The sequence below is a fragment of the Pseudophryne corroboree genome, chromosome 9 (genome assembly GCF_028390025.1).
Source record: "Pseudophryne corroboree isolate aPseCor3 chromosome 9, aPseCor3.hap2, whole genome shotgun sequence".
In the NCBI taxonomy this organism is placed as follows: Eukaryota; Metazoa; Chordata; class Amphibia; order Anura; family Myobatrachidae; genus Pseudophryne; species Pseudophryne corroboree.
In genome coordinates this window covers 427,360,909-428,406,648 of record NC_086452.1, presented here as the reverse complement: position 1 = coordinate 428,406,648, position 1,045,740 = coordinate 427,360,909, and the positions used below count along the sequence as shown (strand labels likewise).

The 1,045,740-nt window shown below is 46.9% G+C and overlaps 2 protein-coding genes and 3 pseudogenes across 7 annotated transcripts; 3 read left to right on the top strand and 2 right to left on the bottom strand.

Annotated features, from left to right (window-relative positions):
* Window positions 1–75,781: 75,781 nt before the first annotated feature.
* LOC134961965 (5S ribosomal RNA) lies at window positions 75,782–75,900 on the bottom strand (annotated as a pseudogene).
* Window positions 75,901–77,379: 1,479 nt separating this feature from the next.
* On the top strand, window positions 77,380–77,498 carry LOC134961963 (5S ribosomal RNA; annotated as a pseudogene).
* Window positions 77,499–184,692: 107,194 nt separating this feature from the next.
* Window positions 184,693–202,439, bottom strand: LOC134958841 (uncharacterized protein K02A2.6-like; annotated as a pseudogene).
* Window positions 202,440–203,190: 751 nt separating this feature from the next.
* MTMR14 (myotubularin related protein 14) lies at window positions 203,191–378,868 on the top strand. 4 transcript variants are annotated; one of them, XM_063940996.1, is made up of 19 exons: window positions 203,191–203,479; window positions 207,453–207,601; window positions 220,335–220,443; window positions 243,729–243,804; window positions 243,945–244,002; window positions 279,224–279,346; window positions 279,436–279,509; window positions 288,818–288,888; window positions 289,738–289,812; window positions 290,989–291,055; window positions 292,342–292,427; window positions 309,375–309,451; window positions 315,399–315,435; window positions 325,676–325,749; window positions 328,025–328,083; window positions 329,821–329,959; window positions 331,547–331,744; window positions 362,703–362,858; window positions 377,986–378,868. In XM_063940996.1, the coding sequence occupies exons 1-19, from the start codon at window positions 203,390–203,392 to the stop codon at window positions 378,164–378,166; spliced, it is 1,899 nt and encodes a 632-aa protein (XP_063797066.1). In that variant the 5' UTR covers window positions 203,191–203,389; the 3' UTR covers window positions 378,167–378,868. The 4 variants fall into 4 exon arrangements, with proteins under 4 accessions (XP_063797066.1, XP_063797067.1, XP_063797068.1 ...); XM_063940997.1 differs by having other exon boundaries at window positions 203,194–203,479; window positions 331,547–331,717; XM_063940998.1 differs by lacking the exon at window positions 362,703–362,858 and having other exon boundaries at window positions 203,196–203,479.
* An 80,110-nt stretch (window positions 378,869–458,978) lies between these two features.
* On the top strand, window positions 458,979–1,019,827 carry CPNE9 (copine family member 9). 3 transcript variants are annotated; one of them, XM_063940993.1, is made up of 21 exons: window positions 458,979–459,122; window positions 459,854–460,078; window positions 541,157–541,197; window positions 545,397–545,443; window positions 603,218–603,321; window positions 666,703–666,742; window positions 683,512–683,588; window positions 921,737–921,800; window positions 952,404–952,507; window positions 953,732–953,836; window positions 955,723–955,764; window positions 956,683–956,758; window positions 973,185–973,238; window positions 974,330–974,391; window positions 975,253–975,299; window positions 977,501–977,682; window positions 978,238–978,365; window positions 987,671–987,773; window positions 993,527–993,584; window positions 1,005,425–1,005,498; window positions 1,019,016–1,019,827. In XM_063940993.1, exons 2-21 carry the CDS (start codon window positions 460,002–460,004, stop codon window positions 1,019,196–1,019,198), a joined length of 1,668 nt encoding a protein of 555 aa, XP_063797063.1. In that variant the 5' UTR covers window positions 458,979–459,122; window positions 459,854–460,001; the 3' UTR covers window positions 1,019,199–1,019,827. The 3 variants fall into 3 exon arrangements, with proteins under 3 accessions (XP_063797063.1, XP_063797064.1, XP_063797065.1); XM_063940994.1 differs by lacking the exons at window positions 458,979–459,122; window positions 459,854–460,078 and adding an exon at window positions 537,681–537,704; XM_063940995.1 differs by lacking the exons at window positions 458,979–459,122; window positions 459,854–460,078; window positions 541,157–541,197; ... (2 more) ...; window positions 666,703–666,742; window positions 683,512–683,588 and adding an exon at window positions 906,659–906,725.
* Window positions 1,019,828–1,045,740: the final 25,913 nt, after the last annotated feature.

The window sequence follows — 1,045,740 nt, the reverse complement described above, 5'->3', positions numbered from 1 at the left end:
AGGCCAAATTGGTCCTGGTGAATTAATCTGAGTAAATGGTTGGCTACCTCCATACAGGGTATATCATACTACTACACATGTGCAAGTTTTCCACTTTATGTCATGGGTCCTTGTATGGCTTATCTCCCACAGTGTAACCTTTGTAGCGCGCCCAACATGGCTGCCTCACCTGGTATACTCGTGGATGGGATGAAAAATACATGGGATGAAAAAATAGGATTTTAATTACCTACCGGTAAATCCTTTTCTCGTAGTCTAGTAGAGGCGGCTGGGGTTCCATTTAGTACCATGGGGTATAGACGGGTCCCTTGGGAGCCATGGGCACTTTAAGAGTTTAATAGTGTGGGCTGGCTCCTCCCTCTATGCCGCTCCTACCAGACTCAGTCTAGAAACTGTGCCCGAGGAGACGGACATACTTCGAGAGAAGGAAATACACAGATAGTGGTGAGAATCACACCAGCTCACACCGAATTGAAAAACCATGCTGACCAGCATGCAACATGGAAAAATCATGCTAACCCACATGAAACATGGAGAAACCATGCCAACCAGCATGCAACATGAAGAAATCATGCTAAACCACATGAAACATGAAGAAACCATGCCAACCAGCATGCAACATGAAGAAACCATGTTAACCAGCATGCAACTAACCAGCAGGAACTAGAAGAAACCCTGCTAACCAGCATGAAATAGGAACAGCAACAGCTGAACCAATACTTAACCAAGCAACAATGCAGGAAAACAAAGCACTGGGCAGGCGCCCAGCATCCTCTACGGACTACGAGAAAAGGATTTACCGGTAGGTAATTAAAATCCTATTTTCTCTTATGTCCTAGAGGATGCTGGGGTTCCATTTAGTCCCATGGGGATGTACCAAAGCTCCCAGTACGGGAGGGAGAGTGTTGAGGCACCTGCAGAACAGATTAACCAAACTTTAGGTCCTCAGAGGCCAAAGTATCGAACTTCATAGGAGGCTACCAGCTTCCCCAGAAGGCGAATGCACTGACGAACTGATACCCAGGCTGGCTGCAGGACATCTTGGACCATTGATTGGATCACCAACACTTTCTGTCATCTCCAAATGTGACCTTGGAAGGTTCAAGATCCACCCAAGATCCTGGAGTAGGCGAGTTGAGAGAGCGATACTCTGTAACAGCCTCTCCCTGGAAGGTGCTTTTAGCAGCAGATCGTCCATATATGGAATTATGTTCACTCCCTGTCTGCGGAGGAGAAGCATCATCTCTGCCATGACCTAGGGGAACACCATCGGTGCTGTGGAGAGGTCAAATGGCAGTGCCTGGTACTTATAGTGACAGTACAGCAGCTCAAATCTTAGATAAGTCTGGTGAGACGGCCAGATCGGAATGTGAAGGTACGCATCCTTGATATCCAGGGATACTAGGAATTCCCCTTCCACCAGACCTGAGATCACCACTCTCAGAGACTCCATCTTGAATTTGAATTCCCTCAAGTAGGGCTCAATGTTTTTAGGTCTAATATTGACCTTACTGAACCGTCCAGTTTCGGTACCACAAACAGGTTTGAGTAATAACCCTTGTGTTGTAGGTGACGTGGAACTGGAACAATGACATTTGTTTAGCAAATGTTTGAATAGCTTCCAGCAGTAGTGTACTTTCTGTCCGAGAAGCTAGTAATAATCTGTGAGTACTAAAAACTCCAGTCTGCACCCCAGGGCAACCTAACCATTTCCAGGGGTCTAGGCAGGATATTGCCAAGATGTTTAACTGAAATCTCTTTAGTCTCGCTCCCACCTGCCTGATCCCCAGGCAGTGAGGTCCACCGACAAACCGAGGGGTTTGAGAAGGCAGAATCCGAAGTCCGTCCCAGGGAACCTGGCGGTGCAGGTTTTCTGGATTTTCCCCAATGCCCTCTAAAGGAAGTGGTGGAACCCTTGGACTCATGTTTAATCCTTGTGGTTCGAAGGGATTGCAGTATAGGTGTAGGATATAATTTCCTGGTCTGTGAAGGAAAATATGTCGACTTACCTGCAGTTGGCATGGACAATCACGTATCCAGTGCGTCCCAACAGGGCCTCACCTGTGAAGGGCAGACCCACCATACCTTTTGGATTCTGTATCTGCAGTCCATTGGTGTAGCCACCGTCCCCTGCTTGTCTAAACTGCCAGAGTAGTGGACCCTGAGTGACGCAGGCCAATCTCCTTCATGGCCTCCAGCCGTGAAGCCTGTAGAATCCTGTAAGTGACATAGAAACAAGCAAATGTCACTCTTATACATAGAATCTAAATTATCAAGTAAGGAGCCTGACCACGTAACTATAGCCCCAGAGATCTACGCAAGCGAGGGTCTCTGAGCCACACCTGTAGCAGTGCACAGTATTAGAGAGTAGTCTCAATCTGTGATCAGTTTAATCCTTTATGTAGGTTGTACCAGGGACAGGTAACACAACCTTCTTTGACAATATAGACACTCTTTAGTGATGTGGATTATATCTCTGGGTGTACTCAGGTTTTCCCAAATAAGGAGTTTAACGCTCTAAATAGTTAGTGGGAAGGCATTTATTATACACATATATATATATATATATATATATATATATATATATATATACTGCTCAAAAAAATAAAGGGAACACTAAAATAACACATCCTAGATCTGAATGAATGAAATATTCTTATTAAATACTTTGTTCTTTACATAGTTGAATGTGCTGACAACAAAATCACACAAAAATGATCAATGAAAATCTAATTTATTAACCCATGGAGGTCTGGATTTGGAGTCACACTCAAAATGAAAGTGGAAAAACACACTACAGGCTGATCCAACTTTGATGTAATGTCCTTATAACAAGTCAAAATGAGGCTCAGTAGTGTGTGTGGCCTCCACGTGCCTGTATGACCTCCCTACAATGCCTGGGCATGCTCCTGATGAGGTGGCGGATGGTCTCCTGAGGGATCTCCTCCCAGACCTGGACTAAAGCATCTGCCAACTCCTGGACAGTCTGTGGTGCAACGTGGCGTTGGTGGATGGAGCGAGACATGATGTCCCAGATGTGCTCAATTGGATTCAGGTCTGGGGAACGGGCGGGCCAGTCCATAGCATCAATGCCTTCATCTTGCAGGAACTGCTGACACACTCCAGCCACATGAGGTCTAGCATTGTCTTGCATTAGGAGGAACCCAGGGCCAACCACACCAGCATATGGTCTCACAAGGGGTCTGAGGATCTCATCTCGGTACCTAATGGCAGTCAGGCTACCTCTGGCGAGCACATGGAGGGCTGTGCGGCCCCCCAAAGAAATGCCACTCCACACCTTTACTGACCCACTGCCAAACCGGTCATGCTGGAGGATGTTGCAGGCAGCAGAACGTTCTCCTTGGCGTCTCCAGACTCTGTCACGTCTGTCACATGTGCTCAGTGAGAACCTGCTTTCATCTGTGAAGAGCACAGGGCGCCAGTGGCGAATTTGCCAATCTTGGTGTTCTCTGGCAAATGCCAAATGTCCTGCACGGTGTTGGGCTGTAAGCACAACCCCAACCTGTGGACGTCGGGCCCTCATACCACCCTCATGGAGTCTGTTTCTGATCGTTTGAGTAGACCTATGCACATTTGTGGCTTGCTGGAGGTCATTTTGCAGGGCTCTGGCAGTGCTCCTCCTGTTCCTCCTTGCACAAAGGCGAAGGTAGCGGTCCTGCTGCTGGGTTGTTGCCCTCCTACGGCCTCCTCCATTACTCTTGATGTACTGGCCTGTCTCCTGGTAACGCCTCCATGCTCTGGACACTACGCTGACAGACACAGCAAACCTTCTTGCCACAGCTCGCATTGATGTGCCATCCTGGATGAGCTGCACTACCTGAGCCACTTGTGTGGGTTGTAGACTCCGTCTCATGCTACCACTAGAGTGAAAGCACCGCCAGCTTTCAAAAGTGACCAAAACATCAGCCAGAAAGCATAGGAGCTGAGAAGTGGTCTGTGGTCACCACCTGCAGAACAACTCCTTTATTGGGGGTGTCTTGCTAATTGCCTATAATTTCCACCTGTTGTCTATTCCATTTGCACAACAGCATGTGAAATTGATTGTCAATCAGTGTTGCTTCCTAAGTGGACAGTTTGATTTCACAGAAGTGTGATTGACTTGGAGTTACATTGTGTTGTTTAAGTGTTCCCATTATTTTTTTGAGCAGTGTACATAAAATATTCCTCATCCCTATTAGCCTCAAACTATATGTTGCACCCCTCATACGTCAGTTGCATTATATGGCAAGTGTACGCTTTTCAGGGTACGTAGTTGGGGTGAGAGGCACAGCTGTGGGATTTGATTCCCCAGACATCTCTCTTCCCAGCATGGGACATATTTGAAGAAACATATGTGAAAGTATACCTTATGGAGGCCACCCCAGGGGGATCTGCCACCAAAGCCTGAGAAATTGTACAGTTTTGAGCATGGTATAGACTCCCCAGGAGAAGATATACATTCTGCATTACAGGACAAAGTCCCCCAAATATGGTACAGTGGGTTACACACACACAGGAAAATGTCAGTACAATTCAACCCCCCCCCAGAATACCTTCAGAGAGTCACAGAGTACAAGGAGCCAGCCACATCGTGCCCTTATAGGCTTTTATTATGATATAAAACCCCTCTGACTAGCTGATCCTTAACAGGGTAGCTAGTATCGAATTACACTCCCCTCGTATCTATAACACAGTGTTACTTATGTGGAGGGCAGCGCTCCCTGCCAGCATCTCTGTTGATGAACTGCAGGGAGAAAATGGTGCTGGTTGTTGGATCTGCTCTGAGGAGAAGTACCGCCCCCTGTAATGGCGCGTCTTCCCGCACTTATTGTATTATACTGGCCTGAGGTATTTTTTCGCTAACAGCAGGATTAGCTAGTTAGCATTGTTGACCAGTGTAGGGTGATTGCGCTGGCCCAGGACACCCCTCACAGCGCCGTACACAGTGTGCCGCTGAGCCTTCCGGAGCGCAGCCTGTCAGAGCTCCCACCCTTGTGCCGCCATTCCCGCCGGCGACCCGTTCTCCGGGCCTCCGGCGCTGTACTCACCACTCTTCTTTCTTCTGGCTCTGTCAGGGGGTGGCGGCCATGCTGCAGGAGTGAGCGGTCGCCTCATGGGCTTGCGATCAGTACCCTCAGGAGCCCAGTGTCCTGTCAGCGGAGATAGAGAACCATTAACTTCTAGAGTTGGTTTCTACCCCCCCCCCCCCCAAGTCCCTCAAAGCAGGTAGGCTATTGCCAGCAGTCTCGCTGTACCTAACTAAACTCAGAAAATAATAAAACTAGAATAACTCCTAAGAGCTCCCCTAGCTGTGACCGGTTCCTCCGGGCACATTTTCTAAATGGAGACTGGTAGGAGGGGCCTAGAGGGAGGAGCCAGCCCCCGCTATTAAACTCTTAAAGTGCCCATAGCTCCCAAGGGACCCATCTATACCCCATGGTACTAAATGGAACCCCAGCATCCTCTAGGACATAAGAGAAATACATGGAGCTGACGATTATGGTGGGACCCTACTCCTATTGTTAGGACACTCAGGACCAATACATTTGATGCCCTGCCCCACAGTGACAACCACCCACATGTCCCACCGTGCCCCCCTATATGACACATGATGCCCTCCCCCTCAATATGCACAATTGTGCTCCCCATTCCCCCATATATCCCACGGCCCATAACAAATAAAGGCCTCCATCATTTTACTGTTCTCATGTGTGTTCAGCTCTTACAACACTTACCCCCTTCACTGTGCACCTCTCACATCTCCCCCCCCCCCCTTAAACGTGCACCCAAAAACATCCCCTCCCCTTCAATAATCACCTCACAGCACCCTGACAAACTTACAGGCTTCACTCGGTCTGGCTCTGAGGAAGGCTCACCTGGCTTGCTCGGCCTCGGGTCCCCTACAGTGGCGCGCACACGCTCAGGTCACGATGTGTGTGTGTATGGGAGGAGCTTGGGTGAAATGCCCAGCCGGGGATCTGGGGAGCGTTTATCCTGCCTCCAGTGTGCCTCCCTCAGCCAGCCGTGTACATGCAGAGAGCGGCTGTGAGCGGCCCTGGAGCACAACATCTTTCTCTCCGCTGCTGCTCCGCCAGCCAGCTTTACCGGGGTCTGCGCTCAAGTAGCAGCTGCTGCAGACCTTGTGCAGGATGTTCACGGTAATTGCAGGGTCATACTGACCCTATGTGGGGCCCCAGGAACAACCGCCCCTGCTGCCCCTCCCTTAATCTGGCCCTGAGGACCTGCAACCAATCATTTTATGCCATCTCTTCTAGGCGCAACCTATTTCAGTCAAGGTAATCCTACCTAGTGCGCCAACCATTGCTGCTTCACGTGGTACTTTTTTGGGGGTGAAATGTATAACCCATGGAAGCTATTACCCATAATGTCTGCACCATCTCTGCATTATGCTTACTGTGTGCCCTAGGTTTTCTTTATTACGTCTATATTACTATAATCTTTTGTACCATGTGCTTTGTTTTGATGTCTGTAAAGCACCTTCAGGTCATTTGGAGAAAGAGTGGTATATAATTCAAATGATTATTATTATAATATTACATTAGGGATGCAGTATGGATGGTAATGGTTATCATTACTGTCTCACCACTGAGGTCATGGGTTGAATTCCCACTATGGCCCTGTGTGGAGTTTGTATATTCTCGAGGGTAATCCAGTTTCCTCCCACAATCCAAAATATACTGGTAGGGTAATTGGTTCCCAACAAAATTAACCCTAGCGTGAATGTGTGTGGTGTACGTGTGGTAGGGAATATAGATTGTAAGCTCCACTGGGGCAGCGGCTGATGTGAATGGCTAAATATTCTCTGTAAAGTGTTGCAGAATATGTGTGTGCTATATAAATAACTGGTAATAAATTAAAAATAAATAATTGTTTAGACCAGGGTTGGACTGGCTCACAGGGGCAGCCCATGATGAGCCCACTGCATGCCCAACCCTCCCCTCCTCCCCCACCGGGGGGGGTTCAGGTTCCAGACTGTGTACTTGAATTATATATATATATATATAATTACATTATATATTATATTACATTATACTGCACAGGACTATGGTGTATTTTCTACAGTGCATTACTGCTATTAATCTGGTACATTAGCATGCATGCACTAGCAGTATTTTACTATATATATTTCAAGGGGCCCAAACCATGCATTCTCTCATGGTTAGGTAAATCAATGTGGTGGCTGGCCACACCCCCTCTGTAGACTGGCCACACCCACAGCCGACGTTACCCGCTCAGCAAAGGGATGCAAAGCAGGTAGGCGCTGAGCTAGAGAGGCGCTCTCCCTTCTCTGCATCCCTCTGCAGTCTGCTGGTGCAGCATCCGGCAGCTACGTGAATATGGTACAGCCGCAGCGTATACTTTTTTTATTGCAGTCAAACTAAGTACAGCAGTGGTCTCCCGGAAGTTAAAGTAGCGTGGGCAACCTCATCAGCATGACTGCAGCAAGCTCCACCCCCTTACCCCCCCGTAGCGCCTCTTAATATTGCTGCTGCCGCGGCCAGACATGCCGTGTCCTTCTGCGGTCACCATGAAGCCCCCTGGGTCCTTAGAGCTGCGGTCATCAGCGCTCCTGGCTCCCAGTGAGTAAACCAGCGTTGTGGGCAGAGACAAGCAGCGTTGAGTCAGAAATCTGGCATCCCTAGCCGGTGGTCGCGACTCTGAGTGCTGCGCAGCAGTTCAGGTCATAGAACAGGGGGAGAGCACGGGGCTGCAAATGGCGCTGAGACTTCGGGATCTCGTGGTGTTGTAGAGTCAGACACCTGGAAGTCTCAATGTATCCCCCCCCCCCCCGTGCTCTACCCCACCTGTTCTGTCACTATCATTCCCCCCCAGTGTTCTGTCAAGTGTGTCTCCCCCGTTATGTTAGTGTCACCTCCCAGTGTTCTGGCACTGTGTCACCCCAAAGTGTTCTGTCATTGTGCCACCACCCCAGTGTTCTGTTATTGTGCCCCTCCCAGTGTTCTGTCACTGTGCCACCCCCCCAGTGTTCTGTTATTGTGCCCCTCCCAGTGTCCTGTCACTGTGCCACCCCCCCAGTGTTCTGTCATTGTGCCACCCCCCAGTGTTCTGTCATTGTGCCAACCCCCCGTTTGTCACTGTGCCACGCCCCAGTGTTCTGTCATTGTGCCACCCCCCCAGTGTTCTGTCACTGTGCCACCCCCCCAGTGTTCTGTCATTGTGCCACCCCCCCGTGTTTGTCACTGTGCCACCCCCCAGTGTTCTGTCATTGTGCCAACCCCCCGTGTTTGTCACTGTGCCACCCCCCAGTGTTCTGTCACTGTGCCACCCCCCCAGTGTTCTGTCACTGTGCCACCCCCCAGTGTTCTGTCATTGTGCCAACCCCCGTGTTTGTCACTGTGCCACCCCCCAGTGTTCTGTCATTGTGCCACCCCCCCAGTGTTCTGTCATTGTGCCAACCCCCCGTGTTTGTCACTGTGCCACCCCCCAGTGTTCTGTCATTGTGCCACCCCCCAGTGTTCTGTCACTGTGCCACCCCCCAGTGTTCTGTCACTGTGCCACCCCCCAGTGTTCTGTCACTGTGCCACCCCCCCAGTGTTCTGTCATTGTGCCACCCCCCCAGTGTTCTGTCACTGTGCCACCCCCCAGTGTTCTGTCATTGTGCCACCCCCCAGTGTTCTGTCATTGTGCCACCCCCCAGTGTTCTGTCATTGTGCCAACCCCCCGTGTTTGTCACTGTGCCACCCCCCCAGTGTTCTGTCATTGTGCCACCCCCCCCAGTGTTCTGTCACTGTGCCACCCCCCAGTGTTCTGTCATTGTGCCCCCCCCCAGTGTTCTGTCACTGTGCCACTCCCCCAGTGTTCTGTCATTGTGCCACCCCCCCCCAGTGTTCTGTCACTGTGCCACCCCCCAGTGTTCTGTCACTGTGCCACCCCCCAGTGTTCTGTCACTGTGCCACCCCTCCAGTGTTAAGTTAGTGTCATCCCCAGTGTTCTATCATGCCACCCCCCCCCCCCCCGTGTTCTGTCACTGTGCCGCCCCCCGTGTTATGTTAGTGTCACCCCCCAGTGTTCTCTCATTATGCCGCTCCGCAAGTGTTCCATCAATGTGCCATCCCCCTGGATTCTGTCACTGTGCCACCACCTTCAGTGTTCTGTCACTGTGCCACCCCCCAGTGTTCTGTTACTGTGCCACCCCTCCAGTGTTAAGTTAGTGTCATCCCCCTGTGTTCTATCATAATGCCACCCCCCGTGTTCTGTCACTGTGCCACCCCCCCGTGTTATGTTAGTGTCACCCCCAGTGTTCTCTCATTATGCCACTCCACCAGTGTTCTATCACTGTGCCACCCCCCTGGATTCTGTCACTGTGCCACCTCCCGTGTTCTGACACTGTGCCACCACCCAGTGTTCTGTCACTTTGTCACCTCCTTCTGTGTTCTGTCACTTTGTCACACCCACCTCTGTGTTTTCTGTGCCAGTCACTGTGTTACCCCCGCCCCCCATCCGTCCATCTGTGTTCGGTGTCTGTACAGGTGCCTCACCCCTCCCCCTCAACCTGCCTCACAGGCACCATGCAGAAGCATTGCCTGGCATGCGTGGTCTCTTCAGCATGCACTGTCCCTTTGTGAGGTATGGGAGGGAGGGCGCAAATTTATAGTTTGCAGAGGGCGCCGAAAACCCTAGCCATACCCCTAAACATATGCCTCTACCACTGCATTCCCCCAGGCGGCCCTTCACGCCCAAGTCCGATACTGCGTTAAACAACAGGTCCCAATGTAAGCTTAAAGTAATGACCCACCTAAAAGCAAGCTGCTGGATCTACAGTACCTGTTATGGTGTCCGCTATATTTGCAGTTATTTCAGTTATTTTTAATATTTAAAGAAACCCAGCCAACCTATAGTAGGATACACCTGAACAAAAGAGATAAGGAGAGGCTTAACTCATTTGGGGATAACAGGGGAGATGCATTAAACTTTTGAGAGAGATAAAGTGTAGAAGTTGCCCATATCAATGAGTCATACCTCCCAACATGACCCTCTCCAGGAGGGACAGAATGCTCTGCTGCTGGACTTCTCTCTTAATTTATGATTGCCATCATCTGTGCTGAAACGCCTTTCTTGTCCATTAATTTGTTCAACACAGGTGCTGGCAATGAAGAGAAAATGAAGAGAAAAGTCCAGAAGCAGAGCATTGTGTCCCTCCTGGAGTGGGTCATGTTGGGAGGTATGATGAGTTAGCTGCTGTCATGGATCTAGCACTGTCTATAAAATGACAATAGCTTTTTGGTTGCTATAAGCAACTTCTCCACTTTATCTATCTCGAAGGTTTAATACATCTTCCCCATTGTAGGGTAATTCTTGCTCAGTGGTTCTGGGTGTGGGTAAAAACTGGATCCTGCCTGTTCCATGCTAAATACATTGAAGAAACTTGGGGGGTCATTCTGAGTTGATTGCTCACTAGCTACTCTTTGCAGCGCTGCGATCAGATAGTCGCCGCCACAGGGGAGTGATTTTTCGCTTTGCAAGTGTGCGATCGCACGTGCAGCCGAGCTGTGCAAAAACATTTTGTGCAGTTTCCGAGTAGCTCTGAACTTACTCAGCCGCTGCGATCACTTCAGCCTGTCTGGTACCGGAATTGACGTCAGACAACCGCCCTGCAAATGCTTTTACACACCTGCGTTTTCCCAAACACTCCCAGAAAACGGTCAGTTGACACCCATTAACGCCTTCTTTCTGTCAATCTCGTTGCGATCGGCTGTGCGAGTGGATTCTTTGTTAAATCCATTGCTCAGCAACGATCCGCTTTGTACCCGTACGACGCGCCTGCACACAGCGGTGCATACGCATGCGTAGTAGTGACCTGATCGCTGCGCTGCAAAAAGCGGCAGCATGCGAACAGGTCGGAATGACCCCCTGGATCCACTGGATCTGGTTTTCACCCTCTTCCAGAGCTGCGTCATTAATGTCTCTGCCCATGTGCTTCAAGCTGTGGCCCACTGAACTGGTGTGGATCATTGGGTCGACCAGAATTAGGTTGACAGTCAATAGGCCAACCCCATATGGTCAACAGGCAACAGGTCCACAGGCTCAATAAGTCAACATGTAAAGTGTCGACGGTAACAAATGTTGACAGGGTAAAAAGGTTGAAACGGATAAGGTCGACAAAAAAAAAGTTTGACGCAAGATTTTTTTTTTGGGGGGGGGGGGGGGGTCATTTTTTATCCTGAACCACATGACCCCAATTAGTGTACCACTTCGCTCATCATTCTGCAGGCAAGGTGCCTTACTCCACTAACGCTGCACTTGGCATAGGTCACTATTCCCAGTCGTAGTCCATGTGGACGGTATATGGAGCAAGAGTTGAAAAAAATGGGAAACCCCCCGCAAACTTGTGTCAACCTTGTGTGTGTCGACCATTTCCATTTGAACTTGTCGACCTTTTGTATCTGTCAATCTTTGACCATGTTGACCTTTGTACCTATCGACCTAATGCATGTCAAACATATGGGGTCGAGTATTGACCGTTGACCTATTGACTGTTGACCTATCATCCAGATCCCCCTCTGACCACCCATGCCACTGTTCTACAGAAGGAACCACTTGTTCTACTTTCATTACATTTCAAAAATATGCAGGGATGCAAAAGAAATCAATAGATGAAAGACACCGCACAAATTCCATATGGAGGATGTATGTTTTATTAGGTAGAAAGGGAATCCCCACTGACCCACATTGATGACAGTGTAAGATACTGAGGACATGCACAGAACTGACATGGAAAGTGAAACTAGTCGGTGCTTTGCAGACTGCAGGGTAACAGAATGCTGGACATGATCTGATTAATTCTCTTCTGCTTTATGAAACCCCGGTGCTGACTACAGTTACTGTCAGCAACTTTGTCACAGGAGTTTTTACTAATAAGATTACATACTTTGCTCGTTCAGGCTACCAATGTCAAATGAATTCTTACAATAATATTTTTATTTCATGAAACACCTGAAACTGGCCTGCTTTAATGAACTGGGAGGTAAATAGATGGTTTAACTCCAATTCAATCTTGATTTCTGCACTTGGAAGATGAGAGGGGGACACACAGGAGATTCCTTTTTTCACACTTATTTTTCGAATAAATGTTAACAAATGCCTAGATCAGGCATGTCCAAACTGGGGCCCTCCAGCTGTTGTGAAACTACACATCCCAGCATGCCCTGACACAGCTTTAGCATTCTCTGACAGCAAAACGGTGTCAGGGCATGCTGGGATATGTAGTTTCACAACAGCTGGAGGGACGCAGTTTGGACATGCCTGGCCTAGGTGGTCAAACATTTAGTGTGGCATTTTAAAATGACTGTGGAGGGGAAGGGTGGTAGTGAGCGGAAAGTCAAATCAGATGTTGCAGCATCAGGCAAACGTAGTTTATATTTGGCAACTCTTCTGAGACATACTTGCCTACTTTTGAAAAAACATTTCAGGGAGACTGTGACAGTAACACCTATCAGCGCAGGAGCGTACTGCTACATCTGAGAGGCGTGTCATGAAAAGGACTTACTGTACATCCAAATGTAAATGATCCCCAAAGTTAGTAAGATCTATTTGTTGAAGAAAAGACTCATATTTTGTAGGATTTGTTTGTGAATTGTGTTTTACGAGAGGTTCCATATACTGTAAGTGGCCACGAGAAGCTTTATTTAAAATGCATGTAGCCATAGGGAACATTGGGGGTCATTCCGAGTTGATCGCTCGCTAGCAGTTTTTAGCAGCCGTGCAAACGCTATGCCGCCGCCCACTGGGGAGTGTATTTTAGCTTAGCAGAAGTGCGAACGCATGTGCAGCCGAGCTCTGCAAAACCAGTTTGTGCAGTGTCAGAGTAGCTCTGAACCTACTCAGCGCTTGCGATCACTTCAGCCTATTCGTGTCCAGATTTGACGTCATACACCCGCCCAACCACGCCTGCCTTTTTTCAGACATGCCTGCGTTTTTGCAAACACTCCCTGAAAACGGTCAGTTGACACCCAGAAACGCCCCCTTCCTGTCAATCTTCTTGCGGCTGTCAGTGCGAAGGAAAACTTCGCTAGAACCTGTGCAAAACCACAAAGAGCTTTGTACCCGTACATCGCGCGTGCGCATTGCGGGGCATGCGCATGTGCATAAATGCAGTTTTTTTCACCTGATCGCTGCGCTGCGAAAATCGGCAGCGAGCGATCAACTCGGAATGACCCCCATTGTGTCTTATAACCAATGCAGGGAAATGGCACTGATGAGCCCATTTTAGTGTGTGTATCTCTGATTTTTTTTTTTCAGGGAGATTGTGGGACCATTCAGGGAGTGAGGGAGATTGCTTCTATTTCAGGGAGTCTCCTGCAGAATGAGGGAGGGTAGGCAACTATGTCCTGAGAGTCCGCAAGACTCCTGATTTTGATAGAGTAGAAAACCCTTCTGGATCCCACCCACTACTCCTGTGAAGTGGGTGGGGCAAAGGCACAATGATGATTCTACTCGCTGTGACACACGTCACCATCTGATGCTACAAATTGCAGCATTACTCTGTGGGAGCAGAGCAGCAATTGTGCAGCACTTGTTGCCACAATCCTTCTCTAGTTCCCTTCCCTCTTGGACTCCGTGGTAACTTTTATAGGGCTGTTCACTTGCTGCATTTGTGGCTTTGACAACTGTTATTGTAATTTGTTTTTAATAATTATATATATTTTGTTGTTGTACTTATCTACTTATTTTTATAAACAAACATCTACTTGACAATTGGACAACACTTTCCACAATTGCTCTGCAGATCCTAAAGGGAAAGGGAAAGAAAATGCGATAAAAAGTAATTTATCCTTAACTGTGGTTATCACTGATACGTTGTAACATAAAAACAACATAACGAATGTGAAAATTGGGCTCATACTAAGCCTCACATAGCAAAAGATTAATGGGGAAATCCTGCCATAAAAATAATATCTGATTGTGAATGTAATAGTTTTAAATAAAATCACGTTTCCGTTAGGTCAGTCATGTAAAAGACAACAGGGGCCACAAACCAGAAATAACCAGACTTGGCCTGTCTGGTGGGGTCTGTGAGGTCATGCTGTGATGTCATAATGGTAATTGCCTATTATCAGGGCTGAGCTGTTGCTGCCTCACTCATACCTCCAGGGACCTGGCAACACACAGCTCACCGGCAGAGGGAAATAAGGGTCTATTCATAAAGCAGAGATACAGATGGAGCGGCACTCATTTGAGGTAGCTCCACCGCAAACAGGCACCCCTGGCGTGACTAGGTGATCTGTATGCTTCGGAAAACATGCTCTCTCTCCCCGAACCCACTTCCCCAGTCTCTCTCTCTCCCCCTACCCACTTCCCCAGTCTCTCTCTCTCTCTCTCCCCCTACCCACTTCCCCAGTCTCTCTCTCTCTCTCTCTCTCTCCCCCTACCCACTTCCCCAGTCTCTCTCTCTCTCCCCTTACCCAATTCCCCAGCCCCTCTCTCTCCCCTTACCCACTTCCCCATTCTCTCTCTCTCTCTCTTTTACTCTTCCTACCCACTTCCCCAGTGTCTCTCTCTCTCTCTCTTTTACTCTTCCTACCCACTTCCCTAGTGTCTCTCTCTCTCTCTCTCTCTCTCTCCCCTTACCCACTTCCCCAATCACTCTCTCTCCCTGCTCAGCAAGCTGTACGCCAATGCATGTGCAGAGGATAAGAAACGGCATTGTCTATTCTGCCCAGTGTAATCCTATGTAATTTGCCTTACATGGCGACCTCACCTGGATCGTTTGTGGATAGGATGAATAATCCTTGGAAGTGATGACCCAAAATGTATTCCGCACCTTTGTATTGTGTTCATGGTTTCTGTATTTTACGTACATCTAAACCTCTGTATTATGTTCACAGTATCTGTAAATTGCCTAGAGTCCTATTGGGGCACATGCGCAGGAAGGAAATAAACAGCATCATCCGTGATCAACTCAGAGTAGCCTGCATCATGAAAGGTCCGGATACCGGTCGCTTCGGAAAACATGCTCTCTCTCTCTTCCTGTTCAGCAAGCTGTACGCCAGTGCCTGCGTAGAGGACAAGAGAAGTCATGGATCATAGGGCACGTGCGCAGGAAGGAAATACACAGCATCAGCCTCGATCAGCGCAGAGGAGCCTGCATCGTGACAGATCCGGATACCGATTGCTTTGGAAAACATTCTCTCTCTCTCTCTTTCTCTCCTCCTACCCACTTCCCCAGTCTCTCTCTCTCCTTCTTCAGCAAGCTGTATGCCAGCACAGGAGCAGAGGAAAAGAGAAGGCATGGATCATGGGGCACATGCACAGGGAGGATTTACACAGCATCAGCCTCAATCAGCACAAAGGAGCCGGCATCATGACAGATCAAGATACCGATTGCTTCAGAAAACATGCTCTTTCTCTCTCCCCCTACCTACTTCCCCAGTCTCTCTCTCTCTCTCTCTCTCTCTCTCCCTGTTCAGCAAAGCTGTACGTCAGTGTTTGTGTAGAGGATAAGAGAAGGCATGGATCATGGGGAACATGCGCAGGAGGGAAATGAACAGCATCATCCGTGATCAGCACAGAGGAGCCTGCATCGTGAAAGATCTAGACTCTGGATCGGTTCATATACATCCTCTCTCTCTCCTCCTACCCACTTCCCCAGTCTCTCTCTCCCTGCTCAGCAAGCTGTATGCCAGCACATGTGCAGAGGGCAAGAGAAGGCATGGATCATGGAGCACATGCGCAGAAAGGAAATACACAGCACCAGCATCGGTCAGCATTGAGGAGAATGCATCGTGACAGATCAGAATACCGATCGCTTTAGAAAACATGCTCTCTCTCTCCCCCTACCCATTTCCCCAGTCTCTCTCTCTCTCTCTCTCTCTCTTTCTCTCTCTCCCTACTCAGCAAGTTGTACGCCAGTGCATGTGCAGAGGATAAGAGAAGGCATGGATCATGGGGCACATGTGCAGGAAGGAAATACACAGCATCATCCGTGATCAGCACAGAGGAAACTGCATCGTGAAAGATTCGGATACATCCTCTCTCTCTCTTCCCCCCCATCCACTTCCCTAGTCTCTCTCTTTCTCTCTCCTTCCTCAGCAAGCTGTACGCCAGCACAGGTGCAGAGGACAAGAGAAGGCATGGATCATGGGGCACATGCGCAGGGAGTATATACGCAGCATCATCCACGATCAGCACAGAGGAGCCTACATCTTGACAGATCAGGATACCGATCGCTTCGGAAAACATGCTCTCTCTCTCTCTCCCCCTATCCACTTCCCCAGTCTCTCTCTCTCTTCCTGTTCAGCAAAGCTGTACGTCAGTGTTTGTGTAGAGGATAAGAGAAGGCATGGATCATGGGGAACATGCACAGGAAGGAAATGAACAGCATCATCTGCGATCAGCACGGAGGAGCCTGCATTGTGAAAGATCCGGATACTGGATCGCTTCAGATACATCCTCTCTCTCTCCCCCCTTCCCCAGTCTCTCTTTCTCTCCTTCCTCAGCAAGCTGTACGCCAGCACAGGTGCAGAGGATAAGAGAAGGCATGGATCATGGGGCACATGCGCAGGAAGGATCTACACAGAATCAGCCTCGTTCAGCACGGAAGAGCCGGCATCGTGGAAGATCCCGATCACTTCGGATACATCCTCTCTCTCTCCCCCTACCCACCCACTTCCCCAGTCTCTCTCTCCCTGCTCAGCAAGCTGTATGCCAGCGCATGTGCAGAGGGCAAGAGAAGGCATGGATCATGGAGCACATGCACAGAAAGGAAATACACAGCATCGGTCAGCATGGAGGAGAATGCATCGTGACAGATCAGAATACCAATCGCTTTAGAAAACATGCTCTCTCTCTCTCCCCCTACCCATTTCCCCAGTCTCTCTCTCTCTCCCTACTCAGCAAGTTGTACGCCGCTGCATCTGCAGAGGATAAGAGAAGGCATGGATCATGGGGCACATGCACAGGAAGGATATACACAGAATCAGCCTCGTTCAGCACGGAAGAGCCGGCATCGTGGAAGATCCAGATAGCTTCAGATACATCCTCTCTCCCCCTACCCACCACTTCCCCAGTCTCTCTCTCTCCCTGCTCAGCAAGCTGTATGCCAGCGCATGTGCAGAGGGCAAGAGAAGGCATGGATCATGGAGCACATGCGCAGAAAGGAAATACACAGCATCGGTCAGCATGGAGAATGCATCGTGACAGATCAGAATACCGATCGCTTTAGAAAACATGCTCTCTCTCTCTCCCCCTACCCATTTCCCCAGTCTCTCTCTCTCTCTCTCTCCCTACTCAGCAAGTTGTACGCCGCTGCATCTGCAGAGGATAAGAGAAGGCATGGATCATGGGGCACATGTGCAGGAAGGAAATAAACAGCATCATCTGTGATCAGCACAGAGGAGGCTGCATCGTGAAAGATTCGGATACTGGATCGGTTCGGATACATCCTCTCTCTCTTCCCCCCCACCCACTTCCCCAGTCTTTCTCTCTCTCTCTCCCTACTCAGCAAGCTGTACGCCAGCACAGGTGCAGATGACAAGAGAAGGCATGGATCATGGGGCACATGCGCAGGGAGGATATACGCAGCATCATCCCCGATCAGCACAGAGGAGCCTGCATCTTGACAGATCAGGATACCGATCGCTTCGGAAAACATGCTCTCTCTCTCTCTCCCCCTACCCACTTCCACAGTCTCTCTCTCTCTCTCTCTCCCTGTTCAGCAAAGCTGTACGTCAGTGTTTGTGTAGAGGATAAGAGAAGGCATGGATCATGGGGAACATGCGCAGAAAGGAAATACACAGCATCAGCATCGGTCAGCATGGAGGAGAATGCATCGTGACAGATCAGAATACCGAACGCTTCAGAAAACATGCTCTCTCTCTCCCCCTACCCATTTCCCCAGTCTCTCTCTCTCTCTCTCTCCCTACTCAGCAAGTTGTACGCCGCTGCATCTGCAGAGGATAAGAGAAGGCATGGATCATGGGGCACATGCGCAGGAAGGAAATAAACAGCATCATCCGTGATCAGCACATCATGAAAGATTCAGATACTAGATCGGTTCGGTTCCATACTCTCTCTATTCCCCCCCCCCCCACCCACTTCCCCAGTCTCTCTCTCTCTCTCTCTCTCTCCTTCCTCAGCAAGCTGTATGCCAGCACAGGTGCAGATGACAAGAGAAGGCATGGATCATGTGGCACATGCGCAGGGAGTATATACGCATCATCATCCACGATCAGCACAGAGGAGCCTACATCTTGACAGATCAGGATACCGATCGCTTCGGAAAACATGCTCTCTCTCTCTCTCTCCCCCTACCCACTTCCCCAGTCTCTCTCTCTCTCTCTCTCTCTCCCTGTTCAGCAAAGCTGTACGTCAGTGTTTGTGTAGAGGATAAGAGAAGGCATGGATCATGGGGAACATGCGCAGGAAGGAAATGAACAGCATCATCTGCGATCAGCACAGAGGATCCTACATCCTCTCTCTCGACCCCCTCCACACTTCCCCAGTCTCTCTCTCTCGCTCTTTCTCCCTGCTTAGCAAGAAGGTATGGATCATGGGGAACATGCGCAGCTCGGAAATAAACAGCATCATCCACCATCAGCACGGAGGAGCCTGCATAATGAAAGATCCGGATACTGGATCGCTTCAGATACATCCTCTCTCTCTCCCCCCTTCCCCAGTCTCTCTTTCTCTCCTTCCTCAGCAAGCTGTACGCCAGCACAGGTGCAGAGGATAAGAGTCGGCATGGATCATGGGGCACATGCGCAGGAAGGATATACACAGAATCAGCCTCGTTCAGCACGGAAGAGCCGGCATCGTGGAAGATCCCGATCGCTTCGGATACATCCTCTCTCTCTCCCCCTACCCACCCACTTCCCCAGTCTCTCTCTCCCTGCTCAGCAAGCTGTATGCCAGCGCATGTGCAGAGGGCAAGAGAAGGCATGGATCATGGAGCACATGCGCAGAAAGGAAATACACAGCATCAGCATCGGTCAGCATGGAGGAGAATGCATTGTGACAGATCAGAATACCGATCGCTTCAGAAAACATGCTCTCTCTCTCCCCCTACCCATTTCCCCAGTCTCTCTCTCTCTCTCCCCCTACCCATTTCCCCAGTCTCTCTCTCTCTCTCTCTCTCTCCCTACTCAGCAAGTTGTACGCCGCTGCATCTGCAGAGGATAAGAGAAGGCATGGATCATGGGGAACATGCGCAGCTAGGAAATAAACAGCATCATCCGCCATCAGCATGGAGGAGCCTGCATAATGAAAGATCCGGATACTGGATCGCTTCAGATACATCCTCTCTCTTTCCCCCTACCCACTTCCCCAGTCTCTCTCTCCCTGCTCAGCAAGCTGTATGCCAGCGCATGTGCAGAGGCCAAGAGAAGTCATGGATAATGGAGCACATGCGCAGAAAGGAAATACACAGCATCAGCATCGGTCAGCATGGAGGAGAATGCATCGTGACAGATCAGAATACCGATCGCTTTAGAAAACATGCTCTCTCTCTCTCCCCCTACCCATTTCCCCAGTCTCTCTCTCTCTCCCTACTCAGCAAGTTGTACGCCGCTGCATCTGCAGAGGATAAGAGAAGGCATGGATCATGGGGCACATGTGCAGGAAGGAAATACACAGCATCATCCGTGATCAGCACAGAGGAGGCTGCATCGTGAAAGATCCGGACTCTGGATCGGTTTGGGTACATCCTCTCTCTCTCTCCCCCTACCCACTTCCCCAGTTTCTCTCTCTCTCTCTCCTCTCTCTCTCCTTCCTCAGCAAGCTGAACGCCAGCAAAGACGCAGAGGACAAGTCATGGATCATGGGGCACCTGCGCAGGAAGGAAATACACAGCATTAGCCTCGATCAGCACGGAGTAGCCTGCATCATGAAAGATCCGGATACCAGATCGCTTCGGATACATCCTCTCTCTCTCTCTCTCCCTGCTTAGCAAGCTGTATGCAAGCACATGCGCAGAGGACAGGAGAAGGCATGGATCATGGGGCACATGTGCAGGAAGGAAATAAACAGCATCGGCCTAGATCAGCATCGAGGAGCCTGCATCATGAAAGATACGGATACCAAAACGCTTTGGAAAACATGCGCTCTCTCTCTCTCTCTCTCTCTCAGAAATAAAAGCTTGAATTTCTTTGTTTTATATATTTTGCTTGAAGTTGCCTTTTTTGTATTAATAAATGCTCTCAAAGGTGAAGAGACAGAAGTGAGGCCTGGTGAGGTAAATGAGAGCGGAGTTGGTTATGGAGATTAATGTGTTGCGGAGACTGGGAGGATGAAGTACAGGAAAAGGTGTGAGCTCTGCAGGCTTATGGGTCGATTTATCACCATCCGCATCCAAGGATGCAGGTGGCATGTGAGAAAATCGGCCAAATCCGCACTGCGATAATTGATTACATCACACTGTCCTAAGGCGAGTTCATGGGGAACAGAAACCTCCTGTGGAGCAGAAGTGTTTTTTTATGAAAACTGCTCCAAAAGCCCTTTAATACATTTGATAAGTTTTTAGTAAAAATAATGTTAATAGGCCCCTTAGAGCCTGAAAACTGAGGAGACAATGGGGATCATTCCGAGTTGTTCGCTCGTTGCTGATTTTCGCAGTGCAGCATTTAAGTGAAAAAATGGCAAAAATGTGCATGCGCATGGTACGCAGCGCGCATGCGCTAAGTAGTTTCACACAAAACTTTGTAGATTTACACAAGGTCGAGCGACGTTTTTTCATCGCTTGAGTGATCATAGTGTGATTGACAGGAAGTGGGTGTTTCTTGGCGGAAACTCTCCGTTTTCAGGGAGTGTGCTAAAAAAACGCAGGCGTGCCAGGTAAAAACGCAGCAGTGGCTGGAGAAACGGGGGAGTGGCTGGCCGAACGCAGGGCGTGTTTGTGACGTCAAACCAGGAACTTAACGGACTGAGGTGATCGCAGTCTAGGAGTAGGTCTGGAGCTTCTCAGAAACTGCAAGGAATTATTTAGTAGCAATTCTGCTAATCTTTCGTTCGCTATTCTGCTAAGCTAAGATACACTCCCAGGGGGCGGTGGCCTAGGGTTTGCAATGCTGCTAAAATCAGCTAGCGAGCGAACAACTCAGAATGAGGGCCAATACACAGGAGAAAGGTTTATGGAGAAATTATGAGGATGGATCAAAGCCTCTGAACAATATGTGATCAAGGATTGGTAGGGAGACATTGGGGGTCATTCCCACCCGTTTGCATGCTGTGGTTCATCGCAGCGGTGCAAACGGGTCGGAACTGCGCATGCACGGTGGCCGCATTGCGCAAGCGCGTCGTTGCCCGTCGCCGGGAAACGACGCCCGTTGCCAGGCAGCGACGCCGCATACGAAGAAAGCGGTCGCAGCGGCGACTGTAAGAAGATTGACAGGAGGAAGGCGTTCTGGGGCACCAACTCACCATTTTCACGGCGTGGAGATCTGATCGCAGGCGTGTCCAGGCGTTTGGAGGGCGGATGTCTGATGTCAATTCTGGGACCTTCATCGCTGGATCCATCGCACAGGGTAAGTAACTGCAGGGCTGGTCTTGTTTTACACAAAACTTTTCAGCATAGCAGGGCTGCACAAGCGATCGCACCCCTGCTATGCTAAAATACACTCCCCCATAGGCGGCGTCTAGTTGATCGCACGAGCAGCAAAAAGTTGCTACGTGCGATCAACTCGGAATGACCCCCATTGTGTGTAAAAGAGAAATGCAAGTCAATAATATCATGATATATGGGTGGTAAACTCCTGATAAGTAATAATAATAATAATAATAATAATAATAAAAACAATGAAGAAGAATTATATTTATATAGCAATTTTCTCCAATAGGACTCTAAGCACTTTACAGATACTATGAGCATAATACAGAGGTTTAGATTTACATAAAATACAGAAACCATGAACACAATATAAAGGTACGGCAGCCATTTTGGGTCATCACTTCCAAGGATTATTCATCCTCTCCACAAACAATCCAAGTGAGGCCGCCATGTTAGGTGCACTACATAGGATTACACTGGGCAGAATAGACAATGCCTGGAAGAGATGACACATAATTGGGATCCTTGCTAAATCATCAGACTCATGTATTGTTTATACTTCACAAGAGAGTACCAGGCGAAGCAGCCATCTTGGGCTCACTACATGGGTTACAATGTGCCATAGGCAAGACATGAAGATAAGAGATAAGGGTAAAAATGAAAGTGACTAACAGGATACCTACTGACTCAATCTGAGGGGAAATATCAACAGAGATTCCAGTCACATGCAATAATTAAATATCTGACCGAAAAATAAAAAAAAGTTAATAAAAAACCTAAATTAATTGATATCTGGATAATGGGGGGGTTATTCTGAGTTGATCGCTAGCTGCCGTTGTTCGCTGCATAGCGATCAGTGAAAAAAAAGGCTAATCTGTGCATGCGTATGCACCGCAATGCGCACACGCGACGTACATGTACAAAGAGCATCGTGGTTTTGCACAGGTTATAGTGAAGCTTTCAGTCGCACAGCCGATCGCAAGGAGATTGACAGGAAGAGGGTGTTTGTGGGTGTTAACTGACCCTTTTCTGGGAGTGGTAGGGAAAACGCAGGCGTGGCTACAGGGCTGGTCTAGTTTTGCACAAAATGTGTTTGCAGCCGCTCGGCTGCACAGGCGTTCCCACTCTTGCAAAGCGAAAATACACTCCCCGGTGAGCGGCGACTATGCGTTTGCACAGCTGCTAAAAACTGCTAGCGAGCGATCAACTCGGAATGACCACCAATAGACAGTGTATATGTCAACAGTCAATAGGTCAACACCATATGGTCAACATGCATTACGTCAACAGGTAAAAAGTTCGGCAAATGAAAGGTCGACAGTGCTTAAGGTCGACAGGTACAAAAGGTTGACATGACAATGGTCGACACAATTGGTTGACACGTTTGGTTTTTTAATGTATTCCCAACGTTTGCTTGATTTATTATAAACTGGACTAGGATTGGGAATAGTAACCTTGCCCTTTTTTAAAGCGGCAATCATTTACAAGGCATGGTTTTGCTCTTCACCCCCTCTCTATGTACAGCACTGCACGACATCCTCACCCTCCATACAGTATTTATAACATACCTCCTAACTTCTTTGTCCTTTGAAGAGGGACATCTTCACGCGCCTTAATCAGGGTGTGTGGCCTCACAGCTAGGGACATGGCCTCACGGCAAGCGCAGCAATCGGTAACCACCCCCGCAGTTTCGTCACTATGGGGGCATGAAATGCGCTCAGTGAGCTGCAGGCCATGCCCTCTGTCTCTCTCTGCCGGGGAACAGAAGATGTGCGCATGCGCACAGCATCTATTCACCGCTGCTCTGCTCAGAGCAACAGGTGACTGGGGGATTTTCCAACTGCCCCCCACACCGCGGGACACTGCGACCTGCGAGTGGGACAGCGGGACAAACCATTTAAAACAGGACTGTCCCACCAAAATCTGGACTGTTGGGAGGTATGTTTATAGCATTCCACACAGACCGGAGCAAGGTTTCTGGGCACCTTATCCAACATTTTACCCATTGCCCCTGCTTACTCCAATTCATAATATGCCACGCATCAGTGTCTCCAATTTATAATAAACAACAGTGTTCTAAATTCAAAATACGCTATACAAAAATTCCCCAACTAATAGCTGGCCTAGTGAGGAAGGGACGTGGCCACACAATAGTACCCAACTTCAAATTACACCACTCAGCAGAGACGGATTAATGAGGCAGATGGAGCTCCAGCTCCAGGCCTTCACGATAAAATAGGCCCATCTTCATGAAAGCATGATGATCACCAGCCATCTGCTGGTCAAACAGTCGGCCATAAATCATAAGTATTACATTGTTTTTCTGTTTTCCCCCCCACAAAATTATGCAATTTATGTACTTTTATATAATTAGGGAGAGATTGGGGCTGATAGTATACGAGGTCTACATGTTTACATGGCACTGGCCACACCTACACAGCACTGACCACACCCACACAGTACTGGCCACACCCACACAGCACTGGTCACACCCACTCTGCTTCTCATAATAGGCCCTTGAACATTTTCAGCCCTAGGCTCATGACGCCCTTAATCCAGACCTGTCTCCAGGCACCCAATTTCCATTAGAGCAGCCAATAATGGCGTTCCCTCTATGACTATATGATTCCATATTCCTGTAGGACAGAAAAAGTGTGCTGTAATTTGTTTTAAAACAAGTAGAAGTGTAAATTATGAAGTAAAATGAGACTCAACGATGTAAATATAAAAATGTACAATACGACCCATCCCCCAGGCATAGTTCTGGAAATGAGATGTGCAGTACCAGGTATGGAGATTATTCACGGTTGTAAGGCTGAAAAAAGACACAGGTCCATTGATTTCAGCCTTCCATAAATCTAATAAATTCCCTGGATCAATAACTTCCATAATGTCCTCTACGAATTATAGCTGCAGAGACTATTACTTGTAGAACAAGGTTTCTGACCCGTTTTTATCTTATCAATTTGCCATCATCACTTCAGGTGATAAGAAATTCTACGACTTTACCACCCTTGCAGTATAGAGCCCCTTCCTGCGGTATGCTCGTGGTGAAATCCTCTATCTTCCTTCCACCATGAATGACCCTTTATCTTCTGCACACCCATGGGTATGAAGATTTCCTTACACAACTAACCAACGTTTATGTCTTAGCTTTCCTTTTCCTTTATCAATGACGTTGCCCATCTCTGACCCCTCTCATGTTCTCCTACGTCCTCCTTAAAGTGATATCCCCCAAACTGTACCCATTATTCAAGATATGTTCTAGTTAGTAACCTGACTTTAGTGATTAGTCTTTCTGTTATTTTACAGACAGTGCTAGATAAATGGCAGTTAGAAACGTATAGATTGCTGTGGGTTTCTATACTTTATCTCTCTCCAAGGCTTGATACATCTCCCCCTAAATAAAGTATCTGCGCTAACATAGCACCAGAATATCTTGTTGACTTGACTAGAGTGATTACCTAACATAGAGGAAACATGAGTCAGCCCCTTCAGTAGCTGAGGCTGCTCTGGGTATCTTATATTATACTAATAGAAAAACGACTTCATACTGTAGTAACTGAAAGCCTTTAAACAGATTCCAAACCATACGAGACATCAAAAGAAAACATCATTCTGATTTTTCAATGGAGACACTGGTACCAAGGCAGACGTGGCTGCATCACACCTGGGGACCAGCAGAAGGTAGTGGAACCAACTTAACCTACAGAGTAGGTAAGGCATGGTCGACAAGAACTCCAAATAATTAGAAGTCAGTAGACAAAGCAATAGGAGGATCACCCAATAGCTGTCTCGTTTCATGCCACAGGGTAAAGTGAAAAAAACATTTATGCAATTGTATTTAAATTAAAGGTCAGCCGACAATGAATAGAGGTGCCGGTGGCTCCTTCCTGCCTCTACCCAATCCTGCGTGGAGAGGAGGAGACAGTCAGCCCCTGTCAACTGGGTCCCGGCATCTGCGCAATGGATCTGGCAGGTGTCAGGACTGATGCATGCGCACAAATGACAGCCAGACTGCGCATTCACAAAACACTGGTTTCTATGGACTGCACAAGCTGCAGCTTATAGAAGCCGGATTGGGCTGCATGAAAGACAGGGAGTGAATACCTACTGGAATCACGCTCTCTGCTAATCGCAGCCCGGCCTGGCAGTCCCAGAGGGAGAAACACCTCCCAATGAGTCTGCCTGTAGTGTCTTCAAATAGGAATTCACTACCAGTCACAGTGAAGCCAGTGCACTCACGGACTGCATATGGCTCACTAACACTGAGCTGGGGTGGAGGATTTTACTAGGGAGGGGGGCTGCAATCCTGCAGCACATAGGTAAAATCTGCCACTGTAGCCATCACAAATTTGAAAGAACTTTTCAGTAGTCGTATCCTTGTGAAGGGTAGCCTCTAGTCTGTACATGCGGTAGACATAAAAGACGTTGGCATAAAACAGAGACATAGTATGAAGATTGGTATGGATCCATGGGGGTGCCTTGGACAGCACACCCTAATTGTAAACATAATGAGAGGTGCTACCATGCTGAGACTTGTAGTTCTAGACAGATGGGGCCCATCAACCTTGACTATGTGACCTCATCTGGTGGTTCCCTAACACTAACGTTCAAGTCCAGGGCAAGCACAAGCCAACCAACCCAAGGAAGCACACTAGAGGGAGAGAGGTTTGAGTGTTAAAAAGTGTTACTTTAGTAAGAAGCAGCAGCTATGTGTTGAGAGAGTGTTACATAGGTGAGAGGGAATAATTAGAGTGTTTACATTGTTACATTGGTAAAAAGTAATTAGGTGCTAAAAAAAAAAGTGCTTGATTAAATGTTACAATATGATTCCTCAAAGCAGCCAGGCCACACCAACCTAGGGGGCCCCGTGCCACGAACTTATCCCTAAAACTGGCAAATTTAATAAATTGTATAAAATAATTATGGATACCATGCATCAGCCTAGTTGATGGAGGCATGTGCCCCAATATTGTCCATTCCGCTGACAAAGGCAAATAGTTAAATAGATAGGTAACCGCAAAACTACAAACCTGTCTCCAAAATTGGGTTATAAGAAGATATGGAATGTTGAAACATGGCCTCGGAGCCACAACACTTAGGACAAGCCACAGACTCCGAAAGGCCCATGAGAAATCTACGATGAGGAGAGAAATACCCTCTGTGGAATATATTGGACAACAATTCTCTATAGATGTTCGAGGACATGGTGCTTATGGAGTAAGAGAAAGTTTATAAAAGCTGATCCAAAGTGACGTGAGGAAAAGTATGCAGCCATGAAGACAGGCCCCTAGTGGTCCTTGCCAGGTCCACGAGGATATGTAAAACCTATATCGATCGAGATAGCTTTTTTACCTGCAAAGGGTCGGGACAACATGCCATCTAAAGCATTAGACCAGTTTTGGGTAGACAAGTGTTTAATCACTGAACTTGGTAAAGTGCCAAAGCCTGAGAATTTGTTATAGAATATTCGTCCAGAATGGCTTATACACGAAGAGGAGATCAAGTATCAACATCCACCAGCCCCCGTAGGTTGGAGATACCCCTGGCGTGCCAAGAAGCAAACAGGATTATGGTCTGGCCATTTTGGAATTCTGAATTAACCATCAACGGCAAAAACAGGGAATCTTGACTATTGAGGCCCCTACAATATCTAGTAAAGTGCCACACTGTCAGAAGTCAGAAGGTGGCGATGTTGTCTACTTACATCTAGGAGTTGGCTTTTGTAAGTCTTATCTCTTGCAGATGGCATGGGATATGTGTAGATGATGATGATGATGACAGAAAATCTGGGGCATTGCATGCCCATTCACTTAGATGTATGTATAGTCGCATTAGCAATCTGTTTGCAATCCATCTGCATGTGACTCAGAATCAGCCCCTCTGGAAAAGGCCTATTTAGCTGCCCTACGTCCCCAACCCTGACCAATATTGGACTCCATGGCCCCATCCACCAACATGATTGCTTTGTACCTATACACTTTTTACATGCATTAGTATTATTTTTAGCATATTCGGCATGTTTTACATTATAGCTCCTCCGACAATTTTTCGCTCTCTGCTGATGTGACCTCTTCTTAGTCTTTATGGAGTTGAGTTTATGGAGTTGAGTTAAATGCTTGAATTCCAGGGTTATTGAGAATCTGTGTATCTTTTCTTTTGATTGCTGTTCTATTCATGAAGTCCTTTCGCTACTCTGCAAACAGCAAAAGTCAGCACGTTATATGTTTATCACCTTTGGCGGAATAAACTGTAAAGGTATTGCATTATCCGGATCAATAGATGAAACACCTTCTAAAAGACATACAGAAGAACATTGTAGTTCCATTTCTATCTTGGTCAGTCTAGTGGTGCCAAATGAATGGCTGGTATAACTGTTAGCTACATGGAATCTTAGGCAGATCAATCATATTAGTGAATGACCCGCAAATGTTCACCAAATACAGTACTGTAGAGATAGAATAATAGAATGAATGGGGACAATGCAGTGTGATGAGTGCGGTGGGCTGTCTGTCATGCATGGTGTGGGGGGGGGCACATGTCAGCAAACAAAACAGGCCTTGGAGATACATCAGCCCACCAGGACTTTTCCCTGTTAGCGCTATGGCCAATCTGGCCCTGTGTGGGGATGAGGTTGGGGGGTAAATTCCATAGTCAGTGAGTGGCAGGGGGCTTGTTGATGGGGATGAGACTGTTCATGTGGCATGAGGTTTTTATCCTGGTAGACCGAAACCTTTTTCCAGATGGCAATCTCTGAAAGAGGTGGTGACTGAGGTGGGAAGAGTCGGCGTTGATCTTCCCTGCCCTCTTCCTGGTCCTGGAATAGTATAAGTCCAGGAGAGATGGCAGGTGGCAGCCGATAACCTTCTCAGCTGACCGTATGATCTGCTGCAGACTTCCTTTGTCCTTGGCATTGGAAGCAGCGTACCAGACGGTTATCGATGAGCTGAGGATGGACTTATTGATGGCCGTGTAGTACTGGATCATAATTTTCTGCGGCAGGTTGAATTTCTTCAGCTGCCTCAGTATTAAATAAGTATACATTGAATATTACTGTAACATTTTAGGTTAGGGATCAAAGTTTTATCACTTGAACCCATTGAAGGCCAACTATTACTTCTGGCACTGAGTCATCATCCATTACCACTTTGTACAGGTATCCCTATTGGTCAATTTCTTTCTGATCGTAGAAACTGTACTTTAGATAAGGTTTTCATTATGGAAGCCAGCCAATGATTCAACTCAGGCTTTTAGACAATGAAGAAAATGTAATCATTGCGATGGCTTTCATAAAGCATTTTGTAAATAATGAATTACATTTATTGTTTCTCCAATGGTATCTTCAGGCTGAGTCATCAGTGCGCTAAAGATTATTTTTTTAGAAATGTTATATATTTAACCCCTAATGTCTAATGTGGCCCCCAAAGTGTGCGAGCGCAGTCAGAGAGTAGAGGATCTGCATGAGCAAGGAAATATCCAGCATCACCGAATGCACTGAGTGGGATACAACAGGGGCTTGTGGACAGTACTATAAAAAGCTGCAACCAGAGTGTACATGTAATTTGTATTATTATTATTATTAACAATTACTTTTATAGTACCAGCAACTTCCATTGCACTTTACAATTGGGACCAAACAGTAATAGAACACTAATAAAATAAGACTGGGTAATAACAGAAAGACAAAGCGGTAGAGTCTTCAGGGCCGTAACTAGGGCAGGGCCGAATGTGCACCACACACAGCGCAGGTCATCCTGGGGTGGAACCAGCCCCCGCTGCCGCAATGTCCATATGCCAGACACTCGCTGTAATGATTTTTATCAGCGGTTTGCCCGGCTCCTTGTGGGGCTGTTAGTTCTTGGAGGGTCCGCTACAGCTCCCGCCAGAGTGTGAAAGTGGCGAGAGCAGCCTTACAGACAATGGGGGTCATTCCGAGTTGTTCGCTAGCTGCTTTCGTTCGCTGCACATCGATCAGGCAAAAAAAGGCACTTCTGCGCATGTGTATGCAGCGCAATGCGCATGCGTGTCGTACTATTACAACGAACAATGTAGTTTCACACAAGGACTAGCGAAGCTTTTCAGTCGCACTGCTGGCCGCAGAGTGATTGACAGGAAGTGGGCATTTCTGGGTGTCAACTGACCGTTTTCAGGGAGTGTTCAGAAAAACGCAGGCATACCAGGAAAAACGCAGGCGTGGCTGGGCGAACGCAGGGCGTGTTTGTGACGTCAAAACAGGAACTGAACAGTCTGAGGTGATCGCAAGCGCTGAGTAGGTCTGAAGCTACTCTGAAACTGCACAAAATTATTTTGTAGCCATTCTGCAATCCTTTCGTTCGCACTTCTGCTAAGCTAAAATACACTCCCAGTGGGCGGCGGCATAGCGTTTGCACGGCTGCTAAAAACTGCTAGCGAGCGATCAACTCGGAATGACCACCTATGTGGGAGTGGCAGGAGAAGCGTGAGTGCCTTATCTCTCCCTACAGTGCTGGGGAGCATTGCAGCATCCGTGAGGCAGCATCTGACTGGCGAGTGCAGCGGCTACTTTATGTGAGTCACCGATGTCATCCTATGGGAGCAGGAGTTGCAGGGGACTGGGGAGCACGGCAGGGCTGCTAGTCGATTGAGCGACCACAGGGCTGGTAACAGAAATTATATAAAGTACAGCTGTCCAGCACTCGAGTCAATCATAGCAGCATGCTCAGATATCCTTCCTGATTATAATAGAGTCTGCAGCACAGATGGAAGTGTAACTGCTCCCCTAAATGTGTACCCCAACTCCAGAGGGCACTACTGTGTGGTGTAATGTGAAAAGGAGCAGTATGGTATGGTATGGGGTAATGGGAATAATGGATACTACTGTGTGATGTAACGTGAATAAACTTGCACTGTTGTGTGGCGTCATTTAAATTGCATAGCCACACCCCTACCCATTAGGACCACACCCCTTTTTGGGCACACTCCATCAGCGCACGATGTCCCTATTTCAAATGCAGGGGGTGGGAGCCCCAATACCCTTGATGGCACAGGGCACCAACATGTCTAGTTACGGCTCTGAGCGTCAGTGCAGCGGAGAGTGTGGTAGCACCGGTCTGTCTCTTCGGTCAGCTATCCGTACCTCACTGCAGGGGAGTGTAGTGCCGGAGGCAAGTCATCAAGAGTAGATAGGAAATTTCTGTTATACAGTTCTTACTGTGAATAGTTCATTCGTCTTCTTAAGTGTATTGACTCATCGAATAGGGATGTTCATATGGAAAAAGAACACAAACAAAATGTCCCAATGTATAGTACTGTCTTGATGGTAACAGTCAAAAGGGTAAAAGAATATAGGAAATATTCAGATCCTCCACTCAGTGGTGATAGAAGGCATAATGGGATCACCCAATAAGTGCGGTGGTCAGGGTAAATGATGCTCACTTCAAAGCTTACTTTCAAAAAGTCTGGTCCATGCATATAAAGGTATCTTTAAATGGGTCCTGGGATGGCGTCCTCTAATGGATGTTAATACACGCCCCTCCACAGGATATATATGGAAAAATAAGATTTTACTCACCGGTAAATCTATTTCTCGTAGTCCGTAGTGGATGCTGGGAACTCCGTAAGGACCATGGGGAATAGACGGGCTCCGCAGGAGACTGGGAATAGACGGGCTCCGCAGGAGACTGGGCACTCTAAAAGAAAGATTAGGTACTATCTGGTGTGCACTGGCTCCTCCCACTATGACCCTCCTCCAGACCTCAGTTAGGATACTGTGCCCGGAAGAGCTGACACAATAAGGAAGGATTTTGAATCCCGGGTAAGACTCATACCAGCCACACCAATCACACCGTATAACTCGTGATACTGCACCCAGTTAACAGTATGAAATATAACTGAGCCTCTCAACAGATGGCTCAACAATAACCCTTAGTTAGGCAATAACTACATACAAGTATTGCAGACAATCCGCACTCGGGATGGGCGCCCAGCATCCACTACGGACTACGAGAAATAGATTTACCGGTGAGTAAAATCTTATTTTCTCTGACGTCCTAGTGGATGCTGGGAACTCCGTAAGGACCATGGGGATTATACCAAAGCTCCCAAACGGGCGGGAGAGTGCGGATGACTCTGCAGCACCGAATGAGAGAACTCAAGGTCCTCCTCAGCCAGGGTATCAATTTTGTAGAATTTAGCAAACGTGTTTGCCCCTGACCAAGTTGCAGCTCGGCAAAATTGTAAAGCCGAGACCCCTCGGGCAGCCGCCCAAGATGAGCCCACTTTCCTCGTGGAATGGGCTTTTACTGATTTAGGATGCGGCAATCCAGCCGCAGAATGCTCCAGCTGAATTGTGCTACAAATTCAGCGAGCAATAGTCTGCTTAGAAGCAGGAGCACCTATTTTGTTGGGTGCCTACAGGATAAAAAGCGAGTCAGTTTTCCTGACTCCAGCCGTCCTGGAAATATAAATTTTCAAGGCCCTGACTACGTCCAGTAACTTGGAATCTTCCAAGTCCCTAGTAGCCGCAGGCACTACAATAGGTTGGTTCAAGTGAAAAGCTGATACCACCTTAGGGAGAAACTGGGGACGAGTCCTCAATTCTGCCCTATCCATATGGAAAATCAGATAAGGGCTTTTACATGACAAAGCCGCCAATTCTGACACACGCCTGGCCGAAGCCAAGGCCAATAACATGACCACTTTCCACGTGAGATATTTCAAATCCACAGTTTTAAGTGGCTCAAACCAATGTGATTTTAAGAAACTCAACACCACGTTGAGATCCCAAGGTGCCACAGGAGGCACAAAAGGGGGCTGAATATGTAGCACTCCCTTTACAAATGTCTGAACTCCAGGCAGTGAAGCCAGTTCTTTCTGGAAGAAAATCGACAGAGCCGAAATCTGGACCTTAATGGAACCCAATTTTAGGCCCATAGTCACCCCTGACTGTAGGAAGTGCAGAAAACGACCCAGCTGAAATTCCTCTGTTGGGGCCTTCCTGGCCTCACACCACGCAACATATTTTCGCCAAATACGGTGATAATGGTTTGCGGTTACTTCTTTCCTGGCTTTTATCAGCGTAGGAATGACTTCTTCCGGAATGCCCTTTTCCTTTAGGATCCGGAATTCAACCGCCATGCCGTCAAACGCAGCCACGGTAAGTCTTGGAACAGACAGGGCCCCTGCTGTAGCAGATCCTGTCTGAGCGGTAGAGGCCATAGGTCCTCTGATATCATTTCTTGAAGTTCTGGGTACCAAGAGTATCGTTCTTACTCCTCGTTTTCTTATTATTCTCAGTACCTTTGGTATGAGAGGCAGAGGAGGGAATACATAAACCGACTGGTACACCCACAGTGTCACTAGAGCGTCCACAGCTATTGCCTGAGGGTCCCTTGACCTGGCGCAATATCTAGCTTTTTGTTTAGGCGGGACGCCATCATGTCCACCTGTGGCCTTTCCCAACGGTTTACCAACAGTTGGAAGACTTCTGGATGAAGTCCCCACTCTCCCGGGTGTAGGTCGTGTCTGCTGAGGAAGTCTGCTTCCCAGTTGTCCACTCCCGGAATGAACACTGCTGACAGTGCTAAGACGTGATTTTCCGCCCATCGGAGAATCCTTGTGGCTTCTGCCATCGCCATCCTGCTTCTTGTGCCGCCCTGTCGGTTTACATGGGCGACTGCCGTGATGTTGTCTGATTGGATCAGTACCGGCTGGTTTTGAAGCAGAGGCCTTGCCAGACTTAGGGCATTGTAAATGGCCCTCAGTTCCAGAATATTTATGTGTAGGGACGACTCCTGACTTGACCAAAGTCCTTGGAAATTTCTTCCCTGTGTGACTGCCCCCCAGCCTCGAAGGCTGGCATCCGTGGTTACCAGGACCCAGTCCTGTATGCCGAATCTGCGGCCCTCTTGAAGATGAGCACTCTGCAGCCACCACAGTAGAGATACCCTGGTCCTTGGAGACAGGGTTATCAGCCGATGCATCTGAAGATGCGATCCCGACCACTTGTCCAAGAGGTCCCACTGAAAGGTTCTTGCATGGAACCTGCCGAATGGAATTTTGCTTCGTAAGAAGCTACCATTTTTCCCAGGACTCGTGTGCAGTGATGCACCGATACCTGTTTTGGTTTCAGGAGGTCTCTGACTAGAGATGACAGCTCCTTGGCTTTCTCCTGCGGGAGAAACACTTTTTTCTGTTCTGTGTCCAGAACCATCCCCAGGAACAGTAGGCGTGTGGTAGGAACCAGCTGTGACTTTGGAATGTATAGAATCCATCCGTGCTGTTGTAGCACTTCCCGAGATAGTGCTACTCCGACCAACAACTGCTCCTTGGACCTCGCCTTTATAAGGAGATCGTCCAAGTACGGGATAATTAAAACTCCCTTCTTTCGAAGGAGTATCATCATTTCTGCCATTACCTTGGTAAAGACCCTCGGTGCCGTGGACAGTCCAAACGGCAGTGTTTGGAATTGGTAATGGCAATCCTGTACCACAAATCTGAGGTACTCCTGGTGAGGATGGTAAATGGGGACATGTAGGTAAGCATCCTTGATGTCCAGGGATACCATGTAATCCCCCTCCTCCAGGCTTGCAATAACCGCCCTGAGCGATTCCATCTTGAACTTGAATTTTTTTATGTATGTGTTCAAGGATTTCAAATTTAAAATGAGTCTCACCGAACCGTCCGGTTTCGGTACCACAAACAGTGTGGAATAGTAACCCCGTCCTTGTTGAAGTAGGGGCACCTTGACTATCACCTGCTGGGAATACAGCTTGTGAATTGCCTCTAGCACAGCCTCCCTGCCTGAGGGAGTTGTCGGCAAGGCAGATTTGAGGAAACGGCGGGGGGGAGACGCCTCGAATTCCAGCTTGTACCCCTGAGATACTACTTGAAGGATCCAGGGATCCACCTGTGAGCGAGCCCACTGATCGCTGAAATTTTTGAGGCGGCCCCCCACCGTACCTGGCTACGCCTGTGGAGCCCCCGCGTCATGCGGTGTACTCAGAGGAAGCGGGGGAAGAATTTTGATTCTGGGAACTGGCTGACTGGTGCAGCTTTTTCCTTCTTCCCTCGTCTCTGTGCAGAAAGGAAGCGCCTTTGACCCGCTTGCTTTTCTGAAGCCGAAAGGACTGTACCTGATAATACAGTGCTTTCTTAGGCTGTGAGGAAACCTGAGGTAAAAAAATTTTCTTCCCAGCTGTTGCTGTGGATACGAGGTCCCAGAGACCATCCCCAAACAATTCCTCACCCTTATAAGGCTCTATGTGCCTTTTAAAGTCAGCATCACCTGTCCAGTGTCGGGTCTCTAATACCCTCCTGACAGAATGGACATTGCATTAATTCTGGATGCCAGCCGGCAAAATATCCCTCTGTGCATCCCTCATATATAAGACGACGTCTTATGTTCGCAAAATAGTATCCCTGTTTGACAGGGTTACAGACCACGCTGCAGCAGCACTATCTGCAGGTCTCAGTCTAGTACCCGAGTGTGTAAATACAGACTTCAGGATAGCCTCCTGCTTTTTATCAGCAGGTACCTTCAAAGTGGCCGTATCCTAAGACGGCAGTGCCACCTTTTTTGACAAACGTGTGAGTGCCTTATCCACCCTAGGGGATATCTCCCAGCGTAACTTATCCTCTGGCGGGAAAGGGTACGCCATCAGTAACTTTTTAGAAATTACCAGTTTCTTATCGGGGGAACCCACGCTTTTTCACACTTCATTCACTCATTTGATGGGGGAACAAAACACTGCCTGCTTTTTCTCCCCAAACATAAAACCCTTTTTTAGTGGTACTTGGGTTAATGTCAGAAATGTGTAACACATTTTTTATTGCCGGGATCATGTAACGGATGTTCCTAGTGGATTGTGTATATGTCTCAACCTCGTCGACACTGGAGTCAGACTCCGTGTCGACATCTGTGTCTGCCATCTGAGGGAGCGGGCGTTTTTGAGCCCCTGATGGCATTTGAGACGCCTGGGCAGGCGCGGGCTGAGAAGCCGGCTGTCCCATAGCTGTTACGTCATCCAGCCTTTTATGTAAGGAGTTGACACTGTCGGTTTATACCTTCCACCTATCCATCCACTCTGGTGTCAGCCCCACAGGGGGCGACATCACATTTATCGGCATCTGCTCTGCCATCACATAAGCCTCCTCATCAAACGTGTCGACACAGCCGTACCGACACACCGCACACACACACAGGGAATGCTCTGACTGAGGACAGGACCCCACACAGCCCTTTGGGGAGACAGAGAGAGAGTATGCCAGCACACACCAGAGCGCTATATAATTTTGGGATTAACACTATATTGAGTGAATTTTTCCCAATAGCTGCTTGTATATACAATATTGCGCCTAAATTTTGTGCCCCCCCTCTCTTTTTAACCCTTTGAGCCTGAAAACTACAGGGGAGAGCCTGGGGAGCTGTCTTACAGCTGCACTGTGAAGAGAAAATGGCGCCAGTGTGCTGAGGGAGAAGCCCCGCCCCTTTTCCAACTGACTTTCTCCCGCTTTTTCTGGAATACTGGCAGGGGTAATTTTACATCTATATAGCCTCTAGGACTATATATAATGTAATTTGCCAGCCAAGGTGTCATATATTGCCCTCAGGGCGCCCCCCACAGCGCCCTGCACCCTCAGTGACCGGAGTGTGAAGTGTGCATGAGGAGCAATGGCGCACAGCTGCAGTGCTGTGCGCTACCTTGGTGAAGACCGAAGTCTTCTGCCGCCGATTTTCCGGACCTCTTCTTGCTTCTGGCTCTGTAAGGGGGACGGCGGCGCGGCTCCGGGAACGAACACCAAGGCCAGTTCCATGCGGTCGATCCCTCTGGAGCTAATGGTGTCCAGTAGCCTAAGAAGCCCAAGCTAGCTGCAAGCAGGTAGGTTCGCTTCTTCTCCCCTTAGTCCCTCGATGCAGTGAGCCTGTTGCCAGCAGGTCTCACTGTAAAATAAAAAACCTAAAATAAACTTTCTTTCTAGGAGCTCAGGAGAGCCCCTAGTGTGCATCCAGCTCGGCCGGACACAGAAATCTAACTGAGGTCTGGAGGAGGGTCATAGTGGGAGGAGCCAGTGCACACCAGATAGTACCTAATCTTTCTTTTAGAGTGCCCAGTCTCCTGCGGAGCCCGTCTATTCCCAGTCTCCTGCGGAGCCCGTCTATTCCCCATGGTCCTTACGGAGTTCCCAGCATCCACCAGGACGTCAGAGAAATGGGAACAAGAGAGATGCTCCAATGTGTAATACAGTAATGAACTTTTGAAATGGAGAATACAGTAACCTTTAAACCGTGATGCTAGTAGGTAAGGGTCACCCACGAAGTGTGTCTCAATAATAAATGATGCTCACTTTAACGCTTACATAAAAGCAATGGATCCATACATATAAAGGTATCTTTCTCTGACGTCCTAGTGGATGCTGGGAACTCCGAAAGGACCATGGGGAATAGCGGCTCCGCAGGAGTCTGGGCACAAAAGTAAAAGCTTTAGGACTAGCTGGTGTGCACTGGCTCCTCCCCCTATGACCCTCCTCCAAGCCTCAGTTAGATTTTTGTGCCCGAACGAGAAGGGTGCAATCTAGGTGGCTCTCCTGAGCTGCTTAGAGTAAAAGTTTAAATTAGGTTTTTTATTTTCAGTGAGTCCTGCTGGCAACAGGCTCACTGCATCGAGGGACTAAGGGGAGAAGAAGCGAACTCACCTGCGTGCAGAGTGGATTGGGCTTCTTAGGCTACTGGACATTAGCTCCAGAGGGACGATCACAGGCCCAGCCATGGATGGGTCCCAGAGCCGCGCCGCCGTCCCCCTTACAGAGCCAGAAGAGCAGAAGAGGTCCGGAAAATCGGCGGCAGAAGACGTCCTGTCTTCAATAAGGTAGCGCACAGCACCGCAGCTGTGCGCCATTGCTCTCAGCACACTTCACACTCCGGTCACTGAGGGTGCAGGGCGCTGGGTGGGGGCGCCCTGAGACGCAATAAAAATACCTTAGATGGCAAAAAAATACATCACATATAGCTCCTGGGCTATATGGATGCATTTAACCCCTGCCAGAATACATAGAAAAACGGGAGATAAGGCCGCCGATAAGGGGGCGGAGCCTATCTCCTCAGCACACTGGCGCCATTTTCCCTCACAGCTCCGTTGGAGGGAAGCTCCCTGGCTCTCCCCTGCAGTCACTACACTACAGAAAGGGTTAAAAAAGAGAGGGGGGGCACTAATTACGCGCAGTATTAAAGATACAGCAGCTATAAGGGGAAAAACACTTATATAAGGTTATCCCTGTATATATATAGCGCTCTGGTGTGTGCTGGCAAACTCTCCCTCTGTCTCCCCAAAGGGCTAGTGGGGTCCTGTCCTCTATCAGAGCATTCCCTGTGTGTGTGCTGTATGTCGGTACGTTTGTGTCGACATGTATGAGGAGAAAAATTATGTGGAGATGGAGCAGATTGCCTGTAATAGTGATGTCACCCCCTAGGGGGTCTACACCTGAGTGGATGAACTGTTGGAAGGAATTACGTGACAGTGTCAGCTCTGTATAAAAGACAGTGGTTGACATGAGACAGCCGGCTACTCAGCTTGTGCCTGTCCAGACGTCTCATAGGCCGTCAGGGGCTCTAAAGCGCCCGTTACCTCAGATGGCAGATATAGACGCCGACACGGATACTGACTCCAGTGTCGACGGTGAAGAGACAAATGTGACTTCCAGTAGGGCCACACGTTACATGATTGAGGCAATGAAAAATGTTTTACACATTTCTGATAATACGAGTACCACCAAAAAGGGGTATTATGTTCGGTGAGGAAAAACTACCTGTAGTTTTCCTGAATCTGAGAAATTAAATGAGGTGTGTGATGATGCGTGGGTTTCCCCCGATAACAACTGATAATTTCTAAAATGTTATTGGCATTATATCCTTTCCCGCCAGAGGTTAGGGTGCGTTGGGAAACACCCCCTAGGGTGGATAAAGCGCTCACACGCTTGTAAGGGCTCTACCCTCTCCTGAGATGGCCGCCCTTAAGGATCCTGCTGATAGAAAGCAGGAGGGTATCCTAAAATGTATTTACACACATACTGGTGTTATACTGCGACCAGCAATCGCCTCAGCCTGGATGTGCAGTGCTGGGTTGGCGTGGTCGGATTCCCTGACTGAAAATATTGATACCCTAGATAGGGACAGTATATTTTTGCCTATAGAGCATTTAAAAGATGCATTTCTATATCTGCGTGATGCACAGCGGAATATTTGCCGACTGGCATCAAGTCTAAGTGCGTTGTCCATTTCTACCAGTAGAGGGTTATGGACACGACAGTGGTCGGGTGATGCGGATTTCAAACAGCTGGGAAATCCACGTTTGTACCCCAGGTCGCCTCTCAACATGAGAAGACGCCGTATTATCAGGCGCAGTCTTTTCGTGGACAAGCGGGCAAAAGGTTCCTCATTTCTGCCCCGTGACAGAGGGAGAGGAAAAAGGCTGCAGAAATCAGCCAGTTCCCAGGAACAGAAACCCTCTCCCGCCTCTGCCAAGCCCTCAGTATGACGCTGGGGCTTTACAAGCAGAATCAGGCACAGTGGGGGGCCCGTCTCAATGAATTTCAGCGCTCACTCGCAAGTAGACCCCTGGATCCTTCAGGTGATATCTCAGGGGTACAAATTGGAATTCGAGACGTCTCCCCCTCGCCGTTTCCTAAAGTCGGCTTTACCGATGTCTCCTTCTGACAGGGAGACAGTTTTGGAAGCCATTCACAAGCTGTATTCCCAGCAGGTGATAATCAAGGTACCCCTCCTGCAACAGGGAACGGGGTATTATTCCACACTGTTGTGGTACCGAAGCCGGACGGCTCGGTGAGACCGATTCTAAATCTAAAATCTTTGAACACTTACATACAGAGGTTCAAATTCAAGATTGAGTCACTCAGAGCAGTGATTGCGAACCTGGAAGAAGGGGACTACATGATGTCTCGGGACATCAAGGATGCTTACCTTCATGTCCAAATTTACCCTTCTCACCAAGGGTACCTCAGGTTTATGGTACAGAACTGTCACTATCAGTTCAGACGCTGCCGTATGGATGGTCCACGGCACCCCGGGTCTTTACCAAGGTAATGGCCGAAATGATGATATTCCTTCGAAGGAAGGGAATTTTAGTTATCCCTTACTTGGACGATTCCCTGATAAGGGTAAGATCCAGGGAACAGTTGGAGGTCGGTGTAGCACTATCTCAGGTAGTGTTGCGGCAGCACGATTGGATTCTCAATATTCCAAAATCGCAGCTGGTTCCGACGACTCGTCTTCTGTTCCTAGGGATGATCCTGGACACAGTCCAGAAAAAGGTGTTTCTCCCGGAGGAGAAAGCCAGGGAGTTATCCGAGCTAGTCAGGAACCTCCTAAAACCGAGCCAAGTCTCAGTGCATCAATGCACAAGGGTTCTGGGTAAAATGGTGGCTTCCTACGAAGCAATCCCATTCGGCAGATTCCACGCAAGAACTTTCCAGTGGGACCTGCTGGACAAATGGTCCGGGTCGCATCTTCAGATGCATCAGCGGATAACCCTGTCACCAAGAACAAGGGTGTCCCTCCTGTGGTGGTTGCAGAGTGCTCATCTTCTAGAGGGCCGCAGATTCGGCATTCAGGACTGGGTCCTGGTGACCACGGATGCCAGCCTGCGAGGCTGGGGAGCAGTCACACAGGGAAGGAATTTCCAGGGCTTATGGTCAAGCCTGGAGATATCACTTCACATAAATATCCTTAAGCTAAGGGCCATTTACAATGCTCTAAGCTTAGCAAGACCTCTGCTTCAAGGTCAGCCGGTGTTGATCCAGTCGGACAACATCACGGCAGTCACCCACGTAAACAGACAGGGTGGCACAAGAAGCAGGAGGGCAATGGCAGAAGCTGCAAGGATTCTTCGCTGGGCGGAAAATCATGTGATAGCACTGTCAGCAATTCCGGGAGTGGACAACTGGGAAGCAGACTTCCTCAGCAGACACGACCTCCACCCGGGAGAGTGGGGACTTCACCCAGAAGTCTTCCACATGATTATAAACCGTTGGGAAAAACTCGACAGGTATTGCGCCAGGTCAAGGGACCCTCAGGCAATAGCTGTGGACGCTCTGGTAACACCGTGGGTGTACCAGTCAGTGTATGTGTTCCCTCATCTGCCTCTCATATCCAAGGTACTGAGATTGATAAGATGGAGAGGAGTAAGCACTATATTTGTGGCTCCGGATTGGCCAAGAAGGACTTGGTAACCGGAACTTCAAAAGATGCTCACGGAGGATCCGTGGCCTCTACCTCTAAGAAGGGACCTGCTTTAGCAAGGACCCTGTCTGTTCCAAGACTTACCGCGACTGCGTTTGACAGCATGGCGGTTGAACGCCGGATCCTGAAGGAAAAAAGGCATTCCGGATGAGGTCATCCCTATCCTGATCAAAGCCAGGAAGGATGTAACCGCAAAATATTATCACCGCATTTGGCGAAAATATGTTGCGTGGTGCGAGGCCAGTAAGGCCCGACGGAGGAAATTCAACTGGGTCGATTCCTACATTTCCTGCAAACAGGAGTGACTGTCTATGGGCCTGAAATTGGGGTCCATTAAGGTTCAAATTTCGGCCCTGTCAATTTTCTTCCAAAAAGAACTAGCTTCAGTCCCTGAAGTTCAGACGTTGTAAAAGGGGTACTGCATATACAGCCTCCTTTTGTGCCTCCAGTGGCACCTTTGGGATCTCAATGTAGTTTTTGGGTTCCAAAAAGTCACATTGGTTTGAACCACTTAAATCTGTGGAGTTAAAATATCTCACATGGAAAGTGGTCATGCTGTTGGCCCTGGCCTGGGCCAGGCGCGTGTCAGAATTGGCGGCTTTATCCTGTAAAAGCCCTTATCTGATTTTCCATTCGGACAGGGCGGAATTGAGGACTCGTCCTCAGTTTCTCCCTAAGGTGGTTTCAGCGTTTCACCTGAACAAACCTATTGTGGTGCCTGCGGCTACTAGGGACTTGGAGGACTCCAAGTTGCTAGACGTGGTCAGGGCCCTGAAAATATATGTTTTCAGGACGGCTGGGGTCAGAAAATCTGACTCGCTGTTTATCCTGTATGCACCCAACAAGCTGGGTGCTCCTGCTTCTAAGCAGACTATTGCTCGTTGGATTTGTAGTACAATTCAGCTTGCACATTCTGTGGCAGGCCTGCCACAGCCAAAAATCTGTAAATGCCCATTCCACACGGAAAGTGGGCTCATCTTGGGCGGCTGCCCGAGGGGTCTCGGCTTTACAACTTTGCCGAGCAGCTACTTGGTCAGGGGCAAACACGTTTGCTAAATTCTACAAAATTGATACCCTGGCTGAGGAGGACCTGGAGTTCTCTCAATTGGTGCTGCAGAGTCATCCGCACTCTCCCGCCCGTTTGGGAGCTTTGGTATAATCCCCATGGTCCTTTCGGAGTTCCCAGCATCCACTAGGACGTCAGAGAAAATAAGAATTTACTTACCGATAATTCTATTTCTCATAGTCCGTAGTGGATGCTGGGCGCCCATCCCAAGTGCGGATTGTCTGCAATACTTGTACATAGTTACAAAAATCGGGTTATTATTGTTGTGAGCCATCTTTTCAGAGGCTCCTCTGTTATCATGCTGTTAACTGGGTTCAGATCACAGGTTGTACGGTGTGATTGGTGTGGCTGGTATGAGTCTTACCCGGGATTCAAAATCCTTCCTTATTGTGTACGCTCGTCCGGGCACAGTATCCTAACTGAGGCTTGGAGGAGGGTCATAGGGGGAGGAGCCAGTGCACACCAGCTAGTCCTAAAGCTTTTACTTTTGTGCCCAGACTCCTGCGGAGCCGCTATTCCCCATGGTCCTTTCGGAGTTCCCAGCATCCACTACGGACTATGAGAAATAGAATTATCGGTAAGTAAATTCTTATTTTCGATATTCGTTATCATCTAATCATCCGGCATGAAATCGTACATGTATGCTTACTTGAATTTAGCGTTGTCCACTCCTATAGCGGTTTCTTTCAGATCTCCTTCCCCATGTGTATGTTAGTAGGGGAAAAAAACCCGTTTGTGTATAAAAACGGACTTTAATAAATAAAACAAGAAATTATAAAAATATTAAAAAGTTGCTTTTACACAGACACAGTCACCTGTTTCAGGGAAGGTGTAACAATGACAGCACAAAGTGGCAGATGAATAATCCAAAGGGCCCAAATTACCACTCCCACATGAGCTGAATCCCCCAGGTAACAGATCTGAGCAACATAAACAAACCACCAACGCGTTTCGACTATTTCTGTCTTCCTCAGGGTGTGCTAAGGGATCCCAGAGCAATCTATTTAAGCTCTGTCTGATCCCGCCCCCTTGTTATAACAATATGGGGTAAATATACTACAAATGATTACATAATTCGACTGAAAGGTGGATGTGGACATACTGTTAAATTCATACATATACTGAAGAAAATAAATGCACTGAAATAAATACTAATTAATATAAATACACGTATAATGTCTCCTTAAAAATGGGTTACCATGGTAACCGCCACTTAACCTATGAACGGAGGCTCCCTTGATTGACACCAGAAAGCCCTCAATGGTATGATGTCGGCGTCACCTCCGGGTATAAGAGAGCCAATAGCAACGGGCTAAAAGTAGTGGAGGGAACAGACAGCATAATCGTGCTTCCGTTCCCTCCCCTCTGGAGCGCACAGTGCGTTCCACTTCGATCCCGGAAGTGTCGTCACGTCCTGTTGGTTAGAAGCGCAGAACATGCGTTCCACGCAGAGACCGGAAGTGAATGTGATGACCATCCGTATTGATGCGTCATACTAAATCATAAATTAGGAGGTGTGCGTTCCACAGACCTCCGCCCTTATTAGCCAAAGGGGAACAGTGTGATGTTATAAACGGGGCATATATGTATTTCATTAGTTATTAAAGACCCTTGGTATTTAGCACAAACATAATAGAGAAAACTATAATAAAAAAAATTAAATTTTATAACTGTATTGAAAGATTGCCTCTTATAATGGATCATATCTAATAAATAAATATAAGGAGGAATAAAGTGAAATGGTTTATCTTGTTTATAAAAACCATTTCAGTTCAAATTCTGCGTTAAGGCCCCCCGGTGCAATACGAACAACTGCATATATTTAATACAATGTAGTTGTAATTTACAATACATTGGACGAACATCCCGCAAACTTCGAGAGAGATGGGCTGAACACACCCGCAACATTAAAAAAGGATTTGAGAAACACAATTTAGCCAATCATTTTAAAGAAAAACACACATGTTCATTGGATTCTATAACATTGGTTATTGGTATTAAGAAAGTATTCAGGAATTGGAGGAAAAAAGATGTGAATACTCTGTTGGCACAAACAGAGATGAAGTATATCATTATCTACAATATGAAATCGCTGACACCGGGGGGCCTTAATGTACGATTTCATGCCGGATGATTAGATGATAAAGAATATCGAAAGATACCTTTATATGTATGGATCCATCGCTTTTATGTAAGCGTAAAAGTGAGCATCATTTATTATTGAGACACACTTCGTGGGTGACACTTACCTACTAGCATCACGGTTTAAAGGTTACTGTATTCTCCATTTCAAAAGTTCATTACTGTATTACACATTGGAGCATCTCTCTTGTTCCCGTTTTCCATATATATCCTGTGGAGGGGCGTGTATTAACATCCATTAGAGGACGCCATCCCAGGACCGATTTAAAGATACCTTTATATGCATGGACCAGACTTTTTGAAAGTAAGCTTTGAAGTGAGCATCATTTACCCTGACCACCGCACTTATTGGGTGATCCCATTATGCCTTCTATCACCACTGAGTGGAGGATCTGAATATTTCCTATATTCTTTTACCCTTTTGACTGTTACCATCAAGACAGTACTATACATTGGGACATTTTGTTTGTGTTCTTTTTCCATATGAACATCCCTATTCGATGAGTCAATACACTTAAGAAGACAAATGAACTATTCACAGTAAGAACTGTATAACAGAAATTTCCTATCTACCGTTAAAAATTGGCGCAAATTAATATCATCTTTTGCATTGTATACTTGTTTTTTCTGGTTTTGATAACACCAGAAGGTATTGATTGCTGCCTTTTGTTGTCCAGCGCAGAGTTGTATCCCTTTCTTTTGCCTTAAGTCATCAAGAGTGGCTGTGACAAATAAACCGCTAACTAAGGACCAGCGACACCTCCTGCTCACAAATAGGACTTGTGTCAAGTTCTTATTCATTACGCAAATAAGACAAGCCAGCTAAGGGAGGGAGGAGAGCTGATAATGCTGTTAATATCCTTCAGAGGAACAGACGCTGATGGGTCTGACGTTGGGGGTCATTCCGACCCGTTCGCATGCAGCGGTTCTTCGTTGCGGTGCAAACGAATCGGGACTCGCAATGTGCACGCACGTCGTTGCCTGGCGACGGTCGTCGCCGGGCAGCGATGCCACCGGCACTGAAAGTGATCGCAGTGGCGATCGCAAGAAGATTGACGGCAGGGAGGCGTTCCGGGTCATCTACTCACCATTTTCCGGGAGTGGAGATCTGAACGCAGGTGTGTCCAGGCATTTGGAGGGTGGTTGTCTGACGTCAATTCCGGGACCTTCATCGCTGGATCCATCGTACAGGGTAAGTAGCTGCAGGGCTGGTCTTGTTCTGCACAAATCTTTTTTAGCATAGCAGGGCTTCACAAGCGATCGCAGCCCTGCTATGCTAAAATACACTCCCCCATAGGCGGTGCCTAGTTGACCGCACGAGCAGCAAACAGTTGCTATGTGCGATCAACTCGGAATGACCCCCTAAATACTCTGTTTATCGCTTTATTGTTGGTATGTGAGTGATAGAGTTAAAGTGATGGAACCACCTCTTACACCTGGCCTGGCTGTCACACAGGAGAGTTGACACGGCTGGACTGCATATGCATATGGTGGTGAGCACATTTTTGGCAGTGGGAAGGTCTGAGTATAGCAGGGGCTCTGTGCGGTCAACGCCATATAAGTCCACAGCTACACTCATTCTTTATACAAATTATCCCTACTCCTAATTGTTATTACCAGCGTATTGCACCAAGCCACTTCATCTCTTTCCAGCATATACATAAACTAACTGTTTATGGACTACATCTAAACATATTATATGCTCCTACAGATGTGGTAATATAATATTTTATGTGGGCACAGTGATATTGCATTCTTGGAATTTTGTACCCGTGTACAATTTAAATTTTTATACTCTTTAATATATATATATGCGTTCCCTTTATATTTAATTTTATAATTGTTATTTATGGTAGTTCAGAGCACCTATTGGGAGCTGTGTTATCTAATTAAGAGTACCTAAGTATGATCGGCACAATATATACACTATCTAGGGGTGGTCTTCAGGTTGCCGGCGGCCGGGCTCCCGACGACCACCATACTGGGGCTGGAATCCCGACTGCCGGCATACCGACATCTTTTCTCCCTGAAGAATGGATAGCGTGCTTAGCGCGCCACCGTGCCTGCAGCGAGCCACCGTGCCTGCAGCGAGCCCGCAATGGGCTCATTTACGCTCGCCCAGCTGTCGGTATGCCGGCGGTCGGGATTTCGGTGCAGGTATGCTGGTCGCCGGGAGCCCGACCGCAGGCAACACATACTACACCCCTATCTAGAGCTCCTAATTTAATTATATTGGTATATAAATATAATTGTATTTAATTGCGTTAACACTCTCCCTCTTCAGCGATTAGGGCTTCATACATGCCTGCGTTATCTGAACCCACTTCACCGCGATCCAGAGGTGAACCGGGTCTATTCAGATAACGGCCAGAGCATGTATGTTAATACATCTCCCCCTTTGTTCTTTGCAGGATATTAAATATTCTCTCTTCTCTCCTTTCTGTTCTTTATTTTAAATAGTCAAGAAAGTAAGAAAAAAATAATTTCTGTGTAATACGGAATATAGCCGACTTTACTCCCCTCTACATATAATTAACGTTTGTCGTAAATTGCAAAATCAGATGTTACTCCTAAAGCTGGGTACACACCTAACAATGTGTACACAGCCAGGGCCGGCGATAGGGGGGAAGTCAAAGGGGACAACTGTACTGGGACCCAAGGCATGGCCGCAACTAGGGAGGGGCTAAGGGGTCACGTGACCCGGGCGCCAGATTTGAGGGGGCGCTGAGAACACTGCCTGGCACACTGGCAATGGGCACTGGTAGCTGCGTCCACCAGCCGCCTTGCAAGGTAACGCTCCCCCCTCACAGCCCGCGTTGTGTGGAAGGGAGAGCTTCCCTCTGCCTGCCTCCACTGGAGCCTTGCAAGGTAATGCTCCCCCCCTCACAGCCCACCTTGTGCGGAAGGGAGACAATGCAGTGGCAGCGAAACAGCTAATCTGACCATAGTGATCTGCGTGCAGGGATGGGGGGACGTGGTGTGAGCAGAGTGGGAGCTGAAGTGAAGTGGACCCTGCTTCACTCTCTCTCAGTGGCAGCGGCATCAAGCACTATCCCCGTCAGCTCCCGCTCTGCTCACACCACATCCCCCCGGTCCACTTCACTCTCTCTCAGTGGCAGCGGCATCAAGTACTGTCCCCGTCAGCTTCTGCTCTGCTCACACCACTCTCTCTCAGTGGCAGCGGCATCAAGCACTATCCCCGTCAGCTCCCGTTCTGCTCACACCACGTCCCCCTATCCCTGCACGCAGATCACCATGGTCAGACAGATCACTGGCCCAGACAGAGCCCACGGCTGGAAAGATTCTGCTAATCACTGCCAATCGGATCACAGCAGAGTCAGAGTAGATCAGTGCTACAGTAGCACTGCCACAACTTACTTGCAAAAATATGCCTCTGGCTCCGCCCTTCAGCATGTGCAGGTCGGCAGGCCTTGTTCCTCCTCCTGCTTCATCACTTTGTGGCCTGTAGGGGTGGCCTCATGTATACAGCTTAGGGATGGACATCGAAAGCAAACCATCATATGATGGCAATGTTCCACCATTGAAACTTTCGATGCAATGGTTACTAACCATCACATCAAAAGTATTCGATGGTGGAAACTATTTATATGACTAGTTCATGCGCGAAAGCCTGCATTTTTGTTTGCAATGTGGGAATTGGGATCGGGGGCAGGGCCAGACTCTGAGCAACATATTACTTTATCACTGGACATTGTGTGTATAATATACATATATAATAAACACACACAATGCCCAATGATGAAGTAACATTACCCCATCAGTGCCAAATATACAATGCCCCCACAGTGCCAGATATACAATGCCCCCACAGTGCCAGAGATACATTGCCCCCACTGTGCCAGAGATACATTGCCCCCTCAGTGCCAGATATACAATGCCCCCACAGTGCCAGAGATACATTGCCCCCACTGTGCCAGAGATACATTACCCCATCAGTGCCAAATATACAATGCCCCCACTGTGCCAGATATACAATGCCCCCACAGTGCCAGAGATACATTGCCCCCACTGTGCCAGAGATACATTACCCCATCAGTGCCAAATATACAATGCCCCCACTGTGCCAGATATACAATGCCCCCTCAGTGCCAGATATACAATGCCCCCACTGTGCCAGATATACAATGCCCCCACTGTGCCAGATATACAATGCCCCCACTGTGCCAGATATACAATGCCCCCACTGTGCCAGATATACAATGCCCCCACTGTGTCAGATATACATTGCCCCACAATGCCAGATATACAATGCCCCCACTGTGCCAGAGATACAATGCCCCACAGTGCCAGAGATACATTGCCCCCACTGTGCCAGAGATACATTGCCCCCTCAGTGCCAGATATACATTGCCCCCTCAGTGCCAGATATACAATGCCCCCACTGTGCCAGATATACAATGCCCCCACTGTGCCAGATATACAATGCCCCCACTGTGCCAGATATACAATGCCCCCACAGTGTCAGATATACAATGCCCCCACTGTGCCAGAGATACATTGCCCCACAGTGCCAGATATACATTGCCCCCACTGTGCCAGATATACAATGCCCCCACAGTGCCAGAGATACATTGCCCCCACTGTGCCAGAGATACATTGCCCCCACTGTGCCAGATAAACATTGCCCCCTCAGTGCCAGATATACAATGCCCCCACTGTGCCAGATATACAATGCCCCCACTGTGCCAGATATACAATGCCCCCACAGTGTCAGATATACATTGCCCCCACTGTGCCAGATATACATTGCCCCCTCAGTGCCAGATATACAATGCCCCCACTGTGCCAGATATACAATGCCCCCACTGTGCCAGATATACAATGCCCCCACAGTGTCAGATATACAATGCCCCCACTGTGCCAGAGATACAATGCCCCACAGTGCCAGATATACATTGCCCCCACTGTGCCAGATATACAATGCCCCCACAGTGCCAGAGATACATTGCCCCCACTGTGCCAGAGATACATTGCCCCCTCAGTGCCAGATATACAATGCCCCCACTGTGCCAGATATACAATGCCCCCACTGTGCCAGAGATACAATGCCCCCACTGTGCCAGAGATACAATGCCCCCACTGTGCCAGAGATACATTGCCCCACAGTGCCAGAGATACATTGCCCCACAGTGCCAGATATACATTGCCCCCACTGTGCCAGATATACAATGCCCCCACAGTGCCAGATATGCATTGCCCCCACTGTGCCAGATATGCATTGCCCCCACTGTGCCAGAGATACAATGCCCCCACTGTGCCAGAGATACATTGCCCCACAGTGCCAGAGATACATTGCCCCACAGTGCCAGATATACATTGCCCCCACTGTGCCAGATATACATTGCCCCCACAGTGCCAGATATACAATGCCCCCACAGTGCCAGATATACAATGCCCCCACTGTGCCAGATATACATTGCCCCCACTGTGCCAGAGATACAATGCCCCCACAGTGCCAGATATACAATGCCCCCACAGTGCCAGATATACAATGCCCCCACAGTGCCAGATATGCAATGCCCCCACAGTGCCAGATATACAATGCCCCCACAGTGCCAGATATACAATGCCCCCACAGTGCCAGATATGCAATGCCCCCACAGTGCCAGATATACAATGCCCCCACTGTGCCAGATATACAATGCCCCCACTGTGCCAGAGATACAATGCCCCCACTGTGCCAGAGATACATTGCCCCACAGTGCCAGAGATACATTGCCCCACAGTGCCAGAGATACATTGCCCCCACTGTGCCAGATATACATTGCCCCCACAGTGCCAGATATACAATGCCCCCACAGTGCCAGATATACAATGCCCCCACTGTGCCAGATATACATTGCCCCCACTGTGCCAGAGATACAATGCCCCCACAGTGCCAGATATACAATGCCCCCACAGTGCCAGATATACAATGCCCCCACAGTGCCAGATATGCAATGCCCCCACAGTGCCAGATATGCAATGCCCCCACAGTGCCAGATATACAATGCCCCCACAGTGCCAGATATACATTGCCCCCACAGTGCCAGATATGCAATGCCCCCACAGTGCCAGATATACAATGCCCCCACAGTGCCAGATATACATTGCCCCCACAGTGCCAGATATACAATGCCCCCACAGTGCCAGATATACAATGCCCCCACAGTGCCAGATATACAATGCCCCCACTGTGCCAGATATACATTGCCCCCACTGTGCCAGATATACAATGCCCCCACTGTGTCAGATATACAATGCCCCCACTGTGCCAGAGATACAATGCCCCCACAGTGCCAGATATACATTGCCCCCACTGTGCCAGAGATACATTGCCCCCACTGTGCCAGAGATACATTGCCCCACAGTGCCAGATATACATTGCCCCCACTGTGCCAGATATGCAATGCCCCCACAGTGCCAGATATACAATGCCCCCACTGTGCCAGAGATACAATGCCCCCACTGTGCCAGAGATACATTGCCCCCTCTGTGCCAGAGATACATTGCCCCCACTGTGCCAGATATACAATGCCCCCACTGTGCCAGAGATACATTGCCCCCACAGTGCCAGATATATAATGCCCCCACAGTGCCAGATATGCATTGCCCCCACTGTGCCAGATATGCAATGCCCCCACAGTGCCAGATATGCATTGCCCCCACTGTGCCAGAGATACATTGCCCCCACTGTGCCAGATATATAATGCCCCCACTGTGCCAGATATGCAATGCCCCCACAGTGCCAGATATGCATTGCCCCCACTGTGCCAGAGATACATTGCCCCCACTGTGCCAGATATACAATGCCCCCACTGTGCCAGATATACATTGCCCCCACTGTGCCAGAGATACAATGCCCCCACAGTGCCAGATATACATTGCCCCCACTGTGCCAGAGATACAATGCCCCCACTGTGCCAGATATACAATGCCCCCACAGTGCCAGAGATACATTGCCCCCACTGTGCCAGAGATACATTGCCCCCACTGTGCCAGATATACAATGCCCCCACTGTGCCAGAGATACATTGCCCCCACTGTGCCAGAGATACATTGCCCCCACTGTGCCAGAGATACAATGCCCCCACAGTGCCAGATATACAATGCCCCCACTGTGTCAGATATACATTGCCCCCACTGTGCCAGATATACATTGCCCCCACTGTGTCAGATATACAATGCCCCCACTGTGTCAGATATACAATACTCCCCTGTGTCAGATATACAATGCCCCCACTGTGCCAGATATACAATGCTCCCACAGTGCCAGATATACAATGCCCCCACTGTGTCAGATATACAATGCCCCCACTGTGTCAGATATACAATGCTCCCACAGTGCCAGATATACAATGCCCCCACTGTGTCAGATATACAATGCCCCCACAGTGCCAGATATACAATGCCCCCACTGTGTCAGATATACAATGCCCCCACTGTGTCAGATATACAATGCTCCCACAGTGCCAGATATACAATGCCCCCACTGTGTCAGATATACAATGCCCCCACTGTGTCAGATATACAATGCCCCCACTGTGTCAGATATACAATACTCCCGTGTCAGATATACATTGTCCCACTGTGCGCTCATTGCCCCCCACCCCTTGCCGCTGGCTCTGTTTCTTCTTTGTGAGGGGAGGAGAGCGTAGCATAGCGTCTCTCTTGCGCCTCAATTCTCTTTGATGCCCGGTCTCACTCTCCAACGGCGGCGGGGTCAATCTGAAATGATGCGCCGGTTCGTTAGCCAATCAGAGCTCGCGGACCGGCAGCCAATCAGGAGCCGCGGCTGCCGGTCCATGAGCTCTGATTGGCTAGTAAACAGGTGCCTTATTTAGATTGACCGCGCCGCCGCCGATGGAGAGTGAGACTGGGCATCCAAGAGAATTGAGGGGCAGGAGAGGCACTGCGCTGCGCTCTCCTCCCCTCACACAGAACGAAGCCAGCGGAATGCAGTATTGTGGACGACCCGGTGGTACGGCGTACCGGCTGGGAATTTCTTACAATAATGTGGATGGCAACTTGCTCAGTGCGCGTTTTGCTTTGCTGTCTCACATGGGACCAATTCTGATGATTATGGTGTGGAGTTTGTATGTTCTTTCCATGGTTTTTGTGTTTTCTCTTGGGTTTTTCCCACAGTCCAAAACATACTCAAGCAAGGACCATTGATTCCCCCTGATCAATGGTGGTGTATAGCTGGAGTGATATAAATATCAGTGAGGTCACTCTGTCTCCTCTGAATCCTCCTGAGCTCCGAGTGTCTGTGGCTTCTGCTGCTGCAGGGTAAGTAAGGTCTGGGATCTGATTGGCTCTCTGAGTCAGTGAGAGCCAATCAGAGCTTGCAGTGGGCCCTGTTGCCTAGCAGCAGTCTAGAGAGGGGAGGGGGTGAGGGGACTGGCTGAGCAGGCTCATGTCTGAAACAGACAACCTCCAACGGACTTAGGAAGTTTCCCTAATAGACACAGCAGCGTCACAGCAGCAAGGGGAGGCATAGCTATATGGAATTAGAAAAAAACAAGCCACCATCGGAAGACCATCGAATGACTATCATTCGATGGTGAAAAACATCGGGAGGGCACCATTAAATGCTAAAACCACTACCATCGAAACGAAAACATCGATGGTTCTGAAACATCGACCATCGATGTCCATCCCTAATACAGCTACGCTAGGAAGTAGAGCGCCAAGAGGAAGATGCTCTTCTAAGCAGTTGACACCCAGGTGTAGCAGTGAAGACTTTGGAACGTTACCTTTTGGGGAGCTGCTCAGACCAGCAGCCAACGGCGAAAACAGGCATACTACAGGAAGCCTTGGTGAGTGTATAACGGGAGATGAGTTTGCATACCGTTCTAACATGGTATACTTATACTGTAGAACACTTCTACTGTAGCTGGAGAGAACATGATGGTCCATGGGATGGGAATGAGGTGACTAGGGTTCACATAATGTGGCTAGTGGGCAGGGGGCATGATGTGGCTGCAAGTGGGTATTATGGCTGTAGAGGCATTATGTAATGTGGCTACGAAGCATCATCACTGTAATGTGTGGCATCACAATTATGGGCTCTGTCACAACGATGCTCCTTGTATTGAATTTTTTTATTCCTTTTCTTTCTTTCTTTCTTTCTTTCTTTCTTTCTTTCTGTTTATTTAATTATATTTTATTTATTTAATTATTGTTTATTTATTATATTATTATTATTTTATGTGTGTGTGTGTGTGTGCATGTGTGCGTGTGTGTGTGGGATGGGGGGTGGCCAAAATGCTTACTTGCCCCGGGTGCCGAAAATCCTAGTTTCGGCCCTGCCCAAGGATCAGAGGGGCCCCAAACATATGCCTCTTCGTGTCCAGCAGGGATGTGAGCCATCTTGTAAAAATGCAGCAGCGAGCTGTAGGTGGTGTGTGCATAGCCTCAGAGTGACAGGAGCCTCTTACACACAGTGACTGTGCGGCATCTGCAGTGTGCGCCTGCTCTTCCGGGTCCGGCTCTGTTGCAGGCAGTTACAGGACATAGCAGCAGCTGGCCAGGATTTCCATGACTTGTGCCGGCCTTTTCTGGTGGGGTGTGAGGGCCACATGGTTCCTGCTGTGTGATGTTTGGGTCTGGGTACTGGGCAGTGCAGCGCAGGTGAGTCTCTCCCGGGGGTAAGAGTGGATTGGTGAGGGGATACAGGGCTTTGGGATGGGGTGAGGGAGTTGGGAATGCAGTATGGAGTCATTGGGGAAAGACAGTCTGCGGGGTGTGTGGGAAGAAGGAGAGAGGGGGACACAGACTATGGTCTGAGTCTGTGTGTGTGTGTGTGTGTGTGTGTGTGTGTGTGTGTGTGTGTGTGTGTGTGTGTAAGGGGGGGTTGGGAGAAGGCGAGATATACATATTTTTATATTTGGATAAATGAATGTATATATATATATATATATATATATATATTAACAGTTTCTTATATAGCGCAGCAAATTCTGTTTCACTTTAATATATGTGTGTGTGTATATATATATATATATATATATATATATATATATATATATATATATATATATATATCTGAGGGGGCCCCAGAGATATAGAAAGGAAGAAAAAACGGAAAGCGCTGAGTTCCAGGAAATATATGAGACGATGAGAGCCAACAATTCAAAATTAATACAGATTTAATAATATTGTAGATCAAATAAAAATAAAATATGAAAATAAAAACTGCATATAAAACCTAAAAACGTATATTATAAATCACCTCTGTATACTCCGTATCTGGACATAAAATGAGCATAAGTTCATATCATTAGTGAATGAAGAAAATGTCCATAATTGATATAACCGATAAATGCTTTGCAAATAACCGGCAAAGAAAGATGTGAAGGCAGTCCCGGATTGTAGCTGACTCGGTATGAACACAGAACCGCTGGCAATTGTATGAGGGACTGTAATCCCAGAGTAGTGTTTGTTTCAAAACACCTGGTTCAAGGTGATTATTTTACCTCTCCTGTGGGCTGGCGATGGGCCGAGCGTCCTCGGCCTGATGTCCTGCAGTGCCCACTTGCGCTATGCGGCGTGATGGAGGTTCAGATGATATCCCGGGTGTAAAGGATAATGCCAGCGTTGTGTTGTAGAGCCGCGGTCAGCGGTGGTGGGAAGCTTGGAAGCACTCGTACCGGAGCAAGGTAAATGGTGTATCAGTGGTAATGGTAACACCGGAGTAGAGGTGAGCTGGAGGCGGAGTCCTAACGCGTTTCGTCACGCTCCACGTGACTTTGTTAAAGGTATACTCCTGCCAATGACTGGCCGATATTTAAAGCCAGTTCAGAGGTTCTAACAGCTGTCTAAAATTAAAATCAGGTGCAGTTGTATTAACATTCGTTAATACAACTGCACCTGATTTTAATTTTAGACAGCTGTTAGAACCTCTGAACTGGCTTTAAATATCGGCCAGTCATTGGCAGGAGTATACCTTTGACAAAGTCACGTGGAGCGTGACGAAACGCGTTAGGACTCCGCCTCCAGCTCACCTCTACTCCGGTGTTACCATTACCACTGATACACCATTTACCTTGCTCCGGTACGAGTGCTTCCAAGCTTCCCACCACCGCTGACCGCGGCTCTACAACACAACGCTGGCATTATCCTTTACACCCGGGATATCATCTGAACCTCCATCACGCCGCATAGCGCAAGTGGGCACTGCAGGACATCAGGCCGAGGACGCTCGGCCCATCGCCAGCCCACAGGAGAGGTAAAATAATCACCTTGAACCAGGTGTTTTGAAACAAACACTACTCTGGGATTACAGTCCCTCATACAATTGCCAGCGGTTCTGTGTTCATACCGAGTCAGCTACAATCCGGGACTGCCTTCACATCTTTCTTTGCCGGTTATTTGCAAAGCATTTATCGGTTATATCAATTATGGACATTTTCTTCATTCACTAATGATATGAACTTATGCTCATTTTATGTCCAGATACGGAGTATACAGAGGTGATTTATAATATACGTTTTTAGGTTTTATATGCAGTTTTTATTTTCATATTTTATTTTTATTTGATCTACAATATTATTAAATCTGTATTAATTTTGAATTGTTGGCTCTCATCGTCTCATATATTTCCTGGAACTCAGCGCTTTCCGTTTTTTCTTCCTTTCTTTTTCTAAATTATCACTACCACACATAGTGTTTACGGATGCGCAGCCTTCCAGGATAACTTTATATTCACGATTAATATTATCTGTGAATTCACACAAACAAAAACTGTGGGGCGCTTTTTAACAGTGAGTTGTTTCTTTTGGCCCCAGAGATATCACTGTACGGGGGCCCAAAATTTCTGTAGCTGGCCCTGTACACACTTGCTGATGCCGGGTCCGACGGAAGGAGGGGTAATGCACTGCAGGGCCAACGGAGGATGTAGCTAGCGAGCCGTGGGAGCTAGCAAATCATACTGTAGGTATACATTAGACGATGTACCCGATATGTCACTCCGATCAGCGGGATCGGGTCACATATCATCTAGTGTGTTCCCAGCTTAGGAAAGATTTTTTTTTGTAAGATCTTTTAAAGAGCCATCGACTGCTGTTCCCATGTCAACCAATCAGGTATCAGCTTATAGCCGCTTGTTGCAGTCAGTGTAGCAAAAGCTGATGGGCTCATTGATGCCCCTTTTCCACTAGCTGTTTTTACCCGTGTTTTTGCACGGGGGCGCGCATCAACACGGATTTTTAGTAGGTGGAAACGGGTCAACACGGGTTGAGTGACCCGGGAATCCAACCCGGCTATTTACCTGGGTAGAACACGGTAATGACACGGATAGCGGTGCAGTGGAAACGGTCATTACACGTGTTTTCAGACCCGAGTAACGCTCTGAGACGCTGATTGGTGCTTCTGGGGCACTGGAAGATGATGTCATCCCTGGGAGACACGCTGGGCACATGCAGGCATTGAGGCAGCAAACAAAACACTCTGAAGTCGCGCTGGGTACATACAGATCTTTTTATTGCAGCAGCTTCCAGACAATATACAGCAGCAGAAGCTCCAGCACAGCAACATGGCTAGCCATATCTGGTCAGACACAGAGATCAAGGAGCTGCTTAATATTCGGGGAGAGGAAGAAATAAGAAGGCAGGTGACTGGAACAGTTAAGGATGCTATCGTCTACAAGAACATATCCCTTATGCTGGCAGAAAGGGGCATCCAAAAAACCCAGCAACAAGTCGTTAACAAATTGAAGGCACTACGCAGACAATTCACCAAAGTACACGACCATAACCGCAAGAAAAGTGGTGCTGGGCGTATGGAATGGCCATATTATGACCTATGCTATAGTGTCTTCGGCAAAACTGCGATAACAAATCCCATAGCACTATCGTCATCCAGCTCTGCCAGTCGCCAGATGTCAGTCGACGAGGACTGTGACGAAACACAGCACAGCCTTCCCAGCTCACAATGCAGCCCATCATCCCCGCTGCTTATATCGGACAGCAGTTTTGAAGACTCGACCGTCAATGATGATTCCATCAGTGCCACTATTGAGGACGTACCACAGTCTCAGGCGGAGACGTCGCAACCCCCCAAGACCACGACTTTGCGCTCAAATAGTAAGTATTACCATTACAAATACAGTTGCAGCAGTCCCTATATGTAAAGGCATGGTAATGTTGCAGAGTATAGCTAGTGTGCAGGTGGGAGAAGGCCACAGACACGTATATGATACCACTGCTATTTTTTAATAGAATCATGGTAATGTTGCAGAGTATAGCTAGTGTGCAGGTGGGAGAAGGCCACAAACACGTATATGCTACCACTGCTATTTTTAAATTGTTGCTTACATTCTGTTTCATCTCCTTCACAGTCTACAACGTTCCACAGCGGAAAAAGAAACTGAACAAAACAGAACAAACGGTCAAAGCAATGAAGTCCATTATCTTGGATCACCTGCGTGAGGCAGATAGTGAGCTCAATGCCCAGGAAGATGCACGGCTTGAGAGATTCCTTGCGTCAGAAAAAGAAATGCATCAAACTTTTATGAGTCAGTTAATGACCATGCATGATAGGCAGATGACATTTTTTGAACGCACGTTTGCACGTACCATAGGGAATACCACACAAACACAACAGCAAGACACAGCCTACCCACAGCACCCATATGGTCCATAAAACTATGAGCCTCCCTCAAATCCCCCAACACAAATCCCGCAGTCCTCAGAATTTCGGGTATATAGACAACTGCCCTAGAGCAGCGGGTTATAAAACAATGTTTGTGTTTTAAGGTTATGTTTGCACTGTATCCTCAACCCTGATACCTACAAATGCAAACATTATTTTGATTTTACAGAGTGCCCTGTTGGCACTTTAAAGTTTTATAGTGTTACCTCAGAAAATGGGCAGTGGGATCCAGATATTTGGGCTACCTTTTTATATTGTTACCTCAGAAAATGTGCGGCAGTGCGATCCAAATATTGGGGGTGACCCGATATCTGCCAAACCAAACATTAGTTTTTTTTTTATACAGAGTGCCCTGTTTGCACTTTACTCTTTTACCTCAGGGCAGGTGTCTTCACCATGTGGCCCTCTAGCTGTTGTGGAAACACATAGCAACACATGCTGGTACATGTTGTTCCACAACAGCTGGAGGGACACATGTTGAAGACCCCTTGCGTTATGTGGAATTTTACATGTTTGCACTTAAATATTTTATAATGTTACCTCAGAAAATGTGCGGCAGTGCGATCCAAATATTGGGGGTGACCCGATATCTGCCAAACCAAACATTAGGTTTTTTTTTATACAGAGTGCCCTGTTTGCACTTTACTCTTTTACCTCAGGGCAGGTGTCTTCACCATGTGGCCCTCTAGCTGTTGTGGAAACACATAGCAACACATGCTGGTACATGTTGTTCCACAACAGCTGGAGGGACACATGTTGAAGACCCCTTGCGTTATGTGGAATTTTACATGTTTGCACTTAAATATTTTATAATGTTACCTCAGAAAATGTGCGGCAGTGCGATCCAAATATTGGGGGTGACCCGATATCTGCCAAACCAAACATTAGGTTTTTTTTTATACAGAGTGCCCTGTTTGCACTTTACTCTTTTACCTCAGGGCAGGTGTCTTCACCATGTGGCCCTCTAGCTGTTGTGGAAACACATAGCAACACATGCTGGTACATGTTGTTCCACAACAGCTGGAGGGACACATGTTGAAGACCCCTTGCGTTATGTGGAATTTTACAGTGACATGTTTGCACTTAAATATTTTATATTGTTACCTCAGAAAATGTGTGCAAACTGTTTAAAAGGAAAAATATAATAACAACTTTTGAACCAAATTTTTATAACTGAAAAAACGAAATAAACAAAAATTGTTTGCACACAAAAACTTGTCTGTTTTCTCTACTGCAACATTGTTTGAAGATTAGCTGCAATGGTGGCCCTTATGCACTCGCTGGCAGCGTCATGCCCCCCCACCAAGCCTGGTGCATCATGTACAGTGACCCCCGCCCCATGATCATGTACATTCCACTCGGGGAGAAAGTTTTCCTTTTGTATCTCACATATGTTATGGAGAATGCAGCAGGCCGCTACTATATCTGGCATTATTTTCAAGTCCACATCATTCCTCTTCATGAGGCAGCGCCAGCGTCCTTTTAAACGCCCAAACGCATTCTCCACTGCCATACGGGCCGAACTTAGGGCATGGGTATATGATGTCTGTTCGGGGGATAAGTGAACATGCTGGGTGTAGCCCTTCATTAGCCAGCGCTGTAATGGGTATGCTGCATCACCAATGAGATGGACCGGGATGTCCACACCATGTACGATCACCGATTTCTGTTAATAAAACATTAATATTATTACAGGGGTAAAACTTGACTATTGGTTTATGGGCGAACATTAGTTTAAGTAGTAAATAATCTTACCTCTCGAGGGAAAAGCCATCCACCAAGCTTGTCCTCAGCAATACTGTAAAGATCGGAGTTGGCGAGAACCCTTGCATCATGTGACCGTCCGGGCCACCCTATGAAGACATCTGTGAAACTAAAAATAAAGGTTTATGCATTATCATAAAACAGGCCAAGCCTATTTCAAACACATTAGTGAAACAGTGCTTACCAGTATTTGTGGTCCACTACAGCTTGCAGAACAATGGAATGCCAACCCTTACGATTGTAATAGTCTGCTGGGTTGTCATGGGGGGCGATGATGGGGATGTGGGTCCCATCTATGGCACCAGCACACTGTGGGTAGCCACGCTTCTTAAACCCTTTTATAGTCTCATCTAGCCGCTGTCCTTGTGGCAAGGAAATAAAGCGATGGTACATGGTATCCAGCAATGCCCGCGTGACCTGGTAGACAATCTTGCAGACCGTGCCAATCCCTACTCCAAATAAACTGGAAACTGTGCGATACTCTCCAGGGGTAGCATACCACCAGAGAGCAATCGCTAACCTCCTGGCTGGCTCAATGGGCTTACGGAACCTGGTGGTCTGCATGGTTATTGCGGGGGACAGTAGTTCCAAAACATACTCGAATGTAGCGCGAGACATCCTGAAGTTTGACATCCACTGCTCCTCCTGATATGCTAGAATAGTCTGCATGAATGCTTCCCCATGTCTGCGATCTCTCATCCACATTCTTCGGCTTGGTGTACAGTTCATTGTTATTAAAGAAATAACAACAGTGGATGATATACGCGCTCTCCTCCTTTTCAAATATTTGCGTCGATAGGTAGCCCTCTCTGCAAAGAATTGAGCTCTCCTTCTCCAGCTCTGCAGTAGGTAGCACAAGGTGAAAAGCTGCATCAAGCTGTCTGTAGCAGAAAGCAGCAGTAAACTGCAAACAGTCTGCGACTCCATGCTAGACACAGCTACTGCACCGGCGTCCATTGCTGCAATGCTGTGAGCAGGCCCCACCCCTCCCTTTTGGTCCTTTTGATGACATCATCTTGATGAGACAGTAAAAAGTCCATTTGTAATGACAGCAATAGGCTTTTACAGAGCTTACCCGGGTTAAGTGGAAACAGATCAGACACGGGAATAACCCGTGTCGAAGTGTAGTGGAAACGGGGGAGCCGACACGGGTTGTAGCCGTGTTAAACATCCCGGATCGGACACGGTACGTAGGTGGAAAAGGGGTATTAGAGTTGGGAGTAAATAAAAAAGAAGGAACTTTGCACTTTATCAAAACCATGCTGCACTGTAGCTGGGGCAGATGTAAAATGTGCAGAGATATTTAGATTGGGGTGGGATGCGTATCAAAACTCAAACAGAACAGTGTAAAAATAAAGCCGTCCAGTATTCATTACTCTGTGCTACATCATGTCACTATAATGTCTCATTATTTATGTGTTTCACTATCGTTAAGAGTATGTGATGAACACAACTACTTCTGACAAGAAATGCTCTGCTGTTATGTACAGCTCAGAACAATGATACTGTAGCAATGTAAATTTCCCATTCATGGCTGGGAATGCAATCCCCCTGCTGGCTGGATCCTGTATCATTGATCAAATATGGACAGAAAGCTTCCTTAATGCAGATCCCAGATGTGTTAAAAATCCGGATAAGCTTGTCTAGTAAAACTGCTCCGTCTCAGGCGTAGCAACAGCGCTCTGCAGGCGACAGAAAATATCACCTCTGCCCCGGCCACTGCTTGTGTGTTCTGCACGAGGGGCTGGGCTACAGGATACTGATAATGAGACTTAGAGAATGCTACTGGACCTACTGGTATCTCCTTTCCCTTCCTAATTATCCAATATAAACATTAGCGATGGATGTCTAAGCATTTTCTTCCTGCGGAAAGAACTAATAAAGTGCTACTAAATGAAGGGATTGTACCACTGCAGAAATGCTGAGCATATAGCAGATACTGTAGCAGGGAAAGGCAGTGCTGTCCCAAACTGCTGAGTACTGTATGCTTAGGGTTACCATACTATACCTTTAAACCGGGACTGTGACCGGACAGTCCCGTACGAGAGCCCTCACCGCTTTCGCGTCCCGTCCCCAGTCACAGAATGGGGTTTTAGGTCACACGGGACCTGGCCACATAGGGGATTTCCGCTTACCGTCAGTAGCCGCCTGTTACTGACTCCACCCACTGCGCAGTGGGCGGGTACTACGCTGCCACCACCAGACTCCTCGTAGCCGTGGCGTCTGAAACCACGGTTCTGCTCTGTATGCATCTACACACTGTCTTAGCACACCTGTGTGGTGTTGACGAATCCCCACTAGTCGCTTGACTAGGCCTCTACCCGGTAGCTGGCTGGAGGCGGAGCTTGGAAACGCTGGGTACACCCTGGACAATGGAGCTAGGTTTCGCCTAGCCCTGCAGGTCACAAAATGAAGCGGTCGTCTTGAGGCAGATGATGTTTATTTGCTCAAATAGTCTTAAAAAAGACTTCCCTATTGCTAGGGGCAACAGCAATACAGCAGATGTTTACAGCAGAAGAAAATGGTATAACACACTTGGAGCTCACAGGCCTCCTCTTTTTATACAGTAAAATCACACTGCATCTCAGGGGGTAGTATATGACATGTTAAAACACATCATTAAACTTATTTTTAAACAGTCCGCGCCCAGCGCCGTAAGTACATTTCAAATATGGTGCCTAGCACCAGTTGTCCTTAAAATGGCGCTGGGCACTTAAGGGCTAACCCCTTACATGCCATGGCTGCCATTAACCACAGGGACCACAGGGACACTCATGGATTACACAGGTTCTGTGGCTGATTAAAACCAGGTGAAATACAGGCATGAAATCAGCCAGCCACAGAACCTGTGTAATTCATGAATGTCTCGGATTAAAGGGACAGTATGGTAAGTCTATAGTATGCTGATACCACGAACATATAATATACAATATAACAACTGCATACCTCCCAACTGTCCCGATTTTCGCGAGACAGTCCCATTTTTTTGGGACTGTCCTGCTGTCCCACCCGCCGGTCGCAGTGTCATGCGGTGGGGATTTAGTTGGGAGTCTCTGTCACTCGCTGTTCTGCTTAGCACAGCGTTTATTCACTAGAGATGGAGGGAGAGGGGGCATGCCAGCAGCTCACAGAGCGCTGGGCATGCCCCCTCAGTGATGAAAACCGGAGGTGTGGGGGAGAGGGAAGGGGGGTGGCTCGAGATCACGGCACACCCACGAAGCCACACCCCTTCCTGAAACCACACCCTTTCCCAGCCAAAGTCCTGTTTTATCCTGCCAAAAAGTTGGGAAGTACGCAACTGTATACATGATAATGTCATATATTACACTTAGTAAAGGCAATACATGCACAGGGATGAAACAGCTGAGACAGTCAATCGACATACCGAAAATTAGTAAATTCTGATCTATAGACCAAATCTGTGCAAAATAATAAACATATATACAAACTTTTTTTAAACTTAGTAATATCACCATCAAAATATTACAGTAAACCATTGCCCCCAACCTCAGTTATATAAACGGGATGCGTATGAAATTCCAGCGGGCAGGATGCCTGCAGTCATAAGACTGACACCCCGATGCACAGAATCCCGACAGGGAGCGGGTAAGAATGCTTAACCTTATCCCTTACCCAACAAAAAGATAAATGAAGCGCTGTCCAGATCAGTATACATTTAAAACATGAAACATTTAATAGACATTAAACATATAACATTAATCACACGGCCAGTGTATTAAAAAATACCTTTAAAATTATATTTATATTTAACCCCGTGGCCACTTCTCAATTAATCAACTTAATTACTGCAGTATTAGTCAACAGAGTTCCTCACATTTATATTTGCCAAATAAAGACAGAAAAAAAAAAAAAAGGCTTAGAGATGTTAGAAGCTTCTATATAATCATAGAGCAATGATTAGCTGCCAGTTCATGACATTTGCCAGATGGAAACGGGCTCAAAGATGTTAAAAAAGCTCAATTAATGTCATATAGCAATATTCAACTGTTAGTTCATAGCATTTGCCAGATGAGGAAAATAAGCTTAGAAGATGGCAAAGATTCAAAGCATGCATGCAGATGGTTAGTGGAAAAGATGATTAATGATGGTTTCTGAGTGATCTCTTTCCAGAGAATATTTAAACTCCACAGTCCAGCGTGGCCACGCTTATAATTAGAACCAACACAACGTGTCTTCAGACCAGGAAACCAATTTGTGGAGTGACGTCTCACTCTTAATAATTACCACTCCGGTCCTCACGTACAAGTGTTGGATAACAAATCTCCGCCGTGGTTAGCACTCCTCTTATGCGTTTCTCCGCCTGTGTGCAGATCGGCGGCTTCTTCCAAAGAATATTGAATGACGGTACATTTCTACGAGACCGCTATTTATACGGAAACCGGTGATGTTACTACTTCCTGGTTCCGTAGTGCGCGCATGCGCACAACGTGCGTTCCACTCATGCGGTTCATCTCTTCAATCTTAATCGTTGTCAGGTGATTAGTCACACTTACGCAAGCGCGCTGTATGCGTTCCATTCATGCGTTCCACTTTATATCATTATAGGGATGCTTCCTGATTGTGTTACTGAAGCATATACATATCCGACTTTTAATTGTACCTTTCATCATTAATCAAAATAGTGTTCATGTATTTGTTTAAACACAATATAATTATTTAAAAACTAAACATATATTGTATACATCCCATAACTTTTTTCTATACCGCTGATATCCATTAATTTAATAACCTATTAATTTAATAATCTATTAACGATGCACATGCATATCAACCTGAATTTATGCAACCAAAATATATACACATACAATTCAGATATCTCAATAATAATTAAATATAATAATTAATACGAAACTTAGTATTTGCCTACTATCATATATTATTCAACTCAACTGTGTCATTCAGTCCCTGTGGTTTCAATGTGCATAGTCTAAAGATCCAGAAGGCTTCACGCCTACATAACCTATTAAAACGATCACCACCTCTCTGTGTACCACTAATCTGTTCGATGCCTTTAATTTTAATTTTATCACACATAACACTATTTTGATTAATGATGAAAGGTACAATTAAAAGTCGGATATGTATATGCTTCAGTAACACAATCAGGAAGCATCCCTATAATGATATAAAGTGGAACGCATGAATGGAACGCATACAGCGCGCTTGCGTAAGTGTGACTAATCACCTGACAACGATTAAGATTGAAGAGATGAACCGCATGAGTGGAACGCACGTTGTGCGCATGCGCGCACAACGGAACCAGGAAGTAGTAACATCACCGGTTTCCGTATAAATAGCGGTCTCGTAGGAATGTACCGTCATTCATTATTCTTTGGAAGAAGCCGCCGATCTGCACACAGGCGGAGAAACGCGTAAGAGGAGTGCTAACCACGGCAGAGATTTGTTATCCAACACTTGTACGTGAGGACCGGAGTGGTAATTATTAAGAGTGAGACGTCACTCCACAAATTGGTTTCCTGGTCTGAAGACACGTTGTGTTGGTTCTAATTATAAGCGTGGCCACGCTGGACTGTGGAGTTTAAATATTCTCTGGAAAGAGATCACTCAGAAACCATCATTAATCATCTTTTCCACTAACCATCTGCATGCATGCTTTGAATCTTTACCATCTTCTAAGCTTATTTTCCTCATCTGGCAAATGCTATGAACTAACAGTTGAATATTGCTATATGACATTAATTGAGCTTTTTTAACATCTTTGAGCCCGTTTCCATCTGGCAAATGTCATGAACTGGCAGCTAATCATTGCTCTATGATTATATAGGAGCTTCTAACATCTCTAAGCTTTTTTTTTTTTTTTTTCTGTCTTTATTTGGCAAATATAAATGTGAGGAACTCTGTTGACTAATACTGCAGTAATTAAGTTGATTAATTGAGAAGTGGCCACGGGGTTAAATATAAATATAATTTTAAAGGTATTTTTTAATACACTGGCCGTGTGATTAATGTTATATGTTTAATGTCTATTAAATGTTTCATGTTTTAAATGTATACTGATCTGGACAGCGCTTCATTTATCTTTTTGTTGTTCTGCATTTTTGGGAGGTAACAGTGACCTCTTAGGTGAAGCAGCAATCCTTGATCAGGTTAATTGTTTTTAATATCCCAGAACTTTTAATTATCTGCGCCCAGGTGTTTTTCTTATCCCTTACCCCTCTAACCCTCCCTTCTGCAGCCTAACCCTAGCCTTCCCCGGTGATGCCTAAATCCAATCCCCCCTCCTCCCCGCAGCCTAACCCTAACCCTCCTTCCCCCGCAGCCTAACCCCAGGGCCATAACTAGGTGTGTGCGGAGTGTGTTCCGCATATAGCGCTGGAGAGTAGGGGGTGCTGTTCGCACCATTTGGCAGTTATCAATGTCTAATTTACTTTCACTTGCATCTTCCCCCTTTTTTGAAGCCTAACATCTCTTGACCGCCCTGATTCCAACCCCCACCCCTTATGTTGCTAATACTTATGCAGCATTCATGGACTTGACTTGATAGCTCTTTGCTGTTCAGTCACACTGTCCTTTATTACATTTCTCATACGTCCTAGAGGATGCTGAGGATGCTTCAAGAACCATGGGGTATAGATGGGATCCGCAGGAGACATGGGCACACTATAAGACTTTGAATGGGTGTGAACTGACTCCTCCCTCTATGCCCCTCCTCCAGACTCCAGTTAGATTCTGTGCCCAGTGAGACTGGATGCACACTGAGGAGCTCTCCAGAGTTTCTCAGGAAAAGACTCTATTAGGTTTATTATTTTCAGGGAGACCTGCTGGCAACAGGCTCCCTGCATCGTGGGACTGAGGGGAGAGAAGCAGACCTACTTCTTAAGAGTTCAAGGGCTCTGCTTCTTAGGCTACTGGACACCATTAGCTCCAGAGGGTTCGATCACTTGGTACGCCTAGCTGCTTGTTCCGGGAGCCGCGCCGTCACCCCCCCCCCCCCCCCTCACAGAGACAGAAGATTGAAGCCAGTATAAAGATTTTTTGAACGGGACTGAAGCGCGCCATGTAGTGGGCGGGGCTTAGCCCGCACGGCTCTGACCAGCGCCATTTTTCTCTTCACAGAAGGCTGCAGAGACACTGGCCCTGACCTCCACACTGCTGTGCAAGTAACAGGGGGCAAAACGGGTGGGGGGGGGCACTAGTGATTGCTGATTTATATATGTAAAAAGCGCTAGCAGGTCTGGTCAGTCTTGTTACTGGCTTCAGTACCGGTATAGGCGCTGGGTGTGAGCTGGCAGAACTCTCTCTGTGTCTCTGGCAGGCTTTATTGTGGGTCTGTCTCCTATAGCCCCAGTGTGGCTGTGGCTGTCGGTACGTGTGTGTGTCGACATGTCTGAGGCTGAATGCTCTTCCCAGGAGGAGGCTGGAGTGGGGACAGACAGTGCTGTGAGAGTGGCAGTGTCGGCACCGCCGACGGATGATTGGGTCAATATGTTAAGTGTTTTAAACGCAAATGTGACTAAATTGGCTAAGAGATTTGATAAATCTGAGTCTATGAACCAGACATGGAGGAAATCCATGGAAGATGCTTTGTCACAGGCCCAGACCCCTTCGGGGTCACAGACACGTGCATTTACCCAGATAGCAGATACAGATACTGACACGGACTCTGATTCCAGTGTCGACTATAGTGATGCCAGATTACATCCAAAACTGGCTAAGAGCATTCAGTACATGATTGTGGCGAAAAAATACATATTACCTATCACTGAGGACCCTGCTGTTCCTGATTCTAGGGTCTGTATGTTTAAAGGAAAGAAACCTGAGGTAACGTTTCCTCCCTCTCATGAACTGAATGCACTTTTTGAAAAGGCTTGGGAAAATCCTGACAAACAGATACGTTCCCAAAAGAATTCCAATGGCATATACGTACCCCTCTGGGGACAGGGAAAGGTGGGAGTCAATCCCCACGGTAGACAAAGCTTTATTGCGTCTATCCGAAAAGGTGGCACTTCCGTCCCCTGACACGGCAGCCCTAAAGATCCTGCGGATCGTAAGCAGGAAAATACCCTGAAATCCATTTATGTAACTAAAGGGTCGCTACTCAGGCCTGCCGTTGCTTCGGCATGGGTGAGTAGCGCTATTGAAGAGTGGGCAGATAACTTGTCATCTGAGGTAGATTTCCTAGACAGGGATAGTGTACTTTTGACTTTGGGTCACATCAGGGACGCTGCAGCATATTTCAAAGAAGCTGTAAGGGATATTGGCCTTTTGGGATCAAGGAGAGCATTGTGGATTCATCAATGGAATGCTGACTCTAAGAAGGCGATGGAGTCTCTACCGCAGGGGTGGGGAACCTTTTTTCTACCGAGGGCCATTTGGATATTTATAAAATCCTTCGGGGGCCATACAAAAATTCTCAACTTAAAAAATGACCCTGCCCCCCAGCAGGTCTGCCCCATATAGGTACTGTGTGTGTGCGCGCCAGAGGCGCGCGCGCCAAAAAAATGGGTGTGGCCAGTTAAAATGGGACGTGATACACATATGCCCCCAATAGTGCAGTGCCAGATCCACAATTGCCCCCACAGTGCCAGGTATACAAATGCCCCTCACAGTGCCAGGTATACAAATGCCCCCACAGTGCCAAGTATACAAATGCCCCTCACAGTGCCAGGTGTACAAATGCCCCTCACAGTGCCAGGTGTACAGATGTCCCCCCACAGTGCCAGGTATACAGATGCCCCCACAGTGCCAGGTACACAGATGCCCCTCACAGTGCCAGGTATACAAATGCCCCTCACAGTGCCAGGTATACAGATGTCTCCACAGTGCCAGGTATACAGATGCCCCCACAGTGCCATGTATACAGATGCCCCTCACAGTGCCAGGTATACAGATGCCTCCACAGTGCCAGGTATACAAATGCCCCCACAGTGCCAGGTATACAGTTGACCCCACAGTGCCAGGTATACAGATGCCCCCACAGTGCCAGGTATACAAATGCCCCTCACAGTGCCAGGTATACAGATGCCCCCACAGTGCCAGTTATACAGATGCCCCCACAGTGCCAGGTATCCAGATGCCCCCCACAGTGCCAGGTATACAAATGCCCCCCACAGTGCCAGGTATACAGATGCCCCCACAGAGCCAGGTATACAAATGCCCCCACAGTGCCAGGTATACAGATGCCCCCGACAGTGCCAGGTATACAAATGCTCCCCACAGTGCCAGGTATACAGATGCCCCCACAGTGCCCCCCCCCTTCCGTGCTACTTACCGCTCCTTTCGGCGGAACACGGAGGAGAGCGCGGCTATGTTGGGCGGCGGCGTGTAGGACTTCAAACCAGCCGCCGGTTCGAGAGCCAATCAGGTGTCAGTTCTTCACTGCACTCGGTTGCTGGGGAAGATGGTGGCGGCCTATGAGGCCATTCCGTATGGCAGGTTCCATGCCAGGGTGTTTCAATGGAACCTGCTGGACCAGTGGTCCGGGTCTCACCTGGACATGCACCGGAAAATAATTATATCTCCCAGGACCAGAATTTCCCTTCTGTGGTGGCTGCACAGTTCTCACCTTCTGGAGGGACACAGGTTCGGGATTCAGGATTGGATCCTGGTGACCACAGATGCAAGCCTCCAAGGCTGGGGAGCAGTCACACAGGGAAGAAACTTTCAGGGAAAGTGGTCAAGCCAGGAAGCTTGTCTACACATAAACATTCTGGAATTAAGAGCCGTCTACAACGGCATACTGCAAGCAGAACATCTTCTTCGAGGTCTGCCGGTCTTGATTCAGTCAGACAACGTGACAGCAGTGGCGTACATAAACCACCAAGGCGGAACAAAGAGCAGAGCGGCGATGGCCGAGGCCACGAAGATTCTTCGCTGGGCGGAAAGACATGCCAGCGCTCTGTCAGCGGTCTTCGTTCCAGGAGTGTACAACTGGGAAGCAGAATTCCTCAGCAGACACGATCTCCATCCAGGAGAGTGGGGTCTTCATCAAGAGGTCTTTGCAGAAGTGACAAGTCGTTGGGGAGTTACTCAAGTGGACATGATGGCATCCCGCCTCAACAAGAAACTTCAGAGATATTGTTCCAGGTCGAGGGACCCTCAAGCGATAGCGGTGGACGCCCTAGTGACACCGTGGGTGTTTCAGTCGGTCTGTGTGTTCCCTTTACTTCCACTCATTCCAAAGGTGATAAAAATTATAAGAAGAACAAGGGTTCAGGCGATCCTCATTGTTCCGGATTGGCCAAAAAGGGCCTGGTATCCAGATCTTCAGGAGTTGCTCATAGAAGATCCCTGGCCTCTTCCTCTTCGGGAGGACCTGTTACAACAGTGGCCGTGCGTGTATCAGGACTTACCACGGCTGTGTTTGACGGCGTGGCGGTTGAACGCCAAATCCTAGCCCGAAAGGGTATTCCCAGTGAAGTCATTCCTACACTTCTTCAGGGTAGGAAAGAAGTAACGGCCAAGCATTACCACCGTATTTGGAGAAAATATGTGTCTTGGTGTGAATCCAAGAAGGCTCCTACGGAAGAATTTCACCTGGGGCGTTTGCTCCATTTCCTACAAGCAGGTGTGGATGCGGGCCAAAAGTTAGGCTCTATTAAAGTACAGATTTCGGCCTTGTCGATCTGTTTTCAACAAGAATTGGCCTCCCTTCCAGAAGTTCAGACCTTCGTAAAAGGCGTGCTGCACATCCAACCTCCCTTTGTGCCCCCAGTGGCACCATGGGACCTTAATGTGGTGTTGCAATTCTTGCAATCACATTGGTTTGAACCTTTGCGCAAGGTTGAGTTAAAATTCCTTACTTGGAAAGTGGTCATGCTGTTGGCCTTGGCATCTGCAAGGCGAGTGTCTGAGTTGGCGGCTTTGTCTCACAAAAGCCCAGCATCCCCAGCATCCTCTAGGACGTATGAGAAAATAGGATTTTAATACCTACCGGTAAATCCTTTTCTCTTAGTCCGTAGAGGATACTGGGCGCCCGTCCCAGTGCAGGCTGTATCTGCAGTTTGGTTATTGTTACACTCATGTTGCGTTGAGTTCAGTCAATCTGTGACTGTTGTTGGTCATGCCGTTGCATGCGTTGTTAAATGCCATGTTGTAGGGCGTGTTCGTGGTGTGAGCTGGTATGTATCTCACCTTAGTTTAAAATAAGTAAATAAATCCTTTTCCTCGAAATGTCCGTCTCCCTGGGCACAGTTCCTATAACTGGAGTCTGGAGGAGGGGCATAGAGGGAGGAGCCAGTTCACACCCATTCAAAGTCTTATAGTGTGCCCATGTCTCCTGCGGATCCCGTCTATACCCCATGGTTCTTGAAGCATCCCCAGCATCCTCTACGGACTAAGAGAAAAGGATTTACCGGTAGGTATTAAAATCCTATTTTTGGGATGCTGATGTGTCTGGGATTCGAACCCGTTGCCTATGACATTGCAGTCGGACACTCTATTCATTGAGCTTTCTGCCCTTGCATAGAAAGCTAGAGAATTCCAAGCTTTTAACTATTTGAAGCTTACCTTGCACTTTGTGGAGGGGTGATCAGCGTTGTGGCTGGCAGATCTGTGTAGTGTGTGGCTGCAAGAGATTGGATGTGTGGCTGCACACTACATGGATTTGCTTGATTATGATGCTGGTTATTTTTTTACGGGGTGCAGGTAGCCTCATATAGTTAGAAATCTTATCGTTTTTATGCTGGATCAAGTGGCTCAGTGGGTGGGGTGTTTGGCTGGGATGCAGCAAGTTGTGGGTTTGAGTACGGCGTGTGGCAGTATATTAAAATGTATTATTTTATGAGGGGTATTGTGGCTGAATGGTGGCAATCTCTCGTGTTGAGTGCATGATGTGGTATAAAGAGGATTTGTGTCCAAATATATATATATATATATATATATATATATATATATAAAGGTGCATCACAGCATGGGTTTTCTCTGGTATCAATTCTGTCATACCTCTTTCCCGCGAGGCATGCGCCTTATGTCCCTATTGGAAAATTGAGTTGGGGGGGGCGGGGAGGGGGGGCGCCAATTCTCTTTCTGGCACAGGGCACCAAAAAGTCTAGTGACGGCTCTGCCTAGCCTAACCCTTCCCTGCAGCCTAAACCTAACCTTCCCCCACTGCAACTAAAATCTTGGAGACCCCGCCATATTTACATTTGGGCTAACGGCGGTCGGGATTCTGGCATCGGTACTCCAATTGATGTCGGAGTTCCGGGGCTGGGATTTTGCCGCGTGTCAGGATTCCAGCCAGCATCCCGAGCGCTGACATCCTGGCCGCATCCCATATAAACAGCTCTGATTTGGCATACCCTGCACTCTTGCAGAGATGAACGCAGATCTGACTGCGTCTGCAGCGAGCTGCGTTCATCTCTGCATAACCCCCTATTTGTGAAAGGAACTTTTATAGAAAAAGCACAAGAATGTTTTCTGCTTCAATCATCAGCGTTTATTTACATGTTCTGTGGCGCCAAAAGATCACCATACAGGTATGACATACATGAACACAGCAAGAGTAAACAAAAGCATGAATGTCTTGAAGCTTAATAGCAAATACATGAATACAAAATAAGATTTTACTCACCGGTAAATCTATTTCTCGTAGTCCGTAGTGGATGCTGGGGACTCCGTAAGGACCATGGGGAATAGCGGCTCCGCAGGAGACTGGGCACAACTAAAGAAAGCTTGAGGACTACCTGGTGTGCACTGGCTCCTTCCACTATGAACCTCCTCCAGACCTCAGTTAGGATACTGTGCCCGGAAGAGCTGACACAATAAGGAAGGATTTGGAATCCCGGGTAAGACTCATTAGCTAGGTTCCTGCATTTCAGATCACACATTGTAAGGGCACTATTTAGAGGTAAGTCCTGTATAAATTTATATAATGTGATAGCATTAGGAATGTTAGGGACCCATGTGATGAAGTCACCTGGCCGCGGTACATGGGCCCGCATATTTGCGCAAATGTGTGCTAAGAACTTCAATTATACTCCATTTTAATTGTGAGAGTTTATTTAAATTATTTTTACTATCAGTGTTCTTAGTGCTAGGAGTGTGCATCTGCATCTCTCTTCCTCCAGCATAGTATTAGAAGCCTCAGCATGATAGCACCTCTTGAAATCTTTAGTATTAGGGTGTGCAGTCCAGGCCCCCCCCTTTTTTTAAGACTCATACCAGCCACACCAATCACACCGTACAACTCATGATATTATACCCAGTTAACAGTATGATAACAACTGAGCCTCTCAACAGATGGCTCATAACAATAACCCTTTAGTTAGGCAATAACTATATACAAGTATTGCAGACAGTCCGCACTTGGGACGGGCGCCCAGCATCCACTACGGACTACGAGAAATAGATTTACCGGTGAGTAAAATCTTATTTTCTCTGACGTCCTAGTGGATGCTGGGGACTCCGTAAGGACCATGGGGATTATACCAAAGCTCCCAAACGGGCGGGAGAGTGCGGATGACTCTGCAGCACCGCATGAGCAAACTCTAGGTCCTCCTCAGCCAGGGTATCAAATTTGTAGAATTTTGCAAACGTGTTTGACCCTGACCAAGTAGCAGCTTGGCAAAGTTGTAAAGCCGAGACCCCTCGGGCAGCCGCCCAAGAAGAGCCCACCTTCCTCGTGGAATGGGCTTTCACTGATTTAGGATGCGGCAGTCCAGCCGCAAAATGCGCAAGCTGAATTGTGCTACAAATCCAGCGAGCAATCGTCTGCTTCGAAGCAGGAGCACCCAGCTTGTTGGGTGCATACAGGATAAATAGCGAGTCAGTTTTCCTGACTCCAGCCGTCCTGGAAATGGAAACCTTAAATTTTCAAGGCCCTGACTACGTCCAGATAACTTGGAATCCTCCAAGTCCCTAGTAGCCGCAAGCACTACGATAGGTTGGTTCAAGTGAAACGCTGATACCACCTTAGGGAGAAACTGGGGACGAGTCCTCAATTCTGCCCTATCCATATGGAAAATCAGATAAGGGCTTTTACATGACAAAGCCGCCAATTCTGATACACGCCTGGCCGAAGCCAAGGCCAACAACATGACCACTTTCCACGTGAGATATTTTAAATCCACGGTTTTCAGTGGCTCAAACCAATGTGACTTTAGGAAACTCAACACCAAGGTGAGATCCCAAGGTGCCACCGGAGACACAAAAAGAGGCTGAGTATGCAGCACTCCCTTAACAAAAGTCTGAACTTCAGGCAGTGAAGCCAGTTCTTTTTGGAAGAAAAAATGTACAGAGCCGAAATCTGGACCTTAATGGAAGCCAATTTTAGGCCCATAGTCACTCCTGACTGTAGGAAGTGCAGAAATCGACCCAGATGAAATTCTTCTGTTGGGGCCTTCCTGGCCTCACACCAAGCAACATATTTTCACCATATGCGGTGATAATGTTGTGCGGTCACATCTTTCCTAGCCCCAATCAGCGTAGGAATGACTTCCTCCGGAATGCCTTTTTCCTTTAGGATCCGGTGTTCAACCGCCATGCCGCCAAACGCAGCCGCGGTAAGTCTTGGAACAGACAAGGCCCCTGCTGCAGCAGGTCCTGTCTGAACGGCAGAGACCATGGGTCCTCTGAGATCATTTCTTGAAGTTCTGGGTACCAAGCTCTTCTTGGCCAATCCGGAACCACGAGTATAGTTCTTACTCCTCTCCTTCTTATTATTCTCAGTACCTTAAGTATGAGAGGCAGAGGAGGGAACACATACACCGACTGGTACACCCACGGTGTCACCAGAGCGTCCCCAGCTATCGCCTGAGGGTCCCTTGACCTGGCGCAATATCTTTTTAGCTTTTTGTTGAGGCGGGACGCCATCATGTCCACCTGTGGCCTTTCCCAATGGTGTACAATCATTTGGAAGACTTCCGGATGAAGTCCCCACTCTCCCGGGTAGAGGTCGTGTCTGATGAGAAAATCTGCTTCCCAGTTGTCCACTCCGGGAATGAACACTGCTGACAGTGCTAACACATGATTTTCCGCCCATCGGAGAATCCTTGTGGCTTCTGCCATCGCCATCCTGCTTCTTGTGCCGCCCTGTTGGTTTACATGGGCGACCGTCGTGATGTTCTGACTGAATCAGTACCGGCTGGTTTTGAAGCAGGGGTCTTGCTTGACTTAGGGCATTGTAAATGGCCCACAGTTCCAGAATGTTTATGTGTAGGGAAATCTCCTGATTCGACCATAGTCCCTGGAAGTTTTTTTTTTCCTGTGTGACTGCCCCCCAGCCTCGAAGGCTGGCATCCGTGGTCACCAGAACCCAGTCTTGTATGCCGAATCTGCGGCCCTCTCGAAGATGAGCACCCTGCAGTCACCACGGTAGAGATACCCTGGTCCTTGGAGACAGGGTTATCAGCCGATGCATCTGAAGATGCGATCCGGACCACTTGTCCAACAGGTGCCACTGAAAAGCTCTTGCATGGAACCTGCCGAATGGCATTGCTTCGTAGGAAGCTACCATTTTTCCCAGGACTCGCGTGCAGTGATGCCCCGACACCTGTTTTGGTTTCAGGAGGCCTCTGACTAGAGATGACAGCTCCTCGGCTTTCTCCTCCGGGAGAAACCCTTTTTTCTGGTCTGTGTCCAGAACCATCCCCAGGAACAGTAGACTTGTCGTAGAAACCAGCTGTGCTGTTGTAGCACTTCCCGAGATAGTGCTATCCCGACCAATAACTGCTCCTTGTACCTCGCCTTTATCAGGAGATCATCCAAGTACGGGATAATTAAAAACTCCCTTTTTTTTGAAGGAGTATCATCATTTCGGCCATTACCTTGGTAAATGCTCTCGGTGCCGTGGATAGACCGAACGGCAACGTCTGGAATTGGTAACGACAAACCTGTACCACAAAACTGAGGTACTCCTGGTGAGGATGGTAAATGGGGACATACAGGTAAGCATCCTTGATGTCCAGAGATACCATGTGATCTCCCTCGTCCAGGCTTGCAATAACCGCCCTGAGCGATTTCATTTTTAACTTGAACCTTCGTATATAAGTGTTCAAGGATTTCAATTTTAAAATGGGTTTCACCGAACCGTCTGGTTTCGGTACCACAACATTGTGGAATAATTTAGGAAAAGAAGAAAAAGTGACCTTGGGTGGGAGCACTCATTCCCGGAGAGTTATTTGCAGATATGATGTCTGTATGAGTAGTAATGTGATAATGAGAAGATTAAAACATAACTTTTAATAGTCTATATATAAAAGGCTAGGTACACTAATGGAGTTTACTGAAAAAAAAATTTTCTTGTTTAAAAAAACACAAGATACCCAATTTAATAATGAGATGGCTGTAAACTTTCTAAGCCATACATAAAGTTAAATCTGCGAACATATTGATGGATTGTTACTGTGATAATTCAGTATCTAGCAAGCAAATGCCCATCCCTCCGTGGGTTCAGTGCAAACACCAATTCAATTCCACTGGAGACCCACAACACCTGGTATTCCTAAGTGGTCTCCCACTAAAGTACTGACCAGGCCCAACACTGTATCGCCTCCAAGATCGGACGGGATTGGGCATACCCAGTGTGGTATGGTAGTGGGTGACGTATGGAAAAGGGCAGAGAGTGCAACTGATTGCGGGATGTGTGTTATTGTGCCAGTTTTAGCCAAATACAATCCTCCTTATTAGATAAATTTGTTGACCGTCATTGCACCAATTTAGCGACCCAAACACATGGGTATGCAGAGGTTAAATCATATGGTCAACAGGAGTTGATAGCATAAGCCTCTGTTGTTATTGTTCGTGGCGTGAGGCAAAACAAAAAGAGTAGCCTATTATAATTTAAGGCATGTGTAAAGAACAAACACAAAATTCCAATGAACCAAATGTCTGTTATTGCAGATTAAATCTGTCCGTCAGGAAAGCAAAAATTGAATAGTATCAACGATGGAAGGATTAGCTAAATTAGCACACAGATACATAGGTAGATGTGCTTTAAAAGAATATATATTTGCTGCAATAGGTTTAGACAGTGCAAACCATGAACACTCGCATACCAGCAGCTGATATAACCAATACAATTGTTGCCATAAATTTGACATAAGCTGATACTTAGAAGCCAAATGTAATTTTTTAAAAAGAAAAAGCACACATCGTTGCAGCTACCACTGCCCTGCACTATGTTATAATTATATACTCAATTTACATTTTTTAAGCATACAAAACAGCCTAAACAATTTACAGGCAAAAATTAGTGGCTAAATGCCACAAGTAATAGTGCAGTTAGTCATAGATAGCACCTATGATAAATTATTGTGTGCTTGACAAAGCAAAAAACTGCTATTTTCCGTATATAAAACATGAAAAGCAGCTCAAGTGATTATCAGACAAAGAATTGGCAACTAAATATCACGGGTAGCGGTGTAACTAATAGTGCACAACACCTGCAGTTGATGATTCTAAGCATATACTTGCACCTCAAAACCAGCAAAATAAGGTTGCCCAAATAAATATTTGGCTTAATGGTGATGGTGGGGGCAGTGAGCAGGGGGGAAGGGGGAGAGAGGATACTTATGCCGTGCGCCTCCCTGTCCCGTCGAGTGCCGCCGAGCCGCCTAAGTCCGTGCGGTGTGCAGGCTGGCCGTCTCGCCCGGTCTCCTGTCCTCCGTTGCTGGTCTGAGACTGGTCACGTGAGAGCGCTCTCCGTGACCCACAATCACGTACCCAACGTACGTTTCGCAGTCGGCTTGTTCACGGGTAGCTTTCCTGACGGACAGATTTAATCTGCAATAACAGACATTTGGTTCATTGGAATTTTGTGTTTGTTCTTTACACATGCCTTAAATTATAATAGGCTACTCTTTTTGTTTTGCCTCACGCCACGAACAATACAACAGAGGCTTATGCTATCAACTCCTGTTGACCATATGATTTAACCTCTGCATACCCATGTGTTTGGGTCGCTAAATTGGTGCAATGACGGTCAACAAATTTATCTAATAAGGAGGATTGTATTTGGCTAACTGGCACAATAACACACATCCCGCAATCAGTTGCACTCTCTGCCCTTTTCCATACGTCACCCACTACCATACCACACTGGGTATGCCCAATCCCGTCCGATCTTGGAGGCGATACAGTGTTGGGCCTGGTCAGTACTTTAGTGGGAGACCACTTAGGAATACCAGGTGTTGTGGGTCTCCAGTGGAATTGAATTGGTGTTTGCACTGAACCCACGGAGGGATGGGCATTTGCTTGCTAGATACTGAATTATCACAGTAACAATCCATCAATATGTTCGCAGATTTAACTTTATGTATGGCTTAGAAAGTTTACAGCCATCTCATTATTAAATTGGGTATCTTGTGTTTTTTTAAACAAGAAAATTTTTTTTTCAGTAAACTCCATTAGTGTACCTAGCCTTTTATATATAGACTATTAAAAGTTATGTTTTAATCTTCTCATTATCACATTACTACTCATACAGACATCATATCTGCAAATAACTCTCCGGGAATGAGTGCTCCCACCCAAGGTCACTTTTTCTTCTTTTCCTAAATTCAAATACGTTCGGACCTTTGGGAGCACCGCTGACAATCACCATTTTGTCTGCCCATAGAGATTTATTCTGATGGTAGAAGGTGATTTATCTTAGACTACCGTCTAATCTGTCAGTTTTTCTCGGAGCAAATATTTCATTTACTGTTTTCATTATAATCTCTTTTTTTGATCCTGTGCGGTATTCCCAAACCCAAACCCCCCCTTTTCTAACATTGTGGAATAGTAACCCCGGCCTTGCTGAAGGAGGGGTACCTTGATTTTCACCTGCTGGAAGTACAGCTTGCTGATTTGAGGTAACGGCGAGAGAGAGTCGCCTCGAACTCCAGCTTGTATCCCTGTGATACTACATGCAGAACCCAGGGATCCACCTGTGAGCGAGCCCACTGGACGCTGAAGTTCTCGAGATGCGCCCCCCCACCGCACCTGGCTACACCTGTGGAGCCCCCGCGTCATGCGGTGGACTCAGAGGAAGCGGGGGAAGAATTTTGATCCTGGGAACTGGCTGACTGGTGCAGCTTTTTCCCTCTTCCCTTGTCTCTGTGCAGAAAGGAAGCGCCTTTGACCCGCTTGCTTTTCTGAAGCCGAAAGGACTGTACCTGATAATACAGTGCTTTCTTAGGCTGTGAGGAAAACCTGAGGTAAAAAAGTTTTTCTTCCCAGCTGTTGCTGTGGATATGAGGTCCCAGAGACCATCCCCAAACAATTCCTCACTCTTATAAGGCAGAATCTCTATGTGCCTTATAAAGTCAGCATCACCTGTCCAGTGCCGGGTCTCTAATACCTTCCTGGCAGAATGGACATTGCATTAATTTAGGATGCCAGCCGGCAAAATATCCCTCTGTGCATCCCTCATATATAAGACGACATCTTTAATATGCTCTTTATGTTAGTAAAATAGTATCCCTGTCTGACAGGGTCACAGACCACGCTGCAGCAGCACTATCCATGCTGAGGTAATTGCAGGTCTCAGTCTAGTACCTGAGTGTGTAAATACAGACTTCAGGATAGCCTCCTGCTTTTTATCAACAGGTACCTTCAAAGTGGCCGTATCCTAAGACGGCAGTGCCACCTTTTTTGACAACGTGTGAGCGCCTTATCCACCCTAGGGGATATCTCCCAGCGTAACCTATCCTCTGGCGGGAAAAGGTACGCCATCAGTAACTTTTTAGAAATTACCAGTTTCTTATCGGGGGGACCCACGCTTTTTCACACACTTCATTCACTCATCTGATGGGGGAACAAAACACTGCCTGCTTTTCCTCCCCAAACATAAAACCCTCTTTTAGTGGTACTTGGGTTAATGTCAGAAATGTGTAACACATTTTTTATTGCCAGGATCATGCAACGGATGTTCCTAGTGGATTGTGTATATGTCTCAACCTCGTCGACACTGGAGTCAGACTCCGTGTCGACATCTGTGTCTGCCATCTGAGGTAACGGGCGTTTTTTGAGCCCCTGATGGCATTTGAGACGCCTGGGCAGGCGCGGGCTGAGTAGCCGGCTGTCCCACAGCTGTTACATCATCCAGCCTTTTATGTAAGGAGTTGACACTGTCGGTTAATACCTTCCACCTATCCATCCACTCTGGTGTCGGCCCCACAGGGGCGACATCACATTTTTCGGCATCTGCTCCGCCTCCACATAAGCCTCCTCATCAAACATGTCGACACAGCCGTACCGACACACCGCACACACACAGGGAATGCTCTTACTGAGGACAGGACCCCACAAAGCCCTTTGGGGAGACAGAGAGAGAGTATGCCAGCACACACCAGAGCGCTATATAATGTAGGGATTAACACTATAACTGAGTGAATTTTCCCCAATAGCTGCTTGTATAAACAATATTGCGCCTAAATTTAGTGCCCCCTCTCTCTTCTTAACCCTTTGAGCCTGAAAACTACAGGGGAGAGCCTGGGGAGCTGTCTTCCAGCTGGACTGTGAAGAGAAAATGGCGCTAGTGTGCTGAGGGAGATAGCCCCGCCCCTTTTTCGGCTGACTTTTCTCCCGCTTTTTTATGGATTCTGGCAGGGGTATTTATCACATATATAGCCTCTGGGACTATATATTGTGATTTTTTTTGCCAGCCAAGGTCTTAATATTGCTGCTCAGGGCGCCCCCCCCCCCCCCCAGCGCCCTGCACCCATCAGTGACCGGAGTGTGAGGTGTGCATGAGGAGCAATGGCGCACAGCTGCAGTGCTGTGCGCTACCTTGGTGAAGACTGAAGTCTTCTGCCGCCGATTTTCCGGAACACTTCTTGCTTCTGGCTCTGTAAGGGGGCCGGCGGCGCAGCTCCGGGACCGAACATCAAGGCCGGTTCCTGCGGTCGATCCCTCTGGAGCTAATGGTGTCCAGTAGCCTAAGAAGCCCAAGCTACCACCAGTTAGGTAGGTTCGCTTCTTCTCCCCTTAGTCCCTCGCTGCAGTGAGTCTGTTGCCAGCAGATCTCACTGTAAAATAAAAAACCTAAATATACTTTCTTTCTAGGAGCTCAGGAGAGCCCCTAGTGTGCATCCAGCTCAGCCGGGCACAGGATTCTAACTGAGGTCTGGAGGAGGGTCATAGTGGGAGGAGCCAGTGCACACCAGGTAGTCCTAAAGCTTTCTTTAGTTGTGCCCAGTCTCCTGCGGAGCAGCTATTCCCCATGGTCCTTACGGAGTCCCCAGCATCCACTAGGACGTCAGAGAAATACAATTACAGTACGTGTGATAGCAACATAAAGGTACAAATGGAGAATGAACTCTGTGTGAACAAAAAGAGATATAGGGGTCTATTTACTAAGCCTTGGAGAGAGATAAAGTGGAGAGATAAAGTCCCGACCAACCAGCTCCTGGCATTTCAAAGACAGCCTTTAAAATGTCAGTTAGGAGCTGATTGCCTGGTACTTTATCTCTCTCCACTTTCTTGCTCACCAAGCTTAGATAAATATGGGCCTAAGTCACAGATTTCATGTGTGCTTGTATTCACACAGCATAACACTTTCCGTAAGATTCCACACAACAAGGTGGATCAATAGAGCGAAGGGTCTGTGTACAGCCTCCATGTGCCCCCCTCCTGTCCTCATACCTCCCAACTTTGACCCTACCTGAAGAGGGACACACGCGCGGCAAAGTCGCGCGCACTCCCGAAAAGGGTTGTGGCCTATGGAAAAGAGGGCGTGGCTTAGCGGGAGGACCGCAATCGCGAGCCACGCCCCGTTTTCGTCACTGAGGGGGAATGCCCAGCGCTCTGTGAGCCGCTGGCATGTCTCCTCTCCCTCTGTCTGCACTAAATAGACGCTGTGCGCATGCGCACAGCGTCTATTCACCGCTGATCTGCTAAGCAGGGCAGCGAGAGACGGAGCCTCCCAACTGCCCCCCCCCCACCGCGGGACACTGCGGCCCGCTGGTGGGACAGTCCCCAAAAAACGGGACTGTCCCGCGAAAATCGTGACAGTTGGGAGGTATGTGTCCTCTATTCTGTAGTCTACTGCACATGCGCCAATCTCTGGCAAAACAGAGCAAAATGCCATTTTCCCAATTTTTTCAGTAGTGCACATACAGTATGCATATCTCCAGAAACAGGGGGGTAAATTTACTATGATGGGAGTTCTCTTTTAGATGGGATGTTGCCCATAGCAACCAATCAGATCCTACTTCTCATTTATTTAGCATCTTCTGGAAGATAATACCTGGAATCTGATTGGTTGATATAAGCAACATCTCATCTTAAATAGAACTCCCATCTTAGCAAATGTACCCAGGGTGTCTGCATCATGCACCCAATGATTTCTTGTGCATTGCTGGAGAGGTAAGTGTTGTGAATGGGGCAGGGTGTTGCGATGTAGGCCCCCCTGGAATCAGAGGCTCATGTGCGCTGCACACCATGCACCGATTATAGATATGCCCAAGCAAAAGGGATATTCAAGACAGACAGTGGATGGATATGAAAATAAGAATTTACTTACCGATAATTCTATTTCTCGGAGTCCGTAGTGGATGCTGGGGTTCCTGAAAGGACCATGGGGAATAGCGGCTCCGCAGGAGACAGGGCACAAAAAAGTAAAGCTTTTACCAGATCAGGTGGTGTGCACTGGCTCCTCCCCCTATGACCCTCCTCCAGACTCCAGTTAGGTACTGTGCCCGGACGAGCGTACACAATAAGGGAGGCAATTTGAATCCCGGGTAAGACTCATACCAGCCACACCAATCACACCGTACAACTTGTGATCTAAACCCAGTTAACAGTATGATAACAGAAAGAGCCTCTTAAAGATGGCTCCTTAACAATATAACCCGAATTTGTTAACAATAACTATGTACAGTATTGCAGATAATCCGCACTTGGGATGGGCGCCCAGCATCCACTACGGACTCCGAGAAATAGAATTATCGGTAAGTAAATTCTTATTTTCTCTATCGTCCTAAGTGGATGCTGGGGTTCCTGAAAGGACCATGGGGATTATACCAAAGCTCCCAAACGGGCGGGAGAGTGCGGATGACTCTGCAGCACCGAATGAGAGAATTCCAAGTCCTCTTTTGCCAGGGTATCAAATTTGTAGAATTTTACAAACGTGTTTTCCCCCGACCACGTAGCTGCTCGGCAGAATTGTAATGCCGAGACCCCTCGGGCAGCCGCCCAAGATGAGCCCACCTTCCTTGTGGAATGGGCCTTAACAGATTTAGGCTGTGGCAGGCCTGCCACAGAATGAGCAAGTTGAATTGTGTTACAAATCCAACGAGCAATCGTCTGCTTAGAAGCAGGGGCACCCAACTTGTTGGGTGCATATAGTATCAACAGCGAGTCAGATTTTCTGACTTCAGCCGTCCTTGAAATGTATATTTTTAAGGCTCTGACAACGTCCAACAACTTGGAGTCCTCCAAGTCGCCAGTGGCCGCAGGCACCACAATAGGTTGGTTCAGGTGAAACGCTGATACCACCTTAGGGAGAAAATGCGGACGAGTCCTCAGTTCTGCCCTATCCGAATGGAAGATTAGATAAGGGCTTTTATAAGATAAAGCCGCCAATTCAGATACTTTCCTGGCGGAAGCCAGGGCCAGTAACATAGTCACTTTCCATGTGAGATATTTAAAATCCACCTTTTTCAATGGTTCAAACCAATGGGATTTGAGGAAATCTAAAACTACATTTAGATCCCACGGTGCCACCGGAGGCACCACAGGAGGCTGTATATGCAGTACTCCTTTAACAAAAGTCTGTACCTCAGGAACTGAGGCCAATTCTTTTTGGAAGAATATTGACAGGGCCGAAATTTGAACCTTAATAGATCTCAATTTGAGACCCATAGACAATCCTGATTGTAGGAAATGTAGGAAACGACCCAGTTGAAATTCCTCCGTCGGAACACTCCGATCCTCGCACCACGCAACATATTTTCGCCAAATGCGGTGATAATGTTTCGCGGTGACTTCCTTCCTTGCCTTAATCAAGGTAGGAATGACTTCATCTGGAATGCCTTTCCCTTTTAGGATCTGGCGTTCAACCGCCATGCCGTCAAACGCAGCCGCGGTAAGTCTTGAAAGAGACAGGGACCCTGTTGTAGCAGGTCCCTTCTCAGAAGTAGAGGGCACGGGTCGTCCGTGACCAACTCTTGAAGTTCCGGGTACCAAGTCCTTCTTGGCCAATCCGGAGCCACTAGTATTGTTCTTACTCCTCTTCACCGTATAATCTTCAATACCTTTGGTATGAGAGGCAGAGGAGGAAACACATATACTGATTTGTACACCCAAGGTGTTACCAGTGCGTCCACAGCTATTGCCTGTGGATCTCTTGACCTGGCGCAATACTTGTCCAGTTTCTTGTTGAGGCGAGACGCCATCATGTCTACCATTGGTCTTTCCCAACAGTTTATTAGCATGTGGAAGACTTCTGGATGAAGACCCCCCTCTCCCGGGTGAATATCGTGTCTGCTGAGGAAGTCTGCTTCCCAGTTGTCCACGCCCGGGAAGAACACTGCTGACAGTGCTATTACGTGATTCTCCGCCCAGCGAAGAATCTTGGCAGCTTCTGCCATTGCACTCCTGCTTCTTGTGCCGCCCTGTCTGTTTACATGGGCGACCGCCGTGATGTTGTCCGACTGAATCAACACCGGTTTTCCTTGCAGGAGTGGTTCCGCCTGGCTTAGAGCATTTTAGATTGCTCTTAGTACCAGAATGTTTATGTGAAGAGACTTTTCCAAGTTCGTCCATACCCCCTGGAAGTTTCTTCCTTGTGTGACTGCTCCCCAACCTCTCAGGCTGGCGTCCGTGGTCACCAGGATCAAATCCTGTATGCCGAATCTGCGGCCCTCCAATAGATGAGCCTTTTGCAACCACCACAGAAGATATACCCTTGTCCTTGGCGACAGGGTTATTCGCAGGTGCATCTGAGGATGCGACCCTGACCATTTGTCCAACAGATCCCTTTGGAAAATTCTTGCATGGAATCTGCCGAATGGAATTGCTTCGTAAAAAGCCACCATTTTTCCCAGGACTCTTGTGCATTGATGTACAGACACCTTTCCTGGTTTTAGGAGGTTCCTGACAGGTCGGATAACTCCTTGGCTTTTTCCTCGGGAAGAAAAACCTTTTTCTGAACCGTGTCCAGAATCATCCCTAGGAACAGCAGACGTATCGTCGGAAAACAGCTGCGATTCTTGGAATATTTAGAATCCAGTCGTGCCGTCGAAGAACTACTTTAGATAGTGCTCTTCCGACCTCCAACTGTTCTCTGGAACTTGCCCTTTTTAGGTCGTGCAAGTAAGGGATAATTTAGATGCCTTTTTTTTCTTTGAAGAAACATCTTTTCGGCCATTACCTTGGTAAAAAGGCCCGGGGTGCCGTGGATAATTCAAACGGCATCGTCTGAAACTGATATTGACAGTTCTGTACCACGAACCAGAGGTACCCTTGATGAGAAGGACAAAATTTGGACATGGAGGTAATCCTTGACGTCCAGGGACACCATATAGTCCCCTTTTTTCCGGTTCGCTATCACTGCTCTGAGTGACTTTATCTCGATTTGAACCTTTTATGTAAGTGTTCAAAACATTTTAGATTTAGACTATGTGTCACCAAGCCGTCTGGCTTCAGTACCACAATATAGTGTGGAAAAATAATACCCTTTTCCTTGTCGTAGGAGGGGTACTTTGATTATCACCTGCTGGATATACAGCTTGTGAATTGTTTCCAATGCTGCCTCCCTGTCGGAGGGAGCCGTTGGTAAAGCAGACTTCAGGAACCTGCGAGGAGAAGATGTCTCGACTCTCCAATCTTTACCCCTGGGATAATACTCGTACGATCTAGGGGTCAACTTGCGAGTGATCCCACTGCGCCCTGAGACTCTTGAGACTACCCCCCCACCTTGAGTCCGCTTGCACGGCCCCAGCGTCATGCTGAGGACTTGGCAGACGCGGTGGAGGGCTTCTTTTCCTGGGAAAGGGCTGCCTGCTGCAGTCTACTTCCCTTACCTCTATGTCTGGGCAGATATGACTGGCCTTTTGCCTGCATGCCCTCATGGGAAAGGAAAGATTGAGGCTGAAAAGACGGTGTCTTTTTTAGCTGAGATGTAACTTGGGGTAAAAAAGGTTGGATTTCCCAGCTGTTGCTGTGGTCCCCAGGTCCGATGGACCGACCCCCAAATAACTCCTTCCCTTTATACAGCAATACTTCCATCTGCCGTATGGGATCTGTATCACCTGACCACTGTCGTGTCCCTGACATCTTCTGGGAGATATGGACAACGCACTTATCTTGATGCCAGAGAGCAAATATCCCTCTGTGCATCTCACATACATATATATAGAATGCATCCTATTAAATGCTCTACATGAATAAAATATTTTCAGTCAGGGAATCCGACCAAGCCAACCCAGCACTGCATCTCCAGGCTGATGGCGATCGCTGGTCGCAGTATAACCATCGTATGTGTGTATATACTTTTTAGGATATTTTTCCAGCTTCCTATCAGCTGGCTCCTTGAGGGCGGCCGTATCTGGAGACGGTAACGCCACTTGATAAGCGTGTGAGCGCCTTATCACCCTAAGGGGTGTTTCCCAACGTACCCTAATTTCTGTAGTGCAGTGCAGGGGAGAGCCTGGGAGCCTTCTCTCCAGCTTTTCTGTGAGAGAAAATGGCGCTGTGTGCTGAGGAGATAGGCCCCGCCCCTTTTTCGGCGGGCTCGTCTCCCGCTATTTTTGAAGTTAGGCAGGGGTTAAATATCTCCATATAGCCTCTGTGGGCTATATGTGAGGTATTTTTTTGCCTCTAATAAGGTTTTTATTTGCCTCTCAGAGCGCCCCCCCCAGCGCTCTGCACCCTCAGTGACTGTTGTGTGAAGTGTGCTGAGAGGAAAATGGCGCACAGCTGCAGTGCTGTGCGCTACCTTTATGAAGACTCAGGAGTCTTCAGCCGCCGATTTTGGACCTCTTCTCTCTTCAGCGTCTGCAAGGGGGCCGGCGGCGCGGCTCCGGTGACCATCCAGGCTGTACCTGTGATCGTCCCTCTGGAGCTAGTGTCCAGTAGCCAAGCAGCAAATCCACTCTGCACGCAGGTGAGTTCACTACTTCTCCCCTAAGTCCCTCGTTGCAGTGATCCTGTTGCCAGCAGGACTCACTGTAAAGTAAAAAACCTAAGCTAAACTTTCTCTAAGCAGCTCTTTAGGAGAGCCACCTAGATTGCACCCTTCTCGTTCGGGCACAAAATCTAACTGGAGTCTGGAGGAGGGTCATAGGGGGAGGAGCCAGTGCACACCACCTGATCTGGTAAAAGCTTTACTTTTTTGTGCCCTGTCTCCTGCGGAGCCGCTATTCCCCATGGTCCTTTCAGGAACCCCAGCATCCACTTAGGACGATAGAGAAACATAGGGTAGAGAGGGTGCCCACGAGAGCATACATTCAAGGTGTAAGGGTTGCTTAGAGACAGTAGGAACAAATAGGACAGAATGAATGTGATAGACATAGGAAGTAGAGGGATTAGGCCGGGTGGGGTATAGTAGACAAGCATGAAGTGGTTGGCTTTAAGGGAGCATTTGAGGGATTGCAAGTTGGGGGAGAATCTTGCAGAGTCAGGAAAGGAGGAGAAGCACGAGATAAGTCTGGAAGTGGGGAGAGTTATGAGGGCAAAGGTCAGAGGTGGAGCAGAGTGATCGAGCAGGGGTGGCAGATCCTGGGGGATTAACCTATACCAGTGTGTCGGCTATTGCAGCACAGCGGCATATCAGCTCTCTCCGTCTGAGTGGCCACTATATAGGCGGGAGAGAAGTGTTACAGGTGGGGGTGGGGGTGGGGGTGGAGGTGGGAGTAGGTAGATAGATAACAAGATAGCATAGATAGATGGATTATGCCACATGGTACCATGCTCATGTTATGAGACATTGCAGTACCCCAGTTCACATAAAACCACACGATAACCCAAGCTCATGTTATGAGACACTGTAATGCCCCCAGTTCACATTATGCCACACGATACCCAAGCTCATATTATGAGACACTGTAATGCCCCCAGTTCACATAAAACCACACGATACCAAGCTCATGTTATGAGACACTGTAATGCCCCCAGTTCACATAAAACCACACGATACCCAAGCTCTATTATGAGACACTGTAATGCCCCCAGTTCACATTATGCCACACGATACCCAAGCTCTATTATGAGACACTGTAATGCCCCCAGTTCACATAAAACCACACGATACCAAGCTCATGTTATGAGACACTGTAATGCCCCCAGTTCACATTATGCCACACGATACCCAAGCTCATATTATGAGACACTGTAATGCCCCCAGTTTACATTATGCCACACGATACCCAAGCTCATATTATGAGACACTGTAATGCCCCCAGTTCACATTATGCCACACGATACCCAAGCTCATATTATGAGACACTGTAATGCCCCCAGTTTACATTATGCCACACGATACCCAAGCTCATATTATGAGACACTGTAATGCCCCCAGTTCACATTATGCCACACGATACCCAAGCTCATACTATGAGACACCTGTTGTGCCCCCAGTTCACATTATGCCACATGGTACCCAAGCTCATATTATGAGACACTGTTGTGCCCCCAGTTCACATTATGCCACACGATACCCAAACTCATATTAGGAAACACTGTTGTGCCCCCAGTTCACATAACACAGCACAGTGTCCCAGATCATAATACTGTATGAGATGTTGTAGTGCCCTCAGTTCACATTATGAATATGTAGTAATAGAAATGGGGTGCAGTATAGAATCTCCTCGGTCATTAGCAAGCATGTGCCCAATTTCAATCCCTTACCCCCCACCGTGCCCCCCCCCCTCCCAACGCAAAATTTAAGGGGAAAGAAAAATAAATATATTTACAAATATGATGGCGTTGGGCAGCAAGCGAGTCCCCTGGGTCCCACCAGGTGCAAGCTTTATAGTTGTTTCCATTTGGATACATCTCTCAGAGGGTTCACTGTAGGCAGCCAGGATTATATTTCCCTACTCTTCCTAACTTTCATCTTCGCAGGAAAGTTTTTCTGATACTGAGCATGCTCAACTGAGATCTCGAGTCACACTCTGAGCCAGTGACTTTGAGATAGGGGCCTGGTGCAGAGGCGGAACTACCGCCAGTGCAACCAGTGCGTTGCACTGGGGCCCGCCTCTGTCCAGGGGCCCAAAGCATGTAATGAGTCAAACTGACTCATTACATGCTGCTGTGTGCTGCGGGCAACTGCTGCCCGCAGCGCACAGCCGCCCGGAGAGGAGCAGCGGTACGGGGGAAGGAGGGAGGTGGAGGAGGGAGCCGCAGCAGCGCTTTGTTACTGGTGGAGGCGCTGCTGCTGCTGCCCCTCCGCTTCACTATAGGCTGTCTTCCGAGGCCACACCCCTTCCCCACGAAGCCACGCCACTATGTATTTTTGTGCGCGCCTACGCCGCGCACTGCCCCTGTTTTGCATGCAGGGGTGGGGCTCCGATGCCGTTTCTTGCACACAGTGCTAAAATGTCTAGTTACGGCACTGTTGCTAGGTATCCATTTCTCTGCCCCTGAGCAGGTCCCCCTCACCAGATCCTCTCCAGGGGTGAGGCGGTGGACTTGGAGGGGGGGGGCCCAAAGCATTTTGTCGCACCTGGGCCCACCGCTCGCTAGTTCCGCCACTGGCCTGGTGCACATTATAACATCACTGTGCCTTTTCCATGTGCCTATTTTTACATTGCCATGATTCCTTTCAAGATAACGCATCACCTCTGGTCCTGTAATTGAGCAAACCTGCAATTATGCAGCGGGAAACAGCTGGCCTGTTTGTCAGCCCTGGGAGTCATTGCTATCTCAGGCTTGTTCCACATGCAGTGTGTAATAAGCAACGGGAAACAACTTTTCTAAATTGAAGTTAAAACTTTTTCTGCTGTGTTGGGTGGGAATCCTTGCAAACACCGTACAAGCCTAACACATCTCTCCTACAAAGACGAGCCTTGGCAGAGGGGGAACCATGGAGAGGCAGGAGGGTGTCAGGCGCTTCAATAAAGAAAGAGAGATGCTGGTGTAGGAGCAAGATAAAGCCTGTTATAATTAATAATGCAGAGCGTTGAAGCCATACAGAGTCACAGGGAGGGAGCCGTGCACAATTACAGCTTCAGGAACCGGGTGAGGATCATAGTGACAGACATCTATGGCTAGATAGAATAGAGGCATCAGAGACATCAAGATCATAGAGAAAAAGACAGTTCAGTGACACAACCCTGTACAGTAAGGCAATCATCTCTTTCCTAGCTGCTGACAAAATAAAGCAGATACGACAACTGCAAAACCTGGTACAGTGAGATTAGTTCGTTGTAGGATGGTATAAGTAACATTGGGGGTGATTTAAAAATGGATGGAGGAGAGACATTGGGCACAAGCGTTTTCCCCCTGTGCATACATCTGGGATGCACTGTGCATGCGGACGCAGATTGGCGGACGCAGATTGGAATTGCACTGGTGCCAGGGACTACGTTGGAAGGGGTGTGGTATGCAAGGTCGACAGTAACTAGGTTGACCACTATTGGTCGACAGTAACTAAGTCGACAGGGTCTCTAGGGCGACGGGGTCTCTAGGTCGACACGGTGTAGGTCAACAGGTCGACATGAGTTTTTTATGTTTTTTTTGTGTTGTTTTCTCCGTACAGAGGGGGTCATTCCGAGTTGTTCGCTCGTTATTTTTTTCTCGCAACGGAGCGATTAGTCGCTAATGCGCATGCGCAATGTCCGCACTGCGGCTGCGTCAAGTAAATTTGCTATGCAGTTAGGGATTTTATTCACGGCATTACAAGGTTTTTTCTTCGTTCTGGTGTTCGTAATGTGATTGACAGGAAGTGGGTGTTTCTGGGCGGAAACTGGCCGTTTTATGGGAGTGTGCGAAAAAACGCTACCGTTTCTGGGAAAAACGCGGGAGTGGCTGGAGAAACGGAGGAGTGTCTGGGCGAACGCTGGGTGTGTTTGTGACGTCAAACCAGGAACGAAACTGACTGAGCTGATCGCAATGGCTGAGTAAGTCTGGAGCTACTCAGAAACTGCTAAGAAGTGTCTATTCGCAATTCTGCTAATCTTTCGTTCGCAATTTTGCTAAACTAAGATTCACTCCCAGTAGGCGGCGGCTTAGCGTGTGCAAAGCTGCTAAAAGCAGCTTGCGAGCGAACAACTCGGAATGACCCCCAGTGATCGGGAACTACAATTAGTGCACCATGTCCCCTCGTAGCTTCGGGCAAGGCTACCGCTGCGCTTGGCACAGATTACTACTATTCCCAATCATAGTCCGCATGGATCGTTAAGTATGAAAAGGTCAAAAAAAAGGAAAAATTTGTGAAAAACTCATGTCAACCTTTTGACCTAGAGACCCTGTCGAACTAGAGACCCTGTCGACCTAGTTACTGTCAACCAATAGTGGTTGACCTAGTTACTGTTGACCTAGTTACTGTCGACCTAGAGAGCGGATCCCCGTTGGACGATGCAGCTCCGCTGACCCCAGTGGTCAAATCCCATCAGACATGCTAAGCAACTATTGGTGCATCTCAAAGGGGTCACTGGATCTGGTGACACCCAGTGCGCACTTCATATTCTGCCCGAAAAGGGAGATTGGCCTATCATAAAGGGGGTGTGGCCTTGTAGGAAATCCCGATTGCATCACTCCGGGGTTGTGTTCAGCATTCACAGAGATGCTGGGCTGCCCCCCTGAAGACTAGTGCCTGCACTACTGGCTCCTCCTCTGTGACAGTACACGAGTGCAGGGCCGGCTCCGCCATTAGGCAGCTGCCTAGGGTGCTGGGATCTGGGAGGGGGGCACCACTAAGTCTGCCTATCACAAAATGAAGGATGTCTCTGAAAGAAACATCCTTATTGTACTTAATGCAAATGGTGGCTGGAAAACCTATAAGTCACACTTTAATCTGAAGGGTTGGGAAGTGGGTATTGGTGCTGGTTAGGGGCAGTAGGCCGAAGTTTTGCCTAGGGTGCAAAGAAACCTTGCACCGGCCCTGGACGAGTGCTACAGGAGAATGTCAATCTGCAGCAACTGGCTCCTGTCACTGTGGAGGAGCCAGCGTTTTAATATCACCCCCTTCGAGGGCGACACCTGGGTGCAGGCCGCACCCCTACAGTGACCCAACTGGTGCATCTGCTGTCAATAGACAGCCCATAACCTGCACCATTAGCATCATTTCACAAAAGTAGCAGCCACTACTCTCCTGGAGAGTGGTCAGCACTGTGGGACAGTGGTCAGTATTGCTGTATAAGACCATTAGCGTGGAGTGCATATATTTTTCCTCTGCTGTCGTGGGTTTTCTCCGGGTATTTCCAGGGGCGTATTATGAAGGGAGGGGGCCCATGTGCAGTCTTTAAATGCACCCTTCCCTGTGCCAGCGCATTGTAGACACTGGCCCTGTGCATGCGTATATTCCCAGGAAACATTTTCTAGTTGATTTCACTATTGCGTATGTGCAACACTGGCGGTAAGTATATATGTGGCATACTGGAATGTTAGGAGACAACAGATTTTGGAAAGTTCCAAAAGCCTTTTTGATTCTTATCAGTGAGTGGGGGAGTTTATGGCCCCAAAACCAGTTACTTGCAGACCCTGTGACATGTAAGGAGTTAGGACAGGAAGTGTAGGGGGTTTTAGTAGAAGGAACAAAGCGGAGGCTAAAATTCAGTGTGAGCTGAGGACTGAGGATGGAAGGCACAGGCTAAGTGTCCAGGAGAAACGCAGTCTGGGGACTGTGGAACAAGCATGGTACTCCACAGTCTCTGGCAATATAGAACAGCATGTAGGTGCTGCTAGGAAGAGCAAGAGATATCCAGATTTGCAGTATGAGAGCCACAGTATGCAGAGTACAGTGGAAGGAACCAGGAACAAAGGCATCTTCAGGGATACCCAAGAAGCAGGACGGGAGGTGTGAGTCTGCGGGAGAGGACGACCTGGGTGAGTGGTAGGAACTACGTTTGGCGGAAGGCCCCCAGTAACCCTAACTTTTGCAAAATGTATCCTGTTTTGAAGTCTCTCCAAGGTTTTAGGTCACAGGGAGATGAAGGATTCAGCCAAATCGCAGCCCTCCTCCAAGCAGTCATATTGCAGGAAACTCAGGTGGGACCTGTCCAACCAGGTAGAGCAGTAACAGTATTCCCCAATGAAAGAACTGGCGAGGTCACAGCTACCGGTAAGTATGAGACAGTTCATTGCACAGAAACAACACCACACAGTAAACAGATTAGGAACGGAATGGTAGGATTACATCCTGTCTTGGAAATAGTAACTCCCAATGGGGGACAGAGATGAGCTGCGATCAATCATTTCAGAATTCCCCGACCCTCGGAAGCATTTAGCCAGATGTCAGAAATTTATCAGAGATCTGGGTAATGTGCATGAACCGACAAACCAACATTGGCGGACATTTTTGAGAGCATGCCTACCCCCTAATATTGACACCCAAAAATGTACCACTGATTGTAGGCTAGAGTCGGATAGTCCTATGACTGACAGAAACAATCAGGAAAATATAGAACGAATTAATAGGCAACTAGAGTTGTGTTTCCCCACTGAGTGGAGAAGAATTTTCTCCATAAAACAGAGGGAAAATGAAATGACATCTGAATATTTCCACCGAGCACTGCAGGAAATGGATAGATACATGGGAGTATTAGATGCAGGGAATGATGAAAATTACAGAGAAGTGGCTGTGTCTGTGCTAATGGACGGACTCGATCAGACAGTGAGGGACATAGTACAAACATCTTTGCCTAATTGGAGAGGGGTCACAGTAGCTTGCCTTAGAGAGTGCGCAATTGAACACCATAGGAATATTGCTAGGCGTAGAAAACTGCAAGAGGAGAGGCTGAGGATTGAAAGTATACAGGCTCTTACACCAAAGTCTCATCAGCCCAAACCCCAAAACCCTACTAGTAACAACAGACCGAGAATATGTTTGCTGTGTAAAAGGGAAGGGCATTATGCCAGCAATTGTAACAGCACACGAAAATTCAGACCCCCTAGACAAGAAAACAAGCCACTTTATTAAACACATAGACGGGATCAAGGGACATATAGTAAGGAATCACGATACAGTATAGAAAAACACAGATTCGGTTAATGGGAAGAACAGAATAAATGCAACTTTACCCTTTTGACAGAATTTACGGAGATTAGGAGGAGGCTTCTAAACTTCTGCTTCTCTCTCTCTAGCAGAAGTGACCTCTAAGTAATTTAACAGGAATTTTGTTAGAGATGGTATACATATAGAGTGCTCCCACCCAGGAAGCACAAAATATGTTAAGATACCCATGAAGACTAATGTTACATTTCACTGTTTTAGAAGCATTCCATCACAGGTAGAGGAAATTATCTCAAAAATACCGGGTTCCCTATGAATTTAGAATGGACAAGACACTGGATTGAGGGCTGGGATAGTCCCAGTAGAGATATAACACACATAGAATTTTTTTTTTCTAAGGTAACAGACTGATTAGGTAATCATTCCCCGTAGTGCCCAATCCAGATGTCAAACTTTGTAAAAATCTTCTTTGCCTTTACAAACTTATCTATTACTAAACTCTGTGATTTGTCTTCAAAGTTTCCTCTTCATCCTCTTACGTTCACTGACAGGATTACAGTTCAAACGTCACATGCCTACTCGGTCTGTCAGAGCTCTGCCTAAATCCAGTATATCTCACCAGCATAGGGACACCAGTATCAGTGTGCCTGGTCATGCACAAAGGGTGGAGAATGGGAATACTGGTGAAGATAGACTGTGCATAGATACCGATATACATGATGGTGCGACAGCCTGATGGTGAACGCAAATCTGACAAATTCTTTTTATTATTTCCCCTCTCTTCTCACTTCCCAAAGATCACACAACTGATAATACACAACAGTTAAACAGATTTATGTTTCCTACAGAAAGGTCGCTGACCCGGAGAGAACATCGTATCACTGGAGTGTCTGTTCCAGGAAGGCTGAGAGGCAGTACTGTTGAGACGGCACCTGAGCGCGGAGAACAACAAGACCAAGAGGCGGTTGTCGCACCAGTTTTTCTTTTTTTATTATTTTCTCCATCTCCAACTACCCTCCTTCTCTCCTTCCCTTTTCCTCCCCCTTCTTGTTTCCTTTCTCTTCCCTTAACAAGATGGACTTACCCCAAGAGACTGCATTCCGGGTTTTCCTGTTAACCCTGTTGTTGACCAGAACAGTCTGTTTCGTGAGAATCCCAGAGAGGTCGAGAAAGGATCTGGAATGGGTTCTGATGGCGAAGACGGATTTGTAGAATTCCAAGAGCAACACATCACTCGAGCAAAGGCGAGTATCAGAAAACGATCTGGTAGTCAGGGAACTAGGAGGCACTGTGAAGGGTTATTGGCTGAGGAAAATTGCATTTGTAAAAATTGTGAGAACATAGTTGAGGATGGGTGCATCCAGAGATGTCAGTCCAGCCTTAATATCAACATGGACCGTCATCCATTGAGTGATTACCACTCACTAGTGGGTAAGGTCTTAAACCAGACAGAATGCTGGGTGTGCTCACAAGTACCTCAAGGTCAGAGCAAGTCAGGAGTAGTACCATATGCTTTAGCAATAGATGAGGTACTCGAATTACGGGGTGGGAGACCGGTGGACAAGAAATTTAATATTTCTAGGCCCCCTAGTTTGAAGCTCCACCAGTATCATGTAGATAGATCCTTAGTGTGTTTCAACATTTCCAATTCCCGAAAACCAGGAAATTGGGAGGTGACATGGAATAATCAAACCATGGCATTTTTGCACAGAGCTGATAGGATACCGGTAGACTCTGAACTTATACGCCAAATAGCCAACATAGCCAGTGGAAGGTATTTTCAGTATAGGTATACTCGAGGAAGCAAGACCATGTGGGTTGGAAAAGTATCACCAGGATACTGTGCGCATATCATACAGCCTGATACTTGTACTGAGCAGATGGGAGAACTAGGGATTGGGTTTTTCACTTGGAAAGTTTGTAATATGGTAATGTCATATTCTGTCCCATATGTTCTCCCCGATGATGCCTATTTCATATGTGGGAGGAAGGCGTATAAGTGGCTTGCCCCAAACTCAGAGGGATTGTGTTACATTGGAAGAGTGTTGCCAGAGGTCATGACCATAACCCATGATAAGATGAAAGACGTTCACCGCAGTGCTCAGGCTCCTTATACTCATACTCATTATGAACACATCGTTAAGAGACTGTTATGCACACCAGTGCCAGCAGGAATGTACTGGTGTCTGAACGGTGAGGGATGCAAAACAAATGAACTCACAGACAGACTGGGGAATATGACATTACATACACAGAAGGTGATAGGGTAACAAAATAAACACAAAGTGAACAGAGAAGCCCAATGGCTAAGAAACTGGGTGTCTCCCTAGTATTAGGAATGCTCAGATGGAAAGAAGCGAGATGTAGTGATTTAATACGTAGAGAACCCGAAATGCTGTTGCTAAGGGCAACAGCAAAACCCTAAAGGGTTACCAACGGGTGTGGCAGTAAACTCCTTGGTCAGAGATGGAATAATAGACACAAGGAGAGTCTCCACAATCCTAGTCCTCACTTGCAGTGCACTGGTTCAGCTTACTGCCACTAAACTGACACCTGAACACCTTGCACAGTGAGAAAGGATTTTGGCAGGCAAGTCTGAGAATACAGCAGCAAACTTGCTAGGTTCACAGAGTAGCAAAAGAACCCCAGCAGGTTAAACGACTGACTCCAGTCTTACTGCTAGGTCTGGATTGGCAGAGTGTAATACCAAATCCCAAGGCCTATTTGCAGTAAGCAACAAACAAATACAAAGTTTACACAGTACTAGCTAGCTTTCAGGAACTGACTAACCAACAAAGATTCAGCAGCATCTGCCTAACCTGAGAAGAGGGTTTATATAGCAGGTGCTGTCCACGCCCCACTCAGACCTCACAGACTGTGAGCACAAAAACCAGCACCGGATCCCCTGCCGTGCACAGAGCCTGTAACCACTGCACAGCAAAAGACCCGAACCGGAGTATCAGCTACGCTCAGGTTACTCCGCTAGCACTTGTCTCCCGGTTGCCATGACGACGTGGCAGCACAGAGCAGGAGACCCTAACAGTACCCCCCCTCTGACGAGGGGTCTAAGAACCCCTACCACCGGGTTTATCGGGGAACTGCGAGATGAAAGAGCGTAACAGTCTGGGGGCATGAAGATCACAACTGCGCACCCACGACCTCTCCTCCGGGCCATACCCCTTCCAGTGCACCAAAAATGACAGCCGACCCCGAACCATCTTGGAGTCAAGAATCCTTTCAACAACAAACTCCCTCTGGCCACGTATCAGAAGAGGGGAAGGTCTTCCACTGGATGAAGGATTACTAATCGCCCGTTTTAAAAGGGAACAATGAAATGTTTTATTGATACCCAAAGAACGGGGTAGATCTAACTGAAATGCCACCGGATTGATAACCCTAGTGATCTTATAAGGACCGATGAACCGGGGGCCTAACTTATGAGATGGCTGTCTCAACTTCAAATTCTTGGTAGACAACCAGACGAAGTCTCCTAATTTGAAGCTGCAAGGTCTTTTCCGCTTATCAAAAACCCTTTTGGTCACTAATGACACAGACACAAGGGCTTTCTTCACTTTCCTCCAAATACCTCTAAGGACCGAAACCACAGAGGAACCACCAGGCGTGGAGTCCAGGGGGTCAAAAGAATTGGCCTTAGGATGATGCCCATACACACAAAGGAAGGGAGAGATCCCTGTAGCAGAGTGAGCCGCGTTGTTATAGGCAAACTCCGCCATGGACAGATGAGCAACCCAGTCAGTCTGACACTTGGAGACATAACACCTGAGGAACTGCTCCAAGGACTGGTTCACCCTTTCAGTCTGCCCATTAGACTGCGGATGGTAGCCTGACGACAAGCTGACAGAAATCTGGAGATCGGAACAAAATGCCCTCCAGAATTTGGCCACAAACTGGGACCCGCGGTCAGAGACTACATCAAGTGGCAACCCGTGGAGGTGCACAACATGCAGCATAAATAATTCAGACAGGCGTCTGGCCGATGGCAGCCCATCCAATGGAACGAAGTGTGCCATCTTCGAAAACCTGTCAACGACAACCCAGATGGCTGTCATACCCGAGGATTTGGGCAAGTCCACCACAAAATCCATTGAAATGTGGGTCCATGGCTTAGATGGAATAGAGAGTGGATGTAATGGGCCAACAGGAACCCCTCTAGGAGTCTTATTTCGGGCACAGATGTCACATGCCCGAACCCACTGATCCACATCCCTAGCCACCGAGGGCCACCACACCGCCCTAGATAGCAACTCCCGAGTTCTGGCAATACCCGGGTGACCTGCCGACTTCTTGGCATGGAATTCCAGGAACACTCGCTGTCTTAACCTAGGAGGCACAAACAAAAGACCTACCGGAAGGTCTGGAGGAGCCTGCTCCTGTGCTCTAAGGACTAATGACAAGAGATCCTGGGTAATGCCCACTTTAATACATGATGGGGACACAATGGGCAATGGCTCCTCGGTGGTCTCCTGGATTGGAGCAAAACTCCGCGAGAGCGCATCAGCCTTGATGTTTTTTGACCCAGGGCGATATGTTATCAAAAAATTAAAGCGAGCAAAAAACAAAGCCCATCGTGCCTGCCTGGCATTGAGGCGCTTCACTGACTCTAAATATGCCAAATTCTTATGGTCGGTGAGAATTGAGACCACAAAGTTAGGCCCCTCAATCCAGTGTCTCCACTCCTCGAGTGCATCCTTAATAGCCAACAATTCCCGGTTACCCACGTCATAATTCATCTCGGCAGGCGAAAATTTACGGGAAAAGTAAGCACAGGGATGAAGGCGATTATCAGACACCCCCATCTGAGAGAGCACTGCCCCAATACCCATCTCAGAGGCATCCACCTCCACCACAAAAGGACGCTCTGGATCTGGGTGTTGCAGCACCTTGGCCGAGACAAATGCCCTTTTGAGACGGGCAAAAGCCGCTTTGGCCTCACAAGACCAGTGAGCAACATCCGCCCCTTTCTTAGTGAGTGCCACCAAGGGCGCCACTATAGACGAAAATCCATCGATAAATCGTCTATAAAAATTCGCAAAGCCCAGAAAACGCTGAAGCGCCTTCAAACTAGTGGGCTGCACCCAATCCAGGACTGCCTGTACCTTGGAACCCTCCATTTGGAAACCTTCTGGGGAGATAATATATCCTAGAAATGCGATTTGCTGAACTTCAAATTCGCACTTCTCCAGCTTCGCCCCAAGCCGGTGGTCTCTGAGTTTCTGGAGGACTAAGCGTACATGCTTCCGATGTTCCTCCAGGGAATGGGAGAAGATTAGGATGTCATCTAAGTATACAACTAAGAATCTATCCAAATATTCCCTGAGCACATCGTTCATGAAGTCCTGGAAGACTGCCGGGGCATTACAGAGCCCAAAAGGCATCACCAAATATTCATAATGCCCTGAGTGGGTATTAAAAGCAGTCTTCCATTCATCCCCCTCTCTTATTCGGATTAGATTGTACGCACCGCGTAGATCAATCTTAGAAAAAATGGTGGCAGTACGAAGCTGGTCAAACAAGACCGAAATGAGAGGCAGTGGGTATGAGTTTTTAATCGTGATACGGTTCAATTCCCTGAAGTCGATGCAGGGTCGCAACGAACCGTCCTTTTTACCCACGAAGAAGAACCCCGACCCAACTGGAGACTGTGAAGGTCTGATAAATCCCTTAGCCAAGTTCTCCTGAATGTACTCTGCCATAGCCTGAGTCTCAGGACGTGACAGGGAGTACAACCTGCTCTTGGGAAGCTTAGCATTCGGCAACAAATCAATGGCACAGTCATAGGGGCGATGGGGAGGTAGTACCTCTGCAACTCTTTTGGAGAACACGTCCGCAAAATCTGCATAACATCCTGGCAATCCTGGCAAACTTAGCTGCGAAAGCCTGACTGGAAGGCTCAAGCAACTCCTGAAACAATCAGTACCCCAACTAAGAATCTCCCCAGAGACCCAGTCAAATTGAGGATTGTGGGCCCTTAACCAGGGTAACCCCAACACCAATGGGGCAAAAGTACAGACAGTCACATAAAAGGACAATTTTTCAGAGTGTGTGGCTCCAATAAACAAAGAAATCTGGCTAGTGCAAGAGGTAATTTTACCCTGGGATAATGGTTCCCCGTTTAACCCACAAATCTCAATTTCCGATGCCAAGGGTACTAAGGGAACAGAGTGTTTCAGGGCGAATTGGCGGTCCATAAAAACCCCGTCGGCCCCACTGTCCACAAAGGCCTCAGTCTTGACAGTTTGACCGAGGATCTTCAAGGTCACCGGAATGATAAAAGTCTTCTTGGGAAATTCTGACTTCTGGCCTGACAGGATATTTCCCATCACCCTCAGGCCCTGAAGTTTTCCGGCTTTTCTGGGCATGATACTACCACATGACCTTTATTCCCACAGTACAAACATAACCCCTGCTGTCTCCTCCGCGTCTTCTCACGCGAGGAGAGGCGGGTAGCCCCAATCTGCATAGGCTCCTCGGAAAATTCCTCAGAGTCTGAGGTTCCCTTGGGAAAGAAGGAAACCTCGGTCTCCCTTTCAAGCCTGCACTCTCTCAGCCGTCTATCCACCCGAATGGATAACTGCATGAGCTGATCCAAGCTATCAGGCAAGGGATATTGTACCAGTTGGTCTTTTAACTGGTTAGAAAGACCTCTTCGGTACTGGTGTCTCAGGGCTGGGTCATTCCACTGGGTATCATGGGCCAACCTCCGAAACTCCGTACAATAAACCTCAACTGGCCTTCGCCCTTGCTTAAGGATCGAAATCTGAGCCTCGGCTGAGGCCGTCTTGTCAGGGTCATCATACAACATGCCCAGTGCCGTAAAAAAAGCATCAACACTTTTAACACTTTTAAGCGACGGACAGTCAGGCTGCAACCCATATGCCCAGACCTGTGGGTCTCCTTGTAGCAAGGAAATCACTATGCCCACCCGCTGAATCTCCGACCCAGAAGACTGAGGCCTAAGCTGGAAATATAGCTTGCAGCTCTCCTTGAAACAAAAGAACTGCGAGCGATCTCCAGAAAAACGATCCGGGAGATTTACTTTCGGCTCCTTAACCCCTGAAGACACTGCTGCTGCGGGAGCTCCGACAGCGGCCTGCGAGGTGTGCATTTTAATGGACAAATCATTAAATTGTCGAGTCAGGACCTGCACCTGATCGACCACCTGTTGCAAAGTATTTTGAGGGGTATGCTCCATATTCCCACAAAATTTCAACAGGAGTATTTGGCTGCTGAATATGTTATGCACACCAGTGCCAGCAGGAATGTACTGGTGTCTGAACGGAGAGGGATGCAAAACAAATGAACTCACAGACAGACTGGGGAATATGACATTACATACATAGAAGGTGATAGGGTAACAAAATAAACACAAAGTGAACAGAGAAGCCCAAAGGCTAAGAAACTGGGTGTCTCCCTAGTATTAGGAATGCTCAGATGGAAAGAAGCGAGATGTAGTGATTTAATACGTAGAGAACCCGAAATGCTGTTGCTAAGGGCAACAGCAAAACCCTAAAGGGTTACCAATGGGTGTGGCAGTAAACTCCTTGGTCAGAGATGGAATAATAGACACAAGGAGAGTCTCCACAATCCTAGTCCTCACTTGCAGTGCACTGGTTCAGCTTACTGCCACTAAACTGACACCTGAACACCTTGCACAGCGAGAAAGGATTTTGGCAGGCAAGTCTGAGAATACAGCCGCAAACTTGCTAGGTTCACAGAGTAGCAAAAGAACCCCAGCAGGTTAAACGACTGACTCCAGTCTTACTGCTAGGTCTGGATTGGCAGAGTGTAATACCAAATCCCAAGGCCTATTTGCAGTAAGCAACAAACAAATACAAAGTTTACACAGTACTAGCTAGCTTTCAGGAACTGACTAACCAACAAAGATTCAGCAGCATCTGCCTAACCTGAGAAGAGGGTTTATATAGCAGGTGCTGTCCACGCCCCACTCAGACCTCACAGACTGTGAGCACAAAAACCAGCACCGGATCCCCTGCCGTGCACAGAGCCTGTAACCACTGCACAGCAAAAGACCCGAACCGGAGTATCAGCTACGCTCAGGTTACTCCGCTAGCACTTGTCTCCCGGTTGCCATGACGACGTGGCAGCACAGAGCAGGAGACCCTAACACTACCGTATCGCCTAAACTGATACAATGCTATTGTGTGATTTGCATTTAGTGGGCGTACCTGTACGCACGTTGTGTAAACACGCCACGTGTGTAGGCCTTTACGTTGCGTACGCAGTCCCGAACGTTGTCCGAAACACGTGTACAAAGGCCGTACGTCCGCAGTACTACAAATCCCACACTTCTATAAATGTAAGCGATATTTAACTATAATCGCTCACTTAACGCTACACACAGTTTCTTCTGTATAAACCTTTACAACTAGGCCAGGCTGCGTGTGCGTCTTACACTTACTTCCTTAACTATTAACTCTATATTTTAACTAAATAGCAACAAATTTTCTCAGTACAGGTCAAAATGAATCTAGTAATCAATGCTTATGGCAATAATGCGAGCAGATATGCAAAGTACAAAATACAGGTGTATGCGTGTGTTGCGTGCGCATTTGGCGCCAAAACAGAAATTTGCAGATTTTAAAAATTGCTTTTGCGTTCTTACCTTACGGATCCCTCCAGCATCCCTTCAAACCATGCAAGGCAGACGCTTATCTAATCAGCACTAGTGTATCCACCAACCAAGAGAAGGCTTACAGGGGATACCTTTCCGCCCTTTGCTGATTAATAAAGTCTGCGAAAACTTGCTAGGCTGCGGGTATGAGAAGGAACCGGACGAGCTCCCAATTAATAATGTCGATATTATCTTAGACCGCAAAGCTATACCTCTAGATACACTATTACCGTGGAGCCGCTATGGCCTCTAGACTAAATGCACGTGCTACGCACTTTGTACGCTATTTGCGTACAGAGTCCTGCATGTGGTACGCACTTGGCGTACACACGCCGCGCTGAGTGTACAGAGAACACACAGCGTGCGCACACACAATTGATAACCTTTAAACCTTGTTAATGATACAATGTAATGATATGATCACACTTTAAACCCTTAGCAGCAAAGTACTGCAACGATGTTATCTCTTAAACCTTAAGTAGCACTGACGGTATAAAGTACCCGCAGTGCGTACACCTTATCAATACTTATACACCTTATACAGATAAATACACTTTAAACCCCTTGCAGGAAAGTGAAGACACCACACTGATTTGTAGTTGCAACCACAGGGTTCTAAGGCCACAGTGGGTTAATTCCAAAAGGTAAAACAATACAAATCATACACTACAGGCTAACAAGATAAGTCTAAACAGAATAATGGCTACAGAGAATGTACATACGTGAAAATGTTCGCAAGCGCAACCCGGCTCGGTCCTCCGCTGGTCATACAGATAGCGTTCAGAGTCTTCTGACCGGCCAAGCGACAATGGTCTTTTTATACACAACATGCATACACAATACAATGGTCACTGTAATCTCATTGTCCATTGGACACAGGGATGTGTCTTTACATTACAGAAGAGGTCATAGGTGGATTTGAATAGGTGGGCGATGTCTTTCCCCAACTGCTCTTGTGGGTGGTATCCTCTGGATTCCCGCCGCATACATAAAATACAGTAAATACAGTTAATGTTCATATTCTGCTTCTGCATCTAACTATATGCTGGAACATGTGATCTTTCTCTAACCAACACCGGAATGTTACCCTCAAAATACCCTACAGCTGGATACTAGACATCACCTTCCAACCTTTATCTGACCCTTCCTATCATGCAAAGGCGAATCCCTCTGTCCAGGAACTGTTTAAACTATTAATACTCGCTGACATGGTGAAAGGGAACTATGGGTACAAATGCACTATTTGGGTTAAATATGTAATGTTCTAATAACCCGCTACGCGCTCACAAACTCCGCCGTAAATACCCATATCACGCGCATGATCGCCGAAGCGATCCTACGCAAATTGCGGATATGTGCACGCACGGCGGACTGAGTGCACGAGCAGCGGGCATGTGCATGGGGTTAGTACAAGGCATATGCATTACGATATTTTTCGACTTTGACACACAGCACGTACTAACCACACACACATGCCCGCTGCGCGTGCACTTGTTCCGCCGTGCGTGCACATATCCGCAATTTGCGTATGATCGCTCCCGCGGTCCTGCGTGTGGTATGGGTATTTACGGCGGAGTTTGTGAGCGCATAGAGGGTTATCAAAACATTACATATTTAACCCAAATAGTGCACATTGTACACATAGCCCCCCTGCACCACATCAGCAAATATCAACAGTTTAAATGATTCCAGGACTGAGGGATTCGCCTTTGCATGATAGGAAGGGACAGACTAAGGTTATAAGGTGATGTCTAGTATCCAGCTGTAGCGTATTTTAAGGGTAACATTCCGGTGTTGGTTAGAGGAAGATCGCATGTTCCTGTGTATAGTTATGTGCAGAAGTAGAATATAGATATAAACTGTATTTACTGTATATTATGTATGCGGCGGGAATCCAGAGGAGACCACCCACAAGAGCAGTTGAGAAAGACATTGCCCACCTTTTCAAATCAACCTATGACCTCTCCTGTAATGTAAAGATGCATTTCTGTGTCCAATGGACAAAGGGATTACAGTGACCATTGTATTGTTTATGGAAGTAGTGTATAAAAAGCCTGTTGCTGCCTGGCCGGTCAGAAGACTCTTAACGCTATCTACCTGATGAGCGGAGGACTGGACCGGGTTGCGCAAGCGAATATTCTCACGTATGTACATTGACTGTAGCCATTTTACTCTGTTGTATTTTGTAGTGTATAAATTGTATTGTTATCCCCTTCCAGATATATACGCTGAGGTTTTGGAGCCCAGTGTTTAACTACAAATCGGTGTTGTGTCCTCTTTTCCCTGCTAGGGTTTAAAGCGTATTACATTACCTAACTGTATAAGGTTTAAGAGTGTATTGATAAGGTGTGCACGCACTGCGGGTACTTTATACCGTCAGCGCTGCTTAAAGGTTTAAGGTGTAACATCATTGCATTGCATTACGAATAAGGTTTAAAGTTTATCAAGAGTGTGTGCGCGTGCTGTGTGTACTTTGTACCCCCAGCGCGGCGTTTGTACGCTAAGTCCGTAAAATATCGTACAAAGTGCGTAGCGTGTGTATTAAGTCTAGCGGCCGCAGCGGCTCCATTATAAAAGTGTGTTTAAAGGTATAGCTTTATGGTTTAAGATAATATCGACATTATCAGAACACACACACTGGGGGCATTGCCATATTACACACACTGGGAGCAGTGCCATCCTACACATGCACACTGGGGACAGTGCCATCCTACACACACAGGGGGCAATGGGTGGGCAGAACTATGTAGTCCTGTGTGTGTGTGTGGTATTGCTGTGGATAGAAGTAGGATGAGCTTTGTAAATGACCAGATGTAAGGAGTGGGTGGGGGCAGGTGAGTACGTAGTAGGAGGGAAGGTGAGCACCCAGTGTTATGAGAGGGAGAGAGGAGCTGGGGATTACCAAGTGGCGGGAGAGGAGGTATTCACTCACTATGTCAGCGGTGGCCAACCTGTGGCTCTAGAGCCGCATGTGGCTCTTTCTTTATTCAAATGTGGCTCCCAACACTCTAAATCATGTGACCACAACAGATACAGAAACCGCTGCACTCCATCCAGATAAGCAGCAGCACTACAGGGACTGAAAACTGAAGGAGTCGGATACTAGAGGTGTAACACCCACAAGCAAACAGAGGACACATTAGGGACTGCTACAATGGCATGAGTTGATGGGGGGCTGTAGTGATACATGAGGGTGGGCTAGAGTGACACATGGCGGAGCTGGCTGGAGAGACAAAGGAGGGTCCTGGCAGGAGTGACGCGGGAGGGTGCTGGAAGTAGTGACACATGGAAGAGCTAGCTGGAGTGACATAGAAGGGTGGTAGCAGTAGTGACACATGGTGGAGCTGGAAGTAGTGACACATGGGAGAGCTGGCTGGAGTGACATAGGAGGGTGGTAGCAGTAGTGACACATGGGAGAGCTGGCTGGAGTGACAGGAGGGTGTTGGCTGGAGTGACACATGGGAGAGCTGGCTGGAGTGACATAGGAGGGTGGTAGCAGTAGTGACACATGGGAGAGCTGGCTGGAGTGACACATGGGAGACCTGGCTGGAGTGACACAGCAGGGTCTTGGCAGTAGTTACACATGGGAGAGCTGGCTGGAGTGACACGAGGGAACTGGCTGGAGTGACATAGGAGGGTGCTAGCAGGAGTGACAAATGGAAGAGCTGGCTGTAGTGACAGGAGGGTCTTGGCAGTAGTGACACATGGGAGAGCTGGCTGGAGTGACAGGAGGGTATTGGCAGTAGTGACACATGGGAGAGCTGGCTGGAGTGACAGGAGGGTATTGGCAGGAGTGACACATGGCAGAGCTGGCTGGAGAGACACAGGAGGGTCCTGGCAGGAGTGACGCGGGAGGGTGCTGGAAGTAGTGACACATGGGAGAGCTGGCTGGAGTGACACAGCAGAGTCTTGGCAGTAGTGACACATGGGAGAGCTGCCTGGAGTGACATGGGGGAGCTGGCTGGAGTGACATAGGAGGGTGCTAGCAGGAGAGACACATGGAAGAGCTGGCTGGAGTGACAGGAGGGTGTTGGCTGGAGTGACACATGGGAGAGCTGGCTAGAGTGACAGGAGGGTGTTGGCTGGAGTGACACATGGGAGAGCTGGCTGGAGTGACACAGCAGGGTCTTGGCAGTAGTGACACATGGGAGAGGTGGCTGGGGTGACACTGGGGAGCTGGCTGGAGTAACATAGGAGGGTGCTAGCAGGAGTGACACATGGGGCAGCTGGCTGGAGTGACAGGAGGGTGTTGACTGGAGTGACACATGCGGGAGCTGAAATTTGTTATGTGAATCTGGCTATTTCAATTATTTTATGTGAAAGTGTCTTTTTTAATGGATTGGCTTACATTTTTTATTTTATGTCGTTCTGGCTTTTTCAATGTATTTTATACCAGGGGTGTGGTCTAGCAGGCACAAGGCCACATTCTATTTTTGCATGTGCGCCATCGGCTTGATGTCGGCTCTTTGATGTACATAACAAGGTTTTTTGGCTCTTTGTCACTGACTGGTTGGCCACCCCTGCACTATGTGGTAGGGGGCGTCACTGCTACTCTCAGCTGTCTTTCTGGCTCCCCGACGGGCCGTTGCTGTCACAGCGCTGGGCGGCTCTATGATTACTTCAGAACAGTACCGTGGACAACATTTTGCTCCCTCTGTGCGGGACATGTGGTACTACACTGCCCAATCACTGCCCAGAAATGTCATCACTAGAGGCAGCATGTAATCAGCTGCTGTGTCTTCAGATAGGCTGCTATTTCATGTTGCTAAATGCTATGTACTGGTCTTCAAGAAAATGGTTACCTGTGCATGCATTACAGTCCGGACGCTGCAGTGAATAATCCAGGGAATTTGCGTGGTGTGTCGGGGCAGCGTGAGACTCCACTGTGATCCTGGAATCTCCCGCAGGATGCGAGAGGGTAGGCAAGTATGCACCAATGGGAATATCAATTTCCTCCCACAGTCCAACAACATGCTGGTAGGTTACCTGACCCTGGTGCACTGGCGTTTCTGTAATGGGTGCAGTGTGTGCGGTGCACACGGGCCCGAGTTCAGAGGGGGCCCCCACCGCACACACTGCACCCATTTTTAAAATACTCACCCCCCCCCCCCCCAGAAGTCCAGTGCCGGCATCCGCAGCGCTATTAGAACTCCGTGAAAATGGCTCAGCTGCCATTTTTACGGAGTTCTGCGCATGTGCAGTAGCAAATTCTCAGTGAAAATAGCCACCGTGCCATTTTCCCGGAGATCTGCGCATGCGCAATAGAGTCTGAGCCCTCTAGTGCTCAGACTCTACAGCGCTCCGGGCAGAGAGGAGGGGGCCCGAACGGAGGAGGCTGAACACGGGCCTCCTCTTCTCTTAAAACGCCCCTGCCTTGGTGTGTGTGGTAGATCATTTCTGCGGTGATAAAACATTCTTTGTAATGTAGTCTGCAATATGTTAGCAGCGCGCTATATCAATTATGGATAATGACGGATCCAATATTGCAGCAGCCACGCTACAGGGTATATTTACTAAAGTGAAGGTTTTTGAGATGATGCCCATAGAAACAAATCAGATTCTAGCTATTATCTTCTAGAAGGAGCTAGATAAATGTTAAGTAGCATCTGATTGGTTGCTATGGGCAACATCTCCACTCCTAAAAAAATCCCCTAATTTTAGTAAATTTACCCCTACAATAGTAATAGTTTTAGTGTACGGAAGTCAGGTACATTCAGCCAATCAGGAGTGGTCATTGATCATTATCAATTTTTTACAAATCAGGCCAAGCCCCCACAAGTGATCTGTCCCCTTTCATATGCGTCAGCAAGGGCGTAGCTACCATAGGTGCAGGCAGTGCAGATCCGATCTGTGGTAGGTGTCGGGGCTGCGGGGGATCCTTTTACCCCCAGGGCCTCCCCTTAATCCGGCTCTGCCCATAGGTCCCTGGGTCCAGTGGGGACAACACTATACACCCGGATAATACTCCCATAGTCTATACTTACCTCTCCACCGATAGGGACAGAAATTACCAGATGCCAGATTCTACTTGATGTATACACCAGTGAGAAAGGGGAGTGCACAGAGACTGCATACGGGACCGCTCCTCTCTTAAACCTTGCCTTACTATTTGTCTGCGCAGTCACACTCTCCTTGGCTAATGCACAACAATGGCTTTCTTTCACGAAGCTGCATAAGTGTCCTGGGGTGGATTTCTGTTGTATTGAGTCCTAAGTTTCCTCCTGGCAGCCCTGAGTATGCAGAGCCGGCCCTAGGCATAGTCAAACTAAGCAAATGCCTAGGACATTTGGTATGCCTAGGGGCACAAGCAGCTTCTGCTGATTAAAATATTCTTGTTGACATACCTATATTCTGTGTGTGACTTTGGCTGTATCTGCATATGAAATGCTACATTACAGTGTATTCCTGGAAATCACAGTAATGTAGCATTTCGTATGCAGATACAGCCACAGTCGCTCACAGAATATAGGCATGCTGCATATCATTTTAATCAGCAGCAGCTGCTTGTGTATTCTGGCCACATAGTAATGCAAATAAGACGCATTTTCAACAAAAAAGGTGCCCAATGTTAGCAGAGCTGCCAGCTAACTCACACCAGGCATCGCCTGCTGCATGGCGTATTGAGGCAAGATGTATGAGGACACATCTGTATCCAAGCAGAGGAAGAGGTCACAGTGTTAGCAGCCATGTGAGTGCTGTGTGCGGGTGGGTTGGTTGTGTATAAGAGCATTAATAAAGGCTGGCATAATGTGTAAGGCGCATTATATTTATAAGGACATTAATAATGTGTGTCATATGCGTAAAGGGCATTACTGTGTGGTATTATGTGTAGAAAGGGCACTACTGTGTGGTCTAATGTGAATAAAGAGCAATAGGGTGTGGTGTAATGTGAATAAGGAGCAATTCAGTGTGATGTAATGTGAATAAGGGGCACTACTGTGGGGAATAACGTATATAAGGTAAAGTGGTACTACTGTGTGATGTACCGTGAATAAGGAACACTTTAAAATGTAAATAAAGTTGCACTACTGTGTGGCGTAATTTGAATTGGGGGTACTATTGTGTGGCCATGCCCCTTCCCACCAAGAACACGCCCCTTTTTGAACTGTGCGCTGAATGTGTGCACTGTTCCTATTTAAAATATAGGGGATAGGAGCACCAAAATGAGGACTGATATGGGTAAGGGGTGATAGTGCTGGGAACGGGGTGCAGGGTCAGAGGCGGAACTAGCTAGGGGGCACCAGCCAAAATCTTGCCTAGGGCATCATATTGGTTAGTGCCGGCTCTGTGAGTATGCTATACCTGTAAGCGTGTGCAAGGCTCTAGGGGGGTTATTCAGAGATGAACGCAGAACGCTGCATATGCAGCCAGATCTGCATTCATCTCTGCATATGCTGGGGGCCGCCTAGCACAGGGCAAAGCCGCCCAACATGTGGGGGGCTGCCTCCTGATGCATCCACAATCTAATTGCGAACGCATCGGATCTAAAGTTGACTCTGGCAGCGCAGCCAGGTGGCTAGCGGCCATTTTTGTCTGGAGTGGCTGCGCGTGACGTCATGCAGACACCCAGAAAATGCTCCCGCCCGCCCCTGTTTTCCTGGCACCACCCCCACAATGCCAAACTCCACCCCTGCATCCCCCATTAGGGATGAGAACGCATTGTGTATGGCCGTGCAGCTGCTGTGTGGCTGCTGCGCATGTGCAGTTTGCAGCCACTGGCAAACTGCGCTGTGGGCCGCTATTGCGTCTGGATCCGAATATCCCCATATGTCCCAAAAATATCCCCCTACTGGTGGCAGAGAGAACTGTAGCATTGCACTGATTGGGCCTGATTCAGATTTGCGCACAAGTCCTTTTTTTGCAGATTGATCTTCCGTTTTTATACACTGCGCGTGCTGCTAAACCAACCTTATGTAACTGTGAGGAATAACAGGTGAGCTAGAATTGTACATGTGTCAGCCATATCTCCATGTGTGGCTGAATGCGTATAACTAGGCGGCAGCTGGGAGCTTGCACGTAGTCTAAGTCTTTGCTCTTTAGTGCACATGCGCCATCTGCCTGAATATCATTGGAAAGATGGCGCCAGTCGAAGAAGAAGGACCCGCTACCCTGATCAAGGTAAGATGCTGTTGCGCGATCCCCTCTCCCGTGCCCCCCCCCCCCTCCCCATCTCAATGGCACCCCCTGTGGAGCGCGCAAGATTTTTTAACAATATGTTGTTGTCTTTTTGAGGATGTGGACACTCCCCCTGTTTAGGCCATGCCCCCATGCAGTACCTGGTCCCGGTGCTGCTTTCTACTGCCCTGTTTGTGAATGAATGGGGGGGGGGGGAGCCACTAACATGAGGCCAACTCTGAATATAGTTGAAGATCTGTATTTATTTACGAACATGCAATGTGGCCGACATGCGTGCAACTCTGAATGAGACCCAGCGCTTAGCATATGCTTGCCTCTGTTTATTTCAGGTCGTAGTGCCTTGAAGCTATAAAGAAATTCTTGACAGATTGGTCTTGTTTATACTGGATAGAGTTGACCTAATTAACATGTACAAATAAATATATTCATAGTCAATACCAAGATTTGCCTGATAAAATGTAATATCCAGCAGCAACCAAGTCACAAGCAGAAAGTTGGCTCATTGTGCCGCATACAAGTTGGTATTCATGGTAATTGCTGTCAGTAGGAGTCATTTATGAGTGCAGAAAAAGCAAAGACGCAGCGCAAAAGCCCATTTGGTGACGTCTTGTGGCTTCTTTTGGTTGAGAGTGCCTCGGAGTGGTATACGGATGGTAGATAGATAGACAGTACATAGATAGTCAATAGGTTGACACCAGATGGCCGACAGGTAATAGATCGACAGGGCCATAAGGTAAACAGGGTCAATAGGTTGACATTTTCAAAAAGTTGGCATGTAAATCGTCGACACAGATTGAATTACAGAAGCTCTGTGTAATATGTGTGCATGATAGAAAAGAAATAATATGCAGAAGGGCTGTATTGTTAATGGCTTTCCCTGATAAGGATATACATGAGGTAATCATATGCTACAGCAGACCCCAGGAATAAAAGGGATCACCATAACTTTGCCAACAAAGGTAATTCTGTTGTCCTAAAGAGTCGCTGTTCCTGGTGGTCAGAGATTAATGGGGTCATGTTGCCCTTAGAGAGGACGGAAGACTGTGACCCCATGAAGTACATAGTGTACTACACCTCACTCTTCAGGAAATGGAGTGGATAAAACAAATAAGAGAAAATCATCTTATGGGACATCTAATATTAATTCTTTTTTTAATACAGCATCTTTCTCTAAACAGGACTCAAAGCATGCTACATCATATTCACTGAGGGTGAGGCAGCCATCTTGGACATGCACAGGAGCTATTCTAAGTAATTATCCACATCAGTCTCTGCCCCATTGGATATTTGTCAGAAGCCAGGTAACCTACCAAATAAAGGGCCTAATTCAGACCGGATCGCCGTGCTGCAAATTACACTGTCCTGCGATCAGATAGTCACTGTCCATGGGGAGTGAAAATTTGCCCCGTGCAAGTGTAGCTACCTGGGTCGGACCAGTGAAGGACCCAGGTAATGGTGCAGTGTAAACAGGTGATCCGGGTCATCGGTCCCAGGTTCCATTAAAAGCCTATGGAGAGCCAGATCTTGGCGCTGATTTATTATTATTATTATTAAATTTTATTTATAGGGCGCCACAAGTGTTTCGCAGCGCCGTACAAAGGACAGTACAGGGAGACAAAACTTAGCATAACAATAAATAACAAAAATGGAGTGCAGGTAACAAAGAGCAACACAATTCTCAAAACATAATACAGCTTAGATGTAAGTAGCGAAGGAGGAGTAATCATTGTACTACTTGGGGCTGGCGGCCATAGATAGAGATGAGCCTTTACCAGCAGGAGAGAAAGCAGGTAAAGATGGTCGCTGAGTGAAATGTGTCAAGAAGAGGGTTTAGACAAGAGGAAAGAGGGCCCTGCTCTGAAGAGCTAACAATCTAGTGGGGAGGGGCAACAGACAGATGACATGAGGTGCAAGCAGGTAAGCCTGATGGTGGTATGCGAACAAAGCAGAGTTGTCCAAGGCATGGGGCAGGGGGATGGAGGAGCAACCTAAGGACTAGGTTATGCATTGGAGGGGTACGCTTTGATGAATAGGTGGGTTTTCAATGCCCGTTTGAAGCTTTGCAAGGTCGGGGAGAGTCTAATGGAGCGGGGGAGCGCATTCCAATGAAGGGGTGCAGCACGGGCAAAATCCTGAACTCGTGCATGGGAAGCAGTGACCAAGGCAGAGGAGAGGCGATGGTCATCAGCCGACCGTAGTGGGCGGGAGGGAGTATGAAGGGAGAGGAGGTTGGAGATGTAGGGAGCAGTGGAATTAGAGATGGCCTTGTATGTGAGGGTGAGGAGTTTGAAGAGGATTCTGTAGGGGAATGGGAGCCAATGTAGATTTTGTTGAAGGGGAGTGGCAGAAGTGGTGCGGCGGGAGAGGAAGATGAGCCTAGCTGCAGAGTTGAGGACAGATTGGAGGGGAGCGATGTGGGAGCAAGTGAGGCCAGTGAGGAGCACATTGCAGTAGTCAAGTCGTGAGATGACCAGTGAGTGGATGATTAGTTTAGTTGCACTCTGGGAGAGAAATGGCCTGATGCGAGCAATGTTGCGTAGCTGGAACCGACAAGATTGCGCCAGAGCTTGGATGTAGGGTGCAAAGGAGAGGGAGGAGTCAAGAGTGACGCCCAGGCAGCGGAGTTGGGGAACGGGGGAGATGATAGTGTTGTCAACAGTGATAGAGATGTTTGTAGGGGGTGTTGCTCTGGCTGGGGGAAAGATAATAAGTTCAGTTTTATCCATGTTGAGCTTCAGAGAGCGCTCAGACATCCAGGAGGAGATGGCAGAGAGGCAGCTGGAGACCTGAGAGAGGACAGAGGGGGACAGATCAGGAGAGGAGAGGTAGAGTTGTGTGTCATCAGCATAGAGGTGGTATTGAAGGCCAAAGGAGTTAATGAGCGCACCCAGGGAAGAGGTGTAGAGGGAGAACAGAAGGGGGCCTAGGACAGAACCCTGAGGGACACCAACAGGAAGGATGGAAGGGTGTGAGGTGGTTCCGGAGGCAGACACAGAGAAGGAGCGGTTAGTGAGGTATGAGGTAAACCAGTCAAGGACGGTGCTAGAGAGGCCAACATTTTGGAGTGTGCGGAGGAGGAGAGGGTGATCCACGGTGTCAAAGGCAGCAGAGAGGTCCAGAAGGATGAGCAAAGAGAAGTGGCCCTTGGATTTGGCCGAAAGCAGGTCACTGGTGACTTTCACCAGGGCAGTCTCGGTGGAGTGGAGTGGGCGAAAGCCAGATTGTAGTGGATCAAGGATGGAGTGGTCAGAGAGGTAGCTTGTGAGACGGCTGTAGACCAGTCGTTCAAGTAGTTTGGAGGCGAAAGGGAGAAGAGAGATGGGGCGGTAGCTAGTGAGTGATGAAGGGTCGAGGTTGGATTTTTTGAGAATAGGGGACACCAGAGCATGTTTGAATGGTGAGGGAAAGATGCCAGTAGAGAGCGATAGGTTAAAGAGGTGAGCAAGGTGGGAGCATGCAGAGGGGGGGAGGGAGCAGAGAAGACGGGAGGGGAGGGGGTCCAAGTGGCAGGTTGTGGGGGGAGAGGATAAGATGAGGGAGTGGACTTCCTTGTCTGAGGTGGGACGGAAGCAGGACAGAGTGGGATAGATGGACGGGAGGGATGGTGGGAGCAGGGGGGCAGCAGAGGGGTGACGGGAGGAGATGTAATTTTGAATATCCTCAATTTTGGAGATGAAGAAGGAGGCAAAGTCAGTGGGAGTGATGGAAGAGGGGAGGGGAGGAGGAGGGGGGCGAAGGAGAGTGTTGAAAGTTTCAAAGAGTCGGCGTGGACTGGAGGACTGAGAAGAGATGAGTGTTTGGAAAAAGGATTGCTGATGTCATCTCCAAGCGCTGGCAGAGGGAAGACACGCCACTAACCCGTGTCCAGCCTGTGGTGTGAATGGGGTTTCAAGCTGCTGTGACACACCGCAATAGCTGGCTCGTAGACGGGATTTGCACACAAGTACATCCCTGCTGCGACCCGGCTGAGACCCCTTTCAGACTGGCAATATGCTGGGTGAATGACGTCGCAATGTCATGTGCAGAGGTGGCGCTTGGAAATGACATGCTCTCCAAGTGTCGCCTCTTCCTATAGCGTGAATGGGTCCCGGCTCTAATCGACCCTGCTTACCCGTTTACACCGCACCGCGACCCGGGTTGAAGCTGTGTTCAACCCTAGCCGAGTTAAAATACCAGGTTATTTCAACTGGCCCCTTTCAGACTGCACCGCAACCCCGGTTATTGCTAGCGGTCTGAAAAGGTTATAATTAAGGCAATATTCAGAATTTCCATAACTTGTTAATTCTGGTAAATGTTTGCGTCAATAATTTAAATTAAAAAAATGTCACAAAATGAAAGCTGTCAATTTTGGCAAAGATTTCTAGGTCATTTTCAGCAATTTCTAGGAAAAAAGATCTACAATATTGATAAGATTTACCACTTTATCTTCAACCTCCTCTTTAACATTGGAAATTCATTAGGTGTTGAATAACTGTATTACAATACACAGTAGTGATATAAATAAAGCGAAACATTCTCCATAAAATGATGTTTCCCCTAATACACAATATTTCATTCAGTAGTAATGATATATTCAGCTTCACACAAAAAATACAATGCCCCAAATGGTAATGATAGCAGCAATTTCATGCTTTACTTCTCCCAGTAGTGTTTTATTACTTAATAAAAGATAGAGAAATACAATTAAACAAATAAAATTAAACAATTAAACACTTCAAGCTGGGAGATTGCATGTCTTAAGCAAAAAGAATAACAGGTTAAAGCGCCATCTACTGGACGAAATACACTAAGCATAAAGAAGAAATTTGATAGGGCTGATCTGCCAAATAGATCCCATGGGGTATATTTATGATGCTCTTGCAAGCTGCCACATTCGACGAGAAGGGTCTATTTTGCAAACATAACCTCTATTATACCTAGTACCAATTTCTGTTTACTATACACTCTCAGCTTGGTGTAAATAGCACCAAATTCTAGAGATGAGCGGGTTCGGTTCCTCTGAATCCGAACCCGCCCGAACTTCAGGTTTTTTACACGGGTCCGAGCAGGCTCGGATCTTCCCGCCTTGCTCGGCTAACCCGAGCGCGCCCGAACGTCATCATCACGCTGTCGGATTCTCGCGAGGCTCGGATTCTATCGCGAGACTCGGATTCTATATAAGGAGCCGCGCGTCGCCGCCATTTTCACACGTGCATTGAGAGTCATAGGGAGAGGACGTGGCTGGCGTCCTCTCCGTTTAGAGAAGAGAGAGACACAGTATTTTGGGGAGCATTATTAGGAGGAGTACTACTATACTGTATACAGGTTGAGTATCCCTTATCCAAAATGCTTGGGACCAGAGGTATTTTGGATATGGGATTTTTCCGTATTTTGGAATAATTGCATGCCATAATGAGATATCATGGTGATGGGACCTAAATCTAAGCACAGAATGCATCTATGTTTCATATACACCTTATACACACAGCCTGAATGTCATTTTAGCCAATATTTTTTGTAACTTTGTGCATTAAACAAAGTGTGTGTACATTCACTCAATTCATTTATGTTTCATATACACCTTATACACACAGCTTGAAGGTCATTTAATACAATATTTGTAATAACTTTGTGTATTAAACAAAGTTTGTGTACATTGAGCCATCAAAAAACAAAGTTTTCACTACCTCAATCTCAGTCAAAAAAGTCCGTATTTCGGAATATTCCGTATTTCGGAATATTTGGATATGGGATACTCAACCTGTACTACTATACTACTTGCTGAAGTGATATTTATAGATTAGATAGTGTGACTGTAAGTGTATTATCTGACTTGTGGGGGAGACACTGACAGTGGGGAGCAGTTAGAGTCTGAGAGCAGGACTCAGGAGTACATATAACGTACAGTGCACACTTTTGCTGCCAGAGTCAGTGCCACACTGCCATTGTTGTGACCACACTGACCACCAGTATAATAATATATTTTGTGATTGTCTGCTTAGGCCTCGGAGTACTAGTTGCAAGTTGCAACGTGACCTGAAGTGACCACCAGTTTAATAATCAATCACCACCAGTTTAATTAATATATATATATATAATTGTATATAATATATATATATATAATATTGTATACCACCTACCCGTGGTTTTTTTTTTTTTCATTCTTCTTTATACATACTACTATAGTAGCTTACTGTAGCAGTCTGCGGTGCTGTGCTGACCTGACAGTGTCCAGCAGGTCCGTCATCAGTCATTACATAATAAATATATATAGTACCTGTCCGGCTGCAGTACTAGTGATATTATATTGATTTCATCTCATTATCAATAATTTATCATCCAGTCTAGACTCTATATTAGCAGCAGACACAGTACGTTAGTCCACGGCTGTAGCTACCTCTGTGTCGGCACTCGGCAGTCCATCCATAATTGTATACCACCTACCCGTGGTTTTTTTTTTTCTTTCTTCTTTGTACATACTACTATAGTATAGTAGCTTACTGTAGCAGTCTGCGGTGCTGCTGAGCTGACAGTGTCCAGCAGGTCCGTCATCAGTCATCATTACCTAATAAATATATTATCTACCTGTCCGGCTGCAGTACTAGTGATATTATATATACATACATATATATATTGATTTCATCTCATTATCAATCATCCAGTCTATATTAGCAGCAGACACAGTACGTTAGTCCACGGCTGTAGCTACCTCTGTGTCGGCACTCGGCAGTCTATCCATAATTGTATACCCCCTACCCGTGTTTTTTTTTTTTTCTTTCTTCTTTGTACATACTACTATAGAGTATAGTAGCTTACTGTAGCAGTCTGCGGTGCTGCTGAGCTGACAGTGTCCAGCAGGTCCATCATCAGTCATCATTACCTAATAAATATATTATCTACCTGTCCGGCTGCAGTACTAGTGATATTATATATACATACATATATATATTGATTTCATCTCATTATCAATCATCCAGTCTATATTAGCAGCAGACACAGTACGTTAGTCCACGGCTGTAGCTACCTCTGTGTCGGCACTCGGCAGTCCATCCATAATTGTATACCACCTACCCGTGGTTTTTTTTTTCTTTCTTCTTTGTACATACTACTATAGTATAGTAGCTTACTGTAGTAGTCTGCGGTGCTGCTGAGCTGACAGTGTCCAGCAGGTCCGTCATCAGTCATCATTACCTAATAAATATATTATCTACCTGTCCGGCTGCAGTACTAGTGATATTATATATACATACATATATATATTGATTTCATCTCATTATCAATCATCCAGTCTATATTAGCAGCAGACACAGTACGTTAGTCCACGGCTGTAGCTACCTCTGTGTCGGCACTCGGCAGTCCATCCATAATTGTATACCACCTACCCGTGGTTTTTTTTTTTTCTTTCTTCTTTGTACATACTACTATAGTATAGTAGCTTACTGTAGCAGTCTGCGGTGCTGCTGAGCTGACAGTGTCCAGCAGGTCCGTCATCAGTCATCATTACCTAATAAATATATTATCTACCTGTCCGGCTGCAGTACTAGTGATATTATATATACATACATATATATATATTGATTTCATCTCATTATCATCCAGTCTATATTAGCAGCAGACACAGTACGGTAGTCCACGGCTGTAGCTACCTCTGTGTCGGCACTCGGCAGTCCATCCATAAGTATACTAGTATCCATCCATCTCCATTGTTTACCTGAGGTGCCTTTTAGTTGTGCCTATTAAAATATGGAGAACAAAAATGTTGAGGTTCCAAAATTAGGGAAAGATCAAGATCCACTTCCACCTCGTGCTGAAGCTGCTGCCACTAGTCATGGCCGAGACGATGAAATGCCAGCAACGTCGTCTGCCAAGGCCGATGCCCAATGTCATAGTACAGAGCATGTCAAATCCAAAACACCAAATATCAGTAAAAAAAGGACTCCAAAACCTAAAATAAAATTGTCGGTGGAGAAGCGTAAACTTGCCAATATGCCATTTACCACACGGAGTGGCAAGGAACGGCTGAGGCCCTGGCCTATGTTCATGGCTAGTGGTTCAGCTTCACATGAGGATGGAAGCACTCAGCCTCTCGCTAGAAAACTGAAAAGACTCAAGCTGGCAAAAGCACCGCAAAGAACTGTGCGTTCTTCGAAATCCCAAATCCACAAGGAGAGTCCAATTGTGTCGGTTGCGATGCCTGACCTTCCCAACACTGGACGTGAAGAGCATGCGCCTTCCACCATTTGCACGCCCCCTGCAAGTGCTGGAAGGAGCACCCGCAGTCCAGTTCCTGATGGTCAGATTGAAGATGTCAGTGTTGAAGTACACCAGGATGAGGAGGATATGGGTGTTGCTGGCGCTGGGGAGGAAATTGACCAGGAGGATTCTGATGGTGAGGTGGTTTGTTTAAGTCAGGCACCCGGGGAGACACCTGTTGTCCGTGGGAGGAATATGGCCGTTGACATGCCTGGTGAAAATACCAAAAAAATCAGCTCTTCAGTGTGGAGGTATTTCAACAGAAAAGCGGACAACAGGTGTCAAGCCGTGTGTTGCCTTTGTCAAGCTGTAATAAGTAGGGGTAAGGACGTTAACCACCTCGGAACATCCTCCCTTATACGTCACCTGCAGCGCATTCATAATAAGTCAGTGACAAGTTCAAAAACTTTGGGTGACAGCGGAAGCAGTCCACTGACCAGTAAATCCCTTCCTCTTGTAACCAAGCTCACGCAAACCACCCCACCAACTCCCTCAGTGTCAATTTCCTCATTCCCCAGGAATGCCAATAGTCCTGCAGGCCATGTCACTGGCAATTCTGACGATTCCTCTCCTGCCTGGGATTCCTCCGATGCATCCTTGCGTGTAACGCCTACTGCTGCTGGCGCTGCTGTTGTTGCTGCTGGGAGTCGATGGTCATCCCAGAGGGGAAGTCGGAAGACCACTTGTACTACTTCCAGTAAGCAATTGACTGTCCAACAGTCCTTTGCGAGGAACATGAAATATCACAGCAGTCATCCTGCTGCAAAGCGGATAACTGAGGCCTTGACAACTATGTTGGTGTTAGACGTGCGTCCAGTATCCGCCGTTAGTTCACAGGGAACTACACAATTTCTTGAGGTAGTGTGCCCCCGTTACCAAATACCATCTAGGTTCCACTTCTCTAGGCAGGCGATACCGAAAATGTACACAGACCTCAGAAAAAGACTCACCAGTGTCCTAAAAAATGCAGCTGTACCCAATGTCCACTTAACCACGGACATGTGGACAAGTGGAGCAGGGCAGGGTCAGGACTATATGACTGTGACAGCCCACTGGGTAGATGTATGGACTCCCGCCGCAAGAACAGCAGCAGCGGCACCAGTAGCAGCATCTCACAAACGCCAACTCTTTCCTAGGCAGGCTACGCTTTGTATCACCGCTTTCCAGAATACGCACACAGCTGAAAACCTCTTACGGCAACTGAGGAAGATCATCGCGGAATGGCTTACCCCAATTGGACTCTCCTGTGGATTTGTGGCATCGGACAACGCCAGCAATATTGTGTGTGCATTAAATATGGGCAAATTCCAGCACGTCCCATGTTTTGCACATACCTTGAATTTGGTGGTGCAGAATTTTTTTAAAAACGACAGGGGCGTGCAAGAGATGCTGTCGGTGGCCAGAAGAATTGCGGGACACTTTCGGCGTACAGGCACCACGTACAGAAGACTGGAGCACCACCAAAAACTACTGAACCTGCCCTGCCATCATCTGAAGCAAGAAGTGGTAACGAGGTGGAATTCAACCCTCTATATGCTTCAGAGGTTGGAGGAGCAGCAAAAGGCCATTCAAGCCTATACAATTGAGCACGATATAGGAGGTGGAATGCACCTGTCTCAAGCGCAGTGGAGAATGATTTCAACGTTGTGCAAGGTTCTGATGCCCTTTGAACTTGCCACACGTGAAGTCAGTTCAGACACTGCCAGCCTGAGTCAGGTCATTCCCCTCATCAGGCTTTTGCAGAAGAAGCTGGAGACATTGAAGGAGGAGCTAACACGGAGCGATTCCGCTAGGCATGTGGGACTTGTGGATGGAGCCCTTAATTCGCTTAACAAGGATTCACGGGTGGTCAATCTGTTGAAATCAGAGCACTACATTTTGGCCACCGTGCTCGATCCTAGATTTAAAGCCTACCTTGGATCTCTCTTTCCGGCAGACACAAGTCTGCTGGGGTTGAAAGACCTGCTGGTGAGAAAATTGTCAAGTCAAGCGGAACGCGACCTGTCAACATCTCCTCCTTCACATTCTCCCGCAACTGGGGGTGCGAGGAAAAGGCTCAGAATTCCGAGCCCACCCGCTGGCGGTGATGCAGGGCAGTCTGGAGCGACTGCTGATGCTGACATCTGGTCCGGACTGAAGGACCTGACAACGATTACGGACATGTCGTCTACTGTCACTGCATATGATTCTCTCACCATTGAAAGAATGGTGGAGGATTATATGAGTGACCGCATCCAAGTAGGCACGTCACACAGTCCGTACTTATACTGGCAGGAAAAAGAGGCAATTTGGAGGCCCTTGCACAAACTGGCTTTATTCTACCTAAGTTGCCCTCCCACAAGTGTGTACTCCGAAAGAGTGTTTAGTGCCGCCGCTCACCTTGTCAGCAATCGGCGTACGAGGTTACATCCAGAAAATGTGGAGAAGATGATGTTCATTAAAATGAATTATAATCAATTCCTCCGTGGAGACATTGACCAGCAGCAATTGCCTCCACAAAGTACACAGGGAGCTGAGATGGTGGATTCCAGTGGGGACGAATTGATAATCTGTGAGGAGGGGGATGTACACGGTGATATATCGGAGGATGATGATGAGGTGGACATCTTGCCTCTGTAGAGCCAGTTTGTGCAAGGAGAGATTAATTGCTTCTTTTTTGGTGGGGGTCCAAACCAACCCGTCATTTCAGTCACAGTCGTGTGGCAGACCCTGTCACTAAAATGATGGGTTGGTTAAAGTGTGCATGTCCTGTTTATACAACATAAGGGTGGGTGGGAGGGCCCAAGGACAATTCCATCTTGCACCTCTTTTTTCTTTAATTTTTCTTTGCGTCATGTGCTGTTTGGGGAGGGTTTTTTGGAAGGGACATCCTGCGTGACACTGCAGTGCCACTCCTAGATGGGCCCGGTGTTTGTGTCGGCCACTAGGGTCGCTTATCTTACTCACACAGCTACCTCATTGCGCCTCTTTTTTTCTTTGCGTCATGTGCTGTTTGGGGAGGGTTTTTTGGAAGGGACATCCTGCGTGACACTGCAGTGACACTCCTAGATGGGCCCGGTGTTTGTGTCGGCCACTAGGGTCGCTTATCTTACTCACACAGCTACCTCATTGCGCCTCTTTTTTTCTTTGCGTCATGTGCTGTTTGGGGAGGGTTTTTTGGAAGGGACATCCTGCGTGACACTGCAGTGACACTCCTAGATGGGCCCGGTGTTTGTGTCGGCCACTAGGGTCGCTTATCTTACTCACACAGCTACCTCATTGCGCCTCTTTTTTTCTTTGCGTCATGTGCTGTTTGGGGAGGGTTTTTTGGAAGGGACATCCTGCGTGACACTGCAGTGACACTCCTAGATGGGCCCGGTGTTTGTGTCGGCCACTAGGGTCGCTTATCTTACTCACACAGCTACCTCATTGCGCCTCTTTTTTTCTTTGCGTCATGTGCTGTTTGGGGAGGGTTTTTTGGAAGGGACATCCTGCGTGACACTGCAGTGACACTCCTAGATGGGCCCGGTGTTTGTGTCGGCCACTAGGGTCGCTTATCTTACTCACACAGCTACCTCATTGCGCCTCTTTTTTTCTTTGCGTCATGTGCTGTTTGGGGAGGGTTTTTTGGAAGGGACATCCTGCGTGACACTGCAGTGACACTCCTAGATGGGCCCGGTGTTTGTGTCGGCCACTAGGGTCGCTTAGCTTAGTCATCCAGCGACCTAGGTGCAAATTTTAGGACTAAAAATAATATTGTGAGGTGTGAGGTATTCAGAATAGACTGAAAATGAGTGTAAATTATGGTTTTTGAGGTTAATAATACTTTGGGATCAAAATGACCCCCAAATTCTATGATTTAAGCTGTTTTTTAGTGTTTTTTGAAAAAAACACCCGAATCCAAAACACACCCGAATCCGACAAAAAAAATTCGGTGAGGTTTTGCCAAAACGCGGTCGAACCCAAAACACGGCCGCGGAACCGAACCCAAAACCAAAACACAAAACCCGAAAAATTTCCGGCGCTCATCTCTACCAAATTCTTGAAATTGCTGTCATAATCAGGAGGGGAAGGCTGGCTACAGTCAGTCAAGGTCTCTTCCCCCCCTCCACACCCCCTCCCTCCCCCCATTACTCTGCTGTGAACCATACTTGCTTACTTTCCTAGAATGTCAGGGAGACTCCCAGAGTGAAGGGCGAGTCCGGGTGGCAGAAGTCGCCGATCAAGAAAAATCGTGTCATCTTGGTCCTGCCACCAGCTTCACAAATCTGATAATTGTGGCATTGTATAGCAGAGGCAGGGCCACAATGATGTGGTTGGGGCAGAATTGGGTAACTATAGATTTGAGCTAAGTAGCACAATTTGATTTTTGTGCTATTTGGTGCATGTCTGATGTCTGCCCACTCCCAAGGCCAGATTAAGCATTGGGGCACCCAGGGCACTTAAGACAGGGAGCCCAGGGGAAGGGGGGATGGATGGACTGTATTCTATGTATACTTTCCAACATGACCCATTCCAGGAGGGACAAAATGCTTTGTTCCTTGACTTCCCTCTTAATATATGATTGTGGTCACTTGGGTTGAACTACCTAATTGATAAGAAAGGTATTTCAACACAGGCGAGGAGGATAATCTAGGATCCATGGGTCATTTACAGCTCCCTTCCCGCTCATATCTCTCCTCTGGTCGGGAAGCTCCATCGGTAGGTCATGAAAACTGATAGTCTTATGTCTCTGCCTGCACTGCATACTGTCCTTCTTGTGATGTTAGTGTTTTTCAGCCAGTGACAAAGGGGGGCCGGGGGTACAGTATCCCCCCGTGCCTTCCTCCTTAATCTGCCTATGGCCGCCCTCCTCAGAGATAACTGGAGCATCAATTCATGATTGCTCTTTGTAAACCTACAACAGATAGGGGGCGTGATTCATATTTGTACACAAAACTGATGGTTTGCATCCAAACACAATGTTTGGGGATCTGCACATGTGCGATGTCGCTCGCAACCCCTTATCAGCCCAAGCATGATTGACCTGCTGCGGTGTTTGGGGGGGCGGAACCCAGCATCATTATTCAAAATTGGGGCATGTCTCCCCCATTTAGAAGGCATGACTGGTCCAGGGTCTGTTTCGTCGGATGCAGACTTCCTGGACCACAGTGTCTGGATCCTACGGCAGCCCTGTAGTAAAGGCCCATACACACTAGTCGATTTTGAGCTCAAAGTAACTCACTTTTGGCGTTTTGAGCTACTTTGAGCGCTTACAGTGTGTATGCCCGGACGATGAGCGGTGAGTGCTGATGCGCGCTCCTGCATCATCGGCCGCCGCCGTCCGTCGGGCTGTGTGAACAGCCGAGTAAAGCACTTTCCACGACTCCTACTGTGGAAAGTGGTTCACTCCACGTGAACATTGCTGGGCCAGGTAAAAATTGCTTAGTGTGTAACTATGCACTGAGCGTTTTTTCATGCCAGCGATGTTCACATCATTGCCCAGCATACACTACACACTGGGCAAAAACAGTGTGTATGCTGACAGTGTGTATGCACCTTTAGTCTTAGCTTACACCAGTGGTGCAAGTAGAAATATTTTCTTAGTGGTACTGAGTGCCGAAAAATGGGCGTGGTCATGTGTTGTGAGGGGGCGTGGTAACATGCTGCTAGTGGGAGTGGCTACATGACACTAGCGGTGTGGCCACACGACAGCCCCCTTTTTTTTTTTAATCTGGAGGCAAGGCTAAAAATATATAGTAATGCCTCCAGTATAATAGAAATATACAGTGATACCTCCAGTATAATAGAAATATATAGTAATGTCCCAAATTTAATAACACTATAGTAATGCCTCCATTATAACAGGAAAATACAGCCACTGTCACACTCCCAGTAACCCTGACAAAGTGGGAGGAGCCATCATGCTGCCAAGCACCATGGTCTTGTTGCTTTGTGGGACATTATAATTATGGTAATTGTGGTAATGGCAAAGTGTGTGGCAGGTGATACTACGTACCCGCTGCCAAATTCTTATGGGTACTCCGTAGCCGAGCGTACCCGCATACTTGCACCGCTGCCTTACACAGGCTGGCTGGTGCACATGTGTAAAATGGGGGCACGTGCCTGCCGCAATGTGTAAAATGGGGACACTTGCATGTGCGGGGGACGGATGTGGTGGGTGGCGTGGGTGGAGGAGGGGTGCGGGGTGCTGCGGGTAAGGGTGTTAGTGCCGTGGGTGTGGGAGGGGTGGGGGGTGCCGCGGGTGTGGGTGCTACGGGTGGGGTAGGGGTTGCGAGGCGGATGTGGTGGATGCCACGGGTGGGGGGCGGATGTGGCGGATACTGTGGGTGCGGGGGTGTAGCGGGGGGAGTGGTGGGTATGGGGGTGGGGTGGGAGTGCCGCGGGTGGGGGAGGGGCAGGGGGTGCCGCGGGTTATGGGTGCAACGGGTGGGGGAGGGGTGTGTGCTGTGGGTGGGGGATGGATGTGGTCGGTGCCGCGGGTGGGGTGGAGGGTGCGGGGGTGTAGCGGGGGGGAGAGGTGGGTATGGGAGTGGGGGAGGTACGGAGGTGCTGCGGGTGGGGAAGAGGGAAGGAGTACAGGGCGCGGGGGAGGGTCGTGTGCCGCGGGTGGGGGGCGGATGTGGTGCATGCTGTGGGTGCAGCGGGTGGGGTGGAGGGTGCGGGGGAGAGGTGGGTGTGGGGGAGGTGCGGCTGCGGGGGTGTGGTGGGGTCTGGATGCGCTGCGGGCAGGGGAGGGGGTGCTGCGGGTGTGGGTGCTATGGGTGGGCAAGGGGGCGGGAGTACCGTGGGTGGGGGGAGAATGTGGTGGATGCTGTGGGTGCGGGTGGGGGAGGGGCGGGGCAGGAAGGGTGGAGGGAGCGGTGGTGTATGGGGGGAGAGGTGGGTATGGGGGTGCCACGGGTGGGGGAGGGGTGGTGTTAGCTACGGGTGGGGGAGGGGCATGTACCGTGGGTGGTGGGGGATGTGGTGGATGCTGTGGGTGCCGCGGGTGGGGGAGGGGCAGGTGGGGTGGAGGGTGCAGGGTGTAGCAGGGGGGAGGGGTGGGTATGGGGGTGGGGGAGGTGCAGGGGTGCTGCGGGTGGGGGAGGGGGTGCTATGGGTGGGGGAGGGAGTGCAGCGGGTGGGGGAGGGGCGGGGGTGCCATGGGTGGGAGAGGAGGGGGGCGGCGCGATTTGTGGGTGGTACGGGTGGGGGTGGAGGCAGGAGTGGTGTGGATGGGGGAGGGGCGTGTACCGTGGGTGGGGGACAGATGTGGTGGGTGCTGTGGGTGCCGCGGGTGAGGGAGGGGCGGGGGGTGCTGCGGATGGGGGAGGGTGCGGGAGTGCGGCGAGTGGTGCTGGAGGTGTGGGTGCTATGGGTGGGGGAGGGGGTGGGAGTGCCGTGGGTGGGGGAGGGGGTGGGAGTGCCGTGGGTGGGGGAGGGGCATGTGCCGCTGGTGGGGGAGGGGCGTCTGCTGCTGGTGGGGGAGGGGCGGGAGTGCCGCGGGTGGGGGAGGGGTGGGGGGTGCTGCAGATGTGGATGCTATGGGTGGGGGGAGGGGGTGGGAGTGCCGCGGGTGGGGGAGGGGTGGAGGGTGCTGCAGATGTGTGTGCCATGGGTGGGGGCAGTGGCGGAACAAGCAAGCGGTGGGCCCAGGTGCAACAAAATGCTTTGGGCCCCCCCCCCCCATCCCATCCAAGTCCACCCCATGGGCAGTGCGCGCCGTAGGCGCGCGCAAAAATACATAGTGGCGTGGCTTCGTGGGGAAGGGGTGTGTCCACAAAATAATACCAATTCATAAAACGGTGCACAGTAGTCTCCATTCTTCAAATTACGCCGCACAGTAGCACCACTACACCAGGTAGAGACCCTTTTACTCCTTACAGCGAACAGATTCCCCTTTTTACACATAACGGCAGACAGCGTGCACTTTTTACACATAACGGCAGACAGCGTGCCCTCGTTACACATAGCGGCAGACAGCATACACTTTTTACACAATGGCAGACAGCGTGCCCTCGTTACACATAGCGGCAGACAGCGTGCCCTCGTTACACATAGCGGCAGACAGCGTGCACTTTTTACACATTACGGCAGACAGCGTCCCCATTTTACACATTACGGCAGACAGCGTCCCCATTTTACACATTACGGCAGACACCATACACTTTTACACATAACGGCAGATAGCGTGCCCTTTTTACACATTACGGCAGGCAGATTCTACCTTTTTACACATAGCGGCAGGCAGATTCCCCATTTTTATACATAGCGGCAGGCAGATTCCCCATTTTTATACATAGCGGCAGACAGATTCCCCATTTTTACACATTGCGGCAGGCAGATTCCCCATTTTTACATTGCGGCAGGCAGATTCCCCATTTTTACACATTGCGGCAGGCAGATTCCCCATTTTTACATTGCGGCAGGCAGATTCCCCATTTTTACATTGCGGCAGGCAGATTCCCCATTTTTATACATAGCGGCAGGCAGTCCCCCCTTTTTACACATTGCGGCAGGCAGTCCCAAGAAAGAAAGAAAGAAAGAAAGAAAGAAAGAAAGAAAGAAAGAAGAATTATACTTACCCTCTCTGTTGGCTCAGGCTCCTCGGTGCAGCTTCCCGGGCAGTAGAGAGGAAGGAGGAGGGAGGTGAAGGAGGGAGCCGCAGCAGCGCTGTGTTACTGGTGGAGGTGCTGCTGCTGCTGCCCCTCTGCTTCCCTATAGGCTGTTCTCAGAGACAGCCTATAGTGAAGCAGAGGAGCAGCAGCAGCAGCGCCTCCACCAGTAACAAAGCGCTGCTGCGGCTCTCTCCTTCACTGAGACTGTGACCTGTTTGTATATGAGGGAGGGAGGGACGGACCCTCCTCCCTCCTTCGCGTGCGGGTGGCCAGCAGAATCGTTCCTTATGACGGGCGGGTCACGGGAGCGCTGGTGTGCGGCTGCGGCATGACATACAATGAGTCATTGTGACTCATTCATGTAATGCCGGCCGGCGGCTGTGGGCCCTTGAGTGCGGCGGGGCCCCAGTGCAATGCACTGCCTGCCCCGCCAGTAGTTCCGCCCCTGGGTGGGGGAGTGAGTGCCGTGGGTGGGGGGTGCTGCAGGTGTGGGTACTGCGGGTGGGAGGGTGCGGGCCATGTGCCGCGGGTGGGTGGGGAATGTTGTGAAGGGAGGCGCGGGGGGTGCTGCAGATGTGGGTGCTATGGGTGGGGGAGGGGGCGGGAGGGCCGCGGGTGGGGGAGGGGCGGGAGTGCTTCGGGTGGGGGAGGGGAGGGGGGTGCTGCAGATGTGGCTGCTATGGTTGGGGGAGGGGGCGGTAGTGCCGCGGGTGGGGGAGGGGCGGGGGGTGCTGCAGATGTGTGTGCCATGGGTGGGGGAGTGAGTGCCGCGGGTGGGGGGTGCTGCAGGTGTGGGTGCCACGGGTGGGAGGGTGCGGTGCATGTGCCTCGGGTGGGTGGGGGATGTTGTGAAGGCTGTGGGTGCCGCGGGTGGGAGGGGGCCGGGGGCGGCAGTCAGTGGTCGTCCACGGCATTCTCCTCCGGACTGTGAGGCAGCTGAGCAGTCACCGGCTGCAGTGTCACCAGGGTGCCGGGAGTGTACGGGGAGGGGGGATAGAGGGGAGTGGGCAGAGATGGGGAGGGGACTGGGTGGGGATGGGCGGACCGAGGGAGGGGACTGTTCCTGGCCTGCATCCAGCCACCCAGATCTGTGACTGTGACTCCGCCCAGCGTTACAAGGCTAATATATAGGAGAAACTCGGTAATCAGGGCCATTTCTAGCCAATTTGGCTCCCAGTGCGAGATTTAAAAATGCGCCGCCCCCCATTCACATAAGAAAAAATGCGCCCTCCCCATAGATATAAAGAGGAAAAGTATGCGCGCTCCTACGGCGCGCTCGCTCCCGGCAAGGGTGTGTGGCCTTGTTAAAATGGGCGTGGCTTTGTTAAGGTGGGCGTGGCCTCATCTGATCTCATCATCACAGCCACCACAGGATTAAAAAAAAAAAAAAGTCCTCATTTTACACATTGCGGCAGGCACGTGCCCCCATTTTACACATTGCGGCAGGCACGTGCCCCCATTTTACACATTGTGGCAGGAAAGTGTCCCCATTTTACACATTGTGGCAGGAAAGTGTCCCCATTTTACACATTGCGGCAGGCACGTGCCCCCATTTTACAGAGTACAACAGGCAAGTGTCCCCATTTTACACATTGCGGCAGGCACGTGCCCCCATTTTACACATTGCGGCAGGAAAGTGTCCCCATTTTACACATTGCGGCAGGCACGTGCCCCCATTTTACACATTCCGGCAGGCAAGTGTCCCCATTTTACACATTACGGCAGGAAAGTGTCCCCATTTTACACATTACGGCAGGAAAGTGTCCCCATTTTACACATTGTGGCAGGCACGTGCCCCCATTTTACACATTACGGCAGGCAAGTGTCCCCATTTTACACATTGCGGCAGGCACGTGCCCCCATTTTACATAGTACAACAGGCAGGTGTCCCCATTTTACACAGTACGGCAGGCAAGTGTCCCCATTTTACACATTATGGCAGGCAAGTGTCCCCATTTTACACATTACGGCAGACTGCGTCCCCATTTTACACTTTCCGGCAGGCAAGTGTCCCCATTTTACACATTCCGGCAGGCTGCGTCCCCATTTTACACATTCCGGCAGGCAAGTGTCCCCATTTTACACATTCCGGCAGGCAAGTGTCCCCATTTTACACAATCTGGCAGGCAAGTGTCCCCATTTTACACATTGCGGCAGGCACGAGCCCCCATTTTACACATTCCGGCAGGCAAGTGTCCCCATTTTACACATTCCGGCAGGCAAGTGTCCCCATTTTACACATTACGGCAGACTGCGTCCCCATTTTACACATTCCGGCAGGCAAGTGTCCCCATTTTACCCATTCGGCAGGCAAGTGTCCCCATTTTACACATTCCGGCAGACAGGTGTCCCCATTTTACACATTGCGGCAGGCAAGTGTCCCCATTTTACACATTCCGGCAGGCAAGTGTCCCCATTTTACACAGTACGGCAGGAGGGGGGGGGGGGTGGAGGGGGGGAGAGAGAGGGAGAGGGGCTGACTTACATTTGAAGCGGTTCTTCCCGCTCTTCAGCCGCCTCTCCCTCGTCTGTGCAGCGCTGGCCGGCTTGGCTCCCCCTTCTCCCGAGTGCCCAGCTCGGGGGGCGGGGTTTCGCGGAATGACGCGATTGCGTCGTGACGTCACGACGCAAACGCGGCATTCTGCGAAACCCCGCCCCCCGAACTGGGCACTCGGGAGGAGAGGGGAGGGGGTTTGAAAGTGCTCAGGAAGTACCGCGGCGGGCGCCCCGTGCTGTTGCACGGCTCGCCCGCCGCAAGAAACGGCACTGTCGGTAATTTACTAAAAATTTGTATTCACAATCACTGTCGGCAATAGCCAAACACTGCCGTGAAAAAGTACAAATCGTAAAAAAAAAGCATTTTTCAAATAGACCTGCTCAGCCCTGGAGATGATCTGGTGAGGGGGACCTGCTCAGGGCCAGAAAAATGAATACCTAGCAACAGTGCCGTAACTAGACATTTTAGCAGTGTGTGCAAGAAACGGCATCGGAGCCCCACCCCTGCATGCAAAACAGAGGCAGTGCGCGCCGTAGGCATGCGCAAAAATACAAAAGGGCGTGGCTTCGTGGGGAAGGGGTGTGGCCACAAAATAATACCAATTCATATAACGATGCACAGTAGTCTCCATTATTCAAATTATGGCGCACAGTAGCACCACTACACCAGATAAAGCCCCTTTTACACCTTACGGCGGACAGATTCCCCTTTTTACACATTATGGCAGACAGCGTCCCCTTTTTACAGATTACGGCAGACAGCGTCCCATTTTTACACGTTAAGGCAGACAGCGTCCCCTTTTTACACATAACGGCAGACAGCGTCCCCCTTTTTACACATAACGGCAGACAGCATGCCCCTTTTTACACATTACAGCACACAGCATCCCCCTTTTTACACATTACGGCAGAGTCCTCTTTTTACACATTTCGGCAGACAGCGTGCCCTTTTTACACATAACGGCAGACAGCGTGCCCTTTTTACACATAACGGCAGACAGCGTCCCCCTTTTTACACATAACAGCAGACAGCATGCCCTTTTTACACATAACGGAAGACAGCGTGCCCTTTTTACACATTACGGCAGACAGCGTACCCTTTTTACACATTACGGCAGACAGCGTCCCCTTTTTACACATTACGGCAGACAGCGTCCCCCTTTTTACACATAACGGCAGACAGCGTCCCATTTTTTACACATAATGGCAGACAGCGTCCCCTTTTTTACACATTACAGCAGACAGTGTCCCCTTTTTACACATAACGGCAGACAGCGTACCCTTTTTACACATTTCGGCAGACAGCGTGCCCTTTTTACACATAACGGCAGACAGCGTGCCCTTTTTACACATAACGGCAGACAGCGTCCCCCTTTTTACACATAACGGCAGACAGCATGCCCTTTTTACACATAACGGAAGACAGCGTGCCCTTTTTACACATTACGGCAGACAGCGTCCCCTTTTTACACATTACGGCAGACAGCGTCCCCCTTTTTACACATAACGGCAGACAGCGTCCCATTTTTTACACATAATGGCAGACAGCGTCCCCTTTTTTACACATTACAGCAGACAGTGTCCCCTTTTTACACATAACGGCAGACAGCGTACCCTTTTTACACATTACAGCAGACAGCGTGCCCTTTTTACACATTACGGCAGACAGCGTACCCTTTTTACACATTACGCCAGACAGCGTCCCCCTTTTTACACATAACGGCAGACAGCGTCCCATTTTTTACACATAATGGCAGACAGCGTCCCCTTTTTTACACATTACAGCAGACAGTGTCCCCTTTTTACACATAACGGCAGACAGCGTCCCCTTTTTACACATTAAGGAAGACAGCGTCCCCCTTTTTACACATTACAGCAGACAGCGTCCCTCTTTTTTTTGTATAATCTGTTTTTATTTAGGAAAATATGAAGATTACATCACATTTAGACAAAAGAGCTTCAAAACATATAATTAAAGTCAATTGCAGTATAGCCATAAGGAGCAGGGAAGCGTACCACCCTAGGCACTGGAGGTCGGTGTAAATACAGGCGATAGTAGGGTGTTCTATAGTGTCAACGTGGTACCCACTCGCTATTTATCTATACAGTGAGTGTAACCGTGATAACATAGGTAACGTAATAGAAAAGCTATAGAAAAGAGCGAAGCATGAAATGAAGGAAAGGAAAGAAGAAAAACATAGTGTGATTAAGCCTGGGGGCCCTCGAACTGAGGGGGAGGTGTAATGCAGTCTCTTTAATCGATCAACTGCGGACCTAAATCATTTGGTGGCGCAAATGTAGTCTTTGTAGTCTTTGGAGGACGTATATTCTATCCAAGGTAACCAAGTGTTCATGAACTCTAGGAGTTTATCTCTGGAAACCAGGAGGATGTTCTCCATATTCATATAATAATTGATTCTAGTGAACCATATTTTCCTCGTGGGTGGAGATGGAGATCTCCATAGAGTGTGGATAACTTTCCGTGCTGCATTAGACAGGTGGCGGAGTAATTATGTTTTGTGCTGAGCCAGTGATATTGAAGAGTGGGAAAGCAACCAAAAGGCCGGGTCAGTATGGATAGGGGTATGAAGTATGTCTTGGGAAATGGAGATGACATCAACCCAGAATGGTCGGAGTAGGGGACAGTTCCACCAGATGTGCATTAGGAAACCAGTGGCGTTAAGACATCTCCAGCACCTGTCTGTCACTCCAGGATACATGAAGTGGAGGAGAGAGGGGTGTCTGTACCATCTCATTAAAAGTTTATATTGGGTTTCCCTAACTTGTATACAGACTGAACTTTTATGGGATTTGAGGAATATCATCCGCCAGTCTTTGTCTGATAGTTGAATCCCGAGATCCCTCTCCCAAGCTAACTGGAAGGGTGGGGGCGTCTGAGCACCGGGGCTCTGTAATAATTTGTAAAGTGTGGAAACAGTGTGCTGGGGGGTGCATGTAGAGACGCACAAACTCTCAAATTGTGTTAGTTCCCTAGAGGCTTGAAGATATCTGTGTTTGGAATGCAGAAAATGTCTAAGCTGTAAACATTTCCAGAAATCATGTTGTGGGATTTCCCATTTAGATCGCACTTCCGAAAACTGTCTAACTCCTGGAGAAGTCGCCAGCTGGCCTACCCTAAAGAGACCTTCCAGGACCCAATCACGAAAGTGGGACGGTGTTAAGCCGGGTAGAAAGTCAGGGTTGGATAGAAAAGAGGTCAACGGGCCGAAATCGGAAGAGAGGAAGGGCCAGCGGCGAGCTTTTTTCCAGAAGGAGAGGGTCGCGGTGACAGTTGGGTGAGGGGAGGGAAGCTTGGGGAGGGAAGGGAGCCAAGGGAAAATCTCTGGGAATTGTTGCATGTAAAGCCCCTCCAGAACCACCCACTGCTTTGTGTCCCGACTCCTCGTCCAATCCAGAACCCTATTAAGCAAAATTGCCCAATAATAGCCTCTGATATCAGGTAACTGGAAACCACCACATCGGGTGGAGCGAATCATAGTGGACCGGCTAATTCTAGGCCGTTTCCGAGACCAGATAAATTGTTGTATCAAGAGTTGGATGAACTTGAACCAGGAGTCTGGGATCCGTATGGGGAGGGCCTGCAGTTTGTAGAGTAGCTTAGGGAGAGTATTCATCTTCACAACATTCACCCTCCCCAGCCAAGAGAGTGGTTTGAGGTACCATCTGCTATAATCAGCCCTGAGTGTTCGGAGAAGGGGCACAAAATTCAATGTGAACAAACGGGACAGATCGCTCGGCAGTTGTATTCCCAAGTAGGATAGATGGGAGGTATTCCAAGTAAAGGGGAAGGATTGTTTAAGTTTAGCCACTGTGTCGGGGGGGAGGGGGGGGGGGGGAGATGTTCAGGGCGCAGGATTTGGACATGTTGATCTTGAAGTTGGAAAGTGACCCGAAATTGGACAGCTCCTGCATAAGATGAGGGAGGGAGGAAACCGGGTGCGTTATTGTAGCTAATAAATCATCAGCAAACAGGGAAAGTTTGTGCTCTGTATCACCAACCTTCAGGCCAGTAATGCAATCATTGGCCCTGATAGCTCTAGCAAAAGCTTCGATACAGAGGACAAAGAGTAAAGGGGATAGTGGGCAGCCCTGTCGTGTCCCGTTACCTATGGAAAAGGGGTCGGATAAGGATCCGTTGACTCTGACCCGAGCTGTGGGTGATCTATAAAGTCCCATAATTCTGCCAAGTGCTAGGGGGCCCAATCCGATGTGCCCCAGTACAGACCTCATAAAACCCCAACTGACTCTATCAAAAGCCTTTTCGGCATCAGTGGATAGCAGCATAGTGGGAGAGCTACCCTGGGATGCTATGTGAATTAGGCTCAATACCTTGGTAGTATTGTCCTTAGCCTCGCGGTTCAGGACGAAGCCCACCTGGTCGTTGTGAATTAGAGAAGGCAGGAATACATTCAGTCTGTTTGCCATTAGTTTTGCGAAAAGCTTGACATCGACATTTAGAAGAGATATGGGCCTATAACTGGAGCACATCGAGGGGTCTTTACCGGGTTTAGGGAGAACGGAAATGTGGGCTTCTAAGGACTGGTTTGAGAAATGGGTATCTGCGGAGATAGAATTAAAGGCCTGGAGGAGATAGGAGGAGAGGAGATCTTTAAATTGTTTATAGTAGGTAAGCGTGAAGCCGTCCGGCCCTGGACTCTTGCCAGAGGGTGTCGAGGTCAGAGCGTTTTCCAGTTCTTGCTGGGTAAAAGGTAGTTCCAATGCTTCCCTATCTGAAGGGGATAGGACGGGGTAGGACACCTTTTCTAAATATGCCTTCGCCTGTAGAAAGTCGTAAGGGGAGGTGGTGCCATTGGATCGGTTCTCCAGGTTATATAAAAGGGAATAATACTGTTTGAAGCATGCAGCTATTTCAGGGGTTTTGAAATGGAGAGCGTCCCCAGGGTCCTTTACGTTATTAATAAACAAAGAGGAGCGTTGGGCCTTGAGAGCCTGGGCCAGGAGGCGACCGGGTTTATTACCCCACTGGTAGTATTTGGAGTTGCATTTTACGGACTGAAAGCTGGATACTATCAGTAAGGGTTTTCTTTAGTTGAGCCCGCGTGTCAAGTAGTTCTAGGTAGTCAGTCTCTGATAGAGACGTTTTGTGCAAGGACTCAAGATGGTGGAGTCGTTGCAATAGTTTAGTGATTAGCGTCCCTCTTTTTACACTTTACAGCAGATAGCGTTTACCTTTTTACACATTACGGCTAACAGCGTCCCACTTTTTACACATTACGGCAGACAGTGTCCCCTTTTTACACATTACGGCAGACAGAGTCCCCTTTTTTACACATTACGGCAGACAGTGTCCCCTTTTTACACATTACGGCAGACAGCGTGCCCTTTTTACACATTACGGCAGACAGCGTCCCCCTTTTTACACATAACGGCAGACAGCGTCCCCTTTTTTACACATTACGGCAGACAGCATCCCCTTTTTACACATTAAGACAGATAGCGTCCCCCTTTTTACACATTACGGCAGACAGCGTCCACTTTTTACACATTCCGGCAGACAGCGTGCCCTTTTTACACATTACGGCTGACAGCGTGCCCTTTTTACACATTACGGCAGGCAGATTCCCCCTTTTTACACATTACAGCAGACAACGTCCCCCTTTTTTACACATTACGGCAGACAGCGTCCCCTTTTTTACACATTAAGGAAGAAAGAAAGAAAGAATTATACTTACTGTCTCCGCTGGCTCAGGCTCCCCAGTGCAGCTTCTAGCAGAGATCCCGATTCCCGGGCAGGAGAGAAGGAGGAGGAGGGAGTCGCAGCAGCGCTGTGTTATTGGAGGAGGCGCTGCTGCTGCTGTCCCAGTCCTTCACCATAGGCTGTTCTCCGCCGCTGTGAATGCTGGGATACGCTTCACAGCGGCGGAGAACAGCCTATGGTGAAGCAGAGGGACAGCAGCAGCAGCAGCGCCTCAACCAATAACACAGTGCTGCTGCGGCTCCCTCCTCCACCTTCTCCCCCGTGGCAGTTGCGCTCCTCTCCTCTCCTGTGTGCTGCGGGCGGCTGTGTGCTGCAGGCGGTGGTTGCCCGCAGCACACAGCGGCATGTAATGAGTCCGTTTGACTCATTACATGCTTTGGACCCCTGGACAGTGGCGGGCCCCAGTGCAATGCACTGGTTGCACTGGCGGTAGTTCCGCCTCTGGACCTGCTTTTTTTACCGTATTCTGATAGGCGTATTCTGATCAGTGAGATCCCTGCATGTTTATCAGTGGGAAGGGGTGTGAAAGAGTTAAAATTTTAGAATTTTTTTTGCATGGGGTCCCCCCTCCTAAGCATAACCAGCCTCGGGCTCTTTGAGCCGGTCCTGGTTGTAAAAATACGGTGAAAAATTGACTGGGGTCCCCCCATATTTAAACAACCAGCACCGGGCTCTGCACCTGGTCCTGGTGCAAAAAATACGGGGAACAAAAAACGTAGGGGTCCCCCATATTTTGAACACCAGCACCGGGCTCCACTAGTCAGAGAGATAATGCCACAGCCGGGGGACACTTTTATATTGGTCCCTGCGGCCCTGGCATTAAATCACCAACTAGTCACCCCTGACTGGGGTACCCTGGAGGAGTGGGGACCCCTTAAATCAAGGGGTCCCCCCCTCCAGCCACCCAAGGACCAGGGGTGAAGCCCGAGGCTGTCCCCCCCATCCGTGGGCGGTGGATGGGAGGCTGATAGCCTTTGGTGTAAAAAAAGATTATTATTTTTTTTGCGGTCTGCGGTAGACCACGAGGTTAAGTGGGGTCACTCTTGTGGTTGGCCCCACTTAACCTCGCGGTCTACCGCAGACCACAAAGTTCCCACCATTGGATATACTGGGTATCCACAGTGCGCCGCCTGACTGACAGTGCAGGAGCGCACAGCCAATCAGGCTGTGGCATTATCTCTCTGACTAGTGGAGCCCGGTGCTGGTGTTTCTAAATACATGGGACCCCTACATTTTTTGTCCCCCGTATTTTTTGCACCAGGACCAGGCGCAGAGCCCGGTGCTGGTTGTTTAAATATGGGGGGACCCCAGTCAATTTTTCCCCCGTATTTTTACAACCAGGACCGGCTCAAAGAGCCAGAGGCTGGTTATGCTTAGGAGGGGGGACCCCACGCAATTTATTTTTCTGATTTTTAACTCTTTCTTCACCTCCTAATATACACAATGAAGCCCTGCACGGATCTCACAGATCCAGCTGGGATTCCTTGTGTTTTGTCAGGCAGTGTTTTATTAATCACTCCCGTAAAACACTGCCTGACATTACGAATGACATTGACATCGGAAAATACGAAAATGAAGAATACGACAGCATAGTAAATGAGGCGTAAAAAAACCAAAAAGTTGCAAATTCACACTACCGATGTCATTCATGTTTAATCTCCCACCAAATCCCGACAATTACGAATCTTAGTAACTATACCCCCTGGTGTGTTCCTCCAAATCCATCCCTCCCTCCCACTGCTCTCTCACTTCCCACAAGATTAGCTTCCTTGATATTAAGCTGCTTACTGGACTTCGCTGGGTGTCAGGAGCTCCTTGTGAGCGTTGCGTCACAATTCTTTTGTTGTTATTTTCATATGATTATCAAGACAAACTTGTGCGGAAAGGAGGCATACATCACGGGGCTGTGGACAAAGCTTCTGACATGCTGGAACAGAAGTGCCTTTCATTCCCACTATAACCACTTCTGAGTGCCGCACACGGGTTTAGTATGAAATACCTACAATCAAAATCCCGATGGTCATAGTACCGACAACAATTGAACGAAGGTCAAAATCCTGTCGAGGTTAAAATACCGACATCTAAAATACAGACAAGGTCAACATACCGTCATTTAAAATTTCGACAGGTCCAAAAGTCAACACAAGTTTTTGTGTTTTTTTGTGTGTGTGTATGTCAACATAGGTTGACATGGACACCGTATAAGTGTACCGCGCCCCCTTGCACTATTATATTCCCCCCTCCAGGTCCACTTGGATGGTAAAGTACGAACAAGTCGGTTTCAATAAAAAAAATCATGAAAAACTCATATCGACGTTTTGACCTGTCGACATTTTACGTGTCGTTATTTTGACCTTGTCGGTATTTTAAATGTCAGTAATTTGACCATGTCGGGATTTTGACCGTCGGTCAATGGTTGTCAGGATTTTGACCGTCGGTCAATGGTTGTCAGGATTTTGACTGGCAGGATTTTGATTGTAGGTAAATTAACCGCATCCCCCGCACACAGTATTGCAAACATGAATATGCCTTACGGGACAAAGGGACAGACCCCAGTATAATTTATTATGTATACACTTTTAGTGCACACTTGTGTCACTACAGGGTTCTGCATGCACTGCCACCCATGTGCACACTGGCACTTGCAGTTATACAAATCCCAGCATTCAATCAAAGTCATCGTCTGTAACGTCATGCTGGCGGGCCGCGCCAGCACTTACAGGGAACTGCAACATCACTTCCAGGAGGCCGCAGCAGCAAGAGGAAGTTCCTCCACAACAGAAGGTGGCACAGCGGTCTGGCCAGACATATGTGATGTGATCTGGCCAGGTAACACACTCCTAGCTGCGGTCGTATCACATACGTTAGTGTCAGGCAAGTGGTTAAAGCTGTTCCAGCATCCCCACACGCTACCTGTTGCAGCACACACTCACCAGCCAGCGAGCTGTATTAAACCCTGCTCTGCTCAAGTTCCGCTCCATCACCAGTGCACATGTAATAGTGAGTACGGCCATATCTGCCATCTATCAGTAAACCAACGCCAATGGTTAAGTAACTAGGCTGCTCATAGTTGGAGTCATCCTCTGGTGTGTGTCTATATAACTCTGCAATATCAACACCTACACACACATCATTCCCAACAATGAAAGGGTTCTTTGTCAAGGATGTCTATCATAGACAGGAGCTGTCAGTCTTGAAAAGTTCAAAATTACTGTGAAATCTTCTTGCAATAAAGGTTAAATCTGCTGCTAGATTATGGGACAATGAGTATTTTATGCAATAATCAGACAGGAAAATGACTCTTCAGTATAGTGATTTATCTGTGAATAAAGTAGAACAGATGATAGCAACCTTTAAGAAGCACCTGTCACCTGCATATAGTGTAGGTAATTTACGATGTGCTAAGTAGCCGCTTGGCAGAGCAAATACAGCTATGTACCCACAACGCACCTCAATCTCAGTAAATGTATCTAGATTACACAAAGATTTTGTAGCAGGGTCCTGGTATTTCCGGGGACGTGGCCAAGTGTTTGGGCTGTGGTCATACCCAGTTGTGTGGCCACAAGATCTTGGGTTCATGGCAGGCCTGGGTACTTTATAACACCTCACCAAGATTTTATGGACACACAACTGGGCATGATCACGGCCCTTCACAGAAGATGCAAGAGCAGACCTAGTTAGCTCTGTGGGTGGCTGGATTGCCCTGATTGTGACATGGGTGTTTCGTAGTGGAAACTGGGTGGTCCCCTTGATGATTCATGGAGCAAGAGTATCACGTGGGAGTGTAATGGGAGTGGGGGTGTACCCCGGCTTCCATGCTTCTATGGCACATGCGATGGAGATGGGGCACCCGTTTCAGAGAGATATTTAGCACCCGGGACCATGTCAGAGTCACTCAGATCTTTATACTTGCCCATTTTTCCCGCTTCCAACACATCAACTTGCAGAACATTATGCTGGGCTTACATTATACAATTATCGGCCTGACCCACCGATTATCCAATGTAACATGGGTACTGTAAATAATTATTCACAGGCAGATTTTCCAGTTACAACCACAGCATACTTACCGACTTTTTGGCTGCTCTCTCCGGGAGAGAGCAGCCAGGTCGGATCAGCAGGGGGCAGGGAAGGGTAGTGACGAGCAGAGGGGGCCGAACAGGGGTGGGGTGGGGCGGGGCTAATATGTTGGGTTATTTAAGCCACGCCCCGGCTGTATAATGCCGCTATTACTGGCATTATACTGCAGGGGGTGTGGCTATGATGACGCGATTCAACAAGAATCACATCATCGACTGGCCGGACCGCCCATTTTACTCACTAAGTGGGTGGCCCGGCAGGGGGGAGCACAGAAATATTGAAACTTGCCTGCTTTTCCGGGGGGCCGGGAGGGTTGCCTGATTTTCGGGAGCCTCCTGGCCATTCCGCGAGAGTAGGCAAGTATGAACCACAATGAATTTACTGGCATCAGACACTGTAGAACAGAGTACACAGGCTTGGTACTGGTCACACAGGTACATACAGAAAAACAAACAGATGAACATAAAAGGTCTTAGCACTTCCCATGCTCAAAAGTCATCCTGCTGCAGTGGCTTGCAGCTACACATGTCTTTCTCCCCTGGCGCTATAAACTGGACACTGCTCACTGGCCCCTAATAGGCATCAGCGCAATGCACTGTGGGTGTTTGGGAGTTTTAAACCCCTCTACTGTACCTGACTTCCTGCTGTCTCTGGGTGAGCTGGAAAACCTGGACCTCTTTTTCTCCAGTTGCAGCTGTGAAATTTAGAAATCCTGGAATTATAAACATACGCTACAGGTGCAGAATGTGCAGAACTTGTTTTTTTTTCTCTTGGAGGGAGCGGATCCCACCAGAATGTGGGCAATTGTGGTGAGACACAAGCCCTCTCACCACACCGCGGACTGACCACAAATTATCAGTCTGTACTACATGCCAAATAGTCCAGCATATCAAACAGATCCAATAATTTGTGAGCTGCAAGTCGGCAGCATCTGGCAGTTTATGCTGCCCTGGCCTGAGAACCGACATTTTCTCTGTTCCTTCGCAGACAAGGATGGGGAAAGACTTCCTCCCCAGGTGAGGAACCCAGATATAGGGGCCTATTTATCACCATCCGCATCCAGGATGCAGATGACAGGTGATAAAATCGCCTAAACTCACACTGCGATAATTGATTACATCGCAGGGTTGTATCAATTATCGCATGCAGGAACAGAGCTTGCGGTCAAGCTCTGTCCCTGCGATGCCTCTTCGCAGCATCATCGGTGTATTTTTCTTAAAAAATACCCCGATGTCCTGCTGCGCACGCGCCGCCCCCGCCAACATTGCCGCTACCGCTGCCACACGGTCTACTTCCCCCATCGCGACTACCCCTGAGCGCCGCGGACACCCCCCCTCCCCCCAGCAGGATAATATACTCACCTGTCCAGGGAGCCGATCCGTGCTGCTTCAGGAGGCTGCCGGGCGCCGGGTCCTTCTCCTAGGCTGTGACCCCCGGTGCTGTAAAGTGCGCTGCCATTTTGCAGCGTCACTTTACTGCACCGGGGGGACACATTGCAGCATATGGGGGACCCGGCGCCTGGCAGCGTTCACCAGAGTAGAGGACACCGGCTCCCTGGACAGGTGAGTATGTTGTTTTTTTTTTTTACGTTTTTTTTTACACTGTGATCAGCTTGTGTGTCCATCGGATACACAGAGCTGATCACTGGAGCCAGGTCCCCGTTCAGCTTTCTCTACCAGGGTCAGAGAAAGCTGGGCAAAAGGCTGCACATCGCAGTGCTGCCCTGTGATCTCGTCAGCCTGAGCTGGTGAGATTATCACAGGACACACTGCGGTATTTTTCACATTTTTTTTTAGTAAATCTGATCAGATCACATTTCCAATTATAAGTATGGGGAATGCGTTGTGGCTTACTAAAAAAATAAAAAAGTGAATTAAAGGGTTTGGAGCAATTTTTCATGAAAACTGCTCCAAATGCCCTTTAATACATTCAGGTGATACTAAAATAATGTGAAAAGGGTGTGAAAACACCCTTTTCACAATATTTTAGTAAAAATAATGTTAATAAATAGGCCTCATAGTGTGGCCATACACTGGGGTCTATTCATGAAGCAGTGAAAACAGTGGAGAAATAGACCAATGGAGAAATTGCCCATGGCAACCAATCAGCATCTCCCTTACATTTTATAGAAGGTACTCGATAAAGGCTTCCTTCAAAGTTGATTGGTTGCCATGGGCCTTTTCTCCACTCTTTTCACTGCTTCATGAATAGACCCCACTGTGTGATATCTCACCGTGTATGGTCACGATATCTGCTGGGTTTCAGGCTGTCAGACAGACATTTTATCTGATAGTGTATGCCCAGCATAAGTGTTGCTGCCTACTATATCTCACCCCTTGACAGGTGCCACTGTAACGAGATAATAAATGTAAGGTGAGCAGGAGAATGTGCGTTTTGGGGGGTACTGTAATTGTCCATAATGAGCATAGTCGACCATCACCGAAAATGTCCACGATATACAGTATATCGGGTCTGACCTAATGCACATACAGCCAGGCAATAATTCTGAGAGACAGTACAATATCGCAGACTGAGCACAGAACATAATTCTATTGGTTTAACTCTTTCCTAGCAAACAAACCACGACCCAACAAGATGCAAGAATTGTCCTTAAATCCCCTTCCTTTTAGTGCCGCTACCACTGCTGAAGTTTCGTAATAGATATTTAGAGAAATGCGGATAATTGTGAGACTCCTCTGCGTGGGTGTCTAGGTGCGAAGTCATTTCCATACTCAGAAATTCAGTCGGATTGAAGTGCACCCTCTGTACTCCAGATCTCATTGTTATGCTACAAACATCCTGCAGGCCCTTAATGAGGCTATCTCCGTGCTGTTACCAAGAGCCACAATCCAGCTATATTAGGCGCAGACTTGGAAACAGAATCTTTATCAGCGTTAACGGGATCTATTGATATTGTACTTAGCAGATGGAGGGGCGGCCATAGGGAGGGGGTTGGCGGTGAGACAGCTATCAACGTCTTTAGCTGGGAATCTGGGGCAGCCGCACAGCAGATACATTTAACATGAGCAGATCTTATTAAATAGTATGCAGTAATAGGAAGGAGTTGTAAAAACCACAGAAGAGAATCAAGGTGAGGTCATGTGACCCAGAGCTTTGGTGTCTGTGCGTTGCAGCAACTGTTTTCCCTGTGCATCAGTTTTCATAAACATCCGTACAAATTGGGGAACATTTATCTATACTGGTGCAGAGGGAGCCATACACAAAAAAGCATCCAATTATATTCTGTAAAAAAAAATTGATTGGTTGATATAGGTTTTTTTTTTGGCGCGGAAACCAATATTTTATAATGACCACAATTAAACTGATGGAAGACAAGAGAACTGTTTACATATATATATATATGATGTCATAGTGAACACAGGGGCGGATTTAGAAGTCAGGCTGCCCCTAGGCACATTATTGGCCGCTACCCCCTCTCCTCCCCAATCACGTCACTTCCCCCTTTATTTTGGGGACCAGTCTCGAGGCCACCAAAGCAGCCCCAACCTCAAATATTTAAAAAATAAGTCATTAAAATTAAAATAATTACCTGTGTAACAGCCTCTCTGACTCTCATAGCTGTGAATGACCCCGAGGATTATACCTGATCTTCTCTGGTTTCCAACTTCCGGCTTCGTCTTTCCTACACGACTTAGTCTGGGTATTCCTATTTCACAGTCAGCAAGACTACACCCACTGTGTCCCAGATCCAAATAAGCTTAAATACACTTTATCAAATACAATTCATGACATTTGGACCATAACTAACATAAAATAATGTTTATTTTACTGGAACAACTGGTTACTCTTCGTTGGCTGTAATGAGTAAGGTCACCTATTAAGGTAACCTATTTCATACAATTACAGTGTCAGAAACAATTTATGAGAGAACAATATAAACAATAATGTTGATGCTTACTGGTTTCGGTACCTTAAGAGAAGGGGTTCCCCTAACACTTTAACCCTTCAGTCTGAGTACTCTTAGGGGTACATTTACTAAGCAGTGTTAAGAGTGGAGAAGTGAGCCAGTGGAGAAGTTGCCCATGGCAACCAATCAGCACTGAAGTAACATCTATAATTTACATACTATAAAATGATACAGAGCTGCTGATTGGTCGATGGGGAAATTTTTCTACTGGCTCACTTCTCCTTTCTTATCACTGCTTAGTAAATGTACCCCTTTCATAACTCGTTGGTGCACATTTATGTCTCTGAAGATGCAGGCCCTATTATCGACCTCCAGTATAATAGAAGAGTGAACTACAGGGACTCTCTTACGCTTAATAGTATCTCATATTTCAATAGCAAATAGGGGTATAACGATGTGATGAGATGGTTGCAATAGTTCTTCCTTATGAATGGTGAGGGGTAGTGGGAGTACTGAGAATACTTGACTGTGGACAAATTAATGAACTAGTGGGGATCTTTGGTACTAGTATTGGATGATATCTGTTACTGTTAGTGTGCTAGCTGTCTCTAGAGTCTATCACTGGTGTAGTGGGTGCCAGATATTTTAATAACAACTCCGATGTAGTCTATTCTGTACTTTACTAAAGTTTCTCTTGCTTACACTCCAATACTGTAGCAGTGGTTTCCTCTTATCACTGTAACTACCGATATCTCCCAGAGTTGTCTGTCTCTCTCTAATGAGGCTGCTGTAGGACGAAGTGGCTGCAGGTGATGGTAACAGCTGGCTGTGTCTCTGACAAGGCTGGGCTAAACAGCTGGCTGTGTCTCTGACAAGGCTGGGCTAAACAGCTGGCTGTGTCTCTGACAAGGCTGGGCTAAACAGCTGGCTGTGTCTCTGACAAGGCTGGGCTGAGCAACTGGCAACTCGCTGTGTCTCTGACAAGGCTGGGCTAAGCCACTGACAACTGATTTTGTCTCTGGTCTTAAGGTCCATACACACTTAACGATAAAATGAGCGACGTCGCTCATTTCCCCCCTTCTTGAGCGACGTCGCTCATTTTATCGTTAAGTGTGTATGCCGCCAGCGACGACCGATGCGCGGCCCCGCGGGTCGGCAACGATCGTCGCTGTCGGTAGGGCATGCATGAAGGATGTGGACTGTCGTCCACGACCTTCATGCAGGGCTGGCGGGGGCGTGACGTCACTGTGCAATATGAGCGGTTATATCGCTCAGTGCGTACAGGCGGCCGCCGACCGGCCGGCCCGGGAGGGGGAAACGTTAGACGATGTCGCTCACAGAGCGACATCGTCTAATGTGTATGGGCCTTAAGTGTGAGACTAGTAGCTGGCTGTCTCTCCTGTTGTGAGGCTGAATATTGGGATACCTTTCACCCACATCTAGTCATGCCTCCTCTGTCACTCCTGGCTGCCGTCATCTCCTACGGGGGTGTATCGCTTGGACTGATGCCGCCCACTCCTACTGACAAAGTAATGACCAAGCCCGCCTCCCGCTGTCAGTCACCGCTCTAGGCCGCCTTCTTCTAGGGGAGTCTGGCTGAGTAGCTCCGCCTCAGATCCGTCCAGCGAGTGACCTCACGGAAGCCGCTCCCCGCAGCTCCACAGAGCAACGCCTCACGGAGGCTTCCTCCGCTCCGCCCAGCAGGATTTACGGATGCCGGGTCTGGGTCCCGCTGCCGATCACCGCCCGCAGATCTCCCGCTACCGCCAGTCCCTCCTCAGATCTCACTGCCAAACGGGGGTGTCGCAGTTTCCTAGACAGGTACACGGGCTGTGTGCAGCTCCTTTCGATGTTGCTGTGTCCCGGGCACTGACACCAACGGTCTTTTTGGGTGTCCCATTTATCTCTTTCTCCACAGTTGCCCGGATTTATCCCACCAATCTTTGACTATATGAGCTGGCTCATGTTCCACAGTTCCCCCTAAATCACCCCTCTTCCAAGGTATGGGTTCGTCCATAGTCCCATAGTCCCTGCATCACCACTGCGTGGGTTAGTTCATCTTCCCCTCCATGAGGGGGGCATTTCTTACTCTCCAGGAGAGCAACAATATTTATATTATAGTAAAATTCCTCTGTGAGAGCTTTTGTACATACATAAAATTTTAATTTTACTTATTTAAACTTATACCCCACATATAGAAGAACTATAGACCTTCGACTTGCACAATAGACCCCGCAGGGTATTACACCTGGCCTCATCAGCTTGGTGTGTCGCCCCCCAGCAAGCGCAGCCCCTAGGCACGTGCCTCCACACGCCTGGTGAGAAATCCACCACTGATTGAACATTAAGAAAGATTAAAGCAAAGTGCAAAAAAAAATAGAAAATCACATTTAATAATAATAATAATAATAATAATACTTATTTATATATTGTAGTTAGAGATGTATTTTCGCACACAGATATGACATTTGTGATCAACTATGTGTCAAATTGTTAAAATAATTGGAAGCAGCTATGTCCCCTTCTTTGTTGGGGTTAAAAATTTCAATATTTGAATGCAATTGAATTGGATTGCAGTGCTTTGGCTCTTCAGCTATATTATCATATGACAATAAATAGTAGAGTACTTTCTAGGTTGCAGTAAGCAATAACAGAACATACTACACTACAGTAATAGGCTAGTATAAAAAAAATAAAAAACAAACATAAAACAAAACAAACGGAATATCAACAGTAAGAGGCATCTTAAGAAATTCAAGTGTACTGATCCAATGTATGTTACAGAAAATTGGGCAAAATTAGTCATTTTCTGTAATGCCGGCTACACATCAGAACAATGGGGGTCATTCCGAGTTGTTCGCTCGTTATTTTTTTCTCGCAACGGAGCGATTAGTCGCTAATGCGCATGCGCAATGTCCGCAGTGCGACTGCACCAAGTAAATTTGCTATGCAGGTAGGTATTTTACTCACGGCATTACGAGGTTTTTTCTTCGTTCTGGTGATCGTAATGTGATTGACAGGAAGTGGGTGTTTCTGGGCGGAAACTGGCCGTTTTATGGGAGTGTGTGAAAAAACGCTACCGTTTCTGGGAAAAACGCGGGAGTGGCTGGGGGAACGGAGGAGTGTCTGGGCGAACGCTGGGTGTGTTTGTGACGTCAAACCAGGAACGACAAGCACTGAACTGATCGCACTGGCAGAGTAAGTCTCGAGCTACTCAGAAACTGCACAGAGAAGTCTTTTCGCAATATTGCGAATCTTTCGTTCGCAATTTTGATAAGCTAAGATTCACTCCCAGTAGGCGGCGGCTTAGCGTGTGCAAAGCTGCTAAAAGCAGCTTGCGAGCGAACAACTCGGAATGACCCCCAATATGTACCCGGCTAATATGTGGCTGACGGACTGACATATCTTGTCCGTGGTACACATCAGAACAATGTAATGCAGGACGGATCACTATTTCATCCTTCATTGCACTACACACTTCAGATAGGCAGTGCAGCACGGCCGACTGGAAGATATTGCATGTGACTGCGGGGAGTGCGCAGATCAGGTATGCATGATCCAGCCAATATGTCGTTAATATTTGTCCGGAAACTACATATCGGTCCGAGATCGTTCTAGTGTGTAACTGGCTTAGCATATATTATTGGACCAATACATTTTTTATTTTTCTAAGAACTCAGTGCCGCCTGTTACTTTGGATTTTATAGATAACCCATTAACAGCGAAAATGTTGATCCTTTTGGGCATTATGGGCCTGATTCGCACTAGCACCCCCCGGGTGCAATAATATGCAAAGTATAAGACTTCTCCTTGTGCACTAGAGTGCGCTGGAATGTGCAGACTGTGGGAAGCCCATTTTCTGTGCCCATGTACTATGTAACTCTGCTGGTGGTTCTAGATAGTCCACCATCAGCACAGCTGCCTGTGGTAGGCACAGTGTCTCCATCGGAACATGACCTCTGTGGGAGCAGCTGGGCATCTGTGAATGCAGTCCACTTCCACTGACATGCCATCTACATTCCCTAAAGACTCAAACATGCCAGTGATTTCTAGCGTTCCCTTCGGGCCACCTGACCAGGAACACCGATTGCGTAACTCCATTTCAGCGATCTCGTACACAATAGTACTTCTGTGAGTACACTCAGGCTCACGCATGCGCCCTAGGGGTTTCCAGGATATTTTGCTTATGCACAGTAGCAAATAATTGCTCAACTGGGGGCAAGACCAAAAATTTGGGGGCAAGACCAAAAATTACACCTACATACTAAATGGGGTAATACTAGGGGATTCTGTACTGGAAAAAGACTTAGGGGTTCACATAGATAACAAATTAAGCAGCAGTACCCAAAGTAGGAGTGCAGCAAAGAAGATATTAGCATGCATAAAACGGGGAATTGATGCAAGGGACGAGAGTATTATACTCCCATTATATAAATCACTAGTGAGGCCACATCTTGAATACTGTGTGCAATTTTGGGCACCATATTACAAAAAGGATATCCTGGAGCTAGAAAAGGTTCAGAGGCGGGCGACCAAACTAATCAAGGGCATGGAGACGCTGAAATATGAGGAAAGGCTAGCAAAGCTAGGCATGTTTACATTGGAAAAGAGGAGACTAATGCGCCCTACACACTGGGCGATGATAATGCAAGATATGAACGATCTCGTTCATTAATGAACGAGATACCGTTCATATCGTGCAGTGTGGAGGCACCAGCAATGAACGATGCGCGGCCCCGCGCTCGTTCATCGCTGGTGCCCCGTCACCTGTGCATGCAGGCCAGTATGGACGATCTCGTCCATATTTGCCTGCATTGCTATGGAGCCGGGTGATGGGTGGAGTGAAGAAACTTCACTCCCCCCGTCATTGCCCCCCCCCCCCCCCCCCCCCACCGCCGGGTCGCCCGTCTGCCGTATCGGCGGTCGGGCAGCTCGGCGGCATATCGCCGTGTATGTAGGGCCCATAAGAGGGGACATGATCAACATCTACAAATATATAAGGGGTCAATACACAGAGCTTGGGAGGAACCTGTTTTCTATAAGATCAGCAAAGAGGACACGTGGTCACTCGCTTAGGTTAGAGGAGAGGAGTTTCCGCACATTGAGGCAAAAAGGTTTTTTCACAGTAAGGATAATACGTGTTTGGAATTCCCTGCCTGAGTAGTAACAGTGGACTCAGTCAACACCTTTAAGAATGGGTTAGATAAATTCCTATTGGAAAAAGATATTCAGGGTTATGGTGCGTAGGCAGGAATTATAGTTAATATAACTAGTCCTAACATAAAAATAACTAGACCTATAATAAGACTGCATAGGAGACCACAAATAGGTTGAACTCGATGGACAATTGTCTTTTTTCAACCTTCGTTACTATGTTACTAACTGTGCCAACACTGGTGTATACTGTATATAGGCACACAGATGGTAATTCATGGGACTGGCAGTGATGCTCGTTAGGACTGCGGCTGACTTTTGAGAAGCACTGGAAGACCCGGGAATGTCCTCTGTGGGTCTATATTTATTATCATCTCTGACTTGATACTGTGGTGCACCCAGGAAGATTATTTTTATACGGCGCACCTTCCTAAAGACCGTGGATTTTATATATATATATATATATATATATATGTATATATATATATATATATATTTTACACTGCATGTAAGTATATTTTACATTTTTGTAACATTTCTAGTTTTTACCATGTTTAGTGCTGGGGAGTTACTATAGATATTCTTATCACATGAATCAGTGTTCATTCAAGCAAATTCTACCAGCAGACTGTAGCGACATACACCGTCCAAAAATGACAGCAGCACTCAGCACTGGACAGAATTAAAAGGCAACTGACAATAACTTATGGCTTGGTGTATAAGTACCGTCTGATAATGTAGCTGTAGATGGTTCATGTAAGCTGACATGTATGAATCCGCAGAATTATATGATAGCCAATGATTCATAAGATTTTTATAAAAAACAATAATAATAATAATAATATTAATTATTATAATTTTCCACTAGGGGGCAAACTTCACAAACCATAGTGACATCACACATCATGTTGAGTTAAGCTCAACACTGTACATCTGATCTGTACTGTTCTCCACTGTTGCTATAAAGTATCTCTCCCAATACACAATCTGCAAACATAAAAAAATGAGTGCAAATTCAGGGATCTATTAGAGCAGATATAAGTGGTCACCAAGCCTTTGACATCACAGTTCTGCAAGTCTATAGACTGATAACATTAGAAAAAGCTGCCTTTCATCACTTTATTCCCTGCTTTTAAAAAGTAGAGTTTTCCTTCCCTACGTTGTCATTAGTGGTTTATCCTAAAATGCCGCTGTCTGATTGGATTCTATAGCCCCAGGCTACACTAAGTCTGGAGTATATACATCAATGCTTCCTTCAGCTATTTTCCCAGTCTCCACGCTGGCTGGTCCCAGGCTGCATCTAATATTTCTGTGTCCATAACTGTGTTACGAACATGCCAATGTTTTGCAACCAATTTATATGTCCTGTGTACCCTGAGGGTTTTCCTGGCTGTGCTGAATACATAAAGTGGAGTCACTGCTTATCAGTAATACTAACAGACAGCAGCAGTAAGAGAGGCTGATCCTGACTGTACGCGCTAGGAATGAATATACGTAAGCTCAAAGAGTATTGCATGTCATCTAGGTATACCTTTACCCAGGCAACATCAGGACAAAAAAAGAACGAGAGACTGTATAGGATAGAGTGAATATAAGCACCCTGTTTGTTATGTAGCTAAGCTAGTTGGAGCTGGTTTTTGTGTTGATAAATTTTAATAGGTGCTGATGTATGTCAATTAAACATTATCCAATAGGGAGTAGTTAAGTAGGCGGGTTCATTGGTTGTTTAGGTAGCTAAGCTAGTTAGATCTGGTTTTTGTGTTGATACTTTCTAATAGGGTAGTAATAAATGTCAATCAAGCATTATCCAATGGGGAGTAGTAGGGTAGGCGGGGTAGATTAGTTTATTTAAGTGCTGGCAGAGGATTCATATTCCTCTTGCCATTTTGGGATTCACTGGACTGGTAAAGTATTGTGTATCACTCCACAGGTGTTTAATTAATCATAAATTGAATTTTGGTTTTCAACTTTATGTAATTATATCAATTAGCTTAACTATAATTGTATTGGTTTTGTTTCATTTATATTATTAAAAATTTTTTGTTGTGAGGTAATTTTAGGGAGCTATATATTTGTCAGTCTGCTGCTATATTGTTGCTTCTGGTTAACTATAATGCCTCGTCCCCGCCGCAGTGCGCCCCCTCCCCGCCGTTTAGTTGAGGTATCTAGACCTCTTTCGTCGGCAGCTGCCTCTGCAGCCGTGAGGGGTGCGCGGCGTTTATCTGTGAGGGGAGCCGGTCACGCGGCTCCCAGCGCTCGCGCGGCCTCCAGCACTCGCGCGGCTCCGTCTGAGGTAGCGGTGACGAGTCACCCGCCTCCCTCTCCGTCCCCCTCAGTGCTGCGGGCATGGCTGTCGGGAGCGACAGCCAGTCCTGCGAGCACACCCCGCCGGCCGTCACCAACATTAAGCAGCGGGTCCGGTGCCTCGGCACCCGCCGCTTCAAGCCCCGCCCCCGTTACCATGGCAACGGACCCGGCGGCAGTCAGCCCCTCTCCCACAGCTTTAGGAGCTGGGGAGGGGAGAGCAGGGGCAGGGATAGGCGGGCAGGAATTGGTAAACCAAGGGAGAGGGAATATATTAGCCTCTCCCATTTTAGGTGAAGTAAATAGTAATGTGAATGTGTTAGGGACAACAGGGAATTTAAGGATTTCCCCAGGACCTGCGGTAGCAGGTTTGGATGCGGCAAGGGGATTGTTTGCAATCCCCCCCCCCCCTTTTTTCCCATCAATTAAATGTGCAGGCAAGGGGGAATTTTCAACCCCAGCAAGGGTCCTGGTCCCCGTATTTTAGTCAAGGGGCGCAAGGAAATGTCGCGCAGCTGTCTTTAACAGGACAGCAACATTTCTTTAACCATCAATATACCCAGCAGTTAGGTAATTTATATCAGCCTTTTGCTTTACCACAAGTAATGCATATTCCGAGCCCCCCGCAGGCGGGCCCTCAATATGGGCATTGGTTTCAGCCTGCGCATAACCAATTTATGGGTGTCCATCAGTTAGGGATGCCTCCTCTGCCACAAGTTCCTCCACCAGCTAGACCCCCATCACCAATGCAGTCAGATAGTCAGACAAACGTGCGCTCTCAAGCAAGTGCATCGTCGGTTGCACCCGATGGGGCAGACGGGGCGGGGCGGGCAGGAAGTAACGCTGTTTTATTGAGTCCCCAGGTGTCAGCGTTTCACGCAGCTTCAGTAGATCCATCGACAGACGGTGGGATTTCGCAGGGTCAACAATCATCGTGTCAAGTTGCGGCGGGCGCATCGCACAGCGTGGGACAGGAGACCGCAGGAGACCCAGGCGAAGGTCCTTCTACATCAGGAGCTGGTAAGATAGTTACAGAAGTTCAGCTTAGCGCAAAATCTTCGCATTCTGACGAATCTTCGGATACGTCTAGCTCGCTAGAGAATCCGCGTAAATTTATGCGGACATTCGTTCAGCATCTTAGGGGAAAGCGTAAGGTTTCAAAGGGAGGGCGCAGTGTAGCGGGCAGTTCGGCTCCAGATGCGTCAGGCGATAGCGTGCATTGTGCAAATACGGCAATACTGAGGGGAGTAAGGTCTAAGGTGAGGGAGCGTATAAAGAAAGGGCGCTTCGTGGATATGTTCGCAATTACACACGAAGCTAAAAAGGCTTTAGATACAGCAAAGGCTGGGGGGCCAGTGGTGGAAGAGGCAAGGAGGAGTTATCCCAATTGGCTTTCAGGGATGTACATTTTTGCGGCTTGTTATATAGAATCTCGTCCATCGGAGTTTCTTAACGTGATTAAATATCTGCATCTTATTCATAATATGTTTCTGACGGCTAGACATAATGTTTGGCGTCAGTACGACGAACTATTCAGAAAAAAGCAAGATGGGCAGAAATTGCTAAGTTTAGGTTTCAAAGATGTAGAGGTTTGGTTGGAGGTAACTCATAGTAATAGGTCTTTTACGGAATCGATGGGTCGTAAACAGCCCTTTCAGTTTAGACCGGGTTTTAACACAGGAGGAAGGGGAAAATGTTACGCGTTCAATAACGCGCAGTGCAGTAGGGGAACAGCATGTAGATATAGACATATCTGCATGCTGTGCGGCGGAGGTCACGCAGCAAAGGATTGTAGCAGGTCCGCAGCTCAATCAGGGGGTAGAGGGGAGCAGAGGGCCGCAAATAGGTAAAGCCGAGTCCCCGGTAGATGTAGTAGTTTTAGAGCGTTGGTTGGACCGCTATCCTCTCAGGGAGGAGGCGGCATTTTTATTGCAAGGTTTTAAGTTCGGTTTTAAATTGCCAATAGTTAGGCCAGTATTAGTTTTAGCTAGGAGGAATCTTAAATCAGCTAGAGATTATCCAGAAATAGTAAGAGCCAAAATTGCTGCTGAAGTTAGTTTAGGTCGTATGTGTGGACCTTTTAAAAGTCCGCCTTTGGCTGATTTTTGTATTTCACCATTGGGGGTAGTTCCAAAGAAGGAGCCGGGTAAATTTCGGATAATTCAGCACCTTTCCTATCCGGAAGGGGGCTCAATAAACGAGGCTCTCGATCCTTCTTTGTGTAGCGTTAAGTATCAGTCTTTTGAGGAAGCCGTTGATATGGTTCAAGGTTTTGGGGTAGGAGCTATGTTAGCAAAAGTTGATATAGAGTCGGCTTTCAGATTGTTGCCGCTGCATCCGGAGTCATTTAAATACATGGGTTTTAAGCTTGAGGGCCAATTTTATGTGGACAGGTGTTTGCCGATGGGCTGTTCAATTTCATGTTCTTATTTTGAATGTTTTAGTTCATTTTTACAGTGGTGTGTGAAGGCTGGCACAGGTCAGACAGGAGTCGCTCATTATTTGGATGATTTCTTGTTAGCAGGCCCTGCGAATAGTTCGGCATGTCATGAATTGCTATTTTCAGTACAAGCTCTTTTTTCAGTAATGGGTGTACCTGTAGCGAAGGAAAAAACGGAGGGGCCTGTGACCCGTTTATCTTATCTGGGTATAGAGATTGATACTGAAGCAGGACTTTGTCGGTTGCCGGTGGAAAAAGTAAATGGTTTAAGGAGTTTATTGGAGAATTTTATTTCTGCAAAAAAGATGACTCTGAAGCAGGTACAATCACTTCTGGGGTTATTAAATTTTTCTTGTAGGGTCATTCCGATGGGAAGGATTTTTAGTCGTAGGCTAGAAAGAGCCACAGCAGGGGTAAAGAAATCACACCATTTTATTCGCATTTCAACAGAATTGAAGGAAGATTGTAAGGTTTGGTTAGAATTTTTGAAGGAATTTAATGGGGTTTGTATTTGGTTGCAGGAAGAGGTAAGCAATAGAGATTTGCAATTTTTCACAGATGCATCAGGGTCCCTAGGTTTCGGGGCATATTTTGAAGGTGAATGGTGTGCGGAAGCTTGGCCTGAGGAATGGTGTAGGAAAGGGCTTACTAATAACATGCTTTTGCTTGAGCTTTTTCCAATCATTGTCGCGGTGGAGATATGGGGTTATAAACTAGGTAATCAAAGGGTTTTGTTCTGGTGCGACAATCTAGGGGTGGTTCAAGCAATCAACAACCAAAAGTCTTCATGTTATCATGCGTTGAAGTTGTTAAGGCATTTAACTCTTAAATGTATGCAGAAGAATATAGAGTTAAGTGCTAGGCATGTGCCTGGGGTGAGGAACGAGATAGCGGATGCTTTGTCCCGTTTTCAATGGGATAGGTTTAGAGCATTAGCTCCAGCGGCTAGATTAGATGGTTTGTCATGTCCTGAATTTGTATGGCAGATCATCAATCCGGCATGAAAGCGTTAGCATTGAAGGCGTTGGCACCTGGGACGTTGAGATCGTATTCTGCAGCATGGAATGAGTGGCAGGCGTACATGAATTCGGAAGGTGGTGGTAAGAGTGTGCAGGATGTTATGTTAGAGTTTGTATGGTTAGGGCATGAAAAGGGTCGTTCTAAAGCGGCTATGTCGGGTGCTTTAGCAGGAATCTCATATTTTTCACGTTTAGAAGGGTTGATCGACCCAACTAAATCTTTTATGTTATCAAAGGCAATGAAGGGATGGTCTAAAGAACAGGCAAATATAGGAGATGAGCGTAGGCCAATTGACATCAAGCTTTTGAAAGATCTAATTATGGCCGTTTCGGGTATTGCAATAGGTGAGTTAGAGGTTAAACTTTTTAGTTTGGCATTTGCAGTGGCCTTTTTTGGTGCATTAAGAGTAGGTGAACTAGTTGCGAAAAACAAGGGTTCAGTTGATACGGGTATATTGTTGAGTAATGTAGTAGTTAGGAGTGATAAGATTCTTATTAAGATACACCGGTCCAAAACAGATCAGTTAGGAAGGGGTAAATGGATTTCTGTTCCTATGCATTTGGAGCCGAGCATCTGCCCAGTAAGATTAGCTGAGGCCTTCGGGCGAATTCGTCCGAAAGGGGGGGATCAGTGGTTGGTGCATAGGGATCAGAGTCCTTTAACTAAATTTCAATTCACAAGTATTTTTAACAAATGTTTAACGGCATTGGGCATTCCATTAGAGCATTACGGGACGCATTCTTTCAGGATAGGAGCAGCGACTTGCGCAGCAGTGGCGGGCTCTTCCAAGGAAGAGATTAAGAGGTTGGGACGATGGAAGTCAGATGCTTACAAGCGTTACGTTAGAGGGGATAAGTTGCATTAGTAGGGGCATCCTGCGAGTTTGTTATTTCGGAAACCCAGGGCCATAAGCTACCCGCCGTTAAAGGGGGATTGGAGTTCTTTTCACCTTTTCCCTCACAAGAACTTTGAGGTTTGGTGTCGTTCACCTCCATCTGGGTCGCCAAAATAACTAAGTTTTATCCCTCCCTGTTTTTTGAAAGGTTTGTTGAATCATAAGTTAAATAAAATATTTTATTTGTTTGCTGTTTTTTTCTGCAGGTTTTTTGACATTGTCAAGCCGGGTGTGGATTGTGGGGCATTCATATGTCTATTGGGCCAGCAGGCACAAGGCATCTAAGTCGTTCCCTTTTAAAGTGAGGTGGATAGGTATAAGGGGAATGAGATGGAGCAATCTATTGAGTGTGCTTTGGGATGGCGAAAAGAAGTGGGGTGCCCCTGATTGTTTGTTGATACACTTAGGAGGCAACGATTTAGGTACTTGTAAGGGTATAGAATTAATTAACAGCATAAAGAAAGATTTTCAAATAATTGCTGAGCATTGGCCAGCGGTTAAGGTGGTATGGTCAGAAGTGGTACCGCGTAGATTTTGGAGGGGCACCCAAGGGGGAGTGGCGTTAGATAAAGTGAGAAGGAAACTCAATGCCGCAACCTCCAGATTTGTTATTAGTTTGAAAGGGAAAGTGGTTAAGCATCCAGATTTGCGTTACGAGAAGGTAGAATTGTACAGATTAGATGGAGTGCATTTATCTGAAGATGGTTTGGAGTTGTTTGTCACAGCATTGTTGAAAGGTTTAAACGAATTGTGAAGGGAGGCTGGTTTTGGTGGCGGTTTCGAAGTCTGGAGGCTTCGAATGTGGCGGAAAGCAGTGCTATTCGGCGGCTCAATTTAGCGCAGCAGAGCTTGGCTAGCATTTCCCCTTTGAGAAAGGCGAGTCGGTCACTACCTCAGGGGAGGACCAGGTCACCATCTTAAGGAGGGACCAGCACTGTGCTAATTAAGGGGAGATGGTTCTACCCAGGACGGACTGCGCAAGGGGCGGAAACTCCGCCCCATTTATTTAAAGATTCTAAAGTTTTAAGCCATGGCCGAGTTGCCACTGCTTTTTTCGCCACCGGTGAGTAACAATTCTAATTCCAATTTAATAAATCTGGCTGTGACCTCCAATTTTTCCAATCTATACAGTTGTACGTGTCATTATTTCTAGGTGATTGGTTTTAGTTTGCATAATAATAAAACATATGGGTGACTTAAAAAGAACGAGAGACTGTATAGGATAGAGTGAATATAAGCACCCTGTTTGTTATGTAGCTAAGCTAGTTGGAGCTGGTTTTTGTGTTGATAAATTTTAATAGGTGCTGATGTATGTCAATTAAACATTATCCAATAGGGAGTAGTTAAGTAGGCGGGTTCATTGGTTGTTTAGGTAGCTAAGCTAGTTAGATCTGGTTTTTGTGTTGATACTTTCTAATAGGGTAGTAATAAATGTCAATCAAGCATTATCCAATGGGGAGTAGTAGGGTAGGCGGGGTAGATTAGTTTATTTAAGTGCTGGCAAAGGATTCATATTCCTCTTGCCATTTTGGGATCCCACCCACCCACCCTGCAATTTAAATTCGTGAATGGTGTTTTTCTGTCAATGTACTTTGAAAGTTTTTTATCGTTGGAATAATAAGATAATTATTCCAGCAAGTGAGAGGCGCAGCGGGCGGAAAGCAGTGCTATTCGGCGGCTCAATTTAGCGCAGCAGAGCTTGGCTAGCATTTCCCCTTTGAGAAAGGCGAGTCGGTCACTACCTCAGGGGAGGACCAGGTCACCATCTTAAGGAGGGACCAGCACTGTGCTAATTAAGGGGAGATGGTTCTACCCAGGACGGACTGCGCAAGGGGCGGAAACTCCGCCCCATTTATTTAAAGATTCTAAAGTTTTAAGCCATGGCCGAGTTGCCACTGCTTTTTTCGCCACCGGTGAGTAACAATTCTAATTCCAATTTAATAAATCTGGCTGTGACCTCCAATTTTTCCAATCTATACAGTTGTACGTGTCATTATTTCTAGGTGATTGGTTTTAGTTTGCATAATAATAAAACATATGGGTGACTTAATAAGCCAATCTCTGATTTGTACGAGACACACCTCATTTCATATAAAACACTCACCAATATGACCCACTTATGCTGTAGGTAAGCAGTGGTATAAGTTTACCGCCACTTAATTCAGGGTCCCCTGGGCTTGAATCCGATGATATTTAAGCCTTGCCAATTACGGAGCCTAGATTTGAAAGTGATGGTGCAAGGTATTTGTCCCATTTACTGTAAGGCATTTTTCCCAAAATTGTCTAATAGGGTTGCACTACAGTTAGGTGGGCACTAGTCCAAAGGGAATTTGATCACAGAGAGGCCTGAGTATGCATCAATTGGCAACTGGTCAATTAGGAGGTGCTTGCTGGCCCTCCACGCTCAACTGAAGGATACCTGTGGCAATAAGGGGATTTAGGCCCTATAACAGTTCCACTAGGCCAGCACAATAACCTAATAAGACACAAGGCCCATTGCCGCACTTGGCCATTAAGTCCAACCCTGCCCCATGCAGTTTGTGCAACGTGTTAAGGGCCCTACAGACTAGGCGACCGCCGATATGGCAGACGGGCGACCCGGCGACATGGGGAGTGAAGTTTCTTCCCCCCCCCTGTCACCCTACGCCATAGCAATGCATGCTAATATGGACAATCTCGTCCATATTGGCCTGCATGCATAAGCGACGGGGCACCAACGATGAAAGAGCGCGGGGCCGCGCATCGTTCATCGTTGGTGCCTACACACTGCACGATATGAACGCGTTCTCGTTCATTAATGAACGAGATCGTTATGTTACCTTATACTACACAGGACTATGGTGTATTCTCTAAAGTGGATTGGTGTTATATAACTGGTACATTATCTTGATGCACTAGCAGTATTTACTATATATATATATATATATATATATATATATATATATAGTTATGTATGTATGTATGTGTATATATATATATATATATATATATATAGAGAGAGAGAGAGAGAGAAACAAAAAGTACAGCACTCACCAAAATAAGCTCAATTATCCTCACAACATCTATGGATAAATGAATAAATGATGGGGGTTTAGTTAGTGAATTGGCCAATGCACGGAAGCCTGCATACCGCTCCACGGTACCCCACCTTCATGCAGGTCCTACACTGTCACCAAATCATCTAAATTAAAACCTGGCAACTGTATCTCATAATATAACTGCAAAAATACCCACTTGGTGAAAGGTATACCTGCCATGAACTGCATGGCTTTTAAAGGTACACTAGTCACCTGACACTGGCTAATCATTTACTGAAGGGCAGCTGACACAGGTTTAAGATAATTGGGGTGCATGAACAGAGTTTGTGGCCACAGTTAATGAGTTAACCAGGGGTTAACCCTAAAATATACCAGCATATAGAAAACCACAGCACTCGCCACCCCAGAAGTGGGGTGCAGTATCCGCACTCGCCACTAATAGGGTGGGGTGCATGCAGCCCATGGCCACCTACTCAAAAATATAGAAACAAAAAGTACAGCACTCACCAAAATAAGCTCAATTATCCTCACAACATCTATGGATAAATGAATAAACGATGGGGGTTTAGTTAGTGAATTGGCCAATGCACGGAAGCCTGCATACCGCTCCACGGTACCCTACCTTCATGCAGGTCCTACACTATCACCAAATCATCTAAATTAAAACCTGGCAACTGTATCTCATAATATAACTGCAAAAATGCCCACTTGGTGTAAGGTATACCTGCCATGAACTGCATGGCTTTTAAAGGTACACTAGTCACCTGACACTGGCTAATCATTTACTAAAGGGCAGCTGACACAGGTTTAAGATAATTGGGGTGCATGAACAGAGTATGCAGGCTTCCGTGCATTGGCCAATTCACTAACTAAACCCCCATCGTTTATTCATTTATCCATAGATGTTGTGAGGATAATTGAGCTTATTTCGGTGAGTGCTGTACTTTTTGTTTCTATATTTTTGAGTAGGTGGCCATGGGCTACATGCACCCCACCCTATTAATGGCGAGTGCGGATACTGCACCCCACTTCTGGGGTGGCGAGTGCTGTGGTTTTCTATATGCTGGTATATTTTAGGGTTAACCCCTGGTTAACTCATTAACTGTGGCCACAAACTTTGTTCATGCACCCCAATTATCTTAAACCTGTGTCAGCTGCCCTTCAGTAATTTATCAGCCAGTGTCAGGTGACTAGTGTACCTTTAAAAGCCATGCAGTTCATGGCAGGTATACCTTACACCAAGTGGGCATTTTTGCAGTTATATTATGAGATACAGTTGCCAGGTTTTAATTTAGATGATTTGGTGATAGTGTAGGACCTGCATGAAGGTGGGGTACCGTGGAGCGGTATGCAGGCTTCCGTGCATTGGCCAATTCACTAACTAAACCCCCATCGTTTATTCATTTATCCATAGATGTTGTGAGGATAATTGAGCTTATTTTGGTGAGTGCTGTACTTTTTGTTTCTATATTTTTGAGTAGGTGGCCATGGGCTGCATGCACCCCACCCTATTAGTGGCGAGTGCGGATACTGCACCCCACTTCTGGGGTGGCGAGTGCTGTGGTTTTCTATATGCTGGTATATATATATATATATATATATATATATATATTTCTCTATCGTCCTAGTGGATGCTGGGGTTCCTGAAAGGACCATGGGGAATAGCGGCTCCGCAGGAGACAGGGCACAAAAAGTAAAGCTTTAGGATCAGGTGGTGTGCACTGGCTCCTCCCCCTATGACCCTCCTCCAAGCCAGTTAGATTTTTGTGCCCGGCCGAGAAGGGTGCAATCTAGGTGGCTCTCCTAAAGAGCTGCTTAGAAAAGTTTAGCTTAGGTTTTTTATTTTACAGTGAGTCCTGCTGGCAACAGGATCACTGCAACGAGGGACTTAGGGGAGAAGAAGTGAACTCACCTGCGTGCAGGATGGATTGGCTTCTTGGCTACTGGACATCAGCTCCAGAGGGACGATCACAGGTACAGCCTGGATGGTCACCGGAGCCTTGCCGCCGGCCCCCTTGCAGATGCTGAAGTAAGAAGAGGTCCAGAATCGGCGGCAGAAGACTCCTCAGTCTTCTAAAGGTAGCGCACAGCACTGCAGCTGTGCGCCATTTTCCTCTCAGCACACTTCACACGGCAGTCACTGAGGGTGCAGGGCGCTGGGAGGGGGGCGCCCTGGGAGGCAAATGAAAACCTATTTTGGCTAAAAATACCTCACATATAGCCTCCGGAGGCTATATGGAGATATTTAACCCCTGCCAGAATCCGTTAAAAGCGGGAGACGAGGCCGCCGAAAAAGGGGCGGGGCCTATCTCCTCAGCACACAGCGCCATTTTCCCTCACAGAAAGGCTGGAGGGAAGGCTCCCAGGCTCTCCCCTGCACTGCACTACAGAAACAGGGTTAAAACAGAGAGGGGGGGCACTAATTTGGCGTTAGAAATATATAAAACAGATGCTATAAGGGAAAACACTTATATAAGGTTGTCCCTATATAATTATAGCGTTTTTGGTGTGTGCTGGCAAACTCTCCCTCTGTCTCTCCAAAGGGCTAGTGGGTCCTGTCCTCTATCAGAGCATTCCCTGTGTGTGTGCTGTGTGTCGGTACGTGTGTGTCGACATGTATGAGGACGATGTTGGTGAGGAGGCGGAGCAATTGCCTGTAATGGTGATGTCACTCTCTAGGGAGTCGACACCGGAATGGATGGCTTATTTAGGGAATTACGTGATAATGTCAACACGCTGCAAGGTCGGTTGACGACATGAGACGGCCGACAAACAATTAGTACCGGTCCAGACGTCTCAAAAACACCGTCAGGGGTTTTAAAACGCCCGTTTACTTTAGTCGGTCGACACAGACACAGACAGGGACACTGAATCCAGTGTCGACGGTGAATAAACAAACGTATTCCTTATTAGGGCCACACGTTAAAGGCAATGAAGGAGGTGTTACATATTTCTGATACTACAAGTACCACAAAAGAGGGTATTATGTGGGATGTGAAAAAACTACAGTAGTTTTTCCTGAATCAGATAAATTAAATAAAGTGTGTGATGATGCGTGGGTTCCCCCCGATAGAAAATTATGGGCGGTATACCCTTTCCCGCCAGAAGTTAGGGCGCGTTGGGAAACACCCCTTAGGGTGGATAAGGCGCTCACACGCTTATCAAAACAAGTGGCGGTACCGTCTATAGATAGGGCCGTCCTCAAGGACCAGCTGACAGGAGGCTGGAAAATATCATAAAAAGTATATACACACATACTGGTGTTATACTGCGACCAGCGATCGCCTCAGCCTGGATGTGCAGAGCTGGGGTGGCTTGGTCGGATTCCCTGACTAAAAATATTGATACCCTTGACAGGGACAGTATTTTATTGACTATAGAGCATTTAAAGGATGCATTTCTATATATGCGAGATGCACAGAGGGATATTTGCACTCTGGCATCAAGAGTAAATGCGATGTCCATATCTGCCAGAAGATGTTATGGACACGACAGTGGTCAGGTGATGCAGATTCCAAACGGCAAAAAGGTGTATTGCCGTATAAAGGAAGAGGAGTTTTTTGGGGTCGGTCCATCGGACCTGGTGGCCACGGCAACTGCTGGAAAATCCACCGTTTTTACCCTAAGTCACATCTCTGCAGAAAAAGACACCGTCTTTTCAACCTCAGTCTTTTCGTCCCTATAAGATCATATCTGCCCAGGGATAGAGGAAAGGGAAGAAGACTGCAGCAGGCAGCCCATTCCCAGGAACAGAAGCGCTCCACCGCTTCTGACAAGTTCTCAGCATGGCGCTGAGACCGTACAGGACCCCTGGATCCTACAAGTAGTATCCCAGGGGTACAGATTGGAATGTAGAGACGTTTCCTCTTCGCAGGCTCCTGAAGTCTGCTTTACCAAGGTCTCCCTCCGACAAGGAGGCAGTATGGGAAAAAATTCACAAGCTGTATTCCCAGCAGGTGATAATTAAATTACCCCTCCTACTACAAGGAAAAGGGGTATTATTCCACACTATATTGTGGTACTGAAGCCAGAAGGCTAGGTGAGACTTATTCTAAAAAAATTTTTTTGAACACTTACAAAGGTTCAAATCAAGATGGAGTCACTCAGAGCAGTGATAACGAACCAGGAAGAAGGGGACTATATAGTGTCCGGGGACATCAGGGATGCTTACCTCTATGTCCCAAATTTGCCCTTCTCACTAAGGGTACCTCAGGTTCGTGGTGCAGAACTGTCACTATCAGTTTTAGACGCTGCCGTTTGGATTGTCCACGGCACCCCGGGTCTTTACCAAGGTAATGGCCGAAATGATGATTCTTCTTCGAAGAAAAGGCGTCTTAATTATCCCTTACTTGGACGATCTCCTGATAAGGGCATAGTCCAGGGAACAGTTGGAGGTCGGAGTAGCACTATCTCGGATACTGCTACAACAGCACGGGTGGATTCTAAATATTCCAAAATCACAGCTGATCCCGACGACACGTCTGCTGTGCCTAGGGATGATTCTGGACACAGTCCAGAAAAAGGTGTTTCTCCCGGAAGAGAAAGCCAGGGAGTTATCCGAGCTAGTCAGGAACCTCCTAAAAACAGTGCATCATTGCACAAGGGTCCTGGTAAAAATGGTGGCTTCCTACGAAGCAATTCCATTCGGCAGATTTCACGCAAGAACTTTTCAGTGGGATCTGCTGGACAAATGGTCCGGATCGCATCTTCAGATGCATCAGCGGATAACCCTATATCCAAGGACAAGGGTGTCTCTCCTGTGGTGGTTATAGAGTGCCCATCTTCTAGAGGGCCGCAGATTTGGCATTCAGGATTGGATGCTGGTGACCACGGAGCCCAGCCCGAGAGGCTGGGGAGCAGTCACACAAGGAAAAAATTTCCAGGGAGTGTGATCAAGTCTGGAGACTTTTCTCCACATAAATATACTGGAGCTAAGGGTAAATTTATAATACTCTAAGCTTAGCAAGACCTCTGCTTCAAGGTCAGCCGGTATTGATCCAGTGGGAAAAACATCACGGCAGTCGCCCACGTAAACAGACAGGGCGACACAAGAAGCAGGAGGGCAATGGCAAAAACTGCAAGGACTTTTCGCTGGGCGGAAAATCATGTGATAGCACTGTCAGCAGTGTTTCATCCCGGGAATGGAAACTGGGAAGCAGACTTCCTCAGCAGGCACGACCTCCACCCGGGAGAGTGGAAACTTCATCGGGAAGTTTTTTCCACATGATTGTAAACCGTTGGGAAATACCAAAGGTGGACATGATGGCGTCCCGTCTGAACAAAAAACGGGACAGGTATTGCGCCAGGTCAAGAGACCCTCAGGCAATAGCTGTGGACGTTCTGGTAACACCGTGGGTGTACCAGTCGGTGTATGTGTTCCCTCCTCTGCTTCTCATACCTAAGGTGCTGAGAATTATAAGACGTAGAGGAGTAAGAACTATACTCATGGCTCCGGATTGGCCAAGAAGGACTTGGTACCCGGAACTTCAAGAGATGCTTACAGAGGTTTTATGGCCTCTGCCGCTAAGAAGGGACCAGGCGAGTGTCAAATTGGTGGTTTTTTCTCAAAAAAGCCCATATCTGTTTGTCCATTCGGACAGGGCAGAGCTGCGGACTCGTCCCCAGTTCTCTCCCTAAGGTGGTGTCAGTGTTTCACCTGAACCAGCTTATTGTGGTGCCTTGCACCTACTAGGGACTTGGAGGACTCCAAGTTGCTAGATGTTGTCAGGGCCCTGAAAATATGTTCCAGGACGGCTGGAGTCAGGAAAACTGACTTGCTGTTATCCTGTATGCACCCAACAAACTGGGTGCTTTTGCTTCTAAGCAGACTATTGCTAGTTGGATGTGTAATACAATTCAGCTTGCACATTCTGTGGCAGGCCTGCCACAGCCAAAATATGTAAATGCCCATTCCACAAGGAAGGTGGGCTCATCTTGGGCGGCTGCCCGAGGGGTCTCGGCTTTTACAACTTTGCCGAGCGGTTATTTAGTCAGGGGCAAACACGTTTGTAAAATCCTACAAATTTGATACCCTGGCTAAGGAGGACCTGGAGTTCTCTCATTCGGTGCTGCAGAGTCATCCGCACTCTCCCGCCCGTTTGGGAGCTTTGGTATTATCCCCATGGTCCTTTCAGGAACCCCAGCATCCACTAGGACGATAGAGAAAATAAGAATTTACTTACCGATAATTCTATTTCTCGGAGTCCGTAGTGGATGCTGGGCGCCCATCCCAAGTGCGGATTATCTGCAATACTTGTACATAGTTACAAAAATCGGGTTATTATTGTTGTGAGCCATCTTTTCAGAGGCTCCGCTGTTATCATACTGTTAACTGGGTTCAGATCACAGGTTGTACAGTGTGATTGGTGTGGCTGGTATGAGTCTTACCCGGGATTCAAAATCCTTCCTTATTATGTACGCTCGTCCGGGCACCGTATCTAACTGGCTTGGAGGAGGGTCATAGGGGGAGGAGCCAGTGCACACCACCTGATCCTAAAGCTTTACTTTTTGTGCCCTGTCTCCTGCGGAGCCGCTATTCCCCATGGTCCTTTCAGGAACCCCAGCATCCACTACGGACTCCGAGAAATAGAATTATCGGTAAGTAAATTCTTATTTTATTTATGCAGGGGCCCAAGCCATGCACTCTCTAATAGTTAGCCAAGCCTCTGTGGCAGCTGGCAACACCCTATCTGGAGACTGGCGACTGGCCACTCCCCTAAACATTATTCCCTACAACTGTATTTCCCCAGTGGGCCCTTCACGCCCAGGCAGACACTGGCGACAATTGATGTGCTTTATGTCCAGATTGAAGGTCAATGTATATATATATCTTAAGCTGACCATACACTAGGTCGATATCGCGTACAAACGTACGATTTAGATGCGTCATGTGATGCATTGTGTGTACATCGTACATATTGTGGGTATGATTACGATGCGCATCCACAGACCATACGTGCAGCACATATTGTGGGTCATTCCGAGTTGATCGCTAGCTGCCGTTGTCCGCTGCGTAGCGATCAGTGAAAAAAACGGCTAATCTGTGCATGCATATGCACTGCAATGCGCACGCGAGTTGTACGGGTATGAAGTCCATTGTGGTTTTGCACTGGTTCTAGCGACGATTTCAATCGCACAGCCGATCGCAAGGAGATTGACAGAAAGAGGGTGTTTATGGGTGTCAACTGACCATTTTTTGCGAGTGTTTGGAAAACCGCAGGCGTGGCCGGGCGTTTGCTGGGCGGGTATCTGACGTCATTACCGTGTCACTCGTTGCAGCAATCATCGCACAGGATAAGTACAGTAACTACAGGGCTGGTCTTGTTTTGCACAAAATGTTGTCGAAGTCAGAAAAATGTCTCAATGCACACTGCCATATTTGCACCGCACACTGGTCCGTGCTGCGCATGCGTATGCTCTCCCGTGGAAGCGCATACCCGCAATAGCGTGCACTCGCACGCGCAGTATGCGCATTTACGGTAGAGTTTATGTGATCGTAGCGTGCGACTCATTCGTTACAAAAGTTCACAATTAATGTCGTTTATAGATCATGTTCCCCTCAATAGTTTCTGTAAGTTTGGTTTAGATAGAATGTCCCTGAGCGGAGGAGTCCCTCTTTGTATTGCACGAAGGGTCTAACAGGAGTCATACAGCAGTATTTGGTACCCATCGGAAGAGTATTTAATTAGCAATATTCCGGTGTTGGTTTGGAGCGTATTAATCGCTCGTGCGAATAGTTATGAACATAAGAAGTTTATGTCCATTTCTATTATTTACCCATACTCAGGTATGCGGCGGGAAACCCAGTTTCCCACCCACCTGAGCCGTTTAAACTCAGCACAGCCCACCTGTATGAATCAACCTATGACCTTTGGTTACAGTACAGGGCCGAATTCCTGTGTCCAATAAACTGAAGGATTGTAGGACCAGGAGATTGCATTGTGTGTGGGGCATAAATAGGCAGGCCGACCACATCCAGCTCTCACTCTCTCATCAACGGTTATCTGCTGATAATCGGGAGCTGGATATCGAGGCGCAGGCGATCATACCCTTTGTGCGTAAGTTCTCTCCGTAATCATTGTCTTTCTGTGAGCCAATTCCTCTCTCTCCCTCTGTGTCTATCTCTCTCTCTCCTCTTTTCTCTTATATACCTTATAGTATTATAGTATTGTATTGTATTGTATCTAGGTCAGCGTAGTATTGTCTATTTGTATTTATTGTTTAGTTCTGTGGTTAGGAAGTCTCTGTTATATTGTAGTGTATCATATGTACTGTTATCCTTTTTTTACAAGTATATTAGATATAATACAGTTAATAGGCTTTGGAACCCTAAACCAGTATCTGTGTATTTTCTATAGTGTTAAGTGTTCACTTGAGCGTCGGTGACGCACAAGCAGCTTTGTAGTTAGTCAGGTTACACAAGGTTGCACTTACACCCTGTACTCACATTAAGGTATGCAGTGTATTTCATTGATATAAGGTTTTACATAAAGGTATAGTGTTGTGAGCGTCGGCATCGCTGGTGACCTCCTCGTGGTCTCGAGCGTAAGCTACGCCATAGCGAATCATTTCCCTAGACATAACCAATAACGTGTCCTGTGATCGCTGGGCCGTGAGCGAACGTGACGCTTGAGCGTCTCGCCTACGGCTGAGCGATCGTTACGCAAATAGCGTACCATTACGGTATTTCTTAAGTAAACAGCGTACAGTGTTCTTAGCTTCATAAGGGTTGTTTATACGACATAGGAATTTAGCATTGTCAATTGGGGACTCGTCCGATCCTTTTCACATCTGCACTAGGTAGATCAGCAGACATTATCCCCCAGCAAAAGGGTGGGAGGTTGTCTCGCAGTTGCTGACGGGATAAGCGTCTGCTTCACTTAGGTAAAGAGTGCTGAAGGAATCCGGTAACCGGAAGTAAGAACAAAACGCTTGTCTTTTAAAAAAACTGTTTATTTGTCTTTTGTCTTGCGTACGCACGCATATATCTGCATTTCTGTTCCATTTTTCGTATATCACTATTCCTGTTTGCCAAATTTTATAGTTGATAGAAAGTGCTAAAAGGAGATTTGCTGTTATTTAATAAGTAGAGGTAATAGTTAAAGTATAGAACAACACACGGCTTGTCCGAGAGACGAGGCAGCCAGTGTGCAGTGTGGATTGCGGTAGATGATCAGGGATCGTCTACATTGATAAAATATATATTGTGTTACGGTGGATCCTTTGCATTGCGTACACGTGTCGCTAACAAAGACTAGCGTACGCAATCCGAAAGGCAGACGCACGCAGCGTACACTACGCAACGTAGCGTCTGGTTACGCCCACGTAGCTCAAGTCACGAAAAGTTGAATTAGCGCAAAGCGATAATTAGCGCAAAGGCGATAAGTAACGCACAGCGGTAAATAACGCAAGGCGATAAATAACACAAATTGATTTCAGCTTTCCAAAACTTAGTTTAAATACCTTGTTTTACTGTAGTACCTCTGGGGAGAGCTATCAGACTACGGGAAATGATTTTTCTGATCAGAAAACTATAAGAATGATATTGGGTTGAAAACGGTATGAGTGTATTGAATCCCGCTTTGTGGACTTTGTGATCTAGGTGATAATCCCGCTTTGTGGACTTTGTGATCTATGTGATAATTTGTGATCTATGTGGAATGTGATGAGCACGATCTGAGTGAAAACGTGCAACAGAGTGTGATAAAGTTTTCGTTGTATTACGCTCTGGCTGTTTTGGAGCACAGTAGGGAGACTCCAATGATCCTACCATTTATGGGCAACAAGTGTCTATAAGTGGTACGATTGGACCGCACGGTTGTATGTGTGACCAAAAACAACGGGTTATGAGGTCGTATATCCATGCGTAAATCTTGCCCTCATACGTGTTGTAGGGAGCACATGCAAGCGTGATTTGTGTAAAGAAAAAGGAAGGGAATTTTCTCAGGAAAATCTCTAGAGATAGGGCCTGCAACGGCTACACGTGTCTGCTAGAAGGCGGAACGGAGATACCCGGAGCAGAAGAAGTTTTAAGGAAGTTCTGTGTTTGGTGCATTTTAGGAAGTTTTTTCTGTGTTAAAAAGGTCCACAATGGCAGCCAAGTGCACAATACAGAGACGGTCGGAGGTCGGGATTCAGACTCCAGAGGCTTGCAGACCCCGAGGGTCTGCTCGGTTAGTAATGTGGGGGAAATATGGTCCCCACTCTGAGACCTTTTGTGATGAATGGACACGAATGACTGCGGGGGATAAGGCACCATTTCCCGGGATAGGTAGTTTTGACTCAGAGGTGTTGCATAATTTAAGGCAAAGGATATGTCTCATCAAATCAGCAAAGAGACGAATCAAGCATTATGATTGTTTACAAATATGGCAACAGGAGAGTGAAATGCAAAGAAATATAACTTACTTACCTAACTTTCATCTTGAGAGAGGAGAAGTGGCAATGGAGGGGATTGTGGTTGCGGAGAGAAGCACAAGGGTGAACAATAAAAATGCTCTTAGCAACAGTAGTACAGATAATAAGAATAAGTGTAATAAATGTAACAAAGATAATTGTAATACTGTTGAATGTACAACTATTAACCCATGCAAGTCGCACCCCATGTTAAACTTTCCTCAGGAACACCAACCAGAAAGTGAACCAAGAACGATGTCGGCACCTCTTTCAGAAGCCATCACACAAGACGTCCAGGTGGACACGACCCAGTCGGTAAAAACTGTAATCAAACCCCCTAATGGAGGGTCAGGTGAGGTCGTGTTCACAGGTATGTATGGTAATATACATCACGCACAAACAAATGTACCTTATATCCTAGAACCAATTCAGAATGACATTACTGGACTTAATCCTGTTAGGGTAATTGCAGTACCAAATGGGGAAACTGACTCTTCAGGAATCACTCCTGTCAGGAACATCGCCATGTACTGCCCTTTTTCCCGAACAGAATTAAGAGCAATTCTGTCTGAATTTCCTGATCCCAGGAAAGATTTAGTTGCTTGTCAAAGATACATTAGAGTGCTAGGACATACTGCAGAGCCAAGTAACAAAGATTGGAGGACAGTGCTGAGGGCATGTTTACCCCCCGATGTTGATTCATTGAAATTTATCACTGATTGTAAGCTAGATGAGGAAGTGCCACTAACAAACAAGTATAACCAAGATAATATAAAAAGAATCAATCTACAGTTGAAAGAATATTTTCCTACAGTAGCAAAGTGGAATAAAATCTATACAATAAGACAAAAAGAAGGTGAATCCGCAGAAGAGTATTTTCACCGGGCTCTGCAGGATATGGCTAGGTACACTGGTATAGATGACATTGAAACTAATGTACACCACAGAGAGGTAGCTGTGTCCGTATTAGCGAGCAACTTGAAAGACACACTAAAAATTAGGGTACAAACTTCAATACCTCATTGGAGAGGTATCTCGGTGGCGGCATTAAGAGAGTCCGCTATCGAGCATGACCGAAATATCCAAAGAACCAGGGAAGCGCAGGGAGAGCGGTTGATGACACTGAACATCCAAGCACTAGAGGATGCATCAAGTCGACCGGAACCCCAGGCCCCTAGCACATGGAGAAGGCCAAGGATTTGTTACCATTGTAGAAGAGAAGGGCATTATGCCAACAACTGTAATAACCCACATAAAGTTAGACCCCCTAGACCAAGAAATGAGCAAAGTTACAACATACACCATTATAACCAGGGATCATATAGGAAGAATTTTGGGCCACACCCATAAAATATAGTCAAGAAAGGTGATCATTAGGACTGATGGTAAGCCTGAGGTAACGATTAATAAAGTGGGAGGTCATTCACTAAAGACACAGGGATGACCAGGTGAAACGTTGTAAATGTATTTGTGAAAAATGTTTTTCTCTCCCTCTCTCTATCCCCATCTCTGACTAGTAGTGGTAAGAATTCACACATTGCATATCCACTTGGTCCTTGCAGAAGTCTACCAAACCCCAGCATGACCTCCGCCACAATGTATTCTGGCCAGATACAGACAGTGGAATAATGCAAGTGCTGGTGGGGAGGGACTGCTCAAGGAGACCATTAGACACGTAGATACGACAGCCTGATAGTCTGACAATGTTTTTCTAATGCTAACAATGTTTTCTTACAATGTTTAAAAATGCTTTGTTTCTCTTCTCTTATTGGTGGTTATTGTCGGGTTATGTAATGTATATATGCACATGAATTGTTCTCTATCTCTTTTGTTTTTTTTATTTTCTCTCTCTTCTCACTCATGTTTCCATGGTTTAAAGATGTTATGTCACCCCTCAGTTGGACCAATGGTAATGCCAGATTTTTGCTCCTTACAGAAAGATCGTCGGTTAGGAAGGAATATTGCATCACCAGAATGATCGTTTTTGAAGACTGAGAGACAACACCTTTGAGAGGACAGCAGAACAAGAAGAACAACAAGACGAGAGAACTTATTATCGTAACAAGTTCTCTCCCCCTCAAACTGATTTTCTTATACCCCATTTACAAATTTCTTCTTTTCTCCTCCTGTAAGATGGACTTGCCCCAAGAGACTGTGATATGGATTTTTTTCCCGTTAACCATGATGTTGACCAGAGCAGTCTGTTTCGGTGAGAGTACCAGTGAGGTCGAGAAAGGATCCAGAAAGGTCCTGAGGACTGAGACGGAGGTGTAAATTTCCAATAGCAACCCAATCACCAAGCAAAGGCGAGTACCGGGCACGATCTAACCACCCTGTTATCTGTAAACATTTTCTTTGAAGGATTGTTAGTTTAAGAAGAAAGACCGTATCTGTAGGCTCTGTAACAAGAATGCCAATCCAGTCTTAATAACCATATGGACCGGCATCCATTGAGTGACTATCACTCTCTAGTGGGTAGCGTATTAAACCAAACAGATTGTTGGGTATGCTCTCAAGTACCTCAGGGTCACAGCAAATCAGGGCTAGTACCATTTCCTTTAACGTTAGGGGAGGTACTTGAGCTAAGTGGTGGGAGACCGGTGGACCGGAGGTTTAACATCTCCAGCCCTCCTAGTTTGAAGCTCCACCAGTACCATGTGGATAGGTCCCTCTTATGTTTTAACATCTCCAATCCTAGAAAACCGGGAAATTGGGAAGTGTCATGGAGCAACCTTACCATGACCTTTTCACACAGAGCAGATAGAATGCCTACAGATACAGAGCTTGTACGCCACATAGCCAGTAGAGGAAAATCTTTCCGGTATAGGTATACCTTAGGAAATAGAATTACTAAAGTTGGAGAGGTATCACCAGGATACTGTGCACATATCGTACAAACCGATACATGTATTAGACAGATGGAAGAATTAGGGTCAGGAGATTTCACCTGGAAGGTTTGTAACATGGTCATGTCCTTCTCCGTCCCTTATGTTCTCCCCGATGATGCATATTTCATATGCGGGAGAAAGGCGTACAAGTGGCTTGCCCCAAACTCTGAAGGATTGTGTTATATTGGAAAAGTATTGCCTGAAGTGATGACTGTAACACATGACAAAATGAAGGACATACACCGTGGTGCCCAAGCTCCTTATACTCACACTCACTACGAGCACCTTGTTAAAAGACAACTGTCAGAAAGGTTAGAGCATCCGGCCTCTGATCTTATCCATGAATCCACCGGGATTCAGGTTCTGGTAGCGTTAGATTTCACTCGTACCGCTCGAGGAGTGATGAATTATAAATACATTTCCGCACTCGCCAATTTGTTAGACAATATCACTGAAATGTATGATGACACGTTTAGATACACTGGAAGAGAACTTCAAGCGTATAAAACAGAACTAGTTCAGCATAGGATGGTTCTTAATTACCTTACAGCAGTAACAGGCGGATATTGTGTTACATTGGCAACACAGTACGGTATAAAGTGTTGCACGTATATCACAAATAACACCGAGGATCCGGTAGAGGTCATAGACCAAAAGATGGACGATATTCTGCAATTAAAGTGGGAATTTCGTCGGAAACACAATCTCACCCTTGCTGCTGTAGGTAATGAGCTGACTGGTTGGGTGTCATGGTTGAACCCGCGAAATTGGTTCTCCGGTTTGGGAGAGTGGGCTCAAGGAGTCATAATGGATGTTGGAAAGTTTCTCCTGTGTATCTTAGGTGTTGTTATATCTATTGGATTGATATTTAGATGCGGGCAGGCTTTGATGAGGTGTAAACAAAGTACGAAAGTGATGAGCTTGAGGAGTGAGGAAACTGTAATTAACCTGGATTTGATTTATGACCCAATGCTAGAAACCATGACGTAATGATGTAATGAGTATACGGTCCGTCTTTCACCCATTTCTATGTTTTCCTCCGAGGTACAAAGACCCACGTAGACGAAGGACCTGATGAGCCAAGGGGCCGACAACGGAAAGATGGAAAGAAGAAGAGCAGACGACCTGATATACAAGATTTTATGGACAATGCCATGGGTACCCCAGTTTCCCTAGGAACTTTAAAATCACGCTAGCCCAACATTTTTTGTAAATCCATGGACGTTGTTTGCTTTACTCACGATTTATGAGCAAAAGCACAAAGAAGAAGACTGCAATCAAACGACACCAATCAAGACCTCAATCGACGAACGTACATTAACCTGACATAGAATATCATTGCATTTTTCGTAAGTGTTCTTTATCTTCATCTCTGCAACCCTCAGGTAATAACACACATAGTCGATAGGGAATACAGGCACAGATAGCAGCAACCACATACCCCCCCAATTCATGTATCATCAACTAAAATGTGCATACAACCACAGCCGAAATGAGCTCGGTAGAGTTTGACAGCCCATCCACAGACCTGTACCACAGGATAAGAAGGAATTCAAATGTATACTTCGCAATACCTCGAAGCTTGATTTACCACACGTACGGCACGATGATACATGACCCCCCCAAACATGGACTCATACACACATGCTCCTGCTTTCTCACTAGGTCATACTCTCTTCACACCTACTCCATTCTTCCTCCTTTCCCCACCATGGAAATCAATTAACCCCTGACTTACATTTTTCTCCTTAAATATTTTGTGGCAGTTATTATTGACTGCCAAAGGGTGGACTGTCGAAGTCAGAAAAATGTCTCAATGCACACTGCCATATTTGCACCGCACACTGGTCCGTGCTGCGCATGCGTATGCTCTCCCGTGGAAGCGCATACCCGCAATAGCGTGCACTCGCACGCGCAGTATGCGCATTTACGGTAGAGTTTATGTGATCGTAGCGTGCGACTCATTCGTTACAAAAGTTCACAATTAATGTCGTTTATAGATCATGTTCCCCTCAATAGTTTCTGTAAGTTTGGTTTAGATAGAATGTCCCTGAGCGGAGGAGTCCCTCTTTGTATTGCACGAAGGGTCTAACAGGAGTCATACAGCAGTATTTGGTACCCATCGGAAGAGTATTTAATTAGCAATATTCCGGTGTTGGTTTGGAGCGTATTAATCGCTCGTGCGAATAGTTATGAACATAAGAAGTTTATGTCCATTTCTATTATTTACCCATACTCAGGTATGCGGCGGGAAACCCAGTTTCCCACCCACCTGAGCCGTTTAAACTCAGCACAGCCCACCTGTATGAATCAACCTATGACCTTTGGTTACAGTACAGGGCCGAATTCCTGTGTCCAATAAACTGAAGGATTGTAGGACCAGGAGATTGCATTGTGTGTGGGGCATAAATAGGCAGGCCGACCACATCCAGCTCTCACTCTCTCATCAACGGTTATCTGCTGATAATCGGGAGCTGGATATCGAGGCGCAGGCGATCATACCCTTTGTGCGTAAGTTCTCTCCGTAATCATTGTCTTTCTGTGAGCCAATTCCTCTCTCTCCCTCTGTGTCTATCTCTCTCTCTCCTCTTTTCTCTTATATACCTTATAGTATTATAGTATTGTATTGTATTGTATCTAGGTCAGCGTAGTATTGTCTATTTGTATTTATTGTTTAGTTCTGTGGTTAGGAAGTCTCTGTTATATTGTAGTGTATCATATGTACTGTTATCCTTTTTTTACAAGTATATTAGATATAATACAGTTAATAGGCTTTGGAACCCTAAACCAGTATCTGTGTATTTTCTATAGTGTTAAGTGTTCACTTGAGCGTCGGTGACGCACAAGCAGCTTTGTAGTTAGTCAGGTTACACAAGGTTGCACTTACACCCTGTACTCACATTAAGGTATGCAGTGTATTTCATTGATATAAGGTTTTACATAAAGGTATAGTGTTGTGAGCGTCGGCATCGCTGGTGACCTCCTCGTGGTCTCGAGCGTAAGCTACGCCATAGCGAATCATTTCCCTAGACATAACCAATAACGTGTCCTGTGATCGCTGGGCCGTGAGCGAACGTGACGCTTGAGCGTCTCGCCTACGGCTGAGCGATCGTTACGCAAATAGCGTACCATTACGGTATTTCTTAAGTAAACAGCGTACAGTGTTCTTAGCTTCATAAGGGTTGTTTATACGACATAGGAATTTAGCATTGTCAATGTGTTTGCAGGCGCTCTGCTGCACAGACGTTCGCACTCCTGCAAAGCGAAAATACACTCCCAGTGGGCGGCGACTATGCGTTTGCACGGCTGCTAAAAACTGCTAGCGAGCGATCAACTCGGAATAACCCCCATTATCCGTTGTAATCGTATGCACATCGGGGGTCATTCCGAGTTGATCGCTAGCTGCTTTCGGTCGCTGCGCAGCGATCAGGCAAAAACAGCACTTCTGCGCATGTGGCGCAATGCGCACACGCGTTGTACTATTACAACGACCAATGTAGTTTCACACAGGGTCTAGCAAAGCTTTTCAGTCGCACTGCTGGCCGCAGAGTGATTGACATGAAGTGGGCGTTTATGGGTGTCAACTGGCCGTTTTCAGGGAGTGTTTGGAAAAACGCAGGCGTGCCAGGAAAAACGCAGGTATGGCTGGGCGAACGCAGGGCGTGTTCGTGACGTCAAAACAGGAACCGAACAGTCTGAAGTGATCGCAAGCGCTGAGTAGGTCTGAAGCTACTCAAACTGCACAAAATAATTTTGTAGCTGCTCTGCGATCCTTTCGTTCGCACTTCTGCTAAGCTAAGATACACTCCCAGTCGGCGGCGGCATAGCGTTTGCACGGCTGCTAAAAACAGCTAGCGAGTGATCAACTCGGAATGCCCCCCATCGTTCCTTGTTTTTTTGCACATAAGATGCATCGTATCATGGGACATACTATCAGCGTCATTTGAGTGGCTCACATCTGTCAGATGATTGTGTGCTTTTTGTGAGGCATATGGTGGATCGTGAGACGATCCATCATATGGGGGCATGAGATGGATCTTACGATCGTATGCATATCTTATGTCTAAAAAGCTCAAAACCGTATGCCAGGGGCTCCCGGGGGGATTGAAGAGAAATCGTATGAGGAATTGGACTGGATGCTGGTCGTCCTAATGTATAGCCAGCATTAGTAACCACCCCCCTAGTTATCCATCTGTACCTTAATTTGTTTTAATTAGTTGCCATCCAACAAACTTACACTAAGATGCTAATATTTTAACTTTTCTTGTCTGACATAACTAGATATTAATGCGGAGAGACTATCTTCAATATTGGGAGGGTCCCAGGCTTCCAAGCACCATGGCTGAGCCAGTTGGCAGGAGTGGGGTTCAGATAAAGCAACCTGTAGTGTACTGAAAAGCATCTACAAAATAAAAAGATAATGAAGAAGGATGTTTGAGGGCCCTTAGTAAAATAATTGCTTGATCAATCGTGGCTTATTATTATACGCTCAAAGCTTAATCTTCTTCTAACATCTTCAAGCCGAGTGTCTGTCACTGCAGAGTGTCAGAACAGCTCTCTAAAAACACAGAGTCACCGAGGCGTGAACAGAAGCATAATTACTCTCCTGCAGGCACATGACGGCTACTTGTGGGCTACGCCAAGATGGTGTGGTGCTTCCGAGACAGGACATGACTTCACAGGTCAGAGAGGCAGCAGCTGGGGGTCTACCATAGGCCTCCGCATACACTATGGGCGGTATTCAATTCGGTCACCCCCCTCAGCACCTGTTGTTTCTGCTGATGGGTGTGGTACAATCATTTCAGCTTGCTACCTCCAGGGTAGTGAGGGCTCCCAACCCTTTACGCAGCTAAACCTGTTTACTATGGGCGCAATATGCGCGATAACGGGTTCACTTTAGAAAGAAGATTGGGCGTGAAATATCATTTGAGTACCGTCCTATGAGTGGGAAAGTGGTAAACATGTTGGCAGAAGATACCTGACAGCTGCCACCACCCAGTCACACTGCACCAACTCATGGTGACGAGCATAGAGCCATTAACCTGTTGCACCCAGCTATGGACTTCTCTTCAGCTAATTGTGAATTTATCCATGAGTATGTGGCAGGCCTAACAAGGATGTACTGCCTGCCGCTGTGCAGGTGTCGTCACTTCACCCACCTGTGCAACGCCGTCACAGACGATATCCAGATGCGTAGGGACTCCGCCCTCCGGACCAGGCACCAGCGCGAACACCACCTCACCGCGGACGACGGGGGTCTGGAAAGAGAGGGATATGCCGGTTGAGACGTACGCCCAACCTCCGCCTAGAGTACGGGACACGTCAGGGGTAGCCGCGACCTTCACCGGCTGGGCGGAAGGTCATCACTGGCCAATAGGCCTCAGCTACCCAATTCTCACACACTCGCACTCTCGCACGTTGTGTGGTGAGAGGGGGGTCCTCGCGTCCGCGAGCAAACCCTCCCGACCGGTACACAGGGAGGGGGAATGACAGACAGACAGGCACAGGGTGATACTCACTTCCAACTTGCGGGTCACCTTGATTGTCGCACCTCTCCGCTCCTGTTGGGGCAAGAAGAACAGCCTCCCTACCTGCAGGCTACTCTACGGCTAACAACGATACAGCCAACTACGCCTGCCTAAACAAACTAACTTAAACAACTGGAGGCTACTGGTTCTATCCCAATCAAACAGAGACCGGACTAATTAATCACGTTCACTACCCGGCAAGTCAGTGGAACAATTCCCCGGCCCAACAGTATATCCCGATTTACCAGTCCTACCTTCCCGATGTTGGACACCGGCCGGTGCCTTTGGCTCACAATGAAGGACGGGGGTCTGAAGCAGACGGTGGCCCACCCCCGACGGCCGGGGGATGGCGACGTGTGGGACGGGAACGTTACTCCACACTTCCAATCCCCTGGGCCATACACCGCGTGGGGCCGGTCGGCTTCAAACAACAGCCACTGATCCCTCAAGAGCTGCTGCACAGCCGACTTCCAGCCGGAGGGGCGCAGGCAGGAGCCTGGGTGAGGGGCACAGGCCGGAGGCCTGGGGTGGGCACAGGCCGGAGGCCTGGAGTGGGCACAGGCCGGAGGCCTGGAGGGGGAGCGCAGGCAGGAGGCCTGGAGGGGGAGCGCAGGCAGGAGGCCTGGAGGGGGAGCGCAGGCAGGAGGCCTGGAGGGGGAGCGCAGGCAGGAGGCCTGGAGGGGGAGCGCAGGCCGGAGGCCTGGAGGGGGAGCGCAGGCAGGAGGCCTGGAGGGGGAGCGCAGGCCGGAGGCCTGGAGGGGGAGCGCAGGCCGGAGGCCTGGAGGGGGAGCGCAGGCCGGAGGCCTGGAGGGGGAGCGCAGGCCGGAGGCCTGGAGGGGGAGCGCAGGCCGGAGGCCTGGAGGGGCGCAGGCCAGAGGCCTGGAGGAGGGCTCAGGCCAGAGGCCTGAAGGGGCGCAGGCCGGAGGCCTGGAGGACTCAGGCCTAGGGCCAGAAGAGGGCGCAGGCCTAAGGCCAGAAGAGGGCTCAGGCCTAAGGCCGGCCTACCGTGGGCACAGGCCGAGGGCCTGGTTGCACCCACAGGCCTAACGCCTGTCCCTGGTGGTCTAGTGTGGAGCTAAAGGTAGGTAGAGGTGGCCCAGGGCCGCCTACCTGTCGCGGAGGGAGAGGCTGCAGCGGGGAGCTTCGTTAGCTCTTTTGCTCTCCACACGCTGCAGCACTCTCCGCCGGACTTCCGCCGCTGGTCGCCGTCTTCTGTCTTCCTATTCAGCTCCGCCGACGTCTTCTTCCGTTCCGCCGACGTCTTCTTCTGTTCCGCCACTGTCTTCTTCCGCCGCTCTGCCGTCGTCTTCTCCCGCTGGAGCTCTTCTTCCGTCGCCGTCCGCCGCCCGACTGACTCGTCCCGCTCCGCAGCGCCTCTTATATGGCGCCGGGAGCGGGCGGAGCTATGACGCGGCGAGCCCCGATTGGCTCGCCGCGGCGAGCTCTGATTGGCGGCCAAGGCGCGAGCCCTGATTGGCTCGCGCTTGGCGCGCCGTTTGAAATGCGCCGCTGTGATTGGAGGGGCTTGAATCCTTTCGGATGCAAGCCCCTCCAGACTGGGACCCGCCCGCCGCGCCGCCGCCCGTCGCGACGTGGAGGGGAAGGGGGCAATCCCCTTCACAAGTATTATTGATAACAGAGGAACCTGCAATATGAAGAGACATTAAACCAACTGCGTAGAGGCAGAACGATCATCCCCTTCTCCCTGTACTTTAAAAAATAAAAATCATTTTATTAAGCTACAGTGGTAAATAGAAAGAAAACCACTTACACACTGTATATTACACGTATGCAAATTGTTCATCCTGCGGACTGTAACCTATGTAGTCAGGGCTGGACTGGGACCAAAAATAGGCCCTGGCATTTTTGAAGCACACAGGCCCACCTCGGTGTCAGCATCTGACTCCTCCCCTTACTATTCCCGACTCCTCCTACTTCTTAGTCTATGCTCTTACAAATATAAATTAATATTATAACAACATACACGTGTACATCATTCTGTATTAAAATACACACAACCATTGGTTGAAGTGGAAATGTTGAAGTGGGGGTATGGAAAAATAAGGTTGTAACTAAGTGCGCGCGCTCCAGAAAAGGGGCATGGACACGCACGTGCACCATTCACTAGAATGAGAGCGTCTGTGTGCACTCCCGACGGGGCTAAGCGGTGACCAATCAGACAGAGAGTGTCCCATAGAGGTACTGTGCACCGAAGGCGTGCGCGCCAAAAATATGGGTGTGGTCAATTAAAATGGGACGTGATACACAGACATATGCCCCCAATAGTGCAGTGCCAGATCCACAATTGCCCCCACAGTGCCAGATCCACAAATGCCCCCACAGTGCCAGATCCACAGATGACCCCACAGAGCCAGATCCACAAATGCCCCCACAGTGCCAGATCCACAAATGCCCCCACAGTTCCAGATCCACAAATGCCCCCACAGTGCCAGATCCACAAATGCCCCACAGTGCCAGGTATACAAATTCCCCCACAGTGCCAGGTATAAAAATGCCCCCACAGTGCCAGCCAATTGCCCCCACAGTGCCGGGTATACAAATGCCCCCACAGTGCCAGATCCACAAATGCCCCCACAGTGCCAGATCCATAAATGCCCCCACAGTGCCAGATCCACAAATGCCCCACAGTGCCAGGTATACAAATGCCCCCCAAAGTGCCAGGTATACAAATGCCCCCACAGTGCCAGATCCACAAATGCCCCCACAGTGCCAGATCCACAAATGCCCCCACAGTGCCAGGTATACAAATGCCCCAAAGTGCCAGCCAATTGCCCCCACAGTGCCAGGTATACAAATGCCCCCACAGTGCCAAGTAAACAATTGCCCCCACAGTGCCAGCCAATTGCCCCCACAGTGCCAGGTATACAAATGCCCCCACAGTGCCAGGTAAACAATTGCCCCCTTACCGCTGCTGCTGCTGCTCCTCCAGCTGGGATGTGACTGTCAACAGCTGAGAGCGCGCCAGCGAGGCTATGTCTGGCGGTGTGTAGCGGACTTCAAACCAGCCGCCGGTTCGTGAGCCAATCAGAGCTCGCGGACCGGCAGTGGCGGCTCCTGATTGGCTGCCGGTCCGCGAGCTCTGATTGGCTCACGAACCGGCGGATGGTTTGAAGTCCACTATACGCCGCCAGACATAGCCGCTGGCGCGCTCTCCTTCCCTGACAGCTGAGACACGCTGCCGCCGGACTGAGCGGCAGCGTGTCTCAGTGAGCGCTGGACCGGCCCACTTGGCCATCGGCCCTTCTGGCTTTTGCCAGAAGTGCCAGATGGCCGGTCCGGCCCTGTATGTAGTGCACCCCAGATGGCTGTCTCTCCTGCTACTTGCACACAGGTACAGTGGAACATAGATGAATTTGCAGAAGAAATAAATAGCTGCACTGCATCTTACATTGTCTGAGGTCCTTTGTGTCATCTTGTCCAGACAGTGCCCATTCCACCCAGTGTCATCTTGTGTAGTGCAGCCAAGATGGCTGCCTCGCCTGGTACCTTGGTAGGTAGGATGAATCCTTGGAATTGATGCCCCAAACTTGTAATGAAGTGGTAAAACCATACTTTCCTACTTTGCCCTTATCCTCTCCTGGAGAAGACTGGACCGGAGACGCAAGTGGGGCTAGTAGTGTCATTAAGCCCTGCCCCCTCATGGGAAAATGCAGATGATTGGTTTCTATTTGCATAGAGGTGGGGCCAAAATGAGGCGTTTACATAGAACTGTCAGTAGGCCCCACCCGTCCTTGAGGACCCGGGATTCCCTATATTAAATTCTGCATTCTGCCCCCTTCACTAGGAAGTGGACGGAATGTGTGCCCACTCTCCTGGGGGTGCGGGGACCTCCCCCCAAAATCGTGTGTCCCACCGCAGGATCTGGGACAGTAGACAAGTATGGGTAAAACCCTCCTGGTCGTTAAGTAGATAAGAATACTTTTACGTTTCTTTTAAGCGCCACCCAGTAACCCTTTCCATTTCAAGCCTCAATAATGCCTGCAACCGCTTAATATGTACAATATATTAGTCTTTGGCAGTGGAAAATTGTTTCAGGAAATCTACTACAGAAAAGCGCAGTGTGAAGTCATCTGTGCGCAGTTGGTTGTCTTCACTATCTCCAGATCCAAGCGTTGATACATATGCCCTATAGTGTTTGCTTCACAGAACATCTTAGAGAGCACAGACTCTAAAAATGCAACCGGTGTATAAATGATTGTAAATAGAATCTTATCTGATGATATGGAAGGAAACATGTGACTGAAACACGCCAGCCTGGGTTAAAGCGCTAATGTATTTTACAGAGATTTGTATGTGAGCAACGCAGAGAACAGATTCAAGGACACTTCTTATATTTAATTAGAGGGAAAGCTGAGCCAAGATAGATACATCAGGAGGACTGTGAGATATCTCAATTTAAGTGCTTGAGAGAAGTTGGGGCCAGATGTGTGAAAGTGCGCTGTGGTTCCCGCTGACCACAGCGCACCTTAAGGCAGCATTTAGCGCTGCATCCATATGTATGACCGGCGTGTTAGCGCCGTATGCCCTGGCCGCCGTGCGCCCCCGCCACTTACCACTTCTCCGCAGTACTGGACGGGAGACGAAGACCAGAGGCAATGTATGATTGCCTCTGCTGTCACTTTTCGTCTCTTGTGGACGCCGGGCGTAACGCCTCCCCCAGGCAGGCGATGAGTGCCAAATGTGCACTCGCTGATTTTTTTTCCTTTTTTCAACAAACTTTACTGTTCGTGGCCAGTAATCTGCTGGTCCACAAACATCACCGCGCATGCGCCGGGGGCCTCCTGCGGCGCAGACAGGAAGCAGGAGAGAAGTGCGCATGCGCACAGACTGTGGCGCTGAACCCGGCCGAGCCGATGTGGGAGGTGCGCTACCGCGGGACAGGTAGGATAACGCCCTCCCACTTGGTTTGCTATAGATAGCGAATGTAGGGGGTGATGTATGAAAAAACGTCCTAACGGACGTTATGTGTCCAGGGGCGTATCACCACATTATCATGGTGATACGCCCGCAGCCGCCGCCACAATGTATGATTAAGGCCCCCGCCGATGTGGGAGGGCGTTATCCTACCTGTCCCGCGGTAGCGCACCTCCCACATCGGCTCGGCCGGGTTCAGCGCCGCAGTCTGTGCGCATGCGCACTTCTCTCCTTCCTGTCTGCGCCGCAGGAGGCCCCCGGCGCATGCGCGGTGATGTTTGTGGACCAGCAGATTACTGGCCACGAACAGTAAAGTTTGTTGAAAAAAAGAAGAAAAAAAAACTCAGCGAGTGCACATTTGGCACTCATCGCCTGCCTGGGGGAGGCGTTACGCCCGGCGTCCACAAGAGACGAAAAGTGACAGCAGAGGCAATCATACATTGCCTCTGCTCTTCGTCTCCCGTCCAGTACTGCGGAGAAGTGGTAAGTGGCGGGGGCGCACGGCGGCCAGGGCATACGGCGCTAACACGCCGGTCATACATATGGATGCAGCGCTAAATGCTGCCTTAAGGTGCGCTGTGGTCAGCGGGAACCACAGCGCACTTTCACACATCTGGCCCGTAGTTTGTCCAGTCTACTGCTATGAGTTTCATTGATATATTACTAGTTGAATGCTATGTGCTACTGGTACCACCATGTGTCAGACATTATGACCTCTGTTAGAGTTTACCTGTTGCCAAGCAACTATTTAATGCACCCTTCAACATACAGGGGACTATTTATCAAGCAGTGATAACCCATTTATCCAGCTTTATCGAAACAGGCCATCACTGTTTTGTTCTTGCGCAGTACTCAGAAAAACTAAAGTCTTGGTATGTGCCACCTACTGTAAATGGCTCACACATTCTCAGTATAGCGATAAGGGCAAATGTTTACTGGGAATGCACACAAATTTATAAAAGTTATGAATACGAAACAGTATTTTGCTGAAGCGTTATGCTACCGGCATAGGCTATTTTAAACTTTGCTAAGAGGTGCACTTTTTGTAGACAATTGCACTGATGGTTTACTTTCATAAATTGCAGCAGTACAACATTCTATGTCAGTATGGTAAGTGAAGATACAGAATGTTAAGTATTACTGCAATAATGTGGTCATTGGTAAATTGACCCTTAATTGATCATCCAATGATTTTGGACAGTTAATAACCCAGAGTTCATGCTAGCATGGCATGTGTAACTTATAACATATGTTCAAATAACTGTACATAATTTCCCTGTGTAGTAGCCACATGAAATATAGTATGTTCACATTAATCTGCTTGTAAAAAAAATAAAAAAAGACTGCTCTGTGATGTGTGATTGGTTAGATACCTTATTTATTCCAAACCATATATTCTAGGGACTCTCAAAACACATTTTGTACTTAAAAAATGCTAGAACATGTGGGCGCCTTTGATTTGTGCTTATGTTTAGCCACACCATTTAGTCAGATGATTGTTCGAATACCCTTGCCATTTTAGGTGCCAGCTAAGCATCTTCAAATACTCTATATACAGACACAGACAAAGGCCGTATATTCACCAATCTACTTCTTCAGGTAACTTCTTTTCCTGCACACAGGTTACCATAATTGAACGTACATGCTAATGAAACCATACAAGCCCCCCCTCTCAGTCTTCCTGAGTAATTAAACCACTATTGATGTGCGTGGGCAGAATTATGGGGGTCATTCTAACCCATTCGCACGCAGTGGTTCTTTACTGTGGTGCGATCGGGTCGGGACTGCGGTTGCGTGGCAGCCGCAATGCGCACACGCGTCGTTGCACGGCGACGGTGGTCGCCGGGCATCGACGACGCCAGCGCTGAAAGTAATCACAACGGTGATCGCATGAAGACTGACAGGCGAGAGGCGTTCCGTGGCGTCAACTGACCATTTTCAAGGAGTGGTGAGGCAAATGCAGGCGAATCCAGGCGTCTGGAGGGCGGATGTCTGACGTCAATCCCGGGACCTTCGTCGCTGGATCCGTTGCACAGGGTAAGTAACTCTTACCCTGGTCTTGTTTTGCAGGAAACTTTTTTAGCATAGCAGGGCTGCACAAGCGATCGCAGCCCTGCTATGCTAAAATACACTTCCCCATAGGTGGCGTCAAGTTAATCGCACGAGCAGCAAAAAGTTGCTACGTGCGATCAACTCAGAATGAGGGCCTATGACAGAACACCAAAAGAGCATAACTTGCAATATGCCCTGATGGGATACACACGATATCCCGGCTGACGGGATGCTGGCAGTCATATGATTGACACTGTCATCCCAAAGCCGAGAATCCCGACAGGGGTCAGGTAAGTATGGTTTCCCTCCCCCCTTATCGCCCTAACTTCACGCAGCCTAGCTCTAACCCCCTCCCTCCCACCCCCGCAGCCTATCCCTAACTGGTGGTGCCTAAACCTAACCCCCTTTTTTCCTGTAGCCTAACCCTCCCACCCCCACAGCCTAACCCTAACCCTCCTGAGGGTCCCAACCCCAATCTCACCGCAGCTTGACCCTAACTTCCTCACAGCCTAACCCTAAACCCCATCCCCTCACCCCCCCCCCGCGGCTTACTAATATGGACTCCTGGCAGAGGTCGTTCAGGATTCTGTTAAATCTGTTACTTATATTTCAATAAGAGTTTTTAATGTAACCAGGACACAGGGAGTGTTGCATGCTTCTTTACTGGAGAAGAACAGGAAACTAAAGAACACAGAAATAGATTCATACACCAACTATTACAATACAAAATAAGATCCGTGGTAACCTTCCACCAGGACACATATACAGCAATGGGAACTATATACACCACACTCCTCCCAACTTAGATAAATGCAGACATGAAAATGTTAGCACTAAGCAATGTATACGTTACCCCAGAAGGCTACAAATCAAGCCTTTGAGGTGCCTTACGAACTCTGTCTGGATACCGCTGTTTAACTCCCAGAGTGACTGGCTGCTCCACAGAAATCACACTAGAAGGTTCAGGATCAGTTGTTACTAAGGGAACCTCATGCTCAGGTGACTCCATAACAGGTTTGGGAACAGTCTCTGTATCTGGCCCAGAGGGGTACATTTCCTCCACAGTGTCAGGAACAGTCTGTGTATCAGTTCCAGAGGGGTATACATAAACCCCCACATCACTGGCTTGACTATGTCCAGCTGCCGACGTACAGTCAGTTTGCCTCCCAGCCTCAATGATTTGATCAATGTGGCGACGCCACAATTCTCCTCCAACTTCAATCACGTACATCAGAGGGCCGGATTTGGAAGAAACTATTCCCGGTTGCCATTTGTCTCCTCTATAATCACGGACCAGAACCTCTTGGCCAATGTGGAAGAACCAAGTAGGTTTCTGATAAACTGATTGAAACTGTTTGTTATGTACCTTCCAACTTACATCCGGTTTTATCAAGTCCCACTGAGACCGTAAGTTCCGTTGCATAAATAGCACCGCAGGAGGCTGACCGGTAGTGGAGTGCTCAGTCCTACGATATATAAACAAGAAGTTGTCAATCTTGTGTTGCAAAGGTAGATGTTCATGGTGCATGGACTTGATAGCTTTTTTGAATGTTTGGACAAATCTCTCAGCCAAACCGTTAGTGGCTGGATGGTGTGGAGCTGATGTAAAATGTTTAATTCCATTGTCTTGCATGAACTTTTTGAATTCCACGGACACAAACTGTGGCCCATTGTCACTGCACACTTGCTCCGGTAGACCATTTCTAGCAAAGATGGTTCACAGCACAGCAATTGTTTTCTCAGAAGTAGTGGATTTCATCTTTATTACCTCTGGCCATTTTGAATGAGCGTCCACTGCAATAAGAAACATACAATCCATGAATGGACCAGCAAAGTCAATATGTACCCGCTGCCATGGAGATGAAGGCCATTCCCAGGGGTGTAACGGGGCTAAAGGTGGTGCATTTTGAACTCTTTGACATCCTTCACACCCTTTTGTCAAAGTTTCAATTTGACCATCGATTCCTGGCCTCCACGCATAGCTTCTAGCAAGATTCTTCATTTTTACTGTGCCTAGGTGACCCTCATGCAAATTTTCCAAAACTCTGTTTCGCAGTTTTGGTGGTATTACCACTCGGGACCCACACAATAGAGTTCCTTGACAGACAGATCTCTCCTGCCTGAAACCCCGTAATATTGAGCATCGCCATGTTTAGGCCAACCTTTGAGAGTTAAGTCCATTACTTTTGATAGTACCGGTCTTTCCTTGTTTCCCGATTGATCGTGGCATTGGTAATAGGTAGCTGTTCCATCAACATATTGTGATACACTTCCAGGGGGTCTCCATCACTGTCCTCCTCACTTTGGGGCAAGGGAGAACGCGATAGACCATCAGCGTTGCCATGTAGTTTTGTTCCTTTAAACTCAATGTCGTATGTATGAGCACCCAGGAATAATGACCAATGTTGAAGCCGAGCTGCAGTCATGGCTGGGACTCGCTTGTGGGGGTTAAAAATTGATACCAGCGGTTGATGATCCGTAATTAATGTAATCCTTTGCCCATACAAAAATTGATGAAATTTCTTCACTCCCCATACTAAACTTAAGGCCTCTCGGTCAATTTGCACATAATTCTTCTCTGCTACTGTCAAAGACCGTGAAGCAAACGCTATTGGCTTTTCGCTACCATCTCTCAGTTGATGTGATAACACTGCTCCAATGCCGTACGGTGACGCATCACACGCTAGCCTGATGGGTAGTTTCGGATCAAAATGAGTAAGGATTTTATCAGATGTAATCAATCTTTTTGTTCCTGAGAATGCTTTCTCACAGTCTTTTGTCCACTTCCATCCTGCATTTTTCTGTAGTAGGGCATTTAGCGGGTGTATTACTGTGGAGAGGTCTGGTAAGAACTTGTGATAATAATTAACTAGGCCCAGGTAAGATCTCAGTTGTGACACAGACTGTGGCTGGGGTGCTTGTAGTACTGCTTCAATTTTATCATTTGATTTGTGCAGGCCTTCTCTATCAATCACATGTCCACAATATGAAATGCTTTCTTGGAAAAATGCACATTTATCTTTATTTCTCTAACGTCCTAAGTGGATGCTGGGGACTCCGTAAGGACCATGGGGAATAGCGGCTCCGCAGGAGACTGGGCACATCTAAAGAAAGCTTTAGGACTATCTGGTGTGCACTGGCTCCTCCCCCTATGACCCTCCTCCAAGCCTCAGTTAGATCTTTGTGCCCGAACGAGAAGGGTGCACACTAGGGGCTCTCCTGAGCTTCTTAGTGAAAGTTTTAGTTTAGGTTTTTTATTTTCAGTTAGACCTGCTGGCAACAGGCTCACTGCATTGAGGGACTAAGGGGAGAAGAAGCGAACTCACCTGCGTGCAGAGTGGATTGGGCTTCTTAGGCTACTGGACATTAGCTCCAGAGGGACGATCACAGGCCCAGCCATGGATGGGTCCCAGAGCCGCGCCGCTGGCCCCCTTACAGAGCCAGAAGGCAGAAGAGGTCCGGAAAATCGGCGGCAGAAGACATCCTGTCTTCAACAAGGTAGCGCACAGCACTGCAGCTGTGCGCCATTGCTCCTCAGCACACTTCACACTTCGGTCACTGAGGGTGCAGGGCGCTAGGGGGGGGCGCCCTGAGCAGCAATAAAAACACCTTGGCTGGCGAAAATACATCACATATAGCCCCCAGGGCTATATGGATGAATTTTAACCCCTGCCAGAATCCATAAAAAAGCAGGAGAAAAGTCAGCAAAAAAGGGGCGGAGCCTATCTCCTCAGCACACTGGCGCCATTTTCCCTCACAGCTCCGTTGGAGGGAAGCTCCCCTGGCTCTCCCCTGCAGTCACTACACTACAGAAAGGGTTAAAAAAGAGAGGGGGGGCACTAATTACGCGCAGTATTAAAGATACAGCAGCTATAAGGGGAAAAACACTTATATAAGGTTATCCCTGTATATATATAGCGCTCTGGTGTGTGCTGGCAAACTCTCCCTCTGTCTCCCCAAAGGGCTAGTGGGGTCCTGTCCTCTATCAGAGCATTCCCTGTGTGTGTGCTGTATGTCGGTACGTTTGTGTCGACATGTATGAGGAGAAAAATTATGTGGAGACGGAGCAGATTGCCTGTAATAGTGATGTCACACCCTAGGGGGTCGACACATGAGTGGATGAACTGTTGGAAGGAATTACGTGACAGTGTCAGCTCTGTATAAAAGACAGTGGTTGACATGAGACAGCCGGCTACTCAGCTTGTGCCTGTCCAGACGTCTCATAGGCCGTCAGGGGCTCTAAAGCGCCCGTTACCTCAGATGGCAGATATAGACGCCGACACGGATACTGACTCCAGTGTCGACGGTGAAGAGACAAATGTGACTTCCAGTAGGGCCACACGTTACATGATTGAGGCAATGAAAAAAGTTTTACACATTTCTGATAATACGAGTACCACCAAAAAGGGGTATTATGTTCGGTGAGGAAAAACTACCTGTAGTTTTCCTGAATCTGAGAAATTAAATGAGGTGTGTGATGATGCGTGGTTTTCCCCCGATAACAACTGATAATTTCTAAAATGTTATTGGCATTATATCCTTTCCCGCCAGAGGTTAGGGTGCGTTGGGAAACACCCCCTAGGGTAGATAAAGCGCTCACACGCTTGTAAGGGCTCTACCCTCTCCTGAGATGGCCGCCCTTAAGGTTCCTGCTGATAGAAAGCAGGAGGGTATCCTAAAATGTATTTACACACATACTGGTGTTATACTGCGACCAGCAATCGCCTCAGCCTGGATGTGCAGTGCTTGGTTGGCGTGGTCGGATTCCCTGACTGAAAATATTGATACCCTAGATAGGGACAGTATATTTTTGCCTATAGAGCATTTAAAAGATGCATTTCTATATATGCGTGATGCACAGCGGAATATTTGCCGACTGGCATCAAGTCTAAGTGCGTTGTCCATTTCTACCAGTAGAGGGTTATGGACACGTCAGTGGTCAGGTGATGCGTATTCCAAACGGCATTTGGAAGTATTGCCTTAGTAAGGGGAGGAGTTATTTGGGGTCGGTCTTTCAGACCTGGTGGCCACGGCAACAGCTGGGAAATCCACGTTTGTACCCCAGGTCGCCTCTCAACATGAGAAGACGCCGTATTATCAGGCGCAGTCTTTTCGTGGACAAGCGGGCAAAAGGTTCCTCATTTCTGCCCCGTGACAGAGGGAGAGGAAAAAGGCTGCAGAAATCAGCCAGTTCCCAGGAACAGAAACCCTCTCCCGCCTCTGCCAAGCCCTCAGTATGACGCTGGGGCTTTACAAGCAGAATCAGGCACGGTGGGGGGCCCGTCTCAATGAATTTCAGCGCGCAGTGGGCTCACTCGCAAGTAGACCCCTGGATCCTTCAGGTGATATCTCAGGGGTACAAATTAGAATTCGAGACGTCTCCCCCTCGCCGTTTCCTAAAGTCGGCTTTACCGATGTCTCCTTCTGACAGGGAGACAGTTTTGGAAGCCATTCACAAGCTGTATTCCCAGCAGGTGATAATCAAGGTACCCCTCCTGCAACAGGGAACGGGGTATTATTCCACACTGTTGTGGTACCGAAGCCGGACGGCTCGGTGAGACCGATTCTAAATCTAAAATCTTTGAACACTTACATACTGAGGTTCAAATTCAAGATTGAGTCACTCAGAGCAGTGATTGCGAACCTGGAAGAAGGGGACTACATGATGTCTCGGGACATCAAGGATGCTTACCTTCATGTCAAAATTTACCCTTCTCACCAAGGGTACCTCAGGTTTATGGTACAGAACTGTCACTATCAGTTCAGACGCTGCCGTATGGATGGTCCACGGCACCCCGGGTCTTTACCAAGGTAATGGCCGAAATGATGATATTCCTTTGAAGGAAGGGAATTTTAGTTATCCCTTACTTGGACGATTCCCTGATAAGGGTAAGATCCAGGGAACAGTTGGAGGTCGGTGTAGCACTATCTCAGGTAGTGTTGCGGCAGCACGATTGGATTCTCAATATTCCAAAATCGCAGCTGGTTCCGACGACTTGTCTTCTGTTCCTAGGGATGATCCTGGACACAGTCCAGAAAAAGGTGTTTCTCCCGGAGGAGAAAGCCAGGGAGTTATCCGAGCTAGTCAGGAACCTCCTAAAACCGAGCCAAGTCTCAGTGCATCAATGCACAAGGGTTCTGGGTAAAATGGTGGCTTCCTACGAAGCAATCCCATTCGGCAGATTCCACGCAAGAACTTTCCAGTGGGACCTGCTGGACAAATGGTCCGGGTCGCATCTTCAGATGCATCAGCGGATAACCCTGTCACCAAGGACAAGGGTGTCCCTCCTGTGGTGGTTGCAGAGTGCTCATCTTCTAGAGGGCCGCAGATTCGGCATTCAGGACTGGGTCCTGGTGACCACGGATGCCAGCCTGCGAGGCTGGGGAGCAGTCACACAGGGAAGGAATATCCAGGGCTTATGGTCAAGCCTGGAGACATCACTTCACATAAATATCCTGAAGCTAAGGGCCATTTACAATGCTCTAAGCTTAGCAAGACCTCTGCTTCAAGGTCAGCCGGTGTTGATCCAGTCGGACAACATCACGGCAGTCACCCACGTAAACAGACAGGGTGGCACAAGAAGCAGGAGGGCAATGGCAGAAGCTGCAAGGATTCTTCGCTGGGCGGAAAATCATGTGATAGCACTGTCAGCAGTATTCATTCCGGGAGTGGACAACTGGGAAGCAGACTTCCTCAGCACGACCTCCACCCGGGAGAGTGGGGACTTCACCCAGAAGTCTTCCACATGATTATAAACCATTGGGAAAAACTCGACAGGTATTGCGCCAGGTCAAGGGACCCTCAGGCAATAGCTGTAGACGCTCTGGTAACACCGTGGGTGTACCAGTCAGTGTATGTGTTCCCTCCTCTGCCTCTCATACCCAAGGTACTGAGATTGATAAGATGGAGAGGAGTAAGCACTATATTCGTGGCTCCGGATTGGCCAAGAAGGACTTGGTAACCGGAACTTCAAGAGATGCTCACGGAGGATCCGTGGCCTCTACCTCTAAGAAGGGACCTGCTCCAGCAAGGACCCTGTCTGTTCCAAGACTTACCGCGGCTGCGTTTGACGGCATGGCGGTTGAACGCCGGATCCTGAAGGAAAAAAGGCATTCCGGATGAAGTCATCCCTATCCTGATCAAAGCCAGGAAGGATGTAACCGCAAAACATTATCACCGCATTTGGCGAAAATATGTTGCGTGGTGCGAGGCCAGTAAGGCCCGACGGAGGAAATTCAACTGGGTCGATTCCTACATTTCCTGCAAACAGGAGTGTCTATGGGCCTGAAATTGGGGTCCATTAAGGTTCAAATTTCGGCCCTGTCAATTTTCTTCCAAAAAGAACTAGCTTCAGTCCCTGAAGTTCAGACGTTTGTAAAAGGGGTACTGCATATACAGCCTCCTTTTGTGCCTCCAGTGGCACTTTGGGATCTCAATGTAGTTTTTGGGTTCCAAAAGTCACATTGGTTTGAACCACTTAAATCTGTGGAGTTAAAATATTGTTATGCACACCAGTGCCTGCAGGAAAGTACTGGTGTCAGGACTGTTATGCACTCCAGTGCCTGCAGGAATGTACTGGTGTTTGAACTGTTATGCAAAACAAATGGACTTACAGACAGACTGGGGAATATGACATAACGTACACAGAAGGTGATAGGTTAACAAAATACACACAAAGTGAACAGAGAAGCCCAGAGGCTAAGGAACTGGGTATCTCCCTTGTATTAGAACTGCTCAGATGGGAAAAGCAAGATGTTGTGTTTTAATACGTAGAGAACCCGAAATGCTGTTGCTAAGGGCAACAGCAAAACCCTAAAGGGTTACCAACGGGTGTGGCAGTAAACTCCTTGGTCAGAGATGGAATGATAGACACAAGGAGAGTCTCCACAATCCTAATTCTCACTTGCAGTGCACAGGTTCAGCTTACTGCCACTAAACTGACCCCTGACACCTAGCACAGTGAGACAGGATTAGACAGGCAAGTCTTAGAATACAGCCGCAAACTTGCTAAGTTCACAGAGTAGTAACAGAACCCCAGCAAGCTAAACGACTGACTCCAGTCTTACTGCTAGGTCTGGATTGGCAGAGTGTAATACCAAATCCCCAGGCCTATTTGCAGTAAGCAACAAACAAATACAAAGCTACACAGTACTGGCTAACTTTCAGAAACTGACTAACCAACAAAGATTCAGCAGCATCTGCTTACCCTGAGAAGAGGCCTTATAAAGCAGGTGCTGTCCACGCCCCACTCAGACCTCACAGACTGTGAGCACAAAAACCAGCACCGGATCCCCTGCCATGCACAGAGCCTATAACCACTGCACAGCAAAAGACCCGAACCGGAGTATCAGCTGCGCTCAGGTTACTCCGCTAGCACTTGTCTCCCGGTTGCCATGACGACGTGGCAGCACAGGGCAGGAGACCCTAACAGTACCCCCCTCTGACGAGGGGTCAAAGAACCCCTACCACCGGGTTTATCGGGGAACTGCGAGAAGAAAGAGCGTATCAGTCTGGGGGCATGAAGATCACAACTGCGCACCCACGACCGCTCCTCCGGGCCATACCCCTTCCAGTGCACCAAAAATGACAGCCGACCCCGAACCACCTTGGAGTCAAGAATCCTTTCAACAACAAACTCCCTCTGGCCACGTATCAGAAGAGGGGAAGGTCTTCCACTGGAAGAAGGATTACTAATCGCCCGTTTTAAAAGGGAACAATGAAAGGTTTTATTGATACCCAAAGAACGGGGCAGATCTAACTGAAATGCCACCGGATTGATAACCCTGGTGATCTTATAAGGGCCGATGAACCGGGGGCCTAACTTATGAGATGGCTGTCTCAACTTCAAATTCTTGGTAGACAACCAGACGAAGTCTCCTAATTTGAAGCTGCAGGGTCTTTTCCGCTTATCAAAAACCCTTTTGGTCACTAATGACACAGACACAAGGGCTTTCTTCACTTTCCGCCAAATACCTCTAAGGACCGAAACCACAGAGGAACCACCAGGCGTGGAGTCCAGGGGGTCAAAAGAATTGGCCTTAGGATGATGCCCATACACACAAAGGAATGGAGAGATCCCTGTAGCAGAGTGAGCCGCGTTGTTATAGGCAAACTCCGCCATGGACAGATGAGCAACCCAGTCAGTCTGACACTTGGAGACATAACACCTGAGGAACTGCTCCAAGGACTGGTTCACCCTTTCAGTCTGCCCATTAGACTGCGGATGGTAGCCCGACGACAAGCTGACAGAAATCTGGAGATCGGAACAAAATGCCCTCCAGAATTTGGCCACAAACTGGGATCCGCGGTCAGAGACCACATCAAGTGGCAACCCGTGGAGACGCACAACATGCAGCATAAATAATTCAGACAGGCGTCTGGCCGATGGCAGCCCAACCAGTGGAACGAAGTGCGCCATCTTCGAAAACCTGTCAACGACAACCCAGATGGCTGTCATCCCCGAGGATTTGGGCAAGTCCACCACAAAATCCATTGAAATGTGGGTCCATGGCTTAGATGGGATAGAGAGTGGATGTAATGGGCCAACCGGAACCCCTCTAGGAGTCTTATTTCGGGCACAGATGTCACATGCCCGAACCCACTGATCCACATCCTTAGCCACCGAGGGCCACCACACCGCCCTAGATAGCAACTCCCGAGTTCTGGCAATACCCGGGTGACCTGCAGACTTCTTGGCATGGAATTCCAGGAACACTCGCTGTCTTAACCTAGGAGGCACAAACAAAAGACCTACCGGAAGGTCTGGAGGAGCCTGCTCCTGTGCTCTAAGGACTAATGATAAGAGGTCCTGGGTAATGCCCACTTTAATACATGATGGGGAAACAATGGGCAACGGCTCCTCGGTGGTCTCCTGGATTGGAGCAAAACTCCGCGAGAGCGCATCAGCCTTGATGTTTTTTGACCCAGGGCGATATGTTATCAAAAAATTAAAGCGAGCAAAAAACAAAGCCCATCGTGCCTGCCTGGCATTGAGACGCTTCGCTGACTCTAAATATGCCAGATTCTTATGGTCAGTGAGAATTGAGACCACAAACTTAGCCCCCTCAAGCCAGTGTCTCCACTCCTCGAGTGCATCCTTAATAGCCAACAATTACCGGTTACCCACGTCATAATTCATCTCGGCAGGCGAAAATTTACGGGAAAAGTAAGCACAGGGATGAAGGCGATTATCAGACACTCCCATCTGAGAAAGCACTGCCCCAATACCCATCTCAGAGGCATCCACCTCCACCACAAAAGGACGCTCTGGATCTGGGTGTCGCAGCACCTTGGCCGAAACAAATGCCCTTTTGAGACGGGCAAAAGCCGCTTTGGCCTCACAAGACCAGTGAGCAACATCCGCCCCTTTCTTAGTGAGTGCCACCAAGGGCGCCACTATAGACGAAAATCCAGCGATAAATCGTCTATAAAAATTCGCAAAGCCCAGGAAACGCTGAAGCGCCTTCAAACTAGTGGGCTGCACCCAATCCAGGACTGCCTGTACCTTGGAACCCTCCATTTGGAAACCTTCTGGGGAGATAATATATCCTAGAAATGCGATTTGCTGAACTTCAAATTCGCACTTCTCCAGCTTCGCCCCAAGCCGGTGGTCTCTGAGTTTCTGGAGGACTAAGCGTACATGCTTCCGATGTTCCTCCAGGGAATGGGAGAAGATTAGGATGTCATCTAAGTATACAACTAAGAATCTATCCAAATATTCCCTGAGCACATCATTCATGAAATCCTGAAAGACTGCCGGGGCATTACAGAGCCCAAAAGGCATCACCAAATATTCATAATGCCCTGAGTGGGTATTAAAGGCAGTCTTCCATTCATCCCCCTCTCTTATTCGGATTAGATTGTACGCACCGCGTAGGTCAATCTTAGAAAAAATGGTGGCAGTACGAAGCTGGTCAAACAAGACCGAAATGAGAGGCAGTGGGTATGAGTTTTTAATCGTGATACGGTTCAATTCCCTGAAGTCGATGCAGGGTCGCAACGAACCGTCCTTTTTACCCACGAAGAAGAACCCCGACCCAACTGGAGACTGTGAAGGTCTGATAAATCCCTTAGCCAAGTTCTCCTGAATGTACTCTGCCATAGCCTGAGTCTCAGGACGTGACAGGGAGTACAACCTGCTCTTGGGAAGCTTAGCATTTGGCAACAAATCAATGGCACAGTCATAGGGGCGATGGGGAGGTAGTACCTCTGCAACTTTTTTGGAGAACACGTCCGCAAAATCTGCATAACACCCTGGCAATCCTGGCAAACTTAGCTGCGAGAGCCTGACTGGAAGGCTCAAGCAACTCCTGAAACAATCAGTACCCCAACTAAGAATCTCCCCAGAGACCCAGTCAAATTGAGGATTGTGGGCCCTTAACCAGGGTAACCCCAACACCAATGGGGCAAAAGTACAGACAGTCACATAAAAGGACAATTTTTCAGAGTGTGTGGCTCCAATAAACAAAGAAATCTGGCTAGTGCAAGAGGTAATTTTACCTTGGGATAATGGTTCCCCGTTTAACCCACAAATCTCAATTTCCGATGCCAAGGGTACTAAGGGAACAGAGTGTTTCAGGGCGAATTGACGGTCCATAAAAACCCCGTCGGCCCCACTGTCCACAAAGGCCTCAGTTTTGACAGTTTGACCGAGGATCTTCAAGGTCACCGGAATGATAAAAGTCTTCTTGGGAAATTCTGACTTCTGGCCTGACAGGATATTTCCCATCACCCTCAGGCCCTGAAGTTTTCCGGCTTTTCTGGGCATGATACTACCACATGACCTTTATTCCCACAGTACAAACACAACCCCTGCTGTCTCCTCCGCGTCTTCTCACGCGAGGAGAGGCGGGTAGCCCCAATCTGCATAGGCTCCTCTGAAAATTCCTCAGAGTCTGAGGTTCCCCTGGGAAGGAAGGAAATCTCAGTCTCCCTTTCAAGCCTACGCTCTCTCAGCCGTCTATCCACCCGGATGGATAACTGCATGAGCTGATCCAAGCTATCAGGCAAGGGATATTGTACCAGTTGGTCCTTTATCTGGTTAGAAAGACCTCTTCGGTACTGGTGTCTCAGGGCTGGGTCATTCCACTGGGTATCATGGGCCAACCTCCGAAACTCCGTACAGTAAACCTCAACTGGCCTTCGCCCTTGCTTAAGGATCGAAATCTGAGCCTCGGCTGAGGCCGTCTTGTCAGGGTCATCATACAACATGCCCAGTGCCGTAAAAAAAGCATCAACACTTTTAAGCGACGGACAGTCAGGCTGCAACCCATATGCCCAGACCTGTGGGTCTCCTTGTAGCAAGGAAATCACTATGCCCACCCGCTGAATCTCCGACCCAGAAGACTGAGGCCTAAGCCGGAAGTATAGCTTGCAGCTCTCCTTGAAACAAAAGAACTGCGAGCGATCTCCAGAAAAACGATCCGGGAGATTTACTTTCGGCTCCTTAACCCCTGCAGGTGCTGCTGCTGCGGGAGCTCCGCCAGCAGCCTGGGAGGTGTGCATTTTAATGGACAAATCATTAAATTGTCGAGTCAGGACCTGCACCTGATCGACCACCTGTTGCAACGTATTTTGAGGGGTATGCTCCATATTCCCACAAAATTTCAACAGGAGTATTAGGCTGCTGAATATGTTATGCACACCAGTGCCTGCAGGAAAGTACTGGTGTCAGGACTGTTATGCACTCCAGTGCCTGCAGGAATGTACTGGTGTTTGAACTGTTATGCAAAACAAATGGACTTACAGACAGACTGGGGAATATGACATAACGTACACAGAAGGTGATAGGTTAACAAAATACACACAAAGTGAACAGAGAAGCCCAGAGGCTAAGGAACTGGGTATCTCCCTTGTATTAGAACTGCTCAGATGGGAAAAGCAAGATGTTGTGTTTTAATACGTAGAGAACCCGAAATGCTGTTGCTAAGGGCAACAGCAAAACCCTAAAGGGTTACCAACGGGTGTGGCAGTAAACTCCTTGGTCAGAGATGGAATGATAGACACAAGGAGAGTCTCCACAATCCTAATTCTCACTTGCAGTGCACAGGTTCAGCTTACTGCCACTAAACTGACCCCTGACACCTAGCACAGTGAGACAGGATTAGACAGGCAAGTCTTAGAATACAGCCGCAAACTTGCTAAGTTCACAGAGTAGTAACAGAACCCCAGCAAGCTAAACGACTGACTCCAGTCTTACTGCTAGGTCTGGATTGGCAGAGTGTAATACCAAATCCCCAGGCCTATTTGCAGTAAGCAACAAACAAATACAAAGCTACACAGTACTGGCTAACTTTCAGAAACTGACTAACCAACAAAGATTCAGCAGCATCTGCTTACCCTGAGAAGAGGCCTTATAAAGCAGGTGCTGTCCACGCCCCACTCAGACCTCACAGACTGTGAGCACAAAAACCAGCACCGGATCCCCTGCCATGCACAGAGCCTATAACCACTGCACAGCAAAAGACCCGAACCGGATTATCAGCTGCGCTCAGGTCACTCCGCTAGCACTTGTCTCCCGGTTGCCATGACGACGTGGCAGCACAGGGCAGGAGACCCTAACAAATATCTCACATGGAAAGTGGTCATGCTGTTGGCCCTGGCCTGGGTCAGGCGCGTGTCAGAATTGGCGGCTTTATCCTGTAAAAGCCCTTATCTGATTTTCCATTCGGACAGGGCGGAATTGAGGACTCATCCGCAGTTTCTCCCTAAGGTGGTTTCAGCGTTTCACCTGAACCAACCTATTGTGGTGCCTGCGGCTACTAGGGACTTGGAGGACTCCAAGTTGCTAGACGTTGTCAGGGCCCTGAAAATATATGTTTCCAGGACGGCTGGAGTCAGGAAATCTGACTCGCTGTTTATCCTGTATGCACCCAACAAGCTTGGTGCTCCTGCTTCTAAGCAGACTATTGCTCGTTGGATTTGTAGTACAATTCAGCTTGCACATTCTGTGGCAGGCCTGTCACAGCCAAAAATCTGTAAATGCCCACTTCACAAGGAAGGTGGGATCATCTTGGGCGGCTGCCCGAGGGGTCTCGGCTTTACAACTTTGCCGAGCAGCTACTTGGTCAGGAGCAAATACGTTTGTAAAATTCTACAAAATTGATACCCTGGCTGAGGAGGACCTGGAGTTCTCTCATTTGGTGCTGCAGAGTCATCCGCACTCTCCCGCCCGTTTGGGAGCTTTGGTATAATCCCCATGGTCCTTACGGAGTCCCCAGCATCCACTTAGGACGTTAGAGAAAATAAGAATTTACTTACCGATAATTCTATTTCTCGTAGTCCGTAGTGGATGCTGGGCGCCCATCCCAAGTGCGGATTGTCTGCAATACTGGTACATAGTTATTGTTACCAAAAAAATCGGGTTATTGCTGTAGTGAGCCATCTTTTCTAGAGGCTCCTCTGTTATCATGCTGTTAACTGGGTTCAGATCACAAGTTGTACGGTGTGATTGGTGTGGCTGGTATGAGTCTTACCCGGGATTCAAAATCCTTCCTTATTGTGTACGCTCGTCCGGGCACAGTATCCTAACTGAGGCTTGGAGGAGGGTCATAGGGGGAGGAGCCAGTGCACACCAGATAGTCCTAAAGCTTTCTTTAGATGTGCCCAGTCTCCTGCGGAGCCGCTATTCCCCATGGTCCTTACGGAGTCCCCAGCATCCACTACGGACTACGAGAAATAGAATTATCGGTAAGTAAATTCTTATTTTACTCTGAGTCCATATTCCTGTAGTCGGGTTAATACTTTTTCCAAATTATTTAAATGGTCCACATCATCTTTGCCTGTTACAATTATATCATCCAGGTAACATTGCGTACCTGGTATCCCTTGTAGGACTTGATCCATTGCTCTCTGCCATAATGCTGGGGCAGAAGAAAGTCCAAACACAAGACGGTTATATTGTAATAAACCTTTGTGAGTATTGATGGTTAAATATTTCTTAGATGCTTCCTCAATTTCCATTTGCAAGTACGCTTGAGCTAGGTCAATTTTGGAGAAATGGTCGCCCCCTGAGAGAGCTGCAAAGATGTCCTCTATTTTAGGCAAAGGATACTGCACAGTCCGTAGTACTAAATTTATTGTCATTTTGAAATCTCCGCAAATACGGATACTTCCCATTTTGTCTTTCTTTACTTTCGGAACTATGGGCGTAGCCCATTCACTCCATTCCACTGGGGAGAGTATACCAGAGTCTTCCAGTTTCCGTAGTTACTCCTCAACCGCTGGTCGGATGGCATAAGGTGGATCCAACTCTGTACTGGCCTTAATGTCCTTTAACGTGCCTATCCCTGGTTGGAAAATGGGTTGTGCGGCAGCTAACAATTTAGAAAGTTCCTTAATAGCTGCGTCATTGTTGGATACATCAGATCAGTAGATTGTAGCCTGTGAATGGAATGCCAGTCAAGTTGGATTTTCTTATCCATTTGCGGCCCAATAATGCCGGTCCACCATGTGGAAGTATGTACAAATACAGCTTATGGGTATTGCCTTTGTATTTCACATAAACTTTTATTTTTCCCAATGGGGACACCAGTTCACCCGTATATGTGTGGAGTGTTACGGATGTTTTCTTTAAAGGAATAGCAGCAAACAGGCGTTTGTAATCACTTGCATTTAGCACTGACAGAGCAGAGCCTGTGTCTAATTCCATTTTTAAGTCAATACCTGCTACTTCCAAAGTGACCCAAATCACTTGACGCTCTTTTGCCGTCAGAGTGCATCTCTAGGCTGCGTAACCCTTTTTCTGTACCAGTACTATCAGTAGAGTCTGCTCCATTGTCGGCTACTTTATGTACCTGCATACCTCCCAACATGACCCTCTCCAGGAGGGACACAATGCTCTGCTTCTGGACTTTTTCGCTTATTGTATGATTGCTGGCACCTGTTTTGAACAGGTTAATGGATAAGAAAGGTGTTTCACCACAGAAGCAGAGCATTGTGTCCCTCCTGGAGAGGGTCATGTTGGGAGGTATGTACCTGGGATGTTGTATATTTTCTCCTGGGAACTTTGGATACTTGCGATCGGTTTGGTGTTTTCCCCGACTGGCACACCTTTTCAATATGGCCTCTTTTCTTACATTTTCTACACACTTTGTCTTTAAACCAGCACTGACTGGCATCATGTGAGGACTTCCCACAGCAAACACAGGACTGTCTCTAATACCAATGAACTGGATTGGGAGTACATTCTGATCCCTTTTGCTGCAATTCTGATGCATCCCTGGTTGCAGTCTCCAGTGAAATAGCTATGGCCAGTGCTCGCTCTAAGGTCAGGTCAGGCTCAGCCAGCAATTTCTTTTGTGTACTTGCACTTTTCATCCCACAAACTAAACGGTCTCTTAGAGCATCTGATAACCCTGCTCCAAATGCACAGTGTTCAGATAACCTCCTCAGCTCTGCACTGTATTTAGAAATACTTTCACATTGATTCCTTCTGTGAAACCTGAATCTTTCAGCAATCACTAATGGTTTAGGGTTTAAGTGCTTTTGTAAAATGTCCACAATGTCAGTAAAGGACTTGTTGGCTGGCTTCTCAGGTGCTATTAAACTCTCAGCAGACTGTATGTTTGGGCACCCATTACACTGAGTAAAACTGGAACCTTCTTGTCACCTTGCACTGCGTTAACAATACAATACAACTCCACTCTCTCAATATATGTAGCCCAGTCCTCTATAGTACCATCAAATGCAGCTATTGTGCCAATATATCCTGACATCTTTTCTTTATACTTAGTCCTCCCTTCCTCAGAAAATGAAGATATAACTCACGTGCTCCTTTTATTCAAGTTAGGTGCTGCTGGCAGTCTGAATGAGTTGTTCCTGTTTGCACCCCACAATTGTGCTGTATCAGCCCACTGGTGCTCCACTGATACCTGGAGCCATGCTGAAGAACAGTTTAATCCTCGTCGCCAGTGTTAAATCTGTTACTTATATTTCAGTTTTTAATGTAACCAGGACACAGGGAGTGTTGCATGCTTATTTACTGGAGAAGAACAGGAAACTAAAGAACACAGAAATAGATTCATACACCAACTAATACAAATACAAAATAAGATCCGTAGTAACCTTCCACCAGGACACATATACAGCAATGGGAACTATATACACCACAGATTCCGGCATTTGGGGTCCTGGCGCTGGCATTACTATCCATGTCGGGATGCCGGTGTAGGCATTCTGAGCAGTGTCAGCATTCCGACAGCTGGATGCCGAACGGCGGTATCCTGAATGGATCCCCCCCGATGCCCATAAGCTCTATACTGAGAAAATGAAGGATGCACTTTACAGTAAGAGATAGCCAAGCAGAGAGAGGTGTGGTTCAGAGCGCACATAACCATGGTAATGCCCCCGCAACACTAAGTCGCAATTAATTGCACAATGACACAATTCAGCTCTAATTGCAGCCTCAAGACCCTGTGACCTCCTACTTTACTAGGAAAGCTGGACTACTCTCTCGGGAGTCTGGGAGAGTTCCCTGAGATCCAGGGGTCACCCAAATATTCTGGTTCTGTAGGAAATCTATGTGAGGTAAACTCCTAAAGTATTTTCAGATCTGATTCAGACATGTTTACAAGAACACGCCCTAGTACTTTGCTACACTCCCTTTCCCTCCTGTGCACCATCACGGCTGTAGTAATGAGGCGAGTGTCAGGTGCATATGTGTCTGCATACGTGTGTGTGTGGGGGAGGGGGGTTGTGATTATGTGCAGCATCAATTATAATTTGTTTTTATAGTATTAAAATAGCTGTAGATTCACTCAGACGTGTTCCAATTGAAATGTAAATAGGTAAATCAGTATGTGTGTACTGCCGTGAAGGGGTCCAGGTTGGGGCTGTAGACATGATGCTAGACTTAGGGTTACCACCTCATCCCTTTAATTCTGGACACATTAATTACACAGGTTCTGTGGCTTGATGACTTCAAGACTCCATTTCACCTGGTTTTAATCAGCCACAGAACCTGAGTAATTAATATGTGTCCAGAATTAAAGGGATGAGGTGGTAATCCTAATGCTAGTACAGCAGGGTTACACAAGAACTGGTGACTTCCTGCTATGTACATGGACTGAATGCTGCAACTTAGGGATGGACATCGCTTCGCAATGGTTTGCAACCATAATGCTGCTTTCACATCGCAAACCCTGCTTTTGAAATGGTTCTTAAAACGGGTCTGAGCAGTTAAACCCCCTTTACATCGCATGTTAAAAAAACAGTATATTACCATTTCATTACCGTTTTGGTACCTTTCACACTGAACCCGTTTCACCCATAGGAAACAGTGGTTGTCATTTTAAATGGACTTTTCTGGCCCACACATTATTAATAATTATTAATTATTAACTAATTATTAATAATTTGGCTAGTTGTATGATGGAACCCAGTAGCTTCAAGCATCTTTACCATGTTTTTGTAGATTACTGCATCCTTCACTGTCCCAGTGATTTGTCTACATATTTCTTCATCCCCTCTGATCCTAAGCAGCTCCCTAACCTCCTCATCACTCCAGTTTGCCATTGTATAATATATTTTGTGTAATAAAACGCTTCTAAACTCACACTCATGTGTCTCATGTGTTTTTCCTCCAGTTTCCTGCTTCTGCCTGGTGACATCACGCATGGAGACAGCCTATCACCTTCTGTGGCTTTGAAATACCGTTTCTGAGCCTTTCACACTGCACAATGAAACGGGTCTGAACCGGGTAGGACCCTGCTTTTTAACCGTTTCAAAATACCAGTATTTTGAAAACGGTAAATTCAAGGTGGCCCTTTCACACCGCAGCTAGAACCGTTTTGGAAGGCTTAAAAATCGGCAATTTACCGGGTTAAAGCTGCGGTGTGAAAGGGGTATCAGTGTTTTCGTTGCGATGGTAGTGGTTTTAACATTCGATGGTGGCGTTCCGATGTTTGTCGCCATCTACTGGTAAACATTTCATGGTGAAGCGATGGTCCCGCCCCTAGTCCCTTCCTCCGCCGCCATACTGCAGAGGGTCGCGCATGCGCAAACAGGACTTTTTTTGCGCATGCGCTATTCATATGATTTTTTTTCTTCTATCGAATCCTTTTGATGTGATGGTCAGTTATCATTGCATCGAAAGATCCACCATCATTCGATGGTAGGCTTCCGATGTCCATCCCTACTGCAACTCACAGCTCAGTTGCAATAATTAAAAGTAGGAAAAGCAGAGTCACAGGGTTGTAAATAAAACTGAGCTCTACACTGCCACCCGCTGGCCAACACCGGTATCACAGCCTATTCCTGAACAATGTAAACCGGTTTATTGGCTTTGTGGGCTCCCAGACGGCTACAGTCCCCTGAGCCCAGCCCCACCCACACCTCCCGGCCCTGTTTTGACCTTACACACCCGCTCTCCGCTTCCCTTTCCCCAACCAACATGGCGGACGAGCCTGGCTTTGACGTCATCAGCAGCCTCCCGTGACAGGTGTCAGTGTCACAGACGTCAGAGGGAAGCGACGGTCGCGGTGCTGCGGATGTCCTGGCAGGCGGCTCCCGGGGCTCCGGTGCACGGGATGGGGCGCTGCCTCTGAGCCGAGGGGTCGCGATGGACGAACCCGGCCGCCTGAGCGGGCTGGTGGAGCTGCTGGAGGAGTTCTCACGGGCCCAGTTTCGGGCTAGGGATGTGGGCGCTAAGGTGAGACGCCCGGTGGTCCCGGGGAGCCCGGGTGTATGTACAGGAGGTGTGTGTGGGAGCGGACTGGGGAGCTGCGGGGACGGGCTGTGCAACAGCGCCCCCACCGTCCGTACTCACGCATGACACCTGTCACTGCTGCTGCGCTGTGGTTACCTGGGGTGATGTGGGGTCAGCAGAGCAGGCATCTTCCAGCAGGCTGGGAATGCTGGGTGTTGTAGTACTCCAGTCATTCCCAGTAGCTGCCTGCACAAGAGTGTGGCCCAGGTCCCTCCTGCAGTAATATGCATCGTTATAACTGTACTATACACAGAGTTATTCCCAGTGTCAGGGACATGACCGCTCTGTGTCAGCAAGATTGGAGGCTTCTCACCTCATTTACTGGTTATATCTCCATAAGGTGTCCCTTTCTCCCAGCACCCCTTCCCCAGGTGGCAGGGGTCTCCTCCTAGGTGCCCCGGCTGAGGTGAAGGGCATTATTCTGAGTTGGGCACTTGGCATTCTCCGTGCAAATCTAGGGTGGACAAAACTCGCCCATTTGTCTGTCTGTGAAATAGGTGTTGCTGGGTGTTAGCTTTGCTTATGCGCCGAAGAGAACTGCATCGAGGGTGGGGGGTGTAGCCTGAGTTTTGTCCTTTCTGAGGGTGCCTACGGCAATGGGACACCGATCTCTTGCACCCAGTATGGTAAAGGTGTTAGGGCTGCGCTAGCTGGTGGAAAACGTGGCGGTGCAATCGCGCAGAGATCCGTGCGACTCGGAACACAGGCGCATAGTCACATTTGCATTTTGCTACTCAACCGTATTCCATTGTGGCCGGATACGATGTGCGCGCTAGTCAGACCTCGAAAGTCTTCGGAAAGAGTTGAAGTTCCACTGGCGCTGTAATGTGTATCCAAGTACTAATCACACTACGTTACCTACAGTATGTAGTGTGTCAGGAACACACAGGTGTGTACACCAAGCTCTAAAATAGTGCTTCCAGTACAGTATGTCAGTAAATCTGCGTCGGCACTCCCACGCCATAAAAGTGTTTGCTTCACACTGCACTGTGTCAAATTCAACATTACCTGTTGGGTTCACAGTAGTTAACATTTGGTAAAATATAGATTCATCCTATGGGCGCGTTTATTCAGCCCCACTTAAAGCATCATTAATATTTATTACATGACAACGCCATAGCACAGATTTATTAAGCAGTGTATCTCAAGTTAGGAGTTTTGCTGTAGCTTCCCTGCAGCGAGAGCAAAACTCCTACAGTACTCCTCAGCTAAAGTTGCTTCATTGACGGCCGTGTGTGTATCTGAGATCTTGATGGTGGTGTATAGACCTCCCCTTCTATGGAACGGTCCCTGGCGTAGAAGTCTTTGGACGTAGTTATCCTTTAACGCCCTCTTGCCACTTTCACATACATAAATCAGTACTACATACTTTCCATTCTTTGATTTATGGTCACATTTAAACCAAACCCAGTTGCGGTTGGATTTGCATTTATTTAGTGTAGGGATTTCTTGTCTGTATTCCTCTCTCCTGTGACTCCTGGTTGGGGTATTGCTTTGGGTCAGTCCGGTGTCTGCAACATCCCGAAATTGGTTATAGACTCTTAGGGGGCGATTCAAATGTTTGTAAAGTCGGTTGGGTGTCTGTTTTTTTCCTGTCTATTAGATAGGAAAAAAACACCAGACTCTCAACTGACTCTTCAAACATTTGAATCTCCCCCATAATTTGTTAGAGAAGTGAAAATAAGATTTGATTGTATCCTTCCTTTCTTTTTGTTTTGTGTTAATGTCGCATGTTCAGCGCTGGCCACGTATTGAAGTAATCATTTTGCTGACTGGTATGTTCTTGTACTTTTAGTATAACTTGGCAGTCACATGTCCCCTTTTATAGTTTTTTAGAGCTGCGTTCCAAGTACTATAGAGGAAATGAAAGTTTGCCGTTCAGTTGAGACACACACAGGGGAGGATAGTACTTCTGTAGCCACAACTGTGATGGTCAGGAAAGCTTTGGGGTAACTTCCGCTGGGTTTTTGAGCAGACTTGGCTCCGAATCCTCTTGAATCACTTGTCTCTAGAAGCTAATCATCTGACCCTGGCAAACACTAAGCAATGTTTGGTTTAAGTGCGGATGCTTATAAGGGTGTGGTTCATCAAATCGACAGTGTCTAGGTCGACCACTATAGGTCAACAGTTACTAGGTCGACATGGATGGAAGGTCGACAGGGTTTCTAGGTCGACATGTGCTAGGTCGACAGGTCTAAAGGTCGACATGAGGATTTTTTTTTTTTGGGGTGTCGTTTTCTTCGTAGAGTGACCGGGATCCCAAATTAGTGCACCGCGTCCCCTCGCATGGCTCGCTTCGCTCGCCATGCTTCGGGCATGGTGCCTTCGCTCCGCTACCGCTTCGCTCGGCACACTTTACCGATCCAATCGTAGTCCACGTGGATCGTTAAGTATGAAAAAATTCAAAAAAATAATTTTTTTTTTTAAAAACTCATGTCGACCTTTAGACCTGTCGACCTAGAAACCCTGTTGACCTTCCATCCATGTCGACCTAGTGACTGTCGACCTATAGTGGTCGACCTAGACACTGTCGATCTTCAGACCGGATCCCGCTTATAAAACTAGGACTTTTTAACTTCAGTAAGAACCAAAGTAGTTTTGAAAGCTTGGGATATAAATATGCTCAATGGGGCAATACATTGAATAATATTACAGTTGGATATAGCAGGGGACCTTCTTCCTTTCGGGGCCTGATGTTGCATTCTAATGGCGGCATTAGCAATCAGGGCAAAGACATTGCATCAACTCTATACGTATGCCTAACTGCAGTAGAAGAATAACTGATCCAAGCTAGAGAGTCCTCTCCTCCTCTGCGTTGCCTTTCCTTCCACAGCCGCAAATGGCAATAGGCCACCAGTACAAGGGAGAGGATCCCTTGCTTGCCATGAGCCATTGGAGCCAATGTGGGATTGTACTGGGGAGCAGGTAAGGTCTTATTTCTCCATCTCTCCCATCTTTATCCAAAGTTAAAGTTTTTAGATTAGGTTGGAATCCCTCTGAGAGGCAGCCACACACGTGTTATCCCTGGAATTCACCCCAAGCACTGGGCATCCGGGACCTCGTCCAATCAGCATACAAGTGTGGCACGCCCATCTGGGACCTGTTTGGTCATCGGCCAACTGTACTCGCATAAGATGTTCATGGACATCACCACGGCGTGTTTTACCCACATGCCCAGTAATGATCCAAACGTGTTATATGGCTGGTCTCTGAGATAAGTATCCTGCCATATCTCTGCTTGTGTGGACGTCACAAAACTGACAATGGCTCTAGTAAGATATGATATGTTCTTATTAGCTACCGACATAGCACAATACAGTCAATGGTGCTTATATAGTCATTTCCAAATCTGTTACACCAGCGCTCACTCAATGGAGGCCTTAGACATCTGTGGTGGTTATTTGTGGGAGGGAAGTGCATGTAAAAACTCCACTCTGATAGCGCCCTGTCATTGTGCAGCAGTTATGTTCCTGTTTATTGTGTTAAGCACACTGTGTATGCATCAGCTGTGTACATTGTAATCTTGAAACAATTCTAGGAAACAATATAATTAGTTACTCAGAAATACCTATAAGGTGTTCGTAGAACAGCGCCTCCCAGTGGGAACGTTTTCATGAAAAATTTTATTACAGGTTGAGTATTCCCTTATCCAAAATTAAAAATCCCACATTTTTGGGTCCCCTACCGAGATAGTGACATATATATTATATATTATGTGTATATATAGATATACTATATAGCTATATAATATATATGTATATGTGTCATTATCTTAGTAGGGGAACCAAAAATGTTAGATTTTAGATAAGGGATACTCAACCTGTGCTTCCTTTTGGCATTACCAAGTTGTTCTTGTCGCACTGTTGTATCTATGTGAGCTTTGGTGACCTGACCAAATGTTCCCCCTTTATCTCAGGTGGAGAGGATTGAAAGGCGCTGCCTGGAGCTCTTCGGCAAAGACTATTGTTACAGCATCATCCAGAACCCGAATGGCGAGCTGTGCAGTCACTACCCCCGGCAGATCGTCTTCCTGGAATACGAGAGCACAGAGGGTGACAAAAACACGTATGTCCCGGCAATCTCCTGCCTTTTGCGCCGCGCTGCAAAATTAGTAACTCGCTGCTTTGTGACAGACAGTCCCATTTTCCATACAGACTCCTCTGCAGTTGGCGCAGTCCTGCTCTGGAAGCATATTAGATTTGGTGGAATCGCTTACGCTACTGTTTCACGCTGCATAAATGACGCTCTCTGTTCACCTTGCCTCTGAGAATTCTTTTTTTATGTGGCTTCTGAAATTTAACGTTGTGCAGGAAGGGGGCAGCACCTCCCTATGAAGTAGATGCATTAAAATGCACACAAGGTGCTTACCTCCTATCACATCTGAATTATCTCGGTGCAAACAGGTTATCGGCTGTCTAAATAGTTTTTTTTCTCTACATCTGTAATCTGGCCAATCTGCGGAATGCAGGAGGAATGCGCCTTTACTGCTCATGCTGTAAAATTCCCTTGCAGTATTTACGATGTAAGCATCCAGCCGGGCTTGGCACGACTGTTGTTGAGGAGTGTATGGATAGAAGTACAGAACATTCCAACATATTTATCTGCTCAGTGTTCAGTTTGGGCGCACATTTTGGAATATTAGATAACTATTGAACAACTCTGCCGGTGTAGCATTGCTGCAACAGTATGGTTTAAAAGCGATATAGTTACAATGGCGCCGGCCGGAATCCCGGCTGCCGAAATACTGACCGGCAGCATAATGCCGGCATCAAAATCCCGACGGAGATCGGGATCCTGTCGTCAAAATACAGCTCTCTTGCGTCCTGCCGCGGGGGATGTGAGGTTACGTTTAGGCATTATAAGGGGGGAGGGTTAGGTGTAGGCAGATGGGATGGGAGGGTTAGGGTTAGGCACCCACAAGAGAGGGTTAGGGTAGCGGGCAGGTGAGGGTTAGGGTACTTTTTGTTGGGCTGCTGGTATTAAGATGGTCGGGATGCCGCTACCGTTTATCATATCGAATCCGTTGAAAACAGTGGCCCTCAACCCTCAAGTTTTCGCAGCAGGTCATGTTTTGAGGTTTTCTGTCTGTGGAAGCAGGTGGGGTAATTACTAACCCAACAAAATACATTAGGCGAGTTGTAAAAGTGTCCGAGATTGCGGAGGTGTGGGATGCCGGACGATCTCGAGACGATTTAAAATAAAAATAAAAAAGGGCAGTCATTTAGAAGGCAAAACCATTCCTTGTAAATAATTGCCGCTTTAAAAAAACATCCAAGATCGGCCGGCATCCCACACCTCCGCAATCTCGGACACTTTTACATCTCGCCTATTAACTCACCTGTGCATGATTAAAGGAATCCACAGAACATGACCCGTTGTTGGTACTTGGGGCCTGGAGTTGAGAAGTCCTGGTTTAAAAGGCCCTTTAAGCTTAGGCTGCAAGTTGTATTGTGGAAGATGGATATTCCAAAATCTCTAGGAGTGCCCACACATCCAGTTCATATTATTATAGACCAAATTGGCAATGGGTGTGGTATGTAAGGTCGACAGTGTCTAGGTCAACCACTGTTGGTCGACAGGGTCTCTAGATCGACAGGGTCTCTAGGTCGACATGGTCTAGCTCAGTGGTAGCCAACCCTGGTCCTCGAGAGCTACCAACAGTTCATGTTTTCCAGCTCACCTAGCAGGTGCACAGGTGCAGTCATTACTAACTGACACATTTTAAAAGATCCACAGTTGGATTCTGTGAGGAGACCTGGAAAACGCTAACTTTTGGTAGCTCTCGAGGACCAGGGTTGGCTACCCCTGGTCTAGGTCGACAGGTCAAAAGGTCGACATGAGTTTTTTATTTTTGTTGGTGTCGATTTCTCCTTGCAGTGACCGGGAACCCCAATTAGTGCGCCGTGTTCGCTCACCATGCTTCATGCACAGCGCTCAGCACATGTTACTATTCCCAATCATAGTCCGCGTGGATCGTGAAGTATGAAAAAGTTCAAAAAAGAGAAAAAAAATTGTATGTCGTCCTTTTGACTTGTCGACGTAAAACATGTCGACATAGAGACCATGTCGACCAATAGTAGTTGACCTAGTTACTGTCGACCTAGAGACCGGATTGCATTGGCCATACATAATGTAGGTAGGGTTTCCCAGTTAAATGACTTCCAAGTGGATCTAGTTGTTTAACCAGGCAGAACAGGTTTCCCCATCCGGCAATCCATATGGTAGGTTATAACGACAGCAGGAACCAGAGGGCACATCTCCTTTGGATGCAGCAGGTTTTTTTTATTTTTAGCACCTGACTGAGTCTTGTACACACAGAGGTGTGAAGAGGTGTTTACCTATCTGGTCAACACGTGTTCCAGGTTTTGCAGCCCTTTAAAATACGTGGCAGGTAGACTTATAGAAAATGATTACAACGTAAGCTCACACTCTTCGGTACAGAAGGATAGGATATTTATTTATTATTATTTATCATCCGTTTCTTATATAGCGCAGCATATTCCGTTGCGCTTTACAATTAGAACAACAGTAATAGAACAAAACTGGGTAAAAACAGACAGACAGAGGTAGGAAGGCCCTGCTCGCAATCTTACCATCTATAGGACATTGTATTTAACCACTTAACTGACGATTTATTTAGCCGAAAACCGCTCCGAAATTGTCGTTTTTTTTTAATGAGTGAATTAAGTGAAGAACATGACTTTAACCCTATCCCAAATGATTTTGGTAAAAAAAATATTTTTTTGGACTTTTTTTGTAAATTTTTTTTTATTTTTTTCAAACATCAAAACATTGATCGGGAACATCGCGACTATCGCGGCTTTCATTTCGAAAGCCGGGACAGCCTGCAGGTATGCAGGGGGGTGTCAGGGATTGGCTTGGGAGGGTTAATTTACTCTTCCCAGCGGCTGCCATTGTCTGCAGCCGCTGGAGGGGGGGGGGGGGGGATCCTGCCGTGCTGACCAATCAGCAGTGATCGGCAGCACGGCAGACACGGGGAGAGTGCAGGGAGGCAGAGGGATCTTCCGGTCCCTCTGACAGCAGCAGCGGAGGGAAGTTTATCTTCCCTGCCGCGGCTAACACTCTCTATCTGATTGGTCGCATCCTGTGCCACCAGGTCAGACAGAGCACTTGCAGGCATGGTCGCATCTGATTCGACTATGCCAGGCAAGTGGTTTATATGCGTAGAGCTGACAAAATGAAGGAAGTGTGAAATAAGTGTGTACGGTTTACATTGCTTCTACAGTTACATTTTATTGTAATTACATTTCTCAAATGTCCTAGAGGATGCTGGGGACTCCATAAGGACCATGGGGTATAGATGGATCCGCAGGAGACATGGGCACACTAAAAAGACTTTGACTGGGTGTGAACTGGCTCCTCCCTCTATGCCCCTCCTCCCAGACCTCAGTTAGACTGGACACACACTAGGGGAGCTCTACTGAGTTTATCTGAAAAGACTTTATGTTAGGCTTTTTTATTTTCAGAGAGACCTGCTGGCTACAGGCTCCCTGCATCGTAGGAGTGAGGGGAGAGAAGCAGGCCTACTTCTTCTTAGTTAAGGGCTCTGCTTCTTAGGCTATTGGACACCATTAGCTCCAGAGGGTTCGATCACTTGGTTCGCCTAGCTGCTTGTTCCCGGAGCCGCGCCGTCACCCCCCTCACAGAAGCCAGAAGAAAGAAGCCGGGTGAGTATGTGATGAACAGAAGACTTCGGTGACGGCAGAAGACTTCAGTAACGGAGGTAACAGGCAGCGGTCGCGCTGCGCTCCATGCTCCCACACACCAGCGGCACTCACAGGGTGCAGGGCGCTGGGGGGGGAGCGCCCTGGGCAGCAAGTTACTGAAGGTCTCATTCGCTGGCTTAATATGATATTCGGTGTCCAGACGCCGGCTACAATAACCCCGCCAGCATATCGCAGCGGTCCCGCGGCGCGCCATGGCTCCCACACACCAACGGTTGTTAACGGGTGCAGGGCGCAGGCGGGGGCGCCCTGGGCAGCAAGTTATACACTACACTGACTCTGCCAGACAACATATACAGTGTGTAGACACTGTATATGGTCCTTTCCCTCCATAAACAGGCTATTTTATATTGCGGGCTACAGCGCGCCGAGAAGGGGCGGAGCTTAGCTCTCCCAACAAGATTAAGCGCCATTTTCTACAATGTCCCCGCCAAAACAGCAAACAAGGGGGGCCACAGTGTTTTAGTGCTATATAGGGAATAATATGGCACTAATTTCTGTAGAAGGACATGTTATAATTTTGTTGTGCATTTATTTCTGTGTGTGTTCCCTGTCAGAAATATCCACTATGTTTTTTAGTCCATGTGTGTCGACATGTGAGGCTCTATTAAAAAACAGCTATTGGGGGTCACTGTCGGTATTGCCGACGCCTGTTGGTAATTTATATAGTATCAGCAGGTCGGTAGTTGTATACTTGTAGGAAGTAAACACTATGGGAGACACAATACTCTGTGGGTGATCCTGTCGGCACCGACTGTTATTACTGGTTACAGTAATATCCTGTAGTTGCCTTTTACCTACATATGTATGTGTGTGTCAGTTGTCTGACACGGAATGTTACAAATTTCTCCCCCTTGACCCTACTGAACGGTTTAAGAAGGAAATCGACTCAATCATTTCCTTAGGACTTTCTAATGGTTGGATTGATGAATCCACCTCTGACTTTCTAGGACAGGATTTCCCGAAGATCCCTCTAATATATATTTTGCCTAAAGTGCATAAGTCGCTCATTAAACCACCTGGTAGGCCCATTATTTCTTCTCGTGGGTCTTTAGGTCAACCAATTTCTCAATTTATCGATTTCCACCTTCAACCGGTGGTTCAGGCTACCCCTCATTACATTAAGGATACCACCGATTTTCTTTGTAAACTTAAAGCTATTTGTCCGCTTTCAGCAGACTGTACACTGGTGACCATGAATGTCACCAGTTTGTACACTAATATTGGGCATGCTGAGGGATTGTCTGCTGTAAAAGAGTCCGTCACCCTTAGTCCACAGTATAAGGGTCCTCCGTTAGAATTTTTTCTTTTATTGATGGAAGTAGTGCTCCATAAAAACAATTTCCTGTTTAATAACTAATTTTACTTACAACTTAAAGGCACCGCGATGGGGTCTAATATGGCCCCATCGTATGCCAATCTGTTCATGCATCAATATGAACAGAGACATATTATGGGTGATTTAACTTTTTCGAAATATATCAAATTCTATGTGCGTTATATAGATGACCTGTTTATGCTGTGGACTGGGGGTGACCGGCTCTTGTCTGATTTTGTTGCTAAGCTCAATAGTATTCCGGGGTCCATCAGATTCACAAGTACCCATAATGCTTCTGTGATCAACTTTCTCGATGTGTCCGTACGAGTACATGATAGGATGTTAACCACAGGGATTTATAGGAAGTCCACTGACAAAAATTCTCTCCTTCTTGCATCAAGTTTTCACCCCGTAGCACTGAAAAAGGGTTTACCCTACTCCCAGTTGGTCCGCGTGGCAAGAATTACCTCTAACCGTGAGGCATTACATGAGGCATTTACGAAGATGGGGGATAACTTTATTAACAGGGGTTATCACAGCACTGAAGTACGACAAGCCATTGATAAATGCATGCAGCTCTCACGAGATGACTTATTGAAACCTCGGCCAAAATTGGAGTCTGATCGACTGGTTTTTGCCAGTACGTATTCGATCTCCTCAAGTAATGCCCGACAATCCATCCGCAGACATTGGCATATTCTGCAAACGAACCCTGTGATGAGACAATGCTGTGAACAGTTGCCACTGTTCTATTACCGATGCAGCCGTAATATGAAAGAGAAAGTAACCTTCTCCGACATTAGCCCACGCGTGGGCAGGGGAACTCAATGGCTGCAACTTCAAACTGGTGCTTTCAGATGCCATGGATGTGTTAACTGCAGCTTCATGTTGACAGGCAAGATCTGTTGTCATCCGTCTAAAGGCACAAAATACACCCTAAGACATAGGATGACCCGTGAAACTAAATTTGTGACTTACATGATTGTCTGCCCATGTAAGAAAATTTACATAGCAAAAACGATACGAATGCTGAAGGAGAGGATCGCCATGCACAGGTCCTCGATAAAAAAGGCATACCAGAAAATCGATGGCAGTACTCCCCCTGTTGCCAGGCATTTTGTCTTTGCTGGACACAAATTGAGTAAGTTTACTTACATGCCAATTGATCACGTACCACCCTTGAGGAGGGGAGGTGATAGACCCAGACTCCTACTCCAACAAGAGTGTCGATGGATATACCAGATGGAGTCTATGGCCCACCATGGTCTCAATGAAGAATTTTCTTTTAGTTCCTTTTCTTTAAGGTGCTGTGATCTGATGGATCCCGGGTATTGTTTGTGGGCACTATGAGTAATGGTGCCCTCTTTAATAATAATACAATATATTTTTTTCTGTACACATTGACCCTGTATTCACGTGTCTGTAAGTCTATTTTGTCCTTCTTCATGATTTTTGATTTCTGTTGTGTGTTAGTTAGATGTTCTTCTATTAATATTCATGTACAGGACTTCTCTAACGTTTTGATCATATGAGAATACTATTTGTTATTTAGGGTTAATTTATTATTGATGGCATTTAGGTGTCCTATTATTGAAACCTTGATCTCATTTATGATCCTTACTGTTTTTTTGCCAGTCCTGTTGGTAACATGTTATTTTTTCTGTATGGTTATTTGATAGTTACGTTACTATATTGTTGCCAATACTACTACCAGAACCATGGGATACCTACACTTGTTGCCCCGGGATGCTGTGCCCGCTAGCGCAGCACTGGCGGGAGGACTTCCGCCGAGTGACACGCAGCCTGCGTTCCACGTACCGGAACTTCCGGACTCTTGGGGAGCAGCTTGCGTTCCACGGCGTGCGCTTCCTGGTGTATGTGCAGCGGCGGGACCGGTCTCTGTGGGCGGTGATGGACCCCAGGTGCTGATGGTGAGTATGGCACTGTGAGCACATATAATGCACTCACAGGTGTTGCAAGGGTAGCACGCACTTTCTGACATGGCAGTTTGACATTTTGCCTGGTTATTCCCCTGAGGAAGGTTACTTACCGAAAACGGCTGTTTGGGAGTTTGCCAGTGATGAAATATTACTACAATGCGATGAGTATATGCTGTTGTCGATACATGCTGATGTCGATGTAATTATTCTATGAATGAAGTTCAACGTGGAGTAAAAATTTGTTTTGAATATCACGCAGAGTGCTGGTTCTGTCTTAAACCTCATCCCGAGGGATTGGCATGTGACTCTATTATCCTCTATTTAACCGGATACCTGCTTTTCTTTTAATGGAGAGTGTCAGTGCGGCCATGGTACCCCATGAAGGTGGGGTACCATGAAAATCGGTATGCAGGCTTCCGTGCATTGGCCAATCCAATGCTTGCTATGGTGAGTGCTGAATTCTCTATTTTGTATGTATTTGGGTAGGTGGCCATGGGCTGCATGCACCCCACCCTATGAGTGGTGAGTGCAGACACTGCACCCCGCTTCTGGGGTGGCGAGTGCTGTGTTTTTCTATATTTGTTTGTATATTTTGGGGTTAATCTTTGGTTAACTCTTATTAACCATGGTCACAGGCCTTTTCATGCACCCCTGTGTAATCTTAATTGTTCTAAACCTGTCAGCTGCTCCTTAGTAATTTATCGGCTGTGTCAGGTGACTAGTGTACCTTTAAAAGCCACTCGATATGTGGCAGGCATACATTAAACCTAGTGGGCATATTTGCAGTTATATTATATGTGATACAGTTGCCAGGTTTTAATTCTTTAGGCTTTGTGATAGTGTAGGACCTGCATGAAGGTGGGGTACCTTGAAAATCGGTATGCAGGCTTCCGTGCATTGGCCAATCCACCAACTAAACCCCCATCATTTATTTATTGATGTTGTGAGGACAAGTGAGCTTGCTATGGTGAGTGCTGAATTCTCTATTTTGTATGTATTTGGGTAGGTGGCCATGGGCTGCATGCACCCCACCCTATGAGTGGTGAGTGCAGACACAGCATCCCGCTTCTGGGGTGGCGAGTGCTGTGGTTTTCTATATTTGTTTGTGTGTGTGTATGTGTGTGTATATATATATATATATATATATATATATATATATATATATATATATATATATATATATATATATATATATATATATATATATATATATATATATATGTACGGTTCCATATCCATGTAGCTCTGGCATAGACATGGTAGTATGTGTGGAGGAAGGTTTCTGGCATTATATATGTATGTGTACTTTCCTCGGACCCCACGGGGTCGGGAGAATGTTATTTTGCCTGGTTTCTACTCCCTGCTGTCGACAAACTCTGGGTTTTTCTGTCGACCATGACGTTTCCTGGTAGATCCAAACTGGGGCATTCAGTACATGACATACACATTCAGAACACATTACTGTCACTACGGACCCGACGGTTTCGGACAATCCGCTTATATGTATGTTAAATATATATATATATATATATATATATATATATATATATATATATATATATAATATGTGTGAAAATTGTGTATTACATTATGTATATTCATATAATGAATGCTGAAGTAAAGGTATTCTTTCTCATGTGCTGGTCGCTCTGTTGATATAGCTCTAGGTTGGCAGTGACGAGTTGGTCTCAGTTCCTCTCAAGGAGTCCGAATGTTATTCTTTTCCCGACGCGGATAGAATACGGTGAAAGTCAATTCCTGGTCGACACGGGGCCCTGTCACAGAGGATCGTTCACAGGAAGCTAAGTTTATTTCTATGCTTTAGAGTTGTTTGCATTACATGCACATGGGGGAGTATTTATATTCGGAAAGGCATCCGATAGAAATACCCTACAGAGAAAGGGGAGGTTTCTTATGTTGATTCTTCTCCATAACATCGCAGCAGGCTGCCGTACGACGGCAGGAGGTGTGGCCGGGGGAATGCTGAGGCGGACTCCGAGAGATACTGGAGTTTCTTCCTGGGACGGTATGAAGCTGTTGGGGGATGCCTCAGTTCAGTCACTCTCGGCGGATACCACTGGTAAATCTAAATTCGTGAATTAGACTCCATTACAAAGGTTGGTGACGCATTCTGTTGCGGGATGCAGTCTTTTTAAAAGTTTCGATACCCTTCTTTTTTTCCCTTTCAGTGCAGATGGCGGGGGGAGAAAAGGTAAGGGATCTGCAACCTTGTTAGGTTCGCAGAAGCGGATGTCGCTTTCTGTTTCTATCACATCCATCGCAGGTCGTTGGGTCTATCTGGCTGGAGTCCACTCCGGTGGGAACTCGTCTACTACTTTTCAGTCAGTCCAGGTCTGGACTGGGACCTGTGAGTTAATTATAGAATCCAAAGGGGACATTCGGGCGTTTGCAGATGTTTCCCCTAACTGATTTTTTGTATAAATCTTGCCGTTTCCCCTCTGGAAGGGGATGTAGTACGCGACATCATACCAGAGTTGAGTCAAGTTCAGGGCTTTGTCCTGAGGTCCCGGTTTTAAAAAAAAAAAAAGAAAAAAAGAAAAAAAAAGGAAAAAGAAAAACAAAGATTTCTCCTTACGAAGTTGAACTTCTGGATGGAATATCTCAGACCAGGGAGCTCCAGCACGTAAAGGTGGAAAAGGGTTTAAATGCGTTTTTCTCCGCATTCAGCTTCCTGGGTTGATGTACAGGATTGTCGTTGCATTTCACCGGTGTGATGGCAGTATGGTGGTTTTCTTTCAATAGTAAGAGCCATTGTTATTCTGTACTGAGACGCTCTCCTGATTACGGCGAGGTCAAGAAACAAGTGGTCCAACTTGTTGTTCCTCTCTGACTGTTCTTTAACACAGGAAATGGCTGTTGTTCCCAACGACGCAGATGTCGGAGGTGGGTATCAGAGTAGATACTGAGCGGTTGAGGTTCTGTGTTTTTCCTGTGGAAAGTGGTCTGAAGATCCTGAGTCAGATCACATTTGCAGTGACAATCCATCAATATGTTCCGTTCATGAAGAAGGTGGTGTGGCATAGGAAGCTTTTCAGTGAAAAAATATCGCTCCTGTGGTGTCTGCACAGTCTCACCTTCTAGAGGGACGAAGGTTCGGAATCCAGTGGTGGATCCTGGTGTCCATGCGTGCAGATCTCAGAGACTGGGGAGCAGTCCTTACAAGGGAAGTATTTCCAGAGGAAAAGGTCAGGCTGGGAAGCTTGGCTGCAATAGGCTTTCTTGGATTAAGAGCTATTTTCAGTGAACATATGTTTAGTGATCTGCCCGTGTTAATTCTGTCGGACGACTTGACAGCAGTGGTGTAAGTAAACCGTTAGGGTGGAACAAGGAGCAAAGCGGCAATGGCAGATGCCGTAAAAGTTTGCCGCTGGCAGAAAGGACTGGAAAACGCTATATTAGCAGTTTTCATTCCCGATGTGAACGACTGAGAAAGAGATTCCTCTGCAGATGCGATCTCCATCCGGGAGAAATACAGTCGTCATTGAGAAGTTTCACTGAAGCGACAAGTCGAGGAGTGCCTCGTTTGGACATGCTGGCGTCTCGCCTCACCGAGAGATCTCAGGGATATTATTCCAGGTCAGGGGACACTCCAGCTATAGCAGTGGACGTCCTCGGGACACCTTGGGTGTTTTCAGTCGGTCTATGTGTACCCTCCGTTTTCACTTTTCTGAACGTGATAAACGTAAGAAGAACATAGGTTCAGGCGATCCTCATTGTTCCGGTCTAAACAAGGAGGGCTTCGTATCCAATTCTTCAAGATAAACTCATAGAAGATCCTTGGCCGCTTCCTCATTGTGAGGAACTGTTACAGCAAGATCCGGGCGTATCAAGACTTACCGCGGCTGCGTTTGAAGGCGTGGCGGTTGAGCGCCATATCCTAGACAGAAAGGGTATTCCCAGTGAAGTCAGTTCCACTCTTCTTCAGGCTAGAAAAGAAGTAACGGCAAAGCCTTACCACCGTGTTTGGAGAAAATATGTGTCGGTGTGAATCCAAGAAGGCTACTATGGAAGCTTCAGCTGGGTCGTTCTTCTCCACTCTTTGCAAGCAGGTGTGGGTGCAGGTCTACAGTTAGGCTCCATTCAAGTGTGGTTTTGGTCTTCTAAATTTTCTTTCAAGAAAGAATTGGTGACCTTTCCGGAAGTTCGGATCTTCGTGGAAGGAGTACTGCACATCCAACTTCCCTTTGTGCCCACATTGGCACCGTGGGACCTTGACGTGGTGCTGCGTTTTATTGGGCCACAATGATTAGAACCTTTATGAAAGGTTGTGTTAAATTTCTCTCTTGGGGAGTGGTCATGCTTTCAGCTTTGGCGTCCGCAAGGCGGGTGTCTGAAGTAGCGGCTGGGTCTCACAAGAGCCCCTGTTTGATTTTACAGGTGGATAGAGCCGAATTGAGATTTCGGGTAATAGTTCTGCAAAAAAGTGGTTTTGGTGTTTCGCAGAAACCAGCCTATTGTGATGCCTGTGGTTACTTAAGCATTGGCTGATTCAAAGTCTCTCGAGGTAGCCAGGGTTTTGAATATTTGGTCACCAATTTGGCTCAGATTGGGGAAACAGAGGCTCTGTTTGTCCGGTATGCTCCCAGCGTGTTTGGGGCGCCTGCGTCTCTGCAGTCGGTTACACGCTAGATCTGTGTTACGATTCGGCGTGCTCGTTCTACGGCAGGATTGCCGTTACCGAATTCGGTGGTGACCCATTCTACTTGGAAGGTGGAATCTTCTTGGGCGGATGCCCGAGGAGGCTCGGCGGTTCAATTTTGCCGAGCAGATACTTGGTCGGGTTCAAACATTTTTGCTAAGCTCTATAGGTTTGATACCCTGGCTGATGGGGACCTCATGTTTGCTCACTCGGTGCTGCAGAGTCGTCCGCACTCTCCCGCCCGGTCTGGAGCTTTGGTATAAACCCCATGGTCCTTATGGAGTCCCCAGCATCCTCTAGGACGTTTGAGAAAATAGGATTTTAATACCTACCGGTAAATCCTTTTCTCTTAGTCCGTAGAGGATGCTGGGCGCCCGTCCCAGTGCGTACTGTGTCTGCAGTTATTGGTTGTGGTTACACTCTTGTGGTGTTTCTTTTCTGTAAGGCTGTTACTGACGTTGTTTCATGCCATGGCATGCGGTGTCTTATTATTGGTTGTGTTGACACACAGGTTGTGTTACATATTCTCTCAGCATGTGGCTGTGTATTGTTTATGCCGTTGGCTAGTATTCTATTGAATGCCTCGTTCTGCGGTATGTTCGTGGTGTGAGCTGATATGACACTCACTGTGTTTAAACAATAAATTCTTTCCTCGAAATGTCCGTCTCTCCTGGGCACAGTTTGCTAACTGAGGTCTGGGGGAGGGGCATAGAGGGAGGAGCCAGTTCACACCCAGTCAAAGTCTTTTTAGTGTGCCCATGTCTCCTGCGGATCCGTCTATACCCCATGGTCCTTATGGAGTCCCCAGCATCCTCTACGGACTAAGAGAAAAGGATTTACCGGTAGGTATTAAAATCCTATTTTCACTTTATTCATTATCTTAAAATCGACTCTTGGGACTCTTGGGGCGGGATTCAATTCTTTTCACCCCTTTCCACACCCATTCTGTTTCTGCCCTCGGGGGTGTGGTATCATTATTTCAGCTTGCTACCCTTGGAGTAGCGAGGCACCCAACCATTTACACGGCTAAACCTGATTACTATGGGCTCGATATGCACGATAACGGGGAGATTGGGCGTGATATATCATTTAAATTCCACCCTTGAAGTTTTTTATTTATTGGGATTTGTTACAGGTTTGAAAGTACAGTGCGGGTCAGCAAGTTGCAAGACCTCGTCAATCGCAGCAAGATGGCGCGATGCAGAGGACGTTTTGTCTGCCCAGTCATTCTGTACAAGGGAAAGGTAAATGTCTTCTTCAGTCCTCCTGTCTCACTGCAGCCGGCCCATGATCTCACAGAAGGGCCACTGATAACTTGGTGTAATGTTTTTGTTGGGTGTGTCTTTTCCCTCTCCCCCTTCCACTCCGATGCACATTTTCTCCACAGGGATGGTTGTTTACTTGGTTTTATGAGAGAATGCTTCAGCTGATTTCAGGATGATGGCAGTTCTATCTGCACTATAATCATAACGCTGATAATAAAGTCTCTGCGGTTGGAATCAGCAGCTGACTTTGTCATTCTGGAGGGCAATGATGTTTCTAGAAGAGAAAGGAGAATTTCTGCAGCGGGGTACACTGGGATTCCACAGGGAATAACATCGGGGTGTAGAGTTGGATCTTGACCCGATGCACCAACAGGCTAAAGCTTTGACTGTTCCCAGGATGCACTGCACCGCATCCGGTTGCGGTCCCAGGAGACGGACCGCGCCGCTGGCGTGGACACTGTGGTCGTGCAGGGACCCCACTATATCCACCAGGGCAGGGAGCACAGGTCGGATTTACTAAAATCCGTTTAATATAGGCTCCATAGTACCCGCTGGTGAAGTCCAGCAGGGGGGATAAGGCGCTGACCTGTAGCCCCTCCCCCAGCTTCAGGCGCCGTCTAGAGCAGGTGTTCCCGCCCTGGAGCTGCATCTCTCTCTCCCTCACTCCCTGTCAGCCTTTGGGCGCCATTTCACAGAGCTGCGCTGATCCTGAGACTGCTGGGCACTATCTCCTCTGTAAAGCCGCCTGTCTCATCAGCGCTGTGCATTTACAGGACACTTACGTATTCAACATGTCATTTAGATAGCGTTAATTAAGAACAAGTGCACTCTATATGAATATTTAGTGCAAGTAGTCTGTGATATAACAATGCACAGTAACCACTGGATGTATATCTGTTTACATATATATCTTTATGTAGTATTGCTAGTCTAGTGCAGTTTTATTTTTTATATGTAATAATTTCTGCATTGTACCTGTGACTGTGTGTGCCTATAGCTGCTGTGTGGTTTCTATTCGGTGTATCACACATATTGCTATCACTATGGGGGTCATTCCGAGTTGATCGCTCGCTAGCTAGTTTTAGCAGCCGTGCATACGCTATGCCGCCGCCCACTGGGCAGTGTATTTTAGCTTAGCAGAAGTGTGAACGCTTGTGCAGCCGAGCTCTACAAAAACAGTTTGTGCAGTTTCAGAGTAGCTCTGAACCTACTCAGCGCTTGCGATCACTTCATCTGTTCGTGTCCGGATTTGACGTCATACACTCGTCCAGCCACGCTTGCGTTTTTTCAGACACGCCTGTGTTTTTGCAAACACTCCCTGAAAACGGTCAGTTGACACCCAGTAACGCCCCCTTCCTGTCAATCTTCTTGTGGCCGCCAGTGCGACTGAAATCTTTGCTAGAACCTGAGCACAACCACAAAGAGCTTTGTACCCATATGTCGCGCGTGTGCATTGCGGGGCATACGAATGCGCAGAAATGCAGTTTTTTCACCTGATCGCTGCGCTGCGAAAATCTGCAGCAATCGATAAACTTGGAATGACCCCCTATATTCTGTACCCTGGGGGACTAAGTGCGTCAGGGTCTCATATACCATATAGTGTTCCACAGGATATACTGTTTTGTATTTTTCACTGTGAGTTTCAGTCACCTCATACTGCTTAAATCCTCTGTCTGTGCTCTGCAATTGCGGTCACATAACACAGGGGGTTTTGTCCGGTGTTGTGTTTGTCTGGCTATATTGTACTGTTACGCCCTAAGACTACATTCCCAATAATGTCTGCTACACAGGGCAGGAAGTCCTGCATCATGCAGTGCTGGCGCCACGGATTTACCCGAGGAAAGGATTTCAGCTGAGAGTTCAGGTACTGGGTGCTCTGCACCTTCCAGTCTGCCCGCAGCTCCTGTGGCAAATCAGGATCCACCTTGGGCTGCATTTTCAAATATGCTGACTACGCTTGTAACACGACTTACGCCCCCCCCCTGTGGGACCTCCTGTGCCGTTACAGCCACATATTGTCCCTGTAGCATGGTGGCGCATACTCTGTCAACCCAGTTACAGCAATTGAATCAGTCCTTGGTTAAACACAAACCTAACCCTCGCCCTACTGGGACCAAAGGATCCTCTAAGCGGGCCATTTCTTCCTCACAATCCATTAATATTTTGGATGATTCTTCCTATGAGTATGGGGATTATACTGATCCTTCAGATACTGATACAGCTGTTTCTGATGAGGAATCTACAACTCAGGTTGATGTTCCTGAACTAGTGGAGGCTATCAAGCTGATTCTCCAGATTGATGATGAGATTGACCCTCCTGCTACGTCTAAGAAACCTGATAAGTTTAAACGTCAGAAGGTTGCTAAAGTAGTTTTACCTCATTCTGACCTCTTAATTGACATATGCCAGGAAGCCTGGTCATCTCCAGGAAATAAATTTTCCCTGTCTAAAAGGATGTTGGCTCGTTATCCTAACCCTGCGGAGTTGAGTAACAAGTGGGAAACTCCACCGCCGGGGGACTGTCATGTCGCCCGTCTAGTGGTGTCTACTACTCTGCCTGTCACCACTGTCACTTCACTGAAGGAACCGACGGATAAGCATGTGGAGGGATGCCTGAAGTCTATCTACACACTTACCGGTACTGTACATAGACCCACTATGGCAGCCTCTTGGGCTGCAAAAGCTATTGAAGCATGGGTTCAGGTAATAGAGGATGAGCTACCTCTAAATTTTTCTGACACTGCCAGACAATATCTGTCGTATATTACCACAGCCTCTCACTATATTCAGGAGGCATCCTCTGATGGCGGTGTAATGGCGGCCAAGGTGTCTGCTACGTCTATCCTGGCTCGCCGGATTTTGTGGTTAAGGTCCTGGAAAGTGGACCTGGACTCCAAAAAGACCTTGGAGGTGCTCCCTTTTAAGGGGGACATACTATTTGGGGAGGATCTGAACAAGATCGTGACTGACTTGGCAACAGCCAAGACTGCATTTCTCCCAAGTACTAATCCTTCTGCTCCGAAGGCTAAGAGTACCACTTTTCGTTCCTTTTCGGCCTGCAGGTAAAGCAAAGGGTCAGGCGTATCCGAGACAGACTCGTACTTCCAAAACCACCAAGCAATCTTGGGCCGCCCGTCAGCCTGCTTCCAAACAGGACAAGCCTGCAGCATGACTGGGCAGGCCTCCCCCTGGGGGACCCCAGGGTGGGAGGCTGACTTCTGTAGTTCGCCCAGGCCTGGTTAAGGACCACTTCAGACGCCTGGGTGCGGGAAGTTGTCTTTCACAGGTACGCAATCTCTTTCAAGAGACGCCCCCCTCAACAGTGTTGCTCGATAGTTATCCCTTCGTATCCGCTGAAAGCATAATCTCTCCTAGATACTGGAGTGTTTGTGTCGGTACCTCTGTCTCAAAGAGACAGGGGTTACTATTCAACCCTGTTTCTAGTCCCGAAACCACATGGGTCCTCCCAGCCTATACTCAACCTCAAATCTTTGAACAAATTTGTGAGGGTATCCAAATTCCATATGGAAACTCTGTGCTCTATTGTACTAGCTATGGAGCCCAAGGACTATATGGTATCCCTGGACATACAGGATGCTTACCTGCGCATACCTATTGCCATGTCGCATCAGCAATATCTGGTTTGCTATTGGCAACCTACATTATCAATTACAGACCTTGCCTTTCGGACTGACCACGGCTCCTTGGATCTTCACCAAGTTCATGACGGCTCTTCTCCGCCGTCAGGCTGTCAGGATCATGCCGTATCTGGACAACTTGCTGATCCTGGCGAACTCCCCAGAGGTTCTCCTCAGTCATCTGGAACTAACGGTCCAATTCCTACAAGCCCACGGGTGGCTCATCAACTGGAAGAAGTCCTCGCTCATTCCTGCTCAGAGTATGGTGCACCTGGGGGCATTGCTGGACACACACAACCAACAATTGTTCTTGTCTCCAGAGAAAGTCCTGAAACTTCAGGACAGGATCAGAAACTTCCTCTCTCACCAGAGATTGTCAATTCACTCGGCAATGCAAGTTCTAGGCCTCATGGTGTTGGCATTCGACATGGTAGAGTTTGCTGAATTTCATTCCTGCCCTCCTCAACGATTAATCCTTTCCAAGTGGAACGGCCTGCCCCACCGGATCAGGTCTCAAATGATCTCCATGACTCCGGAGGTTCGTCTGTCACTGAGCTGGTGGCTACAGGACCAACAGTTGAGCAGGGGCCATCCCTTCTGGATCTCCAACTGGGTCCTCCTAACAACGGATGCTAGTCTGCAGGGTTGGGGCGCGGTGTTGGAGCAACACTCTCCAGGGTCGGTGGACCAGGGAGGAATCTCTCCTCCCGATAAACATTTTGGAATTGCGGGCAGTGTTCAATGCGTTGACACTGGCCCTGCCTCTGGTACAGAACAGGCCTGTTCAAGTACAATCAGACAACGCCACCACGATGGCTTACATAAATCATCAAGGCGGCACTCGAAGTCGCATGGCAATGATGGAAGTGTAAAAAATTCTCCAATGGGCGGAACGCCATCTGCCAGCCATATCGACAGTGTTCATTCCGGGAGTCCTCAACTGGGAAGCGGACTTCCTCAGTCGTCAGGACGTGCACGCCGGAGAGTGGAGTCTTCATCCCAAAGTTTTTAAATTCCTAGTGGACAAGTGGGGCCTACCAGATGTAGACCTGATGGCATCTCGACACAATCACAAGGTTCCGGTCTTCGGAGCTAGGATAAGGGATCCTCAAGCGGTGTTCGTGGACGCACTAGCAATTCCATGGAACTTTTCGGCTGCCCTACGTGTTCCCTCCAGTGTCACTCCTGCCCAGGGTAATACGGAAGTTCAAGCAAGAAGGAGTACTACTTCTTCTAGACGCTCCAGCGTGGCCCAGACAGCATTGGTTCTCAGACCTGCGGGGTCTCTCGATAGAGCGTCCTCTTCTACTTCCTCAGTGCCCAGACCTCCTCGTTCAGGGCCCTTGTGTCTACCCGGACCTGGCCAGACTGGCTTTGACGGCGTGGCTCTTGAAGCATCACTCCTGAGAGCCAAAGGATTCTCTGAGGCGGTCATTCAATCTCTATGTTAAAAGCCCGTAAACCAACTTCGCCTCGGATTTATTACAGGGTGTGGAATTCTTACTTCGCTTGGTGTGCTGCTAAGAATTATGATGCATATACTTTCAAAACATCAAGACTTTTGGCTTTTCTCCAGCAAGGCCTCGACTTGGGCCTTCGTCTGGCCTCCCTCAAGGTTCATATATCTCCCTTGTCAGTGTGGTTTCAGAGGAAAATTGTGTCTCTTCCTGACGTTCACACTTTCACTGTTCTACGGATTCAGCCTCCCTATTTCCCTCCTGTGGCTCCATGGGATCTGTCTGTTGTTGTTGAATGCCCTGCAAGAGTCTCCATTTGTACCTCTTGAGTCTGTGGATCTTAAATGCCTTACTTAATCGTTTTTCTGTTGGCTATTGCCTCCTCTAGGAGGGTGTCGGACTTAGTCACTTTATCCTGTCTTCCACTCTTTCTGATTTTTCACCGTGACCGGGCTGTTCTTCGAACTCGCCCTGGTTATTTGCCTAAGGTGGTGTCATCTTTTTACCTTAAGCAGAAGATTGTGGTTCCGGCTTTCATCTCTTCTGGTCTGTCCTCCAAAGAAAAATCTTTGGATGTGGTACGGGCTCTTCATGTTTGTGGAGAGGACTACCGCCATCAGAAGGTCTGATTCCCTTTTTGTACTTTTTTGGTTTTCACTAACGTGGCTGGCCTGCGAATAAGCAGACCTTAGCCAGATTAATTAGAATGGTGATTGCACAAGTCTATGCACAGGCTGGGCTCCCAGCCCCTGCTGCTATTAAAGCCCATTCTACTCTGTCTGTTGGACCTTCTTGGGTGGCCCGCAGTGGCGCGTCCGCAGAACAATTGTGCAAGGCCTCAATGTGATCCTCAGTGAACACGTTCATCAGGTTCTATGCCTTTGATACTTCTGCCTCCTAGGATGCTTCCTTTGGACGCCGGGTTCTTGTACCCGCTACAGTGCATCCCCTCCCATGACGAACTGCTTTAGGACATCACAGATGTTATTCCCTGGGGAATCCCAGTGTACCCCGCTGCAGAAAAGGAGATTTGTGGTAGACTTACCATGGTTTAATCTCTTGCTGTGAGGTACACTGGATTCCACAGGGCGCCCACCATGACGCACTTAGCTTCTTTGGGTTTGTATGGCATTAGCCGCTGGTCCCTTCTCCTGTCGTGAGAATGTGGTTCTATGTGGCTAACATCTACCGTCTCTTACCTGCTACTGCATTGGACTGGTTAACGAAACTGAGCTCCAGTGCCCGGAGGTGGGGCTATAGAGGAAGTGGTGCAGTGCATCCTGGGAACAGTCAAAGCTTTAGCCTGTTGGTGCCTCGGATCAAGATCCAACTCTACACCCTGATGTTATTCCCTGTGGAATCCAGTGTACCTCGCAGAAAGATTTAACCATGGAAGTCTACCATAAATCTCCTTTCTCAAATAGGTCTGTGTATTTCATAGCGATGTACTGTACAAGAGAACACATGAACGGACAAATTTAAATAGACACTAAATACACCAATAATGTAATAAAGTACAAGGATAGACTGAGAATAATTACCCAGCATTTTGGTATGTAAGACATGATAGAATTTTTTTACACAGCTCATTGTTGCACTGATTAGGGCTGATGCGGAGGAGCACACAAGTCCATTTGCAGGCTGTACCTTGTACTCCCAGTGCGCGTTCTGGCACTAAGTGTACGTAACTGTGGGTATTGCAGACTGGTAAGCAGCTCTGACACATCTCCAGCTGAGCAGGCGTGACTCTGGTGATGTCATGTGGAGTAAGTACAAAGGCTGTGCACAATTGTGCATACACGGAAATACACGTGTTTTCACACTGTAATGTGTGTGTTTAGGGCTGGGGCAAGTGTGCACAGATAATGGTGAGGGCTATGAAACCTTAGCGTACTGCAGCTGCAGCGCCCCTATCCTTATAATGCTGCAATTGGGGAAATATAGGTGTTTGGGGGCTCATTTAGCAATGAGTGCTAAAACTTGTTGTGAATGATAACAGCTGATTGGCTAGAGCACCATTTAACGGTCATGTGTTTGGAAAATGACAGTTGGGAGATGATTGGCTGGGGCACCATTTATTCTACGTAACGAGTTTCATCAGTCACAACAAGTTTTATCATTCGTTGATAAATGGGCCCATTAGTTCTGTGTACACAATGCAGCAGCAATTATGGACAACTTGCAATGAATGCTGCATCTACCCCAGTGTGTGTAATTTGTGAGACCTCAGACATAAAGCTGGTAATTACTATTCTAAAGAAAGAAAAGCACAACCTGAATAATGTAAGGATCATGGCTATAAATGTACTGTACACCAGATTGCAAGAAATATTACCAACAACTCACCTTAATTTCTTTATTGGTTCTTTTGATGGACAGAAGCCTTCTCACCTGTACGTCAGACAGTTCCTTGTGAAAAATACAGTAAGCTTAAGGGGGTATTCATTTAGAGCTGGGGTTTTTTTTTTCCAATTTTTTTAGGGTGAATGGGGATTTCCCTATTCAATAGCAGGGTAATTTTGTCTCCTACGCGAATCCACATGTTTTTGCACCTGCTCCTCGCGTTTTTGCCGATTTTGAGGCATTTTTCTCCAATGCCTTTTTGCTAAAAACAAGAAGTGAAAAGTCATTGCCCAAAATGCCTTAAAAATGGGCAAAAACGGCCCGCAACGCAGGGGGGTGAATTTGGTAGCTCTGAAATTGTTGGACCTAATTGAATACCTCCCTAAAGCACTTACAGAATAAATGTAAACACAAACATAATTGGCATCATAACATTGAAAGAATTTTGGAGTCTGTTTAGTAAGAAGCGTAAAATTGGCAACATGCGCTTTGCCTATTCTCTCAGCGATTGCACAGTATCTGCAGTCGTATACCTAGTAGGACAGAACAAGCAAAAAAGAGCTGTCCCAGCTAGGGGAATACTCGCAGGCTGAGGGCACTTTTGCCTGCTTGTAGCCTAGTGCCCATGTACAAACTGGGAAGGGAGTCGCAGGAGCGCTGCGTTGTAGACCGTAGACAACTATCTGCTTTTCTCCAGTACGCGCACACATAATGCCATCTAGAGATGGCGTTATGTTTTGGACAAGAGAGGAGCAATACCACACCTGGAAAGCTGCCATATCGATCTCAGACAGGAGAATAGAAAAGGCAGAGAAATCTATGAATTATCGGCCCTTTTCTACATTCCGAGTTGTTCGCTCGTTATTTTTTTTCGCAACGGAGCGATTAGTCGCTAATGCGCATGCGCAATGTCCGCAGTGCGACTGCGCCAAGTAAATTTGCTATGCAGTTTGGTATTTTACTCACGGCATTACGAGGTTTTTTCTTCGTTCTGGTGATCGTAATGTGATTGACAGGAAGTGGGTGTTTCTGGGCGGAAACAGGCCGTTTTATGGGTGTGTGCGAAAAAAAGCTGCCGTTTCTGGGAAAAACGCAGGAGTGGCTGGAGAAACGGAGGAGTGTCTGGGCGAACGCTGGGAGTGTTTGTGACGTCAAACCAGGAACGAAACTGACTGAACTGATCGCAGATACCGAGTAAGTCTGGAGCTACTCAGAATCTGCTAAGAAGTGTCTATTCGCAATTCTGCTAATCTTTCGTTCGCAATTTTGATAAGCTAAAATTCACTCCCAGTAGGCGGCGGCTTAGCGTGTGCAAAGCTGCTAAAAGCAGCTTGCGAGCGAACAACTCGGAATGACCCCCATGGAGAGGTGCAATATGGTGCTGTTTATAGCTGAATGATGGAGAAAAGCCATTTTTAGGCTTACTAAATAGATCCTTTAGTGGATTTTCATCCAAGGCTGTGAGGGGAGCATGGTAGCTGTGAGGGGAGCATGGTAGCTGTAGCCTGTAGGAAGAGTGGCAGCTCAGGGAAGCCAGGGAGCCTCAACCGGCTGCACTGAAGCTGGAAATGGTCCTTCCACTCACAGCAGAAAGGGCGAGCATTGCTCCATGTCACAAACTGACTCTGGTGTAATGAGCAGCGTGATCACCTGTCTGAGCCAGTGCACTAATGTACAGGAATGTGCTGCAGATCCTGTGATCATCATTTACTGCAGCCCGGAGCAGGCAGACCAATGCTAGACAGAAGTGTCTTTCCCAATCAGTTAAACACAAAATGTAACTTGCAGCAATGTATCTTAGGGGTCTATTCATGAAGCAGTGAAAAAAGTGGAGAAGCGAGTCTGTGGAGAAGTTGCCCATGGCAACCAATCAGTGTTGAGATAACGTTAATAAAGTGCATTTTATAAAATTATACGCAGCAGCTGATTGGTTGCCATGGGCAACTTCTCCACTGGTTCACTCCTCCACACTTTTCACTGCTTCACGAATAGACCATTAAGATTGGGGCATTTTCGCGCAAGCTCTGCGGCATCTACCCATCTGTATCCTAGTATGAAGAGAGAGAGAGATCATTCTAGGAATGTGTACAGCTCATGAGGTGCTGGATGTGCACAGGAAATACAAACGTACACTTACCCCCTGACCACACACACAAGGCTGGTGATTGCTGGGCCTCACTCTGTGTGTAGGTTACTAGAACATCCCAGTCACAGTGCAGCTGCATTATACACCTACATTTATATCCCTGTCACAGGAGTAAATGTTTCTGTATTTTGTCACTGTGAATTATTAATAAGGACCCCGTAATCCTGCTATTTATTAAGATATTGTTATAATTAACAATGATAATCATAATTATTATATCACGTGCAGTTTCACATCTGTATTAAGACTGCAGCCAAGTCCCCGGGGTTCGGGGGTTTACCCAAGGAGGGGAGCTTTGTCCTGTTCTCTCCTCCCTCACCCTTTTGGCGCACTCCCTTTCATAAGGCTGCTCACAAAAGGTTCTGCACTCTCTTCAGTGGCCGTTGTACACCGATAACACGGACAGAGATAAAGTACCAGCCAATCGGCTCCTAACTGTCATTTTTCAAAGACACCCTGTGACATGGCATTTCGCAGTTGATTGGCTGGTACTTTATCTCCATCTGCTTTATCTCCATCCAAAGCTTAGTAAATAAACCCCTAAGTCCCATATCAGATTTGTCATGGAGAGTGCAGATCCTCCTATAGGCAATACATCGTAGACTGGTGCCTGGCCAATTTCCATACCTCCCCTATATGGGTGCGGTATAGGGACACTGACTAAGGAAGGTTTTCCATTTCTATGTGCAAAGTGCTGCCCTATGTATCATTCACTTTCATTATGTCTATCTATCTATCTATCTATCTATCTATCTATCTATCTATCTATCTATCTATCTATCTATCTATCTAAGTAAAATCAACTAATTAATAAAATGCAATTAATAGATAACTGGATATACCTAAACTCAGCAATTAGACTTACAACAGGACAAGCTCCGCCCGCCACTGACAATCTTTGTCAGGCTGCCCCTTCGGGACTTCCCCGATTTTATGCTGTCAAAAGGATGGCACTGAGGAAAATAATCCGCCTCTGATGCTGCTCTGCTCAGTGCTGTAAATGATGGTACGGCAAGCCAAGCTCCGCCCGCTGTATGTTAAATTTGTAATGTTTGCAGGGATAGGTTGACTCTATTCCAAAGTGCCCTTGGTCTCCTTGCTTAGCTTCTCACTCTTCTTAGGGCTCCTCCTTTGAGGTAAAAAGGTAAATATTTTTGCACAACACTTAAGGTGCATACACACGGAGAGATTTTTACTATGAGAGATTTTGACTGAGAGATTTCCCTTGAACTGGCAGTAGGAGATTTTGACTAACTTTACCAGAGATTTTGTCTAACTATGCCAGAGATTTTGGCTATGGGAAATTTTGGCTATCTCATTTAAATAAGGGGATGAGTGGGGGAGTGTCATATATAGGACGATTTTACAGGGTGGCTGGTATTTAAATTAGAGATGAGCGGATTCGGTTTTACTCGGTTTTACTCGGTTCTCAAAACCGAATCTTATTGGCTCACGGATGTCACATGTTTTGGATAGCCAATAAGATTCGGTTTTGAGAACCGAGTAAAACCGAATCCGCTCATCACTAATTTAAATAGCTAAAAGTTTTTTTTTTAAATTGCGTGGGGTCCCCCCTCCTATGTATAACCAGCCTCGGGCTCTTTGAGTCAGTCCTGGTTGTTAAAATACAGAGGAAAAAATGAGTAGGGTTCCCCCATATTTAGACAACCAGCACCGGGCTCTGCGTCCGGTCCTGGTTTAAAAAATACGGGGGACAAAAGACATTTTTAAAACCAGCACCGGGCTCCACTAGCCAGGGAGATAATGCCACAGCCGGGGGACACTTTTATATTGGTCCCTGCGGCCGTGCCATTACCCCCCCAATAGTCACCCCTGGCCGGGGTACACTGGAGGAGTGAGGACCCCTTAAATCAAGGGGTCCCCCGCTCCAGCCACCCAAGGGCCAGGGGTGAAGCCCGAGGCTGTCTCCCCTCCCCCCCCCCCCCCACCCCATCCATGGGCGGTGGATGGGAGGCTGATAGCCTTTCAAAATGACATAAAAAGAATATTGTCTTTGGAACTACAAGTCCCAGCAAGCCTCCCCCACATGCTGGTACTTGGAGAACCACAAGTACCAGCATGCGGGGAAATAACGGGATCGCTGGTACCTGTAGTTCCACAACAAAAGAAATACCCAAATAAAAACACACCGTGAAAGTAAAACTTTATTTAAACACACTCACACATACTTACCTACATCCCATGCCGCCAATCACGTCCCCTTGTCCAGTAGAATCCAATAGGGGTACCTGTAAAAAAACAAAACAAAAAAAAACACCATCCCCTTTTTACACATTACGGCAGACAGCGCACCCATTTAACACATTACAGCAGACAGCGCACCCATTGTACACATTACGGCAGACAGCGCACCCATTTTACACATTACAGCAGACAGCGCACTAATTTTACACATTACGGCACACAGCGCACCCATTTTACACATTACGGCACACAGCGCACCCATTGTACACATTACGGCAGACAGCGCACTCCACCATCATGCCTGCGGGACAACAGCAGCCGGGACAACAGCAAGCAGCCCCGCCAGGCAACAGAGCACTATCTCCGTCTCGCTCTTGCTCTCTCCTCCCTCCCCTGCCCACCCCACCCCCCTCAGGGACAGCTATGGACACACCACATAGCTGCTCCCCCCCCCCGCACTAGCTGTCACCATCTCTCGGGGCCAGCCACGGACACAACACACAGCTCTGGCCAAGCGCACCCCCCCCCCCCCCCCCTCCTCACAGCCAGCTACGGACAGAGCGCACCACCGCCCGGCCGCCGCCTAACCCCCCCGGCCAGCAACGGACACACCACACAGCGCACAAGGCTCTGCCCAAGCGCCGCCCCCCCGGCTGTCAGCAGCCCTCAGGAATAGACCACCGCCCGGCCACCGCCGCAAAGCTCTCCCCCCCCGGACCTGCAACGGCTGTCGGCTGTCAGCTTGAAACGCACAGCGCTTCCACCAGCATCTCCCCCCCTTCCCCACCTCACGAAGCAGCAGCTAGGCAGAGGAGAGCAGCGGGAATTGGCCAGGCACCTCGCAATCATACTCACGTCTGGAGCTCCTGAATGCTGCTGGCTCTTCCCTCTTCAGTCTCCGCACACTGAGCTATGGGCGGCGGGGAGCGGCTAGAAGGAAACAGATCGCTATCGCTGGGAAAAATCGCTTGTGCACACAAAATATGAGCGATTTTAACTAACTTTTTCAGCGACATAGTCTAAATTGACTTGCCTGCACAGTCTATTTTTCCCAGTGATAGCGACCTGGCGGGGACGCGCATCGCTATCGCTGGCTGTGTACACACGGAGCGATATGCACTAACTTTATGAGCGATTTTGACTATATAGTCAAAATCGCTCTGCTATATCGCTCCGTGTGTATGCACCTTTAAGGTCACTGGGAGAGCTGTCGGTACCCTTTACACAGCAGATAAGCAGTTGCTGACTATCAAGCTTTCCTTTAATTCATTAAAGCGTCACAATATCTCTCTCCTTTCCTCCTATTGCTCTCTGAGAGGTTCGGCAATGTTTAGTTCAAGTGACAGGTTACCCTCTGATAATTGACACTATTCTCTCCTGACTGGAAATAGGTTGGTTAACTACTTATATCTGAAAGATATATATATATATATATATATATATATATATATATATTTACAGTACCAGTCATAAGTTTGGACACCTTTTTTTCTCATTCTAAGGAGTCAGGGTACAGGCACGCGGGTGCGTGAGGTGGGGGTACAGGCACGCGGGTGCGTGAGGTGGGGGTACAGGCACGCGGGTGCGTGAGGTGGGGGTACAGGCACGCGGGTGCGTGAGGTGGGGTACAGGCACGTGGGTGCGTGAGGTGGGGTACAGGCACGCGGGAGTCGGGGTACAGGCACGCGGGTGCATGAGGTGAGGATTTGATAGACTAACCAGGGTTTTCAACATGCGTCCCTCTGCACATCCCAGCAGGTCCTACCACAGTTTTAGCATTCCTTAATACCAGCACTGTGGTGGGGCATGCTGGTATATGTGGTTCCGCAGCAGCAGGGGGCCACATGTTGAGCCCCACTGGGCTAGATCAACCTTGTCAGCTGATATATAATTCTTATGATTTGCAGCCATTGAGAACCAGCAGTACTATAAATAATAATAAAGCTTAGTCAGATTTGGGCAGAGACACCTCCTGGCATTGAGGCCTCCTAAATTGGGACAAAACCCAAATTTCTATGCTCAGACACGCCCACTTTCAGGTGAGCTCTCCCCATTATAAAATCCATGAGCAACCCTAATTGTGCAAACAAAGTACAAAAGAAAATAACAGCGCACTTACCTTTCTACTGCAGAATGGCCAGCATACGCTGAAAGGGAAGCAGCCCATGGCTGCACCCTCTTCCCTCCTCTCCTGTACTATATACTAAAATGCAAAACTTATAAACTAAATATAACTTACACTATAGTAACTAAACCTAACACTAAAGGGGGGTACACACGAAGCGATGTTTGGCTACTTTCTAAGCAATCTGACTAGATTGCTTAGAAATTAGCTGAACATCGCTTCGGGTGTAGGGGCGACAGCGATGCGCGGTCCCACGCGTCGCTATCGCTGGTGCTAGATTGGCCTGCATGCAGACACAATCTAGCAGGTCGCTCATTTCGCGCGCTGTGCTGAGCGGTTGGAGAGTTGTGTGCTGAGTGGTCTGCTAGACGCTCAACACACATCTCTGGGGAAATCTCCCCGTCAGTACGGCCCTTAAGAAGACTTATTATAAAAACCATTACTAGCAATCTAATCAAATGCCACCAGCACCAACAATCTCTTCCTGCTCTAGGAGCTACCATGAGACAGGATATACCCTAGTGTGCTGCTCTGGCTTACCACTCATTGAGCGGTATCCAATTAGCCGTGATGATGGGTGTATTTTGCGTTTTGTTTCACCCCTATCCAATTACCTCGTGCGAAAAACACCCATTTTTTTTGTGCGAAAATACATAGGCCCAGTGAAAAGCCGCAGACCGATGTATTTCGTGGCTCATTTCACGTAAAAAATGGTCCCTTATCTGGGATTTGGCTTCCCGATTCCTGATAAGTGGGGGGGATAAGCGTCAGTTATTAGGGCTAATAGGATAGGCCCCCGGCGAACCAATTAGCTGCAGTACATTACAGCGGCTAATTGGATACTGCCCATTATGTCATCATAGGACTCAATGCCACCAGTTCCAAGAATCTCTTCCTGCTGTAGGGGCTACCACGAGACATTGTAAACCCTAGTGTGCTGTCCTGGCTTACCACTCACTGTGTCATGATAAGATCATTATGATGTCATCGCACAGACATTAGCAACAGCCATACAGGCAAATATTTGTATGGCATAAAAGACTGTGTATATGTGTAAGCAGGGGCAGAATAGCATATCTCCCATCTGCCCCAATTCACACATGGGGCAGACTTACTTTGTGCCAGTGTCACATTTCTGAATGCTGTGAGCTTGATCACGCATTGCCAAGGACCATAGTAAACTTTGGGTAGGGGGGGGCTGGCGATGCTGCTCTAGCCTCCCAGGGCACCCGCTGTGCTCTCAGAAGGGCAGAGCAGATGCCTCTACTGATCATGTGCAACCTTGATAAAGCCATAACAGCGACACGTGCATTGTCAGAACACCCGCTGTGTATTGTTCTGGTAACAGTGATGTGTTACTGTGTGTGCGTGAGGGTTAGTCAGTGGAGCTAGGTAGTGGGGGTATCCGCAAGCCATAGAATAGATAGGTGATGATTACTGATTGGGTGAGTCAGTACAGCCAATCTATAGTGTAAGGCTGGATACACACTAGAATATTATCTGTCCAGTCTTTCTGGTTGGAACAAATTGACCATTTGCTCCCATAGTGGTTATCCAGTCTAAGAGTAGGGATCCTCTGGTAGAAATAATTATATTTCTACTGACTAAAGGAATAAAGACTGTTACAATGAAAGCCGATTCTCTCAGCTAAATAAACATCATATGTGTGTTATTTAATAACCGTTACCCGTCAGTGTAATCTACCCTGTATAGCACTATCTGCTGGCACATTGGCTGGTATTCAGTTAGCTGCGATACTTACAGCAGTTAATGGATTCGGCTGGGGCTATCCAAATAGCCCTGATAATCGGCATTTATAGAGGATTATGTTGCGGGTGCATCAGGCACCCAAAGCATGATCCGCAATAAGCGACTGTCGGAGCCGCAATAACACATCCCGTTCCCATGTATTATTGCACGATCGCAGGCCCTCTTTTAGCCATTGAAAATGGCATATAATTGGATTGCGGGATAATGACCATCAGGCTGTTCTTATCTGCTGAAAAAGGATTGCACCTAATTGGATACCCCATATTATGTGCAACTATAGTAGCCTATAGCCTATCCTGTATAACACTGGTTTACTGACACATTATGTGTAACTATAGCAGCCTATCCTGCATAACACTGGCTTACTGACACATTATGTATAAATATAGCAGCCTATCCTGTATAACACTGGCTTACTGACACATATGTGTAACTATAGCAGCCTATCCTGCATAACACTGGCTTACTGACACATGTGTAACTATAGTAGCCTATCCTGCATAACACTGGCTTACTGACACATTATGTGTAAATATAGCAGCCTATCCTGTATAGCACTGGCTTACTGACATATAAGTAGAGCTTACCCTGTATAAGACTGTCTTACTGACATATAAGTAGAGCCGACCCTGTATAAGACTGTCTTACTGACATATAAGTAGAGCCTACCCTGTATAAGACTGTCTTACTGACACATAAGGGTAAATTTACTAAGATGGGATGTTGCCCATAGCAACCAATCAGATTCCAGGTATTATCTTTTTGAAGGATTCAGATAAATGAGATGTAAAATCTAATTGGTTGCTATGGGCAACATCCCATGTTAAATAGAACTCCCATTTTAGTAAATTTACCCCATTGTATGTACCTGTAGCAGCCTACTAACCCTAAGCATTAACACCCTAACCTCTCCCTAATTATAACCCCTAATCCAAATACCTTAACCCAAACTGATAAACCAACCCTAATACATTATCCGTAATACCCTAATCGAACCGCTGAAACAACCCTAATACCCTATCATTTCAGACTCACTAATAATAACTTTACATATAAAGGAACAACACGGATCCATAATTAGTGGATGGAACAGACAGTAAGTTTTTGCTGCAGTAATAGCCGGATATATATAATAATAATTTTTTTTTATATAAAGGGAATTAAAAAGTTGGGTAAACAGGTGGAAAAGGGGGCACTGGAATTGCTCTGTGAATAGCGCTGATCACAGGAGAACAATGGTTCTACTCTATAAGACTTGACATTGTATATTTATTCTTCTAGCACCCCATGGTAATTTTTATCATGTTTTAACAAATATGAGTTGAGGATATTGTAGAGGTCACAGAGACACAAACAAACTGCTGCATCAAATTAGGGGTCCATTTCTTTCCTAACCCAAGCCTTGGATGAAGTGCCACAGAGGAAAACTTTTCACATGTACAGATATGTCCTCCTACATCCAACCTCAGTTCGCCATGCAGCGCGAGATTCCTCATACATCCAGCCTCAATACGCCATATAGTGCAAGATACCTCATACATCTAACCTCAATACACCATGCAGTGCGAGATGCCTCATACATCCAGCCTTAATACGCCATGCAGCGCAAGATGCCTCATACATCCAGCGGCAGCGGTCACCGGCCTTATGAGGTGCAGAGCCACTTCACCGCAGGTTCTGAGTGGTTGTTGTTCAGCGGGGCACTGCGCCTTGGCTGTCACAGCCGCAGCACGCAGCACACCCCTAATACTGCCTGAAGGTGACATCGGTGGTGAGTACAAACCGGGGGCACCGCTAGGGGTCCCCTGGTTCAAAGTACCTATGACCACAGGCGCGTCGTACGGGACCCTCCTGGTGGGGTCCCGCTAAGATCCCTTGTGTAGAACTGTCGCAAAAGGGCTTGACTAGCACTTGTGTGATGTTTTAAGCTATGAAAGAGACTTTGCCAGTATGAATATTCATTATAGCTCCGGCGCCATTAGAGGGGGTGGAGCTAACTCAGAGCGGGACCTGAGGCGTTTTGGCGCCTTCCTCTGCTTACAGCAGCCATCTATAGCACACACACAGCGCTTCCTGCCTCACAAGACACGCTGGAAAACTGTAACAGGGTGTAGCAAAGGGGGAGAGCCGCTTGTGTACATCCTGATCCTCTGTAGGACTAAAATTGTTAGTGTTTACTGTGTTTAGAAAGCAGACAGTCTCACTGGGACTGTTCAGCTCAGGGTGTGCTGGTGTTCTCTCTCATCTGTGTCTCCTCACACATACAGTAGGGCAGGCTTGCATTATAAGTCTGTGTGTATGTTATTGTGCTTACTGTGAAACATAGGTAAGCACAAGCTGTGCAGTGTATGTCACACCAGATTCTCTCCCTTATGTAATGATTCTGTTTCCTGTGAACAATGCAGTCAATCTTCACAAATCAGTGAAGGGGCTGGGGGAGAGGGTCCAGAGCCTCACTGGTTAGGGTCTCTTAAGACTATGATGTCAGATATGGCTTCCCAGCTTACGGCTAACGAGCAGAAGACTCAGCTACTACAACAAGCTGTTGCAGATTTAGCTGCTAGGGCAGATGCACAGCTCCCCCTCTCTCATGCAGGTCCACAGAAGCGTGGTTTACCTGCTCTGCTATCTGATACAGATGATGATATTCCATATGATGGGATTGACCTGGATCCCATTAGTGGGGATCCCGATTCTACTCAGGGTATTGAACCCCTCATTTTGGCTATAAAGGGATGTGTTAAAGCTCCCTCTAGAGGACGCTGCATCACAGAAGTAGTTTTTCTTTGTCCAAAACAAGCCCAATGTCACTTTCCCAGATTCTCCAGAGTTAGATTACTTATTCAAACAGGCCTGGAAAAATCCAGACAAAAAATTCCAAGGGGGAGATTCAATTGTTTAAAAAGTCAGTTGAGTGTCTGTTTTTTTCCTATCTAATAGACAGGAAAAAACAGACACCCGACTGACTTTTCAAACATTTGAATCCCCCCCCCCCCCCCCCCCCCCCCTTCCAAGTGTCCAAAAAATTTTTGCGCATTTTCCTATTTGCTCCTGAAGGTAGAAAGTTTTGGGAGGAACCCCCTGGGGTTGATGTCTCAGTCTCTCGCCTTGTCTAAGAAGGTGGTGCTGCCTGCCCCGGGCTCCTTTACTATGAAGGATCCTGGGGATCGAAAGATAGAGACTACCCTAAAATATATATACACTGCAGCCGGTCTTTCACAGAGACCGGTCATTGTGGGTTGCTGGATGACCCGCGCTATTCATTCTTGGGCCACGCAAATTCAGGGGGGGCCTCTCTGGGTTATGCCCTTAGTTGCTATGGTAACCCTCCTGAAGCACATTGAGGACACTACCCGTGCCCTCTGTGATTCCCTCAAGGAGATGGGGAACATTAATGCTCGGACGTCTGCCATGGCAAGGCCTTATGGTTGCGTCAGTGGATTGCGGACGCAGAATCCAAGCGTAATGCGGAATCCCTCCCCTTTTCTGGGGAATGGCTTTTTGGGGTTGAACTGGATACATGGATTTCCAAAGTCACGGCTGGGAAATCCACGTTTCTCCCCTCTGGTGCCCTGCCGGTGAGACGCTCCTAATTGGCGCCGTCTAGCCAGTCCTTTCGATCTCGGATCAAGGGCCAGCGGTGCCGCCAATGCGGCTAGAGGCACCAGAGGTAAGTTCAGAAAGCCTGCAAGTACCAGGCCTCAGCTTGACGGTGCCCACCCACCCCGAGGGGACCTCGAGGAGGGAGCCCGACTGCGTCACTTCAGCCGCGTCTGGTAGACCTCCTGCTAAGATGGCTGTGTCAGAGAGCTCATTTCCCAGGGCAACAAGCTGGATTTCGACAGTACTCCTCCCCCTCCCCAACGATTTTTCGAATCAAGCTTACAAGCTTTGGAGGATATGCAAGTTACGTTGCAACAGGCTATGCGGAAGTTGGTCCAGTCCCATGTTATTGTTCAAGTCTCACTACCGCAATGCGGCAAGAGGTTTTACTCAAAAGCTGTTTGTGGTGCCTAAGCCGGACGGTTCGGTCAGGCCCATTCTGAATCTGAAAAGACTTGAATCCTTATTTGAGGGTGTTCAAGTTCAAAATGGAATCCCTGCGAGCAGTGATTGCGGGCCTGGAAAAACAGGAATTTATGGTCTCCTTGGATATCAAGGACGCCTACCTACATGTTCCAATTTGGCCGCCTCATCAGTCGTACCTGCAGTTTGCCCTGCTGGACAATCACTTATAATTCCAGGCAATGCCTTTCGGCCTGTCTACAGCCCCGAGGGTTTTCACGAAGGTGATGGCGGAGATGATGTTTCAACTCCGGGTCCAGGGGGTCAGTGTGGTCCCTTATCTGGACGATCTTCTGATAAAGGCAAGACACAGGGAGTTTTTGCTGCTCCATATCGACCGCACCATCCGTCTTCTGTCTGACCATGGGTGGATCCTTAACTTACAGAAGTCCCACCTGGAGTTAACTCAGAGGCTCCTGTTCCTGTGGATTTTGCTGGATACTGTGGCTCAGAAGGTGTTTCTACCAGAGGACAATGCGAAAACAGTTCCAGAGATGGTCCGCATGGTGCTCCATCCTACTCGAGTGTCCGTACATCTTTACATAAGATTGTTAGGAAAGATTGTTGCCTCATACGAGGCGATCCAGTATGGGAGGTCCCATGCCAGAACGTTTCAGTTGGATCTCCTGAGCAAGTGGTCCGGATCGCATCTCCAGATGCACTGGATGATTCAGCTGTCACCTCCAGGCCAGGATTTCTCTCCTGTGGTGGCTACAGTCCTCCAATCTCCTAGAGGGCAGGAGTTTTGGGAATCAGGATTGGACCCTTCTCGCGATGGATGCGAGTCTGAGAGGATGGAGTGTTGTCACCCAAGGGGCGCAGTTCCAGGGCAGGTGGTCAGCCCACGAAAGCCTCCTTCCAATCAACATTCTGGAACTTCGGGCGATCTACTATGCTCTGCTTCAGGCCTCTTCTGCTCCGGGATCGAGCGATACAGATACAGTCAGACACCGCCACGGCGGTGGTGTATATCAATCGACAGGGAGGGACAAAAGCAGAGCCTGGATTGGCCTCGGAGGGTGTGCTGTGCGGATCTTCTGGACATGTCCGTCGAAGACCCTTGGCCTCTACCACTCAGAAGAGATCGTCTTCAACAAGGACCGTTCATCTACCCAGACTTACGGCAACTTCATTTGACGGCATGGAGGTTGAGCGGAACAACCTAGCTCACAAGGGCCTTTCCAAGAAGATTATTGCAACCATTGTTCAGGCCAGGAAACCTGAGACATTAAAACACTATCATCATATCTGGAGAAATGTGTCTCTAGGTGCGAGGAACGCACGTATCCTCCTGCAGAGTTTCACTTGGGACGTTTCCTATGTTTCCTGCAGGCTGGTGTGGATAAGGGCTTATGTCTGGGTTCTATTAAGGTCCAAATTTCAGCTCACTCAATTTTCTTTCAGAAGAAATTGGCTGTGTTGCCAGAAGTTAAGACCTTCTTGCAAGGGGTACTCCACATACAACCTCCCTTTGTGCCGCCTACGGCACCATGGAATTTCGATGTTGTGTTGGAATTTCTACGGTCCTCCTGGTTTGAACCTTTGATGACGGTAGAAGACAAGTACCTCACGTGGAAGATGGTGATGTTACTGGCCCTGGCTTCTGCTCAACATGTCTCGGAATTGGGGCCTTATCATGTAAAAGTCCGTACTTGTTCTTTTAGGAGGACAGAGCGGAGTTCCGGACTAGACAGAAGTTCCTGCCGAAGGTTGTCTTCGCGTTTCACCTGAATCATCCTATTATAATTCCATTCAGTTCTGACGCTTCTGCTCCTCTGGAGGCATTGGATGCTGTGCGTGCCTTGAAGATCTATGTCAAATTCACAGCTCTGGTCAGAAAAACAAAGTCCTTGTTCGTGCTCTATGAGGCGCAGAAACAGGGTTGCCCTGCTTCAAAGCAGTCCATTGCTCATTGGATTAGGCTTACTATCCAACAGGCCTATGTGTCGGCAGCCTTACCTGTTCCTAAGTCTCTGAAGGCCCACTCTACAAGATCAGTGGGGTCTTCCTGGGCGGATGCCCGTGGTGTCTCGGCCTTGCAACTATGCCGAGCTGCTACCTGAAGTTCTACAAATTTGATACCCTGGCCAAAGAGGATATCCTATTTGGGCAGGCGGTGCTGCAGCAGTCTCCGCACGTTCCCGCCCGTTCTGGAAGCTTTGGGACGTCCCCATCATTCTAGTTTCCCCCAATATCCCTTATGGATGCTAGAGAAATAGGATTTTAATACCTACCGGTAAATCCTTTTCTCGTAGTCCATAAGGGATATTGGGGGTCATTCCGACCCGATTGCTCACTGCAGTTGTTCGCCGCGATCGGGTCAGAATTGCGCATGCGCTCTGCCTGATTGACAGGCAGAGGCGGTCGATGGGCGGGAGGGGGTGGCACGGCGGCGGTAGGCCGCCGTTATGGGGGCGTGGTCCGGCCATCGCAGGTGTGGCCGGACCGTGGGGGGGGGGCGCAGCGGCTGCGTGACATCACACGCAGCCGCTGCGACCAGTGGCAGCGACGAGCATCTCCCGGCCAGCCGCAGGAGCTGCGCTGGCCGGGAGTTACTCAACAAGTACAAAAGCATCACCGCTGTGCGATGCTTTTGTTCTTGTGCGGGGGGAAGGGGGGGGGGGCGGACAGACATGCGGGGCGGACTAGCCCTGTGCTGGGCGCCCCCCCCGCATGTCTGGGAACATGATCGTAGCTGTACTAAATTTAGCACAGCTACGATCAACTCGGAATAACCCCCATTGGGCGCCCGCCTCAGTGAGTTGACTTTTCTGCAGGTTCTTGTTCTATGGTTACCTGTTCAGCTGTTGCTGTTGTTGTTACCAGCCGTTGCTGGTTGTTTTGTGTTAGTGGTGTGCTGGTATTTGAATCTCACCACCTTTTGTTATCATGTTCCGTCTCTCATATGTCCTTTTCCTTTTTTTACCTATAACTGCCTGTGGGAGGGGGCATAGAGGGGAGGAGCCAGCACACCCAGTGGAAGAAATTTAAAGTGCACTGGCTCCTTTGGACCCTGTCTATACCCCATCGTACTAGTTTCCCCCAATATCCCTTATGGACTACGAGAAAAGGATTTACCGGTAGTTGTTAAAATCCTATTTTCTGTGGTGTGCCAAATGGGGTTGTTTGGCGTCATTGGGAGATAAAGGTATGTGAACACTCTGTAAACATTACATTTATGATCAAAAAGGCATTAGGGCAGTGGTTCCCAAATTCTGTCCTCTAGTTTTCCTAACATTCCAGATTTTAAGGATGCTTAAGCACAGGTAACTTTAATTAGTACCTCTGTCCATTTGATTATATCATCTGTGCACAAACATGGATAGCCATAAAACCTGGACTGTTAAGGTGCCCTGAGGACCGAGTTTGGGAAACCCTGCATTTGACATATTGAATTGTCAATGAGTCTTGGGTTGGAGACAGTGGCTTTCAAAATGGTGCCTTAAAATGTTCTAAAGAATGGATTGGACAATGTCATATGTTCTCACTGTAAGTCTCTTTCCTTCTTGTTGCAGCACATCTGCAGGTCGGCGACGCTGGCAGGATGGGGAGAACTTTATGGTCGCACCGGGTATAATTATATTTTCTCAGGTTTGTTCTCGCTTTTTATAGTATAAGAATAACGGCTGTTGGTGTACCCATCTTCTATAAGATGCACAGTACGGTAGTATACCTCACAGTGACATTGATGTAATTTAATTTTCTGCTGGTGACCTGTGGATTTCCTGCAGGGGGCTCTGACGATGCCTGGGCGGATACAGAAGTAGTGGAGGAAGACGCCGCAGCCAGGTAGGTGTAAAACGTGCAGTTTATGCTCGCTTAAAATCATATGCAAGTATAAAAATGATCACCGAGTCCACAAAGTGTCAACATTACATATTCGAGGTAGAAGTCTCAGAAATTGTGTAAAGAAACTGGGTTCATAAATCTTTTTCCCAAAGAATGATTCTTCTGTAGTTATGTCCTCAATTTCAAGATACATAAAACAAAAGAAGAAAATGGAAATAGTGTAATACTTTCCAGTGCAAATCATATACACCTCAAGTGTGTGTCTAAATCTGAAAACGGGTGGGGGGCGTGGCTTGACACAGCATGGTGTAGGCAGCTTCCTGCCAGAGCTCCTGCTAATATCCTGATCTATCTCCTGTTTCCCTGGTGTTCTGTGGCTGAAAATTTCTGCAAGAGTGCAGTACCCCCCTCTGCTCCTGCAGTGTGAATTTGGGGATCCTCTGTGCCAAGAGTCCTAACTTACTGGCTGGTGAAGTCTGTGACTGGATCCTGAGGCAGACTCTGCTCTCAGTGTGGCTGGTGCTCCTGCTGCAGCTCTGCCCTCACTCAGCTGCTGGGGCCAGTGTGCTGGTGAGCTTGTATTATACACAGCACACATTCCACTGCCTGTCCCCTTCTCCCCTGGTGCAGATATTACTGAGCACATAGTATTACAGAGACAACACTCCCTGTGAATGTGGGACAGAGCTTTAACTATAACCGTAGTGCAGGGAAGAGCACTGTATGCCTGGCTCCCTCTCACCTCTAGAACACATGTGCTGGACTCACACGCCTGCGTTCTTTGGATGAGCCGAGCTCCTGTGTGTATAACTCTGCTCCCTTTCTACCAGTGGATCTTCCTCTTGCTCCTACAGTATATTGCTTCTTCCCCCTGCAGCCATGTTTAATCCTGTTCTTACTTCTGGACATTCGGTCTCAATCATCCTGAAGGCTATCGCGGAATCCGAGCAAAGGGTTCTTAATATGTTTGGAGTAGAGACTGTTGCAGTGACTGATTCTCCTGTGGGGTCCACCTGTCCGCCGGTGCTGCTACCCTCGGAACCTTTGGGGGAGCTTGTATCTGTGGTGCCTGCCGCTCCGCTACAGTCGATGCTTAATGCTGGAGGTTCCTCCGACGAACGCATTGTGAACAAAATGGGGGAGTTGCGGATTCTTCCTGCGCATATTCACCATTATTTGCAGAGGGTGATGGCGCGTGGGATGTCGGTGACTGCCTCCGTCTCATCGTTGGTGACTGTATGGACCTCCATTGCAATTTTCTTTGAGGCTCCGCAGTGTGACCTCCTTGATAAAGGGGGAGAACGGTATTGTATCATTTTGCAGTTAGTTGTGATGTTTGGGAGAGGGACGGTTCTCCAGTCTACATTTACCGTGGAACTGTGGCCTACCCTCTTATCTATCCGGCTAATGCTGTGCGGGATGGTTGCTGGCTCCACTACCTTCCTGACTACTGCTCGTGTACCGCTAAATGACTTGATTCCAGAGTGGGCTTATCCTCCGGACTGATCTTCTTTCTTTCCAAGTCTGTATAATACCTCACTGGTTACCGGGTCCTTGGCTGTGTTCTATTTTGTTGTTGATACTTTCTTAAATACTATGTTCTATTCTGTTTTTTGTATGTCTTACCATTGATATAATTTCGTTATTTGATGGTTCTAAGATATGTTTTATTTGACCATCGCTTATTTAAGGGTTACATATCCCTATATACTGTTGTATCTGTAGGGTGCTACTAGCACTATTCCTTATATTTCCGGGTCGCTTATCATATCTCCATATTTGCATATTCATTTTTTTTTTATTCTCATATGAGGGAGATCTACTCTATTTACTGTTCGGCCATATTTCTTCTTTTGTTTTTTATTTACCCCAGTCACTTATTTTTTTTCCATTTATCCTGGTATAAGGGAGGGGAGGGAGGGAGGGGGGTGTTATACAGTTAGGTCACGTAGTTTAATGGGGGGTGGGGGGTTTGGGGATCCAGCTATACCTAGGTTGGGGATAGGCTATACAGGGTGGGGGGTTTTGAGGTGGTTTGTTTTGGGGGGTTTTGTTTTTTGTTCTGTATTGTAGGGATTTTTGTTTTATCTCTATGAGCAGCAGAGGTCTTAGAATTTTAATTTTCTCTGACGTCCTAAGTGGATGCTGGGACTCCGTAAGGACCATGGGGAATAGCGGCTCCGCAGGAGACTGGGCACAACTAAAAGAAAGCTTTTGGTCTAACTGGTGTGCACTGGCTCCTCCCTCTATGACCCTCCTCCAGACTTCAGTTAGAATCTTGTGCCCGGCTGAGCTGGATGCACACTATGGGCTCTCCTGAGCTCCTAGAAAAGAAAGTATATTTCTCTGACGTCCTAGTGGATGCTGGGGACTCCGTCAGGACCATGGGGAATAGCGGCTCCGCAGGAGACAGGGCACAAAATTTAAAAGTTTGACCACTAGGTGGTGTGTACTGGCTCCTCCCCCTATGACCCTCCTCCAAGCCTCAGTTAGGTTTTTGTGCCCGTCCGAGCAGGGTGCAATCTAGGTGGCTCTCATAAAGAGCTGCTTAGAGTAAAAGTTTTGATAGGTTTATTATTTTCAGTGAGTCCTGCTGGCAACAGGCTCACTGCAACGAGGGACCTAGGGGAGAAGAAGTGAACTCACCTGCGTGCAGGATGGATTTGCTTCTTAGGCTACTGGACACTAGCTCCAGAGGGACGATCACAGGTACAGCCTGGATGGGTCACCGGAGCCGCGCCGCCGACCCCCTTGCAGATGCCGAAGTAAGAAGAGGTCCAGAAACCGGCGGCTGAAGGCTTTTCAGTCTTCATGAGGTAGCGCACAGCACTGCAGCTGTGCGCCATTGCGCTCAGGCACACTTCACACCGACGGTCACTGAGGGTGCAGGGCGCTGGGGGGGGCGCCCTGGGCAGCAATGTTAATACCTTTCTGGCTAAAAAGAATACATCACATATAGTCCATGAGGCTATATGGATGTATTTCACCCCTGCCAGGTCTCAGAAAAACCGGGAGAAGAGCCCGCCGGAATAGGGGGCGGGGCCTATCTCCTCAGCACACAGCGCCATTTTCCTACACATCTCCGCTGCTAGGAAGGCTCCCAGGCTCTCCCCTGCACTGCACTACAGAAACAGGGTAAAAAACAGAGAGGGGGGGCATTTTTTGGCGATATTATATATATTTAAGCAGCTATAAGGAAACAACACTTATATAAGGTTGTTCCTATATAATTATAGCGCTTTGGTGTGTGCTGGCAAACTCTCCCTCTGTCTCCCCAAAGGGCTAGTGGGGTCCTGTCTTCTATCAGAGCATTCCCTGTGTGTCTGCTGTGTGTCGGTACGTGTGTGTCGACATGTATGAGGACGATGTTGGTGTGGAGGCGGAGCAATTGCCGGTAATGGTGATGTCACCCCCTAGGGAGTCGACACCGGAATGGATGGCTTTGTTTATGGAATTACGTGATAATGTCAGCACGCTGCAAAAGTCGGTTGACGACATGAGACGACCGGCAAACCAGTTAGTACCTGTACAGGCGTCTCAAACACCGTCAGGGGCTGTAAAACGCCCTTTGCCTCAGTCGGTCGACACAGACCCAGACACGGACACCGAATCTAGTGTCGACGGTGAAGAAACGAACGTATTTTCCAGTAGGGCCACACGTTATATGATCACGGCAATGAAGGAGGCTTTGCATATCTCTGATACTGCAAGTACCACAAAAAGGGGTATTATGTGGGGTCTGAAAAAAACTACCTGTAGTTTTTCCTGAATCAGAGGAATTGAATGATGTGTGTGATGAAGCGTGGGTTACCCCTGATAAAAAACTGCTAATTTCAAAGAAGTTATTGGCGTTATACCCTTTCCCGCCAGAGGTTAGGGCGCGCTGGGAAACACCCCCTAGGGTGGACAAGGCGCTCACACGTTTATCCAAACAAGTGGCGTTACCGTCTCCTGATACGGCCGCCCTCAAGGATCCAGCTAATAGGAGGCTGGAAAATACTCTAAAAAGTATATACACACATACTGGTGTTATACTGCGACCAGCAATCGCCTCAGCCTGGATGTGCAGTGCTGGGGTGGCTTGGTCGGATTCCCTGACTGAAAATATTGATACCCTGGATAGGGACAGTATTTTATTGACTATAGAGCAATTAAAGGATGCATTCCTTTATATGCGAGATGCACAGAGGGATATCTGCACTCTGGCATCAAGAGTAAGTGCGATGTCCATATCTGCCAGAAGAAGTCTATGGACACGACAGTGGTCAGGCGATGCGGATTCCAAACGGCATATGGAAGTATTGCCGTATAAAGGGGAGGAATTATTTGGGGTCGGTCTATCGGATTTGGTAGCCACGGCAACAGCCGGGAAGTCCACCTTTTTACCTCAAGTCCCCTCCCAGCAGAAAAAGACGCAGTCTTTTCAGCCGCAGTCCTTTTCGTTCCTATAAGAACAAGCGAGCAAAAGGACATTCATATTTGCCCCGAGGCAAAGGAAAGGGTAAGAGACTGCAGCAAGCAGCCCCTTCCCAGGAGCAGAAGTCCTCCCCGGCTTCTGCAAAGGCCTCAACATGACGCTGGGACCTTACAAGCGGACTCAGGGGCGGTGGGGGGTCGCCTCAAGAATTTCAGTGCACAGTGGGCTCACTCGCAGGTGGACCCCTGGATCCTGCAGGTAGTATCTCAGGGTTACAGGTTGGAATTCGAGAAGTCTCCCCCTCGCCGGTTCCTAAAATCTGCTTTGCCAACGTCTCCCTCAGACAGGGCGACGGTATTGGAAGCCATTCACAAGCTGTATTCTCAGCAGGTGATAATCAAGGTACCCCTTCTACAACAGGGAAAGGGGTATTACTCCACGCTATTGGTGGTACCGAAGCCGGACGGCTCGGTAAGACCTATTCTAAATCTGAAATCTCTGAACCTGTACATACAAAAATTCAAGTTCAAGATGGAGTCACTCAGAGCAGTGATAGCGAATCTGGAAGAAGGGGATTTTATGGTGTCCTTGGACATCAAGGATGCTTACCTTCATGTCCCAATTTGCCCTTCACACCAAGGGTACCTCAGGTTCGTGGTACAAAACTGTCATTATCAGTTTCAGACGCTGCCGTTTGGATTGTCCACGGCACCCAGGGTCTTTACCAAGGTAATGGCCGAAATGATGATCCTTCTTCGAAGTGAAGGCGTATTAATTATCCCTTACTTGGACGATCTCCTGATAAGGGCAAGATCCAGAGAACAGCTGGAGGTCGGAGTAGCACTAACTCAAGTAGTGCTCCAACAGCACGGGTGGATTCTGAATTTTCCAAAATCCCAACTGATCCCGACGACACGTCTGCTGTTCCTAGGGATGATTCTGGACACTGTTCAGAAAAAGGTATTTCTTCCGGAGGAGAAAGCCAGGGAGTTATCCGAACTCGTCAGGAACCTCCTAAAACCAGGGACAGTGTCTGTGCATCAATGCACAAGAGTCCTGGGAAAAATGGTGGCTTCTTACGAAGCGATTCCATTCGGCAGATTCCATGCACGAATTTTTCAGTGGGATCTGCTAGACAAATGGTCCGGATCGCATCTGCAGATGCATCAGTGGATAAAATTGTCGACAAGGACAAGGGTCTCTCTGCTATGGTGGTTGCAGAGTGCTCATCTGTTAGAGGGCCGCAGATTCGGCATACAGAACTGGGTCCTAGTGACCACGGATGCCAGCCTGAGAGGCTGGGGAGCGGTCACACAAGGAAGAAACTTCCAGGGCGTGTGGTCAAGCCTGGAAACGTCTCTTCACATAAATATACTGGAACTAAGAGCAATCTACAATGCTCTAAGCCTGGCAAAACCTCTGCTTCAGGGTCAGCCGGTGTTGATCCAGTCGGACAACATCACGACAGTCGCCCACGTAAACAGACAGGGCGGCACAAGAAGCAGGAGGGCAATGGCAGAAGCTGCAAGGATTCTTCGCTGGGCGGAAAATCATGTGATAGCACTGTCAGCAGTGTTCATCCCGGGAGTGGACAACTGGGAAGCAGACTTCCTCAGCAGACACGATCTTCACCCGGGAGAGTGGGGACTTCATCCAGAAGTCTTCCACATGATTGTAGTCCATTGGAAAGACCAATGGTGGACATGATGGCGTCCCGCCTCAACAAAAAACTGGACAGGTATTGCGCCAGGTCAAGAGACCCTCAGGCAATAGCTGTGGACGCTCTGGTAACACCATGGGTGTACCAGTCAGTGTATGTGTTCCCTCCTCTGCCTCTCATACCCAAGGTACTGAGAATTATACGGCAAAGGGGAGTAAGAACGATACTAGTGGCTCCGGACTGGCCAAGAAGGACTTGGTACCCGGAACTTCAGGAGATGCTCACGGAAGATCCGTGGCCTCTACCTCTAAGAAGGGATCTGCTTCAGCAGGGACCGTGTCTATTCCAAGACTTACCGCGGCTGCGTTTGACGGCATGGCGGTTGAACGCCGGATCCTAAGGGAAAAAGGCATTCCGGAAGAGGTCATCCCTACCCTGGTCAAAGCCAGGAAGGAGGTGACTGCACAACATTATCACCGCATTTGGAGAAAATATGTTGCATGGTGTGAGGCCAGGAAGGCCCCGACAGAGTACTACATATACAGCCCCCGGTTGTGCCTCCAGTGGCACCGTGGGATCTCAATGTAGTTTTGGATTTTCTCAAATCCCATTGGTTTGAGCCACTCAAATCGGTAGATTTGAAATATCTTACAAAGGACGGCTGGAGTCAGAAAATCTGACTCGCTGTTTATACTGTATGCACCTAACAAGCTGGGTGCTCCTGCTTCTAAGCAGACGATTGCTCGTTGGATTTGTAGCACAATTCAACTGGCACATTCTGTGGCAGGCCTGCCACAGCCTAAATCTGTCAATGCCCACTCCACAAGGAAGGTGGGCTCATCTTGGGCGGCTGCCCGAGGGGTCTCGGCATTACAACTCTGCCGAGCAGCTACGTGGTCAGGGGAGAACACGTTTGTAAAATTCTACAAATTTGATACCCTGGCTAAGGAGGACCTGGAGTTCTCTCATTCGGTGCTGCAGAGTCATCCGCACTCTCCCGCCCATTTGGGAGCTTTGGTATAATCCCCATGGTCCTGACGGAGTCCCCAGCATCCACTAGGACGTCAGAGAAAATAAGAATTTACTCACCGGTAATTCTATTTCTCGTAGTCCGTAGTGGATGCTGGGCACCCATCCCAAGTGCGGATTGTCTGCAATACTTGTACATAGTTATTGTTACAAAAAAATTGGGTTGTTTATTGTTGTGAGCCATCTTTTCAGAGGCTCCTACGTTATCATACTGTTAACTGGGTTCAGATCACAAGTTGTACGGTGTGATTGGTGTGGCTGGTATGAGTCTTACCCGGGATTCAAAATCCTTCCTTATTGTGTACGCTCGTCCGGGCACAGTATCCTAACTGAGGCTTGGAGGAGGGTCATAGGGGGAGGAGCCAGTACACACCACCTAGTGGTCAAACTTTTAAATTTTGTGCCCTGTCTCCTGCGGAGCCGCTATTCCCCATGGTCCTGACGGAGTCCCCAGCATCCACTACGGACTACGAGAAATAGAATTACCGGTGAGTAAATTCTTATTTTTAGGTTTTTTATTTTCAGTGAGATCTGCTGGCAACAGACTCACTGCTACGAGGGACTAAGGGGAGAAGAAGCGAACCTACCTGCTTGCAGCTAGCTTGGGCTTCTTAGGCTACTGGACACCATTAGCTCCAGAGGGATCGAACACAGGACCCGACCTCGATCGTCCGGTCCCGGAGCCCCGCCACCGTCCCCCTTACAGAGCCAGAAGCATGAAGATGGTCCGGAAAATCGGCGGCAGAAGACTTCGGTCTTCAACAAGGTAGCGCACAGCACTGCAGCTGTGCGCCATTGCTCCTCATGCACACCTCACACTCCGGTCACTGATGGGTGCAGGGCGCTGGGGGGGGGCGCCCTGAGCAGCAATATTAATACCTTGGCTGGCTAAAAATCACAATATATAGTCCCAGAGGCTATATATGTGATAAATACCCCTGCCAGAATCCATAAAAAAGCGGGAGAAAAGTCAGCCGAAAAAGGGGCGGGGCTATCTCCCTCAGCACACTGGCGCCATTTTTCCCTCACAGCTCCGCTGGAAGGATCGCTCCCTGGCTCTCCCCTGCAGTTTCAAGCTACATAAGGGTAAAAAAGAGAGGGGGGGCACTAAATTTAGGCGCAGCAATATATATATATATAAGCAGCTATAAGGGAAAACACTCAGTTATAGTGTTAATCCCTGTGTTATATAGCGCTCTGGTGTGTGCTGGCATACTCTCTCTCTGTCTCCCCAAAGGGCTTTGTGGGGTCCTGTCCTCTGTCAGAGCATTCCCGGTGTGTGTGCGGTGTGTCGGTACGGCTGTGTCGACATGTTTGATGAGGAGGCTTATGTGGAGGCGGAGCAGATGCCTATAAATGTGATGTCACCCCCTGCGGGGCCGACACCTGAGTGGATGGCTATGTGGAAGGAATTACGTGACAGTGTCGACTCCTTACATAAAAGGTTTGACGACATACCAAATATGGGACAGCCGGCTTCTCAGCCAGTGCCTGCCCTCTAAAACGCCCGCTACCTCAGATGGCAGACACAGATGTCGACACGGATACCGACTCCAGTGTCGACGTCGATGAGACTAATGTAACTTCCAATAGGGCCACACGTTACATGATTGAGGCTATGAAAAATGTGTTGCACATTTCTGATGTTACCCCAGGTACCACAAAAAAGGGTATTATGTTTGGAGAGAAAAAACTACCAGTGGTTTCTCTAACGTCCTAAGTGGATGCTGGGGACTCCGTAAGGACCATGGGGAATAGCGGCTCCGCAGGAGACTGGGCACATCTAAAGAAAGCTTTAGGACTATCTGGTGTGCACTGGCTCCTCCCCCCATGACCCTCCTCCAAGCCTCAGTTAGATCTCTGTGCCCGAACGAGAAGGGTGCACACTAGGGGCTCTCCTGAGCTCTTAGAAAGTTATAGTCTTAGAATTTGTTTTTTTCAGTGAGACCTGCTGGCAACAGGCTCACTGCATCGAGGGACTAAGGGGAGAAGAAGCGAACTCACCTGCGTGCAGAGTGGATTGGGCTTCTTAGGCTACTGGACATTAGCTCCAGAGGGACGATCACAGGCCCAGCTTGGATGGGTCCCAGAGCCGCGCCGCCGGCCCCCTTACAGAGCCAGAAGGCAGAAGAGGTCCGGAAAATCGGCGGCAGAAGACGTCCTGTCTTCAACAAGGTAGCGCACAGCACTGCAGCTGTGCGCCATTGCTCTCAGCACACTTCACACTTCGGTCACTGAGGGTGCAGGGCGCTGAGGGGGGGCGCCCTGAGACGCAATAAAAACACCTTGGATGGCAAAAAATGCATCACATATAGCTCCTGGGCTATATGGATGCATTTAACCCCTGCCAGAATACATAGAAAAACGGGAGATAAGGCCGCCGATAAGGGGGCGGAGCCTATCTCCTCAGCACCCTGGCGCCATTTTCCCTCACAGCTCCGTTGGAGGGAAGCTCCCTGGCTCTCCCCTGCAGTCACTACACTACAGAAAGGGTTAAAAAAGAGAGGGAGGCACTAATTAGGCGCAGTATTAACTATACAGCAGCTATAAGGGGAAAAACACTTGTATAAGGTTATCCCTGTATATATATAGCGCTCTGGTGTGTGCTGGCAAACTCTCCCTCTGTCTCCCCAAAGGGCTAGTGGGGTCCTGTCCTCTATCAGAGCATTCCCTGTGTGTGTGCTGTATGTCGGTACTTTTGTGTCGACATGTATGAGGAGAAAAATGATGTGGAGACGGAGCAGATTGCCTGTAATAGTGATGTCACCCCCTAGGGGGTCGACACCTGAGTGGATGAACTGTTGGAAGGAATTACGTGACAGTGTCAGCTCTATATAAAAGACAGTGGTTGACATGAGACAGCCGGCTACTCAGCTTGTGCCTGTCCAGACGTCTCATAGGCCGTCAGGGGCTCTAAAGCGCCCGTTACCTCAGATGGCAGATATAGACGCCGACACGGATACTGACTCCAGTGTCGACGGTGAAGAGACGAATGTGACTTCCAGTAGGGCCACACGTTACATGATTGAGGCAATGAAAAATGTTTTACACATTTCTGATAATACGAGTACCACCAAAAAAGGGGTATTATGTTCGGTGAGGAAAAACTACCTGTAGTTTTCCTGAATCTGAGAAATTAAATGAGGTGTGTGATGATGCGTGGGTTTCCCCCGATAACAACTGATAATTTCTAAAATGTTATTGGCATTATATCCTTTCCCGCCAGAGGTTAGGGTGCGTTGGGAAACACCCCCTAGGGTGGATAAAGCGCTCACACGCTTGTAAGGGCTCTACCTTCGCCTGAGATGGCCGCCCTTAAGGATCCTGCTGATAGAAAGCAGGAGGGTATCCTAAAAGGTATTCACACACATACTGGTGTTATACTGCGACCAGCAATCGCCTCAGCCTGGATGTGCAGTGCTGGGTTGGCGTGGTCGGATTCCCTGACTGAAAATATTGATACCCTAGATAGGGACAGTATATTTTTGCCTATAGAGCATTTAAAAGATGCATTTCTATATATGCGTGATGCACAGCGGAATATTTGCCGACTGGCATCAAGTCTAAGCGCGTTGTCCATTTCTACCAGTAGAGGGTTATGGACACGTCAGTGGTCAGGTGATGCGTATTCCAAACGGCATTTGGAAGTATTGCTTTATTAAGGGGAGGAGTTATTTGGGGTCGGTCTTTCAGACCTGGTGGCCACGGCAACAGCTGGGAATTCCACGTTTGTACCCCAGGTCGCCTCTCAACATGAGAAGACGCCGTATTATCAGGCGCAGTCTTTTCGTGGACAAGCGGGCAAAAGGTTCCTCATTTCTGCCCCGTGACAGAGGGAGAGGAAAAAGGCTGCAGAAATCAGCCAGTTCCCAGGAACAGAAACCCTCTCCCGCCTCTGCCAAGCCCTCAGTATACGCTGGGGCTTTACAAGCAGAATCAGGCACGGTGGGGGGCCCGTCTCAATGAATTTCAGCGCGCAGTGGGCTCACTCGCAAGTAGACCCCTGGATCCTTCAGGTGATATCTCAGGGGTACAAATTAGAATTCGAGACGTCTCCCCCTCGCCGTTTCCTAAAGTCGGCTTTACCGATGTCTCCTTCTGACAGGGAGACAGTTTTGGAAGCCATTCACAAGCTGTATTCCCAGCAGGTGATAATCAAGATACCCCTCCTGCAACAGGGAACGGGGTATTATTCCACACTGTTGTGGTGCCGAAGCCGGACGGCTCGGTGAGACCGATTCTAAATCTAAAATCTTTGAACACTTACATACAGAGGTTCAAATTCAAGATTGAGTCACTCAGAGCAGTGATTGCGAACCTGGAAGAAGGGGACTACATGATGTCTCGGGACATCAAGGATGCTTACCTTCATGTCAAAATTTACCCTTCTCACCAAGGGTACCTCAGGTTTATGGTACAGAACTGTCACTATCAGTTCAGACGCTGCCGTATGGATGGTCCACGGCACCCCGGGTCTTTACCAAGGTAATGGCCGAAATGATGATATTCCTTCGAAGGAAGTGAATTTTAGTTATCCCTTACTTGGACAATTCCCTGATAAGGGTAAGATCCAGGGAACAGTTGGAGGTCGGTGTAGCACTATCTCAGGTAGTGTTGCGGCAGCACGATTGGATTCTCAATATTCCAAAATCGCACCTGGTTCCGACGACGTGTCTTCTGTTCCTAGGGATGATCCTGGACACAGTCCAGAAAAAGGTGTTTCTCCCGGAGGAGAAAGCCAGGGAGTTATCCGAGCTAGTCAGGAACCTCCTAAAACCGAGCCAAGTCTCAGTGCATCAATGCACAAGGGTTCTGGGTAAAAGGGTGGCTTCCTACGAAGCAATCCCATTCGGCAGATTCCACGCAAGAACTTTCCAGTGGGACCTGCTGGACAAATGGTCCGGGTCGCATCTTCAGATGCATCAGCGGATAACCCTGTCACCAAGGACAAGGGTGTCCCTCCTGTGGTGGTTGCAGAGTGCTCATCTTCTAGAGGGCCGCAGATTAGGCATTCAGGACTGGGTCCTGGTGACCACGGATGCCAGCCTGCGAGGCTGGGGAGCAGTCACACAGGGAAGGAATATCCAGGGCTTATGGTCAAGCCTGGAGACATCACTTCACATAAATATCCTGAAGCTAAGGGACATTTACAATGCTCTAAGCTTAGCAAGACCTCTGCTTCAAGGTCAGCCGGTGTTGATCCAGTCGGACAACATCACGGCAGTCACCCACGTAAACAGACAGGGTGGCACAAGAAGCAGGAGGGCAATGGCAGAAGCTGCAAGGATTCTTCGCTGGGCGGAAAATCATGTGTTAGCACTGTCAGCAGTATTCATTCCGGGAGTGGACAACTGGGAAGCAGACTTCCTCAGCACGACCTCCACCCGGGAGAGTGGGGACTTCACCCAGAAGTCTTCCACATGATTAAAAACTCGACAGGTATTGCGCCAGGTGCAGGGACCCTCAGGCAATAAGCTGTAGACGCTCTGGTAACACCGTGGGTGTACCAGTCAGGGTTTGTGTTCCCTCCTCTGCCTCTCATACCCAAGGTACTGAGATTGATAACATGGAGAGGAGTAAGCACTATATTCGTGGTTCCGGATTGGCCAAGAAGGACTTGGTAACCGGAACTTCAAGAGATGCTCACGGAGGATCCGTGGCCTCTACCTCTAAGAAGGGACCTGCTCCAGCAAGGACCCTGTCTGTTCCAAGACTTGCTGCGTTTGACGGCATGGCGGTTGAACGCCGGATTCTGAAGGAAAAAAGGCATTCCGGATGAAGTCATCCCTATCCTGATCAAAGCCAGGAAGGATGTAACCGCAAAAACATTATCACCGCAATTGGCGATAATATGTTGCGTGGTGCGAGGCCAGTAAGGCCCGACGGAGGAAATTCAACTGGGTCGATTCCTACATTTCCTGCAAACAGGAGTGTCTATGGGCCTGAAATTGGGGTCCATTAAGGTTCAAATTTCAGCCCTGTCAATTTTCTTCCAAAAAGAACTAGCTTCAGTCCCTGAAGTTCAGACGTTTGTAAAAGGGGTACTGCATATACAGCCTCCTTTTGTGCCTCCAGTGGCACTTTGGGATCTCAATGTAGTTTTGGGTTCCAAAAGTCACATTGGTTTGAACCACTTAAATCTGTGGAGTTAAAATATCTCACATGAAAAGTGGTCATGCTGTTGGCCCTGGCCTGGGCCAGGCGCGTGTCAGAATTGGCGGCTTTATCCTGAAAAAGCCCTTATCTGATTTTCCATTCGGACAGGGCGGAATTGAGGACTCGTCCTCATTTTCTCCCCAAGGTGGTTTCAGCGTTTCACCTGAACCAACCTATTTGTGGTGCCTGCGGCTACTAGGGACTTGGAGGCCTCCAAGTTGCTAGACGTTGTCAGTGCCCTGAAAATATATGTTTCCAGGACGGCTGGAGTCAGGAAATCTGACTCGCTGTTTATCCTGTATGCACCCAACAAGCTGGGTGCTCCTGCTTCTAAGCAGACTATTGCTCGTTGGATTTGTAGTACAATTCAGCTTGCACATTCTGTGGCAGGCCTGCCACAGCCAAAAATCTGTAAATGCCCACTCCACAAGGAAGGTGGGCTCATCTTGGGCGGCTGCCCGAGGGGTCTCGGCTTTACAACTTTGCCGAGCAGCTACTTGGTCAGGAGCAAATACGTTTGTAAAATTCTACAAAATTGATATCCTGGCTGAGGAGGACCTGGAGTTCTCTCATTTGGTGCTGCATAGTCATCCGCACTCTCCCGCCCGTTTGGGAGCTTTGGTATAATCCCCATGGTCCTTACGGAGTCCCCAGCATCCACTTAGGACGTTAGAGAAAATAAGAATTTACTTACCGATAATTCTATTTCTCATAGTCCGTAGTGGATGCTGGGCGCCCATCCCAAGTGCGGATTGTCTGCAATACTTGTACATAGTTATTGTTACAAAAATCGGGTTATTATTGTTGTGAGCCATCTTTCAGAGGCTCCTCTGTTATCATGCTGTTAACTGGGTTCAGAACACAGGTTATACGGTGTGATTGGTGTGGCTGGTATGAGTCTTACCCGGGATTAAAAATCCTTCCTTATTGTGTACGCTCGTCCGGGCACAGTATCCTAACTGAGGCTTGGAGGAGGGTCATGGGGGGAAGAGCCAGTGCACACCAGATAGTCCTAAAGCTTTCTTTAGATGTGCCCAGTCTCCTGCGGAGCCGCTATTCCCCATGGTCCTTACGGAGTCCCCAGCATCCACTACGGACTATGAGAAATAGAATTATCGGTAAGTAAATTCTTATTTTTTCCTCCATCTGAGGAGTTAAACGATGTGTGTGAAGAAGCGTGGGCTTCCCCCGATAAGAAACTGGTAATTTCTAAAAGGTTGCTAATGACGTACCCTTTCCCGCCAGAGGATAGGTCACGTTGGGAAACATCCCCTAGGGTGGATAAAGCGCTCACACGCTTGTCAAAGAAGGTGGCACTACCGTCTCCGGATACGGCCGCCCTAAAGGAGCCTGCTGATAGAAAGCAGGAGGCTATCCTGAAGTCTGTATATACACACACAGGTATTATACTGAGACCAGCTATTGCTTCAGCATGGATGTGCAGTGCTGCAGCTGCGTGGTCAGATTCCCTGTCGGAAAATATTGATACCCTAGACAGGGACACTATATTGCTAACCATAGAGCATATTAAAGACGCAGTCTTATACATGAGAGATGCACAGAGGGATATTTGCCGGCTGGCATCTAAAATAAGTGCAATGTCCATTTCTGCCAGGAGAGGGTTATGGACTCGGCAGTGGACAGGTGATGCAGATTCTAAAAGGCACATGGAAGTTTTGCCTTATAAGGGTGAGGAGTTGTTCGGGGATGGTCTCTCGGACCTCGTTTCCACAGCAACAGCTGGAAAGTCAGCATTTTTACCCCATGTTCCCTCACAGCCAAAGAAAGCACCGTATTGTCAAAGTCAGAAAAATGTCTCAATGCACGTTGCCATATTTGCACCGCACACTGGTCCGCGCTGCGCGTGCATGCGCTCTCCCGTGGATTCGCATACCCGCAATAACGTGCACTCGCAGGCGCGGTATGCGTATTTACGGTAGAGTTTATGTAGTCGTAGCGTGCGACTCATTCGTTACAAATGTTCACAATTAATGTAGTTTATAGATCATGGTCCCTTTGATAGATTCTGAAAGTTTGGTTAAAATACAATGTCCCAGAGCTGAGGAATCCCTCTTTATATCGTACAAAGGGTCTAACAGGAATCATACAGCAGTGTTTGGTACCCATCGGAAGAGTATTTAATCAGCAATATTCCGGTGTTGGTTTGGAGCGTATTAATCGCTCGTGCGAATAGTTATGGACATAAGAAGTTTATGTCCATTTCCATTATTTACACATACTCAGGTATGCGGCGGGAAACCCAGTTTCCCACCCACCTGAGCTGTTGGAAATCGTCACAGCCCACCTGTATGAATCACCCTATGACCTTTTGTTATGATACAGGGCCGAATTCCTTCGGCCAATGGACAATGGGATTGTAGGACCAGGAGATTGCATTGTGTGTGGGGCATAAATAGGCAGACCGACCACATCCAGCTCTCACTCTCTCATCAACGGTTATCTGCTGATAGCCGGGAGCTGGATATCGAGGCGCAGGCGATCATACCCTTTGTGCGTAAGTTTCTCTCCGTAATCATTGTCTTTCTGTGAGCCAATATCTCTCTCTCTCTCTCTCTCTCTCTCTGTTCTGTTCTCTCATATCTCCCCTAGACTAGGTTAGTATTGTATTGTATTAGATAGTATTGTATTGTATTTCATTTAGGTCAGAGTAGTATTGTCCTTTTGTATTTATTGTTTAGTTCTGTGGTTAGGAAGTCTCTGTTATATTGTAGTGTATCATTTGTACTGTTATCCCCTTTTACAAGTATATTAGACATAATACAGTTAATAGGCCTTGGAACCTAAACCAGCATCTGTGTATTTTCTATAGTGATAAGTGTTCACTTGAGCGTCGGTGACGCTCAAGCAGCTTTGTAGATAGTCAGGTTACACAAGGTTGCACTTACACCCTGTACTCACATTAAGGTATTCAGTGTATTTCATTGGTATAAGGTTTTATCATAAAGGTATAGTGTTGTGAGCGTCTGCATCGCTGGCGACCTCCTCGTGGTCTCGAGCGTATGCTACGCTACAGCGAATCATTCCCCTAGACATAACCAATAACGTGTCCTGTGATCACTGGGCCGTGAGCGAACGTGACGCTTGAGCGTCTCGCCTACGGCTGAGCGATCGCTACGCAGATAGCGTACCATTACGGTACTTCTTAAGTAAACAGCGTACAGTGTTCTTAGCTTCATAAAGGGTTGTTTATACGACAAAGGAATTTAGCATTGTCAATTGCGGGCTCGTCCTATACTTCTCACATCTGCACTAGGTAGATCAGCAGACATTATCCCCCAGCAAAGGGCGGGAGGTTGTCTCGCAGTGCTGATGGGATAAGCGTCTGCTTCGCTTAGATAAAGAGTGCTGAAGGAATCCGGAGACCAGGAGGTAAGAACAAAACGCTTGTGTCTTTTAAAACTGTATTTTTCTTCTGTCTTGCGTATATACGCACGTATACATATATATCTGCATTTCTTTTCCATCCGTGTATTTCATTTTTTTCGTATATCACTATCCTGTTTGCCAGTTTTATAGTTGATAAATGTGCTGAGAGAGATTTGTCGCTATTTCAATAATTTAAGTAGAAGCAACATAGTTAAAATATAGACAAACACACAGCTTTGCCAAGAGACAAGGTCAGTGTGGTGCGCGGTAAATGATCAAGGATCATCTACATTGATAAACGTATAAATCGGGTTACGGTGGATCTTTGCTGTGCGTACGCGTGTCTCTAACAAAAGACTGAGACTTGCGTACGCAACCCAAAGGCCGACGCACGCAGCGCAACGGAGCGTCCGTGTACGCTCATGTAACAAATCACAAATGTTATAATTAAAAGGCGATAAATAGCGCAAAGCGATAAATAGCACAAATTGATTTCAGCTTTCCAAAACTTAGTTTAAATACCTTACTTTACTGTAATACCTCTGGGGAGAGCTATCAGACTACGGGAAATGATTTTTCTGATCAGAAAACTATAAGAATGATATTGGGTTGAAAACGGTATGAGTGTATTGAATCCCGCTTTGTGGACTTTGTGATCTATGTGATAATCCCGCTTTGTGAACTTTGTGATCTATGTGGAACGTGATGAGCACGATCTGAGTGAAAACGTGCAACAGAGTGTGATAAAGTTTTCGTTGTATTACGCTCTGGCTGTTTTGGAGCACAGTAGGGAGACTCCAATGATCCTACCATTTATGGGCAACAAGTGTCTATAAGTGGTACGATTGGACCGCACGGTTGTATGTGTGACCAATAACGCAACGTGATATGAGGTCGTATATCCATGCGTAAATCTTGCCCTCATACGTGTTGTAGGGAGCACATGCAAGCGTGATTTGTGTAAAGAAAAAGGAAGGGAATTTTCTCAGGAAAATCTCTAAAAAAAATAGGGCCTGCAACGGCTACACGTGTCTGCTAGAAGGCGGAACGGAGATACCCGGAGCAGAAGAAGTTTTAAGGATTTCCAACGAAGTTCTGTGTTTGGTGCATTTTAGGAAGTTTTTTTCTGTGTTAAAAAGGTCCACAATGGCAGCCAAGTGCACAATACAGAGACGGTCGGAGGTCAGGATTCAGACTCCAGAGGCTTGCAGACCCCGAGGGTCTGCTCGGTTAGTAATGTGGGGGAAATATGGTCCCCACTCTGAGACCTTTTGTGATGAATGGACACGAATGACTGCGGGGGATAAGGTACCATTTCCCGGGATAGGTAGTTTTGACTTAGAGGTGTTGCATAATTTAAGGCGAAGGATATGTCTCATCAAATCAGCAAAGAGACGAATCAAGCATTATGATTGTTTACAGATATGGCAACAGGAGAGTGAAATGCAAAGAAATGTAACTTACTTACCTAACTTTCATCTTGAGAGGGGAGAGGTGGCAATGGAGGGGATTGTGGTTGCGGAGAGAAGCACAGGGGTGAACAATAAAAATGCTCTTAGCAACAGTAATATAGATTATAAGAATAAGTGTAATAAATGTAACAATGCTAATTGTAATGCTGTTGAATGTACAACTATTAACCCATGCAAGTCGCACCCCATGTTAAACTTTCCTCAGGGACACCAACAAGAAAGTGAACCCAGAACGATGTCGGCACCTCCTCCAGAAGCCATCACACAAGACATCCAGGTGGACGCGACCCAATCGGTAAAAACTGTAATCAAACCCCCTAATGGAGGGTCAGGTGAGGTCGTGTCCACAGGTATGTATGGTATTATACATCACGCACAAACAAATGTACCTTATATCATAGAATCAATTCAGAATGACATTACTGGACTTAATCCTGTTAGGGTAATTGCAGTACCAAATGGGGAAACTGACTCTTCAGGAATCACTCCTGTCAGGAACATCGCCATGTACTGCCCTTTTTCCCGAACAGAATTAAGAGCAATTCTGTCTGAATTTCCTGATCCCAGGAAAGACTTAGTTGCTTGTCAAAGATACATTAGAGTGCTAGGACATACTGCAGAGCCAAGTAACAAAGATTGGAGGACAGTTTTGAGGGCATGTTTACCCCCCGATGTTGATTCATTGAAATTTATCACTGATTGTAAGCTAGATGAGGAAGTACCACTAACAGACAAGTATAACCAAGATAATGTAAAAAGAATCAATCTACAGTTGAAAGAATATTTTCCTACAGTAGCAAAGTGGAATAAAATCTATACAATAAGACAAAAAGAAGGTGAATCCGCAGAAGAGTATTTTCACCGGGCTCTGCAGGATATGGCTAGGTACACTGGTATAGATGACATTGAAACTAATGTACACCACAGAGAGGTAGCTGTGTCCGTATTAGCGAGCAACTTGAAAGACACACTAAAAATTAGGGTACAAACCTCAATACCTCATTGGAGAGGTATCTCGGTTGCGGCATTAAGAGAGTCCGCTATCGAGCATGACCGAAATATCAAAAGAACCAGGGAAGCGCAGGGAGAGCGGTTGATGACACTGAACATCCAAGCACTAGAGAATGCATCAAGTCGACCGGAACCCCAGGCCCCTAGCACATGGAGAAAGCCAAGGATTTGTTACAATTGTAGAAGAGAAGGGCATTATGCCAACAACTGTAATAACCCACATAAAGTTAGACCCCCTAGACCAAGAAATGAGCAAAATTACAACACACACCATTATAATCAGAGATCAGATAGGAGAAATTTTGAGCCACACCCATGATAGGTAGTCAAGAAAGGTGATCATACGACGGATGGTAAGCCTGAGGTAATGGTTAGTAAATTGGGAGGTCATTCACTGAAGACACAGGAATGACCAGGTTAAACGTTGTAAATGTATTTGTGAAAAATGTTTTTTCTCTCTCTCTCTATCCCCATCTCTGACGATTATTGGTAAGAATTCAAAAATTGCATATTCGCTTGGTCCTTGCAGAAGTCTACCAAACCCCAGCATGACCTATCCACCACAATGTATTCTGGCCAGATACAGACAGTGGAATAATGCAAGTGCTGGTGGGGAGGGACTGCTCAAGGAAACCATTAGACACGTAGATACGACAGCCTAATAGTCTGACAATGTTTTCTTAATGTTGACAATGTTTAAAAATGCTTTGTTTCTCTTCTCTTATTGATGGTTATTGTCGAGTTATGTAATGTATATATGCACATGAATTGTTCTCTATCTCTTTTGGTTTTTTTTTTTTGTGTTTTCTCTCTCTTCTCACTCATGTTTTCATGGTTTAAAGATGGTATGTCACCCCTCAGTTGGACCAATGGTAATGCCAGATTTTTTTTCTCCTTACAGAAAGATCGTCGGTTAGGAAGGAATATTGCATCACCAGAATGATCGTTTTTGAAGACTGAGAGACAACACCTTTGAGAGGACAGCAGAACAAGAAGAACAACAAGACGAGAGAACTTATTATCGTAACGAGTCCTCTCCCCCTCAAACTGATTTTCTTATACCCCATTTACAAATTTCTTCTTTTCTCCTCCTGTAAGATGGACTTGCCCCAAGAGACTGTGATATGGATTTTTCCCGTTAACCATGATGTTGACCAGAGCAGTCTGTTTCGGTGAGAGTACCAGTGAGGTCGAGAAAGGATCCAGAAAGGTCCTGATGACTGAGACGGAGGTGTAAATTTCCAATAGCAACCCAATCACCAAGCAAAGGCGAGTACCGGGCACGATCTAACAACCATGTTATTTGTAAACAACTGTGAAGGAATGTTAGTTCAAAAAGAAAGTTGTATCTGTAGGCTCTGTAACAAAGTAATGCCAATCCAGTTTTAATATCCATATGGACCGGCATCCATTGAGTGACTATCACTCCTTAGTGGGTAACGTGTTAAACCAAACAGATTGTTGGGTATGCTCTCAAGTACCTCAGGGTCACAGCAAATCAGGGCTAGTACCATTTCCTTTAACGTTAGGGGAGGTACTTGAGCTAAGTGGTGGGAGACCGGTGGACCGGAGGTTTAATATCTCCAGCCCTCCTAGTTTGAAGCTCCACCAATACCATGTGGATAGGTCCCTCTTATGTTTTAACATCTCCAATCCCAGAAAACCGGGAAATTGGGAAGTGTCATGGAGCAACCTTACCATGACCTTTTCACACAGAGCAGATAGAATGCCTACAGATACAGAGCTCGTACGCCACATAGCCAGTAGAGGAAAATCTTTCCGGTATCGATATACCTTAGGAAATAGGATTACTAGAGTTGGAGAGGTATCACCAGGATACAGTGCACATATCGTACAAACCGATACGTGCATTAAGCAGTTGGAAGAATTAGGGTCAGGAGATTTCACCTGGAAGGTTTGTAACATGGTCATGTCCTTCTCCGTCCCTTATTTTCTCCCCGATGATGCATATTTCATATGCGGGAGAAAGGCGTACAAATGGCTTGCCCCAAACTCTGAAGGATTGTGTTATATTGGAAAAGTATTGCCTGAAGTGATGACTGTTACACATGACAAAATGAAGGACATACACCGTGGTGCCCAAGCTCCTTATACTCACACTCACTACGAGCACCGGGTTAAAAGACAACTGTCAGAAAGGTTAGAGCATCCGGCCTCTGATCTTATCCATGAATCCACCGGGATTCAGGTTCTGGTAGCGTTAGATTTCACTCGTACCGCTCGGGGAGTGATGAATTATAGATACATTTCCGCACTCGCCAATTTGTTAGATAATATCACTGAAATGTATGATGACACGTTTAGATACACTGGAAGAGAACTTCAAGCTTATAAAACAGAACTAGTTCAGCATAGGATGGTTCTTAATTATCTTACAGCAGTAACAGGCGGATATTGTGTTACATTGGCAACACAGTACGGCATAAAGTGTTGCACGTATATCACAAATAGCACCGAGGATCCGGTAGAGGTCATAGACCAAAAGATGGACGATATTCTCCAATTGAAGTGGGAATTTCGTCGAAAACACAATCTCACCCTTGCTGCTGTAGGTAATGAGCTGACTGGTTGGGTGTCATGGTTGAACCCGCGAAATTGGTTCTCCGGTTTGGGAGACTGGGCTCAAGGAGTCATAATGGATGTTGGAAAGTTTCTACTATGTATCTTGGGTGTCGTTATATCGATTGGATTGATATTTAGATGCGGGCAGGCTTTAATGAGGTGCAAACAAAGTACAAAAGTGATGAGCTTGAGGAGTGAGGAAACTGTAATTAACCTGGATTTGATTTATGACCCAATGATAGAAACCAGAATGTGATGAAAATGCGATTATACGGTCCGTTTCTTTCACCTGTTTTTCTGCTTTTCTCCAAGATACAAAGACCCCCTTGGACGAGGAAGCTGACGAGACGAGATGTATACAGACAACAGACAAGCACCAAAGAAGAAGATTTGACAACTTTAAATATGGACACTTGATGAACTTTGCCATGGATCCCCAGTTTCCCTAGTATTTTTAAACTCACGCTAGCCCAACATTTTTGTAAATCTGATGGCACTGACAAAGCTTGTTGCTCATGCCTAAGGAGCAATACAGCGCAAAGAAGACGACTCTCAACAGATACCGAAAACAACTTCGACGACAGATGTACATTTCCCTGACATAGAATATCATTGCATTTTTCGTAAGTGTTCTTTATCTTCATCTCTACAACCCTCAGGTAACGACACACATAGACGATAGGGAATACAGGCACAGATATCAGCAACCACATACCTCCCCCATTCATGTATCATCAACTAAAATGTGCATCCCCATTTTGTTACAACCACAGCCGAAATGAGCTCGGTAGAGTTTGACAGCCCATCCACAGACCTGTACCACAGGATAAGAAGGAATTCAAATGTATACTTCGCAATACCTCGAAGCTTGATTTACAACACGTACGGCACGATGATACATGACCCCCCAAACATGGATTCATACACACATGCTTCTGCTATCTCACTAGGTCATACCCTCTTCACACCTTCTCCTCTCTCCTCCCCTACCCAACCATGGAAATCAATTAACCCCTGACTTACATTTTTCTCCTTAAATGTTTTATGGCAGTTATTATTGACTGCCAAAGGGTGGACTGTCAAAGTCAGAAAAATGTCTCAATGCACGTTGCCATATTTGCACCGCACACTGGTCCGCGCTGCGCGTGCATGCGCTCTCCCGTGGATTCGCATACCCGCAATAACGTGCACTCGCAGGCGCGGTATGCGTATTTACGGTAGAGTTTATGTAGTCGTAGCGTGCGACTCATTCGTTACAAATGTTCACAATTAATGTAGTTTATAGATCATGGTCCCTTTGATAGATTCTGAAAGTTTGGTTAAAATACAATGTCCCAGAGCTGAGGAATCCCTCTTTATATCGTACAAAGGGTCTAACAGGAATCATACAGCAGTGTTTGGTACCCATCGGAAGAGTATTTAATCAGCAATATTCCGGTGTTGGTTTGGAGCGTATTAATCGCTCGTGCGAATAGTTATGGACATAAGAAGTTTATGTCCATTTCCATTATTTACACATACTCAGGTATGCGGCGGGAAACCCAGTTTCCCACCCACCTGAGCTGTTGGAAATCGTCACAGCCCACCTGTATGAATCACCCTATGACCTTTTGTTATGATACAGGGCCGAATTCCTTCGGCCAATGGACAATGGGATTGTAGGACCAGGAGATTGCATTGTGTGTGGGGCATAAATAGGCAGACCGACCACATCCAGCTCTCACTCTCTCATCAACGGTTATCTGCTGATAGCCGGGAGCTGGATATCGAGGCGCAGGCGATCATACCCTTTGTGCGTAAGTTTCTCTCCGTAATCATTGTCTTTCTGTGAGCCAATATCTCTCTCTCTCTCTCTCTCTCTCTCTCTCTCTGTTCTGTTCTCTCATATCTCCCCTAGACTAGGCTAGTATTGTATTGTATTAGATAGTATTGTATTGTATTTCATTTAGGTCAGAGTAGTATTGTCCTTTTGTATTTATTGTTTAGTTCTGTGGTTAGGAAGTCTCTGTTATATTGTAGTGTATCATTTGTACTGTTATCCCCTTTTACAAGTATATTAGACATAATACAGTTAATAGGCCTTGGAACCTAAACCAGCATCTGTGTATTTTCTATAGTGATAAGTGTTCACTTGAGCGTCGGTGACGCTCAAGCAGCTTTGTAGATAGTCAGGTTACACAAGGTTGCACTTACACCCTGTACTCACATTAAGGTATTCAGTGTATTTCATTGGTATAAGGTTTTATCATAAAGGTATAGTGTTGTGAGCGTCTGCATCGCTGGCGACCTCCTCGTGGTCTCGAGCGTATGCTACGCTACAGCGAATCATTCCCCTAGACATAACCAATAACGTGTCCTGTGATCACTGGGCCGTGAGCGAACGTGACGCTTGAGCGTCTCGCCTACGGCTGAGCGATCGCTACGCAGATAGCGTACCATTACGGTACTTCTTAAGTAAACAGCGTACAGTGTTCTTAGCTTCATAAAGGGTTGTTTATACGACAAAGGAATTTAGCATTGTCAGTATTATCAGGTACAGTCCTTTCGGCCCCATAAGGGCAAGCGGGTTAAAGGCGCGTCCTTTCTGCCCAGAGGCAGAGGTAGAAGGAAAAAGCTGCAGCATACAGCCAGTTCCCAGGAGCAAAAGTCCTCCCCTGCTTCCTCCAAGTCCACCGCATGACGCTGGGGCTCCACAGGCGGAGCCAGGTATGGTGGGGGCCCGTCTCAAAAACTTCAGCAATCAGTGGGCTCGCTCACGGGTGGATCCCTGGATCCTTCAAGTAGTATCTCAGGGGTACAAGCTGTTTCCTCAAATCTGCCTTGCCAACAACTCCCTTAGGCAGGGAGGCAGTGCTAGAGGCAATTCACAAGCTGTATTCCCAGCAGGTGATAGTCAAGGTGCCCCTACTTCAACAAGGACGGGGTTACTATTCCACAATGTTTGTGGTACCGAAACCGGACGGTTCGGTGAGACCCATTTTAAATTTGAAATCCTTGAACACATATATAAAAAAATTCAAGTTCAAGATGGAATCGCTCAGGGCGGTTATTGCAAGCCTGGACGAGGGGGATTACATGGTATCACTGGACATCAAGGATGCTTACCTGCATGTCCCCATTTACCATCCTCACCAGGAGTACCTCAGATTTGTGGTACAGGATTGTCATTACCAATTCCAGACGTTGCCGTTCGGTCTATCCACGGCTCCGAGGGTCTTTGCCAAGGTAATGGCCGAAATGATGATACTCCTTCGAAAGAAGGGAGTTTTAATTATCCCGTACTTGGACGATCTCCTGATAAAGGCGTGGTCCAGGGAGCAGTTGTTGGTCGGGGTAGCACTATCTCGGGAGGTGCTACAACAGCACGGCACGGCTGGATTCTAAATATTCCAAAGTCACAGCTGGTCCCTAGGACACGTCTACTGTTCCTGGGGATGGTTCTGGACACAGAACAGAAAAAAGTGTTTCTCCCGGAGGAGAAGGCCAAGGAGCTGTCATCTCTAGTCAGAGGCCTCCTAAAACCAAAACAGGTGTCGGTGCATCACTGCACGCGGATCCTGGGAAAGATGGTAGCTTCCTACGAAGCAATTCCATTCGGCAGGTTCCATGCAAGAACCTTTCAGTGGGACCTGTTGGACAAGTGGTCCGGATCGCATCTTCAGATGCATCGGCTGATAACCCTGTCTCCAAGAACCAGGGTGTCTCTGCTGTGGTGGCTGCAAAGTGCTCATCTTCAAGAGGGCCGCAGATTCGGCATACAGGACTGGGTCCTGGTGACCACGGATGCCAGCCTTCGAGGCTGGGGGGCAGTCACACAGGGAAGAAACTTCCAAGGACTATGGTCAAGTCAGGAGACTTCCCTACACATAAATATTCTGGAACTGAGGGCCATTTTCAATGCCCTAAGTCAGGCAAAACCCCTGCTTCAAAACCAGCCGGTACTGATCCAGTCAGACAACATCACGGCAGTCGCCCATGTAAACCGACAGGGCGGCACGAGAAGCAGGACGGCGATGGCAGAAGCCACAAGGATTCTCCGATGGGCGGAAAATCACGTGTTAGCACTGTCAGCAGTGTTTATTCCGGGAGTGGACAACTGGGAAGCAGACTTCCTCAGCAGGCACGACCTCCACCCGGGAGAGTGGGGACTTCATCCAGAAGTCTTCCAACTGATTGTAAACCGTTGGGAAAGGCCACAGGTGGACATGATGGCGTCCCGCCTAAACAAAAAGCTAGAAAGATATTGCGCCAGGTCAAGAGACCCTCAGGCGATAGCTGTGGACGCTCTAGTGACACCGTGGGTGTACCGGTCGGTTTATGTGTTCCCTCCTCTTCCTCTCATACCAAAGGTACTGAGGATAATAAGGAGAAGAGGAGTAAGAACTATACTCATTGTTCCGGATTGGCCAAGAAGAGCTTGGTACCCGGAACTTCAAGAAATGATCTCAGAGGACCCATGGCCTCTGCCGCTCAGACAGGACCTGCTGCAGCAGGGGCCCTGTCTGTTCCAAGACTTACCGCGGCTGCGTTTGACGGCATGGCGGTTGAACACCGGATCCTGAAGGAAAAGGGCATTCCGGAGGAAGTCATTCCTACGCTGATTAAAGCTAGGAAAGAAGTGACCGCAAACCATTATCACCGCATTTGGCGAAAATATGTTGCGTGGTGTGAGGCCAGGAAGGCCCCAACGGAGGAATTTCAGCTGGGCCGTTTTCTGCACTTCCTACAGTCAGGGGTGACTATGGGCCTAAAATTGGGTTCCATTAAGGTCCAGATTTCGGCTCTATCGATTTTCTTCCAGAGAGAACTGGCTTCACTGCCTGAAGTTCAGACTTTTGTTAAGGGAGTGCTGCATATTCAGCCCCCTTTTGTGCCTCCAGTGGCACCTTGGGATCTCAACGTGGTGTTGGATTTCCTAAAGTCACATTGGTTTGAGCCACTTAAAACCGTGGAATTGAAATATCTCACGTGGAAAGTGGTCATGTTGTTGGCCTTGGCTTCGGCCAGGCGTGTATCAGAATTGGCGGCTTTGTCATGTAAAAGCCCTTATCTGATTTTCCATATGGATAGGGCAGAATTGAGGACTCGTCCCCAGTTTCTCCCTAAGGTGGTATCAGCCTTTTATCTGAACCAACCTATCGTGATGCCTGCGGCTACTAAAGACTTGGAGGCTTCCAAGTTGTTGGACGTAGTCAGTGCCCTGAAAATTTATGTTTCCAGGACAGCTGGAGTCAGAAAGACTGACTCGCTATTTATCCTGTATGCGCCCCACAAGTTGGGCGCACCTGCTTCAAAGCAGACTATTGCTCGCTGGATCTGTAGTACGATTCAGCTTGCACATTCTGCGGCTGGACTGCCGCATCCTAAATCAGTGAAACCCCATTCCACGAGGAAGGTGGGCTCTTCTTGGGCGGCTGCCCGAGGGGTCTCGGCTCTACAACTTTGCCGAGCAGCTACTTGGTCGGGGTCAAACACATTTGCAAAATTCTACAAGTTTGACACCCTGGCTGAGGAGGACCTAGAGTTTGCCCATTTGGTGCTGCAGAGTCATCCGCACTCTCCCGCCCGTTTGGGAGCTTTGGTATAATCCCCATGGTCCTTACGGAGTCCCAGCATCCACTTAGGACGTCAGAGAAAATAAGAATTTACTCACCGGTAATTCTATTTCCCGTAGTCCGTAGTGGATGCTGGGCGCCCATCCCAAGTGCGGATTGTCTGCAATACTTGTATATAGTTATTGTTTAACTAAAGGGTTATTGTTGAGCCATCTGTTGAGAGGCTCAGTTGTTGTCATACTGTTAACTGGGTATTGTATCACGAGTTATACGGTGTGATTGGTGTGGCTGGTATGAGTCTTACCCGGGATTCAAAATCCTTCCTTATTGTGTCAGCTCTTCCGGGCACAGTATCCTAACTGAAGTCTGGAGGAGGGTCATAGAGGGAGGAGCCAGTGCACACCAGTTAGACCAAAAGCTTTCTTTTAGTTGTGCCCAGTCTCCTGCTATTCCCCATGGTCCTTACGGAGTCCCAGCATCCACTACGGACTACGAGAAATAGAATTACCGGTGAGTAAATTCTTATTATTTCTTATTTATTTATTTTTCTTTTCTCAGGCAGCTGTTTTATCTATAGTTTCCAGTGCCAATACTTTTGTATTTTTCTACGCCTCATGGGTCGGTCTTTTTTTATTTTATTTTATCAACTTATCCTCAATGTGTGAGCTCACATGGCGCCTGTGGGCTCTTACTCTTACTGCTTATTGCTATAATGTGTGGCGTATTGTATATCCTGTACTATTAGACGTGTACTGCAATTGTATTCTGTGTCTCCTGTCTGACCGTACTTCTGATTGCATCCTGCATACTTTACTATGCCTGCCGGTATTGTTTGTTTTATATGTATACTTTTTTTTTTTTTTTTTCATATTATTCTTTTTGGGATGTTCATTTAAAACTTTCAATAAAAAATACGCAATTTAAAAAAAATAAATCTGAAAACTGGTAAACCCACGTGACTACGTCCTCCACCTTTCTATATAACATATAGGGTGGCGTACCGTACTCACACAGTAATATCACATAATCCAGTCATAAAGGTTTCTTTAGAGCTGATCTTAATCTCCATGTATAAGGAAAACACCCAATGGTGCAGATAAACAGATGGACATACTCCACTTACAGCATCAAACATATATAATGACTCTCCTAAAAGCTTCTTTAGGGTACTCATTCCAACATTGCTCCTTCGTCCTACCCCAAAAGACCGTAGGAGGTTAGTATATGCAGCTAAAGAAGGGTCTTATCATGAATGTTTTAAAACTCACAAATTTAATACAATGCGTAAATCAATAGAAACATGTTGATGTAGTTTAGCCACTAGGAACATAGATGGTGATGGGAAAGAAAACGTATCACCTGAAGAAGGGTATAGCCTGGATCACCACCCCTCAGATGGTATGCCTCCTCAAGTCCCAGTAGTGAATAACTCCCGACAAGGTCTACAGCCGCTCCACCGTCGCGTTTCAACTTGGTGTCCTCCTCAAGATGTTACCTCGAGGCATATTTGTAAAGTGATGAAAGTGGAGACTTGCTGCAGCCTCGCACCTGTTATTGTAGAGATTGAGGTTCCCTGTCCATCTAAAGGGTCATCCAATAATCACACTTTGTTATAGAACTGTTTCTCGTACGTCCTAGAGGATGCTGGGGATGCTTCAAGAACCATGGGGTATATACGGGATCCGCAGGAGACATGGGCACTTTAAGACTTTAAAAGGGGTGTGAACTGGCTCCTCCCTCTATGCCCCTCCTCCAGACTCCAGTTAGATTCTGTGCCAAGTGAGACTGGATGCACACTGAGGAGCTCTCCAGAGTTTCTCAGAAAAAGAGTTTGTTAGGTTTATTATTTTCAGGGAGACCTGCTGGCAACAGGCTCCCTGCATCATGGGACTGAGGGGAGAGAAGCAGACCTACTTCTGTGAGTTTCAAGGCTCTGCTTCTTAGGCTACTGGACACCATTAGCTCCAGAGGGTCTGATCGCTAGGTACGCCTAGATGCTCGTTCCCGGAGCCGCGCCGTCACCCCTCTTGCAGAGCCAGAAGTCAGAAGACGGGTGAGTAAAAGAAGATCAGAAGACTTCTGTGACGGCAGAAGACTTCAGTGTCTTTGAGGTACCGTGCAGCGGCTGCGCTGCGCGCCATGCTCCCACACACAGCGGCACTACAGGGTGCAGGGGGGGCGCCCTGAGCAGCATGAAACCTCAATAAACAAACTGGCAAAAGTGGATTACAGTGCCTGGGCACTAAAACCGGACCCCCGCCAGTATAAATATTTAAAAAATAGCGGGGCTGAAGCGCGCCATTAATGGGGCGTGGCTTAGTCCTCACAGCTCTAATCAGCGCCATTTTATCTTCACATACGCTGGTCCTGACCTCCTACACTGCTGTACAAGTAACAGGGTGCAGGCTTTGCTGTGGGTCTGTCCCCTATAGCCCCAGTGTGGTTGTGGGTGTCGGTATGTCTGAGGCTGAGTGCTCTTCCCAGGAGGAGGCTGGAGTGGGGACAGAAAAGACTGTGGGAGTGACCGTGTCGGCACCGCCGACGGCTGATTGGGTAAATATGTTGAGTGTTTTGAATGCAAATGTGGCTCGGTTGAATAAGAGATTAAATAAATCTGAGTCTCAGAACCAGACATGGAGAAAATCCATGGAGGATGCATTGTCGCAAATTCAGACTCCCTTGGGGTCACAGAAGCATTCATTTACCCAGAAAGCAGATACAGATACCGACACGGACTCTGATTCCAGTGTCGACTATAGTGATGCCAGATTGAATCCTAAACTGGCTAAGAGCATTCAGTACATGATTGTGGCGATAAAAGACGTATGACATATCACGGAAGACCCTGCTGTTCCTGATACTAGGGTCTGCATGTTTAAGGGAAAGATACCTGAGGTGACGTTTCCTCCCTCTCATGAACTGAACGCTCTTTTTGTAAAAGCTTGGGAAAATCTTGACAAGAAGTCACAGGTTCCCAAGAGAATTCCGGTGGCATATCCGTTCCCCTCTGGGGACAGGGAAAAGTAGGAGTCAACCCCCACGGTGGACAAAGCTCTATCGCGTCTGTTCAAAAAGGTGGCGCTTCCGTCTCCTGACACGGCAGCCCTAAAGGATCCTGCGGATCGTAAGCAGGAAAATACACTAAAATCCATTTATGGCACTACAGGTACGCTGCTCAGGCCTGCTGTTGCATCGGCATGGGTGAGTAGCGCCATTGAAAAGTGGGCAGATAACTTATCATCTGATATGGATTCCCTGGACAGAGATAGCGTGCTTTTGACACTGGGTCATATCAGGGACGCTGCAGTTTATCTAAAGGAAGCTGCGAGGGATATTGGCCTTTTGGGATCAAGGGCCAATGCCATGGCAGTCTCGGCTAGGAGGGCATTGTGGATTCATCAATGGAATGCTGATGCTGACTCTAAGAAGACTATGGAGTCTCTGCCGTTCAATGGTAGTGTCTTGTTTGGTGACGACCTCATGGACCTGGTATCTACGGCTACCGCGGGTAAGTCATCGTTCCTACCTTATGTTCCTGCACAACAAAAGAAAACGCCCGACTATCAGATGCAGTCCTTTCGGCCCAATAAATACAAAAAAGGACGAGAGTCTTCCTTCCCTGCTACGAGAGGTAGGGGAAAAAGGTCACAGGCTGTGGCAAGTTCCCAAGAGCAGAAGTCCTCCCCGGCATCTAGCAAATCCACTGCATGACGCTGGGGCTCCTCTGCGGGAGTCCGCACCGGTGGGGGCACGTCTCCAACTCTTCAGTCAGGTCTGGGTTCGCTCGGCCCTGGATCCTTGGGTATTAGAAATAGTAGCCCAAGGTTACAAATTGGAGTTTCAAGACGTACCCCCTCACCGATTTTTCAAATCGGCCTTGCCAGCTTCTCTTCCAGAAAGGGAGGTAGTATGTGCTGCAATACTAAAATCAAGTCATTGTCACGGTACCCCCGTCACAACAGGGGAAAGACTTTTATTCGAGCCTGTTCGTGGTCCCGAAGCCGGATGGCTCAGTCAGACCGATTCTGAACCTAAAAGCCCTCAATTTCCATCTGAAAACATTCAAATTCAAGATGGAATCTCTCCAAGCAGTGATCTCCAGTCTGGAGGATGGGGATTTTATGGTGTCGGTCGACATAAAGGATGCCTACTAGCACGTCCCCATATATCCTCCACATCAGGCTTATCTGAGGTTTGCTGTTCAGGATTGTCATTACCAATTTCAGACGTTGCCGTTTGGTCTGTCCACAGCTCCGAGGATTTTCACCAAGGTTATGGCGGAAATGATGGTTCTCCTGCGCAAGCAGGGAATCACAATTATCCCGTACTTGGACGATCTCCTGATAAAGGCGAGATCCAAGGAGCAATTACTGAACAATGTTACGCTCTCCCTGACAATTCTGCAACAACATGGTTGACTCCTAAACTTGCCAAAATCACAGTTGGTTCCGACAACACGGCTGTTGTTCTTGGGTATGATTCTGGATACAGAATTACAGAGAGTTTTTCTTCCAGTGGAAAGGCTCTGGAAATACAGAACATGGTAAAACAGATTCTGAAACCGTCAAGAGTGTCGATTCTTCAATGCACACGGTTGCTGGGGAAGATGGTGGCGGCCTACAAGGCCATTCAGTTTGGCAGGTTCCATGCCAGGGTGTTTCATTGGGACCGGTTGGACAAGTGGTCCGGGTCTCGCCTCCACATGCACCGGAAAATAATCCTATCTTCCAGGACCAGAATCTCTCTCCTGTGGTGGCTGCACAGTTCTCACCTCCTAGAGGGACGCAGGTTCGGGATCCAGGATTGGATCCTGGTGACCACAGATGCAAGTCTCCGAGGCTGGGGAACAGTCACACAGGGGGAAAATTTCCAGGGAAAATGGTCAAGCCAGGAAGCTTGTCTGCACATAAACATTCTGGAATTAAGGGCCATTTACAACAGCCTTCGGCAAGCGGAACATCTTCGCGGTCTGCCCGTCTTGATTCAGTCAGACAACGTAACAGCAGTGGTGTACATAAACCGCCAGGGCGGAACAAAGAGCAGAGCGGCGATGGCGGAGGCCAGAAAAGTTCTTAGCTGGGCGTAGAAACATGCAAGCGCTCTGTCAGCAGCCTTCATTCTAGGAGTGGACAACTGGGAAACAGACTTCCTCAGCAGACATGATCTCCATCCAGGAGAGTGGGGTCTTCATCAAGAGGTCAGAAGTGACAAGTCGTTGGGGAATTCCTCAAATAGACATGATGGCGTCTCGCCTCAACAAGAAACTTCAGAGATATTGTTCCAGATCGAGGGACCCTCAAGCAATAGCGGTGGACGCCCTGGTGACACCGTGGGTGTTTCAGTCGGTCTATGTGTTCCCTCCACTTCCACTCATTCCGAAGGTGATAAAGATCATAAGAAGAACAAAGGTTCAGGCGATCCTCATTGTTCCGGACTGGCCAAGGAGGGCTTGGTATCCAGATCTTCAAGAATTACTCATAGAAGATCCCTGGCCTCTTCCTCTACGAGAGGACCTGTTACAGCAAGGACCGTGCGTGTATCAGGACTTAACGCGGCTGCGTTTGATGGCATGGCGGTTGAACGCCAAATCCTAGCACGAAAGGGTATTCCCAGTGAAGTCATTCCCACACTACTTCAGGCTAGAAAAGTAGTAACGGCGAAGCATTACCACCGTATTTGGAGAAAATATGTGTCTTGGTGTGAATCCAAGAAGGCTCCTACGGAAGAATTTCAGCTGGGGCGTTTGCTCCATTTTTTGCAAGCAGGTGTGGATGCGGGCCTAAAGTTAGGCTCCATTAAAGTACAAATTTCGGCCTTATCTATTTTCTTTCAGAAAGAATTGGCCTCCCTTTCAGAAGTTCAGACCTTCGTGAAGGGCGTGCTGCACATCCAACCTCCCTTTGTGCCCCCAGTGGCACCATGGGATCTTAATGTGGTGTTGCAGTTCCTGATTGGTTTGAACCTTTGCGTAAGGTTGAGTTGAAATTCCTTACTTGGAAAGTGGTCATGCTGTTGGCCTTGGCATCCGCAAGGCGGGTGTCTGAATTGGCGGCTTTGTCTCACAAAAGCCCCTATTTAATCTTACATGCAGATAGAGCGGAGTTGAGAACTCGTCAGCAATTTCTGCCAAAAGTGGTTTCATCGTTTCACGTAAACCAGCCTGTTGTGGTGCCTGTGGCTACTGACGCCTTGGCGGAATCGAAGTCTCTCGATGTAGTCAGGGCTTTTAAAATGTATGTTGCCAGAAGGGCTCAGGTTAGGAAAACAGAGGCTCTGTTTGTCCTGTGGGCTCCCAACAAGATTGGGGCTCCTGCTTCCAAGCAGACTATTACACGCTGGATCTGTAACACGATTCAGCAGGCTCATTCTACGGCAGGATTGCCGTTACCGAAATCGGTGGAAGCCCATTCTACCAGAAAGGTGGGCTCATCCTGGGCGGCTGCCCGAGGGGTCTCGGCATTACAGCTTTGCCGAGCTGCTACTTCGTCGGGATTAAACACCTTTGCGAAGTTTTACAAGTTTGATACCCTGGCTGAGGAGGACCTCTTGTTTGGTCAATCGGTGCTGCAGAGTCATCCGCACTCTCCCGCCCGTTCTAGAGCTTTGGTATAAACCCCATGGTTCTTGAAGCATCCCCAGCATCCTCTAGGACGTATGAGAAAATAGGATTTTAATACCTACCGGTAAATCCTTTTCTCTTAGTCCGTAGAGGATGCTGGGCGCCCGTCCCAGTGCGGGCTGTATCTGCAGTTATTGGTTATGGTTACACACATGTTGTGTTGAGTTCAGTCAGTCTGTGGCTGATGTTAGTCATGCCGTTGCATGCGTTGTTGTTGAATGCCATGTTGTACGGCGTGTTGAAGGTGTGAGCTGGTATGTATCTCACCTTAGTTTAAATAAATAAATAAATAAATCCTTTTCCTCGAAATGTCCGTCTCCCTGGGCACAGTTCCTATAACTGTAGTCTGGAGGAGGGGCATAGAGGGAGGAGCCAGTTCACACCCCTTTTAAAGTCTTAAAGTGCCCATGTCTCCTGCGGATCCCATCTATACCCCATGGTTTTTGAAGCATCCCCTACGGACTAAGAGAAAAGGATTTACCGGTAGGTATTAAAATCCTATTATCTGTCTTATGGCCATCGTCTGTATATTTCATGTGAACACAAGTAATGAAGTTGAAAACCTTTAAGCTTTCCCGTACAGTTGGGATATAACAATATAATCATTGATATCCGTACTGAGACCATGTATATTTGCACTTGAAACCAATGAATCTGATAATTATCCCATTTTGGGGATTTAAACAACCAGGAAACTTAAATTATATCAATCTTATATAAAAACTCTTCACTGTAACATTCTCAGCTACAGACATGAAAGCTTCCAGTTGGTGATTCATTCAGATGGAAACTTGATAATTCACATGACAGAATGACATCCTAATATGCCCTATTTATATTTAAATGACTGCTAAACTTAAAATGCAGGTTGGCGGAAATAAGTGCTGTTCATAGCGTTTATAAATAGATGTCAAAGTTTCAGCGGTGAAGATGTTTTTTCAGATAGTTCTGATAGTGGAGGAAGGTTTTATCCCTTGCGCAGCAGACTTCCTGTCAGCAATCCACATTAACTACAGTTTTAAAATCGTTTTTTCCCTTTTGCATGAGTGCACACTACTGTGCTTCAGAATTCTCCATGAGAGCCTCAACGTGCCGATTTGCTGGTTCTCATTAGACTGTCCAGCAGGAAGTCTGGTGTGCATAGGCACAATGCTTTTCTCCCACATAACCTGATTGCAAACCTATTTATATTATATATATATATATATATGCGATCTAGACCCTATTACAATATTCTCCTGACCCAAGTTGTGAAGGATCAGTACCACTGCAGCTTTTAACGCAAATAAACTGAGAAAACGTGGTTTAAGTTCTTTTCTCATCTCCTCTTAGGAATGGGGACGCTCAGCTCTTTGACAAAGTCCGGGGCCATGACATTAAATTGCTAAGATACCTTTCCGTCCGCTACATCTGTGACCTAATGGTGGAAAACAAGAAGGTGAAATTCGGCCTAAAGTGAGTGGTCATGTTATAGGTGGTGGAGGTAATACTGCGACATAGGGGTGCCAGGATCTGTAACACCAAACTTTTTCTCTCTGACACAGTGTGACGTCATCTGAAAAGGTGGACAAGGCTCAGCGATATGCGGATTTCACTCTTCTGTCTATCCCTTATCCAGGTAGAGGGCCGTACATTACTACTTTTTTTTTTTTTTTGGGGGGGGGGGTACAATCCTCTGTGGGTGTTTAGTAGCCCCTAAACTTAAATTATAAGTAGAGTTACCTAAACAGGCTATTGTTAACATTCACAAATCTTTATCAGGGCTAGAGATATTTCAGATAATTTTATGGAAGGCGATGCAGCATTTCTACGTCAGTGCCTGCACGCCTCTGTAAATCAAATGCGCAACGGCGTTCAAAGGGAGTCGGCTTGTTTCATCACTTCTGAGCGCAGGAAATTCTTATCCTGCAGTGATGTCAGAAGGACTTTCCCCAGCAGAGGGCGGTCTGGAGGCAGTAAGGGAGCCTATATCAGGGGTCTTCTGTCTGCTAGCACTGAGCATCTATGAGATGTATGTAAATAATTTTATAAGAGCAGCCAGATCTGCTGGCGTGTTTAATGGGAAATTAAATTAATCTGGGCTTCCTGTAGCTGAAATCCAGAAGACCTAACATAAAGCTGCAGACTTTAATTACAATTCTTTAATTCACAATTATTGTGAAGTAAACAACAAATAGGAGAAAATAACAGAAAACTTCAGCGTGTATAACTATTCACCCCCCTAAGGTCAGTACTTTGTAGAGCTACCTTTTGTGGCAATTACAGCTGTAAGTTACTTTGGATAAGTCTCTGTGACGCCATGAATTAAAAACTCTGAAACGAATATTCAGCCTTCTGAGTGCCCGCCTACATTGGAATTAAAAAAATATATTAAAAAAAAAAAAAAAAAAAATATATATATATATATATATATTTATATATATATATAATTAATACTAAGTGATTCATAGCGCCCTACGGGCACTCTTCACACCGTCGTAAGGGGTTACGCCCCCTTAACCCTTGCACGCCTTTGTAGCGTGCAATATTTGTAATATATCGAGTATTACATCCAATCATAATTGTGTGAGTGGTTAAATATTGCACGGACAAAGGGCGTGCAATGGTTAAGGGGTCGTAGCCCCTTGCAACGGTGTGAACAGCACATGCAGGGCCTGATGAATCACCTAGTAGGTGCTGTGGTTGGAGGAGTGGCGGTTGTGGGGGAGACGAGGATGGGGGGAGGTGGTCCAGGGGTGCTGCAGGTGGGTAAGGGATGGTTGCGGGGGTGCTGCGAGTGGGGGAGGGGCTGGTGCGTTGGTGCCGTGGATGGGTGCCATGGGGGGGAGTCTGGAGCCTGCAGGGGTGCCGCGGGTGGAGCATGGGCGGGTGTGGGGGTGGGGGAGGGGGTCCGGAGCCAACGCAGGTGGTGGAGGGGGTGTGTGGGGGTACTGCGGATGGAGCCCGGAGGTACTGCGAGTGGGGGAGGGGCGGGTAATGCTTCTCCTGGAAGCAGCTAAGCTGCTGTCCTCCCTTTGGCAGTGGCTCTCCTGGAGACTTACACAGCAGCCAAGCAGCCAGTCACTGTTGTTAGCGCCGGTGTCCCAACGCGCCGCATTACAGGTAAGAAAATGCACTTATTAAACTACAGCTCCCAGCAGGCCTTAGCGCCAGAATGCTTCGCGCTAAGGGCTGCTTGAAGCTGTCGTTTATTTAGTGTGTTTACTTCCCTGTAATGCGGCGCGTTGGAACACCGGCGCTAACAATAGTGACTGGCTGGCAGAACTGACTGACTCGCTGAATCAATGTAAAAGGTGAGAGTGCTGTGCAGTGTCAGTGACACTACACACCCACTGCACTGCACAGCACTGTCACCTTTTACATTGATTCAGCGTCCAGACATTACCCTCCGCGATATCACCCACTCTATCCGTTACATTAGCCATCTCGGGGCTTCCAGGCAGACAGCCCAGGTGCTGTGTTGCAGAGTCAGGGCCTCTGGGGATCTGGGCGCGGCTGTGGCGAGAAGGCACTTCTGTGACATCACGCGCAGAGGAGGCTCCGGGGCTCAGAGAGTATGCGGCGCAGGGAGGGCTATGAAAGCCTTCCGCTGCGCCGCTTTCATAAACATCTATGCCGGTGGCCGCAGCAGCTTTTGTTCCACCTGCTCCGCGGCTAGGGAGTGCTGATTCTTGATGCCGGAGGGAGCAGGCGGACTGGCAGCAGAACATAGGACGCTGCAGTGAAAGGGTTTTTTTCCCCCCTATCTACAGCGCAGACTTGCTGCAGATGCAGTGGCATACCCTCCAGCTATACGTTTTTGGCATGTGCAATACCTTTTTCTCATACGTCCTAGAGGATGCTGGGGTCCACTTCATGACCATGGGGTATAGACAGTTCCGCAGGAGCCTTGGGCACTCTTAAGACTTTTCAATGGGTGTGAACTGGCTCCTCCCTCTATGCCCCTCCTTCAGACCTCAGTTTGCTGGCAACAGACTCCCTGCTTTGTGGGACTGAGGGGGCAGAAGTAGGAACCAACTTCCTGAAGAGTTTCATGGTTCTGCTTCTGGCTGACAGGACACTATTAGCTCCTGAAGGGAAATGAACGCTAGCCGTGTCTAGATGCTCACTCCCACAGCATGCCGTCCCCCCCTCACAGAGCCAGAAGACAGGTGAGTAGAAGAAGACAGATCTTCTATCAAAAAAAGTGACGGCTGAGGTACAGAGTGGCTGGTGGGAGCGCAGCGCGCCATTGCTGCCCACACACAGGCATTGCAGGGTGCAGGGCGCTGGGGGTGGGCGCCTGGGCAGCAAAAACACCTCTATAAACTGGCAAAAAGGGGGTATAAGATGCCCAGGCACAGCCCTACCCCCGCCAGTATAAATATTATGTAAAGTTTCTGAGGTAAAAAGGGCGGAGCTTCTTCCTCAGGCAGCCAGCACACTGTTCAGTGCCATTTTCTCTCTCCTCAGGCTGCAGAGACATCGCTGGTCCTCCTTCACTTCTGACTACAAGTATCAGGGTGCAAAAAGGGGGGGCAGAAGCGAATTTGGTGCTTTACAAGTGTGTTTTACTGTGTAAAAAGCGCTGCATGTCAGTGGGCATTCTGTGTTCACAGGCATTAGATACTGGCGCTGGGGTTGTGAACTGGCCAGTTCACAACCCCAGCGCCAGTATCTAAACTGTGTCCCTCTGAAAGATTTTACTGTGGGTCTGTCCCCTATAAGTCCCAGTGTGTCTGTGAGTGTGTGTTGTACACGTGTAAGACATGTCAGAGGCAGGGAGTTCCTCCCCGAAGGAAACCATTTTAGGGACACAGAAGTGTAATGTGGTGGCGCTGCTGGCACACCAAGAGCCTGCATGGGTGAAAGAAATACGTGATAGTGTGCATCATATCAATAGGACATTAGATAAGTCTGAATCTCATGCTGAGTGCTGGAGAAAATCTGTTGAGGATGTGATTCTTCAGGGCTCTGTTCTTCCATCCGCAGGCGACCCCTCTGGGTCACATAAGAGACCATTTGCGAATATTGTGAATACTGATACTGACACGGACACTGATTCTTGTGTTGACGATAGTGACTCCCAGAGAAATAGATCATAAATTGGCAAAAAATATACAATATATGATTGTGGCTATAAGGGAAGTTCTGGAAGTCACGGAAGCCACTCCTGTACCTCAGGAGAAGGCTTATTTCTATAAAGAAAAGAAATCTAAGGTCACTTTCCCTCCTTCCCATGAGCTTAATACACTCTTTGAAGGGATGTGGGGGAATCCCGAAAAGAAATTTCGTATTCCCAAGAGAATTCAGATAGATTATCCTTTCCCGGTGGAGGACAGGAAAAAATGGGAGTCACCCCCTGTGTTAGACAGTGCACTGTCCAGGTTGATAAAGAAGGCAATTCTCCTGCACCTGGCACGGCTTCACTAAAAGAGCCGGCAGACCAAAAGATGGGAACTACATTGAAATTAATTTATGTTGCCAATGGTACGCTGCTCAGGCCCACAATTGCTTGCGCGTGGGTGAGTCGCGCTATTGAAAAATGGTCAGAAAGCGTGTCATCAGAAATTGACACGATTGATAAAGATGAGATACTCCTTAAGTTAGGGAATATCAAAGACGCTGCCGCATACATGCTAGAAGCGATGAAAGATATTGGACTCTTGAGTTCACCAGCCGCTACCATGGCAGTATCGGCTCGGCGGGCGTTGTGCATTCGCCAGTGGAACGCGGATGCAGATTCCAAAAGAAATATGGAGGCTTTCCCATATAAAGGTGAGGGCTTATTTGGCGATGGACTGGATGCGTTAGTCTCGGCGGCTACCGCAGGTAAGTCAACATTTTTGCCCTCTGCGCCTGCACCGGCAAAAAAGACATATCACCCGCACATGCAGTCCCTTCGGCCCAATAAATACAAAAAAGCGAGAGGTTCCCCCTTCTTTGCGGGTAGGGGAAAGGGGAAGAAGTCCACAGCAGCTTCCGGTTCCCAGGAGCAGAAGTCTACCCCTACTTCTGCCAAATCTTCAACATGGTGCTGGGGCTCCTTTACGGGAGGCCGCTCGGGTGGGGGCACGTCTCAAACTGTTCAGCCAAGGTTGGATTCTGTCTGGCCTGGATCCCTGGGTGTTGCAAATAGTGTCCCAGGGATACAAGCTGGAGTTTCAAGATGTTCCCCCATGCCAATTTTTCAAATCGACCTTGCCAGCTTCTTTTCCAGAAAGGGAAGCAGTAACAGCGGCAATCCAAAAATTGTCAGGATCAGGTCATAGTCCTGGTACCTTTGTCACAACAAGGGGAGGGGTTTTATTCAAGCCTTTTTGTAGTTCCGAAGCCGGACGGCTCGGTCAGACCGATCTTAAACCTGAAAAATCTGAATCTCTACTTAAAACGATTCAAGTTCAAAATGGAATCACTGAGGGCAGTGATTTCCAGTCTGGAGGAGGGGGACTACATGGTGTCTGTAGACATAAAAGATGCTTACCTGCATGTTCCCATTTATCCTCCTCACCAGGCTTCTCTGAGATTCGCGATTCAGGATTGCCATTACCAATTCCAGACGTTACCTTTCGGTCTCTCCACGGTGCCGAGGGTATTCACCAAGGTGATGGCGGAGATGATGGTCCTCCTTCGTCAGAAAGGAGTCAATATAATTCCTTATCTGGACGATCTCCTGATAAAGGCGAGATCCAGGGAGCAGTTGTTACAAAACATCACACTCTCTCTGTCAATACTCCAACAACACGGTTGGATCATAAATTATCCAAAGTCACAGTTGGAACCGACGACAAGATTGTCTTTTCTCGGGGTGATTCTGGACACAGAAGTTCAGAGTATTTCTTCCGGTGGAAAAGGCTCTGGAAATCTAGAAAATGGTAAAACAGATATTGAAACCATCGAGTGTGTCGATCCATCAGTGCATTCGATTGTTGGGGAAAATGGTGGCGGCCTACGATGCCATACAGTTTGGCAGGTTCCATGCCAGGGTATTCCAGTGGGACCTTTTGGACAAGTGGTCGGGATCCCACCTACACATGCACCGGAAGATAATCCTGTCGTCAAAAGCCAGGATTTCGCTCCTGTGGTGGCTACACAGTTCTCACCTACTAGAGGGACGCAGCTTCGGGATTCAAGAGTAGCTCCTGGTAACCATGGATGCAAGTCTCCGAGGCTGCGGAGCTGTCACTCAGGGAGAAAGCTTCCAGGAAAAATGGTCAAGTCAGGAAACCTGCCTTCACATAAACGTGCTGGAATTGAGAGCCATTTACAACGGCCTTCAACAAGCGGTGCATCTTCTTCAAGATCATCCCGTGCAGATCCAGTCGGACAATGTAACAGCAGTCGCGTACATAAACAGGCAGGGCGGAACGAAAAGCAGAGCGGCAATGGCAGAGGTGACGAAGATCCTCCTCTGGGCAGAAAGACATGTAAAGGCTCTGTCGGCAATTTTCATTCCAGGAGTAGACAACTGGGAAGCAGACTTCCTCAGGAGACACGTTCTCCATCCAGGAGAGTGGTGCCTACACCAAGAAGTCTTCACAGAGGTGACAAGTCTTTGTGGAGTTCCTCAAATAGACATGATGGCATCTTGTCTCAACAAGAAGCTTCAGAAATATTGTTCCAGGTCGAGAAACCCTCAAGCAATAGCTGTGGATGCGCTGGTGGCCCAGTGGGTGTTCCGGTCGGTGTACATCTTCCCTCCACTTCCGCTGATCCCAAAAGTACTCAGGATCATAAGACGAATAAGAGTTTGAGCAATCTTCATTGCCTCAGACTGGCCAAGGAGGGCTTGGTACCCAGATCTTCAGGAGTTGCTCATAGAAGATCCTCGGCCTCTTCCTCTTCGCGAGCACCTGCTGCAGCAGGGGCCATGCGTGTATCAAGACTTACCACGGCTACGTTTGACGGCATGGCTGTTGAGCGCCGGATCCTAGCCCGAAAGGGTATTCCCAAGGAAGTCATCCCCACCCTTACTCAGGCCAGGAAAGGAGTAACGTCGAAACATTACCACCGTATTTGGAGGCGGGCCTACGATTTCGGCCTTGTCAGTGTTCTTCCAAAAACAATCGGCCTCTCTTCCAGAGGTTCAGACCTTCGTGAAAGGGGTTCTGCACATCCAGCCTCCATTTGTGCCTCCAGTGGCACCATGGGGCCTTAACGTGGTGTTGCAGTTCCTTCAATCAGATTGGTTTGAGCCTCTACAAGAGATAGAGTTGAAGTTTCTCACTTGGAAAGTGTTGATGCTTTTGGCATTGGCATCCGCGCGGCGGGTGTCTGAATTGGGGGCCTTGTCTCACAAGAGCCCTTACCTGATCTTCCATGAAGATAGGGCAGAGTTGAGGACTTGTCAACATTTTCTTCCGAAGGTAGTTTCATCTTTCCACATAAACCAACCTATTGTGGTGCCAGTAGTTACTGACACGTTCACTGAGTCAAAGTCTCTAGATGTGGTTTGGGCTTTGAAGATTTATGTCGCTAGAACAGCTCGAATATTGAAAACAGTCTTTGTTTGTCCTGTATGCTCCCAACAAGATTGGGTGTCCTGCTTCCAAGCAGTCTATTGTGCACTGGATCAGAAGTACGATTCAGCACACTCATACTACGGCTGGATTGCCGTTACCGACGTCTGTGAAGGCCCATTCCACTAGGAAGGTGGGCTCATCCTGGGCAGCTGCCTAGGGGGTCTCGGCATTGCAGCTTTGCCGAGCAGCTACTTGGTCGGGGTTAAACACATTTGCTAAATTCTACAAGTTTGACACCTTGGCCGATGAAGACCTCAAGTTCGGTCAATCGGTGCTGCAGGGTCATCCGCACTCTCCCGCCCGTACTGGAGCTTTGGTATAAACCCCATGGTCATGAAGTGGACCCCAGCATCCTCTAGGACGTATGAGAAAACAGGATTTTGATACCTACTGGTAAATCCTTTTCTCCTAGTCCGTAGAGGATGCTGGGCGCCCGTCCCAGTGCTTACTTTACCTGCAGTTTTGTTATTAGAGTTACACAAGTTGTGTTATATTAGTTTCAGCATGTTGCTGTAATTGGTTCATGCCTGTTGGCGTGTGTTCTGTTGAATGCCATGTTGTGCGGCATGGTTGAGGTGTGAGCTGGTATGTACCTCTAGTTTAAAGTAAATCCTTTCCTCGAAAATGTCCGTCTCCCTGGGCACAGTTCCTATAACTGAGGTCTGGAGGAGGGACATAGAGGAAGGAGCCAGTTCACACCTATTGAAAAGTCTTAAGAGTGCCCATGGCTTCTGCAGAACCGTCTATACCCCATGGTCATGAAGTGGACCCCAGCATCCTCTACAGACTAGGAGAAAAGGATTTACCGGTAGGTATCAAAATCCTATTTTTTATGGTTTGTACTGATTTTTGGCTCTCCAAACTTCCTTTGGAACTATAGGAAAGGGGCGTGGCCACGTTTCTGTACTCGTGGTCACGCTCCCTTTTCGAATTTGTAAAAATTTTTTATATGTAATTTGTTGGAGGGTGTGTTGCTGCAGATGGTGTGGGCCTGGAGCTGTAGCTCCATCATCCCCATTGTTAATCCTGCTCTGGGAACACACAACAGCCAAAGGGCAGAGCCTCCCATTGGATGTAACCTGTGTGGGAGGGCGTTTCTCACCCAATCAGCTGTGCACTGGGTATGACAGACCTGCTTCTAACCCAATGAGAGCTCCTAGCCACGCCCAGCGTTATCCACACAGTCACAGAGTGACAGATCTGGGATATTATATAATTCCAAAATGCTGCCAAAAGATGCTTGCCTTTCCTGAGATAACCCTATAAATTTCGTTTTTGATTTTCATTTTTTAATTAAACTGATGAAAATGGATGTTTGCGGAGGCTTTCTGCATTATTACTATTAGGTTATTGCAGCAAATTTCGGAGATCATAGATAACCGCTGTGCACCATCTGTTTGCAAAGGCATTCTCCAGCTGTCTACAACATTGGCAAATTTTCCAAGATCCGAAAAGCATAGGTTTTTGGATTTTGACCCATGGTAGCAAATGGAATCTTTAGATGGTGTTAGCCTATTGCATTCTATTGGCAACTTTATCACAAATTGTTTCAGAGAGGTATCCTTGGGCTCTCTCCCCGCATGTGCGCATTAGCCTTGGTAGGACCATACCCAAAAGTAAGTCACAGGGGTCTATGTACTAAACATTGAAGAGAGATAAAGAACCAGACAATCGACTCCTAACTGCCATGTTACAGGCTGTGTTTTAAAAAAATGGCAGGAGCTGGTTGGTTGGTTGGTACTTTATCTCATCCAAGCCTTAGTACATATCACCGCATTTCTTAACTTTTGTGGGATCTTATCAGAACCAGTGTCCCGGCAAGAGACATTTTGTAAATTTCATATTAATCTGATTTCTTATTGCTGTGATATGCGCTAAAAAATGATATTTAACGGGAAAAATCACACTTGTTAAATATGCCCCTTAAAACTGGCTTGATGCAAAAGTGGTTGATATCAATGAGTAATCGTGTTTATATAGCACGCCCTACGAGTGCATTTGTATTTGGCATCAGTCCCTGCCCGGTGGGGCTTACAGTTGGAGTTCTTTATCATAAACACAGAATTAAATTTAGTTAAAAGGAAAATGAAGTGATAGTATTGCTTTGGTCTGTGGGAAATTGGGGTGACTGATGGGAAAACATGGGGAGAACATGTTACCTTCATGCAGACTGCGTTCTGGATCAGATTGTAGTTGGCTGTCCCAGCGCTGTGCTGCATCAGTGCTGACTACTGCGCCACCATGCAGAACAGATGCCCTGTACCTCATAAGAAAGGTTATAGTTTAGCATTGATTAGTTGGCAGCATATTGATGAAAATATTACCCTGATTTATTGCAATATGTTTATAGTACACATACCCACTTCACTAGTTCTGTATTTAACATTATGCATTCATAGTTTCCAGTGTCCTTTCTTCCTTGCAGGCTGTGAATTCTTTAAAGATTACAAAGATCGAGACTATGCTGCAGAAGGTCTTGTTTTTAACTGGAAACAGGTAATTCCTCCTATACCGGAGAAAAGTGGCTGAGATAGGTGGACGGCTCGCTGTAATGCTCTGTGCACCATACTAGGCTGCTCAGCCTAACTTCCCCCTATTGCACACCCTTTCTAGAGTGCCTGGTCTTACCTGCCGTGCTCCTGTGTCCTGGCTCTTATACAAGGAACCTTTGGCGTTCCAGTTTCTACTCTGCTACCTGCAGCTGATTATAATGTCCTGCGCTGTGATAGCGTTATAATGAGATGACAGGGAAGCCGACATTTGGGAGCTCTTGCTGCTAAAACATGATTGGCTAAGAAGATACAGCCGTGGTCGCAAACATATTTTAATCAGCATGAGCTGCTTGTGTGTCCTATTCGCATTGTTTTGTGAATAAGATGCATTTTAATAAAAATCGCTCAAAAAGACGCTTGCTGCTTCCACGCCACGCCATGGAGTGACTAGAACAGGGGTGGGGAACCTTTGGCCCTCCAGCTGATGTTGAATTACACATACCAGCATGCCTCGCTACAGTTTTGCTATTTGGTCATGCTAAAACTGTTGCAGGGCATGCTGGGATGTGTAGTTTAACAACAGCTGGAGGGCCGAAGGTTCCCCATGCCTGGACTAGAAGGACTAGTATTGGTTTAGCAAGTATTGGTTTAGCTCAACAATAGAGCTACATTCAATAATCCAATGTCTGTGGACAGGTGACTCAAAAGCCCTGTCTGTAAAGGATGGCTGTAGTGCGTTCTAGAACGTGAAGATCTGTCCTCTCTTGTAGGCACAATGTAACAGTTCCCTTCTCCCGCAGGATTATCGGGTTTTTTCTGTTTTGTTTTTTTTATTTTTGTTTTTTTTCTGCAGGATTATGTTGATGCCCCGCTGAGTATCCCAGCATGCCTGACGAGGCACCTAAACATCGACTGGAGGGAATACCAGGTAAGTGATCTGGTCCGTGGAAAGCATGTGCGGTCTGACATGTTCCAGTGAGACACTCTGTGCTGCCGCCTGCCCGTTCTGTTCTCCTTAGGCTCTGCACTGCACCACCATGGCAGACAAAAGGATGAAAGGACGGCACAGCCAGGGGCAGGTCTCCTTAAATAACGCTTTGTGTGTTGATGGGGCAGGTTTCCCTCTATGCACAGCCTCTGGGATATTCCAGCAGAAGGAGAACGCGGAGCCTGCATGTGCAGAGCTCTGGAAAATGGGTCAGCACACTGCAGGAAGCGCTGCGGGCAGGTTATATTAATGGGTTTTGCTTCGACAAGTCTAATTGAGGCTCATTTCACAGGTGCCTCGTTCAGCCTCCCGGGAGGCTCTGTGCACGGTCATGTTTTTTCTTTTGTGTTTCTTTTAAACCCTTTCAGTCACAATCTGTTCTGCTGCTAATGATTTCAATGATCAACCGTCTTCTAACAGGAAGGGCTTAGGAGCGAAACGCATCGCGTTCCACCGCCACAATTTGCGCAGTTTACACACATTATAATCTGATAATATTTTAACCCTTTTGCTTTTAATAACTGTCTTTTCCTGTTATGTCATACCTGCTGATTTTTATTTGGTTGTGGCATAGCTGGAAATACTTTTTAATTTTTTTTGGATTTTATAACCTTTTAGACCTGGGAACTTTTTTCCATCACCTCCTGCAACAGCAACCGGGATTGTAGTTTTTTCGGCAGGTCAAGTGTCCCCCATACTTGCTGCTACACGCAGCTATGCCTGGTAATCTTTTGACAGGCCGAAAGAAATAATTAGGGCTGCCGGCAGTAAATTGCTGAGTGAGCACTTGCCGGAGAGGGATTTTGAACTGATACGCATCCAGGGAATGGGCATGTGGAGGGTAGTGTATACATTCATTAAGGGGATTTTTAAATATAAAATTTGGGAACAGGAGGTGAATTGGTGAATCTGCACGTCAAATATATAAAAGCTGGTACAGGATAGGGTTTTAGGGTATATACGTCAAAGACCCCAACATTTATTGCATTGCATTTAATGTAGTTTGTACCTTTAAAAAAAACAGAGTTGTTGGGTGGAGGGGGAAGAATTGACCCACTTGCTTTCTTTTCATCCTAATCTCATGGTATAGTCTGACCCAACTTCCATTTGTTGCAGAGCTGGGATTTAGTAAAACAGACACAGAATTACCTGAGGCTGCTGGTTCATATCATCAACGGGGATGGTAAGAGGACCCCTCCAAATGATTTCATGTCATCTCTCTGCTGGGGGCTTTCTTGCATATATATTTTGCTGAATATGTGACAGAAACATGGTTTTAAATTAAAACTGATAGAAATTGGGCTGTAGTGTGTGCTGGTGATTCTGTTAATGGGCCTGATTCGTAGATGGATGACATGTCTGTTTTTGTACGCAGTAAAGCCATTTTTATTTTTGCTGCTGCATGTGCCTGTATGTCACATTTTGCATGTGCCGCTGTGGTCTTGCAATAAGGGTCACATTGAATATTTTACAGACCGGGACCATTTGGGTGGAGGTAATGGGGGAGTGGCGGCTCAAACACAGGCGTGTCACGACAATTTTTTCTTGCGACTGTGATCCCGTAAGTAGTAACGGGCTCATGCTCCTTACTTCTGCAACCATAGATGGTCAGTGTTTGCCTGATGGGTGCGTCTTTGTGCTCAGACTGAAGACCAGAGACATGCCGATTATAGTCTATACAACTTCCCGGCAGTTGCGGTATTTGCATATGGTTGCAGAGCCAGTGCTTACAAACTTGCAGCTGCAAATGTATTTCCGTACATCTCTGATCAGGCATAATGGTTGCGTTTGGCGTGCCTAAATGGCTCAAGGTCCCAGCTACAGGAAATCTTGACTCTCTCTACTGTAAATCATCATTCTTGCTCTAGACGGGGCTGGTGGATGGTTGATTAAATGTCTGGTAGGACTCCAGAATTGTCCCTGAGTCAGACATGCCTATGTTCCTGACATATAAGTAAGTGGTGCACCTTTTATGGTTGGATGCGGCATCTGACACACATAGCAAACTTCACCTAGCCCTCAGCCGTTCGCATTTGGTACATGTATACAGTCTGCTGTTTCAGACTGGCTGGATATCTCCAGCAATAATGGCGCAATAGCCATGTACTGTAGAGCAAATCATTAAAGAGCAATTTGGCACCAGGGTTTATCGAAGCTTTCTCTAGGTATAGTATGCGGCACATGGTAGCGGAACATTTCTAGAGCAACCGCTTCTACATACTGTACTGTAGTAGGGGTCAGTCCCTATTCCCGGACTGTCAAACGCTAGGCTTGAGCATTAAGCTTCCCTCCATTTGGGTAGGATGTAGCCCCCTACCTTGGTGGACTCCAGCACCATGATGCATGCTCTGCCCTTGGTCATGTGGCATTAATGAGACCTGGAACAGTAATAAAAAAAATGTGTCTGTCTATATTCTCGCTCAGACCATCATGCTGAGATATTTGATGGCGTGCTTTGTTTCCTTGCAGATAACAGCGGGCTGCTTGTGCACTGTATATCTGGGTGGGATCGCACGCCGCTGTTCGTCTCACTTCTGAGACTCTCACTCTGGGCGGTAAGTAGAGTACATGTCATTGTGCAAGTAAAATGATGAATTACCTAGCGGCCATGGTGATTGTTTTGTGAACCACCCCCACTAGAAGGCCACTAAATCTAAAAAATTGACCTTTAATAAAGAAGCTAATAACACTTCAGATGTATGTATTGTCCCTATACCTTGAGAAGCTGAGATATCATTGTATTAACATTTGCTGGGAGAAGAGTGTGTACTGAAGTACAGCACCATCAGCCATAGCAGGCTGGAGAGACGCAGACTGCAGGTTCCTCAGCGGAATAACTGGACAGTATTCTGTTTCCAGTCCTAGTGAGCTCCTGAAACTATTACAGATTTATACTGGTTGATGTCTCCATTTAAATGGCTTCAACTCGTAGAGCACCTTAGCTCTTGTATGACTATGATGATGTTCAGAAGTGTCCATGTGAAAGCTTCAGGAGTTTAGCAGGAAAGAAGATTTTTTGAGAGAAAAGATTGATCCTGATGAAGGATTTACCTTCCTATATACATGGGGTTTCCTGCCAGCTGCAACGCTGAAGTGCACTGTAGGGGGCTTCTACCTGTGTAAAATGATTGACATCGGAGAATAATAGTAGCATTGAGGTACAAATGATGATAATAGATCTCGTGCACTGGATTGTACATTAAAGAAGCTCTTTGCCCATTAAAAGGAAGGATTTGCAGGCTGAGTGCTTTACATCAGACCACAGAGCTGCAAAGTGATAGTGATATTCTTAGCTACCCGGTAGGAGGCACCTTTTAGGTCTTCTAGTAACTGCATAGTGCTTTTGGACAACAAAATTAAATATGGTTCTTTTTTTAAATGTATTTCTCGTTCATCCACTAGAGGACACTGGAGATCTAGTACAGCTGGGGTGTGAAGGATGCAGACCGAAGGCAGCACAATCTATAAAAAAATATGCACAGCTGGCTCCTCCCCCTTCACGCCCACTAATCCCTCCAGTTTGAAAAATTGTGCTAGGAGGTGGTAACACAGAAAGGAGCTCTTGCTCCACTAAAGTTGTTTTTTTAAGATCTTTTTAGGATTTTTTTCTTAACTATAACCCTATTCCACCTGTCAGAAAGGAGGGTGCAGGCTCAACTGAGGTGTACTTAAACAGTACGCAGAGACTAAGATCCCGGTGGAAGGGGTCGGCATCTCCTACAGAAGATCTCTAGCAGTGAGTAACAGAGCGCTGCACCTACGTATAGATTCCCCGCTGAACTGAGCGGAGCGGAGCAACAGGACAGGGCGGCTTAGGTGGTTGGCGGGGGTGCAGCGGAGCCGCCTGGCGGCTTTACCTCTATCGTTACCGCTCTACAATACGCTGCTGACAGTCAGGGTGTAGTACGGGATCCCGGCGGGGATGGGCGAGTGCAGCAAGCCCCTTGCGGGCTCGCTGCCCTCGCCACGCTGCGGGCTCGGTGGCGACCTGCAGTCGCCACGGGTTCTATTCCCACTCTATGGGTGTCGTGGACACCCACGAGTGGAAATAGTCCCTGTTGGTCGGCATGCCGACCATCGGGATAGTGAGCCGTCGGGATGGTGGAGGAGGTCATGTGACTGTCGGTCAGCTGACCGGCGGTCACATGAATACCACCCGACAGTCGGATAGTAGGAGTAACGCAGCCGGATAGAAGCTAGCGGGTACATTCAATAGGAGGGGGACCACCAGGAGCTCATTCGCAGCCTTCGATAAGTGCATTGGGCACACTGACAGGCAGGAGGCACCTCGCTGCAAGGAAACCTAGCAGCGAGGTGAACAGAAATTTTCAATTGCCGCCATTTTGGCTAGGTTAATCAGGCGCGCCGGAAGAGCGGGCTGTCCACTAGAGGGGAGGCACTCCTTCCCCTGTTGTTGTTCTAAGCAGCACCAATGTTATACTGCATTACAGGCTGTGGGAAACAATTTAAGGTTTTTTATTTAGCGCTGACTTGTAGTTAAATGACTGTTAGAAGATCCTCTGTAATTAAAGAAGGAGAAATATGATGTTACTGACAATATATAGTGTGTGTGTATGTATGTATGTGTGTATGTATGTATGTATGTATGTGTGTGTGTATGTATATATATATATATATATATATATATATATATATATATATATATATATATATATATATATATATATATATATATATATATATTATATGAAGAAAACAATTAAGACCCTTTCTTGCACTATAACCAATGAGCTCAAACCACTGAGAAATACCTCCTGTCTGCAGAGGTATTAAACATGGAATAGAAAAAAGAAAAGGATTCTCTTGGGAGCTTAACCACCACAAATATCTAAAACATATGATAAGAAAATTATCATTTTATTAAAAAAAAAACCCAATACAGGTTGAGTATCCCATATCCAAATATTCCAAAATACAGAATATTCCGAAATACGGACTTTTTTTAGTGAGAGTGAGACAGTGAAACCTTTGTTTTTTGATGGCTCAATGTATACAAACTTTGTTTAATACACAAAGTTATTAAAAATATTGTATTAAATGACCTTCAGGCTGTGTGTATAAGGTGAATTTGAAACATACATGAATTGTGTGAATGTACACACACTTCGTTTAATGCACAAAGTTACAAAAAATATTGGCTACAATGACCTTCAGGCTGTGTGTATAAGGTGTATATGTAACATAAATGCATTCTGTGCTTAGATTTAGGTCCGAACACCATGATATCTCATTATGGTGTGCAATTATTCCAAAATACGGAAAAATCCCATATCCAAAATACCTCTGGTCCCAAGCATTTTGGATAAGGGATACTCAACCTGTATATTAAAATATTGTCATAACTTTCATAACATGAATAGATGGATCATACATGTTAATTGAATAATACATTCATTTGCAATAATCTGTTATATAGTACTAAAGCTCTACCATTTGGCCTATCAACAGACCCGAGAGTCTTCAAGGATCATGGCAGTCATGGTAGCGAAATTTAGATTGTTAGGGGTACACACTACAGTATCTGGACGACCTTCTTATCAAGGTTCCTTCTCAGGACCACTTGATTTGGGATGCTCAGATCAGTCATCTGTTCTGATTCGACATGCCTGGATTGTGAACTTCAAAAACTCCAATCTTCAACCGATACAGAGGATTACATTTCTAGGTCTCTTTTTAGAAGAAGACAAGATTCGAGATATCAAGGAGATTGTACGCCAGGTTCTACAGAACCAGATGGCCTCTCTGCATATTTGTGTACAGCTTCTAGGAAAGATAGTAGCATCCTTCGAAGCAATCCAACACGGCAGACTACATTCCAGACCCTTTCAGCTGAATCTGATTGCTCAGGGGGCAGGCATACATTTACTTCTTCACCAAAGGATTTGCTTGTTGCCCCAGGCTAGGACTTCGTTAATTTGGTGGTCGGTCCACAGGAACATAGTGGCAGAAAAGGCCAGTCTCAGAGGATGGGGAGCAGTACTGGACAACTATCAGTTTCAGGGAAGATGGTCACCGCAGGAGAACAGTCTCCCAATAAATGTACTGGAGCTAAGAGCCATTTACAATGCACTTCTACTGGCAGAAGACCTAGTATGGGCTCAACGCATGAGAGTTCATTCGGACAATGTGACGGCGACATCATACATAAACTGTCAGGGCGGAACTAGAAGCCGCATGGCCTGAAAAGAGGCCACAAAGATTCTGTCTTGGACAGAAGAGCGCAACATAATCCTTTCGGCAGTCTTCATTCCAGGAGTAGTCAGGATATGCATCCAAGGGAGTGATGTCTACACCTACAGGTATTTGAGGCAGTGGTACGATGGTGGGGTCTACCACAGATCGACCTAATGGCCTCTCGGAACAACCATCAGAAGATATGTGGCCAGGACGTGGGATCCAGCAGCAGAGGCGGTGGACGCGCTGGTGATTTCTTGGACATACAAACTGGTGTACATCTTCCCGCAATTTCCCCTTTTACCAAGAGTGTTGAAGAAAGTGAAACGGGAAAGGGTGTGGATGATCTTAATAGCACCAAACTGGCTTCGCTGAAGTTGGTATCTGAATCTAAGGGGACTTCTGGCGGAAGATTGTTGGAAACGTCCGCAGAGGGAGGACCTGTTGTCACAGGGCTCATTCCTTCACCCAGATCTGAACCGTCTACGTTTGACAGCGTGGTTCTTTGAGACCAGGATTCTAGGAGACAGAGGTATCCCGAAATCAGTTACCCCGACCATGTTAGATGCAAGGAAGCCAGTCGCTGCGGCACATTACTATAGAATCTGCAAGAGGTACATGGACGGGTGCCAGCCTAGGGGTTGAAACCCCAGCGCGTCCCACCTTACTGGACTGTTGAAGTTTCTCTAAAAAGGTTTGGATGGCTGTTTGAGATTAGGATCCCTGAAGGTACCGGTCTCGGCCCTCTCATTCCTTTTCCAGCAAGGTCTGGCGTCCGTGCAGGAGGTCCAGACAATTTTTATAGGGAATTGAGAATAAAACCACCTTTTTTGTCCTCCCACGACACCGTGGGAACTAAATTTAGTGCCCGAATTTTTGAGATGGCTGTTTTTGAGCCTTTAAAATATGAGCTAGAAAGCAGTCCTGCTCCTAGCTTTAGCATCAGCGACTAGGGTCTCAGATTTGGGTGCACTGTCAGGTAAAAGTCCTTTCCTAATTTTTCATGAAGACAGAGCGGAACTTCATACTAAAGCAGAGTTTTTTTTGTTTTGTTTTTTACCTAGGGGGGTTTCGGTTTTCCAATAAACCAGCCGAGTTTGGTCCCCTCCTTCCAAGGATTGTCAGAGGGGGACTTGTCTTTTATGTGGTCAGAGCCTTACGGGTCTAAGTGCAGGCTACGATTTCTATTAGGAAGTCTGACGCTGTGTTTGTACTGTATCATGGACCCAGGAAGGGTTGGCCAGCTTTAAAACAAACCTCGGCCAGATGGTTACGACTAACCATCAAACAGGCATATATTTCTTGGGGTAAGAGAGTTACTTTTCGGGTAGGTGCTCATACGGAGCTTCATGGTCTGCGGCTAGAGGAGTTTCCACTACCCAGTTTTGCAGAGCTGCAATGTGGTCATCAGCACACGCGTTCACCGTTCTACAAATTTCATACATTTGCATCTACAGATGCAAGTTTTGGACGTTTTTTTTTAGGTTTCGAACAGCACTCCTTCCCATGGGAGTATCTTTGGGATATCCCCAGCTGTACTAGATTTTCAGTGTCCCCTAGTGGATGAACGAGCTCAAAGAAATCTCTGCAGTGCCAGCACCATTGTAATAATGCGCACCAAGCTTATAAGCATTAGTAAATGCCATAATATCACACACACCTGACACACACTAATCACTATACACAGGTCACACAGATTTCACACACCTGAAGCACGCTGATCACTATACACAGGTCACACTGATATCCAACACCTGATGCACACTGATCACTATACACAGGTCACACGGATCTCACACTGATCACTATACACAGGTCACACTGATATCACACACCTGATGCACACTGATCACTATACACAGGTCACATGGTTCTCGCACGCCTCATACACACTGATCACTATACACAGGTCATGTGGATCTCCTACACACTGATCACTATACACAGGACACACCGATATCACACACCTGATACACAATGCTCCTGTACACAGGTCACATGCCTGGTACACAGTACTATACACGGATCACTACCAGTATCGCATTACTCGTGTCTCACTGGTCTATTGCTCAGAGCTGGTGATGGAGGAAGATGCACAAAACATGCCCCTCCCCCACACCACCACCACAACCACCCCAGTCTGGCCTGATTCCTGGCCAGCGCTAATCTCTATGCACAGCCTGCTGCCTATACATATTGTTTCATGCCTTGTTTGCGTTCTGCGTACTTGTCTCCTTTCCTCCACGTCTCCCTTGCCTCGTATCTTTTCTCTTATCTCCCCTGCTGTGCTGCCCCCCTACTCAATGTCTTTCCGCTTATTTCCTGTAAGTCCATCCATATGAGACCGCTCCCTGCTGCCTTTTTGTTTTATGTCTGCTCCCACTGTTTCACTGCCAGATCATCCTCTTTTGGGGGATTCTGGAGTGTACCGCACTGCCAGGCACCTATGCCTTCTGCTGCAGCGATAGCCTTTCCCCGCCCTTTCTGTCCAACGTCGCTCATCCTCAATCACGTGAGGGTCAGAGGAGCATGGGTTGATCTTGTCCAATCATGACTCGGCACTCACCTATTTGAGCCTTGCACATAGCATCACTATTGAGACTCACAATAACAAACAGTGGGATAGGAACCCGCTGGTGGCGCAAACAATGTACGGTTACCGTGATGAGTTGCCGCAACAGTCAAATGTCCATTAGAGAACGTTGGAAAAGTCCAGAAACTTCTTATAAGTAGTTCTCATATAGATCCAAGTTCATAAGGTAATATGTAAAAAAACACAAATGGTATACAGAGATTCAATTGAGATCCCAGAAGCAATTGATAATAAGAGGGTGACTTCTTCCAGGATTCCTTATACTGTAGTGACTTTGGAGGTGTATTTCTATCTGTATAGGTTCACCCTGGTGTTGAAGGAAAAGGAGGCTCCTCACATGTGTGCTTACTTTCATGTACCCCAGAAAAAACCTATAAAGGTTTCTTTAAAGCCTCTGAGTGTGAAGTCTCTTCCACCCGGTACCAGTGTATCACAGATAATCTCGTGCAATCCTTATAAAAACAAATGCTCACATTCGTGCTTACTTTTAAAGACGCCGTTCTTCCATATAACGGTTTCTTTATCAGTCGGCCGTCCTGCCGTCTTCATATACTTCCTGACTTCGTATTGGGTCACAAAAGTCTCAGTATTTAACTCGATATAGCATTCAGTGCAAGACAATCCAAATTTCATATGGACAGCATACAGGACTGTTCCGATTCTTGTCCACAGTGGTAGCTGTAATCTGCTGCTGTCCACAATGCTGTCCTCACTCTGATTCAGAAACTCAGACCGCTGCCCCAGCTCTCAATCCAGTACTGACTGCAGCCCACAGTAGGAAGCAGGGACCTGTGGACACAGTGTGCTCTGTCTGGCTTTTAGGGCAATTTTTTTACTTTAGGCAGTGGATGGGGGTGTACCACCAAAAACATCCTCGCGTGGCACCGATTGCTGACGCCTACTCTAGACCAGAGGGATGCGACGTGTAGAACCACAGCTGCTATGGAACTACAAATACCAGAATAAGAGGAATACTAACCGTAGGCTGCTATTTTACAGTCCCATAAACGGAAAAGAAGGCCGAGTGGCACAGACACTATTCGTGGCAGTGTCGGGGAGAGCAGCTCATAATTACAGATAGTCTCAGGCACACAGGGTTTAATCCAGGAGGGAGCACAGACTGGCACCGGCTTTTGGCACCGCACACAAGTACCAGGGTACCTGGATATAGAGGGATAAAATACCTCCTAGGTTTGCTTAATCCTCACTAAATGTTTGGGATTTCTTGTTTAGTGTCCTCAGCAAGGAGATCCAGGGTTATAAATAGAGTCCACAACCCTTCACCGTCTCCTCCTGCTATGGGCTATTCCTCTTCTTAGGGTCCGGAGAGAAGGCAAGGAACCTGGAGCAGCAGCATTTGTCTGATCTGTGTGGGCTCCTATAGATCTCAGAGCTGCACGTGGCAGGTTCATCCTGTGTATTACTCTTCCTACCCGCCGCCTCTTCTCCGTATACCAGCTCTATCTGCAGCATCTCCTTCTACTGAAGAGGTTTCATGGACCTTGTGGTTGGCTATCAATATACAATTCACAGCAGTAAATTGTGTGTGTGTGTGTATGTATATACACACATATTACAGTACAAAGGAGTTCTGTAACTATATAAAACCACAAGGCGGCTTGCCTTTGCCGAAGTCACAGGGGACGTCTAATATCTGTCACCTTTAAACAATGACCTTAGAGTTGCTGGGAACTTTCGTATAGACTTATTTATTTATTTCTTATCTAAGGTTTTAACTTTGCACCTTTTTTTTATTTTTTTTCCTTTTGATCCTTTTTTTTTTTTTGCTCCAGAAAAGTGCTTATAAAATTGCTCTTTCAATAATTCATCAAACAATGGGAACCTTTTGAAAAGTTATGTTCAAAGAACCAGGTCCGACTCCTTATTAATTCTTTAGTGTACAGGTTTTGGGAAATTATGCGTACAATTAAATCTCCTTTTCTGTAGCATTTTTTTTTCCCTTAGTGTTTTTTTCTTTTTCTTTTGTATATAAACTTTAATCATGTTTTCACTTTTAAGTTGAAAGGAATGACTGATCAGGAGTCCCAAAATTGTACTAATTGACAGTCATTTGGAGGGATGCCCCCATCACGTTGTACACCTACTGCATTCTTAATGCTTCTGTTCTAATCATTTGCACAAGCTGCACTCCAAACCCTCTTACCTCTCTTGACTACAACGTGGTTCTTATTCTGTTTCTTATGCCAGCGGGATATTTATTATTTAGGCCTTCACCAGGCGCTTTGTCAGCAAATGGGTTAAGCCTTAAACTACATCGTTGGCTTAATCTTGCATGATTCATTATAAGACGGAAGAGACACTGGTCTGATTCTGAGCTGAATGTGAATCGGCCACTTTGGGTGCTCGGAAACCCACCCACTTGTAAAAGCAGCAGACCGCTGTCGGCACACAGCTGCACCAGCCTTGTCCTTTGTGCTGAAGATGCCTCATAACGAGTGGTACTTGATATACTGGCTGCCGGGAACCCCGGCGCTCATCATACCGGCGCCGGAATCCCGACTGACGATATCCTAACAACTAATCTCCCTCTTGGGGTGTCCACGACACCCCTGGAGGGAGAATAAATAGCGTGGCTCGCGCTGCACGCCACCGTGCCCGCAACGTGGAGAGTGAAGCGAGGCCGCAAGGGGCTCTTTTGCACTCTCACCGCTGTCGGCATTCCGGCGGTCGGGATCCCAGAGCCGGTATCCAAAGCGCCGGCAATTCATACTAGACCCCTCATAACTTAGACTGAATTGCCCTCATTTCTGCCTACACACCTTCAAAGCACTTGTCCTGCAAAGTCCATGCTGCTGCAAAATGCAAGAGTATCCGTAAAACTGTGATGTGAGTGCGTCTGAATTAGCTGCTGCGTCAATATAACCCCCACCACCACCACCACCACCACCCACCCACCACACACGCACACTCTTGATTCCACATGCAATGTTTTGATTTTGGAGTCTTCTGTCAGGTTGTTACTTTTCAAAGGGGAATTCAAATGTTATCGCCCCCGATTTCCCGTCTAAAGTGACAGGAGATCGCAGGGGGCGATATACAATTGTTGTCCCCTATCGCACTGATCACACCCACTAGTGTTACCCGACTAAACTAATGAGCGCGATCGGGAAAAATGCTGTTTGGGGCGGCCAAATGGATCACTTTTCACAAATTTCAGCACGACACCCCTGGTGAATTGTAGACGCCGGCAGCCAGTCGCAGCTCTATTCGACGCCATCTAGAGGGTGCCTGCAGGAATAAGATTTGAACTCCTCCCCTTCTATTTATATTTGTGATACAAAAAATTACTATTTCCCAAATCAATTTACAGGCCATCACAGGTGCATGTAAGGTAGTGGTTAATCTAGACAAGAAAAAACAACCGAATTCCCACCGCACACCGCAGTTGGCCGGTAATGGAGATTTCTCTGACGTCCTAGTGCATGCTGGGAACTCCGTAAGGACCATGGGGAATAGCGGGCTCCGAAGGAGGCTGGGCACTCTAGAAAGATCTTAGACTACCTGGTGTGCACTGGCTCCTCCCACTATGACCCTCCTCCAAGCCTCAGTTAGATTTCGTGCCCGGCCGAGGTTGGATGCACACTAGGGGCTCTCCTGAGCTCTTAGAAAGTAATAGTCTTAGATTTTTTTTTATTTTCAGTGAGACCTGCTGGCAACAGGCTCACTGCAGCGAGGGACTAAGGGGAGAAGAAGCGAACTCGCCTGCTTGCAGCCGGATTGGGCTTCTTAGGCTACTGGACACCATTAGCTCCAGAGGGATCGACCGCAGGCCCAGCCTTGATGTTCGGTCCCGGAGCCGCGCCGCCGTCCCCCTTACAGAGCCAGAAGCAAGAAGATGGTCCGGAAAATCGGCGGCATGAAGACTCTGTCTTCACCAAGGTAGCGCACAGCACTGCAGCTGTGCGCCATTGCTCCTCTCACACACTTCACACTCCGGTCACTGAGGGTGCAGGGCGCTGGGGGGGGGCGCCCTGAGGCAGCAATAAAAACACCTTGGCTGGCTAAAATACCTCAATATATAGCCCCAGGGGCTATATATGAGGTAAATACCCCTGCCAGAATTCCATAAAAAGCGGGAGAATAGGCAGCGAAAAAGGGGCTGAGCCTATCTCCTCAGCACACTGGCGCCAATTTTCCCTCACAGCTCGGCTGGAAGGAAGCTCCCTGGCTCTTCCCTGCAATCTACAGTACCAGTAAGAGGGAAAAGAGAGGGGGGGGCATTAAATTTGGCAGTATATATATATTTTATTGAAAAGCAGCTATTAGGGACATAACTCAGTTAGTCCCTATATATATATATATATATATATATATATAGCGCTCTGGTGTGTGCTGGCATACTCTTACTCTGTCCCCCCAAAGGGCTTTTTGTGGGTCCTGTCCTCTGTTTGAGCATTCCCTGTGTGTGTGGAGTGTGTCGGTACGGCTGTGTCGACATGTTTGAGGAGGATAATGATGTGGAGGGGGGGGAGATGCCTTTAGCAGGGATGTCACCCCCTGGGGGGCAGACACCTGAGTGGATGAGTTTATGGCAGGAAATGAGTGCACGTATAGACTCCTTACATAAAAAATTTGACGACATGCCGACTGTGGGACAGCCGAGTCTTCAGCTCGTGCCTGTCCAGGTGTCTCAAAAGTCATCAGGGGCTCTGAAACGCCCGCTATCTCAGATGGCACAAGTAGATGTCGACACGGATACTGACACCAGTGTCGACGACGATGAGTCAAATTTAATGCCCGTTAAGGCCATTCACTGCATGATTGAGGCAATGAAAGAGGTGTTAAATATTTCTGATTTACATCCAGGTACCACAAAAAAGGGTATTATGTTTGGGGAGAAAAAACTACCTGTAGTTTTTCCCCCGTCAGATGAATTAAATGAAGTGTGTGAAGAAGCGTGGGCTTCCCCTGATAAGAAATTGGTAATTCCTAAGAAGATACTAATGGCGTTCCCTTTCCCGCCAGAGGATAGGTTACGTTGGGAAACACCCCCTAGGGTGGATAAAGCGCTCACACGTTTGTCTAAAAAGGTGGCACTACCGTCCCAGGATACGGCCGCCCTTAAGGAACCTGCTGATAGAAAGCAGGAGGCGATCCTGAAGTCTGTATATACACACTCAGGCATTATGCTTAGACCAGCTATTGCGTCAGCATGGATGTGCAGTGCTGCCGCTGCGTGGTCAGATAAACTGTCAGAAAATATTGACACATTAGACAGAGACACGATTCTGCTAACAATTGACCATATCAAAGACTCAGTCTTATACATGAGAGATGCACAGAGGGAAATCTGCCGGCTGGCATCTAAAGTAAGTGCATTATCCATCTCTGCTAGGAGATGCTTATGGACTCGCCAGTGGACTGGAGATGCAGATTCCAAAAGGCACATGGAAGTTTTGCCTTATAAAGGGGAGGAATTATTTGGGGATGGTCTCTCCGACCTAGTTTCCACAGCAACGTCTGGGAAGTCAGCATTTTTACCCCATGTCCCCTCACAGCCTAAGAAGGCGCCATTTTATCAGGTTCAGTCCTTTCGGACCCAGAAAAACAAGCGGGGAAAAGGAGGGTCTTTTCTGTCTAGAGGCAGAGGTAGGGGAAAAAGGCTGCAGCAAACAGCAGGTTCCCAGGAACAAAAGTCCTCCCCCGCTTCCTCTTCCAAGTCCGCCGCATGACGGTGGGGCTCCACAGGCGGAGCCAGGTACGGTGGGGGCCCGCCTCATGAATTTCAGCGATCAGTGGGCTCGCTCACAGGTGGATCCCTGGATCCTTCAAATAGTATCTCAGGGATACAAGCTGGAATTCGAGGCGGCTCCACCCCACCGGTTCCTAAAATCTGCCTTGCCGATTGCTCCCTCAGACAGGAAGGCGGTGCTAGCAGCGATTCACAAGCTGTATTCCCAGCAGGTGATAATCAGGGTACCCCTACTTCAACAAGGCCGGGGTTACTATTCCACACTATTTGTGGTGCCGAAACCAGACGGTTCGGTGAGACCCATTTTAAATTTGAAATCCTTGAACACATACATAAAAAAATTCAAGTTCAAGATGGAATCGCTCAGGGCGGTTATTGCAAGCCTGGACGAGGGGGATTACATGGTATCCCTGGACATCAAGGATGCTTACCTGCATGTCCCCATTTACCATCCTCACCAGGAGTACCTCAGATTTGTGGTACAGGATTGCCATTACCAATTCCAGACGCTGCCGTTTGGACTCTCCACGGCACCGAGGGTATTTACCTAGGTTATGGCGGAAATGATGATACTCCTTCGAAAAAAGGGAGTTTTAATTATCCCATACTTGGACGATCTCCTAATAAAGGCACGATCCAAGGAACAGTTGTTAGTGGGAGTAGCACTATCTCAGGAAGTGCTGCGCCAGCACGGCTGGATTCTGAATATCCCAAAGTCACAGCTGGTCCCCACGACACGTCTAATGTTCCTGGGAATGATTCTGGACACAGTCCAGAAAAGAGTGTTTCTCCCGGAGGAGAAAGCCAGGGAGTTGTCTTCTCTAGTCAGAGACCTCCTAAAACCAAAACAGGTATCGGTGCATCACTGCACGCGGGTCCTGGGAAAGATGGTAGCTTCTTACGAAGCAATTCCATTCGGCAGGTTCCATGCCAGAATTTTTCAGTGGGACCTGTTGGACAAGTGGTCCGGATCGCATCTTCAGATGCATCGCTTGATAACCCTGTCCCCAAGAACCAGGGTGTCTCTTCTGTGGTGGCTGCAGAGTGCTCATCTTCTGGAGGGCCGCAGATTCGGCATACAGGACTGGGTCCTGGTGACCACGGATGCCAGCCTACGAGGCTGGGGGGCAGTCACAAAGGGAAGAAACTTCCAAGGACTATGGTCGAGTCAGGAGACTTCCCTTCATATAAATATTCTGGAACTAAGGGCCATTTACAATGCCCTAAGTCAAGCAAAATCCCTGCTCCTACACCAGCCGGTGCTGATCCAGTCAGACAACATCACGGCAGTCGCCCATGTGAATCGACAGGGCGGCACAAGAAGCAGGATGGCAATGGCAGAAGCCACAAGAATTCTCCGATGGGCGGAGAATCATGTACTAGCACTGTCAGCAGTGTTCATCCCGGGAGTGGACAACTGGGAAGCAGACTTTCTCAGCAGGCACGACCTCCACCCGGGAGAGTGGGGACTTCATCCAGAAGTCTTCCAAATGATTGTAAATCAATGGGGTCGTCCACAGGTGGACATGATAGCGTCCCGCCTAAACAAAAAACTAGAGAGGTATTGCGCCAGGTCAAGAGACCCTCAGGCGATAGCTGTGGACGCTCTAGTGACACCGTGGGTGTACCGGTCAGTTTATGTGTTCCCTCCTCTACCTCTCATACCAAAGGTATTGAGAATAATAAGAAAGCGAGGAGTAAACACAATTCTCGTGGTTCCGGATTGGCCAAGAAGAGCGTGGTACCCGGAACTTCAAGAGATGATCTCAGAGGACCCGTGGTCTCTGCCGCTCAGACAAGACCTGCTACAGCAGGGGCCCTGTCTGTTCCAAGACTTACCGCGGCTGCGTTTGACGGCATGGCGGTTGAACGCCGGATCCTGAAGGAAAAGGGCATTCCGGAGGAAGTCATTCCTACGCTTATTAAAGCCAGGAAAGAGGTCACAGCAACTCATCATCACCGCATATGGCGGAAGTATGTTGCATGGTGTGAGGCCGAAAAGGCCCCAACGGAGGAATTTCAACTAGGTCGATTTCTGCATTTCCTGCAAGCTGGAGTAAATATGGGCCTAAAACTGGGCTCCATTAAGGTACAGATCTCGGCTCTGTCGATTTTCTTTCAAAAAGAACTAGCTTCAGTACCTGAAGTTCAGACATTTGTTAAAGGAGTGCTGCATATTCAGCCCCCGTTTGTGCCCCCTGTGGCACCTTGGGATCTCAACGTGGTGTTGAGTTTCTTAAAATCACATTGGTTTGAACCACTAAAAACCGTGGATCTGAAATATCTCACGTGGAAGGTGGTTATGTTATTGGCCTTGGCTTCTGCCAGGCGAGTATCAGAATTGGCGGCTTTGTCCTGTAAAAGCCCTTATCTGATTTTCCATATGGATAGGGCAGAATTGAGGACTCGTCCCCAGTTTCTCCCAAAGGTGGTGTCAGCGTTTCACCTGAACCAGCCTATTGTGGTGCCTGCGGCCACTAGGGACTTGGAGGACTCCAAGTTGCTAGACGTTGTCAGGGCACTGAAAATATATGTTTCCAGAACGGCTACAGTCAGAAAATCTGACTCGCTGTTTATCCTATATGCACCCAACAAGCTGGGTGCTCCTGCTTCTAAGCAGACTATTGCTCGTTGGATTTGTAATACAATTCAGCTTGCACATTCTGTGGCAGGCCTGCCACAGCCAAAATCCACAAGGAAGGTGGGCTCATCTTGGGCGGCTGCCCGAGGGGTCTCGGCTTTACAACTTTGCCGAGCTGCTACTTGGTCAGGGGCAAACACATTTGCAAAATTCTATAAATTTGATACCCTGGCTGAGGAGGACCTGGAGTTCTCTCATTCGGTGTTGCAGAGTCATCCGCACTCTCCCGCCCGTTTGGGAGCTTTGGTATAATCCCCATGGTCCTTACGGAGTTCCCAGCATCCACTAGGACGTCAGAGAAAATAAGAATTTACTCACCGGTAATTCTATTTCTCGTAGTCCGTAGTGGATGCTGGGCGCCCATCCCAAGTGCGGTTTATCTGCAATACTTGTACATAGTTACTGTTAACTAAATCGGGTTATTGTTGAGCCATCTGTTGAGAGGCTCTGTTGTTTCATACTGTTAACTGGGTTTCATATCACGAGTTGTACGGTGTGATTGGTGTGGCTGGTATGAGTCTTACCCGGGATTCAAAATCCTTCCTTATTGTGTACGCTCGTCCGGGCACAGTATCCTAACTGAGGCTTGGAGGAGGGTCATAGTGGGAGGAGCCAGTGCACACCAGGTAGTCTAAGATCTTTCTAGAGTGCCCAGCCTCCTTCGGAGCCCGCTATTCCCCATGGTCCTTACGGAGTTCCCAGCATCCACTACGGACTACGAGAAATAGAATTACCGGTGAGTAAATTCTTATTTTACATCCTACATTATAATGTAGCAATGCAGAGATCTCTGTTACATACATTTGCAAAGATATTGGGGGTCATTCCGAGTTAATCGTAGATCATGAACTCAGACATGCGGGGGGTCGCCCAGCACAGGGCTAGACCGCCCCGCATGTCAGTGCCGCCCCATCCTCCCCCCCGCAGTAGTGCAAAGGCACAGCGGCGATGCTTTTGCACTTCAAGAGTAGCTCCCGGCCAGCGCAGCTTTAGCGTGTTGGCCGGGAGCTACTCATAGCTCCCCGTACCGCAGTGGCTGCATGTGACGTCACGCAACGATGAGGTCCACTTCCCGCACGGTCCGGCCACGCCTGCGTTGGCCGGACCATGCCCACGAAACGGCGGCCAAACGCAGCCGTTTCGCCCCCTCCCGCCTATTGACCGCCTCTGCCTGTCAATCAGGCAGAGGCGATCGTAGCGCAGCGCCGTCACATGCGCAGTTCTGACCCGATCGCTACGCTGCGAAAAACTGCAGCGTGCGATCGGGTCGGAATGACCCCCCTTGTAAGCCACCAGCCATGGAAAGGTGTCTCTGCTTTGCTTTTCCTACACTACATTATAATAGCACTTAGTTTGGGTCATGTGTTTACTAAATTGAGACCTAACTTAACCTGAAGGCCACCCACGATCCACCAATATGGCACTACAATGATCAGCATTCCCTCTAATTACTGATCCAATCCGTGTCTCTCAGAACAGTGATACACAAAATAGTAGTTGCGCAAATCATTTTTATAGGTCTCTCAAAGTGCATGTAAGTGAGGGGTTAATCTAGACTAGAAAAACCAAACGCAATGTATTAGATGTGTGCAGTGTTATACATTGCTTTATCTGTTTGATGAGGTTACAACGTGCATGATACAAAGCAATTAAAAATCATATAGCACATGAGAAGCGTGTATACAGTGGCTATGAAGGGTGTTCATCATCCTTTAGGAATTTTTACGTTCTACTGGGAGCTGCATATTTGGGGTTCAAGTAAATGAACATCTATATTGAACCCCAACATGTCTTGTATTCTTAATGTAAATCCAAAGCACAGCTATGAACTCAGGGTGATACTTTGGGTCTTAAAATGCAAACTGCCTCCTATCGGATGGTCTCTTATAGTGCGACAGAAGTGTTGGTTCAGAATAACACACTGATAACGTGTGTGAAATTGTTGTGAGTGGTCAGTGCTGTTATTTCATTGGTTTACTAAGAAGGAGCCAGTTGCTCCTGGATACCATAATGTGACATTAATGTTGATTGTGTCACCCCTGTCTGTCTGCTCCTCCCCTTTTAGAATGTAAGCTCTCACGAGCAGGGCCCTCTTCCCTCATGTGCTTATCCTTTTCTTACTTTAATAATCCTCAACTGCCCATTTCCTGCAGTTTTTTGGCAACTTTGGAACTTATCTCTATGTTGTTTACTGGTGTAGTTATGCGTAGTTACCTTGTACTTGTCCTATATTGTCTTCAACTGTAAGTCACTGTTTTCCTGTTTTGATTATGTGCATATGTACTCTGTAATTGGGCGCTGCAGAACCCTTGTGGCGCCATATAAATAAAGGAGACTAATAATAATAATTGCTTTTGTAGGATGGGATGGTCCACAGCACCTTAGAACCTGCAGAGATCCTGTACCTGACGGTGGCCTACGACTGGTTCCTCTTTGGGTGAGTCAGGGCGATGGGTTTTCCTTTTATGGCTGATTCACATTTGGCATTGCATGTGGTTTCTGCCACCATTTGGAGTAAAGTTACATTGGACCGTGTCTGGCACTCTATCACCCTTCTTATGGTGTGTCACTGTTCTAAAAGCCAGCAGCCACCTGTATCCTAGCTTGTGCCAGTCAAGCAGCTTCTGTTCCGCAAACCAGCTTGTGTGTAAATGCATGCAGTAAGTAGAACTTTAGCTAAAGCGCTTAAAAGCCTTCAAGAGCAATCCTGACAGTATATGGCAGCCGTGACCCATGCAACCATCCAATCTTTATAGAATGTTGGACAATTGATCACATACTATATACCCACCAAACTTCATGGTTCTGAAATGTATGGGCAAATACTGTATGAACAAACCATATATGACAAACAGATCCCATAAATCTTAAAACTGCAAACTTTATTCAGGTGTGTAGATCTATAGTTCAATCACGAGTGGCATGTCCTGCGACAGATATCCGCATTCCGAGCAGACAGTCCCCCTTCAGGGAACAGTTTGTGCAGTTAAAGCCATAACTACTGATCTGATCTTTCTTCTTGCTCTGTCCTCACTGGTAAGTGGGAGCCTGCTGCCTGTACGCCAGGTGTCGGGATTCCAGTGTCGGTCACCTGACCACCAGTATCTACACCACCGGGATGCTGCCTGTACGCACTGGAGCATGTCACTTTGATCTCTACAGGGGTTGGTCATTATAAATGAAACCGTGTGGTATAGGGATGGCCTGTATGTGTTAGGTGTTTTACTACACTACAGTGTGTGTGGGTCTGGGACTGAGGGTCAACACACCTTAGGTCGACGACAATTGGTCGACACACCTTAGGTCGACATGGACAAAAGGTCGACAGGAACAAGGTCGACATGGAAAAAGGTCGACAGGAGTTTTTTTGGTGCCGTTTTCTTCGTACAGTGACCGGGAACCCCAATTAGTGCACCGCGTCCCCTCGCATGGCTCGCTTCGCTCGCCATGCTTCGGGCATGGTACCTTCGCTCCGCTACCGCTTGACACACTTTACAGTTCGAATCGTAGTCCACGTGGATCGTTCAGTATAAAAAAAAGTTCAAAAAAAGAAAAAAATCGTGAAAAACTCATGTCGACCTTTTTTCATGTCGACCTTGTTCCTGTCGACCTTGTTCCTGTCGACCTTTTTCCATGTCGACATTTTTCCATGTCGACCTAAGGTGTGTCGACCAATTGGCGTCGACCTAAGGTGTGTCTACCTTTGTGCTGTCGACCTGGAGTCCGGATACCGTGTGTGTACTGTAAATGCACTTTTCTGCTGAAAGGGGAACATGCAGGAGCATAATGGGTCCTATTAAGGGTCTAAATCTTAGAGATGAGCGGGTTCGGTTTCTTTGAATCCGAACCCGCACGAACTTCACTTTTTTTTTCACGGGTCCGAGCGACTCGGATCTTCCCGCCTTGCTCGGTTAACCCGAGCGCGCCCGAACGTCATCATGACGCTGTCGGATTCTCGCGAGACTCGGATTCTATATAAGGAGCCGCGCGTCGCCGCCATTTTCACACGTGCATTGAGATTGATAGGGAGAGGACGTGGCTGGCGTCCTCTCCATTTAGATTAGATTTAGAAGAGAGAGAGAGAGAGAGATTGCTGTGATACTGTAGATTAGAAGAGAGTGCAGAGTGCAGACAGAGTTTAGTGACTGACGACCACAGTGACCAGTGACCACCAGAGACAGTGCAGTTGTTTGTTTTATTTAATATATCCGTTACACAGTCACACAGTGACTCAGTCTGTGTGCACTGCTCAGCCCAGTGTGCTGCACATCAATGTATTGTATATAAAGCTTATAATTGTGGGGGAGACTGGGGAGCACTGCAGGTTGTTATAGCAGGAGCCAGGAGTACATGATAAATAATATTATATTAAAATTAAACAGTGCACACTTTTGCTGCAGGAGTGCCACTGCCAGTGTGACTAGTGGTGACCAGTGCCTGACCACCAGTATATTAGTAGTATTGTATACTATCTCTTTATCAACCAGTCTATATTAGCAGCAGACACAGTACAGTGCGGTAGTTCACGGCTGTGGCTACCTCTGTGTCGGCACTCGGCAGGCAGTCCGTCCATCCATAATTGTATTATATACCACCTAACCGTGGTTTTTTTTTTCTTTCTTTATACCGTCGTCATAGTCATACTAGTTGTTACGAGTATACTACTATCTCTTTATCAACCAGTGTACAGTGCGGTAGTTCACGGCTGTGGCTACCTCTGTGTCGGAACTCGGCAGGCAGTCCGTCCATCCATAATTGTATTATAATATATACCACCTAACCGTGGTTTTTTTTTCGTTCTTTATACCGTCGTCATACTAGTTGTTACGAGTATACTACTATCTCTTTATCAACCAGTGTACAGTGCGGTAGTTCACGGCTGTGGCTACCTCTGTGTCGGCACTCGGCAGCCCGTCCATAATTGTATATACCAGTGACCTAACCATGGTTTTTTTTTCTTTCTTTATACATACATACTAGTTACGAGTATACTATCTCTTTATCAACCAGTCTATATATTAGCAGCAGACACAGTACAGTGCGGTAGTTCACGGCTGTGGCTACCTCTGTGTCGGCACTCGGCAGCCCGTCCATAATTGTATATACCACCTAACCGTGGTTTTTTTTTCTTTCTTTATACATACATACTAGTTACGAGTATACTATCTCTTTATCAACCAGTCTATATATTAGCAGCAGACACAGTACAGTGCGGTAGTTCACGGCTGTGGCTACCTCTGTGTCGGCACTCCGCAGCCCGTCCATAATTGTATATACCAGTGACCTAACCGTGGTTTTTTTTTCTTTCTTTATACATACATACTAGTTACGAGTATACTATCTCTTTATCAACCAGTCTATATATTAGCAGCAGACACAGTACAGTGCGGTAGTTCACGGCTGTGGCTACCTCTGTGTCGGCACTCGGCAGCCCGTCCATAATTGTATATACCAGTGACCTAACCGTGGTTTTTTTTTCTTTCTTTATACATACATACTAGTTACGAGTATACTATCTCTTTATCAACCAGTCTATATATTAGCAGCAGACACAGTACAGTGCGGTAGTTCACGGCTGTGGCTACCTCTGTGTCGGCACTCGGCAGCCCGTCCATAATTGTATATACCACCTAACCGTGGTTTTTTTTTCTTTCTTTATACATACATACTAGTTACGAGTATACTATCTCTTTATCAACCAGTCTATATATTAGCAGCAGACACAGTACAGTGCGGTAGTTCACGGCTGTGGCTACCTCTATGTCGGCACTCGGCAGCCCGTCCATAATTGTATATACCAGTGACCTAACCGTGGTTTTTTTTTCTTTCTTTATACATACATACTAGTTACGAGTATACTATCTCTTTATCAACCAGTCTATATATTAGCAGCAGACACAGTACAGTGCGGTAGTTCACGGCTGTGGCTACCTCTGTGTCGGCACTCGGCAGCCCGTCCATCATTGTATATACCAGTGACCTAACCGTGGTTTTTTTTTCTTTCTTTATACATACATACTAGTTACGAGTATACTATCTCTTTATCAACCAGTCTATATATTAGCAGCAGACACAGTACAGTGCGGTAGTTCACGGCTGTGGCTACCTCTGTGTCGGCACTCGGCAGCCCGTCCATAATTGTATATACCAGTGACCTAACCGTGGTTTTTTTTTCTTTCTTTATACATACATACTAGTTACGAGTATACTATCTCTTTATCAACCAGTCTATATATTAGCAGCAGACACAGTACAGTGCGGTAGTTCACGGCTGTGGCTACCTCTGTGTCGGCACTCGGCAGCCCGTCCATAATTGTATACTAGTATCCAATCCATCCATCTGCATTGTTTACCTGAGGTGCCTTTTAGTTGTGCCTATTAAAATATGGAGAACAAAAATGTTGAGGTTCCAAAATTAGGGAAAGATCAAGATCCACTTCCACCTCGTGCTGAAGCTGCTGCCACTAGTCATGGCCGAGACGATGAAATGCCAGCAACGTCGTCTGCCAAGGCCGATGCCCAATGGCATAGTACAGAGCATGTCAAAACCAAAACACCAAATATCAGTAAAAAGCCTCTTTTTTTCTTTGCGTCATGTGCTGTTTGGGGAGGGTTTTTTGGAAGGGACATCCTGCGTGACACTGCAGTGCCACTCCTAGATGGGCCCGGTGTTTGTGTCGGCCACTAGGGTCGCTAATCTTACTCACACAGTCAGCTACCTCATTGCGCCTCTTTTTTTCTTTGCGTCATGTGCTGTTTGGGGAGGGTTTTTTGGAAGGGCCATCCTGCGTGACACTGCAGTGCCACTCCTAGATGGGCCCGGTGTTTGTGTCGGCCACTAGGGTCGCTAATCTTACTCACACAGTCAGCTACCTCATTGCGCCTCTTTTTTTCTTTGCGTCATGTGCTGTTTGGGGAGGGTTTTTTGGAAGGGCCATCCTGCGTGACACTGCAGTGCCACTCCTAGATGGGCCCGGTGTTTGTGTCGGCCACTAGGGTCGCTAATCTTACTCACACAGCTACCTCATTGCGCCTCTTTTTTTCTTTGCGTCATGTGCTGTTTGGGGAGGGTTTTTTGGAAGGGACATCCTGCGTGACACTGCAGTGCCACTCCTAGATGGGCCCGGTGTTTGTGTCGGCCACTAGGGTCGCTTATCTTACTCACACAGCGACCTCGGTGCAAATTTTAGGACTAAAAATAATATTGTGAGGTGTGAGGTATTCAGAATAGACTGAAAATGAGTGTAAATTATGGTTTTTGAGGTTAATAATACTTTGGGATCAAAATGACCCCCAAATTCTATGATTTAAGCTGTTTTTTAGTGTTTTTGGAAAAAAACACCCGAATCCAAAACACACCCGAATCCGACAAAAATAATTCGGTGAGGTTTTGCCAAAACGCGTTCGAACCCAAAACACGGCCGCGGAACCGAACCCAAAACCAAAACACAAAACCCGAAAAATTTCAGGCGCTCATCTCTACTAAATCTCTCATAGTTTAGAACTTCTATAAAATTCCCAGAAATGTACCTCTTCCTCCTCTTTAGTTTCTAATTAGAATTTGGTACACGATATGTTGGAAATGCACCTCTTCCTCCCATTTATTTCCTAATTAGTATATGGGACCCAGGTTGTTGAGCTACGAGCTTGCAGAACTGTCCCTGTCTCTCCTGGCTACATGCCGGTGGGAAGTAGGCAGGTGTAGGGTCTCCCAGGTTGCCTTGTACTGGGCCATCAGTCTCACACTTTTCGTCACAGACAGTAGTTTGGTGACTATATAGCTTGGACATGTTGGCCAGCAGAAGAACCATCATTAGCGGCAGGGAGGGCTTCCAGAATGGGGCAGGCAGGGGGCACATGTGCACCACCGTTTGTCTTTTCCTGCTTATGTCATTTACACACTGCTTTATAGTATTACATAGCAGAGAATATCTCCCGAAACTTAAATCTAGTTTCAAACATTCTCATTTCTCTGCAAACACCGTAGTTCTGTCTAACACTCCGCTTCCTCTGTGCCCAAAACTTGGTGAGCACTTGTGTTCTCGGTGCGCCTGATTTGCACGTGGTAAGCGACCTCCGTCCTGGCTCTCTTGTGACAACAGCAATGAGGCGTAAGCAGAGTGGGAATTCCTCCGTCATGCCATCCACATATAGCGCTCTGAAAGTCTACCCTCTTGTCCCCTCTATATTAATGACAATGTACTGTATCTTGTTACTGTGGCTGCACAAATTTTAAAGCGCTGATGATATTTAAATGTTGCATAGAAATGGGTGCAACAGAGAAGATTTCATGTCCATTTCCCAATTAAAGGTGCCAGTCCCCTGTACTGTACATTCATCTGAAATCCTGTTTGGTGCTAATTTCCGCTCCTTTTCATTTCCAGGCACATGCTAGCAGATCGTCTCATCAAGGGTGAAGAGGTAAATGTTACTCGTCCTATAAGCTGTCATTCGGTGCCTGCATTTCTGACAGCCCACTTTGGAATCATCACCATTTCTGTAAATCTATATCTTTGCTAATTGCATAATGCACAAGGTACCAGGCGTTAACAAAAATTGTAGGTCTAAGTGAATGCTCTTCTTTAATGAATTATTGACATAGAACAGATGTATTCTACTTGCAGCCCCTCCAGCTGCTGTGTAACTACACCTCCCAGCATGCCCTACCACAGCTTTGCTATTGGGGCATGCTCAGACTGTGGCAGGGCATGCTGGGATGTGTAGTTCCCACAGCAACTGGAGAAGGCCGCATATTGAACACCCCTGGAATGGAAGCTTCTCGACTTGGGTCTTTGTGCGCAATCCCTACAGCTCATGTTTTCAGGCTTTCTTTAATCATGCACAAATGATTTGGTCAGTAATTATCCTACCGGTTTGGTCAGTAATTATCCTACCGGTTTCCGCTAGCTGATATTGGGGCCTGGATTTGTGAAGCACAGTTCTGATGTGATTCTACATATACTCAGACTGTTTTTATCAGCTTCGTCACCAGACATTTTTACACAAAGTCTGCATGTAGCGGTTTCTTTCATGAAATGAGTATGAGCGTTACCTGAGGCTATTTCCCTTCCAGGCTTGTTGTTTATCCACTGCTGCAAAGCTGCAGGCAGCTGTATTATTGCTGGTTAATTAGCGAGAGCCGAGAGAAGGAAATGCAGGAAATATCTGCAGGTGAGAGCTGACTGCTGTGCAAGGCTCTCGCAGAGGCAAACCGAACCTCCCTACACAGAGATTACTAAATCAATACAACGGATAAAACCTTACATTTCTATATTTTACATTTTGCAGTATTGATTGGAGCATTTGTGCTTAACATTCTATCAACAGGGACCCCCCCAAGTGTTAGTCATCCATTATTCTGGGACTCCAGAAGAGGTGGTAACAAAATGTGGAGTATCTGATAAATACAGGTTACTGCATAGCAGAATTTCCGGCTGTTTGTCACCCTCTGTGCTTGTATTGTGATGTGTATTGTATTAATCCGGCCTTCCACTGTCCATATCTGAGTATAGATGTATAAAGATGTTGTTCAAGAGGGGTGGTATTCATGTGACCGGTGGTCACATGACCTCCACCGGCATCACGCCCCCTCACTATCCCGATGGTCGACATGCCGACCAACAGGGTCCACAACACCCATAGAGTGGGAATAGAGCCGAGGGGATCCCGGCGTCAGTATGCTGCTGAGATCCCGGCGTCAGTATGCTGCTGAGATCCCGGCGTCGGTATGCTGCTGAGATCCCGGCGTCGGTATGCTGCTGAGATCCCGGCGTCGGTATGCTGCTGGGATCCCGGCGTCGGTAAGCTGACCCCGCCAGTCAGACATACTGCACCCGTTCAAGAGAATCTCTGTGAATCCACAACACTGTAGGTCGGTGGCGTTGCATACAAATGTGTCCTCTTACACCTATACTATTTGTGCCGTGTGGCGCTTCTCGCTGGCGTGACTTAGGCACTCCGCCACAAGCAGCCATTCCTGTTCTTCAGTCTCTTTTCCTAAATGATGCTTTTTACTCCGCTAACGGGGGCAAATTCAGATGTGGTTGGAGTAGCTATCGCTGCTGATTTCTTGACCGTATATTATGTGGACTCCATTATCCGAAAATATTATCACATGGTCATGTATCTATTCTGAGTAGATGCCTCCTGCTGCGGTAGTGATCTGAGCTTTGTCCTAGGGCGCAGCATTGGATCACTGTAACGCCATCGGGCAGCTTGTGGTCCCTCATGGAGTCTAGCATTCAGGCCGTCGCAGTACCTTATAAGAGGCCAGGAAATGTCCGTCCAACAACTGAGATCCTGGCCTCTTTCCTCCCCCTAAATGCCAAACAGCATCAGACTGTCAATCACTGACCGTCTGATGCTGTGTCGCAGGACCAGTTGGCGCACGCGCTGAACACGGAGCCTGCACATGAGCAAAGGTCTATTTCAGTACACTAGTCCCGTTGTCACTGTCTTTGGTATCAGATGCTGCCTGTGACACACCTATAAAATTCTTGTGATGTGACCCCCGGCTGGTACTAGGAATGCATGGTGCATCACACTTACTCTCCTCCGGCTGGTCATGGGTAAGGCACAGGTACCAGTGGGTCCCCTGAATAATCAGGTGTTTAATTACAGTTGCATTGTGGGAGTGGACTACAGGTGTCGGGAAAGAATTGGGCGCCAGGCCATCTCATAAAACAGCATAAACAGTTTATTTAACATAAAAGCAGAGACATAGCGGGGATTACTTCTGAACACTTCCTCCAGCACAAAGCATAATGGTTACATTAGATAACATATCACGCCAACTCCTCCTGCACATTAATCATATCAGTTACATCAGGGCACCTCCTCCAGCACATCACTTAATTGCAGCAGCATAAATATGGCGAACAGCAGTACATACCAGGACATTCTGGGACCAGTAGTGCTACACATCACAGATTACAGTCTCTCATCCATAACGAGGACTCTTGTCAATGGGGGGCTCCGAACATGCTGCGTGGCTTCCAACCACTCACCCCAATAAGTCCTCTCCTGAGACTCACACCTGGCACACTCTTCTAGGGCACCCCTAAAGGTGGGCATCACCCTCTCACTGTACTCTGGGTACTGCTGCTCTCACACTGCCATCTCTCCCTCTGTCAGATGCCTTGCTGTGACTGGCAGCACTCCCCACATGTTATGTGCGGGGCTCTCACTAAGGCTGCATTCTCCTTATAGTACCCTGCAGGAATGGGCTCCATTCACAGCAACCCATGCGTGCTGCTGCTCTCTCCATATAAAGGATGCAGCTAATGGCAGCTGTTCACAAAGCCGGGGACCACGGGAACGACACTGGTCCGTCCCCATGGCTCTTTTCCTAGCTTTCACTTCCTGTCCCCCGACCTGCATGGCGCAGGTAAGTCACAAAGTCTATGGCGCACTAAACAGGGCTTTTTTGCATCCTTTGTGGGAAGGTGTATGTGGGTGTATATGTAAATTACGTCTGCGTGTCACAGTATTCTCAGATGCCACTATGTAGATTCATTTTTACAAGATCACACACGTCAATTGAAATCCTTTATTAAAGATACTACACATTTTCTTAATTTAATACATCACACACGGTGGAAGGAGGGTTATTATATGGTCACTTGTGATGTTGAGGCCCTATATTCTAATATACCACAGGATTTAGGGGTGGTAGCCGTCAAGCATTACTTATTGACGGATGATTCAATATCAGAATTTATATTAAAGTCAATAGAATTTATATTACATCACAATTATTTTGTTTTTGATGGTGATTATTATATTCAGTTAAAGGGCACAGCGATGGGGACGAGGTTCGCGCCTAGCTTCGCTAACCTATACATGGGCCGTTTCGAGGAGGAACATGTGTGGGGGGGCGGGCTGGGCGCGGATCTCGTCCTATATTGTCGCTTTATTGATGATTTATTCTTTATATGGGGTGGTGATGAGGCCACATTATTGGATTTTCTAAAGGGTCTCAACAATAATCATTTTGGTCTTAAGTTCACTTATAAATATAGTTTAACTCACATTTCGTACTTGGATATCGCACTGGATGCCACAAAGGACAAATTGAATACATGCACATTCTTTAAGGATGTTGATCAAGGTCGTTTTCTGAACTATGGTAGTAGCCATCTACAAAAATGGCGTGATAATGTGCCTAAGGGCCAATTTATTAGATTGAAAAGAAACAGTTCCACTGATGAAATGTTTAGAATACAAGCAGAGAAATTGATGGAGTCATTTGTTGATCAAGGTTACCCCCTTAGGGTGGTCAGTAAAGCTTATAAGGAAGTATGCCTTATGGATAGGGGCTGCCTACTACAGGGTAGGAAGAGAAATAATGATAATGTGGGTGAGATTGGGGAAGATGACTCAAATAGAGCGGTGCATTTCATTACAAAATATAACTCACATGCTAATGAAATAAAGGCAATAATTAAGAAGAACAGTTCGATATTACAGATGGATGAAATTCTAAACAAGGGGAATGGGTGTAGTGATAGAGTGATTTTTAGGAAATCCAACAATCTTAAATTGAAATTGGCACCTAGCCATATGAAAAACGCCACCTTACGAGAAGATGTGAACCACAGCTGGTTACCAGTGAAACCAGCTGGGTTTCACAGATGTGGAAATAGTAAGTGTCAGACTTGTTTATTCACTAGCCGTAAAATAGAAAGGTTCAGTTCTAGAATGACAGGGGAATTCTTTTCTATAAAAGAATTCATCAACTGTAAATCTTCCTTTATTATTTATCTTCTTATCTGCGGCTGTGGTAAACAATATGTTGGCCGGACGATCAGAATGTTACATACGAGATTAATGGAGCACAAAAGGAACATTACTAATGGGACAAGAACACAGAGCCTCTATAATCATATTAGTAAATGCGAATTGGGGAATATAAAGAATATTCAGATGTTTGGAATAGAGCAGGTCCACAAAACAACTAGAGGCGGGGATCGGTATGGACTCCTCTGTAAGAGAGAAGCCTACTGGATTTTTCGCCTGGGAACAATGGTACCAGAAGGCCTGAATGACACAGTCGAGCTCAATAACATCTATTAGACCATAAATGGTAACATGAAAAAATATATATTAAAAAAAAAAAAAAAAAAAATATATATATATTGCAAGCTCTGGTACTGGTTGTTTGGTTGTTGTCCTGCATGCTTACTTCTAGACATGTATATAAATTTATGATGATTAAGAGCCATTGATGTGTGTGTGCTTGTGGTGGGTGCACACACATATTTGAATGGCTATATGTCACTATTTGTATTTTAATATGAGATGGGTTATAGGGGGTAGGGACGTTCACACTGTCGATAATAGATAAAGGATCTCCATTTCTTGGATGATATTCCTTTGGTTATAGGGTGATTAGTATAATCCTGGATATTCCTAATAATGACTGATTATATTTGTCATGAGTAGGGTCTCAGTTTGTAAGTTGAAGGGCCTAAAGAAATATATTACTGTGGATATATTTTTTATATCATCTAATTATATAGGTATTTAAGGGTTTGTGTGATGAATTGGTTAAGAAACTATACTGAAATCCTTGGTATTATCTCTCTCCAGCGATATATGTCTGTATACTTATTGATACATGTTCTCTCTCTTGATATATGTCTGTATATTTATTGATATATGTGGGTATACATATCCCATGAATCATCCAATCATATAGGTATTTGAGTACCTGGGAGACAAACCGGTCAAGGAATTACATAAAGGTACTATCTCTCGTGATTAAGAGTTTAACAATATGTTTATTGAATTGGACATTGTGCACTGTAGTAGTTCGGGGATCCCTCTAAGATATTGAAAATATTTAAAATATTTGAAATATTTAATTGTTTTAATCTAATTTGAATTTTGGTCATTAGGTATAGTGATATTAGGTATGATATGAATTATTAATGTTTACCATCGGGCGGCAATAGAAGTGATCATTTATATTGATATAATAGATATGGGAGTGTCGGTTATATTTATAATACATTTAATACAGTCCTGAGCAGAATAAGATTTGAATTGTATCTGAGACGTAATAAAGATACGAGTATTTGATCGTCCGATAAAGTGAGATAAGAGGAAATGATAACACTCTGAACCGCACGTGAGACGCAAAAAACACGCGTGCGCAATAGGACTGAAAGCCATTTGTCTCTGAAATCCCGGAACGCACTTGACACGCAAAAGCTGTGCGTGCGGGATTGGATGACGCCCGGAAATGGATAAGTGACATACTATTTAAATAGGTGAATGGGAGTCACAGTAATAATTCTCCTGAGGAAGCCGCTGAATTCAAAGGCGGAGAAACGCGTTGAGAACGAGGAGGTTAACAACCGGACTGAGCCACGTTGATTTCTGGGACACGTATATTCGAGCGGGTCTGAGGTGAGGCACGGTCGAAGGGAGGAGTCGACAGCAGAAACTTTGCCGGAGCAGACAATCAGCTGGTCGGTGAGATTCCCTGACTATCAAAGCCCACTCGGCAACCAGTGCCCAGGACAGCTTATGTGATTTGCAATAGAGCTGATTAATACTATGGTTATATGTCCATGTTAACCTTGGAGGACTAAACTGTCATACTAATATCAGTGAATGGACATTGCTGGTTTTACTAACTACACTTGCTATACTAACTCACTAATTGGTCATCTGGAAACTAACATCTTGGCAATTAATGGCTTAAAAGGATATAACTGTGATCGATTAACGGAGATCAGGGGGCCCCCCAGCGAAAGTCAAGCAGTTATTAGATAGCTAATATACCAGTGATGCATCATTGATAGGTTTTGATCTAGATTCATTTATAGGTTAATTAAATCATTTTTAATAATTTTATTATAAATGGGTTTATGTGAATGCAATATGTTTATGTGTTGTAATTGATCACTTTTAATGTGTTATTAAATTAGCATTAATTAATTTCCGGTATGCAGCGCTTTATTTTGTAATCAGGTTGTTTTTCTCAGATGCCAGTTTCATCAATAACTGTTTTTACACTCTGATGGGTGCATTATTATAGGTTTAGAATTGTGATACGAAGTACATGCAAAATATGTAGCTAAGCATAGTATTTAACTATAGTACTTTCTAGGTTAATATTTTATACTACTTAAAAGCCCATCAAAATGACGGACACCAGGGCCTGATTACAAGGGGGGAGCCAGAGCAGGGTGAAGTCTGGACCACCCTGCTGTATATATACCACCTGCGGCTCCTTTGCTACCTTATTGGTACATTTGGTTTTATCAAGTTGACTGGGACATATATCCCTAATGTGTTTTATGCCCATTGTGTTATATTACATTTACATGTTTTATTGCTTTTATACTGCAATTGCTTGGCACTCATTGAAGGTATTCATAATTCACTCAGTCTATATACCTTTTTCCTGAAGTAAACCATTGCCTTGGTTTCTACATTTAGCCACTTAAAGTGGGCGCCCAGGATACACCACTCTACATTTCTACATATGAATTCTGAGACTTGTCGAAAAAAAACAGCTGGGATTGAATAGGTCGAATCACTATTCAACCTTAAAAAGTCGAAAACTGCCGTCTTTTCGACAGACGGCAGTTTTCGACCCTAATTGAATATACCCCTAAGTCTTGTACTGGAGCGTTTTATTCTAATGTACCCGTCAAAGTTTTATAGGCGATAAGGGGGGTGCACACGGAGAGATCCGTGCTTAATTTCTAAGCAATCTGACTAGATTGCTTAGAAAATAAGCACGGATCTCTCCGTGTGTATGCCCCATAGCGATAGCGATGTGGGGCCCGCGCAACGCTGTCGCCGATGCTAGAGTGGCACAATCTAGCACATCACTCATTTCACCGCTGTGTGTAGTGAGCGCCCCCCTCGCTCAGCACACATCTCCCCATGTGTACGGGGCTTTACTGATGAATAATCTTAAACTACTGAGAAAGCTCTGCTGATGTCTGGCCTCTGTGAGTGGGTAGAATTCTCACCTCATCCAGTGATGGCACCAGAGTATATCATTGGATCCATCTCTGTTTTATACTAAAGGAACAAAAGACATTCTAGATTGGCATATCTGTCTCTCTGTATTTTTGTTTGTTTTAGTTTTAATACGGTAGCTCACTGTAAAATGTTTTTTCTTGACAGATTTATTTTGGACAATCATAACCTGCAACTTTCCAGTGACAAAAGTGCCAAGATAAATCTAAATAGCCAACTTGCTGCATTTCTTGATTGCAGAGTTGATTTCATATGGCTGTTTGATTGCGAAGTGTTTTCTGTAAAGCGTGTGATGTAAACTCTGGCTTACGCAGGTTATGTAATGCAGGTTTAGGAAGAGGACGTTGGTTTTGTCTTGTGAACCAGTTCCCGCAGCTCTTATGGCATTTCCTCATTGGAATACCCTAGGAGCTTGTTACTAGTGAAGTGGTAGGTTCCAGTCTCTTAAATATTGGTTCAGCATACAAAATGGCTTCCTCCGGTGTGTATGTGTGACAGGTCATCTGAGCAGGCACTAATGGGGTATATTCAGTAACTGTCGGAAGCTGCCGTCTTGTTGGAAAGACGGCAGTTTCCGACAGTTTTAGGTTGGAAGGGCCCCATTTATTCTGACAAGTCTGGAAACCAGGCTTGTCGGAAAGCACGTTGATCGGCGGCTTCAGCCGCGATCAGCGTGCATTGGCCCTCATTCCAAGTTGATCGCTAGCTGACGTTGTTTGCAGCACGGCGATCAGGCTAAAAATTGGCATTTCTGCGCATGCGTACGGGTCGCAGTATGCACGCGTGAAGTACTTTCACACAAAACTATGCAGTTTTACACAAGGTCTAGCGACGCTTTTCTGTCACTCTGTTGATAGGTGAGTGATTGACAGGAAGTGGGTGTTTCTTGGTGGTAACTGGCCGTTTTCAGGGAGTGTGCTAAAAAACGCAGGTGTGACCGGTAAAAACGCAGGCGTACCTGGGGAAACGGGGGAGTGGCTGGCCAAACGCAGGGCGTGTTTGTGACGTCAAAACAGGAACTAAATAGACTGCAGTGATTGCAAGGTAGGAGTAGGTTTGGAGCTGCTCAGAAACTGCATGAAATATTTTTCGAGCAGTTCTGCTAATCTTTCGTTCGCACTTCTGCTAAGATACACTCCCAGAAGGAGGCGGCCTAGCGTTTGCACTGCTGCTAAAAGCAGCTAGCGAGCGATCAACTCGGAATGAGGGCCATTGTCGGAAGCGGGGCCAAACCCGACAGGTTTTAGCCCCGTTTCCGACAATCTCAATACGACTTTAAAAAAAGTCGGATTGAGATGAGTGAGCTGAGAGCAGGAGACGGGGGGCAGCGGGGAGAGCAGGGATCCAGCGGCAGCATCCACCCGGCTCCAGTAAGCGACGTCCCGCTTGCTGGAGCCGGGTGGACACTGCCGTGAGCCTCCGCTGCTGCTCCCCCCGTCTCCTCCTCTCCTCCCCCATCCGCTCCGTCTCCTCCGCTGTCTTGTCTTTCCGGCAAGACTGCAGCTTCCGACAGTTATTGAATATACCCCATAGTCTCTCTTGTGCATCTTCCAAGTGTGGGGAACTTGAACTATGAATCTACTAAGAATGATTGATGATATTTAACAATGAGCGATATTCTTGCTATCATTCAATACTACTATTAAATGTTTCTGCAGCCAATCAGATTCTGAATGTCATGTGTTTGAAAAATAAAAGGTGCTGATTGGTTGGAGCACCATTTTAAGATTAGTAACGAGTGATAACAAGAATATCTCTCATTGTTAAATCGGCTCCTTGGTAGCTGGTGTAGAAATCCGTTTTGTTTTTTGTTTTTTTTGAAATCTTTCTGTTATTTTTAAGTTTACATGTTTGTCCTGTTATATTAAGTTACTGGGGGAGATGTATCATGCCATGTGGAGTGGAAGGTTGCCTGTATTACCTAGTCTGCACCTACTGTAGCTGGCATGTATCAAATACAGTCTATAAAAAAAGGGTAGATATTGGTTACTATAGGCAACTTCTCAATTTGTCCACATTTTTTAGGTGTCTTGATACATCTCCCCCACTGTGTTTTCAAACAGGTTTGTTGTATGTGTTGGCCGCACCGTGGGCCTGAATCTGATTCTGAAGTAAAGCAAGTAACTGTGCACCTGGGCAAAACCATGTTGCACTGCGGGGTGAGGGGGTTGGGGACAGATGTAACGCGCAGAGAGATTTAGATTTGGGTGTGGTGTGTCCAAACTGGCAACCAGTATTTACCCTGCACAGAAAAAATATAAATGTATTTGCTCCCCTTGCATTGCAGTATGGTTTGTTCCAGATGCAAAGTTGTTGCTTTTTGTACTTTGCTTCCAAATCCGAATCGGACTGTGTGTACCCGAAAGAACCTTGCACAGCAGTTAGTTTCAGTTGGTGATGGTCTATATGGGCAATACTGTGAATTACACAATAACAATCTGCTGTAGTTGGCTATTTTGTAGTATAGTGAAACAGGACAAGTGGTGGAGGGTAGTAAAGCTACTCCTAAATTATAAAAAAAAAAAAACAATTATGCAGAAATGATACTGAAAAGCTGTACTGTCCTTTTATATAAAGATGGCTATGCTATATTACCGTGAGTAACTTTTCTGTGTTTGTGTGTGTTCTTCTGTCTCTCCTCCTGTCATCTTCCGTACAGATTTTTTTCTTCTGCTTCAATTTTTTGAAGCACATCACTTCGGATGAGTTCTCCTCGTTGGGGAGGAAAGCACGGTAAGCGGCACCTTGCACATTCTAGAAAAATCGCTTGACCTCGTTAGCGAAGCCAACCTGGGGATATTGATGGAGGCCATCAAATCTCCAGTGTCCTGACCCAGTTTGTTTAATTTATTCTCTGCTGCGAAGGTTCCCAGTCTGGGACCGGCCTCACCCGGAGGTGTGTACGGTAGCGTGTGGCACACTGGAAGCTGCGGCCCAGTTAGTTACGAGATGTGCAGGATGTGGGCTGCTGTATAATGCATGGGGAAGAGAAGGCACGTTGGGATTAAAATAGCCAATCAGGCCATCTAAGAATTCCTACTTTTCCGGGATATTATTCCTCTGTTTTTGCAAAGGACAGAATCTACAAATGGATCTACAGCTGCCGATGGTTTTGCACAACTTTAGATTGATTCAGGCAGACACATATTTATAATATAATTATTCCAGGTTCTGCTTTCATTTCTCTGCTTTTCACATTCTCAAAGCTGAATATTAATTCGCACTGAGGACTAGATTGCACCCTGTACTGAAGTGAGTGTACACTTAATACCGAGAACACTCAGACTACATACATAGTGCACTGTAAATATAGCCCGTGTGCCTCCCAGTTTCACATGCTGGCATGCCCTATTACCTTTTACTGGCATAATATTGGCAACTGCAAATCTGCGTAACATGTGCTCTTCATACAGTCCGCCCGGTCACATTGCACCACAATACGTTAGACACACTGGGCCTTATTCAGGTTTCTTAGTAAACCAAAAGAGCACACTAATGGGCAAAACCATGCTGCACTACAGGTGGGGCAGATGTAACATGTGCAGAGAGAGTTAGATTTGGGTGGGGTGTGTTCAAACTGAAATCTAAATTGCAGTGTAAATATAAATCAGCCAGTAGTTTCCCTATACAGAAACCATATAACCCACCCAAATCGAAATGCCCTGCACATGTTACATCTGCCCCACCTGCAGCGCAACATGGTTTTACCCGTTAGTGTGCTATTTTTGGTTTGCTAACAAACCTGAATAAACCCTAATATGTGAACAAATGGACCGATCTGTGTTGTGTGTGGGACCAGATTTAGTGATACTGTACTGTACCTGTATCTCTGTGTTGCCACACGTCCCTGGTAAATTGATAGGGTGCGTGCTTGTGGATATGCAATGGAGCATCTTTAGGATCATGCACAAGGCAGATTTATGGCTTGGAACGGTTTTGAAAAGGGAATATCACTTTAAAGGGAAACTAAAAGTAAGAAAAGGGTTTTTACATTTCAGTGTAATGGCAGTGTACTAGAATATATGTGATAGAGATGTATATGTTTCCTGTGTATTTCTTCTAGAGTTACCTCTTTTAATGTAGGCAGTACAATTATATATAAAAGGCTTGAATCTAGCATAGAGCCACAGCTGCTGAGAAGGTAACACTGGATAGTTTGAAATGAGATGACTTGGGTCATACACTCTGCATGCTAGTGTTATCTGAGCACTATTACTGTACGGGAGACCAGGCACTACTGAGTCTTCTAAGCTAAAGCTCACTAGTACAGTGTTTGCATTAGAAAAGTTGTGTTAGGACCTAAGATTTCCCACGGCAGAGATCCCGAACTGCTTCCTCAAGGCACTTAACAGTCCAGGCTTTAGGGATATCCATACGACTTTATTATTATTACCAGTTATTTTTTATTATTTTTATTTATTAGCAGTTTCTTATATAGCGCAGCATATTCCGTTGCGCTTTACAATTATTTGTATAGCGCACACATATTCCGCAGCGCTTTACAGAGAATATTTTGGCCATTCACATCAGTTCCTGCCTCAGTGGAGCTTACAATCTATATTCCCTATCACATGTACACACACACACACACACACACACACACACACACACACACACACACACACACACACACACACACACACATTCACACTAGGGTTAATTTATTTTTGTTTTTTTGGGAGCCAATTAACCTAACAGTATATTTTTGGATTGTGGGAGGAAACCGGAGTACCCGGAGGAAACCCACGCAAGTACGGGGAGACTATGCAAACTCCACACAGTTTGGGTCATGATGGGAATTGAATTAGTACCTCTGACATTTTTGTAAATATCTGTGCTCAAGCATGGCTATCCATACAACCTGGACTGTTATGGTACATTGATGGCGGAGTTTGGGGAAACCCTGCTGCAAGGTGTGATTGCTCAATGAATGCTCCTGCAACGCTACCTACAGTCTGATGACAAAGTGCCTCGGACACATGAAGTAATTCTTCTTTCTGTCCTGCAGGCGGAAAAGTTCACAGGCTCGAGATCCTGGCTTAACATTGGAAGATTTCTGTGCACTAAGTAGGTGCCATCAGTATGATTTTTCATTTGGTTTATAATGTATATAATATTCTTACAAGCCTAAGTTTTAGTTTGACTGTGTCGAGACGTTCCCAAATAAATACCCTAACCAAGGCAGCAGGATCTGAGCTGTACCCAACTATGGGGGTAATTCTGAGTTGATCGCAGCAGGAATTTTGTTAGCAGTTGGGCAAAACCATGTGCACTGCAGGGGAGGCAGATATAACATGTGCAGAGAGAGTAAGATTTGGGTGGGTTATTTTGTTTCTGTGCAGGGTAAATACTGGCTGCTTTATCTTTACACTGCAATTTAGATTGCAAATTGAACACACCCCACCCAAATCTAACTCTCTCTGCACATGTTATATCTGCCTTCCCTGCAGTGCACATGGTTTTGCTCAACTGCTAACAAAGTTCCTGCTGCAATCAACTTGGAATTACCCCCTATATTCAGCAAGCTTTCTAGAAACGGGCATTGAGCTGGTCACCGCATCGCCTCTTTATTATCCTCTGTTTAGTTTGAATGTGTAAGTTCTCTTTTTTTTTTTTACTCAAATAATACAGGTAAAACTGTGGCAGGAAACGCTTGGATGTGTAGTTCCACAACAAGTGGAAGGCCACATGTTGAACAACCCCCTGGTATACAACTTAGAGCTGCAGAGTAAATATATTACGTACAAAACATTAACAGTCATGCTCCAAAATCTAGTGCACAATAGTATTCCAGCTCCCAAAGTTGTTCTGAATAACAGTCAAATGACAATCGTTAGGTTGAAGCTGAATATGGTCCTAAAAGATCTTTGAAGCGGGCACTTCATGGATGCACATGTGGTCAACCTGGAGAGAGTGGAAATAACATACAGCAAATGTAATTTAACCACATGTGGCAGTGATATTGGGAGATCAGTTGTTAGCAAAGGTTCCTCTGCAAATTTATGGAATCTCCTTGCTATGAATCCGATTCAGCAGCCGATAAGCTGCTATCCAGTCACGCAGTTAATAGACTTGTCCTGCTCTCACTTTTAGGTGGTATGAATAAATAAATGCAATCTTTGGACAATTGTGTTAATTGTGATGCGTTTCATTATACAAACTTACAACTTCTTCAGGGGAGCAGCAGCTTGTTCTTACCTGGTGAGATCTATTGCTCAAATTAAATGTTTTACGTAAGTAGATAGTGTTTTATGTAAGGTAGGTAGGTTGGCTTGTCGGACTCATGCTGCCAGTGCGTATAGTGTTTGCAGTATAGATTGTGTAATGGTTAGCATTACTGCCTCACAGCACTAAGGTCATGGGTTCGATTCTCACCAAGGCCCTAACTGTGTGAGGTTAATTGTCTCCCAAAAAATAAATAAAAAATGTACACTTGTAAGTGCATGCATGTACATGTGTATGACAGACTAGATGGGCCAAGTGTTTCTTGTCTGCTGTTAAATGCATGTGTCTATGGTTTTTACAATTATTTTGCTAGTGTCCTTTGTATATTCTCATCAGTATTGTGTGTGTGTGTGTGTGTGTGTGTGTGTTGGGGGAAGGGGGGGGAGTTAATGATTCATGTATTTTCTAACTGGACATGGCTATTTTCTGTTATGTGGCTTTTGTCCTCCCAAGAATGGCATACCTATTGTACATACTATTATGAAAATGTTAGACTACCAGTTTGGCAGTAGTTTGGCAGTCTTCCGTTGTGTTTGAATCCTCTAATCCTAAAGTGTTGTCATTTGTCCCCATCGCCAGAACCAAGAGACCGTGGCAGTGCCACCAGTCTGAGCAGCGACTTCTCGGTTATTACTGAAGACTCCCCTGGTGCCTTTGGAAGTTCAAACTGCGATGGTGTAGACCTCATGACCTTCGGCCCACAAAGCCACGCAGTCTGGTAAGTTTTAGCTGTGTTAGTCACAGGAATGTGACATGATTTTCTAATATATCCTATTGGGAAATACAGGGAACATTCAGTTAATATGGTTCCTCTTGGATACAAGACCTTTCAGCAAAGTTGCATCTAGTGACACTGATGGTGGCGTAACATAAAACGTCCAAACATCTAATAATCATCTTCATAAATATCTCTGAGGAAGGGGGCAATGAACCTGCGAAACGCGTAACAGGTTTATGCCAATTGTCTACTTGCCAGCATCATGTTTCTGTACTATGGGGTAATTCAGATCTGATCGTAGATGTGCTGAATTTAGCACATCTACGATCAGTTTCTCAGACATGTGGGGGGACGCCCAGCATGGGGCTAGTCCACCCCGCATGTCTGGCCCTGCCCCCCCGCAAGGGTGCAAAAGCATTGCACAGTGGTGATGCGTTTGCACCCGCCGAGTAGCTCCCCAGGAGATGCGCTGACAGGCCACTACTCGCCGCCTCCCGTGTCCATAGCAGCCCTGAGATGCTTTTAGCATCTCACTGGTGTCCCGGGGTGCGCACGCTTAGTGCGCCCTCCACATAGGGAGTCAGACTGCGATCACTGCCGCTACAGCAATCTGAATTGCCCCCTATGTTTTACTACATGGATATTGGAACTATTTGTAGATCTGTGATTTTACTTCCACTACATTATAAATTATTAAAAACTAATTCATATCAGAGGACTGAGTGCTATCTGGTAGAACCTGCACCTATAAGTATACCTTTCACTTCAGAAGAAAAGAGCAGTGTTCCCTATAGTTCGACTTCATTCCAGCTCTACTTATAGGGAAAAGAGACATAGGGGGTCATTCCGAGTTGTTCGCTCGTTATTTTTTTCTCGCAACGGAGCGATTAGTCGCTAATGCGCATGCGCAATGTCCGCAGTGCGACTGCGCCAAGTAAATTTGCTATGCAGTTAGGTATTTTACTCACGGCATTACGAGGTTTTTTCTTCGTTCTGGTGATCGTAATCTGATTGACAGGAAGTGGGTGTTTCAGGGCGGAAACTGGCCGTTTTATGGGTGTGTGCGAAAAAACGCTAACGTTTCTGGGAAAAACGCGGGAGTGGCTGGAGAAACGGAGGAGTGTCTGGGCGAACGCTGGGTGTGTTTGTGACGTCAAACCAGGAACGACAAGCACTGAACTGATCGCACTGGCAGAGTAAGTCTCGAGCTACTCAGAAACTGCACAGAGAAGTCTTTTCGCAATATTGCGAATCTTTCGTTCGCAATTTTGATAAGCTAAGATTCACTCCCAGTAGGCGGCGGCTTAGCGTGTGCAAAGCTGCTAAAAGCAGCTTGCGAGCGAACAACTCTGAATGACCCCCATAGTACATACTGACCCATTTCTTACCGATGCGTTTCTCCGCAAATATCATCATCATAACCCAAGCTAAGTGGGAGAGGCTATCAGTGCTGTGGCAGATGTTACTACATGTTGCTGAAAGAAGTTTTGTTCTACCTGCCATAGGTGTCAGGCCTAAGCTGAGTGCATCCTCATCAGTTCAGTCATTAAACATTTTATTTGTTTACCTGCCTCCTTACCGTGCCAGGAAGAAGACGCATACCTCATCCCCACAAACTGTAGTTTGGGACCGGACTCAGGTCACTGCAGAGGACCATCTGATTCAGCCGGCTGCCAAGTCCTCCAGCTCCTCCTCCTCTAACCATTCAGACATCGTGCTGAGAGCCGGAAGTAGCCCCCTAGAAGTTCCGCAGTGCAGGTGGGATAGAGGACGAGCCTTTCCCTCGTACGTCTAATTTCGTGTTCTTTTCTTTTACAGTTTTGTGTAAATAAATGAAGAGCTGGTGATATCACTAGGGCGCTAGCAAGCAGTCTTATCTTGTGCAGTGTCTATGTAGGTCTGCCTCCAGGCATTATTGGTCTTTACCTGCCGTGGTAGAACGGTGATTTGTGTATGTCCGTGCTTTCAGTGAAAGCCTCTATTAGAATTTTCAAACCTTAAGAGACTGTTTATAAAAGAAGTTAAAGATTCTAACAGATTTAAATTCTGAGGATTGTTTTTTTTTTTTAACAGAGGGGGTTATGTTATAGGTTCCGAGATTACTGAATCAGCGTGGCTTCAGCAAATTCGCCACTAAATTTAAAGTGTCCCTAGGTTGTAAGGCAAACAATCCGTACCGTGCTGATTCTGTTATCTCTGTACCCATTACATAACAGGTCATTGTCCACGTGGACATTAAATCAAGCAAACATGTGAAAACCCCAAAAACAATGTCGACCCTTGTCATACCGACCTTTCAACTATCAACCTTCTGGACCTGTCGACCATCTATCATCTGGATATCATTGCTTCTATGGGTAGACTTTGCCAAGTAACCATGGCACATTTGGTCAGAGTCGGCTGGAGCATGTGGCCTTTTATAACCATGGACCATCCACTCACCCTGAACACTTGTGTATAAAAGCCTGGTGCTTATTAAATTGCCCAAGCACACAACAGTGTGCACCATCATGGGGGCTGATTCAGACCTGATCGGTGCTGTGCGTTTTCGCACAGCAGCGATCAGGTCTGAAATGCGCAGGCGCCGCAATGCGCTGGCACATGGCAGACAGCCGACGGCTGTTGTAGCCCTGCGATCGCCTCTGCCTGATTGACGGGCACAGGCAGTCGCTGGGCAGGAGGGGGCGGGCCGGCGTCGCGGTCCACGCAACACAGGCGTGGCCGGACCGTTTGGAGGGGGACGGGCCGCGGCTGCGTGACGTGACACAGCAGCTGCAACCTGGGCAGCGACGAGTAGCTCCTGCCAGGAGTTACGCTGGCTAGGAGCTACTCCTGAAGTACAAAAGCATCGCCGCTGTGCAATGCTTTTGTACTTGTGCGATGGGGCAGGGACTGACACGCGGGGCGGACTAGCCCTGTGCTGGGCGTCCTCCCGCATGTCAGTGTGACTGATTGTAGATGTGCTAAATTTAGCACATCTACGATCAGGTCTGACTTAGCACCTAGGTGTGGTCTTCATTCCCCTAATTCTCCTTCAACCTCTCCCCCTCCGAGGGCAAGGTTTTAAGGCGGCTATATGCTGCAAGGCTTGGGTGGTCCCTTTTTGTCTGGGTTTCAACAGATTCCCACAGAGTCCAACATCTTCTGCCCATTTCCCCAGCGAATGGAACCTTGAAGGTTCCAGGGAAATCTGGGTCTCGGGACTACTCCAGTCCCACTGCAATCAGGCAGAGGCGATAGCAGCCCTGAGATGCTTTTATCATCTCTCCGGGCTCCCGGGGTACGCACGCGTAGTGCGCCCTCCTCATAGGGATTCAGGCTGCGATCGCTGCCGCTGTTGGGGAATGGGACCAATAGGGGCCAACACCCCCCCCCCCCTTCCTTTCCCTGAATTCTCTGTGCGGTGGGGGACATAAATGAAGTGACATAAATAAAACATCTTAGGTCTTCAGTTGAAAGTGTAAGAATTGCCCCTTGCCCAGCCTAAAGGTGGGTATAGTTTATTAGATCTACAGGAAACTCAGACAGACAATAGGTCGACATGGAAAAGGTCAACAGGGATAAATGGTCAACATGATAATGTTCGACACAAAAAAGTTTGACACGTTTAATGTTTTTTTTGTGTCCGTTTCTATGTTTAACCACGTGTGACCTCAATTAGTGTACTACGTTCCCTTGTGAGGCTCGCCAGTTTTCTATTCCCAATCGTAGTCCATGTGAATGATAAAGGATAACGTTGAATAGGAAAAAAGAAAACCACGTGTCGACCATAGTCATGTCGACCTTTTCTACCTGCCAACCGTAAGCACTTTCACATGTTGACATTTTGACCATGTTGACCTTTTGTACCTGTCAGCCATATGGTGTCGACCAATTGACCTATCAACCGGATAATCCTAAAGGCTACGGCATATAAGGTGTTGTCCAGCTTAAAGGTGCAGCTCGTGCAAGAGTTTTACTCTTTCAAATTGAGTCACCACCCCCAAAGTGGTTCTCCCTCACTCCCGGGGCCACTACTCTGTTTCAAGCTACCAGGTTTCTGACCAGAGGACCAAGGTAGTCCGTTTCTTTATAGGAGAGCCCTGTACTTCCTCCTGAAACAGACCTACACTTGCCAAAGGGGTGAGAAGCAATGTGTTTTCAAGACCTTCGTTGATGACCTACCGTATATAGTCTTGAGCAGAGTGCAAACCAGCTCTCTCCTGAGCCAACGGATCATTGAAAGACTTGTTTGCCTATCTCTCTTACATGCTCTGGGTACTGTGTACACAAATAATTGCCAGTTCTAAGTCAAGCTCAACTCTACTTCATTTGACCTCCCTGGGTGTGTCCATTCCCTATGATCTGTGCTTTGCTCTGTTGCCCTGTGTGGGTGTTGTAGCAAAAGTTTAGTTGACTGGTAGATGCTCCTCCAAAGCCATTGGCACCAACTTAAACAATTGCCTGTGGCTCAGTTGCCTTGTTTTATTGACACGCCTACCACACATAGTATGGCCTTTGTTGACTGTCCACGCCATGCGGTGTACACTGTTTTGGCACCTGTCACTTCTAGATGGGCTCTATTCCCTTTAAACATTAGTTAAATAGCAATGTAAGGTTTTCACCGACATTTTGACTATAAGTGCCCACAGAGAGGTTCTTAGGAGTTCATTCCGAGTTGATCGCTCGCTGCCAATTTTCACAGCGCAGCGATCGGGTAAAAAACAAAGTCAAAACTGCGCATGCGTATGCACCGCAATGCGCAGGCGCGTCGTACGAGTACAAAGTGCATCGTTGCTGTGCAATTCTTCTAGCGACGAATCCATTCACACAGCCGATCGCAAGGAGATTGACAGTAAGAGGGTGTTTATGGGTGTCAACTGACTGTTTTCTGGGAGTGGTAGGGAAAACGCAGGCGTTTGCAGGGCGGGTGTCTGACGTCAATTCCGGGACCTCCGTCGCTAGGATCATCGCACAGGATAAGTAACTTCAGGGCTGGTCTTGTTTTGCACAAAATGTTTCTCTTACGTCCTAGAGGATGCTGGGGACTCCGTAAGGACCATGGGGATAGACGGGCTCCGCAGGAGACATGGGCACTTTAAGAAAGACTTTAGATCTGGTGTGCACTGGCTCCTCCCTCTATGCCCCTCCTCCAGACCTCAGTTTGATACTGTGCCCAGAGGAGATGGGTGCACTTCAGGGAGCTCTCCTGAGCTTCCTGACAGAAAGTATATTTGTTAGGTTTTTTATGTTCAGGGAGCCTGCTGGCAACAGACTCCCTGCATCGAGGGACTAAGGGGAGAGAAGCAGACCTACTTCTGTGAGTTTCAAGGCTCTGCTTCTTAGGCTACTGGACACCATTAGCTCCAGAGGGAGTCAGAACACAGGTCTCACCCTGGAGTTCGTCCCGGAGCCGCGCCGCCGTCCTCCTCACAGAGCCGGAAGATAGAAGCCGGGTGAGTATGAGAAGAAAAAGAAGACTTCAGAGGCGGCAGAAGACTTCATGATCTTCACTGAGGTAACGCACAGCAGTGCAGCTGTGCGCCATTGCTCCCACACACCTCACACACGGCAGTCACTGTAAGGGTGCAGGGCGCAGGGGGGGCGCCCTGGGCAGCAATATAAACCTCCTTTCTGGCAAAAGAGATATATATATATATATACAGCTAGGCACTGTATATATAAAGAGCCCCCGCCAGTTTTTATTATATTTAAGCGGGACAGAAGCCCGCCGCCGAGGGGGCGGGGCTTCTCCCTCAGCACTCACCAGCGCCATTTTCTCCACAGCACCGCTGAGAGGAAGCTCCCCGGACTTTCCCCTGCTTATCCACGTGAAAGGGGGTTTCAGAGAAGAGGGGGGGGGCACATAATTGGCAGCAAATAATAGTATTACAGCGCTACTGGGTAAACACATTGTGTATTTTTCCTGGGGTATTAGCGCTGGGTGTGTGCTGGCATACTCTCTCTCTGTCTCTCCAAAGGGCCTTGTGGGGGAACGGTCTTCAGATAAGAGGATTCCCTGAGTGTGTGGTGTGTCGGTACGTGTGTGTCGACATGTCTGAGGTAAAAAGCTCTTCTAAGGAGGAGATGGAGCAAATGTGTGTGTGGTGTCTCCGTCGACAACGCCGACACCTGACTGGATATGTGGAATTAAGTGCTGAGGTAAATTTATTGCACAAAAGAGTAGAGAACAGACAGGGAATCTACCCATGTCTGTCCCTATGTCGCAGGGACCTTCAGAGTCTCAAAACGCCCACGATCCAAAATAATAGACACTGATACCGACACGGAGTCTGACTCCAGTGTCGACTACGATGATGCAAAGTTACAGACAAAACTGGCAGAAAAGTATTCAATATATGATTATGGTAATAAAAGATGTTTTGCATATCACTGATGACCCATCTGTCCCTGACACGAGGGTACACATGTTTAAGGAGAAGAAAGCTGAGATAACATTTCCCCCCTCTCATGAACCAAATGAATTGTGTGAAAAAGAGCGGGAATCTCCAGACAAGAAACTGCAGTTTCCCAAAAGAATTCTCATGGCGTATCCTTTTCCTGCTAGGGCCAGGATACGATGGGAATCCTCCCCTAGGGTGGACAAGGCGTTGACACATTTACTCAAAGGTAGCGCTGACATACCAAGATACAGCTACCCTCAGGGATCCTGCAGATAGCATGCAGAAAAGTACTTTGAAGTCCATTTACACACATTCTGGTACACTACTCAGACTGGCGATTGTGTCGGCAGGGGTTTATAGCGCTGTAGCAGCGTGGACAGATACCTTATCAGCGGAGATTGAAACCCTAGATTAGGATACCATGTTATTGACCCTAGGATATATAAAAGATGCTGTCTTATATATAAGACATGCTTAAAGAGACATTGGTCTACTGGGTTCTAGAGTCAACGCTATGTCGATTTCTGCTAGACGTGTCCTGTGGAACATGCAATGGACAGGTGATGCCGACTAAAAGAGGCATATGGAGGTTTTACCTTACACGGGTGAGGAATTGTGTGGAGAAGGGCTCTCGGACCTGGTCTCCACAGCTATAGCTGGTAAATCTGATCTTTTGCCTTTTATTCCCTCACAGCCTAAGAAAGCACATTATCATCAAATGCAGTCCTTTCGGTCGCAGAAAAACAAGAAAGTACGAGGAGCGTCCTTTCGTACCAGAGGTAAGGGCGCAGGGCACAGCTAGTTCCCAGGAACAGAAGTCCTCCCCGGCCTCTACTAAATCCACCGCATGACGCTGGGGCTCCGCTAAGGGAGTCCGCCCCAGTGGGAGCACGTCTTCGACTCTTCAGCCACATCTGAGTTCACTCACAGGTGGATCCCTGGGCAATAGAAATTGTTTCTCAGGGTTACAAGCTGGAATTCGAAGAGGTGCCTCCTCGCCGGTTTTCCTTATCGGCCCTACCGGCTTCTCCCCTAGAAAGGGAGATAATATTAAATACAATTCACACATTGGGGGTCATTCCGAGTTGTTCGCTCGCAAGCTGCTTTTAGCAGCATTGCACACGCTAAGCCGCCGCCTACTGGGAGTGAATCTTAGCTTATCAAAATTGCGAACGAAAGATTAGCAGAATTGCGAATAGACACTTCTTAGCAGTTTCTGAGTAGCTCCAGACTTACTCGGCATCTGCGATCAGTTCAGTCAGTTTCGTTCCTGGTTTGACGTCACAAACACACCCAGCGTTCGGCCAGACACTCCTCCGTTTCTCCAGCCACTCCCGCGTTTTTCCCAGAAACGGTAGCATTTTTTCGCACACACCCATAAAACGGCCTGTTTCCGCCCAGAAACACCCACTTCCTGTCAATCACATTACGATCACCAGAACGAAGAAAAAACCTTGTAATGCCGTGAGTAAAATACCTAACTGCATAGCAAATTTACTTGGCGCAGTCGCACTGCGGACATTGCGCCTGCGCATTAGCGACTAATCGCTCCGTTGTGAGAAAAAAATAACGAGCGAACAACTCGGAATGACCCCCTGTATCTCCAACAGGTGGTGCTCAAGGTTCCCCTCCTTCAACAAGGAAGGGGATATTACTCAACCTTGGCTGTAGTCCCGAAACCGGACGGTTCGGTCAGACCTATTTTAAAATTAAAATCTCTGAACCTATACTTGAAAAGGTTCAAATTCAAGGTGGAATCACTCAGAGCGATCATCGCCAGCCTGAAAGGGGGGGGTTTTATGGTGTATCTAGACATAAAGGCTGCATACCTTCATGTTCCCATTTATCCACCCCATCAGGCGTACCTGAGAATTACGGTACAGTATTGTCATTACCAATTTCAGGGTAATTGGCGGAAATGATGGTGCTCCTACGCAAGCAAGGAGTCTCAATTATCCCATACTTGGACGATCTCCTAATAAGGGCGAGATCAAAAGAGTAGTTGTTGAACAGAGTGTCACTTTCGCTGAAGGTGTCACAGCAACTCGGCTGGATTCTCAATATCCCGAAGTCACAGTTGGTTCCTATGACTCGTCTGCCCTTCTTGGGTATGATTCTGAATACGGACCAGAAATGGGTTTATCTTCCGATAGAGAAGGCCCAAGAACTAATGACTCTGGTAAAAAACCTATTAAAGCCAAAACAGTTGTCAGTGCATCACTGCACTCGGGTCCTGGGAAAGATGGTGGCATCTTACGGGGCCATTCCCTTCGGCAGGTTCCATGCGAGGACTTTCCAATGGGATCTACGAAACAAGTTGTTCCGGATCACATCTACAGATGCATCAGTTAATCACCCTGTCCCCTAGGGCCAGGGTGTCTCTCCTATGGTGGTTGCAGAGTGCTCACCTTCTGCAGGGTCGCAGGTTCGCCATCCAGGACTGGATTCTGGTAGCCACGGACGCGAGCCTCCGAGGTGGGGGAGCAGTCACACAGGGAAGAAACTTCAAAGGTCTTTGGGTCAAGTCAAAAAACTTGTATTCAAATCAACATCCTGGAGCTGAGGGTCATATACAACGCCCTTCGGCAAGCGGAAACATTGCTTTGCGACCTACCGGTTCTGATCCAGTAAGACAACATCACCGCAGTGGCTCATGTAAACCGCCAAGGCGGCACAAAGAGCAGAGTGGAAATGGCAGAAGCCACCAGGATTCTCCGCTGGGCGGAAAATCATGTAAGCGCATTTTCAGCAGTTCATTCCGGGAGTGGACAACTGAGAACTTGAGAAGCAGACTTCCTCAGCAAACACGACCTGCATCCAAGAGAGGACTTCTTTAGGAAGCCTTCGCACAGATTGCAAGTCAGTGGGAACTGCCACAGATAGACATGATGGCGTCCCGCCTCAACAAGAAGCTACAGAGGTATTGCACCAGGTCAAGAGACCCTCAGGCAGTAGCTGTAGATGCCCTAGTGACACCGTGGGTGTTCCAGTCGGTCTATGTATTTCCCCCTCTTCCTCTCATACCCAAGGTGTTGAGAATGGTAGTAGGGATAGGAATGAGAACAATCCTCATTGTTCCAGATTGGCCACGAAGGACCTGGTATCTGGATCTGCAGGAAATGCTCACAGAAGATCAGTGGCTTCTTCCTCTAAGACAGGACTGGTTGCAACAGGGGCCATGTCTATTCCAAGACTTACCGCGGCTGCGTTGGACGGCATGGCGGTTGAACGCCGGATCCTAGCGGATAAGGGTATTCCGGATGAGGTCATTCCTACGCTAATAAAGGCTAGGAAGGACATGACATCTAAACATTATCACCGTATATGGCGAAAATATGTTTCTTGGTGTGAGGCCAGGAATGCTCCTACGGAAGAATTCCATCCGGGCCGTTTCCTTCACTTCCTGCAAACTGGAGTGAATTTCGGCCTAAAATTAGGGTCTATTAAGGTTCAGATTTCGGCCTTATCCATTTTCTTTCAAAAGGAATTGGCCTCTCTCCCTGAAGTACAAACTTTTGTGAAGGGAGTACTGCATATTCAGCCTCCTTTTGTACCTCCGGTGACGCCTTGGGACCTTAACGTGGTGTTAAGTTTCATTAAGTCACACTGGTTTGAACCACTTAAAACGGTGGAGTTGAAAAATCTCACTTGGAAGGTGGTCATGTTATTAGCCTTGGCTTCGGCTAGGCGAGTGTCGGAATTAGCGGCTTTATCACATAAAAGCCTGGTTTTCCATATGGATAGAGCGGAATTGCGGACCCGTCCTCAATTCCTGCCAAAAGTATTTTCATCCTTTCATATGAACTATTGTGGTGCCTGTGGCTACGCGTGACTTGGAGGATCCCGAGTCCCTTGATGTGGTCAGGGCTTTGAAAATTTACATGGCCAGATCGGCTACAGTCAGAAAAACAGAAGCACTGTTTGTCATGTATGCAACCAACAAGATTGGTGCCCCTGCTTCAAAGTATACTATTGCTCGCTGGATCTGTAACACGATTCTGCAGGCGCATTCTACGGCGGGATTGCCGTTACCTAAATCGGTCAAGGCCCATTCCACAAGGAAGGTGGGCTCTTCTTGGGCGGCTGCCAGAGGGGTCTCGGCGCTACAGCTGTGCCGAGCTACTACTTGGTCGGGTTCAAACTCCTTTGCAAAGTTCTATAAGTTTAATACCCTGGCTGAGGAGGACCTCCTGTTTGCTCAATCGGTGCTGCAGAGTCATCCGCACTCTCCCGCCCGTTTGGGAGCTTTGGTATAATCCCCATGGTCCTTACGGAGTCCCCAGATTTTAAACCTACCGGTAAATCTTTTTCTCGTAGTCCGTAGAGGATGCTGGGCGCCCGTCCCAAGTGCGGACTACTTCTGCAAGACTTGTATATAGTTATTGCTTAAATAAGGGTTATGTTATAGTTTCATCGGTCTTGGACTGATGCTATGTTGTTTTTTCATGTTGTTAACTGGGTAGTATATCACAAGTTATACGGTGTGATTGGTGTGGCTGGTATGAATCTTTCCCTTGGATTACAAAAATCCTTTCCTTGTACTGTCCGTCTCCTCTGGGCACAGTTTCTCTAACTGAGGTCTGGAGTAGGGGCATAGAGGGAGGAGCCAGTGCACACCAGATCTAAAGTCTTTCTTAAAGTGCCCATGTCTCCTGCGGAGCCCGTCTATCCCCATGGTCCTTACGGAGTCCCCAGCATCCTCTACGGACTAGGAGAAAAAGATTTACCGGTAGGTTTAAAATCGTATTTTTTGTACCGCTCGGCTGCACATGCGATCGCACGCTTGCAAAGCGAAAGTACACTCCCCCGTGGGCGACGACTATGCGTTTGCACGGCTGCAAAAAGTAGCTAGCGAGCGTTGAACTCGGAATGAGTGCCTTAATCCCAACCTGCACTCTAATAAAGTCTTCCGTTCTTAGGGATCCACAGCACCTGTACACTGGAATCCTACTGTGAATTCCACTGGTTCTAATGATCTCCAGAGACCTTAGTCTTGTGGTTTTCGATCTAGAAAATGAAGTTATGAGTAAGTTTAATAAACCAACCCCATAATCCAGATCCAAACACCAATAGAGGACCGTTCTCACCTAATATGAACAACTGCAGATTAACAAGGTAAATAACCTACAGCAATATGGCGTCTCAGAGAAAGTTCCATTTAAACCGTGTCTTTAGTTAAACTTTTTAAAACTCCAATAATGACGCTGGAACCTTTGTGTCTACAGAGGCAGATAGTCATCCAGAGCTGCACCCAGCCCCCTGCTTCGATGGGTATAATAAGATGGCAATGACCTGAATTCAGAAGGACGCATATGTGAAAGCTTTGGTGCATTTGCATATAGCATTAATAAACATGCAGGTGTTGCCAAGCTACACAAGAAACGATCATACAATTCCCATTGCATACAATGATACGTGACTACTGTGTGCTCCGTGCCAGGGTATTAACATCACAGTTTGGGTTGTAATACTGAGCATGTTATAGGTGTGGAGGTTTTAGTAAGGTATATACGGTATAGTCCTGTTGCCCTGTAGCTATAGGTGAAGCTGAATCTCACTGCCAGTTGCTGTGTACTTCCAGCTCCCATAGCAGCACTGCACTCTGCTCTCCAGCTGTAGCACTGCAGCACTAGCTGGGAGGAAGCAGAGAATTGGCTAGTGTCGTAGCGATAGCAGGTGCAGTGTGTTCTGAAGCCCGTGCTGCAATCCGACACACATCCCCGTCGCCAGGCTAGCACACTAGTAGCAGGCAGCTGAATAATGGCTGTGCTCTGTAGCTGTGCCTCTCTCTAAGTGGCCTGATATACTGCATGGGAATTGGGGCTGTAATGAGGGCATGGAGCGCAGCGGATCTGATAGCTATTTACACAAATAAGTCGTAAACAAGGTCATTCCTTTTGGGGCTTGTGAAGGGGGAACGCACGCATAGCTTGTGCATCTATTTAACGTTGCAAAAACCTCTTGAATGTGTAAAATACCCCAGAGTTAGATAAATCAGGAAGAGAGAAGGAGCATTATTTATGGAAAAGATGACGTTACAGTATAAATAGCCGTAATTACATAAGCTGCTTACTTACGGCATATCAGAATATCTGCAGTGATTTTTGACCTTTTCCATGTTAAGGGACATCACCTTTGTTCATTTAAGCAGTTGGCTCTTCCCTCTCCTTCATGGTTTAATTATTGATGAGTGAGGAGACTTCGGAACAGTCTTTATTATGTGTCTGAAGGGTTTTAGGATAAAGTACGGTTAAAGTACACTAACAGACTCAACTGGAAGAGGAATATTACATCCAAATAAGTATTTTGGAAGAGAACCACTCTCCAAAGTGTCTGCAAAGCATCTGAAGGAGGCGTGCCCTGGCACATCCGGTCCTTTCATTTACATAACATTGTCCTGCCAAGCAAAGTCTATTGCCCAGGTCTGCTTGTGCTTAAGCCGAACCTCCACGGGGGGCTGTATCCGATCTGCCTGACTCCTCCCATTGGATGGTGCCTTTCGCACCCCTACATACAGCATCCTCTCCCATGCAAATCCATATTCTACCCGTGATGCCAAGCGCTAGAGCATTCGTGCTGCAGTTTTCTTGAAACGTTCTCTGTTTTACAAGACTCCTTTATAAAGTGTTTACATACCGGTAATTCAAAGCAACTAGACTACAACCCCCCCCATAAAAGAAATAAGTAACTTGCTCTGCACTTTTAAACCTCCACAGAGTGACAATGAATTCCCGGTGAGATACATTCTTAGAATATTCTCTGTAGTGTCTACATTAGCAGCAGAGCAAGTCTCCCATGATAGCTGCCCCCATTATCCTGTATCTGATGCCTTGAAGTCAGAATGTTTATCTTTGTGTGTACACACTTATGTATATTTCTCACTTGGTCAGCATTTAATTAAATGTTAAATGAAGTGCAAAATGGTTATCCCCGAAGCTGCAAATGTGATCTCTATCAAGGCAAATGCACGCATGTGTGTGTGTGTGTGTGTGTGTGTGTGTGTGTGTGTGTGTTCACTTCCAGCACAACACACCCTGATCTTGACTTGTGCTCAGAGGTAGCATTGACCAGCGTTGGGCTGTACATTAAGGGGCAGATGTATTAACCTGGAGAAGGCATAAGGAAGTGATGAACCAGTGATATGTGCAAGGTGATAAAGGCACCAGCCAATCAGATCCTAACTGTTAATTTACATATTGGAGCTGATTGGCTGGTGCCTTTATCACCTTGCACATATCACTGGTTCATCACTTCCTTATGCCTTCTCCAGGTTAATACATCTGCCCCTCAGTAGGATGCCTTTTGCAGCAACTAGACATAACAGCGTTATAGTACAATGGGTATGTAGCCATGTCTGCTATGTCGCCATTCACAGTGATGGCATGGATATCATGTTGTCAGCATTGTGAATATCGAAAGTCACAATGTTGACATTACAGGGTTAGGCTTGCGGGTAGGGTTAAACATAGAAACATAGAATTTGACGGCAGATAAGAACCACTTGGCCCATCTAGTCTGCCCCTTTTTTATTTTATCCTTTAGGCAATCTCAACCCTTTTTTAACCTTGATTCTTTGTAAGGATATTCATATGCCTGTCCCAAGCATGTTTAAATTGCCCTACAGTCTTAGCCTCTACCACCTCTGATGGGAGGCTATTCCACTTATCCACTACCCTTTCTGTGAAGTAATTTTTCCTTAAATTTCCCCTGAACCTCCCCCCCTCCAGTCTCAATGTATGTCCTCGAGTTCTAATACTTCTTTTCCTTTGAAGAATGTTTCCCTCCTGAACTTTGTTAAGACCCTTTATATATTTGAAAGTTTCTATCATGTCTCCCCTTTCCCTTCTCTCCTCCAAACTATACATGTTAAGATCTTTTAGCCTTTCCGGGTAAGTTTTGTGATGTAGGCCATGCACCATTTTAGTTGCCCTTCTTTGTACACTCTCTAATGTATTTATATCCTTCTGGAGATAGGGTCTCCAGAACTGGACACAGTATTCCAGATGGGGCCTTACCAATGACCTATACAGTGGCATTATCACTTCTTTTTTCCTGCTACTGATTCCTCTCCCAATGCAACCAAGCATCTGACTTGCCTTTCTCATTGCTTTGTTGCATTGCTTTCCTGCCTTCAAGTCACTTGAAATAGTGACTCCTAAATCTCTTTCCTCCTCAGTAGTTTCCATTATAGTACCCTTGATACTATACTTAGCCTTTGGGTTTTTGAGACCCAAGTGCATGATTTTGCATTTTTTAGCATTAAACTGTAGTTGCCACGTTCTTGACCATTTCTCAAGCCTACCTAGGTCATCAATCATTTGTTTGACCCCTCCCGGTGTGTCTACCCTGTTGCATATCTTTGTATCATCTGCAAAAAGGCATATCTTCCCTTCAATACCATCTGCAATGTCACCAACAAAGATATTAAAGAGAACTGGACCTAGTACAGATCCCTGGGGTACTCCACTGGTAACATTTCCCTCCATAGATTGCACTCCATTAACTACAACTGTCTGTTTCCTATCCTGCAACCAGGTTCTTATCCATTTCACTAATTTATAATCCACCCCCAGGCTTTCAAGTTTATTTAGCAGTCTGTGATGTGGGACAGTGTCAAATGCCTTACTAAAGTCTAGATATGCTACATCTACAGCTCCCCCTTGATCTATTATTTTCATCACAGAGTCAAAAAAGTCAATAAGATTTGTTTGGCATGATCTCCCACCAGTAAATCCATGCTGTTTTGGATCCTGTAAGTTGTTCGATTTAAGATATTCCACTACTCTTTCTTTTAATAGTTTTTCCATTACTTTCCCTACTACTGATGTAAGGCTTACTGGTCTGTAGTTACTTGCTTCTTCCTTGCTTCCACTTTTGTGCAGTGGAACTACATTTGCTCCTTTCCAGTCCTCTGGAATATCACCTGTATTTAGTGACTGGTTAAATAATTCTGTTAAAGGTGTAACCAGGACATCTTTTAGCTCTTTGAGTATCCTTGGGTGTATTCCATCTGGTCCCATTGATTTATCCACTTTTAGTTTTGAAAGTTCTGTTAGGACCTTCTCCTCTGTAAATGTATTTTCATCTACCTTATTTTTATGAATGTCCTTGCAATTTAACTGTGGCCCCATCCCTTCTTCTGTAGTAAATACTGAGCAAAAATAATTATTTAGGTGATCTGCTATTGCCTTGTCTCCCTCCACCAAATGCCCACTCTCTGTCTTAAGTCTTATTATTCCTCCATTTGATTTTCTCCTTTCACTTATATACTTAAAAAAAGTTTTGCCCCCTTTATCTACTGACTGGGCCATTTTCTCCTCAGCTTCTGCCTTTGCACGTCTGATCACTTTCTTAGCATCCTTCCGTCTGTCCAGATACTCCTCTTTGTCGTTATTATTTTGAGTCTGTTTGTATTTCCTAAAAGCCATCTTTTTTGCTTTCACACTAGTTGATACTACTTTTGTGAACCACACTGGCTTCCTTTTCCTGGTGCTTTTCCTAACCATTTTGATACAAAGGTCTGTTACACTTAGTAATGCACTTTTAATTTTTTTCCACCTCTCCTGCACCCCTTCCAAGTTCCTCCAGTCTGCCAATGAATCACTTAAACATCTCCCCATTTTTGCAAAGTCTGCATTTCTAAAATCCAACACCTTTGTTTTTGTGTGAGAGGAGTTGGATCCTGTCTTTATACTAAACCATACTGCTTGATGATCACTGGATCCCAGGTGCTCACCCACATATATATCAGATATTCTATCACCATTTGTAAGAATTAGATCTAATATTGAGTCTTTGCGAGTGGGCTCCCTCACCAATTGCTTGAGAGATGCTCCCTGTAAGGAATGTTCTTAGTATGTTCTTAGGTCACAATGTTCTTAGTATGTGTCAGCATGTCACATGTCCACATTCCGGGTGTCAACATTTTGTACCCAACCATGAGCCTACTGTAATTCAGACCTGATCGGTGCTGTGCGTTTTTCGCACAGCTGCCGATCAGGTCTGAACTGCGCCGGTGCATGCCAGACAGCCATCTCAGCCCTGTGATCGCCTCTGCCTGATTGACAGGCAGGGGCAGGCAGGCACCATTTGGCCGCCGTTTTAGGGGCACGGTCCGGGCACCGAAGGCGTGCCCAGACCGTGCGGGGGGCGGGCCGTGGCGGCTGCATGACGCCACACGAAGCCGCTGCGACCCTCACAGCGACGGGTAGCTCCCTGCCAGCATGCAGGAGCTGCGCTTGTAGGGAGCTACTCTTCAAGTACAAAAGCATCACATATAGTCACCTTTGTGCAACACGCAGGGGGGGTATTCAATTAGCCGCAATAACGTGGTTTGGTGATAAATTATCACATTTGCGATAACTTGGTATCCAATAAGCTGCAAAAAGTCTCTGTAGAGTTTATAGCAAATTTCTCTTAATCTCTGAGCAGGGGATAAGCAGTGCAGAATCCCTATTTCTCTAACGTCCTAGTGGATGCTGGGAACTCCGTAAGGACCATGGGGAATAGCGGGCTCCGAAGGAGGCTGGGCACTCTAGAAAGATTTATGACTACCTGGTATGCACTGGCTCCTCCCACTATGACCCTCCTCCAAGCCTCAGTTAGATCTTGTGCCCGGCCGAGGTTGGATGCACACTAGGGGCTCTCCTGAGCCCTTAGAAAGAAAGTATAGATTTAGGTTTTTTATTTTCAGTGAGACCTGCTGGCAACAGGCTCACTGCAGCGAGGGACTAAGGGGAGAAGAAGCGAACTCGCCTGCTTGCAGCCGGATTGGGCTTCTTAGGCTACTGGACACCATTAGCTCCAGAGGGATCGACCGCAGGCCCAGTCCTTGGTGTTCGGTCCCGGAGCCGCGCCGCCGTCCCCCTTACAGAGCCAGAAGCAAGAAGAGGTCCGGAAAAACGGCGGCAGAAGACATCAGTCTTCACCAAGGTAGCGCACAGCACTGCAGCTGTGCGCCATTGCTCCTCATGCACACCACACACTCCGGTCACTGATGGGTGCAGGGCGCTGGGGGGGGGGCGCCCTGAGTAGCAATATAAACACCTTGGCTGGCAAAAATACATCACATATAACCCCCAGGGCTATATGGATGTATATTAACCCCTGCCAGATTCCATAAAAATGCGGGAGAAAAGTCCGCGAAAAAGGGGCGGAGCCTATCTCCTCAGCACACTGGCGCCATTTTTCCCTCACAGCTCCGTTGGAGGGAAGCTCCCTGGCTCTCCCCTGCAGTCTACACTACAGAACAGGGTTAAAACAGAGAGGGGGGGCACTAAATTTAGGCGCAGTATAAATTATATAAAAGCAGCTATAGGGGACATAACTCAGTTAGTCCCTGCATTATATAGCGCTCTGGTGTGTGCTGGCATACTCTCACTCTGTCCCCCCAAAGGGCTTTTGTGGGTCCTGTCCTCATTGGAGCATTCCTTGTGTGTGTGCGGTGTGTCGGTACGGCTGTGTCGACATGTTTGATGAGGAGACTTATGTGGAGGCGGAGCAGTTGCCGATAAATGAGATGTCGCCCCTGTGGGCCGACACCAGAGTGGATGGATAGGTGGAAGGTATTAACCGACAGTGTCAACTCCTTACATAAAAGGCTGGATGACGTAACAGCTATGGGACAGCCGGCTTCTCAGCCCGCGCCTGCCCAGACGTCTCAAAGGCCATCAACGCTCCCTCAGATGGCAGACACAGATGTCGACACGGAGTCTGACTCCAGTGTCGACGAGGTTGAGACATATACACAATCCACTAGGAACATCCGTTACATGATCCCGGCAATATAAAATGTGTTACACATTTCTGACATTAACCCAAGTACCACTAAAAACAAAGGGTTTTATGTGTGGGGAGAAAAAGCAGGCAGTGTTTTGTTCCCCCATCAAATGAGTGAATGAAGTGTGAAAAAGCGTGGGTTTCCCCGATAAGAAACTGGTAATTTCTAACAAGTTACTGATGGCGTACCCTTTCCCGCCAGAGGATAAGTTACGCTGGGAGATATCCCCTAGGGTGGATAAGGCGCTCACACGTTTGTCAAGGTGGCACTGCCGTCTTAGGATACGGCCACTTTGAAGGTACCTGCTGATAAATAGCAGGAGGCTATCCTGAAGTCTGTAATTACACACTCAGGTACTAGACTGAGACCTGCAGACTGCTGCAGCGTGGTCTGTACCCCTTTCAAACAGGGATACTATTTTGCGAACATAAGACGTCGTCTTATATATGAGGGATGCACAGAGGAATATTTTGCCGGCTGGCATCCTGAATTATTGCAATGTCCATTCTGTCAGGAGGGTATTGGAGACCCGACACTGGACAGGTGATGCTGACTTTAAAAGGCACATAGAGCCTTATAAGGGTGAGGAATTGGTTGGGGATGGTCTCTGGGACCTCGTATCCACAGCAACAGCTGGGATGAAAATATTTTACCTCAGGTTTCCTCACAGCCTAAGAAACGCACTGTATTATCAGGTACAGTCCTTTCGGCTTCAAAAAAGCAGGCGGGTCAAACGAGGGAAGAGGGAAAATGCTGCACCAGCAGCCAGTCCCCAGAATCAAAATTCTTCCCCTGCTTCCTCTGAGTCCACCGCATGACGCGGGGGCTCCACAGGCGTAGCCAGGTACGGTGGAGGGCCGCCTCAAAAATTTCAGCGATCAGTGGGCTCGCTCACAGGTGGATCCCTGGATCCTTCAAGTAGTATCTCAGGGGTACAAGCTGGAAGTCGAGGCGTCTCCCCCCCGCCGTTTACTCAAATCTGCCTTGCCGACAACTCCCTCAGGCAGGGAGGCTGTGCTAGAGGCAATTCACAAGCTGTATTCCCAGCAGGTGATAGTCAAGGTGCCCCTACTTCAACAAGGACGGGGTTACTATTCCACACTGTTTGTGGTACCGAAACCAGCCGGTTCGGTGAGACCCATTTTAAAATGGAAATCCTTGAACACTTACATAACAAAGTTCAAGATGGAATCGCTCAGGGCGGTTATTGCAAGCCTGGACGAGGGGGATTACATGGTATCCCTGGACATCAAGGATGCTTACCTGCATGTCCCTATTTACCTTCCTCACCAGGAGTACCTCAGATTGTGGTACAGGATTGCCATTACCAATTCCAGACACTACCGTTTGGACTGTCCACGGCACCAAGGGTGTTTACCAAGGTAATGGCAGAAATGATGATACTCCTTCAAAAAAAAGGGAGTTTTTATTTATCCCATACTTGGATGATCTCCTTATAAAGGCAAGGTCCAGGGAGCAGTTACTGGTCGGAGTAGCACTATCTCAGGAGGTGCTACAACAGCATGGCTGGATTCTGAACATTCCAAAGTCACAGCTGGTTCCTTCCACTCGCTTACTGTTCCTGGGGATGATTTTGGACACAGAACAGAAAAAAGTGTTTCTCCCGCAGGAGAAATCCAAGGAGCTGTCATCTCTAGTCAGAGACCTCCTAAAACCAAAAAGGGTATCGGTGCATCGTTGCACACGAGTCCTGGGAAAAATGGTGGCTTCATACGAAGCAATTCCATTCGGCAGGTTCCATGCGAGGACCTTCCCGTGAGACCTCTTAGATAAGTGGTCGGGATCGCATCTTCAAATGCATCAAATGATAACCCTGTCTCCAAGGACCAGGGTGTCTCTACTGCGGTGGAGGCAGGGTGCTCATCTTCTAGAGGGCCGCAGTTTCGGCATACAGGACTGGGTCCTGGTGACCACGGATGCCAGCCTTCAAGGCTGGGGAGCAGTCACACAGGGAAGAAACTTCCAGGGCCTATGGTCAAGTCAGGAGACTTCCCTACATATAAATTCTGGAACTGAGGGCCATTTACAATGCCCTAAGTCAGGCAAGACCCCTGCTTCAAAACCAGCCGGTACTGATACAGTCAGACAACATCACGGCAGTCGCCCATGTGACCCGACAGGGCGGCACAAGAAGCAGGATGGCAATGGCAGAAGCCACAAGGATTCTCCGATGGGCGGAAAATCACGTACTAGCACTGTCAGCAGTGTTCATTCCGGGAGTGGACAACTGGGAAGCAGACTTCCTCAGCAGACACGACCTACACCCGGGAGAGTGGGGACTTCATCCAGAAGTCTTCCTGCTGTTGGTAAACCGTTGGGAAAGGCCACAGGTGGACATGATGGCGTCCCGCCTCAACAAAAAGCTAAAGAGATATTGCGCCAGGTCAAGGGACCCTCAGGCGATAGCTGTGGACGCTCTAGTGACACCGTGGGTGTACCAGTCGGTTTATGTGTTCCCTACTCTGCCTCTCATACCAAAGGTACTGAGAATAATAAGATGGCGAGGAGTAAGAACGATACTCGTGGTTCCGGATTGGCCAAGAAGGGCTTGGTACCCGGAACTTCAGGAAATGATATCAGAGGACCCATGGCCTCTGCCGCTCAGACAGGACCTGCTTCAGCAGGGGCCCTGTCTGTTCCAAGACTTACCGCGGCTGCTTTTGACGGCATGGCGATTGAGCGCCGGATCCTGAAGGAAAAGGGTATTCCGGAAGAAGTCATTCCTGCGCTTATTAAAGCCAGGAAAGATGTTACGGCAAAGCATTATCACCGCATGTGGCGGGAATACGTTGCATGGTGCGAGGCCAAAAAGGCCCCAACAGAGGAATTTCCACTAGGTCGATTTCTACATTTCCTGCAAGCAGGAGTGAATATGGGCCTAAGTCTAGGCTCCATTAAAGTACAGATCTCGGCTCTGTCGATTTTCTTTCAAAAAGAATTAGCTTCAGTACCTGAAGTTCAGGCATTGTGAAAGGAGTGCTGCATATTCAGCCCCCGTTTGTGCCCCCTGTGGCACCTTGGGATCTCAACGTGGTGTTGAGTTTTCTTAAAATCACATTGGTTTGAGCCACTAAAAACCGTGGATCTAAAATATCTCACGTGGAAAGTGGTCATGTTATTGGCCTTGGCTTCAGCCAGGCGAGTGTCAGAATTGGCGGCTTTATCATGTAAAAGCCCTTATCTGATTTTCCATATGGATAGGGCAGAATTGAGGACTCGTCCCCAATTTCTTCCTAAGGTGGTGTCAGCGTTTCACCTGAACCAGCCTATTGTGGTGCCGGCGGCTACTAGTGAATTGGAGGACTCCAAGTTGCTAGACGTTGTCAGGGCCCTGAAAATATATGTTTCCAGGACGGCTGGAGTCAGAAACTCTGACTCGCTGTTTATCCTGTATGCACCCAACAAGCTGGGTGCTCCTGCTTCTAAGCAGTCTATTGCTCGCTGGATTTGTAGTACAATTCAGCTTGCACATTCTGTGGCAGGCATACCACAGCCAAAATCTGTAAATGCCCATTCCACAAGGAAGGTGGGCTCATCTTGGGCGGCTGCCCGAGGGGTCTCGGCTTTACAACTTTGCCGAACAGCTACTTGGTCAGGGGCAAACACGTTTGCAAAATTCTACAAATTTGATACCCTGGCTGAGGAGGACCTGGAGTTCTCTCATTCGGTGCTACAGAGTCATCCGCACTCTCCCGCCCGTTTGGGAGCTTTGGTATAATCCCCATGGTCCTTACGGAGTTCCCAGCATCCACTAGGACGTTAGAGAAAATAAGAATTTACTCACCGGTAATTCTATTTCTCGTAGTCCGTAGTGGATGCTGGGCGCCCATCCCAAGTGCGGATTGTCTGCAATACTTGTAAATAGTTATTGTTAACTAAAGGGTTATTGTTGAGCCATCTGTTGAGAGGCTCAGTTGTTTTCATACTGTCAAACTGGATATAGTATCACGAGTTGTACGGTGTGATTGGTGTGGCTGGTAAGAGTCTTACCCGGGATTCTAAATCCTTCCTTATTATGTCTGCTCGTCCGGGCACAGTGTCCTAACTGAGGCTTGGAGGAGGGTCATAGTGGGAGGAGCCAGTGCACACCAGGTAGTCATAAATCTTTCTAGAGTGCCCAGCCTCCTTCGGAGCCCGCTATTCCCCATGGTCCTTACGGAGTTCCCAGCATCCACTACGGACTACGAGAAATAGAATTACCGGTGAGTAAATTCTTATTTTTTTTATGGTAAAAATGTGGGGATTTGGTTCAAAACCCCTGGGAAACCACCCTGAATGACTAATTTGATTAATTTTAATTGGCCAATAATGACATGTCATTTTTGGGGTCAAAAAAATACAAAGCAATGGAAATTTGGGTACAAGGTATGGGACAGGTATATTGGGGTGCTTTTTAAATGGGACAAGTGTTTTTAGACTTGCAGGTAGGAGTAATGGGTCCGTTTTCACTTTTTTTTTTTTTAATTCTCCTAAAATGACCCAAATATATTCTTATATCCATTTTTATGTACCCCAAATGTAATGAGAACACTTATTTTGCAGAAACATTTTTTCACATTTAAAAGAAGAAATGCATAGAACAGCCATTTGACCCTATTTAATTACACCAGATAATTTTATTATGGCCATTAATAGACTTCTGTAACGTTTTCCTATATTAGTTTGTTTGTTTTTTGGGTGGGGGCAGGGAGTGTGTACAGGCAGATTTGACCATTTTCTCCTATACTTATCTCTATACTATACTTATCTAGCTAGAATTATCACGCAAATCCCATTATCGCCATTTTAGAATGGGACAGGTGCGTAAAATGGGAGCGCACAGTCTGCGATAAGCTGTTTTTCAGGAGATAGGTGCAATAACTTTAGCCGTGAATGCAGATCGCATTATCGTGGCTAATCGTGGCTAATTGGATACCCCCTTAGTGCGATGTGAATCTCCACATTTATCCTTTTAGCAACTGACCATTAACTTTGCACCGTTATTTTGCACGGTGTGTGTGAAGGATGGGATAGGGATCTATTCAGCCACCAATAGTGGGGTACAGCATTCCCTGCGGCAAGTATTCGGAACAGCATTTGGTGTAATTTTAAAAGAATTAGTCTGTAATGATTTTGCTTACACTGATTTTATATATTTTAAGACCTAACGCATGTTGGGAGAAGGTACAGTAGATTTTTGTGCATTTCTGGTGCTACTTCATCATTTCGGTCTTCCACTAATCAACAAGTATGTGAGTTCATGTATCTAGTTGGTTAAATCTCGTAGACAAACTACTAAAGAGTCATAGAAGAAGTGTGACCATTTAGATCTATAGATCACCATTAACAGATTGGCCAGTGATAGGGAACAAAGGCTGCTCATTACCTTTTGTGGAGAAGTTCGATAATACAGAGATCATAAAATCTACATGAAGTGTTCAAATACTAGACTGGAAACTTTATATTGTGAAATGGGTGAGAAGCCCCTCACCACCCAGTCATAGTCTGGGAAAGCACTGTGGCACTGCCATCCAGTCACAAACTAACCTGTTACATAGACTGGGAAAGCACTGTGCTCACTCTGGCACTGCCATTTAACCACAGACTAGATAGACTGGGAAAGTACAGTGCTTGCTCTGGCACCACCATCTAATCACAGACTAACCTGCTAGATAGACTGGGAAAGCACTCTGCTCGCTCTGGCACTACCAACTAATCACAGACTAACCTGCTAGATAGACTGGGAAAGCACTGTGCTCGCTCTGGCACCGCCATCTAATCACAGACTAACCTGCTAGATAGACTGGGAAAGCACTGTGCTCGCTCTGGCACTGCCATCTAATCACAGACTAACCTGCTAGATAGACTGGGAAAGCACTGTGCTCGCTCTGGCACTGCCATCTAATCACAGACTAACCTGCTAGATAGACTGGGAAAGTACTGTGCTCGCTCTGGCACTGCCATCTAATCACAGATTAACCTGCTAGATAGACTGGGAAAGTACTGTGCTCGCTCTGGCACTGCCATCTAATCACAGACTAACCTGCTAGATAGACTGGGAAAGTACTGTGCTCGCTCTGTCCCCGCCATCTAATCAGAGGAATGGACTAGATAGACTGGGAAAGTACTGTGCTCGCTCTGGCACTGCCATCTAATCACAGACTAACCTGCTAGATAGACTGGGAAAGTACTGTGCTCGCTCTGTCACCGCCATCTAATCTGAGGAACGGACTAGATAGACTGGGAAAGTACAGTGCTTGCTCTGGCACCGCCATCTAATCACAGACTAACCTGCTAGATAGACCCAGAAAGTACTGTGCTCGATCTGACTCCGCAATCTAATCAGTAACCGACTAGATAGACTGGGAAAGCACTGTGCTCGCTCTGGCACCGCCATCTAATCACAGACTAGCCTGCTAGATAGACCCAGAAAGTACTGTGCTCGCTCTGGCACCGCCATCTTATCACAGACTAACCTGCTAGATAGACTGGGAAAGCACTGTGCTCGCTCTGGCACCGCCATCTTATCACAGACGAACCTGCTAGATAGACTGGGAAAGCACTGTGCTCGCTCTGGCACCGCCATCTAATCACAGACTAACCTGCTAGATAGACCCAGAAAGTACTGTGCTCGATCTGACTCCGCAATCTAATCAGTAACCGACTAGATAGACTGGGAAAGCACTGTGCTCGCTCTGGCACCGCCATCTAATCACAGACTAGCCTGCTAGATAGACCCAGAAAGTACTGTGCTCGCTCTGGCACCACCATCTTATCACAGACTAACCTGCTAGATAGACTGGGAAAGCACTGTGCTCGCTCTGGCACTGCCATCTAATCAGAGGAATGGACTAGATAGACTGGGAAAGTACAGTGCTTGCTCTGTCACCACCATCTAATCACAGACTAACCTGCTAGATAGACTGGGTCTGGGAAAGTACTGTGCTCGCTCTGGAACTGTCATCTAATAAGAGTAACCGACTAGAGTAGGCAGAATGGGAAAGCACTGTGCTCGCTCTGGCACTGCCATCTAATCACAGACTAACCTGCTAGATAGACTGGGAAAGTATTGTGCTCGCTCTGGCACTGCCATCTAATCACAGATTAACCTGCTAGATAGACTGGGAAAGTACTGTGCTCGCTCTGGCACTGCCATCTAATCACAGACTAACCTGCTAGATAGACTGGGAAAGTATTGTGCTCGCTCTGGCACTGCCATCTAATCACAGATTAACCTGCTAGATAGACTGGGAAAGCACTGTGCTCGCTCTGGCAACGCCATCTAATAACAGACTAACCTGCTAGATAGACTGGGAAAGTATTGTGCTCGCTCTGTCCCCGCCATCTAATCTGAGGAACGGACTAGATAGACTGGGAAAGCACTGTGCTCGCTCTGGCAACGCCATCTAATAACAGACTAACCTGCTAGATAGACTGGGAAAGTATTGTGCTCGCTCTGTCACCGCCATCTAATCTGAGGAACGGACTAGATAGACTGGGAAAGTACAGTGCTTGCTCTGGCACCGCCATCTAATCACAGACTAACCTGCTAGATAGACCCAGAAAGTACTGTGCTCGATCTGACTCCGCCATCTAATCAGTAACCGACTAGATAGACTGGGAAAGTACAGTGCTTGCTCTGGCACCGCCATCTAATCACAGACTAACCTGCTAGATAGACCCAGAAAGTACTGTGCTCGATCTGACTCCGCAATCTAATCAGTAACCGACTAGATAGACTGGGAAAGCACTGTGCTCGCTCTGGCACCGCCATCTAATCACAGACTAACCTGCTAGATAGACTGGGAAAGCACTGTGCTCGCTCTGGCACCGCCATCTAATCACAGACTAACCTGCTAGATAGACCCAGAAAGCACTGTGCTCGCTCTGGCACCGCCATCTTATCACAGACTAACCTGCTAGATAGACTGGGAAAGCACTGTGCTCGCTCTGGCACCGCCATCTAATCACAGACTAGCCTGCTAGATAGACCCAGAAAGCACTGTGCTCGCTCTGGCACCGCCATCTTATCACAGACTAACCTGCTAGATAGACTGGGAAAGCACTGTGCTCGCTCTGGCACCGCCATCTAATCACAGACTAGCCTGCTAGATAGACCCAGAAAGTACTGTGCTCGCTCTGACACCGCAATCTAATCAGTAACCGACTAGATAGACTGGGAAAGCACTGTGCTCGCTCTGGCACCGCCATCTAATAACAGACTAGCCTGCTAGATAGACCCAGAAAGCACTGTGCTCGCTCTGGCACCGCCATCTTATCACAGACTAACCTGCTAGATAGACTGGGAAAGCACTGTGCTCGCTCTGGCACCGCCATCTAATCACAGACTAGCCTGCTAGATAGACCCAGAAAGTACTGTGCTCGCTCTGACACCGCAATCTAATCAGAGGAACCTGCTAGATAGACTCAGAAAGTACTGTGCTCACTCTGTGATGCCTTGAAACAAACCGCAGTGCAATTCCTGCAGTGTGTTTTGTGAAATGGGTGCAGAGGGGGGAGGGGAGGGGGGATTCTCTTGGTTGTAACTTGTGATTGTTCCTCCCACTTGCACCCACCACCTGCTATAAATAATTAGAGTTGTGTATGTATATTCACATTTAATTATTCATAAATTAATATATGCAACCTTTTTTATGCATATTAGTATCTAATGTTCTAAATCTTACTGAAACTGTCACTTGTATATATGGAATATATTTTCAAACCGTATTAAGACACAGGATTATAGTGATATTTTGAATAATTTACTGCAAATCTAGATTTCTCTTCAGACCTTTGGGAACAGTGCTAATTTGCTGATACATTTATCACACGGTTTGTTACATATCTACTGCAACATATATGTTCTTTCAGGTCAGTTTTAATTTTCTAGACCAAGAGTAGGTAACTTACGCCCTCCAGCACTTACTAAAAATGTGGCGGGGCATGCTGGGATGTCTAGTTCCACAGCAGGTGGTATCTTACCCCTGGTCTAGATCACAAGAGATACTTAAGCAGATGATGACCTTTAACGATCACATGTGAAATTTACTACATGATAAAACGATACCTTTTGTTCCTGTGTAATTGGATTGAGATGTGTACATGACAAACAATAGAGTGACTTCTCTCTACCTCCTCTTTAGTAAATACGATTGATCCATATGTTTTTTTATTTGTTCAAATCATTATTTTCTAAGTGTGAGTGATTGTAACATCTATTTAATTTGTAAGATATTGGCTTCAGCTTTAAATTAAATCTCTTTATCCATTATCCTACGTAGATGCTTAGTGACCTTTTACAAAGGTTGTGAGTTAGTGATTCAGGTTGGAAGCGATCTGTTCTAGAGAAACACTCTGCGGGTTATATACACGTTGGTGGATAATTTGCTATGACTCTTCGTTACAAAGACATCTAGAAAGGTTACTCTCTTACCACTCATTGAAGTATCTTACTTAATTGATGGACCAAAATATTCTTCTACACTTTTAGCCCATGAAATCTAAAGATTTAAAAAAAATAAAAAATCTGTACCAAGGTGAGATTTACAAAATGATCAATATTTTCCATTATAAGTACAGAGGGCGTGCCTTGTGAGTAACAATCTTCCAACATGAATTATATTTGTAGTTTAAGTTGTTCAATGAAACATTGTTCTTTGATGTTACTTACAGATGTGTCCTTTTAAATCCTTGCTGCAGTTACGCTAAACAGCCCTTGAAGTCGCGCCATGCCATGGTGGTACGCGGAAGCTGCAAGCGGCTTTTTTTTTTTTTCCGCGAAAATATGTGGCATGCCTACAGTATATTCTGTGTGTGACTGCGGCTGTATCTGCATCCGAAATGCCACGTTACAGTGTTTACCATGAAAACACTGTAGCGTAGCATTTTGTATGCAAATACAGTCGGTCACACACAGAATATAGGCATGCTGCATATCATTTTAATCAGCAGAAGCTGATTGTGCGTCCTATTATGTTACTGTGCGTCTAAGATGCGGGGGAAAAATGCAAAAAGAAGACACTGTGCTACCGAGACACACGGCACGCACTTGTTATGTGTAACGCAACTTGTAACGCATGGAGCAAAGATGTAACAGGACACATTTGTAAATGAGAAATTAGCTGTAATGGGTGCTGAGACATCGATGGAGCCAGGGCTGTTTCTAGCCAATTTGGCTCCCAGTGCGAGATTTAAAAATGCGCCCCCCCCAAGACATAAAAAATGTGCCCCCCCCACACACACACACACACACACCTAGATAAAAAGAAAACTTGCGCTCGCACCCGGCAAGGGGGCATGGCCTCATCTAAATGGGTGTGGCCTCGTCTGAAAAGACTACCTCACAATCCAGTTTTTGACCCTGCTCCAACAGATCACGACGACCACAGGAAAAAAAAATTCTACCATATTAAGCCCCACACAGTAATGCCCCCTGCACCATATTATGGCACACACCGCAATGCCCTTGATACATTAAATCCCCACACTACGGCAGGCAAGAGTCCCCATTTCACACATTACGGCAGGTGTCCCCATTTTACACATTGAGAGAGAGAGAGAATACTTACAGAGGCGATTAGCGCTCTTCGGCCCGCCTCACCAGTCGCTCCTCGCGCCGGCCTTTCCCTCTTCCTAACTTGGATCCCCCTCTGTACTCCGATCGGGGGGGGGGGAGTTTTGCGGAGTGACGGGGTTGCACCGCGTCATTCCGTGAAACTCCACCCCCCCGAGCGGGTTACTAGGGTTGCACAGCTCGCCTGCCCCAAGAAACGGCCCTGGACTGGATGGCGCACAGGTGATATTGAGAGTGAGTGGCCACTCCCTTTCAAAAAAGTACTATGCACATTGGTCCTCCTCAGCAGCTGGTGTCCATGTTCCCGCTGGGTCCCTCCACCCTCCCTGAGCCCATGTTGCCTGGTTCTCACTGGGTCCCACCACTCTCCCTGAGCCCATGTTACCATGTCCAAATACTTTTCTTACTCTTGTAATCCATCAGGTGGTATTGCGGCATAAAGCAAGTGGATAGCTCTATGGTTCATCCAATTTATTGTTAATATGACAAATCTAGTGGTGTTCACTTGGAAATATTTTATATCGCTGCTTGAAGGTAGGATATAGGGGGTTATTCACAGTTGCTATCAAACCAAAAAAGTTAGCAATTGGTCAAAACCATGTTGCACTGCAGGGGGGGCAGATGTAACATGTGCAGAGAGAGTTAGATTTGGGTGGGGTGTGTTCAAACTGAAATCTAAATTGCAGTGTAGAAATTATGCAGCCAGTATTTACCTTGCACAGAAACAATATAAATTGGTCAACTCTAAATCTCTCTGCACATGTTACATCTGCCCTACCTGCAGTGCAACATGGTTTAGCCGAATTGCTTACTTTTTTGGTTTGCTGACAACTCTGAATAACCCCCCATATGAGGTGTAGAAACTATGGTATGTTATGCAGGAGAGTTTAGTTCCTTACGTAACTTGGGTTACATATAAAACAGGTGTGGAAAGATATATAAGAAAAGAAAATAATCTATGGGTGCTCAATGAAATAAGAATCCAGTATAACTGTAAAGGTGGTCGGATCATTCTGCGCTTTCTTCCAGTTAGCTGCACAGCTCCTGATTGTATCATCGTTTATCCCTCACAATAATAACACCTCCTTTATTATCCATCCTGTTACTAATACAGTACAACAGGCTATCCCAGCTAAGATTCTCCTCTTCAGATCGCGAGTGTATCCAATCTTGTAATCTGTTTCTCTTCCCGCCAGAGGTAGTTCCCTTGCAATTTTAACTAATTGCTGCTACAAATTGAAATAGAAATTAGACAATTTAGACTCTGATTCCGAAACCCATGGTAGAATTTAGATTTTTAGTCCGTTTCCATAAATAGCAATTTAATACAGTGTGTAATCTATATAACAAGGTGTGTAATCTAGATAAACAAGTATTGTTTTCGTAATGATTGATTTGTATGTTTAGATATGAATATATTGTGTACGAGATGTAGTTATGTTGCCGGCAGTCAGGATACAGACGCCGGAACCCTGGCCACTGACAATGCCGCCAGCCGGAATCCCGGCTAACGGGCTGTTCCCACTCGTGGGTGTCCACGACACCCATAGAGTGGGAATAGAACTGGTGGCGAGCGCAGCGAGCCACTGAGCCCGCCTGCCGGCATTCTAGCGGCCGGGATCCCGGCATCGGTTCGGTATGCTGACCGCTGGGATCCCAGCAGACGGCGGTTCCGGTATGAATGGTCGACCATGTTATGGTCGACAGTCATTAGGTCGACCACTATTGGTCGACATTGACATGGTCGACATGGACACATGGTCGACACATGAAAATGGTCGCCATATGAAAAGGTCGACATGATTTTTTAAACTTTTTTTGGTGTTGTGTTTTGCGTAAAGCGACTGGGAACCCCAATTAGTGCACCGCGTCCTCTCGCCGGCTTCAGGCATGGTGCCTTCGCTCCGCTACCGCTTCGCTCGGCACACTTTACCTTTCCAATCGTAGTCCATGTGGATCGTAAAGTATGGAAAAGTTCCCCAAAAGAAAAAAAAGTAAAAAAAAAAACTCATGTCGACCTTTTCATGTGTCGACCTTTCATGTGTCGACCATTTTAATGTGTCGACCATGTGTCCATGTCGACCATGTCAATGTCGACCAATAGTGGTCGACCTAATGACTGTCGACCATAACATGGTCGACCATGTGAACGGATACCGCAGACGGCATCCTAACCCCAACTCCAGTGTACATATGTTTTTTTCATATGGTTTTTCTAATAAAGTTATTTTAGCCTGTAATTCTAACTATTATATGTATGTGTGTGTGTATATATATATATATATATATGTGTATATATATATATATATATATATATATGTGTATATATATATATATATATATATATATATATATATATATATATATGTATATATATATATATATTTTATTATTATATTTTTTATTTTTATTTTTTTTATTAACACGGTTCATTGCTTTATATTGCAATTGATATATAATTTTTCTAGTGTGGTAATGATTTTATTTCATTTGTAATTATAAAATGTTGCTAATGTGGCACCAGTTATTTATTCGCTACTTACATGTAATTTTACTGCTTAAAATATATTGCATCTTACTTTCCCCTTTGTGTGTAGCTGACGTGCATTTTTGCAAAAGCATTTCATAACATCACAACTAGGACCTTATTCAGGTTTGTTTGCAAACCAGAAAAGCAAGAAACTGGGCAAAACCATGTGCACTGCAGGGGCGCAGATGTAACATGTGCAGAGAGAGTTAGATTTGTGTGTGGTGTGTTCAAACTTAAATCTAAATTGCAGTGTAAAAATAAAGCAGCCAGTATTTACCCTGCACAGAAACAATATAACACACCCAAATCTAACTCTCTCTGCACATGTTATATCTGCCTCCCCTGCAGTGCAACATGGTTTTGCCCATTAGTGTTCGTTTATGGTTTGCTAACAAACCTGAATTAACCCCCTTAATCACAGACTAACCTGCTGCATATTCTGTGTGACTGCACTCACTCATTCATGACATCATTCTAATACTAGACTAATCTGGTACATAAACTGTGAGACTGCGCCCACTCCGTGACATCACATCTCATTACAGTATAACCTGCTATGTAAACTATGACTGCACTGCGCCCAGTCGGTGACATCGCCAGCCAGTTACCAATTGTCCTGTTATATAGACTATGTGACTGTGCTCCATACCCTCACCTTACTAGTTATAGATCACAAAGGGGAATCCTCCTGGCCAGAGGACCACGTGATCTTTTTGAGGGTTGCCGGTCGCCCACCTCTGAGTGGATAGCCAGCATTACATTTATGGGCTACCTGGCACTGAAATGGTCATTTTTATAACCTTCCCCCAGGGGCCATGGAACAAAAACAAAACATTCAAGTGTGTGTGCGTATTTTTTGCTTGCAAATAAAATAAAGAGCAGGAGTCTATAGATTTCACCATAGTGTTACATAATATTCTGCATATTACACACCTTATCCATGAATAAGCCCAAACGCATGCACATTTTTTTTTAAACTTTGTTGGCTGATGGGCATCGCATCAGTGGCCTCCTGCGTACTTCCGTTTCTGCAGGGCAGAATGATTCTCTGGAGCCAGAGCGATGTAGCATATTTGTACTTTATTCCTTTATCTTTTCCAAACGCAACTTTTTTTCCTTTTAACTGTCCTATGAGCGTCTGGGTATCTTATGGTTTTCTCTCTCTTGCTTGTGGCTGCTGCGCTGGATGCCTTTTAATTAGGAAACCCTGTTAATCACTTGAGTCCTCCTGCTTTGGGTGTGCTGGTTTCTGCATGCTCCTTGGCTTTTGCATTACACCACACTATACGGGGAACCGCGGACCATCTCCCAGAGATATCCGGGTCCTGGTTCTGCTGCTCATGGCTGCTTGCACTTGTCTTCACTGTGGCAGTGATAAGCTGCAGCCATTGCCACCACAGGAGGCGTGAAAGGGAAAAAGCTCTTGTGTCTTCTACTTTTAAAACAAAACAAAACTCTCTCTCTCTCCGCCTCAGATCAGCGGACCATTCCCTGCCCGGATCTTCCGTCTCTACAGACTATGGCAGCTGGCAGATGGTATCGGAGGGTGGGAGTGTTCATGACCATGGTCTCCTGGGTGCCAGCACCTTCCTCTACTTCAGCTTTCCCGATGAGAAAACAAACGGTGGCCTGTAAGTGGATCCAGAGTGTCAGCTGCTCTTCTTTCCAGCGAATGAGCTGCTGACACTGGAGCTTTTCGCATTGTCACATCCAACATAAATTGTGTCTGTGCCCATAGAGGCCAGTAAGGGGTAAGCATGCAGGAACGGCGTTCCTCTATTGGGTTCTGCAATCACAAGCTGTCCTCTACAACCTTCGATGTTCTGCAGATGAGGGGGTTGTTGTGAGCCTGGCTTGACTTGTAGATATAGAATATCAGTTCTGTAACGTTATCTGAAGTTTCTAATCAAATAAATAAGGATTGTTCTACACAATCCAATTCTGTATGGTACAAAGATCATCCTACTATTTTTAAATAATGCCGGCAATTCTGCAATTTCTGTTAGTTTAGTAGTCCCAATAAGCCTCTTAGTAGGCTCGAAATTCAGAGCAAAGGACCTTATATGCCCCGACAGGTTATGTTTTGAGTATTAGCCCTAGGGCGATGACCTAGTTAAATAGGGTAGTTCACATCTTTATATAATCCCAAAGAGGAAGGTAGAAGGTTTGTGGGGCTTGGCCTCCTTTTTCTTTGTAAAACAATCCCAGGAGGGCTGTCTTGTGCTGGCTGTAAATTTATTATTGCACATGTCCAGGTCAACACCAACAAAGACCTGAGGCTGGTAATGTTCTGTGACTTTGCCTCCAGCCTAGTTGTTCCTTGATGTATAGCAACTGCACACCAGAGGAATAGATGGAGATGACGATTCTTACCAGGACACTAAATAAAAACTCATCTGCCGCCCTGCAGTAATAATAAATAAAAGTAAATCCGCTTGATTTGTTTGGGATTAGATAAGGGCTTGCTAATACATATTAGTGTTAGAGCATCTTTCTAAAATAACACACCAATACTAAAATGTAGCCGTAATATGCACTGATGTACTTTCTTTTTCATCCACTAGGGCAGTGTTTCCCAACCGCGGTCCTCAAGGCACACTAACAGTCCTGGTTTTAGTGATATCCAGGCTTGGACACAGGTGACTTAATTAGCACCTCAGTTATTTTGATTTAACCATCTGTGCTGAAGCCTGGATATCACTAAAACCTGCACTGTTGGTGTGCCTTGAGGACCGTGGTTGGGAATGCCTGCACTAGGGGTTACTGGAGTACTCTTGGGAAATGGATAGGGTTTTAGCAGGGATAGGCACATTTAAATGTTTAAATTAGTAACCCTCCATCCCCTCCATACTCCCAAGGTACCCCAGTGTTTTTTCTATGCCTCAGCCGGGAAGGCACACGTGGAGGATTCTCCACAGTTTACTTTTTTCTTTTTTTTTGGTACAAGATTTTTCTTTTTACACTCAATCCCTTCCCAGCTTACTAAGAAGCGTGGGTCCGGGGTTGTGGAAGTTGTTGAGTGCAGCAATTGGCTTGTCGGCGCTCAGGAGAGGAGCCCCGTCATAGACCACAATCCGCAGTAGCTGATTCCAGCCTCAGGCTGCATCAAGGAGCTGGAAAGAGCTTGCTGAGAGAAGCCCCGTCATAGCCTCCACTACTGTCAGGTAGTGAGCGGGCAGGCAGCTCACACTGCCGCCTCTCACTTGCTTTGTGTTACTGGGGAAATGGGGCGGTCAGCTCACACTGCTGCCCTGCCATGTAAGGGGAGTTTACTGTTTTTTATTTTTTATTATTTGCATTACAAATGACCCTGCTGTGTTTCCCAGCCCAGCCACGGACTGCCCAGCCTCCCTGCCGCGCTCCCCTCCTCCGTCCCGCGGTTAGCTTCCGCTACCCGCCAAAGGCTCCCTGCCGCGGGCAGCTTCTAAGCTGCTACGGCTCTGTCTTCACTCAGACCGCGGACAGCTCTCACTGCTGCCGCGGCCCACCAGCAAGAGCTGTGATGCTGCAGGGGAGAGATCGCGGGGGGGGGGGGGGGGGGGGGGGAGATAATGCCCGCAGCTGCGCCGCGGGTTATATAGGCGCACAGAATCTTAGCTGTGTTGTAATGCAGCACATGCATACCTTGCTATCAGGCAGGCCTGTGTTACACTCTATATGTATGCAATGTATATACAAGTATATATATATGGACTAATCTGTACTGTGATTAATCTAACAGGACAATGTTGTTTTGTTATACATAGGCATTATGTATAGGGTAAAGCACATGGCTGGACGCCATTTTAACACTACTTCCTGGTTCTTCTTGCTGGAAGTTTGGTGCCGGTACTACAACACTCAGCCACTGGAGGAGCAGGGGTGTTAGTAGGAATTCAGTACAGCATATATTTAACAGTTTTTAGTGTGTCCCACGTGCACTGCACTTCGGGCTTATACACACTTTAGTTACATTTTTACTGAGTCGTGGGACTTGTCTGTCTTTGTCTACTTGTCTGTCAGGGTACATAATGACTAAAGCTAATGCAAAATCAAAAAAGCAGCATAGCTGCAAGGTCTGTGAGAGTGTGTTACCTGATGGAACTACCACTTGTACAGTGTGTCTTGCACATACGGGCACAAATACGAACATTTACCCTGATCCGCCTTCTGCGATGATGGCAGGTGTGATGACTGGCTTACATTCAGAGTTGGCTACTGCGCATAAGGAGCGTGAGACGGCTAGATCTGAGGCTCGGTTGATACCGTCTGAGCTGCCGGAGTGGGCCCAGGAGATGTCAAGGACTTTGCAAGGTTTATAGCAGTCCAGGTCTAGTGCAAATCCTAAAAGTAGTCATTGGTGGTCTCATAACCTACCGGTGTTCAGCTGTGTTGCATTCTGACGATTCCATGCCAGGCCTGTTATCTCAGGAGGAACATGAGGAAGGTGAGTTGGGCCAGGAGTCAGATAGTGAGGTTACTGATAGCCCGGCCATTGATAATCTCATCAGGGCAGTACGTCAGGTTTTTAATTTTACTGAGACTGGGGAACCTCTTTCAAATGATGAGGTTTTATTTGCAAAAAAACAGAGCACCTGTGTGTTTTCCTTATTCAGATTCTATTAATAAGCAGTTAACGGAAGCATGGAAGAAGCCGGATAAACAGTTTTCTATGCCTTGACTGTTTCTGTCTAACTACCCGTTCCCAGAGTCTATGACTCCGAAATGAGAAACTCCACCGGTGGTGGATTCTTCGGTGTCAAAACTTTCTAAGAAGTTAACCATTCCAGTCCCAGCTGCTACCACGCTTAAAGACCCATCAGAGCGGAAGCTGGAAGCTATGCTAAAGTCAATGTATACAGCAGTAGGGGTGTTGCTTCGGCCTGCTTTAGTTGGAGTTGGGTTAACAAGGCTGTAGCTGCATGTTCAACACAGCTCAAGTTGGGCCTGCAAGATCTTCTCTTGGATCAGCTTATCCTTTTTGCTGATCAAATTGGTGAATCCACTGAGTATTTAGGTGCAGCTTCTATGGATGTCGGCCAGGTTAGTTCTCGACTTTCAGCTTCACTAGTTGCGACCCGACGGGCACTTTGGCTGTGTTCCTGGTAGGCGGAGGCAGAGTCAAAACGAGGAATAGAAGCGTTGCCTTACGCTGGTGAGATGTTGTTTGGTCCTGAATTGGACAAGTAGATTTCTCAGGCTACTAGGGGAAAATCTGTTTTCCTGTCATTGCCCGCACCAGTTCCTAAACGGAAATATGCAGGACCTCAGTACTTTCGAAGCCGTGCTAGAGGAGCAACCATACAGTCTAGACATGGTAGAGGACGTGGTTTCCAACAAACCACTAACCGTCGTCAGGATACAAAGTCCGCTGACAAGCCAGTGGCATGACGGGCTTCCAGTCCATCTCGGATCTTCAGTTGTGGGAGCACATCTTCAAACGTTTCACTTGGCGTGGTTTCAAACAGCCACAGATGGGTGGATCCGCAATTTAGTGTTAAAAGGTTACAAAATAGAGTTTGATTGTCTACCACCAATGCGGTTTTTCAAGACAGGCCTGCCTGTGTCAGAAGACAAAAAGGCAGTTCTGCAGACCGCAATTCAGTCTCTTATAGATTCGTCAGTTTTGATTCCAGTTCACCAACAGGGTCAAGGTTATTATTCCAGTCTTTTTGCGGTACCAAAGCCGGACGGCTGGGTCAGACCGATATTGAACCTGAAGGGCCTCAATCAGTATGTCACTTACTACAGATTCAAGATGGAATCCCTTTGGTCAGTGATTGCAAGTTTGGAACCACTGGAATTCATGATTTCATGATTCATGATTTCTACGACGCAGCTTTGCCGTGCAGCTACGTGTCGCCAGTGCACACATTTGTGCGCTTTTACACGTTTGATACGTTTGCGGCATCAGCATCTAGCTTTGGCCATCTAGTGTTACAGGTGCCAAACAGCTTTCCCGCCCAAGGGGGAAACTTTGGTACGTCCCAAGAGTCCTCCAGTGACCCCTAGTGGATGAAAAAGAAAATAGGATTTTGGTACTTACCAGATGAATCCTTTTCTTTGAATCCACAGGGGCACTGGACGCCCGCCCAGAGCAGTTTCACCTATTTTGTGGTAAGTTCAGTAGATCTTATGGTATCACATTCTCACCGACTTGCTCAAATGTTAAGGTGATTGTTATCTATTGTCATGTCAACTTTCTAGTTGTCCGTTATGTTATGTGTTAACTTTATTGTTGTCCGTTATGTTATAATGATATATGTAATTCTCTATTGTTCATCCTCTCTATCACTCCTTTTCGGTTCCGTAAAAAAAAACTGAGGTACCTTGGGAGTATGGAGGGGGTGGAGGGTTACTAATTTAAATATTTAAATGTACCTATCCCTGCTAACGCCCCGTCCATATCCCAAGAGTACTCCAGTGCCCCCTGTGGATTCAAAGAAAAGGATTTATCTGGTAAGTACCAAAATCCTATTTTCACGTTATGCTTCTACAGTATGTCCCACTGTCCTGCAATGAGATTGTGACCCCCACAGTCACTTGTATAACTAGGCAGTGGATTTGGTGCAACTACTAAATAATGGCACTAAGTGGTTTCCTTTTTGAACAGTTTGTGTGCTTAGAATCCTTCATCGCTCAGAAATACAGGAGTGAAATATTCGGGTGCCTTTCCTGTAGGCTGATGGGGGGGGGGGAGATGCTCACACATGGAGATTTTGGACAACTGGAGAGACATTGGGAACAGCTGCTGCTAAAAATAAACACCTGGCACAGGAGTGATCTGTCAGCAGTCCTGCAGTTTAGGAAAGTGTGCTTGCTTTAGCAGAGTCCCCACGGGCTTGACATTGTGTTACCGCGGAGATGCCACCGCTCGCTCTCCTGTTTGTCCACAGGGCAGCAGCACACCGGGAATTGCTCCACAAGCATTGGAAACGGGCTGTTCCTACTGTGGCGCTAGATGATCTGAACATCTTGCAAATCCACCTGGGTACAATATTCATGCAAAGCCCCAAGAAATTACTCTGCTTTGTAAAATACATTTTATTGATATTTTTTTTCTACAGTTTGAGTAACGAGTATAAATGACTTGCTTGTACTACCTTTAGTCTGATTTTGGAATGCTGTTGAAATAACGGTGATTGGGTTTTTTTTTTCTTAAAGAAAATGTAAAAATATGGAGTTACTATCTGGGCATGCAATGGCTTCTTGATTAAAAAATAATGCACTTTTGGATCCCTTTCTTGGATCAGGAATGCCTGTTTTTTTCCCCAGAGGGAGATCATGTGATACTGATAGCACATTGTTCTCTCTTCCTCCTCCTGCAGTGCACGGTCATGTCTGTAGTGGCTGCTCCAATCACACAGTGCCGCGCTTCGCCAACAGCCGCAGCATTGAGTTGTGCTTCATCTCTACCTGCTATTGAATAAACCTGAATGGGATGGCAGCTGTAGGTGAAGGAGCATCGCTTGTTGCTCATAAATGCTCTAAAGCAGGGGTTCTCAAGTCCAGTCTTTAGGCCATGTTTTCAGGATTTCTCTTTGGAAACAGGTGGGGTAATTAATGACTTGGCAAAATACAGTAGATTAACTCACTTGTTCATGATTAAAGAAATCCAAAAACATGACCTGTGTTGAAACCCCTGCCCTATGGCGCAACTTTTTTTACAATGTGATCATTGACATACTTAACCTGGAGGTGGTGTTTTTTTGGGGGGTGGTTTCCCCACCATATCTATAGAGCGATATGGATTTCGTTAAAATCATACTACATGGCCAAAAGTATGTAGACACTCCCCCTAATTAGAGTGTTTGCTTTCTCAGCCACATCTATTGATGACCGGTGCATAAAATCCAGTATACAGCTGTGCCATCTCCATAGTTGCACAGTAGCATTGGAATGGTTCATACTGAAGATCTCCGTAATTTTCAACATGTAGCACGCCACCTTTCCAGCATGTCAGTTCAGCAAATTTCTGCATCAGTCAACTACTGTAAGTTAGTGTTACTTGGAAGTTGAGCCCGCCTGGAGAAACCAACAGAAAGCCGTGACGTGGTACAACACACAGCTCATGGAACAGGATTATCAAGTGATGATTTGTATAAAAATCATGTCTCAAGTTCCAAACTGATGCTGCAAGGAAACCAATGTCACACCTAATTGTCAGTATTCCACACCGTAAAGTCTCCAACCGGTAGCATGCCACACAGAGTCCACAGGTATGCCTTTTTATTTGCCAACCCAGAGTCCGCATCATGATCATCTTAACCTTCACCATTGAAGTTCTCTTCTTCAACAACAGTCTGCCTGTCTGTGTGAAGTGGAATACACCACCTCTGGACCCTGGACTGAGCTCTATCCGGGAACATTCAGACCCAGATGTTGGGGGGGGAGGACTTGGGCCGTAGTTTGGCCATAGTTTCTCTATGGTCAGAAGAGTGTGCGGAAGGCCCTTTCCTGTTTCAGCAGGTTATGTTTCAGCAATTCCCCCGTGCACAAAGTAAGGTCCTTATGAAAATGGTTTGCAAGAGTTTGATATGGAAGAACTTAACTGGGCTGCACAGACTTGACCTCTGCTCCATCCAACATCTTTTGATGACTTGGAATGCTGACTGCAAGCCCAACATTTCTAATGCTCTTGTGGCTGCATGGGTGTGAGTCCCAGGAGTCATGTTCCAAAATCTATTTGAAAACCTTCCCATAAAGAGTTGAGGTTATTATAGCCTTAAAGGGAGGACCACACTCATATTAATGGTTAATATGAATTAACGAATTATGAATTAATTATTAATATTAATGGTTAATATGAATCATATTAATATTAATGGTTTTGGAATGAGTTGTTCAGAAAGCACATATGGGTGTGATCAGGTGTCTGCATACAGTACTTTTAACGGGTTCGGTATGGAATGGGGCGGTCAGAATACCAACTGTAGCACCCTGATGAGCAGAATCTCGACAGGTAACTAAGTAAGTAAGTAACTTACCTTCCCCACATGAACCCCTAACCCTCCCTCCCAGCAGCCTAAACCTAACACCCCACCACCACCTGCAGGCTAATCCTAACCCTTCATGGTGGTGTCTGAACCCAACCATGCCTTCCCGCAGCCTTAACCTAACCCCCCACCCGCAGCCTAAGCCTAACCCTCCGAGGGGGGGGGCATATCCCTAACCCCCCCTCCCCACAGCCTAAACTTCACTCCCCTTGAACGGAGCCTATTCAAAATGCCGGTGTCGGGATCTTGACCGGTTCCCCTTTTGATTGTGTAATTATATGCGTCTAATCTACAATAAAAACTTGTTTTAAAATAACCCTGCACTTAGTGCCCCCCTCATGACTGTCATCTGGCAGAGCTATATTAAATAGAAATGTGGAAATAACTTTACATTTTATGTGTATGTGACTATGGGGTCTAGTTACTAAGCCTTGGATGGAGATAAAGTACCATCCAATCAGCTCCTAACTGACATGCCACAGGTTGTTTGAAAAAAAGTTTGGAGCGGATTGGCTGGTACTTTATCTCCATCGAAGGCTTAGTCAATAGACCCCAATATATGCAATACTGTACTCTCGACCTGCCCTCATTCCTGGTTTTGCATTGTCTAGGACAATTGGTGTAGATAGTGTACCTGGGTATAAATAGTAACACTATTTCTGTACAGTATATGTTGTATTTCTCCGGCAGGGTCCACAGGTTATCCACAGGATAACATTGGGATATGATGACGTGACAGCGGATTTGCACCAATCATTCAAAGCTTTCAGCCTCACAGCATGCAACGGGCCCGTCCATATATCCCTGCCCTCCTGGCTTAGGCAAATCAGTTTTTTGCTTGGTGCGGCAGAAGCCGGACCATGGTCAATGGGCTGCTGGTTTTTATCAGCCATAAGCTTTTTTTATTTTATTTTATTTTTATAGTCTTACTATTTTTTTGAGCGATCTTGTCTAAAAAGCGTCTTATACGTACCTTAGAAAGAGTCGCTCCAACAACTCCCCGCCTGGTCGCGACAACGCTTAACTCATGTATACAGTGTTGTTTCAGCGGGCGTCTGTGTAGGATGTACTAGCAAGTACAGCAGACGTTACCAGGCTGTGGCCGGAGCACAGGGAGAAGCTAAGGCATCAGTTCCGCTTAGAGGGGGAACGCGGACACAGACGCACTGTTTTGGGAGGAGACTACCAAACAATAGCTGACGCTGCTGCCACCTAGGGTGCACCAGTGCTAGGCCCTAGGGATCATAGGCTCCAGGGGTAATATGAGTCCGCGATCCCTAGGGTTGATGTCAGCAATGTGGAGTCAGACGCTCCCTTGGTTGTCCCTCCCCCTGGTTCATGACCTGTTTCCTCCGAGTTTCCCGCCATGAACGGAGTTCCCGCTTCCATCTGAGACGCTGTGTATCTAAAAGGACCCAGTCACAGCATAGGTGGCTGTGTGACTGGTGCGTCAGTGTTTACTTGGGTGTCTCTGTTCACTGGAGGTTCATGGGGCGAGTGTGTACACTATTAGCGTCTGGATCCACTCAGCGTTCGCTAACATGTTGATAGTTCCTGGAAGCGGAGGAGTCTGTAAACTATTGCTGCTGTTTTCTTTCGCAGTGCGACTGAATGCGGTTAAAACTCCTATATAAGGTAATGCAGTAATGTTTCTCCTACATACTTGAAATGTATTTGTAGTTTATTATTTGCTCATATTACTTATTATACTAATGTATAACCTGTGACTGATTGCTAGTGTGATTGCTGACTTTACTATAATTCTGTCAGTTTTTCTGTGTATTCCGATCCTCAATGCTAGTGCAAAGCAGGGTAGGGTCGGATTGTATGTCACGTAACAAATTTTAAAGTGATTACAGTCACAACTTGTGTAGTAACACTGTACAAGTGTGTGATTTATTTATCATGTCTAAGAGTGGCAAGGTTGAGGAAAGTACACTTTCCACAGGTGCACCAACACATTTCATGTTTATCTTGCAAAGCTGGGTTAACCTCTCAGGATCTGATTCAAAATGGATTATGTGCAAATTGTTTTAGCTTTCACCAAAGCTTTTTAAATAATCCAAGGCAGGCACAGGTTCACGTTGAACCCCCATGGCCTACTTTTGCACAGACATTATCCAGTATAGCTGAGCGGATAATGCCAGCTTTGATACCTGGGATAGGTTACCCTTTTAACCCTTACATGCAACCTTCCACCTGGGGTTTATTACTTTCAGCAGGGAAAGCGGCAGCCTCTCAACAAAAACAGGCTGAAAGGCCGGTGGTAAGTAAATCACATACCGTGTTTCCCCGATAATAAGACACTGTCTTATTTTTTTTTTTCGGTCAAAAAAACACCATAGGGCTTATTTTCGGGGTAGGTCTTATTTTAATTTACATTGACAGCGCTAATAGTGTATAGCAACTCAAGTTGTAAAAGTGATTTGTATAGTTAAAACTTCTGGACAAGTCTGTGTACCATACCGCAATAGAGCTCCAGGAAGGGCTGTAAACATTTGTTTAATTAACCATCCTTTTTTAAAGGTGCCACTTAATGAAATCAGCGCTCGTTTTTTACTATACATGCCCCTCAGTCCTGCTTTACAATACGGTACTTTACTTACCATTTTTTTCCCTTCACTTTCCTGTACTCTCCTCCACGGCGCAGCTGTAATTGGCACTGGCACGCACGCCAGCGTCATTCACAGAAAACGAGGGGAGGGTGCGCGCTCACTGTGAGAGAGTAAGACGCTGCAGCTGTGATGTGGTTGGATTCATGCGGGTGGGGGGTGAGCTGTGGGCATTGTAGTGTAGCGCAGTGACCGGACAAAATGGGGATTTAGCTAGGTCTTATTTTCGGGGTAGGGCTTATTTTGGACCGTTCTGCAGAAGTAAGGGTAGGTCTTATTATCGGGGTAGGTCTTATTATCGGGGAAACACGGTAGATGTGAAACAACATCTTCACAGTCTACACATGTTTCAGATGAGGACTCATCGGAGGATGAGGACTCATCACACTCCGGGTCTGCATACGAAGACAAGGAGGAAGGACTCAGCTCGGTAGACATACCTGAGCTGATTAGTGCAATGAAAGCCATTCTTTCCTTAGAGGAGGTGGCAGAGCCTGTGTTAAAATCTAAGGCAACTGTGTTTAAACGTCCTAAACAGCTAGGACTCAGTTTCCGGGGTCAGAATAGCTGACGGAAATTATGCAAGAGGCTTGGGTTACACCCAGTAAGAAGTTTAGAATTCCAAGGAAATGGAATTCCAGTTATCCTCTTCCTGCTGGGGACTGTTTAAATAGGGAGGTGGCTCCCAAAGTAGATACGCATGTCATTCGACTGGTGCGAAAATCTACATTACCTCTGCCGTCAACTTCGTTAAATGATGTCACGGATAGGAGAATTGAAGGTTTTCTTAAAACCATTTTTTCCTTGTCTGGGGCCATCATAAGACCAGCCATGGCTTCAGCCTGGATGACAAAGGCAGTGGCAGCCTGGGCTGATGCATTAGAGGAGGATCTTTCAATGGCATCTAAAGAGCAAAAATCTCATATTGCACATATCAAACAGGCGGCGACGTTTATAGAAGAAGCAGCCTTAGATATAGGTACAATTGCCTCTCAGGCATCAACCTCAGCAGTAGCTGCTCGCAGAGAGGTTTGGCTACGTACATGGAAAGCTGACCTTGCCTTTTACTGGAGATATTCTTTTTGGTAAAGAATTAAACAGTATTTTGGAGTCAGAAGCAGACTCAGAGAAAGTGAAGTTTCCTTCCACACACAAATTCAAACCTAGATTTCCAGCTTTTCGACCCTTTTGGAATCCAGGAAAAGTGAAAGGCAAGGGTGATGGCAAACAGTCCCAATCCAACAAGTCTAGTAAGACTAAAAAGTATGGGCTACCAGTGGACCAGCTTCCAAATCAGAAGATAAGCCATCAGGCTTATGGTGCGGGCCTCCACCTGGGGGAACCCAGGGTGGGAGGCCGACTTCTTCAGCTTGCACAGATCTTGCAGCAGTCAACCACAGATGCCTGGGTGCAAGAAGCGGTATCTCACGGTTATGCATTTACTTTCAAGAAACACCCTCAAAGGTTTTTTTGTACCAGCCTGTCTTCAGTGGAAACGAAGGCCAGGGATTTGCAAGAGGCAATTCAGAAGTTGCTTCAGTCAGGAGTGATAAATCCAGTTCCTCCTGCACAACGAGGACAAGGTTTTTATTCCAACCTGTTTCTAGTCCAGAACCCAAATAGGTCGTTCTAGCCCATGCTCAATCTCAAAGCGCTGAACAATTACATTTGGGTGCCTCGGTGTCATATGGAGACTTTACGTTCCATTATTTTGGCCGTGGAGCCGGAGGATTTTATGGTATTCCTGGATATCCAGGATGCTTACCTACATGTTCCTATAGCACTGTCCCATCAGTGCTATCTCAGGTTTGCTATCCTCCAGCATCGTTTTCAGTTTCAGGCCCTACCTTTTGGACTGGCCACAGCTCCCAGAGTATTCACCAAAATTATGGTGGTGATGACATCTTAAATCCGTCAGCAGGGGATAAGGATTTTTCCATACCTCAACAAGTTATTAATCCAGGCACAGTCTCAAGGAATTGCTTCAGTGTCATCTGCAACAGACAATAGCTTGTCTACAGAGACACGGTTGGCTCATAAATTGGGCAAAGTCATTCCTGGTTCCGTTACAACGGATGACTCGTATGGGGGCTGTGCTGGATTCAGGTCTTCAGAGATTATTTCTACCTCTGAACAAACTATCCAAAATTCAGTCAAGGATTCAGGAGCTGCTACACGGTCAAAGGACATCCATTCATGCCGCAATGCGTGTGATGGGGTTGATGGTGTCGACATTCGACATGGTGGGTATGCTCAGTTCCATTTGAGGCCTCTGCAACGTCTGATCCATTCCAAATGGAATAGTTGTCATCAGACAATAAAAACGCAGACTATGGTGCTTCCTCTGGGAGTTTGGAGGTCATTAGCCTGGTGGCTACAGACATCCCATCTGGACAAAGGGAGACCCTTTTGGATATCAGATTTGGAAATTCTGACAACAGATGCCACTCTTCAGGGCTGGGGAACAGTGTCAGGAAGGAGTTGCTTCCAGGGGGGCAGTGCACCAAGGAAGAAAGTTGCCTGCCATAAATATATTGAACTTCGGGCCATATATATGGGACTTATTCAGGCAGAGGACATCCTTCAGGGGAAACCAGTCCAAATCTGCTCGGACAATGCAATGGCAGTAGCGTACCTCAACCATCAGGGAGGAACTCGCAGCCAGAATACAATGAAGGAGGTAAGTCGCACATTAAGGTTGGCAGAACTTCATCTCCCAGCCTTGTCCGCAGTGTTGATTCCGGGAGTCCTAAACTGGGAAACAGATTTTCTCAGTTGAAACGCCATTCATGCAAACGAATGGGCTTTACATCCAGAGGTCTTCCAAAATCTGGTAGACAAATGGGGGTTACCGGAGGTAGATCTCATGGCCTCACGCCAGAACAACAAAGTTCCCGCATACGGGTCAAGAACAAAGTATCCCAGAGCGATCTTTGTGGATGCCCTGTCAGTAAGGTGGGACTTTCGTCTGGCCTATGTGTTTCCACCAAAGGCCCTGTTACCCAGGGTAATTTCAAAAGGTAAAACAAGGAAAGGGCGCCGTGATACTAATAGCTCCGGCTTGGCCCAGAAGACATTGGTACACAGATCTGCAGAGGATGTCGATGGATGCTCCATGCCTACTTCCTCAACGTCCAGATATACTGTCTCAGGGTCCTTGCTATCACAAGCACCTGGATCGACTGTCTTTGAATGCGTAGCTCTTGAGACTTCCATCCTGAAAGCAAGAGGATTCTCACAACAGGTAATTCAAACTATGCTCAGAGCAAGGAAACCTTCCTCAGCTCGCATTTATCACAGAATATGGCAAGCCTTTATTCAATGGTGCAGTGACCGGAAATTTGACCCTAGGGCGTTCAGAGTTTCCAGAGTCCTGGTATTTCTTCAGGCAGGAATGGACAAAGGTCTGCAGGTGGCTTCCTTGAGAGTGCAAGTGTCAGCATTAACTGTATAATTCCAAAAGAAAATTGCTAACCTACAGGATGTGCACACCTTTTTCCAGGGAATGCTGCGCATTTAACCTCCTTTTGTTCCTCCTACAGTGCCTTGGGATTTAAGTTTAGTCTTAAAAGCCCTTTAAGTTGCCCCATTTGAACCACTTAAACGAGTGGATCTTAAATGGTTGACAGCTAAAGTTCTCTTTCTACTGGCTATTGCTTCAGCTAGAAGAGTTTCAGATTAAGGGGCATTATGTCGCCCTCCTTTTTTGATTTTTTTTTTGATTTTTTTTATCCATATAGAGCGGTTCTCAGAACCAAATCTGGGTTTCTTCCTAAGGTGCTGTCTAAATTCCACCTTAACGAAGAAATTGTAGATCCGGCCCTCCAGGGGCCGGTCCTTTCCGCGGGAGATGCTTCGTTGGACGTAGTCCGTGCCTTTAGGATCTACATGGATTGTACCAGTGCCATCAGAAAGACAGACACTCTTTGTTCTCTACAGGTTTCACAAGAGAGGATGGCCTGCTGACAAGCAGACACTGGCGAGGTGACTTCGGATGACCATTTCAGAAGCATATTCTCAAGTGCATCTCCCTGTTCCAGCTAATGTGTCTGCTCACTCGACTCGTAAGGTAGGTCCGTCATGGGCAGCACATTGTGGTGCTTCTGCAGAACAGATATGTAAGGCAGCCACATGGTTTTCCATTAACACATTCATTAGACATGATGCCTTTGATATCTTTGCCTCTCAGGACGCTGAGTTCGGGCGAAGGATTCTCCTGTCCAATCAGGAGCGTCCCCACCACTAAATCGCTTTTGGACATCCCAATGTTATCCTGTGGATAACCTGTGGACCCTGCCGGAGAAATATTTGTTATGGTAAAACTTACCATTGATAACGTTATTTCTCCTAAGTCCACAGGGACACTAACCTCTTCCTTCTTGTACGGAAGGGTGTGCATGCGTGTTCTTCTTGCCTGATTAGGGCTCTCTATGATGCTCCTGCCTTGAGCTTTGGAAAAACAACTGATTTGCCTGAGCCAGGAAGCAGGGATATAAGGACGGGCCCGTTGCATGCTGGGAGGCCAAAAGCTTTGGCCGATTAGTGCAAATCCGCTGTCGCGTCATCATATCCCAGTGTTATCCTGTGGACTTAGGAGAAATAACGTTATCAACGGTAAGTTTTGCCATCACGAATATTTTACTGGCGCTCCGTTCAGGGGTCTTTATTCATTTATTGACTTAGCATATTAATGTTCACTATGATCTGTAGGTGTTAATGCTATTATTTTTGGAACTAATGTTACACACCGTAATTGGTACATCTGTATTTTTATGATGTGTTCTAATGTAAAAGGGAGTGACTGTAAATTCTGCTGGTGTGCAGGGTGCATGTGAAAACTAATACAAGTTGGGAGAGCAGCTCAGTTGCTCAGTTGGCTGCAGAGCTGGGGGGGGGGGGGGGAGGAATCTTACCCATCACAAAGTGACTTGGGAACGGTGTACTCACAGTGGGGCGTCACCATTCCAGTAGCTGAGGATGAGGATGGTGAAATGAAAGGTCCAGCTTGCAGAGGTATTTGCGCTCCATTACATTTGTACTTTATCTGTTATCACTTTTATCTGTTGGAAATCAGCACTGATTGAATGTTCTATTTCCGATTCTTGATCAACCAACTCCTTATGAAGTGAAACCTTGTGGAGTAAGTTAATCTGGTTTTCCCCACCTTGCAGGCTGACTGCACAGACTGAACGGGCGGCACGGCTAGAGGCTGTACGGTCAATCTTCCTCTCTGCCTACCAAACCAGCATCGGCCTAAGAACTGTGTCCCCAAGCTCATCCGGAGCAATCGGTGGTCTTCTGGAGCAGTTTGCACGGGGAGTGGGTCTTCGTGGCTCCAGCACCATAGTGTGACATCCGCTGGGAACCTAGGAATCTAGAAGCCATCAGCAAGAATCAGATCTTAGAAGCCATATAAGACAATCTACAGGAGCTGTTGAGGCTTCTCTATCAGTTCTTAAACTGGGCGCTACTATTGTTCTTTTTTTTTTTTTTTTTGCCCTTACTAAGTGAGTAGTGAAGAGGAGCAGATCTTCAAATCCTATAAATCAGACCAACCCCACTGTAATGGTCATTCAATTGCTTTCGAGGGCTGATAATGAATAGTGGTTCTCATACCCCCCCCCCCCTCCTATTTAACCTTCATCTACTTATCTGTAAAGTACTATGGGGAGAGTGATAAAGTGGAGAGAGGTAAAGTACCAGCCAATCTGCTCCTAACTGCCATGTTTCAGGCTGTGTTTGACAATTCTCAGGAGCTGGTAGTTTTAGGTGTCTCCACTTTATCACTCCAAATGCTTAATATATCTGCCCTCAAGTGTCATGATTACAGTTTTTAAATACTAAAATGCCAAGATGACACTGCTTGTTGATTGCTATACATCAGAGTGAAGTAGCTGGTGAATCTCCAGCGGTTGCAGATCTACAAGTCCCAGTATGCCTTGTCAGCCAGCCTGGAACAAACAGTTTAACAGCTAGAACAGGGCAGGTTCTCCACATCCGAGCAGGACGGTTACAATCTAGTTGCCACATTAAACAAAGGGATTAATTTTGTAATGTCCTTGTTTGTCCATAGTATGTTGTGGAAAATTGTGCCTGGATTACTCAGGCAGGCATCCTTGTTCTGCTGCGTTTAGCACAATCCCACTTTCAGGTAATGCACCAATTGGTTTTGCCCCAGGTGATTCAGCTGCAGCATTCCAGTATTCTGCATGTATTTTGTAACGCAGCCCTAGTGCGCACTTGCAGAATCTACTCTTTATTCTAGAGAGAGTGGTGGAATTCCATGTACTGTAGTGTTATTTCTTTCAAAAGGGAATGTGCACTATTGTAACTAACTTTTCTGGTTTTAATATCTTTGAATCGGTTTTCCCTGCCCCCATCGTAATGCCAAAGATCAGAATGTAATGATTTCTGTTTCTAAGGAGCTTTCCGTCCTCCCTGTGTATTATGTGTCATTCTCCTGATCTGTCCACAGTTACAGAGACCGATATGACTCCAGCCACCTTCTCATGAGATCATTCATCACTGCATGAACCCTGGTTCTAAGTAATACATCACAATTGTGCCCGCAGTACAGAATGGGTGTGGTCTACAGTATATAGGCACCAATTAGACAACGAACCTCATGGGTCTTAGCGTGCACTATAGTTATCACAGCTAATATATAATAGGTTGCCAGGCATTGCATCCCATGTATGGGGTTTACATAATTAAATCTTTCGGTCTTAATTAAATCTTTGGGTCTAACCTTTAATTTTGTGCGGTCAAAGTACAAGGATAATCGAATCAGTTAAGTTTACATATACAAGTTTGCTGGGACTTGTAGTTCAGATCTGCCCTCCTTTATTTCTGCACGCACAACTTTTTTCATGCAGATTTTTATTTTGCATTGTATCCCTTTGAGGTTTTCTGGTATACAGTAGTTGCCAATTTTCTGTGAACAAAATGAGGATTTATTTTTGTAATTTTTTTTTTTTTTTGCCTTCTGTGTTGCTTATTAATTAGGCAGTAATGTTTTATTTGAGATTTATTTTCTTTTTTTTGCGTTTGTCTTACCTACACTCAGACAACGGTTCTTTTTAAAACTGTATTGTTCGTCTGCAGAATTCCAATTTTGGATTTTAAGTTTTAGAACAATTTTTGTAAATGTAACACCCTTTCACAGCTGGCATGAGCAGACTGGTATATGTCCTTATGTTCATGACACCTATTGTTGAATACTGTGAAATTGCTGATATTTTCTGAAATACGTCCCCTGACCACACTTCTAACATCGCTCAGCTCCGGCCTTGCAGAGTTAATACTGCCTAAAACTCTAAGGTTGTGTCCAGCTGTAACAGGAAGTCTATTTTGTTGGTTTTTTTTAATACATATTAAAGTTCTAGTTTTGCAGACCTGAAGATTACCCCACCCTGCTGTATTCATTTTAGTGCGAGGGTCACTTGGATGCTCATTTTCAAAAAGTACAGGTACAGCAAAGATTCGGTGTGGATTGAAGGATAGACAGTACATAGATAGTCTGCAGGTCGACACCAGATGGTGGACAGGGTGAAAAGGTTGACGGTTAAATGGTCGATACATGGGTTTTTAAATTTTTTTACCCTCCCATAGTGCCTAACCTGAACTCTCATTGGGTGGTGCCTAACACTATCCCTCCCCAATGGTGGCTAACCCCAAAAAATCATGTAAAACCATGTGTGGACCTTTTTTGTGTCTACCATTTGCATGTTACTTTGACCTTATTTGACCCTGCTCACCATCTGGTGTTGACCTATTAACTATCTATGTACTGTCTATGGAATACATACGAGATATCGGCAGTCATACAACCGACACCGTCATGCCGATGCAGAGAATCCCAACAGGGGTCGGGTAAGTATGTTCACCCCCTAACCATAACCATCCGTTCCTGCAGCCTAAACCTAAACACCTTCTCTGCGCTTATCACTGAACACTCCCGGCAGAAGAAGTTGATCCGGATTCTGGCGCCAGCATTTACAATCCATGTCGGGATGACTGTGTCGGCATTCCGAGCAGTATCAGTATTCCGGCATCAGTATTCAGACTTCTGGGATCCTGAACGAATGCCCTGTCTAACTACCATTTGAGTACCACAAGATAAGCAATGTATATGTGAACATATGACTGGCAGGGATGCAGCACATGTACGATATGCCCTTCAGATAAATCTGTCTGCCTGTCCACATCGCCAGCCGCCTGACGCTGAGCATATCCTGAGAAAGGGGAAAAAACTCCTTCTAGTTTTGCAGACCTGAAGATTACCCCACCCTGCTGTATTCATTTTAGTGCGAGGGTCACTTGGCTGCTCATTTTCAAAAAGAACAAGTACAGCAAAGATAGGTCTGCAAAGATTCGGTGTGGATTGAAGGATAGACAGTACATAGATAGTCTGCAGGTCGACACCAGATGGTGGACAGGGTGAAAAGGTTGACTGTTAAATGGTCGATACATGGGTTTTTATATTTTTTTAAGCAATGTATATGTGAACATATGACTGGCAGGGATGCAGCACATGTACGATATGCCCTTTAGATAAATCTGTCTGCCTGTCCACATCGCCTGACGCTGAGCATATCCTGAGAAAGGGGAAAAAACTCCTTCTAGTCACTGCAGAGTGTTTACACACAGTGGTTGCTGCTGAAAAGTTATTTTACTATAGTTTTAGCTTCTTTGGTGCTTTCAAGATACATTGCAGCTAAGAGACCCAAGCCTCTCAGTCAACAAATCGTGCTCAGTATGTTCCATTTTTGGAGCAAAAGAAAAAAAAAAGTTCTTTCCTAAACTTTATTTATTTATTCATTTTTTTAAATGAACTTTACATCTACCTAAATCATTCTGAAACCTGACCAAACCAACATCTATGCAAGCATGCCCACCTGTGTCGCTGGTTCCTAGCAGTGAACCTGCCACCAGTATGTGAATGACTAGGACAGGGGTTCCCAAATGCGGTCCTCAAGGCACCCCAACCGTCCTGGTTTTAAAAGTATCCATGCTTGGCCACAGGTGACTTAATTAGCACCTTAGTCAATTTTATTTAACCATCTGTGCTGAGCCAGGGATATCCCTAAAACCTGGACTGTTGGGGTGCCTTGAGGACTGCGTTTGGGAACCTCTGGACTAGGATGTCGACATAGCCCCACCTGATTCATTCTATGCACTGTTATCCATTGATCATCAGCTTTGACATCTCAGTTGATATTGGCTTCCCTACTAGTATAGTCTCATTGCTGGTCCATGAAGATCATGCCTTTTCCCCGTTCCCTGATCCATACAGGTCTTATTAAAATGAAGCTGCAGTACAGCAGTTGTAATCTGATCACTATGGTGACAAGTGGCCCAATTCTTTCAACCCTCCATAACACATAACTAGTGTACAGGCGAATGGAAACCACACACAAGAAAAGTACTCTTGGCATATGTTTGCAGAAAGTGATTAACAACCTCAACAATTACACAAGTTGGCAAAACCATGTACTTCAGTGGGAGAAAATGTAAATTTGTGGGTAGATATTATGTTGGTTGGGTGGGCGCGAGGGCTGTACAGCAAAGGTCCAGTGTGACCGTTTCAAGATGTGTTTGAAAATTCAGTTGCTAATGAACAGCAGTGAAAGAGTTCTACCGAGAAATGGGATTCACAGGTGCTGTATTTAGGCCATAAGGCAACAAAAATGTCTTTCAATGATTTACAGACCCATTTATTGTTTCTAATATGAATTAAACTTGTAATTGTATTTGCAGAATATTACTGTCTTTTTCCTGAGAACACTCAATCTTTCAAAATATGTACAACGGAGTCTAATCATTGCTTGCTCTTATGTAATGAACAGCTGTACGATTTATGTCTGTTTAGCTCTCACGTAAGTGTACTCTAGCACAGTGCAAGGCATAACTAAAAATAAGATTATTGACCGCCGTAAAGAATGGCTGTACAATATACACACTTGCTGGGAAAGCAGATTTGGCCTCGGATGCAGCCTACACTATTTTTCATGTGCCCACGATCCCTTCTGCGTTTACAGAACTCTTGTTGCTATTTTATAGCTGGGTTTTGTTTTCTTTTATATATAGGAATCTCTGTTATTTGCATTCCTATGCAGTGAAACATACCTTTGTCTGTCAAGGCTTATCCAGTGTGTAATATATATATATATATATATATATATATATATATATATATATATATATATATATATATATATATTTCCTGTATATATGTGTATCATATACATTTGGACAAAAAACGCAATGTGCAAATCTAGTCTGAATTTTTCTTCTGTCCATACAGTTTGACGTTTTCTGACTTAATTTTTATAAATTTTATAAAGTGATTTATTTTTAATCTGATTTATAAAGCTAATTTAAATCCTGGAAGCGTATGGCTGTTTTTAAAAGCTGTGGTTCTATGCGGCTTTCAAAATAAACTGCTAATTGACTTTATTGTCTATGATAGTATTGAGCTTTATTTTAGTTACATATGTCATTTGGGTGCAAATTTTGTATATTTTATTTTTTTTCTGTGGAGGATAATAATAAATGTTTAAGTCATTTTTATATCGTTAACCATGAACCCCATGAAATGACTTATAAAAGATAAGTGCTATATTAATTTACTGAACTGCTTAAATTTTTTTCTTTACTTACTATTTTTTTTAGCCATTAATTTAATAAAAAATATTTTTTACATTACAATTAAGTTTTCTAGAGAATTAGTGTGTGTGTGTGTGTGTGTGTATATATATATATATATATATATATATATATATATATATATATATATATATAGCGATACAACCCGGCACTCAAAGGGACAGCGTCACCCACAAATACCTTACTGGGGTGCCCTCCATGAGAAAATCAATCCCCAATGTATATAGAAAAAAGAGGCGGCACTCCCAGCGTTTTTAAAGTGCAAAAAATATCTTTTGTCAAGAACGACGTTTCGGGGGGTCTCACCCCGCCATCAGGATAACATGTGCATCTAACAAAAACAAACATTTATACTTACATGCCGCCCGTACCCCGCCCGCCGCCGGCCGCAGTCCACGGACGCCATCATCTGCTTCCGGGTTCAGGACCCTGACGTCACCGGAAACAGTGAAACCACGTGAGTCTGCGCCGGGAGGTCTAAGGGAAACGAGCAGCACGCATTACATGTAACCATCAACAAACACATAAAAACACAAATACGATGTGAGGAAAAAGCCCCACAATAAAAATAAGTGCAAAACAACATTATAGTGACAACAACCATTAAAAGCAGCAGAAGTGGACTTAAATACATATATAAAGTTTAAAACTGAAAATAACTATACTTAATAGCAACAGGTCCGGCACATAGCAACCCTAACTTCATCTAACCTGCACTGTTAATCTGGTTGTATTAACTTATCTCGTAGTTAACTGACTACACTAAACAGTGTACACTAACTCTAATACCATGACAGCCATAGAGTCAGTGGGTTAAATGTATGACGAACTGGACTCTGATCCTCCCACTAATATACATTTGATCATTAATAAACTACAGTCCAGGATCTACACATGGTTAGAAATGTTTAAAAAGATCTTAGAAAAAAACATTGGAATTTAAATAAACGCCAGAGGAGTCTGTTTCTGATCGTTTTGTGTCGACACATGCACATTTGTGGCTTGCTGGAGGTCATTTTGCAGGGCTCTGGCAGTGCTCCTCCTGATCCTCCTTGCACAAAGGCGGAGGTAGCGGTCCTGCTGCTGGGTTGTTGCCCTCCTACGGCCTCCTCCACGTCTCCTGATGTACTGGCCTGTCTCCTGGTAGAGCCTCCATGATCTGGACACTACGCTGACAGACACAGCAAACCTTCTTGCCACAGCTCGCATTGATGTGCCATCCTGGATGAGCTGCACTACCTGAGCCACTTGTGTGGGTTGTAGGGAGGTCATACAGGCACGTGGAGGCCACACACACTACTGAGCCTCATTTTGACTTGTTTTAAGGACATTACATCAAAGTTGTGTGTTTTTCCACTTTAATTTTGAGGGTGACTCCAAATCCAGACCTCCATGGGTTAATAAATTTGATTTCCATTGATAATTTCTCTAACGTCCTAGTGGATGCTGGGGACTCCGAAAGGACCATGGGGAATAGCGGCTCCGCAGGAGACTGGGCACAAAGTAAAAGCTTTAGGACTAGCTGGTGTGCACTGGCTCCTCCCCCTATGACCCTCCTCCAAGCCTCAGTTAGATTTTGTGCCCGAACGAGAAGGGTGCAATCTAGGTGGCTCTCCTGAGCTGCTTAGAGTAAAAGTTTAAATAGGTTTTTTATTTTCAGTGAGACCTGCTGGCAACAGGCTCACTGCATCGAGGGACTTAGGGGAGAGAAACTAACTCGCCTGCGTGCAGAGTGGATTGGGTTTCTTAGGCTACTGGACATTAGCTCCAGAGGGACGATCACAGGCCCAGCCATGGATGGGTCCCGGAGCCGCGCCGCCGGCCCCCTTACAGATGCTGAAGCAAGAAGAGGTCCATAAATCGGCGGCAGAAGACTTTCCTGTCTTCATAAGGTAGCGCACAGCACTGCAGCTGTGCGCCATTGCTCTCAGCACACTTCACACTCCGGTCACTGAGGGTGCAGGACGCTGGGGGGGGGGCGTCCTGGGAAGCAATGAATTTACCTTAGTTGGCGAAAAATACATCACATATAGCTCCTGGGCTATATGGATGTATTTAACCCCTGCCAGTTTTCCAGAAAAAAGCGGGAGAAGAGCCCGCCGTGAAGGGGGCGGGGCCTATCTCCTCAGCACACAGCGCCATTTTTCCCACACAGCTCCGCTGGTAGGAAGGCTCCCAGAATCTCCCCTGCATCCTGCAACTACAGAAACAGGGTAAAAAAGAGAGGGGGGCACTTATTTGGCAAAATAACAGATATAAGCAGCTATAAGGGATAGACACTTATTGTAAGGTTGTCCCTATACATATATAGCGCTCTGGTGTGTGCTGGCAAACTCTCCCTCTGTCTCCCCAAAGGGCTAAGTGGGTCCTGTCCTCTATCAGAGCATTCCCTGTGTGTGTGCTGGGTGTCGGTACGTGTGTGTCGACATGTATGAGGAGGAAAATGATGTGGAGGCGGAGCAATTGCCTATAATGGTGATGTCACCCCCTAGGGAGTCGACACCTGAATGGATGGCCGTAATTAAGGAATTACGTGACAGTGTCGGCACGTTACAGAAAACTGTTGACGACATGAGACAGCCGGCAGCTCAGTTAGTGCCTGTCCAGGCGTCTCAAACACCGTCAGGGGCTATTAAACGCCCGTTACCTCAGTGGGTCGACACGGACACAGACACTGACTCCAGTGTCGACGGTGAAGAAACAAACGTATTTTCCAGTAGGGCCACACGTTACATGATCACGGCAATGAAGGAGGTTTTGCACATCTCTGATACTGCAAGTACCACAAAAAGGGGTATTATGTGGGGTGTGAAAAAACTACCCGTAGTTTTTCCTGAATCAGATGAATTGAATGAAGTGTGTGATGAAGCGTGGGTTACCCCCGACAGAAAACTGCTAATTTCTAAAAAATTATTGGCACTATATCCCTTCCCACCAGAGGTTAGGGCTCGTTGGGAAACACCCCCTAGGGTGGATAAGGCGCTCACACGCTTATCAAAACAAGTGGCGTTACCGTCTCCAGAAACGGCCGCCCTTAAGGAGCCAGCAGATAGGAGGCTGGAAAATATCCTTAAAAGTATATACACACATACTGGTGTTATACTGCGACCAGCAATCGCCTCAGCCTGGATGTGCAGTGCTGGGGTGGCTTGGTCGGATTCCCTGACTGAAAATATTGATACCCTGGACAGGGACAATATATTATTGACTATAGAGCATTTAAAGGATGCATTCCTATATATGCGAGATGCACAGAGAGACATTTGCACTCTGGCATCAAGAGTAAGTGCGATGTCCATTTCTGCCAGAAGAGGATTATGGACGCGACAGTGGTCAGGGGATGCGGATTCCAAACGGCATATGGAAGTATTGCCGTATAAAGGGGAGGAGTTATTTGGGGGCGGTCTATCGGACCTGGTGGCCACGGCAACGGCTGGGAAATCCACCTTTTTACCCCAAGTCACCTCGCAGCAGAAAAAGATACCGCCTTTTCAGGCTCAGTCCTTTCGTCCCCATAAGGGCAAGCGGGCAAAAGGCCACTCATATCTGCCCCGGGGCAGAGGAAGGGGAAAAAGACTACAACAGACAGCTTCTTCCCACGACCAGAAGCCCTCCCCCGCTTCTGCCAAGTCCTCAGCATGACGCTGGGGCCTTACAAGCGGACTCAGGCACGGTGGGGGCCCGTCTCAAGAATTTCAGCGCGCAGTGGGCTCACTCGCAAGTGGACCCCTGGATCCTGCAGGTAGTATCTCAGGGGTACAAATTGGAATTCGAGACGTCTCCCCCTCGCCGGTTCTTGAAGTCTGCTTTACCAACGTCTACCCCCGACAGGGAGGCGGTATTGGAAGCCATTCACAAGCTGTATTCCCAGCAAGTGATAATCAAGGTACCCCTCCTACAACAGGGAAAGGGGTATTAATCCACGCTGTTTGTGGTACCGAAGCCGGACGGCTCGGTGAGACCCATTTTAAATCCGAAAACCTTGAACACTTACATAAAAAGGTTCAAGTTCAAGATGGAGTCACTCAGAGCAGTGATAGCGAACCTGGAAGAAGGGGACTACATGGTGTCTCTGGACATCAAGGATGCTTACCTCCATGTCCCAATTTGCCCTTCTCAATCCCTTACTTGGACGATCTCCTGATAAGGGCACGGTCCAGAGAACAGTTAGAGGTCGGAGTAGCACTATCGCAAATAGTACTACGACAGCACGGATGGATTCTAAATATTCCAAAATCGCAGCTGATTCCGATGACACGTCTGCTGTTCCTAGGGATGATTCTGGACACAGTACAGAAAAAGGTGTTTCTCCCGGAAGAGAAAGCCAGGGAGTTATCCGACCTAGTCAGGAAACTCCTAAGACCAGGCCAGGTGTCAGTGCATCAGTGCACAAGGGTCCTGGGAAAGATGGTGGCTTCTTACGAAGCGATTCCATTCGGCAGATTCCACGCAAGAACTTTTCAGTTGGATCTGCTAGACAAATGGTCCGGATCGCATCTTCAAATGCATCAGCGGATAACCCTGTCTCCAAGGACAAGGGTGTCTCTCCTGTGGTGGTTACAGAGTGCTCATCTCCTAGAGGGCCGCAGATTCGGCATTCAGGATTGGGTCCTGGTGACCACGGATGCCAGCCTGAGAGGCTGGGGAGCAGTCACACAGGGAAAAAATTTCCAGGGCTTGTGGTCAAGCATGGAAACGTCACTTCACATAAATATCCTGGAACTAAGGGCCATTTACAATGCCCTAAGTCAGGCAAGGCCTCTGCTTCAGGGTCAGCCAGTATTGATCCAGTCGGACAACATCACGGCAGTCGCCCACGTAAACAGACAGGGCGGCACAAGAAGCAGGAGGGCAATGACGGAAGTGGCAAGGATTCTTCGCTGGGCGGAAAATCATATGATAGCACTGTCAGCAGTGTTCATTCCGGGAGTGGACAACTGGGAAGCAGACTTCCTCAGCAGACACGATCTTCACCCGGGGGAGTGGGGACTTCACCCGGAAGTCTTCCACATGATTGTAAACCGTTGGGAAAAACCAAAGGTGGACATGATGGCGTCTCGCCTCAACAAAAAACTGGACAGATATTGTTCCAGGTCAAGGGACCCTCAGGCAATAGCTGTGGACGCTCTGGTAACACCGTGGGTGTACCGGTCAGTGTATGTGTTCCCTCCTCTTCCTCTCATACCAAAAGTACTGAGAATCATAAGAAGGAGAGGAGTAAAGACTATACTCGTGGCTCCGGATTGGCCAAGAAGGACTTGGTACCCGGAAATTCAAGAGATGCTCACGGAAGACCCGTGGCCTCTACCTCTAAGACAGGACCTGCTCCAGCAGGGACCATGTCTGTTCCAAGACTTACCGCGGCTGCGTTTGACGGCATGGCGGTTGAACGCCGGATCCTGAAGGAAATAGGCATTCCGGATGAAGTCATCCCTACCCTGATCAAAGCCAGGAAGGATGTAACCGTACAACATTATCACCGTATTTGGCGTAAATATGTTGCGTGGTGCGAGGCCAGGAAGGCCCCTACGGAGGAATTTCAACTGGGTCGATTCCTGCATTTCCTGCAAACAGGACTGTCTATGGGCCTCAAATTAGGGTCCATTAAGGTTCAAATTTCGGCCCTGTCGATATTCTTCCAAAAAGAACTAGCTTCTGTACCTGAAGTTCAGACGTTTGTCAAGGGAGTACTGCATATACAGCCTCCTTTTGTGCCTCCAGTGGCACCTTGGGATCTCAATGTAGTGTTGGGATTCCTAAAATCACATTGGTTTGAACCACTCACCACTGTGGACTTGAAGTATCTCACTTGGAAAGTGGTAATGCTGTTAGCCCTGGCTTCAGCCAGGCGTGTATCAGAATTGGCGGCTTTATCCTATAAAAGCCCTTACCTAATTTTTCATACGGACAGGGCAGAATTGAGGACTCGTCCTCAATTTCTCCCTAAGGTGGTTTCAGCATTTCACTTAAACCAACCTATCGTGGTGCCTGCGGCTACTAGGGACTTGGAGGATTCCAAGTTGCTGGACGTAGTCAGGGCCCTGAAAATATATGTTTCCAGGACGGCTGGAGTCAGAAAATCTGACTCGCTGTTTATCCTGTATGCACCCAACAAGCTGGGTGCTCCTGCTTCTAAGCAGACGATTGCTCGTTGGATTTGTAGTACAATTCAGCTTGCACATTCTGTGGCAGGCCTGCCACAGCCAAAATCTATAAAAGCCCATTCCACACGGAAAGTGGGCTCATCTTGGGCGGCTGCCCGAGGGGTCTCGGCTTTACAACTTTGCCGAGCAGCTACTTGGTCAGGGGCAAACACGTTTGCTAAATTCTACAAATTTGATACCCTGGCTGAGGAGGACCTGGAGTTCTCTCATTCGGTGCTGCAGAGTCATCCGCACTCTCCCGCCCGTTTGGGAGCTTTGGTATAATCCCCATGGTTCTTTCGGAGTCCCCAGCATCCACTAGGACGTTAGAGAAAATAAGAATTTACTTACCGATAATTCTATTTCTCATAGTCCGTAGTGGATGCTGGGCGCCCATCCCAAGTGCGGATTGTCTGCATTACTTGTACATAGTTATTGTTACAAAAATCGGGTTATTGTTGTTGTGAGCCATCTTTTCAGAGGCTCCTTCTGTTATCATGCTGTTAACTGGGTTCAGATCACAAGTTGTACGGTGTGATTGGTGTGGCTGGTAATGAGTCTTACCCGGGATTCAAAATCCTTCCTTATTGTGTACGCTCGTCCGGGCACAGTATCCTAACTGAGGCTTGGAGGAGGGTCATAGGGGGAGGAGCCAGTGCACACCAGCTAGTCCTAAAGCTTTTACTTTGTGCCCAGTCTCCTGCGGAGCCGCTATTCCCCATGGTCCTTTCGGAGTCCCCAGCATCCACTACGGACTATGAGAAATAGAATTATCGGTAAGTAAATTCTTATTTTTTGTGTGATTTTGTTGTCAGCACATTCAACTATGTAAAGAACAAAGTATTTAATAAGAATATTTCATTCATTCAGATCTAGGTTGTGTTATTTTAGTGTTCCCTTTATTTTTTTAAGCAGTGTGTCCAGACCTGGACTAAAGCATCCGCCAACTCCTGGACAGTCTGTGGTGCAACGTAGCGTTGGTGGATGGAGCGAGACATGATGTCCCAGATGTGCTCAATTGGATTCAGGTCTGGGGAACGGGCGGGCCAGTCCATAGCATCAATGCCGTCGTCTTGCAGAAACTGATGACACACTCCAGCCACATGAGGTCTAGCATTGTCTTGCATTAGGAGGAACCCAGGGCTAACTGCACCAGCATATGGTCTCACAAGGGGTCTGAGGATCTCATCTCGGTACCTAATGGCAGTCAGGCTACCTCTGGCGAGCACATGGAGGGCTGTGCGGCCCCCCAAAGAAATGCCACCCCACATCATTACTGACCCACTGCCAAACCGGTCATGCTGGATGATGTTGCAGGCAGCAGAACGTTCTCCTTGGCGTCTCCAGACTCTGTCACGTCTGTCACATGTGCTCAGTGAGAACCTGCTTTCATCTGTGAAGAGCACAGGGCGCCAGTGGCGAATTTGCCAATCTTGGTGTTCTCTGGCAAATGCCAAACGTCCTGCATGGTATTGGGCTGTTAGCACAACCCCCACCTGTGTACGTCGGGCCCTCATACCACCCTTATGGAGTCTGTTTCTGATCGTTTTGTGTAGACACATGCACATTTGTGGCTTGCTGGAGGTCATTTTGCAGGGCTCTGGCAGTGCTCCTCCTGTTCCTCCTTGCACAAAGGCGGAGGTAGCGGTCCTGCTGCTGGGTTGTTGCCCTCCTACGGCCTCCTCCACGTCTCCTGATGTACTGGCCTGTCTCCTGGTAGCGCCTCCATGCTCTGCACACTACGCTGACAGACACAGCAAACCTTCTTGCCACAGCTCGCATTGATGTGCCATCCTGGATGAGCTGCACTACCTGAGCCACTTGTGTGGGTTGTAGGGAGGTCATACAGGCACGTGGAGGCCACACACACTACTGAGCCTCATTTTGACTTGTTTTAAGGACATTACATCAAAGTTGGATCAGCATGTAGTGTGTTTTTCCACTTTAATTTTGAGGGCGACTCCAAATCCAGACCTCCATGGGTTAATAAATTTGATTTCCATTGATAATTTTTGTGTGATTTTGTTGTCAGCACATTCAACTATGTAAAGAACAAAGTATTTAATAAGAATATTTCATTCATTCAGATCTAGGTTGTGTTATTTTAGTGTTCCCTTTATTTTTTTTGAGCAGTGTGTATATATATATATATATATATATATATATATAACCAGAAATCTTGCCCTGGCACTCGGCTCCACCCCTGCTATGGGGCTGGCTTGCTCAGGTGCCCTCCAACAGGGTTGATGCCCTTAGTACTATACCAATTGAAAATGAAGAGGCGGCACTCAGAGTCTTGTGAAATAGCAACACGCTATATTGGTGCAGTGATCTACGTTTCGGGGTTTCCCCCTTCGTCAGGATAAGTGCAAAACAAATAACAGTGACTTTAAATACCACTTACCCCCTCCTCTAGTGCATACCCCTCTGTCCGGTGTCGCTGGCGCGCCGTCCCGGGCCTTCTTGTGACGTCACCAGCGTCTCACCGGAAGTGACGCGTCGGCGCCGGGAGGCGCGTCCATAGCAACCCAGCTAACAATCTGCAACGAAACCATGGTAACAAGTGGGTACATCACGCCGTGAATATTTAATCTTATGACACGGCTTCCAAACATCAATATTGATTATTTTAATACATATTCTAAAAATCCCCGATAATCGTGACAATTAAAGTGCATAATGCAGTGACATTCTGCATACACAGGCCCGGACATAGATCTCTATATGTCACTACTAGAGTTCACACTAACACATAATTTCTTTAGCTTTGACGGTCAATTCTATAGGCAGCTAACGGGGTGTGCCATGGGGTCTTCTGTGGCACCCTCGTTTGCGAATGCCTTTATGTGGGAGGTGGAACGCAATCTATTTTTCACTGACAGTAGGATTTCCAACAGATTATTTCTATATTACAGATATATAGATGATCTGTTTTTGATGTGGCATGGTGAGGTGGCTGATTTGGAAAAGATTGTCGCAGAGCATAACATCTCAGACAGTCCAATAAAATTAACAATGGTCAGCAGCCCCAGCGAAATTTGCTTTCTAGACCTCAAAATAACAATTCAGGAAGGCAAACTAATTACATCGTTGTTTAGAAAAGCCACAGACCGTAATACCATATTGAGATATGACAGCTGTCATCCAATATCCACAGTGAGAGGTGTGCCCTATTCGCAGTTCCTGAGAGTATGTAAGAGCATCAGTAACACACAACAGAGAGACATACAATTAGATGAGATGGAGCAGAGATTGAGATCCAGAGGCTACCCACGGTGGCTATTGGCTCAAGCAAGAAAAAAAGCAGAAAGTACTAATAGAGACGAGAGCCTCAAACCCAAAGAAGGGAAAGCACTGGGTGAAGTAATCCCTTGGGTCTGTGAATTTGATGTTCACAGCACCCAAACAAGTAAGGAAGCCAGACGTCTGTGGCCCTTGGTGGCCACAGATCCAGATTTACCAATGTTCCGACACCAACGGATCATGCCCAGCTACAAAAGAGGGCGTAGCATTAAAGACATGGTGGTAAAGACTGACATGTCTAAATTAAAAACCAACCCAGAACATTTCTTAAAACGAAAAAATGGGTGTTTCAAGTGCACGGGATGCACAACGTGCTCACACATGTCAGTAGGAGATCATATAGTGCATCCATGCTCAGGAAAAAAGTTTCCCATAAGATGGCCCCTTACCTGCACCTCTAAGTTTGTGGTTTATGCGATTATATGCCCATGCGGCAGGTACTACATCGGCAAAACTGAGTGTGCTTTTAAAATCAGGATGGCACAACATAGGTTGGCAATAAGAAATGCCCTGGCCTCAGGCAAGGGGGACCAACCTGTGGCTAAACACTTTGTTGAGCATAGACATACAATGGCCACCTTTAAACACAGGATCATAGATCATGTGCCAGACTCCACGCGGGGAGGCAACAGAGGTAAAAAACTTCTGCAGCTTGAATCCAGGTGGATTCATAAACTGAACACCCTTAAACCAGCAGGTCTTAACGACAGTTTAGGCCTCATCAATTTCATCTAGGTCTGGTCGATATGAATAGAAAAATGAAAAAACCTAATTACTAAAATTAAAATTATAATTAAAAATTTCGGTAGCACTAGTGATCACTCACATCTAGATTCAGCATGTGAGTGTAGGGAGACTGTGATAACAGAATTGATTAAAGGGACCTATTAGCTAACACAAGGACAGGCAATAGATGTGAACTAGAAAAGAAAATATAACATCTGTAGGCACAATTGTGACATCTGAGAAACAGGCAGGAGCTTAATCACCATGTGTTTTTAATGGTAATTTTATGCTTATTGTTATGGTTTGTTCACTTTTAGGTTGATTGCTGCTATACACTGCAAAAAAAAATGTTTATATCACTGCATTATGCACTTTAATTCTCACGATTATCGGGGATTTTTAGAATATGTATTAAAATAATCAATATTGATGTTTGGAAGCCGTGTCATAAGATGGAATATTCACGGCGTGATGTACCCACTGGTTACCATGGTTTCGTTGCAGATTGTTAGCTGGGTTGCTATGGACGCGCCTCCAGGCGCCGACGCGTCACTTCCGGTGAGACGCTGGTGACGTCACACGAAGGCCCGGGACGGCGCGGCCAGCGACACCGGACAGAGGGGTATGCACTGGAGGAGGGGGTAAGTGGTATTTAAAGTCACTGTTATTTGTTTTGCACTTATCCTGACGAAGGGGGAAACCCCGAAACGTAGATCACTGCACCAATATAGCGTGTTGCTATTTCACAAGACTCTGAGTGCCGCCTCTTCATTTTCAATTGGTATATATATATACACACATTATAATAGAAGAAATGTACGGCGGCACTCAGGAGTCAGAATATACAGTGTAAAAAAAGGTGTTTACTTCAACGTTTCGGGGTCCGAATCCCCTTCATCAGGACACAAAACACGGTGTTTTGTGTCCTCATGACAGGGATTTGGACCCCGAAACGTTTACGTTTTTACACTGTATATTCGATTCCTGAGTGCCGCTGTACGTTTCTTCTATTGCACATATAGACCGCCTGGTCTGGAAAGGAGGGCATCAGAGCAAGTAATTACGTCCATCATTAAGGAGTGCCGGACAGAGGTTTTGTGTGTGTGTGTGTGTGTGTGTGTGTGTGTGTGTGTGTGTGTGTGTGTGTGTGTGTATATATGTATATATATTTATATATAATATTTTATATTATTTAACTTTTTTCTATTAAAAAAAAAAAACTTTAGTATTAGACCAGATTGTTTTGAAGAACCTTAATTTGACCTTACACTTAATGCCCCCCATAGGAGCATTGTGAGAACAGAAAGGCAAAAACATTAAATTAAACAGTGTGAAATGTAGCTGATTGGGACATAAAAAGACTTACGGAGAGTCTGTTCTTTTGTTATTTGGGGCTTTTTGACCTATGCAATTTGTGTTGCTCTCTATATGGAATAGTTCTTGTGAGATTCCTGAATTCTGTTATGTCCGTTTAGGTGATGATAAAATATCTTTTTAATTGTATACATTGGAGAAGATTCAATGAAGTGTCTCAACCCTGCGCATTAAGCCTCAGAGGGTGTGCTTAATGCAGATTTTCTATGCATCCTCAGAAGTGAGGAACAGTCTGCGTTAAATGCATCCTCTGAGGCTTAAAGCGGAGGTAAACCAATAGATTCTGGGTATTTAACTTGAATTTTTGTGTTAACCATGCACAGAAATCGCATAGTAATTGAATAGTTCCTGGTATGGAACCCGGATCTTTAGCTGTGCAATAAACACCTCCATGGGTTGCATAAATATACACAAGAACTGATGCAAACCGTCAGCTGGTCCTGAATTGCTCACAGCAGGTCTTATGTGTAAGTTCCTCATGTATGAACAATGATCCACTCTTGCAGTGTTTGTGCACTAGGCTGGGTGTTATATGCAAGCAGACACCGCATAAATGGCCATAACTTATTAATACAATGTGTATAAGACTTTCATGTAGTGCAGAAGCATCTAAACCACGGTCCTCAGGCCAAACGCGGCCTGCCACCTCCTGCAACCAGACCCCGTAACTGATGTCCCGAAATCACCCTCATCCGAGCCGGAACTTTACTGCTGCTGCTGCAGCAGACTGTATATTTCTATCTGCGCAGAATGCCTGATGGATATGGAGCCTCTGCACATACCCACATGCAGCAGCTGCTCCCATAGGCCAGTGTGGATGCGGACCTCACGCTCTGTCCTCAGGGCAGCCTAGCAGAGATGGTCAGTACACTCTCTCTATGTCCCTGTTTCCTTCTGTCACCTCCTCTGTAACGTGGCCAACACCAGAGTCTGCGTTTTTGCTGCTTTTCTCCTAGTAGCAGCAAAGCTTTGATTTGTAGCTTCAATTACCAACCTCTACTCTGGTCCTCTATAACGTTCTCTTCTTTCCCAGCTGTGACACAGCTCCAGACACTCTGTCTACATGTATCCTGCTGTTCTCATTTCCTTGTGGCCCGGAAACTACGGATAACAAATGGAAACGTCTCATCTTTAGTTCCCTTGTCCCTGCCCTATTTTTTTATGTTATTTTTCTTTCAAATTAAAATCAACAGCTAAACCTGGTGCCTCTGGAGGTAGTAGCAACTGAGAACAAGGAGGCATGGCATGGCCATACTGAGGCAGTGCCACGCCTTTATGGCATGTGTTGGAGTTTGGTGGAACACCTAAGAATAACACTTATCCAATTGCCTTGAGGCTAACTATGAGAAAATAAAGTTGTGGCCCTCCGATCAAAGTCTCTTTCTTAATATGGTTCTCCAAGAGAAAAGTTTGGGCGCCACTGATATAGTGCTGCACAGAGAAAATGTAAATCAGTCACATTAATCCCTGCCCCATTGGCTTTTACAGTGATAGGGGTCTATTTACTAAGCACTGGATGGCGATAAAGTACCAGCCAATCAGCTCCTAACAAAATTTTCAAACCCAGCCTGTAACATGGCAGTTAGGAGCTAATTGGCTGGCACTTTATAACTGTCCACTTTATCTCCATTCAAGGCTTAGTAAATAGACACTTCCCTTGGTCTATTGCCAAAGACCATTAACTTATCAGTATGTTTTTGGAGTGTGACAGGAAACCAGCGCACCTGGGGCAATACATGTGCACATGGGGAGGACATACAAACACCACACAGATAGGCCCAGGTTTGGATTGTACTCATTATCTCCGCACTGTGAGGCAGCAATGCTGACCCCTGTGCTGCCATACAAGATTCTATAAATCTGTTGTGCAAAGCGCCCATGCTATGTGCCTAAGGTGATCTCATTGGGCCTCTTTTGCCTCCAGGCCTTATAAAAACACCCAGGACCACATACCGCTCCTGGCTTATTTCAAGACAGAATGGGTCCAAAAAGCAGAATGTTCACATTCTTCTGCCATGTCTCATCCATTGTAGATGGCCACAGGGTGGATATAATCTGGTATCTGGAGCGCAGGTGTCTCCTTATAAAATATGTCTGTGGGTTAACATCTTCCTTAAAGTGTACAAACATGTTTTCAGCATAACCTGCGGTTTGTGTGCAAGTCAGAGAACAATGGGGGTAATTCAGAGTTGGCCGCAGCAGCAAATTTGTTAGCAGTTGGGCAAAACCATGTGCACTGCAGGGGGGGCAGATATAACATGTGCAGAGAGAGATAGATTTGGGTGTGGTGTATTCAAACTGAAATCTAAATTGCAGTGTAATAATAAAGCAGCCAGTATTTACCCTGCACAGAAACAAAATAACCCAACCAAATCTAACTCTCTCTGCACATGTTATATCTGCCCCCCCTGCAGTGCACATGGTTTTGCCCAATTGCTAACAAACTTGCTGCTGCGATCAACTCAGAATGACCCCCCATGTGCACTGCAGGGGAGGCAAATATAACATTTGCAGAGAGAGTTAGATTTGGATGGGTTATATTGTTTCTGTGCAGTGGTGGTCATTCCGAGTTGTTCGCTAGCTGTTTTCGGTTGCAGCGCAGCGATCAGGCAAAAAAGCGGCACTTCTGCGCATGCATATGCGGCGCAATGCGCACGCAAAACGTACTTTCACAACGGCCGCTGCAGTTTTACACAAGGTCTAGCGATGCATTTCAGTCGCACTGCTGGCCGCAGAGTGATTGACAGGAAGAGTGCATTTCTGGGTGTGTAGGTCTGGGGCTGCTCTGAAACTGCACAGTTTATTTTTTTGTAGCCGATCAGCGATCCTTTAGTTCGCACTTCTGCTAAGCTAAAATACACTTCCAGAGGGCGGCGGCTTAGCGTTTGCACGACTGCTACAAACTGCTAGCGAGCGAACAACTCTGAATGGCCACCAGTGTAAATACTGGCTGCTTTATTTTTACACTGCAATTTAGATTTCAGTTTGAGCACACCCCGCCCAAATCCAACTCTCTCTGCAAATGTTACATCTGCCCCCCCCCCCGCCCCCTTGCAGTGCACATGGCTTTACCCAACGGCTAACAAATTTGCTGCTGCGATCAGGTCTGAATTAGGCCAAAATGACAATTGTCAGGGGACGATTATTTTAGATATAATGTCTGATTAGTGGCTCATTTATTAAAAGCAAATTAGAGATCAATTCTTCAGCAAGCACCCAAAGCCATTTCCAACATTTCCCCTGAGCATAATAAACGCAGGGCTCATATACCTACAATATTTACAAGAGAACGCTGACATGTGTAGTACATAATTAAACAATAAATTCAAAAGAAACATTCATTGGGGAAAAAAACAAAACAGGGACACTTGTATAATATGGTATTGTCAAATTCTCACTTTGGGGGAGATTTATCAAATCTTGGAGAGAGAGAAAATAGGATTTTGATAACTTACCGGTAAATCCTTTTCTCCTAGTCCGTAGAAGATGCTGGAGATGACATCAAGACCATGGGGTATAGACGGGATCCGCAGGAGACATGGGCACTCTAAAGACTTTTCATTGGGTGTGAACTGGCTTCTCCCTCTATGCCCCTCCTCCAGACCTCAGTTGTGGGAACTGTGCCCAGGGAGACTGACATTTCGAGGAAAGGAATTACTTAACTAGTGGTGAGATATCTACCAACTCACACCCTCAACCATGCCGCACACATGGCATTCAACATAACACACGCCAACAGGCATGAACTAATTGCAGCAACATGCTGAAACCAAGATAACACAACTTGTGTAACTGTAATAACTAAACTGCAGGTAAAGTAAGCACTGGGACGGGCGCCCAGCATCCTCTACGGACTAGGAGAAAAGGTTATCAAAATCCTATTTTCTCATACGTCCTAGAGGATGCTGGGGACGTCATCAAGACCATGGGGTCTATACCAAAGCTCCAGTACGGGCGGGAGAGTTTGGATGATCCTGCAGCACTGATTGACCAAACTTTAGGTCCTCATCGGCCAAGGTGTCAAACTTGTAGAACTTAGCAAATGTGTTTGACCCTGACCAAGTAGCTGCTCGGCAAAGTTGTAATGCCGAGGCCCCCCGGGCAGCTGCCCAGGATGAGCCCACCTTCCTAGTGGAGTGGGCCTTTACCGACGTCGGTAACGGCAATCCAGCCGTAGTATGAGCTTGCTGAATCGTACCTCTAATCCAACGCGCAATAGTCTGCTTGGAAGCAGGACAGCCAATCTTGTTGAGATCATACAGGACAAACAGAGCCTCTGTTTTCCGTATACGAGCTGTTCTAGCAACATAGATTTTCAAAGCTCTAACCACATCTAGAGACTTTGAATCAGTGAATGTGTCAGTAACTACTGGCACCACAATAGGTTGGTTTATGTGAAAAGCAGAAACCACCTTTGGAAGAAAACGTTGGCGAGTTCGCAACTCTGCCCTATCTTCATGGAAAATCAGGCAAGGGCTCTTGTGAGACAAGGCCCCCAATTCAGACACCCGCCTTGCGGATGCCAATGCCAAAAGCATCACCACTTTCCAAGTGAGAAACTTCAACTCTATCTTTTGTAGAGGCTCAAACCAATCCGATTGAAGGAACTGCAATACCACGTTAAGGTCCCATGGTGCCACTGGAGGCACGAATGGAGGCTGGATGTGCAGAACCCCTTTCACGAAGGTCTGAACCTCTGGAAGAGAGGCCAATTGTTTTTGGAAGAACACTGACAAGGCCGAAATCTGGACCTTGATTGATCCCAATCGTAGGCCCGTCTCCACACCATCCTGCAAAAAAAATGGAGAAAACGTCCTAAGTGAAACTCTTCCGTAGGAGCTTTCTTGGATTCACACCAAGACACATATTTTCTCTAAATACGGTGGTAATGCTTTGACGTTACTCCCTTTCTGGCCTGAATAAGGGTGGGGATGACCTCCTTAGGAATACCCTTCCTGGCTATGCTGTAGATCTGGGTACCAAGCCCTTCTTGGCCAGTCTGGGGCAATGAAGATTGCTCGAACCCTTGTCTTTCTTATGATCCTAAATACTTTTGGGATCAGCGGAAGTGGAGGGAAAACATACACTGACAGAAACACCCACTGGGTCACCAGTGCATCCACTGCTACTGCTTGAGGGTCTCTCGACCTGGTACAGTATCTCTGAAGCTTCTTGTTGAGACGAGACGCCATCATGTCTATTTGAGGAACTCCCCAAAGACTTGTCAACTCTGCGAAGACTTCTTGGTGGAGGCACCACTCTCCTGGATGGAGATCGTGTCTGCTGAGGAAGTCTGCTTCCCAGTTGTCTACTCCCTCCCAGTTGTCTACTCCCGGAATGAATATTGCCGACAAAGCTTGTAGATGTTTTTCTGCCCAGCGGAGGATTTTTGTTGCCTCTGCCATTGCCGCTCTGCTTTTCGTTCCGCCCTGCCTGTTTATGTATGCGACTGCTGTTACATTGTCCGCCTGGATCTGCACGGGATGGTCTTGAGGAAGGTGTACCGCTTGTTGAAGGCCGTTGTAAATGTCTCTTAGCTCCAGAACGTTTATGTGAAGGCAGGCTTCCTGTTGTGACCAACGTCCCTGGAAGTTTTCTCCCTGAGAGACTGCTCCCCAGCCTCGGAGACTTGCATCCGTGGTTACTAGGACCCAGTCCTGAATCCCGAACCTGCGTCCCTCTAGCAGGTGAGAGCTGTGCAACCACCACAGGAGCGAAATCCTGTTTTTTGACGACAGGATTATCTGTCTGTGCATGTGTAGGTGTGACCCCGACCACTTGTCCAACAGGTCCCACTGGAATACTCTGGCATAGAACCTGCCAAACTGTATGGCCTCGTAGGCTGCCACCATCTTCCCCAACCACAGAATGCACTGATGGATCGACACACTTGATGGTTTCAATATCTGTTTTACCATTTTCTGGATTTCCTGAGTCTTTTCCAGCGGAAGAAATACTCTCTGAACTTCTGTGTCCAGAATCATCCCGAGGAAAGACAACCTTGTCGTTGGTTCCAACTGTGACTTTGGGTAATTTATGATCCACCCGTGTTGTTGGAGTATTGACACGGAGAGGGATATGTTTTGTAATAACTGCTCCCTGGATCTCGCCTTTATCAAGAGGTCATCCAGATAAGGGGTCATATTGACTCCTTTCTGACGAAGGAGGACCATCATCTCCGCCATCACCTTGGTGAATACCCTCGGCGCCGTGGAGAGACCGAAAGGTAACGTCTGGAATTGGCAATGGCAATCCTGAATCGCGAATCTCAGATAAGCCTGGTGAGGAGGATAAATGGGAACATGCAGGTAAGCATCCTTTATGTCCACCGACACTAAGTAGTCCCCCTCCTCCAGACTGGCAATCACCACCCGAAGTGATTCCATCTTGAACTTGAACCTTTTCAGGAAGAAATTCAGATCTTTTAGATTTAGGATCGGTCTGACCGAGCCGTCCGGCTTCGGAACAACAAAGAGGCTTGAATAAAAACCCCGCCCTTGTTGTAACAACGGTACCAGGACTATAACCTGGTCTTGATATAATTTTTGGATTGCCGCTGTTACTGCTTCTCTCTCTGGCGGAGAAGCTGGCAAGGTCGATTTGAAAAATCGGCATGGGGGAACGTCTTGAAACTCTAATTTGTATCCCTGGGATACTATTTGCAACACCCATGGATCCAGGCCAGACAGACTCCAATCCTGGCTGAAGAGTTTGAGACGTGCCCCCACCCGAGCGGCCTCCCGCAAGGGAGTTCCAGCGTCATGCTGGGGATTTGCCAGAATTAGGGGTAGACCTGCTCTTGGGAACCTGGAGCCGGTGTGGGCTTCTTTCCCCTTCCCCATACCTGCAAAGAAGGGGGAACCTCTCGCCTTTTTGTATTTATTGGGCCGAAAGGACTGCATTTGCGGGTGATAGGTCTTTTTTGCCGGTGCAGGCGCAGAGGGCAAAAATGTTGACTTACCTGCGGTAGCCACCGAGACTAACGCATCCAGGCCATCGCCAAATAAGGCCTCACCTTTATATGGGAGAGCCTCCATGTTTCTTTTGGAATCTACATCCGCGTTCCACTGGCGAATCCACAACGCCCGCCTAGCCGATACTGCCATGGTAGCGGCTTGTGAACTCAAGAGTCCAATATCCTTCATTGCTTCCAGCATGTAGGCGGCAGCGTCCTTGATATTCCCTAACTTAAGGAGTATCTCATCTTTATCAATCGTGTCAATTTCTGATGATTCGCTTTCTGACCATTTTTCAATAGCGCGACTCACCCATGCGCAGGCAATAGTGGGCCTGAGCAGTGTACCATTGGTAACATAAATGGATTTCAATGTCATTTCCATTTTGCGGTCTACCGGCTCTTTAGAGAAGTCGTGCCAGGAGCAGGGAGAATTACCTTCTTTGTCAACCTGGAAAGTGCACTGTCTAACACAAGGGGTGACCCCCATTTTTTCCTGTCTTCAACCGGGAAAGGATAAGCTATGTGAATCCTTTTGGGAATACAATTTTTTTTTATCAGGATTCACCCACATCCCTACAAACAGAGCATTTAGTTCGTGTGAAGGAGGGAACGTAACTTTAGATTTCTTTTCCTTACATAAATAATCTTTCTCCTGAGGTACAGGAGTGCTTTCTGTAACCTCCAACACGTCCTTTATAGCCACAATCATATTTTGTATATTTTTTGCCAATTTATGATCTATCTCTCTGGATTCACTATCGTCGACACAAGAATCAGAATCCGTGTCGATATCAGTGTTTACAACATTTGCAAATGGTCTCTTATGTGACCCAGAGGGGCCACCCGCATAAGGAATAACAGCATCCTGAAAAATCACATCTTCCACAGATTTTCTCCAGCATGCAGGCTTAGATTCAGACTTATCCAATCTACGGTTAATCAGATGCATACTGTCACGTAGCTCTTTCACCCATGCAGGCTCTTGGTGTGCCGGTAGCGCCACCACATTACAACTCTGTGTCCCTAAAATGGCTTCCTCCGGGGAGGAACTCCCTGCCTCAGACATGCCTCACACGTGTATACCACACTCACAGACACACTGGGACTTATTTTGGGGGACAGACCCACAGTAAAATCTGTCAGAGGGACACAGGATAGGAGCAGCCAGTTCACAAACCCAGCGCCAGTATTGCCTGTGAACACAGTATGTCCACAGCCCAAAAGCGCTTTTAAATAGTAATATACACTATCAAATGCACCACAATCGCTTTGTGCCCCCCCTTTTCTCTGACGTCCTAGTGGATGCTGGGTACTCCGTAAGGACCATGGGGAATAGACGGGCTCCGCAGGAGACTGGGCACTCTAAAAGAAAGATTAGGTACTATCTGGTGTGCACTGGCTCCTCCCTCTATGCCCCTCCTCCAGACCTCAGTTAGAATCTGTGCCCGGCTCGAGCTGGTTGCACACTAGGGGCTCTCCTGAGCTTCTAGTAAAGAAAGTATTTGTTAGGTTTTTTATTTTCAGTGAGATCTGCTGGCAACAGACTCACTGCTACGAGGGACTAAGGGGAGAGAAGCGAACCTACCTGCTTGCAGCTAGCTTGGGCTTCTTAGGCTACTGGACACCATTAGCTCCAGAGGGATCGAACACAGGCCCAGTCTCGGTCGTCTGGTCCCGGAGCCGCGCCGCCGTCCCCCTTGCAGAGCCAGAAGCAAGAAGAACATCCTGAAAATCGGCGGCTGAAGACTCCGGTCTTCATTAAGGTAGCGCACAGCACTGCAGCTGTGCGCCATTGCTCCCTATGCACACCACATACTTCGGTCACTGATGGGTGCAGGGCGCTGGGGGGGGGGGGGCGCCCTGGGCTGCAATTAGAGTACCTTACATTGGCAAACAGCACATAATATAGTCTAAAAAACTATATATGTGCAAAAATCCCCCGCCAGAATATAAATATAAGAGCGGGAGAAGTCCGCCTAGAAAGGGGCGGGGCTATCTCCCTCAGCACACTGGCGCCATTTCCTCTTCACAGCTCCGCTGGAAGACAGCTCCCCAGGCTCTCCCCTGCAGTTTCCAGGCTCAAAGGGTAACAAAGAGAGGGGGGGCACTAAATTTAGGCGCAACTGTATATGTAAAGCAGCTATAGGGAAAAATCACTTTGTGTTAGTGAAAATCCCTGATTTGTGTGCTGGCATACTCTCTCTCTCTGTCTCCCCAAAGGACTTTGTGGGGTCCTGTCCTCAGTCAGAGCAGTCCCTGTGTGTGTGCGGTGTGACGGTACGGCTGTGTCAACATGTTTGATGAGGAGGCTTATGTGGAGGCGGAGCAGGTGCCGATAAGTGTGATGTCACCCCCTGCGGGGCCGACACCAGAGTGGGTGGATATGTGGAAGGTATTAACCGACAGTGTCAACTCCTTACATAAAAGGCTGGATGACGTAACAGCCGTGGGACAGCCGGCTTCTCAGCCCGTGCCTGCCCAGGCGTCTCAAAGACCATCAGGGGCACACAAACGCCCGCTACCGCAGATGGCAGACACAGATGTCGACACGGAGTCTGACTCCAGTGTCGACGAGGATGAGACATATACACAATACACAAGGGGCATCCGTTGCATGATTACGGCAATGAAAAATGTGTTACACATTTCTGACATTAACCCAGGTACCACTAAAAAGGGTATTATGTTTGGGGAGAAAAAGCAGCCAGTGTTTTTCCCCCCATCAGATGAGTTGAATGAAGTGTGTGAAGAAGCGTGGGGTTCCCCCGATAAGAAACTGGTAATTTCTAAAAAGTTACTGATGGCGTACCCTTTCCCGCCAGGGGATAGGTCACGTTGGGAGATATCTCCTAGGGTGGATAAGGCGCTCACAAGCTTGTCAAAAAAGGTGGCACTGCCGTCTCAGGATACGGCCGCCTTGAAGGAGCCTGCTGATAGAAAGCAGGAGGCTATCCTGAAGTCTGTATATACACACTCAGGTACTATACTGAGACCTGCAATTGCTTCAGCATGGATGTGTAGTGCTGCTGCAGCGTGGTCCGATACCCTGTCAGATAATATTGATACCCTCGACAGGGATACTATTTTGCTAACCATAGAGCATATTAAAGACGTCGTCTTATATATGAGGGATGCACAGAGGGATATTTGCCGGCTGGCATCTAGAATTAATGCAATGTCCATTTCTGCCAGGAGGGTATTATGGACCCGGCAGTGGACAGGTGATGCTGATTCTAAAAGGCACATGGAGGTTTTGCCTTATAAGGGTGAGGAATTGTTTGGGGATGGTCTCTCGGACCTCGTATCCACAGCAACAGCTGGGAAATCGACATTTTTACCTCAGGCTCCCTCACAACCTAAGAAAGCACCGTACTATCAGGTACAGTCCTTTCGGCCTCAGAAAGGCAAGCGGATCAAAGGTGCTTCCTTTCTGCCCAGAGGCAGGGGGAGAGGGAAAAAGCTGCACCAGACAGCCAGTTCCCAGGAACAAAAATCCTCCCCTGCTTCTACTAAGTCCACCGCATGACGCTGGGGCTCCACTGGTGGAGCCAGGTGCGGTGGGGGCCCGTCTCCGGAACTTCAGCGACCAGTGGGTTCGCTCACAGGTGGATCTCTGGGTTCTACAAGTGGTATCTCAGGGATACAAGCTGGAATTCGAGGCGTCTCCCCCTCGCCGTTACCTCAAATCAGCCTTGCCAGCTACTCCCCAGGACAGGGAGGTAGTACTGGCGGCAATTCACAAGCTGTACCTCCAGCAGGTGATAATAAAAGTTCCCCTCCTTCAACAGGGACAGGGTTACTATTCCACAATGTTTGTGGTACCGAAACCAGACGGTTCGGTGAGACCCATTCTAAATTTGAAATCCTTGAACACTTATATAAGGAAGTTCAAGTTCAAAATGGAATCGCTCAGGGCGGTTATTGCAAGCCTGGAAGAGGGGGATTACATGGTATCACTGGACATCAAGGATGCTTACCTACATGTCCCCATTTACCCACCTCACCAGGTGTACCTCCGTTTTGTGGTACAGGACTGCCATTACCAATTCCAGACGTTGCCGTTTGGTCTGTCCACGGCACCGAGGGTATTTACCAAAGTAATGGCCGAAATGATGATACTCCTTCGAAAGAAGGGAGTTGTAATTATCCCGTACTTGGACGATCTCCTTATAAAGGCGAGGTCCAGGGAGCAGTTGTTGGTCGGAGTAGCACTATCTCAGGAAGTGCTGCAACAGCACGGCTGGATTCTGAATATCCCGAAGTCGCAGCTGGTTCCTACGACGCGTCTGCTGTTCCTGGGTATGATTTTGGACACAGAACAGAAGAAGGTGTTTCTCCCGGAGGAGAAGGCCAAGGAGTTGTCATCTCTGGTCAGAGACCTCCTAAAACCAAAACAGGTGTCGGTGCATCACTGCACGCGAGTCCTGGGAAAGATGGTAGCTTCTTACGAGGCAATTCCATTCGGCAGGTTCCATGCACGGATCTTTCAGTGGGATCTGTTAGACAAGTGGTCCGGATCGCATCTTCAGATGCATCGGCTGATCACCCTGTCCCCGAGGGCCAGGGTGTCTCTGCTGTGGTGGCTGCAGAGTGCTCATCTTCTCGAGGGCTGCAGATTCGGCATACAGGACTGGATCCTGGTGACCACGGATGCAAGCCTCCGAGGTTGGGCGGCAGTCACTCAGGGAAGAAACTTCCAAGGACAATGGTCGAGTCAGGAAGCTTCCCTACACATAAATATTCTGGAACTAAGGGCCATTTACAATGCCCTAAGTCAGGCAAGATCCCTGCTTCAAAACCAGCCGGTGCTGATTCAGTCAGACAACATCACGGCGGTCGCCCATGTAAACCGACAGGGCGGCACAAGAAGCAGGATGGTGATGGCAGAAGCCACAAGGATTCTCCGATGGGCGGGAAATCACGTGATAGCACTGTCAGCAGTGTTCATTCCGGGAGTGGACAACTGGGAAGCAGACTTCCTCAGCAGGCACGACCTCCACCCGGGAGAGTGGGGACTTCATCCAGAAGTCTTCCAGCTGATTGTAAATCGTTGGGAAAGACCACAGGTGGACATGATGGCGTCCCGCCTCAACAAAAAGCTAAAAAGATATTGCACCAGGTCAAGGGACCCTCAGGCGATAGCTGTGGACGCTCTAGTGACACTGTGGGTGTACCAGTCGGTTTATGTGTTTCCTCCTCTTCCTCTCATACCAAAGGTACTGAGGATAATAAGAAAGAGAGGAGTAAGAACTATACTCATCGTTCCGGATTGGCCAAGAAGGACTTGGTACCCGGAACTACAAGAAATGATCTCAGAGGACCCTTGGCCTCTGCCTCTCAGACAGGACCTGCTACAACAGGGGCCCTGTCTGTTCCAAGACTTACCGCGGCTGCGTTTGACGGCATGGCGGTTGAACGCCGGATCCTGATGGAAAAGGGCATTCCGGTTGAAGTCATTCCTACGCTGATAAATGCTAGGAAGGATGTGACAGCAAAACATTATCACCGCATATGGCGAAAATATGTTGCTTGGTGTGAGGCTATGAAGGCCCCAACAGAAGAATTTCAGCTGGGTCGATTTCTGCACTTCCTACAGTCAGGAGTGACTATGGGCCTAAAATTGGGATCCATTAAAGTCCAGATTTCGGCCCTGTCTATTTTCTTTCAAAAAGAACTGGCTTCACTGCCTGAAGTTCAGACGTTTGTTAAGGGAGTGCTGCATATTCAGCCCCCTTTTGTGCCCCCAGTGGCACCTTGGGATCTCAACGTTGTGTTGGATTTCCTAACATCACATTGATTTGAGCCACTTCAGACCGTGGAGTTGAAATATCTCACGTGGAAAGTGGTCATGCTTTTGGCCTTGGCTTCGGCTAGGCATGTGTCGGAATTGGCGGCTTTGTCATGTAAAAGCCCCTATCTGATCTTCCATATGGACAGGGCAGAATTGAGGACTCGTCCCCAATTTCTCCCTAAGGTGGTATCAGCGTTTCATTTGAACCAACCTATTGTGGTGCCTGCGGCTACTCGGGACTTGGAGGCTTCCAAGTTGCTGGACGTAGTCCGGGCCCTGAAAATCTATGTTTCCAGGACGGCTAGAGTCAGAAAAACTGACTCGCTGTTTATCCTGCATGCACCCAACAAGCTGGGTGCTCCTGCTTCTAAGCAGACTATTGCTCGCTGGATCTGTTGCACGATTCAACTTGCACATTCTGCGGCTGGACTGCCGCTTCCTAAATCAGTCAAAGCCCATTCCACGAGGAAGGTGGGCTCTTCTTGGGCAGCTGCCCGAGGGGGTCTCGGCTTTACAACTTTGCCGAGCTGCTACCTGGTCGGGATCAAACACGTTTGCAAAATTCTACAAGTTTGATACCCTGGCTGAGGAGGACCTTGAGTTTGCTCATTCGGTGCTGCAGAGTCATCCGCACTCTCCCGCCCGTTTGGGAGCTTTGGTATAATCCCCATGGTCCTTACGGAGTACCCAGCATCCACTAGGACGTCAGAGAAAATAAGAATTTACTCACCGGTAATTCTATTTCTCGTAGTCCGTAGTGGATGCTGGGAGCCCGTCCCAAGTGCGGACTCTCTGCAATACGTGTATATAGTTATTGCTTAACTAAAGAGTTTTGTTATGAGCCATCTGTTTATGAGGCTCATTTGTTGTTCATACTGTTAACTGGGTATAGTTATCACAAGTTGTACGGTGTGATTGGTGTGGCTGGTATGAGTCTTACCCGGGATTCAAAATCCTTTCCTTGTAGTGTCAGCTCTTCCGGGTACAGTTTCCCTCACTGAGGTCTGGAGGAGGGGCATAGAGGGAGGAGCAAGTGCACACCAGATAGTACCTAATCTTTCTTTTAGAGTGCCCAGTCTCCTGCGGAGCCCGTCTATTCCCCATGGTCCTTACGCAGTACCCAGCATCCACTACGGACTACGAAAAATAGAATTACCGGTGAGTAAATTCTTATTTATAGCACCCTGTACTTGTCAGAAGTGGAGGAGAGGACCAGCGTGTTCTCTGTAGCCTGAGGAGAGAGAGAAAATGGCGCTGAGTAGTGTGCTGGCTGCCTGAGGAAGAAGCTCCGCCCCCACAATGGCGCATCCTTATACTCAGTATATTGACTTATTATTATACTGGCGGGGGTAGGGCTGTGCCAGCGGCATCTTATGCCCCCCTTTTAGCCAGTTTGAGGTATTTTTCTTGCTGCCCAGGGCGCCCCCCGCGCCCTGCACCCTGCAGTGCCTGTGTGTGTGGGCAGCAATGGCGCGCTGCGCTCCCGCCAGCCGCGCCGCACCTAAGCTATCACTTACTTGATTGAAGATCATTCTTCTCATACTCACCTGTCTTCTGACTTCTGGCTCTGTGAGGGGGGTGACGGCGTGCTGTGGGAGTGAGCATCTAGACATGGCTAGCGTTCAGTTCCCTTTAGGAGCTAATGGTGTCCTGTCAGCCAGAAGCAGAGCCATGAAACTCCGAGGAAGTTGGTTCTGCTTCTGCCCCCTCAGTCCCACGAAGCAGGGAGTCTGATGCCAGCAGATCTCCCTGAAAAAAAACAAACCTAACATAAGTCTTTTCAGAGAAACTCAGTAGAGCTTCTCAGAGTGCATCCAGTCGACCTGGGCACATTTCTAAAACTGAGGTCTGGAGGAGCGGCATAGAGGGAGGAGCCAGTTCACACCCAATGAAAAGTCTTTAGAGTGCCCATGTCTAAATAAGGATGACTTGAATGAATAATTAGGAATAGACTTTTGGCAAACGTTTGGCTGGAAGATGCCAAAGGAACTATATGAATGATATTCTTTATGGGGACACCAATACATTTCCCAATGCTGCAAGTCACGGCATTATGCACAGATGTCTGGGTCATGAGGACACCTGAGCATGACATGATCCTGCTCCCCCGTCCCACGCGTCTCACACGTTCTGGGAGTGTCGGCAAGTATGGGATAGATACCTTTGCATTCTGGGAATGCTCAGGGACAGATGTGCTAAACCTTTTAGAGAGATAAAATACCAGCCAATCAGCTCCTAACTGCCATGTTACAGGCTGTATTTGCAAAATAACAGGAGCTGATTGGTTTATATCTCTCCACTTTATCACGCTCCAGGGTTTAGGACCCTCGGTGCAAATTCTACATTACGCTGTATCAGCTCCATTGACTTCATAGGGCATGTCATCTACGTATGAATACAAAGTTTCAGCGCTAATTATATATGTATTGCTAAAAATGTAAGTGCTAACCTTTGACCTCAGAGGCACAGAGTGAAAACTGGACAGTTGGGTGATTTGTAATATGTTCCTTCATTTGTGTCAAGATATACAGGGCTAAATCTGGTCACCCTCCCTGTTGGCCTTACTCCTGTATCCCTAATACATCTGGCTCAGCGTACAGCATATTGGAATCACTGACAGCCCCGTGCACTCTTGTCTGTGTTTCTCTTACTGCCGTTGTCGTGTTTGTTTTATTTTAGCTGCAGCTGTAGATTATATTCCTGCACGCAACATATAAATAGATACCTGTCTCATCCCCTCAGATACAGATTTATACTGGTTAGTATCTGAAATCCCCACTGCTCCAGTGAACTTACAGCTCTCCACATCTGTCACTGCTTACACACACACACACACACACACACACACACACACACACACACACACACACACACACACACACACACACACCCACTCCCCCCCCCTATGGTTGATCTGCCAGGGATTGTCATTTTAATCTACTGTATTAGTGCTAATGCTGGAGGTGGGAGCGGTGTGACATCACGGGACGCTGGTGTTCGCATCAGCGTTGTGTGCAAAATAAAAAACATATTGCAGGGGTATGAAAGCACTTTCTCTTCCCCATGTGAGTCCTTCTAAATCTGCAGACCGTTCCCCATCCCCTTTACCATGGTGCTTCAGAAATACAGACAGTACAGGAATCTCTTCAGATTAGTTGTAGGAAAACTGGATCTCTAGAACAGTGGTTCTCAAACCTCGGTCCTCAAGCACCCCCAACAGTTCATGTTTTCCAGGTCACCTAGCTGGTGCACAGCTGTATTCATTTCTCACTGACACATTTTAAAAGACCCACAGGTGGAGCAAATTATTTCACTTGCAATCCTGTGAGGAGACCTGGAAAACATGAACTGTTGGGGGTATTTGAGGACTGCGGTTGAGAACCACTGCTTTAGAACATATGCACCAGTACTTACTTATCAGGTTCCCCAGACAGGGATGGAACTAAGTGGGTGATTCAGACCTGATCGTAGATGTGCTAAATTTAGCATATCTACGATCAGTCACACTGACATGTGGGGGGACGCCCAGCACAGGGCTAGCCCGCCCCGCATGTCAGTCCCTGCCCCATCGCACAAGTACTAAAGCATCGCACAGCGGCGATGCTTTTGTACTTCAGAAGTAGCTCCCTGCCAGCACATCTCCTGCCCGGGTCACGCAGCCGCCGCCCCCCACCCCCCCAACGGTTTGGGCACGCCTGCGTTGCACAGACCGCGCCCCCCTATACGACGGCTAAATGCCGCCAGCCCGCCCTCTCCCGCCCAGCGACCGGCTCTGCCTGATTGTCTGCCATGCACCGTCGCACTGCGGAGCCGGAGCATGGGCAGTTCAGATCTGATCGCTGCTGTGCGAAAACATACAGCACCCATCAGGTCTGCATCAGCCCCTAAATCTTTCTGAGCCCTGGTGAAAAATTTTCACCTCTACGTCGGCATGCGTTATCACAACAAGGTATGAGAGAAAGGAACAGTTGTATTAATAACGACATGCTTTCTTCATAACACAATAACGTATTCTGCAAAGTAGCTATGTAAAAATTATGTGTGTGTCTTAACATAAATCACTGAGAAGCAGCTTGGTATTTATCATTACACCTTTTGGTAGACTGCTAATAATAATGGGTTATTCAGATTTTACACAGTATAAAGTCACTGCCATGGCAACCACAGTCATATGGCACATGATGTAGTGAGCAGAGAGGCTTTGGAATCTGAGTTCTATCCTCCCTTGCCTCCAGCCACCTCTGCCATTACATGACCTGCTGAGAGCTCTAGTAACCTATGTCCATGTCTAGCATCTAACCATCTGTATTATTACTGATGGGTGACGATTCCAAAATGTTAAACCAGGCCAAAGTCCCAAACAATGCTATTGGCTCCTCAGCCATCTCCCATCTCTTAGCCAGCTGACCCATTGTTACCATGCCATAAACTTGTCACCCTTAGGAATCGTCACACATATCTTAGTAATCTTCCAAATACTAGATTTTATAAGCTGCTGTGCACTGTGGATAACGTGAGTGTACTGTCATTTCTTTTCCATTTGTTTGCCTCTAATGTTAGGCCACAGACTGTGAATCATACCAAGTTATTTGAAATAAAATCCTTGTCCGCTGTATTTCACGATAACTTATATGAAATTCAGCGGAGTGACTTTGTTTTATTCATCTGCCTAGTTCTGTCATCGTGTTGTCACAGATCTGACTGCTCAACTTGGCTTGAATACGTTTTTTCGACGTCCTGCTAAGGGAGCTGGAATGTTCCCGCTGGCCCTCCAGTGCCTGTTGAAATCCAACCAGTCTAGTAGGACTTGGCATTACATCATGGCATTTAGAATGCAGTCTGATCCCATTGCTCCTGAGGATTGAAGCTGTGTTCATTGTTAGTCTTGTCTTCCTTCATCAACAAATAGATATGAGATGCATAAAACTTGAGAAAAGTTTGTGACAAAATGTGTACATTGTTCAGCTGTATAGGATGTGGGTGCTGATTGGTGTGGGGGGCGCCTAGAGGCCTGGGAGTGAATTGTTTGTTTTGCGTTTGGGTGGGTCAGGATGACTAGGGGATCCAGCTGGACCACAATTTGCATTTGTAGTACTAAGAGCATAGCATGTGGGGCGTTTGTGCGATTGCATCCGAGCAAGTTCCAGCTGCTGAGTGGTGCCGCTCAGCAGTGTTCTGCGGTTGTGCTTCAGGTCTGTCGATGCGCCACAACCCAGGGCTGCTTATCAAATACTTTGTAGATACTGTTTGGAAGACCTGTGACTCTCATTCCCAGGTGGTGGACACATAAGAGCTCATCCAAACACATTTTGTGTCCTTTTCCCCCAAGTTGTTTTTTTCTCTACTCTACTTGCACACCAAAATGTTTAAGCTGGATGCGCACTATAAGATTATCTGTACAATCTTTCTGGTTGGAGTGGAAATCTGGTGATTTGTTGTAGCAAATGACAATCAACCATTAGCTCCAAAAAGATGGAAAATGGTCCAGATAAATTGGTTATATCACATGGATTTAACTAATTTGTCTGAACGTTCCTTTTTGTCTGTTTTCCAGTGTTTGGGAGCAAATGGTCAATTGTCATTTGCTCTCATAAATTACCAGATATTCGATCCAACCAGGAAGATTGGATAGATAATCTTATAGTGTGTATCCAGCTTAACACTTTTTATGCCATGCTGACAGAGACGCGTTTCGCATTTGCAATGCGGCCAAACTACAGTAAAGGCATGGCTGCACAAAATGCAAACCACGATAATCGCTAAACAAATTCCTGTACGGATGCAGATCACTGGCCGGTTGCTTGACCCCTAGTGCACAATATGAACTGATACTGATTACAACCAGCAGCTGCATCTGATTGGCTGAATGTGGCCAAGGCCCTCCCATTTATGCTAATATTTTATTGATATTGCTGTTGCAATCTATTGACATGATTACACTGATATGAACAGTTTCCAGTAATATGGAAGGTTTCCTAGTCAGCTTTTAAAGGGGAAAGCGTATGATATGTTAATCATTATGTACAGATGGGTCCACATTTATCTTGACCTTAAATAGGATTAATTGAGACTGGTCAGTCAGACTTAATCCCCTGCTGTAATTACTTAATCCCCTGATGTATTGTTCTCTGTACTGTATTGCAGTTGAGAACAATAGATGTAGGGTTTATGCTAATAAATCACGTTGTGCCTAGGCGCAGAAAACTAGTCAAGATAACCGTGGACCCATCTGTACGTAAATCCCCCTCCCCACTCTGAAAACTCTGTACTTCACTCTTATTTGATTTCCATTTTATATGATCACTAAGACTTTATTAGATATTCATTACATTGTCCAGCCATGTACTGTAATGTGTATGCACTGCATACTGATTTTTGAGCAGTGTGAAGCCACGCGCCCTTGTCCTAACCCTGGCACGTTTCCTCTTGTTATCTGCTGGGGCAGAGGAGAGGCAAGTGCTAGGTTTGCAAAGATAGTCGCATTTCGCTTTCAATACCAGTTTAGCAATCTAGCAAAAGGCACTTTTCACAACGCATTTTACTCTTGCAAGTTAAATGCAAATTCCATCCCACTCTACATGAGCGCCAAACTGTACATATAACGCTCATACTTCCTCGCAAGCAACCTCAACTGTCAAACTGTAAAAAAAATAATCTCATTCAGTTGTATTATTTTGGACTGCAAGTATATTGAAAAGTATTTTATAAAATACAAGCACGGCTGGAAATCCCTCTGTGTTTTAAAACGTAGTAGAGCTGCCACCTGCTAGACGGGTTAGCAATTGTCATCCTGCAAATGACAAATAGACTGTAGGAATGAGATTCCCCCCCTCTGCTCTTCTGACATCTTTCACCTTGATGAGAACAGAGGAGGAAAATGACAAAAACCCTCATTGAAATTCATAAATAATTTGCTGACCACATTATCTGCTGTAGGAAGACGCGTTCGCGGCGGCTGGAGCCACTCATTCATTACCGGTGAAGTTGTTAATTCAGCCATAGATTGACTTGTAATCAGTCTGTTAAAAAAAATGGATTTCCCTTATCGAAAAAAGAAGGCAATGTAAGAACATTGTCACTTCCTTTGTCGCCGGTTTAAATGTGTAATTTGCGACATCTGTGGGTCTCTAAAGACTCTTTAAATAGCTTTTGTGAAGTTCGGCAGAGCCTGTACTTATCTGAGCTGGAAATCGTGTGGCAGATTTCAGTTCTCGGTGCCTGGAATGATGTGCGGTTATACAGTGTTTAAGCTGGTTTCACAGATGCTCAGGGGGTGGGAAATGGGCTATTTAATTCCCAAATAACACAGCAGCCTATAGATTTTTATTATTATAATTATTATTATTATGAGTATCATTTATTTATCTAGCGTCACTTGTTACGCAGCACTGTACAGAGAGTAGCTGTCACTCCCATCAGTGCTTGCCACCATTGGAACCTACAGCGTAAATTACCTAACACACAAGCATTAGATTAATACTGAATGTTTTTTTAATTTGTTTTTGTAAATCTGTGTCTCCGTATGGCCATATTACACCATACAGCTCTGGCACCTGTCTAAAGCAGCAATTTTTCAGGAAACACATATTGCTTCTCAAATTACTGGGATGCCCGTAGGGAGTGCAACTTCACCGATGGTTCTGAGCACTCCACCATAGGCCAATCATACCATTCAGCATCAACACTTGCATAAGCCGAGGACTGTAAGTAAAGGTGTGCGAGCAGTGCTACCACACAGAGCTCTGTGTGCAGCACTGTCACTGGCCCATGGCCCTGATTTGTTGCTAGCAGGGTGCCTGGATTGGCACCTTGCAGCCAGTATCACTGCAGCAGTACTCAGCAGCCCCAGGATGGTCCGAGTTATGCCGCATCCAAGTGATTGGTGGCCATTCCCCCTCTACTCACTGCATAGCCAGATTAAGGGGAGGCAAGGGATACCTGGGCCCCCCTCTGTCAGGGGGCCCCATGGCCAGCAGATACTGACTTCACTAGCTCTCCCTCTTGTGCAGCAGCAGAACCAGGCAGAAAGAATGTGAGTAGGATAGTATGCAGTGCAGGCAGAGACACGAGAGATCCCAGCTTCTTCTCCTCCCTGCCTGGGTGCCTTGGTCTTCTGTAACCTGTCATCAAATGAGAGCATTCGGGTCTAGAGAGAGACACACATAGAGAGCCTCCTGAGTCCCGTCCCAGTGTGTAAGTAGTACAGAGGCTGCCGCTCTTCTTAAATGTGACAAGATAAATTATACATTTTATTTTTCTATGTGTATTTAAGGTTTGTAACAAAGCGATCTTCCACCAGACAAGACGCTGACACAGTTGTATAGGGAAAGCAGTCTGTTTACTTCCACAGCACAGCAAACAGGTCTTTATCACGGCAAGTTTACTGGGTACCGCAAACAGCATGTACACAAATCTCAGGCTCCCTGTCTCTAACCCACTGGCCCGCCCTCTATCGCCTGGCCACTTGTTGGCATCAGGAGCCCTGAGCCCTTAATGAGCTTTGTAAAAGTGTGGCACAGGTGTGCCTGATTGCTGGGATTGTCTGCTTCAAAACCTGAACCGGACCTGCATGGATGGGAGCCCTCCCACTCTCTCTCTCCCATCCAAACCCTAAGGACCCAAACTCGGCCATGCTAAGGCCGAATGACAAACTGCTGTGTCCTAACACTTCCCTGGGGCTTCCTCTTGGTCCAGTCCTAAACCCAGGTCATTTTGACTTGGGGCACCCGAACTGTTGTGCCCTGTCCTACAAACACCTGGGTAGGTATCCGGACTGGACTGCCACAGATTGTTTAAGTTGTCTTTGTTCCACTACAAGAAAACTTTATAAAATAGTTGTCACTCAGTTAGGTGGAGCTATAAACAGTACCCAGCCATTATTAAACTGAGTTTAAATCTAATATACACCGTTGGTTTAAATTTAATATACACAATCTATACCTCCCAACATAACCCACTCCAGGAGGGACAACATGCTCTCTACCTGGACTTCCCTCTTATGATTGCAATCATCTGTTCTGAAACACATTTCTTGTCAATTAAATAAGCATATTTTAAGTAGGAAGTCCAGGTAGAAGGCACTTTGGGGGTCATTCCGAGTTGATCGCTCGCTAGCTATTTTTTGCAGCGCTGTGAACAGATAGTCGCCGCCTATGGGGTAGTGTATTTTTGCTTTTTTAAGTGTGCGATCGCATGTGCAGCCGAGCATTACAAAAAAGTTTTGTGCAGTTTCTGAGTAGCTCAGAACTTACTCAGCTGCTGCGATCACTACAGCCTGTCAGGTCCCAGAATTGTCGTCAGACACCCGCCCTGCAAACGCTTGGGCACACCTGCGTTTTTCCAAACACTCCCAGAAAACGGTCAGTTGACACCCACAAACGTCCTCTTCCTGACAATCTCCTTGCGATCGGCTGTGTGAACGGATTCTTTGTTAAATCCATCGCTCAGCAACAATCTGCTTTGTACCCATACGACGCGCCTGCACATTGCGGTGCATACGCATGCGCAGCTCTGACCTGATCGCAGCGCAGCAAAAAATCCTAGCGTGCGATCAGGTTGGAATGACCCCCTTTGTCCCTCCTGGAATAGGTCATGTTGGGAGGTATGCACAGTCTAATATACAACCCCCTCCCCCCCACCCACACACACACAATGCCCCCCGGGCTTCCCACCCCATTCAAGGGCTTAATCACGCCCTGGCTCAATGTCATATAGTCATGTGCTAAGGGGGCAGGGCTGGCACATGGCAGCGTAGCAGCATAGAGCCCTGTCATGGCACTGCACCAGCCTATGGCAGACGCAGTGTCACCTTGTTGTGAATATGACCTCTGTCTGAGGACTCATCATCTTTCACTGACATGCCCATGAAACTCCCAGAACATGGTCATGAGACAGCCTTTTATGCACGCACATTCGGCCACCACCCTGGAGCACCTATGGTTCTGCCTTGCAAGTTCTAATGCAAGTGATCCTGTACACAACAGTACAACTCTACATACAATCAGGTGAATGCATGCACCGTGGGTTTTCAGGACTTTTCACACAGTAGCAAAATATCTCTCAACTGAGCAAACATCGGCGCATTGCGTCGACCTCTGAATCGGGCCCATTGGTCTTTACCAGTCACCTGTTTTCCAAATAAAGATAACCAGGAGAGTTGCTGGGTAGTGCGACATGATCGTATGAGGCTAACAAGCACGCATTTACAATGCATTCACCACATTGCATGGCACCACCAAAGAAGATTGTCTGCTCTCTGTCAATGGTTTACGTACAAATCCAATGTTTAGGGGTCTGCGCAGGTGCAAAATGGGTCTTGCAACATCGCTCGGAGCCCCCAGTCAGCTGCAGCATGATTGACATGCAGCAGAGTCTGGTGGGACGGGGACAGTAACTAGCAATGTTCATCAAATTGGGGGCATCACCCCTGTTTAGCAGCATGTCAGGTCCAGGGTCTGCGTACCCGGACTTCCTGGTCTCAGGTATCCAGATCATATGGCCAGTCTGAGTAAGCTTCAGCCTACATACACTGACCGCTGCCCACAAATCTGGCAACTGAATGCAGGAAGTGTTTTTACAGATGCCTCCTGCTGCATTTTCATTTTCTGTGCATGGAATTGCTGTGCAATTCCTTACAAATCTGAATTAGTCCCATAGTGCCTAATTTAGCTTGAGTTGTAGTTTTGTGAAAAATCGCAAAACTACAACTCTTTTCTTTAACATGTGGGGGGCCGCCCAGCACAGGGCAAGGCCGTCCCTCATGCCAGGTCCTGTCCCCCTTCCCCCGCTAACATGCAAGCACGCTATACATCACTATACATTGCTATACAATGCCACCATCTTTTGGGACATCACGCGGTCACCATGGCCCGCCCTTCCAATGGTCCACGCATACGCACCCCTGATGTGCAGAAAATGCTTCTTAACAATTATTGCACATATTTATAGACAGAGGCGGTCGCTGTGCGGGAGGGGGCGGGAGGGGGCGGCATGGCGGCGTTTGGCCACTGCTTTGTGGGCACGGTCTGGCCAACGACCTGCGGTCTGGCTGCGACCCTGGCAGCGACGAGCAGCTCCCAGCCAGCACGCAAATGCTGCGCTGGCCGGGAGCTACTCCTGAAGTGTGAAAGCATCACTGCTGTGCGATGCTTTTGCACTTCTGCGGGGGCAGGGGGCATGACATGCGGGGTGGACTAGCCCTGTGCAGGGCGTCCCCCACATGTCACTGCGCATGATCGTAGCCCTGCCCAAAGTCCAGAAGTTGATAAGCGCTGACCATAGTCCTGAAACAAGCCGGTGCTAACCATGGTCCTGAAACACGGGAGTGTATCAATGGTCCTGAAACAAGTCGGTGCTATCCATGGTCCTGAAACAAGTCGGTGCTATCAATGGTCCTGAAACACGGGAGTGTATCAATGGTCCTGAAACATGTCGGTGCTATCCATGGTCCTGAAACAAGTTGGTGCTATCCATGGTCCTGAAACACGGGAGTGTATCAATGGTCCTGAAACATGTTGGTGCTATCCATGGCCCTGAAACTTTGTTAGCACAATCTATAGTCCTGAACCCGTGTTTTCTTTCTTTCTTTCTTTCTTTCTCTCTCTCTCTCTTTAAGATGCTTGTCCCAGTAATCCCGAGGAGAGGAATAAAAGATCCATTCCATAAAATGATTTCTGTTTTTAAGTTGCAATCCATGTTACACTTTTTAAGGAGCGTTTATGTGCAGCCCAAGGGTTGTGTGTTTGCAGTGATTGAGCATGGACAGAATACACAATTCAATAGCATTTCATGGCCCACACTTGCATATCTTCCTCATGCTGCAATATTACACAACACCAGCACAGCTATAGTGTCCCACTTAGGAAAACAGTTTGAAATTTGCTCTTGCTCAAATCTGTTTCATCAAAAACTCCCTGCTGAGTTTAGGTGTCCTAATTCTGTCACTTCTTAATTAGCGGATCACGCAAGACAGCAATAGATGAGGTACAAATGTGGTAATCATTTGTTTCAATGTGTCTCAACATGTGTAAACATTAGCTGAATGACACTGCAATGCGCTCTGTAACAATGGAGGTCACTTACAGGCTGTAAACATGGTGGCTATTGCAAGGACTGGTTAGATGATCCTCAGGCATAACATTTGACATGGTTTTTCATATAGGGAAATGTCAATTTAATAAGAAAAAAATAATATGATAATAATATGCCACCATACATCTGTAGGCTCAAAACCCAAACGTAATTTGAGGGGCCGCACTGTGATGATCCAGCCAGGCTGACCAGATGGCACAAAATGTAAATAACCCTCAAGTTATCTTCTATGTTGTATAGTAGCCAAATAGCATCTTTAAGGTAAGCCAGAGAAGATTGGGCTATTATTTTTTTTTTTTTTTTTTTACAATGCAAGACATTAAGTTGCATTCAATATTTTTCAGATTAGTTTCTGGTTCTGTTTAGTTATGTCACGAATAGGCCTGGGGAGCGTAGAGTATGAAAGACGGTGAAGAGTATGAATATTTGTGGAAAATTAGATATAGTGTGTGAGCCTCAATCCCAATGAAAGTAATGGGCCCTACACACTGCGCGATTGGCCGCCGAGGTGCCCAACGGCTGACTCGGTGGCGGGTGAAGGGGGGAGTGAAGTTTCTTCAGTCCCCCCCATTACCAGGACCCATAGCCCTGCATGATAATATGGATGAGATTGTCCAAATTGGCATGCAAGTATAAATGACCCGGCACCAACGATGAACGAGTGTGAGGCTGTGCATCGTTCATCGTTGGTGCCTACACACTGAAAGATATGAATGATATCGTGTTCATTAATGAACGAGATCATTCATATCTTTTAGTGTAATCGCCCAGTATGTAGGGCCTATAAGTTTTGGGCAAGACCAAAAGATATGGGACCAAGGTTTCTAGTCCAATTTCACCGTACAAAATTGTATTCCTTCTTAGTACCCAAAAGGGTATCATTTTAGTCCAAATAGCATTTTGTACATGATGTTGGAGAATGTGTAGGGGATTTTGTTGAAATATTACATGGGCCTGAGCATGAACAACAATACAACACAATAACTTATCAACAATCCTACTTGCCTACTTTCTGAACCAAGGGGTAAATGTGGGAGGGTATGAGAGGTGTGAATGTGGGGGTGTGATAATGCATCATCACAAAATTGGGGTGCTAATAACAATAACCAGATCCCACCACTGCTGGAGGATGCCACAAATCATGTCTACACTTAGAGAAAGTAAGGCCAGAAGATGTGAAAAATAACAGAAAGAGAAGTGTGATATTCGGGGTGGGGTGGGGGGGGGGGGGAGTAGCTTACTCTCCCTGAGTTCAGGAGGTTTCCCCAAAAGTGTGGAGTATACTGGACATCCTGGCATAGTGGACAAATATCCTATAAATAATATAATAATGATGTTTCTGCTGCGGGGTACACTGGGCTCCACAAGGATAGACAATGGGGTGTAGAGTAGGATCTTGATCCGAGGCACCAACAGGCTCAACAGCTTTGACTGTTCCCAAGATGCATAGCGCTGCCTCCTCTATAACCCCGCCTCCCTGCACAGGAGCTCAGTTTTGTAGTTGGTGCTGCAGATAGCAGGCACATAACAGAGGGGCTGCTCCTGGCAGCCCTAAGAAGAGCTTTTTTTGAAGTAAAGTGAAGACTACAAGGGCTGCAGCAGAGTGTGGATGTCAGGAGACATTCCCTGCTGCAGCTCCAGCTCTCCCCAGCGGCGCTGTACACTCCCGTGCCCTGGTTGCCGGGTACCTACAGCAGGAGGCTCCAGTTTTCTTCAAGTTAGACACACACGGCTGGGGCTCTCCGGGGTCGCGTGGCCGTGCTTCGGGAGGTGGTAAGTCGGTCCCGTTCGCGGGACCCGCGCTGTATCGCAATCCAGCGCGGCCGGTGGGAGGCGGGCCGCGTGCACTGGCATGGACACTGTGGCATACAGGCGACCCCTCTAGGCCATCAGGGCAAGGGTACAGGTCAGGTTTCTCTTATAAACCATTTTAAATTGGCCCACAGTACCGGTGGTTAAGTCCAGCGGGGGATGAGGCTTAGACCTGTAGCCCCTCCCCCAGGGCGCCATTTACAGTAAATGTTCCTGCCCTGGAGCTGCATATCTGTCTCTCCCTCACTCCCAGTCAGTGTTTGGGCGCCATTTCTCTCAGCTACACTGTTCCTGGGACTGCTTGGGCAAATCCTCCTTTGTAAAGCCGCCTGATAGTCAGCGCTGTGCCTTTACAAGACACTTAAGTATTCTACATGTCGTTTAGACAGTGATAGTTAAGAAACAGTGCATTTGGTCAGGGCTATCTGGTACAAGTACCCTGTGATATACATCCAGTCTTTACTGTGCAGTGCTATATCTATTGTTTACAGAGCTATATATAAGCTAGTCCAGTGCAGTATTATTGTTTGTAATAACCTCTGCATTGTACAATTGTGACTATATGTGTGTGCATTAGCTTGCTGGGTGATTTTCATTTCGTTTCTCTCACTCAACTTGCTATCCCTAACCTGAGGAGGCTTGGTGCGTCAGGTTTATAATAATATAATATAGGATATTCACAAGATATGCTCTAATTGTATTTTTCTCTGTGATTTTAGTCACCATATCTCTCCTGTATCCCTGTTGACATACGCAGGGGTTTGGGTCAGGTATTGTGCTGCTGACAATTGTACTGTGTTACCTTATATTGCAAATTATAACATGTCTGCTTCTGAGGGTAACAATTCTGGGGCTGAACACACTAGCAGTGTTGCTGATGCCACAGGTACTTATGAGGAAAATATAGCAGCTGAGGGCTCTGGTTCTGGGGGCTCCTTGCCCCCCAGTGGGACTGTGGCAACGGGGGTCCATAATGACCCGCCGTGGGCTACTTTCTCCACACTTCTGAATATGCTAGTTACTAAACTAACGCCCCCTATGGGACCTCCCAAGCGGGTTCACCAATATATGGTCCCCGCGGTTAATCCACCGTGGGCAGATAACTTGTCCGCTCAATTGAAGAAATTGAACCAGTCACTGACTACTAAGAAGTAGAGATGTGCACCGGAAATTTTTCGGGTTTTGTGTTTTTGGTTTTGGATTCGGTTCCGCGGCCGTGTTTTGGATTCGGACGCGTTTTGCCAAAACCTCCCTGAAAATTTTTTGTCGGATTCGGGTGTGTTTTGGATTCGGGTGTTTTTTTACAAAAAAACCCCTCAAAAACAGCTTAAATCATAGAATTTGGGGGTCATTTTGATCCCATAGTATTATTAACCTCAATAACCATAATTTCCACTCATTTTCAGTCTATTCTGAACACCTCACACCTCACAATATTATTTTTAGTACTAAAATTTGCACCGAGGTCGCTGGATGGCTAAGCTAAGCGACCCAAGTGGCCGACACAAACACCTGGTCCATCTAGGAGTGGCACTGCAGTGTCAGGCAGGATGGCACTTCAAAAAAATAGTCCCCAAACAGCACATGATGCAAAGAAAAAAAGAGGCGCACCAAGGTCGCTGTGTGACTAAGCTAAGCGACACAAGTGGCCGACACAAACACCTGGCCCATCTAGGAGTGGCACTGCAGTGTTAGACAGGATGGCACTTCAAAAAAATAGTCCCCAAACAGCACATGATGCAGAGAAAAAAGAGGCGCAATGAGGTAGCTGTGTGACTAAGCTAAGCGACCCAAGTGGCCGACACAAACACCTGGCCCATCTAGGAGTGGCACTGCAGTGTCAGACAGGATGGCACTTCAAAAAAATAGTCCCCAAACAGCACATGATGCAGAGGAAAAAAGAGGCGCAATGAGGTAGCTGTGTGACTAAGCTAAGCGACCCAAGTGGCCGACACAAACACCTGGCCCATCTAGGAGTGGCACTGCAGTGTCAGGCAGGATGGCACTTCAAAAAAATAGTCCCCAAACAGCACATGATGCAAAGAAAAAAAGAGGCGCACCAAGGTCGCTGTGTGACTAAGCTAAGCAACACAAGTGGCCGACACAAACACCTGGCCCATCTAGGAGTGGCACTGCAGTGTCAGGCAGGATGGCACTTCAAAAAAATAGTCCCCAAACAGCACATGATGCAAAGAAAAAAAGAGGCGCAATGAGGTAGCTGTGTGACTAAGCTAAGCGACCCAAGTGGCCGACACAAACACCTGGCCCATCTAGGAGTGGCACTGCAGTTTTCTAGCGAGAGGATGAGTGCTTCCATCCTCATGTGAAGCTGAACCACTAGCCATGATCATAGGCCAGGGCCTCAGCCGTTCCTTGCCACTCCGTGTCGTAAATGGCATATTGGCAAGTTTACACTTCTCATCAGACGCTTTCAATTTTGATTTTTGGGTCATTTTACTGAACTTTTGTTTTTTGGATTTTACATGCTCTCTACTATGACATTGGGCATTGGCCTTGGCAGACGACGTTGATGGCATTTCATCGTCTCGGCCATGACTAGTGGCAGCAGCTTCAGCACGAGGTGGAAGTGGATCTTGATCTTTCCCTATTTTAACCTCCACATTTTTGTTCTCCATTTTTTAATGTGTGGAATTATATGCCAGTATCAATAGCAATGGCCTACTACTATATATACTGCGCACAACTGAAATGCACCACAGGTATAGATGGATAGTATACTTGACGACACAGAGGTAGGTAGAGCAGTGGCCTTCCGTACCGTACTGCTATATATACTGGTGGTCACTGTCAGCAAACTGCAAAACTAAAATGCATCACAGGTATAGAATCTAGATGGATAGTATACTTGACGACACAGAGGTAGGTAGAGCAGTGGCCTTCCGTACCGTACTGCTATATATACTGGTGGTCACTGTCACCAAACTGCAAAACTAAAATGCACCACAGGTATAGAATCTAGATGGATAGTATACTTGACGACACAGAGGTAGGTAGAGCAGTGGCCTTCCGTACCGTACTGCTATATATACTGGTGGTCACTGTCAGCAAACTGCAAAACTAAAATGCACCACAGGTATAGAATCTAGATGGATAGTATACTTGACGACACAGAGGTAGGTAGAGCAGTGGCCTTCCGTACCGTACTGCTATATATACTGGTGGTCACTGTCGGCAAACTGCAAAACTAAAATGCATCACAGGTATAGAATCTAGATGGATAGTATGCTTGACGACACAGAGGTAGGTAGAGCAGTGGCCTTCCGTACCGTACTGCTATATATACTGGTGGTCACTGTCAGCAAACTGCAAAACTAAAATGCACCACAGGTATAGAATCTAGATGGATAGTATACTTGACGACACAGAGGTAGGTAGAGCAGTGGCCTTCCGTACCGTACTGCTATATATACTGGTGGTCACTGTCAGCAAACTGCAAAACAAATGCACCACAGGTATAGAATCTAGATGGATAGTATACTTGACGACACAGAGGTAGGTAGAGCAGTGGCCTTCCGTACCGTACTGCTATATATACTGGTGGTCACTGTCAGCAAACTGCAAAACTAAAATGCACCACAGGTATAGAATCTAGATGGATAGTATACTTGACGACACAGAGGTAGGTAGAGCAGTGGCCTTCCGTACCGTACTGCTATATATACTGGTGGTCACTGTCAGCAAACTGCAAAACTAAAATGCACCACAGGTATAGAATCTAGATGGATAGTATACTTGACGACACAGAGGTAGGTAGAGCAGTGGCCTTCCGTACCGTACTGCTATATATACTGGTGGTCACTGGTCAGCAAAACTCTGCACTGTACTCCTCCTATATAATATACTGGTGGTCCCCAGTACCCACAATAAAGCAGTGTGAGCACAGATATATGCAGCACACTGAGCACAGATATGGAGCGTTTTTCAGGCAGACAACGTATACTGGTGGTCACTGGTCAGCAAAACTCTGCACTGTACTCCTCCTATATAATATACTGGTGGTCCCCAGTACCCACAGTGTGAGCACAGATATATGCAGCACACTGAGCACAGATATGGAGCGTTTTTCAGGCAGACAACGTATACTGGTGGTCACTGGTCAGCAAAACTCTGCACTGTACTCCTCCTATATAATACTGCTGGTCCCCAGTCCCCACAATAAAGCAGTGTGAGCACAGATATATGCAGCACACTGAGCACAGATATGGAGCATTTTTCAGGCAGAGAACGGATAAAACTGGTGGTCCCTGATCAGCAAAACTCTGCACTGTACTCCTCCTATATAATACAGCTGCTCCCCAGTCCCCACAATTAAGCAATTAACACAAACGGAGAGGACGCCAGCTACGTCCTCTCCCTAACATTTCCAATGCACAAGTGAAAATGGCGGCAACGCGCGGCTCCTTATATAGAATCCGAATCTCGCGAGAATCCGACAGCGGGATGATGACGTTCGGGCGCGCTCGGATTAACCGAGCCTTACGGGAGAATCCGAGTATGCCTCGGACCCGTGTAAAATGGGTGAAGTTCGGGTGGGTTCGGTTTCCGAGGAACCGAACCCGCTCATCACTACTAAGAAGTCTGAACCTCGCTCGCCTACGACCAAGGGGTCCTCTAAGCGGGCCATTACTTCCTCAAAATCCACTGCTGTCACTGACACCTCGTCTGATGAAGATGGCGCTTACACTGACCCCACAGATTCTGACACAGATAATACTGATGGGGATGGTGGTTCACAAGTGGATGTTCCTGACCTATTGGAGGCTATTAAGTTGATTCTACAGATCACGGATGATCCCGAGCCATCCGTCCTTCCTAAGAAACCAGATAGATTCAAGCGTCGGAAGGTGGTTAAACAAGTTTTACCTCATTCTGATCACCTGGTGGATATTGGTCAGGAATCCTGGGAAAATCCAGGGAAGAAGTTCGTGCCTCACAAGAAGATGCTGGCTCGCTATCCCCTCGCGCCAGAGCTGTCTAAAAATTGGGAGACACCTCCTCCAGTGGACTCGCATGTGGCAAGGATGGTAGTTTCCTCAGCTCTATCTGTCACTACCGTCACGTCTCTGAAGGAGCCTACGGATAAACGTGTGGAGGGTTGCCTGAAAGCGATTTACACCCTCACGAGTGCTGCGCAAAGGCCCACTATTGCAGCGACATGGGCTGCAGAAGCTATTGAAGCGTGGGCCCAAGAGTTGAAAGCTGAAATCTCTTCTGACCATGCTAGGCAATGTTTGTCATATATTGTCACAGCTTCTCACTATATTAAAGAGGCGGCTTCTGATGCCGGTGTTCTGGCAGTCAAGGCTTCTACTACGTCAGTCCTGGCTCGCCGGATATTGTGGCTGAGATCCTGGTCTGTGGATCTGGATTCTAGAAAAACCCTGGAGGTACTCCCTTTTAAGGGAGATATCCTGTTCGGGGAGGACTTAAATAAGATAGTGGCTTATCTGGCTACTGCCAAAACAGCCTGTCTGCCAAGTACTGCTCCTTCTGTGCTGAAGGCTTAAAGTACTTCCTTTCGTCCCTTTCGTCCTTCAGGTAAAGCAAAAGGTCAGGCGTACCACAAACAGGCCCGCACTTCCAAACCTGGTAAGCCAAAGCCCAAAAGAGCCTGGGCTGCCCATCAGCCAGCTTCCAAGACCAATAAGCCTGCCATATGACGGGGCGGGCCTCCCCCTGGGGAACCCCAGGGTGGGGGACCGGCTTCTAGGGTATACCCAGGAATGGTTGAAGACCACTTCAGATGCCTGGGTACGGGAAGTCGTCACTCGAGGTTACGCCATAGCCTTCAAAAACCGTCCCCCTCATCGATTTTGCCTGACAGACATCCCTTCGGTCCAGACAAAGGCAAAGACTCTTCATTCGGTGGTACTGACCCTCCTGGACACAGGAGTGGTAGTACAGGTGCCTCTTGCTCAGAGAGGCCAGGGGTACTATTCTCCGCTGTTTCTAGTCCCGAATCCGAATGGGTCCTCCCGGCCCATTCTCAACCTCAAGGCATTGAACAAGTTTGTGAGAGTCTCCAAGTTCCGTATGGAAACCCTTCGCTCTATCATTCTGGGCTTGGAACCTGGGGATTATATGGTCTCCCTGGATATACAGGATGCTTACCTGCATATTCCTATAGCAGTGTCGCATCAGCAATACCTGAGGTTTGCGGTTGGCAACCTCCATTACCAGTTTCGGACGTTACATTTTGGTTTAACCATGGCTCCGCGAGTCTTCACCAAAGTTATGGCGGTGATGACGGTGGTACTCCGCCGTCAAGGTGTCAGGATCCTACCGTATCTGGACGACTTGTTGATCCTGGCAAATTCTCCAGAAATTCTCCTACGTCACCTAGATCTGACTGTCCGGTTTCTGCAAGCCCATAGGTGGCTCATCAACTGGAAGAAATCCTCCCTGGTCCCTGCTCAGAGCATGGTGCACCTGGGAGCGCTATTGGACACTCACAACCAGCGGTTGTTCTTGTCTCAGGAGAAAGTCCTGAAGCTTCAGGACAGGATTCGTTGCTTCCTCTCTCGACCGCAAGTGTCGATACATTCGGCGATGCAGGTGCTGGGCCTCATGGTGTCAGCATTTGACATGGTGGAGTATGCTCAATTCCATTCTAGCCCCCTCCAGAGGCTGATTCTGGCCAAGTGGGACGGTCTGCCTCACCGGATCAGGTCTCACATGATCTCATTGACTCCGGAGGTCCGTCTGTCGCTGTACTGGTGGCTCCAGGACCAACGATTGTGCAGGGGCCGTCCCTTCTGGATATCCGACTGGGTCCTGTTGACGACAGATGCCAGTCTAAGGGGTTGAGGCACGGTGTTGGAGCAACACTCCCTTCAGAGTCGGTGGACCAAGGAGGAGTCTCTCCTCCTGATCAACATTCTGGAATTGCGGGCGATCTTCAACTCATTGAACCTGGCCCAGCATTTAATTCAGAACCGTCCTGTTCAAGTACAGTTGGACAACGCCACCACAGTGGCTTACATAAATCATCAAGGCGGCACTCGAAGCCGCTTGGCAATGAAGGAAGTCTCATGGATTCTTCAATGGGTGGAACGCCATCTACCGGCCATATCGGCGATATTCATTCCAGGAGTCTTGAATTGGGAAGCAGACTTTCTCAGTTGTCAGGACGTACACGCCAGAGAGTGGGGCCTCCACCCAGAAGTGTTTCAACTCCTAGTGGAAAGGTGGGGCCTTCCAGACGTGGATCTGATGGCGTCTCGACACAATCACAAGGTTCCGGTCTTCGGAGCAAGGATAAGGGATCCTCAAGCAGCATTCGTGGCGGTGCCGTGGAAGTTTCGGCTGCCGTACGTGTTCCCTCCGGTGTCACTCCTGCCCAGGGTAATTCGGAAGTTCAAGCAGGAAGGAGGAATCCTGCTTCTCATAGCTCCAGCGTGGCCCAGACGGAACTGGTTCTCAGACCTTCAGGGCCTCTCGTCAGAGCGTCCAATTCTACTTCCACAACGCCCAGACCTCCTCGTTCGGGGCCCCTGTGTCTACCAGGATCTGGCCCGGCTGTCTTTGACGGCGTGGCTCTTGAAGCTTCTGTCTTGAAGGCTAAAGGGTTTTCTGAGGCGGTCATTCAAACTATGTTGCGGGCCCGGAAACCGGCTTCTGCTCGGATTTACCATAGGGTCTGGCATTCTTACTTTGTTTGGTGCGCATCTAACAATTATGATGCTTCCAAGTTTAGTACAGCCAAACTTTTGGCTTTTCTTCAGCAGGGCCTGGACTTAGGCCTACGTCTGGCCTCCCTCAAGGTTCATATTTCTGCCTTGTCGGTGTGGTTTCAGAGAAAAATTGCGATCTTACCTGATGTGCATGCGTTCACTCAGGGGGTTTTGCGGATTCAACCTCCTTACGTCCCGCCTGTGGCTCCTTGGAACTTGTCGGTGGTTCTGGAGGCGTTGCAAGAGTCTCCGTTTGAACCTCTTGGTTTAGCTGATCTTAAGTGGCTTTCCCTTAAGGTGGTGTTTCTGCTGGCTATTGCCTCCGCTAGAAGAGTGTCGGATTTGGGTGCCTTGTCTTGTAGTTCCCCATATCTGATATTTCACCGTGACCGGGCGGTTCTTAGGACTCGTCCCGGATATTTACCTAAGGTAGTTTCTTCGTTCCACCTTAATCATGAGATTGTGGTTCTGGCACTTTTCTCTCCTGATTTGTCTCCCAAAGAGCGGTCTGTGGATGTGGTACGGGCTCTCCGTATCTATGTGAAGAGAGCTGCTTCTATTAGGAAATCTGATTCTCTCTTTATTCTGTTTGGATTTCACAAACGTGGCTGGCCTGCTCACAATCAGACTTTGGCCAGATGGATTAGAATGGTGATTGCACATGCTTATGTGAGGGCTGGTCTGTCAGCTCCTGTTCACATTACGGCCCATTCTACTCGGCCCGTTGGACCTTCTTGGGCGGCCCGCCGTGGTGCGACCCTTGAACAATTGTGCAAGGCGGCTACGTGGTCCTCAGTGAACACGTTCATAAGTTTCTATGCCTTCGATATTGCCGGTCCCCGGGATGCTTCATTTGGACGCCGGGTTCTTGTGCCCGCTACAGTGCGTCCCCTCCCATAAGGAACTGCTTTAGGACATCCCCATTGTCTATCCTTGTGGAGCCCAGTGTACCCCGCAGCAAAAAACGAGATTTATGGTAAGAACTTACCTTTGTTAAATCTCTTTCTGCGAGGTACACTGGGCTCCACAAGGCGCCCACCCTGACGCACTTAGCTTCTTTGGATTGGTATGGCATGAGATTGTGGTGTGTGTGCCTACTAACTGTTGACGTCTCTTTTCCTGCTACTGCATTGGGCTGGTTAACTAAAAACTGAGCTCCTGTGCAGGGAGGTGTGGTCACAGAGGAGGCGGCGCTATGCATCTTGGGAACAGTCAAAGCTTTTGAGCCTGTTGGTGCCTCGGATCAAGATCCTACTCTACACCCCATTGTCTATCCTTGTGGAGCCCAGTGTACCTCGCAGAAAGAGATTTAACAAAGGTAAGTTCTTACCATAAATCTCGTTTTTTTATAAGGGAAGAGCTTGGTAACATTTCAGTAGCTTAATATGAAGTAGATAATATTTTTATTGTACTGTGTCTTTATCACTTTGCATGGCACAGTTTGTACATCAACGTTGATCTACTGTAGGGGAGGTTTGGCTACAGGCACCATCATGTCACCTCACTGGGAATAAGGGAGAGACAGCTGAGAGGACCTAATTAATCCTAGGCTTTCCTAGTAAAGATGGATTGCCAATTATTTCCAAGAAGTATATTTGCATACTGCAGCACAGCGTGTTCCCATAGGGCTCCCCAATACTTATACAAATAACTCTCATCCGAATGAGAAATTTTATTTTTTCAAATAAAGAATTAATAACTGCAAACAGTGACATTTTAGAGTGTGTTGATTGCCTAGACAGAGCGGAGGCAGCCATTTTGTGGTCTGAACCATTTATCATGAGAATGCAAGTAATCAAATCAAATTACCCTTCAAAGTGACCCATTCCATTAGGTACAAAATGCTCTGTTCCTGGACCTTCTTGCCAGCGGCAGTTACAGAAGTGAGGCTGCAGCACAGTCCAAAATTCAAATAGGGGAGTCACACCAACTGCCACCCCAAACACTGCCAGACATCACCGGCCGGGACTCACTGGCAGTTGTTGTGTCTCCCCTGTTTTAATTTTGGACTGTGCTGCAGCCCCAACTCTGGAACTATATGCTGACATTTTGTCAGCTCCTCGGCTCACCAGGAGTTGGGGTTGTGCAAAAGGGGGGCAGGCCTTAGGTGTGGAGACAAGATTGTGTCATCGTGGCCCCGCCCCCAGTCATGCAATGCCTACATTATCGTCATCGCAAAGTGGGGGGCAGGGCTATGATGACACAATTCACTGCAAATCGCGTCTTCACCCCACCCACTGCTTCTATCTCTGCAGAAAAGTGCAGGCAGCTGCGGAGGCAAGCGCGGGGGGTGCCGCAAGTTGCAGAAGACTTACCTACTTTTCTGGGTGGCCGGGAGTGCCATTCGATTTTCGGGAGCCTCCCAGCCATTCCAGAAGAGTAGGCAAGTATGGCCTAATGGAATTGGTAATGTTGGAGGGTATGAATCACCAGGAACCAAATGAGACATTCAGGATGAGTTGTTCAGTCCTAAGGGGCAGATTTAACAACTAGGGATATTCTTCTTACACATGACAGGAGCTGATTGGCCAGGGAAACATTTATCATTCGTAACAAGTGATAACAAGATCTGTGTGCACACAAAAACCCTTTCCTGGCCAAGCGGGTCCCGTTCAGTGGGACCTGCTTGGCCGCTATGTGTGGCCATAGCCTTACATGCTTTGTTTTGAAAACTGACTGGGGCGGAATAGCTGGTATTTCTCTCCACTTTATCATTATCCAAGGCTTTGTACGTCTGCCCCTATCTCACAGTATTGTTATGACCGGGAACACCAGGGGTCAGAACAGAACAGAGGGGGGTTGATGTGCAAGGACAGGATGTCTTTAAAATAACAGAGAAGTGGAAATTAAAATTAGCAATCGTTCTGGAACGTTGATATAAAATGTCCTATCAGTCTTGTTCAGCAATTACCAGTTAAAAGAAGTAATATTTTTTTTATGCTTGGTTTCAGATGTCAGCTACTTTGGGAAGAATCGCTGTATGACTTTTGCCAGCGCTGTCCAATGTCCGGGCTCCTCCCAAGCTTCGTGCATGCTGGTAATTGCTTATAGCACCATGCTGTGATCTGGATTACATTCTTTTATAGCATGTTGTAAGTTTAGAAATTCTCAAATGCCATGGAACTAATCTAAAAAAAAGGTGAGAATAATTATTCCAAAGGGCGATTAAAAAGATCCGTAAACGGCTTAGTACATTTTATTTCTGGTTTCTTCATGTGACAATTTACAGCAGGTGCAAAAAAAAAAAATTAAAGCACCTGATTTTTTTGCAACTGATTATCGATCGTCTGTGCCTGTGTATAACGTGCACTGCACATGTGTATAATGCGCACTGCACATGTGTATAATGCGCACTGCGCATGTGTATAAGCACACTGTGCATGTGCTTCAATGATCTAGAGATGAGCAGGTTCGGATTTACTCGGTTCTTTACGCCAGAATTATCGCCATTTCTTATTTTCTGGATTTTTCTTATTGGTTAACCAAAACATGTGACGTCCGATAGCCAATAAGGAGATTCGAGTAGGGGGGGCATGGCCTAGCTGCTGAGGAGACGGGGCGCCCTTGGACGGAGCTCCTACAAAGAAGGAGATTTATTTCAATTGTGCCTCTACCCCGGGGTTATTATTTATCTCCTCTACGAGCCCGGACATTGCTGCATTCCCTGGGGAGGTCGGACACTGGCTGCGGTGTCGGGGAGCGTCTCTTAGAGCTCCCGCGGATTGTAGCCTGTCCAGACCCCTCAGACTGGGGCCTCGATTTCGCACTGGTCCCGGCGCGCTGCTACGGAGGTCTGTGCGCGGCCGCGATAGGCTCTGTCTGCGCCGCAGTGCCTCTACAGCTGCCGGACCCCCCGCTAGCTACTCCCCGGCTGCCTCTGTCACGATCCGGGTATCTGGACGCCATTTCTTACCTATCAGATGCCTCCTAAGGCTTGCTCAGCGCTCCAGGACCGGATCCCATCTGTTATCCTGATGTGCACATTCCCGCATCCTCTCCTGTCTCTCTGGACGCAGTCACAGTAACGCCTTATACATCTGGCATGGCGTCTCCCGCGACCTCCGCCGCCGTCCCTGAGCTTCTGCATTCAGAGTGGCGATTACGTCAGCCGCGGCCTCCGCTGTGTCCGCGTGGTCGGGTGTGCATCTGTCAGCCTGGCGTCTCCTGTCTCCGGTGGCCGGCGCCGCCATTACTGTTTTCCAGACCACATGGATTACAATCCAAACTTCCCTCCAAGTGTCTGCATGGGCGCAGCCATCTTGGATTCTGTCAGCTGATCTTTCCTACCAATCCGTTGTCAGTATTCTTAATTTGCATAATTGCCTAGCCAATGCCTTCCTTGCTGCAGGTATAAATAGGTTGTGCCTGAGCAAGGAAGGCGTCAGTGCTTTGGTTGTCAAACCTAGTTCCAGTTTGTCTCTCTCCTGTGATTGTCTTCCAGGTTCCAGCTCCTGTGTCAATCCTTCCACTACAGAGACCCGCACCAGCATTCCATCTGCGGTGTAGCCTGACTCTCCGATCCATTTGGATTCACCAGCTTCCAGCTACAGATCTACCTGCTTTCAGCATCCAGCTTCCAGCAGAGGTCAGCTCTCCTTAAAGTGCCGGTACCCCTTTTCTGCAGTTTGTCATTTATCACCGGCATTATTATTTCACCGCTCTCAAACTCCAAACTTCATTATTATTTCATCGCTCTCAAGTTCGTTTATTATTTAACTGGTTCCAGCCAGTATCCACTCCGTACCAACAACAGTCTGGTTCCAGCCAGTATCCACAGCAGCCGTTTTATCTTCAGCAGCCCAGCCTTTCCTGGAACACCAGCTGGTACGATCCTGGGTTCTCTCCATTGCTACAGTCAGGCCTGGTAAGGACTTTCCAACTAGAAGATTATAAGAACTATCTCACACTACCAGTGCCTGTGGCCCTTGCCACCCTGTAGTACCCAGGAATTGTATTTATCCTCTGTTGACTTTTATGTTTCCTTTTACTGCTGCTGTGTTGCGGAGTTGTCATAAATAAACATCATTGACTTTTATTCAAGTTGTCGTGGTCACGCCTTCGGGCAGTTATTCATCGTGTTACTTACATGTCCAGGGGTCTGATACAACCTCCCAGGTTCCGGTACATCTCAGCCCCTACAACTGAGGCTGCCTCCCGTCAGCTCAGGCCCTCAGTTGTGACAGTAAGCACTGACCAAATGAATCCAGCCGGAGACCAGGATCAAGCGGCCAGGCCGATGCAAGAACTGGCAGCCCGACTTGAACATCAGGAGGCTGCACAGGGCCACATCATCCGCTGTCTCCAGGATCTCTCTACTCGGCTGGATGGGATTCAGACAACTCTCCGTGGATCAGGCGCATCTGGGGCGTCAACCACAGTGACTCCAACTATAACCCCACCCACCTTACCCGTTTCTGCTCCACGTCTTCATCTTCCAACGCCAGGAAAATTTGACGGATCTCCAAGATTCTGCAGGGGATTTCTCAACCAGTGTGAGATTCAGTTTGAGCTACAACCTGGCAATTTTCCCAGTGACCGTACAAAAATTGCCTACATCATCTCTCTTCTCAGTGGCTCAGCCCTCGACTGGGCATCACCGTTATGGGAGAGGTCCGACACCCTGCTATCTTCTTACACTGCATTCGTGTCAACATTCAGGCGCATCTTCGACGAGCCAGGCCGGGTAACTTCAGCTTCGTCTGAGATTCTCCGTTTACGCCAGGGATCACGTACTGTAGGACAATATCTTATACAGTTCCAGATTCTGGCATCTGAACTGGCATGGAACGACGAGGCCCTGTATGCTGCATTCTGGCATGGTTTATCCGAGCGTATTAAAGATGAGTTAGCTACCAGAGACTTACCCTCCAAGTTAGATGAGCTAATCTCACTTTGTACGAAAGTTGACTTACGTTTCAGAGAGAGAGCAACTGAGCGTGGAAGATCATCTGCTCCAAAATCTTCTGCTCCTCCTCCTCGCCAACTGTCACCAACTAAAGATGAACCCATGCAAATTGGCCGTTCCCGTTTAACTCCTGCTGAGCGCCGAAGACGTCTCTCTGAGTCTCTCTGTCTGTATTGTGCAGCTCCGTCTCACACTATTAATGCCTGTCCCAAACGTCCGGGAAACTCCAAATCCTAGCTCGCCAAGGAGAGGGCCGGCTAGGAGTAATGATCTCCTCTCCATCTCCTCAAGATTGTAATCTCCCAGTCTCGCTTCAAGTTGCTCAACGTTATCAGAACGTCATTGCCCTCCTGGATTCCGGAGCAGCTGGGAACTTTATTACCGAAGCCTATGTTAAACGGTGGTCCCTACCCACCGAGAGACTTCCTTCCTCCTTTTCCTTAACTGCCGTGGATGGCAGTAAAATTTTTGATAGTTATTGCTCTAAGGACTCTACCAGTTCGTCTGAGAGTGGGAGTTCTTCATTCCGAACTTATTTCACTTTTAGTGATTCCAAGAGCCACACATCCTGTGGTCCTGGGCCTTCCATGGCTCCGTCTTCACAATCCTACAATTGATTGGACGACTACGCAAATTCTGGCATGGGGTCCCTCCTGTGCTGAGACATGTTTGTTTAAAGTGTTGCCCGTCTGTTCTTCCTCCCCCAGGTCGTCTGATGTTCCACCTCCTCCATATCAAGATTTCACGGATGTGTTCAGTAAAGCTTCTGCTGATATCCTTCCTCCTCATAGAGAATGGGACTGCCCGATTGATCTCGTTCCAGGGAAGGTTCCACCTCGAGGCCGAACTTATCCGTTGTCTCTGCCTGAGACGCATTCTATGGAGGAATACATTAAAGAGAACCTAGCAAAGGGGTTCATTCGACCTTCTTCTCCAGCCGGCGCAGGCTTCATTTTTGTAAAAAAGAAAGATGGTGGTCTGCGGCCGTGCATCGACTACAGAGGTTTGAACGACATTACCATCAAGAACCGCTATCCTTTACCCCTGATTACTGAGCTCTTTGACAGAGTTAGCGGAGCTACCATCTTTACAAAGCAGGACTTGAGAGGTGCATACAATCTCATCCGGATCCGTGAGGGTGACGAGTGGAAGACCGCATTTAACACCCGTGACGGACATTGAGTACCTCGTCATGCCCTTCGGATTGAGCAATGCTCCAGCTGTCTTCCAGCATTTCGTCAATGAGATTTTCAGAGACATTCTATACCGTCATGTCGTGGTCTATCTAGATGATATCCTCATTTTTGCCAACAATTTAGAGGAACATCGTTTTTGGGTAAAGGAGGTTCTGTCCCGTCTCCGTGTCAATCATCTCTATTGCAAATTAGAGAAATGCGTCTTTGAAGTCAAGTCCATTCCGTTTCTAGGGTACATTGTGTCCGGTTCCGGACTAGAGATGGATCCTGAGAAACTACAAGCAATCCAGAATTGGTCGGTACCCTTAACCCTCAAAGGGGTCCAGAGGTTCTTAGGGTTCGCCAATTATTACCGAAAGTTTATACGAGACTTTTCCACCATTGTGGCGCCTATTACTGCTTTCACCAAGAAGGGTGCTAACCCGTCCAAGTGGTCTGAAGAAGCCATGCAAGCTTTTCATCTTTTAAAACAGAGGTTCATCTCTGCGCCTGTCCTGAAACAGCCTGACATCGACTCTCCTTTCATCTTAGAGGTGGATGCCTCCTCCGTTGGAGTAGGAGCGGTGTTATCTCAGAGGGCTAAAGATGGCCATTTACATTCTTCCAGTTTCTTCTCACGGAAGTTCTCCCCAGCGGAGCGCAACTATGCCATTGGCGACCAGGAGTTGCTAGCCATCAAGCTCGCTCTAGAGGAGTGGAGATATCTGTTGGAGGGAGCTTCTCATTCAATCACCATCCTTACAGACCACAAGAACCTTCTATATCTGAAAGGCGCACAATGTCTCAACCCTCGTCAGGCCAGATGGGCACTTTTCTTTTCCAGGTTCGACTTTAAACTCCAGTTCTGTCCGGGCTCTCAGAATCGCAAGGCCGATGCCCTTTCCCGCTCATGGGAGCAAGAAAATGAGTCAGAGTCTTCAGACAAGCATCCTATTATAAATCCGTTGGCATTCTCCACGGTAGGGATGGACTCTACGCCCCCATCAGGGAAAAGTTTTGTGAAGCCGACACTAAGGAAGAAGCTCATGCATTGGGCCCATGCTTCCCGCTTTGCCGGACATACAGGTATCCAAAAAACCCTGGAGTTTATCTCTAGGTCCTATTGGTGGCCAACTCTGAAAAAGGACGTTTTGGAGTTTATTGCATCTTGCCCAAAGTGTGCTCAACATAAAGTATCCCGCCAGTCGCCTGCGGGGCAACTGGTTCCACTATCTGTTCCCCGTCGACCATGGACCCATTTGTCGATGGATTTTATTACAGATTTGCCCATGTGCAACAAGTTTAATACCATCTGGGTGGTAGTTGACCGGTTCACCAAGATGGCACACTTCATTCCTCTTACCGGTCTTCCGTCAGCTTCCAAGTTGGCTCAAGTATTCATACAAGAGATCTTTCGACTCCACGGTCTTCCAGAAGAAATTATCTCAGATCGAGGAGTTCAATTCACAGCCAAATTCTGGCGAAGTTTATGTCAAGTCCTCCAAGTCAAGCTAAAGTTTTCCACGGCTTACCATCCTCAGACCAATGGTCAAACTGAGAGGGTGAATCAGGACTTGGAGTCCTTCCTCCGCATCTATGTGTCCTCCTCTCAAGATGACTGGGTTCAGTTACTTCCCTGGGCCGAGTTCTGTCATAACAACCAGTATCATTCTTCATCTTCTTCAACACCATTCTTCACCAACTTTGGATTCCACCCTAAAGTCCCTGAGTTCCAACCGCTTCCAGCAACTTCTGTTCCCGCAGTGGATATCACCTTGCATCAGTTTGCCAATATCTGGAAGAGCGTACGATCAGCTCTGCTCAAGGCATCGTTCAGGTACAAGAAGTTTGCGGATAAGAAGCGTCGAGCAGTTCCTGCTCTCAAGGTGGGTGATCGGGTATGGTTATCCACGAAGAATTTGAGGTTAAGAGTTCCCAGTATGAAGTTTGCACCTCGCTACATCGGTCCTTTTAAAATTGATCAAGTCATCAATCCTGTTGCTTACAGACTCCAGTTGCCTCCCTTCTTAAAAATACCCAGGACATTCCATGTTTCCCTGTTGAAACCGCTAATCTTGAATCGGTTTCATTCCTCACTTCCTCCAACTCCGAAAGTCCAAACTCAACGAGGCGTTGAGTATGAAGTAGCCAAGATCCTGGACTCACGTCACCGTTACGGTCAACTTCAGTATCTTATTGACTGGAAGGGTTATGGCCCTGAGGAACGTTCATGGACCAATGCTTCTGATGTTCATGCTCCTGCCTTGGTCCGGAGATTCCATTCCAAGTTTCCTCAAAAGCCAAAGAAGTGTCCTGGGGCCACTCCTAAAGGGGGGGGGTGCTGTCACGATCCGGGTATCTGGACGCCATTTCTTACCTATCAGATGCCTCCTAAGGCTGGCTCAGCGCTCCAGGACCGGATCCCATCTGTTATCCTGATGTGCACATTCCCGCATCCTCTCCTGTCTCTCTGGACGCAGTCACAGTAACGCCTTATACATCTGGCATGGCGTCTCCCGCGGCCTCCGCCGCCGTCCCTGAGCTTCTACATTCAGAGTGGCGATTACGTCAGCCGCGGCCTCCGCTGTGTCCGCGTGGTCGGATGTGCATCTGTCAGCCTGGCGTCTCCTGTCTCCGGTGGCCGGCGCCGCCATTACTGTTTTCCAGACCACATGGATTACAATCCAAACTTCCCTCCAAGTGTCTGCATGGGCGCAGCCATCTTGGATTCTGTCAGCTGATCTTTCCTACCAATCCGTTGTCAGTATTATTAATTTGCATAATTGCCTAGCCAATGCCTTCCTTGCTGCAGGTATAAATAGGTTGTGCCTGAGCAAGGAAGGCGTCAGTGCTTTGGTTGTCAAACCTAGTTCCAGTTTGTCTCTCTCCTGTGATTGTCTTCCAGGTTCCAGCTCCTGTGTCAATCCTTCCACTACAGAGACCCGCACCAGCATTCCATCTGCGGTGTAGCCTGACTCTCCGATCCATTTGGATTCACCAGCTTCCAGCTACAGATCTACCTGCTTTCAGCATCCAGCTTCCAGCAGAGGTCAGCTCTCCTTAAAGTGCCGGTACCCCTTTTCTGCAGTTTGTCATTTATCACCGGCATTATTATTTCACCGCTCTCAAACTCCAAACTTCATTATTATTTCATCGCTCTCAAGTTCGTTTATTATTTAACTGGTTCCAGCCAGTATCCACTCCGTACCAACAACAGTCTGGTTCCAGCCAGTATCCACAGCAGCCGTTTTATCTTCAGCAGCCCAGCCTTTCCTGGAACACCAGCTGGTACGATCCTGGGTTCTCTCCATTGCTACAGTCAGGCCTGGTAAGGACTTTCCAACTAGAAGATTATAAGAACTATCTCACACTACCAGTGCCTGTGGCCCTTGCCACCCTGTAGTACCCAGGAATTGTATTTATCCTCTGTTGACTTTTATGTTTCCTTTTACTGCTGCTGTGTTGCGGAGTTGTCATAAATAAACATCATTGACTTTTATTCAAGTTGTCGTGGTCACGCCTTCGGGCAGTTATTCATCATGTTACTTACATGTCCAGGGGTCTGATACAACCTCCCAGGTTCCGGTACATCTCAGCCCCTACAACTGAGGCTGCCTCCCGTCAGCTCAGGCCCTCAGTTGTGACAGCCTCACCTTGATCACCCAGCCGGAGACTGGAGGAGAAGCTTGCAGCTTGGCAGGCTGCAGAGGCGCCCGGTGGCCATTTTGGAGAGTGGAAGGTGCCAGGAGATTCAGTGAGCTGCAGACTGTCCCTGTTGGTCAGTCTGCCACAGAAAAGTATCTAGGGGCTTGCAGTCTGACTGAGCAGAGGTGTCCCTGGGGAGCTCCTGGAAAAAGCCCCACATTTACCCCATTATAACTGAGCCACCTGTGTTTACTTTTCTCCTGGAGTTCTGTTATACTGTCCCTGAGGCAGGGCAATCAGTGTGCTGCCATCCATTGCTACAAGTGTCGCTCATCAGTTGTCAGCTGCCCTAAGAGAATAGCCATAGGGTCGCTGGCCCTCGTCTCCCCCTCTGCACTGTCTAGGATGCTGGCCTAGCGGCACAACCTGTCCTACCTGGACCGCGATAGTTTTCTTTATACCTTTCCCTTTTCTACTTAACATACATCCGACAAACAACGTCTGTGTCTCTTTTTATATTTGTGATACCCCGCCTTCCCTCTTCACTTTCCCATAATGGCGCAAAGAAACAAGAAAAACACGCAGGCCCCCACAAATTTTTTTGGACAAAAATCTAAGGGCCCCCAACTCCTGCATTGCTCACGGATTCTCCTTCCTCCCCCTGCTTATCGAAGGTGGGTATTGACCCACAGATCCAAGCAGTTATGACCAGTTTACTTGAAGGGGTACAATCCGCCTTTAAGCAAGAACTTTCTACAGCTATCGCCGAGTTCAAATCTGGCTAAACTTGGTCTCCTCCGTGCACCGTCACCCGATGGTGGGTCTGCCTCTTCCTCTGGGCCACGATGCTCCCAGATCCCTCCACCTGAATAGACGAGGGTAACTCGTCACCGCAACGATACCAATGACCCTCCTTGATTTTGGCGAACTCTTTCTGACTACAACACTTTAGGAATGTGTTTCCTGATAAGAGGAGACTCTTGCTATCATCTTCCATCTTTTAAAGTGCTTGTCATGGGCTCTAATATTGCTCACCAAGCTTTAATGTTTGTCATGTGTTACACCTAGCCTGAAACTACTACGCTGGGCTTATCCCGTTTGCCTTGTCTCCCCTCTCCCCCACCCCTTTTTTTTATTTTAGTTTTTATGTTGGTTATGACACAGTACGTTTTTATTTATTGTTTTTCAAATTTTGGGTTACATTATTGGCTATCTTCGGCTCCGTCCGACTCAACTATTGCGGTCCAGGGGGACCCGCTTCTCCTGCATTAGTTTGCTGTTCCCACTACCCCCGTGCTCCCTTTATTTGCTACTTCAAAATAAGAATTTACTCACCGGTAATTCTATTTCTCGTAGTCCGTAGTGGATGCTGGGAACTCCGTAAGGACCATGGGGAATAGCGGGCTCCGAAGGAGGCTGGGCACTCTAGAAAGATTTATGACTACCTGGTGTGCACTGGCTCCTCCCACTATGACCCTCCTCCAAGCCTCAGTTAGGACACTGTGCCCGGACGAGCTGACATAATAAGGAAGGATTTAGAATCCCGGGTAAGACTCTTACCAGCCACACCAATCACACCGTACAACTCGTGATACTATATCCAGTTTGACAGTATGCAAACAACTGAGCCTCTCAACAGATGGCTCAACAATAACCCTTTAGTTAACAATAACTATTTACAAGTATTGCAGACAATCCGCACTTGGGATGGGCGCCCAGCATCCACTACGGACTACGAAAAAATAGAATTACCGGTGAGTAAATTCTTATTTTCTCTGACGTCCTAGTGGATGCTGGGAACTCCGTAAGGACCATGGGGATTATACCAAAGCTTCCAAACGGGCGGGAGAGTGCGGATGACTCTGCAGCACCGAATGAGAGAACTCCAGGTCCTCCTCAGCCAGGGTATCAAATTTGTAGAATTTTGCAAACGTGTTTGCCCCTGACCAAGTAGCTGCTCGGCAAAGTTGTAAAGCCGAGACCCCTCGGGCAGCCACCCAAGATGAGCCCACCTTCCTTGTGGAATGGGCATTTACAGATTTTGGCTGTGGTAGGCCTGCCACAGAATGTGCAAGCTGAATTGTACTACAAATCCAGCGAGCAATAGACTGCTTAGAAGCAGGAGCACCCAGCTTGTTGGGTGCATACAGGATAAACAGCGAGTCAGATTTTCTGACTCCAGCCGTCCTGGAAACATATATTTTCAGGGCCCTGACAACGTCTAGCAACTTGGAGTCCTCCAAATCCTTAGTAGCCGCAGGCACCACAATAGGCTGGTTCAGGTGAAACGCTGACACCACCTTAGGGAGAAATTGGGGACGAGTCCTCAATTGTTAGGTTCCTGGTGCTCAGAACAAGGGAGATGTTATGAAGCGAGTCCAGAGCACCAGGACGGAATGCTGGGAAAGGGGAATGGAAAGGGAATAGCCCCTGGCGCCCTATCTCCGTTGTCTCACCCGTGCTGTCAGTACACTCTTGCGAGACTATGGTTGCTTGAGCCCATGGCAGCCGCGTTTGAAGGGCGGATTACGTCTGCCCAACTTCGATGCCCCCTCAGGTCTTAATGAGAGACAGAGTGAACCGAGACAGGGTGATAACAAGGGGCCCTCTGACTAAACAACAAGGCCAGGGGCTACTAACAAACCTAAAGCCAAAGTATGTGCGGCTTGCCGCCAAAGGAAAAGAACAACAAAGGAAATGCTGACCACACGCCGACAATACTTTTGTGTACCGGCGGTGACAGCATAAGCAGAACCCTCTGCAAAACACCAGTGACAGAAATAATAAGGGAATACAGCGGCCTAAGCCAACGGACGCGGCCGTGCCGCTACTCACGGAACCGGTACGAATACTGGCAAACGGACAGGAACTCCCAATGCTGCTGACACAGACTCTCAGAACTGGAGGACAGGCAGAATCCCAAACGACAGACCGGTGGACACCAAGAAGCCAGAAACTTGCACAGGCAAAGGTACTGGACCTCAGGACAGGAACGCCTCACGGCAGGACACGGGATCAGACATAGGAATCGACACAGGGACTGACACAGGAATAGACACAGGAAGCTCAGGAACTAGCAGGAACCAAGCTCAGAACTCAAGCAGACTGAAAACCCAGGAATATCACCAGCATCTGCGAACTGCAATCAGCCAGCATATAACAGAGAGGCCTAATTAATAATCCCATGCAGCTGCCTTGTTGCATGATTCCAAACTGACCAGATGCAATTAGCAGCCAGGTGAGGCTGAACACAAGGGAACAAGCTGCAATTACACAGACTCACCAGCGGCAGCAGACAAGAGTATTCTAAAACAGAGCAACAGGAAATCCTGGCATGCAAGACAACTTTATAAACATAAAATAGGAATGAACCACTACCTGTGGTTCATAACAGTATCCCCTCCTTAAGGGTGAGCTCCGAGCACCCCATGACACCTACGGGGAACATAAACAGAAGTATAACATGAAATACAGAACAAAACTGCAAAACAGGAATGAGCCACAGCCGTGGCTCATAACATCACCCCCCCCTTGAGGAGGGGTCAAAAGACCCCAAAATTCAGACTATCCAGAACAAGGGATACAAAAAAAAAAAAACCTGACACACTGGTCTAACAGACAAGAAAACAAAAAAAAAAACAAGTTGTAGCAACAACTTGTAACAGTGCCCTCCCCTTGATGGTGGCCACTGGACACAAGACAAGGAAAAAAAATCTTTTTTTTTTTTTTTTTTTCATCAAGGCAAGAGTCAAAAATTATTTCTTTTTCTTCTTCTTCTTTTTACAAAGCTCTTTAGGTCTGACCAAGGTAATTCCCCAAACATTGTCTGAACTGATGGTACCACCCAGCAAGGCTGCGTTCAAATCAGAGACAGGTCTCTTACCCTTGGGAGCTGAACTTTCTGGTAAAGTACTATTATTAGAAGAAGAAGTCAAAAAAGCACATCCTGCAGTCAAAACAACGGGCTGGGACTCTTGTGCCGAGTTTACAGTATTTGGTGGACTCTCAGCAGACAAGACGGGTGACTTAGAGGAATCTGAACCAATTTCTTTGGAACCGTATCTTTTAACAATTGCATCACAGAATGCTAGGGGATCCTGAAGAATGGGATCTTCAGATTTCATTAGACTGGTCGCCCACTCAGAAGGCTCTCCTCTAAAAGAATAAATCAGATAGAGCCCAAGGTTTTCTGAAGTGATGCCCAGAAATGGTCTAGACAACATAATAGTGTAATAGTGTTTGAAAAGCGCCAGAAATTGGGCGAAGTCCCCATCAAAGGTTATGGATGTTGAGATATCAGAGTCAGGATCTGTTTCCTTCTCATCTGACTGACTGGAGTGCTTTGCTAGGACCTGGTCACTATTGACTACTCGAGGCTGAGACTCTCTGAACCCCACCCGGGGCTGAGACTTTCTGAACCCCACCCGGGGCAGTGACTTTCTGAACCCCACCCGGGGCAGTGACTTTCTGAACCCCACCCGGGGCAGTGACTTTCTGAACCCCACCCGGGGCAGTGACTTTCTGAACCCCACCCGGGGCAGTGACTTTCTGAACCCCACCCGGGGCAGTGGCCTCCGGGAACCCCGCCGGGGCAGTGGCCTCCGGGAACCCCGCCGGGGCAGTGGCCTCCGGGAACCCCGCTGGGGCAGTGGCCTCCGAGAACCCCGCTGGGGCAGTGGCCTCCAGGAACCCCGCTGGGGCCAGCACCTCGGATTCTTTTACTGGGACCGGGCCGTTGGCGTCCCTGACTGGGATCGGGCCATCGGCCTCCCTCTCTGAGTCGATAATTATCGAAAGTTCTCCCGGGACTATGACTTCCGGGACTTTTGCTGAAGCAATAACTTTCAGATCCTCCACTAATGCTATGCTTCTTAAGTTCTTTCCTGGGGAAGCGACTTCTAGACCCTTCTTTGGGGCTGCGTCTCTCGAGACCCCACTTGGGGATATTACTTCAAAGATCCCTTCTGGGGTTTTGCTTCTCGAGTTCCCTTCAAGAACTATGGTTTTAGAGACCCTTTCTTGGGTTGCGCTTTTCAAGTCCCTACCTGGGGTGACAGCTTCTGAGACCCCTTCCGGTATGGACACCTGAACTATAATATTTGATGTCCCTCTATAAGCTAGGGCATCGGGTACCGCTCCAGCACTCTGGGCATCGGGTACCGCTCCAGCACTCTGGGCATCGGGTACCGCTCCAGCACTCTGGGCATCGGGTACCGCTCCAGCACTCTGGGCATCGGGTACCGCTCCAGCACTCTGGGCATCGGGTACCGCTCCAGCACTCTGGGCATCGGGTACCGCACCAAGAACCTGAGCATCGGGCACCGCACCAGGACCCTGGGCACCACTCCAGGACCCTGGGCTACGGGCACCACTCCAGGACCCTGGGCTACGGGCACCACTCCAGGACCCTGGGCTACGGGCACCACTCCAGGGGCTTGCAACTCCGCTTCCACAGGAACCTCAAGAGAGGAGAAAAACATTCTTTTTTGATTCCTGAATCTATAATGGGGCTCCCTTGCCCAAGGACCCCAATTATAGGACAGAGAGCTTTTTAGTGTGGGTTGTGTGACAAGTACCTCTGCCACAGTAGAGACAGGAGTAGGTCTTGTATCCTGACTCAACTTGGCCAGAGGGCAAGACTCGTCACCACACTTTGGCTTGCGCAACTCACAGGTCTGCAGATAGTGTCCTAAACCCCCACAATATAAGCATAAGTTTAAGTTTCTGCGACGCAGACGCTCCTCTTCTGAGAGCCTGGGCCGCAGAAAACTTTTAAACCTTTTCTCTTCAATTAAACCAGAGGATTCTCTTGTCACCATACTGTGAACAAGAGTCTCTTTAGAGATAGATGTACTCTCAACGACTTCTGGCAAAATGAGCAAGATTTTAGTCAGAAGGTTTTGCAGTTGCTTTAGGGATTGCTGCAAAACTTCTAGTCGCTCTGGTCTCAAAGCACTGAATACAGAGTTCAGGGCTGCGAGAGATGCCTGCAGGGCTTGCATAGTAGACATAGGAGGATTTAAAACTAGACAGGACAAGACAAGGCAAGGCAAGGCAAGACTAAATTTTGCTAAACAAAACAAGACTTTTTTTTTTTTTTTTAACACCGGACTGGATTCTAAACACCGGACTGGATTCTAAACACCGGACTGGATTCTAAACACCGGATTCTAGACAAGACTGGATTCTAACACTGGAAATCTAGACAGGACTGGATTCTAGACTAGACACTGGACTGGGCCAAAAAAGAAAAAAAGTTTTATTTCTTTTTTGTGGTAAGGCTGGTGATAATGTTAGGTTCCTGGTGCTCAGAACAAGGGAGATGTTATGAAGCGAGTCCAGAGCACCAGGACGGAATGCTGGGAAAGGGGAATGGAAAGGGAATAGCCCCTGGCGCCCTATCTCCGTTGTCTCACCCGTGCTGTCAGTACACTCTTGCGAGACTATGGTTGCTTGAGCCCATGGCAGCCGCGTTTGAAGGGCGGATTACGTCTGCCCAACTTCGATGCCCCCTCAGGTCTTAATGAGAGACAAAGAGTGAACCGAGACAGGGTGATAACAAGGGGCCCTCTGACTAAACAACAAGGCCAGGGGCTACTAACAAACCTAAAGCCAAAGTATGTGCGGCTTGCCGCCAAAGGAAAAGAACAACAAAGGAAATGCTGACCACACGCCGACAATACTTTTGTGTACCGGCGGTGACAGCATAAGCAGAACCCTCTGCAAAACACCAGTGACAGAAATAATAAGGGAATACAGCGGCCTAAGCCAACGGACGCGGCCGTGCCGCTACTCACGGAACCGGTACGAATACTGGCAAACGGACAGGAACTCCCAATGCTGCTGACACAGACTCTCAGAACTGGAGGACAGGCAGAATCCCAAACGACAGACCGGTGGACACCAAGAAGCCAGAAACTTGCACAGGCAAAGGTACTGGACCTCAGGACAGGAACGCCTCACGGCAGGACACGGGATCAGACATAGGAATCGACACAGGGACTGACACAGGAATAGACACAGGAAGCTCAGGAACTAGCAGGAACCAAGCTCAGAACTCAAGCAGACTGAAAACCCAGGAATATCACCAGCATCTGCGAACTGCAATCAGCCAGCATATAACAGAGAGGCCTAATTAATAATCCCATGCAGCTGCCTTGTTGCATGATTCCAAACTGACCAGATGCAATTAGCAGCCAGGTGAGGCTGAACACAAGGGAACAAGCTGCAATTACACAGACTCACCAGCGGCAGCAGACAAGAGTATTCTAAAACAGAGCAACAGGAAATCCTGGCATGCAAGACAACTTTATAAACATAAAATAGGAATGAACCACTACCTGTGGTTCATAACAGTATCCCCTCCTTAAGGGTGAGCTCCGAGCACCCCATGACACCTACGGGGAACATAAACAGAAGTATAACATGAAATACAGAACAAAACTGCAAAACAGGAATGAGCCACAGCCGTGGCTCATAACATCAATTCTGCCCTATCCATATGGAAAATCAGATAAGGGCTTTTACATGATAAAGCCGCCAATTCTGACACTCGCCTGGCTGAAGCCAAGGCCAATAACATGACCACTTTCGACGTGAGATATTTCAGATCCACGGTTTTTAGTGGCTCAAACCAATGTGATTTTAAGAAACTCAACACCACGTTGAGATCCCAAGGTGCCACAGGAGGCACAAACGGGGGCTGAATATGCAGCACTCCTTTCACAAATGTCTGAACTTCAGGTACTGAAGCTAGTTCTTTTTGAAAGAAAATCGACAGAGCCGAGATCTGTACTTTAATGGAGCCTAGTTTTAGGCCCATATTCACTCCTGCTTGCAGGAAATGCAGAAATCGACCTAGTTGAAATTCCTCTGTTGGGGCCTTTTTGGCCTCGCACCATGCAACATATTTCCGCCATATGCGGTGATAATGCTTTGCCGTCACATCTTTCCTGGCCTTAATAAGCGTAGGAATGACTTCTTCCGGAATACCCTTTTCCTTTAGGATCCGGTGTTCAACCGCCATGCCGTCAAACGCAGCCGCGGTAAGTCTTGGAACAGACAGGGCCCCTGCTGTAGCAGGTCCTGTCTGAGCGGTAGAGGCCACGGGTCCTCTGAGAGCATCTCTTGAAGTTCCGGGTACCACGCTCGTCTTGGCCAATCCGGAACCACGAGTATCGTTCTTACTCCTCGCCTTCTTATTATTCTCAATACCTTTGGTATGAGAGGCAGAGGAGGGAACACATAAACCGACTTGTACACCCACGGTGTCACTAGAGCGTCCACAGCTACCGCCTGAGGGTCCCTTGACCTGGCGCAATATCTTTTTAACTTTTTGTTGAGGCGGGACGCCATCATGTCCACCTGTGGTTTTTCCCAACGGTTTACCAGCATCTGGAAGACTTCTGGATGAAGTCCCCACTCTCCCGGGTGGAGGTCGTGTCTGCTGAGGAAGTCTGCTTCCCAGTTGTCCACTCCCGGAATGAACACTGCTGACAGTGCTAGTACATGATTCTTTGCCCATCGGAGGATTCTTGTGGCTTCTGCCATCGCCATCCTGCTTCTTGTGCCGCCCTGTCGATTTACATGGGCGACTGCCGTGATGTTGTCTGACTGGATCAGCACCGGCTGGTGTAGGAGCAGGGATTTTGCTTGACTTAGGGCATTGTAGATGGCCCTTAGTTCCAGAATATTTATGTGAAGGGAAGTCTCCTGACTCGACCATAGTCCTTGGAAGTTTCTTCCCTGTGTGACTGCCCCCCAGCCTCGAAGGCTGGCATCCGTGGTCACCAGGACCCAGTCCTGTATGCCGAACCTGCGGCCCTCTAGAAGATGGGCACTCTGCAGCCACCACAGTAGAGACACCCTGGTTCTTGGAGACAGGGTTATCAAGCGATGCATCTGAAGATGCGATCCGGACCACTGGTCCAACAGGTCCCACTGAAAGATTCTGGCATGGAACCTGCCGAAGGGAATTGCTTCGTAAGAAGCCACCATCTTTCCCAGGACCCGCGTGCAGTGATGCACTGATACCTGTTTTGGTTTCAGGAGGTCTCTGACTAGAGATGACAACTCCCTGGCTTTCTCCTCCGGGAGAAACACTTTTTTCTGGACTGTATCCAGAATCATACCCAGGAACAGTAGCCGTGTCGTCGGAACCAGCTGTGACTTCGGGATATTCAGAATCCAGCCGTGCTGGTGCAGCACCTCCTGAGATAGTGCTACTCCCACCAACAACTGTTCCTTGGACCTCGCTTTTATTAGGAGATCGTCCAAGTACGGGATAATTAAAACTCCTTTTTTTCGAAGGAGTATCATCATTTCCGCCATCACCTTGGTAAATACCCTCGGTGCCGTGGACAGTCCAAACGGCAGCGTCTGGAATTGGTAATGGCAATCCTGTACCACAAATCTGAGGTACTCCTGGTGAGGATGGAAAATGGGGACATGCAAGTAAGCATCCTTGATGTCCAGGGATACCATGTAATCCCCCTCTTCCAGGCTCGCAATAACCGCCCTGAGCGATTCCATCTTGAACTTGAATTTTTTTATGTATGTGTTCAAGGATTTCAAATTTAAAATGGGTCTCACCGAACCGTCCGGTTTCGGTACCACAAATAGTGTGGAATAGTAACCCCGGCCTTGTTGAAGTAGGGGTACCTTGATTATCACCTGCTGGGAATACAGCTTGTGAATTGCCGCTAGCACCGCCTCCCTGTCTGAGGGAGCAATCGGCAAGGCAGATTTTAGGAACCTGTGGGGTGGAGACGCCTCGAATTCCAGTTTGTACCCCTGAGATACTATTTGAAGGATCCAGGGATCCACTTGTGAGCGAGCCCACTGATCGCTGAAATTCTCGAGGCGGCCCCCCACCGTACCAGGCTCCGCCTGTGGAGCCCCACTGTCATGCGGCGGACTTGGCAGAAGAAGCGGGGGAGGACTTTTGCTCCTGGGAACCTGCTGTTTGTTGCAGCCTTTTTCCCCTACCTCTGCCTCTGGATAGAAAAGACCCGCCTTTTCCACGCCTGTTTTTCTGGGTCCGAAAGGACTGAACCTGATAAAACGGCGCCTTCTTAGGCTGTGAGGGGACATGGGGTAAAAATGCTGACTTCCCAGACGTTGCTGTGGAAACTAGGTCCGAGAGACCATCCCCAAATAATTCCTCACCCTTATATGGCAACACTTCCAAGCCCTTTGGGGGGACAGAGTGAGAGTATGCCAGCACACACCAGAGCGCTATATAATGCAGGGACTAACTGAGTTATGTCCCCTATAGCTGCTTTTTTTATATAATTTATACAGCGCCTACATTTTGTGCCCCCCCTCTCTTTTTTTACCCTTTTCTGTAGTGTAGACTGCAGGGGAGAGCCAGGGAGCTTCCTTCCAGCGGATCTGTGAAGGAGAAATGGCGCCAGTGTGCTGCAGGAGATAGCTCCTCCCCTTTTCCGCGGCCTATTCTCCCGCTTTTTTCTGGATTCTGGCAGGGGTATTTTCCACATATATAGCCTCTAGGGCTATATATTGTGGTATTTTTGCCAGCCAAGGTGTTATAATTGCTTCTCAGGGCGCCCCCCCCCAGCGCCCTGCACCCTCAGTGACCGGAGTGTGAAGTGTGTGTGAGGAGCAATGGCGCACAGCTGCAGTGCTGTGCGCTACCTTGGTGAAGACTGATGTCTTCTGCCGCCGATTTTCCGGACCTCTTCTTGCTTCTGGCTCTGTAAGGGGGACGACGGCGCGGCTCCGGGACCGAACACCAAGGACTGGGCCTGCGGTCGATCCCTCTGGAGCTAATGGTGTCCAGTAGCCTAAGAAGCCCAATCCGGCTGCAAGCAGGCGAGTTCGCTTCTTCTCCCCTTAGTCCCTCGCTGCAGTGAGCCTGTTGCCAGCAGGTCTCACTGAAAATAAAAAACCTAAATCTATACTTTCTTTCTAAGGGCTCAGGAGAGCCCCTAGTGTGCATCCAACCTCGGCCGGGCACAAAATCTAACTGAGGCTTGGAGGAGGGTCATAGTGGGAGGAGCCAGTGCACACCAGGTAGTCATAAATCTTTCTAGAGTGCCCAGCCTCCTTCGGAGCCCGCTATTCCCCATGGTCCTTACGGAGTTCCCAGCATCCACTAGGACGTCAGAGAAAATATGATGTTTAATATTTGTGTAGCGGCCCTTGATTGGGACCCTATAATTCAGGGTTTTCTCCCGTATGGGTTCTCTATCACTTCCTCTTCTTCTATATTTCTGATTCTTGTTTTTGCTGTTCTTCTTCTTTCCTTTTCCTTCTTCCCCGGGACGGGTTTTCACTGCTTCTCTTTTGTTCTTTGGTATCACATGGCGCTTAAACTGTTTTCTATAAATGTTAACGGGCTTAACTCTCCCAAGAAACGTACAGTGATGTTGTCCGCCTGTCGGAGAGAGAAGGCTGATATAGTTTTCCTCCAAGAGACCCATTTCACCGGTACTTACTCTCAACTCCACGGTAAGCAATTTACCCAGACCTTTTTTGCCTCTGCTGACTGTAAATAAAGGGGGGTAGCTATATTGATCCACCCTAATATTCCATTTGTCCACACTACAACCATAGCTGATCCTGACGGCCGATACCTGATAGTGATTGGTACGCTCCGCACTGATATTCTAACGCTCGTCTCTGTATACACCCCTAATCAAGACCAATCCCGTTTCTTTCGCACACTCTTTTTGCGTCTTAATAGAGTAGCACAAGGCCACATTATTTTAGGTGGGGACTTTAACACTGTGCTTGATCCCTTCTTAGATAAATCTACTCTTCCTAAAACTAAGAAGGAGGCATCTCCGTCTGATGCTGCCCTCACATTGACATCCTCCCTCACGCAACTTGATTTACGAGACACCTGGCGTCTTAAACACTCCAACGCTAGAGACTATACCCACTTCTCTGCACCTCATCAGCATTACTCTCGAATAGATATGATACATGTATCTCATTCACTCTCGACGTTGATATCTGATTCAGGCATCACTCCCTGTTCATGGATGGACCATGCAGGAGTATTTATCCTGGTCGACATCTATGGAACCCCTAATAAGTCCCGTAAATGGCGTCTTGATGATACTCTTCTTTCGCACCCCTTCACTGTCTCAGACACTAAATTGAACCTAAATTTTTTTTTTTGAGGAAAACGCCTCCCCAGAAGTCTCTCCTAGCCTAGTTTGGGAAGCACATAAAGCCACTATTCGCAGACACTTCATGTCTTAGGCCTCAGCCATACGTAAGAAAGCAGTACAGGAAGTTTCCTCATTGGAATCTCAAATTTCTGTAATTTTAGCCCAACATAAAATTGCCCCGTGCGACTCACTTCTCTCCCAGATAAATAACCTCAGAGGTCAGTTAAACACCCTTTTATCGCGGAGAGCAGCAGCTATACTGCAGAAGCTTCGTCAAAAATTGTAAGATAAAGTGGATAAAATAGATAGTGTCTTAGCTAATAAGTTAAGAAGTAAGCGAGCTATGGGACTGATAGAAAAACTACATTCTTCTACATTAGATGCACTCACTTATGATCCTAAGTTGATGGTGGAGGAATTTCGGAACTATTATAGCTCCTTATATAATCTCCCTGCCCCCCCCTCTTCCCTCCGATGGCCCAGAGGGAGCATGTTCATATTTGTTGGGTGCCCCCTTGCCGGGTTTGACAGAGCAACAGATTTCTCTCCTTAATGCGGATATATCGCTGGAAGAGACGGTTGCCGCTATCAAATCTATGCGGTTGTCAGCTGCCCCTGGTCCAGATGGCTTTACTGCTTAGTATTACAAAACATTCCATACGGAATTGGCTCCTTACCTTACTTCACTCTTTAATAGTGTTCTAGAGGGAGCATCATTTGCGCCAGCGACTGTACAAGCTGACATTATTGTGATTCCGAAGCCAGAGCAGGATCCAACGCGATGTTCCAACTATCGCCCGATCTCTTTGCTGAACGTAGATCTTAAGATATACACTAAAATCTTAGCCAACCGCTTAGCTCCCCTACTTACACAACTAATACACCTGGACCAAGTGGGCTTCATTTCTGGCCGCCAGGCCTCCGATAATACCAGGAGAGCCATAGATTTGATTCACTCTATCCATAAACAGAAGCTACCCTCGTTGTTGTTAGCATTAGATGCCGAGAAGGCTTTTGACAGAATCTCCTGGCCCTTCGCTTTCTCATTACTCCGGAGGATGGGTTTTTCTGGCAAATTCCAAGAAGGTGTTTCGGCGCTTTACAGATCCCCTACTGCCACGGTTTCTGTTAATCGCCTCACCTCTTCCGCGTTCAATATCACTAACGGCACCAGACAGGGATGCCCGCTCTCCCCGTTGCTATTTGCCCTGGTTATGGAACCACTGGCAGCAAGATCCGAGCTAATATACCGGTAGATATAGCTGGAGTGCGGGTAGGCCCTACTGAACATAAAATTGCGTTATACGCTGACGATGTCCTAATATCTCTAGGATCCCCATCTCAGTCGTTACAGCCGCTCCTCTCTGAGATAGACCTCTACTCTAAACATTCAGGTTATAAACTTAATACGAGTAAGACTGAAGTATTGAATTTTTATATCCCCGGCCCGATTAAGCTCTCTTTGGAAAATTCCTTTCCATTTCTATGGCACAAGCAAAAGATTAAATATCTAGGTATTTTTCTAACGCATAGCCATCATCAACTTTACCAAGCTAATTTCCCTAGGCTTTTAGATCGAATTAAGTCAGATTTGACTTCTTGGTCTAGTCTCATTATCTCCTGGATAGGTAGGGTAAACTCGGTGAAGATGAACGTGCTCCCTCAGATACTTTACCTGTTCCAGACCCTCCCGATATTTATTCCTCCATCTGTTTTTAAATTCTTACAGTTTCATACGTCACAATTCATATGGGCGAATAAGCGTCCCCGCGTCCGATTGAAACTCTTATAGCGCCCCACATTTAGTGGCGGCCTAGGCATCCCAGATTTTAGAAGATATTACTTAGCCACACAGCTCTCACACTGCATACAATGGTGTAACCCCGAATCTAGAAGGGTCTGGGTATCTATAGAAGCTGCCGAAATGGGTCTCTCTACTCTCTCTTCTCTTCTCTGGGTTTCAAAACCCTGCCGCCCCAGAACTATAGCATCCCACCCCGTAGTTTTCCGCTCACTAACGATTTGGGACTTTGCCAATAGGAAGTATGGCTTGGCCCCAGCCCCATCCCCTATCATTCCAATATTACATAACCCCGCATTCCCTCCTGGTACACATAAATCACTGTTTGCCCCTTGGAAAAATAGAGGTATCTTATATCTGAATAGGGATACTAGTTTTCCACCGTTTTCTCAGATTCAAGAAACTATTGATATTCCCTTTAAGTATTTTTATCAATTTTTACAACTCAGACATTTTCACTCCTCAACAGGCCGCGTCCTCTCTAGTAGAACCCTGACCACGTTTGAGACTATATGTTTCAGGCGTCACTCAACCAAAGGCCTAATTTCCCTCTTATATACTACTCTCACTGGGGACACTTCCTCTCAGCGTGATCCTCATGAGAGAGCATGGGAAACGGATTTAGGCTCGGCTTTAGATGACGAGGAATGGTCTGAGGCCTGGGGTAACGCGGCGTCTAGCTCTATCTGCGTTAGAATCAAAGAGAATATCTATAAATTATTATATAGATGGTACTATGTACCATCTCGCTTGAGTAAAATGTACCCAGATACGTCGGATAGGTGCTGGAGAGGATGTGGCGCAGAGGGCTCTTTCCTACATATATGGTGGTCATGTCCTAAAATATCGCACATGTGGAGGGACGTGATCAACTTTATATCTGGCTTGCTACAGATTTCCATTCCTTCTGACCCTAAATACATTCTCCTCCCCTTAAAACTACCAAATGTAACTCTCTCTGCACATGTTACATCTGCCCCACCTGCAGTGCAGCATGGTTTTGTTCAATTGCTAACTTTTTTTGGTTTGCTAACAAATCTGAATAAGGCCCATAATACATTAGATTTAAGTAATACTGCAATAGACAGGCACACAGACATAAAGAGAAAATCTTTTGAGTAATAACTTTCACAGATTGTGTGTTCCACCCTCACAAAGTACCAAGTGAGGCAGCAATCTTGGGAGCACTGCGTAGGATTATCCTGGGTGTAATAGTCTACCCCTAGAAGAGATGACACAAAATAGGGTGATTGCAGTGTCCTAACCAGTGCCGTAACTAGGCATTTTAGCGCTGTGTGCAAGAAATGGCATTGGCTTCCACCCAATGAAAGATAGGCGCGCAAAAAATATATAGGGACGTTGCTTAATGGGGAAGGGGTGTGGCCACAAAATAATACCAATTCATACTACGGTGCACAGTAGTCTCCATTATTCAAATTACGCTGCACAGTAGCGCCACTACACCAGGTAGAGCCCCTTTTTACACATTACGGCAGCCAGTCCCCCTTTTTACACATTACGTCAGACAGTGTCCCCCTTTTTACACATTACGGCAGACAGCGTCCCCCTTTTTACACATTACGGCAGCCAGTCCCCCTTTTTACACATTACGGCAGACAGCATCCCCTTTTTACACATTACGGCAGCCAGTCCTCCTTTTTACACATTACAGCAGCCAGCCCCCTTTTTTCCACATTACGGCAGACAGCGTCCCCCTTATTACACATTACGGCAGACAGCGTCCCCCTTTTTACTCATTACGGCAGATAGCGTCCCCCTTTTTACACAGTACGGCAGCCAGTCCCCCTTTTTACACATTACGGCAGCCAGTCCCCTTTTTACACATTATGGCAGACAGCGTCCCCTTTTTACACATTACGGCAGCCAGTCCCCTTTTTACACATTACGGCAGACAGCGTCCCCTTTTTACACATTACGGCAGCCAGTCCTCCTTTTTACACATTACAGCAGACAGAGTCCCCTTTTTACACATTACGGCAGCCAGTCCCCCTTTTTACACATTACGGCAGACAGCGTCCCCCTTATTACACATTACGGCAGACAGCGTCCCCCTTTTTACACATTATGGCAGACAGCGTCCCCTTTTTACACATTACGGCAGCCAGTCCTCCTTTTTACACATTACAGCAGACAGAGTCCCCTTTTTACACATTACGGCAGCCAGTCCCCCTTTTTACACATTACGGCAGACAGCGTCCCCCTTATTACACATTACGGCAGACAGCGTCCCCCTTTTTACTCATTACAGCAGACAGCATCCCCCTTTTTACACATTACGGCAGCCAGTCCCCCTTTTAACACAATACGGCAGACAGCGTGCCCTTTTTACTCATTACGGCAGACAGTCCCCCTTTTACACATTACGGCAGACAACGTGCCCTTTTTACACATTACGGCAGCCAGTCCCCCTTTTTACACATTACGGCAGACAGCGTGCCCTTTTACACATTACGACAGACAGTGTCCCCCTTTTTACACATTGCGGCAGACAGAATAGATAGATAGATAGATAGATAGATAGATAGATAGATACTTACCATCTCTCCCCGCTGGCTCAGGCTCCTCGGTGCAGGCTTCATGCGGCAGATCCCGGGCAGGGGAGGAGGAGGGAGGGAGACTGGAGCCGCAGCAGCGCTATGTAATTGGTGGTGGCGCCGCTGCAGATGTCCCTCTCCTTCCGCATTGGCTGGCCGACGCCGCTGTGAATGCTGGGATGAGGGAAGCGCATCCCAGCATTCACAGCAGCGCCGGGTAGCCAATGCAGAAGGAGAGGGACTGCTGCAGCGGCGCCACTACCAATTACATAGTGCTGCTGCGGCTCCAGTCCCCCTCCCTCCTCCTCCTCCCCTGCCTCTGGCGCTGCTGCTCCTCTCCTCTTCTCCAGTGCGGCGCACACAGCACAGCAGAAGCGACTTGTAATGAGTCAATTTGACTCATTACAAGCCGCTGGCCGTTGCGACCTCACGGTGACTGCGCTGTGTGCCAGGTGTGCCTGAAACACACGTAGTTATGGCTCTGGTCCTAACGCCTAGAGTAGGGACCCAACAAACAGCCAGGTCCATGTATTTTTCATCCCATCCACAAGTGTACCAGATGAGCAATGTTGGGCAATGAAGGTTACACTGTGGAAGGTGAGCCATTCAAGGGCCCAATGAATATATGGGAAAACTGACACTTGTGTAGTAGTATGAGATACCCTGCACAGAAAGATCTACGTGAAGTACATCCTGCCCACAGAGGAACCATCCGAGGCAGCCACCTGGGGTGCACTGTGTGGGTTGCTGCTGGCAGGGTGTGCAATCAGCGGAGGTACACATTACATGTAAAGCACATGGGAAGAACACATTTGCAGATTACTAACGGAAGCAGGAAAATTGGGATAACAAAATTATAAATGTCCTGGTCTCATAGGAGCAGTGCAGGTGGGCAGAGATGGACTGGGGCCTCTTTCCGGCCCTGGCATCCGTGTGCGCGTGCACGCAAAAGGGGGCGCGTGGACACTGCAAATGGGGACATGCCGCGAGTCAGGGGGCGTGGACAACACAGCACGCCCCCATATTGCTTAGCAATGGGGCGCGCAGACACTGCAAATGGGGGAGTGCCGCGAGAGACAGGGCATGGACTTGCGGCACTCCCCCATACTGCTTAGCAACGGGGCACTACGGGCGGCAGCAGGGGACAGTCTGATGCCGTTTCAGGGGCGAGGAGGGGGAGGGGCGATGGCCTCCGTTTGTAAATAAGGGAGGTGTGTCACTGCTGTTTAGGAGGAAAGAAGAGGCCAGGTATAACACAAGATTTGACCCCCAAAAAATGAAAAAAATTGTGTCGACATTTGTGTGTTGACTATTGTCATGTCGACCTTTTGTACCTGTTGATCTTGACCTCTGTTGACCTTTTATCTGTCGACCTTTTGTACTTGTAGAACTTTTGTACCTGCCGACCTAATGTATGTCGACCATATGGGGTCACCGTATTGTCTATTTACTGTAGATCTTCTATACCACCCCCATTATGAAGATATTGTGTGAAAATATGCAAATGCAGCAGCCGCCTGGATTTGTATTGAGACGCCCCCTGGCGGTTTTGCAAGTCCCAGCAGCAGTCAATTATCGAACTTGGTCCTCTGGTGGCGCAGCATGGGCGCCGCAGGAAGTGAGATGCCAGAGCCACCGTTACTGTGTACAGGATTGCAGTCGCAGGCTGAGACATGCCCGAAAAACGGCTGCATCATGCCTGCATTATTGCTGCCGCCGCTCCCAGTAACCTCCTGCAAATGGTCCCAGATTATCAATCACTTTGCAAAAAAAAATCATCTCTTCGACCGCCGCTGCAAGACCATCGCGGCACCTGCGCTCTGCGACATAGGCATGTGCGATGTTGGACAATAATCGCTCAATTTCTCCATTTGGCCATCTCTGGATCGGGTCCAGAGTTTGGAAAAACACAAGCTCTAAGGCGAAGGAAATGATGGATAAATAAGAAATGATAATATAAATATATTCTGGTTTGATCGGATGTCACTGCAAGCGCAATACTGAACGACTGTCTGTACCCTTGAAAGCTAAACTTGTGTTTAACATTGCTAAAATAACAGGCAATTGTGTTGTTCAAACCCATTTTTAGACATCAAAATGAAACAAGTTTTCCCATGCTTGAGCCAGGAAAGTGCATTCTCCCTTCTATTAAAGTGAATAAGCTGGCAGCAAGACTCAACAGCGACCTCAATCCACTATTTAGCCTTTAAAATCCATGCAGCAACCGTTATAGTAAATCATATTTCATGCTACTGTATATATGCTATACTGAAATTGACCACAAGGGGGCGTATTGATCTCACAAGCACTTTGCTCCAAATCACTATCCATTGAGGGATTTTTTTTCTTTTCTTTTTTTTTTTTTTTTTTAAAGATATTCAGGGATATGGGTCCGTTTTTTTCCAGCCTCTCTATATTTTTACAAGCCTGGGATATTAGCACCTCTATGAGAGAGCTGGAAACACTTTCCCTATGTGGTTATCCAACAGGAGCACAGCCATCAACTCTATCACACCCCAAGTTACCAGGTAAAGAGAAGAACTTTAATGCATTTTCATACCGTCATTTACACCTCCCATGTTTTCATCTGAGACTTTCTGTTATTCTGTAGTAAGGCAGTTGATTGTCATACCCTCTCTGTGTAGGCATCCATGAGATTCTGCATTGCTTCTGGGTTTCTATCAATGATTGATAAATGCAACAGATGTACAAGAGGAGAAAGCCCCAGACTGAGCTTCAGATGGAATTAAATCCCCTGATACATCTGTGGTAGTTTAATCCCAGTATGGCACCAGGAGATCTTTCAAACAACCCATGGAAAATGCCATTATTAATGCATAACTGATTGTGCAACTTCTAACTATCTATCTAGAATCCGAAGACTGAGCAGTTAAGAAGGAGTATATATATATATATATATATATATATATATATATATAGGTCATGCTACTTAGGAGAGGTCAGTTTAGCAGAAGATGTTGTGGGGGGTATAATCCCCTAATGAAAGCAGATGACTCCTTTCTGGGACCTGTGAATGGTGTCCTACTATACATCTCTGCTAGGGTTAATACCCTTCAGTGACACAGATACAGATTGACTTTGATGAAGCAGGATGTTAGTCTAGAAATCCTGCCACCTGGGGATTAGGAAGGATGGCAGCCCCCGAGATAGTGTCTCAGATATCACTGCAGACCCCTAACAACTAGCAGAGAGCAAGGTCCAAGGAGTGTCCTATGTATTTGTACTTATTATTTTGTAGTTTTCATGGACGGGTGACCTGGACTTCCCCATAAGCTGTAAATGACGGCACTGTTCGTGCAGCCTTGAGTCGAGTGTTACTACAACTCAAGAGCACCACAGGACATTGAAGATCTCCAGCAGCAGGTGGACCTGAGGACTCCAAGACAATGGCTTCCATTGGGGACTTTGACCCTGTGCACACCAGCGTGCCAGCCACAAAGATAGAGATCACTGTGTCATGCAGGTAGGTTTGACTGGGGAGGGGAGATGTTTGGGGTAGTAGAAGTGGGAAAGATACAGGTTCTGCTGTCTGTGCGGTGTGAATTATGGACTCAAGGTTCAGCATGTTGGACATAGAATGACAGATTAGTCATAGTCCCAGATTTGAGGAATTTAATCACAGTCTGGTATTTGGGACCATGAATCAATGTCCAGGATTTGAGGAACTGAATCAGGGTCCATTCTACTGATCCCATATGTGAGACATGAAGTCAAGATCCAGAATTTGGGTCTTTGAATCTAGTGCAGGTCTAAGGACTCTGGACTAAAAAGATCAGGACCTAGAACTCTTCATTTGGATATTTTGAACTGTAGAAAGTGAAAAGGGGAACAGGATATGAGAAGTGATGGGGAAACATGAACAACAAGTGGGAGGGAGAAGGTCAAGGAGACACAGAATGTGGGTAAACCCTGTAATATACAGCTGTGATAGAAGAATAATACACAACGCAAAATTAAAAGCAAAAATTCAGCACTGCAACATCCTACAAATCATTTTACTACAGGACACAACTGGTCTGTAAATCTTTCCAATTGTAAAAGTTGCAAAGTTTTGTATTCTTCGTTGTTGGTTAAGCGAGGACTAAAGTTAATAATGTGCAATTTCTTCACATTGTATTTTGTACAAAACCGGGCTTTACAGAATACTGTATGTTTGTGCATTTACGTTAGCAACACCAATGGCAAGGCAGATGAATTAAAGGAGGATTAGCAAATATGTTTATTGCACTGTACTGAACTCACTCCGGTAATCCAGCAATCACTGGCATCCTCGTTTTCTTATGTGCCTCATTATAGAGCGGTACAGAGTATGACCAGCTTGTTTATCCTTTACCAGAGATGATGCTAAAAATAAATAATATATATGTTTCCTGGATCCCTCTTAATTACTTCTGCTGGCATCAGCAGATTGCTGCACTCGCTCAATTAACACTGGATTCCAATCCAAGAGCCACTCGAGTGGAAAATGACTGTACAGATTGTTAATAGATGGGGTTAAAGTCAGACATATGGGGACTACAGCACAAGGAAGCTCAGCAAGAGTGTATGATAGAGGTGTTATACATTACGCTGTATAGCAGTGCTTCTCAAACATGGTCCTCAATGCACACTGACAGTCCAGGGTTTCAGGATATACATGATTGAGTGCGGGTGGCTAAATCAGTACCTCTGTAATTTTGATATAAACATTGGTGCTCAAGCATGGATATCCTTAAAACCTGGACTGTTAGTGTGCCTTGAGGACGGAGTTTGAGAAGGACGGCTATATATAATATGTAATGGCCGTGGAGCCAGCCTGGCAACTGAAAGGTTAAACGTTTCTTGTTACATGTCATAGAAAACAGCATGAGATGTTCTAGAGAAGCTCGGTGACTCGGCAGTGAGGGGGAAAGTAACAACATATGGACAGGGATTGGGAAATAATTCAAAGAGCGCGGAGCTGAAAATACTGGAGGTCTGTACTCTGGTGTCTCCTTCTCCAGGGAGGGAACATACCCACATTCCCCACAGGGACTGACTGCATCTTATCACATTACTATGGTGTATGTGTAGTATATGTCCCTGTGTGATGATGTCTACATCATAAACATACACATTATATACAAACATAGACATTATGGGGGTTATTCAGGTCGCAACGCTAAGTGATGCGACTGCCGTCTGCGGCGACAATGAACACACTGCAGGTACTGTCCGCTGAATGCATTCTGATTGCATTGTCTCCAGACACCTCTGTGCGTTCGTGGAGCGAGCAGGGGGGTGGCAACTGAGCGTTTTCGGGGTGGCTGCGTGACATCACACGCAGCTGCTCCGAAGAGAAAAATGGCGGCTGACCGCCTGCATACTCTGCCTAACTGTGGCTGCAGGGGGTCGTCCACGGTTGCTACGACCACAATTAAGTTGCAGTCGCAGGTGCTGGTCAGGCCATTCGGTTTGCTGGGCGGCTTTGCCCTGCGATGTGCGGCCCCCAGGATGTGATAGAAAGGATGGCAGATTCTGCTTTTTAGAAGAATCTGCAATCCTTACTGAATAACCCCCTATATACATACATACATACATATACATGAGATGTAGTTGGTGTCCCGACATATGGGATCTCTGCCGTAATCCTGAACGTAAGTATGCTGTGGAGGGTTAGGCTTAGGCTGCAGGGGGAGGGTTAGGGTTAGGCTGCGGGGGAAGGGAGGGATAGGCTGCTGGAGAAGGGTAAGTATTAGGCTGCAGGGGGAGGGAGGGTTAGTGTTAGGCTGCGGGGGGAGGGAGGGTTAGGCTGCAGGGAGAGGGTTAGGCTGCGGGGGCAGGAAGGCTTAGGATTAGGCTGCAGGGGGAGGGAGGGTTAGGTTTAGCCTGCTGGGGGAGGGTTAAGGTTAGGCTGTGGGTGAAGGGAGGGTTATAGTTAGGCTGCAGGGAGAGGGTTATGGTTAGGTTGCGGGGGGAGGGTTAGGCTTACGCTGCTGGTGGAAGGTTAGGGTTAGGCTGTGGGGGGAGGGAGGGTTAGGGTTAGGGTGCTGGGGGAGGTTAGGGATAGGCTGCAGGGGGAGGGTTCTGGTTAGGCTGCAGGGGGAGAGTTAGGCTGCAGGGGGAGGGAGGGTTAGGGTTAGGCTGCTGGGGGAGGTTAGGGATAGGCTGCAGGGGGAGAGTTAGGCTGCAGGGGGAGGAAGGGTTAGGCTGTGGAGGGAAGACATAGGGTTAGGATGCAGGGGGAGGGTTAGGGTTAGGCTGCTGGGGGAGGTTAGGGTTAGGGTTAGGCTGTGGAGGGTAGACATAGGGTTAGGATGCAGGGGGAGGGTTAGGGTTAGGCTGCTGGGGGAGGAAGGGTTAGGGTTAGGCTGTGGAGGGAAGACATAGGGTTAGGATGCAGGGGGAGGGTTAGGGTTAGGCTGCTGGGGGAGGTTAGGGTTAGGCTGCAGGAAGGGAGGGTTAATGTTAGGTTGCAAGAAAGGAGGGTTATAGTAAGGGGTAGGGTTAGTGTTAGTTTAGTTGTGAGTTGCTGTCAGGATGCCGATGTCGGCATTCTGACCACCGGCATCCTCACTGCCAGTATCCTGTATCCAACCCAAATAAATACATACATACATACAGTATTCCAGCAATTCTGAAAATGTTATTTTATGACTAGCGGATACAATCTTTATAGTGTTTCCATGTATAGTAATCACAGTGATTATTTTAAACTGGTTGGCTTATAGTATCCGTTATAGTATGTACGTGTGCTTTCTATATGGTTACTTATTTATCTTTATATTGGTATTTTATATACAATAAAGGTGATCTAGTGCAATCTAATCTATCTATTTCATACACATCTTTCTCTACTTATCTATTGTCTCATCTATCTATCTATTTATCTATCTATCTATCTATCTATCTATCTATCTATCTATCTATCTATCTATCTATCACTTTGTGTATGTATGTAATGTATCTACAAATGTGTGCTCCCTCACCTTTAAATTATTTATTACTGTATATAGATTTATTATTTATTTATCTATCTATATGTCTATCTATGTATCTTTAGATCTATCTATCTATCTATCTATCTATCTATCTCATATCTATCTATCTATCTATCTATCTATCTATCTATCTACTGAATCTAGCATCTATTTCTTATCTATATATTTTTTATCTGTTAATCTATCCACTTATCTATTATCTCATATATCTATCTATCTATCTATTTATTTATCTCATATCTACCTACCATTAATTGAACCAAATTAACGGCCATCTAGTGCGAACATATCCTTACTATCTGCTAATCCCCGTTCCGTTTATGGTTGTTTCAGTATGCTGTCATCATCATTAGTGGCTGTTGTTATTGCTCCTTTGTCAGGGGAATCACTTTACACCTTGTCAGCTCCCTGCAGAGCTGGGCTACTTTGGACACAGCATTTTCATGCATGTGGGTTTACAGAGCTCAGATCCATCATGTGTATGACTGTGATCCCCTGTAGTGTACTGTACTGTTCACCTCTGTTTTCAGCCAGTACCTTTATTTGTAGTTAGAAGAGAAATCTTCTCCCCAGCAGCAAATAAGTGTAATTGGCGTAAAAGAGAGTAAAGTATGTCACAGGAAGGACTGGGCTTCTCATTTCGAAAACACAGAAGACCCCAGAGAACAAATATTACTCAGACTTTCAGGTTCTTATCAACTGCGCGTTTCACCATTATAGAACTTCGGGTCTAGCAGTGTAACACTGTATTTTTTCACGGATTAACCCCATGCGTTAAAGCCAAACCTTTTCATCCAGTCACAGATTAGTCCTATATATTATTCTAAAGCTAAGTGAAAAATGTCAATTTAAATAATCTACGGTTGGAATGTGAGGGCTGGCACGTTTCCTTACAATGGTACATGGTTGTGCAGCTATGTGTGTTATCAGGGAACAGATGCATAACCCATCTATATGGAAATGTGTTTAGTCATCTACATCAGTTTTACATTTACTGTACTATTGCTAGCTCGTCACTTTGTCTTTTCCATGATATTTACTAATATGGCCCCAAAGTGGTGGTGGCAAGAGTGCCGGTTTACTTTGAGGCTCTTTGCCGACGTTATAAAACAAATAACATTTGAATTCTTTGTACAGTAAAGCCTTTGAGCATCTGTAGTCCCTAGACAAAAGCCTGTCTCCCATCCCTTAATCGATCCCCATTTCGTTTGGAATGTCCCAATTCCCAAACTGTTTTGGAAATGCGGGTGGAATTTGGATCATGCAGTTTGTGTGATTCATGGTTGGGACTTATTGTGTCACAAGTTATTTTTGTTTAAATCTTAGGATGTGTACACATGGTGAGATATTTTCTTTCGATTTTGACTATATAGTCAAAATCGCAAGAAAAGTTAGTGCAGATCGCAAGGTGAAAGTCACCTTGCGATCCCGATGCGCGGTCCCGCCAGGTCGGCATCGCAAGAAAAGATAGACTGTGCAGGCAAGTCAATCCTTGCTAGATCAGTGTACTATCTAGTTCATCTCACATGTCAATGACATCTCACATAAGCCAAAATCTCACATAAGCCAAAATCGTAAGCACACATAGTCCATAGCTCAAGAAAAGTTAGTCAAAATCTGTGCTATCTGGGCTCCAGGGAGTTCAAGGGAAATCGCAAGTGAAAATCAGGCATGGCAAGGATCTCACCGTGTGTACACATCCTAGTCTGCCTGTGCTAAATCCAGAAATGTAAATCTTAATCCAGACTGCGCTTCCACTTAGTTTATACTCCTAGGTTACCTATTTATGATTGTCATCATTGGCACAGAGTTTATAACTGAGGGCTGTTAGCTGTGCCCACCAAGTGGTAGCTACCGTTATTCCATCTATTATTACTGTATGTACATGTAAGGACCTGTGGAGAGATTTAGCAAAGATTGGAGAGAGTTAAAGTACCAACCAATCAGCTCCCAACTGTCATTTTTCAAACACAGCCTATAACATGGCAGTTAGGAGCTGGTTGGATGAACCAACATCTCTTTCCAAGATTTGCTAAATCTTCCCATATACTGTACAATTGTGTCCTCATACATCTAGACTCAGTGGGAGATGCCTGGCCCAAGTGATCTTATAGGTCCCAGGCTACTCCGCTAGCATCGGGCATCTTTGTGGCTGAAAATGCATCTAAATCGCAACACAAGACACACTAGGAGACTCTGCTGATTAATTTGATTTGCAACACCTGTATGCGACTGAGTCTGTATATGGAACATAAGGGAACAAAGCCACAGTCGTAGCACTTCACAAGCAGATTCAGAGACTGGGTCACAGACAGATATACAAGTGTCACATATCAAATGAATCAGCACAGTCTCCTGGTGGAAGCATTGTGTTGCGACTAAGACGCATTGTCGGCAAAAAAGATGCCCAACGCTAGCAGAATCTCATATGGGCTGTTTGTTTCGACTGCAGCAAAGATGTATGAGGACACATCTGTACTGGTGATGCGGTCAAAATCCCGGCAGTCGGTATCCCGACTGATCCTGGTGGTAAGTACTGGGGTTTGGTTTAGGGTTAGGCACTAGGGGGAAGGTTAGGGTTAGGCACTAGGGGGTGGGGAAGGTAAGGGTTAAGCTGCGGCGGTGGTAGTGGTAGACACAATGCTTCGGAGCCCAGGGCAAGATGAAGAGTGGCAAAAAAAAAACACACACGAAAAAAGGTATGTGTGTGCGCCGAAGGCGCGCACTGAAAAATGGGCGTGGCCATGCTCCAGAAGGGGTGTGGCCACTGAAAATGGGGCGTGCCAACATGACTATCACCTAGCCCCTGTGTCGCTTCTCAGCACACTATCACCTACCCCTTGTGTCGTCTCTCAGCACACCTTCATTCAATTTTTGCACAGTACGCATGCAGAGTCCCCTTTTTACACAGTGCCAGATACACAATTGCCTCACAGTGCCAGATACACAGTGCCCCACAGTGTCAGATCCACAGTGACAGTTACAGCGCCCCACAGTGCCAGATACAATGCCCCACAGTGCCAGATACAATGCCCCACAGTGCCAGATACATGCCCCACAGTGCCAGTTACATTACCCCACAGTGCCAGTTACAATGCCCCACAGTGCCAGTTACAATGCCCCACAGTGCCAGTTACAAGGCCTCACAGTGCCAGATACAATGCCCCACAGTGCCAGATACAATGCCCCACAGTGCCAGATACATGCCTCACAGTGCCATACATGCCCCACAGTGCCAGTTACATTGCCCCACAGTGCCAGTTACAATGCCCAACAGTGCCAGTTACATGCCCCACAGTGCCAGTTACATGCCCCACAGTGCCAGATACAATGCCCCACAGTGCCAGTTACAATGCCCCACAGTGCCAGTTACATGCCCCACAGTGCCAGTTACATGCCCCACAGTGCCAGATACAATGCCCCACAGTGCCAGTTACAATGCCCCACAGTGCCAGTTACAATGCTCCACAGTGCCAGATACAATGCCCCACAGTGCCAGGTACATGCCCCACAGGGCCACACATGCCCCACAGTGCCATATACAATGCCCCACAGTGCCAGTTACATGCCCCACAGTGCCATACATGCCCCACAGTGTCATACATTCCCCACAGTGCCAGATACATGCCCCACAGTACCAGATATAAGACCACCAAGGCCCCCCCCCCCGTCACTCACCGCTTCCTTCCTTCTGCTATGTGAGGGGAGGAGAGCGCAGCGCCTCTCCTGCCCCTCAACGCTCCAGGTCTCCGGCGGCGGCTATGTGGTGCCGGTTCGCTAGCCAATCAGAGTTCGCGGACCGGCAGCCAATCAGGAGCCTGTCCGCAAGCTCTGATTGCCTAACGCCGCCGGAGACCGGACACACACGCAGCGCTGCTGGCAGCGCCACGCGGCAGCGGCAGGAGAGATGCTGCTCTCTCCTCCCCTCACATTGCAGTGTGAAGGGGGTGAGTGGGCATGATGCCCTGGCCGCCGGCAGCGCCCCCCTCTGCTGGACCTGCCAAGGCGCCCAGGGCACGTGCCCCACCCACCCTGCCTTAGTTACGCCTCTGGGTAGAGGTTACAGTTGGGCTGCGGGAGAGGTGAGTTAGGGTTACGGTTAGTGGTAGGGTGAAAATACTTATCGGGATCCACCAGGATTCTGGCCGTCTGGATTCCACTGTCAGTCTTCTGACTGTTGGGATCCTGACTACTGGGATTTCATACCCAACCCCATATACTGTGACACCTCACACAAACAACATTTATTTATATATTGTTTTGTGAAACTTTACATGTTGCTTATAGTTTATCTGAATTTGTTACAGTTGCAATTCTTATCATAAGACAGTGTTTCCCAAACTTATTTTGAATCACGGCAAATGAGATTTTTTATCGCAGCACCCCTAGGCCAAAAGTTTCTTATTTGAGAAATTTAGAAAGAGATATTAAATTAAGTAAATTCAGAAAGAGATATTAAATTATATTAAATTAAGTATATGCCATCTTTAGGGTCAGTTGTGTGGTGAGGAACAAGATTTGCTTCCGTTTGTCCACATATTTTATGACTGGCTGCCACCAGCACTGGTTTTGCCTATTACATTGACCATAAAAAATTTGAATTAGTCCTGGACCACCAACCCAAGACCCCCCTGCATGTGTATCAAGCAGGGGCGTCTTAAGAGAGGAGGGGGCCCGTGTGCACACTCCGGGTGTGCCCCCTCCTCTCCACAGCGCCGTAGGATCTGGCAATACACCGGAGTCTACGGCACATGTGCAGGTCTCCTAAAACATCGCGCCCATCATGGTTCGGAGACAAAAGTCTTACTGTGCATGCGCGGCGGACATTTTTGCGTTGTTTTTTGCAACGATGACTGCCGCTGCAGGGTGGACTTCGGAGAGGTGAGTTTGAAAACTATGGGTGCAATGTGTGTGGTGTGGGGCCCCCCCCTGGACCCACGGGCCCATGTGCACCGCACACATTGCACCCATAATACAAATGCCAATGGTATGAGAACCACTGTCATTAGATAATTTTGCAGCAAGTGTGTTACGTATCATATTGATATACTGTATTCTATTACTGAAGTTTGCATGCATTTGGTGGCTGATTGCACTGAATTTCAGAATTGTTTAGCGGGGGCGGGCTACTGTGGCATGATTGTGTGTCACATTCCCGCATTGTCCACTTATGTTATGCCATGCCCCACATCCAGCACGCCTCAGTACACCCCCTGCCAATAAAAACGTCAAGTATGCAATACATATATGCATTTGATTAGTGTGGTTATTATTTGCATGGTACTTTCATTCTATTAATATAAAATACATATTTTTATTCTTATTTTTTTTATACATAGCATGCCCTAATATCATTATTATATCTGGATATCATACTTCCCAACATTTTAAAATGTGGATGCGGGACTCCCATACGTGCGCAGGCGACCAAAAATGGGTGTGGCCTATATAAAGGGGCATGGCCTTGTGGCGGTGCCGCAATCGCAAGGCACGCCCCCGTTTTCCATCACTAAGGGGGCATGGCCAGCTCTCTGAGAGCTGCTAGCATGCCTTCAGTCCCTCTGTCTCCACTGAATAGATGGAGTGCGCATGCTATGCAAGGCAGCAAGTGACAGTAGCCTGCCAACTGCCCCCCCCCCCCCCACCACCACCACGGGACATTTGTGGTCCACGGGTGGGACAGCCGGACTGTGCCGAAAAAACTGGACTGTCCCGTGATAATCGGGACAGTTGGGAGGTATGGGATTTCATCTTTGTATTATTATACTAATTTTATAGTCAGAACTCGCCAATTTGCAGCGCTCGACTGAAAATGCAGGGAGTGTCAGGGAGAGAGCAGAGGTGATGCATCTATGAGCTCCACCTCCCCTCATGATAGTCTGACACTGCCTGGATCTGGGGACGGGGCCGCACTGTGGCCAATATTATTGCAAAACACAGCATAAGGGGAGGCAGCGATCAGATCTGCCTCACTGAAGTGGGTGTGGCTTCATGCAGTGTCATGTGACCTATCCATGAAGCTCCCTAGCACACAACCAGGAGCAGCCAACATGATGGACAAGCTGATGATTAAGATGGCTCCAGAAGTAATAAAGACTATCTCCATTACTGAGCTTAAACTGGTGTTACCTGCCATCAGCACACAAGGGGTTTCTGAATTGTCAAGGAATTTTAAAATACTAAAATTTCCTGTGCATAGCTATACATTATATATTGTGTTTTTAAAATATAGTTACAATTGGTGTGGGCTGATGCCTTAAAGAATAAGATCTACTGTTGTATTGACTTGTTCCTGTTTGTTAGCAGAGGGTTTAAGTTGGACCAGGGGCCAGCATGCTTAAAAATAGAGTTTGCTCTCTTGGACAAATGTGAGAGTTCAGTGTTTGATCCATGAGTAAGAATATTGATGGCAAAAGGGTGAGTGCAGCATGGTGGGTTTTAAAAGCTTTTTAGTGCTCTCTAAATATGTATGGGATTTTATATAATAAATAAATATATATATATATATATATATATATATATATACTCTTTTGTGAGTGCAAACTGTATACATGAGTCTGTGTATGTGTGTGTGTGTGTGTGTATATATATATATATATATATATATAGTCATATGATATAGGATAGGTGCTTAGTGGACGGAAGACCTCTGGATAGATGTTGCCCATGCCATCTGGATAGCTTCCCAAGGCTCCCTGATATTTGCAGGTGCAGGCTCTTGGTTTTCCCATAAATGATCGATTAGGCTCATGTTGGGTGAATGTGTTGGCCACCCATTCGTCTGACCTCTCCAGAAAGCTCCTCAAACCAATTCTGGACAATTTGGGACTGATGACACAGTGCATTATACTGCTGGAATATTCCATCATTGTGGGGGTACATGAAATCCATGAAGGGCTGCAAATGGTCACCAAGCACTGCAACGTAGCAGTTACCGGTCAATGATGTGTTCAGGTGGATCAGCGGACCCAACCCATGCCACACCGTTATGGAGAGACACTCAGCCTGCACAGCGCCATGTTGATAACTGGGGTCCATGGCCTCATGGGGTCTGTGCCACACCTAAACCCTACCATCAGCCCGAAACAACTGGAACCTCTACATGGACCACGCCACATGTTGCCAGTCCTCCATAGTCCAATCAGCGAAGTCACAAGCCCAGGTGAGGTGCTGAATCAGGTGGTGTAGTGTTAACATAACAGGGGCACTCTGGTTGGTCTCCTGCTCCCATATCCTATGGAAGCTTAACACTGTACCTACCTGGATATGTGTCTGGTACCTCCTGCATTGAATGTGGATGTGATTTTGGACAGTGGGCCTGATTCATGTTTGTAAGTAAAGCAAAAAAGCAAGCAGCTGGGCAAAACCGTGTTGTGCTGCAGGTGGGGCAGATGTAATATGTGCAGAGAGATTTTGATTTTTTATGATTTTAGTTTTTCTGTGCAGGGTAAATACTGGCTGCTTCACCTTTATTTTTACACTAAAATGTAGATTTCAGTTTGAACACACCCCATCCAAATTGAACTCTCTCTGCACATATTACATCTGCCCCACCTGCAAGGCAATATGGTTTTGCCCAGTTGATTGCTTTTTTTGCTTTACTTACAAGCATGAATCAGGCCCCATATGTGCCTACCAGTGATGTCATCACATCTCAGCGCCATCTGATGATGTCATCATGCTTCTTAGGTATTCCTGCATGCACAGTAATCACCAATGTCTGCAGGTCCTAATGGGGAATAACTCTTACAGTTCTTACTGCTTCAAATCACAGACAATGAAAGTCAGCTCATCCTCACAAGTGACTGTGCAGCAGTTACAGATTCCCCTATTAGGTGGATAGGTCACGGGCAGTTCCTCCTCTCCTCAGTAATGTGCCAATAAAGTCCACTCTACCAATGACCCAGTTCTAGTTCCACATCTTCCTCCTCTGACCTTATTATCCAGTCTTTCTTCGAGCATCCTAAGAGCAGATAAGCTCCAAACATGTTAGTCACAAACAGATGTGTGAGAGAGGTCTGCGTGCTGCGACCTCCGTGTCACATCACTCCTGCCCACCTCCCTTTCTGATAACTGTTGACAAACAGAGGAATCATTACACCATCCTGTCACACCATCCTGTCAGCCGTCTCCATTTTACTGCAACGCCTCACTGCAGGAGTCCTATTACTACGAGATAATTACCCCATAGGGTTTCATATTACCCGCAGGGGGTATTTATCTGAAAAAAACTTTTCTCTGGTTATTTGGCCATCAATTATTTCCTGACTCTGTCTGTACTAGTAACTTACTTTGTGACAGCGTATTAGTGTTTGCGAATCTCACATTAACCCTGTGCGTGTTACCCTTAAGACAAGACGGAGTTAGTTTTATCACGCCATGAAATAATTATGAGAAGCGGCAATCAGAGAAATCAATGAGGTCACAGCAGTTTTGCATCTCCTATTATTAGTGATAGTGCACAATCTCCATCTAATCCCCGGGGTCATGCTATTTTAATGAAAGCTGTCAGATTTACCATCGCATTAAACTCCCCTCCATGATTTATTTCATATTCTCTGTTTCAAATCTCCCCCTGGAGGTGGTGGCTCTGCCTAATACTTGTAATCTAATTGCTAGCAGTTCTCATATAAGAGGAGCAATGAGAATTTGCACCCACCCAATCACTGGCAGGGGATGCCTGTAGTGAGTCACAGGAAGGGTAAGGAGGGCCATAGACCCCCAGAGAGCGCAGGAAACTCCTGACACGATAGACTGGTTGCAGCCTCTGGTACGCTTCCATCCAGTGATGTATGTAAATAATGTGTGTAGGTCTCTCAAGTACGAGTCAGGCCACGTATCTTTAAAACATCATCCGGTTGTTGTGTTCAAAACTGAGGGTCCCATTTATCAACGAGTTGCTATTTAAATCTCCTTGCGTATGATAAATCAGCCAATCAGCTCCTAACTGTCATGTGTTTGAAAAATGACAGTTGGAAGCTGATTGACTGGAGCACCATTTATCATATGCAACTAGTTTTAACTTTTAAATAGCTAAAATTCGTTGATAAGTGTTCCCATGGTTCCTGGAGAAGAGATGCAGCTAAGCACATTGGGGCTCTTTCAGTTATCAAGCCCCGTCCCTGTTGATGTAAAGGGCCACATATACGGGGTCCGTTGAGAGGGGGCAGGGAGAAAAACAGCATGATTCGCATTATTTTAGCCCCACCCCCTTCATATGGACCCGCGATTCCCAGCATTATCACCCTGTCCAGCCCACTTCACTAGGAAGTGGGCAGGATGCGGGAGAAACATCCACTCTTCTGGTGGTCCAGGGGACAACCCGAGAAATATTGAGAGTCTCCCGCACCTTTCCGGGAGAGTAGGTAAGTATCGAGCCTTGGAGAGAGCTAAATTGGAGAAGTTGCCAATAGCAACCAATCAGCTTACAGCTAACATTTATCTAACACAATCGATAAAGTGACAGTTGTCTCTGTCCAAGGCTTGATGCATCTCCCCCTTTATGGGAAATATATTAAGCACTCAGCAGACACTGGTCGGCTATACAAACTTCTAGTGGCTGTAAGCCTGGGAACTTTTAGCAGCTGGACATACATCTATGGAATGTACATAGATCCCAGAGCTGGATTCATGGGGAGAAATATCAAACCTTGGAGACTGATAAGTGGAGAGAGATAAAGGGGCAGATGTACTAAGCCGTGGAAGGAGCTAAAGTACCAGCCACTCAGATGCTAACTGCCATTTTTCAGTTCAGTTAATGTTGGGATGTATCCAGGAGCAGTTCTAGGCACGGGCAAGCAGGGTGGGCACCCGGGGCGCTGCAGCCCATGGGCGCGGCTGCAGTCATTCCGCAAGCGCCCGCTGGCCACCCGCACCACGCTGTCGCTCCCCAGCTGCAGCAGGCGTCGTGGGCTGTGTGGGCGCCCGCTGCAGCCAGCTCCATCGTCAGACACTAGAGGTCATAATTGACCTCTAGTGTCTGTGTGGCGCTGCTATGGGAGAGACGAGCGGGCGGATCAGCAGCGGCAGCAGAGACAGAGCAGCAGCAGCGGGCGGGAAGCAGGAGCGAGGCTGGTAAGTATTGGGGTTTTTTGTTACTTCTTTAGTGTTTGTTAGCGGCACTACCAGGGGGCACAACTACAGGGTGCACAACTACTGGGGGCACAACTACTGAGGGCACAACTGCTGGGGGTAAATCTACAAGGGGTACAACAACAGGGAGCACAACTACTGGGGGCAATGCTACAGGGGGCATAACTACTAAGGCCATAACTACAGGGGGCATAACTGTGGCCACGCCCCTTCCCTATTTTTTTTTGTACTATGTTTGTCCTGAGGAGGGGCGGGGGAGGGGGGGGGGGGGGGGTAGATGGAAACTTTTGTCCTGGGCGCCACAAGGTCTAGAACCGGCCCTGGTTGTTTCGCATACAAAATGTGATGTTTGATATATCCCGCTCTAGTGAGTAACACTCTTAGAGTACCAAGGATACCGCACAGCAACAGATATATTTGGCTGGAGTACAGAAGATGCTGACCAGGATGAAAAGCCCAGAGCTGTAATGTCATCCGTTCATGATTCAGAGTGAGCATATGCTCCCAGCCATGTTTCTGAATTATTACCACCTATACCTGTCTCCACTTTTGTTCATGGAATGGCAGAACAGAGCAGGATGAGATAGATTCTCTGAGAGAAGGGTGAGGAGGCTACTACTGATTATTACCCCAGACCTGGGCTCATGGGCAAACCTGGGTGCCTGGTGGGGGCCTAGTCACTGACTGTACATACGATCGTAGGTGCATGCGGTTCTGCTCACAGGGCATATGTGCTCTGTGCCGGCACAAATGCAGGAGGAGGTGCATAGCACTGGAGGTGCGATGCGATCGCATCTGAGATAAACATTGCGACCATCAGTCGTGTTGTTCATCTGCCACTGCAGGCAGACTAAGCCGAGCTTACTCAGGATTGCTGTTGCAGTATGGCTTGCAAGGCCAAGGAAACTGCGTCTTGCGATGCAGTCCTTGGCCTTGCCTCTTCTGGAATACGGGGGTGACACGCCCCTGTTTCCGGCAACGCCAGGTGCCCCCACCCTTGTCCTTGCCTGCAGGACCCTGACCCCATGTGCAGGACCCCGACATCAGACAAATGCAGTAATGATCCTTACTGAATTAGACCCAAAGACCAGAAGCAGCCCTGGCATTCCAGCACAGGCTAGCTTGCGCCCATATGCCTGGTGGTCCAGTTGTAGCTTTGTTGCTGTACTGACAGTGTTCCCCCAGCAGGGCTTCTCCCTTAGCATCTTTCCTGTCAGTAATTCCACTGAAGTACAGTACACTGCTGTCAGACTTACAACCTGAGGCTGCTATGATTGAAGAAAGAGGACAACAGCCTAAAATACATGCTTGGGAAATATATATAAATTTATAGTGACAGCGGCATTTCATCTGCCGGAATCCCGGTAGCGAGTCCCCTTGCGGGCTCGCTGCACTCGCCATGCTTTGATCACCACAGGTTTTATTCCAACTCGGTTGGTGGCGTGGACACATCAACCAATTGGGACTATGGGGCTTGTGTCGGGATTCCAGCCGCCGGTAAAATGCCGGCTGTTGGGATTCCAGCGTCGGTATCCTGAATGACGGGACCCCAACACCCTGGCATTTTAACTGCATCCCATTTTCTATACCCCTTCATAATAGAGTGCATTGCTGGGCAGTGAGATAAGGGAAGCGCAGTCCTACTTTTTGTAATCTGATCTTTTTGAAATCCAATAATTTGTCAGCAGTTAATTCCGTTACAGAATTTGAGCCTTTGATCCTATGGATCTAATGTTATTGGATTATTGACACCTGCATGAACGTATCCATTTGACAATTCTATAGAAATTAATTGTATTGTAGAAATTGTAATGCAGGCATCTTTTTTTATTATTTACAGTAATAAATTAAGAAAACAAATACTGGGTACAGAAAGTGAAAAACAAGGAGGGAGGGGTGTGAAACTTAAGCAAGTAGTTAATCTTTGAAAAATTGGATACTTGTACAAATTATTAGCATGTTATCAATTTGCTTAATAGTAAATGGTACAAGTTGATGGTTTTGTAAATAAATGATCATTTGGGACAAGACGGAAATGGTACCACCAGGTGCTATAGGGGAGGGCAGGCAGTGGTGTGGTATGGCAACCCTCATTCTGAAGCCCAAACCGGGATGTTAATAGTTGGTGCAGGCAATGGGGAAACTGCTTGCTCTGTTGCAGGGTGTGCAGTGGCCATGGGTCCCACGCTTACCTCCGGGACCCATGGCCTCTCCATTTCCTGCAACAGCAGTATTTCTGTATCTGACACTGATTGGAGAGCCTCCCTACTTTGCATGGTAACCGTTACCTTTGATTGTGATTAACCGGTCAAAAACCCTTCTCCTAGACTATAGCAAGTACTATGAAAGTAAGTAGGACACATGATCAAATAAGCAACCGAGCAGGTGGAATTGCAGCTCCAGGCCCATCTTGGTTTATAGGCCAATTGAAGGCTGAATTCAATAAATTTTTATCCAATCAGAGCTGTCACGTTGATGTGTCATCCACACATGGTAAACATATTGGTTTCCATTGAACTAATAGGCTGCAGCCCCTTGAATATTCATATTAGTATCTCAGTGATGTCACTTGTTCTTAGTGAATTCACATGTTCTATTTTATGAATATTGGTACAGCTCACAAACTGTTATACTCTTATTAACATTGGTTCAGTCCAATATGGCTGTCCCTATTATAAACAGTTGGTACAATCAACTCAGATACCAATATATGTAGGGAATAACCACCACAAATAGTTGAATTTCCTAAGTAGGACTATGCTTTAAAGATGGTGATGTTTTATATGATTTATAATGTAGAATACAATTGTATAAAACTAAAACAACACTATAATGTGGATTGTCAGATTGTCTTCTGATGATATTAACATGTGTGTGTGTTACAGAATTTGGACTGGACTTGCCTAGTCTTTCGGCATGTCTTTGAGACTTCTGGGGGAGTTCTGCCAAGCTCCAGGTAGAGCAGATGAGTCTCCCTGATTCTGTCCATTTCTCTAGTGAAATGAGCACTCCAGTGACTTGATGCGATTTGCAGTAGATTGCGTCATTGTGACCCCACCCCCCACTGATGACTGTCAGGAGGGCTCCAGTTAAAGCCATCTTATATCATGAAAAACAGGATTCTCCTGTAACATCAGCATTGAGCCTGGGAGCTGGTTGGGGATCCGGTCGTGATCCCAGCCGTCTAAATACTAATGCTGGAATCCCGACATTGCTCGGAATGCCAGCGACAGCATGCTGACAAGGCTCACAATCCTTGCGCCGGTATCCCAACTGCTGGTATTGTGTTGCCGGGCCGCCAGAGAGGTAAGCCGTTTGGGCATTTTAGGTTCAGGGGTTAGGTTTGGGCACCTTGTGGAGGGTTAGGGTTAGGCTGCAGGGCGGGGGGGGGGGGGGGGGGGCGATGGTGGTGGTTAGGTTTAGGCTGCAGAAAAGGGGTTATGTTTAGGCACCTCGGGGAGGGTTAGATTTAGAGGGAGGGGGGGGGGTTAGGTTTAGGCTGCAGGAAGGGGGTTATGTTTAGGCACCACCGGGGAGGGGGAGGGTTAGGTTTAGGCTGCAGGAAAGGGGTTATGTTTAGGCACCTCGGGGAGGGTTAGGGTTAGAGGGGGGGGAGGGGGGGGTGGTGATGGTTAGGTTTAGGCTGCAGGAAGGGGGTTATGTTTAGGCACCTCGGGGAGGGTTAGGGTTAGATGGGGGGGTGGGGGCGTGGTGGTTGTTAGGTTTAGGCTGCAGGAAGGGGGTTATGTTTAGGCACCACTGGGGAGGGGTAGGGTTAGGCTGCGATTATGGTGGTTAGGTTTAGGCTGCAGGAAAGGGGTTATGTTTAGGCACCTCGGGGAGGGTTAGATGAGGGTGGAGGCGTGGTGGTGGTGGTTAGATTTAGGCTGCAGGAAGGGGGTTATGTTTAGGCACCACCGGGGAGGGGTAGGGTTAGGCTGCAGGAAGGGGGTTATGTTTAGGCACCACCGGGGAGGGGGAGGGTTAGATGAGGGTGGGGGCACGGTGGTGGTGGTTATGTTTAGGCTGCAGGAAGGGAGAGTTTGGGAAAATCCCTATTTTGAGGTAAATGTCGCCCCTACCCTCCACAGTGATTAATTAGGCATCTTTTAATTAGCTTAATTTAGCTAATAATTATGTCTTTTTTTTGCGGTAATAATCTGCAAAGTGCAGTAACATGGGCTAATTGATGTGGGACAGATATTTGGGGTGTTGTATTGAAGGGACAGCTGGTTTTAATCTTGACGGTGCGAGTGGCAGGTGGGTTTTTTAAGTGGCTTAAAAATTATGCATACATTACAGGGATTTTTATGCACCCCAATTTACTCTCATTATGTCAATGTTATTAAAAAATGCAGTAATTAGCCACTGACACCTTTCAAGAGCCCCAATTACTTTGCTTCTGGCCACTAATATACATCTCCACTTTTATCCAATGTTAGTTTGTACTCTTTGGGGTACAGGCTGATATGCCCATTTTTCTGTACATTTAACACAGTGAATTATCATAGATTTTCGCGCAATATCACTCCGTTAATTCAAGCTGTGGTATACATAGTTATTACCATGGCTAATAGAATATTCCCTTTAGATTTCAGTTTGGACACGCCCCTCCCAAATCTAAATCTCTCTGCACTCCATACATCTGCCCCACCTGCAGCGCAGCATGGTATTACCCAGGTGCACAGTTACTTGCTCTGTATGGCTTTTGTCCCAACTGCATACTGGGACACCCTTAACGGCCTGTGTGTGACCCAAATGTCCCCAGAGAAGTTCTGCCTGTGGTCCACTGGTTCTGGTCATAGATGTGCAAAACAACCACTGGGGGGCACTCTTCTTTTTGAGTCATCTAGCAGAGCACTCATAGGGGGTAATTCCAAGTTGATCGCAGCAGGATTTTTTTTTAGCAATTGGGCAAAACCATGTGCACTGCAGGGGAGGCAGATATAACATGTGCAGAGAGAGTTAGATTTGGGTGTGGTGAGTTCAATCTGCAATCTAAATTACAGTGTAAAAATAAAGCAGCCAGTATTTACCCTGCACAGAAACAAAATAACCCAACCAAATCTAACTCTCTCTGCAAATGTTATATCTGCCCCCCCCCCCCCCCCCGCGCAGTGCACATGGTTTTGCCCAACTGCTAAAAAATTTCCTGCTGCGATCAACTTGGTATTACCCCCTATATTCCGAGTTACATCATTAAATGTAATTCATGCAATGAAATATTATTCATATTCTTGTTGCCGAATAATGCATGTCTGCATGTGTTACTGAGAATCTCGGAAGCGGGTTAAAATAAAGCTTAAGGCTGCGCTGAGGAGATTTTTATTTAAATGATGTGTGATGGAATAAATGCACATTTGCAAATATTACCCTACCCACATTGTTTAACAGTTCTCTGTTCTCCATAATTACAGCATTCTCCAGGGATCTCCTGCTACAAAACTATTGCAATAAAATTAATTAATTCACTTGTATACATCTCCATGCGGTGTATGCAATGGGAAAATTCATCGCAGACCGCGCTGGTGGAGAGGCGTGGACAAACTGCCAACTTAAATATGTTGCTGGAATTCATACATTCCATTAATAAATCATAAAGTATGTGAGCGAGGCATCGGTGGCGATCATTTCACGGAACCCTGCAAGGATAATTTTACTTTGAAAAATGCTGTTCCCTTGAGGTATTACGTGGACTACTGCCATGATGATTAACCCTTTTCTGCACAAAACCTGCTCTGATTTATTTTTATCACCGGCATTTCTAGATGTGTATCACTATGGCGAGAGTGCTTTGTTCACCTCGCTGATATCCAAGTGTGAGGTATATTGTAGCGGGTAGGGCTAGAAACTACTGTTACTGCAATTATTAGCACTCATTAAGTACTTATACCTGCACTTTACTTCTTCACTCTATTTATATGCCTTCTGTTAGCAATAATATCATTTCTGTGTATAATAATAGATGCAGAGCGTGTACTGCCCGGCTGTGTTATGGAGGCGCTTGCGGCTGGGACTGCGGGTGATCACAGACCTGCCTGATTTGCAGTGCATGGAAGAAAGTGGCTGGTTTGTCGGGAGTTGCCAGTTGCCTATGGGGCATATGTACTATGCCTTGGAGAGAGTTGCATGGCCGTCGCTCTGTGGGCTGCTAGCATGCCCTCATCCAGTGGCGCCACAAGCCGGTGCCGGGGTTGCGGGCTGCACCCGGGTGTCACCCACGGAAAGGGGTGGCACCGAAGTGCTGGGTTTTCTGCAGTGACAGGAGCCGGGTGCTGCAGTGCGATAATCACCTGCAGCACTCGGCTCCCTGTCATTGATGGAGAGCCGGCACTGCACTCAGCCCAGTCTCCGGGGGAAGCCAGCATCTCTGGGGATGCTGGACACGCCGACGGAGTGAAGAAACCGAGATCACCATGAGGCCACGCCCTTTTTGTTAGGTCACACCCCCTTTTCGGGTGGCCGCGCCTCCGGCACGGTGGAGACGCAGTAGTGCAGAATGTGCAGTGGGTGTCACCACACTTGGTACGCCTCTGCCCTCAGCCCCTCTGTCTCCCGTGAATAGGCGCTATGCACATACAGCATCCAATGGTGCAGAGAAGGGGGTGGGCTACTCTTTACCCTGTTGGATGGTCCTGCGGACCCCCCCCCTTTCCTTCACCGTTGCAGAGAGCCGGAAGTGAGAGAGAGAGAACTGACTGCCGCTGCAGTAGCCTCTCTCCCCAGCTGAGCACGCTGCTCAGTGTTGTGTGCCTAGCTGAGGAGAGAGGCAGCTGCAGCGGAAGCCTGTCCTCTCTCTCCCTGCATAGGTGGGATATGAGCGATTGCATCCCGCACCCAACAACATCGGCGCCCCCCGACCGCAATACTGGCGCCCCCTGTGTAGAGTGTGCGGCCGCACAGATGTTAGAATTATTATATTTTTTAATGGAGGGGGTCTGGCCACGCCTCCTCCATTTGGCCACGCCTTCCCCCTTGGGCCAGGGCTCGCCGGAGCTGTCGGCGCACCTAACAGCATCTATTCACTGCCGCTCTTCTAAGCAGAGCAGCAAGTCACAGGAGCCTCCCAAATGCCCCCCACCGCAGGACACTGTGGCCCATGGGTGAGACAGCAGGACAGTGCCCAAAAAACAGGACTATCCCGCGAAAATCTGGACAGTTGGAATGGTATCCTGAAAGGATACAATATAGGAAGGATGTCTATAGTTATATTGCTGTACTACTACTATAAGGATGATCCTCCCTCTGACAGAGTAGTTGTAAAGTCTGAGGTCCCGATGCCGGAATCCGGACAGCCAGGATGCCGAACGAGAGACCATCGGTCAGCAGGAAAGGGTAAAGCGGTAAGCCACGGGGGAGGGGAGGTTACGTTTAGGCGGCGGGGGAGAGGGTTAGGCAGCACCCCGGAGAGGTTAGGGTTAGGCTGAAGGGATGGGGGGGGGGGGGGTTTGACGGTAAGGCACCCCCCAGGGAGAGTTAGGGATAGGCTGTGGGAGCGGATGCTAGGTTTAGGCTGCAGGGAGAACAGGTTAGGGTTAGGCATCACCACCAAGGGTTATGCTGGGGGGGTGGGGGGCGTTATATTTAGGCAGCGGTGAGGGTGGGTTTGGGTTAGGGGGCCAGGGGGGGAAGGTAAGCATATTTACCTTCCCTTGTCAGGATTAAGAACATCGGGATGCCGCGGTCACTTCTGACCCGCACCAGCCAGCAAATCGAACCAAACCCAATTATAGTGACATTATAGTAACTGATGTATAATCTTTTGTAGAAGACTTTCCCTTTATTTGGTATTTCAGATATGATCTGTACAGTTAGTACTTGGGCCCAAATGTATTAAGCCTTGAAAAGTGATATAGTGGAGACGGATAAAGAGTGATAAATGACCAACCAATCAGCTCCTACCTGTCAGTTTTCAAACAAAGCCTGTAACATGGCAGTTAGGAGCGGATTTGCTGGTCATTTATCTTTAGGGTAGATGTACTAAGCCTTGGAGAGTAATAAAGTGGATGGAGATAACGTACCAACCAATCAGCTCCTAACTGTCATTTTTCAAACGCAGCCTGTAACATGGCAGTTAGGAGCTGATTGGTTAGTCCATTATCTCTCCCCACTTTTCCACTGTCTAAGGATTAGTACTGTACTACATCTTCCCCTTTATCTGTATCTACTTTATCCCTTCTTAAGGCTTAATTGCTCCTCAGTTTGGGCTTTGCTCTGGGATACTCACTGGCCTGGTAACTGGTTCTATACTATAGACTGTCATGTGACTGACTGTACTGATCCTGGCTCTGTAGTATACAGTACATGAGTCTCTGTAATGATGACAGAATATGCAGTATGGCCGCCACTGTACTACACACTGTCTCTGTACTGATGTCTCCCTTTTTATGGACCTGACTCAGGTTTCTGCTCGTAAAGTGCAGCTTTAGGGATTTCTGTCAGGCTAAAGTAAGACCTGTGCCTCTGTATCCTGATCAGGATCCTCTCTCTCTCTCTCTCTCTCTCTCTCCTGAGGATGTCTGTCCTCTGTCACTGTGTGTTCCTGGACTTTCCTGGTAATGTATGATTGCCATCACCTTTCTTATCAATTAGTTAGCTCACCACAGGTGACGGCAATCATACATTACCAGGAAAGTCCAGGAACAGAGCATTTTCTCCCTCATGGAGAGGGTCAGGTAGACAAGTATGTCCTAGTCCACAGGTTCTCAAACTCGGTCCTCAGGACCCCAAACAGTGCATGTTTTGCAGGTAACCCAGTAGGTGCACAGGTGTATTCATTACTCACTGACCCATTTTAAAAGATCTACAGGTGAAGCTAATTATTTCAGTTGCGATTCTGTGAGGAGACCTGCAAAACATGAACTGTGTGGGGTCCTGAGGACCGAGTTGGAGAACCTGTGTCCTAGTCCCTGAGGTAACGTTCCATCAGACATGACCTGACCTCCTCATTTACTTCATCCTAATCTCCCTCTGCCCACTGCTATCTGAGGTTTACATAGAGCCGCATGTCTCCTCCCACTTTCAATTTACCCCATTACTACACTCCACCAGAATCTCTAATAATGATTATTATACAGTGTATATATATATATATATATATATATATATATATACACTGCTCAAAAAAATAAAGGGAACACTAAAATAACACATCCTACATCTGAAGGAATGAAATATTCTTATTAAATACTTTGTTCTTTACATAGTTGAGTGTGCTGACAACAAAATCACACAAAAATTATCAATGGAAATCAAATTTATTAACCCATGGAGGTCTGGATTTGGAGTCACCCTCAAAATTAAAGTGGAAAAACACACTACAGGATGATCCAACTTTGATGTAATGTCCTTAAAACAAGTCAAAATGAGGCTCAGTAGTGTGTGTGACCTCCACGTGCCTGTATGACCTCCCTACAACCCACACAAGTGGCTCAAGTAGTGCAGCTTATCCAGGATGGCACATCAATGCGAGCTGTGGCAAGAAGGTTTGCTGTGTCTGTCAGCGTAGTGTCCAGAGCATGGAGATGCTACCAGGAGGCAGGCCAGTACATCAGGAGACGTGGAGGAGGCCGTAGGAGGGCAACAACCCAGCAGCAGGACCGCTACCTCCGCCTTTGTGCAAGAAACAGACTCCATGAGGGTGGTATGAGGGCCCGACGTCCACAGGTGGGGGTTGTGCTTACAGCCCAACACCGTGCAGGACGTTTGGCATTTGCCAGAGAACACTAAGATTGGCAAATTCGCCACTGGCGCCCTGTGCTCTTCACAGATGAAAGCAGGTTCTCACTGAGCACATGTGACAGACGTGACAGAGTCTGGAGACGCCAAGGAGAACGTTCTGCTGCCTGCAACATCCTCCAGCATGACCGGTTTGGCAGTGGGTCAGTAATGGTGTGGGGTGGCATTTCTTTGGGGGGCCGCACAGCCCTCCATGTGCTCGCCAGAGGTAGCCTGACTGCCATTAGGTACCGAGATGAGATCCTCAGACCGCTTGTGAGACCATATGCTGGTGCGGTTGGCCCTGGGTTCCTCCTAATGCAAGACAATGCTAGACCTCATGTGGCTGGAATGTGTCAGCAGTTCCTGCAAGACGAAGGCATTGATGCTATGGACTGGCCCGCCCATTCCCCAGACCTGAATCCAATTGAGCACATCTGGGACATCATGTATCGCTCCATCCACCAACGCCACGTTGCACCACAGACTATCCAGGAGTTGGCGGATGCTTTAGTCCAGGTCTGGGAGGAGATCCCTCAGGAGACCATCCGCCACCTCATCAGGAGCATGCCCAGGCATATTAGGGAGGTCATACAGGCACGTGGAGGCCACATACACTACTGAGCCTCATTTTGACTTGTTTTAAGGACATTACATCAAAGTTGGATCAGCCTGTAGTGTGTTTTTCCACTTTAATTTTGAGGGTGACTCCAAATCCAGACCTCCATGGGTTAATAAATTTGATTTGCATTGATAATTTTTGTGTGATTTGTTGTCAGCACATTCAACTATGTAAAGAACAAAGTATTTAATAAGAATATTTAATTCATTCAGATCTAGGATGTGTTATTTTAGTGTTCCCTTTATTTTTTTGAGCAGTGTGTGTATATATATATATATATATATATATATATATATGTGTGTGTGATGGTGGAAGGCGGCACTCAGGAGGCTGTCTTATGCGGTGAAAAAAGACTTGTTTATTTCAACATGTTTCGGCTCAATAGCCGTCCTCAGGAAACAAGAATCAAAAAACAATACATACATTGATAACACACCTGTCCCGGTGATTGGTTGCACTCACACGCCATTTATGTCCTGTCTTGCCCATGTGGCTTATACTACGTGGGCAAGACGGACTGCCAATTCAAGGAAAGAATGGCCAATCATAGATTGGCCATCAGGTCAGCTCTTAATTCAGGGAATAGTGACCAACCATTTGCACGACACTGTGTACAGAATGTGTAAACAAGTCTTTTTTCACCGCATAAGACAGCCTCCTGAATGCCGCCTTCCACCATCACCTATACAGGAGTTTGCCTACTCCAGGAAGGCACCGGAGCATGTTGTTTGAAACAGAGGAGTGCCGGGTTACCGTTGTTTCATATATATATATATATATATATATATATATATATATATATATCCAATAATGGTCGCACTCACATCTTCAGAGGGGACAACGACTGGGGTGATCACTCCAAATGCAAAGCATTCTAATTATAGAGAAGAAGGTAGAGGCACTCTCCAGATTTTATAAAGATGCAAAAGGTAAATTTATTTATACGTTACACAATACACTCGAATGGTGTTTCTTGATATGTCCTCAAGCGCTTTCGGCCCACAGAGGGCCTTCCTCAGGAGGCTGTATACAAAAATTCCATCAGATCATAAGACCAAGCAAAGGGTCTACCCGGATATCCAGCAGTAAACTGGGTTATGCCTGACAGGCTCTATATACACCAGTAATCAATTAGAATTTGGCGCCAAAAAACGCCCCTAATATGACCTCATATCAATGTGACATACTCATACAAATCATCATCTAAAACAATCAATGTAAGCTGTGCAGCAAAAGTTTCCCAAACGGGAAAGGATAATGTGGGACACACTCATATTCAATAGCCTGACTCCATGTATCAAGATCGAGCGGGGCCCATCTGTTGCATCCGCTGATCGTGAACATAGACCGTTCACAGCAGCTGAATGCGGAAGGGCCGTGGTTACGTGCGTAGCTAGACAACGGAACATACTTCCCGTCTGTGGAGCGCACGCGTCACAATGACGGAAGTATGGCTGGAACGCATGCAGTACATGTCGGAAATCTCATCAGCTGAATAAAGACATTCAGTCCGTCACTTCCAAACCTAATCTGTATGGATTCATTCCACCACAGGATCTGGATTAATATATCCAAACTAGGTGGCAAGGAACTTCGCTATTTGAGTGTGTACCTCATTCCCCGGTGTCAAGAGCCAATCAGCTGCAGCTAAAAACATCCCCATAGATTAAATAAAAAATACAAAACATACAAAAAATACAAAAAAAATCAAGACTTAACAAGAAAGTAATTAGTATTAATCAAACAAACACAGAATAGACACCTACTGTGGCCACCGATTCAGCGGGCACGTACTACTATAATATATCTATACAACAGATTTTTATATGTAAGAGGAATACAACTTCACAAAAGAGTGAAGGAAGGTCCTACAGCCCAATTAGCAGGTGGCCACAGTCAACCAATAATAAATAAAAAAGGCATACCTAACTACAATAATATAGTGGATCTAAATTGTCTACTCAATGCAGATCCCACAACGATAAATATCAAAATATATCCAAGCTAGACAAACTCATCAAATTATACATATACATGTATGTGTCGGTCAGAGTATCCTACTACCCACACAAAAGGTACCCTTAGGAGAGGATATGCATCAAAGGTGCTATTGTATTATCTGAGTCCCCTGTTGTCAACGTAGAAAAAATTTTAAAGGGTTGGATTCATTGAGTCCATAGGGAGACACTGAGCCCAGTCTATGGATCCACCTCGCTTCTAGCTTCTTTAGTAGGAGTGATCGATCCCCACCCCTCTTGGGAATCGGAACCCAATCAATGATCCGGCATTTCAGGGATGCCACTTGGTGTCCTGCTGTCAGGAAATGCTGGGCTACCGGTTTATCAGTCTGTCCTGTCAACAGTGCCTTATGAATGGAGCTCCGGTGGTTCGCCATCCTCTCCCTGAAGGTGCATGTGGTCATTCCCACATAAGGGAGACCACAAGGGCAAAGGAGCATGTAGATTACATGATCAAGTCGGCAGTGCAGCCGAAATCTAATGTTAATCATTTTCCCACTTCGGGGGTGCGGGAATCTGTCTCCAGCCAGTATGGAACGACATGGCAGTAAAATTATTTACTATAAACGTTTTATAGATGATATATTTATGCTATGGGACGGCACTGAGTCTGAATTTAATAGTATGTTGGAACATTTAAACAGTCTAGATTCCACAGTACGTTTCACTGGCCAGATTAGTGGGGACTCTATTAATTTTTTAGATCTCACAATTTTTCGTAAAGGGACTAAATTGGGGACCACCCTATACAGAAAGGAGACGGATCGGAATACGATCTTGCACGCTACAAGTAACCATCCACCGGCACTGAAGTCAAGCTTACCCATCTCCCAGTTTATGCGGGTACTGAGGAATAACACGGATCCAGCAATTGCAGAGATACAAATCCTGGAGATGAAGACCCGCTTCTTGGAAAGGGGGTACAAAAAGAGTACAATTAATAATTGTCTGGCGAGGGCACGAATAAAATGCAAAAAACCTGCACCATCAAAAGAGGCACGAATGATATACGTTACACAATTCGATGGTAAATCCACCAACATTGGATCATCATTAAGACGACACTGGCCAATATTAAAGTCTGACCCTAAATTGAAGGGACTGTTTGAACAACCGCCTATGATGGCCTACAGACGTGGCCGTAGTCTGAAGCAGCTTCTCATGCACCCAGCAAATCAGCCCACCAAAGAAGAAAGTGGTTGGCTAAAACCACAAAAGAAGGGATGTGTAAAATGCCTGGGATGCGTGACATGTCGTTCCATGCTGGCTGGAGACAGATTCCCGCACCCCCGAAGTGGGAAAATGATTAACATTAGATTTCGGCTGCACTGCCGACTTGATCATGTAATCTACATGCTCCTTTGCCCTTGTGGTCTCCCTTATGTGGGAATGACCACATGCACCTTCAGGGAGAGGATGGCGAACCACCGGAGCTCCATTCATAAGGCACTGTTGACAGGACAGACTGATAAACCGGTAGCCCAGCATTTCCTGACAGCAGGACACCAAGTGGCATCCCTGAAATGCCGGATCATTGATTGGGTTCCGATTCCCAAGAGGGGTGGGGATCGATCACTCCTACTAAAGAAGCTAGAAGCGAGGTGGATCCATAGACTGGGCTCAGTGTCTCCCTATGGACTCAATGAATCCAACCCTTTAAATTTTTTTCTACGTTGACAACAGGGGACTCAGATAATACAATAGCACCTTTGATGCATATCCTCTCCTAAGGGTACCTTTTGTGTGGGTAGTAGGATACTCTGACCGACACATACATGTATATGTATAATTTGATGAGTTTGTCTAGCTTGGATATATTTTGATATTTATCGTTGTGGGATCTGCATTGAGTAGACAATTTAGATCCACTATATTATTGTAGTTAGGTATGCCTTTTTTATTTATTATTGGTTGACTGTGGCCACCTGCTAATTGGGCTGTAGGACCTTCCTTCACTCTTTTGTGAAGTTGTATTCCTCTTACATATAAAAATCTGTTGTATAGATATATTATAGTAGTACGTGCCCGCTGAATCGGTGGCCACAGTAGGTGTCTATTCTGTGTTTGTTTGATTAATACTAATTACTTTCTTGTTAAGTCTTGATTTTTTTTGTATTTTTTGTATGTTTTGTATTTTTTATTTAATCTATGGGGATGTTTTTAGCTGCAGCTGATTGGCTCTTGACACCGGGGAATGAGGTACACACTCAAATAGCGAAGTCCCTTGCCACCTAGTTTGGATATATTAATCCAGATCCTGTGGTGGAATGAATCCATACAGATTAGGTTTGGAAGTGACGGACTGAATGTCTTTATTCAGCTGATGAGATTTCCGACATGTACTGCATGCGTTCCAGCCATACTTCCGTCATTGTGACGCGTGCGCTCCACAGACGGGAAGTATGTTCCGTTGTCTAGCTACGCACGTAACCACGGCCCTTCCGCATTCAGCTGCTGTGAACGGTCTATGTTCACGATCAGCGGATGCAACAGATGGGCCCCGCTCGATCTTGATACATGGAGTCAGGCTATTGAATATGAGTGTGTCCCACATTATCCTTTCCCGTTTGGGAAACTTTTGCTGCACAGCTTACATTGATTGTTTTAGATGATGATTTGTATGAGTATGTCACATTGATATGAGGTCATATTAGGGGCGTTTTTTGGCGCCAAATTCTAATTGATTACTGGTGTATATAGAGCCTGTCAGGCATAACCCAGTTTACTGCTGGATATCCGGGTAGACCCTTTGCTTGGTCTTATGATCTGATGGAATTTTTGTATACAGCCTCCTGAGGAAGGCCCTCTGTGGGCCGAAAGCGCTTGAGGACATATCAAGAAACACCATTCGAGTGTATTGTGTAACGTATAAATAAATTTACCTTTTGCATCTTTATAAAATCTGGAGAGTGCCTCTACCTTCTTCTCTCTCTCTCTATATATATATATATATATACATATATATATATACATGTCCAAAGTCAGCCGGCACTCTCTATAGACACAGCTTTCTCAGGTGCCAGAATGAGTAACAAGATAAATATCCAATAAAGACGGCACTCAAAGATAATATGGTGAAAAAGTTGGATATATTAACGTTTCGGAGCAGCAAGCCCCGTCTTCAGAATAACCACAGAGACATAGACAAGCAAACAAACTTACCCACTTAAATACCCCACCGTGTGGCCTCGGTCCCGTCGTCTCCCGCGTCCGTCGCCGCATCTCGTTCCACCAGCTGCAGCCGTCACGTCATATCCGGGGGCAGCGCTGGCGGTTGTCTAGGGAACGCCTGCATGCGTTCCACCTAGCTCGTGCGCTGCGCTCCACGGCTTCCTGCACGTGGGGAGAGACTTGGTTAAGGAGGAGACTGCAAGGAAACAGAAGGAGTAGACGGGCCAAAGTGAAAATCAAAACATTAAACACAATATGTAAAAACACAATATATAAAGACAACAAGAGACAGAAAACCAGGTGTATGTACAAAAAAACAATACAGAAAAAGGAAACAGCGATGTTGGCAGAAACTAATGATATACAAACTATACATCACATATTAAGCTATCTAATATACAAGAAACTGTATAGCTACAATAGAGGGACCCCAATTAAGTTAGTGAGTTCCAATTAATTTTCTCATTCAAACCCCCAGGGGATGTAGTCCCTAATCTAGTGATCCAACGGGCTTCTTTAATCAATAGAGTTTTGGATCGATCCCCCCCACGCAGTGAGAGAGGGACATGATCGATCATAAAGTAACGTAGGGAATCTAAGGAATAACCTAACTGTTTGAAGTGTTTGGCGACCGGCTGGTCAACCTGTTTACCCTCTAAGATAAGTTTAATGGCTGACCGGTGGGCGGCCATACGTTCAGAGAATTTTCGAATGGTTTGTCCCACATAATAAAGTCCACACGGACAAATAATAATATACACCACATACGTGGAGGTACAAGTGAGAACAAATCTAATATCATACTTCTTCTCCTTACAGTGAGGATGTTGGAAGGCTTTACAACTAAACATACATACATATATATAGTACCCGTCAAAAGTTTGGACACACCTTCTCATTCAATGGTTTTTATTTATTTAAATTATATTCTATATTGTAGATTAATACTGAAGACATCTAAACTATGAAAGAACACAAATGGAATTATGTTGTAAACAAAAAAGTGTGAAACAAATCAAAATATGTTTTATATTTTAGATTCCTGAAAGTAGCCCCCTTTTGCTTCGATCACAGCTTTGCACACTCTTGGCATCAGCTTCATAAGGTAGTCTCCTGGAATGGTTTTGAATTAACAGGTGTGCCTTGTCAAGAGTCAATTTGTGGAATTACTTGCCTTCTTAATGTGTTTCAGACCATCAGTTGAGTTGTGCAGAGGTAGGGTTAGTACACAGTGGACACCCCTATTTGACTACTGTTGTAATCCATATTATGGCACAAACCACTCAACTCAGCAAAGAGAAATTACAGTCCATCATTACTTTAAAACATGAAGGTCAGTCGAAAATTTCAAGAACTTTGAATGTATCCTCAAGTGCAGTTGCAAAAACCATCAAACGCTATGATGACACTGGCTCTCATGAGGACCACCCTAGGAAAGGAAGACCAAGAGTAACCTTTGCTGCAGAGGATAAATTCATTAGCGTTACCAGCTTCAGAAACCGCTCTTTTACAGCACCTCAGATTAGAGCCCACATAAATTCTTCACAGAGTTCAAGTAGCAGACAAATCTCAACATCAACTGTTCAGAGGAGACTGCGTGAATCAGGCCTTCATGGTCGAATTGCTGCGAAGAAGCCACTGCTGAGGATGAACAACAAGAACAAAGAGAATTGTTTGGGCCAAGAAACACAAGGAATGGCAGGGCCATAACTAGGGGTGGGGGCTAAGGGGGCATGTGCCCCGGGTGCAGGATTTGAGGGGGCGCCGAGGAGTAACAGAGGAACAGGGTTTTTTTTTTTTAACCGGCAGTGTTGTGTTGCTCCAGTGAGACAGCAGACGGCTCCCGGGGCAATGTCTCTGACACACCTGTCTGCCTGCAGCTGCCTCCGATACTTCGCAGGTGAGCTTCAGTACCTGGGATCTCTCCTATGCCGACTACTGTCTTAAACTCTCGTCTTTGCCATGCAGTGCTGCGACTAGCGTGCGGTGCACTGTACAAGCTATAGAAGTGAGCTGTTGGTGCTGTGTTTTTCAGCAGGCTATGATCCCGGCTTCCTGCCCAGCACCAACCGATAACAAGCTGCGGGCTACACCACACTGCCCCAGGCTTATGCTTGCTAACAGGTGCAGTCACCGATGTTACAGAAATCACAGGTTCACTTTGCTAGCTATCCACCTAACAGTGGAAACTAAGAGCTACCGATGTTACAGAAATCACAGGTTCACTTTGCTAGCTATCCACCTAACAGTGGAAACTAAGAGCTTGGACAACCTCCAACTCTCACCGAGTATCACTACAGCAGCTTTGTGGTGAGTTTAAAGACAGACTTTATTATCGACACTGTGCTACCAGGTAGCAGTATCAACTAGAGATGAGCGGGTTCGGTTCCTCGGAATCCGAACCCGCCCGAACTTCATGTTTTTTTACACGGGTCCGAGCGACTCGGATCTTCCCGCCTTGCTCGGTTAACCCGAGCGCGCCCGAACGTCATCATGACGCTGTCGGATTCTCGCGAGGCTCGGATTCTATCGCGAGACTCGGATTCTATATAAGGAGCCGCGCGTCGCCGCCATTTTCACACGTGCATTGAGATTGATAGTGAGAGGACGTGGCTGGCGTCCTCTCCATTTAGATTATAAGAGAGAGAGATTTACTGGAGCTTAGGACTAGGAGGAGTACTGTAGAAGTGTAGAGAGTGCAGAGAGTTTACTAGTGAGTGACCACCAGACAGTGCAGTTTATTTAATATATCCGTTCTCTGCCTGAAAAAAGCGATACACACAGTGACTCAGTCACATACCATATCTGTGTGCACTGCTCAGGCTCAGCCCAGTGTGCTGCATCATCTATATATATTATATATCTGTCTGACTGCTCAGCTCACACAGCTTATAATTGTGGGGGAGACTGGGGAGCACTGCAGTGCCAGTTATAGGTTATAGCAGGAGCCAGGAGTACATAATATTATATAGTGAGTGACCACCAGACAGTGCAGTTTATTTAATATATCCGTTCTCTGCCTGAAAAAAGCGATACACACAGTGACTCAGTCACATACCATATCTGTGTGCACTGCTCAGGCTCAGCCCAGTGTGCTGCATCATCTATATATATTATATATCTGTCTGACTGCTCAGCTCACACAGCTTATAATTGTGGGGGAGACTGGGGAGCACTGCAGTGCCAGTTATAGGTTATAGCAGGAGCCAGGAGTACATAATATTATATTAAAATTAAACAGTGCACACTTTTGCTGCAGGAGTGCCACTGCCAGTGTGACTGACCAGTGACCTGACCACACTGACCACCAGTATAGTTAGTAGTATACTTATATTGTGATTGCCTGAAAAAGTTAAACACTCGTCGTGTGACTTCACTTGTGTGTTGTTTTTTTTTTTATTCTATAAAAATAAAACTCATTCTGCTGACAGACAGTGTCCAGCAGGTCCGTCATTATATAATATATAATATATACCTGTCCGGCTGCAGTAGTGATATATATATATATTTTATATCATTTATCATCCAGTCGCAGCAGACACAGTACGGTAGTTCACGGCTGTGGCTACCTCTGTGTCTGCACTCGGCAGGCAGTCCGTCCATAATTGTATACCACCTAACCGTGGTTTTTTTTTCTTCTTTATACATACATACTACTACGACATCTCTTTATCAACCAGTCTATATTAGCAGCAGATACAGTACAGTACGGTAGTTCACGGCTGTGGCTACCTCTGTGTCTGCACTCGGCAGGCAGTCCGTCCATAATTGTATACCACCTAACCTTTTTCTTTGCATCATGTGCTGATTGGGGAGGGTTTTTTGGAAGGGACATCCTGCGTGACACTGCAGTGCCACTCCTAAATGGGCCCGGTGTTTGTGTCGGCCACTAGGGTCGCTAATCTTACTCACACAGTCAGCTACCTCATTGCGCCTCTTTTTTTCTTTGCGTCATGTGCTGTTTGGGGAGGGTTTTTTGGAAGGGACATCCTGCGTGACACTGCAGTGCCACTCCTAGATGGGCCCGGTGTTTGTGTCGGCCACTAGGGTCGCTAATCTTACTCACACAGCTACCTCATTGCGCCTCTTTTTTTCTTTGCGTCATGTGCTGTTTGGGGAGGGTTTTTTGGAAGGGACATCCTGCGTGACACTGCAGTGCCACTCCTAGATGGGCCCGGTGTTTGTGTCGGCCACTAGGGTCGCTAATCTTACTCACACAGTCAGCTACCTCATTGCGCATCTTTTTTTCTTTGCGTCATGTGCTGTTTGGGGAGGGTTTTTTGGAAGGGCCATCCTGCGTGACACTGCAGTGCCACTCCTAGATGGGCCCGGTGTTTGTGTCGGCCACTAGGGTCGCTAATCTTACTCACACAGCTACCTCATTGCGCCTCTTTTTTTCTTTGCGTCATGTGCTGTTTGGGGAGGGTTTTTTGGAAGGGACATCCTGCGTGACACTGCAGTGCCACTCCTAGATGGGCCCGGTGTTTGTGTCGGCCACTAGGGTCGCTTATCTTACTCACACAGCGACCTCGGTGCAAATTTTAGGACTAAAAATAATATTGTGAGGTGTGAGGTATTCAGAATAGACTGAAAATGAGTGTAAATTATGGTTTTTGAGGTTAATAATACTTTGGGATCAAAATGACCCCCAAATTCTATGATTTAAGCTGTTTTTTAGTGTTTTTTAAAAAAAACACCCGAATCCAAAACACACCCGAATCCGACAAAAAAAATTCGGTGAGGTTTTGCCAAAACGCGTTCGAACCCAAAACACGGCCGCGGAACCGAACCCAAAACCAAAACACAAAACCCGAAAAATTTCAGGCGCTCATCTCTAGTATCAACCTCAGCTTTGCCTCCCAGATGGGGGGATTTGGTGTAGTATATAGGGTATGTAGTGTAGTGATGTAGTTCAGCGTGTAGGGGATGTAGTATATCGATATAGTGCAGTGGATAGGGGAATGTAGAGCAGTGATGAAGTGTTACGATATAGTGAATGTATGGGGACACACAGGGGAGCATGTAGTGGGGCATGTGACGCATAGGGCATTTGAGGCACATAGGGGAATATTGTCCAATAGTATTCCCTTTTTTTTTCTTCTTCAAAATTTTTCATACTCTAAGTATGTTAGGTTTTTCCCCCATTTTTTGGGGGTGTGTGTTTGTTTTGGGGAGGGGCGCCAAATTACTGCCTTGCCCTGGGTGACAAAAATCCTAGTTTTGGCCCTGGGAATGGACATTAGACCAGTAGAAATCTGTACTTTGGTCTGATGAGTCCAAATTTGAGATTTTTGGTTCCAACCGCCGTGTCTTTGTGAGACACAGAGAAGGTGATGGTTTCTGCATATGTGAAGAATGGAGTAGGAGGTGTGAAAGTGTGGGGGTGCTTTGCTGGTGACAGTGTTAGTGATTTATTCAAAATTCAAGGCACACTTAACCAGCATGGCTACCACAGCATCCTGCAGCGCCATGCCATCCCATCTGGTTTGCGCTTTACTGGACCATCATTTGTTTTTCAACAAGACAATGACCCCAAACGCACCTCCAGGCTATGTAAGGGCTACTTGACCAAGAAGGAAAGTGATGGAGTGCTGTGTCAGATGACCTGGCCTTCACAATCACCCGACCTAAACCCAATTGAGATGGTTTGGGATGAGTTGGACCGCAGAGCGAAGGAAAAGCAGCCAACAAGTGCTCAGCACCTCTGGGAACTCCTTTAAGACTGTTGGAAAACCATTCCAGGAGACTACCTCATGAAGCTGATTGAGAGAATGTCAAGAGAGAGCAAAGCTGTCATCAAAGCAAAAGGGGGCTACTTTGAGGAGTCTAAAATATAATATATTTTTTTAATATAATTATAATTATAACTATATAAGAGAGCGCAAGGTGCTGAATTGATAAATACAATTTATTAAAATGTTTAAAAAAAATTTAAAAAATATTAAATACAATCAATAAACAAGAAATTAACTGATTAAGGAGCATAAGATCGACTGACCATCCTAGTAATTAATAGGAATGTCCCATTTTTTGTGAAGCATGGAGTATCCAATTAGTATTAGTGGAACTAATACAGAGTATTGATGAAGAGACGTCTCACTTCAAGCTCTGTTTAGAATACAAAGTCCACCGTGGATTAAAATGCCTCCGTATAAGTTATACTGGAAAAGGTATGTATTATAAGGGAATTTAGACGCCACCCTTGATGAGATTGATATTGATATCTCCAAGCCAACGTACTGCTTCACTTTTCAACCCCCACACATAACACTGGAAGCTCACCACAGAAAAGATGAACAGAAGCCGTGTCCTGTAGCAGTCAGGAGGCCAGATAATGCGGGAGCAGCGGTGTGGATACGATGGCAGGTCTCAGATATCGATAACACCGCAAGAGTGGAGACGATGGCAGGTCTCAGGTGTCTGCAGCACCGCAGGTGTAATGATGGAAACAAGCCGTATCCTGTAGCACTCTGGAGGCCAGGCAATGCGGGAGTAGCAGTGTGGAGACGATGGCAGGTCTCTAGTGTGGTAATGAGCGGACGTTGGCAGGTCCCGGGGGGGGAAGCAGACGCGGCTGTTGGTGGCGGAGATGGTCGACAGTCAGCCCAGCAACAATTGTAGAGATGGTCAGGACCATAAAGTTGTAGCTCCAGCCCTAATTAACGCGTTTCTCCGACTTAGGGGCAGTCGGTTTCATCAGAAAAAAATATACTGTGTTTTTAGGTGTTACAGACACCTTATATGGGAGCTGCAGTTTATGTACTAATATATTAGTGTGAACACATTTATTTTATTTTATTTTATTATAGCGCCTGTATTGATTTTGCTTTAATAGTAACGTCAATTAGTTGTCTAAAATATAAAACATCTTTTGATTTGTTTCACACTTTTTTGTTTACAACATAATTCCAGATGTGTTCTTTCATAGTTTTGATGTCTTCAGTATTAATCTACAATATAGAAAATATAGAAAATAATGAAAATAAAAACCATTGAATGAGAAGGTGTGTCCAAACTTTGGGCGTGGCTAGGAGCTCACATTGGATTAGTGGCAGGTCTATCATACCCAGTCCACAGCTGATTGGGCGAGAAACGCCCTCCCACACAGGTTACATCCAATGGGAGGCTCTGCCCTTTGGCTGTTGTGTGTTCCCAGAGCAGGATTAAAAATGGGGCTGATGGAGCTGCATCTCCAGGTCCAATACGCCAAAATAGTCCCTACTGCATCTGCAGCAACATACCCTGCAACAATTTACACATAAAATCGCTACAACGTCGAAAAGGGGGCGTGGTCACGCCATTTCACTCATGGCCACACACCCTTTTCGATTTTGTAGCGATTTTATGTGTAAATTGTTGGAGGGTATGTTGCTGCAGATGCAGTGGACCTATTTTGGGGTGTGGACTTGGAGCTGCAACTCCATCAGCCTTTTCCTATACTTTCAATGGAAGTTTGGAGAGCCATAAATTGGTACAGACCATAAAAAAAGGTACTGTACCTGCCAAAAAGGTGCAGCTGGAGGGTCTGCCACTGCATCTGCAGCAAGTCTCTGCGCTGTAGATAGAGGAAAAAATCATTTTACTGCAGCGTCCTATGTCCTGCTGCCAGTCCGCCTGCCCCCTCCGGCATCAACAATCCCCACTCCCTAGCCGCAGCGCAGGTACAACAAAAGCTGCTGCAGCCACCGGCATAGATGTGTATGAAAGCAGCGCAGCGGAACCCTTTCATAGCCCTCCCTGCGCCGCATACTCCCTGAGCCCCGGAGCCTCCTCTGCGCGTGATGTCACAGAAGTGACTGCGCCCAGATCCCAAGAGGCCATGACTCCACAACACAGCACCTGGGTTGCCAGCCTGGAAGCCCCGAGATGGCTAATGTAACAGATAGAGTGGGTGATATCATGTAGGGTAAAGTCTGGATGCTGAATCAATGTAAAAGGTGACAGTGCTGTGCAGTTCAGTGGGTGTGCAGTGTCACTAACACCGGACAGCACTCCCACCTTTTACATTGCTTCAGTGTGTCAGTCAGTTCTGCCAGCCAGTCACTATTGTTAGCACCAGTGTCCCAACGTGCCGCATTACAGGGAAGTAGACACACTAAATAAACTACAGCTCCCAGCAGCCCTTAGCGCCAAAGCATTCCAGCACTAAGGGCTGCTGGGAGTTGTAGTTTATTGAGTGCATCTTCTTCCCTGTGATGTGTCGCGTTGGGACACCGGCGCTAACAATAGTGACTGGCTGCTGTGCGAGTCTCCGGGAGAGCCACTACCAAAGAGAGGACAGCAGCTTAGCTGCTTCCAGGAGGTGAAACAGGAGAAGCATTACACACCCCTCCCCCACTCGCAGTACCTCCGGGCCCCATCCGCGGCACCCCTCCTTCAGCACCCGCGGTGGCTCCGGACCCTCACCAGCAGCACCCCTGCCCCTCCCCCACCCACCGCACCCATCCCTCTCCCACTCACGGCACTCCCGCAACTGCTCCTGCCCCACCTGCGGTGACTCCAGACCCCCACCCGAGGCACCACCACACCAGCCCCTCCCCCACCTGCAGCACCCTTGCAACCGCCCCACCCGAAGCACCCCCGGACCCCATCCACGTCTCCCCCACACCCACCACTCCCCCAACCACAGCACCTACTAGGTGATTTATCAGGCCCTGCGTGCGCTGTTCACACCGTTGCAAGGGGCTTCTCACCCCTTAACCATCGCACGCCCTTTGTCCGTGCAATATTTAAACACTCACACAATTATGATTGGAGGTAATAATACATATAATAGAAATATTGCATGCCACAAGAGTGTGCAAGGGTTAAGGGAGCGAAGCCCTTTACAACGGTGTGAAGAGCGCCCGTAGGGCGCGATGAATCGCCTAATATATATATATATAGCCAATGTTTGAAGGGTGGCACTCACAGGACTTCATACAGAAGAATGACTGAGTCTGTTCAATTTAATTCAATTCAACGCTTTCGGTGTTCACCACCTTTATCAAGAACTCCACGGCCAGAGGATGCTGAGAAAAGAAAATGCTGAGACCTGAGTGGGCGTCACTATCTGAGAAAGCACTGGAAGTACGAACAATGCCTTTTTTGACAAATGGATTGGGCAACAGGACCAGTGGGGTCTTTATCCTGTTCAGAGTCCATGCTCCATACAGGATTCACCTGGGCATGCTCAGCAGTGCAGATGAGTTACTCACCTGGCTAAATTACACCAGGGAGCTCCCTTCCCCTCTGAGCAGGACTGAATTTTGGATCATCAGACTCTTGGCTCTCATACACAGCGTACCGGAGCTGCATGTCTCACGCAGGGTTGGTGGTCACACCACTGTGAGCTCATTAAGCTTATTAAGCCCCCTGTAGACCGGGGACAATGTAGGGAGGAGCACAGCAGCCCGAGTGGCAGCTACACGAGGCCCCGAAGCAGCTGCTTCACCTACTAACCCAGTAATTACGCCTTTCTGGCAGCCCATGTGTGCAGTGCTCATCTCTCTCTTTTCCCAACACTTTTGTTGCATTTTCAATTCCAAGCAATTTCAGCTTTTCCCCTCTGTATACCCGTCTTACTTACGAGTCTTCATGTAATTCCCTACATGTGCCATGGTGACGTCCTCCATCCCATAAATGTGTAATAGCTGCCCATGAATTAGTAAAATCACTGGTCAGAATTTCATCTGCTTGCCGGTTGCTTGTCAGATGCAATCAGTGTTTATTCCAGGACTTCCCAGCAGCCTCTGCTCACCTCCACCTGCACGGCTGGGAGGAAAACACTGTGTATTATATAAATGCATGCATCTGAGATCTCTTCTCTATCTCGCACGTACCTGCCCTTCACTATGGAGTCATCACTCGGCCATTACTGAGCTGATGCCTACTGTATGTCTGAAAGGTGCCGTGCTATTACAGGGTCAGTTATACTATGCCAACAAACAGGGTCGGACTGGCCAACAGGGGCATAGGGAAAACCCCCAGTGGGCCCTGATCTTTGAGGGCTGTTGGCCACTAGATGGCGCCCGATGGAGCAATTCAAGTGTTGCTTCATTTGGGGGTGCACAGCCACCATCACTGACGTTACTGTTCTATTGTTCTGTCATTTTGACGGGCTGGTAACTAGTTATATATATGTTGCATTATACTGCACAGGACTGTGGCGTATTTTCTACAGTACTGTACATGGCTGTTATTAATCTGGCATGCTTGCACTAGCAGCATTTCAAGGGGCCCAGACCATGCACTCTCTAAGGGTTAGACGAGCATCTGTGGTTACTGGCCACACCCCTAAGCACGCCCCTTCCAATGCATTCCCCCGGTAGGCCCTTCATGCTCAAAGTCCGACACTGCCTACAACTCATAGATGCCTGTACGGAGCGCAAACATTTATCCACCCTGGACAATTATTTAAGAAGCACACACAAGGCCCCGTGCTAAGGGGGTCATTCTGACCCGTCCGCACGCAGCCGTTTATCGCTGCGGTGCGAACGGGTACGGAATGCGCATGCGCGGTGGCCGCAGTGTGCATGCGCGACATTGCTCAGCGACAGGGGTCGCCGGGTTACGTCACGTCTACCGAAGGAAGCGGTCGCAGAGCCGACCGCAAAGAAGATTGACAGGAAGAAGGCGTTCCAGGGCAGATCCGGACCGTTGGCTTCCGTTTTCGGGGAGTGGTAAGGAAAACGCAGGCGTGTCCAGAAGAACGGAGGGCGGATGTCTGACGTCAGAGGCGGCTCCAGCATCGCAGGGATCAACGCACAGGGTAAGTAGGTATAGGGCTGGTCAACTTGTTTGAATTTTTTTTAGCTTAGCAGGGCAGCACAAGCGATCACAGCCCTGCTAAGCTAATATACACTCCCCTATAGGCGTGTACTAGTTGATTGCAGCAGCAGTAAAAAGTTGCTGGCTGCGATCAACTCGGAATGACCACCCAAATACATTGGTTCTGTAATGGTGAGCTTCCATGCATATCTCTTTTTCGTACATGATAAGGGGTAATGCAGAGTTGCTTGCATCTACAGATGTGTTCTCATACACCAGTCACACAGGACCTAGCACCGAGGGAGGGGCTATTTGGTGCGACTGAAGCCAGAGTGTATGAGAACATGTAGCCGCATAGTCCCCCATGCATCCACTTGTGTAAGTAGTTGACATTTGCACCTGTCCTATACCTGCTGCAAGAGAACCAATTGAAAACAGACAGATCTCTATGTACGCTCAGATTAGCATATGCCCTCAGAACAAGCGCCCCATTGGCTGCACAGTTACACCTCTGTCACCGCCAGTGGAAATGTGGCTGAGTTACATATAGCTTGGAAACCCCCGGTAGTTGCTGTTAGTTGTGTGCACTCGGCCATGGAGCATGTGCAGTAAGAGGGGCATTAGATCTGTTGACAAAGCAGAGAAGTGTACAACTCTGCAACAGGCCTAATGGGGCAGCTCCAAAAAAATCTCCATGAAACATTAACCAGAACTACTGTATTTGGAAACATATTTACCCAATGAAAATGGGTTATAGGAATCTGAGCCTCCCAGTGCCCACTAGGCGCTATTTGGAAGCCTACGGTAGGTCGCCTAATGGATGATTCATTTTGCTGGTGCTGGTGGCGGGCCAGGGTGGAACCCCCTCATCCACTGCCTATAGATTACCCCAAAGCTGCAAACAGCAGCGCTCTCTGCTAAATGCCAAATGTGCCAGGATCACACAGGTTCAGAAGTTGCCTCCTGGCTCCTAATCTAGTTTCGCTATGTGGGCTGGTGATGCCCGGTTCCACTATAGACCGTAACCTCCCAACACTTGTGATTTGCCTAATAATTGCAGCAAGGCAGGAAATCATTGCAGTTTGGTGATGGTCATACTTGTATGCCGATATAGGCCAAAGAACTGACCATTCCACGATCCAGCTAAATCACCAGATCTGCACGTGTGTGGGGGCATCTTTATCCGGCATGTCATTCCTCTGACTGCACAGAGGACTTGTAGATCATGCATATGTTGGGTGCACATATAGAGACGACATAAATATTTTTGGTAACGGTGGAACCCCCACCCTCCTCCGATGCCTCTAGGATTCAGACGTCATTAACTGGTTGCTTTTCACAGCTCCCTGGCTTATTATCACATCGTGCCTGAGCTGTTGTTGGTGACACTTCAGTGATAATTCACCCCCTGCATCACAGAGTACATTCCTAAAACTAATATCCTTCAGGTGCCCCTATTTGTTTATTGTGCTCTCACTTCTCAGTATGAAACACTTTTTAAATTGCACGGAAACTAGTTTACTTTAATTACCGAGTCAGCTCTCTGCAAACTTGGGCAAATTCATCTCATCTAGTGTTTCGGGAGCTCCATGACAATGCAGACACGCTGCACATTAGCTTCTACAGACTCCACTGAGCACGCTCTCAGACTGCCTATTGTTTGTGGGTTTTTCTGTAAGCCTAAACAACCTCTGAGAGCTACTGTAAGTTATTTTTCTCCTTTTTATGAGTCTGTCCTAGTGCAGCGGCGACAGAATTGTAGGCAACACTGAGGGTCAGAGTCTTGTTTGCTATGCAGGCCCTTTAACCAGTCACATATGTCCCAATCATTCAACATTCCACATTGATGTGACTGGTTCCTGGTTATCAGGAACTCACAGGGATGTAATGGATGCTATTCAGAGTGTATGGTGTGACGCTACTCATTACGAAGCAGTCGACACTAACCAGACTCTCTTCATGATTCCCATCATGGACCACAACGGGGAGGTATGGACTTCACTGCATACAACCTATTGGGCATACTTGCCTACCTGACCCTCTCCATGAGGCAGAAAATGCTCTGTTCCTGGTAATGTATGATTGATAAGAAAGGTGTTTCACCACAGGTGATGGCAATCATACATTACCAGGAAAGTCCAGCAACAGAGCATTTTCTCCCTCATGGAGAGGGTCAGGTAGGCAAGTATGGCTATTGGGTGGTATCTAATTACCCGCGATGAAACATCGGGAGCAAAAAAGCTGTGTGTGCTCCGTGTCCTGGCACCTTGCAAAAATAAATAAATACAAATATTCATTTATGCTGTGCCATTGATGGAGGGAAACCATCTGGTTCTCTCCCATTGATGGCAAAAGCATTCGATGGAGGGAAACCACCTGGTTCTCTCCCATTGATGGCAAGGGTATGGGTCATTAGGTCGGCACGACATAGGCTGACAGTCATTAGGTCGTCCACTATTGGTCGAAATGCATTAGGTCGACCTGGTCACTAGGTCGACATGGTAATTAACATTTAGATATCGCAAATCCGTAGAAAATTGGTGGCACTGCTATGCTGTGGTGCGCCATACTATATATCCACGAGGCCATGGCCAACGTTTCTGAAAAGCTGGCCTGATCTAATGGGCCCTACACACTGGCCGACATGACTGTGCGATATGAACGATCTCGTTCATTAATGAACGAGATAATGTTCATATCGTGCAGTGTGGAGGCTCCAGCGATGAACGATGCGCGGCCCCGCGCTCGTTCATCGCTGGTGTCCCGTCGGCTGTACATGCAGGCCAATATGGACAATCTCGTCCATATTTGCCTGCAATTCAATGCAGCAAACTTTACTCCCCCCGTCACTGCCCCCCCGCCGCCGGGTCGCCCGTCGGCCGTATCCGCCGTTGGGCGGATCGGCCAGTGTGTAGGGCCTATTAGCCACCTTCCTATCTCCTTAAAACACCACTGACAACTGTCTCTGTTACAGGTGGAACCCATTAGTGGGACACACCTCCCAAGTGACCTGTAATCAGGCAAAAATAAATGTATTTGTGGGACTGTCATGCCTAAATTGGGACTGTTGCGAGGTATGCTGTATATTAGTAGCACATGCACTTTACAGTTTTTAAGTTATAGGTTTCCCAATGGAAAGGCGCATGGAGTAGCATTTATTCCTTAAGAAAAGTAACATGAAGGGGCATATTTACTAAAGCTTCTAAAACAGACAAGCAAGACTATTGCCTTTAGCAACCTATTAGAATCTGTCTACCATTTCTCTATTGCATTCTAGAAAATGATACCTAGAATCTGATTGGTTGCTATGGGCAACATCACCACTTGTCTGTTTTAGAAGCTTTAGTTAATCTCTCCCATGTGTCATTTATACCCTTTGACAGCGGTTCTCAAACGTGGTCCTCAAGGCACCCCAACAGTCCAGGTTTTAGGTATATCCATGACTCAGCACAGATGGGTAAATCAAATTGAGCGGTCTTTGGATGTGGTACGGGCTCTCCGTATCTATATGAAGAGAACTTCCTCCGTTAAAAAATCTGATTCTCTTTTTGTATTGTTTGGTTTTCACAAATGCGGCTGGCCTGCTCACAAGCAGACCGTGGCCAGATGGATTAGAATGGTGATTGCACATGCTTATGCACAGGCTGGTCATCCAGCTCCTGCTACCATTAATGCCCATTCTACTCGGTTGGTTGGACCTTCTTCGGTGGCCCACCGTGGTGCGACCCTTGAACAATTGTGCAAGGCGGCTACGTGGTCTTCAGGGAACACGTTCTTAAGGTTCTATGCCTTTGATACCGCCGCTTCCCAGGATGCTTCCTTTAAACGCCGGGTTATTGTGCCCGCTACAGTGCGTCCCCTCCCATATGGAACTGCTTTAGGACATCCCCGATGTGAATCCTTGTGGAGCCCAGTGTACCCCGCAGCAGAAAACAAGATTTATGGTAAGAACTTACCGTGGTTAAATCTCTTTCTGCGAGGTACACTGGGCTCCACAAGGCGCCCACCCTGACACACTTAGCTTCTTTGGGTTGGTATTGGCATAGCCGCTGACACTTCTCCTGTGGTGAGTGTGTGGTGAAATTGGCTACGAGCGGTTGTCGTCTCTGGTACCTGCTACTGTACTGGGCTGGTTAATGAAACTGAGCTCACTGTGCATGGAGGCGGGGTTATAGAGGAAGCTGCGCTAAGCATCTTGGGAACAGTCAAAAGCTTTGAGCCTGTTGGTGCCTTGGATCAAGATTCTACTCTACACCCCCGATGTGAATCCTTGTGGAGCCCAGTGTACCTCGCAGAAAGAGATTTGACAATGGTAAGTTCTTACCATAAATCTCGTTTTATACCCTAGGGAAAATGACATGAGGTAACATAGACACTGCAAAAATTTTATTCCACGCTCTCATAGGGCCTAATTAAGACCTGATCGCTGCTGTGTGCTGATTCGCTCAGCAGCCGACCACCTCTGCCTGACCTGACTGACAGGTGGTCGCTGGTCGACCATGCGGGGGGCGAGCCGCGGCGGCTGCATGACGCCACATGAAGCCGCTGTGACCTGGACAGCGACGAGTAGCTTCCTGCCAGCGCACAGGAGCTGCGCTGGTAGGGGGCTACAGATGGAGCCCTCCTCATCTATCCCTTTAATAGGATTAACTGAGACTAGGCAGTCGGACTTAATCCCCTGCTGTAATAACTTAAGGCCCTGCTGTATTGTTCTCTCTGTATTGTATTGCAGCTGAGAACAATAGATGAAAGGCTTATGCTAATAAACCTTGGTGCACCTAGGCGCAGCAGAGAAGCCTAGATGAGCGAGGCTCCATCTGTACTCGTCAAGTACAAAAGCGTCGCTGCTGTGCAATGCTTTTGTACTTGTGCGGCGGGGCGGACTCGCCCTGTGCTGGGCGTCCCCCCGCATGTCTGAGTAACTGATTGTAGCGCGCAGCTACGATCAGGTCTGAATTAGGCCATAGTCGTTCATCGTCTGCAGATCCACTCTGTCAGTCCCTTCATTGGTTACCTGTATTCTACCATATTCAATATAAAATACTTTTACTCACACACAAGGCCATTAACCAAACTGCACCAACATACATCTCTTCACTCATCTCAAAATATCTCCCAACATGACCTCTTCGCTCTGCACAAGACCTGCGTCTCTCATCCACACACTCATTACTCGCTTCCACTCATGACTGCAGGACTTTCTTTTAGCTTCACTCACTTTGTGGAATGCCCTACCATGCATTATAAGACTCTCCTCTAGTCTCCAAACCTTCAAGTGTTCCCTGAAAGCTCACCTCTTCGGGCAAGAGTATCAAATTCCAGAGCCGCCCACAGAATCATCCCCACTTCAAGTTGCATGAAGTAGCATTTATTTTATACAGTTGGAAAAGTCGCATAAAGTAACATTTATATCCTAGCGAAGTCGCATGAAGTAACATTTATATCCTAGCGAAGTCGCATGAGGTAACATTTATATCCTAGCGAGGTCACATGAGGTAACATTTATACTCTAGGCAAAGTTGCATGAAGTAACATTTATACTCTAGGGAAAGTCGCATGAAGTAACATTTATACTCTAGGGAAAGTCGCATGAAATAACATTTATACCCTAGCGTAGTTGCATGAAGTAACATTTATACCCTAGGGAAAGTCGCATGAAGTAACATTTATTGTACTCTAGGGAAAGTCGCATGAAATAACATTTATACCCTAGCGTAGTTGCATGAAGTAACATTTATACCCTAGGGAAAGTCGCATGAAGTAACATTTATACTCTAGGGAAAAGTTGCATGAAGTAACAGTTATACCCTAGGGAAAGTAGCATGAAGTAACACTTATACTCTAGGGAAAGTCGCATGAAGTAACATACCCTAGCGAAGTTGTATGAAGTAACATTTATACTCTAGGGAAAAATTGCATGAAGTAACATTTATACCCTAGCGAAGTTGTATGAAGTAACATTTATACTCTAGGGAAAAATTGCATGAAGTAACATTTATACTCTAGCGAAGTTGTATGAAGTAACATTTATACTCTAGGGAAAAATTGCATAAAGTAACATATCCTATTGACGTCGCATGAAGTAACATTTATATCCTAGCGAAGTCGCATGGAGTCACACTCTGGGAAAATCGTTTGAATATCCATTTATGCCCCAGGGAAAGTGACATGAAGTAGCATTTATATCCTAGTGAAGTCGCATGAAGGGGGTAATTCCAAGTTGATCGCAGCAGGATTTTTTTTTAGCAATCGGCCAAAACCATGTGCACTGCAGGGGGAGGGAGGGGGGGGGGGGGGGCAGATATAACATGTGCAGAGCGAGTTAGATTTGGGTGGGTTATTTTGTTTCTGTGCAGGGTAAATCATACTTGCCTACCTGACCCTCTCCATGAGGGAGAAAATGCTCTGTTCCTGGACTTTCCTGGTAATGTATGATTGCCATCACCTGTGGTGAGCTAGTTAATTGATAAGAAAGGTGTTTCACCACAGGTGATGGCAATCATACATTACCAGGAAAGTCCAGGAACAGAGCATTTTCTCCCTCATGGAGAGGGTCAGGTAGGCAAGTATGGGGTAAATACTGGCTGCTTTATTTTTACACTGCAATTGAGATTGCAGATTGAACTCACCCACCTAAATCTAACACACTTGACGATGCACACGTTGTTAACGACCGTCGTTAACGACTTCCCTTGAACAGCTGAGCAAACGACATGAGCATACACACTACCAACGACCAAAGACCAACGACCATTCATCGTTGAAGCATCCAAGCTGAACAGTTTATTAAAATAATGAGCTGGGAACAGGGCTGGTGAACAGTGGCTTGGTCGTTGGTCTTTCGTCGTTCACACCATACACATTCAACGACATCTCTGGTCGGTAACGACCATAGTGGAAATTGAGCATACATGCTCCACAGATAAGCAAGGGTTGTTAACGTCCCGCGGGGGAGCGCATCGGTGGTCGTCGGATGCATACACACAGTTGACGATATAATGAGCGACGTCGTTGATGAGGGCTGAAATGAACGTTGCTCATTTTATCGTCAAGTGTGTATGGGCCTTTATCTGCCTCCCCTGCAGTGCACATGGTTTTGCCCAACTGCTAAAAAAATTCCTGCTGCGATCAACTTGGAATTACCCCCGAAGTCGCATTTATAATCTGGGGAAAGACACATGATTATGCATTTATACCCTAGGGAAAGTGACATGAAGTAGCATTTATATCCTACTGAAGTCGCATGAAGTCGCATTTATAATCTGGGGAAAGACATATGAATATGCATTTATACCCTAGGGAAAGTGACATGAAGTAACATTTATTCCCTAGGAAATTCTCCTGAAGTTGGATTTATACCCAAAGGAAAGCGATGGTATCTTATGGGGATGGTTTCTTACTGGCCCAGTCTAGCAAGCCTGCTAAACAGCTCTAATACAAATCAGCGTATCAGAACCTTTACCCCACAGGTGTATCCAACTACATATGGCAGACATGCTTTAGGTTTAATCAAAAAGATTTCTGTCCCTTTAAAATACCACCAGCTATAACAGCTGCATCTTCCGATCTCTAAGTCAATATTAGAGGCTCGTCTTATTTAATTTGCTCTCAACCCCTTCTGAATTTAATTTGTGCGCTTATTAGCGAAGGATTGGAAGGATACTTGCCTGATAATCATGTATATAGGCAGATTAATGCTATTTTTAAAACCAATTTTGCATTTTTATGAGAAAAGCATGAAGTACGCATTAACTTGATCATCTTCGTTGCAATTAATATGAAAATGTTCCTAATGTATTTATTTTGTATTATTTTTTTTTCTGTTTAACACACATCTAGTTGGACGTCATTATAGAGACATGGTTGTGCCTTCCACTGGCAGATCCTGGCGCCCAGACCCCTGATGCCCCCAATCATAATTTGATCTGACACATTGTTGTAAATGAGACTCCCGAATAGTACTGTATCTTCTGCTTCTTCCCATTAGACCGTCCTGGACCCTTTCATTTGTCCTTTTACACCGCCACAACTACCTGGGTTATTGGCTCGGGAACCAGGTTGTGGCTTGGTGTAAAAGGGTCTCCGAAAAATAACCCGGGTCCAGTGACCTGGGAATCCAACCCGGGTGTGATCAGGATTGGATCTGGGTAACGGCCGGTGTAAATGGGTGACCCATATCATCTGACCCGGGTCCCATTTAAAGCATATGGAGAGCTGGATACCCTGCACCCATGTGCTGAGTAAGCAGGGCCAACCCAGGAATAACTCAGGTCAAAGTGGCGGTGTAAATGGGATCTGTTCTGGGCTGAAACTGTGTTCCAAATCTCGAGACGGACCCGTGTTTTTGGTGTAAAAGGGGTATATTGATGTCTTAGTAAATGGTGATCTGGCTCTGACTCACTATTTGGTGTTATGAATATATAATTACAGTGATTACCTATAATAACATTTTTATCGCATTTGCAACATAGGAAAAGGCTTTACAAACAATTTATGTTTCAATATTTAATAACATCAGACTCATTAGGAATGCCACGTTAGGGTATCTCACATATATGAAATCAGTAGCGGCTCTTGCCACGGGCAAGCAGTCTTTTTGTCTGGGGCGCCGCTACCCCGAGGGCGCCGCCACCGCCGTGGCAAGAGCCGCTACTCCTGACCCCCTCTCTCCAGCTGCAGCAGGTGCCGTGGGCTGTGTGGGCGCCCGCTGCAGCCGGCGTCGCTGACTGACGCTAGAGGTCATAATTGACCACTAGTGTCAGTGCGACACTGCTATGGGTGAGATGTCATGACGTCTCTCCCATAGAGAGGAGCCGGCAGCGGCCAGAGACAGCAGCGGCAGTAGTCCGGAAGCAGGAGCAGCGCTACTACAGGGGGCACAACTAGGAGCACTACTACAGGGGGCACTGCTACGGGGGGGAACAGCTACTGGGGGCAAATCAACTGGGGGCACAGCTACTGGGGGTACTACTACAGGGGGCAAAGCTACTGGGGGCACAGCTGCTGGCGGCATATCTACTGGGGGCAGAGCTGCTGGCTGCATATCTACTGAGGGCACAGCTTCTGGCGGCATATCTACTGGGGGCACAGCTGCTGGCGGCATATCTACTGGGGGCACAGCTGCTGGGGGCACATCTACTGGGGGCACAGCTGCTGGGGGCACATCTACTGGGGGCACAGCTGCTGGGGGCACATCTACTGGGGGCACAGCTACAGGGGAGCACAAGTACAGGGGGATAACTGTGGCCATGCCCCTTCCCTATGAAGAAGCCGCGCTCCTGTTTTTGACCGCGCGCCTTCGGCGCGCACCAACTTTATTTTACCGTGGGGAGGGGGGGACTTTCGCCCTGGGCGCCACAAGGTCTAGAACCGGCCCTGTATGAAATGTAAGTATTGGTTAAGCTGGACCAGATCACATGTCTGCTATATACTGTATACTGTAGCTTCTTCTTACAGTAGCTTGTTTTAGATTCTCAAGCCTTAACAGGAGAACCTTTTGTCTTCACTACACAACCTTCTCCCCTTTGCTGCTTGGCTACTGTTGTCTGTGATATATCTGGTTGTTGCTGTGCATTGTGCATCTTTTTTGTTTTTGTAGTTCTTTAGACAGATTGCAGCCATTGGGCCCGATTAAGACAAAGGTGGACGCAGATGCGGTAGCTTCTACTGGCTGTCGCCCGCCTGCGACTTTACGCAAATTCCACTACAAAGCTCCTCCCGGGTGTGAACATCCATGTGTCCAAATGTGCAAGAAATGAGACGCCCGCTGTCAGTGTCTGTAGGCACTGAAATATTGTGCATTGTATCCAGTGCCGTTTCTAGCGGCGGGCGAGCCGTGCAACCGCACGGGGCGCCCGCCGTGGCACTTTGTGACCACTGCTCTCCTCCCTCTCTCTCCCCCCGAGCGCTCCTGCTCGGGGGGCGGGGCTTCGCGGAATGACGCGTTTGCGTTGTGACGTCACGACGCAAACGCGTCATTTTGCGAAGCCCCGAGCAGGAGCGCTCGGGGGGAGAGAGAGGGAGGAGAGGAGGACTGGAGATAACCATCGACAGAGGAGGCGGCCGGCGCGCGGGACCCGAAGAGCGGCAAGTTGTAAGTATTCATTCTCTCTCTCTCTCTCTCTCTCCCCCCCCCCCTCCCTCCCCCCACTTGACACCTGCCGCACTGTGTAAAATGGGGATACCTGCCGCACTGTGTAAAATGGAGGCACCTGCCGCACTGTGTAAAATGGATACCTGCCGCACTGTGTAAAATGGGGGCACCTGCCGCACTGTGTAAAATGGGGATACCTGCCGCACTGTGTAAAATGGGGACACCTGCCTGCCGCACTTTGTAAAATGGGGACACCTGCCTGCCGCACTTTGTAAAATGGGGACACCTGCCTGCCGCACTTTGTAAAATGGGGACACCTGCCTGCCGCGCTGTGTAATATGGGGACACTTGCCTGGTGTAATGTGTAAAAAGGGGACTTTTTTATTTTTATTTTTTCCCCCTGTGGTGGGTGTGATATCAGACGAGGCCACGCCCACTGTAATGAGACCACGCCCATTTCAATCAGGCCACACAGCCTTGTCGGGAGCGCGCGCGCATGCTTTTTTTCTGGCTATATGGGGGGGGGGGGGCACGCAATTTTTTTTTTATAGCAGTGGGGGGGGGGGGCGCATTTTGAAATCTCGCACTGGGAGCCAAATTGTCTAGAAACGGCCCTGATTGTATCATCGAAACGTGCATCAGTCCTATGGCAGCAGCAGTTTCTCTATCCGAGTATGGCCTCGTATGTGAGCGGATGAGGATCTGTGTATACAACTGCTTTCACCGAGGCGTCCGGGACACTCATACAAAACGGACTATGGGCCTAATTCAGACTGGTTTGCTGCAGTGGCAGCGATCGCAGTCTGAAGCCCTTTGTGGAGTGCACTCGTGCACACCGGGAGGCTCAGTGAGATGCTTAAAGCATCTCAGGGCTGCGATCGCCTTTGCCTGATTGATAGGCAGAGGCAGTCATGGGGCTGGAAGGGGCGTGCCAATGGCGTTAGAATGCCGTTGGTGGGGCACAGTCCGGACAACGCAGGCGCGTCTGGATCATTGTGGGGGTGGGCCGCGGCGACTGCACACAACCGCTGCGACCCGGTACGCGGCGGGCAGCTAGGCTGCGCAAGCAGGGAGCTACTCGGCGGGTGCAAAAGCATCACCGCCGTACCTTGCTTTTGCACCCGTGCAGGAGGGTGGGGCCTGACATGCGGGGCGGACTAGCTCTATTCTGGGTGTCCCCCCACATGTCAGAGTAACTGATCGTAGATGGCTAAATTTAGCCCATCTACGATCAGATCTGAATTACCCCCTATATCCGTGCATGGACTAAGTCACCTCCCAGTCACCGCCCAGGAACGTCTCTTTTCCGGTACATTTCTGATACGCTGTGTCTCATTCGCAACAGTGACTTTGTGCGTGGACTCAGAGGTGCCACCAGTACTGGTTACACCTGGTGCCTACCCCCACGTGGCCTATCATAAAAAGCTTTGACCTCATGGTGACACCCCAGTGCGGCCTGCACCCCCATAGTGACGCTACTGCATGCACTCTGTAACACATGCACTATAGGAATTTTTTGTGTTTTTCCTGCACGCGCAGTTGCAATAAATGATAGGAAAAAAAATGTATTTGTTTTTTAATCTCTTGAACTTTTTTAGCCGTAGCTGCAGGCGATTAATGATCTTACGACCCAGGGAGTTGGAACAGAAATGGGAATAATCGTTTGCGGTATTGTCGTGAAACAAAACTGCAGCTCCTATCATTCTGGACTACGCCGTATTTGCCAATTGAACATTTCCAACGGCAGAAAACAGCTTAGATAACCTTGCCCTACTTTTATTTTCTTGCCTGTAACAAGCCACCATATGCATAGATTTTCTATGAGTTGCATTGGGCTTTATAAGGCATATTAGTATGTGCCTGCACAAACATCTCTTGATCGTAGACTTCACAGGAATAAGGGCCCAGCTTCTATAGGATTTAATTTTGTCTGCATAAAAGGAACGCTGCACAAAAAGGCAGCTTATGAAGAATGGGCTGTGAAGCCGCATTTTGTCTGCTAGGAATAGAGGAACGGACTGAGAAAACATAATGTCCTTGTGATGGAACAGCAGGGACTGTAGGAGCTCGAATTATACAGAAAGTTGAGTAATTCCCATAAACCCCAAGGACTCTTGAAGTTTCAGACAGAGCAAGAATTATCCTCATTACTGTGACAAAGTCAAAAGAAAGTCTTCCCGAGGTTACTGCCGACGCTGAAAGTGATTCATAACATGTAGTAACTAAACACAGAAAAAAATACTCTAGAATAGAATGTAGTAGCATCGAGTCATCAGAGTTTTCTTACCAAACCTTTAAGGTGAGTGTGCTTGACCTTTTTCAGGAGACTGCAAAATGTTTAAAAGGTTGTAAATTGCATTTGAAGTCGAAGCCATGGTCTTTGGGATCTAAAGACCAGAGAGTGGAAGTAGGGTTCTTCAATCTTGGGCCTTCATAATCTAACCTCATAATCCAGATGTTTTGAATCTTTAGGCTTTAATGTATGATGACCCAGACAGGCCCACTTCAATCAAAACCAATTTATGCTCTCTTCGTCCGAGTCGTCAACCTGTGGGGAGTGGTGTGTCGATTTTCGGCATTGGCTGATAACCTGTAACTGGAACGATCCGTCATTATGCAGTCAATTCAGATTGGAGTCTCCAAACAAATAAAAGATTTATTGGTCCAGTTTACTGCTCCAGAAACCCTTGAGAGTCTGATACAGTTGACTGCTAAGTTTGAAGAGAGAATCAATGAGAAAAGACAGGGATGGTCATTCTATGCGTCTGTTCCTTCCTCTACTTTCTCTCTTGTGGGAGCCAAGATGATCATAAAGAACCTATGCAAAGAGGAACCTTTAGGGTGTGTGCTGAGGATAACCTTTGGCTTATACTGTGGGGCACTTTGGGGATGATGCAAAGATGAACGCAGCCGCGTGTCGGTACACAGTGGCGTCATCCATCTGGTCTGTGCACGTGCACTGGTCGCAGTGCACATGCGTGACCCCTCTCCTTGCAAGATGATTGACAGCGCCGGCTGCTAGTGGGGCGGTGGCGTAGCATTGGGGGGGCCAAATGGGGGCATGCCATGACCATGTCCGGGGTGACTACGATTAAAAAAATGGCGTCCGACTGCCTGACAGCGCAGCCAGGCTGCACTGCCAGGGATCAACCTTTGTTTGATGCCTCCGCAATCTAATTGCGGACGCATCGGGAGGCGGCCCGTTACACATGCTGGGCGGCCTTGTCCTGTACTGGGCCACCTCCAGCATGTGTGGAGATGGACACAGATCTGGCTGCGTATGGGGCAGTCTGCCTCCATCTTTGAATCAACCCCATTGTTAATTTTTGCCCTAAGAAGTCTTTAAGAGTTGAAAGAAATCTGGGCCCACAGGTATTTCCTTCACAGAATATCCTCTTTCACAGAGTCTTTGCTTTCTATGTGCACTGCCATCTTCCCAGATAGATCACCAGGAAGATGGTGCAGCCGATGCCGCCAACAGCACAGGTATAGGTGTGGGGGGGTATTGGACCCGGGCCCCCTCCGAGCTCCTCCACAGCCTGGGCCCAGGTAATTTGTATCTGCTCCCCCTTCCCCCCACCCGGCCCCACTGGGTGTGTTCAAACTGAAATCTAAATTTGCATTGTAAAACAGTAAAAATAAAGCGGCCAGTATTTACCATGCAAAATCCAACTCCCTCTGCACATGTTACATCTACCCCACCTGCAGTGCAACATGCTTTTGCCCATTGCTTTTTTGGTTTGCTAATAAACCTGAATAGCCCCCATAGACCAGTGTCTAGGAGCAACAAAGCTGGTGCTTTATCCAGAAGCTCTTTACAAGAACATGTTGAAGCCCCTGAAATTATAACTAGAATCCGTAGGTTTGTGCAACTCTCTCCCAGGATATTCCTAGTCAGAGTTTATGAGCTCTTCTCATGGGATCAGTATGAAATCCCGGCGGTCAGGAGACCGACACCGGGATCCCGACAGCCAGGATACTGGCGCCAAGCGCAGCGTGTCCTCTTGCTGCGCTCGCCGCGCTTCGGACCCAGCTCGGGTGGTGGCGTGGAACACCATCAAAGTGGGAAAAACAGCCAGCGGTCGGTACTCTGACCACCGGTATTGCAGATGGTGTTGGGATTCCGGCGTCGGTATATTGAACGCCGGGATCCCGTCCGGCGGTCAATTAACTGCCTCCCCGTCTCACATTTGCCGTTTCCTACAAGCACAGTGGCTGCTTTATAAGGATTTGGTTATCTTGAGTGTGAATGGGCACCTGGCAGAATTTTCTAGTGGCTGTGCAATTCCTTACAAACATGAAATAGGCCCACAGTCCCCGATTGGGTGTAGCCCCACGCCCCTTGGTGGCCATGCACCCTCGTTACTTTGGTCCGTCTGATATCTTGTGGCTCTGTGTATGTGTGTATAGCAGAGCGATGGTAAACGGGTGCCATGCAGTGCCATGGTGTACTCTGCAGTAAGGGAACTTTTAGGAAAAGGGAACAGGACAGGGGTTGGTTTTGGATTGGGTATGACCCCATTAGACAAGCTTTCACTTGTCCCACTTCGTAACAAAAGTTGGGAGGTACTGTATATAAGTGTTATATTTCTAACTATACATTTGTCCTTTTTTATATTTGTTCTTGACAAAGCATGGAAAGCTGTGAGAAGTCACACATGGCTGACTGTAAGAGAAGGATTCTTGGAGATTAAGTCGGCAGCTGTATGTAAAGCAAGGTGCTTTACAGGAGAACAGTTTCTGTAGCATGTGTCATCTAGCTTACTGAGACATGATACAAGGTAACACAGCATAGTGCAGATCTTCTAACATAATACAAATCACCTCCAACAAATGGTCTGCGGGGGCTTAGCAATGCACTCTGCAGCCTACGTAGTTGCTATGGGGCCCAGTCCGCAAGGGGCCCTGGAATTGCTGGAATATGTAAGCCCAATAAGCCTTATACTTGCTGACTTTTTATCTGCATTTCAAAATACAAGTGCAAAATACATGTCAAATGCAAATGCATTTGGCATATGGTTGTTAAATAGTGTTTTTAGTTGTCTATGGGAGGTCATGAGAGATCTGTATATTTACAATGATGTTTAACAGTGCCCCTATCCCCTACATTTGCAACTAACTGGCACTAATCTTAATAGCAATTCAATTACGCTTTAATATGCCACTAAGATATCCACCACATGCCAATCAGACTTCCCTCACGTGCCAATCACATGTCCCTCAGACTGGGTGTTTTTCCTATGATATTAATCCCTGCCCGTGGTTGGGAGGTTTAGTACACTGCTAAAATCTGTAATAGAGAAGCTTAAATTTTAGGGACCTTTTTTTTTCAACTACAACTTTTAAAACTCGTTGTGATTGATAAAACTCATTGCGTATTATAAATGGTGCTCTAGCCAATCAGCTCCCAACTGTCATTTTTAAAACACAGGTCAGTTAGGAGCTGAACACATGACAGTTGGGAGCTGATTGGCTGCAGCACCATTTATCATACGCAACAAGTTTTATCATTCACAATGAGTTTTGTCACTCATTGATAAATGAGCCCCTTAGTCCGAAGTGTCAGTTTGACAGTGCCGTAACATAGAATTTGACGGCAGATAAGAACCACTTGGCCCATCTAGTCTGCTCTTTTTTTTTTTACCATATTTTATCTCAAACCTTATTTGATCCTTATTTTTTTTTTGTAAGGATATCCTTATGTCTATCCCATGTATGTTTAAATTGATCTACTGTCTTAGCCTCTACAGCCTCTGATGGGAGACTATTCTACTTTCCACTACCCTTTCTATGAAGTATTGTAATTTTTCCTCAGATTTCCCCTGAACCTACCTCCCTCTCTCAATGCATGTCCTTGTGTCCTATTGCTTCTCTTCATTTGAAGAATGTTTCCCTCCTGGACTTTGTTAAAACCCTTGATATACAGTATTTGAAAGTTTCCATTATGTTCCCCCTTTCCCTTCTCTGCTCCAAACTATACATATTGAGATTTTGTAGTCTTTCTGGGTATGTTTTGTGATGTAGGTCATGAACCATTTTAGTTACCCTTTTTTGTACAGTCTCCAATATATTAATATATTTCTGAAGATATGGCCTCCAGAATTGAACACAGTATTCTAGATGAGGATGTACCAGTGACCTATACAATGGCATTATTACTTCTTTCTGCTGCCGATTCCTCTCCCAATGCAGCCAAGCATCTGACTAGCCTTCCTCATTGCTTTGTTACATTGCTTACCTGCCTTTAAGTCACCTGAAATAGTGACTCCTAGATCCCTTTCCTCCTCAGTAGTTTCCAGTATAGTGCCATTAATACTATATTTAGCCTTTGGATTTTTGAGACCCAAGTGCATGATTTTGTATTTTTTGGCATTAAACTGTAATTGCCACGCTCTTGACCATTCCTCTAGTCTACCTAGATCCTCAATCATTTGTTTTTCCCCTCCTGGTGTGTCTACCCTGTTGCATACCTTTGTGTCATCTGCAATAAGGAATACTTTCCCTTTAATGCCATTTGCTATGTCACCAATAAAGATATTTAAAAGCACTGGTCCAAGTACAGGTCCCTGGGGTACTCCACTGGAATCATTTCCCTTCTGTGAATGCACTCCATTTAGTACAGCTCCGTTTTCTATCCTGCAACCAAGATCTTATCCATTCAACTATCTCAGTATCCAATCCCAAGCTTTCGAGTTTATTTAGCAGTTTGCGATGTGGAACAGTGTCAAAAGCCTTACTAAAATCTAGATAAGCTATATTCACGGCTTCACCTTTATCCATTACTTTAGTCACACAGTCAAAAAAGTAAATAAGCTTTGTTTGACATGATCTCCCCCCAGTGACTCCATGCTGTTTGGGATCCTGTAAATTGCTGGATTTGAGATAATCTACAACTCTTTCTTTTAAGAGTATTTCCATCAATTTCCCTTCTACTGAAGTAAGACTCACTGGACTGTAGTTGTTTGCCTCTTCCATGCTTCCACTTTTGTGCAGTGGGACTATGTTTGCACTTTTCAAGTCCTCTGAAATTACTGGTTGAATAATTCTGTTAACAGCACCTCTTTAAGCTCTTCTTGTATCCATCTGGCCCCATAGATTTGTCCACTTTCAGCTTTGAGAGTTCTGTTAGGACCTTCTCCTCTGTAAATGTACTTGTTTAATTTTCCTGAAAATCCCTGAAACCTTAACTATGGACCCTTCCCTTCTCTTTTAGTAGGGAATACTGAGCAAAAATAATTCATTCAAACTTCTTGGCACGGTAGCTTCACTCTTGAATTAAGTAGCACTGTTGTAGTTGGGTTTGTCCATGGATGATCTATCGTTGGTCCATCGATGATCTATCATTGGAATCCAGTGTTTTATGCTTGATATCAATGTGAGTGCCATGCGATGGTGGAGTCCGGATGGTTATCTTCAGAGTGTCCTTACGCTTGTGCATGCAAGGCTTTTTGTCTCCTTTTATTTGTGCTTGCTCAAAAGTCAACCATCAATCTTTGATGGCTGGCAACCCCTACAATGGACAACCACTACTGTAGTAATTAGAGAATGGCTGATTCTTGTAAAGCTAGAGGGGTAATTTGTGGTCTAAGTCTGCAGTGAAGAGGCTGGTGGGAATGTAATACTTTCACATTAATTGAGTCAAGGTTTGTTCAGATGAATATCAGTAGCCATAAATGGGTCAGGGTGACACCTCTGAGACCGTGTTATGAACCTCTGCTGTAACAATAAAGGGTATTTTAGTTACCCTCTGCTGCGAACTATAAATCATGTTTTGATGTTTTGTGTTGTTCCAAACTGCGTCCGCTACAGGAAATGTAATTCCTTATCTTGTGTTTCCTAATTAAATCATACTCATGTTTTGCCCTGGGAGGGCGAGTTAAATTCAGCCTTTCTTATGAAGTGATCAATATTGTGTTTACAGCGAACTTGTTCCCTGTTAGTGCGCTGGTCCATATCAATCTCCGGCTCTCTGCGGAATAGGGTATCCGAAAACCAAAGTAATGTTGTTTTGTTTTGTTCTGATGCAGTGTTCCTCAGCCAGCCTGTGCCACTCACATTGACCCCTGCCAAACTATTTTTACATATGTCAATAAAATTACTGACGGCAAAATTGAGTAAATTTTTTCCTCATTGTTAAGAAACAAGAGAAATCAGTTGATATAGGAGACTACTAATCCGCGTGCTGAATGAACCTCACCGGTAATTGCGGGATTCTTTACTTACTACCCCTGATACCAATTGCCCCTCGATGGTACCATTTGCACATTTTTTATGTATCTGAGAAAATAATGGCTTACTTAAAAAATAAAAAATATAATAAACGTTTGTTTTCTCCGGAAAGGCTAAAAGAATTAGAAGATGCTGTAAAAGAAGTAACTTTATACCTGGTAATTCAAAGATAATGAAAAAGCATTATATTTATTAAGTAACATAAACATATGATAGATGTAAAATAAAATAAATAAAATAAAAATGAGGGAGGCTGATTATAGTTTGAAAAGGGAGTAGTGTTGTTATTGTAGTAACTAGACGGTGGCCGTTCATTCGAAAGCAATTTATATTATACAGTAATATAGAGTAAAAAAAGACCAAGATGCACTGAGTTCAACATTTCGAAAATGATCCAGAAAACAGCAAGACAAAGCCTCAAATTTAGCCTCAAATTTGAGGGAGGAACATCCTCTGTAACCCATAAAATGTCAGTCGGATAAATTGACTGGCTCATTCTCCTCATTGTCCTCAGCTAGTTAGAAGTATCAGCAGTGCTGGGCTGGGGCATGGAGGGCCCACCTGGGAATGCAGTGACAAGGGCCCATATTTAGGGGTGTGGCCAGCCTCCAGAGTGGGTGCGACCAGCCTCCAGAGGGGTGTAACCAACCTCCAAATCAGCTTTTCTAACCATTCGAGTGTGCATAGCCTGGGCCCCTTTATAAATATACAGTAATATAGTAAATACTGCTAGTGCATGCATGAAAATAAACCAAATTAATAACAGGAATGCACTACAGAAAGTACAACAAAGTGCAGTATAATTTAATATGCGTATAATGTATAATTCAAGTGCACAGTCTGATCCTGATCCCTATAAGAAGGCCCACTGGGGGGTTCCCCAATACCTCTGTGGGCCAGTCCATCCTTGAGTATCAGATTGGGTCATGAATGGCTCACTGAAAAGCAGTGATAGGGCACCTGTGAATTATTGTCTGCAAGAGGTATGGCCAGGGGACGTGGTCATCCCAGGGAGGATATCACTAAAGCCAGTAAGCGCTAATGGCATTTGAGCTTGATGAATAAGATTCATGATATATCAAATCTTGTTGACAGAGGTTACTCGGCTATCTAGTGCAGTGATGTCAGTCCACACACTTAGTGACTTAAACAATAACATAGGTTTATTTAGTTAACACAAGTGACTCAGATGTAACACTGATAGCGGAAATCAAGAGCCCATATATCACACAAGGTAACAGCATTAGGTAGTGGTACTTATCAGGAGATGTCTATGGTGGTGAAGCATGGAGGAAGCACAGCCGTGCAGTCTGACTCCCACTGTAGAGAAGATGATGCATGCACTGGGACACTGGGAGTCTCTGTAGCTGAGATCTGCTCCCAGTCCAAGCTCTGCACACTTGTACACCAGGACTCTGTCTCTCAGTCTCTCTGTGTGTCACACTCTCTCTGAGATGGAGGAACAGGAACTACTTAATATAACTCCACCTCCAAGTGACTCCTGGCACTAGAGGTCTAACACTAGGGGATGCACCCATAGACTGATACGCAGAAGGAGGCAGGTACAGAGCGCACCATATCCTAACAAATCTTTCCTATTCGTTTGCTCAACAAAGAAAATTAAAATCAGATTATTGCACTCACCTGTCATCCTTGGGTTCAGTTATCTGGCGTTGGACACAGTTGTTTTTCCACATCACTTTTTATGAGGGAAAAGTTGAGAGAGCAGATAGGTGGTGGTTTGGTGATAAGTCTTTTAATAGGAGAAAAGGGAGACGGACACACATAGGGAAAGAAAGGACAGACACCCACAATGCAGAGTATCACAAATATACAGTGAGCAAACAGAGATAGATGATGACACAGAGTTGCACATGCAAAATAAGAGACAGACACGCAAAGAAGGGAAGAAAGGAACAGACTCACACAGAGGAGTCAGAGGTGGCCACATACACATAGGGGGACAGAGGCACAAATGGGGATACAATGAAGAGAGACTAGCACAGACTAAGGGAATGGAGAGGCACTGACATAGATAAGGGAAGAGGAGTGAGGTTTGCAAACAATGGAATGGCAGTCGGCAGAGAAGCTTGAGTAGACAATCCAAGAGGTTGGCACTGGCGCATACAGGGGAAAGACAGGCTTGCACTGACGGGAAGGAGAGAAGAGACTGGAACAGATATAGGAAGAGCAGAGATTCTGACACAGGCAGCAGAATGGAAATGAGGTGGCACAGACAAGTGAATGGCAGAGGCTTGCACAGTCAGGGGAAGAAGAGAGACTAGCATTGAAAGGAGAAGGATAGAGAGACTGGCACAGACAGGATATTGGATCAAAAAGTCTGATGCAAATAGGAAAAAATTCTAGAAAAGTAATAGATATAGGGGGTCATTCCGAGTTGTTCGCTCGCTAGCAGATTTTAGCAGCATTGCACACGCTAGGCCGCCGCCCTCTGGGAGTGAATCTTAGCTTAGCAGAATTGCGAACAAAAGATTAGCAGAATTGCGAATAGAAAATTCTTAGCAGTTTCTGAGTAGCTCGAGACTTACTCCTACACTGCGATCAGCTCAGGCCGTTTCGTTCCTGGTTTGACGTCACAAACACGCCCTGCGTTTGGCCAGCCACTCCCCTGTTTCTCCAGACACTCCCGCGTTTTTTTCCTGGCACGCCTGCGTTTTTCCGCACACTCCCAGAAAACGGCCAGTTTCCGCCCAGAAACACCCACTTCCTGTCAATCACACTCCGATCACTTCAACAATGAAAAATCTTCGTTCGGATGTGAGTACATCTACTAAGTTTTGTGCTAAAATACTAACCGCATGCGCACTGCGTACCGTGCGCATGCACATTTTTGCCTTAATCGCTCCGTTGCGAAAATAGGCAACGAGCAAACAACTCAGAATGACCCCCATAGTTGCCTTCAAATCCCAGCACACTGAACCCACTGTGGTTCAGCCACCGCTGACACGTCCATCAAATTATTATTTTTTTATTATTTATTTTTCAGAATAACATCGTGTAGCAACTATTTTATAAAGTAATGCGCAGGTGTGTGTGGGGTGTGTGTGTGAATATTGTTATAGGTAACAAATTACAATGATAATGATGATATATGCCTCTTCAATATGTAGTTCCCAACTATAAAAGCAAACCTTAGAAAATCAAATGATTGTGCCCTCTTTGTTCTTGGAACATACAGTAAACTGTACTTGGCTATTCATTAATAAAGATGTTATGAAAGAATAATATTTCTATGTGTGTATTAATCATGTTACTCACAATCCCAGTACTAAGTATTTTTATTCGCCCAGTGCGCCATCTAGAGTTACAGTGTATTAATGCGTGACTTGTATTAATATGCTAAACATGTATACGCCTACATATAAAATCCCTTTAGTTTATTAACACAGGATGAACAAATATTAGAATGTGCTCCCGCAGTATTGCAATGTTTGACACTTGTTACAATTCATGATATAATTACACACAGTACTTTCTTGGATTTACATTTTAACTCATGAATCAATATATATTAATATATATCTCACATATCTAATATGGGTAAAATTTAAGCCTGCAGAAACGAGCCCGGCAGAGTACTGTATATATCATCTTCTGACCTCATGGGGCATTTGTGCACCCTCAATTGCACCCGTTTGTAAATGCAAGATTCCTATGCAAATAGGAATCTTGCATTTGCAAATGGGTGCAATAGAGGAATAGGACTGGAATAGGACTGTATAAACTAGAGATGAGCGCCGGAAATTTTTCGGGTTTTGTGTTTTGGTTTTGGGTTCGGTTCCGCGGCCGTGTTTTGGGTTCGACCGCGTTTTGGCAAAACCTCACCGAATTTTTTTTGTCGGATTCGGGTGTGTTTTGGATTCGGGTGTTTTTTTCAAAAAACCCTAAAAAACAGCTTAAATCATAGAATTTGGGGGTAATTTTGATCCCAAAGTATTATTAACCTCAAAAAACATAATTTACACTCATTTTCAGCCTATTCTGAACACATCACACCTCACAATATTATTTTTAGTCCTAAAATTTGCACCGAGGTCGCTGTGTGAGTAAGATAAGCGACCCTAGTGGCCGACACAAACACCGGGCCCATCTAGGAGTGGCACTGCAGTGTCACGCAGGATGTCCCTTCCAAAAAACCCTCCCCAAACAGCACATGACGCAAAGAAAAAAAGAGGCGCAATGAGGTAGCTGTGTGAGTAAGATTAGCGACCCTAGTGGCCGACACAAACACCGGGCCCATCTAGGAGTGGCACTGCAGTGTCACGCAGGATGTCCCTTCCAAAAAACCCTCCCCAAACAGCACATGACGCAAAGAAAAAAAGAGGCGCAATGAGGTAGCTGACTGTGTGAGAAAGATAAGCGACCCTAGTGGCCGACACAAACACCGGGCCCATCTAGGAGTGGCACTGCAGTGTCACGCAGGATGTCCCTTCCAAAAAACCCTCCCCAAACAGCACATGACGCAAAGAAAAAAAGAGGCGCAATGAGGTAGCTGACTGTGTGAGAAAGATAAGCGACCCTAGTGGCCGACACAAACACCGGGCCCATCTAGGAGTGGCACTGCAGTGTCACGCAGGATGTCCCTTCCAAAAAACCCTCCCCAAACAGCACATGACGCAAAGAAAAAAAGAGGCGCAATGAGGTAGCTGACTGTGTGAGAAAGATAAGCGACCCTAGTGGCCGACACAAACACCGGGCCCATCTAGGAGTGGCACTGCAGTGTCACGCAGGATGTCCCTTCCAAAAAACCCTCCCCAAACAGCACATGACGCAAAGAAAAAAAGAGGCGCAATGAGGTAGCTGTGTGAGAAAGATAAGCGACCCTAGTGGCCGACACAAACACCGGGCCCATCTAGGAGTGGCACTGCAGTGTCACGCAGGATGTCCCTTCCAAAAAACCCTCCCCAAACAGCACATGACGCAAAGAAAAAAAGAGGCGCAATGAGGTAGCTGTGTGAGTAAGATTAGCGACCCTAGTGGCCGACACAAACACCGGGCCCATCTAGGAGTGGCACTGCAGTGTCACGCAGGATGGCCCTTCCAAAAAACCCTCCCCAAACAGCACATGACGCAAAGAAAAAAAGAGGCGCAATGAGGTAGCTGACTGTGTGAGTAAGATTAGCGACCCTAGTGGCCGACACAAACACCGGGCACATCTAGGAGTGGCACTGCAGTGTCACGCAGGATGTCCCTTCCAAAAAACCCTCCCCAAACAGCACATGACGCAAAGAAAAAAAGAGGCGCAATGAGGTAGCTGTGTGAGTAAGATTAGCGACCCTAGTGGCCGACACAAACACCGGGCCCATCTAGGAGTGGCACTGCAGTGTCACGCAGGATGTCCCTTCCAAAAAACCCTCCCCAATCAGCACATGATGCAAAGAAAAAGAAAAGAAAAAAGAGGTGCAAGATGGAATTATCCTTGGGCCCTCCCACCCACCCTTATGTTGTATAAACAAAACAGGACATGCACACTTTAACCAACCCATCATTTCAGTGACAGGGTCTGCCACACGACTGTGACTGATATGACGGGTTGGTTTGGACCCCCCCCAAAAAAGAAGCAATTAATCTCTCCTTGCACAAACTGGCTCTACAGAGGCAAGATGTCCACCTCATCTTCACCCTCCGATATATCACCGTGTACATCCCCCTCCTCACAGATTATCAATTCGTCCCCACTGGAATCCACCATCTCAGCTCCCTGTGTACTTTGTGGAGGCAATTGCTGCTGGTCAATGTCTCCGCGGAGGAATTGATTATAATTCATTTTAATGAACATCATCTTCTCCACATTTTCTGGATGTAACCTCGTACGCCGATTGCTGACAAGGTGAGCGGCGGCACTAAACACTCTTTCGGAGTACACACTTGTGGGAGGGCAACTTAGGTAGAATAAAGCCAGTTTGTGCAAGGGCCTCCAAATTGCCTCTTTTTCCTGCCAGTATAAGTACGGACTGTGTGACGTGCCTACTTGGATGCGGTCACTCATATAATCCTCCACCATTCTATCAATGTTGAGAGAATCATATGCAGTGACAGTAGACGACATGTCCGTAATCGTTGTCAGGTCCTTCAGTCCGGACCAGATGTCAGCATCAGCAGTCGCTCCAGACTGCCCTGCATCACCGCCAGCGGGTGGGCTCGGAATTCTGAGCCTTTTCCTCGCACCCCCAGTTGCGGGAGAATGTGAAGGAGGAGATGTTGACAGGTCGCGTTCCGCTTGACTTGACAATTTTGTCACCAGCAGGTCTTTCAACCCCAGCAGACCTGTGTCTGCCGGAAAGAGAGATCCAAGGTAGGCTTTAAATCTAGGATCGAGCACGGTGGCCAAAATGTAGTGCTCTGATTTCAACAGATTGACCACCCGTGAATCCTTGTTAAGCGAATTAAGGGCTGCATCCACAAGTCCCACATGCCTAGCGGAATCGCTCCGTGTTAGCTCCTTCTTCAATGCCTCCAGCTTCTTCTGCAAAAGCCTGATGAGGGGAATGACCTGACTCAGGCTGGCAGTGTCTGAACTGACTTCACGTGTGGCAAGTTCAAAGGGCATCAGAACCTTGCACAACGTTGAAATCATTCTCCACTGCACTTGAGACAGGTGCATTCCATCTCCTATATCGTGCTCAATTGTATAGGCTTGAATGGCCTTTTGCTGCTCCTCCAACCTCTGAAGCATATAGAGGGTTGAATTCCACCTCGTTACCACTTCTTGCTTCAGATGATGGCAGGGCAGGTTCAGTAGTTTTTGGTGGTGCTCCAGTCTTCTGTACGTGGTGCCTGTACGCCGAAAGTGTCCCGCAATTTTTCTGGCCACCGACAGCATCTCTTGCACGCCCCTGTCGTTTTTTAAAAAATTCTGCACCACCAAATTCAAGGTATGTGCAAAACATGGGACGTGCTGGAATTTGCCCATATTTAATGCACACACAATATTGCTGGCGTTGTCCGATGCCACAAATCCACAGGAGAGTCCAATTGGGGTAAGCCATTCCGCGATGATCTTCCTCAGTTGCCGTAAGAGGTTTTCAGCTGTGTGCGTATTCTGGAAAGCGGTGATACAAAGCGTAGCCTGCCTAGGAAAGAGTTGGCGTTTGCGAGATGCTGCTACTGGTGCCGCCGCTGCTGTTCTTGCGGCGGGAGTCCATACATCTACCCAGTGGGCTGTCACAGTCATATAGTCCTGACCCTGCCCTGCTCCACTTGTCCACATGTCCGTGGTTAAGTGGACATTGGGTACAACTGCATTTTTTAGGACACTGGTGAGTCTTTTTCTGACGTCCGTGTACATTCTCGGTATCGCCTGCCTAGAGAAGTGGAACCTAGATGGTATTTGGTAACGGGGGCACACTGCCTCAATAAATTGTCTAGTTCCCTGTGAACTAACGGCGGATACCGGACGCACGTCTAACACCAACATAGTTGTCAAGGACTCAGTTATCCGCTTTGCAGTAGGATGACTGCTGTGATATTTCATCTTCCTCGCAAAGGACTGTTGAACAGTCAATTGCTTACTGGAAGTAGTACGAGTGGGCTTACGACTTCCCCTCTGGGATGACCATCGACTCCCAGCGGCAACAACAGCAGCGCCAGCAGCAGTAGGCGTTACACGCAAGGATGCATCGGAGGAATCCCAGGCAGGAGAGGACTCGTCAGACTTGCCAGTGACATGGCCTGCAGGACTATTGGCATTCCTGGGGAAGGAGGAAATTGACACTGAGGGAGTTGGTGGGGTGGTTTGCGTGAGCTTGGTTACAAGAGGAAGGGATTTACTGGTCAGTGGACTGCTTCCGCTGTCACCCAAAGTTTTTGAACTTGTCACTGACTTATTATGAATGCGCTGCAGGTGACGTATAAGGGAGGATGTTCCGAGGTGGTTAACGTCCTTACCCCTACTTATTACAGCTTGACAAAGGGAACACACGGCTTGACACCTGTTGTCCGCATTTCTGGTGAAATACCTCCACACCGAAGAGCTGATTTTTTTGGTATTTTCACCTGGCATGTCAACGGCCATATTCCTCCCACGGACAACAGGTGTCTCCCCGGGTGCCTGACTTAAACAAACCACCTCACCATCAGAATCCTCCTGGTCAATTTCCTCCCCAGCGCCAGCAACACCCATATCCTCCTCATCCTGGTGTACTTCAACACTGACATCTTCAATCTGACTATCAGGAACTGGACTGCGGGTGCTCCTTCCAGCACTTGCAGGGGGCATGCAAATAGTGGAAGGCGCATGCTCTTCACGTCCAGTGTTGGGAAGGTCAGGCATCGCAAACGACACAATTGGACTCTCCTTGTGGATTTGGGATTTCAAAGAACGCACAGTTCTTTGCGGTGCTTTTGCCAGCTTGAGTCTTTTCAGTTTTCTAGCGAGAGGCTGAGTGCTTCCATCCTCATGTGAAGCTGAACCACTAGCCATGAACATAGGCCAGGGCCTCAGCCGTTCCTTGCCACTCCGTGTGGTAAATGGCATATTGGCAAGTTTACGCTTCTCCTCCGACAATTTTATTTTAGGTTTTGGAGTCCTTTTTTTTCTGATATTTGGTGTTTTGGATTTGACATGCTCTGTACTATGACATTGGGCATCGGCCTTGGCAGACGACGTTGCTGGCATTTCATCGTCTCGGCCATGACTAGTGGCAGCAGCTTCAGCACGAGGTGGAAGTGGATCTTGATCTTTCCCTAATTTTGGAACCTCAACTTTTTTGTTCTCCATATTTTATAGGCAGAACTAAAAGGCACCTCAGGTAAACAATGGAGATGGATGGATTGGATACTAGTATACAATTATGGACGGACTGCCACGGTTAGGTGGTATAAAAAAACCACGGTTAGGTGGTATATATTATAATAATAATACAATTATGGATGGACGGACTGCCTGCCGACTGCCGACACAGAGGTAGCCACAGCCGTGAACTACCGCACTGTACACTGGTTGATAAAGAGATAGTAGTATACTCGTAACAACTAGTATGACACTATGACGACGGTATAAAGAATGAAAAAAAAACCACGGTTAGGTGGTATATATTATAATAATAATACAATTATGGATGGACGGACTGCCTGCCGACTGCCGACACAGAGGTAGCCACAGCCGTGAACTACCGCACTGTACACTGGTTGATAAAGAGATAGTAGTATACTCGTAACAACTAGTATGACACTATGACGACGGTATAAAGAATGAAAAAAAAACCACGGTTAGGTGGTATATATTATAATAATAATACAATTATGGATGGACGGACTGCCTGCCGACTGCCGACACAGAGGTAGCCACAGCCGTGAACTACCGCACTGTACACTGGTTGATAAAGAGATAGTAGTATACTCGTAACAACTAGTATGACACTATGACGACGGTATAAAGAATGAAAAAAAAACCACGGTTAGGTGGTATATATTATAATAATAATACAATTATGGATGGACGGACTGCCTGCCGACTGCCGACACAGAGGTAGCCACAGCCGTGAACTACCGCACTGTGCACTGGTTGATAAAGAGATAGTAGTATACTCGTAACAACTAGTATGACACTATGACGACGGTATAAAGAAAGAAAAAAAAATACCACAGTTAGGTGGTATATATTATAATAATAATACAATTATGGATGGACGGACTGCCTGCCGACTGCCGACACAGAGGTAGCCACAGCCGTGAACTACCGCACTGTACACTGGTTGATAAAGAGATAGTAGTATACTCGTAACAACTAGTATGACACTATGACGACGGTATAAAGAATGAAAAAAAAACCACGGTTAGGTGGTATATATTATAATAATAATACAATTATGGATGGACGGACTGCCTGCCGACTGCCGACACAGAGGTAGCCACAGCCGTGAACTACCGCACTGTACACTGGTTGATAAAGAGATAGTAGTATACTCGTAACAACTAGTATGACACTATGACGACGGTATAAAGAAAGAAAAAAAAATACCACAGTTAGGTGGTATATATTATAATAATAATACAATTATGGATGGACGGACTGCCTGCCGACTGCCGACACAGAGGTAGCCACAGCCGTGAACTACCGCACTGTACACTGGTTGATAAAGAGATAGTAGTATACTCGTAACAACTAGTATGACACTATGACGACGGTATAAAGAATGAAAAAAAAACCACGGTTAGGTGGTATATATTATAATAATAATACAATTATGGATGGACGGACTGCCTGCCGACTGCCGACACAGAGGTAGCCACAGCCGTGAACTACCGCACTGTACACTGGTTGATAAAGAGATAGTAGTATACTCGTAACAACTAGTATGACACTATGACGACGGTATAAAGAATGAAAAAAAAACCACGGTTAGGTGGTATATATTATAATAATAATACAATTATGGATGGACGGACTGCCTGCCGACTGCCGACACAGAGGTAGCCACAGCCGTGAACTACCGCACTGTACACTGGTTGATAAAGAGATAGTAGTATACTCGTAACAACTAGTATGACACTATGACGACGGTATAAAGAATGAAAAAAAAACCACGGTTAGGTGGTATATATTATAATAATAATACAATTATGGATGGACGGACTGCCTGCCGACTGCCGACACAGAGGTAGCCACAGCCGTGAACTACCGCACTGTACACTGGTTGATAAAGAGATAGTAGTATACTCGTAACAACTAGTATGACACTATGACGGTATAAAGAATGAAAAAAAAACCACGGTTAGGTGGTATATATTATAATAATAATACAATTATGGATGGACGGACTGCCTGCCGACTGCCGACACAGAGGTAGCCACAGCCGTGAACTACCGCACTGTACACTGGTTGATAAAGAGATAGTAGTATACTCGTAACAACTAGTATGACACTATGACGACGGTATAAAGAAAGAAAAAAAAATACCACGGTTAGGTGGTATATATTGTAATACAATTATGGATGGACGGACTGCCTGCCGAGTTCCGACTGCCGACACAGAGGTAGCCACAGCCGTGAACTACCGCACTGTACTGTGTCTGCTGCTAATATAGACTGGTTGATAAAGAGATAGTATACAATACATACAACAATATACTACTATACTGGTGGTCAGGCACTGGTCACCACTAGTCACACTGGCAGTGGCACTCCTGCAGCAAAAGTGTGCACTGTTTAATTTTAAATTAATATAATATTATGTACTCCTGGGGGCTCCTGCTATAACAACCTGCAGTGCTCCCCAGTCTCCCCCACAATTATTATAAGCTTTGCCTTTTATACATTGATGTGCAGCACACTGGGCTGAGCTGAGTGCACACAGACTGAGTCACACTGTGTGACTGGCTGCTGCTGTGTATCGTTTTTTTTCAGGCAGAGAACGGATATAGCAGAGAACGGATATATTATATTAAAATAAATAAAAGTTAACTAACAACAACTGCACTGGTCACTGTGGTAAACTCTGTCTGACTCTGCACAATCTCTCTCTCTCTTCTAATCTAATTTCTAATGGAGAGGACGCCAGCCACGTCCTCTCCCTATCAATCTCAATGCACGTGTGAAAATGGCGGCGACGCGCGGCTCCTTATATAGAATCCGAGTCTCGCGAGAATCCGACAGCGTCATGATGACGTTCGGGCGCGCTCGGGTTAACCGAGCAAGGCGGGAGGATCCGAGTCTGCTCGGACCCGTGAAAAAAACATGAAGTTCGTGCGGGTTCGATTTCAGAGAAACCGAACCCGCTCATCTCTAGTATAAACACAGTATATATTTTAAGGTGTACGGGCATTCCTTTGTTAAAAAAAAGTCTAGTGATTAATTAATTAAGTGTACTGTGGACCTTTTTGATTCCAAACTATCCATGATGGACAGTTCATTTGAACTCACTTTTTAAGTCAAACCACATTTTATCAATTTTTCCCCTCTCCTCTCTCGCCTTTCTCTCTCTTTTATTTGACTCATTCTGTCTACTTTTATGTTTTTGAGACCTGACCCAATCAAGGCTCAATAAGTGTGTAACAATTAAATTTTGGTATATAAATAAAAATTCTTATAGTGAATAAAAATTGCATGTGATTTCTCTTTGGTATACACTGCGCTGGAATACACACTACCTTACACACCCTTACACTTTCTACCAGGCAGACCTACAATCCCGTAAAATGAGGTGCAGACCGATTATATCTGGAAGACAAACAGCCACCTTTGCACAAATAGAAATGCATGACGGAGTTGCCTTTTTGCACATTTGTAAATCACCTTTGCAGTTGGCAGAATAATCTGCACGGTTTTGCATGTATACTGCATGTATACTTGTGAACACTGCATCCAAATAGGTAACATTGTTCCAGGATTAATACACAGTAAAAATAATAATGAGCTAGTGTCCTGTACAGTGCCGCCCTGGGCATAGGCAAACTAGGCAAATGGCCTAGGAGCTTCTGCTGATTATAATTATATGTGGCATGCCTATATTCTGTGTGTGACTGTGGCTGTACCGGCATACGAAATGCTACGTTACAGTGTATTCCTGTAAATCACTGTAATGTAGCATTTCGTATGCAGATACAGCCACAGTTGCACACAGAATATAGGCATGCTGCATATCATTTTAATCAGCAGAAGCTGCTTGTGCATCCTAGCTACATAATAATGCAAATAAGATGCATTTTCATCAAAAAAGGTGCCCGATGTTAGGAGAGCTGCCAGCCGACTCACGCCTGGCATCTCCTGAGGCAAGATGTATGAGGACACATCTGTATTCAAGCAGAGGCAGAGGTCACAGTGTTAGCGGCCATGTGAGTGCTGTGTGTGGGTGGGTTGGTTGTGTAATAGTGTTCGGCATATGTGTAAGGGGCATTATGTGTGTCGTGTATAAATCCATTAATAATGTGCGGCATATATGTAAGGGGCACTATGTGTGTCATTATGTGTATAAGTGCACTAATAATGTGCAGCATATGTGTATGGAGCACTATGTGTGTCATTATGTGTAAAAGGCCACTAATAATGCGCGATATATGTGTAAGGGGCACTATGTGTGTCTTTATGTGTATAAGTGCACTATGCATGTCATTATGTGTATAAGGGCATTAATAAAGGTTGGCATAATGTGTAAGGTGCATTATGTTTATAAGGACATTAATAAAGTGTGTAATATATGTAAAGGGGCATTACTGTGTGGTATTATGTGTATAAATGCATTATTAATGTGTGGCATTATGTGTATAAGGTGCTGTACTGTGTGGCATAACGTATAGAAAAGGCACTACTATGTGGTCTAATGTGAATAAAGAGCAATATGGTGTGGTGTAATGTGAATAAGGAGCAAATCAGTGTGATGTAATGTGAATAAGGAGCTCTACTGTGAGGAGTAATGTATATAAGGTAAAGTGGTACTACTGTGTGGTCTACTGTGAATAAAGAGAAATATGGTGTGGTGTAATGTGAATAAGGAGCAAATCCGTGTGATGCAATGTGAATAAGGAGCTCTACTGTGAGGAGTAATGTATATAAGGTAAAATGGTACTACTGTGTGATGTAACATGAATAAGGGACACTATCGCATGATATAATGTGAATAAAGTTGCACTACTGTGTGGCATAATTTGAATTGAAGGTACTGTCGTGTGACCATGCCCTTTTTGAGCTATGCGCTGAATGTTCGCACTGTTCCTATTTAAAATATAGGGGGTAGGAGCACCAAAATGAGGGCTGCTATGGGTGAGGGGTAATGGTGCTGGGAAAGAGGTGCAAAGTCAGAGGCGGAATTAGCAGCTGTGCTAGGGGGCACCAGCCAAAATCTTGCCTAGGGCATCATATTGGTTAGGGCCGGCTCTGGTCCTGTACATAGCAGCTATAGGTAAAAGAACTAGGCGTCTAAAATAAAAGTTATTTGCATTATTTATAGAAAATAATTATTGTACATGTGTATTGGTGTGAAAAAGAGTCAAATTATATGCATGTCCTTCCTATATATCTATATTAAAGAGACAGTCACTGCAAATAACTGGAGGGAATCCATGCCACGGAGAATTCAGGCCGTTCTGGGGGCACAGAGGGAGTCTTAGCTAGTACTAGGAAGGCTTAATAGAGTGGCCGCTGAGCGTATATATATTAATCTTTTACCATTTTTTATTGATTATTCATTTGGATCACGAATGTATCAGAATGAAAGAATGTATCAGCAAGATAAACTAGTTGCACTGACTGAACATAGAGAGGGGCTATCAGGTACGGATTCTGCAAGGAGAGAAGATGAGTACTGTGCCTCAGGCAGCGTACTGTATATAAAAGCCCACTTCCGGAGCTGGGAGGTGCGCTGCTCACTGGGCTTTAAGATCCCCATTATTAGCAGAAGGGAGGACATTGCATACACATTTTACTATTTTCACCAGCACATATTTGGCCCTGAGCTGATGGATAACATGGCACATGGACAGTCAGGTACAAGGACAGACATACACATGGACAGCCAGGTACACGGCATACTTACCTACTCTCCCGGAAGCTGCGGGAGGCTCCCGTTTTTTGGGGTAGCCCCCCGCACCCCCGGAAGAGTGGGCAGGTCTCCCGCATCCTGCTCGCACCTTAGTGATGCGAGCAGGATGGAGAGATAATCTCCCGTTTTCGCGGGTCCGTCGGGTGGGGAAGGGGTTAAAATGACGCAAATTGCGTCATTTTAGCTCCGCCCCCTTCCCGCAGACCCGCGAATCGTGGCATTTTCCGATGTGGGGGCGGGGCTTGGTGATGTCACCATCCGCCCCCCCCCCACACACACACACACACACACACACACACCCCGAAGACTACTGCAGCGTCTCCTCTCCGGGCTTCTCCCGGAGAGGAGACTTAGAATGTAGGCAAGTATGGTACACGGACAGGCATACACATGGACAGCCAGGTCTAAGAACAGACACACATTGTAAGGAAATGAGGTCTGTGACAATTAATATAGCTATGCCTCATTTCACATGTCAAATATGTACTTTTTATACCCATATTCATATACATTCAATTTGTCTGTTTGTTCATTCTCCCTAACATGTCCATTGCTGCTCACCCAATATTGTATTTAAATCAATCTTAATATTGTTAACATATGCAATTGTGTAATGTTATCTGTTACCCTTTAGATAATGTATTTATGTTAAACCTAGTTTCCTATTGTTTTCATACACCACAGTGGACACTCAAAGGTTGAGTCATTTAAGCTACCATTGTCCCTTTTTGTTTACTCCCTATTGTCCAAAAGTGAGCTGACCAGACAGGGTCGCTCTCTGGCTGTAGTAATCACCTTGATTAGAAGGGTCTGGGACTCCAGGTCGACAACAAAAAGGTCGACACACCTTCTGATGAAACGGCCAGTGCTGCAGGCCGAGAAACGCGTTAAGGTACTGCATTGAAGGATTCCACCTGACTGCTACATTCTCCTGACACTTTTTGAGCTGTATACACTGAGTGGAACATAGCCACAACCAAACGGATATTTCTCCAGCGGCGAGACAATCTGCCTTCCCACTATACTGTGCCGTTGCACACTCAGATTGGTGCAGCGCTTACAGCGGAGAAGTATAGCAGCAACCAAACGGATATTTCACCAGCGGCGTGACCAGCTGTACTCCCATTGCATTGAGCCGCTGCATACCCGGCTCAGTACAGCGCTCTCAACGGAGAGGCTTGTCCATCAGGTGATACACCATAAGAGAAATTGATTTCTTTATACCATTACCATCAATTCATTACATATTAATACAGCGCCGGTGTCTGCATTTTCAACACTGGGACACTGTCCGCTAATGAGACTTGTATGTGCATAAGGAGAGGAGAGACCGTACATTTCAACAGTGTTTTCCAATAGAGGTACCTCATATCAGTCTCCTACCTACATGTATTTCAGTTTGTGGACGCACGGCTGAATTTTAAGAAGCATCAGTGCAGCTTTATCAAGGTCTAAAAGACTTTCTTTACATACATCGGTTCAGGAGATATATTGCAGTCTTATTTATTTATTTATATACACTTATGTGATTTTTCACTATTATATTGTTTTAATGTTTTATTAGGCTATTTCATGAATTTTATTTCTACTAATGTGTGTAATAAAACACCATTTTACTAATAAATTTATATATTAGACTCATTCAGCGCTCCCATTTCTTTTTTCCACAGCATTTTTGATCCATTGTTGGGGCTGCCTGCCCACAACTGGTGAGCAGCCGTCTGAATCTAATTGGAGTGTGTGTGTATTGTGGAGCGCCAATTCTTTGTATATACTTTTCGGTTTCTTTAGTACCCCAGGCCTCCCGGGGCCTTAATCCGGCTCTGCCAAGATGAAGTACATTTTGGAGTACTGGAATGAAGCTCAGTGTGTAATCAGCAGGTGGAGAGTATCCAGCATACAGGACAAGTTGTGTCATCTGGGGAATGCGTTCATGCACTGCAGAAGTGAAGCAGCCACATGGAATCTGCTGGGGGAGTCAGAGTTTGTGTTATTCAGGGAGGAAGTGATCGCCACAGTGGCCCAATTGACATAAAGAATATAATATACAGAGACGGAAGGGCAAGTCCAGAATACATTTTCTTCCCGGACAGAGCCAGAGGAAGTGGCATTGGATCGGGGGCCCCTGGATACCCCAGCATGGCGAGACCAATGTTGCGGTGTGGAGGCTGAAAGGCACCATCTGCAACAGCTTCTCCCATACCCAAGGGAAGAAGCTGCCCAGTGTTCTATACGGAAGGAAGATAGCATTGAAGTGAAGAAAGCAGTTCACACAATCCAGGCACCCCAGGAGGAACTGCGCAACAACTTCTCTTTTGCTGAGATGGAAGATGAGGACTTCGTGAGAGAGTGCCAAGAACTGTCTGCCCAGTATGTAACACTGGAGAAGGCCGACCTTGACCAGGTGGATGCAGTGAAGCACTGCTTGCAACCCCTTATTTTCTCCCTGGGGGAATGTTGCAGTGAAACACTCTGTGACCAGCTTGAGCTGTGTTACAACTAGCCATTTGCTGGCTTGGAGGATATAGAAACCATCGCCGAGGGCCAACGAGACATTGAGGAAGAAGTCGCCATGGTCACCCTACTACCACTCGAGCAACAGAGCCTCCAGGGGAATTCTTCCGGTGAGCAGTCCTGGCTACTGAGCCATTCACAGTGTTGTGTTTGAGGGGAAGGGAATTGGCTTTTGAGGGAGAAGACCTGAACAGGGATCAGTCAGTCTAGTCCGTTTCTCTGCAACCACATGGGGAATTACCTGAGGGAACAGTGGAGGTGGCTTTTGAGGGGGAAGAGTTGAAAGACAAATTTTTCGATTTTGCTACTTCCCTGTAGCCTAAGTATAATTTGCCTTTGGCAATAGGGCAGGAGCCCCAACATGTTACTGCCATTGGGCAGATTTTGGGCATGCAATCCGAGGAGGGGGGAGGAGAGCCGCACACTGTATCTGGAGCCATGGCAGAGTGCCAACATCTGCCCATCCTTATGCAACTGACAAATTTATGTTTGGGACACATGGACAAAATACCCACTCCTGAAGTGCCAGAGGCGAGGGATGTACTGCACCACCAGGAGGGAAACTGCTCTCAGCCAGCATCCCACTATTTGCTTGTTCTCAGGTGGGAGACCATGGAACGAGTGGGAGAGGTACAGGCATTTACAAGTATGTTTTGGGCACAGAGTTATTTGCTACCAGGGACATATAATTGGGAAGCTGCTGTAGAATTGAGCAATTGTGGGTTGCTAATCATAATTCCACCAGACCCAAAAGGCATTAGACTCTTCAGGAAACATGGCACTCAGTCCTTTTGACCAAGGTGGGGTTAAAGTGCCAGCTAGTTTGTACTGCCAAGGCACAGGGCTTAAAAGTGGTGGATGAACTTATGAACTGCTAATCACCCTCTCACCAAACCTAAGAAAAGACTTACTGGACTGTCCCAACAGCCTCGCTTGGACATTGAGGACTTTACCTACAACTTGCCAGGACATTGGGTCCAAAAAGTGGGAGAGGAATGTGAGGAAATGAGGTCTGTGACAATTAATATAGCTATGCCTCATTTCCCATGTCAAATATGTACTTTTTATACCCATATTCGTATACATTCTCCATAACATGTCCATTGCTGCTCACCCAATATTGTGTTTAAATAAATATTAATATTGTTAACATATGCAATTGTGTTATGTTATTTGTTACCCTTTAGATAATGTATTTATGTTAAACCTAGTTCCTATTGTTTTCATACACCACAGTAGACACTCAAAGATTGAGTCATATAAGGTACCATTGTCCCTTTTTGTTTACGCCCTATTGTCCAAATGTGAACTGACCAGACAGGGTGGCTCTCTGGCTGATGTAATCACCTTGATTAGAATATGTATTGTATTCCAATACTGTAAGATCCTAAGACACAGAGGTCACACGCACCCCTGCAATATGAAGCTTCTGGAGGTATAAGTAGAGCTACCCAGAGAGCTGTAGGGAGATTCTTTGTCCCTAGGCTAAGAAGTAATGTTCTGCCAGGGATCTGCTGTGGGATCCATTATATTGGATTTATCTGGGACTCTATATTGCTGGAAGAGACTCTCTGCTCCCAGACTAAGAAGTAATGTTCTGTCAGGAGATTGTGGTGGGAATTGTCATGTGGAATTGGATTGCAGAAGTGTGCTGAACTGTTTATAACCCATTATGTTCAATAAACCACTGTTGGTTTTTCATCTACCATCGTGCCTGAGTGATTTGGAACCTGGTATCTTCACATTCATGGACAGACACACGGACTGGCAGACAGGTACATGGACAGACACCAAGACTGACAGGCACATGAATAGCCAGGTACAAGGACAGGCACAAGGGCGGGCAGATATGTACATAGACAGCCAGGTACGAGGACAGACATACACATGGACAGCCACAAGGACAGCCAGACAGGTACATGGACAGGCAAGCACAAGGACCACCAGGTACATAGGACAGACAGGTACTGTACATTAACAGAAATCTAGGCACATGGAAGGACAGCCAGAGAGGCACATGGACAGCCAGGCACATGGAATAACAGCCAGACACATGGAAGGACAGCAAAGCACACGATCAACCAGGCACATGGAAAGACAGCCAACACGTGGTAAGGCAGTCAGGCACATGAAAGGACAGCAAGGCACATGGAAAGCCAACAAGGCACATACAGGCACATAGACAGCCAGGTATATGAAAGCACAGCCAGGCACATGGAGGAACAGCCAGGAAACATGAAATTACAGCCAGGCACATAGAGGGACAGCCAGGCACATGGAAGGACAGCCAGGCACATTGAAGGCCAGTCAGGCACATTGAAGGCCAGCCAGGCATAATGAAGGACAAGAAGGCACATGGAAGGACAGCCAAGCACATAGTTAACCAGGCCCATAGAAGCATAGCCAGGCATATGAAAGAACAGCCGGGTACATGGATAACCAGGCACATGAAAGGACAGCCATCCACATTGATGGACAGTCAGGCACATGGAAAGCCAACAAGGCACATATACAGCCAGGCACATAGAGGGACAGCCAGGCACATGGAGAGACAGCCAGGCACATAGAGGGACAGCCAGGCACATGGAGAGACAGCCAGGCACATAGAGGGACAGCCAGGCACATGGAGAGACAGCCAGGCACATAGAGGGAACAACCAGGCAAATTGAGGGTCAGCCTGACGCATTGAAGGATAGCCAGGCACAAGGATAGCCAACAAAGCACATACAGGCACATAGACAGCCAGGCACAAACTGCCTCATTTCTTGCAGCTTGATTCAGTTAGCTGTTAGCAATACTACTGTGACACACAGAGGCATAGCCTGGGACAGTACCTGACACACAGAGGCATAGCCTGGGACAGTACCTGACACACAGAGGCATAGCCTGGGACAGTACCTGACACACAGAGGCATAGCCTGGGACAGTACCTGACACACAGAGGCATAGCCTGGGACAGTACCTGACACACAGTGGCATAGCCTGGGACAGTACCTGACACACAGAGGCATAGCCTGGGACAGTACCTGACACACAGAGGCATAGCCTGGGACAGTACCTGACATACAGAGGCATAGCCTGGGACAGTACCTGACACACAGAGGCATAGCCTGGGACAGTACCTGACACACAGAGGCATAGCCTGGGACAGTACCTGACACACAGAGGCATAGCCTGGGACAGTACCTGACACACAGAGGCATAGCCTGGGACAGTACCTGACACACAGAGGCATAGTCTGGGACAGTACCTGACACACAGAGGCATAGCCTGGGACAGTACCTGACACACAGAGGCATAGCCTGGGACAGTACCTGACACACAGAGGCATAGACAGGGACAGTACCTGACACACAGAGGCATAGCCTGGGACAGTACCTGACACACAGAGGCATGGACTGGGACAGTACCTGACACACAGAGGCATAGACTGGGACAGTACCTGACACACAGAGGCATAGCCTGGGACAGTACCTGACACACAGAGGCATAGCCTGGGACAGTACCTGACACACAGTGGCATAGCCTGGGACAGTACCTGACACACAGAGGCATAGCCTGGGACAGTACCTGACACACAGAGGCATAGCCTGGGACAGTACCTGACACACAGAGGCATAGCCTGGGACAGTACCTGACACACAGTGGCATAGCCTGGGACAGTACCTGACACACAGAGGCATAGCCTGGGACAGTACCTGACACACAGAGGCATAGCCTGGGACAGTACCTGACATACAGAGGCATAGCCTGGGACAGTACCTGACACACAGAGGCATAGCCTGGGACAGTACCTGACACACAGAGGCATAGTCTGGGACAGTACCTGACACACAGAGGCATAGCCTGGGACAGTACCTGACACACAGAGGCATAGCCTGGGACAGTACCTGACACACAGAGGCATAGACAGGGACAGTACCTGACACACAGAGGCATAGCCTGGGACAGTACCTGACACACAGAGGCATGGACTGGGACAGTACCTGACACACAGAGGCATAGACTGGGACAGTACCTGACACACAGAGGCATAGCCTGGGACAGTACCTGACACACAGAGGCATAGCCTGGGACAGTACCTGACACACAGAGGCATAGCCTGGGACAGTACCTGACACACAGAGGCATAGCCTGGGACAGTACCTGACACACAGAGGCATAGCCTGGGACAGTACCTGACACACAGTGGCATAGCCTGGGACAGTACCTGACACACAGAGGCATAGCCTGGGACAGTACCTGACACACAGAGGCATAGCCTGGGACAGTACCTGACACACAGAGGCATAGCCTGGGACAGTACCTGACACACAGAGGCATAGCCTGGGACAGTACCTGACACACAGAGGCATAGCCTGGGACAGTACCTGACACACAGAGGCATAGACTGGGACAGTACCTGACACACAGAGGCATAGACTGGGACAGTACCTGACACACAGAGGCATAGCCTGGGACAGTACCTGACACACAGAGGCATAGCCTGGGACAGTACCTGACACACAGAGGCATAGCCTGGGACAGTACCTGACACACAGAGGCATAGCCTGGGACAGTACCTGACACACAGAGGCATAGCCTGGGACAGTACCTGACACACAGAGGCATAGACAGGGACAGTACCTGACACACAGTGGCATAGCCTGGGACAGTACCTGACACACAGAGGCATAGCCTGGGACAGTACCTGACACACAGAGGCATAGCCTGGGACAGTACCTGACACACAGAGGCATAGCCTGGGACAGTACCTGACACACAGAGGCATAGCCTGGGACAGTACCTGACACACAGAGGCATAGCCTGGGACAGTACCTGACACACAGAGGCATAGCCTGGGACAGTACCTGACACACAGAGGCATAGCCTGGGACAGTACCTGACACACAGAGGCATAGCCTGGGACAGTACCTGACACACAGAGGCATAGCCTGGGACAGTACCTGACACACAGAGGCATAGCCTGGGACAGTACAGACAGTACCTGACACACAGAGGCATAGCCTGGGACAGTACCTGACACACAGAGGCATAGCCTGGGACAGTACCTGACACACAGAGGCATAGCCTGGGACAGTACCTGACACACAGAGGCATAGACAGGGACAGTACCTGACACACAGAGGCATAGCCTGGGACAGTACCTGACACACAGAGGCATAGACTGGGACAGTACCTGACACACAGAGGCATAGCCTGGGACAGTACCTGACACACAGAGGCATAGCCTGGGACAGTACCTGACACACAGAGGCATAGCCTGGGACAGTACCTGACACACAGAGGCATAGCCTGGGACAGTACCTGACACACAGAGGCATAGCCTGGGACAGTACCTGACACACAGAGGCATAGCCTGGGACAGTACCTGACACACAGAGGCATAGCCTGGGACAGTACCTGACACACAGAGGCATAGCCTGGGACAGTACCTGACACACAGAGGCATAGCCTGGGACAGTACCTGACACACAGAGGCATAGCCTGGGACAGTACCTGACACACAGAGGCATAGCCTGGGACAGTACCTGACACACAGAGGCATAGCCTGGGACAGTACCTGACACACAGAGGCATAGCCTGGGACAGTACCTGACACACAGAGGCATAGCCTGGGACAGTACCTGACACACAGAGGCATAGCCTGGGACAGTACCTGACACACAGAGGCATAGCCTGGGACTATTTACAAAGAAACTTTCTCTTAGAAAACTTTTCATTTGAGTTGAGTAACATTCTAAGTATTACATTTCTCATGAGTTACTTTGCTGATTCACCTGTGCACCAGCGGCATCTGTACTAGACTGTTCTATACTGTTGATATCTGGACATTGTAAAACAAAGCCTTACCTGACCTCTCTTTTATTGGTCCATAGGAGCCTGCTGGATATGGATACATTTTCCAAATCTGACCCAGGTAAGTGCTGGCTTATCTACTTACTGACACAGTGCTTTCATCTGGAAATCTCCCATGAATAGTATTCTCAGACATTACAGAAGAGGCCCAGTAACTGCAGATCTTTTCACCCCTCGTCTCTTGACATCTGTATACAATAGGTAGCATGCTTGTCTAAACGGACCTCTTCTTAAGGCCCATATAGCGCGATCTGTGCTGAGCGTGCGGGGGGAGACGGGGGGGCCGCTCATGTCCCCCAGCGGGTGAAATGAGCAACCCGTTAGATTGGCCTGCACGGCAGGCCAATCTAGCACCAGCGATAGCGATGCGCGGGGCTGAGCATCGCTATCGCTGTTAGGGCTACACACGGAGCGATCATGCTGATATTCTAAGCAATCTAGTCAGATTGCTTAGATTATCGCTCCGTGTGTACCCCCCTTTACTGTGTTGGTATGGTTGCCTCTCCACATACTACAGCACCTTGTAGCTGTGTCATCTGCTTTTCATCCTATTGTAGGAAGGGGCGGAGCTGACAACTGCATCACAGTTGTCAAAGGATAATTTATAAAATGCAGCACTATACTGTGTGAGGGACTAGATAGATAGATAGATAGATAGATAGATAGATACCTCAACATTACCAGGATTCAAAAAGGCTAATTCACTGTTACATACTGTATGGAAAGTTAATCACATGTCAGGCAAAGATAAAACAACTTCTATAAGATCAAGTGAATTTTTAACAGCATAAGAGAACTCTTGCTTCTGCTTTCATTGCTACAAATGGATGGTACCAGAGCAATAATTGGTACTGAACTACATTGCATTTAACGTTTTTTCACTCTGGTTCCTAAACTATGTTGAAGATGGTATATACATGAAACATGTGGCAATAGCAGTGGCGGAACTAGCGAGCGGTGGGCCCATGTGCGACAAAATGGCTTACCCCCCCCCCCCATCCCATCCAAGTCCACCCCCTCACCCCTGGAGAGGATCTGGTGAGGGGGACCTGCTCAGGGAAGTGGATACCTAGCAAAGGGTGCCGTAACTAGACATTTTAGCACTGTGTGCAAGAAACGGCATCGGAGCCCCACCCCTGCATGCAAAACAGGGGCAGCAAAAATACATAGTGGCGTGGCTTCGTGGGGCAGGGGTGTGGCCACAAAATAATACCAATTTATAAAACAGTGCACAGTAGTCTCCATTATTCAAATTACGCCGCACAGTAGCACCACTACACCAGGTAGAGACCCTTTTACACCTTACGGTGGACAGATTCCTCTTTTTACACATTACAGCAGACAGCGTCCCCTTTTTACACATTACGGCAGACAGCGTCCCCCTTTTTTACACATAACGGCAGACAGCGTGCCCTTTTTACACATTACGGCAGACAGCGTCCCCCTTTTTTACACATAACGGCAGACAGCGTGCCCTTTTTACACATAGCAGCAGACAGCGTGCCCTTTTTACACATAACGGCAGACAGCGTGCACTTTTTACACATAACGGCAGACAGCGTCCCCTTTTTACACATAACGGCAGACAGCGTGCCCTTGTTACACATAGCGGCAGACAGCGTACACTTTTTACAAATAACGGCAGACAGCGTGCCCTTGTTAAACATAGCGGCAGACAGCGTACCCTTTTTACACATAACGGCAGACTGCGTGCCCTTGTTACACATAGCGGCAGACAGCGTACACTTTTTACACATAACGGCAGACAGCGTACACTTTTTACAAATAACGGCAGACAGCATGCCCTTGTTAAACATAGCGGCAGACAGCGTGCCCTTTTTACACATAACGGCAGACAGCGTGCCCTTGTTACACATAGCGGCAGACAACGTACCCTTTTTACACATAATGGCAGACAGCGTGCCCTTGTTAAACATAGCGGCAGACAGCGTACCCTTTTTACACATAACGGCAGACTGCGTGCCCTTGTTACACATAGCGGCAGACAGCGTACACTTTTTACACATAACGGCAGACAGCGTACACTTTTTACAAATAACGGCAGACAGCATGCCCTTGTTAAACATAGCGGCAGACAGCGTGCCCTTTTTACACATAACGGCAGACAGCGTGCCCTTGTTACACATAGCGGCAGACAGCGTACCCTTTTTACACATAACGGCAGACAGCGTGCCCTTGTTAAACACAGCGGCAGACAGCGTACACTTTTTACACATAACGGCAGACAGCGTGCCCTTTTTACACATAATGGCAGACAGCGTCCCCTTTTTACACATTACGGCAGACAGCGTGCCCTTGTTACACATTACGGCAGACAGCGTGCCCTTGTTACACATTACGGCAGACAGCGTGCCCTTCTTACACGTAATGGCAGACAGCGTCCCCTTTTTACACATTACGGCAGACAGCGTGCCCTTGTTACACATTACGGCAGACAGCGTGCCCTTGTTACACATTACGGCAGACAGTGTGCCCTTGTTACACATTACGGCAGACAGTGTGCCCTTCTTACACATTACGGCAGACAGCATCCCCCTTTTTACACATTACGGCAGGCAGATTCCCCCTTTTTACACATTGCGGCAGGCAGATTCCCCCTTTTTACACATTACGGCAGGCAGATTCCCCCTTTTTACACATTGCGGCAGGCAGATTCCCCCTTTTTACACATTGGGCCGGCAGTCCCCCTTTTTTGAAGAAAGAAAGAAAGAAAGAAAGAAAGAAAGAAAGAAAGAAAGAAAGAAAGAAAGAAGAATTATACTTACCCTCTGCGTTGGCTCAGGCTCCTCGGTGCAGCGTCAGACGATTCCCAGGCAGGAGAGAAGGAGGAGGAGGGAGGTGGAGGCGGCAGCCGCAGCAGTGCTGTATGTTATTGGTGGAGGCGCTGCTGCTGCTGCCCCTCTGCTTCACTATAGGCTGTTCTCGGAAGACAGCCTATAGTGAAGCAGAGGGGCAGCAGCAGCAGCGCCTCCACCAGTAACAAAGCGCTGCTTCGGCTCCCTCCTCCAGTTCCCTCCTCCTCCTTCCCCCGTACCGCTGCTCCTCTCCTCTCTGGGCGGCTGTGCGCTGCGGGCAGCGGTTGCCCGCAGCGCACAGCGGCATGTAATGAGTCAGTTTGACTCATTACATGCTTTGGGCCCCTGGACAGAAGCGGGCCCCAGTGCAACGCACTGGTTGCACTGGCGGTAGTTCCGCCTCTGGGCAATAGGATGATGCAGTCCTTGTTAACATAAACTTCTATCACTGTGGCAGGAAGCAGCACTTCTGTATGTTCCACATGTCAGTAATCTCTCACTTTATTGTAAATATTTTATTCAATTTATTCTGGTATTAAAATGCCACTTGATATATAGATAGAGCCACCTTTATCTTGGCCTTTAATAGGCTTAACTGAGCCAGGGCAGTCAGACTTAATCCCCTGCTGTAATGATTTAGGGGGTCATTCCGAGTTGTTCACTCGCTAGCTACATTTAGCAGCCGTGCAAACGCATAGTCGCCGCTTATGGGGGAGTGTATTTTCGCTTTGCAAGTGTGCGAACGCCTTTGCAGCTGAGCGCAGCAAAAACATTTTGTGCAGTTTCTGAGTAGGTCTGGACTTACTCAGCCCTTGCGATCACTTCAGCCTGTCCGGTTCCGGAATTGACGTCAGACACCCGCCCTGCAAATGCCTGGACACGCCTGCGTTTTCTCAAACATTCCCAGAAAATGGTCAGTTGACACCCATAAACGCCCTCTTTCTGTCAATCACCTTGCATTCGGCTGTGCGAATGGAATCTTCGCTAAATCCATCGCCCAGCACCGATCCTTTTTGTACCCGTACGACGCGCCTGCGCATTGCGGTGCATACACATGCGCAGTTGTGCCATTTTTTACCTGATCTCTGCGCTGCGAAACTCGGCAGCGAGCGATCAACTCGGAATGACCCCCTTAATCCCCTGCTGTATTGTTCTCTCTTTTATAGTATTGCAGCTGAGAACAATAGATGAAAGGTTTATACTAATAAACCACGGTGTGCCTAGGCGCAGCAGAGAAGTCAAGATAAACGTGGCTCCATCTGTATGCAGATCTCTGCTGTGTACAGGGACTTGCATGTGATCAAAGGACATTTAAGCTTACCATTAAAGAGCTGCTGCTTTTCTGATATCCCCTTTAAGCAAAAGTGAATGATTGTTATGTAGGGAGGTTCTAGATAAGACTGTGTTACCTGTGCATTAACAGTGGCATTCTCCTCTTTTCCAGTGGTCGTCTTGTATGTGCAGGGAGTAGGAAACAAAGAATGGGCTGAGGTAAGGTCATTCTCCATTCTCTTTAAGTCAAACTTAGATTTAAGGGTGCTAAATAAGCACACAGTGGGGGTAATTCCAAGTTGATCGCAGCAGGAAATTTTTTAGCGGTTGGGCAAAACCATGTGCACTGCAGGGGAGGCAGATATAACATGTGCAGAGAGAGTTAGATTTGGGTGGGTTATTTTATTTCTGTGCAGGGTAAATACTGGCTGCTTTATTTTTACACTGCAAATTAGATTTCAGTTTGAACACACCCCACCCAAATCTAACTCTCTCTGCACATGTTATATCTGCCTCCCCTGCAGTGTACATGGTTTTGCCCAATTGCAAACAAAAATCCTGCTGCGATCAACTTGGAATTACCCCCAGTAAGCAGTAACCAATTTGCACCAAATCGGATATGAGTGCATGTTAAATTATAAGTTGTCCACCATTTGCAGAATACTTTACAAACTTAGAGATTCAAAAGAAAGCAATGCGCATTAACTCCACAGTGATTGATTTATATGTAACACCACAGTTACTGATTCTGCTACACATTTATACAGTACGGACAGGGGTGTAGCGAGGCTGGCTCCAGTGGAGCGCGAGCTCCGGGCGACGGAAAAGTTAGAGCCTGCCCCCTCTCCCTACACCCGCTGTACCATGGGCGGAGAGACAGGAAGCCACAGAGCAGGAGGAGGAGAAGCAAAGGGTGCACACTGACTCGGACACTAGGTAGGGAACAGGGCAGCCAGGACGTGCCGGAGCTCTGTCGTCCTCTTTATATGTCTCACTGTCTACTTGTAGCTGTGCAGCTGGGTTATTTCTGTCCTGCTACACCACTCTCTGCCCTGGCTGCTGCAGCACCTCTCTCTGGGGGTAATTCCAAGTTGATCGCAGCAGGAATTTTGTTAGCAGTTGGGCAAAACCATGTGCACTGCAGGGGAGGCAGATGTAACATGTGCAGAGAGAGTTAGATTTGGGTGTGGTGTGTTCAATCTGCAATCTAATTTGCAGTGTAAAAATAAAGCAGCCAGTATTTACCCTGTACAGAAACAAAATAACCCACCCAAATCTAACTCTTTCTGCACATGTTAAATCTGCCTCCCCTGCAGTGCACATGGTTTTGCCCAACTGCTAACAAAGTTCCTGCTGCGATCAACTTGGAATTACCCCCTCTGTCCCAACTGCTTGCGCAGCACCTCTCTCTGTCCCAGCTGCTGCTGCAGCATCTCTCTCTGTCCCATTTACTGCTTCAGCACCTCTCTCTGCATTAGAAGCTGCAGAGTAACATGTATAAGCGCGTTCTACTGTGGTGTGACATGTATAAATGGCTCTACTGTGGCATAACGTGTATAAGCGACTCTACTGTGGTGTGACGTGTATAAACGGTTCTACTGTGGAATAACATGTACAAATGGCTCTACTGTGGCATAACATGTATTAGCAGCTTTACTGTGTTGTGTAATGTGTATAAGGGGCTCTACTGTGTGGCATAAAGTGTATAAGGGCTCTACTGTGTAGTGTAATGTGAATAACGGACAATACTCTTTGGTGTAATCTGAATAGGTACTATTCTGTGGCAACTCCCCTTTCCCATGAAGCCATGCCCCTATATTTTTGATACGCGCCTTAGGCATGTAACATGCAACCAATTCAATACAGTAGAGTGGGCGCTGAAGCATACCCTTGCTCCGGGCACCAAGGAACCTTGCTACACCTCAGAGTACGGACAGATAAACATATATGCTTAGTTACAAATACCAACACATATAGAGGCAGAACTACCATTGGTGCAGTCAGTGCCATTCCTAGCGGCGTGCGAGCCATGCTCACACCCCTGTCAATGAGCATTAAACACCCCTGGCAATGAGCATGCCACCTATAGCATGACATCCCTGGCAACGAGCAGTTAATTTAAAAGTAATTAAAAGACTTACATTAGGGCATAATGTATCGGGGGCATTGCGGTGTGTGGCATAATATGGTGCAAGGGGCATATTCATGAAGCTGTGAAAAGTGTGGAGAAGTGAGCCAGTGGAAAAGTTGCCCATGGCAACCAATCAGCATTGAAGTAACATTTATAATTTGCATACTACAGTATACAATAGTACAGAGCAGCTGATTGGTTGCCATGGGCAACTTCTCCACAGGCTCACTTTTCCACTCTTTTCACTGCTTCATGACTAGACCCCTTAATATGGTGGAATTTTTTTCATTCCTGTGGTGGCCGAGGTCTGCTGGTGCAGGGTAAAAACTAGAGATGAGCGCCTGAAATTTTTCGGGTTTTGTGTTTTGGTTTTGGGTTCGGTTCCGCGGCCGTGTTTTGGGTTCGACCGCGTTTTGGCAAAACCTCACCGAATTTTTTTTGTCGGATTCGGGTGTGTTTTGGATTCGGGTGTTTTTTTCAAAAAACCCTAAAAAACAGCTTAAATCATAGAATTTGGGGGTCATTTTGATCCCAAAGTATTATTAACCTCAAAAACCATAATTTCCACTCATTTTCAGTCTATTCTGAATACCTCACACCTCACAATATTATTTTTAGTCCTAAAATTTGCACCGAGGTCGCTGTGTGAGTAAGATAAGCGACCCTAGTGGCCGACACAAACACCGGGCCCATCTAGGAGTGGCACTGCAGTGTCACGCAGGATGTCCCTTCCAAAAAACCCTCCCCAAACAGCACATGACGCAAAGAAAAAAAGAGGCGCAATGAGGTAGCTGTGTGAGTAAGATTAGCGACCCTAGTGGCCGACACAAACACCGGGCCCATCTAGGAGTGGCACTGCAGTGTCACGCAGGATGGCCCTTCCAAAAAACCCTCCCCAAACAGCACATGACGCAAAGAAAAAAAGAGGCGCAATGAGGTAGCTGACTGTGTGAGTAAGATAAGCGACCCTAGTGGCCGACACAAACACCGGGCCCATCTAGGAGTGTCACTGCAGTGTCACGCAGGATGTCCCTTCCAAAAAACCCTCCCCAAACAGCACATGACGCAAAGAAAAAAAGAGGCGCAATGAGGTAGCTGACTGTGTGAGTAAGATAAGCGACCCTAGTGGCCGACACAAACACCGGGCCCATCTAGGAGTGGCACTGCAGTGTCACGCAGGATGTCCCTTCCAAAAAACCCTCCCCAAACAGCACATGACGCAAAGAAAAAAAGAGGCGCAATGAGGTAGCTGTGTGAGTAAGATTAGCGACCCTAGTGGCCGACACAAACACCGGGCCCATCTAGGAGTGGCACTGCAGTGTCACGCAGGATGGCCCTTCCAAAAAACCCTCCCCAAACAGCACATGACGCAAAGAAAAAAAGAGGCGCAATGAGGTAGCTGACTGTGTGAGTAAGATAAGCGACCCTAGTGGCCGACACAAACACCGGGCCCATCTAGGAGTGTCACTGCAGTGTCACGCAGGATGTCCCTTCCAAAAAACCCTCCCCAAACAGCACATGACGCAAAGAAAAAAAGAGGCGCAATGAGGTAGCTGACTGTGTGAGTAAGATAAGCGACCCTAGTGGCCGACACAAACACCGGGCCCATCTAGGAGTGGCACTGCAGTGTCACGCAGGATGTCCCTTCCAAAAAACCCTCCCCAAACAGCACATGACGCAAAGAAAAAAAGAGGCGCAATGAGGTAGCTGACTGTGTGAGTAAGATAAGCGACCCTAGTGGCCGACACAAACACCGGGCCCATCTAGGAGTGGCACTGCAGTGTCACGCAGGATGTCCCTTCCAAAAAACCCTCCCCAAACAGCACATGACGCAAAGAAAAAAAGAGGCGCAATGAGGTAGCTGACTGTGTGAGTAAGATAAGCGACCCTAGTGGCCGACACAAACACCGGGCCCATCTAGGAGTGGCACTGCAGTGTCACGCAGGATGTCCCTTCCAAAAAACCCTCCCCAAACAGCACATGACGCAAAGAAAAAAAGAGGCGCAATGAGGTAGCTGACTGTGTGAGTAAGATAAGCGACCCTAGTGGCCGACACAAACACCGGGCCCATCTAGGAGTGGCACTGCAGTGTCACGCAGGATGGCCCTTCCAAAAAACCCTCCCCAAACAGCACATGACGCAAAGAAAAAAAGAGGCGCAATGAGGTAGCTGACTGTGTGAGTAAGATAAGCGACCCTAGTGGCCGACACAAACACCGGGCCCATCTAGGAGTGGCACTGCAGTGTCACGCAGGATGGCCCTTCCAAAAAACCCTCCCCAAACAGCACATGACGCAAAGAAAAAAAGAGGCGCAATGAGGTAGCTGACTGTGTGAGTAAGATAAGCGACCCTAGTGGCCGACACAAACACCGGGCCCATCTAGGAGTGGCACTGCAGTGTCACGCAGGATGGCCCTTCCAAAAAACCCTCCCCAAACAGCACATGACGCAAAGAAAAATAAAAGAAAAAAGAGGTGCAAGATGGAATTGTCCTTGGGCCCTCCCACCCACCCTTATGTTGTATAAACAGGACATGCACACTTTAACCAACCCATCATTTCAGTGACAGGGTCTGCCACACGACTGTGACTGATATGACGGGTTGGTTTGGACCCCCCCCAAAAAAGAAGCAATTAATCTCTCCTTGCACAAACTGGCTCTACAGAGGCAAGATGTCCACCTCATCATCATCCTCCGATATATCACCGTGTACATCCCCCTCCTCACAGATTATCAATTCGTCCCCACTGGAATCCACCATCTCAGCTCCCTGTGTACTTTGTGGAGGCAATTGCTGCTGGTCAATGTCTCCGCGGAGGAATTGATTATAATTCATTTTAATGAACATCATCTTCTCCACATTTTCTGGATGTAACCTCGTACGCCGATTGCTGACAAGGTGAGCGGCGGCACTAAACACTCTTTCGGAGTACACACTTGTGGGAGGGCAACTTAGGTAGAATAAAGCCAGTTTGTGCAAGGGCCTCCAAATTGCCTCTTTTTCCTGCCAGTATAAGTACGGACTGTGTGACGTGCCTACTTGGATGCGGTCACTCATATAATCCTCCACCATTCTTTCAATGGGGAGAGAATCATATGCAGTGCCAGTAGACGACATGTCCGTATCCGTAATCGTTGTCAGGTCCTTCAGTCCGGACCAGATGTCAGCATCAGCAGTCGCTCCAGACTGCCCTGCATCACCGCCAGCGGGTGGGCTCGGAATTCTGAGCCTTTTCCTCGCACCCCCAGTTGCGGGAGAATGTGAAGGAGGAGATGTTGACAGGTCGCGTTCCGCTTGACTTGACAATTTTCTCACCAGCAGGTCTTTCAACCCCAGCAGACTTGTGTCTGCCGGAAAGAGAGATCCAAGGTAGGCTTTAAATCTAGGATCGAGCACGGTGGCCAAAATGTAGTGCTCTGATTTCAACAGATTGACCACCCGTGAATCCTTGTTAAGCGAATTAAGGGCTCCATCCACAAGTCCCACATGCCTAGCGGAATCGCTCCGTGTTAGCTCCTCCTTCAATGTCTCCAGCTTCTTCTGCAAAAGCCTGATGAGGGGAATGACCTGACTCAGGCTGGCAGTGTCTGAACTGACTTCACGTGTGGCAAGTTCAAAGGGCATCAGAACCTTGCACAACGTTGAAATCATTCTCCACTGCGCTTGAGACAGGTGCATTCCACCTCCTATATCGTGCTCAATTGTATAGGCTTGAATGGCCTTTTGCTGCTCCTCCAACCTCTGAAGCATATAGAGGGTTGAATTCCACCTCGTTACCACTTCTTGCTTCAGATGATGGCAGGGCAGGTTCAGTAGTTTTTGGTGGTGCTCCAGTCTTCTGTACGTGGTGCCTGTACGCCGAAAGTGTCCCGCAATTCTTCTGGCCACCGACAGCATCTCTTGCACGCCCCTGTCGTTTTTTAAAAAATTCTGCACCACCAAATTCAAGGTATGTGCAAAACATGGGACGTGCTGGAATTTGCCCATATTTAATGCACACACAATATTGCTGGCGTTGTCCGATGCCACAAATCCACAGGAGAGTCCAATTGGGGTAAGCCATTCCGCGATGATCTTCCTCAGTTGCCGTAAGAGGTTTTCAGCTGTGTGCGTATTCTGGAAAGCGGTGATACAAAGCGTAGCCTGCCTAGGAAAGAGTTGGCGTTTGCGAGATGCTGCTACTGGTGCCGCCGCTGCTGTTCTTGCGGCGGGAGTCCATACATCTACCCAGTGGGCTGTCACAGTCATATAGTCCTGACCCTGCCCTGCTCCACTTGTCCACATGTCCGTGGTTAAGTGGACATTGGGTCCAGCTGCATTTTTTAGGACACTGGTGAGTCTTTTTCTGAGGTCCGTGTACATTTTCGGTATCGCCTGCCTAGAGAAGTGGAACCTAGATGGTATTTGGTAACGGGGGCACACTGCCTCAATAAATTGTCTAGTTCCCTGTGAACTAACGGCGGATACCGGACGCACGTCTAACACCAACATAGTTGTCAAGGCCTCAGTTATCCGCTTTGCAGCAGGATGACTGCTGTGATATTTCATCTTCCTCGCAAAGGACTGTTGAACAGTCAATTGCTTACTGGAAGTAGTACAAGTGGGCTTACGACTTCCCCTCTGGGATGACCATCGACTCCCAGCAGCAACAACAGCAGCGCCAGCAGCAGTAGGCGTTACACGCAAGGATGCATCGGAGGAATCCCAGGCAGGAGAGGACTCGTCAGAATTGCCAGTGACATGGCCTGCAGGACTATTGGCATTCCTGGGGAAGGAGGAAATTGACACTGAGGGAGTTGGTGGGGTGGTTTGCGTGAGCTTGGTTACAAGAGGAAGGGATTTACTGGTCAGTGGACTGCTTCCGCTGTCACCCAAAGTTTTTGAACTTGTCACTGACTTATTATGAATGCGCTGCAGGTGACGTATAAGGGAGGATGTTCCGAGGTGGTTAACGTCCTTACCCCTACTTATTACAGCTTGACAAAGGGAACACACGGCTTGACACCTGTTGTCCGCATTTCTGTTGAAATAGTTCCACACCGAAGAGCTGATTTTTTGGTATTTTCACCAGGCATGTCAACGGCCATATTCCTCCCAAGGACAACAGGTGTCTCCCCGGGTGCCTGACTTAAACAAACCACCTCACCATCAGAATCCTCCTGGTCAATTTCCTCCCCAGCGCCAGCAACACCCATATCCTCCTCATCCTGGTGTACTTCAACACTGACATCTTCAATCTGACTATCAGGAACTGGACTGCGGGTGCTCCTTCCAGCACTTGCAGGGGGCGTGCAAATGGTGGAAGGCGCATGCTCTTCACGTCCAGTGTTGGGAAGGTCAGGCATCGCAACCGACACAATTGGACTCTCCTTGTGGATTTGGGATTTCGAAGAACGCACAGTTCTTTGCGGTGCTACTGCTTTTGCCAGCTTGAGTCTTTTCATTTTTCTAGCGAGAGGCTGAGTGCCTCCATCCTCATGTGAAGCTGAACCACTAGCCATGAACATAGGCCAGGGCCTCAGCCGTTCCTTGCCACTCCGTGTGGTAAATGGCATATTGGCAAGTTTACGCTTCTCCTCCGACAATTTTATTTTAGGTTTTGGAGTCCTTTTTTTACTGATATTTGGTGTTTTGGATTTGACATGCTCTGTACTATGACATTGGGCATCGGCCTTGGCAGACGACGTTGCTGGCATTTCATCGTCTCGGCCATGACTAGTGGCAGCAGCTTCAGCACGAGGTGGAAGTGGATCTTGATCTTTCCCTAATTTTGGAACCTCAACATTTTTGTTCTCCATATTTTAATAGGCACAACTAAAAGGCACCTCAGGTAAACAATGGAGATGGATGGATACTAGTATACAATTATGAATGGACTGCCGAGTGCCGACACAGAGGTAGCTACAGCCGTGGACTACCGTACTGTACTGTGTCTGCTGCTAATATAGACTGGATGATAATGAGATGTAGTATGTATAAAGAAGAAAGAAAAAAAAACCACGGGTAGGTGGTATACAATTATGGACGGACTGCCGAGTGCCGACACAGAGGTAGCTACAGCCGTGGACTACCGTACTGTACTGTGTCTGCTGCTAATATAGACTGGATGATAATGAGATGTAGTATGTATGTATAAAGAAGAAAGAAAAAAAAACCACGGGTAGGTGGTATACAATTATGGATGGACTGCCGAGTGCCGACACAGAGGTAGCTACAGCCGTGGACTACCGTACTGTACTGTGTCTGCTGCTAATATAGACTGGTTGATAATGAGATGTAGTATGTATAAAGAAGAAAGAAAAAAAAACCACGGGTAGGTGGTATACAATTATGGATGGACTGCCAAGTGCCGACACAGAGGTAGCTACAGCCGTGGACTACCGTACTGTACTGTGTCTGCTGCTAATATAGACTGGATGATAATGAGATGTAGTATGTATGTATAAAGAAGAAAGAAAAAAAAACCACGGGTAGGTGGTATACAATTATGGACGGACTGCCGAGTGCCGACACAGAGGTAGCTACAGCCGTGGACTACCGTACTGTACTGTGTCTGCTGCTAATATAGACTGGATGATAATGAGATGTAGTATGTATGTATAAAGAAGAAAGAAAAAAAAACCACGGGTAGGTGGTATACAATTATGGATGGACTGCCGAGTGCCGACACAGAGGTAGCTACAGCCGTGGACTACCGTACTGTACTGTGTCTGCTGCTAATATAGACTGGTTGATAATGAGATGTAGTATGTATAAAGAAGAAAGAAAAAAAAACCACGGGTAGGTGGTATACAATTATGGATGGACTGCCGAGTGCCGACACAGAGGTAGCTACAGCCGTGGACTACCGTACTGTACTGTGTCTGCTGCTAATATAGACTGGATGATAATGAGATGTAGTATGTATAAAGAAGAAAGAAAAAAAAAACCACGGGTAGGTGGTATACAATTATGGATGGACTGCCGAGTGCCGACACAGAGGTAGCTACAGCCGTGAACTACCGTACTGTGTCTGCTGCGACTGGATGATAAATAATGATATAAAAAATATATATATATATCACTACTGCAGCCGGACAGGTATATAATTATATTATATAATGACGGACCTGCTGGACACTGTCTGTCAGCAGAATGAGTTTTTTATAGAATAAAAAAAAAAACACCACACAAGTCACACGACGAGTGTTTAACTTTTTCAGGCAATCACAATATAGTATACTATACTGGTGGTCAGTGTGGTCAGGTCACTGGTCAGTCACACTGGCAGTGGCACTCCTGCCTGCAGCAAAAGTGTGCACTGTTTAATTTTAATAATATGTATGTAGTATGTACTCCTGGCTCCTGCTATAACCTATAACTGCTCCCCAGTCTCCCCCACAATTAAGCTGTGTGAGCACAGTCAGATATTATACATAGATGATGCAGCACACTGGGCTGAGCACAGATATGGTATGTGACTGAGTCACTGTGTATCGTTTTTTTCAGGCAGAGAACGGATTATATTAAATAAAACTGCACTGGTGGTCACTGGTCAGTGGTCAGTCACTAGTAAACTCTGCACTCTCTAGTACTCCTAAGCTCCAGTAAATCAAGTGTCTCTGTCTCAATCTCACTCTCTCTCTTCTAATCTAAATGGAGAGGACGCCAGCCACGTCCTCTCCCTATCAATCTCAATGCACGTGTGAAAATGGCGGCGACGCGCGGCTCCTTATATAGAATCCGAGTCTCGCGATAGAATCCGAGCCTCGCGAGAATCCGACAGCGTCATGATGACGTTCGGGCGCGCTCGGGTTAACCGAGCAAGGCGGGAAGATCCGAGTCGCTCGGACCCGTGAAAAAAAACATGAAGTTCTGGCGGGTTCGGATTCCGAGGAACCGAACCCGCTCATCTCTAGTAAAAACTGGGGTGTAAAGCAGTCTTTTCCTGCGAGTCCACAACCATTTTAGTGAGGCCACGCCCACGCACACTTGCCGCGAGCGTCTTCGACTGCTGCCTAGACCAGCAATGAGTTATCCCCTGCCCACGCCCACAGACCATTTTGAGCAGTGCTGGGTGAATGGCCCAGTGCAGAGAGCAGGGTGGGCCCCACTGCCCGAGGGATCTGCCCCTTACCTTAGGGAGGCGGGGCTGACCTTGTGTATGCCAGACTGATAGCGGAGTCCTGCCACCTATCAGCGCTGATGATCACAGCCACTTATGCAGGGGGGTACACACGGAGAGATCTGACTAGATTGCTTAGAAGTTAAGCACGGATCTCTTCGTGTGTATGCCCCTCAGCGATAACGATGCGTGGCCCGCGCGTTGCTATCGCCGGTAATAGATTGGCCTGCTACAATCTAGCACATCGTTTATTTCACCACGGGGTGACATGAGCCCCCCTTCCCCCCCTTGTCCGCCCCCCTCGCGCAGCACACATCGCGCTGTGCAGAGCAATGGGGGGGGGGGGGATGTGTGCTGAGCGATCACTGATAGAATGCTCAGCACACATCTCTCCCCGTGTGTACGGGGTTTGACTCCTCACCCGTCACAGGGAACTCCACTACATGACGCAACACACCAAATCAATAATTGCCGGATTAAAAATAAATATTAATAACTATTGAAGTTTCGTGAATGAAGGGTAACTCTTTCCGCTATCTGTGTGTACTATACTGTATATCAAAAGGAGCTCAACAATAAAATGCAAACTAATTACAAAACCACACGTTGATCCGACAATCTTGTAACATTAGCAACTGCACAGAGAAGGCCCCAGATCAGTGGTTCTCACACTTGGGGGTCTACTTACTATGTCCTGGAGAGAAATAAAGTGGAGCGAGATAAAGTACCATAAGTCGGGATTCTGCTGTCGGGTTCTCGGCTTCAGCCTCCTGACCTCCAGAATCCTGACCGCCGGGATACCATACCCATCCAGGTTTCTCTCCTCATTTCAATTTTGCCCCACTTGCATTTTCTCTCCTCATTTCAATTTTGCCCCGTATCCCCAAGAAACACAGCAAATAGCTGTGTTTCTTGGGGATACGGTCATTAGGTTGACAACACTTAGGTCGACAGTCATTAGGTCGACCACTATTGGTCGACAAGGTCACTAGGTCGACATGGTCACTTGGTCGACATTAAAAAAAGGTCGACATGAGTTTTTCCCATATAATTGTTTGAAGTTTTTCATACTTTACGATCCACATGGACTACGATTGGCAGGCAGGCGTGGCACCTTGCCCGAAGCATGGTAAGCAATGGGACACGGTGCACTAAGTGGGGTTCCCCGTCACTTTACAAAGAAAATGACACCAAAAAAAGTAAAAAAAAAACCTTATGTCGAACTTTTTCATGTCGACCTACTGACCATGTCAACCTAATGCATGTCGACCAATAGTGGTCGACCTAATGACTGTCGACCTAAGTGTGGTCGACCTAATGACCCCTACCCGTTTCTTGTTTCTAAAACCCAGCCCATGTGTGGGTGGGTGTACTAGACAGACAGACAGACAGACAGACAGACACAGACAGACAGACAGACAGACAGACAGACACAGACAGACAGACAGACAGACAGACAGACAGACAGACAGACAGACAGATAGATAGATAGATAGATAGATAGATAGATAGATAGATGGATTGATAGATAGATACTATAGATAGAAAGGTAGATAGATACTGTAGATAGATAGATAGATAGATAGATAGATAGATAGATAGATAGATAGATAGATAGATAGATAGATAGATGGATGGATGGATGGATGGATGGATGGATGGATGGATGGATTGATTGATAGACAGACAGGTAAATGGATTGATAGATAGACAGACAGACAGACAGACAGACAGACAGATAGATAGATAGATAGATAGATAGATTGATTGATTGATAGACAGACAGGTAGATGGATGGATTGAGAGATAGATAGATAGATAGATAGATAGATAGATAGATAGATAGATAGATAGATAGATAGATAGATTGATAGACAGACAGGTAGATGGATGGATTGATAGATAGATAGATAGATAGATAGATAGATAGATAGATAGATAGATAGATAGATAGATAGATAGATAGATTGATAGATAGATACTATAGATAGATAGACAGACAGACAGACAGACAGATACTGTAGATAGATACTGTAGATAGATACTGTAGATAGATAGATAGATAGATAGATAGATAGATAGACAGACAGACAGACAGGTAAATGGATTGATTGATTGATAGATAGATAGATAGATAGATAGATAGATAGATAGATAGATAGATAGATAGATAGATAGACAGACAGACAGATACTGTAGATAGATACTGTAGATAGATAGATAGATAGATAGATAGATAGATAGATAGATAGATAGATAGATAGATAGATACTATAAATAGAAAGATAGATAGATAGACAGACAGACAGACAGACAGACAGATACTGTAGATAGATAGATAGATAGATAGATAGATAGATAGATAGATAGATAGATAGATAGATAGATAGATACTATAAATAGAAAGATAGATAGATAGACAGACAGACAGACAGACAGACAGACAGACAGATACTGTAGATAGATACTGTAGATAGATAGATAGATAGATAGACAGACAGACAGGTAGATGGATGGATTGAGAGATAGATAGATAGACAGACTGACAGACAGACAGACAGACAGACAGACAGACAGACAGACACTGTAGATAGAGAAAATGCACAGAAAAGTTGTTATAGAAACATAACGGGTAAAACCAGTATTCGCTATAACTCTGTATTTAAACCCTCTGATTTCTTGGAAATCTGTCTGGCTTTGCTCCTGTGCAGCCCTTGACATATAATGCTGGGATCAGTAAGGAGTTACTACTTGCAGCATGAAACTGGGACAAGTGTATTATGTTGGATCTCAGAGAAGAAATCCCCCTGGTTTTAGCGCACCAGCTACAGCTCACTTATCAGATGCAATTTTTAGTCCGGTATTGCAGGAATATAATAGAAACATTCATTTCCTATGGGCACATACAAGGCAAGTGCACAGGAGAGAGTGCCGGGGAGGTGATAGAGAGACAGCGGGGGAGGGAGGGTGGAGAGGTGAGGAAAAGGTGATGGGGTGGGGAAGAGAGAGAAAAGGGTGGGATGTGGTTACAGAGAGAGAGATAGGGGCGATGTATCAAACCTTGGAGAGACTTAAAATGGAGAGAGATAAAGTACCAACCAATCAGCTTCTAACACATTTTTCAAACATACCCTGTAACCTGACAGCTAGGAGCTGATTAGTTGGTACTTTATCTCTGTCCACTTTATCTCTTCCCAAGCTTTGATACATCTACCCCAGACAGGTGGTGAGAAAGTGACGATGGGAGAGAAAGAGGATGGAGGTAAAGAAACAGAGAAAAAATATGTAATAACCAGGCAGTGACGGTCATTACAGCTAGTCAGATACATAAACCCTATAGCAGGTTGGTTCCCTGTCTGCCCTGGATATGTGGAGGAATGTACAGACTCACTGACTATATAAACACAGTGTCCCATGGTTGTTACACAGTAGAGGGTCATAACATATCTTATTGCAAAAAGTGTGTTCTGTCCCCCCACACTAATGCTGCATTTGATTTAGATCTGGTGCCTGGGGCAAACCCTGCATTCAGATAAATTTACGGCCATGTGTTGTGAATGTCGGGTGGAATGTAATAACGCCCGAGTTCGCCCTGCGCACGGAATCCCGGCCGAACTAGGATATTTTTTTTAAAGGAGCAGTCATTTACAAGGCATGCTTATGCCTTGTAAATGATTGCCCCTTTAAAAAAAAATGTCCGACTTTTGCAGGCATCCCGCACACAGGATGAACTCGGACTCTATTACATCCCGCCCTATTTCTATGATCCTCTTAGCCTGACATATGACATGTTTGCTTACTCTCCTGGATAGTCTGTGAGATTCCTGAATTTATGCTCGTCCTCCTAGGCCATCCTCCCAAATTGTGCTTTTCTTTCATGAGAAAGTGTAGGGGCATCGATGTCACTGTTATTTGTTATAATTTTGATGATTGTGGCTTGCATCTTAAGAAAACCCCAAATCCAAAGTCTCCAAAAATTAGAATATTACATAAAATCAATAAAAAATGGGATCCGGTCTGAAGGTCGACACTGTCTAGGTCGACAATGTTTAGGTCGACCACTATAGGTCGACATGCACTAGGTCGACAGGGTTGGAAGGTCGACAGGGTCTGTAGGTCAACATGTGCTAGGTCGACAAGTCAAAAGGTCGACATGAGTTTTACACATTTTTTTTCTTTTTTTGAACTTGTTCATACTTAACGATCCACGTGGACTACGATCGGAACGGTAATCTGTGCCGAGCGAAGCGAGGCACCTTGCCCGAAGCATGGCAGGCGAAGCGAGCCATGCGAGGGGCCACGGTGCACTAATTGGGGTTCCCGGTCACTTTACGAAGAAAATGACACAAAAAAACCCTCATGCCGACCTTTTGACCTATCGACCTAGCACATGTCGACCTAGAAACCCTGTCGACCTTCCAACCCTGTCGACCTAGTGACTGTCGACCTAAACATTGTTGACCTAGATACTGTCGATTTGATGATCCACACCGATTTGATGATCCACACCCATAAAAAATGGATTTTAAATACAGAAATGTCGGCCCTCTGAAAAGTATATTCATGCATATGTACTTAGTACTTGGTTTGGGCCCCTTTTGCATGAATTACTGCCTCAATGCGGTGTGGCATGGATTCTATCAGCCCATAGCACTGCTGAGGAAGACCCGGATGCTTCAATAGTTGCCTTCAGCTCTTCTGCATTGTTCGGTCTCATGTCTCTCATCTTTCTCTTGGCAATGCCCCATAGATTCTCTTTTTCTTTAGCCCAGGTAAGATGCTTCTGATGTTGTTTGTTGTCCAGGAGCGGCTTGACAAGAGGAATACGACATTTGAAGCCCATGTCCAGAATCTGTCTGTGTGTGGTTGCTCTTGATGCACTAACTCCAGACTCAGTCCACTTCTTGTGACGCTCCCCCACACCTCTAAATGGCCTTTTCCTGACAAGAAAAAAAGAAGAACTGTTCTGTTACTCAGTGGTCCAAAGTCCTCTTTTCTGATGAGAGCAAATTTTGCATCTCATTTGGAGACCAAGGTCCCAGAGTATGGGGGAAGAATGGAGTGGCACACAATCCAATATGCTTGAAGTCCAGTGTGAAGTTTCCACAGTCTGTATTGATTTGGGGAGCCATGTCATCTGCTGGTGCTGGTCCACTGTGCTTTATTAAGTCCTGAGTCAACGCAGCCGTCTACCAGGACATTTTAGAGCACTTCATGCTTCCTTCAGCAGACAAGATTTATGGAGATGTGGACTTCATTTTCCAGCAGGACTTGATTGAATGACCGTGGGATTACTGTGCTGGATTGGCCAGCAAACTCGCCTGACTTGAACCCCATATAGAATCTATGGGGCATTGCCAAGAGAAAGATGAGAGACATGAGACAGAACAATGCAGAAGAGCTGAAGGCCACTATTGAAGCATCCTGGTCTTCCATAACACCTCAGCAGTGCCACAGGCACTGAACTTTTGCACGATGGTGGTCATTCCGAGTTGTTCGCTCGTTGCCGATTTTCGCTATGCTGTGATTTGTTGCTAAATGCGCATGCGCATGGTACGCAGGGCGCATGCGCTTCGTTATTTAACTAAAAACTTAGCAGTTTTGCTGTTGTTCGTGCGGCGCTTTTCAGTCGCACTGCTGATCGGTGAGTGATTGACAGGAAAGGGGCGTTTCTGGGTGGTAACTGAGCATTTTCCGGGAGTGTGATAAAAAACGCAGGCGTGTCAGGTAAAAACGCGGGAGTGTCTGGAGAAACGGGGGAGTAGCTGGCCGAACGCAGGGCGTGTTTGTGACGTCACACCAGGAACTAAACAGACCGAGCTGATCGCAATCTAGGAGTAGGTCTGGAGCTACTCAGAAACTGCAAGAAAATATTTAGTAGCAATTCTGCTAATCTTTCGTTCGCTATTCTGCTAAGCTAAGATACACTCCCAGAGGGCGGCGGCTTAGCGTTTGCAATGCTGCTAAAAGCAGCTAGCGAGCGAACAACTCGGAATGAGGGCCGATATTCTAATTTTCTGAGTTTCACCTGTATTTGCTATGAAAACTTTTACACCCATAGTACATCCTTATTCAGGGTCTTTAATCAAATTTTTAATCAGACTGTTATGGTTCTGCGAATAAAAGCATCTTCTGCCCTTTTTCAGCCCCCTTACCAGTTTACACATATACATTTAAGTAAGCAGCGTAAAGCATTACTATACATTTTCTCCCTGTATAAGAACTGACACCCCCTCTTAGAGAGCTCGTCGTTATAGTTCCCACTCACTGTATGCTGAGATAGCAAAACATCAGTCTGTTTACAGTAAATCTGTCACTTGTATGAGATGACACCTCGTGCATCGACGTTAAAAATAAATGCTTTCATCTTCCTCTTCTAGCTTACAGTATCTACACTTAAAACCCATTTTCAGATGAGCACATGGCTGTCATGGAGGTGCTGCCACTGGTTCAGATATATTGTCCTTCTTTGACCATTTCAGCTACACCTTGTGTCATCAATTGGTGAATCCTTTTGGTGGGGTCCCCTCGCGGTGCAGTACGATGATTTGTTGCATTTCATTGGTTGGCTGTATCCCATCTGTATATAGCAGAGCTCACTGATCCCAGTCTAGTAGATAGTATACTAAAAATGAGCCTAATATGATAGCTAATATACAAGTATTGGGAATCTAGTGGCTAGTATATAGGGGGTCATTCCGAGTTGTTCGCTCGCTAGTTGCTTTTAGCAGCAGTGCAAACGCTAAGCCGCCGCCCTCTGGGAGTGTATCTTAGCTTAGCAGAAGTGCGACCGAAAGGATCGCAGCATCGCTATAAAAAAAGATTGTGCAGTTTCTGAGCAGCTCGAGACTTACTCCTAGCTAGCGATCACTTCAGTCTGTTTAGTTCCTGTTTTGACGTCACAAACACGCCCTGCGTTCAGCCAGCCACTCCCCTGTTTCCCCAGCCACTCCTACGTTTTTATCTGGCACGCCTGCGTTATTACACACACTCCCCGAAAACGGTCAGTTACTACCCAGAAACACCCACTTCCTGTCAATCACTGAATGATCAGCAGTGCGACTGAAAAGCGTCGCTAGAGCTTGTGTAAAACTACATTGGCTTTTGTGAAAGTACGACGCGCGTGCGCAGTGCGCCGCATACGCATGATTTTTAGCCTGATCGCTGCACTGCGAACAACGGCAGCTAGCGATCAACTCGGAATAACCCCCATAATACAGAGCCCACACTGTTGGCTAGTATACTACAGTTAGGCCAATTTGGTGGCTTGATAAAAGGGCACTGGCCCTGAAACGTTGACCTCTACAACTGTGTCAGGCGAAATGCGTCGATTCCAGAGAACATCGATCCCGAGCAACGCTGAGTAGCGCTACAAGCAGCGTGCACGGGATTTCCGCCGGCGGACTCCGGGCCCCGCTCATCAGCGCTGAGGACCTAACAGCCAGGGAGCCCTCTTCCCTTTGAGAAAGCAGTTGTGGGACATTTGCAGAAGGTAATTCCTTATCAAGAAAGGATCCTTTTTATTCAACATAGACTCAGTGATTGTAGGGACGTGCCTTACGGACTGGGAGGATTACCGCTGCTACTAACACGTTATATACTACTGGGAGTGTGTTCCTCTACAAGGACTCTCTATGGAATAATGGGGCAGATGTATTATCCTGGAGAAGGCATAAAGAAGTGATAAACCAGTGATATGTGCAAGGTGATGGCAATGCTAAATTCCTTTGTCGTATAAACAACCCTTTATGAAGTCTAAGAACACTGTACGCTGTTTGCTTAAGAAGTACCGTTAGGGTACGCTATTTGCGTAACGATCGCTCCGCCGTAGGCGAGACGCTCAAGCGTCACGTTCGCTCACGGCCCAGTGATCACAGGACACGTTATTGGTTATGACTAGAGTAATGATTCGCTATGGCGTAGCATACGCTCGAGACCACGAGGAGGTCACCAGCGGCGCAGACGCTCACAACGCTATACCTTAATGTTTAAACCTTATACCAATGAAATACACAGAATAACTTAATGTGAATACAGGGTGTAAGTGCAACCTTGTGTAACCTGACTAACTACAAAGCTGCTTGAGCGTCACCGACGCTCAAGTGAACACTTAACACTATAGAAAATACACAGATACTGGTTTAGGTTCCAAAGCCTATTAACTGTATTATATCTAATATATTTGTAAAAGGGGATAACAGTACAAATGATACACTACAATATAACAGAGACTTCCTAACCACAGAACTAAACAATAAATACAAAAAGACAATACTACACTGACCTAAATGCAATACAATACAATACTATCTAATACAATACAATACTAGCCTAGTCTAGGGGAGATATGAGAGAACAGAACAGAGAGAGAGAGAGAGAGAGAGATGAGAGAAATTGGCTCACAGAAAGACAATGATTACGGAGAGAAACTTACGCACAAAGGGTATGATCGCCTGCGCCTCGATATCCAGCTCCCGGCTATCAGCAGATAACCGTTGATGAGAGAGTGAGAGCTGGATGTGGTCGGCCTGCCTATTTATGCCCCACACACAATGCAATCTCCTGGTCCTACAATCCCATTGTCCATTGGCCGAAGGAATTCGGCCCTGCATCATAACAAAAGGTCATAGGGTGATTCATACAGGTGGGCTGTGACGATTTCCAACAGCTCAGGTGGGTGGGAAACTGGGTTTCCCGCCGCATACCTGAGTATGTGTAAATAATAGAAATGGACATAAACTTCTTATGTCCATAACTATTCGCACGAGCGATTAATACGCTCCAAACCAACACCGGAATATTACTAATTAAATACTCTTCCGATGGGTACCAAACACTGCTGTATGATTCCTGTCAGACCCTTCGTACAATACAAAGAGGGATCCCTTTAACCAGGGACCTTCTATTTTAACCAAACTTTCAGAATCTATCAAGGGGACCATGATCTACAAACTACATTAATTGTGAACATTTGTAACGAATGAGTCGCACGCTACGACTACATAAACTCTACCGTAAATACGCATACCGCGCCTGCGAGTGCACGCTATCGCGGGTATGCGCCTTCACGGGAGAGCGTACGCATGCGCAGCGCGGACCAGTGTGCGGTGCAAATATGGCAACGTCCATAGAGACATTTTTCTGACTTTGACAGTCCACCCTTTGGCAGTCAATAATAACTGCCACCTTCAAAAATATTTAAGGAGAAAAATGTAAGTCAGGGGTTAATTGATTTCCATGGTTGGGTAGGGGAGAAGAGTGGAGTAGGTGTGAAGAGGGTATGACCTAGTGAGAAAGCAGAAGCATGTGTGTATGAGTCCATGTTTGGAGGGTCATGTATCATCGTGCCGTACGTGTGGTAAATCAAGCTTCGAGGTATTGCGAAGTATACATTTGAATTCCTTCTTATCCTGTGGTACAGGTCTGTGGATGGGCTGTCAAACTCTACCGAGCTCATTTCGGCTGTGGTTGTAACAAAATGGGGATGCACATTTTAGTTGATGATACATGAATGGGGGAGGTATGTGGTTGCTGATATCTGTGCCTGTGTTCCCTATCGTCTATGTGTGTCGTTACCTGAGGGTTGTAGAGATGAAGATAAAGAACACTTACGAAAAATGCAATGATATTCTATGTCAGGGAAATGTACATCTGTTGTTGAAGTTGTGTTCGGTATCTGTTGAGAGTCGTCTTCTTTGCGCTGTTTTGCTCCTTAGGCATGAGCAACAAGCTTTGTCAGTGCCATCAGATCTACAAAAATGTTGGGCTAGCGTGAGTTTAAAAATACTAGGGAAACTGGGGATCCATGGCAAAGTTCATCAAGTGTCCATATTTAAAGTTGTCAAATCTTCTTCTTTGGTGCTTGTCTGTTGTCTGTATAGCGTCTCGTCAACTTCCTCGTCCAAGGGGGTCTTTGTATCTTGGAGAAAAGCAGAAAAACAGGTGAAAGAAACGGACCGTATAATCGCATTTTCATCACATTCTGGTTTCTATCATTGGGTCATAAATCAAATCCAGGTTAATTACAGTTTCCTCGCTCCTCAAGCTCATCACTCTTGTACTTTGTTTGCACCTCATTAAAGCCTGCCCGCATCTAAATATCAATCCAATCGATATAACAACACCCAAGATACATAGGAGAAACTTTCCAACATCCATTATGACTCCTTGAGCCCAGTCTCCTAAACCGGAGAACCAATTTCGCGGGTTCAACCATGACACCCAACCAGTCAGCTCATTACCTACAGCAGCAAGGGTGAGATTGTGTTTTCGACGAAATTCCCACTTTAATTGCAGAATATCGTCCATCTTTTGGTCTATGACCTCTACCGGATCCTCGGTGCTATTTGTGATATACGTGCAACACTTTATGCCGTACTGTGTTGCCAATGTAACACAATATCCGCCTGTTACTGCTGTAAGATAATTAAGAACCATCCTATGCTGAACTAGTTCTGTTTTGTAAGCTTGAAGTTCTCTTCCAGTGTATCTAAACGTGTCATCATACATTTCAGTGATATTATCTAACAAATTGGCGAGTGCGGAAATGTATCTATAATTCATCACACCTCGAGCGGTGCGAGTGAAATCTAACGCTACCAGAACCTGAATCCCGGTGGATTCATGGATAAGATCAGAGGCCGGATGCTCTAACCTTTCTGACAGTTGTCTTTTAACTCGGTGCTCGTAATGAGTGTGAGTATAAGGAGCTTGGGCACCACGGTGTATGTCCTTCATTTTGTCATGTGTAACAGTCATCACTTCAGGCAATACTTTTCCAATATAACACAATCCTTCAGAGTTTGGGGCAAGCCACTTGTACGCCTTTCTCCCGCATATGAAATATGCGTCATCGGGGAGAACATAAGGGACGGAGAAGGACATGACCATGTTACAAACCTTCCAGGTGAAATCTCCTGACCCTAATTCTTCCAACTGCTTAATGCACGTATCAGTTTGTACGATATGTGCACAGTATCCTGGTGATACCTCTCCAACTCTAGTAATCCTATTTCCTAAGGTATATCGATACCGGAAAGATTTTCCTCTACTGGCTATGTGGCGTACGAGCTCTGTATCTGTAGGCATTCTATCTGCTCTGTGTGAAAAGGTCATGGTAAGGTTGCTCCACGACACTTCCCAATTTCCCGGTTTTCTGGGATTGGAGATGTTGAAACATAAGAGGGACCTATCCACATGGTATTGGTGGAGCTTCAAACTAGGAGGGCTGGAGATGTTAAACCTCCGGTCCACCGGTCTCCCACCACTTAGCTCAAGTACCTCCCCTAACGTTAAAGGAAATGGTACTAGCCCTGATTTGCTGTGACCCTGAGGTACTTGAGAGCATACCCAACAATCTGTTTGGTTTAACACGTTACCCACTAAGGAGTGATAGTCACTCAATGGATGCCGGTCCATATGGATATTAAAACTAGATTGGCATTTCTTTATGCATCCATCTTCAACCAGATTATCACAGAGCCTACAGATACAATTTTCTTCAGCTAACAATCCATCACAATTTCTTCTATCGGATCGTTTTCTGATACTCGCCTTTGCTTGTTGGTTTGGTTGATCTTGGAAAACTACGCCTCCATCATCATAATCGGAACCCATTCCAGAACCTCTCTCGACCTCTATGGTACTCTCGCCGGAACAGACTGCTCTGGTCAACATCATGGTTAACATCAAAATCCGGATCACAGTCTCTTGGGGCAAGTCCATCTTTGAGGAGGAAATAGAGAAGAATGAGAAGGGGGAAAAAGAAATTTTTAAGGGAGAGGGGCTGGGAAGTGGAGAAAAACAATAAAAGGGAGAGGGGAGTCGACAACTGCTTCCGGTCTTCAAGGCTCAGGTGCCGCCTCAGTCCTCCTGGAACAGACACTCTAGTGATACAACCTCTACCGTCTGTTCCTTATCACGGGACTTCTCTGGATCAGCAACCTTTTTGCAGTGGGATGAATGGACCCAAGTCTCTCTCTCAGCAACCTTCAATGCTGTGGTGCTAGTCAATAAGACCTGGTATGGTCCTTCCCATCTATCAATAAGACAACCTGAGCGTAGAAAATTTCGTATCATTACATAATTCCCAGGTTCAATGTCATGACAATTACTATCTGGTAAATCAGGAATCACCAACTTCAGATTATCATTTTGACTCCTCAACTGCTTACTCATGTTAATCAAGTACTTTACAGTTACTTCATTGTTACATTTCAAATCATCCTGAGGGTTAATCATGACATGCGGTTGTCGACCAAACAAGATTTCAAAAGGAGACAGATTAAGAGGGGACCTGGGAGTGGTTCTGATGCTATACAAAACAATGGGTAAAGCTTCTGGCCACGTTAATCCTGTCTCTGTCATTACTTTACTCAATTTATTTTTAATAGTGCTGTTCACTCTTTCGACCTTCGCACTCGCCTGTGGACGGTACGGAGTGTGCAGCTTGCTATCAATACCCATTAATTTACACATTCCTTGAAAGACATCACCTGTAAAATGGGTACCCCTATCACTTTCAATGATTCTAGGGATACCATATCTACATACAAATTCCTGCACAATTTTCTTAGCTGTAAACATAGCGGTATTTGTAGCTGCTGGAAAAGCTTCGACCCAATTCGAGAAAACATCTATACAAACAAGTACATATTTCAAATTTCGACATGGGGGTAATTGAATGAAGTCAATTTGTATTACCTGGAAAGGGCCGCCGGCAGGTGGGATATGGGATGGTTCTGTAGGTATTGCTTTTCCAATATTCTTTCTCAGACAGGTAAGGCATGACATTGCTCTTTTACCCGCATGAGAGGAGAATCCTGGGGCGCACCAGTATGCTCTTACCAATTTGCACATCCCCTCCTTGCCTAGATGAGTCAGCCCGTGAGCTGCTTCAGCCAGACATGGAAGGTATGCCCTGGGGGCCACCGGTTTACCATGTCCATCCGTCCAGAGCCCTGAGGACTCCTGGCCATATCCCTTTGCCTTCCAGACTGCTCTCTCCTGTGTGGAACACAAATTCTGCATCTCACACAACTTCTGTGTGTTGATGGTATTAAATACCATCAGTTGTGTGGTGTCTGTCTGTATGGGGGTAGCAGCTGCAAGCTTTGCGGCTTCGTCTGCTCGGCTGTTACCAAGTGACACTGGGTCTTGACTATATGTATGTGCTTTACATTTGATAACAGCCACTCTGTCGGGTTCCTGTATCGCTGTTAGAAGCCTTTTTATGTGAGCTGCATGCGCTATCGGTGTACCAGCCGCCGTCATGAAATTTCTGAGCCGCCATAGGGCTCCGAAATCATGGACTACCCCGAAGGCGTATCTAGAATCGGTGTAGATATTGGCTGACTTACCCTTAGCCAATTCACATGCTCTGGTTAGGGCGACCAGTTCAGCAACCTGGGCTGAGTGAGGTGGGCCTAGCGGTTCCGCTTCTATGGTGTCTTGGTCATCTACGACTGCGTATCCAGTACACAAGTCTCCCGAGTCTGACTGTCTGTGACAACTACCGTCCGTGTAGAACGTGAGTTCTGCATCTTCTAGTGGATTGTCACTGATGTCAGGCCTTGCGGTAAAATTTTGGGTCAAATATTCCATACAATCATGTGTATCTTCCTTTGCATTAAATCCTCCTTCCCCACCACTCTCACCTTCCACCCTTTGTGCCTGACCAGGCACACCTGGGAGAAATGTTGCAGGGTTTAATGCACTGCATCTCCTTATGGTGATGTTTACTGGGGCCATTAATGCCAATTCCCATCTTGTAAACCTTGCTGATGAGACGTGTCTGGTTTGGGCAGAATTCAATAAGGCAGATACCGCATGCGGTGTATGGATTGTGAGGTTGTGGCCTAGCACGACATCTTCGCTTTTTGTCACTAGCAATGCTATCGCCGCAACGCTACGCAAGCATGTGGGGAGGGATCGCGCTACCGTGTCTAGCTGAGCGCTGTAATATGCAACTGGCCTGCTGGCATCACCGTGTTTTTGTGTTAGTACACCTGCTGCGCACCCAGCACTTTCTGTTCCGTATAGTTCAAAGGGTTTCCCATAGTCTGGCATACCTAGTGCTGGTGCCTGCGTTAGGCATTGCTTGAGTCTCTCAAATGCTGTTTCAGATTCGTCTGTATGCGAAATCCGATCAGGTTTGTTTGAAGAGACCATTTCCTGCAGAGGTAGCGCCAATATGGAAAACCCTGGGATCCAATTACGGCAATACCCACACATTCCTAGAAACGTCCTGATCTGTTGCTGGGTTTGTGGCAGTGTCATGTCTCTAATGGCTTGAATTCTATCAGCGGTCAGGTGTCTCAGTCCTTGTGTTAGACAGTGTCCCAAATATTTTACCTTAGCTTGGCACAATTGCAACTTGTCTTTGGAAACCTTGTGACCTGTGTCTGAAAGATGAAACAGGAGCTGTTTCGTATCCTTCAGGGATGCCTCCAATGAATCAGAACACAGTAGTAGATCATCCACGTACTGTATCAACACTGATCCACTCTCCGGTTGGAAAGACTGTAAACAATCATGCAAAGCCTGAGAAAATATACTTGGACTATCTATGAAACCTTGGGGTAACCGAGTCCACGTGTATTGGACTCCTCTGTATGTGAATGCAAACAAATATTGGCTGTCAGGGTGCAGAGGTACCGAAAAGAATGCGGAGCAGAGGTCAATAACAGTGAAAAATTTGGCAGTGGGAGGAATTTGCATTAGGATGACAGCTGGATTAGGCACTACGGGGAACTGACTCTCAACTATTTTGTTAATCCCCCTTAGATCTTGCACTAGCCTGTAACCCCTCCCCCCACTCTTTTTAACAGGGAAGATGGGACTATTTGCTGTGCTGGACGTTCTTACTAGAATGCCCTGTTGTAGCAAGCGCTCTATTACTGGGAAAACTTCTAACTCCACCTCTGGCTTCAGAGGATACTGTGGGATTTTTGGAGCTATCCTACCATCTTTTACTTGTACAACTACTGGAGCTACGTTTGCCATTAATCCAGTGTCCTGTCCATCTTTTGTCCAAAGTGACTCTGGTATCTGAGATGTCATCTCTTCTACTTGGGATGGATTCCTATTTGTCATAATGGAATGTGACATTAATTTTGATGGGGAGTCTAACATGTCTCGTACTTCCTGAGCGTGATTCTCAGGTATGTCCAAGAATACACCTTCAGGAGTACAATAAATGACGCAACCCATTTTACATAGTAAGTCTCTTCCCAGGAGATTAGTTGGTGCCGATGCAGCCAGCAAAAAGGAATGCTTGGTATGCAAAGGCCCTATTGTAATCTCGGCTGGTTTGCTAACAGGGTAGTGCTGGACTACTCCTGTTACTCCCATGGCTGGAATTGTCCTACCAGTGGTTCTCATGCCCACTGTCGAATTTATCACTGACTTGGCCGCCCCTGTGTCTACAAGAAAGTTTAAAGTTTTACCAGCTACATTGATTGCAATCTCTGGTTCGCTTCCAAGACTAGCAATCAACTTAACTGGGTGCAGATTACAGGTATGGCCACACCCCTATTGGGTATGCTGACCTCCCTGAATCCCGTTGGCAGCAACTACTTGTGAGGGGGTTAGCTGGGAACTACCAGAGGCATGCCAACCTCTGTTCGGGGGGTATCTTTTTGTTTCCCCTGTATGTGGCTCAAAACTCCGCCTCTGTGGACCCTGCTCCCAATGTCGTGTGTCGTGTCGTTGTCTAGGGGGTTGAAAAGATCTTTGTACATTCTTTGTTCTACATTCTCGTGCAAAGTGTCCCGGTCTGTTACAAGAAAAACATGTTATTACACTTGCCTTACCCACAGGATTCGGTGGTACATACGCAGGCTGCCTTGTGGTCAGCGCCTGTATACTTACGGACATCAACTTATCACTTTGCGATTCCCTGTGCCTAGTGATGTTTCTGTCGTGATCAATAGCAGCCTCTCTCAATGTGGACACTGACAGACCTCGCCAGCATGGTTGCGTGGTCTGTACCCTAGCTTTTAATGTTTCTTTCAAACCATCCATCAGTACAGATACTGCTACTTCTCGATGGTTTGGGTTGGTCTTAATGTCTTCTATACCAGTGTACTTTGCCATTTCTAATAGTGCCCGGTGAAAATATTCTGTTGCCGTTTCGGACTCCTTTTGCTTAATGGAAAATATCTTATTCCATTTAACAACGGCTGGGAAATACTCCTTTAGCTGTAAATTTATCCTTTTTACATTATCCTTGTTGTACACGTCTGTAAGCGGTACATCTTTATCCAATGCACAGTCAGCTAAAAATTGAGTTGCGTCAACATTGGAAGGTAAACAAGCTCTTAGCAGTATCTGCCAATCCTTGTTGTTGGGTTCTACAGTGTTACCTAGATCCCTGATGTATTTTTGGCTAGCAACTAAATCCTTCCTGGGGTCAGGAAATTCGGACACTATTGTTCTTAATTCCATTCTGGAAAATGGAGTGTACATGGCAATGTTCCTTATGGGAGTGGCTCCTGACACATCTGTTTTTCCATTGGGAACTGCTATTACCCTTACAGGAGCAATTCTAACAGCCTCTTCCTGTGTAGATTCTACAGCTTGTTGTGGTACAATTGTTTCAGTGTAGTGCATGGTGCCGTACTTACCCGTTGACACGACCTCACCTATCCCTCCGCTAGGGGCTTTCACTAATCTCGTGGGTGTCGCTGTGCCTACTGTGGTCTCTGCTATGGTGGCTGCAAGAGAGAGAGCTGAAATTGTTGCTGAATCGTCTTCTTGATCACACTCCTGAGGAAGGTTCAAAACAGGGTACATCTTGCACGGGTTAATACTTGCATGAGTTATTTGGTTAACATCATTAACATTTACAGGGTTACTAAGAGTTTGTGTTTTACAACCCAGTGCGTTTCTCTCCGCAATCAACTTCTCTCCTGCAATGTATGGTGGAGGAGGAGCTGTGGCTATCAGCTTCCTGACTGCCCCAGATCCTGCCGCCAGAGCCAAACCTCTCTGTATCTCACCTTCCTGGTGCCATAACTGTAAATAATCATGATGCTGAATTCGTCTCTTTGCTGATTTTACGAGACATATCCTCCTCCTTAAATTTTGTAACACTTCTGGACTAAAGCTACCTATTCTTGGGAATTTGTCCCTGTCTTGTACAGTCATTCTCTCCCATTCATCACATAAAGATTCGGTGTGACTTCCATATTTTTCACACATTACATATCGTGCCGACCCAACTGGTCGGTTCACAGAATCAACCTGAACCAGGGTTGATCGCCCCCTACCTGAGCAACTGGCCCCCATAGTCTGCAGGTGTTGCTTAGTCCTCCTTGGATCTCTGTGTCAAGGTTTTCAGCAAGCCTTTTCAGACAACCAAATTACTCCACAGTAGGCCGGCGGTGGCGGTTTACCGAGTACCCCACTCACTCGCCCACCTCGACCAATACGACCTGATCACACCGACGTGGTGCTGGCGTACTCGATACAGGGCCCCTATGGAACCTTCAGTTTACTGGAACATATGAGGGTTACCCGCAGGACACTTACTCTTTCCAGTAAAGTTGGGGTTGTTAGATAGTTCCTGAGTGACCAGCGAACTTCCCTTCCAAAAATAAAAAATTACACAAATCACGTCAGAATGTACAAATAGCGTTTGTGACCACTTTACTCTAATGGTATTAGGTCAGATTACTAACTACTGCACACAATTACGTGTGGTCCAATCGTTCAGTACACAAGCACTACTTGTTATGTACTGAAAGATCAATGGAATCGATGTTTCCGGCCGCGATTCCTTCAGCAAGAGCTTGTATGGCCTATATGGGTTCTGCACCAACACCCCAGGCGTTGTGCCACTGGACTTTTATAGCGGACCTTTTACCTTACGACCTCCTGGTCTTGTTACCTTATGACCTCCTGGTCTTGTTACCTTATGGTCCGCTATACTCTAATGCTCAAATATTATTTAACCAGGGATGCCTCCCTAGCCACCGTATATGTCACTTACACGTATGTCCCTTGACGAGTACCCGGCTTTCCTTTTGGTTCCACCTTAAAGTTGTATAAACTTATGTATACAAAACCACACTCACTCAACACATGTACACTTTGTTTCTATATCTATTTCTGCGCAGAAATTGTCTTCAGTCCAACAGTGTTACCAATTAGGAGCAGGATCTGTTAAACTAAATTTCAGATTTTTCCAAAAATAGATTTGCGTTATTTACCGCTTCGCGTTATCTACCGCTGTGCGTTACTTATCGCCTTTGCGCTAATTATCGCTTTGCGCTAATTCACCTTTTTCGTGACTTGAGCTACGTGAGCGTAACCGGACGCTACGTTGCGTAATGTACGCTGCGTGCGTCTGCCTTTTGGATTGCGTACGCTAGTCTTTGTTAGCGACACGTGTACGCAATGCAAAGATCCACCGTAACACAATATATACTTTTATCAATGTAAATGATCCCTGATCATCTACCGCAATCCACACTGACTGCCTTATCTCCCAGGCAGATCGTGTGTTGTTCTATACTTTAACTATTACCTTTACTATGAAATAACAGCAAATCTCTTTTTTTAGCACTTTCTATCAACTATAAAAATTGGCAAACAGGAATAGTGATATACGAAATTGAAAAAGAAATGCAGATAAATGTATGCGTGCGTGTATACGCAAGACAGAAGAGAAATAAAACAGTTTTAAAAGACACAAGCGTTTTGTTCTTACTTCCGGTTCCCGGATTCCTTCAGCACTCTTTATCTAAGCGAAGCAGACGCTTATCCCGTCAGCACTGGGAGACAACCTCCCACCCTTTGCTGGGGGATAATGTCTGCTGATCTACCTAGTGCAGATATGAGAAGGATAGGACGAGTCCCCAATTGACAATGCTAAATTCCTTTGTCGTATAAACAACCCTTTATGAAGTCTAAGAACACTGTACGCTGTTTGCTTAAGAAGTACCGTTAGGGTACGCTATTTGCGTAACGATCGCTCCGCCGTAGGCGAGACGCTCAAGCGTCACGTTCGCTCACGGCCCAGTGATCACAGGACACGTTATTGGTTATGACTAGAGTAATGATTCGCTATGGCGTAGCATACGCTCGAGACCACGAGGAGGTCACCAGCGGCGCAGACGCTCACAACGCTATACCTTAATGTTTAAACCTTATACCAATGAAATACACAGAATAACTTAATGTGAATACAGGGTGTAAGTGCAACCTTGTGTAACCTGACTAACTACAAAGCTGCTTGAGCGTCACCGACGCTCAAGTGAACACTTAACACTATAGAAAATACACAGATACTGGTTTAGGTTCCAAAGCCTATTAACTGTATTATATCTAATATATTTGTAAAAGGGGATAACAGTACAAATGATACACTACAATATAACAGAGACTTCCTAACCACAGAACTAAACAATAAATACAAAAAGACAATACTACACTGACCTAAATGCAATACAATACAATACTATCTAATACAATACAATACTAGCCTAGTCTAGGGGAGATATGAGAGAACAGAACAGAGAGAGAGAGAGAGAGAGAGAGAGATGAGAGAAATTGGCTCACAGAAAGACAATGATTACGGAGAGAAACTTACGCACAAAGGGTATGATCGCCTGCGCCTCGATATCCAGCTCCCGGCTATCAGCAGATAACCGTTGATGAGAGAGTGAGAGCTGGATGTGGTCGGCCTGCCTATTTATGCCCCACACACAATGCAATCTCCTGGTCCTACAATCCCATTGTCCATTGGCCGAAGGAATTCGGCCCTGCATCATAACAAAAGGTCATAGGGTGATTCATACAGGTGGGCTGTGACGATTTCCAACAGCTCAGGTGGGTGGGAAACTGGGTTTCCCGCCGCATACCTGAGTATGTGTAAATAATAGAAATGGACATAAACTTCTTATGTCCATAACTATTCGCACGAGCGATTAATACGCTCCAAACCAACACCGGAATATTACTAATTAAATACTCTTCCGATGGGTACCAAACACTGCTGTATGATTCCTGTCAGACCCTTCGTACAATACAAAGAGGGATCCCTTTAACCAGGGACCTTCTATTTTAACCAAACTTTCAGAATCTATCAAGGGGACCATGATCTACAAACTACATTAATTGTGAACATTTGTAACGAATGAGTCGCACGCTACGACTACATAAACTCTACCGTAAATACGCATACCGCGCCTGCGAGTGCACGCTATCGCGGGTATGCGCCTTCACGGGAGAGCGTACGCATGCGCAGCGCGGACCAGTGTGCGGTGCAAATATGGCAACGTCCATAGAGACATTTTTCTGACTTTGACAGTGATAAAGGCACCAGCCAATCAGCTCCAATATGTAAATTAACAGTTAGGATCTGATTGGCTGGTGCCTTTATCACCTTGCACATATCACTGCTTTATCACTTCCTTGTGCCTTCTCCAGGTTAATACATCTGCCCCAATATTTGCAGTCACTGACTTTATTACTATAGAGGGAGTAAGTCGCAGATCAGCGCATCCAGTCTATTTAGGACTATCCATATTCAACTTATGTACTGGAGACCACTAAAGTACTGTGGGGCATAGTGAATATTTATTCATCATTTTCCCCAGTTTTATATGTTTTATGTTTGTTTTTGTGGTGTTCTTGTTTACCGGTAATAGGCAGTCACACATCTATAATTGTCATATGGTTTTTAGCTGGAAATTATATTTCTTTTGAATTATCCAAATAAAATAAGAGATTGAAGGAAGTGGAATATTTGTAGTTCTCAGTTCTTCCCATTATATATTCTGTTCTGTGCGCTGGGGAAAAATCTTGTGTTTTCCAATTTGGTAGCTAATAAACAAGGCAAGAGCAATGTAGTAGCTACTGTAGTATATAATACAGAGAAAGTATAGACGCGCTGTCAGATATCAATAATTTAGTAAACCACACGCAGGGCCTCATTCAGAGATGTACGCAATGGTCTTCACAGCTGCAATTGAGTATACAGCAGCTGTGCGAAATTATGCAAATGTTGTAGCTGATGGGATTTACATGGAGATGCCCACTGGAGAAATCACCGCGCAGAGATCGGACGCAAGTCAGACAGTAATCGATCTTCTGAGTATTCGTGCAGTCGCATAGTACAGCCGCCAGAAGTAAGACCCATGTTTACCGCTTGAGATAACAGTCGCAAATTGTGCCATGCAATGGAATCTGCGACTTAGCCACGACTTGTGATTTTTCTGAAGCTATGCTACTTTAATCTGCTGCTCTATACAAATTGTTTTGTGGCAAAAAAATTATAATTGGGAATCTATCCAATCACTACTTGCGGAGCGTTTTAGCCATGCTAAGCATTTAGTGCCAAATGAAACAAAAAGGGAAAGGTGTATGAGGACACATATGTACCTCTGCAAAACAATTGCTATTCTGGTTTTCTGTGTGGACTAGTCCACGGTCTAACTGATGGTCTAATTTGGTTCTATATATTCTTTGTAAGTACTAATACATTGTCTAATAGGTGTTATGTGTATAATATGTATTGCCTAATTGTATGTGGTGTGGGGGAAGGGCTTGGACTTCATACCCTAACTATAAACATAAACTGTACCTTAGGAATGTTAGGGACCCACCGAATGAGGTCACCTGGTGACAGTTGGTGGGCCCATATTTTTGGCCAAAATTATGCTAAGCACTTCAGTTTTACGTTATGTTATATTGCAGAATTTATTTTAATTTTTCTGATTAGCAGTGCTTAGTACTTAGAGTGTGCACTTGCATTTTCTCTTTTATTCTCTAATTGTGTGTGGTTAAAGTATTGATAACTGACAGCACCTTCCCTTATACTTTCCCTGTCTCTGCCACTATGTACATGCATAGGGTTTGTTATTTTTACATTTGTGTACAGGGGAAGCCTGGTGCATGGGGAGAGTGTCCTTGTTACTATGTGTTCTACAGGGGCGGTGCATCGCTCTACGCTCAGTCCTCTGTGCCATCTGTTACAGTGAATGTCTGCCTGTTCTGTAATGTGGCTCTTGCATGTTCCAAACCAAGTGACCAAGAATGACCAACCAGCACACTGTAGTTTGTTGGACAGGGTTTCCTTCCGTATGGGATTTCCTTCCTTGTTAGTACTGCAAGCAGATTTAAAACAAATTTGATGGCAGCTAGAGGATGCAGGCAGCAGCAGATAGTTAGTCATGTGATATCTGATGCCAGAAACGCCAACATTACCCTGTAGACCCGCGGTGACCCGTGGGGGAATGGTGCCTGCAGGTTTAATTTAAATAGTATGATTTTACTTATATTTTTATTTTCCTCTATGTTGTGAACAAATAGGGGGGGGGGGGGGGTGTATTTAAGTACCCTTCCTCACTGTACTGCTGTCCACCTGCTATCATGTGACTAGAGTATATTTGAAATGGGCTGCTACTCACATCTAGCTACCATAGTTAGCGTCAGCTGTGCATATTATTCTTATCTACTTTTTAACCTTACCTCCGGACAGCGGTTTAAGAGAGTAGGGGTCCCTGTGCAGTGTCGTCCCGGGCACCCTTCTCTCTAGCCGGTGGTGCAAGCGAACAGACTCTAATGCTGTGTCAGAGTCTTCTGCACATGGGTGGTCATTCCGAGTTGATCGCTAGCTGCTTTCGTTCTCAGCGCAGTGATCAGGCAAAAAAGGCACTTCTACGCATGCGTATGGGGCGCAATGCGCACGCGCGACGTACTTTCACAAAAGCCATTGCAGTTTCACACAGGGTCTAGCGACGCTTTTCAGTCGCACTGCTGACCGCAGAGTGATTGACATGAAGTGGGTGTTTCTGGGTGGTAACTGACCGTTTTCGGGGAGTGTGTGTAAAAACGCAGGCGTGTCAGATACAAACTTGGGCGTGCCTGGGGAAATGCAGGCGAACGCAGGGCGTGTTTGTGACGTCAAAACAGGGACTGAATAGTCTGAAGTGATCGCTAGCTAGGAGTAAGTCTCGAGCTGCTCAGAAACTGCACACTCTTTTTTTGTAGCAGCAGTGGCAAACGCAGGATTTGCATGGGGGGGTTTCCAGAACTGGGCGGAGCCAATCAAGGGGGTGGGGACTGAGGTGACCCAGTATATGCTGGGTCCGTAAAACTAGTGTGTCTGTGTGTGTGTGTGTGTGTGTGTGTGTGTGTGTGTATATATATATATATATATATATATATACATATATCTACAAACACATATATATATATACATACACACACACACATACATATACACGGGTGGTCTTCAGTATGCCGGCGTTTGGGCTGCCGGCGACCAGCATACCGGCGCCGGGAGCCTGACCGCCGGCATACCGACACTTATTCTCCCTCGTGGGGGTCCACGACGCCCCTGGAGGGAGAATAGAATAGTGTGGCGCGCATAGCGTGGCGAGCGCAGCGAGCCCGCAAGGGGCTCATTTGCGCTCGCCACACTGTTGGTAAGCCGGCGGCCGGCCTCCCGGCGCTGGTATGCTGGTCGCCAGGAGGCCGGCCGCCGGGAGATCGTAGTGAACCCATATACACATATACATAGCATATTAAACATGCATACATATATATATATATATATATATATATATACACACACACACATACAGTACACATATATATACACATGTATATATATATCATATGTTTGTGTGTTTATATGTATGTATGTATGTATGTATATACATGTGTATATATGTAGGCACATGGATATATATGTACTATAATTAAAATAAAGTAAACTTTTATTGCACTTGCAAGTGCCACCAGGAAGACAGCAGGCTGCAGAGGACGCTAGACAGTCATTAATAATACTCATGCAGCAAAAAAAAAAAAAAAAAAAAAAAAATTTTTTTTTTTTTTTTTAGTGGAGGGGGGTTTCTGGGTACTCGTAACCCCCCCCTGGGTGCGCCACTGAGCAGTGCTGCGATCCTTTCGTTCACTCTTCTGCTAAGCTAAGATACACTCCCAGAGGGCGGCGGCTTAGCGTTTGTACGGCTGCTAAAAGCAGCTAGCGAGCGATCAACTCGGAATAAGGGCCATGGTGTGGCGACATTTTTTTTTACTGCACATGCACAGATGGCCAGAAAAATGTCAGCTGAGCCATTTTTTTGTGATTTGTTCAACACCGCCGACGCAGAACTCCGGAGAGGGAAGCATTGTCGACCATGGGTGCAGGATGTGCGGTTTGGCCCACCCAGAACCCACAGGACTGTGTGCAAAGATCACCTTGCACCCATTGTAGATATGTCACTGCCTCCGGGGCATCCAGGAGATGCAACAATTCGGAATCCGTGAGGGTTGTCAACTCTCTCGGGAGCCTGTGAGACCTCCATCAAATTTGTGAGTCTCCCAGACATTCTGGGGCTGACTTAGCAATATTGTAACATTTCACATATCACGGCAATAAGAAATTATTATGGTATGGCATTTCTCATATGTCTCTTGCCGAGACACAGGCTCCAATAAGAACCCGTCCTGGTGATGAGTAAAAAGTGAATTGATAGATTTAACTATCACTTTACATTCAGGGGGTTCCAGTCAGAATGTTGACATGTTCATCATTTTGACATGTACATGTTGACACCAGAATGTCGACAATACATCTCAGTGTTATTTTTAGAGTTAGGGTTAGGAGTAAAATAAATAAAAAACTATGTTGACATTCTGGTGTCAACACTTTAATTATGTTGAAATCAGTGATTGATGACATGTTCCATGTCAACCAAACGGCCATGTTGACATTCTGGCTGTCGACCTCCAGAACCTGTAGACATTCTGGTGTCAACATCCTGAATGTTGACATTGTGTGTGAACTTTTTATACCACACCCCTTCCAAGTATAGACCCGCCTAATGCCATCAATACTCTACACATATACAAGTATGGGCTGATAGGGAAGGATTCAAAGTGCCCCGCTCTATGAAAATTTTCCATACTGTAGCCTATAGGATGACAGTTGGTGCCAAACCTATTTGAATAGTAATACACTATGGCCCAGATTTATCAAGCCTTAGAAAGTGATAAATTGCACGGTGATAAAGTATCAACCAATCAGGACAGCTGGCAGTCAGTAGCGGCTCTTGCCACGAGCAAGCAGGACTTTTGCCCGGGGCGCCGCTGTCCCCAGGGCGCCGCCGCCGTGGCAAGAGACGCTACTAACTAGGATGGCGGTGGCGGTGGTTATGAAAAGGTCCTCTCCGTAAAGGGAATCTAAACGTGCAGTGAGGTAGCATCTAGTTTCCCTTTGCGAAGAGGACCTTTCTGTGCGGCGCTATGGGAGAGACATCATGACGTCTCTCCCATAGATCAGAGGAGCGGCGGCGGAGACGGAGTGCAGTGGTCGGGAAGCAGGAACGGGGCTGGTAAGTATTTTTTATTTTTTTACTAGGGGCACAGCTACTGGTGGGCACACTAAGGGGGGCACAACTACTGGGGCCACAACTAATGGGGGCACAGCTGCAGGGGGCACAACAGCTACAGGGGGCACAACAGCTACTGTGGGCACAGCTCTACAGGGTGCACAACTCTACAGGGGGTAAAACTACAGGGAGCAAAACTGACCACGCCCCTTTAATATGAAGCCACGCCCACAAAGGAAACTTTCGCCCTGGGCACCACAAGGTCTAGAACCGGCCCTGCTGGCAGTGCATGGGTAATACCAGTGCTCAGTAAATGCATCAAAGCATCCACACTGTAACATAGTACCATAGTAACATGAGGTTGAAAAAAAGACAAATTGTCCATGGAGTCCAACCTGTATTATAATTCTTACACTATTTAATGGCTGCTGCTATTCTTGGTAAACAGGCAAAATCCTTAAATCCTGTGAAAACGTCCCATTATTATTTGTAGGATTTAGTGCTAATTACCTTGGATAAACAAGCACTATAATATACAGGGCACTAAAAATAACTAATTTTTTAATTAAAGCACCTCTTAGCTGAAACATGACAGCTTCTCTTTATGAGGTTATGGTAATAAGTAAAACTAAGTTCGGATTTATAACATGCTGGGAAAAACGAGGAAACAGACAGAGAGAAGAGGACTGAGTGTTGCCCACTAAACACACAGACGGACGGGGGGAGGAATAACCAGCACGCAGCCGGGATTACAGGAAAAGGGAGGCAGGTTAACCTTAATTCTGCCAGAGAATGTAAATGCAGATGGCAGAGGAATTCCCCAATACACGAGAGTAATGATTTTATGAAATGTTGGCGTAGTGCCCAACGCATTTAGCATAACACAGAGCGAGTGCAATAAATTGTATTGTCTTCCAGAGCCTCTTCCATGAATTGTCAGCTGAACAGCCTCTGATCCTCTGCTAATAGGAACTGACTAGGAACAAAACTGGCACATTGCCACACAGACAATTCTGCCATTAATATGTGTATATTGTACATAGCTGCTCGTAGAGCGACTTTTCATATATGCTATGTATTATTGGGGTCAGGGGTGGATCTAGGGGTCAGGCTGCCTCTAGGCACAACATTAATGGAAGCCACACAATCCCCAATTTTATTATTTTCATTATTAGGTTGTAGGCCCCAATTTTATGATTGCCAGTATAATCTAATGGGGTGAGGCATCGTGTGGGTGCAGAGGCGTAACTAAGGGTGTACGAGAAGTGCCGTCGTACAGAGTGCACCATCGCTGCCCCATGACCCTTTCTTCTGGCCATCCAGTGCCGCAGTGCCGCCTGGAGAATCCTTCTGACTCTCCAGGCATGCATCCTACAGTTTGTACAGCTGCTCGGAGTGTCCTCAGGATACTGGGCAGTGCTGCATTTCCCGATGCTGGCGTTCCCCTATGCGTGACATCATGACATCATGCGCTCAGAGGACAGTGCCGGTACAGGGCCCGCTGCTGCGCTGTTGCACCGCTGAATGGACATTTGTAAGCTGGTATCTAGTAACAGTCTGTCAGTCCGAAATTTCCCAGTAATTATATATAAAATATATCCCTCCTCTCTCGCCCACGCCAAGTTCTCAGGGACAGATCTATTGCACACTGGCCCCTGGGAGTCCAGGGGGGCCCATACCGCACACCTTGCACCCATTCATTTAAAGAATTACCCACCGGAGTCCCGCGGCAGCAGCGATGCAGAAATCACTGGGAAAATGGTGCGCCGCCATTTTCCCAGTGATTTGCGCATGCGCAGTAGGAAAATTACTGGGAAAATGGCCACCGTGCCATTTTCCCGGTGATTTGCGCATGCGCTATAGGCTCTGGTACAACGCTAGAGACCCTAGTGCCCAGAGCCAGAGTGCTGCTGCCGGCTAGAGAGGTTGGGGCCCTGACGGAGCATGCACACGGACCTCCTCCTCTCTAGAAATGCCCCTGATTAAGTATAATTATATTGGAGCTTGGTGTGCAGAATCAGCCCCACAGAACCCAGGTACCAATGTTTGGAAGACACTATCCTTGTTAAATCTGTAGAGAAGCCTTCAATAGCTGCCACCAGTGATATTTGCCAATAGCCACTGCCTTTACAGCTGTTGTGAGTTAGGACTTGGAGAAATGTTTTAAAATATGGGTTGATGTACTAAACAGGTGAAAATAGTGGAGAAATGGAGCAGTAGAGGAGTTGCCCATGACAACCAGCCAGCTATGAGGTAGCACGTATTAAGTAGATTCTATAAAATGATAGGTACAAGCTGATGGTTGTCATGGGCAGTTTCTCTACTAGTCCACCTCTCTATTCTTTTCACTGCTTGACACATTAACCCTAGAGCGCTGTAAGTCATGATGAGAGGTGTCGTCAGTCTGTCCTGCCTCCATATTTACATTTATACATTAGCTATACAATGTACAACATTATTAGATGGGGGCTGCAATGGTCTGATGTCACAGATGTGGAATAGGAAAGACACTCAGATGTAATCCTGTCATAATGTTTTATGACAAGTGGAAGAAAATAGGACCCATATGTCTCCCCTTCTCAGACCATAATAATCTGTAGCCCTGGTGACCCTCTGCTGCCGTCTTAACTGACTGATTTTAATCTGCCGCAGACTCAGATTAGAGGCGGGTGAAATTATAACCGGACTTCCTAGGATGCTTTGAATTGGCAGCACATCTAAGTCACAGTCGGAGGTCCTATATGTAGAAGTCATACTTTCTCTGACAGGAATCTGTCTCATAATAAAATAAGCTCTAACTAGTATCATTTCCATCTGCGACCTCAAGAGTAAGAAGACTACAGGGTGTGTTCTTGAGTCCAATCAACTCTGACACAGTGACATAATGTACAAAATCAGCATTGTTCCTGTCATGCATCTGAATCTACACCTGAACGCCTAGATTTCTGCAAAGCACATTGGTTTGAGAAGCAAAAGTTGAACATGATGGGGCTAGGGCTGCCCATCAAAGCCATAGCCATCGATGATTGATGGTTTGTCATGCATGTGGTTGATCACGCATGTGTGGACAAAAGTAGACTCTGGCCATGCATTCGCACAGCAGAAAGTGATGAATGCGTCACCCTTACTGTGATGGTAAACTATCAACCATCCTCTGCCAATCATCAGTGGGCGATCCAGCCTAGGGAGGGGTTGAGCAAAGTGATGGTGATTCGTAAAACACACCAGGAAGCAAGTGAACCACTTTGCGCACTGGTCTTGTGGAACATTGAGAGTGCACTTGCTTCCTCAATGTCAAAGAAACAGGAATGTTGGCTAAATCCAGCCTGGTAATTTTCTGAAGCAGTCCCAAGTGGGGAAGGGATGGGGGTGGGGTGGGTGGAGTCTGCGGGGAGTACGGGGTCTGATGGGGCATCTAGATTGTCTGATGGCATATAAAGGGCATATTGTACAGTGTTATGGCATATAAAGGTTTCTTATGGCATCTCAGTGGCATCTGGTTGGATCTGACAGAGTGGTGATTCAGTGAGCTGGGGCAAAAATGATGTGTTAGGTGGGTAATAAATATTATTCAACACTAATGAAGCCAAAGATGGTGTAAGGCCTAGGGGGGTCATTCCGAGTTGATCGCTCGCTAGCTATTTTTAGCAGCCGTGCAAACGCATTGTCGCCGCCCACGGGGGAGTGTATTTTAGCTTTGCAAGTGTGCGAACGCCTGTGCAGCCGAGTGGTACAAAAACATTTTGTGCAAAACAAGACCAGCCCTGCAGTTACTTATTCTGTGCCATGATTGCTGCGACGAAGGTCCCGGAATTGACGTCAGATACCCGCCCTGCAAACGCCTGGACACGCCTGCGTTTTCCCAAACACTCCCAGAAAATGGTCAGTTGACACCCATAAACGCCCTCTTCCTGTCAATCTCCTTGCGATCGGCTGTGCGAATGGAATCTTTGCTAGATCCAGTGCACAGCAGCGATGCTCTTTGTGCCCGTACGACCCGAGTGCGCATTGCGGCACATTCATTTCGCATACGCAGTTTTGCCATTTTTTAACCTGATCGCTGAGATGCGAAAATCGGCAGCAAGCGATCAACTCGGAATAACCCCCTATGTCTCCTCCAGTGTGTGGACCAGGGGCGGAACTACTGGCGGGGCAGGCAGTGCATTGCACTGGGGCCCCGCCGCACTCAGGGGCCCACAGCCGCCGGCCGGCATTTAGAACAGATTGACATGCGGACGAGAGTCCGCATGTCAATCTGCGTTCTCCTCTCCCTCCTTGCTGCTCCCCTGCTCCCCCGGCCCCCCCCCCCCTATGTGTTGGAGGGACACGAGCGCATCGCGCGTCTCTCTGTGTCCCTCCTGGCTCTCCCCCGGCCGCTCTAAGGAAGCATGTGCCGTTCGTGAGCTCTGATTGGCTCACGAACGGCACATGCTTCATTAGACAAGCGGGGGAGAGCCAGGAGGGACACAGTAGAGACGCGCAATGCGCTCGTGTCCCTCCAACACATAGGGGGGGGGAGGGGGGAGGGGGGACCGGGGGAGCAGGCACTGGGGGGACAGATCTGGCACTGGGGACATATACCTGGCACTGGGGGGACAGATCTGGCACTGGGGACATATACCTGGCACTGGGGGGACAGATCTGGCACTGGGGACATATACCTGGCACTGGGGGGACAGATCTGGCACTGGGGACATATACCTGGCACTGGGGGGACAGATCTGGCACTGGGGACATATACCTTTCACTGGGGGGGCATATACCCGGCACTGAGGGCATGTACCTGGCACTGGGGGCATATACCTGGCACTGGGGGGGAATATCTGGCACTGTGGGAGAATATCTGGCACTGGGGGCATATACCTGGCACTGGGGGGGAATATCTGGCACTGGGGGCATATACCTGGCACTGGGGGGGAATATCTGGCACTGTGGGAGAATATCTGGCACTGGGGGGGCATATACCCGGCACTGGGGGCATATACCTGGCACTGGGGGGGAAGCAGGCACTGGGGGGGAATATCTGGCACTGGGGGCATATACCTGGCACTGGGGCATATAACTGGCACTGGGGGGGCATGTACCTGGCACTGGGGGCATATACCTGGCACTGGGGGGGAATATCTGGCACTGTGGGAGAATATCTGGCACTGGGTGCATATACCTGGCACTGTGGGGGAATATCTGGCACTGGGAGCATATGTGGCACTGGGAGCACGGCCCTAGCAACAAGCACTACCCACTAGCAACGAGCATGACACCCAGTGCATGAAACCCCTGGCAACGAGCATGACATCCTGGCACTGTGCATGGAACCAAGTGCATGAAACCCCTGGCAACAAGCAGGTAATTTATTTTTTTATTTGTTGGGACTGCCTGCCGCAATGTGTAAAAAGGGGGGACTGCCTGCCGCTATGTATAAAAATGGGGAATCTGCATGCCGCAATGTAAAAATGGGGAATCTGCCTGCCGCTATGTGTAAAAAGGTAGAATCTGCCTGCCGTAATGTGTAAAAAGGGCACGCTATCTGCCGTTATGTGTAAAAGTGTATGGTGTCTGCCGTAATGTGTAAAATGGGGACGCTGTCTGCCGTAATGTGTAAAATGGGGACGCTGCCTGCCGTAATGTGTAAAAAGTGCACGCTGTCTGCCGCTATGTGTAACGAGGGCACGCTGTCTGCCGCTATGTGTAACGAGGGCACGCTGTCTGCCATTGTGTAAAAAGTGTATGCTGTCTGCCGCTATGTGTAACGAGGGCACGCTGTCTGCCGTTATGTGTAAAAAGTGCACGCTGTCTGCCGTTATGTGTAAAAAGGGGAATCTGTTCGCTGTAAGGAGTAAAAGGGTCTCTACCTGGTGTAGTGGTGCTACTGTGCGGCGTAATTTGAAGAATGGAGACTACTGTGCACCGTTTTATGAATTGGTATTATTTTGTGGACACACCCCTTCCCCACGAAGCCACGCCACTATGTATTTTTGCGCGCGCGCCTACGGCGCGCACTGCCCATGGGGTGTACTTGGATGGGGGGCCCAAAGCATTTTGTTGCACCTGGGCCCACCGCTTGCTTGTTCCGCCACTGGTGTGGACAATGCCCTGTTTTGTAGTCAACATTGTAATTATCCCACCCACATTTTATAATTAGTCAAAATGACTCTGTCACTCAATGTTACTCTGGCCACCCTTGCATCCAATTGTCATTTTAATTGTTAACAAAGTCATTTCGCTGTTACATTGTCTACTGATACTATGAGAGGCTGTCTCTTCTCCTAGCAATACAATACAATAATTCTGTAGACTCAAGTATCCCCCCCACTCCCATCTAACCTTAAACACCAGCTCTCAAAACCAATGCAGCATCATACTTAGCATTAACTACTTAACATAATTCTCTGTCCTATGCGCTCTGCATCTTCTTTGAAGTCCAGATGTCAGCTCTTCTACACTAACGTGCCAATGCCACAGTGTCACAAAGCTGACATTACTGGGAGGAGCTGAGTACAAAAGTTCTTCATGATTGCTCAAAATACCCAATCCCTGGCACCTTAGGTGGCAGTCTGATCTGCCTAATGGTTAATCATATACTGATCATCCTCCTCCCCTCACATCCTGTCACAGTCTCTCCTCCATCACCCTCCTCCTTCCCCTTACACTCCATACCCGCCATCCTCTCCTCCATCATCCTCCTTCCCTCACATCCTGTCACAGTCTCTCCTCCATCACCCTCCTCCTTCCCCTTACACTCCATACCCGCCATCCTCTCCTCCATCATCCTCCTTCCCTCACATCCTGTCACAGTCTCTCCTCCATCACCCTCCTCCTTCCCCTTACACTCCATACCCGCCATCCTCTCCTCCATCATCCTCCTTCCCTCACATCATGTCACAGTCTCTCCTCCATCACCCTCCTCCTTCCCCTTACACTCCATACCCGCCATCCTCTCCTCCATCCTCCTCCCCTCACATCCTGTCACAGTCTCTCCTCCATCACCCTCCTCCTTCCCCTTACACTCCATACCCGCCATCCTCTCCTCCATCCTCCTTCCCTCACATCCTGTCACAGTCTCTCCTCCATCACCCTCCTCCTTCCCCTTACACTCCATACCCGCCATCCTCTCCTCCATCATCCTCCTCCCCTCACATCCTGTCACAGTCTCTCCTCTATCACCCTCCTCCTTTCCCTTACACTCCATACCCGCCATCCTCTCCTCCATCCTCCTCCTTCCCTCACATCCTGTCACAGTCTCTCCTCCATCACCCTCCTCCTTCCCCTTACACTCCATACCCGCCATCCTCTCCTCCATCATCCTCCTCCCCTCACATCATGTCACAGTATCTCCTCCATCACCCTCCTCCTTCCCCTTACACTCCATACCCGCCATCCTCTCCTCCATCCTCCTCCTCCCCTCACATCCTGTCACAGTCTCTCCTCCATCACCCTCCTCCTTCCCCTTACACTCCATACCCGCCATCCTCTCCTCCATCATCCTCCTCCCCTCACATCCTGTCACAGTCTCTCCTCCATCACCCTCCTCCTTCCCCTTACATTCCATACCCGCCATCCTCTCCTCCATCATCCTCCTTCCCTCACATCCTGTCACAGTCTCTCCTCCATCACCCTCCTCCTTCCCCTTACACTCCATACCCGCCATCCTCTCCTCCATCATCCTCCTCCCCTCACATGCTGTCACAGTCTCTCCTCCATCACCCTCCTCCTTCCCCTTACACTCCATACCCGCCATCCTCTCCTCCATCATCCTCCTCCCCTCACATCCTGTCACAGTCTCTCCTCCATCACCCTCCTCCTTCCCCTTACACTCCATACCCGCCATCCTCTCCTCCATCATCCTCCTCCCCTCACATCCTGTCACAGTCTCTCCTCCATCACCCTCCTCCTTCCCCTTACACTCCATACCCGCCATCCTCTCCTCCATCATCCTCCTCCCCTCACATCTCAAACACATCTTCTACACAGTCACTGTCTATCAAACTGGTCCTCCACTCACACCAGTCGCGCACGAAACACCAAATGAACCAGTATTTGCCCAGAAACACCAGATGAACCAATAATTCCTTTTTTTTCTCTCAAAACAATGTTTATTGAAGAAAGGTAAAGATAGATGTACAAAATTCCATGTCTGGATTCATAGTGGAGAGGTACAAATAATAGAAATACGAGGTAGGTCAGGGTCATACAATAATGTCTCGGTATGTGGAAAATACATGCATAATTACATATAGTACATGTAAGAATTTGGTAATAAATGATATCCCTAGGATATATTCCACTCCTATTGTCTAGGGTTACCATTTTGCTCAGTGAAATGTGAGATCCGGTATTAAAGAGACATGAAGGTATCTAGTGGAAGTAAAGACTTGTAATAAACCTCAGTATCTGACCATATAGCCCCTTAGCAGCTGAGAGACCACTACAGACAAGGAGAAAGAAAACAGAAAATGAAGAGATAATAACCCTTCTTCAAATAATTTTCTATTTTGTAAAGAAGATTGGTTAGGTAAAAATTCGAATTCGTATAGATTGTAGTGGGAAGAGAAATGAGAGGAGAAAGAAAGAAAAAAGAGGGGGTGGGAGATGGAAGGGAAAAAGGGGGGGGGGTGGACAAGACATGAAAACAGGACAACATACAGCATCATTCTCTAAAGGAAAAATTATACCATAAGGTTGTCAGGTTGGATATATGTCTTGTGGACTGCGATAAGTAGATATTATTTACCGGCTCAACACATTTCAAACTTAGCAAAGTTAATAACATTAATCAATCTGTCTATACAAATACCAAGTGGTGGGTTCGAAGATTTTCTGGATTCTGAGCTGAGTGGCGTTATCAAAGCTTTGTATAAGTTTCCCATTTCCCATAGAATCTAGGGTCCCCTGACTCTATATCCGGTACTAGAGCCTGTCGCTCGTAAAATATGTTGTTTAGCAGAGAGGTTCTCATTTCTGCAATAGATGGAGATTGTCTGTGTAACCAATGGGTGAGGATTAATTTTTTAGCGATAGTAAGGATAACTGTCAGGGCAGGTATAATCTTCTGTTTGTGTGGTCCCAGGTCCCAATCTGAAAAGCAGTAAAATAGACATGCGGTAGGGAGCTTGGTGATTCGAACTGAAAAGATATCATTAACAAGGTTTATCAGCTTGTCCCAGAAAGTTCTTATTTTCCTGCAGTCTCAGAAGTTATGATAGTAGGTGGCCTCAGCCATCCCACATTTAAAACATCGACCCGTAGAGGCCAGGGTGAAATAGGAATGCTGTTTCGGGGAGATGTAGGCTCTATTTAGGAATTTGAGGTGCGTTTCCTGCAAAGCTGCGGATTTTAAATATTTAAATGTGGGGGACAGTTTGGACATAAGTACCGACATAGCCGGGAAATCAGGTATGTCCCGCTGCCAGCGCGAGTGGAGAGCACTTTGCAAGGGTGTTTTCCCTGAGTCTATGAGAATAGAATATAAATTACGCAGCTTATATCCTATGGTCAGATTAAAACGCAGGAGAGGGGTAAGAGGGTCAATGGCCGTATCAAGGGCCATTCCAGGTGGTAACGACTGTGCAAAATGACGGGATTGGAGGTACATATAAAATTGGGAGTTGGGTAGACCATATCTATCTGCTAATGCAGAGAAAGAGTAGATCTTACCCCCAGGGTCAAAGATGTCTCGAATGCACGAGATGCCCTTCTCTTTCCACGTCAAGTAAGTACGGCCGTCCAAACCAGGAGGAAATTGTGGGTTGCCCCAAAAGGTGGTGTAAGGGGAGTTAGAGGAATTCCTGTGCAATCGTTTATTGATAGATTTCCAGGCTTTATAAGTGTCATGAAAGAGTATGTTGGATTTTATATGGGAAGGAATCAGTGAGGTAGGTGCATGAAGGAGAGCAGCTGGGGAGAAAGGATGGAAAAGGTGTTCCTCTATGTTGGGGAGAGTATATACAGAGCCACCAGAAAACCAATCTATCATGTATCGATACATAGCTGCATTTGAAAAAGCAGAGATGTCTGGCATCCCAAAACCACCCTCCGGTCTCGGCAGTCGCAAAATATGGCGGGATACCCTAGATTTCTTTTTTGCCCAGATGAATCTTGTAAACAGGGAGTCAAATCGTTGGATATCTGACTTGCAAAGTTGCAAGGGAAGCATCTGGAGGACATAGGATAATTTGGGAAAGATAAAGCTTTTAATAACCACTACCCTGCCAGACAATGATAGAGGTAAATCCATCTATCCGTTCAATATTTTCTCCACCGAGGAGTATATCTGGTGGAAATTAGCAGAGTATAGGGCGTCCAGATTAGGGGGAATCATGATGCCTAAGTATTTAAGTGGAGAGCGGCAAATTGTGAATTGTGTCAGCGTGGGGGATAGAAGATTTGTGGAGTGACCAGGGCCTAGAGGGAGGAGGCGTGACTTGTCATAGTTCACGCGAAATCCCGAGAAAGAGCTAAAATTATCTATAATGTGTTTTATAGCAGGGATGGAAAATTGGGGGTTAGAGATAAATAAAGGCATGTCATCGGCAAATAGACTGAGTTTCACTTCAGTCGACCCAATGACAATACCAGTATATTCTAGAGACATGCGCAGTGCAGTGGCTAGGGGTTCTATAGCTATAGCAAATAGAAGGGGTGAAAGGGGGCAGCCTTGTCTGGTCCCTCTATGGAGGGGGATGGGAGAGGACATATAATTGTTAGAGAGGATTTGAGAGGAAGAGTCATGATAGAGAAGACGTACTGCATGGATGAAGGCCTTCGGGAACCCAAACCTGTGCATGGTGTCAAAAAGGTGATCCCATGTGACTAGGTCAAAAGCCTTCTCAGCATCAAGGGAGAGAAGGGCATAGGGGTTCTGGTCTCCCGAAGTCTCCAACCACTGCATGACAGTCAGTATCTTACGCACATTCACCGTAGAGTGGCGCCCCCAAATAAACCCTGTCTGGTCCTCCTGGATCAGAGAGGGCAGGAGAAGCTTTACTCAGTCTGCCAAGATCTTGGTATATATCTTGTAATCCGTATTCAATAAGGATATGGGTCTATATGAACTGGGAAGCAGGGGGTTTCTCCCTGGTTTATGAAGAATTTTCAGAATCGCAGCATTGAAGTATAGTGGAGGGGGTGTTCCAGACAACAGCAAGTTGAATAGTTCACAAAGGGGTTTGACCAATTGAGGGGCCAGTATTTTATAGTATTCATTGGTTAGACCGTCAGGTCCAGGGGTTTTGTTTGGTTTCAAACAGTGAATTGCATGGAGCACCTCTGTCACGATCCGGGTATCTGGACGCCATTTCTTACCCATCAGATGCCTCCTAAGGCTGGCTCAGCGCTCCAGGACCGGATCCCATCTGTTATCCTAATGTTCACATTCCTGCATCCTCTCCTGTCTCTCTGAGACGCTGTCACAGTAACGCCTTATTACATCTGGCATGGCGTCTCCCGCGGCCTCCGCCGCCGTCCCTGAGCTTCTGCATGCAGAGTGTCAGAGTGGCGATTACGTCAGCCGCGGCCTCCGCTGTGTCCGCGTGGTTGGATGTGCACTTGTCAGCCTGGCGTCTCCTGTCTCCAGTGGCCGGCGCCGCCATTACTGTTTTCATTACCACATGGATTACAAACCAAACTTCCCTCCAAGTGTCTGCATGGGCGCAGCCATCTTGGATTCTGTCAGCTGATCATTTCCTCCAATCTGTTGTCAGTATTGTTAATCTGCATAATTGCCTAGCCAATCCCTTCCTTGCTGCAGGTATAAATACACTGTGCCTGAGCAAGGAAGGCGTCAGTGCTTTGGTTGTCAAACCTAGTTCCTGTTTGTCTCTCTCCTGTGATTGTCTTCCAGGTTCCAGCTCCTGTCTCAAGACTTCCACCATAGAGACCCGCACCAGCATTCCACCTGCGGTGTAGCCTGACTCTCCAATCCATTGTGGATTCATCTGTTTCCAGCTACAACATTACCTGCTTCCAGCTCAGCTTCCAGCAGAGTACAGCTTCCCTTAAAGGGCCGGTGTCCTTTCTACACTTTACCACTCTCCACCGGTATTATTATTTCTCCGCTCTCAAGTTCTACATTTCAGTTCATATTTCATCGCTCCCAAGTTCATTTATTATTTAACTGGTTCCAGCCAGTATCCACTCCGTGCTAACAACAGTCTGGTTCCAGCCAGTATCCACAGCAGCTGTTTTATCTGCAGCAACCCAGCTTTTCCTGGAACACCAGCTGGCACAATCCTGGGTTATCTCCATTGCTACAGTCGGGCCTGGTAAGGACTTTCCATCTAGAAGATCATAAGAACTATCTCACATTACCAGTGCCCTGTGGCTCCTGCCATCCTGTAGTACCCAGGAACTGTATTTATTCTTTGCTGTCTTTTACGTTTTCTTTTACTGCTGCTGTGTTGCGGAGTTGTCATAATAAACATCATTGACTTTTATCCAAGTTGTCATGGTCACGCCTTCGGGCAGTTATTATTCATGTTACTTACATGTCCAGGGGTCTGATACAACCTCCCAGGTTCCGGTACATCTCAGCCCCTACAACTGAGGCTGCCTCTTCGTCAGCTCAGGCCCTCAGTTGTGACAGTAAGCACTGACCTAATGAATCCAGCCGGAGACCAGGATCAAGCGGCCAGGCCGATGCAAGAACTGGCAGCCCGACTAGAACATCAGGAGGCTGCACAGGGCCACATCATCCGCTGTCTCCAGGATCTCTCTACTCGGCTGGATGGGATTCAGACAACTCTCCGTGGATCAGGCGCGTCTGGTGCGTCAACCACAGTGACTCCAGCTATAACCCCACCCACCTTACCCATTTCTGCTCCACGTCTTCATCTTCCAACGCCAGCAAAATTTGACGGATCTCCAAGATTCTGCAGGGGATTTCTCAACCAGTGTGAGATTCAGTTTGAGCTACAACCTGGCAATTTTCCCAGTGACCGTACAAAAATTGCCTACATTATTTCTCTTCTCAGTGGCTCAGCCCTTGATTGGGCATCACCGTTATGGGAGAGGTCCGACACCCTGCTATCTTCCTACACTGCCTTCGTGTCAACATTCAGGCGCATCTTCGACGAGCCAGGCCGGGTAACCTCAGCTTCATCCGAGATTCTCCGTTTACGCCAGGGGTCACGTACTGTAGGACAATATCTGATACAGTTCCAGATCCTGGCATCCGAACTGGCATGGAACGACGAGGCCCTGTATGCTGCATTCTGGCATGGCTTATCTGAGCGTATTAAAGATGAGTTAGCTACCAGAGACTTACCTTCTAAGTTAGATGAGCTAATCTCACTCTGCACGAAAGTTGATTTACGTTTCAGAGAGAGAGCAACTGAGCGTGGAAGATCATCTGCTCCAAAATCTTCTGCTCCTCCTCCTCGTCAACTGTCACCATCTAAAGATGAGCCCATGCAACTTGGCCGTTCCCGTTTAACTCCTGCTGAGCGCCGAAGACGTCTCTCCGAGTTTCTCTGTCTCTATTGTGCAGCTCCGTCTCACACCATTAATGCCTGTCCCAAACGTCCGGGAAACTCCAAATCCTAGCTCGCCAAGGAGAGGGCCGGCTAGGAGTAATGATCTCCTCTCCATCTCCTCAAGATTGTAATCTCCCAGTCTCGCTTCAAGTTGCTCAACGTTATCGGAACGTCATTGCCCTCCTTGATTCCGGAGCAGCTGGGAACTTTATTACCGAAGCCTATGTTAAACGGTGGTCCCTACCCACCGAGAGACTTCCTTCGTCCATTTCTTTAACTGCCGTGGATGGCAGCAACATTTTTGATGCAGTCATTTCTTTAAGGACTCTACCAGTTCGTCTGAGAGTGGGAGTTCTTCATTCCGAACTTATTTCTTTTTTAGTGATTCCAAGAGCCACACATCCTGTGGTCCTGGGCCTTCCATGGCTCCGTCTTCACAATCCTACAATTGATTGGACGACTACGCAAATCCTGGCATGGGGTTCCTCCTGTGCTGAGACATGTTTGTTTAAAGTATTGCCTGTCTGTTCTTCCTCCCCCAGGTCGTCTGATGTTCCACCTCCTCCATATCAAGATTTCACGGATGTGTTCAGTAAAGCTTCTGCTGATATCCTTCCTCCTCATAGAGAATGGGACTGTCCGATTGATCTCGTTCCAGGGAAGGTTCCACCTCGAGGCCGAACTTATCCGTTGTCTCTGCCTGAGACGCATTCTATGGAGGAATATATTAAAGAGAACCTAGCAAAGGGGTTCATTCGACCTTCTTCTTCTCCAGCCGGCGCAGGCTTCTTTTTTGTAAAAAAGAAAGATGGTGGTCTGCGGCCGTGCATCGACTACAGAGGTTTGAACGACATTACCATCAAGAACCGTTATCCTTTACCCCTGATTACTGAGCTCTTTGACAGAGTTAGCGGAGCTACCATCTTTACAAAGCTGGACTTGCGAGGTGCATACAATCTCATCCGGATCCGTGAGGGTGACGAGTGGAAGACCGCCTTTAACACCCGTGACGGACATTATGAGTACCTCGTCATGCCCTTAGGATTGAGCAATGCTCCAGCTGTCTTCCAGCATTTTGTCAATGAGATCTTCAGAGACATTCTATACCGTCATGTCGTGGTCTATCTAGACGATATCCTCATTTTTGCCAACGATTTAGAGGAACATCGTTTTTGGGTTAAAGAGGTTCTGTCCCGTCTCCGTGTCAATCATCTCTATTGCAAATTAGAAAAATGCGTCTTTGAAGTCAAGTCCATTCCGTTTCTAGGGTACATTGTGTCCGGTTCCGGACTAGAGATGGATCCTGAGAAACTACAAGCAATCCAAAATTGGCCGGTACCCTTAACCCTCAAAGGGGTCCAGAGGTTCTTAGGGTTCGCCAACTATTACCGAAAGTTTATACGAGACTTTTCCACCATTGTGGCGCCTATTACTGCTTTCACTAAGAAGGGTGCTAACCCGTCCAAGTGGTCTGAAGAAGCCATGCAAGCATTTCATCTTTTAAAACAAAGGTTCATCTCTGCGCCTGTTCTGAAACAGCCTGACATCGACTCTTCTTTCATCTTGGAGGTGGATGCCTCCTCCGTTGGAGTAGGAGCGGTGTTATCTCAGAGGGCTAAAGATGGCTATTTACACCCTTGCAGTTTCTTCTCCCGGAAGTTCTCCCCAGCTGAGCGCAACTATGCCATTGGCGACCAGGAGTTGCTAGCCATCAAGCTCGCTCTAGAAGAGTGGAGGTATCTGTTGGAGGGAGCTTCTCATTCAATCACCATACTTACAGACCACAAGAACCTTTTATACCTGAAGGGCGCACAATGTCTCAACCCTCGTCAGGCCAGATGGGCACTTTTCTTTTCCAGGTTCGACTTTAAACTCCAGTTCTGTCCGGGCTCTCAGAATCGCAAGGCCGATGCCCTTTCCCGCTCATGGGAGCAAGAAAATGAGTCAGAGTCTTCAGACAAGCATCCTATTATAAATCCGTTGGCATTCTCCACGGTAGGGATGGACTCTACGCCCCCATCAGGGAAAAGTTTTGTGAAGCCGATGCTAAGGAAGAAGCTCATGCATTGGGCCCATGCTTCCCGTTTTGCCGGACATACAGGTATCCAAAAAACCCTGGAGTTTATCTCTAGGTCCTATTGGTGGCCAACTCTGAAAAAGGACGTCTTGGAGTTTATTGCATCTTGCCCAAAGTGTGCCCAACATAAAGTATCCCGCCAGTCGCCTGCGGGGCAACTGGTTCCACTATCCGTTCCCCGTCGACCATGGACCCACTTGTCGATGGATTTCATTACAGACTTACCCATGTGCAACAAGTTCAATACCATCTCGGTGGTAGTTGACCGGTTCACCAAGATGGCACACTTCATTCCTCTCACCGGTCTTCCGTCAGCTTCCAAGTTGGCTCAAGTATTCATACAAGAGATCTTCCGACTCCACGGTCTTCCTGAAGAAATTATCTCAGATCGAGGAGTTCAATTCACAGCCAAATTCTGGCGAAGTTTATGTCAAGTCCTCCAAGTCAAGCTAAAGTTTTCCACGGCTTACCATCCTCAGACCAATGGTCAAACCGAGAGGGTGAATCAGGACTTGGAGGCCTTCCTCCGCATCTATGTGTCCTCCTCTCAAGATGACTGGGTTCAATTACTTCCCTGGGCCGAGTTCTGTCATAACAACCAGTATCATTCTTCATCTGCTTCAACACCATTCTTCACTAACTTTGGATTCCACCCTAAAGTTCCTGAGTTCCAACCGCTTCCAGCAACTTCTGTTCCCGCAGTGGATATCACCTTGCATCAGTTTGCCAATATCTGGAAGAGCGTACGATCAGCTCTGCTCAAGGCATCGTTCAGGTACAAGAAGTTTGCGGATAAGAAGCGTCGAGCAGTTCCTGCTCTCAAGGTGGGTGATCGGGTATGGTTATCCACGAAGAATTTGAGGTTAAGAGTTCCCAGTATGAAGTTTGCACCTCGCTATATCGGTCCTTTCAAGATTGAACAAGTCATCAATCCTGTGGCTTACAGACTCCAGTTGCCTCCCTTCTTAAAAATACCCAGGGCATTCCATGTTTCCCTGTTGAAACCGCTGATCTTGAATCGGTTTCATTCCTCACTTCCTCCAACTCCGAAAGTCCAAACTCAACGAGGCGTTGAGTATGAAGTGGCCAAGATCCTGGACTCACGTCACCGTTACGGTCAACTACAGTATCTTATTGACTGGAAGGGTTACGGCCCTGAGGAACGTTCATGGACCAATGCTTCTGATGTCCATGCTCCTGCCTTGGTCCGGAGATTCCATTCCAAGTTTCCTCAAAAGCCAAAGAAGTGTCCTGGGGCCACTCCTAAAGGGGGGGGTGCTGTCACGATCCGGGTATCTGGACGCCATTTCTTACCCATCAGATGCCTCCTAAGGCTGGCTCAGCGCTCCAGGACCGGATCCCATCTGTTATCCTAATGTTCACATTCCTGCATCCTCTCCTGTCTCTCTGAGACGCTGTCACAGTAACGCCTTATTACATCTGGCATGGCGTCTCCCGCGGCCTCCGCCGCCGTCCCTGAGCTTCTGCATGCAGAGTGTCAGAGTGGCGATTACGTCAGCCGCGGCCTCCGCTGTGTCCGCGTGGTTGGATGTGCACTTGTCAGCCTGGCGTCTCCTGTCTCCAGTGGCCGGCGCCGCCATTACTGTTTTCATTACCACATGGATTACAAACCAAACTTCCCTCCAAGTGTCTGCATGGGCGCAGCCATCTTGGATTCTGTCAGCTGATCATTTCCTCCAATCTGTTGTCAGTATTGTTAATCTGCATAATTGCCTAGCCAATCCCTTTCTTGCTGCAGGTATAAATACACTGTGCCTGAGCAAGGAAGGCGTCAGTGCTTTGGTTGTCAAACCTAGTTCCTGTTTGTCTCTCTCCTGTGATTGTCTTCCAGGTTCCAGCTCCTGTCTCAAGACTTCCACCATAGAGACCTGCACCAGCATTCCACCTGCGGTGTAGCCTGACTCTCCAATCCATTGTGGATTCATCTGTTTCCAGCTACAACATTACCTGCTTCCAGCTCAGCTTCCAGCAGAGTACAGCTTCCCTTAAAGGGCCGGTGTCCTTTCTACACTTTACCACTCTCCACCGGTATTATTATTTCTCCGCTCTCAAGTTCTACATTTCAGTTCATATTTCATCGCTCCCAAGTTCATTTATTATTTAACTGGTTCCAGCCAGTATCCACTCCGTGCTAACAACAGTCTGGTTCCAGCCAGTATCCACAGCAGCTGTTTTATCTGCAGCAACCCAGCTTTTCCTGGAACACCAGCTGGCACAATCCTGGGTTATCTCCATTGCTACAGTCGGGCCTGGTAAGGACTTTCCATCTAGAAGATCATAAGAACTATCTCACACTACCAGTGCCCTGTGGCTCCTGCCATCCTGTAGTACCCAGGAACTGTATTTATTCTTTGCTGTCTTTTACGTTTTCTTTTACTGCTGCTGTGTTGCGGAGTTGTCATAATAAACATCATTGACTTTTATCCAAGTTGTCATGGTCACGCCTTCGGGCAGTTATTATTCATGTTACTTACATGTCCAGGGGTCTGATACAACCTCCCAGGTTCCGGTACATCTCAGCCCCTACAACTGAGGCTGCCTCCCGTCAGCTCAGGCCCTCAGTTGTGACAACCTCCTCCTCAGTAATGGGGTTCAGTAGGGGTTGGGATGAGGTAGAAGATAGAGAGGGAAGCGTAAGGGAAGACCAGAAAGAGTGTTGTTGTTGGTGATCAATAGAGGGTTCAGAATATAGTGAGGAATAGAAAGACTGCAGAACCTCAGACACCTGGCCACAATCATGTACCACAGTGCTGTCAGCCCTAGTTAAAGCATGGATAAGTGTTGGGGGATGTTGACCTTTCAGGAGATTTGAAAGCAATCGACTAGATCGATTGCCGAATTTATGGAATCTACATTGAGACATAAATGTTAATTTAGATTCGGTTTGGGTTAAGAGTTTGTCAAAAAGGGATTTCTGTTCATGGTAGAGTTTTCTGGTAATTGGGGAGGGGGACTGCGTGAACGCTTGGTAGGCGTCAGTAAGTTTAGATTGAGCATCAAGGTACAGAGCTTGTGTGTCTTTCTTATGTTTGGATGTGAAGGAGATGATAGAGCCTCTTAGTACTGACTTAGACGTCTGCCAGAACAGGAGGGGTGATTCATTCTCTGCAGTTATATTACAATGTGTAAAGTCAGCCCATGATGCCTCCAGCATATTTCTAAATTGAATGGAATTGGACAGGTGGGATGGGAAGCGCCATTGCCTGACAGGGCCTCTATTGGGGAAGGTGGCGAGAGCCATCCAGCAGACCGCATGATCCGACAAGGACACCGGTTCAATTTCAGAAGTTTGCACCCTGGTAAACATAGAAGCCGAGATGAGCAGATAATCGATTCTCGACAGTGTACCATGAGCAGCCGATAAACAAGTGTATTCACGGTCGACTGGATGACAGGCTCGCCACACATCCACCAAGTGCAGCTGTGACATTAGATATGGTAAACCATAATTGGGAGTATAACGTCTAGATCTGGATTTGGTATTCCTATCAAGAGCATTGGATACAGTAGAGTTAAAGTCACCTGCGAGTATCACCTGTTTATGAGAGTGTGGGTGCAGTTTAGCGGCAATGGACAGAAAAAAGGGTTGGGGATCAATATTGGGGGCGTATACATTACACAGTAGAAAACGTGAGTTATCTAGGGTGGCGTCTACAATGAGATATCTGCCTTCAGTATCAGATTGGGAGGAGTGAAGGTCTACTTGGACTGAGCGTCTAATCAAAATGAGTACCCCACGGGCCTTGGCAGTAAATGGGGCGGACGCCAGCACTCTCCATCCCAGGCAATTGAGCTTGTCAATCTCAGGGGGAAGGAGATGAGACTCCTGGAGGAATGCAACATCTACATGTAGTTTAGATAAGTAAAGTAAGATTTTCTTCCTCTTTATGGGGGAGTGGAAGCCACCTACATTATATGTGCCAATTTTTAAACTGGTCATCATTCTGCTGAAGAAAGGTATGGTTCATGGCAATAAATAAAACCGATAATATCATATCCACAAAATACATTGCTATCATGGACATAGAAAACCAACAGGACAAGACACAGAGAGGAGAGAACAATGGGTAGAAAAAGTAGGGGAAAGGAAAGTAAAGGATCCAGAAAAGAATGGATCAAAAGATTAGCATCAAAAGTGCACTTCAGGTACAAAGATAATCTAAATTGACCTATAGTTCGCCAATTAGAGAACCAGATAAGAACTCCAGGCTTGCCCCAGCCCTGGTACTGAGAAACAATAAGCATAGCTTACATATGGCATAAACAAAACATAACTCAGAATAACATGTGGAGAACTTTAGGTGGAAGGCGCCTTAAAAGAAGGATCCCATTCAAAATGGGATTAATGATGAAATGGCACCCGCCATAGCATTTACGTCGGTAATAGAGGCGTCTCCTCCCACCAATAATTTCAAGAACTTCTAGCGATTAACAGCTATAACATAAACAGATATATCAAAGCAATAGAGTAATCGCCAGTAAAGGAGGAGATAACCACGCTAAGGAATTTCATAGCCGTGGTTAGCAGTCAGGAGTCGAGTCCGTTGAGGGCTGGCGCAGTGAAGAACGGCCGTTCTCCTCTTCCAGTAGATATGCTTCCGCATCAGCCACGGTGGAGAAGTCTGTAAATGAAGATCCTTTGAACAGGCGCAATCGTCCTGGGTATATAAGAGCGAATTTTCTATTTGCTTTGGCTAGGCGGGAACAAAGTGGGGTGAATTCACGTCGTGCCCTGGCCACCTCTGCCGAATAATCTTGGAAGATGAAAATCTTCACATCGTTCCATTGTAAGTTCCGCTTACGACGAGACGCAGACCAGATGGTGTCTTTGTGGATGTAATTTAGACAACGGAAAATAACAGCCTGGGGTCGGGAATCCTGCGTAGGCCTTGCAGGACCAATGCGATGGGCCCTCTCCACAATCATACCCGTGCAGGAATCTTGGATATCAAGCAGATCTGGCAGCGTGTCTTGTATGAAGGAAAGGAGTGCTGGCCCTTTAAGGGCTTCGGGCAGCCCAAAAACCCTCAGATTATTTCGAAGTGATCTATTCTCGAGATCGTCGACCTTATTAAGAAGCTGGTAATGGGATTTCTGAAGAAAGGCGCACTGTTCCTTTAAATCGGCAACGTCATGAAATGTCTCCCCGAGGCGCTGTTCATTAGCCTGCACCCGTTTGGAAAGCTGTTTAAACTGTGATTTGATGTCATGCACTGCCTGTGTGACTTTGGCAGCATGAGATTCCATAATAGGGTTAATGGAGTCTTGAATTGCCTTTACCATGTCAGAGTATGTAATTGGGCCCTCAGCCTGGTCTGTAGTCTTATTAGACTTCTGTGTAGAGGGGGCAGCATGTACAGGGAGAGCTGTGTTCACAGAGGAGTCAGAGGAGGAATGTAACTCACGATCTGTGTGCATTTGCTGCTGCTGCGGCTGCGTCTGCTGTCCGGCGGCCATCTTGGAATCCCCTTTCGTTTTTGCAGGACGTTGTTTGAGGGGCTTAGCCGCTTCTGGGGCGGCCAGGAAGCGATCCATCAGGTGCCAGAGGTGTTCCCACAGGCAGGTGAGCGGTCTGGGAGCGGGCTGTAACGCTATGTGCAGCGTGCGGGCTAGCGCGGGCTGGGGCGGCACACGGAGCTCACACTGCTGCTGCTGCACGCATCGGCGCCGTACCCGGAAGTCCCAATAATTCCTTTTTTCCCTGACCATGGCACTGTTTATTGTGGTTAACCTCGCATTGGTGGAAGCAAGTGAGTCAGGTTAGCCACACATGTATGATGAAGGATACACGGGGGTATATTTTCTAAGGTGCAGGTTTTTGGAAGTGGAAACCAATTAGATTCTACATATTTATCTAACACCTTCTAGAAGATAATGTCTAGAATTTGATTGGTTGATATGGGCAACATCTCCATTTCTAAAAACCCACAGTTTAGTAAATATGCCCCAGAGTCTTCCTTTTTTGGAGCTTTCGGTGTTTGGTTTCTGTTTGATATCCCTTTTTTTTTTTTTTTTCTTTTCTGAGGAGACTTACTCGGACAAGTTGTCCGTAAGAGTTTTAAATGGGGAGAAAAACCAAAACTAAGTATAATGAGAGTTCTTGAACACTAGAGCACACGGATTAGATAAGATATTGGTATAAATAATTGCACATACCTAGGCACCTATGAACGTATGACATATTATCATAATAAGCCGAAAATGAATGATGTTACCCGATGTTGTCATGTCATTATGTGTATGGTATGTTCCTTATATGCAATGTCTATGTGCAAACTAATCTCCTTCGAAATAAAAATACTTTATTTAAAAAAAAAAAATATGCCCCAGAGTGCTTGGGGGCCGTGTGCTGCTTGTTGACGCAACTCTCCCTGACTGTTCACAGCAGCGATGGAACAGAAAGTGATCTGGGATGGTCCTGGGAGTCCCCTCTCTGTTGCCAGACCCCAGGGTGGAAAAGGGGTAAGCAGCCAGGCTGTGGGATCTGTCCATGTTGCCACTGCTCCTGGTACTCTTACCTGGCACACTCGCCAGCAAAGCCCACAAAGCCCAGGCCCAGGTTACCTAATGACCTGCGGCTGAAACTTTACATGACCAAGGGGGAGGTGCACAGAATGACCGTGAGTGGAGCCTATTTGAAAACATTGTTGTGTAAAATAAAAGGAAAGGTCGCTATGAGGTTCCAGAAAATGTGTACTCTGGCACTGTAGCACTAATTATAAATGTTCAGTACGGAAGGTTGACGTGTCCTTTATAGCCTTTATAATGACTATAATTACTGTATGTCATATTTTACCTATCTTACTCTGTCATTATGTAATATTCTGTGTGTTCATCTTGCACAGTTTGGCCGGACAGAAGTCATCGACAACACCCTCAATCCAGACTTTGTCCGAAAGTTTGTGTTGGATTATTTCTTTGAAGAGAAGCAGAACCTGAGGTTTGATGTGTAAGTATCTGACACCGTCTTACCAACTACAAGTGGATTTCAATATTGTTATTGTTAAGAAGCCTTTGTCTTGTTGCCTGATTGCTGCTTTGGGACGCCATACTAAGGGGGAGATGTACTAAGCCTTAAAAAGCGTTAAATTGCGGGGATAAAGTACCAACCAATCAGCTCCTAACTGCCATGTTACAGGCTGTGTTCGAAAAATTACAGTTAGGCGCTGGTTGGTTGGTACTTTGGGGCAGATGTATTAAGCCTGGAGAAGTGATAAAGCAGTGATAAGTGGAAGGTGATAACGCACCAGCCAATGATTGCAAGTTTGAAAAAATGACAGTTAGGAGCTGATTGTCTGATGCGTTATCACCTTGCACTTATCACTGCTTCTCCAGGCTTAATACATCTGCACCCCTATCACCGTGCAATTTATCACTTTTCAAGGTTTAGTACATCTGGCCCTTTGTCTAACCATGGGAATAAGTATAGATATTGCAGCGGGCACTGGCGCTTATTCTGAGATGGATGTAGATCGCTGCATACACAGCCAGAACTGCTTCCATATCCTCACATGCTGGGGGCCGCCCAGCACAGGGCAAGGCTGCCCAGCATGTGTGGCCGGCCGCCTCCCGCTGCGTCTGCAATTAGTTTGTGGACATGTTTAACTAAGTATGACCCCTAGCAGCACAGCCTGGCTGCGCTGTGAGGTGGTTGGCCGCCATGTTTTAATCGGAGCGGCTGCGTGTGACATCACGCAGCCACCCCGAAAACGGTCATGGGCCGACCCAATGCCGCATCGCCGCCCCGTGAAAACCCGCTGCTGTCAATCATCTTGCAACTGCATCGTTCCTGGATGTGGCCGCAAGGAGAAGGGGAGAAGGGTCACGCACGCGGACTGCTTCCATCTATGAATGAGCCCCGCTGTCTCAGGGGAAGCTTGTGTCCAGGTTCTGATGCATAGTAATATTGGCCCTCATTCCGAGTTGATCGCTCGCTAGCTGCTTTTAGCAGCATTGCACACACTATGCCGCCGCCCTCTGGGAGTGTATATTAGCTTATCAGAATAGCGAACGAAAGAATAGCAGAACTGCTACTAAATAATTCCTTGCAGTTTCTGAGTAGCTCCAGACCTACTCCTAGACTGCGATCACCTCAGTCCGTTTAGTTCCTGGTTTGACGTCACAAATACGCCCTGCGTTCGGCCAGCCACTCCCCCGTTTCTCCCGACACTCCCGCGTTTTTCCCTGACACGCCTGCGTTTTTTAGCACACTCCCGGAAAACGCTCAGTTACCACCCAGAAACGCCCCTTTCCTGTCAATCACTCACCGATCAGCAGAGCGACTGAAAAGCGCCGCAGGATCCACAGCAAAACTGCTAAGTTTTTAGTTAAATAACTAAGCGCATGCGCCCTGCGTGCCTTGCGCATGCGCATTTTGCATCAAATCGCAGCATAGCGAAAATCGGCAATGAACGAACAACTCGGAATGACCCCCATTGTCTTATGGGTATTATTCTGTGTTTCTGGGTGTAGACGAGACATGGTGTCATGCACCCACATTTAAAAACATGAATGTTGCACTCAGTTATGTGTTACACCCTATTTTGCCAATCTTGCCCACAAATGGTCCTTTTACATACCATGTAAGGTTGTGCCTATAGATGTGCCCACTAATTGCACCCATTCCAATAGATAGGAAGAGAAGGGATTTTTGGATGCCTAGCAGTTTTGGGAGTTATTCTGTAGGTTTGGCGAAAGGTCGTCCAAGATTCTGTGAACTCAACAACAGGCCTGGTGCTATCCCTGTGGGCACTCTTATGGCCCCCATTCCTGCCCCGCAGCAGCATCCCCACCCCATCTGCTTATTACTTATAACCTTAGCAGACGGAATGCGATGTCAGCATTCTCTGCTCCTCAGAATATGACATCACAGCTGAGCACCGCCCTCCCAGCTCACCCCAGAAAAGTAGCACCCGGCAGTTTCACATGTGAGAAGCTTCTGACAGCTTCTTCTCCATGTCAGAACCTAGCGCTCTCTGTGGATTCACATCATGGGCATTAAAAACACCAGAGGAGCGACATTATGTGATTTAGGTGCCTCCTCACCGTTTGTGCCATAGGCAACCACCTAGGTTTGCCTATTAGTAGTACCAGTAGACCATACGTGTTTATATAGGTGCATTAAGTTTTTTTTAACTACCTGTTGTCTGTACTCAGCAACAGTCAACAACATGCATCCTAAATGATAATAGAAATGCAGAGATCTCAGTTACATACATTTGCAAACATATGGTAAGCTACCAACCATAGCAAAGCGTCTCTGGTCTGGTGGCCCTACACTGCATGATAATAGCACATACTTTAGGTCATACATTTATGTATTTCTAAATTGAGAGCCAACTCACCTGGCGGTACCCCATGATCCTCTAATATGGCACTATAAGTATCAGCCTACCCTCCAATTATTGATCCCATCCATGCCTCTCAGAACAGTGATACACAGAATGGTAGTTGCAGTAGTTCAAATCAATGTATTAGTCCATCACATGTGCACGTAAAGGAGGGGTGAATCTAGACTAGAAAAGCCAAACAAATGATTGCAGAACTACAAGTCCCAGCATGCTAAAGGTGATTGATAGTAGGTGAGGACAGGAATGTGATGAAACTCAGTCCCAGCGCCTAAAATAAGATTCGGAACTGCATTCCTTGTGGGGTTGCGTGGGGCAATCTACTGTACGCTAGAACCCATTTCTCTAGCGGCCGAGGCAGAGCCTCAAATAATGGACTGACATAAAGAACACACAAAAGTTTATGCACAACTCATACTACAATTGTTTTTTTTCCCCCTCATCCGATACAAAGCTTGTAGAATACAGCACCGTATTATGGTAAATTGCAAAGGTAATAATTTGCATAGTTTGGATAATAATAATAATAATAATAATAACACAGATAATAATAGTTGAGTTAACTCTTGCAGCACGGGAGCTCTGTTGTCATGAGATATAGGAGATATCTGTGGTTGCAGTGGGTACCTTAGAGAAAGTGGGACAATCAGAAGCCATTGAGAGATGTTGGTTACCATGGTAACAGCTGCGCTGGTCGTGCTGGGAACAGGCCTATTAACCCTTCAGTGCCGGAGGGATAGTTAGTTGTGAGATGTATGTCTATTTATAAATACACCACTCCTGTGTACACGGTCTGCATGCTGACGTGCCGGTAACTTCCCAATGACTCACTGGAGCAGATCATGCCAATTGATTGCTCTAAAAAGCGCAGCTTCTCTTCAGGACTTTACAAGTTTTAGGTTTGACTAAAGTTCAATCAACGGGATTTTGAAATCCTTGTAAATCATTAAACTCAAACAATGACTCCAAATTCCTTTGATTAGAGCCGTTTGTAATTAATGTTCAGTCCTAAAATTAAATCCAGTAATATTTGGTTCATTGTTTGCTGCGCATGAATATTTGTGTAGACTTTAAAGGTTTTTAAAGACAATTGCAGGCTATTAAGACAGTTTGGATATTTTAAGTCAAAATTAAACAAAACTGCTCAATCATTGTTACAGAAGGGAATTAACTACAAAATGGGTTGGGTACAATATGTCGTCATTCATCATCCTGGAGGAGCAGCGGTGACTTACCTGCTCCTGATGGGTGCAGCAGTGTCTTCCTGATATCGGTGGTCATGTGACCATAATGTCCGGGTCAGACCTTTGATCATTCCGCCCTCCCATCCCTGCAACCTAATGCTGGGTACACATGGATAGATATATCTGCAGATCAATGGAGCTGCAGATATATCTATAGGCGGATCAGGCAGTATGCTGTGCATACACACTGCCCGATCCGTCGTGACTGACTTCACAAACTGGGCAGGCATTTGCATGCGCGCATGCGCGCAGCTCAGCCATCAATCACAGGCGACCTCTGCAGCATGTGTATGGGCTGTCTGCTGACCGACTGTACACACAGAACGATGCACCAATATATCTGTAAATGCAGCAGGGCCAACGCGATATGTCTGTGAACGACGGCGTTCACAGACATATCTTTGGTACACACTGGCTGACTGGCCCACGATATATATCGGTCGGACAATAGAACGCTCCGAAAAATCGGCCAGTGTGTATCCAGCTTAATCCTAACCCTCCCTCCCGCAGCTCAACCCTAATGTCGAAACTCAAATCTTAATCCATCCACTAAAAGATACAATTACATCATTATAATATATACATATAATACTGCAACAAATGTTATGTACTGTAAGCAATCATTTCCCATCCGGGTACCTCCAGTCCCATTGTTTGTAGCCCATACATTTGCAATAAAATACATTTGTAATGAATATAATGGGCGCTAGATATAATGTTTACAATTTATGAAAAATATAAAACTATATTCCACATATGCAACGGAATGTATGCGGGATGCCGGCTGAACTCTGACTTTTTTAAAGGGATAATCACTTACAAGGCAAAACCATGACTTGTAAGTGATTGTCCCTTTAAAGAAAACGAGTTCAGCCGCCATCCTTCCGAATGTTTCTTCTACACGTATACAAGGGTAGACTTTTTATTTGTGTGACCAGGGTGCTACTGTGATGCATGGACACTACATACCCCGTGGGTCTAATTATTACCTGAATGTCCCACCCCTCCATTACAGAAAACATTTCAATTACCCCTGAATGTCACTGGCAGTACCCTTGGGGGCATTAGCACCCCACATTCAGAACCACTGTCATATATAACATTGCAAAAGACAACATTGTCAGTTTGGGCATTGGATCCCAAACATGGTCCTCAAAGCATCTTAACAGTGCAGGTTTTAAGGATATCCATGCGTGAGCACAGATTAATTAATTAGTACCTCAGTTAATTTGAGTTAACCATCTGTGCTCAAGCATGGATATCCTTAAAACCTGGACTGTTAGGGCGCCTTGACGACCGAGTTTGCGAACCACTGATTTAGGGGGTTTGTTTATTAAACCCACTGTAGATAATCTCTGTTTATGAAGGCCTAGATAATTTGGGGCTTCTCCCTATCTGCTAAAGGACTACACTGACAGAGAAGCTATTTGCCGTGTTATTTCAGCAAAAGCTTCCCTATGCAAAGCAAGGGGAAGTTTATCTCCTTATCACTATCTCCATATCAAGATGGCAAAATTGGGTGGTATTCATGTGACCGCCGGTCAGCTGACCGACAGTCACATGACCTCCTCCACCAGCCCGACGGGTCACTGTCCCGATGGTCGGCATGCCGACCAACAGGGACTATTTCCACTCGTGGGTGTCCATGACACCCATAGAGTGGGAATAGAACCCGTGGCGACCGCAGGTCGCCACCGAGCCCGCAGCGTGGCGAGCGCAGCGAGCCCGCAAGGGGCTTGCTGCACTCGCCCCTCCCCGCCGGGATCCCGGCGTCGGTAAGCTGACCGCCGGTCAGGAGACCGCCGGTCAGCCGTACTACACCCGGCAAAATTGGAGCAGCCAAAAACAAAATGCTTAATTTATTTAAACTGGGGATAAGTTATTAGTAAATTGCAGTGCTAAATGGATTTCTCTTTCTGCGATTGGGGATAGAAATTCTTTGTTATATAACCACATCTTCATAAATAGACACCTTTCTACGCATATAGTTAGCTCAAAGGCATTGTAAATCCCAAAATACAACCATTGAGTGCTGTTTGAGCTAAATAAATAAATGTTAAATATCAGATACATTAGTGAAGGTTTTTAATGCAAAAAATAAATGAAAATGTACACAATTTAATGATATAGAAAATAGTGCTCAGTGCTGCATAATGCTGAAGTAAAGTTTGAAAGAAGTGCATTAAGTATTAGCAATCTGGAAAGTTAGGGTAACAAAGGTTCTTAGCATACTGTAGTTTTTGACCTGCCACCTGCTGCAGTCACGCGTTTCGCATCAGTGAGCTTCATCAGTGAACAAAGTGATTAGCTGAATTTAAATGCACAATCCAATTAACTGACAAAACACGTCATTGGGCAGGTACATTGATCCATAAATTAATCCTGTTTTTGTCCATTTGCAAAAAGTATATTACTCTAGATTCATATACTTATCACGATGCAAAAAGCATTCTAAAAAAAAAGAAGATAATTAAATATTAATTAACAATTGCAGAGGCAACCTCAGTCAGAAACTCTCTATTAATATTCTAATTTTACATATATATAACCTCATATATCCAATGGTAGAAATAGGGTAAGGCCCGACTTTACCACAGTGACAGCAGAAATGGAGACTTAGGTGACCTGACATATGCCGGGTCCATTGTACTAATAATAATAATATATGTCACTATTGTTATCCTGCAGTTAATTAACTAATCAATTAATTAATTAATCATAAACTGCTTCTGACTGGATTAGAAGCTTTTTGCTATTGATTACATACAAATATGAAATACCACATTTCTACGTACCATATTGAGGACCCCTCAACCAGCATGGGAGTGTGCTTCATATTACTACGAACTTAGGTTGGGTTGCAAACTATGGCAGGCAAATGATTGTCAAGGGAGTCCAGCCAAAAGTGAAAAAGAACCCCTTCTGCCCTTTCCTATTACACAGGGTTGGACTGGCCCACAGGGGGTACATGGGGAAACCCCTGGTGGACCCCACTGCCTGGGGCCCCCTGGGGCCCCTCCTCCTCCTCTAGGGATCAAGTTCCAGACTGTTCACTTGAGTTATACATACTGTACGTTACCTTATGCTACATAGAACTATGGTGTATTTTCTACAGTGCATTGCTGTTATTACTCTGGTACATTATCATGCATGCACTAGCAGTATTTACTATGTATATTTATCAAGGGTCCCAGATCATGCACTCTCTAATGGTTAGCCAAGTATCTGTGGCGGCTGACCACACCCACTCTGGAAATACCACACCCCTAAGCATGGGCCACTAGCACTGCACATCCCTGGCGGGCCCTTCATTCCCCAGTCCGACGATGCTATTACATGTGATTGTGGAAGAGCATTATGGGAAGGGGGGTGGGGGGGGGTGGGGGTTCCTGAGAGCAGCCAAAGGAAGGCAAATGCCCAGACCCTTTTAAGAACCCACCAATATCCCAGATGTGCCACCCCTAAGTAAGGAATAAATGCAGAACTGCCAGCCAGATGAAATCCTGATGACTGCTTTCTCTACACAGTTGTAAAACATTATCCAGGGTCTGTCATAATCATGATTTGCCCCACAATATTGCATTATGGTATGCAAATGTTCCAAAATCCAGAAAAATCCAAAATACATCTGGTCCCCAGAATATCGGATTTGGAAAACTAAACCTGTATCGCAATTGAAGGGTTAAAATGTTCTAGGCAACATAGAGTGAAATAAAACACGGTGTCACCGTTTTCATGTAATAAAACAGAATTGCACAAGTCTAAAAATAAATTCAATTCCTCTCTTTGATTTTTTTTATCATGTGGCGCGTCATGTAATGTGAAATTACAAGGCTTCGCTGTTTCATTGAAGAGAATAGTGTTCCGAGGTGACTCACTCTCTTCATAAGGCGCCACGGCAGAAACATCGATATTCTCTGACTGTTTCTCTGTGATATCCCCTAGCCTACTGCCTGCACCAAGAGGAGTGGGGAATATTATTACAGCAGATGTATTAATTAGTGACTGCTAAGAATCACCATTCATCTGTGTGCGAGGATTCTGAATTAGTAAGCTGTATTTTAAAAAAATTGCAATCATTATAGGAATAACAATATAAAAAGATCTTGGTGCATTTCTGAAATAACATAAAGGTTTACGTTCTGTTCTCTTTACACGTTACACCTTCATGTAAAGAGAACAGAACGTAATATTTTTTGATTGGTGACATCGATTCTGTAAAACATATATTTGGAGAATCGTCACTTAGTGTAAACTTGATGCAGTGTGTAATTGGCAGCTTGATTTACTATCCACGTGGCTACCATTGGAAATAGTACCCTTGCCCGAAGCGTGGCGAACTATGCGAGCCTGCCAGGGCACACGTTTCCCCTAATTGTGCTTATATGGTTAAACTTACAAAATGATACCACAAAAAAAGTTTAAAAAAAACTTGCGTCGACATTGTTTGTGTCGACCATTGTCATGTTTACCTTTGGACCCTGTGGACCTTACCCACTGTCTACCTGGGTGACTCAATACATATCCCAGTGGCTGAGACATTTGATGATTTCTGCTGAACAGATGCGCAACGAATTTCAGCTCAGACGGTATTTGCGTACATTCAAATCGGGCACATAAGCAGTAAAAATTAAATTGTTTATAAACAACAGGCAAATTTTGTGATTTGTGTGGTTTTATTCATTGATGAGCCATGCTTGCCGACTTCTTAGCAGGTCGGCTCAGCGAGGTGAGCATGTGGTGGTAAAGTGGGCAGGCCGGCAGTTTTGTCATTATGGCCCCGCCCCTGCTACACAATTACAAGGCGGAGTTGGTGCCTTGATGACACAGTCCAGGGTGAATCACATCATTGGTAACCAGGGACATCTACTTTCGCTTGTTAAGTTCGGGAGCCTCCCGGATGTTCCGGGAGAGTAGGCAGTATGTGATGAGCTCTGTCACACGGGGGTGTAGTACGGCTGACCGGCGGTCTCCTGACCGCCGGTCAGCTTACCGACGCCGGGATCCCGGCAGCATACCGACGCCGGGATCCCAGCGGGGAGGGGCGAGTGCAGCAAGCCCCTTGCGGGCTCGCTGCGCTCGCCACGCTGCGCTCGCCACGCTGCGGGCTCGGTGGCGACCTGCGGTCGCCACGGGTTCTATTCTCACTCTATGGGTGACGTGGACACCCACGAGTGGAAATAGTCCCTGTTGGTCAGCATGCCGACCATCGGGACAGTGACCCGTCGGGCTGGTGGAGGAGGTCATGTGACTGTCGGTCAGCTGACCGGCGGTCACATGAATACCACCCGTCACACGGCTCTGGTGCAAACTCACTACTACATAGAAGGGACCAAACTGAGCTATGTCGGGGAACATGCATGCAGCGTACGAAGGGACAATGGTGGTCATTCCGAGTTGTTCGCTCGCTAGCAGTTTTTAGCAGCCGTGCAAACGATATGCCACCGCCCACTGGGAGTGCATTTTAGCTTAGCAGAAGTGTGAACGAAAGGATTGCAGAGAGGCGACAACGTTTTTTGTGCAGTTTTAGAGTAGTTCCAGACCTACTCAGCACTTGCGATCACTTCAGATTGTTCAGTTCCTGTTTTGACGTCATGAACACGCCCTGCGTTCACCCAGCCATGCCTGCGTTTTTCCTGGTATGCCTGCGTTTTTCTGAACACTCCCTGAAAACGGTCAGTTGCCACCCAGAAATGTCCTCTTCCTGTCAATCACTCTGCGGCCAGCAGTGCGACTGAAAAGCTTTGCTAGACCCTGTGTGAAACTACATTGTTCATTGTAATATTACGTCGCGCGTACGCCCCAATACCGTCTTCACTGCTACTCACACACACACTTTGCTTATCATACATTATTACACCTAGTAACAAGAACGCACATGCACATACGTGACCTGGCTGTGCTGACTGTTACATGTGCAGGGGGTGGAACCTGGAACCTTTCAGTTTCACTTTGCAGAAAAGTAGATAAAAGAGGTTTAATAAATAAAGAAAAACAGTTGTATATTCTACACTATAATCATAAAAAACAACAACACAGACTACATAAATACATGAAGCTATGCCAGCTAATGCCATCCTTACCTGTATATACATATGGAGGTAATATACAGGTGTATATATAATATTATCAAGGTTTATCAGTAGCCAGGGCAGCGGAGCAATGCTCAGTTTCCCGGTGATGCTGGCAGGGAGCAGTAACAGGCAAATTACTGCATTGCCGACCAGTCCTGGACCCCTTGGTGCATGTTCCCCCCAAGAGGCTTCCAGGTGCAGGTACAAGAAAGAGCTAAAAATAGTTAGATTTTATACATTTAATTCTTTTTTTACAGAAGAAAGTAACATTATTTTATTATTACTTTTTTTATTTTATTTATTTATTTTAAATATATAAATGCTTGCTTGTATCATTATGATTGGTCTTTCAAGTGATTGGTCTGCAGTCTACATGGAACTCCTTTTAGACACATCCATCATTTTAGTGTTAGGAGGAATCAGCGATGCCCCCAAGATCCCAGCGCCCTAGGCAGCTGCCTCATGGTAACTCCGGCCCTCCAAGCAGTCATTTATTGACCAGGTTCTGGGAACTCTCCAGCGTTCGTGGAGACGCAGGTCCCAGGTTGTGTCCAGCAACAGCTGGTAAGTCACATGCTGTTGCCTGTGATATATAGCATCAGGCACTAACAGTGATCCACTCAATAATAACATGAAATGAAATGGGTTTTGCAGCCTTTTGGGAGAACGTGTGAAGTATATTAAATGCCGTTGGATGGATACACTGCTGTGTGTATTGAGGATTCAGGATGAGTCAGTTGTGTTGATTGACAGGTAAGCCGCTGGGATCAGCCTTGTACACCTACAGCTATATTTATAGGCATGTATAATGTGAAATGATCCATGTAGGACTTAGATTACAATATGTTGTATATTAAGCTGGGAGTTTTTGGGGACAACTGTGATGTAATGCCGGAAAGCAAGCTTAGCGGGAAACATAACATACCGACTACAGAACAGACAGTAGATTTACTTGTCAATCATGACCTCGTCGGTGTCAACGTCAAAAGGCAGAATTATGTCTAACCAGCAGCTGTGTAAGCAGTAAGCAGTGCAATGGCAATTTCATAGTGGTCCAACTCTATACGGCCCATGGGGTTGGTGGGGGGGGGGTTAGGATAATCATTTTCCTCCCAGTATGTCTGAGAAACTCCTGAATTACTGCAGGAGCTCAGGGACCTTTCTAGAGCAGAACATACACCCACAGAGTGCTTTCTCACCATGGGCGGGATGTATTCAAGTCCGAGTTCAGCGGCCGTGCGGGATGCCGGACGAACTCTGACCTTTCTTATAAAGGGAAATTATGTACAAGGCATGGTTTAGCCTTGTACACAGAGCTGGCCCTAGGCATATGCAAACTAGGCAAATGCCTAGTGGCACAAGCAGATTCTGTTGATTAAAATGATATGCGGCATGTGACTGAGGCTGTATCTGCATACGAAATGCTACATTACAGTGTATTCCTGAAAATCACTGTAACGTAGCATTTCGTATGCAGATACAGCCACAGTCGCACACAGAATAGAGGCATGCTCATTATCATTTTAATCAGCAGAAGCTGCCTGTGCGGCCTAATCATATAGCAATGAAAATAAGACACATTTTCTGCAAAAAAAGGTGGCCAACGTTAGCAGAGCTGGACGGGAGCTGCATGGCATATTGAGACAAGATGGACACATCTGTATCCAAGCAGAGGTCACAGTGTTAGCGGTCGTATGAGTGCTGTGTGTGGGTAGGTTCACTGTGTAATAGTGTTCGGCATATGTGTAAGGGGCATTATATGTGTCATGTGTAAAAATGCATAAATAATGCGCGGCAAATGTGTAATGGCATTATGTGTGTCATTATGTGTATAAGGACATTAATAAAGGCTGGCATAATGTGTAAGTGGCATTATGTTTATAAGGAAATTAATAATGTGTGTCATGTGTAAGGGACATTACTGTGTGGTATTATGTGTATAAAGCCATTACTAATGTCTGGCATTATGTGTATAAGGTGCTCTACTGTGTGGCATAATGTATAGGAAAGGCACCACTGTGTGGTCTAATGTGAATAAAGAGTAATGTGCTGTGGTGTAATGTGAATAAAGATCAATTCAGTGTGATGTTATGTGAATAAGGGGCACTACTGTGAAGAGTTACGTATATAAGATAAAGTGATACTGCTGTGTGATGTAACGTAAATAAGAGACACTATTGCATGATATAATGTGAATAAAGTTGCAGTACTGTGTGGCGTTATTTGAATTGGGGGTACCATTGTGTGGGCATGAACCTTCCCAAAAGAACATGCCCATTTTGGGCTGCGTGCCGAATGGGGGCACTGTTCATATTTAAAATATAGGGGGTAGGAGCACCAAAATGAGGACTGCTATGACTGAGGGGTGATGGTTATGGAAAAGGGGTGCCGGGTCAGAGGCGGAACTAGCAGCGGTGCTAGGGGGCACCAGTCAAAATCTTGCCAAGGGCATCATATTGATTAGGGCCGGTTCTGCTTGTACATGATTGCCACTTTAAAAAAACATCAAAGTTCGGCTGGCATCCCACACGGCCGTCGAACTAGAACTTCATTACATCCCAGCCCACATCTTAGAAAATAAATTTTACACAGTGGCATCAGTTGCGCCAAACAACCCTTCTCTGGGCGCCGGGTCCAGGGCATCTTGGCTGTGCCAAGTGTCTTTCTTACTCAAAATGCACATGCTGTAAATAAAACAGCTAGGAGCGACAAAACAACATTACTAGATAACACTGATCAATTTGATGTGTGCGCATGAATCAGTATACGTAGTGCTACGATGCAGCGGCTGCAGCTTATTCTCATTGCCAAGTTCCGTTGTACTCTCCAGTTTGCAGCCCAGCACCTCTAGTACACTGTGACTGGTGTTTGGCTGCATCTGCGCTGCAAATAAGATGTAACATTTAAATAAAAATACGGTACGCTACCCCTCGTGGAGCGGCCCAGACGTGACAGGCATCTCACATCGTGTGGCATATTGCTGCTAAGTGTATGAAGACACATTGGAAATATTCCATTTTTTTTATTGTATGCTAAGTACAGTATTGCAGCACATTTGTGAATAGTACCCTGGACACCACTCTGGGGGAGAAGTATGAAGCAGTGAAAAGAGTGGAGAAGTGAGCCAGTAGAGAAGTTGCCCATGGCAACTAATCAGCTGCTGCGTATAATTTTATAGAATACACTTTATAGATGTTACCTCAACACTGATTGGTTGCCATGGGCAGCCTCTCCACTGGCACATGTCACTTTCGTTTTTTTGGTATCATTTTGTATGTTTTACCATATATGGGCCAAGTCAGCGGAAACGTGTCCCCTCACTGGTTCACTTCGCTTGCCAAGCTTCGGGAAGGTTACTATTCCCAATCTTAGTCCACATGGATGGTAAATGATGAAAAAGTTGAAGAAGAAAAAAGTGTGTCGATCATATGTGTGTCGACCATTGGCATGTCGGCTTTTGAACCTGTCGACCTTTTGAACCTGTTGACCTTAAACACTGTCTATCTTTTAGAACAGGTGATGGTAATCTGCGCACTGAGGTGTTAGGTGTCAGTTGGGTCGGGGTGTGCAGCAGGTTCAGGGGTTGTCCAGTCCCTATTAATGCAATATAAAGAACTGATACACAATGCAAAAACAAAATGTAAGAAGTTGAACTGCGCTCTACCCCTGATGTTTAAAGTCTCCACTAGTCTGAATCGGAGCTACCTGTGTTGTTTCTTAAATAAAGATAAATAATAATGCCAGTGGGTGAAAAAGAGTAAACTACAAGGTGTTTTATTAATTGCTAATGGCACAGGGTTAGGTGTTTCTAAGAAAAGCCCAAATGTCGTCCTTCTCTTAAATGCAAGTCCAGCAATCTCTTTCTATTGAAAGTGTCCTTTTTGATGCACAGAGTAATGACTTAAAATGTCCTTATCTTAGTGAAAATTTAAATCGAATAAAAAGTCTTTGATCCTTAGTGAGGAAAAGAGACCGGCGTCCCGTGTCTCTGTTGTGGTCTAGTGGATATAGGTCCTTACCGTTGCGGCCGTGTTCGTGAGGAGTCCGGGTGCGGGTCTGCGCCGGGATTCTAGAGGGGCTCTGGACTGGTCAGCTGATGGTGGTTAGCACTAGCTCACTCAGTTCGTCCTTGTACGGACTCACCGTGAGCCGGCTACCTTCCTCGTGCCGATCTTATGTCCGTGGAGAGGGTGCGCTGCCGTGGAACCTGTCCGGGAATCCACAGCGAGGCACACCAATCCACTTCTCGAGCCACACCTGAAGTCTCCCTCCTCGCCGCCCGTCCGCCTGCACTCACTTACCCGTCTTGCTGCGCTACTGCTGCAAGCTCGTCGTTGGTGCTCTGGGGTTCCTCTTGTATCCACTGTCCGCTTTCATGTAATTGTTTCCCTTCGTGTCCTCCAACGCGTTTCAGCCGGGTCTGGCCTTCCTCTGGGAGTTTTCTGTCTATCTTTTACCTGTCGACCTTTTGACCCTGATGACCTTTTGCATGTCACCCATTTGGGTCTAACTATTGACTGTCTTTCTGTTTACTGTAGCTCTATCAATTGGATACCTTTGATGGAATCTCTGTCTATATTTGTACTATAACTCCCATTATGTTCTACAATGTTCAGCGTTTTAGCATTGGTGGATCATACAAGCAGTAATAGTCACAAACAACTGGAGGATATACTAAGACTATGGAGGGAATTCAACTGTTTTTTTTGTGCCCGCAGCTCCCATCTAGGGGAATATTCAATTGTTTGAAAAGTCGGTTGGGTGTCAGACACCCAACTGACTTTTCAAACATTTGAATTCCCCCCCCTAAAGTGACAAAAGTTATTCAGCTGTGTGTGCCGCTGGGCGTGAGTGCTGTGGGCGCCCTACTGTATGTTATAGTGGATGTTGTACCCAGACGTACCGTGATTAGCCAGACGTTAGATAGCTTTCTTCTTGCTCCTCAGGAGGCTGTGGACCTCATTCAGATGTGGTTGGAATTGCGATCACTTCCTTGGAAGCAGCAGTGATAGCGCTGTATAGTGATGCAGCAGGAAGCGTTTGTAACAAGCAGACGCCTCCTGCTGCAGTAGTGATATGAGTTGCATCCTAGCACCGGATTTCTCACCCACCATCAGGGCAGGTTACAGCACACATGGTGCCTCGCAAGCGCCTGTCACAGAAGCCAGAAAATCTCTGTCCTACGACGGAGATCCCTGACCTCTTCCCTCCCCCTAAACCGACATGCCTACTTTTTCACAAACGGAGGTCGTTACCACTCCCTCCCCGCCCCCAAGTGGCATCAGACTGATCATCACCGGCAGTCTGATGCTGGACTGCTCCCGAAGTTGCAGGACCCATTCGCACATGCATGATAGCGCAACAACTGCTGCACCTGAATTACCCCCAGTGAGCAGAAATCCACAAAAAGAAATGGGAACCTGCGAACCTCGCGCCCAGCTGCACAAAACATTTAATAGATCCCGTCACTATAGACGGGATACGGTCATTAGGTCGGCAACACTTAGGTCGACAGGCATTAGGTCGACCACTATTGGTCGACATGCATTAGGTCGATATGGTCACTCGACATGAGTTTTTCACATTTTTTTTAAAAAATGTGAACTTTTTCATACTTTACGATCCACGTTGGCAACAATTGGGAATAGTAACCTGTGCCGAGCGTGGCAGTAGCGCAGCGAGGCACCTTTCCCGAAGCTTCACTCGCCATGCGAGGGGACACGGTGCACTAATTGGGGTTCCCCGTCACTTTACGCAGAAAACGACACCAAAAAAAGTAAAAAAACTCATGTCGAACTTTTCCATGTTGACCTAGTGACCATGTCGACCTAATGCGTGTCAACCAATAGTGGTCGACCTGACTGTCGACCTAATGACCCATACCCCTTTAGACAGGAGCTTTCGGAGCAAGAGAACACTGGAATCCCCCCCTATTATATAAACTTGGTTGTCATTAATGCAAATGTGTATCTGAGCAATGGGGGAAGGGTGCAGTACCTGCTAGGTTTTATTCGGCTCAGCAAGCCTGCAAGTTTTCTCTTGGAGACAACACATAAATATTTAGTAGCGTCTGGGCTGCTGATGACAAACCACAGCACAAGTCTCACCGGCTCTTGAGTGACAATGCACAGCAGCGATCCAACCCTTTCTTTCCTGTCACTGGGCCGAAAAAAAAGGTCAAACTTCTGTTGCATGCCATCGAATGGACCGTACCTCAGGGAATTACAGAGCTGCCAAGTGTCAGTCATTCCGTCTCCTGCTTGTGAAGTCATTGGAATAATTTCACACTTTTCAGTGTAGTTAGACGGCTGTGGTGCCAGCTACAGTACATGGTCATTTATAATGTAACCGCTTTATAGCATTAACTTATGGAGCCATGTTCATGGTTTCTGTCTCATGCTAATTTATGCTAATAGCTGCCTGCCGCTTTGAAGACATGACAGATTTTCTGCTAGAGGTATGGAGGTGTTTTCAGTTTGGCGCCACAAGAAGCCAAGAAGCCAGCGGAATCTTTCCTCCCTGTGCTGTAAATCAAAGAGTTAGAAGGAATATATGTAAGAAAACCATTTGCTTAATTGTGCTTTGCACAAGGGCATGTATTTGTTCAGGCACGACATGTTATACTATTCCACTGTACAAGCCAACTGAGAGGGTATTTATTAAAGATTGGAGAGGGATAAAGGAGTCTATGGGGGTAATTCAGATCTGATCGCTGGTGTGCGTTTTCGCACAGCGGGCGATCAAGTCCAAACTGCGCATGCACCGCAATGCGCAGGTGGGTCGGACAGCTACAACAGGGATCGCCGGTCAGCGACGGGATGGTGCGAAGGATTCATTCGCAGGGGCGTACGCAAAGGTGGTTGACAGGAAGAGGCCGTTTATGGGTGGCAACTGAGCGTTTACAGGGAGTGTCTGGAAAAACGCAGACGTGCCCAAGCGTTTTCAGGGAGAGTGTGTGACGTCAGCTCCGGCCCCGATCAGCAGGATTCAATCGCACTGTAGGAGTAAGTCCTGGGCTGCGCAGAGACTGCACAAACTGATTTTTAGCAGCTCTGCTAACACATAGGAACGCACGCAGCGAAAATACCCTCCCCCTGTAGGCGGCGACTATCTGATCACAGGACAGCAAAATTAGCAGCCCAGCGATCAGATCTAAATTACCCCCTAAGTACTAAGCCTTGGACAGAGATAAAGTGGATGGAGATATAGTAACAATGGTGGGAGGCGGTGCTGTGCGCTTTGATTTTCAGGACCAAAATAGCGCTGCCGGTGCGCTAAGGAGCGGGTGGGGGCGGGGCTCTGGTGGATGAGTGACAGTGCTGCTGAGTACATGAGGGGGCGTGGCTTGGTGTAGCTGTCTGTCTCTATGTGGGAGCCGGAGTGACGGAGACAGGCTGGAGGAGGAGACTGGCGGTGGGGGGAGCAGTGGAGTGCAAAATGGCAGAGTGGTTCCCAGCTGCTACAGAGGGAAGGTCTTCCCTGTAACAACTGACAGTGTGGGAATCAGGTGAGGGTGCTAATGGGAGAGTGGCTTCCCCTGGTCACTTGGTGCTACAGGCACATATGGTATGGTGACCTATGGATTACATACTGTCTGTGCAGCGGGTGCAGGTGAGGTGTCGGGTTTCCTAGGCTGACCCCTCCATGCCCTGTGATCATGCAATTTGCTGTATTACACCCACTGTCCCCTGGTGTCCTGTGTGTGCGCTTTTGTCAGCTGCTCTGCTTTTGCACATTCTGTGTATTATTATTATCTCCTATATAATAGCCCTATTCTGTGACCTTGTGGTTCATTTGCTAACGCTGGGCGGAGTTACAACACTGGGCGGAGTTAGTCAAATGAGTCACAGAGATCTGGCCAAATCTACAGGAGACTAGGAGCAGAAGCAGATAGCATGGGCATTGGGCATGTCACAGGCAGGGGTGCATACCTCCCAGCTTTCTGCAGGAGCTTTCTCCAGGCAGAAGGAGGGAAACACACTCGGCGAAAAGGGGGCGTGGCTTCACGGGAGGGTCCCCGTTTTCGTCAGTGAGGGAGCATTCCCAGCGCTCTGTGAGCTGCTGGCATGCTCCCAGGGGCTGATTATGAGTCCGGGGGGCCCAGGGCACTTGTGACAGGGGAGCCCTATCTCATTGCTGTGCCTGCTGTGGGTTGGGGGCGTGGCCTAATCGCGGCCCGCGCGGCCACGCCCCCTTATGCAAATTTCGGTTTTTATTTTTATTTTTTTGATGGGATTTTGGCCCCTCAGCTAGGGCTAAATCCAGAGGAGGTGGTCACTCCCCCCTACACACCCGCACAGGGAGAAGAAAGCAGGGAGGCTGCTGCCTCCCTGCAACACCACAGACCTGCCAATATGCAGCAGCGTGTGCTGACTGTAGCACAAATGCTGCCGCTGTTGCTGGCAGGACGGGGGGGGGGAGCTTCTGAGCTGGAACAGAGCTACTCCAGCCGGGGGGCCCCCTAAAACTGTGGGGCCAACGGTACGTATCCCCTGCCCCCCCCCCCCCCCACACACACCTTAAGCCGGCTCTGCTGCTGGAACCCCCCCCATTAATCCGTACCCCCTGATGCCCCCTCTCCCTCTGTCTCCACTATTCACCGCTGCTCTGCTAAGCAGAACAGCGAGTACAGGAGCTTTCCAACTGCCCCCCCACCGCCGGACACTGCGACCCGCGGGTGGGTCAGCGGGACAGACCCCAAAAAATGGGACTGTCCCGCGAAAATCGGGACATTTGGGAGGTATGGGGGTGTGTGAGGGGTATGTCATACAGACAGACGGGCACCGGCTCACTGTGTGCTTGACCCCCCACATCGGCATACTCAGCAGGGTCTCTCTGGTGCGGAGGAGCGTCACTTTCTGGCACACTCCACGCTTCTTAGCTGCAGTTTAGTGGGGCACCTGCCGCTGTGCAGGTTCCGTACTGCCTCTGTTATCTCCAGCCCCAGCAACCCCACCGCTAGCTGCAGCACTGCCACCCGCAGTGAGGTGCACCCAGCTCCTTCACACACTTTAGCTGGCGGGTAGCGCTGCAGAAATCCGAGCTGCTTGCAGGCTCTGACCCACTCTTCCCTCCAGCCGCAGCGTCTCCTGGGAGCTAACCAGTCACTCCCAGTCTTCCCTTACCACAGTGAGGTCCGTGCCACGTGCATGCTATGACCCCCTCCTCCCTCCAGCCGCAGCATCTCCTGGGGGCTCATTTCCAGTCTCACCTTACCACAGTGCCCGGCAGCTGCGCGAGGTCTGCGGTGTGTGACTGAGGAGGGGGGGGAGGGATGCGGACGGGCAGAGGAAGCAGGAATCCAGCCTGAGAGAGTCAGCCATGCCAAGTCTCCAGCAGCAGCAGATCCCAACAGGTTGGAGTGGAACAGCAGCAGCCAGCAGCAGTGACTCCGGTAAGACACATCTGTCTGTCACCACTGTTTTGTCCCTAATACCAATCTCTCCCGTGCCCTGTGTTCTGTCATGTCCCTGTCACCCCTGGCCTTGCCCTGCCACCCTTATCCTGGCCCTTTCACCCTTATCCTGGTCCTTTCACCCTTATCCTGGCCCTGTCACCCTTATCCTGTCCCTATCATTTCTGTCCTGGCCCCGTCACCCCTGTCCTGGCACCGTCACCCCTGTTCTGACCCTGTCACCCCTGTCCTGGCCCCGTCAACCCTGTACTGACCCTGTCACCCCTGTCCTGGCCCTGTTACTGCATACCCTCCAACTACCTTTTATGGCATATACAGTACCCGCAGCGCCTCCAGACCTCTCCCCAATGCACCACACCTCCGCACCTTCCCCTCCACCACATGCGGTACTCCACCCCTCCCCCACATGCTGTGCCTCCAGACCCCCTACACCACCCGTGGCTCCCACTCCTCCACCCCTTCACCACCCACAGCACCTCCAGGCCCCTTCCACCATTCACCCCCCTTATATGTCTCCCCCCACACCTGCCCCCCTCCACCCACAGCATCTGCAGACACCCTCCTCCATCAGCGGTCCCCCCCTCCCCCACCCCTCCCCCACCAATGGCACCCCCGCACCTGCCCCTCCACCACCTGCAGCACCTCCGGACCTCCTTTCCCATCCGCCGCAACACCCGTACCTGCCCCTACCCTACCCATGGTGCCTGTGGTCCCCTACCCCACCCCCGGCACTCCCGTCCCTTCCCATCCCACAGCACCTCCGGAACCCTTCATCCATACACAACATCCCCACACATTCCCCTCTCCCACCCGTGGCACCCCTGCCCCTCCCCCACCTTCAGTGCCTCCGGACCCCTCCCCCATCTGCATCCCCCACTCCTCTGCCCCTCCCCCACGCGCAGCACCTCCCGAACCTTCCCCATCCGGGCCCCACCCCCACTTCTGCCTCCCCTCCACCCGCAGCATCTACAGACACCATCCGCAGTCCCCCCCGCACCCGCTACATTCTGTACATCGTGCCCTGCAGGTGCTGTTCACGCCGTCGCAAGGGGCTGCGCCTCCTTCACCATCGCACGCCCTTTCATTGTGCAATATTTAACCACTAACAAAGGAATGCAGGTAATACTCCATATAATACAAATATTAAACCCCAGAAAGGCATACAAGGGTTAAGGGGGCGTAGCCCCTTGCGACGGTGTGAAGAGCGCCCGTAGGGCGCGATGAAGCACCTAGTTATTTATAAGTGGTCATCCTGGCCCAAACTGGGAAGTGTTATTTAAATGCTGGCCACCGCGGAGTTGTGGGTAGCGGTGGGCGCCCAGCAGTGCACGCATGAGAGACTGAGCAGAAGTGTGCGTGGGTGGTGGATTCGGCAGTGTCAGCAGTGGATTCTGCAGCAGCAGTAACCTCTTTACCCCTCCCCAATGGTGAGTGTTCAATAAAATGTTAGGAAATTAAAATAAACCAGGCTGCATCATGGATGGGATGCATGGCAGCTGGGCAGTGCAGGACGCTGCAGGGGAAAGGGAACTAACTATGTAGGGTACAGAGTGTGATACAATCGGTATATTTTGAGCAGGGGGCATTGGTATGCGATTCCGGCAGACAGCATGTCGGCATCACGATGGTCACGATCCTGACAGGGTTGAGGAAATTATTAAAACTCCCACCCAACCCTCCCTTACCACAGCCTAACCTTAACCTCCCCCCTTAGTGCCTAAACCTAACCCCCCCAGTGGTGCTTTAACCCTAACCCTCCCCGCTGCCTAACCCTACCACCCCACCCCCCTGCTGCAGCCTCACCCCAATCCCCCCGGGTGGCACCTAAACCTAAACCCCTCTACAGACAAACCCCAAACCCCCCTCGGCTATACTTACCTTCAGGATTCCGGCTGCCGGGATTCCGGCGTCAGGATGCTGACCTGGTCTTAATTCCGTCCTCGGTGTCTGAAGGGTGTCCCGATTCCGGCGTTGGTATTTCAACTGCCGGGATCCCATCAGCCAGTATCTTGAACGTATATCAAGCAGAGTACATAGGATGATATAATATGTATACAGTGAGTAGGGTACAAAGAGTGATATAATGGGTATAATGAGTAGGGTACATAAGGTGATATAATGGGTATATAGTGAGGTGGGTACATAGGGTGATATAATGGGTATATAGTGAGATGGGTACATAGGGTGATATAATGGGTATATAGTGAGGTGGGTACATAGAGTGATATAATGGGTATATAGTGAGGTGGGTACATAAGGTGATATAATGGGTATATAGTGAGATGGGTACATAGGGTGATATAATGGGTATATAGTGAGGTGGGTACATAGAGTGATATAATGGGTATATAGTGAGGTGGGTACATAGGGTGATATAATGGGTATATAGTGAGGTGGGTACATAGGGTGATATAATGGGTATATAGTGAGGTGGGTACATAGAGTAATATGATGGGTATATAGTGAGGTGGGTACATAGGGTGATATAATGGGTATATCGTGAGGTGGGTACATAGGGTGATATAATGGGTATATAGTGAGGTGGGTACATAGGGTGATATAATGGGTATATAGTGAGGTGGGTACATAGAGTGATATAATGGGTATATAGTGAGGTGGGTACATAGAGTGATATAATGGGTATAAAGTGAGGTGGGTACATAGGGTGATATAATGGGTATATAGTGAGTAGGGTACATAGGGTGATATAATGGGTATATAGTGAGTAGGGTACATATGGTGATATAATAGGTATGTAGCAGGGTCATGCGTGAAGTAAATGGCTGAGGAGGCACTAGCTAGTCCCAGAGCCAGATTTATACACAATTTTAGAGCCAAAGGGTACATCAGGACATTATACACAGGTGCAGCAGTAAATACATGTGAGCATTATACACAGGTGCAGCAGTATACTGTATACTGCTGTAAATTTGGTGAGTGATGATCAGAGATGTGTGGAAAAGATAGCCAGGAGAGGCACTGCTACACCTGCCATAGACTTTTTACTCCAGTATTTTTAGTGTAAAAATTATTAGAATAATACAAAGAAGATATTTCTAAAGGCCCCCATCCTCTAGTGCGATATAACCATTTTTCATCTGATTCCAAGCTTTCTTTTTGATGAATTGGATGAAGTGTCACATCGTATGTAATTTTACTCCGATCCAAGGTGCGCTCCCGTGCTCCTCAGACCGGAGTCGCAGATCGGCATGGCTGCCATGAATATTTATCGCAATCGGAGAAGGTGCACATCGGAATGAATTTGTACACAATCGGATGCGATTCATCAGGTGTAAAAAAAACAAAACACTCAGTTGAAAATCGTTATTGCAGGACTCTCGGGAAGCTGCCGGGAAGGTCGGGGGAAAATCGGATCCGATTTTCAGTTCAGTTATGTCTAACTAGTGGATGGGGACCTTAACGTATTCTTTGTATTTTCCATATACTTTATATAGTCAAAACTCTGGAGTAAAAAGTTAAATACTTTATATAGTATACGTTAGTATGACTGGAAAGGCTTTGCCTCACCTCACTGCACGTAACTGATATATAGTGAGTAGGGTACACAGGGTGATATAATATGTATATAGTGAGTAGGGTACATAGAGTGATATAATAGGTATATAGTGGGTGGGGTACATAGGGTGATATAATAGGTATACAGTGGGTGGGGTACATAGGGTGATATAATAGGTATACAGTGGGTAGGGTATGCAGGGTGCTTACTATATCACCCTCTGTGGTATGCAGCTCTTCGTACTATAAATTTCACCTGCCACTGCAGTACACACCCCTGAGTGGAAATAGATACACCTGTGGGTGGAGCTAGACACACCCCTTTGGGCGGAACATGACACGCCCCCTCAACGGCGCTCCTACAATCTCCCTGAAACTACTTTTCAAAAGTAGGCAAGTATGTATCTCCCTAAGATTTTTGTACTGTTCAATACTAAAACACCTCTGTATATGAATATATCCCTGACAACATTGCATTGTCTATTCATGACTGTAGACCCACCCCTTGCTGGAAGAACACACCAATGTCAAAGCTTCCAACATCCCAGGATTAAATTCTAGGCAAATTGTCTACACTCCTATTATGTTCCTGAGGCCACTCCTCCAAATGGATAGACCACACCCCCTTGGTTATCGAGAATCTGGGCCGTCAGATTTCAGCTATCATTTCTCTATTGCATCCTAGAAATTGGTAGACAGCATTTGATTGGTTGCTGTGGCCAACACCACCACTTTTCATTTTTTGAAACGTTAGTAAATCTACCTCCTAGAGTTGCCATCACCACTGTAGAAGTTAGGTATGATGGCATCACAGAAATAAAATGGTAGATGAATCTCTTTATATTTACATGAAATAAGGACTAAGCAGCAATGTAAGCTTTGTTTGCTGCAATTTAATTAGAAACACGGATTACATTAGGAGACATTGTAAAAAAAAAAAGTCATCTGATTTCAGCATCAGATTAAATACAGTTTAGGGCGGCAGTTAGCAGAATCTGATCATCGATAATGAAAACCCCATTTGTGCACATTTGATGCATTGCTTTGTTTTACAACATCGTTATGCACTCTGTTATTTAATGACATGACATGCTATTTAAAAATGTGGTTTAATAAATGATTCTTAAAATATTTTGTGAATGACTTTCAGAGGGCCTGATAAGATTCAGGGTTACACACCAGGTGGCTGCAGGAAACAGATGCGGTTCTTCACCTGTACCGAGGGGCGGTGCGCCGCTACTACCCATCTGCCTGTAAAAGTAGCTGTCATCACTAGATCCCCGCACCAGACAGCCTAGGTTGGCTTCCACCATAACAGGAGGTATGTATCACAGGTTTCCTGTGCTGCAGTGAGCACCAGCAGGGCTGTTTCTAGACAATTTGGCTCCCAGTGCGAATAGTAAAAACAAGTGCCCCCCCCCCCCCCCCATATACATAATAAAAACAATTTTGTGTGTGTTGAAGGCGTGTGCGCGCGCCCAATGAGGGGGCATGGCCTTGCTGAAATGGGTGTGACCTTGCTAAAGTGGGTGTGACCTCGCAGTAAAAGTCTACCTTACACCCCAACAAACCTCAGGCACCACAGGAAAGAAATAAGATTCCACCATGTTAAACCCCACGAAGTAATGCCCCATGCACCATATTATGCCCCCTGCCACATATTTTGCCATACATCGAAATGCCTGTGATACATTATGCCCTACAGTAAGGCTTCTAATGACATTTAAATTACCTGCTCATTGGCAGGGGTTTCATGCTCTAGATTCCAAGCTCTGGATCTGGGTGTCATGCTTGTTTCCAGGGGTATGCAATGCTTGTCGCCATGTGTTCCATGCCTCTTGCCAGGGGTTTAATGCTCTCACCTTGGGATGTCATGGTCGTTCCCAGGGGTGTGTAATGCTTGTTGCCAGGGGTAATGCTCGTTGCCAGGGGTGTATATATGCTGCTATCCTGCTCCCCCTTTTCCCTCCCATATTTCTCTACTTAGGGGGCAGAGTTTTGCAAAATGATGCGGTTGCGACGTGACATCACGATGCAACTGCATCATTTCGCAAAACTCCGCCCCCGAGTGTAGTATTATGTGAGGGAGGTGGGGGAGCAGGATAGGAGCCAGCAAGTGCCGCTACAGTCACCCCGTGCGATTGCACAGCTCGCCCGCCGCAAGAACCGGCACTGAGCACCAGCCCTCATTTAGATAGTCAGTACAGGAGTGGAGCCTCTATATATGTGTCGAGAGGAATGGTAGAGGGAGGCTGGGGGCAGAGATTCTCAGAAGCTGCTATATTTGTCTTAAAATCAGTGCAGCTCTTCATGACACCAATGGCTGGGAAGAGGGGGAAGAGGGGGGGGGGGGGGGGGGGAGTAGGAAAGTAGACAAGGTTGGGATCTATGAAGTTGCAAGGAATTCCAAATCCTGATTGCCCTAACAGTAACTAATTTTTTTTCCTCCAGCCTCATCGAGTGCCCACGTGTCCTAAACAGAATTCTTTTAATAAATAATTCCCCTGATAACTCTTTGTAGTGCCCCTTTACATATTTGAAGACATTAATGATGTCTCCTCTTAGACGCCTCTTTTCCAGTGTGTACATATTCAACCTAGTAAGCCTTTCCTCGTAATCCAGTCCCTCTACCCCTTTAATTAATTTAGTAGCTCGCCTTTGAACCCTTTCGAGTTTCCCGATGACTTTTTTATACAGTGGTGCCCAAAACTGAACACAATATTCCAGGTGCGGACGTACCAATGATTTGTACAATGGTAGAATTACATCCTCGTCCCTTGTCTTGCCTTCTTCACTGCGCTTGTATACAATTATTAAGCTTATTATCAATGAGTACCCCCAAATCTTTTTCCAAAACTGGTACCCCTAGACTTTCTCCATTTTATATGCAAGTTTATTTTTAGTCCCGAAAATGCATAACCTTGCATTTTTCTATATTGAATCTCATTCCCCATTTAGACGCCCAGATTTCAAGTTTAGATAAGTCATTCTGCAGAGACTCCACATCTATTTCTGAATTAATTATCCTACATAGTTTGGTATCATCTGCAAAGATTGAAACTGTGCTTTCCAGGCCTATTTCTAGGTCATTGATAAATATGTTGAACAATATTGGCCCGAGAACGGACCCCTGTGGTATTCCGCTGACTACCGGTGCCCTATTGTCCAGCCAGTTACTTATCCATGTACAAACAGTTTTTCCAAGGCCAAGTTCCTTTAATTTGATGATTAGTCACCTGTGAGGCACTGTATCGAAGGCTTTTGCAAAATCTAAGTAGACCACATCCACTGCTTTGCCTTTGTCAAGATTGTCGCTCGCTTCCTCGTAGAAGTTAACTAAGTTAGTTTGACATGATCTGTCCCTCACAAACCCATGCTGGTTCTTGCTATTAATCTTAGTAGTCTGCAGATACTCCTGTATGCTATCCCTTATAATTCCTTCCAATATTTTCCCAACTAGAGATGTCAAACTAACCGGTCTGTAGTTACCCGGATGATTTTTGGATCCCTTTTTAAATAATGGCACTACCTCTGCTATACGCCAATACCATGCCAGATCTAAGTGAACTATGGAAAATCAAGTATAAGGGTCTTACTAGTTGTGACCTAAGCTCCATAAGAACCCTTGGATGAAGTCCGTCCGGGCCAGGTGATTTATTAATCTTCATTTTGCATAGTCTCTCCCTGACTACTTCTTCACTTAAACAAGTATCTAACCACGAATCCTTACTGTCACTATCGCTATGCACTACTCCCACCGTCAGTTCTTCTTGAACACTGATGAAAAAAATTTATTCAGTATTTCTGCTTTTGATTCATCATCATTTATCAATACTCCAAATTCATCTTTTATTGGACCTATGCTCTCCTATGTATTGCATATGCTGTACCCAGTGGAGCAGGTAAAAGGTCTCTGGAGCCCTGGGTGTCCAGGGAGGTGTAACTAAGCTCCCAAAGATGTTGCAGCCTCACATCCCTTACTGAGTCGCCCTTTTTTAAAGGACACATGAGAGCTCATGCCCCCACTTGATCATGCCCAGTCCTGTATTGGGGTCTGGGCCCAACTCACGACGATTCTTAGTATACAAAATATTTACACTACTGTGGATACAATGCGGTTGGTAACAACCATGATATCAGCTTTAATATCTAAGATCCCTTACAAAATCTTTATCATCATCATTTGCCAAGTTCATGTCGCAGCTGCTGTACTCTAACATGCCATAGGTTGTGAGTTACACGTATATATTTGGCACCCAGTGCCCGCAATGGTAGCTTCATTTTGGAAATATTGTAATAAAATGTGCAAATTAAATTGCCAGCCCTTACGTACAAAGCTCCCTACTGACATTGTGTCTGTGCAGCTTTTACTAATTGTATGCCATTGAGTACATGGTTGATGAGCTAAAAATACTACATAATAGATTGGATTGGCGCGCGCCAGTCTTACTAGCAGCTAGTAACAGACAAAGCTAGTGATACAGTGAGAGGCCAGCCCAGGCAAGGCGCCCCCGTCTTCCTGGCCTTTCTACCCTGCAGGCAAGGGAGCCCTATACCTAATTATAAATGAAGCTCTGATCTTTTCCCACAGTCTGTTTCGTACATTGAAATGAAAAATTCAGGACGTTTGTGACATTTTCTAAGCTTTCCCACTGTCAAGTCAACAGACAGAAGCAAATTTGCAAGTCAAGGTGCATTATTACACACAGTTCCATTCATTGCTGCTGCGATGAGTCAGGGGCTGCTGCCTGTTGCCAATTAATGCATAGTGTGTGCCAGATTAAAAATAGTCTTTATTTTTTATTTTTTTGGTCCACATAACGGAATGGTTTTGAATCATGCAAAATGACTGTCTTTTTTTTTTATCTTTGACAAATATGAATGAGGTGCACATACTGTACACAATAGACGCCACCTCTATTGAATATGTTTTAGCTATACGGGACACTTTTGTAAGAAAATAAATTGTAACGTTGCAGTAGCTGGAACGGGGAAGCTGAGGCGGAACCAGAAATTACTATAACACTCAGATTTTTCTTTTACATTTTACAATTGTCATTAAAGGTCATGAATGAAGCGGGCTTGCAAAAAAACAGGGCTGAGTTTTCGGGATAGGCACTATAGGGAAGTATGTTTAGGCTGATGAATTACAGGGGCAACGTTAAAAAAAAAGAAAAAATGCCAGCACAGTGGTTAGCATTGCTGACTCACAGCACTGGGGTTAGGAGAGAAATTCCCAACCAGGTCTTATCTGTGCAGGGTTTGTATGTTCTCTCCATGTTTCCGTGAGTTTTCTTTGTGTGCTCTCATTTTCTCTTCACTCCAAAAACACTTAGTGGTTGGTTATTTTGCCAACTGTGCAATCACCTCCTGTCACTTTGCAAACCCGCAACTGTCCCTGTATCTCCCTGTCACTGGGGTACTTCCAAAGGGATCAGTATGACATACTTACAATCAAAATCCCGACATGTACAAAATACCGTCATTTAAAATACAGACAAAGTCAAAATACCGACGTTTAAAATGTGGACAGGTAAAAAAAGTCGACACAAGTTTTCCACTGTTTTTTTGTGTGTATGTCGACATAGGTTGACATGGACACTGTATAAGTGTACCGCGTCCCCTCGCATGGTTCGCTGCACTCGCCATGCTTCAGGCACGGTGCCTCGCTGTGCTCAGCACACTATTGTATTCCCCATCCGGGTCCACTGGGATGGTAAAGTATGATCAAGTCGGCTTCAATAAAAAAAATCATGAAAAACTCATGTTGAGTTTTTGACCCGTCGACATTTTAAATGTCGGTATTTTGACCTTGTCTGTATTTTAAATGTCGGGATTTTGACCGTCGGTCAATGGTTGTCGGTATTTTGGCTGTCGGGATTTTGATTGTAGGTAAATTGACCACATCACCTTCCAAAGACAGGGGACATGGCGCTGTACTTTATAATGTCTAGGGAGGTAATTAGGGAGTAGCACAGGCTTGCTTTGTTTGTTGTTCGTTTTTGTTATTCGTCAATTCCATTTTTGACATATTTTGTATGACTGTCACTCACTGGTGCGGAAATGCACTAATGTCACCTGAAATGTATGTGGTCCCACCCAAACCTTAAACAATGCCAAGTCCATCATCACTTACTCCTACTGCACACGTGTTTGAGCTTGGTTGAATTTTCTTGGATGTTGTTCATTATATGATGTATTGTTCTGTTCGTTTTCCCCCCGATTCTTTATCATGAAATAAAGGGGCGAGGTCAGTGGTTTTATTTAATATCATAGTATCACAAATCTCATGATTGCTTAAATATAACCTGCCAGGAGGGGGCAGCCAGATGCAGTGGCGGAAATAGCGAATGATTGGCCCAGGTGCAAAAAAAAAAAAAATCCCCCCAGGGGGCGTGGCATTGAATGGGAAGGGTGTGGCTTCAGCTAAGTGGGCGCGGCCTCACTCCATGAACCAGTTTTTCCGTAATTTTTTTTTTTGGGGGGGGGGGTGCGCAGTGTTCCATGGGCAGCTGGGCAGCCCCCTACTCCCCTCCCAGCACTGAATACATGCCTGGCGCAGAGCATGTATTCAGCGATCACTGCCCCAAGGCTGCTTCCTTCCCACCCTGCCTGTGGGACACTGTGACCCGCGGGTGGAACAGTGTACGAATAGCGGAACTGTCCCGCTGGATCAGGACAGTTGGGATGTATGACTACATTCCCCCTACACCCCACACTACATGCCTGCGCTACATCCCCCCCCTACACGCCGCACTACATCCCCCCCTACACAGCACACTACATTAAACATGAATCACATCATCACTTGTCATTATGCCACATCATTCTAGAGTCTGGGTGAGTATGATCTAGGGCAGTAAGTATGATCTAGGGCAGCATAAAATTGCAAAAGGTAGCCATGAGAGCTGGTGTAGCTCTGACTGCAGGGGAAGCCTACGAGGAGGAACAATTACATTTTCCCAGTGGGGAGAGCAGTTGGGAAAAATAAGATTTTACTTACCGATAAATCTATTTCTCGTAGTCCGTAGTGGATGCTGGGGACTCCGTCAGGACCATGGGGAATAGCGGCTCCGCAGGAGACAGGGCACAAAAGTAAAAGCTTTAGGATCAGGTGGTGTGCACTGGCTCCTCCCCCTATGACCCTCCTCCAAGCCTCAGTTAGGATACTGTGCCCGGACGAGCGTACACAATAAGGAAGGATTTTGAATCCCGGGTAAGACTCATACCAGCCACACCAATCACACTGTACAACCTGTGATCTGAACCCAGTTAACAGCATGATAACAGCGGAGCCTCTGAAAAGATGGCTCACAACAATAATAACCCGATTTTTGTACCAATAACTATGTACAAGTATTGCAGACAATCCGCACTTGGGATGGGCGCCCAGCATCCACTACGGACTACGAGAAATAGATTTATCGGTAAGTAAAATCTTATTTTCTCTAACGTCCTAGTGGATGCTGGGGACTCCGTCAGGACCATGGGGATTATACCAAAGCTCCCAAACGGGCGGGAGAGTGCGGATGACTCTGCAGCACCGAATGAGAGAACTCCAGGTCCTCTTTAGCCAGGGTATCAAATTTGTAGAATTTTACAAACGTGTTCTCCCCCCGACCACGTAGCTGCTCGGCAGAGTTGTAATGCCGAGACCCCTCGGGCAGCCGCCCAGGATGAGCCCACCTTCCTTGTGGAATGGGCATTTTCATATTTTGGCTGTGGCAGGCCTGCCACAGAATGTGCAAGCTGAATTGTACTACACATCCAACTAGCAATCGTCTGCTTAGAAGCAAGAGCACCCAGTTTGTTGGGTGCATACAGGATAACAGCAAGTCAGTTTTCCTGACTCCAGCCGTCCTGGAAACCGATATTTTCAGGGCCCTGACAACATCTAGCAACTTGGAGTCCTCCAAGTCCCTAGTATCCGCAGGTACCACAATAAGCTGGTTCAGGTGAAACGCTGACACCACCTTAGGGAGAAACTGGGGACGAGTCCGCAGCTCTGCCCCGTCCGAATGGACAATCAGATATGGGCTTTTGTGAGACAAAGCCGCCAATTCTGACACTCGCCTGGCCGAGGCCAGGGCCAACATCATGGTCACTTTCCATGTGAGATATTTCAAATCCACAGATTTGAGCGGTTTAAACCAATGTGATTTGAGGAATCCCAGAACTACGTTGAGATCCCACAGTGCCACTGGAGGCACAAAAGGGGGTTGTATATGCAGTACTCCCTTGACAAACTTCTGGACTTCAGGAACTGAAGCCAATTCTTTCTGGAAGAAAATTGACAGGGCCGAAATTTGAACCTTAATGGACCCCAATCTGAGGCCCATAGACACTCCTGTTTGCAGGAAATGCAGGAATCGTCCGAGTTGAAATTTCTTCGTGGAGCCTTCCTGGCCTCACACCACGCAACATATTTTCGCCACATGTGGTGATAATGTTGTGCGGTCACGTCCTTCCTGGCTTTGACCAGGTTAGGAATGACCTCTTCCGGAATGCCTTTTTCCCTTAGGATCCGGCGTTCAACCGCCATGCCGTCAAACGCAGCCGCGGTAAGTCTTGGAACAGACATGGTACGTGCTGAAGCAAGTCCCTTCTTAGCGGCAGAGGTCATGAGTCCTCTGTGAGTATCTCTTGAAGTTCCGGGTACCAAGTCCTTCTTGGCCAATCCGGAGCCACGAGTATAGTTCTTACTCCTCTACGTCTTATAATTCTCAATACCTTGGGTATGAGAAGCAGAGGAGGGAACACATACACCGACTGGTACGCCCACGGTGTTACCAGAACGTCCACAGCTATTGCCTGAAAGTCTCTTGACCTGGCGCAATACCTGTCCAGTTTTTTGTTCAGGCGGGACGCCATCATGTACACCTTTGGTCTTTCCCAATGGTTCACAATCATGTGGAAAACTTCCCGATGAAGTCCCCACTCTCCCGGGTGGAGGTCGTGCCTGCTGAGGAAGTCTGCTTCCCAGTTGTCCACTCCCGGAATGAACATTGCTGACAGTGCTATCACATGATTTTCCGCCCAGCGAAGAATCCTTGCAGTTTTTGCCATTGCCCTCCTGCTTCTTGTGCCGCCCTGCCTGCGAGGGGAAACGTCTCGACTTTCCAATCTGTACCCCTGGGATACTACTTGTAGGATCCAGGGGTCCTGTACGGCCCCAGCGTCATGCTGAGACTTGGCAGAAGCGGTGGAAGGCTTCTGTTCCTGGGAATGGGCTGCCTGCTGCAGTCTTCTTCCCTTTCCTCTATCCCTGGGCAGATATGCTTATGGGGACGAAAGGACTGAGGCTGAAAAGACGGTGTCTTTTTCTGCATAGATGTGACTTAGGGTAAAAACGGTGGATTTCCCAGCAGTTGCCGTGGCCACCAGGTCCGATGGACCGACCCCCAAATAACTCCTCCCCTTTATACGGCAATACATCTTTGTGCCGTTTGGAATCTGCATCACCTGACCACTGTCGTGTCCATAAACATCTTTTGGCAGATATGGACATCGCACTTACTCTTGATGCCAGAGTGCAAATATCCCTCTGTGCATCTCGCATATATAGAAATGCATTCTTTAAATGCTCTATAGTAAATAAAATACTGTCCCTGTCAAGGGTATCAATATTTTCAGTCAGGGAATCCGACCAAGCCACCCCCGCGCTGCACATCCAGGCTGAGGCGATCGCTGGTCGCAGTATAACACCAGTATGTGTGTATATACTTTTTAGGATATTTTCCAGCCTCCTATCAGCTGGCTCCTTGAGGGCGGCCGTATCTGGAGACGGTACCGCCACTTGTTTTGATAAGCGTGTGAGCGCCTTATCCACCCTAAGAGGTGTTTCCCAACGCGCCCTAACTTCTGGCGGGAAAGGGTATACCGCCAATAATTTTGTATCGGGGGAACCCCGCGCCTCATCACACACTTCATTTAATTTATCTGATTCAGGAAAAACTATAGGTAGTTTTTCCACACCCCACATAATACCCTTTTTTTTGGTACTTGTAGTATCAGAAATATGTAACACCTCCTTCATTGCCCTTAACAAGTAACGTGTGGCCCTAAAGGAAAATACGTTTGTTTCTTCACCGTCAACACTTGAGTCAGTGTCCGTGTCTGTGTCTGTGTCGACCGACTGAGGTAAAATGGGCATTATAACGTCCCTGACGGTGTTTTAGACGCCTGGACAGATACTAATATGTTTGTCGGCCGTCTCATGTCGTCAACCGACTTGCAGCGTGTTGACATTATCACGTAATTCCTTAAATAAGCCATCTATTCCGGTGTCGACTCCCTAGAGAGTGACATCACCATTACAGGCAATTTGCTCCGCCTCCCAACATCGTCCTCATACATGTCGACACACACGTACCGACACACAGCACACACACAGGGAATGCTCTGATAGAGGACAGGACCTACTAGCCCTTTGGGGAGACAGAGGGAGAGTTTGCCAGCACACACCAAAAACGCTATAATTATACAGGGACAACCTTTATATAAGTGCTTTTCCCTTATAGCATTTTAATATATGTAGTCATATCGCCAAATCAGTGCCCCCCCTCTCTGTTTTAACCCTGTTTCTGTAGTGCAGTGCAGGGGAGAGCCTGGGAGCCTTCCCACCAGCATTTCTGTGAGGGAAAATGGCGCTGTGTGCTGAGGAGAATAGGCCCCGCCCCCTTTTCGGCGGGCTTCTTCTCCCGTTTTTCTGAGACCTGGCAGGGGTTAAATACATCCATATAGCCCCCAGGGGCTATATGTGATGTATTTTTAGCCAGAATAAGGTACTATCATTGCTGCCCAGGGCGCCCCCCCCAGCACCCTGCACCCTCAGTGACCGCTGTTATGAAGTGTGCTGACAACAATGGTGCACAGCTGCAGTGCTGTGCGCTACCTTATGAAGACTGAAAAGTCTTCTGCCGCCGGTTTCTGGACCTCTTCACTTTTCGGCATCTGTAAGGGGGTCGGCGGCGCGGCTCCGGGACGAACCCCAGGGTGAGACCTGTGTTCCGACTCCCTCTGGAGCTAATGGTGTCCAGTAGCCTAAGAAGCCAATCCATCCTGCACGCAGGTGAGTTCACTTCTCTCCCCTAAGTCCCTCGATGCAGTGAGCCTGTTGCCAGCAGGACTCACTGAAAATAAAAAACCTAACAAAACTTTTACTCTAAGCAGCTCTTTAGGAGAGCCACCTAGATTGCACCCTTCTCGGCCGGGCACAAAAATCTAACTGAGGCTTGGAGGAGGGTCATAGGGGGAGGAGCCAGTGCACACCACCTGATCCTAAAGCTTTTACTTTTGTGCCCTGTCTCCTGCGGAGCCGCTATTCCCCATGGTCCTGACGGAGTCCCCAGCATCCACTAGGACGTTAGAGAAAGGAGGATAATAGGAAACTCTACATACAGGGTAAAGTGAGGGAGGTGAAGAAAAGGGACTAGAGGCATCGTGTCCGGTGCTAGGGTACCATATAAAATTTGAAGGGACATTCACCGCCCCCTCTTTTACAACAGACCACCTGTCTACACTGGGGGTCATTCCGAGTTGTTCGCTCGTTGCCGATTTTCTCTATATTGCGATTAGTCGCTTACTGCGCATGCGCAAGGTTCGCAGAGCGCATGCGCTTAGTTATTTTACACAAAGGTTAGGTATTTTACTCACGGCATAACAAGGTTTTTTCATCGTTCTGGTGATCGGAGTGTGATTTACAGGAAGTGGGTGTTTCTGGGCGGAAACTGGCCGTTTTCTGGGCGTGTGCGAAAAAACGCTGGCGTTTCTGTGAAAAACGCGGGAGTGTCTGAAGAAACGGGGGAGTGTCTGGGCGAACGCTGGGTGTGTTTGTGACGTCAAACCAGGAACGAAACTGACTGAACTGATCGCAATGGCTGAGTAAGTCTGGAGCTACTCAGAAACTGCTAAGAAATTTCTATTCGCAAATCTGCTAATCTTTCGTTCGCAATTCTGCTAAGCTAACATACACTCCCAGAGGGCGGCGGCTTAGCGTGTGCAATGCTGCTAAAAGCAGCTAGCGAGCGAACAACTCGGAATGAGGGCCACTATTAGGAGTCATGAAATGAGACAGAGGATGTTATTCATTTATATGACGTACTGTACAACAGTGGTGAAGTTCCCCGTTAGGCTTGTGAGGCACGTGCCTAGGGGTGCCACTTGCTGGGGCGCGGCACTCAGATGCTTGTTTTATTGCTGTCAGTCTGAAATTTCCAACTACAAAATATTTACACTGAACCACATCGTATTCTATCTTGGGTGGAGTGTGGAGGGACACAGCTTATACATAATTAAAAATAAAATGTCACAGCTCATGGCTTATTTCATTATTATATTATTTTAATTTGCCCATTTGCAAGTGAGGGTTTATAACCAAATAATGAAAATAATAAAACTGGGCGGAGGAAGGGGAAGGGGGCAGCCATTACCGTAGTGCCAAAGGGCGCCCTAACCCTCAAATCTGCCCTGTTGTACAGTGGTAAATAAATGTTATCATTTTAGTTTTTTTTGGAATAAAGACAAATGATGGAAGAGAAAAAAAAATAGAAATGAGATATCTATGAAAATATGGATTAAAAAAGAATAGTAAAGAACCAATGAAGGAACAGAGAAAGAAATGGCATTACAGTAACTATTTGAGATACAGGTTGAGTTTCCCTTATCCAAAATGCTTGGGACCAGAAGTATTTTGGATATCGTATTTTTCCGTATTTTGGAATAATTGCATATCATGAGATATCATGGTGATGGGACCTAAGTCTAAGCACAGAATACATTTATGTTTCATATACACCTTATACACACAGCCTGAAGGTAATTTTAACCAATATTTTTTATAACTTTGTGCATTAAACAAAGTGTGTCTACATTCACACAACTCATTTATGTTTCATATACACCTTATACACAGCCTGAAGGTCATTTAATACAATATTTTTTAATAACTTTGTGTAATAAACAAAGTTTGTGTACATTGAGCCATCAGAAAACAAAGGTTTCACTATCTCACTCTCACTCAAAAAAGTCCGTATTTTGGAATATTCCGTATTTCGGAATATTTGGATATGGGATACTCAACCTGTATAATAGAAAGGAGATATTCTTGTACTGGTGTTCTAGGGGAGTTTGCCACAGCATGTGTTGCAGATGAGGGCAGGGGGCTTATTAGTTGCCACATGAGTATGGTGGGACTGGATGGCTGTATCATTTATTTAGTGGCAGCTTTGGAATGTGGCTGGGCGGCAGTGCTGAATTGAGTTATTACACCACGGTTATGGTTGTTGCCGGTCAGTGATCAGGTGCAGTTTCCATAACCCATTGGGGCACTTTGTTGCCTAGGAGACATTTTAACGAGCAGAACTTGGTGTTGCGGCAATAAATGTTCTAGCTCAGTGTTTCTCAAACTCAGTCCTCAGGACCCCACACGGTTCACGTTTTCCATGTCACCCAGTAGATGCACTGTGTATCACCAACTGTCACATTTTAAAAATCTACAGGTGACCTGCAAAACATGAACCGTGTGGGGTCCTGAGGACCGAGATTGAGAACCTGTGTTCTAGCTGATCAAAGAGATAAATTGGTGCATCTAGATAAACTGTGACATTCCATGTTTTACACTTTCCCAAATGTTTAAAAAGTTAATGTCTCCCGGAACATGATTCTTTTAATTTCTCTCTTATTGCCACCACCACCTTTTTAGCTAAGCCTCTCATTTAACCCCTAGTTTTATTCTTACATTTGCAGTAAATTTGTCTTATTGCAGAAAATATTTTGAGTAGACTGGAAATGATACTTTGCTGGTGATGTTCAGCTGTTGAGATATTATATTATTTCTATTGCCCATTTTCATAGTAATGAATCTAATAAAAATATAGATTTCATTTTGGCTATTCTCACTATAGCAATGGTTCCATGCGTTCTTAGTTCAGCAGTCTTTTCATGGCGCCCCTAGGCCAAATGTGTCCTACTGAAATACTCAGCAGCTATTAGTAGTATCATAAAATTGTGCTTCATTGACATACTTTGACTGTCAACCACCAGTTCTGGTTCAGCCTATCACATTCAGCAGAAGAGGACGGAAGAAGAGGAGAAGTGGGAGAAGATGTGGGCAGTGAGTTGAGGAAGGAGATGGGGAAAATGAGGAAACTGAAAGTGGGGGTGACACACAAATGGTGATCCAGACAGATGTGTCATATGTGGAGATACAGATAAGTACCTATACAAAGAGACCCTGGGTGTGGAGGAAACCACGTGGGGGAAAGTATGAAGATGAAGTGCAGGACGGGCAGAGAAGCATCAATATATGCCAAGCAGTGCAGAGGATGTAAGTGGCTGCATGCTCTCTAATGATACAGGCAACCCTACTGTGCCACTGTAAACTCACTGTGAGCTTTAAAGGTTTTGTACGCTTCCTCAACCCCATTATTAACACTCCATCCCCATAATGGTATTTTATCTTATGGTTTTTTTTAGCAATCTGATGTCTTTATCCAGCCGGCACTAACAATCAGCATAATATATATGGTACTCTATACTGCTAAACTCACTAGGCATGATTCGTGTTTGTAAGTAGAGCAAAAAAATAGGATTTTAATTACCTACCGGTAAATTCTTCTCTCGTAGTCCGTAGAGGATGCTGGGGTCCATATTAGTACCATGGGGTATAGACGGGTCCACTAGGAGCCACTGGTACTTTAAGAGTTTGAGAGTGTGGGCTGGCTCCTCCCTCTGTGCCCCTCCTACCAGACTCAGTCTAGAAACTGTGCCCGAGGAGACGGACATCTTCGAGAGAAGGATTATACACAGATAGTGGCGAGATTCACACCAGCTCACACATAAGGCAACCCAAGCTAACTAACTTGAAACATCAGCAAAGGCTGAACAGGATTAATTACCAAGTAACAAGACAGTACTTAACCAGAATTAAGCAGTACTGAACTAAATAACCACTGCAGGATCACAAAGCGCTGGGCGGGTGCCCAGCATCCTCTACGGACTACGAGAAAGGATTTACCGGTAGGTAAGTAAAATCCTATTTTCTCTTACATCCTAGAGGATGCTGGGGTCCACATTAGTACCATGGGGATGTACCAAAGCTCCCAGAACGGGAGGGAGAGCGCGAAGGCTCCTGCAGAACCAATTGACCAAACTTAAGGTCCTCAGAGGCCAAAGTATCGAACTTGTGGAACTTTGCGAACATGTTCGACCCTGACCAAGTAGCTGCTCAGCAGAGTTGTAATGCCAAGACACCCCGGGCAGCCTCCCAGGAAGAACCCACCTTACGAGTAGAGTGGGCCTTAAAAGACGTAGGACACGGCAAGCCTGCCATAGAATACGCATGCTGGATAGTGAACCTGATCCAGCAAGAGATCGTCTGCTTAGAAGCAGGACACCAAATATTCTTGGGATCATACAGGACAAACAGAGAGTCCGATTTTCTGTGGCGAGCAGTTCTCCTCACATAGAATTTGAGAGCCCTTAGAACATCTAAGGACTTTTGATGAAATTGAAGACTCAGTCGCAACTGGCATCACAATAGGTTGGATGATAGAAATGCTGACCCAACCTTCGGAATAAACTGCTGACGTGTCTGAAGCTCAGCTCTATCTTCATGGAAGATCAAGTATGGGCTTATACATGACAAAGCCTCCAACTCCGACACACATCTAGCAGAAGCTAAGGCCAACAAAGTGACAGCCTCCCATGTGAGAAACTTGACCTCAACACCACATTAAGATCCCAGGTCGCTGTTGGTGGTACAAAGGGAGGTTGGATGTGCAGAACTCCCTTCAAAAAAGACTGAACCTCAGGGAGGGCAGCCAACTGTTTCTGAAATCTGGATCTTTATGGATCCCAACCTCAGGCCCATATCCACACCAGCTTGCAGGAAGAGGAGAAACCGTCCCAGTTGAAAATCCACCATAGGAAACTTCTTGGACACACACCAAGACACATATTTTCCAAATATGATGGTACTGTTTAGACGTTACTCCTTTCCTAGCCTGTATCAGGGTAGGAATAACCTTGTTCGGAATGCCCTTCCGAGCTAGAATCTGGTGTTTATCCTCCATGCCGTCAAACTTAGCCATGGTAAGTCTTGATAGGCAAACGGCCCCTGCTGCAGCAGGGCCTCCCGAAGAGGAAGAGGCCTCGGCTCTTCTAGCAGTAGATCCAGAAGATCCACATACCAAGCCCTTCCTGGCCAGTCCAGAGCAATGAGGATTGCCTGAACTCCTGTTCTGCTTCTAAGTTTGAGAACTCTTGGAATGAGTGGAAGTGGAGGAAACACGTACACCTTCTGGAACACCCACGGAGTCACTAGGGCGTCCACCGCCACCGCTTGTGGGTCCGTCGACCTGGAACAATTCCGCTGAAGCTTCTTGTTGAGACGAGAGGCCATTATATCGATTTGGGGTACGCCCCAAAGATCTGTTACCTCCTTGAAACACCTCCGGATGGAGGCCCCACTCCCCTGGATGGAGATCGCGTCTGCTGAGGAAGTCTGCTTCCCAGTTGACTACTGCCGGAATGCAGATTGCTGACAGCGCCAACGCGTGTTTTACTGTCCAGAGGATGATTCTTGTTACCTCTGACATTGCAGCTCTGCTCTTCGTTCCGCCTTGTCGGTTTATGTAAGCCACTGTCGTTTCGTTGTCCGACTGTACTTGAATGGCCCGATTTCTCAGAAGATGGGCCACTTGGAGAGTTCCAGAATGTTTATCGGCAGGCCGGCTTCCAGACTTGACCACCTTCCCTGGAAGGTTTACCCTTGAATGACTGTGCCCCAGCCCCGGAGACTTGCATCCGTAGTTAGAAGGATCCAGCCCTGAATCCCGAATTTGCAGCCCTCCAGAAGGTGAGGTAATTGGAGCCACCAGAGGAGTGAAATCCTGGCCTTTGGCGACAGACGTATTCTCTGGTGCATGTGTAAATGGGATCCCGACCACTTGTTCAGAAGATCCAGTTGGAAGGACCGAGCGTGAAACCTCCCATACTGCAGAGCCTCGTAAGAGGCCACCATCTTCCCCAGAAGGTGAATGCACTGATGAACCGACACCCGGGCTGGCTTCAGGACATCCCGGACCATTGCTTACATTATCAAGGCTTTTCCTCTGGAAGAAACACCCTCTACACCTCCGTGTTGAGGATCATTCCCAGAAAAAACAACCTCCTGGTTGGTTCCCAATGAGATCTTGGGATATTCAGGATCTAACCCTGTTCCTTGAGAAGCAGGGTCGTGAGAGCTATTAACTGAAAAAGCTTCTCCTTGGACGATGCCTTTATCAGCAGATCGTCCAGATAGGGAATTATGTTCACCACCTGCCTGAGGAGGAGAACCATCATTTCCGCCATCACCTTGGTAAAAACCCCTGGTGCTGTGGAGAGGTTGAATGGTAGGGCCTGGAATTGAAAATGACAGTCCAAGAGAGCGAATTGGAGATAAGCGTGATGCAGCAGCCAAATCGGAATGTGTAGGTACACATACTTGATATCCAGGGATATCAGGAATTCCCCCTCTTCCAGACCTGATATCACTGCCCTTAGAGACTCCATTTTGAACTTGAACTCCCTCAGAAAGGGGATTAGTGATTTTAAGTTCAGAATGGGCCTGACCGAACCATCCGGTTTCGGTACCATGAAAAGGTTCGAATAGTAACCTGTGTTCTATCTTTGAGGAGGGACTGGTATAATGACCTGTGCCTCCACCAACTTCTGGATGGCTCCCTGCAGGGTAGCCCTGTCTGCCGGCAAAGCTGGCAAGCTCGATGTGAAGAACCGATGAGGAGGGAGATCTTGAAACTCCAGCCGGTACCCCTGGGACACAATATCTAGTACCCTGAGGTCCAGGCCAGATGACATCCAGACGTGACTGAAATTTCTGAGTCTTGCCCCCACCGGCCCTACTTCCAGGCTGCTCTGTCCACCATCATGTGGAGGACTTAGGCGCACCTGAAGCAGGCTTCTGTTCTTGGGAACCTGCCGCAACAGGTTTCTTGGATCTTGGTCGGCCCCCTCTAAAGAAGGTGTTGGCCCGTTTGGTCATTCTTGGTTTAGAAACCTGAAAGGACTGAGATGCAGATGAAGAAAAAGGTTTCTTCATAGCAGGTGCAGCTGAGGGAAGAAAAGGGGACTTACCCGCTGTAGCCATGGCGATCCACGCAACCAGTGCTTCCCCAAAGAGAGCCTGACCTGTGTAGGGTAGGGTCTCCACACCACTCCTGGATTCCGCGTCGGCAGACCACTGGCGAAGCCACAGTCCTCGACGAGTTGAGACGGACATGGAAGAAATTCCTGCAGCTGTCGAACCCAGGTCTTTCATTGATTCCACCGTAAATCTCGCAGAATCCTGAATGTTACGTGCAAACAATTCAATTACAATAACATTACAGCTTAACTATAGCTTTAGAAATACACGGGCAATGGTAGGTCGTAGTATCGCCCCCAAAGCAGTGTATATGGATTTGAGCATAGCGTCAATCCCGCGATCAGCCGGTTTAACGCGGCAGATCCCGGGACTGGTAAAACCACCATCCTTGACAGTCTGGACATAGATGTCCCAATTCATTCTATCCTCCTCTCAGGATATTACAAACAGCGTTTAATACATTAAACGCAGGGAAGCTCAGCGAGGCTCTCATATTGCCAGTGAAGTAAGCCCCCTCAGCAATATTTAACATATATAGCTAATGGCCTCCCACATGAGCTGCACCCCCTGCAAGAGGTGCGCCCCCCCCCCCAGCACGTCCCCAACACTGTTCGCAGTCTGTGCCATGTGGAGCCAACCCACACACAGCACTCTCTGAGGTAGAACAAATAAAACTACCAGCGCTATCTGTGTACTTTAATAGACTGCACAGATTTTACACAGCCCCCCCCCCCCCCCTCCCTTCTACAACCCCCTGGTACTGCTCAGGATAGCTGGAGTTGATTGGAGGGACAGCTCCCTTGAAGGGGAACTGCAGGAAGGAAAATGGCGCTGGACGCTGCAGGGTCCGCTCTGAGGAGTAGCTCCTCCTCCTGAAGATGGCGCGTCTTCCCGCACAATTCTTTATACTGGCCTGAGGATTCCGTCGCTAGCTGGGGCCGGTTAGTGTCTGTTAGCGTCTGTGGATTGCGGATTCTGTCGCTAGCCTGGGGATTCAGTCTCCGGTTAGCGTCTATGACCAGTGTAGGGTATTAAGTCGCTGGCTCAGGACGCCCCACATAGCGCCAACACTGTGTGCCGTTGAGCCTTCCCGGAGCGGCTGCGCTCCTACCCTTGTGCCACCATATCTCGCCTCTTCTGATCTTCTGGCTCTGTAAAGGGGTGGTGGCATGCTGCTGGGGTGAGCGATCCCCTGTGGCGGGGAATGTTCGATCCCCTCAGGACCTCAGTGTCCCATCAGCGGAGATAGTGGCTCAGACCCCGCAGGGCGGACACTACTCCCCCCCTTAGTCCCTCGAACCAGTAAAATAATAAACTCAAAAAAAATAACTTTACTAGAGAAACTCTGGAGAGCTCCCCTAGCTGTGACCGGCTCCTCCGGGCACATTTTGTAAACTGAGTCTGGTAGGAGGTGCATAGAGGGAGGAGCCAGCCCACACTCTCAAACTCTTAAAGTGTCAGTGGCTCCTAGTGGACCCGTCTATACCCCATGGTACTAATGTGGACCCCAGCATCCCCTAGGACGTAAGAGAAAAGCAAGTTTCTGTGTCTGGAACAAACCATGTTGCCATGCAAAGGGAGCAAATACATTTATATTGTTTCGGTGCAGGATAAATACTGTCTGCTTTTACATGTAGCCCAGAGATGATAGCTTTATTTTTGCATTGCAATTTAAATTTCAGTTTGAACACACCCCACCCAAATCTAAATCTCTCTGCACATGTTACATTTGCCCCACCTGCAGTGCAACATGGTTTTGCCCAATTGCTTCTTTTTTTTTTTTTTGTCTTACTTACAAACATGGGCCCTCATTCCGAGTTGTTCGCTCGCAAGCTGCTTTTAGCAGCATTGCACACGCTAAGCCGCCGCGTACTGGGAGTGAATCTTAGCTTCTCAAAATTGCGAACGAAAGATTCGCAATATTGCGAAAAGACTTCTCTGTGCAGTTTCTGAGTAGCTCGAGACTTACTCTGCCAGTGTGATCAGTTCAGTGCTTGTCGTTCCTGGTTTGACGTCACAAACACACCCAGCGTTCGCCCAGACACTCCTCCGTTTCTCCAGCCACTCCCGCGTTTTCCCCAGAAACGGTAGCGTTTTTTCAAACACTCCCATAAAACGGCCAGTTTCCGCCCAGAAACACCCACTTCCTATCAATCACATTGGGTGTGGTATTGAAAGTCGACAGTAACTAGGTCGACAATGTCTAGGTCGACCACTATTGGTCGACAGTAACTAGGTCGACAGGGTGTCTAGGTCGACAGGGTCTTTAGGTCGACATGTTCTAGGTCGACAGGTCAAAAGGTCGACATGAGTTTTTAATGTTATCTTGGTGTCGTTTTCTTCGTAGAGTGACCGGGAACCCCATTTAGTGCACCGCGTCCCCTCGCATGGCTCGCTTCGCTCGCCATGCTTCGGGCATGGTGCCTTCGCTCCGCTACCGCTTCACTCGGCACAGATTACCGTTCCAATCGTAGTCCACGTGGATCGTTAAGTATGAAAAGGATAAAAAAAAGAAAAAAATTGTGAAAAACTCATGTCGACCTTTTGACCTGTCGACCTAGAACATGTCGACCTAAAGACCCTGTCGACCTAGACACCCTGTCGACCTAGTTACTGTCGACCAATAGTGGTCGACCTAGACATTTTCGACCTAGTTACTGTCGACTTTCAGTCCGGATCCCATCACATTACGATCACCAGAACGAAGAAAAAACCTTGTAATGCCGTGAGTAAAATACCTAACTGCATAGCAAATTTACTTGGCGCAGTCGCAGTGTGAACATTGCGCATGCGCAATTAGCGGAAAATCGCTGCGATGCGAAGAAAATTACCGAGCGAACAACTCGGAATGACCACCATGAATCAGGCCCTGAGGTTCATTGGACTTTCATTGGATGCTCTAGACTCACACTACCATGCAGTGTCTTTAATACTGAGTAATATATTCTTTTTAATTGCACATAATGATGTTAGGTTTCTCTATAATGTGCTATAAAATATTTACTATGTGGTGGTAAACCACACTTACACATGAACATTGAAATGATTTCAGCACCGGAGTCTGGGGACAGCTCTGCAGCTTCATCTAAGTCTAAGACAAGAAGCCAGTCTCAGATCACTCGCTTCCCGATGTTGAGTACGGGCTGGTTATTAGTTCAGATGGGTCCTAAATAGTTTTTATGCCCCCCCCCCCCCCCCCCCCCCCCATGCCCATCCATATAGATCCCCTTCTAAAAAAAACCTTTGTTGCTGTATCATTCACCAAGGGACTGATTCAGCCACATCTGCGGCAGCACTGAGGGCGGGAGGCAGTCAACTGACCGCCTGTCAGGATCCCGGCGATCAGGATACCGCCGTCAGAATCTCGACACCAGCTGAAATACCGGCGGTCGGAGTTCTGACCACCGGTTGGTTACCCCTCTTGGGTGGTGGTCCACGCCACCACCAGGAGGGGTACAATAACCTGTGACGAACCTGTGGCGAGCGGACAAACTGCGCTCGCCACCGGGATCTCGTACTGATCCCTTGAGTGCTCTGGAATAAATGTAGATATAGAGCCTAATTCAGTAAGGAATTTACTAAAAAACCCAAAACTGTGGTAAGCCCTCTGATAATTACGCTATCTTCAGATAGCGTTATTACAGGGGTGTACTATGATATACCAGCGCTCAGGATCCCGGCGCCCAGCATACCGGTGCTGGAATCCTGACCACTGGAATGCCGGCAGTAAGGCGAGCGGAAAAGAGCTCCTTGCGGGTTTGCTGCGCTGCAGGTACGGTGGCACGCTATGCGCACCATGTGCGCCACACTATTTATTCTCCCTCCAGGGGTTTCGTGGACACCCCAAGTGGGAGAATAGTTGTCGGTATCCCGGTGGTGGGGGTCCTGGCGCCGGTACACAGAGTGCCAGGATCCCGACAGCCGGGATATCCCGTGCCTCCCTTATAACAGGGCTCACTACGAATTCTGTATCCCTGCACAGCTTCCTCTGCTGGCAGACAGAGAAGGCTGTGCAGGGACCCGGCCAGTGTGATCAGCTGTGTTAAAAAAAAATCATACTTGAGCACTGCCGGTCATCGGATCCTTCTGCTGCCGCTGCAGAAAAGTGATGTTGCAAAACAACAGCTCACTGTATAGCACCGGGAGTCACAGCAGGAAGAGGATCCGAAGACAGGCAGTCATCCAATCACTGGTCCCTGGGTCTGGTGAGTTCGAGCAGCAGTGGTGGTGGTGGTGGGGGGTTGCAGAAGATCATGATGGGGGTGATACCCGGTGGCAGCAGCAGCACATGTGCTTTCTCATGTTGTTTTCATGCCGACCATCGGGATTGTGAAGGGGCGGGATGTAGGGGAAGGTAATGTGAGACCGCTGGTCACATAACTACATCCCGTATCAATGGTGCAGTAACCGTGGAACAATTCAGAGAAATAAACAACAAAACAAGCTACAGTAGGTAGAATGCAATAGTGCGATTTAGTTAAGTCACTATAGGGGAGATGTATCAAGATAATTCAGAGGGGGAGTATGTAGCAAGGCTTGGAGAGAGATAAAGTGGAGAAGTTGCCCAAAACAACCATCAGTTATAGACAGGGCCGGTTCAAGCCCGCTCTGCGCCCCGGGCATGAAACGGGGCGTGGCTTAATACAGGGGGCGTGATCAGTTACACCCCCTGTACATTAGTAGCGCCGCTTGAATGCTGAGCGGTGCGCGATGACGTCATCGCGCACCGCTCAGCAAAGGTACTCTCCACGAAGGGAAACTAGACGCTACGCGTCTAGTTCCCTTCACAGGAGGCACAGACGGGGGACACAGCGGGCAGCGCAGGGCACAGCAGTGGCGGATCTTGCCATGGTGCGGCGCCCTCCGGAAGGCGGCGCCCCGGGCAAAAGTCCTGCTTGCCCGTGGCAAGATCCGCTACTGGCTATAGACTGTGCTAGATAAATGACATAAGCTTATTGGTTGCTTTGGGCAATTTCTTAGTATTATCTCTCTCCTGGGGACGGATGTATTGGAATGCGAGACGGCCGGAGTCTCGAAAGCGTACTTTTTTTTTAAAGCAGCGAACGTTTACAAAACAAAAGCAACCTGGTTTTGCCTTGTAAACGATTGCTGCTTTAAAAAACCGTACGCGTTCGAACGGAGTCCCGGAGCTTCGGTCGTCTTGCATTCCAATACATACGTCCCCAGGAGAGAGATAATATTAAGAAATTGCCCAAAGCAACCAATTTGCTTATGTCATTTATCTAGCACAGTCTAGAACTGATGGTTGTTTTGGGCAACTTCTCCACTTTATCTCTCTCCAAGCCTTGCTACATACTCCCCCTCTGAATTGCCCTTAGTTGCTCAGTGTTGTGTGTGCAGGCTTTTTTGCTTATGCAGTTGCTAAGAATCATGAGATCTGTCCGCAAAGACAGACGGACTTTTGTGCAATTCTGAATCAGGCCCCAAAAGTTTATATTATACACACAGGCATTTCTGTAATAGGTGCAGTAAGTGCGGTGCACTGGGTCCAGGGGAACCCACACTACACACCCTGCACCCAGAGCCGGCCCTAACCAATATGATGCCCTAGGCAAAATTTTGGCTGGTGCCCCCTAGCACCACCGCTGGTTCCGCCTCTGACCTTGTACCTCTTTCCCAGCACCATCACATCTCACCTATAGCAGTCCTTATTTTGGTGTTTGTACCCTCTATATTTTAAATAGGAATAGTTCGCACATTTGGCGCACAGCCCAAAAAGGGGTGTGTTTTTGCTGGCAAGGGGCATGGCCACACAATAGTAACCCCAATTCCAATTACGCCACACAGTACTGCAACTTTATTCACATTTGATCATGCGATAGTGTCCATAATGCATATTACATCCCACAGTAGTATCACTTTACCTTATAAACATTACTCCTCACAGTAGAGCCCCTTGTTCACATTACGTCACACTGAATTGCTCCTTATTCACATTACACCACACTCTATTGCTCTTTATTCACATTAGATGACACAGTAGTGCCCTTTCTATATGCAACGCCACATAGAAGAGCACCTTATACACATAATGCCACAGATTAGTAATGCATTTGTACACCTAATTCCATTCAGTAATGCCGCTTACACATGAGACACCTTATTAATGTCCTTATAAACATAATGCGCCTTACACACTATGACAACCTTTATTAATGCCCTTTTACACATAATGTCCCTTACACATATGCCGCACATTTTTAATACCCTTATACACATAATGACACACAGTGCCTCCTACACATTTGCTGCACATTATTAGTGCCCCTATACACATAATGACACACATAGAGTAGTACCCTGTTACACATATGCCGCACATTATTAATGCCCTTATACACATAATGACACACATAGTGGCCCTTTACACATATGTTGCACATTATTAATGCATTTTTACATGACACACATAATGCTCCTTACACATATTCCGAACACTACTGCACAACCAACCCACTCACATGCACACAGCACTCACACTGCCACTAACACTGTGACCCCTGCCTCTGCTTGGATACAGATGTGTCCTCATAAATCTTGCCTCAATGCTAACGTCGGGCACACCCTTTTTTATGAAAATGCATCTTATTTGCATTGCGATGTGGCTAGGATGCACAAGCAGCTTCTGCTGATTAAACTGATATGCAGCATGCCTATATACTGTGTGCGACTGTAGCTGTATCTGCATATGAAATGCTACACACAGAATATAGACATGCCGCATATTATTTTAATCAGCAGAAGCTGCTGATGCCCCTAGGCATATCAAATGCCCTAGGCAATTGCCTAGTTTGCCTATGCTTATGGCCGGCTCTGCCTGCACCCATATTTAATTATATCTCAGGAGTCCCGCTTCGGCGCTGCTGATGCCGGAGAAATCACTCGGAAAATGGTGCCATGGCCATTTTCCCAGTGATTAGTACATGCGCAGTAAAGCTTTGTCTCCGGGAACATGGCCGCCACCATGTTTTTGGAGACCTATTCATGTGCACAAGAGATTAGTCTCCTGGAACACGGCAGGCTCCATGTTTCCGTAGACCTGTGCATTCTGAGAGTTTACGGAGCCATATAATCAGCTGCCCTTGATTATACAGTATGTGATAGGAAAAAATACAAATAATTTGGCAAATAGAAGGACCTACGCCTCTGGACAGTATCGGTCATGGCCCACCAATTAGCCACAACTGATTTTCTCACCCCATTAGTTCTAATGACGGGGGCTCCTGCATCATGAGATTAGGACTGTTCAGCAGTTAATGGGATGTCTTTTGAAGCTTCACTAAACCCGACACAAACCAGAGTTTCTACTGTCTAGTTTGTCTTGTACTTCAGCGTGAGCATAGATTCAAATGAATGCTTCAACTAATACTAGGATTAGGGTCTGGGAGACGGATCTTCACGCTGTGCTAATGAGTTAAAGGGCGAGGACAATTTCACAGTAAATTTGCTAGAAATGTTTCCAGTACATTTTCTCAGAAATTAATTAGCCAGGAGAGAGGAAACGGGGTCAGGCAGGTCGTCTTCTGCATACTTACACGTCCAAATATAGCCATATTTACATACAGTACAGTACAGTACAGTACAGCGTACGGGGTATGTATCTAGCACAGCACAGAAAATTCCACTTATAATCAGGTCTGCTTACAGATAAAAGCAAATGCCGTGTATTTTAGAAGTTCTGATGGCAGAAACGATGTAGGGTGTTTGTAAAGAGCTGTAAGCGCAATAAGATCGGTAGGTGTACCGAGGTTCAAACGTAACCTATTTTCAACATGCTGTGTGGTCTCATTAATTTTTCTGTTTAATTAGCCAAAATAATTTTTATTAGTAGGCATAGGGGCTCATGCAGAGAAGTTAGCTACATAGGCGTCATTTACTCCTAACAGAAAAAGTGACGGCAAAAAGTGTGGATTTTATCCCATATCCAGAGTTCGTGCCTCCATCAGGATGAGTTACAGCCAGCAACAGAGTATGCTCCCACTGTATGCTAGGCACACGTCAGTCACTATGTGCACCCGTGTTGTATGCACATTTGTCTTTAAGCATTATTTAATCTGCTAAAACCAGAAATCACTCCCCTTCTTCTGCACGCTATAATCCTCCCATAAGGTTGCTCAAACACACTCTCTAACGAATAAGGGACTGTAAAAGTACCAATCAGTATCAAAGATGTTTGAAATGAGGACTGACAGGCATTCGGCGGAGTGGCTACTAAAACGCAGCTGTGTCATGACCAGTGGCGGCTCCAGAGGAGGGGCTGCAGCGTAGTCCAAAGTTCAAATAGGAGAGTCACACCAACTGCCACCAACTGTCATCTCAAACTGACTCACTGATAGTTGGTGTGGCTCCTCTATTTGAACTTTGGACTGAGCTGCAGCCCCACCTCTGGAGCGGCCACTGGTCATGACCATTTTTTTTTTTTGGGGGGGGGAGGGGTGTATATGCCGGCGACCTTATACTTCAGTTCCGTCAGCCAGACTCAGAAGGTCGACTATGGACCAATGTGTGTTCGATGGTTGTGTCTCCGTACGCAAGTGACGGATTTGAGATGCCTCTAGTTGGCGACTTAATACAAATCGCAGTGGCTGTGACATTTGCATATTTTCGCACAGCTGCTGCGTACCAATTTGCAACTGTAAAGGCAGTCACACTGTCGACATGAACATTAGGTTGGATCGTAAAATGCTGACTTCCACATATGTTGACATGGTCAAAATATCAGCGCGTACATAATGTTGACAGTAACATATTGACACCAGAATGTCAACAGTACATTTTAGTGTTATTGTTAGGGTTTCGATTTAGGGTTGTGGCTTAAATATGTATAAAATGACGTGTCGACAAGTCAAATATCAACATTATGAACATGTCAACATTTTTACCATGTTGACATTTTTCCATGTAGTATATTTACTAAGGTGTGAGTTTTTTTTTAGCAGTGGAGATTCCTACAGTATTATTAACCTCAGTAACAAATAAAATTAATTTCCAGACATTTCCAATCAAGTTTGACCACCTCACAGCTCACAATAATATTTTCATCCAGTTTAGGCCAAAAGGTTGCACCGAAGCGACAACAGTGTGCATCAAAAACACGTGGCAGTTCAACTTCAAACATGTTAAATCTAGGAAACATAGTGGCACTGCAGTGGCAGACAGGATGACAGTTTAATAAACTATATGACCCCATAGAAAGTAACAAAGAATGTTTTCATTAATCAAGAATCAGAACAGAAGGAAGGAAGGGTTGATTTGCAAGTTGATTTGATGTAATTCTATGAATCCAAAAATTTTAATCAATGGGGGTAATTTGTGACAATATTGAAAATTCTTCCTTTAATGCCTTTTCTCTCCTCAGTTGCTGTAAAACAGGCTACAGCTCTCGATCTAGGCCTCACACATGTTAATTTTAATTAATAAATAAATCAGTCGATCGTTCTAGTGTTTTGTTATGGCTTTTTCTCTTCTTGTCATCAGTTGCTGCAAAATAGTCCTTTTAGGAAAAAAAAAAAAAAAAAAAGTACATGCAGTTTAACAAGCCAAGTATTTCAGCGACAGGGACTGACACTTTTGTGGCTGAAGTGCTTGATTTGTTTGGGCCCTCACAAAACAAACCAATGGGCATCTAACAGTGTTGTTAATGATAGGCTTAAGGCAGCTAACAGTCACAATTAAAATAAAAAAGGTGCAAGATGGAATTGTTCTGTGGCCATCCCACCCATGCTAATGTTATATCTTAAAAAGGACATGGAGAGTTTAACAAACCAAGCATTTCAATGACAGGGACTTAAGTGCTTGGTTTCTTTGGGCCCCCACAAAACTTTTTTTTTTTTTAAGGACTACCTCCAATCACTAATGAGGAGGATGATGATGATGATGAGGGTGTTAATTACAACAAATTATTATAATTTTGTCAAATAAATTTCATGAACTCGCTGCAAATGACGCAACCTGGAGGAAGTTGCCTATATGGTTAACGTCCCTACCTTTACTGTCTTTGGACCCACAAATGGAGCAGATGCCTTCACAAACATTGTCAGGATTTGGGTAAAAATAATACTACACTCAAGAGGTGGCTTTTTTGGTCTTATGCCCGGACATCACAATGGATTTATTTCTATCACGGGCAAGAACTGCTGCCACTGGTGGCTGACTTACACAAACAACATCCTCATCCTCATCATTCTCAATAGTGTCAGTTAGTACACAAATTCCCTGCTCATCCTGTTACACTCCCACACCAGCATCCTCAATTTCTATTTTGTCATTACGACCATCTTTACTTGTACTGGTCATCCCTACAGTTGCAGATGGTGCAGAAATGATGGAAGCTTCTCTATAAGTACAGCCTGAGAAATGTCAGACTCACAGATAGCTAATGTGGACACTCCTAGACTCTCCTTAGGGATTTGTGAAAACACAGCTTGTTCTTCAGCCTTAGGGGCCTATTTATCACCATCCGCATCCAGGATGCGGATGACAGGTGATAAAATCGCCCAAACTCGCACTGCGATAATTGATTACATTGCAGGGATGTATCAATTATCTCATGCAGGGATAGAGCTTGCGGTCAAGCTCTGTTTCTGTGATGACACTCCGCAGCATCATCGGGGTATTTTTCGTGAAAAATACCCTGATGTCCTGCTGCGCATGCGCCACCCCCACCAACATCGCGGCTACCGCCACTGCCCAGTCGACTCCCCCATCGTGACTACCCCTGCACGCCGCAGACTACCCCCAGAAGGTCAATATACTTACCAGCTCATGGAGCCAGTCCGCGCTGCTCCTGCTGGGCTGCCGGCACCGGATCCTGTGTGTTGTGGTGACCCTGGTGCTGTAAAGTGAGCTGCTGCTTTGCAGCGTCACTTTACTGCACCAGGGTCACATTGCAGCATATGGGGGACCCGGTGTCCGACAGCGCTCAGTGGAGCAGTGGACATCGGCTCCCTGGACAGGTGAGTATGTTTTTTGAGGTTTTTTTTACTTTTTTTCTTTTTCTCTTTACACTGTGATCAGCTTGTGTGTCATAGCTGATCACTGGAGCTGAGCAAATGCCTGCCTATCTCAGTGCTGCCCTGTGATCTTGCCAGCCTGAGATTGCGAGATTATCACAGGGCACACTGCGGTATTTCTTCAAAAAAATTTGTAGTGAATTTTGCCACATCACATTTCCCATTATAAGTATAGGGAATGCAATGTGGATTACTAAAAAAAAAGTTAATCAAAGGGTTTGGAGCAGTTTTTCATGAAAACTGCTCCAAATGCCCCTTAATACAATCAGGTGATACTAAAATAATGTGAAAAGGGCGTAAAAACACCCCTTTTCATATTATTTTAGTAAAAATAATATTAATAAATAGACCTCTTAGTGTTCTGGGGGGGTTTTGGCCACTGATGTGCTGGTTTTTAATGTAACACCTCTGCCCCTTTTTTAGCAGTGTGAAATTTTTTGATTTGAGGAGCCCTTTCCTAAAGTTTCTGATGCCTGGCAGGGGTGCTGACAGCTGTGCTTTAGAGATGGCTACTGACTCTCTGTCTCAACACACTGACTCGAATCATCAGGAATGATTTGAGTCACTCACAGTTTAATGAGTCGAGACAGCTGCAGCAGTAGCCTCTCTCAGCCAGAGGGAGGAGACTCAGTGTGTTGTTGTGATTGGCCGGCGGCAATACCGGGTGACACCCAGTGGGAGGGACGAGGGAGCAGTCACGACTCACCAGTCAGTGAGTGCTGCGCTGCTGTGCCTGATTCATTCATCCTGAGTCTGCCTGTGAGTGGAGACAGTTGTACACTGTGTAGACTCAATGACTCAATGGACAGATCTGATTCATGCAGCATTAGCCTGCAGAAGGTGGAGCCTCTGCGGTACAGTGCTCTCAGCTCAGTGCTCACTGTTCCTGCTCAATGTGATTGTGACTGAATGATATGTGTTTCATGGCTGTTAAGCTTTCTCTCCTCAGCCAGAAGTAATGTGCATATTCAGTAACTAGTATGCAATAATTGGTTATATTAATAATATATCAACATAAAACTGACTCTATGTTAATATATTATTAACAATCAATGCATAAGCAGCTGAAAAACTAGCTGAGCCAACTCCCAGAGGACTGAGTCACTCCCTCCATGAGTCACCAGCACTGGTCTGCCAGCACTGAGTCTCTCTAGCAACTCACTGAATCATGTGCACTATCTCTGCAATACATTCCAATCCAAATGAGTCATGACTCATGTGCCGAGACACTGACTCGAGACACTCCACTGAACTGAGTCATGTGTCTCAACACAGTTCAGTGAATCACTTTGCCCATGACTACTGTGCTGGGCCCAGGTACTGTGAGGGGGCATAGCTATTGCAGGGAGGTGTGGCCATCCCCCCTCCTAAGGAAATATAATAATTATTAGTCTTTGTGCGTCCGTGTTCCTTTGGGGGGTGCAGGTCCTGGCATGAGGATTGATGGACGCGGATGGCAAGTGAGTGTGATCGCTCACCCCCATCCCCCCCCCCACACACACACACATCACGCAAGGTGAGAGAGAAGTGCCTGTTTCTGCAGCTGCCTCTCTCCCCAGCCCCAAGTGCCATTGTCTACAAAGTTGGAAGAAAGGGGCAGCAGGATCCGGGCCCCTCCAACAAGCCCACTTAAGAGTACCTGCCCCCTCCCCCTCTCTGCACCACTGCCCCCTGGACCACCTTTACTAGATGCTGTAGTACTTTCATGACTGGCAGCCGCCACGTCACTAGTACTTTGTTGCTGCTCCTGCTCTTCTATCAATTGGTCGTGATCCATTTCAGCTCAGTGCTAATAATTATTAATGCAGTGGCATGGCAACTACTGAGCTTTATTGAACTCAGAAATTGTACAACCCCCCCCCCTACTTTTTTCTTTTTTTCTGCAAATGACAACTCACACTGCGGAGTCACAGTGCTTATATTTATGTGAACACAGTGGGGTACGTCCTGTGAAGTCACATTGCTTATATTTATATAATAACAATGGGGTACAGCACCTACAGCACACATAAGTTGTAAAACAATTATTTTTTTTAACTTTAATCGCAAATGACAACTCACACTGTGGAGTCACAGTGCCTATATTTATATGAACACAGTGGGGTACAGCACCTACAGCACACACAGTTGCACATAAAAAAAGTCTTTTTTTTCCCAAATGACAACTTTACCAAAAACTCTTGGGGGCAGCAGCGTACACTGTGCACCAAAAAAGGGTTAATGCTGCCTCTGTATTATATTTTATATTCGCTTTGTTCTGCACTGCGGACAGTGACAAAAAATCACCAGTGTGCTGTGCACCAAGGGTTAATGCTGCCCTATATGGAGCTCTGGGCTACAGCTGCACTTCGGGCAGTGACAAAAAAAATCCAACACCAGTGTAGAGTTGCACCAAGGGTTAATGATCAGCACCAGTGTGAGACTTAGGGTTACGTGGCAGCACCAGTGTGACACTTAGACAATAGATGTAAGTTCCAAGTTCTGCACTATAAAATATATATATATATATATATATATATTCGCTAACTGTAGGTCAGCTCAGCATTGGAGTGGACAGATAGATCAGCTCAGCACTGGAGTGGGCAGATAGGTCAGCTCAGCACTGAAGTGGACATATAGGGGTCAGCTCAGCGGCGCGCGCTGCCAAAAAGGGGGTGTGACTTCATTTAAATGGGCGTGGCTTAGAATAAAGGGGCTTGGCATTGCAGGAAAAGACTACCTTATACCCCAGTTTTGCAACCTGCACACCCAGACGATGGCCACCACAGGAAAGAAAAATAATCCTGATTCATGCCCCTTACATTATTTGTCATTTTTCCTCCTTATAGTAATGCCCAGTATACATTATGCCACATACTGCAATGGCCCTTAGACATTATGCCACACACAATAATGCACATGACACAATATGCACACACTGTAATGCCCCCGACACATTATGCCACACACCGTAATGCCTGTGACACATTATGACAGGAATCGCAATGCCCGTTATACATTATGCCACACACTGCAATGCCCCTGATACATTATTTCACATACAATGTCTGTGACACAGTATGACACACACCGCAATGATCCTGAGACATTATACCACATACCACAATGCCCGTGATATAGTATACAACACACCGTAATGCCCGACACATTATGACACACACCGCAATGTGCGTGATACATTATGCCACACACCGTAATGCCCATTACACATTAAGTTCTACAGTAAGGCTTCTAATTACTTTTAAATTACCTGCTCGTTGCCAGGGGTTTCATGCTCTTGGTTCCATGCACGGTGCCAGGGATTTTCATGCTCAGGGTGTCATGCTCATTGCCAGGGGTTTCATGTACTGGGTGTCATGCTCGTTGCTAGGGGGTAGTGCTTGTTGCTAGGGCCGTGCTCCCAGTGCCACATATGCCCCCAGTGCCAGATATTCCCCCACAGTGCCAGGTACATGCCCCCAGTGCCAAATATACCCCCCCAGTGCCACATATGCCCCCCAGTGCCAGATATTCCCCCACAATGCCAGGTATATGCCCCCAGTCCCAGATATTCCCCCACAGTGCCAGGTACATGCCCCCAGTGCCAAATATACCCCCCCAGTGCCACATATGCCCCCAGTTCCAGATATTCCCCCACAGTGCCACATATGCCCCCTCAGTGCCAGATATTCCCCCACAGTGCCAGGTATATGCCCCCAGTGCCAGATATTCCCCCACAGTGCCAGGTACATGCCCCCAGTGCCAAATATACCCCCCCAGTGCCACATATGCCCCCAGTCCCAGATATTCCCCCACAGTGCCAGGTACATGCCCCCAGTGCCAAATATACCCCCCCAGTGCCACATATGCCCCCAGTGCCAGATATTCCCCCACAGTGCCACATATGCCCCCTCAGTGCCTGCTCCCCTCAGTGCCAGATATTCCCCCACAGTGCCAGATATATGCCCTCAGCGCCAGATATCCCCCCACAGTGCCACATATGCCCCCTCAGTGCCTGCTCCCCCCAGTGCCAGATATTCCCCCACAGTGCCAGGTATATGGCCCCAGTGCCAGATATTCCCCCACAGTGCCACATATGCCCCCTCAGTGCCTGCTCCCCCCAGTGCCAGATATTCCCCCACAGTGCCAGGTATATGCCCCCAGTGCCAGATATTCCCCCACAGTGCCAGGTATATGCCCCCAGTGCCAGATATTCCCCCACAGTGCCAGGTATATGCCCCCAGTGCTAGATATTCCCCCATTGTGCCACATATGCCCTCCTAAGTGCCTGCTCCCCCCGCTCCTTTATGGTGGAGGGACACGGAGCGCATAGCGCGCGCCTCTCCCGTGGCCCTCCTGGCTCTCCAGCGGGTCTAATAAAGGAAGTGCCTGTTCGTGAGCCAATCAGAGCTCACGAACGGCACTTCCTTTATTAGACCAGCCGGAGAGCCAGGAGGGACACGGGAGAGGCGCGCGCTGTGCCCTCCGTGTCCCTCCAACAAAGCAGCGGAGGGAAGAGACCGCAGATTGACATGCGGACGCTCGTCCGCATGTCATTCTGTACTAAGTCAGTGGCGCCCCCGCAGCCCCTCGCCCCCAAGCCACCGCGAGGACTGCGGGGGCAGTAGTTACGCCACTGAGTAGACAGATAGGTCAGCTCAGCACTGAAGTGGACAGATAGGTCAGCTCAGCACTGGAGTGGACAGATAGGTCAGCTCAGCACTGGAGTGGACAGATAGGTCAGCTCAGCACTGGAGTGTACATATAGGGGTCAGCTCAGCACTGTAGTGGACAGATAGGGGTCAGCTCAGCACTGTAGTGGACAGATAGGGGTCAGCCAGCACTGGCCAGATAGGTCAGCTCAGCACTGGAGTGGACAGATAGCGGTCTGCTCAGCCAGCCCTGGCCAGATAGTTCAGCTCAGCACTGGAGTGGACAGATAGGGGTCAGCTCAGCACTGGAGTGGACAAATGGGTCAGTGCAGTCAGCAAAGTCTGCTAAGTACTGGAGTGGACATATAAGTCAGCTCAGTCAGCACTGGACAGATAGTTCAGCTCAGCACTGCAGTGGACAGATAGGTCAGCTCAGCACTGGAGTGGGCAGATAGGGGTCAGCTCAGCACTGGAGTGGACAGATAGGTCAGCTCAACACTGGAGTGGACAGATAGGTCAGCTCAGCACTGGAGTGGACAGATAGGGGTCAGCCAGCACTGGCCAGATAGGTCAGCTCAGCACTGGAGTGGACAGATAGGTCAGCTCAGCACTGGAGTGGACAGATAGGGGTCAGCTCAGCACTGGAGCAGACAGATAGGTCAGCTCAGCACTGGAGTGGACAGATAGGTCAGCTCAACACTGGAGTGGACAGATAGCGGTCTTCTCAGCCAGCACTGGCCAGATAGTTCAGCTCAGCACTGGAGTGGACAGATAGGGGTCAGCTCAGCACTGGCCAGATAGTTTAGCTCAGCACTGGAGTGGACAGATAGGTCAGCTCAGCACTGGAGTGTACATATAGGGGTCAGCTCAGCACTGTAGTGGACAGATAGGGGTCAGCTCAGCACTGTAGTGGACAGATAGGGGTCAGCTCAGCACTGGAGTGGACAAATGGGTCAGTGCAGTCAGCAAAGTCTGCTAAGTACTGGAGTGGACATATAAGTCAGCTCAGTCAGCACTGGACAGATAGTTCAGCTCAGCACTGCAGTGGACAGATAGGTCAGCTCAGCACTGGAGTGGGCAGATAGGGGTCAGCTCAGCACTGGAGTGGACAGATAGGTCAGCTCAACACTGGAGTGGACAGATAGGTCAGCTCAGCACTGGAGTGGACAGATAGGGGTCAGCCAGCACTGGCCAGATAGGTCAGCTCAGCACTGGAGTGGACAGATAGGTCAGCTCAGCACTGGAGTGGACAGATAGGGGTCAGCTCAGCACTGGAGCAGACAGATAGGTCAGCTCAGCACTGGAGTGGACAGATAGGTCAGCTCAACACTGGAGTGGACAGATAGCGGTCTTCTCAGCCAGCACTGGCCAGATAGTTCAGCTCAGCACTGGAGTGGACAGATAGGGGTCAGCTCAGCACTGGCCAGATAGTTTAGCTCAGCACTGGAGTGGACAGATAGGTCAGCTCAGCACTGGAGTGGACAGATAGGTCAGCTCAGCACTGGCCAGATAGTTCAGCTCAGTACTGGAGTGGGCAGATAGGGGTCAGCTCAGCACTGGAGTGGACAAATGGGTCAGTGCTTCCAGCACTGGACAGTTAGATCAGCACAGACACCATCAGCACATGAGTCTCCGGTGGTCCTGTGTGACACGGCGCCTGAATCACCACTGCAGGGACTTATATTGAGTCCAAAACTCGGGAGATCCAACGCCGGGATGATGATATTATGCCTTGATTTGGAAAACGAGCCTGGAGTGAAAACCCGAGCCAGCGTGTGGATTCCCTCAATTCCCAGAAGTTCAGGTGGGCTTCAGAAAACCGAACCCGCTCTTCTCTAGTGCAGATGAGCCTGCCTGGAGAGCCCAGGGTTATCATATTCTGCGGTATAATGCTGCTGTGCTCTGCACAGTCACAGGGGTTTAGCTGTGTTAGAAGGATGGCAGTGCTGGTGATTCACCAAGGCCCATTGATTCTTAGCGCAGCCTTGGAAATTTGCAAATTACCCCCTTGGAGGAAATGTGGGGCGTCTAATTGTTTCTCGCTGAACTGAGATGGGGAAGACTCAGCTAGAACTCAGTAATTTACAGATTTCTCATTATTGCTTTTAATTAAGCTGCTCCATCAGCTCTGTAAATACTAGGATCCCACTCATCTAAACTCCAGGGAGATTGTGCACAGTTGTTAATAAAATTAGGAAGGGATTTACTTGTTGCTAGGATTGCCAAGCCTGCCACTGGAGACTGGACACGGGAAATAGAAACTCTGTGTGGCTGTTGTGCGTTGTGTACGCCTGCTGTTCCCATTATGCAGCAGCTCCTACCAACAACTGAACAGTGCTGTGTGCAACAAAATAATAATATACATATCTGTAAAAACAAATAATAAATGACTTAAAGGGGGAGATTCAAATGTTTGAAAAGTCAGTTGGGTGTCTGTTTTTTCCTATCTAATAGACAGGGGAAAAACAGACACCCAACCGACTTTTCAAACATTTGAATTCCACCCAAATAATTTAAAAAGTGTAACTGTGCTTGTCAAAAAGTCACACGTTTATTAAACAGTAAAAAAAATATACAGTATATTATTCTGCTATATACTTGCTGTGCAGCTGCTTCTGACTGCGGGCCTGATTCAATGCCTGCTTCAGACGTGGTGGGTAGTGCTATCGCTGCTTCTTATGGCGCCCATACACTTGTGCGATGCCCCGTGACGCGACATCGCGGGGTATCGTACCGGCAGTTCAGGTACGATGAAATCGCACCTGAATTGCCAAAGTGATTACCATGCGATCGCATGGTAATCACGTGATGGGCACGTCACCGCCGACCGCTCCCGGCACCCCGCCCATCGCACATCGCAGTGCGATATATTGCATGCGTTAAAAAACAAACAAATGCGATCGCACTGCGATGCGAGAAATATTATGTGCAACACATACTATCATGAGATGCGACATTCGAGCGGCGTGCCCGCGCATCGCGTCTCATGGTACCTTAAATGTGCATACAATCCTTCAATTTCACTCACAGAACCGGTCGAAATCGAAGGAGAGCACCTAATATCTCACAAGTGTATGGGCTACATTATACGGAACAGCACTGATAGCATTAATATAGTAATGCAGCAGGAGGCGTCTTATGCTGAGTCCTAGAACGCAACATCGGATCACCTGTGGCACTATAGACCTGGCTGCGTTACCCTTGGAGTTGCCAAGGCCGTCCGCGACAGATCCAGCTAAGAAGCCAGGAAATCTGTCTTCCGACGGCGATCCTGGCCTCGTCACTCCCCTAAAATGATGGTGACACTAACAAGTCTGCAGCCGATCTACAACCGACATCGCAGACCCGTACTATACATGTACAAAGCACTGAACATCTGTACTTTGCGCAATGTGCCGCAACTTCGTCCACATCTCAATCAGGCCCAGTGTGATCATATTCTGCTCATGCTTTATGACCTCTCCACTGGAAGATCCTAGAAGGGAGGATCAAGGGGGTAAGTGATGGGGACGTGAGCATGTAATGGGGGCTGGAACATGATTATGCCCCACTGTGCAAATTGTGTATTCAAGGCCCTGCCCACTTCATAGGAAATAAGGGGAGGGTGGAGGGTCCTACCCGCCCTTGACTACTGCAATCCCCCTAATATTAATGACAGTACGGAACGATTGCCCAGATTTTACTGGAGAGGATGTGATGACAGGCCCACAATCACGCCAGCCGACTCTTCCATAATTTCCAGGAAACTCACGAATGACATTGCAGTGGTGTTGCCATGATTATGCAGTTTGTGCCACCATGCTCACCAGATTCTAGGGGCCTTCGAGCAGTGGCGGGTGGTGGTCACACAATCAGAGCAGCCAGGCAGGATTCACTACCTGCCGCCCAGCCTGAAACCAGGCAGTGAATGGCTGTCAGCATGCTGATTGGTGGATGACTGGAGCTATCCACAAATCAGAGTGCTGCCAGCCATTCACTGTATGTAAGCAGGTGCAGAGATGCCGCAAAACCACAGGAGGAGCATGTTATCATCTTTTTTAATTGGTTCCTGTGAATGGGTGTGTAAGGGCCCAGTACATTGCTTTGCCCGTGGCCTACAATACTGTTAGCATGGCCCTGGCTGCAACCCATGCTACTCCAGGATCTGTCAATGATAGACAGCAGGCCCTGAAATTTCACTTTAGGCTGCGGGGGGATGGTTAGGGTTAGGCTGCAGCCCCGAGGGGTTAGGTTTAGGCTGCAGGGGAGGGTTAGGGTCAGGCTGCGGGGAGGGGGGTTAGATTCAGGCACCAAAGCTAAGACTTAAGGTTGGGCTGCAGGGGGGAATGTTTAGGGTCAGCCTGCAGCAAGGGAGGGTCAGGGGGCCGCGTGGGTGGAGAGATATAAGCTAAGTATACTCACCTTCTCCTGTTGGGATTCCAATCTTCGGGATGCTGCTTTCGGGATTCTGACCACCGGCCTCCCAAACGCCTGCAAATCAAACCAGGTTGTTAGGTCCTCTTGCATTTGATCTGAAGTTGGTGATACTTGTACAGTGTGTCCCAGTTCTGAGCTGTACATGTGCAGGCCAGGAGCCGCGCTGTTACATTGCCTTGTGAGCGAGACCTTCCACCTTATTTCAGGTCAATATGTATCAGTTGAAAAAACAAACAAACAATGTACTGTATATATGCTGCGGGTTTTGTTCTAGTTTCTTGCAATTTTCTAGAGTTTTATTTGCTTCACACCTTTTCTTTATGTTCAAATTAAAAACAACAGCCCCCAAAAAATAAAGAAAAATTATTTGTTATGGATGTGGCTGAAAAACGGGATCCTGTCGGGATCCGTTGTGTGCTGTACCATAGACTTCTTATAGGTCCCTGATTTTTGTCTTCTGTGCACAAAAATGCACAATAAAGATGGAAGTCCCAGTAGCGTCGCCATCGGTTCCGGTATGAATGGTCGACAGTCAGTAGGTCGACCACTATTGGTCGACATTGACATGGTCGACATGGACACATGGTCGGCACAAGAAAATGGTCGACACATGAAAGGTCGACATGAAAAAGTCGACATGAGTTTTTTTTAACTTTTTTTGGTGTTGTTTTTTGCGTAAAGTGACTGGGAACCCCAATTAGTGCACCGCGTCCCCTCGCATGGCTCGCTTCGCTCGCCATGCTTCGGGCATGGTGCCTTCAATTCGTTCGGCACGGATTACCGTTCCAATCGTAGTCCACGTGGATCGTAAAGTATGGAAAAGTTCCCCAAAAGAAAAAAAAAGTTAAAAAACTCATGTCGACCTTTCCGTGTGTCGACCTTTCACGTGTCGATCATTTTCATGTGCCGACCATGTGTCCATGTCGACCATGTCAATGTCGACCAATAGTGGTCGACCTAATGACTGTCGACCATAACATGGTCGACCATGTGAACGGATACCGTCGCCATCACGTGTCCGCACCAACAGCACTGTTACTGCAGTGTGCGGGGAATTGCTGTGACATTCATTTTCTTTTACTTTTCTATGCAAGTTACTTATAAGCTGCTGACTCTGTAGTTACTGTAGCTTAGAGCGGGGAGCCCTTTGTAGTAATGGAATGCGGGCAGAGGACATTTGAATGTATGAAAGTGGGAAAGTGCGGGAGTCGTATGGTCAATATTATATATCATTTTTTATATGAACATAGCATACATGTAATGTACACACAAATATGAAATATAATGTAAAATATGCACGCATGTAACAGTGCAGAACATTCTAGAATAATATATAGTCTCGGATGCAATGACCCTGAGCTCGGCGCCCGTGCGGGATGCTGGTTGAACTCATAGGCTTTTTTTTTAAAGGGGCAATCACTTACAAGGCATGGTTTTGCCTTGAAAGGGATTGCCCCTTTAAAAAAAAGTCTGACATTGGTCAGGTCCCAGTACTAAGGAGTTACACATGACCAGGCTAACCTTAAGCCTCAGCTTTGGTGCCTAAGGGGCCCTTTGCAGAAGCTGGACAAGGGGAGATGTTAGCTCATAGCAACAATCAGCTTCTAATCAGGGCCGGATCTAGCCCTTGTGGCGCCCCGGGTGAAAAAATAGGGGCGTGGCTTCATGAAGAGGCATGGTCAGTTATGCCCCCAGTAGTATTGCCCCCAGTAGTTGTTGTGCCCCCTAGTTTGTGCCCCCAGTAGTATTGCCCCAGTCGAGTTGTGCCCCTAGTTTGTGCCCTCAGTATTGCCCCCAGTAGAGTTGTGCCGCTTACAAAAAAAAAAATGTAATGCTTACAATCCCCGCTCCTGATTCCCGACCGCTGCTGCCCTCCGTGTCCGGCTGCTGGCGCCGCACCTCTGATCTATAGGAGAGACATCATGACGTCTCTCCCATAGCACCGCATAGACACTAGAGGTCAATCATAACCTCTAGTGTCTATGTGCCGCTCCCACAATGCAGTGCGGTGCGCAATGACTTAATCGCGCACCGCACAGTCAGCACCACACAGCACCGGGGGGCACCACCAGTAGCGGATCTTGCCACGGCGGCGGCGCCCTCCGGATGGCGGCAGCAACCTCCGGAAGGTGGCGCCCTGGGCAAAAATCCTGTGTACTGTACCCGTAGCAAGATCCGCTACTGCTTCTACTGTACCTAACATTTTGTAGCATATACTTGATAAATGCTAACTTGAAGCTGATTGATTGGTTGCTGTGGGCAACTTCTCCGCTTCTCCGCTCTTTAGAAGGTGTGATACATTTTCCCCTATGCTCATTCCTGACATTGTCCTACCAATGTTAAATAATAGTGGAAAACGCAACAGCAGGTTTACATTTACAATATACATACATTATAGCACGTGACATTCCCATGCATTATATGAACATAAAACCTGTGACATTATTTAAGCAAATATTTTAAAGTGCATTTTTTTCATATTACTTTTCGTTCTGTTTGCATTCAGGTTCAATGTGGACTCCCGGAGCTGTAATATATCAAAACACGTAAGTTGCTGATTTATTAATGTTTGTTGATGTGTCGCCCATCAATCATTTCATAATGTGCAGCTGATTCCTTTTGGCATGATTGTTAAATGCAACGCATATTTATTTATACATTACCATATGAGAGTTCTAATCCCTTCTATGCCTTTATTTCTTTCTTTGCATCACTAACGCTGGAATTACAGAAGGTAAATATTTTTTATATTTATGTTTTTTTTTGTTTTTTTTTAGAAAATATTGGTTCTGTCTAAAACCTGAACACAGTTTCTGGTGGGTGTAGTATGGTTTGCCGGCAGTCGGGGTCCCAGCGACCATCATACCGGCACCGGAATCCCGACCGCCGGCATACCGATAGCTGGGTGAGCGCAAATGAGCCTTGCGGGCTCGCTGCTGGCACGGTGGCGCGCCACGCTATCTATTCTCCCTCCAGGGGGGTCGTGGACCTCCAAGAGGGAGAAAAGATGTCGGTATGCCGGCGGTCGGGAGCCCGGCCGCCGGCAACCTGAAGACCACCCGTTTCGGGTAGGTTGCAAACTAAATGGGCAAATAAACAGTATCTAAGCTCATAAGGGGGGTAATTCCAAGTTGATCGCAGCAGGAAATTTTTTAGCAGTTGGGCAAAACCATGTGCACTGCAGGGGGGGCAGATATAACATGTGCAGAGAGAGTTAGATTTGGGTGGGTTATTTTGTTTCTGTGCAGGGTAAATACTGGCTGCTTTATTTTTACACTGCAATTTAGATTGCAGATTGAACACACCACACTCAAATCTAAGGGTGTGTGTACACACGGTGAGATTCTTGCTATGCCCGATTTTCACTTGCGATTTCCCCTGAACTCCCCGGAGCCCAGATAGCACAGATTTTGACTAACTTTTCTTGAGATATGGACTATGTGTGCTTACGATTTTGGCTTATGTGAGATTTTGGCTTATGTGAGATGTCATTGACATGTGAGATGACCTAGATAGTACACCGATCTAGCAAGGATTGACTTGCCTGCACAGTCTATCTTTTCTTGCGATGCCGACCTGGCGGGACCGCGCATCGGGATCGCAAGGTGACTTTCACCTTGCGATCTGCACTAACTTTTCTTGCGATTTTGACTATATAGTCAAAATCGAAAGAAAATATCTCACCGTGTGTACACACCTTTACTCTCTCTGCACATGTTATATCTGCCCCCCCTGCAGTGCACATGGTTTTGCCCAACTGCAAAAAAATTTCCTGCTGCGATCATCTTGGAATTACCCCCAAGGTTCCTCCATGTACATGATAAGTCCCCGTTTAATGAAATAGGATTATATGAAAATCAATGTTAGAACTTTTGTCGCTGCCTTATGGCTGAAATACATCATTTACAAGTAACAGATGCAGGTGGAGACCCGAAAGCATGTAGCAGAGCAGGGATTGGGGGGATGGGGGTGGCAGCCTTGTTAGCATTCAGGTTGTGATCATCCAGGGACATGTGCCATGCAGGCCCTATTGGAACAGTGTAACTGGTGCAGAATATAAACTGATGGTAATAAAGATTACGAGCACGGCCTTCCTACCTCTATGTCTGTCTGTTTTTGTCCAGTTTTGTTCTATAACTGTTTTAACTGTAAAGCGCAATGGAATATGCTGGGCTATATAAGAAGCTGTTAATAACTAAATGAGATGGCGATTGGCAGCTGCTGTATATTGGGGGTCATTCCGAGTTGATCGCTCGTTAGCAACTTTTTGCAGCGCAGCGATCATCTCAACAGCAGCTAAACTGCGCATGCGTATGCACCGCAATGCGCAGGCGCGTCGTACGAGTACAAAGCGGTTCGTTGTTGGGCGATGGATTTAACAAAGAATCCATTCGCACAGCCGAACGTACGGTGATTGACAGGAAGAGGGCCTTTATGGGTGTCAACTGTCCATTTTCAGGGAGTGGTTGGAAAAACGCAGGCGTGTCCAGGCGTTTGCAGGGCGGGTGTCTGACGTCAAATCCAGACCAGACACGCTGAAGTGATCGCAAGGGCTGAGTAAGTCTAGAGCTACTTAGAAACTGCACAAAAATTTTTTGGCCCGCTCGGCAGCACACGCATTCGCACACTTGCAAAGCGAAAATACACTCCCCCATAGGCGGCGACTATATGATCGCAAGCCAGCAAAAAGTTGCTAGCTATCGATCAACGCGGAATGACCCCCATTGTTAACTACCTTTTCATTGCTCCTGCTGATTACTATATTATTAATTATTAGTGTTCCCGCTGCAAACTTTTGCCTTATTTAATTAATATTTGCAATCAGTGGATTTTCGTATCATTAACGGGGAAGACAGCAACAGCTTGTATTTTACTTGATCTTTACTTTCACTTTATATATGCTTTGTGTTTGTCTAGAGATGAGGGGAGACCCCGCCCCCTCAGAGATCTTTGTGCTGCTAGACAGAGAAAGGCCCCGCCCACCTCTCTCCTGCAGCCAACACACTCTATTTAACAATACCGGGCACTCCCCACCTCCCTCCCTGCTTCCTTTCCGTAGGGCCAATGCGTCATACTACAACCACCTACAAGCCACTCTGCCCCACGTCCCTCCTTATTCCTTTCCGTACAAGCAATGTGCCATAATGCCAACACCAGCCACAACAGCTAGCGATCTAGTGGGCACACTCACTACGCTCAGTAGTTGTAGTGAGAAAATGAGAGAGGAGGGAAACAGAAAATAGGGGAAAGAGGATAAGGAGCCAATAATGAGAAAATATAGGGGGAATAATAGGAGACGGGATGAATAGGAACAGGACTAGGGGGAGACAGGAGGATTAGGAGGAGTAATAGGGGAGACAGGTGGAATAGTGGGAGAGGTGGAGGAAGAGAGAGGAAAAAACCCAACACAATACTAGTTTATTATAGCATCGTCCATACACAGAATAAGGCATACCTCCCAACTATCCTGATTTCAGTGGGACAGTCACAATTTTTGGGCACTGCCACGCTGTGGGTGGAGGTTGGGAGGCCCCACCTCCCTTGCTGCTCTCTTAGCAGAGCAAGCAGTGAAAAGATGCCATTCAAATGTGCTCACGGCCATAGGCGTGCGCAGCACATATTATTAGGGGGTGCACCGTCGGAGGGGTTTGTCTAGCACCGCCTTTTGGGCATGTCTAGCACCATCTATTGACGTCAACGCAATATAAAATATCCACGCTTGTGCCAATCCTAATAAAGCAGATACATTGTCAGATGTTGTGGTGTGCACCAAACAAACACCCCTGATGGCACTCACTGCAATTACACTGCTCCTCCTCAGCCTGGTCTGGCTCCCCCTCTCTTTCCCCTGCAAGCTGCAGCAGCTTATTTACCAGTCAGTCACTCACTGACACTGACAGTCGCAGACTAGTACTGCTGCTGCTGGAAAAATGAGTGACGTATCAATACTGCTGCCAGCCGCCTGCCAGTATTGAATTTGTCTCCCTAAGAGGAACGCTGGCTGCATGCTGCTCCTCATCAGTGTCTGGCATTGGCATAGCATAGAAGGAGAGAGGTGGGCATGTGGCAGGTGTGATGGGTGGGCGGTGGCATCCTTGATTAACCCAGGTGTCCGGTCAGTAATGCAGTCCTCACAGGGTGCAGCACAGAGTGGACCGTAATCAGCCTGCTCGGCGATCGTTGCATTAGGCATGTGAGATTGGGGGCGCCAGACATTAGGGGGTGCCTGTGCGCACCAGGCACACACCCCTGCGCACACCTCTGCTCACGGCATCTACTGAGTCGAAAGAGGGTCTGGGGGCAATCTCAGTGCCTGCATGCCCCAATGTGAGGAAAACAGGGGGCATGGGTCTCAGTACAGCATTTTCCATGAGGTCAAGACCCATTTGCAGCGAAGCCACACACCCTTTTTTGCGCGCGCCTGGGTCCCCGTCATCAATTCAATAAGTTGTTAATAGATATACTTTTTTTTACACAGAAGCGTATAAATATAGTAATGTATATACACGCTCACATGGGTATATTTTCGTCAGCAGCAAATTAACCTACAGTAGCGGTAAGATTTTTAGAGTGTAGGAGAAAAATGGAGCACCTGGTGGAATGCCACTCAGACATGGGGAGAATGTACAAACTCCAGGCAGATAGGGCCCTATTGAGCAATTGAACTATTGGTGCTATGAGGCACCAGTGCTGATACGTCATTAAAATGCTATATTACTGTATGCACAAACTGTGTACTGTAAAATTAGCATTTACTACCAACACCGTCATCTCATAGCAGAAATCAGGCGCATATACTACCCTGCGTCTACTTGGTGCGTTATCTGCCCTTGTAAAACTGGGTACATATTGAGTTGCCTATGACTGAATATAAACCCTAATGCAGTCAACTAAAAAGCTTTTATTAAAAGTCAGGACAATCAACAAGACAGTATTTTTTCCATTACCTTCCTACACATAAGACAAATAACTGTAATTACCCTAAGCATTTGTATTCATATTGCGTAAAATATGTAACCTCTCCTCTCGTTGTTGAAATATAATATATGTAATTTGTTTTGTGAAATTACTGAATTAATTACATCTCTGTAAATGGCTAAATCCTTTTTTTCATGTAGAATCACTTTGTATTTCATCCATCATTTTTATTCAGAGGGGCCCTTGGGGGAACATTCTTTCATCAAGTCTTCTGCCGTTCAGAATTCAAAAGTATACGCTCCTACAGTACCTACTGCTAATTGCTATTAATGCTATACCTAAGAAGTAGAAATCAAGATTTGCATAAACACGCCCACTTCCCTACTAATGTGTTCTATTAACAAACTGCATTCCCAGGAGTGTTTAATCCTAATTTGAAAATAAATAATCAGGACTGTTCATCAAAATCAGCGGGGAAACCGCCCACCAGCTCGTCCCCCAGTAGCACCTATCTGCAGTTTCCTGATTTGAGAAACGAAATGTTTTCATGCTAGGAAGCGATGGATCCGCTCAGTGATTCAGAGTAAATCAAGATCTTTGAAACCTCACAGCCTGCGCAAATTTATTTGCATTAGCTGTAATTTTAGGTTTTCTATTTATGGCCTGTCTGGCTGAGATTATTCATGTTAAAACTAATTGTTCTCAGCTGACTGCTTGGCTATTTAAATAAGGGAATTTTCCTCTCCTTCTTTACATGCAAAACACATTGTTCAAAAAGTAAATGACAGCTGCTCGTTTCATTTAATAATACACTTTCATAAAATGAATAATATAACTTAGTATTATAGATTGCATTTGTATTATACATATATCAATTGTTGTTGGATGGCAATCCACCTAACTGCTCCTAAAACTGCACCCAAGACCTGGGTGTGGTGGGGTGATTCCAAACGACCCAGACACCTGCCACCCAAGATTTGCGGCCACACCCCCTTCAGCATCTACAGATAGAGCGTGTTCTACCAACACTATGCTACACCCACACATTTTTGGCCACACCCCCTATGTAACAGGGACCAACATTTTCATGATGATCCGTTCCATCAAGTACAAAATGCTCTGCTCCTGGTCTTCCCTCTTAATGTATGATTACCGACTGTCAGGATTTTGAGGGTGCGGGATGTAGGCGTCAGTATTTTACACCTTTCTTAGCAATTAACTAGCTCAACACAGGTGATGGCAGTCATACATTTTGAGGGAAGTCCAGGAGAAAAGCATTTTGTACCTAACGGAAAGGGTCACATTGCAGGGTCTACATATGTTTTACAACATACTCAGGATTATGGCGCAGGCACTATATTTTCGATTACTTCTTCAGTATTATGGCATCATATTTCCCCCCAAAAAAATCACTATAATAATTGCATGGGCAGATTCTGGGTAAGTAAATGCACTGGGGGGGGGGGGGGGGGCAGTGTGAGTCCCACTTGACAGACGGGCCCGTGGGCACACCCATGAAACACCACTGTATATGCTCCATCCTGTACACCCCCTAATCTGATGATCCATGGGTAGGCCTCTTGTGCTCCTCATGGGGTTATTATTACAAGCATCGTCTGATTTTTGCCTGGGGGGCATTTTTGCTCTGTTGGATGCCAGGTGATGATTACAGCACATGCAGAGCTGCGGCTCACAGGAATTGCTCACGTGCAACCTCTAATAAAATGGCAGAAAGAGAATGTTTTGTTTTCATTTCTAATGTGTCGTTCTAATTGTCAAGTGAAGTAATGGAAAACCGTGCGGCGTGCTAATGGATGAGGAGTGCAGCCTGCTATACTGGCAGCAGGACAGAGTGATGACACTACTGTTCTGTCCATGCAGTGTCCAAAACCAACAGAGAAATCTAGGTGTACAAATGCACAGATGTGGCTCAGCCTTCATAGGCGTAATAAATAGTGATGAGCGGGTTCGGTTCCTCGGAATCCGAACCCGCCCGAACTTCAGCTTTTTTTACACGGATCCGAGCGACTCGGATCTTCCCGCCTTGCTCGGTTAACCCGAGCGCGCCCGAACGTCATCATGACGCTGTCGGATTCTCGCGAGGCTCGGATTCTATCGCGAGACTCGGATTCTATATAAGGAGCCGCGCGTCGCCGCCATTTTACACGTGCATTGAGATTGATAGTGAGAGGACGTGGCTGGCGTCCTCTCCGTTTAGAGAAGAAATAGATAGGAGAGTGAGAGTGAGACAGTGACACTTCATTTACTGGAGCTTAGGAGGAGTACTCAGACAGAGAGTGCAGAATTTTGCTGATAGTATTAGTTAGTTATACTAGTGACAGAGTGAGACAGTGACACTTCATTTACTGGAGCTTAGGAGGAGTACTCAGACAGAGAGTGCAGAATTTTGCTGATAGTATTAGTTAGTTATACTAGTGACTGACCAGTGACCACCAGTGCAGTTTTATATTATTTAATATAATCCGTTCTCTGCCTGAAAAAACGATACACAGTGACTCAGTCACATACCATATCTGTGCTCAGCCCAGTGTGCTGCTGCATCATCTATGTATAATATCTGACTGTGCTCACACAGCTTAATTGTGGGGGAGACTGGGGAGCAGTTAGGTTATAGCAGGAGCCAGGAGTACATATTAAAATTAAACAGTGCACACTTTTTTTCTGCAGGAGTGCCACTGCCAGTGTGACTGACCAGTGACCTGACCACCAGTATATAGTATACTATATTGTATTGTGAATGTCTGCCTGTAAAAGTTAAACACACGTCGTGTGACTTGTGTGGTGTTTTTTTATTCTATAAAATAAAAAACTCATTCTGCTGACAGACAGTGTCCAGCAGGTCCGTCATTATATAATATATACCTGTCCGGCTGCAGTAGTGATATATATATATTTTTTATATCATTATTTATCATCCAGTCGCAGCAGACACAGTACGGTAGTTCACGGCTGTAGCTACCTCTGTGTCGGCACTCGGCAGTCCATCCATAATTGTATACCACCTACCCGTGGTTTTTTTTTCTTTCTTCTTTATACATACTACATCTCATTATCATCCAGTCTATATTAGCAGCAGACACAGTACAGTACGGTAGTCCACGGCTGTAGCTACCTCTGTGTCGGCACTCGGCAGTCCGTCCATAATTGTATACCACCTACCCATGGTTTTTTTTTCCTTTCTTCTTTATACATACTACATCTCATTATCAACCAGTCTATATTAGCAGCAGACACAGTACGGTAGTCCACGGCTGTAGCTACCTCTGTGTCGGCACTCGGCAGTCCATCCATAATTGTATACCACCTACCCGTGGTTTTTTTTTTCTTTCTTCTTTATACATACTACATCTCATTATCATCCAGTCTATATTAGCAGCAGACACAGTACAGTACGGTAGTCCACGGCTGTAGCTACCTCTGTGTCGGCACTCGGCAGTCCGTCCATAATTGTATACCACCTACCCGTGGTTTTTTTTTTCTTTCTTCTTTATACATACTACATCTCATTATCAACCAGTCTATATTAGCAGCAGACACAGTACGGTAGTCCACGGCTGTAGCTACCTCTGTGTCGGCACTCGGCAGTCCATCCATAATTGTATACCACCTACCCGTGGTTTTTTTTTCTTTCTTCTTTATACATACTACATCTCATTATCATCCAGTCTATATTAGCAGCAGACACAGTACAGTATGGTAGTCCACGGCTGTAGCTACCTCTGTGTCAGCACTCGGCAGTCCATCCATAATTGTATACCACCTACCCGTGGTTTTTTTTTCTTTCTTCTTTATACATACATACTACATCTCTTTATCAACCAGTCTATATTAGCAGCAGACACAGTACGGTAGTCCACGGCTGTAGCTACCTCTGTGTCGGCACTCGGCAGTCCATCCATAATTGTATACCACCTACCCGTGGGTTTTTTTTCTTTCTTCTTTATACATACATACTACATCTCTTTATCAACCAGTCTATATTAGCAGCAGACACAGTACGGTAGTCCACGGCTGTAGCTACCTCTGTGTCGGCACTCGGCAGTCTATCCATAATTGTATACCACCTACCCGTGGTTTTTTTTTCTTTCTTCTTTATACATACTACATCTCATTATCATCCAGTCTATATTAGCAGCAGACACAGTACAGTACGGTAGTCCACGGCTGTAGCTACCTCTGTGTCGGCACTCGGCAGTCCATCCATAATTGTATACTAGTATCCATCCATCTCCATTGTTTACCTGAGGTGCCTTTTAGTTGTGCCTATTAAAATATGGAGAACAAAAATGTTGAGGTTCCAAAATTAGGGAAAGATCAAGATCCACTTCCACCTCGTGCTGAAGCTGCTGCCACTAGTCATGGCCGAGACGATGAAATGCCAGCAACGTCGTCTGCCAAGGCCGATGCCCAATGGCATAGTACAGAGCATGTCAAATCCAAAACACCAAATATCAGTAAAAAAAGGACTCCAAAACCTAAAATAAAATTGTCGGAGGAGAAGCGTAAACTTGCCAATATGCCATTTACCACACGGAGTGGCAAGGAACGGCTGAGGCCCTGGCCTATGTTCATGGCTAGTGGTTCAGCTTCACATGAGGATGGAGGCACTCAGCCTCTCGCTAGAAAAATGAAAAGACTCAAGCTGGCAAAAGCAGTAGCACCGCAAAGAACTGTGCGTTCTTCGAAATCCCAAATCCACAAGGAGAGTCCAATTGTGTCGGTTGCGATGCCTGACCTTCCCAACACTGGACGTGAAGAGCATGCGCCTTCCACCATTTGCACGCCCCCTGCAAGTGCTGGACGGAGCACCCGCAGTCCAGTTCCTGATAGTCAGATTGAAGATGTCAGTGTTGAAGTACACCAGGATGAGGAGGATATGGGTGTTGCTGGCGCTGGGGAGGAAATTGACCAGGAGGATTCTGATGGTGAGGTGGTTTGTTTAAGTCAGGCACCCGGGGAGACACCTGTTGTCCGTGGGAGGAATATGGCCGTTGACATGCCTGGTGAAAATACCAAAAAAATCAGCTCTTCGGTGTGGAAGTATTTCACCAGAAATGCGGACAACATTTGTCAAGCCGTGTGTTCCCTTTGTCAAGCTGTAATAAGTAGGGGTAAGGACGTTAACCACCTCGGAACATCCTCCCTTATACGTCACCTGCAGCGCATTCATAATAAGTCAGTGACAAGTTCAAAAACTTTGGCCGACAGCGGAAGCAGTCCACTGACCAGTAAATCCCTTCCTCTTGTAACCAAGCTCACGCAAACCACCCCACCAACTCCCTCAGTGTCAATTTCCTCCTTCCCCAGGAATGCCAATAGTCCTGCAGGCCATGTCACTGGCAATTCTGACGAGTCCTCTCCTGCCTGGGATTCCTCCGATGCATCCTTGCGTGTAACGCCTACTGCTGCTGGCGCTGCTGTTGTTGCGGCTGGGAGTCGATGGTCATCCCAGAGGGGAAGTCGTAAGCCCACTTGTACTACTTCCAGTAAGCAATTGACTGTCCAACAGTCCTTTGCGAGGAAGATGAAATATCACAGCAGTCATCCTGCTGCAAAGCGGATAACTGAGGCCTTGACAACTATGTTGGTGTTAGACGTGCGTCCGGTATCCGCCATTAGTTCACAGGGAACTAGACAATTTATTGAGGCAGTGTGCCCCCGTTACCAAATACCATCTAGGTTCCACTTCTCTAGGCAGGCGATACCGAGAATGTACACGGACGTCAGAAAAAGACTCACCAGTGTCCTAAAAAATGCAGCTGGACCCAATGTCCACTTAACCACGGACATGTGGACAAGTGGAGCAGGGCAGGGTCAGGATTATATGACTGTGACAGCCCACTGGGTAGATGTATGGACTCCCGCCGCAAGAACAGCAGCGGCGGCACCAGTAGCAGCATCTCGCAAACGCCAACTCTTTCCTAGGCAGGCTACGCTTTGTATCACCGCTTTCCAGAATACGCACACAGCTGAAAACCTCTTACGGCAACTGAGGAAGATCATCGCGGAATGGCTTACCCCAATTGGACTCTCCTGTGGATTTGTGGCATCGGACAACGCCAGCAATATTGTGTGTGCATTAAATATGGGCAAATTCCAGCACGTCCCATGTTTTGCACATACCTTGAATTTGGTGGTGCAGAATTTTTTTAAAAACGACAGGGGCGTGCAAGAGATGCTGTCGGTGGCCAGAAGAATTGCGGGACACTTTCGGCGTACAGGCACCACGTACAGAAGACTTGAGCACCACCAAAAACTACTGAACCTGCCCTGCCATCATCTGAAGCAAGAAGTGGTAACGAGGTGGAATTCAACCCTCTATATGCTTCAGAGGTTGGAGGAGCAGCAAAAGGCCATTCAAGCCTATACAATTGAGCACGATATAGGAGGTGGAATGCACCTGTCTCAAGTGCAGTGGAGAATGATTTCAACGTTGTGCAAGGTTCTGATGCCCTTTGAACTTGCCACACGTGAAGTCAGTTCAGACACTGCCAGCCTGAGTCAGGTCATTCCCCTCATCAGGCTTTTGCAGAAGAAGCTGGAGACATTGAAGGAGGAGCTAACACGGAGCGATTCCGCTAGGCATGTGGGACTTGTGGATGGAGCCCTTAATTCGCTTAACAAGGATTCACGGGTGGTCAATCTGTTGAAATCAGAGCACTACATTTTGGCCACCGTGCTCGATCCTAGATTTAAAACCTACCTTGGATCTCTCTTTCCGGCAGACACAAGTCTGCTGGGGTTGAAAGACCTGCTGGTGAGAAAATTGTCAAGTCAAGCGGAACGCGACCTGTCAACATCTCCTCCTTCACATTCTCCCGCAACTGGGGGTGCGAGGAAAAGGCTCAGAATTCCGAGCCCACCCGCTGGCGGTGATGCAGGGCAGTCTGGAGCGACTGCTGATGCTGACATCTGGTCCGGACTGAAGGACCTGACAACGATTACGGACATGTCGTCTACTGTCACTGCATATGATTCTCTCAACATTGAAAGAATGGTGGAGGATTATATGAGTGACCGCATCCAAGTAGGCACGTCACACAGTCCGTACTTATACTGGCAGGAAAAAGAGGCAATTTGGAGGCCCTTGCACAAACTGGCTTTATTCTACCTAATACCCCTTTCACATCGCACAAATAACCCGGTACCGACACGGCATATTGCCGTGTCGAACCGGGTCAGTGTGCGATGTGAAAGCACACTGGGCGATTTAGCGGGTCGCCTGACCCGGTAAATCAACCCGGTAAAAAAGAAGGGTTTTAACCGGGTTGATTACCGGGTCAGGTGCGGTGTGAATGGGAGCCGTGTCGATGCGACACGGTTCCCATTCACAAGATAGGGAGAGGCGGCGCTGGAGATGAGCTCATCTACCGACGCCGCCTCCACCCCCACCCCTGCTGCTGCTGCGGCCTCCGTTGTCATGGCAACCGACCCGGTATATTGCCGGGTCGGGAAGCCTGCAACGGAGCGCAAATGCCGGATCCCACCCGGTAAGTACACGTTTGTCTTACCGGGTAGGACCCGGCATTTGCGGTGTGAATGCAGCATAAGTTGCCCTCCCACAAGTGTGTACTCCGAAAGAGTGTTTAGTGCCGCCGCTCACCTTGTCAGCAATCGGCGTACGAGGTTACATCCAGAAAATGTGGAGAAGATGATGTTCATTAAAATGAATTATAATCAATTCCTCCGCGGAGACATTGACCAGCAGCAATTGCCTCCACATAAGTACACAGGGAGCTGAGATGGTGGATTCCAGTGGGGACGAATTGATAATCTGTGAGGAGGGGGATGTACACGGTGATATATCGGAGGATGATGATGAGGTGGACATCTTGCCTCTGTAGAGCCAGTTTGTGCAAGGAGAGATTAATTGCTTCTTTTTTGGGGGGGGTCCAAACCAACCCGTCATATCAGTCACAGTCGTGTGGCAGACCCTGTCACTGAAATGATGGGTTGGTTAAAGTGTGCATGTCCTGTTTATACAACATAAGGGTGGGTGGGAGGGCCCAAGGACAATTCCATCTTGCACCTCTTTTTTCTTTTCTTTTTCTTTGCGTCATGTGCTGTTTGGGGAGGGTTTTTTGGAAGGGCCATCCTGCGTGACACTGCAGTGCCACTCCTAGATGGGCCCGGTGTTTGTGTCGGCCACTAGGGTCGCTTATCTTACTCACACAGTCAGCTACCTCATTGCGCCTCTTTTTTTCTTTGCGTCATGTGCTGTTTGGGGAGGGTTTTTTGGAAGGGACATCCTGCGTGACACTGCAGTGCCACTCCTAGATGGGCCCGGTGTTTGTGTCGGCCACTAGGGTCGCTTATCTTACTCACACAGTCAGCTACCTCATTGCGCCTCTTTTTTTCTTTGCGTCATGTGCTGTTTGGGGAGGGTTTTTTGGAAGGGACATCCTGCGTGACACTGCAGTGCCACTCCTAGATGGGCCCGGTGTTTGTGTCGGCCACTAGGGTCGCTTATCTTACTCACACAGTCAGCTACCTCATTGTGCCTCTTTTTTTCTTTGCGTCATGTGCTGTTTGGGGAGGGTTTTTTGGAAGGGACATCCTGCGTGACACTGCAGTGCCACTCCTAGATGGGCCCGGTGTTTGTGTCGGCCACTAGGGTCGCTTATCTTACTCACACAGTCAGCTACCTCATTGCGCCTCTTTTTTTCTTTGCGTCATGTGCTGTTTGGGGAGGGTTTTTTGGAAGGGACATCCTGCGTGACACTGCAGTGCCACTCCTAGATGGGCCCGGTGTTTGTGTCGGCCACTAGGGTCGCTTATCTTACTCACACAGTCAGCTACCTCATTGCGCCTCTTTTTTTCTTTGCGTCATGTGCTGTTTGGGGAGGGTTTTTTGGAAGGGACATCCTGCGTGACACTGCAGTGCCACTCCTAGATGGGCCCGGTGTTTGTGTCGGCCACTAGGGTCGCTTATCTTACTCACACAGTCAGCTACCTCATTGCGCCTCTTTTTTTCTTTGCGTCATGTGCTGTTTGGGGAGGGTTTTTTGGAAGGGCCATCCTGCGTGACACTGCAGTGCCACTCCTAGATGGGCCCGGTGTTTGTGTCGGCCACTAGGGTCGCTTATCTTACTCACACAGTCAGCTACCTCATTGCGCCTCTTTTTTTCTTTGCGTCATGTGCTGTTTGGGGAGGGTTTTTTGGAAGGGACATCCTGCGTGACACTGCAGTGCCACTCCTAGATGGGCCCGGTGTTTGTGTCGGCCACTAGGGTCGCTTATCTTACTCACACAGCGACCTCGGTGCAAATTTTAGGACTAAAAATAATATTGTGAGGTGTGAGGTATTCAGAATAGACTGAAAATGAGTGTAAATTATGGTTTTTGAGGTTAATAATACTTTGGGATCAAAATGACCCCCAAATTCTATGATTTAAGCTGTTTTTTAGGGTTTTTTGAAAAAAACACCCGAATCCAAAACACACCCGAATCCGACAAAAAAAATTCGGTGAGGTTTTGCCAAAACGCGGTCGAACCCAAAACACGGCCGCGGAACCGAACCCAAAACCAAAACACAAAACCCGAAAAATTTCCGGGGCTCATCTCTAGTAATAAACCCTTTTTGCAAACAGTTGTCTAATGGAAAATATTTGCAAATTGGGATTGCTTCAAACAAGCAAGTAGGAATGTGTGCGGACCTTCAGTGTTTTGTTTTTGTTTTTTTGTTTTTGGAAAAAACCACCCTCAAGTGTTTTGGTTTGGATTTGGTTTTGGACTTCTGGAAAATTGATAAAAACAGCTAAAATCGTGTCATTTGGACCTACTTTTGTTCCAACGTTATTATTAACATCAATAGCATTCATTTCCAGTCAATTCCGACCGCACTCTCCTGTGTGACTTACATTTCAATCAGAGGTGGTCATTCCGAGTTGTTCGCTCTGTAATTTTCTTCACATTGCAGCGATTTTCCGCTAATTGCAGATGCTCAATGTTCGCACTGCGACTGCGCCAAGTAAATTTGCTATGAAGATTGGTATTTTACTCACGGCATTACGAGGTTTTTTCTTCGTTCTGGTGATCGTAATGTGATTGACAGGAAGTGGGTGTTTCTGGGCGGAAACTGGACGTTTTATGGGAGTGTGTGAAAAAACGCTACCGTTTCTGCGAAAAACGCGGAAGTGGCTGGAGAAACGGAGGAGTGTCTGGGCGAACGCTGGGTGTGTTTGTGACGTCAAACCAGGAACGACAAGCACTGAACTGATCGCACTGGAAGAGTAAGTCTCGAGCTACTCAGAAACTGCACAGAGAAGCCTTTTCGCAATATTGCGAATCTTTCGTTCGCAATTTTGATAAGCTAAGATTCACTCCCAGTAGGTGGCGGCTTAGCGTGTGCAATGCTGCTAAAAGCAGCTTGCGAGCGAACAACTCGGAATGAGGGCCAGAGTTCAAAACCAAGGGAAGCTCTGAACTGGGACTCGGTTGTAATTGGATCCCGTAAATTTAACAACATCCAAGTAGTGGAGAATAAGTGCTGGGAAAACAGGAGCGGAACATTGTCACACAGTGCAAATAGATATTGGTGGCAGATCATTTACTTTCACCTATTTTTTCCTCGTATAGTTAGTAATAACACGTTTGTTGTGAATGATGCCCACTGACGACCAGTCAGATTTTTGCTTTCATTTACCTAGCTTTAGAATTGCAAAAGTCCTGTTTTTTTTTAAAAGTACTTCCCATTATGGTTCGTTGTTTACTTTGCCAAGAATTAAAGCCTAGGACATAGGAGGTTACCAATTTTCCACAATATTTAGCATGTTATGATATGAGAATGCTATTGTGCCCACATTTACAGCAACGAATGGTGTGATACACTTACGCAGAGCCAAACAAAACTATATAGATTGATATATACACGGCCGAGTCACATTATTAAGAACACCAGCTAATAGCCAGAGTAACCACCGTGTAAAGCGCGGACGGCAGTTACAACGTTCACCTCTCACATCAGTGGCACGTGGTGCTCCTCAGTTTCCATGTTGGTTATTCGCAATGGTGCCATTTGTCCAGTCACAATACAGCTTCACCGCAGCAGCACGCGAACAGTTCACAAACTGCGCAGAAATACTGCCACCCTTGGCACCAAAGCCGATAATCATCCCATTTTGCTACTCGGATAAATCGCCCGATTTACCCATGACAGCGACTCGCCCTTACCCATTCTTCTCCCATTTACATATCTGACCTTATTTCCCTTTACACTCCCACCCTCCGTCTTTGCTCCACTCATGCCACCACTCCTGCCAACTGATTACTTCCTCCTATCCCTGCCTCCAAGATAACCCACTGTTAAATCCTAACTTCTACCCCATCTGTGTCACCCCTGTCTGTCTGTCTGCCCCTCCCCATCAGAATGTAAGCTCTCATGAGCAGGGCCCTCTCCCCTGATATGCTTTCTCTCTCTTAGACCATTTTCTACTCCATACTCTCTACAACGGCGCCTAGCCCTCGGTTTCTGCCACCCTAATGTCTCAGTGTCTGTTCCTTGATGCAGCAATGTTAATATACCATGTATTTGTCTTACATTGTCTTGTATTGTAAGGCATTATTTTCTTGTCATGCTAATTTGTTTATGTACTTTGCTAGGCACCGCAGAACCCTTGTGGCACCATATAAATATATCAGAATAATATCTATCTATCTATCTATCTATCTATCTATCTATCTATCTATCTATCTATCTATCTATCTATCTATCTATCTACACACACACACACACACACACACACACACACACACACACACACACACACGCGTCTCAACAGCAGTGTAGGCCCCTGGGCAAAGGAATGCACTGGGGCCCCTATCCATCCTCCAGCAGTAGGGGTGGGGGTGCTACCAGCGGCAGCTTTGATGTCCCGCGGGCGGTAGGGGGTGTTCTGTCTTCCACTCAACATGTAGGACCTGGGGCAGTAATGTTTGCTAATTACTCCTTTACTGCACAGTTGATGGGAGATGGGGTGAGCCAGAGAACACTAAACTGTAGAAGGGGGCACTGGGCTGAATGAAGGGGCCCCAGTACATGACTTCCAGGGTGGTAGGGGCTGTTTAATACGGGTGTAGTATGGTATGCCGGCGGTCGGGCTCCCGGCGACCAGCATACCGGCGCTGGGAGCCCGACCGCCGGCATACCGACAGTGTGGCGAGCGCAAATGAGCCCCCTGCGGCACCAAACGCCGACTTATCCATGGGCGACTGGTATAGACTTATGTCCCTGCATCTGGATACCCTTTCCAAGCATGAATCTGTCTAAACACTGCTCTTTTGGGTGGGTGGGGAAAGTTGAGTATGCACACATATAAAATATATGCATTATACAATATACGCACCATCATTACTTCTGTCTGTCTTTGTCCTGCAGGATTTCCTGGGCCAGATGTTTTGCACACTTGGGGAAGTTATTGGGTCACAGAGAAGCCGGCTGGAGAAGCCTTTGACGTGAGTGAAAACATCTGATTTGGTTCTGGTTTGTTTTGTAACTGTAAACATTGCTATACAGTATTTTTAATTATTAACACTTTATTACGGTTAATATGGTCTAATGGCCGGTGCAATTCACTTCCCTAGTCACTGCTGCCTCAAATTATATTATGAGATTTATGGAAAAATTAAGTTGCAAGTAGCTGTTGTTTTCATCTGAAGGAACATAAAGGTTGCCTGTGCAAGGGGTAGGGCAAGTTTAATCATCATTCCCCACTCCCAAAGTCACAGTGAGGGCAAGGCCATAGTGATGCAATTAGCTGAGAATAGAATTACTGCATCCCACCCATTTCACTAGGACATGAGTGGGATACAGAAGGTCTCCCGGGAGCTTTTAGATACTTCCTAAAACTCAGAGTCCTCCCAGACTCTGAGTTTAACAAGTATTCTATAGCTTACATTTGGGCAATCCATGGCTTTCCATTTGTAAAGCTACAAGTCCCAGCATTCCCAGACAACCTCTGGTTTACATCTTACATAGGGGCTTAGTTACATGATCAAAATGCATGTGCAGTAACCTTTTACACTGGTCAGCCGTTGGCTTAGAAAACCCAATATATACTGTAGTGTATAGCTATACACAGGAAACTTGGGTAACTTGAGTATAATAAAACTCTGCAAACACAGAAAACCCTTATATGCTGCAGTTTAGTAACACCAGTCTAAGCTCTGTAATGGAGATAGTCTTAATTACTTCTGTAATTAAGATACACTATAGTTTATAATTTATGCAATTGTACAATAGGCTCCAGTGACCATTCTTAATATGCAGTAAATGTAGATACCTTGCTGTTTGAACATAAATCATTGGCTGTTTGCATCATTTATAAGAAGAGAAAGAACTGTTCTGATGTGATGAACAGGTGTCTGGGAGATTACTTTTATACCAACACTGCACTGGCGTATTTACAATAAGTGCAGTGTGTGTGGTGCACATGGGCCCCCAGGGTCCAGGGGGGCCCACACTGCACACCCTGCACCCATTTTTTTAAATACTCACCTCTCTGGAGTCCCCCTCCAGTGGCAGTATCTCTAATAAAATCTCCGGTATATGGTGCGGAGGCCATTTTTCTGGAGATTTGCGCATGCGCAGTAAGGAAATCTCTGGGAAAATTTCCACTGTGCCATTTTCCCGGATATCTGCACATGGGCACTAGACTCTGGGACAGCGCTAGGGTCCTCTAGTGACCATAGTGCCCAGAGTCTACAGCGCTGCCGGCTAGAGAGGGGTTCAGACGGAGAGTTTGCACATGGGCCTCCTCCTCTCTAGAAACGCCCCTGCAACACTGACAGTATAATGCAATAAAAGGAAACATTAACATGTTCATCGCAAGAAAAATAAAACTCTTGTGTGGCAGCAGCATCATTGCTCTAGTGAACAAAATCTAAAGCAACTGGTGAAGACTAAACAATCCCTATTCACAAAGATAATCCATAGTCCAGTGGTTCTCAAACTGTGTGCCACGGCACCCTTGGGTGCCTCAGGACACTTGCAGGGGTGCCTTTGATTGGTGGTTCAGGACCAATTCAAATTATTTATGATCAATGTAATAGGCAAAACCAGTGCTGGTGGCTGCCAGTCATAACATATGTGGACAAACATAAGCAAATCCTGTATCCCACCACATAACTGACCCTAAGGATGGCATATGAACACAATTTACTTAATTGAAATATTTTTTTTCTACATTTCTCAATAAGAAACTTTTGGCCTAGGGGTGCCGTAAAAAAAAAAAAAAAGTTTGCGATCCACTGCCATAGTCCCTTCTTTCTGGCCACTGATCATGATTACATGAGCTACTACTGATACTTAGCACTAGCTGGTGCCATGCCTAGTGCTGCCCAGGGTGGTGCCCACGGGCAAGAGGTACCCTCATAAAATAACCTCTACAGAAGCAGCCTAAAATTTGTCACAGGGGGGAAATGTTACCCACAGGAAAGGAGTGGTCCAGCCCTGATTCCCCCTTTCCCAGCCCCAGCAGCCACTGGCACATTTTAGCCATCTTGATCATCAGCTTCTCCTTCTCCTTCATGTTGGCTGCTCCTGGTTGAGTGCTGGGGAATTTCTCTGATAGGTCACATGACACTGCATCAAGTCGCGCTCCCTCAGTGAGGCAGGTGTGATAGCTCCTCCCCTTCTTATTTTTACAGTATTATTGTCCATAGTGCGGCCCCGCCCCCAGCTCGAGCCAGTGTCTTAGTATCACAGAGGGGAGGCTGAGCTCATAGATGCCTCACCTCTTCTCTCACCCTGACAGTCAGAGGCGGATTGGCCATAGGGTTTACAGGGAAGATTCCCGGTGGGCCGACGCACATGTGGGGCCTGTTTTGTTTGAGGACATGTGGTCCTTTTTATAGACATAATGAATAAGATGCAAAATAATTTGCATATATGAAAATTACTTTGCCACTTAGCCTGTGATTGCAGATGATCTAGTGCAGGGGTGGCCAAGTGCAGGGGTGGCCAAGAAATCTTGTTAGGTACATCAAAGAGCCGACTTTGAGCCGAAGGCGCACTTGCAAAAATGGGGTGTGACCTTGTGCCTGCTAGGCCACGCTCCGGTATAAAATACATTGAAAAAGCCAGATCCAACATAAAATACAATGAAAAAGTCACTTCTACATCAAATAATTTAAAAAGCCAGATCCGCAGAAAATATATTTAAAAGCCAGATTCACATAATACACTTCAGTTCCCCCATGTGTCACTCCAGCCAGCACCCGCCTGTGTCACTCCAGTCAGCTCCCCCATGTGTATATAGCTCCCTCAGTTCTCAGTCTACGTAGTGCTGCTGCATGTCTGGCTGGAGTGCAGCGGTTTACAGATCTCTTGTGGTTAGAGATGAGCGGGTTCGGTTCCTCGGAATCCGAACCCCCCCGAACTTCAGCCTTTTTACACGGGTCCGAGGCAGACTCGGATCTTCCTGCCTTGCTCGGTTAACCCGAGCGCGCCCGAACGTCATCATCCCGCTGTCGGATTCTCGCGAGGCTCGGATTCTATCGCGAGACTCGGATTCTATATAAGGAGCCGCGCGTCGCCGCCATTTTCACACGTGCATTGAGATTGATAGGGAGAGGACGTGGCTGGCGTCCTCTCCGTGTAGAATAGATTAGAGAGACACTTGATTTACTACTTGGGGAGCATTAGGAGTACTCAGTACAGTGCAGAGTTTTGCTGATAGTGACCAGTGACCACCAGTTTTATTTATAATCCATTCTCTGCCTGAAAAAAAACGATACACAGTCACATACCATATCTGTGCTCAGCCTCAGTGTGCTGCATGATAATATCATCTATGTATATCTGACTGTGCTGAGTGCTCACTGCTCACACAGCTGAATTGTGGGGGAGACTGGGGTGCAGTTAATAGCAGGAGTACAGTGCACACTTTTGCTGCCAGTGTGACTGACCAGTGACCACCAGTATATTGTCTGCCTGAAAAAGTTAAACATACACTCCTGTGGTGTTTTTTTTATTTATTCTATAAACGGATTCTGCTGACAGTGTCCAGCAGGTCCGTCATTCATTATATTATATAAATATTTACCTGCAGTAGTGTTATATTTTTTTTGTTCATCTCTATCATCTTTATCATCTCTATATCAGCAGACGCAGTACGGTAGTCCACGGCTGTGGCTACCTCTGTGTCGTCAGTGCTCGTCCATAATTGTATACCTACCTGTGGTGGGGTTTTTTTTTCTATCTTCTTCATACTAGTAGTTTAGGAGTCTGCTGACAGTGTCCAGCAGGTCCGTCATTATATTATATATACCTGCAGTAGTGATATATATATATTTTTTATATCATTATCATCTCTATACTAGCAGACGCAGTACGGTAGTCCACGGCTGTAGCTACCTCTGTGTCGTCAGTGCCTCGTCATCCATAAGTATACTAGTATCCATCCATCTCCATTGTTTACCTGAGGTGCCTTTTAGTTGTGCCTATTAAAATATGGAGAACAAAAATGTTGAGGTTCCAAAAATAGGGAAAGATCAAGATCCACTTCCACCTCGTGCTGAAGCTGCTGCCACTAGTCATGGCCGAGACGATGAAATTCCATCAACGTCGTCTGCCAAGGCCGATGCCCAATGTCATAGTACAGAGCATGTAAAATCCAAAACACAAAATATCAGTAAAAAAAGGACTCAAAAATCTAAAATAAAATCGTCGGAGGAGAAGCGTAAACTTGCCAATATGCCATTTACCACACGGAGTGGCAAGGAACGGCTGAGGCCCTGGCCTATGTTCATGGCTAGTTGTTCAGCTTCACATGAGGATGGAAGCACTCAGCCTCTCGCTACAAAAATGAAAAGACTTAAGCTGGCAAAAGCACAGCAAAGAACTGCGTTCTTCGAAATCACAAATCCACAAGGAGAGTCCAATTGTGTCGTTTGCGATGCCTGACCTTCCCAACACTGGACGTGAAGAGCATGCGCCTTCCACCATTTGCACGCCCCCTGCAAGTGCTGGAAGGAGCACCCGCAGTCCAGTTCCTGATAGTCAGATTGAAGATGTCAGTGTTGAAGTACACCAGGATGAGGAGGATATGGGTGTTGCTGGCGCTGGGGAGGAAATTGACAAGGAGGATTCTGATGGTGAGGTGGTTTGTTTAAGTCAGGCACCTGGGGAGACACCTGTTGTCCGTGGGAGGAATATGGCCATTGACATGCCTGGTGAAAATACCAAAAAAATCAGCTCTTCGGTGTGGAAGTATTTCAACAGAAATGCGGACAACAGGTGTCAAGCCGTGTGTTGCCTTTGTCAAGCTGTAATAAGTAGGGGTAAGGACGTTAACCACCTCGGAACATCCTCCCTTATACGTCACCTGCAGCGCATTCATCATAAGTCAGTGACAAGTTCAAAAACTTTGGGCGACAGCGGAAGCAGTCCACTGACCAGTAAATCCCTTCCTCTTGTAACCAAGCTCACGCAAACCACCCCACCAACTCCCTCAGTGTCAATTTCCTCCTTCCCCAGGAATGCCAATAGTCCTGCAGGCCATGTCACTGGCAATTCTGACGAGTCCTCTCCTGCCTGGGATTCCTCCGATGCATCCTTGCGTGTAACGCCTACTGCTGCTGGCGCTGCTGTTGTTGCTGCTGGGAGTCGATGGTCATCCCAGAGGGGAAGTCGTAAGACCACTTTTACTACTTCCACCAAGCAATTGACTGTCCAACAGTCCTTTGCGAGGAAGATGAAATATCACAGCAGTCATCCTGCTGCAAAGCGGATAACTGAGGCCTTGGCATCCTGGGCGGTGAGAAACGTGGTTCCGGTATCCATCATTACTGCAGAGCCAACTATAGACTTGTTTGAGGTACTGTGTCCCCGGTACCAAATACCATCTAGGTTCCATTTCTCTAGGCAGGCGATACCGAAAATGTACACAGACCTCAGAAAAAGACTCACCAGTGTCCTAAAAAATGCAGTTGTACCCAATGTCCACTTAACCACGGACATGTGGACAAGTGGAGCAGGGCAGACTTAGGACTATATGACTGTGACAGCCCACTGGGTAGATGTATTGACTCCCGCCGCAAGAACAGCAGCGGCGGCACCAGTAGCAGCATCTCGCAAACGCCAACTCTTTCCTAGGCAGGCTACGCTTTGTATCACCGCTTTCCAGAATACGCACACAGCTGAAAACCTCTTACGGCAACTGAGGAAGATCATCGCAGAATGGCTTACCCCAATTGGACTCTCCTGTGGATTTGTGGCATCGGACAACGCCAGCAATATTGTGTGTGCATTAAATATGGGCAAATTCCAGCACGTCCCATGTTTTGCACATACCTTGAATTTGGTGGTGCAGAATTATTTAAAAAACGACAGGGGCGTGCAAGAGATGCTGTCGGTGGCCAGAAGAATTGCGGGACACTTTCGGCGTACAGGCACCACGTACAGAAGACTGGAGCAACACCAAAAACGCCTGAACCTGCCCTGCCATCATCTGAAGCAAGAAGTGGTAACGAGGTGGAATTCAACCCTCTATATGCTTCAGAGGTTGGAGGAGCAGCAAAAGGCCATTCAAGCCTATACAACTGAGCACGATATAGGAGGTGGAATGCACCTGTCTCAAGCGCAGTGGAGAATGATTTCAACGTTGTGCAAGGTTCTGCAACCTTTTGAACTTGCCACACGTGAAGTCAGTTCAGACACTGCCCGCCTGAGTCAGGTCATTCCCCTCATCAGGCTTTTGCAGAAGAAGCTGGAGACATTGAAGGAGGAGCTAACACAGAGCGATTCCGCTAGGCATGTGGGACTTGTGGATGGAGCCCTTAATTCACTTAACAAGGATTCACGGGTGGTCAATCTGTTGAAATCAGAGCACTACATTTTGGCCACCGTGCTCGATCCTAGATTTAAAACCTACGTTGTATCTCTCTTTCTGGCAGACACAAGTCTGCAGGGGTTCAAAGAACTGCTGGTGAGAAAATTGTCAAGTCAAGCGGAACGCGACCCGTCAACATCTCCTCCTTCACATTCTCCCGCAACTGGGGGTGCGAGGAAAAGGCTCTGAATTCCGAGCCCACCCGCTGGCGGTGATGCAGGGCAGGACTGGTTTTTATCTGACATGCCTGCGTTTTTTCACACACTCCCTGAAAACGGTCAGTTGACACCCAGAAACGCCCACTTCCTGTCAATCACTCTGCGGCCAGCAGTGCGACTGAAATGCTTCGCTAGACCTTTGCGTGAAACTACATCGTTCATTGTAATAGTACGACTCGCGTGCGCATTGCGGCGCATACGCATAAGTGCCATTTTTTTGCCTGATCGCTGTGCTGCGACCGAAATCTGCTAGCGAACAACTCGGAATGATCCCCTTTGCCTCGTTCCCTCGGTTCCTGAGTCTGGCGGGAAGTCCCAAGCCGGACTCTGTACCAGGCTCGGAGTGTGAAGTTCGGGGGGGGGGGGGGGGGGGGGTTCGGATCTCGGAGATCCGAATTCACTCATCTCAAATTTTTACACTGCAATTTAGATTTTAGTTTGAACGCACCCCACCCAAATCTAACTCTTTCTGCACCTGTTATATCTGCCCCACCTGCAGTGCACATGGTTTTGCCCATTAGCTAACAAATTTGCTGCTGCGATAATAAAGAATTAATTCAGATCTTAACAGTTTCTTATATAGCGCAGCATATTCCGTTGCGCTTTACAATTAGAACAACAGTAATAGAAGAAAACTGGGTAAAAACAGACAGACAGAGAGGTAGGAAGGCCCTGCTCGCAAACTTACAATCTATAAGGAAATAGGCATTTATACACAAGGATAGATGCTACCTATTGCATAAGGGTCCACCAGATTACTAGGTTCTTAATGGGTTGTATGATATGGTCACCCAGCAATGTTGGCCAAGGGTCAGGAGGGTGTGAGAGTAAAGAAAGATAAGATATGTGATGTTATGTGTACTGTACAGAGAGGCTGTAACTGGATAGGGAAGCACTGAAGGTTATGTGGGTGGGTCTGGAATTTGATAGGCTTGTCTGAAGAGGTGAGTTTTCAGGGGACGCAGAGTTGACCCTAGCCAATTTGATGCCCTAGGCAAAAATTTTGCTGCTGCCCCCTAGCACCGCCGCTAGTTCTGCATCTGACCCAGCAACACTCGGGCAGTTGGGCCCAGCAGGGGGTTACCCTGTGGGCCAGGTCAACCCTGCATAATGCCCCACTGTAATTCCCATAATACACATGATTCCACACAGTAATGCACCTTACACATATGCCCCACATTAGTAATGCCCATAATACACATAATTCCACACAGCAATTCACCTTACACATATGCCCCACATTAGTAATGTCCATAATACACATAATTCCACACAGCAATTCACCTTACACATATGCCCCACATTAGTAATTCCCATAATACACATGATTACACACAGTAATGCACCTTACACATATGCCCCACATTAGTAATGCCCATAATACACATAATTCCACACAGCAATTCACCTTACACATATGCCCCACATTAGTAATGTCCATAATACACATAATTCCACACAGCAATTCACCTTACACATATGCCCCACATTAGTAATGCCCATAATACACATAATGCCACACAGCAATTCACCTTACACATATGCCCCAGATTAGTAATGCCCATAATACACATAATGCCACACAGCAATTCACCTTACACATATGCTCCAGATTAGTAATGCCCATAATACACATAATTCCACACAGCAATTCACCTTACACATATGCTCCAGATTAGTAATGCTAGTAGCTTTTTAAAAAATAAAACTTACTTTTGCTTTCTGGTGTGCTTGCAGTCAGTGTGTGCGCCCATGCAGTTCCCTAGATCTGTAACTGCGTTTTGTGAGATGGGGGTGGCAGGATGGGTTCACACACCCGTTAAAGGGGCACCCGTACAAGGGATGTGACCTCACAGGGTATGCTGTCCTTTGCAAGCCTCATCCTTTATTTTAGCTTGCTGGTTGGACACAGATGGCAGCAAAGTCCAGATACTGCAATACTTGCTGGTTATACAAAAAGACCAGTATCAAACATGTAGCAACTGTCCGTTCTCTTCACTGTTCAGTTTGTTTGCTGGTGTCTGTTACTCTCTGCAACTGCATGCCCTTTATTTTATACTGCGGGAGCAATATGCTCTGCTTTCCAGTCTGACACATCTGAAAGTCACGCTGCACTGACGTTCCATATAGAAATAGCGCAACGCAATTTACTGACCACGTTACAGTGCTGGATGGCAAGCGAATTTTACGGCATGGACTGACAGAGAATTAAAGTGTGGGGAGAACACTGCCCATGTTATATGCCTGCAGACACCTGGGGTTTGCACAGGGATAAGGGACACAGGATGGCAGGGTACCCCTCCCCAATGTGCTCAAGCAGTATAGGTGATGTCAGATTTATGTGGAGCAGTCTTCCACAATACACATGTGGTATCATAAGGAGCCATCCAGTAATAACCTTTTATAGTCATTGAAAATGTCACAGGTCCAGGAATTGCAGTTACTGGGCTTCTGCTGTCTAAGGTCTCACAAGTCAGGGGCATTCAAGCATGTCGGAGGGAGTTCAAGGGACAGTGGGCATTCTATTTGACAAATGTAAACAGCAGTTTATACAAGTACTGATTGAATACATTTAGAAAGTAACAGATAGTTTGCAGACTGTCCCTCCCAGCATGAGATACTGCAAGGACATACTTGGATGCCCCTAGACATGTTTGGATGCCCTAGGCAAATGCCTAGCATGCCTATAGCTAAGGCTGGCTCTGAGGGAACGTTTAAAGGTTTGGAGACTAGAGTCAAGTCTTATTGTGCATGGGAGGGCATTCCACAGAGTGGGTGAAGCCCGGATAAAGTCCTGTAATTTTGAGTGTGAACTAGTAATGCGTGTGGATGAGAGAAGCAGATCTTGTGCAGAGCAGATTGGTCGGGTAGGGAGATATTTTGAGATGAGTGAAGAGATGTATGTTGGTGCAGTTTGGTTAATAGCCTTGTATGTAAGTAAAAGTATTTTATATTTAATACAGTAGAATACCGGTAACCAGTGGAGGGACTGACAGAGCGGATCTACAGACGATGAACGTCTAGCGAGGAAGATTAGCCTCGCAGCTGTATTCAAACCGGATTGTAGTGGTGAGAGCCTATGTTTGGGAAGACCGGTCAGGAGACTATTACAATAATCAATGCGGGAGATAACGAGAGCATGGATTAGAGTTTTTTCTGTGTCTTGTGTAAGATATGGTCGTATTTTGGATATGTTTCTTAGATGTATGTAACATGATCTTGAGACAGATTGAATGTAGGGAACAAAGGACAGTTCAGAGTCAAGAATGACACCTAGGCAGCGAGCTTGTGGGGTAGGGATGATTGCTGAGTTATCAACAGTGATATAGATATCAGGTTGGTAACTACTATTGGCCAGTGGAAATGTAATTAATTCTGTTTTGGAAATATTAAGTTTGAGGTGGCGAGATGACATCCAAGATGAAATGGTAGAAAGGCATTCAGTGACAGGGGCCAATACAGATGGTGATAAATCTGGGGAGGATAGGTAGATTTGATAATCCTCTGCATGCAGATGATACTAAAATCCGAAAGAGTTAATTAGTTAGCCAAGAGATATGGTATAGATAGAGAAAAGCAGAGGACCTAGGACTGAGCCTTGCGGTACTCCAACTGAGAGAGGTAGTGAAGAGGAGGTGGAATCAGAGAAACGAACACTGAAGGAGCGATTAGATAGGTAGGATGAGAACCAAGAAAGGGCTGTGTCCTGAATACCTAGGGATTGTAGTGTTTGTATGAGAAGAGAGTGGTCAACAGTGTCATAAGCAGCAGAGAGATCAAGGAGAATAAGTAGTGAGTAATGACCTTTAGATTTAGCAGTGACCAAATCATTCACTACCTTAGTCAGTGCTGTCTCTGTGGAGTGTTGGGCACGAAATCCTGACTGAAGTGGGTCCAGTAAGTTGTGTGAGTTAAGAAAGTGTGTGAGGCGAGTGTAGGCAAGTCTCTCAAGTAGCTTGGAGGGGCATGGGAGCTTAGAGGTGGGACGGTAGTTTGAGAGAGAGTTAGGGGCAGAGTTTTTTTATTTTTTTATTAGGCCCTAAGTCTAACAGCTTTCTGTTTTATGAAATAAAGATTGTTGGAGTTGTGAAACAAAGTGTTATGGCCAAGGCTGTGTAGTTTTTTCTATCTTTCCTCTGTTTCTATGGCCACTAAGCACAATCTTCATGTACACTTGTATTCGCTATTAGAAGCACGGCACCGTTATGCAATGTAAGCCCTTAGATTAATCCTTTGTGTGCAGTGATAAACTTTATATAAACAAAAGCAAATAATAGCTTGAAATGTTATAATATTAGCAATGGTATTGCTGACGTAAATAGTAACTCATTATTTAGCAATCCTGTTTTATGTCTATATAAATTATCCTTGTTTAAATTAACAATCCCATTGACACCATAACTGTTATCTGTTTATGTAAGTAAGTAATATATATATACAGGTTGAGTATCCCATATCCAAATATTCCGAAATACGGAATATTCCGAAATATGGACTTTTTTGAGTGAGAGTGAGACAGTGAAACCTTTGTTTTTTGATGGCTCAATGTACACAAACTTTGTTTTAATACACCAAGTTATTAAAAATATTCTATTAAATGACCTTCAGGCTGTGTGTATAAGGTGTATATGAAACATAAATGCATTCTGTGCTTAGACTTGGGTCCCATCACCATGATATCTCATTATGGTATGCAATTATTCCAAAATATGGAAAAATCCGATATCCAAAATACCTCTGGTCCCAAGCATTTTGGATAAGGGATACTCAACCTGTATACATATATATATATATATATATATATATATATATATATAAATAATTATTTTTGTTTCTTTCTTACGAGAATTACAGGGTCAGTGTCAGTTTTCTATGACACTAGCGGCATTTCTTGCACAGTATTACCAGGAGCGCACCCCAAAAATATTTCATTTCCACATCCATGCTGACCTGACACCCTTTCACATCTTCTGCTTTTCACTTTTTTTTCCTTCGGCAATAACTTGGATTTTGGTCATTCTCGTGAGTAAGTTCATATTAATAACTTCAGATAGTAAATGTGACCCAAGTTGTTGCAATTGGAAAATGGATGTGAAAACCGGGATCAGTATGGGATCCCGACGGTCGGCATCCCGGCGGTCACAAGCCTGATGCTGGAATCTCGACAGGCAGGATCCTGACGGTGGGCGCAGCGTGTCCGCTCGCCACCCCCTGAGTGGGGCTTCTGGGCCCCGATCGGGATTCTGACCGCTGGGATTCCCATGGCTGTCGGGATTCCGGCATCGGTGTCCTGACCGCCGGGATCCTGTCAGCCGGGAAACAAACTGCATCCCTTAAAACTATAGAGTCTCACAGTGACGAGGAGCCAGGTTGAAAGGGGGTGTGGATCATTGTGTCGGCCATAATTAGGTTCACAGTCAATAAGTCACGCTCATATGGTTGACATAAAAGAGGTCGACGGGGTCAAAAAGTTGACATGTAAAAGGTAAACACCTAAAAAGGTTGACCAGGACAAAAGGCCAAAACAGTCAAACGAACTGGTCAACACAGAAAAGGTCGACACAAGTTGTTGTTGTTTTTTATGTGTGCCATTTACCATTTTAAACCACATGTAATCCCAATAAGTGTACCGCTCCCCGCGCGTGGCTCGCGAACTATTCCCAGTCGTAGTCTACCCTAAATGATGAAATAAAATAAAAGACTTGTGTTGACCATAGGTGTGTCGACCTGTTGACCTTTTGTTCCTGTCGACCAAATGCATGACGACCACATGGGGTCAACCTATTTACTGTCGACCGATCATCTGGAACCTGTTGGAAGGTATGAAGCAACTTTTTTGTTCATTTATTTGCAATGAAGTTTGGTTCTGGCTCAGGAATGGTAACAGCATATTTACTGCAGGTCAGAGTGCTCTGTTCTCTTACTGGTCTTCCATTAATGTGATTGGCTATTTCTAAGTGCGTACTTCTGAGCACATAATGTTCTTATTGTGCTCTCTAATCCAGTGACGTGCGGTAAGGTAAATGGCTCAGGAGGCACTGGCTAGCACCAGAGCCAGATTTACAATACAGAATGAGTCAAAGGATACATCTGGTCATTATACACAGGTGCAGCAGTATAAACTCCTGAACATTTTGTGAGTTTTGCTCAGGGATGTGCGGAAAAGAGAGGCAGGGGGGAGGCACTGCTTCACCTGCCATAGACTTTTTACTTCAAAATTTTGGCTATAAAAAATATTAGAATAAAACAAAGAAGATATTTCAAAGATATTCTTTGTATTTTTCATATACTGTATACAGTCAATACTCTGACACAAACGTTAGTATGACAGGAAAGTCTCTGCCTCATCTGCCTCACCCCACTGCTCGTCATTAGTCTAGTCAACAGTGATGGTAATTATCCAATTGTATCTATATACATTCTGGGACCAGACCCCTCTCTCTTCTCTGAGAGAGAGAGAGAGATAGCGGGGGGGGGGGGGGGGGGGGGGGAGAGGTGTGGGATGGAGGGGAGATAATGACGGAGAGTTAGAGGGGGAGATGTATCAAACTGAGAGAGATAAACAGGAGAAGTTACCCATAGCAACCTGTCATTCTCTGTCTTTCTGTGGACTGTGCTAGATAATTGATAGCTGGAAGTTATGGACAACTTATCCACTTTCTCTCTAACATTTGTTACATCTACCCCAGAGGGAGAAGGATAATAAGAGAGGGAGGGAGGTAATAGTGTAAGTGTGTGTGCAAGAGAGATGGAGAATGTGTGTGAGAGAGAGAGAAAGAGGGAGGGAGATAAAGAGAGGGAAAGGTAGAGACAGAGAAAGAGAGAGAGTAAAAGAAAAAAGAGAGGAGGATGATAGGGAAAGAGATTTTAAAAAAGAGTCTTACTGACTTATTTATTTATTTTGTGTAGAAAAATCTTATATATCAAGGACTGCTGGCAAAATCTTCACCATGCAAAAAGAGAGAGGAGAGAGAGAGAAGGTGAAAAAGGATGAGAGCGTAAGAGATACAAAGAAACAATGAGAGAAATATGAGGGAGGTAGCGTGAGAAAGTGGAGAGAGGAAGAGAAAGGAGGGAGAGAGAGAGGAAGAGAAAGGAAAAGATTGTAACCCTTGGTTACGTATAATAATAATGTGCTATACACTAATACACTATTGACATTCAGTGCCTCCACCCAAGCTTAACTCTAGATGTTATATATATTATTTTTTTTATATTAGGCTGGCTTGGGGCAGCTAGTAATATTTCTAATTAATAGATAATATTAACACCCAGCTAATATTAACACCCTACACACTGCTTTCTTGTGTCTAAACAAAAGTAACAATTTTAATAGTGATGGTAGTATAATATCACAAAGATTGTAATATGACAAGAAAATACATTTGGTAAGTCACACGTTCCCTTCTAAACCTACCCTCAAGGCCTATACAGTTTTACCTGCATGCAATACAAAAAAAATTACCTTTTGGTAGCTACCAAATATTGCCTAGGCAGATATATAAAAAATATTCCTAGGTGTACACCTGGATTGCAATACTAAATGTTATGCATAACATACTTCATATATACATCAGGGTTGAGTTACTATTCAGTAATTTTACAAAACTGTATTCAATTCTTAATATCTCACATATATATATATATATATATATATATATATATATATGTGTGTGTATTATTACAAGTGCATATCCTTTGTTGCTGTTCAATAAATCAGTTTGTGTGCTGAACTCCTTCCAATCTCGTTTTAGAGATAAATATGTTAATTGAAGTTTTCATATATTCTCATAGAACATGTTATTCTGACTTGTTGGATTCCACAGGGTAAATTATTCTTACCTAGCCAAACAGAATCTGTATCAGTTTTGTTTCCTTTACTACTGTATCCAATGTATGGAGAGTCTGGCAGTGCTCCCAGAATATATACTGTAGTTACTTTGTTGAGCCAAACAGCACTGATACAATTTATGTGTCTTTTAAAGTTACCAAGTATTGTCGAGCTTGCCTGTCAGTGTACTCCAGATGTCTTTCTTATAGGCACACAATACTTGAAAAATCACTCCTTATATTGTAACTGGATAGAGTGGCTCGTGGTATTGAAGATGTTTGTATAATAGGCTCAAAACTTTCTTGGTACTAGTGCTCTATAGTCCTTACATGCAGCTCATTAAATGTCAAAGTTCAAAATGAGCTAGTGGTATATTTTAGCTTAAGTGTCTGTGAATACTGCAGGTAAATGCAAATTATAGTTCTCACCCGTCCACGAATATCTCACAGTTTCCTCTGAAACGGGTTTACGATGCTCTGAGCTGATATTGCTGACACTGTCTCTCCCTCAACATCTGTCCTCATGTAGCTTGGTCCCAACTACACCTGGCTCTCCCTCTCTCTCTGGCGCAGTAGGGTGATCGGCTGAACTTCTGTTGCCTTGACCCGGTTGGGCTCAGGATGGCGTTAACACTGAAGGGCCCTCTCCGCTTTGCCTGCCACTGATGCATACAGCGAATAGTTGTGGCAGACCGTGATGTACCTGGCTCTTAGTACCTAGCTTGCTGCCTCATAACCTTCCTCACAGTCCACTCTATGTTTACAGCAAGTGAAGTGGCTGTGAGTGTAGTCATGAGCATCGCTATAGTACCTAGAGGCATGCATAGGATGTAGCTGCATTAGTCTCCCTGCCGCTCACTGAATGTTTACAGCGAGAATGAGTGGCAGCCATTGAAACCTCAGCACCACCACCCAATGCGCCTGTACCCAGGATTTTGCTCAGGTGCTGGTCACAGTCCCACTGCTCATCCACTGCCCAATGTACAGCTCTTAGCGGCAGGGATAGCAAGTAGGAACAGCGCACTGACCGAGGGATCTGCAGACTGCCGGTCACCGCTGAGGAGCCCCCTTTTATCTCTCTCCCTCCCCAGGCTCGTGCTGACCGGCAGATCCCCATTGGTGGCCTCTCATCCCCGGCGCCAGTCAGCGCGTCTCCCCGACTCCAGCGGCTCGCGGTTAGAACAGCGAGCGCGCGAGTTTCTGCTTCCCGCCCGGCAGACTGTTACTACTGTGGCACGTGAAGCATATAGGTGTCTCGAGGCACTGTTCTTGCCACCCTTGCAGGCTATCTCCATTCGGCTTGGAGCGGCAAGTAGGGACCCAGCCCATGACAGACCTCAGCTGCAAACCTGTCAGACCAGCTGTCCAGCGCTACAAACCCACATGTCAAACACATGCCAACCACCACCAACATTGGACATATATAAATATATTATAACAACATAAACGAATTTTACTTACATTAACTTTTATATTATATATTTTTTTTATATTATATGTGCTATATAAATATTTATCTATTTATTTATTTATTTATTTATTACATGGCTACATTCTCCCTCTGGTGATCTTTAAACTAAAGAAATCTCTTGAACTAAGATCACCATCAATATTTATTAAATAAAATAATATTTCAATGCCATGTATCCCTATAAGTCTCAGTTGGTCTCCCCAACTGGTCATATGTTAGGATTAGAGGTGGATGTCGCACCCTTTTTGAACGCTCCCTTTTTCTCCCTTCATGTATTACATCAATATTACTGGGCTGTGACTGCGATTCGGTTTCACAGTCTAAAAATATATCTTCTTCCCTTTCATCTACATTTTCCAAGAGTGAAATGTCCCTAACACCATGCTCTGGATCATTTTCTTGTCTATCCCTGTCAACTTCGTTCTCCTGAATAAGTTCAGGCTGCATCTCAACAGTTTAATAGCATTATCAAAAGTAGTGTCAATATCTTTATAATAACAACCATACCCTGCATCTTCTTCTTCTAATTCACTCTCTATTTCTGGTTCAAATGTCACTCTACTTACTTCACTACTTTCTTTTGGGATGAAACTATTACTGTCCCCTCTACATCCATCCAAGCGTACCTCTCTTCCTATTGGTAACAGATGTTGTCTATGCAGGGGTGTATCTTCCTATTGGCCAGGATGGCACTTGCCAGGGGCGCCAGCCAAGAGGGGGGCACCGCCCGGCAGTGCCACCCGCGCCAGGGGGTAGAATGACATAGTAGTTCTCACTGAGTACATCCCTTAGCGGTGCTCATCCACTGCCGGACTCTCAGAAGCATATTGCACTCTGACACTCTCTGTGACTACAGACTCAATCATGGGGAATATAGCCGGGGAGAGGGGCACTTCCAGGTATGGGGAGGGGCGAGGCACCTCCTCTTCCTCATCCACTCCCCTTCTCATTGATCCCACACGGTCTGTCACCAAACACCAGCCACTACAATCAGCACCAGTCAGCAGTGCAGCATGAGCATACTTGTACATTGTCTGCGGTACCGTAGCTGCACTGCATGGTCTATCCTGGCAGTCTGGATCACAGGTTATAAAGAGCTCTGTATGGGGAGGTATCTAGACCAGTGACTGCCTGTCCAGCTGTGTTGAGACTACAAGTCCCAGCACACCTTGTCAACTGGATTTGCTGGGACATGTAGTGTCACCACACCTAGAGAGTATGTGTGCATATATCCCCTCTGTGTCCCTGTCCGCACCCTCCTTGTAATTCCCCCTTAGCGTCCCTGCCCGCACCAGCCCTGTAACTGCCGCCTCAGTAATCCTACTCATACACTCCTGTAATTCCCCCTCAGTGTCCCTGCCCGCACCCTTCCCATAATTCCCCCTCAGTATTCCTGCCCGCACCCTCCCCGTAATTCCCTCTCAGTGTTCCTACCCGCACCCTAACCGTAATTCCCTCTCAGTGTCCCTGCCTTCACCCCTCCCTGTAATTCTCCCTCAGTGTTCCTAACCTCAGCCTCCCTGTGACTCCCCCCTCAGTGTCCCTGCCCGCACACTCCTGTAATTCCCTCTCAGTGGGGGTGATTCCGAATTGTTCACTCGCTAGCTGCTTTTAGCAGCATTGCACACGCTAAGCCGCCGCCCTCTGGGAGTGTATCTTAGCTTAGCAGAATTGCGAACGAAAGATTCGCTAATTTTCTCGTAACGATTACCCCGCAGTTTCTGAGTAGCTCCAGACTTACTCTGCCATTGCGACCAGATCAGTCCTTTTCGTTCCTGGTTTGACGTCACAAACACACCCAGCGTTCGCCCAGCCACTCCCCCGTTTCTCCAGCCACTCACGCGTTTTTCCATGAATCGCCTGCGTTTTTCCGCACACTCCCATAAAATGGCCAGTTTCCGCCCAGAAACACCCACTTCCTGTCAATCACACTCCGATCAGCAGAACGATGAAAAAACTTTGTTACGCCGTGAGTAAAATACCAAACTTTTGTGCTAATTTACTTGGCGCAGGCGCGCTGCATATATTGCGCATGCGCAGTTTGCGACTAATCGCTCCGTAGCGAAAAAAAATAACGAGCGAACAACTCGGAATGACCCTCAGTGTCTCTTCCCGCACCCTCACCGTAATTCCCTCCCAGTGACTACCCGCACCCTAACCGTAATTCCCCCTCAGTGTCCCTGCCCACACCCTCCCCGTATTTCCCCCTCAGTGTCCCTGCCTGCATACTCCTCGTAATGCCTCCTCAGTGTCCCTGCCTGCACCCTTCTATGTAATTCTCCCTCACTGTCCCTGCCTGCACCCTTCTATGTAATTCTCCCTCACTGTCCCTGCCTGCACCCTTCTATGTAATTCTCCCTCACTGTCCCTGCCTGCACCCTTCTATGTAATTCTCCCTCACTGTCCCTGCCTGCACCCTTCTATGTAATTCTCCCTCACTGTCCCTGCCTGCACCCTTCTATGTAATTCTCCCTCACTGTCCCTGCCTGCACCCTTCTATGTAATTCTCCCTCACTGTCCCTGCCTGCACCCTTCTATGTAATTCTCCCTCAGTGTTCCTAACCTCAGCCTCCCTGTGACTCCCCCCTCAGTGTCCCTGCCCACACACTCCTGTAATTCCCTCTCAGTGTCCCTTCCCGCACCCACCCTGTAATTGCCCCTCAGTGTCCTTGACCTCAGCCTCCCTGTAGCCCCTCCCTCTCATTTTCACTACCCGAACCCTCCCTGTGATTTTCCTCGGTGTCTCTGACCTCAGTCTCCCTGTGACTCCCCCCTCAGTGTCCCTGCCCACACCCTCCTGTAATTCAACCTCAGTGTCCCTGCCTGCACACTCCTGTAATTGCCCCTCAGTTTCCCTGCCTGCACACTCCTGTAATTGCCCCTCAGTGTCCCTGCCCACATCCTCCCTGTAATTGCCCCTCAGTGTCCCTGACCTCAGCCTCCCTGTAAGCCCTCCACCTCATTGTCCCTACCCGCACCCTCCCTGTAATTCCCGCTCAGTGTCCCTGACCTCAGCCTCCCTGTAAGCTCTCCACCTCATTGTCCCTACCCGCTCCCTCCCTGTAATTCCCGCTCAGTGTCCCTGACCTCAGCCTCCCTGTAAGCTCTCCACCTCATTGTCCCTACCCGCACCCTCCCTGTAATTCCCGCTCAGTGTCCCTGACCTCAGCCTATCTGTGACTCCCTCCACTGTGTCTCTGGGTGGGGGGCGCCAGTACCTCACTTTGCCAGGGGCGCTCAGACCCCTAGATACACCCCTGTGTCTATGATATGTAAGGAGTATATCCTCTCCTGACTCTGGTTTGATTTTATACACTGGTAAATCCACAAACTTTTCAACTACTATAAAAGGGTCTTCTCTCCATCTATTGGAATTTTTAAATTTCCTATTAACCCCAAGCCGTCTCAACAATACCCTGTCCCAGGAACTAATTCCACATCTCTTATATTCCTATCATAACGTGTTTTATTTTTATTTTCCAGTTTACTAGCAATTTGTGTTGCTAATTCATATGCTTGATCTAGTTCTTGACGCAGCTTTTCTACATACTTAGTGTGAGGGATAGGTGATTTCTTAATGGGAGTCACTCCTAAACTGATGTCAATGGGGAGTTTTGCTTCTCTTCCGAACATTAAGTAGTAAGGTGAATGACCTGTTGTCTCATTTCTGGTACAATTGTACGCATGGACCAGCCGATTAATATGCCTCTTCCAATGCCACTTATCAAAAGGGTTCAATGTTCCCAACATGTTAAGTAAAGTTCTATTGAATCTTTCTGGCTGGGGATTTCCTTGTGGGTGATATGGGGTGGTTCGAGACTTTACAACTCCACAGCAGTTACACAATTCTTCTATGAGTTTACTCTCAAACTCCCTCCCCTGATCTGAGTGTAATCTGTTGGGTAATCCATAGTGGATAAAAAATTTCTCCCACAAGGTATTAGCCACTGTCACAGCTCTATGATTAGGTGTCACATATGCTTGTGCATAACGCGTAAAATTGTCTGTTACCACTAATATATGACATTTCTTTTCCGTTTCTACCTCTAAAGTTAAATAATCCATACAAACTAAGTCCATAGGCCCACTACTGTGAACAGTAACTAATGGTGCCCCTTTTGCTGGAAGAGTTTTACGTGCAATGCAGTTTCCACATGTTTTGCAATAGTTTTCAACATCTTTCTCTATCCCTGGCCAATAAAATCTATCTGTCACTAATCCAGCAGTTTTATCACTTCCCAAGTGACCGTGTTTGTCATGTAGAGCTTGCAGCACCATTTCTCTGAATTTCTTAGGCAGCACCAGCTGGTATCCCTCCCGCTTTCTGAATTTCTGTTTTTGCCTATAGAGCAACCCATCTTTCATAATCAAATGTATTGCCTTTATCCTACTGCTGGATAAGCCAAATGGAAATGGAGGGGTTACCTAGAATTAGACAACAGCAAATGAGGAAGGAGCAATGTCAAGACCCTCAAATACGGTATGTAATTTCTCAATTGACTGGTAAAAGGTGTACAAGACATTCAAATGTGAGCAAGAGAGACAGAGATCTGCTAGAGAAAAAAAATAGGAAGAGAAAGGTAGAGAGAGAGGGAGTAAGTGAGAGGGTATGGAAAGAAAGGGAGAGAGAAGGAGGAATAAATATATGCTGACTACAGTGATACTGTAGAACAGGAGTGGTCAAAAATCAGAAACAAAGAGGCAAAAAAATATACCGTATATACTCGAGTATAAGTCGACCCGAATATAAGCTGAGGCACCTAATTTTACCACAAAAACCTGGGAAAACTCATTGACTCGAGTATAAGCCTAGGGTGGGAAATGCAGCTCTAGCAGTACACAGCCCTCAGTGCCAGATATGCCACACAGCGCCAGATATTCCCCCACGGTGCCAGATATGCCCCACAGTGCCAGATATGCCCTCATGCTGCCAGATATGCCCCACAGTGCCAGATATGCCAGATATGCCCTCATACTGCCAGGTATGCCCCACAGTGCCAGATGTGCCCTCATGCTGCCAGATATGCCAGATATGCCCCACTGTGCCAGATGTGCCCTCATGCTGCCAGATATGCCCCACTGTGCCAGATGTGCCCTCATGCTGCCAGATATGCCCCACAGTGCCAGGAAGGGTACTTACCCTTTATCGCTCCCGCGTTGTCTTCTGAAGGAGGGACACGGAGGGCACAGCGCGCGGCTCTCCTGTGTCTCTCCTGCGTCTTCGTCTCCGGCGGCGTGTGTGTATTAAATGAAGTGCCGGTTCGTGAGCCAATCAGAGCTCACGAACGGGCAGTTCATTTAACACACACACACACGCCGCCGGAGACGGAGACGCAGGAGGGACACAGGAGAGCCGCGCGCTGTGCCCTCCGTGTCCCTCCTTCCACTGACTCGGGTATAAGCCGAGGGGCCTTTTTCAGCACAAAAAAACGTGCTGAAAAAGTCGGCTTATACTCGAGTATATACGGTATATACTGTATACCTACCACAAAGAGTCACGCCCTCAAACACATTTTCATGCCCCCAGACCTCCCCATTTGCTATCAGACCTCTCACATTCCCCTCATGAGCCCAGATGACCTCTGTACGTTCCCCGCAATTGACCGTCAGCTCTTCCTACATGCTCATTAGACCTCCTCACCTGCCTTTACATACTCATCAAATCCTAGATCTCCTGACATGCCCATATGATCTCCTCACATTCCGTGAGACTTCCCAACATTCACTATACATGCCCATCAGTTCTCCCTAACAGACCTCACCATAGACCTCACGATATATCTAACTACCATGCCCATTAGACATTCCCCATGACTTTGGCACCTCCCCCACTTACCTTTACAGATGTAGCCCAAAAGCAGTGTGGCATAGAGTAAGGAGAGCACTGCACTCAATCCTCTTCTAATTGACTGAGCTGCAGGGCCGTATCATCCATAAGGCTAACTAGACTGAAGCCTAAGGGCCCCACAGGGACTAGGGGCCCCTCAGTGTTTTTGCTGGGGCACTGCTTTCAGTATCCTAGGGCTCCAATGGGTAAATGCACTTTGCCTTGTGCGTCATAGTCAGATGAGGTTTGTTTTGAGGCAATGGGGGGTGAGACAGAGGACCGATAGCACGCTAGCACTATTTCACAAAAGAAAGGAAAAGAAAGAACGGTTGCGTTGTGAGAAAAGAGGTACGCAGACTTTATTTCAACTGGGTATTGGTGTCCGTGTGAATACTGTAAGTGTAAATGATGGCATAAGCTCTGCTTCCAAAAGGTCAGCGCACAAAATACCAGAAAGCCTAGGGGTCCGGCCAGGGCCGGATTAACAATGGGGCGGATGTAGCTGCAGCTCAAGGCCCCCATTGAAAATAGGCCCACCGCAGTGAAGAGGCCCAAAACCATCAGCATTACAATGAGTCACAATGACTCATTGTGTGCCGCTGCCAGACAGTGCCGATTATGTGACACGAACTGCCAGGCCGGGATGGAGTAGGAGCCGCTCTCCCCTCTCAGCACCTCCCCCCTGGCTGTAGTGCTACTAATGAGGAGGACGGCCAGGCCAGGGACACCGTAACGTAATAGCCGCACCACCTCCAAGCTCGTTGCCCGCACCCCACAACCTGCTGGCTGCCTCACGTCCTCCCTCCCGTACCGCACTGACAGCCTCCCGCGCTGGCCGCCTTCCGCACCTCACACTGCTTTGGCCAGCACCCCCCTAGCCGCCGCCTGCTGCCTGCTACCCACACCACGCTGCCCCCCCCCCACCCCGGCCGTCTTGCGCACCCCCGCCGCTACTCACTTCTGCCCTGCTTTAAGCTGGACAGAAGTAAAGTCACAAAGAGCACTGCGCAACATGGAGCCAGGGGGACAAACTGCAGCCGGTGCTGATGCTTGTAAGTGACGTGCACAAACTCTCTCTCTCCCTCCCTCTCTCTCTCGATCCCCTCCATCTCTCTCACTCACTCCCTCTCTCTCGATCCCCCCTTTCTCTCTCTCCCTCCCTCCCCCTCTCTCTCTCCCTCCCTCTCTCTCGATCCCCCCCTCTCTCGATCTCTCCCTCTCTCTCTTGATCTCTTTGCCTCCCTCTCTTGATTCCTCTCTCTCTCCCTCTCTCGCTCTCTCTCTCTCAGGGCTACCTGACGCAATGTATTAAAGGAGCTACCTGTCACAATGTATAAAAGAGGCTACCTGGTTCAATGTAAAAAAAAAGGGGGTCCCTGTCGGAATGTATATAAGGGGCCACCTGTCGCAATGTATATAAGGGTTTACCTGTCACAATGTATATAAGGGGCTACCTATCGCAATCTATATAAGGGGCTACCTGTCGCAATGTGTATAAGGGTCTACCTGTCACAATGTATATAAGGGGCTACCTGTCGCAATGTGTATAAGGGGCTACCTGGTGCAATGTGTAAAATGGGCTTCCTGGTGCAATGTATATAAGGGGCTACATGGTGCAATGTATATAAGGGGCTATCTGGTTCAGTGTTTATAAGGGGCTATCTGGTTCAGTGTATATAAGGGGCTACCTGGTGCACTGTGTATAAGGGGCTACCTGTCGCAATGTGTATAAGGGGCTACCTGGCACAATGTGTATAAGGGGCTCTGCCTGGCGCAATGTGTATAAAAGGGGCTTTGCCTGGCGCAATGTGTATAAGGGGCTCTGCCTGTCGCAATCTATATAAGGGGCTACCTGTCACAATCTATATAAGGGGCTACCTGTCGCAATCTATATAAGGTGCTACCTGTTGCAATGTGTATAAGGGGCTACCTGGTGCAATGTGTGTAAGGGGCTTCCTGGTGCAATGTATATAATGGGCTACATGGTGCAATGTATATAAGGGGCTATCTGGTTCAGTGTATATAAGGGGCTACCTGGTTCAGTGTATATAATGGGCTACCTGGTGCACTTGGAGCAATGTGTATAAGGGGCTGCCTGGCGCAAAGTGTATAAGAGGCTACCTGGTGCAATGTGTATAAGGGGCTCTGCCTGGCGCAATGTGTATAAAAGGGTCTTTGCCTGGCGCAATGTGTATAAGGGGCTCTGCCTGGCGCAATGTGTATAAAAAGGGGCTCTGCCTGGCGCAATGTGTATAAGGGGCTGTACCTGGCATGTATAAGGGGTACTACTGTGTGGTGTAATGTGACTGACAGACACTACTATGCGGTGTAATGTGAATTGGTACAATTATGTGGCCACGCCTCTTCATGTGAAGCCACACCCCTATATATTTTACACACACCTTTGGCATGCACTATCCCTTTTTTCAATGGGGAGAGGGGGTCGTCAAAGGAAACGTTCGCCCTGGGAGCCACAAGGTCTAGAACCAGCCCTGACTACAGCATATACAGACTATGAGGGGAGGGGGGTCACACTGATGCATATGCAGACTAGGAGGGGAGGTGGGCACACTTACACATATACAGACTAGGAGGGGAGGGGGAGCACACTAATACACATACAGACTTGAAGGGGAGGCAGGCACACTGATGCATATACAGACTAGGAGGGGAAGCAGGCACACTGATGCATATACAGACTAGGAGGGGAAGCAGGCACACTGACGCATATACAGACTAGGAGGGGAAGCAGGCACACTGATGCATATACAGACTAGGAGAGGACGGCGGCACACTAATACACATACAGACTAGGAGGGGAGGGGGGCACATTAATTGGTAGCGCCTAGATCCCCTTTGCTGAAAGGACCTTTACCGTAATACACTGGGTCAACGACACCGTCCATTGGAATAGTAACTTGTGCCGAGTGAAGTGAGACTCCGGGCCCAAAGTGTGGCGAGTCCCCCCCCCCAAGAAAATAACTTACAACAAACCTAGATTGGAGAAAAAAAGTAAAATACTGTAACGGCATAATACAACTTCCGCCCTCAGCTGATGTCACATATGGGTCCTTAAGGCGCTGGGGAAAACGATTCTACCCACACTAATGCATATACAGACTAGGAGGGGAGGGGGCACACTAATACATATACTTTTAAGGACACACTCCTTTTCAGTGGCCATGTCCCCTATTTAGGCGCACGCAAAAATAATAATCCTGTTTCATTTCCCTAGCTATGACCTCCATAGAGATAGCCACACCCATGCCACAGACCACACCCCCTATTTAGACCACCCCCACCACAGCGCTTGTCACACATCCTGCCAAGTCACACAATAGGCCCTTCATACATTTCAGCTCCAGGCCCATGTGGACCTTAATCTGGCACTGGGTCCGGCAATGTATTAATATGGCCCTGCAGAGCTGCTTGACCACCCTCAGTCTACAGAGGAGGTCCCGCCCATGATGTGGAGCTGAGCAGAGACTAGATCATATTAGGAGCAGCCACCTAGGAACCAATCTGCAGCCACATTTACAAGTTCAAAGAGCCAACCGTGGCTCAGGAACCATAGGTTGGCCAACGCTACAGAAAAAGTAATAAAAAAAGCCACTAACTAGTTTCTTTAGCCATAACCCTGTCCTATTACCCCTATTATAATTGCTAAAATGCAACTTTTGTTTCTGTTTATTTGGGGGCTTTTCATATATTAGTGGTAGAGTAAAGATAGTGACAGATTATGGGGGTCATTTAGACCAGAACGCAGCTGCATGTCTGTACACAGCGGCTGCATTCGGGTGATCTGCGCACGCTCAGTGGCTGCAGTGCGCGAGTGCGACCTTACACATTGCGTCCGCATACAGGGAGGATGCGGCCGCAGTGTGCTTGACAGCGGCGGGTGTTCGCGGGGCAGAGACACAGCATTGGAGGGCCTGGCGGTACGAACGGGGGTATTCCGGGAGTGTTTTTGGGGCAGCTGCATAACGTCATGGGCAGATGAAAAAAAGGTGGGCGACCGTCTGACAGTGCAGCCAGGGGTCAACCGTAGTTTGATGCGTCCACAATCTAATTGTGGACCCATCGGGAGGTGATACATCACACATGCTGGCCGGACTTACCTGGCGCTGGCCGGACCCCCAACATGTGTTGAGATGGATGCAGATCTGGCTCAGTTATTGTTCGGTTATTTTGTGGCAATATTTTTCTTTTATTCTTGTTTTCCTGTCATTTTCTTTTATATTAATCATATTTATTGAGCACAGAAAAATACACAGTATATAATACAAAAACAGGAAGGGGCGTACAGACAATCAGAATAGGCAGGTATCGATCTCCTGTGAAGAATAACCAAGGAAACAGTATACATCAAAAACATAAGGAATATAAAGACATCATGCTCATCTTTATGTTTCAGTCATTTTAATATACAGAGTTTATTTAGTTTGTTAGATTATTTCAGTTCTAGAGCGCTGTTTGGTAGGGATGAAACAGACAATGTCCTTGAGAGCTCCGGGTCAGAAACAGTCGGCAGTTCTCATGTCCCTTTCAGAAACACACGGGATGCCCGACAAAGATTATTTTATTTACTAATGGTTATGTAAGTAGACATATTCCGCAGCATCACTCTACAGAGAATATTTGCCCATAAGTCCCTGTCCCAGTGGAGCTTACAGTCTATATTCCCTACCACATTGGCACACATGCATTCACAATAAAGTAATTTAATTGTATTTAAATGGTGTGTGCCGAACGTTTCAGCAAATAAATTCCCTGGCTTAGAATTGTTGGATAAAAGCCAAATTTGGGGCCATAACAAACAGATAAAGCCTAAAGATTAAAGAAAAAAAATTGTATGCTGATGTAGGCGCTGCTCCTAGAGTAATGTCTGCTAGTTTCAATGAACTGCTCCAAAAATAGCTTCCTCCAAAACGTAAGACAAAACTGAATATATTATAGTGTAATTTTCTCTTGTTTCCAATGCTGCTTGAATAAGATCCAGTAATAAAATGGGCCATTAAAAAGGAAAAAAAATAATTGATAATTCTTGCAAAATATTACAAAACTGATCAAAATAACCAGCATACAAAAATCTCTTGGCATCCAGTATGATTTGGGTATTGGGCTGGGATTGTAATGTATTGGAGAACTAAAATGCTCATGTGAATTCATTACAGGTATATGGAATATGTGTCTCGTGTTCTGGTACTTCTGGAGCCAGAAAATCCCTATGGTTGTCTACCTTTCCAGTATTCCAGTCATTTTGGTGGTTCTCAGAATGTTTTGGCTCTTTGGCAAGGAGTTATTTTCTGACTGATTTCAGCATCTTGAAAGAGACAGCATGTTTACCAATAATGGGATGTGGTATGATTGGGTTGGGTCTTATGAATTTGGCATGGATGTGTAGATGAATTCATTACAGGTATATGGAATATGTGTCTCATGTTCCGGTACTTCCAAGCTCCTCAAAGGCAATGTGGAGCCAGACAATTCCTATGGTTGTCTACCTTTCCAGTATTCCAGTCATTTTGGTGGTTCTCAGACTATTTGGGCTCTTTGGCAAAGAGTTACGTTCTGACTGATTTCAGTATCTTGAAAGGGACAGCACGTTTACCAATAGTGGGGTGGTATGATTGGGTTGGGTCTTATGAATTTGACCCGGATGTGTAGATGAATTCATTATAGGTATATAGAATATGTGTCTCATGTTCCGGTACTTCAAAGCTTCTCAAAGGCAATGTGTAGCCAGAAAATCCCTATGGTTGTCTACCTTTCCAGTATTCCATTCATTTTGGTGGTTCTCAGAATGTTTTGGCTCTTTGGCAAGGAGTTATGTTCTGACTGATTTCAGCACCTTGAAAGGGACAGCACGTTTACCAGTAATGGGGTGGTATGTTTGGGTTGGGTCTTATGAATACTTCAATTTGGGTGTGTTTCCAGTAAATTAAATATGTTCACACAATCTACAGATAGTGAATGCTCTTTTACAAATTGCAGAATTTAAATATATACTAAAAATATTTGAAGAAATTAAAATAATTGCAAAAACCTTTAATTATTATTTTTTTAAGAAATGCTTTATTCAAGACTTAAACAATTTTTGTAAACATGTTCTTGTTCTGTTACCTCCATCTTGAGATGGCGATAAGAGAACATATTTTGCCACCTAGTTCTTGTGTTTCATGGAAAAGCCGCCAGTAATTTTCTGCATACAAAAATGAATTTTCAGCCCTTATATCATAACGCTCTAATATGAGTCTCATAATAGTTTAGAAATCTAAATGTACTCTTTTTTTTCTAAATAGATGTAACAGAGATGTTGCGTCTTATGAGAGCATCTCATGTGCATCACTGGTTGCAGTTGCATACAAAGACGCTAAACCGCTCGCATAGAAGATCATAGTTAGGTGGAGAATTTGCACCTGCCATAAGGCTGGTGCAAGTTTTGACAGTTTAAAAAATGAATGGCCCCTACTGTATGTACCAAAAAAAAATATCAAATTGGTCTGGCCATCGAGGGGGTAAATGTGGCCATCAGGAAGTGTGCCCATCTCACGTTCAGCAAGGAATGCCATTACATTCCTTACATTTGAGAATTCAAAAATGTTGTCGTCCTCCCTTCAGATGTCGGTTCCTTGTTCCACCTCTCTATATGCTTTCCAGACTGGGAGTGACATCACAAATTATCCATCTCTCTGAAAGCCCAAATGTGTCTTAGCTTTAATGTCTTTAGTGTACATTTTCCAAGACACGACCACAGATGGCTTAGACAAGTCCTAAGGAGCAGTGCCAACACCTATTGCGTGGACAACTGTTGCTGACGACCATCCATGATGTTGCTACTGACACCTTGCCTATAACATCTCCACAGTGATCAGCCTTTCTGGGAGCTGCTGACAGCTCTAGGTCCCCTTGGGTGATTAGCCGATTCCAGTTAATGAATAATTAAAAGGTAGACTTTTAAGTGTTTCACGCGTGTATCATTGGCAGTGTTCATTTAAGCTGCTAAGTGATTCTGTCAAGCTGGGGCTGAATCCGATTTGCTCCAAGTTTCACTATTTCAATTATAATAAATCTAATTATGAGAAATCCACATTTGTTCCGTATCCCACAGAAGGGATGACTCTGCGAAACCAAGTGTTTCCTACTTATATGGTAATAAACCGCACTCGTGTAGGGCTGTGTGGTGGTTCCGTTTCATGCTGGAATGTGAGAGAGTAAGAGATATACAGTGTAGGCATTTCCAAAGGATTTATAAAATATAATTTCAAAATCAACAAACATAAAAATAGAGATTGTAGGCTCAGACCTGAGGGCAGGATCTAAGTTAAAAATGCAGTAAAACCTCCAAACAATGTAGTTTTTTTAGGTTTACCACAAAACGTATTAAAAAGAATCTTGGCCCTCATTCCGAGTTGTTCGCTCGGTATTTTTCATCGCATCGCAGTGAAAATCCGCTTAGTACGCATGCGCAATGTTCGCACTGCGACTGCGCCAAGTAACTTTACTATGAAGATAGTATTTTTACTCACGGCTTTTTCTTCGCTCCGGCGATCGTAATGTGATTGACAGGAAATGGGTGTTACTGGGCGGAAACACGGCGTTTCAGGGGCGTGTGGCTGAAAACGCTACCGTTTCCGGAAAAAACGCAGGAGTGGCCGGGGAAACGGTGGGAGTGCCTGGGCGAACGCTGGGTGTGTTTGTGACGTCAACCAGGAACGACAAGCACTGAACTGATCGCACAGGCAGAGTAAGTCTGGAGCTACTCTGAAACTGCTAAGTAGTTAGTAATCGCAATATTGCGAATACATCGGTCGCAATTTTAAGAAGCTAAGATTCACTCCCAGTAGGCGGCGGCTTAGCGTGTGTAACTCTGCTAAATTCGCCTTGCGACCGATCAACTCGGAATGAGGGCCCTTCTGCGGATCCTTGGCACAACAGTCCCTATAGGATTCTATGGGACTGCAATGTGCCGGTATTTAGCAAGCTCCGGAAAGCAAAACTTTTCAGAGCTTCGTTCTGGGCAACGCCATCTGTAGATGGAATTGTCTGTACAGCAACAAGCTCCGTCCCCTGTCTTTGGGGGTCATTCTGAGTTGTTCGCTCGCAAGCTGCTTTTAGCAGCTTTGCACACGCTAAGCCGCCGCCTACTGGGAGTGAATCTTAGCTTATCAAAATTGCGAACGAAAGATTAGCAGAATTGCGAATAGACACTTCTTAGCAGTTTCTGAGTAGCTCCACACTTACTTGGCATCTGCGATCAGTTCAGTCAGTTTCGTTCCTGGTTTGACGTCACAAACACACCCAGCGTTCGCCCAGACACTCCTCCGTTTCTCCAGCCACTCCCGCGTTTTTCCCAGAAACGGTAGCGTTTTTTCGCACACACCCATAAAACGGCCAGTTTCCGCCCAGAAACACCCACTTCCTGTCAATCACATTACGATCACCAGAACGAAGAAAAAACCTCGTAATGCCGTGAGTAAAATACCTAACTGCATAGCAAATTTACTTGGCGCAGTCGCACTGCGGACATTGCACATGCGCATTAGCGACTAATCGCTCCGTTGCGAGAAAAAAATAATGAGCGAACAACTCGGAATGACCCCCTTTGACCGGTCATGCACAAAAGAACACCTGACTCATAAACCCGGAAGTCTTCTCATCGCAAGGGACAGCTCTTATCGGAAGAGCTGTCCCTGCAGCTAAGTGTCCCCGCATACCGGCGATCGCAGATGCAGGTATGCAGGTGAAAAAGGTCGGGATGTATCTCAATTTCCTTCTCACCCTGAACCTGACTGTCCACGGCTGCCTGAAGCAGCTCTCATAGCGCACAACCCCCAGCATGCAATGCTTGAATATATTTTAGCGCGGGTACATCTCTTCTGGCAGGGGTACAGAATGAGAGAAGTGAATTTACGCATTTTGTATATCTTTTTGCAAGTCAGACAGATGTTGGCCAGATTTCACCTTGAGTGAAATGGGTGTTTTCTGGGCAGCAATGTTGCAATCACGCACAAGAGTTCCGTATCCTGGGAGCGTCATCTGAGTGCTGTGGTGCAAGTAGCCGGAGTTCTCCTTTGTTCTGAGGCGCATGTAGGGTGAAGGGAAGAATGTTTCTGCCGGATCTCTTGCACCCACCATGGCGCAGGTGCTGACACTCATGGTGCTGACTGCAGCTGTGGGCGAAGAAACAGTGGGCGATGCGGCATTCCGCTTGTAGCCACTTCACAGAAGACTCAGAATCAGGCATGTTATATCCCCACTCACCTTGTATGCAGGTAAGTGTCCTTGCTGGAGAATTGCTTGCTCTCTCAGGAGTCAGGAAAGTCTCCATGGGTGTGGTATAATAGATCGACAGCCAATAGATCAGCACCAAATGGTCAACATGCATAAGATCGACAGGTACAACAGGTCGACAGATGAAATATCGAAAGTGGGTAAGGTCGACAGGTGCAAAAGGCTGATATGACAAAATGGTGGACTCAAAAATTGTTGAGATGTGTTTTTTTTTTGTCAAATCTTGTATATTTCACGCTTCGGACATGGTGGCTACTTCGCCCGTTACAGATTACTATTCACAATCATAGTCCACATGGACAGTACATCAAGCAAATTTTAGAAAACATTTGAACGGGTTCAGTATGACTTACCGATGTATGGGATGCCGGCGGTCAGTATACCGACATCCCGTCCATCAGAATCCCCCCATGTAGCCCCCTGAACATCACCTTTTCCCTACCCTAACCCTCCCTTGTGGGTGCCTAACCCTCCCCGCTTGCTGCCTAACCCTCCCCGGTGGTGCCTAACCCTAACCGTCCCTCCCGGCTGCCTAGCCCTAACCCTCCCTTCCCTGCTGCCTAACCCTAACCCTCCCTTCCCTGCTGCCTAGCCTTAACCCTCCCCGCTTGCTGCCTAACCCTAACCCTCCCCGGTGGTGCCTAACCCTAACCGTCCCTCCCGGCTGCCTAGCTCTAACCCTCCCTTCCCTGCTGCCTAACCCTAGCCCTCCCTTCCCTGCTGCCTAGCCCTAACCCTCCCCGCTTGCTGCCTAACCCTAACCCTCCCCGGTGGTGACTAACTCTAACCGTCCCTCCCGGCTGCCTAAACCTAACCCTCTCCACTTGGTGCCTAATCCTAACCTCCCCTTCTTTGTGCCTAACCCTAACCCTCCCCGGTCCCTAACCCTAATCTTACCGTGCCTGCACCCTAACCCCTCTTCTGCTGTCTAAACTTCCCCCTCCCCCACGGCAGAACGGCAGTGTGTCCCGCTGTCAGGACGATCGGGATGCTGTTGGGATTTTGATGCCGGCATCCCGTTTGGCATTGGTATTTTGACGCCGAAATTATGTCCTCCCTCGGGATCCCGGCGTTGGTACATCGACCGCCGGGATCCCGTTTATCGGGAAGTTAACTGCTTCCCATCTGAACAACCCAAATAACAGGTGTCAACCATTTGTGTGTCAAACACTGTCACATCGACCTTTTGAACCTGTCGACCTTTTGTACCTGCCGACCTTAAGCACTGTAGACCTTTCATCTATCGACCTTCTGTACCTGTCGACCTTTTGTACCTGTTGACTTAATGCATGTCGACCATATGGTGTTGACCAATACATTATCGATCCATCATCTGGATACCATCTCCAAGGTCATAACGACCAGTTGGCCAGAATTGCACTCGCCATGGGCGCTAGCTCTGGCTATTAGTTTGAGCTCCTTGGTTTGGGCTCCATCACGGAACCTCCATGATGTTGCAGCCCAGAAGTCCAGCATGTGATATCATGACGTTGCAGTGCAGCTGAAAGAGACCTTTTCATTCAACCCAGAGGTGCCCAGACCCCTTAATATGGTGCTGTAAGCAGTAGCAGATCTTGCCACGGGCAAGCAGGACTTTTGCCCGGGGCGCCGCCTTCCGGAGGGCGCAGGGCGCCATCCGGAGGGCGCCGCACCAGGGCAAGATCCGCTGCTGCTGTGTGCCCCCCGCTGCCGCTGGCCGCTGCCCCCCCGCTGCCGCTGTGAAGGGAAACTAGACGCGTACGCGTCTAGTTTCCCTTCGTGGAGAGGTCCTTTACTGTGCGGTGCGCGATGACGTCATCGCGCACCGCATATCATTTCAGTCTGTACAGGGGGCGTAAATGACCACGCCCCCTGTACGAAGCCACGCCCCTATTGCCGCCCGGGGCGCTCAGAGCGCCAGAACCGGCCCTGGCTGTAAGTCTCCCTCTAATGTGGGAGTCTCATGTACATATCACATGCAAAATGACTTAAATGCATACAAATATTTACACATATACATAACTATACACACACCATAATATAGCTATAGATTAACAGCAACATCTATAGACCTTTTGCTACACCCCCCGACTACCTATTCTGCAAGGTGCGGATTTTAGACATTTGTCTGAAAGACTGCTGTCAGCGTTTCTGAAAACCGATCAAGCAATTAAAGTGCTTAAGTGACATCCCCTCTGTTTTACTCATAGAAATTAATTATTTAGATTTGGAGTGTTTACACGCTGTGCTTTAAACATAAAGTGAAAACCGCCAGTGAGTCACCCCCAAGCCATGGCAGACACTGGGAACACGAGCCATTAGTTACACTTACCTGGTAGTCTGCATTAAATACCTTTCTAAAGTTTGGGCATGGGCGATTAACCCCTCACTGACAACCGTGAGTTTCTGAGAAACTGTCTTAGAAGTGAGAACAGGGGCCCTCATTCCGAGTCGTTCGCTCGGTATTTTTCTTCGCATCGCAGCGTTTTTCTGCTTAGTACGCATGCGCAATGTTCGCACTGCGACTGCGCCAAGTAATTTTGCTATGAAGATAGTATTTTTACTCACGGCTTTTTCTTCGCTCCGGCGATCGTAGTGTGATTGACAGGAAATGGGTGTTACTGGGCGGAAACACGGCGTTTTATGGGCGTGTGGATAAAAACGCTACCGTTTCCGGAAAAAACGCGGGAGTGGCTGGAGAAACGGAGGAGTGTCTGGGCGAACGCTGGGTGTGTTTGTGACGTCAAACCAGGAACGACAAGCACTGAACTGATCGCAGATGCCGAGTAAGGTTGAAGCTACTCAGAAACTGCTAAGTAGTTTGTAATCGCAATATTGCGAATACATCGTTCGCAATTTTAAGAAGCTAAGATTCACTCCCAGTAGGCGGCGGCTTAGCGTGTGTAACTCTGCTAAAATCGCCTTGCGAGCGAACAACTCGGAATGAGGGCCAGGAATAAGATAGAAAATAAGAGTGGAGAGAACAGATAAGGAAAAGCAGGGCTGCCGTAAGAAATTGTGGGGCCCGGGACTGACAAAATATGCAGGCCCCCTCCCTAAAAAAAATAAATGAAATAATAATAATAATAATAATATATATATACATATATATATATATTTCTCTTACATCCTAGAGGATGCTGGGGACTCCGTAAGGACCATGGGGTATAGACGGGCTCCGCAGGAGACATGGGCACTATAAAGAACTTTAGATGGGTGTGCACTGGCTCCTCCCTCTATGCCCCTCCCCCAGACCTCAGTTAGATCCTGTGCCCAGAGGCGACTGGGTGCATTACAGGTGAGCTCTCCTGAGTTTCTCTGAAAAAGAATTTTGTTAGGTTTTTTATTTTCAGGGAGCGCTGCTGGCAACAGGCTCCCTGCATCGTGGGACTGAGGAGAGAGAAACAGACCTACTTAAATGATAGGCTCTGCTTCTTAGGCTACTGGACACCATTAGCTCCAGAGGGTCGGAACGCAGGTCTCACCCTTGCCGTTCGTCCCGAAGCCGCGCCGCCGTCCTCCTCACAGAGCCAGAAGATAGAAGCCGGATGAGTATTAGAAGAAAGAAGACTTCAAAGGTGGCAGAAGACTTTAGATCTTCTCTGAGGTATCGCGCCAATGCTCCCACACACAACACACACTGCAGGCACGGATGGGTGCAGGGCGCAGGGGGGGAGCCCTGGGCAGCAATAATAAACCTCTAGGACTGGCAAATATAGTTATATAGGCTGCGGAGGCAATAGATTATACAATCCCCCGCCAGTATTGAAAGTGTGAGCGGGACCGAAGCCCGCCGCTGAGGGGGCAGAGATTGATCCCTCAGCACTAACCAGCGCCATTTTCTCCACAGCACACTGCAGAGAAGCTGGCTGCCCGGACTCTCCCCTGCTGAACACGGTGACAGAGGGCAAAAAAGAGGGGGGGGGGGGGGGCACTTGTAAGGCGCAGTGAGTGTATGTATATATATGTATATGTATATATATATATATATATATATATATATATATATAATTATATAAGAGCGCTGTTTATCTGGGAATTTTGTTTCCAGTGTCAGTTGGCGCTGGGTGTGTGCTGGCATCTCTCTCTCTGTCTCTCCAAAGGGCCTTATTGGGGAACTGTCTCCATATAAATATATCCCTGTGTGTGTGGGGGTGTCGGTACGCGTGCGTCGGCATGTCTGAAGCGGAAGGCTCATCTAAGGAGGAGGTGGAGCAGATGATTGTGGTGTCTCCGTCGGCAACGCCGACACCTGATTGGTTGGACATGTGGAATGTTTTAAATGCAAATGTGACTTTATTACATAAGAGATTGGACAAAGCAGAGTCCAGGGATAATACAGGGAGTCAATCAATGGCTTTGACGGTGTCACAGGGCCCTTCAGGGTCTCAAAAACGTCCCCTATCCCAAATAGCAGACACTGATAACAACACGGATTCTGACTCCAGTGTCGACTACGATGATGTAAGGTTACACCCAAGGGTGGCCAAAAGTATTAATTATATGATTATTGCAATAAAAGATGTTTTGCATATCACAGATGACCCCTCTGTCCCTGACACGAGGGTACACATGTTTAAGGAAAAGAAGCCTGAGGTAACGTTTCCCCCATCACATGAGCTGAACGCGTAATTTGAAAAGGCTTGGGAAACTCCAGACAAGAAACTGCAGATTCCCAAGAGATTTCTTATGGCGTATCCTTTCCCTGCACAGGACAGGGTACGTTGGGAATCCTCGCCCAGGGTGGACAAGGCTTTAACTCGCTTATCCAAGAAGGTGGAGCTACAGTCTCCAGACATGGCAGCCCTCAAGGATCCTGCTGATCGCAGACAGGAAACTACTTTAAAATCAATTTATACACATACGGGTGCTTTGCTCAGACCGGCAAAATAGCATCGGCTTGGGTTTGTAGCGCGGTAGCAGCTTGGACAGATACCTTGTCAGCTCTATATTGATACCCTAGATAGGGATACCATTTTATTGACCTTAGGTCATATCAAAGACGCAGTCTTATATATGAGAGACGCTCAGAGAGACGTTGGGCTACTAGGTTCAAGGGCCAACGCCATGGCGATTTTTGCTAGGCGAGCACTGTGGACCCGCCAATGGACGGGTGATGCCGACTCAAAGAGGCATATGGAAGTGTTGCCTTAAAAGGGTGAGGTCTTATTTGGGGAAGGTCTTGCGGACCTGGTTTCCACAGCTACCGCGGGTAAATCTACTTTTTTGCCTTATGTTCCCCCACAGCAAAAGAAAACACCACAGTATCAGATGCAGTCCTTTCGGTCGCATAAGTCCAGAAGAGGTCGGGGCTCTTCCTTCCTCGCCAGAGGTAAGGGTAGAGGGAAAAGAATGCTTGCTACGGCTAGTTCCCAGGAGCAGAAGTCCTCCCCGGCTTCTACTAAATCCAACGCATGACGCTGGGGCTCCACTGAGGGAGTCCGCGCCGGTGGGGGCACGTCTTTGACTCTTCAGCCACGTCTGGGTTCAGTCGGACGTGGATCCTTGGGCCATGGAAATTGTATCCCAAGGCTACAAGCTGGAATTCGAAGACGTACCTCCTCGCCGATTCCTCAAATCGGCTTTACCAGCTTCTCCCCCAGAGAGGGAGATAGTTTTAGCTGCAATTTGAAAGCTGTGTCAACAGCAAGTGATTATCAAGGTTCCCCTAATACAACAGGGAAAAGGGTACTATTCAACCCTGTTTGTGGTCCCGAAACCGGATTGCTCAGTCAGACCCATACTAAATTTAAAATCCCTAAACCTGTACTTAAAAAGATTCAAGTTCAAGATGGAATCGCTCAGGGCAGTTATCTCGAGCCTGGAAGGGGGGGATTTTATGGTGTCACTAGACATAAAGGATGCATACCTTCACGTACCCATATATCCTCCTCATCAGGTATACCTGAGATACGCTGTACAGGACTGTCATTACCAGTTTCAGACGTTGCCGTTTGGGCTTTTCACGGCCCCGAGGGCTTTTCACGGCCCCGAGGGTTTTCACCAAGGTAATGGCGGAAATGATGGTGCTCCTGCGCAGGCAAGGAGTCACATTTATCCCGTACTTGGACGATCTCCTGATAGAAGCGAGATTAAAGGAACGGTTGCAGAAAAGCGTGTCGCTCTCCCTGAGAGTGCTGCAGCAGCATGGCTGGATTCTAAATCTACCAAAGTCATAGTTGGCTCCAACGACTCGGCTGCCTTTCTTAGGCATGATTCTGGACACAGAACAAAAGAGGGTTTTTCTCCCGATGGAAAAAGCCCAGGGACTCCAGAACATGGTCAGAGACCTGTTAAAACCGAAAAGAGTGTCGGTCCATCAATGCACTCGAGTACTGGGGAAAATGGTGGCGACCTACGAGGCCATCCCCTTCGGCAGGTTTCATGCGAGGAATTTTCAGTGGGACCTGCTGGGCAAGTGGTCTGGGTCCCATCTTCAAATACATCAGAAAATAACCCTGTGCCCCAGGGCCAGGGTGTCTCTCCTGTGGTGGCTGCAGAGTGCTCACCTTCTAGAGGGTCGCAGGTTCGGCATTCAAGACTGGGTTCTGGTGACCACAGACGCGAGCCTCCGAGGATGGGGAGCAGTCACACAAGGAAGGAATTTTCAGGGACTATGGTCAAGCCAAGAGGCTTGTCTACACATCAACATACTGGAATTAAGGGCTATATAAAACAGCCTACGACAAGCGGAGAATCTTCTTCGCGACCTACCGGTTCTGATTCAATTAGACAACGTCACAGCCGTGGCTCATGTAAACCACCAAGGCAGGACAAGGAGCAGAGTGGCAATGGCGAAAGCCACCAGGATTCTGCGCTGGGCAGAAAATCACGTAAGCGCTCTGTCAGCAGTATTCATTCCAGGAATGGACAACTGGGAAGCAGACTTCCTCAGCAGACACGATCTCCATCCAGGAGAGTGGGGACTTCATCAAGAAGTTTTTGCAGAGATAATAAGCCTTTGGGGACTTCCTCAAATAGACATGATGGCGTCACGCCTCAACAAGAAGCTTCGGAGGTATTGTGCCAGGTCAAGGGACCCTCAGGCAGTAGCGGTGGACGCCCTGGTGACACCATGGATGTTTCAGTCGGTCTATGTGTTCCCTCCTCTTCCTCTCATCTCAAAAATATTGAGAATCATAAGACGAAAAGAGTGCAGACAATACTCATTGTTCCAGATTGGCCTCGAAGGGCCTGGTATTCAGATCTTCAGGAGATGCTCACAGAAGATCCATGGCCTCTTCCTCTCAGGGAGGACCTGTTGCAGCAGGGGCCCTGCGTGTTTCAAGACTTACCGCGGTTACGTTTGACGGCATGGCGGTTGAACATCGAATCCTAGCTGGGAAAGGTATTCCGGAGGAAGTCATCCCTACTCTGATAAAGGCTAGGAAGGAGGTGACGGCGAAACATTATCACCGTATCTGGAGGAAGTATGTATCTTGGTGTGAAGCCAAGAATGCTCCTACAGAAGATTTCCACTTGGGCCGTTTTCTCCACTTTCTACAGACGGGGAGTGGATAAGGGCCTAAAGTTAGGCTCCATTAAGGTACAGATTTCGGCCCTATCTATATTCTTCTAGATGGAATTGGCTTCTCTCCCAGAAGTCCAGACTTTTGTAAAGGGAGTGCTGCACATCCAGCCTCCTTTTGTGCCCCCAGTGGCACCATGGGACCTTAACGTGGTGTTACAGTTCCTAAAATCTCACTGGTTTGAGCCTCTTCAAACAGTTGAATTAAAATTTCTCACTTGGAAGGTGGTCATGTTGTTGGCCTTGGCATCTGCTAGGCGGGTGTCCGAATTGGCGGCTTTGTCTCATAAGAGCCCCTATCTCATTTTCCATGTGGATAGAACTGAGTTGAGGACTCGTCCTCAATTTTTGCCTAAGGTGGTGTCATCGTTTCATATGAACCAACCTATTGTGGTGCCTGTGGCTACGGGAGACTTGGAGGATTCCAAGTCCCTTGATGTAGTCAGGGCCTTAAAAATTTACGTAGCCAGGACGGCTCGGATTAGGAAAACAGAGGCACTGTTTGTCCTGTATGCAGCCAACAAGGTTGGCGCTCCTGCTTCTAAGCAGACTATTGCTCGCTGAATCTGTAACACGATTCAGCAGGCTCATTCTACGGCTGGATTGCCGTTACCAACTTCGGTAAAGGCCCATTCCACTAGGAAGGTGGGCTCTTCTTGGGCGGCTGCCCGGGGCGTCTCGGCTTTACAGCTTTGCCGAGCAGCTACTTGGTCGGGTTCAAACACTTTTGCAAAATTCTACAAGTTTGATACCCTGGCTGATGAGGACCTCATGTTTGCTCAATCGGTGCTGCAGAGTCATCCGCACTCTCCCGCCCTGTTCGGAGCTTTGGTATAATCCCCATGGTCCTTACGGAGTCCCCGGCATCCTCTGGGACGTAAGAGAAAATAAGATTTTAAACCTACTTGTAAATCTTTTTCTCCTAGTCCGTAGAGGATGCTGGGCGCCCGTCCCAGTGCGGACATATTTCTGCATGACATGTATATAGTTGTTGCTTACATAAGGGTTATGTTACAGTTAAGATCAGTCGTTGGCTGATACTGTTTTGTTCATACTGTTAACTGGTTGCGTATATTCCAGGTTATACGGTGTGGATGGTGTGGGCTGGTATGAATCTTGCCCTTAGATTAACAAAAATCCTTTCCTCGTACTGTCCGTCTCCTTTGGGCACAGTTTCTCTAACTGAGGTCTGGAGGAGGGGCATAGAGGCAGGGCCGTAACTACGTGTGTGCCAAGTGGGCTTGGCACACAGCGCAGTTGCCCTGAGGGCGCACGGCCAGAGGCATGTAATGAGTCAAATTGACTCATTACATGCCGCCTCTGAAGTCTGCGCCGTGCGCCGCCGCACTGAGGAGGAGAGCAGCGCTGGGCAGCGGAGAAAGAGGAGGAGGGATGGGGACTGGAGCCGCAGCAGCGCTATTTCATTGGTAGTAAGCGCCGCGGCAGCATCCCCCTCTCCTTCCGTATTGGCTGCCCGGCGCTGCTGTGGATGCTGGGATGCGGTTCCTCCATCCCAGCATCCACAGCAGCGCCGGGCAGCCAATACGGAAGGAGAGGGGGATGCTGCAGCGGCGCTTACTACCAATGAAATAGCGCTGCTGCGGCTCCAGTCCCCCTCCCTCCTCCTCCTTCTCACCTGCCTGCACCGAGGGAGCTGCACGAGGAGCCTGTCAGCGGGGAGATGGTAAGTATTTCTCTCTCTCTCTCTCTCTCTCTCAAGGGGACACCGTCTGCTATAATGTGTAAAAAGGGGGCCTGGCTGCCGCAATGTGTAAAAAGGGGACCTGGCTGCCGCAATGTGTAAAAAGGGGGCCTGCCTGCCGCAATGTGTAAAAAGGGGGACTGGCTGCCGCAATGTGTAAAAAGGGGGACTGGCTGCCGCAATGTGTTAAAAGGGAGACTGTCTGCTGTAATGTGTAAAAAGCGGGCCTGGCTGCCGCAATGTGTAAAAAGGGGACCTGGCTGCCGCAATGTGTAAAAAGGGGGCCTGCCTGCCGCAATGTGTAAAAAGGGGGACTGGCTGCTGCAATGTGTAAAAAGGGGGACTGGCTACCGCAATGTGTAAAAAGGGGGCCTGGCTGCCACAATGTGTAAAAAAGGGACCTGGCTGCCGCAATGTGTAAAAACGGGGACTGGCTGCCGCAATGTGTAAAAAGGGGGCCTGGCTGCCACAATGTGTAAAAAGGGGGACTGGCTGCCGCAATGTGTAAAAAGGGGGACTGGCTGCCGCAATGTGTAAAAAGGGGGACTGGCTGCCGCAATGTGTAAAAAGGGGGACTGTCTGCTGTAATGTGTAAAAAGGGGGACGCTGTCTGCTGTAATGTATAAAAGGGGCTCTACCTGGTGTAGTGGCGCTACTGTGCAGCGTAATTTGAATAATGTAGACTACTGTGCACCGTAGTATGAATTGCTATTATTTTGTGGCCACGCCCCTTCCCCACGAAGCCACACCCCTATATATTTTTCACGCGCCTACGGCGCGCACTGCCCCTATCTTACATGGGGGGGGGAGGCGCCAATGTCGTTTCTTGCACACAGCGCTAAAATGCCTAGTTACAGCACTGGAGGGAGGAACCAGTGCACACCCATCTAAAGTTCTTTATAGTGCCCATGTCTCCTGCGGAGCCCGTCTATACCCCATGGTCCTTACGGAGTCCCCAGCATCCTCTACGGACTAGGAGAAAAAGGTTTACCGGTAGGTTTAAAATCTTATTTTATATAGATAGATAGTGATAAAGCTAAATATTTATCTTATATAAAACCCTTTATGAGGTCTAAGAACACTGTACGCTATTTACGTATGGAGTACCGTAAGGGTACGCTCGTTGCGTAACGATCGCTTAGCCGTGGTCGAGACGCTCAAGCGTCACGTTCGCTCACGGCCGAGAGATCACAGGCAGGCACGCTATTGGCTGCCGACTAACGTAATGATTCGCTATAGCGTAGCGGACGCTCGGGACCACGAGGAGATCACCAGCGGCGCTGACGCTCACAATGTTAAACCTTTAAATCTAAACCATAAACAATGCAATATGCTGTAAAACCTTAGTGTAGAGATAGGGTGTAGATGCAACACAGTGTAACCTCATTAACTTAAGAGCGTCACCGACGCTCTGTGAATACTTAACACTATAAGAAATACACAGATACCGTGCTTAGGGTCCAACGCCTAATATATATATTATGAATGTTATACTTGCAAAAGAATTAATACAATACAAGTCATACACTACAATATAACATAGACTACCTAACCAGATAACTACACATGAAATACAATACAATACTATTACGTTTAGGAGAGTACGAGAGAAAGAAGAGAAGAGAGAGAGAGAGAGAGAGAGATGTGGCCCATAACAACAAGAAAGACAATATGATTGCGGAGAAAACTTACGCACAAAGGAAACGATCGCATGCGCCTCTGGACATCCAGCTCCCGATTTTCAGCAATGATAACCGTTGAAGAGTGAGAGCTGGATGTGATCGGCTTGTCTATGTATGCCCCACACACAATACAATTCAATGGTCCCTACAATCTCATTGTTCATTGGACACAGGAATTCCTCCTCGCATTATAACAAAAGGTCATAGGTTGATTCATACAGGTGGGCTGTGACTATTTCCAACAGCTCAGGTGGGAGGGAAACTGGGTTTCCCGCCGCATGGATAAGTAAGTGCAAATACAGTAAATGTTCATAAACTTCTTATGTCCATAACTATTCGCACGAGCGATTAATCCGCTTCAAACCAACACCGGAATATTGCTAATTAAATACTCTTCCGATGGGTACTAAACACCACTGTATTACTCCTGTCTGACCCTTCGTATCAAACAAAGGGGGATTTCTCTGTTCATGAACATTCTATATTAACCAAACTTTCAGAATCTATCAAAGGGACCATGATCTACAAAATACATTATATAGTGGAAATATGTAACGAAAGAGTCGCACGCTACGAACACATGAACTCTACCGTAAATGCACATACCGCGCGCCCGCGGGTGCCCGCAACAGCGAGTATGCGCACGCACGGGAGAGCGCACGCATGCGCAGCGCAGACCTGTGTGAGGTGCAAATATGGCAGTGTGCATAGAGATATTTTTCTGACTTTGACAGTCCACCCTTTGGCAGTCAACAATAACTGCCACTTCCTAAAACATTTCAAAAAGAGAAAAATATATGTCAGGGGTTAATACATTTCCATGGTTGGGTAGGGGAGGAGAGGAGAAGGTAGGAAAAGGGTATGACCTAGTGAGATAGCAGAAGCATGTGTTTATGAATCCGTGCTTGGGGGTCATGTATCATCGTGCCGTATTTGTTTTAAATCAAGCTTCGAGGTATTGCGAAGTATACATTTGAATTCCTTCTTATCCCGCGGTACGGGTCTGTGGATGGGCTGTCAAACTTTACCGAGCTCTTTTCGGATTTTGAACAAAATGGGGAGCACATTTTAGTTGATGATACATGAATGGGGGAATATGTGATTGCTGATATCTGTGCCTGTATTCCCTATACTATGTGTGTAATTACCTGAAGGTTGTAGAGATGAAGAAAAGACATAATTACGGTAAATGCAGTGGTATTCTATGTCAGGTAAATGAACATTTGTCGGTTGAAGTCTTGTTCGGTGTCTGTTGAATGCAGTCTTCTTTGTGCTTTCGCCCATAAGGTGCGAGCAAAAGCTTTTTCAATGTCCATAGATTTACAAAAGTGTTGGGCTAGCGTAATTTAAAAATTTCTAGGGAAACTGGGGATCTATGGCAAAGTTCATCAAAAATCTGTGTATCAGGTTGTCAAAACTTCTTCTTTAATCCATCTGTTGTCTGTATATCGGCTCATCAAATTCCTCGTCCAAGTGGGTCTTTTTACCTTGGAGAAAACGGAAAAACAGGTGAAAGAAACGGACCGTAGAAATCGCATTTTCATCACATCATTGTTTCTACATTTGGGTCATAAATCAAATCCATTGGAATTACAGTTTCCTCACTCCTTAAACTCATCACCCTGGTACTTCGTTTGCACTTCGTTAAAGCCTGACCGCATCTAAATATCAAGCCAATCGTTATGATATCACCTAAGATACATAGGAGAAACTTCCCAACATCCATTATGACTCCTTGAGCCCATTCTCCTAAACCGGAGAACCAATTTCGCGGGTTCAACCATGACACCCAACCAGTCAGCTCATTACTCACAGCAGCAAGGGTGAGATTGTGTCTCCTGCGAAATTCCCACTTCAGTTGGAGAATATCGTCCATCTTTTGGTCTATGGCCTCGACCGGGTCCTCGGTACTATTTGTAATATATGTGCAACATTTCACGCCGTACTGCGTTGCCAGTGTGACACAATATCCACCTGTCACTGCCGTGAGATAATTGAGAATCATTCTATGCTGAACCAGTTCTGTTTTATAAGCTTGAAGTTCTCTTCCAGTATACCTAAACGTGTCATCATACATTTCTGTGATATTGTCTAACAAATTTGCGAGCGCAGATATGTATTTATAATTCAACACTCCTCTGGCGGTGCGAGTGAAATCTAACGCGATTAGAACCTGAATCCCGGTGGATTCATGGGTCATGTCAGAGGCCGGATGCTCTGTTCTTTCTATCAGGTGCCGTTTAACTACGTGCTCGTAATGGGTGTGAGTATAAGGAGCTTGGGCAACACGGTGTATATCCTTCATTTTGGCATGTGATACAGTCATTACTTCAGGCAGTACTTTTCCAATATAACACAATCCTTCAGAGTTTGGGGCAAGCCACTTATACGCCTTCCTCCCGCATATGAAATATGCATCATCGGGGAGAACATATGGGACGGAGTAGGACATAACCATATTACACATCTTCCATGTGAAATCTCCTAACCCTAATTCTCCCATCTGTCTAGTACACGTATCAGCTTGTACGATATGTGCACAGTATCCTGGTGATACCTCTCCAACTCTCGTAATCCTATTTCCTAGGGTATACCTATATCGGAAAGATTTTCCTCTACTGGCTATGTGGCGTACAAGCTCTGTATCTGTCGGCATTCTATCTGCTCTATATGAAAAGGTCATGGTTTGGTTACTCCATGACACTTCCCAATTTCCCGGCTTTCGGGGATTGGAAATGTTAAAACATATGAGGGATCTATCCACATGATATTGGTGGAGCTTCAAACTAGGAGGACTGGAGATATTAAACCTCCTGTCCACCGGTCTCCCACCCTTTAGCTCAAGTATCTCCCCTATCGTTAAAGGAAATGGTACTAGTCCTGATTTGCTATGACCTTGAGGTACTTGAGAGCATACCCAACAATCTGTTTGATTTAGCACACTACCCACTAAGGAGTGATAGTCACTCAAGGGATGCCGGTCCATGTGGATATTAAAACTGGATTGGCATTTCTTGATGCACCCATCCCCAACTACATTGTCACAGAGCTTACAGATACAGTTTTCTTTTCAGCTAACAAATGTTTACAAATAACATGGCTGCTAGATCGTTTCCGGTACTCGCCTTTTGCTTGGTGGTTGTGTTGCTATTGGAAATTTACACCTCCGTCTCAGTCATCGGAACCTTTCTGGATCCTTTCTCGACCTCTCTGGTACTCTCGCCGGAACAGACTGCTCTGGTCAACATCATGGTCAACAGGAAAATCCAGATCACAGTCTCTTGGGGCAAGTCCATCTTACAGGAGGAGAAAAGAAGAAATTTGTAATGGGGGTACAGGAAAACAGTTTGAGGGGGAGAGAAACTTGTTACGATAATTAAGTTCTCTAGTCTTGTTGTTCTTCTTGTTCTGCTGTCATCTCAAAGGTGCTGTCTCTCAGTCTTCCAAACGAACATTCCGGTGATGCAATATTCCTTCCAAACCAGCGAACTTTCTGTAAGGAGCAAAAAATCTTGCATTACCATTTGCCTAACTGAGGTGTGACATACCATCTTTAAAACATGAAAACATGAGAAAGAAGAGAGAAAACAAAAAACAAAAACAAAAGAGAGAGAGAACAATTCATATATGTATATATCACATAAATCAACAGAGAACAACAACAGGGAAAAAAAAACATTTTTTTCAAACATAAACGTTTTCTAAAACATTGTCAGATCATCAGGCTGTCATATCTACATGTCCAATGGTTTCCTTGCGCAGTCCCTCCCCCCAGCACTTCCATATTCCACTGTCTGTATCTGGCCAGAATACATTGATGCGGATAGGTCATGCTGGGGTTTGGTAGACTTCTGCAAAGACCAAGTATATATGCAATGTTTGAATCCTACCAATAATCGTCAGAGATGGGGAGAGAGAAAAAGAAACATTTCACAGATACATTTACAACGTTTTACCCGGTCATTCCTGTGTCTTCAGGGAATGACCTCCCAATTTATTAACTATAACCTCAGGCTTACCATCAGTCCTAATGATCACCTTTCCTGATTGCACATTATGGGTGTGGCTCAAAATTCTTCCTATATGATCCCTGTTTATAATTGTGTGTGTTTTAATTTTGCTCATTTCTTGGTCTAGGGGGTCTGACTTTATGTGGGTTATTACAGTTGCTGGCATAATGCCCTTCTCTTCTACAATGATAACAAACCCTGGGTTTCCTCCAAGTGTCAATGACCTGAGGTCTTGGTTGATTTGATGCCTCCTCAAACGCTCGGATGCTCATCGCCATCAACCGTTTTCCCTGTGCTTCCCTGATTCCTTGGATACCATGATTATGTCGTTGTCTAAGGGGCTGATGTGACTTTTGTCTACTTCCTGATCTACAATCTCTTGCAAAATGACCTTCCTTCTGGCAATTGTAACAGATTTCCACATTTAAATTTCTCGCAGGGGTTTGGGGCTTATGCTGGAGTGGTCTTGTGGTTAGGGCCTGTATACTTGCGGCCATTAATTTATCACTTTGTGACTCTCTGTATCTGGTGATATTTCGATCAATATCAATAGCGGCCTCTCTTAATGCGGCCACTGAGATATTTCTCCAGTTTGGGTTGGTGGTCTGTACCCTTGTACTCAATACCTCCTTTAAACCATTCATTAATACCTTAACCGCTATTTCTCTATGCTGTGCGCATGTTTTGATGTCTGTGATCCCAGTGTTCCTAGCCATTACTTGCAGTGCTCGATTGAAATAATTGGAGATACTTTCCCTTTCGTTTTGTCTTATGGAGAAGATTTCATTCCACTTGACAACGGCAGGGAAATATACTTCCAACCGTTGGTTTATCTGCTTAATACATTCCTGATTGTGTTCCTCCGTTTGAGGTACTTCTGTGTCTAACTGACATTCAGTAATAAATGTCGCAGAGTCAACACCGGAGGGCAAACATGCCCTCAGCACTGTCCGCCAATCTTTGTTGGTGGGTTCTGTTGAGTTTCCTAGTTCTTTTTTTTTCCCAAAATATTTTTATTGAGGTCAAAAAGGCATGTTGAATCATAACAGATGATGACATATAATGACATATAATTCAACTGTACCTGGGGCCACATTAGCCACCCGGGACAGTTGTGTGTGAAAAGAAAGAGAAAATAGAATCCAAAGCCTAGAACAGAGAACCTCACATTTTCACTTTTTACATCGATACATTTAGATATATGTTATATCATAGTATTGTGTAACCAAATAGCAAAGTTAGTAAACATAAAATATGATGGAACAGTTAATGTGTTCCTGCTAATTAGCAGATTCTTTGCCTAGCAGTAAAGCATATTAATGCGTCTCCCCCCTTTGGGGATCGCTAAATCCTAAAACAATAAAAACATTAACAGTATTAACAACATTATTAACATTATTAATCGTACCTGCCAGAACCCGGGGGCCGCCGACCCATCCGCGGAGACATCAACAGTGTGATAAGAAGAGGTAGACGATAGATATCCAGTGTTAGGGAGTAGGAGGAGGTAGATGTAAGAACTTAAGGGTCAGGTGCGGGCAATCAGAGTTGAGACGATGAGAGGGAATAGAAAGCAAGAAAACAAGAGAAGAGTAGAAGGTAGGGAAGCGGAGAGGGGGCTAGGGTGTAGTTATGGAAGAGCGATGGGGGGGTCATCTGCTAGAATTTGGAGCCCGTACCAGGTGGTGCAGTGAAAGCTTTGTTTAATGGCTGTTTTTGTCGGAATAGGTAGTGTGTTGATAAATCGTCGCCAGCAGTGAAACAAGGTGGGGGTTAATATTTCTTTGTTAAGGGAAGTCTCCAGCCAGTCCATTGTGAATAGGAATAGTAGTCTGGCGGTAGCTAGAGGTAGTGTGGGGGGGGTATTGGATATCCATTGTTGTAATATGGCCTTCCTGCCTACCGCTGAGAGGATCATAATTAGTTTTGTGTCTCGAGAGGGAATATCGTTTTGGTCACGGACATACCCGAATAGCGCCCAAGAGGCAGTACATCGGAAGCGCAAGCCCAACTCGGCAGTTCCGTAGGTGTGTAGTTCTGTCCAAAATTTTTGGATGTGGCTGCAGTGCCAGAAGCAGTGCATAAGATCTGCTATTAATGAAGAGCATTTTAAGCATTTAGCCGAGTCGGACAAGCCCATCAAATGGCTCCTCCTTGGTGATATGTAGGCTCTGTGTAGTATTTTGTATGCCATTTCTTGATAGAGGCTGGCAGGGATAAGTTTGAGGGAGCTCGCAAAGCTATCCACTATGTTCTCCGGGGACATTGACGGGATTTGGGTGGACCATGTTTGTATTTGTGTGAGGTCTGTAGTAGGTATGTGTTCCGTGCGTATGCGGGTATATATTGCTGAGATGGAGCAAGTCCCTGAGCGCAGAAGTGCGTCCAGAGAGTTAACCAGGTCTGTGGCAGTAAGATGTGAGAGGGTCGATCGTATGTAGTGTGATATTTGGTAGAAATAAAAGCGATGGCGGGGGCTAACTCCATATTTGGTTGACACCTCCGTGAAGGTGAGTATTCTTTTGTTGGAGTCGAGGAGGTTTCCTATACATGTGATACCTGAGGCGTGCCAATTGGTAAAGGGGGTGTGGGCCTGACCATTTTGGAATTGTGTATTTCCTACCAAAGGGAGAAAGAGTGAGTAGGTGTGGTGTAGCTTAAGAGATCTGCGGGAGAGTCTCCACGCTACAATAGTAGAGGTTAATAGAGGGTTATCCAAATGAAGGTTAGATATTTCCGATTTGTTTGCATGGAGGATGTAGCTGAGGGATAGGGGGGCACAGAATTGGGAGTCGACTAATGAGTCGGTAAAAGTAGACGTTCCGTGGATCCAGTCCATGGCGAATCGGAGGAGACAAGCATGGTTGTATTGCTCCACGCTCGGCAGATTCACCCCTCCATTTTGTATTGTTTGGGTTAACTTAAAAAGACTTATCCTGGGTCGTTTATTGGCCCAGATAAATTTCGAGATCGAGGAATTGAGATGAGATACATCAACTTTTGAGAGTATGATGGGCAACATCTGCAGAACGTAGAGCAGTCTGGGGAAACTAACCATCTTGACTAGATTACAGCGCCCCAAGAGATTTAAGGGTAGTGTTTGCCATAGCGTGAGTTCTGTCTGGATCTTAATGAGAATTGGGTGGATGTTGTCGGTGTATAGACGGGTGGGGTCAGCGGGTAGTATGATGCCTAGATATGTAATGTGGGTGCTAGCCCATCGGAATGGGAAGGGGGTATCCCAGCCTTTAGTAATCTGGGGAAATATGGCCAATGCTTCCGACTTGTCGAAATTGACGGTGAAGCCTGCAAAAGAGGAAAAGCGGTCAATAGCTTCTTGTAGTGCTGTTATCGACTGTCGTGGGTTGGAGGTAAGTATAAGGATGTCGTCTGCAAACGCCATAAGTTTAATTTCCCTGTTGCCAATTTTTATACCACGAAAGGTGGGTAAGTTGGTGATATATCGTATAAGGGGTTCTAGGGCGATGTTGAAGAGGAGGGGGGAAAGGGGGCAACCCTGTCTAGTTCCTCTCTCTAGGAGAAAGGGTGGGGAGGGGGTATTGTTAACTATCACCTGCGCAGATGGATTAATGTAGAGAGAGTCAACCAGTCCCCGAAACGTCTCGCCAAATCGCTGGTAGAGTAGAACTCTTGTTAAGTGAGGCCAGGCGATCTTGTCGAAAGCTTTTTCAGCGTCCAGGTTGATTAGGATGTTGTCTGTGATATTATTGGTGTGGGAGTGAGTAATGGCTGCCAGCGCCACTCTGATGCCTCGCACTGATTGTCTATGTTTAAGAAATCCCATCTGCGCTGGCGATATAATACGGGAAAGGCATAGCAGTAGTCGATTGGCCATCAGTTTAGTGAGGACCTTAAAGTCTTGATTAAGGAGTGAGATCGGTCTGTAGGACCCTGGCAGGGAGGGGTCTTTGCCTGGTTTTGGTATGACAATAATTGTGGCTTCGTTAAACCTAATGGGGATCTGTTTAGAGGTGAGAATATGGTTATAGAGTGATGTGAGGGTAGGGGCGAGTTCGTCTCTTAATATTTTGTAAAATTCCGCTCCGTATCCATCTGGGCCGGGGCTTTTGTTGTTTGGTAGGGTCTTGATGACCTCCACCACCTCCTCCACTGTTATCGGTTTATCTAGGGAGTCCCTCTCCTCTTGGGTCAAAATGGGGAGGTCTGCTTCCTTCAAAAATGATTGGTTGGCAGCAGGATCATCAGGGCCTTTAGTATATAAAGATTGGTAGAAATTTCTAAATTCTGAACAAATGAGGTCAGGAGTGGTGGTCAGTTTGTCCGCATGCATGATCGCGTTGACCCAGTTACGAGATTTGGGTCCTTTGATTAAATTTGCTAATAATTTGCCTGATTTGTTACCCCATCTGTGGAGTCTATTCCGCTGATAGTCATAGGAAAGCTGAGCCCGTTCCGTGAGAAATGTATCATATACAAGCTTGGCTGAGAGGTACGCCTCTTTGTGGGCGGGGGTGTCGTGTTGTGTGTAGCTGCGGTATGTTGAGGTGAGAGTGGAGCTCAGGGCGTGTAGTTGGGAGGAAAATTTTTTCCGTTTGGCGTGTGTATAGGACATAATGTGTCCCCTAAGGACGGCCTTTGCCGCCCCCCAAAAGATTGGTGAATCTAATTGTTGATCGCTATTGTCTGAGGTGTAGTTATGCCAGGACTGTTTGAGGTGAAGCATAAAATCAGTAGACTGGCGGAGGTAGGCTGGAAATCGCCATCTCAAGGCGGTGCGTTGTGGTAATCCTAGTTGGAGATGGAGAGATATAGGGGCATGGTCCGAGATGATAATATTCTCGATAGATGTATAGGTGATTTTGGGTAGGAGATTGGTGCCGGTAAAGATGTAGTCGATTCTGGAGTGGGATGAATGGGGGTGGGAATAAAAGGAATAGTCTTTTTGGGTGGGGTGGAGTATTCTCCACGGGTCTAGGAGGTTTAGTTGGGTACAGAAGGAGGAGAGCAAGTGGGTGTGGGGAGTAGAGGTAGTAGCACTTACCCTGGATCTGTCCATGGATGGGTCGACGACCGTGTTAAAATCTCCGCCAACTATCAAGTTTTGGCCTCCCCAGGTTATAAGGGTCGATAGCAGATCTGCAAAAAAAGAATCTGGTGAGGTATTTGGTGCATATACGTTAAGGAGAGTGTATGTCGTGTTTTGTATGTTTATATCTAATAATAAAAATCTGCCCTCTGGGTCAAGCTGTTTTCTGAGGATTGAGTGTTGTAGGTTGGCATGGATTAAAATCGCCACACCCCTAGATTTCGTGTGATAGGGAGAAGATATGCAACTCCCTATCCACGGGGCACGGAGGGTGTGTCTAGGATCATCCAACCAGTGTGTCTCTTGTAAAAATACAATCTGGGGAGACAAACGTTTCAAATGAGCCAGCACTTTTTTCCGTTTGACCGGGTGATTAAGGCCCTCTACGTTCCAAGATACCATGTGGAGTAATGTGGCCACTGGATCTACGTCTATGGGAGTTTGTGAGTGGGAGTCGGAGGGCATATTATCCCACTCCCATCGGGAAAAATATCATTAGAAAGGTTGGAAGGATAAGATGGGGTCCCACCCCGACCCAGCGAACAGGGGGGGAGTTTCCCAGTGGGGGGAGGGGGCTCCGACTTAGGCAGGCACAACTGACAAAACATAAAAATAATAACATAAGTAGTTTCCAACTATGGAAACCTAAACAACAGAGAATATACATGAGTGCGGGATATTCGCACTCCTTATATTCTGCATTTGAGACCCGAAAAGAAGGTTCGGATAGTGTTTAGCCATAATCAAAAAGAGTCACATGGTGATCAAGTGGAAGGAAGGGCGAAGTGTAGCCTAGCTTCGTCTGGATCTTCAAAGAACTTCGGACGTCCGTCTTCAAAGACTCTGAGGCGCGCTGGGTATAGTAGTGCGAATTTGATCTTTGCCTCAAAGAGGTGTCTGCATATGGGGGCAAACTCTTTGCGTTTCGCCGCCACTGCAGCTGAGAAGTCCTGAAAGATGAGAAGGCGTTCTCCGTTGATCGTCAGATTGGCTGTTTTTCGGTATTGGTCTAGGAGTCTCGTTTTATCTGCGTAATTTAAGATCCTCATGATGACCGGACGTGGGCGGCCTGATGTGTTTTTCCGTTCCGGGCCTAATCTGTGTGCTCTTTCAATGATCAGGGGGGATCCCTTGAGGTTCATGGACAGTTGTTCTGGGATGGCTAGCGAGAGGAGATCTAAGAGCTCGTGGCCTTTTACGGATTCGGGGATACCGATGACTCGTGGGTTATTTCTTCTGCTACGATTTTCCAAGTCATCGAGCTTATCCGAGAGATCCGCGACTTCGAGTTGTTTCGCCTGTAAGGATCTTTGAGCTTCAGTCAGATCATCCTCTAGGGCCGAGATCCTTTGCTCTGCCTCATCCAGGCGAGTGGAGTGTTGGGTTAATAGAGTTGATGATGATTCGATAGCTTCCTTTATGCCCGCTAGTTTTTCGTCGAGGAGAGGGCCTAGTACCGCCAGTAGGTCTTTGTGCTTCATCTTGGGTTGTTTGGTAGGCGGTTTAGATTTGCGGGAGCTTCTGGAAAGTGAGCGTGTAGTAGAGTGATCAGAGTCCGATGAGTCTATTTCCGGGGTGTCCTCTCGGGTTTGTTGATCAGTCCCTGCGGGCATTACGGATAGAGGTATCAAAAATTTTTCCATGCAGGGTCGCCCAGAGGGGGAGGTTAAGGCTAGAAACACTAGGTGGTTAGGTAGTAAATGATGTAGTGGGTCTCATGTGCTAGGTGGTTATTTATTGCTGGTCTTCATTTAGTGCGTTGCAGGTGCTCATCAAATATGGCATCTATCTCACTAAAGCAGAGATCAGGTTGAGGGGGTATGGGTATCTTCTTGACCGATGTTGAGGAGGTTGTCAGAAGTATAGATAAGAGTTGCAATAGGCTTGATTTTCGCTATCAGCAGCCGCCGCTCCGATTCCGCAGTTCGGGTCTGGTGAGAGCGGGGTGTTGAGGGAGATCTGACAGGGAGGCAGGCGTCGGCTGAGTCCTCAGGCTTCCGGCGCAATAGCCGCCGAAATTGAGGCCCCGGTTTTTGCTCTGTGACTGGGCCGCAATCTGCGGGAGCGTCCACGTTGCTCCCCGACTCCGCGGTCCGGGTCTGATGAGAGCGGGGTGTTGAGGGGAGCGTTAGTGAGTGGGGGTAATGAATAGGAGCGGGTTTTGACGGTCCTGGAGGGGATTTTTGATGTTTTAAAGCAGGAGCTCCTCCAGTCTGCGACTGCTCTTCTCCTGTGCCAGGCAACGCCCCCCAGGCCTCACTTCTTATATCTGTAGGGTACACCTGTCGGTTTCACAAACCTCACCAGCTGTTGCAGGTCTCTGTTATACAGGAGACTATACCCCAGGTCGTCAGGGAGCAGTGTGATTAATATAAAATTTGATCCCAAGGCAGGTCTGCTGCCAAGCCATGCCCCTCCGTATCGGTCATTTCAAGATGATATACAATGATGCTGATGATTCCCCTCCGGTTGTCAGAGAGGAGACCTGTAGGCAGGCAATATTATAGGGATAAATGTGTAGCAGCTGTAGTACCAGAAGCAACCACCAGAGGGAGCTCCTATTGCAGCCTATCTCCAGCTATGAAGCAGGATGGGTGTTTCGCCAACCTCAAGATGGCCGCCGCCAGTTGATGAGGCCAAGTCCCTCCGGAGCTCTCCCGGTCGCCATCCACCGTCAGCGGGGTGGGGGGGCTGTCAAGCGGGGGTATGTGAGGCGGGGGGCGGGTGTCAGGCGTCTGTGGTGGCCGGGGGATCGGCGAGGCAGCGCAGGTGAAGAGGTTTTGGTCGGCGCCAACCACAAGATGGCCGCCGGCCGTCCGTTCCGTGTGTCCCGGCCACTGTCTCCCGCAGGCCGCCCGTTCCCTGGTCCTCTCTGGGTCTTTGGGGGTTTGCTGGGCAGGGTGTCTGACCTCCAGAGAGCTGCTTAGGTGGAGGGGAAAGTCCGTGTAGCCGCCGCTCCGGGCCCGGCGGTCCTCCGTCCTCACCCCAAAATCGAGGCCCCGGCTTCAGGGACAGAGGTAGGCCGCAATCCGCAGGGGGCAGCGCAGGGCCCCCCCGATTCCGCAGCCTCGACCTCTGGATGCAGGGTGGTTCAGCAGGGCTTAGGGGCTGTGTATTTATACAGAAGCCCTCAGATTTGGGCCAGGGGGTCCCTTTTAAAAAGCTGCTGGCAGGAGCTCTCCACAATCCTGACCTCCCTCGATGCCAGCCAGGCCACGCCCCGTTTCCTAGTTCTTTAATGAACCTTTGACATGCGACTAGATTTTTCCGTGGATCAGGAAATTCGGACATAATTGATCTCAGTTCGGTCCGGGACCAGGGACAGCGCATTGCACTGTCCTGGACGGGAATGGTTCCCTGATCGTCAGTCTTCCCATTGGGGACTGTGATCACCCTGACAGGACTAAACTCAATTACATCACCTTGTTTTGGTCTTACAATATGGGGTACATTTGTTTGTGCGTGATATAAAACATTGTACGTACCTGTGGACACGACCTCACCTGACCCTCCGTTAGGGGGTTTGATTATTGCCTTTACCGATTTGGTCGCGTCCACCTGGATGTCTTGTGTGATGGCTGCTGGAAGAGGTGCCGACATCGTGTTGAGTTCACTTTCTTGCTCGTATTCCTGAGGGAAGTTTGACATGGGGTGCAACTTGCACGGGTTAATAGTTGTACATTTAACAGCATTACAATTATCATTGTTATGTTTATTACACTTATTCTTATCATCTATACTACAGTTGCTAAGTGCGTTTTTATTGTTCAACATTGTGCCTTTCTCCGCAACCATAATCCTCTCCATTGCCACATCTCTCCTCCCAAGATGAGAGTCAGATATGTCAGTTAGCTCTTTTTGCATTTCACTTTCCTGTTGCCATAACTTTAAACAATCATAATGTTTGATCCGTCTTTTTGCTGGTTCAATAAGACCTATCCTTCTCCTTAGATTTAGTAACACTTCTGGGCTAAAGCTACCTATTCTTGGGAATTTCTCCCCGTCATGTACAGTCATTCTTTCCCATTCATCACATAAAACCTCTGTGTATGAACCGTATTTTTCACACATTACATACCTGGCCGACCCGATTGGTCGGTTTACTAAATCAACCCGAACCGAGGTTGATCGCCCCTTACCTGAACAACTGGCCCCCATAACTTGCAGGTGTTGCTTTTCTTCAGCGAACCCTTACAAAAACCAAGATGTCCGGGGCAGGCTGGCGGTGAAGTTTACCGAGTACTCCACTCACTTCTCGCCCACGTTGGCCAGTAACACAATCACTGTATCCAGAGCTGTTGTACCCAACCTAGGGCCCCTGTGAACCTTTATTTACTGGGGCACGTTCCCCAGCAAGTATCGGTTGTTGGATAGTTCCTGAGTGACCAGCGAACTTCCCTTAAAATAAAAAAATTTCACAAATCACGTTAAAATGTACAAATAGCGTTTATGACCTTCGTACACAAATAGTACCGGTCAGGTTTACTACTGCACACAATTACGTGCGGTACAATCGTTCAGCACATAAGCAACTAATCTTATGTGCGGAGCGACCAGTGGAATCGAAAATTTCGGCTGCGAATTCCTTCAGCCAGAGCTTAATGGCCTATATGGGTTCCGCACCAACCCTTCTTGGTGTTGTGCTACTTGTCTCTATAGCGGACTTCTTTGTCTGCTGTACCTGGACCTCCTGGTCTGTTATGCGACCTCCTGGTCTGTTACAGTATGACCTCCTGGTCTGCTACACTCTAATGCTCAAATTTTATGTTTAACCAGAGATGCCTCCCTAGCCACCATGCACGTCACTTACATGTATGTACCTTCACGAGAACTCGATACTTTTCTTGTGGTTCAACCTCAAAATTGTATAATTGCAAACACTCACTCACCACATGTACACTTTTGTTTCTATTTCTATTTCTGCGCAGAAATTTTCTTTAGACCAGATGTGTTGTGGATTTGGAGAAGGATCTGTTAATCTAAATTTCGGACACTAAAATAGATTTTGCGCTATTTATCGCCTGATGCGCTACTTATCGCCTGTTGCGCTATTTATCGCCTGTTGCGCTACTTATCGCCTGTTGTGTGACTTGAGTTACGTGGGCGTACCCAGACGCTCCGTTGCGTAATTTACGCTGCGTGCGTCGGCCTTGGCGTACGCGAGTCTCAGCCCTTTGTTAGAGACACGTGTGCACAAAACCAATGTCCACCGCAACACAACTAACGCTTTTATCAATGTAGATGATCCTCGATCGTCTACCGCGCAACACACCAATCTCTCCTTTTACCTTAGGTAGAGTTGCATGTGGGTTTTACACTTTAACTATGAAATAGCGACAAATCTCTCTTAGCACGTTTTATCAATTATAAAATGGCAAACAGGGGAGTGATATATGAAAATACACGAATGAAAAAGAAATGCAGATATGTGCGTGTGTACGCAAGACAGAAATAAACAGTTTTAAAAGACACTAGCGTGTTGTTCTTACCTCCGGTTCCGGATTCCTTCAGCACCCTTTACTAAGCGAAGCAGACGCTTATCCAAACAGCACTACGAGGAATATGACCTCCCGCCCTTTGCTGCTGGATAATGTCTGCTGAATTTACCTAGCAGAGATATGTGAAGGACAGGACGAGCCGCCAATTGATAAAGCTAAATATTTATCTTATATAAAACCCTTTATGAGGTCTAAGAACACTGTACGCTATTTACGTATGGAGTACCGTAAGGGTACGCTCGTTGCGTAACAATCGCTTAGCCGTGGTTGAGACGCTCAAGCGTCACGTTCGCTCACGGCCGAGAGATCACAGGCAGGCACGCTATTAGCTGCCGACTAACGTAATGATTCGCTATAGCGTAGCGGACGCTCGGGACCACGAGGAGATCACCAGCGGCGCTGACGCTCACAATGTTAAACCTTTAAATCTAAACCATAAACAATGCAATATGCTGTAAAACCTTAGTGTAGAGATAGGGTGTAGATGCAACACAGTGTAACCTCATTAACTTAAGAGCGTCACCGACGCTCTGTGAATACTTAACACTATAAGAAATACACAGATACCGTGCTTAGGGTCCAACGCCTAATATATATATTATGAATGTTATACTTGCAAAAGAAGTAATACAATACAAGTCATACACTACAATATAACATAGACTACCTAACCAGATAACTACACATGAAATACAATACAATACTATTACGTTTAGGAGAGTACGAGAGAAAGAAGAGAAGAGAAGAGAGAGAGAGAGAGATGTGGCCCATAACAACAAGAAAGACAATATGATTGCGGAGAAAACTTACGCACAAAGGAAACGATCGCATGCGCCTCTGGACATCCAGCTCCCGATTTTCAGCAATGATAACCGTTGAAGAGTGAGAGCTGGATGTGATCGGCTTGTCTATTTATGCCCCACACACAATACAATTCAATGGTCCCTACAATCTCATTGTTCATTGGACACAGGAATTCCTCCTCGCATTATAACAAAAGGTCATAGGTTGATTCATACAGGTGGGCTGTGACTATTTCCAACAGCTCAGGTGGGAGGGAAACTGGGTTTCCCGCCGCATGGATAAGTAAGTGCAAATACAGTAAATGTTCATAAACTTCTTATGTCCATAACTATTCGCACGAGCGATTAATCCGCTTCAAACCAACACCGGAATATTGCTAATTAAATACTCTTCCGATGGGTACTAAACACCACTGTATTACTCCTGTCTGACCCTTCGTATCAAACAAAGGGGGATTTCTCTGTTCATGAACATTCTATATTAACCAAACTTTCAGAATCTATCAAAGGGACCATGATCTACAAAATACATTATATAGTGGAAATATGTAACGAAAGAGTCGCACGCTACGAACACATGAACTCTACCGTAAATGCACATACCGCGCGCCCGCGGGTGCCCGCAACAGCGAGTATGCGCACGCACGGGAGAGCGCACGCATGCGCAGCGCAGACCTGTGTGAGGTGCAAATATGGCAGTGTGCATAGAGATATTTTTCTGACTTTGACAATAGATAGATAGATAGATAGATAGATAGATAGATAGATAGATAGATAGATAGATAGATACAGCAGCAGCCGGCACTCCAACAGTGTAATTACAGATGCTCAGGTGCCAGGACCAATAATACATACACATCCACCAATGAACGGCACTCCGAGACATACACATCCACCAATGAACGGCACTCCGAGACAGCAATTTAAAGAAAATTGTATTCCATAAGGTCAACGTTTCGGAGCTCAAAGCCCCGTCGTCAGGACAAATATACAGCAGAACAATATTCATTGCTGTATATTTGTCGTGACGACGGGGCTTTGAGCTCCGAAACGTTGACCTTATGGAATACAATTTTCTTTAAATTGCTGTCTCGGAGTGCCGTTCATTGGTGGATGTGCATGTGTATATATATATATGTATATATATATATACATAAATATATATTTAAAAAATAAATCCTGTGCACATACGGAGCAACACTATATTACTGCCCCTTGCATCATATTAATGCCCCCAGTACTCTGAACTCTGATTTTTTTTTCTTTAAAGGGGCAATCACTTACAAGGCAAAGCCGTACTTTGTAAGTGATTGCCCTTTAAAAAAATGTCTGAGTTCAGCTGGCATCTCGCATGGCCGCCGAACTCGGGTGCCATTATATCTGGCCCACAGTGTCTAGTTAGACAGTCAATGGGTCGGCCCCATATGGTCAACATGCAATAAGTCAACATGGTAATAAGGTCAACATGGTCAAAAAGCCAACAGGTAAAAGGTCGACTGTGTTTCTCTTACGTCCTAGAGGATACTGGTGATCCATTTAGTACCATGGGGTATAGACTGGTCCACTAGGAGCCATGGGCACTTTAAGAATTTGATAGTGTGGGCTGGCTCCTCCCTCTATGCCCCTCCTACCAGACTCAGTTTAGAAAATGTGCCCGGAGGAGCCGGTCACGCTTATGGAAGCTCCTGAAGAGTTTTCTGCATTTATTTTATCTGTTTGTTGTTTTCAGGCAGGACTGGATGGCACCAGCCTGCCTGCTTCGTGGGACTTAGGGGGGAAAACGGCCCACCTCTTGAAGGGTTAATGGTCCTGTTCCCCGCTGACAGGACACTAGCTCCTGAGGGAACTATTTGCAAGCTCCACCACGGCGAGTGTACAGTCCCGCAGTACGCCACCACCCCAGAAGAGTGAAGAGTGGTGAGTACTAAGCTGGCATCCCGGTTAGCGGGTTGCTGGCCATTATGGCTGCATGAATTTACGGAGATTATGCCACTCCTACCAGACTCAGTTTAAAAAATGTGCCCGGAGGAGCCGGTCACGCTTATGGAAGCTCCTAAAGAGTTTTCTGCATTTATTTTATCTATTTGTTGTTTTCGGGCAGGACTGGATGGCACCAGCCTGCCTGCTTTGTGGGACTTAGGGGGGGAACGGCCCAACCTCTTGAAAGGTTAATGGTCCTGTTCTCCGCTGACAGGACACTAGCTCCTGAGGGAACTATTTGCAAGCCCCACCACGGCGAGCGTACATTCCCGCAGCACGCAGCCACCCCTAACAGAGCCAGAAGAGTGAAGAGTGGTGAGTACTAAGCCGGCGTCCCAGTTAGCGAGTCGCCGGCCATTATGGCGGCATGAGGGTACGGAGATGCACGGGTTCTAACCGGGGCGGACTGCGTCTCCAGACTCAGTTCAGAACTGCATCTAAGTACACTGTACACAGTACCCAGACTGGAAATCAAAGCCTTAAAGCGGATCTGACTCCATTTTAATCATTAAATTACCTCAGCCAGTATAAAAAAAGGTGGAAGACCGCGCGCCATTGAGAGGGCGGGGCTTCACTATGAGCGGATCCAGTAGCTCGCCAGCATCATTTTCCCTCTGCAGTGGACACATACGCTTACTGAGAGGGACGAGCGGCTCCACCGGTGTGACTCCAGATTACCTCAGTGGTACCAGGGGGTCATAGCAGGGAGGGAGCGATTGTTAGTGTACTAATTCCCCAATCTGGGTACTTAGTCTGCGACCAGGCTAAGCTTATCATTAGCGATAAGGGCGCTGTGTGCAGGCTCCAAAATATCTCTGTGTCTCCCTGGAAGGGCTCTTTGTGGGTTAATTGTGCTTTGAACCTTTTCCTGTGTGTGTGCTGTCACATTTACAATATGTCAGGCAAAGAGTGTGTTTCATGTATGGCAGAGTGTTCCTCTTCCCCAGGGAGCTCATTACTATGTACTCAGTGTAGTGCACCTTCCCAGAATAGTGTTGCTGAACCAGTGTGGCTGGATTCCATTAAAGGAATGATTTCCTTTTTTTTTTTTTTCAAAAATGTTTTAATTTCGATTTTACATTTAAAACATTTTAAATACAATGCCAACAAAGCAGTACTTGAAAACGTAGTTGAGAGACATTACATTACAGAATGACTATAATATAGGACTTTGTATTCATAATATTAAGTATACAGAATATCAGCAAGGTATATAACCAATCAGGAAAGAGCAATCCCTTCCAAGAGAAGGAATAGAAAACGAGAAACAAGAAAAAGGAAGAGGTATATAAAAGTAGGAAAAAGGAGTGAAAGAGTGGATGAGGGAAAGAAAAGAGGAGGGGGGAGGGGGGGGGGGAGGAGGACGGATCGCCTGCAGCCCAATAACTCCCAATTATTTTAACTCAGTCGAATGGGGGGGTCAGATAGAAGTGTTGTAGTCTCATACCATAAAGTTGTACGAAAACAATTGTGAATCTGTTTCTTTATTGAAATGTTTAAAGTATCAATAAAAGATTCCCAAACATAAAAAAATTTCTTAATGCGTTGTTCTTTATGAAGTGAAGTCTCCATCCAATCCATTTTAAATACATAAAATAGTTTATCCTTGAACATTTGTAATGAAGGAGGGGATGGGTGTATCCATTGTTGCAAAATACATTTTTTCGCCACAGCTGAAAGAATCAACAATAATCTACGACATCCTGGGGAAATTCTAGAGGTAGTTGGTAGTATACCAAAAATGGCCCATTCCGGGGACAATGGTAAAAAATTAACTAGTTATGCAATGGCAAATTGTTTTATTTGATGCCAGAATTTTTTAATATGAATACAGTCCCACAAACAGTGAAAAAGAGTAGCCTCAGGTCGCGTGCATTTTAAACATGTCGAAGCTGAAGACATCCCCATTAATTGACATCGAGAGGGTGATAGATAGCCCCTATAAAAATTTTTGAAGAACATTTCTTGGTACATAATAGTTGGGAGAGTGCGATTGGAATGTAGAAGCGCTTTTAGAATGACTGCTTCGCTAAGATCAGGAAAGTGTCTCTGCCATCTAGTAATACCAGTGTCATAGTGGCCTCCATAATACGGTGTTCGCAATATTTTGTAAAACATAGAAATAGCTCCTCTAGCATTAAATAGAGATTGAAAGGCAATATCCAACTGGTTCACCCAGTCCATGGGAGAAAGATAAGAAATCACTTTGGAAACATAGTGTTGTGCTTGCAAAAAAGCTAAATTATGAATTTGTAAAAAGGAAAATTTAGAGTGAGCCTGAGAAAAAGTAAGAGTACGTTGTGTAGTTGCATTAGTAAGCTGACGAACCGTCGTAAGCCCTCTTTGAGCCCACAGAGTGAAGGGAGCAGAAGCCAATCCGTGTTGGAAGTTTACATTGCCAATTAAAGGAAGAAACAAAGAATATGAAGCGTTAAGTTTCCATTTATTGCGGATCGTATGCCAAACTGACCATGCTGACATTAAGAGAGGGTTATCTAATATTTCTGGCGGGACATCGGATCTCTGAGAATGCAAAAAACAGACCAAATCTGTATTGGTAAGAAAGGATTGTTCCACTGAATAATTGGAATATAATTCAGAATGTGAAATCCAATCTTTGATATGCCTACATATAGCAGCATAATTATAGATTTCCATATTTGGAAAGTTAATGCCTCCTTTAGATTTAGTTCTTTGTAACAACCGGAGACTAAGGCGAGGTTTTGTTTTTTTCCAAATAAATTGTCGGAAAGCCGCATCAATTCGTTTAAGATCCGTCTTGGTAAACACGAGTGGCAGAACCTGAATGGGATACAGCAGTTCCGGAAATGTAATCATCTTTATAAGGTTAGCTCTTCCCAGATAAGATAATCGTAAATGTTGCCAACCATCCAGCTCCTTAAGAACTGTATCAACAGTACTTTTTATATTAATGGTATATAGATCATAAATATTTCTGGGAAGGCGAATCCCTAAGTAAGAGATATAAGTATCTGCCCATTTCAGATTACCAACCTGTAACGTACTTTTACAAAAGGAGGCGTTTAAGGCCATAATAGTAGATTTGGAGTGATTTATGGTGAAACCCGATATCTCACCAAAGTCTTATAATTTAGAGAGGAGGGGCAATAAACACTCATGGGGATTAGAAATAAAAAGAAGAAGTTCATCAGCAAAGGCGGCTATCTTAACTTCTGTATTGCCATAGGACATACCTCGAAAAAGGGGCCAGGATTGGAGAACTCTTAGCAAGGGATCTAATGCAAGATTGAAGAGTAAAGGGGACAGAGGGCATCCTTGTCTAGTTCCCCTAAACATTTGAATGGAGTCACCTAAAAGACCATTGATTAACAATTTTGTTTTGGGGGAGTTATATAGATATTTAATTAAATTAATGAAGGAAGAATCAAACCCTCGCTTTTGCAATACAACATATAAATGGGGCCATAAAATTTTATCGAATGCCTTTTCGGCATCTAGGCTTAACAACATATTAGAGGATTGATTCTGAGTTGCTGAGGAATATAAAGCCGCTACCGCCAAGCGAACATTGCGAACCATGTTCCTACCATGAGTGAAACCAGATTGGTGGGACGTCAGGAGAGAAGGAAGGATTGTTTGCAAGCGAGTCGTTAGAATTTTTGAAAGAATTTTGTAATCCTGATTTAGGAGCATAATAGGTCTATATGAGGTTACCAAATCAGGATTTTTATTGGGTTTCAGTAACAGTATAGTATAAGCATCATTAAATGTAGGATACTGAAGGTTACCCTCCTGAATCTGTTTGAAAACATGAGTTAGAGAGGGAATAATATCATCCCTCAGTATCTTATAATAGTTCCCATTGAATCCGTCAGGACCCGGCGATTTGTTAAGACGCAAACTATCAATGGCAATCCCAATATCTTCCTCTGTTATATCACTAGAAAGGAATTCTTTCTGTTGAGTTGTTAGATATGGTAGATTGGCTTCTTTAAAAAAGGAATCTGATAAAAGGGGATCAATTGGAGAATCCTTATAAAGAGAAGTAAATTATGTATGAAACACATTATTAATATCAGCAGGTTTAGTAGCCAGTACATTAGAGTTTGGGTCTACAATTTTCATAATAAATTGTTTCTTCCGTTGTCGACTTGCCATATAAGCTAAAACTTTCCCCGATTTACCCCCCCAGCGATAATAAGTGTTTTTAGAATAATCTAATTTGGTTTGAGCTTCTTTCATAAGAAAGGACTCAAAAATTTGTTTGTGATGTAAGTAAATAGATTTATTATCTGCCGTTGAAAATCGCAAATAGTGACGGTAGGCTTCCTTCAGTTTGTTTTTTAGTGAATGTAATGTCTTCCTGTGATTCCGATTACGTTTGGCTATGTAAGAGATCACATGCCCTCTCATCACCGCCTTTGAGGTCTCCCAAAATAAAACAGGATCATCCCAGTGTTCTAAATTATCGTCTACATATTCCCTCCATTTAGCCTTCAAATATAATTGAAAATCATCATTCTGGGAAAGGAAGGAAGGGAAACGCCAAAGGCGCGAGGAGAACCAAGAAATAGATCTAGTTAAATCAAAAAGTATAGGGGCATGATCTGAGATAATGATAGGGTCTATTATGGTATTACGAACTCGCTGGAACAGAGTGTCCGCCACCAAAATATAGTCTATTCTAGTAAATACATCATGAACCCTAGAATGAAACGTAAAGTCCTTACAGGTAGGATTATGCAGTCTCCATTGATCTACCACATCATGGTTGGAACAGAGAAAATCAACCCCATTCGCACGGTTTGAAGAGGAAGGGGAGGTAAAGGCGGAGTGATCCAATAGGGGGTTATGTAGGCAATTAAAGTCTCCACCAATTATTAAGTTAGGAGTCTCATGTTTCATAAGAAGATTTGATAGTTTTTTATAAAAGGCCAAATTAGATGTGTTAGGGGCATAAATATTTAGAATAGTAAATTTCTCACCATGAACTGAAAGATGCACCAACAAGAACCGCCCCTCCTTATCTGCCACTACATTGTCAATAGTATACTGAAGATGTTTACTAAGTAAAATCGCCACACCACGTTTCTTCTTATCAAAGGAGGCTGAGACACATTCCTGAATCCATGTCGTTTTAAGGGTGGCATGGGGACCACGCAGCCAGTGCGTCTCCTGCAATAAAATAATATCAGGGGCTAATCATTTGAGATGGGACAATACCCATCGTCGTTTGCATGCGGAATTCAATCCGGCTATGTTCCATGACAAAAACCGGATAGCGGACGATGTCAATTGGGGGGCCAAATTAGAAGAGTCAACATGGGCTGTCATCCAATTCCACACTTACCATAGGAGAATGTAGATAGTGTATCCTTGATTAGCGTGCCCGTCCCATCCCAGCTAGTGAGACAGGCGCTCCGAACACAAATTGGATATGACAACTGCATGGCGATAATGGAAAGGGGCCACAGGCGATCCAGGGAAAGAGAAGAAAGGGGAGAAGAAAAAGGAGAGAAAAAGAGTAAAGAGCACCAAAAATAACATACAAACAAATTGTAATACATTTCCAACAGTTTATCTATGAGAGTCCAACCCCTCTATCACAAGAGAGGTAGGAAATTATTACTTTTTTCTTCTTTTTTTTTTTTTTTCTTCTTCCGGTGAAACCAGAATAAATTGTAAATATCTAAGATGGTAAACCATCAACTCATCCATTTGGAGGTGGATTTGTAGAGGAACCTTGTAACGAAATCTTTAGGTGAACTCTAGCTTGGTCAGGAGTATCAAAATTAAGGGTCCTCCCATCAGTGAAGACCCGCAGTTTAGCTGGGTATAAGAGGGCAAATTTAACATTTTCAGTAAACTAATGTTTACATATTGGGGTGAATTCTTTCCTCCTCTGAGCCACAGAGGCCGAAAAGTCCTGAAATATCAACACTTTAAAGTTTCGCACTTCAAGAGTGCGCTTTTTCCTGTATGCCATAAGTATGTTCTCTTTATCTCTAAAGTTAAGAAATTTGGCAATCACAGGACGAGGACGTATTTGGGATGAGGGGGGACCTCTATCGGGGCCAATACGATGTGCTCTTTCAATGAGCACTGTTCCCGAGGTACTAGGAACATTGAGGCTTTGAATTATGTCAACACTCAATAGGTCAAAAAGATCTGAACCTGATATTGACTCTGGGATGCCTATAAATCTAAGATTGCTCGGAATATCCCTATTTTCAAGGTCATCAATATTTGAGGTCAAAAATGCTATTTGCTGAAAGTGAGAGTCATCAGAATTTTGCAGAGATACAATAGCATCTTCTGCCGTACTAAAGGAATGATTTCCAATATTTCTAATAAATTGTCCCGCAATGAGAAAGAGACGCAATACTTAAGACAGTCTGTGGATGAGTTTATGAACAGAGGCTCAGTCCCCACACAAGCGTCTCAGTCCCCTGCCATTTGTCCACAAAAACAAACTCTGGCCCATATCCTGCAGTCTGACTCTGACGCTGAGGGGTCAGACATGGAGGATTATACAGGTGGATTCAGAGGGGGGGGGATGCTGCTCTGTCACAGGGAATAGAGGCTCTTATAGAAGCTATCAGAGACATTCTGCAAATTCCTGATAAGGTGACAGAGGAGTATGAGGAATCTTATTTTAATGTAAAAAAATAAGTCCTCAGTCACTTTTCCTGTGTCAAAGGAATTGAAAACCCTGTTTGAAGAACCGTGAGTTAATCCTGCTAGGACATTTCGAATCCCTAAAAGGTTACTCTCATCTTTTCCTTTTCCTCCTGAGAATAAGAAAAATGGGAAAGTTCACCTATAGTGGATGCATCAGTGTCCAGGCTGTCACGAAAGACTGTATTGCCTGTCCTTGGTGCAGCCTCCCTGAAAGACACGGCTGATCGTAATATTGAGACTGCACTCAAATCCTTGTACACAGCTGCTGGGGTGGCCCAGAGACCCACTATAGCATGTAAATGGATTACTAAAGTCATTGCTAAATGGTCAGTTAATCTAATTTGGGAATTAGATTCCTTATCTAGGGGGGAGATTGTTTTACTCCTGCAACATATACAGGACTCTGCAAACTTTATGGTGGAAGTCATAAAAGAGATAGGCTTGCTTAATGCACGCATTGCTGCTATGGCAGTGTCAGCATGCAGCGGCTTATGGCTACGCCAGTGGACTGCTGATGTGGACACCAGGAAAGGCGTAGAAGGCCTACCATTCACAGGAGATGCCTTATTTGGAGATGAACTAGACAAATGGATCTCCAAAGCTACTGCGGGTAAATCTACATATCTTCCTTCCTCAGCTCCCCCAACCAGGAAGGCTTACTGAGCTTCGAATTTACAGTCCTTTCAGATGGCCAAGTTTAAAGGCAAAGCCAGAGGTGCTTCTACAGCCACCAGAGATGCTAGCGGTAAACCACGCAAACCAGCAATCGCCGGTTCTCAGGAACAGAGCTCAAGCTCTGCTTCCTCAAAACCTTCAGCATGATGGTGGACCGTGAGGCCTGGAGGACTGGCAGGTGGGAGCCCGACTAAATTTGTTCAGTCACATCTGGACAACATCATGCCAGGATCCCTGGGTCATAGATCTTATTTCTCAGGGTTACAGACTGGAGTTCCAAGAGCTCCCACCTCACAGATTCTTCAAATCAGGCTTACCAGTTTCGCAAGAGGCAAGCATAACTTTACAGGACACCATTCAAAACCTGGTACAGACTCCTCAGGTAATTGTTCCAGTTCTACCTCATCTGCAAAACAAGGGATTTTGGGGATAATTCTGAGTTGATCGCAGCAGGAACTTTGTTAGCAGTTGGGCAAAACCATGTGCACTGCAGGGGAGGCAGATATAACATGTGCAGAGAGAGTTAGATTTGGGTGTGGTGTGTTCAATCTGCAATCTAAATTGCAGTGTAAAGATAAAGCAGCCAGTATTTGCCCTGCACAGAAACAAAATAACACACCCAAAGTGCATATGGTTTTGCCCAACTGCTAACAAAGTTCCTGCTGCGATCAACTCAGAATTACCCCCATTATTCCAACTTGTTTGTTGCACCAAAACTGGACGGTTCGGTATGTCCGATTCTGAACCTCAAGTCGTTGAACCCGTACTTAAGAGTGTTCAAATTCAAGATGGAGTCTCTGAGAGCGGTGATCTCAGGTCTGGAGAAGGGGGAATTCCTATTGTCTCTGGATATCAAGGATGCGTACCTTCACAGTCCGATCTGGCTGCCTCATCAGGCTTACCTACGGTTTGCACTACAGGACTGTCACTACCAGTTCCAGGCCCTGCCGTTTGGTCTCTCCACGGCACCGAGGGTGTTAACCAAGGTGATGGCAGAGACAGTGGTGGTTCTTGCCACGGGCAAGCGGTACTTTTGCCCGGGGCGCCGCCTTCCGGAGGGCGCCGGCGCCATCCGGAGGGCGCCGCACCAGGGCAAGATCCGCCACTGTGTCCCCCGCAGTGCCCTGCTGTGCCCCCCCGCTTTGAAGGGAACTAGACGCGTAGCGTCTAGTTTCCCTTCATTGAGAGGACCTTAGTTGTGCGGTGCGCGATGACGTCATCGCGCACCGCACAGCAAAGGTCCTCTCCGTGAAGGGAAACTAGACGCTACGGTCTAGTTTCCCTTCGTCTAGAGGACCTTTGCTGTGCGATGCGCGATGACGTCATCGCGCACCGCAAAGCATAGTGGCACAGACACTAGGGGTCATAATTGACCTCTAGTGTCTATGCTGTTCTATGGGAGAGACGTAATAACGTCTCTCCCATAGATTGAAGAGAAGAGAGGAGAGGAGAGGAGAAGAGCGGCGCCGCCGGCGGAGGGGGTCTAGATCAGGAACGGGGATGGTAAGTATACTTTTTATTTATTTTATTTTTTCTTTCAGCGCGTTGACCACGCCCCCAATTGAAGCCACGCCCCCCATATTTTGCCCGGGGCGCCACAAATCTTAGAACCGGCCCTGGGCAGAGATGATGTTTCTCCTCAGAAAACAGGGAGTGAACATACTTCTGTACCTGGTCGATCTTCTGATAAATGCACCGTCTAGGGAGAGATTGCTGGACAGCATTGGTCTCTCAACCAAACTTCTCCAGGATCATGGGTGAATTCTGAACCTTTCTGAAATCTCACTTAAAGCCAACATGGAGGCCTCCTTTCCTGGGAATGATACTGGACACGGAGTCGCAAAAAGTGTTCATTCCGTTGGAAAAGGCATTAGTAATCCAGTCAATGGTTCCGGATGTCCTGAAGCCAACCCAGATATCGGTGCATCTATGCATTCGCCTTCTGCGGAAAATAGCGGCCTCTTACAAGGCACTTCAGTACGGAAGGTTTCATGCAAGACCCTTCCAGCTCGATCTGTTGGACAAATGGTCCAGATCGCATCTTCACATGCACCAGAGGATCCGCCTGTCTCCAAAAGCCAGGATCTCCCTTCTGTGGTGGCTACAGACTTCTCACCCCGTCGAGGGTCAGAGGTACAGAATTCAGAATTGGATTCTGCCAACCACAGATGCAAGTCTCAGAGATTGGGGAGCAGTCATCCAGGGGGTGCAGTTTCAAGGAAGATGGTCAAGTCAGGAAGTTGTCCTTCCAATCAACATTCTAGAACTCAGGGCCATATACAACGCCCTTCTGCAGGCCTCATCTTATCTTCAGGATTGGGCCATTCAGGTCCTGTCGGACAATGTGATGGCAGTAGCGTACATAAACCTACAGAGTGGAACGAAGAGCAGAGCAGCAATGTCAGAGGTGTCAAGAATTCTCCTCTGGGCAGAAAAACACGCTGTGTTGTTGTCGGCGGTCTTCATTCCGGGAGTAGACAACTGGGAAGCAGACTTCCTCAGCAGACACGACCTGCACCCGGGGGAGTGGGGCCTTCACCCGGAAGTGTTCAGGTGCTTGACAAGTCGATGGGGATATACAAAAATCGACATGATGGCCTCTTGTCTCAACAAGAAGCTCAAGTGGTATTGTTCCAGGTCGAGAGACCCACAGGCAGTGGCGGTAGACGCTCTGACGACTCCATGGGTCTATCAGATGGTGTAAGTTTTTCCTTCTACTTCCTCATTTCCCAAGAATTCTAAAGAGAATAAAAAGGGAAAAGGTACAAGCAATACTCATTGCTCCGTACTGGCCAAGAAGGGCCTGGTAAGCGGATCTTCTGGAGATGCTCCTAGAAGATCCGTGGCCTCTACCTCTTTGCGAGGATCTTCTGCAACAGGGCCAGTTCGTCTATCAAGACTTACCGTGGCTACTTTTAATGGCATGGAAGTTGAACGGCTGATTCTAGCCAGGAGAGGGATCCCTGACAAGGTTATCCCAACTATAATCCATGCCAGAAAGGGGGTAACGTCTAAACATTACCACCGTATTTGGAAGAAATACGTCTCTTGGTGTGAGAGCAGAAACTTTTCTGCGGTGGAATTTCATCTGGGACATTTCCTACCTTTTCTCCAATCAGGTGTGGATGTGGGTCTACGTCTGGGCTCCATAAAAGTCCAGATTTCGGCCTTGTCCATTTTCTTTCAGAAACAATTAGCTTCTATTCCTGAGGTACAGACGTTCTTGAAAGGTGTGCTGCACATCCAACCTCCCTTTGTGCCTCCCACGGAACCTTGGGATCTCAAATTGGTGCTGCAGTTCCTCCAGTCGGACTGGTTTGACCCGTTACAGGAGCTAGACGTAAAGTACCTTACGTGGAAGACCGTCACACTGTTGGCCTTGGCTTCAGCAAGACGTGTGTCGGAGCTGGGGGCGTTGTCTCACAAAAGCCACTATTTAATTTTCCATGAAGACAGAGCTGAACTCAGAACTCGTTGTCAATTTTTTTCTAAAGTGGTGTCCGCATTTCATATCAACCAACCTATTGTGGTTCCGGTGGTTACCGACACCTCTGCTACTTCAAAGTCTTTGGATGTTGTGAGGGCTTTGAAGGTGTATGCAAAGCAAACAGCTCGTCACAGGAAGTCGGACTCGCTGTTTGTTCTTTATGATCCCAATAAGATCGGGTGTCCTGCTTCAAAGCAGTCCATTGTGCACTGGATCAGATTTACTATCCAGCATACTTATTCCATGGCAGGATTGGCGGTTCCAAAATCTGTACAGGCCCACTCGACTAGGTTGGTGGATTCTTCTTGGGCGGCTGCCTGGGGTGTCTCAGCTTTACAGCTCTGCTGAGCAGCTACTGGTCAGGTTCGAACACGTTTGCAAAGTTCTACAAGTTTGAAACTTTGGCCTCTGAGGACCTTCAGTTCTGCAGGAATTTCAACACTCTCCCACCCGGGTTAGGAGCTTTGGTACTTCCCCATGGTACTAAATGGATCCCCAGTATCCAATATACTAAAAATAATCCTCTAGGATGTAAGAGAAAATAGGATTTTAATTACCTACCGGTAAATCCTTGTCTTGTAGTCCATAGAGGATACTGGGCGCCTGCCCGGTGCTTCGTTCTTACTGCACTGTTACTTGGTTAAGTATTGTTGTTTAGTTCAGCTGTTGCTGTTCCTGTTTCAAGTTTGGTTAGCATGGCTTTCCTCTTGTTTGTGTGTGCTGGTTTGTAATCTCACCACTTTTATTACCTATCCTTCTCTCAAAGTATGTCTATCTCTTCATAGGATCCGCCCCCTCACTGGCACGCGTTCTTCACGCTTTTTTTATACTGGCTGAGATAATTTAGTGCTTAAAATGGAGTCAGATCCGCTTTAAGGCTTTGTTTGCCAGTGTGGGTACTGTGTACAGAGTACTTAGACACAGTTGTGTACTGAGTCTGGAGACGCAGTCCGCCCCGGTTAGAAACCATGAATCTCCATAAGTTCATGCAGCCATAATGGCCAGCGACCCGCTAACCGGGATGCCGACTTAGTACTCACCACTCTTCACTCTTCTGGGGTGGTGGCGTACTGCGGGAATGTACACTCGCCGTGGTGGAGCTTGCAAATAGTTCCCTCAGGAGCTAGTGTCCTGTCATCGGGGAACGGGAACATTACCCCTTCAAGAGGTGGGCCGTTTTCCCCCCTAAGTCCCATGAAGCAGGCAGGCTGGTGCAATCAGTCCTGCCTGAAAACAACAAACAGATAAAATAAATGCAGAAAACTCTTCAGGAGCTTCCATAAGCGTGACCGGCTCCTCCGGGCACATTTTCTAAACTGAGTCTGGTAGGATGGGCATAGAGGGAGGAGCCAGCGCACATTATCAAATTCTTAAAGTGCCCAAGGCTCCTAGTGGACCTGTCCATACCCCATGGTACTAAATGGATCCCCAGTATCCTCTACGGACTATGAGAAAAGGATTTAGCGGTAGGTAATTTAAAATCCTATTTTATGGCCAACAGGTACAAAAGTTTGACAGGTTCAAAAGATTGACAGGCCAATAGTCAACGCACAAATGGCCGACAAAAGTTTTTGGGTATTTTTTTTTTTTAAACGATTGCTTCATTTACCATCCACGTAGACTACGATCGGGAATAGTAACCTGTGGTGAATACAGTGGTAGCGGAGTGAGCCATCTTGCTCGAAGCAAGTCCAGGAGGGTCTATGTTTGCCCTAATCGTGGTCAGAGACTGTGAAATAGACACATTTTGGCCAAAAACTATAAAAAAATGCATGTCAACCTTTTTTTGTGTCAATGTTTCCATGTCAACCTTTTAACCCGTCGACATTTTCACTGTCAAGTGTCATCCTTTTGCATGTCGACCATATGGGGTGGACCTATTAACTATCTTATTTGTGTAGATCTATTGTACCATACCCAGGATTAAAGCCTACGATAATACGTATACTGTATTGCCAAGCAGGACACTGCCTGTGTATGGAGAAGCCTATTTAGCAAGCATTGCGCCAGTAATTTACTTGTACCTGCACAATACGCGGCTGTTGTATTATTGGCCACCTCAACTAGACTCACACAGTTACAGACTGTCCCAGCGGGTATGGGTCATTAGGTCGACCACACTTAGGTCGACAGTCATTAGGTCGACCACTATTAGTCGACATGCAGTATGTCGACATGGTCACTAGGTAGACATGGTCAATAGGACAACATGTACTAGGTCGACATGGGGAAAAATCGACACAAGTTTTTTTTTACTGTTTTTAGTGTCGTTTTCTTTGTAAAGTGACGGGGAACCCCAATTAGTGCACCATGTCCCCTTGCAGCTTCGGGCAAGGTTACCATTCCCAATTGTAGTCCACGTGGATCGTAAAGTATGAAAAATTTCAAAAAATTAAAAAAAAATTTTTAAACTCATGTCTACCTTTTTCCATGTTGACCTAGTACACGTCGACCTATTGACCATGTCGACCTAATGCATGTCGACCAATAGTGGTCGACCTAATGACTATCGACCTAAGTGCTGTCGACCTAATGACCGTATCCCGGCCCAGCTAGGTGGTAAGGTAACTCTTCATGCTCCAAGACAGTATCGCTGTGGCAGGTAAATATATCTCAACATTCTTCTGATAAACTGGGGTCAAAAGTGATTATATATCGCTGTGATAATAAGCTACATAAATGAAAAATCAGACTAATTGCCGCTGCCGGGGACATGCTGACATCTGTGCCCTCTAGTGTCCAAAATATATTGATATTTTACAGACTGATTTTATACTGTCCTTTAGTAATAGAGTCTCTGTAGTAATGGAGATGTCATTACATGATTGGTTAGAGCTGATTTCACTTGGTCATAACTCACAGGCGCTGTGTCCAAAGGGCTCTTTTGATACTTTGAGTATACTGTAATCAGTCTATTAAAGTAGAATAGAACTATAATGAACAGTGACCTCATTTATTGATAATTACGTTTAAATGGGTTGGGGCTGGGAGACCGGTCTATATATTATATTTAGTTATTTATTTATTTTTTACATAGACAACATAAATCCTACTGTTCTACTGTATTTTTGGGGTAATTCTGAGTTGCTCGCAGCAGTAACTTTGTTAGCAGTTGGGCAAAACCACGGGGGTCATTCCGAGTTGTTCGCTCATTGCCGATTTTCGCTATGCTGCGATTTGTTGCTAATTGCGCATGCGCAAGGTACGCAGGGCGCATGCGCTTAGTTATTTAACTAAAAACTTAGCAGTTTTGCTGCGGATCCTGCGGCGCTTTTCAGTCGCACTGCTGATCGGTGAATGATTGACAGGAAAGGGGCGCTTCTGGGTGGTAACTGAGCGTTTTCCGGGAGTGGGCTAAAAAAACGCAGGCGTGTCAGGGAAAAACGCGGGAGTGTCAGAAGAAACGGGGGAGTGGCTGGCCGAACGCAGGGCGTGTTTGTGACGTCAAACCAGGAACTAAACGGACTGAGCTGATCGCAATCTAGGAGTATGTCTGGAGCTACTCAGAAACTGCAGGGAATTATTTAGTAGCAGTTCTGCTAATCTTTTGTTCGCTATTCTGCTAAGCTAAGATACACTCCCAGAGGGCGGCGGCCTAGCGTGTGCAATGCTGCTAAAAGCAGCTAGCGAGCGAACAACTCGGAATGACCCCCGATGTGCACTGCAGGGGAGGCAGATATAACATGTGCAGAGAGAGTTAGATTTGGGTGGGGTGTGTTCAAACTGAAATCTAAATTGCAGTGTAAAAATAAAACAGCCAGTATTTACCCTGCACAGAAATAAAATAACCCACCCAAACCTAACTCTCTCTGCACATGTTATATCTGCCCCCCCCCCCCCCCCCCTGCAGTGCACATGGTTTTGCCCAATTGCTAGCAAAATTCCTGCTGCGATCAACTTGGAATTACCCCCAATGTCTCAAAATCTGCTTGAAATCAATTCACGTAAAATAAATGATTATTTTAGCTCTAAAAGTATTCCCATGTGCAAGTAGCTGCAGTTCCTGTTACTGTGAAGCCAGAATGCAGAATGCTCTCTGTACACTGAGGATCTGACAAACAATATTGCCAGAAATATCTCTCTGCCATTTTTACTTTTTTTATATTTTATCTGAAACCGATAGTCAAAGATTAGCATAAATCCCCAGGCGACTGACTCCCTACGGAGCTGAAATTAAGGTAAGGGAAAATGTTACCTGCCAGTTCCATTTTAAGAAGATGTATCGTGTTATCTTAGATATATTATCAGCTGTGCTTATAGAACAAGTTGGATCTAGCTACCTTTGATAGGCGTTTAGGTATATATATATATATATATATATATATATATATACAGTTTGTAAGAAAGTGACAGCACTCTATGTCAGTAACATTAATTCTGGTGCAGGGTCCTGGCAATTGATATATACACTCACTTCCTCCAAAATGGAAAAAAGCAATTAGACCAGCACTCACGTTTTTGAAGAGAAAAAAAGTAGTTTTATTCCTGACAGATCATCTGGGAGTAACTACTGCTACGATCCGCCCGGATCGTAGCAGTAGTTACTCCCAGATGATCTGTCAGGAATAAAACTACTTTTTTTCTCTTCAAAAACGTGAGTGCTGGTCTAATTGCTTTTTTCCATTTTGGAGGAAGTGAGTGTATATATATATATATATATATATATATATTTGTCCAAAAAGAACGGCACTCAGGGACTATCATCATAGCAAAAACTTGTATTAAAGTCAGATCTGACTTTAATACAAGTTTTTGCTATGATGATAGTCCCTGAGTGCCGTTCTTTTTGGACAAATATGAAATTTTTATGAACAGGACACCGGGGCATTTATACCCCTGTATTGGAGTGCCGGCTGAATTGGATTCCTATATATATACAGGTTGAGTATCCCATATCCAAATATCCGAAATACGGAATATTCCGAAATACGGACTTTGAGTGAGAGTGAGATAGTGAAACTTTTGTTTTTTGATGGCTCAATGTACACAAACTTTGTTTAATAAACACAGTTATTAAAAATATTGTATTAAATGACCTTCAGGCTGTGTGTATAAGGTGTATATGAAACATAAATGAATTGTGTGAATGTAGATACACTTTGTTTAATGCACAAAGTTATAAAAAAATATTGGCTAAAATAACCTTCAGGCTGTGTGTATAAGGTGTATATGAAACATAAATGCATTCTGTGCTTAGATTTAGGTCCCATCACCATGATATCTCATTATGGTATGCAATTAATCCAAAATACGGAAAAATCCCATATCCAAAATACCTCTGGTCCCAAGCAATTTGGATAAGGGATACTCAACCTGTATATATATATATATATATATCCGAAAAAAGGATTTGGATTTCTTGTGAATCTCTTATGGAGCACCACCCAGGTTGCAAATTGGAGCAGTGAGTGTGGACTTTCTGTATATATATATACTGTAATGCAAAGAGGCGGCACTTGTAACGTCTCAATACTGTAAATGATCACACAAATCACTTATTAAGACGTTACGAGTGCCGCCTCTTTGCATTATATATGGTGACAGACCCAGTAGCGGATCTTGCCACGGGCAAGCAGGACTTTTGCCCCGGGCGCCGCCTTCCGGAGGGCGCCGCACCATGGCAAGATCCGCTGCTGCTGTGGTGCCCCCCGCTGCCGCGGCCCGATGTCCCGCTGTCCATTGTGAAGGGAAACTAGACGCTACGCATCTAGTTTCCCTTCGTGGGCTGCCCGCTGTGAAGGGAAACTAGACGCTACGTGTCTAATTTCCCTTCCTGGAGAGGACCTTCACTGTAATGATGTGCGGTGCGCGTTGACGTCATCGCGCACCGCACAGCAAAGGTCCTTTCCACGAAGGGAACTAGACGCTTAGCGTCTAGTTTACCTTCGTGGAGAGGACCTTTGCTGTGCGGTGCGCGATGATGTCATCGCGCACCGCACATCCTACAACAGTACAGGGGGCGTAACTGACCATGCCCCCTATATGAAGCCACTCCCCCTAATGCCGCCCGGGGCGCTAGAAGCCCCGTAACCGGCCCTCAACAGACCTATCGGGCCGCATACACCTGGAGGGCACCAGGCGCACAAATTTCCTAACAGCATTGGAGTGCCGACTCCTACATCGTAGTATCTCTCTCTCTCTCTCTCTATATATATATATATATATATATATAATTGAGGAAAATGGATCCTTCATTGTGATGTGCAGTATAACTATTGTGTATACACACCTCCTTCACTTGCACAACCTCTCTTAATTGTCAAAACATAATCATTAGAGTTATATTCCTTTAGACTGTAATCTCTCATGAGTAGGGCCCTTTTCCCTCCCTTACTTATACCATAATTTCCTCCCCACTGCCCACTATGGCACCAACCTTTTGGGATCCTACGGCCAGTACAACTTCTGTAGGTATTATGGCTGTATATGCAGGAGCGCAGGTTCCTACCATGCGGCCGGAGGCTAAATAGACAGTGGTGCCCCCCCCCCCCCCCTCCTGTGTCCAGCGGCACATGTGCAGTAGCACAGCTGAGGAGGCAAAGGAGGCTCACAGTGGCTATTCCCACTCAACACACATAAGTGGGAATAGATCCTGTGGTGAGTGCAGCAAGCCACCAAGGGACCTCGTAGCCGACATTCTGGCAGCCAGGTTGCCGCTGTCTGGATACTGACAGCCGGCATCCCGTCCGCCGGGAATACATATGTATTCCTCATTTTCTGTGTCCCACAAATTAGGTCATAGATGGAGCAACATTAATCTTAAATATAATATTGGTATCTACACCGTTAAGTAGCAAGAACATTATGTAAAGGTAACATAATTCTAAAGAAGAAAATGTTGATCAGGGATGCAATTTAATGTTTGATTTTCCCACATTGCAAATGGGAGCTCCACAATTTATCACTAGGTGCTGTTACTATCAGTATATGGTGGTTGATCACGTGTTTACATGCAAGAACAATCAGTGTCTGAAGCAGAGTATCGAAGATGAACATCACTATAACCTACATGTAACGTTAGTTACAAAACATGAATACGTTTTCTTCAGCTTTGCAAGATGAGTATTTTTTTTTAGATGCTATACCATGAGGATTCTGGACATCTAGCCAATACCTCAATGTCCATTGATGGCCATTAAATAAATGATCTTATCTTATAAATGGTAACTAATGTTACTCGTATTTAAGTTAATATCATACGCTATATAAATGTTATTATCAAATACTTTGTCCTCCTTTAGACACCTAGTAGGGGTAAAGCAAATGGAATGTGAAAATAACTTGGGTTCTAGAAAATTGTAGGTCTTTTTTTTAAGGAAATTCTGAAATTTTAAAATACACAAAAGGTGGAAGCATTGGTAGGATGATGAACATCAGGGATGGGACCTTTGGACATTTTTTTTTGTTGTGCTTTCATATTTTTGTTGCAAAGACAGAGCAAGTAATAGATGGAGGACTGCATACATGAGACACTTTAGTTGCATTTAACAGATATACCCCATGCTGTATGTACAGGTTGAGTATCCCATATCCAAATATTCCGAAATACGGAATATTCCGAAATACGGAATTTTTTGAGTGAGATAGTGAAACTTTTGTTTTCTGATGGCTCAGTGTGCACAAACTTTGTTTAATACACAAAGTTATTAAAGATATTGTATTAAATGACCTTCAGGCTGTGTGTATAAGTTGTATATGAAACATAAATGAATTGTGCGAATATACACACACTTTGTTTAATGCACAAAGTTATTAAAAATATTGTATTAAATGACCTTCAGGCTGTGTGTATAAGGTGTATATGAAACATAAATGCATTCTGTGCTTAGACTTGGGTCCCATCACCATATCTCATTACGGGATGCAATTATTCAAAAATACGGAATAATCCGATAACCAAAATACTTCTGGTCCCAAGCATTTTGGATAAGGGATACTCAACCTGTATAAGGTATGGGTGCTGTGGTGTGAGCTTCCTGTGTTTCCCACTAATTGGCTCCCAGGATGACACGGCTATGCGGCAGACTATGTGCTGGGGTCCATACTGCAGAGTCAGTGACCGTTAGTGGAGGCGGGAGGGGGTTATAAGGAGCAGGGCCGGAGCTACCACTAGGCAGCTTTAGGCAGCTGCCTAGGGGCGCCGTTACCTGAGGGGGCGGCCTGCTACAGCTGCCTGGAAAAAGTAGAGTGGTCCTACCTCTCACAGAGGCCGCAATCCCCCCGGTACTCATATCTTACAGTAGCCGCAACTGCCAAGCTCCCGTATTGCAGCCTCCAGCTACCTCTTCACCCAGCACAGGCAGTAACTTTCACAGCTCCTGATGTCCTGGCTGGGGGTGACATGTGGTGCTGCTCTTCATTCCAGGCTCTTTCACAGACCACTCTGCATCGCAGCTTGCAGGTAAGGTGGCTGCACAGCGCACTTTCTGCATGTGATAAGGAAAGAGGGGGAGAGCAGCAGTCTGGGGGGGGGGGGGGGCATGCACACAGATGGTGGGGGAGATAGAACAGCAGACATTTAACAGAGTGTAGGGGGGGGGTGAGAGCTGCAGGCACCCATACAGACTGGGGAGATGGGGAGAAGAGAGCAGCCATGCAACAGTCTGGGGGTGGGGGAGAGCAGTAGCATGCCTTTCACCTGAAGGGCGGGTAGGGGGAAGGGGCAGTAGGCAGAAATTTTGCCTAGGGTGCCGAGAAACCTTACACCGGCCCTGATAAGGAGTGAGTCATCACCAAGTACGTCTTGACAATTATATAGTAGGATAATATGTTAGGTTCAAGTTCAGAATGTGGGACAACCTGGATTAAAGTAACTCAACTGCTTCAGATCACTTGTTTAGAATATTAAAGGTCGACCGGATGAAAAGGTTGATGCGACAATGGTTGACAAAAAAATGGTTGACAGAAAATTTGTTCACAATTTTTGACGTGTTTTTTTGGGACAATTATTGTATAATGCATGGTATGTGACCACTATCAGTAGAAATGCGCGCTATACCCAATAAGTTGCATCTCAGGTCACAGTTCCACCTGTGAACTCTTTTGTAGTGGTGAAGTACCCCAGAGTTAAAGGGGTTCACAAACACTACGGGGGAGGGGGGGGGTTATGAAATTAGTCCCCATCATTTTGGAGCTAATGAGCTAATGAATGAGTATTCAATTAGGGCCATTTTCGGACGTTTTGAAGGCATTTTTTTCGCCAATGCCTTTTCACCTTTTTTATTAAGTGAAAAGGCGTTGGAGAAAAATGCCTCAAAATCAGTAAAAATGGCCCGCGTTTTCGACAGAAAACAAGTGGATTAGTCGATCGTTTTTCGCCCCTGCCACATTTTTCGCATAGGCGAAAATCCGGCCCTGTTGTTGCATAGAGCAAATCTCCATTCATGCTTAAAATAGCAAAAAAGATCATTTTTTTCACCTAGGCGAAAAAATTGAGCTAATTGCATACCCCCCCTACATTGGAAACATTCTAAGTACCAGTAAAGACAACTTTCTTACTGTACAATACTTGAATAGAAAAAGTGGTCTGGTTTTACAGGAGTATTATGTTTTTCCCGAGAAAGATGACATTGACATCATAAGCCCAGATTTAGGGCCTAATTCAGACCTGATCACAGCAGCAAAATTTTTCTCGAATGGGCAAAACCATGTGCACTGCAGGTGGGGCAGATATAACATGTGCAGAGAGAGTTAGATTTATATATACAGTATATCTCTTATGGGGTTTATAAGTCAATGGTCTTAAATCCAGCGCTTCTGCATTCAATATAATTTTTATTTTAAGTCCTGCGGGCAAAACCGCCAATATTCTGCGACTTTGAAAACCTGCCTTTTAGTAAATTTAGCCCACTTTCATTTCAACGGAAGACACTTTTTCCTCCTAATGAAATATCAGGCTCATGACTGTGGGCTTATAAGAAGGTAATGCTGAATCCATAGTACGTAGGTGATGGGGGCTCAGAAAACGTGATCTTGCTTTGTTGAGCTGAATGTGTAATCAGCTGGTCGTGCTACTCTTATTCCTGTGCCTGTGGTTCTGATTTCCTGCACGTTCCGTCTCGCACACACACGGTTTAGATGAGAGGTAACCACCACCCTCCCATTTAATTACAGAGTTCTGAATTCTTCAGAAATAGATACAGCGCCAATAGTAACATCAACCTATTGTGTTTTCATTACACCCACTGAGTGACTTAATTAGATGGGGAGGGGAGGTTCAATTCAACAACTTCTCTGTGTTGTCAGGTAAAATCCTGTTATTTATACCAAGTCTTGTGTATCTCTGGTTTTCCTTCCCCGCTGTTGTTATTGCGTCTACGCTTACATGCTTCCACACGCATCTCTTGGCCATTATGTTTTTCGATTATTCTTTTCTGTCCTATATTTTTGTGGCATATGGGGAGTAGCAGCTGGCACCAGAATCTTCTGCATATTAAGTGATGTTTGTTTTTTATATGTATAACACCTGTGATTAATATTTGTATAAATGGGGAGTTCTGATGTCATCGCATCATTCTTCACTGGGAAAATGTTGTGGGTTTTTCTTTTTTTTAATAAGCTATAATGAACCCCTACTGTAAAGTATTAGCGATATTAGAAGTCGGGATGATGGCAGTCATGTGACCCTTCATCCCGGAGTTAAGTATCTGGGTGGGTATTAGGGGGAGGGGGGTTGGGTTGGAGGGGGCACAGGCTTCGGAATAGGTATTAGGGGGGTGTTAGCCACTAGGGGGTGGTTAGCCATAGCTGCCACCCCCTCCAAAATTTTGCCGTAGCTGCCACCCCCTAGATTTAGTCCTAGCCACCACCAGAGGAGTGTTGGGGGCTGAGGGGCTCAGCTTACTTACCCACAAAAGTGTCAGGATTCTCAGTTTCGGGGGTGCCAGGGTCCGCCAGGATAATGTATCACGCCCATTAGAAGTCACTATGGTTTTTCGTGACCTGTAAAAACACACTTTTCATTCAGATCAATAAGCAATAGAAAGAGATCTGCTGCACCTTAAAACCATAAGAAACCCCAATAAGATACAGATATGTCCCCATACTCTATTACTGCACTCATTCTAACCAGCCCCCTTGGCACTCCAGGTCCGTAGCGACTCTGGTAGCACCAGCCCCCTTGGCACTCCAGGCCTGTAGCGACTCTGGTAGCACCAGCCCCCTTGGCACTCCAGGTCCGTAGCGACTCTGGTAGCACCAGCCCCCTTGGCACTCCAGGTCCGTAGCGACTCTGGTAGCACCAGCCCCCTTGGCACTTCAGGTCCGTAGCGACTCTGGTAGCACCAGGCATCTGCTTAGCATCTTTCTCACATAGTTGCACACATACTGTATACAGTATACAAGTGCTGCATATCAAATGAATCAGTGCAGTCAGCTGCTGCATCCTGGTCGCATCGCAGCGGCAAACGCAGGATTTCTAGAGGGGGGTTTCCAAATACAATCCACAATCTCCCACTCTGCGGAACATTAAATATAGTACAGTATTAATTTTTAACATTATAGCTGGTCTATAATATAAGCTGTATCAAACATACTTAAATTATACAAATAAGTGGTCAAGAAAAGGTTAAATATATTATAATAAATAAATAAATAAATACACAAACATAATAGTACCAGTTCTGCACTTTCTAAGCAAACATTCTCCCACCTCATGCTAAGGCCCCTGTCTCTTTTTCATGGTAGCTACTCTCTGGTCCAGTGCACTGATTCAGGACTTAGGGGGTCATTCCGAGTTGATCGCTCGCTAGCTATTTTTTGCAGCGCTGTGATCAGCTAGTCACCGCCTATAGGGTAGTGTATGTTTGCTTTGCAAGTGTGCGATCGCATGTGCAGCCGAGCACTACAAAAAAGTTTTGTGCAGTTTCTGAGTAGCTCAGAACTTACTCAGCCGCTGCGATCACTTCAGCCTGTTCTTGCCCGGAATTGACGTCAGGCACCCGCCCTGCAAACACTTGGACACGCCTGCGTTTTTCCTGCGTTTTTCCAACCACTCCCAACGGTCAGATGACACCCACAAATGCCCTCTTGCTGTCAATCTCCTTGCGATCGTGTAAAATCCTTTGCTAAGCAACGATCCACTTTGTACCTGTACAGCGCGCCTACGATTTGCAGTGCATGCGCAGTTCTGACCTGATCGCAGCTCAGCGAAAAATCATTGCGTACGATCGGGTCGGATTGACCCCCTTAGAATTAGAACCACACAGACAGCAAGCTTGGTAGAAGAAGACGCTACCACTGGGCATGTGCAGAAGGATATAGAGGTAAATCATATAGTAGCTGTTTTGCATCCAGAAAGTAAAGGATCCATTACAGAGGATTGTACAGCAGCCAAAGGATTTTTCATCTGTCCGGTTTTAAAGGCAATGGGTTAACCAAGCAGCATTTTCTTATTCCAAGAAGAAAAGAAAAAAACTGTTTCCAATTTCCAAGTTAAATTGATGTCTGAAATCCCGAACATTTCATATTCAGAGCTTTTGTAAGCCCCGGGAGTTCAGGCAGATTGATGCTATTTTTGAAACAGGCAGACAATGAACCTCTCTCATGCAGGTTTGGTGCTGCTGGAAAGAGGTGCGGAATCCAAACTTTACATAGCCTTTAGAGTGGATTTACTACAGGAAGGGATATGTCCAAGGGGGGGTCACAATGTGGGCCCGTGGGGCAAATTCCATTTTGTGGCATGCTGCACCATTGATACAGGAATCACTTGGATTGGACTACCTGCAGGGGCTGGTAAAATATTCTTCCTTTATGGAGAGTTGATTGGATATTTGCATTGCTGGCTGAACTGGTGCGAGAAGCAGTAGTATGAATCTTAGTACACACAAACAGGGGGGGATTTATACCCCTTTCACACCACACAAATAACCCGGTATCGACCTGGTATATTGCCAGGTCGTCACGGGTTGCTGTGCGGTGTGAAAGGGTCACTCCAGAAATCCTGGGTCGCCTGGTTATTACCGGGTCAGGTGCAGTGTGAACGGGATCGATGCGACCCAGGACCCGTTCACAGCACAGGGAGAGGCGGCGCGGAGATGATCTCGTCTCCCAGCGCTGCGTTCATACCCGCCTCCGATGCTGCCCGGCCCCGCCCACGATGGCAATCTGACCCAGCATATTTCCGGGTCGGGAAGCCAGTAGAAAAGGTCCAATGCCAGGTCGCACCCAGGAGGACCAGTTTCCAATTCCCGGCATTTGCAATCTGAAAGCGGTATAACTAAGCCTTGGAGAGATATAAAGTGGACAGAGATAAAGTACCAGCCAATCAGCTACTAACTGCCATGTTATAGGCTGTGTTTGAAAAATGACAGTAGCTGGTTGGTTGGTAAAGTGGAGAGAGATAAAGTACTAGCCAATCAGCTACTAACTGCCATGTTATAGGCTGTGTTTGAAAAATGACAGGAGCTGGTTGGTTGGTAAAGTGGAGAGAGATAAAGTACCAGCCAATCAGCTACTAACTGCCATGTTATAGGCTGTGTTTGAAAAATGACAGGAGCTGGTTGGTTGGTACTTGATTTCTCTCCAGTTTATCTCTGGCTTAGTACATCTGTGCAACAATGAGATAGCGAGATGCTGTGTTCCTTTGCACTAGCCTTATTGGCCCCCTGCATTGTAGGTCATTTTGACAGCAGGTCGTCTCACACATCTATATTAAGCACGGTCTCTCAGCTTTTGCTTCCACCCAACACAGAGGCAAACAAAGGATTTTTAAAGGGGAGTTCCGTATGTTTGATTTTGGAAAAAGTAAATAAAATTATATATATATATCCCCATTAGCTCTGCCCCCATGATATATTATGCCCAGGAGACATGCCCTCACATGCCCTCAGACCTCCTAACATGCCCATATAATGCCCAACAGACCCCACACATGCCATCAGCCTGATGGCATATAAGTCTATAATAACCAGATTTGTGCAGCAGCCCTCCTCATATCTTTCTTACTTACATGCTACTTCGCTGACTTCTACCTTCTTATTCCTCTTTTCTTCAGTTGTAGACGTCTATTACTTCTTATCTCCTTTTTTCTCTGGGCTCAGGCTGGACTCACTGAGCGCCTTTATGGTTACTCTTCACTGCATTCTCCCGGGGATGAAACGACAGACGTTATGATTTTGTGATGTTCGGTCATTCCCAAAATCCCCACTGTAAAGTTTTAGCTGAAACAAGAGTAGTGGAGCCGGGGATAACCAGTCACCCAGCCACGTACTTTATCATCCATTATTTCTAGCACCAGACAAGTTGGGCAAAGCTGTTAATAGGCTGGAGAACCAGATGCTGAGGGAGGAGGGTTTCCTGGTACTCAGGAACCCCCCCTGAGTGCGCCACTGCCTCCTCTTCTCTCCTTTTGCTAACCCCCCTGCTTCCTTTCTTCCTTATCTACACCATTCTGATATGCCCACCAAACTTACATACTGGAACATTAATTCTTAAATGATTTTATTCTATGCACATCTGTATGTGTTATTTAGTTTTACTTCAATGTACTTTTGTATACCATTCTGCAAGATGCTCTTGTGTAGTTCAGCAAAATAAATGCTAGTAAATAAAATGTAACTCCCACAGGGACTGGTATAGTGTATCTTGAGCGATTTTGCCTACAGTGGGGTAAATTTACTAAGGTGGGAGATTTTTAGAATTGGTGATGTTTCCCATAGCAACCAATCAGAGTCTATTATCTTCTAGAAGCAGCTGGATAAAAGTTAAGTAGAATCTGATTGGTTGCTATGAGCAACATCACCAGTTCTGAAAAACTCCCACCTTAGTAAATTTACCCCAGTGTGTCCATGCAGATTTTTGTGACTTTGCCACTTACACCTGCCATTTACGGTGGAGTATTCCACGGTAGGTCAGGCACCATAAGGGCAAGTTTGCACAATCTGCGAATACTTGGAGACTGGGAAAAGAAGGACAGTTTGCCCTTTGCCTGCCACCGGGATGTGCAGCACTGCCCGGATTGTCCTGAGAATGCTTCTAGTGGCTGTACAGACTGCAGGGTGCATGTCTGAAGTGTCCAGAGGACGCTCCGGGTGGCACTGCAGCAGCGATCCTGGCTACAGGTTGCCGTTCTAGGCATCGTGCTAGCTAGAAGCAAGGGTCATGGGGCAGTGCCAGTGCCGCGCTCCCCCCCCCCCCCCCCACAGCCTTGTACTCTGGGCAACGGCACAGCTCGCACACCCCTAGTTACGGCCTGGTTGCAATATAGGTTTGCACCTGAGCAGTGCCAGAGTAATTAGGCACAGAAGCTTGGCAGCTATGGAAGCCAGAGTCCGCCATTTTGTGCACTGAGCCAATATTCAGCATTTTCTGTAAATCACAAGGCATCAGTTACATCACTGAAATCAATCGTTAGTAAATGGACGCAAATGGACTATAGCCCCATAAACATTGGTTCTCCCATAACATGGCTGCTGAGATTGTATGCAGGTGACAGGTGTATTTGTTTTCTCCTACAAATTCCCTTACATGTCCCGTCGTCAAATTTCTCCTCAGCCTCATAAAATCTCTCATTTATAGGGAATTTTAGCCTGTTGCCATAACAACTCCAGCGTGTGACGCACTAGGCCTGATCGATACTGCACTCCACTTATCTAGAGACACATCTCCAACACAATCAGAGACGGCTACCCAGCGAGAAGGCACTCTGCTGCCACTCAGGAGAAGAGGACAATCCGCTGGTTATCGCTGGCTATCCTCATTTCCTCCTTTATCTTATGAAAACACAGAAATTATCTGGAGCAGACTTGTTGAACTTTCAAGAGACTGTCTGGAGTGTACATCTTCTAAATGCATTACACCATATAAATACGCTATGGATGAGATTTGTTCATTGCAGACTTGCTTTTTCATAGATGATAACCAAATCTGCATGCTTTGGTCTGTATGTGGATTTTTATATCTTTCCAATAACTGTACAGAAAAGGATTCATGCATTTTTAGTATGAAATTTGTACTTATAAAAGGTTTTTTGGGGTTTGTTATTTTTAGAACACTGTTAAACAGCATCTGAGATCGGCTTGTCCTTCCTAGCTCTGGCACTATGGCCTTCCTCGGTGACCAGTTGATACCCATCACATGACCTCTCTGGTTCTGCTCCGCTGCACAGCCCGCATGGTACTTGTCCCATAGAGGAAAGTATACGGCGCCTATGGTCATGTGACTGACAACATCGACAGTGGTGCGAGATTTGAATTTCTGGGCCCAGATAAATCCTGGTCTGACGCTAGACTATTGGGCTTCACTCGTAGCCTCCAGATTCCTGTGAATATCACATGACCATAGGCACCGTACGAGTTGGGTATGCGTGACATCCCGGCATCGGGATAACCGGCGGGGAGAAAAGCGCAAAAAGCCCCTTGCGGGCTTGCTGCGCTCGCCACATGTTCTATTCCCATTGTTTGGTTGTCGTGGACACCCATGAGTGGGAATAGTCCCTGCTAGTCGGCATGCTGACTTTCGGGATTCTGAGGGGGCGGGAATTAATGGTCTACTGAAACCTATAATTTCAATCTCAGAAATCTTACAGATTCCAAGCAGAGAACTACTGTACACCATTGAAGACAAGCAACTGCTGGCTATAAAACTTGCATTCAAAGACTGGCGGCACTTCCTTGTAAGGGCAAATATCCAGTATAGTCTGTATTTACACAGTCCAGCAGAACCTGCTCTAACTACACACTGCTCATAGTTTAAACACAAGACAGGCCCAGCGGTCACTCTCCTTATCACATATTACCATCATTACCATCTGGCCTGGGGTCATAACAATCATAGGGTTTTGTTGATGCCGGTATTCTCAACGGTAGATGCTAGAATCAAGTTGGAGAAAGGACCTCTGACATCAGGGGGGAGGAGACACTACACCAGGGGGAGGAGCTAGGCCAGCGGGATAGTTCTTCTACTATCCACACCACCAACTACTCCCTTTAGTAACTCGGTGGCGAGCGAAACGAGGGTACATTTCGGGTACCCTGTTCAGGTACGGCTCCTCCGCCCGTGACGTGGCTCCTCCCCTCATTATGTCAGAGGTCCTTTCTCCAACTTGGTTTTAGCCATAACCTATTCTAAACCCTGGATTAAAGTGATATGTTGTTATCACCTAGCAGTGTGGACTGTCCAACAAGGGTCACCTGGCTTTAATCTAACACCCAACTATATTACGCCGTGTATGATTTGTATTTGTTTATGCAACACTGGGGCATACTAAAGAAACTGATGAAGACGGACATCTTCTATGGATCAAAGAGCAAGTCCTATCGCACCAGACATATTTGTATGAGTTTAGTATTTGCAAGCTGCTAATGTTCTGTCATCAAAGTCCTAAATACAAAGTGTAAATATTCATGAGATACTCAACTAAAGTGCTAAAATATATGCATGTTTATATTCAGGTATGATTAAATGCTAAATAATAACTTGTACACTTGTATATGTTACAAAATAGGCTTTCCGTCAACATCCTGCTGTGCAAAATATTACTTCGAGCACAATACCCCGCAAAACTGTCCGACTTTTATATATACAGGGTGATTCAAAAGTTGCAGTACACCCTTTTGTTTCAAAAACTGTTCAGGAAATGGGAAAACTGAATACTCCAGTAAGGTATGGGTGAGGTGGGCTATCTTTTAGGGTATGTACCGAACGTGGGCACCATCTTGAAATTGGCCATCTTGAATCTAAGTCAGTTTTTTCAAATGGAAATGGGGTCGTGTAACAAAATCCATTCGCACAGCTGATCGCAAGGTGATTGACAGAAAGAGGGCGTTTATGGGTGTCAACTGACCATTTTCTGGGAGTGGTTGGAAAAACACAGGCGTGTCCAAGCGCTTGCAGGGCGGGTGTCTGACGTCAATTCCGGGACCGAAAAGACTGAAGTGATCGCAGCGGCTGAGTAAGTCCAGAGCTACTCAAAAACTAAAAAAAAAAACTTTTTTGTGCCGTCGACTGCAAAAGCGTTCGCACACTTGCAAATCGAAAATACACTCCCCCATAGGCGGTGATGGGTGGTCTTCAGTTTGCCGGCTGTCGGGATCCCGGCGCACAGTATACCGGTGCCGGAATTCCGACAGCCAGCATACCGACACTTTAGCTCCCTCTTAGTGGTCCACGACCCCCCGCGCCACTGTGCCCGCAGCGTGTCGAGTGCAGTGAGCCCGCAAGGGTCTCATTTGCGCTTGCCACGCTGTCGGTATGCCGTCGGTCGGGATTCCGGCGCCGGTATGCTGGTCGCCGGGAGCCCGGCCGCCAGCATACAATACTACACCCGGCGGCGACTATCTGATCACAGCACAGCAAAAAGTTGCTAGCGAGCGATCAACTCAGAATGACCCCCATGGTTTTGCCCAACTGCTAACAAATTTGCTGCTGCGATCAACTCTGAATTACCCCCTTAGTTTGAATGGACTGAATAATTGCCTTCGAGTGGTCATAACTGGTACTGCATTTATTTTATTGGACTCCTTGGGACAGTACCTTCTAGTACATCAGTCACCTAAATACACCAGCAGATCAAACTTTCTGCACTAGTGCCACATGGATAAATCATCATAGATTCTGATGGGTGTAAAGGCTACACCCGCCCTTTCAATGAAATAAAAAATAATAAAAAAGATTGTACAAAATGAATTCCTTTCCTAATTTTGGCCCTCGCAGATTCCTCTCTCCCCAGGGTCCCCTGATTTTCACAATAGGCTGCAACAGAGTGTTTTGCTAACCCTGTCTCCTGCCTCTTTATTGTGCTGCCTGAGGTTGCCGACGTAATTACACTTCATAGTCGCATGGCCAGTAACTTTCATGCTGTGGCATTGAAACCTCATTCCATTCACATGTAGGCCTCGGGAAGCAGGGATGACGCAGCTCTCCACTTCGGTCATCTTTGTAATAAATACGGTCCTCTTTGTGGAGGGTCGGTTTTATCAGGGACATCGGTGTCCTATGTGGTAAGTGATACTGTGGAGAGAGATAAAGTATAGGCCAATCCGCTCCTAGCTGCCATGTTACAGGCTGTGTTTGAAAAATCTAATTTAGGAGCTGATTGGCTGATACTTTATCTCCATCTACTTCATACTTACCTACTTTGCTGCCCCCTCCTCCGGGAGAAGGCAGCATTGTAGGTGCATGGAGGCGTGGCCGGCAGCAGGATGGGCATTCAGGGGGCGTGGCCAACAGGGTAGTGGACAGTCCAGAGGCGTGGCATCAGGTTTGTGTCATCGTGGCTCCGCCCCTGCTATGCAGTGCCGAGAAAAGAGGCGCTGCATAGCGGGGGGTGGAGCTACAAAGACGCGATTCAGTGCGAATCGCGTCATCAGACCCCCTCGGACCGCCCACTTGTTCTCTGCTGCGGGTGGCCGATGAGGGTCGTGGAGGGGCAGCACGGAAAGAGGGAGGCATGCCCACCTTTCCGGGGGGGCGGCAGGGACACCCGATTTTCAGGAGCCTCCCAGCCATTCTGGGAGGATAGGCAAGTATGTCCTACTTTATATCTCTCCAAGGTTTAGTAAATAGACCCCATAGAATGGAGGTACCGGCAATGTCTGGGGGAATTCAGTTGTACAAATGTTTCATTGAAAATGCAAATCTAGTCTTTCAGGCAGCCGGTACCAAATAACAGTATCTTACACTGAGCTACCGTACGTATCAATGACTTATACAGTGGCAAGCACCTTGACTCCCATCACGGATTGACGTTTTATACGTCTATACAGAGTATTATATTTTAGGTTTAGCAATCCTTCAAATAATCCTGGAATAAAGTCCATTTCTGGATTGTGAAGAATTGCTTTGATTTGCACAGCATGCTAGTGATGGTGTGTGGGCAGAAGGAGATAAGTCTGTTTTTGAAGGGAGTGCAATCATATTTGGATTGCTGGTACCTCGTGCCTGACTCATAGTCCTGTCTGGCACAGAGATTACCTTGCGGTGCCAAAATAATATTTTTTTTCTCCCCTGGAAGAGTGAAAGGTGAGTGACAGAGCAGAGATTGTCCCCAGCTTGAAATGGGTCACACAGCTGGGAGGGCAGCATCATGGGTGTGATCCATTTTACTAAGATTTCTTTATTTTATTTCATGCCGTAGCTTTGCCAGAGAACTGCTATTGTGGAAAGAAAGGAAAGAATAAGAGCAGTTATCTACAAACATCCACACCAGTACAACTCAACAATTCCGGCTTATATCAAAAGCGCCTAACTTCAGCACTGCTGGGCTGCCTGCAGTACAGTTTGCAATTAAATCACATACAGACAATGGCCCTCATTCCGAGTTGTTCGCTCGCAAGGCGAATGTAGCAGAGTTACACACGCTAAGCCGCCGCCTACTGGGAGTGAATCTTAGCTTCTTAAAATTGCGACCGACGTACGCGCAATATTGCGATTACAAACGAGTTAGCAGTTTCAGAGTAGCTCCAGACTTACTCTGCCTGTGCGATCATTTCAGTGCTTGTCGTTCCTGGTTGACGTCACAAACACACCCAGCGTTCGCCCAGGCACTCCCACCGTTTCCCCGGCCACTCCTGCGTTTTTTCCGGAAACGGTAGCGTTTTCAGCCACACGCCCCTGAAACGCCGTGTATCCGCCCAGTAACACCCATTTCCTGTCAATCACATTACGATCGCCGGAGCGAAGAAAAAGCCGTGAGTAAAAATACTTTCTTCATAGTAAAGTTACTTGGCGCAGTCGCAGTGCGAACATTGCGCATGCGTACTAAGCGGATTTTCACTGCGATGCGATGAAAAATACCGAGCGAACAACTCGGAATGAGGGCCAATGTGCTAAAAATAACTGGTGCAATGTGAAATCTGCACCTCGCCTGAAACACATCCTGCCCGTATGTCTGCGCTTCAAAAGATTCACAAAGAATTGTTCTTTCGGTGACTGTCTCTGCAGCGGAGACGTATTTGGGACAAAGCTTATTTGCATCGCTGTGTACATAATGAAATAAAAGTTTACTGTTAAACTATCACGTCTTCTGGCCACTGAACATAGAGCCGGATTCAGAGGTAGGCTGAGTTTCCCCACGCAGCGGATCTGCACAAATATGCTAATGACGCTGCTAGGGGAGATTTGTACAGGGACGTCCACTGAGGTAGTCTCTGATCTGCCACTTGCGTACAAAGATGCACCATCGGCGCCTACAAAGTGGTAGTCACAGGCTCAGACATGCCCCCGAAAAGGCCGCGATACGCCTCCTTTTTTTTAACTAACTCCTTCTACCTCCCATAAATGGTCACTACCTGTCACTCAGTTTGGAAATAAATCCTCAATGCGTCCACCGCCGTTAGTCAATCGCCACGTGTGGGCATTGCAGCTGTGATGCATGCACAGAACATTGGTGGTCATTCCGAGTTGTTCGCTCGCTAGCTGTTCTTAGCAGCCGTGCAAACGCTAGGCCGCCGCCCTCTGGGAGTGTATTTTAGCTTAGCAGAAGTGCAAACGAAAGGATCGCAGAGCGGCTACAAAGTTTTTTTGTGCAGTTTCAGAGTAGCTCAATACCTACTCAGCGACTGTTCAGTTCCTGTTTTGACGTCACAAACACGCCCTGCGTTCGCCCAGCCATGCCTTCGTTTTTCCTGGCACGCCTGCGTTTTTTCGAACACTCCCTGAAAACGGTCAGTTGACACCCAGAAACGCCCACTTCCTGTCAATCACTCTGCGGCCAGCAGTGCGACTGAAAAGCTTCGCTAAACCCTGTGTGAAACGACATAGTTCATTGTAATAGTATGTCACGCACGCACATTGCGCCGCATACGCATGCGCAGAAGTGCATTTTTTTGCCTCATCGCTGCGCAGCGAGCGAAAGCAGCTAGCGATCAACTCGGAATGACCCCCATAATAAGGTGACTGATAAAGTGGACAGAGATAAAGTACCAGCCAATCAGCACCTAACTGCCATGTTACAAGATGGGTATGAAAAATGACAGTTAGAAGCTGGTTGGTTGGTACTTTATCTAATTTCACTCAACTGCGCCAACATGGGCACTACGTTCATCCTTGTATCAGGCCTGTAATGATTTCTTTTGAATGCGTTCGAGACCAAGAGTATCAGACAGCCAGAAAATATAGGGGGTTAGTCAGGTTTGTTATCAAAACAAAAAAGCACATAATGGGCAAAACCATGTTTCACTGCAGGTGGGGCAGATGTAATATGTGCAGATAGATTTAGATGTGGGTGGGTTTACTGGGTTATATTGTTTGCATGGTAAAGCTATATTTTTACACTGAAATTTAGATTTCACCCAAATCTAACGCTCTCTACACATCTGCCCCACCTGCAGTGCACATGGTTTTGCCCATTAGTGTGCTTTTTTTGTTTACTATTGACCTGCGCTCAGGTTTCTAGAACTATTCTCCAGTAGCTGCCTGCATAAAAAGGGGGATATTCAAATGTTAGAAAAGTCGGTTGGGTGTCTGTTTTTTTCCTGTCTATTAGATAGGAAAAACCAGACACCTAAATGACTTTTCAAACAATTGAATATCCCCCAAAGAGTTCCACCTTCAGTCAAATACAATACACAAGTTAATGTAGCAGTTAGATATTGTGGGGGGTCATTCCAAGTTGATCGGCGCAATGCACACGCGCGATGTACTATTACAACGGCCGATGTAGTTTCACACAGGGTCTAGCGAAGCTTTTCAGTTGCACTGTTGATCACAGAGTGATTGACATGAAGGGGGCGTTTCTGGGTGTCAACTGACCGTTTTCAGGGAGTGTTCGTAAAAACGCAGGCGTGTCAGGAAAAACGCAGGCGTGGCTGGAAGAACGCAGGGCGCGTTCGTGACGTCAAAACAGGAACTGAATGGTCTGAAGTGATCGCAAGCGCTGAGTAGGTATTGAGCTACTCAGAAACTGCACAAAAAAACTTTGTCGCCGCTCTGCGATCCTTTCGTTCGCACTTCTGCTAAGCTAAAATACACTCCCAGAGGGCGGCAGCATAGCGTTTGCACGGCTGCTAAAAACTGCTAGCGAGCGATCAACTCGGAATGACCCCCAGTGTCCTTAATAAGTGTTGTTTGCAATTGATGAATCAATTTTGATGCAGAATTATGCAAATATGATATAGTATCCTTATGTGCTCTCTGCAAGTAGTATTATTGCAGTAATTTATATATTTTCCGGATCACTAATTCAGTTCATAACCAGTCACTACTGCGAAGTGTTCCGTTATGTCAGTATTAAGGGGCCTAGGCTACACACTGGGTGATATCTTGAAAGATATGAACGATATCGTTCATAAATGAATGATAAATCATTCATATCTTTCAGTGTGTATGCTGCAATGATAAACGATGCGCGTGCCCACAATCGATCATTGTTAAAACATGCCAGTCAATTTGGATGATATCGATGTCTGTACTGTCATCTCGTTCAAATTGGCCATCGATATCGTCCAGTGTGTAGGCTATAAAGCGTTGGCTAAAATATCGACCATTGATGTCATTGATGGTCGATAATATCACTACCATCGCCCAGTGTGTAGGACCCTTTAGAACAGGGCTGGCCAAACCAGTCCTCGAGATCTACCAACAGTTCACATTTTCCAGACCACCTAGCTGGTGCACAGGTGTAGTCATTACTAATTAAGATGTGCTGCATTCATTCCTAACTGACAATTCTACAGATCTCCAGGAGGCCTAGAAAACATGAACTGTTGGTAGATCTCGAGGACCGGTTTGGCCAGCTCTGCTTTAGAAGGTTCATTCCTCATCGTCCTGAATGTCATGTACATTCCTGAATCCTCCAAAACGCAGCCCAGAAACCTCAATGATATATTCCACAAATACCAGTTGTATTGGCTTGCAGTTCAGAAAGTGTCATGCAGTTTCAAGGCTTTTTGTTATGTTTTTCAAAAGTTTTTACTTCAATGTTGCACAAATGGGGTCCACCCAGTGGCGTAACGGAAGGCTTGGAGGCCCATGGCAAATTTTCAAGGTGAGTCTCCGATTTGATTTCTATAAACCCTTGGGTGTAGATTATTAGATCTACACTAAAAAGGTCTACAGTCAATAGGTCTACCACTAATGGTAGACATGCATTAGGTCGACAGGGTCAAAAGGTCAACAGGGTCAAAAGGTCGACATAGAATAGGTAGACAGTAGGAAAGGTAGACAGGGTCAAAGGTCGACAAGTAAACGGTCGACACAACAAAGGAAGACACCATTTTTAAAATATTTTTTGGGGGGTGTTTTGTCACTTTTCTGCAAGAAACACGCCCCATTAGTGTACCACGTCCCCTTGCTTGGCTCGCGGCTTTGGGCAAGGTTACTATAACCAATCGGAGTCCACGTGGATGGTAAAGTATGAAAAAGTTTTTAAAAAAATTAAAAAAGTTGTGCTACCATATGTGTGTCGACCATTGTCATGTCGACCATTTGACCTGTCGACCTTTTGAACTGTCTACCTTTTACATGTCAACCTTTTGACCCTGTCAACCTAATGCATGTCTACCATTAGTGGTAGACCTATTGACTGTAGACCTTTTTAGTGCAGATCTATAGACCGGATACCAAACCCTTAGGTCTATATGTGCAGCTGTGTGTAGGCACCAATGGAGCCAAACAGGGAACCAGCAGATGACTCTACCCACTTCTATAGCACACAACTATGCTCCATTACTTTCACTCTTTTTTCTACCTCCTTTCACGCACTCTCACCTACCACGTTTTCTCTCTCACCAGTTTCTGCCTTATCTCCCTCCCTGTATTTTGTACACCCTTCCCCTGCAGTGCACTGCTCCTTTAGAACCATTGCTACTCAGTCACTTTTAACACCCACCAACTCTTTCCCCGATAATCCTTTTTCTCATTGCCTCTCTACTCCCTACACTGACTCTTTGCCCATCCCACAGCCGAACCCCACACCACACCATACCATCTATTGGATGCTCTCTGTATTGTAGGACGGCCCATAAGGTGCTCTCAGTAATATATTATTTTCATTAGGTTGCTCTTTGGATTGTATGGCATGTATTAAAATCCTCCGTTTTATATGGCAGTCCCTGGGATACTCACTGTATAATTTGGTGATTACTAGAATGCTTTCTTTATTGTACTGGTCATTAGGACGCTCTCTGTATTATATAGCAGTCACTTGGATGCTCTCTGTATTGTACTGTATACGGGTTACTAGCATGCTCTTTTTAGTTATAGTGTAATTATCCCATGTGACCTATAACTACTTACCCATCTTGTTCCTTAACTCATGCTGTGCACACACGAAAAATGGACAGAGCCTCTCAGTAAAATGGGCGTGGTCTCACGGCAAACCCCTATTTTCACCACTGTGGGGGCATTCCCAGCATTCTTGTATTGTAAATGCTGGGCTGCCCCCAGGCTCCCCCTACAGTGTGAATAGATGCTGGGCACTGCTATGCAGAGCAGCGGTAATGATAGTGCCCCTCCCCCCTCATAAGACACTGTGGGTGGGACTGCGGGACAGTCCAGAAAAGAGGGACTGGCCCCCTGAGAGCAGGGCAGTTGGGAGGTATGCTTTACTTGTTAAAATAGTCTTTATAGTGCTTTTTGAATCAGGCAGTACCCTGACCCCTTAATGGATAGGGTATAGTTTGCACAAATGCCATTTTCACCAGCACTATTCATAAGTGACATCAGTGTTCACCAAACATAAGCATGTATGTTTCAGGTGTGATTTCATTACTCAGTAAAAAATCTTTGGTTTATTTTTCAGGAGCTTTTAAATATATTGATGTCATTTGTGTATTATAGCATTATAAATACCGGCGGGTGACCTATGCTGCAGGAATTCATTGATTGTACTTTAAAAGCAACCTTTGTTCCACCTCGCCTATGGTGACTAGAATCAGAGAGGAACTCAATGAGTTAATGCAGGTAAACGTGGCTTAGGTGAGACTATCTGACTGCAATACACTTTCATGTTCCTATTTACTGATCATTTTGCAGTACTGCTGACTGGGAGAAAATGGTCACGGTCCCTGGTTGTTAAAGTCACATACAGGCACACAACACAGCACCCCACTGGGACCATTAAAACAAGACTATGTGATTATGTGGCAGGGGGACTGTTTCCATTTGGAAGTTGGCCGGACTGAACCTCGGAGCAGAGCCAGGAGCGGAATAATCTAATGCTGACTGGATATATAGGGCATGACTTGCAGGACTGGGATGCAGCGCCACAATATATATTATTAACCCTCAGTCTTCCCAGTCTTCTATTCCAATCTTCTCCTGAGTGCTTCATACACAAGACATATATATTCTGCTTGTTTCTGCTGTTAGAAACATCAGATAATCTGACGGAGAATAGGCATAATGTATGTGCATTTTTTATACAACATTCTATAATTAATTTTTTATCTAGTTAGGGCAGGGGTGGCCAACCAGTCAGAGGCAAAGAGCCAGAAAAGATCTGTAGTCAAGGGGAAGAGCCACTATCATGCGCGCGCTGAAGGCGCACGTGCAAAAATGGGGGCGTGGCCTAGTTGTCACAAAGCCACACCCCTTTCGGTATGACATTTGTAGGAGTATGACCTTGTGTCATAACCCCGTTTTTAGTCATGTTGTACAGTGCCACATACATATAATGACCCAGTACAGTGCCACAGACATATAAAAACGCCAAACGGGTGCCTCCACAGTGCCAGATACATATATGCACCCACAGCGCCAGATACATATATGCCCCCACAGTGCCAGATACATATGTGCCCCTTGTGCCAGATATACATGTGCCCCACAGTTCCAGGTACACATATGCTCCACAGTGCCAGGTACACATATGCTCCACAGTGCCAGGTACACATATGCTCCACAGTGCCAGATACATATATGCCCCCACATTGCCAGATACACATGCCCCCACAGTGCCAGATACATATATGCCCCCACAGTGCCAGATACATATGCCCCCAGTGCCAGATATGCCCCCAGTGCCAGATACAGATATGCCCCCAGTGCCAGATACACATGTCCCTACAGTGCCAGATATGCCCCACAGTGCCAGTTATACATATGCCCCACGATGCCAGATATACCCCCAGTGTCATATACATATATGCCCCCAGTGCCAAATATGCCCTCAGTGCCAGCTACATATGTCCCCGCAGTGCCAGATATGCCCCCCAGTGCCGGCTACAGATATGTCCCTGCAGTGCCAGATATGCTCCCCGTGCCAGCTACATATATGTCCCTGCAGTGGTATGTATGCCTCCAGTGCCAGCTACATATATGTCCCTGCAGTGCCAGATATGCCCCCAGTGCCAGCTACATATGTCCCCAAAGTGCACCCCCCACCACCACCACCACCCAGAGCTGCTCACCACGCTGCTGCTCTGCTGCGTATGAGGGGAGGAGAGCGCAGCGTGCACCTCTCCTGCCCCTCAGTCTCACTCTCCAGCGGCGGTGACTATCTTCAATTTCAATAATACATATAATATTTATGTCATTATCTCACTAGGGGACCCAAGAAAGTGGGATTTTGAATTTTGGATAAGGGATACTCAACCTGTAACTAAAGTTGACTGGAGAACCAAATCCCTCTAAGTTTTTTTTTTTTTTTAATACACAGTCAAGAAGGCAAATCCTTATTTGATAATTGAAAACACTAATGCCATTTTAAGTATGATCCACTTAAGTGACAAGTACTGCAAAAATATACTGTAGTTACTACAGTATATTTTCTGCTGTAAATTATATTTATATTACAAGTTACTGTACAGAACTTTGTATTCAAAGAAGGGACTGAAGCATCTTACGTAAGCTTATGTTACAACCGACCAAGTATACAGTTACTGATTACGTAATTACGTCGTTTTTCTCATTACTTAAAAACACGTTATTATTATATGACAAGCGGTTCATACACTGTCTGACTAGTTCCCGTATATAATGAGCTTGGAGTAGCTCCATACTGTCTCTGGGGAATAGACTGGCCTGAGCAATTTTCCAGGTCCTGTCATTATAACTGCGTTGGTCAAGATTGGAGGTCAGATGTCCATCACGGGGGATGTCACAAAACCCGTACACTAGCAGAACTGTCCATCACTACTGGTTACTAATTGTCGGAAAGTAAAGCTGCTTACATTCTTTACTAAATATAATCGCTACATTTTCCCTTGTACATATTGTAACTGTAGTTAGCGGAAGGCATAAAAAAAATCACTGGACAATTACATGGTCGAGTCACATTATTATGACCACATCCTACATTTGACGTCAGCAGCGCGTAGCCCATTAAGTACGTCCAGGGTTGGACTGGCCCACAGGGGTACAGGGGAAACCACCGGTGGGCCCTACTGCCTGGGGGCCCACCCCCTCCTCTAGGGATCAGGTTCCAGACTGTGCTGTTACTAATCTAGTACATTATCTTGCATGCACTACAGTATTTACTGTATACTGTATATTTCTCTATCGTCCTAGTGGATGCTGGGGTTCCTGAAAGGACCATGGGGAATAGCGGCTCCGCAGGAGACAGGGCACAAAAAGTAAAGCTTTAGGATCAGGTGGTGTGCACTGGCTCCTCCCCCTATGACCCTCCTCCAAGCCTCAGTTAGATTTTTGTGCCCGGCCGAGAAGGGTGCAATCTAGGTGGCTCTCCTAAAGAGCTGCTTAGAAAAGTTTAGCTTAGGTTTTTTTATTTTACAGTGAGTCCTGCTGGCAACAGGATCACTGCAACGAGGGACTTAGGGGAGAAGAAGTGAACTCACCTGCGTGCAGGATGGATTGGCTTCTTTGGCTACTGGACATTAGCTCCAGAGGGACGATCACAGGTACAGCCTGGATGGTCACCGGAGCCTCGCCGCCGGCCCCCTTGCAGATGCTGAAACAAGAAGAAGGTCCAGAATCGGCGGCATGAAGACTCCTCAGTCTTCTTAAGGTAGCGCACAGCACTGCAGCTGTGCGCCATTTCCTCTCAGCACACTTCACACGGCAGTCACTGAGGGTGCAGGGCGCTGGAAGGGGGGCGCCCTGGGAGGCAATGAAAACCTATTTTTGGCTAAAAATACCTCACATATAGCCTCCGGGGGCTATATGGAGATATTTAACCCCTGCCAGAATCCGTTAAGAGCGGGAGACGAGGCCGCCGAAAAAGGGGCGGGGCCTATCTCCTCAGCACACAGCGCCATTTTCCCTCACAGAAAGGCTGGAGGGAAGGCTCCCAGGCTCTCCCCTGCACTGCACTACAGAAACAGGGTTAAAACAGAGAGGGGGGGCACTAATTTGGCGTTAGAAATATATAAAAAAGATGCTATAAGGGAAAACACTTATATAAGGTTGTCCCTATATAATTATAGCGTTTTTGGTGTGTGCTGGCAAACTCTCCCTCTGTCTCTCCAAAGGGCTAGTAGGTCCTGTCCTCTATCAGAGCATTCCCTGTGTGTGTGCTGTGTGTCGGTACGTGTGTGTCGACATGTATGAGGACGATGTTGGTGAGGAGGCGGAGCAATTGCCTGTAATGGTGATGTCACTCTCTAGGGAGTCGACACCGGAATGGATGGCTTATTTAGGGAATTACGTGATAATGTCAACACGCGGCAAGGTCGGTTGACGACATGAGACGGCCGACAAACAATTAGTACCGGTCCAGACGTCTCAAAAACACCGTCAGGGGTTTTAAAACGCCCGTTTACTTTAGTCGGTCGACACAGACACAGACAGGGACACTGAATCCAGTGTCGACGGTGAATAAACAAACGTATTCCTTATTAGGGCCACACGTTAAGGGCAATGAAGGAGGTGTTACATATTTCTGATACTACAAGTACCACAAAAGAGGGTATTATGTGGGATGTGAAAAAACTACCGTAGTTTTTCCTGAATCAGATAAATTAAATGAAGTGTGTGATGATGCGTGGGTTCCCCCCGATAGAAAATATGGGCGGTATACCCTTTCCCGCCAGAAGTTAGGGCGCGTTGGGAAACACCCCTTAGGGTGGATAAGGCGCTCACACGCTTATCAGAACAAGTGGCGGTACCGTCTATAGATAGGGCCGTCCTCAAGGAGCCAGCTGACAGGAGGCTGGAAAATATCATAAAAAGTATATACACACATACTGGTGTTATACTGCGACCAGCGATCGCCTCAGCCTGGATGTGCAGAGCTGGGGTGGCTTGGTCGGATTCCCTGACTAAAAATATTGATACCCTTGACAGGGACAGTATTTTATTGACTATAGAGCATTTAAAGGATGCATTTCTATATATGCGAGATGCACAGAGGGATATTTGCACTCTGGCATCAAGAGTAAGTGCGATGTCCATATCTGCCAGAAGATGTTTATGGACACGACAGTGGTCAGGTGATGCAGATTCCAAACGGCACAAAGGTGTATTGCCGTATAAAGGAAGAGGAGTTATTTGGGGTCGGTCCATCGGACCTGGTGGCCACGGCAACTGCTGGAAAATCCACCGTTTTTTACCCTAAGTCACATCTCTGCAGAAAAAGACACCGTCTTTTCAGCTTCAGTCCTTTCGTCCCTATAAGAGTCATATCTGCCCAGGGATAGAGGAAAGGGAAGAAGACTGCAGCAGGCAGCCCATTCCCAGGAACAGAAGCGTTCCACCGCTTCTGACAAGCTCTCAGCATGACGCTGAGACCGTACAGGACCCCTGGATCCTACAAGTAGTATCCCAGGGGTACAGATGGAAATGTCGAGACGTTTCCCCTGCGCAGGCTCCTGAAGTCTGCTTTACCAAGGTCTCCCTCCGACAAGGAGGCAGTATGGGAAACAATTCACGAGCTGTATTCCCAGCAGGTGATAATTAAATTACCCCTCCTACAACAAGAAAAGGGGTATTATTCCACACTATATTGTGGTACTGAAGCCAGAAGGCTAGGTGAGACCTATTCTAAATCTAAAAAAATTTGAACACTTACAAAGGTTCAAATCAAGATGGAGTCACTCAGAGCAGTGATAACGAACCGGGAAGAAGGGGACTATATGGTGTCCCGAGACATCAGGGATGCTTACCTCCATGTCCCAAATTTGCCCTTATCACTAAGGGTACCTCAGGTTCGTGGTACAGAACTGTCACTATCAGTTTCAGACGCTGCCGTTTGGATTGTCCACGGCACCCCGGGTCTTTACCAAGGTAATGGCCGAAATGATGGTTCTTCTTCGAAGAAAAGGCGTCTTAATTATCCCTTACTTGGACGATCTCCTGATAAGGGCAAAGTCCAGGGAACAGTTGGAGGTCGGAGTAGCACTATCTCGGATACTGTTACAACAGCAGGGGTGGATTCTAAATATTCCAAAATCGCAGCTGATCCCGACAACAAGTCTCCTGTGCTTAGGGATGATTCTGGACACAGTCCAGAAAAAGGTGTTTCTCCCGGAAGAGAAAGCCAGGGAGTTATCCGAGCTAGTCAGGAACCTCCTAAAATCAGTGCATCATTGCACAAGGGCCATGGTAAAAAAAATGGTGACTTCCTTCGAAGCAATTCCAGTCGGCAGATTTCATGCAAGAACTTTTCAGTGGGATCTGCTGGACAAATGGTCCGGATCGCATCTTCAGATGCATCAGCGGATAACCCTATATCCAAGGACAAGGGTGTCTCTCCTGTGGTGGTTACAGAGTGCTCATCTTCTAGAGGGCCGCAGATTCGGCATTCAGTTTTGGATGTTGGTGACCACGGAGGCCAGCCCGAGAGGCTGGGGAGCAGTCACACAAGGAAAAAATTTCCAGGGAGTGTGATCAAGTCTGGAGACTTTTCTCCACATAAATATAGCTAAGGGTAAATTTATAATGCTCTAAGCTTAGCAAGACCTCTGCTTCAAGGTCAGCCGGTATTGATCCAGTGGGATAAAACATCACGGCAGTCGCCCACGTAAATAGACAGGGCGGCACAAGAAGCAGGAGGGCAGTGGCAAAAACTGCAAGGACTTTTCGCTGGGCGGAAAATCATGTGATAGCACTGTCAGCAGTGTTTCATTCCGGGAATGGAAACTGGGAAGCAGACTTCCTCAGTAGGCACGACCTCCACCCGGCAGAGTGGGAACTTCATGGGGAAGTTTTCCACATGATTGTAAACCGTTGGGAATTACCAAAGGTGGACATGATGGCGTCCCGTCTGAACAAAAAACGGGACAGGTATTGCGCCAGGTTAAGAGACCCTCAGGCAATAGCTGTGGACGTTCTGGTAACACCGTGGGTGTACCAGTCGGTGTATGTGTTCCATCCTCTGCTTTTCATACCTAAGGTACTGAGAATTATAAGACGTAGAGGAGTAAGAACTATACTCATGGCTCCGGATTGGCCAAGAAGGACTTGGTACCCGGAACTTCAAGAGATGCTCACAGAGGACTTATGGCCTCTGCCGCTAAGAAGGGACTTGTTTCAGCAAGTACCATGTCTGTTCCAAGACTTACCGCAGCTGCGTTTGACGGCATGGCGGTGGAACGCCGGATCCTAAGGGAAAAGGCATTCAGGAAGAGGTCATTCCTACCCTGGTCAAAGCCAGAAAGGAGGTGACCGCACAACATTATCACCACATGTGGCGAAAATATGTTGCGTGGTGTGAGGCCAGGAAGGCCCCACGAAGAAATTTCAACTCGGTCGATTCCTGCATTTCCTGCAAACAGGAGTGTCTATGGGCCTCAAATTGGGGTCCATTAAGGTTCAAATTTCGGCCCTGTCGATTTTTCTTCCAGAAAGAATTGGCTTCAGTTCCTGAAGTCCAGAAGTTTGTCAAGGGAGTATTGCATATACAACCCCCTTTTGTGCCTCCAGTGGCACTGTGGGATCTCAACGTAGTTCTGGGATTCCTCAAAACACATTGGTTTAAAACCAGTCAAATCTGTGGATTTGAAGCATCTCACATGAAAAGTGAACATGCTCTTGGACCTGGCCTGGACCAGGCGAGTGTCAAATTGGTGGTTTTTTTCTCAAAAAAGCCCATATCTGTTTGTCCATTCGGACAGGGCAGAGCTGCGGACTCGTCCCCAGTTCTCTCCCTAAGGTGGTGTCAGTGTTTCACCTGAACCAGCTTATTGTGGAGTCTTGCGCCTACTAGGGACTTGGAGGACTCCAAGTTGCTAGATGTGGTCAGGGCCCTGAAAATATAGGTTCCAGGACGGCTGGAGTCAGGAAAACTGACTTGCTGTTATCCTGTATGCACCCAACAAACTGGGTGCTCTTGCTTCTAAGCAGACTTTTGCTAGTTGGATGTGTAATACAATTCAGCTTGCACATTCTGTGGCAGGCCTGCCACAGCCAAAATATGTAAATGCCCATTCCACAAGGAAGGTGGGCTCATCTTGGGCGGCTGCCCGAGGGGTCTCGGCTTTACAACTTTGCCGAGCGGCTATTTAGTCAGGGGCAAACACGTTTGTAAAATCCTACAAATTTGATAACCTGGCTAAGGAGGACCTGGAGTTCTCTCATTCGGTGCTGCAGAGTCATCCGCACTCTCCCGCCCGTTTGGGAGCTTTGGTATAATCCCCATGGTCCTTTCAGGAACCCCAGCATCCACTAGGACGATAGAGAAAATAAGAATTTACTTACCGATAATTCTATTTCTCGGAGTCCGTAGTGGATGCTGGGCGCCCATCCCAAGTGCGGATTATCTGCAATACTTGTACATAGTTACAAAAATCGGGTTATTATTGTTGTGAGCCATCTTTCAGAGGCTCCGCTGTTATCATACTGTTAACTGGGTTCAGATCACAGGTTGTACAGTGTGATTGGTGTGGCTGGTATGAGTCTTACCCGGGATTCATAAATCCTTCCTTATTGTGTACGCTCGTCCGGGCACAGTATCCTAACTGAGGCTTGGAGGAGGGTCATAGGGGGAGGAGCCAGTGCACACCACCTGATCCTAAAGCTTTACTTTTTGTGCCCTGTCTCCTGCGGAGCCGCTATTCCCCATGGTCCTTTCAGGAACCCCAGCATCCACTACGGACTCCGAGAAATAGAATTATCGGTAAGTAAATTCTTATTTTTTCTAGGGGACCAACAATTGCAAAATGGTTAGGCAAACCAATGTGGCGGCTAGGCACACCCCCTCTAAGGACTGGCTACACCCCTAAACATGAGCCCCTACCACTGTATTCCCCCAGTGGGCCCTACATGCCCCAGTCCGACACTGAGTATGTCACATGTCGTGCGCTGGCTTGGTGGGCATATAAGGTGTGTGATAGGCCGTCTGCACACAAATCACTCGTTGCTGTCATGGGTGAAAGGGGCGATTTATCCGAGTTGCAAAAAGGGATGATTATCGGCTTTCAGGCCAAGGATGGATGTATTTCCGAAACAGCGCAGTATGTGAACTGTTCGCGTGCTGCTGTGGTGAAGGTGTATCGTGACTGGACAAATGGCACCATTGCGTATAACCGGCGTGGAAACTGCGGAGCACCATGTGTCATTGATGTGAGTGGTGAACGTCGGCTACGAAGGTGCGTGTGGGCCTACCGAACACGCTAGAGTGGAGCAGCTCACCGTCACAATGAACCTGAGGGCTTCCAGACGTGTGTCTAATATGACAGTTCAGCCCGTCTAGCTGCTGTCCGCGCTGCACACGGCGGTTACTCTGGCTATTAGCTGGTGGTCATAATAATGTGACTCCACCGTGTATGTACCAGTGTCTGCAGAGGTAGTTCTACTTATGTATAGTTTTGCTCATTTTTATATTCCTACTAGGGGGAGATGTACTAAGCCTTGGACAGAGATAAAGCTATGTTACAGGCTGTGTTTGAAAAATGACAGGAGCTTATTGGTTGGTAGTTTATCTCCCTCAACTTTATTACTCTCCAAAACTTAATACATCTGCCCGGCACATGCAATTATAACTGTCATTGTCCTTTAAGCCCTATTAATTAATATTTACTACAACCAGTGGCACTATTTATTTTGTATCGCTTCTCGCAAGGATACATGTTCATGTACTGCCATCAGTCATCAGTGACCGCCATTACTCATCAATACTCTCCCTTCTAGCAATGTGCAGAGGTGTCTCTTTCTTTAGCGGCGTCCTCTCCTGGGTTGCCTCTAGCTATCCACTTCCACCAAAGAGGTATAAGGAATGTACATACACGGTCAGCCGCTATATTGCTGTTTAACCTGGGGGAGGGGGGGGGGGGGGAGCCACAAAAGCCGGAAAGGCTTCTTCCCTGGTTCCTGTTGATGGCCATTGGAAAAGTATAGGCATGTCATCTCAAGATACTTTTCAACACTTAATAAACAGAGTTACAATAAGCCGCCATCCCCATATGGGGGGATGGTAAAGTGTGCAAAGTAGTGTTAAGCCAAAATCAGAAACAAGAACCCTTTCATAAATAGCAGCATACATTAAGTGAGATTTTTTTGTAGGGTTTTGCTGAAAATTAGGCTATAACTTGACATATACAGTAGATTCCTTGGAGAGATTTGTAAGAGTTATCCTCTGCACAGGCCCTTTTAAAGTGGACCTCACCCACAATAGAAGCAGCCAATGGAATGCAGCCTAGCGATTCACTAGGAGCCAGTAACATTACTGCGGAGTTTGTGGGCAGACCCAGAAGCCAGTGCAGCTATTGAGGCATATCTATCAACTTTCCTGGTTCTGTGGAACTTTTTGGGCAGGTTCGGCAGCCATTATATTTGTCCTGACTTTCTGGGAGTGATGGGCAGAGCTGTGGCGGATGAGCAACAGAACTTCAGCAATGGAGAGTCAGCAGGGGAGGGGTATTTTGGCCAGCGTAGCGCTTTAGAAAAAATTAAACACACCTTTGGGGGGATGGGGCCATGCATTTGTTCTGTGACCATGCCCCTAAGATGATAGTCACACCCCATTTTTGGAGGTGGCCTGTCTGTGCCGATTTGCAAAACTTGAAATTTGGGAGGTACGTTGATGTACAGGTAGAGCAATCCCCAACATTTCACATTTCATTTGACTTTGGCTCTGCCAGAAACCCTGCTGTAGATTCATGAATATGTTCAACATGCCTCCATTTTAGGAAATGCTTCCCGACACTGCCTCCTCCCCTTCCCCAAATGGCGGAAGCCTGTCAATCAGGCTGCTGCTTAGGGGGAACTGCATCTGACGACGTAGGAGCCGTTCTGCTTTTGCACATACATTTCTAAAATAGGCCCGTGGAGGTGGTCACATGCAAATGTCTTTTGGCCATCTTTTGCGTAGGGCCATTTTAACATATGGGGCACCCTGGCCAGCTGCCCATGGCCCCACAATTCTAGGGGCCTTCGAGCAGGGGCAGGTGGTGGTTGCAGAATAAGAATGGTCAGACAACCAGACAGCTTTCTTTACCTGTCTCCCAGCCTGCAGCCAGACAGCGAATGGTTGTCAGTATGATGACTGGTGGATGGCTGGAGCTACCCACCAATCAGAGTGCAGACAGCCATTGACTGTATGGAAGTAAGTGGAGAGAAGGTGCAGGACCACAGGAGGGGCATGTTATGATTTTTATAATTGGTTCCCGTGAATAGGTGTGTAGGGGCCCAGTGCATTGCTTTGTTCAGGGCCTACCATGCTGCTGAGACAGAAGGGCTGATGAGCCGGACCCGTTACATAAAGGCCCGGGAAGGCCGCACGCAGCCCCCGGCTCTCTGTTTGCCCCAGCCACCCTGTTACTTAGAAATATGCCACGAATCCATGGCCCCCCTGACTCGCGGCACGCTCCATGTGCCTTGTATGTGCGTCCCTGGCCATGGTGTGCTTTTCAACAAAAATGGGCGCATGCTACGAGTCCAAGCCCCCCTGACTTGCGGCAAGCCCCCGTGCCTTCTCCCCCTCTGTGCCCCCTTTGCCATGTGCGTGCCCCCGTGCTTTGCCGCACACAATCGTGAATGCCAGCTCCAAACTGTGGCCCCAGTCCATCCCTGGATCGTGCTGTTTGTGCGTACACACCGTAGGAGATTTGGGGGATTTTCGGGCACTCTGTGAATGTCCACAATGTCATTGGTAAATCACAGGACGTCCATGAAATCTAATCAAGCTTTCTGAATTTCTCTTACACAATGCAGTGACTTCTTGCCTTCTTCAAGGTTACTCTGACAGCTGGGTACAGAATGCAAACCTGGATCTCCTTACCAGTAGAGGAAACCTAATTTTGTATTTTTAATCACTCATCCCCTCAGCAATCACCGCAGACGTGTGCTTTCTCCCTCGGCTAAAATGAGTTCTTTTGAGTTCACATGAGACACGATCGCTGTCTGATCCAGACTAAATTGGAAGATATTGATTGGAGACCAGTCACAGCACCTAATTTGTAGCAACGTGATGGAATATCCTCTCGCTGTCTTTGATCCGGCTGCAAAATGTGAAACTCAATCTGTGCGGCCCGGGAAGGGGGTTTCAGGCAAGTTCCAGAGAAGTGCAATAAATGACAAAATTGCGTGGAAAGTTATTTAAATCCCTGTTCAGCAATTAAGGGACGTTTGTGAGACAGAACTAGAGTCCCTGGAGGTGGAAGAGGAGGGGAAGGAGCGCTTAACTTGTCCACTATTCTGACTAAGCGCTTTGGAACATTTTAATTAGTGTTTATATTGGTATAATGGGATTACAATTACAGTGTCAGAATATGGATGGCAATACAATTAATATTTGAGAGATAATTATTATTGTGCTTTAGTTATATGGGGTTCGCAATGCAGAATCCATTTCATTCCGTCTCATCATATCCTGCCCCATCATATAATCTAATTCAGTGGTTCTCAAACTCGGTCCTCAGGACCCCACTCGGTTCATGATTTCCATGTAACCTGGCAGCTGTACTGTGTATCACCAACTGTCACATTTTAAAAATCTACAGGTGACCTGCAAAACATGAACCGTGTGGGGTCCTGAGGACCGAGTTTGAGAACCTGTGATCTAATTTATCTACTGTAGTCACACAGACACCAATTTCACTCAATGCCAATTAACCTAGCTGTGTGTCTTTGTACTCTGCAAGGGTTAACAGAGCAGGGATAATTTTAACACTCCTCAAATTGCACTTTCTAATTCACGTTAATAGTTTAATAAACGATACATTTTATAAATATACATTTTACTGGCTGTATCACACCAGCCAACCTGAGCTGTTTCTCAGGGTAATAATATTGTGCTCCCGCTTTTCACATGCATTTTCCGCATGCAATAACCTGGATGTAATTAAAGTGGATGGCGGTCATTAGGTCGATATGAGTTAGGTTGACATACATTGGGTCAACCACGTTTGGTCGACATGCATTAGACCGACATAATCACTAGGTCGACTCGACATGGAAAAAGGTCGACAGGAGTTTTTTTTTTTTTAAATCATTTTTTGACCTTTTTCATACTTAACGATCCACGTGGACTACGATTGGGAACGGTAACCTGTGCTGAGCGCAGCAGTAGCGGAGCTCGCCATGCAAGGGGACACGGTGCACTAATTGGGGTTCCTCGTCACTTTACGAAGAAAACGACACCAAAAAAAGTTTAAAAAACTCATGTCGACCTTTTTCTATGTCCACCTAGCACAGGACGGGTACTAATGACTAATTGCTGGACGGACCCATCGGGTGCCCGGGTGCACTGTCCTCCCCTCAGAGTATACTTACCTTCATCCAGGAAGTGGGTCACTCCACCACAGCCGTCATCTTGGTGCTGCACAGTGAGAGCGAGCGATCTGGAGAGTGTCTGCTTTCTAGTGCACATGCGCCATCTTCCCAAATATCACTGGGAAAATGGTGCCTGCAAACGAGGGGGGACCAGCTTCCCGGAGCGTGCAAGGTAGGAGATGCTTATTCTTGCCCCCCTGGATTTGCTTGTCGCCCCCTGTGGAGCGTGCAAAGCACAAATTAATATTTTTTTTAATGTCCTTTATTTTTATGGGGCATGGACACGCCCCCTTTTAGCCACACCTAAACAACAGTACTGGGGCCCCCTGTGGCTCTCTACAGCCCTGCCAGTAATCTAGAAGTGATCTTGTTTCCGGCAGTCGTATAAAACATGTACAGTCTCTTGGTTGTTTTACATTTTCCCATTACAATTGGCTTCCTCAGCCTGTCACACCTGTGTTACCAAAGAGCTATTGGTTTATGTCAGTCATTTTTGCCATCTAGTAGACGACGTTCCAAGCCTGGAAAGGCCACGATGTCAGGAAATGCATTGTCCTTTTTTTCTGTGATAAAACTCCATCTTTATTCCTTTAATCTGACGTTAGTTAATTTCGCTTCATCAGCCTGTGCGAAAAGTGGAATTCAATTTTCTATAGAAATTCAACTTCCCACATCCCTTTATCTCTCGGTTGTCTCCTGGCAGCTACGCAAACTGTCACTCACAGTCTTTGGACACTAAAATATATATGTTGGACACAAAGGAAAAGCACAGAGACGTTTGTCATTGCCAATCTCTTTTTATTTTCTCTTGTCCTTGATCTAAAGAACAGAATGACTGATGTGTTATGGTATTTCATGTGTTACCCGAAAGACGGAGAGACAGACGTACAGTATGTGCAAATCAAATAGAATAAAACTTTACCAAATGCAATACTGTATTACGGCAAAGAAAAATAGCGCAGGAAGATTAAGGGTGCGTGCAAGCCTTATTTACACCTGTCTTCAAGGCTCTTTTGTGACAGTGGGTCTGATTCAAAGGTGGACAAGGCATCAGTAGTGGTCGCAAGTAGCCGGTGTTTAGAAGTCTGTGCATGCATCTGAGTCAAACTGCATGTGCGTTCCAATGGCTCCGACGACGTAAAACGAGGAGAAGGACAATTTTGTTGATTGTTCCTGGTAGGGGGAGGTAACGGGGGGGAGAGGGGGGGGGGGGGGGCAATGCGGATGTGTAGCAGACAGTCACTGCTTCCAAAGAAGCAGTTGCAGTGGCACCGAAGGCATGTTCAAATCTGCAATCGATGGTGCTGATCAGTGGCAGTTGCGCCTCCATCCCCGCCGCCGGCTACGCCCCCCGCTGCTATGGCAACCCGCCGCCGGCTATGTCCCCCGCTGCTATGGCAACCCGCCCGGCATATTGCCGGGTCGGGGAAGCCTGCAGCAGCGGCCAATGCCGGATCCCACCCGGGAAGGACCCGTTTCCAATTCCCGGGTGGGATCCGGAATTGGCAGTGTGAAAGGGGTATTAGAAACACTGCCAGTCAGTGCCTATGTACAAATTCCAATGGCTGAGGCGTTAGCACAAATTTGCAGTTGCACTGTACACAGATGCCCTCTGGTGGAGAATCCCTGCGCCCTCGGAACCTGAGGGTTACTTAAGTGTCCGATGTTCACGCAAATGTTCAGATGCTTTGTCTTCGGGCACAGCAGCGGATCACAGAAGCCGCAGTGGGCATCTACTTAACCTGCGGCTCTTGCATCATTTCGCACAGCCATTGCGTACAAAGACGCAGCGGCTATGGGAAGAGCGTCCGACTCTTAAGTAGCCCCTATATACAGTGTAAATGGGATGCCAGTTACACAGCAGCCCTTTGAGTCAAATGTTTAGCCACTGGGCCTTGACAGCATAACGTGCCAGAATCTCCCCTACAGACAGACTGCTTCATCCTTACTGGGGCTCATCAATGCAGGAAGTTTACCATATGGTAAGTTTATGGTAAAATACAGACTTTTAAATGGGTATATCTTTATATTGACAATTATCTCGTCCTACACTATAGCTCTTGCTGTGCGGAAACACATCTGTGATAGGTGAGTGGAAGGATTAACACTAAGCAAGTCTGCACAGCAAAATGAAAAGACATTATAGAGAGGAGTCTGGCTGTTTAGAGCCATGTGGAGAGAGAAATGTGAGATGGGGCTCCTGCCGCTTTGGAAATTGTACAGGGGTACGGACAAGTGCGGCACAGCTGTAATTTCCTGTCGTACTTCCGTGACCAAGTTGCAGCGTTTCATCTACTCAGAACTAAATATGACTTTTCCTTTTAGGTAGATGATTGCTAAGAAGCTCTAATAGTTATGCTGTGGGAATAGGATGCACTCAGATGCTGGCTGTTATGGTCATGCGTCTTTTATTTATAGTTTGTTTTGAGAACTTACCATTTATTTTTGCAGAAGACAAACACTTCCAAAGTCTAGTAACCTTATCTTCATACCTTGCTTCTAGCAGGTGGTTCCAAGACAAGGAAGGGAAAGAGCAGGTGGGCGGAGCTTGATTCGTTTGAGTAGAACGTGGCTGGAAGTGGAATTGTCTAAATAGGTGGAGAATGGAGATATATCAAATTTTCTAGGTGACATGGGGAGAAGTTGCCGATAGCAACCATTCTGCTAGTATCTATCATCAATCAAATGCATTTAGAAAATGATAGCTAGGAGCTGATCGGTTTCTATGGCAACGTCCCCACCTGTCTCCTTTAGTAGGCTGGATTCATCTCCCCAAGAGGGTGTGGTGCTGAGACTGCGTCATCACATCTCTGTCAAATTTGTGTTCATTTTAAATGACTTTTGTTATTTTTTTCCACACTGTCACCTTGAAAGGAAGATGTATGTAAGATGCCTGTATGAGAAGTGTGGACATACTCTCTTAATGAGCCCTGTGATTGCCTGAACTTCACGATGGTAGAGGAACCTCACGCTTGTAATCTGCCTGTCACAGTAGAAACCAGCCCGGCTTGCCTTGTGACATTGGGCCTAATTCAGAGCTGATCAAAGCACGGCGCATGCCAGACAGCCGACGACCGCCTCAGCCCTGCGATCGCCTCTGCCTGATTGACAGGCAGAGGCATTCGCTAGGCGGGTGGGGGCGGGCCAGTGGCATTTGGCCGCCGTTTAGAGGGTGCGGTTCAGGCAACGCACAAGTGCCCGGACCATGCGGGGTCGGGCCGTGGCGTCTGCGATCAGGTCTGAATTAGGCCCATTGTGCAGTACAAATCTGTCACCCCAGCACATATCTAGGCACATATTCTGTAAATCCAGGCACTTAGAGGTTGATTCTGAGTCGCACGCAAAAGCGCACGGAGCAGCGTCTACCGGAAGTCACCCATCTGCGGGTTTATGCAAATGTCCTGCAAACTCCTTCCCTTGTCTACACTCAGGTGGCCAATGTGCAAGGAGGACTGAGACGCAAGGATTGAGACAGGGTGCACATTCTAATACCTTATATGTCTCCATTGCTGGTATCACTGGCCACACACCCATGATACATGATAACACCCCCAATGCGGCAACACAAGCACTTCTGTCCCAGTTCCCCAACTTTAAAAATATGGAGATATGTGTAATACAGGGGAGTCCCACCCTATTAAGCAGCTTTTCAATGATGTAATAAGTTTTAATGTTCTGGACATAGGGGTCGGGATCCCAGAGGTCAGCATTCCGACCACAGGATCCTGGCCACCAGAATGCTGCGCTCGACACAGGTTCTATTCCCACTCTATGGGTGTTGTGGACACCCACGAATGGGAATAGCCCGTTTGCCGGCATTCCGGCTGCCAGCATTGTAAGTAGTCTGGATTCCGGCGTCAGAATCCTGACCACCGACGGGAAAGCCACTTCATCCCGGACATAGGGCCTACTTAATACTTGTGCGCACACCTGATGGGGGTCTGCACACGTGGAGAACGGTCTTGCGATGTCGCTAGCAGCACCCTGTCAGCTGCAGCATGATTGTCATGCAACGGCTTTTAAGAGGTGGCACCCGGCACTTTTCTTCAAAACGAGGGCATGTCATACCCATTTTAAAGGCATGATGGGTCCAGCGTCTGCGAGGTCAGATGGAGACTTCCTGGACCTGGGTATCTGGATCTTCAGAGCTTCAGCTTGCGCATGTTTGCCAGTTCCTGACACAATTGCAAAATGCAACCAATGTTCACGATGGTGATCCGAGGTTGCATCCTCAGACACAGCACTCGGATCCTCACTAATGATAATAACAGGAGGCGTCTATCTCCTACAGATGCCTCCTGCTGCATTAGAATGATAATGACACGGAAATGCACAGCCGCTTCATTGTAGCTGTGCAATTCCTTACAAACATGAATCAGGCCGATACAGGAAATTAGTTTTCCCTAGACCCTGCAACCTGAGCATTTTGAGATTTTGAGCAATGGTCAGATGACTGGTCCAAAGCAGAGAGCAGGGAACCGCCCCTTAAGAAGTTGGGCTGACCTTGTGCATGTGCAGCCCATCTGTTTGCCATCTGAGTAGGACTGATAGAACTCCTACTACCTATCAGTGCTGATGATCACAGCCGTTTACTGCTAGCTATGAATCCTTCCTCACAGTTGGTGTACCTGGCTTTGTCAGAGCCTGCGTGACAGAATGCCAAATTGGGAAAAACACAGGGGGCAGGACCCCCTTCTCAGGCTGCTGTGTTCCCGGCCCCACCTAATTACATCCGCCCGAGTTCTCTGCACTGCACCGGACTGTATGCTTGGACCCCTGTCACCCACTACCTCTCCAAGATACCATCTCTCTATCACCCGCTGCCTCTCCCTGTCACCCACTGCCATGTGACATATTATGAAATTGGGGTAAAACAGAGAAAAGGGACCCAAAGTATATATTGCACCTGCGCCCACCAATCACAAGTTCGGCCACTGAAATTAACAAAATATAATAATTTTATATGAAGAATAACCTATTTTGCGCAATCAACCCTTTCAGTGCAGCCTGGTTTTACTCAGTAGGTACACCAAACCCACATATAGTGACACAATACAGAAAAGGAGTGAAACCCATGGCGCAAGAAAAGGAACATGCAAATGAACAACACAACCTGGAATAATAAACGGTTGTCGACTATCTTGATTGATCCTTCCTTTGGTACATAAAACTTCACTCCAAGATATGTCACCTCAGGGGCAAACACAGGATTTAGCGAAGGGGGTTTCCACGGGTGGGTGGGTGTGTATGTATATGTGCAGGTATGTGTAATCATATATATATATATATATATACATACACACACACACACACACACACACACACACACACACACACACACACACACACACACACACACACACACACACACACATACATATGTATGGAAGCAGGACGGCACTCATAGAGACTGGTAAACCATAGAAAAACTGACCACCCACTATTCACTAAGCTAAGTTTTGAATTCCTATCCTTTTAAGTGTATTTATATTTCTCATTTATGGACAAAAATTGTTTATATATTTTTTATATTTTTGTTTTTTAAAAAACCTTTATTGGAAACTGTTTTTACTCTCATATATATTAAAAGTATTTTTATAAATTTTATAATTTTTTTGGCTTCTAATTTTAAGCTTTTAAAAACATAGTTTTTAGCCACACTTGTCGCCAGCACCCCTATCCCCCCCGTTTTATACCTTTTAACATTACCATACCAGTTTTGTATTTTTAGGGGTAGGCTGACACCATTTTATAAGGTTACGTGGGCTTAAAAGCTTTTATAATAGAAATTTCTAATACATTCATATGGTTCTTTACTGAGACTCTAACCTCACAAGTGGCGCTATACTACCTCTTTTGTTCACACACATATATATATATATATATATATATATATACCAATGGTGGCACTCAGGAAAGAAAATTGCAGAGTCAACGCGCTGGTACGGTCAACGTTTCAGGGATTTCTCCCTTTTATCAAGACGTGTGAAACGTTGACCGTACCAGCGTTGACTCTGCAATTTTCTTTCCTGAGTGCCACCATTGGTTTCTGTCCTATATGCTCATTGAGAGGTTAGGCACCGGAGTCTCTTCATTAGATCAGTAAGCGTGAGTGCCAGACACCTGTTTGTGAATCTATATATACAGTATATATATATATATGTGTATATATATATATATATATATATATATATATATATATATATAAGTTGTAACACTGTAGGGGAACCGGATCCCGTTTCAAAAGAAAATACCTTGCCTGTCAGGCACTAACTAAACACAAGACGTCCCTAACTGTCTCTAAACAATCCGGGCTGCAAGGCTCTGCACCACTTCTCTATCCTGACGATGTTGTCTGTAAAGTTTGTCAATAGCCACCTGCTGCTGTCTCCTATTTTCCTCCATTGCCACCTGCTGCTGTCTGTTGGCCTCCTGCTGAGCCGCTGTAGCTTGCAGCAAGGCTTTAAGCAGTTCCTCCATGTCGACAGATTTTTCAGGCGGCTTTGTAGCTGCTTTCACCAAGGACATATATCAAATCCTCAGGGGTGAGTCTCAGCAACTTCACACTGGGCTGTATCTGCATAAACCACCATTTTCTGCAGGCCTCATACAGCTGCTGCTTTCACTTATGCGCAGAACGGAATGCTCGCATTCTCCACCAAGTTGTAACACTGTAGGGGAACCGGATCCCGTTTCTTGGGGTAGACGGCAGCAGGCAGCAGCTGAGAAATCATACAAGTCCAGTTTTTATGGTGCAACTGGCCACAACCAGTTTTATTAAACAGAAAATAAAACAAACATCAAAAGAAAATACCTTGCCTGTCCGGCACTAACTAAACACAAGACGTTCCTAACTGACTCTAAACAAAAACACAGAGTTTTTCAGTCAACACTGAATGGCTCACTTATGTAAGGAAGCGTATTTCTCTCACAGAGATCCTGCAGTCTTCCCAGGCAGTCTGCACACACTAATCAGGCTAGGAGCCCTATAAGGCTCTTGCACAGCTGAAAGCCCTGATTAGCCCTCTGTGAGGCCAAAGATCCGAACTGGGCCCAATGTCTGGAACTCACCCTATCTCTCTCTCAGGGCCCTTATCCAGCTTTTCCAGCAAACTGAAAAGGTTCTAACAAAACAAAAGAATTTTCCTAGAAGTTTTCATTTTCTAAAACATGTAAGACAAGAACCTGGGACAAACATATCTGCCCTCAAACACTATTCCAGTGTTCTTGTCACAATATAAAAGCACAGATGCCGAGGTGCCCTTCTGAAATTAATATGTATAACTGGTAATCCTCCTTGGGTCCTGTGATAGGACCTCTATTGAAGGAAAATAGGCGGCACTCCACAGACTTAAATAAAGTCAAACTGTATTTAAAAACATTTTTTCATGGTGCAAAAAACAACGTTTCAAGGCTCTACGGCCTTTTCATCAGGTTATGCATCACAGGTTCCAGTGTTCTTGTCACATATCCTCCTCCCCTGTTTCGACCTAGGGACCGGAACACTTGCAGCCCCTAAACAGAAGATGCGGGATAATGCATCTGCGTTGGCCAATTGTGTACCCGGTCTATGTTCGACAGTAAACTTAAAATCCTGCAATGCTAGAAACCATCTAGTTACACGAGCATTCTTACCTCTATTTACATACATCCATTTTAAAGGGGCATGATCTGTCACTAGTCTGAATTGTCTACCCAAGAGGTAATATCTCAAGGCATCTAGTGCCCACTTAATGGCCAAAGCCTCCTTTTCCACAATGGCATACCTTTTTTCATGCTCATTGAGTTTCCTACTCAAATAAATGATAGGGTGTTCGTCCCGATCTCTGGTTTGGGACAACACAGCCCCTATCCCTACCTCTAAGGCATGTGTCTGTACAACAAATTATTTAGAAAAATCTGGTGTTATCAATACCGGTTGTGAATACAAAGCCACTTTTAATGTTTGGAATGCTTTTTCTGCATCAGGGTTCCATTTCACCATATTTGACTGGTTCCCTTTGGTAAGGTCTGACAACGGCACTGCTGTGGTCACAAAATTGGGAATAAACCGTCTATAGTACCCAGTTATTCCCAAAAAAGCCCTTACCTGTTTTTTATTCACTGGACGAGGCCAGTTTTGAATAGCATCAATTTTATTCAATTGGGGCCTAATTAGACCTCTGCCTATGGTGAAGCCCAAGTATTTGACCTCCTCCATTGCGAGGCAGCACTTTTTTGGGTTAGCAGTTAACCCTGCCTCTCTGAGTCCAGTACTGCTTGTACTTTAACCAAATGGGACCCCCAGTCTGTACTGTGAATTACCACATCATCCAAATAGGCAGCTGCATATTTTCTATGGGGCCTCAAAATTTTATCATCACCCGTTGAAAGGTTGCTGGAGCCCCATGCAACCCAAAGGGTAACATCTTATACTGGTAAAGCCCCTCCGGAACCGGAAAGGCTATTTTTTCTTTTGCTCTATCAGTTAAAGGTATTTGCCAGTAACCTTTGGTCAGGTCCAACGTGGTGAGAAACCTGGCTGTTCCCAGCCTTTCTATAAGCTCATCCACTGTTAGGGTCTCCTGCCCTGTGCTGCCACGTCGTCATGGCAACCGGGAGACAAGTGCTGGTGGAGTGACCTGAGCGCAGCTGATACTCCGGTTCGGGTCTTTTGCTGTGCAGTGGTTATAGGCTCTGTGCACGGCAGGGGATCCGGTGCTGGTTTTTGTGCTCACAGTCTGTGAGGTCTGAGTGGGGCGTGGACAGCACCTGCTTTATAAGGCCTCTTTTCAGAGTAAGCAGATGCTGCTGAATCTTTGTTGGTTAGTCAGTTCATGAAAGTTAGCCAGTACTGTGTAGCTTTGTATTTGTTTGTTGCTTACTGCAAATAGGCCTGGGGATTTGGTATTACACTCTGCCAATCCAGACCTAGCAGTAAGACTGGAGTCAGTCGTTTAGCTTGCTGGGGTTCTGTTACTACTCTGTGAACTTAGCAAGTTTGCGGCTGTATTCTAAGACTTGCCTGTCTAATCCTGTCTCACTGTGCTAGGTGTCAGGGGTCAGTTTAGTGGCAGTAAGCTAAAACCTGTGCACTGCAAGTGAGAATTAGGATTGTGGAGAATCTCCTTGTGTCTATCATTCCATCTCTGACCAAGGAGTTTACTGCCACACCCGTTGGTAACCCTTTAGGGTTTTGCTGTTGCCCTTAGCAACAGCATTTCGGGTTCTTTACGTATTAAAACACAACATCTTGCTTTTTCTATCTGAGCAGTTCTAATACAAGGGAGATACCCAGTTCCTTAGCCTCTGGGCTTCTCTGTTCACTTTGTGTGTATTTTGTTACCCTATCACCTTCTGTGTACGTTATGTCATATCCCCCAGTTTGTCTGTGAGTCCATCTGTTTTGCATAACAGTTCAAACACCAGTACATTCCTGCAGACACTGGAGTGCATAACAGTTCTGACACCAGTACTTTCCTGCAGGCACTGGTGTGCATAACATATTCAGCAGCCTAATACTCCTGTTGAAATTTTGTGGGAATATGGAGCATACCCCTCAAAATACGTTGCAACAGGTGGTCGATCAGGTGCAGGTCCTGACTCGACAATTTAATGATTTGTCCATTAAAATGCACACCTCCGAGGCTGCTGGCGGAGCTCCCGCAGCAGCAGCACCTGCAGGGGTTAAGGAGCCGAAAGTAAATCTCCCGGATCGTTTTTCTGGAGATCGCTCGCAGTTCTTTTGTTTCAAGGAGAGCTGCAAGCTATACTTCCGGCTTAGGCCTCAGTCTTCTGGGTCGGAGATTCAGCGGGTGGGCATAGTGATTTCCTTGCTACAAGGAGACCCACAGGTCTGGGCATATGGGTTGCAGCCTGACTGTCCGTCGCTTAAAAGTGTTGATGCTTTTTTTACGGCACTGGGCATGTTGTATGATGACCCTGACAAGACGGCCTCAGCCGAGGCTCAGCTTTCGATCCTTAAGCAAGGGCGAAGGCCAGTTGAGGTTTACTGTACGGAGTTTCGGAGGTTGGCCCATGATACCGAGTGGAATGACCCAGCCCTGAGACACCAGTACCGAAGAGGTCTTTCTAACCAGATAAAGGACCAACTGGTACAATATCCCTTGCCTGATAGCTTGGATCAGCTCATGCAGTTATCCATCCGGGTGGATAGACGGCTGAGAGAGCGTAGGCTTGAAAGGGAGACTGAGATTTCCTTCCTTCCCAAGGGAACCTCAGACTCTGAGGAATTTTCTGAGGAGCCTATGCAGATTGGGGCTACCCACCTCTCCTCGCGTGAGAAGACGCGGAGGAGACAGCAGGGGTTGTGTTTGTACTGTGGGAATAAAGGTCATGTGGTAGTATCATGCCCAGAAAAGCCGGAAAACTTCAGGGCCTGAGGGTGATGGGAAATATCCTGTCAGGCCAGAAGTCAGAATTTCCCAAGAAGACTTTTATCATTCCGGTGACCTTGAAGATCCTCGGTCAAACTGTCAAGACTGAGGCCTTTGTGGATAGTGGGGCCGACGGGGTTTTTATGGACCGCCAATTCGCCCTGAAACACTCTGTTCCCTTAGTACCCTTGGCATCGGAAATTGAGATTTGTGGGTTAAACGGGGAACCATTATCCCAAGGTAAAATTACCTCTTGCACTAGCCAGATTTCTTTGTTTATTGGAGCCACACACTCTGAAAAATTGTCCTTTTATGTGACTGTCTGTACTTTTGCCCCATTGGTGTTGGGGTTACCCTGGTTAAGGGCCCACAATCCTCAATTTGACTGGGTCTCTGGGGGAGATTCTTAGTTGGGGTACTGATTGTTTCAGGAGTTGCTTGAGCCTTCCAGTCAGGCTCTCGCAGCTAAGTTTGCCAGGATTGCCAGGGTGTTATGCAGATTTTGCGGACGTGTTCTCCAAAAAAGTTGCAGAGGTACTACCTCCCCATCGCCCCTATGACTGTGCCATTGATTTGTTGCCAAATGCTAAGCTTCCCAAGAGCAGGTTGTACTCCCTGTCACGTCCTGAGACTCAGGCTATGGCAGAGTACATTCAGGAGAACTTGGCTAAGGGATTTATCAGACCTTCACAGTCTCCAGTTGGGTCGGGGTTCTTCTTCGTGGGTAAAAAGGACGGTTCGTTGCGACCCTGCATCGACTTCAGGGAATTGAACCGTATCACGATTAAAAACTCATACCCACTGCCTCTCATTTCGGTCTTGTTTGACCAGCTTCGTACTGCCACCATTTTTTCTAAGATTGACCTACGCGGTGCGTACAATCTAATCCGAATAAGAGAGGGGGATGAATGGAAGACTGCCTTTAATACCCACTCAGGGCATTATGAATATTTGGTGATGCCTTTTGGGCTCTGTAATGCCCCGGCAGTCTTCCAGGATTTCATGAATGATGTGCTCAGGGAATATTTGGATAGATTCTTAGTTGTATACTTAGATGACATCCTAATCTTCTCCCATTCCCTGGAGGAACATCGGAAGCATGTACGCTTAGTCCTCCAGAAACTCAGAGACCACCGGCTTGGGGCGAAGCTGGAGAAGTGCGAATTTGAAGTTCAGCAAATCGCATTTCTAGGATATATTATCTCCCCAGAAGGTTTCCAAATGGAGGGTTCCAAGGTACAGGCAGTCCTGGATTGGGTGCAGCCCACTAGTTTGAAGGCGCTTCAGCGTTTCCTGGGCTTTGCGAACTTTTATAGACGATTTATCGCTGGATTTTCGTCTATAGTGGCGCCCTTGGTGGCACTCACTAAGAAAGGGGCGGATGTTGCTCACTGGTCTTGTGAGGCTAAAGCGGCTTTTGCCCATCTCAAAAGGGCATTTGTTTCGGCCAAGGTGCTGCGACACCCAGATCCAGAGCGTCCTTTTGTGGTGGAGGTGGATGCCTCTGAGATGGGTATTGGGGCAGTGCTTTCTCAGATGGGAGTGTCTGATAATCGCCTTCATCCCTGTGCTTACTTTTCCCGTAAATTTTCGCCTGCCGAGATGAATTATGACGTGGGTAACCGGGAATTGTTGGCTATTAAGGATGCACTCGAGGAGTGGAGACACTGGCTTGAGGGGGCTAAGTTTGTGGTCTCAATTCTCACTGACCATAAGAATCTGGCATATTTAGAGTCAGCGAAGCGTCTCAATGCCAGGCAGGCACGATGGGCTTTGTTTTTTGCTCGCTTTAATTTTTTGATAACATATCGCCCTGGGTCAAAAAACATCAAGGCTGATGCGCTCTCGCGGAGTTTTGCTCCAATCCAGGAGACCACCGAGGAGCCGTTGCCCATTGTTTCCCCATCATGTATTAAAGTGGGCATTACCCAGGACCTCTTATCATTAGTCCTTAGAGCACAGGAGCAGGCTCCTCCAGACCTTCCGGTAGGTCTTTTGTTTGTGCCTCCTAGGTTAAGACAGCGAGTGTTCCTGGAATTCCATGCCAAGAAGTCGGCAGGTCACCCGGGTATTGCCAGAACTCGGGAGTTGCTATCTAGGGCGGTGTGGTGGCCCTCGGTGGCTAAGGATGTGGATCAGTGGGTTCGGGCATGTGACATCTGTGCCCGAAATAAGACTCCTAGAGGGGTTCCTGTTGGCCCATTACATCCACTCTCTATTCCATCTAAGCCATGGACCCACATTTCAATGGATTTTGTGGTGGACTTGCCCAAATCCTTGGGGATGACAGCCATCTGGGTTGTCGTTGACAGGTTTTCGAAGATGGCGCACTTCGTTCCACTGGTTGGGCTGCCATCGGCCAGACGCCTGTCTGAATTATTTATGCTGCATGTTGTGCGTCTCCACGGGTTGCCACTTGATGTGGTCTCTGACCGCGGATCCCAGTTTGTGGCCAAATTCTGGAGGGCATTTTGTTCCGATCTCCAGATTTCTGTCAGCTTGTCGTCAGGCTACCATCCGCAGTCTAATGGGCAGACTGAAAGGGTGAACCAGTCCTTGGAGCAGTTCCTCAGGTGTTATGTCTCCAAGTGTCAGACTGACTGGGTTGCTCATCTGTCCATGGCGGAGTTTGCCTATAACAACGCGGCTCACTCTGCTACAGGGATCTCTCCCTTCCTTTGTGTGTATGGGCATCATCCTAAGGCCAATTCTTTTGACCCCCTGGACTCCACGCCTGGTGGTTCCTCTGTGGTTTCGGTCCTTAGAGGTATTTGGCGGAAAGTGAAGAAAGCCCTTGTGTCTGTGTCATTAGTGACCAAAAGGGTTTTTGATAAGCGGAAAAGACCCTGCAGCTTCAAATTAGGAGACTTCGTCTGGTTGTCTACCAAGAATTTGAAGTTGAGACAGCCATCTCATAAGTTAGGCCCCCGGTTCATCGGCCCTTATAAGATCACCAGGGTTATCAATCCGGTGGCATTTCAGTTAGATCTGCCCCGTTCTTTGGGTATCAATAAAACATTTCATTGTTCCCTTTTAAAACGGGCGATTAGTAATCCTTCTTCCAGTGGAAGACCTTCCCCTCTTCTGATACGTGGCCAGAGGGAGTTTGTTGTTGAAAGGATTCTTGACTCCAAGGTGGTTCGGGGTCGGCTGTCATTTTTGGTGCACTGGAAGGGGTATGGCCCGGAGGAGCGGTCGTGGGTGCGCAGTTGTGATCTTCATGCCCCCAGACTGATACGCTCTTTCTTCTCGCAGTTCCCCGATAAACCCGGTGGTAGGGGTTCTTTGACCCCTCGTCAGAGGGGGGGTACTGTTAGGGTCTCCTGCCCTGTGCTGCCACGTCGTCATGGCAACCGGGAGACAAGTGCTGGTGGAGTGACCTGAGCGCAGCTGATACTCCGGTTCGGGTCTTTTGCTGTGCAGTGGTTATAGGCTCTGTGCACGGCAGGGGATCCGGTGCTGGTTTTTGTGCTCACAGTCTGTGAGGTCTGAGTGGGGCGTGGACAGCACCTGCTTTATAAGGCCTCTTTTCAGAGTAAGCAGATGCTGCTGAATCTTTGTTGGTTAGTCAGTTCATGAAAGTTAGCCAGTACTGTGTAGCTTTGTATTTGTTTGTTGCTTACTGCAAATAGGCCTGGGGATTTGGTATTACACTCTGCCAATCCAGACCTAGCAGTAAGACTGGAGTCAGTCGTTTAGCTTGCTGGGGTTCTGTTACTACTCTGTGAACTTAGCAAGTTTGCGGCTGTATTCTAAGACTTGCCTGTCTAATCCTGTCTCACTGTGCTAGGTGTCAGGGGTCAGTTTAGTGGCAGTAAGCTAAAACCTGTGCACTGCAAGTGAGAATTAGGATTGTGGAGAATCTCCTTGTGTCTATCATTCCATCTCTGACCAAGGAGTTTACTGCCACACCCGTTGGTAACCCTTTAGGGTTTTGCTGTTGCCCTTAGCAACAGCATTTCGGGTTCTTTACGTATTAAAACACAACATCTTGCTTTTTCTATCTGAGCAGTTCTAATACAAGGGAGATACCCAGTTCCTTAGCCTCTGGGCTTCTCTGTTCACTTTGTGTGTATTTTGTTACCCTATCACCTTCTGTGTACGTTATGTCATATCCCCCAGTTTGTCTGTGAGTCCATCTGTTTTGCATAACAGTTCAAACACCAGTACATTCCTGCAGACACTGGAGTGCATAACAGTTCTGACACCAGTACTTTCCTGCAGGCACTGGTGTGCATAACATCCACATGGGGTATGCGTCAAACTTGGACACCTCATTTAACTTACGAAAGTCATTACAGAAGTGTATTCTACCGTCTGGCTTCGGGATGAGAACTATGGGACTGGACCACTCACTGTTAGATTCCTCTATGACTCCAAGTTCTAACATGGTTTTAACTTCTTTAGAAACAGCTTCTCGCTGAGCTTCAGGAATCCTATATGGCTTTAAATGGACCCTGACCCCTGGTTCTGTGACAATGTCATTTTTTATTATGGCCGTTCGGCCAGGCAGCTCTGAAAATATCTCCCTATTTTGGATGAGAAATTCTTTAACCTGATTGTTCTGATCAGCTGATAATGTCTCTGACACCTTTACTGCGGGAAGCAACCGAGGTGAAGACACCGAAGGGCAAGGCTCCACTGACAGAGACAACCTATCTTTCCAGGATTTGATTAAGTTAACATGGTAGATTTGTTCGGATTTTCTCTTTCCCGGTTGGCATACTTTGTAATTAACCTCATTCACTTTCCCCCTAATCTCAAATGGACCCTGCCATTTAGCTAAGAACTTGCTTTCCACAGTGGGTACCAAAACAAGAACTCTATCTCCAGGAGCAAATTCCCGTATCTTGGCACTCCGGTTATATACCCTCTGTTGAGCACTTTGGGCCTGTTCCATGTGCTCTCTGACAATAGGTACCACGGCTGCAATCCTATCCTGCATTTGTGTTACATGTTCAACAACGCTTCTATAAGGAGTGGGCTGTCCTTCCCATGTCTCTTTGGCAATGTCAAACAGCCCTCTGGGGTGTCTACCATACAACAAATCAAATGGAGAAAACCCCGTAGAGGACTGAGGAACTTCTCTGATGGCCATTAACAAGTAGGGCAACAAACAATCCCAGTTTTTCCCATCTTTATCAACAACCTTTTTTTAACATACTTTTTAATGTTTTATTAAACCTTTCCACCAACCCATCAGTTTGGGGATGGTAGATGGACGTCCTGAGGTGAGTGACCTTAAATAATTTGCACAATTCTTTCATGATCCTTGACATAAATGGAGTACCTTGGTCAGTCAAAATTTCTTTTGGTATTCCCACTCTACTAAAAACCTGCACCAGCTCCCTAGCTATCGCCTTGGTTGTGATAGTGCATAAAGGGACAGCCTCAGGATATCGAGTGGCATAGTCCATTATTACCAGGATATACTGATGGCCCCGAGCGGACTTTAACAAGGGCCCCACTAGATCCATGGCTATTCTGTCAAACGGGACCTCTATAATAGGCATGGGAACTAGTGGGCTCCTGAAATGGGGTCTAGGGGCATGATACTGGCATTCAGGACAGGAAGAACAATATTCAGACACTTCTTTATAAACCCCTGGCCAAAATAACCTTTGTAAAACTCAGTGGTTTTTTCTGCCCCTAAATGTCCTGCTGTAACGTGACTATGAGCTAAATCTAGTACCGTTCTCCGATAAGGTTGGGGATCTACCAGCTGTTCCACCACATCCTCACCCCTTTTGACAATGTGGTACAAGAACTCATTACAGATGGCCATGTGGGGATACGTAACCCTGTCACCTGGTACCACAGGTTCCCTATTAACAATCTTAACATTTTCTCTAGCCTTTATTAAGACAGGATCCTTTAACTGTTCAGACGCAAACAGATCCTTCTTTACCTCCAGGTCAGGCCCGCTTTCAGGTCTAACTACTATGTCTCTGTTTCCAGCAAGAGGGCCCTCACTGGACCCCCCATCTGTCACTTCCCCAGCCAAACTAGCAAAGGGTCAGAAAGTTCAGAAGACACACGTACATCCATAAAATCACCGTGATTATCAACTGGCTCTTTACTTCTCACATCGGTTTGATAAACATGATTCCCACAGTTTCCAAAAATGAGGAATATCCCTCCCTATTATGGCCTCATGCACCAAGGTGGGGACCAGTCCTACTTTAACAATTGCTGACCCACAACAAGTTTCTATATTCACTTCAGCAGTGACATAATGTTGGGTATCCCCATGTATGCAAGTTACCCAAATAGGTATTTGCTGGACCTTTAAGGGGTTCACTAACCCAGCTTTCACAAGGGTAACTAAACTTCCTGAATCTAGCAAGGCCTCTACCCGGTTACCCTCTAAGAACACGTCACACATTTGTTTTTCCAGCTCAGGTGAAGGTACCACAGTACAGGCTAACCTAGCAAAGAAAGACATTCTGCGACATTCAAAGACAGCATCACATTGCATGGGTTCTTGCGTGACTGGGCAATTGGCAATAACATGACCTGGCATACCACACCTAAAACATTTAACCACACGATTATCAACCCGTTTGGGCAGCATAGACCTTTCTAGCCCCATTGGCCTGTCTCCAGGGCCAGTGTTTACAGTCTCTCCAGCCTTGCGTTCTCTTAACCGCCCAGCAACGTTTTCCCACAGAACAGTCCTACCAGTCTTTATGGAAAGGGCGCTGTCGAGGATCTATGGGTTGCTGAGTGGTCATTAGTAGTTCCTCTGCCGCCAAATACCTCTCTACCATGTCCACTAAGTGGTCAGCAGTATCTGGGTTTCCATGGCTCACCCACTTGCGCAGGACCACGGGCAAAGATCTCAAATAGCGGTCCATGACGACTCTTTCAACCATCTGGGGACCAGTTAATGTCTCTGGCTGTAACCATTTTTTTGTTAGCTGAATAAGGTCGTGCATCTGGGAGCGAGGAGGCTTCTCCATGGCGTACACCCAACGGTGCACCCGTTGTGCTCGTACTGACAGCGTGACTCCCAGGTGGGTCAGGATCTCAGTCTTTAGTTTATCATAGTCCCGAGCCTCAGCAGGGCTTAAATCAAAGTACGCTTTTTGGGGCTCACCTGACAGAAAGGGTGCCAGCAGACTGGCCCACTGTGCTTTCGGCCAGTTCTCACGCTCGGCAGTCCTTTCAAACGTGGTCAGTTAGGCCTCCACATCATCAGCCTCTGTCATTTTCTGCAGGAAGTGACTGGCCCGTATAGAACTAGAGCTGGTCGGAGCACTGACGGCCACATCTCCAATCCGGGCTGCAAGGCTCTGCACCACTTCTCTATCCTGACGATGTTGTCTGTAAAGTTTGTCAATAGCCACCTGCTGCTGTCTCCTATTTTCCTCCATTGCCACCTGCTGCTGTCTGTTGGCCTCCTGCTGAGCCGCTGTAGCTTGCAGCAAGGCTTTAAGCAGTTCCTCCATGTCGACAGATTTTTCAGGCGGCTTTGTAGCTGCTTTCACCAAGGACATATATCAAATCCTCAGGGGTGAGTCTCAGCAACTTCACACTGGGCTGTATCTGCATAAACCACCATTTTCTGCAGGCCTCATACAGCTGCTGCTTTCACTTATGCGCAGAACGGAATGCTCGCATTCTCCACCAAGTTGTAACACTGTAGGGGAACCGGATCCCGTTTCTTGGGGTAGACGGCAGCAGGCAGCAGCTGAGAAATCATACAAGTCCAGTTTTTATGGTGCAACTGGCCACAACCAGTTTTATTAAACAGAAAATAAAACAAACATCAAAAGAAAATACCTTGCCTGTCCGGCACTAACTAAACACAAGACGTTCCTAACTGACTCTAAACAAAAACACAGAGTTTTTCAGTCAACACTGAATGGCTCACTTATGTAAGGAAGCGTATTTCTCTCACAGAGATCCTGCAGTCTTCCCAGGCAGTCTGCACACACTAATCAGGCTAGGAGCCCTATAAGGCTCTTGCACAGCTGAAAGCCCTGATTAGCCCTCTGTGAGGCCAAAGATCCGAACTGGGCCCAATGTCTGGAACTTGCCCTATCTCTCTCTCAGGGCCCTTATCCAGCTTTTCCAGCAAACTGAAAAGGTTCTAACAAAACAAAAGCATTTTCCTAGAAGTTTTCATTTTCTAAAACATGTAAGACAAGAACCTGGGACAAACATATCTGCCCCCAAACACTATTCCAGTGTTCTTGTCACAATATATATATATATATATATATATATATATATATATATATATTTGTGTGGTCGTCTGGCACTCTGGATGATAAAAAGCAAAGATGCCGAGGTGCCCTCCTGAAATTAATATGTATAACTGGTAATCCTCCTTGGGTCCTGTGATAGGACCTCTATTGAAGGAAAGTAGGCGGCACTCCACAGACTAAAATAAAGTCAAACTGTATTTAAAAACATTTTTTCATGGTGCAAAAAAACAACGTTTCAAGGCTCTACAGCCTTTTCATCAGGTTATGCATCACAGGTGAGGTGAAAAAAAAGTATTTTGTGTATTGTTTTTCACCTCACCAATGATGCATAACCAGATGAAAAGGCCGTAGAGCCTTGAAACGTTGTTTTTTGCAGCATTGAAAAAAAAATTTGAATACCAGTTGTGCATGCAAGGGGGGGGGGGGGGGGGGGGCGAGTACCTGGAAACCCCCCCTGATGACCACAAAAAATGTTTTGAGACGGAGTCACAGCAGTAGCAACAGCAGAGAGCTATGCAGCTCTCTGCTTAGAGAATGTCCCGGCTGCCGGGGAAGCTGCTGGCTGCGCATGCTCAGCCACAGCAGCTCCCTCTGTCCTCACTCTGCCTCACACTGCCGTGGCCGCCCCTCTGCTCCCAGCCTTGTATACTGTATACTATGTAAGTTTTTTTATGTGTGTTTTTGTATGATATGTATGTATGTGGGTTTGTGTGTGTGCTTGTGTATGTACAGTATGTATGTATGTGTGTTTGCATGTGTGAGTTTGTGTATGTATATATAATTGTGTATTTTATATATATATATATATATATATTTATTTTAGAGATGAGCGGGTTCGGTTCCTCGGGATCCGAACCCCCCCGAACTTCACCCATTTTACATGGTTCCGAGGCAGCCTCGGATCTTCCCGCCTTGCTCGGTTAACCACAACGCGCCCGAACGTCATCATCCCGCTGTCGGATTCTCGCGAGATTCGTATTCTATATAAGGAGCCGCGCGTCCCCGCCATTTTCACTCGTGCTTTGGAGATTGAACAGAGAGGACGTGGCAGCGTTCTCTCCCTGAAAAGCTCCGTAATCTGTGCTCAGTGTGCTGAAAATATCTGATCAGTGTGCTGCATTGTGGGGACTGGGGACCACCAGTATATAATATATACTTTTCTATAGCTTCTATACTGCTTGTCAGGACACACATGGGTCACAGTTACACAGCTCTGTACTGATATATACAATAATATATATACTTTTCTATAGCTTCAATACTGCTTGTCAGGACACATGTGTCACAGTTACACTGCTCTGTACTGATATATACAGTAATATATATACTTTTCTATAGCTTCTATATTGCTTGTCAGGAGACATGTGTCACAGTTACACCACTCTGTACTGATATACAGTAATATTATATATACTTTTCTATAGCTTCTATACTGCTGGTCAGGACACATGGGTCACAGTTACACCGCTCTGTCTCTACTGATATATACAATAATATATATACTTTTCTTATTTTCTATAGCTTCTATACTGCTTGTCAGGACACGTGTCACAGTTACACCACTCTGTACTGATATACAGTAATATTATATATTATTTTCTATAGCTTCTATATTGCTTGTCAGGACACATGTGTCACAGTTACACCGCTCTGTACTGATATACAGTAATATTATATATACACTTTTCTATAGCTTCTATACTGCTTGTCAGGACACATGGGTCACAGTTACACAGCTCTGTACTGATATATACAATAATATATATACTTTTCTATAGCTTCTATACTGCTTGTCAGGACACGTGTCACAGTTACACCGCTTTGTACTGATATACAGTAATATTATATATACTTTTCTATAGCTTCTATACTGCTTGTCAGGACACATGGGTCACAGTTACACCGCTTTGTACTGATATACAGTAATATTATATATACACTTTTCTATAGCTTCTATACTGCTTGTCAGGACACATGGGTCACAGTTACACAGCTCTGTACTGATATATACAATAATATATATACTTTTCTATAGCTTCTATATTGCTTGTCAGGACACATGGGTCACAGTTACACCGCTCTGTACTGATATACAGTAATATTATATATACTTTTCTATAGCTTCTATACTGCTTGTCAGGACACATGGGTCACAGTTACACCGCTCTGTACTGATATATACAATAATATATATACTTTTCTATAGCTTCTATACTGCTTGTCAGGACACATGGGTCACAGTTACACCACTCTGTACTGATATACAGTAATATATATACTTTTCTATAGCTTCTATATTGCTTGTCAGGAGAGATGTGTCACAGTTACACCACTCTGTACTGATATACAGTAATATTATATATACTTTTCTATAGCTTCTATACTGCTTGTCAGGACACATGGGTCACAGTTACACCGCTCTGTACTGATATACAGTAATATTATATATACTTTTCTATAGTTTCTATACTGCTTGTCAGGACACATGGGTCACAGTCACACCACTCTGTCTGTACTGATATATACAATAATATACTTTTCTTATTTTCTATAGCTTCTATACTGCTTGTCAGGACACATGTCTCACAGTTACACCGCTCTGTCTGTACTGATATAATATATATACTTTTCTATAGCTTCTAGTATTACAGTGCAGCATTTTGGTGACTAACAGTATATAGTTGTACAGTAGGCCATTGCTGTATCTTGCAGCTCTGTGTCCCTGCAAGTATCCATCCATTCCATTTTCTTCCAGTGATTTGGACCAATAATACCATTGATTAGAACGAATAATTCCAGTGATTTTGTCATTTTCTTTCAGTGATTTGGACCAATAATACCATTGATTAGAACGAATAATTCCAGTGATTTTGTAATTTTCTTCCAGTGATTTGGACCAATAATACCATTGATTAGAACGAATAATTCCAGTGATTTTGTCATTTTCTTCCAGTGATTTGGACCAATAATACCATTGATTAGAACGAATAATTCCAGTGATTTTGTAATTTTCTTCCAGTGATTTGGACCAATAATACCATTGATTAGAACGAATAATTCCAGTGATTTTGTCATTTTCTTCCAGTGATTTGGACCAATAATACCATTGATTAGAACGAATAATTCCAGTGATTTTGTCATTTTCTTCCAGTGATTTGGACCAATAATACCATTGATTAGAATGAATAATTCCAGTGATTTTGTAATTTTCTTCCAGTGATTTGGACCAATAATACCATTGATTAGAACGAATAATTCCAGTGATTTTGTCATTTTCTTCCAGTGATTTGGACCAAAAATACCATTGATTAGAACTAATAATTCCTGTGATATTGAGGTGTTTGTGTCGCTTAGCTTAGCCGTCCAGCGACCACAGTGCACCTCTTTTTCTCTTTTCTTTGCATCATGTGCTGTTTGGGGCCAATTTTTTTAAGTGCCATCCTGTCTGACACTGCAGTGCCACTCCTAGATGGGCCAGGTGTTTGTGCCGCCCTCTTGGGTCGCTTTGCTTAGTCATCCAGTGACCTTGGTGCAAATTTTAGGACTAAAAATAGTATTGTGACGTGTGAGGTGTTCAGAATAGACTGGAAATGAGTGGAAATTGTGGTTATTGAGGTTAATAATACTATAGGATCAAAATGACCCCCAAATTCTATGATTTAAGCTGTTTTTGAAAAAAAACACCCGAATCCGACAAAAAATTTTCAGGGAGGTTTTGCCAAAACGCGCCCGAATCCAAAACACGGCCGCGGAACCGAAACCAAAACACAAAACCCAAAAAATGTCCGGTGCACATTTCTAAATACATATATATATATATATATATATATATATATATACCAGGTGCTTCATCGCGCCCTACGGGCGCTCTTCACACCGTCGCAAGGGGCTATGCCCCCTTAACCCTTGCATGCCTTTCTGGGGTTCAATATTTGTATATATGGAGTATTACCTGCATTCCTTTGTTAGTGGTTAAATATTGCACAATGAAAGGGCGTGCGATGGTGAAGGAGGCGCCCCTTGCGACGGCATGAACAGCACCTGCAGGGCACGATGTACAGGATGTAGCGGGTGCGGGGGGACTGCGGATGGGGGAGGGTGTCTGTAGATGCTGCGGGTGGAGGGGGGGCGGATGGGGAAGGGTCGGGTGGTGCTGCGGGTGGGGGAAGGGCAGAGGAGTGGGGGCTGCAGATGGGGGAGGGGTCCGGAGGCACTGCAGGTGGGGGAGGGGCAGGGGTGCCACGGGTGGGGGAGTGGCAGGTGCGGGGATGTTGCGGATGGGTGAAGGGTTCCGAAGGTGCTGTGGGATGGGAAGGGGTGTGGGTGCCAGGGGTGGGGTAGGGGTCCGAAGGTGCCACGGGTGGGGGAGGGGCAGGTGCGGGTGGTGCAGTGGATGGGGAAGGGTGTCCGGAGGCGCTGCAGGTGGTGGAGGGGCGGGTGCCATTAGTGGGGGAGGGGTATTTGAGGGGGGGGACCACGGATGGAGGAGGGTGTCTGCAGATGCTGTGGGTGGAGGGGGGGCAGGTGTGGGGGGAGACATATATGGGGGGTGGATGGTGGAGGGGGTCTGGAGGTGCTGTGGGTGGTGGAGGGGCGGGGGAGTGGGAGCCGCGGGTGGTGTAGGTGGTCTGGAGGCACAGCGTGTGGGGGAGGGGTGGAGTGCCGCATGTGGTGGAGGGGAAGGGGCGGAGGTGTGGTGCATTGGGTAGGGGTCTGGAGGCGCTGCGGGTACTGTACCTGCCAAAAAGGTAGTTGGAGGGTATGCAGTAGGGGCAGCAGGACCAGGACAGGGGTGACAGGGCCAGGATAGGGTTGACAGGGCAAGCACAGGGGTGACAGGGCCAGGATAAGGGTGACAGGGCCAGGATAAGGGTGACAGGGCCAGGAGAAGGGTGAAAGGGCCAGGATAAGGATGACCGGGCAAGGCCAGGGGTGACAGGGACATGACAGAACACAGGGCACGGGAGAGATTGGTATTAGGGACAATACAGTGGTGACAGACAGATGTGTCTTACCGGAGTCACTGCTGCTGGCTGCTGCTGTTCCACTCCAACCTGTTGGGATCTGCTGCTGGTGGAGACTTGGCATGGCTGACTCTCTCAGGCTGGAGTCCTGCTTCCTCTGCCCGTCCGCATCCCTCCCCCCCACTTACTGTGGTAAGGGGAGACTGGGAGTGAATGGCTAGCCCCCAGGAAACGCTGCGGCTGGAGGGAGGAGGGGGTCATAGCATGCACGCAGCATGGACCTCGCGGCTGCCGGGCACTGTGGTAAGGGGAGACTGGGAGTGACTGGTTAGCCCCCAGGAGATGTTGCGGCTGGAGGGAGGAGGGGGTCGGAGCCTGCAAGCAGCGCGGACTTCTGCAACGCTGCCCACCGGCTAAAGTGTGTGAAGGAACTGGGCGCACCTCACTGCGGGCGGCAGAGCTGCAGCTAGCGGTGGGGTTGCCAGGGCTGGAGATAACAGAGGCAGTACGGAACCTGCACAGCGGTAGGTGCCCCACAAAACTGCAGCTAAGACGCGTGGAGTGTGCCAGAAAGTGACGCTCCTCCGCACCAGAGAGCCCCTGCTGAGTAAGCTGATGTGGGGGGTCAAGCACACAGTGAGCCGGTGCCTGTCTGTCTGTCTGTACGGCATACCCCCTCACACACCCCCATACCTCCCAACTGTCCCGATTTTCGCGGGACAGTCCCATTTTTTGGTGCCTGTCCCGCCGTCCCACCCGCGGGCCGCAGTGTCCCGTGGTGGGGGGCGGGGCAGTTGGGAAGCTCCTGTACTCGCTGTTCTGCTTAGCAGAGCAGCGGTGAATAGACGCTGTGCGCATGCGCACAGCATCTATTTAGTGGATACAGAGGGAATGAGGTGGGCATCAGAGGGGATTACAGAGGTGAATACAGAGGGGATTATGTGGGGGGGTCCGGCAGCAGAGCCGTATTAAGGGGGGGGGCCCAGAGGGTACGTACTGCGGGCCCCACAGTTTTAGGGGGCCCCCCTTCTGGAGTAACTCTGTCCTAGCTCTGAAGCTCCCTCGTCCTGCCAGCAACAGCAGCAGCATTGTGCTACAGTCAGCACACGCTGCTGTGTGTTGGCAGGTCTGTGGTGTTGCAGGGAGGCAGCAGCCTCCCTGCTTTCTTCTGCCTGTGCGGGTGTGCAGGGGGGAGCGACCACCCCCTCTGGATTTACCCCTAGCTGAGGGGCCAAAATCCCATAGAAAACAACAACAACAACCAATTCACGGAATTTGCGTAAGGGGGCGTGGCCACGCGGGCCTTGATTAGGCCACACCCCCGAACCCGCAGCAGGCACAGCAATGAGATAGGGCCCCCCTGTCTCAAGTGCCCTGGGCCCCCCAGACTCATAATCCGCCCCTGGGGGCATGCCAGCAGCTCACAGAGCGCTGGGCATGCCCCCTCACTGACGAAAACGGGAGAGTGGCTTGTGATCGCGGGTCCTCCCGTGAAGCCACGCCCCTTTTCGTTGGCCATGCCCCCTTTTCGCTGCGCGTGTGTCCCTCCTTCTTCCTGAAGAAAGCTGGGAGGTATGCACCCCTGCCTGTGCCATGCCCATACCATCTGCTTCTGCTCCTTGTCTCCTATAGATTTGCCCAGATCTGTGACTCATTTGACTAAATCCGCCCAGTGTTGGGACTCCGCCCAGCATTAGCAAATGAGGCACAAAGTCACAGATCTGGGCTATTATATAGGATATATATATATATATATATATATATATATATATATCGCAATCGCAGCTTTTGATGAGATGGAGACAGCTGTGTCTCCGTCTCAAAACATTTTTTGTGGTCATCAGGGGGGGTTTCCAGGTACTCGGAAACCCCCCTGCGTGCGCCACTGTACCTCAGAAGAAAACAAAATTTGTGCAACACAGTCGGACAAATTAAATGTCTTCAATTTATTGATTCCACTCACATGTAGGAATAATGAATATCACATATCATAAGTCTCCAGCCTTATTCAGGCAAAAAGTCCTTTTCCAGATCTCTTCCAATCACCTTGGAAGGAAACATACTTCGTGCAACATTGTAGGGCTCCAATAAAAATTTAATTAAAAGTTACACTCACATTAAACAAATAATAAAAAGCATAAAGAACATAGGGGAATTCTGGTCCTCACTACACAACGGTAGGTACGTCCCAAATATCCTGGATTACCACGTCCAATAGAGAGTCCCAGTCCTGCCCCTTCCAAGTTCCCTCAGACACCTGCTTAACGCGTTTCGGACCTCCGCAGTAATGGTCCTTTGTCAGAAGGACTTTTTGCCTGAATAAGTCTCAAGATAGTCGACAACCGTTTATTATTCCAGGTTGTGTTGTTCATTTGCATGTTCCTTTTCTTGCGCCACGGGTTTCACTCAAAATATAATAATTACAAGATATGTGGGTTATTTATAGTATTTGCCTGTGTCTGAACAATCTGAGGTTTTAAAAATATTTCAGCCTACTAACTGGTACTTGTTATGTCAGCTTTCTTAGGTTGTCCACATTTATGTCAAGGAAGGGAGGGAGGAGATTAGGAGAGTGCATTTACAGTACCTGTTGGGAATTTTGGCTTGCCTCCTATTTTTTTTTTTTTTTTATGTGACCGAAGACTTGGATGTTTTATATATGTTCCCCTTTTTTTCTTTGCTTCTTTTATTTTGTTTATTTTATTATTTTTGTTCTCTGTTTTCATTATTATTGCTCCTGAGATTCTGTATGTCCTTTTATTGTTGTTTGATAGATTGGAAACATTTGACCTATTGACTAATTAGTAATGACCTAAAATGTTATTCAGAACTGTGTGTTTGTTTCCTTCTGTGTCAGTCCTGTTCTGAAACACACTTGTTACCAGGTAACTTCTTTTGCTTAACAAATTAATATAAAAAGAGTTTTAAGAAAATCCGATAATAATTAACGTCATATTACAAATGTGTCATCTACTGTACTTGGGTTTTCTGGATAAGAAATTTTTCTATAAGATATTTGAAAGCACATTTATAGATCCCCTCTTGTTACCCTACATGACCCTTTGTATTCCCTAATGTATTAAGGTATCCGTTTGGATGGTCGACCGTGTTAAGGTCGACAGTCATTAGGTTGACCACTATTGGTCGACATTGACATGGTCGACATGAAAAAAAAATGGTCGACACATGGAAATGGACACCACGGGGCAGGTCGACACGGCTTTTTCTTTTTCTTTTTTTTAAACATATTTTTTCATACTTTACTATCCGCGTGGACTACGATTGGGAACGGTAACCTGTACCGAGCGCAGCTGTACGCAGTACACTAATTGGGGTTCCTGGTCATGTTACGGAAAAAATGACCCCATAAACAGTTAAAAATACGTGTCGACATTTTCATGTGTCGACTTGTCCCGTGTTGAGCATTTTCATGTGTCGACTATTAGTCCATGTCGACCATGTCTATGTTGACTAATAGTGGTCGACCTAATGAATGCCGACCTTAACATGGTCGACCATTCATACCAGAACCATGTATTAAATGGGTTTAGCAGTGCTGTGATCAGTAGGATTTGCGAGTGATAAGGCTGCTGCCGGTTCGTGGGGGCATTCCTAGGAAGATGATTTATTAGGTGGGGGCATTCCTAGGAAGATGATTTATTAGGTGGGGGCATTACTAGGCAGATGATTTATTAGGTTGGGGCATTCCTAGGCAGATGATTTATTGGGGGGGGGGGGCATTCCTAGGCAGATGATTTATTGGGTGGGTGCATTCCTAGGCAGATGATTTATTGGGAGGGGGCATTCCTAGACAGATGATTTATTGGTTGGGGGCATTCCTAGGCAGATGATTTATTGGGTGGGGGCATTCCTAGGCAGATGATTTATTGGGAGGGAGCATTCCTAGACAGATGATTTATTGGGTGGGGGCATTCCTAGACAGATGATTTATTGGGTGGGGGCATTCCTAGGCAGATGATTTATTAGGTGGGGGAATTCCTAGGAAGATGATTTATTAGGTGGGGGCATTCCTAGGCAGATGATTTATTAGGTGGGGGCATTCCTAGACAGATGATTTATTGGGTGGGGGCATTCCTAGGCAGATGATTTATTGGGTGGGAGCATTCCTAAACAGATGATTTATTGGGAGGGGGCCTTCCTAGACAGATGATTTATTGGGTGGGGGCATTCCTAGACAGATGATTTATTGGGTGGGGGCATTCCTAGGCAGATGATTTATTGGGTGGGGGCATTCCTAGGCAGATGATTTATTAGGTGGGGGCATTCCTAGGCTGATGACTTATTAGGTGGGGGCATTCCTAGGAAGATGATTTATTAGGTGGGGGCATTCCTAGGCAGATGATTTATTAGGTGGGGGCATTCCTAGGCAGATGATTTATTAGGTGGGGGCATTCCTAGGAAGATGATTTATTAGGTGGGGGCATTCCTAGGCAGATGATTTATTGGGTGGGGGCATTCCTAGACAGATGATTTATTGGGTGGGGGCATTCCTAGACAGATGATTTATTAGGTGGGGGCATTCCTAGGAAGATGATTTATTAGGTGGGGGCATTCCTAGGCAGATGATTTATTAGGTGGGGGCATTCCTAGGCAGATGATTTATTAGGTGGGGCATTCCTAGACAGATGATTTATTGGGTGGGGGCATTCCTAGGCAGATGATTTATTGGGTGGGGGCATTCCTAGACAGATGATTTATTGGGTGGGGGCATTCCTAGGCAGATGATTTATTGGGTGGGGGCATTCCTAGGCAGATTCATTATTTTGTGGGGGCATTCCTAGGCAGATGATTTATTGGGTGGGGGCATTCCTAGGCAGATGATTTATTGGGTGGGGGCATTCCTAGGCAGATGATTTATTGGGTGGGGGCATTCCTAGACAGATGATTTATTGGGTGGGGGCATTCCTAGGCAGATGATTTATTGGGTGGGGGCATTCCTAGGCAGATGATTTATTGGGTGGGGGCATTCCTAGGCAGATGAATTATTTTGTGGGGGCAGTAGCAGCTGATTTGATATCAGCGATGCAGAGTGGCCCAAGAATAAACACTACAGGGATGGGCGCACAGCAGTATTCCATACTGGTTTGTATTTGAGGACATATAGAGCTTATATTGCAGTAAATAGGGATTTAGATTAAATTGGAATTTAAATGACATTGAAAATTGGAGACCGTAGTTATGTACATGGGAACAGACAGGAAAGTAATTGTCTGCTGATGTTCAGGAATTAAGGAGTGACAGCCGGCTCTGGGATCTGCCTCCTGTATAAGTGTGATGTGCAGTACACATTCCTACTATGAGGCCAAAGGGGGTCATTCCGACCCGATCGCACGCTGCACTTCGTCGCAGCCGTGCGATCGGGTCGGAACTGCGCATGCGCTGCAGCCGCATTGCGCAGGCGTGTCATTGCTCGCCGGGCAGCGCTGCCGCTAGCGAAGAAAGCGGTCGCAGCGGCGACCGCAAGAAGATTTACAGGAGGAAGGCGTTCCGGGAAATCAAATGACCGTTTTCTGGGAGTGGTGCGGCGAACGCAGGCGTGTCCAGGCGTTTGGAGGGCGGATGTCTGATGTAAATTCCGGGACCATCAACGCTGGATTCATCGCACAGGGTAAGTAACGCTTACCCTGGTCTTGTTCTACACAAAACCTTTTTTGCATAGCAGGGCTGCACAATCGATTGCAGCCTTGCTATGCAAAGAAACACTCCCCCATAGGCGGCATCTAGTTGATTGCACGGGCTGCAAAAAGTTGCAGCGTGCGATCAACTCGGAATGACCCCCAAAGTCAGCACGTTAGGCAGCAGAATGTAAGTGGCAGAGGAGGCATTTGTCAGTATAAAACAGTGACATCTCTATGCTCTGGCTGCATTGCGCCTTTAGCCAGCTCCAGCAGTGATTGATGGGGGGTAGGGAAGGGTATAGAGACAGGGGATCTCCATGTCTATATTGAACATTGAATTAATATGTGTGTCTATCATAAAAGGGCTCATTTACTGTGCAAACACTGCATGTGGGTGCCATCGAGACATTTATTGGGCCTGGGTACTGAGAACACGTGTCCTGATCTGGGAGGCATGGCCACACCCCTCTAAAAATATCAATGCAAAATACTATTGGGCAGATGTACAGTACTAAGCCTTGGAGAGAGGTGAAGTAGATGGAGATAAAGTGTCAGCCAATCAGCTCCTAACTTCCATGTTACAGTCTGGGTTTGAAAAATAAGTTAGGAACTCATTGGCTGGTACTTTACCCCTCTCCACTTTATCTCTGGCAAGGCTTAGTATATCTGCCCCTATGTGCGGTGCCGCAAAGCTGGCAGTGGCATCTCCTGGGCAGCTGCTGTGCCCCTCCAACAGGCTTGGGCCTGGGTAATTTTTACATGTCCCCTCTCTGTGCTCTTGGTACGTGCACTGATCCACTACAACCAACCAGGAATTAATATTTATATTCCAGTGCATGTTAGACAATTGAGCGCATATACTGTAGCAGAAACTTACCTACATTTCATACCCCACGTCCAGGAGATGTAGGGGCAACATGCGGAAGGAATTTGGCGTATCCAGAATAACAAAGTGGGTGGGCCTACAGTGCATTTTGAAACACCTGGGATCCGAGAGGTCTAACATTTATTATATATACAATAAATAATAATAATAATTTCTCTAACGTCCTAAGTGGATGCTGGGGACTCCGTAAGGACCACGGGGGGATAGCGGCTCCGCAGGAGACTGGGCACATCTAAAGAAAGCTTTAGGACTATCTGGTGTGCACTGGCTCCTCCCCCTATGACCCTCCTCCAAGCCTCAGTTAGATCTCTGTGCCCGAACGAGAAGGGTGCACACTAGGGGCTCTCCTGAGCTTCTTAGTGAAAGTTTTAGTTTAGGTTTTTTATTTTCAGTGAGACCTGCTGGCAACAGGCTCACTGCATCGAGGGACTAAGGGGAGAAGAAGCGAACTCACCAGCGTGCAGAGTGGATTGGGCTTCTTAGGCTACTGGACATTAGCTCCAGAGGGACGATCACAGGCCCAGCCATGGATGGGTCCCAGAGCCGCGCCGCCGGCCCCCTTACAGAGCCAGAAGACAGAAGAGGTCCGGAAAATCGGCGGCAGAAGACATCCTGTCTTCACCAAGGTAGCGCACAGCACTGCAGCTGTGCGCCATTGCTCCTCAGCACACTTCACACTTCGGTCACTGAGGGTGCAGGGCGCTAGGGGGGGGCGCCCTGAGCAGCAATAAAAACACCTTGGCTGGCGAAAATACATCACATATAGCCCCCAGGGCTATATGGATGAATTTTAACCCCTGCCAGAATCCATAAAAAAGCAGGAGAAAAGTCCGCGAAAAAGGGGCGGAGCCTATCTCCTCAGCACACTGGCGCCATTTTCCCTCACAGCTCAGTTGGAGGGAAGCTCCCCTGGCTCTCCCCTGCAGTCACTACACTACAGAAAGGGTTAAAAAAGAGAGGGGGGCACTAATTAGGCGCAGTATTAACAATACAGCAGCTATAAGGGGAAAAACACTTATATAAGGTTATCCCTGTATATATATAGCGTTTTGGTGTGTGCTGGCAAACTCTCCCTCTGTCTCCCCAAAGGGCTAGTGGGGTCCTGTCCTCTATCAGAGCATTCCCTGTGTGTGTGCTGTATGTCGGTACGTTTGTGTCGACATGTATGAGGAGAAAAATGATGTGGAGACGGAGCAGATTGCCTGTAATAGTGATGTCACCCCCTAGGGGGTCGACACCTGAGTGGATGAACTGTTGGAAGGAATTACGTGACAGTGTCAGCTCTGTATAAAAGACAGTGGTTGACATGAGACAGCCGGCTACTCAGCTTGTGCCTGTCCAGACGTCTCATAGGCCGTCAGGGGCTCTAAAGCGGCCGTTACCTCAGATGGCAGATATAGACGCCGACACGGATACTGACTCCAGTGTCGATGGTGAAGAGACAAATGTGACTTCCAGTAGGGCTACACGTTACATGATTGAGGCAATGAAAAATGTTTTACACATTTCTGATAATACGAGTACCACCAAAAAGGGGTATTATGTTCGGTGAGGAAAAACTACCTGTAGTTTTCCTGAATCTGAGAAATTAAATGAGGTGTGTGATGATGCGTGGTTTTCCCCCGATAACAACTGATAATTTCTAAAATGTTATTGGCATTATATCCTTTCCCGCCAGAGGTTAGGGTGCGTTGGGAAACACCCCCTAGGGTGGATAAAGCGCTCACACGCTTGTAAGGGCTCTACCCTCTCCTGAGATGGCCGCCCTTAAGGATCCTGCTGATAGAAAGCAGGAGGGTATCCTAAAATGTATTTACACACATACTGGTGTTATACTGCGACCAGCAATCGCCTCAGCCTGGATGTGCAGTGCTGGGTTGGCGTGGTCGGATTCCCTGACTGAAAATATTGATACCCTAGATAGGGACAGTATATTTTTGCCTATAGAGCATTTAAAAGATGCATTTCTATATAGGCGTGATGCACAGCGGAATATTTGCCGACTGGCATCAAGTCTAAGTGCGTTGTCCATTTCTACCAGTAGAGGGTTATGGACACGTCAGTGGTCAGGTGATGCGTATTCCAAACGGCATTTGGAAGTATTGCCTTAATAAGGGGAGGAGTTATTTGGGGTCGGTCTTTCAGACCTGGTGGCCACGGCAACAGCTGGGAAATCCACGTTTGTACCCCAGGTCGCCTCTCAACATGAGAAGACGCCGTATTATCAGGCGCAGTCTTTTCGTGGACAAGCGGGCAAAATGTTCCTCATTTCTGCCCCGTGACAGAGGGAGAGGAAAAAGGCTGCAGAAATCAGCCAGTTCCCAGGAACAGAAACCCTCTCCCGCCTCTGCCAAGCCCTCAGTATGACGCTGGGGCTTTACAAGCAGAATCAGGCACGGTGGGGGGCCCGTCTCAATGAATTTCAGCGCGCAGTGGGCTCACTCGCAAGTAGACCCCTGGATCCTTCAGGTGATATCTCAGGGGTACAAATTAGAATTCGAGACGTCTCCCCCTCGCCGTTTTCCTAAAGTCGGCTTTACCGATGTCTCCTTCTGACAGGGAGACAGTTTTGGAAGCCATTCACAAGCTGTATTCCCAGCAGGTGATAATCAAGGTACCCCTCCTGCAACAGGGAACGGGGTATTTTTCCATACTGTTGTGGTACCGAAGCCGGACGGCTCGGTGAGACCGATTCTAAATCTAAAATCTTTGAACACTTACATACAGAGGTTCAAATTCAAGATTAAGTCACTCAGAGCAGTGATTGCGAACCTGGAAGAAGGGGACTACATGATGTCTCGGGACATCAAGGATGCTTACCTTCATGTCAAAATTTACCCTTCTCACCAAGGGTACCTCAGGTTTATGGTACAGAACTGTCACTATCAGTTCAGACGCTGCCGTATGGATGGTCCACGGCACCCCGGGTCTTTACCAAGGTAATGGCCGAAATGATGATATTCCTTCGAAGGAAGGGAATTTGTTATCCCTTACTTGGACGATTCCCTGATAAGGGTAAGATCCAGGGAACAGTTGGAGGTCGGTGTAGCACTATCTCAGGTAGTGTTGCGGCAGCACGATTGGATTCTCAATATTCCAAAATCGCAGCTGGTTCCGACGACTTGTCTTCTGTTCCTAGGGATGATCCTGGACACAGTCCAGAAAAAGGTGTTTCTCCCGGAGGGGAAAGACAGGGAGTTATCCGAGCTAGTCAGGAACCTCCTAAAACCGAGCCAAGTCTCAGTGCATCAATGCACAAGGGTTCTGGGTAAAATGGTGGCTTCCTACGAAGCAATCCCATTCGGCAGATTCCACGCAAGAACTTTCCAGTGGGACCTGCTGGACAAATGGTCCGGGTCGCATCTTCAGATGCATCAGCGGATAACCCTGTCACCAAGGACAAGGGTGTCCCTCCTGTGGTGGTTGCAGAGTGCTCATCTTCTAGAGGGCCGCAGATTCGGCATTCAGGACTGGGTCCTGGTGACCACGGATGCCAGCCTGCGAGGCTGGGGAGCAGTCACACAGGGAAGGAATATCCAGGGCTTATGGTCAAGCCTGGAGACATCACTTCACATAAATATCCTGAAGCTAAGGGCCATTTACAATGCTCTAAGCTTAGCAAGACCTCTGCTTCAAGGTCAGCCGGTGTTGATCCAGTCGGACAACATCACGGCAGTCACCCACGTAAACAGACAGGGTGGCACAAGAAGCAGGAGGGCAATGGCAGAAGCTGCAAGGATTCTTCGCTGGGCGGAAAATCATGTGATAGCACTGTCAGCAGTATTCATTCCGGGAGTGGACAACTGGGAAGCAGACTTCCTCAGCACGACCTCCACCCGGGAGAGTGGGGACTTCACCCAGAAGTCTTCCACATGATTATAAACCGTTGGGAAAAACTCGACAGGTATTGCGCCAGGTCAAGGGACCCTCAGGCAATAGCTGTAGACGCTCTGGTAACACCGTGGGTGTACCAGTCAGTGTATGTGTTCCCTCCTCTGCCTCTCATACCCAAGGTACTGAGATTGATAAGATGGAGAGGAGTAAGCACTATATTCGTGGCTCCGGATTGGCCAAGAAGGACTTGGTAACCGGAACTTCAAGAGATGCTCACGGAGGATCCTTGGCCTCTACCTCTAAGAAGGGACCTGCTCCAACAAGGACCCTGTCTGTTCCAAGACTTACCGCGGCTGCGTTTGACGGCATGGCGGTTGAACGCCGGATCCTGAAGGAAAAAAGGCATTCCGGATGAAGTCATCCCTATCCTGATCAAAGCCAGGAAGGATGTAACCGCAAAACATTATCACCGCATTTGGCGAAAATATGTTGCGTGGTGCGAGGCCAGTAAGGCCCGACGGAGGAAATTCAACTGGGTCGATTCCTACATTTCCTGCAAACAGGAGTGTCTATGGGCCTGAAATTGGGGTCCATTAAGGTTCAAATTTCGGCCCTGTCAATTTTCTTCCAAAAAGAACTAGCTTCAGTCCCTGAAGTTCAGACGTTTGTAAAAGGGGTACTGCATATACAGCCTCCTTTTGTGCCTCCAGTGGCACTTTGGGATCTCAATGTAGTTTTTTGGGTTCCAAAAGTCACATTGGTTTGAACCACTTAAATCTGTGGAGTTAAAATATCTCACATGGAAAGTGGTCATGCTGTTGGCCCTGGCCTGGGCCAGGCGCGTGTCAGAATTGGCGGCTTTATCCTGTAAAAGCCCTTATCTGATTTTCCATTCAGACAGGGCGGAATTGAGGACTCGTCCTCAGTTTCTCCCTAAGGTGGTTTCAGCGTTTCACCTGAACCAACCTATTGTGGTGCCTGCGGCTACTAGGGACTTGGAGGACTCCAAGTTGCTAGACGTTGTCAGGGCCCTGAAAATATATGTTTCCAGGACAGCTGGAGTCAGAAAATCTGACTCGCTGTTTATCCTGTATGCACCCAACAAGCTGGGTGCTCCTGCTTCTAAGCAGACTATTGCTCGTTGGATTTGTAGTACAATTCAGCTTGCACATTCTGTGGCAGGCCTGCCACAGCCAAAAATCTGTAAATGCCCACTCCACAAGGAAGGTGGGCTCATCTTGGGCGGCTGCCCGAGGGGTCTCGGCTTTACAACTTTGCCGAGCAGCTACTTGGTCAGGAGCAAATACGTTTATAAAATTCTACAAAATTGATACCCTGGCTGAGGAGGACCTGGAGTTCTCTCAATTGGTGCTGCAGAGTCATCCGCACTCTCCCGCCCGTTTGGGAGCTTTGGTATAATCCCCATGGTCCTTACGGAGTCCCCAGCATCCACTTAGGACGTTAGAGAAAATAAGAATTTACTTACCGATAATTCTATTTCTCGTAGTCCGTAGTGGATGCTGGGCGCCCATCCCAAGTGCGGATTGTCTGCAATACTGGTACATAGTTATTGTTACCAAAAAATCGGGTTATTGCTGTAGTGAGCCATCTTTTCTAGAGGCTCCTCTGTTATCATGCTGTTAACTGGGTTCAGATCACAAGTTGTACGGTGTGATTGGTGTGGCTGGTATGAGTCTTACCCGGGATTCAAAATCCTTCCTTATTGTGTACGCTCGTCCGGGCACAGTATCCTAACTGAGGCTTGGAGGAGGGTCATAGGGGGAGGAGCCAGTGCACACCAGATAGTCCTAAAGCTTTCTTTAGATGTGCCCAGTCTCCTGCGGAGCCGCTATCCCCCCGTGGTCCTTACGGAGTCCCCAGCATCCACTACGGACTACGAGAAATAGAATTATCGGTAAGTAAATTCTTATTTTTATTTATATAGCACTCTTTCTCCTACAGGACTCAAGGCCATACTTACCTACTTTGCTGCCCCTTCCTACGGTAGACGCACAGGGGCGTGGCTGGCAAGAAGGTGGGCTGTCCGGGGGCGTGGCATCATGATTGCATCGTTGTGGTTCCACTCCCCCCGCTATACAGTGCCGAGAACACAGACAATGGATAGCGAGGGGGGCAAGCGGAAAAAGCAGGAGACTTGCCTACCTTTCCTGGGGGGAGGGGGCCGAGTGCCACCCGAGTTCAGGGAGCCTTCCAGCTTTTCTAGGAGAGTAGGCAAGTATGCTGAAGGAACTAATATTAATAATAATAATAATAATAGTACAAGTTATTATATTTCATGATCCTAGCCTATATCCGTTTCACCAGAATGCTGTATAAGTCGGGTTCTCTTAGTGTAGTCCTTAAATAAGATTCGCTTTTGCAAGCATTGTGTCAAATAGGCTGCAGCTCCCTAATGAAATATCTGGCACAGAACCTTATTGTAACATTTTAGAATGACACATAGCTGTAAGAAACATAGGTGGGCTCCGGAGGCGACATGTGCAGTGTCTATTACGAGACATATCTGCTGCTGCCCGCAGGCAAAGGATTAACATCCCAGCACAAAGTGCTCTATATTTATCAAATAATACTCAGTGTCATTACGGTGCCTAGTTACCGAGCGCTTGTCAGAACAGAACTAAACCCCTTCTTTGCATCTTAGAGTTCGCCTCTGAGCTTAGCACATTTACATTAATTGTTCTGCTTCTGAATTGTTTCCGTAGCAGTCCTCCTCCTATTAAAAATATGAAGGGCTTTTATCATTGTGTAACGTCCTGATGCTGAAACTCTATGGATTGTACATAATGATGTGTCATCCTCCCATCCTTTTTCCGCCATATGATTCTCTAAATCTCATACTTATATCTGAATTTGACATATTTAGGCCTGTTGCCTCAAGTGCTGATATCTACGCAGTTGAGTGATTATCGGATGATTGCTCATGCGGCGCGGTCGCACTGCACACACACCAAGGTACCTTAGCGGAGTCGCTCACAGTGAGGATAAGGGGGTCTTATGTACTAAGCCTTGGAGAAAGAGAAAGTGGATGGATATAAAGTACCAGCCAATCAGCTCCTAACTGCCATGTTACAGGCTGCGTTTGAAAAATGACAGTTATGAGCTGGTTGGTTGGTACTTTATCTCCATCCACTTTATCTCTCTTCAAGGCTTAAGGTGGGTACACACTATTAGATATATCTGCAGATCAATTGATCTGCAGATATATCTATGTACGGATCGGGCAGTGTGCTGTGCATACACACAGCCCGATCCGTCGGGGGACTGACGTCATGAACTGGGCGGGCGGGCGCTCGTCAATCACCGCCGGCCGCCGCAGCATGTGTACGGGCGGCCGTACACACACAGCGACGGGCCAATATATCGTTAGATATATTGGCTGTCGGCTGTGCTGCGCGGCCGTCGCGATACGTCTGTGAACGACGGAGTTCACAGACGTATCGCCCGTACACACTGGCCGACGGTCCCGCGATGTATCGGCCGTTCAAGAGAACGGCCGATACATCGACCAGTGTGTACGGGCCTTTAGTATATAGACCCCATAGGCCCAGATTTATCAAGCCGTGGAGAGATAAAGTGGACGGAGATAAAGTACCAGCCAATCAGCTCCTACTGGCCATGTTACAGGTTGTGTTTGAAAAATGACTGTTAGGAGCTGATTGGTTGGTACTTTATCACCGTGCAAATTATCACTCTCTAAGGATTGATAAATCTGAGCTTTAGGAGTCTATTTACTAACCATTGGATGGAGATAAAGTGGATGGAGATAAATGATCAGCCAATCGGCTCCTAACTGCGATGTCACAGGCTATTTTTGAAAAATGACAGGAGCTGATTGGCTGGTACTTTACCTCCATCCACTTTATCTCCATCCAATGCTTAGTAAATAGACCCCCAAGTCACAAAGTTAGCATCAAGTTGTACAGCGCTGCTGCAGGGAAAGGTGCATGCTACTTTGTCGCAATTGTGGTGTAAATAAGACAGTGATTGGTACAAAACTGTGTTGGATGCATGATGCGACTTAGATGCCAAATGGGTCAGTTAGGAACGATTTGAGAGTAGGCTAGAGAGGTCACATCAGTAACTTGGGTTCCCATAGTCCTCTACTTCCTACTAAACCTTACACTCTCGTGCAGGTCTCTCATACAGACTCATACAGATCTCTGATACACAGCGAAGGCAGCCATTATGTGGGAGGGGCCAATATCCGTGAGAGTGCTGCTACCAGGAAACAGTTACTTGACTGGCTTCTAGTAGCTTTTATTCCTTTCTCTAATGCAACTTTATATTAAAGACCTCCACCCAGATTTTATGTTTCAGCAACCAAACGTAAAATCTCACCCCTGCCTGCCAGCACTGCTTTTGCCAATCACATTAAGCAACAGTAAACAAGGAAAGAAAGGTGGGAAGAGGGGAGAATATAAGCGCCCCTCCTACTGTTCTCTCTGAGGATCCAAGCATGAATTGTCAAGAGAGCCACTGTGACAGGGGATCTGGGCCACACTAACCACTGAAAATACTACTGATCTGCTAGCCTAATGCAGTGTGTACACTGGCCTCACCCCCTCCACCACCACCCGTTCCCCAACCTGACGACAGGGTTGCCATGGACGTGAAGTCTGCTGCGACTGGCGGTTTTCCTGTTTGCTCTCTCTTATAGCTCCGGTGTACAGCCTGGTCTCATCCTTTATTCCGTCACAACCTGTAGTTTTGGACATGCTGCCATAAAATGAGCATCCTCTCTCCCTCTCCTATCGTGCCTTACGTGCCTAGTGGGAAATCCGCTACTGCTCACATGTCTGCTATGTGTTTCAGAATGGGCTTTCTACTTCTGAATACCCGCCCGAGAGTGGGGTATCTTTTCTCAGTTCTCAGACCTGGGAGATTCCCCTGAGCTACACAGGAAACTGTCCCACCAGTACATGTAGATCTGGCACTTGTTCTGATACACCACCAGTTTAGGCCGTTGTCTTATTGGCAACTCCTTCAAAGGCCTCTGATCCTCATTGTAGAGCTCTCTTCTCTCTGCCACTGATGAAGAATTAAAGAATTGTTCATGCGGGCATTTTTCGTGTTTTGTGTTTTGGTTTTGGATTTGGGTCCGCGGTCGTGTTTTGGATTCGGGCGCGTTTTGGCAAAACCACCCTTTCGGGTTTTGGATTCGGATGTGTTTTGGATTTGGGTGATTTTAAAAAAAAACTCAAAAACAGCTAAAATCATAGAATTTGGGGGTAATTTTGATCCTATAGTATTATTTACCTCAATAACCATAATTTCCACTCATTTCCAGTCTATTCTGAACACCTCACACCTCACAATATTATTTTTAGTCTTAAAATTTGCACCAAGGTCACTGGATGACAAAGCTAAGCGACCCAAGTGGGCGGCAAAAACACCTGGCCCATCTCTTTGTGGCACTGCAGTGTCAGGCAGGATGGCACTTAAAAAAAATAGTCCCCAAACAGCACATGATGCAAAGATAAATAAAAAAAGAGGTGCAAGATGGAATTGTCCTTGGGCCCTCCCACCCACCCTTATGTTGTATAAACAGGACATGCACACTTTAACAAACCAATCATTTCAGCGACAGGGTCTGCCACACGACTGTGGCTGAAATGACTTGTTGGTTTGGGCCCCCACCAAAAAAGAAGCAATCAATCTCTCCTTGCACAAACTGGCTCTACAGAGGCAAGATGTCCACCTCATCCTCATCCTCCGATTCCTCACCCCTTTCACTGTGTACATCCTCCTCCTTACAGAGTATTAATTCGTCCCCACTGGAATCCACCATCACAGGTCCCTGTGTACTTTCTGTAGGCAATTGCTGGTAAATGTCTCCACGGAGGAGTTTATAATTCATTTTGATTAACATCATCTTCTCAACATTTTTTGGAAGTAACCTCCTACGCTGATCGCTGACAAGGTGACCGGCTGCACTAAACACTCTTTCGGAGTACACACTGGAGGGGGGGCAACTTAAGTAAAATAAAGCCAGTTTGTGCAAGGGCCTCTAAATTGCCTCTTTTTTCCTGCCAGTATACGTACGGACTGTCTGACATGCCTACTTGGATGCTGTCACTCATATAATCCTCCACGATTCTTTCAATGGTGACAGAATCATATGCAGTGACAGTAGACATGTCAGTAATCGTTGGCAGGTCCTTCAGTCTGGACCAGATGTCAGCACTTGCTCCTGACTGCCCTGCATCACCGCCAGCGGGTGGGTTTGGAAATTTTATCCTTTTCCTGGCAGCTCCAGTGGCGGTAAAAAATGAAGGAGGAGTTGTTGGCGGGTCACGTTCCGCTTGACTTGACAATTGTCTCACCAGCAGGTCTTTGAACATCTGCAGACTTGTGTCTGCCAGAAAGAGAGATTCAACGTAGGCTTTAAACCTAGGATCGAGCACGGTGACCAAAATGTAGTGCTCTGATTTCAACAGATTGACCACCAGTGAATCCTGGTTAAGCGAATGAAGGGCTCCATCCACAAGTCCCACATGCCTAGCGGAATCGCTCCGTTTTAGCCCCTCCTTCAATCTCTCCAGATGCTTCTGCAAAAGCCTGATGAGGGGAATGACCTGACTTAGGCTGGCAGTGTCTGAACTGACTTCACGTGTGACAAGTTCAAAGGGTTGGAGAACCTTGCACAACATGGAAATCATTCTCCACTGCGCTTGAGTCAGGTGCATTCACCCTCCTTTGCCTATATCGTAGGCAGATGTATAGGCTTGAATGGCCTTTTGCTGCTTCTCCATCCTCTGAAGCATATAGAGGGTTGAATTCCACCTCGTTACCACCTCTTGTTTTAGCTGATGGCAGGGCATGTTCAGGAGTGTTTGCTGGCGCTCCAGTCTTCGGCACGCTGTGGCTGAATGCCGAAAGTGGCCCGCAATTTTTCCGGCCACCGACAGCATCTCCTGAACGCCCCTGTCGTTTTTAAAAAAATTATGCACCACCAAATTAATTGTATGTGCAAAACATGGGACGTGCTGGAATTTGACCACATGTAATGCACGCACAATATTGGTGGCGTTGTCCGATATCACAAATCCCCAGGAGAGTCCAATTGGGGTAAGCCATTCTGCGATGATGTTCCTCAGTTTCCGTAAGAGGTTGTCAGTTGTGTGCCTCTTATGGAAAGTGGTGATACAAAGCGTAGCCTGCCTAGGAATGAGTTGGCGTTTGCGAGATGCTGCTACTGGTGCCGCCGCTGTTGTTGCTGCGGGAGGCAATACATCTACCCAGTGGGCTGTCACAGTCATATAGTCTTTAGTCTGCCCTGCTCCACTTGTCCACATGTCCGTGGTTAAGTGGGCAGTGGGTACAACTGCATTTTTTAGGACACTGAAGACACTTTTTCTGACGTCTGTGTACATTCTCGGTATCGCATGCCTAGAGAAGTGGAACCTAGATGGGATTTGATACCGGGGACACACTACCTCAAGCAATTCTCTAAGTCCCTGTGAACTAACGGTGGATACCGGACGCACGTCTAACACCAACATAGTTGTCAAGGCCTGAGTTATCCGCTTTGCAACAGGATGAATGCTGTGATATTTCATCTTCCTCGCAAAGGACTGTTGGACAGTCAATTGCTTACTGGAAGTAGTACAAGTGGTCTTACGACTTCCCCTCTGGGATGACGATCGACTCCCAGCTGCAACAACATGTTAGGGTCTCCTGCCCTGTGCTGCCACGTCGTCATGGCAACCGGGAGACAAGTGCTAGCAGAGTAACCTGAGCGCAGCTGATACTCCGGTTCGGGTCTTTTGCTGTGCAGTGGTTACAGGCTCTGTGCACGGTAGGGGATCCGGTGCTGGTTTTTGTGCTCACAGTCTGTGAGGTCTGAGTGGGGCGTGGACAGCACCTGCTTTATAAGGCCTCTTCTTAGGGTAAGCAGATGCTGCTGAATCTTTGTTGGTTAGTCAGTTCCTGAAAGTTAGCCAGTACTGTGTAGCTTTGTATTTGTTTGTTGCTTACTGCAAATAGGCCTGGGGATTTGGTATTACACTCTGCCAATCCAGACCTAGCAGTAAGACTGGAGTCAGTCGTTTAGCTTGCTGGGGTTCTGTTACGACTCTGTGAACTTAGCAAGTTTGCGGCTGTATTCTAAGACTTGCCTGTCTAATCCTGTCTCACTGTGCTAGGTGTCAGGGGTCAGTTTAGTGGCAGTAAGCTGAACCTGTGCACTGCAAGTGAGAATTAGGATTGTGGAGACTCTCCTTGTGTCTATCATTCCATCTCTGACCAAGGAGTTTACTGCCACACCCGTTGGTAACCCTTTAGGGTTTTGCTGTTGCCCTTAGCAACAGCATTTCGGGTTCTCTACGTATTAAAACACAACATCTTGCTTTTCTCATCTGAGCATTACTAATACAAGGGAGACACCCAGTTCCTTAGCCTCTGGGCTTCTCTGTTCACTTTGTGTGTATTTTGTTACCCTATCACCTTCTGTGTACGTTATGTCATATTCCCCAGTCTGTCTGTGAGTCCATTTGTTTTGCATAACAGTTCAAACACCAGTACATTCCTGCAGGCACTGGTGTGCATAACATATTCAGCAGCCTAATACTCCTGTTGAAATTTTGTGGGAATATGGAGTATACCCCTCAAAATACGTTGCAACAGGTGGTTGATCAGGTGCAGGTCCTGACTCGACAATTTAATGATTTGTCCATTAAAATGCACACCTCCCAGGCTGCTGGCGGAGCTCCCGCAGCAGCAGCACCTGCAGGGGTTAAGGAGCCGAAAGTAAATCTCCCGGATCGTTTTTCTGGAGATCGCTCGCAGTTCTTTTGTTTCAAGGAGAGCTGCAAGCTATACTTCCGGCTTAGGCCTCAGTCTTCTGGGTCGGAGATTCAGCGGGTGGGCATAGTGATTTCCTTGCTACAAGGAGACCCACAGGTCTGGGCATATGGGTTGCAGCCTGACTGTCCGTCGCTTAAAAGTGTTGATGCTTTTTTTACGGCACTGGGCATGTTGTATGATGACCCTGACAAGACGGCCTCAGCCGAGGCTCAGATTTCGATCCTTAAGCAAGGGCGAAGGCCAGTTGAGGTTTACTGTACGGAGTTTCGGAGGTTGGCCCATGATACCCAGTGGAATGACCCAGCCCTGAGACAACAGTACCGAAGAGGTCTTTCTAACCAGATAAAGGACCAACTGGTACAATATCCCTTGCCTGATAGCTTGGATCAGCTCATGCAGTTATCCATCCGGGTGGATAGACGGCTGAGAGAGCGTAGGTTTGAAAGGGAGACTGAGATTTCCTTCCTTCCCAAGGGAACCTCAGACTCTGAGGAATTTTCCGAGGAGCCTATGCAGATTGGGGCTACCCGCCTCTCCTCGCGTGAGAAGACGCGGAGGAGACAGCAGGGGTTGTGTTTGTACTGTGGGAATAAAGGTCATGTGGTAGTATCATGCCCAGAAAAGCCGGAAAACTTCAGGGCCTGAGGGTGATGGGAAATATCCTGTCAGGCCAGAAGTCAGAATTTCCCAAGAAGACTTTTATCATTCCGGTGACCTTGAAGATCCTCGGTCAAACTGTCAAGACTGAGGCCTTTGTGGACAGTGGGGCCGACGGGGTTTTTATGGACCGCCAATTCGCCCTGAAACACTCTGTTCCCTTAGTACCCTTGGCATCGGAAATTGAGATTTGTGGGTTAAACGGGGAACCATTATCCCAAGGTAAAATTACCTCTTGCACTAGCCAGATTTCTTTGTTTATTGGAGCCACACACTCTGAAAAATTGTCCTTTTATGTGACTGTCTGTACTTTTGCCCCATTGGTGTTGGGGTTACCCTGGTTAAGGGCCCACAATCCTCAATTTGACTGGGTCTCTGGGGAGATTCTTAGTTGGGGTACTGATTGTTTCAGGAGTTGCTTGAGCCTTCCAGTCAGGCTCTCGCAGCTAAGTTTGCCAGGATTGCCAGGGTGTTATGCAGATTTTGCGGACGTGTTCTCCAAAAAAGTTGCAGAGGTACTACCTTCCCATCGCCCCTATGACTGTGCCATTGATTTGTTGCCAAATGCTAAGCTTCCCAAGAGCAGGTTGTACTCCCTGTCACGTCCTGAGACTCAGGCTATGGCAGAGTACATTCAGGAGAACTTGGCTAAGGGATTTATCAGACCTTCACAGTCTCCAGTTGGGTCGGGGTTCTTCTTCGTGGGTAAAAAGGACGGTTCGTTGCGACCCTGCATCGACTTCAGGGAATTGAACCGTATCACGATTAAAAACTCATACCCACTGCCTCTCATTTCGGTCTTGTTTGACCAGCTTCGTACTGCCACCATTTTTTCTAAGATTGACCTACGCGGTGCGTACAATCTAATCCGAATAAGAGAGGGGGATGAATGGAAGACTGCCTTTAATACCCACTCAGGGCATTATGAATATTTGGTGATGCCTTTTGGGCTCTGTAATGCCCCGGCAGTCTTCCAGGATTTCATGAATGATGTGCTCAGGGAATATTTGGATAGATTCTTAGTTGACGTTCTAAATGTATACACAACCACCCCCACACCAACGTGTGTGGACTGGTGTGTATACCCCTAGGCGCTGGTTCCTACCAGAAAGATGGAGATCAAATGACAGTGCGGACTGCTGCTCCTAATAAAGGATAATTGCAATCCTCACAAAGACCAAAAGAAAACACACTGACTACAGGGGTGTGACACCCTGTAGAAAATCAAGAGCGCTGTCCGCACTGATTAAAGAGACAGTTTAAACTATACAATTAAAATATTGACAATATCAAATTGTTAGCAATTTTTATTAAAAATTGAATAAAATTTATTAATAATACAACCTGAATGGCCTTCAATCAACCTATATATTGCGTAATTGATATCATGATACAAACAATTCATATACAACCATTATTATGGCTAAGCGGTACTGAAATTATGAGGCTTAGAATTTGATGTAACTAAAATTCATAGTGTCCACTTGTTAGAAGATGAAAAGGCTATAAATAGCGTTCCAAACACTGAGTGTGTTTAGAGGTCCTCAGTTCTTTAAATGTTCCAATTTGAACATGTGTGCACACATATATCAATTAAATGAATAGTTACCATCCAATCATTGATTTTCTACAGGGTGTCACACCCCTGTAGTCAGTGTGTTTTCTTTAGATTCTTAGTTGTATACTTAGATGACATCCTAATCTTCTCCCATTCCCTGGAGGAACATCGGAAGCATGTACGCTTAGTCCTCCAGAAACTCAGAGACCACCGGCTTGGGGCGAAGCTGGAGAAGTGCGAATTTGAAGTTCAGCAAATCGCATTTCTAGGATATATTATCTCCCCAGAAGGTTTCCAAATGGAGGGTTCCAAGGTACAGGCAGTCCTGGATTGGGTGCAGCCCACTAGTTTGAAGGCGCTTCAGCGTTTCCTGGGCTTTGCGAATTTTTATAGACGATTTATCGCTGGATTTTCGTCTATAGTGGCGCCCTTGGAGGCACTCACTAAGAAAGGGGCGGATGTTGCTCACTGGTCTTGTGAGGCTAAAGCGGCTTTTGCCCGTCTCAAAAGGGCATTTGTTTCGGCCAAGGTGCTGCGACACCCAGATCCAGAGCGTCCTTTTGTGGTGGAGGTGGATGCCTCTGAGATGGGTATTGGGGCAGTGCTTTCTCAGATGGGAGTGTCTGATAATCGCCTTCATCCCTGTGCTTACTTTTCCCGTAAATTTTCGCCTGCCGAGATGAATGATGACATGGGTAACCGGGAATTGTTGGCTATTAAGGATGCACTCGAGGAGTGGAGACACTGGCTTGAGGGGGCTAAGTTTGTGGTCTCAATTCTCACTGACCATAAGAAACTGGCATATTTAGAGTCAGCGAAGCGTCTCAATGCCAGGCAGGCACGATGGGCTTTGTTTTTTGCTCGCTTTAATTTTTTGATAACATATCGCCCTGGGTCAAAAAACATCAAGGCTGATGCGCTCTCGCGGAGTTTTGCTCCAATCCAGGAGACCACCGAGGAGCCGTTGCCCATTGTTTCCCCATCATGTATTAAAGTGGGCATTACCCAGGACCTCTTATCATTAGTCCTTAGAGCACAGGAGCAGGCTCCTCCAGACCTTCCGGTAGGTCTTTTGTTTGTGCCTCCTAGGTTAAGACAGCGAGTGTTCCTGGAATTCCATGCCAAGAAGTCGGCAGGTCACCCGGGTATTGCCAGAACTCGGGAGTTGCTATCTAGGGCGGTGTGGTGGCCCTCGGTGGCTAAGGATGTGGATCAGTGGGTTCGGGCATGTGACATCTGTGCCCGAAATAAGACTCCTAGAGGGGTTCCTGTTGGCCCATTACATCCACTCTCTATCCCATCTAAGCCATGGACCCACATTTCAATGGATTTTGTGGTGGACTTGCCCAAATCCTTGGGGCTGACAGCCATCTGGGTTGTCGTTGACAGGTTTTCGAAGATGGCGCACTTCGTTCCACTGGTTGGGCTGCCATCGGCCAGACGCCTGTCTGAATTATTTATGCTGCATGTTGTGCGTCTCCACGGGTTGCCACTTGATGTGGTCTCTGACCGCGGATCCCAGTTTGTGGCCAAATTCTGGAGGGCATTTTGTTCCGATCTCCAGATTTCTGTCAGCTTGTCGTCAGGCTACCATCCGCAGTCAAATGGGCAGACTGAAAGGGTGAACCAGTCCTTGGAGCAGTTCCTCAGGTGTTATGTCTCCAAGTGTCAGACTGACTGGGTTGCTCATCTGTCCATGGCGGAGTTTGCCTATAACAACGCGGCTCACTCTGCTACAGGGATCTCTCCCTTCCTTTGTGTGTATGGGCATCATCCTAAGGCCAATTCTTTTGACCCCCTGGACTCCACGCCTGGTGGTTCCTCTGTGGTTTCGGTCCTTAGAGGTATTTGGCGGAAAGTGAAGAAAGCCCTTGTGTCTGTGTCATTAGTGACCAAAAGGGTTTTTGATAAGCGGAAAAGACCCTGCAGCTTCAAATTAGGAGACTTCGTCTGGTTGTCTACCAAGAATTTGAAGTTGAGACAGCCATCTCATAAGTTAGGCCCCCGGTTCATCGGCCCTTATAAGATCACCAGGGTTATCAATCCGGTGGCATTTCAGTTAGATCTGCCCCGTTCTTTGGGTATCAATAAAACATTTCATTGTTCCCTTTTAAAACGGGCGATTAGTAATCCTTCTTCCAGTGGAAGACCTTCCCCTCTTCTGATACGTGGCCAGAGGGAGTTTGTTGTTGAAAGGATTCTTGACTCCAAGGTGGTTCGGGGTCGGCTGTCATTTTTGGTGCACTGGAAGGGGTATGGCCCGGAGGAGCGGTCGTGGGTGCGCAGTTGTGATCTTCATGCCCCCAGACTGATACGCTCTTTCTTCTCGCAGTTCCCCGATAAACCCGGTGGTAGGGGTTCTTTGACCCCTCGTCAGAGGGGGGGTACTGTTAGGGTCTCCTGCCCTGTGCTGCCACGTCGTCATGGCAACCGGGAGACAAGTGCTAGCAGAGTAACCTGAGCGCAGCTGATACTCCGGTTCGGGTCTTTTGCTGTGCAGTGGTTACAGGCTCTGTGCACGGTAGGGGATCCGGTGCTGGTTTTTGTGCTCACAGTCTGTGAGGTCTGAGTGGGGCGTGGACAGCACCTGCTTTATAAGGCCTCTTCTTAGGGTAAGCAGATGCTGCTGAATCTTTGTTGGTTAGTCAGTTCCTGAAAGTTAGCCAGTACTGTGTAGCTTTGTATTTGTTTGTTGCTTACTGCAAATAGGCCTGGGGATTTGGTATTACACTCTGCCAATCCAGACCTAGCAGTAAGACTGGAGTCAGTCGTTTAGCTTGCTGGGGTTCTGTTACTACTCTGTGAACTTAGCAAGTTTGCGGCTGTATTCTAAGACTTGCCTGTCTAATCCTGTCTCACTGTGCTAGGTGTCAGGGGTCAGTTTAGTGGCAGTAAACTGAACCTGTGCACTGCAAGTGAGAATTAGGATTGTGGAGACTCTCCTTGTGTCTATCATTCCATCTCTGACCAAGGAGTTTACTGCCACACCCGTTGGTAACCCTTTAGGGTTTTGCTGTTGCCCTTAGCAACAGCATTTCGGGTTCTCTACGTATTAAAACACAACATCTTGCTTTTCTCATCTGAGCAGTTCTAATACAAGGGAGACACCCAGTTCCTTAGCCTCTGGGCTTCTCTGTTCACTTTGTGTGTATTTTGTTACCCTATCACCTTCTGTGTACATTATGTCATATTCCCCAGTCTGTCTGTGAGTCCATTTGTTTTGCATAACAGTTCAAACACCAGTACATTCCTGCAGACACTGGAGTGCATAACACAACAGCAGCGCCAGCAGCAACAGCAGCAGTAGGCGTTCCACTAAAGGATCCATCGGAGGAATCCCAGTTAGGAGAGGACTCGTCAGTCTTGCCAGTGACATGGCCTGCAGGACTATTGGCGTTCCTGTCTAAGGAGGAAATTGAGACTGAGGGAGTTGGTGGGGTGGTTTGCGTGAGCTTGGTTACAAGAGGAAGGGATTTACTGGTCAGTGGACTGCTTCCGCTGTCACCCAAAGTTTGTGAACTTGTCAATGACTTCTGATGAATGTGCTCCAGATGATGTATAAGGGAGGATGTTCCTAGGTGGTTAACGTCCTTACCCCTACTTATTACAGCTTGACAAAGGCAACACACAGCTTGACACCTGTTGTCCGCAATTCTATTGAAATAATTCCACAACGAAGAGGTGATTTTTTTTGTGTTTTGACCAGGCATGTCAATGGCCATATTCATCCCACGGACAACAACTGTCTCCCCCGGTGCCTGACTTAAACAAACCACATCACCATCAGAATCCTCCTTGTCAATTTCCTCCTCAGCACCAGCAACACCCATATCCTCATCCTGGTGTACTTCAACAGTGACATCTTCAATTTGAATATCAGGAACTGGACTGTGGGTGCTCCTTCCAGCACTTGCAGGGGGCGTGCAAATTCTGGAAGGAGCCACCTCTTCCCGTCCAGTGTTGGGAAGGTCAGGCATCGCACCCGCCGACACAATTGGACTCTCCTTGGGGATTTCTGATTTAGAAGAATGCACAATTCTTTGCTGTGCTTTTGCCAGCTTAACTCTTTTCATTTTTCTAGCAGGAGGATGAGTGCTTCCATCGTCATGTGAAGCTGAACCACTAGTCATGAGGAACATAGGAGAGGGCCTTAGCCTTTCCTTGCCACTCCGTGTCGTAAATGGCATATTGGCAAGTTTACGCTTCTCCTCAGACGATTTTAATTTAGATTTTTGGGTCATTTTACTAAACTTTTGCTTTTTGGATTTTACATGCTCTCTATTATGACATTGGGCATTGGCCTTGACAGACGACGTTGATGGCATTTCATCGTCTCTGCCGTGACTAGTGGCAGCAGCTTCAGCACTAGGTGGAAGTGGATCTTGATCTTTCCCTATTTTACCCTCCAAATTTTTGTTCTCCATTTTTTAATGTGTGGAATTATATGCCAGTAATATATCTGGAGTTAGACGGCAGTAATGTCTGGAATTAGATACCACTAGATAGATACCAGATACCACTGTGACTGGAATGATGATGACCTATGCACAGTGACAGGACACTACCACAGCACCCTACAGCAGCAAGATGCAGTACAAGACACTGAGCACTGACCAGTGATACTGAGCACTGATGATACTACTGAGCACTGATACTGAGCACTGATGACATTACTGAGAACTGACACTGAGCAGCACGATGCAGCACAAGACACTGTACTAGTATTAGTAATGTAGTATTACTGAGCACCACGATGCAGCACAAGACAATGAGCAGTGATACTAAGCACTGATGATACTACTGAGAACTGACACTGAGCAGCACAAGACACTGTACTAGTATTAGTGAGCAGCACAAAAGCACTCTGGAATTGTCACACCCCAGATACCACTGTGACTGGAATGATGATGACCGATGCACAGTCACAGGACACTACCACAGCACCCTACACAGGGCCGGCCCTGACCCTACAGCAGTAAGATGCAGCACAAGAGAGACACTGTACTAGTATTACTGAGCAGCAATAAGCACTGATACTGAGAACTGACACTGAGAGAACATAGCCTCGTCCTCTCTGTACTCTCTACAATGCCCGAATGAAAATGGCGGCGATGCGCAGCTCTTTATATGGAATCCGAATCTCGCAAGAATCCGACAGCGGGATGATGACGTTTTGCCTCGTTCGGGTTTTCCGAGTCAGGCGGGAATAACCGAGCCGGGCTCCGAACCGTGTTTGACACGTGGAGTTCGGGGGGGTTCGGTTCTCGGCGAACCGAACCCGCTCATCTCTATGAAGAACCCCTCCAAAATGCAATGGGACTCCGACTTTGGTAAACCACTTGACTCGGTGGACAGGGCTGTCTTTTTTGAAGCAGTCTAAAACCTCCATTAACTTTTCTATGCCTATAAACTTTTTGCCGCTGCTATTATGTTCCCACCAGCCTACTCTGTACCATTTACACAGGCCACCAGCTCTGATGGGAGGAATTGCACTCAGCTGTTTTCTACATATCAGGTGGCGTCCTAAACTCCAACCATGTCCTAGCCTCCCTCAATTTACAAATTCCACATGACCCAAAATATGCCTTCCTTCCTTTGCCTATCGTGGAGTTTCCCAATCACTACATATCACCACTATCATGATCGCACAAGAAAAAGCACAGATGCACTCCAATGGACCAGGACTTTGGGACTTAAAGCCAACATTCCAGCCAGATGAGCCACAATAATTGCAGCCTTCTTGTTTTATCATAATTGAACCTTCTGCACGCACTCCACGCATATACTGGGCCAGCTGAGGATATATAAGGCAGGATGTCAGAACAACCTACACCTTACTCTTCCTGCGCCTGTTCTTTTTGCTGTTTGGATTTCCTGGACTGCAATCTTGGCTAAGTTTGGCTACCCTATCACCTCTGATACCCCTGGCTATGTTCCTGACTATGACTGTCCCTAATTATTTGGTTACATGTTGAAAGCCTGCTTGTTTACCCATGTGCTGGGCCCCTTACTTGGACTTTGGATTTGTTTTTGCCCATAGCTACAAGCCATATGTGTTCTATCCTTGAACCTACATGGCTGTAGATTCTTGTCCTGTTTGCTTATGGAGACCTAGAAGAACCTGTCTCCCCCCAACCATCCCCCCTATGCCCACTATCTCCCCGGTCTGAAATTGTGTATGGTATATTTCTTAAACAGAGCACCCTACAGAACTCCCTGGCTTTTTTACTCAAAGTGTAGGCTTCCTGGTCCTTTTGGTTTAATCAACATCTTCTCAATTTATGATGTGTTTTTTTTTGGAGCTACCCTACAGGGAAATCCTCCTCATTTCTCTTGTTCCTCTATCACGTTTAACAGAGCTTACCAAACTCTACCATTACAGGTCAGGTTTTAAGGATATCCTTACTTAAGCACAGGTGACTTAGGCCCTCATTCCGAGTTGTTCGCTCGCTAGCTGCTTTTAGCAGCATTGCACACGCTAAGCCGCTGCCCTCTGGGAGTGTATCTTAGCTTAGCAGAATAGCGAACGAAAGATTAGCAGAATTGCTCGAAAATCTTTTCCTGCAGTTTCTGAGTAGCTTCAGACCTACTCCTAGATTGCGATCAGCTCAGGCCGTTTAGTTCCTGGTTTGACGTCACAAACACGCCCTGCGTTCGGCCAGCCACTCCCCCGTTTCTCCAGCCACTCCTGCGTTTTCGGCTGACACGCCTGCGTTTTTTAGCACACTCCCGGAAAACGGTCAGTTTCCGCCCAGAAACACCCACTTCCTGTCAATCACTCACCGATCAGCAGAGCGACTGAAAAGCGTTGCTCGTCCCTGTGTAAAATTGCATAGTTTTGTGTGAAATTACTTGACGCGTGCGCCCTGCGGCCCATATGCATGCGCAGATCAGCCGATTTTTAGCCTGATCGCTATGCTGCGAAAAACGGCAGCGATTGATCAACTCGGAATGACCCCCTTAACTACCTCAGTTAATATGATTTAACCAAGCATGGAGAGCCTTAAAATCTGGACATGGGTAAATCCTGAGCAGTTCCACTGGTTCGGTCACATTCATTGTACATAAAATGGGGAGCACAGTAGCCAATACACCAACGAAAATAAAAATATACAACCTTTAATGGACTGACTTGGCGGGAATTGTTCCAGGCTCTACCAGGATCCAAATAATCAATCAAGTTCAAAAGAAATGTTAAGGAGCGCTGATAGTGTGTAGATACAAATAATATATTTATTTATTTATTATAACAGTAAAAACAAACTAACCAAGAGTTGCCAGGTAAATGTAGCAATATTGATTACATAACGATTGTGTTTAAATGCAGCTGAATCAGCTTTGATATGTGCAGTACTGCGGTCCATTAATTATCATAATAGAGTGAAGGAGTCCTCCAATTTATGTATATACCGGAAGGATCCCACGGTATTAAAGTGGATAATTTGCAGTGATTCAATAGCCTCACTTATAGGTAAGTGTTCTCACCCAATGGGGGTATTTCTGAGTTAATCGCAGCAGGATTTTTGTTAGCAATTGGGCAAAACCATGGGGGTAATTCCAAGTTGATCGCAGCAGGATATTTTTTAGCAGTTGGGCAAAACCATGTGCACTGCAGGGGGGGCAGATATAACATGTGCAGAGAGAGTTAGATTTGGGTGGGTTATTTTGTTTCTGTGCAGGGTAAATACTGGCTGCTTTATTTTTACACTGCAATTTAGATTGCAGATTGAACTCACCACACCCAAATCTATCTCTCTCTGCACATGTTATATCTGCCCCTCCTGCAGTGCACATGGTTTTGCCCAACTGCTAAAAAAATTCCTGCTGCGATCAACTCAGAATTGCCCCCCATGTGCACTGCAGGAGGGGCAGATATAACATGTGCAGAGAGAGTTAGATCTGGGTGGGGTGTGTTCAATCTGCAATCTAATTTGCAGTGTAAAAATAAAGCAGCCAGTATTTACCCTGCACAGAAACAAAATAACCCACCCAAATCTAACTCTCTCTGCACATGTTATATCTGCCTCCCCTGCAGTGCACATGGTTTTGCCCAACTGCTAAAAAATTTCCTGCTGCGATCAACTCAGAATTACCCCCAATGTTGGTAATCTCCGCTGGTTCCCGTCAATAGCAAAGTGCAGTGTGAGCTACAAGCGGCTGCAGGTCTACCTCACAGATGGACCGGAGGGAGATGCCGTGAGCTCCGATGATCAGTCTGCAGACAGGGCGTCTCAGCACAGCGGCGGGCGGTAGCGTTCCGTCCCGTGTGACAGCGGTGAGGATCAATGAAGTTGGTTATAACGGGGTAAAACGAAGTGGATGAATCTCCTTCCAGGGTTGTGGCTACTGTTTGTCCATGGAAGGAGATTCACATATCAAAGCTGATTCAGCTGCATTTAAACACAATCGTTATGTAATCAATATTGCTACATTTACCTGGCAACTCTTGGTTAGTTTGTTTTTACTGTTATAATAAATAAATAAATAAATACATTATTTGTATCTACATACTATCAGCGCTCCTTAACGTTTCTTTTGAAACTTGATTGATTATTTGGATTGTTTGCGGCATCCAGTTGCCACGTAGGAGCTGCTATTGAATTTAACTTATTAATACACCTGGTGTTTATTTGGAAATACACTTATATTATATTAGCGCCTGATTTTATGGTGATATTTTACCTGGTACTGTTTCTACCAGGATCCCATTGTCTTAAGATGTCTGAGAAATATAAAATACAGGTTGAGTATCCCTTATCCAAAATGCTTGGGACCAGAGGTATTTTGGATATCGGATTTTTCCGTATTTTGGAATAATTGCATACCATAATGAGATATCATGGTGATGGGACCTAAATCTAAGCACAGAATACATTTATGTTACATATACACCTTATACACACAGCCTGAAGACAATTTTAGCCAATATTTTTTATAACTTTGTGCATTAAACAAAGTGTGTCTACATTCACACAATTCATTTATGTTTCATATACACCTTATACACACAGCCTGAAGATCATTTAATACAATATTTTTAATAACTTTGTATATTAAACAAAGTTTGTGTACATTGAGTCATCAAAAAACAAAGGTTTCACTATCTCAGTCTCACTCAAAAAAGTCCGTATTTCGGAATATTCCGTATTTCGGAATATTTAGATATGGGATACTCAACCTGTAATAGTTTTTACTACTACTGTATAGGGCAGATCAGGCATGTTTCCCTAAAAGGCAGGGAGATAGGGGTCCAGTGGTGTGATGGGGCGGTCATGTGTCTCTGAGGTATATATGAGGTGCTGGGGGATATGAGAAACATAACATTTCATACATTAGTTTTATTGTTCTGGACCCTATATGATATAAACAGCAGGAAATAACTGGGTGAGGGTCCTAAAGCTCAGCTGTCTGCAGATCCATGACAGTTCACCCTATCCTGGGAGTCAGGGACAGTTTCGTATTCATGCCTGTGGGAGATAGAAAATGCTTGTTTCTGGTTTTTAGAGGATTTAAATCCACCGAGTGGGGCGGAATATCTGCATTTTACCGGTCGGCTGAGCCATTCATTTCTATATCATCTGTTTCACAAACCTTCCTTCTGCTCCAGTTATTAATGTCATTCTTAACCACAATTCTCTTCCATTATTTAAATAAAAGGCCCAGTCAGGTGTATCCTTATCCCGTAATCATTTCAGACTCCACATTAGGTTACAGTAACTCCTTCAGCGCCTCACTGCTTGTAAGCATGGCAAAGCAATATGCACCGAATACATGGGTTTAATCAGCAACACGTAACCATAGCTTAGTGCTTTAAAAGGAAATGTACCGTAAAGAGTCAGTGTATGGTTATTGTTACTCTTATTTATATGCGTTACGGCATGAACACACAGGGGCAGAGCAAACAGTGGGGGTCATTCAGGTCTGTTAGCAAACAGAAAAAGTAATTGAGCAAAACCATGTGCACTGCAGGGGAGGCAGATGTAACATGTGCAGAGAGATTTAGATTTGGGTGGATTATATTGTTTCTGTGCAGGGTAAATACTGGCGACTTTATTTTTACACTGCAGTTTAGATTTCAGTTTGAACACACCCCACCCAAATCTAACTCTCTCTGCACATGTTACATCTGCCCCACCTGCAGTGCACATGGTTTTGCCCATTACTGTGCTTTTTTGGTTTGCTAACAAAGCTGAATAGGCCTAGTATGTCAGATGGTGGATTGTAAATTGTGCGAGAATTGCCCTGCACATGCTCAGCGTATGTGCCCAGTCATATCTATCGTAGCATACTTACCTACATTGCTGACCCCTCCTCCGGGAGGATGCAGCGTTGTAGGTGCATGGGGGCATGGCCGGCAGCAGGATGGGCGTTCCGGTGGTGTGGCCAACACCAACAGGGTAGTGGACAGTCCGGGGGGTGAGGCATCAGGATCGCGTCATCGTGGCTCCGCCCCCGCTATGCAGTGCCGAGAAAAGAGGAGCTGTATAGCGGGGGGGGGGGGACCTATGATGACGCGATTCAGCGCAAATCACGTCATTGGACCCCCTCGGACCGCCCACTTGTTCTCTGCTGCGGGCGGCCGAGGAGGGTCGTGGAGGGGCAGCACGGAAAGCGGGAGGCTTACCCACCTTTCTTTTCGGGAGCCTCCTGGCCATTCCGGGAGGGTAGTCAATTATGTCTACCCCTACTGTACGCACACACTAGCAGGACCACTCGTCCTCTGTAGCATTGAACACACTGTTATTTATTTTAATGAATAAGGGGCATTTATAAGACAGCCAGTATTTAGTCACTGTAAGAATAAAGATATGATAAAAATAATTTGAACCACATCTACTATGATAATTAGGGAAAGCCTTGCATATATTTCATCTTGATTGCTATCTATACATCAGTCCATCATATCAGTCCATCATATACAAATACAAATGTTTACTATTATTGCTAACAGCTGTTTAGAGAGTGCCGGCATATTGCCGGCATCTTGTGCTGTACGGGGGGTAATTCAGATGTTGACGGAGTAGCTTTGCCCGTTGCAAAGTACCGGTAATTGGTACTTTGAGCATGTACAAATATGGGCACTCTCGTCCGACGACCCGCAGCTCCAGCAACTCGTACTTTACAACATTTACCGCCGTTATCTGTAAGCACAGTGGAAGAACCTCCAGCATAACAGTTGTGTATAAGGGTCTGTGATACACACACGTTACACACACACACACATGTGATAAACAATATGAGAGAGCCTTAGAAATGAGGTTAGAGTGACCTTAAGCCAACTGCTAAATGAAACAAATTAGAAGAGGATACAGCCCGCACACTGGTAGGTTGGTAGCAGATGAAAGCATTCGCTGCAGTCCAGGACAGGGTGACCTCTTTTTGTGGACCACAGGGTTCTTAATCGTAGAGTCAACCAAACCCTCTCTGCCTTGAGATTAACTTATTTACTGTTCTCTTAAAGTAAGGCTTGTTGCCAGTTTCTGTCCCATAGTGCAAATTAATGTTTTGAGACATTTTCGTATTCTTATGTAAGAAAGTGCATCATCAGGGGAGGCGTGTGGATTTCTGCATCATTGTGGAGCTGATGCCACGCAACACTTTACCGAGAATATATAGCCATTCACATTAGTCCCTGGCACAGTGGAGCTTACAATCTACTGGGGAAATTCAGATCTGATCTCTGGACTGCTAATCTTGTTGTCCTGCGATCAGATAGTCGCCGCCCCCAGGAGGAGTGTAAATTCGCCGTGCAAGTGTGCATATGTATGCCGAGCTGCGAAAATCCATTTCCTGCAGTCTCTGCGCAGCCTAAGACTTACTCCTCCAGTACGAAGAGAACAGGCTGATCGGTGCTGGAGCCCTCCGTGAAAACACTTGGGCACACCTGTGTTTTTCCGGACACTCCCTGTAAACGCTCAGATGCCACCCACAAACGGCTTCCTCCTGTCAATCACGTCGCGAACGCCCGTGCGATCGGATTTTTCGCACCATCCCCTCGCTGACCAGCAATGCCCGTTGTTGTTGTCCGACGCGCATGCGCATTGCGGTGCATACAAATGCGCACTTAGGATCTGATCACCCGCTGTGCGAAAACGCACAGCAGCGAAAAGATCTGAATTATCCCCTATATTCTTTCCAGATAGAAAACACTGGATATTCCGCACTGGGTCTTCACTGTGTGTAAGCAGTAGCGGATCTTGCCACGGGCAAGCAGGACTTTTGCCCGGGGCGCCGCCTTCCAGAGGGCGCAGGGCGCCATCCGGAAGGCGCCGCACTAGGGCAAGATCCGCTGCTGCTGTGTGCCCACCGCTGCCCGCCTGCTACCGCTGGCCGCTGCCGCTGTGAAGGGAAACTAGACGCGTACGCGTCTAGTTTCCCTTCGTGGAGAGGACCTTTGCTGTGCGGTGCGTGATGACGTCATCGCGCACCGCACATCATTTCAGTCTGTACAGGGGGCGTAAATGACCACGCCCCCTGTATGAAGCCACACCCCCTATTGCCGCCCGGGGCGCTCAGAGCGCCAGAACCAGCCCTGTGTGTATGGTGCATGCAACTTAGGTATTGGGTATAGTCAGTGGTGCAAGTGGGCGGGTACGCGTGGGTACGGCGTACCCGTAAGAATTTAGCCGTGGGTACGCCGTACCCACACCGACGGGCCGCCGCTCCTCGCACCGCCGCTGATGTGAGGGAAGGAGAGCGCAGCCTGTGCCTCTCCTTCCCCTCAGTCTCCGGCGGGTGTCATAGTTTAATTCAGCGCCGATCCGTGAGCCAATCAGAGCTCGTGGTGCGAGCTCTGATTGGCTCATGGATCGGCGCTGAATTAAACTGTGAGACACCCGCTGGAGACTGAGGGGAAGGAGAGGCACAGGCTGCGCTCTCCTTCCCTCACACAGGACGGCAGTGGCCAGCGGCAGCGGTGAGCAGGGAAGGGGGGGGGGGCATGTTATACCTGGCACTGGGGGATATCTGGCACTGGGGGGGCATTTCTATCTGGCACTGGGGGATATCTGGCACTGGGGGGGCATTTCTATCTGGCACTGGGGGATATCTGGCACTGGGGGGCATGTATACCTGGCACTGGGGGATATCTGGCACAGGGGGGCATGTATACCTGGCACTGGGGGATATCTGGCACTGGGGGGGCATGTATACCTGGCACTGGGGGATATCTGGCACTGGGGGCATATCTGGCACTGTAGGGGCATTTCTGTATCTGGCACGGGGGGCAATGTATATCTGACACAGTGGGAGCATTTGTGTATCTGACACTGTGGGGCAATGTGTATCTGGCACTGTGGGGCAATGTATATCTGGCACTGTGGGGCAATGTGTATCTGACACTGCGAGGCAATGTATATCTGGCACTCTGGGGGCATTTCTGTATCTGGCACTGTGGGGCAATGTGTATCTGGCACTGTTAGTCAATGTGTATCTGGCACTGTGGGGCAATGTATATCTGGCACTGTGGGGCAACGTGTATCTGGCACTATTGGGGTCATACGTGTATCTGCCCCTCCCCCATATGTGTACCACGCCCCCATTTTCATTGGCCACGCCCCATGTGGCATTTGGCCACACCCATTTTTTGCAGACATTTTTTCTACTTGCACCACTGGGTATAGTGCAACCAACAATATAGCATCATGCATTTCTGTGGGAGATGTACAAATAGCCGAGGTTGGTGGTGCTCCCAGGAGTCAGTGAGTTAACACTAGTACACTAATACACCCTCACAGCTACCCTTCTCCCACACTAGTACACCCTCACACCTACCCTACTCCCACCTACACTACCAATACTAATACACCCTCACACCTACCCTACTCCCACCTATACTACTAACACTAATACACCCTCACACCTACCCTACTCCCACCTACACTACCAATACTAATACACCCTCACACCTACCCTACTCCCACCTATACTACCAATACTAACACACCCTCACACCTACCCTACTCCCACCTACACTACCAATACTATTACACCCTCACACCTACCCTACTCCCACCTATACTACCAACACTAATACACCCTCACACCTACCCTACTCCCACCTATACTACCAACACTAATACACCCTCACACCTACCCTACTCCCACCTATACTACCAACACTAATACACCCTCACACCTACCCTACTCCCACCTATACTACCAACACTAATACACCCTCACAGCTACCCTTCTCCCACACTAGTACACCCTCCAACCTACCCTACTCCCACCTATACTACCAATACTAATACACCCTCACACCTACCCTACTCCCACCTATACTACCAACACTAATACACCCTCACACCTACCCCACTCCCACCTATACTACTAACACTAATACACCCTCACAGCTACTTTACTCCCACACTAACACACCCTCACACCTACCCTACTCCCACCTATACTACTAACATTAATACACCCTCACACCTACCCTACTCCAACCCAGGGCCGTTTCTTGGGGCAGGCGAGCAGTGCAACCGCACTGGGCGCCCGCCGCAGCACTAACTGTGGCTCCCTGCTTCCCCCTCCTATTTCTCCCCGAGTAACCCGCTCGTGGGGCGGAGTTTCACGGAATGACGCGTTTGCGTCGTTACGTCACAACGCAACCCCGTCACTCCGCGAAACTCCCCCCCCCTCCCGAGCGGAGTACAGCGGGGGATCCAAGGTAGGAAAAGGGAAAGGCCGGCACGAGGTGCGACTGGTGAGGCGGGCCGAAGAGCGGTAATCGCCTCTGTAAGTATTCTCTCTCTCTCTCTCTCTCTCTCTCTCTCAATGTGTAAAATGGGGACACCTGCCATAATGTGTGAAATGGGGACTCTTGCCTGCCGTAGTGTGGGGATTTAATGTATCAAAGGCATTGCGGTGTGTGGCATAATATGGTGCAGGGGGCATTACTGTGTGGGGCTTAATATGGTAGAATTTATTTTTCCTGTGGTGGCCGTGATCTGTTGGAGCAGGATCAAAAACTGGATTGTGAGGTAGTCTTTTCAGACGAGGCCATGCCCATTAAAATGAGGCCACACCCATTTAGATGAGGCCACACCCCCTTACCGGGAGCGCACGCAAGTTTTTATTTTTTTATCTAGGTGTGTGGGGGGGGGGGGGGCACATTTTTTCATGTCATGGGGGGGCGCATTTTTAAATCTCGCACTGGGCGCCAAATTGGCTAGAAACAGCCCTGCTCCAACCTATACTACTAACATTAATACACCCTCACAGCTACCCTACTCCAACCTATACTACTAACATTAATACACCCTCACAGCTACCCTATTCCCACCTATACTACCAACACTAATACACCCTCACACCGACCCTAATTCCACCTATACTACCCACACTAATACACCCTCACACCTACCCTACTCCCACCCATACTACTAACACTAATACACCCTCACACCTTCCCTATTCCCACCTATACTACCAACACTAATACACCCTCACAGCTACTTTACTCCCACACTAATACACCCTCACACCTACCCTACACCCACCTATACTACCCACACTAATACACCCCCACACCTACCCTACTTCCACCTATACTACTAACAATAATACACCCTCACACCTACCCTACTCCCACCTATACTACTAACACTAATACACCCTCACACCTTCCCTATTCCCACCTATACTACCAACACTAATACACCCTCACAGCTACTTTACTCCCACACTAATACACCCTCACACCTACCCTACTCCCACCTATACTACCCACACTAATACACCCTCACAGCTACCCTACTCCAACCTATACTACTAACACTAATACACCCTCACCCCGACCCTACTCCCACCTATACTACCCACACTAATACACACTCACACCTACCCTACTACCACCTATACTACTAATACTTATACAAATACCCCCCCACAGCTACACTACTCCCAAACTAATACACCCTCACACCTACCCTACTACCACCTATACTACTAACACTAATGCACCCTCAAGCCTACCCTACTCCCACATAATACACTCTGACACCTACACTACTCCCACACTAATACGCCCACACACCTACCCTACCTACTCCAACCTATACTACTAAAACTAATACACCCTCACACCTTCCCTACTCCCACACTAATACACCCTAACACCTACACTACCCCCACACTAATACACCCTCATACCTACCCTACCTACTCCCACCTATACTACTAACACTAATACACCCTCACATCTACCCTACTTCCACCTATACTACTAACACTAATACACCCTCACACCTACCATACTCCCACACTAATATACCCTCACACCTACCCTACTCCCACACTAATATACCATCACACCTATCCTACTCCCACACTAATACACCCTCACATCTATCCTACTCCCACACTAATACACCCTCACACCTACCCTACTCCCACACTAATACATCCTCACACCTACCCTACCTACTCCCACTGATACTACTAACACTAATACACCCTCACACCTACCCTACTCCCACACTAATACACCCTCACACCTACCCTACTCCCACACTAATACATCCTCACACCTACCCTACCTACTCCCACTGATACTACTAACACTAATACACCCTTACACCTTCCCTACTCCCACACTAATACACCCTAACACCTACCCTACTCCCACCTATACTACTAACACTAATGCACCCTCACACCTACCCTACTCCCACCTATACTACTTACACTAATACACCCTCACACCTGCCCTTCTTCCACCTATACTACCCACACTAATACACCCTCATACTTACCCTACTCCAACCTATAATATACAAACTAATAAACCCTCACACCTACCCTACTCCCACCTATGCTAACTATACACCCTCACACCTTTTTTTCTCCCACCTATACTACCCACACTAATACACCCTCACACCTACCCTACTCCCAGATATACTACCCACACTAATACACCCTCACATCTACCCTACTCCCACCTATACTACTCACTACTACACCCTCACACCTATCCTACTCTCACCTATGTTACTTACATTAATACCCCCTCAGACCTACTCTACTCCCACCTATACTACGCACACTAATACACCCTCACACCTATCCTACTCACACCTATACTACCCACACTAATACACCTGCACATCTACCCTACTCCCACCAATAGTGCTTACACTAATACACCCTCACTCCTCCCCTACTCCCACCTATACTATCCACACTAATACACCCTCACACCTGCCCTACTCCCACCTATACTATTAACACTAATACACCCTCACACACCTATCCTACTCCCACCTATACTACTAACACTAATACACCCTCACACCTACCCTACTCCCACCTATACTACCCACACTAATACACCCTCACACACCTATCCTATTCCCACATATACTACTAACACTAATACACCCTCACACCTACCCTACTCCCACCTATACTACTAACACTAATACACCCTCACACCTACCCTACTCCCACCTATACTACTTACACTAATACATCCTTACACCTCCCCTACTCCCACCTATACTACCCACACTAATACACCCTCACACCTACCCTACTCCCACCTATATACTAACACTAATCCACCCTCACACCTACCCTACTCCCACCTATACTACTTACACTAATACATCCTTACACCTCCCCTACTCCCACCTATACTACCCACACTAATACACCATCACACCTACACTACTCCCACCTATACTACTAACACTAATACACCCTCACACCTACCCTACTCCCACCTATACTACTAACACTAATGCACCCTCACACCTACCCTACTCCCACCTATACTACTAACACTAATACACCCTCACACCTACCCTACTCCCACCTATACTACTTACACTAATACATCCTTACACCTCCCCTACTCCCACCTATACTACCCACACTAATACACCCTCACACCTACCCTACTCCCACCTATACTACTTACACTAATACATCCTTACACCTCCCCTACTCCCACCTATACTACCCACACTAATCCACACTCACACCTACCCTACTCCCACCTATACTACTTACACTAATACATCCTTACACCTCCCCTACTCCCACCTATACTACCCACACTAATACACCATCACACCTACACTACTCCCACCTATACTACTAACACTAATACACCCTCACACCTACCCTACTCCCACCTATACTATTAACACGAATACACCCTCACACCTACCCTACTCCCACCTATACTACTTACACTAATACACCCTCACACCTACCCTACTCCCACCTATACTACTTACACTAATACACCCTCACACCTACCCTACTCCCACCTATACTACTAACACTAATACACCCTCACACCTACCCTACTCCCACCTATACTACTTACACTAATACACCCTCACACCTACCCTACTCCCACCTATACTACTTACACTAATACACCCTCACACCTACCCTACTCCCACCTATACTACTAACACTAATACACCCTCACACCTACCCTACTCCCACCTATACTACTTACACTAATACACCCTCACACCTACCCTACTCCCACCTATACTACTAACACTAATACACCCTCACACCTACCCTACTCCCACCTATACTACTTACACTAATACACCCTCACACCTACCCTACTCCCACCTATACTACTAACACTAATACATCCTTACACCTCCCCATCTCCCACCTATACTAACACTAATACACCATCACACCTACACTACTCCCACCTATACTACTAACACTAATACACCCTCACACCTACCCTACTCCCACCTATATACTAACACTAATACACCCTCACACGTACCCTACTCCCACTGATACCCACACTAACACACCCTCACAACCAATCTCCGCTCTGTGCTGTGCAAACTCCTTTTGTCTCATCTGTGTCCTACTCCTCTTCCAATATGAATGTAAGCCTTCTCCTTACCCTTTGTTTTCATGTTGCTTGTATTTCCCCATTTCATGTATGCCTTGGGAACGGCGGTCTCATGATGGGATGTGGTTATGTGACCGTCTTCCCTACTGCCTGGTGTTGCTGAGCACTGCGGTTACTTCCAAATCAATAATTATGATGCTTACTTATATAATCCAAGCTATGTAACAAAAAGTAAAGTTTTTATCTGACTGCCATGTTATCTAACCGTTCTGAACCTAAGTTACTTCCAGAATTTAGGTACACAGAATTAATAAAATGGGTTACATTGATGTCGTGCCGATAATTTTTTGTCGTGCGAAAGCTAGCATTCTCTGCAGGCATGTGGCATTGTGTGTTGTATATGGAGGCGGTGAATGGGATATCTGTATTGCCAGTGTTCGCTGCATTCTGTCACAATGCTGTGTTCACTTCCACTCAACCATCCCACAGTGGTATTGCCCCCAGGTAAAAATAGTCTAGTCAAATATTGATAGGTTGCCCTTAGCACTGCAGTCACAAAATAAACTGCACCAACTTCTGCTGGAGTGCACACCAAGGTGAACTAGAGGAGATTTTATTTTTGGTGGAGCTAAGACACAGATCAGGGACACATTGACAATAAGCAGCAGCTATGGACCCCATCACCCTCCTTACCCACCCCTTGTCTTACCTGTGGTGAACTAGCAGGCCGCAGTGACAAGTGCTGCTGCGTGTGAAAGTGATTGCTACGGACATATTTTATGACACAAACTGCGAGGCGACGTGACGAATCAATGTTTAAAGCTGTCAGTCATGATAACGTCAGTCTGCGGCCGCCTGCAGCTTTCTAATGGGGAGATAAATTGTCTTCCTCAGTCAGGCCATCTAGCCATCTTTTGCTCTTGCAGACATACCACTGTGCAAGTATTCTACGCTTCATGGAGAAAACCGTTGTCACTTAGGGTCATTTAAGGATTGCAAAAAAAAAAAAACCCAGAGGATTTAATTCTGAAGATGCACCACAAAGAGAAATTGCCCCCATTAAAATGCCTAAGGCATAAATTACAATGCAGATTCTTTTGATGCTTTTTAACAAATAGAAATGTGATTCTGGAGTACAGATATTTTATTTATTGCATTTATAAATGTTATATTTTATTGTCAATTAATCTTCCCTTACGAGTGCACTAATGTTCTATTTTCTGCTGTGGGGTACACTGGGCTCCACAGGAAATGACATTGGGGTGTAGAGTAGGATCTTGATCCGAGGCACCAACAGGCTCAAAGCTTTGACTGTTCCCAGAATGCCTAGCGCCGCCTCCTCTATAACCCCGCCTCCATGCACAAGAGCTCAGTTTTGTAGTTGGTGCCATGCAGTAAGCAGGCATAGGGGGGCTGCTCCAGCAGCCCTGAGAAGAAGTTTTTAAGAAAAATGAAGACTTCAAGGGCTGCAGCAGAGACACTGTGAGTGTTAGATGTCAGTCAGACATCTCCTGCTGCAGCTCCATCACCTCCCCCAGCGGCGCTGTACACTCCCGCGCCCTGGTTGCCGGGTACCTACAGCGGAGGCTCCGGTTTTCTTCCAATTAGTCACACACACCACCGCTGTTCTCCTGGATCGCGTGGCCGCACTCAGGGAGAAGGTAAGTGGGTCCCCCCAGCGGGACCCGCTGTAAATCGCGATCCCGTGCGGCCGGTGGGAGGCGGGCCGTGCGCACTGGCATGGACACTGTGGTAGTACAGGGACCCCACTAGACCACAAGGGCAAGGGCACAAGTCGGTTTTCTCTCATAAACCATTTATATAAGCCCGCAGTACCCGGTGGTGAAGTCCAGCAGGGGGATAAGGCTCTGACCTGTAGCCCCTCCCGCAGCCCCAGGGCGCCATTTAGAGTAAATGTTCCCACCCTGGAGCTGCATCTCTCTCTCTCCCTCACTTTCTGTCAGCGTTTGGGCGCCATTAGGACAAGTTGAGCTGATCCTGGGACTGTTTGGGCAAATCCTCCTCTGTAAAGCCGCCTGCATGTCAGCGCTGTGCATTTTACAGGACACTTAAGTATTCTACATGTCTGCTGACAGTGTTAGTTAAGAAAGAGTGCATTTAGTCAGGGTTATGTAGTACAAGTACCCTGTGATATACATCCAGTCTTTACTGTGCATTTTTATATCGAGTGAGTGTACATAGTACTACTCTGTATTGCTAGTCCAGTGCAGTTTTATTGCATGTCATAATTTCTGCATTGTACATTGTGACTATGTGTGTGTGCATATAGCTGCTGTGTGACCTCCATTTTGTGTATCTTCCTCAGATTGCTATCCCTATATTCTATAACCTGAGGGGGCTAGGTGCATCAGGTTTATCATTTAATATAGGTAGTTCACAGAATATACTCAGTGTGTATTTTTCTCTGTGATTTTTAGTCACCGTATACCTCTTGAATTCCCTCTTTGTGCTGATGACACACTTCACAGGGGGTTCTTGTCAGGTATTGTGCTGCTGATATTGTACTGTGTTGCCTTGCATGAGCTTTCGGATATGTCAGCTACACAGAGCAATGGTGCTGGGGCTGATCCCACATTGCGTGGTGGTGATGCTGCAGACACCTTTGAGGAAAACATAGCAGCTGAGGGTTCAGGTTCTGGGGGATCCTTACCCCCAAGTGGGACTGTAGCAACGGGGTTAAAAATGACCCACCTTGGGCTACCTTCTCCACGCTATTGAATACGCTGGTAACTAGACTAACGCCCCCTTTGGGACCTCCTGTGCCGCTTTGGGAACCGCTTATGGTCCCCGCGGTTAACCCACCATGGGCAGATCAACTGTCCGCTCAGTTGCAGCAATTTAACTAATCACTGACTACTCAGAAGTCTAACCCTTGCCCGCCTAAGACTAAGGGGTCCTCTAAGCGGGCCATTACTTCCTCACAATCCACCAACATCCCAGACACCTCATCTGATGAGGATGGCGTTTATACTGACCCCACAGATTCTGATACCGTGCATCTGATGGGGAAGCTGTTTCACAGGTGGATGTCCCTGACTTGTTGGAGGCTATCAGGCTCATTCTTCAAATTACTGATGACCCGGTGCCTGATGCTGCCCCTAAGAAACCGGACAAGTTTAAACGTCAGAAAGTGGTTAAACAAGTTTTACCTCATTCTGACCATTTAGCTGATATACGTCAGGAGTCCTGGGAAAATCCATGAAAGAAATTCATGTCTCACAAGAAGATGCTGGCTCGCTACCCCCTCGTAGCGGAGCTAAGTAAAAATTGGGAAACACCCCCGCCAGTGGATTTGCAGGTGGCGAGGCTTGTAGTATCCTCGGCTCTGACTGTAACTACCGTCACGTCTCTGAAAGAACCGACGGATAAGTGTGTGGAGGGTTGTTTAAAGGCAATTTACACCCTAACTGGTGCTGCGCATAGGCCCACCATTGCAGCGACATGGGCTGCAGAGACTGTTGAAGCGTGGGCTCAGGAGCTGGAGGCGGAGTTGCCTTCCAACGCTTCTGATCATGCTAGACAATGTCTGACATATATTGTCACAGTGTCTCATTATATTAAGGAGGCGGCTTCTGATGCCAGTATTCTGGCGGCCAAGGCTTCTACTACGTCCATTTTGGCTCACCGGATTCTCTGTTTACGGTCCTGGTCTGTGGATCTGAACTCTAAGAAAACCCTGGAGGTACTCCCTTGTAAGGGAGACATTCTTATCGGAGAAGACCTCAACAAGATAGTAGCTGACTTAGCTTCTGCTAAAACAGCATGTCTACCTAGTACTGCTCCTTCGGTGCCGAAGGCTAAGAGTACTCCTTTTCGCTCCTTTCGTCCTTCAGGGAAAGCAAAAGGTCAGGCGTACCTGAAACAGGTTTGCACTTCCAAACCTAATAAGCCCAAACCCAAACGGGCCAGGGCTGCCCGTCAGCCTGCTTCCAAAACTAACAAGTCTGCCGTATGATGGAGCGGGCCTCCCTCTGGGGGATTCCAGGGTGGGGGGCCGACTTTTTGGGTTTACCCAGGAATGGTTCACTTACGATGCCTGGGTACGGGAAGTCGTCACTCGAGGTTACGCAGTATCCTTCAAAAATCGTCCCCCTCATCGATTTTGCCTGACAGACGTCCCTTCGGATTGGGTGAAGACAACAACTCTTAATTCGGTGGTACAGCCCCTCCTGGACACAGGAGTGGTAGTTAGTACAGATGCCTCTGGCTCAGAGGCAAGGGGTACTATTCACCGCTGTTCCTAGTCCCGAAACCGAATGGGTCCTCCCGGCCCATTCTCAACCTCAAGTCCTTGAACAAATTTGTGAGGGTCTCCAAGTTTCGTATGGAAACTCTTCGCTCTATTGTTCTGGCATTGGAACCTGGGGATTATATGGTCTCCCTGGACATACAGGATGCTTACCTGCATATTCCCATTGCAGTGTCGCATCAGCAGTACCTCAGGTTTGCGGATGGCAACCTCCATTACCTATTTCGGGCGTTACCTTTTGGTTTGACCACGGCTCTGTGAGTTTTCACCAAGGTCATGGCAGTAATGATGGCTGTACTCCGCTGTCAAGGGGTCAGGATCCTACCGTACCTGGACGACTTGTTGATCCTGGCAAATTCCCCAGAAATTCTCCTACACCATCTGGATCTGACTATACAGTTTCTGCAAGCCCACGGGTGGCTCATCAACTGGAAGAAATCTTCCCTGGTCCCTGCTCAGAGCATGGTGTACCTGGGGGCGTTGTTGGACACTCACAACCAGCAGTTGTTCTTGTCTCAGGAGAAAGTCCTGAAGCTTCAGGACAGGATTCGATGCTTCCTATCTCGTCCGCAAGTGTCGATACATTCGGCAATGCAAGTGCTAGGTCTCATGGTGTCGGTTTTCGACATGGTGGCGTACGCTCAATTCAATTCCCGCCCTCTGCAGAAGCTGATTCTTGCCAATTGGGATGGCCTGCCTCACCGGATCAGGTCTCAAATGATCTCCTTGTCTCCGGAGGTCCGTCTGTCACTGAGCTGGTGGCTTCAGGACCAAGGATTGAGCAGGGGTCGTCCCTTCTGGATCTACAACTGGGTCCTTCTGACGACGGATGCCAGTCTGAGAGGTTGGGGCGCGGTGCTGGAGCAACACTCCCTTCAGAGTCAGTGGACCAAGGAGGAGTCTCTCCTCCTGATAAACATTCTGGAACTGCGGGCGGTGTTCAATGCTCTGAACTTGGCCCAGCATTTAATACAGAACAGACCTGTTCAAGTACAGTCGGGCAACGCCACCATGGTGGCGTACACCAATCATCAAGGTGGCACTTGAAGCCGCATGGCAAGGAGGGAAGTATCACGATATTACGATTCTTGAGTGGGCGGAAAGCCATCTGCCAGCCATATCGGCAGTGTTCATTCCGGGAGTCCTAAACTGGGAAGCGGATTTTCTCAGTCGTCAGGACGTACACGCCGGAGAGTGGAGCCTCCATCCAGAAGTGTTTTGACTCCTCGTGGACAGGTGGGGCCTTCCAGATGTGGACCTGATGGCGTCTCGACACAATCACAAGATTCCGGTCTTCGGAGCAAGGACAAGGGATCCTCAAGCAGCATTCGTGGACGCACTGGCAATTCCATGGAACTTTCAGCTGCCATACGTGTTCCCTCTGGTGTCACTCCTGCCCAGAGTAATAAGTAAGTTCAAGCAAGAAGGAGGAATCCTACTTCTGATCGCTCCCGTGTGGCCCAGACGGCATTGGTTCTCAGACCTTTAGGGTCTCTCGATAGAGCGTCCTCTTTTACTTCCACAGCGCCCAGATCTCCTCGTTCAGGGCCCCTGTGTATATCAGGATTTAGCCCGGTTGGCTTTGACGGCGTGGCTCTTGAAGCGTCCGTCTTGAGGGCCAAAGGATTTTTTGAGGCGGTCATTCAAACCATGTTGAAGGCCCGGAAACCGGCTTCTGCTCGGATTTACCATAGGGTCTGGAATTCTTACTTTGCTTGGTGCGCATCTAACAATCATGATGCTTACAAGTTTAGTACGGCCAAACTTTTGGCCTTTCTACAACAGGACCTGGACTTGGTCCTTCGTCTGGCCTCCATCAAGGTTCATATTTTTGCCTTGTCGGTTTGGTTCCAGAGAAAAATTGCAACTTTACCTGATGTACTTACGTTCACTCAGGATGTGTTGCGGATTCAGCCTCCCTATATCCCGCCTGTGGCCCCTTGGGACTTGTCGGTGGTTTTGGAGGCGTTGCAAGGGTCTCCGTTTGAGCCTCTTGAATCTGCAGGCCTTAAGTGGCTTTCTCTTAAGGTATTGTTTCTGCTGGCTATTGCCACTGCTAGAAGGGTGTCGGATCTGGGTGCCTTGTCTTGTAGGTCACCATATCTGAATTTTCACCGTGATCGGGTGGTTCTTAGAACACGTCCCAGGTATTTACCTAAGGTGGTGTCTTCTTTCCAAAGCTACACAAGATCTGCTATAAGCGCCTAATCAAATAGTTTTTAGAACGACATCATGAGCGCTGCCAAAAAAGCACTGTGTATATGCTTTAAAAATTGCCAAGAACGAAGAGAAAAAATTGGCTGCGCTTATGATGTAGTTAAAAAGACTTTGTAAATGGAGAGCTGACAAACGTAATAATAATGAATAAAAGTTTTTATTAAAATATTAGTATACCAATGGAATTATAGACACAATATTTTAAAAGATTATACATATATGTATGCTCTGAGCTGACCCTATGTATCCAGCAGCAAGTAACAATGTTCACACAATAAATTGGAAATTGGTAATAACGTTAAAGAAATGTAACATACATGTAACATTCATATGGCTACTCACTGAAATTATATCATTCACAAGAATGGTGAGACTGCACACTATCTAAAAGTACAGAGGCAACATGTACTTTAAGATTCAGAAAAGTCCCGGTAACAAGTGATTTAATTGCGGAAGATAATATAATTACCTCTCCTGGGCTGTTAATGCTGGGCGTCCCCGGTGTAATCCACTATAGCCCTTTCTGTAAATTAGTAAGGAGGATAATTTGAGCAAATTGCTCTGATGGGGATTGTTCCCATATAATGAGAGGTATCTCTGTATTAAACGGCTTTTTCCTGGGATCTCCCGGGGGCTGGTAAAATCCTTTAATATGCCCACTCATATGTAGAGAGGAGTATGCCGTCCAGTGCCGTTAATAGTGCTGCTGACAGGATAACTGTATGCGCCGTACATCGGCGTTAGCCAGAACTTCCAGGTGTGATGAAGCAAGTCCTATCGCTGATGCCGGAGTGACGAAACGCGTTAGGCTCCTCCCATCACCTCTCTGTTTGCTGACCCGTCCTCATTGGCACTGCACGTATCCACTACCGACTGCTCTGGCCAGCGCTTCTCACTGAGCGCCTTCATTCTGCTGCTAGCGGCGGTTACCGCTTACGGACACTCCGGCATCAGCGATAGGACTTGCTTCATCACACCTGGAAGTTCTGGCTAACGCCGATGTACGGCGCATACAGTTATCCTGTCAGCAGCACTATTAACGGCACTGGACGGCATACTTCTCTCTGCATATGAGTGGGCATATTAAAGGATTTTACCAGCCCCCGGGAGATCCCAGGAAAAAGCCGTTTAATACAGAGATACCTCTCATTATATGGGAACAATCCCCATCAGAGCAATTTGCTCAAATTATCCTCCTTACTAATTTACAGAAAGGGCTATAGTGGATTACACCAGGGACGCCCGGCATTAACAGCCCAGGAGAGGTAATTATATTATCTTCCGCAATTAAATCACTTGTTGCCGGGACTTTTCTGAATCTTAAAGTACATGTTGCCTCTGTACTTTTAGATAGTGTGCAGTCTCACCATTCTTGTGAATGATATAATTTCAGTGAGTAGCCATATGAATGTTACATGTATGTTACATTTCTTTAACGTTATTACCAATTACCAATTTATTGTGTGAACATTGTTACTTGCTGCTGGATACATAGGGTCAGCTCAGAGCATACATATATGTATAATCTTTTAAAATATTGTGTCTATAATTCCATTGGTATACTAATATTTTAATAAAAACTTTTATTCATTATTATTACGTTTGTCAGCTCTCCATTTAAAAAGTCTTTTTAACTACATCATAAGCGCAGCCAATTTTTTCTCTTCGTTCTTGGTGTCTTCTTTCCACCTTAATCAGGAGATTGTGGTTCCGGCCTTTGCATCTCCTGAATTGTCTTCCAAAGAGCAGTCTTTGGATGTGGTACGGGCTCTCCGTATATACTTGAAGAGAACTGCCTCCATTAGGAAGTCGGATTCTCTCTTTGTTCTGTTTGGTTTTCACAAACGTGGCTGGCCTGCTCACAAGCAGACCCTGGCCAGATGGATTAGAATGGTGATTGTACATGTTTATGTACAGGCTGGCCTTCCAGCTCCTGCTACCATAAAGGCCCATTCTACTCGGTCGGTTGGACCTTCTTGGGCGGCCCGCCGTGTTGCGAACCTTGAACAATTGTGCAAGGCGGCTACGTGGTCCTCACGTTCATAAGGTTCTATGCCTTTGATACTTCCGCCTCCCAGGATGCTTCCTTTGGATGCCGGGTTCTTGTGCCCACTACAGTGCGTCCCCTCCCATAAGGAACTGCTTTAGGACATCCCCAATGTCATTCCCTGTGGAGCCCAGTGTATGCCACAGCAGAAAACGAGATTTATGGTAAGAACTTACCTTTGTTAAATCTCTTTCTGCGAGGTACACTGGGCTCCACAGGGCGCCCACCCTGACGCACTTAGCTTCTTTGGGTTGGTATGGCATTAGCCGCTGACACTTTCTCCTGTCGTGAGAATGTGGTGTATGTGGCTACTAACCGTTGTCGTCTCTTTTGCCTGCTACTGCATTGGACTGGTTAACAAAAACTGAGCTCCTGTGCACGGAGGCGGGGTTATAGAGGAGGCAGCGCTAGGCATTCTGGGAACAGTCAAAGCTTTGAGCCTGTTGGTGCCTCGGTTCAAGATCCTACTCTACACCCCAATGTCATTCCCTGTGGAGCCCAGTGTACCTCGCAGAAAGAGATTTAACAAAGGTAAGTTCTTACCATAAATCTCGTTATGTGCTTGTGCATAATCCACAATATGTCGGTGGATCAGGGCAGGGGGTGTGTCCACATCATGATAGGGGTGTGTCCAGATCATGATGTTGAAGGGAGGGTTTCCAGGTCACGGGTGTACCTAGCACAGAAATGCACTAGATTGCCCTCTAACTACACAGTCACTGCTGTGAACACCATTTGTGGCTTAAATGAACAATGAAAGTGGAGTTTATTATATATGTGACTTGTTTTTTATTTACATCCAGCACTTTCATGCATAAAGTACATGACGAAAGCATCTTTTTTTTTTTTTACTCTTTATTTGTACAAGGAGAAAGAGAGAAATGTACAAAACTGACAAATGTGCTCAATAAAAGGTAAAAACAGTTCTCCTTGGTATTTTTCATTTTTAACATTGAACAAACAAAGGTGTCCCGCAAGGGGGGACCATATATGGGTAGGGGAGAAGTAGAGAGAAAGAAAGGAAAAGGAAGAGCGGGGAAAGAAGAAAGGGCGAAGACAAAGGAAAAGAAAAGGGTCGGTCTAAGCTAAGGGCAGTAGAAGGCACACAGTGTAACCATATGTAGGACATAATCATAACAGTGTAGGCACATAGAGAAGGACAATATATATCCAGATAACGAGAAAGTGGCAGGAGGACATCCGGAGGGAGGGCCCGAGGACGACATTGCTAATGCATCCGGAGGGTTTGAGACAGATATACTTTGAGAATCGTCTTTTAAAAGCATAAGCTCTTAGTTTTCACCACCTTCAGGGATGTGTACCAAAAAAGTATTTTTGCAGAGAGAATAATGCTCTGACACATTCCTCCACTGAACCTTGTCACAGGGGTATCTCCTATAATAGCTGATTATGGAACATTGGTGGTCATTCCGAGTTGTTCGCTCGTTGCCGTTTTTCGCAACGGAGCGATTAGGTGGAAAATGCGCATGCGCATGGTACGCAGCGCGCATGCGTTAAGTAATTTAACACAAAACTTTGGAGATTTACACAAGCTCGAGCGACGTTTTTTCATTGCTCGAGTAATCATAGTGTGATTTACAGGAAGTGGGTGTTTCTGGGCGGAAACTGGCCGTTTTCCGTGAGTGTGCTAAAAAACGCAGGCGTGCCAGGTAAAAACGCAGGAGTGGCTGGAGAAACGGGGGAGTGGCTGGCCGAACGCAGGGCGTGTTTGTGATGTCAAACCAGGAACTAAACGGACTGAGGTGATCGCAATCTAGGAGTAGGTCTGGAGCTACTCAGGAACTGCAAGGAATTATTTAGTAGCAGTTCTGCTAATCTTTCGTTCGCAATTCTGCTAAGCTAAGATACACTCCCAGAGGGCGGCGGCCTAGCGTGTGCAATGCTGCTAAAAGCAGCTAGCGAGCGAACAACTCGGAATGAGGGCCATAATTTTCTAAAGCTGGGTGCACACTAGACCAGTGCTTCCCAGACTTTCTAGATTCACGGTGCCCTAGAGTACCAGCATTGTTTGATGGAACCCCTAGGATAAGCATTTTTATTGATAAATTTTGAAAAAACATATTCACGTAAGTAAATTGTACCTACCTGACAGCCTTAGGCAGGCCCGGATTAACAATGGGGCTGATGGAGCTGCAGCTCCAGGCCCACTCTCGATTATAGCCACACCGCATCTGCAGATCTCCGTACAGCTGTAGATAGGAAAAATGTTTTCCTTCTACTGCAACCTGCCCCCTCCAACATCAACAAACACTCCCCTTTTCCCCCGCATCGTGTCCCACCCGCCCTGCTGTTCACCCTGGGCCGGCTGGACAATTACGGGAGCTGTCACGGTCTGCCATACACATGACAACTCCCGCTGGAAGATGCCGACCAGTCACCCTCATGTGCCGCTGCCCACCCGCCCACAGCAACTCCCGGCCGCCCGCCTGCCAGCGAGGGAAATAGTGCACGGTCAGCAGTGGTAGTGATGGAGGGGAGGGGAGAAAAGACATCATGCAGAGGTGCCTGCCGCTGGGGCCATGCATGCGGCAGGCACAGATCACGGACAGGGACAGGGGCGACTGGCAGCCAGGGAGGGAGCGGAGCCTGTGCTGCTTACCTGACAGCACCCAGATGGTGAAGACCAGGCAGAGCACTCTGAATGGTCTGGCCTCAAGTCTCATTTCCCACCCACTCTGGACTGAGGTAAGTGGGGGGGCAGGGGGAAGAGCAGGCAGGGGTTTGTGAGGGGTCTTAGAGCATGGGGCACTGAGTGATGTAGTATGGGTAGGGGTAGGTAGAATACTGGTGCAGAGTGGTGAGGTAGTATAGTGCTGTTATGTACTTTGGGGAGGCAGTGCTGGAAAGTAGTATGGGGAGGTAGTGTAGTGATAGTGTGTGGAGATGCGCAGTATGGTTGTGTGGGAAGGTAGCGCAGTACGGTGGTGTGGGAAGGTAGCGCAGTATGGTGGTGTGGGAAGGTAGCGCAGTAGTGTGGTGTGGGAAGGTAGCGCAGTACGGTGGTGTGGGAAGGTAGCGCAGTAATGCGGTACGGGAAGGTAGCGCAGTACGGTGGTGTAGTAAGATAGCACAGTACAGTGGTGTGGGAAGGTAGCGCAGTACAGTGGTGTGGGAAGGTAGCGCAGTACAGTGGTGTGGGAAGGTAGCGCAGTACGGTGGTGTGAGAAGGTAGCGCTGTACGGTGGTGCGGGAAGGTAGCGCAGTACGGTGGTGTGGAAAGGTAACGCAGTATTGTGGTGTGGGATTGTAACACAGTATTGTGATGTTGGAAGGTAGCGCAGTACGGTGGTGTGGGAAGGTAGCACAGTATTGTGGTGTTGGAAGGTAGCGCAGTATTGTGGTGTGAGAAGGCAGCGCAGTATTATGGTGTGGGTGGGTAGCACATTAATGTGGTGTGCGAAGATAGCGCAGTACAGTGTTGTGGGAAGGTAGCGCAGTACAGTGGTGCGGGAAAGTAGCGTAGTAATGTGGTTTGGGAAGGTAGCGCAGTACGGTGGTGTGGGAAGGTATCGCAGTATGGTGGTGTGGGAAGGTAGCGCAGTAGTGTGGTGTGGGAAGGTAGCGCAGTACGGTGGTGTGGGAAGGTAGCGCAGTAATGCGGTACGGGAAGGTAGCGCAGTACGGTGGTGTAGTAAGATAGCACAGTACAGTGGTGTGGGAAGGTAGCGCAGTATGGTGGTGTGGGAAGGTAGTGCAGTACAGTGGTGTGGGAAGGTAGCGCAGTACGGTGGTGTGGGAAGGTAGCGCTGTACGGTGGTGCGGGAAGGTAGCGCAGTACGGTGGTGTGGAAAGGTAACACAATATTGTGGTGTGGGATTGTAACACAGTATTGTGATGTTGGAAGGTAGCGCAGTACGGTGGTGTGGGAAGGTAGCACAGTATTGTGGTGTTGGAAGGTAGCGCAGTATTGTGGTGTGGGAAGGCAGCGCAGTATTATGGTGTGGGTGGGTAGCACAGAAATGTGGTGTGCGAAGATAGCGCAGTACAGTGTTGTGGGAAGGTAGCGCAGTACAGTGGTGCGGGAAAGTAGCGTAGTAATGTGGTTTGGGAAGGTAGCGCAGTACGGTGGTGTGGGAAGGTAGTGCAGTACCGTGGTGTGCGAAGGTGGTGCAGTACGGTGGTGTGGGAAGGTAACACAGTAGTGTGGTGTGGGATTGTAGAGCAGTATTGTGGTTTGGGAAGGTTAGCGCAGTACGGTGGTGTGGGAAGGTAGCGCAGTACGGTGGTGCGGGAAGGTAGCGCAGTACGTTGGTGTGGGAAGATAGCACAGTATTGTGGTGTGGGAAGGTAGCGCAGTAGTGTGGTGTGGGAAGGTAGCGCGGTATTATGGTGTGGGAGGGTAGCGCAGTAATGTGGTGTGGGTCGGTAGCGCAGTACAGTGGTGCGGGAAAGTAGCGCAGTAATGTGGTGTGGGAAGGTAGCGCAGTACGGTGGTGTTGAAAGGTAGCGCAGTACGGTGGTGTGGGAAGGTAGCGCAGTACGGTGGTGTTGAAAGGTAGCGCAGTACGGTGGTGTTGAATAGTCTGGCCTCAAGTCTCATTCCCACCCACTCTGGACTGAGGTAAGTTGGGGGGCCATGGGGAAGAGCAGGCAGGGGTTTGTGAGGGGTCTTAGAGGAAGGGGCACTGAGTGATGTAGTATGGGTAGGGGTAGGTAGAATACTGGTGCAGAGTGGTGAGGTAGTATAGTGCTGTTATGTACTTTGGGGAGGCAGTGCTGGAAAGTAGTATGGGGAGGTAGTGTAGTGATAGTGTGTGAAGATGTGCTGTATGGTTGTGTGGGAAGGTAGCGCAGTACGGTGGTGTGGGAAGGTAGCGCAGTAGTGTGGTGTGGGAAGGTAGCGCAGTAGTGTGGTGTGGGAAGGTAGCGCAGTACGGTGGTGTGAAAGTAGCGCAGTAATGCGGTACGGGAAGGTAGCGCAGTACTGTGGTGTGGGAAGGTAGCGCAGTACGGTGGTGTGGGAAGGTAGCGCAGTACGGTGGTGTGGGAAGGTAGCGCAGTACGGTGGTGTGGGAAGGTAGCGCAGTACGGTGGTGCGGGAAGGTAGCGCAGTACGGTGGTGCGGGAAGGTAACGCAGTATTGTGGTGTGGGATTGTAACACAGTATTGTGATGTTGGAAGGTAGCGCAGTACGGTGGTGTGGGAAGGTAGCACAGTATTGTGGTGTTGGAAGGTAGCGCAGTATTGTGGTGTGGGAAGGCAGCGCAGTATTATGGTGTGGGTGGGTAGCGCAGAAATGTGGTGTGCGAAGATAGCGCAGTACAGTGTTGTGGGAAGGTAGCGCAGTACAGTGGTGCGGGAAAGTAGCGTAGTAATTTGGTGTGGGAAGGTAGCGCAGTACGGTGGTGTGGGAAGGTAGTGCAGTACCGTGGTGTGCGAAGGTAGTGCAGTACGGTGGTGTGGGAAGGTAACACAGTAGTGTGGTGTGGGATTGTAGAGCAGTATTGTGGTTTGGGAAGGTTAGCGCAGTACGGTGGTGTGGGAAGGTAGCGCAGTACGGTGGTGTGGGAAGGAAGCGCAGTACGTTGGTGTGGGAAGATAGCACAGTATTGTGGTGTGGGAAGGTAGCGCAGTAGTGTGGTGTGGGAAGGTAGCGCGGTATTATGGTGTGGGAGGATAGAGCAGTAATGTGGTGTGGGTAGGTAGCGCAGTACAGTGGTGCGGGAAAGTAGCACAGTAATGTGGTGTGGGAAGATAGCGCAGTACGGTGGTGTTGAAAGGTAGCGCAGTATGGTGGTGTGGGAAGGTAGCGCAGTACGGTGGTGTTGAAAGGTAAGTCAGTACGGTGGTGTTGAAAGGTAGCGCAGTACGGTGGTGTTGAAAGGTAGCACAGTACGGTGGTGTGGGAAGGTAGTGCAGTACGGTGGTGTGGGAAGGTAACGCAGTATTGTGGTGTGGGATTGTAGCGCAGTATTGTGGTGTGGGATTGTAGCGCAGTATTGTGGTGTGGGATTGTAGCGCAGTATGGTGGTGTAGGATTGTAGCGCAGTACGGTGGTGTGGGAAGGCAGCACAGTATTGTGGTGTTGAAAGGTAGCGCTGTATTGTGGTGTGGGAAGGTAACGCAGTATTGTGGTGTGGGAGGGTAGCGCAGTAATGTGGTGTGCGAAGATAGCGCAGTACAGTGGTGTGGGAAGGTAGCGCAGAACAGTGGTGCAGGAAAGTAGCGTAGTAATGTGGTGTGGGAAGGTAGCGCAGTACGGTGGTGTGGGAAGGTAGCGCAGTACTGTAGTTGTGTGAAGGTAGCGCAGTACCGTGGTTGTGTGAAGGTAGCGCAGTGCTGTGGTGTGGGAAAGTAGCGCGGTATTGTGATGTGGGAAGGTAGTGCAGTATTGTGGTGTGGGAAGGTAGCGCAGTATTGTGGTGTGGGAAGGTAGCGCAGTACGGTGGTGTGGGAAGGTATCACAGTATGTTGGTGTGGCAGGGTAGCTCAGTAATGTGGTTTTGGAAGGTAGCGCAGTAATGTGGTGTGGGAAGGTAGTGCAGTACGGTGATACAAGAAGGTAGCGCAGTATTGTGGTGTGGGAAGGTAGCGCAGTAGTGTGGTTTTGGAAGGTAGCGCAGTAATGTGGTGTGGGAAGGCAGCGCAGTAGTGTGGTTTTGGAAGGTAGCGCAGTAATGTGGTGTGGGAAGGTAGTGCAGTACGGTGATACAAGAAGGTAGCACAGTATTGTGGTGTGGGAAGGTAGCGCAGTAGTGTGGTTTTGGAAGGTAGCGCAGTAATGTGGTATGGGGAGGTAGATGTAGTGCGGGAATGTAGTCTAGAGAAGTAGTGCAGTGAAATAGTGCGGGGCGGTACCGTAGCTATATACTGCAGGGTTGTAGTGTGAATAAGTATCAGTGATGTAGTGTTGAAGTAGCACAGTAATGTAATGTGAGGAGATAGCTTAGTGATGTAGTGTGGGGAGGTAGTGCAGTGATATAGTATGTCCCCCCCCCCCCCCTGCCAGTGGTGCAAGTAAAAAAAAGTCTTACGGGCACTGTGTGCGTGCGCCGAAGGCGCGCGTGCAAAAAAAAATGGGTGTGGTCAAATGCCACATGGGGCGTGGCCAATGAAAATGGGGGCGTGATACACATATGGGGGAAGGGGAAGATACACGTATGACCCCAATAGTGCCAGATACACATTGCCCCACAGTGCCAGATATACATTGCCCCACAGTGCCAGATACACATTACCCCACAGTGCCAGATGCACATTGCCCCACAGTGCCAGATACACAAATGTCCCCAGAGTGTCAGATACACATTGCCTCACAGTGCCAGATACACATTGCCCCACAGTGCCAGATGCACATTGCCCCACAGTGCCAGATGCACATTGCCCCACAGTGCCAGATACACAAATGTCCCCAGAGTGCCAGATACACAAATGTCCCCAGAGTGTCAGATACACATTGCCTCACAGTGCCAGATACACATTGCCCCACAGTGCCAGATGCACATTGCCCCACAGTGCCAGATGCACATTGCCCCACAGTGCCAGATACACAAATGTCCCCAGAGTGCCAGATACACAAATGTCCCCAGAGTGTCAGATACACATTGCCTCACAGTGCCAGATACACATTGCCCCACAGTGCCAGATACAGAAATGCCCCCAGAGTGCCATACATTGCCTCACAGTGTCAGATACACATTGCCCCGCAGTACCCGGTGGTGAAGTCCAGCAGGGGGATAAGGCTCTGACCTGTAGCCCCTCCCGCAGCCCCAGGGCGCCATTTAGAGTAAATGTTCCCACCCTGGAGCTGCATCTCTCTCTCTCCCTCACTTTCTGTCAGCGTTTGGGCGCCATTAGGACAAGTTGAGCTGATCCTGGGACTGTTTGGGCAAATCCTCCTCTGTAAAGCCGCCTGCATGTCAGCGCTGTGCATTTTACAGGACACTTAAGTATTCTACATGTCTGCTGACAGTGTTAGTTAAGAAAGAGTGCATTTAGTCAGGGTTATGTAGTACAAGTACCCTGTGATATACATCCAGTCTTTACTGTGCATTTTTATATCGAGTGAGTGTACATAGTACTACTCTGTATTGCTAGTCCAGTGCAGTTTTATTGCATGTCATAATTTCTGCATTGTACATTGTGACTATGTGTGTGTGCATATAGCTGCTGTGTGACCTCCATTTTGTGTATCTTCCTCAGATTGCTATCCCTATATTCTATAACCTGAGGGGGCTAGGTGCATCAGGTTTATCATTTAATATAGGTAGTTCACAGAATATACTCAGTGTGTATTTTTCTCTGTGATTTTTAGTCACCGTATACCTCTTGAATTCCCTCTTTGTGCTGATGACACACTTCACAGGGGGTTCTTGTCAGGTATTGTGCTGCTGATATTGTACTGTGTTGCCTTGCATGAGCTTTCGGATATGTCAGCTACACAGAGCAATGGTGCTGGGGCTGATCCCACATTGCGTGGTGGTGATGCTGCAGACACCTTTGAGGAAAACATAGCAGCTGAGGGTTCAGGTTCTGGGGGATCCTTACCCCCAAGTGGGACTGTAGCAACGGGGTTAAAAATGACCCACCTTGGGCTACCTTCTCCACGCTATTGAATACGCTGGTAACTAGACTAACGCCCCCTTTGGGACCTCCTGTGCCGCTTTGGGAACCGCTTATGGTCCCCGCGGTTAACCCACCATGGGCAGATCAACTGTCCGCTCAGTTGCAGCAATTTAACTAATCACTGACTACTCAGAAGTCTAACCCTTGCCCGCCTAAGACTAAGGGGTCCTCTAAGCGGGCCATTACTTCCTCACAATCCACCAACATCCCAGACACCTCATCTGATGAGGATGGCGTTTATACTGACCCCACAGATTCTGATACCGTGCATCTGATGGGGAAGCTGTTTCACAGGTGGATGTCCCTGACTTGTTGGAGGCTATCAGGCTCATTCTTCAAATTACTGATGACCCGGTGCCTGATGCTGCCCCTAAGAAACCGGACAAGTTTAAACGTCAGAAAGTGGTTAAACAAGTTTTACCTCATTCTGACCATTTAGCTGATATACGTCAGGAGTCCTGGGAAAATCCATGAAAGAAATTCATGTCTCACAAGAAGATGCTGGCTCGCTACCCCCTCGTAGCGGAGCTAAGTAAAAATTGGGAAACACCCCCGCCAGTGGATTTGCAGGTGGCGAGGCTTGTAGTATCCTCGGCTCTGACTGTAACTACCGTCACGTCTCTGAAAGAACCGACGGATAAGTGTGTGGAGGGTTGTTTAAAGGCAATTTACACCCTAACTGGTGCTGCGCATAGGCCCACCATTGCAGCGACATGGGCTGCAGAGACTGTTGAAGCGTGGGCTCAGGAGCTGGAGGCGGAGTTGCCTTCCAACGCTTCTGATCATGCTAGACAATGTCTGACATATATTGTCACAGTGTCTCATTATATTAAGGAGGCGGCTTCTGATGCCAGTATTCTGGCGGCCAAGGCTTCTACTACGTCCATTTTGGCTCACCGGATTCTCTGTTTACGGTCCTGGTCTGTGGATCTGAACTCTAAGAAAACCCTGGAGGTACTCCCTTGTAAGGGAGACATTCTTATCGGAGAAGACCTCAACAAGATAGTAGCTGACTTAGCTTCTGCTAAAACAGCATGTCTACCTAGTACTGCTCCTTCGGTGCCGAAGGCTAAGAGTACTCCTTTTCGCTCCTTTCGTCCTTCAGGGAAAGCAAAAGGTCAGGCGTACCTGAAACAGGTTTGCACTTCCAAACCTAATAAGCCCAAACCCAAACGGGCCAGGGCTGCCCGTCAGCCTGCTTCCAAAACTAACAAGTCTGCCGTATGATGGAGCGGGCCTCCCTCTGGGGGATTCCAGGGTGGGGGGCCGACTTTTTGGGTTTACCCAGGAATGGTTCACTTACGATGCCTGGGTACGGGAAGTCGTCACTCGAGGTTACGCAGTATCCTTCAAAAATCGTCCCCCTCATCGATTTTGCCTGACAGACGTCCCTTCGGATTGGGTGAAGACAACAACTCTTAATTCGGTGGTACAGCCCCTCCTGGACACAGGAGTGGTAGTTAGTACAGATGCCTCTGGCTCAGAGGCAAGGGGTACTATTCACCGCTGTTCCTAGTCCCGAAACCGAATGGGTCCTCCCGGCCCATTCTCAACCTCAAGTCCTTGAACAAATTTGTGAGGGTCTCCAAGTTTCGTATGGAAACTCTTCGCTCTATTGTTCTGGCATTGGAACCTGGGGATTATATGGTCTCCCTGGACATACAGGATGCTTACCTGCATATTCCCATTGCAGTGTCGCATCAGCAGTACCTCAGGTTTGCGGATGGCAACCTCCATTACCTATTTCGGGCGTTACCTTTTGGTTTGACCACGGCTCTGTGAGTTTTCACCAAGGTCATGGCAGTAATGATGGCTGTACTCCGCTGTCAAGGGGTCAGGATCCTACCGTACCTGGACGACTTGTTGATCCTGGCAAATTCCCCAGAAATTCTCCTACACCATCTGGATCTGACTATACAGTTTCTGCAAGCCCACGGGTGGCTCATCAACTGGAAGAAATCTTCCCTGGTCCCTGCTCAGAGCATGGTGTACCTGGGGGCGTTGTTGGACACTCACAACCAGCAGTTGTTCTTGTCTCAGGAGAAAGTCCTGAAGCTTCAGGACAGGATTCGATGCTTCCTATCTCGTCCGCAAGTGTCGATACATTCGGCAATGCAAGTGCTAGGTCTCATGGTGTCGGTTTTCGACATGGTGGCGTACGCTCAATTCAATTCCCGCCCTCTGCAGAAGCTGATTCTTGCCAATTGGGATGGCCTGCCTCACCGGATCAGGTCTCAAATGATCTCCTTGTCTCCGGAGGTCCGTCTGTCACTGAGCTGGTGGCTTCAGGACCAAGGATTGAGCAGGGGTCGTCCCTTCTGGATCTACAACTGGGTCCTTCTGACGACGGATGCCAGTCTGAGAGGTTGGGGCGCGGTGCTGGAGCAACACTCCCTTCAGAGTCAGTGGACCAAGGAGGAGTCTCTCCTCCTGATAAACATTCTGGAACTGCGGGCGGTGTTCAATGCTCTGAACTTGGCCCAGCATTTAATACAGAACAGACCTGTTCAAGTACAGTCGGGCAACGCCACCATGGTGGCGTACACCAATCATCAAGGTGGCACTTGAAGCCGCATGGCAAGGAGGGAAGTATCACGATATTACGATTCTTGAGTGGGCGGAAAGCCATCTGCCAGCCATATCGGCAGTGTTCATTCCGGGAGTCCTAAACTGGGAAGCGGATTTTCTCAGTCGTCAGGACGTACACGCCGGAGAGTGGAGCCTCCATCCAGAAGTGTTTTGACTCCTCGTGGACAGGTGGGGCCTTCCAGATGTGGACCTGATGGCGTCTCGACACAATCACAAGATTCCGGTCTTCGGAGCAAGGACAAGGGATCCTCAAGCAGCATTCGTGGACGCACTGGCAATTCCATGGAACTTTCAGCTGCCATACGTGTTCCCTCTGGTGTCACTCCTGCCCAGAGTAATAAGTAAGTTCAAGCAAGAAGGAGGAATCCTACTTCTGATCGCTCCCGTGTGGCCCAGACGGCATTGGTTCTCAGACCTTTAGGGTCTCTCGATAGAGCGTCCTCTTTTACTTCCACAGCGCCCAGATCTCCTCGTTCAGGGCCCCTGTGTATATCAGGATTTAGCCCGGTTGGCTTTGACGGCGTGGCTCTTGAAGCGTCCGTCTTGAGGGCCAAAGGATTTTTTGAGGCGGTCATTCAAACCATGTTGAAGGCCCGGAAACCGGCTTCTGCTCGGATTTACCATAGGGTCTGGAATTCTTACTTTGCTTGGTGCGCATCTAACAATCATGATGCTTACAAGTTTAGTACGGCCAAACTTTTGGCCTTTCTACAACAGGACCTGGACTTGGTCCTTCGTCTGGCCTCCATCAAGGTTCATATTTTTGCCTTGTCGGTTTGGTTCCAGAGAAAAATTGCAACTTTACCTGATGTACTTACGTTCACTCAGGATGTGTTGCGGATTCAGCCTCCCTATATCCCGCCTGTGGCCCCTTGGGACTTGTCGGTGGTTTTGGAGGCGTTGCAAGGGTCTCCGTTTGAGCCTCTTGAATCTGCAGGCCTTAAGTGGCTTTCTCTTAAGGTATTGTTTCTGCTGGCTATTGCCACTGCTAGAAGGGTGTCGGATCTGGGTGCCTTGTCTTGTAGGTCACCATATCTGAATTTTCACCGTGATCGGGTGGTTCTTAGAACACGTCCCAGGTATTTACCTAAGGTGGTGTCTTCTTTCCAAAGCTACACAAGATCTGCTATAAGCGCCTAATCAAATAGTTTTTAGAACGACATCATGAGCGCTGCCAAAAAAGCACTGTGTATATGCTTTAAAAATTGCCAAGAACGAAGAGAAAAAATTGGCTGCGCTTATGATGTAGTTAAAAAGACTTTGTAAATGGAGAGCTGACAAACGTAATAATAATGAATAAAAGTTTTTATTAAAATATTAGTATACCAATGGAATTATAGACACAATATTTTAAAAGATTATACATATATGTATGCTCTGAGCTGACCCTATGTATCCAGCAGCAAGTAACAATGTTCACACAATAAATTGGAAATTGGTAATAACGTTAAAGAAATGTAACATACATGTAACATTCATATGGCTACTCACTGAAATTATATCATTCACAAGAATGGTGAGACTGCACACTATCTAAAAGTACAGAGGCAACATGTACTTTAAGATTCAGAAAAGTCCCGGTAACAAGTGATTTAATTGCGGAAGATAATATAATTACCTCTCCTGGGCTGTTAATGCTGGGCGTCCCCGGTGTAATCCACTATAGCCCTTTCTGTAAATTAGTAAGGAGGATAATTTGAGCAAATTGCTCTGATGGGGATTGTTCCCATATAATGAGAGGTATCTCTGTATTAAACGGCTTTTTCCTGGGATCTCCCGGGGGCTGGTAAAATCCTTTAATATGCCCACTCATATGTAGAGAGGAGTATGCCGTCCAGTGCCGTTAATAGTGCTGCTGACAGGATAACTGTATGCGCCGTACATCGGCGTTAGCCAGAACTTCCAGGTGTGATGAAGCAAGTCCTATCGCTGATGCCGGAGTGACGAAACGCGTTAGGCTCCTCCCATCACCTCTCTGTTTGCTGACCCGTCCTCATTGGCACTGCACGTATCCACTACCGACTGCTCTGGCCAGCGCTTCTCACTGAGCGCCTTCATTCTGCTGCTAGCGGCGGTTACCGCTTACGGACACTCCGGCATCAGCGATAGGACTTGCTTCATCACACCTGGAAGTTCTGGCTAACGCCGATGTACGGCGCATACAGTTATCCTGTCAGCAGCACTATTAACGGCACTGGACGGCATACTTCTCTCTGCATATGAGTGGGCATATTAAAGGATTTTACCAGCCCCCGGGAGATCCCAGGAAAAAGCCGTTTAATACAGAGATACCTCTCATTATATGGGAACAATCCCCATCAGAGCAATTTGCTCAAATTATCCTCCTTACTAATTTACAGAAAGGGCTATAGTGGATTACACCAGGGACGCCCGGCATTAACAGCCCAGGAGAGGTAATTATATTATCTTCCGCAATTAAATCACTTGTTGCCGGGACTTTTCTGAATCTTAAAGTACATGTTGCCTCTGTACTTTTAGATAGTGTGCAGTCTCACCATTCTTGTGAATGATATAATTTCAGTGAGTAGCCATATGAATGTTACATGTATGTTACATTTCTTTAACGTTATTACCAATTACCAATTTATTGTGTGAACATTGTTACTTGCTGCTGGATACATAGGGTCAGCTCAGAGCATACATATATGTATAATCTTTTAAAATATTGTGTCTATAATTCCATTGGTATACTAATATTTTAATAAAAACTTTTATTCATTATTATTACGTTTGTCAGCTCTCCATTTAAAAAGTCTTTTTAACTACATCATAAGCGCAGCCAATTTTTTCTCTTCGTTCTTGGTGTCTTCTTTCCACCTTAATCAGGAGATTGTGGTTCCGGCCTTTGCATCTCCTGAATTGTCTTCCAAAGAGCAGTCTTTGGATGTGGTACGGGCTCTCCGTATATACTTGAAGAGAACTGCCTCCATTAGGAAGTCGGATTCTCTCTTTGTTCTGTTTGGTTTTCACAAACGTGGCTGGCCTGCTCACAAGCAGACCCTGGCCAGATGGATTAGAATGGTGATTGTACATGTTTATGTACAGGCTGGCCTTCCAGCTCCTGCTACCATAAAGGCCCATTCTACTCGGTCGGTTGGACCTTCTTGGGCGGCCCGCCGTGTTGCGAACCTTGAACAATTGTGCAAGGCGGCTACGTGGTCCTCACGTTCATAAGGTTCTATGCCTTTGATACTTCCGCCTCCCAGGATGCTTCCTTTGGATGCCGGGTTCTTGTGCCCACTACAGTGCGTCCCCTCCCATAAGGAACTGCTTTAGGACATCCCCAATGTCATTCCCTGTGGAGCCCAGTGTATGCCACAGCAGAAAACGAGATTTATGGTAAGAACTTACCTTTGTTAAATCTCTTTCTGCGAGGTACACTGGGCTCCACAGGGCGCCCACCCTGACGCACTTAGCTTCTTTGGGTTGGTATGGCATTAGCCGCTGACACTTTCTCCTGTCGTGAGAATGTGGTGTATGTGGCTACTAACCGTTGTCGTCTCTTTTGCCTGCTACTGCATTGGACTGGTTAACAAAAACTGAGCTCCTGTGCACGGAGGCGGGGTTATAGAGGAGGCAGCGCTAGGCATTCTGGGAACAGTCAAAGCTTTGAGCCTGTTGGTGCCTCGGTTCAAGATCCTACTCTACACCCCAATGTCATTCCCTGTGGAGCCCAGTGTACCTCGCAGAAAGAGATTTAACAAAGGTAAGTTCTTACCATAAATCTCGTTATGTGCTTGTGCATAATCCACAATATGTCGGTGGATCAGGGCAGGGGGTGTGTCCACATCATGATAGGGGTGTGTCCAGATCATGATGTTGAAGGGAGGGTTTCCAGGTCACGGGTGTACCTAGCACAGAAATGCACTAGATTGCCCTCTAACTACACAGTCACTGCTGTGAACACCATTTGTGGCTTAAATGAACAATGAAAGTGGAGTTTATTATATATGTGACTTGTTTTTTATTTACATCCAGCACTTTCATGCATAAAGTACATGACGAAAGCATCTTTTTTTTTTTTTACTCTTTATTTGTACAAGGAGAAAGAGAGAAATGTACAAAACTGACAAATGTGCTCAATAAAAGGTAAAAACAGTTCTCCTTGGTATTTTTCATTTTTAACATTGAACAAACAAAGGTGTCCCGCAAGGGGGGACCATATATGGGTAGGGGAGAAGTAGAGAGAAAGAAAGGAAAAGGAAGAGCGGGGAAAGAAGAAAGGGCGAAGACAAAGGAAAAGAAAAGGGTCGGTCTAAGCTAAGGGCAGTAGAAGGCACACAGTGTAACCATATGTAGGACATAATCATAACAGTGTAGGCACATAGAGAAGGACAATATATATCCAGATAACGAGAAAGTGGCAGGAGGACATCCGGAGGGAGGGCCCGAGGACGACATTGCTAATGCATCCGGAGGGTTTGAGACAGATATACTTTGAGAATCGTCTTTTAAAAGCATAAGCTCTTAGTTTTCACCACCTTCAGGGATGTGTACCAAAAAAGTATTTTTGCAGAGAGAATAATGCTCTGACACATTCCTCCACTGAACCTTGTCACAGGGGTATCTCCTATAATAGCTGATTATGGAACATTGGTGGTCATTCCGAGTTGTTCGCTCGTTGCCGTTTTTCGCAACGGAGCGATTAGGTGGAAAATGCGCATGCGCATGGTACGCAGCGCGCATGCGTTAAGTAATTTAACACAAAACTTTGGAGATTTACACAAGCTCGAGCGACGTTTTTTCATTGCTCGAGTAATCATAGTGTGATTTACAGGAAGTGGGTGTTTCTGGGCGGAAACTGGCCGTTTTCCGTGAGTGTGCTAAAAAACGCAGGCGTGCCAGGTAAAAACGCAGGAGTGGCTGGAGAAACGGGGGAGTGGCTGGCCGAACGCAGGGCGTGTTTGTGATGTCAAACCAGGAACTAAACGGACTGAGGTGATCGCAATCTAGGAGTAGGTCTGGAGCTACTCAGGAACTGCAAGGAATTATTTAGTAGCAGTTCTGCTAATCTTTCGTTCGCAATTCTGCTAAGCTAAGATACACTCCCAGAGGGCGGCGGCCTAGCGTGTGCAATGCTGCTAAAAGCAGCTAGCGAGCGAACAACTCGGAATGAGGGCCATAATTTTCTAAAGCTGGGTGCACACTAGACCAGTGCTTCCCAGACTTTCTAGATTCACGGTGCCCTAGAGTACCAGCATTGTTTGATGGAACCCCTAGGATAAGCATTTTTATTGATAAATTTTGAAAAAACATATTCACGTAAGTAAATTGTACCTACCTGACAGCCTTAGGCAGGCCCGGATTAACAATGGGGCTGATGGAGCTGCAGCTCCAGGCCCACTCTCGATTATAGCCACACCGCATCTGCAGATCTCCGTACAGCTGTAGATAGGAAAAATGTTTTCCTTCTACTGCAACCTGCCCCCTCCAACATCAACAAACACTCCCCTTTTCCCCCGCATCGTGTCCCACCCGCCCTGCTGTTCACCCTGGGCCGGCTGGACAATTACGGGAGCTGTCACGGTCTGCCATACACATGACAACTCCCGCTGGAAGATGCCGACCAGTCACCCTCATGTGCCGCTGCCCACCCGCCCACAGCAACTCCCGGCCGCCCGCCTGCCAGCGAGGGAAATAGTGCACGGTCAGCAGTGGTAGTGATGGAGGGGAGGGGAGAAAAGACAACATGCAGAGGTGCCTGCCGCTGGGGCCATGCATGCGGCAGGCACAGATCACGGACAGGGACAGGGGCGACTGGCAGCCAGGGAGGGAGCGGAGCCTGTGCTGCTTACCTGACAGCACCCAGATGGTGAAGACCAGGCAGAGCACTCTGAATGGTCTGGCCTCAAGTCTCATTTCCCACCCACTCTGGACTGAGGTAAGTGGGGGGGCAGGGGGAAGAGCAGGCAGGGGTTTGTGAGGGGTCTTAGAGCATGGGGCACTGAGTGATGTAGTATGGGTAGGGGTAGGTAGAATACTGGTGCAGAGTGGTGAGGTAGTATAGTGCTGTTATGTACTTTGGGGAGGCAGTGCTGGAAAGTAGTATGGGGAGGTAGTGTAGTGATAGTGTGTGGAGATGCGCAGTATGGTTGTGTGGGAAGGTAGCGCAGTACGGTGGTGTGGGAAGGTAGCGCAGTATGGTGGTGTGGGAAGGTAGCGCAGTAGTGTGGTGTGGGAAGGTAGCGCAGTACGGTGGTGTGGGAAGGTAGCGCAGTAATGCGGTACGGGAAGGTAGCGCAGTACGGTGGTGTAGTAAGATAGCACAGTACAGTGGTGTGGGAAGGTAGCGCAGTACAGTGGTGTGGGAAGGTAGCGCAGTACAGTGGTGTGGGAAGGTAGCGCAGTACGGTGGTGTGAGAAGGTAGCGCTGTACGGTGGTGCGGGAAGGTAGCGCAGTACGGTGGTGTGGAAAGGTAACGCAGTATTGTGGTGTGGGATTGTAACACAGTATTGTGATGTTGGAAGGTAGCGCAGTACGGTGGTGTGGGAAGGTAGCACAGTATTGTGGTGTTGGAAGGTAGCGCAGTATTGTGGTGTGAGAAGGCAGCGCAGTATTATGGTGTGGGTGGGTAGCACATTAATGTGGTGTGCGAAGATAGCGCAGTACAGTGTTGTGGGAAGGTAGCGCAGTACAGTGGTGCGGGAAAGTAGCGTAGTAATGTGGTTTGGGAAGGTAGCGCAGTACGGTGGTGTGGGAAGGTATCGCAGTATGGTGGTGTGGGAAGGTAGCGCAGTAGTGTGGTGTGGGAAGGTAGCGCAGTACGGTGGTGTGGGAAGGTAGCGCAGTAATGCGGTACGGGAAGGTAGCGCAGTACGGTGGTGTAGTAAGATAGCACAGTACAGTGGTGTGGGAAGGTAGCGCAGTATGGTGGTGTGGGAAGGTAGTGCAGTACAGTGGTGTGGGAAGGTAGCGCAGTACGGTGGTGTGGGAAGGTAGCGCTGTACGGTGGTGCGGGAAGGTAGCGCAGTACGGTGGTGTGGAAAGGTAACACAATATTGTGGTGTGGGATTGTAACACAGTATTGTGATGTTGGAAGGTAGCGCAGTACGGTGGTGTGGGAAGGTAGCACAGTATTGTGGTGTTGGAAGGTAGCGCAGTATTGTGGTGTGGGAAGGCAGCGCAGTATTATGGTGTGGGTGGGTAGCACAGAAATGTGGTGTGCGAAGATAGCGCAGTACAGTGTTGTGGGAAGGTAGCGCAGTACAGTGGTGCGGGAAAGTAGCGTAGTAATGTGGTTTGGGAAGGTAGCGCAGTACGGTGGTGTGGGAAGGTAGTGCAGTACCGTGGTGTGCGAAGGTGGTGCAGTACGGTGGTGTGGGAAGGTAACACAGTAGTGTGGTGTGGGATTGTAGAGCAGTATTGTGGTTTGGGAAGGTTAGCGCAGTACGGTGGTGTGGGAAGGTAGCGCAGTACGGTGGTGCGGGAAGGTAGCGCAGTACGTTGGTGTGGGAAGATAGCACAGTATTGTGGTGTGGGAAGGTAGCGCAGTAGTGTGGTGTGGGAAGGTAGCGCGGTATTATGGTGTGGGAGGGTAGCGCAGTAATGTGGTGTGGGTCGGTAGCGCAGTACAGTGGTGCGGGAAAGTAGCGCAGTAATGTGGTGTGGGAAGGTAGCGCAGTACGGTGGTGTTGAAAGGTAGCGCAGTACGGTGGTGTGGGAAGGTAGCGCAGTACGGTGGTGTTGAAAGGTAGCGCAGTACGGTGGTGTTGAATAGTCTGGCCTCAAGTCTCATTCCCACCCACTCTGGACTGAGGTAAGTTGGGGGGCCATGGGGAAGAGCAGGCAGGGGTTTGTGAGGGGTCTTAGAGGAAGGGGCACTGAGTGATGTAGTATGGGTAGGGGTAGGTAGAATACTGGTGCAGAGTGGTGAGGTAGTATAGTGCTGTTATGTACTTTGGGGAGGCAGTGCTGGAAAGTAGTATGGGGAGGTAGTGTAGTGATAGTGTGTGAAGATGTGCTGTATGGTTGTGTGGGAAGGTAGCGCAGTACGGTGGTGTGGGAAGGTAGCGCAGTAGTGTGGTGTGGGAAGGTAGCGCAGTAGTGTGGTGTGGGAAGGTAGCGCAGTACGGTGGTGTGAAAGTAGCGCAGTAATGCGGTACGGGAAGGTAGCGCAGTACTGTGGTGTGGGAAGGTAGCGCAGTACGGTGGTGTGGGAAGGTAGCGCAGTACGGTGGTGTGGGAAGGTAGCGCAGTACGGTGGTGTGGGAAGGTAGCGCAGTACGGTGGTGCGGGAAGGTAGCGCAGTACGGTGGTGCGGGAAGGTAACGCAGTATTGTGGTGTGGGATTGTAACACAGTATTGTGATGTTGGAAGGTAGCGCAGTACGGTGGTGTGGGAAGGTAGCACAGTATTGTGGTGTTGGAAGGTAGCGCAGTATTGTGGTGTGGGAAGGCAGCGCAGTATTATGGTGTGGGTGGGTAGCGCAGAAATGTGGTGTGCGAAGATAGCGCAGTACAGTGTTGTGGGAAGGTAGCGCAGTACAGTGGTGCGGGAAAGTAGCGTAGTAATTTGGTGTGGGAAGGTAGCGCAGTACGGTGGTGTGGGAAGGTAGTGCAGTACCGTGGTGTGCGAAGGTAGTGCAGTACGGTGGTGTGGGAAGGTAACACAGTAGTGTGGTGTGGGATTGTAGAGCAGTATTGTGGTTTGGGAAGGTTAGCGCAGTACGGTGGTGTGGGAAGGTAGCGCAGTACGGTGGTGTGGGAAGGAAGCGCAGTACGTTGGTGTGGGAAGATAGCACAGTATTGTGGTGTGGGAAGGTAGCGCAGTAGTGTGGTGTGGGAAGGTAGCGCGGTATTATGGTGTGGGAGGATAGAGCAGTAATGTGGTGTGGGTAGGTAGCGCAGTACAGTGGTGCGGGAAAGTAGCACAGTAATGTGGTGTGGGAAGATAGCGCAGTACGGTGGTGTTGAAAGGTAGCGCAGTATGGTGGTGTGGGAAGGTAGCGCAGTACGGTGGTGTTGAAAGGTAAGTCAGTACGGTGGTGTTGAAAGGTAGCGCAGTACGGTGGTGTTGAAAGGTAGCACAGTACGGTGGTGTGGGAAGGTAGTGCAGTACGGTGGTGTGGGAAGGTAACGCAGTATTGTGGTGTGGGATTGTAGCGCAGTATTGTGGTGTGGGATTGTAGCGCAGTATTGTGGTGTGGGATTGTAGCGCAGTATGGTGGTGTAGGATTGTAGCGCAGTACGGTGGTGTGGGAAGGCAGCACAGTATTGTGGTGTTGAAAGGTAGCGCTGTATTGTGGTGTGGGAAGGTAACGCAGTATTGTGGTGTGGGAGGGTAGCGCAGTAATGTGGTGTGCGAAGATAGCGCAGTACAGTGGTGTGGGAAGGTAGCGCAGAACAGTGGTGCAGGAAAGTAGCGTAGTAATGTGGTGTGGGAAGGTAGCGCAGTACGGTGGTGTGGGAAGGTAGCGCAGTACTGTAGTTGTGTGAAGGTAGCGCAGTACCGTGGTTGTGTGAAGGTAGCGCAGTGCTGTGGTGTGGGAAAGTAGCGCGGTATTGTGATGTGGGAAGGTAGTGCAGTATTGTGGTGTGGGAAGGTAGCGCAGTATTGTGGTGTGGGAAGGTAGCGCAGTACGGTGGTGTGGGAAGGTATCACAGTATGTTGGTGTGGCAGGGTAGCTCAGTAATGTGGTTTTGGAAGGTAGCGCAGTAATGTGGTGTGGGAAGGTAGTGCAGTACGGTGATACAAGAAGGTAGCGCAGTATTGTGGTGTGGGAAGGTAGCGCAGTAGTGTGGTTTTGGAAGGTAGCGCAGTAATGTGGTGTGGGAAGGCAGCGCAGTAGTGTGGTTTTGGAAGGTAGCGCAGTAATGTGGTGTGGGAAGGTAGTGCAGTACGGTGATACAAGAAGGTAGCACAGTATTGTGGTGTGGGAAGGTAGCGCAGTAGTGTGGTTTTGGAAGGTAGCGCAGTAATGTGGTATGGGGAGGTAGATGTAGTGCGGGAATGTAGTCTAGAGAAGTAGTGCAGTGAAATAGTGCGGGGCGGTACCGTAGCTATATACTGCAGGGTTGTAGTGTGAATAAGTATCAGTGATGTAGTGTTGAAGTAGCACAGTAATGTAATGTGAGGAGATAGCTTAGTGATGTAGTGTGGGGAGGTAGTGCAGTGATATAGTATGTCCCCCCCCCCCCCCCTGCCAGTGGTGCAAGTAAAAAAAAGTCTTACGGGCACTGTGTGCGTGCGCCGAAGGCGCGCGTGCAAAAAAAAATGGGTGTGGTCAAATGCCACATGGGGCGTGGCCAATGAAAATGGGGGCGTGATACACATATGGGGGAAGGGGAAGATACACGTATGACCCCAATAGTGCCAGATACACATTGCCCCACAGTGCCAGATATACATTGCCCCACAGTGCCAGATACACATTACCCCACAGTGCCAGATGCACATTGCCCCACAGTGCCAGATACACAAATGTCCCCAGAGTGTCAGATACACATTGCCTCACAGTGCCAGATACACATTGCCCCACAGTGCCAGATGCACATTGCCCCACAGTGCCAGATGCACATTGCCCCACAGTGCCAGATACACAAATGTCCCCAGAGTGCCAGATACACAAATGTCCCCAGAGTGTCAGATACACATTGCCTCACAGTGCCAGATACACATTGCCCCACAGTGCCAGATGCACATTGCCCCACAGTGCCAGATGCACATTGCCCCACAGTGCCAGATACACAAATGTCCCCAGAGTGCCAGATACACAAATGTCCCCAGAGTGTCAGATACACATTGCCTCACAGTGCCAGATACACATTGCCCCACAGTGCCAGATACAGAAATGCCCCCAGAGTGCCATACATTGCCTCACAGTGTCAGATACACATTGCCCCACAGTGCCAGATACACAAATGCCCCCACTGTGTCAGATATACATTGCCCCCCGTGCCAGATACAGAAATGCCCCTACAGTGCCAGATATGCCCCCAGTGCCAGGTATATATGCCCCCCTGTGCCAGATATGCCCCCAGTGCCAGATATCCCCCAGTGCCAGGTATACATGCCCCCCCAGTGCCAGATATCCCCCAGTGCCAGGTATACATGCCCCCTGTGCCAGATATCCCCCAGTGCCAGGTATATATGCCCCCCTGTGCCAGATATGCCCCCAGTGCCAGATATCCCCCAGTGCCAGGTATACATGCCCCCCCAGTGCCAGATATCCCCCAGTGCCAGGTATACATGCCCCCCTGTGCCAGATATCCCCCAGTGCCAGGTATATATGCCCCCCTGTGCCAGATATGCCCCCAGTGCCAGATATCTCCCAGTGCCAGGTATACATGCCCCCCCAGTGCCAGACATCCCCCAGTGCCAGGTATGCATGCCCCCCTGTGCCAGATATCCCCCAGTGCCAGGTATATATGCCCCCCTGTGCCAGATATGCCCCCAGTGCCAGATATCCCCCAGTGCCAGGTATACATGCCCCCCCAGTGCCAGACATCCCCCAGTGCCAGGTATACATGCCCCCCTGTGCCAGATATCCCCCAGTGCCAGGTATATATGCCCCCCTGTGCCAGATATGCCCCCAGTGCCAGATATCCCCCAGTGCCAGGTATACATGCCCCCCCAGTGCCAGACATCCCCCAGTGCCAGGTATACATGCCCCCCCTGTGCCAGATATCCCCCAGTGCCAGGTATATATGCCCCCCTGTGCCAGATATCCCCCAGTGCCAGATATCCCCCAGTGCCAGGTATACATGCCCCCTCAGTGCCAGATATCCCCCAGTGCCAGGTATAACATGCCCCCCCAGTGCGAGATATCCCCCAGTGTCAGGTATACGTTTCCCTCCCCCCTCCTCCCCTGCTCACCGCTGCCGTCTGTCTGTGTGAGGGGAGGAGAGCGCAGCCTGCGCCTCTCCTTCCCCTCAGTCTCCGGCGGGTGTCTCAGTTTAATTCAGCGCCGATCCATGAGCCAATCAGAGCTCGCTCGCGGTGCGAGCTCTGATTGGCTCACTGATCGCAGCTGAATTAAACTGAGACACCCGCCGGAGACTGAGGGGAAGGAGAGGCGCAGGCTGCGCTCTCCTCCCCTCACATCAGCGGTGGTGCGGCGGGGACGGCGGGTGCGGCGGGGACGGCGGGTGCGGCGGGGACGGCGGGTGCGGCGTGGAGCAGCAGAGGGAGGGAGGGAAGAGGAGCGGCGGCCCGTCGGTGTGGGTACGGCGTACCCACGGCTAAATTCTTACGGGTACGCCGTACCCACCCGTACCCGCCCACTTGCACCACTGCCCCCTGCCCACCTGGAAGAACTTCTCTACGGCGCTGATCACACTACGTGTGCCGGCACATAATAGGCCCTTTCTGAACCTCAGCTCCAGGCCCATGTGGACCTTAATCTGGCACTGGCCTTAGGGCCAGTTATGTACAGTTGTGCTTCTGATTGTCCATATGTTTTCTGATAAGCTGCCACTAGCACTAGTTTTGACCTATCAATTTAACCATAAATAATTTTATTTGGTCCTGGACCACAAACTCGAGACACCCCTGCAAGAGCCTTGCGGCACCCCAGGGTGCCTAAGCACACTGTTTGGGAACCACTGCACTAGACAATCATGGATCATGGGTGACGGCACGAGCAACAGAACAATATGTCGGTCGGCCATACACACCGCGACCACGCAACCACGCAATAAATCGTTCAGTGGCCACATCCCGGAGCATGCTGCCGTTAAAGATATCTTAAGATCTGCCTGCACTGCGGACAGATCAGAGGATGCAATGAATGATGAATGGGAGCGCGCAATAGTGCATACACACTGGACGATGGGCACAATATGTCGGCCGCTCCGCAGGATCAGACGACACATCGCCTAGTGTGTGCTCAGCTTAACGCCCCAACACACCATTACAGGAATGTGGCAGCAAGGAAAGGATCTAAACCTGAGCAATAAGCAACGGAAGAAAATCTCCCAATAACCTCGTCAGCTACCAAAGAGCTTTGATTATAGAAACCATTAAACATTTGACCCAGTGTTATAGAAGCTTAAACGTTCTGCATTAATTGTTTCCTTGTATCACAAATACTGTAGATGCTAGAGGTTGGGTCTCTTCTGCTTTTACTTGCAGAGGACAGTCCTCTGCAGGGGTGGTCTTCAGTATGCCGACTGACGGGATCCCGGTGCCGGAATCCCGACAGCCAGCATACCGACACTTATTCTCCCTCGTGGGGGTCCACGACCCCCCTGGAGGGAGAATAAAAAGGCATTGCGCGCCACCGTGCCCATAGCGTGGCGAGTGCAGCTAGCCCGCAAGGGGCTCATTTGCGCTCGCCACACTGTCGGTAAGCCGGCGGTCGGGCTCCCGGCGCCGGTATGCTGGTCGCCGGGAGCCCGACCGCCGGCATACCATACTGAACCCCTCTGCAGGGTTGGACTATCCCACGGGGGTCCTAGGGAAAACCCCGGTGGGCCCCACCGGGGTTTTCCCCAGGACCCCAGTGGGATAGTCCTAGAGGGCCCTCCTGCTCCTCTAGGAATTAGGTTCCAGACTGTGCATTTGAATTATACATTATACATAAAGTACATGATTATACTGCACAGGACTAGGGCAGATTTTCTACAGAACATTGCTGTTATTGAAGCGGTACATTGTCATAATGCACTAGCAGTATTTACTAAATATATTTATGAAGTGGCCCACACCACTCTCTAATGTTTATCCTAAGCCAGGGCCGGCGACAGGGGGGTACAAAGGGGACAACTGTACCGGGGCCCAAGGATCAGAGGGGCCCCAAGTATATGCTGATAAGTACCCGGCAGGTATGTGAGCCGTCTTGTCCAAATAGAGCAGCGAGCTGTATGCGGTGTGGCCACAGCCTTAGAGTGACAGGAGCCTCTCACACAAAGTGACTGCGCGGAGCGAGTGTGCGTTCGCTCTTCCTGGTTCTGCTCAGTTGCAGGCAGTTACGGGACATGGCAGCAGCTCCACTGCCCAGGATTTCCGTGCCCTGCATTGGCCTCTTCTGGTAGGGTCTGCTGTGTGGTGTTCGGGTCTGTGTACTGGGGAGTGCAGCACAGGTGAGTCTCTCCCCAGGGTAAGAGTGGACTGTTGAGGGAATACAGGGCTTTGGGATGGGCTGGGGGAGCTGGGAATGCAGCATGGAGTCATTGGGGAGAGACAGACTATGGGGTGATTTCTGGCTTTTTAATCTCACTGATACGCCCATTTCAATATAAATTAAAATGCCTAGGTGTAGATTTACTAACGCCACCAATGATCGGAGGCTTTGACTGATGGATTTAGTGACAACTGTAATAAATGCTAAACCAGGCATTTATTTCTGTTGCCATTTTAAAACTATCAGTCAAAGTTGGCGATCATTAGCGGCTTTTATGAAGTTCTTCATTTGTTAAAAAAACCTATAGCGACCCATATTTTTGGGAGGCACTCCCAGACTTCCAAAAGAGACAACCACAGAGAAGAATGAGAGGCCCAGGGATTTGATGGCACAATAATCATTGAATCATGTAATCATAGCTCCGCCCCCACTGTAACATGCTGCGAATCATGACTTTTAACAATGGAGACTAGAGCCACAATAATGCAATTGCTACACCCAACCGCCAATGCCTCAGGCATGTTTGCCTTCTCTGGAACTCTGGTGTTAAATTAGAGATGTGCGGCTGGCACATTTTGTGTTTTGTGTTTTGGTTCTAATTCCACTTTTGTGTTTTGGTTTTGGCTTGGTTTTGCCAAAACTACCCTTTCGAGTTTTGGTTTTGGTTTTGGATCTGGATGATTTTTTTTTAAAAACATAAAAATTTCTAAAACATTCATTTCCACTCATTTCCAGTCTATTCTGAACACCTCACACCTCACAATATTGTTTTTAGGCCAAAAGGTTGCACCGAGGTGGCTGTATGACTAAGCTAAACGACACAAGTGTGCGGCACAAACACCTGGCCCATCTAGGAGTGTCACTGCAGTGTCAGACAGGAGGGCAGATATTAAAAAAAAAGGTCCCAAACAACACATGATGCAAAGAAGATAAAGAGGTGCATCGAGGCTGCTGTATGACTAAGCTAAGCAACACAACCACCTGGCACATTTAGTAGTGTCACGCAGTGGCTGAATGTCGAAAGTGGGCCACAATTGTTTGGTCCACTGACAGCATCTCCTGCACGCCCCTGTCCTTTTTCAAAAATTCTGCAATTGGTGGACTTATATGGCAGTACCCCAGGACTAATACAGCAGTACCCCTGGACTCATACGGCAGTGTCAGACAGGATGGCACTTTTCAAAACTAGGCCCCAAACAGCACCTCATGCAAAGATGTCGAAGAGGTGCAATGAGGTAGCTGTATGACTAAGCCAAGCGACACAAACAATTCCCACTGGAATAATACATCGAAATCACTGGAATTATACACCAAAATCACTGGAATTATACGTCCAAATCACTGGAATTAAATGGCAAAATCACTGGAATTATACGTCTAAATCACTGGAATTATACGTCCAAATCACTGGAATTAAATGGCAAAATCACTGGAATTATACGGCAAAATCACTGGAATAAAGCGTCCAAATCACTGAAATTATACGACAAAATCACTGGAATTAAATGGCAATATCACTGGAATTAAACGGCAAAATCACTGGAATTATTTGTCCAAATTACTGGAATTATACGTCCAAATCATTGGAATTATACGGCAAAATCACTGGAATTATACGGCAAAATCTCTGAAATTAAATGGCAGTATCACTGGACATATACGGAAGTGTCAGACAGGATGGCATAGTCCCCAAACAGCACATGATGATAACAAGAAAAAGAGGTGCAAGATGGAATTGTCCTTGGGCCCTCCCACCCACCCTTATGTTGTATAAACAGGACATGCACACTTTAACAAACCAATCATTTCAGGGACAGGGTCTGCCACATGACTGTGGCTGAAATGACTGGTTTGTTTGGGGCCCCACCAAAAAAAGAAGCAATCAATCTCTCCTTGCACAAACTGGCTCTACAGAGGCAAGATGTCGACCTCCTCCTCATCTTCTGATTCCTCACCCCTTTCACTGTGTACATCCTCCTCCTCACATAGTATTAATTCGTCCCCACTGGAATCTACCATCACAGGTCCCTGTGTACTTTCTGTAGGCAATTGCTAGAAAAGGTCTTCCCGGAGGAATTTGTAATTTATTTTGATGAACATCATCTTCTCCACATTTAGTGGAAGTAACCTCCTACGCCGATCGCTGACAAGGTGAGCGGCTGCACTAAACACTCTTTCGGAGTACACACTGGAGGGGGGGCAACTTAGGTAAAATAAAGCCAGTTTGTGCAAGGGCCTCCAAATTGCCTCTTTTTCCTGCCAGTATACATACGGACTGTCTGACATGCCTACTTGGATGCTGTTACTCATATAATCCTCCACCATTCTTTCAACGGTGACAGAATCATATGCAGTGACCGTAGACATGTCAGTAATCGTTAGCAGGTCCTTCAGTCCGAACCAGATGTCAGCTTTCGCTCCTGAATGCCCTGCATCACAGCCAGCGGGTGGGTTTGGAAATTTTATCCTTTTCCTTGCAGCCCCAGTGGCGTGAGAAATTGAAGGAGGAGCTGTAGACGGGTCACTTTCCACTTGAGTTGACATTTTACTCACCAGCAGGTCTTTGCACCTCTGCACACTTGTGTCTGCCGGACAGAGAGATACAACGTAGGCTTTAAACCTAGGATCGAGCTCGGTGGCAAAAATGTAGTGCTCTGATTTCAACAGATTGACCACTCGTGAATCCTGGCAAAGCGAACGAAGGGCTCCATCCACAAGTCCCACAGACTTTGCGGAATCGCTCCGTCTTAGCTCCTCCTTCAATTTCTCCAGCTGCTTCTGCAAAAGCCTGGCAGTGTCTGAACTGACTTCACGTGTGGCAAGTTCGAAGGGTTGGAGAACCTTGCACAAGATGGAAATCATTCTCCACTGCGCTTGAGTCAGGTGCATTACCCCTCCTTTGCCTATATCGTAGGTGGATGTATAGGCTTGAATAGCCTTTTGCTGCTCATCCATCCTCTGAAGCATATAGAGTGTTGAATTCCACCTCGTTACCACCTCTTGCTTCAGGTGATGGCAGGGCAGGTTCAGGCATGTTTGATGGTGCTCCAGTCTTTGGCACACAGTGGCTGAATGCCGAAAGTGGCCCCAAATTTTTTGGGCCACTGACAGCATCTCCTGCACGCCCCTGTCATTTAAAAAAAAAATCTGCACCACCAAATTAATTGTATGTGCAAAACATGGGACGTGCTGGAATATGCCCAGATGTAATACACGCACAATATTGGTGGCGTTGTCCGATATCACAAATCCTCAGTTTCCATACGAGGTTGTCAGCTGTGTGCCTCTTACAGAAAGCGGTGATACATAGCATAGCCTGCCTAGGAACGAGTTTGCATTTGCGAGATGCTGCTACTGGTGCCGCTGCTGTTGTTGCTGTGGGAGGCCATACATCTACCCAGTGGGCTGTCACAGTCATATAGTCCTTAGTCTGCCCTGTTCCACATGTCCACATGTTTGTGGTTAAGTGGATAGTGGGTACAACTACATTTTGTAGGATACTAAGGACACTTTTTCTGACGTCTCTGTACATTCTCGGTATTGCCTGCCTAGAGAAGTGGAACCTAGATGGGATTTGATACCGGGGACACAGCACCTCAAACAATTCTCTAAGCCCCGCTGAACTAATGGCGGATTCCGGACGCTCGTCTAACACCAACATAGCTGTCAAGGCCTCAGTTATCCGCTTTGCAAAAGGATGACTGCTGTGATATTTCATCTTCCTCACAAAGGACTGTTGGACAGTCAATTGCTTCCTGGAAGTAGTACAAGTGGTCTTCCGACTTCCCCTCTGGGATGACCATCGACTCCCAGCAGCAACAACAGCAGTGGCAGCCACAGTAGGTGTACCACTCAAGGATCCTCCGGAGGAATCCCGGTTAGGAGAGGACTCCTCAGTCTTGACAGTGACATGGCCTGCAGGACTATTGACGTTCCTAACTGAAGAGGAAGTTGACGTTGAGGGAGTTGGTGCTGTGGCTTGCAGGAGCTTGGGTACATGAGGAAGAAGGGATTTAGGTGTCAGTGGACTGCTTACGCTCTTACCCAAAGTTTCACAACTTGACACTGACTTATGATGAATGCGCTGCAGGTGACGTATAAGGGAGGATGTTCCTAGGTGGTTAACATCCTTACCCCTACTTATTACTGATAAACAGAGGCAACACACGGCTTAACACCTGTTGTCCGGATTTGTGGAGAAATAATTCAACACGAAGAGGTGGCTTTTTTGGTAGTTTGCCCAGGCATCACAATGGGCTTCTTCATCCCACGGACAACAGGTGTGTCCCCGGGTGCCTGACTTAAACAAACCACATCACCATCAGAAACCTCATTGTCAACTTCCTCCTCAGCGCCAGCAACACCCATATCCTCATCCTGGTGTACTTCAGCAGTGACATCTTCAATTTCTATATCAGGAACTGGACTGTGGGTGCTCCTTCCAGCACTTGCAGGGGGCATGCAAATGGTGGAACGAGCCACCTCTTCCCGTCCAGTGTTGGGAAGGTCAGGCATCGCAACCGCTGACACACTTGGACTCTCCTTGGGGATTTGTGATACCATCTCAGAACGCACAGTTCTTTTCTGTGCACTTTCCAGCTTAACTCTTTAAATTTTTCTAGCAGGAGGATGAGGGCTTCTATCGTCATTTGAAGCTGAACCACTAGTCATGAACATAGGCCAGGGCCTCAGCCGTTCCTTGCCACTCCGTGTCGTAAATGGCATATTGGCAAGTTTACGTTTGTCCTCAGATCCTGGATTTTACATGCCCTCTACTATCACACTGGGCATCGGCCTTGGCAGACGACGATGGCATTTCATCGTCTATGTCATGACTAGTGGCAGCAGCTTCAGCACTAGGATGAAGTGGTTCTTGATCTTTCCCTATTTTATCCTCCAAATTTTTGTTCTCCGTTATTTTTCTGGAGTTATATAACACAATATGCGGCACAGGACACTACCACTGGTCTGATGCAGGACAACACTGTAAGGGACTTGTTGTTATTATTATTATTATTATACAGCAGCACTGGACATATGGCAGCAGAGTATACCACTGTGACTACCTGGTCACTGGAATGACTGATGGCTGATGCACAGGACACTACTACTGGTCTGGTGCAGGACAACACAGCAACACTGTAAGGGAGTTGTTGTTATTATTATTATATGGCAGCACTGGACATATATGTTTGGGCTGTGAAAATAAGTGTTCTATTTAAGGGTACTAAGTATTTAGGAGGCTGAGTAATACAATCTGATCACTGAGAATTGTTCACTGTGGAGCTAATTATACTACCGATGTAATGCTATATTGTTTTAATTAGCAATTCAACACTCATTGGCCCTCATTCCGAGTTGATCGCTCGCAAGGCGATTTTAGCAGAGTTGCTCACGCTAAGCCTACGCCTACTGGGAGTGAATCTCAGCATCTTAAAAATGCGAACGATGTATTCGCAATTTTGCGATTACACACCTCGTAGCAGTTTCAGAGTAGCTTCAGACTTACTCGGCATCTGCGATCAGTTCAGTGCTTGTCGTTCCTGGTTTGACGTCACAAACACACCCAGCGTTCGCCCAGACACTCCTCCGTTTCTCCAGCCACTCCTGCGTTTTTTCCGGAAACGGTAGCGTTTTTTCCCACACGCCCATAAAACGGCCTGTTTCCGCCCAGTAACACCCATTTCCTATCAATCACATTACGATCGCCAGACCGATGGAAAAGCCGTGAGTAAAATTCCTAAGTGCATAGCAAATTTACTTGGCGCAGTCGCAGTGCGAACATTGCGCATGCGCATTAAGCGGAAAATCGCTGCGATGCGAAGATTTTTACCGAGCGAACAACTCGGAATGAGGGCCATTGTCAGTGTAATCATAAGGTAGCTGTGATAACGATCATTGAAGAAATAGGCTTTGCAGTTATGCACACCATGTTTTAGATTTTTTAAGTGTTTATATTAATGGTCTATATTAATAGAAAATAAAAATATTTTTATATATCCTTTATTGTGGACAGCGCTTTCAATTCAGTTTTTTTTCCTGTAAGGGACTTGTTGTTATTATCATTATACGGTAGCACTGGACATATGGCAGCAGAGTATACCACTGTGACTGTCTGGTCACTGGAATAACTGATGGCTGATGCACAGGACACTACCACTGGTCTGATGCAGGACAACACAGCAACACTGTAAGGGACTTGTTGGTATTATTATTATACGGCAGCACTGGACATATGGCAGCAGAGTATACCACTGTGACTGCCTTGTCACTGGAATGACTGATGGCTGATGCACAGGACACTACCACTGGTCTGATGCAGCACAATACACCACCACTGAACTGATGCAGCACAACACAGCAGCACTGGACATATGGCAGCAAGAGGACACAAGCACTGTGACTGCCTGATCACTGGAATGACTGATGGCTGATGCACAGGACACTACCACTGGACTGATGCAGCACAATACACCACCACTGAACTGATGCAGCACAACACAGCAGCACTAGACATAATGCAGCAAGAGGACACAACCACTGTGACTGGGCAAATGCAGCACAAGACACGGACACTGACAGAACGGAGACACGTCCTCTCTCTACACTCTCTAATGCCAGAGTGAAAATGGCGGGTCGCGCGGCTCCTTATATGGAATCCAAACCCCGCGAGAATCCGACAGCAGGATGATGACGTTTTGCCTCGTTCTGGTTTCCGAGTCAGGCGGGAAAACCAGAGTCTGACTCGGATCCGGGCTCGAATGGTGAAGTCCGGTACGGTTCGGTTCTCAGAGAACCGAACCTGCTCATCCCTATGTTAAATAGTCGGCAAGTACACTATGTAGACAAAAGCAACACTGACAGCAAATAGATCAATGAGACTTTATTGACATCAGTACTGTGTAGATCCCCCACGTGCAGTGATTACTGCAGACACCCTTCTTGGCAAACTGTCCACAAGTTCCTGGACAACAGCAGATGGTATGTTTTGCCATTCCACCTTATGTATAGAGACCAACTGCGACACTGCAGAATGTCGAATCGGTCTAGAACGCACCTGTCCCTCCAGTTTGTCCCAGAGGTTCTCAGTGGACTCAGAGCTGGCCAGTCCATCTGGGTTACCAAATCATCTGTATACCTGTCCAGCGTCACCCTGGAAACATGACATCTTGCAGCCTACGATGATCCCCTTTTCAAACTCGGTTTGCTCCTTCCAACAAGCTATTTCATTAGCAAATGATCCAATCAGGGCCCCTCTACCCGTTGTATACCTTCACAACAAACAAGGTTTTATGATAATATGATGCTGTTTGGAGGGCACTATTGCTTTAGGTGTTTTTGGTATGTTTGCGCCATGAGCCCCTCAGCCAGGAGCAAATCTAGAGTGATTCCCCCCCCTTCCCTCCTCCAAAACAGGCAGAGAAGGCAGCTGCTGCCAACTGGCCCCACTGTAGCCCAGCACACAGCAGCGTGGGGAGCAACAGGATGCTGACAGGTAAGAGAGAGGCAGGCCCGGACTCGGGTAGTTAGTACCCGCACCCCTCACTCTCAACAGCCTGGACTGCTAGGGGCTTTAAAGTGCTGCTTTTTGGCCTCAGAAGCAGAAGAGGGACAGCCACCGCATATTCTGGGTGCCGAGCCCCCCAGTTGCTCCTAAGACTTACAGTTCATTGAAGAGGTTAGGTTGAGGGCCCTACCCTATTATTTTTACTTGACCCCACAGTTTCTGGTGGCAGCTCTTACAGTTGGTGTCTTGCTGTATTACAGGGGATCTGTACCCGAGGATGTGTACTGCATTAAAGGGAATGTGTGACGAATTGCAGGAAACTGGTGTAAGGGTGAGAGTGAAAAGGGGTAATTTAAGATGCTAGAATATAGGGCCTAATTCAGAGTTGATCGCAGCAGCAAATTTGTTAGCAGTTGGGCAAAACCATGGCCCTCATTCCGAGTTGTTCGCTCGCAAGCTGCTTTTAGCAGCTTTGCACATGCTAAGCCGCCGCCTACTGGGAGTGAATCTTAGCTTATCAAAATTGCGAACGAAAGATTCGCAATATTGCGAAAAGACTTCTCTGTGCAGTTTCTGAGTAGCTCGAGACTTACTCTTCCAGTGCGATCAGTTCAGTGCTTGTCGTTCCTGGTTTGACGTCACAAACACACTCAGCGTTCGCCCAGACGCTCCCCCGTTTCTCCAGCCACTCCCGCGTTTTTCCCAGAAACGGTAGCGTTTTTTCACACACTCCCATAAAACGGCCAGTTTCCGCCCAGAAACACCCACTTCCTGTCAATCACACTCCGATCTCCAGTACGAACAAAAAACCTCGTAATGCCGTGAGTAAAATACCAATCTTCATAGCAAATTTACTTGACGCAGTCGCAGTGCAAACATTGCGCATGCGCAGTTAGCGGAAAATCGCTGCGATGCGAAGAAAATTACAGAGCGAACAACTCGGAATGAGGGCTCATGTGCACTGCAGGTGGGGCAGATATAACATGTGCAGAGAGAGTTAGATTTGGGTGGGGTGTGTTCAAACTGAAATCTAAATTGCAGTGTAAAAATTAAGCAGCCAGTATTTACGCTGCACAGAAACAAAATAACCCACCCAAATCTATCTCTCTCTGCACATGTTATATCTGCCCCACCTGCAGTGCACATGGTTTTGCCCAACTGCTAACAAATTTGCTGCTGCGATCAACTCTGAATTACCCCCATAGTACAGTGCCGCATATTTCTAATGCACTGTCACCCCTGTGGTAAAACATCTCGCATTATTGGGTTCATGGAATAAAGAGCCACTTATTTGCCATCTGTGCATCTGTCTTTACTATGACAACTGTGTCAGCGTCCAGAGTCTTACCTCTGGCGTGGGATCCCGGGGGTTACCTTCCGGGTGGTTGATGTGGCTGCGGCGGCGGTTAACTGCTGTGGAAGAGTCCTCCGGGATGTGTGTGAGGCTTCCAGAGGCTGGGGGTTAGAGTCTGGGAGCTGAGTGCTGCTGCAGGAATCCGCTGCACAGGGTCCTTCGGTGCATACACAGCTCCCGGGAGTCGGAGTCCGGAGCCTGGTAAGCTGTGTGCTGCAGCTGAGAGTGTCCTCTGTTCTGGGGGCCGCCATGTTGGAGACCAAAGCTGTGCCAATAGGAGTTCCCACTGTGTCCAGCCAATCCAGTGCAGCTTTCCCTTACAAAAAGGGGCTGGTTCAGAGTGAGGGTACCAGTGCTTCAAGTTACTTTCCTGTGAAAGGTTCTCTAGCTCTGTGCTCCCAGGTTGCTCCAGGTGCCCTGGTTCTGGTTAGCTATCACCTGTCGGTTACCTATTGCTGCAGCAGTCCTGTTGCTTAAAGCATGTCACTACTCATGGAGCACTCACGGGGGTTCCAGGTTGTAGAGGAGTTTCGGGTGCTAAATGGTGGTTCCCGCGGATGCCAGTTCTCCAAGCAGTATTTTTCAGCCTCGTCTTTCAATCACAAGCCACAGTCTTCAGTTCTTCAAAGCAGTCAATCACAAATCACAGTCTTTAGTTCTTCAAAGCAGTGTTCTTCAGCCTCGTCTTCCAATCACAAGCTACAGTCTTCATTTCTTCAAATCAGTTTTCTTCAACCTCGTCTTTCAATCACAAATCAGTCTTCAGTTCTTCAAAGCAGTATTCTTCAGCCTCGTCTTTCAGTCACAAATCACAGTCTTCAGTTCTTCACAGCAGTGCTCTTCAGCCTTGTCTTTCAGTCACAAATCACAGTCTTCAGTTCTTAAAATTAGTGTTCTTCAGCCTCGATTCTTAATCACAAATCACAGTCTTCAGTTCTTCAATCTAGTGTTCTTCTGCTTCAATCTTCGACTCACAGCTGCAGTCTTCAGTTCTTGAATTCTGTATCTTTCAGCCTCTTTATCCAAATCTAGAGTGTACTGTTAACAACTGTAATCTTTCCTACAGTGTCCTTCTCCTTCTTCTTTACCAACTCCTTTAAGACACTTAGAAAGGCCTTCATCCCATGAGAAGGAACTACACTCAGCCACCTCGCCTATTCCCTTCCCAGGTAGCTGTCCCCTCATTAAAATCTCAGTTGTCGGAACCCCAACTCAAGCAAAGAGTGACAAACTGCTCTTTTGAAAACTTACTTAATTTAAAGCACAGTCTCCTATCACATCTGCATGATATCGCACCCTCAAAGGGCCATGGTCAAGTTTATCCCCCAATCTTTTATTGAGGTCGGAATTATGTTGCAAATACATTTTTGTATTTATAAAGGTTTCACTGTATTTATTGTGACTATTTATCACCTTCACCAAATGTGACAGTAAATCATATTGTGTTGTTAGGCTCCTTTGTAAGCTACACAAGGATGATATACTGATGATATACTGCAATTCTACAGTGCTGGAGCCACTAGGTGAACACTCAAATTGCCCCTGGGCTGCATATGAAAGAGCAAGGGAGCACAAATGGTGGATTTTACCCAATAATAGACCGCATAGAGGAACAATCTGGAGTGCAAAAGGGGCTTCTCCGAGGACACATAGACAGTTATTAGATACATATGGCAATGATTTTTAAGGAAATTGTGTGACCATACTAAGAATACAATCATCCGGCTGCATAAGTCCACATTCAGGCTGCCTGCATTCTGCGTTATCTGATGATGAATAATGCAGAAAGGTCAAACAGCTTGAAGTGAGGAAGGATTCAGCTGTGGCCATTCGTATCCAGGCCAAGGCTCCAAAGAGATATAGAGACGCACACGGTTATCAGCAAGCATCTAAATGAATCGAAAGCGAACAAGAAAGAGCAGTGAACCGCGCAGCAGCGTCTCGGAGGACATTCAGGAAGATGACATCAGGATCCTGCTGGAACCTGTCAAGAGGTATCGGAGTGAGCAGAGCAGGAAAAGGCCACTGGTGATGCTCTAACCAGGAAGCTTCAGTCTCCCGGGGGCTGTGCTAGAGTACCTGAAAATAGGCAATATCCAACTGTCTGGAACAGACTTGTATCCACTTAGTGACCAGTCCATAGGGATAACAGCAAGGCTCTAAGAAAGGATGGAACTGTATTTAATATACGCATTGTCAGAGCACAGGCACACAGTGTTTTGTGATAATATGATGCTATTTGGGGGGCCGGTAAGTCATTGCTGTTGATTTAGGTGTTTTTGACATGTTTCAAATAAGGTTGGGTAAATGTGCAGACTAGTAGTTAGTATATTATCACCACAAATCAGACAGTAACAAATGGAGATATTGGTGAGCTGTTCCGGGCCGTAAGGAGGGGTGTGCGAGAAGTATTGTCACCCAGTGCACAGGGCCCTAGGGGCATCCTCATTGCTGCACTACAGCCCCTGCATCCGGCTAGCAGTATGCCGCGGCCAGTAGCACTGCTTCATTGCTGACCGGAGTGTCCAAATGACGTTCCAGGAAGGAACGCGGCAGTGTGCAAGCCACCTGGAGCATCCGTTCACCTCTACACTTTCCCATACCAACGGCTTTGCATGACCTTTCATGTTCGGGCACTGGCCTGGCAGAGAGTATCCGGAGCTGGAGCTGTTTATGGTGTTATGATGCTTATCCCTCAAACGGGACTTTACAGTATATTACCACTATGTCTTGCAGTAGGAGGGTGTGTGGTGGAGTTGTGACATCCTGTAGACCAAAAGAACTGTTGGATTAAATTCTAAAGACATGAAAATCCAATGCACTCCAAACTCTAGTATTGCAGAGCCTCAAACATTGGCACTTGTAAGGGTTTTCCCTGCAGTCATGGCACATTCAATCTCATACACTGTTGAAGGAAGCTCAACCAGGAGCACTCTTAATCAGAGTTCATTAAGCTCTATGAAGAATGAGCTAACATCTGCTCAAATGCTTGCTCATGCTTATCGCTCCTTTTCTTGATCAAATCCAACATCTACCAGCTGAAGCTGACTACAATTCAACAGAAAGATTGCTCTAGCAACTGATATAGAATACAGAGTGCACTCTGGTGACCTATATACAATACAGAGAGCATTCAAGTGGTCTCTATGCAATAAAGAGAGCATATGGGTCGTGTGATGGGCACAGTGGTTAGACTTTGTGCCTTGCAGGACAGAGCTCATGAGTTTCATCCCGACCATGGATCTATTTATTTGCAGTGTGTATGTTCTCCCAGTGTATGTTTGGGTTTCCTCTGGGCACTCTGGTTTCCTCCCACAGTCCAAAGTCATACAAGGTTCATTGGTATTGAGAAAAAGTAACCCTAGTTAAAAAAAATTAACTCTAGTGTGTACATGTGGAATGGAATATAGATTGTAAGCTCCACTGGGGCAAGGAGTGATGTGAGTGAATTAATAAATATTTTCTGTAAACTGCTGCATAATATGTAAAAGCACTAGAACTGCTAATAATGAAATAAACATATACTGTATACAATACATATGTCGCTACGGTTATCTCTGTATAGTATGTAGCAGAGTGGGCCTGATTAAGAGATGCTGATGGTAGACCCAAGAAGCCGATGATTTCAGTTTGTGCATGCATCCAAGTCGCACTGTGTATGTGTCCTGATAGTTACCGACCGCAGTCGCAGAATTAATTTGAACCAAGATCCCTGCAATTTTAGTGGCTGTTCCTGGTAGGGGTAACGGGGATGAAAGATGGGAGGGGGAAGGGGGGGGGGGCTAATGGCTAGCCGGGCATGCCTGTTTTGCGGCCTGTAACTGCAGCATTTGTTGCAGTTGCACTGGTATCATGCCTATATGGAAATTCTGCACTTCCATAGGGCTGGTGCAATGTCTGATGGTGCTTCTTTGTATGTATTAGCACCGCAGCCGGTGGGTGTCTAAGTAGGAAGCTCATTGATTGCCGCCTTAGCATGGAGACATAGTTGCTCTGCAAAAAAGATGTAGACATGGCTGCAATAGCATCCTCCTCTGAATAAGGCCCAGACTGTGGAGGTGGACACAATGCCGATGTCTTTGCAGTTAGACAATGAGTTGCGCTGCACATGTGCCGTGATGGTCCAGCTATGGTGGTCATAGTGTGGATTCGGATGTAGAGTAAATGACAGGCAGTGATGGTTTGTGGGAGGTGATGGGGTGGCTACTAAAGCAAAGTCATTTAGCAACTTTTTCCGGAACGTGTCAGAACCAATGACAGCGCCCTTGTACACAGTTATTCTGTCCTCAGCATATTACTTTTGATGAACCATAGGGTTGCTCAGAGGTGTCAGATTGTGCGAGTGATGGTGCATCCAATGTGAGAAGCCGGCGGTTGATGACTCAATACAAATCCCAGCGGCTGCAACATTAGCATATCTTCTCAGATTTGCTGCATACAAAGACCCAGCAGCGATGCGCATTGTGTACACCTCTGAATCAGGCTGTTATACTCAGTAACTTGCAGCACCCACTGAATGCCTAGACTGGCAGTAGAGAAGCAGGGTGAGGATGCTCTATGTTCATCCAGTACTGTGCACCTGAAGCCTTCAAAGCTCAAATTCCATCAGCACAGTAAGCAGAGGACAACTCCCGGTCCAGCCTCCCTATAATTCCCTTCTAGGCTAACTTACTTTACCATAAGACCCCAAACATACCTACTTGGCACTCCTGGTCCTTAGTAACTACCAATGCTGCAGTCTCTTTGCTATAAACTGTTATAGTTATAACTGTTGATGGAGTTGTTCTAAGTTCCAGCTTCCCCAGGTGCCCACTGAACCTGTATCTGATTATACTGAAATTGGGTCTTATGGGTGGACAGCATGTCCACTTTCAGTCGTCACCATGATAAATTCCAATACTGTCGCTGTCCTCCAGACATCCTTCCCTCATGTCTATTATACAGTAGAAAGGCTGCTGAACACAACTAACCAGAATTCACGTTTCTCAGGTGTCGCTCTCCAAAGCGCTAAATTCCTCATGCGCCGCTCTCCATGGTGCTGAATTCCTCAGGCGTTGCTCTCCATGGTGCTGAATTCCTCAAGTGTCGCTCTCCGTGGTGCTGAATTTCCCAGGTGTCGCTCTCCATGGCGCTGAATTCCTCGGGCGTCGCTCTCCATGGCGCTGAATTCCTCAGGCGTCGCTCTCCATGGCGCTGAATTCCTTAGGCGTCGCTCTCCATGGCGCTGAATTCCTCAGGCGTCGCTCTCCATGGCGCTGAATTCCTCAGGAATCGCTCTCCATGGTGCTGAATTCCTTAGGCGTCGCTCTCCATGGCGCTGAATTCCTCAGGCGTCGCTCTCCATGGCGCTGAATTCCTCAGGAATCGCTCTCCATGGTACTGAATTCCTCAGGCGTCACTCTCCATGGTACTGAATTACTCAGGCGTCGCTCTCCATGGTGCTGAAAAGGACAGTGCACTTTACCAGTCACTCAATATGTCACCCTCCATGGTGCTGAAACGGACAGTGCAGTGCTACAGACACTCAGTTCCTGATTCTGATATGTCATTCTCTATAGTGCTGAAATGTATTGTGCAATGTAATAGACACTCTGGAGTATATTTACTAAAGTGTAGGTTTTTAGAAGTGTAGATGTTGCCCGTATCAACCAATCAGATTCTATTATCTTCTAGAAGGTGCTATATAAATGATTAGTAGAATGTGACTCGTTGCTATGGGCAACACCTTCCAATATGTTAGGTATTGCACAAGTGCAGGGAAGTGGCTGTTTAATACTGTACAACTAAAACGCAAATGCAGCAGGAGGCGTCTGTGTGAAATAGACGCCTCCTGCCAGCAGCTGCGATCAAAGTTCTGCGACCGAAGCATTGGACCACTGTTGCAGCCCTTGGACAGTCTGTGTAAGCCGAAGCCGGTTTCAGTCGCTCCGCCCCACCCCAAATGCTGCAGAATTTCCATTATGCTGAGGCTATCATGCAGGACCCATTCTGCACATGTGCAACCATCGGATTTGTATGTAAACCCACAATCCACATGCAATGTCAATGTTCACATAGTTGAGCAATTATTTGCAAATGCGTGCACAGAAATTTCTTAAAACCCCTACGGCACATACGTTACACAGGTGCTGTTGCGATAGGTATCAGAAATGTGGAAAGTGATGTACATTCCTAGGCAGTGACTGGGAGCTGGCTAGTACTGTACTCAAAAATGGTCCTTTCAGTGGGGTGTTATGGGAGTGTAGCTGGCATGTCAGTGATAGTGGCTGCATTCACAAACACACAGCCGCAAGCATAGGAGGCCGAGTTCAGACGCAGACACTGCACGGACCATAGGACTGTTGCAAGTTTAAATGGTGTGATTGATGGTGGAGTATAAGGATTCACCAATCAGCCTCACATCGTGTATGGGTGCTAACAGTTGGTGTCTCAGTCCTTGCATATACGGTTGCATAGATGTACACAAGGAAAGGAGTTTGTTTTCAGCATTTGCATAAACTCACAGACAGTCGGCCACCAATAGACGCAGCTACTTGCACTCTTGCATGCGACTCAGAATCTGTCTCTCAATGCTAATCTCTCATGGTAGGGAAGATCTCCCTGAACGGTCTCTTATACTGTGATGTGTTACTAATGGATTCATCAAATGCATCCTCAGACAGATTAGATGGAAATTACAGACTTCCAATTATGTGTTTTGCCGCTTGCAGTTCTCCATAGAGATGAGAAAGAATAGGAGCTGCTGGTGTACGTTCTCTGATACAGCTGGTAATGCATTGCATATATTAAAATAAACAATATGCAATGTAATTACTCAGAGTTAGATTCATATTCTCCAGTTAGCTGTTAAATGCACATATTGCATGGATGGAGTGTATTTACCAAATTACTACTTTGATTATGAATTAAAAATAGATTACATTGGGAATTCATAGGAAGGAGAACATTCAAATCCCAAAATAAATATATTTAAGATAGATAATTACAAAGACATTAGATAAGAGATAGATAGATAGATAGATAGATAGATAGATAGATAGATAGATAGATAGATAGATAGATAGATAGATAGATAGATAATTATACAAACATTAGCTAGAGATAGATAGATAGATAGATAGATAGATAGATAGATAGATAGATAGATAGATAGATAGATAGATAGATAGATAGATAGATATGAGATAATTACACAAACGATAGATAGATAGATAGATAGATAGATAGATAGATAGATAGATAGATAGATAGATAGATAGATAGATAATTATAAAAACATTAGAGATAGATAGATAGATAGATAGATAGATAGATAGATAGATAGATAGATAGATAGATAGATAGATAGATATGAGCTAATTATACAATAGATAGATAGATAGATAGATATGAGATAATTATACAATCAGATAGCTAGATAGAAAGATATGAGATAATTATACAATCATTAGATAGATAGAGAGAGAGAGAGAGAGATAACAAGATAGGTAGATAGTATGAGATAATTACACAAATACATAGATAAATAATGAGATAGATAACGAGATAGATAGATATGAGATAATTACACAATCATTAGATAGATAGATAGATAGATAGATAGATAAACGAGATAGACAGATAGATAATTATACAAACATGATAGATAGATAGATAGATAGATAGATAGATAGATAGATAGATAGATAGATAGATAGATAGATAATTATACAAACATTAGAGATAGATAGATAGATAGATAGATAGATAGATAGATAGATAGATAGATAGATAGATAGATAGATAGATAGATATAAGAGATGGTTACATATGAGATAGTGGTAAAGCCTCCGTTGCTGACCCATGCCCGGTACCACCTTAACACTTATACCTCAGTAGACTACATTGTTGATTTATCCTTTTACATGCTATGTGGGGAACAGAACATCTGGGCTCGTTGGAGCTGCCTGACTCCTTTGGACTCTAATTCTGCGATTGATTGACAGCTCTGGGCAAGCACACATTTTCTCCAACACCGAGGCATATACTGGGCAGATGTGGCTCTGTGAGATTCCCCTCTGCTGGCTTATTAACACGTTTTCCTGGTGTTTTATATGAAGCCCACATGGTGCCTATTTGTTTTAAGTATTACATGTATTATTTATTAGATCATAGAGGCTTTTTAGCATATATTGTTCTCTCTGTGTTGTGTAGTGGTCTAGAGGATGATCAGTTATATAAAACCGTTACATCCTGCTTCTATCCAGTATAAAAAGAACTAATTAAACACACATCATTATCTTGACAGAGATTTAGCTTATTAAGAGCCATTTTATTCTGAATACATATAGGAATTCTACTTAGAACATCGTTTCAGAGACATCTAAGGTAGATAAAGGCCGGTGTGTACTTTGGGATAATTCGTATCACTTCCAGTGTAAGTGCAGCTCTGCCTAAAATGTAAATTTTCACAACATTCCACCTCTTCCCTACTAGCGGGCTTGTGGGTGCATGTATGACCAGGGCCATCTTATCAGCAGTGTAGGCCCTAGGGCACAGCAATGCACTGGGGCCCCTACCCATCCTCCAGCAGTAGGGGTGGGGGGTGCTTTCAGCAGCAGCTTTGATGTCCCACGATCGGTAGGGGGTGTTCTATCTTCCGCTCAGCATGTGGGACCTGGAGCAGTAATTTCTGCTAATTACTTCTTTACTGCACAGATGGCGGCAGGGACATCACTAAACTGTAGAAGGGGGCATTGGGCTGAATGAAGGGGCCCTGATACATGACTTCCAGTGTGGTAGGGGGTGTTTAATACGTAGGGGAGGGGTGGATAGTGGAGTGGGCTTAATATTTATAATTTTCTGGTGGGAGGGCAGCTTGCTTGACTGCAGATACTGTATCTCCAGTTCCTGGAAATAAATTTCTTAGCTTTGAATGGGATAAAAAAAAACAATAGAGACCCACCTTTCAAGAGGTACTGGGGACTTGGGGATCAGAGTTCAGGAGCCAGAGCAATCCAGCAATGAAAATATAAAACTGCATACCAGGCGTGTGGAGCTGGAGCAGGGACTAGCAACTTGAAGGCTACATGGTTCTGGGCATGTTATCGACAAGCTGCCAGTGTCCACCAAAGGGGGAGAGTCCCAGCTTTTGGAGTATACCCTCAGAAAAACTCGAAGTCAGACAGAACCCGAGATATCTGGCTGGAAAGAGCAATTATCAGGCTAGGATGGGGACCACTGCTTTGAAGTCAGATTTCTCCGGTTCCCCAGGGCTAATTTTCAAAAATCTGGTACCCCTGGAAAGAGGAGACCCTCAGCTATCAGCCTAGGCCCCTTATACTTCTGGGGTCCTTGAGCAAGTGTCCATTGAGACGATACGAAAAGATGGCCCTGTGTATGACATCCTTACCCACACACAGACACAAACACATTATGAGGACATAAGGGCATATTTATTACATTTATATTGTGAGAATTCCTAAGCCTAACAAGGAGGGCTCACAAATAGCCCCATAAATGATCCCGGAGCTTGGTAAATCCCAGATGGTTCAGCCATAGTCGCCTATGGGCTACTGTAACATAATTTTTTTGGGATAAGGATTCAGAGGATCCCTCTCCATCAGTCCTAGGAGGTGGAGGGGGATTGTGTTAGTAATATTAGGCATACTGGGTACTGGTTGGCAATTTGTCAATATGTCAAGAAAATAATAGGACACATGACCTGTGTTTATTACAGATGTGTCCTCATACATCTAGCCCCAATAAGCCATGCAGCGTGAGATGCCTGGTACAAGTGAGCAGACTGGTGTCTTTTTTCGGCAAAAGTTGCAACGTGACGGTGCTGATTAATTTCATATGTGACACTTGTATATCTGTGTGCGACTGACTCTGTATACGAAGCAAAATGGATCTTTGTATGGAAGAAAGCCGCAGCCACTGCATTATAGCACTTCATCTATAGATTCAGAGACTCGTCGCACACAGATATACAAGTGTTGCATATTAGTTAATCAGCAGAGTCTCCTGGTGCGACATAGAGTAGTTGCATCGCATTGTGACTAGGACATATTTTGGGCAAGAAAGACTCCTGGCTAGGGAGGCCAATCCCGGGCCGTTTTTTCAATCCCGGAATTCGGGATTGAAAAACGTTCAATCCCAGGATTCGCGGGATCCCAGGATTGCAGTAGGGATCAGTGGAGAAGGGTGTAGGGAGCAGGGAGGCTGTAGGTAGCGGCGCGGAAGGGTTGGTGTAGGTAACGGCGCGGGAGAGAGGCTGTAGAGAGCACTGCAGTGAGGGAGGGTGGGTGTAAGTAATACTACTTACTATTAGGTGGGCGGCAGCCATGGACACGCTGAACGCGACGGCATTTCAAATGGCAGCCAATCGGGGAAACAACAGCAGCAGCGGCTCCTGATTGGCTGCCACTACTGTGGCCGCTCCCCTGATTGGCTGCCGGTCTGCCAGCTCTGATTGGCTGGCGCTACATTTGAAATGCCGCTGCATACAGCGTGTGTCAATGGCTGCCGCCCGCGTAATAGTAAGTAGTATTACTTACACCCACCCTCCCTCACTGCACAATGCACATGCGCAATCTAATCCCGTGAATCCCGGGATTGGAGGCTCCAATCCCAGGATTCAAATCCCAGCATTTTGGGGGCAGAATTCCGTGATCCCGCCGATCCCGGGATTGGTCTTCGTACTCCTGGCGCTATCAGAGCCTCACTGGACCTGTCATGCCAAGAGAGGCTGTTTGGCGTGACTGCATCAATGATGTATGAGGACACATCTGTATATGGGATGCAGTCAACATACCAGCGTTCGGGATGGCGGCAGTTGGAATGCCGATGCTGGATCAAAATATCAACGTCGGGATGCTGACTGCCGGCATCCTGAACGATGCCTTAGGATCAGGCCGTAGGTGGGGGAGGTTAGGTTTAGGCTGTGGGGGGCCTGTTAGGGTTAGGTTGAAGGGGAGGAAAACTATGTTTAGGCTGCGGGGAGTGGGGATTTGGGTTAAGCACTTCTGGGGAGGGTTAGGGTTAGGCTGTGGGGGGAGGGAAGGTTAGGGTAAGGCTGCTGGAAGTGGGGTTAGGGTTAGGCACCACCGGGGCGGGCTAGGGCTAAGCTGCAGGAAGGGAGCGGTAGGGGGGTTAAGGTTAGCATACTTCCAGGTGTCAGGATCCTGAGCGCCGGGATGCCGCTGTCGTTATTCTGACTGCGGGCGTCACAAGCACCGGGATCCCGATACCATCCCCTGTATACTGTATGTCTTTTAGTTGTACTTTTTACTGGTTTTATTACTTTATTAAATATAAAGGATATTTCCTTGTAATGATGTTAGAAAAAGTGATAATCCTTTTTAGTAGTGTTGCAGAGATGATTGTACGCTTTCCAATGCAATTAAATACTGAAATGGAAAAATGGCTTCAGTATAAAACATCTTGAGTTTACAAACACTTGGATCAATGATTTCTAGTTTCAGATCATTTTATACGCATTTTGCATGCATTAAATACACACGTACAATGTATAGTTGAAATGCAAGTGGGTATGTATCATTAGATTGTTCTGTGTGTGTACAAATTGTTCAGTTAAAGATACAGTAAATTGTGAGTGAAGATCTTTGGATTACAATGAATAGAAATATGTACTGTACAGTATGTTGGGGTCTATAAGCCTATTTTTCTCTTTATTTCAGCCAGTCGGATATAGCTGCCAATATTATTAATGCTAATAAAATTCTCTGTTTCCACTGGTTTATTAGAGATTTCTAGAAAAATCAAGAGAAAATGAGCCCTGCATCAATATTTTGCCACTTCATGGGCAACAAGAGGTTAACGAATATGGGTAATATAGAATCTGCTAACAAAATGCCTCCCTAGTATAGCTACTCCAGGCTCTAAACTGCTCTGTGATGGGGCATCAATTCCCATTGTCTTGGGAAGATTAGTTCATTAGCCGGTGGTGCCTGAGAAATGCCAGTTTGTCGGCTTTTGTTTATTTATTTCTTTTCTATTTTCTTTCCCTGCTAATGATCTGTCAGACAATGTGTGAGCCTACGATTCATAGCCACTTGTGCAACAGAATGCCATTCCTAATGAGCGACTCGTTTAGGTGGCACAAGACGATCCTTGCGGTTTTGCGACGAGACAATGGTTCAATTTGTCCGGGCTTTGGGCTCCTACCTTATTAAGGGACTATTCAACATATTAATTGTGTCTATTGCAGGACCCCCTTTCACAGGCAGGGTTGGACTGGCCCACAGGGGTACAGGGGAAACCACTGGTGGGCCCTACTGCCTGGGGGCCCAACCCCTCCTCTAGGGATCAGGTTCCAGACTGTGCTGTTACTAATCTAGTACATTATCTTGCATGCACTACAGTATTTACTGTATATATTTATCTAGGGGACCAACACTTGCAAAATGGTTAGGCAAACCAATGTGGTGGCTGGGCACCCCCCCTCTAGAGACTGGCCACACCCCTAAACATGGGCCCCAACCACTGCATTCCCCCGGTGGGCCCTACATGCCCCAGTCCGACACTGTTCACAGGTATACTGATATACTTAGAGCCTGATTCCGTCTCTTTCCACTATAATCTGCACCACTGGGCTGCCAAGGGAGGCTTGTGCCCAGATACCCTGGACGCATTTGCTCCCCTTTCGGTCCCTTTGAACAAGGCTGCAAGTGTGAATGCACTCCTAGAATGCCCAGTACAGTCATTTCACTTCCCTACAGACCTAAATCACTGTTTATCATTCATTGTAAAGCGTTCTTTACATAGGGAAATAGATTGTCAGTATTTGATTGCATTGTGGGGGTCATTCCGAGTTGATCGCTAGCTGCCGTTGTTCGCAGCGCAGTGATCAGGCTAAAAATTGGCATTTCTGCGCATGCGTATGGGGCGCAATGCGCACGGGCGTCGTACGGGTACAAAGCCCGTTGTGGTTGTGCACAGGTTGTAGCGAAGTTTTTAGTCGCACTGGCGGCCGCAAGAAGATTGACAGGAAGGGGGCGTTTCTGGGTGTCAACTGACCGTTTTCAGGGAGTGTTTGCAAAAACGCAGGCTGTCTGAAAAAACGCAGGCGTGGCTGGGCGTTCGCTGGGTGAGTGTATGACGTCAAATCCGGACACGAATAGGCTGAAGTGATCACAAGCGCTGAGTAGGTTCAGAGCTACTCTGAAACTGCACAAAATGTTTTTGCAGAGCTCGGCTGCACATGCGTTCACACTTCTGCTAAGCTAAAATACACTCCCCAGTGGGCGGCGGCATAGCGTTTGCACGGCTGCTAAAAACTGCTAGCGAGCGATCAACTCGGGATGACCCCCAGTGTCTTCTGCAGTAAATATGATAATATTCTATTATCCGGTAATATTCTGCTGTCCGGCACTCTCAGGCACCCCAAGAGGTTGTGGCATAAAGGTTTACCTCTCTTGGGGCAGGTGGGATATTTTACAAACCAATAAAAAAAATTGGTTCGCATTTCCCTGAAAATAAATAAATTAAATTGTTTAAATGCTACTGTATAGTTGGCGAAAACAAGATATAAGCAAAATCAGTGACGTATGGTAATCAGCTGATTTTATGTTCTTTTTCTTGATAGGGGATGACTTCTCTAGTGCCTCCCCCATTCTCGGTTGAGCACTGTTTAGTAAATTGATGAGATCATGTAGTGGTGAGAGAGAGAGAGAGAGAGAGAGAGGGTGGGATTAATGGAGTCCGAGTTCACCCTACGTGCGGGTTGCCGGCTGAACTCTGAATTTTTTTTTAAAAGGCCAGTCATTTTCAAGGCGTGGTTTTGCCTTGTAAAATGATTTTTTTTTAAACAAACGTCAGAGTTCGACGGGCACCCAACTTTTATTATTACATACTGCCCAAAGAGAGAGAGAGACAGACAGACAGACAGACAGACAGACAGACAGACCAGGCAGTAATGCATCTGATTTTGTGCAAGAATGCAAAATAATATTCAGACATGTAGAGACAGTATGAGCCACTTCAAAAGAACTAATTACTAGAGCTCATGAATCTATGGGGGGGAAGGGGGGGTGTTGGTTTACTTATATAACGATTTTGGGTGAGATTAGAAATCACCCATAATCGCCGAAACAAAAATCACACACATTTTCTAACACATGTCTTCACTTTCGTCTTCGTATTTTGATGGTGTATTTTGTCCCATTATGGTTTGTGTGCGATTTGTGTTGATTTTGTGCCTTTCGCATTGGAAGTCGCTTCATAAGTTAAGATGCCCATACACTAGTACGAATTTGCCCGACTTCATCCGATTCCGATGTTTCGGGATGATAAATCGGATGAAAACTGGGAAATCGCATGTGTTTTACCTATGATCCGATGCACCGTCCCGTAAGCATTAGATCGGAGCACCTAGATCGGAAGTACTGCACTATAGATATATCTGACCGGCAGACTTGGCTGGGGTCGCATACGATACATCGTAAGCAAAACGACTGCATACGATATATCATATGCGATCCTGCCGCCGGGAAGCTGCCGGGTGGTTCAAGGGTGATCGTAAACGACTTCTTCCCTCTGAGAAGTCACATAAGTGTATAGCCAGCTTTACATTTAAATGTGCTAGAATTCACAGTAGAATCTCTCAGAAGGTGCATACCAACACAAAGCTAAAGACATCTCAATTTGCACCACAAGTCGCAGTAAAGCGACAGCGTCCACAAAATACATTCCGACTTGCTGGTTCCTCTTTCTGTTTCTTGCTCCGGGGCCCTTTCCATCAGCTGGTGCAGCCCACGTGAGATCACTTCCTACATCCAGGCTACTCCATAACCTGCCTCTGCCATGATTGAGAGCAGAAAGTGAGGCTGCAGGTAGCTTGCTGGGCTTTTACTAGCATTCTGATTAGTTTAGCATTAATTATAATGGTTTGCACATGTTGCTTTTTGGAACTGGTGCATTGAGGTGCAATTTTTGTGCGACTTTGGTGGGGCTTTTGATGGAACGTAGGAGAAAAATCAGTTCTTACATGTCAACACAATTCCCCTCAAAAATCCCAGTGCACTGATTTTGTGCATTGAGGTGCAATTTTGTGCAAATCCGTGTGCGATTCTTAGCAAATGTGCGATTTCCACTGATACCAATGCTATTTTGACGATGTTTGTGCCGATGGTGATTTGCCACCATTTGGAGTACGAAGCCCTATTTAACAAGCAACTTCCATGCAAACTGATCCTCGGTAAAGTTGTGATTCACAAAATCGCTATTTTTTTTTCGCAAAAAAAAAACAGCGAATCGACCTTTAGTAAATTTCCTCCAAGGAAGGGTATCATTCCAGAGTCACAGTTAGGCAGAGATTTAGTGGAATCTATAAGGCTGATTATCCGCTAGCGTTGCATTAAATGACAGTGACGTGTCACATGTTAAATGCAGTTGTGTTCGAACTGCGGTAGTTAACAAGCACTTTCATGGGAGTGGTGGTCGGGGTGCAAATAAATGGACCAAGCAGCATTCAAAGGAGTTATTCCCTAACACATATGCTACTGGGAATGGGGTCTTTGTAACCAATACCCACTTACATGCTTTTAGTGTTGTAAATACATGCCAGTAAATGATGGCACTTTGGACGCCAGTGGATAAGGAGCCAGAAAGTGATTTGCAAAAAGCATTCAAAACAAACCCGTGTTTGCAGATTAGTGAACATGTCTGCCCACAGGAGTGATTTCCCATAATGCATTTCAATAAGCCATCTTTGAGACAATGGTCGCGGCAAAGTCAGCACGATAACGTTTTTATTGAATAGCACCTTACTTTTCATGCTGCCCGCCACTTCTTTCATTGCTACAATCCTCGTCTCAACGTGATTCATTTAACTACATAGGGGATTAAAGGATCAAATGTAATCACTTTTCTTATTACATCGTAAGCTCTCCTGTGAAAGGCTTTCACGCCATTGGTCTCATGTTATATGCTTGTAAATGATATATGTCTGTTTTATCTCCCCACCGTAGACAGTGGAATAGTATCCAGTTTACACATAGGATAATAATAATGTAGTGCCGGACATCGGGTCCAGCTCACAGCACAGTTTCCGGATCACTCACCCTTTTTGTTCTATTCAGCCAGTGCGCTGTGTGTGCTGCTATTTTTTTGATAAATAGCTCTTGAATGAGTGGTGGGCGCTCCCAGTTCTTTTACTGAGACCCTAAATGTTCAACATATTTATAGAGCAAGAGTGGGTAGCTATCTCTTATTGTAATTACAGCCAGATCATTAGGTGTTGTTATTATATGAACTGTAGTTAGAACAAGTCCACACATCCCAAATGACCATAGAATGGCTCTTAGTGCAACCGTCACCAAATCACCAGGAAAGAGGACACCTCCAAATTTACCGAGGGAAGACTTCACTTTTTTCCTAGTGAGCTGATAGTTTGCATTTTGATTACGATTACTCCAGCCCACAAGACAAGCGCATAACCAATGCACAGTAGGCAGGGTCACTTGCAGACACGTTTGGGTTGAGTTTCTATAAATCTGACCCCCCAAAAATAAACGTTTTGGACAGAGGGGCAGAGGGTTTAGGATGAAACATCAGCCATGTCTGAAGAAAAGCAAGTTCTTCACCCTATGCAAGAACTACCCCATGGCATTTTAGCATGCCTTTCAACTAGTGATGAGCGGATTCGGTTCCTCGGGATCCGAACCCCCCCCCCCCGAACTTAACCCATTTTACACGGTTCCGAGGCAGCCTCGGATCTTCCCGCCTTGCTCGGTTAACCCGAGCGTGCCCGAATGTCATCATCCCGCTGTCGGATTCTCGCGAGATTCGTATTCTATATAAGGAGCCACGTGTCGCCGCCATTTTCACTCGTGCTTTGGAGATGATAGCGAGAGGACGTGGCTGCGTTCTCTCAGTTTCTGTGTTCAGTGTGCTGCAAATATCTGTGCTCAGTGTGCTGCAAATATCTGTGCTCAGTGTGCTGAAAATATCTACGTTCTCTGCCTGAAAAACGCTCCATATCTGTGCTGCATTGTAGTATATAGTAGGAGGACAGTGCAGAATGTTGCTGTGACCACCAGTATATATATAGCAGTACGGTACAGTAGTCTATTGCTCTACCTCTGTGTCGTCAAGTATACTATCCATCCATACCTGTGCTGCATTTTAGTTGTGCGCAGTATATAGTAGGAGGACAGTGCAGAATGTTGCTAAACACCAGTATATATATAGCAGTACGGTACAGTAGTCCATTGCTCTACCTCTGTGTCGTCAAGTATACTATCCATCCATACCTGTGCTGCATTTTAGTTGTGCGCAGTATATAGTAGGAGGACAGTGCAGAATTTTGCTGACCACCAGTATATATATTTAGCAGTACGGTACAGTAGTCCACTGCTCTACCTCTGTGTCGTCAAGTATACTATGCATCCATACCTGTGCTGCATTTTAGTTGTGTGCAGTATATGGTAGGAGGACAGTGCAGAATTTTGCTGACCACCAGTATATATATTTAGCAGTACGGTACAGTAGTCCACTGCTCTACCTCTGTGTCGTCAAGTATACTATGCATCCATACCTGTGCTGCATTTTAGTTGTGCGCAGTATATGGTAGGAGGACAGTGCAGAATGTTGCTGTGACTACCAGTATATATATATATAGCAGTACGGTACAGTAGTCCACTGCTCTACCTCTGTGTCGTCAAGTATACTATCCATATCTGTGCTGCATTGTAGTTGTGCGCAGTATATAGTAGGAGGACAGTGCAGAATTTTGCTGACCACCAGTATATATATATAGCAGTATGGTACAGTAGTCCACTGCTCTACCTCTGTGTCGTCAAGTATACTATCCATATCTGTGCTGCATTGTAGTTGTGCACAGTATATTGAATTGAATTTATTATTATCATTAAATATTCACGTATGAACAAACAATGAGATTTCCATGTGAGTGAAACAGATATCATAAGTACAACACCAATAAAACACCATAAAATATTTTTAAAATATTTGTAAAAGCCGTAGGAACACTATAGACACATAAGCAAGTACTACACTCCTATCTTCCCCCTAAACCATTAAGCATGTTAACTGCCCTAGGGAAAAAACTATGCCTCAGCCGACTGGTCTTACACAATAAAGATCTATAACGTAAATTAGAAGGAAGCAGGGTAAATACCCCATTATTGGGGTGGGTTACATCATTCAATATACTCCTGGCCTTCTTAAGGAGCCTCTTTTCATAAATAGATTGAATGTTTGGCAATACTGAACCAACTATTCTTCCAGCAGTTTTAACGATTCTGTCAAGCGATTCGCGCTCTGCTACCTTTCAATTTCCATACCAATCGGAAATACCATATGTAAGCACACTTTCAATAATACAAGAATAAAAATTAACTAAAATTGGCTCAGATATTCCTGCTAGACACATTTTCCTAAGAAAATATAACCGTTGTTGGGCTTTCTTTATGATATTGTCAATGTGATAATACCATGACAAGTCATTAGATATAATCATACCCAAGAATTTAAAAGCTGTAACTATCTCCACCTCTTGGTTGTCCAGAACCAAAGGACTGTAAGTATACTGATTTGTTGTCCTAAAATCTAAAATCATCTCTTTTGTTTTTGTAACGTTAAGAATCAGATGATTATCCTGACTCCATTTCTCCAGCCTACATACTTCGGATATGAATTCAGAGTCATTGTTTCCACTAATGAGGCCTACTATGGCAATATCATCTGCAAATTTAAGTATATGCACCGTGTCAGAAATAGAGACACAGTCATAGGTAAACAGGGAATAAAGGAATGGACTCAACACACATCCCTGTGGCACACCTGTACTAATCGTTACCTCATTTGTGATTTTATTATTGACCCTGACTGCCTGAGGCCTATTAGTTAAAAAGTCAAAGATCCATCTACAGACAAAACTGTCCACACCTAGTTGAGTTAATTTAGTAATTAAAGAAGCAGGAACAACGGTATTAAAAGCCGAGCTATAGTAGGAGGACAGTGCAGAATTTTGCTGACCACCAGTATATATATAGCATATATATATATATATATATATATATATATATATATATATATATATATATATATATAGCAGTACGGTACAGTAGTCCATTGCTCTACCTCTGTGTCGTCAAGTATACTATCCATTTGTGTGCTGCATGTGCTGTTTGGGGACTATTTTTTAAATCTGCCATCCTGTCTGACACTGCAGTGCCACTCCTAGATGGGTCAGGTGTTTGTGTCGGCCGCTTGGGTCGCTTAGTTTAGCCATCCAGCGACCTCTTTTTTTTTTTTGCATCATGTGCTGTTTGGGGACTATTTTTTAAATCTGCCATCCTGTCTGACACTGCAGTGCCACTCCTAGATGCAGGGGTGTATCTAGGGGTCCGAGCGCCCCTGGCAAAGTAAGGGGCTGCCCCCCCCCCCACCCCTACACGCATTTGGAATAAGGTGTGAGTATTGGAAATGGGTCATGGTCTTGTGGGGGGAAGGGCGTGGACACAATACTACTTTCAATTCAAATTATTCCACACAGTAGTGTCCCTCATTCACATTACACCGCACAGTAGTGTCTCGTATTCACGTTACACCATCCCTCCCCCCAACCCACCTTTCCCACAGCCTGACCTTAACCCCCCCCCCCTAAAAAGCCTCTTCAGTTGTACCTAACTCTAACCCACCCTTCCTAATCTCCCTCCCTGCAGCCTAACCCTCCCACACTCGCAGCCTAACCCTAACCTTCCCACGCGGCTTGCCAGTGGAGACTTTGGCACCAACTCGATCCGGATTTTGGCATTCTGCATCGCTATCTATGTTGGGATGCCAGCATCAGCATTCCGAGCAGTTTCGGGATGCTGGCGTCAGCTTTCCGACCACCGGGATGCCAAACGCCGGCATCTTGACTGCATCCTGAATGAAATGCTAATGAGATGCTGTGAGATAAGCCTCAAATGGAGCCAGCCATTAACCAAACACCATTAGTTGGATGGTAGAAGTGCTTCCTGTTAGAAAAAACATCAGGGTGCCATCACTTCCAAGATAAAATGAACAATTATACAATTAACTGATATACATTTCCTTGAACATGGCCTTGAAATAGGTAAGATTTGTATTTTCTTTATTACACTCAACAAGTTAAAGTTTTTGCTTACTTACTACTTACAGTACTTACATCTAACATGCATAAAAATCATGTAGTTTTCCAGGTACTACAGTCCCTTCTCCCAAACACTGACACTTTTTTATTATCTTCAACAACAAACAGATCTATAGCACTGTGCTATATAACAATTGCTGTGTACCTGGTGAGAGTCTGTTACTGCCAGTGCGGCGCCGGTGTCCGTCAGCACCGCATTGCACTAGTGATCAGACTAGTGTCTGGCAGCACCGCACTTGTAATCAGACTCACAATAAACTGCAGTTACCAGCAGCCCTTGCTGCCGGGAGGTCCCAGCAACAAGGGCTGCTGGGAGCTGTAGTTTATTATGAGTCTGATTACAAGTGCGGTGCTACCGGACACCAGCGCCGCTCCAACAGTAACAGACTCTCACCAGGTACAGTCTGACAGTACTGCTTTTCTATCCTTTGGCCGCGGGTGGCACAGCCAGACGGCACCCCCTCCTTGCCTGGCGCCCCTGGCGAGTGCCATCCTGGCCAATAGGTAGGTAAACCCCTGCCTAGATGGGCCAGGTGTTTGTGTCGGCCACTTGGGTCGCTTAGCTTAGCCATCCAGCGACCTTGGTGCACCTCTTTTTTTCTTTGCATCATGTGCTGTTTGGGGACTATTATTTAAATCTGCCATCCTGTCTGACACTGCAGTGCCACTCCTAGATGGGCCAGGTGTTTGTGTCGGCCACTTGGGTCGCTTAGCTTAGCCATCCAGCGACCTTGGTGCACCTCTTTTTTTCTTTGCATCATGTGCTGTTTGGGGACTATTTTTTAAATCTGCCATCCTGTCTGACACTGCAGTGCCACTCCTAGATGGGCCAGGTGTTTGTGTCGGCCACTTGGGTCGCTTAGCTTAGTCATCTAGCGACCTCGGTGCAAATTTTAGGACTAAAAATAATATTGTGAGGTGTTCAGAATAGACTGGAAAAGAGTGGAAATTATGGTTATTGAGGTTAATAATACTATGGGATCAAAATGACCCCCAAATTCTATGATTTAAGCTGTTTTTGAGGGGTTTTTGTAAAAAAACACCCAAATCCAAAACACACCCGAATCCGACAAAAAAATTTCAGTGAGGTTTTGCCAAAACGCATCCGAATCCAAAACACGGACGCGGAACCGAATCCAAAACCAAAACCCGAAAAATTTCCGGTGCACATCACTACTTTCAACCAGTGTTGGCTCCAGAGGTGAGGCTGCAGTGCAGTCCAAAATTTAAATATAGGAGCCACACCAAGTGCCATTGAGTCCTTGTTCTGTGATGTTTGGCAGCATTTGGGGTGGCAGTTGGTGAGGCTCTGCTGTTTGAAGTTTGGACTGTGCTGCAGCCCCACCTCTGGATCCACCACTGCTTCCAAGTATTCCGATTTTGGTGGGACATTACCGACTTGTAAACCTTAAGCTAGTGCCAGAGTTTTGCCCAAAAGTTGATGTTTCTGATCAGATGGGGCAGCATTTTGGCAGACCTGGACAGGAATTATTTTGTCACAATTTTGTGTGTTTAAATATTTGGCGGTATGTACCTACCAATTTTGGAACGCTGAGAATCAGGACAGGGAGAGTGGCCATGTCTGGAAGAGGATTGGCAAAGTTGTACTGGGGCGTCGTTACATACCTGCGAGTGTTCCTAACACCTTTCCTTTGAACAGCTATTCATTACTGCGCGCACCAGTGGCGGTGAACAGGGACATCCCAACCTTCCTCCCCTTGGAACAAAGCTAGTGCAATTGGGTTAATGAGACAGAACACTTAAATCAGGATTGTCCCATCCAAGTCAGGACTGTTAAGAATGGAAGGGCCATTAAGACATAAGACGATCCCGGGGGTTATACTAAGGGGGTGTGGCCAAATACAGGAGGCATTGCCACACCCCCTCCCAAAAAAAAAACCATTGCATACTGCTGCAAAGCGGCATTCACATGTTACAATGGGAAACATTTGTCCCCATCAGCAATTGAACAATCCCAGGCCTGGGACTGGTAATTAGTTCATGCTTGCCTCAACTTACACACCCATGACACTTCTACAAGATGGATCAGTTCCATGCATCCACATCAGCGCTAACCAGTTGATGCCCAGAGAGGTCCATTTCATGGAAAGAGTGATCCGCCAACGTCGGAATCAATCAATCATTCAATCAATCAATCCACAGTCTCCGTCCGTTTGCGTGTGCATGGTAAGGCAGTTTGGAGATATTCACTGGATATATCCAGATTTAGACTTGTGTCCCAATCAGAATTAGGTCTCTTGTCTCTAGATACTGCTGTGTGAGTATAGAGAGCACAGACAAGCTGTGCTGTATCTAGTGATGAGCGGATTCGGTTTTACTCGGTTCTCAAAACCGAATCTTATTGGCTATCCAAAACACGTGACATCAGTGAGCCAATAAGATTCGGTTTTGAGAACCGAGTAAAACCGAGTAAAACCGAATCCGCTCATCCAAGGGCTGCACAAACAAACAGCTCCTTAGGCTATAAAGACTTGGCCGGAGGGAACGCATAAGCCAATAAATTAGTCACCCGACTCTGGTTCCTCGCATATAAATAGCACAGGGTCACAAAAATTTATTTTGGTGTGAACAAGGGAGATCTTTTTTTTTTCTTCTTTAAATCAAAGAAAGAGCAAATGAAGAGAGATGAAGCAAAGGAGAGCAGGGGTAAAGTGAAAAAGAGTGTTCTCCCAGCCTGGGTCCAGCCTCAGTAGGATTGCCGACACTGCATTGTATTTTCACCAGTTCGTTTGTCATTTACACCTAACAAGCTTTAAAGGGGCAGCAGTAGACCTTAGAGGGGATAGATAGACAGACAGTAATTGCATGTCTTCTGCAGCACAATGGCCTTAGACCTCAATCTGTCATCCTTTCTGGGTCTCAATAAGCAGAAGAAATCAGCTGTCTCGGTTGATAAATGGTTGTGTTTTCAGTCTTTCTTCTTTTATATATGTATTTTCTTTTTTCTCACCCAGGGGTATTCCAGGAAAGAAATGTGGGACCCTAATCTTATCAGCCGAAGAGCTCAGCAATTGTCGGGTTTGTATACAATGAGACATTTTTACACAGAGTTACACAAAGGCTGTGCAGCTCCATTGTATTGTATTGATGATGGCAAATGTAGTATTGTTTTGTGTGACCTTATGCCAGAGAGTCAACTAAATGTATGTTAGCAGAACCCAGCGGCGGCTGTTGCAAACCACTGTTTCTTGGCGGGATCCATTGATTTAAAAATTTAAAGCGGCACCAATAGTACATGCAAATCGCAGTATTATTTGCATTTAGTATTAGTGTAGCTTTAAATTTTGAGGCCAAACTGGATGATCAGTTGCAGCTTGCAAAATATGACGCTTCTTAAATATACGCCAAAGGCTCGTTTATGAACCGGGCCGCCATGAGAAATTGCAGGCCCTAGAACTTAGGTGGGTCATGACCAGGCTTGTGGCGCTACGTCCTTAATATCTCCCCTCTCTGTAAATAGACGATGGCAGGTAATGAAGGGTGGTGACAATATCTTCTTGGGGGTGTGACTGTGCCTCTTTAGCAGGCCTGGCCCCTTAGACAGACCGTTTGGGCCTTGGTAATTTGCATCTCTCCACTCTCCCACCTGGCACCCTATCCACGAATGGACTTTGAAGTGGAGGTGTTTGTGTTTTATTCTTTGGGGAACATGTTGAAAATAAGCAACTAATGACATAGGCATTTTAACAAATGATGGGGCGTCTGTGTGGTTGGCATGCCCGTGTGTGTCTGTCCACCCCGTACTTGTCTTTGGGAAGATGGGCAAGGTCTCTGGCACAGTGGCATCTTGCTAAAGCCATCACTGGAAAGATGGCACCACTGGCAGCCCAGTAACAGCCCCTTCTGTCATGGGCCCATGCACCTATTTTAGATATGCCGTTGCCTAATGTTCTGATAATTGAAGTTGGGAAGTTACAAAGTTCCGGAAGTAATAATGGCAATATTAGGATTCATAAACTTCCTCATTTACAGTGCTGGGCCATCAGAAACTTAAGGGGGATCAGCACGTGCACGGTAAGGAGGAACAAGTGATGTGGCTATTGACAGGCAGAGGCAATCGCATTTTCTGACACCGCCCCCCCTGCAAAAAGTGTGGGCAAATGCGCAAGACGGGCGCTGTGCATGCACCCGTGGGGCAATCGACCAACCTGAATTAGCCCCATAATCGCCACAAATTTCCACAGCTCCATAAAGAGTTAAGATACAACAGAAAGTAAACAAAGCAGCATAGGAGATGTGGGTGGTCAACTGTATTAGACTGGAGAGAGGTTAAGAAAGATGAGGACAGGACAGAAGTGACCTTTGAATTTAGCGCCGCATGATCTAAACTTGTAACAACCCTATGGCAGACGCAGACAAGTCCCGTAACAATGTGCCCTGTGTTGCTACACTCGCCACGAGGTAAGCACCGTCATAGGCCGGTGCCCCGACCGGTGGATGGGCGGGGACACCACCAAAGTGCCTGAGGACGCTTCGTACAGCGCCACAGCTCCCCAAGGCTCCTTGCACATCATGTCTCTTCCACAGTGAAGGACGCAGGAGCTGACACTTGGAAGACGGAGGAGGACAAGTGTCAGGAATCTGCATTTTGCATCACGTCACTTACTGGTGCTCTGATGTGCTGTCCTCCGGAAGTCACATCCTCAGCCTGGCAGCATGTTCCATCTCTGGAGTAAGGGCACGCTGTCAGCTGACTTGGTGCTATCCTCTCCTGGGCACGGGAGCGCTCACATGCCTTGATTATCCAATCCCTGCTGACTAAGGGGATCATAGGGGAAGCTCAGACTAATCTCCAGTGCCTTGTACATCCTATGCACAGCATCTCCTGAGACTCTCCTGTGTCAGTGCTCAGTGGAACTACAGGCACCAGCCATCCAGTTTGGTTGCAGCTCCATCTGCATTCTGCTCCAGCATTCACTAGCAGTCTCCTGAGACTCTCCTGTGTCAGTGCTTTGTGGAACTACAGGCACCAGCCATCCAATTTGGTTGCAGCTCCATCTACATTCTGCGCCAGCATTCACTAGCAGTCACAGACTCTCTCCAGGTGCTGCATTATTACTCACACATATTCGTTAGCTGCCTGCAGCCAGAGGTGTAGCTAGAGATGTGCACTTGAAATTTTTCGGGTTTTGTGTTTTGGTTTTGGGTTCGGTTCCGCGGCCGTGTTTTGGGTTCGACCGCGTTTTGGCAAAACCTCACCGAATTTTTTTTGTCGGATTCGGGTGTGTTTTGGATTCGGGTGTTTTTTTCAAAAAACACTAAAAAACAGCTTAAATCATAGAATTTGGGGGTCATTTTGATCCCAAAGTATTATTAACCTCAAAAACCATAATTTCCACTCATTTTCAGTCTATTCTGAATACCTCACAATATTATTTTTAGTCCTAAAATTTGCACCGAGGTCGCTGGATGACTAAGCTAAGCGACCCTAGTGGCCGACACAAACACCTGGCCCATCTAGGAGTGGCACTGCAGTGTCACGCAGGATGGCCCTTCCAAAAAAACACTCCCCAAACAGCACATGACGCAAAGAAAAAAAGAGGCGCAATGAGGTAGCTGTGTGAGTAAGCTAAGCGACCCTAGTGGCCGACACAAACACCTGGCCCATCTAGGAGTGGTACTGCAGTGTCACGCAGGATGGCCCTTCCAAAAAATACTCCCCAAACAGCACATGACGCAAAGAAAAAAAGAGGCGCAATGAGGTAGCTGTGTGAGTAAGCTAAGCGACCCTAGTGGCCGACACAAACACCTGGCCCATCTAGGAGTGGCACTGCAGTGTCACGCAGGATGGCCCTTCCAAAAAACACTCCCCAAACAGCACATGACGCAAAGAAAAAAAGAGGCGCAATGAGGTAGCTGTGTGAGTAAGATAAGCGACCCTAGTGGCCGACACAAACACCTGGCCCATCTAGGAGTGGCACTGCAGTGTCACGCAGGATGGCCCTTCCAAAAAACACTCCCCAAACAGCACATGACGCAAAGAAAAAAAGAGGCGCAATGAGGTAGCTGTGTGAGTAAGCTAAGCGACCCTAGTGGCCGACACAAACACCTGGCCCATCTAGGAGTGGCACTGCAGTGTCACGCAGGATGGCCCTTCCAAAAAACACTCCCCAAACAGCACATGACGCAAAGAAAAAAAGAGGCGCAATGAGGTAGCTGTGTGAGTAAGCTAAGCGATCCTAGTGGCCGACACAAACACCTGGCCCATCTAGGAGTGGCACTGCAGTGTCACGCAGGATGGCCCTTCCAAAAAACACTCCCCAAACAGCACATGACGCAAAGAAAAATTAAAGAAAAAAGAGGTGCAAGATGGAATTGTCCTTGGGCCCTCCCACCCACCCTTATGTTGTATAAACAGGACATGCACACTTTAACCAACCCATCATTTCAGTGACAGGGTCTGCCACACGACTGTGACTGAAATGACGGGTTGGTTTGGACCCCCATCAAAAAAGAAGCAATTAATCTCTCCTTTCACAAACTGGCTCTACAGAGGCAAGATGTCCACCTCATCATCATCCTCCGATATATCACCGTGTACATCCCCCTCCTCACAGATTATCAATTCGTCCCCACTGGAATCCACCAACTCAGCTCCCTGTGTACTTTGTGGAGGCAATTGCTGCTGGTCAATGTCTCCACGGAGGAATTGATTATAATTAATTTTAATAAACATCATCTTCTCCACATTTTCTGGAAGTAACCTCGTACGCCGATTGCTGACAAGGTGAGCGGCGGCACTAAACACTCTTTCGGAGTACACACTTGTGGGAGGGCAACTTAGGTAGAATAAAGCCAGTTTGTGCAAGGGCCTCCAAATTGCCTCTTTTTCCTGCCAGTATAAGTACGGACTGTCTGACGTGCCTACTTGGATGCGGTCACTCATATAATCCTCCACCATTCTTTCAATGGGGAGAGAATCATATGCAGTGACAGTAGACGACATGTCCGTAATCGTTGTCAGGTCCTTCAGTCCGGACCAGATGTCAGCATCAGCAGTCGCTCCAGACTGCCCTGCATCACCGCCAGCGGGTGGGCTCGGAATTCTGAGCCTTTTCCTCGCACCCCCAGTTGCGGGAGAATGTGAAGGAGGAGATGTTGACAGGTCGCGTTCCGCTTGACTTGACAATTTTCTCACCAGCAGGTCTTTGAACCCCAGCAGACTTGTGTCTGCCGGAAAGAGAGATCCAAGGTAGGTTTTAAATCTAGGATCGAGCACGGTGGCCAAAATGTAGTGATCTGATTTCAACAGATTGACCACCCGTGAATCCTTGTTAAGCGAATTAAGGGCTCCATCCACAAGTCCCACATGCCTAGCGGAATCGCTCCGTGTTAGCTCCTCCTTCAATGCCTCCAGCTTCTTCTGCAAAAGCCTGATGAGGGGAATGACCTGACTCAGGCTGGCAGTGTCTGAACTGACTTCACGTGTGGCAAGTTCAAAGGGCAGCAGAACCTTGCACAACGTTGAAATCATTCTCCACTGCGCTTGAGACAGGTGCATTCCACCTCCTATATCGTGCTGAATTGTATAGGCTTGAATGGCCTTTTGCTGCTCCTCCAACCTCTGAAGCATACATAGGGTTGAATTCCACCTCGTTACCACTTCTTGCTTCAGATGATGGCAGGGCAGGTTCAGGCGTTTTTGGTGTTGCTCCAGTCTTCTGTACGTGGTGCCTGTACGCCGAAAGTGTCCCGCAATTCTTCTGGCCACCGACAGCATCTCTTGCACGCCGCTGTCGTTTTTTTAAAAATTCTGCACCACCAAATTCAAGGTATGTGCAAAACATGGGACGTGCTGGAATTTGCCCATATTTAATGCACACACAATATTGCTGGCGTTGTCCGATGCCACAAATCCACAGGAGAGTCCAATTGGGGTAAGCCATTCCGCGATGATCTTCCTCAGTTGCCGTAAAAGGTTTTCAGCTGTGTGCGTATTCTGGAAACCGGTGATACAAAGCGTAGCCTGCCTAGGAAAGAGTTGGCGTTTGCGAGATGCTGCTACTGGTGCCGCCGCTGCTGTTCTTGCGGCGGGAGTCCATACATCTACCCAGTGGGCTGTCACAGTCATATAGTCCTGACCCTGCCCTGCTCCACTTGTCCACATGTCCGTGGTTAAGTGGACATTGGGTACAACTGCATTTTTTAGGACACTGGTGAGTCTTTTTCTGACGTCCGTGTACATTCTCGGTATCGCCTGCCTAGAGAAGTGGAACCTAGATGGTATTTGGTAACGGGGGCACACTACCTCAAGAAATTGTCTAGTTCCCTGTGAACTAACGGCGGATACCGGACGCACGTCTAACACCAACATAGTTGTCAAGGCCTCAGTTATCCGCTTTGCAACAGGATGACTGCTGTGATATTTCATCTTCCTCGCAAAGGACTGTTGGACAGTCAATTGCTTGGTGGAAGTAGTAAAAGTGGGCTTACGACTTCCCCTCTGGGATGACCATCGACTCCCAGCAGCAACAACAGCAGCGCCAGCAGCAGTAGGCGTTACACGCAAGGATGCATCGGAGGAATCCCAGGCAGGAGAGGACTCGTCAGAATTGCCAGTGACATGGCCTGCAGGACTATTGGCATTCCTGGGGAAGGAGGAAATTGACACTGAGGGAGTTGGTGGGGGGGGGTTTGCGTGAGCTTGGTTACAAGAGGAAGGGATTTACTGGTCAGTGGACTGCTTCCGCTGTCGCCCAAAGTTTTTGAACTTGTCACTGACTTATTATGAATGCGCTGCAGGTGACGTATAAGGGAGGATGTTCCGAGGTGGTTAACGTCCTTACCCCTACTTATTACAGCTTGACAAAGGCAACACACGGCTTGACAAATGTTGTCCGCATTTCTGTTGAAATACTTCCACACCGAAGAGCTGATTTTTTGGTATTTTCACCAGGCATGTCAACGGCCATATTCCTCCCACGGACAACAGGTGTCTCCCCGGGTGCCTTACTTAAACAAACCACCTCACCATCAGAATCCTCCTTGTCAATTTCCTCCCCAGCGCCAGCAACACCCATATCCTCCTCATCCTGGTGTACTTCAACACTGACATCTTCAATCTGACTATCAGGAACTGGACTGCGGGTGCTCCTTCCAGCACTTGCAGGGGGCGTGCAAATGGTGGAAGGCGCATGCTCTTCACGTCCAGTGTTGGGAAGGTCAGGCATCGCAACCGACACAATTGGACTCTCCTTGTGGATTTGGGATTTCGAAGAATGCACAGTTCTTTGCGGTGCTTTTGCCAGCTTGAGTCTTTTCATTTTTCTAGCGAGAGGCTGAGTGCTTCCATCCTCATGTGAAGCTGAACCACTAGCCATGAACATAGGCCAGGGCCTCAGCCGTTCCTTGCCACTCCGTGTGGTAAATGGCATATTGGCAAGTTTACGCTTCTCCTCCGACAATTTTATTTTAGATTTTTGAGTCCTTTTTTTACTGATATTTGGTGTTTTGGATTTTACATGCTCTGTACTATGACATTGGGCATCGGCCTTGGCAGACGACGTTGCTGGCATTTCATCGTCTCGGCCATGACTAGTGGCAGCAGCTTCAGCACGAGGTGGAAGTCGATCTTGATCTTTCCCTAATTTTGGAACCTCAACATTTTTGTTCTCCATATTTTAATAGGCACAACTAAAAGGCACCTCAGGTAAACAATGGAGATGGATGGATACTAGTATACTTATGGATGGACGAGCGACTGCCGACACAGAGGTAGCTACAGCCGTGGACTACCGTACTGTGTCTGCTGCTAATATAGACTGGATGATAATGAGATAAAATTAAAAAATATATATATATATATATATATAACCTGCACAGTGACCCGGCACTCCTGCGGTCCCCTCCGCCAGCAAACAGCCGCTCCTGGTGCCCTCCTCGTGGAGAGAGTCCTCCGTCATACATACAGGGTAATGAGGCGGCACTCCGGAGACTTTTCAAAGACTTTAATCAAGTGATCTACGTTTCGGGGACACAGCCCCTTCGTCAGCCGGACAGGTATATATTATGTAATGACGTACCTGCTGGACACTGTCTGTCAGCACTGCAGACTCCTAAAGTAAGCTACTAGTATAAAGAAGATAGAAAAAATAAATAAACCACGGGTAGGTGGTATACAATTATGGATGGACGAGCGACTGCCGACACAGAGGTAGCTACAGCCGTGGACTACCGTACTGTGTCTGCTGCTAATATAGACTGGATGATAATGAGATAAAATTAAAATATATATATATCACACTAGTACTGCAGCCGGACAGGTATATATTATGTAATGACGGACCTGCTGGACACTGTCTGCAGAATGCGTTTATAAAAACACCACACGACGAGTGTTTAACTTTTTCAGGCAGACAATCACAATATACTGGTGGTCAGCAGACAATCACAATACTGGTGGTCAGTGGTCACTGGTCAGTCACACTGGCAGTGGCACTCTGGCAGCAAAAGTGTGCACTGTACTTAAAATATGTACTCCTGCTATAACTGCTCCCCAGTCTCCCCCACAATTAAGCTGTGTGAGCACTGCAGTGAGCACTCAGCAGTCAGATAATGATATACAGTATATGATGCAGCACACTGGGCTGAGCACAGATATGGTATGTGTGACTGTGTCACACTGTGTTTCGTTTTTTTTCAGGCAGAGAACGGATTCATTAAACTGGTGGCACTGGTCACTGCCACTGGTCACACTATCAGCAGCAAGTAGTACTCCTCCTATATTATGCTCCCCAAAATTTGTGTCTCTCTCTCTCTAGTACTATTAGTCACTCTAAACGGAGAGGACGCCAGCCACGTCCTCTCCCTATCAATCTCAATGCACGTGTGAAAAATGGCGGCGACGCGCGGCTCCTTATATAGAATCCGAGTCTCGCGATAGAATCCGAGCCTCGCGAGAATCCGACAGCGGGATGATGACGTTCGGGCGCGCTCGGGTTAACCGAGCAAGGCGGGAGGATCCGAGCCTGCTCGGCCCCGTGTAAAAAAAGCTGAAGTTCGGCGGGTTCGGATTCAGAGAAACCGAACCCGCTCATCTCTACTAGATAGGTGCCATGGTGCCCGGAGCAAGGGTATGTTTCAGCACCCCCTCCCCTGTACTGAATTGGGGCATTTGAAAAGGAAAATTATTGAAAAATCCAAAATTGGTGACAGGGCCGGTTTCAGACCTTGTGGACCTCAGGGTGAAAGTTTCCTTTAGGCGCCTCTCATATTTAGAACAGGGACAAAAATGTAGGGGAGGTTATGTCACAGTAGAGCCACTTATACATGTTACTGTGCAGCTTCTAATGCTGAGAGAGGTGCTGCAGCATCACTGTAGAGAGGGGTGCTGTAGCACCTGTGGCAGAAAGGGGTGCTGCAGCAGCCGAGGCAGAAAGGGGTGCTGCAGCAGCAGGGGCAGAAAGAGGTGACGCAGCAGTTGGGAGAGAGGTGCTGCAGTAGCTGAGATAAAGAGAGGTGCTGCAGCAGCCGGGGCAGAGAGTGGTGCTGCAGGACAGAAGTAACCTCCTCCTCCTGCTCTGCGGCTGCCTTTACAGTTACCTGTGGTATAGGGGGCAAAAGGAGGGGGGAGCAGGATCCAGCACGCCCTCTAACTTTTCTGGCGCCTGGAGCTTGCGCTCCACTGGAGCCACCATCGTTACACCCCTGCCTGCAGCAGTATCTGTGCCATTCTATCTGCATTGGGAATCCTGCTCTTTTCCTCAGCTGTGTCCGGCTTAGCCAAACCTGGTTCCATTGCTGCCAAGTGTACCAAGTGCCTGTGTAGTTCCAGCACCTGTTCACCGTTGAATTCCAGGCCGATCATCGGTTGCTCCTGTTCACCTTCGATTTACAGGCCGATAGTCATAAATTTTCTGTTCCCCATCAGTTCCCAGGACGATCATCATCACCATAGGCTCCCAGGCGACTATTGATTGTTACAATTCACTATTGGCTCCCAGGTTGACCATCGATTGTTCAAATCCACCATCGGCTCCCAGGCCTTTTATCAATTGTCTCAGTTCACCATCGGTTCCCAGGTCGATCATCAATTGCACCGGTTCACCATCGGTTCACAGGCCAATTATCGATTGTTCCAGTTCACCATCGGTTCCCTGGCCAATCATCGATTGCTCCAGTTTACCATCAGTTCCTAAACTGATAGTTGCTATCCCTGTTCATCATCGGTTTCCAAACCGAACATTTTCTAAGAGACTTTTCTATAATCAGAGACTCTATCAGCTCCCGAGCTGATTCATATGCACAATCCACCATTGTTCCAGTTGCCTATATTTCGTGAGTGTAATCTCAATAAATATCATTTGCGCACATGCGCAAGAATCTACTCCAGCCTCCTCGCTTTCTCCATTGCACCACCACTGTCCCAATAGTGGGGGTAATTCAGACCTGATCGCTGCTATGCGTTTTCACACAGCGTGCAATGAAATCTGAACTGCGCATGCACCGAAAATGCGCAGGCACGACGGACAGCAGCCACAGGGATCACCGGTCAGCGACGGGATGGTACGATAAATCCGATCGCACGGGTGTTTGCAAGGTGATTAACCAGAGAAGGCCATTTATGTGTGGCAACTGACCGTTTCCAGGGAGTGTCCGGTCAAACTCAGGCGTGTCAAAACGCTTGAATCGAAGGTTTCCGACGTCAGCTCCGTCCCCGATCAGCAAGAAGCAATCGCAGCGGCTGAGTAAGTCCTGGGCTGAGCAGAGACTGCACAAAAGTTGTGTAGCTCTGCTACACATCCGAACAAACACTTGCCCAGTGAATTCACCCTCCCCCTGTACGCGACGACTGTCTGATCGCAGGGCAACAAAAAAGGTAGCCCAGCGATCAGGTCTGAATTACCCCCAGTGCCCCTCCGGGAACAGACACAGATACAGACCTGACATCAGGTAGCAGCCGTCAGGTGAGCAAGGCGGGTTCCGCCCCCAGGGCATCCAGCCAAATTCAGCAGCACAGCTCTTCTTACGGCCCTGGATGCAGTTACTTTGTCTGAACATGGCATCTGGTGCAAGCATCTCTGGCTTTTTAGATGCAGTTGCGACACCCATGTGACAGATCCGCATCTGGCTAGCCACTCCCACGTTACCTCCCAGGAACACCCACTGAAATCCATTCTCACTGCGTTCAAGTTCCTTCTACGCTTCCAAGCGCTAACCAATGGGATACATACACAGTGCAACTCTAACGCATACGCAGATTTAAATTATCAGCCACTTGCGCACGTCATCGCCACTGCAACCACCTCTGAATCTGACCCATAATATCAAACTCATCTGCCGCTTGTGTTTCTAACCAACCCTGTCACGATATCAATTTAAATGCAGAACACAAAATATAATTTAATGATAGTTTATGAATCACTGCAGTGTACCCACAACTCGCTATTATGAATCATTCTGTGTTTAGTCATTAGGTGATGAGGTGTGCTGGGTGTCATTAAGAAAAATTATTCTGTCACCATCTTTTGTTGCTTCTGGTGATTCATAGTCTGCAATTTCTGCACTTGTTCCCCTCACAAATATAGAGACAGGGGGGAAATAATGTGTATCGGTGGGTATTCAGAGGTGGACACAAATGTCCAAAAATCGCAGACAGAGGATTTTCGTCCGTCTGCGCATGCGTCCCAATCAAATGTGCGGGCTTTGCGATAGGAAACATTGGGCCGGACCGCTCCACGCACAGCCTGGCTGCGTATGCAGGGGGTCTGCCTGTAATTGCCCGTTCTGTGATGCAATTGAATTGAATAACCTCCCTTAGTTTTCATTTTCATTTGCATTTAAAATAGATGGAATTAGCAATACTACACTCAGATACAGGCGTCTCTACATATATGTAGGGTGCAACCGACCCACTCCCTGTATTTCTGCTTGGATTAGAGTAGGGGTATCCAGCATGCGGCCCTCCATCTGCTGTGGAACTACACATCCCATGCTCTAATAACAAAACAGGGCATGCTGGGATGTGTACTGTAGTTCCACAGCAGCTGAAAGGCTACATGTTACATAACTCTAGCTTAGAGTTACTGCTTTCCAGGCTACCAACTTCAATACTTTGGGGGTCATTCAGACACGGGCACCAATGTGGCCTGCAGTGCAGTTTGCCGATGGAGGCAAACTGCACATGCGCAGTGGCCGCATCGCGGCTGTGCAACCACACACATTGTGGTCGCATGCTCATTGGACGCAGTGTTGGAGGGGTGGGGCAGCCTGAACATCCAACTGCCTGTGTCAGGTCTGTGTAGATGTCTGTTCCCGGAGAGGGCACTAACGGGTCAGTGGTGATACGATGGAGGAAATGAGGAGGCCGTAGTAAGATCCTGCACATGTGCGCAATGATGTTTATTAAAACCACTTAACTGACGATTTTTCCCTTCAAAAGCGTTAACAACATTGTTTTTTAAAATTTATTTTATTTAATAAAGTTGAAAAAGTATTTCTCTTACGTCCTAGAGGATGCTGGGGACTCCGTAAGGACCATGGGGTATAGACGGGCTCCGCAGGAGACATAGGCACTATAAAGAACTTTTAGTATGGGTGTGCACTGGCTCCTCCCTCTATGCCCCTCCTCCAGACCTCACTTAGATTTTGTGCCCAGAGGAGATTGGGTGCATTACAGGGGAGCTCTCCAGAGTTTCTCTGAAAAATAATTTTGCTAGGTTTTTTTATTTTCAGGGAGCACTGCTGGCAACAGGCTCCCTGCATCGAGGGACTGAGGAGAGAGAAGCAGACCTACTTAAATGATAGGCTCTGCTTCTTAGGCTACTGGACACCATTAGCTCCAGAGGGAGTCGGAACGCAGGTCTCACCCCGCCATTCGTCCCAGAGCCGCGCCGCCGTCCTCCTCGCAGGGCCGGAAGATAGAAGCCGGGTGAGTATAAGAAGAAAAGAAGACTTCAAGGCGCCATTGCTCCCACACGCTACACACACAGAACAGGCACTGGAGGGTGCGGGGCGCAAGGGGGGGCGCCCTGGGCAGCAATAAACCTCCGGACTGGCATATAAGGGCACATTAGGCTGCTGGGCAGTAAATGCAGAGATCCCCCGCCATTTTTTGAAAATTGAAGCGGGACCGAAGCCCGCCGCTGGAGGGGGCGGAGCTTGATCCCTCAGCACTAACAGCGCCATTTTCTCCACAGAAGCTGCAGAGAAGCTGGCTCCCCGGACTCTCCCCTGCTGAACTCGGTGGCAGAGGGCTAAAAAGAGGGGGGGGGGCATTTTTAAGGCGCAGTGAGTGTATACACATTGATTATATATATATATAAAAAGCGCTATCTGGGTTTTATTCCAGTGTCAGTTGGCGCTGGGTGTGTGCTGGCATACTCTCTCTCTGTCTCTCCAAAGGGCCTTGTTGGGGAATTGTCCCCTTATAGATAAATCCCTGTGTGTGTGGGGGTGTCGGTACGTGCGTGTCGGCATGTCTGAAGCGGAAGGCTCGTCCAAGGAGGAGGTGGAGCAGATGAGTGGTGTGTCTCCGTCGGCAACGCCGACTCATGATTGGATGGACATGTGGCATATGTTAAATGCAAGTGTGGCCTCATTACATAAGAGACTGGACAAAGCAGAGTCCAGGGAGAAATCAGGGAGTCAATCCACGGATTGGACTGGGTCACAGGGCCCTTCTGGGTCTCAAAAACGTCCCCTATCCCAAATAGTAGACACTGATACCGACACGGATTCTGATTCCAGTGTCGACTACGATGATGCTAAATTGCACCCAAGGGTGGCAAAAAGTATTCAGTGTATGATTATTGCAATAAAAGATGTTTTGCATATCACAGATGACCCCTCTGTCCTTGACACGAGGCTGCGCATGTATAAGGAAAAGAAACCTGAGGTAACCTTTCCCCCATCTCATGAGCTTAACGAGTTATTTGAAAAAGCTTGGGAAACTCCGGATAAAAAACTGCAGATTCCCAAAAGGGTTCTTATGGCGTATCCTTTCCCTGCACAGGACAGGGTACGTTGGAAATCCTCTCCCAGGGTGGACAAGGCTTTAACGCGCCTGTCTAAGAAGGTGGCGCTACTGTCTCCGGACACGGCAGCCCTCAAGGATCCTGCTGATCGCAGACAGGAGACTACTTTAAAGTCTATTTATGCGCATACAGGTGCTTTGCTCAGACCGGCAATAGCATTGGCATGGGTATGTAGCGCAGTTGCAGCATGGACAGATACCTTGTCAGCTGGCCTTGATACCCTAGACAGGGATACCATTTTATTAACCTTAGCCCACATTAAAGACGCAGTCTTATATATGAGGGACGCTCAAAGAGACGTTGGGCTGCTGGGTTCCAGAGCCAATGCCATGGCTATTTCTGCGAGACGAGCTCTATGGACCCGCCAATGGACGGGTGATGCAGACTCAAAGAAGCATATGGAGGTTTTACCTTATAAGGGTGAAGTGTTGTTTGGGGAGGGGCTCGCGGACCTGGTTGCCACAGCTACCGCGGGTAAATCTACCTTTTTACCTTTTGTTCCCCAACAGCAAAAGAAAACTCCACAGTATCGGATGCAGTCCTTTCGGTCGCAGAAGAGGTCGGGGCTCCTCCTTCCTTGCCAGAGGTAAGGGTAGAGGAAAGAGAACACCTGCTTCGGCTAGTTCCCGGGACCGGCTACTACAAAATCCACCGCATGACGCTGGGGCTCCCCTAGGGGAGTCCGCACCAGTGGGGGCACGCCTTCGACTTTTCAGACAGATCTGAATTCTTTCAGATGTGGATCCTTGGGCGATGGAAATTGTTTCCCAAGGCTACAAGCTGGAATTCGAAGAGGTGCCCCCTCGCCGATTTTTCAAGTCGGCCTTGCCAGCTTCACCCCCGGAGAGGGAAGTGGTGTTAGCTGCAATTCAAAAGCTGTGTCAACACCAAGTGGTGGTCAAGGTTCCCCTGGTCCAACAGGGAAAAGGATATTATTCAACCCTGTTTGTGGTCCCGAAGCCGCATGGTTCGGTCAGACACATTTTAAATCTAAAATCCCTAAACCTGTACTTGAAAAAGTTCACATTCAAGATGGAATCGCTCCGAGCTGTAATATCCAGCCTGGAAGGGGGGGATTTGATGGTGTCACCAGACATAAAGGATGCATACCTTCGTGTCCCCATTTACCCCCCTCATCAGGAGTACCTGAGATTCGCTGTACAGGACTGTCATTACCAGTTTCAGATGTTGCCGTTTGGGCTTTCCACGGCCCCGAGGATTTTCACCAAGGTATTGGCGGAGATGATGGTGCTCCTGCGCAAGCAGGGAGTCACAATTATCCCATACTTGGACGATCTCCTGATAAAGGGCGAGATCGAGAGACCAATTGCTGAAGAGCGTGTCGCTCTCCCTGAAAGTGCTGCAACAGCACGGTTGGATTCTCAATCTGCCAAAGTCACAATTGGTTCCAACGATTTGGCTATCATTCCTAGGCATGATTCTGGACACGGAACAAAAGAGGGTTTTTCTCCCATTGGAAAAAGCCCAGGATCTCCAGAACATGTTCAGAGACCTGCTAAAACCAAAAAGAGTGTCTGTTCATCAATGCACTCGTGTTCTGGGAAAAATGGTGGCAGCCGACGAGGCCATCCCCTTCGGCAGGTTTCATGCGAGGACTTTTCAGTGGGACCTTCTGGACAAGTGGTCCGGGTCACATCTACAAATACATCAGAAAATATCCCTGTCCCCCAGGGCCAGGGTGTCTCTCCTGTGGTGGCTGCAGAGTGCTCACCTTATAGAGGGTCGCAGGTTCGGCATTCAAGACTGGGTTCTGGTGACCACGGACGCGAGCCTCCGAGGATGGGGAGCAGTCACACAAGGAAGAAATTTTCAGGGACTATGGTCAAGCCAGGAGGCTTGTCTACACATCAACATACTGGAATTGAGGGCTATATACAACGGCCTACGACAAGCGGAGAATCTTCTTCGCGACCTACCGGTTCTGATTCAATCAGACAACGTCACAGCCATGGCTCATGTAAACCGCCAAGGCGGGACAAGGAGCAGAGTGGCAATGGCGGAAGCCACCAGGATTCTTCGCTGGGCGGAAAATCACGTAAGCGCTCTGTCAGCTGTCTTTATTCCGGGAGTGGACAACTGGGAAGCAGACTTCCTCAGCAGACACGATCTTCATCCAGGAGAGTGGGGACTTCATCAAGAAGTTTTTGCAGAGATAACAAGTTGTTGAGGAATTCCTCAAATAGACATGATGGCGTCACGCCTCAACAAGAAGCTTCGGAAGTATTGTGCCAGGTCACGGGACCGTCAGGCAGTAGCAGTAGACGCCCTGGTGACACCATGGGTGTTTCAGTCGGTCTATGTATTTCCTCCTCTTCCTCTCATCTCAAAAATATTGAGAATAATAAGACAAAGAAGAGTGCAGACAATATTCATTGTTCCAGATTGGCCTCGAAGGGCCTGGTACTCAGATCTTCAGGAAATGCTCACAGAAGATCCGTGGCCTCTTCCTCTCAGGGAGGACCTGTTACAGCAGGGGCCATGTGTGTTCCAAGACTTACTGCGGTTACGTTTGACGGCATGGCGGTTGAACACCGAATCCTAGCTGGGAAAGGTATTCCGGAGGAAGTCATCCCTACTCTGATAAAGACTAGGAAGGAGGTGATGGCAAAGCACTATCACCGTATCTGGAGGAAGTATGTATCTTGGTGTGAAGCCAAGAATGCTCCTACGGAAGATTTCCATCTGGGCCGGTTTCTCCACTTTCTACAGACAGGAGTGGATATGGGCCTGAAGTTAGGCTCCATTAAGGTACAGATTTCGGCCCTATCTATATTCTTCCAGAGGGAATTGGCTTCTCTCGCAGAAGTCTTGACGTTTGTGAAGGGAGTGCTGCACATCCAGCCCCCATTTGTGCCCCCAGTGGCACCGTGGGACCTTAATGTGGTGTTAAGTTTCCTGAAATCTCACTGGTTTTAACCTCTTCAAAAAGTGGAATTAAAATTTCTCACGTGGAAGGTGGTCATGTTATTGGCCTTGGCATCTGCAAGGCGGGTGTCCGAATTGGCGGCCTTGTCCCACAAGAGCCCCTATTTGATTTTCCATGTGGATAAAGCAGAGTTGAGGATGCGTCCTCAATTTTTGCCTAAGGTGGTTTCTTCATTTCATATGAACCAACCTATTGTGGTGCCTGTGGCTACGGGGGACTGGGAGGAATCCAAGTCCCTGGATGTAGTCAGGGCCTTAAAGATTTATGTAGCCAGGACGGCTAGGGTTAGGAAAACAGAGGCTCTGTTTGTCCTGTATGCGCCAACAAGGTTGGCGCTCCTGCTTCTAAGCAGACTATTGCTCGCTTGATCTGTAACACGATTCAGCAGGCTCATTCTACGGCTGGATTGCCGTTACCAAATTCAGTAAAGACCCATTCCACCAGGAAGATGGGCTCTTCTTGGGCGGCTGCCCGAGGCGTCTCGGCATTACGGCTTTGCCGAGCAGCTACTTGGTCGGGTTCAAACACTTTTGCAAAATTCTACATGTTTGATACCCTGGCTGATGAGGACCTTGCGTTTGCTCAGTAGGTGCTGCAGATTCATCCGCACTCTCCCGCCCGGTTGGGAGCTTTGGTATAAACCCCATGGTCCTTACGGAGTCCACAGCATCCTCTAGGACGTAAGAGAAAATAAGATTTTAAACCTACCGGTAAATCTTTTTCTCCTAGTCCGTAGAGGATGCTGGGCGCCCGTCCCATTGCGGACTACATCTGCAAGACTTGTATATAGTTGTTGCTTTTATAAGGGTTATGTTACAGTTGGAATCGGTCTTTGACTGATACTGTTTTTTGTTCATACTGTTAACTGGTTGCATATATTCCAGGTTATATGGTATGATTGGTGTGGGCTGGTATGAATCTTGCCCTTAGATTAACAAAATCCTTTCCTCATATTGTCCATCTCCTCTGGGCACAGTTCTGTAACTGAGGTCTGGAGGAGGGGCATAGAGGGAGGAGCCAGTGCACACCCATACTAAAAGTTCTTTATAGTGCCCATGTCTCCTGCGGAGCCCGTCTATACCCCATGGTCCTTACGGAGTCCCCAGCATCCTCTGCGGACTAGGAGAAAAAGATTTACCGGTAGGTTTAAAATCTTATTTTTAAATATTTAAACATTATATTATGCACATCTGCAGAACGGATCTCCTCGTCAAAAACGGGGGGACAGAGTGGGACGGCGCAGCTGCATGAAATCTGACCATGCCAGTTAAGTGGTTAAATACACACAGCACTATAATGATTACTGGAACAGGAATAACAATACAGACGTTTCACAGCGTGGAAGCTGACATTGGTTTTAAATACAGTCCCGAAGAATGAGCTGATCTGAAAACCAGCAGTAATTAGAGAACAGTAATGACCTGCCTGGGAGCCGATGGCAATCAATGATGGTCAGCCTGGGAGCAGGTGGCATATAAGCAATGGTCAGCCTGGGAGCCGATGTAGGGCAGACTCTATATCGTGAGGCTAAATAATGACACAGAGGATTGGCCTGGAAACCGATGGGAGAATGTGATGGAACAACACAGGCAATAAGTAACTTTTGGTATTCAGTCTGGAAACCGTTACCAATTTGCAAATAACGATGGTCGGCCTGGGAGCCGATGGCAACTGAAATCAGTACTCTGGAGGTAAGTAATACAAATGGTATAATAACAGTCACAGGTAATGAACTGGTTTGGGAACCAGTGTAATTAGCAAACTGCAATGATCGGCCTGGAAGCCAATGGTGAACATCGATGGCTGGCTTGGAAGCCGATGGTAACAGGATCAATATGCAGTAGGTAGGTAATGCAACCGATGGTAGTAAATACAGGCATAAGTAACTCTGGTAATCAGTCTGGAAACCGACAGCAATAGATTCACACAGTCTGAATATATGCACAAAGTCCACAGAGCCAAGCAAGGCTGTAGCAGGAGACAGTTGGTAATTTCTAGCTGGTTGTTTAAGTGCTGGATGCAATAGCACAGTACTGAATGCAGATTAACAACACACAGGTAAGTATGGAAAGGCAGCACCTGGAGAAAGTCTCTTACTGCAAGTAGAAGTGGTAGCAGACTGTGGAAGGAGTTGTAGCAGAGCTGGATGGCTGGAGCCTGTAGTTCCACGGAGACACTGAAGCTAGGAAGTCACTGGAGACTGCTGGTGACTGGATCTGAATGCAGATGGAACTGAACCAAACTGGATGGTTGATGCCTGTAGTTCCACAGAGCTAATACACAGGGGACTCTCTGCAGAAAGGCGACTGGAGCCAGGAGACACTTGTTCACAGGATGTGACACATTGTTCAAGGCAATGATACTGAGCAGGAACTCTGAGAATATACTCCCTGGTCAGCAGGGATTGGAGAATCAAGTCATGTGAGAGCTCCAATGCTCAGGAGTGGATAGCACCAAGTCAGCTGACTGCAGGTGTCATGGCGGCGCTCATACTTTGGAGATGGTGGGAATACATCAGGGTAAACGCTGTCTGGCAAGCGGGGTACACACTGGAGAGAGTCTCTGCACATTGCTGGCAATCATGGAACATTCTGCCAGGCTGAGGATGCACTGGTAAGTGACGTGATGCAAAATGCAGATTCCTGACAGCCTGACTATGCTGCCAGGGGTCAACCATAGTTCAAATGCATACGCAATCTAATTGCGGACGCATCAGAAGGCGGCCTCACACATACTGGGTGGCCTTGCCCTGTGCTGGGTGGACCCCTGCATGTGAGGATACAGCCAGATCTGCGTCCATCACTAAATGAGCTCCTTTATCCAATACAACCTGTACATGCCTTCTCTCTCAGAACGTCTGGGAGACTCCTGAAGCAAGGCGCATCCAGTCAGAGCCATAACTAGACATTTTGTTGCCCTGTGCCATAAAGAGCATTGGTGCCCCACCCCCACATATGTTAAATAGGGACAGCAAGCACCTTAAAACTGGAGGGTTGTCTCGCAGTGAAGGGGCATGGCCACACAATAGTAGCCCCAATTCATATTATGTCGCACAGTAGTGCCAGTTATTGACGTTGGGGGTAATTCTGAGTTGATCGCAGCAGGAACTTTGTTAGCAGTTGGGCAAAACCATGTGCACTGCAGGGGAGACAGATATAACATGTGCAGAGAGAGTTAGATTTGGGTGTGGTGAGTTCAATCTGCAATCTAAATTGCAGTGTAATAATAAAGCAGCCAGTATTTACCCTGCACAGAAACAAAATAACCCACCCAAATCTAACTCTCTCTGCACATGTTATATCAGCCCCCCCCTGCAGTGCACATGGTTTTGCCCAACTGCTAAAAAATTTCCTGCTGCGATCAACTTGGAATTACCCCCGTTATTCCATACAACTGATTATGCTTACAGAACTATAAAACCTTGTACAATTATTTCTTAAATATAAACTCTGTAAAACTATAACTATACACTGATAGAAAGTCTAGTAAAACATTAAAAAATTCAGATAGTGCAAGAACCCCTTTAGAACCACATAAGTAAAATGAAAAGCATTTAATAACTATGGCTGACATTAAAGTTAAAGTCTACGGTTACATGTGCAAAAAGTGAGAACTTCTAGAACGGAAAGATTAATCGCATAATTCCAAATGGATCTAGGGCCTAATTCAGCATGAAACGCTGCTGGACAGCATTCGCATACTGATGCACACGCACAGAAGCCGCACTGAGCGTGCGCAAACAGAGAGATGCGAAGGCATCTCACATGTGCGAACAGCCTCTGCCTGATTGAAAGACAAAAGTGTTCGCGGGGCAGCAGGGGGTGCGGTATCACACATCATGATAGGTGATACTAGGATACACAGCAGATTCTACTTGTTGGTTGAATTTATTTGAAATTTTCCTGCGAATCTGAGTTCCTAAGTTTCCTATGTCCGATTTTAGAAACTATCAGGCTCTATCGGCCACGTTCTATTGCTTTGTGGCTTGTCTGGAGGATGAGAGTGTCCAAGAACTATTTCTCATATAGCTTTGCTCGCCATGCTTCGGGCAAGGTTACCGTTCCCAATTGTAGTCCACGTGGATCGTAAAGTATGAAAAAGTTGAAAACATTAAAAAAATTAGAAAAACTCATGTCGACCTTTTTCCATGTCGGCCTTGTTCATGTCGGCCTATTGAAGGTGTCGACCTAAGGTGTGTTGACCTTTTTGGTGTTGACCTGGAGTCCAGATACCCTTGGCACACCGCTAGTTACAGCCCTGCATCCGGTCACAATGCTATTTTAATGAAGTATCAAATACAGTACATAAGGGAGGTCATTCCGAGTCGTTCGCTCGGAAAATTTCTTCGCATCGCAGCGTTTTTCCGCTTAGTGCGCTTGCGCAATGTCCGCACTGCGACTGCGCCAAGTAAATTTGCTATGAAGATAGTTTTTTTACTCACGGCTTTTTCTTCGCTCCGGCGAACGTAATGTGAATGACAGGAAATGGGTGTTACTGGGCGGAAACAGGCCGTTTTATGGGCGTGTGGGAAAAAACGCTACCGTTTCCGGAAAAAACGCGGGAGTGGCTGGAGAAACGGAGGAGTGTCTGGGCGAACGCTGGGTGTGTTTGTGACGTCAAACCAGGAACGACAAGCACTGAACTGATCGCAGATGCCGAGTAAGTCTGGAGCTACTCAGAAACTGCTACGAGGTGTGTAATCGCAATATTGCGAATACATCGTTCGCAATTTTAAGATGCTAAGATTCACTCCCAGTAGGCGGCGGCTTAGCGGGTGCAATACTGCTAAAATCGCCTTGCGAGCGAACAACTCGGAATGAGGGCCAGGATACTGTAATCTCTCTGTGACTGAAAAGTGTTTTTATTAAATACTAACGTTGCATTTGACATGCAAAATACATTTAAATACACAGACACAACTACAAAATAAAAGTCCTAATAATGTTAATAGAAACATCTCTTGTCTTCCACTTTAAAAATCAAAGGGAATTTGTTTTCCTACTGCTGACCAATTGCAAATATCAATGAACTATGGGGGTCATCCCGACCCGATCGCTTGCTGCAGTTTATCGCAGCGCAGCAATCGGGTCGGATCTGCGCATGCGCCGGCGCCACAGTGCTGGACTGCCGAAGGCCGTTGTACCGTAACGATCGCCTCTGCCTGATTGCCTGGGCGGGAGGGGGTTGGACGGCGACGTCAAGCCGCCATTTAGGGGGCGTGGTCCGGCCAACGCAGGAGTGGCCGGACCAGTGGGGGGGGCGGGCCGCGGCAACTGCATGACGTCACACACAGCCACTGCGACCCAGGCAGCGTAGAGGTTCTCCCGGCCCAGCCACAGGAGCTGCTCTGGCCGGGAGTTACTCCTGAAATGCATAAGCATCGCCGCTGTGCGAAGCTTTTGCATTTCTGCGGGGGGGGAGGGGGGGGGGCGGCACTGACATGCGGGGCAGACTAGCCCTGTGCTGGGCAGACTAGCCCTGTGCTGGGCGTCCCCCCGCATGTCTGAGTGCCTGATCGTAGCTGTGCTGAATTTAGCACAGCTACGATAAACTCGGAAATCATTGCTTTCATACTAGTTTGAGGGATCAAGGTGCAATCAGAAGGGGCTCATTTGCATTTGGATGTAAGTCTTTTTCATGACACGCCTCTCAGGTGTAGCAGTGCACGTCCGCACTTATAGGTACTTTCACAATCTTCCTGAAATGATTTTTCAAAAGTAGGCAAGCATGCATGAAGGTGGAAATCCCTTTCAAATCAATTACCTGGGGTAACATCCTGCAGATTTAAAGGTGTAGTGCTTCATTAATAAGCAAATATGGTATGTGTCCATATATATACATCCAAATAGGCGGCACTGGAAGACTGGTAGCTTCATGAAACAGTGGAAACTTTACATTTCCGGGATCAAGTCTCCATCAGGATACAGCAAACTTATGTGCAGTGATAAACAACAATTTATAATGCTTACCCTTCCGGTTACATCAGGTGTCCGCCCGGGCACACTGAGCCAGTCTCCAGACCGTCCACTTCCGGTCGCGGAACTGACGTCACCCCGTGGACGCTTTTAACATAAACATTGTGACTATTAATGCACTTCAATGGACAACTGGTGAAAGGGGTATAAGTCATTTAATGACTCCTAATGTGACGTGTAAGATTATGCTCTGTACAGTCCTGTGCAATATTCCGGCACTATATAAAGAAGCAATAATAATAGTAATAGTATAATAGTAAATCCGCAGTGTCTTGGTAAATATGTATTGAATAAATTAGAGCAGTGGTTCTCAAACTCGGTCCTCAGGACCCCACACAGTGCATGTTTTGCAGGTAACCCAGCAAGTGCACAGGTGTATAAATTACTCACTGACACATTTTAAAAAGTCCACAGGTGGAGCTAATTATTTCACTTGCGATTCTGTGAGGAGACCTGCAAAACATGCACTGTGTGGGGTCCTGAGGACCGAGTTTGAGAACCTGTGAATTAGAGCATTTAATTTATTGAACTTGGACGGAGAATATAGTCTACCTAAAGCCTTCCCACTAAATACATAATATTTTCACTTCAATAAGATAATTCCCCACCCGAGAAAGGACCTGTAAATCTACACAGTAGTTTCCACTTTGATACACCATGAAGCTTCGTAGACAGGATTTTGATTGAAAATAATCCAAGCGTTAGATGTATCAGATGGGTGATCAGGGAATCCGGAGAAGGGACTTACTGTAGGGAGAGGGGAATCTTGGCAGAGTGATGTTCTCTCAATGCCAGGTTTATACACTGCACTGCAAGGTGTGGTTTAAGAAAAGCTGTAATTCCCAGCAATTATCATCAGCCATGACAACTTCATCGCACCTGAGGCACTTTAATTGCACAAGTACAGTGGTTACTAAACTAGCAATCAAAGAGCCCCTTATAAGACAACAATAAGGATAATTACACGGGTTTCCTCTCTATATAATCCACTGTATATTTCAGTAAGGATTCCTATATGGAGTATACAGTACATGATGCAAATATATTAGTCAATATGAAATCTAATTAAAACAATAAAACTATACAGTAGAGGTCGCTATTTTCTAGCATAGGAGGTGTGGGCAGTGCGATGACTTGATTTGTATCATCATAACTCCCCCCTCAGTGTCACAATGCCGCAATTTGTGTTATTGCACTGCGGGTACAGAATTATGATGACGCGTTTCACAGTGAGTCAGGGTGTGCGGTGCGAGGGCCCCTTTTTTTACACCGTGGCCTCTTAAGTACCGCACACCCTGCACACATGATTCTGTATTATCTTCTGTCATCGTATGTAAACGTATTCCTGACTGTCATAAGATCATTTTCATAATATTAAACTCTTAGGGGTAAATTTACTAACGTTTCTAAAAATTAAAAGTGCTAATGTTGCTCATAGCAACCAATCAGATTCTGTCTATCTAGGATGCAATAGAGAAATGATAGACAGAATCTGGTTGGTTACTATGAGCAACAGCACCGCTTTTCATTTTTAGAACCTTTAGTAAATTTACCCCTAAGAATTTAATATGTGACTTCAGCAAGACTTACTGTGTGAACCCAAAAAAGCCAGAGCATTAGACCTATTTACCTACAGTATATTGGGGGTCATTCCGACCCGTTCGCACGCAGCAGTTCTTCGCTGTGGTGCGAATGGGTTGGACCTGCACATGCGTGGTGGCCGCACTGCGCACGTGCGTCGTTGCTCACCGGGCAGCGGCCAGAACAAAGAAGAAAGTAATCGCTAGAGTGATTGCAAGAAGATTGACAGGGAGGAGGCGTTCCGGGGCGTCTACTCACCGTTCTCCGGGCGTGGAGATCTGAACGCAGGCGTGTCCAGGCGTTTGGAGGGTGGATGTCTGACGTCAATCCTGGGACCTTCGTCGCTGGATCTGTCGCACAGGGTAAGTAAGTCTGACCCTGGTCTTGTTTTGCAGGAAACTTTTATAGCATAGCAGGGCTGCACAAGCGATCGCATCCCTGCTATGCAGAAATACACTCCCACATAGGCGGAGTCTAGTAGATCGCCTATCATTATGGGGTGTTCTTCTTGACCAGAGTTGAAACAAACACTTTCATTTTTATTATCAGCAACGCTAAACAAATGATTAAATGTGTCCCCGCAGGATGTACGCAGTTAAATTGCATCATGGAAATGTTTTGGATTTGGAAGCAATGCAGAAAAAGCACGTTAGTTTGTATCTGGAACAAATCATGGGGGTAATTCAGACCTGATTGCTAGCAAGTGATTTTTGCACTTCTGCGATCAGATAGTCGCCACCTACAGGAGGAGTGTATTTTAGCTGTGCAAGTGTGCGAACGCATGTGTAGCAGAGCTGTACAAACAGATCTTGTGCAGTCTCTGCACAGCCCAGGACTTACTCAGCCACTGAGATCTCATCAGCCTGTCCGGGACCGGAACTGACGTCAGGAACCCTCCCTGAAAACGCTTGGTCCCGCCTGCGTTTTTCCAGACACTCCCTGAAAATGGTCAGTTGACACCCACAAACACCCTCTTCCTGTCAATCTCCTTGTGAACGTCCGTGCGAATTGATCCTTCACACAAACCCGTCGCTGACCGGCAATCCTCTTTGCAGCCATCCGTCGTGCCTATGCATTGCGGAGCATACGCATGCGCAGTTCGGGTCTGATCGCCCGCTGTGCAAAAACGCACAGCAGCGATCAGATCTGAATTACCTCCTATGTTGCCATGCAAGGGGAGAAAACACATTTAAATTTTTTCTGTGCAGGGTAGATAGTCTGCTTTTGCATGTAGCCCACAAATGTTAGACAGCTTTATTTTTGCAATTTAGATTTTAGTTTGAACACACCCCACCCAAATCTAACTCTCTCTGCACATGTTACATCTGCCCCCCTGGCAGTACAACACGGTTTTGCCCAGGTGCTTGCTTTTTTGGTTTGCTTCCTTTCTGATTAACCCCCTTATAACGGAACAGCGTGGATCTGCGCCTTAAGATGGCGCTGTCTGTGGAAGCAGAAAAAGCCAAAACAAGGGTTTGGTAAACTCACATACCTTGTACTGCACCCACATTCAAAATGAGAATTAAGGAGCGTGGATGGTAAAGTTGTGTAACTACCCACCCTTAACCCATAAAAAAGGAAGGTTCTAGATACGGTTATATAGTTTAGTATGAAATACCTACAATCAAAATCCTGATGGTCAAAATCACGACAACAATTGACCGACGGTCAAAATCCTCTCAAAGTCAAAATATCGACAGGTCAAAAAGTCGACACAAGGAGTTTTCCATTCGTTTTTTGTGTGTATATGTCGACATAGGTCGACATATACACCGTGTTAGTGTGCCATGCTTTGGGCACGGTGCCTCGCTGCACTCTGCACACGGACGCACGGCACACTATTATATTCCCCCTCGAAGTCCACTGGGATGATAAAGTATGAACAAGTCTATTTCAATTTTAAAAAAATCATGAAAAACGCATGTCGACTTTTTGACCTGTCGACATTTTAAATGTCGGTATTTTGACTTTGTCAGGATTTTGACTTTGGCGATATATTGATCATCGGTCAATTGTTGAGATTTTGACCGTCGGGAATTTGATTGTAGGTAAATTGACCGCATCCTCTAGATACAGTGCTCCCCCTTTCACCTAGATACTCATTACCATCACTGTCCCCACCAGTGGTTAAATGGCAATAAACTGCAGGAGATTTTGTGTTGTCAAATTCTTCATTGCACTCAACTGTTACTCAAGGTGATTCCTGGTCTCAAATTAATTTGTAGACAGAAACTTGTGAAGTTCAGTCTGAGATCTCTAGTAGCAATATGCCATCTGCTGATAGAGCCGGATTCATGGCTATGGAACACTGACAATTATTTTGTGAAGAGAAATATAAAGTTTGTGGCTGAAACCGTACTGTTCCACTGGTTTGAGCAAAACTATTTCAATGATGGATCGGTGAATATAGAACCGCTGGATAAGTGATGGTAATTAATCGGCCGGATAAAACACTGGAAGCTTACTAGTAAATACATTTGTGTGTCTTTACAGCCAAGGCTATTAGAGGCCATGGAAAACTTACTGTGTGAAAGTGCCAGATAACCAGCTGGACATTGCAGAGTTAAGTACAATTCAGCCCACGTTCTTTGCCCCTCCCACATTCTGTGGCCCGATCCCTGCCTTCAGCGCATGTGACATCATGACGTTATTCAACAAGTGTTGATGGGCACTGGGAACAGGAAGATGGGTGCCATCTGTGTTTTTAAATAGCCAGATCCTCTCCAGGCACCCTGCAAGGTGTAAATGGGTGGTGGACTGTTTCTTAAGGATGCCATGCCCCACTCTTGGCCGTACACCCAGGACATGCATTACTAGTTACACGTCCCCCCATTACGGCCCTTTGCATGGAACTAAATGCATATATTCACCACGCAACCATCCGTACCACCTCTATCCATGCGCTCGGTTTCATAGCTGCCATGCTTATTAGTGTGCTCTGGCACCAGCCCTATCATCACTGACAGCAGATACTATTACCCGTGTGCAAATGCGATTAAGTTACGTCTACACAGCGTACGATAAAAGGAAAGGCTGCTATGTGTGTAGCTTTCCAAATCAGCTATAGACTTTTCTGCAAAATGTATCTATCATTTAAAAAAAAAAAACACTAACCAATTAGAAATGGCCATAGATGAGTATATTGCCTTAAATTCGACCGACACAATCTCACCTGTGAGATTATGGGAAGCGCATAAGTGTGTGATCAGGGGCAAGTGCATTCAATTGGGCGCATATCTTAAGAAGCAGAATGTAGAAATGCTTTGCTCTCGAAAATTACAATTTTAGAGCTAGCTCATAAAAGTGCGCTTGCCTCTGACACACTAGTGGAACTTCATGAAGCAAGGGCCTCACTTAATAATCTATTTACTGATAGAGTGCGTCGAACATTCCAGCAGTGTCGTCATAAATTCCATAGATAGGGGAACAAACCTGGGAAACTGCTGGCGCGAGCTCTTAGAGCACAAAGGGCGCTTACTTACATATCTACACTTAAAGACACCACGGGTACCCCCCAATTTACTGATAAAGCGATTGTTAGAATCTTCCACACTTATTACTCGGAATTGTATAATCTAACCTTGACACGCTCATTGTCTGAACAACATGCTCATGAGGATAAACGATTTCCTAAACAAGATCGAATTTTCTACACTCCCTGAGGAAATCACTGAAGCTCTTGAGGAGCCCTTCATGGAGGGTGAACTTCTCTCAGCCTTGAAGTCATCCCACGGCAGGTAAAAGCCTGGGTCATCATGGCTTCCCTATTACAAAGCCTTTCAGGACAAACTTATCCCCCTTCTGTTACAAGCATGTAATGCAATCTCCCAGAAGTCCCATTTCTCTGATCAATCCTATGGAGCCCAAATTACCGTTATTCCAAAAGAGGGTAAAGATGCTTCACCTCCGTCAAGTTATAGACCAATCTCTTTATTAAACATAGACATTAAATTATATGCAAAACTCAGGGCTAATTGCCTCGGACTACTATTGCCCAATATTATCCACTCAGATCAGGTCTGTTTTGTTCCAGGGAGAGAGGCGAGAGATAATACCATTAAAATAATTGATTTGGGAGCTTATGCGCAATCAACGATAGTTCCGATGATGCTCCTCTCCACTGACGCGGAAAAGGCCATTGATCGGGTGGATTGGTGTTTTATGAAAGAGGTCCTGAGACGATTGGGCCTTGGCGGAATTGTTTTACAAAGAATTCTATCCCTATATAGGGCTCCATCGGCCCAGGTTAGAGTAAATGGGACGCTCTCTGATATAATTAGAATTTCTAATGGCACTCGCCAGGGCTGCCCACTCTCACCTCTAGTATTTGTTTTATGTATGGAAGCCCTGGCAAGGGCGATAAGGAAAAATCCCAATGTTACCGGCCTGCAGGTTGGAGATACTAATTATCGTTTAGCTCTATTTGCAGATGATCTGCATGTGGTCATATCTAACCCATCTCTTATGAAAGAATTTACACGCTTTGATAAATTATCCAACTTCAAAATTAATTATTCCAAATCTACGGCACTGAACATTACTATACCCAAGAACACGTTTTCTGCGTTGACAACTTTGTTTCCATTTACATGGCACCTTCCCATTTAAAATATCTGGGCATAAAGATTCCGTCATCGCTGCATAAGACAGTTGCACTGAATCACATACCTCTTCTATGGAAACTGAGACAAGAACTGGCGAAATGGTTCACACAGAAATTCTCTTTTTTGGGACGTATAAATATTGTTAAAATTAATATACTCCCCAGACTGTTTTATTTATTTCAAACATTACTTCTAAAACTCCTACCCCAATTACTCTCGGAAGCTCATAAAACCATTTTGTATGGGGAAGACGGAAACCTAGATTCAAACATTGTAATTTATTCAGACTAAAAACCCAAGGCGGTCAGCAATTACCCATGATTATGCATATCATCAGGCCTCGGCCTTGTATAGGATCCTAGATAGTTCGCGACCGGGTTTATGGAGGAAACAATGGGTTGTACTGGAAAATGTAGCCACTAATTTGCATCTGCACGCTGTCCCGTGGCTTCCAAAAATAGGGAGCTCAACACACCCAACTGTTGGTCCCACCATGGCATTGTGGAAGAAGATACATCTTAAACCGGGCATTTCTTCAAAAATATCTTCCCTTATGCCCATCCTGAATAACCCTGGATTCCCACCGAGATTATCAGGTAGGACAGCTGCTACCTGGAAGTGGGCAGGCATAACCAGGCTAACTCATTTGTTCACAAATCATGTGACTAAATCATTCTCAGAGCTATGAGAGATTGATGGCACATTGAAAAAAGACTATTGGTTTTAGCTCCAGGTCCGTCACTTTATCGCCTCTTTAGGAGGGATATCTAGGTTTGATAGGGATCTCACGCTTTTCGAAAAAATGTGTTCCCAACCTGCTGACCCTACACACACAGTCTCGGGAATATATAAAATTTGGTTGCACGATTACTTTCCTACTAACCCTTATTGTGATGCATGGGACGGTGATCTTTTGCATCGGGGAGTTAGAATTATTTGGGACAAACAATGCCAAGTTATAGCACATTGCTCCACGAGCCTTGAAGTCATTGAGACTCAATTTATACTACTCACAAGATGGTCTACCCGTCTTCATAAATTTTATCCCTCAGTTTCACCTCTTTGTTGGCAATTCATATTTGGTGGCACTGTCCATTAATTACTCCTTTCTGGACTGAGGTAATTGAGATACAGGTTGAGTCTCCCTTATCCAAAATGCTTGGGACCAGAGGTATTTTGGATATCGGATTTTTCCGTATTTTGGAATAATTGCATACCATAATGAGATATCATGGTAATGGGACCTAAATCTAAGCACAGAATACATTTATGTGTCATATACACCTTATACACACAGCCTGAAGGTCATTTTAGCCAATATTTTTTATAACTTTGTGCATTAAACAAAGTGTGTGTACATTCACACAATTCATTTATGTTTCATATACACCTTATACACACAGCCTGCAGGTCATTTAATACAATATTTTTAATAACTTTGTGTATTAAACAACGTTTGTGTACATTGAGCCATCAAAAAACAAAGGTTTCACTATCTCACTCTCACTCAAAAAAGTCCGTATTTCGGAATATTCCGTATTTCGGAATATTTGGATATGGGATACTCAACCTGTATCATCTAAAATCCTGGAGTATCAGGTACCACATGGGCCAGACTTTTGGTTACTATCGCACTCAATCATCACTCAATTATAAAAAATCGCTCCTTAAACATCTAAACAATGCTGCTCTGGTGCATTGGCGTTCAGAGTCTGCTCCAACAATTTGGGAATGGTGTCGGCGAATAGACTTTTACATGTCTATGGAAGACATATTTTATACAGCTTTAGACAAACATTCGGACTGTGTGGCCACCTGGTTTAACTGGATAGAATTTAAATCCACGTTGACCTATGCTGCACTAGTTCCCCCAACTTAACCACACTAAGGGGGACATTTAAGCAGTGATAAGAGCAGCTCTGTATATTTTTATAGTATGCAAATTATAGATGTTACTTCAGTGCTGATTGGTTGCTATGGGCAACTTCTCCACTGGCTCACTTCTCCTCTCTTATCACTGCTTAGTAAATGTCCCCCTAAATAAGTATCTACTTTCCTTTTGGTTGGATTAATGTCTGTTTCAAATCTACTTTCTCACTTACTTGCTATTCTTCCCTTACCCCCTCTGTTCCTTCCCCTTGTGTTTCCCTTATCCAGTCTTGTTTTCTTTACCCTGATAAAAATGGATGATTATTCACTGTTGTTTGTGTTACTTTCTGGTACATGCACAACTTAGTTGCATAAATATTGCTGTATATGATTGATGGAGCAAAAAAAGACAGAGCAACTGAAATGTTGGTTACGCAACTTTATTCAATTCCATTATTGCTGTACTATGATAATATCAATGTTTTATTGTATTTGACTGTTGTGAAAACCATCACTTTCAAAATAAAGAATTTCTAAAAAACAAAAAAAAACTTGCAATAAAAATTCAAGTTATTCGTAGCTGCAGGAGGATTTAGTGAGCAAACTGTATTTCATTACAGCGACATTAGAAAACATGCGATGATGATAATCAGTATGATTTCCATTTATAGGACATTGTTACTATGCAGCTGTGCGCTAACAAGTTGGACAAGAAAGACTTCTTCGGAAAATCAGACCCGTTCCTTGTATTCTACCGCAGTAATGAGGATGGCACGTAAGTGTATCCACTGATATGTGTTATTATAGAGCTGCAACATTTCTATAAACACTGTGGTTCTGGAGTAGTGCCCACCTGCTGTGATCCAGTGCTCTATAGTAAGTAGGTGAGTACTATATATTCAGCTACTGTTATGTACAAATTGGCCTTAGTAGCTGCTCAGTAATGGGGTAACAGTAATTAGACGAGGGATGATCACTTGGAAAATATTATAAATGTACTGTAAATAAAATTAGCATTTAGCTCTTTATTTTCTATAGTCTGCTGAACTTCATCTCATCTGCTCTGCTATATACTGTGTATGCATTGTGCTTGGGTTGTCAAACAGAACTACAGTAGGTTGTCAGGGGCCACACCCATTTGTATAATTATATTTGATTGTCTCAGTTCTTCTGTAGCGCTCATCTGCTGCGTGAGTCTTGGGTCTGAAGTATTCTGGGTAGTGACATAGGGCCTAATTCAGACCTGATCTCTCCTCTGTGAATTTGTAGAGGTTTGCGATCAGATAGTCGCCGCCCAGACAGAGTGAATACCCGCCCCGTGCAAGTCTGCGTACGCCGTGCGAAAAGCTTTGCAAACGGCGTCCAGCTGCAAATCCGTTCACAACTCACTCACCATCGAATGATTTTTCCAGTCTGTGCGTAGCCCAGGACTTACTCCTACAGTGCGATACAAACAGGCTTATCGGGGCCGGAGCTGACGTCACACCCCCTCCCTAAAAACACTTGGGAACACCTGCGTTCTTCCTAACACTCCCAGAAAACGGCCAGTTACCACCCACAAACGCCTGCTTCCTATCAGTCAGCCTGCGTTCGCCGAGTGATGACAAAAGATACTGATTTCTTTCACAGTTTGGCCTCACGCCTGCGCATTACGATCCGTACACATGCGTAGTTGTTCGATAATCCGCCACCTTGCAATTTTGCACAACAACTATCAGGTCTGAATTAGGCCCATTGACCGCAGCCTTCAGGTAGCACACCAAATTCAGGTCTCTATGGTATTACATGACAATGGTCCTACTTGCTGGTGGACAAAAATAGGTGTAGCCTGGCCTAAGATGGGTGTGTTTAGTAGAAATCAGGGGTGTGGCCAAAATATCTAGATTCTGCCATTGGGAATGTTGGCAGATCTGTGCACAGACACAAAAAATTAATGAATATTCAATCGAATATTAATGTTCAAAAATTATACTTTTTTGTGTCTTGTTTCTTTTTACAGGTTCACTATTTGTCACAAGACAGAAGTTGTGAAAAACACATTAAATCCTGTTTGGCAGCCGTTCACCATCCCCGTGCGAGCCTTGTGCAATGGTGACTATGACAGGTGAGGATACCCCTGGACTTACTGTTCAGCTGTAATGTGTAGATTAAGTTTCCCAATGCCAGTCCTCATGGCACCCTAACAGTCCATGGGGGTCATTCCGAGTTGATCGCACGTAGCAACTTTTTGCTGCTCGTGCGATCAACTAGACGCCGCCTACGGGGGGAGTGTATTTTAGCATAGCAGGGCTGCGATCACTTGTGCAGCCCTGCTATGCTAAAAAAGTTTCAAGTAAAACAAGACTAGCCCTGCAGCTACTTACCCAGTGCGACGGATCCAGCGATGAAAGTCCCGGCTGTTACGTCAGACATCCGCCCTCCAAACGCCTGGATCCGCCTGCGTTGGACTCACCACACCTGGAAAACGGTGAGTATCGTCTCCGGAACACCTCCCGCCTGTTCATCTGCTTGCGATCGTCGCTGCGATCACTTTTCTCGCTGGTGGCGTCGCGGACTGTCGCCGATCGTCGCCGGGCAATGACGTGTTTGTGCATTGCATCCATCGCACATGTGCATATCCAAAACGCTGCATGCGAACGGGTCGGAATGACCCCCCATGTTTTCCATATCGCCGTGATGGGGCACAGGTGGACTTATTACGAAATGACTGATTTATTACTCACATGTGGCTCTGCGAGGAGACCTGGAAAACATGCACTGTTAGGATGCCATGAGGACTGCATTTGGGAAACAGTGATGTACAGATGTGTCCTTGTACATCTAGCCTCAATACGTAATGCACTGCGAGTTTCCTGGCGTGAGTGAGCCGGCGTCTTTTCCCCCAAAAAATGTGTCTTATTTGCGTCACTGTGTGACTAAGACGCACAAGCAGACAGACTCTGCTGATTAAAATGATATGCAGCATGCCTATATTTTGTGTGCGACTGCGGATGTATCTGCATACAAAATGCTACATTACAGTGGTATCAAGGAAAATTCCAAGAAAACACTGTAACAAAGCATTTAATCTCATAGTTTTAATGGGATATATCTATCGGCAGTTTTGTAGGAAAGTTAATTCCTACACGCATAGGTTAGGCTACACCAAGCAGTCAGTATATCTGAAAAAATTGAAGCATTTTATTGAATTTATTGGTTGGTTGGTCCTAAAGTGAAAGTAAGTTATAAGGTTCCATCATGCGCAGTGTAAACCTGACAATATATGCACATATTGGGTATATGTATGTATGCAGTCGTAAAGCATCTGTTGAACGCAAATCGGTCCGTGTTTTCTTACTGCGCTGCACCTAAGTAGCAGTACGCACGGGTAGTGGTTGAATTGCGATGGCGGTCACACTGAGGAATTAGTCGCAAAGTGAGTGACAGGTAGACCGTGTTTATGGATGGGAATGGGGAGTGGTTGGGAAAACGCAGGCGTGTCACGGTCATTTAAACTCCGTTTTCTGGATGTGCATAAATTAGCAGTTGCGATCTCACTTGCTGCTGGAGAACTCTATGTGCCCCAGGAGAGCAGCTCAGCCTGTGCGTCTACAGAGGCACTCAGACTCTGCAACATCACCCGATTTGCCATGATGGTACCAATGTATCAGCAGTTATACGTCGTTGAATGGAAATTATGCGATAGCAGTGGGAGTCCCTATGCTCAGGTTAATTTCTGCCCATATTAGCATATCATTGCAATTGCGTATGGCAGTAGATAGCAACAGCAGCAACCACATCTGAATGAGGCCCATTGATCTTAAGTGGGTGGTTCTGAAGACCAGTTGTGAAGTTAAAGTATTAACCGATATTCTTGGGAACTGACAGCAAAAAGCAGCCGGTTCTTTCACTTTGCTGTCAATTCTCTAATAACTTAAAGATGAATTTTGTCTTTCGGTTCAATCTAAGTGAGTCGGTATAAAATAATGTACATTCTCTCCTTCCTTGCAGAACGGTGAAAGTGGATGTTTATGACTGGGACAGGGGAGGAAGGTAATATGATAATACTATGCCATCATTTCCACTCATTAATATGTATTATCTTGTAGCTGACCAAGATGCTTTCCAAGAAAATGTATACACAACCAATCCAGAGAGGCAGCCCTCAAGTATAAAGCAATAACCAATGAATACAAGCAATAAGTTTAATCAACGTTTCACGTTAACTATTTAAACTTTCATCAGGGATTCTGAACTAACACATACTGTACCTTTTAAAGCAAATACTGTACTACACCTTAGTTAGCTGAATGCCAGTCGCTCACACTGCCTCTGGGTGGGGTGTGACGCTACAAGAGTGAAATCCCCTGGAGATCAGGAGAAGGCAGAGCCCGCTGTTCCTCACATCATATTTTGGTGAAGCGGATTGACATTATATATGGGGCAGATGTGTTAACCTGGAGAAGGCACAAGGAAGTGATAAACCAGTGATAAGTGCAAGGTGATAAACGCACCAGCCAATCAGCTCCAATATGTAAATTAACGGTTCAGCGTTGATTGGCTGGTGCGTTTATCACCTTGCACTTATCACTGGTTTATCACTTCCTTATGCCTTCTCCAGGTTAATACATCTGCCCCATATAGAATGTCAATCCGCTTCACCAAAATACTACAATAAAATACAGTGAAGCCACAAAAATTTATATCAGCAAGTACACCAAGATTTGAGGCATACCCTGTGACATATAAGAACTAAACTGTTCATAACCTTTATATAATATTCCTATATTCAGAAGAGTCTGAACTGAATGTGAACAAGTCCTCACAAGGCAAAGGACATCAGTGCTATCAATAAATCTTTCGGTTTAGTGCCGAATTGTATACATATTGCCACTGTTACCCTGGATGTAGCACAAGTCTGGTTACATATATTGCCGACAACTATCAGCTTGATTCCTTAATATTTTCCAGTCATGACTTCATCGGGGAATTTACTACAAGTTACAGGGAGCTATCCAGAGGCCAGAGCCAGTTCAGCGTATATGAGGTAAGACTGTTGTCCCTTCCCTTCCCCTCTGTCACCTTATGGTTGTGTGTTATATGCACATTGTGTATGCAGGAACCTCTGCAAGTCTAGGAGCACAATGCATTCACAAAGGAATAAGTGCCTGTTTGCTGGGAATAGAATTGTCCATTTATCTATTGCAGTGGTTCTCAAACTCGGTCCTCAGGACCCCACACAGTGCATGATTTGCAGGTAACCCAGCAGGTGCACAGGTGCATTAATTACTCACTGACACATTTTAAAAGGTACACAGGTGGAGCTAATTATGTCACTTGTAATTCTGTGAGGAGACCTGCAAAACATGCACCGTGTGGGGTCCTGAGGACCGAGTTTGAGAACCTGTGATCTATTGTATTAATATTGGATCCTGATTTTTATTGTAATTAGAGAAGAATTTATAGTAAGATTGTATGTAAGAAGTCAGGGTTGTTTCTACCACCAGGTGGACCTAAGCAGTTGCCTTATGCTGGGTACACACCTGGCTGCCAGATTGGTCAACCCCCAGCATACACACACACTTACCAATTGTCCGTCCGATGTGTCGTGGCTGACGTCACAACTGAGTGGCATTTACATGTGCCCTCCTACAGATGGAGCCATGCTAATCGTGGGTCTGTCTGTGCCTGGCCACGCCCATCGCAGTGTCTGGGCCGCGTGTGCATCCGTGACGCGCATTCACTACAATGGGAGCGTCTCTGTGCACTCCCGTAGCGGGGCTAGGCGCCGGATCACCTAGTCCCGCCGGAGAGTGCGTCTCCATCTGTAGTTCAGAGGTCAGTCACCGGCGGTCCCTGCAGACAGCATACACACAGCCAGATGCAGATATATTGACCATCGGCTGTGTTGCACAGCCGACGCGATATGCCTGTGAATGACGTCATTCACAAACGTATTAGGGGGAACACACCCGCCGATGGACTTGCAATATATCGGCCGTCCGATTGAACGGCCAATATATCGATCAGTGTGTACCCAGGCTAGAGGGTATGTTGAACAAGGGACATATAAGGCGTAGCACCAAAGTTACCCTATTTATTATATGTACAAATGGTCGCGTAGCCCCTTCAATTTTTATTGAACTCTCATTATTATTGTAATTTGTAACCCACTTCATCACTATCCCCATCAATTTACAGCCACATACAGTATCACCTACAGCTCCACTTTCTTGTTTTTTTATCTTTTCAGCTTGATAACCGCTATAATATTGTAGGTTTTTTTAGTGGTTATGCTGTTTATGCTGTTTACAGATATTCCCAATTCACAAAAAGCATAGCCAAATTTAGCACTGGGCTTTTCCCATATACACTATTTAAATGCCCTGTGTATTCCAAGAACATACATCAGGGCAAATTTACTAAGGTGGGAGTTTTTTTAGAACTGGTTATGTTGCCCATAGCAACCAATCACATTCTACTTACCATTTATCTAGCTGCTTCTAGACGATAATAGATACAATCTGATTGGTTGCTATGGGCAACACCACCCACCTCTCACCTCAGTAAATTTACCCCATCGTATTTGTTACACTCCTGTGGCCAACCTGCAATGCTGACTCCCCCGTTTTCATGATATTCAGTTTTTTCTTTTCTAAGATACTATACTTCCCAATTGTAAAAGCCTGGACAGGTTATTAACTGTAGCGTTACACACACACACACACAAACACACACACACACATACATACACACACACACATACACACTCATAACTGTATCACAGCTTTAATCATTAAAGGACCCTATTTAGTAAGGATTGCAAATTCTGCTTTTTAGAAGAATTTGTCATCCTTTGACTCGCATGCTGGGGGCCGCCCATCACAGGGCAAAGCCGCCCAGCATGCTAACCGCCGCCCCCAATCTGTGACCCGTACTAATTGTGATCGCGCCGCAATTAGCGCACGGTTGCACAAATTAGGGAAGCCTCCTTGGTGCAATGGCAGGAGGCCCGCTGCCATCTTTTGATCGGAGCGGCTACATGTGATGTCACGTAACCACCCTGGTAACGCTGCCGCCACGCCCCGTTCAAAAGCCACCGCCCCCGCAACACCCTGTCTCTGCCTTGGAAATGGACTTTTGCCGCCCTGCGAACGCTTCTGCCTGTCAATCAGGTAGAGGCGTTCGCCAATACTGTAGGGCGCCCGCAGTAATGCACGTGCACCCGCTTCATCATTGTAATTATTGCTGTTGGATCGCGATTTGTGACCCAACCTGAATGAGGTCCTGAGCACCTATTTAATAAATATATATTTGGCCCCGTTCTACCAGTGACTGCTATAAAGCAACCTCAGTATATTAATAGCCCCCTGCTGCATGCAGTATCCGTATATCAGTGAATGTGGGAGGGGTGGGAAGATTTGGATAATGATTTTATCAAAAGGGGTATGGGTCATTAGGTCGACCACACTTAGGTCGACCACTATTGCTCAACATGTGTTAGGTCGACTTGGTCACTAGGTCGACCTGGTCATTAGGTCGACATGGAAAAAGATCGACATGAGTTTTTTTGCATTTTTTGGTGTCATTTTCTTCGTAAAGTGACGGGGAACCACAATTAGTGCACCGTGTCCCCTCACTTCGCTCGCCATGCTTTGGACAAGATGCCGCGCTGCGCTCGGCACAGGTTACTATTCCCAGTCGTAGTTCACGTGGATCGTAAAGTATGAAAAAGGTCAAACAATTATTATTATTTTTAGAAACTCATGTCGACCTTTTTTCCCCATGTCGACCTGGTACATGTCAATCTAATGACCATGTCGACCTATAGACCATGTTGACCTAATGGATGTTGACCAATAGTGGTCGACCTAATGACCATATCCCTACCAGAAGATGGACCCGTCACTGAGGTGACAGATCCCATTTACTGACATTTCTGTTACTGTACCATTTAGCCCAGGTAACTGCATGTGAAACATAAGGGGGAAAAGCTGCATCAGGCGTAGCATCAGGGGCGGATCCAGACGAAAATGAAAGGGGGGCACCATGATAGGGTAACGGTAATAGTTATACTTACATGCACCTAAGGCACGCGTGCTCCCAGATAAGGGGTGTGGTATCACAGGGGGCGTGGCCTCACAGAATACGCCATCAGGTAATGATTGGCTGTAGGAGCGCATCCTGGTTTATTGCCAATGTTTCACCCTGATGAAAAGGTTGATTGGGCCTTGAATGTTGGTCACCTGTTCCATTAGGAAGGCACCCCAGCACAATATAATTATTACAGTTTTTAGTTGGTGGTGGCAGGTGCAGCATACCTTGTTTTGGGCACTGTACTGAGACTCAGACTGCAGGACACGAACTGCACATCTTTGATCAGCAGAAGCAGCCAGCTGGATCTCCAACAAGCAGCATAAGACTACTACTGGACAGCCCTGTCACAATCACACGGGCCGCCTTCTCAAAGCTGAGGCTGAGTGTGACTGCACCTAGCATGGTGGTAAAGGAAGTGGAGGAGGAAGGGCTGGGATTATTGTGCAGTGCAGTGAGGGCTAATGAAGCCTTCTGCACTGTCATAAGTAACATTCTTACTCGATGCTGGCATTTGAACCCCGCACCTGGGCTGGACTCTGGCTGGCTGGCAGTGGGGGAGGTAGGTTGCGGTGTAATCAGGGGGAGGCTGGCGCTGCAGCTCCAGCCTCCCCATTGGTTAACACACGGACTTGCTGTTAGAGCCGCGGCGGGTCCTCGTGCCTGCCGGCTCTTTTATCAAATCTGACTGACGGAAATAGCAGTAGTGCTGCTGCTGTTCTCCTTTTGAAAAAAAAGAAGAAGTCAGAAATGACAGGGGGGGCACAGGCCCGAGTGCCCCCTCCTGGATCCGCCAATGCGTAGCATTGTGCTGTGAAAGGTGTGCTGCGGTGATAACCAGAAAGCATCTAGTTTCATTGACTCTGTGCTGCAGATAATTACTGGCTTATTTACACAAACTTGAAATATGTCTTTGTAGAGAAGAACAGTAAAAGCACCATCTATTATATAATCATAAGCATGGAATAAAATGTCAGTCATAGTTCTGAAAATAAGTGTATACTGTATATGCTATAGTACAGTATTATACACGAGTTGGAACCTGTAGATTGTTTTTTCTTTAGAAAATGCGTCAGGGTTTTTTTTTTTTTTTTTTTTTTTTTTGGGGGGGGGGGGAGTTACCCACCATTCATATGATTGCAAATTATAATAGTAGTTGTGACCTTTTTTGCCACACAAAAGTATCGATGTCTATTTCTCAGGCTGCACTGTGTGTTTAATGCAAAAGGGACAGGGCCTGATTCAGACAGGCATGTTTCAACATGCATACAGGGTCGGACTGGCCCACAGGGGTACAGGGGAAACCACCGGTGGGCCCTACTGCCTGGGGGCCCACCCCCTCCTCTAGGGATCAGGTTCCAGACTGTACTGTTACTAATCTAGTACATTATCTTGCATGCACTACAGTATTCACTGTATATATTTATCTAGGGGACCAACACTTGCAAAATGGTTAGGCAAAGCAATGTGACGGCTGGGCACACCCCCTGTAGAGACTGGCCACACCTCTAAATATAGGCCCCTACCACTGTATTCCCCCAGTGGGCCCTACATGCCCCAGTCCGACACTGCATGCATATGCCGCAGTTCCAGCAATGAAAACATTGCTTAAAACAAAGATTAATACTATTAACATAAAGTGGTCACATATCTGTGAGAATAAAACCTTGATGCTGGTTGAATTGGTCCTGGTATGAATGGTCAACCATGTTAAGGTCGACAGTCATTAGGTCGACCACTATTGTTCGACATTGACATGGTCGACATGGACAAATAGTTGACACATGAAAATGGTCAACTTGGGAAAGGTTGACACATGAAAAGGTCGACATAGATTTTTTTAACTGGTTTTGGTGTTATTTTTTTCCGTAACATGACCAGGAACCCCAATTAGTGCACCGCGTCCCCCTGCATGGCTCGCTTTGCTCACCATGCTGCGGGCAAGGTGCCTCGCTCCGCTATCGCTGCACTCGGTACAGGTTACTATTCCCAGTCGTAATCCACGTGAATGGTAAAGTAAAAAAAAGTTAAAAATCAATTTTTTAAAAAAAGAAAGCCATTTTAAAAAAAACATGTCGACCTTCTCACATGTCGACCTGTTCTGTGTCAACCATGTCCATGTGTCGACCATTTGTCCATGTCGACCATGTCAATGTCGACCAATAGTGGTCAACCTAGTGACTGTCGACCTAAGTAGGGTCGACCTGCCAAACGTATACCGGCTGAATCAGCCCCAATAGAGTGTAATCTTGCCAGCGAGCTGTCGTGCTACCGGGATGTAGTTATGTGACCGACGTACATAACTACATCCCGCCCCCCTCACAATCCCGATGGTCGGCATGCCGACCAACATGGACTATTCACACTCGTGGGTGTCCACGACACCCATAGAGTGGTGTGAATGCCAAATTGCTTTCTTACAAATATTTAAAATGCCCGCTCTAATATATATTGTAGATGCCTGCACATCTTATTACCATTTGCCATGAATGTGCGCTGTACATCGCAAAACACTGCATCCCATAAGAGAAGACAATACACCCACACATTATAATTTTAAATCATCATGATGTCTGGCGCTTGATATTATTATAATTATGTACTGCATGAAATAAGTGTTGAATCCATCTCTGTGGCATGTCCGTGTAAATGCGTGTGTTACCATATATTGCTGTGCTCGCTGCGCGTATTTGCAAGTATAGCGACTTATAATGTGTGTAGTTTGTATGTTCTTTTTATGTAATATTTTTGACTTCGACAGTGGGTATAGAACCAAGCCCGCAAGGGGCTTGTTGCACTCGCCCCCTGCCCCCTTGCCGGCATTCCGCTGCCGGGATCCCACACCCGTGCTACCAGGTCACTCTTTTTATTTTGTGAAAATCCTTGTAACAAAGGGGGTTATTCAGAGTTGTTAGCAAACCAAAAAAGTTAGCAATTGGGCAAAACCATGTTGCACTGTAGGGGAGGGGGCAGATATAACATGTGCACAGAGAGTTAGATTTGGGTGGAGTGTGTTGAAACTAAAATCTAAATTGCAGTGTAAAGGTCCATACACACTGAGCACTTTTCCCCCCTGCCCAGCGATGTCAGCGGGGGTGAGCGGCTTTCCATAGCAGGACGCTATGGAAAGCCGCTCACCCCGCTGTTCATCTACTGGTAATACCAGTAGATGAACGGCGGCCGCCAGCTATGAATCGGGAATTCAGAGAACACTGGAAACTGGAATCAGAATTTGGAGTCTATTTACTTAGCCTTGGATGGAGATAAAGTGAATGGAGATAAAGTACTAGGCAATCAGCTCCTAACTGTCATGCCACAGGCTGGATTAGAAAAATGACAGGAGCTGAATGGCTGGTACTTTATCTCCATCCAAGGCTTAGTAAATAGACCACTTTGTCCCCTGTGCAGGTGTGCGCACTGAATGTCCTCTGTGCAGGTGTACGCACCAAATGCCCTCTGTACAGGTGTATGCACCAAATGCCCTCTGTGCTGGTGTACGCACCAAATGCCCTCTGTGCAGGTGTCCACACAGGATGTCCTCTATAAAGGTGTATGCACATAATGTCCTCTATGAAGGAGTACACACAGGATGTCCTCTATGAAGGAGTACACACAGGATGTCCTCTATGAAGCAATACACACAAGACGTCCTCTATAAAGGAGAATATCCTCTATGAAGGTGTACACACAGAATGTCCTCTATAAAGGAGAATGTCCTCTGTGAAGGAGTACACACAGAATGTCCTCTATAAAGGTGTGCACACAGAATGTCCTCTATAAAGGAGAATGTCCTCTGTGAAGGAGTACACACAGAATGTCCTCTATGAAGGAGAATGTCCTCTATGAAGGAGTACACACAGGATGTTCTCCATAAAGGTGTACACACAGTATGTCCTCTATGAAGGAGTACACACAGGATGTCCTCTATAAAAGAGTACACACAGAATGTCCTCTATAAAGGAGAATGTCCTCTATGAAGGAGTACACACAGGATGTCCTCCATAAAGGTGTACACACAGAATGTCCTCTATGAAGGAGTACACAAAGGATGTCCTCTATATAAGAGTACACACAGAATGTCCTCTATAAAGGAGAATGTCCTCTGTGAAGGACTAAACACAGAATGTCCTCTATGAAGGAGAATGTCCTCTATGAAGGAGTACACACAGAATGTCCTCTATAAAGGAGAATGTCCTCTGTGAAGGAGTACACACAGAATGTCCTCTATAAAGGAGAATGTCCTCTGTGAAGGAGTACACACAGAATGTCCTCTATAAAGGAGAATGTCCTCTATGAAGAAGTACACACAGGATGTCCTCCATAAAGGTGTACACACAGGATGTCCTCTATGAAGGAGTACACACAGGATGTCCTCTATGAAGGAGTACACACAGAATGTCCTCTATAAAGGAGAATGTCCTCTATGAAGGAGTACACACAGGATGTCCTCTATGAAGGAGTACACACAGAATGTCCTCTATGAAGGAGTACACACAGAATGTCCTCTATGAAGGAATACACACAGAATGTCCTCTATGAAGGAGTACACACAGAATGTCCTCTATAAAGGAGAATGGGGCAGATGTATTAACCTGGATAAGGCATAAGGAAGTGATAAACCAGTGATAAATGCAAGGTGATACACGTACCATCCAATCAGCTCCAATATGTAAATTACCAGTTAGGAGCTGATTGGCTGGTGCGTGTATCACCTTTCATTTATCACTGGTTTATCACTTCCTTATGCCATCTCTAGGTTAATACATCTGCCCCAATGTCCTCTATGAAGGAGTACACTCAGAATGTCCTCTATGAAGGAGTACACACAGAATGTCCTCTATGAAGGAGTACACACAGGATGTCCTCTATGAAGGTGTACACACAGGATGTCCTCTATGAAGGTATACACATAGAATGTCCTCTATGAAGCTGTACACACAGAATGTCCTCTATGAAGGAATACACACAGGATGTCCTCTATGAAGGAGTACACACAGAATGTCCTCTATGAAGGAGTACACACAGAATGTCCTCTATGAAGGAGTACACACAGGATATCCTCAATAAAGGTGTATGCACAGAATGTCCTCTATGAAGGTGTACACACAGGATGTCCTCTATGAAGGTGTACACACAGAATGTCCTCTGTGAAGGAGTACACACAGGATGTCCTCTATAAAGGTGTACACACAGAATGTCCTCTATGAAGGCGTACACACAGGATGTCCTCTATAAAAGAGTACACACAGAATGTCCTCTATGAAGGAGTACACACAGGATGTCCTCTATAAAGGTGTATGCACAGAATGTCCTCTATGAAGGTGTACACATAGAATGTCCTCTATGAAGGTGTACACACAGAATGTCCTCTATGAAGGAGTACACACAGGATGTCCTCTATAAAGGTGTATGCACAGAATGTCCTCTATGAAGGAGTACACACAGAATGTCCTCTATGAAGGAGTACACACAGGATATCCTCTATAAAGGTGTATGCACAGAATGTCCTCTATAAAGGTGTACACACAGGATGTCCTCTATGAAGGTGTACACACAGAATGTCCTCTGTGAAGGAGTACACACAGGATGTCCTCTATAAAGGTGTACACACAGAATGTCCTCTATGAAGGAGTATACACAGGATGTCCTCTATAAAAGAGTACATACAGAATGTCCTCTATAAAGGACAATTTCCTCTATGAAGGAGTTCACACAGGATGTCCTCTATGAAGCTATACACACAGAATGTCCTCTATGAAGGAGTACACACAGAATGTCCTCTATAAAGGAGAATGTCCTCTATGAAGGAGTACACAAAGAATGTCCTCTATAAAGGAGAATGTCCTCTATGAAGAAGTACACAGGATGTCCTCTATGAAGGAGTACACACAGGATGTTCTCTATGAAGGAGTACACAGGATGTCCTCTACGAAGGAGTACACACAGAATGTCCTATATGAAGGAGTACACACAGAATGTCCTCTATAAAGGAGAATGTCCTCTATGAATGAGTACACACAGGATGTCCTCTATGAAGGTGTACACACAGAATGTCCTCTATGAAGGAGTACACACAGAATGTCCTCTATGAAGGAGTACACACATGATGTCCTCTATGAAGGTGTACACACAGAATGTCCTCTATGAAGGAGTACACACAGGATGTCCTCTATAAAGGTGTACACACAGAATGTCCTCTATGAAGGAGTATACACAGGATGTCCTCTATAAAGGACAATGTCCTCTATGAAGGAGTTCACACAGGATGTCCCCTATGAAGGAGTACACACAGAATGTCCTCTATGAAGGAGTACACACAGAAAGTCCTCTATAAAGGAGACTATCCTCTATGAAGGAGTACACACAGGATGTCCTCTATAAAGGAGAATGTCCTCTATGAAGGAGTACACACAGAATGTCCTCTATGAAGGAGTACACACAGAATGTCCTCTATAAAGGTGTAAGCACAGAATGTCCTCTATGAAGGCGTACTCACAGGATGTCCTCTATAAAGGAGAATGTCCTCTATGAAGGTGTACACACAGAATGTCCTCTATGAAGGAGTACACACAGGATGTCCTCTATAAAAGAGTACACACAGAATGTCCTCTATGAAGGAGTACACTCAGAATGTCCTCTGTGAAGGAGTACACACAGAATGTCCTCTATGAAGGAGTACACACAGGATGTCCTCTATAAAGGAGTACACACAGGATGTCCTCTATGAAGGTGTACACACAGGATGTCCTCTATGAAGGTATACACACAGAATGTCCTCTATGAAGCTATACACACAGAATGTCCTCTATGAAGGAGTACACACAGGATGTCCTCTATGAAGGTATACACACAGGATGTCCTCTATGAAGGAGTAGACACAGGATGTCCTCTATGAAGGTATACACACAGAATGTCCTCTATGAAGGAGTACACACAGGATGTCCTCTATGAAGGAGTACACACAGGATGTCCTCTATGAAGGTATACACACAGGATGTCCTCTATGAAGGAGTACACACAGGATGTCCTCTATGAAGGAGTACACAGGATGTCCTCTATGAAGGAGTACACAGGATGTCCTCTACGAAGGAGTACACACAGAATGTCCTATATGAAGGAGTACACACAGAATGTCCTCTATAAAGGAGAATGTCCTCTATGAAGGAGTACACACAAGATGTCCTCTATGAAGGTGTACACACAGAATGTCCTCTATGAAGGAGTACACAGGATGTCCTCTATGAAGGTGTACACACAGAATGTCCTCAATGAAGGAGTACACACAGAATGTCCTCTATGAAGGAGTACACACAGGATGTCCTCTATGAAGGTATACACACAGGATGTCCTCTATGAAGGAGTACACACAGGATGTCCTCTATGAAGGAGTACACACAGGATGTCCTCTATGAAGGTATACACACAGAATGTCCTCTATGAAGGAGTACACACAGAATGTCCTCTATGAAGGAGTACACAGGATGTCCTCTACGAAGGAGTACACACAGAATGTCCTATATGAAGGAGTACACACAGAATGTCCTCTATAAAGGAGAATGTCCTCTATGAAGGAGTACACACAAGATGTCCTCTATGAAGGTGTACACACAGAATGTCCTCTATGAAGGAGTACACAGGATGTCCTCTATGAAGGTGTACACACAGAATGTCCTCAATGAAGGAGTACACACAGAATGTCCTCTATGAAGGAGTACACACAGGATGTCCTCTATGAAGGTATACACACAGGATGTCCTCTATGAAGGAGTACACACAGGATGTCCTCTATGAAGGAGTACACACAGGATGTCCTCTATGAAGGAGTACACACAGGATGTCCTCTATGAAGGAGTACACACAGGATGTCCTCTATTAAGGTATACACACAGCATGTCCTCTATGAAGGAGTACACACAGGATGTCCTCTATGAAGGTATACACACAGGATGTTCTCTATGAAGGAGTATGAACAGAATCTCCTCTATGAAGGAGTACACGCCAAATGTTCTCTGTGGAGGTGTACACACCAAATGTATATGTGGAGAGAATATTTACTGCATATATTTATTTATTTATTTATTACTCCCTCTTCTAAACTCGATCTTTATACCGACTTGATATTGCACCCAGTTTTCCTCCTGTCTTGGCTGCAGCCTTCCTTAGTTACTCCACCGGGTCTGACTATTCTAAATATACCAGTGTAATGTTGACCTTATCCACGTACCCCAGCGCATTCTGTGCCCAACCAGATAAAACTGAAGCTGTATGACATTGATTGTGTTATTGACACTCGGAATGAGATCTGGATACTGATGAAAGTATTATCTGACTGTTTATTCTGAGCAAAGTGAAAGATGAGAGGATTAATCAGCTCAGTATCTCATTATTCTCAGTTAGTACAGGAGACTTTGCAGTGAGGCTAAACGTATTATAGTCTCATCCTCGCAGCCCAATTCTGCATGAGCATCTGATACAAGAAAAATATTTGTAATGAGAACTCCTGTCTGTATCTTACCCATGCAGTGTTTACTATAATTATTAAATACTTGCTGATGTGCCGGTTTCAACCAGGCAAAGGTTTGCCGGGTGGAACATTTTACCCCTTCTCACCCCCTTAGGAGTAAAATTTAGAAAAATCCCTGTTTAGTGGGTGGCTGCAAATAACTGTCACAGTTTCCAGACCAGCCAGTAGATCACATGTTCCAGGTCACCCAGCAAGTGCACAGGGAGAGTTCACCAACTGTCACATTTTCCAGAGTACAATCGTGATGGATTGTTAATGGCAGGCGGACGTTTTGCAACATAACTCCGAAATTAAGCAATCAATTGCAACGCCAATATTTTTCTGCAAAACTACAAACCAAATATGTTACTTATAAAAGTTATCCTTCTGCTATTAATATATAGATAAACCACTATTTTAAACCCGCACCATTTTACCATGAACCTTCCGTTAAAATACGCCAGTTCTCATTTGTTTTTAAACCCGACAAAACAAACCTTTAATAAATTAAGCCCTATTATCTCTAGTCTTACCTTACCCTTTTTTTTTACACGCACTCCAATGTGTTGCTTTCCCTTGAAACACTCATTAAAAAAATTAATAGTTATACACTTAGGGGTAAATTTACTAAGATGGGAGTTCTATTTAAGATGGGATGTTGCCCATAGCAACCAATCAGATCCTACTTCTCATTTATCTAGCACCTTCTAGAAGATAATAGCTGGAATCTGATTGGTTGCTATGGACAACATCCCATCTTAAATAGAACTCCCATCTTAGTAAATTTACCCCATAGAGCCTTATTTAGAGTTGATCGCAGCAGCAAATTTGTTGGCAGTTGGGCAAAACCATGTGCACTGCAGGGGGGCAGATATAACATGTGCAGAGGGAGTTAGATTTGGGTGGGGTGTGTTCCGACTGAAATCTAAATTGCAGTGTAAAAATAAAGCAGCCAGTATTTATTTACCCTGCACAGAAACAATATAACCCACCCAAATCTAACTCTCTCTGCACATGTTATATCTGACCCACCTGCAGTGCACATGGTTTTACCCAACTGCTAACAAATTTGCTGCTGCGATGAACTCTGAATTACTCCCTTGTACACTAGTCTACGTGTCCTCTGTGCACTACAGCTGATATCTTGACATATTTTCTGAAATTGGTTATCATGTTACTGTGATTGTAACTACAACACCTCAATAAATATTATTTATTATACCTTTTCAAGTCCATAAAATAAGACTAATCCATGGGAATTGCTTATAGGATAGCACATGTTGTACTCAGCAGTCATACTTGCCTTCTTTTTCAACCTACGTTCCATGATGATGTGTTGAACAGCGGAACGCGTTATCACATACATTCTAGGGCAGTGGGTGGGATCCCAAGAGTCTGGGAGAACTCCCTGAAATTTTTGAGTAGGAATGTACAGTATGTAAAGCAGTTGGTTAATGTGAAAAAAATATATCAATTTCTATGGGGGGAAAACAATCAGGGACAAGTCTGTAAAACCTGGACTGTCCCTAGAAATGAAAGACAATTGGCACTCCTGACCATTGGTGCGTACTAGGTTAATTCTGTTTATTGTGTCTCTTTGCAATGCAGAGGACATTGGGGTTTATACATCGTAACTGCCACTTTATGAGATATAACAATCAGCCATACTATATCACAGCAGCTGGGAACCCTCTTAATAAACATAGTTACATAGTTAGTGAGGTTGAAAAGAGGCAAAATGCCCATCAGGTTCAACCTGTATCCGTGTTAAGCAGTGCATATTATAATGCACCAGCCAAAATAATGGTTTCGTACCTATGGACAACTATATTTCGTATCACTCCCATATACATAATGTCAATATATTAAATGCTATAGCCTTGGATGCCTTTTTCAGCTTGAAAACGGTCCAATCCGTTTTTAAATGCATTTAAAGAGTCCGCCATTATTATCTTCTCTGGCAGGGAGTTCCAAATCCTTATTGCCCTTACGGTGAAGAACCCTTTCCTACGTTGTGTGCGGAATTTTCTCTCCTCTAGCCTCAGTGGGTGCCCACGTGTCCTATACAGAGTTTTATTAATAAACAAATCCCCTGCTAACTCTTTGTATTAACCCTTTACATATTTGAAGATATTAATGATGTCTCCTCTTAGTCTCCTCTTTTGAAGGGAATACAAATTTAACCTAGTAAGCCTTTCCTCATACTCCAGTGTCTCTAACCCTTTAATCAGTTTAGTAGCACGCCTTTGAACTCTTTCGAGCTCCCCGATATCTTTTTTTATAATATGGTGCCCAAAATTAAACACAATATTGCAGATGCGGACGTATCAATGATTTATACAGAGGCAGGATTACATTCTCTTCCCTTGACTCAATACCCCGTTTTATGCACGAAAGGACTTTACTTGCCTTCTTTGTTGCATTTTGACATTGTGTACTGTTATTAAGCCTATTATCTATGAGCTCCCCCAAATCATTTTCCACTACTGCTACCCCTGTATTTTCCCCATTAAGAGTGTAGGATGCAAGTTTGTTTCTAATCCCAAAGTGCATAACTTTGCATTTTTCAATATTGAATCTCATTCCCCATTTAGACGCCCAAGTTTCAAGTTTAAGTAAGTCATTCTGTAGAGACTCTACATCTATTTCTGAATTAATTACACCTTACACAGTTTAGTATCATCTGCAAAGATTGACACTGTGCTTCCCAGGACTATTCCTAGATCATTAATAAATATATTGAACAGTAGCAGGCCAATTACGGACCCTTGTGGTATTCCGCTGACTACTGGTGCCCAGCTGGAGAACATCCCATTAACCACTACTCATTGTACCCTGTTATCTAGCCAATTTCCTATCCATGTACAAATAGTATTTCCTAGTCCAAGTTCTCTTAATTTGATGATCAGTCTCCTATGAGGCACTGTATCGAAGGCTTTTGCAAAATCTAAAAAGACCACATCCACTGCTTTACCCTGGTCGAGATTAACGCTCACTTCCTCGTAGAAGCTAATAAAGTTAGTTTGACACGATCTGTCCCTCACAAACCCATGCTGACTATTGCTAATAAACGTAGCATTCCGCACATAATCCTCTATGCTCTTCCTCAAAATTCCTTCCAATATTTTACCCACTATAGAGTTTATACTAACTGGTCGATAGTTCCCAGGATGATTTTTGGATCCCTTTTTAAATAATGGCACTACCTCAGCTATACACCTATCCCTCGGTACCGTACCTGATCTAATTGAACTATAGAAAATCAAGTATAAGGGTTTTGCTAGCTGAGCCCTAAGCTCCATAATAACCCTCGGGTGAAATCCATCTGGACCCAGTGATTTATTAATCTTTATGTTGCTTAGTTTCTCCAGGACTAATTCCTCACTTAAACAAGTATCTAGCCACGCATCATTATCGTCACTGTCGTTATGCACTACTGTCACCGTCTGATCCTCCCTGGTGAATACTGATAAAAAAAAATTGTTCATTATATCCGCTTTTATTTTGTCATCGTTTATCAAGGCTCCCAGCTCATCTTTTAATGGACCTACATTCTCCTTTTTTAACCTTTTACTGTTTATGAATTTATAAAACTTTTTAGGATTGGTTTTACTCTGTATAGCTATTTGCTTTTCGTTTATAATTTTAGCTGCTCTTATTACCTTTTTGCATCTTTTATTGCATTCCTTGTAAAACTGGAATGACTCCTCCCCTCCAAATGACTTAAATGCTTTGAAAGCACGCCTCTTATTAGCCATTTTTTTTTGACCTCCTCATTAAGCAACATTGGTTTGTGTTTAGTACTCCTGTGTTTATTGCCCATGGGAATGAATTTGTGAATATTGCTATCAAGCAACCCTTTTAAAGCATCCCACATTTCCGAAGTGTCCTTACCCTGAAACAAAACTTCCCAGTTAATGTTGTTTAGTGCCTGCCTCAGCATATTGAAGTTAGCTTTTCCAAAGTTTAATGTTTTGGTTGATCCCTTATAGCTTTGTTTCTTGAAACTAATGTCGAATGAGATCATATAGTGGTCACTGTTTCCCAAGGTCTCCCCAACTGTAATGTTTGATATAATTGGTAATAACTAGGTCCAGAATATTATTATTATTATTATTATTATTAATAATAAACTAGCTCTATAATCATATATAACAAAAAGCTAATGTTGCTCCTCCCCTCTATGGGGGAATGTAAGTGTTTTGCGCCCCGGCAGCCACTAGATAGTGCCCGATTGAGCAATTCAAGTGTTACTCCCACCTGGAAGTCTAAAAACACTTGTCTCACTCATAAAGAAACCCAATATACCTGTCACATATCCTGTACCCCAATTTCCATCATTTTGCATTTTTTCACCCCACAAATGAACCAAATCCCAATCTTTTTACCTTTAAAATAGGGATTTTCTCCAATTTTTCCACCTGCTCAGAGGTGGTGAAATAAATTTGCTATAAAACCTATGAAGAATTATCGCCGGTGAATAATTGAATAGATCTGTTTTTGCGAATTGCATCCTATTACGGCTAATTGAATATCCCCCTTAATGTCATATTAGTTGTTATAGCAAAACAACTGCTGTCCTGTATCTCTGTATATGGCAGTATGTGTGACTTTAGAAAATTAGACAATAAACAGTAACTCCCTCGCCACACACACACACACACACAAACAAACACACACCTCTTGCAGAAGCCATTATTCTCAGCACTCACTGTGAGGTGTCACTGTAATTGTGACTGCGGGTCCAGAGGTGTAACAAGATAGAACTCTCTTTCCCACTGATGAATGTCCTGGTATCTGCACTAATGAAGATGAATGTTTCTGTGTTGTCAGTTATAGGGAGGCATCCTTGACGTGTCATTCCTATCTCCTTTAGGTATTAAATCCGAAAAAGAAGTGCAAAAAGAAGAAATATATCAACTCGGGGACAGTGAGTTAACATTTAGAAGACCTACTGTGTTTATAGTAAAATCACTACATTCCAAAGGACAGTACTATATATATATAAAATCTACCCTGCGCGCCAATGGCTTGTTTGTCTTATTTGTCACAGACACAGGGCGTAATGGTGGTGGTGGGGGATGTGACCCTGTTATATCACAGTTACACAAAATACAACATTGTGTATATATAGCATTGGCCTGTTCATGCAAAAGATGCCACAAACCGACAGACTGTACAAATATGATTTAAAGGGACACATGTTCAGTATGGTTATTTATAGAGTAATGTCTTGACACATTCATATACATGACTTCTCTCAATATTGGTTCTGATGTGCAAGGGACATGTTCAGTGCAACAAATTTACCATAACTCCCAACAGTGTAATTTAGGCAGCACTGTCCGGATATGAGGGCTACGTCCTGCCCACTGGCATATTACCCTAGGGATGGTCATCACACGATAGCCACCGTATAGAGAAGGCAATGATGCCATGGCTACGTGCAGGTAACCAGTCAGTGGGTTAACCATTGATTGTCATTTAGTGCACATGCACAGTGGAACCCAGCGTATAAATCAGCCATGCTGACAGTGCTTCCGGGTGTCCCCAGCTGGATGGAATTAATCAACCATCGTATGATCCAAGGGATACAAGCATGTGATGATGGTAACCATCGCAATCCTGGCATCAGATGGAACAATTATTTCCATCGAATCGGGAATATTAATGGTTGCCCAACATCAGTTTTTGAAGGGTACACCTACATTATTCACGTTGATTTGGGGGTATGTCATGTACACTGCGGCAGTGGGTAGTGTGTTTTCATAGGAGACAGGAGTTGGGTAATGGGCGGCACAACACTATCAAAGAGCTAGGCATGCATGTAGGGTAGATGGGCACACCCATGGGGGACATAACCATGTCCAACTGTGACATGGCTACACCCTGATAATGGCACGCTTACACCCCCTTCTAAAGATTATACCAGTATGAAGACTCCTAATGGTGGGTGGTGGCTTTGATGTTCGTTAGTTAGAAGGATGAGAATGATAACCTAATCTCCTCCGTGTTTCATAGGTGACACTTCTGTCCTTCAAGGCGGAGTCTGAGTACACATTTGTGGATTACATCAAAGGAGGGTAAGTGACTTCTCACCCTTTTCCTATGTATCTTGAGTCTAAGGGGAGGATGTATCAAACCTTGGAGAGAGATAAACCGGAAAGAGATAAAGTACTAACCAGTCAGCTCCTAATTGTCATGTTACAGGCTGTGTTTGAAAAATGACATTTAGGAGCTGATTGGTTGGTAGTGTATCTCTCTCCACGTTATCTCTCTCCAAGCGTTGATACATAAAATTGATTATACTATGGAAAAATACATGAAATGAGTTTAGAGGAGAAAAGACAGTTTGCACGGGTGATTCATGGATAACGTTTACATTAAATAAAATGAATAGTTTTTGTAAGGACCCAATCACGCAACAGGAGACGTCACATTATGTAAACTGGGCAAGAGGCGGGAGTGGACACTGTTATATAGGTTATAGGCGAATTTATATCCTCTGTCCCCTAATAAAAGGACAGGTAAAGTAGTGCATGCTGGGACTTTTAGTTCCATAACCACTGCAGCTGCAGAGTTTGCCATACTCCGCCATTTTAAAGATATCCATGCTTGAGCACAGGTGTCTTAATTAGTACCTCAGTCAATCTTACTCAAGCCTGGATAGCCATAAAACCTGGATATGTAGTTTGGGAAACTCTGAGTTATACACTTGTGCAGGATAAAGGTAAGAAGAGGGCAGAATATACCACTTACTTCATGACCACAGTTCCGGAATGACAGCCGACATTACTTAATACAGTATGTCAAAGAAGTATGTGAACACCACGTATCTATTTATCATTAGATTGTATTTAGGCTGTAGAGGAGACAGATCTGGAAATGATCTAGTGTATAAGTCAGGAGGAATCTCTGCAATTACTTTTCTACGTCTTCTCTAGGACGCAATTAAACTTCACAGTAGCCATTGATTTTACAGCTTCGAACGGTGAGTATGGAACACTATTTCTCCTCCCTCCCCTCAACTTTCTTCTATTATTCCAATTAATTGTGAGACTCTCACTGCCACAAAAAGAACACGGACCTGGGGAAGAGACACGGGTGGGTTGCTATGATAACACAGAAGCGGGTTGACTGGTCAGGGCTAGTTTAGTATCTGACTTTGCAGATATTGTCAGTTTAACTCCTCTCTTAATGAAGCGCTCAATTGACTCCCGTGTATGCAGCAGGAGAGTGGGTCTATTTGTAGACGCTGCGCTCAGGAGAAAACCTGAAAGGAGCATTTATATGTTTGCCATCCCCACGCCTGGAAACTAGCTGCTATTTTTGGCCCTGATGGCAAAATCCATCACAGTACAGATTGAAATAAACATAATAAGGACAGTGAAGATGAAGACACGGTCGCTGGTATTCTGGAAGTGACAGGGTTAATATCGCCAAGTCCAGTGATCACCATGTTTTCTTATTGTGTTATTTTATAAAGTAACCATATTTACAATGCCTTGATATTGATACTGACTATATAATTCAGGGTCACCTGAATTTACAATTTCCAGTGCTATAGGCCACCCCTGACCTTTACTCTCCATATCGAGGGTTCTACCCACCCCCACAACAAATAATGTGCATAAAATAAAGGAAATAATTTAGCTCCGCCCATGGCTAAATGGGGGTTATTCAGAGTTGTTTTCAAACCAAAAAAGCAAACAAACAGACAAACCCACTGCAGGAGGGTCAGATGTAACATGTGCAGAGAAAGTTAGATTTCGGCGTGGTGTGTTCAAATGGAAATCTAAATTGCAGTGTAAAAATAAAGCTGTCTAACATTTGTGGGCTACATGCAAAAGCAGCCAGTATTTACCCTTCACAGAAACAATATAAATGTATTTCCTCCCCTTGCATGGCAACTTGGTTTGTTCCAGGTACAAACTTATTTTCTTTTTCTTCCTTGCTTCCAAATCTGAATCAGGCCCAATGAGTGCACTATTTATTTAATTAATTAATTAATTAATTATTAAAATATAAAGTAAATAATAATGTGTACAAAATGATCCCCTAGGCCCAGACTTCTGTGGATGTTTTGCACAAATGCATAATAGTTTAGGATTTCTTATGACATCACAGATCCGCTGTAAACCATAATTACTTACTCTCCTGGAATGTGTGGGAAACTCGCAACTTCCGGTGATAGTAGACCAGCCTCCTTGATCAATGACTGGATCCGTGTAATTGTAGTCCCACTGGCCAAGGTCGCAAATAACAGCACTGAGCAGTGGGTGGCCTGGGCTGTGATGGCGCAATTTGCTGTACCACGTTCACAGAACCTCCTACTTGCACTTTCCCTTCTACTAAAGACAAGTAACCAGTGGCGGCTCCAGAGATGGGGCTGCAGCGCAGTCCAAATTTCAATTAGAGCGAGCCACATCAACTGCCAGTGAGTCCCACCCGGTGATGTTGGCAGTGTTTGGGGTGGCAGTTGGTGTGGCTCCCCTATTTGAATTTTGCCCCACCTCTGGAGCTGCCACTGCGAAATAACATGACCATTTGGAGACGTGAACCCTCCATGCTGCATCCAGTTGATGGACACAGAGTCCTTTGCAAAGTGAAATGTAGCAATGCCCTAAACTGACCTTGTGCAGACAGTTCACACCAGGGACAGACTGGGGGCCGAAAACAGCCCTGGCCGTAGGTGCGCGCACACATGCCAGGGGCGTGCGCACCGCATACGAGGGCGCATGGGCACTAAAGACGGGGGCGTGCCGCGAGTCAGGGGGGCGTGGACCCGCGGCACGCCTCCATTTCTATGGAGACGGCGGGGGATTGGCCAGAGCGGAGAGCTGGAAGGCTGCGCGCAGCCTTCCTGGCTCTCTGCCTGACAGGACCGGCCCACCAGGCCATCGGCCCTTCTGGCATTTGTCAGATGGGAAGTCCGGCCCTGGTTCACACGGTTGTGAACAAAGATATGTTGTCTTTATAATCCACACAGTCCACACCCTCCGGCTGCACTGACCTGTGCCCCCAATATTACTGAAATCTATGCAGTAGTCGAAACTAAGGCATTTTAATGCCCATTATAAAACACTGAAAGTACTGTCAGCCTGCAACTTGTAATATCTTGCCACTGCCATTTATCTCTCTACAGAGCGCAGTGCTCTAGATAACAACTGTGTTTTTCTCTCGTCTCCCCAGGTAACCCCTCACAGCCCACCTCTCTCCACTACATGAATCCCTACCAGTTAAACGCATATGGCATGGCCCTGAAAGCTGTGGGAGAGATAATACAGGACTACGACAGTGACAAACTATTCCCAGCTTACGGCTTTGGTGCCAAGATCCCACCAGATGGCAAGATTTCCCATGAATTCCCACTGGTTTGTAAATGTCTTCTGACCTAATTTAGTGTAATAGGACACAAAAAGAATAATCTACACACATTTTATATTGGAATGGAAAGTATTGCTCTGAACATGATTCATTCTAACTTCATTTATTCATTCCTTAAGGTGCTTTTAATGGTTTTATTCAGACTGCCGTAATTCTAAACACACTGATATCTGGCACATTTTTGCAAATATATTGCAACTTTTTGTGAATATGCAAATTACTTTTTTAAAGGTCTATTTTTTTTTCCGAACCTTTGAACATTTTAGCACAATGCAGCAAAAAAGACACATTGGGGTAAATTTACTAAGGTGGGAGATTTTTAGAACTGGTGATGTTGCCCATGGCAACCAGTCAGATTCTACTTACCATTTATCTAGCTGCTTCTAGCAGATAATAGATATAATCTGATTGGTTGCTATGGGCAACATCACCAGTTCTAAAAATCTCCCACCTTAGTAAATTTACCCCATTGTGCACAGACTAGGCGTTACATGACCTGAGTACCCTGAAGTTGTCTTTTGGGTCTCTCCATTTCTCCTTAGAACGGTGATGTTGAAAATCCAAACTGTGTGGGAATACAGGGTGTGCTGGAGGCGTACTTTAAAAGTCTGCGAACGGTTCAGCTCTACGGTCCGACCAACTTTGCACCCGTTATAAATCAGGTGGCGAGGTAAGTCAGTATTGTTTGATATTGTCAGATAATACAAATGGAAGAGGTTTCCCACTTTCAGGTAGCTTTAATTTATACTGTATATACTGTATGAGTACGTGTACATACGTGCGTATGTAGGTACGTACTACTGGTCAAGAGTTTTATAGCACCCCCATTTTTACAGTTTTTATTGAAATTTAAGCAATTCAAGTCCAGTGAATAACCTGAAATTATACAAGGGAAGTAGTAAACTGCTAAGGGTTAGCAAAAGAGTTTAGTTAGAATAAAATGAATAACAATGTAAAGTTGACAGCTATAAAAGAAGGCCATTTTCAGTAAACCAGTAGTGGGTTAAGAACTTATAGCTGTTCTGCACAATGAAAAAGTGGCTTTGCCTGGGTCTGAAGCACTGCCATTGAACTACTGAGGACTGGAAGAAGGTCTTATGGTCCAATGAATCAAAATGATTAAAATGTGAGTATTTTGTTCATCATACAGGGCTTTTGTACAGTGTTGTGTAGGCAAAGCTATGGTTCCTCCATGTGTGGTGTTTATTTACTGAGGTTTATTGCTGTTAAAAGCATTGTAATTTTAAACACCCAGGAAAGTGATGGGGAGAGGCAGTGGATGATGCCAGGCAGAGGTAGTGGGTGACACCAGGGAGATGGTGTCAGGCAGTGGGTGAGAGGGAGATGGTGACAGGCAGTGGGCCATGCCATGGAGTGGCAGTGAGTGACGCCAGGGAGATGGTGACAGGCAGTGGGTGACAGGGAGAGAGTGATGGGGAGAGGCAGTGGGTATTGACAGGGAGAGGCCGTGGGTAACGCTTAATAGAGGGTGACATGCTGTGGGTGACAGGGAGAGGGTAGGTGGAGGGGCAGTGGATGATGCCAGGGAGAGGCAGTGGGTGACGCCAGGGAGAGGGTGGCATGCTGTGGGTGACAAGGGAGAGGGTGACAGGCAGTGGGTGACTGGGGAGGCAGTAGGTGACGCAAGGAAAAGACAATTGGTGACACCAGGGAGAAGGTGACAGGCAGTGTGTGACAAATATATTACAATTGACTTACCTGGGCCCAGAACTGTAAAGCGTCGCTGGCGGCACGGACTGACTCAGAGAAGAAGTCATGGTCAGAGCAATAAGGAGAGAAAAGGGGAGGACCTGGTAGGAGAGGGGATTGCAGCCCCTCCTCTCCCTCTGGCCGGACCATCACCGCACTCAGACAGCAGCTCAGTCTCAGCTGCTCATTCTATGTTACTGGGGAACTGGTACCCCGTGGAGCAGGGCAATCGTCAGCATATAATGAGTCAGTCTGACTCATTGTAATGCTGTGGGCCCCTTTATTGTAATGCTGTGGGCCCCTTTACTGCAACGGGCCCTTTCACTGCAGAAGGCCTCGGTGCAGTATACCAGCTGCTCCACCGCTAGTTCCGCCTCTGGCCCTGAGTCAAAGCATTTATCAGCGGTATGCAATACCCTCTGGTCAAAGGTTCATTCTTCATCAAGATAATGACCCAAGTGGGTCATTCTGACCTGATCGCACGCTGCCGTTCATCGCAGCGATCAGGTCAGAAGTGCGCATGCGCCGTAGTGCATCGGCGCGTGGCTCAGAGCCGATGGCTGTCGTTGCCTGGCAGTCGCCTCTGATTGACAGGCAGAGGCGGTCTCTGGGTGGGAGGGGGCGGCACGGCAACGTTTGGCTGCCGTTTTGTGGGTGCGGTCCGGGCAACGCAGGCGTGGCCAGACCATACAGGGGGCGGGCCATAGCAGCTGTGTGATGTCACACGCAGCCGCTGCAACCCAGGCAGCGATGAGTAACTCCCGGCCAGCAAGCAAAAGCTGCGCTGGCTGGGAGTTACTCCTGAAGTGCAAAAGCATCGCCGCTGTGCAATGCTTTTGCACTTCTGCGGGCAGGGGGGGAGGCGGGCCTGACATGCGGAGCGGACTAGCCCTGTGCTGGGTGTCCCCCCGCATGTCAGAGTGCCTGATCGTAGCCCTGCAAAATTTTGCAGGGCTACGATCAGGTCTGAATTAGGCCCCAAGACATATGTCCAGTTTATGTCAGAACAGAACTACCTCTGAGGAAAGCAAATCATGTAATGTCCAGCACAGTCTCCAGACTTGGGCCCTCATTCCGAGTTGTTCGCTCGCTAGCAGCTTTTAGCAGCCATGCAAACGCTAAGCCGCCGCCCTCTGGGAGTTTATCTTAGCTTAGCAGAAGTGCGAACGAAAGGATCGCAGCGCGGCTACAAAAAAAAAGATATTGTAGTTTCTGAGCAGCTCTCAGACCTACTCCTACCTTGCGATCACTTCAGACTATTTAGTTCCTGTTTTGACATCACTAACACGCCCTGCGTTCGCCAGCCATGCCTGCGTTTCCCCCGGCACGCCTGCGTTTGTATCTGACACGCCTGCGTTTGTCCACACACTCCCCGAAAACGGTCAGTTACCTCCCAGAAACACCCACTTCATGTCAATCACTCTGCGGCGAGCAGTGCCACTGAAAAGCGTCGTTAGACCTTGTGTGAAACTACTTCGGCTGTTGTGAAAGTACGTCGCACGTGCGCATTGCGCCGCTTACGCATGCGCTGAAGTGCCGCTTTTTTTACTAAACGCTGCGCAACGACCGAAAACAGCTAGCGAACAACTCGGAATGACCACCTTAAACCCCAGAGAGGAGTGTGGTTCGTTGGGTCGCAGTAACTAGGTCAACAGTCATTAGGTCGACCACTATTGGTCAACAGTGACTAGGTCAACACCTGAAATAGGTCAACACAGTCATTTGGTCAACATGAGTTTTTTTATTTATATTTGTGTCGTTTTCTTCGTAAAGTGGCTGGGAACCCAAATTAGCGCACCGTGTCCCCACGTATGGCTCGCTTCGTTCGCCAACCTTCAGACAAGGTTCCTGTTCCCAATTGTAGTCCATGTGGATCGTAAAGTATGAAAAAGTAAAAAAAAATAGGATTTTAATACCTATCAGTAAATCCGTTTCTCGTAGTCCGTAGAGGATACTGGGATGGTCTTAGTACCATGGTGTATAGATGGGGTTTATTGGAGCCTGGTACTTTAAAACTTCTTCAGAGTGTGCTGGCTTCTCCTCTCTATGCCCCTCCCGCAGACCCAGTCTAGGAAAACTGTGCCCGAGGATACGGACATACTTTGAGAGGAGGAAAATAGACAAGAAAGTGGTGAGAAACGAACCAGCACACAAGACAAGAGGATAGCAACGCCTAACCACAACTTGAAAATAGGGACAGCAACAGCAGACCCAAACAACAAACACACAAGAAACAACTCTTGCAGGAAATAACAAAGAAACAACTCTTGCAGGAAATAACGAAGCACAGAGGCGGGCGCCCAGTATTCCCTACGGACTACGAGAAAAAGATTTACCGGTAGGTATTAAAATTCTATTTTCTCTTACGTCCTAGGGATACTGGGATGGTCTTAGTACCATGGGGAAGTCCCAAAGCTCCCAGACCGGGTGGGAGAGTGCTGAGACCCCTGCTAAACCGAGTAACCAAACTGAAGGTGCTCAGTAGCCAAGGTGTCGATCCTGTAAAATTTAACAAACGTGTTCGACCCCGACCAAGTAGCTGCCCGGTATAACTGCAAAGCTGAAACACCCCGTGCAGTCGCCCAGGAAGATCCCACCGACGGCGTAGAATGGGCCTGAACAGACCTTGGCAACGGCAGAGCCGCCAAAGAGTAAGCCTGTTGGATCGTAACCCTGATAAAACGTGCGAATGACTGCTTCGAAGCAGGACAACCTATCTTGTTAGCATCATAGAGAACAGAAAGCAAATCAGATTTCCTGTGACGAGCCGTCCTCTTGACATAAATCTTCAAAGTACGAACCACATCCAAGGACTTTAGCGTACTAGACTTGTCAGAGACCACCATGATCGGTTGGTTGATGTGAAAAGCCGACACCACTTTAGCCAAAAATTGCTGGCGAGTCCTCAGTTCCGCTCTATCCTCATGGAACACCAGATAAGGGCTCTAACAGGACAAGGGGGCAAGGTCCCTAACTCAAGACACGTCTTGCAGAGGCCAAGGCCAACAACATGACAGTCTTCCAAGTCAAGTATTTCATATCCACCTTGTGTAGAGGTTCAAACCAATCCAATTGGAGAAAGGTCAGAACCAGATTGAGATCCCACGGAGGCGTGGGAGGTACAAAGGGTGGTTGAATAAGAAGGACCCCCTTCAAGAACGTCTGGACTTCAGGGATAACAGCCAACTGCCTCTGGAAGAAAATAGACGCAAAGTTAATTGGGGTCACTCTTGTGTTGTGGGTGACCACAATTAACTTTGCGGTTAACCGCAGACCGCAAAGTTCCCATCATTGGTTATAATGGAGCTGCACCACGCTACATTGTAACCAGTGCGCTCCTCCTGATTGACAGTGCAGGAGCTCACAGCCAATCAGGAGAGTGCCATGACGTGGCGCTCCCTGATTGGCTGGCGGGACCTTCACTGACAGAAGTCACGGGGGTCCCGCCAGTCGGGGAAAGGGGTTCCTTGTGTAAACATGGAACCCCTTTAGTTGCGAGGTTCGGGTTGTCGGTTTATTATTTTAAACAAGTACGTGGATTATAAAGTTAAAGAAGAGGACAGAACGACGCTGGATTGTTTGTAAGTATAATTTTTATTTACAGGTACCCCGTGGATTCTACGTGGACAAGGGGACCGAGGTGCTCCGTGTCAACATAGGTAAGTATGTGTGTGTGTGTGTGTGTGTGTGTGTGTGTGTGTGTGTGTGTAAGTGTGCATGTATGTCAATTAAAGTTATACTATCACGGTGTGTGTGTTGTGTATTTTTTGGGGCATTTTTTTTGTAGTAGAACTACAGGTACCAGCGGGCCCGTTATTTCCCCGTATGCTGGTACTTGTGGTTCTCCAAGTACCAGCTTGCGGGGGAGGCTTGCTGGGACTTGTTGTTCTACTACAAAAAACAATATTCTTTCTTTTTACACAAAGGCTATCAGCCTCCCATCCAGCGCCCACGAATGGGGGGACGATAGCCTCGGGCTTCGCCCTTGGGTGGCTGGAGGGGGGGGGACCCCTTGATTTAAGGGGTTCCCACTCCTGCAGGGTACCCCGGCCAGTGGTGACTAGTTGTGGGGGTAATGCCACGGCCGCAGGTACCAGTATAAAAGTGTCCCCAGGCTGTGGCATTATCTCTCTGGCTAGTGGAGCCCGGTGCTGGTTTAAAAAATATGGGGGACCCCTACGTGTTTTGTCCCATGTATTTTTTGAACCAGGACCAGACGCAGAGCCCGGTGCTGGTTGTTTAAATATGGGGGGACCCCAGTCATTTTTCCCCCTGTATTTTTACAACCAGGGCCGGCTCAAAGAGCCCGAGGCTGGTTATGCTTAGGAGGGGGGACCCCACACAATTTTTTTCTTTCATTTAGCACACTTTCACACCCCTACCCACAGATAAGCATGCACGGATCTCACTGATCCATGCATGCCTATCAGAATACGGATTAAAAAAGCAGGTCTATTTTAAAACTGCTTTTTTTTACAAATTCAATGATTTACCAGCAGGGTTTGGCTTTTGCCGGCAGTGATTGTGAATACGAATTCTTAGTACAATACCGAGTGCTCTGAACACAGCTTTTATGAGGAGATCGTCCAAGTATAGGGGGTCATTCCGAGTTGTTCGCTCGTTGCCGATTTTCGCAACGGAGGGATTAAGGCGAAAATGCGCATGCGCATGGTACGCAGTGCGCATGCGCTAAGTATTTTAGCACAAAACTTAGTAGATTTACTCACATCCGTGCCGTGGAGAGACCAAAAGGCAAAGCCTGGAACTGGAAGTGACTGTCCTGCAGCGCAAATCTGAGGTACGTTTGATGAAGCGGCCATATCGGGATGTGAAGGTACGCATCCTTGATATCCAGGGATACCAGGAATTCCCCTTCTTCCAGGCCTGAAACCTCCGCTGTCAGAGACTCCATCTTGAATTTGAACACACGTAAGTACGGGTTCAGTGATTTCAAATTCAAGATCGGCTGAACCGTACCGTCCGGTTTTGGTACCACGAACAGGCCTGAATAAAATCACATTTTTTTGGAGTATAGGCAGAACTGGAACAGTGACCTGCATTCGTAACAGTTTGTGTATAACTTCCTGCAAGGTATCCCTTGACACAGGTGAAACTGGCAAGCTGGACTTGAAGAATCTGTGAGGTCGGAGCGTTTGAAACTCCAACCGGTAGCCCTGAGAGATTAGGGTTCACCCAGGGATTCCGGCAGGAACCCGCTCAAATGTGACTGAACTATTTGAGGTGAGCACCCACCTGTAAGTTCCCCATAAACTGGGGACAACCGTCACGCGGAGGGCTTGGAAGAGGCAGAGCCTGAGTTCTGCTCCAGGGAACTGCTGCTGGTGGTGGTCTGCTGGTCTGCGAGGTTTACCTCGGTTACCACTGGCGGCGTTGGCCACCCAAAAAGGACTGTAGAGAGGGGCCAGGGTAAGCACGTCTAGCCGGCGGGGCCACAGACAGCAGATAGGTGGACTTACCGGCAATCGCTTGTGAAATCCACTTGTTTAGTTTGTCACCAAATAAAGCCTCACCCATAAAAGGAAGGTTCTCCACTCCCCTCTTGGAATCAGCATCTGCTGACCACTGCCGCAGCCATAACGCCCTGTGTGCCAACACAGCCATAGCCGTAGAACAGGCATGGAGCAGGCCAATCTCCTTGATTGTTTCACTCATGAAATTAGCAGAATCCTGAATATGCAGGAGAAGCTCATCTTGAGGCATAGTGTCAAAACCCTCTATCACACTACATGTCCATTTAACAATGGCCCTTGTAATCCAACCACAAGCAATTGTGGGTTTCTGAGCAACTCCCACTGCTGTGTAAATGGATTTTAGTGTAGTTTCAATCTTATGATCAGCAGGGTCCTTTAAGGAGATAGCTCCAGGTATAGGCAGCACAAACTTACGTGACAGCCTGGACACTGAAGTATCCACTGCAGGAGGATTTTCCCACACCTTCCTATCCTCAGGGGGAAAGGGAAAGGACATCAGCAACCTTTTAGGGGTCTGAAATTTTTTGTCAGGATTAACCCATGTTTCTCTAAAAAGTGTGTTTAATTCCTTTGAGACAGGAAAGGTAGCAGTAGACTTTGGATTTACATTAAAAAACAATTCCTATACTGTTTCTGTCTCCTTATCAGAGATATTCAGGACCTCCCGAATAGACTATATAAGAGCTTCCACTCGTTGAGACAGAGTACTATCTCCCTTATCAACCTCCACCTCCCCCTCCTCCATATCTGCCATCTCGTCATTGGAGTCCAACTGGAGAACGTGGGGCAGCGTGCGTTTCTGTGAAACCAACAGAGGAGGCTGAGAAGCTGGGTCTGAATTGTGAATCATAAAATCATCCATAGATTTTTTTTTAAATCATGCCTCTACTGCCTGGCAGTAGCCAGTTCAGATGGTATATCTGTAATCATCCCTTTAATGGAGTCCAGCCACGCTGGCTCCTGAGTGCTGTTTGCCTGGGAAGGGGGGCTGCACTGTGTACACAACAGAGACACCTCCAGAGAAGGGGAAAACTTTGTGCTCCAGGACTGACATATAACTTTCTTGCCTGACATACTGTACAGCAGAACACACACACAGGAACAGGTTAAAGAACACAGTAACCCAGAAAGCCTGTAAGGATTGAGAGAGAGAGAGAGAGAGAGAGAGAGAAACTAGCACACCTTGCCTGTACAGCTAAAGCAGTGCTTTGCCAGGCAGTAACTAGGAACCTTAGATAAGCCCCGCCCCCTCAATGGCACACAGTATTCACGTGCAGGCTTGGACTGGCCCACAGGGGTACAGGGGAAACCACCGGTGGGCCCAACTGCCTGGGGCCCACCTCCTGCTCTAAGGATCAGGTTCTAGACTGTGCACTTAAATTATTCATTATACATATGGTACATTATACTGGACTATGGTGTATTTTCTACAGTGCATTGCTGTTATTAATCTGGTACATTATCATGCATGCAGCAGCTGAATTTACTGTATATTTTTATGAAGGAGCCCAGATGTTGCACTCTCTAATGGTTAGTCAAACCAATGAGGTGGCACGCCACAGCCCCCCAGCAGACTGGTGCCACCCCTAACATGGGCCCCTACCACTGCATTTCCCCGGTGGGCCCTACATTCCCCAGTCCGACACTGTTCACGTGATATATTTATACTGGCAGTCTCCTAAACACTTAGAAAACTGTGTTAAACCCCCTTTTCTGTCCCCAGCACTATTGTGTCATACACAGCTGTACACAGCAGCACCAGCGGAGCCGTGTGTCCGCCGCACCCTGATGCCGCCAACTGAACCGGGGACCCGCTAACCAGGACCCTGATTCCATACTCGCCACTCAGCGCGTCTTTAGCATAGCAATTAGGGGTGGCGGCATGCTGTGGAAGTGTGCGCTCACCGCTGCGGGGTGAGCGAAACAACACCTTTAGGAGCTAACGTCCTGTCAGCGGGGATCCAGACCATTAACCCTTAAAGAGGTTGGTACTGGTTCCCCCCTAAGTCCCACAATGCAGGCAGACTGGTGCCAACCAGTCCTGCCTGAAAAAAAATAAACTAAAAGAAAATCTGAAGAAAACTCTCTGGAGTTCCAGAGAATGCACCCAGCTCCTTGGGCACATTTTACTAGACTGGGTCTGCGGGAGGGGCATAGAGGAGAGGAGCCAGCACACTCTGAGGAAGTTTTAAAGTGCCAGGCTCCAATGGACCCCATCTATACCCCATGGTACTAAGACCAGCCCAGTATCCCCTAGGACGTTAGAGAAAATGAAACAAAAAATGTAAAAAAACTCATGTTGACATTTTTATGTGTCAACCTTAGCCATGTTGACCCATTGACCATGTCAACCTAAAGACCATGTGCATGTTGTCCAATAGTGGTCGACCTAATGAGTGTCGACCTAAGTGCTGTCGACCTGAAGACCGGATACCCCAGAGAGATGGCTTAGTATGAACTGTACAGAAGGCTGAAAGCAAAAGGACCTACAAGTGCAACACATTTTTTAGGCTGTTTATTACTGTATCTCGACTTGTTTTTGCTCTAGACCTTCATGTCAGAGTACATTGAGACGATGTGTAAAATTACAATTAAAAAATAAAAATGTGGGATATTCTAAAACTCTTGAACATATATCCTGGCATAAAGTTGCCTAGGCATACTATACTTAAAATTCCTAGACACTGCAAACGTCAGATGTATTAGGTACAATATACTGATTGGATATCATTGTGGTGGTTGTGTGCTATCCTTACTCTCTGCTGTTTCAAAGTGCTGCAGGTCAGGTAACTGATGGGTCTCAGTACTACGTCCTTTTGATCATCACCGATGGAGTCATCTCTGATATGGCACAGACCAAAGAGGCGGTTGTAAACGTAAGTCCATATTATTTAGCCTGGATAAGCTGATTGTTATTGTCTTATGGTTAGATTTACTCATTTAGGGGTCTATTCATGAAGCAGTGAAAAAAGTGGAGAAACAGACCAGTGGAGAAATTGCCCATGGCAACCAATCAGCATCTCCCTTACATTTTATAGAATGTACTTGATAAAGGCTTCCTTCAAAGCTGATTGGTTGCCACTCCACTGGTCCTTTTCTCCACTCTTTTCACTGCTTCATGAATAGACCCCTTATTGTTGGCAGTTTTAACCACTTGCCTGGCATGGTCGCATCAGATGCGACCATGCCTGCAAGTGCTTTATCTGACCTGGTCGCACAGGATGCGACCACTCAGATAGACAGTGTTTGTAGCGGGAGGGAAGGGAAACTTCCCTCTGCTGCTGCTGTCAGAGGGACTGGAAGGTCCCTCTGCCTCCCTGCACTCTCCCAAACTGATTGCCGTGCTGCCAATCACTGCTGATCGGTCAGCACGGCAGGATCCCCCACTTCCAGCGGCTGCAGACAATGGCAGCCGCTGGTAAGTGTAAACCAATACCCCCAAGCCACCCCCAGCCACCCCCTGTGTACCTGGCAGCTGTCCAGGGTGTAAAAACTAAAGTCACGATGGTTGCGATGTTACCGATGTTCCGATGGTCGCAATGTTCCGATCAATGTTCCGATGTTTGGGGGGTGTTTTTTCAACTAAAATCATTTTGGATAGGTTTAAATTCATGTTCTTCACCTAATGCACTCATGAAAAAAAACGACAATTTATAAGCGTTTTTTGGCAACAAAAATTGTCAGTTACAGTAAGTGGTTAAACCACCACACGTTTCCGACAGTAATAGCCTACAAACCAGCAATCTATCCATTACTATCCAGAAGTTTGAAGGAGAAAGCTGAAATGGTTGGCACTATGTGGTGCGGTTTCATATTATTAATCCAATCTAAGGGAGATTTAGGAGTTAGGCTGCCCCTAGGCTCAATATTATTGCCTGACCCCCTCCATAACTGCCCCCAGCCTCTGTGGCCAGTGAGCATAGCTGCATAGACTGACACAAAGATTATAACGCATAATCATCAGACAGCTTCACTTAACCCAAAGCACCAGTGCGTTGCAGAAATAATTGCAGATAAATATCCCTTTAAGAGTTTAAGTACTGAAGGCATTTACATGATAAGCTTTCCAGAGTAGGTAGTCAAGTGGAACCTCACTACAGGGACAGCGGAGATAAGTAAATATCATAAGGTCTTATAAGGAACAAAGAAATACACCAAGACGACCAAGAGAGGTTAACAGGCGGAGGGGCAGAGGAGGAGCAGGTATCAGTCGGAGAGAAATTGGTAAATCTGTGCAATACAAGTATATTTCCTTTGAGCAATGTGGGAAGGAATAGAGAAGAACAATTAATGTCTAAAATCTAGCACATACAATGTGTGCGTCCCACTGGGCAGGGAAATGAAGAAAGGCCCTTTCTTACTGCTGATGAAAATCTAGTTTAATGAAGAGTTGACATTAATTCCAATTAAAATGGAGAAAGGTTAATAATAATCCGTTACAGCGAGTGTGAGGAACTTTATGTAGGGAGAGACGCTGTGTGCCGCACAGAGACTACAAAGGAGATTTTATTGGGAAGGGAAGAGCTCAGAGGACGCAGACTGTGCTTATTTCATAAAGCGCTGCATCAAGGGATCCGGCGTTAAAGACCTTGTTCTTCTCGCCAGTAGACCAGAAGAAGTTCAGGGCTTATAATTATGGCCTGAAGCATTGTCTAATTTTTGTGTGCACATCATCTATTTTACTCTTTCATCTTGTTCAACGAAATCTGACTCAAACTTTTGTCTCTGGAAACAGAACGTTTTAAAGAGAAAACAAACCTCAATTGCAGGTTGTTTTATGTAAAAGACTAGGGATTACTCCTGGCAGTTGCATTTGCCAACACACACACAGGACTTCCTGTCAGGAAGTCTGTCTAGGAATACCATAGGGATCCTATTATGGCTGAGAGCATATGGCCAGAACCAACATGAAGGCAACAAAGAAGACTTAATCAACATGCAGAAACACCTGACAGGTTAATGCAGTGTTTCTCAATCTCTGTCTTCAATCCCTGCTTGAGCACATATGGTTAAATAACTGACGTACTACGCAAGCCACCTGTTCTCAAGTATGGATATCCATAAAACCTGGACTGTTCGTGTGCCTTGAGGACCGAGGTTGGGAAACACTGGGTTATGGGGTGGTGTGTATATACATCTAAAACATGGCCCTCATTCCGAGTTGTTCGCTCGCAAGCTGCTTTTAGCAGCATTGCACACGCTAAGCCGCCGCCTACTGGGAGTGAATCTTAGCAAAGCAAAATTGCGAACGAAAGATTCTCTAAATTGCGATTAGAAATTTCTTTGCAGTTTCTGAGTAGCTCGAGACTTACTCTGCCACTGCGATCAGTTCAGTCAGTTTCGTTCCTGGTTTGACGTCACAAACACACCCAGTGTTCGCCCAGACACTCCCCCGTTTCTCCAGCCACTCCCGCGTTTTTCCCAGAAACGGCAGCGTTTCTTCACACACTCCCATAAAACGGCCAGTTTCCGCCCAGAAACACCCACTTCCTGTCAATCACATTACGATCACCAGAACGAAGAAAAAACCTCGTAATGCCGTGAGTAAAATACCAAACTTCTTAGCAAATTTACTTGGTGCAGTCGCAGTGCGAACATTGCGCATGCGCAATTAGCGGAAAATCGCTGCGATGCAAAGAAAATTACCGAGCGAACAACTCGGAATGAGGGCCCATATTCCTTTTATCGGAACAGCTTCTATTTCGGGTTTGGTAATAATTGAATAATTTGATCTGGTTGATCCTTTCAGTAGGCCATTAAGAACTCTTGGCTACTGAACCTGCTATACCAGCTGATACAGTATGAAAAGCATTTTGGAACACTGACAGTTATCTATGTTCAGTTACACATTCAGTAGGGGGTTTCAGCTTTAAATGTAGTGGTTTGGAATCTCCCGTTACTGGAATCCTTGGTATCTTTGGCTGATCTGCTGGTCTGTGGATACTCGGAATAAGACTCATTTGAGAGGAGAGTAGGGGCCTGGCGTCTGTGGATACTCGTAAATGGAATAAGACTCATTTGAGAGGAGAGTAGGGGCCTGGTATCTGTGGATACTCGGAATAAGACTCATTTGAGAGGAGAGTAGGGGCCTGGTGTCTGTGGATACTCAGAATAAGACTCATTTCAGAGCAGAGTAGGGGCCTGGCGTCTGTGGATACTCGGAATAAGACTCATTTGAGAGGAGAGTAGGGGCCTGGTGTCTGTGGATACTCGGAATAAGACTCATTTGAGAGGAGAGTAGGGGCCTGGCGTCTGTGGATACTCAGAAATTAAATAAGACTCATTTGAGAGGAGAGTAGGGGCCTGGTATCTGTGGATACTCAGAATAAGACTCATTTGAGAGGAGAGTAGGGGCCTGGTATCTGTGGATACTCGGAATAAGACTCATTTGAGAGGAAAGTAGGGGCCTGGTGTCTGTGGATACTCGGAATAAGACTCATTTGAGAGGAGAGTAGGGGCCTGGTGTCTGTGGATACTCGGAATAAGACTCATTTGAGAGGAGAGTAGGGGCCTGGTGTCTGTGGATACTCGGAATAAGACTCATTTGAGAGGAGAGTAGGGGCCTGGTGTCTGTGGATACTCGGAATAAGACTCATTTGAGAGGAGAGTAGGGGCCTGGTGTCTGTGGATACTCGGAATAAGACTCATTTGAGAGGAGAGTAGGGGCACACACTGCACCCATACATTATACTTACCCCTCCGGAGTCCCGCGACGGTGTCACTGCTGTGCGGGCACAAATCCACAAATCACTCGGAAAATGGCCGCCACGGCATTATGCCAGAGTCTACTGCTGCCAGAGTGAAGGGCATCCACGATGAAGGCTGCATGCGGGTCCCCTCCTCTCTTAAAGCGCCCCTGCTGGTACATGCCCACTTTATCGCTCTCCATGGCTTAGTACATTTGTCCCCATAACTTGTATCGTATTTATTAGGGGTATTGTTGTATACAATGTTATATTAATCACTAAATGGGAAAAAGCAAATTATTTACTTTAAAGAAAAATGGGGCAGATGTATTAACCTGGAGAAGGCATAAGGAAGTGATAAACCAGTGATATGTGCAAGGTGATAAAGGCACCAGCCAATCAGATCCTAACTATTAATTTACATATTAGAGCTGATTGGCTGGTATGTTTATCACCTTGCACATATCACTGGTTTATCTGTGCACTGCAGGGAAGGCAGATATAACATGTGCAGAGAGAGTTAGATTTGGGTGGGGTGTGTTCAGTCTGCAATCTAAATTGCATCGTAAAAATAAAGCAGCCAGTATTTACCCTGCAAAGAAACAAAATAACCCACCCAAATCTAACTCTCTCTGCACATGTTATATCTGCCTCCCCTGCAGTGCACATGGTTTTGCCCAATTGCTAACAAAGGGGGTCATTCCGAGTTGTTCGCTCGCAAGCTGCTTTTAGCAGCTTTGCACACGCTAAGCCGCCGCCTACTGGGAGTGAATCTTAGCTTATCAAAATTGCGAACGAAAGATTAGCAGAATTGCGAATAGACACTTCTTAGCAGTTTCTGAGTAGCTCCAGACTTATTCGGCATCTGCGATCAGTTCAGTGCTTGTCGTTCCTGGTTTGACGTCACAAACACACCCAGCGTTCGCCCAGACACTCCTCCGTTTCTCCAGCCACTCCCGCGTTTTTCCCAGAAACGGTAGCGTTTTTTCACACACTCCCATAAAACGGCCAGTTTCCTCCCAGAAACACCCACTTCCTGCCAATCACATTACGATCACCAGAACGAAGATAAAACCTCGTAATGCCGTGAGTAAAATACCTAACTGCATAGCAAATTTACTTGGCGCAGTCGCACTGCGGACATTGCGCATGCGCATTAGCGACTAATCGCTCCATTGCGAGAAAAAAATACCGAGCGAACAACTCGGAATGACCCCCAAAATTCCTGCTGCGATCAACTCAGAATGACTCCCTTTGTTAGCAGTTGGGCAAAACCATGTGCACTGCAGGGGAGGCAGATATAACATGTGTAGAGAGAGTTAGATTTGGGTGGGTTATTTTGTTTCTGTGCAGGGTAAATACTGGCTGCTTTATTTTTACACTGCAATTTAGATTTCAGATTGAACACACCACACCCAAATCTAACTCTCTCTGCACATGTTACATCTGCCCCCCCTGTAGTGCACATGGTTTTGCCTACCTGCTAACAAAGTTCCTGCTGCGATCAACTCAGAATTACCCCCAATATCTCATAGAGGAGATTTATTAAACTTTCTAAAGTGCAATAGTGGAGCCCTTGGCAACCCATCAGACTACAGTTATCATTTATCTAGTACATTGATTCTATACATTGATACCCAGATTCTGATTAGTTGCTATAGGCAACAGCTCTACTTAGAAGGTTTGATCAATCTCACCATAATATGCCATTTTGACAGCAATAGAGAAATAGCAGCCATAAACAATTATATAACAATCGCAATAGTGACCAATTCACCGTAGGAAATGTATAAAAGTCTGCAGCAAGGTGGTCTACCTCCCCTAATATACCTTTGCCTTCAGCAAGGTGGTCAACCTCCCCTAATATACCTTTGCCTTCAATATGTCTCCTCCCAGACACCATTGTAGTATAATTTACTCATATAATTTCTGCTGTTTTGCAGGCTTCATCGTTACCACTGTCAATTATCATAGTAGGAGTTGGACCAGCAGAGTTTGATGGTGAGTTGTAAAAAGTTAAAAAAAAATAATGAAGTTTAAACCTATGCACACATAGCATTCTCTTATACTGGCCATTTCTTGGCTTAGCGACCTGTCCACTTGTAATGTGTATGAAGTTGCTTGCTTGGCAACATGTCTCCTGCTAGTGTGCTGAGTTGTTGCTTAGCAACCTGTCCACTTGCAGTGTGCAATTGCTAGGTAACATGATATCTCCTCCTAGGGGGCTATTGTCTAGCAACCAATGCAGTTATGCGCCGCTGCTTGGTTACATGTCTCCTAGTGTACTGTTCCGTCTTGGTTTCATTTTCATTGTTTGTTATTCAATTGCTTGGCATAATATGTTCCAATTGCTCTTCCTGATTGTACAGCGAGCTTTGTAACATCGAAGGCTGGACATAATAAGAATGTTGTAACTGTTTGTGCATGCCTAGACGTATACTCAATACTTCATAAACTTTACAGTATTCACAAATATAAACTGTGAGCAGTAAACCTATACATTCGTATATACCCTGACATATTTTGATACAGTGTCTCTTGCTATTAATTGGCTGAACAATGCCATCCAACTAATATGCTAATAGTTTAAGAGGGGTCTGAGGTAACTTGGTGCTTCCAGCCTGCTTCCGTGAGCCGCTGGTGCGTCTGTAAGACACACCATCAGATCACTCTGCGGGACCATCGATTACCTGAGTAACCTTCAGGAGTGACGCACCTTCGGATCACTCTGCGGGACCATCGGTCATCTGGGTAACCTTCAGATGGCTATCTCAGATCTGTAGCCAAGGCCAGTAAATTTGCGTCAGCAGGCGCAGACACTGTCTTCGGTACTCCCACAAAACGGAGGCGACGCGTCCCCATTTTGTGGAATGGATCCAGTTGCCGCCCCTTCCCGGCCCCCACATTCCCTCAGCCTGCCAATCAGGCTGAGGCTTAAGGGGCACTGCGTGCGAGGATGCAGGACCCGTTCTGCACCTGCGTAGTTTCCCCACCATCGGACATGTACGCTAGCCATCGGATTAGCGTACAAGTCTGAATCAGGCCCATAAATCATTATAGCTCAATCAAGGTAACCCAGGAAGGGGTGCCTAACCCTAATTGCCCCCTCCTGCAGCCCAACACTAACCCTCCCCCAAATGCCTAACCCTATATACCATGAGCCAACCTTTTTTGTGTTGACCATTTGAATGTCGACCGTTTAAACCAGACGTCCTTTGTCAACCTACAGTAAGTCAGTGCCAACCAATTACCTGTCAACCATATTCACTGTCGACCATCTGGTGTCGTTCTGTTGACTGTCGATATACTTATCTGATAACCCCCAGGAAGTATGTGAAAGAATAACCGTTTTCTACCACAGTAAAGAATAAGACTCAGTTACTTTATATGCAGCAGAGTAAGAGTTAAATGCTGACATTCGGAGGCAGCTGACTGCCCTTGAGGTATTACTTAGCCTGGAGGAGAAAATAACAGCGTAATTCCCAGCTGAAGCTCTCAGGTGTGCTACAAAGTCATTTCATCCGAAATGCGCAGAGTAATTAGCGTGTTCTTCTCTGAATACATATTTACAGCAGAACAAAAGATTTCACACTGCAGGCCAAATATAGATTTTCCCAAAATACGGCCAATGAGAATCAGCAGTGAAATGAAGCCCTTTTAAAATAGATTTTTCATAACCTTCCCTTTGTTCTTCCTAAAAACAGGTTGAGGAAATTCAATTATAAAGTTGTAAAATTGCCGGGAGTGAAATTGCTCTGGAATAGTATGAGGAAACTTCTGGCTCCCCAGTTTATGGACACTTTAGAGAATGCCGTTTGTTGGTCTTAGGCACTGATATCTATAATGGGAGCAAGATATGCGTTGCACATGGGCGCCTGGGTCCAGGGGGGCCCACACACTGCACACCCTGCACCTATTTAATTATACTCACTGCTCCGTCGGCCGGCGCTGGCTGCAGAATCTGCAAATATCACCTGTAAAATGGCAGCTGCAGACATTTTCTGGTGATTCGCACATGCACAGTAAAGATGTCCCCAGGAGCGCAGTGCGGGTGCCATGTTCCCGGAGATCTGCTCATGCACAGAACCAGAGTCTGCTGCACCCAGTGCACTGCCGGAATGGACGGGGCCCAATCGGAGCCTGCACACAGGCCCGCTCCTCTCTTATAGAAGCACCTCCAGTCTTAGGGCTCATTCCAACAGCATAAGTGGAATGTAATGTAATGCCTCTCCTGCTTTTTGGACAGTATGGCAAGAAAATGATTAACTTTTTGGGTGGAACCGCATCCACTGGGCCTGATTCAGGTGCAGAAGCAGCAGGGATGCACATGTATGGTAAAGCAGCAGGAGGCGTCTGGTATAAGTAGACACCTCCTGCATGCATGTGTCTGGATCCGAGGACCCAAAAGTGGATCACTCTGCAACACCACTGGCCAGCTGAGTAACCCTGAGGTTATGCAGACCGGCCGCTGCAGCTCTGTCGATGAGGCCAGGAAATATCCGTCCGGAGACCCTGGCTTCACTACTCCCACAAAATGGAGGAAAAATGTCCAAAATGGCTGCAGACTATGATTCACCTGACGTCTACAGCTGTACTATGTCCAACGACGCAGGACCTGTACTGCACATGCAGTATTGAGACAGGACCTGAATCAGACCCATTGGGCCTAATTCAGAGATGTACATAAACCTGAATCTTATGCACATCGCTAGTGTTTTGAGACCTGCACATGTGCAGAAGCCGCACTGCAGCTCTGGGGCTCAAACGCAGCAGAACGCTGCTGGTATTTGGTGTTGGCCCCATTTCTGGACATGATAAAAGCCAGTGGCTGCGTCCTTGGAAACACCTTCACTGACCCCGGCTGTGTGATCATTTAACCGGACATCCTGAGTAACCCGAGGGTTAGTCAGATTTCCGATGGTAACGGAAGCTGACAGGGGGCGTGTTTTAACTCAAGACGCCTCCTGCAGCATTGGTGCTAACTGTGTCCACCTCTGAATCAGGCCAGTAGTAGGTAGGGAGGCCGCGACGTCACATGGGGGGCGTGCCTATGTAGCTGAGGCTGCACGAGGGGGGTGGAGCTAGCTGTCGCATCCCTGTGGCCACGCCCCCACTATACAGAGCCGATATTACAGGCACCAAACAGTGAGGGGTGGCCGAGGGAGGGTGCGGGAGAGCTGTGGCGCTGCAGGAGACTTGCCCACTTTCTGAGGGGCCAGGAGGAGCACACGATTTTTGGAAGCCTCCCGGCCATTCCAGGAGGATAGGCAAGTGTGCCTAGGTGTCACTTTCCTTGTTTAAATATATAATTAATTGGAATGTAGTTAAATTGCCGGCAGTCGGGATCCCTGTGGTAAGGATACCGACGCCGGAATCACAACTGCTGACAATGCAGCCAGCTCACAGGGGCTAGTCCCACTTGTGGGTGTCCACGATACCCATAGAGTGGGAATAGCCTGCGAGGGGACTCTCTGCCCTCACCCCGATGCTGACGCCAGGATGCCGCTGTCTGTAGACTGACGACAGGCATCCTGACCATCGGTAATACATACTGATCCCAATTAATTAGCCTGCTATAAGAGTTATGGAGCTTATTCAGATGTGGTTGGAGTTGCTTTGTGTGTCGCAAAGTACCTGTCACTGCCTGCATTTATAAATCATAACCTTGTAAGGCAGGAACCCCCTCCTGGATTTTCGATATAAAAGGGATGATCCACAAGCACAGGCATTACAAAGTGTCATCCTTCTAGGGCGTGACACCAAAATGCCGGCTTTTCAGCAGTTACAGGAGCCGGGTGACGCAGTGTGACACTATCCTGCAGCACTCGGTTCTTGTCACTGAGAAGAAGACTGGCATAGCAAGCACTAGTCACCAGGGGGCAGCCCGGCATCTCTGAGGTTGCTGGACACCCCCTCGGAGTGATGTAACCAGGAGGGGGCACTGCCCTGCAGTGATATCAGCAGGAGTACTCCCATAAGGCCACACCCTTTCTGTAAAGCCACACCCCTTTTCTGGATGCACGCTAAAGGCGTGCAAGGGGGTACTATCGGCCGCAGCAGGGTGTCACCGAACCCGGTCCTGCCACTGCCCGCTACCTAAAACGTTTAATCATTTCCATCTAAGAAGACTTTTGAGCTGTAGCAGTTTCCTTACTATGGACCTGATTCAGTAAGGATTGCAAATTCTGCTAAGCAGCAGAATGCGCAATCCCTTGGATCGCATGTTAACCGCCACCCCCTTCCCCCTTCCTTGACCACACTGACATTGCGGTCGCACTGCAATTTCAGTGTGATTGCGAAAAATAGTGCAGCCTCCTGTTGGCGCAGCCTGGCTGCGCAAGCAGACGGCACACCGCCATTTTAGTGATCTCCCCGTTCACGCCCACGCCTCCCGTTCGTGCCGTCACGCCCCCCATTTTCATGCCGCCACTCCTGCAACACTCTATGTCCACCTTGATTGACAGGCAAAGGTGTTCACATTCTCTAGAAAATAAGGTTTGTTTGACAACTTCACTATGGAGGCCCAGTAGACACAAGACTGCCTAGCTGACAGAAGTCCTACATCTAGGCGTTATTCGTGGTGGCACTCAGTACCGGCACCTGTTTTTGCTCAAATTTTTAATTTCTATAACTAGTTTCAGAAACAAGAATAAATCCATAAAATAATTTCAGAAATGAATGACATAGGCATAATTATCCAATGTCGCAATACTGGAGACCTATGGATTTGTTATTGACAAAAGAATGTGTTTTCCCTGCCCACCCGCCCCCCCAACCCCCCCCCCCCCCCACACACACACAAAAAAAAGAACACAAAAAATAACAACAAATAAATAAATAAGTAAATAAATAAAAACAGACTTAAGGGGGGTAAACACAGAGAGAATCTAGTTAGATCGCTCACTTCACGGGTGGGTGAAGTGAGCGTTCCTCCCGTCCTATCCCCCTCGCTCAGCACACATCGCGCTGCGTGCTGAGCGGGGGGAGAGATGTGTGCTGAGCGGTCTGTTCTAGGTGGCTCAGCACACATCTCTCTGTGTGTACCTCCCTTTAGAAGACTTTAGGAAGATAGGCTAACACAACAGAGGGCTCCAAACACCACAGTAAGGTGCCTGAAGAAGTTTGTCTTCGGTAGCAAACAGACGAATTACAGTTCTCTTTGTCACACTTCCTCCTCTTTGAAAGTAACCGAGGACAGAACATGTGAAGGATTATAAGATTGAGTCCTGTTGGAGACAGATAAAGTGTAATGAAAGAGGATCACAAACTAAAGTATATCACATTTATAGTGGATTTGCAGACATCCTTTTAAATGCAATGGGAATGTTCTAGGGTTATAAAACCTTCAAGGGCGTTAGTGGCTTTTGTACCGTTTCACACAATACCAGTCATTTCAAATCAAAGCTAGATTGTAAATTCACCATAATAACATCCAAATCAAATAGGCAACTTTAACCTCTTCTGTCAGAGCTGCTAAACCGTCTCCCCAACAAGTGTCGCTGGGGCGTACCGGCCACATGCCATGCCTACAGCAAGAGCAGGACAGAGGCGCAGGGTGAGAGAAGGACAGGGTGAAAGCTACAGGAAAGTGATAAACAATATATTCAGTGTGAGAAGAAGGTTCTGTCCAGCGCCTAGCAGCATAGAACTCATAGGGCCGCATGGAATAGCCTGTTAGATGGAGGCACAGTGCAGTTCCAGCAAATCTGTCATAATAATTTCATAGGCAAATTCCGGGTGGTGTAGCCTTTGAAATTATTGCCGCTTTAAAAATACTGCAGAATGGTCAGAATCTCACTGGTGCCTGAGACTCGCAGGCTATAGACTCCAGGCTGTAGACTCCAGCAACTGGATGTAATGCTATCCGAGTTGGCCGGAGGTGCGGGTTGCGGGCTCAAGCTGGACATTTTTTTTAAAGCGCCAATCAGGCATGCCTTATAAATGATCGCCGCTTTAAAAAAACGTCTGAGTTTGGCCGGCAACCCGCACCTCCGGCCATCTCAGACGGCATTACATCCGGACCCAGGTGTTCTTCCTACATTAAGCACAGTGAATGTATCACTTGGCAAACATAAATATGACACAGTAAGCTTACAGCCAATTCAATAAAGAAACCTGGTCAGAGAATGATACATGCACTGTAAATAGATCAATAGTGATGTCAGACAGGCTCCTTCTGCACCCACGACCTTTGTTCGTGTATGTGATTTCTGTACATCCTGATGACGGTGTTCTACACCGAAACGTTGATGTAATTTCTGGAACTTTTTCTTATTGGAATACAATATGTTTGTTACAAAATCCTATGAGTGCCGTCCCTCTTCTTGGAATTATATATATATATATATATATATAATATGAGGGGGCCCCGGAGGTATCATTGATACCTCCAGAAAGAGGTGGGTCCCACAGGGGGTTTCCCCTGTACCCCTGTGGGCCAGTCCAACCCTGCAAACATCTGCATGTATGGATGGGAAAGGGGGGGGGGGGGGGGGTAGAGAAGCCAATACTGAAGAAAATCCACATGAAAGCACAGCAGTAGAAATAAGAATGACCAGACTAAAATGTGGGGAAAGGTTTTATGGTCACATGAAACAAAAATTAAACTTTCTGATCCGAATTCTAAATGCTGTGTGCAGAGAAAACCTGACACTGCCCGTTGCTGGCCAAATACCATTCCAACAGTGAAGTATGGGGATGGAAGTATCATGGTGTGGGGATGCTTTGCCTCAGCAGGGACTGGGCATCTTATTAAAACTGAAGGACAGATGGATGGTGCAAAAGACAGGGAGATACTGCAAGAAAACCTGAATCAGTCTGCTAGGAAACTAAAGCTTTGGAGAGAGTTCACTATTCAGCAGGACAATGATCTCAGGCACACGGCCATAGCAACGCGGCCCTGGTTGAACAACAAAAATTAGAATATTCTACAATGGCCAAGTCAAGTCCAGATCTCAGTCCAGTTAAGAATCTGTGGCACTATTTGAAAATTGAAGCCCATAAGCATCATCCAACCAACCTGAGCAACCTGCAGCAAACCTGCCCCTGTAAAATGCAGTAAATCACTCCATTTTGTAGCAATACAGTGATGCCACAATTCGTGGCCCCACTCCATCCTCCAGGAGTCCCACAAAGTTGGCAACTTTGGTTTAGGATGAGGTTAGTATTTCTCTATTCTTAAACTTTGGATGTAATGAAATCCGAGTTGGCCAGAGGTGTGGGGTTTTTTTTTAAAGCGGCAATCAATTACAAGTGATGGTTTTGGCTTTTACATGATTGCCGCTTTAAAAAAACACGTCCGATTTCGGCCGGGAACCCGCACCTCTGGCCAACTCTGACTTCATTACATCCGGCCCTATCTCTGGAAAGTTTCCCACCACCACCGCTTTTCTGGTAGGACTAGGGCAATAGCCCTTTAATTAAAATTATCCTAACCTAAGCAAACAATGGCACATTCCCACATACTGTAAGCCTTCGTTATTTCTCTCCAGTCTGCATGCCTGACATAATTAGTTAATAAGAATGAAGCAGATTAGTGGTGCACCATGGGTGAAAAGGTCGTTCTGTTCTGCAGAGAGAGGAGCAGCCTCCTCACCTGCTTTCTATCAGTTCATTGCCCCCACAGGAGAAAAAGTCTTCATTACTGAACCCGTACAGTCGACAGTCATCAGGACGGAGCCTATGTATGTCACATATAATGTGTCATCCTCACGCTGCTACTATATTATGCATGTACACAGCAGAAAACGTCCTCTCCGGGCTCGCTGCCCTCCGTGCTTTAGTGCATATTAATCTCACTTCATATTTTATGCTGAGGCAAGGGCATTATTATACCGGCAGACAATGCATGGAGGGTGTTTTACAGATATTAGTTTATCATTACAGTGCATGAAAGGTTATTAGGGAATATTCTAGAATAATAAGGAACACTGGGTTGTACTGAGGTCATCACTTCAGTACCAAAGGGTCTAATTCATGTTTGTAAGGAATTGCTAAGCTGTAAGGAAGCGGCTGTGCAATTCCGTGTAATACAAGTGCAGCTGGGGACACTGTAGGAGGTAGACGCCTCCTGTTGGCATATGCGAGATGCAAGTGCTGCATCTGAGGACGCAGCCTCAGATCACCAACGTGACCATTGGTCACGGTTCGCAATGTTTTTTTAGGCACTGGTCAGCCTGCGTAAGCTGAAGCTTACTCAGGCTGGCCGTCGGGTTCCGGGCATCCTGTTACATAGAAACATAGAAACATAGAATTTGTCGGCAGATAAGAACCACTTGGCCCATCTAGTCTGCCCCTTTTTTTTTTTTATATATATTATTTTTTATCTCTAACCTTATTTGATCCTTATTTCTTTGTAAGGATATCCTTATGTCTATCCCATGCATGTTTAAATTGCTCTACAGTCTTAGCCTCTACCACCTCTGATGGGAGGCTATTCCACTTGTCCACTACCCTTTCTGTGAAATAATTTTTCCGCAAATTTCCCCTGAACCTCCCCCCCTCCAGTCTAAGTGCATGTCCTCGTGTCCTATTGCTTCTCTTCATTTGGAGAATGTTTCCCTCCTGGACTTTGTTAAAACCCTTGATATATTTGAAAGTTTCTATCATGTCCCCCCTTTCCCTTCTCTGCTCCAAACTATACATATTGAGATTTCTTAGTCTTTCTGGGTATGATTTGTGATGTAGGCCATGCACCATTTTAGTTGCCCTCCTTTGTACAGTTTCTAATGTATTAATATCCTTTTGAAGATATGGCCTCCAGAACTGAATACAGTATTCTAGATGAGGCCGTACCAATGACCTATACAGTGGCATTATTACTTCTTTCTTTCTGCTGCTGATTCCTCTCCCAATGCAGCCAAGCATCTGACTAGCCTTCATCATTGCCTTGTTACATTGCTTACCTGTTGCATACCTTTGTGTCATCTGCAAAAAGGCATACTTTCCCTTTAATGCCATTTGCAATGTCACCAATAAAGATATTAAAAAGCACTGGTCCAAGTACAGATCCCTGGGGTACTCCACTGGTAACATTTCCCTCCTGTGAATGCACTCCATTTACCACAACTCTCTGTTTACCACAACTGTTCCAGTAAGTCTGCATCCAAAGACTCAGACCCTGAACCTGTCACTCGACAAAACGGGGGGAGCCATGTCCCCATTTTGTAGAACGGTGCCGGGTGCCACCCCCAAACACCGCAGGGGGCCACGAGCGATATCACAAGCCCTGTTCTGCACATGCACAGAACATATCTTGCATCTGCGCAGACCTCACACCTTTGGATTTGTATGTAAACCAAATTATGTAAATCTGAATTAAATGGTATCCAATGAGATGGAGCCAGGGGTGGTTTTAAAGATTCTGAGTGCAGGCCGTAGCGCTGAGAGTGGGGGGGAGCAGGTACTAATTACCCGGGCTTCTTGAAGGGGCCTGGGTCTGCATGAAACACCCCGCTCCCCTTCTTCCTTATCACCTTCTAACTTATCACCTATCAGCTGCTGGGCTGTAGAAAGAGGCTGCTGCTGGTGATATGTAGGTAAGAAAGGGGGGACTGCACACTGATGCCCGAGGGGGGAGGGGGCAGAGGGGGCTAGATGATCACACTGATCAGGCCTCCTCCCTAGATCTGACCCTGGCTAAGGGGGTATGGCCACACCTCCGGATTTAGGCCATGCCCCTTTCGTGACCTGTACTTCTCTAAAAACGTTATGTTATTATTGTTCTGTAAAGCAAGAAAATATTAATTACAATAGTGCCCTTCATGAATACAAAAATAAAATCAATGGTGGATTAAGTATCCGTGAACCAGAGCTTGTGAACAGGCCGCTTGACTACACAAGTGCAGTAGGGATGGCCGGCCATTGGTGGGTTATCCATCGATGGTCACCATCGATGGATAACCTCAATGGTGTAAAACCTTCTGTACTTGAACCATCAATGGTTTACCCATCGATGATCACCCCTGCATTACTGTTAACTGAACTGCAAGCCAATCAGAGCCCAGGGGCGTGGCTTTGCTGGTGTCAGGGGGTGGGGCTAAGCTCTGTGCCGTGACACTATGAGGGGAAAAAATGTTGATAGCACTTAACCATCGATTGCACTGAACCATCTGGTTTTCTTTCATCGATGGTAAAAGTATTTGACATTGGTCGTAGACCATTGTTGATTTTGGATCATCGATGGTCGATGGCCATCCCTAATGCGCAATCCCGGGACCTGGCTTGCGGCAGCAGCGGCTTTCCCCCTCTCCCGGGACCTGGCCCGTGTCAGCCCCCCTCCTCCTCAAAGGTAGGAGCCACCGCTGCTTTCAGCGCAACTCATGCTCCACATATTTTGCAATAAACAGCAATATCATCTCCCCCTCCCTATATGCAGAAGGTCGTCAGTCCGAGATCCTTTTCTGCTTTTTTCCAGGAAATAAAATGCAAGACTGAGTATAAATAGCAACAGACCGGGACATCCGGCAGCTACCATACAGCGCCATCATGGCTGCTTCCATGGAAGCAGCTGTGATATGAAAGCCGACCCCCACTGTGTGATGTATGTGCCGCAAGAGTTTCTAGGGCTTTTCACACAGTTGCAGAAGCAAAAAAACAAATCACTGAACTCTGCCAGCGTTGGCATTGGTCCATACTTAGAATCAGGCCCCAAGAGAGTCTGCAGCTTAATCTACTGCTAGCCAAGGTATCTGGATGATAGATCATGCGTCGACAATCAATATGTCAACACCATATAGTCTACATACATTAGGTCAACAGGTACAAAAGGTTGACATGTTCAAAAAGTTGACATAAAAATGGTCAACATATGTTTTAAATGGTTTACAAATGATTTTTCAACATCTGCTTGATTTACTATCCACGTGGACATCTATTGGGAACAGTAATCTGAGGTGAGCGATGCAAGCCCCCGAGTGTTGAAGTTTCTACTGATGGTGGTCAGATAGCAGTAAACAGATAACAGTGGCACAAAATAACCCAAAAAACTTGTGTTGACCGTTTGTGTGTCGACCATTTCCATTTCGACCTTTTGTACCTGTCAAGCTTAACCACTGTTGACCTTTCATCTGTTGACCTTCTGTTCCTGTTGACCATTCGCTGTTGACCTAATGACTGTTGACCTAAACATTGTCGATCTGTTAATCCACACCCACTAGCCAATGTGGTCACAGTGCACAATGGGCCTAATTCACACCTGTTTGTTCACTAGGTTTTTTTTTTGCAGTCCGGCGTTCGTATAGTCGCCGCCCATAGGGAAGTGTATTTTCGCTTTGCAAGTGTGTGATCACATGTGTAGCAGAGCTCTACAAACAGATCTTGTGCAGTCTCTGCGCAGCCCAGGACTTACTCAGCCGCTGCGATCACTTCAGCCAGTCTGGTCCCGGAATTAACGTCAGTCACCCGCCCTGCAAATGTCTGGACACGCCTGTGTTTTTCCAAACACTCCCAGAAAACGGTCAGTCGACACCCAAAAACGGCTTCCTCCTGTCAATCTCCTTGCACAAACCCATCACTGAGCGGCGATCCGCTTTGTACCCGTGCGACGCGCCTGCACATTGCGGTGCATACTCATGCGCAGTTTAGACTTGGTCGCCCGCTGTACGAAAACGCAGCCTAGCGATCAGGTCTGAATTAGGCCCAATGTCTGCTGATCTCTTGCATAGCTAAGATGTAATGAATGCACACAACAGAAGAACAGGGAATGTATAAAAGCATGCACAGTACTGTAACACCGCCAGCGCTCTATTAACGTTCGGAATGTTGCTTTGACACTTATGCAGGAAATTATTGGCGTTCCTCTTCGGGGATACCATTAACTCCTCTGTTATTGATGTTTGCAGCAATGGAAGAACTGGACGGAGATGAGGTCCGGGTTTCCTCCAGAGGCCGCTATGCAGAAAGAGACATTGTGCAGGTATAGTACAAATGGGGCAAGTAACCTATAGGGGTGAGTTAGTGTTGCACGTCACATAAAATCTAATACTTGCAGCCGCTTGTGCGCGGACAGATGGATCAGTGCGGGTAGGTGCCATTACAGTACAGTTAGGGCCGGATTAAGGTTTTGTAGCTGTGTGTGGGGGCCCCTGTGTGTGGGGGCCACTGGGTGACCGCCCAGTCTCCCTGATGTTAATTCATCGATGAATACAATAATAGCGTGCAAATTAAACACATCCCTTTGAGATACGTCTTGACTTGCATTATACATATATTTCAGATGCGTCCTTTTGCCAAGCATAAGTCCCTAGGCTGCACAAGACAGATGCAGTTTTCCGTTAGCGATGACGATTTTCGGATTTTGCTTGGACACATGTATGCTCTACATTTAAGGTGCCATGGGTGCTATTTATCATTGGCTGCTGGTGGGGACCCCAATGAAGTGAAATTTGTTATCGCCACACATCGCCCCAAAAGGAATGATTTTTCTGAGCTATTTATCAACATTCTCCTGCTGGGACAGTGGCTCTGATAAGAGCAGCCCCGACTAGTAGTAAAAACGAAAGTGATAGTTAGCAGTATCGCTTTCATTGCTGTGTTCAGACCCAACATATATACTGTGCATACACCTCCATATTATAGATGCCAGGGAGAGATCCGAATATCCAATTTACAGACTATACAGTACACTGACGGTCTAAAGATGGCGTCAGCTTTTCAGAGCCTGATAAATTGGTGAGAGCTGGAGAATGATGGGGTCTGCAGTAAGCTACGTTAGCCCTGGGTATATTACATGGATACTTTAATCATGCTTAAATCATGCAGAATCCGCTTTCAGCAGCCCATAGTCTGGTTACATATATAGGCCCCAGTGTATCTTAAGGATCGTGTAACTCAAAATACAGAATTAGGAAAGTGAAATGCCCCTATGTATATTTTTGCATATGCAAATGGTCATACTTTAGGTTCACTTCTGTCGTCTCCTATAGGTATACCAGACAACCTGTTCAGTGGTGTAATTAAAAAGGACCTGTTACGCACAAAGCAATGATGTAGCACAGTTGTGTTTGAAAGTATATTTCTCTTATGTCCTAGAGGATGCTGAGGTCCACATTAGTACCATGGGGTATAGATGAGTCCACCAGGAGCTATTGGCACTTTAAGAGTTTTAGAGTGTGGGCTGGCTCCTCCCTCTATGCCCCTCCTACCAGACTCAGTTTAGAAAATGTGCCCGGAGGAGCCGGTCACAGCTAGGGGAGCTCTCCTGAGCTTTTCTAGTAAAAGTTATTTTTTAGAGTTTGTTTTTTTACAGGAGGCTGTTGGCAACAGCCTGCCTGCAGCGAGGGACTAAGGGAGAAGCAGTGTCCGCCCTGCGGGGTTTGAGCCACTGACTCCGCTGACGGGACACTGAGCTCCAGGGGGGTCGGATCGGTCTCCTCCACAGGGGACCGCTCGCCCCAGCAGCATGCCGCCAACCCCTTACAGACGCTGAAGAAGTGGTGAGTTAGTCACCAACCCCCCTAGCAAGCGGGGGGTCGGTGTGAAGATGGCGGCAATGGGGAGGGCAGTACTAACTGCGCTCCTGGGAAGGTGCAGAGGCACATAGTGCGGTGCCCTGGGCCAGCGCTTACCCCCACACTGGTCAGCAAGCCTGTTGGGGTCCGCGGATCTCAGCCAGCAAGTTTCCTCAGGCCAGTATAAAAATTTGAACAGCGGGAAGACATCGCCATTAAAGGGGCGGAGCTTCTCCTCAGAGCGGACCCAGCAGCGTTCCAGCGCCATTTTCCTGCCTGCACAGCGCTGGATGGAAGATCAGGTCCCTGCACAGCAGCTCCATCTGACCGTACACGGTACCAGGGGGCTGTAGAAGGGAGGGGAGGCTGTAAAACGACTGTGTCTCCTATTAAGGGACACAGTCTGCGCTGGTAAGGGGTTGCCTTTTACTAAAAGCTCTGTATTGTGGGTTGGCTTCGATCTCTGTGTCTCTCTTGCCTTTCTTGGTGGGGAAACTCTGTCTGCCCCCACCTGTGTGTGTGTGGAGTGTTTGGAGGTCTCCTTTAGCTATGTCCAGGGACACTGTGTCTTATGCTGCAGAGGATTTATCTTCCCAGGATGATCCTATTCCATATAATCAGGTTAGCACTGGTTTAGCACAGATTCCAACAAGGGAACCAGAGTGGGTTTCCTCTATTAAAACTTGGATTTCTCAGATTTCTGACAGGGTTGCTAGTAATGGATCTGCAACCCAGGTATTACAGAGCTCTATGGCTGTATGGCCTGTGTCTGTTACCTCAGGACACCCCGCTGTATACCCCCACAAACGTGTGCTTGTGCATGTCACACAAGACGACACGGATACCGATTCTGACACTACAGATGGTGATGGGGATGTGTTGCGGGGGTCCGCATCTCTTGCAAGGGGGGTGCAATTATTGATAGAGGCTATCAGGGATGTGTTAAATGTAAATTATACCACACCTGAGCAGGTTGAGGAGGCTTTTTTCACTGAAAATAAAAAAGCCTCGCTAACCTTCCCTGCGTCAAAGGAGTTGAATGCTATATTTGAAAAAGCATGGGAAAATCCTGAGAAGAGGTGCCAGATCCCTAAAAGGGTTCAAGTGGCTTTCCTTTCCCTGAGGAGGATAGGAAAAAGTGGGACAACCCTCCGATTGTTGACGCATCTGTGTCCAGACTCTCAAAAAAGGTGGTTTTGCCTGTTCCAGGATCTACCACCTTAAAGGAGCAGGCAGATAGAAAAATTGATAAATCAATGTACTCTGCTTCTGGGGCCATATTACGTCCCACTATTGCTAATGCATGGATTGCAAAAGCAATAGTGAAGTGGTCTTGCTTGAGGATTTGGATACGATGGATAGGGATGACGTTGCATTGTATTTACGCAACATACATGATTCTGCAGGTTTTATGGTAGAATCCATGAAAGATCTGGGTTCCATAGTTGCGGGAATTTCTTCCATGTCTGTTTCAGCTCGTCCGGGACTTTGGCTGCGCCAGTGGTCGGCCGACGCGGAATCCAGAAGGAGCGTGGTCAGGCTCTCTTTGGGGAAGCTCTAGACGCGTGGATATCCACCGCTACAGCGGGTAAGTCTCCGTTTCTTCCCTCAGCAGCACCTGCTCCGAAGAAATCCTTCTCTTCAGCTGCACCGCAGTCTTTTCGGCCTAACAAGCCTAGAAAGGCCATAACATCCAATACCTTCTTTAGGGGAGGTCAGATTAAGTCCAAGAAACCTGCCGCTGCAGGTTCACAGGAACAAAAGCCTGCTTCAGGTACGCCAAAGTCCTCCGCATGACGGTGGACTGCACGCACTGGTGGTGGGGCCAGTGGGAGCGAGACTCAGACTCTTCAGTCATGTCTGGGTATCGTCCGGCCTGGATCCCTGGGGGTAGATATTGTGTCTCAGGGATACAAGGTGGAATTTCAAAGTCTCTCTCCTCATCGCTTTTTCAAGTCAGGCTTACCAACTCTGTTGGAGGACAGCACAGTACTACAAGACGCTGTCCAAAAGCTGGTGGAGGCACAGGTCATTGTGCCAGTGCCACCTCACATGCTGACCAAAGGTTACTATTTCGTGGTACCGGAACCAGATGGTTCGGTCAGGCCCATTCTGAACTTAAAATCATTGAACCCCTTTCTAAAGGAGTTCAAGTTCAAGATGGAGTCTCTCAGGGCAGTGATATCAGGTCTGGAAGAGGGGGAATTCCTGGTATCACTGGATATCAAGGATGCGTACCTCCACATTCCGATCTGGCTGCCGCATCAGGCTTATCTCCACTTCGCACTGCAGGACTGTCATTTCCAGTTCCAGGCCCTGCCATTCAGCCTCTCCACAGCACCGAGGGTGTTTACCAAGGTGATGGCGGAAATGATGATTCTCCACCGCAAGCAGGGGGTGAACATCATTCCATATCTGGACGATCTGCTGATAAAGGCATCATCCAAGGAGAAGCTTCTGCAGTCCATTGTTCTCACAACACGGCTGCTCCAGAGTCACGGTTGGATTCTGAATCTTCCAAAGTCACATTTGGAACCAACCCAGAGGTTGTCATTTCTGGGAATGATCTTGGATACGGAAGTGCAGAGGGTGTTTCTTCTGCAGGAAAAGGCGTTGGTGATACAAGCTATGGTCCGGGATGTCCTGAAGCCAACTCAGGTGTCGGTTCATCAATGCATTCGCCTATTGGGAAAGATGGTGGCCTCTTACGAGGCTCTCCAGTACAGGAGGTTCCACGCTTGGACCTTCCAACTGGATCTCCTGGACAAGTGGTCAGGATCTCACCTCCACATGCTCCAGAGAATTTGTCTGTCGCCAAAGGCAAAGATTTCTCTCCTCTGGTGGCTCCAGTTACCTTACCTTCTGGAGGGCCGCAGGTTCGGGATTCAGGACTGGGTCCTTCTTACCACGGATGCGAGCCTTCGGGGCTGGGGAGCAGTCACTCAAGGGGTAACCTTCCAAGGACGGTGGTCAAGCCTGGAAGCTGGCCTGCCCATCAACATCCTGGAACTAAGAGCCGTCTACAACGGTCTTCTTCAGGCGGTCCCTCTTCTGAGAAATCGGGCCATTCAAGTGCAGTCGGACAGCGTAACAACAGTGGCTTACATAAACCGACAAGGCGGAACAAAGAGCAGAGCGACAATGTCAGAGGTCACAAGAATACTCCTCTGGACAGAAAAACACGCATTAGCGCTGTCAGCCATCTTCATTCCGGGAGTAGACAACTGGGAAGCAGACTTCCTCAGCAGACACGATCTCCATCCAGGAGAGTGGGGATTCCATCCGGAGGTGTTCAAGAAAATAACAGATCTTTGGGCCTTACCCCAAATAGACATGATGGCCTCTCGTCTCAACAAGAAGCTTCGGCGTTATTGTTCCAGGTCGAGAGACCCACAGGCAGTGGCAGTGGACGCCCTGGTGTCTCCGTGGGTGTTCCAGTCAGTGTACGTGTTTCCACCACTCCCACTCATCCCAAGAATCCTAAAGCTCATAAGGAGAACAAGGGTTCAAGCACTCCTTGTTGCCCCAGACTAGCCAAGAAGGGCTTGGTACGCGGACCTTCTGAATATACTGCAAGAAGAGCCGAGGCCTCTTGCTCTTCAGGAGGACCTGCTGCAGCAGGGGCCGTTCGCCTATCAAGTCTTACCGTGGCTATGTTTGACGGCATGGAAGTTGAGCGCCTGATTCTTGCTCGGAAGGGCATTCCGAAAAAAGTTATTCCTACCCTCACACTGGCTAGGAAAGGGGTAACGTCTAAACATTACCATCGTATTTGGAAGAAATGTGTCTCTTGGTGTGAGTCCAAGAAGTTTCCTACGGTGGAGTTTCAACTGGGACGTTTCCTCCTCTTCCTGCAAGCAGGAGTGGATATGGGTCTGCGTTTGGGATCTGTAAAGGTCCAGATTTCAGCCCTATCCATTTTCTTTCAGAAACAATTGGCTGTCCTCCCTGAGGTTCAGACCTTTTTGAAGGGAGTTCTGCATATCCAACCTCTCTTTGTACCGCCTACGGCGCCTTGGGACCTTAACGTGGTGTTGCAGTTCCTCCAGTCGGATTGGTTTGAACCTCTACAGGAGGTAGAGGTCAACTTTCTTATGTGGAAGGCGGTCACGTTGTTGGCCTTAGCTTCTGCTAGATGGGTGTCCGAGCTGGGGGCTTTATTCTGTAAAAGCCCTTATTTGATCTTCTATGAAGATAGAGCTCAGCTGTGGACACGTCAGCAGTTTCTTACGAAGGTTGTGTCGGCATTTCATATCAACCAACCTATTGTGGTGCCAGTGGCTACTGACTCCTCAATTACATCAAAGTCCTTGGATGTCTTAAGGGCTCTGAAGATATATGTGAAGAGAACTTCTCGTCGCAGACAGTCGGACTCTCTGTTTGTCCTATATGATCCCAAGAAAATTGGGTGCCCTGCTTCTAAGCAGACGATTTCTCGCTGGATCAGGTTCACTATCCAATACGCTTAGTGGCCCTCATTCCGAGTTGTTCGCTCGCTAGCTGCTTTTAGCAGCATTGCACACGCTTAGCCGCCGCCCTCTGGGAGTGTATCTTAGCATAGCAGAATTGCGAACGAAAGATTAGCAGAATTGCGAATAGAAATTTCTTAGCAGTTTCTGAGTAGCTCCAGACTTACTCCTACATTGCGATCAGTTCAGTCAGTTTCGTTCCTGGTTTGACGTCACAAACACACCCAGCGTTCGCCCAGACACTCCCCCGTTTCTTCAGACACTCCCGCGTTTTTCCCAGAAACGCCAGCGTTTTTTCGCACACTCCCAGAAAACGGCCAGTTTCCGCCCAGAAACACCCACTTCCTGTCAATCACACTACGATCACCAGAACGATGAAAAAGCTTCGTTATGCCGTGAGTAAAATACCTAACTTTTGTGTAAAATAACTAAGCGCATGCGCTCTGCGAACCTTGCGCATGCGCAGTAAGCGACTAATCGCAGTATAGCGAAAATCGGCAACGAGCGAACAACTCGGAATGACCCCATTCTACGGCAGGATTGCCATGTCCAAAATCTGTTAAGGCCCACTCTACTCGTAAGGTGGGGTCTTCCTGGGCGGCTGCCCGGGGTGTCTCGGCAGTACAACTTTGCCGAGCTGCAACTTGGTCTGGGTCGAACACGTTTGCAAAGTTTTACAAGTTCGATACATTGGCCTCTGATGATCTGAAGTTCAGTCAATCAGTTCTGCAGGAGCCTCCGCGCTCTCCCTCTCGTTCTGGGAGCTTTGGTACATCCACATGGTACTAATGTGGACGCCAGCATCCTCTAGGACGTAAGAGAAAATAGGATTTTGGTACCTACCGGTAAATCCTTTTCTCGTAGTCCATAGAGGATGCTGGGCGCCTGCCCAGCGCTTCGTTTCCTGCATATGTTTTGGTTCAGTACAACTTCGTTTCAGTTGAGTACTGCATTGTTACTTGGTAAGTAATGTTTCAGCTGTTGATGAGTAGTTCAAGCTCGTTGGCTTGACGTGCCTTGTATGTGTGAGCTGGTATGAATCTCACCACTATCTGTATAATCCTTCTCTCGAAGTATGTCGTCTCCTCGGACACAGTTTCTAGACTGAGTCTGGTAGGAGGGGCATAGAGGGAGGAGTTAGCCCACACTCTAAACTCTTAAGTGCCAATGGCTCCTGGTGGACCCGTCTATACCCCATGTGGACCTCAGCATCCTCTACGGACTACGAGAAAAGGATTTACCGGTAGGTACCAAAATCCTATTTATGTTGAAAGTGGAACATGCTACTGTGCAGACTCCATGTTGCTATTCCTCCAGGGAGGCTTCATTCCCTGTATCAAAATGGCCACCATGGCTACTACTCAGCATGGGCAGAGCCATCTTGAGACTGTGGATAGGATGTACTAAGGGAAAATGCAGAAAACCCCCATTTTCGGGGGTTTTGCCGCATTTTCATATGTACTAACCCCCGGCCGCTGCGTTTTTGCCCCTGAGGGTATTGCAATCTTTTGATGGCGATATCCTATAGAAGCCTATGGGCTTCTTACCGCCAGCCGCCACCCCACGCCGCTGTGACGCCGACCCCCCTCCCCTCAGCATCCGTCGTCCAGGCAGCCCTGGTCCCGGAAGCTAAACTCCTCCTCCCCCTAGCAACACAGCGAGAGGTCCTTCCGGCTGCAGGGAGGAGCAGGAGGCCCCCGGGACAGCCCGCTGCCTGCATGCCGTGCTGGGAGGAGATGATGACCCCAGGGAGGTGACGGAGACCCCCAACACACCACCTCACAGGTATTGCGGGGGGCCTCCATCACCGCATTGCGATGTTAATCGCATATGTTAGTACATATGCGATTAGCATCACTGTGATGGGCGGCGATGTATGTTAATACATCTCGCCCTGTGTGAGAGTAACTCCAGTGAGACCGGTGATTATTTGCTGACATAGGGGGTTATTCAGGTTTGTTAGCAGACCAAAAAAGTTATTAATTGGGCAAAACCATGTTGCACTGCAGGTGGGGCAGATGTAACATGTGCAGAGAGAATTAGATTTGGGTGGGTTATATTGTTTCTGTGCATGGTAAATACTTGTTGCTTAATTTCTACACTACAATTTAGATTTCAGTTTGCTCACATCCCACCCAAAACCAACTCTCTCTCTGCACATGTTACATCTGCCCCACCTCAGTGCAACATGGTTTTGCTTTTTTTGGTTTGCTAACATACATAAATAAGGCTCATAACTCCGGTTCCAGCATCCTGCACCGCTACCCGGTACCTACATACACTCACCGGCTCGTGAGCTGTATGACACCACACTCCGCTCAAGGGGGGTCATTCCGAGTTGATCGATCGCTAGCAGTTTTTAGCAGCCGTGCAAATGCTAAGCCGCCTCCCACTGGGAGTGTATCTTAGCTTAGCAGAAGTGCGAATGAAAGTGTAGCAGAGCGGCTCTAAAAAAAAATGATGCCGTTTCAGAGTAGCTCCAGACCTACTCAGCGCTTGAGATCACTTCAGACTGTTCAGTTCTGGATTTGACGTCACAAACACGCCCTGCGTTCTCCCAGACATGCCTGCGTTTTCCCTGGCACGCCTGCGTTTTTCCGAACACTCCCTAAAAACGGTCAGTTGACACCCAGAAACGCCCACTTCATGTCAATCACTCTGCGGCGGACATTGCGAATGAAAAGCCTTGCTAGTTCTTATGTAAAACTACATCGGCTGTTGTGAAAGTACGTCGCACGTGCGCATTGCGCCGCATGCGTAGAAGTGCCACTTTTTCACTTAATCGCTGCGCTGCGAACACTTTTATCTAGCGATCAACTCGGAATGACCCCCAAGACCTGCTCCATCTACCAGTGTGTATAACAGTGAGTACAGCTATACCTGCTCTGTCCTCAATAAAACCACTCCACTGGGTAAGTACAGTAACTGGGCTGTTCGTAGTTGTAACTTAAGGCACACGCTGGTGTGTACAGACACTCTGCTATATCCTCAAGCCTGTACACACATATTTCCAACACTTTAAACCTTGCAGCTTTATTTTCTGCAAATGTATTTTCTTGGTCAGGAAAATTGCTTTTATTTGCGAGTTCTGACCGCACACACAAGCACCTGACATTTACCTGAATGACTGGGTCCATAGGCACTAGCCTGCAGCCTGACAACAACGGGCACTGCTGGGCTGTGTAGTAGCAGGCAGCTGCTGTCTTGCGTACTGTAGCAATGAGATGATCGTGGTTTACAGTGCACGCCAGCAGTGTCCATCATTACGACGCCTCTGGCTCTTGCATATATACAGACTCATTCCGGAGAATGCCAAGTGGCGGGTTGGGAATGGGAAGGTGTGCTATCCTAGATCAGAGCTGTACATTCGCACAGTTGTGCGATATTGGGGATGATTCCGAGTTGTTCGCTCGCTAGCTGCTTTTAGCAGCATTGCACACGCTAAGCCGCCGCCCTCTGGGAGTGAATCTTAGCTTAGCAGAAGTGCGAACGAAATATTAGCAGAATTGCGAATAGAAATTTCTTAGCAGTTTCTGAGTAGCTCCAGACTTACTCAGCCACTGCGACCAGCTCAGTCCTTTTCGTTCCTGGTTTGACGTCACAAACACACCCAGCGTTTTCCCAACCACTCCCCCGTTTCTCCAGCCACTCCTGCGTTTTGTAACTAGAACGCCTGCGTTTTTCCGCACACTCCCATAAAACGGCCAGTTTCCGCCCAGAAACACCCACTTCCTGTCAGTCACACTACGATCAGCACAGCGATGAAAAAGCTTCGTTATGCCGTGAGTAAAATACCTCACTTTTGTGTAAAATAACTAAGCGCATGCGCTCTGCGAACCTTGCGCATGCGCAGTAAGCGACTAATCGCAGTATAGCGAAAATCGGCAACGAGCGAACAACTCGGAATGACCCCCATTATCTGTTCCTATGTGATGGCCCTTAACCACTTGGCTGGCATTGTTGCACGTGATGCGACCGGAGCCAGGTGTACGTTACCTGGCCAGGTCGCATCACATGCGATTTTCTGCCCACTGTGTGCCCCCGTTGTGTACAATAGGAGATCTGTACTGCACTTGTGCAGAACGAATCTCCTCATGCTCCCTGGATCCTCCGAGTGATGCAGTGGTCCCTGACCACCGACATCACTTCCGGAATTGCGCAATATCATGAGGCAATTTATCATTAAAGCCAATCCAGGACAGTGCATCCGTTAATAGGCTGTCCCAGCAACGAGGGGTGGATGTTACAAAGCAGGCGGCTACTGAGCAGGACACAGCAGAGCGAAGCAGTGGGCCGGGCAGACACTGAGGTGGCCTGGCACAATTATGCAAGGTTCCCCCTTTACCATTTACCAGTACTTAAATACTGCAGAAACATGATTTTCAGCTACATAAACCAGGCCCTTAGTTTGGAAATCATCTGCATCCTATGGGCCTTTTCCAATACAAACCCTGATTTCTCTGTGGTTTTAGTTCTCAGAAGTAGGAGATTTTTCTCTTCTGAAAGCAGACATTACAGGTATCAGGAAGGTCTGTGCTGCTTAAATTCTGATATTTTTTTAGGTTTGAGACTTGGGTCCCTATGTAAGAATATTCATGGTAGTGCCGCAATTATTTGACGATCTGAGTCGTGGCGTGCATTAGAGATTTTGACATAATGATCTTTACTATGGGGGGTAATTCAGACCTGATCGCTAGGGTTCATTTTTCGCTGCCTTGCGATCAGGTAGTCGCCGCCTACAGGGGGAGGTTATTACCTTTTTGCAGTTGTGCGATCGCAATCGTTGGCACTGCCCAGGACTTACTCAGCCGCTGCGATGATCGGGGCCGGAGCTGACGTCAGAAACCCTGCTTCCCTGGAAATGGTCAGTTGCCACCCACCCAGAAATGGCCTCTTCCTGTCAATCACCTTGCGATCGCCGGTCAGCGACGGGATGGTGCGAAAATTACGAACACACCGGCGATCACAAGGTGATTGACATCCCCGTTGCTGCGGTCCATCGTGCCTGCGAGTTGCGGTGCATACGCATGTGTAGTTCAGACCTGATCGCCTGCTGTGCAAAAACGCCCAGCAGCGATCAGATCTGAATTACCCCTTATGTTTTAAAATTTCTGTAGGGACTTTGGTTTGCCAGAACCAGATGTTCCTGCACAATAGGACCTGGTACAACAAAGGAGTCTTATGGACTGTAGAAATACTCATTCACAGTTTCTGACACTGCACATGTGCGTCAGTGTCATTTACCGAGACACATCGGAGGTGGACACTGAGGATAAGGGAGAGGGATCGCAAGATCCTTTCCTATTAGAATCCAGGTTCCAATGTATGTATCGACAGTGTCTAGATCAGGGATGGGGAACCTTTGGCCTTCCAGCTGTTGTTGAACTACACATCCCAGAATGCCCTGCAACAGTTTAAGCATGTCCGAATAGCAAAACTGCAGCAGGGCATGCTGGTATGTGTAGTTCACCAACAGTTGGAGGGCCAAAGGTTCCCCATCACTGGTCTAGATAGACAGTCAATACTATATGGTTGACATGCAGTAAGTCAACAGGGACAAAGGGTCGACAGGTAACAATGTCGACATACAAATGGTCGACGCAGGGTATTTTTTATTTAAAAAACAAAACAAAAAACTTTTGCTTCATTTACTATCCACGTGGACTACGATTGGGAATAGTAACTCTGGCGAGCCACCTTGCCCAAAGCGTGGCAGGCGTATATGTTTGTACTTATGGTGGTCACAATATGAACTGGACAATATGTGGCCAAAGAAACCTAAAAAACGTTGTGTCGACATTTTAACCCTGTTGACCTTTTGTACTTGTTGACCTTACACACAGTCGACCTTTTCCCATTCAACCTTTTGTACCCGTCGACCTATTGCATGTCGACCTATGGGGTCGACCTATTGCCTGTGAGTGTGAATATGTGTAAACACTGTAGACTTATTGAGCCACACCCCTAGGATCCCTCTATAAGGCACAGAACGGTTACCGCTATCTAAAGATGGCGTCAGCCTTCGGGGCCAGACTCTGAAAAGGTAAGCTTTTGGAGGTTGGTACATAGGGTCGGATTGCAGTCCTCATTGGGAATAATGAGCCTTTTGCAGGAAATGTCTGTGATATATCCTGCATTAGACTGTAGCTACAGAGCCCCGATACTTATAATCAGATTCCACGTGATTTTAGTAAAACGTGATTGATACATATGGCGCATGAGTTTGGTATGTGGCTGAGTTTTGAGTAAAAGGATTCAGAATTCAGTATCCGACACCAAGTTGCTAAATAATCCTTCTGATCCCAAATTTTCCCATATAAAGGCCTGAGTCAGAGATGTATGTTAATGCATTCATAGCTGCGATCTCGTATGCTGCGGATGTGCGAAAACATGTTAATGCTGTAGCCACCTGGAAGTGCATGCAAACACACAGCCGTGGCCGCAGATCCTCCAATAATTGACCATCTCAGTAACTTTATGTCACGCAGAATGCCCGCAGGGATTGAGACCTGGCGCCATGTTTTCTGTGTACGAGATCACAGATGTGGGCAGAGACACGCCCAGAAAACGGTTGCGACATGCCTACATTTTTGCTGCCAATCCCCATAGCTGCCCCCAAACAGTCTCTGACTGTCAATCAGTTTGCAAATAAATCCTCACTGCAAGCGACTTCGCAAAGGTACCATGGTGCATGCACAGTGCGGCCGTGACACATGCGCAGTTGGCCGATAATTGCTCAACTACGTAAATACAGGCATCGCGTACATCTCTAACCTCTATAATTTTTATTGCCTCTTTCTTACTTGTTTTAAGTGTATTTGTGCTGCTGGGGTTGGGGGAGCAGTTGTGTTGAGGTTACAATTACCTGCCACAAAAATTCCCTAAATTTATTTTTTTAGATGAATTCAGATTGCGACCATGTAACCCTATGACCAGGAGCAGAGATATATAGTGGTTACAGGGCCCATAGCCCCATTGATCAGAGTGGAGGCCTCTTCTGTGCTGTCCGATGCTTGTGCACAGATCATGCTCAGAAGTAGAGCAGAAGATGGGGTGGGGTCACAGGAAGTGACACAAGCATGAACAAGCACCCACACAGGTTTTGCTATGGAACCCAGACATGCACTTCTCCGCCCCTCTTTAATGTCTAATGTGGGCTTACAACCATCTGCTGTAAACTATTATTATTTGGTTGCCTTTCCATATGACTTCTGAGTGTGGTTTGGTTATGTGACTTCTGAGTGTGGTTTGGTCATGTGACTTCTGAGTGTGGTTTGGTCATGTGACTTCCAGTGGTGGTGTGGTCATGTAATGTCCAGTGAAGGTCTGGTCATGTGACTTCCAGTGGTGGCCTGGACATGTGACTTCCAGTGGTGGCCTGGACATGGGATTTGTCCAATGGTGACTTGTTGAGGCACCCCAGAGAATCATGTAATATGTCTTCTTATTGCAGATATGACATTTTGGGGGTTCTGATATCTTACACCTCACTGCTTGTTTTCCTTCCTTTACAGTTTGTGCCATTCCGTGACTATGTGGACCGCTCTGGGAACCAAGTGCTGAGCATGGCGAGACTTGCCAAGGATGTCCTAGCTGAGATTCCAGAGCAGTTCCTCTCCTACATGAAATCACGTGAGATCAAGCCCCGGCCACTGCCGCCTTCCGCCCCCATTCAGAGCCTTCCCTCGCACATCTGAGCACCGACCACGCTATTCCGTCCTGCACAGAATGGATCCCCCCCCCCTCCCCGCCACCATATGATAAAAAAGACAGGGTTTCGCTTTGACCTCCCAATCTCCTCTCCCTCAGTCTGGCATCTGCTTAGTCATGGGATATGCCTGCTAATTGCATCTCTAATAAACTAGCTGCACCCCAATCTTCCAGGGGTTATGCAATATACGGACTGGAATTCCTAACCCTGGATTAATACTACTGATCCTTCCGAAGGCAAGACTGGACTTCTTGTGCACAAGACTTTTGGTGGTCCACTGACAATGGAAGGCAGCAGTGAGATGGTCTCAATGACATATACATTACTTGGGAGGGAAGGGGGGGGGGGGGGGGAGGGAGGTGGTAGCAGCAGGTTTTGCACTAAGAATTGATGCAGTGCTAGGTGGGTCATGCTGAATGGATACAGTGCTAGGTGGGTCATGCTGAATGGATATAGTGCTAGGTGGGTCATGCTGTACAGTATTTAAGAACTTTTTTTTTTTTTTTCAGAATTTAAAGTATACAAATAATGTACATTTGTGCTTTCTGAGGAATTGTATACTGTAGTCCTCATCTGTCTCCAGATATATACAAATAAACCTTTAAGCTAAACTGTGTTTCTCTGAGAAGTCGCGGTTTGGACCCTGTTGTTGGTTACCGAAGTCTGAAACTTCAAGTGAAGTCTCCTGCTGATACAAGCTATTAGTAAATTTGCTCAGGAAATAAATATATTTGTAGAAAGAACAAAGCATTTTCCCACCGCCATGAACTTTGGAACTGAGACGGACGAATCTCTTCGCATTATCATTATTATTATTAGCACGGACGCAAATGGCGAGTTTTTGCACATGCACAGAAATGAATATACTAATTTTTACGTAAGTCCGTCTTATTCTGAGTTGGACGGAACGTATACAGATCTGTCTGTGAAATAGGGCTTCTTTGGGCGGGATCTGGGTGGTGGCAATGTGATTGCACAGAACGTCCCTGACTTTGGAAGTGTCGTGGGCCTGTATCAAAAGCTCCGTACAATTCTGAGCCATACATACAGGGAACGGAAGCCTGTCTCTGGCTGAGTTGTGGTGGGCGATGTAAAATCAATGGGCTCCATATCTCTAAGTGTGTGATTAACTTACATCTGCACATTAACGTCCCTGATCTGCTTATCTAGTGCAAGGAATCACAAGTGCAATATTCCTACAACTATGAATAAGGATGCAAATCCTGTGCATGCTTAGTGTGTCAATATTGCACAATTACATCATACATATGTACAACTATCAATGAGGCTCAATAGTTTTGAAGGAGCAACCCCACAGTTTATGACTTCTGAAAATGTAGTAAATAAATGTATGCCATTGTCACCTTTGACCCTCCCCATTTTATTATTAACTTCTAAAAATTTTCAAAACTATGGTTGTTACTTGTGCTTAGGTATGTGAACTATGTACTAACTCAGTAGCGGATCTTGCCACAGGCAAGCAGGACTGTTGCCCGGGGCGCCGGCGCCATCCGGAGGGCGCCGCACCATGGCAAGATCCGCTACTGCTGTGCCCCCCGCTGCGTGCCGCTGCCCGCTGTGAAGGGAACTAGAGGCGTAGCGTCCAGTTTTCCCCGCTGCCCGCTGTGTCCCGCTGCCGCTGCCCGCTGTGAAGGGAACTAGACGCGTAGCGTCTAGTTTCTCTTCGTGGAGAGGAACTTTACTGTGCGGTGCGCGATGACGTCATCGTGCACCGCACAGCAAAGGCCCTCTCCACGAAGGGAACTAGATGCTACGCGTCTAGTTTCCCTTTGTGGAGAAGACCTTTGCTGTGCGGTGCGTGGTGACGTCATCGCGCACCGCACAGCATTTCAGTGGCGCTACTCTACTGTACAGGGGGCGTAACTGACCACGCCCCCTGTATGAAGCCACACCCCTATTTACCGCTTGGGGCGCAAAAAGGGTTAGAACCGGCCCTGTACTAACTCCTATTTAAACTCCGTTGATATATTCTTCTTTACTTGTTCTATTTATGTAGGTAATTTTTTTTTTTAAAGTTTGTTTTTATTCAAAGTATTGGTTCTTGCCACACCCTGGTGCATCAATCTAGTTTGCACCTCCAAACTCTGCCGCATTCATCTCATTTAAGTGTCTTTCATGTATAACCGTGGTTCTCAGAATTGGTCTTCAAGACACACTAATAATCCGGGTTTTAAGGGTATCCATGCTTGAAAACAGATGGTAGTGATGTGCACCGGAAATTTTTCGGGTTTTGGTTTTGGGTTCGGTTCCGCGGCCGTGTTTTGGGTTCGGACGCGTTTTGGCAAAACCTCACCGGAAATTTTTTGTCGGATTCGGGTGTGTTTTGGATTCGGGTGTTTTTTTTCAAAAAACACTAAAAAACAGCTTAAATCATAGAATTTGGGGGTCATTTTGATCCCATAGTATTATTAACCTCAATAACCATAATTTCCACTCATTTTCAGTCTATTCTGAACACCTCACACCTCACAATATTATTTTTAGTCCTAAAATTTGCACCGAGGTCGCTGGATGGCTAAGCTAAGCGACACAAGTGGCCGACACAAACACCTGGCCCATCTAGGAGTGGCACTGCAGTGTCAGACAGGATGGCACTTGAAAAAAATAGTCCCCAAACAGCACATGATGCAAAGAAAAAAAGAGGCGCAATGAGGTAGCTGTGTGACTAAGCTAAGCGACCCTAGTGGCCGACACAAACACCTGGCCCATCTAGGAGTGACACTGCAGTGTCAGACAGGATGGCACTTGAAAAAAATAGTCCCCAAACAGCACATGATGCTCTTTGCCCATCTAGGAGTGGCACTGCAGTTTTCTAGTGAGAGGATGAGTGCTTCCATCCTCATGTGAAGCTGAACCACTAGCCATGAACATAGGCCAGGGCCTCAGCCGTTCCTTGCCACTCCGTGTCGTAAATGGCATATTGGCAAGTTTACGCTTCTCCTCAGACGCTTTTAATTTTGATTTTTGAGGCATTTTACTGATCTTTTGTGTTTTGGATTTTACATGCTCTGTACTATGACATTGGGCATCGGCCTTGGCAGACGACGTTGATGGCATTTCATCGTCTCGGCCATGACTAGTGGCAGCAGCTTCAGCACGAGGTGGAAGTGGATCTTGATCTTTCCCTATTTTTTTAACCTCCACATTTTTGTTCTCCATATTTTAATGCGCACAACTAAAAGGCACCACAGGTATACAATGTAGATGGATGGATAGTATACTTAATGGATTACGAGTGACGATACAGAGGTAGGTACAGCAGTGGCCTACCGTACTGCTATATACAGTATAATGGACCTGGTGGACACTGTCAGCAGACTGCTAAACTACTAGTATAAAAAAAAAGCCACCACAGGTATACAATGTAGATGGATGGATAGTATACTTTATGGATGACGAGTGACGACACAGAGGTAGGTACAGCAGTGGCCTACCGTACTGCTATATACAGTATAATGGACCTGGTGGACACTGTCAGCAGACTGCTAAACTACTAGTATAAAAAAAAAGCCACCACAGGTATACAATGTAGATGGATGGATAGTATACTTTATGGATGACGAGTGACGACACAGATGTAGGTACAGCAGTGGCCTACCGTACTGCTATATACAGTATAATGGACATGGTGGACACTGTCAGCAGACTGCTAAACTACTAGTATAAAAAAAAGCCACCACAGGTATACAATGTAGATGGATGGATAGTATACTTTATGGATGACGAGTGACGACACAGAGGTAGGTACAGCAGTGGCCTACCGTACTGCTATATACAGTATAATGGACCTGGTGGACACTGTCAGCAGACTGCTAAACTACTAGTATAAAAAAAAGCCATCACAGGTATACAATTTAGATGGATGGATAGTATACTTTATGGATGACGAGTGACGACACAGAGGTAGGTACAGCAGTGGCCTACCGTACTGCTATATACAGTATAATGGACCTGGTGGACACTGTCAGCAGACTGCTAAACTACTAGTATAAAAAAAAGCCACCACAGGTATACAATGTAGATGGACGGATAGTATACTTTATGGATGACGAGTGACGACACAGAGGTAGGTACAGCAGTGGCCTACCGTACTGCTATATACAGTATAACGGACCTGGTGGACACTGTCAGCAGACTGCTAAACTACTAGTATAAAAAAAAAGCCACCACAGGTATACAATGTAGATGGATGGATAGTATACTTAATGGATGACGAGTGACGACACAGAGGTAGGTACAGCAGTGGCCTACCGTACTGCTATATACAGTATAATAGACCTGGTGGACACTGTCAGCAGACTGCTAAACTACTAGTATAAAAAAAAAGCCACCACAGGTATACAATGTAGATGGATGGATAGTATACTTTATGGATGACGAGTGACGACACAGAGGTAGGTACAGCAGTGGCCTACCGTACTGCTATATACAGTATAATGGACCTGGTGGACACTGTCAGCAGACTGCTAAACTACTAGTATAAAAAAAAAGCCACCACAGGTATACAATGTAGATGGATGGATAGTATACTTTATGGATGACGAGTGACGACACAGAGGTAGGTACAGCAGTGGCCTACCGTACTGCTATATACAGTATAATGGACATGGTGGACACTGTCAGCAGACTGCTAAACTACTAGTATAAAAAAAAGCCACCACAGGTATACAATGTAGATGGATAGATAGTATACTTTATGGATGACGAGTGACGACACAGAGGTAGGTACAGCAGTGGCCTACCGTACTGCTATATACAGTATAATGGACCTGGTGGACACTGTCAGCAGACTGCTAAACTACTAGTATAAAAAAAAAGCCATCACAGGTATACAATTTAGATGGGTGGATAGTATACTTTATGGATGACGAGTGACGACACAGAGGTAGGTACAGCAGTGGCCTACTGTACTGCTATATACAGTATAATGGACCTGGTCGACACTGTCAGCAGACTGCTAAACTACTAGTATAAAAAAAAAGCCACCACAGGTATACAATGTAGATGGATGGATAGTATACTTTATGGATGACGAGTGACGACACAGAGGTAGGTACAGCAGTGGCCTACCGTACTGCTATATACAGTATAATGGACCTGGTGGACACTGTCAGCAGACTGCTAAACTACTAGTATAAAAAAAAAGCCACCACAGGTATACAATGTAGATGGATGGATAGTATACTTAATGGATGACGAGTGACGACACAGAGGTAGGTACAGCAGTGGCCTACCGTACTGCTATATACAGTATAATGGACCTGGTGGACACTGTCAGCAGACTGCTAAACTACTAGTATAAAAAAAAAGCCACCACAGGTATACAATGTAGATGGATGGATAGTATACTTTATGGATGACGAGTGACGACACAGAGGTAGGTACAGCAGTGGCCTACCGTACTGCTATATACAGTATAATGGACCTGGTGGACACTGTCAGCAGACTGCTAAACTACTAGTATAAAAAAAAAGCCACCACAGGTATACAATGTAGATGGATGGATAGTATACTTTATGGATGACGAGTGACGACACAGAGGTAGGTACAGCAGTGGCCTACCGTACTGCTATATACAGTATAATGGACCTGGTGGACACTGTCAGCAGACTGCTAAACTACTAGTATAAAAAAAAAAGCCACCACAGGTATACAATGTAGATGGATGGATAGTATACTTAATGGATGACGAGTGACGACACAGAGGTAGGTACAGCAGTGGCCTACCGTACTGCTATATACAGTATAATGGACCTGGTGGACACTGTCAGCAGACTGCTAAACTACTAGTATAAAAAAAAAGGCACCACAGGTATACAATGTAGATGGATGGATAGTATACTTTATGGATGACGAGTGACGACACAGAGGTAGGTACAGCATTGGCCTACCGTACTGCTATATACAGTATAATGGACCTGGTGGACACTGTCAGCAAACTGCTAAACTACTAGTATAAAAAAAAAAGCCACAGGAGTGTTTTTCAGGCAGACAAACGTATACTGGTGGTCACTGTCAGCAAAACTCTGCACTGTACTCCAGCTATAGCTGCTCCCCAGTCCCCACAATTAAGCAGTGTGAGCACTCAGCACAGATATATCATGCAGCACACTGAGCACAGATATGGTATGGAGCGTTTTTTCAGGCAGAGAAGAGAACGGATAAAAAATTGGTGGTCACTATCAGCAAAACTCTGCACTGTACTCCTCCTAACAGCTGCTCCCCAATCCTCCCCACAATAGTAAAATAAACAAGCAAAGCAATCAGATCAACTGTCTCGTATATAAACGGAGAGGACGCCAGCCACGTCCTCTCCCTATCAATCTCAATGCACGTGTGAAAATGGCGGCGACGCGCGGCTGCTTATATAGAATCCGAATCTCGCGAGAATCCGACAGCGGGATGATGACGTTCGGGCGCGCTCGGGTTAGCCGAGCAAGGCGGGAAGGTTCGAACCTGCCTCGGACCCGTGTAAACAAGGTGAAGTTCGGGGGGATTCGGTTTCCGAGAAACCGAACCCGCTCATCACTAACAGATGGTTAAATCAAAATGACTGAGGGACTAATTAAGCATACCCCCCAACCATCCTGATTTCAGAAGGACAGTCCTATTTTTCGGGCACTGTCCCGCTGTCCCACCCACGGGCCACAGTATCCTGCAGGCGGACGGGAGGCTGGAAGACACTCTGTCACACCACTGCTGTAGCTGCAGCCTGTGCAGGGCAGCGGTGAGTGGACACCATTAGGTGCCTGGAGGCAGTGGTGCAAGTGTGTGGGTACGGGTGGGTACGGCGTACCCGTAAGAATTTAGCCGTGGGTACGCCGTACCCACACCGACGGGCCGCCGCTCCTCTTCCCTCCCTCCCTCTGCTGCTCCCCGCCGTCCCCGCCGCACCGCCGCTGATGTGAGGGAAGGAGAGCGCAGCCTTTCGCCTCTCCTTCCCCTCAGTCTCCGGCGGCTGTCTCAGTTTAATTCAGTGCCGATCCGTGAGCCAATCAGAGCTCGCGGGTGCGAGCTCTGATTGGCTCACGGATCGGCGCTGAATTAAACTGAGACACCCGCCGGAGACTGAGGGGAAGGAGAGGCGCAGGCTGCGCTCTCCTTCCCTCACACAGACAGGACGGCGACAGCAGCGGCAGCGGTGAGATGGGGAGGGGGGGGGCATGTATAACTGACACTGGGGGATATCTGGCACTGGGGGGGCATGCTAAAAACCTGGCACTGGGGATATCTGGCACTGGTGGCATATCTGGCACTGGGGGGCATGTTATACCTGTCACTGGGGGATATCTGGCACTGGGGGGGCATGTATACCTGGCACTGGGAGCATATCTGGCACTGGGGGGGCATGTATACCTGGCACTGGGAGCATATCTGGCACTGGGGGGGCATGTATACCTGGCACTGGGAGCATATCTGGCACTGGGGGACTTGTGTACCTGGCACTGGGGGATATCTGGCACTGGGGGGGCATGTATACCTGGCACTGGGAGCATATCTGGCACTGGGGGGTACTTGTGTACCTGGCACTGGGGGATATCTGGCACTGGGGGCATATCTGGCACTGGAAGGACATGTGTATCTGGCACTGGGGGCATATCTGGCACTGGGGGGCATATCTGGCACTGGGGGGACATGTGTATCTGGCACTGTGGCCATATCTGGCACTGCGGAGACATGTGTATCTGGCACTGGGGCATATCTGACACTGAGGGCATATCTGGCAATGGGGGCATACTTGTGTATCTGGCACTGGGGGCATTTCTGTATCTGGCACTGGGGGCATATCTGGCACTGGGGGCATACTTGTGTATCTGGCACTGTGGGGGCATTTCTGTATCTGGCACTGGGGGGCAATGTATATTTGACACAGTGGGGGCATTTGTGTATCTGGCACTGTGGGGCAATGTGTATCTGACACTGTGAGGCAATGTATATCTGGCACTCTGGGGGCATTTGTGTATCTGGCACTGTGAGGCAATGTGTATCTGGCACTGTGAGGCAATGTGTATCTGGCACTCTGGGAACATTTGTGTATCTGTCACTCTGGGGGCATTTGTGTATCTGGCACTGTGGGGCAATGTATATCTGGCACTGTGGGGCAATGTGTATCTGGCACTATTGGGGTCATACGTGTATCTGCCCCTCCCCCCATATGTGTATCACGCCCCCATTTTCATTGGCCACGCCCCTTGTGGCATTTGGCCACACCCATTTTTTTGCACGCGCTTCGGAGGCGCGCGCACACAGTGCCCGAAAGACATTTTTTTCTACTTGCACCACTGCCTGGAGGTGACCCAGCCACTGCTGGGGCTGGAGTGTTGGGCTGCCCTGCCCCATCGTGAGGAGCAATTAGCACATACTAAGGGGCGTGGCCTAACAGACACAATACCATGCTCCCTTCAATGAGGCCCCACCCCCTTTTCAGGCGCGTGTACCTCCAATGCGCAAAGCATCCCAATTTCAAGTGCTTACAAGTTGGCAGGTATGAATTAAGTCACAAGTGCTCAACCATGGTTATCCTTAAAACATGGGCCCTCATTCCGAGTTGTTCGCTCGGTATTTTTCATCGCATCGCAATGAAAATCCGCTTAGTACGCATGCGCAATGTTCGCACTGCGACTGCGCCAAGTAACTTTGCTATGTAGAAAGTAATTTTACTCACGGCTTTTTCATCGCTCCGGCGAACGTAATGTGATTGACAGGAAATGGGTGTTACTGGGCGGAAACACGGCGTTTCAGGGGCGTGTGGCTGAAAACGCTACCGTTTCCGGAAAAAACGCAGGAGTGGCCGGAGAAACGGTGGGAGTGCCTGGGCGAACGCTGGGTGTGTTTGTGACGTCAACCAGGAACGACAAGCACTGAACTGATCGCACAGGCAGAGTAAGTCTGAAGCTACTCTGAAACTGCTAAGTAGTTAGTAATCGCAATATTGCGAATACATCGGTCGCAATTTTAAGAAGCTAAGATTCACTCCCAGTAGGCGGCGGCTTAGCGTGTGTAACTCTGCTAAATTCGCCTTGCAACCGATCAACTCGGAATGAGGGCCATGGACTGTTAGTGTGTCTTGAGGACCGAGATTGAGAAGCACTGCTGTATAATTTCACTTTTGTTACAGTTTACTCTCGTCTGCATTTTGTAAATGACCAGTTTACCTGTCTGTCTCCCCTAAGACACATCAAAAGGAGTTAGCAGAGCTGATTTAGGGTAACACTATTATAGGAGGTTGGGTTTTGCTCCTTCATAAAAATATTAAAATAACCCCTTGGAATGAGACACATTCAGCAGTTATTCATGTAGCTACAAACAACATCCCCTGATAAAATAAAACTGATTCCATGAGCAAATCAGAACAACAAAAAATCAGTCTTATGTTAGTTTGTAGATGAAAGGCTGCAGGCGTATGCAATTACACATTTATTTACATCGGCTTATGGGGGTCATTCCGAGTTGATAGCGCGTAGCAACTTTTTGCTGCTCGTGCGATCAACTAGACGCCGCCTATGGGGGAGTGTATTTTAGCATAGCAGGGCTGCGATCGCTTGTGCAGCCCTGCTATGCTAAAAAAGTTTCCTGCAAAACAAGACCAGCCCTGAAGTTACTTACCCTGTGCGATGGATCCGGCGATGAAGGTCCCGGCTCTGACGTCAAACATCCGCCCTCCAAATGCCTGGATCCGCCTGCGTTGGACTCACCATGCCTGGAAAACGGTGAGCATCCGCCTGTCCATCTTCTTGCGATCGCTGCTGCGATCACTTTTCTCGCTGGTGGCATCGCGGGGTCGCCGGGCAACGACGCACGTGCGCAATGCATCCGCCATGCATCTGCATTTCCGACCCGTTCGCACCACAGCGAAGAACCGCTGCGTGCTATCGGGTCGGAATGACCCCCTATATCAGGGATGGGCAGCAAGGCGCCCTGGGACCCCGCGCAGCGCCCAAAACCATCCTGCTTTATTGTCAGATAGGTTTGTTTCTGTAAAATGCCCGCTGTTATTATGGATTGGTGTCTGTGATTAAATGTAATGTTTACCTTATTACTAAAATTAGGGGTAATGTGTGACCCTTTAAACTGTATCAGGCTGCCTATTACCGGTTTATGGGGGTCATTCCGAGTTGATCGCTCGCTAGCAGTTTTTAGCAGCCGTGCAAACGCTATGCCGCCGCCCACTGGGAGTGTATTTTATCTTAGCAGAAGTGCGAACGAAAGGATCGCAGAGCGGCTACAAAGTAATTTTGTGCAGTTTCCGAGTAGCTCTAAACCTACTCAGCACTTGCGATCACTTCAGACTGTTTAGTTCCTGTTTTGACGTCACAAACACGCCCTGCGTTCGCCCAGCCACGCCTGCGTTTTTCCTGGCACACCTGTGTTTTTACGAACACTCCCTGAAAACGGTCAGTTGACACCCGGAAACGCCCTCTTCCTGTCAATCACTCTGCGGGCAGCAGTGCGACTGAAAAGCGTCGCTAGACCTTGTGTGAAACGACATCATTCGTTGTAATAGTACGCCGCACGTGCGCATTGTGCCGCATACGCATGCGCAGAAGTGCCGTTTTTTTGCCTGATCGCTGCGCAGCGAACGAATGCAGCTAGCGATCAACTCGGAATGACCCCCTATGGCCATAATAATGGAGATAGGCAAAAGGAATATACTGTAGAATAAAACCTACGAGTCAGAAAGTAAATTCACACATCCTCCTTTTCTAGGATAATGAACTTTAAAGATTTAAAATTCTAATGTGTCTGCCCTAATAACTCCCCACACACCGCACAACGTTGTTGGAAAATCGACCAGTAGAAATGTCACGAGCTAGCTAGTTTCTGTAAAGCAAGATTCATGGTACCAAAGTAACATCCGGAAAAGCAAGAGTGCCACCTGATGGTGGGATCAGTCACTGCATGGAAATCAGAGTGTTCAGGTAAGGCACTTCTAGGTATTTATACTACAATATGAAAGTCTATACAAGAAGCAAGACAAACAGGTGTTACATTAATGTCGCCCATGATTACGTGCATACCACCTGTACCCTCTGGATATTGGATACATGAGACGTTTCACTGAGAATTTTTTCACAAATTACTGCATCAGCAACAGATAATTTGCAGCCATCAAAATTTTACCTTATTGGTTTTTCTACTATATTAAAAAATGAAAAAAACATTTAGTAATATTAAGTATATGAAGCTAGGTTTAATGCTCACTATATAGCAATTAAAGCTAAGCAGATCTATGTAATGTGCAGCCACACATCAAATGGGATAGGGCTAGGCTGCGGGGGGAGGGTTACAGTTAAGATGCAAAATCAGGGGGTTAGGGTTAAGCTGCGGGATGGAAGGGTTAAGCTGCAGGAATGGAGGGTTAGGGTTAGGCTGCCGGAAGGGAGGGTTAGGCTGCCGGAAGGGAGGATTAGGCTGCAGGTGGGTGGTTAGAGCTAGGCTGTGGGGGAGAGTTAGGCTGTGGGATCAGAGCATAAGGGTAAGGCTGCCGGAAGGGAGGGTTAGGATTAGGCTGCAGGTGGGTGGTTAGGGCTAGACTGCGGGGAAAGGGTTAGGGTTAGGCTGCAGGAAGGGAGGGTTAGGATTAGGCTGCAGGTGGGTGGTTAGGGCTAGGCTGCGGGGAAAGGGTTAGGGTTAGGCTGCGGGATCAGAGGGTTAGGCTGCAGGAAGGGAGGGTTAGTTTGCAGGTGGGTGGTTAGGGCTAGGCTGCGGATGGAGGGTTAGGGTTAGGCTGCGGGATCCTAGGGTTAGGCTAAAGGAAGGGAGGGTTAGGCTGCGAGTGGGCAGTTAGGGCTAGGCAGCGTGGGGAGTGTTAGGGTTATGCTGCAGGATCGGAGGGTTAGGCTGCAGGAAGGGAGGGTTAGGCTGCGGGTGGGCGGTTAGGGCTAGGCTGCGGGGGGAGGGTTAGGTTTAGTCTGTGTGATCGGAGGGTTAGGGTTATACTACAGGAAGGGAGGGTTAGGGTTAGGCTACAGGTGGGTGTTTAGGGCTAGGCTGCAGGTGAAGGGTTAGGGTTAGGCTGCGGGATCAGAGGGTTAGGGTTAGGCTGCGGGATCAGAGGGTTAGGGTTAGGCTGTGGGATCAGAGGGTTAGGTTTAGGCTGCGGGATCAGAGAGTTAGGCTGCAGGAAGGGAGGGTTAGGCTGCGGGTGGGCGGTTAGGGCTAGGCTGCGGGGGGAGGGTTAGGTTTAGTCTGTGGGATCGGAGGGTTAGGGTTAGACTACAGGAAGGGAGGGTTAGGGTTAGGCTACAGGTGGGTGTTTAGGGCTAGGCTGCAGGTGAAGGGTTAGGGTTAGGCTGCGGGATCAGAGGGTTAGGGTTAGGCTGTGGGATCAGAGGGTTAGGGTTAGGCTGTGGGATCAGAGGGTTAGGGTTAGGCTGCGTGATCAGAGGGTTAGGGTTAGGCTGCGGGATCAGAGGGTTAGGGTTAGGCTGTGGGATCAGAGGGTTAGGGTTAGACTACAGGAAGGGAGGGTTAGGGTTAGGCTACAGGTGGGTGTTTAGGGCTAGGCTGCAGGTGAAGGGTTAGGGTTAGGCTGCGGGATCAGAGGGATAGGGTTAGGCTGCAGGATCAGAGGGTTAGGGTTAGGCTGTGGGATCAGAGGGTTAGGTTTAGGCTGCGGGATCGGAGAGTTAGGCTGCAGGAAGGGAGAGATAGATTATTTGCTTACTGCTGATGGGATTTTGGCAGTCGGAATGCCGGTGTCGGTACTGTGACTGCCAGCATCCTTACTGCCAGTAATCCATAATCAACCCAGCAGGGCCACCAGTTCCGGAAATTGCAGCACTGCTGGGAATGTCCTCAGGATGCTCCGAGGGGCTGCACAGACTGCTAAGTCCGGAGCATCTTAAGGACGCCCCAGCCGGCACTGCAGCAAGGATCCTATTATTTAATTCAGTGGTTCTCAAACTCGGTCCTCGGGACCCCACACAGTGCATGTTTTGCAGGTAACTCAGCAGGTGCACAGGTGTATTAATTACTCACTGACACATTTTAAAAGGTCAACAGGTGGAGCTAATTATTTCACTTGTGATTCTGTGAGGAGACCTGCAAAACATGCACTGTGTGGGGTCCTGAGGACCGAGTTTGAGAACCTGTGATTTAATTTATATAATTAAAGACTTCTAAATCTTTGCTGATGTGATAAATAAAACCTAATGCTGTCTGGGACTCCAGGCATGGAAACTGACATACACAAATAAATATGCTGTATCATTTGGAACAGACCACCTGCAGCATTCATCCAGTGGGTAACCCAAAAATTTAAGACGGCGATGATATTAAAAGCATAACTTGGCACATTTTGATTTTAACATCACTGCCATTTAAAATTTTCGAGGTCCTACACAGCAGCTTGCAAAAGTCGCGGCTTGGTAAAATGACCTCCAAATGACTGAGTATTCTACTTTATCCCATTTTTCTAGTGATGTTAAACTCCAAAGAACAGAACATTTCCCATTTATCTTAATGTGTCCATTAATTTCAGTTGACACAAATGGTCATTTCTCTGAGACAGTGCTGATGAATGAAAAAATCTACAAGGATCAAAGAGTTGGAACAAAGTTTTCCCTGTGATTGTTAGTGACCGTGGTCAATTTAAATAAGACTGGCAGATCGTGCCCCATGGTGGCGGTAATACGCGTGCCTAGCGGAGACCTGTTTTCTAATGCTGGACGCCGGACAAAAAGCCGTGTCCATATCCGGCAAGCAGAGACCTTTAATGTTACAATGAGTCATTTTTTTCAAAGGGGGTAAAAAAAAGAAAAAAAGGATCAGATTGTTTCCCCTTGCCTGGGACTTTCTGAGCTATTTTCATTTTCCTTGTTATTTTTACCTTTGATTTGTCCTGCCGGGCAGGCTATTCATTGCTACATAGCCAGCTAAATGGGAGAATGCAGGGTTCAGCCTGTGTGTGTATCTCCGAGAGTAGGAGCGTGAAGGTTTTATGACAAAGGGCCTGAGTCAGACGTGTATGCTGTGCTAGTGGTTTTTTTTTTCAATCATGCAATTTTTATTTTGAAGGATAAATATACAAGTCAATATAGTGCAGTAGGACAGAGATACAGACAGCAAATATGCAGCTGAAAAACTTGTAGAAATATAAGTAAAAAAAAAATTCTCCTAAGAGGTAATAAAGGAAAAAAGGTAGAACATGTTAACGTCATATTTAGAGACCAGAAATTTAAGTAGCAAGACGTTTGTGAGAGACAAAAAAGTATATGATCGGAAAAAGAGGCAAGCTTGTAGAGATCTAAGCTATAATGGAGACAGTGAATATTTAACAAAACAGATGGGTAAAGCAGGTAGGAAGGGAGGAATAGAAAAGAGGTGTTGAGAGACGTAGAAGAAGGAAGAAGGAAAAAGAAAAAGGAGAAGTTCTCCGAAGAGTCGGGGGCCCGGAAAGTAGAAGGGGAATGAGGGGGGGAGGAGGAGGAAAAAGAAAAAAAAAAAGGGGGGGGGGGTTGAGAGTGGGATCCAGAATTAGTGTAATCCTGAGAGGGGGTGGTCATGATGTCTGTGCCAGGGAAGCCGAGTAGAGTGATATTTTTGTACCGTATTATTTTGGAGACTAGTAATATACTCCATGTTTGCGACGAACCAAATTCTATTCGTTAGTGCCTGACGGGTGGGAGCTTCAGGGTTCTTCCAATTGCGCGCTATTTGGTATTTGGCAGCGCAGGAGATAAAGAGAATCAGTTTTTTCGAGGAGGAGGTTAGCGGGTGAAAGAGGTGCTGGCAAATCAATTAGCTGAGAGGGGAGTGTGAGGACTATCTTCCAAAACTGAGCAATCACCGGGCAGGCCCACCAGATGTGATAAAACGTGCCTGTTTGACCACAGTTCCTCCAGCATAGGTTGGAGACCTCAGGATAGATCCTATGCAGTCGATCCGGCACCAAATACCATCTTGTGTATATTTTGTACGAGTTTTTCGCGGCTAGCCACGCTAATAGAGCATTGTGAGATTGCGTTGCGGATTGTGCTACAGCCCTTTTCCCCAAGGTGACATCCGAGATCTGCTTCCCATGCTAGCTCGTGCGGTTCGAGGGGAGAGCGATTCAGGGTTGAGGACGCATTTATAGAGGCGAGAGATAGTGCCCCTATCAGTAGGGTTGTAAATGCAGAGTCTCTCGAGAGGTGAGGGAACCGGTAATGGAAATGGTAAGTGTAAAGAAGAGAGAAAGTGACGAATTTGTAGATATTGATAAAACAGGGAGTTGTGCAGGCCGTATGTGTTTTGCAAATCGGAGAATGATTTAATGGCGTGTGTCCCCGTGAAGTGGTGAATTCTAGTAACACCAGCAGTTATCCAAGAACGGGCCATTCCCTGAGAGAACCCCGGGGGAAATGCTGGGTTGTTCCAAATGGGGGTCAGAGGGGAGGGATGGGTAGACAATTTCAACTTTTTGTTCAGGTTCTGCCAATGCTTAAGAGTCAATTCTATAGTGGGCGAGGGGCAGTGAAGTTGAGAGCATTGTTTTCCAGAAAGCCAAGGTAGGTATGAAACCGATGGGACTCCCAATAAATCACTCTCCAGGTCGACCCACCGTTTAGTATGCTTTGGGGCATGCCAGGCAACCATTTGGCTCAACCTAGTCGCGTCGTAATAACACCGGAGGATAGGAAGGCCTAAACCACCGTTTCGAGAATGTTTAGCTAAGATATCCCGCCGGATTCTAGGCTTTTTGTGGTTCCAAATGAATTTACACAAAGAAGATTGGAGGGTATTAAGTGTCTGATGTGGGATTGAGATTGGGAGCATCTGAAACAAGTACAGGAGTTTGGGAAGGGCATTCATTTAATATTTAAGTGAGTGTCTGCGCCAGGAGAAGTCAAAATTCTTTTGTAGTTGAGACTTGGTTAGTTTGGGGATATGTAAGGAGAGGGCTTCAGATTTTGCCTGGTTAATCTTATATCCCAAAAGGTTGTCATATATGGATAGTTCTCAGAAGAGATTCGGAAGGGAAATAGTCGGATTTGTCAAAGTTAAAAGGATGTCGTCGGCGAAAAGAGAGATAGTGTATTGAGCGTGATTAATATAGACCCCTGATATATTAGGATTGGCACGGATGCGATTTGCGAGGGGTTCAATGACAAGTGCGAATATAAGGGGAGATAGCGGACACCCCTGTCGGTTACCATTTGAAATTTTGAAGGGGTTTGATAATATGCCGTTAGAATGTACCGAGGCCGAGGGGTTATGATATAAGGCCTGTATGGCCTGGAGAAATTTACCCTGAAAGCCAAAACGTTGCAGAGTCTGCTGCATGAAAGGCCAGGAGACCCTGTGGAAGGCTTTCTCCGCGTCCAGGGCCAGTGCCAAGGCTGGGATCTTGTGGAGATTAATGTGATGAATGACATCAACGACTATGCTGTGCTAGTGTTTGCACATCTGAGTAATGTTTTTTGGACGGCGCATGCGTCACAGTTGCACTGCGAGCGTGCGGCGATTGCTTAGTGGCGGCAGTCACAGGGTTTATTTGCATAGTGATTGGCAGTCGGTGTGCTTATGGGAGGTAACTGATCAGTGTCTTGTCAAATGTGGGCGTTTCGCAAGTGTTTCTGGGAATGTCCCAGCCACAAAGTGCAGTTGTACCGGCCCCAGCGTATTAGCTTAGAAGTGCGGTGTTGCGTCTTTTGTATGTGATACCCCTTTCAGACCGCATTTCGCGGGTTGCATCCGGGAGCCGTACACGGGTGTTTCCCAGGTGCGACCCGCTCAGGCCCCCTTCACACTGGCACCCCCAGCCCGGCATATTGCCGGGTTGGTGATGTCAGCTGTGATGCGAGCAGAGACAGCGCTTGGAGATCAGATGATCTTTAAACGCCCCCCGTCCATACAGTGCGAACAGGAAACAGGTCGCATTGACCCGCCAACCCGTTTTTCACAGCACAGCTTGACCGGGTCCCCTTTCAGACTGCACAGCACTCATGTGCAATAACCTGGGTTACAAGCTGGCGGTCTGAACGGGGTATAAGTGGCGGATTAGAAGCACTGCCGGGGGCGTCTCTGTACAAATTCACACTTCTGCGGCATTAGCATAGTTTAGCAGATCCGCTGCGTACGGATCGCAATGGCGACGGGATTTGTATCCACCTCTGAATCAATATGGTTTCCCCATCTGCAAGCGGCACGGAGGCCTGCTCCTCCGGTGATCAAATCTAGTACCTGCTGCAGGCTAATTATGATGCATTGAAACTGTCAGACAGGCTATTATGTATGACAGCTGTAATACTTTATCACTACTATATATAGGCTAGCTATAATGTCCCTTTAATACGGGCCACCTATGATTTACACAGGTTCTTTGGTTGGCTAAATTGAAGCCTTCATTTCATCTGGATTTAATCAGCCACAGAAAATGTGTAAATCATAAGTGTCATGGATTAAAGCATACCTTCCAACTAAAATTAGGGGTGTGGCCTCTCAGTTAGGGGTGTGGCCTCACGGGAAGGCCGCATTTGCGGGCTACGCCACGTTTTCTTCACTGTGAGGGCATACTGGGCACTCTGTGAGCTGCTGGCCACGCCCCTTGTCCCTCTCTCCCACAAAACAGTCACAGTGCTCTCTCTTTCTCTCTCTCAGATGAAGATATATGTTACAAAACTTCCTCCTTGTGTTTAGCAATGTTTGCCACCATTTATTTTACCTGCCAGGAGACTGTAATTTACCATCGGACATATCCAGCAGCCGACAGGTCATCTTATTGTCCTATCCTATGGGAGAAACATCTGAATGAGTATCAGTAATAGGTGTGTTTTACCCAGTATGACCCAGCACAAAGGCTACTAGGAGGCTATGGGGTTAATTCAGACCTGATGGCTAGGGTGCTTTTTTTGCATCCCTGCGATCAGGTAGTCGCCACCTACAGGGGGAGGATATTTGCTGTGTGCAGGTGTGTGATTGCATTTGTTGGAGAGTGGCACAAACATGAGTTTATGCAGTCTCTGCTCAGTCCAGGACATACTCTGCTGCTGCAATGATCAGAAACCCTCCCTCCAAACGCCTGGTCGCTACTGCGTTTTCCCGGACACTCCTACAAAACGATAAAAAACACAGCAGTGTAAATTCCTGGCGCAAAGAGTTGTCAACCCAATCTGAATCCTCAACAGATCTGTCCAAATAACAGATCAAAACGACATTCAATGAAAAAAACAGTGAGAGGATAGATCAAAGGCGATAACAAATGAAAGTAAATTGTGATATACGTCACATGTTGGGGTGTGCTTTCGGATAATCACTCTTTCAATTGTCTCATGATATCCAGATGTCAAACATGAAAAAAAGAAAGATGGTACACATACATGGGTGGTATTGCTTTAAACACTGATTGAACAACCTATAAGTGTCCAGAAAAAAAAGCCTATAGTGCCGGGCCCAATTTGATAGTAGATGAGGATAGTATCTCGCCACCACTCTACCGATATTTGAGGACGTACCAAAACTCACATCAGAATATATAAGAACAGGTGTATAAAGGTATCTTTAAAAAACTGTATCCCACGTGATGTAAAACAGAAAGAAAGCTACTCCAGAAGACGTACCCCAATCACTTGGGAGGGGGATTGTTTCCACGTATAAAGGTATCTTTCAAGCCGGGATCAGGAATAGCATCCACAATAATTCAAAAGGATTTTATTAAGAGTTCATAAAACAGCAATAAGATGTTTTTCTATGTGGTTTCCACTCTCTGGTCTGTACAGAACATGCAGGTCAGGTATAATGGACAAAAACTGATGTAATCCGGTTTTACACCAGTACTGTCATGTTGGACATACTCCAAAAGTGGTGTCCCATAAAAAACAAAATAATTAAATAAAAATGATGAAAACTCACTACCTGGTTTCACCAACGACGTTTCGACCTCCTTGGTCTTTTTCAAGGTGCATGTCCAGGTAGTGATTAGGTCAGTATTTATGCTCCCAAACAGGAAGCAGTAATTATCACAGTGCATGATGGGTAAAACATTTTCACAAACTTTCAAATAATTCAAAAGTAAAAGAAATAATGGCACAAACATTCATTTACTATTAAGACATGCTTCTAGAATCCTTAAAAGCTATTTATATAAACACAAATGGTAATAATGAGGGTAGAGATTGAAATAGGAACCGCCATGGCAAACGCCATGCGTTCCATTTTGCGTTTCACCTGACCGGAAGTGGAGCGCCATGTGTACCACGCTGCGTTCCACTTACCGGGAGTTGTTCGGCGGTACTGCCGCAATGGTTTACCGAAAGGCAGATTAAAGGATACTTATATTCTGACGGGAAGGATCTTTTTCCTCCTTCAGCACCGCCATTTGTTAGTTTGAAAAGGGGGAATCTCGACGGTGGAAAGACTGGGAACCGCAATGACAAGCTTCTTGCGTTCCGTCTTGTGTTCCACCTTACCGGAAGTGGGGCGATATGCGTTCCACAATGCGTTCCACCTCCAGGAAGTGGATAAACAGTGCTGTCCTCTGGCGAAAATTATTAATATTAAACGGAGAATTGTCAGATGTTCCATATTAGGGTGAATGGAAGAAAGTTAGAGAGAAATACATTCCACAATGCATTAACTAACCCAGAAGTGGATTTGAGAATACTTATGTTAGGAAGGGAAAGTCTCTTCTTAATCCTGTGAGTCTAATATTGGTTCAGGAAAGTTTTTATGACTATCAAGAAATTATGATTTGACTGGATACATGGCAACTGGTTCTGTATTCTTAATTACTCAAAATGTGTATAAGAAAAAGAAAAATACTCAATTTGACCATTGTTAGTGACCAATATTGATGTACAATCTTGTTATGAACTTTATTTAAAGGAACCATTTAAGTTCAAATTTGGAGTTCAAACCCAAGGGAATCAGGGTATTTAATTTGAACATCCAGTGCATTTCTGCTTTAGCCAGATTACCTTCAGTATCCCTATCTCTCCAATTCGGCCTCACTTGCTGAATTCCAAAGAAAAAGGATATTTTAGACGTGGAGCATTTGTGTATTTTTAGAAAATGCTCCGATAGAGTGTGTGTAGTTACGCCTTTTTTGATGTTACGTAGATGTTCGGCTACACGAGTTTTTAATGCTCTACCTGTGCGTCCTACATAAAGTAGACGGCATTCACATTTAATCAAATATACGACGTTCGTTGTATGACACGTTATAAAATCGTGAATTTCATACTTAATGTCATTTACTGTAAACGAGGTGGTCTTAGATGTTTCAGATGATATAGTTCTACAGGGTAAGCAGGTTCCACACCTGTGAAATCCTTTTGTGCGTATAGGATTAAATGAGTCAAAAGGTAGGGCACTTCTGACTAAATGATTTTTTAGGTTATTGCTCTTTCTGTAGATAAACCTAGGTTTCTCTGGGATTATTTCCTTCAGGATTGGATCTCTTAGCAGGAGATGCCAATGGTTTTTGATGATACTTTCTTGTTTTTTGTAATCGGCCCCAAAACCTGATATGAAGGCCCATTCAGTGGTGCTGCTCGCAGTTTCCAATTTATTCTGGGTTTTATGTAAAAGTTGTTTCCATTCTATTCTGGATACCTCAACTTCAGCTTTCTCCACCGTTTCTTTCTTATATCCTTTGGATAAGAATTTTCTTTTCATAATTTCTTTTTGTTCTTCATAATTTTGATGTTCACTGCAGTTTCTTTTGAGTCTAAGAAACTGCCCCTTTTGGATCCCCTTTAACCAAAGAGGATGGTGTTGGCTTGAAAAGGGAATTAGACTATTGCAATCGGTGGGTTTATTGTAACCTTTGGTGTGTATTAGATTCTCCTTGATGTAAATAGTGAGATCTAAGAAGTTAATCTGTTCTTGACTGATAGTAAATGTAAGTTTGATATTTAACTCATTAGAATTCAAGTTAGTGCAGAATGTGTCTAAATCGTGACGATCTCCCTTCCATACGAAGATAATGTCATCGATATAGCGGTGCCATGTCACCAAGTTCGCGCCGGCCAGTGTGTTGTTCCAAACTGCATCGGCCTCCCACCATGACATGAAGAGGTTTGCATAGCTCTGCGCGAACTTGGTGCCCATGGCTGTGCCCACTTTCTGAAGGAAGTAGTCCCCATTAAGGAAAAAGTAGTTGTTCTCCAAAATGAATTGAATACTATCCAAAATAAATTCAATCTTGTCTGGAATCATGTTTGATCTCTCTAGATGCCACTTTATAGCCCTCAAACCATCTTGGTGGTTGATAATTGTATAGAGGGAGGTGACATCGGCCGTTATCATAAAGAAACCGTTTTCCCATTTTATCTTATCCAATCTCTGGATAGTATCTGTGGTGTCCTTCAGATGTGATTTTCCTTCTATTACCAAAGGTTGGAGGAAATGGTCAATCATTTATGACAAGTTGGTGGTCAGACTTCCTGATCCTGAAATTATGGGGCGTCCAGGTGGTTTTTCAGGGTTTTTGTGGATTTTCGGAAGCGTATAAATAGTGGGCGTTTTGGGATGTTCGATGTTAAGAAAACCATACTCCTTTTTGGTTAAAATACCTTTCTCTAGGTACTTAGTGATGAGTTTAACATAATTGTTTTTAATCCTGATCGATGGATCTGATTTTAATTTTTGATAAGTACCATTGAGGTTAAGCTGTGAAGTTATTTCCCTAATATAATCTTCCTTATCCTGTATTGTAATTCCCGGACACTCCTACAAAACGGTCAGTTGCTACCCACAAACGGCCTCTTCCTGTCAGTTACCTTGCGATCGCCCGTGCGATCGGTTTTTTCGCACCATCCTGTCGCTTTGCACCGATGCCTGGTGCAGTCGTCCGACGCGCCGGCGCATCGCGGTGCATATGCAGTACAGACCTGATCACCGGCTGTGCGAAAACGCACAGCAGCGATCAGGTCTGAATTACGCCCTAAATGCCACGTACGTGGATTATTTACATATTCCCATTATGCAGTCAGCATCGGGCACTGTATACAACAGACTAGTGTCTACCAACCTGCAGTCACCTACAACTTGTGTTTGGGGGACAGGATTGAAATAATGAACCCTGGTGACAGTTTATTTGTTTTAAGTTATGTATGTGGTGTATTATGTGCCCGGGGGCCAAGGCTGTGTGACAGGGGAATGCCAATAAATGTAATTACTAGTTATCCCCCGAATGTACGAACGTATCTATGAGGCATCTGCTGCAAACCCCCCCTCATTTTCGATTGCAAAAGTAGCACCTATAAAAACCTATGGGGCTACTTTATTTGCCCAATTTACTTCCAGACAGATCGTAAACAGTACCAGAGAGGGATCTGTAGGATCCCCTTCCCGCAGTGTACATGCATGTCCTGCATGTGCAAAACAGTGCTGGTTTCCCGAAGGAGAGGTGGAGTGAGCGCATTAGTGATCACTTCACTTCTAACATGCCGCAGAGGCAGGCTCGGGGTTACCATAAGGCAGTGAATTAACACACAATCTGCATTCTCTACTTGCTTTCCAGCCTGCAGCCAGACAGTGAATGGCTGTCAGCATGCTGATTGGTGGATGACTGGAGCTATCCACCAGTGAGGAGTAAGCTATGATTTAAAAAACAAATTTATTCCCGTGACTGACTGGATGGGTAGGGGCCCCAGTGCGCTGCTTTGCCCAGGGGCCTACGATTCTGTTATGATAGCTTTGGGCGAGCCAGGCGCTTCTCTTCCTTAGGCCCTGCCCCTTCATGGTATATTCCGCGATTCACAGGTCTATGAAGAGGGGACGGAGTCAAATGATACCACTCTCATAGAATCAAGTCATATTGGCCCCGCCCCCTCCCCATGGTTCCACAATTTGTTGCGTTATGCTCTCCATCCTCCCATTTCAATAGGAAGTTGGCAAAAGAATCATTTATTCTTCCGGAAGATGGTGGAACTCCCCAAAAATGTAGTAGTCTCCAAGTATGCCACAGGTGTCCGCGGGAGTCGGGACCCAGGGACAGAATACATAAGCGGCTGGGCAGGGACCCATAAGAAGGCTCAGGGACTCACAGCAGCATCCAGCAAAGGGAGCACACATAAGCAGTATAATAATGCCAATGGTCTGGCAAAGGAATCTGAGACAGACAGAAGTTTATAAGCCAGGTATAGAACAGAGGTATGGAGGATTAACTGTTGCAGCACTGGGCCAGCAAGGAGAGCAGCACTGCTAGGTTAAAATGAGGCACCACAGCGGAGAGAATGAGGCACCACAGCGGAGAGAATGAGGCACCACAGCGGAGAGATCTGAGAGAACTCTGACAGAGGACAGATGTGAAACTCCAGATGAAATTTTGTGTAAAAATGTGTCCGTTTTTACATGACGCGCTTGTGGTCTGGCACGCCACCATTCCAGTACCTGCATAGGCCAGGAGGTACATTCAAAAGAAAAGAACTGCAGGGCACATTTTATTATCTTACAATTTCAAGACATATAACTATTGCGTATAAAATATTTTTAAAAATTGCAAAACACAGCTTTGTGTGGCATGTATACAAAGATGATTAAATCCACGTGGGACTGATACCTCGTGTCATTCTTACATTGTTCTGGAACTCTGGAGACTGAGTCACGTCTGTTCCCAGCTGGGGAGGCAGTAAGGACCGCAGAAAGCGCTTAGCATCAATACAAAGCAGGATGATACCAGGAACGGGCGTTTGCAGTGTGTTAAAAAAAAAAAGCAATGGTATGCAAAAGGAAAAAAATATAAATAAATGGGGACATTATGTCAGACGCCAGATGTATTTTTTAATGTGAAAAGAATTTGTCAATGACAAATTACGTAGAATTACATTAGTCATATCTGCTGCTCCGCTGACACTTTTATGTAAAACATGCGGCGGGAAGCAGCATACGGCGGCGCTTACACAGAGCAGATCATATTCAGATCATCCTCCCGTGTCAGCACAGGTGGTATAATTAGAAACAGAGAATTTGACGGCAGATAAGAACCACTTGGCCCATCTAGTCTGCCCCATCTTTACCATATTTTTACTTCAAACCTCATTTGATCCTTATTTCTTTGTAAGGCCATCCTTATGTCTATCCCAGTATCCCATGCATGTTTAAATTGCTCCACTGTTTTAGCCTCTACCACCTCTGATGGGAGGCTATTCCACTTGTCCACTACCCTATCTGTGAAGTAATTTTTCCTCAAATTTCCCCAGTCTCAGTGCATGTCCTCGTGTCCTATTCACTATTCAGGGCTGGTTCGAGACCTTGTGGCGCCCAGGGCGAAAGTTTCCTGTGGCGCCCCCCACACACACACACATACAGACACACCCCACGGTAAAATAGAGTTGGTGCGCGCGGACAAAAATAGGGGCATGGCTTCTTCATAGGGAAGGGGCATGGCCACAGTTATCCCCCTGTACTTGTGCCCCACTGTAGCTGTGCCCCCAGTAGTTGTGCCCCCAGTAGATGTGCCCCCAGTAGCTGTACCCCCAGCAGCTGTGTCCCCAGTAGATTTTCCCCCAGTAAATTTGCCCCCAGTAGCTGTGCCCCCGCTAGCTGTGCCCCCAGCAGCTGTGCCCCCAGTAGCTGTGCCCCCAGTAGCTGTGCCCCCGCTAGCTGTGCCCCCTGTAGTAGTGCCCCCAGTTGATTTGCCCCCAGTTGATTTGCCCCCAGTAGCTGTTGCCCCTGTAGCAGTGCCCCCTGTAGTAGTGCCTCCAATATGTGCCCGCTGAAGTTGTGCCCCCTGTAGATTTGCCCCCAGTAGCTGTGCCCTCTGTAGTAGTGCCCCCAGTAGCTGTGCCCCCAGTTGATTTGCCCCCAGTAGCTGTTCCCGCTGTAGCAGTGCCCTCTGTAGTAGTAAAAAAAGAAGAATAGGGAGCGCAAACAGACAAATTGTAGTATTTAAAATTAATGTGTTAAAAATTATTTATTATAGAAATGACTCGTAAAATAGAATTAATACAGACAACTATTAATGCATTTGTATAAGCACATCTACCATTTGCAATAAACAAGTGAACAAGAACAATGTTTAATACTATAAAAAATAAAATATAAAGGGTACAAAGTAAATAAGATCCTCGAGGTAGATATCAATTATGAAAAAGACCATATGGTATAAAAGTCCCCTTGATTTGATAAAAAGGTCCCTCAAAAGTGGTGGTACCGCTATATTGTTCAGATAATAGTATGGAACAGATACCCGTAGTGATGTGATTTCTGTGGTATTAGATGATGATATCAAGTGCACTTGTTCTTATGTTCTTTTTCTAAAGTTACTTAGACTTATTCTAGTTTAAAGAACAAGTGCACTTGATATCATCATCTAATACCACAGAAATCACATCACTACGGGTATCTGTTCCATACTATTATCTGAACAATATAGCGGTACCACCACTTTTGAGGGACCTTTTTATCAAATCAAGGGGACTTTTATACCATATGGTCTTTTTCATAATTGATATCTACCTCGAGGATCTTATTTACTTTGTACCCTTTATATTTTATTTTTTATAGTATTAAACATTGTTCTTGTTCACTTGTTTATTGCAAATGGTAGATGTGCTTATACAAATGCATTAATAGTTCAGTCTGTATTAATTCTATTTTACGGGTCATTTCTATAATAAATAATTTTTAACACATTAATTTTAAATACTACGATTTGTCTGTTTGCGCTCCCTATTCTTCTTTTTTTCCATTTTGGTCCCACAGGGTCGCTAATTCCCTGAATTTTGGGAGCAGCGAACAGATCAATCAGCAGAGGTTGTCTGTGTATCATATGCGCCTTTATCTTCTTCTTTTTATCCCCCTGTAGTAGTGCCCCCAGTATGTGCCCCCTGTAGTTGTGCCCCTAGTAGTGGTGCCCCCTGTAGATTTGCCCCTAGTAGCTGTGCCCCCAGTAGCAGTGTCCCCTGTAGTAGTGCTCCTAGTAGCTGTTCCCCCGTAGCAGTGCCCCCTGTAGTTGTGCCCCCTGTAGTAGTGCCACTTGCAAACAAGAAAAACAAACAAAAACACAATACTTACCAGCCCCGCTCCTGCTTCCGGACCGCTGCCACTGCTGCTACTGTCTCTGGCCGCTACCGGCTCCTCTCTATGGGAGAGACGTCATGACGTCTCTCCCATAGCAGCGCCGCACTGACACTAGGGGTTTAATTATGACCTCTAGCGTCAGTCAGCGATGCCGGCTGCAGCGGGCGCCCACACAGCCCACGGCACAAAGCCTGTTTGCCCGTGGCAAGAGCCGCTACTGGTCCTATTACTTCTCTTCATTTGAAGAATGTTTCCCTCCTGGACTTTGTTAAAACCCTTGATATATGTGAAAGTTTCTATCATGTCCACCCTTTCCCTTCTCTGCTCCAAACTATACATATTGAGATTTTTTAGTCTTTCTGGGTATGTTTTGTGATGTAGGCCATGCACCATTTTAGTTGGCCTTCTTTGTACAGTCTCTAATGAATAAATAATATCCTTCTGAAGATATGGCCTTCAGAATTGAACACAAATTACTGCTTTCACGTTACAGTAGCAGTGATCCGCACTATTTAAAGGGCGCCATCCCATCATACTACCCTCCCCACATACATGTC

Bases quoted from the DNA above. Each gene is read 5' to 3' on its own strand.
- CPNE9 (XM_063940993.1), top strand. From the start codon at position 460,002: ATGGCTTCCATTGGGGACTTTGACCCTGTGCACACCAGCGTGCCAGCC. The intron at 955,765-956,682 runs GTAATATGATAA...AATATTTTCCAG, and splicing joins GACTGGGACAGGGGAGGAAG to TCATGACTTCATCGGGGAAT. The intron at 975,300-977,500 runs GTGAGTATGGAA...TCGTCTCCCCAG, and splicing joins TGATTTTACAGCTTCGAACG to GTAACCCCTCACAGCCCACC.
- MTMR14 (XM_063940996.1), top strand. From the start codon at position 203,390: ATGGACGAACCCGGCCGCCTGAGCGGGCTGGTGGAGCTGCTGGAGGAG. The intron at 207,602-220,334 runs GTATGTCCCGGC...GATTTGTTACAG, and splicing joins ACAGAGGGTGACAAAAACAC to GTTTGAAAGTACAGTGCGGG. The intron at 329,960-331,546 runs GTAAGTTTTAGC...TTACCGTGCCAG, and splicing joins CCACAAAGCCACGCAGTCTG to GAAGAAGACGCATACCTCAT.